We start from the raw sequence: 1,104,266 nt of genomic DNA, 5'->3' as shown, positions 1-1,104,266 counted from the left end.
GGTCATCATTCAAGAAGATTCGCATTGGACGCTAAAAATATGAAGAGAAGTCAAGTCAGATACCTACAAAAGGAAACAGTAAACCTAGCAAAAATATTCTTAACTCACCATGGTTTTTTAATCTTGTAACACAAATGAATTGATCCCCAGGGGTAAAATAGTCTGCAAAAAATAAATAAAAAAAAGTTAGCACCCAAAAGTTAAAGGAATCACAGCAACACACCAAGGGGTCCCATTTCTGCACAAGTCGGGACTTTCAAAATACTTTACCAAAAACCAAACTCTTGCATTGATGACAAACTATAAAACCCCCTTTATCAGGCAGAGAAAGTAAAGCCCCCCAGGCTGTACCAAGTTTAGCAGTTAAGTAATCTTTAGACCACCATTCACACTGGAGGTGTCCCCCCGTCCCCAGCACTTTAGTGCTAAAAATAGTGCCTGAATAATTCCTTATCTGCATGCCTGAGTGCTTTCAAACTGGGGTGCTGCGAGGACATTAAAGTCCTGCAAGCATCTCTGGGGCAGTGTTACCACCACTCTTAAAGCACCCCTGCCCATTGAAATCAATGGGTGGTGCTTTTAATACTTTCAGGATTATTCAGCTCAAAGCAGGGGTTAAAAGTGGTCTGCTAGTGGCCAAGCACCTCAAACTAGCAGCTCTTTACCAGCAATGCAGCTGTGCCGTCAGTGACAGGGCTCTAAGGTAGTGGTCATCAACCCTGTCCTCAGGGCTCACCAACACACCAGGTTTGCAAGATAACTGAAATACATCACAGGTGATATCATTTGCTGCTCAGTGATTGCAATATTCTAGTCTAAATCTCCCAGGTTAATACAGAAAACCTGGCCTGTTAGTGAGCCCTGAGGACAGGGTTGATGACCACTGCTCTAAGGGGAACTGTAGTCTGAGACTAAAGTTCGGCATCTCCTGCAACAACTTTAACCACCCTGTCAATTGCAACATGTGCAGCAATGATTCTTGTCTACATGATTGTAGAAGCGAGACCATGTTGGCCGATGACCCCAAACCTGGAAGAATCCAGGGAGAACATAGTGTGCAGGTGATGAAGCTCACGTCACTGGCATAGAAGTATATTCACACATTTGTTTAAAGTGGTTGTAAACCCTTACAAACCACTTTGACCTACAGGCAAGCCTATGTTAAAGGCTTACCTGTAGGTCCCAGAAATATCTCCTAAACCTATACGGTTTAGGAGACATTTACAAAGACAGGCACTGCTGTCTATGGCACATGTGACGTAGACAGTGGGGTGCAGGCGCACTGAGCATGCCGCTGCTAACAGCAATGCGCCGTTAGTGGCGGCTCCTATTTGCATGTACAACCAAGAACTGGCCCTTGTTTAACAGTGCCTTGCCATGAGAAATTAGGTCCACTGGTAAGAGATATTCATTGTACATTCCATGCCTCCCATGTCAGGTACTATATTGCAGGACATTAATGTGGAGCTAAAGGTAAACCTTAGAGGGATGGATAACAAGCCCTGTTCTCACAACCACAACAATAGTGAGGAAATCCCTGCTAGTCATATGACCATAAGAAAGATTTACTTACTGTTGCAGTGAGCATTCAAAAATATCCCATCCCCTCCCCTTTCAGTAATCACCAGAGGGTGAATCCAAGGCTAGGTTCACACTTAGCATTTTATGAATTCATAAGGCAGTCAATTTCAATGGGCTGCCCTATGTGTACCAAGTAGCTTATGTAGTGAGTATTGAGCATTTTCTGCATAAACCATGCATCTGCTTGGCACATTTGAGATGCCATTAATGTTGCTGCAAGCATGGCAAGTTCTCATTAAACACCTGGGTGTGAATGAACAGACAGCAAGATACTTCAAGATCTGACCCTCACCACACAAATTGCATTTAACTGCATTACTACTTTAATTGTGCTAGTCTTGTGGTTAGTTTTATGGTGGCAATAGGATTTAGGATAAAGACACCCACACTTGCTTTATTTCTGTTATTCCTATTGTGGTGTGCAATGAACTCCAATGGAGATGAATTTGCCACACTAGGGTCAAGAGAAGACAATCACACTAAGGGCTCAAAAGAAAAAGAAAGCCAGTCAAATGTTACAGGAAAGCCTACCTGTAGGTAAAAAAAAAAAATATATATACAAGGGTTGACAAATTTGCTTGGAATCTAGGAGCCAGCTAAAAAAGTTAGGAGCCAGGTCCGTGACGGCGATCTGGACCTGTCCCTGGCCTGACATGGAGACGAGTGAGGGGAAGATAGCCCCCAGCCCCCCACATATGAGATCACCTCTCATTGGACACACCGCTCGAGTGCTAAATGGCCGCTGTGATTGGTCATTTAGCATGATCTGTGATTGGCTGTATCCAAGGGACACGGCCAACACAGAACTTCACCGATGCTCGCCCATGGCGGCGTGCAGAGGGGGAAGTAAACAGGAGGATGTCTAGGGACGCCCTCCCGGGCAATTGGTGTCCGCGCTGTAGGCATCTTTCGTCTATAGCACGGGCACGAAGTGGTTAACAAAAGAATGTGACTATTATTTCCGACATATTCCCACTCATTTACTGCCATTTCCCTGCTAAGGGTTCGATCAGGTCCACCTGAAAAACTGACAGGTGAACCTGATCAGACAGCCCTTGTGAAAGGGGGTCAAGCAGGGAGGATTACAAATAATATTTTTTTCCTTAATTAAAATAATTTTATTTTTTTTAATATATATATATATATATATATATATATATATATATATATATATATATATATATATATATATATATATATATATATATATATATATATATATATATATATATATATATATATATATATATATATATATATATATATATGAGAAGCCATTTACCAGCCACCACACTCACCGTTGGGCAAAAAACAGGCAGGGGAGCTTCACTCCATTAGGAATTAGCATTATTGGAATAGGGTGTAATTTCTACATCCACCACAAGATGGCGCCAGACTACCAAAAGATTTTAGAAGGCCGCAAAGCGGCGGCCTCAATTACTGGCCGGCGCGGCCCGATGGAATTGCGCGGCGGAGTTCGGGGTCCAAATGGAGACAGGATACCCCAGCAGCGTTGCCCCAGTCGCCAGGACACGAAATCTAGGCGCAAATGCGACCGGGGTTTGTCGAGCCCTGAAATATATATATATATATATATATATATATATATATATATATATATAGCGCCACACTATTTGCTACTTAGCATTCTGTGCATACTAGCTCATTATGCCTTTTCCCTTGCAGGTATGAAAAAAAAAAAAAAACATTAGCGCCTTTAATTATACCATATTTTTGCCATTAAATGTGCTTGCAGCCAAAAATGTTTAAAAAAAAAAGCCACAGTTCATTGAGTATAGTATTCATGGAGTGCAGACCCACAAGACAAAGCGCCTCATTTTTAGGCCTGGTTCACACCACAGAATTGCAGTGGTGTGCGCTGTATAAAGTGCAGCCAGGTGTACTTAACCCACCCCCATCCTGTCCAGACCAATTTTCAGCGCAGATGCACTTTGAATGACAACTGCACAGTCACACTGTACCAAAATGAAATTTCACACAAAGAGATTGGTGGCATTTGACAAAAAATATAAAACCTCAGAAAAAAAAAAATTTAAACTGAATTAAAAATTTGCTAAATTTTATAATAAATAATCAAAACAGGTAATTCTCATTGTTGATGAGGCGGCAGTGATGGGCACCAATGGGTGGCACTGACAAGGGGTACAGGTATCAGAAATGAGGCAGAATTGCCCCTTGCAGATAAGCCATTGATAATTTCTCTCCTCACCGTGTCAGCATGAGAGAGAAAAAAAAAAAAAAAAAAAAAAAAAAAAAAAAATTTACCAAGCTTTTGTTCAGATCATGTGATCCGCTGTCATTGGCTGAACACTGATCATGTGGTAAGAGGCTGGGACCTGCCCCTTACTCAAATCTTTGATCACCCAGGTCTGAGTGCACGGACCCTCTGCAGGGGGCATGTGTGTGGGTGATCATACGGCCTCTCAGAAATTCAGGTCAGCGCTGTGGCAGTCGTTCTGCTATAGCTGGTAGCAAGAGGTTAAAGCAGGCCATAGATTATATTCTTTTATCATGGGTGGAAGGAAAAGAAAAATCACTCCATTATCCCATCAATACAGTCAGTGTTCATGAAAAAAAGCCTGCTGAGTTTGCTTCCTCTTTAATGGAGGGAGATTGCTGCGGCATATTTGGCAAGTACAGAAGCAGTGTAATGCTAAAATCTCTTTAGAATGGTAGATATTTTATTAAATTATGTGAGCAGACTGCAGTGCGTTTTAGCCCCGAATCACACAGGAAGGCACATTGTGTGTGATGGAGTACAGCACACCTTGAGACAGCACTGACCAGCTCCCAGGATACTTTTGTACCATGTGATCCAGTGGACACAACTGCATTTGTGGTAGTTACAGTAAAGCAAAAAACTCAGCTTTAGATTGAGCATAGAGTAAAACACCTGTCAAGATTTTATTGCCGTGCCCGTTAAGGAGCCCCGTTTACCATTAAAAGAAAATCCCAAATTTTGGGCTGTCCCCAGAAAGGATAGAGGGGAACCTTTCAATAGGAACATTAGTTCTGGTAACTTGGGGGTCCACAAAAAGGTTCCCTTAATTTGCAGGGATTTCCTCTCACTTAGAGGTTAGCTATGGGACATGGAGTGAAATCTTTGCAATGAGAGATGGTGAAAAAAAATCTGACAGGGGGTTATAGTCCTCTTACTCTATACAAGATGGAAAACTTACCTATAGCCCTACTTCAACATTGATACCTACAGCAGATCACAACAGATGTGCCAACACAGTGCAAGTCGTGTTTATGGATCTTGGGATTCCTATGTGAACCCGAGGCTTAAAGTAGTATTAAACTACTACCACTTGTACCTACAGGCAAGTTTATAAGGCCTTATTACAGGCTTACCTGTAGGTTGTGACTATCTCCTAAACGGCAAGGGCATGCAGCTGACATTGGCACATGCACTCTGAAGGTCTGGCTTCCATTGCCAGAAACAGTGGCTCCCGTGTAAGATAACTCAAGTAGCCAGAGGCTGCAAACCCAACAGACAGACAAGGGGGGAGGGGGTCACCCATCTCAGTGGTGACATCACAGCACTGAAGGGCTTTGTTCTAAGGGCAACTTTCTCCTGTTTCACATTGGCTTGCAGGATTTTCTTTAAAGCACCAGCTTTATAACTGCTTTAAAGGGTAACTCCATTGAGGAAAATAAAAAATAAAGTAATAATTCCCTCTGCTGTACATTGCAAGGATGTCAACAAACTGTTGCAGATTTCTACCTTTTGTTAGGCTGAAGAAATCCCTGTGGCAAAGTGAATCTAGAGGGATTTCATAATCAGCTGCTGCATGTGCAGGTAGGTTACATCCCTCTAGATGCTCCTATTAGAAATCTCACCAAAAGATTTGTTACAGGGAATGCCTGAAATCTGACTTGTCTTAGTGCAGACTTCAGGGGAGGGAGCCAATCACAAGCAGGAAATGTTTCTGGGGGCAGACTGTACAGAACACATCCAGGTTGCCATTTTACATAAGATAAAGCACTGCAGCAGAATGAAAGGGAACGGTCATTTTTAATAAAAGGACGTGACTTGTTTCACAATTGTAAAAGCCAGATTCTCATCACTTGCCATGTTAAAACAGCAAAGAAAAAGCAACAAGCCAAAAAATAGCAATATGGCTACCTGGAAGTATTCTGTACACAGAAAGCCCCCAGAAATTGTATTTCCCGCTTTTGTGGTGTGGCAGATATCCAGGAAAATCAGAGAGCCAAAAGATACCAAGTCAGATTTCAGGTATACCCTGTAACAAGTTATTTTTGGAGAGATACTCCCAATAGGAGCACAACAGGACACAGGCTCAAAAAGCTCTCCTCATTAGAGCCCTGCATGTGCAACAGCTTATTAATGGGAGCGATTTCATAATCGTCAGCTGCTGCACCTGCAGGGCTCTGAGAAAAGCTTTTTGGGTCCTGTTGTGCCCTTATTGGGAGTATCTCTCCAAAAATACCTTGTTACCTGAAATCTGACTTCTCTTCGGCTCACAAATTTTTGCAGAAATCTGCCCCATCAAAAAGGCAGGAAATAAAGTGTCTGGGGAGTTCTGATTACTCTGTACACAACTCTCCAGGTAGCCACATTTCATTTCCATACGACATGTCACAAAAGTAGACTTGCCATTCAGCCAGGAGAAACATGACCTTACATCACGTTGCCTTTTCGCCACTAAAAGGCATGTGCCCGCAGAGGATGCGATGACCGCCGGGCACCATTTCCTGCTTGTGTGATTGGCACCGATTTTCTCAACACTAAAGATACAATTCAGATTTCCAGCATCCCTTGCAACCAAAATGTCATTTTGTGAGATACTCCCAGAGGAATACAATAGGACGATTGGAGCCCTGCAGGTGCAATAGCCAACCGATAATTATGAAACCACTCCCATTAGACTCACTTGCCCACAGATTATTTTTATTTATTTTTTTATGAAGAAAAGCGGCCATGCTTTATTACAGCAACACTTCATATTCCTGATATGTGCCTGTAGTAAGCCAGGTAACCTGTTCTTTGTATTGCTTCCTTAGTAGGAAAGCAGAGGGACTAGCAGATTTCCCACAAAAAACTGACCACACTAGGTGTGGGAGTATAGCATGGTCAAGTTCTAGAGCTAGGCTGGAAACTGCCTACTCTCCAATGATTGGACTGGTCCTGATCCCTGACACCCCTTTCTCCACCCCCATTCACTGAAAAGCTCAGTACACTACTGCTGCTCTTATGCAGCTGAGAACAGAGGGAATGTGAACACTTAAAAAGCAGTGATCCTCAGGACCCACTAACAGGCCAGGTTTTAAGTATTACCTTGGGGAGATGCAGACTAGAATACTGCAATCACTGAGTAGCACATTATATCACCTGTGATGGATTTCAGTTATCTTTCAAACCTGGCCTGTTAGTGGGCCCTGAGGACGGGGTCAATTACAGCAGAAGTACACCCATCCATAAAGACAGTTTCACTTCCGGCACATGTAACACTCCCATTGATTGTGCTCTCAACCAAACCATCCAATTGCTGGTGTTGTAGCTGATCACGTGTGCAGCTTCATGGCAGTTGTAGATTAAAGCGGGAGTTCAGAGGTTTTTTTTGTTTTAAAAAAAGTCAGCTACAAATACTGCAGCTGCTGACTTTTAAAATATGGACACCCGCCCGCGATTTCGGCACCCGAAACAGATCTCTCGATCGGCTCTCGGGTGCTGCCCCCGCCAGCTTTGGTATGGGAATCAGGAAGTGAAGCCTTGAGGCTTCACTTCTCGGTTCCCTACTGCGCATGTCGCGCATTAGGATGGTCCCTGCTGGCTGTGGGATCTGTGTGTTTCCCAGCAGACAGCGGGGCCCCACAGGAAGTGGCGTAAAAAACGGCAGAATCAGCATCTATGCCCAGAAGTGGGTACAAATACAGGTATCTACACCCCCCCCCCTGAAAGGTGCCAATGAGTGGAAGTTCTACTTTAGGGTGGAGCTCCGTTTTAAACAAAGACAAAGATGGCAGCTTCCTTGGCTGAAAATGATGGTGGGTGTTTTACACACACACACACACACACACTATCTGCACACACATTGTTTGCTTTTCATTTCTAATTTTAAACTGAATGGGTTGTTTTACAAGGCGATCGTTTACACTTTAAAGACGCATGTAAACAATCGCATCCGACTGAAGCCATTGTCTCCAACACAAGGCTCAAAACATAGGGTGTGTGATCGGCAGGTATCAAAAACAATCCATAACACCCCAAAAATAATCGCTAAATGCAGTTCATAGCCCTACACGGATCGCAGGAACATTTTAATTTTATTAAATCCAGTTGCAATGTATTTTTTAAAAAGGGGGTGGGGAGCCCCCATGCACTACTTCAGTCCATTCCGCACCAAAAAGCAGACTCCCCCCCCCCCAAAAAATACGCACTGGAAGGCATGGGGGGGGGGGACATAGACCTTAGAAGGCGGTAACATGGGAAGCCCTGGTTGCTATGCTTAGGTTGCTAGGGGCAACCAACAAGCTAAAGACAAAAGCTAGTTTTGAAATCACAGAATATAAAAAAAGAAAAAAAAAAAAGTTTAAGAAAACATGGTTGGGGAAAAAAAACGCTAAAAGTGAATAGACAAAGCGGTGAGGACCGATCGCCATTCATCAGGACAAAGGCCATGATGGAGACCGTGCGGCCTGGGCCCGGAAACCCCGTACACCTCCATTCATAGCCGCCATCTTCAGCACACCGCCGATTAAATGAACTATTATTTAAAAATATAAAATAAATGTTTTTCTTTCGCCACTAAGACTAAGGAGGCGAAGCGATATGAACTAGAAACGGACACGACACCGAGGCGAGAGCTAGTCAGACGCACATTGAACAAAATGGCGGCCTAATATAAAGAGAAAATGGCGGCCGCAGAGGCACGCTATAGCAAGAACACGGCCAAGGGGCCCGCCGTGATAACATCCCCACACCGGAAAAACGAGGGCATGACAAACACACAAGCCCTGGCGACATCGTACACTTACCGGTTTCCGTCTGACGACGTGCGGCCTCAATGCGCAGCTCGGTAGAGATGGAGGAAGGAAAGGCCCGAGCTGATTTGCTGTCCCCACTCACGTGGTATGAGTCTCTGGCGCGAAAGGATGGAAGCGCCCGGCAAGGTGGGATAGAATGCAAACGTCGCTTGCACAGCTTTATATACAAGCCGATGGGATCCGCCCACAGGCTGGGACGTAAAAGGCCGACATTGGTTGAACGCGGATTGTAAAACGAGGCGTGGAGCGCAGAATGGCTGTGATAGGCTGGGAATATTCGCGACGCAGGCTGAAGGGGGGTGGAGTAAAATGGCCGCTGGTTTTGTAGCGATGCAGCGAGAACAATGAACGTGGGAGAATAGGATCCACGCGTGGCTTATCACAGGATATGACACGCTTATCAGTTGCGACGGGGTCTGCCAGCTGAATGGTGCGAAATAATTGGCAGTATTGCGGAGTTGGCCGACATGTTGGCCATACACGAGGGGTTTTGTTGAGCTTTTACCTACATTAGCACGTTAATTACCATGGTTTCACGTGTTTCTGATTGAAGTACACGAATGTTCAAATTTAGAGTGGAAAACCGTAAAACAACGTGCTAACCTGTAATGGTGTGTGTCAGAGGCGGCCTGTGGTGCTTAAAGTCAAAGTGTATATCATCAGTGCGCCATGCAGCATAAACATAACACTCAAATGTTTGATAACACTTTTACAAAGGCCCAACATGTATGCAGAAGGGTGGACTTTAATGCCCCCATGCAGGGCTGTCTTAATGAATGGGCACTGCCCAGGGGCCCATAATAATCTTACATTACTTCATACTTGTCAACTGTCCCGAATTTGCTGGGATAGTCACACTTTTCACAAAGCTTTCCAAGGGATGTCTGTGTCCCTGAACCTGTGTATTGCCCTCCACACCCCACCCCACTCTGTAATGTGCCTTTCTTCCCGCTGTACCATGCCCTCCTGATCCCGGTATCTTGCCCTCCTGATCCCGCTGTACCATGCCCTCCTGATCCCGGTATCTTGCCCTCCTGATCCCGGTATCTTGCCCTCCTGATCCCAGTGTCTTGCCCTCCTGATCCCAGTGTCATGCCCTCCTGATCCCAGTGTCTTGCCGTCCTGATCCCAGTGTCATGCCCTCCTGATCCCAGTATCTTACCCTCCTGATCCCGGTATCTTGCCCTCCTGATCCCAGTGTCATGCCCTCCTGATCCCAGTGTCTTGCCCTCCTGATCTCGGTATCTTGCTCTCCTGATCCCGGTATCTTGCCCTTCTAATCACAGTATCTTACCCTCCTGACCCCACCCCCGTACATTTCCTTTCTCCCTTCCCCCTGTTCCGTGCCCTCCTGATTCCAGTGTCTTGCCTTTCTGATCCCAGTGTCTTGCCCTCCTGATCCCAGTGTCTTGCACTCCTGATCCCAGTATCTTACCCTTCTAATCACAGTATCTTGCCCTCCTGACCCCCCCCCCCCCCCCCCCGTCAGGGGCGGACTGACCATTGGGCCACTCAGGCACTGCCCGAGGGCCCCATGCCACTAGGGGGCCCCATCAGGGTTGCCAGCCTCAGTAAAACTAGGGACAGTATGTAAAAATTTGTGTTTTTTTTTTTACATCTGTCTCTGAAATGTCCCTTACCGACATCCTTTTGGTCTAAAAATCCAGAGATTATAGTTGCCCCACCTCTCCAGTACCTTTTCAGCCAATAGAAACATGTCTGTGTATACTGTGTGTGTGTGTGTTTGTGTATACTGTGTGGCCCCATAATCTCTGATTGCCCGGGGGCCCCATGAGTTGTCAGTCCGCCCCTGCCCCCTGTACATTTCCTTTCTTCCTTCCCCCTGTACCATGCCCTCCTGACCCCAGTGTCTTGCCCTCCTGATTCCAGTATCTTGCCCTCCTGATTCCAGTATCTTGCCCTACTGATTCAAATGTCTTGCCCTCCTGATCCTGGTATCTTGCCCTCCTGATCCCAGTGTCTTGACCTCCTGATCCCAGTGTCCTGCCCTCCTGGTCCCAGTGTCTTGCCCTCTTGATCCCAGTATCTTGCCGTCCTGATCCCAGTGTCCTGCCCTCCTGATTCCACACTCTGTACTTTGCCTTTCTTCCTCCCCCTGTACAGCGCCCTCCTAATCCCAGTGTCTTGCCCTCCTGATTCCAGTGTCTTGCCCTCCTGATCTTAGTATCTTGCCCTCCTGATCCCAGTGTCTTGCCCTCCTGATCTTAGTATCTTGCCCTTCTGATCCCAGTGTCTTGCCCTCCTGATCCCAGTGTCTCGCCCTCCTGATCCCAGTATCTCGCCCTCCTGATCCCAGTATCTCGCCCTCCTGATCCCAGTATCTCGCCCTCCTGATCCCAGTATCTTCCCCTTCTGATCCCAGTGTCTTGCCCTTCTGATCCCAGTATCTTGCCCTCCTCAGTCCAGTATACATAGTTACATAGTTAGTCAGATTGAAAAAAGACACAAGTCCATCCAGTTCAACCAAAAAAAAAAATATATATATATATATAATAAATATCATACCAGCCCATATACCCAATTCTATACCCACAGTTGATCCAGAGGAAGGCAAAAAACCCCAGCAGAGCATGATCCAATTTGCTAAAGCAGGGGAAAAAATTCCTTCCTGATCCCCCGAGAGGCAATTGGATTTTCCCCGGATCAACTTTACCTATAAATTTTAGTACCCAGGTATATTATGTACACTTAGGAAGTAATCCAGGCCTTTCTTAAAGCAATCCACTGAGCTGGCCATAACCACCTCTGCAGGGAGTCTATTCCACATTTTCACAGCTCTTACTGTGAAGAAACCTTTCCGTATTTGGAGATGAAATCTCTTCTCCTCTAGACGTAAAGAGTGCCCCCTTGTCCTCTTTGTTGACTGTAAAGTGAATAACTCAACACCAAGTTCCCTATATGGACCCCTTATATATTTGTACATGTTGACCAAATCCTCCCTTAATCTCCTCTTATCAAGAGTGAATAAATTCAGGTCCTCTAATCTTTCCTCATAGCTAAGTTCCTCCATGCCTCTTATCAGTTTGGTTGCCCTTCTCTGCACTTTCTCCAGTTCCCCGATATCCTTTTTGAGAACTGGTGCCCAAAACTGAACGGCATATATAGGTCTTACTAATGATTTGAACAGGGGAAAAATTATATCTCTCTCTCTGGAGTACACACCTCTCTTAATACAGGAAAGGACTTTGCTCGCTTTGGAAACCGCAGCTTGGCATTGCATGCTATTATTGAGCTTATGATCTACCAAAACCCCCAGATCCTTCTCCACTATGGATTCCCCCAGTTGTACTCCCCCTAGCGTGTATAATGCATGCATATTCTTAGCCCCCAAATGTATAACTTTACATTTCTCAACATTAAACCTCATCTGCCATATAGTCGCCCAATTAGACAGAGCATTGAGGTCGGCTTGTAAATTGGAGACATCCTGCAAGGACATTATTCCACTGCATAGCTTGGTGTCACCTGCAAAGACAGAAATGTTACTTTTGATCCCAGACCCAATATCATTTATAAAGATATTAAAAAGCAAGGGTCCCAGCACTGAACCTTGGGGTACACCACTGATAACCTTAGACCATTCAGAGTAAGAATCATTAACCACTACTCTCTGAATTCTGTCTTTTAGCCAGTTTTCTATCCATTTACAAACTGATATTTCCAAACCTGTAGACTTTACCTTACATATGAGCCGTGTGTGTGGAACTGTATCGAACGCTTTTGCAAAATCCAAATATATCACGTCCACCGCCACCCCTCTGTCCAAGGTTTTACTTACCACCTCATAAAAAGAAATCAGGTTTGTCTGACAACTACTGTCTTTCATGAATCCATGCTGTCTGTTGCTCAAAATATTTTCTTCCTGCAAGAACTCGTCTATGTGGTCTTTTATTAATCCCTCCAGTATCTTCCCAACTATAGAAGTTAAACTAATCTAGGTCTAGGTCTATAATTACTTGGTAAAGACTTTGTTCCCTTTTTAAATATAGGCACCACATTGGCCCTGCGCCAATCCAGTGGTACTATTCCTGTCATTAATGAGTCCCTAAAAATTAGATACAATGGCTTTGAAATTACAGAGCTCAATTCTTTTAGGATCCGTGGGTGAATGCCATCAGGTCCAGGTGCTTTATCCACCTTGTATCTTGTACTTCTGATCCCAGTATCCTGCCCTCCTGATCCTAGTCTCTTGCCCTCCAAATCCCAGTATTTTTCCCTCCTAATTCCCTCCTAATCTCAGTATCTTGCCCTTCTGATTCCAGTATCTTGCCCTCCTGATCCCAGTATCTTGCCCTTCTGAACCCAGTATATTGCCCTCCTGATTCCAGTATCTTGCCCATCTGATTCCAGTATCAAGCCCTTCTGATCCCAGTATCTTGCCCTCCTGACCCCACCCCCTGTACATTTCCTTTCTTCCTTCCCCCTGTACCGTGCTCTCCTGATTCCAGTATCTTGCCCTCCTGATTCCAGTATCTTTCCCTCCTGATACCAGTATCTTGCCCTTCATATTCCAGTATCTTGCCCTTATGATCCCAGTATCTTGCCCTCCTGACCCAAACCCCACTTTACTTTTCCTTTCTTTCTTTCCCCCTGTACCGTGCCCTTCTGATTCCAGTATCTTGCCCTTCAGATCCCAGTATCTTGCCCTCCTGATTCCAGTATCTTGCCCATCTGATTCCAGTATCTTGCCCTTCTGATCCCAGTATCTTGTCCTACTGACCCCACCCCCTCTGTACTTTTCCTTTCTTCCTTCCCCCTGTACTGTGGGCTCCTGATTCCAGTATCTTGCCCTCCTGATTCCAGTATCTTGCCATCCTGATTCCAGTATCCTGCCCTTCTGACCCCAGTATCTTGCCCTCCTGATTTCAATGTCTTGCATTTCTGATCCTGGTATCTTGCCCTCCTTAGCCCAGTGTCTTGCCCTCCTGATCCCAGTGTCTTGCCCTCCTGATTCCACACTCTGTACTCTTGCCCTCCTGATCCCGGTATCTTGCTCTTCTGATCCCAGTTTCTTGCCCTCCTAATCCCAGTATCTTGTCCCCCTCATTCCAGTATCTTGCCCTTCTGATCCCAGTATCCTGCCTTCCTGATCCCAATCTCTTGCCCTCCTATTCCCAGTATCTTTCCCTCCTAATCCCGGTATCTTGCCCTTCTGATTCCAGTATCTTGCACTTTTGACCCCGGTATCTTGCCCATCTGATTCCGGTATCTTGCCCATCTGATTCCAGTATCTTGCCCTTCTGATCCCAGTATCTTGCCCTCCTGACCCCCACTCCCCTGTACATTTCCTTTCTTCCTTCCCCCTGTACCGTGCCCTCCTGATTCCAGTATCTTGCCCTCCTGATTCCAGTATTTTGCCCTCCTGATACCAGTATCTTGCCCTTCTGATTCCAGTATCTTGCCCTTCTGATCCCAGTATCTTGCCCTCCTGACCCCACCCCCGCTTTACTTTTCCTTTCTTCCTGTACCGCGCCCTCCTAATTCCGGTATCTTGCCCTCCTGATTCCAGTATCTTGCCCTTCGGATCCCAGTATCTTGCCCTCCTGATTCCAGTATCTTGCCCTTCTGATCCCAGTATCTTGCCTATCTGATTCCGGTATCTTGCCCATCTTATTCCAGTATCTTGCCCTTCTGATCCCAGTATCTTGCCCTCCTGACCCCCACCCCCACCCTGTACATTTCCTTTCTTCCTTCCCCCTGTACCGTGACCTCCTGTTTCCAGTATCTTGCCCTCCTGATTCCAGTATTTTGCCCTCCTGATACCAGTATCTTGCCCTTCTGATTCCAGTATCTTGCCCTTCTGATCCCTGTATCTTGCCCTCCTGACCCCACCCCCGCTTTACTTTTCCTTTCTTCCTGTACCGCGCCCTCCTGATTCCGGTATCTTGCCCTCCTGATTCCAGTATCTTGCCCTTCGGATCCCAGTATCTTGCCCTCCTGATTCCAGTATCTTGCCCTTCTGACCCCGGTATCTTGCCCATCTGATTCCGGTATCTTTCCCATCTGATTCCAGTATCTTGCCCTTCTGATCCCAGTATCTTGCCCTCCTGACCCCCACCCCCCCCCCCCCCCCGTACATTTCCTTTCTTCCTTCCCCCTGTACCGTGCGCTCCTGATTCCAGTATCTTGCCCTCCTGATTCCAGTATTTTGCCCTCCTGATACCAGTATCTTGCCCTTCTGATTCCAGTATCTTGCCCTTCTGATCCCAGTATCTTGCCCTCCTGACCCCACCCCCACTTTACTTTTCCTTTCTTCCTGTACCGCGCCCTCCTGATTCCGGTATCTTGCCCTCCTGATTCCAGTATCTTGCCCTTCGGATCCCAGTATCTTGCCCTCCTGATTCCAGTATCTTGCCCTCCTGATTCCAGTATCTTACCTATCTGATCCCAGTATCTGCCCCTCTGATCCCCCATATACTCTAGTTGGAGTTCAGGAATGAGCCCTGCTGCAAAGCACTGCATCAAAAATGTAATTACATGCCCCTGTTAAACAGGGGCTGAAAAATTGGGCTGGTGGCATCCCCCAGAACCAAAAATGTTCTTTCAAGCTGTCAGCGGGATCATTGAGGAGGAAGAGGATAGTCAGTCAACATAACAGGACAGTCACTCAGCATCAACATAGGCAGTCTTGAAGGGATGTGACATTTCAAAAAAAATTATTCGGTTACATCAGCTTCAGGTGCTTGGTATACTGTGCAAGCTCTGGCCAGTGATCCATCCTCAAGACCCAGTAAGCCAGAGGATTTTCGGTGGGAAAGGTGTCCAAGTCTGACCTTGCCCCTAGGTATTCCTGCACCATATAAATCAGATGCTTGCGCTGGTTGCTGGAACCGATCATACCTAGGGGCTGGGGACTAAAAAATTATCTGAATACATCGGTCAGACAGCCACCTTCTCCACCGCTCCTTCTGTGACTGACCGAAGCCTCAGCAACACGTTGTCCAGGACCAGGAGTTTGTAACCTCCCAGTCTCTGGGAACGTGTTGCACAGACCTTTCTGCAAGGCCTCTCGGAGATGTCTCATCCTCTGCTCCCTCTGCGATGGCAAGATAAGGTCCAAAACCTTACCCTTGTACCTTGGATCAAGGAGAGTAGCCAGCCAGTAATGGTCCCTCTCCTTGATCCGAAGAATACGAGGATCCTTCCACAGGCTTTGCAGGAACAGGGAGGCCATGCAGCGTAGGTTAGCTGAGGCATTCGGTCCGGAGTCCTCTGGGTCACTAAGGACAACATGATCCACAGCCACCTCCTCCCAGCCACGTACAAGTCCACGGGTTTCTTGGGACTGTAAATCATCCCTAAAAGACTGCTGATGCTGAGTGCCAGGCTTCACCTCCATGCTGACACAATCCTCCTCCTCCTCTTCCTGTGTGATGGGTGGGACAGCAGGAACACTGCCTGGATAAAGGGGGCCTTGAGAGGCAAGGAAGTCCTCCTCTTCCTGCCTCTGTTCTGCCTCAAGTGCCCTGTCCATTATTCCACGCAGTGTATGCTCCAACAGGTGGACAAGAGGTACAGTGTCACTGATGCATGCACTGTCACTGCTCACCATCCTCATGGCCTCAGATGGTGACAGGACAGTGCATGCATCCCTGATCATGCCCCACTGACGTGGTGAAAAAAAAACAAGCTCCCCTGACCCTGTCCTGGTGCCGTAGTCGCACAGGTACTCATTGATGGCCCTCTGCTGCATGTGCAGCCGCTGCAGCATGGCCAACGTTGAGTTCCACCTGGTGGGCATGTCACATATAAGGCGATTCTTGGGCAGGTTCAACTCCTGTTGGAGCACAGCCAGCCGAGCACTGGCATTAAATGATCAGCTGAAATGCACACAGACTTTCCTGGCCTGCCTCAGGACATCCTGTAAGCCCGGCTACCTGCCCAAGAATAGTGATGGACGAACTTCCGACGGGACGTTTTGCGAACGCGAACCGCGTACGCGGCCAAAAGTTTGCGAACCTCAAGGTTCGCAGCGGACCCCATTTACTTTAATGGCAGGCGAACCGTAAAAATCTCCAGGTCATATTTTCAGCCACAAAATACTTACTAGCTGTGCACACATAGTCCCAAAACATGGACACTGATATAACAAAAGTATTCAGTGAATCTTGGATCAACAATGACAAGCATTATTTTTTTTATCTGTGAAATTTTGACAATTCAGGAGCGCATGAAGGCCATGGAGGAGAGGCAAGGTCAGGCCAGGCTATGAAGGGGGTGCAGGAGATGATCAGTGCCACAGTCAGGGCAGAGCAGTCCTGTGCCAGTGTGCCAACCTGTGCTTGAGCCCCTCCCTCTGCCCGGCCCTTACCCCACCTATGCAGGGCTCCACTGCGGTGGTCCGGAGGTGCCAGTCCAGTGCTGATCCTCAGTCATGGTGCTGGCACTGCCTGCTGATTGGCTTCTCCGCTGCTATATCCCTCACTGTCTGAAACCAGCACCGTGATAGAGACTGAGCACTGACACCAGCACAGTGATAGAGAGCACTGATACCAGCACTATGATAGAGAGCATTGACACCAGCACCATGATAGAGAGCACTGACACCAGCACCGTGAGAGCACTGACACCAGCACCTTCATAGAGAGCACTGAGACCACACCAGCACTGAGATAGAGAGCACTGACACCAGCACAGTGATAGAGAGCACTGACACCAGCACCGTGATAGAGAGCACTGACACCAGCACCGAGATAGAGAGCACTGATACCAGCACTATGATAGAGAGCACTGACACCAGCACCATGATAGAGAGCACTGACACCAGCACCGTGAGAGCACTGACACCAGCACCGTCATAGAGAGCACTGAGACCACACCAGCACTGAGATAGAGAGCACTAACACCAGCACCGAGATAGAGAGCACTGACACCAGTACCGAGATAGAGAGCACTGACACTAGCAATGTGAGAGCACTGACACCAGCACCGTGATAGAGAGCACTGAGACCACACCAGCACTGAGATAGAGAGCACTGACACCAGCACCGAGATAGAGAGCACTGACACCACACCAGCACCGAGATAGACAGCACTGACACCAGCACTGATACCAGCAACTCCCTCCGGGACCCAAAAATATGACAACGCTCAACCTCTTCAAACAGGAGTGTACGGGCATATAGTACGATGTGCTTTTTTTGTACAAGGAAGTGAGCCAAAGGTAGAAAAAAGGTCCGTGTGCTGGATTAAATAAATTGTTTATAGAGTTATGCATATACATGGCCTACTGGTCACATGTGTTGAATTCCTCCGAGATCCATGCCTCATTCATTTTTATAAATGTGAGGTAGTCAACACTGTCGTGAGCTAGGCGAGTGAGCTTATCGGTCACGATCCCCCCTGCTGCTCTGAACGTCCTTTCGGACAGGACACTGGACGAGGGGCAAGTCAACAGTTCCATTGCAAATTGGGCAAGCTCTGGCCAGAAGTCAAGCCTGCCCACCCAGTAGTCCAGGGGTTCATCACTTCTCAGAGTGCCCACATTGGCCGTTAAAGAGGAAGTAAACCCTGATGGGTTTACTTCCTCTTTCATTCCCTGCAAAGGCAAAGCATAATGGACTACTATGCATTGCATAGTAGTCCATTATGTGTCACTTACCTGACACAGGAGCCAGCGAAGTCACCGCTGTCCCCTGTAGTCCGGCGCATCCATCTTCTCGGTGGGGTCTCGCAGCTCCGCCGCTGTCATTCGGCGATGCCGCGATGATGTCACCCCTGCACATGCGCACAGGAGCCGACACGTGCGGCATCTCCGTAGTTGAAGATGCCGCGCTCAGTGCGCCTGCACGCCGCTGTCTCATCATCCAGGATAATGTCGTCCTCCTCGTTCTCCTCTCCCCATCCATGCACAACAACAGGGATCCCAGAAAGGTTTAAAGCATGCTCTTCTTGCTCCTCCTCATCCGCCCCAGCACCATCCTCCTCTGACTCCTCTTCAGACTCCTGTTGCTGACTTGTCTCAGATAGAGTAGCCCCCCTGGGAATTCATCCAGCATTGCGACTTCCTCATCTTCCTGCTCCTCCACGGCTTGATCAATGACACGACGCAGTGCATGCTCCATAAAGAAGGCATAAGGTTCGATGTCACTGATGGCGCCATGGCTGCGACTGACCAGTTTGGTGATCTCATCAAATGGCCGCAGAAGTCTGCATGCGTTGCGCATGAGCAGCCACTGGCACGGTGAAAAAAAAACAATCTCCCCAGAACCTGTTCTGCCGCAGAGTTCATACAGGTAGCCGTTAACTGCACGTTTCTGCTGGAGCAGCCTATCAAGCATATAGAAGGTTGAGTTCCATCGCGTCGGGCAATCGCAAATAAGACGTCTGACCGGCAGATTGTGTCGCCGCTGAATGTCAGCAAGGCGAGCCATAGCCGTGTATAGATTATGGGCTTGTATGATATGTACTCTCTTTGAAGAAATTAGTTTGGCTTCTAGGGAGAATATATTCATCCTGTTTTTGATTGATTTTTTAAATTTGGGTTTTATGCATTATGCCTCCATGATGTTTTGTTTTTGTATATTGCTCTAAATATGCTCACTCCGCCGTTACCATAGCAATTATTATGTTCTTATTTGGGCACTAGATCATCTGTATCTATTCCCTCCGTCCTCCGCTATGTATGGAGCCGATTGCATCCGATTACCATGTCACTGTGTTGTGGACTGGCTGACCGGCTATTGGCTCCTGCACCGCTGGACGTGGGAATATAAACCTGCCCCCTTAGTCGTGTAGCCATGCCCTCTGTTGAAGTTGGAAGTGACGAAACGCGTCAGTACCTGGCCTACACTACGTTCCCGGAAGTGACGATTGTGTTCCACAACTAACCAGGTCCAGGAAGTGTTTGACAGTGTCAGCAAGGAGACACATGCTGACGCACTGGACGCTATGAAACGATGACAGAACAGTAATTCTTTTAAAAATGCTGAACTATTTCTTGTTTAATGTACGCAGATTATTATAAGGGGGCTTTTTATCCTGTGTGACTAACGCTTAAAAATAAAACAGAATTACGCTATATGCAACTCTTCTTTGTATTTTATGACATTTATGGAGCACTTTTGACAGCTGGACCCTAGTGGATGATAATGGAGATGTGTTAACCTAGAGAGGGAATACCTCCTTAAAGGCGCTTTTTTCAGCTTTGTCTGGTGAGTTTAACCCCCTAAGGGGATGTGCTACACGTGGTGAAATCCTATGAAAATCTGGTGGGTGGCATATTAGCACCACTTGGAATAAACACCATTATCACCCTGCAATGCTGATTAAACCACTATCATCACCTTTACTGCACATAAAAGAACTTCTATTACTATTATATGGTTCTATTTTGGACTATTTGTCATTTACTTACAGCGCTGTTTTACTATTGAATTTTATAGTAACTGGACTGATTGATTCTTATACTACTTGTTATATAATTTTGTTATTATTTTTAAACGGCTGCTTTCCTGTTGCCCTCTTTGGAGGGGATATGTGTATACAATATATATTTTTGGATTTTTGGTTTGCTGAATCTGGCGCTGAGTGGTGTATTATAGGCCTTTTAAAATACACCCTTGTTTGAGTTTGCTATATAAAACCTGTATAATAATAATAATTTCCGACAATGGATTTTGTTGTCGGAAAATTTGAGATCCAGATCCCATCAAACATTTTCCGTCTGAAAATCTGACCACGTGTACGGGGCATAAGACAATTGTCACTAGAACAAATGTCCCTAGTGGACCTTCTGAGTATTACTTTCAGTTCCAATGTGAATAGTCACCAGAAGACGTACCAACTTAAGACTCTCTAACCCAGCCAAAGTTTGTGTTCCTTTAAAGGTCGCTAGGGGTTCCTTGAGCTGTGGCTGATGAACCACCTATTCGATGATGCTTACAGAGTTCAAGGTTCAACACCACTTGGCAAAGCCAGCTGCATGATAAAAAATATCTTTTTAGCTGTTTTTAACCACTTCCCGGCCGGCCTATAGCAGAATGACTATGACGCCCTGCATGATAACAGCCGCTGCGCCCCTGTGGGGGCATGCATTGTGGCGATCGGTGGTGCGGTGTGTCAGTCTGACACACCGCTACACCGATCTCGGTAAAGAGATGATCATGATGTAAACAGGAAGAGCCGGTGATCGGCTTTTTCTCACTCACGTCTGATAGACGCGAGTAGAGGAGAGCCGATCGTCGGCTCTCCTAACAGGGAGGGTCTGTGCTGATTGTTTATCAGCACAGCCCCCCCTCAGATGCCCACACTAGACCACCAGGGAAGCCGCTAGGACCACCAGAGAAACTCCCAACATGTGGATAGCCAGGTACATCCACCATGGCCATCCACATGTGAAAATCAATGCCCGACATATGCCAATCAGTGCCCACAAATGGGCACTGACTGGCACCTCTATGGCACAAAAAATTTGTGTTGCCCAGCAATGCCACCCATCAGTGTCATCAGTGCCATCTATCAGTGTCCATCAGTGCCGCCTATCAGTGCCCATCAGTGCCCACCTATCAGTGCCCATCCGTGCCACCCATCAGTGCCACCCATAAGTATCCATTAGTGCCACCCATAAGTACCCATCAGTGCCGCCTATGAGTGCCCATCAGTGCCACATATGAGTGTCCATCAGTGCCGCCTATGAGTGCCCATCAGTGACGCATACCAGTGCCGCCTATCAGTGCCACCTCATCGGTGCCCATCAGTGCCGCCTTATCAGTGCAGCCATATCAGTGCCCATCACTGAAGAAAAAAACTTACTTATTTACCAAAAATTTTAACAGAAACAAAGAAAAAAATACCACCAAAAGAAAGCTCTATTTGTGGGAACAAAAAGATAAAAAATGTGTACAGTGTAGCATGACCGTGCAATTGTCATTCAAAGTGCGATAGCGCCGAAAGCTGAAAATTGGCTTGGGCAAGAAGGTGTATAAATGCTTGGTATTGAAGTAGTTAAGGGTGGTAATCTGAGTACCACTTTATGGGGGACAGTCTTCCTGTTGACCACCAATATAAGGAGTAGGGATGAGCCGAACACCCCCGGTTCGGTTCGCACCAGAACTTTCGAACGGACCCCAAATTCGTACGAACGTTAGAACCCCATTGAAGTCTATGGGACTCGAACGTTCGAAATTAAAAGTGCTAATTTTAATGGCTAATATGCAAGATACTGTCCTAAAAAGGGTTTGGGGACCTGGCTCCTGCCCCAGGGGACATGGTTCAATGCAAAAAAAAGTTTTAAAAACGGCCGTTTTGGCGGCTCCCTGATTTTAATGACGATTAAAGTGGAAAAAAAAAAGGGAAATATTCCTTTAAATATGGTGCCTGGGGGGTGTCTGTAGTATGCCTGTGAAGTGCCACGTGTTTCCCGTGTTTAGAACAGTCCCTGCACAAAATGACATTTAACGGAAATAACGTCATTTAAAGCTGCTTGCGGTATTAATGTTATATCTGGTTCCTGCAATATGGTTGAAAATCATTGAGAAAAATGGCATGGGTAGCCCTCCCTGCCCATTACCAGCCCCTTTGGGTCTTGTACGCATATTAAGGGAAACCCTGTACCCATATTAAAAAAAGGAAATGCGTGTGGCCCCCAGGCCCTATATACTCAGAACAGCAGTATACAGGCGGTGCAAACAAGACAGGGACTGTGTAGGTTTGTTGTGTTAAGTTGAATCTGTTTGTAATTTTCAACTGGTACATTTTTAACCACTTGCTTACTGCGCACTTAAACCCCCCTCAGTCCCAGACCAATTTTCAGCTTTCAGCGCTGATGCCCTTTGAATGACAATTGCGCAGGCATACAACACTGTACCCAAATGAAATTTTTATCATTTTTTTCCCACAAATAGAGCTTTCTTTTGGTGGTATTTAATCACAGCTGGGAGTTTTATTTTTTGCTAAGCAAACAAAAAAAGATGCAAAAAAAAATCAAAAAAATCATGTTTAATAGTTTGTTATAAAATTTTGCAAACAGGTCATTTTTCTCCTTCATTGAAGTGCGCTGATGAGGCGGCACTGATAGGCTGCACTGGTGGGCACTGATAGGCTGCACTGGTGGGCACTGATAGGCTGCATTGGTGGGCACTGATAGGCTGCACTGGTGGGCACTGATAGGCACTGATAGGCATAGTTAAGGCGGCACTAATAGGCACAGATAAGGCGGCACCGATGGGCACAGATAAGGCGGCACTGATGGGCAAAGATTGGCACGGATGGGTGGCACAGATGGGTGGCACTAAGGGACACTGATAGGTACCACTGATAGATGGGACTGCTGGGCACTGATAGGTGGCACTGATAGGTGGCTCTCACTAGCTATATAGGTGAGGTGAATATAGCGGTGTATACTGCGGTCAGGGCACGCAGACAACAACCACTACACAACAGCAAGATCGAAAATTGTCCGAAAACGATCGGTGTGTACTGTGTTGAAGGTACACAGAACACCCACTAACTCCTGCAGATGCCTTTATTATAGAACACTAGAGATAAAGGGGTATATACAGATGTATACTGTGCTGTGCTGGAGGCACACACAACTTCCAATAACTCCTGCAGATGGCAAGTGGGCTTAAATAGAGAAGAGCTATGTAGGTGGATACAGCGGTATGTACTGGGTACAGAGCACGCAGACAGCACGCACAAGCTCCTAACACTACTGACTGCAAGCTCTATTATAATAGATCACTAGCTATATAGATGAGGTGAATATAGCGGTGTATACTGCGGTCAGGGCACGAACACAACAACCACTACACAACAGCAAGATCGAAAATCGGCCGAAAATGATTGGTGTGTACTGTGTTGAAGGTACACAAAACACCCACTGCTTCAGACGCCAACACACTACACAAGGCTGCCGCGCTGGCGGCCTTATATAGTGTGGGGCGTGCACTACACAGCCTGAGCTATGATTGGCCACAGGCATCCTGCCTGTGGCCAATCATGGCTCTCCTCGCTGCTGGCGCTGCGATTGGCCAAGCATGCGGGGTCGCAGTGCATGCTTGGCCAATCATAAGCCAGCAATGCACTGCGCCATCGCAGTGCATTGTGGGCCGTGAGCGCCACACGAATTTGCCGCGAACGGACCAAAACGTTCGGACTTCGCCGAACGGGTGAACAGCCGATGTTCTAGTCGAACGTATGTTCGACTCGAACACTAAGCTCATCCCTAATAAGGAGCATTGTTCCTATTGAGCCCTCATGAATTGGTTTACTAAAAGTTCCTTGAGACATGAAAATTATTTTTGGTGTTCCGCTAGGGTTAAAAAGTTGAGAAAGCCTGCTCTAACCATTCAAATGTTACTTATTGGGCGATCTCCGTTCACAGGCGGTTATACTGCTTTCTAGAGACTGCATAGAAAGTACAACCATGATGTGGGAAAGGACCTTCCCTATTTTAGAAGGGGTGTATTTTCTAAACAATTAACCTGTAGGGAGTCATTCATGTTTTAATTAGGATGCATGAAGCAGATGGTCCCGACTGCTGCTTTTTTCTGTGTATTCCATCCTTCCCCCGATGCATATGTAAGTTGCTGTATGATTATCTGGAGTTTCAGGCGATGGGTTGGGATTTTCTTTTTTTTCATTTCATGTAGCCATTGTGAACCTCATCTGAAAATACCAGTTGCTCGGCTGTCAGTTTGAGTCATTGGCTTTATTACTATGAGTCACTGACCTGACTTCACTTCAACTTTTAAATCTGAATGCTTGATCCAGGTCAGTGACCCTGAAGCCAAGTTTTGCATTAGGCTACATTCACACAGGCGACCAACAGTGATCACCGCAGGTAATTGCTGGCTGTGTGCACAGCCGCAAAGCACTACAGCCAACCTATCCTAAGTTGCTAAGACCCAGGCAGCTACTGCTACCTAACATCCTTGATATTCAGGGTCAATAGGTACATTTATGCTAAATGTTGTACATATGTAAAAGTTAGTATATATTCGTACATGTGTACTGTGTTATGTACGGTCCATACTGTCCATACCTTAGACTAGCCATACACCTATAGATTATCTGCAGATTTTCTATGGTCAGATTAAAAAAGTGGAACAGATTCCTCCATCTATGCTGAACTGTGTGGATGGAAGAATCTCCCACTGCCCCAAGCTTCCATATCTTGCTAGTTGGCCCCACTGGCTCTCACAATACCTGAACATTCTGATTGGGTGCAGGCATTGTTTAGGTTGAGAGCCAGCAGGGCTGGCTAGCAAGATACCGAAGCTTGGCACAGTGGGAGATTTCCTCCATGCCCACAGTTTAGCATGGAGAAATCAGATCTGGTGTTCAGATCTGTGAAAAAAAATTACACATTATGGATATGAATGCAGCATTTTACTCCCATGTGCATAAGCCCTATGGCAAACTCAAATGTTCTAAACAGTGGGCCAGTTTACTGTCCTTCAGGCTTTAGGGGGCCAGACTGTGTCCATTGGGAGTAGAAAAGGTCCTGATGTCAATGGGAAAAAAAAGCTTCATCTTTGTTGTCAGTGGAAGAAATTCCGCCCTATTGTTGGTGTCGGTGGCAGGAATAGTGCCCCGTAATCGGTGTCGGAGGCAGGAATAGTGCCCTGTCATCGGTGTCGGAGGCAGGAATAGTGCCCCATCATTGGTGTCAGTGGGAGGAATAGTGCCCCATCATTGGTGTCAGTGGAAGGAATATTGCCTCATTGTTGGTGTCAGTGAAAGGAATTGTGCCCCATCATTGGTGTAATTGGGGCCCCATTGTTGGTGTCATATGGAGAAATTGTGCCCTATTGTTGGGGTCATTGGGAGTAATTGTGTGCATTCACTGGTGTCATTGGGTCCCTTTGTTGGTGTAACTAGGAGAAATTGTGTCACATCGTTGACTTCATTGGGAGGAACTGTAGCCCGGTGTTGGTGTCATTGGGAGAAATTGTGCCTCATTGTTGGTATCACTGTGAGGCATAGTGCTCCATCATTGGTGTCAGTGGGGCAAATTTTGCCCCACTTTTGGTTTCAGTGCATTGTGCCTCAAGGGCCGAATAAAAGCAAGCAAACGGCCCCATTTAGGCCCCCGGGATGCAGTTTGTAGGCCATTGCCCTGAATCATGGGGCAAACTGGTATGCAGGTTTGTGCACACATACTGCTGATTACAACATTCCAGTGATTACTGAAATGGGAGCTTGTGGATTTGGTTTTTATTCAGTGGTGATAGGGAATGTATGATTGTGGGCTAGTTCCCAGAAATATTTCAGAGGTATTGTTGTAGATATAGATTATTGGGAGTTAGATGCAGATATGTTTATTGCACCATGGCCCAGTAGTTTCAAAATGCTTTTGCATCAAGATTTACGTGCCATAAACATTAGATCCAAGGTTAGGTCCATTGTGCATGCGCAGTCCAATCGCCCTCAGAACTGGCAATTACATGTACTGCAGAATCCTATGGAAACAAAGGAGGGGATGCCAACTTAGCACTTTTCTATAAATAGGGCATGGAAAAAGTGGTGAAGGCAGACCCTGCTTGTGCTGCTTGTCTCATGGATTACAACAGCAATCTGGAAAAGTTTTATAAACCCTGATGTAGTGTTCCTCATAACATTGAATGGTTGGTGAGATCTAGGAGCAGTGCAGTAATATGACACAACTGAACACTGTGCAGGATATGACCCAGGTTAAGAATATGTAAGTAGTCTGTAGCCTGTAGAAGATATTGATGGAAATGATTCAGTGTTCTCTGCCAAAGTTATGTAAATAAACTACCGTAAAAACCTAGAAATCTTTTTGTCCTCTTCTTTTTTGGCATGCAGCCTTGGTCACCTCCACTTATGCCGCGTACACAGGACCAGAATTTCGGCCAGCAAAAGACCGATGAGAGCTTTTCATCGGAAAATGCGACCGTGTGTATGCTCCATCGGAATTTAGCTGGCCGAATTCCCGCCAGTAAAAATTTGATAGCATGTTCTCAATTTTTCCCGATGGAAAAACTTTCTATCGGAAATTCCGATCATGTGTATGCAATTCCAACGCCCAAAAACTCACTCATGCTCAGATTCAACTACAAGATGGAAGCAATTGGCTACTAGGTATTGAACTTCCTTTTTCTAGTCTCGGAGTACGTGTTGTACGACACCGTGTTCTTGGCGGTCGGAATTTGGTGTGACCGTGTGTAAGCAAGACAGTTTGAGCGGAATTCCGACAGGAAAACCATCAAAGCTTTTTCCGACGAGAATTCCGATCATGTGTACGCGGCATAAGACTGCTTCCTATCAGAAGTTTCTTGGCTGCTCAACTTTTCATTTTGTTTTAGTACACAAAGTGCTCTTGTTAAATAAATTAAATTTGATCTATTTCTAAAGTCTGTTAGATTGTCCATTTTGCACTATTAGAAATAACCCCAACCACAAAATTTGTATATATTTTACATGATATATCTGCTTATAGTAATATGTTGTTTGTGGACAACTTATGCCCTATGGTCCTGGGGTGTCTATTGTGTTCTTTGTCTCCAGGCATTTTCCATTCAGATGGGTTTCTGTCACCTCTCCACCCTTCTGTTGTATATGCAATGCCTGCACTGTTCACATTGTATTGTTTTAGGCCAGACTGATATATTTGTGTCTTATTCATGCAAGTTTCTCACCTGGCAGTCTGAGTTTGTCAGCTCTTGCATGACTATAAGGCTTTGTTTACACTTCCAGTTGGAGAGGGGGGTGGGGTTTAAAAACACCTATTTGAGTTATGTTTTTATCACCCCCAATTGCAAAAAATAAATAAATAATTGATTTCCTGATCCCTTAAAGCAGATTAAACAGCACATTGCTTGTGCTGCGTAAGCTGCAGCCTCTAAACTGCAAAAATACCTCATTGAACCTGCCACTTCCTGTATGCCCTCTCTGTACTGACCACAATAACTAGGGCTACTTAGCCCTGACCACTGTGGTCAGAGGGCAATCTTCCTTCATGCGCAGCTGTCCCCTCAGCTCTCCTCTCTCCCCCTCACCCCCTCCTTCCTGCCTGTCAGCTAGTGTCTGTGTGTCCCTGCCCCCCGCCGCTTTTATTAAAATTAAACATTTGTAAATGCTCACTGCCAGCCCCTAAATTACTTCCTGGCATAGCACACTGCATTTTTTTTGTAATAAAAACGAGCGTTGTAAATAATGATTTAGCGCAGTCTTCAGTCGGTCACATGACTCTCGACTGGTTTCCAGGGCTACTGCAGGCAGCTGAGCAGCCATGTGATCTCCCTGTCTGACATCAGAGGGAGATCACGGCCCCTCCTGCAGAATCCATCCATCGGAGCTGTACAGCGTCCGCGAATCATGTGACTGGCCTGAAGAAAGCTCTAAATAAGTATTTACAGCGCTCGTTTTTCTAAAAGACTACTGCAGTGGGCTCTGCTCTAATAGAGAGTCTGGCAGTGTTTGTCTTATATGGTTTAACAAACCCTTTAGGTGTCCGTTTAATAAACTGTGATAAGCTGAGATCAGGATGATCTCTGCTTATCTCAGAGCATTGCAGGTTTAATATACTGAGATGAGTGCTGGAGAACTTATTCTTCTCTTCTCATCTCAGTCCACAGAACGGCTGCATTGACTGCAACAGAAACGGCATGTTTAGTAAACAGAGATGCCACTTTATCTCTGTGCTTCTCTTTCAAGTTCTCCTTTCTGGCTTCTCAAGCCCAGAGGTGGAGTTAGCAGGAGATCTCTGCCAGAGAATAGATTCTTCCTTCGTCTGTGGCCAAAAATGAAAGTAAAAACTTTCTTAACTGCAGTGAAAAATACACCAACAGCAGGTTACAAATACATTAACTATACAATTACACACAGAGATATTATATATATATATATATATATATATATATATATATATATACAGATATATATCTGTGTGTGTATATATATTTACATCTGTTGTGTGTGTGTGTGTGTGTGTGCGTATATATATATATATATATATATATATATATATATATATATATATATTAGGGGTGCAACGGATCGTTCCTGGGATCAGAGTCACGGATTGTATCATTTTTCGGATCAGCAAATAATAATTGGCTGAGCATGGCTGGGTATCGCTGAGTATGGCTGGGTATTACCGAGTATGGCTGGGTATTGGCAAGTATTGGCTGGGTATGGCAGGGTATGCCAGAGTATTGGCAGAGTATTGGCAGGGTATGGCAGAGTATTGGCAGGGTATGGCAGAGTATTGGCACGGTATGGCAGAGTATTGGCAGGGTATTGCAGAGTATTGGCAGAGTATGGAGGGATGACTGTGACTGCAATTGTTACAGAGCAGCGCTGTGGGCACTACAGATCCAGCCCACAGCGCTGCTTCTATCCGATCTCTCCCCTCCACTTTACAGAAGGGAGAGAGGAACCAGCGTTTGTTTAGAAGTGATCGCTCCATCATTTGACAGAGCGATCAAATTGTAAATGGATGATGGGTGCACCAAGATAGCTGCCGCTCCGGAGCTAGGCCGAAGCCGCGACCTTTCCTAAGGCCGAGACCGCGGATCGCTGCGTGTGCCTATCCGAACAGGGTGACCCATTCGAATCACGGATCAGTGACAATCTGTTGCACCCCTAATATATATATATATACACTCACACAGATATACACATATATATAGGCATATATATAAAGGCAGTGTTGTGGCTACAGAAGTACAACTGATGCTGTATTTTTGACAGCTGCGCAGATGATGCATCGCTGATAACGCAAGGTGGCTGTAAAATTAAGAGCATCAGATGAGTCCAGTACACACTGCGTTTGCATAAGTGTATATGTTAATACGCCTGTGTGAAAAACGCCATATATACTTTACACACACACATATATTTTATATATATATATATATATATATATATATTGTGGCAGCACGCAGGTAAAATCACCTGGTTGTATCCAGGATGGGAAATATGTGTGTCCTAGATTCAGGCTTTATGCAGACTTTTACAATTAGAGGGGAAGAGTTAATGAGCCCAGCTGTAGTAAGTGGGCTCATTAAGACCTCTACAAAAAACCACAGCATGCATAGGGAGATGCTCCATCCTGGAACCAGTTTTGTGTTGTATAGACTGGGGAGTGTGTCACCTGTACTGTGCGGTGAGTTAACGCCTGTGTGGCAAAACCTTTACAACAAAGGCAGGGACTGGTACAGCACAAGGCTGCACCCAGTTGTTAGACAGGGAGTCTACGTGTGTAGTTAGAGGTCAAGCTGACCAGGATTTATTTTCTTGTTTTATTTTGTTTGGCTGTTATATGTATTACTGCATGTAGCCTAAATAAACTGGATCTTTTGTTTTTTTAACCTACACCGCTGTCTGCTGTGCCTGACTTTGTGTTGTGAACCCATCCAGGGGGTCACACACACCCGCTGCCGAGCTAACCCCTCACAGTTGGTGGAGAATGCGGGCACTTTTTTTTTTGTTAAGGCCAGCATGGAGGAGATACTGAGACAGCTGGCTCTAGCAAATGCAAACCAGCAACAAGCAAATGCAAATCAGCAGCAAACAAATGCAGGTTTACAAAAGAGCCTTGCAGCCCAGCAGCAGATAAATGCAACTTTGCAGCAGAGTTTTGAAAATCAGCAGAAGGCTCACCAGCAGAGTTTGGAAGCTCAGCAACAAGACCAGCAGCGATCTGAAGCCCGCTTCATAGACCTGTTGCAGAAGCAAGAGCAGAATTTTCAACAGAAAATAGAGACATTAATACAGCAACGTCCGCAGACCAATGAAGCAAGTGGTTACAATAATACCGCATCCTTTGGTGTGAGCCGTTTACTGACAAAAATGACTGGAGAGGATGATCCGGAGGTGTTTTTGACCACATTTGAAAGGACTGCTGAAAGGGAAAAGTAGCCTAAGGAGCAATGGGCTGGACTGGTGGCCCCTCTGTTAACTGGGGAATCGCAGAAAGCTTATTATGACCTAGAGCCTGACCAAGCAAAAGACTATGTGGTGCTAAAAGCAGAAATATTGGCACGGCTGGGTGTCACCCTGGCCGTCCGGGCTCAGCGTGTGCATAACTGGACTTTTCAGGTTGGAAAACCTCTCAGGTCTCAAATGTATGATCTCATTCACCTGAGCAGGAAGTGGCTGCAGCCAGAGACTTTGACTGCACCAAACATTGTGGAACGTGTTGTTATGGATCGTTTCCTGAGAGCTCTTCCTACTGCCATCCAAAAATGGGTAAGCCATGGAGACCCAGAAAATGCAGATAAACTTGTGGATCTGGTTGAGAGGTACTTGGCTACAGAGAACCTGACCACATCTTCCAGGGACTCACGGACTTTCCCCCCTAAGACCAGATCATCCCCAGTGGCGGGTAAGATGACTCCAAGGGGTGAGGGTGGAGAGAGTGAGAGGGTGGGAGTTCTACCTAAGGTCTGGCGGGAGCAGCCCAGGAAGCCCATGCTGCAAGAGGCAGCGAAAAAGATTATTTGCTACCGCTGCCGGCAAGAGGGACATATTGCAGCCAATTGCCCAGTTGTGGATGAGCCTATGCAATGTGACTTTATAAGGGAGAGACGTCAGTCGCTGTTTGCGACAGTTGCATGCACTGCCATTCGGGGACCTGAGAGACATTTATGTAAAATGTGTATTAATGGTAGAAATGTTGATGTGTTGCTAGATTCAGGTAGCCTGGTAACATTGATAAAAGCTGAATTAGTTACTACAGAGGTCTCTGGGAAGAACAGGGTGGCTGTTATTTGTGTGCATGGGGACACCCGAGAGTATCCTGTAACTTCAGTGTTTTTTGAGACCCCCAAAGGTAACCTCTCTCATCAGGTGGGGTTAGTGTCTCACTTACCACATGATGCTATTGTGGGAAGGGATTTTCCAAAATTCTGGGAACTCTGGGATTGTCCTGAGCCCCCCACTGGTGCCCCTATAGACCAGGAAGATGACCAGAATTCCTCTGGGGGTGGTGAGGACTCTCCTGAATTTCCCTTGTCGGTATTGGCGGGGGAAACTCGAGAAACTGGGGAGGAGCCAACATCCTCAGATGAAAACATGCTGTCTGTGGAGTTTTCAGATCTTGAGGTTCACAGGGAAAATTTTGCCACAGAACAGTTAAAAGACCCCACCCTAATAAAGGCACGGGAAAATGTGGTGAAAATAGATGGCGAGTTAGTGAACCCAGATAAGACTTGCACTTACCCGTACTTCACTGTGGAAAGGGACCTGCTGTATCGAGTGGCTCAAAGGGCAGAAGAAACCATTGAGCAACTTGTGGTGCCCAAACCTTACAGGAAGTTGGTGTTAGAATTGGCCCATGGGCACATTCTGGGAGGTCATCTGGGGACCGAAAAAACCAGAGAGAGGGTATTGCAGAGATTCTATTGGCCTGGGGTCATGAAGGAAACAGAAAATTATTGTTCCTCCTGCCCTGTGTGTCAGAAGTCGGCACCTATGCCACATTTCCGTAAACCGCTGGTACCTCTTCCTATCATTGAGGTCCCCTTTCAAAGGATCGCAATGGATTTGGTAGGTCCGATAATGAAGTCCGCTAGGGGGCATCAGTACATTTTGGTTATATTGGACTATGCCACCCGATATCCGGAAGCAATTCCTCTTCGAAATACCTCGGCCAAAACCATAGCCAAAGAGCTATCTCTTGTTTTTAGCCGCGTGGGTATTTGTAAGGAACTGCTTACGGACCAAGGTACACCCTTTATGTCCCGGGTTATGAAAGAATTATGCAAGTTGTACAAAGTGACACAATTGCGTACATCTGTGTATCACCCCCAAACAGATGGGTTGGTTGAAAGATTCAACAAAACCCTAAAACAAATGTTAAAGAAGGTGGTGGATAGAGATGGAAAGAATTGGGATTGTCTAATACCCTATCTGATGTTTGCCATTAGGGAGGTACCCCAATCCTCTACGGGTTTCTCACCCTTCGAGTTGCTCTATGGGAGACACCCAAGAGGGCTGCTGGATATCGCCAAGGAAACTTGGGAAAATGAGAGTTCTCCTCACAGGAGTGTGATTGAGCATGTTGCCCTGATGCAAGATAGAATTGCACAGGTAATTCCAATTGTAAAGGAACATTTAACCCAAGCGCAGTTAGCACAGCAGAGAGTGTACAACCGTGGGGCCAAGACACGTACTTTTTCCCCGGGGGATAGGGTCTTGGTGCTAGTCCCTACGGTTGAAAGCAAATTTCTGGCCAAATGGCAAGGTCCATATGAAGTAATTGAAAAAATTTGTGAGGTGAACTACAGGGTTAGACAGCCAGGAAGGCGAAAGCCGGAGCAGATCTATCACGTCAATCTGCTGAAAGCCTGGAGGGATAGGGAATCCCTAGTCGCAGAGACTTTGTCACAAGTACAGCCTGATTGCTTAGTTCCTGAGGTTGGAATAGCAGACACCTTATCGAAAGCCCAACAACAGGAGGTTAAAGAGTTTGTACTTCGTAACAAAGAGATTTTCTCTGAGCTGCCGGGGACAAACATCTGGCGTAGAGCATGACATTATCACCCCGCCAGGAGAAAGGGTAAAACTAAAACCTTATAGAATACCAGAGGCCCGGGGCGTGGCTTAGCGGCGAATGTAGGAAGACGTGCTTACCTTGAGCTCCGCCGGCCATCCGTGATTCCATCCTTCCAGTCTGCCCTGAAACGCCGTTTTCGGGACCCCTACCTCCTGCCACGCTAGGTGAAGCATCCCGGACCACCGCGGTACATCCCGGGACCCTCGCTGAGATGTCCAGACGCCATACCGGAGGGAAGGGGCTGACGGACCCCCCAGGCCAAGATGGCGCCGGTGCGCGGCGCGCAGCCAAAGACCAATACAAGGAAGCAGCACAGAAGCTCCTCTATGGCGGTAAATCATGCAAGGATGCCCTGGCGGGCCAGCCCTCTCCTCAAGCTACCCCTGGAGGCTCTCCTGAGGCGGATGACACAGTTCCCTTGGAGGATGAGGATGGATTGTCTGCAGCATGGCAAACAGTGAGTACACCCAGGGACAGTGTTAGGCCTGAAACACGGACCATCCCCTCCCCAGCGCTGGAAAATGAGCCTACACTAAGGGACATATTCACAGCTGTCACCTCCTGTAATCACTCTATTGCAGCCCTCTCTGAGGACATTAAAGGGGTTAAAGCTGAAATAACATTTGTACGCCATGACATGCAAAAGCTCAGGGAGAGAACAGCTGCATTGGAAGGCAGACTGAGCACAGTAGAGGATGACCTGGCCCCCATGCAAAGGGATCTAAAATATAATTGCCATCTTACTGAACAGCACGCTATGCGACTTGATGAGATGGAAAATCGCATGAGACGCAATAATATTCGCGCTGTGGGGATTCCGGAACGTGTTGAGGGTAAAAACCCGGTAGACTTTATTGAAAATTGGTTGCTTGCCACCTTTGGTAAAGAAGCCTTGTCACCGCTTTTTGCAGTGGAACGTGCCCACCGGGTGCCGTCCCGCCCCCTACCTCCGGGCAATCGTCCCAGGCCCTTCTTGTTTAAACTCCTCAACTATAAAGACAGAGACACCATTCTTTCTAAAGCGCGGGGGTTGTCGGACAAGATGGAGATTGAGAATTCCAGGATTTCACTATTTCCGGATTTTTCAGCAGAGCTCCAGAAAAAGCGTGCAACATTTCTTGAAGTTAAGAGACGCCTTCGGGACCTTAACGTTCAATATGGAATGCTATATCCAGCCAGACTCAGAGTTACGGCACTGGGTTCAACGCACTTTTTTGATCGCCCTGCGGCGGCAGCACAGTGGCTTGACCAGGAGTACAACGCACTCAAAGCCGCCAAACTTCAAAGATCTCCTCCACGCTAACGGCACATTTAAACAGGCTGACTGGACTTCCACTTTTACAAGTCCGGCAGAAGGCTGAGGTTTGTGGTTCCACTGTAACCCTACTAGAACTACAACATGTCTGCATATGTGAAACCCCGCTTGTCATCTGGGAGAGTCCTCTCTGGGTGTTTCCATGGCCTTCCCCCAGCCCCCAAGTTTCGGATGGGGCCTATTATTCTGCTATCTTCCCCATGTGTGAGCCCCATGGGCTTTAATACAGAAGATGCTACGGTTTTTTGCTGTTTAACTGTTTTTCTTTTCTTTTTCTTTTTGATTCATTTTTTCTCTCTCAGGATCACAACGGACAAGGACTATTTTCCGGCCTGTCTGCACCCATCTGGGCGCCTCTTCCTAGCTGCGACAGCTCCTGTCGGACTTTTTTCTCTCCAGTCTTGGGACATCTCAGGTGATGCGACTTCCCAGTCGCTAGTCGCTGATAAATGTGTGTTAATTGCCTTCTTCCCCCCCTGGTGGTTTACGACTGTTATTATGGTTACTCCTACTTGCACTTATGTTTTGTATTTCTGATGGCTAAGATTAGATTTCTTTCTTGGAATGTTAGGGGACTGGGCAGCCCGGTGAAGAGGCTGGCGGTGCTTAGGCACCTTAAAGATATGAAGGCTGACATTGTGTGTCTGCAGGAGACACATTTTGCTCCTGCTGGTACTCCTAGCCTGGGTTCTAGACAGTATATCCACCAATACCATTCCACATACTCTGCCTATGCAAGAGGAGTGAGTATCCTAATTAAACAGCATGCACGTTTCTCCTGCTCCCAACAGGTTATTGATCCGGGGGGGAGGTATATTTTTTTGCTGTGTAAGCTTGCTACTATACAATGCATTATTGCCAATGTTTATATCCCGCCGCCGTATTCGGCAGAGATTCTTAGGCGCCTAGCTGGGTTTATGGCACAGTTCCCTGGCATACCCCTGGTGGCGATGGGTGATTTTAACAACTATGTCAACGGTCTGTGGGATAAGATTCCAACTCCTCCGGTAGTCCCCTCACGCCCTAATGGCGATACTCCTTTTGCAGCTCTGTTAGCTGAACTCGGGCTGGTGGATGTCTGGCGGAAAGCCCACCCCCACTCCCGTTTATATTCCTGTTGCTCTCCAGCGTTTGGGAGCTTGTCCAGAATAGACCTGGGACTGGGAAACTCCGCCCTCCTACCCCTAATTAGAGATTCTGGTTATGGGGTTAGACATATATCCGACCACTCTTCTTTGTGGATTGAGATGTCCCTATCTACTGACCACGCACCTAGGAGTTGGAAGCTTAACCCCTTTTGGCTTGCATTATTCCCGCAGCCTGACCCCATTACAAGTGCTCTTAAACTTTTCCTGCAGGACAACTTAGGCTCGGCCGCTATAGATGTAGTCTGGGATGCAACTAAGGCCTACCTTAGGGGACAATTTATCACTACTATAACTGATATAAAACGGAACACTAAAGCTTGGGAAATGGAGGTCGGTAGAGCACTTAGAGAGTCGGAACAGGCCTATGTTGACAACCCCTCGGAGGACACTAAAAGGGCTTGGTTGGGAGCGCAATCTATGTCTAGACAAGTAACTTTACAACTGGCAGAAAATAAAAGGTTTTTCCTCCAACAAACACACTTTGAGGAGGGGGAATCGACGGGCCATATGCTGGCTCTGCTGGCGAGGGCCCAGGGTTCCGCGCCTATGACTCACTCACTGTGCGATTCGCAGGGAGTGACCCATTCGGACACCCCTGGGATCTTGCGGGTATTTCGATCCTTCTATGCAGACTTGTACTCCTCTAAGGTGCAGCCCGGTGATGGGGAGATTGGGGACTTTTTAAATGGGTGTGATATTCCATGCTTGTCTGCGTCGGACGGAGAGCTGTTGAACGCCCCCTTAACGGAGGAGGAATTGGCTTCTGCGCTGGAACACTCTCATAATAACAAAGCTCCGGGGGCGGATGGTCTCCCATCCGAGGTATACAAGCGTTATGCCGGGGTTCTTTTGCCAACCCTTTTAAAAGTGTTTAACAACGCCTTAGAGACGGGGGTCCTACCTGCCTCTATGAATGAAGCAATCATAATTGTACTTCTGAAACCGGGTAAGGTAGCAACATCACCGGACGCATATAGGCCAATCTCCTTGCTCACGACAGACGTTAAACTATTAGCTCGGGTCTTGGCAACGAGATTATCTCTGGTAATACACAAACTGATCCATAGGGATCAATCAGGATTCATTCCCTCACGTTCCACTGCCCTAAATATTCGCCGTTTATTCTTGAACCTACAGGTTCCTGTGGATAACCCCGGTAATCAGGCCATCCTCTCGCTGGATGCGGCTAAGGCCTTTGATAGTGTTGAGTGGCCTTATCTGTGGAAAGTGATGGAGCGGATGGGGCTGGGCAGCACATTTATTAGCTGGGTCCGACTGTTATATGCCAAGCCCACGGCTAGAATCAGAGCTAATGCGGAGCTCTCCGACCCATTCGTGCTGCACAGAGGCACGAGACAGGGGTGCCCTCTGTCGCCCCTGCTCTTTGCCATGGCGCTTGAACCACTTGCAGCCAGAATGAGATCGGCTCGGGATATTGTGGGTTTCTGCAGGCCCACTGGAATGGATGTGGTATCGCTCTACGCTGATGACACGCTTATATACCTGGGGGACACCCAGGGCTCCCTTACGGCCACCATGAACCTGATCACCCTATTTGGTACATTGTCAGGTTTTAAGATTAACTGGGACAAATCTGTACTGATGCCCTTGTCTCCTCTAACGGTTCCCTTACCCCCTTGTGCAAACATGATCCAGACGGTTACATCCTTTAAGTATCTGGGGGTGCAGATATCCCCCGAGGTGACGGAATATGCCAAACTGAATCTTATGCCATTGTTACTTAAGTTCAGAGATAAATGTAAGATCTGGTGTAAACTACCGTTATCGGTGGTGGGCAGGGTAAACCTCATTAAAATGGTGTGGGCCCCGCAGCTGCTCTATATTTGTCATAACTCCCCGACCTGGATCCCGAAACGTTGGTTCGATAAAATTGACTCTCAGTTTAGGGAATTAATATGGTGTAGAAAGACGGCCAGACTTAGTTTACTTACCTTGCAATATAATAAGGACGAAGGGGGGCTGGCACTTCCACACGCTAGGATGTATTTTTTTGCTTCGCAGCTCCAGCACCTGGGTGGGTGGGGGTTGGATGACCCATTGGACCCGATCCGAAGGATACTGGCTGACACGGTCGCCTCGGACACAGCATTGTCTAGATTGGAGGCAGGTTTCCCTCATATGGACAGGGGTTCCCCGACTGTTATACTGCTGAATACGCTGTGGTCTCATGTTAAAAAACTGCTACGAATACGTGGCTTCCTTGCCCTCACCCCTATTTGGCGGAACGCTAATTATGGTGAACTTTTTAAGCTCAAGGGATTTGGTAACTGGAGTGGGAGTGGTCTTCAGTATCTCTCGCAACTGTATAGTGGACGGGTACTGAAGTCCTTTATGGAAATACAAGCGGAATTTGACATCCCTCGTAGGGATTTCTTTAAATATTTACAGTTACGTCATGCGTTGCAGACACAGGCACGGGGTGTGCAACTCTCCCTAACAGACCATCCTGTGGTGAAGGAGATATTTATGCAGATTGACCGTAAAGGCATGATCTCTAGGGGGTATGCTATGCTTCTTGACGCGGTGCAGGACCCGGCACGTCTTCCATGTCGGCAGAGGTGGGAGGCGGACCTGGGGCCCATGGACGCGGAGACCTGGAACCTCTGCTTGTCCTCCGCTCCGTTGGTGTCGGTATCGGCCTCCCATAGGCTCTCCCACCTATATTTACTACATAGGACCTATAGAACTCCAGTTAAACTGCACAGTTGGGGTGTTAGAGGGTCTCCCCTTTGCCCTAAATGTATGCGGGACCATGGGGATCTTATGCACATGTTCTGGAGGTGCCCGAAACTAAAACGATATTGGGCGGGAATTTTTGACACTATATCCTCAGTGTTCTCTGTTGGTATCCCGCGGTGTCCGTTGGTCTGCCTGCTGGGGGCCCTGGATGAGGAATCATTGACACCCTCGGCCCATACAGCCATTATCAGGTTACTATATGTAGCTAGAAAATTGATAGCGAGACTATGGATGACCCACAGGGTTCCCACCAGGCAGCAATGGATAGAACAGGTGAACCAGATGCTGATCAGAGAAAAGATAACATACCAACACAGAAACGCACCGCACAAATTTAATGCCATGTGGGGGGGGTGGCTTGAGGTCCCGGGACTAGCTCCCCACCAACTTATACAGGACAGACTTTTACAGGGTTAACTGAAGGTCCTAGGACCGGTATATGGAGGTACATAAATGGTCATGTTTCCAGGATGGGTCCAACTCTATGTCTCTCCCTTATCCGGTAATTGTACGGGGGGTAGGGAGACACCAATGGGACTGTGTGCTGGGCTGTGGGCCGTAGTATATATGTAAGGTACCTATGCGGCTGTTTCCTGATGCGGAGTGGTCTATGAGAGAACGATACTTTTGTTTTTACTTTTGGTTCCTTTTTTCTTTTTCTTTACCTCCTTTCTTCTTTATTTCCTTTTTTGTTTTGGTTTTATTGATATTTTCCATGTCTCAATAGTTTTCAAACCGAACCTATTTGTACTTCTATATTCTCTGTATACTTTTGGATGTAAAAACCACTGCTACTGTAAGACTGTACTTTACTCCTATGTTTGGTTTGTACCATAAGTGTTTTACAATAAAAACTTATTTGATTTAAAAAAAAAAAGAATACCAGAGGCCCGACGGGAGGCAATACGTGGGGAGGTTCAAAGGATGCTGGAATTGGGTGTGATAGAGGAGTCCCAGAGTGACTGGTCCAGTCCTATCGTACTAGTGCCCAAACCTGATGGGAGCTGGCGGTTTTGTAACGATTTTCGACAATTAAATAAAGTTACAAAATTTGACACCTACCCCATGCCGCGTATAGATGAGTTGATTGACCGGCTGGGAACAGCCCGATATATGACAACTCTTGATCTCACCAAAGGGTATTGGCAAATTCCCCTGGCCGAGTCGGCCAAGGAGAAAACTGCGTTTGTAACCCCAGATGGGGCATTCCAATATAAGAGAATGCCGTTTGGGTTACAGAATGCACCGGCAACATTCCAGCGGAAAATGGATAAGATTCTGAGGCCCCATCAGAAATATGCTGCAGCTTACCTGGATGATGTGATTATCCATAGCACAGACTGGGTCTCACATTTGCCAAAAGTACAAGCAGTCCTAGACTCTATCCGGGAAGCTGGGTTTACGGCCAATCCAAAGAAGTGTACCATTGGACAGGAGGAGGCCAAATATCTTGGGTACACTATTGGGAGGGGGGTGATAAAACCCCAAGTCAATAAAGTCGAGGCCATACAGAGTTGGCCACGTCCCAACAGCAAGAAACAGGTACGAGCCTTTCTGGGAATCGCTGGCTATTATCGACGATTCATTCCCCATTTTGCTTCTCAGGCTGTGCCCCTCACCAACCTGACGAAAGGGAAAGAGTCGGTCATGGTTAAATGGTCCCCAGAGGCTGAAGAAGCATTTCGGTCCTTAAAAACAGCCTTATGTAGCCAGCCAGTGTTGTACTCACCAGACTTCTCTAAGGACTTTGTGGTACAAACTGATGCATCAGACGTTGGGTTAGGAGCAGTGTTATCCCAGGTCTGGAACGGGGAAGAGCACCCAGTCATTTACCTCAGCAGGAAGTTGAAGTCCCATGAGGTAAATTACTCCACGATTGAGAAGGAATGTTTAGCAGTGAAGTGGGCTCTAGATTCCCTTCGGTACTATCTGCTAGGTAGGCACTTTGACCTGGTGACTGATCACGCTCCTTTAAAGTGGATGGCTCAAAACAAGGAGACCAATAGAAGGGTAAATAGGTGGTTCCTGGCCCTACAGGAATTTAACTTTACAGTTAAGCATCGCCCTGGTGTTAAAATGGGGAATGTGGATGCTTTGTCTCGGATACATGCGTGTCTGGCTGCTTGTGTTACAACCCCAAGGTTGAAACAAGAGGGGGGGGGTATGTGGCAGCACGCAGGTAAAATCACCTGGTTGTATCCAGGATGGGAAATATGTGTGTCCTAGATTCAGGCTTTATGCAGACTTTTACAATTAGAGGGGAAGAGTTAATGAGCCCAGCTGTAGTAAGTGGGCTCATTAAGACCTCTACAAAAAAACACAGCATGCATAGGGAGATGCTCCATCCTGGAACCAGTTTTGTGTTGTATAGACTGGGGAGTGTGTCACCTGTACTGTGCGGTGAGTTAACGCCTGTGTGGCAAAACCTTTACAACAAAGGCAGGGACTGGTACAGCACAAGGCTGCACCCAGTTGTTAGACAGGGAGTCTACGTGTGTAGTTAGAGGTCAAGCTGACCAGGATTTATTTTCTTGTTTTATTTTGTTTGGCTGTTATATGTATTACTGCATGTAGCCTAAATAAACCGGATCTTTTGTTTTTTTAACCTACACCGCTGTCTGCTGTGCCTGACTTTGTGTTGTGAACCCATCCAGGGGGTCACACACACCCGCTGCCGAGCTAACCCCTCACAATATATATATATATATATATATATATATATATATATATTACTATGTATTTATTTATTATTATTTTAATTGTTATTTTAATATTTTTAATGTTATGCTTTTTTAAAATTATTTTGAACTATTTAATATATATATTTATTGTTTTTATATGAATGGTGCATATCTGCATGACAAATAGGGTACTATCATTTCAGAATACACCATTCACATAAATATGCACATATGTTATTTATTAATTAGAATGTTTTACAGTTATGGGGTGTCTGTTTATTGGGTAGGGGGATTATATCTTTATTATTAACTTAATATGTGCAGTGTATGTGGAGTGCTTCGTATTTCACTTTGGGATTCTGATACTGAAATCTCCCGAGCTATCACGAGATTACAGAAACAGAAGCCGTTTAGGATTCTCAAAGCATTTGTAGATCACTTCTATTCACAGAGGGAGAAGTGATCTACATGATATATTAAACTGCCACAAGGGTGAGAACAGATATCTCGGAGAAGAGCTGTGAACTCATGAGATGTGAAATATCACAATTTATTAAACGGACAAAAAGTGGTTGTAAACCCCGCTTTGTGATTTTTACCTAAAGGTAAGATTAGAATAAGTCTTGTTGTTGGTCAGTCGTTTAGTTGTGTCCGACTCTTCGTGACCTCATGGACCATAGCGAACCAGGATTTTCTATCCTCCACTGCCTCCCGGAGCTTGCTTAACTTCATGTTCCTTGTTTCGATGATTCTATCTATCCATCTTGTTTTCTGACATCCTCTTCTCCTTTTTCCTTCCATGTTTCCCAGCATCAGGGTCAGTGGCGTAACTAGAACCTTCAGGGCCCCGATGCAAGAAACCATGAAGGGCCCCCCTGAACCCAAGCCAGGGCCCTTCCCCCTGAGTCCAGCCGTGGAACTCCAGGGCGTGGTCACAGGTATGACCTTTGTGAGCCCTGTAGTTCCACCACTGGCATCAGTAGTTTTTTGTTATTATTTTATTTTTAGGTGCCCCATTGGGGGACTGTCCCTAGGCAGGATGGGGTCCCCGTCCCCAGAAGAGATGAGGTCCTTTTCTCCAGGGCAGATGAAGTTACTGCCCCCAGGTGAGAAGGGGTCCCTGTCCCCAGGGGAGATGGGGGTCCCTGTCCCCACGTGAGAAGGGGCCCCTGTCCCCAGGGGGAGATGGAGGGGGTATGTAATGGTGTGTGGGGGATGGGGTCCTCTCACTCACCATGACCAAGCTGCAGGCCGCGCACTCATCCATGTTGGCCTGGGCTCCATCCAGTGTGCTGGACGGGTGATCAGCATATCTCCCAGAGAGACCTTTCATCATCTGTGTATAACGGGGGAGGAGGGGGGCTGGCAGACAAGCCTGCAGTGTCCTCCAGGGGGCTCTCATAGGGCTACACTGCATCTGGGTGCTTAAAGTTTGTTTACCCGGGAGAAGTATGCAGTGCAGTGTAGACCGGACCCGGGGGGGGCAGGACTCTGGCTGGGGAGAACAGACATCGGACTGACCGGCAATGCATGGAACAGGAGAGGGGTACTCTGAGGAGCCAGCCGAGGACACAGGTCATGCGGGGAATGTACAACTAAAGAGCAGCCAGTGCGATAGTCAAGCATGGAGCTCTGCTAGTCACCCTCCACCCACCCATGTGCATGGTGCACTGGTACCCCTAGCTACCTATGCTGCTGCCGGCCATATGTAGAGGGGGCTGCATGGGCCCCCTGCAGCACAGGGACCAGTTGCGGTCGCGACTGCTGCACCCCCTATAGTTACGCCCCTGATCAGGGTCTTATCCAATGAGTCCTCTTCTTGCTTCAGGATCTGTCCTTCCAGTGAATATTCAGGGTTGATTTCTTTCAGGATCGTCAGGTTTGATATTCTTGGCATCCAAGGGACTTTCAAGAGTCTTCTCCAACACCTTAGTTCAAAAACATAAATTCCTTGGCGTTCAGCCTTCCTTATGGTCTAACTTTCACAGCCATAGGTTACTACTGGGAATAACATAGCTTTGACTATACGGCACTTTGTCGGTAGGGTGATGTCTCTGCTTTTTATATTGTTGTCTAGATTTGCCATTACTCTGCTCCCAAGAAGCAAGTGTCTCTTAATTTAATGGCTACAGTCACCGTCTTCTATCATTAGCGGCGCTCCTGTCAAATTAAAATGAACGGACTAAAAAATATTTTTAAATTATAAAACAACCAAAATAATCGTCCCTTAAAGCGGGAGTCCGCCGTTTTTTTTTTTTAAAGCCAGCAGCTACAAATACTGCAGCTTCTGACTTTTAAAATAATGACACTTACCCGCCCAGCGCTCCCGCGATGTCGCCACCCGAAGCCGATCTCTCGATCGTCTCTTGGGTGCTGCCGCCGCCATCTTGGGTATGGGAATCAGGAAGTGGAGCCTTGCGGCTTCATTTCCCGGTTCCCTACTGCGCATGCACGAGTCGCGCTGCGCAATAAGGATGGTCCCCGCTGTCTCTGGGATCCGTGTGTTTCCCAGAAGGCAGCGGGGGACTTTCGGAAAGGGGCGTAGATTCTGCGGAAAGGGGCGTAGCTTCTGCAGAATCTACGCCGGAAGTGGGTGCAGATACCTGTACTGTACAGGTACCTGCACCCCCCTCCCCCCTGAAAGGTGCCAATTGTGGTGCCGGAGGGGGGGGGGGGGTTCCAATGAGCGGAAGCTCCACTTTAGGGTGGACCTCCGCTTTAATAACGACATCAGATGGTGTTTTTAAGAGAAAAAGGAGAGTCCAGACACAGATGGTGATATCAATAGTTGTCTGTCGAATGTGCACCCTTCCACCAGATTACTCCACCCGTGGGTCACACACCCCCCTGGGGTTCAAACTCACCACAATTCCAGATTAAATGGGCCTTGAGTAATTCCACCAGAGCTCTACTCCTTTATGCCTCCTTCTCATCAGAATCCATAGACAAGTGCAGTCAGATCCAATACATGAGGAAAGAAAAAATATCTCTCCACATAGTCTAGTTCCGCTTTAAAACTTTTTATTGGAATTTGGTAATTAAAAACAACTTGCAAATCCCGTCACACAATACCTCTTCTGCTTTTGCCGGTTATCTCAACTCAGACCTCTGGAATGCAAGGAAGGTGCGTATCACTTCCGATCTTTGCTAGGTCACATGTTGACGCGTTTCGTCATCACAATTTCTTCAAAGAAGGAGTCGTAAAAATCAACGTCATTAAAATAGTTAGGGACTGCATAGAAACCAGCAACTGTTAAGACAATGAACACTTTGTTGAGAAGTATATAATGTACAGTATTGTGAATATAGTGCAGGAGAGTGTGAGGCAGCGCACAGGGGTCTGGGATATGTAATGCACACTGTGTGCTGCAGTCAGTGTTGGGTTTAGGATACATAACACAGGCTGAAGAGGTCCAAAGTGTGTAATGTAATGTGTTCAAGGATCAGGAGTATGTAACATTGAAAGTGCTGTAGTCAGTGCTGGGTTTAGGAGCACATGACACACAGAGGCCACGGTCCAGGAGTACATAATGCAGAATGCAGGGGTCAGGAGGGCATAATGAACAGAATGCAGGGGTCAGGAGGGTGTAATGCACAGAGTGCAGTGGCCAGGAGGTTGTAATGCACAGAATGCAGGGGACAGGAGGATCTAATGCTCATATTACAGGAGTCAGGAGGATCTAATGCTCAGAATGCAGGGGTCAGGAGGTTGTAATGCTCAGAAGACAGGAGTCGGGAGGGTGTAATGTACAGAGTGCAGGGGTCTGGAGTGTGTACTGCATAGAACGCAGGGTCGGGTGTGTGTTTAGCACAGAACACAGAGGTCTGGAGTGTATAATGCACAGAACGCAGGGGTCGGGAGTGTGTAATGCACAGAATGCAGTGGTCAGTAGTGTGTAATGCACAGAATGCAGAGGTCCAGAGTGTGTAAAGCACAGGATGCAGCATTGCACAGAATGCAGGGATCAGGATGGTGTAATGCTCAAAATGCAGGGGTCAGGAGGGTGTAATTCTCAGAATGCAGGGGTCAGGTGGGTGTAATGCACAGAATGCAGGGGTCAGGAGTGCGTAATGCACAGAATGCAGAGGTCAGGAGTGTTTGGAGTCTGCATTTTTTTACTACATAAAAAGTGGAGGGTGTGCTACATAAAGAGTGCAGGGTTTCGGGGTGCTACAGATTGGAAAAGTGTCAACTAGAACTTGTGCTTCAAGTGCTTCGCAAGTCTAGAACTTGTCAGTGAAAATGTGCAGCAAGTTAACAAGACTTACAATTCAACAGGGTCACAAATTTGTGGCAAGTTATTCTTCCTTTCTGGGTAGCTGCAGGGCCATAGATACATTTTATTCCTGGGGTGGGGGTCAGGCTTGGTTACCCAGAGGACACCCATCTCTTTCCCCACAGTTCCCCTCCATTTGGTCTGCCCATGTGACCAGGATGGCCAAGTGGTTAAGGCATGGAACTTAAGATCTGAAAGCTGAATTATTGCATGGGTTTGATCCCCACTCCTGGTTGGGATATAGGACGGCGTAAATGTTTAGAAGTTATGTTAAAACAGACTGTTTATATGACAACATTATCAAAGTGGTTAAAATCATAAATAAATATGGGATTACAAGGTAAACTAGGCAGCAGCATTGGAAGAGGGTGGCAGGGGATGCAGAGGTGAACCCCGGGGGTATGTGTACTTGCACTGTTTTGTAAGCTGGATTTTGGACTGTCAGGAGGCACCAGTGTCCCATCTCCACCTGTGGCAGAGGAATAATCCCACAGAATATTTGCAAAACGACTGAAGCATGGCCCCACAGATTCTGGAAGTGTGGGCCCACAGTATTGTGATCCAGGCCTGAGGTCTGCTAGTAGTACCTAAAAAAGACACTTTGACACTGAGCTGCGGTGTAGTTTACTTGCAGGTTAACTGTGCTTTGCCATTGGCTTTTGTTATGTCTTGCAGTTTTGGTGCGTTTTCTGAAAGTGCACCAAAAGTCCATGCAAGACCTTTAGTGCACTTTCAGAAAACATACCAAATCCACAGGACATAATAAAAATCTATGACTAAGTGCAGCTAACCTGCACCAAAACTGTGGGCACACTGCACTGCATCCACACTACGGCCAAAGCGAAGCAGGGCAGTGTGAAGCCACCCTAAGAACTGTACATTGTTTCTAAGTTTCCTTTGTCCCCCTAACATGCAGTTGGACAGATGTTGCCTGAACAATACCTTCTTGGCTGTGTTCTGTCCTTATGATACAAACACTTCACTGTCACAGTCCACTGGTACTTCACTATCAAAGTGCACTAGTATTTCACTCCTACTATTCACTTGTACCTCACTATCACAATACAATGGTACTTCACTATCACAGTTCACTGGTACTTCACTATCACAATGCAGCGATACTTCACTATCAGTGCACTGGTACCCTGCTATCACAGTGCACCGGTACTTCACTATCACAGTGCACTGGTACCCTGCTATCACAATTATTATTTTTTTTCGACATTCGAATTGCGTATAGAATGAATTCAAATTTGAATAGAAAAGATTTCGAATAAGTCTATTCTTTTATATTCTATTAAAATCTTTTCTATTCAAATTCGAATTCATTCTATACGAAATTCGAATGTCGAAAAAATAATAATTATATTATATATATATATATATATATATATATATATATATATATATAGTTTTTTTTTTGTTTTGTTTTTAGACATTCGAATTTTGTATAGAATGAATTCGAATTTGAATAGAAAAGATTTTAATAGAATATAAAAGAATAGACTAGAAAAACAATAGAAAAGAACAGAATAAAATAAAATATATTCTATTCTATTGTTTTCTAGTCAACTTTCTATGTTATTATAATCTTTTCTATCCAAATTTAAAATTAATTAATTACAATTTTTTAATTCATTCTATTTGAAATTCAAATTTCAGAAGATGGTTGTATATTCTTTCTATTTTATTCGATTAAATTATATATTTTTTTCTAATCTTTTCTATTTGAATTAGAAATTTTGGAAGATGGTTAGTTACTTACTTATATATATCTGTCACATCAACTTCTCATACTTGCAGTGTACCAGTGCAAAAAAACACACACATCTTATTTCATTTATATTTATCACATCAATGAAGTTGTCAGCATGCCTGATTGAAGAAGTCACAGATGTCGATCTTAAGGCAAGTACATATGCTGTATGTCATTGTCCACTTGCCACGTCACCTGCTACAAGTTGTGTATTGTCCACTTGCCACATCAACTGCCACAAGTTGTGTATTGTCCACTTGCCACATCACCTGCCACAAGTTGTGTATTGTCCACTTGCCACATCAACTGCCACAAGTTGTGTATTGTCCACTTGCCACAACACCTCCCACAAGTGCCACGTGATCGGCCATGAGTGCTAAGTGACCGGCCATGAGTGACACTTCTCCGGTCATGAGTGCCACGTGACCTGCCACGGGTGCCACGTGACCTGCCACGGGTGCCACGTTACCGGCCACGGGCGCCATGTTACTGGCCACGGGTGCCACTTGACCTGCCACGGGTGCCACGTGACCTGTCACGGGTGCCACGTGACCTGCCACGTGTGCCACTTGACCGGCCACGGGTGCCACGTGACCTGCCAGGGGTGCCACGGGAACTGCCAGGGGGCCACGTGACTTGTCACGAGTTTCACGTGAACAGCCACGAGTGCCACGTGTACCACGTGACCTGCCACAAGTGCCACATGACCTGCCACATGACCAAGTTGTGGATTGGCCACTTGCCACGTCACCTGCCACAAGTTGGGGTTCCTAGCACCAAGTGACCCATAGATATAGGCAATATGTCAAGTACTTTTCTGCACCAAGTGATCCCGAGATACGTGTCCCCAAATTCGGGTCACAAAATGCACTTTTCTGCAGCAGAGAATGACATTTTGCAACCCGATTTTGGGGCCATATATCTCGGGGTCACTTATAGCACCAAGTGACCCCGAGATACATGGCCCTAAAGTCAGGTCACAAAATATTTTCGAATGCGGTTGAAATAATTTCGAATCATGTTGAAATCATTTTGAATGCGGTTGAAATCATTTCGAATCACGTTGAAATAATTTCGAATGCGGTTGAAATAATTTCGAATCATGTTGAAATCATTTCGAATCCGGTAGAAATATTTTCGAATTTGGTTGAAATATTTTCGAATGTTTTAGAATTCGGTAGAAAACTAAACGAAATCCAAAAACTAATTTAAGGAAGTTAACGAATATAACTAAACGAAATTAATGAATTAACTAATTAAAACGAAACGAAACTAAACAAATGTTTTCCTTTTGCACATGTCTATGCCATATCACATCACAGGCTCTATCTGCTCTATCTTTGAGCAGGTAATGACAAATAGAGTCACAATGTTCCTCATCATGTGATAATATTGTGACCAGGATCCGCCTAGGGGGCACCACTGGTGTTCCTACTCTCTTCTTGCAGCAAGCAATTCAGTCTCAGAATCAGCAGGCAGCCGCCGCTCTGTTCGCACAGTGTCAGAGGCGCAATGGCTGGAGAGGACTGTGTTGATGGGCGCTGGTGAGGCTCCATTTGATGGGCGCTGGTGAGGCTGCATTGATGGGCGCTGGTGAGGCTGCATTTGATGGGCGCTGGTGAGGTTGAATTTGATGGGTGCTGGTGAGGCTGCATTGATGGGTGCTGGTAAGGCTGCATTTGATGGGCGCTGGTGAGGCTACATTGATGGGCGCTGGTGAGGCTGCATTTGGTGGGTGCTAGTGAGGCTGCATTGATGGGTGCTGGTGAGGCTGCATTTGGTGGGCGCTAGTGAGGCCGCATTGATGGGGGCTGGTGAGGCTGCATTTGCTGGGCACTAATGAGGCTGCATTGATGGGTGCTGGTAAGGCTGCATTTGGTGGGTGCTAGTGAGGCTGCATTTGGTGGGCGCTAGTGATGCTGCATTGATTGGTGCTGGTGAGGCTGCATTCGATGGGTGCTGGTGAGGCTGCATTGATGGGCTTTAGTGAGGCTGCATTTGATGGGTGCTTGTGAGGCTGCATTTGATGGGCGCTTCATTAACCACTTGCTTACTGGGCACTTAAACCCCCCTCCTGCCCAGACCAATTTTCAGCTTTCAGCGCTGATGCACTTTGAATGACAATTGCGCGGCCATACAACACCGTACCCAAATGACATTTTTATCATTTTTTTCCCACAAATAGAGCTTTCTTTTGGTGGTATTTAATTACAGCTGGGAGTTTTATTTTTTGCTAAACAAACAAAAAAAGATGCAAAAAAAAAAAAATCATATTTCATAGTTTGTTATAAAATTTTGCAAACAGGTAATTTTTCTCCTTCATTGAAATGTGCTGATGAGGCGGCACTGGTGGACACTGATAGGCTGCACTGGTGGGCACTGATAGACATGGTTAAGGTGGCACCGATAGGCACAGATAAGGCGGTACTGATAGGCACAGATAAGGCAGCACTGATTGGCACAGATAAGGCGGTACTGATGGGCAAAGATGGGCACAGATAAGATGGCACTCTGAACCAGTCAGGACTCTGTTGCTTTACACAATGTCTCAGCCTAAGATTCAGAACATACTTACAGAATGTTGAATACAGTGAAGATGTTGTGTTTATGCATGGGCACTGGTAGATTACACTGATGGGCAAGGATATGTGGCATATGAGGTGCAGCACTGTTGTTGAGGCAGATTGTGGGCACTGATAGGTGGCACTGTGGGCACTGATGGGTGGCACTATGGGCACTGAGGGGTGGTACTGATGGGTGGCACATTTACTATATATATGTTGCACTGGCAGGGGGCAGGTGGGCACTGATGGCTTGGCCGTGATCGGGACTGAAGTCCCTCTCACGGCCGCCGGTGATCAGCTTTTTTTTTTTCTCCTCGCGCTGTCAGCGTGAGGAGGAAAATAGCCGATTACCGGCTCTGTTGTGATCACATGATCAGCTGTCATTGGCTGACAGCTGATCACGTGGTAAGGGGTCAGGATCGACCCCTTGCTTCGATCCGTGATCAGGCGAGTCTCATAGACTCGCTGATCACAGATCGCGCCGTGCGCGCCCCTCGTGCACGGGACGACGTCAATAGACGTGGTCCCGGCAAAGGAGGTCCGCGCTGTAGCCGTCATTCGGCTATAGCGTGGATCCCTAGTGGTTAAAAGGTGGGGTATACATGCGCCTAGGGTGTCAAAAATCCTTGCACCAGCCCTGGCTGCATGGCACTCAATCAAATAACGTAGGCATGCAGTCCTTTCCAGGACCACTTCCACTAGGCGTTGCAATCTGAATCTGGCTGCTGTTGGTTAAAATAAAACTCATATTCAAGTCAGAGCCAAACAGGATGGTCAGTACTGCTCACTTGAAGTGGTTCTAAAGGTTGAAGAGTTTTTACCTCAAAATTTTCTGCATTGAGTTAAAAAAACTTTCCCCTCCCTCCATACTTACCCAAGCCCAATCTTGATCCAGCAATGAGCATGAGAGCACAGATCGCTCTGCTCTCTCCCTCCTTATAGGCTCAGAGACAGCAACAAGAGCCACTGGCTCCTGCTGTCAAAAACAGCCATTGAGGAGAAAGAAGGGGAGTAGGGCCAAGTCACACAGAGTTGGTTTGGAATGAGCCCACACAAGGGCCCCCATAGCAAGCTGTTCATTATGTTGCTATGAAGGCACTTGGGGGGGGGGTTGAGGGGATCGCTGGTGGGGGACTCGAGAAGCTGGACCATCCTCTCATTGATTCATAGAGCTCCTGTCCCTTCTGCTGCCCTGGAGGGGCAGAGCACAGAGCAGTGACCGTCAGTCACCGCTCTTTGCTTAGAAAGAACCCATGAATTGAGCATCAACTACAATCTCTTATATGCTTCCTTTTGGTTTTCTAAATATACAACTGAAAGTAGTGCGAGCAATACTGGAAGAGGCTTGAAGAGGGTGCAGAGCTTAGCAGTGTTGGAGGAAGGTGGCAATGGATGAAGATGTCAGCAGTTAGGAAAGAGGATTGCAGGGGTGAATCTCAAGTGCTGGGAATGTGTACTTGCACTGTTCCAGAAGCTGGATTTTGGACTTTCAGGAGTTATCAGTGCTACCAACATTGCAAGTAGGTAACCAGGATGGCCGAGTGGTTAAGGCGTTGGACTTAAGATCCAATGGATGAATATCCGCGTGGGTTCGATCCCCACTCCTGGTAAGAGCAACATAGCATTTTGACCTAATTGCTGCTGGAGGTTATTGCTCTTTTTATATTATTTCTGCTGGAGGTTATTATTGCTCTTTTTTATATTATTTCTGCTGAAGGTTATTATTGCTCCTTTTAGATTAATTCTTTTGGAGGTAGTGTGGGTTATAATTGCTCCTGGGGAGGGGGTAATTATTGCTGGGGACAATGGGAGTTATTATTTCCAGGGGTTATTATTAGTGGCAAAAGAACAATTGTCCAGATGGCCGTACTCCAAAAGTAAATACTTTTATTAAACAATAGTCCGTACAAAAAGCTAACATGTTTCACACCATTAATATAGGTGCTTAGTTATAGCTACATAACAAACATTCTACAATGATATATATATATATATATATATATATATATATATATATATATATATATATATATATATATATATATATATATATATATATATAGATAGATAGATAGATAGATAGATAGATAGATAGATACACAAAATCCTAATTGTCTTGCAAGTTGACGCTCATAAAATCATGTGAAAGGACGAGTGATAACAGCTGAGACTCTTTGTTTTTCCCCAGGTTGGACAAGAAATCCCAATTGATCTCGTATGAAAATCGTACATAGGCAGCGTCTCATAAATGCAGATTCAAAAGAATTAAAAAAAAAAATCCTAAACAAAATAAAACAAAAAAGTAGGGCATAAAAACAATAATAGACCTATAATAATAGGTAAACCTAATATAGACCAAAATGGGGACAGCACAGACATCCATTAGATCCACATTGAAAATGTGCCCTTGAACTGTAACCAATGGGGGACTGGCTTGTTGCTGACAAAAAGACTGGGAGATAACTTAGCCCCTAAAGTAGGAGCTTTGTGAGATACGGTCATGACACCTTTCACCAGAATTTGCGCATAGACTGAATCATTATCAGGGCAGCCATCAGAAATTTTGGGGCCCCTTACACACATTTAGGCCTGCCCCCCCCCCCCCCCCCGTCTGACCACCAACATTCCATAGGGCCCGCCCACTGGCTGTCCCACCAAATCCGCCCACTGGTCATCCCACCGAGTCCCCATCCATGCCCAGCATCATCCATCCCTCTCCACAATGTATCCCCATCCACGCCCAGCACCATCCATCCATCCCTCTCCACAATGTATGCATTGTGGAGAGGGATGAATTGGGATGCATTGTGGAGAGGGATGTATGGATAAATGGTGCTGGGTGAGGATGAGGATGCATTGTGGAGAGGGATGGATAGATGGATGATGCTGGGCTAGGATGGGGATGCATTGTGGAGAGGGATGGATGGGTGGATGGTGCTGGGCGGGGATGGGGATGCATTGTGGAGAGGGGTGGATGAATGGATGGTGCTGGGTGGGATGCATTGTGGAGAGGGATGGATGGATAGTGCTGGACAAGGATGGGGGTGCATTCTGGAGAGAGAGGGATGATGATCGGTTGGGATGAAGATGATGGAGTTGCATTGTTGAAAATTGATGAGAATGTCTCTGGGTGGGGATGAGAGTTACATAGTGAATAGGGGCTCTCCACCTAGAGCCATTCTCATACATTTTCCACAATGCAACTCCATCATGCCACTGATGCCAGCTTGTCAGGCTTGGCCCTCAGGTGTCCCATCCAAGGAGAAGGATATTAAATAAATTCTAAATATACAGGAGGCATATTGGGCATAGCAGCACACACTAAACTTTTGTGACTTACCCTTCCGGCTGCTCTCTGGTATTTATCTGCATGCACCTGATAGGGTTGGGTGCATGCAGATAGATGCTGACGAGCTGACCACACCCCCTGCCTGTGTCCCAGCCAATCACATTGTAAAGCAACCTAGCAGTGGCCAGCAGGCTCTGCCTCAGCAGGGAAGAAAGAGGAACGAGTGCTGGCCGCGATCACCTGCTGAGGGGGGAGGGAGTCTCGGGCTTCATGTAAAGCTTCTCTCCACTCCTAATGAAATGCGGCTATATAGCAGCTGGGCGCCGTGCAGGCTAGCGGCGGTACAGGTGATTGATTTCTTTCAAATGCTGCTGTATGGGGAGTGGGCCCTGGAAAGCCGGGCCCCTTTGGACACTCGAGCCCCTTACTTGAGTACTGCCTGTACCCCCCTGATGGCGGCCCTGATCATTATACAAAACCGGCAGATTTTTTAAAATAATATTGCGTATTTTGCTGAACTCTGTACTAAAAGGGGTTTTCTGCAATATTCATAGCTCTATATATATAATTGATTTAGGATAACCTCTGTTATCAAAGCGTTGAAACATGGCTAGAGCCCCTCGATTGTACTCTGTCTCCACGCTACAAATGCGTTTCAATCTTAAGAACTGTTCCAATGGAATGCCTTTCAAGGTGTGTTTGGGATGGCTGGAGTCCGCTCTCAAGATCGTGTTTCCAGCAGTTGGTTTCCTAAAAAGGCTAGTCACAATATGCGACTGATCTAAACTATGTGGCATGTTCACCAATGCCAGGAGCCTGGCGGACAAGATGGAAGAACTAGAGATACTGTTGTACTAGGAAGATTTGGATTTTGTGGGAATTTCAGAGACCTGGTTCAACAGCTCTCATGATTAGCTGGCAAACATTCAAAGGTATTCCCTTTATCGCAGGGATAGAGAGGGTAAAAAAGGGGGAGGGGTATGCCTATATATCAAGGATAATGTACAAGTGAATGTGAGAGATTACATCACTAAGGGAGCTAGGGAAGAGGTGGAATCCTTATGGGTAGAGCTCCAAAGGGAAGGGGAAAATAATACTGGGAGTATGCTATAGCCCCCCTAACCTGAGGGAGGAAGGGGAGACAGACCTCCTATCAGAATTTGGATTAGCAGCAAGGATGGCAAGTGTTATCATAATGGGGGATTTTAATTATCCTGACATAGACTGGGCGGAGGGAACCTTGCATTCATCTAAGGCTCGCCAGTGCCTAAATGTCTTACAGGACAATTTTATGGGTCAGATGGTAGACGCACCAACTAGAAATAAAGCGTTACTGGATCTACTGATTACCAACAAATACGGGCAATTTAGGTAACAGCGATCACAGGTCAATTGCCTTCTGTATAAATCACACAAATAGGACACATAAGAGGAATACAAAGACACTGAATTAAAAAAAAAAAAACTTTCCTAAAATACAAACCTTGCTAGAAGGCATAAATTGGGATAAAATCTTAGGAACAAAGAACACGGAGGAGAGATAGGTTTGCTTTAAGAGCATATTAAATAAGGGCATTAGCCAATGCATCCCATTGGGTAATAAATTTAAAAGAGCGAACAAAAGTCCTGGATGGCTTAACTCCAATGTAAAAATGCATATAAAAGCAAAAGAGAAGGCCTTAAAAAAAAAAGGTTGAGGGATCATCATCAGCATTCAGACTTTATAAAGAATGCAACAAGAAATGTAAGGGTGCAATAAGAACGGCTAAGATAGAACATGAAAGACACATAGCGGAGCAGAGTAAAAATAAAACCCAAGAAATTCTTTAAGTATGTAAACATTAAAAAAGGGAGGACAGACAATATTGGCCCAATAAAGAATAAGGAAAGACATCTGGTTACAAAGGATGGGGAGATGGCGAAGGTATTGAATTTATTCTTCTCCTCAGTCTTCACGAGGGAATTGGGGGGCTTCAGTAACCAAAACTGCAGTGTTTATCCTCATTAAACATCACAGGAAGCACCTCTATGGTTAACAGAGGACAGAATTAAAATTAGACTTCAGAAACTTAACATTAATAAATCACCGGGACCAGATGGCTTGCACCCAAGGGTACTTAGGGAACTCAGTCAAGTAATTGCCAGACCATTGTTCCTAATTATTACTGACAGTCAACTGACTGGAATGGTACCAGCTGATTGGAGAACCAATATTTAAAAAAGGGCCCAAAATACATCACTGGGAATTACAGACCAGTTAGCCTAACATCAATAGTATGTAAACTCTTGGAGGGGATGATAAGGGACTATATACAAGATTTTAGTAATGAGAACGGTATCATTAGCAGTAATCAGCATGGATTCATGAAGAATCGTTCTTGCCAAACCAATCTACTAACCTTCAATGAGGCAGTGAGTTGCCAGCTAGATAAAGGAAGGACCGTAGACGTGGTGTATCTGAATTTTGCAAAAGCATTTGACACAGTTCCCCATAAACATTTACTGTACAAAATAAGGTCCATTGGCATGGAGTACTTGGAATGGTCAGGGGCAGGTAGTGGGGTCCCCCAGGGTTCTGTGCTGGGACCAATCCTATTTCATTTGTTCCTAAACGACATGGAAGATGGGGTAAACAGTTCAATCTCTGTATTTGCGGATGATACTAAGCTAAGCAGGGCAATAACTTCTCTGCAGGATGTGGAAACCTTGCAAAAAGATATGAACAAATTAATGGGGTGGGTAACTACATGGCAAATGAGGTTCAATCTAGAAAAATGTAAAATAATGAATTTGGGTGGCAAAAATATGAACGCAATCTATACACGGGGGGGGGGGGGGAACCTCTGGGGGAATCTAGGATAGAAAACAACCTGGGGGTCCTAGAAGATGATAGGCTCAGCAATGGCATGCAATGCCAAGCCACTGCTAACAAAGCAAACAGTAGTGATGGCCGAACGGTTCGCCCGGCGGTCGTTTCGCGGCGAATTTCCGACTTTCGCCGTCCGCGGGTTCGAACGCCTTTTTCCGTCGTTCGCCCCGGCGGACTTACGTGTTTAATGTATACAAGAACTTTAACCTTTCGTGACACGTTTATCATGTGTTACAGGACAACCAATTGAGACATGACAGCTCATGGACACTTGGACATTCCCCCTAACCTATAAATACACCCGATCCGGTGGCCATTTTACATTCTTTCTTCTGTCACTGTAGGGAAAGGATCCTGTGTGGAGTAGGGACAGAGAAAACGCTAGCTATTTGGTACACAAAAGTTCTTTTCAGGACTGGTATAGGTGTTAGGTCAGCAGCCTGAGTTTCTTTTGTCAGTTTAGATAAAGGGACAGAGCGCTGTATGCTGCTATTTTAGGGACAGCTCAGCCAGATTAGTCTTTCTTCATCATCATCATCATCATCATCATTAGCTGTTACTATCAGGTCCACAAAAGAGCTGTTCCAGCTAATCGTTCCAGCCTACTCTTTTTTGCCAATTTGTATAGGGACAGGCAGGAAGCAGTGTGTCAGGCAGTGAGGATAATTTTAAAGACTTGCTGTTACTATTAGTTCCACAAAGGTTCTTTTCAGGACTGGTATCAGTGGTACGGTAATAGGCTTGTACACGTATAATATTCTTTCTTCCAAATATAGAAAGAATATTATACTTGACTGCTGCCCTTCTGCTGCAGTCTGCTAATCATTCACAACTCACTTGTTCCACAAAGCTCTTTATCAGGACTGGTAACTTGGTCTGTCTAGGGTGCTACGGTACATAGGCTTGGGTGCGGTACAGTCTGCTGTTCTGTAAGGACCGCTATCGGTCCACAATACATAGGGTTGCCGTGCACTACTGCTGACCGCTGCCCTATACTGCAGCAGTCCTTCATTGGTATAGGGACTGACGTACAGTCTGCTAATCACTAACACACAACCTGCTTGGTCCACAAAAGTTCTTATAAGGACTGGTAACTTGGTATAGGGTGCTACGGTACATAGGCCTGAGTGCGTTACAGTCTGCTGTTCTGTAAGGACCGCTATCGGTCCACAATACATAGGGTTGCCGTGCACTACTGCTGACCGCTGCCCTATACTGCAGCAGTCCTTCAGCGGTATAGGGACTGACGCACAGTCTGCTAAACACTAACACACAACCTGCTTGGTCCACAAAAGTTTTTATAAGGACTGGTAACTTGGTATAGGGTGCTACGGTACATAGGCCTGAGTGCAGTACAGTCTGCTGTTCTGTAAGGACCGCTATCGGTCCACAATACATAGGGTTGCCGTGCACTACTGCTGACCGCTGCCCTATACTGCAGCAGTCCTTCATTGGTATAGGGACTGACGTACAGTCTGCTAATCACTAACACACAACCTGCTTGGTCCACAAAAGTTCTTATAAGGACTGGTAACTTGGTATAGGGTGCTACGGTACATAGGCCTGAGTGCGTTACAGTCTGCTGTTCTGTAAGGACCGCTATCGGTCCACAATACATAGGGTTGCCGTGCACTACTGCTGACCGCTGCCCTATACTGCAGCAGTCCTTCATTGGTATAGGGACTGACGTACAGTCTGCTAATCACTAACACACAACCTGCTTGTTCCACAAAAGTTCTTATAAGGACTGGTAACTTGGTATAGGGTGCTACGGTACATAGGCCTGAGTGCGTTACAGTCTGCTGTTCTGTAAGGACCGCTATCGGTCCACAATACATAGGGTTGCCGTGCACTACTGCTGACCGCTGCCCTATACTGCAGCAGTCCTTCATTGGTATAGGGACTGACGTACAGTCTGCTAATCACTAACACACAACCTGCTTGGTCCACAAAAGTTCTTATAAGGACTGGTAACTTGGTATAGGGTGCTACGGTACATAGGCCTGAGTGCGTTACAGTCTGCTGTTCTGTAAGGACCGCTATCGGTCCACAATACATAGGGTTGCCGTGCACTACTGCTGACCGCTGCCCTATACTGCAGCAGTCCTTCAGCGGTATAGGGACTGACGCACAGTCTGCTAAACACTAACACACAACCTGCTTGGTCCACAAAAGTTTTTATAAGGACTGGTAACTTGGTATAGGGTGCTACGGTACATAGGCCTGAGTGCGTTACAGTCTGCTGTTCTGTAAGGACCGCTATCGGTCCACAATACATAGGGTTGCCGTGCACTACTGCTGACCGCTGCCCTATACTGCAGCAGTCCTTCATTGGTATAGGGACTGACGTACAGTCTGCTAATCACTAACACACAACCTGCTTGGTCCACAAAAGTTCTTATAAGGACTGGTAACTTGGTATAGGGTGCTACGGTACATAGGCCTGAGTGCGTTACAGTCTGCTGTTCTGTAAGGACCGCTATCGGTCCACAATACATAGGGTTGCCGTGCACTACTGCTGACCGCTGCCCTATACTGCAGCAGTCCTTCAGCGGTATAGGGACTGACGCACAGTCTGCTAAACACTAACACACAACCTGCTTGGTCCACAAAAGTTTTTATAAGGACTGGTAACTTGGTATAGGGTGCTACGGTACATAGGCCTGAGTGCAGTACAGTCTGCTGTTCTGTAAGGACCGCTATCGGTCCACAATACATAGGGTTGCCGTGCACTACTGCTGACCGCTGCCCTATACTGCAGCAGTCCTTCATTGGTATAGGGACTGACGTACAGTCTGCTAATCACTAACACACAACCTGCTTGGTCCACAAAAGTTCTTATAAGGACTGGTAACTTGGTATAGGGTGCTACGGTACATAGGCCTGAGTGCGTTACAGTCTGCTGTTCTGTAAGGACCGCTATCGGTCCACAATACATAGGGTTGCCGTGCACTACTGCTGACCGCTGCCCTATACTGCAGCAGTCCTTCATTGGTATAGGGACTGACGTACAGTCTGCTAATCACTAACACACAACCTGCTTGTTCCACAAAAGTTCTTATAAGGACTGGTAACTTGGTATAGGGTGCTACGGTACATAGGCTTGAGTGCGGTACAGTCTGCTGTTCTGTAAGGACCGCTATCGGTCCACAATAGATAGGGTTGACGTGCACCACTGCTGACCGCTGCCCTATACTGCAGCAGTCCTTCAGCGGTATAGGGACTGACGTACAGTCTGCTAAACACTAATACACAACCTGCTTGGTCCACAAAAGTTCTTATAAGGACTGGTAACTTGGTATAGGGTGCTACGGTACATAGGCTTGAGTGCGGTACAGTCTGCTGTTCTGTAAGGACCGCTATCGGTCCACAATAGATAGGGTTGACGTGCACCACTGCTGACCGCTGCCCTATACTGCAGCAGTCCTTCAGCGGTATAGGGACTGACGCACAGTCTGCTAAACACTAACACACAACCTGCTTGGTCCACAAAAGTTTTTATAAGGACTGGTAACTTGGTATAGGGTGCTACGGTACATAGGCCTGAGTGCGTTACAGTCTGCTGTTCTGTAAGGACCGCTATCGGTCCACAATACATAGGGTTGCCGTGCACTACTGCTGACCGCTGCCCTATACTGCAGCAGTCCTTCATTGGTATAGGGACTGACGTACAGTCTGCTAATCACTAACACACAACCTGCTTGGTCCACAAAAGTTCTTATAAGGACTGGTAACTTGGTATAGGGTGCTACGGTACATAGGCCTGAGTGCGTTACAGTCTGCTGTTCTGTAAGGACCGCTATCGGTCCACAATACATAGGGTTGCCGTGCACTACTGCTGACCGCTGCCCTATACTGCAGCAGTCCTTCAGCGGTATAGGGACTGACGCACAGTCTGCTAAACACTAACACACAACCTGCTTGGTCCACAAAAGTTTTTATAAGGACTGGTAACTTGGTATAGGGTGCTACGGTACATAGGCCTGAGTGCAGTACAGTCTGCTGTTCTGTAAGGACCGCTATCGGTCCACAATACATAGGGTTGCCGTGCACTACTGCTGACCGCTGCCCTATACTGCAGCAGTCCTTCATTGGTATAGGGACTGACGTACAGTCTGCTAATCACTAACACACAACCTGCTTGTTCCACAAAAGTTCTTATAAGGACTGGTAACTTGGTATAGGGTGCTACGGTACATAGGCTTGAGTGCGGTACAGTCTGCTGTTCTGTAAGGACCGCTATCGGTCCACAATAGATAGGGTTGACGTGCACCACTGCTGACCGCTGCCCTATACTGCAGCAGTCCTTCAGCGGTATAGGGACTGACGTACAGTCTGCTAAACACTAATACACAACCTGCTTGGTCCACAAAAGTTCTTATAAGGACTGGTAACTTGGTATAGGGTGCTACGGTACATAGGCTTGAGTGCGGTACAGTCTGCTGTTCTGTAAGGACCGCTATCGGTCCACAATAGATAGGGTTGACGTGCACCACTGCTGACCGCTGCCCTATACTGCAGCAGTCCTTCAGCGGTATAGGGACTGACGTACAGTCTGCTAAACACTAATACACAACCTGCTTGGTCCACAAAAGTTCTTATAAGGACTGGTAACTTGGTATAGGGTGCTACGGTACATAGGCTTGAGTGCGGTACAGTCTGCTGTTCTGTAAGGACCGCTATCGGTCCACAATAGATAGGGTTGACGTGCACCACTGCTGACCGCTGCCCTATACTGCAGCAGTCCTTCAGCGGTATAGGGACTGACGTACAGTCTGCTAAACACTAATACACAACCTGCTTGGTCCACAAAAGTTCTTATAAGGACTGGTAACTTGGTATAGGGTGCTACGGTACATAGGCTTGAGTGCGGTACAGTCTGCTGTTCTGTAAGGACCGCTATCGGTCCACAATAGATAGGGTTGACGTGCACCACTGCTGACCGCTCACCTATACTGCAGCAGTCCTTCAGCGGTATAGGGACTGACGTACAGTCTGCTAATCACTAACACACAACCTGCTTGTTCCACAAAAGTTCTTATAAGGACTGGTAACTTGGTATAGGGTGCTACGGTACATAGGCTTGAGTGCGGTACAGTCTGCTGTTCTGTAAGGACCGCTATCGGTCCACAATAGATAGGGTTGACGTGCACCACTGCTGACCGCTGCCCTATACTGCAGCAGTCCTTCAGCGGTATAGGGACTGACGTACAGTCTGCTAAACACTAATACACAACCTGCTTGGTCCACAAAAGTTCTTATAAGGACTGGTAACTTGGTATAGGGTGCTACGGTACATAGGCTTGAGTGCGGTACAGTCTGCTGTTCTGTAAGGACCGCTATCGGTCCACAATAGATAGGGTTGACGTGCACCACTGCTGACCGCTGCCCTATACTGCAGCAGTCCTTCAGCGGTATAGGGACTGACGTACAGTCTGCTAAACACTAATACACAACCTGCTTGGTCCACAAAAGTTCTTATAAGGACTGGTAACTTGGTATAGGGTGCTACGGTACATAGGCTTGAGTGCGGTACAGTCTGCTGTTCTGTAAGGACCGCTATAGGTCCACAATAGATAGGGTTGACGTGCACCACTGCTGACCGCTCACCTATACTGCAGCAGTCCTTCAGCGGTATAGGGACTAAGAGTTTTGTCACAGGGTCATTTAAAAAATGACATGCAGAGGAAGAGGCAGGCCCTTCCGCAGGGGTGGTAGGGGTAGGGCAGGAGCAACAGGCTTGAGCCAAAGTGGGAAGTTGCAGAAGGTGCGTTCAATTACTTTAAAGGATGCACCAGACTTGGTTGAGTGGCTCGCTCAGCCTTACTCTTCTGCACCCTCCTCATCCTCTCGATCTGCACCCTCTTCTTCACTCTCTGCTATGTGCACCCCCAAAGACACTACCACCAACAACACGACCACCACCACCACCACCACATACCTTCCGCTTGAGTCACTGGAATTATTTTCCGATCCATATCAAGAGGACATTTCTGATGCGCAGCCACTCTTGGTATTGGATCAGGAAGAGGAGGTAGCAACAAGCGCTACTCAGCAGTCTGACGCCAGTACCCAGATCAGCCCAAGGAGGAGGTTGGTCCCCGGTGTTGCTGCCTACTCTACTTATAGCGGTGGGGAAGGTGACGTTGATGATGACGTGTCTAGTGATGTCACGTGGGTGCCCACAAGAGAGGAAGAGGAGGGGAGTTCAGAGGGAGATATGGACCAGCAGATAGGGAGGAGAAGCAGCAATGACTTACATTGCACAGCAGGGACAAAGCAGACTGCAAATGTATCAGGAGCGAGTCATCGACCATGTACGGTCACATCTGGCGCTCCCAGGACACCGGCACATGGCTCCGCAGTGTGGGCTTTTTTTAACGTGTCCGCTGCTGACAATAGCGTTGCCATCTGCAATCTTTGCAGTCAACGCGTTAGTCGCGGTAAGCCCAATACTCACCTAGGGACGACCGCCTTAAGAAGGCACATGAGCAGCCATCACCGAGCCCAGTGGGAGCAACGGAACACACAAAGCCACACTGCAGGCTCTCACCGTCCAGCCTCGTCTTCTACTTCTCCTTCTCCTCTCTCCTCACAATTGTCCTCCACTCCACCTTCCATCACGCCAAGCTCACATTTTTCTGCAAAAAGGCAGGCTTCCGTGGGCCTAATGTTTGAGCGTAAAAAAATGATGACGCCGGATAACCCTCTTGCCCAACGGTTGGCGGCTGGCTTGTCAGAACTCATAGCCCGCCAACTACTGCCATATAAACTGGTGGACTCGGAGGCCTTTCGCAAATTTGTGGCCATTGGAACACCACAATGGAAGGTCCCAGGAAGGAAGTATTTCTCAGAGAAGGGCATCCCAGAGCTATATGGCCATGTTCAGCGGCAAGTGAATGTATCTCTGGCACACAGTGTCGGTGCCAAGATACATCTGACCACAGACACGTGGTCTAGCAAACACGGGCAGGGAAGGTATATCAGTTTTACTGCCCACTGGGTGAACCTTCTGACGGCCGTCAAGCATGTAACCCGTGGCACCCGTGTAGATTTGGTTTTACCGCCACGGATTGCATGCAGGCCTGACTCTTCTTCTCCTCCTCCTACTCCATCCTCCTCCCTCTCCTCCTCAGCTGCCTCCTCCTTTTCCGCTGCTAGCGTCTCTTCCACTGCACCGCCCAAGCTCCCCAGAACCTATTCCACATGCCAGGTGAGACGTTGCCATGCCGTGCTGCGTCTGTTGTGCCTGGAAGCAAAGAGCCACACTGGCCCGGCACTCCTTTCAGCTTTGCGTTCACAGGCAGATGAGTGGCTAACACCGCTCAATTTGACAGTTGGTAAAGTGGTGTGTGACAACGGTGCCAATCTGCTTAGCGCATTGAAACAGGGCAAAATCACGCACGTGCCGTGCATGGCACACGTCTTAAACTTGGTCGTGCAGCGATTCCTTGTCAAATACCCTGGGGTCCAGGACATCTTGCGGCAGGCAAGGAAAATCTCGGCCCATTTCAGAAGATCTTACACGGCCATGGCTCGCCTTGCTGACATTCAGCGGCGACACCATCTGCCGGTCAGACGTCTTATTTGCGATTGCCCGACGCGATGGAACTCAACCTTCTATATGCTTGATAGGCTGCTCCAGCAGAAACGTGCAGTTAACGTCTACCTGTATGAACTCTGCGAAAGAAACGGTTCTGGGGAGCTGGGTTTTTTTTCACCGCGCCAGTGGCTGCTCATGCGCGACACATGCAGACTTCTGCGGCCATTTGAGGAGATCACCAAACTGGTCAGTCGCAGCCATGGCGCCATCAGTGACATGGTACCTTATGCCTTCTTTCTGGAGCGTGCATTGCGTCGTGTCATTGATCAGGCTGTGGAGGAGCAGGAGCGGGAAGATGAGGAAGTCGCAATGCTGGATGAATTCCCAGGGGGGGCTACTCTATCTGAGACAAGTCAACAACAGGAGTCTGATGAGGAGTCAGAGGAGGATGGTGCCGGGGCGGATGAGCAGGAGCAAGAAGAGCATGCTTTAAACCTTTCTGGGATCCCTGTTGTGCGAGGATGGGGAGAGGAGAATGAAGAGGACGACATTATCCTGGATGATGAGCAGGAGCCAGGCCACCACACCGCTTCCACTTTAGTGCAAATGGGGGCCTTCATGCTCCAGTGTTTTAATAGGGACCCCCGTATAAAAAGCATGAGGGTCAAGGACCAGTACTGGGTGGCAACGTACTTAGACCCCCGGTACAAACACAAAATGGCGGAAATGTTACCGCCGTCGCAGAGGGCTGTCAGAATGCAGCACTTCCAGGCCTTGCTTCGAGAAATGCTGCATTCTGCTTTTGCGTGCGCTGGCAGAGGAGCAATTCCCACTCCCAGAGAAGGATTTGCGGGTACCAATCCAACAGCGCCTGCAAGAAGAGGCCGGTTTGAAGATGTGTTGGTGACTTCGGATATGAGGTCATTCTTTCAGCCGACCCATCGACAGGTGTCATCCGGATCCAGCATCAGGGAACGCCTAGACCGTCAGGTGTCCGACTACATTGGGTTAACGGCCGATGTGGACGCTCTGAGGAGTGATGAACCCCTAGACTACTGGGTGGGCAGGCTTGACCTCTGGCCAGAGCTTGCCCAATTTGCAATCGAACTGTTGGCTTGCCCCTCATCCAGTGTCCTGTCCGAAAGGACGTTCAGCGCAGCAGGGGGGATTGTGACCGATAAGCGTACTCGCCTAGCTCACCACAGTGTTAACTACCTCACATTTCTAAAAATGAATGAGGCATGGATCTCGGAGGAATTCAACACATGTGATCAGTAGACCATGTATATGTCTATAAACAATTTTTGGAATCAAGCACACAGACCTTCTTAATTCATTTGGCTCACTTCCCTGACCCAAAAAAGCACACCGTACTATATGCCCCTACCCTCCTCTTTGAAGAGGTTGAGCGGTGTCATATTTCTACTGGGGCTGCTTATTATGAGGGGTTCCCACCATCCCTGTGCTGTGCTGACTTCCTCCTGGGTGTTCTTATTATGAGGGGCTCCCACCATCCCTGTGCTGTGCTGACTTCCTCCTGGGGGTTCTTATTATGAGGGGATCACACCATCCCTGTGCTGTGCTGACTTCCTCCTGGGGCTGCTTACGGTGCTGCTGTCAGCGCTGTATGTCACGGAGCTGCTGTCAGCGCTGTATGTCACGGAGCTGCTGTCAGCGCTGTATGTCACGGAGCTGCTGTCAGCGCTGTATGTCACGGAGCTGCTGTCAGCGCTGTATGTCACGGAGCTGCTGTCAGCGCTGTATGTCACGGAGCTGCTGTCAGCGCTGTATGTCACGGAGCTGCTGTCAGCGCTGTATGTCACGGAGCTGCTGTCAGCGCTGTATGTCACGGAGCTGCTGTCAGCGCTGTATGTCACGGAGCTGCTGTCAGCGCTGTATGTCACGGTGCTGCTGTCAGCGCTGTATGTCACGGAGCTGCTGTCAGCGCTGTATGTCACGGAGCTGCTGTCAGTGCTGTATGTCACGGAGCTGCTGTCAGCGCTGTATGTCACGGAGCTGCTGTCAGCGCTGTATGTCACGGAGCTGCTGTCAGCGCTGTATGTCACGGTGCTGCTGTCAGCGCTGTATGTCACGGAGCTGCTGTCAGCGCTGTATGTCACGGAGCTGCTGTCAGCGCTGTATGTCACGGAGCTGCTGTCAGCGCTGTATGTCACGGAGCTGCTGTCAGCGCTGTATGTCACGGAGCTGCTGTCAGCGCTGTATGTCACGGTGCTGATGTCAGTGCTCTGTATTACGGTGCTGCTGTCAGTGCTCTGTATCTCCTGCACCCTCTTGTTTGCCTACCCTGGTCCCTGACCTTCCCTCTCCTCCATTGCCTTCATTAGCTCCATAGTCCTGAATTGTCAGAACAATTTCCCAAATAAAAAAAAAATGCTTGTAGTTATCGATCCCAAATTCACCTCATACATGTATTATGCTATTGTCCAGGTGGTGGGACTACGTGCTACCCCCTAATAATTACCCCGTGGCCGCAAATTCGACCTAAAGGTTTGCGAAATTCGCCTCCCATTGAAGTCAATGGAGCCCGCGGCGAACGGTCGTTTTCGCGAACGTTTGTGTCCGTTCGCGTTTCGCGTTCGCGAAACGTCCCGTCGGAAGTTCGTCCATCACTAGCAAACAGAATATTGGCATGCATTAAAGAGGGGATCAACTTCAGAGATTATTTTTTTTTTTTTTTTATTATCTTTATTTATTTATTTTTTACACAAAATACAAAAAGAGAGAACACATTTAAAAGAAGAGGAGAATGCATATTTCATGTTTACAAACATATCTTCTTAGTTTATACATACATTTACCCTCTTAACCTTATACTTCTTCTATTTTCTCCCTTGTCCCTTCACCCTCCCCCTCCCACCTATCCTTCCCTGCAGATGTCGCCTGAGGTTCATAATTTAATTATCTTTTACTGACTGGGGTTATGTTTCTTTAGTATTATTGTGTTATTTCCTTAACAAATCTCCAGGATTTTTTAATTTTTTTCCAGGGTTCCCATTTCCCTCCATTGTTCTCTTCTACTGTTGAGTCCTCTCCCCCATCGTTTAGGCGTTCCATATTTTGTATTTTATTTACTCGGAAAATCCAGTCCTGTATTTTAGGGCTTTCCTTTTCTCTCCATTTTTGCGGGATTAAGCTTTTCGCGGTGTCAAGTAAGATGGGGACCAGCGAGAATTTATATTGTTTTATGGGTTCGTCTATTCCATGGAATAAAACTGTCCAGGGGTCCTCTTTAATATCTTTTTTAGTTACCTCTTTTATTATATCAATGATCTTCCTCCAGTATTCTTTAATAATGGGGCAGTCCCACCATATATGACCCATAGTCCCTATTTTTTTACATCCTCGCCAGCAATCCGAGGAATGTCCAGCTCCGAATTTACTCAATTTTTCGGGGGTAATGTACCACCTAGCTAAACATTTATAATTCATCTCTATTATTTTATTCTCAAACACCGTATTGTGAACTAATTTAAATATTTTCTTTCTATTTTGCCTGCTACATTGTGAACCCAAATCATTTTCCCAATTTTTAATGTATGCCGGGTCCTCCAGCTCGTCCCCTTCTGAGAGTATTTTATATATTCGAGCAATATTATTTTTTGACTTTTCTCTCTGACAAAGCCGTTCAATAGGTCTTAGTTCTTCTTCCCCTCGTACTGGTTGAGGGAGCTTTGCAACAAACTGACGCAACTGGAGGAACTGCCATTCATCCACCCTCATCAGTTCCGTGTCCGCCCTCAGTGCTTGAAAAGTGACTAATTGTCCCTTCACCAATATATCTTTTAGTTGTGCATTATTTTTTCTGATCCAGTTACCACCCACTTCCAATTTTCCCGGTAAAAAATAATCATTCTCTTTCAAAAAAATCAGAGGTGAGTTGTATCCCCATTTGTTTTGTGTATGGGTCTGATCCCACATTTTAAGTGCGTATCGTGTTATTTCATGTATATTATGTCCTAATGTCCTGTGTAGTGGAGGATTCCATATTATTCTCCCTAAATGTGCTTGGCAAATTGCCATCTCTAAACTAACCCATCTCTTGTCATTGACCTCTTTCGCCCATTCCACCACCCGTGAAAGTACCACCGCAGTGTGATATTTTTTTAAATCCGGGAGTGCTAACCCACCTTGTTTTTTCCCCCTCCTTAGCACCGCGAAAGCGATTCTTGGCTTTTTATGTTGCCATATATACCTTGAGATTACATTTCTTAATATTTTAAAAAAGGCCGAGGGGAGTGAGATAGGCAACATTTGGAACTTATATATAATCTTCGGAACCAGAATCATTTTTACCACATTTATACGTCCTAACCATGAGAGAGGACTTGTTGAAATTTTCTTTATTTCTCGTTTAATTTCATCTAGTAAAGGAATATAGTTATTCAAGTATATTTTCCTAATCGTATTTGAGAGAGTGACTCCTAAGTATTTAATCTCCTTACGCCAGGGAAAATGGAATTCTGCGCTGAGTTTCTTCTCTTCCATAATACTAATGTTGATGTTTAGAACTTCGGACTTGCCCAAGTTTATCTTCAAATTTGATATTTTGCCATACTTTTCTAGCAACCTCAACAAGTTTGGAATTGTTATCCTAGGGTTGGTAATGAAAAAGAGCACATCGTCCGCATAAGCTGCGAGTTTGTGCTCTTCCTCTCCAACCCTAATCCCTTTTATATCCGGGTTATTTCGTACTGAGGCCAATAGGGGTTCAAGAGACAATGCAAACAAGAGGGGTGATAATGGGCACCCCTGTCTGGTGCCATTTCCCATTTGAAACTGTGCAGATGATTCTCCGTTAACCTTCACCGCAGCTTGCGGGTGGTTATAAAGTACTTTGATCCACTGGATCATCCTTGGGCCCAATCCCATGACTTCTAGCGTTTCTATCATGAGTCCCCAGTCTACCCTGTCAAATGCTTTCTCGGCATCTATTGACAGGAATAGACCGGGGGTCCCATTGTTTTTTAGGGCCTGTAGGAGGAGCAGTGCCCTCACCCCATTATCCCTGCCTTCTCTTTCGGGTATGAACCCTACTTGATCTGGATGTACCAGTTCTATCATTTTTTCCTTTAATCTAGATGCCAGAACTTTAGCATATAACTTTGTATCTGCATTAAGCAAGGCTATCGGCCTATAATTAGAGCAGAGCAGGTGATCCTTACCCTCCTTTGGGATCAACGTAATTGAAGCACGCAGGGCCTCTCTCCCCATTTCATATTTTGTCCCCAAGCCATTCAAGTATTTGCATAGCTTAGGGACTAAGATCTCTTTATATTTTTTAAAATAAATAATCGAGAACCCGTCTGGCCCCGGGCTTTTACCCGGTGCTGTATCTTTTAATGCATTATAGATCTCCTCCTCTGTAATTGGTCTGTCCATATTATGTCTGTCAGTTTCTGTTAAGTGTGGAAGTTTTGCTTTATACAAAAATTCTTTGCTTTTCCCCTTTTCCTCTTTGCCTTGTACCCCTTTCTGGCCTACATTGTACAGGGCTTCATAGTATTGCCTAAAGGCCTCCGCAATTTCCTTAGTTGTATGCACCGTCTTCCCACTTTTATCCTGTATTTTTTCGATGAAATTAATCTCTCTTCTCTTTTTAACCTGTCGAGCCAAATATTTACCTGTTTTGTTTTCTCCTAAGTACCTCTCTCTGGCTCTCCCCTCTAAAACCCTCCTTGCTTCCTGATCATACATATCTTTTAATTCCTCTCGCTTGTTGTTCAATAAATGAAAAAGTTCCTGATGATGCTCCTTTTGTTTTTTTTGTTCCTGTTCCAATCTGTAGACCTCCTTTATTAATTTTTCTCTTTTCTCTAAACTTTCCTTTTTTTTTCTTGTCCCTATGGAGATGAGGATACCCCTAATATATGCTTTGTGTCCCTCCCAGAGGGAGGCCTCCGTTATCTCACCCGTGTCATTCGTCAAGAAATAGAATTCTATTTCTCTACGTATTATTTCTGCGATTTTTTTTGTCCTGTATAAGGTTCTCGTTTAATCGCCAAGTAAATGGGTGTCTATGTATTCCGGGTATCCTCATCTTCATTAGCACTGGGGAGTGGTCCGATAGGGATATAATTCCTATCTCTGTTTCCATCACGGTCTCCAGCAGTCTATGGTCGACCATTATATAATCCAGCCTGGAGTGCGTCCCGTGCACTGGGGAGAAAAAAGTGTAATCTTTTGTTTTTTCATGTTGTATCCTCCAAGCGTCTATTAGTTGATTTTGTCTCAGTTGGAGTTTTAATGCTTTCATATTTTTCCCACTTATCCCCCTTGCACGAGACGTACTATCCAGGGATGGATCCATGCCAAAGTTGAAATCACCCGCCAATATCACGTCTCCTGTTTTAAAATTTGCAAGATTCTTCAAAATTTGTTTCAAAAATCTAGTAGGATTTTCATTTGGACCGTAAACATTGGCCAAGGTAAATATCCTATCCCCGAGTTTACCTTTCAAGAACAAATAACGGCCCTCTGGATCAGTCTGCCTATCTATCAAGGTGAACTTTGTGTGTTTCTCGAACCCGATCGCCACTCCCTTGGCCCTCCTTATTGGGGAGTCTCCATAGAACCATTTCGGGAAGTTGTCAGAGAACAGTTTAACATTTGTATCCTGAGTTAGATGGGTTTCTTGCAGAAACACCACCTCTGCTTTATATTGCTGTAATTCCTGTAGAAGTTTATATCTCTTTGAAGGCGAATTCAGGCCTTTAACATTATATGATACAAATTTCACCTCTGTCATCTGAGACTCCCACAGGAGGTACTTAGTCCCCCCCTTTTAATCCTGTAAATCATTAGAACCCCCTTTTCTTTTTTTTTCCCTTTTTTTTTCCTTTTTCTCTTCCCTCTTCTTCTTCTGCAAGGAATATCTTTTCCCCCTTTTCCCACCAACCCCCCCCCCCCTTCCTTCCCTCCCCCCTCCCTTCCTTCCCTCCCCCCTCCCTCTGGCCCCATTCCGGCCTTTGCTTTGCATCGTGGACCTCTCTCCCTTCTGCAAGCAATATCCATCAGGTTATGGCTCAGGCTACGGCACTCCCCCTCTGTAATCCCTATCCCCTTCGCCTCAATGGGAGAAGGGGAACTCCCTCTACAGAGTAAGAGTGATGGAGCCAGAGCCCCGCCCGGACCCTCCATCACACTATCCCCCCTCCACCCGCTTCCCCCCGACCCCCCCACCCCCCCTTATCAGTGCAATCAAGCCTGCAATAGGTGAAACACTGAACAGAACAGGATAATCAATACAACCAAACTGATTTCAGTGAGCAACACTGAATTTGCCTAACAATGTACCCGTGGCTCCACTGGAAACAGTGAGCCAAAGCTAAATATGGACAGGGGAAAAAAAAAAAAAAAGAGAGAGGAAAAGACAGAAAAAGAGAAAAAAAAAAAAAAAAAAATCTCAAGAGCAATCATATTCTTCCCCCTTCCCCTTCCCCATCACCACTTATTACTATATTTCACGGGGGTCTAAAGGTATCTTGGGGGTTGGAATTCCCACTTGGTTACAGAAGTCCTCCAGTTCATCTAGGAACTTTAATCTAATAGTTCTTCCCTCTTTCTGCACCATAAGGGCTGCCGGAAACCCCCAGCTATATCTTATATTAGCTCGTCTCATTTGTTCCAATAAGGGTTTTAGTCGTCTTCTCCGTGCTAAAGTTCCCGATGAAAGGTCTGAAAAAACCTGTAGCGTTGTCCCTTCAAATTGAACTGGAGGTAGTCCTCTGAGTTTATTCCAAATCTTAGCTTTGTCTTCATAGAGATGGAATTTTATAATCACGTCTCTTGGTACCTCTTCCTTTATTCCTGGGGGTTTCCTCACTCTGTGCACCCGATCTATCTTTAACTCTACCCCTTCTTCTCTTCCCAGAATAGGATTAAATATCTTTCCCATTTTTGTTCCTAAGTCTTCTCCCTGTTGTTCTGGTAACGCTCTGATCCTCAGGTTTTGGCGTCGATTTTGATTCTCCTGTTCCTCCATTTTGTAGAGGGTGTCTCTGTGTGCCACCTGCATTTTTTTTACCTGCGTTTTTAAGTCTAGTATCTCCTGGGCCTGTCTACTTGTTCGTTCTTCGACTTCCTCTACTCTTCCTAACAAATGCCCCATGTCCGTCCTTACTGTTAGAATTTCGGCTTTAATTGTGTTTTCTAATTTCATGAACATTTCCATCATTTCGCTTTTGGTTGGTATTTGAGATATATCCCTCAGCTCTTTTCTTCTGCCCTCCATGTCTGAGTCCCTCTCCTCCCCTGAGGTGTCTCCCCGCGTCTCTTCTAATTTTCCAGTGTCTTTCCTCTTCTCCTTAGCACCCTGTTTTCTTTCTATTCCTGGGCTTTTTTGGCTTGTCTCCTTGAGGTATTTCTGGATCGTGCTGGTATTTAGGCTTTCCCTCGGGGCTTTAGGGTCATTCATTTTTTGATTTCTTCCTTTCATGTTGCCACTCTTTATTTTTCGCTTCCCCAGCTTTCCCCTTAATTTAACTATTTCCAGAGAACAGGGAAGGAAAGCAAAGCCGCAGAGAGCCCTCCTTTCTTAGTGTCCTACCAGGACCATCTATTAATATCTGTAGGGATCCGGGATTAAATTCCCTTCCTCAGAGATGTATGTGTTAGTGTTTTACTGGGAGCTCTGGCCTCAGCCCACCAATCCGCCTGATCCTTACCACTCCGTTTACAGCCCTTTGTACATAATCCTTTACGCTTTACATCGCACTCTGTGGTGGATTGGTATATCTGCTGCGGGTATACTGTTTTAGGGGGAGATCACTTAAGACTTTTATAAGGTGCGGTCCGTCATTATCATTTCAGCATAAATCATAATAAATGCCGACCAGATGTTCACCATACACACCCCCCTTTCTCTCCTTTCAGCACTACCGTCTCGTCTTTCTGGTGGATGTTTTAGTCTGTGATGCATGCGTTTTTAGGCACAGCAAAAAACCTATATTAATTTAGGCTTAATTGATTTTCAGAGCTCAAAAAAAAAAGGATCAACTGCCAGTAGACCAAAGAAAGATATTATGTAGTAAAATAACATTCGTTTTCAGGGCTTTAACATGCCTTTCCACGGAGTGCTTATTTATCAGCTCTTCTTAATCCTTCCATTCAGCAACTGTCATTGAGTTAAAGAGGGGCTCCTTACTGCTTTCAGACACACTCCTTCCACATTATTGAATTCAGGGCCCCAACTCTATATGTATTACACTTAAGTACACATTACACTTTTGTTATACTATCCGTGTATCTCCAGACCCTACAGTCCACACCAATCAGATCAAACAGGAAGGGAAACTTTTAGTCTGACCTGCTCGTAGCTGCTCATTGCTCTTCCCTTCTGATCTTCTTTCTGGGCTCTATGGTCCGTTGGAGAGGTACGACAGCAGAGGGCAACGTGGGGGGGATCCGGGGGGGGGTCCGCGTGCTCCGGCGGGGTCCTCCGTCTGCCGTCAAAGCTGGGCTCCAGATCTCGCTTATGCTATCCAGCAACTTTTCCTCAGCTGTTCCGCGGCTGGGACCGTTCGTGCGGCATGCGGTGGGGAAGGAAGCATGATCGGCGGGGTCAGTGTGACGTCATTACGGAGCGTTACGCTCTCTCACAGCGCTCTGCTCCAGCTGGCTCGGCAGGGCTTCCTCCATCTACTCGTGTGAGTGCCGCCGACTGGCCCCTCCCCTCTCACGTACGCACACGACAGACATCTGTGTGGTGGCTCAGAGATTAAACGATAATTCTCCCGCTCTACAAGACTCTGCTCTGGCCGCACCTAGAGTATGCTGTCCAGTTCTGGGCACCAGTCCTCAGGAAGGATGTACTGGAAATGGAGCGAGTACAAAGAAGGGCAACAAAGCTAACCAAGGGTCTGGAGGATATTAGTTATGAGGAAAGGTTCCGAGCACTGAACTTATTCTCTCTGGAGAAGAGATGCTTGAGAGGGGATATGATTTCAATATACAAATACCGTACTGCTGACCCCACAATAGGGATAATACTTTTTCACAGAAGGGAGTTTAACAAGATTCGTGGCCACTCATTATAATTAGAAGAAAAGAGGTTTAACCCTAAACTACGTAGAGGGTTCTTTACTGTAAGAGTGGCGAGGAGGTGGAATTCCCTTCCACAGGTGGTGGTCTCAGCGGGGAGCATTGATAGTTTCAAGAAACTATTAGATAAGCACCTGAACGACCGCAACATACAGAGATACACAATCTAATACTGTCATATAATCACACACACCGGTTGGAATTGATGGACTTGTGTCTTTTTTCAACCTCACCTACTATGTAACTACCTTATTACCCACACCTTTCAGCCTTACATCCAAAAAGTCTATGGATGTGGAATCCCAATATCCGGTAAATCTTAAATTCAGATGATTGTCGTTCAGATATGGCAGCCAATCTTCTAGACTACTGACCTCCTCTGAGACAACAAATAGTAGGTCATCAATTTAGCGATAATAAAAAAGGGTATCCAAGCTATGGGGACTTTCAGATGCATAAATGCGGTGTCTCTCCCGCCATCCCATATAGAGATTAGCGAACGATGGGGAGAACTTGGCTCCCATAGAGGCACTGCATTTCTGCAAGTTGTACTCTCCGTCAAACATAAAGTAATTATGAGTGTGTAAATACTCTAAACATAACAAAATTAACTTCTGATTTACAAGGAGGTAACCACTATATCTAGCTAAGAAGAAAGATACTGCCTGTAGACCCAAGGAGTGTGGAATCGATGAGTAGAGGCTTGACACATCACAGGTCACCCATCTCAACTGATCATTCCTTTCAAAGTCCTTCAACTTCATAAGTAGCTGTAATTGGTGGTCTACCCACTGGGTTTTTTCATATATATTTTTGGCTGGGAGCTGCATTATTTTAGTGACCTGTATGGCTGCACTCAACTGGTTGGATTGTCGGTACTGGATATACATAAATCCATATGCACAGCCTACGTATTTGATCATCAGTGATTACCATTAGCTGTGATACCGCTGGAGATATATACCTGATGCCATCTCTACCTGTGGAGTGATGCTGCACGGCTGGTCTATTCCTTATATGCTTTTATGACCATTTGATTTTCAGTGGTCCAACCTATTTGGTAAGAGCATTTTTTCTGGTGGAAGGATTTGTCACTTAGATAAGAAGATCGCTTTCATCACGTGGTGGTCTCATCTGGTCTTTCTGCATTACCGATTAACCATTTGATATATGGACTTTATTTTATTTTGCGCTGCACCAATTTATTTTGTATTTTAATATTGAGGTGTTGTGATTTACTCCTTTTGGTGTCCAGCTTGCAATAATCTGTGGATTCTTTTATGTGTGTGTGCTGATTGTTTTTTTTACGCTATATAGATGCAATGTTAATTAGCAGACTCCAAGTCTTCTATAGGTAGACAGCTATACAGGTGAGGCCCTCCAACCGGACACCACTTCTGTACAGGTAGGACCACTGTCTCCTATGGCAACAATCTTGTAGCTGTTACTAACAGTAAAGGTATTCAACTTTCTGTAACACAAACAGTTCTCTTTACCAAAAACTCACTCACTGTGGGTCTTCACTCAACGAGCTCCCAGTGTCTCTCACTAGACTTCAGATCCACTAGCCACTGGATTCCATGAGCTCTTTCACTGTAGCACTCAGTATCTTCCTCATCTTCTTGTTACCACTGCTTCCTGCTCCCTGGATTGGCACTCACAGATACTCCTCAAGCTTCACCCCTGCTGACACGTTAGGTCCCTGGCTTGGCACTCCACAAGCGTGACCTCCGCTGTCCCACTGGGTCTCAGACTTGGCACTTGCTAATGCTTTCTCACTTCTTCACCACCTCCGGTTGGCGAGAAGTCTGCTCTGGTACTGGCCTCAGCTCACTCACTGTGGTCTCGGGTAGCAAGGTGGATGGCTCCTTTGTGGCGACAGCTTCCCCTCTACCCCCGACCATGACTGATTCCCCGGCCAGCAGAACCATTATTTCTGGTTGGATTACAAGCCCGCAGTCCCAACCCTGCACTCACTGTCATCTTTGATATTGATTGGACCCCAGGCAAAACATTTCTTGGCCTCCCCCCATTAAGTTGTGCTCTCCACCTGCTCTGAGACATACAATAAATTACATTTAGGCTCAAAACCAGTGTATCAATCAATACAGTGTATCATTATCGCTCACTGACTGGTTGCTAGAGGTTACAGCACACATTATGGCTCACTGATTAGTTACTAGAGATTACAGCACATGATTTCTGCTTGTTGATTGGTTGCTAGAGATTACTGTGGATATGACCTGAGGGGGCATGATATACATATAAAGTCCACCAGCCGCCACTATTTACATATGAATACCACCACTATTTACATATGAATGCCGGTAATTTACATGTAAACACAGGGTCTGCAGGTTAGTCACTTGTACACAACAATAAGGCAGAACTGGGCAGCATTTGTAGCAGCACTTCACACTGAGACACAGCACAGGACTAAAACCTCAATGGAATTTAAAGGATAGTTGACAAGTATGAGGCAGCTGCTTTGGGCCCCAAAACAATGACAGGGCCCAGGGCAGCTGCCCCTTTTGCCCTGCCTTAAAAACGTCCCTGCCTGCACTACTTCTGCATCAGTTCTCAGATAGCCTAGCAGCCAGATGTCCCTGGGATAGGCCTCAGGTTTCTGGCCTAGCAGCCAGGGGCATTACAATACACATCCACTCAGCCGTCCAGGTGGCACAGAATCCCGATCACCTGACTCCACCCAAATAAATAGGCTCTCCCAGCAGGCTAAGGGACCCAAGAAAATCCCTGCCCATTGGCTGAGAAACCCCATTCATTCCTAATCTGTCCTTGCAATGCCCTTGTCATATCTAATGTCACCAGATACCCGACCATAGTTGAAGTGCAGCAATTCCGGACTTTGGGAGAAATCAATTGACCTCCTATCAATTGGCCAAGGCAACTATTGCTTGGCAAATACATTTAATAGCAACCCTACCTAAACATCAGGGTGCTACACTAGTTTAAGCTTTCCTATGCACATTCAATTTTGATGAACTGAATGGACTTTACCAAATGAAAACCACAATCACTGTTATAAATTCATATATTCAAGAAAAATTTTAATTTTCTCGTCACTATGGTTGACTCCACTAATAATTAGAAAAACTAACACACATTCTTACAATGAAAAATGTAGAAACGCTATTCTACTAGTGTATACTCAGCTTTAGGAAAGCATTATGGAAGGTGAATTATTTTATGTACCAGGAACTTATATGCTTGTCCACAGCAAAAAAAAAAAAAAAAAAAAGTAAAACGTAAAAATGAATTCAATTCAATCTGTCCTGCTTTTACTGCACATTAAGAGATAGTATTACTGGAGGCTATTATTACTGCTGGGGGTTGGTATTGCTACTGGGGGTTGGTATTGCTGTTTGGGGTTATTATTACTGTTGGTGATTGCTATTGCTGTTAGGTTTTTTATGGCTGAGGGTTATTATCGATACTGGTGGGTTTTATTGCTGGGGCAGTGGGGGTTATTATTGCTACTGGGGTTATTAGTGCTAGGGCCAATACGGGTATTATTGCTTAATTGTGTTTCTATTGCTGGGAACAGTGGAGTTATTATTGCTGAGGGTTATTCTTGTGCTGGGTTTAATTTTTGTGTGTAGTTTAGCCATAGCGCCCAGAGTTAAGCTTCAAAAAATATGTCAATGCAAAATAAGCAAAAATTGATTTATACATTCCTGGATTACATGTACATTTCCTCATGTTTTGTCATTTTAAACACACTGGAAGTATAGAAAAATAACTTTGTGCTCCTACCTTTCCTATATTGTGCTCCTACCTTTCTGGATTTCTAAGAATATGGTGTCAGCCCTGCCTACTTCATGTCTAATGGATTACAAAGAACACACCCCTATTCTCATCCCCTCCCCTCCTTATGTTCATAGCACCTCCTAGTGCACAAGCAGAGATTACAGGAAGTTATCAGCTCACAGGATTTCTGTTAAAATCCACTGTTCTGTTTTTTTGTACTTATCAAATGGATATAACCAAATGCTTTCAACTGTATATTCAGCGTACAAGAAGAGGGCACATCAGATAAGTAAACCCTAACAATGAAATTATGCCGATCACACATTGATGAAAATTATGCCCATTCAGCAGGGACCAGATGAATTTAGATCCATGCATGGGTAGGTTGATCTATCAATTGCCTTGTGTACAACCAGACTGTCAGGTTTTTTGTCAACTATCAGTGCTGCCGGCTTTAGCCAGCAACACTGATCACTATATTCTGATGGGGGAAGGCTCCTCGCTGTCAGAATATAATACCACAGCGGGAAGGATTCCCACATCGATCTCAAATTTAGGGATGGGGTATTGGACAATTTTTTTCCCGTCAACACACCGTATAGGCTGCCTTACACTTTAAAGCAGAGAATGCGTTATAGAAAATGACTTTCTAACACTTGCATTATCATTAAAGGCCACAAGATGTCCTCAGACCCCAAACAGAAAACCATGTAAGACCAGTTTGCTTGCTATTCAGCATTCAGCATTTATAAGCAAAGCCCTCTCTAGTATTGCAACAGCCGAGAGTTGTGTAAAGCCGCCTTCGGACTTACAAAGGAACTGCAGTCTGTTCACATAATTTGCAATAAAAACATCTTTGCCATTCTGAAGCTTCCCTCCAACCACTTTGCATATTATTTTAACCCTTTCATGACTAAGCCTATTTTTGACATTTGGTGTTTACAAGTTAAAAGAAAATTACTTAGAACCCCTAAACATTATATATATATTTTTTATCAGAGAATCTAGAGAATAAAATGGTGAATGTTGCAATATTTTATGTCACACGGTGTTTTAAACGCAACCTTTTGGGAAAAAGGACACTTTCATGAATAAAAAAACAAACAAAAAAAAAAAACAGTAAAGTTAGCCCAATTTTTTTGTATAATGTGAAAGATGATGTTACGCTGAGTAAATAGATACCAAACATTTCACCCTTTATAATTGCACGCACTCGTGGAATGACGACAAACTACGGTACCTAAAAATCTCCATAGGCAATGCTTTACATTTTTTTTACAGTTACCAGTTTAGAGTTACAGATGAGGTCTAGTGCTCTCTGACGATCGCGGCGATACCTCACATGTGTGATTTGAACACCGTTTACATATGCGGGAGAGACTTCCGTATGCGTTTTCTTTGCTGCGCGACAGGGGCACTTTGAAAAATGTTTTTTTTTATTATTGTTTAAAAAAAAAAAAAAAAATTTTGATCACTTTTATTGCTGTCACAAGGAATGTAAACATCCCTTGTGACAGTAATAGGTGGTGACAGGTAATCTTTATGGAGGTGAATGTGTTGAAGGCCTTAGCGCTACTATGAATAAATAAAAATAACTAAATATGTGTATATAAGTGTGGGTGTGTTCTTAATCTCCAATCCCTCCTTTGCACTTCAAAGTATTCAAATCGCAGTTTTTGGCGATTCTGAATACTGTATATTTTTTTAAAACCGGCGCCATTGGCAGGTGAGTAAACGGGAAGTGACATCATGACGTCGCTTCCGTGTTTACAATCAGGAGACTAGAATGAAGCCGCTTACGGCTTCATTCGAGTCTGTTCCTAGCCGCCAGAGGCTTCAGATTGTTGATTGGGCCTCCCAGTGGAACGGGAGGCCCGGTAAGAGCAGCAAGAGGCATCGGGAGGGGGGGGCGTATAACAGCCGGTATAACAGCTGAGCGGCTTTTATCGATGGAAAGCCGATCGCCGGCTCTAAAAAATAGTACCGGTATGATGCCTGCAGCTGCGGGCATCATTCCGGTATAACCCCCGAAAGCTGAGTAGGCACATCTGCGTACACTCGGTGGCAAGGGGTTATATATACTGTGATTCTTTACTTGCCAAATATGCTGCAGAAATCTCCCTCCACTGAGTGGAGTCTGGCTGCAACCATTTTATCTGTGGGTGCTGAAGCTGCTGCCTGTTCACTTCCTGGATTTACACAGACACACCTCCAGCTCTGCAGCCCTGCAGCTCTCATTGGCCCTCTTATGACTTATCCCCCCTCCCTTCCTGGCAAACAGGAGAGTGAGCGAGAGTGCTTTGCATGATGTCATAAGCCTAGGCCAGTGACGGCGAACCTTGGCACCCCAGATGTTTTGGAACTACATTTCCCATGATGCTCAACTACACTGCAGAGTGCATGAGCAGCATGGGAAATATAGTTCCAAAACATCTGGGGTGCCAAGGTTCGCCGTCACTGGCCTAAGCTAATAAACCGGACAAGAAACAGGAAGTGGGCTGTATAAGGTATTTACTGGCAGAAAAAACAATGTTTTACTATTCAAAGTTAAAACAACAAGGACACAAGATTTAATAGTTCTGCTTTAAGGATATCATATCCTCCTCTCCTGAGAGAATAAGTTCAATGCCTGTAGTCTTTAACTATAGCTGAGGGTGGCCCTCCATTCTCTTACTTCGCTTTGTTGCCCTTCTCTGGACTCTCTCCATTTCAAGAACATCCTTCTGGGGACTGGTGCCCAGAACTGGACAGCATATTCAAGATGCGGATGGACCAGAGTCTAGTAGAGTGGGAGAATTATCGTTTTATCTCTGGAGTGAATCCCCTTTTTAATGTATGCCAATATGGCATTGCATGCCATTGCTGAGCCTATCATTTACTAGGGCCCCCAGGTCCTTTTCCAGTCCTAGATTCCCCCAGAGGTTCTCCCCTCTAGCCAGTAAGTTGCGTTCATATTTTTGGCACCCAAACCTTACATTTTTCAACATTAAACCTCATTTGCCATGTAGTTGCCCACCCCACTATTTTGTTTAGGTCTTCTTGAAATGTTTCCTCATCCTGCGTAGAAGTTATTGCCCTGCTTAACTTGGTATTGCCCGCAAATACTGAGCTTGAGTTGTTTATCGTATCCTCTAGATCGTTTATGAATAAAGTAAACAGGATTGGTCCCAGAAAAGGACCCTGGGGGACCCCACTTTCCACACCAGACCACTCCGAGTACTTACCATTTATCACCACCCTTTGGACTCACCCCTGTAGCCAGTTTTCAATCCAGGTACCAGGGGCAGCCTGTCCTGTCCCCCTATTCATGCCGTAGCCCCCCCCCCATCAATGAAGTCCAATGTGGGGTGGGTGTTTTTTTTTAAGCACTGTTTAGAGCCAAAGTCTTTAATAGGCTTCAAAAAATTGTAGGCTCGGGGCACAGTAAATGTGGTCACAGCCCATCCAGGTGTGTTAGACTAGCAAATGAATATTCACTATTCTAACACTGGTCCTCCTCCCAGCCAATCAGGAAGGGGGTCTGAAAGTATAGGCGATCCTATTCGACACCTTGAAGAAGGGGACACAGCCGCCATGATGGAGGAAAGGGACACAGAAGCCACTGCCCGATGCTCGCCGCCCACTGCTCGATGCCTGATGTCCAATGCCTGATGCTCACTGCCTGATGTCCGATGCCTAGATGTGGTAAGTGCTGGACCGACTGGCAGACAGGGGGTCACTGCCACTGCCAGGTACTCACCCTAAGGTCCATGCCAACAGACCTCAGTTTTTACAGTAAACACTTGTGGGGAACTGTATCAAATGCCTTTGCAAAATCCAAATACACCACAGCCACAGGCCATCTTCTATCTGGAATAGCCATTCTGAACCAGGGTTCCTCAAAAGGTTGCAAGGGGTTCCTTGAGCTGTGGCTGATTGACCTCCTATCTTAAGGTGTCTGCATAGTTCTGGGGTCAATGCCATTTGGTAGAGCCAGTTGCATGAAGCCAACAATCTTAAAGAGGAAGTAAACCCTGATGGGTTTACTTCCTCTTTTTTTCCCTGCAAAGGTAAAGCATAATGGACTACTATGCATCGCATAGTAGCTCATTATGTGTCACTTACCTGACACAGGAGCCAGCGAAGTCGCCGCTGTCCCCTGTAGTCCGCCGCATCCATGTTGCTTGTGGCGTCTCGCAGCTCCGACGAATCACAGCGGCGCAACCGCGATGACGTCACTCCCGCGCATGCGCACGGGAGTCGCGCCTCGCAGCTCCGCCGCTGTCATACGGCGAAGCCGCGATGACGTCACTCCCGCGCATGCGCACGGGAGTCGTCAAATTTGGCAAATCCATTCTTGGATTTGCCGCATTTAGTGCTCCTGCGCGCCGCTGTCTACGGCGCATGCGCCGTAGACAGCGGTGCCCATTTTCGGGCAAATATCTCCTAAACCATATAGGTTTAGGAGATATTGCTTGGACCTACAGGTAAGCCTTAATCTAGGCTTACCTATAGGTCCAAGTTGTTTGGAAGGGTTTACTTCCTCTTTAAGCCATTCATAGGGATTGTATTTTGACCACCACTGTAAGGGCTGCCTCATTCCACGTGACCACAAATGTAAGGGGCATTTTTTTCCCTGACCACCAATGAATTGGTTTTAGTAAGGGTTCCTCGAGACTAGAAAATTATTTCAAGGGTTCCTCTAGGGTAAAAAGGTTGAGAATGACTGATCTAGATGGCAGCTCACTTCTTCATAGAAGGTTAATAGATTGGTTTAGCAAGAACGATTCTTCATGAATCCATGCTGGTTATACCGTTTTCATTACTAAAATCTTGTATATAGTCCCTTATCATCCCCTATAATAACTTGCAGACTATTGATATTAGGCTAACTGGCCTGTAGTTCCCAGAGATATATATCGGCCATGTATTAGTGCCATGTTGGATTTTCTCCAATCAGCTGGTACCATTTCAGTCAGTAAACTGTCCATAAAAATTAGGAACAATGGTCTGGCTATCACCTGGCTGAGCTTCTTAAGGACCCTCGGGTGTAAGCCATCTGGTTCTGTCTTCTGTTAGCCATCAGGATGCTTCCTGTGACATTTTATAAGAATTAACATTACAGTCTTAGTTACGGTGTCCCCTCCCCCCTTACCTTTTTGAAGACTGAGGGTATATAATCAAAACCTTCCCCTTCTCTCTGTCCTTTGTAGCCAAATTCCCTTCTCCATCCTTTATGGAGTCAATATGTTTGGCCTTGTTTTCTTACAATTAATACACTTAAAGAATTCCTTTTTTTTTTTGTACTCTCCTTCGCTGTGTGCTTTTCATGTTCTATCTTAGCCACCCTGATTGCAAGCTTACATTTCTTATTGCATTCTTTGTAAAGTTGAAATGCTGACAATGACCCCTCAGCCTTGTATTTTTTTAAGGCTTTTTTTTTTGTTTTTATATGCATTTTTACCTTGAAGTTTAGCCACCCAGGAATTTCTTTAAACTTTTTTCCCGTTGGAATGCACTGGCAAATACCTTTATTTAATATGTTTTTAAAGCACTCCCATTTTTCCTCCATGTTCTTTGTTCTTAGGATCTTTTCCCATTTAATGTTATCTAGCAAAAAGCACAGTTTAGGAAAGATGGCTCTTTAGAAATTTAGTGTGAATGTTATCTGCTATATTTTATCTACATTTTCAAACATACAGCAGTGTGCTGCATAGTGCAGGGATAATCAGCAGGGTGCAATAGACATGTTTTGTTTATGCAGAGACTGCTTTCTGATGAATTCCTCACCATATGTTGTAAAGAGAGTTATATGTCAGTATTGTTCAGGATCATGATGCTGCTGTCCATTGAACTGTACTTTCTTTTTATGTATTTTATTTTTATTTATTTTTTTGTGTGTTTTATGTAAAACTTAAAGCGGGGTTCCCGTGACCATTCCATTTTTTTTTTTTTGTCATTCAGACACTTGTACAATCATTAAGTGATACTCACTGTTTCTGTTTTTTAAATAAGTTGCTGTCCATTTTCGTGTTCAATAATTAGTTATAAAAATTGATTCTGACCGTCCCCATCTTGCTTGTGGGCATGTGAAGCTCCCAGCATTCACAGCTGTATCCCACGCATGCTCAGTGTTTACGACGAGGCGGCGGCGTCGAAAGTTCCCACCCATTGTGATGGCAACCAAACCAATACAATTTTGAAATCCCACGAGAACTCGCAGCAGGCCTCCGCAATGACTCCTGGGAACAATGACACAAGCTCCCAGGAGACAGTGCGGCACACAGGAAATAACTTAATAGCTGCAGAATACCCACCTATATCCGAAGTGCACTGATACAGGAAGCAGAAAAGGACATGGCAAAAACACGGGTACAAAAGAAAAAAAAAAATCAGTTTGTAACTGAAAAGCCTATCCCACACCCACCTAACTGTCCCTGAGCCACCCCCATCAAACCATTCTCTGCAGCTATTACCTTTTGTATCACCACCCTCTCCCATTAGAATGTAAGCTCTACAAGCAGGGCCCTCCTGTACCTTTTGTACTGTACTGTAATTGTGTTGTTCCCCCCCCATACATTGTAAAGCGCTGCGTAAACTGTTGGCTCTATATAAATCATGTATTATAATAATAATAATAATAATACATTCCTGGCATGTGATTGAGCAAAAGATGTAAAATAGGGTAGAGCTCCGCTTTATAAACCTCTTAAAAAAATTGATCAGAAAAGATTAGTTAATTTATTCCTTAGCTAGCCCCCTTCCTTCTTCTTCTTCATGTTCCTCAGTTAGCTTTTACCCAGCCTTCATGGTGGACAAGGTGTATAGGATCATTGTCTATTTACAATTTGATATGACCACTGAACATCCATGTATTGCATTTAACAAGTAAAACTATGCTGGATTAAAGCAGAACTAAACCACATACCATAAATGCTATTTTATTCATTTTTAATACTCAAAGCAAACTCACCCGACATCCATGTCTCCATGCTTTATTTTTCTGCAAAATGACTTAAAGAAATTCCTCCCTAGCGTTTCTGCCGTGGCCCTCTTGAGAAAGACCAGACGATACATGAAGCATTTACTTCCTGGAATCTATCTGCCTTTAGCTCAGGTATGCAGGCAGGAGGATGTGTTTAGCTGAGAAAACCCATCCTCCCCTTCTGAAGCCTCCTTGGATGTATGACATCATTTGCCTAGGCCAGAAAACAGAAAGTAACTATGGGAGGTATGTCAATGCATAAAATGGTGCTTAACCACTTGACCACTGGGCACTTAACCTCCCTGGCGGTATCCCCGAGCGTGACTTGGGTTTGGTTTTTTCTTGTATTATCGGAAACCCCGAGTCACGCTCGGGGTAACATTGCAGAGCGGCGAGCGGAGATCTTACCTTCTCCCGGCGCTCCAGCGATGTTCTCCGCTGTCCTCCGTGTCCTCCCCTGTGATCGCTGACGTGATCGCCGGCGAGATCACGGCATCCTGACTTCCTGACTTCCTGGTTCCGTTCTCTGCGAGCAGCAGCGGCGCACGGGAGCGGAACTGGGTGGGAATTTCAAAAAGTGAACACAAACACAAACACATAAATAGAGGTGATACATTGTAATCTGAGAGGATTACACTGTATCATCTCTATCTGACTGATAAACTATACAGTGCCCCTTGCCTCCAATAAAATAAAATGTAACATGGCATCAAAAAAGCGCCACTTCGCTACAAAATCGCCATTGGACCAGCTGAGTGACATCGCTAGCGACACGGAGTTGCTCGCAGAAATTAGCGATAGCGAGTCATGGGGAGATTTGTCGTCTGACACTGACACGGATCTGACAAGTGACAGCGGTGATGATCTTGCACCTGACCTCAGCGATGTGCGCAATTGGTGCCCTATCGACTGCGATACAGACCAGGTAGCGCTGCCAAGATTCCCCTTCACTGGATCACCTGGGATGAAGGTAGATGTCGAACGTGACAATCCTCTGGCATACCTGCAATTATTTCTCAGGATGTAATTGAAAAAATTGTCACATAGACAAACCGCTACCGGGTACAGCAATCCGCTACGCTGCATGCCAGGTTTTCCCGTAACAGAAAGTGGGAACCAGTGACCAAAGAGGACATCTGGCAGTTCCTGGGACTCATTATTCTTCAGGGGGTGGTGGGGAAACCGCTCCAGAAATGGTACTGGACCACCAATAAATTAAGGGCCACTCTGTTTTTTGGCACCGTGATGTCCGAATACCGTTTTTCCCTCATCATGAAATATTTCCATTTCACAAACAATGAGGAGTTTGATGAGGCCACGCATCCTGCACCCAAACTAAAAAAGATCTGGGAGGTATCGCAAATTATTGTGAGCAATTTCCAACGGACCTATGTGCCAGAAAGGGACGTCTGCGTGGATGAAAGCTTGATGGCCTACAAGGGATGCCTGAGCTGGATAGAATTGATTGCGTCCAAAAGAGCGAGATTTGGCATAAAGTCCTACATGCTCTGCGAGTCATCCACCGGGTACATCTGGAATTCGGTAATTTACACCGGTAAAGGCACGAAGTTCAACCCCAGGTACAGCGGCTATGGGATGGCCACATCATCAGTCCTCACACTGCTGGAGCCATTGCAAAACCAGGGATATTGTGCCACCATGGACAACTTCTATACGTCTCCGGAACTTTTTGAGGTTTTGCTAAAAAACAAGACTGATGCGTATGGTACTGTTAGGCCTAATCGACGTGACATGCCATCTCTGTTCTCCAGGAAAAATCTAAAAACCGGAGAAATGGTTCCCTGGCAGAAGGGTAAGATGATGGCAATGCGATGGCGAGACAAGAAGGACGTGTGTCTCATGAGCGCGGTGCACAATACCTCCACTGCCATGGTCCACACCAAACGTGGGAAAGATGTGCTGAAGCTGCAAGTCGTCATAGACTATAATTGCACTATGGGAGGTGTCGACAGAGCCGATCAGGCAGTGACATTTTATCCGGCTATGCGCAAGCAGCAAAAAAAATATTATAAAAAGATTTTCCGGCATCTTCTGGAGCAATGCCTTTGGAATGCATATGTTCTATACAGAGCACAGAGTCGCAAGCCTCTTATTCATGCCGATTTTACCTGGAAGGTGGCTGAGCAGATTTTCATCGAACACCAGACACCATCAGGATCTGCGATCAGAGCTGGACGACGTGCTGTTGACGTTGTCAACCCAGAACGCCTAACAGGTCGTCACTTTGTGGACTATATACCACCAACCGCAAAAAAGGCAGCACCTACCAGAATGTGCGTGGTTTTCTGCTCAAAGAGAGATAGCAGTGGAAAAAAAGTCCGAAAAGAAAGCCGGTTCTATTGTCCGGATTGTGATGTTGGACTGTGTGCTGTACCTTGCTTCAAAATTTATCACACTCGGGATGTTTATTGAATTTTCTTTGTTTGACAAATTTCATTATTTCGCATTACATTATTGAATAAAATTATATTATTTATCAGATTATAATTCATGATTTTGTGTTTCAAACTTTATCACATCTGGGATGTCTACTAGAGCCTTATTTGGTAAGGTTTTAGTAAGTAATTACCAAGAATTGCAGGCCTATGATACATAACACCAAATTTCCATGCAAAAGAATTGTACCGCTTTTGGAATAGAATTCCTCACAGAATCATACCGCCAGGGAGGTTAAAGGGGTTGTAAAGCTTTGTTTTTTATTTTCTAAATAGGTTCCTTTAAGCTAGTGCATTGTTTTTTGTAAATGTTTTTTTCTTTGTCTGAATTTCTCACTTCCTGTTTCTGCTCACTAAACTTCACACCATCATCCAAGCGGTGTTTAGTCAGCAAGAACAGCTTCCTGAACAGCTTACTGAGGAGAAACAGGAAGTGAGAAATTCAGAGAAAAAAAAAAGAAAAAAAAAAAGAACATTTAGAAGGGAAATCGAAGGAAAAGGTAAGTGAACCAACAATGCACTAGCTTAAAGGAACCTATTTAGAAAATAAAAAACGAACCTTTACAACCTTTAAACCCCCTTCCTAACCAGACCAATTTTCAGCTTTCGGTGCTCACACTTTGAATGACAATTACTCAGTCATGCAACACTGTACCCAAATTAAATTTTTGTCCTTTTTTTCACACAAATAGAGCTTTCTTTTGGTGTTATGTAATCACCGCTGGGTTTTTAATTTTTTGCGCTATAAATCAAAAAAGACTGAAAATTCTGTAAAAAAAAAATCTCTTTCTTTTAAAAATTTATTGGCAGAATTATTGGCAGAATATTGCACCATATGGGCAGAGTATTGCAGATTATTGGCACAGAGCAGCGCTGTGGGCACTTCACATTCAGCCCACAGCGCTGCCGCCATCTCTCCCCTTCTCCCCTCTCACTATATCGATTGGTATAGAGAGAAGGGAGGAACCTGCGTCATGACGTGACGCCGGTTTGTTTACAAGTGATCGCACCATCATTTGACAGAGCGATCTCGTGGTAAACGGCTGCTATCAGTGGCCGTTTACCGTGATCCGTGATGTGGATGTTCCCGGGTGCGCACCCCAGGGGGCGCGCGGGAGCATGATTCTGGGAGGACGTCCATGGATGCCCTCCCAGAATAAGTCGGCCGTGCTGTAGCAGTCTTTCGGCTATGGCCCGGTCGGCATGTGTTTAACCAGTTACCGACCGGCGCGCGCTGATGTACGTCGGCAGAATGGCACGGCTGTGCAAATGGGAGTACCTGTACGTCGCTTTGAATTTGCTGCCATGCCATCGCGTGTGCGACTGCCGGGGGGCTCCGTGAGTGGGATTGCGGGTCCCATGGACTCGCTGTCCGCGGGAATACCCGCGATCGTCTCACGGAGAGGAAAAACAGGGAGATGCTAATGTAAACAAGCATCTTCCCGTTCTGCCTAGTGACACGATATGTATTCTTCTACACATTTATGGTAAAATGAATCGCAATGAGCATATATTGATTGGTTTGCGCAAAAGTTATAGCGTCTACAAAATAGGGCATAGTTTTATCGTATTTTTGTTATTTAATTTTTTTTTTTTTACTAGTAATGGCAGCCATCTGCGATTTTTATTGGGAGTGTGACATTATGGTGGACATGTCGGACATTTTTGGGACCATTGGCATTTTTACAGCGATCAGTGCTATAAAAATGCATTGATTACTGTAAAAATGTCACTGGCAGGGAAGGGGTTAACACTAGGGGGCAATCAAGGGGTTAATGTGTTAACTAGAGTGGTTCTAACTTAAGGGGAGGGGGGACTGTGTAGGGGAGATGACAGATTGCTGTTCATACTCTGTATGAACAGACGATCTGTCACTTCTCCCCTCAGAGAACCGGAAACTGTGTGTTTACAATACACACATAGATGCTAGTTCTCCGTGTGCCCCGAGCGATCGCGGGAGCCCGGCGGTGATAGCGACTCGCATCAGCTTCATGGGCGAGCAGGGGACGTGCGCGCCCCCTAGTGGCCACAGGGCAAAGCGACTTTGCATAAGGTCGTTTCACCTAGCCGAGCCATTCTGCTGCAGTACAACTGCGGCGGCTGGTCGGCAAGTGGTTAAAACAGAACGCCATTCATTTTAACAAATCTTCCCGTAAAATTATATGTGCATTTAATGTATGTTAGACATGTTATTTACTTGTAAAAACTTCCCTGCGTAGACATCCAAACCCTCTTGGCCCATGTACACACGGTCGGAGATTTTGCCAACCAAATCCGTCGGATTTTGCCCGTCGGATTTAGTCCAACGGATTGTGTCCGAAACTGTTGCATACACACGGTCGGGCCAAGTTGGCGAAAAATCCGATCTTTCAGAACGTGATGACGTAATTTCGTTACGATGGGACTACATTCAGGCTAGTAGCCAATAGCTTTGATGTAGGAATTTGATCTGAGCATGCGTGGCTCTTGGTCCGATGAAAATGCTCTACACATGATCGGATTAGGTCCGTCCGGCCCAGTTGGTCGGGAAATCTTTCCAACATGTTGGAAATTTGGATCGGACGGAGATTTGGACGGAATCAGTCCGATGCATACCACACACAGTCGGATTATTTGACGACGCAGTCCGATAAGACTCATTCCGACAGATTCTCCGACCGTGTGTACAAGGGCTTGGAGTGATATCGGCAGTCCCAGCAGACTCAGAAATGTTATTAAAGCGTCATTTTATATTTTATGTGTAGATATAGAGGGGTAAGTGGCGCTGCCAAAAACTTAAATGTGTGGTGACCAAAGGTCGGTCATTGCAAAATCCTCATAAATGCTCCATATACACGAACCTACATCTAAATCATTAAGTGCAACAGAGGTGCTAATCAAAGCAGTGAACAGTGCTTGTGTATGCCAGAACTTCAATTATATTCAACAATTAATTAATATAAAAATACATACATAAAAGCAAAAATTATAATAATCCAGCAAGGCAGCAAAAAATTTCAAATGTATATGAGAAATTTATAATGTCCATATGTGACTTTCTAAAGTGACTTGTGCAAATAATGCCCTTATAAGTGACTATCCAAAGTGACTTATGAAGATTTTCAAAGGTGACTTTATGCAGAAAATTGATCACAGCTTCTGTGCAGAGAAGTGAATAACACTCTCAGTTCCACACTCACCAGATAGCAGCACCCCTGCAGGAGTAAATCGCATTTAGACATATCTGAATTTGGTCTCAATGTCTAATGAAAGAGCCTCCTCTGCAACACATTAAATCACAGAATGTCCACATGTGAATGGATGGGAAAGATTGACACTCATAGTGTAAATCTGATAAAAAAAAACAAGTTTTATTATCAATCACAAGTTTAAAATTGGAACTCGGCTAGTGCCAGGGACAGTTACGATGAAAATCCATAGGTCTGGGACAGCGTGCATTCCACAGACCGATTATACTTAAACCAAAAATGACGTGATTGCGTTCCAAGCTCTGACTTACGCTTTTCGTCATCAGACATAATGGTGCCATTTTGGTACACCTCACGTCTACCGAGATGGCACAGCTTCTGATGACGTCTGATGACGAAACGAGTAAGTGAGCATGAGTGTTATTCACTTCTCTGCACAGAAGCTGTGATAAATTTACTGTATAAAGTCACCTTGGAAAATCTGGAAAAGTCAAAAGTCAGGAAATTTTTTGCACAAGTCACTTTGGAAAGTCACATAAGGACATTATATGTGTTTTTCTATGAATTAATCGTTGATTATAATTGAAGTTCTGGTATACACAAGCACTATTCACTTCTTTGATTAGCATCTTTGTCGCACTTAATGATTTATATGTAGGCTGATGTATATGGAGCATTTATGCAGATTTTGCATTGACCGACCTTTGGTCACCACACTTTTGAATTTTTGGCATTTACACATTATATTTTACTTCACCTAGTGGAGTCCCCAGGAAAGGCAGCAGCCATATTTATATATTACCTGCAGAATTAAAGCGGAGGTCCACCCTAAAGTGGACCTTCCGCTCATCGGAACCATCCCCCCCTCCGGCGCCACAATTGGCACCTTTCAGGGGGGAGGGGGTGCAGGTACCTGTACAGTACAGGTATCTGCACCCACTTCTGGGATAGCTCTCTGCAGAAAGGGGCGTAGATTACGCCCCTTTCCGAAAGTCCCCCGCTGCCTGCTGGGAAACACACAGATCCCAGAGGCAGCGGGTCCATCCTTATTGCGCAGCGCGACTCGCGCATGCGCAGTAGGGAACCGGGAAATGAAGCCGAAAGGCTCCACTTCCTGATTCCCATACCCAAGATGGCGGCAGCACCCGAGAGACGATCGAGAGATCGGCTTCGGGTGCCGACATCGCGGGCGCGCTGGACAGGTAAGTGTCACTATTTTAAAAGTCAGCAGCTGCAGTATTTGTAGCTGCTGGCTTTTAAAAAAAAAAAACCGCGGAGTCCCGGCGGACTCCCGCTTTAAATATATTTATTATTTTATATATTATTCTTCCGCTTCCAGCAGCAAACTACAACCCAAAGGACCCTCACCCCGGAGAGGAGTGTTTTTAATTACCGGCTGGCCAGAGCAAGAAGGGTTGTGGAGAATGCCTTTGGCATTATGGCCAGCCGGTTCCGTCTGTTACTGACAGCGATCAACTTAGCAGAGTATAAACTGAACTATGTGATTCTTTGCTGCTGCATTTTGCACAATTTTCTCCACAAACTTTCAGGGAACCAGTACCTGCAACCTATTGGGCCTGAGGCCTGACTAATATTACCAGAACTCACAGGGCTGGATCATGCCTTTCCTGGCTTAGCCCCCCAAATAGCACGTGAGGTGCGTGACCGGTATGTCAGCTATTTTAATGGTAGGGGGGCTATTCCAATGCCAGCTGACCAATAAAAATTTATTTTTCTTGAAATATGTATTGTCTGTTCAAATTTTTAAGTTTGGTTCTTGTTTGCTTTTCACGGTGCTTGTCTCCTACATTCTCCTAATTCAGGGATATGCAATTGGCCAACCTCCAGCTGGTGCAAAACTACAAGTCAATCATGCCTCTGGGTCTCATGCTTGTGGCTGTCAGTCTTGCTATGCTTCATGGGACTTGTAGTTCTGCAACAGCTGGATTTCCACTAATTGCATATTCCTGTCCTAGTGCATTTGTATTGCAAAGTGGTTTTTGCCAATAGTAAATAAGGCCCTTTGTGACAGAAAACACAAAATGACTTCCCAAACTGGTATTGAGTATTGAAAGAAGTAGACACACACAGACACATCTTTTTTTTTGAATTTTTAATAGTGCACATTCCAACCAGTGCCTCTTTTTTTAGATATTTTATTTTTTTTTTTTGAAACATATAAATATATAGATATATCTATATATCTATATATCTATATATATATATATATATATATATATATATATATATATATATATATATATAAAATAAAATTATAAAAAAAAATACATAAAATCAAATTTTTAACTATTTACAGAAAACAAGGGGTAAAGCCAAATTTTGAAGATGCACACCAAAAATTGGTAATGTCAACATGTGCTATGTACCATCATGAGTGATCAATGGACGTGTTTGGTGGGTGCAATCCCTTCCTCTCACATACTAGAATGAGGAAGGGTTTGCAAACACCAAATGCGTACATTGCGATCCTCTGATGGCACATAGCACATGTTGACACACCGTGTGCATCTTCAAAATTTGGCCTCTAAAAACAATGTTATAAAAACATTAAAACATTTTTGGCAAGGAAATGAAGAACATGATCTTTCGTTTTAGGGAAAAGGGGCTTAGATTCTCCCTAAAACATCGATCATGTTCTTCATTTCCTGCCTCATAGTGTCCAGTTGTCTCTGCATTTCATCAATGTTGCCATTCCAGGCCATGATCTGCCCAATCAGCCTCTGGGCACTGTCTGTGGAAAATGGCTCCGCGGCTTGTCCTTCCACAACCAGATCATCACCTAAAAACATGTGTAGATAAAAAATTGGTTAAAATATACAGCCATTAATTGTTTACCTTAAGCTGGGTTGTCAGACACTCACTTTGTGGGGTGCGTATCTCCACCACCTCTTCCTCCTCCACATCTAGCCCTGGGCTGGGCTGATCCAGCTCGGACACTGGGCTGGGCTGCTCCCTCTTGGACACTGGGCTGGGCAGCTCCATCATGGACACGGGGCTTGGGCTAACTGCCCAATCAGGCTGGTGAGGTCGGGGGGTCCTGGGCTGCTCCGCCTCTTGTCTGAGTCTTTGTTCCCCTATGAGAATGAAAAAACAAAAAAAAAAGGTATACTTTTAAGCATAGTGATATTTGAGTTCAGAAATTGGAATCTGAAACATTGGTTTGAAGTGGTGTACAATTATTAGCTGGTTATTACAAGATCCTAGTTTAACCCCCCTGACGGTATTCCCGAGTCTGACTCGGGGTGGATTTTTTATACCAAGAGCGGTATCCCCGAGTCAGACTCGGGACTGCATCGCTGGATCCAGGAGGAGGATTACTTACCTTCTCCCTCGGATCCAGCGTTGTCTCCCCGCTGTACGAGCGAGCCGTGTCTCGCTCGATGTATTACATCGCCGATCTCCGTGCCCTGCGAGCGTTGCGACGCACGGGCACGGAGATCGGCGCCAAATTCAAAAAGTGAAACAAACAGTAAACATACAGTATAATGTAATCTTACAGATTACATTGCTGTATGTAAATATTTCACATCCCCGTTGTCCCTAGTGGTCTGCCCAGTGTCCTGCATGCAGTTTTATATAATAAAAACTGTTCTTTATGCCTGGAAACTGGAGATTGTCCATAGCAACCAAAACTGTCACTGTACATCAAAAATGATTTTAGACCAGCTAGAAAACAGCGATAATAAATTAGAATCACTCGCAGAATTGAGCGATAGCGATTTGTGGGGAGATCCGTCATCAAATACTGAAAAGTAATGACAGTGACAATTCTGCAACTGAGCAAATTTCAGTGTTTTTGATTTGATTACATTATTGAATAATTTTTACTATTGTTTATTATATATATATATATTATTATTTGGTACAATTATTTATAATTATTTATTATATTATAATTTATGATTTAATTTTTCAAACTTTATCATACCCGGGATGTCTGCTAGACTCTGGTTTGGACAGATTTAAGAGAGTTATTCCTAAGAATTGCAGGACTACAATATAAAACGCCAAATTTTCATGCAAAATAATGGTACCGCTTTTAGCACCTAAAATCCGAAATAATCGTACCACCAGGGAGGTTAATACATCATTAAAATGAATTTTTTTTAGTTAGGCTGTGTTCAGACTGCTGCAATGTGCGAACGCTGCAAATCTACTGTGGTTTCACGCATCGCATGCCTCCCGGAGGCAGTTCACACTGCCCTATGTGACCTGCTGGGAGTGTCAGTGTAAAGTTTTATTGACACCTCCAAATTATTTCTCATATCACAGTGCAATCTTTAAACTCGGACAGGAATCGGACCACATGGTGTGAACACCCATGTGATCCGATTCGGCTGTGGACTAAAAAAAGGGGCATGTACAAGTTTGGGCCGGATGCAATGCGAATTCAGCCATACTATATGTATGGCTGAAATCGCATCACACAGAGATCACATGTGATTTGCGGTGCAAATCACATTCGATCTCGTACATTGCAGCAATGTGAACCTTTAACCAAACTGTGATACTTTATATCTTTTGTCCAAGTTTCACAGACGGACACACTCGAATCATCCCCTGGAGTACCTGTGTGTGATTATGTCAAAAAATGTTCTATGATGTCCCAAACTACACTAAATGATTCCCAGTCCAGATGTTGAACCAGCATTTTATCTATCTATCTATCTATCTATCTATCTATCTATCTATCTATCTATCTATCTATCTATCTCATTTTTTTATGGAGACTACATTACACTGAATAAATTTATGAAACTTTATTAAAAATTTATATCCTAAACTGAGTGTGACAATTCAGTTTATCATGAACAATACAAAAAAATTAATAACTAATTAAAATCTAATCCAACACCAGATAAATTTACACCATATACAAATTCATGCTATTTACGTCCACATATACGAACAAGCATATTCGCTCATTACATGAACTATTAACTACACGAACTATCAAATTCGCCAGATTTACATATACTGTATAATACCAATACGAACGATTATTACGTCCGACAGTCACGATAAACGCAGAGTTTACTCACTTTTTTTCAGGGCCTTTTTGATTCGATGGTATTGGTCCGGCTCCCTGGACTTGATGTCGGACCATCGTTTCCGGAGCTGATCCTTGCCTCTTCGTACCCCAAATTTGCTCTGCAAAGTTTCGGCAACTATATCCATGATGCCGTTTTTGCGGATATTGGGTTTGGGATACGGGCCATTTTCCCCATCGTAATCCTCCCTTCAGAGTATATCCACCATCTCCACCATCTCTTCAAAGGCCATGTTTGTGGCCTTATATCTCTTCCTTGCTCCGGTAGCATGGGGTTGAGGGCTTTCCTCCGCGCTGCTCGCTGAAATTCCGTCCGCCATTTTCACCTATCAATCTCCCACAGCGGAACGAGGGTAAAAGGGGCGGGGAAATACGGTCACACGGAACGTCAGGGGCGGGCAACGCAGGCAGAGCTTGAACGCATGCGCTGTATATAAAGCGTTACCACGAGGCCGTACGTTTGTCCGAACGGAAGCAGCGAGTGCTACACGCGACGGTAAGATGCTTATCTTTTTATTTTGTTTTCATTTTAAGCCTGCGTTAGGAATGTATATAGTGAGATTTCACCTTGTTGATGGTTAATTGATTTTTATGTGGGTTGGTGGTTGAGTGGGGTTGGTGTTTTGTGTGGTAGTGTGGGGATGGGGGTGGGTGTATAGGGGGGGGGGGTAGTGTGTGTGTGTGGGTGTGTGTGGGGGGGGGGTGGGGGTGGGTGTATGGGGGGGTAGTGTGTGGGGGTAGTGTGTGTGTGTGTATGGGGGGGTAGTGTGTGTGTGTGGGGGTAGTGTGTGTGTGTATGGGGGTAGTGTGTGTGTGGGGGGGTAGTGTGGGTGTGGGGGGGTAGTGTGTGTGTGTGTGTGGGGGTAGTGTGGGTGTGGGGGGTAGTGTGTGTGTGTGTGTGGGGTAGTGTGTGGGGGTAGTGTGGGTGTGTGGGGGGGTAGTGTGTGTGTGGGGGGGGTAGCGTGTGTGTGTGGGGGGGGGGTAGCGTGTGTGGTAGTGTGTGTGTGGGTGTAGTGTGGGTCTCGCCTAAGGAGGAACCCCTTTAAGGAGGAGGCCTTCCTCTCCACATTTATCGATATAATAGAGTCGCACAGGAGCCTGTGGGATTCCAAACACCCACAATATTCCAGCCATCCTGGCCGGAGGAAGACACTGGAGACAATTTTGACGTTTGTGAAAACCCGACTCCCCCAGGCAGACATTGACTTTGTGAGCTCCAAAATTCAGAACCTGCGTAACGTGTATAGACGGGAGCGCAAAAAGGTCCTAGACTCCCAAACATCAGGAGCAGCAGCAGGTCAGATCTATGTACCTAGGCTGTGGTATTACGACAGGCTGCGTTTTCTGGATGACACGTCAGAAGCCAGGCAGTCACTTTCTACTCTTCCGTCTACCCTTCCCTCCACCCTTCCCTCCATCTCAGGTGAGCCATCCCTGGAAGATCCAGACCCTTCCTTGCTGGACGAAGTTGATGCGCCCAGCTGGAGCCAGGTATATTTTAGTTTCTAAAGTTAGGATTGCTCAAATATTAATGATGTAAAGTTCAATGTTTGAATTGCTTCCAAATCTAGGATTTCATCACAAATTAAATTAGATAGAAGGATACAGTAGTTTCCACAAATGTGGCTCAAATCTTGGTGAACTGATGGAAAAATGATGGTGTCAAAATGATAGCCTTTTGTATTTCAAGACAAATGTATTTGCAAGTGAGAACTGTAAAATTGTTAGTGATTGATGATTTCAAAATATAGACATATTTTATTTATTGATTTCTTTGTTTTTTACACAGGATGAGCTCACCCAGGAGGAGGCCGGGACCAGTGGTATGGAGGAGGAGGCCGGGACCAGCCACACACAGGAGCTAGCTGGGCCCAGCAGGAGTCGGACCGAAAGCCAGGTCCCTCCCCTCCGCCTAGCCAGCAAAAGACCCAGGAGGATGACACGGACAGAGGAGGAGTCATTGGCACTTGTACGCCAAGCCACCCAAGTGCTGAGCAAACCCCCCAATCCTGAGGAGGCCTACGGTACATACTTGGCAAGCAAGTTGCTAGAAATGGAGAAGGCACAGCGCAACTTGTGCGAAGCCATTTTTTTTTATGCGATTCAACGGGGTCTGAAGGGTGAGCTAACACCGACCACCAGACTGAATAACACAGACCCTACTGCTCCTCCTCCTCCTCATCCTCATCCTCCTCCTCCTCCTACCACAAGTCCACCACCAGAGGCACAGCCTCCAGCGAAGCGTGGAGGGAAGGCTAGACGGAAGAGTCAGAAGTGACTGCCTGGCTTCAGTCTGCTCTGACAGAAGACGCAGGCTGTTGTAGTACCACAGTCTGGGGACATAGATCTCATCTGCTGCTGTTCCTGGTCTTTGGGATTCTAGGACCATGTTGTGCTCCCTATTTACATGTTACACAGGTTCTGAATTTTGGTGGCCACTCACTGGGGGACAAAAGGCTTCACAAACGTCAAAATTGTCTCCAGTGTTGCCTCCCTCTTGATTTAGTTTTGTTCTGCCGAAAAATAAATATTTATTATTTCCAAAAATATTGTATGTTTTTTTTTGTTATTTTGGCTTAAAAAAACAGAGTTTATTTGTGAGTAGGCAGCTACATGTCAAAAGACTCTGGGGGTTATTTACAAAACACACGTTCATGTTAATAGAAATATGCTAACTTCAAGTGCAATTTTTAAAGCACTGCAAGTGCACTTGGAAGTGCAGTCGCTGTAAATTTGAGGCTTAACATTTGAAATGAGGGGAAGCTCTGCTGATTTTGAACATTCAATCATGTGTAAGCTAAAATGCTGGTTTGGGTATCTATCTATCTATCTATCTATCTATCTCTACTTACATAGTCCTGCTTGGCCAAAAAAACCGCAAGTCCATCTTGTTTCAAACCCCCCCCCCCCCCCCACAAAAAAAATAAAAATAAATAAATAAATCATTTTTAACTGACAATAGTAGTTCCAAAAATATATAGTAATATATAAATTCTTTAATTTTTATATATATATATATATATATATATATATATATATATATATATATATATATATATATATATATATATATATATATATATATATATATATATATATATATATATATATATATATATATATTTTTTTTTTTTATATATATATATATATATATATTTTTTTTTTTTTTTATATATATATATATTTATTTTATTTTATTTTATTTTTTTTAAAAAATATCTTTATAAAATTGGAATATTAATCATAGGATGAGGATGAATAAAAACATTTGGGATAACTCTGTGTGAATATAAGCAGCAAAGCTACTTCACTTTTCTTGCATTATGAAGAAAAAAAGAACGGGCTATATTAAAAAAACACAAAATTAGCAGCATGACGAATATGCTAGCTTCAATACGAACACTAGTTTTACAAGACTGAGCGCTTCCGCCCTGTAAATCCTTTCTGGGCATGCGTCTAGTGATGGACGAACTTCCGACGGGACGTTTCGCGAACGCGAAATGCGAACGGACCCAAACGTTCGCGAAACCGACCGTTCGCCGCGGGCCCCATTGACTTCAATGGGAGGCGAACTTTGCAAACCTTCATGTCGAATTTGCGGCCACGTGGTAATTATTAGGGGGTAAAACGTAGTCCCACCATCTGGACAATGACATAATACATGTATGAGGTGAATTTGGGATCGATAACTACAAGCATTTTTATTTTATTTGGGAAATTGTTCTAACAATTCAGGACTATGGAGCTAATGAAGGCAATGGAGGAGAGGGAAGGTCAGGGACCAGGGTAGGCAAAGAAGAGGGTGCAGGAGATGATCACCAGCAGCGTGACATACCGGAATGACACATGCACCGTGATAGAGGCATCTGACAGCAGCACCGTAATACAGAGCACTGACAGCAGCACCGTGACATACAGCGCTGACAGCAGCACCGTGACATACAGCGCTGACAGCAGCACCGTGACATACAGCGCTGACAGCAGCACCGTGACATACAGCGCTGACAGCAGCACCGTGACATACAGCGCTGACAGCAGCACCGTGACATACAGCGCTGACAGCAGCACCGTGACATACAGCGCTGACAGCAGCACCGTGACATACAGCGCTGACAGCAGCACCGTGACATACAGCGCTGACAGCAGCACCGTGACATACAGCGCTGACAGCAGCACCGTGACATACAGCGCTGACAGCAGCACCGTGACATACAGCGCTGACAGCAGCACCGTGACATACAGCGCTGACAGCAGCACCGTGACATACAGCGCTGACAGCAGCACCGTGACATACAGCACTGACAGCAGCACCGTAAGCAGCCCCAGGAGGAAGTCAGCACAGCACAGGGATGGTGTGATCCCCTCATAATAAGAACCCCCAGGAGGAAGTCAGCACAGCACAGGGATAGTGTGATCCCTTCATAATAAGAACCCCCAGGAGGAAGTCAGCACAGCACAGGGATATCATAAGCAGCCCCAGTAGAAATATGACACCGCTCAACCTCTTCAAAGAGGAGGGTAGGGGCATATAGTACGGTGTGCTTTTTTGGGTCAAGGAAGTGAGCCAAATGAATTAAGAAGGTCTGTGTGCTTGATTAAAAAAATAGTTTATAGACATATACATGGTCTACTGGTCACATGTGTTGAATTCCTCCGAGATCCATGCCTCATTCATTTTTAGAAATGTGAGGTAGTTAACACTGTGGTGAGCTAGGCGAGTACGCTTATCGGTCACAATCCCCCCTGCTGCGCTGAACGTCCTTTCGGACAGGACACTGGATGAGGGGCAAGCCAACAGTTCGATTGCAAATTGGGCAAGCTCTGGCCAGAGGTCAAGCCTGCCCACCCAGTAGTCTAGGGGTTCATCACTCCTCAGAGCGTCCACATCGGCCGTTAACCCAATGTAGTCGGACACCTGACGGTCTAGGCGTTCCCTGATGCTGGATCCGGATGACACCTGTCGATGGGTCGGCTGAAAGAATGACCTCATATCCGAAGTCACCAACACATCTTCAAACCGGCCTCTTCTTGCAGGCGCTGTTGGATTGGTACCCGCAAATCCTTCTCTGGGAGTGGGAATTGCTCCTCTGCCAGCGCACGCAAAAGCAGAATGCAGCATTTCTCGAAGCAAGGCCTGGAAGTGCTGCATTCTGACAGCCCTCTGCGACGGCGGTAACATTTCCGCCATTTTGTGTTTGTACCGGGGGTCTAAGTACGTTGCCACCCAGTACTGGTCCTTGACCCTCATGCTTTTTATACGGGGGTCCCTATTAAAACACTGGAGCATGAAGGCCCCCATTTGCACTAAAGTGGAAGCGGTGTGGTGGCCTGGCTCCTGCTCATCATCCAGGATAATGTCGTCCTCTTCATTCTCCTCTCCCCATCCTCGCACAACAGGGATCCCAGAAAGGTTTAAAGCATGCTCTTCTTGCTCCTGCTCATCCGCCCCGGCACCATCCTCCTCTGACTCCTCATCAGACTCCTGTTGTTGACTTGTCTCAGATAGAGTAGCCCCCCCTGGGAATTCATCCAGCATTGCGACTTCCTCATCTTCCCGCTCCTGCTCCTCCACAGCCTGATCAATGACACGACGCAATGCACGCTCCAGAAAGAAGGCATAAGGTACCATGTCACTGATGGCGCCATGGCTGCGACTGACCAGTTTGGTGATCTCCTCAAATGGCCGCAGAAGTCTGCATGTGTCGCGCATGAGCAGCCACTGGCGCGGTGAAAAAAAACCCAGCTCCCCAGAACCGTTTCTTTCGCAGAGTTCATACAGGTAGACGTTAACTGCACGTTTCTGCTGGAGCAGCCTATCAAGCATATAGAAGGTTGAGTTCCATCGCGTCGGGCAATCGCAAATAAGACGTCTGACCGGCAGATGGTGTCGCCGCTGAATGTCAGCAAGGCGAGCCATGGCCGTGTAAGATCTTCTGAAATGGGCCGAGATTTTCCTTGCCTGCCGCAAGATGTCCTGGACCCCAGGGTATTTGACAAGGAATCGCTGCACGACCAAGTTTAAGACGTGTGCCATGCACGGCACGTGCGTGATTTTGCCCTGTTTCAATGCGCTAAGCAGATTGGCACCGTTGTCACACACCACTTTACCAACTGTCAAATTGAGCGGTGTTAGCCACTCATCTGCCTGTGAACGCAAAGCTGAAAGGAGTGCCGGGCCAGTGTGGCTCTTTGCTTCCAGGCACAACAGACGCAGCACGGCATGGCAACGTCTCACCTGGCATGTGGAATAGGTTCTGGGGAGCTTGGGCGGTGCAGTGGAAGAGACGCTAGCAGCGGAAAAGGAGGAGGCAGCTGAGGAGGAGAGGGAGGAGGATGGAGTAGGAGGAGGAGAAGAAGAGTCAGGCCTGCATGCAATCCGTGGCGGTAAAACCAAATCTACACGGGTGCCACGGGTTACATGCTTGACGGCCGTCAGAAGGTTCACCCAGTGGGCAGTAAAACTGATATACCTTCCCTGCCCGTGTTTGCTAGACCACGTGTCTGTGGTCAGATGTATCTTGGCACCGACACTGTGTGCCAGAGATACATTCACTTGCCGCTGAACATGGCCATATAGCTCTGGGATGCCCTTCTCTGAGAAATACTTCCTTCCTGGGACCTTCCATTGTGGTGTTCCAATGGCCACAAATTTGCGAAAGGCCTCCGAGTCCACCAGTTTATATGGCAGTAGTTGGCGGGCTATGAGTTCTGACAAGCCAGCCGCCAACCGTTGGGCAAGAGGGTTATCCGGCATCATCATTTTTTTACGCTCAAACATTAGGCCCACGGAAGCCTGCCTTTTTGCAGAAAAATGTGAGCTTGGCGTGATGGAAGGTGGAGTGGAGGACAATTGTGAGGAGAGAGGAGAAGGAGAAGTAGAAGACGAGGCTGGACGGTGAGAGCCTGCAGTGTGGCTTTGTGTGTTCCGTTGCTCCCACTGGGCTCGGTGATGGCTGCTCATGTGCCTTCTTAAGGCGGTCGTCCCTAGGTGAGTATTGGGCTTACCGCGACTAACGCGTTGACTGCAAAGATTGCAGATGGCAACGCTATTGTCAGCAGCGGACACGTTAAAAAAAGCCCACACTGCGGAGCCATGTGCCGGTGTCCTGGGAGCGCCAGATGTGACCGTACATGGTCGATGACTCGCTCCTGATACATTTGCAGTCTGCTTTGTCCCTGCTGTGCAATGTAAGTCATTGCTGCTTCTCCTCCCTATCTGCTGGTCCATATCTCCCTCTGAACTCCCCTCCTCTTCCTCTCTTGTGGGCACCCACGTGACATCACTAGACACGTCATCATCAACGTCACCTTCCCCACCGCTATAAGTAGAGATCTCGGAGTAGGCAGCAACACCGGGGACCAACCTCCTCCTTGGGCTGATCTGGGTACTGGCGTCAGACTGCTGAGTAGCGCTTGTTGCTACCTCCTCTTCCTGATCCAATACCAAGAGTGGCTGCGCATCAGAAATGTCCTCTTGATATGGATCGGAAAATAATTCCAGTGACTCAAGCGGAAGGTATGTGGTGGTGGTGGTGGTGGTCGTGTTGTTGGTGGTAGTGTCTTTGGGGGTGCACATAGCAGAGAGTGAAGAAGAGGGTGCAGATCGAGAGGATGAGGAGGGTGCAGAAGAGTAAGGCTGAGCGAGCCACTCAACCAAGTCTGGTGCATCCTTTAAAGTAATTGAACGCACCTTCTGCAACTTCCCACTTTGGCTCAAGCCTGTTGCTCCTGCCCTACCCCTACCACCCCTGCGGAAGGGCCTGCCTCTTCCTCTGCATGTCATTTTTTAAATGACCCTGTGACAAAACTCTTAGTCCCTATACCGCTGAAGGACTGCTGCAGTATAGGTGAGCGGTCAGCAGTGGTGCACGTCAACCCTATCTATTGTGGACCTATAGCGGTCCTTACAGAACAGCAGACTGTACCGCACTCAAGCCTATGTACCGTAGCACCCTATACCAAGTTACCAGTCCTTATAAGAACTTTTGTGGACCAAGCAGGTTGTGTATTAGTGTTTAGCAGACTGTACGTCAGTCCCTATACCGCTGAAGGACTGCTGCAGTATAGGGCAGCGGTCAGCAGTGGTGCACGTCAACCCTATCTATTGTGGACCGATAGCGGTCCTTACAGAACAGCAGACTGTACCGCACTCAAGCCTATGTACCGTAGCACCCTATACCAAGTTACCAGTCCTTATAAGAACTTTTGTGGACCAAGCAGGTTGTGTATTAGTGTTTAGCAGACTGTACGTCAGTCCCTATACCGCTGAAGGACTGCTGCAGTATAGGGCAGCGGTCAGCAGTGGTGCACGTCAACCCTATCTATTGTGGACCGATAGCGGTCCTTACAGAACAGCAGACTGTACCGCACTCAAGCCTATGTACCGTAGCACCCTATACCAAGTTACCAGTCCTTATAAGAACTTTTGTGGAACAAGCAGGTTGTGTGTTAGTGATTAGCAGACTGTACGTCAGTCCCTATACCGCTGAAGGACTGCTGCAGTATAGGTGAGCGGTCAGCAGTGGTGCACGTCAACCCTATCTATTGTGGACCGATAGCGGTCCTTACAGAACAGCAGACTGTACCGCACTCAAGCCTATGTACCGTAGCACCCTATACCAAGTTACCAGTCCTTATAAGAACTTTTGTGGAACAAGCAGGTTGTGTGTTAGTGATTAGCAGACTGTACGTCAGTCCCTATACCGCTGAAGGACTGCTGCAGTATAGGTGAGCGGTCAGCAGTGGTGCACGTCAACCCTATCTATTGTGGACCGATAGCGGTCCTTACAGAACAGCAGACTGTACCGCACTCAAGCCTATGTACCGTAGCACCCTATACCAAGTTACCAGTCCTTATAAGAACTTTTGTGGACCAAGCAGGTTGTGTATTAGTGTTTAGCAGACTGTACGTCAGTCCCTATACCGCTGAAGGACTGCTGCAGTATAGGGCAGCGGTCAGCAGTGGTGCACGTCAACCCTATCTATTGTGGACCGATAGCGGTCCTTACAGAACAGCAGACTGTACCGCACTCAAGCCTATGTACCGTAGCACCCTATACCAAGTTACCAGTCCTTATAAGAACTTTTGTGGACCAAGCAGGTTGTGTATTAGTGTTTAGCAGACTGTACGTCAGTCCCTATACCGCTGAAGGACTGCTGCAGTATAGGGCAGCGGTCAGCAGTGGTGCACGTCAACCCTATCTATTGTGGACCGATAGCGGTCCTTACAGAACAGCAGACTGTACCGCACTCAAGCCTATGTACCGTAGCACCCTATACCAAGTTACCAGTCCTTATAAGAACTTTTGTGGAACAAGCAGGTTGTGTGTTAGTGATTAGCAGACTGTACGTCAGTCCCTATACCGCTGAAGGACTGCTGCAGTATAGGTGAGCGGTCAGCAGTGGTGCACGTCAACCCTATCTATTGTGGACCGATAGCGGTCCTTACAGAACAGCAGACTGTACCGCACTCAAGCCTATGTACCGTAGCACCCTATACCAAGTTACCAGTCCTTATAAGAACTTTTGTGGACCAAGCAGGTTGTGTATTAGTGTTTAGCAGACTGTACGTCAGTCCCTATACCGCTGAAGGACTGCTGCAGTATAGGGCAGCGGTCAGCAGTGGTGCACGTCAACCCTATCTATTGTGGACCGATAGCGGTCCTTACAGAACAGCAGACTGTACCGCACTCAAGCCTATGTACCGTAGCACCCTATACCAAGTTACCAGTCCTTATAAGAACTTTTGTGGAACAAGCAGGTTGTGTGTTAGTGATTAGCAGACTGTACGTCAGTCCCTATACCGCTGAAGGACTGCTGCAGTATAGGTGAGCGGTCAGCAGTGGTGCACGTCAACCCTATCTATTGTGGACCGATAGCGGTCCTTACAGAACAGCAGACTGTACCGCACTCAAGCCTATGTACCGTAGCACCCTATACCAAGTTACCAGTCCTTATAAGAACTTTTGTGGACCAAGCAGGTTGTGTATTAGTGTTTAGCAGACTGTACGTCAGTCCCTATACCGCTGAAGGACTGCTGCAGTATAGGGCAGCGGTCAGCAGTGGTGCACGTCAACCCTATCTATTGTGGACCGATAGCGGTCCTTACAGAACAGCAGACTGTACCGCACTCAAGCCTATGTACCGTAGCACCCTATACCAAGTTACCAGTCCTTATAAGAACTTTTGTGGACCAAGCAGGTTGTGTATTAGTTTTTAGCAGACTGTACGTCAGTCCCTATACCGCTGAAGGACTGCTGCAGTATAGGTGAGCGGTCAGCAGTGGTGCACGTCAACCCTATCTATTGTGGACCGATAGCGGTCCTTACAGAACAGCAGACTGTACCGCACTCAAGCCTATGTACCGTAGCACCCTATACCAAGTTACCAGTCCTTATAAGAACTTTTGTGGAACAAGCAGGTTGTGTATTAGTGTTTAGCAGACTGTACGTCAGTCCCTATACCGCTGAAGGACTGCTGCAGTATAGGTGAGCGGTCAGCAGTGGTGCACGTCAACCCTATCTATTGTGGACCGATAGCGGTCCTTACAGAACAGCAGACTGTACCGCACTCAAGCCTATGTACCGTAGCACCCTATACCAAGTTACCAGTCCTTATAAGAACTTTTGTGGAACAAGCAGGTTGTGTGTTAGTGATTAGCAGACTGTACGTCAGTCCCTATACCGCTGAAGGACTGCTGCAGTATAGGTGAGCGGTCAGCAGTGGTGCACGTCAACCCTATCTATTGTGGACCGATAGCGGTCCTTACAGAACAGCAGACTGTACCGCACTCAAGCCTATGTACCGTAGCACCCTATACCAAGTTACCAGTCCTTATAAGAACTTTTGTGGAACAAGCAGGTTGTGTATTAGTGTTTAGCAGACTGTACGTCAGTCCCTATACCGCTGAAGGACTGCTGCAGTATAGGTGAGCGGTCAGCAGTGGTGCACGTCAACCCTATCTATTGTGGACCGATAGCGGTCCTTACAGAACAGCAGACTGTACCGCACTCAAGCCTATGTACCGTAGCACCCTATACCAAGTTACCAGTCCTTATAAGAACTTTTGTGGACCAAGCAGGTTGTGTATTAGTTTTTAGCAGACTGTACGTCAGTCCCTATACCGCTGAAGGACTGCTGCAGTATAGGGCAGCGGTCAGCAGTGGTGCACGTCAACCCTATCTATTGTGGACCGATAGCGGTCCTTACAGAACAGCAGACTGTACCGCACTCAAGCCTATGTACCGTAGCACCCTATACCAAGTTACCAGTCCTTATAAGAACTTTTGTGGAACAAGCAGGTTGTGTATTAGTGTTTAGCAGACTGTACGTCAGTCCCTATACCGCTGAAGGACTGCTGCAGTATAGGTGAGCGGTCAGCAGTGGTGCACGTCAACCCTATCTATTGTGGACCGATAGCGGTCCTTACAGAACAGCAGACTGTACCGCACTCAAGCCTATGTACCGTAGCACCCTATACCAAGTTACCAGTCCTTATAAGAACTTTTGTGGACCAAGCAGGTTGTGTATTAGTTTTTAGCAGACTGTACGTCAGTCCCTATACCGCTGAAGGACTGCTGCAGTATAGGTGAGCGGTCAGCAGTGGTGCACGTCAACCCTATCTATTGTGGACCGATAGCGGTCCTTACAGAACAGCAGACTGTACCGCACTCAAGCCTATGTACCGTAGCACCCTATACCAAGTTACCAGTCCTTATAAGAACTTTTGTGGAACAAGCAGGTTGTGTATTAGTGTTTAGCAGACTGTACGTCAGTCCCTATACCGCTGAAGGACTGCTGCAGTATAGGTGAGCGGTCAGCAGTGGTGCACGTCAACCCTATCTATTGTGGACCGATAGCGGTCCTTACAGAACAGCAGACTGTACCGCACTCAAGCCTATGTACCGTAGCACCCTATACCAAGTTACCAGTCCTTATAAGAACTTTTGTGGAACAAGCAGGTTGTGTGTTAGTGATTAGCAGACTGTACGTCAGTCCCTATACCGCTGAAGGACTGCTGCAGTATAGGTGAGCGGTCAGCAGTGGTGCACGTCAACCCTATCTATTGTGGACCGATAGCGGTCCTTACAGAACAGCAGACTGTACCGCACTCAAGCCTATGTACCGTAGCACCCTATACCAAGTTACCAGTCCTTATAAGAACTTTTGTGGAACAAGCAGGTTGTGTATTAGTGTTTAGCAGACTGTACGTCAGTCCCTATACCGCTGAAGGACTGCTGCAGTATAGGTGAGCGGTCAGCAGTGGTGCACGTCAACCCTATCTATTGTGGACCGATAGCGGTCCTTACAGAACAGCAGACTGTACCGCACTCAAGCCTATGTACCGTAGCACCCTATACCAAGTTACCAGTCCTTATAAGAACTTTTGTGGACCAAGCAGGTTGTGTATTAGTTTTTAGCAGACTGTACGTCAGTCCCTATACCGCTGAAGGACTGCTGCAGTATAGGGCAGCGGTCAGCAGTGGTGCACGTCAACCCTATCTATTGTGGACCGATAGCGGTCCTTACAGAACAGCAGACTGTACCGCACTCAAGCCTATGTACCGTAGCACCCTATACCAAGTTACCAGTCCTTATAAGAACTTTTGTGGAACAAGCAGGTTGTGTGTTAGTGATTAGCAGACTGTACGTCAGTCCCTATACCGCTGAAGGACTGCTGCAGTATAGGGCAGCGGTCAGCAGTGGTGCACGTCAACCCTATCTATTGTGGACCGATAGCGGTCCTTACAGAACAGCAGACTGTACCGCACTCAAGCCTATGTACCGTAGCACCCTATACCAAGTTACCAGTCCTTATAAGAACTTTTGTGGAACAAGTGAGTTGTGAATGTTTAGCAGACTGCAGCAGAAGGGCAGCAGTCAAGTATAATATCCTTTCTATATTTGGAAGAAAGAATATTATACATGTACAAGCCTATTACTGTACCACTGATACCAGTCCTGAAAAGAACCTTTGTGGAACTAATAATAACAGCAAGTCTTTAAAATTACCCTCACTGCCTGACAACACTGCTTCCTTCCTGTCCCTATACAAATTGGCAAAAAAAGAGAACGATTAGTGGTTACTGGAACAGCTCTTTTGTGGACCTTGATAGTAACAGCTAATGATGATGATGATGATGATGATGATGAAAGACTAATCTGGCTGTCCCTGTAGCATACACCGTCCTTTCCCTTTCTCTAAACTAACAAAAGACACTCAGGCTGCTGCAAGAATCAGCAGCACAGCAAACCTATCAACACCTAACACCTATACCAGTCCTGAAAAGAACTTTTGTGTACCAAATAGCTAGTGGTTTATCTCTCCCTACTCCACACAGGAACCTGTCCCTATCTTAACAGAAGAAAGAATGTAAAATGGCCACCGGATCGGGTGTATTTATAGGTTAGGGGGAATGTACAAGTGTCCATGTGCTGTCATGTCTCAATTGGCTGTCCTGTATCACATGATAAACGTGTCACCAAAGGTTAAAGTTCTTGTATACATTAAACACGTAAGTCCGCCGCGGCGAACGACGGAAAAAGGCGTTCGAACGTGCGGACCGCGAATGTCGGAAATTCGCCGCGAAACGACCGCCGGGCGAACCGTTCGGCCATCACTACATGCGTCATACTTAGTCCGTCCAACTTGCCTACTCACGAGCGGACTGTCCGCTGAAACCAAAGTTGGACGGACAATATTACGGAAATTCCGAAAGACTTAGTCCGCCAGACTGTCCGCTGAAAAAGTCCGCTGAAGCCCACACACGAGCGGACTGTCCGCTGAAACACGTTTCAGCGGACCAAGTCCGTCAGACAGTCCGCCCGTGTGTACGCGGCCTAAGTTTTACCTGACCATCTTCCTGGTAAGCAGAAAGATCAAACATTTTACTCTCTTCTAACACCTACCTTGTACTACATAAACAACAAAACAACAAGCTCAAAGACTATTCCTTGCGTCTGGATGAAAGTGGAAAATGCTAATTGCCTGGCTCTGCAGGAATGGGGAACCCGGTCATCTACAGCCCCTGCAGGTGTAGTGCTACACAGACATTCCCTGAAAAAAATGGAGGATGCTTTCTGCAAAATAAAAAAAATTGTGGTGCACACCTATTCCTGCCTTCTGCTGCAACTTGTATGCTGCCCTTCACCCAACAGGACATTCCATGTGACATGGGTGGGACAGCTTGCTATGTAGGGGGACTGTACTGCAGAAAGAGGGATATTCCGTGTTATGAGGTCCTAAACAAAACCTGACCTTGAATATGATGTCAGCCTGTTTGAGGAGAGGACAGCTCATCTTCCCTTTGGTTATAACTTCTACAGTAGTTTCACCTGGAACATGTTTCATTCACTTGTCAGCTTATGGGTGCATGACCTGTTTTCCGCTGGTGATGGAAGACTAGTTTCAGTTCGTGCCTCTGAACCCATCTTGTCAGGATGTGGTTTTTCATCTCTGGTACATATTATTCACAGCTAGCAAAGTACCAAGTTAAATATATTTTTCAGATTTCAGCACTGTTACAATTTGAATGACAATTACTCAGTCATGCAACACGGTATCTAAATTTACTTTTTAATTTAGGCTTGTGCAATTCGTTTCGTAACGAATTTGAAATTCGGCTGAATTTTGCATCTTTCGGACATTCGGATGCATCCGAATAAAAAAATAACGAATTACAACTAATACAAACTAATACAAAAGAAATATAACAAATTAATTCTACATGATTCAGTAATTCTTTAATGATCTAATGAAACAAAAGGTCAGCTCAAAGTAAATCTTATAGACCAATCAGCTGATTAATTTTGTGCTGGAGGTTGGATTACTGGCAAAGTGCATTCCTGAGAACTGAGTGAGAAGGGTGTTGTATTGTATTTGAGCCGAAGAGAAGAGATATTGTCATTGTGTGTGTTTAAAGATTCAATAAACAAACGACTTTCCAAACTACGAATCATTATCACGAATGTCTATACATACATAAATATCAAATTTCAACGAATACGAACGAAATAAATCCAATAAATACAGCTGTTTTGTGAAGCCCTATAGAGAATCTTAGTGAACAAAGAGCACCATGAAGGCCAAGGAACACTTCAGACAGGTCAGGGATAAAGTTGTGGAGAAATTTAAAGCAGGGTTAGGTTATAAAAAATATCCCAAGCTTTGAACATCTCTCGGAGCACTGTTCAATCCATAATATGAAAATGGAAAGAGTATGACACAACTGCAAACCTACCAAGACATGGCCGTCCACCTAAACTGGCAGGCCAGGGAAAGAGAGCATTAATCAGAGAAGCAGCCAAGAGGCTCATGGTAACTCTGGAGGAGATAAAGAGATCCACAGCTCAGGTGGGAGAATCTGTCCACAGGACAAATATTAGTTGTGCACTCCATAATTTACGAGAAGCCATGTGGGGGACACAGCAAACATGTGGAAGAAGGTGCTCTGGTCAGATGAGACCAAAATTGAACTTTTTTGGCCTAAAAGCAAAATGCTATGTGTGGCAGAAAACTAACACTGCATATCACCCTGAACACACAATCCCCACTGTGAAACATGGTGGTGGCAGCATCATGTTGTGGGGATGCTTTTCTTCAGCACGGACAGGGAAGCTGGTCAGAGTTAATGGGAAGATGGAAGGAGCCAAATACAGGGCAAAAGACTTGAGATTGGGCTGGAGGTTCACCTTCCAGCAGGACAACAACCCTAAACATAGAGCCAGAGCTACAAAGGAATGGTTTAGATCAAAGCATATGCATGTGTTAGAATGGCGCAGTCAAAGTCCAGACCTAAATCCAATTGAGAATCTGTGGCAAGACTTAAAAATTGCTGTTCACAGATGCTCTCCATCCAATCTGACAGAGCTTGAGATATTTTGCAAAGAATGGGCAAACATTTCACTCTCTAGATGTGCAAAGCTGGTAGAGACATCCCCAAAAAGACTTGCAGCTGTAGTTGCAACGAAAGGAGGTTCTACAAAGTATTGACTATTGAATACAAATCCATGCCACACTCTTTAGATATTTATTTGTAAAAAAAATTGAAAACCATTTATCATTTTCCTTCCACTTCACATTTATGTGCCGCTTTATTTTGGTCTATCACATAAAATCTCAACAAAATAAATTTACATTTTTGGTTGTAGCATGACAAAATGTGGAACATTTCAAGGGGTAGGAATACTTTTTCAAGGCACTGTATATTTTAAAATTGATCAGTCCTGATGTATTGATGACCTATCTTATTTCTTGAGGCTTTAGATGCCAGGACAGTACAAATATCCACCCAAATGACCCCTTTTTGGAAAGTGGGCAATCCAAGGTATTTAGTAAGTGGCATGGAGAGTTTTCAGGGTTTATGGCACAGGATACTTATGTGGAACATATTGCAAGCTGTGGGAGGCAAACTTTGGAGACCCTGCCATGTCTTTTTTTTTTTTTTTTTTTTTTTTTACATTTCATAGGACATGCTAGAATTTGGTTATTTGTGATCCTGTAGCACTGGCGTTGCACTGGTAATGGATGGACACATGATAACGAGCACCTAAGGCAGGTTGGATGCACCCAGAGGTACATGGTAACCATGGGGCATTTATAAAGGGTACACAGTACAATGACATGATCTCTGTAGATTGTATGATTCACACTAGCTGAAAGGATCTCATTATTACCTTTCTGCCTTGTCAATTATTAATGAGGACATGAGACAAGTAACGTCTAGAAATGTAACAGAAATTGAATCCGTCTAAAGTGTACATATCCTTACATCAACCTGATCTCTGGTCACCATTTACAAACAAGCTACAATGACCTAGCTAGGTTCTAGAAATTAATTGTCCAGGTAAATTGCAGAAATACTGTACTGTAGGTGACTTACTGATAGAAGTCCTAGTATGCCTTACCACCTAGATGGTTTAATCAGATGAGACTTGTAGTAATCATCCATTGAGCAACTATTCTGGCCATTCCCTAGGATATTAATAGACAGAACAATGCTTGTATTGGTGGACATTTGGCAGCACAACCTTTAAAATGACTTCATTCAGAAAGGTGCTTTCTGTTGTTGTTGGCCTCCTTTATTGCTGCTGTAATCAGAATTCCCGTTAGAGGATGGCTACATTCATTCTCCATTGTATGTAGGAGCTTGACCTTGCCCCTGAGATGGACTGGCAATCATAGACTATGGTATTAGTAGTATGGCCAAGTGGGGATGACGTCACTCCTACGCATGCATGGGAGTTCAGTCATATTCGACATTGCAATATTCAAATTCATATGAGAGCCATCTTAACTGATGCTACACAAGTCGCTCCGACTTTAGAAAAGGTTCCCACACTACTTTGGTCCAACTTGGGTCCCATTTTAGCCCATGTACAGGCTCCTAAATAGTCGGATCAAGTTGGAAGGAAGTCCAACTTCTATTGCACCGAGCCTCAGCAGTGGATGTATATGGACTATTTGTGGACAATAAGGATGTTCTATAGTTCCACTTTATTGTACGTGTCAGAATTGTCACAGGCATCCCTCTTGCGACTTTTGCAGTCAGAGAAGCTATTTAGAGAAGTTGGGAGAATAATGGAAACATATCAAATATGAGTTTCAGAGGAACCTAAAGCGGCACTCCAGTCATTTTTGTGTTTATTAAAAATCAGGAGCTACAAAAGCTGTAGCAGCTGACTTTTAATAAACAGCCACTCACCTGTCCCAGAATCCACAAGAACCATCCCTTCATTCCTTCTTCTGTCCCCCGCATCTCAACTGTGGGCAGCCGGCTGTAAAAAGTTTGTGGCTTCACAGCTGGGTGCCCACTACGCATTCGTGAGCTGCCCTGCACATTTTGAATAGTCCCGCAGTCTTCTGGGACCTGTGACATGTCCCAGATGACTGCAGGGAGGGAGGGGGAGAGGAGAACTTTCGGTCGAATCACCTCGGCCAGTGGTTCTCAACCTCAACCAGAATCTTCGAATGGACCAAAAATTCATAGGAACTTTAGAACCTTATTAAAGTCTATGGGACGCAAACACTCAAAATCAAAGGTGCTAATTTTAAAGGCTAATATGCAAGTTATGCAACAGACAAGACCAGCAATAAGGTTCACATCTTCAGGTGTATACTGTGCTGGAGGCACACAACACCTACTTTAAATCCTGCAGATGCCTGTATTAGAGAACACCAGCAATAAAGGGTAGATACAGGTGTATACTGTGCTAGAGGCACACAACACCCACTAACTCCTGCAGATGCCTGTATTAGAGAACACCAGCAAAAAAGGGTAGATACAGGTGTATACTGTGCTGGAGGCACACAACACCCACTTTAACTCCTGCAAATGGCTGAGAAAAGAACACTGTCCCTGCCTATCTTACTCTTTCCCTGCACGCCGGAACACACTACACAAGGCCGTCGCACTGGCGGCCTTATATAGTGTGGGGCGTGTACTAAACCCCCTGAGCTATAATTGGCCACAGGCATCCTGCCTGTGGCCAATTATGGCTCTCCTCGCTGCCGGTGCTGTGATTGGTTACAGTGCATGCTTGTCCAATCATGAGCCAGCAATGCACTGCGATGGCGTAATGCATTGTGGGCCGTTCGTACCACACGAATTTGGTGCGAACGGTCCACAAAGTTCTGAATTTGCCGAACAGACGAATGGCCGATGTTCGAGTCGAACATGCGTTCGAGACGAACACCAAGCTCATCCCTAATCCTCAAGTACCCCCAGGGGGCCATATTTTGGGAACTTCCCTTAGATAAAATAACTCTTATCAATACCATGTCATTGATATTGATTTAAAACAGCTGTGCAAAGTAAAGGAAAACCTGAAAACATGGCCCATTGGAGGTACTTGAGGACTGAGGTTGAGAACTGATAGCCTAGAAAAACTGAGCGGAAGTTGGAGTGGGTACCCATGTGTGTAGTGTGAAAACGCAACATAAAAAAAATGCATGTTCACATAATGCTAGTTGTGAACCTAGCCTCAAAAAGGTGCATGAGCTACTTTGCCACGTTTGTCACGCATGGGACAAAAAAATGCACATAAACGCAGTGCGATTTCACATGTGTTCACAAGATGCTAAACGTGAATGCAGTTTAAAAGTGATAGGGTGGCTTTACAGCTCCCGAGATCAAATTTAGTCCCCATTCAACACGCGTTTCCTAAACAAGTGACAAAACTCTTAGGAAATGCGTGCTTATTTTAAAAATGAGTGAAAAACGCGCTGCAACGTGCGCACACACTAACAATGCCATTCATTTCTAATGGCAGTCCAAATGCAATTAGCAGACGCGCGGTTTGTCGTCTGGAAAACGCTCTACAAATGCACCGAAATCCTTGTTGAAAAACACGCAACACTCTGAAAATGTTGGTGGAACTTCTTTGGCACTTTTGTCAAGCACAGGGCAGCCCATTCCAGTAAAAGGGCTTCCCTATGCACGACGTGCGGAAACACGCAAAAAAAATGCAAGTGTGAACATGCGTTCTCGCTATGCGAAGTGTGAATGGGGCCGTATATGAAAGCCGATCACCGGTAAAAAAAAAAAAAAAGAAATACAAAACAGGTTGTGAGGTTGTTTTAACCACTTAAATACCAGGACAGTTGTAAATAGACCTTGGTAGACAAGGGGTTAAGGACGGAATGTTCCTTTAAAATGCACTTAAATCAGACAAAGCATTCATATTTAGAATAAAAACAAAGCAAAAAAAAACCTTATTTCAAACATAATACAAGCCTTTATTTGAAAACGCACTGACTGTAAATTTGGACTCCAGGAGGGATACCCCTTTAATTTCATGTGTTAAGAGAGCTTGCCCCTTTAAGAAAGACCCCACTTTGACTGCATAAAGGTAGCGGATTGCATTCCATAAGGGCAGCACCCACTTACCCCACGCCCCCTTCTTTCGCTATTGGCCTGAAATCTGCAGGGTGTGAGCTCATTATGAAGGATGTGGGCAGGCAGGGCTAGGGCTCTGCAGAAGTAAGTGTGACATCTAGAAATGCTGAGAGTGGTGGAGAGGGGCTGAGGAATTCATCGTCTGTATAGGAGGAGGAGGAGGAGGGGGCTGAGTGCCTGGAGGACAGTGATCTCATATATGGAGAAAAGAAGGGAGGCAACCACAACAACAGCATAGGGACCCTGCATGAGTGCACCAGGATAGCAGCACCACCCGAGCAACAGGAGCAGACACTAAGGGGCCAACCACAGCTGGAACCTCGCCAACCATCATGGAGGATGACACAGAAAAGAGCCCCCCAGATGGAGCATATGGTAAGATGTCTTTGTGATAGTATATACTGGTTGTATAGTATGTATGAGTATGGTCGTACTCCGTCAATCGACGTATTGTATTGTGCAGTCCATTGTGTTGGGACTTTATGCATCTCCTGTTAACCCTGCTTCCCCCTTCCTGTATCTCTTCCCATTACCAGGTGCCTATAACTACCCACAACTCCTGCCGTTAACTCTTCAATCATGGCTGCCTCTACCTATAACTCCCCCCAATAACACAGTAGGGCTTATGTTGGCGGGCGTTGTTTTCCTTCCTTAGGAACGCACGTCAGTAAAATCCCATTGAGCGGTGCACATGGGAGATCAGACCTGTGTTGCGTTTGTTTGGACGCTACACGCTCCTTTGATTTACATTTGAACTGCAGGCAAAGCAAGATGATCGCAGTCCCTTCTTTTCAAACTTTGCATTTGAAGTTCAACCACACGCAATTTGATTTAAAGAGCAAATACAGAATTTCAAAAGAATGTTCGTCATCATGAGTCTAGGGCCAAAACAACGAACTGATTAATCGACAACTAATCGATTATGAAATTAATCGATTACTATTTTCATAATCGATTAATCGGCTACTAACATAATGGCGTTTAAAAAAACAAAACTAAAATTAGCCCTTTATAGTACAAAAAAGAGCAAATAATCACTACTGTAACCATGCTTTTTTCAGCTTCTGCGTATTTGGAATGGGTCAGGGACTTTTTTTAATGCAAAACTGTGCTTTTTTGGTTCACTATACTTCAATGGAGACGCTGCAGAAAAGCATGTAATGGGTTTTTGCAGCAATTTGTGTTTTTTAATCTGCCCAACAACAAATTGGCAAAAAAAAAAATGCAAAAACGCAAATCGCAGCAAAATCACGTGCGCAAAAATTAAAATGCACAGCAAAAACAGATCAAAATCAAACTGCATAGGTGTGTATCAAGCTCTATGCTGGCCATACACGTATCAATTTTCAGATGAGAATATTCATACGAAAAATCTTTGAACATTATCTCGATAGTGATCCCTATCGATACATATAACTCCTCCCTCTATATCAATAATAATGCTTATTGCTTTAGAAGAGCTTTTCATTCATTTCAATGGAGAGGAGCATTTTTTTTTTAACTGCGCTGCCCCAGTGTGAAAGCATTCATTAATTTAATGGAAATAGGTTTTCGTGAGCTTTTCAGGTGCTTTTTTACTATGAAAGCGCCTGAAAAGAGCCTCAGTGTGAAAGGGGTCTAATAGTGATTCCTATCCCTACCTATACCTCCTCCCCTTACCCCAGTAGTGTGTTCTATCAATATAACGCCTCCCCTTACCTCAATAATGATTATTCTCACTACCTATAACTCCTCCCCTCCTCAATAATGGTGTCTACAACTACCTATAACTCCTTCCCTCTCAATAGTGATTACGCTCACTACCTATAACTCCTCCCCTCCTCAATAATGGTGTCTACAACTACCTATAACTCCTTCCCTCTCAATAGTGATTACGCTCACTACCTATAACTCCTCCCCTCCTCAATAATGGTGCCTATCACTACTTATAACTCCTCCCCTCCTCAATAGTGATTACTCTCACTACCTATAACTCCTTCCCTTCCTCAATAATGGTGCCTATCACTACCTATAACTCCTCCCCTCCTCAATAGTGATTACATTCACTACCTATAACTCCTCCCCTCCTTAATAATGGTGCCTATTGCTACCTATAACTCCTCCCCTCCCCAATAATGGTGTCTATCACTACCTATAACTCCTCCCCTCCTCAATAGTGATTACTCTCACTACCTATAACACCTCCCCTCCTCAATAATGGTGCCTATCACTACCTATACCTCTCCTTCTATTAATCTAAAAATTAAGCCTGTCGCTACCTATAACTTGTCCCCAGTCATCATTGGTAGTAATAAATGTCAAGGTGACAGTATTCCGTGGCAGTTATAAAAGCCTGAGCATCAGCAGTAGTATTAAATGCCTAGACGTCAGTGGGAGCAATAAATGCCTGGGCATCAGTGGTAGTAAAAAATGCCCGGTATTTAGTAGCACTCATAGATGCCTGGGAATCAGTGGTAGTACTAAATGCCCAACTATCGGTAGTTAGTGGAGGTAATAAATAGCCTTTTGCCATCAGTCAGTAGGGGTAATAAATTCTCCAGTGTTAGTGGCTAGTGAAAGTAATGAATGTCTCTTCAATCAATTATAGACTGGTACTCCATCACTGGTGTAAGTGGTCAGTGGGAAGAATGGTGCTCCATCATTGGTGTCAGTGGTCAGTGAAAGGAATGGTGCTCTATTATTATCAGGGGTCATAGAGAGGAATGGTGTTCCATTAGTGGTGTTCAGTGGTCAGTGAAAGCAGTGGTGCTTCACAATTGGTATCAGTAGTCAGTGGGAGGAATGGTGTCCCATCATTGGTGTCAGTGGTCAATAAGAGGAATGGTGCTCCATTATTGGTAACAGTGGCCATTGAGAGGAATGGTGCTCCATTATTGGTATGATTGGTTATTGAGAGGAATGGTGCTCCATTATTGGTATCATTGGTTATTGAGAGGAATGGTGCTCCATTATTGGTATCATTGGTTATTGAGAGGAATGGTGCTCCATTAGTGGTGTTCAGTGGTGTTCAGTGGTCAGTGAAAGCAGCGGTGCTCAATCATTGGTGTTCAGTGGTCAGTGAGAAGAATGGTGATCCATCATTGGTATAAATGATCATTGGAAGGAACAGTGCTCTGTTATTTGTATCTGTGGTCAGTGAGAGGGCTGCTGCTCAATCATTTGTACTCAGTGGTCAGCGGGAGGAATGGTGCCCCATCATTTATGCTCTGGCACTGTGGATATAGGATTGGGTATATGGGATTGTATTTTATATAATATTTTATATATATAAATTTTTTTTTATTGTTGAATCAGATGGACTTTTTTCAACCTGACTATGTAACTATATAACTATGTTCAGTGGCACTTACCGCTTTGCAGGCTCTAACTCTGTTTCTTTGCCTTTCACTACCTACAACTCCCAAAGATGCCAATCACTACCCATAGCTCCTAACTGTTCCTTTTTTTAAGGGACTGTCCCTTTTCTGTAACCAAATCCTCATTCTTACTTATTCTTCCTCATCTGCTGTATTGCCATCTATAAAAAATGCATTATTTAAAGTGGATTTAAAAAAAAAAATTAAAAGTCAGTCACTTTTAATATTAGGACCCTTACCTGTCCATGGCGCACCTGATGTCCTCATCCAAAGCCAATCTGTTCCTCGGCTCCCGAGTGCAGGCAACGGCATCTTCGGTAAGGGAATCATGAAATGAAGCCTTGCGCCTTCACAGCCTGGTTCCCTACCGCGCATGTGCGAGTCGCTGTGCGTGATCACACTGGTCCCTGCTGTCTTCTAGGACCTGTGCGTCTCCCAGAAGACAGCGGGGGCGGCAGAGGAGGGGCCAAACATGGTGTAGATCACCGCGGAATCTGCAGCGATCTATGTCTGGAAGTAGGAGCAAATACCTGGATTATACAGGTTTCTGCCCCCCATCGAAAGGTGCCAAATGTGACATCGGATGGGGATCCAAAAAGCGGATTTTTGGGTGGAACTCAGCTTTAATTACTAAAAGTGTTGCACTAAACATTTCATTCCACCTCCAAAATGTTTGCATTTGTTATATTAAAAAGCAGTATAAAAGAACAGATAAGGATGAAAAAAGTGGGTTTAACCACTCATTTTTTGTATGGCTTCATGTACATGGGACGGTTTTACAACCTCTCTTGAACGATTTAACTTGACAGATAGTAACCAACATTTAAAACTTCAGTTTTGCCGCTTTTACATGCCGTGTTTAGCAGTGTTTTGCGTATATATATATATATATATATATATATATATATATATATATATATATATATATATATATATATATATATATATATATATATATATATATATATATATATATATATATATATATATATATATATATTTATATTATTATTATTTTTTTGGAATAGCCAAATATGAAAAAACGGCTGTAAATGAAACGCAGCTAAACGCAAGTTACCATCTTTAGAAGCGCTTGGCGCTTGAAATGCCTGTAAACTCAGCTTCTGAACTCATTTTTTTCCAAAAATGCCTCTAAACTCAATTGCCTAGAAACTACTGTAAACGACCCTGTATACATGGACAGATAAGATAAAATAGAGGAGAGTTCAGGAGCAGTTGAAAAAAACGCCCCAACTGTGTCCATTTACCAGGAGCAGTGTACACAAGGCCTAAAGTATATCTGTCCGCGTCCAGGGCCAATCATCAGCAGATAGTCTCTGCGTGTCTGATTATATAAGAATGGCCTCAAATAGCTACAGGCCCTGTCAGCCTCCCATTGCTTTGAATGGAGTGCCCGCAGCTATTCACTGGGTAATGGCAGTTAGCCCCAGTGTGGATGGGGCCTTGATTATAGGATGATAAGATTGTCAGCAGTTAACAGTCTATTACATGGGAAAAAACATTTCCAGACTGATGTGACAGTTATCTTTACAGATATAACTTTTTTTTTTTGAAACATAGATGACATAAAAAGATTGTGTAGTTAAAATAATTCATCTGATAACTCCTACTATTTCCTGTTATAGATAGTTCTTCCAGAAGAGCGGGAGGCTGTAGTAGGTGCAAAGGGCAGGAGTGGTAGGGGTTATCATTTTGGAAAGGGTTTTCCAACCATCTGATATAGGTTTGATGGTCTAGTGTACACAGACGTTTGGTCAAATAGCATCCATATATACAATAGCTATTCTCCAAAAGATGCTCTATTGGATTGAGATCTGGTGACTGTGGAGGCCATTAGAGTACAGTGATCTTATTGTCATGTTCAAAAAACCCGTGATGAGATGATTTGATGTTTGTGACATGGCGCATTATCCTGTTGGAAGGAGCCATCAGAAGATGGGTACATTGTAGTCATAAAGGGATTGACATGGTCACCAACGATACTCAGGTAGGCCGTGGCGTTTAACCACTTTCAGATCGGACCATTTTGCTGGCTGACTTTTTGCGATTCGGCACTGCGTCGCTTTAACTGACAATTGCGCGGCCATGCGACGTGGCTCCCAAACAAAATTGACGTTCTTTTTTTCCCACAAATAGAGGTTTCTTTTGGTGGTATTTGATCACCTCCGCGGTTTTTATTTTTGTTTTTAAACAAAAATAGAGCTATAATAAATATCCCCCAAAAATATATAAAAAAAACTTTTTTTTCCATCAGTTTAGGCCGATATGTATTCTTCTACATATTTTTGGTAAAAAAAAATCACAATAAGTGATTATTCATTGGTTTACAAAATAGGGGATAGTTTTATGGCATTTTTATTAATATTTTTTTTTTTTTACTAGTAATGTCGGCGATCAGCGATTTTTATTGTGACTACGACATTATGGCGGACACATCGGACATTTTTGACACATTTTTGGGACCATTGTCATTTATATAGCAATCAATTCTATACAAATGCATTGATTTCTGTGTAAATGACACTGGCAGTGAAGGGGTTAACCAGGGGGTGACAGTCTAGGGGTTAAGTGTTCCTAGGGGCGTGTTACTAACTGTGGGGGGCTGGGCTTTGTGTTAGTGAGCACTGACCATGTGATTGGAGCAGAGATCAGCGTCACTTGTTGCTAGGCAGAACGGGGAGATGCTGTTTACAATGGCATCTCCCCGTTTAGCCGTCCCGTGAGACGATCGCGGGTATCCCCGTGGCAATCGAGTCCGTGGGACCCGCAACCGGACTCATGGGGCTCCTGACCGGCACGCGAGCGCGCCTGTGGCGGCGCACATGGGATGGCAGGGCGGCATATAAAAATGGACGTACCTGTACGCCAATATGCCTGCCCGTGCCATTCTGCCGACGTACATCGGCGTGCGCCGGTCAGGAACTGGTTAAACAATGCTCAATTGATAGTAGGGTTGCCACTTCATCCCTTCATAACCCCAAACACATATTAATTACATAGGTTCTGAGGCTGATTAACCACTTGCCGACCGCCGCACGACGATGTACGTCGACAGAATGGCACGGGCAGGCATAAGGGCTTACATGTACGTCCTTGCCTGCCCGCGGGTCGGGGGCCCGATCGGGCCCCCGCCCGGTGCCTGCGGCGGTCGGTATTCGTTCGGGAGCGATCCCGGACGAGGGGACGGCCATTCATTCATGGCCACCCCCTCGCGATCGCTCCCGACGAATGAAAATGTCCGGTGACATCACTTCCTCTCCTGTAATGTAAACACAGGAGAGGAAGTGATGTATTCTCTCCTCCGTGTCGGTATTTTTCGTTCCGGCACCGAGGAGAGAGCATCGGTGAGTTGCACAAGCACTACACTACACAGTAGAACATGCCAGGCACACTCACACCCCCCCTTTACCCCCCGATCACCCCCCAATTACCCCTGCCCCCCCAGTCACAGTGACACCAATTGCTTTTTTTTTTTTTTTTGCATTGGTGTCATTTGTGACTGTAATAACTGTTAGGGCAGTTAGGGTTAGCCCCCTTTAGTTCTAATGTGCCCCCCTAACCCCCCCAATAAAGGTTTAACCCCGTAATCACCCCCCGTCGCCAGTGTCACTAAGGCTGGGTTCACATTGCAGCGGTTTATGAGAACGAATGTGATTCGCACCGCACTGCAGTGCAAATCACATCCGATCTCTGTGCGATTCGAGTTCAGCCATACAGATAGTATGGCTGAATTCGTGTCGCACCCGCCGCACCCGCCGCAAATTCGCACGGGACCCTTTTTTTGGCCCGCAGCAGAATTGGATCGCATGGGTGTTCACACCATGCGATCCGAGTTTGCAGATCGCACTGCGATATGCGAACTGATCTGGGGGTGTCATTAACATTTCACTGACACTCCCAGCAGTTCGCATAGGGCAGTGTGAACTGCCGCCGGGAGGCATGCGATGCGGGAACCCGCCGCGGATTCGTGGCGTTCCCGCATCGCTCCAGTGTGAACCCAGCCTAATAAGCGATCATTTTTCTGATCGCTGTATTAGTGTCACAGGTGACGCTAGTTAGGCAGGTAGGTATTTAGGTTCGCCGCAGCTTTTTATAGCGCCAGGGACCCCCATATACTACCGCATAAAGCCCCCTGATTTCCCCCTAGTTAACCCTTTCACCAGTGATCACCATATAACTGTTACAGGTGACGCTGGTTGGTTAGTTATTTTTTTATAGTTTCAGGGCACCCGCCATTTATTACCTAATAAAGGTTTAACCCCCTGATCACCCGGCGGGTGTCATTTGTGACTGTAATAACTGTTAGGGCAGTTAGGGTTAGCCCCCTTTAGTTCTAAGGTACCCCCTAACCCCCCCAATAAAGGTTTAACCCCGTGATCACCCCCTGTCACCAGTGTCACTAAGGCTGGGTTCACATTGCAGCGGTTTATGAGAACGGATGTGATTCGCACCGCACTGCAGTGCAAATCACATCCGATCTCTGTGCGATTCGAGTTCAGCCATACAGATAGTATGGCTGAATTCGTGTCGCACCCGCCGCACCCGCCGCAAACTCGCACGGGACCCTTTTTTTGGTCCGCAGCAGAATCGGATCGCATGGGTGTTCACACCATGCGATCCGAGTTTGCAGATCGCACTGCGATATGCGAACTGATCTGGGGGTGTCATTAACATTTCACTGACACTCCCAGCAGTTCGCATAGGGCAGTGTGAACTGCCGCCGGGAGGCATGTGATGCGGGAACCCGCCGCGCATTCGTGGCGTTCCCACATCGCTCCAGTGTGAACCCAGCCTAATAAGCGATCGTTTTTCTGATCGCTGTATTAGTGTCACAGGTGACGCTAGTTAGGCAGGTAGGTATTTAGGTTCGCCGCAGCTTTTTATAGCGCCAGGGACCCCCATATACTACCGCATAAAGCCCCCTGATTGCCCCCTAGTTAACCCTTTCACCAGTGATCACCATATAACTGTTACAGGTGACGCTGGTTGGTTAGTTATTTTTTTTATAGTTTCAGGGCACCCGCCATTTATTACCTAGTCTCACTAGTGTACCCCTAAATTTAGGGGTGTCTACTTTCCAAAATGGGGTCATTTGGGGGGGGTTTGTGCCATCTTGGCATTTTATGGCTTTCAAAACTGTAACGCCCTTAGAAATCCTGAAGGCAGTGCTTGGTTTTCGGGGCCCCGTACGCGGCTAGGCTCCCAAAAAGTCCCACATATGTGGTATCCCCATACTCAGGAGAAGCAGCAGAATTTATTTTGGGGTGTCATTTCACATATGCCCATGGCATGCGTGAGCAATATATCATTTAGTGACAACTTTGTGAAAAAAAAAAAAAAAAGTTTGTAATTTTCCCGCAACTTGTGGCAAAATATAAAATATTCCATGGACTCAACATGCCTCTCAGCAAATAGCTTGGGGTGTCTACTTTCTAAAATGGGGTCATTTGTGGGGGTTTTGTACCATCTTGGCATTTTATGGCCTTCAAAACTGTAATAGGTAGTGAGGAGTGAAGTCAAATATTTACGCCCTTAGAAAACCTGAAGGCGGTTCTTGGTTTTCGGGGCCCCGTACGCGGCTAGGCTCCCAAAAAGTCCCACATATGTGGTATCCCCGTACTCAGGAGAAGCAGCAGAATTTATTTTGGGGTGTCATTTCACATATGCCCATAGCATGTGTGAGCAATATATCATTTAGTGACAACTTTGTGAAAAAAAAATAAAAAAAAATTAAAGTTTGTAATTTTCCCGCAACTTGTGGCAAAATATAAAATATTCCATGGACTCAAAATGCCTCTCAGCAAATAGCTTGGGGTGTCTACTTTCTAAAATGGGGTCATTTGTGGGGGTTTTGTGCCATCTTGGCATTTTATGGCCTTCAAAACTGTAATAGGTAGTGAGAAGTGAAATCAAAAATTTACGCCCTTAGAAAGCCTGAAGGCGGTGCTTGGTTTTCGGGGCCCCGTACGCGGCTAGGCTCCCAAAAAGTCCCACATATGTGGTATCCCCGTACTCAGGAGAAGCAGCAGAATTTATTTTGGGGTGTCATTTCACATATGCCCATAGCATGTGTGAGCAATATATCATTTAGTGACAACTTTGTGTAAAAAAAAAAAAAAAAAAAAAAAATTTTTTTTTGTCATTATTCAATCGCTTGAGGCAAAAAAATAAAATATTCAATGGGCTCAACATGCCACTTATCAATTTCCTTAGGGTGTCTACTTTCCAAAATGGGGTCATTTGGGGGGGGTTTTGTACTGCCCTGCCATTTTAGCACCTCAAGAAATGAGATAGGCAGTCGTAAACTAAAAGCTGCGTAAATTCCAGAAAACGTACCTTAGTTTGTAGATGTGACAACTTTTGCGCAAACCAATAAATATACAATTATTGACTTTTTTTTTACCAAAGACATGTGGCTGAATACATTTTGGCCTAAATGTATGACTAAAATTGAGTTTATTGGATTTTTCTAATAACAAAAAGTAGAAAATATCATTTTTTTTCAAAATTTTCGGTCTTTTTACGTTTATATCGCAAAAAATAAAAATTGCAGAGGCAATCAAATACCATCAAAAGAAAGCTCTATTTGTGGGAAGAAAAGGACGCAAATTTTGTTTGGGTACAACATTGCATGACCGCGCAATTACCAGTTAAAGCAGCGCAGTGCCAAATTGTAAAAAGACCTCTGGTCATTTACCAGCAAAATGGTCCGGTCTGAAAGTGGTTAAGGTGGTAATTAAACTCACTTGTTGCCTTATCTGCATTAAATCAGCCTCAGAACCTGTGTAATTAATATGTGTTATGCCCCGTACACACGATACGAAAATCGTACGGAAAATACCGCTTTCGATGCGATCGTACGTTAATCGGATCATTAGTACAGAGCTTTCGAGAGCCGATTCGAACAGTACATCCGATATTATTCTATCGGACGTGCACGGAAATTTTTTTTTCGTAAGATGCTAGATCGTACGATTTTCGTGTAATCAGTACAGCTATCGTTCGAAAATGCAATACAAATGCATTACAACAAATGACATCACGTACGAATTTTTTTTATGTCGTGCGGGAATTTTCGTGACTTTAGTAAACTCATCAGATTCGATCTGAGATTAGCATGCAATAAAAAACAGACGTTCATTCGTCCGATAATCTCATCGTGTGTATGGGGCATAAGGGTTTAAAGGGATGAGGTGGCAACCCTTAGAGCCGGTTCACTCAGGGGCAACTCAGGATCCGACTTCAGGTCGCCCCTAGTTGCCTCAAGTCACGCTACATTTAAAAATCAATGTAAGTGAATGAGAGCCATCTTAATTCACACTACTGAAGTTGCTCCAACTTCAGAAAAGGTTCCTGTACTACTTCTATCCGACTTCTAGGTGACTGGTACCCACTGATTTCAATGGAAGTCGCCTCCAAGTCAGATCTCCATGTATATTGAGGCGACAATGTCACCTCTCACAGAATAATCAGCTCTCGAGAGGCAACTCCACGCCAAATTTTAAATAAAAAAACGGCATGGGTTTCCCCTTCGGGAGCATACCAGCCCTTAGGTCTGGTATGGATTTCAAGGGGAACCCCCCCAACGCCAAAAAAACAGGGTGGGGGTCCCCCCAGGATCCATACCAGACCCTTATCCAAGCATGCAGCCTGGCCAGTCAGGAAAGGGGGTGGGGAACGAGCGAGCACCCTCCTCCTCCTGAATAGTGATGGACGAACTTCCGACGGGACGTTTCGCGAACGCGAAACGCGAACGGACACAAACGTTCGCGAAAACGACCGTTCGCCGCGGGCTCCATTGACTTCAATGGGAGGCGAATTTCGCAAACCTTTAGGTCGAATTTGCGGCCACGGGGTAATTATTAGGGGGTAGCACGTAGTCCCACCACCTGGACAATAGCATAATACATGTATGAGGTGAATTTGGGATCGATAACTACAAGCATTTTTTTTTTATTTGGGAAATTGTTCTGACAATTCAGGACTATGGAGCTAATGAAGGCAATGGAGGAGAGGGAAGGTCAGGGACCAGGGTAGGCAAACAAGAGGGTGCAGGAGATACAGAGCACTGACAGCAGCACCGTAATACAGAGCACTGACATCAGCACCGTGACATACAGCGCTGACAGCAGCTCCGTGACATACAGCGCTGACAGCAGCTCCGTGACATACAGCGCTGACAGCAGCTCCGTGACATACAGCGCTGACAGCAGCTCCGTGACATACAGCGCTGACAGCAGCACCGTGACATACAGCGCTGACAGCAGCTCCGTGACATACAGCGCTGACAGCAGCTCCGTGACATACAGCGCTGACAGCAGCTCCGTGACATACAGCACTGACAGCAGCTCCGTGACATACAGCGCTGACAGCAGCTCCGTGACATACAGCGCTGACAGCAGCACCGTGACATACAGCGCTGACAGCAGCTCCGTGACATACAGCGCTGACAGCAGCTCCGTGACATACAGCGCTGACAGCAGCTCCGTGACATACAGCGCTGACAGCAGCTCCGTGACATACAGCGCTGACAGCAGCTCCGTGACATACAGCGCTGACAGCAGCTCCGTGACATACAGCGCTGACAGCAGCTCCGTGACATACAGCGCTGACAGCAGCTCCGTGACATACAGCGCTGACAGCAGCTCCGTGACATACAGCGCTGACAGCAGCTCCGTGACATACAGCGCTGACAGCAGCACCGTAAGCAGCCCCAGGAGGAAGTCAGCACAGCACAGGGATGGTGTGATCCCCTCATAATAAGAACACCCAGGAGGAAGTCAGCACAGCACAGGGATGGTGGGAACCCCTCATAATAAGCAGCCCCAGTAGAAATATGACACCGCTCAACCTCTTCAAAGAGGAGGGTAGGGGCATATAGTACGGTGTGCTTTTTTGGGTCAGGGAAGTGAGCCAAATGAATTAAGAAGGTCTGTGTGCTTGATTCCAAAAATTGTTTATAGACATATACATGGTCTACTGATCACATGTGTTGAATTCCTCCGAGATCCATGCCTCATTCATTTTTAGAAATGTGAGGTAGTTAACACTGTGGTGAGCTAGGCGAGTACGCTTATCGGTCACAATCCCCCCTGCTGCGCTGAACGTCCTTTCGGACAGGACACTGGATGAGGGGCAAGCCAACAGTTCGATTGCAAATTGGGCAAGCTCTGGCCAGAGGTCAAGCCTGCCCACCCAGTAGTCTAGGGGTTCATCACTCCTCAGAGCGTCCACATCGGCCGTTAACCCAATGTAGTCGGACACCTGACGGTCTAGGCGTTCCCTGATGCTGGATCCGGATGACACCTGTCGATGGGTCGGCTGAAAGAATGACCTCATATCCGAAGTCACCAACACATCTTCAAACCGGCCTCTTCTTGCAGGCGCTGTTGGATTGGTACCCGCAAATCCTTCTCTGGGAGTGGGAATTGCTCCTCTGCCAGCGCACGCAAAAGCAGAATGCAGCATTTCTCGAAGCAAGGCCTGGAAGTGCTGCATTCTGACAGCCCTCTGCGACGGCGGTAACATTTCCGCCATTTTGTGTTTGTACCGGGGGTCTAAGTACGTTGCCACCCAGTACTGGTCCTTGACCCTCATGCTTTTTATACGGGGGTCCCTATTAAAACACTGGAGCATGAAGGCCCCCATTTGCACTAAAGTGGAAGCGGTGTGGTGGCCTGGCTCCTGCTCATCATCCAGGATAATGTCGTCCTCTTCATTCTCCTCTCCCCATCCTCGCACAACAGGGATCCCAGAAAGGTTTAAAGCATGCTCTTCTTGCTCCTGCTCATCCGCCCCGGCACCATCCTCCTCTGACTCCTCATCAGACTCCTGTTGTTGACTTGTCTCAGATAGAGTAGCCCCCCCTGGGAATTCATCCAGCATTGCGACTTCCTCATCTTCCCGCTCCTGCTCCTCCACAGCCTGATCAATGACACGACGCAATGCACGCTCCAGAAAGAAGGCATAAGGTACCATGTCACTGATGGCGCCATGGCTGCGACTGACCAGTTTGGTGATCTCCTCAAATGGCCGCAGAAGTCTGCATGTGTCGCGCATGAGCAGCCACTGGCGCGGTGAAAAAAAACCCAGCTCCCCAGAACCGTTTCTTTCGCAGAGTTCATACAGGTAGACGTTAACTGCACGTTTCTGCTGGAGCAGCCTATCAAGCATATAGAAGGTTGAGTTCCATCGCGTCGGGCAATCGCAAATAAGACGTCTGACCGGCAGATGGTGTCGCCGCTGAATGTCAGCAAGGCGAGCCATGGCCGTGTAAGATCTTCTGAAATGGGCCGAGATTTTCCTTGCCTGCCGCAAGATGTCCTGGACCCCAGGGTATTTGACAAGGAATCGCTGCACGACCAAGTTTAAGACGTGTGCCATGCACGGCACGTGCGTGATTTTGCCCTGTTTCAATGCGCTAAGCAGATTGGCACCGTTGTCACACACCACTTTACCAACTGTCAAATTGAGCGGTGTTAGCCACTCATCTGCCTGTGAACGCAAAGCTGAAAGGAGTGCCGGGCCAGTGTGGCTCTTTGCTTCCAGGCACAACAGACGCAGCACGGCATGGCAACGTCTCACCTGGCATGTGGAATAGGTTCTGGGGAGCTTGGGCGGTGCAGTGGAAGAGACGCTAGCAGCGGAAAAGGAGGAGGCAGCTGAGGAGGAGAGGGAGGAGGATGGAGTAGGAGGAGGAGAAGAAGAGTCAGGCCTGCATGCAATCCGTGGCGGTAAAACCAAATCTACACGGGTGCCACGGGTTACATGCTTGACGGCCGTCAGAAGGTTCACCCAGTGGGCAGTAAAACTGATATACCTTCCCTGCCCGTGTTTGCTAGACCACGTGTCTGTGGTCAGATGTATCTTGGCACCGACACTGTGTGCCAGAGATACATTCACTTGCCGCTGAACATGGCCATATAGCTCTGGGATGCCCTTCTCTGAGAAATACTTCCTTCCTGGGACCTTCCATTGTGGTGTTCCAATGGCCACAAATTTGCGAAAGGCCTCCGAGTCCATCAGTTTATATGGCAGTAGTTGGCGGGCTATGAGTTCTGACAAGCCAGCCGCCAACCGTTGGGCAAGAGGGTTATCCGGCGTCATCATTTTTTTACGCTCAAACATTAGGCCCACGGAAGCCTGCCTTTTTGCAGAAAAATGTGAGCTTGGCGTGATGGAAGGTGGAGTGGAGGACAATTGTGAGGAGAGAGGAGAAGGAGAAGTAGAAGACGAGGCTGGACGGTGAGAGCCTGCAGTGTGGCTTTGTGTGTTCCGTTGCTCCCACTGGGCTCGGTGATGGCTGCTCATGTGCCTTCTTAAGGCGGTCGTCCCTAGGTGAGTATTGGGCTTACCGCGACTAACGCGTTGACTGCAAAGATTGCAGATGGCAACGCTATTGTCAGCAGCGGACACGTTAAAAAAAGCCCACACTGCGGAGCCATGTGCCGGTGTCCTGGGAGCGCCAGATGTGACCGTACATGGTCGATGACTCGCTCCTGATACATTTGCAGTCTGCTTTGTCCCTGCTGTGCAATGTAAGTCATTGCTGCTTCTCCTCCCTATCTGCTGGTCCATATCTCCCTCTGAACTCCCCTCCTCTTCCTCTCTTGTGGGCACCCACGTGACATCACTAGACACGTCATCATCAACGTCACCTTCCCCACCGCTATAAGTAGAGTAGGCAGCAACACCGGGGACCAACCTCCTCCTTGGGCTGATCTGGGTACTGGCGTCAGACTGCTGAGTAGCGCTTGTTGCTACCTCCTCTTCCTGATCCAATACCAAGAGTGGCTGCGCATCAGAAATGTCCTCTTGATATGGATCGGAAAATAATTCCAGTGACTCAAGCGGAAGGTATGTGGTGGTGGTGGTGGTGGTCGTGTTGTTGGTGGTAGTGTCTTTGGGGGTGCACATAGCAGAGAGTGAAGAAGAGGGTGCAGATCGAGAGGATGAGGAGGGTGCAGAAGAGTAAGGCTGAGCGAGCCACTCAACCAAGTCTGGTGCATCCTTTAAAGTAATTGAACGCACCTTCTGCAACTTCCCACTTTGGCTCAAGCCTGTTGCTCCTGCCCTACCCCTACCACCCCTGCGGAAGGGCCTGCCTCTTCCTCTGCATGTCATTTTTTAAATGACCCTGTGACAAAACTCTTAGTCCCTATACCGCTGAAGGACTGCTGCAGTATAGGTGAGCGGTCAGCAGTGGTGCACGTCAACCCTATCTATTGTGGACCGATAGCGGTCCTTACAGAACAGCAGACTGTAACGCACTCAGGCCTATGTACCGTAGCACCCTATACCAAGTTACCAGTCCTTATAAGAACTTTTGTGGAACAAGCAGGTTGTGTGTTAGTGATTAGCAGACTGTACGTCAGTCCCTATACCGCTGAAGGACTGCTGCAGTATAGGTGAGCGGTCAGCAGTGGTGCACGTCAACCCTATCTATTGTGGACCGATAGCGGTCCTTACAGAACAGCAGACTGTACCGCACTCAAGCCTATGTACCGTAGCACCCTATACCAAGTTACCAGTCCTTATAAGAACTTTTGTGGACCAAGCAGGTTGTGTATTAGTGTTTAGCAGACTGTACGTCAGTCCCTATACCGCTGAAGGACTGCTGCAGTATAGGGCAGCGGTCAGCAGTAGTGCACGGCAACCCTATGTATTGTGGACCGATAGCGGTCCTTACAGAACAGCAGACTGTAACGCACTCAGGCCTATGTACCGTAGCACCCTATACCAAGTTACCAGTCCTTATAAGAACTTTTGTGGACCAAGCAGGTTGTGTGTTAGTGATTAGCAGACTGTACGTCAGTCCCTATACCAATGAAGGACTGCTGCAGTATAGGGCAGCGGTCAGCAGTAGTGCACGGCAACCCTATGTATTGTGGACCGATAGCGGTCCTTACAGAACAGCAGACTGTACTGCACTCAGGCCTATGTACCGTAGCACCCTATACCAAGTTACCAGTCCTTATAAGAACTTTTGTGGACCAAGCAGGTTGTGTATTAGTGTTTAGCAGACTGTGCGTCAGTCCCTATACCGCTGAAGGACTGCTGCAGTATAGGGCAGCGGTCAGCAGTAGTGCACGGCAACCCTATGTATTGTGGACCGATAGCAGTCCTTACAGAACAGCAGACTGTACTGCACTCAGGCCTATGTACCGTAGCACCCTATACCAAGTTACCAGTCCTTATAAGAACTTTTGTGGACCAAGCAGGTTGTGTGTTAGTGTTTAGCAGACTGTGCGTCAGTCCCTATACCGCTGAAGGACTGCTGCAGTATAGGGCAGCGGTCAGCAGTAGTGCACGTCAACCCTATGTATTGTGGACCGATAGCGGTCCTTACAGAACAGCAGACTGTAACGCACTCAGGCCTATGTACCGTAGCACCCTATACCAAGTTACCAGTCCTTATAAGAACTTTTGTGGACCAAGCAGGTTGTGTGTTAGTGTTTAGCAGACTGTGCGTCAGTCCCTATACCGCTGAAGGACTGCTGCAGTATAGGGCAGCGGTCAGCAGTAGTGCACGTCAACCCTATGTATTGTGGACCGATAGCGGTCCTTACAGAACAGCAGACTGTAACGCACTCAGGCCTATGTACCGTAGCACCCTATACCAAGTTACCAGTCCTTATAAGAACTTTTGTGGACCAAGCAGGTTGTGTATTAGTGTTTAGCAGACTGTGCGTCAGTCCCTATACCGCTGAAGGACTGCTGCAGTATAGGGCAGCGGTCAGCAGTAGTGCACGGCAACCCTATCTATTGTGGACCGATAGCGGTCCTTACAGAACAGCAGACTGTACCGCACCCAAGCCTATGTACCGTAGCACCCTAGACAGACCAAGTTACCAGTCCTGATAAAGAGCTTTGTGGAACAAGTGAGTTGTGAATGATTAGCAGACTGCAGCAGAAGGGCAGCAGTCAAGTATAATATTCTTTCTATATTTGGAAGAAAGAATATTATACGTGTACAAGCCTATTACCGTACCACTGATACCAGTCCTGAAAAGAACCTTTGTGGAACTAATAGTAACAGCAAGTCTTTAAAATTATCCTCACTGCCTGACACACTGCTTCCTGCCTGTCCCTATACAAATTGGCAAAAAAGAGTAGGCTGGAACGATTAGCTGGAACAGCTCTTTTGTGGACCTGATAGTAACAGCTAATGATGATGATGATGATGATGATGAAGAAAGACTAATCTGGCTGAGCTGTCCCTAAAATAGCAGCATACAGCGCTCTGTCCCTTTATCTAAACTGACAAAAGAAACTCAGGCTGCTGACCTAACACCTATACCAGTCCTGAAAAGAACTTTTGTGTACCAAATAGCTAGCGTTTTCTCTGTCCCTACTCCACACAGGATCCTTTCCCTACAGTGACAGAAGAAAGAATGTAAAATGGCCACCGGATCGGGTGTATTTATAGGTTAGGGGGAATGTCCAAGTGTCCATGAGCTGTCATGTCTCAATTGGTTGTCCTGTAACACATGATAAACGTGTCACGAAAGGTTAAAGTTCTTGTATACATTAAACACGTAAGTCCGCCGGGGCGAACGACGGAAAAAGGCGTTCGAACCCGCGGACGGCGAAAGTCGGAAATTCGCCGCGAAACGACCGCCGGGCGAACCGTTCGGCCATCACTACTCCTGAACCATTGATACAAGACAAGATCACACCTCCCAACATTTTGAGATGGGAATGAGGGACACCTACTAGCAAACGTATGTAGGCATAGGACACGCCCACTGCCACACCCCCTTAAAGGAGAATTAACAAAAAAAAAGTCAATTAAACCCACAATTAACCACTACTATTCCTTTATATTGGCTTTTAAATTTACAAATGCAGCAATTTAGAATTTGGATGAAATGTTTAGTGCTGGGAAACACTTTTTGAAAGATAAAGGTGTCCGTTTATGAAGCAATGATCAGTGGAGATCCAGAGGATCGCCGCTGATCACAGCCCATAAACAGTATATAAACCAGAGATAATCGGGGGAGATGTGTTTGAACTTGTTCTCCCGCCGATTATCTCCGCACATGGAGAATCCTCATAGACTGACACAGTAACGGTCACTTTATGAAGCTGTGATCTCAGCGCTTCACTTGTGATCTGTGTCAGAATTCACACGCCCCGATTCACCAACTCAGAGGTGGAGAACCGGGGTAGTGAAGAGGGAATCTGGGGGGATCTGAGGAGGAAAGAGGAAGATAATTAACTTCCTTATGCTTCGTTCAGACCCCCCAACACTGTAACCATGTCCCCCTGTCATATGTATGTGTATACATATATATACATATATATATATATAATGTGTATATGTATATATATATAATGTGTGTGTATATACATGTATATATAATGTCTGTGTGTGTATACATGTATATATTATGTAGGGGGACGCTTTATTTCACTAACATTAATCACACCGTGTGTCAGTGTATTGAGCTGTGATAATTTATCACTGCTTAATATATTGACATCTCTGTGTATGAGTGAATTTCTAGTACTGTAATCTCGTAAAGTCTCACGAGATTACAGTATTAGGTGCCGTTCTCCAGTGTTAGAAGCGTTTGTAGATCGCTTCACTCCTCCAAGTGTGAAGCGATCTACTCCGCTTCATATAGTGGCACACAGAGGAGAAAGATCTCCTATGTGAATGCCGGAGAATGAAGCAGTGAATAGATTTCACTGCTTCATAAAAGGACACCAAAAAGTGCATTTTATATACAACTATAGAGATCAAACCAAAATAAGGGACTAATGAGGAGGAAAGAAGGACATAGCTCCAAATCAGGGACAGTCCCTCGAAATCAGGGACAGTTAGGAGCTTTGGACAAGATGGAGCCATGCTTTCATGTTGTTTACGTCAAATTTTGACCCTACCATCTGAATGTTGTATCTATAATCGAGACTCATCAGACCAGGCAACATTTTTCCAATCTTCTATTGTCCAATTTTGGTGAGCCTGTGCAAATTGTAGCCTCAGTTTCCTGTTCTTGGCTGACAGGAGTGGCACCCGGTGTGATCTTCTGCTGCTGTAGCCTATCTGCTTCAAGGTTCGATATGCTGCACGTTCAGAGATGGTATTCTGCATACCTTGGTTGTAACGAGTGGTTGAGTTATGGCCCGTACACACGATCTGAAAATCGGACGAAATATACCGCTTTTCGACGCGATCGTACGATAATTGGATCGTTAGTACAGAGCTTTTGAGAGCTGATCAGGACAGTATATCCGATATTATTTGATTGGACAAGCACGAAAATTTTCCTTGTACGATACCAGCTCGTCCAAAAATACAAATACATTACAACAAATTACATCACTTCTGTTTTTTTTATTTTTTTATGTTGTACAAGAATTTTCGTGACTTTAGTAACCTTTTCCATTTCTACTTGTGACTAGTAAGCGAAAAAAGTCAGACGATCTGTCATCCGATTTTCGGATCGTGTGTAAGGGGCATTACTGTTGCCTTTCTGTTATCTCCAACCAATCTGCCCATTCTCCCCTGACATCAACAAGGCATTTTCCTCCGCACAACTGCCACTCACTGGATATTTTCTCTTTTTTGGACCATTCTCTGTAAACCCGAGAGATGGTTGTGCGTGAAAATCCCAGTAGATCAGCAGTTTTTGAAATACTCAAACTAGCCCGTCTGCCACCAACAACCATGCCACGTTCAAAGTTACTTACATCCCCTTTCTCCCCCATTCTGATGCTGAGTTTGGACCTGCATTTGTTTTCTGCCATGTGATTGGCTGATTAGCTATTTGTGTTACCAAGCAATTGAACAGGTGTACCTAATAAAGTGGTAGGTGACTGTATGACCTATTTTGTTTAACCACTTAAGGACCAGGCCTATAGTGATGGACGAACTTCCGACGGGACGTTTCGCGAACGCGAAATGCGAACGGACCCAAACGTTCGCGAAACAGAACGTTCGCCGCGGGCCCCATTGACTTCAATGGGAGGCGAACTTTGCAAACCTTCATGTCGAATTTGCGGCCACGTGGTAATTATTAGGGGGTAAAACGTAGTCCCACCATCTGGACAATGACATAATACATGTATGAGGTGAATTTGGGATCGATAACTACAAGCATTTTTATTTTATTTGGGAAATTGTTCTAACAATTCAGGACTATGGAGCTAATGAAGGCAATGGAGGAGAGGGAAGGTCAGGGACCAGGGTAGGCAAAGAAGAGGGTGCAGGAGATGATCACCAGCAGCGTGACATACCGGAATGACACATGCACCGTGATAGAGGCATCTGACAGCAGCACCGTAATACAGAGCACTGACAGCAGCACCGTGACATACAGCGCTGACAGCAGCACCGTGACATACAGCGCTGACAGCAGCACCGTGACATACAGCGCTGACAGCAGCACCGTGACATACAGCGCTGACAGCAGCACCGTGACATACAGCGCTGACAGCAGCACCGTGACATACAGCGCTGACAGCAGCACCGTGACATACAGCGCTGACAGCAGCACCGTGACATACAGCGCTGACAGCAGCACCGTGACATACAGCGCTGACAGCAGCACCGTGACATACAGCGCTGACAGCAGCACCGTGACATACAGCACTGACAGCAGCACCGTAAGCAGCCCCAGGAGGAAGTCAGCACAGCACAGGGATGGTGTGATCCCCTCATAATAAGAACCCCCAGGAGGAAGTCAGCACAGCACAGGGATAGTGTGATCCCTTCATAATAAGAACCCCCAGGAGGAAGTCAGCACAGCACAGGGATGGTGTGATCCCCTCATAATAAGAACACCCAGGAGGAAGTCAGCACAGCACAGGGATGGTGGGAACCCCTCATAATAAGCAGCCCCAGTAGAAATATGACACCGCTCAACCTCTTCAAAGAGGAGGGTAGGGGCATATAGTACGGTGTGCTTTTTTGGGTCAAGGAAGTGAGCCAAATGAATTAAGAAGGTCTGTGTGCTTGATTAAAAAAATTGTTTATAGACATATACATGGTCTACTGATCACATGTGTTGAATTCCTCCGAGATCCATGCCTCATTCATTTTTAGAAATGTGAGGTAGTTAACACTGTGGTGAGCTAGGCGAGTACGCTTATCGGTCACAATCCCCCCTGCTGCGCTGAACGTCCTTTCGGACAGGACACTGGATGAGGGGCAAGCCAACAGTTCGATTGCAAATTGGGCAAGCTCTGGCCAGAGGTCAAGCCTGCCCACCCAGTAGTCTAGGGGTTCATCACTCCTCAGAGCGTCCACATCGGCCGTTAACCCAATGTAGTCGGACACCTGACGGTCTAGGCGTTCCCTGATGCTGGATCCGGATGACACCTGTCGATGGGTCGGCTGAAAGAATGACCTCATATCCGAAGTCACCAACACATCTTCAAACCGGCCTCTTCTTGCAGGCGCTGTTGGATTGGTACCCGCAAATCCTTCTCTGGGAGTGGGAATTGCTCCTCTGCCAGCGCACGCAAAAGCAGAATGCAGCATTTCTCGAAGCAAGGCCTGGAAGTGCTGCATTCTGACAGCCCTCTGCGACGGCGGTAACATTTCCGCCATTTTGTGTTTGTACCGGGGGTCTAAGTACGTTGCCACCCAGTACTGGTCCTTGACCCTCATGCTTTTTATACGGGGGTCCCTATTAAAACACTGGAGCATGAAGGCCCCCATTTGCACTAAAGTGGAAGCGGTGTGGTGGCCTGGCTCCTGCTCATCATCCAGGATAATGTCGTCCTCTTCATTCTCCTCTCCCCATCCACGCACAACAGGGATCCCAGAAAGGTTTAAAGCATGCTCTTCTTGCTCCTGCTCATCCGCCCCGGCACCATCCTCCTCTGACTCCTCATCAGACTCCTGTTGTTGACTTGTCTCAGATAGAGTAGCCCCCCCTGGGAATTCATCCAGCATTGCGACTTCCTCATCTTCCCGCTCCTGCTCCTCCACAGCCTGATCAATGACACGACGCAATGCACGCTCCAGAAAGAAGGCATAAGGTACCATGTCACTGATGGCGCCATGGCTGCGACTGACCAGTTTGGTGATCTCCTCAAATGGCCGCAGAAGTCTGCATGTGTCGCGCATGAGCAGCCACTGGCGCGGTGAAAAAAAACCCAGCTCCCCAGAACCGTTTCTTTCGCAGAGTTCATACAGGTAGACGTTAACTGCACGTTTCTGCTGGAGCAGCCTATCAAGCATATAGAAGGTTGAGTTCCATCGCGTCGGGCAATCGCAAATAAGACGTCTGACCGGCAGATGGTGTCGCCGCTGAATGTCAGCAAGGCGAGCCATGGCCGTGTAAGATCTTCTGAAATGGGCCGAGATTTTCCTTGCCTGCCGCAAGATGTCCTGGACCCCAGGGTATTTGACAAGGAATCGCTGCACGACCAAGTTTAAGACGTGTGCCATGCACGGCACGTGCGTGATTTTGCCCTGTTTCAATGCGCTAAGCAGATTGGCACCGTTGTCACACACCACTTTACCAACTGTCAAATTGAGCGGTGTTAGCCACTCATCTGCCTGTGAACGCAAAGCTGAAAGGAGTGCCGGGCCAGTGTGGCTCTTTGCTTCCAGGCACAACAGACGCAGCACGGCATGGCAACGTCTCACCTGGCATGTGGAATAGGTTCTGGGGAGCTTGGGCGGTGCAGTGGAAGAGACGCTAGCAGCGGAAAAGGAGGAGGCAGCTGAGGAGGAGAGGGAGGAGGATGGAGTAGGAGGAGGAGAAGAAGAGTCAGGCCTGCATGCAATCCGTGGCGCTAAAACCAAATCTACACGGGTGCCACGGGTTACATGCTTGACGGCCGTCAGAAGGTTCACCCAGTGGGCAGTAAAACTGATATACCTTCCCTGCCCGTGTTTGCTAGACCACGTGTCTGTGGTCAGATGTATCTTGGCACCGACACTGTGTGCCAGAGATACATTCACTTGCCGCTGAACATGGCCATATAGCTCTGGGATGCCCTTCTCTGAGAAATACTTCCTTCCTGGGACCTTCCATTGTGGTGTTCCAATGGCCACAAATTTGCGAAAGGCCTCCGAGTCCACCAGTTTATATGGCAGTAGTTGGCGGGCTATGAGTTCTGACAAGCCAGCCGCCAACCGTTGGGCAAGAGGGTTATCCGGCATCATCATTTTTTTACGCTCAAACATTAGGCCCACGGAAGCCTGCCTTTTTGCAGAAAAATGTGAGCTTGGCGTGATGGAAGGTGGAGTGGAGGACAATTGTGAGGAGAGAGGAGAAGGAGAAGTAGAAGACGAGGCTGGACGGTGAGAGCCTGCAGTGTGGCTTTGTGTGTTCCGTTGCTCCCACTGGGCTCGGTGATGGCTGCTCATGTGCCTTCTTAAGGCGGTCGTCCCTAGGTGAGTATTGGGCTTACCGCGACTAACGCGTTGACTGCAAAGATTGCAGATGGCAACGCTATTGTCAGCAGCGGACACGTTAAAAAAAGCCCACACTGCGGAGCCATGTGCCGGTGTCCTGGGAGCGCCAGATGTGACCGTACATGGTCGATGACTCGCTCCTGATACATTTGCAGTCTGCTTTGTCCCTGCTGTGCAATGTAAGTCATTGCTGCTTCTCCTCCCTATCTGCTGGTCCATATCTCCCTCTGAACTCCCCTCCTCTTCCTCTCTTGTGGGCACCCACGTGACATCACTAGACACGTCATCATCAACGTCACCTTCCCCACCGCTATAAGTAGAGATCTCGGAGTAGGCAGCAACACCGGGGACCAACCTCCTCCTTGGGCTGATCTGGGTACTGGCGTCAGACTGCTGAGTAGCGCTTGTTGCTACCTCCTCTTCCTGATCCAATACCAAGAGTGGCTGCGCATCAGAAATGTCCTCTTGATATGGATCGGAAAATAATTCCAGTGACTCAAGCGGAAGGTATGTGGTGGTGGTGGTGGTGGTCGTGTTGTTGGTGGTAGTGTCTTTGGGGGTGCACATAGCAGAGAGTGAAGAAGAGGGTGCAGATCGAGAGGATGAGGAGGGTGCAGAAGAGTAAGGCTGAGCGAGCCACTCAACCAAGTCTGGTGCATCCTTTAAAGTAATTGAACGCACCTTCTGCAACTTCCCACTTTGGCTCAAGCCTGTTGCTCCTGCCCTACCCCTACCACCCCTGCGGAAGGGCCTGCCTCTTCCTCTGCATGTCATTTTTTAAATGACCCTGTGACAAAACTCTTAGTCCCTATACCGCTGAAGGACTGCTGCAGTATAGGTGAGCGGTCAGCAGTGGTGCACGTCAACCCTATCTATTGTGGACCTATAGCGGTCCTTACAGAACAGCAGACTGTACCGCACTCAAGCCTATGTACCGTAGCACCCTATACCAAGTTACCAGTCCTTATAAGAACTTTTGTGGACCAAGCAGGTTGTGTATTAGTGTTTAGCAGACTGTACGTCAGTCCCTATACCGCTGAAGGACTGCTGCAGTATAGGGCAGCGGTCAGCAGTGGTGCACGTCAACCCTATCTATTGTGGACCGATAGCGGTCCTTACAGAACAGCAGACTGTACCGCACTCAAGCCTATGTACCGTAGCACCCTATACCAAGTTACCAGTCCTTATAAGAACTTTTGTGGACCAAGCAGGTTGTGTATTAGTGTTTAGCAGACTGTACGTCAGTCCCTATACCGCTGAAGGACTGCTGCAGTATAGGTGAGCGGTCAGCAGTGGTGCACGTCAACCCTATCTATTGTGGACCTATAGCGGTCCTTACAGAACAGCAGACTGTACCGCACTCAAGCCTATGTACCGTAGCACCCTATACCAAGTTACCAGTCCTTATAAGAACTTTTGTGGACCAAGCAGGTTGTGTATTAGTGTTTAGCAGACTGTACGTCAGTCCCTATACCGCTGAAGGACTGCTGCAGTATAGGGCAGCGGTCAGCAGTGGTGCACGTCAACCCTATCTATTGTGGACCGATAGCGGTCCTTACAGAACAGCAGACTGTACCGCACTCAAGCCTATGTACCGTAGCACCCTATACCAAGTTACCAGTCCTTATAAGAACTTTTGTGGACCAAGCAGGTTGTGTATTAGTGTTTAGCAGACTGTACGTCAGTCCCTATACCGCTGAAGGACTGCTGCAGTATAGGTGAGCGGTCAGCAGTGGTGCACGTCAACCCTATCTATTGTGGACCTATAGCGGTCCTTACAGAACAGCAGACTGTACCGCACTCAAGCCTATGTACCGTAGCACCCTATACCAAGTTACCAGTCCTTATAAGAACTTTTGTGGACCAAGCAGGTTGTGTATTAGTGTTTAGCAGACTGTACGTCAGTCCCTATACCGCTGAAGGACTGCTGCAGTATAGGGCAGCGGTCAGCAGTGGTGCACGTCAACCCTATCTATTGTGGACCGATAGCGGTCCTTACAGAACAGCAGACTGTACCGCACTCAAGCCTATGTACCGTAGCACCCTATACCAAGTTACCAGTCCTTATAAGAACTTTTGTGGACCAAGCAGGTTGTGTATTAGTGTTTAGCAGACTGTACGTCAGTCCCTATACCGCTGAAGGACTGCTGCAGTATAGGTGAGCGGTCAGCAGTGGTGCACGTCAACCCTATCTATTGTGGACCTATAGCGGTCCTTACAGAACAGCAGACTGTACCGCACTCAAGCCTATGTACCGTAGCACCCTATACCAAGTTACCAGTCCTTATAAGAACTTTTGTGGACCAAGCAGGTTGTGTATTAGTGTTTAGCAGACTGTACGTCAGTCCCTATACCGCTGAAGGACTGCTGCAGTATAGGGCAGCGGTCAGCAGTGGTGCACGTCAACCCTATCTATTGTGGACCGATAGCGGTCCTTACAGAACAGCAGACTGTACCGCACTCAAGCCTATGTACCGTAGCACCCTATACCAAGTTACCAGTCCTTATAAGAACTTTTGTGGACCAAGCAGGTTGTGTATTAGTGTTTAGCAGACTGTACGTCAGTCCCTATACCGCTGAAGGACTGCTGCAGTATAGGGCAGCGGTCAGCAGTGGTGCACGTCAACCCTATCTATTGTGGACCGATAGCGGTCCTTACAGAACAGCAGACTGTACCGCACTCAAGCCTATGTACCGTAGCACCCTATACCAAGTTACCAGTCCTTATAAGAACTTTTGTGGACCAAGCAGGTTGTGTATTAGTGTTTAGCAGACTGTACGTCAGTCCCTATACCGCTGAAGGACTGCTGCAGTATAGGGCAGCGGTCAGCAGTGGTGCACGTCAACCCTATCTATTGTGGACCGATAGCGGTCCTTACAGAACAGCAGACTGTACCGCACTCAAGCCTATGTACCGTAGCACCCTATACCAAGTTACCAGTCCTTATAAGAACTTTTGTGGAACAAGCAGGTTGTGTGTTAGTGATTAGCAGACTGTACGTCAGTCCCTATACCGCTGAAGGACTGCTGCAGTATAGGGCAGCGGTCAGCAGTGGTGCACGTCAACCCTATCTATTGTGGACCGATAGCGGTCCTTACAGAACAGCAGACTGTACCGCACTCAAGCCTATGTACCGTAGCACCCTATACCAAGTTACCAGTCCTTATAAGAACTTTTGTGGAACAAGCAGGTTGTGTGTTAGTGATTAGCAGACTGTACGTCAGTCCCTATACCGCTGAAGGACTGCTGCAGTATAGGTGAGCGGTCAGCAGTGGTGCACGTCAACCCTATCTATTGTGGACCTATAGCGGTCCTTACAGAACAGCAGACTGTACCGCACTCAAGCCTATGTACCGTAGCACCCTATACCAAGTTACCAGTCCTTATAAGAACTTTTGTGGACCAAGCAGGTTGTGTATTAGTGTTTAGCAGACTGTACGTCAGTCCCTATACCGCTGAAGGACTGCTGCAGTATAGGGCAGCGGTCAGCAGTGGTGCACGTCAACCCTATCTATTGTGGACCGATAGCGGTCCTTACAGAACAGCAGACTGTACCGCACTCAAGCCTATGTACCGTAGCACCCTATACCAAGTTACCAGTCCTTATAAGAACTTTTGTGGACCAAGCAGGTTGTGTATTAGTGTTTAGCAGACTGTACGTCAGTCCCTATACCGCTGAAGGACTGCTGCAGTATAGGGCAGCGGTCAGCAGTGGTGCACGTCAACCCTATCTATTGTGGACCGATAGCGGTCCTTACAGAACAGCAGACTGTACCGCACTCAAGCCTATGTACCGTAGCACCCTATACCAAGTTACCAGTCCTTATAAGAACTTTTGTGGACCAAGCAGGTTGTGTATTAGTGTTTAGCAGACTGTACCTCAGTCCCTATACCGCTGAAGGACTGCTGCAGTATAGGGCAGCGGTCAGCAGTGGTGCACGTCAACCCTATCTATTGTGGACCGATAGCGGTCCTTACAGAACAGCAGACTGTACCGCACTCAAGCCTATGTACCGTAGCACCCTATACCAAGTTACCAGTCCTTATAAGAACTTTTGTGGAACAAGCAGGTTGTGTGTTAGTGATTAGCAGACTGTACGTCAGTCCCTATACCGCTGAAGGACTGCTGCAGTATAGGGCAGCGGTCAGCAGTGGTGCACGTCAACCCTATCTATTGTGGACCGATAGCGGTCCTTACAGAACAGCAGACTGTACCGCACTCAAGCCTATGTACCGTAGCACCCTATACCAAGTTACCAGTCCTTATAAGAACTTTTGTGGAACAAGTGAGTTGTGAATGTTTAGCAGACTGCAGCAGAAGGGCAGCAGTCAAGTATAATATCCTTTCTATATTTGGAAGAAAGAATATTATACATGTACAAGCCTATTACTGTACCACTGATACCAGTCCTGAAAAGAACCTTTGTGGAACTAATAATAACAGCAAGTCTTTAAAATTACCCTCACTGCCTGACAACACTGCTTCCTTCCTGTCCCTATACAAATTGGCAAAAAAAGAGAACGATTAGTGGTTACTGGAACAGCTCTTTTGTGGACCTTGATAGTAACAGCTAATGAAGAGGATGATGATGATGATGATGAAAGACTAATCTGGCTGTCCCTGTAGCATACACCGTCCTTTCCCTTTCTCTAAACTAACAAAAGACACTCAGGCTGCTGCAAGAATCAGCAGCACAGCAAACCTATCAACACCTAACACCTATACCAGTCCTGAAAAGAACTTTTGTGTACCAAATAGCTAGTGGTTTATCTCTCCCTACTCCACACAGGAACCTGTCCCTATCGTAACAGAAGAAAGAATGTAAAATGGCCACCGGATCGGGTGTATTTATAGGTTAGGGGGAATGTACAAGTGTCCATGTGCTGTCATGTCTCAATTGGCTGTCCTGTATCACATGATAAACGTGTCACCAAAGGTTAAAGTTCTTGTATACATTAAACACGTAAGTCCGCCGCGGCGAACGACGGAAAAAGGCGTTCGAACGTGCGGACCGCGAATGTCGGAAATTCGCCGCGAAACGACCGCCGGGCGAACCGTTCGGCCATCACTACAGGCCTATTTCTGACACTTGTTGTTTACAAGTTAAAACCACTATTTTTTTTACAAGAAAATTACTTAGAACCCCCAAACATTAAATATATATTTTAAGCAGAGACTCTAGAGAATAAAATGGAGATTATTGCAATACTTTATGTCACACCGTATTTATGCAACGGTCTTACAAACATTATATGCTGCCATAACAACAGTATAGAATATGCGAAAAATTCACATTCTGTGGCCTCATGAGCACATATGCATGAGGTCTAATAGTTTGAGAGGGTGTCAGGTCCTGGGGATTGTCTGCACTTATTCGTTAGCTGCTTTCCATTGCAAGGGCAGTGCATAAATGATTCACGGCTTTTTTTTAGCAATGTCAGCACGTTGTTCTTACAAAACAATATTGTTTTTAACCAGAGTTCATTTAGTTCTCAACATCTTGCTTTAAAAAAATAAAATAAAACATTTTGTGGTGACACCATGAGTTTTGTAATCCAGAATACATTTCGTCATGACACCATTATGTCTAGTAAACCATTTGGCTCTCACACACTCACACCCAGTCTATTTTTAAGTGTAAGGCCTCATGTACACTAGATAACCTAAACAATGCCAGAACTGAGTTAAAAACGCATGTTTTTCCGCGTTTCTATAATATGCTTATGCACATTTTTGAGTGTAAGCACCCCCCCCCCAGCTAATTTTTCACTCCCAAATGGCCACAATACATTGAAAAACACTATTTAACCCATCGGTCTACCTGTCTACCGCAGGCAGATGACAGGTAGACCGCGAACAGGCTCCTGAGCCGCCAAACTCCACCTTTTTAGGTGCCGGTCTTTTTCCACCCCAGCCTCCTCCACATGACACAGCGGAGAGCGGGAGGCAGCACAGCTCAGGACGGAGAGTGGGAGGAGGAGCTGGCCAAATTAATTTTCCACTGGGTGGTCCTAGCAACCAATCACCAGTTTGTATATATGAAAAGTCACTCCGGCAGCTCCCGCCCTCCATTCAGAACTGTTCTGCCTTCCACTCTGTCTCCTGTGCACATGTGCAGGTGGGACACTGCATAGGCTTGTGTGGGGGGTGATGTAGCAGAGGACACTTCTATGGGGGAGGGAGGGGGGGAGGCTGAGGACACTGCTATTAGGAGGGAGAAGGGGGCAAAGGACACGGCTATGGGGGGGATGTCAGAGGATATTGCTATGGGGGGGGGGCAGAGGACTGTGTTATGAGGAGAGGTGGCCGAGTACACTGCTAAGGGGGCAGAGTACACTGCTATGAGGGGAAGGGGGGCAGAGGACACTGCTATGAGGGGAAGGGGGGGCAGAGGACACTGCTATGAGGGGAAGGGGGGCAGAGGTCACTGCTATGAGGGGAAGTGGGGGCAGAGGACACTGCTATGAGGGGAAGGGGGGCAGAGGTCACTGCTATGAGGGGAAGTGGGGGCAGAGGACACTGCTATGGGGGCAGAAGGGGGTCCTGAGGTAACTGCTATGAGGGGAAGGGGGGCAGAGGACACTGCTATGAGGGGAAGGGGGGTAGAGGACACTGCTATGAGGGGAAGGGGAGCAGAGGACACTGCTATGAGGGGAAGGGGGGCAGAGGACACTGCTATGAGGGGAAGTGGGGGCAGAGGACACTGCTATGGGGGCAGAAGGGGGTCCTGAGGTAACTGCTATGAGGGGAAGGGGGGCAGAGGACACAGCTATGAGGGGAAGGGGGGTAGAGGACACTGTTATGAGGGGAAGGGGGGCAGAGGACACTGCTATGAGGGGAAGGGGGGCAGAGGACACTGCTATGGGGACAGAAGGGGGTCCTGAGGTAACTGCTATGGGGGAAAGGTGGGGCAGAGGACACTTCTGTGAGGGGGAGGGAGTAGTGATGTGAAGGGTGGTAGAGGACACTGCTATGAGTGGGGGGGCAGAGGACACTACTGTGGGAGGTGATGATGTGAAGGGGCAGAGGACACTGCTATTGGCAGGGCGGGTGCCTGCATAAGAGTGCTTAGGCAGCCGGCATAAGGGTGCCAGAATAGGGGGAGCAGTAAAATCCTAATCCTTCCCCAGACACTTGCTGGGAATTCAGATTTTTAAAATACCTGTCTTCTGATTATCCCTTTTATTTTCCTCTTGTAGCAGCTGAAAGCCAGCTTCTCCTCCTCTCCCTGCCACCGGCATATAGTTGCTGCAGGAGGAAAATCCAGGGGATTGGTCCCAGTAAATGCCTCCCCTGCTGTCCCTCCTGTCCTTGTTCCTTCTTTTTCTGCTGCCTGAATGCTCATAAACATGCATTTATCAGCGTTTACACAATTTTATGCGCGTTTTTGAGCAATCAGGGTTTTTCTGTCTCCACCGCCACTACTCCTGAAAATGCCTACAGTGTGTGTGGCTAACATATATAGGCTAACATAGCATAACTTAATAATAATAATATTATATAACATAACATAATAGAGCTAGGCTAACATAGAGGAAGAAGGGAATTGAGGGGTAAATTAAAGAAAAAGCTCAAACGTCTTTAGAAGCAGATATTTTCAGCTGAAGTGTGCATGAGTTGTTATGGGTGGGAGGACCCCGCAGCCAATTAGAGCAAGAGTTGGAGGAGTTATGCCCTGACAGCTGGAGGGTGACAACATAAAGAGCGTGGGAATAAGGAAGTAGAGGAGGCAATACCAGACAGGATGTTTCTAAAAGTACAAAGAAAATATATGACTGATTATATTCTATTTAGTTGCTAAAATATTGATACATTTCAGCGTTGTTTGCAAAGCCATGCTGTGCATTACATACCTTAGGTTTATCACTTCAAACACAACTTTTTGTAATTTAAACAATGCTCTTTATTTAAAGAGAATCAGCCACTGTGTGCATTCAGGTAGGTTTTCTTTATTCCTGCACTCCTCTGCATAAACCATAAATCTTTCCTTCACTTCCCCCACCACTCCGTCCAGTGCTGGAAGCCAAAGGAAATACCTTGGGGAGTATATAACAGAAGTTGCTCAATCTGGGCTGTTATGTGGGAGACCATAGTTTTGTATACGCAATGACTCTAGTGACTCATAGGCCAGAACTAAAAAGGAAAAAGATTTGGTGGGGTGCTCATTTTAAATTATTGCAAAATAAGCCAACTGTGTGGCCTGGCAGTGAGGAAATCCGATTGAATTCTGGGGTGGATCACCAGCAGGAGGATGGAGATCCTGATTCCTCTATATAGCTCTTTTTTTATTAACATGAGTTCTTTTTATTGAAAAAAAGTGTGGTACATACAAAAAATAAAGGGTTTCAAAATGGAAATAGGTACATCAGTGCATAGTATTCAAATTAGTATCAGAGTCATGCAACCACCTCCATGGGCCCACCCATCCCTCACCCACACCATCCCGCCAACTCCCGGCATTTCTCCATATACTTAACCAGAGTATAGAACAATACCCATCTGAAATCAGACTATTGAGTGCAGAGTTCTTAAGCCATCTGTCCCAAATCTTCGGATATTTGGAGGGGCATCCCCTATGGGTGTATATAAGTTTCTTGTATGGCAGTACATTATTAATTTCTCCGACCCATTGTGAGACGGTTGGGGGATCAGGTCTCATCCAGACTCTGGAAATAACTTTCCGTGCAGAAAATAGCGTTTCATGTAAGAATATTTTAGTATATTTATTAAGAGTCAGGATCTGGGAAGATTCCCAGAAGACACAGTTTCGGCTATGTGTTATGGGGGAGCCCATCGTGTCATGTAGGAATCTCACCACTTGCGACCAGAACATTTGAATTTTAGGGCATTCCCAGAGGAGATGGAAGAAAGTACCAGGTACTTGTGTACACATACGGCAGGTGCCAGAATAGGTGTGGTTATATTTTGAAATTGTAAGCAGTGTGAGGTATGCTCTATGCGTTATAAAAACTTGGGTCAGTTGGTCAGAGAGTTTGGGCGATGCTAGTTTACAGGTGTCCAATGCATCACTCCATTCATCATCTGTAATAGGCTCCATCTCCCTCTCCCATCTATTCTGTCATGGAAGGAAGCGACAACATAACATAAAACTGTGAGATTCGTTTTTTGGGATCTGGGTTCTTAATCGCTGCCATCAGAGGATTTTGGGCAAGGGATAGATCGTCTAGGGGAAATTGAGCACGATACGCATGACGAAGCTGTATGTATCTATAATATAAGTGATTCGGGAGCCCATACTCAGACTGCAAGTCATGAAAAGATTTTAATTTACCACCAGAGGTTATGTGAGACAAGTAAAAAATGCCCCTGCCGCTCCACAATACACTACCCATGATCCGTCTAAACTCTGGGAGTGTTCCATTACTCCATATGGGGGTATATTCATGCAGGGGTGGCAGGCACAGTCTCGCAGAAGCTATGTTCCATACCTTCCTGTACTGGTATAGAAGTGATGTAGTGGCCGCCCTCCCGCCCTCCCTCTCCGTCCCCCCAACAATCGCCACGATGGGGTCTAACGTTAGTCTAGTCCATGTCGGGCACAGGAAATGTAGAAACCTGTCTTTGTCTGCTTTGTCTATGTGGAAAATTTGCGATAGCTGAGCTGCTAGATAATACAAATTAAAGGCAGGCAGTGCCAGTCCCGCCAGATCAGTGGGTTGTTTACGTTTCTGCCACAGAAGTTTGTGCCTAGCTTTGCCCCATACAAAGGGTTTTAGGAGGGTTTCTATCACCTTAAAGTGTTTGAAGACCAGATAGACAGGAGAGTGCCAGAGCATGCACAAGATTTTCGGAAGAAGGACCATTTTGATCAAGTTTGTGCGACCCATTACCCCCAGTGGGAGACGCGCCCATAGCTGCGTCTTCTGCTTGATCATGTCAATTAAAGGAGTTATGTTAAGTGGGATATAGTCTGACGGGGTTCTAGTCTTCCGGATACCAAGATATTTAATAGTATCTACCCTCTGTAAGGGAAGCAGGGCCCTGTCTCTGGAAGGTGGATAACCACCACATCTGCCTTCATTTTTTTAAGATGTCCGAAGACCGCTGACCTCTTAATGGGATCCCTCATTCCCCTCATATTCCATGTGAGGAATTTCAATGTGGTCATGGGTGTATACCATTTAGTGATGAAGCTCCAGGAGACAGACCAACCCCCCGGGTCAGAGCAGCCGAGACCCCCCCCCAGCCAGAAGGGGGCCCCAACCGCACCACCAGACATATGCCGTACCAAAGAAAACAAGCATGTGCAAAATCAAAGAACTTCTTTAACCCATGAAAACCATGTAGCCCCCCTCCCCGCCCTGCACTGATTCCAACCCGAGTAGTGCATAATAAGGCGGTGGGCGAAACTTCGCTGTGTTATGTGACACTATAGGACTATGCTCACAGATCAAGGTGAGCTTGCTGATTAGTTGTTCCCCTCCGCCGGCAAGGAGGGGTCAAAACTGTATACTCCTGTAGAAAGTAGAAAAAATAGAGTCTTGACACAGACATTGGTATGATTAGTGGCAATGATCAAACACATGACACGTATCCCCGTGTAGGGTATAACATCCTTATCAACGGAGATCTCGGCCAAAGAAGCTGCAAGAGTGCCATCACTGTCCTGGAGGGGAGGAGTTCATGCTGGTGCCGAATACCCCAACACACCTGGGGAACTCAGCCTCCATCATCGCGGGCGGCTATCTGAATCAGTGAGCAATGTTCATATGCAGTCAGATGCCCTGCCTCCGCGTGGTTGATCTCAGGCCATAACAGCAGTGGGCGTAGTTGAAGGAAGCTGTGTATCAATATGGGGCCGCATGGTAAAAGCCGGTGTCTCAATACTTTTGGACCCTGGAGTGATAGATACAATAAGCACTGTTATCATGCATGTTCCAAATCACTCAGTGGGTATAAGGAGATAAGGGTCCCATTCCAGCAATACAGGTGTAATCAGGGATAGCAAGTGGGGAGAAGAGTGCGCATAAAGTAGAGGCAGATACAACTGTACATATATACTGGTCGATGCCTTCCACACGCAGGCGAGCAGGAAACAGCATGGCATACTTTATGTTTTTGATCCGTAGGCGCCTTTTCACTTCCATAAAATTTTTGCGTTTTTTTTATGGATTTCAGAAGAAAAATCAGGGAAGATTGCTACGCTTTTGTTATTAAATGGGATGTTCCCTTTATCCCTGCTAAGGCGGAGGATAGCGTCTCTATCCCTGAAGTTTAGGAATTTTGGCAATAAAGGTGCGGGTGGCGGCTTACCCGACAAGTCTATGTGCGCGTTTCACCACAAACATGGGGGAAAATGAATCCCTTCCGTAAGTGTCCAAGAGAAGCTTTTCCAAAAAAGTCGGGGGGTCTCTGCCCTCCACTCCTTCTGGCAAGCCTATAAAGCGCAGGTTACACCTGCAAATCCTATTCTCAATATCATCCTGTTTCTGTAGGATTTGATTCACTTGGTGCTGCATGGCCTCCGAGGAGATCTGCAGGGGGGGAGGGAGTCCTCTACATTGCCCAGGCGGGTCTCAGCCTCTGTAACCCTCTCTCTTAGTTTCTGAAAATCTTGCCTAACCAGCGATATGTCTACCTTTACCTCTTCAATCCTGGCTGTGAGGTTGGTTTGGCAATTCGTGACAGCTTCTTGACATGCTGTTATAGCATCCAGGAGTCTGGTCGTGTCTGTGTTCCGCGCACTCTCCTCCCCCATCATGGCGACGCCATCTTGGTCTGCTGAGTCTGCTTCATCATGCCAGAAATGGGACAGTCTAGCAGCCGCTGCTGTGTTCCTTTTTGTTGGCGACATGTGCCAAGGGGTAGCACGATCCGCGGAGCAGCCAGAACGGAGGGAAATTGCAGTCTGTGTCTCAGGATATGCGAGCAGGATATTCGGCTGGCGGAGCTCAGCTCACTTGCGTCCTATCTCATGACACTCCAGGCCACGCCCCCCCCCCCTCTATATAGCTCTTTAGTTATCACTAGAGGATCACCAACAGCAGGAATTGGGTCTTGGTTCTCCTACGTCAATCTTTAGTTATCACACTAGAGGGATCACCAAGAGGAGGAAGGAGATCCTGATTGCACTATATAGCTCTTTAGTTATCACTAGAGGATCACATAGTTAGTAAGGTTGAATAAAGACACAACCAGAGAGATCACCAGCAGGAGGATGGAGATCCTGATTCCGCTATATAGCTCTTTAGTTATCACTAGAGGATCACCAACAGCAGGAATTGGGTCTTGGTTCTCCTATGTCAATCTTTAGTTATCACACTAGAGGGATCACCAACAGGAGGAAGGAGATCCTGATTGCACTATATAGATCTCTAGTTATCACTAAAGGATCACCAACAGGAGGATATAGATCTTTACTTATCACTAGAGAAATTATAAGAAGGGTGAAGAAGGTTCTGGTTGCCCACTATAGATCTTTATTTATAATGAGAGGGATCACCAGCAGGAAAAAAGGAGATCTAGATTCCCCTCTATACATCTTTAGTTATAAAGTGAGGGATGAGCAGCAGGAAGAAGATCAAGATTCCCCTTTATAGATATTTAGTTTTCACTAGAGGGAAGACCAGCAGGAGTAAGGTGACCCTCGTTCCCCTATATACAGTAGATCTTTAGTTATCTTTAGTTATCACTAGGTGGATCACAGGCAAAAGGAAGGAGGTCCTGATTCTACTATATAGATATTTAGTTATCACTAGAAGGATCACCAGAGGGAGGAAGGAAATTCTCATTCTCCTATATAGCTCTTTACTTAACATAAAATACCGTCTCCATTTCTGGAGACTCCACTTACAAAGAATCTATTTACATGAGAAAAGTCAAGAGATGGGCAACAAAAATGGTGAAGGTCTGATGGATATAACATAACAGGGGAGACTGCAGGAATTTAAAGCAAAACGTTACCCTAAACGGGAAGTCTTGCTTTATATCCTCATCCCCTGTCTTCTCCCAGTTGCGGCACATTTATTTTTATTTTTTTGGGGAGCGGGTACCTATTTTTGTCATGTACCCACTTCCACTTCCACTGGAATTGCTTTGGCAATTCCAGCGAATGTTCCCCCCACTTTTTGCCCACAACCTTCTCGGACATGTCACAAGTCCCAGGAGGCTGAAGCACCATTTAAATGGATTGGTGGAGTAAACCTGCAAGGAGTCACCATCAGCTTTCCTTAGTATACATGCCAGCGCCGGAGACCCAAAGACCAGTGAAGAACTGGCCCTGGTCAGGACGGCTCTGGATCCCTGGACAGGTAAGAGCCTTTTTATTAAAAGTCAGTAGCTATAGTATTTGTAGCTGCTGCGTTTGAATTTTTATTTATTTTTTCTAACAAACTGAAAAACCTCTTTAAGGCCTCTTTAAGGCCGCCAACATTATGTATGTAGAAATTTTTTATTGGTTTCCGATTTTTGCTGCTGCAGCATCCGCAGCTACTGTACCTGCATCTCTGAACAATGACTGTATCTAAGGCCGTCACTGTTTGGCTGCTAATTCACCACTCAGCTTAGTCAATTTTTTTATTTATTTTTTTGTCAAGACAAGTCAAGTCGATTGGCCACGTGGTCTTTTTCTGCTGTCACTCTTCTATGTTTCTACATCTCACACAGGATTTTCCTTGCTCCCGATAACTGAACAGATCTGCCAGGGAGCAACAGAAAGGTAAGTACAGTATATTCTATTGAGGAAGGCCAATTTATGATTGATCGAGTAGAATAAGAGTAAGGCCTCATGCACACTGCGCGTTAAAATAACGTTCTAAAAATGCCAGTAGCTTTGCAGTGAGTTTTTCAACGTTTTTGCAATGGTGTTTTTAGCATTTTTTCTTCAATGGATTAAAAACGCTGGTGAGCCACGTGTTTGAGCGCTTATCAGTGATTTTTGACAATAGAGCGTTTTTACAGCTGAAAAACTCCTCTCAGAACCCACTATTTATTTTTATTTTTTTACAGTCCCAGCCAAAAACAGTTGATAACAGCCTATGTGTGCATGGACACATAGGATAACATGATGGGGAGTTTATTAACTGTGAAAAAAAAGCCAAAAACAGCAGCTGTAAAAACGTCCAAAAACATCCAGTGTGCACGAGGCCTAAAGGGCAGCAAAAAATATTTTACAAGGAAGTAAAAAAAATAATTTGAGAGGCAGCTAGACAGCACTGGACACCAGCAGGGTTTGAGGAACAATATGCTCATGACTGCATAGTTGTGGGTCACGGTGACCGGTGCTGCGAGTTTAATTTGCTGCTGATTGTTACATTGACCTTAATATAGCTGTGGCTTCTGTATGTTTAAAAAAAAACACCATTCTGTAAAACTCATGTTCTCGACTTCTGCTTGTATGTCTGAAGACGCTCAATTATTCAGGTCGTGGCATAACCATTGCATGCAGATGTTAATTGTTCAAAAACAGGATGAGACACTTGCAAATTGTGGAATTACCCTATTCTAGTTACATACTCTCATCCTTGGTGTCAGAGCACATGTGGTTTGCAAGTAGTGTGAAATTTTGTCAAACTAGAACAGCTATCCCTGCACATGGGGTGGGGGATCTTCACTGCCATCTGTGTTGTACATTTAAAGCAGTTTTAACATCTCTATCCCCACGTTTTTATAATTCACACCTTCTGGCAGGTAAATCCAAAGATTAACAGCTATGAAGCCTCCGTGACACCAGGGATGAGATTATGTAACTAGAACAGGGTCATTTTACAAATTTTACACCTTCCATCCTGTTCTTTGACCATCAACATCTTCACATTCTTTGGTGATTGGATTAAGGTGTTGGTGCTACCTGTGTGGATATAAATGGTGTGGTATCTCTCCAGCATTTATTAGAACTGAAGGAGTGGCTTGGGGAAGCTATGAAATGTCTACCACAAGCACTAACCCAACTGGTACCCCAAGAAGAACTGTTGGGTTCAGGATGATTTGAATCTGGGCTGTTCCCTTTTATGAATGGTTGAGGTTGAAGATGCCTTTAATCAGCCATCAGCAATACATTTCTAATTACGTTGATGGAACATTAAAATAACAATTTCAAATGTGGATATTTTATACAGATACATTGGTCCAGCCTGGACCCACGTAACTGCCTGATGCCCCTGGAAGCTGTAAATCACTGTTGTAGATACTGCTGCTCCAGTGATCTCCACTTACTTCCAGGTTTCTTGCTGAGAGGTTCGCCTGATGCATCAGGAATACAGAAGGTCGGCCACTTGGCATAGGTACCATTTTCTGAATGAATGCAAAGCATTCCCTGATTGGACGAGGTGGAGAGCGTGATGTCACTGTCCAGCCTCTGCACCTTATCCAACCCGAGAACACTTTCCATTCATTCAGGAAATGCAAAGCATTCTCTAAATGACACCTGTGCCGAGTGGTTGACCTCCTGTGTTCACAATACAGGAGAGCAGCTGCACGGCGCGTAACCTGGAAGCTTTCATGGCATCAGCCAGGTATGGTATTTACATAGTTATATTGGTCCAATCTTTTACCTTTTCAGTCCGTCATGTCAGCTATCTGTTGGGGCCTGATTAATCTGTGGTGCGCTTTCTACAATTTACAACACAACAGACCTGATCATTGCTACCATAATCTCCTGTAACACCATTACCTGTGCATGTGAACATTCATGCCTTTACATTATGCTCCCATACAAGGGTGCAGGACCTGCCTGTTAGGAGCTGTGTACAATATGCAAGTTTATACTGTACACTCCCAAGAAACTGATCCGTAATATCACTAGCATGTGACCACTTCCACAAAGACCTGCTTCACTGATAGCACATCCACAATATATCTGATTTCTAGAATTGGGTTTATTTTATGTCGTTTTTTTAATTTACATAGCAATGACAAATTCCACACTGACTTACAAAGCACAAGGACAGTTCACATCAGTTCATTGCCTCCCTATACAGTTTACAGTCTGACATCTCTTCCATAATCATGCACACACACACCAGAATTCATTTGGGTGAAGACAAATGCATTTAGGTTCACTCTTGTGCATCTGCATTTCCATGTGTTTTCCTTTTTTTAAGTATTTTTCAAGCGCCTACATTGAAGTATAGTATGAGAAAACACATGCAAATGTATCAAGAGCATGCAAACTCCATGCACTTAGTGCCTACTCACAAGACATAGTGAGTATGTGTCACAGAATTCAAGGAAGGAAATGTGTGGGGATCGTCACAAAGTAAAGTTTACAAAATTCTAGATCATTCAGATAAATAAAAGTCAGCTAGAAATAACTGACATACAATGTGAGAATGACTATAGGATTTTATATTTTGACTATACTGTATATATGCTATATTATTATATATATTATATAATATACTATATATTTTATATGCCATATTATCTATAGTCAAAATATTTTATATTTTGACTATAAATATGCTTTAAAGGCAGGAAGAGAAGGAATTCCCTAGTCCATTAAAATAAATAAAAAAGTATTTTTATTTACTTTGTTCTTTACCCTTTGCTATAACAATTGGCAGTGTCATCATGGGAGATGATGGTGCTAAACATGATTATAACCCTTAAATATATGAAAGAAAACATATAGGTTCCAGATCACATCACATTGCTAGTTCGGGGGTCTTTTTAGATCACATTGAGACCCCTTTCACACTGAGGCGGCTTTCAGGCGCTTTAGAGCTGGAAATAGCCTCTGCTAAGCGACCAGAAAAACGCCTTCCATTCATTGAAGTGTGACTTTTCACACTGGGGGCGGTGCACTTGTGGGACATTCCGAAAAGTCATGCAAGTACCATCTTTGAGGTGGTTTAGGGGCGCTGTATTTAACTCTCCCAAAACGCCCTGCCCATTGGGTTGAATGGACAGCGCTTCCGAAGGGCCTAAAAAGTGCTTCCGAAGCGCCGCAAAAAACGGGAGTTTTTAACCCCTTTTTTTGGGCTTAAAAGAGTCCCGCTATCGGACAAAAAGCGCAGCTTAAACAGCGCTAATGTGCTGCTAAAACGAGCGGCGCATTACCTGAGGCCCCAGTGTGAAAAGGGTCTTCTATTAGGGCAGTGTCAACCAGAGGAGAAAGAGAGATCTATTCTAATTGGTTGATATGAATTAAAGTCATATAAAAGGCAAGTTTAGAAAAAAAAAATAACAAACCTGTGTGGTTTTGAACAGAGCAGACCTGATCCTTCTCTTCCCTGGTCCCCCGCCAGCACTCCTGGCCCCTCCCTCCTGCAGAGTGCCCCCAGAGCAAGCTTCTCGCTATGGGGACACCCGAACAATCTTGCGTCTGAGCCGCTGCTCTGTATGCCCATTCACACATAGAGCTACGGCTTGGCCTCGGCCCCTCTTCCAGCTCAGTGGCTGTGATTGACTGTCTCAGCCAATGAGTAGGGAGAGTCCCCAGAGAGCTGAGGCACTTGTGCACATTAATGAATTCTGAATTGTGATGGGGCTCAGGCAAGTATTGGCGGGGGGGGGGGGGGGGGGCTGCTGCACACAGTTTTGTTTTTTTTGTAAAAAAATAAATAAATTTGAGCCTTTAGAACCCCTTAAATGCCCTTTGTGGACAGTGGGACGGTGTGTGTGTGCGTGTGTCCGGGGGGGGGGGGGGGGATTGTTTGGGGGCTTTGACTGTAACAACAGGGGCTGTCCACATGCCGTGGCTGAGACATTGTTAACTCAGGATGCAGGGTTGGACAGGCAGTACCGCTTGTCAGACTCGCTCATTCATGCAGTGCATGCGATTGCAGCATGGTAGTGCAGCATTAGGTTAAAGATCCGCAGTATACAAATGGCAACCTATGCCGATGCCTGGGTCCTGGTGGATGTCCAGGGGGGCCAGCAACAACCTTCATGCTCTTATGGGAAGCCAGGAGGATCCCACAATTGGTAAAATCTGTGCAGCTACCTGTCACTTTATAAGGGAGGACGTAGACAGATGATGTTTCAATAGATCCCAACTGTCCCTGATTTGGAGGGACTGTCCCTGATTTGGAGCAATGTCCCTCATTCCTCCTCATTTGTCCCTCATTTTGGTCTGATCTATATAGATGTATAGAAAACGCACTTTTTATCTATCAAAAAGTGTTTCCCAGTACTAAACCTTTTTTCCAAATTCTAAATTGCTGCATTTGTACATTTTAAAAGTCAATATGAAGAAACAGTAGTGGTTAAAAAAAAAAAGCACTTGTGAATTTAATTAACCTTTTTCTTGGGTTTATTCTCCTTTAAGGGGGTGTGGCAGGGGGCATGTCCCATACCTACATATGTTTGCTGGTAGATGTCCCTCATTCCAGTCTCAAAATGTTGGGAGGTATGTGTTTGTTGAAGTCATGCCAGAACAGGCAGTGCAGATGGGGAGATTCTTTGTATCTACTGCAGTGCTTATTAATATCAGTGGAAGCGATGAGGGGGGCAAAGTGAAGCAATGAGGGGGGTGAAGCAAAGAGATGAGGGGGGTGAAGCAATACGATGAGCGAAGTGATGAGGGGGGCGAAGCAATACGATGAGCGAAGTGATGAGGGGGGCGAAGCGATGAGGGGGGCGAAGCGTAGCGATGAGGGGGCGAAGCGAAGCGATGAGGGGGCGAAGCGATACGATGAGCAAAGTGATGAGGGGGGCGAAGAGAAGCAATGAGGGGGCGAAGCAAAGCGATGAAGGGGACGAAGAAAAGCGATGAAGGGGGTGAAGCAATGAGGGGGGCAAAGCGATGAGGGGGACAAAGAAAAGTGATGAGGGGGGCGAAGCGATGAGAGGGCAAAGCGAAGCAATAAGGGTGGGGTGAAGCAAAGCGATGAAGGGGACGAAGAAAAGTGATGAGGGGGGCGAAGCGATGAGGGGATGAAAAAAAGTGATGAGGGGGGCGAAGAGATGAGGGGACAAAGCGGAGCGAAGAGGGGGGCAAAGCGAAGCGATGAGGAGGGGGGCAAAGCGATGAGGGGGGCAAAGTGTTGAGGGGGCGAAGCCATGGGGGGTGAAGCGTTGAGGAGGGCAATGAGGAGGGGCAAAGCGTTGAGGGGGGCAAAGCGAAACGATGAGGGGGGCAAAGTGAAGCAATGAGGGGGTGAAACGATGAGAGGGGCAAAGTGAAGCGATGAGAGGGGTCAAAGCCAGTGTCTAGGCCCCCATTCCGCCTAAATCTTTCTCTGCATTGCACCTTTCAGTGGGTACATTTACTGCTTCCAGAGCTTCTGAGTCTTGGCTTGCAATGCAGTCCAGGCAGTGAAGCAGACACACAGGTATTTTAGTGTATGAAGTCATCTTTGTTATGACACATGCCTGCTAGCCAGGGTGCTCTGCTGCCACACAGTGGACAGTCTGCAGATGACCACTTCTGGTTGCTTCTTGAATAAATAAACAGCATGCTGAGTAAGATTAGATTAGGAGACAGTTTATTGGAATTTCCGTGACATGGCTACAGCCATGTGTTCTCTGTAAATAAGTCCACTCACAGTCACATTCTTTTTTAACATTTCCTGTAGTGCTAAGAATATTATCGGTAGATTGTCACGAGGGCAGAAAATTAAAGAGGAAGTAAACCCGGATGGGTTTTCCTTCCTCTTTTTTCCCCTGCAAAGTAAAAGCATAATGTGCTAGTATACATCACATACCTGCAAACTTACCTGCAAACGAAGCCTGTGATGTCCCCGCTGGTGTCCTCTTAATTCTGGGGTCATGGGAAGCTCTGTTACTGGCTGAAATCACATAAAGCCACACCCATGCATGCGTGTGGGAGCCGCCAGTCACGGCACGAGCCCTCTAGAAACTGCGCGATCGTGCCCTGTCTTCAGTGCGCATGAGCCAATGACGTCGGCGCAAGCGTATATGGTAAATGTCTCCTAAACCGTGCAAGTTTAGGAAATATTTCCAGCGACTACAGGTAAGCCTTTTTATAGCCCTACCTTGTAGGAAAAAGTGGTGTAACAGGGTTTACAAACACTGTAATCGCTTGCCGACCAGCCGCAGTCATTTTACTGCAGCAGGTCGGCACGATCCCACGAACTGTGATAGATATACGTCGGCTCACAGGATTGGGATAGCAGGCACGCGTGCACGTCCGCTGCAGAGCGGGGGGGCGGTGCCCGTGGCCGACGATCACGATGACTGCCGGCCACGAGAGATCGTGACCAGGAGACAGAGAACAGGGACAAGTGTGTGTAAACAAACACTTCCCTGTTCTGTTCTGATAGGAGTGACAGATTGTGTGTTCCTATTAGCTAGGAACCACAATCCGTCACTTCCTCTAGTCAGTCCCCTCCCCCTTCAGTTAGAATCACCTCCCAGGGAACACATTAACCCCTTGATCGCCCCCTAGTGTTAACCCCTTCACTGCCAGTGACATTTATACAGTAATTAGTGCATTTTTATAGCACTGATCGCTGTATAAATGCCAAAGGCCACAAAAATGTGTCAAAAGTGTACAATGTGTTCACCATAATGTGGCAGTCCCGATAAAAATCGCAGATCGCCGCCATTACTAGTAAAAAAAAAAAAAAATAATAAAAATGCCATAAAACTATCCGCTATTTTGTAGACGCGATAACTTTTGCACAAACCAATTAATATACTATTGTGATTTTTTTTTATCAAAAATATGTAGAAGAATACGTATCGGGCAAAACTGAGAAAAAAAATTGGGGCTATTTATTATCGCAAAAAGTACAAAATATTGTGTTTTTTCAAAATTGACGCTCTTTTTTTGTTTGTAGCGCAAATAAAAACCGCAGAGGCGATCAAATACCACCAAAAGAAAGCTCTATTTGTTGGGGAAAAAAAGGATGTCAATTTTGTTTGGGTGCAATGTCGCACAACCACGCATTTGTCAGTTAAAGCGTCACAGTGCCAAATCACAAAAAAATGGCCTGGTCATTCAGCAGCCAAATCTTCCGGGGCTGAAGTGGTTAATAAAAATCCCAAATTTCATGGTTTTCTCTAGAGCAGGAACAATGGGTAAATCTCCTGAAAGGGACACATGTTCTGGTGACAACTGTCTATAAAAGTGGACTTCCTTCCCTTTTTAGAGGATTTCCTCCCAGCTGTTTCTCTGGGACATGAAGCAAATGAGACAAAAGCAAAGCCCTCACTGAACCCGGTAGCTGCAGGCACTGAGGAGTCATTCATCCTCAAAGTTCACAGCAGCAGCAACAAGGTGTAGCTCTTGGAGGGGGGCAGTGTGAGCTAAGAATTGGGGTGGGGGGAGGATGAGAGATCAATTCACTGCTGGAAGGGGGGCTGGAAGAGCTGAGCCACTGCTGGGAGGAGGGATCAGAGTGAGCGTAGTTACCGAGTCACTGCTGGTTGGGGAAGCAGAGTGAGCGTAGTTACAGAGTCACTGCTGGTTGGGGAAACAGAGTGAGCGTAGATACCAAGTCACTGCTGGTTGGGGAAGCAGAGTGAGCATAGTTACCAAGTCACTGCTGGTTGGGGAAGCAGAGTAAGCGTAGTTATCGAGTCACTGCTGGTTGGGGAAGCAGAGTGAGTGTAGTTACCAAGTCACTGCTGGTTGGGGAAGCAGAGTGAGCGTAGTTACCGAGTCACTGTTGGTTGGGGAAGCAGAGTGAGCGTAGTTACAGAGTCACTGCTGGTTGGGGAAACAGAGTGCGCGTAGGTACCAAGTCACTGCTGGTTGGGGAAGCAGAGTGAGCGTAGTTACCAAGTCACTGCTGGTTGGGGAAGCAGAGTGAGCATAGTTACCAAGTCACTGCTGGTTGGGGAAGCAGAGTGAGCGTAGTTACCAAGTCACTGCTGGTTGGGGAAGCAGAGTGAGCGTAGTTACCAAGTCACTGCTGGTTGGGGAAGCAGAGTGAGCGTAGTTACCAAGTCACTGCTGGTTGGGGAAGCAGAGTGAATGTAGTTATCGAGTCACTGCTTGTTAGGGAAGCAGAGTGAGCATAGTTACCAAGTCACTGCTGGTTGGGGAAGCAGAGTGAATATAGTTATCGAGTCACTGCTTGTTAGGGAAGCAGAGTGAGCGTAGTTACCGAGTCACTGCTGGTTGAGGAAGCAGAGTGAGCGTAGTTACCGAGTCACTGCTGGTTGAGGAAGCAGAGTGAGCGTAGTTACCGAGTCACTGCTAGTTGGGGAAGCAGAGTAAGCTTGGTTACTGAGTCACTGCTGATTGAGGAAGCAGAGTGAGCATAGTTACCGAGTCACTGCTGGTTGGGGAAGCAGAGTGAGTGTAGTTACCTAGTCACTGCTGTTTGTGGAAGCAGAGTCAGTGTAGTTATCGAGTCACTGCTTGTTAGGGAAGCAGAGTGATCATAGTTACCGAGTCACTGCTGGTTGGTGAAGCAGAGTGAGCATAGTAACTGCAGGCACTGAGGAGCCATTCCTCCTCAAAGTTCACAGCAGCAGCATCAAGGTGGAGCTCTTGGAGAGGGGAAGTAAGAGCTAGGAAATGGGGTGGGTGGGGCGGGCTGAAACATCAATTCACTTCTGGGAGGGGGGCTGGAGAATCTGAGGCACTGCTGGGAGGAGGGAGCCGAGTGAGCTGAACTGTTAAGCAACTGCTGTTTGAAGAAGCAGCGTGAGCGTAGTTACTGAGTCACTGCTGGTTTGGGGAAGCAGAGCGAGCGTAGTTACCGAGTCACTGCTGGTTTGGGGAAGCAGTGTGGGCGTAGTTACTGAGTCACTGCTGGTTGGGGAAGCAGAGCAAGTTGAGCTGCCAAGTCTGAGCTGGGAGGGTAGAGCAAATTGAGCTGAGCTACTGGAAAGGGGAAGGAAGAAGTGGTGCTCAGAAAACCATTAGAATGACTTTGTTGCTTCTGGTGTGATTATTGAGGATGAATTGCCCCACAGTGCCTGCATCTACAGTGCTCAGTAAGGGCTTGTTTAAAAGCTCATTTACTGCTTATTAAAAATCGGTCCTACTTGAATGTCCATAGCCTGGCCCCAGGTTCTCATTAAGCTGACCTGTTTGTATATGTATTGGCATTGTTGTAGGTAGCCGAGAACCTTTGTTTTTGTATATACACCAGAATGAATCTGTCATACCTTTTAGTATCTCTCTACAGGATTCACTCTTTCCTTGGTGTCTGCACTCACCTACTGGGGGAAGTATATGAATAAGTGCCATGATGGGTCGTAAAACGCGTTCGCTATTTATCCTGTTTTCCCTATTTTTATGAAGTGACTGTACTTGGATTTTAATCGTTTGCCAATAGAGATGCCTTTTTTGATGTGCGGCCATCCAGGAATTATTTTTCTCCTGCTGGGGGAAGTAGGTGAAAGTAAATGAATGTGCTGAGACTGCAAATAGCGATTTTCATCTCCAATCAGAGCTCTGCCAGCAACCAGCTCAATACAATCAGTGAGTTTTCTGGTGCCAGAGCTCTGCTTGACTGAAGGTTGTTGTTTGCATCCTCAGTGCGCCTGGGGGCTGCAGACTGGGGACTGCTTAGAAGAAAAAATAAACATAAAATAGGTAACAAACATATCAGGCATCTCGAAGGACCAGCATTTAAAGTGTTACTAAACCCAGGAGCTTGCATTCACTATATCTGGTCTCTCACAGTACACGGAACATGGAAATGCATTTATTTTTGTAAATATAAACTGCCTTTTCTCATCAGTAGTATATAGCAGTCTTGTGACTTCTATCAGTGTTTGGGTAAAGCTTGTAGGAGGAGTTTTCATTCTCCTCCAACTGTCTTATGAGGTTGCTTGACCCCTGGCCCTCTGTCTGCACAGTGCTGATTGGCCCTGTGCTGATCACATGCACCCTCTTAAAAAACAAAACAAAAAAAACTCTATTAATACACATCAAATTGCGCATGTGTAGAGTGCCCCCAAGGCTCTGTTCTATCAGATGGATTGGGGACAGTGGAAGAAGGGGAGGATCAGAGAAGACAGGATCAAACAGCCTTTTAATGCAATGCGCAGGATTAGCCCCTTAGGTTCCACAGTGCGTATAACAAGCATGCTTTACTGCATATACAGACTGATTTTAGTGTTGTGGGTTTAGTAACACTTTAAGTTGTTGGTCACTTTTATATGCCTTACTACATGACAGATTTATTTTAAGCGTCTTTAATCATCTCTTGGGATATAAAGTGGTATAGGAGTTTGTGGGTGCGTCACCATTCCTGCTTCCCTTCCAGATAAATAACCCTCCTGCAGAGATAGCCTGTCATTGTTCTCAGCACCATGACAGATCTGGGGCATTATGTAGGAAACAGATGTTGAAAGATTACTTTCAGAAATGGAAAGAAAGCCGCTTCCTTTTGCACGTAACTGAATATTTCTACTATTCTGTACCTGTGCCGATTAAATACACACTATCAACAAAGGATGACAAAGACCGTCCAACATATAAAAGCCCAGAGTCTCATTCAGGATAACATTCACTTAACCACATAAACCCCCGGACCATTTGGTTGGCCAAAGACCACAGCACTTTTTGCAATTCTGCACTGCCTCACTTTAACTGACAATTGCGCGGTCGTGCAACGTGACTCCTAAACAAAATTGACGTCCTTTTTTCCCCACAAATAGAGCTTTCTTTTGGTGGTATTTGATCACCTCTACAGTTTTTATTTTTTTGCGCTATAAACAAAAAAAGCTAAAATTTTGAAAAAAAAAAGCAATATTTTTTACTTTTTGCTATAATAAATATACCCCAAAAATATATTTAAAAAAAATGTTTTTCCTTAGTTTAGGCCGATACTTATTCTTCTACATATTTTTTGGTTAAAAAAAGGCAATAAGCGTTTATTGATTGGTTTGCGCAAAAGTTATAGCGTCTACAAAATAGGGCATAGTTTTATGGCATTTTTATTTAAAAAAAAAATTTTTTTACTAGTAATGCTGGCGATCTGTGATTTTTATTGTGTCTGCGACGTTATGGAGGATGTTTTGGGACCATTCACATTTATATAGCGATCAGTGCGATTAAAAATGCACTGATTACTGTGTAAATGTGACTGGCAGTGAAGGGGTTAATCACTAGGGGGTGCCGATTATAAGGAGCTGTTATCAGAGTCAGTGTCATTAGGTAGAAGGGGAAATGCTTGTTTACATCACCATTTCCCCATTCTTCCTCTCTGTGAGACGATCGCTGGTATCCCCACTAGGGGTGTAATGGATCAAATAACTCACGGATCGGATTGTTCATCGGATCAGAGTCACGGATCGGATCATTTTTCGAATCAGTAAATAATAATTTAATTTGCAAAAACCTGTGAAAATTCCACCACCATATAGTCCCCACTGTAATATACATCTCCCCTACTGTAATATCCACGTCATCTCCCCCAATGTAATATTTGCTGAGCATGGCTGGGTATGGCTGGGTATCGCCAAGTATGGCTGGGTATTACCGAGTATTGCAGGGTATGGCTGGGTATTGCAGAGTATTGGCAGGGTATTGCAGAGTATTGACATGGTATAGCAGAGTATTGGCATGGTATAGCAGGGTATTGGCAGGGTATTGGCAGGGTATTGGAAGGGTATTGGCAGAGTATTGGCAGGGTAAGTATAGGCAGGGTATTGCAGAGTATTGGCAGGCTTTTGGCAGAATATGGAGGGGTGGCTGTGACTGCAATTGTCACAGAGCAGCGCTGTGGGCACTACAGATGCAGCCCACAGCGCTCCTGCCATCCGATTTCTCCCCTCCACTGTACAGGTCATTACAGAGAGGGGAGAGTGGAACCAGCGTCTTTGTTTACAGGTGATCGTTCCGTCATTTGACGGAGCGATCACATTGTAAACCCTGACGGGTGCACCAAGATGGCCGTCACTCCGGAACTAGGCCGAAGCCGCAGCCTTTCCTAAGCCCGAGACCGCAGAGCGCTCCGGATCGCGGCGTGTGTGATCCGAGCAGGGTGACCCGTTCGGATCATGGATCAGTGATGATCCGTTGCACCCCTAATCCCCACGGACATCGAGTCCGCGAGACCCATGATCACACTCATGGAGCTCGCGGCAGGGTCGCACACATCGCCAGCAGCGTGCACGCTACCACACGGCAGCAAATTTATAGGGACGTACCTGTACGCCCATTTGCCTGTCCGTGCCATTCTGCCAAAGTAAATGTTTGTGCGGCGGTCGGTAAGCAGTTAAAGCAGTATTAAACCTAAAACCAAAATTAGAATATATTAGGGGTGCACCGAAATAGCTTGGGGTGTACTTTCCAAAATGGGGAAATTTGAGGGGGTTTGTGCCATCTGGGCATTCCATGGCCTCCGAAACTGTGATTGGCAGTAAGGAGTGAAATCAAACATTCACGCCCTTAGAAAGCCTGAAGGCGGTGATTGGGTTTTGGGGTCCTGTATGCGGTTAGACTGCCCAAAAGTCCCACACATGTGGTATCCCCATACTCAGGAGAAGCAGAAGAATGTATTTTGGGGTGTAATTCCACATATAACCATGTCATGTTTGAACAATATATCATTTGGTGATTCCCAAAAACTTGTGGCAAAATATAAAATATTTCATGGACTCAACATGCCTCTCAGAAAATATCTTGAACTGTCTTCTTTCCAAAATGGGGTCATTTCGGGGGGTTTTGTGCTATCTGGACATTTCATGGTCTCCGAAACTGTGATAGGTAGTGAGGAGTAAAATCACCATTTTACGTCCTTAGAAATCCTGAAGGCGGTGATTGGTTTTTGGGGTCCCGTACAAGGCTAGGCTCCCAAAAAGTCTCATACATGTGGTATCCCCATACTCAGGAGAAGAAGCATGATATATAAATGATATATAAACAATATAATTTTTTTATTATTCTTATTTATTTTGCTTTTTTTTATTTTTTCTAAACTGTTCCTTTCATTGTTTTTTTTTAATTTATTTTTTTTATCATTTTTATTGTTATCTCAGGGAATGTAAATATCCCCTATGATAGCAATAGATAGTGACAGGTACTCTTTTTTGGAAAGAAATTCTAATAGACCCTAGATCTTTCCTCTGCCCTCAAAGCATCTGACCACAACAAGATCGGTGTGATAAAATTTCCCAATGGCATTGTTTATATCTGGCAAAACTTAAATCATGAAATGCTCGTAGCTTCCGGTTTCTTAGGCCATAGAGATGATTGGAGCCATTCTGGTCTCTGATCAGCTCTATGGTCAGCTGGCAGAACCATCAGCTGCATTCTTGGGTTCCCTGTTGGGACAGGAGAACCTGAGACAACTGTGGGGGGGGGGCATGCCCTCCCACTCCTAAAGCCACATCCGTATAAACTTGATTGGAGGAGAGAAAGGTTAAAGGGCCACAGGGCCCTAATTTAGACTTTACAGGCAAGATGGGCAATGATATAGTACAAAAATATATTTAACTTCTTGTTAATAAAATATATTTTTGTACTATATCATTGTCCATCTTACCTGTAAAGTCTGAATTAGAGCCCTGTGGCCCTTTACCCTTTCTCTCCTCCAAGCAGAAGGACGGGGTCAAGTATGCCTGACCTTGGCAGGGACCACTACTCAGTTGTCAGAACTGTCTGTCAGGGTGCCGCTGCTGTCTACAGGTTCGTATTCTGAGTCAGAATTGGACAGATGAGTGACTTCCTCTTTACTCTCATCTGTCATGCTCAGAAACGTGTAGGCCTCTTCACTATTGCGACTCACAATAAAAAAGAGCCCCTGACTGTCAGCGACTGCTTCAAACGCTACCAAAAAAACTGTTAGCGTTCGCAGGGATCAGGCCTGACTTAGCGAATGCTGCAGTTATGTGTTTAGTAAGTGACAGTGATCGATTGATACTGGACTGGGTGGGCTGGGCTGGGCTGGATGGAGGGGCTAAACGTAGGTGCTAATAGGTATCTGGGCTGATCCCACTAACGCTGCGTGTTTGGGAACCCTAAACTATTGGGGACGCTAATATAGTTCTGATCAGGTCAAAGATATCGATCCGTTCAGACGCTATACTACTAAGGGAGGTGTATGGTGCGTGCGTGGGTGTTAGCGCTACTGGCACTAATCTGACGCTGCCTGGGGCAACGCAGACCCTGACTGACGCTAAAACCTGACGCCAAACTGATGTCACCCGCCGGGCATTCAGGGGTTAAACCTTTTATTAGGTAATGTACAGCGGGTGCCCTGACCCTATAAAAAAATACTAACCAGTGTCACCCGTGACACTAATACGGTGATCACTGGTGACGGGGTGATCAAGGGGTTAAACCTTTATTTAGGGGGGTCCCTAGGCCAATCAGGTTCCTCCACCACAAACTTGGTCATCCATGTCTTTATGGACCTTGCTTTGTACACTGGTCCAAATCATTTGGTGAAGGGGAGATTTATGGTGTGGGGTTGTTTTTCAGGGGTTGGGCTTGGCCCCTTAGTTCCAGTGAAGGGAACTCTTAAGGCGTCAGCATACCAAGAAATTTTGGACAATTTCATGGTCCCAACTATGTGGGAATAGTTTGGGGATGGCCCCTTCATTTCCAACATGACTGCGTACCAGTGCACAAAGCAAGGTCCATAAAGACATGGATGAGTGATTTTGGGGTGGAGGAACTTGACTGGGCTGCACAGAGTTCTGACCTCAACCCGATAGAACACCCTTGGGATTAATTAGAGCTCAGACTGCGAACCAGGCCTTCTTGTCCACATCAGTGCCTGACCTTACAAATGTGCTTCTGGAAGAATGGTCAAACATTCCCATAGACACACTCTTAAACCTTATGGACAAACTTTCCAGAAGAGTTGAAGCTGTTATAGCTGCAAAGGATGGTCCAACTCAATATTGAACCCTACAGACTAAGACTAGGATGCCACTAAAGTTCATGTGTGTGTAAAGGCAGGCTTCCCAATACTTTGGACAATATAGTGTATAAGACCTCTAAAGACTACATAGAACCACTCTCCTACATTATGGAGAAGAGGAGAGGGGGTTGTTCTGTAATCCAGTCCTAGGGTGACAACACTGCTCTTCATACAGTGAAGTGAGTGTTGTCCCAGGACAAGAATATCAAGCCTTCTGGATGATGCTGACTTGTTTACAACAGCTAGTAGGGGGTAACTTGTTAAGGCGGAGTTCCACCCAAAAGTTTAAGTTCCACTTTAAGCACTCCTCACCCCCTTCTATGCCACATTTGCCATGTCATTTTTTTGGGGGGTACGTAGCTTTGACAGGTACCTGCTCCCATTTCCGCTCGGGCTGCCTAGGTAACTCATGTGAAAGTTCTCCTCTCCCCCTCCCTCCAATCTTCTGAGAAGATTGGCCGGCCATTGAGAAGATGCAGCCTGTCACAGCCGGGTGCCCACACTTGTAATGCCGGCGCCTGGGAGAGGCGAGTGAGAGAACCGAGGGCTCAGACGGCCGCCTCGCTGGATCCTGGGACAGGCGAGTGTCTGGTTATTAAAAGTCAGCAGCTATATTTTTTTGTAGCTGCTGACTTTTAATAAACACAAAAACCACTGGAACTCCGCTTTAAGAAAAGGCTTCACTTCCTGTTTGGGGCCTAAAATTTCTATTCAACAGAAATGAAAACGGCTGTTTACATATTTTTATACTTGGCCACATGTTCACATGCTTGTAATAATCAATGTCACAACTCCGCCTTCTGAAAGCCAGCTGAACTTCGAGTGCCTGCCGAATCATAACTCCTGGTAGAAAGGCAAGTGAAAACCACGTATAAAGTGCACTGACAGGCCTATGCAGTATAAGAAAAAGCGGTTAGATCATGGACCCGGGTACCATCCTCCCAAACCTGGTATATCGGTTTTATACGATCAAAACCTTTGGGGCCCAATACTCTTGTGCGTTATGTCAACGTTATTTTTGCTTCTGACTACGTTTCAGCCATTCCAAGCATTTGGGACAGAGTTTTTAAGTTTTCAGGGCTTGTAGGAGCTTCCCTGAGCTCCCATTGAATTGCCTTACCTAAACCCCCACTAGGCCCTTCCTGCCGTATCGGCAGTTGTTTCTCCAAGTGGAGAATCTAGGAAATACTTCTTTGCCCTCAATCCTTTTATTACTCCTGCCTCTAGTGCTCTTCACTAGGGGTGCAACGGATCAAAAAACTCACGGATCGGATCGTTCCTCGGATCAGAGTCACGGATCGGATCATTTTTCGGATCAGCAAATAATAATTTAATTTGCAAAAACCTGTGAAAATTCCACCACCATATAGTCCCCACTGTAATATCCACAATCTTCCCGACTGTAATATTGGCTGGGTATGGCTGAGTATGGCTGGGTACTGCTGAGTATTGCTGGGTACTGCAGAGTATGGCTGGGTACTGCAGAGTATCGCAGAGTATGGCTGGGTACTGCAGAGTATCGCAGAGTATGGCTGGGTACTGCAGAGTATCGCAGAGTATGGCTGGGTATCACAGAGTATTGGCAGGGTATTGCAGAGTATTGGCAGGCAGGGTATTGCTGAGTATTGGCAGGCAGGGTATCGCAGAGTATTGGCAGGGTATTGCTGAGTATTGCTGAGTATTGGCAGGGTATCGCAGAGTATTGGCAGGGTATCGCAGAGTATTGGCAGGCAGGGTATTGCTGAGTATTGCTAGAGTATTGCAGAGTATTGCTAGAGTATTGCAGAGTATTGGTAGAGTATTGCTAGAGTATTGGCAGGGTATTGCTAGAGTATTGGCAGGGTATTGCAGAGTATTGGCAGGGTATTGCAGAGTATTGGCAGGGTATCGCAGAGTATTGGCAGGGTATCGCAGAGTATTGGCAGGCAGGGTATTGCTGAGTATTGCTAGAGTATTGCAGAGTATTGCTAGAGTATTGCAGAGTATTGGTAGAGTATTGCTAGAGTATTGGCAGGGTATTGCTAGAGTATTGGCAGGGTATTGCAGAGTATTGGCAGGGTATTGCAGAGTATTGGCAGGGTATTGCAGAGTATTGGCAGGGTATCGCAGAGTATTGGCAGGGTATCGCAGAGTATTGGCAGGGTATCGCAGAGTATTGGCAGGGTATCGCAGAGTATTGGCAGGGTATCGCAGAGTATTGGCAGGCAGGGTATTGCAGAGTATTGCTAGAGTATTGCAGAGTATTGCTAGAGTATTGGCAGGGTATTGCAGGGTATGGAGGGATGGCTGCTTCCATCTCTGGATCTCTCCCCTCCACTGTACAGATTAGTACAGAGAGGGGAGATCACAGTGTTAACAGCCTGGGTGTAGAAAGATGGCCGCCGCTTCGGAGCTAGGCCGAAGCTGTGGCCTTTCCTAAGGCCAAGACCGCGGACCGCGGCATGTGCCGATCCGAGCGGGGTGACCCGTTCGGATCACGGATCGGTGACGATCCATTGCACCCCTACTCTTCACGCTCTGTTCTTTAACCCCACCCTACCTTTTTGCACCACACTCACCCCCCCCCCCCCTTTATTTTCTCCACGGTGGGTGCTAACAGTAACTACACAATGGGGTTGATTTACTAAAACTGGTGCACATAGAATCTGGTGCAGCTGTGCACGGTAGCCAATCAGCTTCCAACTTCAGCATGTTCAATTAAAGGGATTGTAAAGTAAATTTTTTTTTTTTTTTTTTAAATAACAAACATGTTATACTTACCTCCACTGTGCAGCTCGTTTTGCACAGAGTGGCCCCGAACCTGCTCTTCTGGGGTCCCTCGGCGGCTGTCTCTGCTTCCCCCCGCAGGTGCTTCTCATGTTCATGCGAGCTCCCTCGCATGGTGAGAAGCATCTGCGGGCGCGCTCCCGTGATACAGCCAGCGGCTATACGGCCCCGCCACCGGTGCTCCGCGTCAGTGGATGTGATCAACAGCAGCGCGAGCCAATGACCGCGCTGCTTTCCATCCATCCACTCCAGCCAATCAGCGGCCAGGCTGAGTGGTGAAGAGGAAGTCGAGGACGAGCGCGGGACTTTCGAGGGGTGAGGTAAGTAAAACGGGAGGACTGGAGGCGCAGGCACTGTGAGATGTTTTTTCACCTTAATGCATAGAATGCATTAAGGTGAAAAAACATTTACCTTTACAACCCCTTTAAGCTTTGGCAATAAAACCTGCAAGCTGATTGGTTTCTATGCAGAGTTGCATCAGATTTTGCACTCTCAAGCATTAGCAAATAACCCCCAATGTCCTTAAAAATTCTATCTTGGAATGTCAAGGGCCTCCACTCTCCTGAAAAGAAATCCAGTTGCCTCTCTGATCTTTGGAGACAACGCCCTCACATCTTGTTTTTACAAGATACTCATTTCAGAGCTGACAACATTCCTAAAGTTTACAATAAATACTTCCCAGTGGCCTACCACAACGTGTCCCCCTCCTCCAAATCAAAAGGGATGAATATTTTTCTTGCCAAAAGCCTCCCCTGGCAATTCATGGATATTTGCACCGAAAGTGAGGGCAGATTTGTTTTCCTTAAGGGCAAGATCCAATCACAGTCCTTTACTAAGGGAAAAATGGTACTGGGGGAGATTTTAATCTTACCATTACCCCCCACTGTAACTCCTCCAACAGGTTCTTCAGCTTCCATCGCTCACGGAACAAACTTAAAGACCTACTTCACTCACACCATTTGGTCAATATCTGGCGACTTCTGCACCCACAGGAAAAGAACTACATCTTTTTTCATCAACACACAATTCCTATTCTAGGATTGACCTTTTCTTTGTCAAACACTCCATCCCATTGGTCTCCAAAGTGGATATCGGCCACATTGCTCTATCTGACCATGAGCCAATCTCTATGGTACTGGCCTTATCGCATCCAACACCTAGATCATCCTGTTGGTGCCTGAATGAGACCCTTTTACAAGACCCCATAATTACAGCCAACATACTTAGGGAACTAAACCTTTACTTCAACACCAACAAGGACTCAGTATCCAATCCTTTTTCCCACTGGGGAGCACACAAGTGACACATTAGGGGACTCCTTATTAAACACAGCTACAAGGTTAAAAAGGAAAGGGAAAAAAAAACTTTACCGGATTTGTTCACTAAGCTGCATGACCTTGATAAACGCCAACCTGATCTCACAATGGAAGCCAAGATAACTCGTATCAGGGAACAGATTAAAGAACATTCCCTATTTCATGCCAAAGACAAACTTGTGAAAGCCCAAAGATAATTTTAGGAGTTTGGGGATAAGTGCGCTGGTCACTTGCCAATGCCATCCGCTTTTATCGAAGCCTGTCATATATTCACACATAACACACATAACACACCATTAATCCTATCTGCCAATGCCAAAAAGGCTTTTGATAGGGTAGACTGGTCCTTTGTATACGAGACTTTACAACACTTTGGCATGCCTGACTCTTTCCTGGTGTGGGTGACAGCCCTCTAGTCGTCTTCCACCGCTACGGTCAGTGTGAATGGGCTACCTTCTAAACCTTTTGCCATTGGCAATGGTACAAGACAGGGATGCCCCTTATGTCCACGCCATCTTGTGTTGTCTTTGGAACCCCTACTACTATATGTCCAAAACAACCAAAACATTAAAGGTCTGGAACCTGGCAAAAACCACCACATAATTTGCAGCATACGCTGACAATTTGCTTTTCTATATATCTGATCCAATTATCTCATTACCCGTTCTATTATCAGAACTCCCATCCCATGGAAACTTATCGAACTTCAAAGTTAACCTGCAAAAATCAGAGGCCCTTAATATCAACCTTACATCACAGGCCCTCATCAATCTCTCAGGTAATTTTACCTTTCAGTGGGCCCCTCAAGCCATTCAATACCTGGGAACTAAAATCCCTTCCAACCCCCAACATATTTTTAAATTAAATTTTCAACCTTTATTATCTACCCTAACATCTGATTTAGAGAAATTTAAACCTTTAGCTATCTCCGGGTTTGGTAGGGGCAATGTCCTTAAAATGGACATCATGCCAAGACTCCTATACCTTCTGCAGGCTTTACCCATCAAAATATCACAAAAGTTTTTTCGAACGATCCAATCTGCCTTCTTGAAATATGTTTGGCAAGGGAAGTCATCTTGTCTACAGAGGACCCTTCTACAGAGATAAGGACAAGGTCTAGGCCTCCCAGATCCTGCCTTATACTGTACTGAGGTACATATGTCTAGAGTGATTGACTGGTGCAGGCACTCTTCCCACAAACTTTGGATCTCCTTAAAACAAGACTTGTTACCATTTCCCTTAGCTGGTATACCCTTGGCAAGCAGCCACCTCCCTCATCTTCATCAATATCAACCGCTAATAGAACCAATGCTATTAGAACTTAAAAGGTACTTTAAGTTAGCAGGCATAACCAGTTTCCCTTCACCAATGTCACCCATTATAGGCCACCCAGACGTTGCCCTGGGCATTGCAGAAAAGGCTCTCTCTCTCAAATTCAAACGGATTTAAGTATTGTCCGAGCATCTACGTTCCTACGCCATTTGGGCTGGGTTCAACTTTCAGATCTTTTTAGCTCCCTCACCAGCTCAGCACTGGGTCTATGGGGACTACTGCTGTTGTCTTACTTTTTATGTTCCCTTCCGAATCCACAGTGCTTTGACAGGCACCTCACTGCATTTGAAGCTCTTTGACTGGGTGAAGGCCCCATTCCTAAATAACTTTCTTCCTCATATCATATCCTACTTGACTTGTTTTCTGAACAAGATCCTTCATATTTATCCAAATGGGAAAAGGACCTGAACAATACATTTACCAGCGATCAAAAGCGATGCATACTTTTCTTTGCTTACAAATCCTCCTTGTGCAGTAAATACCAAGAGACCACATACAAAATTTTGTGGCGATGGTACCGGACTCCCTCTGTCTTAGCATATATATCTTTCTAGAAAACAGCTCCTCTTGTTGGTGATGCGGAAACCAGGTCGGTACAATATTTCATATCTTTTGGGAAATATCCAATCTTTTTGGCAACAAGTCTTATGGATTAAACAATAAAAATAGTGTAGCGCTCAAAGTAGTGAAACAAAGATGTATAGATACCTGGATGACCCAAGGTACATACAATTAGATCACAAATTGTGTAAGTGATGAGAAAATGCTAATAGGAAATTCAAAAAATGAACAAATAAGTGAAATGGATGAATGAATGATAATGAGTCAATCGAAGTTCATAAATAAATGTCATGTGGTAGTCCATCTTAAACAGTCAATGCCATAAACATGGAAAGAGACTCCTGTACTGTTCAAATGAGTGAAACTTGAGGTGCAATGTGATAAGGTTGGCACGCTTAGCAGAAATGGTGGACTCATATACTATACAGCATAAGAGTCAAGCTGGCAGTCGTGAGGAATCTCCTCAGCAAAATCCGACACAGCAAGGCCGATGTTTTGTAGAATAAGCCCCGTCCCATGTTGACAGATAGGTTTCAACTTTAGAGGGAAGGCATTTGCCAATAAATATAGACAGACAATCAGAGGAATCTGGATGGACCTGCACCAAACACCCCTTACAAGGAATTTGCTGCTCCTGTTTCTGCTGTGACCAGTAGTGCCCCAGTAGTGCCCTCGTAGACCCCGCACTTGTGACGAACAGAACATGCCCTGGCATTGGACCGGTTTTCTGACGAGAAATGTACCCCCATCGGATAGTGTCTGCCCCGTACTGCGCAGGCGCATCGCTTGCGCAGTACGGGGAACAAGGAGACGCTGAAAGTTTCCGAAGATGAACGGCGCCTGTGCACTTAATAGTACCTTCTGCCCTGAGGTCAGATTCAAGCTCCACCATGCAAGTGGACATACGGTAGATGATGTAAAACAGCACTTAGTAACCGGGCCCCTCACCATGCTTCGGGCACGGCCTCGCTTCGCTTGCCAAATTTTTATTCTAACTCTATGTCCACTTGGACGGTGGAGCTTAACCACTTCCCGACCGCCGCACGACGATGTACGTCGACAGAATGGCACGGGCAGGCATAAGGGCTTACATGTACGTCCTTGCCTGCCCACTAAGGCTGGGTTCACATTGCAGCGGTTTATGAGAACGAATGTGATTCGCACCGCACTGCAGTGCAAATCACATCCGATCTCTGTGCGATTCGAGTTCAGCCATACAGATAGTATGGCTGAATTCGCGCCGCACCCGCCGCAAATTCGCACGGGACCCTTTTTTTGGCCCGCAGCAGAATCGGATCGCATGGGTGTTCACACCATGCGATCCGAGTTTGCAGATCGCACTGCGATATGCGAACTGATCTGGGGGTGTCATTAACATTTCACTGACACTCCCAGGAGTTCGCATAGGGCAGTGTGAACTGCCGCCGGGAGGCATGCGATGCGGGAACCCGCCGCGGATTCGTGGCGTTCCCGCATCGCTCCAGTGTGAACCCAGCCTAATAAGCGATCGTTTTTCTGATCGCTGTATTAGTGTCACAGGTGACGCTAGTTAGGCAGGTAGGTATTTAGGTTCGCCGCAGCTTTTTATAGCGCCAGGGACCCCCATATACTACCGCATAAAGCCCCCTGATTGCCCCCTAGTTAACCCTTTCACCAGAGATCACCATATAACTGTTACAGGTGACGCTGGTTGGTTAGTTATTTTTTTATAGTTTCAGGGCACCCGCCATTTATTACCTAATAAAGGTTTAACCCCCTGATCACCCGGCGGGTGTCATTTGTGACTGTAATAACTGTTAGGGCAGTTAGGGTTAGCCCCCTTTAGTTCTAAGGTACCCCCCTAACCCCCCCAATAAAGGTTTAACCCCGTGATCACCCCCCGTCGCCAGTGTCACTAAGGCTGGGTTCACATTGCAGCGGTTTATGAGAACGAATGTGATTCGCACCGCACTGCAGTGCAAATCACATCCGATCTCTGTGCGATTCGAGTTCAGCCATACAGATAGTATGGCTGAATTCGTGTCGCACCCGCCGCACCCGCCGCAAACTCGCACGGGACCCTTTTTTTGGTCCGCAGCAGAATCGGATCGCATGGGTGTTCACACCATGCGATCCGAGTTTGCAGATCGCACTGCGATATGCGAACTGATCTGGGGGTGTCATTAACATTTCACTGACACTCCCAGGAGTTCGCATAGGGCAGTGTGAACTGCCGCCGGGAGGCATGCGATGCGGGAACCCGCCGCGGATTCGTGGCGTTCCCGCATCGCTCCAGTGTGAACCCAGCCTAATAAGCGATCGTTTTTCTGATCGCTGTATTAGTGTCACAGGTGACGCTAGTTAGGCAGGTAGGTATTTAGGTTCGCCGCAGCTTTTTATAGCGCCAGGGACCCCCATATACTACCGCATAAAGCCCCCTGATTGCCCCCTAGTTAACCCTTTCACCAGTGATCACCATATAACTGTTACAGGTGACGCTGGTTGGTTAGTTATTTTTTTATAGTTTCAGGGCACCCGCCATTTATTACCTAGTCTCACTAGTGTACCCCTAAATTTAGGGGTGTCTATTTTCCAAAATGGGGTCATTTTGGGGGGTTTGTGCCATCTTGGCATTTTATGGCCTTCAAAACTGTAACGCCCTTAGAAAGCCTGAAGGCGGTGCTTGGTTTTCGGGGCCCCGTACGCGGCTAGGCTCCCAAAAAGTCCCACATATGTGGTATCCCCGTACTCAGGAGAAGCAGCAGAATTTATTTTGGGGTGTCATTTCACATATGCCCATGGCATGCGTGAGCAATATATCATTTAGTGACAACTTTGTGTAAAAAAAATAAAAAAAATTTTTTTTTTGTCATTATTCAATCGCTTGAGGCAAAAAAATAAAATATTCAATGGGCTCAACATGCCACTTATCAATTTCCTTAGGGTGTCTACTTTCCAAAATGGGGTCATTTGGGGGGGTTTTGTACTGCCCTGCCATTTTAGCACCTCAAGAAATGAGATAGGCAGTCGTAAAACTAAAAGCTGCGTAAATTCCAGAAAACGTACCTTAGTTTGTAGATGTGATAACTTTTGCGCAAACCAATAAATATACAATTATTGACTTTTTTTTTACCAAAGACATGTGGCTGAATACATTTTGGCCTAAATGTATGACTAAAATTGAGTTTATTGGATTTTTCTAATAACAAAAAGTAGAAAATATCATTTTTTTCCAAAATTTCGGTCTTTTTACGTTTATATCGCAAAAAATAAAAATCGCAGAGGCAATCAAATACCATCAAAAGAAAGCTCTATTTGTGGGAAGAAAAGGACGCAAATTTTGTTTGGGTACAACATTGCATGACCGCGCAATTACCAGTTAAAGCAGCGCAGTGCCAAATTGTAAAAAGACCTCTGGTCATTGACCAGCAAAATGGTCCGGTCTGAAAGTGGTTAAACCTGGACTCATCTTCGGAGACCTTTTGCGTCTCCTTGTCCTCCGTACTATCCGACGGGGGACAGTATTCGACAAGACACCGGCGTTCTGTCTGTCTTAGGTGCAGGGTCAGGAAAGCGGGGCTGTGTGTGACGCCATGTGGACTGCACATCTAATGTAAGCTGTTACAGCTGCCAAACCTTGCTCTTTGATCAAGCCAGTGATGTATCAAAGAGTGTCCCCCGTCACATAGTGTCTCCCCTGTACTGCGCTTGCACAGTACGGGGGACAAGGAGAAGCTGAACATCTCCGAAGATAAACGGTGCCTGAGCAGTGAGTCCAGGTTCAAGTCCCACCATCCAAGTGGACATAGAGTTAGAATAAAAAATAGCCGAAAGAAGCAAGGCCGTGCCCGAAGTGTGGCGAGCGAAGCGAGTGTGCCCGAAGTGTGGCTTCAACCTGGACTCTGAACAAAGAGCCAGTTTATTGTCCTTTAGAATTTAAGGGGGGGTCGGACTGTGGCCACTTGGAGTAGAAAAGGTCCCGATGTCAGAGGGAAAAAACAATGCTGTTATCTTTGGTGTCGGTGGGAGTAATTGTACCCCATCGTTAGTGGCATTGGGCCATATTGTTGGTGTCATTTGGAGAAATTGTGCCCCATTGTTGGTGTCATTTGGAGAAATTGTGCCCCATTGTTGGTGTAATTGGGAGAAATTGTGCCCCATTGTAGGTGTCATTGGGAGGAATTGGGCCCATTGTTGGTGTCCTTGGGAGAAATTTTTGTCCATTGTTAGTGTCATTGGGAGAAATTGTACCCAATTGTTGGTGTCATTGGGAGGAATTTTGCCCTTTCATTGGTGTTAGTGGGGGGAATTATGCCCCATTTTTGGGTATCGGTGGATAAAAGAGTGCCCAAAGGGCCCAATAAAAGCAGGCAAAGGGCCACATCCACGCCTCCGTTAGTACAGCGATCTCCCCTGCTGAGTTTGGTGTTCTGACAGGAGGACACAACCCCCCTGCCAGAACACTCTGATCCGCGCTCTCTGCCATTGGCTGAGAGCACTGATCAGGAGCCGGTGGTCTGCTGGTTTTGCAGCATGCTCCTCTGACAGAATCAGGCCAAACGGACTGGCTGCCATACACACAGACCAAATTACGTTTTTTATTGAACCAGCCGATGTCGCCCAGCATTCGGCTCGTGTGTACGAGGCTTACCCCTATAACAGGGAAAGTAGAAGGAGTTGGTGTCCAAAGTCGCTCGATAGGTGTATCTCAGAGCTCTCTGTTAGGGTATTGGGTGGTAAACGTCCACTAATACATGAATAATGTCCGTAGATAACTGATTAGGACTAAAAGGCAAAAAAAATTGGGGGTTGAGCCAATCGATAAAGCTGAAAAGAAATATGCGCTAATTTTTGTCTTCTCTGGTGTGATTTACAACCATTTTTTAAAAGAATGGGCTGCCAAATTGCACTGCAGGGGTACACAGGAATCACACATTGGAACGCGTTCCTGTGCAATTCTGGTGTGAACCGGCCCTCAGGCTCTACTACTGCAACCTGAAACTTCTACTGCGACTTTCCCGCGATTAGCTGGTGACTTGAGTACTACTTTAATGCGAATTTGAAACAAGGGAGGGGCTACACCGCAGGGGATGCCTAGGTAATCTTCCTGTAATGTCGAACACCCATGCGGTCTGATTCTGCTGCGGACCAAAAAAAGGGTTGTGTGCGTGTTTGTACTATCTGTATGGCTGAAATCGCACAGAGATCGCATTTGATTTGCACTGCAGTGCGGTGCGAATCACAACCGATCTCGGACATTACACCAGTGTACACCGGCCCTATAGTTGTGCATACACTAGTACGATTTAATTCAAAAAAATTTATTTCAAGAACCTTTGAACGATTTTGTAATCGTTTAATGGGGTCAAATCGACATTTGTTTTTGACTATAGTGACAGAAAATTTGAAGGAGCGGGATGGAGAAATACACAGAAAATGTTTTCATTCAATTTAAATTTTAAATTAAAAATTTAAATTGAATTGAAATTAAAAATAGCGGCGCTTTACCACCGACGCCCACCTGCCCCAGTGTGAAAATGCCCTAAAAGTAAGCAAAATGTTGAAGTACGTTCAAACAGTGGCAGCTGATGTTATATGTTTGTATATTTGCCATGTGCATTGCTTGTCCACCATCCCCCCCGCCCCCCCCCCCCCCCGGTCGGTCGTTTGGTCACCAGCCCCACACCTACCTCATCTATCGGGCAGCGCGGCTTCCCCTGCATCTCCTCCTTGGCATCTTGACGGCTTCCGCCGTGCATCTCCTCCCTTCTCCTCATAGGCGGCCAATAGGATCGCTTCTCCATTCAACCAATTGGGTAATGGGTCTCAGGACCCATTCCATGATTGGCCGGGAGGAGAATCAGGAAGACAATAGGGAATATTCATTGTTGATTTAACCATTTGCCGCCCGCCATATAGCAATATGACGTCGGCAAAGTGGTTGCGATATCCTGACCAGAAGTTATATGACGTCACCAGAATATCAAGCCGCTGCGTGCCCCCGGCACACATCGCAACGATCGTTGTTGCGGTGTGTCAGTGTGACACACCGCTACACCGATCTCAGTAAAGAGCCTGTGACAGAGACTCTTTACCATGTGAGCTGAAAATTGGCCTGGGCAGGAAGGTGCGAAAGTGCCCGGTATTGAAGTGGTTAAAATAGAAAATACTGTATTTGGCCACTAGATGGTGCTAAGTATAACAGCCATCTAGTAGTTAAATACAGTATTTTCCATTCTAAATCAATAAAAAATATTCGCCCAGCACAGAAAATAGTCCAATAGCATTCGTTTTTTTTTTTTGTTTTTTTTTTATGCCCAATTTGCACAGAACAAAATTCACACAAGGCAAACTGCTATGCATGTTGTTTTTTACATAAATACATCCTTTATACACGCCCAAGCTTCTTTCAGACCTTATTGACAATTTAAAATTCAATTTGAGATCTGCGTTCACGAAAATAATAGCTTAGGATGGGCGGACCCTTCAATACAGTCTGTGCGGGATAGTTGGCAGCAGCCGCGTGGTGACAATATATTCCATTGTGACATCAGGCTGTGGGCTGCTGTTGTCAGGATTCGATTTTTTTCCAATAAGTGTTGTGTTATTAATCTGCTGGCCTTTCCTGGCAGTATTATACTCCTCCGCGCTGATTCCTGGAATGTGTACCCAGGCTGAACAGGATTCCAGAGACGCAATGTTTCCTCCACTCTATTCTCGCTCTTTCTTGTTTACTGCATCTGAAATTAGCACTTTCCTAATTACCTATCACCATATCCCTGTTCAGGAGCTTTACCCCTTGTTCACATTATATGCAGCTTTGAAATTGTGCGACTTCATCTAAAATTGCACAACTTCAAAGCTGCATGTCAGTGCGACTTCAGGTGTGACTTTGAAGACATCTGTGCGGCTTAATGCACAAATTGTCTACGCAAGTAATACCAGAAATCGCCAAAAGTAGTGCAGGAACTACTTTTTTCAAATTGTTGCGGCACTCGAAAGACGGTGTCGCACCGATTTGAGCAGTGCGATTGCCAACAATGTGGTGCGATTTGTCATGCGATTTGACCTGTCAAATTGCATGACAAGTTGCTCCAATGTGAACGAGGGCTTATAGCCCGGTGTAGGTTTCATGCCAAACCAATTAGCCAAATTAAAGATGCTGAAAAAAATACACATTTTTAGATGTCTTGGGGCTTTGTTACACATATGGTAACCCTCTGATTTGTGATCCATGGTGGATTGCTTTTTAGAAGGTGTTATGGTGCACCTCAATGCCTGTTTTAATAAAATTCTGCTTCACTGAGCCATGTGTATTGTCCAGTTGTGGCGCAGCCCCAATTGCTCATGTTTGGCAGGCCCATCTTCTGCCTTTGTAGCTTAAGGGGGGAGCGGGCGGTGGTAAAAACATGGCTTAACCATGTGTTTATGCCACTCTAATCCCCCCCAAGCCCCGAACTCTGCTTTTCTTTAATTGAGTTTCAGCAGCAGCCCAAAGTTCAGAGCAGTGAAAGCAGTGGTCTCTCTGCAGCTGTCTGTCATATCCCCTTTAGCCCTGGTTTACATTCATGCTATTTGGAATGCGATTTGACATGTCAAATCTCATGTAAAATTGGCGGCAATTGCCGGCAATGGCAGCGTCCGATTTGGTGCAACCTAGTGGTCTGTGCTGTATCCGTCATTCAGCTACAGTGGTGTGAAAAAGTGTTTGCCCCCTTCCTCATTTCCTGTTCCTTTGCATGTTTGTCACACTTAAGTGTTTCGGAACATCAAACCAATTTAAACAATAGTCAAGGACAACACAAGTAAACACAAAATGCAATTTGTAAATGAAGGTGTTTATTATTAAAGGTGAAAAAAAATCCAAACCATCATGGCCCTGTGTGAAAAAGTGATTGCCCCCTAAACCTAATAACTGGTTGGGCCACCCTTAGCAGCAACAACTGCAACCAAGCATTTGCGATAACGTGCAATGAGGCTTTTACAGCGTCCTGGAGGAATTTTGGCCCACTCATCTTTGCAGAATTGTCCTAATTCAGTTACATTAGAGGGTTTTCGAGCATGAACGGCCTTTTTAAGGTCATACCACAACATCTCAATAGGATTCAGGTCAGGACTTTGGCTAGGCCACTCCAAAGTCTTCATTTTGTTTTTCTTCAGCCATTCGGTGGTGGACTTGCTGGTGTGTTTAGGATCATTGTCCTGCTGCAGAACCCAAGTTCGTTTCAGCTTGAGTACACGAACAGATGGTCGGACATTCTCCTTCAGGATCTCTTGGTAGACAGCAGAATTCATAGTTCCTTTTATCACGGCAAGTCTTCCAGGTCCTGAAGCAGCAAAACAGCCCCAGACCATCACACTACCACCACCATATTTTACTGTTGGTATAATGTTCTTTTTATGAAATGCAGTGTTCCTTCTACGCCAGATATACTTGGACACACACCTTCCAAAGAGTTCCACTTTTGTCTCATCGGTCCACAGAATGTTGTCCCAAAAGTCTTGGGGATCATCAAGATGTGTTGTGGAGAAATTGAGACGAGCTTTGATGTTCTTTTTGCTCAGCAGTGGTTTTCTCCTTGGAACTCTGCCATGCAGGCCATTTTTGCCCAGTCTTTTCCTGATGGTGGAGGCATGAACGCTGACCTTAACTGAGGCAAGTGAGGCCTGCAGTTCCTTGGACGTTGTTGTGGGGTCTTTTGTGACCTCTTGGATGAGTCGTCGCTGCGCTCTTGGGGTAATTCTGGGCGGCCGGCCACTCCTGGGAAGGTTCACCACTGTTCCATGTCTTCGCCATTTGTGGATAATGGCTCTCACTGTGGTTCGCTGGATTCCCAAAGCTTTGGAAATGGCTTTATAACCCTTTCCAGACTGATAGATCTCAATTACTTTCTTTCTCAATTGTTCCTGAATTTCTTTGGGTCTCGGCATGATGTGTAGCTTTTAAGGATCTTCTGGTGGACCTTACTGTGTCAAGCAGCTCCTATTTAAGTGATGCCTTGATTGTGAACAGGTGTGGCAATAATCAGGCCTGGGTGTGGCTAGAGAAATTGAACTCAGGTGTGGACAACCACAGTTATAGTATGTTTTAACAAGGGGGGCAATCACTTTTTCACACAGGGCCATGATGGTTTGGATTTTTTTTCACCTTTAATAATAAACACCTTCATTTAGAGCCCATTCACACAGGGGCAACTCCTGATCCGACTTCAGGTCGCCCCAAGTCGCCCCAAGTCGCCTCAGGTCGGACAACATTTAAAAAGCAATGTAAGTGAATGAGAGCCGTCTTAATGCACACTACTGAAGTCGCTCCGACTTCAGAAAAGGTTCCTGTACTACTTCTATCCGACTTGTAGGCGACCGGTACCCATTGATTTCAATGGAGATCGCCTCCAAGTCGGATCTCCGTCTATACGGAGGCGACTTTGACAGAATTATTAGCTCTGAAGGGGGAACTCCACGGCAAATTTCTGAAAAAAATTTGGCGTGGGTTCCCCCTCCGAGAGCATACCAGGCCCTTAGGTCTGGTATGGATTCCAAGGGGAACCCCCTACGCCGAAAAAACGGCGTGGGGGTCCCCCCCAGATCCACACCAGACCCTTATCCGAGCACGCTACCTGGCCGGCCAGGAAAGGGGGTGGGGACGAGCGGGCGCCCCCCCCCCTCCTCAGCCGTACCAGGCCGCGTGCCCTCAACATGGGGGGGTGCCTTGGGGGAGGGGGGGGCGTGCGGCCCCCCCACCCCAAAGCACCTTGTCCCCATGTCGATGAGGACAAGGGCCTCTTCCCGACAACCCTGGCCGTTGGTTGTCGGGGTCTGCGGGCGGGGGGCTTATCGGAATCCGGGAGCCCCCTTTAATAAGGGGGCCCCCGGATACCGGCTCCCCACCCTATGTGAATGAGTATGGGGTACAATGTACCCCTACCCATTCACCTGTGGAAAAAAAGTACAAAAAAAAACACAACACAGGGAAAAAATATTTTATTGCACAGCTCCGGGGGTCTTCCGTCTTCGGGGGTCTTCTCGCCGGACTCCTCCGCTATCTTCTTGTAGCTCTTTTGCTAGCGGAGGAGTCCGGCTTTCTTCCTCCCCGCCGCCGGCCTCTTCTCCCGACTTCGGGGGTCTTGTCCCCCTCTTCGGTTCTTCTGCCGGGCCACCGCGCCTTCTTATAGCTCTTTTACAGGCGGTGGCCCGATCTTCTGTCGCCGCCGCCGCCTTCCGTTCTTCTTCTTCTTCTTCTTCTTCTTCTTCTCCAGGAGATGTTGACACAACGCTCTCTCCGGCCACAATGCCAGGGACGCGCTCCGCTGCCACTTATATAGGGACAATGGGGCGGTGTCACATGGGTTGATGTCACATGGGTTGGTCACATGGGTTGATGTCACATGGTAAGGGGGCGGGGTCACCATGTGACATCAACCCATGTGACCAACCCATGTGACATCAACCCATGTGACACCGCCCCATTGTCCCTATATAAGTGGCAGCGGAGCGCGTTCCTGGCATTGTGGCCGGAGAGAGCGTCGTGTCAACATCTCCTGGAGAAGAAGAAGAAGAAGAAGAAGAACGGAAGGCGGCGGCGGCGGCGGCGGCGGCGACAGAAGACCGGGCCACCGCCTGTAAAAGAGCTATAAGAAGGCGCGGTGGCCCGGCAGAAGAACCGAAGAGGGGGACAAGACCCCCGAAGTCGGGAGAAGAGGGCGGCGGCGGGGAGGAAGAAAGCCGGACTCCTCCGCTAGCAAAAGAGCTACAAGAAGATAGCGGAGGAGTCCGGCGAGAAGACCCCCGAAGACGGAAGACCCCCGGAGCTGTGCAATAAAATATTTTTTCCCTGTGTTGTGTTTTTTTTTTGTACTATTTTTCCACAGGTGAATGGGTAGGGGTACATTGTACCCCATACTCATTCACATAGGGTGGGGGGCCGGTATCCGGGGGCCCCCTTATTAAAGGGGGCTCCCGGATTCCGATAAGCCCCCCGCCCGCAGACCCCGACAACCAACGGCCAGGGTTGTCGGGAAGAGGCCCTTGTCCTCATCGACATGGGGACAAGGTGCTTTGGGGTGGGGGGGCCGCACGCCCCCCCTCCCCCAAGGCACCCCCCCCATGTTGAGGGCACGCGGCCTGGTACGGCTGAGGAGGGGGGGGGGGCGCCCGCTCGTCCCCACCCCCTTTCCTGGCCGGCCGGGTAGCGTGCTCGGATAAGGGTCTGGTGTGGATCTGGGGGGGACCCCCACGCCGTTTTTTCGGCGTAGGGGGTTCCCCTTGGAATCCATACCAGACCTAAGGGCCTGGTATGCTCTCGGAGGGGGAACCCACGCCAAATTTTTTTCAGAAATTTGCCGTGGAGTTCCCCCTTGAGCTCATTCTCTGCTTGGCCTCGGCAAAAGTCGCCTGGCCTGGGGCGACTTGTAAGTCGTCCCAAGTCGGGCTTGAAGTCATCACAAGTCGTTTTGAAGTCGTCCCAAGTCGCGCTGTGATCTTAACTCAAGTCGTGTCCAAGTTGCCTGACTCAAGTCGCCTACAAGTCGTGTTGCCCCTGTGTGAATGGGCTCTTACAAATTGCATTTTGTGTTTACTTGTGTTGTCCTTGACTATTGTTTAAATTGGTTTGATGTTCCGAAACACTTAAGTGTGACAAACATGCAAAGAAACAGGAAATGAGGAAGGGGGCAAACACTTTTTCACACCACTGTATAATGCGGTCGGTTAAAGGCAAAAAAAAAAAATGTCAGGCGAACCTTAGACCCCTTTCACACTGGAGGCATTTTTCTGGCACTTTAGGGCTAAAAATAGCGCCTGAAAAAAAACTTCAGCTGCAATCCCAGTGAGAAAGCCAGAGTGCTTTCACACCGGAGCGGTGCACTGGCAGGATGGTAAAAAAAAAAAGTCCTGCAAGCCGCATCTTTGCACCGCTCCTAAAGCGCCCCTGGCCATTGAAATCAATGGGCCGAACCGCAACCGCAGCAGCGTTTTGCGGGCGGGTTTAACCCTTTTTCGGCCACTAGAGGGGATTAAAAGTGCCCTGCTAGCGGCCCAAAAGAGATGCAAAAAAAGCGCTAGCGCCCCCGAGCGCTGGCAGTGTGAAAGTGCCCTAAATGCAGCAGTTTTATCGCCCAATGTACTTGAGGCCTAAAGCAGGTGGTGAGTAGGCGACACAAACACCTCCTCACCGCCCGTCTAATGCTGTCTGAAGAGCCATCCAAAAGCGGACCCCTGGATAGAGTGATGAGTGGTTATAAGGCCTGTCAGGTTTGTTTTTTTTGCCATTTGTGTCCCATTTGGGAGATTTCTCTTTACTTCCTGTCCCATAGCCAAAACAGGAAGTGAGAGAAAATCCCTCCAAAGCCAGGGAATCCCAGGTAGTCACCAGAAATAGTGTCCCCATTTCCACTCTATTCCTGTTCTGGTGACAACCCAAATGTTTTTAATTTTGGGCTGTGGCCAGATTTTCTTACACTCTCTTGGTGATATTGGTAAACAGAAGAAATAGAGAGGATGAATCTCCCTAACAGGGACACAGACAGCAGTAATAACCTGACAGGGGCTCTTACCCCTCTCCACTCTGTCCAAAACTGGAGAAAAAAAAAAGTTTTACTTTTAGTTATACTTTTATATGTGCTTAAAAAAGGGCTCCGGCAGTGAAATGGTTAATGCCTGAGCCGGGATTACTATGCAGATCAGGGCAGTGCCCCCTGTCTGTTTCATCTTTTCTTTGTTTTGGTGGAGTTGGTAAGTCAGGAGTTTTCCAGGGACAGGATTGCTGAGTCCCTGGCACTGTCCGTCCACACTGGGCAGCTGCACCCCCCTCTCTCTCCCTCTCTCCATCCTCCTCCATGCTCAGGATCTCCTCCCCCGCCTGTGAACAACCTGACACCAGTTAGACCAGTTTGGGAGAGGAGTCATTGGGTGCCTGGGAGCAGCTGACCTGGGTGGGGGAGAGAGGAGGAGGGGGTGTAATAAGGGAGAGAGGAGTGGGCACTGGGGAGGAGGAGGAGAGACTTTCAGCAGCATGGGGGATCAGGAGAATTACTATGGCAAGCACGGTAAGCCAATGCCTGGGGTCTGCTCCCCTCTATGTGATCACTATGCAGGGTGGGCATAGACTGGGGGGTGTGGGCATGGGATGGATCATAATACTGGTCATGCACACTGCACCGTCTTATGGGGCTCTATAGAAGGCTGCCAGTCCTGGATTGTATGCCTCCTGGGCTCTGGTCATTGCTCTGTGCTCATCACACTCAGAAAATCAGTGTATGCCAAGCTGGGCACTGCCAGAGTCCGAGAGTTGTGTTGTGGTGTGTTTTTATTTTTTATTATTATATATATATATATAATATGTGTATATATTATACACAGGACATGGGGACACAGTATTATCTGCAATCACAGGAACTGCAGTCTGCACTGCGCACATTCCTTGCCTATAAACTCTCAGGGGATCACTGCCCATAGACCGTACCAGGGACTGTTTCTAAATTTAAGGAATCACTACCTATAGACAGTACCAGGGACCTCGTCTTTGGCCTCAGGGGATCACTGCTCATAGACAGTATCAGGGACTGCGTCTATACGCTGAGGGGATCACTGCCCATAGTTAGTACCAGGGACTGCGTCTATATGCTGAGGGGATCACTGCCCCTAGGCAGAATGAGAGACTGTCTATACGCTGAGGGGATCACTGCTCATAGACAGTATCGGGGATTGCATCTATACGCTGAGGGGATCACTGCTCATAGACAGCATCAGGGACTGCGTCTATATGCTGAGGGGATCACTGCTCATAGACCGCATCAGGGACTGCGTCTATACGCTGAGGGGATCACTGCTGATAGAGAGTACCAGGGACTGTGTCTATATGCTGAGGGGATCACTGCTCATAGACAGTATCAGGGATTGCATCTATACGCTGAGGGGATCACTGCTCATAGACAGTATCAGGGACAGCGTCTATACGCTGAGGGGATCACTGCTGATAGAGAGTACCAGGGACTGTGTCTATACGCTGAGGGGATCACTGCTCATAGAGAGTACCAGGGACTGCGTCTATACGCTGAGGGGATCACTGCTCATAGACAGTACCAGGGACTGCGTCTATACGCTGAGGGGATCACTGCCTAAAGTTAGTACCAGGGACTGCGTCTATATGCTGAGGGGATCACTGCACATTGACAGTAAAAGGGACTGTCTATACGCTGAGGGGATCGCTGCTCATAGACAGTACCAGGGACTGCGTCTGTACGCTGAGGGGATCACTGCTCATAGACAGTACCAGGGACTGCGTCTATACGCTGAGGGGATCACTGCTCATAGACAGTACCAGGGACTGCGTCTATACGCTGAGGGGATCACTGCTCATAGACAGTACCAGGGACTGCGTCTATACGCTGAGGGGATCACTGCTCATAGACAGTACCAGGGACTGCGTCTATACGCTGAGGGGATCACTGCTCATAGACAGTACCAGGGACTGCGTCTATACGCTGAGGGGATCACTGCTCATAGACAGTACCAGGGACTGCGTCTATACGCTGAGGGGATCACTGCTCATAGACAGTACCAGGGACTGCGTCTATACGCTGAGGGGATCACTGCTCATAGACAGTACCAGGGACTGCGTCTATACGCTGAGGGGATCACTGCTCATAGACAGTACCAGGGACTGCGTCTATACGCTGAGGGGATCACTGCTCATAGACAGTACCAGGGACTGCGTCTGTACGCTGAGGGGATCACTGCTCATAGACAGTATCAGGGACAGCGTCTATATTAGGACACTTACCTGTCCAGGGAGCCTGCAACATTCTCACCGAAGACGATCTGTCCCTCGGCTCCCGGGTGGAAGTGTCGCCATCTTCAGTAAGGGAACCAGGAAGTTCTCAGCCTGGTTCCTTACTGCGCATGTGCGAGTCGCACTGCATGTCCTGACTGGTCCCTGCTGTCTTCTGGGTCCTGTGTGTCTCTCAGAAGACAGTGAGGGGGTTGGAGGAGGGGCCTGGCATGGAATCTTCAGCAATCTATGGCCGGAAGTGGGAGTAAATACCTGTATTATAGTAGGAAGGAACCAGAAAAGCAGAAGTTCAGTTTTTGGGTAGAACGCCACTTTAAAAATAACGAACATGTTATACTTGCCTCCTCTTCTTCCTTTTTTTTTTTTTTTTGAAGTGTTTTTGCACAGAGCAGCCCAGATCCTCCTCTTCTTGGGTTCCTCTTTTGCTCTCCTGGCCCCTCCCTCCTACAGAGTACCCCTCACACCAAGCAGCTCGCTATGGGGGCACCCCGAGCAAAAGCTCCCTGTGTCCATTCAGACATGGAACTGCGGCCCAGACCTCTTCTTTTTTTTTTTTTTTTTTTCCCCTCAATGGCTGACTGACTTTGACAGCAGCGGGAGCCAATGTCGCCGTGCTGCTGTCTTAGCCAATGAGAAAGGGAGTCCCGAGACACTCCTGCAACATCGCTGAATCTAGATGGACCTCAGGTAAGTATTAGGGGGGCTGCCACACACAGAAGGCTTTTTATTTAAAAAAAAAAAACCTTCTGCCTTTACAATGACTTTCAGCAGGCCATGTGTGGATTGAAGTTCAGCAGGTCGTGGATGAATTTTGATCTATGTATGGGCACAGGGGTTGTACAGAATCTACCGATTGACTTCTGTACAACTGGCCTGTTCGATCAGCACCGCCGGCTATAGCCTGCAATGCTGATTTATGTGTTCTGAACGCTTGAAAGTCTCCACACCATCAGAACACAATAGGGCTGATCGCCCCATCCACCTCAAATGTGCAATTGGGGAAATTCGGTCAGGTGTTTGGTTTGTTTGTTTGTTTTTGTTTTTGTTCAACCCGTTGGGTGAACGAAAAAAGTTTAATGGTTTATGGACTGCTTTAGGCCTATGTCACAATGGCCATCCTGAGGAAACTTGTGTATAACAGGCCTTATTGGCAGTCCTACAATCTGCATATTATCAGAGTAAATAAAAGGTGTTCTATGAGTATAAGATTATCCCACACTTGTCTGTATTGTGTACATTCAGATAACCTCCATCCAGATAATCCGCTAATCTACAATCCATGTGTAAACAGTGATATGATAATCTGTGCCAGGCCTCCTCATCCACTGCTGATATCCTTTCATGTACAATGCAGGACCTGCAAGATCTCATCCGGCGTGTCACAGATTTTCTTAAAGAGGAGCTCCACCCAAAAATGGAACTTGCGCTTTAAGTGCTGGTGACCCCCTCATGTGCCACATTTTGTCATGTCATTTTTTTTTGGGGTGGGGGGGGGAAAGAGCGGGTATCCTGTTTTTAGAGGCATCCAGCTTCCCACTTCCTCCCCTGGCGCTGGACGGAAGTTCTCCTCTTCCCCCCTCCCTCCCTGCAATCTTCTGGGACATGTCACAGGTGCCAGAAGATTGCCCAGCCAATCAAAGCGCGACAGCCAGGCGCCCACAGTTAGAATGTCGGCGCCAGAGAGAAGGAGGAGGAGAGGAGCGGGGCTTCGTTGGCCCGCATCGCTGGACCCTGGGACAGGTGAGTGTCTGATTATTAAAAGTCAGCAGCTACACTTTTCGTAGCTGCTGACTTTTTAACTGGGTGGAACTCTGCCTTAACTGCTTCAGCCCCAGAAGATTTGGCTGCTGAAAGACCAGACCATTTTTTTTGCGATTCGGCACTGCGTCGTTTTAACTGACAAGTGTGCGGTCGTGCAGCGATGCACCCTAACAAAATCATTTTTTCCCCACAAATAGAGCTTTCTTTTGGTGGTATTTGTTAATCTCTGCAGTTTTTTTATTTTGTGCGCTCTAAACAAAAAAAGAGCAACAATTTAGAAAAAAAAAAACACAATACAACAACACAAATATCCCCATTTTTTTTTTTTTTTTTTTTTTTTTTTTAAAGAGAACATTTCTTCTCAGTTTAGACATGATTTACGATATGTATTCTTCTACATATTTTTGGTAATAAAATTTGCAATAAGTGTATATTGATTGGTTTGCACCAATGGCCCTCAAGGTCCACTAACAGGCCAGGTTTGCAAGATAACGGAAATACATCACAGGTGATATCATTTGCTGCTCAGTGATTGCCGTATTCTAGTCTGCATCTCCCCAAGGTAATACATAAAACCTGGCCTGTTAGTGGGCCCTGAGGACAGGGTTGATGACCACTGGTTTGCTCAAAAGTTATAGCGTCTACAAGATAGGGGATAGATAGCGGTGGTCTGATATCGGTTATAAATGCTGATTAAGGTTTTATATATATATATATATTATATTTGTTGTAAAGGAATGCACTGCACACAGCACCTTAGCAGACAGGTAAATTCTATTGAGTGTAGTTTATAATGTATGAATAGATGTGGCCATGAAGGATTCTCTCTGGCCTTCAATGGCGGTGCTCTTCTGCAAAGTAGAATGTAAATGTGGTGTTTACACGTCCATACAGGTGTGTATTTATCTATTCATAGCCCTTTTATAGCAGGCTGGTTGGCCCTGGCTGGTTGCATTGACTCACTCCGGGGAGACATTGTCTCAGCAATTCAGTTTTCTCTTCGGCACCTTTTATTAAAAGGCAACACCAGCCGACCAGCTAAATACAACCCAAACCTGCATGGTGAGTGCTAAGGATGGGCAAACCGAGCATAAGTTCGGGGTGAACTTTGGTTGTTCGGATGTTCTAGCGAACAATATGCCATGTTTGGGGTACATTTTTCCTGTGTTTAGAACAGTACCACAGCAGAATTACTTTTCTAAAGGGGGGAAAAAAAGTAATTTAAAACGGATCGAGGCTGTTATGTATTGTTGGGTCTTAAAAATTATAATGTATATATAATTATTTTTTCTTTTTTTGCAGGGTTCCCCTTAAAATCCATACCAGAACTAAAGGGCCTGGTATGGATTTTGGGGGGGGCCACCACGCAATTTTCTTTTATTTTTTTTTAATTTTTGGTTCGGGGGTTCCCCTTAATATTCATACCAGACCCAAATGGACTGGGGAGGAACCCCATGCCGTTTTTTAGTTATTTATTTATTTTTTCCCAGTGAGTTTTATCTACATTGCCAGGACCCAACAATACATTATACTCGTGATCAGTTTTAGATTACTTTTTTCCTTTAGAAATTTCATTTTGCTGTGACATTGTTCTAAACACGGGAAAAAATGTGCCACTTTACAGGCATACTATAGACAGGCATGATAATTAAAGGAATATTTCATTTTTATTGTTTCACTTTAAGCATTAAAAAAAAAAAAAAAAAAAAAAATCACTGCTCCCGAAAAAACGTCAGTTTTAAAAAAAAAATGTATTTGGATTGATACCCAGGTCCTCAAAAACTTTTTATGACAATAACTTGCATATAAGCCTTTAAAATGAGCACTTTTGATTTTTCATGTTAGTGTCTCATAGACTTTAGCGGTGTTCCGGCGACTTTCGAATTTGCCCCGAACACTGCATATTGTTCGATGTTCGTCTGAACATCCGAACAACCTAAGTTTAGCCCAAACTTATGCTGCTTTTGATTTTTCATGTTCCTGTCCTATAGACTTTAATGGTGTTTGTCCGAATTTTTTGTCTGTTCGCATGTTCTGGTGCGAACCAAACCGGGGGGGTGTTTGGCTCATCCTTAGTGAGTGCCTATTTTGACTGTGTGCGGTGTTTGTATAACGTTAAGGCGAGCCAATAATTTTTCTTTGGACTAGTAATACTCCATAGTGCAGATTTTATCGGACCTGCAGCTTTTGTACAGATGGGTCACATCTTGGTTTTATAATGTATAATGTTTTATAGTGTGATACCATGCTTGGGGTGTTTTTTTTTTTTTTTTTTTTTTTTTAAATAATAAATGGCATACTTGCCTCCACTGTGCAGTTTGTTTTGCACAGAGTGGCTCCGATTCTCCTCTTCTGGGGTCCCTCAGTGGCGCTGGTGGCTCCTTGCCCACGTTGGAGAAGCGATCTCCCTGGTGGACACCCATGCGGGCGCGCTCCTGAGTCCTGCATCGGTGTCCATTCACACAGAATGCAGGACTCTGCCCCAGCGCCGCGTGATTGGATTGGATTGACAGCAGCAGGAGCCAATGGCTGCGCTGCTATCAATCTATCCAATCAGGACACAAGACACCAGCACCACAGAAGGTTTTTCACGTGCGTGCATTCAGGTGCAAAACCACGAGGGTTTACAACCCCTTTAAATCTAGTTTGCCAGGAAGGGGTGGGGGGGGGGGGTCATAAGAGGGCCAATGAGAGCTGCAGAGCTGGAGGTGTGCCTCTGTGTAAATCCAGGAAGTGAACGCAGCAGCTTCAGCTGCCCACAGTTAAGATGGCTGCAGCCAGACTCGGTGGAGGGAGATTTCTGCAGCACATTTGGCAAGTACAGAATCGCAGTATATATATAAAATAATATGCAAAATGGTTGGAGGGAAGCTTCAGAATGGCAGAGATATTTCTTATTACAAATTATGTGAGCAAACTGCTGTTCCTCTTTAATTCAGTGACTGTTATGTACCTTTTATTAGAGACTGAAATGACAAGGATGGCCTCCTTTATCTCCAGCCCAGCTCCCCTTGAAGTGAATGCATGAGCACTCCTGTGTGCAGACACGGGCCCAGTGCTATTTATTTTTTATTTTTTTTCTGTAAGAACTCAGGGGAACACAGTGGCTTCTGGGGATCTGTTTCACTGGGGGGTTTATTGCTCTTGTAGCGCCGGCTCCTGAAGAGCATGTGCTTTGTTTTAAAAATTAATATTCCTAAAACCACAGTTGGGTTTTAGGGCTAATTTTGCCAAATTATGGTTTCAGTACCAGTCTAGCTGGATTGCACTGAGTTCTCCTTGACCGTAGGTGTTGCTGTCACCCTGCCGGCTGCTAGACCTAGTGAGAGGAGGTCTATCCAGTGGTTGTACGAATCCAGTTGTGAAACGGTGATTCTCTGGATTTCTATAGTGAGAGACTTCCTATTTTTTCAGTTCCAAAAGTAGCTGAACTTTCTTCCTAACCCTCTACCCTTCATTAAGAAACTGTGTTATCTTTTAAATAAATATCCCAAAGAGAGGATCCAGTGTCAGTTTCTGCAAATCTTTGGGCCAACTACCCTGGGAACCCCTAGACCAGGGGTAGGGAACCTTTTTGGCTGAGAGAGCCATGAATGCCACATATTTTAAAATTGAATTCCGTGAGAGCCATACAATATGTTTAAAACTAAAAACAAGTAAATGTGTGCATTTTATGTAAGACCAACACTTTTAAAGTACAATAAGTCTCTAAATTAAACAATCAGGTGTTCTTTATTAAGAGCTAAATCGCAGAACAAAGAAATACGGAAAAGTTGCCAAACATGACTTGACCTCTGAATTCTTTTTAATAACGTTGTTATGCTGTTGCAAACCAATGATGAATAAAGTACTTCTTACCATTAATGCGACTTCTGGTGCTGCATGGTTTTGCTGATGGCTTTGTAGTGTGGTTGATACGTGGTGAGGTTAAGCTTCATACAGGTGTTGAGACCACTCACCTAGGCCGCCGCTGGGTGTACCAAGATGGCCACGGTTCCGGAGCTAGGCCAAAGCTGCGGCCTTTCCTATGGCCTAAAACTGCGGATCGGCACACCACCAGATCCGCGGATTGAATTGCGAGAGCCAGATGTAGCCATCAAAAGAGCCACGTCTGGCTCGCAAGCCATAGATTCCCGACCTCCTGCCCTAGACGGAGGCAAGGTCAAGAAGGTAACGGTAAGCCCAACAAAAGCAGCAGCTCCTTCAGCTCAGTGCTACACTACTGATGGGGATCCATTGTTACTGGTGGTTGATCTGTTGTTATGGTGGGGGGAGGTCAGTTGCTGCTGGAAGAGATCTACTGTTGAGGGAGGAGTCTACTGTTGGCTTCTGGGGGATCTATTGTTTCTCCCAGGAGTTTATTGTTGCTTTCTTAAGGGGATCTATTTTACTACTTTATCATTAACACATTTCATACAAATTACTTGGCACGACAAAATAATTCTCAGTACGGGGTCATGGAACCAGGGCATAGTGCTCTGAGGTAGGTAGGGGGCAGAGACCAGGGTTGACTCAAAAAGGGGGAGTACCTGCACCTATTCTCTCAGGGGGAAAAATAAAGCCCTGCACAGGCCTAGCCCTGATTCTAGGAGCAGAGCGGAAAGGCGACCACATCCCGTTGCCCAAGCCAACCAGCTAGCGGGCGTTCCTACTGTGGGATTTGGGTGTAAATGGGAGGCCTGAATGAGTTCCTCCTCCAATGAGAAGTGTTTTCCTTGCTACTAATGACCCAATCAGCTTGCACTGAATATACCGGTGACATTGCCTGCTGTCCATATGTTGTGGGACTGCCAACTGTGAGAGTAATGTGAGGATGGCCCTGAAGTTGTTTGGCTGTCTTCTCCGGGACATCCACCAACTTTTTTGCTACCATTTGTAGAGTAGACTGAACATTAGAAGCCATTGTAGACTGCTCTGTCCCACTCATGTCCTCTAGAGCTGGGGGGATACAAGAACTTTCTGCTATGAGTCAGAAGAGTTCTATTTATTAATAGATATGGCTTTCTTTTAAGGTCAGCTTTGTCCCCCTTTTCTATGACGGCTGGTCAGAGTAGCTGGGTGGGGCGCTGGGGCTCTGGCAAGGAAATGTCAGGAATGCTGTATGGAAAGTGGAGAGCGAGTGACGAATCCGTCAGTTATTGTTCAGTCTGCTGCAGTTGGGTGCCGTCTGTCATTCATTATACTAGACTTTTGCAGACACACATATATTTCAGAGTTGTTATTTTGAGTGGTGTTACCTTCAGCCCCAGTTCACACTGATGTGGTGCGGAATTCGTTCTGTGCAGATTCCGCACCGCATTCAAATCGCACCCCGTTGATGTGAATTGATGCGGGTGTGTGTTCACTTAAAGGCACCCCAAAATCGATTCACAAAACGCAGTGCGATTTGCAGAGTCAGATTACATGAGTGTGAACAAAAAAGTATCCTGCACATTTTTGGTGTGAATTCAGTGCGATTGGAGCCATAAATAATTCCTGTTTAAAATCGCATGTGGTTCCATGCACCACATAGTGTGAACTGGGGCCAAAAGAGGAACTACAGCCATTGTTAGAAAAAAAAAATGTACAAATACGGTAGCTGCTGACTTTTTAACGGACCAGGAGCTCAGTGGTGTCTACACCTGGGCCAGTTCTTCGCCAGACACTTCCTGTCTTTGTCTCCAGTTCTTTGCCAGTCTTGGCTCTCCAGCACCACCATCTTCACTGTGGAAAGTTGGCTGTGACTTCCTGCTGTTTGACAGTCGGTGTCCCGCTGCGCATGTACAAGATGCGCTGTGCTTTCAGACTGGTCCCACTAGGGTTTGGCGGGGGGCACGGATCTTCACCACCTAGACAAGAATTATGTACAGTAAGTAGTTATACACTACAGCGCTATCTCTGTACCAATCCCGTGGTCATAGGATATAATTAAAGCAGACCTGCGTTTTATTTCTACTTTCCATCTATTAAATATTCTGCCCTTGTTGTTTTAACTTTGGGTAGTAAAACCTTCTTTTTTTTTTTTTTTTTATGCTAGTAAATACCTTATACAGCCCACTTCCTGTTTCCTGTCTGGTAAAAAGCCTAGGCTTATGACATCATGAAAAAAATCTCGATCTCTCTCGAAGCATGGCATCTAAGAGACTCTTAGATGTGTATCTTAAGGAACACAACATACAGGGATATGGGAAATAATTCTAGACACTGACACACATGCTCCTACACAGGTTGAACTGGATGGACTATTGTTTTTATTCAACCTTACCTACCTCACAGCGGACGGACTGACAGCTCCTCTCTACACTCCCGCTGGAGATATATACTGTGGACGGATATCCAAACACCGGATGGACCAATCCCGACTATACAGGGCAGCTCGAAGCCGGCTCCCTCTGGACAGATCTCAGGCTGATCTCACTCCCTCTATACGGCCTGCCTTCTTCCCATAACCGATCAGGACCATACATGGCTCCCACTTCACACTTGGACTTCCCATCCACTGCAAACTGTCATCATCCTCCACCACACCCGCTCTTGTTGTTTTTTTTTTTTTTCTAGTTTTTTATCTTTTTAATAAATTGTGCTACACAATGCCTGCTTGGCGCTTTTTTTTCCCCCCTTCCCTCTTGCATTATGGAAGTAGTTACCAGATCCCAGGAAAAAAAATACTGCCAATAATAGTGGGTGGGGTGGGGGCGGTGAGGCACAATGGAACTTTCACTTTTTAAGTTCTGCTTTAAGTAAGGTGTGTATATATCCAATCAATAAAATATCACATAAATGTGGTTTTTATACCTTTTTGAGATTTCATTGAAATAGTTGGCATTCCTGTTGTAAAGTTCCTTGTTCAGGCACTTCCTGTCCCTGTCTCCCAGATGTTCTACAGTCTCACGCTCTTCCAATAAAGACTAAAAATGGATATACTAAAGATGGCCATACATGGATTGAATATCGGCCAGTTCAGCAGTGACCAAATTTCCATCCATGTATGGGCAGGCTGAGTGTACCCAAGTCAATCTCTCGATCAGCTTGGGTACAACCAGCTTGTCCGATGAATCACATGCAACTACTGCTGGTGGCTAGTTGCTAGCAGTAATCATTGTGTTCTGCTGGATAGGAAAACTCCCTGCACTTCCGCGTCTCCACTGGCAGAACACAATAGTGCAGTGGGAGGCATTCCTTAAACGCTGAACGTGTTGATGGGGGGGGGGGGGGGGGGCAAATCGAGTAATTATTTTTTTTTTTCATTCCACCCATGATGAAAGAAAATCAAATCCTCTATGGGTTTCCTTATGTACAGCCAGCTTGTTAGGTTAATATTGATATTCGCCAGCACGCCAAGGATCTTCAATTTCGTCCAAACGATTTTTAACCACTTGCTTACTGGGCACTTAAACCCCCCTCAGTCCCAGACCAATTTTCAGCTTTCAGCGCTGATGCACTTTGAGTGACAATTACGCGGTCATACAACACTGTACCCAAATGAAATTTTTATCATTTTTTTCCCACAAATAGAGCTTTCTTTTGGTGGTATTTAGTTACAGCTCGGAGTTTTATTTTTTGCTAAACAAACAAAAAAAGATGCAAAAAAAAAAAAAAAAATCATGTTTTAATAGTTTGTTATAAAATTTTGCAAACGGGTCATTTTTCTCCTTCATTGAAGTGCGCTGATTAGGCGGCACTGATGGGCTGCATTGGTGGGCACTGATGGGCTGCATTGGTGGGCACTGATGGGCTGCATTGGTGGGCACTGATGGGCTGCATTGGTGGGCACTGATGGGCTGCATTGGTGGGCACTGATGGGCTGCATTGGTGGGCACTGATAGGCATAGTTAAGGCGGCACTAATAGGCACAGATAAGGCGGCACCGATGGGCACAGATAAGGCGGCACTGATGGGCAAAGATGGGCACAGATAAGATGGCACGGATGGGTGGCACGGATAAGTGGCACGGATGGGTGGCACGGATGGGCACTGATAGGTACCACAGATAGATGGGACTGATGGGCACTGATAGGTGGCACTGATAGGTGGCACTGATGGGCGGCACTGCTGGGCACTGATGGGCGGCACTGGGGTGCAGCACCTTTGAGGCAGATTTTGGGTGGCACTGTGGGTGGCACTGTGGGCACTGCTGGGTGGCACTGTGGGCACTATGGGCACTGCTGGGTGGCACTGACAGGGGGGCACTTACTTTATTTCAGGATGGCACTGCGGGTGGCAGGTGGGCACTGGCAGGGGGCAGGTGTCCGCTTAAATTGCTGGCCGTGATCGGGACTGATGTCCCGAACACGGCCGCCGGCGATCGGCTTTTTTTTTTTTCTCCTCGGCTGTCAGCGCGAGGAGGAATACTAGCCGATTACCGGCTCCGTTTTATCACATGATCAGCTGTCATTGGCTGACAGCTGATCACGTGATAAGGGGTCGGGATCGACCCCTTACACGGATCGGTGATCAGGCGAGTCTCACGGACTCGCCGATCACAGAGCGCGCCGCGCGCGCCCCTCAGGGGGCGCGCAGGCCGCTCGTATCCGGGACAACGTCAATAGACGTAGTCCCGGAAATGTGGGTCCGCGCTGTTGCCGTCATTTTGCAATAGCGCGGATCCCAAGTGGTTAATCAAAGAAAGATCACCCAACAAAACAATGTTGTGCAAAGTTTTGGAGTCATGCAGGGCCCCTTCGTCAGGGATGTGATGACATGCCTGACAAAGGGGTCTTGCGTGACTCTGAAACGTTGCAACTTGCACTAAACTATTTTGTGGTGTTATCTCCCTTTTTTTTTGATTAAAAGCCGTTTGGTACGAAATTGAAGATCCTTGGTGTGCTGGCAAATATCTATATTATCGTGCATGTTCCAATATCCAGCTGGACGCTTTGGACGCTACAGCGTCCGTTTCTTTTATAGCTCCTTCCAGGAATGTGTGTGATGGGAATATGGACTGCGTACTAAGCTTGTCAGGTTATTCCCAAACAAACAATCGGTGCCACCAGCTATAGCCAGCAACACTGATCATTATATTCTGACGGTGGGGAGCCTTTCCCCCTCCCGCAGAATACAACAGCACAGTGGGGAGGATTCCCCCCATCCACATCAAATACGTGGATGGGGGAATCTACTCTTATTTACTTTTGAACCCATTGGTTAAATGGGGGAAAAAAAGAAAAGAATCCTGTTTGGTCAGCTTAATACGCATTGCATTAAGGTGCTCCATTGTTGTCACCCGAGAGGAAACGCCCTGAGAAATTCTATTCAGCAAATTCTAGAGTGTATGTAGACCAGAAGGCCGCAGGACATCTGCAGCACTGAGATGCAACAAAAGGATAGGAAAAAATGGTGGCAATAATTATTGCAGAAGAAAGGCTTTTTAAAATGGGGTGGGGGGGGGGGCTTTGCTAGCTTGATCTCCCATATAATGTTATATTCGATATAGAGATTTGTAGATTAGCCTCTAGAAAAAAACAGACCTACAGTTTAAAACCAACCAGGCTCTGTCCTTAAAATGGACGCTGTCAGCGCAGGGTTACATGTAAAGCATGACCTACTTGTAAAGAGGTTTTGGCCCACTTTGTTGAAATGGCAGCCTGTAGAAGTCCGAAAGGCTGGATGATGTGATACTTGTGTATAGGACAGTATGCCCATGGGGCCCGACTTTTACCCCTGGGCTCATGCTTACCTACATGGAAGTAATGCTTGGTGCACCATCCAGCTCTGTCTATTCTCACCTAAACGCCAGAGCCAAACACCCAGTGTGCATGAGGCTTGCCCGACAAGTCGCATTCCATTCACTGCACTAGAACCATTCTAATTGGAGCGTCTCAAGTTGCTCCAACTTAAAAAAAGGCTCCTGCACTACTTGGGGGGCAACTTCGGAGTAGCTTGCATTGACTTCTATTAAAGAAGTCATTTGCAACCTGCACTGTACGTGGCGGCTTCAGAATCAGGCGACTTTGAAGCTGAGACTTCGTAGTCGTCATCAGCCTGCTAAACAAAATGCAAACTGGCTCATGGCTATGTTCTTGTTTTTACCCGTTATGAGACACACCCAAGGTCTTATCTGGTTAAAGCTCATTTAATGCTTATAAATATCTAAAGCCTGGCCACAGCTCTTGAGATACTAGGCGTGTATTGCTTTTTATCGGGTTGACTGGTTCATAGGCTTGAGCTGGTCATACACATATACGGTAGATCATCATCTAACACATTCCTCCATCCATGCTACGTGATGTGGATGGATGGCTGTGGCTATTGTGTTCTGACAGTGCCAGCTGACCTGATACCCAAGCTGGGTATTGGAACTGTTTGGATGCAGGCATTGTTTGCCAACAATTTTTTTTTTTTTTTTTTTTTTTTTTTCTTAAGCTGGGTAAAAAAAAAATAAAAAAAATAAAAAGCGAAGGATGTTGGGTGGGAAGTGGCCAATTGGATTCCCCCAAAAGCAAATTTTGTCAGGTTCATCAGAAAATTGAAGAGTGTATGGTCAGTTTTGCACTGTCAGGAGGAGCATTAAAACCTTGCCATTATGTGATACTGCAAAGCAGGAAGCTGAGCCGTAGTATACAGCCTCCTCCGACGCTGTCATCTTTGAACAGCAAGGAGCAAGAGGCAGCACAACTCAGGGGGGCGGGAGGAGCTGGGCAAATTAACTTTTGTAGTTAACCCGCAGGTGGTTGGTTTCTAGGTCCTAAGCAACCAATCACCAGCTTGTTAATATGAAAAGTCACTTGGCCAGCTCCTGCTCCCACCCCCTGTACAGAACTGTGCTGCCCCTCCGGTCTTGTGTGCACAGGTAGGATGCTATGGAAGGGGAGAAGGGAGGACACTAGTGTGTGTGTGTGTGGGGGGGGGGGGGGGCTTGATGTGAAGGTGGCAGTGGACACTGTTAAAGGCAGGGCCACCCACATAGCAGTGTCCTCTACCACCCATCACATCACCCCCCCCCCCATCCCTGCATTTTGCGCGCAACGCACTCCCGGTCTCTGCATTTTGCACGCAACGCACTCCCGGTCCCGGTTGTAATACTTTTATGTCCTGAGTTTGTGATCTACTTTTAGGGTTAACAATTTATAATTGCCCGCAGTAGATCACAAAGGCAGTGCGTTTTGAACACTGTGCAGGGAACACACATGGAACATGCCTTTCTGGCATCGCATTCTGGTGTGAACTGACCCTAACAACTGGACACTGTGCCCGGTGATCGTTGCCTTCATCAGTGTTGTTCAAGTAGATCTCCATCGCTCCAAGGTTACCTACAGTCCGCTTCCTGAATTAGGAAGTTCCTGCGTTCTCTGAAGACGGAGCAGAGAAGCACATTTTATCATTTTGATGAAGCTCCATAAATAAATTGCGTAGTAAGAAGTCTGTAAGAAATTCTACTGTTTTTGCTTCTACGCCTTCAAATGCATGATTTGATAGTCCTATTTTGGCTCTTGGAGTGGTTATCTATCTGGTGACCTGATGAATCTGAGCCATTACCTTGTCTGGATTAGAGTTCAGGAGAAAGTGCTGTACTAGGTAGAGATTAGGCCGGCTTGTGCGGTTAGGTGTGGCTGGTGCCTGAGAATGTTGATATCGGAGTCCCTGTCTCTTGGGATCTCTCAGCCCTCGACAAACAACCTCATCAGTGAGTCAGACTGTGGTTACAGCGTTATTCATTCAAAAGTAATGTAACTCCCTACATTGGTTAACACGAAGAGCATGGATGATGTATGGACTTGTTCTGTGATATCAGTAGAGCTGCACGATTAATCGTTAAAAAATTGTGATCTCGATTCAACCCCCCTCATGATCTCTATGCAGAATTTCCCCATTTATTCATGTAACAAGTTCTCTGCTCGCTCAGCTATCAAAAGAAAAAAAACTGTCAGCCTGCTAAGTTTATCACCACATTGGAGCTGGTAGATAACTATGGTAGAAACATTGTAACTTTTCCTTCTTAGATCAAAGGAATAAACTTCTGTCTGTAGATGAGGGAAGTTTAACCAATTAAAGACTAAACCTTTTTCTGACACTTGTTTATAAAAGTTAAGAGCTGTATTTTTTTTTTTTTTTTTTTTTTTGTTAGAAAATTACTTGGAACCCCCAAACTAATATATACACACAGTATCTCACAAAAGTGAGTACACCTCTCACATTTTTGTTAATATTTTATTCTGTCTTTTCAAGTGACAACACTGAAGAAATGACACTTTGGTACAATGTAAAGTAGTGAGTGTACAGCTTGTATAACAGTGTAAATTTGCTGTCCCCTCAAAATAACTCAACACACAGCCATTAATGTCTAAACCGCTGGCAACAAAAGCGAGCACACCCCTAAGTGAAAATGCCCAAATTGGGCCCAATTAGCCATTTTCACTCCCTGGTGTTATGTGACTCGTTAGTGTTACAAGGTCTCAGGTTTGTTAAATTTGATGTTATCACTCTCACTCTCTCATACTGGTCACTGGAAGTGCAACATGACACTTCATGGCAAAGAACTCTGAGAATCTGAAAAAAATAATTGTTGCTCTACATAAAGATGGCCTTGGTTAGAAGAAGATTGCCAAGACCCTGAAACTGAGCTGCAGAATGATGGCCAAGACCATACATTGGTTTAACAAGACAGGTTCCGCTCAGAACAGGCCTCGCCATGGTCGACCAAAGAAGTTGAGTGCATCATATTCTCAGCGTCATATTCGGAGGTTGTCTTTGGGAAATAGACATATGAGTGCTGCCAGCATTGCTGTCGAGGTTGAAGGGGTGGAAGGTCAGCCTTTTAGTGCTCATACCATATGCCTGCATCAAATTGGTCTACATGGCTGTCATCCTAGAAGGAAGCCTCTTCTCAAAATGATGAACAAGAAAGCCCACAAACAGTTTGCTGGAGACCAGCAGACTAAGGACATGGATTACTGGAACCATATCCTGTGGTCTAATGAGACCAAGATAAACTTATTTGGTTCATATGGTGTCAAGCGTGTGTGGCGGCAACCAGGTGAGGAGTACAAAGACAAGTGTGTCTTGTCTACAGTCAAGCATGGTGGTGGGAGTGTCATGGTCTGGGGCTGCACGAGTGGGGAGCTACAGTTCATTGAGGGAACCATGAATGCCAACATGTACTGTGACATACTGAAGCGGAGCATGATCCCCTCCCTACGGAGACTGGGCCTCGGGGCAGAATTCCAACATAACCACCCCAAACACATCTCCAAGAGGACCGCTGCCTTGCTAAAGAAGCTGAGGGTAAAGGTGATTGACTGGCCAAGCATATCTTCAGACCTAAATCCTATTGAGCATCTGTGGGGCATCTTCAAATGGAAGGTGGAGGAGCGCAAGGTCTCTTACATCCAACAGCTCCGTGATGGTTGTCATGGAGGAGTGGAAGAGGACTCCTGTTGCGTACCTGGTAGGTGAGCCTGACGTGTAGAGGAAGGTGTCTCGTACAGCTCCGGCTAGTGAGCTACTGATAGTGAGACAGTGAGCCCAGGAGCACAGCAGGGTAAGAGTGCCTATAATCAGTCCAGAAGTCTTGTACCAATGGAAGCCGAAACTCGCAACAGGAAGCCGGACCACAGCAGATAGCAGGCGAGAAGGCAGTTGGCTGGCAGACTTGGTAGCAGATAGGCAGAGGTGCACCACAGGAAGCAGGAACTTCTAGCATGCTGGACCGCCAGGAGCAGGGTCAGACGAGCCAGGTAGACAGCAGACAGGCGGATCAGGCAAGGTGTAGCCAGGTCACAAGCCGGTATTGGCAACAGACGGGCAAATCGGGCAGAACAGCAGGCAAGAGCATAGTCGGGTCACTGGCAGGTTCGCCAACAAGAGCAAGGTAGCGGGAACTGGAGACAGAGGTCAGATTGTGGAAAGCCAGGGATCGGGGCAGGAGTAGTCGGGCGCAAGCCGGATCAGTAACAGAAGTCAAACGCACGGGAAGCAGGATTCAGGTAAACTCTGTAGACCAAGCAACAACCAGTACAACGTTAAAGCTCCATTTTAAATAGGCCGACTGGTGCCCGTTCTGACAACAGGTGTGCGCGCGCGCGCCTGCAGAGACATTTGTGCTTGTTCTGGATTGGCGCACAGGTATGCGCCTGGAGACAGCAGCTGCGCTTCGCAGATGTCTTTCCTGACAACTCCAGTGGCAACCTGTGAAGCTCTGAACTCCATGCCCAAGAGGGTTGCAGTGCTGGAAAATAATGGTGGCCACACAAAATATTGACACTCTGCACCCAATTTGGACATTTTCCACTTAGGGGTGTACTCACTTTTGTTGTCAGTGGTTTAGACATTAATGGCTGTATGTTGAGTTATTTTGAGGGGACAGCAAATTGACACTGTTATACAAGCTGTACACTCACTACTTTACATTGTAGTAAAGTGTCATTTCTTCAGTGTTGTCACATGAAAAGATGGAAGAAAAGATTTACAAAAATGTGAGGGGGGTACTAATTTTTAAATATATATGTGTGTGTGTGTGTGCGCACACACACACACACACACACACACACGTCTGTGCGGTTTTACTTCTTTATTTCTTTTTTGTCTGTGACCCTTTTCCTCTTTTCTGTCCCACTTTGGGTGGAGCTCTTCTTTAGCTAAGTAAATAACTATATAATATGGTCATAATCCCAGCAATGTCTCAGCTTGTCACTGCTCTGTGAATATGCCCCAGGCTCTGAGCGTCATCTATAGTTGCTTGTTCGTTCTCTATAGGAGAGAATACTCTACATGGAAATCTTCAAAGGAAAAGGTTTTTTTTTTTTTTTTTTTTTTTTTTGTTGTGTTTGGTTTTTTTTTTCTTTAGCTTTCCAGAAGTGGACAGCAACTTCCATCTCTGTAATTAGTGTCCATGAACCACAAAGACGCATCTGCTGAGACTTTCACATGTGTCTTTGCCAGCTCGCAATGTTGTCCTCCTAACCGCATCCCGCCTAGCCTATAGCAAAATGACAGCCAGGCAGTGGTTTTTCCGTTCTGATTGGACATCGTATAATTTCTTTCAGAGCGCACAGGGGGTGATCCGACACACCGCATTTCCGATCACGTGAAGAGCCTATGACGTAAGTGCTGCCTTGATGCCTGTCGGTGCCTCATCAGTGCGGCCAATCAGCGCACATCAGTGAAGGAGAAAAATTACTGATTTACAACATTTTTTTTTTATTTTTTTTCCAAACTTTTTTTTTTAATAATGTGATTCAAATTTTGACAGCGCTGAAAATTAGCCTGGGCAGGAAGGGGGGTGAAAGTGCCCAGTAGGCAAGTGGTTAAAGTGGGCAAGGTGGGTTCTCCCCCATTAAGGGTCCATTCACACTTCTGTAACTTTAAAATCGTGCGATTCCCATTGTGACTTTTGATGTGACTTTTGATGTGACTTTGGATGAGGAGAACTTTGTTGCGACTCTGGCTTTGACCAATGTGATTGTATTGCTCTACAAAGTAGCACACGAGTTGCATTTATATCATGCAAGTGTGACTTTTTTTATTTTTTTGGAGGGTTTACATTGAAGTAACATGAAAGTTGGACCAGAGGAGCTACTTTAAAGTTACTGCAACTTTTACGTTGCACAGATATGAACAGTACTCATTGGGAAACCTGGGGTGTGACTTGTAATGCAACTTTGGGTTCCACAGTCGCATGACGAGTTTCACAAGAGTGAATGAGGCCTAACTGGTTATCTAGAGATGCTTTTATTTCCTGACACTGCTGTCCCTATGGGAGATGTCTGGTTGCCACATGGGCATCATATACAGAGTACAGGGCTCAGATGTGCGTTTCATGCATGAATCCTTCAGTATACAGCCCTTCGTTCAGTGCAGCCTAATGTACCTGGTGTGACTGATTTCACGTTCTTGCGTGTGGTTGCTGGTGTGGGAATCGCAGTAATACCCATGATGATCCTCAGTCAAACACGCTACTGTGATCCATTCTTAATTGCACCCCTGCACATCTAAAAATGTAGCATGTTTGCAGGAACTGCAGGGAAATCGTATGGTACAAAAGCACAATGAGATTTTTTTGGATACTGCATTTTTAAAATGCTGCAGAAACCTTTTTCCTGAGTGAAACCAACACAGCAGCCCCTTCGAATGATACGTAAGTGTGGGCCACTAACCCACAATAGTGTGAACAATAGTGTGGACTGGAACTGAGAGGCAGCTTTTTAAAGTGGAACTAAATGCTCTCAATCAACATTAAAGATGTTTAATTGGTGTGCTGCTAGCGTCTATACATAAAATAGAAAGGTATATTACTATTATTATTTTGAGATAGATATAGATGTATATAATTACACATATGTGTTTTTTGTTTTTAATATTTTGTTGAGAGTCTTAAAGCGGAGGTCCACCCTAAAATGGACCTTCCGCTCATCGGATTCCTCCCCCCCTCCGGCGCCACAATTGGCACCTTTCAGGGGGGAGGGGGGTGCAGTTACCTGGATAATCCAGGTAACTGCACCCACTTCCGGGCTAGCTCTCTGCGGAAAGGGGCGTACATTACGCCCCTTTCCGCAAGTGCCCGCCCCCTTCCGCAAGTGCCCCGCTGCCTGCTGGGAAACACACAGATCCCAGAGGCAGCGGGGACCGTCCTCATTGCGCAGCGCGGCTCGCGCATGCGCAGTAGGGAACTGGGAAATGAAGCCGAAAGGCTCCATTTCCTGATTCCCATACCCAAGATGGCGGCGGCAGCACTCGAGTGTCGATCTAGAGATCGGCTTCGGGTGCCGACATCGCGGGCGCGCTGGACAGGTAAGTGTCACTATTTTAAAAGTCAGCAGCTGCAGTATTTGTAGCTGCTGGCTTTAAAAAAAAAAAAACGCGGAGTCCCGGTGGACTCCCGCTTTCAGTTGTCTGGATGTTGTAAATGTGTTTTTTTCTTTACCATACCATCTTCTGTGTGTGTGTGTGTGTGTGTGTGTGTGTGTGTACAGTGAGGGGGAAAAAAGTATGACAAAGTATTGCCTTGTTGGCAATCAGAAGTCCGATGTTTCTTGTAGTTGGCCACTAGGTTTACACAGATCTCGGGAGGGATTTTGTCCCATTCCTCTTAGCAGATCCTCTCCAAGTCATTAAGGTTTTGAGGCTGACATTTGGTAACTTGAACCTTCAGCTCCCTCCACATATTTTGTATGGGATTAAGGTCTGGAGGCTGGTTGGGCCACTCCAGGACCTTTAATGTGCTTCTTCTTGAGACGCCTCTTTTTGTTGTCTTGTTCATGTGTTTTGGGCCATTGTCATTAGGTGACAGGATTGCCTCCTGCAGAACCAGTTCACACCAGACCGCGGTGGGGGGAAAACCCACGTTCTATGCATTTTTCCCGCACCGTACTGCAGTTGTGACCTGCAGCGGGCGTCAATGTTAATCACACCACAAATGCAGGTCACAAATGCAGTGCTTTTGCCTGAACCGGATCGCAGGGTACAGACATACCATTCGACATACCATTCGATTTGGTTACAGTGAGTTTCCAAAAATAGTGCATGCTCTACTTTTTGGCGCAGTGCGACTTGAGACGGTTCAAACTGAAAAATTATGATTTTTACATGTAGGAGAAAAGTGTCAGAATTGGCCTGGTAGGTAAGTGGTTAACAATATAATTAACTTGACAGAAAGGGGTCAGGGACATTTTTAAAGTGGATGTAAACCCCCCCAAAAAATTTTAATTAAGACTGATCTGTTACAGCAGAGGATGTCATTTCATCTGTGCCCAATCTTGCCGCAAAGAGTTATTCCAGCTAGGAGGTGTCTGTTTCTCTCCCCTTGCTGTGAGTGACAGGTGATTTACATATCTCATGTAAGACCCCTTTCACACCAGGGCGTTTTGCAGGCGCTATAGCGTTAGAAATAGCGCCTGCAAAACGCCCTAAAGAAGCTGCACCATTGTGTGTAGTGTGAAAGCCCCGAGGGCTTTCACACTACAGCGGTGCGCTGGCAGGACGTCAGAAAAAAGTCCTGCCAGCAGCTTCTTTGGAGCGGTGAAGGAGCGGTGTGTTTACCGCTCTTCCACCGCTGCTGCCCATTGAAATCAATGGGGCAGCGCTGTAATGCCGCCGGCAAAACGCCACTATTGCGGCGTATTGCCGGCGGTTTTAACCCTTTCGCGGCCACTAGCAGGGGGTAAAAGCGCCCGCTAGCGGCCGAAATGCGACGCAAATCCGGCGGTAAAACGCCGCTAAAAATAGCAGCGTTTTACCGCCGACGCAAGTTGCGGTGTGGTGTGAAAGGGGTCTAAGTGTGAGAGAGGCATTCTGTGAACTTCACACCCCCCCCCCCCCCTTCTCCAGCTCTCCCATGATTGGCTGCTCCACACCTCAGCATGATTGGGCATGCTGAAGTCATGTGCTGAGTTTCCTGGGTTTTGACTGGATGTTAGTGATCATGGAGCATAACCCACAAGAGCAGCAGAAGTTCAAATAAGTTCAGTGTAAGAAATATTGATGCTTGCCCAAGGGGAGTGTAGAGGTGGGCGGGGAGTCTACTGACACCACGACTCCACCCACTAAATCCCTGGACAACAGACCCGCCCACAGAATCCAGAGTATTGTAGGGCTCCAAACAGCTAAAGGAGCTGAGATATTTGACAGGTAAGGATACATGAAAGGGGCATGTATATTGGGTTGCCACCTTTTTATCCCTTTTACACCCGAACAAATATGAATTACACAGGTTCTGAGCCTAATTTAATGCAGATAAGGCAGCAAGGGAGTTGAATTACCACCTTAATCGGCCACAGAACATGTGTAATTAATAAGTGTTCACTTTCAAAGGGATGAGGTGGCAACCCTACATGTCTATCCTTATAGATCAGCACTATGGAAGTCATTTAGAAATGATGAGAGTGGGTTTACATCCATCCACTTTAACACAGGGCAAAAGGGGCAGCTTCCCTAGGACCAGTCATTGTTGTGGGGCCCAAAGAAGCTGCCCCTTGAGCCCTCGCTGCCCGCAAATAGTTGATGAGTGGATTCAGGAGGGCCCAAGAAAATGTTTGCCCAGGGTCCAATCAAAATAACGAAGGCACTGGAAGGGGTGGGGGCCAGGGAAGGCAGAAGCTTAAAATGTAGCTTTTATAATAGGCCGTGTGTGTGTGTGTGTGTGTGTGTGTGTGTGGTTTTTGTTTTTTTGTTGGTTTTTGTTTTTGTTTTATTTATTGATTGATTTATTTTTCCAATTTTGGAAGCTATGCCACTAGCCAGAGGGTATCGTCACACAGTCCAGGACTCCTGAATCTCCCTGTATATTCTCCCAATATTTCTGGGATGGCTGTATTCTTCTCTTCGTGTCACTATGTCTGTGTCCTACACATGTCTCTCCCTCCTTGGTCTCATGCTGTGTTGGATAGAACTCTATCCGGCTGCATTGCTGCCAAACATCTGGGTCCTTCTCCTCCTCCTCCCGCTCTCTCCCTTTTTCGCCCTCTAATTATGGCCAACCGTCTGCAGCACAAAGGAGAAGTGACTTGGCCCGAACACGCAGGCTGCGGATCATACACATAATATAGGCTCATGAACAGGGAATGAAGCTATTATTTTTTCCACCCACAGGCTGTAATTTCATTCCCAAACCGGGCTTCTCTTCACCAAGTGAACTGAAATAGAACGTATTACTTGGCACGGCTGCGCAGATTTGCTGTCCACAACATGTAGAAAGGTGTCCTGGAGCGAGGCGTGTTTATTTTCTGCAGCAAACTATTTAAACGGCTCCCCTTTCCCAAGCCTGACGTTTTTGGAGTAATTACAATCGGGAATCTGGGACGGAAAGGAGCTCATGTGAGCGTGTATGTCCAGCCAAAACCATTTTCCTTTTTAGTTTTGGATGGAGTGGGGAAGGATTAGAACCTCAGCCAGGGTTTTACTGCTATTTGGGGCACCATAAGATTTTTACTCTCTCACTTCATGCAATACAGTAGAGTAAGGCAGGGCTCGACAAAACCCGGGCGCCAGGTCGCATTTGCGACTAGAATTAGCGACCTGGCGCCTGGGGCAGCACAGCTGGGGGTATTCTGTCTCCGTGGACCCCCCCGGCGTGATTTTTTTTTTTAATTCTAACACCCTAGAGAGTAAAATGGTGGTCGTTGCAATACTGTCTGTCACACCATATTTGCACAGCGGACTTACAAGCGCACTTTTTTTGGGGGGAAAAATAATAAATTTAATTAAAAAAAATAAGACAACAGTAAAGTTAGCCCAATTTTTTTTTATATTGTGAAAGATAATGTTACGCCGAGTAAATCGATACCCATCATGCTTCAAAATTGCGCCCGCTCATGGAATGGCGACAAACTTTTACCCTTTAAAATCTCCATAGGCGACGTTTAAAAAATTCTACAGGTTGCACGTTTTGAGTTACAGAGGAGGTCTGGAGCTAGAATTATTGCTCTTACTCTACCGATCGCAGCGATACCTCACATGTGTGGTTTGAACATCGCTTTCATATATGCATTCGCTTCTGCACGCAAGCTTGGCAGGACAGGGCGCATTTAAAAAAAAAAGCTTTTTTTTTTTTTTTCTTATTTTAACTTTTATTTTTTTATTTTTTTCACTGTTCTTTTAAAAAAAAAAAAAAAAGTGTGTCACTTTTATTCCTATTACAAGGAATGTAAAAATCCCTTGTGATAGAAAAAAGCATGACAGGTCCTCTTTTATATATGAGATCTGGGGTCAGAGAGACCTCACATCTCATATTTTACACTAAAATGCAATTAAAAAAAAAATCGTCATTTGAAAAAAATAAAACAAATAAAATGTCCCTCTAAGAGCTATGGGCAATGACTTGGAGACAGGTGGGGGGCTATCTTCCCCTCACTCGTCTCCATGTCAGGCCAGGGACAGGTCCAGATCGCCGTCACGGACCTGGCTCCTAGATTCCAAGCAAATTTGTCAACCCCTGGAGTAAGGGGTATGTAGAATCCTTATCTGGGAAACCATTATCGGCTGGAAGTGAGGGAAAATAGCTCTTAGGGCCAGTTCACATTACAAAAACGCACTCCAGATCCTTTGCATTTCTGCATGCGTGTTTTTGATGCTTTCCTTTGCGTTTTTTTTTTTTATTATTCTTTTTACTATATTAGGGTCCAGTGCATTTTTGATGCATTTTACTGCGTTCCAGTGCAGGAAAAAATGCAGCATGTTCTACTTTTTTTTTCTGGAACTGACTGCACTGGTGTGAACTATGCCATTGGAAACCATATAACCTACTTTTCCATGCGTTATTGATGTAGAACACACTGGACTTTTGTGAACTGGCCCTTTAAAGTAAAACAATAGACAAAACTTCTCCTCACCCCCCCCCCCCTTTTTTTTTTTTTTTGGATAGAAGAGCAAGAGAGGGTTATAACCCCTGCCATATTCCTGTCCCATAGCTAGAGGTGCACCAAAATGGAAGTTTTTGTACCGAAAATGAGTGATGTACTTGGCTGAAAATGAACGTTTTTAAAATATATATTTTTATATAGAATTGTATTGCGGTATATTCAACTTTTTAATATCCTGAATTTAAATGAATATAAATTTATTGTCAGCCATTATTGGTACCTTCTCTCTCTCTCTCTCTCTTTTTATATATATATATATATATATTTATGATTTTGTATTTCAAATTTTATCATACCCGGGATGTCTATTCAACTCTGGTTTGGACGGCTTTAAGTGAATTATTTCTAAGAATTACAGGCCTACAAAATAAAACGCCAAATGGCGATCTGTGATTTTATTTTTTTATTTTTTTGCGGGATTGCGGCAGACAAATCTGACTCTAAGTGACACTTTTTGGTGACCAGTGACACCAATACAGTGATCAGTGCTATAAAAATGCACTAATCACTGTATAAATACACTGGCAGGGAAGGGGTTAAATGTTCCCTAGGGAGGTGCTTTCTTACTGTGGGGAGAGTGGACTGACAGGAGTAGAGATCGCTGTTCCGGATAACTAGGCTCTCTCTCTCTCTCTCTCTCTCTCTCTCTCTCTCTCTCTCTCTCTCTCTCTCTCTCTCTCTCTCTCTCTCTCTCTCTCTCTCGTAGATCTGCAGTCGGCAAAACAGCACCCCCCCGATGAAATGCATTGAAAACACAGAAAGCATTAATAACGTACTCGTGTTATGTTTTTGCGTCGCATGACCTATTGAAAACGAACCATAAGCACAGGAAAATCGCATGCATTTTTTGGCGCCATTATCTGCACCTTTTTTCTCTCATCGGCAAAATACACAACACCATTTTCAGCCAAAGTGTTTTGGCTGTCAAAATTTCAGTGCATCTTTACCCATAGCCAAACGGAGTGAGAGGAAATCCCTGCAAATTAAGAGCATTCTTTGGGGGGGCCCAGGTCATCAGAACTAGTGTCCCCATTCGAGAATGTCTCCTCTATTACTTTTCTGGGGGACAACCTAAAATCTGTGATTTTCTTTTACTTTCAATGATAATGGTAAACAGGACAAATTTGAGAGGGAAAATCTCCTTAAAGTGGTTGTAAACCCTTACAAACCACTTTGACCTACAGGTAAGCCTAGATTAAGGCTTACCTGTAGGTCCAAGAAATATCTCCTAAACCTATATGGTTTAGGAGATATTTGCCCAAGAACAGGCACCGCTGTCTACGGCGCATGCATTCTCAACGACGGAGCTGCCGCGCGTGTCGGCTCCCATGCGCATGCGCGGGAGTGACGTCATCACGGCTTCGCCGAATGACAGCGGCGGAGCTGCGAGACCCCACCAAGAAGATGGATGCGGTGGACTACAGGGGACAGCGGCGACTTCGCTGGCTCCTGTGTCAGGTAAGTGACACATAATGGACTACTATGCAATGCATAGTAGTCCATTATGCTTTGCCTTTGCAGGTAATGAAAGAGGAAGTAAACTCATCAGGGTTTACTTCCTCTTTAAAGCGGTTTTGTACCTAAAATTGCATCTTCTTCAATCAATCAATTTGCCACAAAGAGAGCAAACCATAATCGATCAGTAAAATATAATCCAACATCTTTATTACCTCATTAAAAAAAATTGGAAAAAAAAACAAAGATGACTGCCAACTGTAACTCCTGATTGGTGTAACAGATCAACAGGTTTCGCAACAGTTTCACTTCTTCAGGATCCACATCTTTTTGTTTTTATACAGTATATGCAACCAAACTTCATCTATAGAAATTCTTTGGTTTCAATTTGCATACTCAGGAGATGGGGATGTCACCATCTAGTATCGAAAATAGACCAATTCTGAGCACAAATCGGAGGAACATGAAGTCAGGGGGCTGGATTCCCGCTGTCCACTAATGCTCAAGAAAAATCGGTATATATATATATATATATATATATATATATATATATATATATATATATATATATATGACATACAATAGCATCATCCAGCTATCTAAAGTGTTTGATAAGCCCCGCACAGCCTCAGCACTTAACATTGGGTCCACAGGCACTAATGAAAATCCTTTGAGAGACCTTGCGGACCTAATGGTCAGTGCTAAGGCTGAGTTCAAACGCTTCAGATAGCTGGATCATGCTTTTGTATACCCTATATCAGTGATGGTGACCTTGGCACCCCAGATGTTTTGGAACCACATTTCCCATGATGCTCATGCACTTTCCAAAACATCTGGGGTGCCAAGGTTCGCCATCACTGCCCTATATAATCAGATTTATCTTGGCCATTGGTGGATAGCAGGGATTCATTCCCCCCCCCCCCTCCTGATTTGATATTCCTTGGATTTGGTCCCGCTATTCTTGGATATTAGAGCGTGACCTCACTGTCTGCTGAGTGCATGGATTGAGTCCCCAGAATTTCTATAGATACATTTTGGTTGCCTATATGGTATAAAAGCCATGGATCCTGAAGAAGTGAGATTATCACGAAACGCGTCGCTCTGTTACGCCAATTAAATACAAATGCATATGGCATCTGTCGTTTTTAATGATCTTTGCTGTAGTTTTTAATTGAAATATTGGTGTATGCTCTTTGTGGCATATTGACAGTTCCCATTCTGACCTCCTCTTGCTCTTTGGGAAGAAGTATAGTGTGGTATTTCTAATCCCCCCACCCCCCAAATCTACAAGTTTTTAGAAATTTACTCCCAGAACTGAGTGTCTGTCTGACAAAGTGAGGAAGACCAGTTTTAAAGTGGCATCCCAGTAAAGATGAAGAATTGAGTCTTTTGGCTGCATACTGAAAACACAACTTGCCTTAGCAGTTTCAAAGTAATTAGTGGTGAAAGAAGCTCAGGGGTGGGGTTATGGCGCATCAGGATTCAGGATGCTCTCCCATTGGCCCTGTAAGTTGTTCCTGGATTCTTGCTGCAGTGAATTACAGAATACTCAGACTAAAGTAAACCAAGTGAACTGGCTGACTTTTTTGCAGATTTGCTGGAAAGAAAAAAATAGCTCACATATTGCATTGCATTGCTTGTTATTTGTTAGTTTTACTTTTTATTTATTTATGTATTTTCTATTACAGGTGAACCAAAGAAGTATGACCCGTCTTTCAAAGGCCCAATACAGAACAGGTAATTCAGCAATAGAGAGGTAGCCTCTCAGTAAAATGGATAACTAAATTTTTTGTTGTAACAGTTTATTTTCCTTTGCCATTTGGTGACGCCTCAAAATGTATCTACAGCTAAAAACCTCTTAAAAAAAAAAAAAAAATTAGGAAGGTTAAACGCCCTGTGCAGGGTTCTTTCTCCACCCCTTTCTTCACTTCCTGTCCGTTAAATACCACAGGAAGTAATTTAATTCTCTCTAAAGTGTAGGAAATGAAAAGTGCCCCCCACTGGAATATTTTCCAGTTATTTGTGTTCGATAAATCGATGATTTAAAAAAAAAAAAAAAAAAAAAGTATTTTAATAAAATGCTTTTGGAGTAGAAATCTATTTAACCACTTGCCGACCGCCTAACGCCGATGTACGTCGGCAGAATGGCACGGGCAGGCATAAGCACGTACATGTACGTGATTTGCCTCCCGCGGGTCGGGGGCCCGATCGGGCCCCCGCCCGGTGCCTGCGGCGGTCGGTTTTCGTTCGGGAGCGATCCCGGACGAGGGGACGGCCATTCATTCATGGCCACCCCCTCGCGATCGCTCCCGACGAATAGAAATCCCCGGTGACATCACTTCCTCTCCTGTAATGTAAACACAGGAGAGGAAGTGATGTATTCTCTCCTCCGTGTCGGTATTTTTCGTTCCGACACGGAGGAGAGCGGATCAGTGAGTTGCACCAACACATCCCACACACAGTAGAACATGCCAGGCACACTCACACCCCCCCTTTACCCCCCGATCACCCCCCCAATTACCCCTGCCCCCCAGTCACAGTGACACCAATGTCATTTTTTTTTTTTTTTTTTTTTTTTTTGCATTGGTGTCATTTGTGACTGTAATAACTGTTAGGGCAGTTAGAGTTAGCCCCCTTTAGTTCTAATGTACCCCCCTAACCCCCCCAATAAAGGTTTAACCCCGTGATCACCCCCCGTCGCCAGTGTCACTAAGGCTGGGTTCACATTGCAGCGGTTTATGAGAACGAATGTGATTCGCACCGCACTGCAGTGCAAATCACATCCGATCTCTGTGCGATTCGAGTTCAGCCATTCGCCGCACCCGCCGCACCCGCCACACCCGCCGCACCCGCCGCAAATTCGCACGGGACCCTTTTTTTGGCCCGCAGCAGAATCGGATCGCATGGGTGTTCACACCATGCGATCCGAGTTTGCAGATCGCACTGCGATATGCGAACTGATCTGGGGGTGTCAGTAACATTTCACTGACACTCCCAGCAGTTCGCATAGGGCAGTGTGAACTGCCGCCGGGAGGCATGCGATGCGGGAACCCGCCGCGGATTCGCGGCGTTTCCGCATCGCTCCAGTGTGAACCCAGCCTAATAAGCGATCATTTTTCTGATCGCCGTATTAGTGTCCCAGGTGACGCTAGTTAGGCAGGTAGGTATTTAGGTTCGCCGCAGCTTTTTATAGCGCCAGGGACCCCCATATACTACCGCATAAAGCCCCCTGATTGCCCCCTAGTTAACCCTTTCACCAGTGATCACCATATAACTGTTACAGGTGACGCTGGTTGGTTAGTTATTTTTTTATAGTTTCAGGGCACCCGCCATTTATTACCTAATAAAGGTTTAACCCCCTGATCACCCGGCGGGTGTCATTTGTGACTAATAACTGTTAGGGCAGTTAGGGTTAGCCCCCTTTAGTTCTAAGGTACCCCCCTAACCCCCCCAATAAAGGTTTAACCCCGTGATCACCCCCCGTCGCCAGTGTCACTAAGGCTGGGTTCAGATTGCAGCGGTTTGAGAACGGATGTGATTCGCACTGCAGTGCAAATCACATCCGATCTCTGTGCGATTCGAGTTCAGCCATTCGCCGCACCCGCCACACCCGCCGCACCCGCCGCAAATTCGCACGGGACCCTTTTTTTGGCCCGCAGCAGAATCGGATCGCATGGGTGTTCACACCATGCGATCCGAGTTTGCAGATCGCACTGCGATATGCGAACTGATCTGGGGGTGTCAGTAACATTTCACTGACACTCCCAGCAGTTCGCATAGGGCAGTGTGAACTGCCGCCGGGAGGCATGCGATGCGGGAACCCGCCGCGCATTCGTGGCGTTCCCGCATCGCTCCAGTGTGAACCCAGCCTAATAAGCGATCGTTTTTCTGATCGCTGTATTAGTGTCACAGGTGACGCTAGTTAGGCAAGTAGGTATTTAGGTTCGCCGCAGCTTTTTATAGCGCCAGGGACCCCCATATACTACCGCATAAAGCCCCCTGATTGCCCCCTAGTTAACCCTTTCACCAGTGATCACCATATAACTGTTACAGGTGACGCTGGTTGGTTAGTTATTTTTTTATAGTTTCAGGGCACCCGCCATTTATTACCTAGTCTCACTAGTGTACCCCTAAATTTAGGGGTGTCTACTTTCCAAAATGGGGTCATTTGGGGGGGGTTTGTGCCATCTTGGCATTTTATGGCCTTCAAAACTGTAACGCCCTTAGAAAGCCTGAAGGCGGTGCTTGGTTTTCGGGGCCCCGTACGCGGCTAGGCTCCCAAAAAGTCCCACATATGTGGTATCCCCGTACTCAGGAGAAGCAGCAGAATTTATTTTGGGGTGTCATTTCACATATGCCCATGGCATGCGTGAGCAATATATCATTTAGTGACAACTTTGTGAAAAAAAAAAAAAAAAAAAAAAAAAGTTTGTAATTTTCCCGCAACTTGTGGCAAAATATAAAATATTCCATGGACTCAACATGCCTCTCAGCAAATAGCTTGGGGTGTCTACTTTCTAAAATGGGGTCATTTGTGGGGGTTTTGTGCCATCTTGGCATTTTATGGCCTTCAAAACTGTAATAGGTAGTGAGGAGTGAAGTCAAATATTTACGCCCTTAGAAAGCCTGAAGGCGGTGCTTGGTTTTCGGGGCCCCGTACGCGGCTAGGCTCCCAAAAAGTCCCACATATGTGGTATCCCCGTACTCAGGAGAAGCAGCAGAATTTATTTTGGGGTGTCATTTCACATATGCCCATGGCATGTGTGAGCAATATATCATTTAGTGACAACTTTGTGAAAAAAAAAAAAAAAAAAAAAAAGTTTGTAATTTTCCCGCAACTTGTGGCAAAATATAAAATATTCCATGAACTCAACATGCCTCTCAGCAAATAGCTTGGGGTGTCTACTTTCTAAAATGGGGTCATTTGTGGGGGTTTTGTGCCATCTTGGCATTTTATGGCCTTCAAAACTGTAATAGGTAGTGAGAAGTGAACTCAAAAATTTACGCCCTTAGAAAGCCTGAAGGCGGTGCTTGGTTTTCGGGGCCCCGTACGCGGCTAGGCTCCCAAAAAGTCCCACATATGTGGTATCCCCGTACTCAGGAGAAGCAGCAGAATTTATTTTGGGGTGTCATTTCACATACGCCCATAGCATGTGTGAGCAATATATCATTTAGTGACAACTTTGTGTAAAAAAAAAAAAAAAATTTTTTTTTTGTCATTATTCAATCGCTTGAGGCAAAAAAATAAAATATTCAATGGGCTCAACATGCCTCTTATCAATTTCCTTAGGGGGTCTACTTTCCAAAATGGGGTCATTTGGGGGGGTTTTGTACTGCCCTGCCATTTTAGCACCTCAAGAAATGAGATAGGCAGTCGTAAACTAAAAGCTGCGTAAATTCCAGAAAACGTACCTTAGTTTGTAGATGTGACAACTTTTGCGCAAACCAATAAATATACAATTATTGACTTTTTTTTTACCAAAGACATGTGGCTGAATACATTTTGGCCTAAATGTATGACTAAAATTGAGTTTATTGGATTTTTCTAATAACAAAAAGTAGAAAATATCATTTTTTTTCAAAATTTGCGGTCTTTTTACGTTTATATCGCAAAAAATAAAAATCGCAGAGGCAATCAAATACCATCAAAAGAAAGCTCTATTTGTGGGAAGAAAAGGACGCAAATTTTGTTTGGGTACAACATTGCATGACCGCGCAATTACCAGTTAAAGCAGCGCAGTGCCAAAGTGTAAAAAGACCTCTGGTCATTTACCAGCAAAATGGTCCGGTCTGAAAGTGGTTAAGGTACATTAATAATTGTGTTTATTCAGCATGAAATGGAGCTTAGTTATGTAGCATGTGGATATATATTCTGCAATATTTACATTTTTGGTAAACTCGTTCGATGAATGCAAGCTGAGATAACATCCACTGCATAGATGCATTCACACAAACTACCAGCAAGAATGAGCGCCTGTTAGTGGGCATCCACTCACCTGCTGCCACGTCCCTCACCTTGTCACTGCCACATCACCAGCCGTCCCATTAAAGTAAATAGGACTGTCGGTGAGCCAACAATGGGTCAGAGGAGGAGCCGCTGCGGGACAGATGACAGTTACTCTTTAAAAATTAGGATTTAAATCGACTCGATTTAAAGTGGAAGTCCATGGAAAAACTAAAATCCCTGCATCTGTAGACACCACCGGTCTAACACTAACCTATCTAGCCCTGTAAAAGAGAGAATTGGTATACTTAACTTTTTTGAACCCAATCCGGCCGATCCTCAGCGGCGGAAGTTCTGCAGACAATGGCTGTGAAATGAATGGGGAGTGACGTCACCCATAGACTTACTATGGGGATTCTGTTGTCGGATGTGTCCTCTGCACATGCCTCCACAGCGAAGCTGCGGCTGACAGCTCAGCCTGGGATCGGGTCGGAGCGGCTTCAAAAAAGGCATGTATACTAATTTTTTCTTTGCAGAGATAGAGAGGTTAGTGTTACATCGGTGGTGTCTATAGATGCAGGGACTTTAGTTTTTTCATGGACTTCCACTTTAAATCAAGCCTTTTTACTAGTGATTTAAATTGTGATTTAAATTGACTTGCTTTAAATGGGTTGTAAACCCTTGTGTTTTTTCATCTTAATGCATCCTATGCATTAAGGTGAAAAAACTTCCGTCACTGAGCAGCCCGTCCCCCGTTTTACTCACCTGCACCCATTTGTTCCCCCCGCTGGAGACGCTCAAACCCTCTCTGGCACAGTTTCTCAGCTCTTGATTGGATAGATTCATAGCAGCACAGCAATTGGCTCCCGCTGCTGTCAATCAAATCCAATGACCGGGGGCGTGGCCGAGTCTGTCATTCTGTGTCTATGGACGCAAATGCTCAACTCTGGAGCACACCCACAAGGTAACCCCCAGCGCTTCTCCTAGCGGGTTTACTGATGCGGGGAGGAACACAGAGAGCCATTGGGGGGACCCCAGAAGACGATGACTCTGTGCAAAATGAACTGCACAGTGGAGGTAAGTATGTTTGTTTTAAAAACAAAAAACAAAATGAGGGTTTACAACCCCTTTAACCACTTCAGCCCCAGAAGGATTTACCCCCTTCCTGACGAGGACAACTGCGCGGTCGCACGACGTTGTACCTAAACAACATTTTTTTACTATAATACCTATCCCCAAAAAACAAAACAAATGTATTCATCAGTTTAGGCCAATATGTATACATATTTTTGGTTAAAAAAACGTCACTTTAACTGACAATTGCGCGGTCGTGCAATGTGGCTCCCAAACAAAATTGGCGTCCTTTTTGTTTTTTGTTTTGTTTTTTCCCACAAATAGAGCTTTCTTTTTGGTGTTATTTGATCACCTCTGCAGTTTTTTTTTTTTTGCTATAATAAATATCCCCCCCAAAAAAAAAAAAAAAAAAAAAATATATATATATATATATATATATATATATATATATATATATATATATATATATATATATATATATATATATATATATATATATATATATATATATATATATATATAATTATATAAAAAACTTTTTTTTTCCCTCGATTCAGGCTGATACGCATTCTTCTACATATTTTTAGTAAAAAAAATTGCAATAAGCGTTATAGGGGATAGTTTTATGGCATTTTTATACTTTTTTTTGTTTTTTTGAGCTCCGTGACACTATCGCGGATATCCCCGCAGCGATCGAGTCCACGGGACCCGCGACCACGGTCACTGAGCTTTCGGCAGGCAATTCAAAGTAACGTACGGGTACTTACTTTGCCCAGCCGTGCCATTCTGATGACGTATATCTACAGGAGCCGGTTGGGAAGCGGTTAAATCAAATCCACCCTGCTGGTGACGACTCAGAATTTTGAGTTTTCCCATTACTTTCAACCCTGGTGATGGTGTTCTCCAGTAAGTAATAAGAAAGGACTCAACTGGCCATACATGGCTCAAATTTTGTCAGATGCCTCTGAATCCACAGATATTTGAACCATGGGAGGCTCTGTTGGCACAACCTGGCCTGACAAGTTGATTTTAAAAATTGACTGAGTCAGGTAAAAAATTAGCGGTGAAACAATGACTGCATCCAATCGCATGCAGTCGCTGTTTAGGTACTCGGACAGCTACGGCGGCTTGACTATAATAGCTGGCAGTGGAAACTCCTCCACCCACGCTGTTTGGCATGTATAGGGTGATTGCCCGCAGGCTGAATGAGAGAAAATGTACAGTGTATGGCTAGTTTTAGAGGAGGTCTATGGTCACAACACACTTTCATTTTATACCATCAACACTGTAATAACAATACAAACAAGTTCTATTTGACAGTCCAATAGAAGCATACATCATAAATATCCTCTCATATTGTGAGTTCTGCCTGTCTGCTGGCCGTCTCTTTCCACAGCTTCCTGGATTCCCAGCATGCTTTCCAGCGTCTCCTCAATGTATAAGAAATACATATCCCATGGTACCTTGCCTGCAAGCAGTGATTCATGTACTGACTCCGCCTCCTTAAACTCCTCCTCTCAGCCCCTCTGTAGATCACAAGGCAGGCTCTGTGAAATGTGTGACACAGCAGTGCCTACTCGGTGTGTAGTGACTACATGTCTCAGAATTCAAGGAAGGAAATGTGTGCGGATCTTTACAAAGTTTGGCAACTTCAAGGTCATCTGAGTAGGCTAGAAATAATTGAATAAGATGTGAAATTTAACGACTTTAACCCCTTGTCCATTTAACTGGTCTTTTATGCCCAGAGGTTGGGAAGGTCTGCCTGATCACTGTGACTGGCTGTCAGTGGTCACATGATCATTACTACAGACTGGAACCTGACAGCTCAGTCTCAGTAGTGAGCACACTCCCTGCACAGAAACCTCTACCACTAATGGGTGCATACGTACGCCTTGTGGGTATTTTAAAGCCCACCCTCTTTGTTGCCACATTACTCTCCTGATGATGTCTGCGTGACGAAACCGGTAGGCGTGGCTATAAGGACGTGACCTCTCTAAGAGTACACTGCAGCGGCCGGCGTTGTGGGGATTTTTGCATTATAAACACACCACTGATATGTGAAACATGCGAGTAGTTTTCTTCTTTTAAATAAATATATCTTAAAGACATACTACACTATGGGCTTCCTTCTTTTTCTATGAATTTATATGGATGAAAATTTCACTTGTGAAAAAAACAGATTCCCAGGGGGACGCCAGAGAGCAGCACAGGGGCTTACACTGTGGAGGCGGTTTTGCCCCAGTAGGGGTAAGGATCTGGTGAGCGCACAAGTCACTGTTTGGAAACAAAATATTGTCCGTGAACTGTTTTGCATATCATAAAGTATTTGCTAATGTTTCTACACCCATAAGAAAAGGAACAGGAAGATTTGAACTTTTCTTTCTCATTATTATTCACTTGTTCAACAAAATTATTTTTTTTTCTTTCTGGCTTTTGATATAACCACTGGGTGATCTGATATCGGTTATAAATGCTGATTAAGGTTTTCTATTTTTCCCAAGTGTTCTTCCAGGACAGCCCTTGAGAGATGGAGCTCCTCCCATCGACACAGGAAACACATTGCCACAGTTCAAAAGGCGGTCCCTCAGGTCCCTGCTCAGTCATTTGTGTTTCCTCCGTCGGAGGAACATGTTGCCAGGAACCTGGAGGCCCCTCTCAGGGGCTGCCTGAGAACCTGTTAGCCATAAGGGACCGGGTCCTGTTTTTTGGCTGCAGTATTGGGTCCATACCTTTTTTTTGTGGCTCGGGTACCGTCCAGCTGATTCGGAGCAGACCCGTTACCCTCCTCCTTCCAGTGCCGAGGTGGCCAGGGGCAGAATGGCGCCGGTTTCCCCCAGGAGCGGTGAGTGGAACCTTCCATCTCTGCTCCTTGTTGCGGTGGGGTCGGAGACGCCGAGCGTCACTTCCGGCGGAACCGCGTCATCACTGCGTGCCGAGACTTCTGGTTCCGGGTCTCTAAGGGTACAAGGAGGAGAGGGAGAGCCAGCGCTGTGCCTGTGAAGCCCGACCAGCGTCCAGCTATACCGGATTAGCGGCGGGATCCGGAGCGTCAGAGGGGGACCATGGAGGCTATTCCCCAGGATACTCCGGCGGAGACAGGCACCAGCCAATCCCAGGTAGGCTGCTGGGCATGCTATTACTCTGGTGGAGCGGTGGTGTTTGTAGGCTGGGCCCTGTAGTGCCCCACGGTGGCGGTTTACTCACAGTGAGATTGTTTGTTAGTGGTGATTCTAAGAGGGACATGGTGCTGACGCTAAGAAATCCTTTGTCTTCTTATTTTCAGGCTAAAGAGATACCAAGGGAAGACAAGACAGGCCGCAAAAAGTGCCCTAATTGTGGGAATAGGTTGTCCTCTGGCTCTAACAAAGCCCTATGCAAGCAATGCATTGCAAGCTTGCTTAAATCTGAGGCAGATTCCCCTTTAGCAAAATTTTTGGGCTCCTTTAAAGAGGAAATGGCGTCGACCTTTAAGTCCCTCCGGGAGTTAATCACTGACGTGGGATCAGCTGCAGCTGCCTCCACGAGTAAAACAACTATAATCTCCTCCTCACCATGCCTTACAACACCCAGCTCAGGGGAGCCCCGTATGGTCAGGGAGCCTAGCCCCACGTTGATTAGCCCCGAATCCTCTGACACTGACTCGGGTCAGGAAGAGGATCAAGCAGCATCTAAAGCCTCAAAATATAGATTATCTCTCGAGGAAGTAGATGAGCTAATGGGGGCTATCTATGATACACTGGAAATTGAGGAGGAAGAAACTCAGTTATCCAGACATGATCAAATGTATGAGGCTCTGGGGAGAAAGAAAGCAAGGGTTTTCCCTATACATAAGGTGCTTTCTGACCTTGTCCTTAAGGAGTGGTCTGAACCAGATAAAAAGGTTTTCTTTCCTAAATCCCTTAAGAGAAGGTTCCCTTTTGATGAGAGCCCAGAGGCGGTCTGGAATAAAAATCCTAAACTAGACGCCCCTCTGTCCAAAATCTCAAAGCAGGCTGATCTGGCCTTTGAGGATATGGGTCACCTGAAAGATCCCATGGACAGGAGAACAGACATTGTCTTAAAGAGGGCCTGGGATGCCTCTATGGCAGGCTTAAAACCAGCTCTAGCCACTTCCTGTGTAGCTAGAAACCTGGAGTTCTGGTTATCGCAACTACAAGAACATTTAAAGGCAGGCACTCCTAGGGGGGAGCTTCTGAAATCCTTCCCTATGCTTTTTAAGGCCACCAGTTTCATCTCTGATGCCTCCACGGACTCTGTAAAATTTACGGCTAAGTCTGCAGCACTTTCAGTGGCAGCAAGGAGGTCAGTATGGATGAAAACCTGGGGGGGAGACACGGCGTCTAAAACCCGCCTGTGCAGCGTCCCTTTTACAGGAGACTTAGTCTTCGGGCCTGAATTAGACTCCGCCTTAGAAAGGACGGCGGATAAAAAGAAAACCTTTCCCGCAAAAAAGAAAAATTTTCAAAGAAAATTTTTTCGTCCCTTTAAGGAACCCTCTAAATCGGAGAAGAGTTCAACCCCCAAAAAACATTGGTGGGGACATAAAGGGAAAGGAAAAGGGGGCATACTGTTTAGCCGCCCCAATCAGGATCCCAAACCCCAGTGACGTCAGGGTTCCTGTGGGAGGAAGATTAAGCAAATTTCTTCCACAATGGGAAAAGACAACCTCGAACGAGTTTGTCTTAAATATAATAAAAAGGGGTCATGCGCTGGAATTTCACAGCAACCGTCCTTCCAAGTTTCTGGTGACAAAGCTTCCAAGTCACTCAGAAAAGGCCAGGGCCTTACCTTTACTGATAGGGGAAATGGTGGATCAAGATGTATTGACACGAGTCCGTATTCAGGAACAAGGAGACGGTTTTTACTCGCACATTTTTGTGGTAAGAAAGCCGTCAGGGAGATTCAGACTAATTATGAACCTCCGACCACTGAATCGCTCCATCCGTTACAAGAGATTTCGGATGGAGTCCATTTATTCCATAAAGAATCTCCTGCAGAAAGGGATATTTATGGCACTTCCCTTCGGTCTATCATCCTCCCCAGGAATCTTTACCAAGGTTCTCGGAGAGGCTTTAGTTCCACTGAGGCTTCAATCAGTCTCAATTATCCCCTATCTAGACGATCTGCTCCTAACAGCACACTCGGAGAGTCGTCTTTCTCAGGATCTGGAATTGACTCAACTCAGCCTGAGTCGATTAGGGTGGATTGTCAGTCAGGAGAAATCCAAGACAACCCCAACACAGGAGATCCTGTATCTGGGTTACTGGATCAAGTCTGTAGATCAGAAAATTATACTGCCGGAAGAAAAGATTTTGAATCTGTGGCAGAGAATATCTTTTCTTCAATGCAGCCCCAAATGTACGGTGAGGGAAGTAATGTCGGTCTTAGGTCTTATGACGGCAGCCATTCCAGCCGTACAATGGGCCAGGTTCCACCAAAGAGACCTTCAGGGTTTTCTGTTAGAACAATTAAAAGGCAGAGATCTGGAGGAGGAGGTATCGATCCCCTCAAAGATAAAACGCTCCCTCTGGAGCGTTTTATCTAAACCTAAACAAAGGGGTTCATTGGGTCCTTCCTATCACTTCAACACTAACAACGGATGCGAGCAGTTGGGGCTGGGGAGCCCACCTCGGCTCAAGCTGGGTCCAGGACAAGTGGACCCCGGAGGAGAAATGTTTTTCTTCCAATTGGAAAGAGCTAACAGCAATCCTGAGAGCTGTTCTAGCTTTTCACCCCACAATACAGGGTCACCATCTACAAGTCCGTTCAGACAATACGACGGCTGTAGCATACATAAACAAACAAGGAGGTACCAGAAGTCCTCGTTTGATGTTGGTAGCCAGACGCATTCTCCAGTGGGCAGAAGCCAATCTGGAATCCATTTCTGCAGTTCACCTGAAAGGGGAGCTGAACAACAAGGCGGACTTCTTGAGTCGACAAAAGATTTCGAACCAAGAATGGTCCTTACACCCAGAGGCATTCAATCTCATAACAACTCACTGGGGAGAACCAGAGGTAGACCTTTTTGCGAGCAAAAAGAATGCAAAGGTTCCCAATTTTTTCTCGCTAAACCCAGAAGATCAGCCCCTGGCGGTAGATGCCTTGCAAACTCCATGGACTTTCAGTCTGGCGTATGCATTTCCCCCTCTTCATCTCATTCCGAGGGTCCTAGCAAGATTCCTCAAGGAGAAAACCTGTTTGATTCTAGTAGCACCTTTTTGGCCCAGGAGACCGTGGTTCACAACGTTGCTACAATTGACAGATTGTCCGCCTCTGAGACTTCCCTACAGACAGGACCTCCTGTCACAGGGACCTCTTTACCATCCACAGGTCGCCACACTGAAGCTTTCAGCGTGGTTACTGAAGAGGAAATCTTAAGGAGTAAGGGCCTGTCAGATGAGGTAATTGCGACCTTACTACAGAGTCGCAAACCAGTCACGAGGGCTATTTACAAAAAAGTCTGGAAAAAATTTAATAGCTGGCTGAATAGCCGTGACATAAATACGGCTAATATTCTACAGTTTTTACAGGAAGGTGTAAACAAGGGTTTAACCCTAAGTACTATTAAGGTACAGATAGCTGCCTTAAGTGTGTACTTAGATGAACGCTTACAGGAAAATCCTTTTGTCGCTAGATTCTGTAAGGCAGTCGCTAGACGTAAGCCAGTCAGAATCACCAAAGTCCCATCCTGGGATTTAGCAGTTGTACTAAAAGCTTTCTTGGGGTCACCCTTTGAGCCTATCTCAGAGGCCTCCCTAAGGCTTATTACATTTAAGACCGTTCTCCTGGTGGCAATCACTTCAGCCCGTAGGGTCAGTGAAATCCAAGCCCTTTCCATCAGGGAACCATTCCTACAGATCCTAGAAGACAGAGTCATACTAAAGACAGACCCTGGGTTCTTACCAAAGGTAGCATCTAGCTTCCATAGGTCCCAAGATATTGTCCTCCCTTCATTTTGTCAAAATGCAGCAAATGAGAAAGAGGAACGTTTTCATTTATTGGATGTGAGGAGGTGTATTCTAGAATATCTTAAAATAACAAATCCATTCAGAATCTCAGACTCCCTTTTTGTCCTTTTTTCCGGACAGCGTAGGGGACAGAAAGCTTCAAAAGTAACCATAGCTAGATGGATTAGGCTAGCTATAGCAGAGGGGTATAAGGCCTTGAATAGAGATCCTCCTGAGGGTGTTAAAGCTCACTCCACAAGAGCGTTGTCTGCATCCTGGGCAGAAAGAGCTGGTGCCACCCCGGAGCAGGTATGTAAAGCAGCCACATGGTCAAGCTTTTCCACCTTTACAAGGCATTACCGACTGGACTTAATGTCTAGTCAGGATCAGGCCTTTGGGAGGAAAGTCCTCCAGGCCGTGGTCCCCCCCTAATCTGGTAAGTACTTGGGGATCCTCTCAAGGGCTGTCCTGGAAGAACACTTGGGAAAACTGGAGTTAGTACTTACCGGTAACTCCTTTTCCGGTGGTCTTCCAGGACAGCACGATCCCACCCTTTATTTGATTATAGTGATGTACTAATGTTATTACCTGTTATGGTTTATATGTTTTTCAGTTCCATCCTTCGGTTCTTGGTGAATGACTGACCAGGGACCTGAGGGACCGCCTTTTGAACTGTGGCAATGTGTTTCCTGTGTCGATGGGAGGAGCTCCATCTCTCAAGGGCTGTCCTGGAAGACCACCGGAAAAGGAGTTACCGGTAAGTACTAACTCCAGTTTTTATATATATATATATATATATATATATATATATATATATATATAATTTATAGCAGCACGAAGCCCCTGTAAATGGGCATGGACACTAATAATTTGTTAAACACATCACATAATAGCAACAGTAATCTCATAGCACTAACGAGTAAAGGGTTTTGTGAAGGGAAAAATATATAACTAATTTAAAGGTATAGCGCCAATTCTACCTGATTCTCTTTCCATATTTCCAATAGGCCCCATCCGATTGGGGGGGCTTATTAAGTAGAGGCAGCTCTTACCCTATTATATCATTCTAGTATTACTACTATATTACTCCATAGCGCAATCTCATCTTTTCTTTTACAGAAACCTCTGCCACTAATGGGTGCATACGTACGCCTTGTGGGCATTTTAAATCCCACCCTCTTTGTTGCCATATTACATAGGTGGCTAAAGGTTCATCATACATCAAGCAAAACCTCCAGGGAGGTTCTAATCTCATTTTGGATATTTCACGCGTAATGTTCCCACAGTTATTTTTAACCTGGAGATCCTATTTTCAAAATGGCTGCACAATTGCTGTTCTGCACGAGCCCTTCTGAGAATCCTGTCCATTTTCCAGTACAAGGCTTATCCGTGAATTGCTGAGAATCCCCAGGTGATTGTAATGTACTGCGGTACAGACCGTCCATTAGATGTGGTAGGATGCAATTTATACTCGTAAATAAAAGAGCTGGAAGACTTGTATTGGCAACATAAACTATACAGAGGAAAAAAAAGCCTGTTAGGAAATAATGTCCCTGAGGTTGTTGTTTGTACTTATTCATTCATTCATTCATTCATTCATTCATTCATTCATTCCAGGTACTTGTATAGTGCCATCAATTTATACAGGGCTTTACATATGTGTGTCTCTATCTCTATTATCTCTTATCTCTATCTGTATCCCTATTATCGCTATCTTCCATTCACATCAGTCCCTGCCCTCCAAGGGGCTCACAATCCAAGGTCCCAAATTCAGTCCTACATACAAACAGGGATTTTTTTGCAGGGGGGAACGCCATTCCAGCACTGAAAGTATGTAATGGCAGAGAGTGCTGGAGTATGCTGGATGGTCTATTGTCTATTGTTGACTGCTGGGGGATGTATTGTTGCTGGTGGTTATCTTTTTTTTGTGTGGGGGTCTATTGTTGCTAGGTAAGCCTGTTGCTGGTGGGGGGTCTTATGTTACTGTGGGGGTCAGCTGGGAGGGATCTACTCTTGAGGGAGAGGTCTATTGTTGCTGGCTGCTGGAAGATCTGTTGCTGCTGATAGTCTATTGTTGCTGGTGTGTTATTTCATTGTGGGGGGGTCCATTGGTGCTGGGGTGGAAGTCTGTAGTGTGGGGGATCTATTGTTGCTGGGGTGGGGTCTATTATTGTGTGGGGGTCTTTTATAAAAACCTAGGCTTGAAAATACCGGATTTAGAATGATCTTCAGGCCGGTCATGTGACTAGCGGTCGCTGTACAGCTCAGAAAGGTGGCTACTGCAGGAGAGGCCAGGATCACCCTCTGACGTCAGCCGGGGAAGTCACGTGGCCACTCAACCCCTCCTGCAGTAGCCCTGGAAACCGGCCGGGAGTCATGTGACCGGCCTGAAGATCGTGCTAAATTGTTATCTACAAGCCTCATTATTTTTATTTATTTTTTTCTTTTATAAAAGACTACTACCGTGTGCTATGCCTAACTATGATAGAGGGGCTGGCAGTGACTACAAATAAAATTTTTATTTGTACTTCTAGGGGCAGGGATGGGGGGGGGGGGGTGCGGGGCAGAGACACAGACACAGAGCTGACAGGTAGGGAGGAGGGGATGGAGGGGAGTGCAGAGGAGAGCAGGGCCGCGGATGATGGAGGGACGTATGTTACGTATGCTGACCACGGTGGTCAGGACTCGGCAGCCCTGATTTTCGTGGTCAGCGCAGAGGGGTAGACACAGGAAGTGGTAGGATTAGCCACGTTTTTTACAGTTTAGAGAGGGGCAGATTACAAAGCACAAACACTGTTCTGTTTAATCTGCTTTAAGGGATCAGGATCTTTTTTTCTTCTTCCTTTTTCTTTTTTGTTAACAAAAAAAAGTTAATACTATACATTCAGTTTGAAAAAAAAAAATCAGACTAATTGCATGAACGGGCATTCCCTTCTACCCTTTTTTACATTTTTGAATTTTGATCCTTGAGTCTCGCCACCACTTTTATGTGGCATAGAATGCAGAAAAAAAAAAAAAGTGAGACCACATCACTTAGCAGCATTCCCTGTAGAGGCTGTAGTGTGGAGGGAAATAAAGATGGTTGAAAGTCAGGCGATCTTGTTTTGTATTGATGGACATTTTGTACGTTTTGATGTACAGTCATTTTAGCAATTATATATTTTGTATTGCAGAGGTTGTACGGACATCATATGCTGTATTCTCATCGTACTCGCCATTATTGCCTATGTGGCTGTGGGAATTGTCGGTAAGTATTCTATTCAAGCTTTAATGTGATGTGGTAGGAAATCGTTGTTAGTAGGCAGGATGTGTGATTTGCATCAACTGAGCTGCAAAGTGCAAGTAAAGTGTGTCAGTGATTAACCAACTTTTAATTTAATCATTTATAATACCGACTTTGATTTAATAAGTTCTTCCCTAAACCTTTGTTATGTAAAACAGCTGATGACGTCTGATCACCAGCACAGATCTGAATGTGCCCACGGTCTCCGCTCAAATTCATCCCAAAGGTGTTCCATCGGGTTGAGGTCAGGACTCTGTGAAGGCCAGTGGAGTCCCTCCACCCCAAACTCGCTCAGCCATGTCTTTATGGACCTTGCTTTGTGCACTGGTCCAAATCATTTGGTGGAGGGGGGGGGGGGATTATAGTGTGGGGGGGGGGGGATTTTGGGGAGCTTAGTTCCAGTGAAGAGAATTCATCCTAAGGTGTCGGCAAGACATTTTGGACTCATGCTCCCAGCTTTGTAGGAACAGTTGGGGATGGCTCCTTCCTGTTCCTTTTTTTTTTTTTTTTATTCTTTATTTCTTTGCAAAGATACAAAACGTAAGTTGATAATTACATATACGAAACACTTTGATAGCCACATATTCCATTAAACAACAACAACAATAAGAAAACAACATAATATATTCCTGCCATTTTTACAAACAAAACAATATCAATACGATATCAATACAATATCATCAATTCCCCATAGCATGCCTCTTCCTTCTCCCTTTTTAAGGAAGAAGGGGAAAAAAAAAAGGGGGGGGGAAGGGAAAAGGGAGCAGAGAGAGGATAGGGAAGAGGGAGAGAAAGGGAGGAAACCGAACCCGCCCACCAAAGGGTAAGGTTCACATCACTCAACCAGATAGTCTAATCCTCAGCTTCCTCTCCAATCAACCCCTTCCCCTCCTCTGACTGTAAAAATATTTCCCATGGGGCCCAGACTTGCACTATAGATTCCCTTTCCTCCAGAGGCATAGGGATCAAATTCTCCATGATCCCTATTTTCCTTACTTTGTTTAACCATTGCGAAATTCGCGGTGCCCCTGTTTCCTTCCAGCAAATGGTGATGCAGCTTTTAGCTGCATTCACCAGATGACATAGCATTGAGTTCTTGTATCTCTCTGATGGAATATGTGTACATTGTAATAGAAAAAAGGCCGGGTCTTCCTCAAGATAATATTCAGTAAACAGTTGAGAGATTTTCCGAACCTCTTCCCAAAACTGTCTAATTACTGGGCAATACCAAAAAATATGGGCAATAGTGCCTCTCTCCTTACTGCACCTCCAACATCTATCTGATGACTCTGGAAAGAGAGTATGCATTAGTGATGGAGTATAATACCAACGCATTAATACTTTGTAATTTAATTCCTGTATCTTGACACATCTAGATGATTTAAAAGTCAAATGTATGATTTTCTGATGTTGGGCCGAGGTAAAGGTTTGTCCGAGATCCCTTTCCCATTTATCCAAACTCATTATATCAATATCCTCCATAGGAGAAATTAATAAAGCATATATCTTAGAAATAATATGGGAAAGGGACTCCTTCTCCTCACAATATCCTTCAAACTTAGTAAGTGGCCGATCAAAATTCTCAGTCGATCCCAAAGTATCCAAGAAATGTTTAACCTGTAATGCCTGCCAAAGGGGTAGTTCATATTGTCCTCCTGATTACATTAACATTTCTATTGATGGCCATTTTTTAGACCTCAAGAAATGTGATGCCTGAAAACATCCCTTCTCTCTTAAGTTTCTAAATACTCCTAGTTCAGGCCGAGCAAGAAATGTGGATTCCCAAGAATGGGAGATAAAGGAGATTTTGCTGTTGAGATTCTAGGGATCCGTACGGCTTTAGCTCCCATCTGAAGCGTAGGTCCTATTAAAGGATGGGCTCTTAATATAGGAGGTATGGCCGTGCCACACCACATGGCTCTATCTAAAGGAATGGGGCTTACTTGTTGTTCCATAGCTACCCACCTTTTACTGTCTCTATGACGACACCAGTCCACAATTCTACCAAGCTGAGTAGCCTGGTATTTGTATAAATCCGGTGCTGCAATTCCACCCGCCTCTTTAGGCATTGTTAACAGCTTCCTATTAATCCTAGGACGCTTGCCCATATAAACTTTATAAAAATTGTTCGGATTTTACTAAAAAAGGCAAGTGGAATCCGGATCGGTAATGCCTGGAATAAATAAAGAAACTTAGGGACTATGTTCATTTTCAAGATGTTGCTTCTCCCAAACCAGGAGTGTGAGGATTTGCTCCATTCATTCAACGTTATGCTGATTTCCCTTAATAAAGGTGGGAAGTTCAATGCGTATGCTTCCATCAGGTTAGGTGGAATCTGTATCCCTAAATAGTTCAGCGCTATAGCTGTCCATTTAAACTTGAAATTGTCCTCCAGATTTTTTTGAATGGAACCCTCCAGTGATATCCCCATCGCCTCTGACTTACTATAGCTCCTTCCTGTTCCAACAGGACTCCCCACCAGTGCACAAAGCAAGGTCTATAAAGACATGGGTGAGCGAGTTTGGGGTTAAGGCACTTGACTGACTAACTCGATGGAACACCTTTGGGATGAATTTGAGCACAGACTTCTGGTCCAACATCAGTGCCCGACCTCACAAAGGCGCTCCTGGAAGAATGGTCAAACATTCCCATAGAAACTTGTGGACAGCCTTCACAGAAGAGTTGAAGCTGTTATAGCAGCAAAGGGTGGTCCAACTCAATATTGAAGCCTACATACTGACATACCATTAAAATTCATGCGTGTGTAAAGGCAGGTGTCCCGATACGTTTGGTAATATAGTGTGTGTGTGTGTGTGTGTGTGTGTATATATATAGAAGACCCCCAGCTGTGCACAGTGCTGGATTGATACAGGACTCAGGTAAGTGTTGGAGAAAGGGGGAATACAGCAATTGGCAAAACATTATTTTTTTTTTTCATCAGAAAAGTGGAAATTAACTCCTAGATTTTTAAGTTATATTCCCGGCGCGTGTTGGGAATTTAACTGTCACATTGGTTGTGCTCTCAACCAAACTGTCAAACCATCCAACTGATCACATGTACAGCATATTGGAAGTTGATGATGAAACCGAGCCCAAGATGCCGACGGCTTCCTTGGCTGAAAATGATAGGAGGGTTTACTTCAAAACATTTGTTATGCAGGGAATGCATTAAAGTGGAGTCCCACCCAAAAATGGAACTTCCGCTTTAATTGAAGGTGCCCCCCCAACATGTCACATTTGGCATGTCGTTTCTGGAGGGGGGGGGGGATACCCTCTTTTTAAAGGCATCCAGCTCCCACTTCTTCCCGGGGAGGATCCGCGGAACCGGAAGATAGTTCTCTCTCCCCCTTGCAATCTTCTGGGACACATCACAGGTCTCAGAAGATTGCCCGACCAATCACAGCACGTGGCTTGCACATGCACAGTGCATGCCTGGCTGTGAAGTCACAGCCAGGCCCCCACAGTCAGAATGTCCGCTGAGAGGAGAAGGAGAGGAGCGAGGCTTCGTTCGCCCGCATTGCTGGACCGTGCGACAGTTGTGTCTGATTTATTAAAAGTCAGCATCTACTTTTTTATGGGTGGAATTCTGCTTTTAAGGTACAAATTTTACCGTTTTAGCTTTATACCACTTTAAAGTGGAACCAAACCCTTCTATCCTTTCCAGCCAAGGAAGCTGCCATCTTGGCCTCTGTTTGATCTGCAGTTGCCATGATGCTTCACATGTGATCGGTTATGACACCAACCATTTGATGCTTTGCCAATTCAGTTGAGAGTATAAAATTGGGAAAGTTGCCATTCACAGCATGCCTTTTAAAAGTTGCAATAGCATCGTTACCACCTCATCATTGGAAGCTGCATTAGTTGAACTTTACTTGCAGGATGAACTGATATATTATAACGTGTGTTTGTTTGTAAAAAAAAAATAAAATTTTGCAGTGGGGCTAAAACTAAGTGCAGATGTATGTATAATTAATGATGCAAAATAGGTTTATTTTAATTAAAGGTACTAATAGTTTTAGTTTAGTTTAATATACATTTGATGACCTGAATTTTGCGTTTCCTCAACAACGGTCTGTTTCAACAAGATTTCTAATTTTGCAGCCTGGACATATGGAGACCCGAGGAAGGTTATATACCCCACTGACAGCAAGGGGCAGTTTTGCGGTCAAGTTGGAACCCCTAATGAGTAAGTGGTCAATCCATTACAATCAGCTGGTTAACTAGCGTCCCTTCAAAATTCTGGATCTTTATAGGGAAAATCTAGTGTGTGTGTGCTCTCATTGAGCATATACAGTATTAGAACTTTTACTGCTATACTTGCCATCAGATGGACCCTATTACCAAGTGGAAAAAGCTAAATCAGCAGCCCCCTCTTATAGATAAAAAGGAATATTCTCCTTTTTGGCTGCCTGGAAGAGCTCTGTATGTTGCTGCTATTGTGTACGTCCAGGTGTCCGATAACCTGCCCTGTGCTGTGGTTCCTCCCACCGACCCCCTACTCCTGTGTCCTGTAGGGTCCGCAGGTAAAAGCGCTTCACCCAGCAGGAGACAAACTATCCAACACATGTGGAAGTGTCAGCACGTGGAGCTCTTGGGTCACAAAGAGTTGCCTCTTCAGCTGCCAGGGAGGTAAGTATTGCTGTTCTTTTATGGTGGGCTGATGGTTTCACTATTTCCACCAGCAACAGGGTCCCTTTTTAACACTAATCTATACTGTATTTAAATTACGAGTGGGGACCATATTTGCTGTACAGTGCTACACACTGATTGTGCTTTATTGTTTCTTCCCATAACGTAAGTCATGGGTTGGTACTGAAAAAGATGATAACCATGCATGACCTCTGAGAATATGTCAGTAGTTACAAACAGAACTTCAGCTCCTGGATGCCCCCTCTGCATACAAAATTGGGGCCACCTAGGCTGACACTGTAGACAAGACTGCGTTGTGAAACCTCCTGAGATATGTACGTCACCTTTCCCAGGATGTTTCCTTTTCATTCACAGAAGCTGGGGGAGGGTAGACCTGGGGCAGTGGCGGTGCAGGTCATGGGCTGTGACGGTGGCGTGGCCGGTCACAGCTTGACGTTGGTTCCAGTAGGCAGGTGAGTATCTGGATTGAGGACATTGCTATATTACTGGGGGGGCTGGTACCACACCGCGATTTCTCTTTAAAAATAAATAATGGGTCCCGTTCAAAACATGTTATACAGCACAGTGCTTGTGCTGTGTAATTTGGCCCCCGTCAGAGAGAGAAAGCGACTGGCAGTCACGTGACCTCTGAATGGGGAGAATTAATAAGGTATGAGGATGAATTTTAAAAAACGGCATACAGTATATATACTACAGGTTATACTGGCAGTGGGGCTGGCAGTGCTTGTGTACACTGCCTTAACACAACCCCTTTTGAAGTGGTTGTAAACTCTCCCCCTCAACTTTGCCCCTTGTAGGGATCTCCTTACTTGCTTAGTATTGTTGTAATCCTTTTTGTTCTTTAGAATGACATCACTGAGCATGCCCAGATCTCCCATGATTTACGGCACACTCTGTGTATTTGTCTATCTATTATCAGGACTTCCTACAGCACACCACTGAAATCCCAGGAGACTGCATAATAACTCAGTTTCCTCCTACACCCCCATGTGACCATGTGACATCACATGCAGTGTAAATTAGGGCATGACAGCATTACTGCAGTCTTATCAGCTGAAGTTGATAAGACTGACACAGGCAAACCCTAGATAATCGACACAAGTAAATACTATGAAATAAAACAAGTCAGCTATGAACAGGGAAGCAGGGTTGCCATAGAAACGTTGGATTGAGAAGGAGGCTTGGTTAACAGTACAGGAAGTGCTCAATTTAAGGGCGGAAATACACTCCACTGTGGACTCGAAAAAACAATACTTAAGATGGCGCTGCCTAACCCCTGGAAACAAGTTTTTAAAGTTTCTTTTAAACAGTAAGTAATATGGGATTTGGGCTGGATTATAGTGGCTATAGTCTGATAATGACTTATTATAATGGACTAAATGAAAAGAAGCATCAGAGTGGGAGAGTTTACTTCCTCTTTAAGCCACAAACAAAGTAATTGCCCTTAGCAATGGGAACTCCAAGTAACCAACCTACAAAGCTTTCTATTTAGCACAATAACTTACAGTTTGTAAAATGTCTCATCAAAATATATTTAAAGCCAAGGTGGTTCTCGCGCTCGTCCAACCCACCCCCCACTCCATATTTCCTGGACTTTATGCTTTGATAGGGGTATGGATTTGGGGGGGGACCTCATGCCAATTACATGGGGGGGGGGGGGGGCAGGGGGCCATTTACACTAACAGTTCACTGTGCTGCTCTCCCTGCAGCAGCTGTAAGCCAGTTTCTCCCCCTCTCCTTCTCACCAGATTCAGTTGCTGGAGGGAGACGCAGGCACACAGGGCATCGTTCCTGTATTTAGTCCTTTTGCACCAATCGTCCTCCCTGACCTGCCCACATCATGTAATAAACCCCTGCCCCCCCCCCCCCCGCACCTCTGCCGGATTCCCTCTCCCACCAGGCCCTGCCGGTACACAGTGAGAAGTGTCAGCTGTCAGGGCTGGGAGGGAACATAAGCCAGAATCACTGGAAAAAAATAAACTGTGTGTGTGTGTGTGTGTGTGTGTTTAGTTTGTTTTTTTATTTATTCTTTTATACAATTTAGTCAAGTCCATTTCAAATTTGTAAACAGATCTATTGTTTTATTCCACCTACAGAAAAAAGCCATTCTTGTTTTACTTCAACATCATGAAGTGCGCCAGCCCCCTTGTGCTCCTGGAGTTCCAGTGTCCAACGCCGCAGGTAAGTCACGTGTACGATGTCTGGGTGTGAGGGAAAGCCTGCGGCGTCACGCACGGTTACGGTTAATGTGCTCACATGACTGACTTGGCATGTGGTCTGCTTTTCTGAAGTTTTCCTATATCTATTCAGCTAGAACATAAACATGCTGGTTATATCTGATCGAAACCTGCCTCTTTTCCTGCTTATATAAAAACAAGATACTCCCAAGGGTAGCTGCAGTGAGAGCAAGAAGAGCAGCAAAGCTAAAGCTCTCCATACACTTTTTTTTTTTTTTTTCTTTCAGCCTGCAAGCTGACTTGAGAAATATAAATTTCTCCCTCCACCCTAAACCGTGTGGACTGAGAAATCTCCACTGATGGCTATTGTAAATAGCCATAGTAACTGCATCTGCCTGAATGTCCAAGCACTAACTGTTCAGCTGATACATTTTCCATTTTTATTGGCAAAACTCTGGAGTGGGCTGTGTCAGACTCCTGCAGAGAGACCACTGGTTACTCACAGATCACTCCTCCTCACTGCAGCCTTCTTTTCCTTTTTATACAACCATTGGAAATTATTTTTAATTTCCATGAAAATGAAGACGCTGCAACATGAGCATTTCAGCACTCTCAGTTTAACAATATTTTAGTAGGGGAAGGTTGGCCTTTTAATTTACTGCACCTGCAAAAGTTAAAGCTGGACTTTGGTCCCGTTCATACTAGTGCAATCTGTCGCATGACTTTGGATACATAAAGTTGCATGACAAGTATTGGAACCCACAAAGGGGACAAATGGGGAAAGATGGGACTTTGTGATACCCTCAAAGTGTGAAAAAATAAACAAAATATAAAATCACATATTATCATCATAGCATTAAAAATAACCCCATAGCCCCACTTGTATGACAAGTCGTAGCTTGATTTGCAATGGCACCCATTCTGATCTATGTGGCTTGAAGTCACAGAAACAGTGAAAAGGTTCCTGCACGTCTTTGACTTGAATGCCAGCAAGTGAAAAGTTGCCTCAAAGTTGCACACCAAAATTGCACTGGAATTTGTGTGACTTTGGGAGTTGTACTAATGTAAATTGAGCCTTTTAGGCATAATCATTTTTGCATATTTGCTTTGGTCCAACTTGGATCAATGTAAATATCTCTGTGGGATCCCCATGGAAGCTGGAATCATTGGAATAGGCATCATTAATACACTGGCAGTCAGGTCTTGCTGCTTTCTGAACATGGGAGGTTACTTGTTGGGCATAGACACCATTCAGGGAACACTTTGCATTTTCTCAATGAGTGCAAAGCGATCTCTGATTGGACGAGGTGGAAAAGCAGAATGGTGACATGTCGACACTCCTGGCTCCTCCCCTTCATCGGGTGCCCCCACGGAGACCCCCATTACCCTGGGGGCACTCGTGTAGGTGCACTCACGAGTTTCGCTGCTGCATCAATTGATATAGACAGCAGGACTCGGCCACGGCCAACCACCCGCTGCCACATCACTAGATATTTGAGATATGTATTTTGTTCTGGTACAATAGTCACATGCACATAAAGGCTGCTATTAAAAAAAAAAAAAATGATAATATATATACCGGTGTGTGTATATATAATATATATTATATATATTTTTTTTAAATAGCAACCTTTTATGTGCATGTGACTATTGTACCAGAACAAATCGTTTTGTAAATCGGAAATGCGGCAGAAGATTAAACCAGTTTAAGGGGAAACCATAACTATTTTGTTTTGTGTAAAGAGAAATGTAATATCTATTGCTTGAAGATCTATTATACTTTTAATATTAATCTTATATTGGAGTACTGATTCAGTTTACTACTTGCATGCATTTTCTGGTAGTGCCTATGCTAACCTCCCAAGCATAAAAATAATTAATTTACATCAATTCTCAATAGCCATAAAGAATATAAACCCACTTGGATAGTACAACTTTTCTTAAAGTGGTTGTATACCCACATTTTTAACTTTTACCTACAGGAAAGCCTATAATAAGGCTTACCTGTAGGTAAAAAAAATATCTCCTAAACCGTACAGGTTTATATTCCCCCTCGGTATGCGCCGCTGACTGCAGCGGCGCATGCGCACAAGGGGTTTCTCGCCGTCAAAATCCGGCAGCAGCCGAGCGGCCGGACTGAAATCTCCCGGGAGCATGTCAGCTGCCTCGGCGTGGATCGGGCCAGATGTCGGGCCTCGTTCTAAGGTAAGTATTTCATAATGAGCTAGTATGCGGTGCATACTAGCTCATTATGCCTTTTGCTTTGCAGGTTTAAAAAAAAAAAAAAAAAATGTGCGGGTTTACTACCGCTTTAAGTATCTACAGTCTTGGAAAGAGATGCCTTGGATTAATATATGAAAATAGACCCCAGGTGATTTGGTCATGGAATGTTCATTCCTACTTGACTCCATAAAACGGGAGCAGACATCGGGGATTATATATATATATATATATATATATATATATATATATATATATATATATATATATATATATATATATATATATATATATATATAATGTGTATATATATATATATATGTATGTATGTATATATATATATATGTGTGTGTGTGTGTGTATATATATATATATATATATATATATATATATATATATATATATATATATAATGTATATGTGTGTCCTTTCATGTATTTCATTGGTAGCAATTTGAAATAAATGTCACCACTACTTTCACAAGTTAATATGGTCATTGTGCTGTACATTACCTGACCAGCGCTGTGGGAGGGGCCCAGCAGGCTCCACCCACTAAAGGCTGGCCACAGAAAGCAACAGGAGGGGGACAAGACCAGTCACCCTGCATAGCGAGAGAGAGCAGCAGTGATCGCTCCTGCACAGAGGCAACATTTCACATTGGAATCTTGGACAGATCTGTGAGAAATACTTTACGTGTAAGATTTAAGTAAGAATAGACCTGCATCTTGTAATTTAGAAAATATTTTTTAATCCTGGAGTTTAACTTTAAATTCTGCTCAGTCATCTATACATGTAGGTATATACGGTATGTTGGCCTATACCCTGAATGATTTCATAGCAAATTTACTTGGATTTTGGTTATTTTGACAGATCTGTGTGGAGGAATGTCCGGACCGTTTTCTCACGTACCTCACCGTTGCAACAACCCAGCAAAACTTTGAATACTACAAGAAGTTCTGCAGATATGGCTTCAACAACTTCTCCAAGGTGACTCCATTTATAAAGCTGAAGCCAACGAAAATATAATACACAAATGAAAGTCACTTTTGCCTCATTTCCAGTGAGCAGTTTGGTTCGGTATGCAGCCCATACAACAGGGTCCTGCTTTAGATGTGGGGCCATAGAAAATGGTATGGTACTGTTAGGGTGGAGCTACTGGCATCACACAATACATGATTGGCGGACATAAACATCAAAGGCATTTTTTCTAAACCCCGTATGGCCCCTGGTGGTCTGACTTGCAGTGGAAATGCTCATCTGAATAGACCGGACCATTCTAACACTTCCAAACTGTAACAACCCGAACCGTTCCGCTCAGTGAAAACGAGGCATTTGTAAAAGTGCCCAAACATGACGTGACTTGGTATCCACCTCCTGCAATCTCCTATACAGCAGTCCTACTAGGAGAGGGAGGTGTAGCACTGGGAGCCAATCAGGTGTGCTTCATGAAAATGTACTGAGAGATGACTTGATCAGTCTGCTGCTTTCACAGAAGGCTGGAATGAAGAGAAGACACCACTGCATTCCCCAAGTAGTGTCATCTACCACAGCTATCTGACATTTTCAGGTTTTGTAGCTAGCATGTCCTCTTGCTGGGTGTCTTGGCTTCTCCCACCAGCCACTATATCAATACAGGACAAGCCTATTCTTTTACAGAATGGGTTTGGTTTATTTTTGTGAGACCAGGTCACTTTAAAGCTGAACTGCAATCTAAACAAAAAACCCTTTGCGGTAGGGTCCCCCTTACTGCAAGAGTTCAATGCACGTTTATATCTAGAGGCAGAGAAGCAGGACTCCCTGTTCCAGCATGCTGCAGCACTGTCTTCTTCTCCCTGAAGCTTTGGTCCAATGGAGGTCCCTTGTCATCCTCAAATGCAGGATCAACCCTCTAGTGCAGCGGTCCCCAACCTTTATAACACCAGGTACTGGTTTTGTAGAAGACCATTTTTCCGTGAACTGGCAGCAGGGGGTGTTGGGAAGCTGTGCTTGAGCTGAACCATGTACCACAGTGCCCCTTACTGCTGCTGGCAGTGGACAGCTGTCAAAGCGGTAAAGTGCTCTGGCAGCTCTCCATTCCCATGTAAATTCCTGCTGTGCGGCCCAGTTCCTAACCTGCCATGGATCAGTGCCAGTCCACAGCCCAGGGGATGGGGACCTCTGCTCTATTGTATGTGAAGATGTGTGCAGCTCTGGTTGAAATCAGTGGCGGCCCTAATGCAGCCACCCCCCCCATCTATGTGTCTGGCCCACTAATCTGCATGTGGGGCTTGGATTCTAATGGGGTGTTTTTTTTTTTGTTTGTTTTTTTAAGCACGTGATTAGAGCCAGTGTCTAATAGGTTTCAAAAAAGGGTGGGCTTGGTGCGCAGTGCCCACCCAGTTGTGTGACAATAGTAAATGAATATTTGCTATTGTTGCACTGATTCTTCTCCCGACGAATCAGGAAGCGGGTCCTGAGACCTGTTTTCCAATTGGCAGAAAGGTGAAGAGATCCTATTGGCCTAGGAAAAGGAGGTAGGGGACGAACAGCTGCCATGATGCCAAGGAGGAGATGCAAAGGAAGACCAACCGACCCACCAGCCGCCACTGCTGGGGTTGCTGTGTTCTGGGATTGACTGCACTCATCTGGAGGACGTGGATGGTGTGCAGGGACATGGGGAGTGAGCAGGTGAGCGGGCTGTCATTTGTGATGAGCAAGGTCACTGCACCGGAGTCCCGGGGGGAGAGGAGTAATGGATCGCCCCCCCCCCCCCCATCTCCATACTTGACTGTTCCTGAGATGGGATGGATTGTTTGTAGGAAAGGATGATGTCCTAGTGATGTGATTACAATGCATTGGTCATGGGGATGTGATTCCAATGTATCGGTGATCAGTGTGATGACTTGGATGGACGGCTAGGAGATGTTCCTGATCGGACTGGTCTGCGTGTATTGCGTATCAGCCAGTGGGAGAGCTGTCAGTGATTGATCGGAGATGCTGAGTGACCCAGAGGCATGCTTCCCATTTATCTCCCATCCTGTCCCCTCTCCCAGCCTTCCTTTTAGAGGGAGGGAGGCCCGGCGATCAATAATAGGAAGGTGGCGAGAGCCTTCTAATGAGAATCACTGTCCTTGTGTCCAGTGCAGTGCTGTGGTCCCTCCAATGGCATAGATGCTGTCAAGGGGTCTACCGGACAATAGTGGACTGCAGGAACTGGTCTAAAAATGCAGAGGGGCCTATTGGAACGGAGAATCGGGTAAGTAAAGCTGTCTTTACCAAGTCTCCTATACCTAAATGGGTCATTCACTCTTGCAGTGCGGGCACAGCCCCACTACACGGGAGGACTTGGCTTTCTTGGAGTTCAGCTTTAAGGTGGGTATGGATCTCAGGTCTTTTGAGCTGAGTGTTATATGATTGCGTTTTTTACATTATGTTGCTTTTTGACATGGAACCAAAATAATGCAACACAAGAATAAGGATTATGGAAAATCTTTGCATGTTTAAGTCCTCCTGCTGAGAAAAGTTCATTAGGTGGCCCTAAAAGACATCTGCCCCTGCACTCCCTAACAAAACAAGATTTCCACTTTTCCTGGGCACAGATGCATTGATAAAGCATTATTTTTTCTTTTTATGCAAAATATGGAACACTTTTATATTTTGGAGCATTTTATTTCAATGGTATCACAAGCTAGTGATGAGCAACCCAACGTTTCCTACCAGCAGTCTCTAAAATTTTCAATCTGCTAATCATTCCATACGCCAAGCTTCCTTCACGGTAGTGCGTTGCAACAAGCTGGTTTCACTGGCAGTCATTTTGAATGGAAAGGCATCAATATTCAGCTCATTAATGTGTGCTGCAAGCCGATTCAAAATGAACGGGCTGTATTAACACCGTTCCTCTTTAACAGGCGGTTACAAAATGCAATAAGGAATGTGCATTAATGCAATGCAATAAAATTTTAGTTTTTGTGTAATCAAACAATATATTGTTTGATTACAACACACACGCATATTACAACCCTATCAAACAATAAAACGATCTGTTTCAGCTTTTTCTCCCTGTTGGAAGTTGCTGTGTGTGATTTTTGTGTTGCTGGAAAGGTAATGCATTTCTGTTCTGCATTTGTATGTTTCAGAGCCCAGTGGAGGTGCTGAGAGATAAAGATTGTCCAGCCATGATCACTCCAAGCAAACCATGTGAGTACTGATAACAAGCTTTGGAGGTTGACAACAAATGAACTGAAATCTCAGGCGGAGCTGTCAGCCCTTCTTGTCTATCCTAGGCTGGACTACAGAGCATGACTTATTTTTTTCGCCTCTGCAATATAAGGGAGAGTTGTTCTGTGGTCCAGCAGAAGATAAAACGGACATATCTTACAACATGGGTGCTCAACCTGTGGCCATCCAGCTGTTGAGCAAGTCCCATGGTGCATTGCAAGCCACTAAGCATCCATGTCTTACAACCGCCTGGGATTTCAGTGCACACTGGACTTCTGGCAGATCAATGGGTATCTTTCTTTATGTACAGCATTTTTTAGGAGACAACATGGGGAAATGTACATGTATTGCAGAGACTGCAGCAAAAGAGAAACCTAGAAAGTACAGTAACCTATAGCATGGCAGCCCATTGATCACTTATTTTTAGTACTAAAATAAAATTTAAAAAAGTGCTTATTTGTTTTGTGTGTTTTTATTTTTTTGATAGTGGCTGGGAGGGATAACCCTTAATTCCAATACTGTGCCACTCTCTGGTTTGGAGGTACAGACAACATGTCTCGCATAGCTCCCCCTGGGTGGTGTCATCCTGTGATGGGAAGGACATACTCCATGCCTCATAGCTCCTCCTGCATGATGTCACCCTGTGGTGGGAAGGACATACTGCATGCCACATAGCTTCTCATGGGTGTTGACACCCTGCAATTGGGAGGATGATGCCACGTCGCGTAGCTCCTCCTGGGGGGTGTCACCCTGTGGTGGAAGGCACAGACTCCATGTTGCATAACTCCTCCTGGGTGGTGTCACCCCGTTGTGGGAGGAACAGACTCCATGTCACATAGCTCCTCATGGGTGGTGTCATCCTGTGGTTGGGAGGAAGATACCATGTCACATAGCTTCTCCTGGGTGGTGTCACCCTCTAGTTGGAAGGAGAGACTTCATGTCACTTGGCTTCCTCCTGGTAAGGACACTTTTTTTTTTTTTTTTTTTTTTTTTTATGTTTGAATGTTTTCTAAGAATGAAACTGAAGTTTAAAGTTGATGTAGTATGCACTAATATATATGCATAATGTATTGTGTTTGGTTCCGCAGTCACCAGAAGGTGCTTCCCAGCTATTAATATTAAGAAAGGAGTGGTTACTGTTGGCAATGAAACAACATTTGATGATGGAATAGGCCAAAAACGCAATGTGTCGGACCTGGTGGAAGGAGCCAAGTGAGTACAGAGCCCTAATGGTCTAAACACCCAGGTTCTGTCCTGGCACTCATCTTTTGTCTCCTCACAATGCTTTCTGCGTGTGTAAATCTTTCATAACAAAATGATTCGTCCCCAAGAACACTACAGTTTCTCCTTTTTCTGCTTGCGTATGACTTCTCTATGAATGAGTTATAGGCTCAAAAAAATAGAACATCTCCTGTATTCTTTAACATTTTCAGGGTTAGTGCTACAGATTTATGAATCTTTGTTAGGCTTTGTTCTGCACTGTCGTTGCTCAAAACAAGTTGATTCATGTATGGCAGACCGATGTTAATTATTAGAGCGAAGCAATGCAAGTGACAGATGGTGTAAGTATCGTCAGTACTACGCCTCCGAACATATCTCGGATATTTTTTAGTTTTTTGTTTTTTTTTTGTCAGCCAAACCCAAACAAAAATGGATTTCATTTTAGATTTTTATTGTCTCTCCACCACCAAAAAAAAAAAAAAAATTGTTGGAGTTTGGATTTTAAAAGTATACTGAAGTTTGGTGGCTCTGGACAAGAGAAGTTGGAGCAGACGGGGTGGCACCAAGCATAAAAATTTACAAATTGTGGTAATTTGTTTCCTGATTTTGAGCCCCACTTCTGAACATTGTGGCTAAATTTTGGCACAAGATCTAGGGCTGACGGGAATATTGAGAGGCGTTTGACTCATTATAGTTCAGTAAATGTAAAAATATTTCTCTGTTTATACAGTTTAAAAGTTAGCCGTGAATATAAAGCAGCAGCATGTCTTCAATAATGCATTCTAACATTACTTTATACTAAATATAACTGCATGACAAAATGGACGGAGATTGTATAAAAGGGATTATTATTCATGTGTGTCCTATTTTGATGTTGCAATACAACCCTGATCTTTACCTATATTACATTGTGTGTTCATAATTGATGATCTGTTTTATACAGGAAAGCCAATGTGGTGCTGGAGGCCCGGCAGGTGGCTATGAAGATCTTTGAGGATTACACTGTGTCCTGGTACTGGATAATCATGTAAGAACACTTTTACCTTCTCAGAATATGTAAGTAATTATGGAATAGTACACTTAAATCACGATACAGGCTTATTTATGGACTAGTACAAGTCAATGTCACTGTACTATATGTGCAATATAGCTTGTAACTACTCCTGGATGAAGTGAACTTTTAATCTTCAACATTTAACTTTGGCATTTATCCTACATTTTTATATTGCCCAATATTTGGATATCTATACATAGGAGGATTCAACAAAATCTGCAATGAGACAATATGGGGCTGTTACCGTGCTTTGCGATGCATTAATCGAAAGCAATCATGCAGCAAGAGAAGTCAGAATACCGGATCGGCATACTACTTCTGAGATAGTTACTCCAAGTATGAAAAATGCAAGTAGCATTTTGAAAGGGAGAATTCAGCAATGGCAGCCTACATAATACATACTTCCAGGTTAACTGTAAGGATGAATCGAGCAGATACATAAATGCATAGATATGAAAATCTGTGTTGTGGCATCATTACGTTTTTATATTTTGGTCTAAGTACCTGAATCTCAGCGGTTTGCAACCTCATGTACAACAGGGCTCAAGACAGGGAGAGGGAGAAACCACACAAGAAGCTATTTGGGTTTTCTACAGTGCTCATTTGCTAACAAGTACATACTGACAAAAGGAGACCAGAGAGATAAGCTCATCAGTCTGCTGCTTCTCCTTTCACTGTCCAGTCAGTTTTTCAGGTGCCAGGTCTCTGACTGGCCAACAGGACATAACTCCCTCAAATGCAGATGGGCGTTCATTCCAGTGCTGAAAATATACATTGAGCTGTACATGTGCAGTTCCGTGTACTTTCTAAAGCGGATTGCAAACAGGCAGGTAAGTTTATTGCAGAAAAGACATAGCATGTCTCTTCTGCAATAGAGAGCCTGTATGGCCAGGTTTAGGCCCAGGTACTGCATCCTGGAAGGAGAGAAGTCACATGCTCACCCATACTTAGAAATGCCAAGTATTGCCCAAAGAGGAACAGAGCTGCTAAGGAATGCATGAAGGAGGATGGGAGTGAGTGGAGGTCCTTTTTTTTTTTTTTTTACAAATAACAAATACAAACTGCAAAGGATTCAAAAAGACTCTATGCGCTTTACAAAAGCATAGCAGAAGTTACTTCCTTTCAGACAGAGTTTTTCTCTGATCGACTCTCTATAGGGAGCAGTCTGGAGAAAGAAAGAAAGGGATAGAGAGGGAGAAAAGGAACAGAGAAATAAGGAGAAGGGAAATGGAAACGATGGGGAGAGGGGTGGAGGAGGAGAAATGGAATCGAGAGATAGGAGGGGGTGGCTGTAGGGCAAGACATGAAATAGATAGGGATGAGGAAGAAATAGAGTAGGAAGAATGAAACCAAGTGAAAGGGGAGTAGGGGAGTACAAGAAATGGAATAGGGGGAGAATCAGGAGTGGAGGAGGAGAAATGGAACAAGGTGGGAAGGGAAATCGAAGAGGGGGAAAAGGTGAGGATGGGGGGTGGAGGTGGAGGGATGGAACGGGGTGGGGGTGGAGGTGGAGGGGTGGAAAGATGGGTGGAGGTTAGAAGTGGAAGTGGGAAAGGTTAAGAGTGGAGTGAGAACAAAGAACTCCACCTGCCGGCTGAATATAGGAATACTAAAATTGTAATGTGCAATAGTTACCGGACTACAAAAAGAAAAACATTTCATAATGTGTGTATTTTTTTGCCTTTACCGTATAAATGGATGCCCACAACCACTACACATTTCTTTGTTTCCTCTGCAGAGGTCTTATCATTGCCATGTTGATCAGTTTGATATTTGTGGTCTTGCTGAGGTTTCTGGCTGGGATTATGATATGGGTGATGATTGTCCTAGTGATTGCAGTCATGGGATATGGTGAGTATGCCCCAACCCCCATTTTTTATATTTTTTTTTCCTTTGCTACAGTGCAGTGATGTGCACGTTTTTTCCTTTTTTCATTTATTAATATAGCCTAACTGAGCTCTAAGTTAAAATTGGCTAAATGCACTTCCGAAATACATTTGGCTAAATACATTTGCATCCTGCGACAAATGAAAACAAGTCAGAACGAGGGATGTGTCACCAGCACACCAGTAAACTCAAAAATGGGGTCCAACACTTCATTGAGTGGTCACATCACTGTAAGGCCGGGTTCACACTATAGCGATGCGGGAACGCCGCGAATCCGCGGCGTTTACCCGCATCGCACACCTCCCGCCGGCAGTTCACACTGCCCTATGCGGACGGCTGGGAGTGTCAATGTTATGTTAATGACACCCCCAGATCCGTCGGCATATCGCAGTGCGATCTGCCGACTCGCACAGGAATCGGATCGCATGGTGTGAACCCCCATGCGATCCGATTCTGTTGCGGACCCAAAAAAGGGTCCCGTGCGAGTTTGCTGCGGGAGCGCTGCGAATTCAGCCATACTATCTGTATGGCTGAACTCGCATCGCTACGGAGATCGGATGTGATTTGCTGTGCGAATCACATCCGGATCTCCCCCCGCAGCGGTGTGAACCGGGCCTAAAGGATAGCGAAGTTTTGGAGCCACTAGTACTTCATCAAGCATGTGAATGTCCTGCGTAGCTCCAGAATGTCACTATCTTTTGGGTGGTGTGATTTGATCAAGCTGGAATGTTATGGAGTTTCATGGTGTATTGGTGACACCTCCCTTGTTCTGGTCTCCAGCCACTGCAGCACCCACCTACTATTTCAGACACTTTTAGGAAAGTGTTTGTTGGGAATATTGCTCTGAAACCAATAAAAGTGGCGCACATCATTTCATTCGTTTACATGATAGTGAGGCAGGTTTGAACTTGCCAAAATTTCCTTGGATCGGAGCCCGAGTAGAAAAGTCTCAATGCAATATTCCCAACGCACACGTTCCTGTAAAGATGGCTGTATTTATAAATGGGTGCTGAAGCGACCACCGGCTGGAACCATGTGTAGTCAAAGAAAGTAATGTCGCCAGCATCTCCAAAAATGGGCCCAAAACTTTAATCAGCGATCACATAATTACAGCAGAAAGCTTTCTGCTATAATTATGTGATTGCTGATAAAAGTTTTGGACCTGTTTTTGGAGATCCTGGTGACATTACTTTTTTTGGGTAGAAAAGTCTGTCTCCTGACAGCATATGGCAGACAGACCCTTGCTTTATGTGTAGAACCAGAGGACCAATATGCCCCTTCCTGAGTCAGAGCTAGTGCTCTCCATTCAGTAGGGAGCGTGAGTATGATATTTCTATACCACACTGAAGCACTGTGATGCAAACACTGGCTGTAGAGTTGAATCGGAATCGATTGTGCTGTTGATTCTTTGTGCCCGAGTTGTGTTTTATGCCCTGTAAATATAGTTGAACCAGTTATGGAGAATCTGCAGATTTTTGTCTTTTGCAGGAATATTCCACTGCTACATGGAGTATGCTCGGTTGAAGGATACAGCTGGATCGGATGTGAGCCTAAAGGACATTGGGCTTCAGACTGATTTCCGGGTCTACTTACACCTGAGGCAGACATGGCTGGCATTCAGTGAGTCTGCAGGCTATGTAATGGAAATAAGTGGGAGGTGCTGGATGTTGAAAGGAGCTGGCTGTTTGTGTACAAGCAATAGTAGTGTTTGAAGGGTCTGATGCAGTGTGTGCATCCATAGTACATTGGTGGTAGAATGGGCTGGAATTGCGTGGGTACAGGTTCTGTTGGTGGATGAGGTCCTGGCACTGTATACAGGTATGGTGGAAGTGGGTGGGGCTGGCACTGTGTGGGTACGGGTTAGGCTGGTGCTTGGGGGGGGGGGGGGGGGGAGGGGGCTGGCAGGCACTGTGAGGGTACTGGTTGGGTTTGTGGTAGGAGAACCTGGCACACTGTGTGGGTACTGGTTGGGTTGGTGGTAGGAGGGGCTGGCACTGTGTGGGTACTGGTTAGGCTGGTAAGGGGCTGGCACTGTGTGGGTACTGGTTAGGTTGGTCGTAGGAGGGGCTGGTACTGTGTGGGTAATGGTTGGGGGTAGGGACTGGCACACTGTGTGGGTACTGGTTGAGTTGGTGGTAGGAGAGGCTGGCACACTATGGGTACTGGTTTGGTTGGTGGTAGGAGGGGCTGGCACACTGTGTGTGTGTACTGGCTAGGTTAAGGGGGTGGCACTGTGTGGGTACTGGTTAGGTTGGTGGTAGGAGGGGCTGGCACTGTGCGGGTACTGGTTAGGTTGATGGTGGGGGCTGGCACGGTATTTAGTACAGGCTATGTTAGGAGAGGCTGACACACTGTGGGTACTGGTTAGGTTGGTGGCGGGGGGTTGGCATTGTGTGGGTACTGGTTAGGTTGGCGGAAGGAGGGGCTGTCACTGTGTGGGTACTGTTTAGGTTGGTGAGGGGCAGGCACTGTTTAGTACTGACTGAGTTAATAGGAGGGGCTGACATACTGTGGGTACAGATTATTTTGGTGGTAAGAGGATGGCACTCAAGGGGGGGGGGGGGGGCGAGATGGGTCCCATGTGCACAGAAAATTGTAGCGGTGGCACTATGCAGGTCCATGTAGCTGGTGCTGTTGCTGTGTGTATGTTGGGACATCTCTAATCCTGCACTTATTCTCCTCTTTGTACAGTGATTATTCTATGCATCATGGAGGTGGTTATTATTCTGATCCTCATCTTTCTCAGGAAAAGGATTATGATTGCCATTGCACTCATTAAAGAAGCCAGCAGGTGAGCAGGGTGGTTGTTGTGGCCCATTTTACATGCCTCAGGCCAGGAATGGTGCTTTTCCTGCTCTGTGTGCCAGTGTTGTACATTTAAATGGCTGTAAGAAAACCGGTAGTAATTGTGCTGATGTCCAAAAAATAGCAGCTTTATATCCACTTCTGTGCAATAATAAAGTGACTTCTTGTGCAAAAATAAAGTGACCAAGTGCATCCAAATAAGGTGACTTCTTATGCTCCCCCTCAAGTATGTGCACTCACCAGAAGCTCTCACCCCTGCAGGGGTAAAGGGCGTGTAATCAGATGCTTCACCAATCCAGATGTTCCCAAGAAGCGATGAATTCTCATAATGCGAACCAAAATGTGTATGAACCGGCATCCACATGCAATCAAAAATGGGCATCCATAGCGTAATTCCGATTTTAAAATATGTTTATTAATATATTGGACATAAAAAAAAGGGGACTGTAGTTTAAAAACAGGGCTTAAAAAGCCCTATGCCCCGCCAGCAAGAATGACTAAAAAGTGACGCTTTGAGTTCAATAAACTGTCTTATTCAAAACTGCCCTGAGAAATAACAGTTGGAATTTTAATTTGAAAATGTATATTTAGCTTATTTTTTGGAATTTTGGTAATCCCATACAAGGTAATGCTAGTCTTCTGCACTCATTGCTCCTCCTGTGAAATGTAAACTGGGAAAGTTGCCTATAAATGAGTAGTGGTAATAATAAACTAGACACCAGTTGGCATTAGAAGGTGTGAGTTTGTGTGTGTTATCCAGAAATTGTATCCTGATTCTGCTCCTTCTCTCTCCTTAGGGCGGTCGGTCATGTGATGTGTTCCCTGGTTTTCCCTCTTTTCACCTTCCTGCTGGTGTGTCTCTGTATTGCCTATTGGGCCATCACTGCAGTGTATCCTTCCTCGTCCTCATCCTCATCCCGCACCATCATCACACCCCACTCTTCACCATAACTGGTCACATCCAATGTTGAATATTTCATATGCCAGGAAAGAGATCAGGCTCCACAACCACATCTCTGGAGCTGTCACATTTTTGTGGTGCAAACTGGCCCTAAAAATGCATGCACAATGTTTTCCATGTATTTCAGTGGCTCTAGTTCACACCATGCACTCAGCGGCCTGCTGAGTGGCTGAGCCAGGTGCCGGTCCAGGGTTCTAGATCTTTCCCCAACCTGGACAGGCTCTATGATGCCACCCAACAGAACGAACTCCACTTCTGTGATCCACAGCAGAAGTACAGCCAAAGGGGCTTTGTACTTCTCCTTTAGCACTCAGAATCTGGTGCAGCTATGCATGGTAGCCAATCAGCTTCTTACGTCACCTTGTTCAATTAAGCTTTGACAATAAAGCCTGGAAGCTGATTGGTTTCTATGCAGAGGTGCACCAGATTTTGCACTCTCCAGTTTTAGTAAATCCCTGTAAACCGAAGTGGAGTTGGAATGCCTGCAGAGAAAATGCGATCAGTCATAGAGAGATGGGATTTGATTTACTAAAAACAAGTGCAGTTGTATTTTGCATGTAAATTAGGTAAAGCTTCACTTTGCAAAGAATACCCAATCATGTGCAAGGGAAAAAAAAAACAGCATTTTTGCTTGCATATGACTGGATAATGGAAGTCAGTGGAGCTTCTGCTCATTTACTTAGCCCCCGAAGCAGTCTTCGTCTCCCCCTCCGGCCGCCGACATGTCGTTCCAGAGTTAGTTCCGGGTATCGCAGCTCCGGCGCTGTGATTGGCCGGAGTGGCGATACGTTGTGCATGCGCGCGGGAGACGCTGGTAATGGCACACAGACTGATGCAGCAGCACATAAGTGCCGCTCTAGTGCGCATGTGCCAATGTCATCGGCACATACAGGGGATATCTCCTAAACCGTGTAGATTTAGGAGATTTCCTGGTTAGCTACAGGTAAGCCTTTAATATAGGCTTACCTGTAGCATAAACTTTAAAAATAGGGTTTACAACCACTTTCAGAGTGCGTGAAGACCTCCAAGAGATCATGGAGGATACCTCAACAGCAGTGGGTAAGACTCCCAAGCTAGCTGTCCGCCAGAGACCTGAACCTTCTGCCTTTCAACTAAGATTTTCATATAATTAACATGAGAGGGAAAACAAAAGGTGAGGAGAGAAAAAAAAAAAAGAGGTAGCCCAAACCAGCAAGGAATAGTTGGCTTGATAGTTGTCAGCCATGCCAAAGAGCTCTAGGCGGGACCCTTTTGGTCCTGCAGATCCTGATGAACATAGTTATCAGGTTGAAAAAAAGACGCAAGTCCATCGAGTTCAACCAAAACAAAAAAATACAATCCCATATACGCAATATTTCACCCAGAATTGATCCTGAGGAAGGCTAAACATACTCTAAATTGTTCCAGCAGGGGAAAAAAAATTCCTTCCTGACCCCCCCGAGAGGCAATCGGATGTTCCCTGGATCAACTTTACCTATAAATGTTAGTACCCAGTTATATTATGTACATTTAGGAAACAATCCAGGCCTTTTTTAAAGAAATCTACTGAGCTTGTCAGAACCACCTCTAGAGGGAGTCTATTCCACATTTCCACAGCTTTTACTGTGAAGAAACCTTTCCGTAGTAGCAGTAGAATAGAAAAAGTTTAACCGTGAATACCTTGTGTCACAAACCCTTTCCTCCCTATGGTAGAAAAAAGTTATTAGGCAATCCATCTGTTCAATGTCATTAATTTTAGACAGCCATAGAGAAATGGGAGGAGTGACGAGTTGTTTCCACAAGGCATGGAAGCCCTAGCTGCATTCACCAAATGTACCGTGAGTGAGGATTTTGTATTGTGAAAGCGGTATTCATGGGAAACTCTGCCAAGGGAGGAGCAGTAAAGCACAATCGCCATGCAGCACTAATAAGCAGGAAGCCTGCATATACCAAGTCCCTCCTTCCCCCATCCCTTTTACTTATATAATTACAATCTACACATATAAATAGAGTTCTTGAAACCATAAGAATAATTTCAGTAGGGAAATCGCATTCACATCTGTGGAGAAGGATGTACACGGGCATCTAAAATATGTTTCGTAAATGCTTTCTATGCATTCACGTTATTCCCGCTATTTTTAGCTGCGTTTTACCGGCCGGATTTGCGGCGCATTTTGGCCGCTAGTGGGGCGCTTTTACCCCCCCCCCGCTAGCCCCAGAGAAAGGGTTAAAACCGCCGGCAATACGCCGCAATAGCTGCGTTTTGCCGGCGGTATTACAGCGCTGCCCCATTGATTTCAATGGGGAGCAGCAGTGGAGGAGCGGTAAACACACCGCTCCTTCACCGCTCCAAAGAAGCTGCTGGCAGGACTTTTTTCTGACGTCCTGCCAGCGCACTGCTGTAGTGTGAAAGTCCTCGGGGCTTTCACACTACACATAATGGTGCAGCTTCTTTAGGGCGGATTGCAGGCGCTATTTCTAACACTATAGCGCCTGCAAAACGCCCTGGTGTGAAAGGGGTCTAAAGCAGAAGAGCAGGGCAAAATATTAGACTTTTAAGGTCTTCCAGGATAATCTTGAACATGGTATGAAGGTATGTATAGGCACCTCCTAGGTGCTCACATTGTAATTATATAATGTGTTTTTTATAGTGTGTATTTGTTTTGTTTTTACTAGAAAGTAATAGGCTCACTTTTAAGCTGATGACACCACTTCACATTACACCGTATGGAACTAAATTGTGAATTTTAGCAGAAAAACACAGAACTCAAATTATTTTCATCCTTAACTCGCTCACACAGATTCCTCTCCACATCTAATGAGGCCGTATACAAGATTTTTAATGAAACTCAGTGTGATTATGCCAGCAAAACATGTGACCCAGAGGTAAGTCCATCTCCCAGCAATCCGTAAAAGCCCCTGCCTGCTACTTTACCGGAGAGAGCTGATGCTGGGCAATGCCATCTGAATGACTTTGGCTGGGGATGAGTCCCTAGCAATACTCGTGAGGGAACTTAGCTCCTTCTCTCTGATGGAGCAGTTGGATTGGTGATCGTGGTGACTAGGGATGAGCTCAGGCGTGTTCGCATTGGTCCACGTGCTAAGCCTGCCAGGAAGTCGGTGCAGAGCTGCGCTAATCACAGGCAGTGAGACATTGTCCCCCGATGTGCAGCTGCAGAGATCAGGAAATGTCTCACTGCCTGTGATTAGCGCAGCGCTGCACCGACTTCCTGGCGGGCTCAGCACGTGGACCATGCGAATACGCCTGAGCTCATTCCTAGTGGTGACATTTTAAAATAGACAATTATAAATTGAACATTGATTCCTGCACTTGAACAGTTGCCAGACTGTAAAATATCTTACTAAATTACCATTCGTTGAAAAAAAGAAAAGCTAACCTAATTCTAACAGTACTGATGCAGGGAGATTGGAGGTTAATACAACTAAAGTTGCTTGTAATGCGCAAATATGTCCCCTGATCTTGTGGTCTATGGCTGAACCAAAGAACATCCAAATGCCCGTAGTTCTCCCCAACCATGATCTACCATCCCCTCTGGCCAAACTCTGTGAGGTGGGAAGTCGGCTAGAATGAACACTTCCCAACTGATCGCTGTTGCATTCCATAAGAGGTCAGCGCTAATGATGTCACTAGAAGAGCCACCTCTGCCCTCTAGGTAAGAACATGCACATAGGTTCCTGCAATGCTTATACGGTGCTTGTTTGCCAGAGGTGATCCAGGATCATTAACCACTTCTACATAAGGCACTTTTACCCCCTTCCTGCCCAGGCCAATTTTCAGCTTTCATCGCTGTCGGAATTTGACAATTGCGCGGTCATGCAAAACTAAAAAAATTTTATTTTTTATTTCTATTTTTTTTTTATTTTTTTTTATTTTTTTTTTTTAGACTGATCGAGCTTTCCTTTGGTGGTTTTCAATCACCACTGGGTTTTTATTTTTTGCTAAACAAATGAAAAAAAGAGCAAAGTGCATGAGGAAAGAAATGCAGATAACCGGCAAGTTTGCTTACATTTGATCAGTTGTGATAGGACACAGCTGATCACATGGTAAAGGGCCACTGTGATTGGCCCTTTACCACAATCTGTGATCAGCTGTATCTGAAGGACGCCTTTTCAGGGCATGAAGTGGTTAATCTAAAACCAGACTGGGGGATATTTATCAATTCTATCTCTCAGCAAGGCAAAGCTAAACCATAGCAAAGGGACAGATTTACTTTATTGCCGCATATACACGATCGGTACTTTGGTTGGAAAAAGCTCTGATGGTTTTCCCGATGGGATTTCGCTCAAGCTGTCTTGCATACACACCAAATTCCGACCGCCAAGAACGCGGTGACGTACAACACGTATGACGGGACTAGAAAAGGGAAGTTCAATACCTAGTAGCCAATAGCTTCCGTCTCGTAGTTAAATCTGAACATGCATGAGTTTTTGCACGTTGGAATTACATACACACAAGTAGAGCTGCACAATTAATCGTTAAAAAAAAACACGATCTCGATTCACTCCCCTGACTATCTCTCCCACTGAGAGTAGGCAATTCTTTCATATAAACAAGTGGAGAGATTATCTGCTCACTCAGCTGTCAAAAGAAAGCATCTGAGGCAATCTGCCAAGTTTAGAACTTGAAACATTGTAACTAACATGAATCAAGAACTAGGGAGGGAGAAAGGGATTTTGACGGTGCAGGCGTTAGCTGAATCATAACAGATGTTATTAGACTGATTATAAAATTATATAACAAATATTTATTTGGTTCAGAGTTAAAATTCATTAACAGTTGCATTAATGAAGTGTAAAAACATACGGTGGTCAATACAATATAGTGATTGTTCTCATTAAACACACATTATCTCAACATGTTTCGCAGAGATATTTGCTTCTTCAGGGGATGTGTGGATATTTCAAAAAATCAAAATACAAAATAACATAATGACAGAATATCATCATAAACATGATAAATAGGAATACATGTGCAGACTTGAGAGAGAAGAAAAAAAAAATATATATATATAATATATATTCTGAACCCACCTTCAACCACTATAAAGAGTGAATTTGTCCACCTCAACAAACACCCATAGCCATTTTTGATCGCAGGGGGCAAAAAGACTGGCCAGAAACTGTTAAATGGAAAGAATTAGTATAGTCTTTTGGAAAGCTGGGTAGGTATTAATAAATAAATGAAATAAGAGGTTGCTAAAGTAGGGCAACCCATGGGGGGTAAAAACCCTCCCAAATAAATTAATTAAATGCTTGAAGTACAAAAATACTACTGAATACTTACTTCGATCAAAGAAATTCTTAGGGTATTAATGATCGCTTATATTTTGGAAAAACTCATATACCAAAAAAACACCAACTAGGCGGAGACTGGGAAGAGAAAAAATCAAAGGGAAAACTGAAAAAATTATTTTTAAATAAATAAGTTAAAAGGGGAGAAAAAACACCCTAAATCAAGAGTGTGTAATTAGTTACAATGGAACAAACACTTACTTCTTAGATCATAGAACTTCTTGTGTAAACATATAATCTGGGCAGTCTGCCAAGCTTTCAACCATGTGTAAATGCAGGAAGTTTAACCACTTAAAGTCTAAATCTTTTTCTGACACTTCTTTCTTAAGTTAAAATCAATATTTTTTGCTAGAAAATTACTTGGAACCCCCAAACATATATAATATAATATATTATATTTAATTTTATTATATATAATTTTAGCAGAGACCCTAGGGAATAAAATGACAATTGCTGCAATATTTTATGTCACACTGTGTTTGTGTTTGCCCAGCAGTCTTTCAAATGCAATTGTTTGGGAAAAAAATACACTTCAATAAATAAAAATAAATAAAAAGAAACCGTAAAGTTAGCACAATTTTTATTTTATTTTTTGTTTGTTTTAATGCGAAAGATGATGTTACGCCGCAAAAAAATCGTGATTCTCATTTTAGCCAGAATCGTGCAGCTCTACACACAAGCGGAATTTCCGATAGAAAGTTTTTCCGTCTGAAAAATTAAGAACATGGTCTCAAATTTTTGCTGTTGGGAATTCGACCAGCTAAATTCCGATGGAGCATACACACGGTCACATTTTCCGATGAAAAGCTCTCATCGGTCTTTTGCTGGCCGGAATTCCGATGGCGTGTACGCGGCATAACAGTTCAACTTTATTTGTGCAATAGATGTGGACTTTTATAATGCTTGATAAGGGTTCTTCTGTTTTCTCTTGTATAGAAGCAGGCGTATTGAAAGCCATTGGATTACATTTTAAATGTTGATCCAGTGGATGGGGAAGATCTGATGTCAGTTAAGGTCTGAGCTTCATCTATTTTAGCCAGAAGATTATCTGTCTGGAAGCCTCAGATGGAGATGTGGGAGCAAAATCCTGCTGCTTTGTACTTCCTCTTCCTTTTTTGCTTGGACTTGAGTAATATCCTTTAAGTCATAAAGAATTTCCTTTTAAAAAAAAATCATTATTAAAGTTCTGACATTTGAACCTTTTGCCCTTTTTAAGACAATGACACAAATATGTGGAGCTCTCAGGAAAAAGTGAAGAGATTTATTTACTTTCCAATTATGAAATGGGATCTAAGCCTATAAATCTTTGATAATGAGGGGGTATAACTAACTGCTAATTATCCAGTTTTTGCTTGTGGGTATAATCACTGAAACTAATACTCACCAGGGTGACTTTTAATTGCTGTCCTAAAGTGGATGTAAACCCTCACATACCCAGTGAAGTGAACAGCCTCTGATACACAGGGATGAAACAAAATCTCCCTACATAAGTTTTACATTTGTATCTGCTGTCCTTCACCTTTTATATACTGTTTAGAAAGTGCACTTCCTGTTCCAGCAAGGGGAGGGGAGTCTTGCCATACACTTTGAGACAGCTGATTGGAAGGAAAGAAAAGACACACGCCCCCTCTCCACCTAGGCCGAGACTTGCTGTGATGTGAATTGATCAGCTGCCTGCTAATCTATTTATAGTGCCCGCCCTGACACAAATTTCAGGCTGGTTTTATCACTTGTCAGAAGTTATCAGGCTGGTAACAGAAGAATGGAGCAGGAGAAAGCCACGGGACCTGGATTTTGGAGTGAGAGAAAAGAAAGCGCTACAGATATATGTGCCCAGCTCAAATTTTATGGGGTTTACATACCACTTCCTGACTACCCGCCGTCGTAATACATCGGTACTTTGACGTAGAATACCATTGTTATGGCAGCCTATAGCTGCCATAACCCTGGTATTTTCAAAAAAAAAAAAAAAGGCAGGAGGTCCTCTTTTTATCTTAAACCTCCTGCCTTTTTTTTTTTTTTTTTAGAAAATACCAGGGTTATGGCAGCTAAGGGCTGCCATAACAATGGTATTCTACGTCAAAGTACCGATGTAGTCAGGAAGTGGTATGTAAACCCCATAAAATTTGAGCTGGGCACATATATCTGTAGCGCTTATCTTTAAAGTGGTCACCGCTGCGGAATCGCCACGAGATCACTTTTATCGGCGGCAAGAGAGGTACCCACCCCCCTCCCGCCCCGTTGCGGTCGTCTCCACCGCATACCGGAGCCATCTGCCCAGCAGCCTTAAAGGGGAACTTCTTTTTTTTTATTTTTTTATTTTTTCCATTTAAAGCAGAGGTCCACCCTAAAGTGGACCTTCCGCTCATCGGAACCCTCCCCCCCTCCGGTGCCACAATCGGCACCTTTCAGGGGGGTGCAGTTACCTGGATAATCCAGGTAACTGCACCCACTTCCGGGATAGCTCTCTGCGGAAAGGGGCGTAACTTACGCCCCTTTCTGCAAGTGCCCGTCCCTTCCCGCAAGTGCCCCGCTGCCTGCTGGGAAACGCACAGATCCCAGAGGCAGCGGGGAGCGTCCTTATTGCGCAGCGCGATTCGCGCATGCGCAGTAGGGAACCGGGAAATGAAGCCGAAAGGCTCCATTTCCTGATTCCCATACCCAAGATGGCGGCGGCAGGACCCGACAGACGACCTAGAGATCGGCTTCGGGTGCCGACATCGCGGGCGCGCTGGACAGGTAAGTGTCACTATTTTAAAAGTCAGCAGCTGCAGTATTTGTAGCTGCTGGCTTTTAAAAAAAAAAAAAAAACGCGGAGTCCCGGTGGACTCCCGCTTTAAGTGTAAATGTGAGATCTGAGGTCTTTTTGACCCTCCATCTTACATTAAAGAGGTCCTGTCATGCTTTTTTTCTATTACAAGGGATGTTTACATTCCTTGTAATAGGAATAAAAGTGGTCACTTTTTTTTTTTTTTTAAAGGGACAGTGTAAAAATAAAAAGTAAAATAAGCCACTGCGCAAATACGGTGAGACATAAAGTATTGCAATGACCTCCACTTTATTCTCTAGGGTGTCTGAAAAAATATATATGATGTTTGGGGGTTCTAAGTAATTTTATAGCAAAAAAAAAAAAACATTATTTTAACTTGTAAACAACAAGTTTGAAAACTAGGCCTGGTCCTTTAACCGGTTCCCGACCAGCGCACGCCGATGTACGTCGGCAGAATGGCACGGGCAGGCATATTGGCGTACAGGTACGTCCAATCTTCAATGCCACCCTGCCATCGTGAGCGCACCACCAGCGGCGCGCTCGCGTGCCAGTCGGGCCCCCTGTGAGTCCGGTCGCAGGTCCCGTGGACTCGATCGCCGCGGGCATACCCGCGATCGACTCACGGGGCGGCTGAATGGAGAAATGCCGTTGTAAACAGCATTTCTCCATTCTGCCTAGCAACTAGTGACGCTGATCTCTGCTCCATGTGATTGGAGCAGAGATCAGTGTTCACTAAATGAAAGCCCAACCCCCCACAGTTAGTAACACACCCCTAGGAACACTTAACCCCTACACTGCCACCCACTGGTTAACCCCTTCACTGCCAGTGTCATTTACACAGGAATCACTGCATTTATATAGCAGTGATTGCTGTATAACTGACAATGGTCCCAAAAATGTCCGATGTGTCCGCAATAATGTCGCAGTCACAATAAAAATCGCTGAACGCCACCATTACTAGTAAAAAAAAAAAATAATAATAATAATAAAAAAATATTAATAAAAATGCCATAAAACTATCCCTATTTTGTAAACGCTATAACTTTTGCGCAAACCAATCAATATTTGCTTATTGCGTTTTTTTGTTTTGTTTTTTACCAAAAATATGTAGAAGAATACGTATCGGCCTAAACTGAGGGGAAAAATGTTTTTTTATATATTTTTGGGGGATATTTATTATAACAAAAAGTAAAAAATAATGCGTTTTTTTCAAAATTGTCGCTCTATTTTTGTTTATAGCGCAAAAAATAAAAACCACAGGGGTGATCAAATACCACCAAAATAAACCTCTATTTGTGGGAAAAAAATGTCAATTTTGTTTGGGAGCCACGTCGCACGACCGCGCAATTGTTAGTTAAAGCAATGCAGTGCCGAATCGCATAAAGTGGTCTGGTCTTTGACCAGCAAACTGGTCCGGTCTGTAAGTGGTTAAGCTGGCCTTAGATGGTTGGCATCTCGGCCAGTTCAGCAGGGACTGTCCGTGATTCGATCCATCTATGGGTAGGCTGATTGTACCCAAGTCGATCCATCAATCCACTTGCGTACAACCATCATGTCGGGTTTTCGGCATGCGATTATTGCCGGTGGCTATAGCCACTAGCAATAATCACTGTGTTCTCCCGGCATGGATGGTTCCCCCCTATTCTCCCCTGCTGGGAGAATGCAATACCTCCCCAGGAGGAATTCCCCCATCAACACTGACTGTGTTGATGGGGGAATTGAGCAATTTTCTTAACTGAAATCCATGGTCGCAGGGAAAGAAAATCGCACCATCTATGACCTGCTTAAGTTTGCCTTTACCTGCTAGCACCCTGGACCCTTTCCTTGAACCTGTCGTGGAGGTTGGAAGGGAATGCAATACATTTTTTACACTACTGTGGCACATACTAAATTTTATTTAATTGGAAAATAGGCATTTATTTGCACAGAATTTACAATGGTACTTGTGTATGATGTTGTACAGTTTGGCAAATTTACAAGGCCAATCCGTGTGACTCTGTATATCTCCCACATTCTACCCTTCCTTGCCTATTGACACTCCATTGCCTAATCTTACAAGATGGACAGTGTTCTGGTTGATGGGGATACCTTGCTCTACTCAGTCTTAACTATCTCAAGGTGACGCCTGTGTGCAATATTACAAAATGGTACTGCTTTGAATCCACAGTGGTATTTTGGTGGATGTTTTGCATCAAAAAATGGAACTGATACTATTCTCCTCTTTTTGTTTTTTGTTTTTTCCTAGACCTTCAACACCACCAATGTTACCCGCTTGTGCCCAGATGCTAGATGCCAGTTTGCCTTCTATGGAGGAGAAACCTATTACCACAAGTACCTGATCATTTTCCAGATTTACAATGCCTTTATGTTTCTCTGGTTGGCCAACTTTGTCATCGCTCTGGGTCAAGTGACTCTAGCTGGGGCATTTGCCTCCTACTACTGGGCCTTCAAAAAGCCAGATGACATGCCAGCATTTCCTATTTTCTCTTCTTTGGGCAGAGCACTCAGGTAAGGTGCTTATCATAGAACTGGTAAATTGTATGTTATTATTATACATGATTTATATAGCTCCAACAGTTTACGCAGCACTTTACAATGTACGGGGGAGGGGTTGGGCAACACAATTACAGTACAATACAAAAGCTACAGGAGGGCCTTGCTCATAGAGCTTACATTCTAAAGGGAAGGGGTGGTGGTACAAAAGGTAATGGCTGCAGAGAATGAATATATATCTAGTATATCTAGATATCCCCTTAACAGGGACACAGACAAAAATCAAACTAAATAAATTCTAAATTCCCCACTTTGCCCACAAAAATTGTCTAGAGTTGAGCTTTAATATAAAACTAGATTTTGGTTATTTTTGCTAACTGTACTTTAAAGCAGAACTCAGCGATTTAAAAAAAAAATCACACACACACACACACACAACAGTTATTAGATTTGAGAAATGTCTTACTGTTTTAAGAGAGATTTGTGATTGAATTTTCAGTAAGTCTGCTTTGTGATTCAGAAAAATCATCTTTTCTGGCAGGTAGGGGGTGTTGGAACAGTGATTGCATCATATCCTCTTTTCTCTCTCTAACTGTAATCAGACTACTTTTCCCATGAATCCTTGGGATTGGGGGGAATGTGGGAGGTACACTAGGCTTGTACATGTAAATGTGAAGGGGTCGTGTCAGTCCCCCGGCTGAGCTCAGGAGAGGGATAGCAGCCAGCGGTCTTACCGGATGTCAGCAGGCAATAACAGTTCTTCAGCAAGTTCAGCAGCCTTTTACAAAGGAACTACAGAGCTCAGAAGAACATGTATGGCAAAGTTGGTGAAGATAGATCATCAACAAGGAAATGTAAAAAAATTATTTTGACCGAAGTTCTGCTTTAAATGCTATTTCTTTCAGTCCATTAAGGGATATGGGAGGCCTTTAAATTTTGTGTTATACTGCCACCTACAGGATGATTAGATACTGGCACGCAAGAAAGAAACCCCCCCCCCACACTACAAGCATGTCTCAGTTTTTCCTAGTGTCCTAGGAGAATGGATGGAATTTTCTTCAGCTCTGCTGTGTTGAAGACCATCCTAACTTTAGCACTTTTTTTTATTTTTTTCAAATCAAGACTCTAACGCTGCTGAAGTAATTTTTGTTTTCAACTATCCCACGCAGTTGTGCTCAGCTTGACTTTTGGAGTACCATGTCTAGACCTGGCTGGACTGGATATTGCGGGGATAGCCTGGAAGCAACCTTTGAGAAAGGGGTTATGGTGAGGGAGCTTTTCCAGACTCCATTCTGGTAAAAAGTAGGCTTGAAGACAATTCCAGGTCCAGAGCCTGTTGGTGCAATGGACTTGGTAAGCAGAGTCATTCCTTCACCTAGAGGTGTTCAAATTCACTATTTCAGAGGTATGGGGCACTTACTGTATACCACCTGGCTCAGGCGAAGAGGCTCTATTAACCTGGTAAGACTCATCAAAGGCACTGCCTGTTTGTTCATCATGATCTACTGACTCAAGAGTAATCCCAAGCCCCAAGATCTGCTGGTCACTGGCTGTAAAGACCAGGCTCTAAGGGACAGAGGAATCTCAGAATTTGTGATTTCTACAATGCTAAAAAAGTTTAGGATTTCCCACAAGGGAGAATAATAAGCCTATTTCATTAGGTGGGAGCCTCCAGGTTTTCCACCTTTTTTAAAGTGGAAGTAAACCCATTGATTTAAACAGTTAAAAAAAAGGCATGCCGGGAATGCTAACTGCACATTGGCTGTGCTCTCAGCCAAACTATCAAACCATCCAATGGCTGGTGTCATAACAAATCACATGTGCAGCACCATAGCAGTTGAAGATTAAACAGAGGCAAAGATGGCAGCTTCCTTGGCTGAAAATGACGATAGGGGAGTTTACTTCCACTTTAAGAGTTTCTCCTTATGACAAATCCTCTTCCTATCAGCTAGGTCTGGACACTATCCAGGATCTGATTTCCCACTCTTCCTTCTGTTTTCTGGGCCAGCCTACTCCTTCTCCTTTTTTTTTTGCCTGTGTTCAATTCTCCTGTGGGTGGCAACATAACCCCAAAAAGATAAATGGTTTAACAGGGAGTACACAAATCCTGTTGTAGTTGCTGCATCATATTTGCTTAGTGTTTGGTGGAGTTTTGACTTATACAAGTTTTAAAACAGCGACGTGTCAGAACTTCTATCTAGTAATGCACATATTAAAAGCCATGTTAAATTAAAGCGGGAGTCCGCCGGCACTCCGCGTTTTTTTTTTTTTTTTTTTAAAAGCCAGCAGCTACAAATACTGCAGCTGCTGACTTTTAAAATGGTGACACTTACCTGTCCAGCGCGCCCGCGATGTCGGCACCCGAAGCCGATCTTTCGATCATCTCTCGGGTGCTGCCGCCACCATCTTGGGTATGGGAATCAGGAAGTGGAGCCTTTCGGCTTCATTTCCCGGTTCCCTACTGCGCATGCGCGAGTCGCGCTGCGCAATAAGGATGGACCCGCTGCCTCTGGGATCTGTGTGTTTCCCAGCAGGCAGCGGGGGACTTTCGGAAAGGGGCGTAATCTACGCCCCTTTCCGCAGAGAGCTATCCCGGAAGTAGGTGCAGATACCTGTACTGTACAGGTACCTGCACCCCCCCTCCCCCCTGAAAGGTGCCAATTGTGGCGCCGGAGGCGGGGGGGGGAATCCAATGAGCGGAAGGTCCACTTTAGAGTGGACCTCCGCTTTAAATCAAAAAATGCATAACTACATTATGTGAAAGAACTGTATCCTCTAATACAGGGTCCCATCCATGATCTACCCATCAATCTCAGGCAGCTGATGGGTAGAATGCATCCCCACTGCCTACACGTGCAGAGCTATGCAGGGAAGCAGCTGTAGTAGTGCTGGTTATGGTGAGCTGTTCCCTGTTAGTCTCTACCCCCCCCCCCCCCCCTTCTGTCCATCCCTGGTCCTTGAATTTGACCTTATCTGGAATAGACAGGAGAGGAGGAACCAGCGGGGAACAGCGTGCCACAAGAAGACTGATGCCTGCTTCCTTGCATTGCTCTTGCATATGAAGGAAACTGATGTCGTAATGTGTACTGTGCCCTCCAGACCCCTTGGGGCGCTGCTCTGCTGCCCCCTTTGTATACTGCTTCTCTAAAGTTCGACCAAGAATTGAGTATCTGTGCAGAAGAAAACAAGCACACGTTTCACATTAAATAGGTTAATTTTAACATTGATTTATATTGAATGCCATTTCCTCCCAAGATAAAAAGATTGATAAACCCTGATCTAATCAACGAATCTGTAAAGCATGTGTGAGCCAGAATTTTCTTTTTTTTTTTTTTTCAGCCATCCCACTGGTATTTTTAACTGCTGTTGGCTGTCATTCCTGAAAATGAGTCATGGAAAATAACCATCCTTTTTATAGCTTGGTGCATTGAGCTTATTAATCAATATTTCCAGGGATGTTAAGCAAGTTGAAACACCACCCTGTTTCCCCCCCCCCCCCCCCCCCCCCCCCCATTCGAATGGCTGTCATCACAGGCCCAGGCCGTTTTTATATGCTACTCTGTTTTAGCTTGCCAGTGACTGCACTGTACCTGCAGACGGGTCGAAAACAAGGAAGGCATCTGCTCCACACTGTGGATCAGCTCTGGCGTGTTCGCACAGCCCATGTGCAGAGCCCGCCAGGAAGTCTGCGCTAATCACAGGCAGTGAGACATTGTCTCGATCTCTGCAGCCACGCATCAGGACAATGTCTCACTACCTGTGATTAGCGCAGCACACTGCCGACTTCTTGGCGGGCTCTGCATGTTGGGCTGTGCGAACACGCCGGAGCTCATCCCTACTCCACACATTTCTTTGATTCGGGGTCTTCGTACTAAGAGCCAAATGGGGATTTGTAGCCTTCTCCGCACTGTGGAGACCACAACCTGCTAAAAGTAGACAGACCCTGCAAAGGATTAGTTCAGTCCTAAACATCCCCCCACCATGCCATGTTATTTCAGACAGTCAATTGGAGAAAACAATATACAAGTAGAAGGATCCTGGTGCTTTCCTTATTTATCAGCCCTTTTCTGGAAGTGAACTCTCTGCACCATAACTAACTGTGTAGGGAATGCCTGCTTCTAGCACTTGTGATCTCCATTTTACTATGCGAGTGTAGTGCATTATAAAAAATTATTCAAAAGCTCCTGTCATTGAAGATATTGAATCAGGCAAGTATTAGGAGCACATGCCTTCATGCTCCTTTGTAGTTGCAGTGCATACGGTGCAGTGACTGTAAATAAATGTTTACACTGGTTTGGAGCTCTGGATTTAATGCAGAAGAGACCTGCTTTGTATCCTTTGCATAAAAATTACTTGCCTGCCTGTCTGCCCCTGTACACTAAGCTGCACAAGTGCAGTTCACTGTACAAATTCGGCAATGCCGAATCTGATGGGGCTCCTGCACATGCGTGAGAGTGATGTCCTCTCAGCCTGGCCAATGACAGCAGCCAACGATCGTGACCCGGAAGCTGACTGAAGATGTCAGCGACCGACTGTGAGGGATGGCACATCGCTGGATTCCAGGTGAGTATAGTTCTGCTTTTAAAGTGAAATTAAAACTGTATTGGTGCAAGTGTCCATATAAAGTGCCACATCCAAATTGACTAGAAAAGAGAGTTTCCCTAGGTGGACTTTGAAGGCACTGACTTGTATTATCCAACTTTAGTCAAATCTGCATAGTTTTTATCTAGAGGTGTGCCTTACCTGCATATGCACCTTTTTTTGTAAAGATGAACTAACCCTTTAAAGTGGTTATAAATATAAACCCTTTTTGGTGACTTTTACCTATAGATAAGCCTAGAATAAGGCTTCCCTATTGGTAGTGGAACGATCTCCTAAACGTGCACTGTTTAGGAGATATGCCGTTTCTTCCCCCAGCATGTGCTGTGACTGACGGCTCCTGCGTGCATGCGTGGGAGTGACGTCACATGACTCTGGCAAGCCACAGAGCCGGAATCTGTGACCCCGGAAGGAAGAGGGACATGCATTCTAGCTCATTATGCTTTTCATTTGCAGGCCTTGCGGGGACCAAAAGTGGAAGTAAAATCCATTGGGGTTTACTTCCTCTTTAAGGGGAACTAAACAGTTTTCCCAAAATGGTTACATTCAGACCCCTTTCACACCAGGGACTTTTGCAGTCGCTATAGCGTTAGAAATAGCGCATGCAATCCCCCCTAAAAAAGCTGCACCATTGTTTGTAGTGTGAAAGCCCGAGGGCTTTCACACTACAGCGGTGCGCTGGCAGGACGTCAGGAAAAAGTTCAGCTTCTTTGGAGCGGTGAAGGAGCGGTGTGTTTACCGCTCCTCCACCGCTGCTCCCCATTGAAACCAATGGGGCAGCGCTGTAATACCGCTGGCAAAACGCTGCTATTGCGGTGTATTGACGGCGGTTTTAACCCTTTCTCGGCTGCTAGCGGGGGGGTAAAAGCTCTCTGCTAGCGGCCGAAATGCGCGGCAAATCTGGCGGTAAAACGCCGCTAAAAATAGAGGCGTTTTACTGCTGACGCTATGGGCGGTGTGGTGTGAAAGGGATCTCAAGGCTGTCAAGAATTGCTTGGGTTCTCGGCTGAACTGTCAAGCCATCAAATAGCTGGTGTCATAACTGACCACATGTGTAGCACCATAGCAAGTGCAGATCAAAGAGAAGATAAGATGGCAGCTTCCTTGGCTGTAAAATATTAGGAGGGTTTAGTTCTGCGTGCATAAATCCTTTTAAACATTCATGCGTTTTTTTTGTTTTGTTTTTTTGAATTTGTACAAGTTTGTTTAAAATTTTCCCTTTTACATGAAGCTATAAAAGGTTTTTGGTTTTTCTTCAGGTATCACACTGGATCACTGGCGTTTGGTTCTCTTATATTAGCCATTGTGCAGCTCATCAGGATAATGCTGGAGTATCTTGACCACAAGCTGAAAGGTGAGGCTTCACACGTGAGCTCATGACACAGTGCTCTTCTGATAGGCTTGGCTTTAGCTGCCACTCAGCAGGGAGGGGGAGTGTCAGTTGCTGTAGAGAGTCTGCCACAAGCTGGCAGGCGGGGAGGGGGAGATTGGATGACAGGCATGTAAACTGACCATGGTGTCAGGACTCAGCAGCCATGATAAACCATGCTCTGTTTATAGGGGGGTGGGCAGAACCAAGCAAGATCAGCCAGGTATTTCAGGTGATATAGGGGACCAATTACACAGCACAAGCACTGTTTTGTATAACGTGCTTTAAAGTGGTGGTTGTAAACCCTTACAACATACTTTGACCTACAGGTAAGCCTAGATTAAGGCTTACCTGTAGGTCCAAGAAATATCTCCTAAACCTACACGGTTTAGGAGATATTTGCCCGAAGACAGGCACCGCTGTCTACGGCGCATGTGCCGTAGACAGTGGCGCGCGGGCGCACTGAGCGCGGCATCGTCAACAACAAAGATGCCGCGCGTGTCGGCTCCCGTGCGCATGCGTGGGAGTGACGTCATTGCGGCTTCGCCGAATGACAGCGGCGGAGCTGCGAGACCCCACCGAGAAGATGGAGGCTCTGGACTACAGGGGACAGCGGTGACTTCGCTGGCTCCTGTGTCGGGTAAGTGACACATAATGGACTACTATGCGATGCATAGTAGTCCATTAAGCTTTTCCTTTGCAGGGAATGAAAGAGGAAGTAAACTCACCAGGGTTTACTTCCTCTTTAAAGCAATATATATATAAATATAAAATAATTTTTCTTTTTTAGGCTAACAAACACTTAAAAAAAAAAAAAAAAAGCCTCAGACATAATAGACACTTAATGTTTTCACTTTAAATGATATTTAATCATGCCACGTTTTCTTTTTTTCAGGGGCAGATAATAAGTGTGCTCGTTTCCTCCTGTGTTGCCTGAAGTGCTGTTTCTGGTGTCTGGAGAAGTTCATAAAGTTCCTGAACAGGAATGCCTACATCATGGTGAGGATGAGAAGGGTGTGGGCTTAAAGTGGTTCTAAAAGCTTTTTTTTTTCCTTAATGCATTTCCTGTATTAAGTAAAAAAAAAAAAAACCTTCTGTATCCTACTTCTGTCAGTCAAATTCTGTGACGGGGCGTGCCCACGCTGTGTGTGTCTATGAATGCAGGCAGCACAGTTCAGGATTGAATCAGCATGAGTGCCCCCATAGGAAGCAGCTTTCTGTGGGGGCACTTTCTGAAGAGGTGAAGCCAGGTATGCTGGTGGGGGCCCCAGAAGAGAAGGCTTGGGGCTGCTGTGTGCAAAACTATTGCACAGAGTAGGTAATTTTTTTTTTTTTTTTTTTTTTCCAACATTTTATTTGTAAACCTTTTTAAACTTTTTTTTCTTTTAAACTCACTTTGTGTTGCCACTGCCCTTATGTCATTAGGCAAATGGGGTCCAGACCTCATCTTGGCTCTGTGAAACCAGGAAAACTGTTACTGTCCATTTCCCAGACTGATATAAGACATAGCTACCGCCACTCTATAACTGCAGACCACCTAAAGTAGAAAGTGACACTTGGAAAAATAGAGGTTTCCTTTGTTGACCACCTTCTGAAAATACCAGTCCCCAGGGCTGTCTTTGGCCAAGAAAATTCAGAACCTTTGAATCAACATAACAGCCAAGTGTTCAGCATTGTGAGGGGGGTTCCATTAGCACAGGGTCAGTTGTATACAAAAGCATACCCGATAAAAGAAGAGGGAATACATTTTACTTTTCCAGCAGCCCGTGTCTTAAAACTCCTCCTTTTTACTGCTTCTTGACCATATTGCGCAACACAATCTCCTGCGCTCGGGGCTTAGTCTATGAGTAGGTGGTGTAGCCAACCCTTTGGATAGAGTATAGAATGTCAAAGGTCTTGCTGCCCTCCTCAAAAGGTTATCCTTAGAATTGAAACCTATAGAAAGAAAAGGAGGGCGCACTGACCTTGTGCATTACCAAAGATGACATTTATTTAAAAAATGTAATAACAAGAGTAATACTCACAAACAAACATTATAAAAGGGCTTATCAGCGCTCCAGCATGTGGAACCGTGTCTCTAGACACCTGCAACCTGGACCGGGTGTTGGGGGGGAACCAGATGGCATCGCAAACAGCTTAAGCATTACGAGGGAGGGCCCTCTTCATCAGAGCCACAGCAATAGTAGACTCAACTACTCTACTCCCTAGAATTTCCATGTAGAGGGCTGCGCTGGCTTTAGACTTGGCAAAACACAGTTCACCAACACCAGCGGATGACATGGCTCCCCAAATCGCTGACTGTGGAAACTTCACCTTGTACCTCATGCAACTTGGATTCTGTGCCTCTCCACTCTTCCTTCAGACTCTGGGTCCTTGATTTTCAAATGAAATGCAGCATTTTCTACGGTCCATGATGATTTGGGGAGCCATGTCATCTACTGGTGTTGGTCCATGTGTTTTATCAAGTCCAAAGTCAGCGCAGCCCTCTACTAGGAAATTTTAGAGCACTTCACGCTTCCCTCTGCTAAGCAGCTTTATGGAGATGCTGATTTCATTTTCCAGCAGGACTTGGCACCTGCCATCACTGCCAAAAGTAGCAATACCTGGTTTAATGATCAAGGTAATGTATCACTGTGCTTCATTGGCCAGCAAATTCGCCTGACCTAAACCCCATAGAGAATCTGTGGGGTATTGTCAAGAGGAAGATGATACACCAGACCCAACAATGCAGACAAGCTGAAGGCCACTGTCAAAGCAGCCTGGGCTTCCTTAACACCTTAGCAGTGTCATAGGCTGATTGAATCCATGCCACGCTGAATTGATGCAGTCATTCATGCTATAGGAGCCCTGACCAAGTATTGAGTGCATACTATACTATACATGGACATACTTTTCAGTAAGCCAACATTTCTGTATTAAAAATCCTTTTTATTTTATTGGTCTTATGTAATATTTTAATGTTCTAAGATACTGAATTTGAGGGTTTTACTAACTGTAATGCCGGGTACACACGATCAAACAATCGGGTGGAAAAGTCCGGCAAACTCAAGTCCGCCGGACAATCCCCCCGTGTGTAGCCTCCGGCGGACTTTTTTGACCCGAAAGTACGGCAGACTTAGAAAGTAGTAGTAGCTTTGCACTCCAATCTTCCCGCCGGACTTGCATTTCGGCGGACAATCCGGCCGGGCGTGTGCCAGTCCGCCGTACTTTTGAAATGAACTGACTTTTCCCACCCGGAGAAAAGTCTGCTCATTTTGAGCACGTCTCCAGGTAGGCGGGGCCTGCGAAGGATGCGTCGCTGGCCCCGCCACCTGGTATTGACTTAAAGGGGAACCCCAACGCTGAATAAAATCGGCGTGGGGTCCCCCCCCAGGTGCACATCAGACCCTTGTCTGAACACGCTACCCGGCGAGTGCCCCCCCCCCCTCCTGAGCCGTACCAGGCCGCGTGCCCTCAACATGGGGGGATGGCTTGGGGAAGGGGGGGGGCGCGCGGCCCCCCCACCCCAAAGCACCTTGTCCCCATGTTGATGAGGACAAGGGCCTCTTCCCGACAACCCTGGCCGTTGGTTGTCGGGGTCTGCGAGCGGGGGCTTATCGGAATCCGGGAGCCCCCTTTAACAAGGGGGCCCCCGGATACCGGCCCCCCACCCTATGTGAATGAGTATGGGGTACAATGTACCCCTACCCATTCACCTGTAAAAAAAAAAAAAGTAAAAAAAAAAAACACAACACACAAGGGTTAAAATAGTTTATTGCACAGCTCCGGGGGTCTTCCGTCTTCAGGGGTCTTCTCGCCGGACTCCTCCACTATCTTCTGCTAGCTCTTTTACTAGCGGAGGAGCCTGGCTTTCTTCTTCGCCACCGCCCTCTTCTTCCGACTTCGGGGGTCTTGTCCCCCTCTTCGGTTCTTCTTGCCGGGCCACCGCGCCTTCTTCCAGCTCTTTTACAGGCGGTGGCCCGGTCTTCTGTCGCCGGTGTCACCACCTTCTGTTCTTCTCTTCTGGAGATGTTGCCTCGTCCCATCCTCCGCTCACAATGGCACCGACGCGACGTGCGGCGACTTATATAGGGACATCACCGGATAATGTCCCCACCCATTATGGTGTGACAGTCCCAGAGGATGCTTTGGGATACATTGTACCCCATACTCATTCACATAGGGTGGGGGGCCGGTATCCGGGGGCCCCCGGATTCCAAAAAGCCCCCCGCCCGCAGACCCCGACAACCAACGGCTAGGGTTGTCGGGAAGAGGCCCTTGTCCTCATCAACATGGGGACAAGGTGCTTTGGGTTGGGGGGGCCGCGCACACCCCCCCCTCCCCAAGGCACCCCCCCCATGTTGAGGGCACGTGGCCCCCCCCTTTCCTGGCCGGCCGGGTAGCGTGCTCGGACAAGGGTCTGATGTGGACCTGGGGGGGACTCCCACGACGATTATTTTTATATTTTTTTCGGCGTTGGGGTTCCCCTTTAAATCCATACCAGGTGGCGGGGCCAGCGACGTCTCCTTCGCGGGCCCCGCCTACCTGGAGACGCGCTCAAAATGAGCGGACTTTCCTCCACGTGTGTGGGCGAGTCCGTTCATTTCAAAAGTACGGCGGATAGTCCGGCGGACTTAGTACGCCGTATTAGTCCGCTGAAAAAGTGCCGTGTGTGGGCAAGTAGCCCGTTCGGAAAGTCCGCCAGACTAAGTCCGCCGGATAGTCCGCTACGTGTGTACGTGGCATTAGCCATAATCTTCAAAATAAAAAGAAAGAAATGCTTGAAATGTATACGAGTTTCACTTTTTCAATTGAATTACTGAAATAAATGAACTTTTTGATGATATTGTAATTTTATGAGATGCATCTGTAGTTGCTCGCATGGCTTTGTACATATCTTGACTCCCAGATCAGCTACTCCAAAAGCAAGGGAGACAGCCAAGCAGCTAGTATTTTCAGGAGATCAGTATTGGCAGCCCACCTCTATCTTTCATGACAGGTTTCCTTAATTAAATAGAACAGGTCATGGAGCTCTTGCTTTGTTTTTCCTGAGTCACAGAAGTGTTTAGCCACAACCCTGTGTTTGCCTTTGAGAATTAAATGTCTTACCTCTTATAGATAGCCATATACGGAACCAACTTCTGCACATCTGCCAAAAATGCCTTCTTCCTGCTAATGAGAAACATCATCCGGTAAGTTTGTGGTTTCTTTATTACATATTGAAAATCATCCGTCAGCAAATGATAAAACACAGATATGTTCATTATCCAGATAGCCAGTGCTCGATTGGTTCCTTGTTGAATTTGACCATATAAATAAGACTTGCACTCAAGGCTGACTTCTGTAATATTCTTCTCTGTGGCCTTGTAATGAAAACCTGAGTACAATGAATATGTGTTACCTAGAGCAGCTAATCGGTTACACCTAACAAACTACAAATCTGTTTTCTATAGGAAATGCACCTTTCCCCCTTTCCCTTTTTTCCCCCTTTCCCTTTTTTCCCCTTTCCCCCTTTCCCCTTTCCCTTTTTCCCTCTTTTATTTTATTTTTTTATTTATTTTTTCCCTTTTCATCTCTCTCCTCTCTATATTTGTCCTGCCCTCTCTTTGTAGCACTTATCATTCACTCTCTTTCCAGTGTTGCCGTCCTTGATAAAGTTACAGACTTCCTTCTGTTCCTGGGAAAATTGCTGGTAGTTGGCTGTGTTGGTAAGTAGAATGTGTGATTTTATATTTGAAGTCCAAACCCATTCAGAATTTGTATTGGCTGCTATCTTATATTTCTCAAGCACTCTGAAAGAAATCCTGAATTCCCTTCTGTCATTTTTTCTGTCCTTTCCACAAGGCAATAGAAAAGGTGTCCTATGGAGAAACCATTGGATTCCCATGACAATATGACTTTGTTATGCACAGAGCAATTGGATGTAGCTGAGATTTCAGGTGAGGAGATCTCACCACTGGAGTCTCCAGAAAATATAATGTAGCACCCTCGAGTTTAGGCAGGGGTGCTCCTCACAAATTTACTTGTCAGGAGTAGTTATCCTGGTTGGTTGTTAGAGATCTATTGCTTTCTCCCCAAGTTTGGCCTTGTTGCACATTTCTCTTCTACCACTAGGTGGCCAGGTACTTGGTGGTATTAGATACGAGAAGGGAAACGCAAGGTCAGGTTATGGGTATATGAGGTATTTCAGCCAATGGTAAGGTTGTTTTTTTTTTTTTTTGTTTTGTTTTTTTGATCCCTTGGCCTGCTGGGAGAGCCTATATATTTGGGTGGTCAGGTGATCAGGGTTCTGTGCCACCTGGACAGCTGTCTGGGTGGATGTGTGTCGTGTGCCCCAGGCTGCTAGGCCAGAGATTGGGCCTATCCCAGGGGTGTCTGGCTGCTAGGCTGTCTGAGGGCCTATCCAAAAGCAAGAGAGCAGGGTTGGGATTGCGGCTTGCAGTCCATCCAGAAATGACGGTTCTGCCGGTCAGAGAACCTGTCAGTGGTTGGAGGTAGAAGGGAAGCTGTTGCCACTAAGGGTCCAATCGCCTTGTTACCAGGGACCACAGTGAGTAACTGAAGCAAGTACCGGAACAGCATTCTCACCAACCGGGGATGGTGGAGAATAGGGAAACTTCAGGCAGTGATCAAGTCAGGGACCCAACCAGCAGAGGTGACGCTTGCAGAGCAGCCTTGTGTGTCAAGTCAGGGACCAAGCAGGCCAGTGGAGTGAAGCTTGAGGAGTATCTGGAGTGCCATGCTAGGGACCCAGCAGAGAGGGGTGATGCTTGAGAAAGATACCACTGTGAAAATTGGAGGCGCTTAAGGCATTCACTGGCAGTGAATCATCTAGTCTAGTGAGAAACTGGGAGCTCAGTGTGCTGAAGAACTACAAGGAGAAGTTGTATTGAAGGTGAAAGAACTGTTAAGCTTTGTGTTAGGAACCATAGGAGACAGCATTCCTGCATGTGCAGATGTGGCGTCCCTGTGCGGCTGTCCTCCTCCTATTGAAGTTTTGGAGTCTGGTAATTGAACTTGTAACTACTCAAGGGTGTCCAGGCCCAAACTCTTTCCCCCATAAAATTTGTATGAGAAAAAAAAATCTCTTTTGCATTTAAGAAGTGTCTGGCACCCAATAACTTTATCCATTTGCACTCACTATGCCTCACAACTCACCACATACAGAAGGATGTCAGCTATTTCTGGCCCTGGAGGTTATCATCAGATTGAAGGAGGCCTGGGACCTTGCTACAATAATAATCCAACAAGTGATTGCTAACATGCATGTATTAAGGTGGACTGGCCCTTAAGCCTGGTACACACCAACCCAGCAGGTTGAAGGGAAATAAAACTGACTGCTCTGGTCGGAGCCACTGTACTATCAATCCAATGTTAGTACAGTGATCTCCACTGCAGTTCTATTATGCTCTGACAGGGGGACCGCCCCCCACCGTAACACCCCTGATCAGCTGGTAGTTTACCAGCATGCTCGTCCGGATGCCATACACATGGGCAGAATGGTGGCTGGTTCAATAAAAATCAGCCGTCATTCGGCCCGTGTGTATGGAAGCCGGTCCAACAGAAGCCAGATGTCGCCCGACATTCAGCCCATGTGTACTAGACTTTAGTCTAGATTATAGATTGGATTATAAGGAACACTGCCGGCTGACACGTTTCGAAGGAATAACTTCTTCCACAGAGCCCAGCAGTGATATCTCCTTCAGTTTCTTATATATACACACACATATGAGAGAGTGCACCAATTGGGCACCTTCCGAAGGGGCTCAGGGATCCCTCTGGGGGGTGCCTCATTGGTGCACACTCTCTCATATATGTGTGTATATATAAGAAACTGAAGAAGAAATATCACTGCTGGGCTCTGAGGAAGAAGGTATTCCTTCGAAACGCGTCAGCCGACAGTGGCCCTTATAATCCTCTCCACTACCATCTGTAGTCTGTTGTCGTCAGACCGATGGCCATCATCTGAAGGCTTTTTATATTGCGGTTTTCTTCCACATGTTTGTAAGTAGTTTTTTATTTACTTTTTTAATAAAATGCATTAAAGGATAATGCACAAGGTTGGTGTGCCTACTTTTTTCTATTTCTCCTCCTACTTTTAATCACCTAAGCTGCGTGAACCTGCTTTTGCATTCCAATTAATGTGTATAGGGAACCCTGTTCTAACGAGAACAAAGTTTAGGTGCTACAGGTCCATATTGTTAAGTGTCATTTTTTTAATGCACAGTTTGTAATTCTGAGTACGTGGAGGCGGATGTATTTTCTCATTACATCAGCAGGCTTTGCTTCCTGTTGAATCTCCCTTTTCACCGATAAGGTCTGTTCTATCGAAAAATAATGGAACACCATCAACACAGGCCCTTTATACTAATATATGATTTTACCTTTCGCCGACACATTCATCACAATCGCATGCTTTAAAGGTCCATTAACCTCCATTTTCTGTTCATCTATTCACAAATATTAAAATGATTTTTCTAATTTTTCCTTTCAGGGATCCTTGCCTTCTTTTTCTTCACTCATAGAATCCGGATTGTGCAAGACACGGCTCCTGCTCTTAATTACTACTGGGTGCCTATCTTGGTGAGTGCCGTATGGAATCTAAACTAGTCAACAGAATCTATTTTTGTACTTTAGAGAAAAACGGTAGTTGTGGTTTTAAATAATGGAACACCGCGATCGCTACAAGCAATGCAATGTAATGTAATACAGGGCTTGACAAAAAAAAAAAAAGTTCAGAGCCATTTTTTTTTTTTTAACTAACGTATCTTACAGATTTAACATGTACCCAAAGGTGAACTTCTCTTTTAACCCTTTCGCTGCCAGAGCTGTTTTTGCAGGGGTTTTTTTTTTCATATGTTTAACCACTGTCAGACCGGACCATTTTGCTGGCTTAAGACCAGACCACTTTTTGCAATTCGGCACTGCGTCGCTTTAACTGACAATTGCTGAAAACTATAACATGATAAGGCTTCCCTACCCGTTCTTTCTACCCTTGTTCTACCATCTCCCTGGACCTCTCCCCCCCCCCTTGATGGAGGGGGGGGGGGGGGAGAGAGGGATGGGGTAAGTGGAGGGAAGACAAGTCCCCCCCCCCCTTTTTCTTTTTTTTTTTTCCCCTCCCCTTCGTGTGTTTTGTTTTTACCTTTTTCTTTACTTATCTTTGTATTCTCCTTCTTTACAAAGCCCATAGCTTCCTATGCTTTATGCTTACCTGCATCCGGGCGTACTTATGATAATTGATATGTGATGTTATGTTTGCTTCATTCTGGAAGATTGGATATATTATTTGTTTCTTCTTAAAGTCAGTTTTATGTGATTTGACCGGTTTAGTAACAACCTCAGGGATAACTCTTACTACTATTTTCATACATACATGTTGATAGGAGATTGTCCTCAACCCTGGACACAGTGAGATCCCATTTGGGGTGTCTGGATTGAGGCTAGTCCCTGAGGCCTGATATTTTCTATATCTATTGTTATGTCTTAGTGTTATATTCAATCCTACAATTTGTTGGTTATTGAATGCATCTACTGTGGACTAGAAGGCTACTACATGCAATGTCAGCGCTGTATTTCTCTTTTGCTTTACTTATTTTTGTTTTTTGTTTCCTGTATTACTTCTACCTTCAATAAAAATTATTGAAATATAACTGACAATTGCACGGTCGCGCTACGTGGCTCCCAAACAAAATTGACGTCCTTTTTTTTTTCCCCACAAATAGAGCGTTCTTTTGGTGGTATTTGATCACCCCTGCAGTTTTTATTTTTTGCGCTATAAACAAAAATAGAGTGTCAATTTAGAAAAAAAACGCATCATTTTTTACTTTTTGTTATAATAAATATCCCCCAAAAATATATTTAAAAAAAAAACATTTTTTTCCCTCAGTTTAGGCCGATACATATTCTTCTACATATTTTTGGTAAAAAAAAAGCGATTTATTGATTGGTTTGCGCAAAAGTTTTAGCATTTACAAAATAGGGGATAGTTTTATGGCATTTTTTTTGATTTGATTGATTTTTATTGTGACTGTGACATTGTGGCGGACACATTGGACATTTTTGACACATTTTTGGGACCATTGTCATTTATACAGCAATCAATTCTATACAAATGCATTGATTCCTGTGTAAATGACACTCGCAGTGAAGGGGTTAACCAGGGGGTGGCAGTGTAGGGGTTAAGTGTTCCTAGGGACGTGTTACTAACTGTGGGGGGCTGGGCTTTGTGTTAGTGAACACTGATCTCTGCTCCAATCACATGGAGCAGAGATCAGCGTCACTTGTTGCTAGGCAGCATCTCCCCGTTCAGCTGTACCGTGAGACGATCGCAGGAATCCCCGCGGCGATAGAGTCCGCAGGACCCGCGACCGGACTCACGGGGGTCCTGACCGGCATGCGAGTGCGCCGCCGGCGGCGCGCACGCAATGGCAGGGCGGCATTTAAAAATGGACATACCTGTACGCCAATATGCCTGCCCGTGCCATTCTGCCGACGTACATCGGCGCGCGCCGGTCGGGAACTGGTTAAAAAAATAATTTTAGGCCTGAAGATTACATAAAACCCCCTAACATTTATATCTTTTCTGAAGGCAGGCACCTTGGAGAATAAAATAATGGTAGTTCCGATTTTATTTTTATTTTTTTATGTCGCACGATATTCCTGCATAGATGGTCTAGGAAGCAAAAAAATCAATAAAAAACGCACATTAAAAGTTAATTTTGGGGGCACGAAAATGCAATAAATTACCCAATTTTTTGGTAAAATATAAAAACTGAGGTTGCAACTGGCAATTGCCGCTCAAACAAAGGCCAAGATGACCGCTTCCTTGGCTGTAAAAGGTAGGAGGGGTTATTTCTGCTTTAAGAAGAAAGGCAAGTTCACTTTAGTCCAAGAGTACAGTGCCTTGAAAAAGTATTCACACCCCTTAAGTTTTCCACATTTGGTCATGTTACAAAAATTTTAATGTATTTTATTGGGATTTTATGTGATAGACCAACACAAAGTGGCTCTCAGAAACCATGAAATCAGAGAGAGACAGAAGTACAGTTAAATCACACTTGTTTAATAATAAAAGGAAAAAGAACAAACATAATCAAAACATAGCCAAAGTTCAGTAACCGTAACGTATGGAACAGCAAGCAGGATCTGGAGCCAGAAGGGATGTCAGCAAAGCAAGTCTTGAATGGGATTGCAGGAGATGGTGTCTGTGATGTTGACCAAGGCGAAGGCAGAGAGCCTCTGGACTGGATGGCTTAAGTAGGCAGGACTGGCAAGCAGGTTATCATCAACAGCTGAGTAACTGTGGAGAGATAGGAGTTGGCAATTAGCCGACAGCTGAGAGGCCAGCTCAGAGAAGGAAGGGCTGAGCCCAACCCTGACAGTGGCACATAATTGTGAAGTGGAAGGCAAATAATGATTGGTTTTCATTTTTTTTTTTTTTTACAAATATCTGAAAAGTGTGGCGTGTATTTGTATTTAGCCCCCTTTACTCCGATACAGCTAACTAAAATCTAGTGGAACCAATTGCCTTCAGAAGTCCCCTAATTAGTAAATAGAGTCCACCTGTGTGTAATTTTAATGTTGGTATAAATACAGCTGTTCTGTGAAGCCCACAGAGGTGTGTTAGAGAACCTTAGTGCACAAACAGCAACATCAAGGCCAAGGAACACGCCAGACATGTCAGGGGTAAAGTTGTGAAGAAGTATAATGCAGGTTGTAAAAAAAAAAATATCTCAAGCTTTGAACCTCTCACGGAGCACTGTTCAATCCATCATCCCAAATGGAAAGAGTATGGCACAGCTGCAAACCTACCAAGACATGGCCGTCCACCTAAACTGACAGGCTGGGCAAGGAGAGCATTAATCAGAGACACGGCCAAGAAGCCCATGGTAACTTTGGAGGAGCTGCAGAGATCCACAGCTCAGGGGAGAGAATCTGTCCACAGGATAGCTATAAAGCCTCATACACACAATCAGATTTTCGGACGACCGTTCGTCTGTTCTTTGTTGCATGCTAGTCTCATGTCGAAAGGGAAGAGGTTACTCACCATATGAAAATTCTCATACGACAGAATATAATTTTAGAAGTGACATAATATGTTGAATAGTTTTGTATGTATTCTTTCGTTTCTGAGCATGCGTAGTCTTGCTCTTATGATTTTTTTTCGTACGAAAACCGTACAAATTTAATGAAAATCTGACGTAGAGTTCACATACGACAAAACATTTATAGCCTGTACATCCAGCTTTTATCGGACGAAAAACTGGAATCTGCTGTCGAAAGCACCATACTAACGATCCAAAAATCTGCAGATTGTTCGTCCGACAAAATTTTACTTCCGATTTTTGTATCGCGAGTACGGGCTTTAAGTCGTGCACTCCACAAATCTGGCCTTAATGGAAGGGTGGCAAGAAGAAAGCCATAAGAAGCCCGTTTGCAGTTTTTGAGAAGCCATGTGGGGGACACAGCAAGCATGTAGAAGAAGGTGCTCTGATCAGATGAGACCAAAATTGAACTTTTTGGCCTAAAAGCAAAACACTGTGTGTGGCGAAAAACTGACTGCACATCACCCTGAACACTCCATCCCCACTGTGAAACTTGGTGGCAGCATTATATTGTGGGGATGCTTTTCTTCCACAGGGACAGGGAAGCCGGTCAGAGTTGATGGGAAGATGGATGGAGCCAAATACAGGGCAATCTTAGAAGAAAACCTGTTAAGAGTCTGCAAAAGACCTGAGACTGGGGCAGAGGTTCACCTTCCAGCAGGACAACTAACTAAGCATACAGCCTGAGCTACAATGAAATGGTTTAGATCAAAGCATATTCATATGTTAGAATGGCCCAGTCAAAATCCAGACCTAAATCCAAATGAGAATCTGTGGCAAGACTTGAAAATTGCTGTTTGCAAACGTTCTCCATCCAATCTGACAGAGCTTGAGCTATTTTGCAAAGAAAAATGGGCAAAAATTTCACTCTAGATGTGCAAAGCTGGTAGAGACATCCCCAAAAAAACTTGCAACTGTAATTGCAGAAAAAGATGATTCTACAAAGCTTTGACTCCGGGGGCTGAATACAAATGCACGCCACACTTTTCACATAATTTATTTGTTTCTAAAAAAAAATTGAAAAACATTTATCTTCTTCCTTTCCTTTCGCAATTTTGTGCCACTTTGCGTTTGATCTATAACATAAATTCCAAATAAAATACATTTAAGTTTTTGGTTGCAACATGACAAATTGTGGAAAATTTCAAGGGGTATAAATACTTTTTCAAGGCAGTGTATGTTTTGCACTTTTTTTTAATGCATTTCGGTATGAGTATCTTTTACTGGGAGGGGCAACACTAGAGGCTATTAATTTGTATAGTAGTTCTCAAGGGCAGGCAAGGAACATTCTGCCAGTAGGTGAGATCAGAGTTAGAGGAGGAAAGACTCAAAACTGAGCTACTGTGCCTTTTCTGTCCAGTTATAGGAATGGACAGAGGTTACCAAGCTGTTTTGGTTAACTACAGTAGATCACCAATCGGAATCTGCTGTCCAGTAAGCCTATATACGTTTTAAGAATGATAGGACAGAAATACAAATCCCTTTGCAGGTAAAACCATGAATTGATATCAGTATCAACAATTTAGCAGTTTGTCTGAATTTCACCTTTTGATAGTGGTACATTCATATCATTGAACTGTAATGCTCTGCAAACCTTACCCAAAAATGATAAAGCAGCAAATTTTATACATTTATTTTTATATTGAAAGGTACAGAACAATAGGTAATCAATAGGTAATACCTTGGGTAGAAACTGTAGATAGAAATTATCAATTATTATTAAATGCTTACATGTCGTGTGGCTGGTAATGAGACGTTTTTCTCTCCTTCTACAGACAGTGATTGTTGGCTCTTATCTGATCGCACACGGATTCTTTAGTGTGTATGGCATGTGCGTGGACACGCTGTTCTTGTGTTTCTGTAAGTATTTTGGTCTGTGTGGTTCTCTTCTAAAACATAAGAGGGTTGGATGTGGGAAATGGGGCCCTATAAGCTTGCAGTCTAACACTTTTCTGTCTACCGCTTAATTGGGTTATCTCCATGGACAGCCCTGCCCCAAGTTACTAGACTCCTCCATGTTGCACTTGAAAATGGCCATCTCGACGAGATATTCGAAGTTGGTGTCTGGCTGGCTTCTGTCCTTTTGGTTGTGGGCCCCTTAGCTATTGATAACCTTCAGTCACAGGGGGTGTACAGCACACAAGAGTGGATAAGTGCCTTCTACTGAGTGCGCATCAATGGATGTATGTGCGGTTACCTGTGCAGGACTGTACATACTTGGTCTTAGAAGGTCTTCCACATAGATTTCATTAAGTGCTACATGGAGAGGCATAATTGAAGGAATGGGTTGTCTCGGAGTGGGAGGACTTATCCTGCCCTGTACTAATCATGTTTTCTTTCTTCCATTTTTTTCCACTTCTATCTAATCCCAAACTCCTGCTTGGTATTTTCTACCTCCCCTGCTGTGCCCACACTCCCTTTGACTCTTCCGTCATTGTCCTTCACCCTGCTTGCTGTTCACCATCCTCATTGGTCCACCTTGCCTTTTCCTGCCATGCCCTTTACTTTCCTGGCTTGCCTTCCACCCACCCACCCCCTATAACTGGTCTGCATTGCACTTTGCAACCCTCATATTGCTGGTCTTATTTGACCTTGCCCCACTCTCCTTTACCTTCTTCCTTGCTTTTTTTTTTTTTCTTAATTTCCTGCTTGTCATTACCCTGTCCGCACGGAACATCACTACGCATGGTTCATCACTCCACATCATTCACCACTCCAACATGTCTGCTACCCTTCCCCGTGTCTCTTCTTTTTTTCTCTCTTTCTCTATTTTGCCAATACTTGATGATGGTGCTACACACAACAAGGTGAAGACTTGGAGAGGAACGATGGCTCCCTGGAGCGGCCATACTACATGTCCCCGGAACTCAGCCAAATTCTGCTCAAAAAAGATGCAGAACTGCTAAAACCCAGCGAAAGCCAAAGCTGATGGGTCCGAGGGTGACCAGACTTTCCCTTGAGTGCTGAAAACGACACGGGTTCCAGTAACATCTATATCTTCTTTGACTACTAATCCCTCTGCTGTACCTAGCAGAGAGAGCTGTGTTTTGAGAACAGGGCACTTTGAGATGGCCGCACACCCATCGGTGTGCAACGGACTGTGGCCTTATATATGTCGGAGGTCTTCTGAAACCTCTTGAAATTTAAGGGTTAACCTGTCTACCTTGCTTCATATGCATATAAAACACATTATATATGTATTCTACAGACACCCAGTGCCTTGTTTTAACTCTTGCATGACCTACGTTCCCATTGAACCTAGCGCTCTTTGTATCTCTGTCAAATCCTCTTTTCCTTTTCTTTCTAACCTGATTATGCCATGCTGCTCACTTGTTCCAATTCCCTCCTGCGCAGTGGAAGATCTGGAGCGCAACGACGGCTCGACCGAAAAACCCTTTTTCATGTCTCCCAACCTGCAAAAACTATTGAACAAGAAGAACAAAGGCCAGACTGACAAATGACCTTCAGCGTTCAATGCCTTTTTGTAATGCCCATCTGACAATCCCTGAATTCAAAGCCAGATATGTACTGTACCCTTTAGGCCTCCGTCAAGTTAAATCTGTTTGTTGTCCAGAGTTCAGCAGTTATTTTCCTACTAGGGTTCGGAGAATGAATACTAGAGTTTGATTGGTTAGTTCCTACTGCTTTGGAACAGTTTTGCTGAACATGTGTTTTTATGAGTTGATCACCAAAGATTTGCTTTAAAGGAAACCTATGCTGAGACGGCAATGAAAGCTGTCACTGCAGACCTTTTCTGAAAAAGCTGATTCCCTAGCTGTCTTGCTGAACCAGAGGCTTCAATGCCTGCTCAGTCAGTGACTCGGAACAGGTATGCAGATCAGGATTTCCGATTTCATTTTGACATTCTAACCTGCATGCCTGCCCCAGGTCCGTGACTCTGCTGAACCAGAGATGACCAAGCAACTAGTATTCGTGGCAGGCCATAGATGGTGTGAATTTATTTCCTGCAACCACGGGTTGCAGGAAAGATATTTACACAATTCCCCCATGAACACAGTGCTGACAGGGGAATTTCACCTGTCAAGGCATTGTATTCTCCCAGCAGGAGAAGCCATCCCTGCTGGGAGAAGACAGTGATCATTGCTAGTGGCTATAGCAGCTGCTAGCGATAATTGCAAGTAAAATCTGTCAGGCTGGTGGTAGCCAACTTGATCGATCAATCAACTTGGTAGATTCAGCCTTGCCCATACACGGTTTGAATTTTGTCTGGTTCCTGCTAAACCGGCTGAGATTTAAACAGTCTATGGCCGGCCTTAGCAGGAAGTGGGCAATAGTTGCCCTCGTAGTTTTCCTTGTACAGGTGTCCTTTTAGGGAAAATTCACTGACGTCGCTGATGGTCACTTTAAAGAGTAGCGTAGATAATAAAAGCTGTGTTTTATAGATTGATCCAATCTTAATATGTGTAAGGTGATGACCAGTTTATGCAGAATTGGTGTTTCCAAGCTTGATGCCAAATAATTGTAACCTACTGGTAGAAAAGTAGATGGGGAGTCACACATTAGTGAAGATGTCCCATTGGTTACCTTTTTGATTCCCTCCTCTAGGTGTCAGGCCCATAAGAGCTCTAAACATATAGGTATATGTGAGTCCTGGTTTGCATGTAGCTAGTATAAAGAGCAATCTATCTTTACTTGCCAAAAGATTGGTAATTCTATTCAGCCGGTCTTGTGTATTGCAAAAGTTTGTCTGAGCTTCATTTCTGCGTCTCTTGTGTAAAACCCAAGACTGGCTGAACAAAATTACAAATCCTTAGACAGCTAAAACCATTCATAGAAGTGTAGGGCAGCAGTGTATTTAGCCGTTTGCCTGGCATTCCATTTAGAAGCGCCCTTTTTACTCAAGCCTGGTAGTACCAAACGCAAATCTTAATGAGTGTTGGCTGTAGATTTACACACGCTTTAGCAGGGTTAAAGCAGCATTATCACTCTCTTGTTCAAAGCTCTCCAGATATTACCCGTATTTAGCAGTCTCAGACTGGAAGTAATGGAATCTGTTCTAAAAAAAATTATACAGGTTGCCATGACTGATCCACATTGATAATGCTAGTTGCCTGGCTGTCCCTGGCTTTGATACAGTCACTGAAAAAAGGCTTGCAGCAAAGTGTCGCCTAATCCGCAAACTTGTTGTCAAAGGCTATGTGTACTTCCAACAAAAGTTGCCACTTTTACACAGACCCTAGGGACAAGATGGATGTGTGGCTACAGGAACTCCCTAGTTTGCTTGTAAAGGATCAATACAGTCTAGCCTTTACAGGTGAAGCTTGACAAATGCCTTTGCGTTTAAGAGCGTAAAAGACAATCTTTGACACCTGCAAGGTTGCAGGAGTAAAAAGTTTTGGTTTTCAGTGGGAGTATGTATACAAATTGGTGCCCTAATTAATCAAGCTTAAAGCAGCACTTGGGGTATCTTAAATAGGGTTGCCACCTCATCCCTTTAAACCCAAACGTATATTAATTGCACAAGTTCTGAGGCTAATTTAAAGGGATTGTAAACCCTAATTATTATTATTTATTTTTTTAAATAACAAATATGTCATATTTACCTCCTCCTCTTCTGGGGTCCCTCAGCGGCGCTGATGGCTCCTCCCCGCATCGAGTGTCCGCATTGGAGAAGGCTCTCCTAAGGTGGACACCCATGCGGGCGCGCTCCCGAGTCCTGCATCTGTGTCCATTCACACAGAATGCAGGACTCGGCCCCACGTCATTGGATTTGATTGGCAGCAGCGGGAGCCAATGGCTGCGCTGCTATCAATCTATCCAATCAGGACCCGAGACACCAGCTAGAGATAGTATGCTGATTCCCAGCCAGAGGATGACAGCATTCAGGTAAGTAAAACTGGGAGGCTGCAGCACTACAGAAGGTTTTGCACCTCAAATCATTAAGGTGAAAAACCATGAGGGTTTACAACTCCTTTAATACAGATAAGGCACCAAGTGAGTTTAATTACCACCGTAATCGGCCACAGAACCTGTGTAATTAATATGTGTTCGGTTTTAAAGGGACAAGGTTGCAACGATAATCTTAAAGTGTGCTAAGGCACGCTAAAATGACCTCTCGTGTAATACTCTGTCATTTTACCATGCTTTAGTATTGGATAACACATCGCAGTCTGATAAATTGGGGTCTATATGTGCGTTACTCTTCTGTTACCATGTGTGCCCATTATAGTGGCTATGTTCTATAAAGTTTTATTGTTGAGCTATACCAAATATATGTTGTTTCTGATGTGAGGAGTGTTAGGCCCTATGTCAACAGGTGTTTGTTAATATCTATTGGGTTTTGCAAGTCCATGGGAATTCAAAACTCATCAGAAACACAAGCCCAAAGCTAGTTTACATATGGGAGATTTACTAAAACTGGTGCACACAAAATCTGGAGCAGCTCTGCATAGTAACCAATCAGCTTCTAACTTCAGCTTGTTCAGTTAAACTTTGGCAATTAAACCTAGAAGCTGATTGGTTAATATGTAGAGCTGCACCAGTCATAGTAAATCTCCCCCTCACTCCTAGATGTGTAAACCAACTTGGTCATGTACCTTGTAGAAGTGCTAAACTCTCTTCCCATGATGCAGTGCAATGGCAGTCATCTTTTATACCAACACCCTGGCACTAAAGGCCCCCCCATAGCTTGGCACCAACCAAGCGTTCAAATCAAAGATATATTTATATGCAACTTTAACTGGATTGTCCATTTTAAATGTTCTTGTTTTTTTTATATATATATATATATTAATAATTGCATGAGCAGCGTGTGGTTTTTGTATGTATAAATATGTTACAGTCCGCAAAGTTTACTGATACCAAATGTAATGGCATCTTTACAGTTTGTACAAATTTGCCCTCTAAAATGTATGGTTATATGTTCAAACAATAAAAAGTTTTGTTTTTTTTGTATTGGCTGCTTGTTCTTTGTATAATGTATATGTATTCTGGGCCCAAAGTGTGCCAAGAAAATATGCCCCACACCATTAGACCATCACCACCAGCCTGAACCGTTTAAATCATGGATTCATCCTGCCTTGTATCATGTTGTTTACCCCAGATTCTGACCCTACCATCTGAATGTCGCAGCTGAAATCTAGACTCCTCAGACCATTCAACCTTTTTCCAATCTTCTATTGTCCAATTTTGGTGATTTTAGCCTCCGTTTCCTGTTCTTAGCTGACAGATGTGGCACCCGGTGTGGTCTTCTGCTGCTGTGGCCCATATGCTTCTAGGTTTAATGTGTTGTGCTTTCGGAGATGGTATTCTGCATACCTTGGTGGTAACGAGTGGTTATTTGTGTTACTGTTGCCTTTCCATCATCTCAAACCAGTCTGCCCATTCTCTTCTGACATTAACCAGGCATTTTCGCCCACACAACTGCCACTCATTGGATATTTTCCCAGACCATTCTCTGTAAATCCTAGAGATGGTTGTGTATGAAAATGCCAGTAGATCAGCAGTTTTTGAAACGCTCAGACCAGCCCATCTGGCACCAACAAACATGCCACGTTCAAAGTCCTTTCAATTCCCTTTCTTCCCAATTTTGATGCTCTGAACTTCAGCAAGTCGGTGTCGCCACGTCTACATGCCTAAATGCATTGAGTTACTGCCATGTGATTGGCTGATTAGCAATTTGTGTTGCCAAGCAATTGAACAGATGTACCTAATAGTGGCCAGTGAGTGTATATAGGCTTATTCAAATTTTAGTATGCGTCTCTTTGCTTTTGAAATTAGCACGGTTATGCAGGCTCTCCCTGCATGGCCATGTCATCCGTTCGCAGGGATCTATGAATGGGAAGACTTCAATTACCATCTGCCACTACAGCAGAGGGACTTGCAGCCGGCCGATGACCTCACTGCCCAGTGCTTCCTCCAGCTCATAACAGAAGGTCCACCCCTCTATGTAGACCAGGGGCTGGGAGAAAGCAATGCAAGGGCCTGTGTATTGCACCCATAATGCACAAATTATGGTCGCAATGCTCTACAGGCCTGAAGGCAAAATAATACATGCACATTTTTTATTTTACCATTATTAGTGCATTTATTACATATTTCCAAAAGGTGGCCTATGCCTTTAAGGGTTGTTTAATTTGCAGTTGATATTGATATTGTAGTAATTTGACAGCGCAGTGGGTTGGAGATTATACAGTATGCCAGTAATACTGAGCCTGTGCTGTTTATCTACACTTTCATCACAAACCGCATACTCCACTGTGACATCACAGCTGCCTGTAAACAAGGTTTCCCTGGTTTCTTGTGTAGTTTTGTCATGTGACTGACTACCAGCCAGATGTGACTGTTGGACAGCAATGTCCCCATTGTCCTGCTGGTGACATAACATGGCCTGTACTGGTACAAAGGCTGATAGTGTACTATTTATACACATCCTGTCTGTACAGCGTTCAGTGCCAGCTAAAGTATAACCCACCAAAGAGACCTCCAGCCAAAATATATTTTCTATTTAATGTCCCCATAGACTCTTTTTTTATTTCAGCCAATTCGTGCTGAATCAGCCAAAATTCAAGCACCACCCGGCTTGACAAAAGTTGATTTAGAGCTTATTCACGATACCGGAGACTGGCATTTTTCTGCATCTGATCAGCATCTATCGCCAACCTCGAGGTTGGTTACAGTGCGTACAACGTGGCAAAACTCATGACCTTTCAGTAAAGTAACACCATATGGCATTGGGCCTCCCCCAACTGCTGGCACACAATGGAGGCCAGTCTGCATGCTGAGCAGACAGTTTTACTGTGTGGCAGTTGTGAAAAGGCCTTTATCGACTAGACAATTCTATTCTGAAAAATTGTCAGGTGAACAGTGACTGCATCAGATGTTGCCACTGATCGGGAGTTCCAGCAGCTGCGTCACCTGTTTACTGACCTTTTACACGTGTGTGTGTGTGTGTGTGTGTTGTGTGTGTGTGTGTGTGTGTGTGTGTGTGTGTGTGGTCTAGCAGTGGTGTACCTATGACATATGGAAACCCAGGTTTGATTATTTTTTGAACCCCTCCCAATCCTTCACCAAGGATTTGAAGTAATATTACAGTGAGTGGGAGTGGCTTAAAAGGGCATGATTCATAAAACATGAGCCTACTACCCTATGCACAGCACACACGCCACAGACCCCCCCTCCCCCAAGCCCATATCCTCCACAGTACAGTTATCCCCTAAATCCATTCTCCTAGCCCATTTCCCCCCCCCCCCCCAGTACAGACTGACCCCCTTCCACACAGAACCTGATCACCCCTTTCGCAGTAAAGACCTACCCCCCCCCCCCCCCCCCACACCAGAGCAATACCCCTGGGGACAATTACCCCCTAATATAGACTCCCCTCTCTGGTACAGACTCTTCAGTACATACTGACCCCACATACAGCACACCAGTACAGACACCCCTTTCCCAGTAAAGACCGACATCTTCATAGAGCACACCAGTAGACATCTGACACCCATCCCTGGCACAAATCCCACTGTACAGACAACCCTTTCCAGTACAGACCAACCCCCCCCACAGACATCCGTACACACACACACACACACACACACACACACACACAGGCCCCTAGGTACAAACACCCCATTCCTGTACATACTGACATCCCCCAAAAAGCCCATCAGTACAATGACCACACACACACACACAGACCAGTAAAAGCCCCAACAATATAGACACCCACTCTAAAGTACTGATCGACCCCCACCCGCACCAGTATAGGCCCTTTCGTGCAGTTGCCCCCCTCCCCCCTTCCCCAGTATAGACTGTTCAGGACAGTCACCCCCCCCCCCCCCCCAAAGTACAGACCCCTCTCTCTCTGTTTATTTTTTTTTTTTTTTTTTCTTTGAAAATGTGTTTATAGACCACTGATTAACCACTTCAGCCCCGGAAGGTTTTACCCCCTTCCTGACCATTGCACGTTTTACAATTTGGCACTGCGTGTTTTAACTGGTAATTGCATGGGCATGCAATTCTATACCCAAACAAAATTTGTGTCCTTTTTTTTTTTTTTCCCCACAAATAGTGTTTTTTCGTTTGGTGGTATTTGATCACCTCCTGCGGTTTTTATTTTTTGGAAAAATTTGAAAAAAAAAAGATATTTTCTACTTTTTTGTTATATAAAAAAAAAATACAAACTCCATTTTATTCATAGATTTAGGCCAAAAAGCATTCAGCCACATGTCTCAGGTAAAAAAAAAAAATGAAATAAGCGTATATTTATTGGTTTGCGCAAAACTTATAGAGTCTACAAACCAGGGTACTTTTCTGGAATTTACGCAGCTTTTAGATTGACTCATCTCATTTCTTGAGGTGCTAAAACGGCAGGGCGGTACAACCCCCCCCCAATGACCCCATTTCGGAAAGTAGACACCCCAAGGAAATTTCTGAGCAGCTTGCTGAGCCCATTGAAATGTTTTATTTTTTTGTCATAAGTGATTGAAAAATGACAAAAAAAATTACACAAAGTTATCACTGAAATGATATATTGCTCAAACATGCTATAGGCATATGTGGAATTACACCCCAAAATACATTCTGCTGCTTCTCCTGAGTACGGGGATACCACATGTGTGAGACTTTTTGGGAGCCTAGCCCTCTACAGGACCCCGAAAACCAATCACCGCCTTCAGGCTTTCTAAGAGCATAAAATGGTGATTTCACTTTCTCACTACCTATCAGTTTTGAGGGCCATGAAATGCCCAGATACCACACAACCCCCCGAAATGACCGCAATTTCGAAAGTAGACGCCCCACGAGAGGCATGTCAATGGAATCGTTTTTATTTTGCCACAAGTTTCAGGAAAATTACAATTCTTTTTTTTTTTTTTACAACCCAAAATACATTCTGCTGCTTCTCCTGAAATAGCTGAAACAATGACCTAGCTAGTCGAATGCTAGGGCCACCATATATGCAAAATAAATGGTGACAAGTACTGACAACCAGTCTTATAAGATGACTAGTGTAATAACATTAACATCACACATACATGGACATAAAAGTAAACTTGTAGTAAACTGTTCAGAAACAGGTTTTTGCATTAACGCAATGAATCCAAAATCATGATGACGTTGCCCAAACCTACCACCCAAGGACCGTCAAGGGGACGTGGCTTGGCACACACCCTCAGAGAGACTATACAACCCTGGGCGATAACCAGGGCCTCTACACAACAGGACGTCAACTGAAGAAGAATTGACTACTGCTACCCAGTGGCGAAACGACAATCAACTAGCCCCCAACAATGGGCAGGGCTGATGGAAGTGAGTGCAAGCATGGTTGATATTGGTATGGATGCCAAGATGGCCCAACCTGAAAGCACAAATTAAAGAAATGACAGTCGACCAGACATGAGAACAACAATGCCCCTCTGTGCCTACCTACGAATGAGAACATGAGCAGAAATGTCAAGACCACTGCGCGTAAATGAACCTGACGATGGAACATCCCCCCCCCCCCCCCCCCACCCTCATGTAAGTGGTAAGTGAGCCCGAGTAGCCTGCAGCGCAGAGACAGGTAATAACTGAAAACTCAGGGCTAGTGTACCCACAGACTGTGGTGGGTAGTCGTATAGGTGAATGAACATGCATCATATGACGTATGGTATACAGGTGAGAAGATTGTGGACAACAATCAATTAACAAACTAAACCTCAGCCTGTATGGATCTGTAGACGTGACAGATTCTGATGTGTGAGCCCTAGCTAACTGACCCAGGTACACACATGAACACAGATAGGATGAGACATAACAATCAACGAAGACGAAACAACTACCAGAGTATTCCATAAGTGAACAACTCCAACCCCTCTGAAACTCTGAGGCTGAACACCGAGGTTGAAACACTATGACTGGGCAGAATCGCTATGACAGAAAACGCTATGACCAAAAACGCTATTACCGAAATGTTGAAACTGAATGCTGAGGCAGAAAGGTAATGACAGAAATCCTGGGACGGAAAACACCATGACAGAAAAGCGCCATGACAGAAACTTAAATGCTTAATGCTGATGCAGAAAACGTAGTGACAGAAAACGCAATAACAGCAACACTGAGGCAGAAATGCAATGACAGAAATCCTGGGGCAGAAATGCTATGACAGAAAAGCTGAGACAGCAATGCAATGGCAGAAATCCTGGAGGAGAAACGCTATGATAGAATGCTGAGGCAGAAATGCCATGACAGAAAACCTGGCCAGAATTGTAATAACAGAAACACGCTGATGCTGAACGATGAGACAGGAACGCAATGACAGAAATCCTGGGGCAAAAACGCAACGACAGAAGTGCTAAGACTGAACGCCGAACCAGAATACTGAGACTGAATGCCGAGCCAGAAAATGCTGGGGCAGAAACACTATGACAGAAATGCACACAATGCACACAATGACAGAAATGCTGGGGCAGAGACGCAATGACAGAAAATGCTGGGGCAGAGATGCAATAACAGAAAAGCTGGGGCAGAGACGCAATGACAGAAATGCAGGAGCAGAGACGCAATGACAGAAATGCTGGGACAGAAACGCTAAAGCAGACATGCCGGGGCAGAATGCTATTACAACGCCAAGATCGAAATGCCGTGGTTGAACGCTTATGATGGAAAAATACTGAGGCAGAACGCTTATGGCAGCAATCCTGGGCCAAAAAAACGCTAAAACAAACCCTGGGGCCGATGCTGTGACAGAAATGCTGGGCAGCATGCTGGGGCGGAAAACTGTGACAGAAATGCTGGCGCGGAATACTGTGACAGAAATCCTGGGGCAGAAACGCTATGACAGCAACCCTGGGGCAGAAACGCTATGACAGCAATCCTGAAGCAGAAACACTATGACAACAATCCTGGGGCAGAATGCTATGACAGAAATGCTGGGCAGCACGCTATGACAGAAATTCTGGGTCAGAACGCTATGACAGAAATTCTGCATCAGAACGCTATGACAGAAATGCGTCAGAACGCTATGCCAGGGCAGAACGCTATGACAGACATACCGGGGCAGAAACACTATGACAGACATGCCGGGGCAGAAACGCTATGACAGACATGCTGGACAGAACACTACGACCGAAAAGCTGGACAGAGCGCTATGACCGAAATGCTGGACAGAACACTACGACCGAAAAGCTGGACAGAGCGATATGACCGAAATGCTGGACAGAACGCTAAGACAGAAATGCTGGACAGAACGCTAAGACAGAAATGCTGGACAGAAAGCTAAGACAGAAATGCTGGACAGAACGCTATGACCGAAATGCTGGGCAGAATGCTAAGACAGAAATGCTGGACAGAAACTCTATGACAGAAAATGCTGGACAGAACACTAGGACAGAAAAGCTGGACAGAACGCTATGACAAATGCTGGACAGAACGCTGCAACAGAAAAATGCTGCTATGACAGAAAACGCTGACAAAATGCTGGCTGCGATAAAAACACTGACCAAAGAAAGTAAAACAAGTAAAAGCAGCAAACCTGGCCTCACGTCTGGCCGTTGCCATGGCTGTTGTGGGTGGAAAGATAACCACTGACACTGTTGCAGAGATGCCAGTTTGTGGAGAAGAAAGGAGAGACTGGCGGGAGACTGCTCATCCCCCCATGAGCACCAGAAGAAAACCAACGGCCTGCCCCCCTCGTGAGCCTGAAATACATGAGTAGAGGAGCAGGCGGGCGGCTGATCAACCCCCCCCCCCCCCCCACAAGGCGTGCACGCTGGCCAGGTGGAGCTGGGAAGATTTGTGAGATGGATGGACTGACGGCCCCCCCGCTCCCCCCCCCCGGCATGAGAGCCGGGAAAAGAGGGTGGGCTGCTCGCTGGCCACACACAGCTTTGGGGAAATTTGTGATAGAGGATGGATGGCTGGAGGATGGATGGCCGGACGAACCCCCCGGCATGAGCGCCGGGAAAAGAGGGCGGGCTGTACGCTGGCCCCACGGAGCTGTGGGGAGATTAGTGTGATGGAGGATGGATGGCCGGACGAACGCCTCCCCCCCCCGCTCATGCCGGGAAAAGCGGGCAAGACACCCACTGGCCACACGGAGCTGAGGGGAGACTGTGAAATGGCGGATGGAAGGACGGACGGACGCCCTCCCCCTGGCATGAGCGCCGCGAGAAGCGGGTGGGCTGCACGCTGGCCAGATGTAGCTGATGGGAGAGAGTGAGGAGAAAGATGCAAGGACAGATGCACCCCCGGCTGGCTAAACCCCCCCACCCCACAAGCTTGAGCATGCCGGTAGAACCCAGGGATGACGGGAGATGGGCAAGGAACCGACACCATGCTGCGGCTGACCGCGGCTCAGAAAGGTGGCTGGAAGTGACGACCATCAACCCAAAAATGCCAGCAACACTGGCCCTGACAGAGGAGGAGGATTAAATAGCCTTCTCAGGCTCCTCCCACAAATAGGACTCCGGCCAGCCTTTACACTAATAGGACTTTAACTTTGGTGACATGAGCGGCCTATACTGAATCTAGATTGACGCCTATATTGGGTTAAGATTATCCTGAGATGAGTGTTTTTGTCTTTTGTTTGGTCTTGCAGAGAAAATGTATCCATTTAAAGACCAAGAATTCCTGGGAGAATTCCTTGATAAATATTGTGATATGCGAAATTTATGGGAGGTGAAAAACCCCTTATATCACAATAAAGCATGTAGGAAGGCAATGCTGGAGAAACTGCTTGAATTTGTAAAGACTAGGATCCCCAATGCAGACATCAGGTCTCTGGAATCTAAAATTGGTAGCTTGAGCACCTATAGGAAGGAGTACATGAAGGTCCAGAGGTCCCTGAGGTCAGGAGCTGCAGCAGATAAGGTGTATGTACCGTCTGTGGTACTACAACAGGATGCATTTTTATGATGACCAGATTGAGGCCAGGGAATCGCTTTCAACTCTTCCGGCACCTCTTCCCTCCACACTTCCATCCAGCCTTCCCTCAACCCCAGCTGAGGCTTCCGAGGACCAACCTGGGCCTTCCATCCAGGAAAAGATTGAGGAGCCCAGTTGGAGCCAGGTATAGTATTGGAGAAGAGGTCGGAAGAGCAGGAGAAGAACCCGGACACCGGGAGAAGAGGCCCCCAAAGTCAGAAGAAGACCCCCGGAGCTGTCTAATAAAGGACTTTAAAAACCTGTCTAGTGTGTTTTTTATTGACACTTTTTTCCCTCAGGTGAATTGGTAGGGGTACGATGTACCCATGGGCGTCCGCAGGTAGGGGCAAGGGGGTCAAGTGCCCCCCCCCCCTGGAATCAGGGATCGCATCTTAAATTCAGCACAGTTGCATCGCTATTGGGGTTCAGGCAGCCCGCACCCCGTTGCCACCTGCCAGTGGGGTGACACCATCAAGGTGCTGCCAAGCTCCCCCATCAGTGTAGTGTGAGTTCTTTTGCCTACTCAGTCCAGCAGAGAACTCGGCAGTGCTGTGACAGGAGAAAGGCAAGCTGCGGACTGTCAGAGGTTTCCCCCAGGTGCCCCCACTTTCTCCTGTCAGGGAGAAGAGACGGCAGCTCTCACCAGGTTCCCCGCCCTGCTTCCTGCCCACTTCGTTACTTCCTCATTGGCCATAACTGAGGGCCAATCAAAGGAGACTAGGAGAGGAGAGCATCATGGGACACTTGGTCCCAAAATATTGGTGGCCCCATTTTCCACAGGGAGGAGGCTACATCGATCAAGAGAGAGATTGAGAGACTGCAGCCTGGAAAAAGCTGAGGGAGAGAGCGCTACAGGACAAAGAATGAATGTGCTGGCCAGAAGCCAGAGAGAGCCACGCTGTCCAGCACCACCAGAGAGAGAGCCACACTGACCAGCGCCACCAGGGAGAGCCACGCTGTCCAGCACCACCAGAGAGAGAAACACTGAGCCACTACCAGGGTGCAGACTTGCTACACTACTGACCAGAGTTGGCCTGAGGAACCCAGAGTGAGCGATCGTCCAGCCGGAGGGATCACTACTGTAGTTTCACTGGGTCTGGTAAGAGGGCCTATTGGCCATTATCCATTACTTATCCTAGGGACTGTACTACGTCTGTAGTCTCTGACCATGATAATATGATAATGACATTGTCGAAAAGGTGCAGTGAATGGGTGACCCTAAAATGATGCCCCCCCTGAAAAAAGTTCTGCGGATGCCCATGGATGTACCCCATACTCATCCACATAGGGTGGGGGGCCGGGATCTGGGGGCCCCCTTATTAAAGGGGGCTCCCGGATTCCTATAAGCCCCCCGCCTGCAGACCCTGACAACCAACGGCCAGGGTTGTCGGGAAGAGGCCCTTGTCCTCATCAACATGGGGTCAAGGTGCTTTGGTGTGGGGGGCCACAGGGCGCCCCCCTTCCCCAAAGAACCCACCCCCCATGTTGAGGGCATGCTGCCTGGTACGGTTCAGGAGGGGGGGGGGGGCGCTTGCTCATCCCCACCCCCTTTCCTGACCGGTCAGGCTGCGTGCTCAGATAGGGGCCTTGTATGGATTTTGGGGGGACCCTCACGCCGTTTTTTCGACGTAGGGGTTCCGCTTAAAATCCATACCAGACCTAAGGGCCCGGTTTGTCATGCCGGTTTTTATTATTAGCCCTTCTACACACAGTGGGACATTCCGACAGAAAATCGGACTGTGTTGTCGGATAATCCGACAGTGTGTGGGCTCCATCGGACTGTTTCTGTCGGAATATCCAACGGACAAAGTTTTAGAGCTGGGCTATAAAGCGACAACATGATCATGAACATTTGTAGAGAATTCCAATCAGACAAACTGCCACGCATGCTCAGATCAAATTCCTAGACCAAAGCTATTGGCTACTAGCCTGAACGTAGTCGCGTTGTAATGAACAAACGTCATCACGTTACGTACGATCAGATTTTCCGACAACTTTGTCCGATCGTGTGTATGCAACACAAGTTTCAGACAAAATCCGTCAGACAAAATCTGACGGATTTTGTTGTTGGAATGTCCGACCGTGTGTACAAGGGCTTAGAGAGGTGACTTTTCCAGTAAAGTCGCTTCAATATAGATGGAGATCCGACTTGGAGGCGACTTCCATTGAATTTGCCTAGAAGTCGGATTGAAGTAATACAGGAACCTTATCTGAAATTGGAGCGACTGCAGTAGTGTGCATTAAGACGGATCCATTCACTTACATTGATTTTTTCATGTAGCGCGACTAGGGGCGACTGTGTTGCCCCCGTGAGAATGGACCCTTATTTACAAGGTTTTGTAACACAAACAAAGAAAACTTTTTTTTTTTTCAAAATTTACATTTACATTATATTTTTATTTGTAGCGTAAAAAATAAAAAACAACCCCAGAGGTGATCAAATACCACCAAAAGAAAGCTCTATTTGTGGGGAAAAAATGATAACAATTTTGTTACATTCAATAACCTGTTGCATGACCGCAATTGTCATTCAAAATGCGACAGCGCTGAAAGTTGAACCACTGATTAAAGTTTGAATGAGCCCTAATATTTTATATATTAATATGTTAACATGTTGCAAACTTTTAGACTCCGTGTCATACGGCCAGCACTGTATAGTGAGTGTCATGAATCAGTACATGTGTGTAGTAGGATCCTCACATCACAAAGCCTCCTGATAGACAGGAAAAGCAGAAAAACCAGAACTGTCACCCTGAGCCCCTCCCCTCCCCCTGTCCCTGGGTGTCACAATGCAGGGCAGCTCTCTGTACAGAGGGAAGGGGAGGAGCTCTCCTGGTCTACCTGGCTGTACCTGGCCTGCTGACGTCACACAGGTGCAGGAAGGAGGAAGATCGGAAGAGGAGGAAGAGGAAGATCTCAGCCATACATGATCTGACTGCACAGGATCCCCAACTCATTTCCTACAAGTTACCAGCACCACCTCCAGCAGTAGCCTGCACTGACAGCCCTCCCTGATCACCATGTCTGCCTCTGCTGTGTTTGTCCTGGATCTCAAGGGGAAGGTGAGTGCTGGGGGCTGGGGGGAGGGGCATCCTTCATTGAGACTACCACTCCCATCATCCCCTCCAGGAGCTTGCTGGGAGAGATCACAATGTGCCCCTTGTAGGTAGATGATCACTGTGCAGTAAGTACAGCTGAGTGTGTCTGCTTGTTCTATGTGTGACAGAGGAAGTGTCACAATGTTTAAATGACCGGTGACAGTTTGCTGGTGAAGCCAATTCAATATGTCATTCCCTTCTTTACATGCACTTAGCATTCAAACTGCTAAAACTTTTTTTTTTTTTTTAAAGCAGAACCAATAGAAAGGCAAAACTTTTTCTTTTATTTTGTGTACAAGGGCTCATTCACGTGTGCTTTGTTTTCTGAAGAGTGATCCACATTCAGATCACTCTTCAGAAAGCATTTGTTGGCCGCTCTGCATAACACCAGCTGAACGCCATGCAATAAAATGAATGGGGGGGGGGCAGCCATCTGCAATGTACGTAGTTGTCACATGCTAGTGCGGGATTTAAGGGGTTAAAGTAGGCACCTGTCAAATGCTCTCTGAAGATAAATCTGAATACAGATCGCTCTTCAGAGAGCTTTTGTCAGGTGCTTGCTTTAACCCCTTAAATCCTGCACTAGTGCGCCACAACCTGCGTGCGTTGCAGAGCGGTCCTCATGGGTGGCATTTGGTTGGCACTATGCAAAGGGGTCCCCATGGGTGGCATTTCGGCTGGTGCTATGCAAAGGGGCCCCCATGGGTGGCATTTCAGGTGGTGTTATGCGGAGAGGCCCCCATGGGTAGCATTTGGCTGGCGCTATGCAGAGCGGCCCCCATGGGTAGCATTTGGCTGGTGCTATGCAGAGGGGACCCCAAGGGTGGCATTTGGCTGGTGTTATGCAGAGGGGCCCCCATGGGTGGCATTTTGGCTGGCTCTATGCGGAAAGGCCCCCAAGGGTGGCATTCAGCTGGTGCTATGCAGAGGGGCCCCCAAGAGTGGCATTTGGCTGGTGCTATACAGAGCGGCCCCCCAAGGGTGGCATTTCAGCTGGTGCTATGCGGAAAGGCACCCAAGGTTGGTATTCGGCTGGTGCTATGCAGAGGGGCCCCCATGGGTGGCATTCGGCTGGTGCTATGCAGAGGGGCCCCCATGGGTGGCATTCGGCTGGTGCTATGCAGAGGGGCCCCCATGGGTGGCATTTGGCTGGTGCTATGCAGAGGGGCCCCCATGGGTGGCATTTGGCTGGTGCTATGCATTGCAGCCCCCCTGGGTGGCATTTGGCGGGCGCTATGCAGAGGGACCCCCATGGGTGGCATTTGGCGGGCGCTATGCAGAGGGGCCCCCATGGGTGGCATTTGGCAGGCGCTATGCAGAGGGGCCCCCATGGGTGGCATTTGGCGGGTGCTCTGCAGAAGGGCTCCCATGGGTGGCCGGCTCAGGCTTTCTGTGGCTCGCTGAGAGGCTGAGACAGGTGCCAGTCCGGTCTGGTCCAGAACTCTGTGACGTCAGCCAACCGCAGGCTTCATTATTATAATATATATTATATTGCAACTTACCAATTCTTTCATATGATGGCTGCACTAGTTTTCAGGCTTTCTTTCCTTTATTTTCACTAGGTAATCCAGCCAGATAGTCTGTTGTTTTTCAACAGAACAAGCTCTCCTGCAAATGTATAAGTTAGGAGTGTTGAGACAAACCATTCACCACTGGCAGGGATTCTTTTACAATGATCAGCTCTTATTTATTCATGTAAAACCTTTATCCCAAGAGAAAAAAAATTTTTTACTGTGACTACGTATTTCAAAATCTGCTTGTACGGTAAACACCACCACCCCACTGCCCACCTACCTATAGATAAGCCTATAACCACTTGACCTCTGGTAGGTTTACCCCCCTTCATGACCAGGCCATACCAAAATTGTGATCCATGTATAGACAGTTTTAACAGTGGACAGTGCAGTCCGCAGTCAGTCTGTTAGGTTGGAGGAGGGAGGAGCAGGGGACTGTCATCCTAGGTGTTGGGGCTGTGTGTTTCTATTGATGCTCACAGTGTAAGGAGACGCATCTCTAGTCCCTGCATGAAATTGTGGCTCCATGAAATGCTGCAAGAGAAAGGAGACCCCCTGAAACAGGAAATCTGCAGCAGCGGTCATGGCACCAGTTTAAATGGGAACATAGGCAAGGATTGAAAAATAAGGAAGCTGCGTACTCAGTACCATTGGTTCACCCCTATGTGTTTTTTAGGGCATTTTGCCCTTATAGTCCAAATAACATGCTTAGGTGTACGTAGCCTATTGCATTAGGGTTCCCTCCCAACCGGTGGCCCATGGCGCCCTCTGATGTGGCCCACCCTGTCTTGCTCTGAGATGGCAGGTCTGCAAGCCCAGATCCCAGGTTCCCGACCCGCCATCTCCGAGCATCAGTGCGAACAACGGAACCACCACTAAAGGAAGCAGAGCCGATGCTTCCTGTCACAGGCGGAGTGATGCCAAATGTACTCCACCTGTGACAGGAAGCATGGCCTCTACTCTCTACTGCAGCCGCATGCTTCCTGTGATATCAGACAGCAGCCAGCAGTGCCAGTACCAGTCATCAGCAGCCAGCAGTGCCAGTACAAGTCGCCAGCAGTACCAGTACCCTCCAGCAGTACCAGTACCCTCCAGCAGTACCAGTACCCTCCAGCAGTACCAGTACCCACCAGCAGTATCCGTACCAGCCAGCAGTGCCAGTATCAGTACCCGCCAGCAGTATCAGTACCCGCCAGCAGTATCAGTACCCGCCAGCAGCACCAGTACCCACCAGCACCCGCCAGCAGTACCAGTACCAGCAAGCAGAACTAGTACCCGCCAGCAGTACCAGTACCTGTACCAGTACCCGCCAGCATTACCAGCCAGCCGTTTCTGCCAGCAGTACCAGCCCTGGAGGACAGCCAGCAGCAGCCACCAGTTATAACCATCTGGGGGACAGCAGCAACCAGCTGCAGGAATCCTTAGGCCCCATTCACATGATCGGTCCGATCAGGTCTGCCTGTCTGTTTTTCAGGCAGACCCTCCATTCACCTCTATAGAGCGGCAAAAGTAAACAGATTTGTGTCTGCTTACACCCGCCTACCTGCAATCCGATCTGCTTAAAAAATAGAAGGGGATCTGTCCCCTTCTGTCTGAGCAGATCGGAGGGCCCTTAAGGTAGAGCGGGCTGCATTCGTGTCTGCTCTACATATGCAGAGTGGACACAGACCTGCCATCCATCCGCTATGCTCATTGTGGCCCGCGACTGGTTACCAAGACGCTAAAGTGGCCCTCGCTCCTCAAAAGGTTGGGCACCCATGTCATAAGGTGAGAGTGACTAGTTAGGCCAGAGGTGGTGGGATTGTCACGCTACTGTGGTAAAAAAAATTACTTACGTCAGTGCTACAGTTTGAATTTAAAACTTATTTGTGTGAACTGTGAAGTTAAGTCATGGATTGTGGAAACTAACTAGTGTCGGGTGATAGTGGTAAATGTGGTATACACTATATACAAATGCAGAGTTGCAATCCAAGGAGATCAGCTAAAAGTAGTTGGATCTGTATGTGCGTTATAATTAATTGAAATTAGTCGATTAATCGATTAAAAAAAAAAATTCAAACAGGAAAATTTTAATCAGTAACATCCCTAGTTAAAAGCGTCCGTGTTGTAGCGCTGCCCATTCATTTCAATGGGCAGGACGTTTTGGGAGCGCTGTATACATTGCTCCCAAACCGTCGCAAAGATGCTGCTTGCAGTACTTTTCAGAACGTGACGCGAGTGCACCACTGAAATGAATGGGAGATGTTTTCAGGTGTTATTTAGAGGCTATTTCTAGCGATAAAACGCCTGAAAGCGCCCTCAATGTGAAGCCAGCCTAAGACTAGGGGGTTGGGGTAAGAGAGGGGATGAGAAAATGTAGTCCTTTATAAATCTGGCCCTAAACTCATTTAATACTAAGATTTGCTGAGGACCTGCTACTGGCTGAGCGGAAACATCTACGTTGTGGTGTAAATGGCAGATTGTGTCATCTGTGGTAAAGTCCATTTCCTTGCAAGAATCCACAAAGCTTAAAGTGACAGTAGAAAAATATACCGTAAGTATTCAAAAAAAAAAAGCCCCTTCTATTGCCCTCAGCCTCAATCTCCAGATTCCTTTTTGTTTGCGGCTGTGATTTGAACTCCCGTTAGAGGGTGGCTACATTCATTTTCCATGATCCCACTGTACTGTACTGTATGTAGAAGTGTAGCCACCCTCACTTGCTCACTTCTGAGATGGACTAATTGATGACTATGGGATGTATTGTGTACATAGAGCAGAGAATGTGACTGCAACTAACATGCATTGCTTGTTCCAAACAATAAAAAGAGAGGGGGGAAAGGAGAGGCTCAAGTGCTCTCGGAGGACGATACAAGGAGGCATCAAAATACAGTAAGAAACTATTTCATGAAAGTTGGATTACAGGGATAGATTACAAGTAGTATAAAGTAGGGATCACAGATCACTAGAATCCCTTTAACCATCTTGCTGTCACTGACATATGGCATATGCCAGTAGCAGTGGGCTGTTTTGCACACACTCCCAACTGCTCTGGCATGTGTATAAAGCCAGCCATAGATGGATTGAAATTCAGCTGGTCCAACAGAAATCTGATCCCTTTTATTAGCAGGCTGGTAGAAAAAAAAATAGATAGAATGGTTGTACTGAAGTCAATCAATAGATCGATTTCAGTACAACCATTCTATCTTTTTTTTTTTTTCTTTTGTACAGTCACTGCCAGCGTCTGTAGCCACCAGCAGCGATCATTGTATTCTGATGGCTGGGAAAGCTCTTGCTGTCAAGATACAATAATGCAGCAAGAGGGATTCCCCCATCTGACTGCGTTGATGCGGGAATCAATCGATATTTTTCTTTCCTTCTACCCATGGTTGAAGGAAATAAAATTGCATACCAGTGAGGAGAAAAAAGTATTTGATCTCCTGCTGGTTTTGTACGTTTGCCCACTGACAAATGATCAGTGTATAATTTTAATGGTAGGTTTATTTTAATAGCGAGAGACAAAATAACAACAAAAATATCCAGAAAGATGCATTTCAAAAAAGTTATAAATTGATCTGCATTTTAATGAGTGAAATAAGTAATTGATCGCCTTTTAGGCTGGGTTCACATATGAGCCGCGTGCGGCTCACAGCAGGGGTCCAGTGTGTCCTGCTTCAACGTTCCAGGTCCCATTTGTAGCCCGCATTTTTGGCTGGATTCGGACCTGAAAAGGACCAAAAGATGCACATCATTTTTGTGAAAATCGCACCGGACTCGCTGCAGAGATATGCAAGAGCTGGTAAAAATATCCTGTTATTGTGAATTGGATGCAGGGAACCCAGCCTTATGCCCCGTACACAGGATCCGAATATTGTACGACCGTTTTCGGTTAATAATCGCAAGTAGAAATTGAATAGCTAAATAAAGTCACGAAAATTCTCGTACAATAGAAAAAAAAATATCAAAAGTGATGCCATGTGTTGTAATGTATTTGTATTGTATTTTTGGACGACAATTATACTGACTAAAACGAAAATCTTACGATCTGGAATTGTACAAGGAAAATTTCCGTGCATGTCCGATCGAATAATAACGGATGAACGGTTGTTAACGGCTGTCGAAAGTAGTGTACACACGATCCGAAAATCGTACGATCCTTCCTCGGACGACCGTTTTCGTACGATATTCGGATCGTGTGTACGGGCCATTAATCTGCAAGATTTCTGGTTCCCAGGTGTCTTCAATACAGGTAACGAGCTGAGATTAGGAGCACTCCTTTTAAGAGAGTGCTCCTAATCTCAGCTTGTTACTTGTATAAAAGACACCTTCCACACAAACAATCAATCGGATTCCAATCCCACCATCATGGTCAAGACCAAAGAGCTTTCCAAGGATGTCCTAGACCTACACAAGGCTGGAATGGGCTACAAGACCATCGCCAAGCAGCTTGGTGAGACAGTGACAACAGTTAGTGCGATTATTTGCAAATGGAAGAAACTCAAAATAACTGTCACTCTCCCTCGGTCTGGGGCTCCACGCAAGATCTCACCTCGTGGAGTTTAAATTATCACGAGAATGGTGAAGAATCAGCCCAGAACTATGCAGGAGTATCTTGTCAATGATCTCTCTTGTCAATGATCTCAAGGCAGATGGGACCATAGTCACCAAGAAAACAATTGGTAACACACTCTACACCATGAAGGGATGAAATCCTGCAGCACTGGTAAGGTCCCCCTGCTCAAAAAAGCACATGTACAGGCCCATCTGAAGTATCCTAATGAACATCTGAATGATTCAGAGGAGAACTGGGTGAAAGTGTTGTGGTCGGATAAGACCAAAATCAAGCTCTTTGGCATCAACTACACTTGCTGTGTTTGGAGGAGGGGCAATGCTGCCTATGACCCCAAGAACACCATCCCCACCGTCAAACATGGAGGTGGAATGATTATCCTTTGGGGTGTTTTTCTGCTAAGGGGACAGGTCAACTTCACTGCATCAAAGGGACGATGGACAGAGCCATGCACCCTTAAATGTTGGGTGAGAACCTCCCTCCCTCATCCAGGGCATTGAAAATGGGTCGTGGATAGGTCTTCCAGCATGACAGTAACCCTAAACACATGGCCAAGGCAACAAAGGAGTGGCCTAGCCAGTCTCTAGACCTTAATCCCATAGAAGTGTGGAGGGAGCTGAAGCTTTTGCCGCGTACACACGATCAAACAATCCGGTGGAAAAGTCCAGCAAACTCAAGTCCGCCAAACAATCCCCCCGTGTGTAGCCTCCGGCATACTTTTTTGACCCGAAAATACGGCGGACTTAGAATGCCGTGTTGCACTCCAATCTTCCCGCTGGACTCGCATTTCGGCGGACAATCCGGCCGTGTGTATGCCAGTCCGCCGTACTTTTGAAATGAGCAGACTTTTCCCGCCCGGAGAAAAGTCCGCTCATTTCGAGCGGGTCTCCAGGTAGGCGGGGCCCGCGAGGGAGACGTCGCTGGCTCCGCCGCCTGGTATGAACTTAAAGGGGAACCCCAAGGCCGAAAAAAAATCGGCGTGAGGGTCCCCCCCAAGTCCACAACAGACCCTTGTCCGAGCACGCTACCCGGCCAGGAAAGGGGGGGCGAGCAAGCACCCCCCCCTCCTGAGCCGTACCAGGCCGCGTGCCCTCAACATGGGGGGGTGCCTTGGGGAAGGGGGGGCCACGCGCCCCCCCCCCACCCCAAAGCACCTTGTCCCCATGTTGATGAGGACAAGGGCCTCTTCCCGACAACCCTGGCCGTTGGTTGTCGGGGTCTGCGGGCGGGGGGCTTATCGGAATCCGGGAGCCCCCTTTTAATAAGGGGGCCCCGGATACCGGCCCCCACCCTATGTGAATGAGTATGGGGTACAATGTACCCCTACCCATTCACCTGTAAAATAAAAGTACAAAAAAACGCAACACACGACGGGGGTCTTCTCGCCGGACTCCTCCGCTATCTTCTTGTAGCTCTTTTACTAGCGGAGGAGCCCGGCTTTCTTCCTCACCGCCGGCCTCTTCTTCCGACTTCGGGGGTCTTGTCCCCCTCTTCGGTTCTTCTGCCGGGCCACCGCGCCTTCTTATAGCTCTTTTACAGGCGGTGGCCCGGTCTTCTGTCGCCGCCTTCTGTTCTTCTTCTTCTTCTCCTCCTTCTCCTTCTCCTTCTCCTTCTTCTTCTTCTCCTGGAGATGTTGACTCGACGATCTCTCCGGCCGCAATGCCAGGGACGCGCTGCCACTTATATAGGGACAAGGGGCGGTGTCACATGGGTTGATGTCACATGGCGACAGTCCCAGCATCCTCCGGGACTGTGACATCGTAAGGGGGCGGGGTCACCATGTGACACCAACCCATGTGACATAAACCCATGTGACACTGCCCCTTGTCCCTATATAAGTGGCAGCGCAGCGCGTCCCTGGCATTGCGGCCGGAGAGATCGTCGAGTCAACATCTCCTGGAGAAGAAGAAGAAGAAGAACGGAAGGCGGCGACAGAAGACCGGGCCACCGCCTGTAAAAGAGCTATAAGAAGGCGCGGTGGCCCGGCAGAATAACTGAAGAGGGGGACAAGACCCCCGAAGTCGGAAAAAGAAGAGGCCGGCGGCGAGGAAGAATGCCGGTCTCCTCCGCTAGTAAAAGAGCTACAAGAAGATAGCGGAGGAGTCCGGCGAGAAGACCCCCGAAGACGGAAGACCCCCGGAGCTGTGCAATAAAGTATTTTATCTTGTGTGTTGTGTTTTTTTTGTACTTTTATTTTACAGGTGAATGGGTAGGGGTACATTGTACCCCATACTCATTCACATAGGGTGGGGGGCCGGTATCCGGGGGCCCCCTTATTAAAGGGGGCTCCCGGATTCCGATAAGCCCCCTGCCCGCAGACCCCGACAACCAACGGCCAGGGTTGTCGGGAAGAGGCCCTTGTCCTCATCAACATGGGGACAAGGCGGCCCCCCCTTCCCCAAGGCACCCCCCATGTTGAGGGCACGCGGCCTGGTACGGCTCAGGAGGGGGGGCGCTCGCTCGGACAAGGGTCTGTTGTGGACTTGGGGGGGACCCCCACGCCGATTTTTTTTCGGCGTTGGGGTTCCCCTTTAAGTCCATACCAGGCGGCGGGGCCAGCAACGTCTCCTTCGCGGGCTCCGCCTACCTGGAGACGCGCTCGAAATGAGTGGACTTTCCTCCGCGTGTGTGGGCGAGTCCGTTCATTTCAAAAGTAGGGCAGATAGTACGGCGGACTTAGTACGCCGTATTAGTCCGCTCAAAAAGTGCCATGTATGGGCAAGTAGCCCGTTTGGAAAGTCCGACGGACAGTCTGGCGGGAAGTCCGCCAGACTAAGTACGTCGGACATACCGCTACGTGTGTACTCGGCTTTTGAGTTACCAAACGTCAGCCTCGAAAGGCTTAAAGACTTGGAGAGGATCTGCAAAGAGGAGTGGGACAAAATCCCTCCTGAGATGTGTGCAAACCTGGTGGCCAACTACAAGAAATATCTGACCTCCGAGATTGCCAACAAGGGTTTTGTCACCAAGTACAAGTCATGTTTTGCAAAGGGGTCAAATACTTCTTTCACTCGTTAAAATGCAAATCAATTTATAACTTTTTTTAAATGCATTTTTCTGGATATTTTTGTTGTTCTGTCTCACTGCTAAAATAAATATACCATTTAAAATTATAGACTTATTTCTTTGTAAGTGGGCAAATTTACAAAATCAGCAGGGGAACAGATACCTTTTTTCCCTCGCTGAAAGCTATGAGCAGCCAAAATCTGACAGGCCGGTTATCGCATTCATTTCACTTTCAATACGTTTTTAGGTACAGTACATAGGGTAAGAAAATATTTCCAAATAGCCAAAAGATGTTAGGCAGCAGGAACTTATCTGCCGAGAATGTAAAATCATCCAACAGTATAAATAGCATATTAATAAGCAGAACATAGCTTATAACGGTAGATTAGCTATCAGTGAGCCAAGTAATTTGCGGCAGCCCACAAAACAGAAGCAGATCCGATTATCACATCTATTTCAATGGTCTGCCTTATTTGCAACCATTGCACAAAAAAGTGCAAAATTGCATCACATTACAACACAGAGCAATAAGTTACCACGCATTGTAGTGCGACGTTGCTGATGTGTTTGGGGTGCTGTTAAGAATGAATGGCACCTGCTAGAAAATGGCACATTCTCAGTGCAAAGGGCATGCATGCAATATTGCACACAACTTATTCTGCATTGTGCTCTGATTATTCCTTAGGCCCCTTTCACACGGGACAGATCAGTAATGATCCGCCCCGTGATGATCCGCTCGCTCAGCGGGGATCGCTCCGTTGTCCCCGCTGAGCCGGCGGCGGACAGGGCGGTCTCTGCACACTGTGCAGGGACCGCCCTGTCAGCTCTCCGCTCTCCTCTATGTGGATCGGATGAACACGGACAGACTGTGATAGAAAAATAGGATTTTCCTCCGTCTGCAGAATCAGACAGTAGCGGAGGCGGACAATAGCGGGTGTCTGCGGATGTTCATCCGCAGACACCCGCTATCCCATAGGGATGCATGTATGTCCGTATTTCATCCGCAAACGGATGGATGAAATACGGACATACTGTCCGCATGTGTGAAAGGGGCCTTACTGTTCTGTACTAACCTATTTTACAACAATGCTACTAAAATTTTTCTACTTTTTGTAATCAAAATATCAGGCAGGCATGCTCTTTGAACAATGCCAGTGCAATGCATGATGGGATGTGTAGTCTGAGGATAGCAGGACATATGAAATCACTATCTTTACACTGTTCAGGCCTCATTCTTGGGCCATGGCATTTTAGAGTATTGCATAGCTCCCAACTGTCCCTGATTTTGAGGGACTGTCCCTGATTTGGAGCAATGTCCCTCTTTCCTCCTCATTTGCCCTTCATTTTAATCTGATCTATATATATGTCTATAACCAATATAAAGGAATAGTAGTGGTAAAAAAAAAAAGCACTTGTGTGTTTAACCAATCTTTTACTTTTTGTACAATTCTCCTTTTAAGGGGGTGTGTCCTATGCCTGCATACTTTTGCTGATGGGTGTCCCTCGTTCCCATCTCAAAAAGTTGGGAGGTATGGTGTTGTGGGGGGCAAACCGCAAGAACTGACACATAAAATATACTTTTGGAGGTCTCTTTATGCCTGAATTTCCATGCAGTTAGTATTAACATTATGTTGTATGCTGGCACATGTGCCATAATGCAAGGGTTGAAAACTGGCAAGAAAGTCAGAGGCCTTTGGGGCTCCTTTTACATAACCGATTAGGGCCTTCTATCCAGATTAGCATACTTCTGCAGTGGTGTTTCTGATTAGGAGCCGGCTTTGGTTGGCTGTTCGCTTATAATCACACATAAAGCAATTACCTGCGGTTAGGGACGGATGTGCACCCTGGACCCAACTGTTGGGCCCAGGTGTGCACATTCACAGTAATCACTTTGTGTTTAATTATATGCGAACAGCCATAGCCGTGTCAGCTCATCACTGATTTGTACTGGCTTCCTGTCTGTGGCTGATCAGTAACATCTGGCCATACCAAACTACGTTGATCTAGGTGGTGTATTGCCATAACCAGCCTCGTGCATGATCCCTCATTCTGTTATGGAAGCGTAGACTAGAACTCCATTACGACCTGGGGATGTGTTTGGATAGATACTCTGTATGCCTTTGGTCACACTGACCTGGTCTTGTCTTTTCTGTAGCCCCTCATCTGCCGGAATTATAAAGGCGACCTCGATATGACGGAGATCGATCACTTCATGCCGTTGGTGGTCCAGAGGGAGGAAGAAGGGAACTTGACACCGCTTCTCGTTCACGGCAAAATCCACTTTCTATGGATCAAGCACAGCAACCTTTATTGTATCCTCATGTAAATATAATACCCGGGTTCCCATCATGGTGTCTGTTTAGTCCATATCAGACATGTGCTGCCTTCTCATTCCTACTTTGTGTCCCTCAACTTGTTAAAAGAAGACCTTCAAGGTCCTTCTATTTAGTAGCACCCGCGTCCCTTCAAAAACGCACACATTACCAGTAAAAAATAAAAACGCCTTCCTTACACCCCGGTTTCTACACATTGGATCATCTACTTTTCCAGTATCAAGCTGAGCTACATCACTCTTGCCTATGAAAGGAAACCAGTGGTAAAGAATCTTTTTCACTGGGAATGTAATGCATTTTTTGGGGTAGGGGGTTACTAAATCTGACCTTTCTCCTATTTTTATTAGATTAGAGATTTATGGGTTTGTGCTCACAGATCCATTTGCCCCTACAACGTAATAACCAGAAGTCACAGGTGGTGCGTGCAGCCTGTCAAAGTCAATGAAATCAAAATATGTAGCAACTGTACACCACTGTTAACCAGCTTTAGAAACCTAGAGGTGCTGTTCCAGGCTCCTGCATCCCAATCCGGTGGGTTGTGGGTGCTAGCAGGGGAAAACTCGTCCCGGCTCAGTGCATTCAAGTCCAGCAAAAGAAGTGTCCCAAATGCCGCACACCAACATGCCGCTGTTGGTGTGCAGCATTCAGGACATCTCTTTAACTGTATCGGCTCTATTTTGCAGCATTTTCACCATGTTTTGTAACTCAAATAATTGGGTGCCCTGGGAATGTGAAGCATCTTCTGAAATCTTGTTCTCGGCTACGGTGAGTCTGCCTCTTATCTTATCCAGATTGTGCCGGATTAGTGTGCACTCAGTGGTTAATTGATCAATGCTCACTTAACCAATTTAGGTTAATTTGTATTCTGCTACATATTTTTGGTAAACAAAAATCCCAATAAGCGTATATTGATTTGGTTTGCACAAAAGTTAACAAAATGTCTACAAAATAGGGGATAGATGGCATTTGTATTATTGATTTCTTTTTTATTAGTAATGGTGTCGATCAGTGGTGTTTATTTTTTTTTTTTAGCGGGACTGCGACATTGAGGCGAACAGATCGGACACCTAATGCACATTTCTAACACTTTTTTTGGGGAACCAGTGGCATTACTACTGTAATCGGTGCTAAAAATATGCACTGTTATTGTAGTAATGACACTGGCAGGGTGGGGGTTAACATCAGGGGCGATCAAGGGGTTAACTGTGTTCCCTCGCTGTGTGTTCTAACTGTATGGGGAAGGGCTCACTGGGACAACACGCAGATCTGTCTTCCTGAATAAACAGAAAGACAGGATCTGTGTGATCTCCCCTGTCAGAATGGAGATTTGCCTTGTTTACACAAGTAGATCCCTGTTCTGTCACTGCGGGGGAAAAATTGCGGGTGGCCACAGACATTGAGTACGCTGGACCCGTTGATTGGCTCCCCCGCTGGCCAATGGGAGTGTGCGCGTGTCCACAGATTGCCGTGTACGAGCCCCATGTATACCTACGGCAATGTGTGCAGCCGAGCCAACCTGCTGCAGTATAACTGCGATGGCTAGTCAGCAAGTGTTTAAAGTGCTTGTAAACCTCAGACATGAATATAAACAAAGCATATCCCTCTATATGGTGTACTTGTCTCAATTCAGAGCACTAAGCGTAATTTCTGTCTGCTGCTTCCTTTCTCTGTTATTAGCATGAATCACTTCTAACAAGTTTTCCTGACACCAAGAAAAAATTGTTACATGGGAGGGACTTCCAGCTGATTGCCAGCCTCATCTCTGTTCTTGTGTGCTGTGTGGTGGAGGGTGTGTCCCTTCCCTCCAATCAGCATTCAGAGCTCTCCTCACTGAACTCTGCTAAGTGTAACTTCAGCTCTCCGCCCCCTTCTTTTTAAATGCTCAGACAAATATCACATGTATATCCTTTGTCACAAACTACATCTAGAATTTATCAGTGCTGGGCGTCTTCTATCATCTGGGGACTTTCTTTTTGTAGCTGACTCGGACTGTTATATTAAACATAAATGAAAGAAATTGGATACTTGTATTTGAACCCCATAAAGAAAAGAAGGTTGCTCCTATGTATAATCTTAATGTAACAAAAGAAGCAATAAAAGAATATAACAATGAATATAAAAGACACATTTTTATTGTACAAACAAGTATAAAAGGTGAGTATTAAAAAACTCTGGTTTCTGTACATTCATATGTAATACCCTCACAAATTGGGCATATAAGGCAACAATGTATTGTTAGCAGAATACTGATGAGCTGCAACTTCCAACGCATTTTGATTATTGAAAAATCTTCATCTGGGTTAGTTGTGATGTATAATCTTAATGTAACAGGAATATTTAGAGTGATTCAACATATATTTATTTTTCTCCTTAACGCTTTACTTTCTCAGTGGTTGCTTTAACAAATAAGAACGCAAATGCCTCCCTTGTGTACTCCTTCCTTTATAAAATGGTAGAGGTAAGTTATCTCACTTTATAATAAGGTGGTATATATAAATATGACACTAGTACATTTGAGTGAATTGGCCATAACAAGGTAAAGGGGCTTTCTACATGCGAAACTAAATTTGGAAAGTAGCAACAAAGTGGGAGTAACACCCGATGATGGAGGTGGCCAACTTAGACATCTGAAAATGATCTGTAGAACTTTAGTATGGTGTGATTGTAAAATGTAACCACGCAGTGAGTCCGTCCCCCCCCCCCCCCCTTTCTGTCTAGGAGTGTCATGAATTAGTAAAAATACTTGCCTTATTCCTGGCTTCCAGCAGCCAGTGTTCTCTCTGCTGTCCGACACTCCCAGGATATGGTGGGTCCTACATTGTACCCAAGACAAACTTGCGACCTACAAAGATGGTCTCAGAGAGGCTGGTCTTGCACCTGGGAGGAAGCCTTCATCACCCCCTAGACAAACTAAGCATCTAACTAATGCAGTGTGGGGGCAGGCCCACTGCATGGCTACCTTTTACACCAACTTTTAGTTGGGATCTTATAGGGAACATTTTGAAATGTAAGGAGAACCCCAAAATTGTAAAATATAACAAATGAGACTGTGTCAAGAAAATTAATACCAAATATGTCAGGCTGCAAAACTGCATGCACCTGCAGAAAAACTATGATACCCAAATTTGTACATAATATAATGGAGGAAATTAAAAAGCCTCTCTACTATAAAGAAAAAAATTTAGGCTAGAAGTATACTTTATTGCTAGTTTTTGGACATTTCCTACAGGGGCATGTTATACATATGGACCTCGTTTATTAAAGTATCTAACAATGGAGCGGTCTAGGTTGCCCAGAATGTCTACTGTAGTCTGGTAATTAGAGGAACTGTTTAGTAAGTGCAGCATAGCAGGTTTTTCCTTAAAACAATCCTAATTAGTCTGTGTGTGGGTGCAGGGCCTCTGATAAGGGGGTACCACTGGTCCTCCTATATGGGGTCCAGGCACACAGAGGGGCCCAGGCAGCAGGGGGAATCGGATGTGGGCAGGCAGGAAGATTGGTGTGGGGGGGCAATTACAAGAACAATGCTCTGTGTGAATCTCTGAAGCAGCTGAAAGACAGTTTCTCCACCTCTCCCTCCCCCTGGCTTACAGCTGCTGCAGGGAGAGATGCACAGGGCGTTATTCCTGTAATATAATACAGTTCTTTTTAACTTTTTACATCAGGGGACACAGAGCCATAGTAATAACTATATGAGTTATATCGGACCATCAGGTGCTGGACACTGGCACGCCCCGTAAGGCATGTACTTTCCCCATATAACCCCTCCCTTTGCTGGGAGTCCTCAGTTTTTTTTAGCCAGTGTCTAAGGTGTTGGGCACGAGTAAGGATGTGTTGTACTGAGCTCCATGGGCAGTAATCCTTTGATGAGAGCCAGCCATCCTGACCGGATCCATTCTGATGTCTTTGTAATAGCCTAAATGAATGGTACCCGGGCCTCGTAATCCAAAGAAACAAGGTTTTGCTTGCGAATGCTTCTCTTTGAGAGCTGCGCCCTGGGATCCAGTACTTTTTGGTAGTGAGGCCAATAAGTTTACTGGCAGGGTGCTGTCGTAGGTCCAGGATTGTGGGATAACCTGAGAGTTCCCCGGTTACTGAAGGTTTCCTTTAAGGTCCCGGTGCGATCAGAGTCTATTTAAGGGTGACCGCTCAGGTTCACAAAACAAAGGTTTTGTTTGTACTGCCAGAGGGTCCAAGCTCTGGACAAGCAGCGTCAAGATCCACTATTTTCAAAATGGATTTGTCAATGTGATTATTCAAGCTTCAGCTTAAAGAAGAAAATTCTTCCTTCTCATATTAAGAGCACGTTCATCCAGGGCGATTAGTGCCTCTCGGGTGGTGCATCATCAGATCTCTATGGCTCAGATCTATAAGACTGCGACTTGGTCTTGGGTTCATACGTTTAGCAGATTTTATCAAATCGATATTAAAGGTCATGAGGATATTGCCTTTGGGCACAGCTTATACTGCAGGCTGCAGTATGAGTCCTCTGGCCTCCTGTTTTTTTGTTCTGTCCTCCCCTCCCCCTTCAGTTAGAATTGCTATGGGACATCCCATATAGTTGTTACTATGGCTCTGTGTCCCCTGATGTAAGAAAAGAAAATAGGATTTTTAAAACGGCTTACCTGTAAAATCCTTTTATTTGATGTACATCAGGGGACACAGAGGTCCCTCCCTTCTTCTTATACACTTATATATTTTGGCTACAAAACTGAGGACTCTCAGCAATGAGGGGGTTATATAGGGGAAGTACACGCCTTAAGGGGCGTGCCAGTGTCCAGCGCATGATGGTCCGATATAACCCATATAGTTATTACTATGGCTCTGTGTCCCCTGATGTACATCAAAGATAAGGATTTTACAGGTAAGCTGTTTTAAAAATCCTATTTTTTATCTTTTAAATTTAGCAGGAATTTTGTACGTTATGTTTGTGTCCGCAATAAGGATTTTAGTGTATTTTTAGTGGAAATGTTTTGATATTTTCAGGGAAGGAGGGGCACCTGTCAAGTAGGCGGTATGGGTGACCGGGACAGACCCATTGTCATTCTAAGGAACTAGGGCTTGTATTTTGTGTAACTCTTCTCATGCCTGTGACTTGATGCAACATTTAGGTGTTCACGGAGTACTTCAAGGAGCTGGAAGAGGAGAGTATCCGGGACAACTTTGTCATTGTGTATGAACTGCTAGATGAGATTATGGACTTTGGCTTCCCACAGACCACTGATAGCAAGATTCTGCAGGAGTAAGTTGCATAGCATTACAGTTTTGAGTGGGAACCAAGTGTTCAAAACACCTTCAATACCTGTTAAAAAAAAAAAAAAAACACCTTCAAGTTTATTGTGGCTTCTGGAGACAACAATAGTGAGATTTTTGTACAACTAAGGTGTGACTCTTGTAGCTGAAATTCCCAGAGATTTATTTTATATGCAGGGACCATGCTATAAGCTGGAGTGTCTCTAGCACAAATTTGGTGTTGGACTAAGCTGTAGCCAGCCTAAACTCTGCTTGTTTACATTATCTAAGGTTATAAGGTTTCTCCTAGGCCCAAGGCCATTCCTTCTACCTGACTCTAGGTAGTGTTGCCCAGTAGATAGAGTGAAAAATCATACAATGTTTTGGGTTATAAATATTTTACTTTACTCTGGCCAGTCAATGAAGGGTATATTGGGGAGCCATTCTAGAAGGGTGTGTGTGTGTGTGTGTGGGGGGGGGGGGGTCCCTTGCCTCCCATGGTGCTAGGGGAGGATGTGAGTCCAGAGGCCTTTGCCTCCCAAACTTCCTGCCTGGATAGGATATGGATGCTGAGAGTTCTAGTGTATGCTTCTCTGGCTTGCTGTCTTAAAAAGGGCTGAAGAAGATTTCTGCTTAGTCAATTGCCACTGTCAGCTTAAGGGTACAGAACTACAAATTGCTGGCCTTGCTTTAAAGGTACTACTAGCCTGTGAGAGATGATGAAGATATATAAGTGTAGCTGGCTGCCAGGCCTACCAAATCTGAATCGGCCTGTGGTAGAGAAGAGATTAAAGATACTTCCAGGTACTACTAGGGGAAGGATGTTTTCTTCTGCTATTTTTGGGTATCATATACCCCCACCCTTCTCTCCCATGAATAATTGAGCCAATTTTTTAAAAGAAGACAGGTGGCACTCCGCAGCGGCATGACAGCTGGAGAGGAAGTAAAGTCTGGAGGAGCACAAATACTCTATGACTTCCTGAGTCACTGGGGAACACTCAGCTTGATGCTGCCATCCCATGTGACTCTGGCAAGCCATATTGGGTCAGGCAGAGCCTATTTAAGGCTCTGGCTCCCAGGCTAGGAGAGCTTTCTGCAAGTTTGTAGAGTAGGGATAGGTACCCCACCTGTTAGGGACAGTACTAGCGGTAGGGAAAGGTTCCTGGCAAGAAGGGAAAGGTCACAATTTCTTTGGGCATCTTGCCATTTAGGCACTGGATGGCAAGGCTGTATTCTGTTTTCTTAACAGACGCTGTCTACCTGCCGTCTTTACATCATTGTAATTTCATAAGTGCACCCGTTTGGGCAAGCATCCCTCTGGGTTGTTGTGAACTGTTGTTGCATTATTTCATTACAAGTTCTCTTTTGCACTTGTCTGTGTGACTTACTGCCACTGAACACCTTGCACCCCACCTACAGTATATGTCTGTAACCATCGGTGGCTCAGTGAGTGTGCAGCTATAAAACAAATCACCAGTAGAAAGTCTAGGATGCTGTGTGTGTGTGTGTGTGTGTGTGTGTGTGTGTGTGTATATTATGTGTGTGATGCCATAATTTTTGCTTTTTAATGACTCTGGCCATTAGAACTGAGAATTCTAGTGTAGCATGATCTCTATCTCTACTGGGGTCGCAGAGATCTGTAAAAATCCTATGTGTGTTTCAGATTGCCAGTAGTTCATTATCTCCTTTCTGTCTGTTACAGGTACATCACACAGCAAGGGAACAAGCTGGAGACGGCCAAGTCTCGTGTGCCCACCACTGTCACAAATGCTGTATCTTGGAGATCTGAGGGTCTCAAGTACAAGAAAAATGAGGTCTTCATAGATGTCATAGAGTCTGTTAACTTGCTTGTAAGTGCCTGTGATATAAACGTGCTCTTTTCCACTCCGATTTACTGCATGTCAATGTGAACTGCACTGGAACACATTTCTATTTACAATAACGGTGTAGCGTAGATGACTATTCTGAGGGTGTATTAGACCTGCTTTGGTTTGCATTGTATTTCTTTGCATGCAACAGGTCAGTCTTTAGTCACCTGTTTTGATAACAGGACTCCCCTATTTGAGTTTGCAAATATAGGGGTGGTTTAACAAAACCGGAACGTGAAAAATCTGGTGCAGCTCTGCATAGAAACCATTTCAACTTCCATGTTTTATTGCCGAAGCTTAATTGATCAAGCTGAAGTTAGAAGCTGATTGACTACCATGTGTGGCTGCAGTAGATTCTGAGTTCTTCGGTTTTAGTAAATCTCCCCCATAGTCTAACTCCCTATTATAAAGATGTTTTACAGTATTCTAATGTCTCCTTCATCCTTACCGGTGCTTGTTTTGTTGCTACATAATCCGAGCTGAAATAAAGCTGAGCTAACATTGCTAATGAGTTTTACATTGAATTTACTTTTATGAATGGTAAACACCCCAGAATTAGTTAGTGGTCAGTGGCAGGCAGTAAAGGTAACCCCCCCCCCCCCCCCAATATTGGTGGTCAGTGGCAGGCAGTAATGTTAACCCCTCCCACCACGGGGGAAATGGTAAACCCCCAGCATTGGTGGTCAGTGGGACACAGTGATGTTACACCCCCCCCCCCTCCCAGCATTGTTGGCCATTGGCAGGCTTTAATAACAACCCCCAGAGCTTTGGTGATTAGTCGTTTCATTACTTGAACACATGTTCACGCGCTGTGCTCTTTCTCCCAGTTGGGTGGGAACTATACTTCCTCTGTCATACAGAGATTAGACCACCTGACATTTCAGACTCTCTTTTCAGTACTGGGTGCTGGAACACAAGGAGGGATTCATCACCTGGCACTCTGCTACTTCTCTGCAAGGCCAGAACCCTCTAAGTGGTGGTGGTACATGGTGCAGGGCCCCCCCAACCCCTTCTGACACTCTCTCACCAAAAAGCACCATTGGACATGAACCTCTTCTATGTATATCAAAGTATAGTTACAAAGATATATTGCTTATTTTCTGTGTCCTGTATTATTGTGTATTTCAGGTGAACACTAATGGTAGTGTACTTCTGAGCGAGATTGTGGGCAGTGTTAAGCTGAAAGTCTTCCTCTCTGGAATGCCTGAGTTAAGGCTTGGGCTGAATGATCGGGTCCTATTTGAATTAACAGGACGTAAGTACCAGTTACTGGAGGTGGGAGAGATTTTTTTTTTTTTTAACATATTTCCATCAGTGTGAATAATATAATGCTTGATACTAATTTTGCTCATTAGAGGGGAGGATCAGTAGACCGTTATCCACTTCCGACATAGGTAAGCAAGGTAAACACTTGGACCATCGCTAAGTGGTCTTGCAGCTTCGGGTCCTGAGTTGCAGCCAGGGGCACTGTCTGCATGGAGTGGATATGTGGGTTTCCTTATCATGCTCTTCCCCCCCCCCCCCCTCATAAATCAATGACAATAGTCCTGCCTTGGGTCCATAACATACTAGAGATCCTGTTGCTGGCACCAATATGCCACTGACAGGATTACTAGAGAGGTCAGAGAAATCGCTCAACTCTTTCTATGGTATCACTCAAAGGCATGACAAAGCACAAGTTTGCTTTAACGCGGAACTCAATCTGGAAAAAAATTCCACCAAGGGAATTTCCTTTCACTTAATGTGTCCCTGGGAAAGAAAAGGAGAATCTTTCCAACATCAACATGGATGGAAAAAACAATTGTATTAGTGGAGTGGGTACAGATTAGATTTTCTTTTTAGTTGTTTTTTTATCAATTCTTTATTTATGGAAAAAGCAGAATATAAAAGGCATGCAAGAGAAAAAAAATATCACTCAGAATCTAAGCTATACACCACTGACATGTCAGGATTGGTTATTTGGTGGTCAATAGGTGATCAGTTCCTAAAAATGTTACATACATATCCAATCTGCTGGCCCATCATGGTCTTACAGACTTCAGTAGAGATGTGTCATTTAACATAGGGTAGATTACGTGCAAAGCAGGCACCATTAGAAAGTAAAGCTCCAAGAGAACGAAGAAGAAAAACAAAATGGGGGGGGAAGTGCTAAGCGCAAAAGGGGTATCCTGGGTACAACAGTGGAGAGGAAGGGGAAAAACTGTCCTCCTACCCCAGGTCTCCCATCACCACAATGATGCCAGAATGCACTGCCGAGATCAAGTTGTGTTCAAAAGAGCTTTATAAGCTGTGGAATACACAAAGTCATGCCAATAAAATGATTTCCTAAGGAATGTCTCCCGTGTGCCCTTCTATATCTCAGTTAGGGCCTCCTTTTCATTTATTTGCTCAATTTTCACTAGCCAGACTGTGATTGAAAGAGCTTGGCGTTATTTCCAGAAAATAGGAATACAGCTTCTTGTTGCACTCACTAGGCTTGGGACAATGGAGCATCTATAGGTTTTACTCAGGATCTCCTGATGGTGTTACAGAAATAAGGCATTGTCCCGTGGAATCTCTTGATCTATGAATTTCTATATAATGCGAAAAACTTCTGCCCAGAAAGCTTTGATTTCACTGCATGATTAGAATATGTTTCCCAGCACTTCTCCACACCTCCAGCAAGTCTCTGCACACTGTAGGAACATTTTGTGTATCCTGTTGGGTGTGCAATACCGTCTTGAAGAGTTCAAATCCTAATATTTGGAGCACACTGGTGGTTTTTATAGGTGAAGAAAAGTATTCTCTCAATCTGTTTAGTGGGGAGAGAGAAATGCCCAAGTCCCAGTCCCATTCCCATTTGACAACATATGGCAATTTGAAATCTGCCACAAGAGATTTAGGTGGACTATACATCAGGGATATGGCATGCCAAAGAGGCGTCCAATCATCGCAGAGTTGTTCAAATTGTGTAAGATGAGGAAGATGCTGAGGGAAGGGAGGCTAAGAAATGTCAAAGTTGTAGTATGATTTAAAAAGCGTTTTTAGTTTTTGTTGCTTTTTGTATCCCCGCTGGTGAGATTTTTTAGTAGGACAGGAAGTCAGGGTAAATTCTACCCCCCAATGGTTTTAGTTTTATTTTTTTTTGTTTTTTTCTCTCTCTGAGCCCACAGGGAGGCGGGAAAAAACAAAACTCCAAGGTGAACCAAAAAAATGTGAACACACGCACACAGAAAGTGCACTAGGGTGTGTCTTATGAAGAGGAAGGACGCCCCCCCTAGGTGCAAGACTCCTGACTTGGGCATGGCATACTCAGGTCTCCCTAGCCAAATGGCCCAGTGGATCCAGCTCCTCATGGTCAGCCGAAGCCAACCACCGAGTACTGGGTGGGGGTTCTCCTGAAGAGAGACCCTGCAAGGCAGGGGAGGAAGGAACCTGATGGCCACACATCCTCCCCTAGACTTAAGAGTAGGCCCAAAGACCCACACTCCAATACGTGAGTAAAGATAAATGTCACATATATAAAGTGCAGTGACTGTGAATAAAACAAAATATAAAGAGCCAACGTTCACAATGGCTTGGCATTGTGGCCTGGTAACAATAATTGCCCGTCTCAGCTAAAAGGCATGAGGCAATGTGCAGAAAAAAAAATCAAGAGGTGTTGTTGTAGTCAAGTGTTCGTTTCCACAAACCCATAGTGATACTTGGGGCGCCCTCCCATCCCCCATCCCCGGTGACATAGCCAGCAGCGAAAACCAGACAAGTTTTAACCTTTCTCAGGCATTTTCCATATACTGAGGTGTGATTGTTCTTGTCTTCCCATCATAGGCAATAAGAACAAGACTGTTGAACTAGAAGATGTGAAGTTCCATCAGTGTGTTCGTCTGTCACGCTTTGAGAACGATCGTACAATCTCATTTATTCCACCAGACGGAGACTTTGAGCTGATGTCTTATAGGCTAAACACACAGGTATCTATCTAGTGTAGTATGTAATATCACTATATAAGCTTACAAAATATACCTCTCATCACACACCGGTACTGCATTGATTATTATTTTAGATTTGATGTGTACATTTTGATTGTCTTTGGAAGTAAATTTTCTTTACATGGTGCCAGAATTTTTAATGCTTTTATTTAACCATTATGCTAAAAAAGAATCTGTCTATGACAATTTTTTTTACTTTTGCTAGATGCATTACAACCTAATGGTTATATATAGATAGCCAGGTTAAAAAATGACACAATTCCATCTAGTTCAACCAAAAAAATAAAAATAAAAAAATTATATATATATATATATATATATATATATATATATATATATATATATATATATATATATATATATATAAATTATGTGCATTTAGGAAAGAATCCAGGCCTTTTTTAAAGCAATCTAATGAGCTGGCCAGAACCACTTCTGGAGGGACTCTATTCCACATTTTCACAGCTCTTACTGTGAAGAAACCTTTCCGTATTTGGAGATGAAATCTTTTTTTCCTCTAGATGTAAAGTGTGCGCTCTTGTCCTCTGTGATGACCTTACAGTGAATAACAACACCAAGTTCACTATATGGACCTCTTATGTATTTGTACATGTTGATCATATCCCTCTTAATTTCCTCTTCTCAAGAGAGAATAAATTGAGTTCCTCTAATCTTTCCTCCATGCCTCTTATCAGTTTGGTTGCCCTTCTCTGTGCTTTGTCCTGTTCCCTGATATCCTTTTTGAGAACTGGTGCCCAAAGCTGAACTGTCTATTCCAGATGAGGTCTTACTAATGTAGTTTTCTATCCATTTACAAATTGATCTTTTCAAGCCTGTAGACCGGGGGTCAGCAACCAGTAGATCGCGGACAGGAGACTGGTAGATCAAGGTCTGAGCTTGTTTACCTGCCATTTCAGAACATCAATGTGAAATGCAGAGGAATTGCATGTAAAGTTGGAGCTGTAATAGGGAGCAAGAGCCACATAAGCTTATGTCTCCTCTGTAGTGCTGGCTCCTGTCCCTATGCGGAGCGATACCAACTGCACTCCACCTCTTATCCCGACTAGCGTTCTCCAGAGTGGTGTCAGCAGCAGGAAAGAAGAGATCTTCAGGTCAGTGTGAAGCAATACACTGGGCATAATAGTCAAGGGCTGCTTTCACACTGATATGCCGACTGTTTACCCACAGTACCTGTAGTGTACCTGCAGCTTTCCTGCGGGCTTGCCACTTCTATTATATTCTGTGGGTTTGGCGCACTTTCTGAGTGCAGGAGTTTTAACCCTCCCCAATTTACGTGTGGATGAGCCTTAAGGGTTGCCAAATGCAACTAAGGGCTCATTCACAAGTGCGGCAGACACTGGTGATCCTCTGAGAAGTTACTCCAGTGTGTTTGAAAGGTACTGAGGAGGCGATATGTTTCCTCCTCACCTCCTGATTTAAACCTATGATTGCCATGCAGTGCACATGATTGTGACATGGTAGTACGGCAATTAAACATTTAAATCAGGTGTGAGGAGGCGACACTGTGTCGGTGATTTTTGACTTCTCCCATATTGTTCAGGTAGATCTCCACCTCTTTAACCACTTCAGATCCGCGCTATTGCCAAATGACGGCATTAGCGCGGACCTACATTTCCGGGACTACGTCTATTGACGTAGTCCTGGTTACGAGCGGCCTGCGCGCCCCCTGAGGGGCGCGTGCGGCGCGCTCTGTGATCGGCGAGTCCGTGAGACTCGCCTGATCACCGATCCGTGTAAGGGGTCGATCCCGACCCCTTATCACGTGATCAGCTGTCAGCCAATGACAGCTGATCATGTGATAGAACGGAGCCGGTAATCGGCTATTATTCCTCCTCGCGCTGACAGCGCGAGGAGAGAAAAAAAAAGCCGATCACCGGCGGCCGTGATCGGGACATCAGTCCCGATCACGGCCATCAATAAAAGGGACCACCTGCCACCTGCCTGTGCCCACCTGCCTCCCGCAGTGCCATCCTGAAGTAAAATAAAAGAAAAAGTAAGTGCCCCCCGTCAGTGCCCCCTGTCAGTGCCCATAGTGCCCACAGTGCCACCCACAGTGCCACCCACAGTGCCACCCCACAGTGCCACCCACAGTGCCACCCAATCTGCCTCAAAGGTGCTGCACCCCAGTGCCGCCCATCAGTGCCCAGCAGTGCCGCCCATCAGTGCCCAGCAGTGCCGCCCATCAGTGCCCAGCAGTGCCACCTATCAGAGCCACCTATCAGTGCCACCTATCAGTGCCCATCAGTCCCATCTATCTGTGGTACCTATCAGTGCCCATCCGTGCCACCCATCCGTGCCACCCATCCGTGCCATCTTATCTGTGCCCATCTTTGCCCATCAGTGCCGCCTTATCTGTGCCCATCGGTGCCGCCTTATCTGTGCCTATTAGTGCCGCCTTAACTATGCCTATCAGTGCCCACCAGTGCAGCCTATCAGTGCCCACCAATGCAGCCCATCAGTGCCCACCAATGCAGCCTATCAGTGCCGCCTAATCAGCGCACTTCAATGAAGGAGAAAAATGACCCGTTTGCAAAATTTTATAACAAACTATTAAAACATGATTTTTTTTTTTTTTTGCATCTTTTTTTGTTTGTTTAGCAAAAAATAAAACTCCGAGCTGTAACTAAATACCACCAAAAGAAAGCTCTATTTGTGGGAAAAAAATGATAAAAATTTCATTTGGGTACAGTGTTGTATGACCGCGCAATTGTCATTCAAAGTGCATCAGCGCTGAAAGCTGAAAATTGGTCTGGGACTGAGGGGGGTTTAAGTGCCCAGTAAGCAAGTGGTTAAGGTTGCCTACCCCTGCTGTAGACTTTACCTTACCCATTAGCCATGTGTGGGGAACTGTGTCAAATGCTTTTGCAAAATCCAAGTATACCACGTCTACAGCCACCCCTCTGTCCAAGGTTTTACTTACCTCCTCATAAAAACAAATCAGGTTTGTTTGACAACTTCTGTCTTTCATGACTCCATGCTGTCTGTTGCTTAAAATATTTTTTCCAACAAGAACTCATCTATGTGTTTTTTTTATTAAACTCTGCAGTATCTTCCGGACTCTAGAAGTTAAACTAACAGGTCTATAGTTACTTGGTAAAGACTTTGATGCCTTTTTAAACATGGGCACCACATAAAAAATTTGAAACAATGGCTTTAAATGACAGCGCTAAATTCTTTTAGGATCTGTGGGTGGATGCCATCTGGTCCAGGTGCTTTATCCACCTTTATTCTATCTAAATATTTCTGGACCATATCACTTTTGAGCAATTGTGGATCATCTGGGGCTGTGTCACTAGCATTCCCATTAAGGATATGAGCTCCCCCATGCTCCTTTCTATACACAGGACTAAGAAAGTATTTAATATATTTGCCCTATTTGTCCCCAGTCACCCACTCTAGATTGTTTTGTGAAGAGCCTACATGCTCAGACTTGACCTTTTTACTATTAATATATTTGAAGAATTGTTTGAGGTTTGACCTACTGTTTTTTGCAATCTGCCATTCGTTTTGAATTTTTGCATCCTTGATTTCCTTTTTACATATTCTGTTATATTCTTTGTAGCATTTAAATAATGATATTGTTCCTTAATTTTTATGATTTTTAAAAGTTATTTTCTTATGATTTATAGCCTTTTTAACTTTGGCCGTGAGCCACACAGGTTTTATTTTTAGCCTTTTAAACTTATTGCTCATGGGAATATACTTTTGTAGTGAGTTTGCATACAGTCTTTTTGAAGAATTTGAAGGCTTCAATAAACTGGACCATAAAACTGTCTTGTAATATTTTTATACATTTTTTGCCCTTTAACTGTCCCAGCAATACTCCGGGTAGTTCAAATCCCCCATTTTTATCACTGTCCCAGCCCTTTACATTTGTGTTAGGAGCTGAGTCTCCACCTCCTCATTAACACTGGGAGGTCTATAAAGAACTCCAATGATGATTTTTTTTTTTTTTACGCACAACCATGTACAGTTCCACCCATAATGACACGCTCCATCAACTAGGTCCTCTTTCACGCTCACTTTGAGATCACTTCTCACATAGAGATAGACAACACCACCCCTCTGTTTTACTCTGTCTTTACGAAAGAGAGCATAGCCAGGAATATTAATAGCCCAGTCATGAGAAGAATGAAGCCAAGATTTAGCAATACCAATTGGATCATAGTTCTCCTCGTGCACCAAAGCTTCCAACTCGTCTATTTTTATTGGCAGACTTCTGCCATTGGGGAACGTGCACTTTAATTCGTTGTCACATTTTGCAAACGTATGTTGCATGTTTTTTATTTTAGTACAAATAGCACCATTTCCAATGGTTGTTTGTAACATAGGAACCTTCATATCATCTGCCATAGCCCTCCCCCTATCTTTACTCATTCCACCCAGGGCCACTGATAAGGCCGTACAGCCAGCCTTCCTGTACTGGGCCTAGGCCCCATCAGTTCAGAATGGGGACCTAGCACCCACTGAGCAGGAGGGCTGGCTGTACTGTCTTATTGCAGACACTGATCCTCTTCTGCCTCCTCTGCAGTGCTCCAGCTTCTGTTCCTCTTTCTCTCTCCGGCTGCACTGCAGGGGGATTGGTTCTAGCACATGGGCCACTTGCATCTGCTGTCTGGACCCCATGTGTGCCTCTTTCCCTTGCAGCACTGCTGGCTTCCCTCCTTTCTTCCCCCACCAGCAGCTGCTGCAGGCACACAGATGAATGTTTTTCGGGATGGAGAGCAGGGGAAGGGGCAGGTAAATATGTAGTTTTCTGGCCCCTTTCTTTTACTGAATGAACACAGTGAGTGATCAGTACCAATCACTCCTGGGTCCATTCATCACAGACGCATAGTAAACTGTATTTACTATACTTGAGTTTGTGAATGAGCAAGAAGCCTCAGAGCACTTCAAGTTCATTCAGTTGTGCAGCTGAGGTTGCAGAGAAAGTGACTGATTAATCTATGTTACTTTTGGCTGGGGGGCATTGCCAGGTAGGCTGTATTGGGCCCCGTGATCCGTGATTACTAATAGCAACCCTGATTCCAGAGCTGACCCCTGTTTGACTTATTATTATTATCTAATTCACCCCCCCCCCCCCCCCCCCCACAATCCTAGTTAGTTTAAATACTCCTCCAGCCTTCCCACAGGGTAGTTAGAATATGTTTAGAATTAAGATTAAAGTATAGTTAGAATTTGACCGGAATTCTACTTTAATTTCAAATAGGTAAGGCTGCACTACTATAACAAGAATGGAGATTTAAATTATTGCAAATGCTTATTGGTGACCGGTTCTGCTTAACAGGAAAAAGTATCAATTAAATAGTGACAACTATATATTGTGTCCAACTCAGCCAGTACTATTAGTGTCTGGTTACATATGTCCCATAGAAATCTATAAAATATGTAATGGGGAAGCTTAGCTGACAATTGAAATAAATCTATATTTAAATTTTGTAGGTGAAACCGTTAATATGGATCGAATCAGTGATTGAGAAGTTTACTCACAGTCGATTGGAGATCATGGTTAAGGTAAGGTTATTTTTTTTGTCTGTCTTTTCTACAGCTAGGTGATATTGCTTCCACCACATGGTGCCACAGACAAGAGGAGCTATGTCCATTCTGCCCCTGGCTAAAACATAGGAGGAGCTATGTGACATGGAGTTTGTCCCCCCTCCTACAGCGTGACACAGAAAGAAGAAACTATGGGACACAGAGTCTGCCCCTCCCGCCACAGGGTGACAGGAGAAGCTATGTGACTTGTAGCTGGTCCCTCCTACCCCAGGATGACACTACCCAGGAAGAGCTAAGTGACATGGGGTTTGTCCCTCAGAAAACATAGGAGGAGCTATGTGACATGGAGTTTGTCCCTCCTTCCACAGCGTGACACAGACAAGAGAAGCTATGTGACATGGAGCCTGTCCTTCCCACCACTGGGTGACATTGACAGGAAGAGCTATGTGACATGGAGCCGGTCCCTCCCACCACAGGGTGACACCACCCAGGAGGAGCTACAGTATCTCACAAAAGTGAGTACACCCCTCACATTTTTGTAAATATTTTATTATATCTTTTCATGTGACAACACTGAAGAAATGACACTTTGCTACAATGTAAAGTAGTGAGTGTACAGCTTGTATAACAGTGTAAATTTGCTGTCCCCTCAAAATAACTCAACGCACAGCCATTAATGTCTAAACCACTGGCAACAAAAGTGAGTACACCCCTAAGTGAAAATGTCCAACTTGGGCCCAGTTAGCCATTTTCCCTCCCCTCCCCGGTGTTATGTGACTCATTAGTGTTGTAAGGTCTCAGGCGCAGTACCTGGACAAGGTAATTCGGTGTCCAGGGCGAAGATGAAAAACTGCTACCCACACACCCCACCCCCCACTGTGAAAAGCTACAGCACCTACAAATGATGGGATCTATACTAATGCATCAGTGATAGTGCATTAACCCCCTTCCTGCTGCATATTACCAATATTATTGCTAATTAAGCAAACTCCCCTCAGAGACTGCAGACATGATATAAGACAAGAGATGGTTAGAGACTGAGGACATGATGCAGGCGATGGTCAGAGACTGCAGACATGATACAAGAGATCAATGCAGTCTCACCAGTGCCTATCAAATGCAGCCTACCACTGTGCCCATCAGTGCCTCCTCACTGTGCCCATCAGTGCCTCCTCACTGTGCCCATCAGTGCCTCCTCACTGTGCCCATAATGGCCTCCTCTGGCCTCCTCTCTGTGCCCATAATGGCAGCCTCTCTGTGCCCCTCAATGCTGCCTCTCTGTGCCCATAATGGCAGCCTCTCTGTGCCCATAATGGCAGCCTCTCTGTGCCCATAATGGCAGCCTCTCTGTGCCCATAATGGCAGCCTCTCTGTGCCCATAATGGCAGCCTCTCTGTGCCCATAATGGCAGCCTCTCTGTGCCCATAATGGCAGCCTCTCTGTGCTCATAATGGCAGCCTCTCTGTGACCATAATGGCAGCCTCTCTGTGACCATAATGGCAGCCTCTCTGTGACCATAATGGCAGCCTCTCTGTGACCATAATCGCAGCCTCACTTTGCTTATGAATGCAGACTCACCATAGCCTGCCCAGACTGCCCTGGATCACACAGCGGACATCTCCCGCAGCACTGTGTCACATAGGGTAAAGGTGATGGACTGTCCAAGCATGTCTCCAAACCTAAACCCTATTGAGCATCTGTGGGGCTCTGTGGAGGTCCACCCACCACTGCAAAAATTAAAAGCCAGCAGCTGCTCATACTAATTATTGGGCACTTACCTGTCCTGGAGTCCAGTGATTTTGGCACCGCAGCTGATGTTTCTGTCTGCTGTCGGGTGCTGCCGCCTCCATTGTGAGTAAGGGAACCCGGCAGTGTAGCCTACTACTGCACATGTGCGAAGCTCCGCTCCTCTCTCCTATAGGCCTGGTGGCCGGGAAAGGAGGCGGTAGCCCGAGCAGAGCAAATATTGGCGGCCGAGGCTCCCAGAAGTGGGGACAGGATACCTGTGAAAGACTGGTATCCTCTCCCCCGAAAGGTGCAAAATATGACACCGGAGGGGGGAAGGAGTATAATGAGTGGAAGTTCCACTTTTGCGTATGTTGAGTTATTATGAGCGGACAGCAAATTTACACTGTTATACAAGCTGTACACTCACTACTTTACATTGTAGCAAAGTGTCATTTCTTCAGTGTTGTCACATGAAAAGATATAATAAAATATTTACAAAAATATGAGGGGTGTACTCACTTTTGTGAGATACTGTATGTGACATGGAGTCGGTCCCTCCCACCATAGGGTGACGCTGACTTAGCTTTATTTCTACCTTTTCTGGTCAAAATAACATGACATAACTGACATAATAGAAAAAGAATGGGTGCAATAACTGACATTGTTTAGGAACCAGCCCCTTGGGCTAAAAAAAAAAAACTGTAAGAAATAAAATAAAAAAACCTTTAATGTAAATATTTTTGGGAAGGGGCGCAAGTCTTAAAATCCTAGTGGCAGCCGTAGATATAGAGTGACTCTTTCTAAGCACAGGAATTTGACTTTTATACTGTCCCTTGAAATCTTTTTCTCACTTTCTGGTTTCTCTTACACTAGGCAAAAGGTCAATTTAAGAAACAGTCTGTAGCAAATAATGTGGAGATCTCTGTTCCAGTTCCAAGTGATGCAGATTCTCCAAAATTTAAAACCAGCGTTGGAAGTGCAAAATACGTCCCAGAAAAAAATGTGGTTATCTGGACAATCAAATCCTTTCCAGTGAGTAAATGTCGTGGATTTTTCTGTATATTTAAAGGGAACCTTTCATTTGCTTTGGGAAAACCCAAGCACTGGAGGGCCTTCATTTCACTGTGATTAAATCTCTGACATGACCATCAAATAGAGGGAACCCCTGAGAGATCCACACTGCATTGTGGGAAACAGACTTTGTTTAAAGGCTTAAATCTTGTCTCAGGGAACCCCTACTGATAATTATATGTGCAGATCAGAATACACCAGTATAATGGTCCCTGGGAAAATGGTCCTTACATTTGTGGTCATTGGAAATGATCTCCCCCTTATGCCCCATACACACGATCAGAAAGTCGGATGTGACCTTTTGGTCAGAAATTCCCACGGTGTGTATGCTCCCTCAGACTTTTGCTGGCAGAATTCCAGTCAGCAAAAGATTGAGAGCATGTTCTCTATTTTTCAGTTGGAAAAAGTTTCGATCGGAAATTCCGATTGTCTGTACAAATTCCGACACGCAAAATTCCTACGCATGCTTGGAAACAATTCATCGCATGCTCAGAAGCATTGAACTTAATTTTCTCGGCTTGTCATAGTGTTATACGTTCTTGACGGTCGAAAGCTCAGAGAACTTTTGTGTGACCGTGTGTATGCAAAACAAGCTTGAGTGGAATTCCATCGTAAACACCATCCAAGTTTTTTCCGACTGAAAATCTGCTCGTGTGTACGGGGCATTCCAGATAGTGAAAGCTGGCCATAGAGGAATTTAAATTCAGCCAGCTGAGCAGGGACTGGTCAAATTTCAATCCATCTATTCCCGTTGGAGAGGAGTTGACCTAGTGATCAACTACTCTTGAATGGGACTGTTGTAAAATTTGTGTGCGATCAGTGCATGCAGCCAATTGGCTGCAATGCTGGTCAGTGTATTCTGACAGCAAAGGAGTCCCCTCAGTCGGAATACCTGCCTTTATCCACCTTGAATATGTGAATGGGAAAATTTTGTTTTTTGTCTTTTTGATCAGCTGGCTGGTCATTGGTTTTAGTGGTTTCCTATCTGAGAGGTAGAAATTTTACACTGCTCGAGGAACTCCTAGCAACCTGTTGGAGCGGCCGTTCTCAACCAAGTTTCTATGGAATCCTAAGGCTCCTCCAGAGGTTTCTAGGGGTTCCTTAAAGCAGAACTTCAGTCATTTTTTCATCTTTCCATTTATTAAATCCTCTGCCTTTGTTTTAACTTTGGATAGTAAAACGTTTTTTTTTCTGCTAGTAAATACTTTATACAGCCGACTTCCTGTTTCTTGTCCGGTCATTAGCTCTCTCTCACTCTTGTGAGTTTGCCAGGCAGGGAGGGGAGATGAGTCATAAGAGGGCCAATGAGAGCGGCAGACCTGAAGGTGTGCCTCCTGTGTGTCTGTGTAAATCCATAAAGTGAGCAGGCAGCAGCTTCAACTGCCCACAGTTAAAATGGTTGCAGCCAGACTCAGTGGAGGGAGATTTCTGCAGCATATTTGGCAAGCACAGAATCACAGTATATATAAAATAATATGCAAAGTGGTTGAAGGGACGTTCCAGAATGGCAAAGATGTTTTTATTACAAATTATGTGAGTAGACTGCAGTTCCTCTTTAAGCGGTCACTAGCTGACCTCCCATTTAATGGTGCCTATATAGTTCTGAAGTCAAAGCCACTTGGCAAAGTCATGCCAGAGATAATTTTAGCTGTCTGTAAGGGTGGCATTCAGACCACTACTATAAGTGTGGGGGAGCGGCATTCTTCTAACTGGCCCCGAATGTATGTATTTTTCCTTGAAAATATTTCAAGGGTTCCATGGGGGTAAAAAGATTAAGAAAGTCTGTCCTGGAAGAGGCTGCTAAACAGTGTGTCCTCTTCTGGTACCAGCTATTTGGTCAATATGTAACGTTAATAAATTTGTCATAGCATTAACTTTATTAGTAACAATATATATATGAATTGGTAAAGAAATAAAAGAAAACGTTATGGCCCTTAGCTATCGTATCAAGTCATCGTCACATCCACCACCTCAGTCACAAATTGGACAATAAATCTCAGTAAGGTTTCGTCATACATCTGTTACTAAAATACATTAACTCTATGGTAGTCATTGTTGTTAGGGGTACCTTTTTTGTTAACATTGAAGAACCCATTTTTAAAGTGGAAATTCACTTATTACAAAAATGGGGGAAAAAAATGATTCTAATTTGTACCCTTTTGTGCTGTAGCTTTCTGGCCAAGGCCAGGCCAGGCCCCGCTGCCTCCTGGAATGTCTATGTCACAGCTATCCCAGGAGGCAATATGTTACAATGTGCGCACATGTGCTGCAAGATTCTTTGCATATGCCGACTCCCTGCAACTGTGTGGTGCATCTGCCTATGCAAGGGAATTTTCTGCACATGCGTACAAATGCTGTGGGCCGCTATGGTGCCCATATACCAAAAATCGATGGCATTTGTGCCAATGCACAATAAATCCTTAGCATGTGCTAACCAGTCTATGCCAAGTCCCAAATACCTGGCAGAGACCTGTGGTGCATCCACCCCCATCAAATCATTCTCTTTTGTACCACCACCCCCTCCCTTTAGAATGTAAGCTCTAGGAGCAGGGCTCTCCTGTACCTTTTGGTAAACCGTTGGCGCTATATAAATCGTGTATAATAATAATCTGTGCACATGTTGGATTTTGGAAGGCGGGGGGCGATGCGGTGGTGAAGCTCAGCTTTTTTTTTTTTCCATTCTAAACAAGATTACGATTAAACTCTGTTGTTTTGCATCTGTAGGGTGGAAAAGAGTATTTAATGCGGGCACATTTTGGACTGCCCAGTGTGGAGAGAGAAGAAATGGAAGGAAAACCTCCAATTGGCGTCAAGTTTGAAATTCCCTATTTTACAGTTTCTGGAATTCAGGTATATATATTTATATACTTAAAGGATAAATCAACAAATAAAAATGATTTTATAGCAGTTTACCAGTCTGTAAATGTGGTTGGTTGTTTAATTTTTTTTGGGGTTCAAAACATTTTCAGAAAGTATAGAAAATATCTGTTGATCGGGTATTGTATGTGATTAACCCAGAGCACAAACAATGTTATCTTCCTTCTGTAAACCACAAAGCCTTGTGTAATGGAGATGAACAAAACAGGCGTTTATAGTCCAGCATGGGTGCCAACCATGGCTCCCTCCATACAGTATGGTACAGAGAGTGAGTGTAGCTTCTCAGAGGCAGGAAGTGTTACCAGCTGAATCGCCAGGTGAAAATAAAGGGGGAAAGTCTGTAAGGAAGAAATAATGCCGGCAACATATAAAAGAACTGGTAAGCAGCAATATATTATGTTTTGGGTTTAGGTATGATTTAAAGAGATATAAATCGTTAATAATAATAAAGAGAACTAGTCAGGAATAGGCATTTGTGAGCATCTTACTCTCCACCCTTAAAGAGGAAGTACGGTAAACCTTCCTGCATTCTTTATACCCATAGGTAAGCCTAGACTGAGGCTTATCTATAGGTACTGTAAATAGCTCCTAAACGTGCACCTTTTAGGAGATATTTCCTGTATACTGCACCGATAATGTCATTGGCGCATGCGCTCTGAAGGAACAGCCTGCCCATGTCGTTTCTTCAGAAGCCTGTGCCGTGACCGGCAGCGGGGACAAGGTGGGCTTTGTTTGCAGGTAAGTGTCACATAATGTGCTAGTAAGTGATGCATACTAGCACACTATGCCTTTACTTTGCAGAGAAGAAAAAAAAAAACCCAGTCTGTGTTTACTTTCTCTTTAAACCAGGTAAGAGATGGCTCAAAATTTGAACGGTGTGTGGCCCTGCAAGTAGGCATGACTAGTCAATAAAAAAAAAAGATTATTTGAGCCGGGTGGAAAATTATCGGAAAATTAAGGCCGTGACGTTTTTGACATATTTTTTTGTCTTTTTTTTTTTTTTTTTTTTTTTTTTTTAAGGTTCGGTATATGAAAATTATTGAGAAGAGCGGGTATCAGGCACTTCCATGGGTCAGATATATCACACAAAGTGGAGGTGAGTACTGCGTATTAATGTTAACATGAGCTATATGTAATCATTTAAGTTGAGATATAAGCTGCCTATACTTCCCTGGTTCCCCTTTTTTCCCATCATCAACATGTTGAGGACCCTATTTTAGATCCAGTAATCACTGGGCCTTTGTGCTTCTGTATGCATTGCAGGCAGGTCATGGCAGCTGGGAGGGGCTGGCAGGGTACTGTGTATAGCTTTCTAAAAACATCACAGCACCCTGCCTCAGTACTCCTCTTGATAGTTCTTGGGAGGGTCTGTGGCCTAGGCAAAAATAATGTCATACATCCCAGGAGTTGCCCTCTTGTCTGCATGCCTGAGCTATGGGCAGATGGATTCTAGGGAATAAATGCTGAATCATCGGCACTTGGGGGGTAGGGGATTCAAAGTGATTTCACAACAATATAAAGCATGGAGACATGGATGGGTGAGTTTGCTTTGATTATTAAAAAAACTAATTTTACATAGCATATGCGGCCACTGATGTGAGGAAGGCTCTGTCTTTGTATCCTTTTCGGAAACTGTAAAAGGGAGACCATTATATATTTTACATTAAGATTGGTTTGTAACCAATACCACTCATTACGTTTTAATCCTCCCCCTGATTGGGGCACCACTGGACTTGTGCAGCTGGAGGATTATTAGATTTTTTATTATTACTCCCTCTTTGGAGTCTCCTGTCCCCTACCTGTATGCCTCTCAAGGTTCACACTACCACCCTCATCTTTATATAGACGATCCTCGTTTAGCTATGAGGAATAAAAACTTCATAAGCTCCTGATGAAGCGTTTCATAGAGCGCGTAACATGTAGAGCACCTCTGAGCTGAACCACCTATGATACACGGTTTTTGCAAAGGACTTCTGTGATTCTATTGTATTTTATCCCTATATTATATACTTTAACAAAATGGGAATGTATGGATCAATTGTTTAACTGTGATGTATTAGACAGTGTAATTGTCATGCTCTGAGATATAATAATGGATGTTTTGTTGTTTTTAGAAATAAATATTGTTTGAATATATATATATATATATATATATATATATATATATATATATATATATATATATATATATATATTATTTTTATTTTTTTTTAATTTGTGTCTATGCCTAAAAAGTCCATCAATGTCAACAATAGTTGTTTCTCTCCATAGTAAATTTTATATAGCGTTTTCAGTTTGTAGTGCTGATGCAATTTAGTTCCACTTGAAAAAAGTCACAGTAATTTCTCCTTGTTTCATCTGCCATCAGGAGGAATGAGATTTACACCACTTGTAAGAGAATATATGTCCCTAAAGGCATTGTACCTGCCGTAGTAGTAGGGCTAAAAATGTAGTTGAGTCACCAATCAACTTTATTGTGGGTGAATTGTGTAGAACAGCTAATCTCAACCCGGGTTCCGTTGAATCATAGGGCTCCTCTAGAGAAGGGTTGTCAAACTGTTTCATCGTGGGCCACATCAGCATTATGGTTGCCCTCAAAGGGACCCGTTGTATCTGTAAGATTATATACATTTATCCAGGGTTCTTTTTTCTCAGAGAATAGGCGCAGGAACTCAACCAGGAGCCTTCTTCCTACTGACCATCACACTAATGTACAATGTTTGGCAGGGGTTCCCTGTGACTAGAAAATTATTTCAAGGGTTCCTTTGTATTAAAAAGTTTGAAAAAGGCTGGTGTAGAACTATGTACTGCAGTAATGCCAACTCATTACACCACCAGTGTGATTATGCTGTGGTTTAGAGGAGCCCAGGGTGTATCTTTAATGACGGATGAGCTGCTTGGTAAGGAAGTTCTGGGTCATGCTGGGTGTTGAGCGTTAATTCGTACTTGAACTATGGAAAACTTTGCAGGTACGCAGCAGGAAGGGGATGATAATGGAAGATCTTTGTGATTATGCTACCAGGATGGTTTGCTCTTTGAAGGACCATCTAATTAAGTGAAGTTGGAGATTGGATTATACAGAAGTGTATAATCCACATTAGACTACAGGATCACTGGGGTACTTTTTTCCACTATAAAACTACTTGTGTGGCAGCTGTGGTCAGCTACTTGCAGGAATTCAGGAGGTGAAACAGAAATTTGACTGACCTAGCTAAATTGTGTATAGCACGTCTGAGCAGAGATACTTCCAGATGCATAAAGATAATAATGGGACCTGGTATAGAGCATAATTGCAGTTAATGGCTTGGCACATGTGGCAACTGAATACCATAGTACTCAGCAGCAAGGTAAAGGATCTTGGGGTGGGGTGTTATAAAGGTTGAGGTCTTTTGCACTTTGTCCTCATAAAAGTACAGTCTCACTATTAAAGCAGAACTACAGGTATGAACTTTATTGTATAATTACATTGGTCCAGCTTCGCACAATGTATAGTAATGTATAGTATACACATACACTATATTGTCAAAAGTATTGGTATGCCTGCCTGCACATGGCATTTAATGGCATCCCAGTCTTAGTCCTTAGGGTTCAATATTGAGTTGGACCACCCTTTGCAGCTATAACAGCTTCAACTCTTCTGGGAAGGCTGTCCACAAGGTTTAGGAGTGTGTCTATGGGAATGTTTGACCATTTCACCAGAAGCGCATTTGTGAGGTCAGGCACGGATATTGAACGAGAAGGCCTGGCACGCAGTCTCATTTCAATTCATCCCAAAGGTATTCTATCGGGTTGAGGTCAGGACTCTTTGCAGGCCAGTCAGGTCCCTCCACCCAAAACTTGCTCATCTATGTCTTTATGGACCTTGCTTTGTGTACTGGTGCGCAGTTGTGTTGGCTCAAGAAGGGGCCATCCCCAAACTGTTCCTACAAAGTTGGGAGCATGAAATTCTCCAAAATGTTGGTATGCTGACGCCTTAAGAGTTCCCTTCACTGGAACCAATAGGCTAAGCCCAACCCCTGAAAATCAACCCCACACCGTATTTGTTTGATTTTCTGCTGATTTTTGTCTTCAGATTTACCAAAACCATATAATATGAGGTCAAACCTTAGGAGTTTCAATTTGTATGCAATCAGGCAGGCCCTTGCACTACGTGGTTTTGGTAAATCTGAAGACAAAAATCAGCAGAAAATCTGATAGTGTGTATGGGGCTTAAGACTGGGATACCAATAAAGTTCATGTGGGTGTAAAGGCAGGCATCCCTATACTTTTGGTAATATAGTGTATCTCATATCTAAGGGTTCTCTGTGGAAGCTGGCAATCACTGTAGTGGTTAGTGCTACTACGGTGATGGCCACGATTGCCCAGGTCCTATTCCAAGAGGCTCCCCCTTTGCACATTGACCCCAGGGAATTGCTCACTCGGCACTGCCACCATTTACAGAATGACTTGTATTTTTTCACTTAACATAAGGTGTTCTCTGATTGGATGAAATGGAGATCATGATGTCACCACCCTTCCTCTCTACCTCATCCATACAGTCCAGTCATTGCTGCATAAAAAAGGAGCTGGTATAGAGCTCCTAAACATCACTTTACTTTTGTGATGAATAAAAAAAAAATTAAAAAGAGGGTGATGTGCTGATGATGTGTTACTGACTGCAATTAAATTTTGTGATGAATAAAAAAATGTTAAAAAAAGAGCAATTTAAGAAAAGTTTAGCCTGACAATTAGAGTGCATCAGCCAACACAATTTTTCCCATTCATTTAGATTTAATTTATTTTATTTTTTTCTTCCCCCCCTTACAGATTACCAGCTACGCACAAACTGATGCACTCAAGAATCCTTTTTGAGGAAGAACTCAAAGAGCTGTTAACATCAAATGACATTTCTACTTTAACTAAAAATATATATTTGTGATAAAGAAAAAATGGCAATAATGTTATTCTGCCATTGTTAAGGAAACTACTTTTATAAATATTTTATTTCTACCACTGACTTTTTTGGCTGTACACCTGCAGCTGTACACTTCCTAGCCCTGTTCTATGATGCAGTACTTCTCTGATATTTCACGCGATCTTGCATTTCCTGTGCTATGATGAAATGATTCTTTTACATCTGTCATGTCATTGTACATTAGCAGGTGTCCATCCTCATCCCACCTACCCCTCAGACCGTAGATGACTACTGCCCTCTGCAGGTCATGTCCATGCAGTGCACCCTTTATAACGGGATACCGTCCACTGAAAGAGGAAATTAAACTTTTCTGTAGTTAAACATGAAGATTTTTTTTATTTAATATGACTTTCAGATATACATTTTCACCAATAATCTCCTATGGTTGTCTGTCACTCTTGTTAAATCCCTGGGCCAGTGTTCTTAGTCTTTTTAGCTAAAGCCACAAAAAATACAAGACAAGGGTTCTTTGGCTCCAGCAGATGTATTGAGCCCTCTGCAGCTTTGGCTGCACAGATTTCTGTCATAAGAGAGGCTAGGCGGCTTAATTTAACAAAAGCCTGAATGCAAAGGAATTGTATAAAACTTAGAATAGTTGCTATGTGCTCTCTGTAATATTAGCAGGCCGCAGACTGCTCGTACCTGCACTGTGATTACTAAAGCTGAAATGCAGGGTTTGCGTTTTAGATTCGGGTCCCCTCCCCATGTAAAAAAAATAAAATCTTTGCTTAATAGTACTTGAAAAGTGTATCAGTAAAGACAAAAAGTTAGATTATATATCACTTTACCTCTTGTCTTTGGAGTTCGGCATGGCATCACAACCCTTCCAATGAACATCTTGGGGAATCCCATAACTCCAGTGCAAGAGCATCTATTAGCAAGATTTGGGCTGCTCTGCATTCCCTGAGATCTTGCTGGAAGGAGTGTGAAGTCATCTTTGCCTAGGCATTATGGGTGGAAGACGGAATAAGGTAAGAACGTAATCTAAAGCTGATCATACATGTTTGTTTGTTTTGTATTCAGCCAGTGGGCTGAGTAGGAAAAAAAAATTATGTTTTCTCCACAAAGAGTGAGATGGATGGGGGAATCCCCCTGCCTGGACATTGTATTCTGACAGTGGATAAGCGGCTGCAGCTGATTGGCTGCAGGTGTTTCATCAGATTAGGCAACCCGTCACAATTTGTAACGGAAGTGATGTTCTGCCACTGCCATCTTCCTACACCCCACACACGTCCACAGTAAGCCCTTGTACACACGATCGGAGATTCCGACGGAATGTGTCCGATCGGAGTGTTTTGTTGGAAATATTCCGACTGTGTGTGGTATGCATCGGACTGTTTCCGTCGGAATATCCGTCTGACCAAATTTTCCAACTTGCCGGAAATATTTTCCGACAAAATGCTCCAATCGGACATACTCCAATCATGTGTAGAGAATTCTGATCGGACAAAGTGCCACGCATGCTCAGATCAAATTCCTACATCAAAGCTATTGGCTACTAGCCTGAATGTAGTCCCATCGTAACGAAATAACGTCATCACGTTCTGAATGATCGGATTTTCCAACAACTTCGTCCGACCGTGTGTATACAACAGTTTCGGACAAAATCCGACGGATTTGGTTGTCGGAATCTCCGATCGTTACACCAAACGGAGTCTTGCATTTCACACTTCTTTTTAACAGTAAACTCAGTTTATATAGTGAAATTCAGTATTTTGAAATCGCCCAGACTGTTTTGATGATTTTTCAAAGCAGCGGTGTTCTGTCATATTATAAAAGCTGTGAGATCAGCAGGCTTGCTGCTGTTTTTAAAATTCAACATGTACAGTCAGACGTATTTTTAAATACTGAATTTCACTATATAAGCTCAGTTTACTGTTAAAAATAAGTGAGAAAAACAAGACTCTGGTGGGTGTAACAAGATGTCTGCTTGCTGCCTTCTCACTGTATCCTTACTGTGGGGTGTAGCAAGATGGCGGCGACAGAACGTCGCTTCCGTTACAAATCCTGACCGGGTCACCTAATCTGACGAAACACCGGCTCTGATCAGGGAAAATGTTCAAATATGTCTGTCAAGTGGTAGCCACACACTGATCGAAATGTAGCCAGTCCTTGCTCAACAAGACACATATTTTGTTTTGATCAGTGTATGGCCAGCTATAGTTGAGTGTGTTTGTTTTTTTTTTTTTTTAACTGGTGTTTTTCAAGTACTATTGGGCTGTTATTTTTATGGGGCAAAAATGTAACCTAATAAGGAAACTGTGTATTTGACATAAACTCATGCATCAACTATTCTAAGTTATAAAGGCCACCATACACTGCTCAATCTGTTGTGCAGCCTGTGGGTTAAACAAGAGCAAAGTCAATCAATTCCCACATCCACACTAACAGCATGGGTGGAAGAATGTCCACTGGTGCCAATTCCAATACAATGGCACTGCTGAACATTCACTACATCTGTTAGGATATCTTTTCTGATCGGCTGATAATTTTCTACCTGGCTTAGTCAATTTTCAAATTGACTTTTAAGAGTTGGGTGGTGCTCGCAGAGCTCTCATAGATGGCTCAGATTTTGGCAAGAAATGGCCAAAATTTGTGCCGTCTATAGGGGCCTTAACTATTCTAAGTAAATGTTTGCCCTTTAGTGAAAAGCAATGTGCTTCGGTTATCATATGGATTATAAGGTGTGGTATCATCATCATCCTCATGTGTTTTTTACTTGGCTGTTCCCTTTTTTATAATAAAAAAAAGAAGCATATTTTAAATAAATATTAATTAATCAGTCCCTTTAAAATAATATTCCATATACTTCATGTATTCTTTTTATGACATTTTTGTAGATTATACAATTTACTGATACTTCTACACCTATTTAATCATGTACTGTAGTAATTTTCCAATATCTTGTGAAAGCTGCAATATTGTACTTTTTCTATTTTTTCATGATCCTTTTGGTCTGAGGGGAAATAATGTTTTGGTTTTTAATTTTGCAGTATCTGTGTTCATCTACGAGTGTGTAAGTTGTGTTCTGGGTCTGTCATTTTGTGTTTTCTTATCTATTATTGAATGACTTTGGTGAAGGTCTTGCCATGACTGTTTTATGGTGAGCTTCCGGAATGCAGAGGCTCTGAAAAGACAGATTTTTTTAAAAGGTTACATCTATTTCCTAAGCTGATTTGTTTTTTTTGTTTTTTTTTGTTTTTTTGTTTTAGGCATTCGCTTATATGTACTGATTGCAGGAGACCATTATATCAGGCTTTCACTAATTATCACCCCCTTTGAAATGTACCGCCCTGTCTGTCATGCTGGTCCAATTGGTTCAGTACTTTATGAGCCACTGCCAGATGGAGCGTTCTTGTTGACTTTTCTGACCTGCATGCTTTTTCCAGATTAGTGCATTTGAAAGTATTAAAGCCAGGGACAGTCAGGAAGTCCTCTTTAGAAGAATGTCATGAATTTTATTCTCTATGTATCAGTTCTGGATTTCCTTCAAGCTGAACTCCAGTGAAGGGAAAAGCCACCTTTGCAGTGGGGCTCCCCGTGCATTGCAATGGGTTAAATGCTCATTTAGGTCAAGGGGGCTGCAAAAAGCACTTACCTGATCCTTGTCTCCCACGGGCTCCCTACAGACTGTAAGACTCGTCTCCCCTACACTCCGGCGGTCTCAGGTCATCTAAAGTCCTCAGGACCAATGGAGAGCCCATAGCCTTGGACTGGACATAAGAATGCTGAGGAACAGTTAACTGCCAGGGTAGGGGAGGAGAGGTATCACAGGATTGGGTGCTTTCTGTGGCCCCCAATATCCAAACAATCATATGACCCTTCCAGTACGGGGGGGCAGCCCCACTGCAACTGAACTTCCGCTTTAAGTTCTGGTGACCCCCTGACATGCCACATTTGGCATGTCATTTTTTGGGGGGATGGAGCAGGTACCCTGTTTTTATAGGCACCCAGCTCCGCTTCCTCCCCTAGCACCTCAGCGCCATAAGGAAGATCACCTTTCCCCCCTCCCTCCAATCTTTTGGGGCACGTTACAGGTCCCAGAAGATTGCCTGGCCATTTGCAGCGTGGCTCACACATGCGCAGTGCGTGCCTGGCTGTGAAGCCAGGCGCCCACAGTTAGAATGCTGGCACCGCGGAGAGGAGCAAGGCTTTGTGTGCCCATGGGACAAGTAGGTGTCTGATTATTAAAAGTCAGTAGCTACACTTTTTGTAGCTGCTGACTTTTAAATGGGTTTTAAATGACTTTTTAACCTATAGCTAATACGTCTATTAATGAAAGCATTTAAAGCTTGTCAGATGCATTGCAGATATTGCCAGAAGCTGGTGTTCTTCATACTATTATTCCATGCTAAACTTATTAAAACACGTTGCATTGAATGGAACCCTAGCAAATCTCCACAAACCGAAATTAAAGCATGCACCAGAGGCCAGCTCATATATTTTTGTATTGCCTATGTTGTGGTGAATTGACTCCTCGGTTTACAACCTATAACTGTCAGGATAGAGAAAAATACTAAAATGCTAACAGGATGTTTCCCTGAATTAGAAGTGGCCCTATATACACCCCCCCCCCCCATAGCTTATGTCTCCTAGTTTTTCTCCATTCCTGCGCTGCAGCCTCCATCAGTGTCTTCAGTAGTGTCAAATGCCTTTGTCCCCCGTCTTGCACTGTGGTTCCTTCCTCTGTCACCTACATCATAGCAGAGCACAGCCATGAGGATCGAACCACAGCACACTGCGGGGAACGTGGCATCTGAAATGAATGAATGCCGAAGAGACTGATGTAGGCTGCAGCACTGGAAAAGAGGAAAGATACTTCAGCTGTTGCAGGGCATCTACCTTTTTTTATGATTTGTTAGCCTTTTAAGACATGGCAGCTGCCACCAAAGGTTAAAGTGGAAGACCAGTCAAATACTAACTATACTTAAACACGCTCCCACCCCGATTCTAAGCCTATTCTAACTACCCTGCAGAGGAAAAAATGTCTATACAGTACAGTACCTATTCTGAAGAAACTCCAGTCCAGTCACATAATTGGCTCCTAGCAGTGGCTTCGTTGTAAGGAAGGGACAGCTCACAATGCATGCCCCATAATAAGTCTATGGGTGACGTCACCACCCTCCCAAGCACTGCAGCCCTTACGATCTCCCCTCTTTACTGAAGCTGGCCACTAGGGTGATCGAGTGACCAGACTGGCGCACCCTCAGAATAGGTAAGTGTAGACATTTTCCTCCATGGGGTAGTTAGAATAAGCTTAGAATAGGGGTGGGAGCATGTTTAGGTATAGTTAGTATTTGACTGGAAATTTATTTTAACTACATCTCTAAATGTAAGACAAAGGTGTACCAAAAAATCTGAACTCATAAGTAATAAATTATATTTGTCTTAGCAATGTGTTGAGTTCTTAATCTCCTGTGTTTTTGTATGTGAATACTTCTCATATATTGTAACTTAGCAAGGAAGGTCAGTACATGAGGTGAATGAACATTTTTTTTCTGCTGTCCTAATATTTTTTTAGGTCATCCTTAATTAAGGTCATGCAGAAAGTGAAGTCAGAGTAAAATCTGAACTAGTCACCATTCATTTCTGGGGTTTTTGACACAAATGGTATTAAAGATTCAGCTAGGTAGATATCTTTTGAAAAGTAAGATGCCAGCAATGGAGGCCAACATAGATTCTCAGTACAGGTTCCCTTTAACCTGAGAGTTCAAGTTTCAGTTCCATGTTTGAGCAGGTGAGAAAATACCTGAATACATATCTAGAATGGTGTATAGGGGAATATTGTGTTTTGCCAAAGAGTATTTTTTTTCTACATACACTTTTGGCCAGATTTTTAGTTGCCAATACATGGGTTACTATTGTATGTATAAGCAATAAAAAGGAAGGTGAGACAAGGTTTTCAAAGATAGCATACATGATGCAACCACATATCTATGGATCCCCTTTTTAAAATCATGCCCATGGCGTCCTTTGTTTTGCTGTCAGCTTTAGTTGATACTCCGTCTCTTTGTTTTTTAGAAGTGGTACGTGATCTGATAAAAGTGATTCCCAACCTCAGTACTCAAGTACCCCCACCAGACCATGTTTTGGGAATTTCCCTTCGATAAAATAGCTGTCAAAAAATACCATGCTATTAACTTTGATTTTTAAATCCCCTGTGCAAGGTGGAAATCCTAAAAACATGGCCTGTTGGGTAATTGTAGACAGAGGGTGGGAACCCGTGATCTGATGGGAGCCATTATTATTGGTATCCTACATGGTGGATGAACTATCTCACAAAGTACTGACCTCCTAGGATATTCATGCCCTAGAGTCCTTAGCACAACAGTGGCAGATTTATATGATATTGGGGTGGCCCATGACATTGCCAAGGGTTCGCACAAAATATTCAGTGTATGCCAGGGGTAGGCAAACTTTTGAGAGGTGGAGATTTACCTGAACAACATGAAAGAGATCAAAGATCACTGAAGTCTAGTGCTTTTTTTTTTTTTTTTTTTTCCTCTTCTTCAAAGAAATGAACTAGCAAGGCCTAACTACAGTACATAGTAGGGAAAAATATAATATAGCAAATGTCACTGTAGAAATATAAACCTGGTCTACCCTAAAGGTGGACAGTGTCTGTCAGCAGAGCAGTGTACTTTGTCAGAATGGCAGAAGATGTTGTCAATATTTTTTTTTTTTTTATAGCAGCCCTTTTGGGGGCATTTGGTGAAATATCAGGGGTCTGAACCAAATCCTGATGTCTCACTTTTGAGACAGAGAACTCATCCCTCTATTTTCTTCCTACAGCAGCTGAATGTCAGGAGAGAGAGAGAGAGAGAGAGAGAGAGAGAGAGAGAGAGAGAGAGAGAGAGAGAGAGAGAGAGAGAGGAGAAGCTGACTCTCAGCTGTAGCAGGAGGAAAATAAAAGGGATCAGTTTCAGTAAATGCCACTTACTGTCCGGGTACCGGGGATCATCAAAGAAGGGATGGGATCTACCTATCACCTGTCTGCAATCAAGGGGTTTTTGATTCCAGGTGTATGGAATACTAGTACAGAAGACTGTAACTGGCTGCAGACATATTCCAGGAGGTGGTCAGAGGCTGTTGACAATCTATAGATATGGTTGCTGACAGAAGACATTTTGTAGAAAGCCAGAAAACATGTTATGGCCTCATGCACACTGGGTGTTTTAGCTACATCAGAGGCTCCGATGGTTATCTGTGGCTGGAAGGCACAGGCGCATTATCCAGTCAATGTCGGCAGCATTTTTATTTATTTTATTTTATTTATTACAGGTACTTTTGTAGAGCCGTCAATTTACACAGAGCTTTACATTTAAATATTGTACAATCACATCAGTTCCTGCCCTCAAGAAGCTTACAATTTTAACAGATCACAAAAGCCACACATCATGCCACAATCTAAAAAAAAAATAAAGAAAAGATTAGAAACAAAGTAATGTATATGTATAGATCTAGTAAGGGTTTCAAAGCCTTTTCTAAAGCTTTGGAACTCCAGTGAACCACGGGGAAGAGCTAATATCCATAATTGGAGATAACTTGGAAAAGTGGTGAACCTTCCCAAGAGTGGCTGGCCTACAAAAATTAGTCCAAGAGCATGACGACGACTCATCCAGGAGGTCATAAAAGAACCCAGAACAAAATCGAAAGAACTGCAGGCCTCACTTGCTTCAGGTGGGAATTTTTCTTATGTCCCTTGGATTCTCCAGATTCGGTGATATTGGTAAAAAGACTGGGAAACGTTGAACCTCGATATGGCGGTTTCCTAGACAAGACTGAGGCTCATACAACATAACATTTTCCTATCTGATGGGCCATCGGACATTTATGTAAAGGAATCTTTTATTCCCATCCTTTGTTGAGTTTATTTCAACTCCAGGGTTTTGAATGCGGTGATACTGTAACAGATACTTACCATCCTTACCATCTTCACTTTTTTGGTTCAATCCTCTCTTCTCTTGGCTTGTTTTTCCGTCTTTGGGACAGTCGCCAAAACAAGAGAAAATGCATATTTTGGCATAAAAAATTAGCATACAGTGGCTTCCCTGAAGAAGAAATTATTAATACATATTTTTCGAAACGCGTAGGAAAGAGCTGCCTGTTTTGCTGTATAGAGTCTACGCATGTAGTAATATTCTATGCCATATACATATGTTAGCACAACACTGTCATGTCATGGATTTTTGTGGTATTGTAATGTTGTTTGATAGTTGTAATAAAAATTTATAGATTTTTTCATATACATTTTAGTATAATATATTTTTTTCTATATTGCCTTAAAAATCCCAAATAAATTTGAGGTGTCATTTAATTGTATCACTTGCTTCAGGTGAGATCAGTCTTCATGATTAAAGAACAAGACTGGGTAAAAATGGCATCCATTGGAGAGTTCCAAGGCCAAAGCCACTGCTGACCAAAAAGAACACAAAGGCTCATCTTGCATTTACCAAAAAACATCTTGAGTATCCATAATACTTTCAGGCAAATATTCTGTGGACTGATGAGTAAAAAATTTAACTTTTTGGAAGATGTGCATCCCATTACATCTGGCATAAAAAGAATACAGCATTTCATAACAAGAACATCATACCAACAGCCAGACGTGGTGGTAGCATGATGGTTTGGGGCTGCTTTGCAGCTTCAGGACCTGGACGACTTACCATAATTGATGGGACCATGAATTCTGAGTTCTTCCAGAAAATCCTAAAGGAGAATGTCCAGCCATCAGTTTGTGACCTCAAGCTCAAGTGTACTTGGGTTATGCAGCAGGACAATGATCGGAAACGCAACAGAACGTCCACCTCCAAATGGTTCAAACAAAGTAAAATGTAGGTTTTGGAGTGGCCTAGTCAAAGCCTTAAATCCAATTGAGATGCTGTATCATGAGCTTACACAGGCTGTTCATGCTTGAAAATCCTCCACTGTGGCTGAATTAAAACAATTCTGCAATTTCTCCACAGCAATGTGAAAGGCTCCTTGCCAGTTATCGCAAATGCTTTATTGCAGTTTTTGCCACCAAGGGTGGCACAACCAGTTATAAGGTTTAGGGGGCAATTACTTTTTTACACAAACCCATGCAGGTTTGGACAGCTTTTTTGCCTTAATAAATGAAACCATCATTTAAAAATTGCATTTTGTATTTACTTGGGATACCTTTTGTTTGATGATCTGATTCATTTAAGCGTGACAAATAAATAAAAAATTGGAAAGGGGTCAAATACTTTTTCACACAACTGTACAGTAATTGTTTCAGATTCAGTGTCTGTGTCTGATTGGGTGGGACTTCCCCGTCCCTGTAGCCAAGGCTGAAAGACTTGATTCAACATCTTGGAAGGAAATATAGCCTGATGGACATGGCTACTGAGAAATCTCAGGAGCTTGACAGCTTGAAGCCTACCATTGTAATTAATGCTTTTTTGACTACTTTTACTTGGGTAGTCCAACGCTTGTGGTAGGGGTCAGTTGGTGTCCTTCCTATCTGTGGTGGTTCTTCATTGTGACACCCTTTGTTTGGAATATCATCACTGGGCTCTTAATGAACTTTATGTCTCATGAAATTATGGACTGTATTAATATTTAAATATCCAATTTATTTCACCTTTTACTCACCGGGTGGATTCTGTTTCTACTAGAATAAGCGCTGCATCTTATTGTTATTTATGTTATTGTTTTCCCAGGAAACTGTGCTAGCTGCTTATATAAGCAACTTATTTAATAGTTCTTTTAACAAGAGCAGGTATTTTGTGTTTTTTTTTTCATTGCTATATAAGAGGTGCCGGACAGCGGGCACATCACAACGGAGAAAAACAGCTTCAGGACAATACCGGCTTTTTTTGTTTTTAAGCTGGTAACTGGCAGTGATGAAGAAGACAGCTCCATGAGAGAAGACGGCACCAGAAGACGACGACACTAGGAGATGGTGGCACTGGGAGATGACGGCTTTGGGAGAAGATGACTTATTTAATAAAGGACTTGTCAAAAACTGGCTATTGTATTTTGTTAACATGTCACTGTTTTTTAGGGGTACGAGGTCACATAGGGGGGAGGCCCTTGTTAATGGGGGCTTCCAGATTCTGATAAGCCCCCTGCCTGCAGATCCTGACAACCACCGGCCAGTGTTGTCGGGAAGAGGCCCTTGTCTTTATTAACATGGGGGCAAGGTGCTTTGGGGTGGGGGGGGGGCGCAGAGACCGCTCTACCCAAAAGCACCCACCCCCCTCCCAAATTGAGGGCATGCAGCCTGGTATAGTTCAGGAGGGGGTGGTCACTTGCTGGTCCCCTCCCTTTCCTGACCTACCGGGTGGCATGCTCAGATAAGGGTCTGGTATGGATTTTATGGGGGAACCCCACGCTATTTTTAAAAAATATGTTGGGGTAGGGGGTCCCCTCCAAATCCATACTAGACCTGAAGGACAATTTCTATTTACTTTTTTACATTCAGCTTTTGACTCGTCGGTTGTAAAGGACATGATGGCCTTCTTAGCAACCAGCTATATACAGTGTGTTTTAAAGAGAAAAAAAACGTATAAAAAATGCCAGTTTAAAAACGCACTGCAAAATGTGCCTGAAAATGCATCAAGCGCAGCCGCATAGATATGAACCTAGACTTACAAAGGATGGGAGACGGAACACTTGCTCTACTGGTAACCACGGGGGGCATTGCTTACATACCCGCTGATTGTTAAGGAACCTTAACAATCCGCTATTTACTGGTTAAGGACAACAGCGAGTGTGTTTCTTATCATACATCACAGGACACAGAGCCATAGTAGTTACTATGTAGGTTATAGCCTTCAGGTGATGGCACACCCTAAAACAGGAAGTCCACTCCCTATATAACCCCTCCCACTACATGGAGTACCTCAGTTTTTTTCGCCAGTGTCTAAGGTGTTGGTCACGAGTAAAGATGTGCTGTGCTGAGCTCCACTGGCGTAATCATTGCTGTGGCCAGCTATGCAGCCGGATACATTCAAAGTGTCTTTTCAGGCCGAATTAAATAGTACCCAGGCCTCGTGGCAGAATAAAAAAGGTTTTGTTTTTAACGCTTCTCTTTTTAGAGAGCTGGACTCCAGGATACAGAGATTTGTTTTTTTCAGCCATAAAGAAAATTTCTGCCGGGGTGTTTTACAGGTCCAGGAGTGTTGGTTCCCCGAGGGTCCCCGGTTCCTAAAGGTTTTATAATAGAGCCCACCATGAGAGGTAATGATTGGGTCTGTTGGAAAACCCTGCATGGGAAAGGTAAGTGGGGTTTCTAATGATTTTTTTTAATTTTCTTATGAAATGTCTCCTTTAAAAAAGAAAATGTTGTCGTGCCTAAGAGTCAACACTGGGGTCTGTATAGAGCACGTACCTTGTCATGCTTTCCTCGAACATCACGCTTGTCATAGAAGCAGCAGGCTTCCCTCCGGCGAGCAGCTCAGACCTCCGGTAAGTTTGGGGGGATTTTCTTCCACAAAACACGCCCCACCTGGAAAAAACTCTCCCCTTTTTCCTGCAAGGGGGAAGCCAAAAACAATTGGCGATCCCGCTCTGTTTTTTCACCGCCCCTGCCCGGCGGCTTGTTACAAGTCTCCTCACCATCACCCCACACACACGCTGATCCCCTCGGATCGGAAGCCTGCGCTTGCGTGGGAAAGCCGCGATGTGATGGAAGGGGCAAAGCTTAGCGCAGCATTGGCGTGCTCCAACGTCCAGCGCAAGAGTATGTTTAAAAGCTCAATTTTTTGCTGGCTGCAGATGTCGGAGGGACACGATAGCAAAAAAGGGGCATATAAGAGGTTGGTGACACAGGCATTCCCTGATACATTTACTAAAAGCATCAGGCTGAGCGTTAGTGGCAGTGGCTGGACTATTGCTCAAGCAGTGGATGCAATTTCTTCCGATAGTACCTCTGCTTTTGTGCATTGGGTTAAGGTCAGAAGGGTGGGGTTGAAACACCCCCAAAAAAGGGCTAAAAGGGTTTCCCTCAAGCTCTGGAATGCCTACTCATCTCTACAGTGGCTTCCTCCCCTGAAAGAGAGTGGCTGATCAGAGTGAGCATCAGGGCCATGAAATGTTTGCAACTGCTTTCAACACTGCAGCCCCTGTTTATGTTACTAAAAAGGTATTTTTTCCTCAGCCATGATAGGATTGGAAAAAAAAAAAGGTTAGCGGCTTTAATCGCATCCCAGTGTGGGACAAAAATGCGACAGGTTCTCTTTCATTATCCGTGACACTCAAAATGTAGGAACTGGGGGTGGGAGAAGACTAATTCCCTCAAGACCATGATGAGGCTGATGACTCCTCTTCTGAAGTATCAAATGGGGGGGATCAGCTTTCACAATCTGCAAGATTGATGGTGCAATTTCTTGCTGAATGGTCCGCTCCACATATATGTACCCTTAACTGAGTGTTTGGGTTCGCTAAAGCCTCCTCAGGCTGTGCATGCCTTTTCTGTCCATTCATTGCTGGAAAAGCTTTTTGTATCTGAGTGGTTCACCCAGATAAGCATTTTTTCCCCTCCTAAAATTTTTTTTTACACTTTATCCTATGGAGGAAAAAATTCACTAAAAGTGGGGTATACCAGCAATTAACGCTGCTATATCCTCTGTGAATAAAAGTTTGACTTGTCCGGCAGACAATGTTCAAATGCTTAGGGATCCAATGGATAAAAAGTTGAAATTCCTATAAAAAAAAACAAAAAAAAAACGTTTTTTCTCTGGCAAATTGAGTGTCTCACACTGCACTGAAAGTAATTGGTTAATCGTTGAGAGACCAGTTAAACAGGTGCTCAAGGTTATCCTGTTCAGTAGGCCCAGGATCTCGCAAGCTACTGGCAGCTTTATATTTGCAATAGTTGCTATGAGAGATTCTATCCTTCAGGCCTTGCGCTCTTCACTAAGCGCCATGCAAGAAGCTCCTGCCTAGTCTTCCTTTTTGCAGGGAAACGGCTGTTTGGCGATGATTTGGGTAATACATCCAAAGAAATTCTAGTGGAAAGTACACCTTTGCCATTTAAGAAAAGGAGTAAATGTATTTAATTTTAACAAGCTCCTTCTCCTGTGCTAGGGACATCAGCCTCCAGGCAGTCACGGTGGTCTCTGCCGTCAAGTTCAAAAGGTAATTCTCAGGGTCAACCCCAGGGACAAAAGAGATCTTGGAGGAGGAAACTACTAAAGCCTCCTTATGAGGAGGTGCCCCCACTCGCTCGAGTAGGGGGAATACTTCTGCAATTCTCAAGAATTGTTTTCTCAGATCAAACATTCCTAAGGATCCAGAGAAAAAGAAATCTTTCTTTCAAGCATTGGACCATCTTTTGGAAAAAAGTTATCATGGTGGTCCCCATGTAAGAGCAGGGGTTGGGGTTTGGTTCAAACCTTTCTTCACTGTGCAAAAACCGAATGGACATTCTGGATCTCAAAAATATAATTTGATTCCTGAATATAACCGCTCTTTTTTTTTTTTTTTTTGCATGGAGTCAATCCAATCAGTTGTTTCCATCCTACGAGGAGAACTTCTGGCGTCAATCGACATCAAAGATGCATACCTCCATGTGCCTATTTACTCGCTCACCAGTAATATCTACTTTTAAAGGTAGAAAATCTTCATTTTCAGTGTGTAGCTCTGCTTTTCGGTCTAGCTTCTGCACCTTGAGTGTTTACAAAAGTTCTGGCCCCTCCTCTAGCCAAATTAAGGGCCTAAGGCATAACTATTATAGTTTGCCTAGACAATCTATTCTTGATAGACCAGTCAGTAGCCAGCTTAGACCAAAGTATGGTCACCACATTCAACTACCTGGAATACCTAGGTTGGATTCTCAACCTAGAAGAAATCTTCCTTAAAACCATGAAGAAGGCTAAAATAGTTGGGTCTGATCATAGATACACCCAGAAAAGGGTATTCTTGCCCCAGGCAAAGATCAGCGCCATAAAGGAACTGATTCAGGTGGTCAAAGCAAGATGAATTCTTCTATTTAGCTTTGCGTGAAGTTTTTGCGAAAGATGGTGGCTTCATTCGAGTCCGTTCCTTATGCACAGTTTCATTCGAGAAAAAACACAGTATCAATCGGCTTGGAACAAAGGGATTTAAGCTCTAGATTTGCCTCAGTTTATGGTTAATAACCAAAAATCTGCAAAGGGGAAAACCTTCCTTCAGTTACCTGGGAAGTGGAAAAAACATATGCCAACCTTTTTTGGGTTGGGGCGCAGTCCTGGAAGAGGCAACTGTCCAAGAGATGTGGCCCAGATCAGAAATGGCCTTGTCCATTAACATTCTAGAAATTTGGGCAGAGCACTTGATCCTGAGGGCCTGAATGTTCAGTTTACGTAATTGTACTGCCAGGATTCAATCCAACAATGCCACAGCAATGGCCTAAATCAATCACCAAGGGGGCACAAGAAGTTGTGCGCCCCAGAGAGAGGTGAATCATATCCTATCTTGGGCAGAAAACAATGTGCTTTGCCTATCGTGAGTATTCATTCTAGGAATAGAAAAATTGTGGGCAGACTACTTTAGTCGCCAGCAGTTGTTCCCGGGAGAATAGAGCGAGAATAGAGAGAGAGAGAACAATAAAACAACGATTTATTTCTTTTTTGTTCTTTGTTTTTCTACACTTTTTTTGTAACTGTAATCAGTTCCAGGTTTGGGTCTCTCAAAATGCGATGGCATCTTGGGAGACTGTGAAAGTGTGCCTAGTCTGTGCAATGCTGTACCATACGCTAATACTCAACTAGTGTATGGTAGCGTTCAAAGCATTCACTGATGCAAAGACCAGGATTGTCAAGACAGCGGGGACAATAATAACGGGTGTCACGCCTATATCCACGCTTGCTGCAGACATGACATCTTCTTTGGGGGGTTCGTTGGGTAGGGGTATGCGGGAGGACATAAGGAAAATGCCTCTCATGCAGCCGGCTTACTGCATTTGGTTGGGGAAGGTGAGGTGGAGCACCGTCTGGATACAGAAGGGCTCTGACGATCTCTTCCTGGAATTTAAGGAAGGATCCAGTCCATCCTGAAGCTCTGTATAGCACATGAGCGTTCAGCAAAGCCAATTGAAATAAATAAACACAGACTTTTTTGTACCAGCGCCTGGCCTTACGGGCAACTAGGTACGGCACCAACAACTGGTCGTTGAGGTCCATCCCTCCCATATTAAGGTTATAGTCGTGGATACAGAGGGGTTTCTCCACAACACCAGTCGCTGTAGTAATTTGGACCGTCGGGTCGGCATGAAGGGAGGTAAGAACGAAAACATTCTTATTATCCCTCCACTTCATAGTGAGCAAGTTATTACACTTGAAGCAGGCTCTCTCCCCCAGCTTAAGACGGGAATCTACAAGCCACTGGGGCAAGCCCCGGCGATTAGGTCGCACGGTGCCACATGCTCCAATCTGCTGATAAAAAAAAATTACTAAAGAGTGGCACGCTCATGTAATAAATGTCCGTACAAGTGGTACCCCTTTCTGAATAAGGGTGACACCAAGTCCCACACAATCTTGCCAGCACTTCCTATGTAGCCAGGCAGTTTGTCGGCTCTACGTGACTATCTTTGCCCTCGTAAACCATAAAACTACATGTATAGCCTGTGGCCCTGTCACAGAGCTTATACCTCTTGACCCCGTATCTGGCACGCTTGCTGGGAAGGTACTGTTTTAATGACAAGCGGCCAGAAAACTTAATCAGGAACTCATCAATGGGGAGTAAACAAGTCTGCAAAACGTTGGTTGAAGTGGTTTACGAGGGGCCGAATTTTGTAGAGCCGATCGTATCCAGGGTCTCCACAAGGACGACAGAGTTCATTGTCATTGAAATGCATGCACCGCAAGATCAGCTCGTATCGTGCCCTGGTAATGGAAGCAGAGAACATGTGCATATGGTGAATTGGGTCAGTGGACCAATATGACCGCAACTCGCTCTTTTAGTTATGCCCATTTTGAGGGAAAGGCTCAGAAAGATCTTAAATTTGGAAACCGTAATTGGTTTCCAATCTTTGGGGAGGAATAGTGGCGATGTGTTGACCAGCGTACAAATTGCTTTGGTCCACAATAGATCTATAGAGATCTTTGGTGAAAAACAGCGACTTGAAGCAATACCTATGTATTCTATGGGTCTATGGACGTATGGTCGCATCAAAGTGGGACCAAAGTAGTGCAGGGACTACTCTGAAGTCGATTAGATATGAATGGTACTCATTGGAAATCATGGGGTACGACTTTTCAATGCGACTTTTCAGTCTCAAATTGCATGAAAAGTCGCACTAGTGGAAACCTAGCCTTAATGCTGTAGAAATTTTTCTGTACCCTTCCTCAGAACTGTGCCTCAATACAATCCTGTGTCTGAGGTCTACAGACAATTGGACTTAATAGCTTGGTTTGGGCTCTGACATGCACTGTTAACTGTGAGACCTTATATAGACAGGTGTGTGCCTTTCCAAATCATGTTCAGTCAAATGAATTTGAACCGGAGAAGGCACCCATCCACCTCAGAATTCTCCTTTAGTCTCCTCGCATTGGGCTAGCCAACCCCCCGAGGCGTTAAAGTCGGGTGGATCCACACCCCAGGCCATAGCCTTCCTGGGAGCTGGTCAGGAGGACCAGGACCATGTAATCAGCACATCATACTGGACCAAAACCCCGAACCATGTGACATCCGCATTTTAAATACCCTCTCCCAGAGGGCACAGCGAGAGGGCCACTCCCACTGACCTGGCTTCGAGAGAGAGTAACTTAAGCGCCTGACCAGACCATAGTTCCATGCCTGCCACAAGAGACAGTGCCCCCCTGTGGCAAGGCTGAACATCTCACAGTCCAGTCAGACTGATACAGAAGTCAAATTTAGACAAATAAACCCAAACCAAACTGCAGTTTAGGCAAAGTTTAATTAAAAAAAATGGTGAATCCTGGAAAAGAAAAGAACATATATATACAATATTTTACACCTAACTATTAGAAGGCAGAATTCCACCAATCTCCGTGGATTCCTCTCCTCTAAACTCTAAAATCTCTTAAATCTCTAAAACTGTTTTTTTTTTCTTCTGTAAAACAGTACTAATTGCACCGACTCATGCCACCTAGTGGTATGTGACGCTGAAGTGCAGTCTTTAACCTAAAGCAGTTTAAGTATTTTTGACACGATGGATGTTCCATTCTCTGTTTGACTGGCTCTGACTAACTACCCCAAAGTTCAGTAGCTTCAAGGGAAAATGCAAAGAGATGAAAACCAGGAGAAGCTCTCCTTGCAAATTCAAAGTCTTGACTCAGGAACAGTTCACCAGTAAAAGCGGGGATCAGGCAAAGTTACATTTTTCCCCTGTGCATCCACGGTAGTGATAAAGTACACAGCACTGTCTTTATCCGGTCTGCAGATCACAACTTTGTCCTCATAGATGTGCCAACCATAGCTCCAATGCCGTAGACATCTGACAAACCATTCATAAAGCTCCGGTGAGAAAGCCTTTTTCCGGAGCGGCTTTGGCACTTTTAACCACTTTCAGACCGGACCATTTTGCTGGTAAATGACCAGAGGTCTTTTTACAATTTGGCACTGCGCTGCTTTAACTGGTAATTGCGCGGTCATGCAATGTTGTACCCAAACAAAATTTGCGTCCTTTTCTTCCCACAAATAGAGCTTTCTTTTGATGGTATTTGATTGCCTCTGCGATTTTTATTTTTTGCGATATAAATGGAAAAAGACCGCAAATTTTGAAAAAAAATGATATTTTCTACTTTTTGTTATTAGAAAAATCCAATAAACTCAATTTTAGTCATACATTTAGGCCAAAATGTATTCAGCCACATGTCTTTGGTAAAAAAAAAGTCAATAACTGTATATTTATTGGTTTGCGCAAAAGTTGTCACATCTACAAAATAAGGTACGTTTTCTGGAATTTACGCAGCTTTTAGTTTACGACTGCCTATCTCATTTCTTGAGGTGCTAAAATGGCAGGGCAGTACAAAACCCCCCCAAATGACCCCATTTTGGAAAGTAGACCCCCTAAGGAAATTGATAAGTGGCATGTTGAGCCCATTGAATATTTTATTTTTTTGCCTCAAGCGATTGAATAATGACAAAAAAAAAATTATTATTTTTTTTTTACACAAAGTTGTCACTAAATGATATATTGCTCACACATGCTATGGGCATATGTGAAATGACACCCCAAAATAAATTCTGCTGCTTCTCCTGAGTACGGGGATACCACACGTGTGGGATTTTTTGGGAGCCTAGCCGCGTACGGGGCCCCGAAAGCCAAGAACCGCCTTCAGGTTTTCTAAGGGCGTAAATATTTGACTTCACTCCTCACTACCTATTACAGTTTTGAAGGCCATAAAATGCCAAGATGGCACAAAACCCCCACAAATGACCCCATTTTAGAAAGTAGACACCCCAAGCTATTTGCTGAGAGGCATGTTGAGTCCATGGAATATTTTATATTTTGCCACAAGTTGCGGGAAATTACAAACTTTAATTTTTTTTTATTTTTTTTTCACAAAGTTGTCACTAAATGATATATTGCTCACACATGCCATGGGCATATGTGAAATGACACCCCAAAATAAATACTGCTGCTTCTCCTGAGTACGGGGATACCACATGTGTGGGATTTTTTGGGAGCCTAGCCGCGTACGGGGCCCCGAAAGCCAAGAACCGCCTTCAGGTTTTCTAAGGGCGTAAATATTTGACTTCACTCCTCACTACCTATTACAGTTTTGAAGGCCATAAAATGCCAAGATGGCACAAAACCCCCACAAATGACCCCATTTTAGAAAGTAGACACCCCAAGCTATTTGCTGAGAGGCATGTTGAGTCCATGGAATATTTTATATTTTGCCACAAGTTGCGGGAAAATTACAAACTTTTTTATTTATTTATTTTTTTCACAAAGTTGTCACAAAATGATATATTGTTCACGCATGCCATGGGCATATGTGAAATGACACCCCAAAATAAATTCTGCTGCTTCTCCTGAGTACGGGGATACCACATATGTGGGACTTTTTGGGAGCCTAGCCGCATACGGGGCCCCGAAAACCAAGCACCGCCTTCAGGCTTTCTAAGGGCGTTACAGTTTTGAAGGCCATAAAATGCCAAGATGGCACAAACCCCCCCCCCAAATGACCCCATTTTGGAAAGTAGACACCCCTAAATTTAGGGGTACACTAGTGGGACTAGGTAATAAATGGCGGGTGCCCTGAAACTATAAAAAAATAACTAACCAACCAGCGTCACCTGTAACCGTTATATGGTGATCACTGGTGAAAGGGTTAACTAGGGGGCAATCAGGGGGCTTTATGCGGTAGTATATGGGGGTCCCTGGCGCTATAAAAAGCTGCGGCGAACCTAAATACCTACCTGCCTAACTAGCGTCACCTGTGACACTAATACAGCGATCAGAAAAATGATCGCTTATTAGGCTGGGTTCACACTGGAGCGATGCAGGAACGCCACGAATCCGCGGCGGGTTCCCGCATCGCATGCCTCCCGGCGGCAGTTCACACTGCCCTATGCGAACTGCTGGGAGTGTCAGTGAAATGTTAATGACACCCCCAGATCAGTTCGCATATCGCAGTGCGATCTGCAAACTCGGATCGCATGGTGTGAACACCCATGCGATCCGATTCTGCTGCGGACCAAAAAAAGGGTCCCGTGCGAGTTTGCGGCGGGTGCGGCGGGTGCGACACGAATTCAGCCATACTATCTGTATGGCTGAACTCGAATCGCACAGAGATCGGATGTGATTTGCACTGCAGTGCGGTGCGAATCACATCCGTTCTCAAACCGCTGCAATGTGAACCCAGCCTTAGTGACACTGGCGACGGGGGGTGATCACGGGGTTAAACCTTTATTGGGGGGGTTAGGGGGGTACCTTAGAACTAAAGGGGGCTAACCCTAACTGCCCTAACAGTTATTACAGTCACAAATGACACCCGCCGGGTGATCAAGGGGTTAAACCTTTATTAGGTAATATATGGCGGGTGCCCTGAAACTATAAAAAAATAACTAACCAACCAGCGTCACCTGTAACAGTTATATGGTGATCACTGGTGAAAGGGTTAACTAGGGGGCAATCAGGGGTAGTAGTATATGGGGGTCCCTGGCGCTATAAAAAGTTGCGGCGAACCTAAATACCTACCTGCCTAACTAGCGTCACCTGTGACACTAATACAGCGATCAGAAAAATGACCGCTTATTAGGCTGGGTTCACATTGGAGCGATGCGGGAACGCCACGAATCCGCGGCGGGTTCCCGCATCGCATGCCTCCCGGCGGCAGTTCACACTGCCCTATGCGAACTGCTGGGAGTGTCAGTGAAATGTTAATGACACCCCCAGATCAGTTCGCATATCGCAGTGCAATCTGCAAACTCGGATCGCATGGTGTGAACACCCATGCGATCCGATTCTGCTGCGGACCAAAAAAAGGGTCCCGTGCGAATTTGCGGCGGGTGCGGCGGGTGCGATGCGAATTCAGCCATACTATCTGTATGGCTGAACTCGAATCGCACAGAGATCGGATGTGATTTGCACTGCAGTGCGGTGCGAATCACATCCGTTCTCATAAACCGCTGCAATGTGAACCCAGCCTTAGTGACACTGGCGACGGGGGGTGATCACGGGGTTAAACCTTTATTGGGGGGGTTAGGGGGGCACATTAGAACTAAAGGGGGCTAACCCTAACTGCCCTAACAGTTATTACAGTCACAAATGACACCAATGCAAAAAAAAAAAAAAAATGCAATTGGTGTCACTGTGACTGGGGGGGCAGGGGTAATTGGGGGGGTAATCGGGGGGTAAAGGGGGGGTGTGAGTGTGCCTGGCATGTTCTACTGTATGTGTGGTGTGTTGGTGCAACTCACCGATGCTCTCTCCTCGGTGCCGGAACGAAAAATACCGACACGGAGGAGAGAATACATCACTTCCTCTCCTGTGTTTACATTACAGGAGAGGAAGTGATGTCACGGAGGATTTTCATTCGTTGGGAGCGATCGCGAGGGGGTGGCCATGAATGAATGGCCGTCCCCTCGTCCGGGATCGCTCCCGAACGAATGCCGACCGCCGCAGGCACCGGGGGGGGCCCGATCGGGCCCCCCACCCGCGGGAAGGCAGGGACTTACATATACGCCCTTATGCCTGCCCGTGCCATTCTGCCGACGTATATCGTCGTGCGCCGGTCGGCAAGTGGTTAAATAGCTCCAAACATCGTCCTCATCCAGGCCTCACGGTTCTTTTCAATGACAGTCATAATGTCCCTTGGAACATAGGGGAATTCCAACCCGTGCTCATTAGCTACTCTCTTATGAAGGAGTCGCTGCGACCTTGCAAGTCTCTGTAATACACGGGTACTTCCTTCCCCGGGCGGTATGCAGGAGTTTGGGGACCGTTGTACCAACGTGGCAGAGTCCTTTTTAAGTGTGGGCACACCCCACTTTCTCCAAAGGAGGCATGGTGACTTCAGTAATGGTAGTAAAAGCAGTGTCCATCTGCTCCAAAGTGATTTCCTCAGCAGTCTCAGTGGTGGATGCAGCGGCATCTCCCTCAGGGATGTTGGCAACGACAGGTGTCACCGCTGTGGAAGGCTTTACCAAAGGGGCGAAGATGGCCGACTCCTCGGTTGTCACGCCTGTGGCCCAGTCCATGCGGTAGGCCCTTGGTGATGTGACTGACTGCTCCACTTTAAAAGCGTACTCCCTGCACCTGTTACATGTGGAGAATGGTGAGGGTTGGCGACCAGGCCGTCGCAGTTTCCGCACAGCATACCCAGGCCCTCGGTGTCTCCGGTAGTGTACAGAATGAACCGCCCCTGTGGCAGCAGGCGAATGCCCGTGTCAGTAAGTACAATACCAGGCAACTGTATTTCTGTGGGACTCCTTCCGAGAGGCATCCTGGGTCCTGGCGCAGACTACATACCTGGGGCACGGTACATTTTCCAGAAAAGTTTTCTCCAAACTCCGAGAAAATATCGACTAGTCTTTCCACTTTCCGCAGCACACTCTCACGCGGTGCCTCGTGCTGAAAAGAACAACTCAGACTCCTCCAACTTGGATGCTTGGGTTGCGCAACTTTGCAAGCTTTTCAGCAAGGGCTCCTCCCACGCTTACGCACCTCAGTGCAAGTCCCAGTAAAGATGGCGCAGGTGGCGCAGTTACAAAACACAACCCTCTGTCCTTGCTTTACCACATGCACAGTTCCTTTGCGAGGTAACAGTAAAATCCTGGACTACAAGCTCCCACATGTAGCACTAACCCCCGAAGGAGCTGCTGGTTATTTTTGGGCTTACCATTACCTTCCGCTCTCCTTGTTGCATGTCTAGGGGATGTCCCGTGGTAGATGACCCAGTAACTTGACACTGACAATAGATCCACTTGAATGGATTTTATTTGCAAACTTAAACCATTGAACAGTCTTTTAACTTGGGATCAGAGGGTTGGAAAGGAAGTTCAGGTACTCTCAATGTCAAAGTCCAAAAACGTTAAAGAACTTGCTTACTTTGCATCCAGAGAATAGCCATTCGCAGATGGATGAACACTCAGGTTGGACAGTCCCTCTCTCACAAGGCCTAGCAGCCAATAAGGTGCTTACTCAGGAACAAAGTCTTTGTCACAGATGTTGTTGCAGAACACGTAGGGAAACTAAGCTGTAGAACACTTGTGGGATACCTGGATCTTTCAGCCTGCTTGGCGATATCCTCAAGACCGGATTCTTTCGGTAACTTCAGCCCTTCCAGGCTCTTGTTAAGAAAACCAACCCGTATGTGGTGTTCTTCTAAAGAGTCCTCCCCTGGAATGCTTGAATAACACTGGGTCTCTCCCGAACCGGAGACGGCACCCATCCACCTCAGAATCCTCCTCTAGTTTCTCTGTCTTGGGCTAGCCAGCCCCGAGGCGTTAAAGTCGGGTGGATCCGCACCCCAGGCTATAGCCTTTCTGGGGGCTGGTCAGGAGGACCAGGACCATGTAATCAGCACATCATACTGGACCGGAACCCCGAACCACGTGACGTCCGCATCTTAAATACTCTCTCCCAGAGGGCACAGTGAGAGGGCCACTCCCACTGACCTGGCTCAGAGAGAGAGTAACTTAAGCACCTGACCAGACTATAGTTCCACATCTGCCACAAGAGACAGTGCCCCCCTGTGGCCAGGCTGAACATCTCACAGTCCAGACAGACTGATACAGAAGTCAAATTTAGACAAATAAACCCAAACCAAACTGCAGTTTAGGTCAAGTTTAATTTTGAAAAACACATTGTGTGCTCTTCAGGAGCCTGCCGCTACATTTGTATTACAGAACCTAAAGAAGCGGGATTGGAGACCAACAAAATGTGTTGTGATTGTTCTACTCGCCCCCCCCCCCCCCCCCCCCCAGATTTTACCACACAGTATTGAGCGTTGTAAAAATCAGGGAGTCATGTTACATTGTATAGGATTGGGTGAATAACGATATGCTATGTGAATAGAGCCATGAATGTGTGCATGGGGGGGGGGGGGGGGCGTAAGGGTGTACACCTGCACAGACGCCGAATTGGGATTGGGATCACTGCCTGACATGCATGGGACTGCTTACATGAGGAAGCACAGAACATCTGTACATCCCCTTTGGGTAAATGCAGCCCTCACAAGGGGTACGCACAGTGGTGTAGCGTAGGGGGGAGAGCAGGGGGAAATGTGGACCAGTGGCAGCAGGTGCTAAAAAACAATTGGTGGCAAACAAACATCTCCAGGTCTAAACCCCACAAATGGAGCCCCCCAGCAGTCACAGCTCCCCTGATACTCGGCACCAAGACTTCCACGTTAACCGGGTCTTCTTTTGTCCCGATGGCGAAAAAGTATTCGCTAATATAAGTGGGAGGGTTTGGGGAGCAGTGCTGTTTTTTCCCCCGAGGACAACCTTTTACAAGCCAATTAGAGCCTCGGGCTCTAATTACTTGCTTGTAAAAAAATATGACAGACCTCAAAGAAAGCTATTAGTCAGATGCCCCTGCACTCCTTCTGAACCGACCAAAATTCACATAGTATATTGTCAACTCACGATTCTGCCATCTGTGATTTGTCAGTAGCGACACAATTTCCTGCCTAAACGTCACCCTTAGGGCATAGGACTCACAGATATCGTCCCCTACAGTCTGTTTATACAACTAGAACTCTGGTGTAAAATTTCCAGCGACTACTACTAGTGTTGTGAATACTGTGAGGTAAATGTCTGTGTGTACGGTTTATAGGAACGCTGGGGTGAGATAAATGTCTTGTGTATGATGTACAGGAAAGTTGGGTGAGGTAAATGTCTGTGTGTGCGGTGTATAGGGATGTTGGGGTGAGGTAAATGTCTGTGTGTGCGGTGTATAGGGATGTTGGGGTGAGGTAAATGTCTGTGTGTGCGGTGTATAGGGATGTTGGGGTGAGGTAAATGTCTGTGTGTACGGTGTATAGGAACATTGGGGTGAGGCAAGTATCTGTGTGTGCGCTGTACAGGAACGTTGGGTGAGGTAAATGTCTGTGTGTACAGTGTATAGGAACATTGGGTGAGGTAAATGACTGTATGTATGGTGTATAAGAACGTTGGGTGAGGTAAATGTCTGTATAGGAACGTTGGGTGAAGTAAATGTCTGTGTGTGTGGTGTATAGGAGCGTTGGGAGAGGAAAATGTCTGTGTGTATGATGTATAGGAAAGTTGGGTGAAGTAAATGTCTTTGTGTACGGTGTATAGGAACGTTGGGGCGAGATAAATGTCTTGTGTACAGTGTATAGGAACATTGGGGTGAGGCAAGTATCTGTGTGTACGGTGTATAGGAACGTTGGGTGAAGTAAATGTCTGTGTGTACAGTGTATAGGAACGTTGGCGTGAGGTAAATGTCTGTGTATAAGGTGTATAGGAATGTAGGTGAGGTAAATGTCTGTGTGTACGATGTATAGGAATGTTGGGTGAGGTAAATGTCTGTGTGTATGGTGTATAGGAACGTTGGAGGAGGTTAATGTCTGTGTTTGTATGGTGTATAGGAATGTTGGGTTTAGGTAAATGTCTGTGTGCATGGTGTATAGAAATGTTGAGTGAGGGAAATGTCTGTGTGTACGGTGTGTAGGAACGTTGGGGTGAGGTAAATGTTTGTGTGTACAGTGCATAGTTGGCAACATTGTAAAAAAAAAATGTGGGACACTTTTTTGGTAGTAGGCGGAGTTGTGTTATAATTAGGGGGTGGGGGGCATGTGGTTATAGGTGTGGCATAGGAAAAGGATAAAACGCGGTGCTCGCAGCCAAAATATGGGTGTGGTTTACGTAAAATAGTGGGTGTGGCTTACATGGGGCGTGGCTCAAAGGGGTGTGGTTAGCGTCTGAGATGAAGAGGGATGGAGAGGGAAGGGGGGGTGGAGGGATGGAGGGACAGCAGCCCCCCGATCCTACACCACAATAGCAATGTGTTTTCCAGAGTTTGACAATCAGCAGATAAAGATACTCCAAATACCTGGTGTTAGCGCTTCAATCATCCAGGCGCCATGATTGTTATGGTGTCAGGATGATTGAAGCGCATTATTTCTATTATTACATTGTAATATGAAATTAAATCATTCAACTCACCATAATGCAGAATTAGTGGGAGCCTTGAGCGCGTCACTAGCCACGTTGCCTGCCACCAGATGCCCAGGTGTCCATCAGAGCAGCCTTACTCACATCTGGTGTCCATCAGAGCAGCCTTACTCACATCTGGTGTCCATTAGCGGAGCCCCTCCTAACATCTGGTGCCCCTCTGACATCCAGACTCTGACTGCGCCCCTCTGACATCCACAGACTGGCCCCCTCTGACATCCACAGACTGGCCCCCTCTGACATGACATCCCATCCACAGACTGGCCCCCTCTGACATTACATCCCATCCACAGACTGGCCCCCTCTGACATGACATCCCATCCACAGACTGGCCCCCTCTGACAGGACATCCCATCCACAGACTGGCCCCCTCTGACATCCCATCCACAGACTGGCCCCCTCTGACATGATATCCCATCCACAGACTGCCCCCCCCCCTCTGACATCCCATCCACAGACTGCCCCCCCTCTGACATCCCATCCACAGACTGCCCCCCCCTCTGACATCCCATCCACAGACTGCCCCCCCTCTGACATCCCATCCACAGACTGCCCCACCTCTGACATCCCATCCACAGACTGCCCCCCCTCTATCATCCCATCCACAGACTGCACCCCCTCTGCCATCCCATCCACAGACTGCCCCCCCTCTGATATCCCATCCACAGACTGCCCCCCTCCCTGACATCCCATCCACAGACTGCCCCCCCCCTCTGACATCCCATCCACAGACTGCCCCCCCTATCATCCCATCCACAGACTGCCCCCCCCTGACATCCCATCCACAGACTGCCCCCCCCTGACATCCCATCCACAGACTGCCCCCATCTGACATCCCATCCACAGACTGGCTCCCTCTGACATCCTATCCACAGACTGCCCCCTCTGCCATCCCATCCACAGACTGGCCCTCGACATACCGTTGTTCACGTTGCACGGAGACTAACTTTGAACTGTGGCGCTGCCCACTGCACATTACACACACACACTGGCAGCGTGGGTGGGCGGCGCCACAGGTTCTCTATTGAAGACCAGCTTCTGGTCTTCTTAAAAATGGCGGGGGGCGGAGACATTGGTGAAAAACTGGAAATTTGAATTTCCCGGGACAAACCGAATTTCCCGGGACATTTCCCGGGACAAAATTAATTCGGGACAAATGTCCTAATCCCGGCGTGGCGTGGCGGCTGCCTGCTGATGCTAAGACTTAGTTGCTTGCTGCAAAGAGAAGAGACTAGGAACACCAGTGCGCCCTAGGTGGCTGCCTAGTTTGCCTAGTGGTAGCACTGGCCCTGGGGGTGAGGTAAATGTTTATGTGTACGGTGTTTAGGGACCTTCGGGTGAGGTAAATATCTGTGTGTACGGTGTATAGGAATGTTGGGTGAGGTAAATGTCTGTGTACGGTGTATAGGAACGTTGGGGTGAGGTAAATGTTTGTGTATAGAAACAGTGGTGTAAGGTCAAAAACAAAAGAGAAGACACCTAGAGGAAAAGTGGAAAATGCTGCACACCCCTAAATACAAATTGTACAAAAAAAGAAGAAAGAATTTCCTCGAAGGGGGCTTTTTGGCAGCGGAATAGCAAAGTCAAATACCTTTGTCATGGTTGTATATAAAGAAATTGATTTATTCAAAAGAAATGTCCAATGTCATAGTGTAGTTCAATACAGTGTGTACAGTATATCATCTGGTTCACAGAATACATATTACATATTCCACCATCCAATAAAACAAACATGTATAATTACACATTGTTATAATATTATATAGTAGTTGAGCCCAGACGTGTTTCGACCAGCATATGGTCTCTTCAGGGGGACAGGTGGATCTGGAAGAATTTACATGAATTCAGAGTTAAAAAACATGTCAATGTAGATAATATTGGGTGAGCCAATGATGGTATATTTACCGCTCAAAAGTGTAATGGGTATTCCTATCACCCAAGATTCTAAGAGCCGCTTAGGGAATCCGAGAGGTCTCTGATGTTCGCCCCCGTCCATCCAGGAAGGAAAAAAGCCCAACCCGGAGGGACTTACAAGGAGCCACACTATTCACGCCCCTAGAGGGACGGAGGAACCAGCGCCTGCAACCAATACCCAATAGCAATCATTTAGTAATTATGTATAGTTAGATAAGTAAACTCATAGCAGTTTCACCAGAGTATCATTATATTATAAGTAATTCTAAGTATATATAAGTATATAAATAGAAGGACTGACGATAGAGAAAGGGGTTATTAAGTAATAACTTGGCACGGTATCACATATGTCCCGTAAGCATAGTAATTATATCAATATTAAAAAATAGTGTCCTTAAATGAAAAAAGCATATTGATGTAAAAAAATATTGAGATAATAATCATGACAGTGATGGTGCATGGTGAAGTGTGGGTTGCAACGGTGTATGTGTATGAGTGGATTAGCACAATCAACGAGTGCTATGGATGAAAATAAAACAAAACCAAGAAACTGAAAATGAATGAATAGGTGATAAATACTAGAACACAAGTGTAAGAGTGTGTGTGTGGTGATGTTAGTACCATCATAATAGTAACAAAATTTACCTTGTGCAGTGTAGAAATTCGTATAAGCTTTTAGAGTATTTAGGCTTGTGACAGTTGTTTGTTAGTAGAACCAACCTGCTATTACGCAGGAAGGGTAAGGACTCAAATGCCAAAAAGGGAGTAAGTGCAGTACCATCCCTCCAGACAAACATGTAGTTCTGGATTGCTGAAAGGCGTCCAGTCTTTTATATACATAATTTTTAGCAATTAGGGTAATTCTGCGCAGGCGTCCATCTCTCCTCCTCCCCCCAAGAAATATGGCATGGATAGGCCGCCCGCGTGTGGCTCCCTCGGTGTTCGGGAAGGCTAGAAAGCCCCGACCTCTGTCGTCATCTCCTCTGCAAAATGCGTGACGTCATGGAAAAGCACGCATGCCACACGCGCATGCGTACTTCGCCAGAGACAGTCAGGAGACAAACAAGGGACGCCGCCGGCAAGCATAGGCTCACCCCGGCGGCCGGGTGTAAACCCCAACCGCCGGTTACAGCACAAAAGGGCGGACATGCGGACTAGTCCACAAGCCGCCCCACCTTGCCGGGAAGTCCTGGGGGGGGGTCAGGCCCCACCCCTAGGTATCCGGGGGCGCACCACCAGAAGTCAATCACGACTCATAGCGGCCCCAAACCAGATAGCATAATAACCTAAATCGTAACAATTGGACATTTAAACATTAAATTCGTAAAATCGTAAAATCATAAAATATCCAATAAGGACTATTTATGTTTGACTATTGCACAATAGCTGTCTGCTGCCTTCACCACCCTGGTTGTCTGCACAAAGAATTCCAATTAGAGTTTTTCCACAAATATCGTTTAAGATATTCAGGCATCATACCATGCAGGGGTCCATAGTGGATTCGTCCTGGTACATGGAGAGGGAAAAGATTGGATCTCAATCCGATCCCCCTTTGTAGAAGTTATTGTTGAAAATCAGAAGAAATTGGAAAATGCAGAAGTCGGGTGGTGAGGAAGAAACACATAGCCCTTGTCTTATCTCAAAAGGTGTCATAATGGGGAAGGGGTGTTTAACCACCCAAAATGGAATACCAAAAAAAAGAGAAGACACTTAGAGGAAAAGTGGAAAACGCTGCACACCCCTAAATACAAATTGTACAAAAAAAAGAATTTCCCAGATGGGGCTTTTTGGCAGTGGAATAGCAAAGTCAAATACCTTTGTCATGGTTGTATATAAAGAAATTGATTTATTCAAAAAAAATGTCCAATGTCATAGTGTAGTTCAATACAGTGTGTACAGTATATCATCTGGTTCAGAGAATACATATTACATATTCCACCATCCAATAAAACAAACATGTATAATTACACATTGTTATAATATTATATAGTAGTTGAGCCCAGACACGTTTCGACCAGCATATGGTCTCTTCAGGGGGACAGGTGGATCTGGAAGAATTTACATGAATTCAGAGTTAAAAAACATGTCAATGTAGATAATATTGGGTGAGCCAATGATGGTATATTTACCGCTCAAAAGTGTAATGGATATTCCTATCACCCAAGATTCTAAGAGCCGCTTAGGGAATCCGAGAGGTCTCTGATGTTCGCCCCCGTCCACCCAGGAAGGAAAAAAGCCCAACCCAGAGGGACTTACAAGGAGCCACACTATTCACGCCCCTGGAGGGACGGAGGAACCAGCGCCTGCAACCAATACCCAATAGCAATCATTTAGTAATTATGTAAAGTTAGATAAGTAAACTGATAGCAGTTTCACCAGTGTATCATTATATTATAAGTAATTCTAAGGCCGCGTACACACGGGCGGACTGTTCGCCCAACCTTGTTCGGCAAACAGTTTCATCAAACAGTCCGCTCAAAATTTGCATGAGCGGACTTGCCCACACACGAGCGGACTGTTTGACGAACAAGGTTGGGCAAACAGTTCGCTCAACTTTTGAAATGAACGGACTCGCCCACGTAAGGCGGAGGCAAATCCGCCCATTTCGAGCGCGTGTAAAGGTAGGCGGGGCCCGCGAAGGAGACGTCGCGGGCTCCGCCGCCTGGAATGGGCTTAAAGGGGAACCCCAACGCCGAAAAAAATCGGCGTGGGGGTTCCCCCCAAGTCCACACCAGACCCTTGTCCGAGCACGCTACCCGGCCGGCCAGGAAAGGGGGGCGAGCGAGCGCGCCCCCCCTCCTGAGCCGTACCAGGCCGCGTGCCCTCAACATGGGGGGTGCCTTGGGGAAGGGGGGGCCGCGCGGCCCCCCCACCCCAAAGCACCTTGTCCCCATGTTGATGAGGACAAGGGCCTCTTCCCGACAACCCTGGCCGTTGGTTGTCGGGGTCTGCGGGCGGGGGGCTTATCGGAATCCGGGAGCCCCCTTTAAGAAGGGGGCCCCCGGATACCGGCCCCCCACCCTATGTGAATGAGTATGGGGTACAATGTACCCCTACCCATTCACCTGTGAACTAAAGTACAATAAAAAACACAACACAGAGAAAAAATATTTTATTGCACAGCTCCGGGGGTCTTCGGGGGTCTTCTCGCCGGACTCCTCCGCTATGTGTGTGTAGCTCTTTTGCTAGCGGAGGAGTCCGGCTTTCTTCCTCCCCGCCGCCGGCCTCTTCTCCCGACTTCGGGGGTCTTGTCCCCCTCTTCGGTTCTTCTGCCGGGCCACCGCGCCTGGTCCGGTGGCCCGGTCTTCTGTCGCCGTCTTCCGTTCTTCTGTCGCCGCCTTCCGTTCTTCTGCCGGGCCACCGCGCCTTCTTGTAGCTCTTTTACAGGCGGTGGCCCGGTCTTCTGTCGCCGCTGTCGTCGTCGCCGCCGCCGCCGCCTTCCGTTCTTGTTCTTCTTCTTGTTCTTCTTCTTCTTCTCCTGGAGATGTTGACTCGACGATCTCTCCGGCCGGAATGCCAGGGACACGCTCCGCTGCCACTTATATAGTGACAATGGGGCGGTGTCACATGGTATATGTCACATGGGTTGGTCACATGGGTTGATGTCACATGGGGACTATGACATCGTAAGGGGGCGGGGTCACCATGTGACCAACCCATGTGACATATACCATGTGACACCGCCCCATTGTCACTATATAAGTGACCGCACAGCGCGGCTCTGGCATTCCGGCCGGAGAGATCGTCGAGTCAACATCTCCAGGAGAAGAAGAAGAAGAACAAGAAGAAGAACAAGAACGGAAGGCGGCGGCGGCGGCGACAACGACAGCGGCGACAGAAGACCGGGCCACCGCCTGTAAAAGAGCTACAAGAAGGCGCGGTGGCCCGGCAGAAGAACGGAAGGCGGCGACAGAAGAACGGAAGACGGCGACAGAAGACCGGGCCACCGGACCAGGCGCGGTGGCCCGGCAGAAGAACCGAAGAGGGGGACAAGACCCCCGAAGTCGGGAGAAGAGGCCGGCGGCGGGGAGGAAGAAAGCCGGACTCCTCCGCTAGCAAAAGAGCTACACACACATAGCGGAGGAGTCCGGCGAGAAGACCCCCGAAGACCCCCGGAGCTGTGCAATAAAATATTTTTTCTCTGTGTTGTGTTTTTTATTGTACTTTAGTTCACAGGTGAATGGGTAGGGGTACATTGTACCCCATACTCATTCACATAGGGTGGGGGGCCGGTATCCGGGGGCCCCCTTCTTAAAGGGGGCTCCCGGATTCCGATAAGCCCCCCGCCCGCAGACCCCGACAACCAACGGCCAGGGTTGTCAGGAAGAGGCCCTTGTCCTCATCAACATGGGGACAAGGTGCTTTGGGGTGGGGGGGCCGCACGGCCCCCCCTTCCCCAAGGCACCCCCCATGTTGAGGGCACGCGGCCTGGTACGGCTCAGGAGGGGGGGCGCGCTCGCTCGCCCCCCTTTCCTGGCCGGCCGGGTAGCGTGCTCGGACAAGGGTCTGGTGTGGACTTGGGGGGAACCCCCACGCCGATTTTTTTCGGCGTTGGGGTTCCCCTTTAAGCCCATTCCAGGCGGCGGAGCCCGCGACGTCTCCTTCGCGGGCCCCGCCTACCTGTACACGCGCTCGAAATGGGCGGACTTTCCGAGCGGGAACAGTCCGCTCATTTCGAAAGTACAGCGGACAGGCCCACACACGGGCGGACTGTTCGCTCAAACACAGTTTCAGCGGACAGTTTTTCGGAATTTCCGAAAGACTTTGTCCGTCCAACTGTCCGCTGAAACTGTCCGCTGAAAGCCCACACACGAGCGGACTGTCCGCCCAAACACTGTTCAGCGGACAAGGTTGGGCGAACAGTCCGCCCGTGTGTACGCGGCCTCAGTATATATAAGTATATAAATAGAAGGACTGACGATAGAAAAAGGGTTTTTAAGTAATAACTTGGCACAGTATCGTATATGTCCCGTAAGCATAGTAATTAGATCAATATTAAAAAATAGTGTCCTTAAATGAAAAAAGCATATTGATGTAAAAAAATATTGAGATAATAATCATGACAGTGATGGTGCATGGTGAAGTGTGGGTTGCAACGTTGTATGTGTATGAGTGGATTAGCACAATCAACGAGTGCTATGGATGAAAATAAAACAAAACCAAGAACAAAACTTGCATGCTGTGAATGGAAACTGAAAATGCAGGAAGGGTAGGGACTCAAATGCCATAAAGGGAGTAAGTGCAGTACCGTCCCTCCAGACAGACATGTAGTTCTGGATTGCTGAAAGGCGTCCAGTCTTTTATATACATAATTTTTAGCAATTAGGGTAATTCTGCGCAGGCGCCCTTCTTTCCTCCTCCCCCCAAGAAATATGGCATGAGGGCCGCTGGATAGGCCTTACAGTGGTGTAAGGTAAATGTCTGTGTGTACGGTATATTGGAACATTGAGTGAAGTAAATGTCTGTGTGTACGGTGTATAGGAACATTGGGGTGAGGTAAATGTCTGTGTGTACAGTGTATAGGAATGTTGGGGTGAGGTAAATGTCTGTGTGTATGGTGTATAGGGACCTCTGGCTTGTCTGTGTGTACGGTGTATAGGGATATTGGGGTGAGGTAAATGTCTGTGTGTACGGTGTATAGGAACATTGGGGAGAGGTAAATGGCTGTGTGCACGGTGTATAGGAACATTGTGTTGAGGTAAATGTCTGTGTGTACGATGTATAGGAACATTGGGGTGAGGTAACTGTTTGTGTGTACAGTGTATAGGGACCTTGGGCTTGTCTCTGTGTACGGTGTGTATAGGGATACTGGGGTGAGGTAAATGTCTGTGTGTACGGTGTATAGGAACGTTGGGTGAGGTAAATGTCTCTGTGTGTACAGTGTATAGGAACGTTGGGTGAGGTAAATGTCTCTGTGTACGGTGTATAGGAATGCTGAGAAAGGTAAATGTCTGTGTGTACGGTGTATAGGAATGTTGGAGTGAGGTAAATGTCTGTGTGTGTACGGTATATAGGAACATTGGGTGAGGTAAATGTCTGTGTGTACAGTGTATAGGAACGCTGGGTAAGGTAAGTGTCTCTGTGTACGGGATATAGGAACGTGGGGGTGAGGTAAATATCTGTGTGTACGGTGTAAAGGGAACGTTCGGTGAAGTAAATGTCTGTGTGTACAGTGTATCCCTATATACTGTACACACAGACATTTACTTTGGGGTGAGCAGGGCTGATGGGGGACATTGGGGTGAGCAGGGATGATGCAATTTTGGCACCCTATGCAAAACCTAATTTTGCCGACCCCCCCCAGCTCCATGCCTTTTGCCCTGTCCACGTATACCCCATGTCTGTGTGTACGGTGTATAGGAACGTTGGGGTGAGGTAAATGTCTGTGTGTATGGTGAGAACGTTGTGGCGAGATAATTGTCTGTGTGTATGGTGTATAGAAACGTTGGGGTGAGATAATTGTCTGTGTACGGTGAGAACGTTGTGGCAAGATAATTGTCTGTGTGTACGGTGTATAGAAACGTTGGGGTGAGGTAAATGTCTGTGTGTACGGTGTATAAGAATGTTGGAGTGAGATAATTGTCTGTGTGTACGGTGTATAGGAATGTTGGAGTGAGGTAAATGTCTGTGTGTGTACGGTATATAGGAACATTGGGTGAGGTAAATGTCTGTGTGTACAGTGTATAGGAACGCTGGGTAAGGTAAGTGTCTCTGTGTACGGGGTATAGGAACGTCGGGGTGAGGTAAATGTCTGTGTGTACGGTGTAAAGGGAACGTTTGGTGACGTAAATGTCTGTGTGTACGGTGTATCCCTATATACCGTACACACAGACATTTACTTTGGGGTGAGCAGGGCTGATGGGGGACATTGGGGTGAGCAGGGCTGATGGGGGACATTGGGGTGAGCAGGGCTGATGCAAGGATTTTTGACATCCTAGGCAAAACCTAATTTTGCCCTGTCCATGTATACCCCATGTCTGTGTGTATGGTGTGTATGGTGTATAGGAACGTTGGGGTGAGGTAAATGTCTGTGTACGGTGTATAGGAACGTTGGGGTGAGGTAAATGTTTGTGTGTACGGTGTATAGGAACGTTGGGTGAGGTAATTGTCTGTGTGTACGGTGTATAGGGACATTGGGGCTCAGTATATTGAACACACACATAGTTAGGGCTGAGGTTACACAGAGGTGAGCGGCGACCCGCCAAACTCCCCTGAACTCTTCACCTCAGACACTCTGTCTCTAACGTCAAACCCTCAGCGTTTAAAATACACCACCAGCGCCGCCCACAGCCCACTCTTTCCTGCGATTGGCTTTCGCCAAACCAATAGGCACCAAGCCTTGCCGCCCATAGCTTTGTCCCTAATGCGCGTTGCCTCTTAGCAACGGCGAGCCCCTCTGACTCAGGTCCCCGCCATTGGCCATTACCCCGCAGGTGGGCGGGTCTAACAAAGCGGTGCCTATGGGCGTTCCCTGTAGAACGAGGATACACAGTTGCATTTTTAAAAAAACACACACTCGTACCACGTGGGGGCGTGACGTCAGCGGCTAGCTTAGGAGAACATTGTGTACCCGGTTGGTCGTTGTGAGATATCGGCGGACGTTGGTCGGAGAGCTCGCGGACTGTCAGGAGCTGGTCACTGGGCGGCTGAGGCGATAAAACGAGGAGGTGAGCGGGGAACAGTGAGAGGGAGCTGACAAGGGACTTGTCACCTGTGCCAACAATGGCTGTATGGTGCATACACATAGGAAAGGAGGGGGCCGGTAATGCGCAGCCGTTTCCCGTAGCAACCAATCATATGTCTGTTTTCATTCTCACAGAGGCAGCCGTTGCTCGTGGCAACAAATCGGCGGTCCTGTTTCATCCTCCTTGGCAGTAATGAGGGAAAGCTGTTTGTTTACTTCTGTCAGCAGCTCCTCCTTTCCTGATCTGAGCCCACTGATAGCCGTGTATGGGCCATCGTCATACATTACTCCAGATGACAAGTATGGGTAGCTAAGAGGAGAAAGGAAAAATGAATCAGTCTAATAGAGGGGGATTAGCTGAAAAATGTAGCAGGCGTAGTCTGCCTTTTGGAAACATTGATAAAATTCACCAACCTTTTCAGAGACAAAAATAAGAGACAATTATTATTATTCATTTTTAATTTTTTTTTACATGGTAGTCTGCAGAGCTTCGCAACTGAGATCAGCATGTCAGGGGTGCGGTGTACAGGATCCTGCATTGTTTACATCCCAGCCCTGGGTGTGTCCAGAGGTACAGACCTCCCAATATACGGAGAGCCTGCTCAGACACTAACTGCTATAGGGTGACAACTGCCTCCTAATTGCTGCTCATCTGTGTCACCTTGTAGTTTGTATGGCTGAAATCGCATCGCGTTCACACCAAAATGGTGCAGAACCCCCCTTTTTTTTCTCCACCTGAATCGCATTGTGTGGGTGTTCACTCGTGCAATGTGATTCTGACAATTGCTCTGTGATATCTTTAGGGGTGTTGTTAGGCCCCTTTCACACTGGGGCAGGAGCGACACATCGGCGGTAAAACCACGATATAACAACGTATTCAGCCGCTAGAGGGAGGCTTTTAACCCCCCTGCTAGAGGGCGAGAGAGGGTTAAAACCACCGCAAAGCTTTGCTGGTGGTATAGCGGTGCTGTCCCATTGATTTTAATGGGCAGGAGCGGTGGGTGTATACAACTCTCCAAGGATGCTGCTAACAGGACTTTTTTTTTTTTTTTACCATCCTGCCTGCTCGGAAAGCCCTCAAACTTTCCCACTGGAGTGAATGGAGCGGCTCTTTCAGACGCCATTTTTAGCGCTGTAGAGCCTGCAAAGCGCCCCACAGTGTGAAAGGGGTCTTGGGATAACATTGACACTCGAATGGATGCCGTGCGAGTGCTTAGGGTGCGATGTGGGCAAACGCAGCAAATCTTTTGCGTTTCCCGTATCGCATTTGCGTGAACAAAGACTTATGAGGGATTTCCTGTACCCATTGGCAAGGAGCTGCTAAATTTTGCGTGGTCCAGGTGTACACATCCCAGCTGATTTATCCATCCAGGGCCGTGTCATCTACGGACTTATCACTACTGATTCCATTTATTGTCACTCCAATGTTGTTTATGTGTACTGATTTACTTGTTAATTTACAAGAGAATACATTTTTTTTAAATTTTTGACCATATTTATTTTGTCACTATTGCTAGCGCTGTTCTCACTGGTATAGCAATTTACAAGATTGGTTTGAAAGTTGGGGCCTAAAAAAAAGAAACTAATGCAGCCATCACATCTACGAATTGGTGAGCTGCAATATAATAAAAGTTTGCTTTTGCGTTTTTAATGCCGCTTTGAAGGCCCTGTAATCTATTTTTCATGAAATGCTTTCTTACTGTTGTGGGTAGGGATGCACCGATACCAAGTACTCTTACTCATGGAAATGCTCCTATACCCGAAAGCTATACTTTGCAGTGCTTTTTTTTCTCCCGTATAAAATGAATGGGCTCAAATCGCACTGCAAAGAATTGCTTTGCGATTTGAACAGGAATAAGAAGCAATTCCTGTCAGAATCGCATATCATTTCCTGCAGTGCTTCTGTGGTAATGCAGACTGAAATCACTATGACAAGCCTCGGTTCACACAGGAGCTGTTCGGGAAACCACGTGCGATTTGCAGTGCGATTTAAGCCAATTCATTTTGTATGGGCTCCAATTGCACTGCAAAGTTTCGGTGCTCAGTATCGGGAAGGTTTTTGACCGACTGTATCCGTTCTCGTACTCGCCAATTAAAAAAAAGAGTATTGGTGCAACCCTAATTCCTGGTCCATCGCCACTTGGCAGAATGAGGTGTATGACACCAGTAATCATTTCAGCAGTCTGTAAGGGTGCTATTTTGACCATCGCTGTAAGGGAGCATTCCTCTCATTTGGTCACCAATGTAAGGGGCCATTTTCTCATTGACCCCCAATGTTCTGGTTTTAGCAAGACTTGGAAATTATTTAAAGGGTTCCTCTGATGTCAAAAGCTTGAGAGAGGCTGCTTCGGCTTTTGGGGTTTGCATTTCTATACAAGTCTATAAGAATGCTAAACCCCTTAAAAGCAGGTCAGAAGGAGGTCAACCACAGGTCAAAGGAATGAATAATGAATGATCTCAGAAGCATCTCAAATTGATGCCATAGACTAGTTTTTTTTCAAAAAAGGGTGCCTTCAGGTTTCCTCAGGGGTGCCTTGGTAAAATACCTAAAGTATGCCCAAAAATTATATACAAGCCAGAGGGTGGAAGAAGCCTGACTTTTTTATTATTTTTTTTTAATTTTTTTTATTTTTTTACTCAAAGCCAAAGGTGTCCATTGTGCACCATTACAACCTTCTAGCCACCGGTGTCAAAGGTGTCCATTGTGCACCATTACAACCTTCTAGCCACTGGTGTCCTAACAACCAACAACGTAATTGGTTGATAAGGAGGATATTGGGCTCCTGCACAGCATCCTTGTTTGCCCCTCCCCTGCCCTTCTCCATCAGCACTGAGCGATGGACAAAAACTCAGTGAGGAGAAACTAGTCAGTAGTACCAGAGTGCAAAGGTATTTTTGCTTTGGAAGAATAAATCACCTTGGACGTTTTGTGTCCTATTAAGCTGGAGAATATATATTTACTAAATTTCCATTAATATAGAGTGAATGTATATAAGCCATCATAAAAACAAGACATTATTGTAGTACTAAGAAATTTAAAGATATTTCCCACTAATGTCTTGTAAGTATTATGATTGTGTTGTCAGCTGAAGAAAAAGGGAAATGCTGGTTGTTAAGGTGTCATGGATGAATCATTGGGTTGGGTCATCCGTTAATCCTATTGTATGGGAGGAAGTTGTGGGTGGTGTAGTCCTTTCAATGTCGTCCCTACATCCTTGGTGACCCAGCACAAAAGGTTGGTTGGGTATTCTGTTCTTTTTGTATAACTCGTTGGATGACAGGCTATGGAATGTGTGTTTACCTGTCATGTGTCCATTGGCAATCCACGTGACAGAGTCAATACTCAGGTGCGAAACTGGTAGACAGGGAGCAGAGCATTGTAACTCTTACAGGAAATCTCTAAACATTTATGGTAGTATCAGTAGGATTTTATGAACCAGTGACCGGGTTTTTTAATAAAACATGCTGTGTACACGATCAGACTTTTGGTCAGAAAAAGCGCAGATGGCTTTTCCTACGGGATTTCCCTCAAGCTGTCTTGCCTACACACGGTCACAGCAAATTCCGACTGTCAAGAACGTGGTGACATACACCAAGTATGACGGGACTAGAAAAAGGAAGTTCAATACCCAGTAGCCAAAATTGCTTCCATCTCGTAGTTGAATCTGAGCATGCGTGAGGAATTGCATACACACGATCAGAATTCCAATAGAAAGTTTTTTTGTCGGAAAAATTGAGAACATGCTCTCAAATTTTTGCTGGTGGGAATTCGGCCAGCTAAATTCCGATGGAGCATACACACCGTCGCATTTTCTGATGAAAAGCTCTCATCTGTCTTTTTCTGGCCGGAATTCTGATCGCGTGTACACGGCATTAGATTATTGAAAATGACTTGCAATAGCACATTAAGGCTTTATATGAGGTTTTTGTGCCCGCTGTACCATGTATTTGTATGAGAGAATCTCCTGTTCTTTCTATTCTTTGTATTGCTTCCTTTTTGTGAAATCCCTGGTGTTCCTGCCAGTCACTCTGCTTTCCTATTAAAAACTGACAACACTAGGCATGAGAACATAGCCTGGTCAGTTCTCTAGTTGTGCTGAAAAAGAAATGTGTTCCCCTCCATTAATCAAACCCGTGCTGACCCCCCCCATACAAAAAAAGAGAGAGTGCATGTGCAATATATTCGATCGGTGTCCACTTCATCCAGTTATCACCATCTGTAGTGCGCCACTCGTTTCCCCCAGCCCCTCACCTCAAATGGAGCCCCCCACGGGTCAAGTTGAGCCTTAGTATGGAGTAAAAGCGGGATCCCAGCAATCAATCGACTTCCCGTGATAACCACGACAATATCGGTATTTGGAAGATGGCTTCAGGCTCCTCCAGTAAGGTGGGGGCATATAATAAAAAGGGATGGCTCCATGGTGCAGTATTTCCCCAAAAAATTATTTATAAAAAAAACGCAGTAACTTACAGTTAAAATTTCCTAATTCCGACTACATGCGAGTACTTGCGGTCTCAGCCACGACCGGAAGTGACGACACCTGGCTCCTCCCTGAGGCGTCAGGGAGGAGCCAGGTGTCGTGGTGATCGCTTGAAGTCAGTTGATTGCTGGGATCCTGCTTTTACTGAATACTAAGGCTCGATTTGATGAGTAGGGGTCTCCATTTGAGGTGAGGGGCTGACAGTCGGTGTGTTCATATTTTTTCACTTGATTTTGCTTAGTTAACGGCACATACCTCTTATGTACACTGGTCCCCAAAAAAGTGTCACTTAGTGCTGTAGATTTGTCTGTCGCAGTCCCGCTAAAAATCGATAATTGCCGCCATAAACCTATTCCATAGTTTGTAGACGCAATAACTTTTGCGCAAACCTAGAGCTGCACGATTCCGGCCAAAATGAGAATCTCAATTTTTCTGCTTGGAATAAAGATCACAATTCTCTCAGCGTAACATCTTTCACATTATGCAAAATAATGGACTAACTTTATTTTTTATTAATTCATTAAAGTGTGTTTTTTTTTTTTTCCCCCCCACAAAAATTGCGTTTGAAAGACGACTGCCCGGATATAATGTGACATAAAATATTGCAACACCTGCCATTTTATTCTCTAGGGTCTCTGGTATTAAAAAAATAAATAATAAAAAAATAGATAATGTTTGGGTTTTAAGTAATTTTCTAGCAAAAAAAAACGTGTCAGGAAAAGGTTTAGTATTTAAGTGTTTAAACTGCCCTCATTTACAGACTGAAGTTCATCCATTTTATCTGAAAGGACGAAGTATTACTTAAGTTTCTCCTTATCTCTGTCTAAGCGAGTTGTCATAAACTTGGCACGAGAAGGGGGAAGTATCGTGATCTGATTCTTTAACGATTAATCGTGCAGATATAGCGCAAGCCAAGCAATATATGCTAATTGGTATTTGTTTTTGCTAAAAAAAAAAAAAAATTGATGAAGAAATTAGATATTTTTTTTTCTTACATCTTTTTATTAGTATGTTTTATAGCAGAAAGTAAAAATTGTTTTTTTTTTTTCAAAACTGTTGCTAATTTCTTTGTGGCTATTTTTTTGCACTATAGAGGTGATCAAATACCACCAAAGAAAAAGTCATTTTTTTGGGGGGGGCGGGGGGGGGGGAGGACATCAGTTATGTTTGGGTGCAGCGTTTCACGACTGCGCATTTGTCAAAGTAACGCAGTGCCGTATCGCAAACAATGGCCTGGTCATGAAGGGGGGTAAACCTTCCAGGGCTGAAGTGGTTAAAGGAATTCTATGGAATGCTTCTGGTCTATGACAGCATTGTAATAATACAAACCATAGATATTTTTGACTATCCAATATAAGCTTTACTTGAATAATCTCCTTCATGTTGAGTGCTGCCTGTCTGCTGGCCATCTCTTTCCACAACTTCCTGGATTCCCTGCATGCTTTATAGATTCTCCTCACTTTCTAAGGACTACATATCCCATGGTACCTTGCTGCCTGAAAACAGTGATTCCTGTATTGACCTCCTAAAACTCCTTCTCTCGGCACCTCTGTAATACGGAAGGAAGGCTCTGTGAAATGCGTGACACAGAAGTACCTACTCACAGGGCATAGTGACTACATGTCACAGAATTCAAGGAAGGAAAAGTGTGGGCATCTTCAAAAAGTTAATTTACAAACTTCAAGATTGTTTAGATTAATAGGAGTAGGCTAGAAGTAATTAATAATACATTGTGGAAATGAATATAGGATTTTACATTTATACCATAGCAACACTTTTTGTCACCATTGCAGGGTAAATCATAAGGTGCTGGACACGAGGAAATGATGGGGTATCCCCCCCCCCCCACACACACACTCTGGTCACAAAACCACAACATCTGTTTACTTGAATCAAAGCCTCTTTGCATCTGGTTTTCCGTAAATGTTGCATTAGCTGACTACTCCTGGAACTTGTGCTCTGTAACTGAAAATCTTACCTCAATAGATGTATACTTCCTCCCGGAGAAGAGTCTCGACATCACTGCGGGTTTAACCGCTTGCCAATCGCCTAACTTGAAATGCACGTCATTAAATACTGAGGATATGGTAGCAGCTAGCTGCCATATCCCCAGTATCCTCCTTCCTTTTTTTAGATAAAAGTTAATCCAGTGGCAGATTTGCCACAGGATCACTTTTATAGGCAGCGGGAGAGATGGGACCCCCCTCCCCTCCTGCATGACGAGCCTATTTGTGCCATTGGGAAGCCTGGAACTGATCTGGTGCAGTCGATGGCTAGGCAGGAAACTGAGTGAGAGCAAGATAGGCACCACTCGGCTCTATTCCTTTGGAGGACATACATGAGGTCTGACATCACTTCCTGTTCTCAGGCAGACACAATTTTTATTTCCTTAACAACTTCAGCCCCGGAAGGATTTACCCCCCTAATGACCAGGCCATTTTTTGTGATGTGGCACTGCGTTACTTTACCCAAAAAAATTTGATGTGCTTTTTTTCCCCCCACAAATAGAGCTTTCTTTTGGTGGTATTTGATCACCTTTGCGGTTTTTATTTTTTATTTATTTATTTTTTTGTGCTATAAACAAAAAAAATAAAAAAATACAGCCAATTTTGGAAAAAAAAATGTTTTACTTTCTTTTATAATATATATCCAAAAAAATAAAAATGTATTCCCCAATTTAGGCCAATATGTATTCTTCTACATGTTTTTGGTTAAAAAAAAAATATCCCAATAAGCGTACATTGATTGGTTTGTGCAGAAGTTGGTGTCTACAAAATAGGGGATAGAGTTATGCCATTTTTATTTAATTTAATTTACTAGTAATAGCGGCAATCAGCAACGTATTTATTTTTGTGGATTGGGACATTGCAGCAGACAGATCGGACACCTAACTGACGTTTTTCAGACTTTTTTTTTTTGAACCAATGACCTTATTACCGTGATCAGTGCTAAAAATATGCACTGACATAGTACTAATGACACTGGCAGGGAAGGAGTTAAATGTGTTCCCTGCAGATGTTTTCTAACTGTATAGGGGACTGTGTGACTGGGGAAACGCACAGATTCCTCTTCCTGCTTAGTCACCCCCTGACAGAACGGAGATCTGCCTTGTTTACTGCGGCAGATCCACGTTCTGTCTCTGCGGGGAACAATCGCCGGCGAACATAGTACGCTGGACCCGCTGATTGTCTCCCTCGCGCACCCACGAAAGTTAGTGTACGAATCGCTGATTTGTGCCACCCTTGCCGCAGTACATCTGCAGCAGGTTGTCGGCAAGTGGTTAAAGGCAAAGTGCGTGTGGGTTTTTTATTTTTTTTTGTACATGAGAGATCTGGTCGGGGGGGGGGGGGGGGGGGCTTTTTGACCCCAGATCTCTCAATAAAGAGGACCTGTCATGCTTACTTCTATTACAAGGGATGTTTACATTATAGTTATGTACTTTTCATGTTTCTCATCTGTGTATTTAGATGTAACTAAGTTCAGCTTTAAAGTGGTTGTAAAGTCACATCTATTTTATATACCTTTTTTTTTCTTCTCCATTTTAGGAACATATTGAAGCGGTGTTCCAGTAGTTTTTATGTTTTTATCAAGATTCATCAGCTACAAAAAGTGTAGCTTCTGACATTTAATAAACAGACACTCACCTGTCCCATAGTCCAGCAATGCGGCTGTCCAAAGTCTCGCTCCTTTCCCTCTCCCGTCCCCGGCGCCGGCATTGCAATCTGGCTGTGACAGCTTGCGGCTTCACAGCTCGGTGTGCACTGCACATGCGTGAGTCGCCCTGCGCCTTTCCAGTGGCTGGGAAATCTTCTGGGACTTGTGACATGTCCCAGAAGATTGCAGGGAGGGAGGGGGGGAGGAGGCATCACATAGACGGCGAGAGTGGAAGTGGGAGCTGGGTACCTGTCAAAACTCGCTTGTCCCCACCCCCTTTTCTGACCAGCCAGGCCACGTGCTCGGATAAGGGTCTGATATGGACTTTTGGGGGGGCCCCTACACCTTTTTTCGGCATAGGGCTTCCCCTTTAAGTCCATACCAGGTGTCTGGGCTAGCCACGTGTCAATCTTGGTCATGGAGGCGGCGACATTGCGCTAGTCCTGGCTACCTGGAGCCGCGTTCAAAATGAACAGACTTTTCTCCGTGTGAGCAAGTCCGTTCATTTCAAAAGTCTGGCGGACTCGCACACAGACGGCCGAATTGTCCGTCGGACTGCCGAGTCTTGCGGACAATTTTGAGTCAAAACTTCTTTCTAAGTCCGCCGGACTTTTGAGAAAAAAAAGTCAGCCGGAGCCCACACATGGGCGGATTGCCGCCGGACCAGTCCGCCAGATAGTCCTATCGTGTGTACGCGACATTAGTGTACTACAATAAAGTTTTCGCATCTTTTATATGCGGGTTTCACGATGTTTTGTTGCTTCACCTCTTGCCTTGCATGGTATGTGTAAACTATCTGGAACGCTGGAGCCTGAAGTGTTTTGATCGCTGCTTTTTTCGATCAATGTATGGTGATTGGGGAAGATTGACATCAATTGGAATAGACCACATCCTAGTGATCATCTTTCTGAGAGAAAGTGGAAGTTGTGCTGACAATTTTTTGATGCTCTTCTCTAGTTGTGATCTGGTAAGCAGATTTGATACACATGGGTGTTTTGTGATCTTTCCTGCACTCCTTGGAAAAGGTGGAGGTCTCCTCATTGTTATAAAGCATTCCTCACATTGGTCTCTTCAATGATGGAACTTGTATAAGCGCTGCACTATATATTTTTTAAAGTTTAATAATCAATGAACTGTGCCAGCTGCTAGTGTTTTTCTTTGTGCTACTTTAGCGCTATTACCTCACCTTCTTTTTTTTATCAAAACGGAGCGCAGCATATCAAAGTGGCACTTTATGAAGGGGGAAAAAAAAGGGCAAACTGAAATTTTTATGCAGTAGATAGACATGCTATGCTTTTGCTTTAAAGTTACTTACTGGCCCTCCTGCCCCTGTACAGCCGTGACCAAAAGTTTTGAGAATGACACAAATATTAATTTTACAAAGTCTGCTGCTTCATTGTTTTTAGATCTTTTTGTCAGATGTTACTATGGTATACTGAAGTATAATTATAAGCATTTCATGAGTGTCAGAGGCTTTTATTGACAATTGCATTATGTTTGTAATGTAAAGAGTCAATATTTGCAACCCTTCTTTTTCAAGACCTCTGCAATTCGCCCTGGCATGCTGTCAATCAATTTCTGGGCCACATCCTGACTGATGGCAGCCTATTCCTACATAACCAATGCTTGGAGTTTGTCAGAATTTGTGGTGTTTTTTTTTTTTTTTTGCTCACCACAAGTTTTCAATGGGATTAAGGTCTGGGAAGTTTCCTGGCCATGAACCCAAAATGTCCATGTTTTGTTCCCCAAGCCACTTAGTTATCACTTTTTTTCCTTATGGCAAGGTGTTCCATCATGCTGGAAAAGGCATTGTTCATCACCAAACTGTTCTTGGATGGTTGGGAGAAGTTGCTCTCAGAGGATGGTTTTTGTACCATTCTTTATTAATGGCTGTGTTCTTAGGCAAAATTGTGAGTGAGCTCCCTTGGCTGAGGAGCGACCCCACACATGAATGGTCTCAGGATGCTTTAATGTTGGCATGGCACAGGACTGATGGTAGCGCTCACCTTTTCTTCTCCAGACAAGGTTTTTTTTTCCTGGCTGCCCCAAACAATCGGAAAGGGGATTCATCAGAGAAAAGGACTTTATCCCAGTCCACAGCAGTCCCATCCATGTACCTTTTGTAGATTATCAGTCTGTCCCTGATGGTTTTTCCTGGAGAGAAGTAGCTTCTTTGCTGCCCTTCTTGACACCAGGCCATCCTCCAAAAGTATTCTTTTCACTGCGCATGCAGATGTACTCACGCCTGCCTGCTGCAAGCTCTGCACTGGTGGTGCCCCCATCCCACAGCTGAATCGTCTGTAGGAGACGTCCTGGCGCTTGCTGGACCTTCTTGGGCACCCTGAAGCCTTCTTCACAAATGCATTGAAAATGTTTTTTATGGGATTAAGTTAATTTTCATGGCAAAGGGGGACTTTGCAATTTATTGCAATTCGTCTTATCACTGTTCAAAACATTCTGGAGTATATGCAAATTGCCACCATAAAAAGCTGAGGCAGCAGACTTTGTGAAAATGTAATGTTTGTGTCATTCTCAAAACTTTTGGCCACGGCTGTACAGTGAGCTGCGATCTAAACCTTTAACCACTTGCCGACCGCCTCACGCCGATGTACGTCGGCAGAATGGCACGGGCAGGCATAAGCACGTAAATGTACGTGATTTGCCTCCCGCGGGTCGGGGGCCCGATCGGGCCCCCGCCCGGTGCCTGCGGCGGTCGGTTTTCGTTCGGGAGCGATCCCGGACGAGGGGACGGCCATTCATTCATGGCCACCCCCTCGCGATCGCTCCCGACGAATGGAAATCCCCGGTGACATCACTTCCTCTCCTGTAATGTAAACACAGGAGAGGAAGTGATGTATTCTCTCCTCCGTGTCGGTATTTTTCGTTCCGACACGGAGGAGAGCGGATCAGTGAGTTGCACCAACACATCCCACACACAGTAGAACATGCCAGGCACACTCACACCCCCCCTTTACCCCCCGATCACCCCCCCAATTACCCCTGCCCCCCAGTCACAGTGACACCAATGTCATTTTTTTTTTTTTTTTTTTTGCATTGGTGTCATTTGTGACTGTAATAACTGTTAGGGCAGTTAGGGTTAGCCCCCTTTAGTTCTAATGTACCCCCCTAACCCCCCCAATAAAGGTTTAACCCCGTGATCACCCCCCGTCGCCAGTGTCACTAAGGCTGGGTTCACATTGCAGCGGTTTATGAGAACGAATGTGATTCGCACCGCACTGCAGTGCAAATCACATCCGATCTCTGTGCGATTCGAGTTCAGCCATTCGCCGCACCCGCCGCACCCGCCACACCCGCCGCACCCGCCGCAAATTCGCACGGGACCCTTTTTTTGGCCCGCAGCAGAATCGGATCGCATGGGTGTTCACACCATGCGATCCGAGTTTGCAGATCGCACTGCGATATGCGAACTGATCTGGGGGTGTCAGTAACATTTCACTGACACTCCCAGCAGTTCGCATAGGGCAGTGTGAACTGCCGCCGGGAGGCATGCGATGCGGGAACCCGCCGCGGATTCGCGGCGTTTCCGCATCGCTCCAGTGTGAACCCAGCCTAATAAGCGATCATTTTTCTGATCGCCGTATTAGTGTCACAGGTGACGCTAGTTAGGCAGGTAGGTATTTAGGTTCGCCGCAGCTTTTTATAGCGCTAGGGACCCCCATATACTACCGCATAAAGCCCCCTGATTGCCCCCTAGTTAACCCTTTCACCAGTGATCACCATATAACTGTTACAGGTGACGCTGGTTGGTTAGTTATTTTTTTATAGTTTCAGGGCACCCGCCATTTATTACCTAATAAAGGTTTAACCCCCTGATCACCCGGCAGGTGTCATTTGTGACTAATAACTGTTAGGGCAGTTAGGGTTAGCCCCCTTTAGTTCTAAGGTACCCCCCTAACCCCCCCAATAAAGGTTTAACCCCGTGATCACCCCCCGTCGCCAGTGTCACTAAGGCTGGGTTCACATTGCAGCGGTTTATGAGAACGGATGTGATTCGCACCGCACTGCAGTGCAAATCACATCCGATCTCTGTGCGATTCGAGTTCAGCTATACAGATAGTATGGCTGAATTCGTGTCGCACCCGCCGCACCCGCCGCAAACTCGCACGGGACCCTTTTTTTGGTCCGCAGCAGAATCGGATCGCATGGGTGTTCACACCATGCGATCCAAGTTTGCAGATCGCACTGCGATATGCGAACTGATCTGGGGGTGTCATTAACATTTCACTGACACTCCCAGCAGTTCGCATAGGGCAGTGTGAACTGCCGCCGGGAGGCATGCGATGCGGGAACCCGCCGCGCATTCGTGGCGTTCCCGCATCGCTCCAGTGTGAACCCAGCCTAATAAGCGATCGTTTTTCTGATCGCTGTATTAGTGTCACAGGTGACGCTAGTTAGGCAGGTAGGTATTTAGGTTCGCCGCAGCTTTTTATAGCGCCAGGGACCCCCATATACTACCGCATAAAGCCCCCTGATTGCCCCCTAGTTAACCCTTTCACCAGTGATCACCATATAACTGTTACAGGTGACGCTGGTTGGTTAGTTATTTTTTTATAGTTTCAGGGCACCCGCCATTTATTACCTAGTCTCACTAGTGTACCCCTAAATTTAGGGGTGTCTACTTTCTAAAATGGGGTCATTTGGGGGGGGGGGTTTGTGCCATCTTGGCATTTTATGGCCTTCAAAACTGTAACGCCCTTAGAAAGCCTGAAGGCGGTGCTTGGTTTTTGGGGCCCCGTACGCGGCTAGGCTCCCAAAAAGTCCCACATATGTGGTATCCCCGTACTCAGGAGAAGCAGCAGAATTTATTTTGGGGTGTCATTTCACATATGCCCATGGCATGCGTGAGCAATATATCATTTAGTGACAACTTTGTGAAAAAAAAAAAAAGTTTGTAATTTTCCCGCAACTTGTGGCAAAATATAAAATATTCCATGGACTCAACATGCCTCTCAGCAAATAGCTTGGGGTGTCTACTTTCTAAAATGGGGTCATTTGTGGGGGTTTTGTGCCATCTTGGCATTTTATGGCCTTCAAAACTGTAATAGGTAGTGAGAAGTGAACTCAAAAAATTACGCCCTTAGAAAGCCTGAAGGCGGTGCTTGGTTTTCGGGGCCCCGTACGCGGCTAGGCTCCCAAAAAGTCCCACATATGTGGTATCCCCGTACTCAGGAGAAGCAGCAGAATTTATTTTGGGGTGTCATTTCACATATGCCCATGGCATGCATGAGCAATATATCATTTAGTGACAACTTTGTGAAAAAAAAAAAAAAAAAAAAAAAGTTTGTAATTTTCCCGCAACTTGTGGCAAAATATAAAATATTCCATGGACTCAACATGCCTCTCAGCAAATAGCTTGGGGTGTCTACTTTCTAAAATGGGGTCATTTGTGGGGGTTTTGTGCCATCTTGGCATTTTATGGCCTTCAAAACTGTAATAGGTAGTGAGGCGTGAAATCAAAAATTTACGCCCTTAGAAAGCCTGAAGGCGGTGCTTGGTTTTCGGGGCCCTGTACGCGGCTAGGCTCCCAAAAAGTCCCACATATGTGGTATCCCCGTACTCAGGAGAAGCAGCAGAATTTATTTTGGGGTGTCATTTCACATACGCCCATAGCATGTGTGAGCAATATATCATTTAGTGACAACTTTGTGTAAAAAAAAAAAAAAAAATTTTTTTTTTGTCATTATTCAATCGCTTGAGGCAAAAAAATAAAATATTCAATGGGCTCAACATGCCTCTTATCAATTTCCTTAGGGGGTCTACTTTCCAAAATGGGGTCATTTGGGGGGGTTTTGTACTGCCCTGTCATTTTAGCACCTCAAGAAATGAGATAGGCAGTCGTAAACTAAAAGCTGCGTAAATTCCAGAAAACGTACCTTAGTTTGTAGATGTGACAACTTTTGCGCAAACCAATAAATATACAATTATTGACTTTTTTTTTACCAAAGACATGTGGCTGAATACATTTTGTCCTAAATGTATGACTAAAATTGAGTTTATTGGATTTTTCTAATAACAAAAAGTAGAAAATATCATTTTTTTTCAAAATTTGCGGTCTTTTTACGTTTATATCGCAAAAAATAAAAATCGCAGAGGCAATCAAATACCATCAAAAGAAAGCTCTATTTGTGGGAAGAAAAGGACGCAAATTTTGTTTGGGTACAACATTGCATGACCGCGCAATTACCAGTTAAAGCAGCGCAGTGCCAAAGTGTAAAAAGACCTCTGGTCATTTACCAGCAAAATGGTCCGGTCTGAAAGTGGTTAAGCATGCGTTAAGAGTTTACCATAAGAACACTGCCAGAAATAGGGCTTTGCAGTCATTTTATAAATGATACATTTCTCATTTTCAGGCATTCATTTTTAACAAACCTGTCATACTTGCCTGCTCTCTGTAATGGTTTTGCACAGAGCTGCCCAGATCCTCCTCTTCTTTGATCCCCTGCCAGTGCTTCTGGCTCCTGCTGAGTGTCCTCAGAGCAACCTGCTTGCTCTGGGGGCACTCATGCGTGCTCGCTCCTGAGCCACCACTGTGTGTCTGAGACACACAGAGCGTGGCTTGGACCCCCCCCCCCCGCTCCCTCCTCACTGGACAGTAGCGGGGCCAGTGTCTCGGCCAATGAGGAAGGAGAGCCAGAGGAGCCTCTGCCCTTATGCACATTGCTGGATTAAGATCGGACTTGGGTAAGTATTGGGTTTGGTTGGTGGGGGAGCTGCACACCAAAGTATTTTAACCTTCATATATAGAATGCATGAAGATTAGAAAAACTTTCATCCTTTAGAACCACTTTAAAGTAGTTGTAAACCCTTAGAACCACTTTTTGCTACAGGTAAGCCTATAATTAGGCTTACCTGTAGGTGCCCCAGATATCTCTTAAACCTGCACGGTTTAGGAGATATCCCCTGTATCAGCATGTACCAACGTCATGGGCACATGTGCACTGAAGCAATGGCACGTATGTGCCATTACTTCAGTTAGTGTGCCGCTACCGGTGGCTCCTGTGCGCATGTGTGGGAGTGACATCATCGCAGCTCCGACCAATCACAGCGCTGGAGCCAGCGATACCCAGAAGTAACTCCGGGAACAATGTGGCCAGCTGGAGCGGGGCACGAGGAGCGCTGCAGGGGCTGCGATCTAAGGTAAGTAATCTATAATGAGCTAGTATGCTATGCATGCTAGCTCATTATGCCTTTTTGTCTTGCAGTTATTTTTTATTTTTTTTGTGTGAGTTTACAACCACTTTAAATCAGTTTAAGGGGAACCTTAACTGCCTCCCACCCACCGTATAGACCAGCCTTTTTCAACACTGAGGAACCCTTGATATAACTTTATGGACTCCGGGAACCCCTGATAAAAAATGACTATATCTACAACTCATGATACATAAGTGTGATGATCAGTGGGAAGAATGCTCCTTACACTTGTGGACACCGGCAAGAATTACCCTTTACAGATAGCTAAAAATATCAATGGTGGCAGTGGGAACTTATCTGAGAGACAGAAATTGCTCATTTTTCAAGGAACCCCTAGCAACCACTGGAGGAACCCTAGTTGAGAAACCCTGGTATAGACAAATGACGGAGCAGGGTGGCTCTTGTTCTGGGACACCTTCATATGCACCATCGATCGTGGGTGCGCCATGTCCCCGATCTCAGTAAAGAGCCAATCGCATTAAAACAAGGAGATGCCATTTATGGGCTCTCCTCGCCTCACACTGACAGCACTGAAAGCTGAAAATTGGCCTGAGCAGGAAGGGGGTAAAAGTGGCCAGTATTGAGGTTGTTAATATATAGTCAATTCTTTTGAAATCACTGAATTTTATTTATTTTTTTTTTTTTTGAAGCACTAGCATGATATACATAATTAGATAATTGATGGAATGAAAATTGCCTGGAATTACTTTTTTATTTTTATTGTTTTTACTACGTTGCAAATTTTAAAACGTTTAATCAGGTGATCTGAGTGCATTCATCTGGTATGTGTCTCCCCCACTCCATACAAACAGCATACATTTACATTTACTGTGTGTTTTCCCTAAAGGTGTTCATCTGTAAACCCCCAATGTTGCTCCAAGAGACGAGTGCCGGAGACCTCCTGACAAAGGCGTCAGCTCAGGGGGACATTGAGGAGGTGAAGAGACTGCTGCATCAGGAGAGGATACATCCTGACTGCCTCAACCACTTTGGGAGGACCGCGTTACAGGTGTGCAGGCGATTGTATTTTTTATTTTTATCTATACCCACACAGAATTGGTGTCAAGATTTAAAAAAAAGTTACATTTTCATATAAAAAGAACGCTATAATTGTTTGTGCCAAATGTGTTTGTTTATTTAGGTTTACACATTGTAATTTTAACTACGGTTAACAAAGTACTGTTATCCAAGCTTTAGGCTCGGTTCACACTTGTGCAATGTGTGAACCCCGCAAATCCGCTATGGGTTTCCGCATCACACCTGACTCGCACAGCCTTTCACACTGCCATATGCGAACTGCCGGGAGTGTCAATACATTGTTCATGACACACCCATTTCAGCTCACATATCTCACTGCAGACTGACGGTTCAGACATGAATCTGGTGCAGACCAAAAAAAGTGACCTGTGATTTTGGTCCGAATGCAATGTGATATCAAATCGCATGGCTAAAATCGTATCACACGGACATTGCATGTGATTTGCAGTGCGGTGCGATTTACGTACGATCTCGTAGAGCGCACTGGTGTGAACTGGCACTTAATTGTCATTTTTAACAGTTGAGTTACAGCCAGGGAGGATAGGGGCTCTCTATAGACCAAAGCTTGGAGTAATTTAGGGGAGCCGACAATCGTTGCCTCCAAATCTAAAACAGGGTTCCGATAAGGATAGTAAACCATCAGTGTAGGGCAGTGATGGCGAACCTTGGCACCCCAGATGTTTTGGAACTACATTTCCCATGATACTCATCTACACTGCAGAGTGCATGAGCATCATGGGAAATGTAGTTCCAAAACATCTGGGGTGCCAAGGTTCGCCATCACTGGTGTAGGGTAACTAAAAGGGAGGTCAGGTAGCAGAAATACAAATTGGGCAGAGCCAAACCGGCTGCGTCAGTAGGAAGTTGTAGTGTCGTAAGAGCTATTCCAAAAAGGACTTGGGTTCTAGGAAAACTTTTATATACATATATCTAAAACACCTGTCGCTCTCTGCTGAATTGTGGCAAAAAAGAAAAAAATATCTAATGGCGCTACCATCAATAAGACATATAATTGTCCATTAATGTAGATGACACTCCTTTAGGGTGAAGAACACCATAGCTCCACCAGAACTGACTGTGATGCTGGGGGGAATTGAACGCAAATCTCATTTATGGCCTGATGCACTTTCCAAAGAAATATATTTTGTGCGTCATCATTGGTGATCACTTGCTGGATCTGGGACAAGTGTGTGTGTGTGTGTGTGTGTGTGTGGGGGGGGGGGGGAGACTGGGAGTGGCAGGAGGACTATGATTATAAGTAGCAGTTCTTTTAGGTGATCCTGTGATTTGTCTGTTCTTCATTCATGTCTGGAATACATCTCTTTATATCCATTTGTCTACAGGTGATGATGTTCGGTAGTACGTCCGTAGCATCAGAACTGCTGAAACAAGGAGCCACGGCAAACATTCAAGACTCGCATGGAATAACGCCGGCACACGATGCAGCTCGCACAGGCTTCCTCGACACATTGCAGATCCTGGTTCAGTACGGCGCAGATCTTAACGTGCCTGATGTCTCGGGATCTCTCCCTATCCACCTGGCTCTTCGTGAAGGTCACATTCCTGTCGTTGTCTACCTCGCCTCAAGATCCAACCTGCAGCATCGTGACAGAGAGGGGCGAACGCCTTTACAGCTTGCCTCCATGCTTGATGCCAGCCTTGCAGCTGTTTTGGAGCAGTATACGTAGAAGAAAACATCAAAGAGGCCACATGAACAACAGATGGTGGGATCCATATTGTTAACGCTGTGTGTTTTGATATTGTGCATCTGCCGTATTATTAAGCACAGCTTAAATTCTACAGATAACTCTATTGGACAGGTGTAAAGTGCATCCATCTCCATGCAATGTGAAGAAAGTCATTGTGTGTCCTAACATCCACAGTGGACTCCATTTTGTTTTAGTGAAGCCAATGACACCCCACACAAGTCGGCCATATCATGGATTCCTTGAGACTGGCTGAACCAATGTGGAGTTTTTTTGGCTTCTTTCACAAAATAGCCACCTCTGTTGTCGAGCAACTCATGCACTTTATCTTTCTGATCTGTTCATGTTGAAGTTCATCAATGCACAGAAATATTCAGTAGGATGGTGGAAGGAATGCAGACTGTTTATGGGTTTCAGCAGATATCATTATTGCTCTTTGCACCATCTTATTGGATAAGCAGCATGTTAACGTCCTGTTGTCCAATTTGGACATGCAACAGAGGCTTTCTAGAGACTTCTTTGGTGTATATATTAATATATGTATGTATATAATTTAAGTGTGTGTACTTATGGCCGGTTATGTGCAGTCCTTTTAATTTTTTAATTTTATTTTTATTTTTTTAATACTCAGGTTGTGTTTCATTTTGTTGCATAATAATATTTCGTTATATTTAACTATTAAGTCTTGCTCTATGCAAAAGCATTAAAAGGAAGATGTCATGGGACCTGAAAGTACTATGACACGCAGTAGCCAGGGATTACAAGATTTAACGTCTAACTTTTCTGGGGGAAAAAAAGATAATTTTAAGGCAGGGCAGCAAAAAATTACGGTCTGTAAATTGTATTTCTCAGACTTTTTGTTTTGGTTTTTACAGGCTCCTGAAAGCCTGACTCTGGGTTATTAAAAAAAAATATATAATAACCCTTGCAGTAGGGACATTCCCTCCCCACTTCATTTTATACAAATTTTATTTTCCAAGAGCCCGAATATAATTTTTTTTATTTTTTTACCCTTGCGGTGCCTGGAACCCCCTCCAACTTCAAGGGGGGGGGGGTTAATGTTTAACGCTAGGGGGTAGAAGGGATTATATTACTTAGACAAGCCATAGATTAAACAATTTTCTTTCCTTCCACCATGGGTAGGTTTTAAGGCGACCGCAGGCCAATTAGCAATTTGGCAAGTTTTACACTTTATTACTGCAACCATAGACTTGACAAGCATTTAACTCTTGCAGTGTCCCTGGATTTGGTCTGAAAGTATCTTAAATACTGTGTTCACAGTTTGCGCAGGTCTTGATCAAACTTGGATCACTTTTTTGCTTGAAAAGCGTTAGGAAAGAGTTAATTTATTTTCTTTTTGGGGCTTTTATCCTATCTGATATCAGCATTGCAAGAATGGACTCCTGAGAGATGTCCTATAAATACCTGTTCATTTCTTCTTCTGAGTATGGATGGTGGCGTTTCTATTTTAACCTGTTTCAGCTTGGTTGTTTTCAGATAAGGGCTCAGGCTTCCTACAGCCCTGGTTCTCATAGAAGTTGGAGACACTGTGGCCTTCGGGGGCTTGCATTGGGAGTGTTCAGATTCAGGGCTGTGCATGTGCCATATAAAAAGGCAGCATATGTACGTGTGCATGCAAGGGTAGCTCCAAGGGAGTCTGCAAGGCATTGGAGCCAACCTAAAACGGGGAAAAAAAGGGGGGAGCGGGTTTAGGAAGTAGAATACAGGACAACTTGCAGGCCTGCTAAGTTTAGGGCATGCATTTAACATGGTCAGCAGAACTATGTTTTTTTTTTTTTTTTTTTCTGATGCGGGTTTAATAACAATTGAACATGATTCTTAAGGGAACAAAACCGATAATCTATTCAGCTTTAGAACTTTTCCTTGTCTTGCCTTGCAGTATCAATTTTGCCTGAAAGCAGTTCGTTTTTACATTTCTTTTACAATTCTACATGCAAATAAATGTATATAAAGCAGAGAAAAACAATGCAGCACAGCCTAACAAAGTTCTGTCACCCTCTTCAGAAAATAAATGAAACCCAATTAAATGAATCCCAAAAGTAGTTTTAAAGAAATGTCCCTAGATCACTCATGGGATTAAAATTTGGAGGTAGGCGGATTTGCAGATGAGGAATTTTCCTCCCTATAATACTCCCACCAGTTTGCATTGTAAGCTTTGCTTATTCAGATGAATTTCATAGCTCTCTGTTTCCCAAACAGTAGCGTGGGAGGGCAGTTGTATTCCATGACTGCTAGTGCAGTATTTGGAGGACAATTGTCTGTTGGAGTGATTTTACCAAAGTTCATAGTGCTAACCATGGATGTGCCAGAGGATTGCAGTTCCTTTAAATTATAGAGGTCCATTATACAAGGAAAAAAATAAATTGACTTTAAAAAATAACATTTAAGTTTCCCCTTTTACACTTCAAGAAAAAAGGTAGTCTTAAAGAGGAGCTCCACCCTAGGATAAAAATGTATTGTGTAACATCAGATCTATCATCTGCCTCTTTTTAATTGTATGTATTCCGTTGGACTGTACAGAACTACTTACTGTGCAGATACAATGTGAGCAGAATATAGCTTAAAAAACAAACAAAAAACATCTATTTATTACAAGTTAACGATTGGCTTGTAAAATTCCACAGATTACCAGTAGGTGACCATCTGATGTGAAATCCACTTGGGGCTCATTCACACCATACACGCATGAAAACTGCACAGATTTCACTTGCAGAGACATCAGTTTACCCGTTTTCATGTACGCGGATATCAGTTTTTATGCACAGACGGAGATCATATCCTGTGTCACCAATGTATCATCATTCTGCCCCCCCCTCACCGCGGTCTGCCATTCTGCCCCCCCTCACCGCGGTCTGCCATTCTGCCCCCCCTCACCGCGGTTTGCCATTCTGCCCCCACTCACCGCGGTCTGCCATTCTGCCCCCCCTCACCGCGGTCTGCCATTCTGCCCCCCCTCACCGCGGTCTGCCATTCTGCCCCCCCTCACCGCGGTCTGCCATTCTACCCCCCCCTCTCTCCGCGGTCCGCCATTCTGCCCGCCCCCCCCCCCCGTCATTGTGGTCCGCCATTCTGTTCACCTACGTGAACTTTGCCTTAGTTTTAATATGGCAGGTTCAGTTTGGAAATGTAAAAATGTTGAGCAGAATATTTTGTGTTTACATGTAAAGTATTACTTTTATTTCAGTTTTCCTTCTATAGCTATAGTTCTTTGTGTACTTCCAAAAATCAATTTTTTGTTTAAAAATATGGGCCCTTCACTGCTCTCCACCTCCATTGGTTCTTCCTGTCAGCTTGTCTGTCCTGTAGTGACATGTGAGCCATCAGGAGAATCCACTGCCTGCAATGGTATTTTAAAATTCAGGCTGCTGGAAAGCTAAGTTTTTTTTTTTTTTTTATTTATTATTATTTTTTTTTAAACCCTGTGGGGTCACTTTAAAAAATTACTTCATATGCCGCGTACACACGGGCGGACTGTATGGCGTACTTAGTCCGCCGAAACACATTTCAGCGTACAGTCCGCTCGTGTGTGGGCTTCAGCGGACTTTTTCAGCGGACAGTCTGGCGTACTAAGTATTTCGGATTTTTCGAAATTCTGTCCGTCGTATTTTGGTTTCAGCGGACAATCCGCTCGTCAGTAGGCTAGTTCGACGGACTAAGAATGGCGCATGCCCAGAAAGGATTTACACGGCGGAAGGGTGCTTTGCTGTGTCTTGGACTTCCTATTTCTAGTCCCGTCGTACGTGCTGTACACGTCATCGCGCAAGCTTTCAACGGACTGTTTGTGCATCCGTGTGTGGTCAAGTCCGTTCAGTCGAAAGTATGACGGACTGTCCGTCGGATTGTATGACGGACTAAGTACGCCATACAGTCCGCTCGTGTGTACGCGGCAATAGATTTCAGCAGGCTCATCACAGTTCTGGGCATTTTTCAGGACATTCTACAAAAACACAAGGAAAGACAAGCGTATCGCTCAGTGGAGCCATGGGGTATCAGTTGTGGTGAAAGCCGTGTTCCAGGTGCTCGGGCTGAGGCGTCCTGTCGAGCACCAATAGACAGACTGGTCAAACGAAGGGGACAGCCGGCAACTCCATAAACCCTTTCAATTCTTTATTGTCACATGTCATCTGTGCTGTGATAAAGACTTCTCGCCGGAACACGTTAACCACGGTTTTTACTCACTGAGATGTGACAATAAAGAATTTAAAGGATTTACAGGGTTGCCGGCTGTCCCCTTTCCCTTGACCATTCTACAAAAACACCAAACGCCTGCATGCTGTCATATTTGAATGAATAGCAGCAGACAAGTGATGGTGGCAAGCACTTTTTAAATACTGTGCTTAGAAAGGACAGGTCTCAAAAATGTTATCTTAATTTTTTTTAGTTGTGGATAGAGTGGGTAGGGATTAGAACCCCTTAAGTGTCTAAGTCTGTCCATTTAATTTATGTTGAAAGGCAGCTTCATCTTTCTGACTGCTTGGTTTTTTTTATTTATTTTTTTCCCCTTAGCAAAGTCAATTTGACCAAATAGACCCAGCGCAGCATTTTCTCCGAGTATTTCAGTAATTATTAGTATTCACCCCGGTACAGAACATGAATGTTAAAAAGGGGCAGATTTTCAAGAACTGATAAATGTCTCCCAACCAATGTTTATGGGCTGCTCTAAGCCATTTATTTTTAATGGTTTCCCCAACAGCCCCACCACTACTGATGGCAGAGCTAGCTGGATGTGAGGGTAAAACAACATGAAGGTCAGATGCTTTTCAGCGTCCACTGTCACTGTGAATTTAGCTTAAATTACCATTTGCATCTATATCTGCTTTTGGGCCCTTTCACACTGATGCGTTTTTCTTGCCAGGTAAAAATGTACGAAAACATAAGAAAAAATGTTTCCCTTTTAAAGGATAAGTTCACCTTTCATAACATGTTACATGTCACACTCATATTCGGGGTGTAATAATTTATGAATGCACCAGTCTTCTCACCTCCCCCTTCACCTGCTAGCTATCAAAATGTAAAAAGAAAATGTGACGTGTCACTCATTCATAGCACTCTGTGAATGGAAAACTACAAGGTCCGGCAGCCTTTGTGGCTGTCGACTTGTAGATCATTCATTCATCCTGTCAGCATGTATCGGCTTTCTTGTATGGGGTACGAGCAAGCAGATGCACTGACAGGTCTGCAGGAGACCTGCATGGCACCAGCGATTTTTTTAATTTTTTTTTTTTTTTTTTTAAACCATGTGTTTCCTACTTGAGAGATTTCCCTTCACTTCCCGTCCCATAGCTAAAACAGGAGGTAAAAAGAAATCCCTCCAAAGTGAAGGAATCTTGATTACTCAAAATTTGAGATTTGCTTTCACAGGGGTAACAGTTAATAGAACAAATAGAGGGTAAAAAAAACCCCAAGAGGTGTTATAATTCTCCTCCACTCTATCCAACACTAAAAAAAAAAAAAAAAAAAAAAAAAAAAGTTATGCCTTTTTTATTTATACTGTTTTTTTTTTTGTTATATTGGACATTGTTTTAATTTTTTTTAACCCATTGGTTGTTGACGTTCTTATTAGATATTCTAAACCAATAATCCTTCCATACAATCATTTTATTGCATAGGGTCCACAAGAACTCGAGGGCTAAAGAAACCTTTATCCGTCAGACAGTTCTGTAAATGAATTCCTTATATAATTGAAGGGCTCAGTAACCCGTAAAACAAGCCGATTTTGAGTAAAGCAGCTTTTAATACCATCCAATAAATGCTGTAAAGTTTTAAGAGCTTACCTAAACTAAAATATTGGGGATAATGGTGGCATTGTAATGGAAGAATTCTTTCTTTTTTTTTTTTTCTGATCAGTAACCCACAAGAACATTGCCAAATGCTGATCCAAGCCACCTTTTGCCTAATATGGTAGTTAAAAGAACAATTGACATTCCTGCAAATCCATCTGAAACTTTTTTTTTTTTTTCTTTTCTTTTTGGTACAGAGTAGTTGACTTTTGAAAGCTAATACCTGTTTTTTGCAGGGGCTTCATTATCCCCACTGATCTATTAAAATAACCACAATACCTAAAGGAAAAAAAAAAAAAATATATATATATATATATATAATATATATACACACACACACACACAGGGCTTTTTTTTTTCTCAGAGAATAGGTGTTCCCTTCTTATGAGTCCCCCCTGTCTACATGCCCTACGCTCTTCTGAACATGGCCCCTTGGTTCCACCCCCTGCCCATCTCCCAGTACTGCCCCAAGTAATAACAACTAGAAAAGCAGTAAACTAGATCCCCCCCCAGTACCAATAGAACTCACCCCAGCAACAAGAGTCCCCTAGCAACAATGGACCCGACACACACACACACACACACCGACAAAAGATCCATCCACCTCAGCAACATTAGACATGAAGGAAATATGCTAAAGGAAATCTTAAAACACTTACATGTCCTGAAGAACTTGCTGCTTCAGGCCTTACAGCAGCAAGCCACAGAAGGGAATGCCTATGCACTTGATCATATGATTTCCACTGAAGGTGAGAATCTGCCAATGTGAAATCCGGTTCTCGGCTTCTGCAGAAATCACGTGGTTGGCTGTTGTGGGATCCCAAAATAAGTTTTTACAAGATGTATGTGTTTCTTTATGGACCTTCGTTTTTTTTGTTTTTTTAATATAAACCAAGGTGGGACTGGAAGCATTTTTTTTATTGTTCCACTGTAGCTCTGGGATGTGGTGTTTCCATTTTTTTCCCCCTTTTCAGAGAAATATATATATATATATATATATATATATATATATATATATATATATATATATATATATATATATATATATATATATATATATATATATATATATATATATATATATTATTCAGGACTGGTAATCTGAAACTGTTACATATTCATCAGGAGGGCTTTTTAAATAGTTTGTGAATGAAACAAATCCAATAGATCTTTAGTGGCTTCATAAGGTACTTTGTTCTTCCTGGTGTCATAAGCTGTATTTATATGAACATTTGTTCAGCTTGCAGAATATACACATGTTCTGCAAATGAAATGTGCATGCTTTTTAATTTATTTTATTTCAAATTCCTTTTTATATTCTTTTCTGCCACCACTATAGAAGGTGTACAGATGATCTTTTTAAGCTTATGCTTAATTCATGCGTGTGTCTATGGCAAACTATTTAATGTGTTTTTTTTATATATATTGTTTAACCTTTAAAAAAAATGAATTAATGTGATCTTTCTGTAGAGCCATTTTAAATTTAAAAAAAAATGAATTTTATATTTATTAAACTTGAAGGTTTTGGTAATGTGATTTGCTGTTTTTTAACTATTTAATATTTTGTGGATTTAATTGTTTTTTTTTAGCTGTTTTGGTGTTTTTAACCTAAAAAGTGGTGAATTTAATTTTTTTTTTTTTTTTTTTTTTTTTTTATTCTAAATGTTAATATTGCTAGCTCTGAAAATTAAAATGAATTTAAAAAAGAAAAGACCTCTGAGTAATCAGATGTATTTCATGAAATGTGGGGTGAGTGGCAATGGAAATGTAGACTATTGATTGTTTTTGCTATGGTGTGGGAAGCTTTCAGCCAGTTATTAGCTGGTGATTATAACGCGTTTCTGGGAGTATACAATGCAGCCAGAAATGTTTGTACAGCACAGCTGTGACTATTCAGACTGCACAGCTGTGAAAACTCTGCACTACATGACACTTATACAGAGATGCATCCGAAAAAGTTGCAATGGTTTTTACATGCCCTGATATACAGTACATCAGATTTCCCCCAAAGTTGTGCATGATCTTTTGTTGTACATGTACAAAGCATTGAACAAAAAAGGTGGACATTGTACATTGTGTATATTTATAGTTTCATTACATAATTTTCCAGTAAATGCCAGAAGCTAGAAATGTTCCTAGCAATAAAGGGCCCATTGACTGACTGTATTATAATCCAGCATACTTCAAGAGGATAATCAGTCTAGGAAAGGATAGATCGTACCTCACAATATGCAGTTCATCAAAGTGGCAGATCAAAAGCAATAGTTCCTTATTAACTGCTTCAATATTGGGCACTTTTACCCCACCCCCTTCTTGCCCAGGCCAATTTTCAGCACTGTCACACTTTGACAATTGCGCAGTCATGCAATGCTGTACTCAAATTAAATGTTTAACTTTTTTTCACACACATTGTTTTCTTTTGGTGGTATTTAAAGCGGTTTTGTACAGAAAATTGCAAGTTCATCTTATTCAAATGGCTTTGGAACATAGATGCAGTTATGACCATTGAAATAAAATAATATGCAGTACTTACCTTTTTTTATTTTTAATGTTTATGCCGACTTCCGGGCTCTCCTCCCGTGGGAGTAGGCGTGTTTATCGGCTTCGCAATGATCCCTTGGGAACTTTTTTAGCTATTTCCCAGGAATCCGTGGGGGACACAGTCATGCCGAAATCTCGTGAGATTTCGGAAGGAGGACGCCGGTCACGTGACGAGGGCGTGTCCGAAATTGCCATTTTGCCATTGTAGTGTCACAGTTTGCTGCCTATCACAGGATGGTGCGGAAGTGACGTTGTTGCGTACTGCGCATGCGCGATGCGTTCCAAACGCTCGCGCCGTGCGTTCCAACATAGTTTCGGCAATACAGTTCAGCGAAACCATCACATAATGTTACGGAAGTGATGTTACACACAACACAAACACGGGCCACGTTGTTGCGTACTGCGCATGCGCGATGCGTTCCAAACACTTGCGCCGTGCGTTCCAACATAGTTTCGGCAATACAGTTCAGCGAAACCATCACATAATGTTATGGAAGTGAAGTTACACACAACACAAACACTGGGCCGTTCGTTACAACACTAATACTTCCCTTGTTACCTAGTAGGTTTTGCATTGCTGGGACTTGTAGTGCCTATCCTGAGCTACATGCTTCAATGTTCAGTGTCCTCATCCCTATCCCCATGCTTCAATGTTCAGTGTCCTCATCCCTATCCCCGAGCTTCAATGTTCAGTGTCCTCATCCCTATCCCCGAGCTTCAATGTTCAGTGTCCTCATCCTTATCCCCGAGCTTCAATGTTCAGTGTCCTCATCCCTATCCCCCTGCTTCAATGTTCAGTGTCCTCATCCTTATCCCCGAGCTTCAATGTTCAGTGTCCTCATCCCTATCCCCCTGCTTCAATGTTCAGTGTCCTCATCCTTATCCCCGAGCTTCAATGTTCAGTGTCCTCATCCCTATCCCCCTGCTTCAATGTTCAGTGTCCTCATCCCTATCCCCGAGCTTCAATGTTCAGTGTCCATCCTTATCCCTGTGCTTCAATGTTCAGTGTCCTCATCCCTATCCGCAAGCTTCAATGTTCAGTGTCCTCATCCTTATCCCCATGCTTCGATGTTCAGTGTCCTCATCGAAGCAGGGGGATAAGGATGAGGACACTGAACATTGAAGCTCGCGGATAGGGATGAGGACACTGAACATTGAAGCAGGGGGATAGGGATGAGGACACTGAACATTGAAGCTCGGGGATAAGGATGAGGACCCTGAACATTGAAGCAGGGGGATAAGGATGAGGACACTGAACATTGAAGCTCGCGGATAGGGATGAGGACACTGAACATTGAAGCAGGGGGATAGGGATGAGGACACTGAACATTGAAGCAGGGGGATAGGGATGAGGACACTGAACATTGAAGCACAGGGATAAGGATGAGGACACTGAACATTTAAAGCTTGCGGATAGGGATGAGGACACTGAACATTGAAGCACAGGGATAAGGATGAGGACACTGAACATTGAAGCTTGCGGATAGGGATGAGGACACTGAACATTGAAGCATGGGGATAGGGATGAGGACACTGAACATTGAAGCACAGGGATAAGGATGAGGACACTGAACATTGAAGCTCGCGGATAGGGATGAGGACACTGAACATTGAAGCATGGGGATAGGGATGAGGACACTGAACATTGAAGCACAGGGATAAGGATGAGGACACTGAACATTGAAGCTCGCGGATAGGGATGAGGACACTGAACATTGAAGCACGGGGATAAGGATGGACACTGAACATTGAAGCACGGGGATAAGGATGGACACTGAACATTGAAGCTCGGGGATAAGGATGAGGACACTGAACATTGAAGCACGGGGATAAGTATGGACACTGAACATTGAAGCATGGGGATAGGGATGAGGACACTGAACATTGAAGCATGTAGCTCAGGATAGGCACTACAAGTCCCAGCAATGCAAAACCTACTAGGTAACAAGGGAAGTATTAGTGTTGTAACGAACACTTCCGTAACATTATGTGATGGTTACGCTGAACTGTATTGCCGAAACTATGTTGGAACGCACGGCGCAAGTGTTTGGAACGCATCGCGCATGGGCAGTACGCAACAACGTGGCCCGTGTTTGTGTTGTGTGTAACATCACTTCCGTAACATTATGTGATGGTTTCGCTGAACTGTATTGCCGAAACTATGTTGGAACGCACGGCGCGAGCGTTTGGAACGCATCGCGCATGCGCAGTACGCAACAACGTCACTTCCGCACCATCCTGTGATAGGCAGCAAACTGTGACACTACACCATTACCACGAGGTAAGAGGAAGGAAAACAAAGAGGACACTCAATGAGCATGTGCGAGATGGAGTGGTGGATGCTGGGAGCTCAGCGTCATCGCATCCAGGAAGTAAATGCCTGTGGGCTTCAAACGCCCACAGTGAAAATGGAAACCGCCGGACTGCTTTTTTAAAAGTTTTTCCTTAGCAATGAAATCCTCACGCCGGGGGGTTAAAAAGACACCGATCGTGACTGCAAAGACACCGTAGGAATCGCCCACCAGTGACACAGGTAAAAAAAAAAAAAAAACGGCAGCGGAATCCCGCTTTAATCGCTGCTGGGTTTTTTATTTTTAGCTAAAAAAAAAAAAAAGACAGAAAAAAAAAAAGTCTTTAGTTTATTTTGTAAATCATTTTTATCCTTCACTGTTGAGCTGGCACTGATTAGGCACTAATATTCAGCACTTATGGGTGGCACTGCAAGGCAGCACTGACTGGCATCACTGATGGGTACAGATTGGTATCGCTGGGCACTGACTGGCATCACTGCTGGGCACTATTGGGGCTGCACTGATTATCTGTACAGTCTCCCTTGTGTGGAGATACTGCTGATCTGCTCTCCTCTCCTCACACTCTGTCCATGTGAGGTGAGGAGAGACAATAACCAGCATTTGGACACAGCTGATCACATGGGTAAAGAGCCGTGTCATTGGCTCTATACTGAAATCGGTGTTGCGCTGTGTCCCGGGGAAACGGTGCACCTGTGATGGCTGCGCTGTGAGACTGGGGAGATGTCATATGACATTGTCCCAGAACAAGAGAGCACCCCGTCTGCCGTCATTTGGCTATACGGCAGACAGGAGGTGGTTTAAAGTAAATGTAAACACTCACTTTGTAAAACAACCCAGTTTAAAATAGAAATAAAATGACAAAATCTTTGTGTATACATATATAAAAAATAAATAATTTTTTTTTTCCACTCTAGTGATCACATTCCTAATGGACCGCTTTCATGAGAACACATTGCTGGCTGAGAAAAAAAATACCTGGGTTATGGCTGATAACTTCAGCCATAACCCCGGTAAACCACTTGCAAGCCGCAATGTATATACAGTGCCTTGAAAAAGTATTCATACCCCATGAAATCTTGTCATGTTACCACCAAAAATGTAAATGTATTTTATTGGGATTTTATGTGATGTATCAACACAAAGTGGCACAGAATTGTGAAGTGGAAGGAGAATGATAAATGGTTTTCAAAATGTTTTACAAATATGTGAAAAGTGTGGCGTGCATTTGCATTCAGCCCCCCAACCCCCCCCCCCCCCCCCCCCGAGTCAATACTTTGTAGAACCACCTTTCGCACCAATTACAGCTGCAAGTCTTTTTGAGGATGTCTCTACCAGCTTTGTACATCTAGAGCGTGAAATGTTTGCCCATTCTTCTTTGCAAAATAGCTCAAGCTCAGATTGGATGGAGAGCATCTGTGATCAGCAATTTTCAAGTCTAGCTGCAGATTCTCAATTGGATTTGGGTCTGGACATTGACTGGGACATTCGAACACATGAATATGCTTTTGATCTAAACAAATTCTATTGTAGCCTTGGCTGTATGTTTAGGGTCGTCCTGCTGGAAGGTGAACCCCCGCCTCAGTTTCAGGTAGTTTGCAGACTCTTATGCCGCGTACACACGATCTGACTTTTTGACAGCAAAGGTCAGACGGAATGAATCCGTCGGACAATTCGATTGTGTGTGGGCTCCATCAGACCTTTGCTTGGCAAAAATCCTGCGGACTTTAGAAATAGAACATGTTTTAAATTTTCCTGCCAGACCGAGAAAAACATTTGTGTGTATGCTAATCTGACGGACAAAAACCATTGCTAGGGCAGCTATTGGCTACTGGCTGTGAACTTCCTTATTCTAGACCGGTCATACGTCATCCGGTTCGAATCCGTCAGACTTTGGTGTGATTGTGTGTGTCCAAGTCCGTTCATTCAGAAAGTCCGCCGAAAATGTCCGTCGGGAAGACTGTCGGACCTAGTCCCTTGAAAAGTCCAGTCGTGTGTACACGGCATAACAGATTTTCTTCTAAGATTGCCCTGTATTTGGCTTCATCCATCTTCCTATCAACTCTGACCAGCTTACTTGTCCCTGTTAAAGAAAAGCATCCCCACAACATGATGTTGCCATCACCATGTTTCACAGTGGGGATAGTGTATTCAAAGTGATGTGCAGCGTTAGTTTTCCACCACACATAGTGTTTTGCTTTTAGGCCAAAAAGTTAAAATTTGGTCTCATCTGACCTGCAGCACCAGCACCTTCTTCAACATGTTTGCTGTGTCCCCCACGTGGATTCTCACAATCTGCAAACGGAACTTCTTATGGCTTTCTTTCAATAATGGCTTTCTTCTTGCAACTCTTCCATAAAGGCCAGATTTGTGGAGTGCAAGACTAAGCCCTTGTACACACGGTCGGAGATTCCGACCACAAAATCTGTCAGATTTTTTCCGAAACTGGTGTTGCATACACACTGTCGGACAAAGTTGTTGGAAAATCTGATTGTTCGGAACGTGATGGCGTTCATTCTTTCCGATGGGACTACGTTCAGGCTAGTAGCCAATAGCTTTGGTCTCGTAATTTGATCTGAGCATGCGTAGCACTTTGTCCAATCGGAATTCTCTACAAACGATCGGACAAAGTCCGATCGGATCATGTTGTCGGAAAATTTTATATCCAGCTCTCGAACTTTGTTGGTCGGACATTCCGACGGAAAAAGTCTGATGGAGCCCACACACGGTCGGATTATCCAACAACACAGTCCGATCGGACATTTTCCGACCGCGTGTACAAGGGCTAATAGTTGTCCTGTGGACAGATTCTCCCACCTGAGCTGTGGATCTCCAGAGTTACCGTGAACCACTTGGCATTTTTCTCTGATTAATGGTCTCCTTGCCCAGCCTGTTAGTTTAGGTGGACAAGCCATGTCCAGTTATATCATACTATTTCCATTTTCGGATGATGGATTGAACAGTGCTCCGTGAGATGTTCAAAGCTTGGGATATTTTTTTTATAACCTAACCCTGCTTTAAACTTCTCCACAACCTTGTCCCTAACCTGTCTGGTGTGTTCCTTGGCCTTCATGATGTTTGTTCACTAAGGTGTTCTAACAAACCTCTGAGGGCTTCACAGAACAGTTGTATTTATACTGAGATTAAATTACACACGGGTGGACTTTATTTACTAATTAGGTGACTTCTGAAGGCAATTGGTTCCACTAGATTTTAGTGAGGGGTATCGGAGTATAGGGGGGCTGAATACAAATGCATACCACACTTTTCAGATATTTATTTGTAAAACATTTTGAAAAGCATTAATCATTTTCCTTCCACTTCATATTTATGTGCCACTTTGTGTTGGTCTATTACATAAAATCCCAACAAAATAAATGTACGTTTTTGTTTGTAACAAAAGACAAATGTAGGAAATTTCAAGGGGTGTGAATACTTTTTCAAGGCCGTGTATACGTATTGCAGTCAGCAAGTGGATATTCTAGGTATGCCACTGGCTGGCGATCACACTGAGAATGATGGCACATTATTATTATTATACAGGATTTATATAGAGCCAACAGTTTGTACAGTGCTTTACAACATGAGGGCAGACAGTACAGTTACAATACAATTCAATACAGGAGGAATCAGAGGGTCCTGCTCATTAGAGCTTCCAATCTACGGTAGGAGATTGTCCATGTCATCCTTTACTTCAAGAACTAATGTCTATTATAGGTCACTTACATTTAAATGTATATATTTTGCTAGAATTTTCTGTTTTCATCTGGAGTTTTCCATTTAGCCTGCAGTCGACTTAAAATAAAAGCGGCTTTTTGCGGAGATGGATTTCTAGGATTATCTAGATTTGTGTGGGTGAGAGCAGGATCCTAATAGAGTGTAATCTCAATGAGGAATGTGTGATAGAAACTATAGGGAAGGTTATGTATAAACTGACCATGAGGTTTGCTCAAATGGTTTTCAGGCTAATCTGCTCAAATGGTATATATATATATATATGCTATATATATATATATATACATATATACACACACGCGCATATGCAAATAGCGGACCTCCAGCTGTTGCAAAACTACAAGTCCCACCACGCCTCTGCCTCTGGGTGTCATGCTTGTGGCTGTCAGAGTCTTGCTATGCCTCATGGGACTTGTAGTTCTGCGACAGCTGGAGGGCGGCTAATTGCGTATCCCCACCATATAGTTTAATATTGGGTTGGTCCACCATTTGCAGCTATAACAGCTTCAACTCTTCTGGGCTGTCCACAAGGTTTAGAAATGCGTCTATGGGAATGATTGACCATTCTTCCAGAAGCGCATTTGTGAGGTCAGGCACTGATGTGGACAAGAAGGCCTGGCTCACAGTCTCCACTCCAATTCATCCCGACGGTGTTCTGTTGGGTTGAGGTCAGGACTCTGTGCAGGCCAGTCAAGTGCCTTCACCCCAAACTCGCTCATCCATGTCTTTATGGACCTTGCTTTGTGCACTGGTGTGCAGTCATGTTGGAACAGGAAGGGGCCATCCCCAAATTGTTCCCACAAAGTTGGGAGCATGAAATTGTCCAAAATGTCTTGGTATGCTGACGCCCTTAAGAGTTCCCTTCACTGGAACTAAGGGGCCAAGCCCAACCCCTGAAAAACAACCCCCACAGCATAATCCCCCCTCCACCAAATGATTTGGACAATTGGCTAAGCCACTCCAGGACCTTAATGTGCCTCTTCTTGAGTCATTCCTTTGTTGCCTTGGCTGTGTGTTTTGGGTCATTATCATGCTGGAAGACCCATCCATGACCCATTTTAAATGCCCTGGCTGAGGGAAGGAGGTTCTCACCTAAGATTTGACGGTACATGGCCCCGTTCATCATCCCTTTGATGCAGTAAAGATGTCCTGTCCCCTTAGCAGAAAAACACCCCCAAAGCATAATGTTTCCACCTCCATGTTTGATGGTGTTCTTGGGGTCATAGGCAGCACATTCCTCCTCCTCCAAACATGGCGAGTTGAGTTGATGCCAAAGAGCTCGATTTCGCTCTCCTCTGACCACAACACTTTCACCCAGTTCTCCTCTGAATCATTCTTATGTTCATTAGCAAGCTTTAGACGGGCCTGTACATGTGCTTTCTCGAGCAGGGGGACCTTGCGGGAGCTGCAGGATTTCAGTCCTTTGGGGCGTAGTGTGTTTCCAATTGTTTTCTTGGTGACTATGGACCCAGCTGCCTTGAGATCATTGACAACATTCTCCCGTGTAATTGTAGGCTGATTCCTCACCGTTCTCATGATCATTGAAACTAAATGAGGTCAGATCTTGCATGAAGCCCCAGAGTAACAGTTTCTTCCATTTGCCAATAATCGCACCAACTGTTGTTACCCTCTCACCAAGCTGCTTGGCGATGGTCTTGTAGCCCATTCCAGCCCTTTAAGAGAGTGCTCCTAATCTCAGCTTGTTGCCTGTATAGAAGACACCTGGGAGCCAGAAATCTTGCTGATTGATAGGAGATCAAATACTTATTTCACTCATTAAAATGCAAATTAATTTATAACTTTTTTTTAAATGTGTTTTCTAGACACCTACCATTACACGCTCATTGGTAAAGTCTTGTGTTTTTTTTTTGTTTTTGTTATATAAAAAAAAAATCACAAGCATGTTATACTTACCTGCTCTGTGTAGTGGTTTTGCACAAAGCAGCAGAGATCATCCTCTTCTCAGGTCCTTCTTCGGGTCTCCTGGTCCCTCCCTCCTGCCCAGTGCTTGCTATGGGGGCACCCGAGCTGAGCCACAGCTCCCTGTGTCCTTTCAGACATGGAGGCCCGGTTTGGCCCCACCCCCTCTCTCTCCTGATTGGCTAACTGACTATGATTGACAGCAGTGGGATCCAATGGAGCTGTGTCTCTACCAATGAAGAGGGAGACGGCCGAGGCACTCTTTGACATTGCTGGATAGAGGTTGGGCTCAGATAAGTATTAGGGGGTGCTTGGATGGCTGCTGCTCACAGAATGTTTTTTATCTTAATGCATAAAATGCATTAAAATAAAAAAAAAGTTTTACCTTTACAACCCCTTTAATAGCATCCCAGTCTTAGTCCATAGGGACATGTATGAGCAAGTTTGGGGTGTAAGAACTTGACTGGCCTGCACAGAGTGCTGACCTCAACCTGATAGTACACCTTTTGGATGAATTAGAGTGCAAGCCAGGCCTTCTCGTCCACATCAGTGCCTGACCTCACAAATGCGCTTCTGGAGGAATGGTCAAATATTCCCATAGACACACTCCTAAACCTTGCGGACAGCCTTCCCAGGAGAGTTAAAGCTGTTATAGCTGCAAACGGTGGGACACCTCAATATTGAACCCTATGGACTAAGACTGGGATGCCATTAAAGTTCATGTGTGTGTAAAGGCAGGTGTCCCAATACTTTTGTTAATCTAGTATACATATATACATAATCGCCAACCACTTTATTGGGTACACCTGTTCAATTGCTTTGTAACACAAATTGCTAATCAGTCAATTACATGGCAGCAACTCAATGCATTTAGGCATCTAGACACGATGAAGATGACGACTTGCTGAAGTTTAAATCGAGTTTAAGAATGGGGAAGAAAGGGGATTTAAGTGATTTTGAACATGGCATGGTTGTTGGTGCCAGACGGGCTGGTCTGAGTATTTCAAAAACTGCTGATCTACTGGGATTTTCACACACAACCATGTGTCGGGTTTACAGAGAATGGTTTGAAAATATCCAGTGTGCGGCAGCTGTGTGAACAAAAATACCTTGTTGATGTCAAAGGTCAGAGGAAAATGGGCAGACTGGTTTGAGATGATAGGCAACAGAATGGGACTGTATGATTTTTTATTTCTCTTGGTTGAACTAGATGGACTTGTGTTTTTTTTTCCCAACCTGACTAACTATGCAACAGTAACTCAGATAACTACTCGTTACAACCAAGGTATACAGAATACCAACTCTGTAGGCACAACACATCGATCCTTGAAACAGATGGGCTACAGCAGCAAAAGACCACACTGGGTGCCACTCCTGTTAGCTAAGTACAAGAAACTGAGGCTACAATTTGCACAAGCTCACCAAAATTGGACAATAGAAGACTGGGGAAGGCGTAAAGGCAAACCTCCGCAGATGACCATGCATAAGGAGAATCAAGCGAACTAAAGCTGATAAATCCAAAAAAGGGAGTACCCTTTACCCCTTCCCCATGGGCCACCCCAGATCCCACTTTTGGGAAAACAGCACTACTTCCTGGCCATGTGGATGCTAACGTTTATATTTTTTAGGTAATATTATTTACCTTTCATCATATAGTTGGCTGATCGTTCCTTATATTCCATTGAACCTATATATTTTATTTTTATTGTATGCAACTATGTTTGTTTATGTTACTAATTTGAATATTTTGTTTGTAGTTTTAACGCATTGTACTATATGTAAAACAAAAGAAAGGCAAGAGGTTCTGGAGAAGCGGTATTCCAGGAAAAATGCATAGCTCCCAACGGTCCCTGGTTTCGAGGGACTGTCCCTGCTTTGGAGCAATGTCCCTCTGTCCCTCATTCCTCCTCATTTGTCCCTCATTTTGGTCTGATCTATATAGTTGTATATAAAATGCACATTATATCTTTCAAAAAGTGTTTCCCAGCGCTAAACCTTTCATCTGATTTCTAAATTGCTGCATTTGTAAATTCCAAAAGCCAATATAAAGGAATAGACGTGGTAAAAAAAAAAAGCACTTGTCTGCATACATTTGCTAGTAGGTGTCCCTCATTCCCATCTCAAAATGTCGGGAGGTATGAAAACGTATCAACCCTATTTCTAAACATCTGAGACACCCCTAGCAGGTTGTCCCAGAGAGGTTTTCCAGATACTTATGGCCGAGTATATGCACAAGATTTGTAATGTTTTTTTTTTTATGAGATAGGAGATGATTGACGTGTTTTTATGTCTTTTTCATATACAAATAAAAAAAATTGTTTTTTTTTTTTTTTTATAAAATAAGGTATTATTACATCTGGGGGTATATACAAAGTCCCATCCCAAGAATATTTTGTATTGCACCAATTTTGCTGTGTACTTTAGTTTTTGATTTCAAAATTTCACATGTCATCCCTCCATCACAAATCCAGGCAAACGGTATTTCTAGGAGTAGAAGGCAGAGCCAACTCTGCATCCAGAACTTCTCATTTTGGCACAGATTGAGCCACAGCCTTCAAAAATGCATGCTTCAGTCCAGTGAAGAGGAGCACTATTCTGGCCAAAATGGCAATCACAATTTTTTCTCTTAGAATAAAGATCACAATTCTCACGGCGTAACATCATCTTTCACATTATACAAAAAAAAATTGGGCTAACTTTACTGTTTAGATTTTTTTTTTTATTCATTAAAGTGTATTTTTTGCACAAATACAGTGTGACATAAATTATTGCAGCAACCACCATTTTATTCTCTAGGGTCTCTGCTAAAATATATATACTGTTTGGTGGTTCTAAGTAATTTTTTAGCAAAAAAAAATGATTTTAACTTCTAAGCAACAAGTGCCAAAAAAGATTTAGTCTTTAAGTGGTTAAACTGCCCTCATTTATAGACCTAAGTTCATCCCTTTGATCTAAAAGAACTATATGTTACAATGTTTCTCTTTAGGGGTTTTGTGAGAAACTTGGCAGCACTTTTCCCCCCACAGCTGTTGGCTTCAGCAAAGAACTCTCTGCACAGAATCAAGGAAATGCTTTTTTAAGATGTGGAGGGGGGTAGAATCACGCTCTCGATTCCTTAACGATTAATTATGCAGCTCTAGTCCAGTGGTTCTGGGTGTGCAATTGGCCTCAGGATCCTAAAAGAACAATTTGCACCAAAGTTGTTAATGACCTCCTGACTGCAAAATTAAAAGGCGGCTTCAACAGATTAGAAGCTGTGTCTGGTTTTATTGTTATAGGGGTCTCCATTTTGAAGATGGAAGAAAATATGATGCCAGCACACCTCAATATTTTTGCAATAAAAGCAATTTATTTGGGTGTCAAATAACAATGTACAACATTTAAGCTGAGTTCACACTACTGCAAATTGGATGCAGGTTTCACCGCATTCAATTTGCATGTCAGGAACCTTTGACCATCTCTCTATGGAGCAGACGGCTGCGGAGGGAATTGCACAGGAGTCCTGTGCGTCTTCTGGTTCGTTTTCAGGTCCGAATTCAGCCAAAAACCTGCCAGTGGGTCTCCCCTGTTGACAGCTAAAGTGTTAGGCCTCTTTCACACGGGGCGGATCAGTAATGATCCGCCCCGTGATGATCCACTCGCTCAGCGGGGATCGCTCCGTTGTCCCCGCTGAGCCGGCGGCGGACAGGGCGGTCTCCGCACACTGTGCACAGACCGCCCTGTCAGCTCTCCGCTCTCCTCTATGGGGATCGGATGAGCACGGACCGTCTGTCCGTGTTCATCCGATCCGCTCTGCAGACGGACAGAAAAATAGGATTTTCCTCCGTCTGCAGAATCGGACAATTGCGGAGGCGGACAATAGCGGGTGTCTGCGGATGCTCATGCGCAGACACCCGCTATCCCATAGGGATGAATGTATGCCCGTATTTCATCCGTAAACGGCTGGATGAAATACGGACATACCATCCGCGTGTGTGAAAGGGGCCTTAAAGAAGTCTGGTAATTGGAGCTGTGAAAAAAAAAGAAGCAGATGGCAATGTTTATTAACAACATTGCTCAGTTGCTGAAACACTAAAATAAAAAGAAACATTGTTTCTTTTTGTATCTTTCTGTTTATTCATCTGCAGATCAAAGGGATGAACAAATTAACCCTCAATTTACTTTAATCAGAATTAATTAACTCCCTATTCTCCTCCATTTAATTATTATGTTCCTGCTTTTTTTTTTTTTTAGTTCACATCTATTTTATAAATGATAAACAATTAAAACTTTTTTTTTTTTGTTAGTGAATATTTTTTCACATATATATTAACCTATATTTACACATTTCACATTTAAAAAGCGCAAAATTCAAAATAAAAATCAAATAATTTAATTTGTAAATAACTTTTCAATGCTTTATACCATGGGTCTTCAAACTACGGCCCTCCAGTTGTTTAGGAACTACAATTCCCATCATGCCTGGTCATGTCTGTGAATGTCAGAGTTTTACAATGCCTCATGGGATGTGTAGTTTCACAACAGCTGGAGGGCCGTAGTTTGAGGATCCCTGCTTTATACCATTGCTGACAGCTGAAGTGAAAACAAAACAGTTGCGGTAGGTATCAGTGAGTACTAAAAAAACAAGTATCGGTACTTGCACTCGTTAAAAAAAATTATATTGGTGCATCCCTACCTGAAGCGGAGAACAAGGATGCACTGGACACCTGCTGTGAGCTGCTCCGCACAGGTATGTGAACCCAGCCTGAAGAACCGCCAAAGATCCCTTCATCAGACAAAAATATCACTGCCTAATAAAAGGACCCTTGCTGGTTCCAAAACGCTATGCTTGTTTTTTGATAGCTGAACGTATGCAAGTTTTCACGTCTGGGTAAATTCCAGTCTGGTATGTATTGGAGATATCTTCCTGATCTTTTCGGGAGATATCCCCTCATCACCCATCTTATTGACCACACAGGAAGTGAAGAGATGTCTCCTCTGCAAGGCAGCAATAAAATCTTGACAGAGGTTCTTAAAGTGGTAGTTCTTAAAACTCAATTTGTGAACTTGTACCTAGAGGTAAGCCTTATTATAGGTGAATATCTCCTAGACTTGGGGTGTTTAGAAATATTCACACTGAGCCCTGAAGTTCCGGGAATACCATGCCAGACCTTCAGAGCTGTTTGATCAATATTCCTATGGCACACGTTCCTGGTATATATGGCTCATAAAATGGTGGGTGCTGCAGCGATTACCAGTTGGGTCCTGGAAACATCAAATCAGCGTACATATTCGCCAACATTTTCATCCAAAAAGTTTTAATGAAAAAAGATCACTTCACAATGGAAGGTGCAACGTTTCGGAGCCACGCAGGACACCTTCATCAGGCATGTGTGACGTCTTCACATGCCTGACGAAGGGTCTTGCGCGGCTCCGAAACATTGAACCTTCCTTTGTGATGTGATCTTTTTTCATTAAAACCTTTTGGACAAAAATTGCAGATCCATGTGCTGGCGAATTATGTACACTAGAGCTGTGTGGCGGAACCAAGAGCTCCAACGCTCATGTGCAGTAATTAAAAGAAGAAGGGGTTCCCCTGAGTGGACTTTATAGGCGCCACAAAATTAATTTTTTTTTTTAAATGGAGTGATATCAAAATAGTATAGTAAAACAATTATTTATTGAAAATTACACATAATAAAAAATAATAGAAAGGTAATTACGCTATCATGGGCCCAGAAGGAAGACTGGGGGAAGATGGAAGCCCTGTCAGCAGTGACAGCACAATGGAGGGCTTCGTTCTAAGGTATTTCGTAATGTGCTAGTATGTGATGACTACTAGCAAATTATGCCATTGCTTTGCAGGTTTTTTTTTCTTTAAATGCCGCAGCTTGCTACCACTTTAACTGCAGGCAGTGAAAGGTCTGTTGTGGTAAACAGTGTTAAGCACTGGTCACACCTTGTTAACCGCTCGGGATATAATTTGTCTTTTCCCTGGGATGATAAGTGTTGTTGAGCAGGTCTGACCAGACCCAGTATAGTGTCACTATTAGCCAGGAGGCTAAATAACTTGTTGTTGTTGTATTTTTGATTTGTGATTGTTACCATGGGCGTCCGCAGAACTTTTTCCAAGGGGGGGCATCATTTCAAGGCCACTCATGCTCCGCCCCTTTTCGACAATCCCATGAAAATCTTTCCACTGGTAATACATATGTGTTATATAACAGATAATTCACCTTCACTTTGTATTGGAAGTTACTCTGGCGGCTGTGTTCCATGCCCATATAGCCTAGAGAATGTACATCTTTTTACATTGCAATACATCTGTTGTGGCCATATTTTGATCTCATACTGTCTCTGTATAGCTGTTTTCATCAAGATAAAAATGTGGCAACAACGGACGATTGCAATGTAAAAAGATGTACATTCTCTAGGCTATATGGGCATGGTACGCAGCCACCTGAGTAACCTTGCGGACGCCCATGCTTTCAAAAACCAGCCCTGGAAAAAATGTAATACCAGCCTCACAGCATTATTATACCAGCCCAACAGCATAACGTCATTATTTTCTTGTACATGAAAGGGAAAACCATACATTTTAAGGCACATTTGATGAAGAGAGTATTAGATATAGATATGAAATCACATAGGGCTTTATATATATTTAAATTCCAGTTAATAGTGGTAAGTGATCAATCATCAAGGGGACCCCAGAAACTCAGAACGTGGGGGGGGGGGGACCACCTTCTGCAGAAAGAATACTCTAAGGTAAGGGGGGTGGGTTACTAATATAAGGAGGAAACCCTTTATATCAGTGCCCTTACATTATCATATTCACTCCCCCCTTACATCAGTGACCCCCGACTGGCCTGGTGGTGCTTTCACTGACCTCCTCTCAGGTGCACTGTGCAGGGCTCAGTCAGTCGGCTCCAGCTTGGAGGTTTTATCCTATAGTCTCCTGTCCACAGTCCACACAAGTCTGACTTCTCCCATGACCCCCATCCCGGCGGTGCTCCCACTCTTGATTCCTCTCCAGACTCCCTCAGAGACTGCAGACATGCTACAGGAGATGGACAGAGACTGCAGACTTGATGCAAGAGCTCAATGCAGCCTCACCAGTGCCCATCAAATTCAGCCTCACTGTGCCCACCAATGCAGCCTCACTGTGCCCACCACATTTAGCCTCACTGTGCCCACCAAAATGAAGCCTCACTGTGCCCACCAAAATGCAGCCTCACTGTGCCCACTCACTGTGCCCATCAAATGCAGCCTCACTGTGTCCATCAAATGCAGCTTCAATGTGTCCATCAAATGCAGCTTTACTGTTCCGTGAATGCAGTCTCACTGTGCCCATCATTGCAGCCCCTCCTGTGCCCCATGTCCCAGTCTGCAGTCCCTGTCTGTGGGAAGGTGTGTTGTTGATGCTCGGTACAGTACCTTGCATGCCAGCAGGATATCCATGACGGCCAGCAGCAGGCAGGGTCTGTTCTCGTTTTGGATGGGGACGGTGCTCCTTCCAGAGGATCTGTCTGCTGTGAGATGGAGTGGTCCCTGGCCACCTGCACCTTCAGCCGTCCTCATTTTCCGGCCCCAGTCAGCCTGCCCTCTGGTCCTGGGGAAGTGGAGAGCACTGAGTGGGAGTTGGAGAGAAGGGGGAGCAAAGAGTACTGGCGGGGTTGGAGAACACATGGGTGGGGGCAAAGAGCGAGGGGGAGTGGAGATCACAGGGGTGGGGAGCGGAGAGCGCTGGGGGGGCTAAGAGTGTGGGGTGGTGGAGAGCACGGGGGGGGGCTAAGAGTGTGGGGTGGTGAAGAGCACTGGGGGGGGCAGAAAACAGGGGTGGAGAGCATGGGGGCTGGAGAGTACTGGGGGGTACAAAGAGCAGGGGGAAGTGGAGAGCAATGGGGGGGAGCTTGAGCGCACCAGTGGGGGCCAGAAAGAACAGGGGTGGAAAGCACGGGGGACTGGAGAGCACTATGGGGGGTGGAGAGCACATGGGTGGGGGCAAAATGCAGGGGGAGTGGAGAGTACAGGGGTGGGGAGTGGAGAGTGCTGGGGGGAGCCAAAAAGAACAGGGGTGGAGAGCATGGAGGGTAGAGAGCACTGGGGGGGCTGGAGAGCACCAGGGGGGCAGAAAGAACAGGGGTGGGGAGAATGGGGGGCTGGGGAGCACTGGGGTGGGGGCTGGAGAGTGATGGGGAGAGCTGAAGAGCACTGGGGGGGGAAAGAACAGGGGGGAGAGCACTGGGGGGGTGGAGAGCACTGGGGGGGGGGAAAGAACAGGGGGAGAAAGAACGGGGGGAGAGCACTGGGGGAAGTGAAGGGCACTGGGGGGGGGGGGAGAGCACTGGAGGGAGTGGAGAGCACAGGGGGGGGAAGAACAGGGGGAGAGCACTGGGGTGGAGAACGGGGGGAGAGCACGGAGGGGAGAGGACTGGGGGGAGTGGAGAGCACTGTGGGGGGGGGAGCACTGGGCGGAGTGGAGAGCACTGGGGGAACAGGGGGGGAGAGTACTGTGGGGGGAACAGGGGGGAGAGCACTGGGATGGTGGCTAGAGAAAGATGGGGAGAGCTGGAGAGCAGCAAGAACAGGGGGGGGCAGGAGAGTGTGGTGGTGGAGGAGAGCACTGTGGGGGGGGGGGGCAGGAGAGTGTGGTGGTGGAGGAGAGCACTGGAGGGGGTGGCAGGAGAGTGTGGTGGTGGAGAGCACTGTGGGGGGGGGGGGGGCAGAAGAGTGTGGTGGTGGAGGAGAGCACTGGAGGGGGTGGCAGGAGAGTGTGGGGGTGGAGGAGACCACTGGGGGGGGTAGGAGAGTGTGGCGGTGGAGGAGAGCACTGGGGGGGGGCAGGAGAGTGCAGTGGTGGAGGAGAGCACTGGGGGGCAGGAGAGTGTGGTGGTGGAGGAGAGCACTGTGGGGGGGGGGGGCAGGAGAGTGTGGTGGTGGAGGAGAGCACTGGAGGGGGTGGCAGGAGAGTGTGATGGTGGAGGAGACCACTGGGGGGGGGGCAGGAGAGTGTGGCGGTGGAGGAGAGCACTGGGGGGCAGGAGAGTGCGGTGGTGGAGGAGAGCACTGGGGGGGGGGCAGGAGAGTGTGGTGGTGGTGGAAAGCACTGGAGGGGGCAGGAAAGTGTGGTGGTGGAGGAGAGCACTGGGGAGGCAGGAGAGTGTGGTGGTGAGGAGAGCACTGGGGGGGGGGGCAGGAGAGTGCGGTGGTGGAGGAGAGCCCTAGGGGGGCAGGAGAGTGTGGTGGTGGAGGAGACCACTGGGGGGGCAGGAGAGTGTGGTGGTGGAGGAGAGCACTGGGGGGGAGGCAGGAGAGTGTGGTGGTGGAGGAGAGCACTGAGGGGGGGCAGGAGAGTGCGGTGGTGGAGGAGAGCACTTGGGGGGCAGGAGAGTGCGGTGGTGGAGGAAAGCACGGTGGTGGAGGAGAGCACTGTGGGGGGGGGGCAGGAGAGTGCGGTGGTGGAGGAGAGCACTGTGGGGAGGCATGAGAGTGTGGTGGTGGAGAGCACTGGAGGGGGTGGCAGGAGAGTGTGGTGGAGGAGAGCACTGGAGGGGTGGCAGGAGAGTGTGGTGGTGGAGGAGAGCACTGGGGGAGGCAGGAGAGTGTGGCGGTGGAGGAGACCACTGGGGGGGACAGGAGAGCAGTGGTGGAGGAGAGCACTGGGGGGGGGCAGGAGAGTGCGGTGGTGGAAGAGAGCACTGGCAGGGGCAGGAGAGTGCAGTGGTGGAAGAGAGCACTGGCGGGGGGCAGGAGAGTGCGGTGATGGAAGAGAGCACTGGGGGGGGGGGGGCAGAAGAGTGTGGTGGTGGAGGAGAGCACTGGGGGGGGGGCAGGAGAGTGTGGTGGTGGTGGAAAGCACTGGAGGGGGCAGGAAAGTGTGGTGGTGGAGGAGAGCACTGGGGGGGCAGGAGAGTGTGGTGGTGGAGGAGAGCACTGGGGGGGGCAGGAGAGTACGGTGGTGGAGGAGAGCCCTAGGGGGGCAGGAGAGTGTGGTGGTGGAGGAGACCACTGGGGGGGCAGGAGAGTGTGGTGGTGGAGGAGAGCACTGGGGGGGAGGCAGGAGAGTGTGGTGGTGGAGGAGAGCACTTGGGGGGCAGGAGAGTGCGGTGGTGGAGGAGAGCACGGTGGTGGAGGAGAGCACTGTGGGGGGGTGCAGGAGAGTGCGGTGGTGGAGGAGAGCACTGTGGGGAGGCATGAGAGTGTGGTGGTGGAGAGCACTGGAGGGGGTGGCAGGAGAGTGTGGTGGTGGTGGAGGAGAGCACTGGAGGGGTGGCAGGAGAGTGTGGTGGTGGAGGAGAGCACTGGGGGGAGGCAGGAGAGTGTGGTGGTGGAGGAGAATGCGGTGGTGAAGGAGAGTGTGGTGGTGGAGGAGAGCGGGGGGGGACAGGAGAGCGGTGGTGGAGGAGAGCACTGGGGGGGGCAGGAGAGTGCGGTGGTAGAAGAGAGCACTGGCAGGGGCAGGAGAGTGCAGTGGTGGAAGAGAGCACTGGCGGGGGCAGGAGAGTGCGGTGATGGAAGAGAGCACTGAGGGGGGGGGGCAGAAGAGTGTGGTGGTGGAGGAGAGCACTGGGGGGGGGCAGGAGAGTGCGGTGGTGGAAGAGAGCACTGAGGGGGGCGGGAGAGTGTGGTGGTGGAGGAGAGCACTGGGGGGGCAGGAGAGTGTGGTGGTGGAGGAGAGCACTGGGGGGGCAGGAGAGTGTGGTGGTGGAGGAGAGCACGGGGGGCAGGAGAGTGTGGTGGTGGAGGAGAGCACTGGGGGGGCAGGAGAGTGTGGTGGTGGAGGAGAGCACGGGGGGCAGGAGAGTGTGGTGGTGGAGGAGAGCACTGGGGGGGCAGGAGAGTGTGGTGGTGGAGGAGAGCACGGGGGACAGGAGAGTGCGGTGGTGGAGGAGAGCACTGGGGGGGCAGGAGAGTGTGGTGGTGGAGGAGAGCACTGCAGCCCCCCCTCGATCCTCCTATCCAGGCACTGTGGCACGGATGTGCATCTACTCCTCTGGATCACAGCGCTGGATGGCTGTGTTCGGCGGCCGCTCTGTTAGGCCCCTTTCACACATGCGGATGATATGTCCGTATTTCACCCATCCGTTTGCGGATGAAATACGGGCATACATTCATCCCTATGGGATAGCGGGTGTCTGCGGATGAACATCCGCAGACACCCGATTTCCTCCGCCTCCGCAACAGTCCGATTCTGCAGACGGAGGAAAATCCTATTTTTCTATCCGTCTGCAGAGCGGATCGGATGAACACGGACACACGGTCCGTGCTCATCCGATCCCCATAGAGGAGAGCGGAGAGCTGACAGGGCGGTCCCCGCACAGTGTGCGGAGACCGCCCTGTCCGCAGCCGGCTCAGCGGGGACAACGGAGCGATCCCCGCTGAGCGAGCGGATCATCACGGGGCGGATCATTACTGATCCGCCCCGTGTGAAAGAGGCCTAAGACAGTTCCGCCCCCCCGACCGGCTTGTGTGATAGGCGGAATGTGATTCTCTCTACTATCACACGAGCTGGTCTGGGGGGGGCGGGGCTGTGTTACAGAGCGGCCGCCGAACACAGAGCCAGCCAGCGCTGTGATCCAGAGGAGAGAGCGGAGGATGCAGCCGCCAGCAGACTCAGAAAAAAAATTGCAGCATGGCGGCGGCAACACCTTGGGGATTCCAGGGGGGGGACTTGACCCCCCTTGCCCCCTGCTGCGGACGCCCATGATTGTTACCCCTGCGAAGGGAACCTCCTTGTTTTGGTCCTGTTTTTTGTTTCCTGCATTGCTGATGAATGAAGGTGGGCAGGTAGCCCTTAAACACTTTGACATTTGGATAACCTTGCTGTGAGCTCTTCACTTTAAGCTGAAACACACAACTGGTGCTTGAATGTGGGCAATCGCTGTACCGATCCTCGCTAAAAGGTTTGCATTGCAGGTTACTGTATGTACCCGATGTTAAAGTTGCATTGAGATAAGAAGTGTGAAAAGTTTGTGTCAGCAGTAATTTAAAGGAACGGTGTGATGTTCTGCTGAATCTGTAAAACGGCTGAGGGTATCTGGGGACAATAGTCTCAAGAATGTCTGATCTTGTTGACAGCAGGCTGTGTCTATACAACTTAAAGGCACGGTACACTTCGGTGTACAATTTTGAATATGCATTATAGAGGACTTAAAGCGGTTGTATAGTCATTTTTGGGACTTTTACCTACAGGAAAGCCTATAATAAGGCTTACCTGTAGGTAGAAAAAAAATCTCCTAAACCTATACGATTTAGGAGATATTCCCCTCGCAATGCGCCGCTGACTGCAGTGACCGCGTGAGTGACGATATCGCGGCTCCGGCCACTCACAGCGCCGGAGCCGCGATACCCGGAAGAAACGCAGAGGGAACATGTCAGCTCCCTCGCCGTGGATCGGGCTAGATGTCGGGGCCTCGTTCTAAGGTAAGTATTTCTGCCTTTTCTTGCCTAATTATGCCTTTTCCTTTGCAGGTGGGAAAAAACAAAAAAACACATCAACTGGTTTACAATCGCTTTAATAAAGTATTGCAGTTCAGTAACAGACTCTTAAAACCAGGGGTCAAGTCCTGGGAAAAAAAGTGTGGGAACTCCCACCCAAGATCCATTCCCCCACCAAAAAAAAAAAAAAAGTACGCTCATATGCATATATACTTCACAGAAAATACAGTACAACATGTATTGTAAAGTGCCAGTTTACAAAAACAAAATAACGTGTCAAACAAAACAATCAACACAATGGGTGATGATCTTTCCCTCGCAGGGAATTTCTACCACAAATACACCCTGTTCCAAATTCTGTTACACAGCCCATTAGAAAATATCCCACAAAAGGAATAAGTATTGAAGAGTATTGGCAGGGTATTGCAGAGTATTGATAGGGTATTGCAGAGTATTGGCAGGGTATGTATTGAAGAGTATTGGCAGAGTATTGCAGAGCATCGGCAGGGTATGTATTGGCAGGGTATTGCAGAGTATTGATAGGGTATTGCAGAGTATTGGTAGGGTATGTATTGCAGAGTATTGGCAGGGTATTGCAGAGTATTGATAGGGTATGTATTGTAGAGTATCGATAGGGTATTGCAGAGTATTGGCAGGGTATTGCAGACTATTGGCAGGGTATGTATTGGCAGGGTATTGCAGAGTATTGATAGGGTATTGCAGAGTATTGGCAGGGTATGTATTGTAGAGTATTGGCAGAGTATTGGCAGGGTATGTATTGGCAGGGTATTGCAGAGTATTGATAGGGTATTGCAGAGTATTGGCAGGGTATGTATTGCAGAGTATTGATAGGGTATGTATTGTAGAGTATTGATAGGGTATTGCAGAGTATTGGCAGGGTATTGCAGACTATTGGCAGGGTATTGCAGAGTATTGGCAGGGTATTGAAGAGTATTAATAGGGTATTTATTGCAGAGTATTGGCAGGGTATGTATTGCAGAGTATTGATAGGGTATGTATTGTAGAGTATTGATAGGGTATTGCAGAGTATTGATAGGGTATTGCAGAGTATTGGCACAGGTTGCAGAGTATTGATAGGTTATTGCAGAGTATTGGCAGGTTATTGCAGAGTATTGGCAGGGTATGTATTGTAGAGTATTGGCAGAGTATTGGCAGGGTATGTATTGGCAGGGTATTGCAGAGTATTGATAGGGTATTGCAGAGTATTGGCAGGGTATGTATTGCAGAGTATTGATAGGGTATGTATTGTAGAGTATTGATAGGGTATTGCAGAGTATTGGCAGGGTATTGCAGACTATTGGCAGGGTATTGCAGAGTATTGGCAGGGTATTGAAGAGTATTAATAGGGTATTTATTGCAGAGTATTGGCAGGGTATGTATTGCAGAGTATTGATAGGGTATGTATTGTAGAGTATTTATAGGGTATTGCAGAGTATTGATAGGGTATTGCAGAGTATTGGCAGGGTATTGCAGACTATTGGCAGGGTATTGCAGAGTATTGATAGGGTATTGCAGAGTATTGGCAGGGTATTGCAGAGTATTGATAGGGTATTGCAGAGTATTGATAGGGTATTGCAGAGTATTGGCAGGGTATTGCAGAGTATTGATACTGATAGGGTATTGCAGAGTATTGGCAGGGTATCACAGAGTATTGATAGGGTATCGCAGAGTATTGATAGGGTATTGCAGAGTATTGGCAGGGTATTGCAGAGTATTGATAGGGTATTTCAGAGTATTGATAGGGTATTGCAGAGTATTCGCAGAGTATTGCAGAGTATTGATACTGATAGGGTATTGCAGAGTATTGATGAGTATTGGCAGGGTATTGCATAGTATTGATAGGGTATTGCAGAGTATTGGCAGGGTATTGCAGAGTATTGATAGGGTATTGCAGAGTATTGATAGGGTATCGCAGAGTATTGATAGGGTATCGCAGAGTATTGATAGGGTATTGCAGAGTATTGGCAGGGTATTTATTGGCAGAGTATTGGCAGGGTATTGCAGAGTATTGGCAGAGTATTGCAGAGTATTGATAGGGTATTGCAGAGTATTGGCAGGGTGTTGCAGAGTATTGGCAGGGTATGTATTGCAGAGTATTGGCAGGATATTGAAGAGTATTGGCAGGATATTGAAGAGTATTGGCAGAGTATTGGCAGAGTATTGAAGAGTATTGACAGGGTATTGCAGAGTATTGGCAGGGTATTTATTGGCAGAGTATTGCAGAGTATTGGCACAGTATTGCAGAGTATTGATAGGGTATTGCAGAGTATTGGCAGGGTGTTGCAGAGTATTGGCAGGGTATGTATTGCAGAGTATTGGCAGGATATTGAAGAGTATTGGCAGAGTATTGAAGAGTATTGGCAGGGTATTGCAGAGTATTGGCAGGGTATGTATTGGCAGGGTATTGCAGAGTATTGGCAGGGTATTGCAGAGTATTGCAGAGTATTGATAGGGTACTGCAGAGTATTGGCAGGGTATTGCAGAGTATTGGCGGGGTATTGCAGAGTATTGGCGGGGTATTGCAGAGTATTGGCGGGGTATTGCAGAGTATTGGCAGGGTATGTATTGGCAGGGTATTGCAGAGTATTGGCAGGGTATTGCAGAGTATTGGCGGGGTATTGAAGAGTATTGGCAGGGTATTGCAGAGTATTGGCAGGGTATGTATTGCAGATTATTGGCAGGGTATTGCAGAGTATTGGTGGGGTATTGCAGAGTATTGGCGGGGTAGTGCAGAGTATTGATAGGGTAGTGTAGAGTATTGATAAGGTATTGCAGAGTATTGGCAGGGTATTGCAGATTATTGATACTGATAGGGTATTACAGAGTATTGATAGGGTATTGCAGAGTATTGGCAGGGTATTGCAGAGTATTGATAGGGTATTGCAGAGTATTGGCAGGGTATTGCAGAGTATTGATAGGGTATTGCAGAGTATTGATAGGGTACTGCAGAGTATTGGCAGGGTATGTATTGCAGAGTATTGGCGGGTATTGCAGAGTATTGGCGGGGTATTGCAGAGTATTGATGAGTATTGCCGGGGTATTGCAGAGTATTGGCGGGGTATTGCAGAGTATTGATGAGTATTGGCGGGGTATTGCAGAGTATTGATGAGTATTGGCAGGGTATTGCAGAGTATTGATGAGTATTGGCAGTATGGATGAGTATTGGCAATTTGGCAGGGTATTGCAGAATGCAACTTACTTACACACTACTAGTGACTGACCTCCTGGTATTCTCTTCCCTTCTGTTCTGGGGGGAGAAGAACTAAGTAAACTCAAAGTGCAGCGGCTGTTTCCACAGGAGGCACTGGGTAGAGGGGAGCGGGAGGACAGTCCGGCGCGCGTGTGTCACACTGACGGTCTAGTGCCTGTGCGTGCCCACGCCGAAGTCATGTGACCGGTTGCTAGGCAGGGGCCGCTCCGCATCTAGCAACCGGTCACATGACTTCGGCGTGGGCACGCACAGTCACTCGGCGGCTGAGGAGCGGCGCGGACTACGCGCTGCATAGCCTCAGCCGGCCCGGCTCAGATAGCTAATGGGAACGGCGTTCCCGCTGTGGAAATAGTACGGGAACGCCGTTCCCATGCGTTCCCGCAGCACTCGAGCCCTGCTTAAAACGAGCTCGGCACACCAGCAAAAAAATAATGGACTGTTGGCTGCCCATCAACAAGAAACCAATATACTGTTTGCTGCCCAGCTGGCGAGCACTGAAGCTCAAGTGCCTTCTTGAGCCCAGGCAGCAGAGAGAGATCAACAGGCCTTACCTGAAGTGCTGCAGCAGATGCTAGCCTGAATTTCAAACATTTGTCATGATGAGACCATTTCAGCCACAAAAAAGCCCCCACCTACACAGGATGACGTCACAAAATGTTGTGGAGGTCTTCTTATGTACTTTTGAAGGGATCACAGAAGAGCAGGCATGGTCAAGGAATCCTGGGCAGTAGAGATGTGCAGAATGGAAAAATGTTTCATTTCAGATTCGTTTGTTAAGTTAATAAATTTGTTTTGTCATATTAATTTGTTTCATATATTCGTTGTTTTCTAATTGATTTGAAATTTGAATTTTGGAAGGGGGCTATATTCATTTTATTTTATTCTATTTGAAATTAAAATTTCAGAAGACAGCTATATTCTTTCTATTTTATTCTATTCAAATTTTGAAATTCGAATTTCAAAAGGTGGCTGTATTTTTTCTTTTTTATTTGAATTCTGGAAGATAGCTATAATCTTTCTATTTTATTCTATTTTTATCATTTATTTTCTATTCAATTCTATTTTCTGTTCTATTCTGTTTTATTCTTTTCTATTCTATTCTGTGTTTTTTATTCTAATTTCTATTCTGTTTTATTCTATTATATTCTACTCTATAAAGCAGCCTAATGCCGCGTACGACACGATGGAATTGGTCCGGCAAACAATCCGCCGATGATTTCTAACGTGGTGACGTACAGCACGTACGACGGGACTAGAAAAAGGAAGTTCAATAGCCAGTAGCCAATAGCTTCCTTCTCGTACTTGCTTCAGAGCATAAGTCATTCTTAGTCCGCCGGACTAGCACACTGACGAACGGATTGTCCGCTGAAAGCCAAGTCCGGCGGACAAATTTTGAATCAAAACGACTTTCTAAGTCCGCCAGACTTTACAATGAAAAAGTCCGCTGGAGCCCACATACGATCAAATTGTCCAGCGTACTGTGGTCCGGCAGACTATTCAAACATGTGTACTCGGCATTAGTAGGAATCACCATCTTATTTCACTTTCATATCTTTCTGTATTTATTGCAATATGTTTCCATTTCTAATTGATTTTCGAATTTGATTTAGGATAATTAATTTTGTTATAATAATTTATTTCAGATTCGTTGAAATTTGATACTATTGTGAATCTGAAATTCTATATCTGAATCTCCGAATAACCTAAATTTCATCCGAATTTGGATTCCTTAGGAAACAAATTGCACATGTTTACTGCAGCGCTTGTTGTACCACTGTTCGCGGGAGACTCCCAAAAGGCGTATGTTGGCATGACCTCTGATAATGCTCTAGACCAGGGATACGCAATTAGCGGACCTCCAGCAGTGGCAGAACTACAAGTCCCATGACGCATAGCAAGACTCTGACAGCCACAAGCATGACACCCAGAGGCAGAGGCATGATGGGACTTGTAATTTTGCAACAGCTGGAGGTCCGCTAATGGCATATCCCTGCTCTAGACTATGACAAATTAAAAGTTGAGATCTTGCGGTATCTGCGGGTCACAACCTTAGTGAGTTACTTGGTTATAAGGCAGATGGATCTCCTTGCTCCAAAATGTATGACGTAATCACCTAGTCAAACATTGCTTGCAGCCTGAAGTGCTCCCAGGCCCTCAAATCAAGGAGCGAGTCTTTTATGGATCAATTTCTGAGGACTCCAGACCTATGAAAGTGGGTGAGTCAAGCTGATCCAAAGTCAGCTAGTCAATCTGTTGAGCTTGTGGAATACTATTCTGCCATTAAAGTCCTCTACACAGCTTTGAGATTCCTAACACCCAAAATACCACCCAGTGTAAGAACCAGTTCAAAACTGGTGTCACAGCCAGTAAAACTACACAAGGGAAGCACTGAGAGGATGGCCTGAGTGGTTGGAGGGCCATGTCCTGTAAAGTGGTCCCAGCTGGGAAGTCTCAGGGGAACCCATGGGCATCCCCAATGTTAGCAATGCCATGAGTGGGGTTACATTGCTGTCACATGCCCCCTGACTCCTGAGCCTATGGAGTGTGGTTTAGTCTGATGCATGCGCTTGTGTGCTTTCCCGGGCTTAGACGCAGATCCAGACATGCCAATTTCTGTGGTGAAGGTAAGGGGGAAAAGTGTGCATGCTCTCATAGATTCTGGAAGCCTTATTACCATAGTCCATAATTGTGAATCCGGAACAATTGGCCCAGCACCAGGGAGGTGTGGTGTGCATGCATGGTTACTATAATAAGTACCCCACAGCAATGGTGAACTTTTTCAAACCAGCTGGGAACCTGTTTGCCACAAAGTGGCTTTGTCCCCAATTCTGTTGCATAGTGTAAAATTGGGGAGAGATTTTCCACTGTTTTGGGAACTTTGAAGTGGCATAGAAATAGGCCCTGAGCCTGGAAAGTCTATAGGAACTGCAGAACAGACACCAGACCCCAAGCAGGTGGTAATGATTGTCAAAAGATTGTAACACAGTCATTAACTAAAATAACTGTGTAAGAGGCCTAAAACTGGGTGAGGAACAGCCAAACTCTGCTACTAAGGTAAAGTTGTGGAAGACAGTGTGACAGACATATCACAGGTCATATACCAGGGCAAGACTGAGCAAAGCAAAAAAACATAAGATAGTTATACTGCATCAGCAAGGTCTCTCCCAGGCATAGATTTCAAAGCAGACTGGGGGTTCAAGATGTGCTGTTCCAGCTCTTTTAAAGAAGCAGATGTTGAGGACTGTCAGTCAGGGAAATTTAATGCAGCAGATGAAAGACACATCAAACTGATGCCATTTTGTACCTGACTTTAGTACGTATCTATACCTTGGTAACTTAACCCTGGCTTATTCTATCCAAAATAAATGTTATAAAATGGCACTGTTCTGCTTTAAAGTGGTTGTAAAGGCACAAGTACATTCTATGCATGAAGGTAAAAAAAAACCTTCTTTGTGCAGCAGCCCCCTAAATACCTACCTGAGCCTCCTCTGGATTCAGCTATGTCCACGGGAGCCTTGCCTCTCCGGGGACTCACACTCCTGAGTGCCTCACTGGCCAATGGCTCCTGCCAAAAGCCAATCAGAAGATGGAGGGGGTGGGGCCGTGCCATGGCTCTGTGTGTAAATGGACACACAGAGCTGTTGCTCTGGAGCGCGCCTGTTCAAGTGTCCCCACAGCAAGAGATTTTTCACGGGCAATGGCTGGTGTTGGCGCTTCAATCATCATGGCGCCTCTCTCATGCAGCCCACCGCAGCAGCCACAACCTGCTGGTTAGGCAGGGACTCTGCGGTAAGAGACTCTGGGCTACAGGCCCCAGATTCGGGGCTATAGCCCCAATAGCCACCCCCTAGCAACGCCCCTGAGTGTGACTAAAAAATGGTAATCAATAAACATATACTGCTGAAAGTTCATATATAAAGTTCATATATGAACCACTTGCCGACCTCTGCACACCAATATATGTCAGCACAATGGCAGCGGTGAGCAAATCGGCATACCTGTACATCCCCTTTAAGAGGCGGGGATAGCCCGCGGCACCGGCGGACTTGATGTCCACCGGTCTCCCGGCGATTGTGTCACAGAGCTGCAGAAAGGGGAAGTGCCTACATAAACAAGGAATTTCCCAATTGTTCTGCCTTGTCTCATGACAGAGATCACTGCTCCCTGTCATTGGGAGCAGTGATCGCTGTCATGTGACTGGAAGCCCACCCCCCCACAGTTGCAATCACTCCCTAGGACACACTTAACCCCTTGATCGCCCCCTAGCAGTTAACCCCTTCACTGCCGGTGCCATTCACACAGTAATCAGTGCATTTTTATAGCACTGATTGCTGTATAAATGACAATGGTCCCAAAATAGTGTCAAAAGTGTCCGATGTGTCCGCCATAATGTTGCAGTCCCGATAAAAATCGCAGATCACCGCCATTACTAATAAAAAAAATTATAATAAAAATGCCATAAAACTATCCCCTATTATGTAGATGCTATAACTTTTGCGCAAACCAATCAATATATGCTTATTGCGATTTTTTTAAATTTATTTTTTACCAAAAATATGTAGAATACATATCGGCCTAAACTGAGGGAAAAAAATTTTTTTTATATATTTTTGGGGGATATTTATTATAGCAAAAAGTTAAAAATATTGTGTTTTTTTTCAAAATTGACGCTCTTTTTTTGTTTATAGCGAAAAAAAAAACCGCAGAGGTGATCAAATACCACCAAAAGAAAGCTCTATTTGTGGGGGGAAAAGGGATGTCAATTTTTGTTTGCGAGCCACGTCGCACGACCGCGCAATTGTCAGTTAAAGCGAAGCAGTGCCGAATCGCAAAAAGGGCTCTAGTCAGGAAGGGGGTAAAGTCTTCTGGGGCTGAAGCGGTTAAATCTGTGACTGATTGAAGTGAATTAAAAAAATCAATTTATCAATGGTGCAAAAATCCAAAGTGCTTTGCCTGTCGATATATATTAATTTTTTGACACTTTGACAATTTTTTTTTCACACTTTCAGCAATATATGTTTATTGATTACTGTTTTGTTAGTTACACTTGTACCATTATTAATGGGTTTTGATTTATAGCGCAGTCCTGTTTATTGATTATTTGCACCTTTTACGTAAAGTGAGAACACTTGTTAGAGATAGCAGCTATTATTAATTTTGTATTGTTTACACTACTTTATTTTACAAGATTGTGCAGATTGATATTCACTTTACATGTTACATGAAGATCGATTGCATGTAATTCACATGGATGCGCAATTGCCATTGATTGGCCCTGTACAATCATTTTTTACAATCGACTTGGGTTGAAATTGTCACTATCTGTTGCTCGTCGCCATTTTTGTCCCACGCAATGTCCGATACAATCATTCTGCTGAATCGGACATTGACCTACCGGTTTTGTATAGCTCTTGTGCTACTATGGAAAAATTCAACACATCTAGATAGGTGCTGCACACACCGTATGAGTCAAACAAATCTCAAATTAAACGGGTAAAAAATATTGTATAGTGGTGTTGCGCTCCTAACCTGATGATATCAGTAATTAATGTGCTAAAATAAATTTATAAAATCAAAAGTGGATTTTTCCACTTTTGATTTTATTCATTTATTTTAGCACATTAATTACTGAGATTTACCGGTTTTATCGCCACCGTAAAAATCTTACACCTATGCAATATTGTGCTAGCCAAAAAATAAAAACATAGTACGTGGTCCAGATCTGATCTCAAAGACGATAATGAAATCTCTATATCTCTATATCTATGATATAGATATATATATATATATATATATATATATATATATATATATATATATATATATATATATATATATATATATATTTATATATATATATATTTATATATATATATATATATATATATATATATATATATATATATATATATATATATATATATCATAGATATAGAGATTTCATTATCGTCTTTGAGATCAGATCTGGACCACGTACTATGTTTTTATATAAAGATATAGATATAGAGATATATCTATATATATATAGATACATTTTTTTTTCACGTGCTGCAATTACAATTACAGAATTTAAAGGACTACACGAAAACCACACCTACCTCATCGATGATTGGCTCGGAGCAAGCTGGAACGCATGAGCATGAAGCTGATTTGCGGAAGATCTTTTCCTGGAACGCATGACCTCTGAGGAGGGGGGTGTCATGCATTTTACCGAACTTCCGGTCCCGGAGCAGCATGGCAGAGCTGAAGATTAATCGGCAGTTCGCTGATCGTTATGAGCGGTACCGGGAGAAGGAGGAGCTGCAGAGGCGTGAGTGTCCCCCGCTCCCCGAAGGCTTTCCCGTACCCCACTGGGCATAGGCCACCGCTGTACACCCAGGGTGGGCTCAGGGCCTAGTGTGTGTATATGCAGCATGGCCTGTCTCTGGTGGGCATGCAGGGACTTGTGGTTCCCCCTTTGGGGTCAGCAGAATGTACCCATTGGCCAGACAGTCTGCCTTTGCTTTTTGCAGGAGCCTTAAAGGGGAAGTAAAGGGTCTGCATAGATGACACCTGTATTTATGTGTATATATAGTACATCAGCCTTGTCAAAAATACAGCATTAAAAAACAAATCTATATTATACACACCTTGGCAAAAATACAGCATAAAATCAAATAATGATTGTTATTCTACAGGATTTATATAGCGCCAACAGTTTACATAGTGCTTGACAACATAATGGCAGACAGTACAATATTAATCACTTCAGCCCCGGAAGATTTTACCCCCTTCCTGACCAGAGCACTTTTTGCGATTCGGCACTGCGTCGCTTTAACTGACAATTGCGCGGTCGTGCGACGTGGCTCCCAAACAAAATTTGACGTCCCTTTCCCCCCCACAAATAGAGCTTTCGTTTGGTGGCATTTGGTCACCTCTGCGTTTTTTGTACTATAAACAAAAAAAGAGCGACAAGTTTGAAAAAAAAAAACAATTTTTTTAACTTTTTGCTATAATAAATATCACCCAAAAGTGTGTGTGTATGTATGTATGTATATATATATATATATAAACTTTATTTTTTTTCTCAGTTTAGGCAGATATTCTTCTACATATTTTTGGTTTAAAAAAATGCAATAAGCAAATATTGATTGGTTTTCACAAAAATTATAGCGTCTCCAAAATAGGGGATTTTTTTTATTAGTAATGTTGACGATCTGCAATTTTTATCATGACTGCGACATTATGGTGGACACATCGGACACTTTTGACACTATTTTGGGACCATTGGCATTTATACAGTGATCAGTTCTATAAAAATGCACTGATTACTGTGTAAATGACACTGGCAGTAAAGGGGTTAGGTGTGTTCTAGTGAGTGATTCTAACTGTGGGGGGGATGGGCTTCCACTCACATGACAGCGATCACTTCTCCCGATGACAGGAAGCAGTAGATCTCTGTCTTGTCACAAGGCAGAACGGGGAAAATGCCTTGTTTACATCTCCCCGTTTTGCGGCTCCATGACTGGCGGAACATTGAGTTCGCGATCATGCGGTAGTGCGCAAGCGCTGGCTAGCCCCACCAATTAAAGGGGACATACATGTACGCCCATTTGCCCACCGCTGCCATTGTGTATATGGGCATGCAGCGGTCGAGTGGTTAAAGTGATTGTAAGGGTTCTTTGTTGTTTAAAAAAAAAAAAAAATGTCATACTTGCCTTCACTGTGCAGCTCGTTTTTGCACAGAGTGACCCCCGATTATCGTCTTCTGGGGCCCCCCCGATGCTCTCGTGGTTCCTCCCCACTTCAGATAACCCCCTAGGAGAAGTGCTTCCCTGAGGGAGTTACCTTGCGGGCACTCTCCTGAGTCCAGCATTTGGCGTCCACAGACACCAAATGTATGACTCGGCCCCTGCGCCCACGTCATTGGATTTAATTGACAGCAGTGGGAGCCAATGGCTCCGCTTCTATCAATTTATCCAATCAAGAGCCGAGAACCCCGGGCAGGGAGACACCGCGTCCCCCGCCAGGACAAGTTCCAGGGCTCAGGTAAGTAAAGCTGGGGGTGCACTTTTTTAACCTGTGAATTGTTGTACATACAAAACCAACAATAGTAATCGACTTAGCAACACTGATCTATAACAAAATGTGGGAAAAAGATATGACCTGACACAGCCGCAGCAACAAAACCATTGTATATAAAAGAAAATCAGTGGGACTTTAGATGAGATATGTTGCTGTAAACAAGTGTGTATACATATAATTGAAACTTTTATTTTGCAAAACACAGTTCCGTTGTCTAGAGATGCATGATACAGTTTACAACGTGTGTGTGTATGTATATGTATGTGTGTGTGTATATATATATATATATATATAACACACACACACACACACACACACACACACACACACACACACACACACACGTAGATGTTGAATGAAATGGATTGAAACCAAACAGTTTGGGCAGCCTAAGGGTCAAAACTCTACGCGTTTCGTGGGTTACGTTCACTCATCAGGAAAAGTGAGGTATATAGATAATTGTGAAAATGTATAAATAGTGCCCTTCAAAAAAGGGAAGAAATGATCTGAGATTTGGATTATGTTACTTACAGGTAAGCTCATGTTGCGTTGGCTCCCCTGGGGACCATAGAAAAGGATGGAAGCCCAAACTTCCTTTTCTATCGTCCCCAGGGGAGCCGACGTGAAACATGAGCCTACCTGTAAGTAACATAATCCAGATCTCTGATAATTTCTTCCCTTTTTTGAAGGGCACTATTTATGCATTTTCTCAAGTTATCTATATACACATTTTTCTGTACTTAGAGTGATACGTTTTTGCATCCATACTCCTGATAAGTGAATGTAATTCATGAAACGCGTAGAGTTTTGAACCTTTGGATGGCAAGACAGTTCGGTTTCAATCTATTTCATTCAACATCTACCTATTTGTGTGTCTGTATGACTATTTCATTTTTATTGAATGTTCTTGGGGTATGTTTATTAAGATGTCAGCTAATTATATATATATATATATATATATATATATATATATATATATATATATATATATATATATATATAAAATATAGTCTGTATTTATTGGCGTATAACACTCACTTTTTCATCATGAAAATCGGGTGCAAATAGCGTGTGCGTGTTATACACCAATACAAAAATTTTAGTTTTTTCCTGAAACTTCCCTCTTAAAATGAATGTGCGTGTTATACACCTGTGCGTGTTATATGCCGATAAATACGGTATGTTGTAAACTGTATCATGCATTTCTAGACCATTGTAGGAAAAATAGGGTGGGACTTTGAATGAAGCATAGCTGCAAGGTAGGTATGCAAGGACATATCTGAAATTCATTGGCTAGGTATAGGAAACGATAATAACATAGGTAACAATAATATGAATTGATTATATTTCATATATGTGTATACATAAGTACATATTATAACAAGGTTTACCATGATAATCAACATCACAAAAAATTGCATGATTAAAAAAGACAGAAATAATCTTGAATGGATTGAAGCATGAGACATTATAAATAAAGTCAGGGAAAATTTCAGACACATGCTTGCAAATGGTAGCATAAAAGCGCTATACGCGTTTCGTGGAGTTCATCCACTCATCAGGAGCAGTTCCAAGGTTAAAATTATCTACAAAGAGATAAGTGAATGCATGAAGATCAGACAAAATAAGCACAAAGGGCAAAGGAACAGAGAGAGGGAGGGAGACTCAGCTCCCTCAAACACTCTTACTTACAATAAGATTATTTCTTAGGAAAGAAACTGTTGACAAATGGAGGCGCTGTGAAAAACAAATCTCCACCGGAGCTGAGGCAAAATTCTCAATGACCACAGAGCACCACAGTTGATTGGGAGTGACACATCTAGGGCCCTGTAATCCCAGAATAACCATATATAAAAAGTTTTTCCAAAGAACCTTTGTAAAGGAATAGAATAAGTAAGTGTATAATTATATCTGTACAGGAACAAGTGAAACGAAGTTACAGTGCCAAGAGGTAGTGAAGCCAGTGAGTAAAATCATTAAAATGAAAGGAGGCATATAGCTAAGCCAAGTAGGTTGGATATAATTGGTGTGAATGATGAATAAAAAGATATATAGTGTGAACAGTGAAACGCAAAAGATAATCCAAAAAATCTATAATTACCATAGCTGAGGTGAGTGAGTGTCAAACAGGATACAATAAGATAGTGAGGAACATAGTTCAACCGGCACATGTCAACTAGTGGTACGGTATAGCCACAGAGACCGCCTACGTCACGCTGCGAGATCCAGGGGGTGGCGGTGTCAGCGTCCGAATAGCTGATAGCCCTCGGCAGCCGGCTCCCAAACCACCTCCTAATAAACGCAGATGGACACTCGGCAACCCGCCACATGGCGTCAACAAGTGACGTCATGCGCACGGCGCACGGGGCGTGGCGTCGATGCGATGGAGGACCCGCCCCCGACGCTGCGTCCAAAAGGGCGGAGGGAAGGGGGAGGGCCCCAGAGCGCATCACAGCTCCGGAACTAGAGATGTACATCAGCAGCCAAAACAGAAAAAAGTATATAATGTATACAATAAAAAGCCCAAGATGCTGACCCGATCACAAATGCAGTCAGAAATACTAAAGGTAATAATTGAATGCTACCGCAGTATTATGCTTCCATCCCTAATATCTAGACATAAAGAGGGGGAGAGGGGAAATTGGGACTTTATATGAGGCAAAGAATGTGTAAATTCATCTACCTCCATCCCTAATCAAGTATTGTAGGAAAAATAGGGTGGGACTTTGAATGAAGCATAGCTGCAAGGTAGGTATGCAAGGACATATCTGAAATTCATTGGCTAGGTATAGGAAACGATAATAACATAGGTAACAATAATATGAATTGATTATATTTCATATATGTGTATACATAAGTACATATTATAACAAGGTTTACCATGATAATCAACATCAGAAAAAATTGCATGATTAAAAAAGACAGAAATAATCTTGAATGGATTGAAGCATGAGACATTATAAATAAAGTCAGGGAAAATTTCAGACACATGCTTGCAAATGGTAGCATAAAAGCGCTCTACGCGTTTCGTGGAGTTCATCCACTCATTGGAACTGCTCCTGATGAGTGGATGAACTCCACGAAACGCGTAGAGCGCTTTTATGCTACCATTTGCAAGCATGTGTCTGAAATTTTCCCTGACTTTATTTATAATGTCTCATGCTTCAATCCATTCAAGATTATTTCTGTCTTTTTTAATCATGCAATTTTTTCTGATGTTGATTATCATGGTAAACCTTGTTATAATATGTACTTATGTATACACATATATGAAATATAATCAATTCATATTATTGTTACCTATGTTATTATCGTTTCCTATACCTAGCCAATGAATTTCAGATATGTCCTTGCATACCTACCTTGCAGCTATGCTTCATTCAAAGTCCCACCCTATTTTTCCTACAATACTTGATTAGGGATGGAGGTAGATGAATTTACACATTCTTTGCCTCATATAAAGTCCCAATTTCCCCTCTCCCCCTCTTTATGTCCTCATTTCTAGACCATGGAAATGCGTTTTGGATAAATAAAAGCCTCAATTATATTTATACACATTTCAGATTATTTGTTTACAGCAACATATCTCATATAAAGTCCCGTGACTGATAAACATTGATCCATTAGTCAGAAATGTGTGTGTGTGTGTGTGTGTGTGTATGTGTATGTGTATGTGTATATATATATATATATACATACACACACACTAGACTCTCATCTGCACAGACCTGCTCCAAAAGCAATAATTTATGATTAGTGGTTCAATAGCCACCACCGTCGCGATCACTCCATAGTAATTGTTTAGAGCATAAAAGATAGTTTCATTGCGCAATATCGCTTAAAATAATAAATTGCGTCTTTATTAAAACATATATAAAAATGCCCACTCACACTTCAAACATCCTGTTAGATCACAATGGAAGGTTTTACACTGAGAGCTCGTCACCGCTTCTCCCAGGTATAGGAGACACCGGGAGTGATGTAACCAGCACCGCCTGACGCGTTGCGTCCCTGCCTGATCACGTGACCTCTTCAAGGTAGTGGAACCTATTGACAAGCTTCATGATTTAAGAGCCCTGACTTGTTTACAGGCAGTCATCGTGAAGGTTGAATCATCGGGTCATCTCACCCTTGCATATTACAGCATTACAATGAAGTTAACCACTTGTCGACCAGCCGCCGTCATTATACTGCGGCAAGGTGGCTCAATCCCGCGAATTGCCGTATTTGTACTATGGCTTGGGATCTCGCTTTTTGGCTACCAACGGGGTAGCCAATCAGCGGGTCCGGTGGACTCCATGTCAGCCGGCCACCCGTGATCATTCCCCACAGTGACGGAATGGGGATCTGCCTGTGTAAACAGGGGAGATCACACAGATCATGTCTTTCTGCTATGCAGGATCTGTGTGTTGCCCCAGTCGCACAGTCCCCCATACAGGTAGAAAACACAAACTGGGAACACATTTAACGCCTTGATCGCCCCTGATGTTAACCCCTTCCCTGCCAGTGTCATTAGTACAATATATTATGCATATTTTTAGCACTGATCCACAGTAATAATGTCACTGGTTCCCAAAAAAGTTAAAAAAAAATCAGGTGTCCGATTTGTCTGCCGCAATGTCACAGTCCCACTAAAGATCAATGATCGCCACCATTACTAGTAAAAAAGAAATAAATCCGTTTCTTTGGGTACAGCGTTGCACAACCGCGTGACTGTCAGTTAAATAATTGTCAGTGCTATATCACAAAAAATGGCCTGGTCAGGAAGTGGGTAAATCTTTCTGGGACTGAAGTGGTTAAATACTTATTATTATAAGTATAAGTATATTATTATAATACTTATTTAATTATATTTGACCACTATAATCCCCGTTGTAATGCAGATTACATCAAAATCTCAATGTATTCAAAAACCCCCACAATGCGCTTTACTATAAACGACTGTATCTAGAAAATTGACTAATTGCTACTAGGATAACGGGATACAGTGCCTTAAAAAGTATTCATACCCCTTGAAATTGTCTACATTTTGTCATGTTGCAACCAAAAACATAAATGTATTTTATTGGGATTTTATGTGATAGACCAACACAAAGTGGCACAGAAGTGGAAGGAAAATGATAAATGGTTTTCGTTTATTTTTTTTTTATTTTTTTTTTTACAAATAAATATGTGAAAAGTGTGGCGTGCATTTGTATTCAGCCGCCTGAGTAAATACTTCATAGTACCCCCTTTTGCTGCAATTACAGCTGCAGATCTTTTTGGGGATGTCTCTATCAGCTTTGCACATTTAGAGAGTAACATTGCTGTCCATTCTTCTTTGCAAAATAGCTCAAGCTCTGTCAGATTGCCCTGTCTGTGAACAGCAATTTTAAAATTTTGCCACAGATTCTCAATTGGATTTAGGTCTGGACTTTGACTGGGCCATTCTAACACATGAATATGCTTTGATCTAAACCATTCCATTGTAGCTCTGGCTGTATGTTTAGGGTTGTCATGCTGGAAGGTGAAACTCCACCCCAGTCTCAAGTCTTTTGCAGACTGTAACAGGTTTTCTTCTGAGATTGCCCTGTATTTGGCTCCATCCATCTTCCCATCAACTCTGACCGGCTTCCCTGTCCCTGCTGAAGAAAAGCATACCCACCACATGATGCTGCCACCACCATTTTCACAGTGGGGATGGTGTTCAGGGTGATGTGCAGTGTTAGTTTTCCGCCACACATAGCATTTTGCTTTTAGGCCATAAAGTTAAATTTTGGTCTCATCTGACCAGAGCACCTTCTTCCCCATGTTTGCTGTGTCCCCCACATGGCTTCTCACAAACTGCAACTGAGACTTCTTATGACTTTCTTTCACCAATGTCTTTCTTCTTGCCACTCCTCCATAAAGGCCAGATTTGTGAAGTACACGACTAATAGTTGTCCTGTGGACAGATTATACCACCTGAGCTGTGGATCTCTGCAGCTCCTCCAGAGTTACCATGGGTCTCTTGGCTGCTTCTGATTAATGTTCTCCTTGCCCGGCCTGTCAGTTTAGGTGGACGACCATGTCTTGGTAGGTTTTGGTAGGTTTGCCTTGTGCCATGCTCTTTCGGTTTTCGGATGATGGATTGAACAGTGCTCTGTGAGATGTTCAAAGCTTGGGATTTTTTTTATAACCTAACCCTGCTTTAAACTTCTCCACAACTTTATCCTTGACCTGGTGTGTTCCTTGGCCTTCATCATGCTGTTTGTTCACTAAGGTTCTCTAATAAATATCTGAGGGCTTCACAGAACAGCTGTATTTTACTGAGATTAAATTACACATAGGTGGACTTTATTTACTAGTTAGGTGACCTCTGAAGGCAATTGGTTCCTCTAGATTTTAGTCAGGGGTATCAGAGTAAAGGAGGTTGAATACAAATGCACGCTACACTTTTCAGATATTTATTTGTAAAAAGACAATTTAAAACTATTTATCGTTTTCCTTCCACTTCACAATTATGTGCCGCTTTGTGTTGGTCTATCCGATTTAAATCTCAATAAAATACATTTAAGTTTTTGGTTGTAACATGACAAAATGTGGGTACTTTTTCAATGTTGAGAATAGAAAAATAAGAATATAAATATGGAAAATTCCAGAACCATTAAAAACCTGAAAGTATCTTATTGTATGTAGTTAGACTGACACAATTTACACAAGTTTAACAAACCAACCAATAATTACGAGTAGTGGAAGTTAGAAAAAAAATATAATCTATATATATATATTTTAGTTTTTATGCTGCATCTTTTTTCTTTATGCTGTATTTTTATCGTGTGTGTGTGTGTGTGTATATATATATATATATATATATATATATATATATATATATATATATATATGTGTGTGTATAGTGGGATTTTGCTCTCCTGGCATATAGTGGAGAGATACGATGTTAGGAGGCAGAGTGGTTTTTGTTTTGTTTTGTTTTTTAATACATAAACCTTTGCAAAAATAAACTAATAAAGTATGTATACATTAAAATTTTTATGCTGTATTTTTATTATATATATTTTATTCTTACCAAGGATGTTTGAAATGAAGAAGAGTGTGTGTGTTTGTTTGGGTAGGAGTAGTGCCACTCAAAATTGTTCAAACTGGCAGTGGATGGAGGTGTATGTATACCAGTTTTAGCAGCAATGTACGATGGAGCAAAAATAAAAGGACTTGCAGAGTTCGGCAGGTGATGATGCTTTGCAGCTGGAATGCACTGTAAATGCTATAAGCGTGTCAAAAGTGGTCACGTATGGTGGCCATACACACTTTGATACATTGATTATTCCTATCAGAAGAGATTGATCAGAAAATAAATCTATAGTGTATAAACCATGAAAATGATGAAAAAAGCATTCATAATTTTCCACCCTGGTCATCTTTGAGTGGGTGCGTTCTCCGCACAGACGGCTCTGCCACCCATGGATGCATGTGTGCCGTGCATGGGCATTAAAGCCCACCCTCTTTGCCACTGCACATCTCTATTATGTGGGTGGCAAGAGGTTAAAATTATACACTTTTTGACACTCTTTATATAATGTATGTATGTGTAATATATGAGCTGCACGATTGTGACCAAAATGAGAATCACAATTTTTTTTTTTTTTTTGTTTGCTTAGGATAAAAATATCACGATTTTCGCGACGTAAAATCTTTCACATTATACAAAAAAAATGGGCTAACTTGACTGGTTTGTGGTGTATTTTTTTGTTTTTTTTAAGCAAAACAAAATTGCATTTGAAAGACCGCTGTGAAAATACAGTGTGACATAAAATATTGCAACTACCACCATTTTATTCTCTGGGGTGTCTACTAAAAAAATATATATAATGTTTGGGGGTTCTAAGTCATTTTCTTGCAAAAAAAAAAAATATTTTAACTTGAAACCAACAAATGTCAGAGAAAGGTTTAGGCCTCTTTCACACGGGGCGGATCAGTAAAGATCCGGCCCGTGATGATCCGCTCGCTCAGCGGGGATCACTCCATTGTCCCCACTGAGCCGGCTGCGGACAGGGCGGTCTCCGCACACTGTGCAGGGACCGCCCTGTCAGCTCTCCGCTCTCCTCTATGGGGATCGGATGAGCACGGACCGTGTGTCCGTGTTCATCCGATCCGCTCTGCAGACGGATAGAAAAATAGGATTTTCCTCCGTCTGCAGAATCGGACATTTGCGGAGGCGGACAATAGCGGGTGTCTGCGGATGCTCATCCGCAGACACCCGCTATCCCATAGGGATGAATGTATGGCCCGTATTTCATCCGCAAACGGATGGATGAAATACGGACATATCATCCGCATGTGTGAAAGGGGCCTTAGTGTTTAAATTTTTTTCACTTGCACGCAGTCTATTCCAATGACAAATTGTTACAATGTTTGTTTATACTTGAGTTCAACTGATAAAGAATGTTTTGATTGTTGGTAGGCTGCCCAGTTTTTCTCTTCCATTCTTTTAAAGGGCTGTGGCTTTAGAAGAGCAGAGAGAATTCTTTGCATAGAAAGAATAGAAGTGAAACACTTTAGTCAAGATTGCGATAACGTTTCTTGACGATTAATTGTGTAGCTCTAAAATAGTTATATATATTTATACACTTGTCATGGAGCTGTCATTTAGGCAGATCTTCTATTTTCATGAAAGAATCACTTTAGGGCCGGTTCACACAGCGGGCGATGCGAGGCGACACTACTCGCCTCGCCTCGCTCCCGCAAGTCGCCCCCGTTCTGTACAATGGAACCGTTCTGAGAGGAGCGACTCGAGTCGCTCCGACTCAGAAAAAAGGTTCCTGTACTACTTTCGGGCGACCTCGGGGCGACTTGCATTGACTTCTATACAGAAGTCATTTGCAAGTCGCCGCCGAGGCCGCTGCAGGTCGCGGCGAGGCAAGTCGGAGTCGCCTCGCCTCGCCTGCAGTGTGAACCGGCCCTTAGGGCCCAGGTCCAGAAGTGTTTTCTTTTGCTTTGGATATAGAGTGGAAGGGTTTGATCCTAGGTCAGTTTTTTATTGCTGTGTAAAACAAAAATAACTACGGTAACAAGTTCCAACGCTCCCAGTGACAGTACAAGGATTTAACTGGAGTCCTATTAAAAAAAAAAACAACATAATGTTTTGGAAACGCATAATAAATTTTACCATTAAAAAAAAAAAGCATTCACTGTTAGAAATTTGCTGGTTTTGAGGAAAAATCTCCCTTCTGCTCCTGTGGATTTGACCCCACTAACTGTTAGAAAATCAAACTAACATTTTTTAAAATGGAAAACTTCAAATGAAATTCTACTAGTGTAGGGCCACCAGGAATAAGCGCTGTTTGGATCGCAGTCTGAATCCCCTGAACTTTTTCAGCCATAAAGCTGTCATTGCACACCACCAGTCATAATCAGCTGAGGCATTCCCCCCTCCAGTAAAAACTTACACATGCCCCTTGTATACATATGGCTACAGGGTGAGGAGTGCCTCAGCCGCTTATGGTGGGCAGTGCGCAGTGACCGCTTTTCTGGCTGGGACTAAGATCCAAACACGTCTAAGCTCACGCCTAATGGCCAGCTTAAAGCTGGCCATACACCTATAGATTATCTGCAGATTTTCTATGGTTAGATGGAAAAAGTGGGAGATTCCTCCATCCACACAGTTTAGCGAACATGGAGAAATCTGTTGCACTTTTTCCATCTAACCATAGAAAATCTGCAGATAATCTATAGGTGTATGACCAGTTTTAGACAGATGTTCTGTTTTCAGAGGAAGATCCTGGTAGAAGAGATGAAAAGTATAGAGTTCTATCTCTCTGTAAAGGAGAGCATCCCTGATAATTCTTTGGATGTGCCGGCTTCTAAATTTTCAGTGTTTCGTTCTTCTCTTGTAGTAAAGGATCGATATGGGGACAAAGGTGAAGAGGACAGTGGATCGTCCAGCTCCGGATCTGAAAGTGAGGATGAGCCAGTGAGTATTTAACTAAAACTAAAGACAAAACGTTTTCTTTTTGTTTTGGATGGAGTGGAGAGGGATTAGAACATCTGTCAAGTTTTTATCACTGTCTGTCTCACCTTAAAGTGGAGGGCCACCCTAAAAAAAAATTTTACTTTAACATTCATAAAAAAAAAACCATTTAATTTTACCAGAAACCCCCTGTAGCTATGCAGTCTTCCTAATCTGCCTCTTCCTATTCTGCAGCGCTTCCTCCTCTTCGGCGAGCTGCCCCCTTGTCTTCTGGGACATGTGTGTGTCCCAGAAAACAACGGACCATTTACAAAATGCTGCGTGACTCGCGCATGCGCTGTAGGAAATGGGCAGTGAAGCCGCAAGGTTCCACTGCCCGTTTACCTCCGTTAAGATGGCGGCGCCAGCATCTGATCCGATGAACGGATCGGCCTTAGGCTCCGACATTGCGGGCTCACTGGGCAGGTAAGTCAGCAGCTACAGTGTTTGTAGCTGTTGAGTTTAAAAAAATAAATAGCAGCTGGAACACTGATTTAAGTGAGATTTGCCCTTTCTTCGTCCTGGTGATCATCATCCGAAAATTTTTTGGTTGTCACCAGAAGGGAAATCTTCCATTGAGGACACTAGTTCTGACGACAACCAGAGATTTCCTGCAGTTTAGAGGGATTTCCCCTCACGTTCTGTTGTGGCAATGGAACAGGAAGTGAAGGGAAATCACCCCAATGGGACACAGATAGCAAAAAACAAAGAAACAGGGGTTTCTTGCATAATCCAAAATGGGGAAACAAAGAAGTTTTGTCTCCATGTTAACGTGGAACTGTGAATTTTGGAGCTTCTTTTTATTTGTTTTTAGCCCCAATGTGTTATTTATGTGACATGTTTCCCCCCCTTTATGAAGATGATCTTCTTTCCCATCTCTCTAGACCATTGATCCAGAAGTGGAGAGGGACTTTTATCGTACACTGTCTCTGCTCAAAAAGAAAGATCCAAGGATATACCAAGAGGATGTCACTTTTTACAAAGAAACAGGTATTTTCAAATACACTATAATTCCATTGTGCTCTGTGTTTGCTTTTCTATTGTGTTATAGTCATAATTGTTGCGTAAAAAAACGGAGAAACTTCTAACATATAGAAGGTTAATTCCTTTTGTTTTTAAATCCCATCCGTGAAATATAATGCCAAGAATTATTACACTAAACTGCATGTGATCATTCAGATACAATATTGCTTGAGCTTTCTTTTGAAAATCCATGTTAAAAGCTAGTAGGTTCATGTTAGTAGATAAAGAAAAAACATTTCATTTATTATTATTTTTTTTTTTTTTACACAGTCTGCAAAGTATTGCATTTGTGACCAATAGATTGCCGGTGCATTGCCAGGCTTCTGCACACACTCCCTCCATCTTTGTGCCTGTACTTCCTTATGTACAGTTAGAAAACTGGAGGAAGGTTCAATGGATTACAAGGGTACTGATCAGCGTGCTTGTAGTCCAATAAGCACTACAAGGCATCTGCCACGATGGCATACGTTATGAATCACACTTTGATTTTAAATGTGACAGCAGCAGCTGCTGGGGGGGGGGGGGGGGGATAGTAACCCCTGCCTGCTGTTATGTGGGTGGGGTGCTCAGGGGGTGAGTGTGTTTGGTCCTTAGCAGCATGTTACATCTTAAAATACGGGTTTATCATGTTGCTTATGGTGATCTTCTTCTCTTTAAGGGCAGTTTCACACTGATCTGCTGCAGTTGTAGCCCAGTGTACCCACAGTTTTGTTGTGGGTTACGTGCGCTTTCCTATTGGCCGTTGGGCGTTTTTGGTGTATTTTCTAAAAGCGCACCAAAGATGCAGCATGCAGGACTTTTGCTGCTCTTTCAGAAACTGCACAAAAAAACGACTGGTCTAATAGATGTCTATAGGAAAGCGCAGGTAATCTGCACCAAAACACTGCGCTACATCTGCAAATTATATATATATAATTTTTTTTTTTTTTTTTTTTTAGATGCTTGTGAAGCATTGCATTCATGATCATGGGTGTAATAATAGGCTCCTGCAGACTGTCTGCATAGCTGTCTGCCTGTACCTCCGATGCAGGCAGTTATTTAATGACAGGAGCTCATTGAACTACCTAGAGTGCTCATAAGCGCCCTGTTCATTGAGAACTACAAACTTTCAGCCACAAAGGCTTATGGTAGTTGCAGTTCATTGATTCACAGGGATGATGCGCTTGTGTGGGCGGATCCCCTCATGGTCATGCTCTTTTTGAATAGTGACGGCGGGTGCAAGGAGAAGATCACCGGCCCGCTGTTACAAGGAGGAGGTGGGTCGAGGGGAAAGGGGGTAGATACTGAACGTGTTACATCCTTATTCAGGGTGTAACATGTTCAGAAATGTGAACTTATCCTTTAAACCACAGCTGATCAGTGTAAAACTGCCCTTTAAAGGGGAAGTAAACTGTGATAGTTATCTATCAATTTTTTTTTTCCGTCCCTGCAAAGTAAAGGCATAATGTGCTAGTATGCATCGCATACTAGCACATTATGTGACACTTGCCTGCGTTGTCCCCGCTGGAGGCCGCATCCATCTTTGCCTGCCTTCCTTCCGGGGAACGGACTCTGACTATGTGACTGGCCAGAGCCGTGTGACGTCACCCCTGGGAGCTGACTTCTGAAGAAATGGAACAGGCAGCTGTTCCTGCAGAGCGCATGCGCTGATGACATAATCGGTCCGGTATACAGTAAATATCTCCTAAACGGCTCATGTTTAGGAGATATTTACAATACCTATGGGTAAGCCTTATTCTAGGCTTACCTATAGGGGCAGAGAATACAGGAAGGTTTACAACCTCTTTAACCGCTTCGGCTCTTACACCTGTTTACCCCGTATGGACTAGAGCAATTTTCGAATTTCTGCTGTGAGCCTGTTTATTCAGCGATTCATTTTTTCATTACTTAAAGAGGAAGTAAACTCTGCTGAGTTTACTTCCCCTTTCATTCCCTGCAAAGGTAAAGCATAATGGACTACTATGCATCACATAGTAGTCCATTATGTGTCACTTACCTGACACAGGAGCCAGCGAAGTCACCGCTGTCCCCTGTAGTCCGCCGCATCCATCTTCTCAGTGGGTCTCGCAGCTCCGCCGCTGTCATTCGCGAAGCTGCGATTACGTCACTCCCGCGCATGCGCACGTGACCCGAGACGCGCGGCATCTTCGTTATCAAGGATGCCACGCTCAGTACGCCTGCGCGCCTCTGTGCCCGTCTTCGGGCAAATATCTCCTAAACCGTATAGGTTTGGGAGATATTTCTTGGACCTACAGGTAAGCCTTAATCTAGGCTTACCTGTAGGTCAAAGTGGTTTGTAAGGGTTTACAACCACTTTTAAGATAACAATGTAATACATACATTGTTATCTTTTTTGTTTTTTTTAAGGACAAACAAGTCTTTCTATTTGTGAATATCGTCCTGCAACAACTTTCTTTCTCGCAATCCTTAGACAATGAAACTTAATAAAACTAAACAAAATACTTTTTTTTTTTTTTCTTTTTTTTGAGCAGTGTTAGTTTAAACATAAATAGTGTTACTGCAGAAAAAAAGTTTGCATTTTATTCTGTAATTTGTCCTGTTTTTAAAATAATGATTTTGGTACAAAGCATTGCAAAGTTATTTACAAATGATGTTTTTTTTTTGATACATGTAAAAATAATAATGAACAAGGCAAACAAAAACAGGAAAATTACACGTGAATGGAGAAGAATACGGAGTTAATTAGTGGTGAACAGCACTTTTTTTTTCTTTTGCTTTAACTCTCTTTATCTGCAGATCGAAGTTCATCCCTTTTGATCTGTAGATGAAAAACACAGAAAGTTACAAATGATACTGTATATTGAAACATTATATCAAAAGTGAGTACACCCCTTACATTTTAGTAAATTTTTTATTTTATTTATCTTTTCATGTGACAACACTGAAGAAATTATACTTTGCTACAATGTAAAGTAGTGAGTGTACAGTTTGTATAGCGGTGTAAAATTTCTGTGCCCTCAAAATAACTCAGCGCACAGCCATTAATGTCTAAACCGCTGGCAACAAAAGTGAGTACACCCCTAAGTGAAAATGTCCAAACTGGGCCCAATTAGCCATTTTCCCTCCCCGGTTTCATGTGACTTTTTAGTGTTACAAGGCCTCAGGGTGTGAATGGGAAGCAGGTGTGTTTAAATTTGGTGTTATCGCTCTCACTCTCTCATACTGGTCACTGGAAGTTCAACATGGCACCTCATGGCAAAGAACTCTGAGGATCTGAAAAAAAAGAATTGTTGCTCTACATAAAGATGGCCTAGGCTATAAGAAGATATATCCAGAGATTGTCTTTGGGAAATAGACATTTTACTGCTGCCAGCATTGCTGCAGAGATTGAAGGGGTGGGGGGTCAGCCTGTCAGTGCTTAGACCATACGCTGCATACTGCATCAAATTGGTTTGCATGGCTGATGTCCCAGAAGAAAGCCTCTTCTAAAGATGGTGCACAAGAAAGCCCGCAAACAGTTTGCTGAAGATAAGCAGACTAAGGACTTGGATTACTAGAACCATGTCTTGTGGTCTGATGAGACCTACCGGGGAGCTACAGTTCATTGAGGGAACCATGAATGCCAACATGTACTGTGACATACTGAAGCAGAGCATGACCCCCCTCCCTTCGGAGACTGGGCCGCCGGGCAGTATTCCAACATGATAATCACCCCAAACACACCTCCAAGACCACCACTGCCTTGCTAAAGAAGCTGAGGGTAAAGGTGATGGACTGGCCAAGCATGTCTCCAGACCTAAACCCTATTGAGCATCTGTGGGGCATCCTCAAACAGAAGGTGAAGGAGCGCAAGTTCTCTAACATCCACCAGCTCTGTGATGTCATCATGGAGGAGTGGAAGAGGACTCCAGTGGCAAACTGTGAAGCTCTGGTGAGCGTCATGCCCAAGAGGGTTAAGGCAGCGCTGGAAAATAATGGTGGCCACACAAAATATTGACACTTTGGGCCCAGTTTGGACATTTCACTTAGGGGTGTCCTCACTTTTGTTGCCAGCGGTTTAGAAATTAATGGCTGTGTGTTGAGTTTTGAGGGAACAGCAGATTTACACTGTTATACAAGCTGTACACTTAATACTTTGCATTGTAGCAAAGTGTCATTTCTTCAGTGTTGTCACCTGAAAAGATATAATAAAATATTTACAAAAATGTGAGGGGTGTACTTACTTTTGACGGATGCTGTAACTTTCTGTATTCCTGAGCGATGTTGATAAACATTGGCAGATTGCTTTTTTTTTTTTTTTGACAGCTCCTGCTGCCGACGACCTGTGTTCTCGGCAATGCAGCTGTCATTAATCAGAGCTGAATTGCTGGGTACTGGGACAGGGAAGGATTCCAGCAGTAGTGCAGAAGGCCTGGACATACTAGACATGCCCTGTGTATAATGATGACATGTTTTTGGGTGGGTGTAGAATGCCCAGAGTGCAATTGGTTAAGAGGGACAGAGAAATACAGTGGGGGCAAAAGTATTCTGACCGCCTTAAATTTTTCACTCTTTGTTATATTGCAGCCATTTACTAAAATCATTTAAGTTATTTTTTTCCTCATTAATGTACACACAGCACCCCATATTGACATATTGACAGAAAAACACTGAATTGTTGACATTTTTGCAGATTTATTAAAAAATAAAAATTTAAATATCACATGGTCCTAAGTATTCAGAACCGGTGCTGTGACACTCATATATTTAACTCAGGGGCATTTCTTCTGATCATCCTTGATGTGGCTCTACACCTTCATTTGAGTCCAGCTGTGTTTGATTATACTGATTGGACTTGATTAGGAAAGCCACACTCATGTCTGTATTAGATCTTACAGCTCACAGTGCATGTCAGAGCAGAATCATGGGGCCAAAAGGAACTGCCTGAAGAGCTCAGAGACAGAATTGTGGCAAGGCACAGATCTGGCCAAGATTACAAAAAAAATTCTACTGCACTTAAGGGTTGCTAAGAGCACAGTGGCCTCCTTAAATGGAAGACGTTTGGGATGATGAGAACCCTTCCTAGAGCTGACTGTCCGGACAAACTGAGCTATTGGGGGAGAAGAGCCTTGGTGAGAGAGGTAAAGAAGAACCCAAAGATCACTGTGGCTGAGTTTCAGAGATGCAGTTGGGAGAAAGTTGTAGAAACTCAACCATAACTGCAGCCCTCCACCAGTCGGGGCTTTATGGCAGAGTGGCCCGACGGAAGCCTCTCCTCAGTGCAAGACACACGAAAGCACGCATGGAGTTTGCTGAAAAAAAAACACCTGAAGGACTCAAAGATGGTGAGAAATAAGATTCTTTGGTCTGATGAGACCAAGATAGAACTTTTTGGCCTTAATTTTAGGCAGTATGTGTGGAGAAAACCAGGCACTGCTCATCACCTGTCCAATACAGTCCCAACAGTGAAGCATGGTGGTGGCAGCATCATGCTGTGTGTGTGTGTTTTTCAGCTGCAGGGACAGGAAGGCTGGTTGCAATTGAGGGAAAGATGAATGCGGCCAAGTCCCAGGATATCCTGGGTAAAAACCTTCCCCAGAGTGCTCAGGACTTCAGACTGGGCCGAAGGTTTACCTTCCAACAAGACAATGACACTAAGCACATAGCTAAAATAACGAAGGAGTGGCTTCACCACTCCGTGACTGTTCTTGAATGGCCCAGCCAGAGTCCTGACTTAAACCCAATTGAGCATCTCTGGAGAGACCTAAAAATGGCTGTCTACCAACATTTACCATCCAACCTGACAGAACTGGAGAGGATCTGCAAGGAGGAATGGCAGAGGATCCCCAAATCCAGGTGTGAAAAACTTGGTGCATCTTTCCCAAAAAGACTCATGGCTGTATTAGATCAAAAGGGTGCTTCTACTAAATACTGAGCAAAGGGTCTGAATACTTAGGATCATGTGATATTTCAGTTTTTCTTTAATAAATCTGCAAAAATGTCAACAATTCTGTGTTTTTCTGTCAATATGGGGTGCTGTGTGTACATTAATGAGGAAAAAATTAACTTAAATGATTTTAGCAAATGGCTGTAATATAACAAATAGTGAAAAATTTAAGTGGGTCTGAATACTTTCCGTCCCCACTGTATATATGTTTTTGGACAATTGGCATATTTATGTGGACATCTAGAGAAGGAGTTATACTTCTTCCTATTATTATTTTTATCATTTTTGCTTACAAAAACACTTCTTTGCCTTTTCAGATCAGCCAGCTACCAGTCAGAGCAAATCCACCAAAGAAAAGCCCATGTATCTCAAAGACTATGAGCGGAAAGTGATCCTGGAGAAGGAAGGGTGAGATGGCCGCAAGCCATGACCTTAGTGACTGCCACGATAAAGCTTTGACCTTAACTCTTGATGTTTTGATGATAATACTCATTCTTCTCTGTGCTTGTAGAAAATATGAGGATGAAGAAAGCTCAGATGGAGAAGAAGGCCTATTACAAGATCAGGTATGAACTTGTGTGTTGGTAATTATTTTTTTTTTAGGTATTAGGAATGAGCTTTCTCAGTTGTTAATCTTCTGCAGCTTGTGTAATATTAAGGCCTATTCTTTCAAGGACCTGTTCACACCTGCATATTGTGGGTTCTTAGTAATAGAAAAAGTCCTTCTTTGTGCATCTTTTGTATAGTTTCCAGCAAAGTGATAATGCATATAGAACACACAATGCACATACATCGGAGGTTCAGATTTATGAAATTATATTTACAACAGGTGACAATTCAAATCTTTAGAGGCATGTAGTTCCAGTTCACCTGCTAGTACACTACAAGTCACATGAGGCATTATTTATAATGTTTTACTAAGCTATGCTTGCAAGAGGGGCCAGCCAGCCTGTGATGTTCACACTGGTGCGGCTTTAAAGTGGTTTTCCGTCCAAAAAAAATGAAAAGCCAGCAGCTACACATACTGCAGCTGTTGGCTTTTAACAACAGGACACTTACCTGTCCTTGGATCCAGCAATGTCGACACTGCAGGTGCTGCCACCGCCTTTGCAGGTAAGGGTACCCGGCAGTGTAGCCTTATGGCTTCACGCCGAGAAACCTACTGCGCATGCGCGAGGCCCCGCTCCTATCTCCTACTGGCCCGGCGACAGGGAAAGGAGGAGGGAGCCACGCAGTAATGTCATGGGCCACGGCCGGACTTCCAGAAGTGGGAGTCTCCCCACGAAAGGTGCTAATTGTGGCACCGGAGGGGGAGACAAATGAGTGGAAGTTCCACTTTTGGGTGGAACTCCGCTTTAAAGTCGCATAGCACAGCGCAACCTCATTGCGGCTTGCATTTGACTTCTTTAACAGACGTCAATGCAAGTTGTGCTGTAATTGCCCCAAAGCAGTGCAGGAACCTTTTTCTAAGTTGGAGCGACTTTAAGTTGCACCGATTAGGCTGGTTCCATTCCACTAAGACTGCTTTCACACTGAGATCGCCAGCCAGTAGTGCTAAAGCACCGCTCATTTTAGCGGCGCTTTTGCACCGCTCGTTTTAGCGACACTTTTGCACCGCTTTTCCCCCGGTACTCCAAAAAAGAGGTTAAAATCTCCCGTTTTGCAGCGCTTTGAAATCTCTTTTCAGGCGCTTTGAAAGCACTTCCCATTCATTCCAATGGGCAGGGCATTTTGGGAGCGCTAAATACAGTGCTCCCAACCCGCCCCAAAGTTGCTGCTTGAGGACTTTTCGGAACGATCCGCAAGCGCACCTCTCGAGTGTGAAATGTTACATTGGAATGAATGGGAGGCGGTTTTCAGGTGCTTAGCAGAGGCTATTTCCAGGGCTAAAGCGCCTGAAAACTGCGTGAAAAGGGGTCTTAATGGGGCGTGACTTTGTTGCCTGACAAGTCACGGCAGTATGGACCGACACTAAATGAGAAAAATTCTCAACACTTGCCAGGAATGCAACTGTCACATGTGAAATTCAATTGGTTATAAGGTTAATTCAAGGCCCACTATGATCTTTGGTGATGAGATGTAGAATTTAGGCAGGGGACTTGACACATTAATAAATGTAGCTTTGTCTGTAAGCCAAACCATTTTTTTTTTTATTTTGCAGAGGTCTCGATCCCCAACATACCTAGAGGAACAGAGGCAGCTCAAAGAAAGGTGGGTGACTGCTGACGATTTTTCTGTATTTATCAACTGACTCATTTTATGGCTTTACTTTGTCTTCTGTACTGTTGTGACTATCGGGAAAGAAGTTAGGAATTTGCGAGTTCTAGAGATGGATTTTTGCTGCTAGAAAATCTCCTGAGCAGCTTTTTTATAGTGGGTGTACTTAAGCAACATGAAATCTGCCCCTCCTACCCCAGGGTGACACAGCTAGGGGGAGATATGTGACATGGAATCTGTCCTTCCTACCTCAGGGTGACACAGATAGGGGGAGATATGTGACATGGAATCTGTCCCTCTTACCTCAGGGTGACACAGATAGGGGGAGATATGTGACATGGAATTTCTTTTTCTCATCCCAGAGTGACGCAAACATGGCTCCTAGTCTTTTAATCATTGATGACATTCATAAAATGCTTTAACTTTTTCCAGTTTTCGAACGTTTGTTGAGGACAGTGACAATGAAGAGGATGATGGCACCACAGCTAATCTCTTAACCAAACGAATGAAAACCAAAAAAGAACAGGTGAGCACTAACTCCAGCCTTATATTTTTACATGTTTTTGCTAAATTATGGGAGTTAAAGTTCTGTGCTTTACACATGTTTGATATCGGTGTTTTTGATTGTCCTCCTCTTACTTGGTAAGGTTTTCTTTAAATTGTCCAAGATCCACCCTGAGTGCCTATTATTACAAATACCCAATTTCTTTAGGCAGACAACTGGAAACAGTGCTGACTCAAGGCCATCCTAAAATTCTGAGAGATAAATTTACTAAGACTGTCAGAATCTGAAACATCTGTGCGTGGCAACTGATCGCCTTCTAACATTCATTTTCCAAGCCTAAGGCCCCTTTCACATGGGACGGATCAGTAATTATCCGCCCCGTGATGATCTGCTTGCTCAGCGGGGATCGCTCCATTATCCCCGCCGAGCCAGCTCTCCGTTCCGTTCTCCTCTATGGGGATCGGATGAGCACGGACCGTCTGTCCGTGTTCATCCGATCCGCTCTGCAGACGGATAGAAAAATAGGATTTTCCTCCGTCTGCAGAATCCGACAGTTGTGGAGGCGGACAATAGCGGGTGTCTGCGCATGTTCATCCGCAGACACCCGCTATCCCATAGGGGTGCATGTATGTCCGTATTTCATCTGCAAACGGATGGATGAAATACGGACATACTGTCCGCATGTGTGAAAGGGGCCTTACCTAGCCAAACTAAACACACTGAAACTGGAAGCTGATTGGTTATTATGCACAGCTGCTCCAGATTCGATTCCAGTTCCATTAAATTCCTGCAAGTTCTGGTATAGTGACAATTGGAATCTGCAAGGTTCATTCTTGGTGGCTGTTGGAAAGTAACAATGGTTTTTTTATACTGATGTTTTAGTAGTTATGTGTAATAGGTATGCAAACAAGAGCATTTTTTCCCACAGCAACCAATTCAAATCCTCATTTTATATTCAGCTCCTTACTATAGAAATGATCCTCGGAAGCTCATTGACAACAAGATGTGTGTTTGTTTTTTTTAACCATATTTTTCACACCCAAGCTATATTCATAAATGTTTGGTGGAAAATTAATCAGAATGAAGTGGAACATGATTTCTTTAACCAGTTCAGTACTGGGCACTTTACCCCAAAGTCAAAATGTCGAAATTGTGAAAATTTGTTTCTGTTTTTATAATCTGTCCCATTACCTTCCTGCAGGAGGAGGAGGAAGAGGAATACATTGCATGGCTGAAAGGGCAGAAAGACATAGAAGGGAAAGAAGATCTGAAGGAAATGGTAGGTACAATGGTACACACATAAAGCAGCTGTAAGGTCCTATGGTTGCCATACCACTGATTTAAAAAGCACAGTGAAGTACTGGTATGCCTTAGCAAGTGAAGCGTGATTCATTTTAATAAATGGGATTAAATAAGTGCCTGGAGTAGTTCGCAGTCACAAGACCTCTTAAAATCATGTGACCAAGCTCTTCCAGTATCACAGAGCGCTCTCTGCAGTGTTATTGCCTCTTCACAAATGTTTCCATCCTGCAGTTAAGAGAATCTTTGTTATCTCTACTTCTTTGTGATTAACTGCAGACTGCTGAAATGGGAATTGTGTCTGAATCACCATGGAAACTCTTACCAGGGGATGACTTGCACCTGTTTCCTGAGGAAAATACCCTGCTGTCTGTCAGGCTGGGTTCACACTATCTTCGCATGCGCCTCACAGGGGTCCGATGGTGGGTCCCCGTTCACCATTTTCAGGTCCAATTTCAGAACCAAAAGATGCACAGGGCTCCTGTGCAAATTTGCACCGGAGCTGCAACAGAGATACATGAACCGGCTCTATAGAGAGCCAGTCAAAATCTCCTGCTATTTGCAAATTGGATGCGGGGAACCCTCATCCAATTGGCAATAGTGTGAATCCAGCCTGAGACAGAATCCGTTCCTCAGAGAAGAATGAATGGCACTGCAGCAGTGACCATGTTGTGCTTTGTCCATACAGAGTTATCTGAAGGCATACTGGACTGATCCTTCCCTGGATGAAGGAGAGAAGTTTCTGAGAGATTATATTCTAAACAAAGAGTATGTGGAGTCTGAATCTGATGAAGACGAGGAATGGTGAGATATACAATTTTGCTCTGCTTTCTTTTAGTCGGGGTACTTATTCTAGTGTTAGCAAAGATGGGATCTGCTGTCGTAGCTACAGAACAGGAAGGGAAATCTCTTGCATGACACACAGATGGCAAATAAAAACGTTATATGGATATTAATCATCGCCTACAGTATTCAAGTTGGGGAAAACAACTTTAGATGTACTTAAAGTAATTCTAAATCCTTAAGGTTTTTTACCTTATCACATTCTATGCATTAAGGTAGAAAACCTTCTGTGCTGCAGGATCCCCCCCAGCCCCCCTTCTACTTACCTGATCCCAATGCACAAGAGCAGCAGCTCTTTCTGCTCTCTCCCTCCAGGGCAGACTGATAGCAGCGGGAACCATTGGCTCCCACTCCCGTCCATAAAATCCTGTGGCGGGGCTAAGACACACTGTCTTCGTCTCTAGACATACACAGGGCGGCTTGGGGCGAGACTGCACAAGTGCCCCCATAGAAGGTGGCTTTCTATGGAGACACCCCCCGAAGAGGAGTAGCCAGGAATGACAGTGGGAGACCCTAGAGGAGGAGGATCAGGGCTGCTCTGTGCAAAACCATTGCACAGAGCAGGTAAGTAATAACATATTTATTGTTAAAAAAACAGAAATAAAAACTAAAGCTTTAACGTCACTTAAAAGCATAAGTGTACTTGCAGACAAGTGCACTTATCCTTTTTTGCCCTTTAAGCTGACCTAACCCCCCCACAGATGATTTTTTTTTACAGAGATCTGGTGGCCATAGCCTCCTATGATTATTTACATTCAGAGCTGCAAGTCTCCTTCTACTTGCCACACCTGCATACTGTAGACTACTATGGGGCCACCTTGTGGACAAAAGTTAGACAACGTCCATGTGTGATGCGCTGCGCAGGTGTGACCAGGAGAGGGAGACATGCATTGCTGAATGGAAATGAACAATGGAGGAACTGGCCATCGCATCTTGGTATGTATGCATCTGTTGCGTAGAAGGGTGGGTTCAAAGGGACAAACAGGAAAAGTTCACTTTGTCTAAAAGTGCCCTTTATTTTTAATTGCCTTTCTTTTCCTAGATTTGCACAAATAATCATTTCCTAATAGGTGCCTGGCTGTTACTGCTCGTCCTGTAATTCGGAAAGATTTTTGTCTCTGAGCTCACACACTAAAATGCACCAAGTTTCATATCCCAAGGACAGTACCGTTTTGCATAATTAGCTGTTCTTTTTTTTATAAGAGCACTAATCTATAATATGGACCGAAGACCCCTTCAGCAACATGGAGCTTCTGCTCAGAGCATGGTGGAACCCTTAAATTAGTTGTGTAAGCTTTTTAGCTCTTCTGTTCCCGAAATGAAGCCAGCCAAGCTAGTGTCAGACAGGCAATTAGCATTTTCAGAAGGAGATCAAGCAATGACATTTTTTTTTTTTTTCAGATGTGATTTTAAAAGCACCAACCTGACACTACCCTAAAGCTTCACTGTAAGGGCGCTGATTAAGTCAGCTTGCCAATAGTTCCTATCATTTGCATAATGATGATTTCACTGATTAAATTTGCAGCCTGCACAAAGTGCCATTTACATATTCCTTAAAGTGGAGTTCCAGTCTGTAAAAAAAATTAAAAGTTAAAAGTCATCAGCTACAAGCTACTGTAGCTGTGGGTGCGAACAAGCGGAACTTCTCCTTTTGGGTGGAGCTCCGCTTTAAACTTTATAAAAATCTACTGCGCAACGTTAGGTTCACCTGAACCTCTTTGTAATAAAATTGTCCTTTAGCCCCCCAGCACTGGAGGAAGCACCACATGTCTCTGATTCTGAGGACGAAGGGGAACTTTTCTTGAAGAAACAAGAAGATTTTGAAAGAAAATATAACTTCCGATTTGAAGAGCCAGACTCTGATTTGGTATGTATAGTACTGGTTGTACGAACTTGGGTTGGTTGTGTGCAAAGTGCAGCTTGTGGGCACTGTAATGACTCTGTAAGTTGCTAGATAAAGAATAGGTGTAAGAGTTTGATATATGGGGGGATCTATGCACAAAACCAAAGGGAAAAGAAGGAACGAACAGACAGCTGCCAACATCAGGGTGTTCCCACACCAAATTAAACTGATAATAATAGATTAGACTGTAGCGCTTACCAAACAAATTGAATATATTAAAAGAAAATAATGAGGAATGAACCTTTGGAGGTAACACCAAAAAAGTATATCCAAAGGGGTAATAAGTGTTCAAATATTATTATCTCATGAGCATCCCCTCTCCAAAACAATCATAAAACAAGGAAAAGACAGGGATGGGATAGGGTCCACAGACCAAACATAAGTATCAAATTCATGAAAAAGTGCATATTTCAATCAGATAACCTTCAAACTGTGTTGACATCAATAAGTATCCTTAATAAGGATTGATTTTATTATTAACCACTTCAATACCCGGCCATAGTAAAATGACGTCCTCTAGTTTGTGGGGGATATCTGAATGATGATGCCTATAGCGGATGACGAGCATAGAGATTTCCAGTGACCAGATGGTCACCAGTCATCTCTATGACCATCGGAGTCATAACGTCACGCCCGGGTACCCGGAAGTAAACAAAGCCACGGCTGTCAGCATGGGATTGGTGATTTTTTTTATTTTTTTGCCCCGATCTCATGCTTTCCAGCCTGGAGGAGAGATGTGGGGTCTTACTGACCCCATATCTCACCATAAAGAGGACCTGTCACATAGATTCCTATTACAGGGGATGTTTACATTCCTTGCAATAGGAATAAAAGTGATCAAAAAAACGAACATTTAAAAAAAAAGTGTAAAAAAAAAAAAATTAAAACGCCCCTGTCCCCAGTAGCTCACGCTCAGAAGCGAACGCCCACATATGTAAATGCCGCTCAAACCACACAAGGGAGGTATCACCGTGTGCGTTACAGCGCGTGCAACAATTCTAGCACTAGACCTCCTCTGTAACTCTAAACTGGTAACTTGTAACAAAAATGTTAAAGCGTCGCCTATGGAGATTTTTAAGTACCGAAGTTTGGCACCATTCCATGATTGTGCGCAATTTTAAAGCGTGACATGTTGGGTATCTATTTACTCGGCATAACATTATCTTTCACAATATATAAAAAAAATTGGCTAACTTTACTGTTTTGTAATTTTTTTAATTTATGAAACAGTTGAAGGCTGTTGAAAAATGATTGCGCAAATACCGTGTGAGATAAAACGTTGCAATGACCGCCATTTTATTCCCTAGGGTCTCTGCTAAAAAAAAAATATATATATATATATAATGTTTGGGGGTTCTGAGTAATTTTCTTGCAAAAAAATTATGATTTTTACATGGAGAGAAGTGCCAGAATAGGCCCGGTATTGAAGTGGTTAAGGATACTTATTGATGTCTACACAGTTTGAAGGTTATTTGATTGAAATATGCACTTTTTCATGAATTGGATACTTATGTTTGGCCATTAGGCGGCTCCGTCTGTGGATCCTCTCCCATCCCTGTCTTTTCCTTGTTTTATGATTGTTTTGGAGAGGGGATTCTCATCTATCATTGTAGACAGTGATATTATTAATCAATGTCTTTAGTATTGATGAGATATTAATATGTTAATACTTATTACCCCTTTGGATATACTTTTTTGGTGTTACCTCCAAAGGTTCATTCCTCGTTATTTTCTTTTAATATATTCAATTTGTTTGGTAAGCGCTACATTCTAACCTATTATTATCAGGTGTAACAGTTAGTCCTCTTTTTCTCACCTGGGAGCAAATTCAGCTATTAGAAATGTGTTCTCATTGAATTTAACAACATTTCCCTTTCTTGTCCTTTTTTAGATTCTTTTTATTTTTTTATCACTCACTTTGGTCAATCCCGATTTTCAAATCATTCCCTTTAACTCTTAGATAAAGGTTCTGAAAACTACACTTTTCTAATGACATTCTACAGGAGTAAAGCCAACTTAAAGTGGCTGTATAGTCCTTTTTTTTTTTTTTCTACAACTTTTACCTACAGGTAAGCCTATAATAAGGGGATTCTTGGCTGAAAGTGCGGCAGACACCGGACCCTGCCGGAAAGAAATCTCCTGTGTGTGGAAGTGACGATATCTCGGCTTCAGCCACTCGCAGCGCTGGAGCCGCGATATCCGGAAGACGCGCCGAGGGAACATGTCAGCTCCCTCGGCGTGGATTGGGCGAGATGTCGGGGTCTCGTTCTAATGTAAGTATTTCATAATGAGCTAGTATGCGGTGCATACTAGCTCATTATGCCTTTTCCCTTGCAGGTCAGAAAAAAAATCTCAGTGAGTTTACTACCGCTTTAAGGGTCATGCCATGCCAGTGACCTGTTCCTGGCAATGCCAGCAGCCGGATTGGTAGGAGACCACCTATGTTTTGATTCTTCTTCCTCATTAGCCAGACTAACAAGGAGTACTTCCTTCTCTTCTCTTGCTAGTGATCAAGATTCTGCAGCATTTCAGCCAGTGAGGGAGCAACACCCATTTTGGAAGGGTTTAAGTTGCACCATGGTGATTTTGTCTCTGATGAGGCATCTCTGGTGGCAGATTCACTGGGGTGACATGGCTTTTAAGCAGCAGCCATCGCCAGAAGGAACCCAAGTTTTATCGTTTATAGTGTTGGTCTTCTTTTTTTTTTTATCTTCCCTTTTGAAATGAGAGTCGTTGCAGTAATGAAATGCGAATATTGTGCAAACACATATATTTTGTCTCGTTATACTAGTTTATGCAATCTATAGTATAATTCTGGTTTTTATGTTTGCAGATTAAGACTTTTCCTAGGACAATCGCTCAGTCAGTGAGAAGGAAAGATGATCGGCGAAAGATGAAACGAGAGGAGATAAAGGAGAGGAAAAAAAAGGTGAGGCCAGGAAATTTTTCTGCGGGAGGGGAACAGATGAGTGGGGGGGAGGGGGGGAGCAGCTGGAATAACTTTAGTGACCATTTTGTTCTGTCCTGTCTACAGGATAAAGAGAAGAAGGAGGAAGAGCTGAAGCAGCTGAAGAACCTGAAGAGGAAGGAGCTGCAGGACAAGTTGCATAAGTTGCGAGAGCTGACGGGAGATCAGAATCTTGGAGTTACTGAGGAAGACCTGCTGGAAGATTTTGACCCAGAAAAACATGACCAGATTATGCAGGTAAGTTTTGTTCTTGTGAGAAAGTGTCCCATTAGGAAGGCTGTTTGCTCTTACCTGGAGAAGGAGAATGGATTAATGTTGAGAAATCTGTTGGACGATACCTTCACGTTAAAGAGGAACTGCAGTCTGCTCACATAATTTGTAATAAAAACATCTTTGCCATTCTGAAGCTTCCCTCCAACCACTTTGCATATTGTTTTATATATACCGTGATTCTGTATTTGCCAGATATGCTGCAGAAATCTCCCTCCACTGAGTCTTGCTGCAATTATTTTAACTATGGGCAGCTGAAGCTGCTGCCTGTTCACTTCCTGGATTTACACAAACAGAGGCACACCTGCAGCTCTCATTGGCCCTCTTTTGACTCACCCCCCTCACTTCCTGGCAAACTCTCACATGAGAGAGAGCTGTGCATGATGTCATAAGCCTAGGCTTTTTACCAGGCAAGAAACAGGAAGTGGGCTGTATAAGGTATTGACTGTCAGAAAAAAAATCTCTTACTATCCAAAGTTAAAACAACAAGGGCAGAAGATTTAATAGATGGAAAGTTGAAAAAATTACTACTTTAAAGGTTGTTTTTTTTTTTTCCGGTTTTTTGTTTTTGCAAGCTAATAGCATGTGCTAGTGTGCATCACGTTTTTTATTTAAATTTTTTGCAAGCTAATGTCATGTGCATCGCATTTTTCATTTATTTTGTTGGCCAATTTGTTATTGGGCAGATTAAAAAACGCAAATCGTGGCAAAAATGCACTACGTGATTTTTTTTGCAGCTTCTCCATTGAAGTCTATTGAAAAAAGCAAGAAAAACTCAATTTTGCATTTTTAAAAAAAGGCACTGATCCTTTCCAAAAACCCATCGGCTGAAAAAAAAAGCATAGATATGAACGTGTCTCATAGGAAACCATGTAGTGTAGTACGAGTCTGCAAAAAGCACCAGAAAAGGTGCGAACCAGGCCTTACAGAAGCAGATAACTGTGTGACAATTTTTCAGAATGGATAGTGGACCTGAGAGAATCACTTGAAGAAAATCTCAGTGCCAAGTCCGCCTCTTGCAAAATAACAGGAAAATGAAAGGGGTCGTAAACCCTCGTGGTTTTTTCACCTTAATGCATTCCTATGCATTAAGGTGAAAAGTCACTGGCCCCCTTGCCCTCCCATTTTACTTATCTGAGCCCCTTCATCTCCTTAGCGGGGACGTGCTGGCCCTCTCTCCACAGGGTCCCAGCTCTTGATTGGATAGATTGATGGCAGCGTAAGCCATTGGCTCCCGCTGCTGTCAATCAGAACCAATGACGCTGGGTGCGGGGGCCGAGTCCGGCATGCAGGTCTCGGGACGCAAATTCTGGACTTGGGAGCAAGCCCACAAGGTAACCCCCCTGGGAGAGCGCTTCTCCTAGGGCAGTGATGGCGAACCTTGGCACCCCAGATGTTATGGAACTACATTTTCCATGATGCTAATGCATTCTGCAGTATAGTTGAGCATCATGGGAAATGTAGTTCCAAAACATCTGGAGTGTCAAGGTTCGCCATCACTGTCCTAGTGGGTTATCTGATATTGGGAGGAGCCACGAGAGCCGCCGGGGGACCCCAGAAGAGGATTTTTGGGGCCACTCTGTGCAAAATGAGCTGCAGAGTGGAGGGAAGTATGACATGGTTTTTATTTAAAAAACAATCCTTTACAATCACTTATATCAAATGTATTATTTAAGGAGTCAGTTCCCCTGTTATCACAGCAATGGATAAAAACTCAACACATATGCTTCTTAGGATAGCTGTGCAGAAATACAGTTGGGTCATTTCAACCAATCAGAAGTCATCTCTCTGTTGTAATCAGATCTGTGAATGAATGCACTACACATATCAAGATCATTCATACATTTTATTATATGACCTCCTGTATAACTGTTTTATGTTGTAGAAATGCTTTGGAGATGATTATTATGGAGTAGAGGAGGATCAGAAGCCACAGTTTGATGATGAAGAGGAGTTGGATGGTGAGTCTTATGTTGGTTCCAGTTATTCTTTTACTCTGTTTATTCTGTATATTTCTGGGCTCTGGTTTATGGCTCCTGACTCGTTTACAGGAGAGTGGAACTGGGATAAATGGACTGGAGCAGAAGGCGAGGAGGGGGATGGTGAGGACAAGTGTGATGAGGGAGAAGATGATGCCGAACTTCATTGCGATGATCCAAACTTTGTGGTAATTCTGTGATTGTTACTTCTTGAATTTGGAGGTAATTGTATCACCTGTTGTACCGTTTATTTAATACTCCATTTTGTGGTTTTTTTTTTGAACTGTGCTTTTGTGGCATGGTAGGTATCCTTTTAAGTTTTATCTGTCCTTGCCAGGGCACTTTGCCTTGTAACCACAGCTCAACTTTACCAAACCATATTTTTGGATATGCCCTTATTTACTGTTCACCTTGATGTCTTAAAGCTAAAAAAAACAGGTTAAATGTCTGAATACAAGAGATTACGCCTGCACTGTACAGAACCTTCCTTTAATACAGACTGGACTCATATGCCAAAACTTGTATTGCTGTTCAATGCACTGTAAAACTTTCCCCTGCAGTACAAAGCACAGATCGGGTGGTGCTGTTCAAACAAGCTTATCAAGGCTAGCTGAAACGTATCTGAAGACAGAAGGTGGAAGCGCTGCACATTGGAACTCGGCCACTTCATGGAGAGGTAAAGATATGGCTTCAGCCTGAACTCCTGGCTATGCTTTTCTGACATGTTTTGCCAGGCCTATGGGGGCTTTATCATTGAGATCTCTATGATTTAGCTCTGTAGGTGGGACACAACATGTCAGAGGAGCATAGCCCAGGAGTTCAAGCTGAAGTTGTATCTTTACCTCTCCATATAGGGGTTGGGTTCCGGTGTGGGACTTTTCCACCTTCTGTCTACAGGCTGGTCTTCCTTTTGTAGACTGATGATATATCCTGTGTTATAGACCGGTCACTGCTGCTCTCTTTTTGTGGCAGATCTTGTATCCACCCTCCTTGTAGTTTCTGCATGCAGCCTGTAATAGGATTACCTACTGCAACCAACCTACAGCTCTAAATTCTGCCCAGTCTATGCACAGTCCACTGATAATGTCACTGCTACTTTTAAAAGGCAATATCTTGATTCGTAAAGGCATTTGGGGCTCACAAAATAGATTCCTATCTTTTGCAACTAATGAGGAATATATTTGATCCCCAGCTGATTTTGTAAGTTTGCCCAATTACAAGAAATGAAGGGTCTATACATTTTTATCATAGGTGTATTTTAAATGCTAGAGACAGACTATCAACCAAAAATCCAGGAAAAAACACAATACAAATGTTATAAATTGGGTTGCAGTTCAGTGAGTAAAATAAGTATTTGATCCTCAAGCAAAACATGACTTAGTACTTAGTGGAGAAACCCTTGTTGGCAAGCACAGAGGTAAGACATGGTAGTTTACCAGGTTTGCACACGGCTCAGCAGGGATTTTGGTCCACTCTTAAGGTTTCTTGGCTTTCGCTTGGCAACTCGAAGTTTCGGCTCCCTCCGTAAAGGTTTTATTTTTTTATATAGGATTATGGTAGGGAGACTGACTAGGCTACTCCATTACCTTTTAATGTGCTTCTTCTTGGGCCACTCCTTCATTGCCTTGGCGGTATGTTTTGGGTCATCGTCATGCTGGAAGACCCATCTACGACCCATCTTCAGTGTTCTGGCTGAGGGACATAGGTTCCCATCATACATTTTACAATATCGTCCATTGGCCCCTCAATGCAGCAAAGTCAGCATGTACCTTTAGCAGAGAAACATCCCTAAAGCAGCCCTTATGACCCTTTCACGGTGAGCTGTGATGGTGTGTAGAGAAACGCTAACAATGTGCAGGAGTTACACTGATTTACATTGGCAAGTTATTTCTTTTCTTCTTTAGATGGATGCAGACTTCAATCCTCAGGAAGCTCCTGCCCCATCACGTAAAGAAAGAAAGCTGCTACGGCTCGAAAGAGAGAAGAACGCCAAGAGGAGAAAGAAGTCCGTGTTTGCTGAAGCTGTGAGCAAAGACAAACCTGTATTTAATCCAGGTCAGTCAGACAGGCAAACATGAGTAATCAGTTAATGACTTAGATCCTCTGTATGGGTAAAATTGTGCACAATATAGCTGTAAATCTCCCACATACTGTGGCTAGTCCCAGACTTATCCAGGTATATGAGGAGGACTGACTATTAAGTTAGGAGCCCTGTCATGTTTAAAAAGATATTAGCTAATGGATCAGCTTTACAAATGTTGCCCAGTCTACTGTGACCTAGGCTTATAGATGAAAACAGCCAAGACCTGACCAGGCCACCAACATGGTACAATATCATGGTAAGGGATATCAAGCTTTGGACCGTAGAACTTGTCTATCTTAATTCTACAGTACAGGACACGGGGGGAAATAATTCATAGATTAGGGTGTATTCACAGACCCTAGTTTATGAAAACCTGTCCTGTTTTGTACTCCCAAGATATGGAGTTTACAGGTAAGTAAAAATTCCACTTATGCCATTACCAAGGATGAGTTTACTTTTTAAAGCGGAACTAAAGTGTGTGTGTGTTTATTTTTTAATTTTTTTTTTAATTTTTTTTTTAATTTTTTTTATTTTTTTAAATCCTGAACACATACTCTGACATTACAAGGTACAAATAATGCATGCGTTACTTTAAGTTTGTGTTTATTTTCATATATCATTATCCATCTTGCAGTCTGCTCCATTACCTGTATTCAGCTTTGGTGGGGGGTGAGGAAAGTAGTGCTACTGTCCATTTTCTCACAGAGATTTCTCTCTGGGAACAACTTTAATGTATTACCAGGAATTGGGCTTGTGATCAGCCTGGTTCATACCAAGAATGGGTGTGAATATGCTGATTGGTCACTAGGGTTGACTTGGGAATTGTCACGGGGCTTGCAAAGTAACATGGGAAGGTTTTCACAAAGGTTCTAAAGTCTGTCTGACATTATCTGCATTCTGGCTCCAGGTTAGTGACTGAGAAGCTGGTATTTTTTGGAGGCCCCTGAAGGCAGCCTACAGTACAGGCCTCCTTTATAATGTGTTCCTTCATGCAGACACTTAGACCCCATACACACTATACGATTTTCTACAGATTTTTGTCTTCAGATTTACCAAAACCATGTAGTGCAAGGGCCTGCTTGATTGCATACAAATTGAGACTCTTAAGGTTTGACCTCTTATGTTGTTTTGGAAAATCTCAAGACAAAAATCTGCAGTGTGTATGGAGTCTAATGATGTGTATGGGGTCTAAATCAGATAATGTAAAAATCATATATATATATTTTTTTTTAACACAGATGATAAAACATTCCAGGAATATGTAGAAGAGTATTACAAGCTAGACTATGAGGATATTGTGGATGATCTGCCGTGTCGATTCAAGTATCGGCAGGTGCTTCCTTGTGACTTTGGACTCAGCACTGAGGAGGTAAGAATATGTTGAACTTTAACCGTGCTTGATTAGCCCCTTCGTGCCATCAGTACACATATATGTGATCTCTCCATGGGTGGGCCTTAATGCTGAGTGACTGCATATATGTGGCCCTGTGTAAACAACTTACCGTGCTGCTGAGAGCGCACTCCAGGCCACCTCTCCTGAATGTTTTAACTTGACTGATGGAAATCGACCTTTAAAAACATCAGTTTTGCCATGTTAAAGAGGGATTCCACAAAAAAAAAATATTAAAAGCCAGCAGCTATAAATACTACAGCTGCTGACTTTTAATAAATGGACACTCACTTGTCCCAGGTTCCAGCGATGCCGGCAGCCGAGGCCGATCGATCGCTTGGCTCTCGGCTGCTGCAGTCACCATTCTAGGTGAGGGAATCAGGAAGTGAAGCGAATCGGCTTCACTTCCCGGTTCCCTACTGCGCATGCGCGAGCTGCGCAGCGCAATAGGAAATCTCCGCGCTGTCACTGGGACCCGTGTGTGTCCCAGCAGACAGCGCGGCAGGGCAGGAAATGGCGTAGACTCCCACGAGAGTCTATGCCCGGAAGTGGGTGAAAATACCTGTCTTTGACAGGTATCTCCACCCCCCCTCCCCCCTGAAAGGTGTCAATTGTGACACCAGAGGGGGGGGGAGGAATCCGATCAGCGGAGGTTCCACTTTAGGGTGGAATCCCGCTTTAAGCCGCGTGTAGCCACGTTTGCACTTAGAAGCGTTTTTTCTTTCTTGCAAATAGTCAAAAATGACAACCGCCTGTAAACGAAATGCGGATAAATGCGAGTTACCGTGTTTACAAGCTGTTACAGACATTTGGTGTTTCAAATGCCTCTGAACATCCGTTCTGAACACGTTTTTTTTGCTTTCCAAAAAATGCCTCTGAACTCCACTGCCTAGAAAGGACCCTGTGTACTGATAAGTTAAAGAGGGATTCCACCAAAACAAAAAATATTAAAAGCCAGCAGCTATAAATACTACAGCTGCTGACTTTTAATAAATGGACACTCGCCTGTCCCGGGTTCCAGCGATGCCGAGGCCGATCGATCGCTCGGCTCTCGGCTGCTGTAGTCACCATTCTAGGTGAGGGAATCAGGAAGTGAAGCGAATCGGCTTCACTTCCCGGTTCCCTACTGCGCATGCGCGAGCCGCGCCGCGCAATAGGAAATCTCCCCGCTGTCACTGGGACCCGTGTGTGTCCCAGCAGACAGCGCGGCAGGGCAGGAAATGGCGTAGACTCCCACGGGAGTCTATGCCCGGAAGTGGGTGAAAATACCTGTCTTTGACAGGTATCTCCACCCCCCTCCCCCCTGAAAGGTGTCAATTGTGACACCGGAGGGGGGGAGGGATCCAATCAGCGGAGGTTCCACTTTAGGGTGGAATCCAGCTTTAACATAGAGGAGAGTTCAGGGGCAGCTGAGAAAAATGCCCAACTGCACCTAAACATCCGTTTACCAGCAGCAATGTACATGAAGCCTTCAAAGTAAAAGCAGCACACTTTACACATATTACACATTATTAGGCACACGGTTAACCCTTTGATTGCCCTAGAGTTTAACCTCTTCCCAGCCAAAGTCATTAGTACAGTGATAAGTGTATAGTGTTTTCACTGATCACTGTATTAATGTCAGTGTCGGTCAATTCCACACAGTGTCAGATTGCTTGCCACACTAAAGCCTCGTACGCTCAATCTGACTTTCCGATGGGAAATATTCGATGACAGGCTTTTGCCGGTAAATTCGACAGTATGTGCGCTCCATCGGACAATTGTTGTCGGTACTTTCCACCAACATATGTTGGCTAGCAGGTTTTAAAATTTTCTGCGGACAAATGTGTGTTGGCAGATTTTCAAAGTGTGTGTACAAAAGTCCAAAGTACAAATGTGCATGTTTGGATGCAAGGACAAGCCGGAAGCGGTCAGTCTTGTAAACTAGCGTTCGTAATGGAGAATTAACATTCGTGTCGTGGCAAATTATGAAATCTCAAAATGCAGCACGCATTCTCCTCTTCTTTAATGGGATAATAATTAAATGTATGAGGCTTAAGCGCCATTACAAGTCACTAATCGCTGCCATTAGTAGTATAAAAAATAAAATTACAGTATATATGCCATAGTTAGCAGGCGCTCTAACTTTGACGCAAACCAATTAATATACACTCATTGGGTTTTTGTTTTTTATCAGACTTTTAGCAGAATACACTTTGTCCAAAATGTATGAAGAGAGATTTTTTTTGTTTTTTATTGTATGTTTTAAAGCCGAAAGTAAAAAAAAAAAAAAAAAAAGTAATATAAATGTTTTTATATATATATATCTATCATTTTTTTTTTTTCATTTATATCGCAAAAAAGAAAAAACTCAGTGGTGATTAAATACCACCAAAAGAAAGCTCTATTTGTGTGAAAAAAATTATATAATGTTGTTTGGGTACAGAATGACTGCACAATTACCAGCTACAATAGAGCAGTGGCGAATAGCAAAAAATTGCATGGTCATGAAGGGGGTATAATTTTCCAGACCTCAATAAATATAAGTTATACTGTTATATTTATTTTTCCTTATGGTTATTGTTTTTATTCCTGAAACAAGATCAGAGGTGTCGGATTTATGCATAAACGGTTGACTGAAATCTTACATTTCTGTGGAAACATCTGTCTGAGTTTTCAGTGGTCAGGTCATCCGGCTGTCATCTCATGTTTGTGGCTGTGCTTAGATTGTTGATTATGGACATACGTGTATTTAGAGTGAAATTGGAATTCAGTGATGTGATATTCTCCTACAGATCCTGACGGCAGATGACAAGGAACTGAACAGATGGTGTTCACTAAGGAAGACTTGTATGTACAGGTGAGAACCTGCTTGTGTCCACATGTTGGCAGAACCAGTATATTCATAGGTGAGGGGGTTCAAAAGGAGCCGGAGTTCCTCACTATAGTGAATTGCCCATTTTATTGCTGAACTCCAGGCTAATAAAATAAATACACATTAGAAGAAAAATGTATGGGAATTTTTTTTTTTTTATCTGCCAAAGGATTTGTTTGTGTTACTGTGTTACTAAACCCACAACAGTAAAAATCAGTCTGTATATTCAGTAAAGTATTTTTTTTATTTTTATTTCCAATCATTTTTATTGAGCTTTTTAACAAAGTGTAAGAATTGACAGGTACAATCTGATATTGTTCAGAACTTGCATATCAGGTTACATATATATATATATATATATATATATATATATATATATATATATATATATATATATATATATATATATATATATATATATATATATATATATTTAGAACATGCTAAAACATTATATTTTCCTTTTGAGCAAAATACTTAACATGAGGGATTAATAAACCCAAACTTTAGTCATTGAAGATATACCCTCACCTACCCTATTATGTCCCACCCCTCCATTCAATATCACATGGAGGGGGGAGAAGAACAGGGATGCTACTGAGGTATTGGTGATGTTGCGCAACCCCTCCATTAAAGTTCTAAAAGGTGGGGAGGTAGGGTAAACACCAAATGAGGGAAACCATGTCCATGGTTGTGTTCCACCTGCATTGCAACCTCGGGGTACAGATCGAAGGAGGGCTTTTTAAGTACTTGATAGTACTATGTTAGGCCAGTGGGCCTTAAAAAGAGAGCCGGGGGGGGGGGGGTAAAGTAGAGAGAGAGAGTGTGGATAGGGTACAAAGAAAGACGTGCCCTCTGCCCTGTCGAAAAAAGGGTTTAGTGTAAGCCTCCTATGAGGTATTCAAAAGATATGTAAGCTCCTTGAGGGTAGGGACTGATGTGAATGTACAATGTATATGTAAAGCGCTGCGTAAATTGATGGCGCTATATAAGTAACTGAAATAAATAAATATGTATTCCAGGGGTACCATATTTTATCAAAAAAGAGCAATTTTGTCATTCAGGATCACCGAAAGGCGTTCATTGACCATGATCCAGGATAATTTGGATTTTACCAAACCGAACTGGATCATGGTAGACCTCCATGACCTGGAAATGGCAAATCTAGCTGCCAAAATAATAAATGTTATGAGCCTTTGTGTATGTCCTGAGGTCCCCTTCACTAGATGTCCCAACAGTGCCTGTAATGGTGATTAGGTTTAGGGCTGAAACGATTAATCGATAATAAAAATCGTTATCAACCTCAAATGTGCTTCTGGAAGAATGGTCAAACATTCCCATAGACACACTCCTAATCCTTGTGGACAGCCTTCCAAGAATAGTTGAAGCCGTTATAGCCATAAAAGGGTGGGCCAACTCAATATTGAACCCTACAGACTAAAGCCTCATACACACGATCAGATTGTTGGCAGAGGATTGTCTGTTGTCCTAAAATCTGATCGTTAGTACGCTCCTTCTGACAATTGTTGTCCAACTTTCGGCCAACAAATGTTGGATGGCAGGCTAGTAAATTTTCGCGGGACAATGGTCTGTTGTCCGATTTTCGTATCGTCAGTACACAAGTCTGTCACACAAAAGTAGAAAGTACAAACACGCATGCTCAGAATCAATGCTCACCAAACACAAATTTAGTAGAAGGGGCCCTAAAGGTGTCGCTCAAGAGCTGAAATTCTTCGTTGTACGTCACTATGTTCATGTTTGTTGGCCGATAATTGTGTACTGTTAGTATGCAAGACAAGTTCCTGGCACACGCTCCCTTGGACAAAAATCAGACACTCAGTTGGCCAACAATCGGATCATGTATGCGAGGCTTGAGACTAGGATGCCATTGAAGTTCATGTGTGCGTAAAGGCAGGCGTCCCAATACTTGACAATATAGTGTATCATAAAAATATGGAAACCAACAATTGGATCTGAGCCAGTCACTTTTTTTAAATACAACTAATGACTCTTGTATGCCTAAACCAGTACCAAATCTAGCTACTATGTAATGCAACCCCCCCCCAAAAAATAAAAAAAATGCTTCCTTTACATCCCCTGGCTAAGCCAATCCCCTTTCCTTTGTGTCTTGCAAACTCCTCCCAGACACTACAGCTCACATTGGGAGGGTTTCAGCAAAAGAGGCAAGACTGGAGCACCCTGAACAAGCTGATTGGCTACCATGCACAGCTGCACCAGATTCTATTAGGCTTTGACAATAAGGCCGGGTTCACACTGCTGCGGGGGAGATCCGGATGTGATTCGCACCGCACTGCAGTGCAAATCACATCCGATCTCCGTAGCGATGCAAGTTCAGCCATACAGATAGTATGGCTGAATTCGCATCGCTCCCGCAGCAAACTCGCACGGGACCCTTTTTTTGGTCCGCAACAGAATCGGATCGCATGGGTGTTCACACCATACGATCCGATTCCTGTGCGAGTCTGCAGATCGCACTGCGATATGCGGACGGATCTGGGGGTGTCATTAACATTTCATTGACACTCCCAGCCGTTCGCATAGGGCAGTGTGAACTGCCGGCGGGAGTCATGCGATGCGGGAAAATGCCGCGGATTCGCGGCGTTCCCGCATCGCTGTGGTGTGAACCCAGCCTAAAACCTGGAAACTGATGGGTTTCTATGCAGAGTTGCACCAGATTTTGCTCGCTCCGGCTTTAGTAAATCTCCCTCCATGTTGCCAATCCAGAAAGCAGTGGGCAGGACTAGGTGTTATTGAAATGCTACAGACATATGAATCAGCAGTAACAATGCTATTAGCCACACCTCCTGAAGAATCTTCTCACCCAACTATAGTGCAGCCAGGCACAGCCTTATGGCCCAGTAAACACAATCCGAAAATCATATGAAAAATACTGCTTTCAAATCAATCATACTGTAATCTGATCATTGGTACACAGCTTTCTCTTTCAAAAATTTTTATTATCAGTTTACAGACAGAGTACACAGTACATTGCTGACAGGGTTTGGATATAGCAGAATATATAAAACATTGGAACAAACAACTTGCGACATCATACACAATAATGCGGTTACAAACACGCAAAAGGGTATGCCGCGGTACACAGCTTTCAAGAGCCGATTATGACAATTCATACAATATTATCCAATCGGACAAGCACGAAAATGTTTCTCGTATGATTTTCGTTTAATCGGTACAGTTGTCGTTCGAAAATGCAATACCAATGCACTATAACATATGACATCACTAAGGCCCCTTTCGCACCGAGGCGTTTTTCAGGCGCTACAGCGCTAAAAATAGCGCCTGAAAAAATTTGGCCCCTTTCACTCCAGTGTGAAAGCCAGAGGGCTTTCGCACTGGAGCGGTGCGCTAGCAGGATGGTGAAAAAGTCCTGCTAGTTGCATCTTTGGAGAGGTATATTCACCGCTGCTAAACCGCTCCTACCCATTGAAATCAATGCGGCAGCGCGGCTATAACGTCAGCAAAGCTCTGCTGCATTGGCGCTTTGTTGGGCAGTTTTAACCCTTTCGCCGCATACCGCTGCTAAAACGGTAAAGCGGCGCTATTTTTACCGCCGACGCCGCTCCCGCCCCAGTGTGAAAGGGGCCTTACAAATTTTTATTCTGTCGTGCGAGAATTTTCGTTTTTTGGTAAACTCTTAATTTTCGATATGGGACTAGCAACCAAAAAAAATGGGCAATCTTATTGTATGGTTTTGGGATTGTATGTATGGCCATATATGTTGGACTTTGCAGGGGTCCATGACTAAGCACGGGTACGCTAATTGATTCCTGCAGCACCTGTTTTTTTAATGGGGGGGGGGGGGGCGCATTGTGTTTTTTTTTTTTTTGTTTTTTTTAAATAGAGGGATGCTAAAAGTTGAAAGGTTTCTAAAAACCTATTGGTCGGTATCATTGAGCTAAGCGGTGCTTGCAAGGTAATAAAATGCTCTTCCTGTGGAGGGGTTCGATTGTGCCAGAGACCAAACTTTTAAAGTCTCTGGGAAGTTTTACTCTTTGCCAGGTAAGATAAATTTTGTAATCAGGATTTTGACTTGTGTTACAGATCTGACAAAGACGACCTTTATGATCAAAATACCTTCAGTCAGAAAGCACAGAATCTCTGGAAGAAACAGCAAATCCTGAAGTCCATTATCGAGAGGTAAGATTCCTTGTTCAATAGGTTTACTCAGGGAGTAGCAGCAGCAAATCACATTTTATCTGAGTGTGGGCAGATTGGTGAGGACTCATTCAAATGAGGGGTGGATGTAGAAGAGCATTTTATAAAATAACATAACATTTTGTACGGGATGCTGGAATGGTTGCCAGGTTTTTTTTTTTTTTTGCTCTGTCTCTTCTTTTTTAATAAAACGCACGCCCTTCTATTTCAGGTTCTGGTGTCACTAGGACAGGAAATGAGGGGACATCCCTTCAGAGAGGACACTGACAAAAACTTCTGACGCTCACACTATGACAAACTAAAAAAAAAAAAAAAAACAAGACACATTGTTTTTAGGGTTACCTTAAAGTGTTCTTAAACCCACAACAGTAAAATCAGTCTGTAGATGCAGTAAAGCATGCTTGTTATACTCAATGTGGAACCTAAGGGGTTAATCCTCTGCATTGTGTGAAAAAGGATGTTTGATCCAGTCTTCTGTGATCCTCCCCTTCTACCGCTGTTTACTGATGACAGAATCTATGGAAACAGGCTGCACATGTTCAGTTTGGTGTATATTGCTAGAGAGGGGTTGTGTTTGTTTTTTTTTTTTTTTTTCTCGGGAGGGTGCATGTGATCAGGACAGGGCCAATCAGAACTGTCCAGACAAAGGGTCAGGGGTCTTGCAGTCTCATAGAACAGTCAGAAAACTCCTAAAAGCTTTAACCAGTGCTCGGCTGGACACTGATAGAAGTCAAAACACTGCTATATACTGCTGATGAGAAAGGGTATTTAGCAGTTTATATTTACTAAAATAATTGCATTTCCATGTTCTGTGTACTGTCGGCAACCAGATCTAGTGAATGCAGGGTCCTTGATTTAGTAACACTTTAAAGTGATTTGTAAGGGTTCGTTTTTTTATTTTAAAATAACAAACATATACTTACTTACCTCCACTGTGCAACTCGTTTTGCACAGAGTGGCCGGAACCTGCTCTTACCTTGCGCGTCATTGAATTTGATTGACAGCAGCAGGAGCCAAAGGCTGCGCTGCTGTCAATCTAACCAATCGAGAGCCGAGAACCCCGGGCAGAGAGACAATGCTTCCCCAGCAGGTCAAGTTCCAGGGCTCAGGTAAGTAAAACAGAGGGGAGTGAGGGGGTCACTGCCAGGTGTTTTTTCACCTTAAAGCATAGAATGCATTAAGGTGAAAAAACGCCTTAATGCACCCCCTTTAAGTATTTGGGTCAGGCTACCATTATTGGCCGCCCCCTGCAAATGTTAATTGGCTGTCTGGTTAAGTGCTTGTTCAAAGTCAGTGACTTCAAGTATTTGAAGTCGGTGACTTCGAGTATTTGAAGTCGGTGACTTCGAGTATTTGAAGTCAGTGACTTCAAGTATTTGAAGTCAGTGACTTCAAGTATTTGAAGTCAGTGACTTCAAGTATTTGAAGTCAGTGACTTCAAGTATTGGAAGTCAGTGACTTCAAGTATTGGAAGTCAGTGACTTCAAGTATTGGAAGTCAGTGACTTTAAGTATTGGAAGTCAGTGACTTTAAGTATTGGAAGTCAGTGACTTCAAGTATTGGAAGTCAGTGACTTCAAGTATTGGAAGTCAGTGACTTCAAGTATTGGAAGTCAGTGACTTCAAGTATTGGAAGTCAGTGACTTCAAGTATTGGAAGTCAGTGACTTCAAGTATTGGAAGTCATTGGATGTGCATAAAAGCTAGGTAACTAGCATTTCCATAATGTCAGCAATAGTAGAAGTGTGTTTCTGTGCAATTCCCAGTTTGAAAAAAGGGCCAGGGCCCTAAAAGCGTATGTCTGTGAAAAATCTAAAAATATTCAGTACCTCTTTGCAGTGTTTTTTCTCTTTTAAAAATGCTGCAAATTTATCTCTGATAAAACCCTGCTGCGAGGCTAAAGCCTTCTCATGAAGGAGCACCCCCACTCGTTTGGGTGAGGGTAGAGGTCTTGCGATTCTCAAAGTATGGCAGGAACAATGTCAAGAGCAGAGGGATTTCTGCATTTTTATTTTTCTCTAGATTATGACTAGAGTTCCAAGAGCCCGGATGGCTCAGTCGGCTTTCGATCTGAGGATTCGGGGTTCGGGTCCCTGTTTGGGTGCTGCCTGTGGGGTCCTTGGGCTGCTGATGCAGCAGTCTTTATGCAAGAGTTTCTGTCTCCACAGAGAATGTTCCTAAGCATCCAGAGAAAAAAAAGAATCCTCTTTCTGGCCCCTGGATCAGCTGTTATCCCAGTCGGTGATATCAGAGATTCCCTTAGTGGAACCAGGGGGTTTTGGCTCAAACCTTTTAGGGTTCCAGAGCCAAACAGAAAGGTAAGACCCATTCTAGTTCTTGGAGATCTGAATCGGCACTTAAACATCCGATCCTTTCATAATTCGATCGGCTGTGTCCATCCTGCAAGAATGGGAGTTGCATGTCTCCATGTGCCAAAGTTTCCTGCTTACCAGAAATTTCTGCGGTTTGAAATATAAAATAATTTTTTCAGTTGTAGCCCTGCCATTCGGTTTAGCCACAGCACCACGAGTGTTCTGAAAGATTCTGGCACCTCCTTTAGCCAGGCTAAGGGCTCAAGGCATGGCGGTCCTAGCCTATTAGATCATTCAGTCTCAGGTCTAAGACCAGAGTCTGATCTCAGCCGTAAAGATCTGAAATCTCTAGGTTGGATTCTCAACCTCGGAAGATTCTCCTTAAAACCATCAAGGAGATTACGGTACTTGGGGGCTGGTTATAGATACCATACAGAAGAAGGTATTCTGACCCCAGACGAGAATCAGTTCCATTGTAGGATTAATTCAATTTATCAGAACAAAGGAAAATTCGTTCATTCGGCTGCAGGAGATTTTTAGGGGAAGTGGTGGCCTCCTTCAAGGCCGTCCCTTACGCGCAGTTTTACTCAAGGACTGCTTCAAGACACCATCCTGTCGGTCTGGAATAAAGAAGATTCAGGCCTTGTTTTCAATACTCTTGGCTCCTGACATGGGTCAGAGCCTAAATTGATGGTTGTTATCCAGCAAAAGGGAAAATCTCTATCCTGGAAGGTTTTAACAGAGATGGTCCAGGTTAGAGGACCTTGCCTATCAACTTATTTTGGAAGTTTCAGGCAGTACGTCTGGCTCGAGAATCTTGGCGGTCAGATTACGAGACTGTCCTGTCAGCATTCAGTCTGACAAGGCCACGGCGGTGGCTTACATCGATCACTAGGGGAGGCACGAGAAGTCGTGCAGCCCAAAGAGAGGTGAATAATGTTCTAGCTTTGGCAGAACACAACAGTCCTTGCCTATCGGCAATTTTAATTTTTCAGGCGTACTACTTGAGACGCCAACAATTATTTCTGGGAGAATGATCTCTTCACCCTGACATCTTCCTAGCAATATGTCAGATGAGGTGTTCCGGACATGGACCTATTCACGTCCAGATTCATTAACAAGGTCGACAACTTTATGTCGAACAAGGGGTCCTCTAGCAGGCAGAACAGACGCATTAGTCTTCCCAGGGGATCAGTTTTCACTGATCTACGCATTTCCTCCAGTTCTGCTACTTCCGCGCCTTCTCCGCAGAATTAAGCAGGAACAAAAGGAGGTGATTCTGGTGGCCCCAGCGGGTCCCAGGTTTACTGAGATCATAAAGATGGCAGTAGGAGTCCTTCGGACCCTGCCATTATAGACAGACCTCTTGCACAGGGTCCGGTATTTCAGCCTTACGGACGAAAAATTTAACAGGTCTGACTGTTGAATCCCACTCTATAAAAGATCGTGGGTGATCTACTTTGGTAGTGTCTACTTTGAATAATGCCAGGAAACCGGCTTCCAGAATCACTTACTATAGAGTCTGGAAGACATGTTTCTTGGTGTGGATCCAGGGTTTGGCACCCCAGGAAGTTTGTCATAGGCAGGATTCCTGATGTCCTGCATATGGGATCTGAAATGAAGCTGGCCTTGACTTCTATCAAGAGCCAGATCCCGGCCTTGCCATTGTTTTTCCCTATGGCCTTTTGCTTCCCACTCTTGATGCATAACTTATTCAGGGGATAACACGGTTTATTCCCCCTATCAAGGCACCTCTAAATCCTTGGGATTTTTTTTTTTATAAATTTATTTTTATTAAAGGTTTTCAATACATTAATAACAAACAAACATACCAAACGGTCCCAAAAACCTTCCCAAACCCCCCCCCCCTCACTTCCACCCTCCACCTCCCCCCACCCAACCAACCTCCCGCCTGTGCAAAAATCCTTGGGATTTAAGATTGGTCTTGTTGGCTTTGCTGAATCAGCCGTTTGAACCTTACGAGAAATTTCCTTGATTCTTTGACAAGAAAGATAATCTCTCCTGGTTGCCATTTCTTCTGCTAGAAAAGTATCGGAACTAGCGGCTCTGTCTTGTAAGAGCCATATTTCATCATGGATGAGGTGATTTATGTCCTCATCCTGAATTCTTACCAAAAGTGGTAACAGGTTTTCATTTAAACCAAGATATTCTTCCTTCTTTCTCCCCAGAGCCTTAATCTGGGGAAGAGAAAGCACTACATTCTCTTGATGTAGTAAGAGCGATCAGAGTCTATTTAAAGGTGACCGCTCAGGTTCGCAAAACACAGGTTTGTTTGTACTGCCAGAGGGTCCAAGATGTGGACAGGCAGCGTCAAGATCCACTATTTTCCAACTGGATTTGTCAAGTGATTATTTAAGATTCCGCATTAAAGAGAAAATTCTTCCTTCTCATATTAAGAGCACATTCATCCAGGGCGATTTGTGTCTCTTGGACGGTGCATCATCGGGCCTCCATGGCTCAGATCTTTAAGGCCGCGACTTGGTCTTCGGTTCATACGCTTATTCCGATTTTATCAAAACGGTATTAAAGGTCATGAGATTGCCTTTGGGCACAGCATATACTGCAGGCTGCAGTATGAGTCCTCTGGCCTCCTGTTTTTTGTTCCTTCTCCCTCCCTTCAGTTGGCATTGCTATGGGACATCCCATATAGTTATTACTATGGCTCTGTGTCCCCTGATGTAAGAAAAAAAAATAGGATTTTTAAAACGGCTTACCTGTAAAATCCTTTTCTTTGATGTATATCAGGGGACACAGAGGTCCCTCCCTTCTTCTTATGCACTTATATTGCTTGGCTACAAAACTGAGGACTCCCAGCAATGGGAGGGGTTATATGGGGGAAGTACACGCCTTAAGGGGCATGCCAGTGTCCAGCACCTGATGGTCTCATATAACCCATATAGTTATTACTATGGCTCTGTGTCCCCTGATGTACATCAAAGAAAATGATTTTACAGGTAAGCTGTTTTAAAAATCCTATTTTTTTTGCTAGAAAATTACTCAGAACCCCCAAACATTATATATGTTTTTTAGCAGACACCATAGGATATAAAATGGCAGTCATTGGAACTTTGTATGTCATATTTGAGCAGTAATTTTTTTAACATTTTTATTTGGGAAAAAAACATTTTCATGAATAAAAAAAAACAGTAAAGTTAGCCAATTTTTTGTGTAATATGACAGATGATGTTAAGCCAAGTAAATTGATACCTCACATGTCACACTTTAAAATTGCGCACACTCATGGTATGGCGCCAAACTTCGGTGCTTCAAACTCTCCATGGTTACCTGTTTAGAGTTACAGAGGAGGTCTAGTGCTAGAATTATTGCTCTCGCGCTAACGTTCATGGTGATATCTTACATGTGTGGTTTGGACGTCGTGAACATATGCGGGCATGACTTGCCTAAGCGTTCGCTTCTGTGTGCAGGCAACGGGGGCGCTTTATTTTATTTTTGTTTTTTTACACTTTCTCTTTTAACAACGATCACTTTTATTCCTATTACAAGGAATGTAAATATCCCTTGTAATAGGAATGGTGCGTGACAGGTCCTCTTTATGGAGAGATGTGGAATTTATAAGACCCCACATCTCTCCTCCAGGCTGGAAAGCATCAGATCAATAAAAAAAAAAAATTTGGTGTTGTGCCCGGGCCTCCGAGAGTCATAGAGATTGCCGCTATCATCATTCTTATTGTGCTCAGAATCGTGGGCGCTAAAAAAATCGATATCTGGATGATGCCTGTAGCTGCAGGCATCATTCAGATATCTCCACTGAAATTAAAGTGGTAAAACTGAGTAAGCTGCCTTCCGCCAGGTGGAATGAGTGGAAGGGGTAGTAGACTTCCAAAGCAGCAACATTTCCCTTCTCTGCAGCATCTTTAGAAGTAGAAAACGTGGTGAAATGGCAGCAATACTCTGATTTATTTTATTTTATTTTTTTGCACAGACATACACTTTGTGTACATAGCCTTTTTTCAGTCTATCTTCTGCATTTGCAGCAGTTTTCACTACCTTTTGAAATGTGATCTGCAGTGGATCATTTTTTTAGAGGGCAGTTGACAGGGGGCTGGGAGGTAATATAGCTGGCAGTGAGCACTGACCCATGCACTACCTGACAGTTCTGTGTGCTATATTGCTTGGCTGGGAGGTAATATGTCACCTACTTGCTGACTTTTTTAACCCTTAAAATTCCACAGCAGTATGGCGCAACTACATGCATTACATGCAATTGCGGGGCGGTTGTGGTGTGACCCTGTTCACTTGAATGAGTTGTGTTCGCATTGGTACTGAACACAACATGTATACATTTTGCTGTGGCCTCAGAAAGCAAATGGCAACCACCCCAACCTATAAATAGCATTTATGACAATAAGCACATGGAAGGGCAACACACATCAAAAACAAACAAATTCCCAGCTCACTTACCAGCTAGACTGCAACACAACCAAATTAACCTTGTCTAACAGTTCACATTAAAAACAAGGGGTTTAGTCGCACATGTTTGAAAATAAATGTGTAAGCCGCAGTGGCCACATCAAGGCACCCCAGTGTACTGCGGCCCTAACTCTATCATTTTGATAGTATCTCAAATTGGAGCACATATAGCAATGGTTAAGGGCAGATGTGCTTGGAGGAAGCCCACCCCTCCTTAAAGGTACAGGGACACATGGAACACAAGGCGCAAGGGCACAATGACAGCTGAAGTTATCCAGTGCCAATTCATCAACTGGATACCTTCAGCTGTCATTGTGCCCTTGCTGGGTGTCCTGTGCATCCCTGTGCATGTTTTTAACTTGAACTGTTAGACAGGTTTAATTTTTTATTTTTTGTTGTATACATTCCCTTCTGGCTGCAATGTTATGTTAGGGTTGGGGGACTATAAAACTGTGGCTCAACTGTGGGTATATACAAACAACACATGAGCAGTGCTCTCAACAAAGGAATCTTTTTAATATAAAAAGACAATATAAATAAAGATTCACCTCTCTCCCCTCTGTGTACTAATCTGTACAGTGGAGGGGAGAGATTGGATGGAAGCAGCGCTGTGGGGGTGATCTGTAGTGCCCACAGCGCTGCTCTGTGACAATTGCAGTCACATCCATCCCTCAATGCCCTGCCAATGCCCAGCCATACTCTGCCATACCCAGCCATACTCTGCCATACCCGGCGATACCCAGCCATGCTCAGCCGTACCCAGCCGTACTCGGACAATATTACAGTGGGGGAGATGACGTGTATATTACAGTGGGGGAGATTACAGTGGGGACTATATGGTGGTGGAATTTTCACAGGTTTTTGCAAATTCAATTATTATTTGCTGATCCGAAAAATGATCCAACCCATGACTGATCCGAGGAACAATCCGATCCGTGAGTTTTTTGATCCGTTGCACCCCTAGAATAAAAAGATCACGGTTTTCTCAAGATTGTCGCAACGTATAATCTTTCACATTATGCAAAAAATAAAAAATAAATGGGCTAACTTTACAGGTGTTTTTTTTTTTTTTTTAATTTATTAAAATAATTTTTTCCAAAAAAATTGCATTTGAAAGACCGCTGCTCAAATACAGTGTGACATAACATATTGCAACAACCACCATTTTATTCTCTAGGTTGTCTGCTAAAAAAAAAATATAATAAATTAGTAATTTTGTAGCAAAAAAAATATTTTAACTTGAAACCAACAAATGTCCGAAAAAGGTTTGATGTTTAAGTGGTTAAACTTTTTTCACTTACACACACACACACACACACACACACTACAATGTTTTATACTTAAGTTCAACTGATAAAGAATGTTTGGATTCTTGGCCAGTTTTTCTCCCTTTCTTTTGAAGGCTGTGGTTTCAGAAGAGCAGAGAGAATTCTTTGCATAGAAAGAATTGTGAAACACTTTAGTCAAGATCACGTTAACAATTTTTGACGATTAATTGTGCAGCTCTACTGTTTATTCAGTATTCTATGGGTATAGGATAGTGTATATGAAAGTTTTTCTATTTGTGTGTTTTATGTTGGTTGAACTGGATGGACTAGTGTCGCTTGTTTTTTTTTTTTTTTTTTTTTGCTTTTTTCCCAACCAGATTAACTGTGTAGCTTCCTATTTTTACTGCCTCACAGTCGTTAGTGTAAACAAGCCCTAAAAGATTAGTACTGTGTAACTTTGAGGTGTGCTTACTAAAATGATACATTATAAAGTAGTACCTGGCTCCCCATCATATGGTTTATGGTATAATAATGCAGGGAATGCCACTGCCACCTTAACAATGGGTAATAAATGTGTGTAGAAAGAGGACAGACCAGGGCTCTTAACAAAATGCATAAAGTCAAGGGGTAACCTTGCATTCATTTTTTAGAATGAAAAAAATTTAACTTTTATTTTAAATGCTTTTACAAAGTAATGCTTATTTATTTTATCCTCTGCAAGTGATGAAAACTCAGAATCTACAATGGCCTCCAAGTCAAAAGTAGGAAAGAGACGCAGAGATAAACTAAAGAGCCAATCAGAAGAGAGGACGGTGGCATTCAAATCTTCTGAAACTGAACCAACAATTCAGCTGGACCCGGGTCAGAAAAAATCTACATACATTAAAGGTTCACAGACATCAGAGATGGGAGAGAAACCAGCTTCTGCCAAAACAGAGCTGGAAAAACAATCTTTATCCAAGGGGGGTCATGGTGAAGAAAGGATTAAGGACAAGCTAAATGCCAACAGTATACCTGCAGCAAAGAAAGCCAAGGTTAAAGTACCGAAAGCAGCAGTAAATGAAAGAACAAAGAATAAGTCAAGTCCCAACAGTATGCCAAGAGGGAAGAAAGACTCTGACAAGGATGAACAACTGAAGGCAGCAGCGAATAAAAGCACCAACAGCAAGCCAAGTGTCAACGTTATACCGGCAGAAAAGGAAGACACTGTCAAGGATAAAGTTCCAAAAGCTGCAGGTAATAAAAGCAACAAGAGCAAGCCAAATGCCAATCGTATTCTAGCAGAGAAGAAAGACTCTGCCAAGGCTGAAATGCTGGAGGCAAAAGTGAACGACCTGTGTCTGAAAGAAAAGAAGAAGAAACTAAAACGTAAAGCTGGACATCTTTTAGGTGCCATGGTGCGAATGGGTGGGAGAGACTTTAGTGGGCAGAGACTGCGGGCATATGGCTTGAACCCCAAGAGGTTGCGATATAGGCAGCTGGGCAGAGAAAGGAGGAAGATGAAGGAAAAGCACCAGAAGAAAACCACCAAAGAGGACTAAATACAGAACTTTTAACACCACAAACACAAATTTATCATAGAACCCAATTTATAAAGCGTTATTCCCCCAGATAAATCATAAATAAATCAGTTTTTCATAAGTAACAATTAAAAATGTGTCTTCAGTTTAAAACATTCCTGAAGATATGCATGTATTGTCATTTAAAGGGCTCATGCACACTGCATCTGAAAGAGGCTGCTCCTACAGGCTAAGGTTCTTTCAAGTGTTTACAGGCAGAACGTTAGTTCTGCCCAAATAGTTTTGCAGAATGCAGCGTGAACTGTGGAATCGGATTGCATAAGTGTGCACACCCATGCAATCCAATTCCAGTGCGGACCAAAAAAGAGGGTCCTCTGCATCATTTTGGTGCAAATGCAATTTCAGCCATACAAACTGTCTGAATTCGGATTGCAGAGACATCGCATTTGATGTGCACAGCAATGCGGTGAAAATCACATGAAATGTCTGGCATTGCATGAGTGTTAACCCAGCCTAAAAGCTTGCTTTTTTTTTTTTTTTTGAGCTGCAGTGTGCATAAGCCCAAACTCTCCTTATCAACGATGAGAATACCTATCCACTTTGGTAAGTCCTCCTCCCAGAACAATTTTGTTTGGTTATCTTTAACGTGGTGCGGATACGTTTTTTGTTTGGGAGGATTTTTCCGCTTACTGATAAACTGGGTGATGCTTCAGTTTATTCTGACAGTCTGTTCTGGAGGAGAATTCCAGAAGAATTAAATAGGTTTGAGAATAAAGATAATTTCACACAAGGTCTCTCTGCATCCCCCGTTCCCTCAAAACTAAACTGACTTGGATAGAGGACATCCTAAAGCTGAACTTCAGGTAAATGAAAAAGACACAAATACAGTTGTGCTCATAAGTTTACATACCCTGGCAGAATTTGATTTCTTGGCCATTTTTCATGAATGATAACACAAAAGCATTTTTCACTCATGGTTAGTGTTTAGCTGAAGCCATTTATTATCAATCCACTGTGTTTACTCTCTTTTTTAACTCGTAATCACAACAGAAACTACCCAAATGACTCTGATCAAAAGTTTACATACCCTGGTGATTTTGGCCTTATAATATGCACACAAGTTGACACAAAGGGCAGACCCTTGTATCTTTCATCCAGTGCTGCATTGGTGTTTCTAGATTGAGTCATGGGGAAAGCAGAAGAATTGTCAAAGGATCTGCGGGAAAAGGTAATTGAACTGTATAAAACAAGAAAGGAATATAAAAAGATATCCAAGGAATTGAGAATGCCAATCAACAGTGTTCAAACTCTAATCAAGAAGTGGAAAACGAGGGGTTCTGTTGAAACCAAACCACGGTCAGGTAGACTAACTAGAGTTTTTAAAAGTTGGTGTCTGGCTGAAGCCATTTATTATCAACTGTGTATATTCTTTTTAAATCATCACAACAGAAACTGCCCAGATGACCTGCCCTAGTTCTTAATACCGTGTATTGCCGCTTTTAACATCAAAGACAACTTGAAGTCATTTGTGGATGAGGCTCTTTATCTTCTCAGATGGTAAAGCTGTCCATTCCTCTTGGCAAAAGCCTCCAGTTCCTGTAAATTCTTGAGCTTTCTTGCATGAACTGTACGTTTTGAGATCTCCCCAGAGTGGCTCAATGATATTGAGCTCAGGAGATTGAGATGGCCACTCCAGAACCTTCACTTTATTCTACTATAGCCAATGACAGGTCGACTTGTGTTTTGGATTATTGTCATGTTGGAATGTCCAAGTACGTCCCATGCACAGTTTCCTGGCTAATGAATGCAAATGTTCCTCCAGTATTTTTTGATAACACAGTGCATTTACCTTGGCGTCAATTTTGACCAAATTTCCTGTGCCTTTTGTAGCTCACACATCCTCAAAACATCAGTGATCCACCTCCGTATTTCACAGTAAGAATGGTGTACCTTTCATCATAGACCTTGTTGACTTCTCTCCAAATGTCGTGTTTGTTTGTGGCCAAAAAGCTAAATTTTTGTCTTATCACTTCAAATGACTTTGTGCCAGAAGGTTTGAGGCTTGTCTCTGTGCTGTTTGGTGTATTGTAAGCAGGATATGTTGTAGCATTTGTGTAGTAATGGCTTTCTTCTGGCGACTTGACCATGCAACCCATCTTTCTTCAGGGGCCTCCTTATTGGGCATCTTGAAACAGCCACACCACCATGTTTTCAGAGAGTTGTGTATTTTATCTGAAGTTATTTGTGGGTTTTTCTTTGCAACCCAAACAATTTTCCTGGCAGTTGCGGCTGAAATTATAGTTGGTTTACCTGACCAAGGTTTGGTTGAACAGAACCCCTCATTTTTCACTTCTTGATTAGAGTTTGAAAACTGCTGATTGGCATTCTCAATTCCTTGGATATCTTTTTATATCCCTTTCATGTTTTATACAGTTCAACTACCTTTTCCCACAGACCCTTTCACAATTCTTTTGCTTTCCCCATGACTCAGAATCTAGAAATGTCAATGCAGCACTGGATGAAAGATGCAAGGGTCTGTCAGGAGTTCCGAAACTCATTGGCCTTTTAAACACACACACTAATTACAAGCAAACAGATCACAGGTGGGGATGGTTACCTTTTTTATAGCCATTCAATAATGTGCCAAAATAACCAGGGTCTGCAAACTTTTGATCGGGGTAATTTGGGTAGTTTCTGTTGTGGTTATGATTTAAAAAGAGTAAACACAGTTTATTGATAAATGGCTCCAGCCAAACACTAACCATGAGTGAAAGAAAAGTTTGTGTTCTCATTCATATTCTCTGAAAAATGGCCAAGAAATCATAAATTCTGCCAGGGTATGTAAACTTATGAGCACAACTGTAAATGCAGATTTGTAAGCAATGTTCATGTGCTAACAGGGAACGTGCAGCTAGGAGGAGAGATCAAAGAGATAAACTCATCAGTATACTGTACACCCCTCCCCCAACACACACTTGTATATTGTACAACCCTGCATACACTTGTATACTGTACACCCCCTCCCCCCTAGACACTTGTATACTGTACATCCCCCTCACACTTGTATACTGTACATCCCCCCCCACACACGCACTTGTATACTGTACATCCCCCCACACGCGCACTTGTATACCGTACATCCTCCCCCCACACGCGCACTTGTATACCGTACATCCCCCCCCCCCCCCACACGCGCACTTGTATACCGTACACCCCCCCACACGCGCACTTGTATACCGTACACCCCCCCACACGCGCACTTGTATACCGTACACCCCCCCACACGCGCACTTGTATACCGTACACCCCCCCACACGCGCACTTGTATACCGTACATCCCCCCCACGTGCGCAATTGTATGCCGTACATTCCCCCCACACGCGCACTTGTATACCGTACACCCCACCACACGCGCACTTGTATACCGTACATCCCCCCACACGCGCACTTGTATACCGTACATCCCCACCACACGCGCACTATACCCCTATACTCGGTGGAACGCGCGCACAGAGTGACACTCAGACCCCTTCCGCCAGGGCACCCGCCATGCACCATGATAGCCAGGCTCCTAAACTACAAAGATAAAGAAATAGTGCTACGCCAGACAAGGGAACGACGCAATATCCAATTTGACGGGGCCCGCATTTCATTCTACCCGAACTATTCGACAGAGATACAGAAACGCAGAGCCAGATTCACAGATGTGAAGAAAATACTGCAAAGGCTCAGGGCAACATACACCATGCTATTTCCGGAGAAACTCAGGCTTATGGCAGGGGGTCAAACCCACTTTTTTGAGGCAGCAGCCGAGGCATCCGCTTGGTTGGATGCCAATGAGCATTCCATCAGGCAAGGAGGAGGCGCAGCAGAGGGAGACTGATCCGGCACCCTAAAGATTCAGCAACTATACCAAGAAGAAATTTACAATGTTCAGCTGGGAAGACGCTACCTACTGATGTTCTACAAGCGCTGAGAGCAAGTGTAGCTACATCACAGCAGTTTAGTGACCTTTTACTTTCCATCACCCATAAGTCTGAACCGAGTGGTTCTAGAAGTTACGGGTTGAGTTGATATGGGCAACCCGCAGTTTTTTGTGCACACCTTTACCCAGTGTTTTTCTATTTACCGCAACCTCCCCTGTCATTTTGGTGGCGGGGTAGAGGACCATCTCTCAACGCTTTGGGGGTTTTACCCCCCACGCAACAAAACGGGCAAGGTGACAGCTTTTTTCACAAATTCAAAGCTATTTTTATGTTATGACGTCTTCAGCATGGGCGGGAATCCGGAAACCAAGCAGGAGGGACTATGACAGGTGCGGAAACGTCATCCAGGCCAGCAGAACTCGCCACACATGGGACCTAGGTTCTCAGTTTCACATTTATGCACACCCTAAAGCGCCTAGGGTAAACATGATGTTATATCCTACATTCCCTATGAGTTTGTTCACAAATGTGCACAGTGTCTTGCTTTCATGGAATATTAGGGGAGTTCAGAATCCTTTGAAATGTGTTATGGTTACCACTATCCTTAAGAAATACTCGCCTGCCATATATGCCTTGCAGGAGACCCACTTGGTGCCGGAGACGGTCTCATGTTTGAGAGCGTGAGAGAGAGCGAGTGTGCGCAAGAGGCAGTTGTCCCAATACTTTTGGCAGTATAGTGTATTTCAGGAAGATGATGCAAGATGATGCTAAATCATATACTGCATCTATGACAACTGCATGGCTTTTGTAGTAGATTCCAGGTGTTTAACTGGCCTGCCTGCAGTTCAGACCTTTTAGCAATTGAAAATATTTGGCACATCATGAAATAAAAAGTGTGAGAAAGACACAGGACTGTTGACAAGTTACTATCCTATGTCAGGCAAGAATGGGACAACATTCCTATTACAAAATTGGTCTCGGTTCTCAGACCACACTCAGATGCTACACCCTGGTCAACATGGTCCTTCCCTAACTTTTTTCAAAAAATACGTTGCTGCCTTTTGCTTAGAGGGGGGTCATTTTTTTCAGTTTAAATATTTTTGATATGTTTTCTATTGTGAATAAAATGTGATTTACAAACCATTGCAAGCTAATTTTTTTTTGTAGATTTCACACGGCCTCCCAACTCTTTTGGAGTTGGGGCTGTATTTATTTTATGGAGATAACTTAACAAGACCACATAAAAAAAGGGTAGTATAGTCAATTCAATGACCCCTCACCCCACTCAGGCCTCCCCAACACCTCCTTTCGTTCTGATACAGTCACAGCCCTAAAACATTGCTATTCCCACCATCTATTTCACTTTCCAGCTAATGTGCACCAAGTGGTTTGTTATAGCAACACACCCAAAATGTAGTAAATAAGTTAAAGCGTTTGTTATCCCAACACTTCTAATTCCCAACATCATGTACTTGTAAGAGAAAGTATCCTATTCTCTTTGTACTACTTCCTTTAAGTGAAATCCCTGGTGTCCTTGCTAGTCCCCATGCTTTCCTAGTAAAAGGTGATCACTAAGCAGGAAAGCAAAGCATGGTCAGTTCCCTAGCTAGGAACTCCGTGTACTCTTCTTTTTTTTTTTACCAGACTTGTCCTGACACGCCCCCACTGCACAGCCTTTCGCTAAAAAGCTCAGTGTGCTGTTGCTTCTTCTCCACCCAGCTCTTATGTAACTGACAACAGAGGGAATGTGATCATTTATTAAAAAAAAAAGGGGAAAAAAAATCATTTATAATTTTTTTTATATCTATACAAAAATGTTTGCCTTTCATGTCTTTTTTTTTTTTTTTTAACTGAATGGGTTGTTTTGCAAAGTGATTGGTTACAATCACATAAACACAATTCTAGCAGATGAACGATCATCTATTTTTTTTATTTTTTTTTTGCATGCTAGTCTCGTGTCGAAAACCAACATGTGTACAAGGCATAAGCAAGGACTTGTGCCTTTCCCTCCTGACCAAACACAATTGGGTTGATTTATTGAAACTGGACCGTCCAAAATCTGGAACAGCTGTGCATGAGTGCATGGTACCCAATCAGCTTCAAACTTCAGATTGTTTAATTAAAGTTTGACAAAAAAAAAACTGAAAGCTGATTGGTTTCTATGCAAAGCTGCGCCAGATTTTGCATGCTCCAGTTTTTGTTATCAACCTCAATGGCCTTTCTGGGGAAGGAGAGATCAATCCTCTCCCAGCTCTCTCCTCCCCAGTAGAGATGGCCTTGCGGTTCGCCCAGCGGTCAGTTCGTGGCGAATGTTGCGTGTTTGCGATTCACCAAACCGGCGGACTTTTGGCACTGTTCGCCCGGCGGACATATGCGTTTACATTGTGAAAGAACTTTGACCCATGATGACACATCCGTCATGGGGTACAGGACAGCCAATTGAGACATTTCAGCACATGGACAATTGGACATTCCCCCTACCTTTATAAATAGACCTGATCTGGCGGCCAATTTACATTCTGTCTTATGTCAGTGTAGGGACAGGACGCTGTGTGGAGCAGGGAGAGACTGTAGTGACACAAATCACTAGCTATTAGGTCCACAAAAGTCCTTTTAAGGACTGTTATAGGTGTAGTACAGTATATAGGGTTCGGTGCACTGCTGACTGATTCTGCAGCTGTCTTTTGTTACTGTAGGGACAGGACACTGTGTGGAGCAGGGACAGTCAATTTAATCACTAGCTAGCTAATTATTGGGTTCACAAAGGTCATTTTAAGGACTGGTATAGGTGTACAGTATATAGGGTGCTGGTGCACTGCTGCTGACTGCTGTGCTGGTGATTGCTGACCGATTTTGCAGCTGTCTTTTATCAGTGTAGGAACTGAGGGACAGTCTGCAAATCACTAGCTACAAGGTCCACAAAGGTCCTTTTAAGGCTGCTTTCACACTGCAGCGGGAGCGGCGTCGGCGGTAAAGTGCCGCTATTTTTAGCGGCGCTTTACCGTCGTTTTAGCGGCGGTCTGCGGGCGCTAGCGGGGTGGTTTTAACCCCCGCTAGCGGCCGAAAAAGGGATAAACCCGCCCGCAAAACGCCGCTGCAGCGGCGCTTTGCCGGCGGTATTGCCGCGGTGTCCCATTGATTTCAATGGGTAGGAGCAGTTTAGGAGCGGTGAATACACCGCTCCTTCACCGCTCCAAAGATGCGGCTAGCAGGACTTTTTTCACCGTCCTGCCAGCGCATCGCTCCAGTGTGAAAGCCCTCCGGCTTTCACACTGGAGTGAAAGGGGCCGTTTTTTTTCAGGCGCTACACAGGCGCTATTTTTAGCGCTGTAACGCCTGAATACCGCCCCATTGTGAAAGCAGCCTAAGGACTGGTATAGGTGTACTATTTGTTGTGCAGTATATAAGTGTGTAATACACATATAAAATACTTGCACATATAGAAAGCATAGTATAGTGCATTTCCACTGTGCAGCATTGTGACTGCTGAGTGGTTCTGCAGCGATACTACAAAGAGTGACAAACGCAATCAAAAAAAGTTTTATAACTGGTGTGATAGACCAGTGGTCCCCAAAAATGACAGATTGAAGCGGGGTGTTATATACCTTCTTCCACATACATACTTCACTTCTGTAGAGAGTTTTGTCACAGGGTCATTTAAAAAATGACAGGCAGAGGAAGAGGCAGGCCTTTCCGCAGGGGTGGTAGGGGTAGGGCAGGAGCAACAGGTGCCAAAGTGGCAAATTGCAGAAGGTGCGTGCGATTACATCAAAGGACGCACCAGACTTGGTTGAGTGGCTCACTCAGCCTTACTCTTCTGCACCCTCCTCTTCACTCTCTGCTGTGTGCACCCCCAAAGACACAACCATCAACACCACCACCACCACCATATACCTTCCGCTTGAGTCACAGGAATTATTTGCAGATCCATATCAAGACATTTCCAATGCGCAGGCACTCTTGGCATTGGATCAGGAAGCGGAGGTAGCAACAACCGCCACTCAGCAGTCTGATGACAGTACCCAGATCAGCCCAAGGAGGAGGTTGGTCACCGGTGTTGCTGCCTACTCCGAGATCTCTAATTATAGCATTGGGGAAGGTGACATTGATGATGACGTGTCTAGTGATGCACGTGGGTGCCCACATGAGAGGAAGAGGAGGGGAGTTCAGAGGGTGATATGGACCAGCAGATAGGGAGGAGGAGCAGGCGGAACTTGCATTGCACAGGAGGGACAAAGCAGACTGCTAATGTATCAGGTGCGAGGCATCAACCATGTACGGTCACATCTGGCGCTCCCAGGACGCCAGCACATGGCTCCGCAGTGTGGGCTTTTTTTAACGTGTCCGCTGCTGACAATAGTGTTGCCATCTGCAATCTTTGCAGTCAACACATAAGTCGTGGTAAGCCCAACACTCACCTAGGGACGACCGCCTTAAGAAGGCACATGAGCAGCCATCACAGAGCCCAGTGGGAGCAACGGAACACACAAAGCCACACTCCAGGCTCTCACCGTCCAGCCTCGTCTTCTACTTCTCCTTCTCCTCTATCCTCACAATTGTCCTCCACTCCACCTTCCATCATGCCATCCTCACGTTTTTCTGGAAAAAGGCAGGCTTCCGTGGGCCAAATGTTCAAGCGTAAAAAAATTATGACGCCGGATAACCCTCTGCCATAACTACTGCCATATAACTACGGCCATATAAACTGGTGGACTCGGAGGCCTTTTGAAAATTTGTGGCCATTGGAACACCACAATAGAAGGTCCCAGGAAGGAAGTATTTCTCAGAGAAGGGCATCCCAGAGCTATATGGCCATGTTCAGTGGCAAGTGAATGTATCTCTGGCACACAGTGTCGGTGCCAAGATACATCTGACCACAGACACAGTCTAGCAAACACGGGCAGGGAAGGTATATCACTTTTACTGTCCACTGGGTGAACCTTCTGACGGCCGTCAAGCATGTAACCCGTGGCACCCGTGTAGATTTGGTTTTACCACCACGGATTGCATGCAGGCCTGGCTCTTCTTCTCCTCCTCCATCCTCCTCGACTGACTCCTCCTTTTCCACTGCTAGCGTCTCTTCCGCTGTGCCGCCCAAGCTCCCCAGAACCTATTTGACATGCCAGGTGAGACGTTGCCATGCTGTGCTGCGTCTGTTGTGCCTGGAAGCCAAGAGCCACACTGGCCCTGCACTCCTTTCTGCTTTGCGTTCACAGACAGATCAGTGGCTAACACCGCTCAATTTGACAGTTGGAAAAGTGGTGTGTGACAATGGTGCCAATCTGCTTAGTGCATTGAAACAGGGCAAAATTACGCACGTGCCATACATTGCACACATCTTAAACTTGGTCGTGCAGCGATTCGTTGTCCAATACCCTGGGGTCCAGGACATCTTGCGGCAGGCAAGGAAAATCTCGGCCCATTTCAGAAGATCTTACACTGCCATGGCTCGCCTTGCTGACATTCAGCGGCGACACAATCTGCCGGTCAGACGTCTTATTTGCGATTGCCCAACGCGATGGAACTCAACCTTCTATATGCTTGATAGGCTCCTCCACCAGAAACGTGCAGTTAACGACTACCTGTACGAACTCTGTGGCATAACATGTTCTGGGGAGCTTGGTTTTTTTTCACCGCGCCAGTGGCTGCTCATGCACGAGGCATGCAGACTTCTGCGGCCATTTGATGAGATCAAACTGGTCAGTCGCAGCCATGGCACCATCAGTGACATGGTACCTTATGCCTTCTTTGTGGAGCATGCATTGCGTCGTGTCATTGATCAAGCCGTGGAGGAGCAGGAAGATGAGGAAGTCGCAATGCTCGATGAATTCCCAGGGGGGGCTACTCTATCTGAGACAAGTCAACAACAGGAGTCTGAAGAGGGTGGGGGAGGATGGTGCCGGGGCGGATGAGGAGGAGCAAGAAGAGCATGCTTTAAACCTTTCTGGGATCTCTGTTGTGCGTGGATGGGGAGAGGAGAATGAGGAGGATGACATTATCCTGGATGATAAGCAGGAGCCAGGCCACCACATCGCTTCCAGTTTAGTGCAAATGGGGGGCCTTCATGCTCCAGTGTTTTAACAGGTACAACCTTATAAAAAGCATAAGGGTCAAGGACCAGTACTGGGTGGCAATGTACTTAGACCCCCGGTACACAAAATGGCGGAAATGTTACCACCGTCACAGAGGGCTGTGACAATGGAGCACTTACAGACCTTGCTTTGACAACTGCTGCATTCTGCTTTTGCGTGCACTGGCAGAGGAGGAATTCCCACTCCCAGAGAGAGATGCGGGTACCAATCCAACAGCGCCTGCAAGAAGAGGGCGGTTTGAAGATGTGTTGGTGACTTCTGATATGAGGTCATTCTTTCAGCCGACCCATCGACAGGTGTCCTCTGGATCCAGCATCAGGGAACGCCTAGACCGACAGGTGTCCAACTACATCGGGTTAACGCCCGATGTGGACGCTCTGAGGAGTGATGAACCCCTGGACTACTGGGTGGGCAGGCTTGACCTCTGGCCAGAGCTTGCCCAATTTGCAAGGGAACTGTTGGCTTGCCCCTCCAGGTCCAGTGTCCTGTCCGAAAGGACGTTCAGCGCAGCAGGGGGATCGTGACTGATGAGCGCACTCGCCTAGCTCACGACAGTGTTGACTACCTTCATCCCCCTGCTCAAGCCGCTGCTAAAAGACTGGATGGCTCTCTTTCTCTGTGCTCCCTGCCCATTCCCTTCCTTCCTCCTGTCAGAGGAGAGAGCAGAGCAGAAGAATATCGGAGCGACCTTGTCTGTGTGGAGAGAGAGAAGCTACTGCGGGCTCTTATCCCACCCCCCTCCTCCTCTCATCACTGTACTCATTTTTTCTTCCCCCTCCTTATGGGACAGGGGAAAAAAAACACTAAAATTAAGCATAGTGGAGGATTGTGGGAAATGTAGTCCCAAAGGCTGGATATGCAATACTAAGTGGGTGAACTGCAGCCCCCAGCATGCCCAGCTGAAGAGGAGGGAGAGAGAGCCAGGAGGGAGAATCCCACTGCACTGCACCACCAGAGGGAAAGCCACACAGCCTAGCACCATCCCTTCTGAAGAAAGCCATGAAGTTATTTCCAGAATACAGATCTGGGCACTATCCAGCGGAGTCGTCCCAGGCAACCCAGAATGAGATAATTCCTTATCGGAGGAACCATTGTTGCTGTATCCCGGGTCTGGTAAGAGGGCCAGTCGGCCATTATCTACTGTCAGCCATAGGAACTGCCCACTCTGTTATTTTTGGCCCTAATACTGCCTGCAGGCCCTATTCACAGCTGCAGTTAGAGATTAAGATTTAGGACTCATTATCAAATGAGTGTGAACACCCATGCAATCCGATTCTGGTGCGGACCAAAAAAGGGTCCTGCATGACCTTGGTCCAAATGTGATGCAAATTCAGCCATACTATCTGTATGGCAGAAATCGCATAGCACAGATTTCACATGTGATTTGCACTGCAGCGTGGTGTGAATGTGAGGTTGCACAGCACACTGGTGTGAACCAAGCCTATAGACTACCCTATAACTGTATTGGCCCCAGGGCTATGGCCGGCACTACCATATGGTGGCTTAAGCAGCCACCTCAGGGTGCCAGGATAGGGGGGCAATAAAATCCTAATCCCCAGCCACTTGCTGGGCATTCTAATATTTACAGTGCTGAATGTTTTTCTTTATGTTAAAAACAGCCGGCTGCCCGCTGCCTTTTTTTTTCTTCTTCTGTAGGAAGTTGGGCCGCCGGCCCAGCCGGACGCTGTTTTATTCCATGAGTTTTAGTTCGCGCTCAAGCTCCTGAGCAGGGCAGAGGAAACTACTACTCTGAGCCTGCATTTATGGGCACTGATGAGGCGGCACTGGTGAGGTTGCATTGAAAAACCAGGTGGGCATGGATAATCAGATTCGGTGGTTCAATGGGCCACTTGACTGGACAGGCTACCAGCCTTCCCCTGTATGACGTCACTTCTTGGACCAGGGATAAGTAAATAAAAATCCTTGCTCCGGCCCTGTGCAGTTTGTTGTTGTCATTTTTTTTATCTAGGAAATTGCTATTCCTTTAGACACTTTTAGGTTATAGTTGTGTTGCTAAATATTTTTTACCTATTCTCATATAGATTTTTCTGCTATTGATATAGAGCTGCTTTTATAGATATATTTGTTTACCTTAATTACCTGAGGGCGGTTCTACTCTTCTTTGTGAACTGTACTTTTTGTCATTTATGCACGTTCCTAATTCTAGACACATAGTGTCTACCACTAAGCACGTGTGTAATTGTTTATTGCCTATATCCTACAGTAAGGTGAAAGGTACTATACGCTACGTTTGTAGTGATTCAATCAACCAGGTGTGTCAGAGGGGCTGAGGGTGTTCTTGGAGTTAAGGCTCAGAACAGGGAACCCAAAATTACCAAGCGGCTCCTTCAGGTGTAGTGCGACACACATTACCCTAGTTTTGATTGACAGGGGACCTTAACACTGCTGTGCTCAGAGCCCTGCCTCACTTAAGTGTGCCAAACATCTGATCTGCAGCACTTTACTTTAGAGGTGACAGGAAATCTTAATGCCAGTGTGCAGGCAACGTTAAAAGCCCTGTTACACTCACCTCTCGCGTAACCTAAGACTCCTGCTGTACTGCCTGCCAGCCAATGAGGAGTGATGTTGCGTCCGCGCACATCACTTTTCCCATCCACCACACAAGCACAAAAGAAAATCCCCCTTGAGTGGGACTTTAAGAGACCACCAACACCAAAATACAGCTAAAACATAATTTTATTCATAGTAAACAAAATAATAAAAAGAGACATATGGACATGAAATGTCTCCAGTATAAAAATCAAAAACATTCAAGCACCATGATGGAGCAATGAGTGGTGTGGTATCGCTAGATGCCGTCGTCCTTAGATAAATTCGGAATGTAGGATCCAAATATGCTGTCCACTTTTCCCAAAGGCAGAAGGGGGTAACTTAATAGTAAACACCCCAAATTGACACAATTGTCGACCCCAAATGGGGTTATCTATAATGCCACCACACAAGCATCTCAATCTGGGAAGGCCTGCTGCATAGTTCAAGGGCATCAGTGGGGCCTCATTTCTAAGTTTTGCCTAAGGCTCCTCAAAGCCTAGAGCTGCCTCTGCTCTGACTTTTTGTTATTGTTTCAGCGACCACTTGCTTTGCATTCTTTGGTTCGTAGTTTTTTTCACAGGGTAACGTGGCCTAATTCCCTGGTTTATTCACCCCTGAACCCTTGGGAGTTGAATTCAGTTCTGTCGGCATTACAAAAACAGCCTTTTGAGCCGATACGACATATTCTCTTGGTATTTTTGACAAGGAAACTAGTTTTTCTGGTAACCATATCTTCTGCAAGGGTATCAGAGTCGGCTGCTCTTTCTTGTAAAGAACCATATTATTATTCACAAGGATGAGGTAGTATTGTGTCCTCATCATAACTTTCTACTGAAGGTAGTGTCGTTTTTTTTTTTTTTCTAAACCAGGATATTGTTCTGCCATCATTCTTCAGAACCCTGTTCTATGGAAGAAAAATCACTACATTCTCTTGATATGGTGAGAGCAGTCAAGGTCTACTTAAAGACAACTGCTTAGATTCAAAAAATATATGTTCTGGTTGTGTTGCCTGAAGGTCCTAAAAGAGGACAGGCAGCATTGAAATCTACTATTTCTGAATGGGTTCCACAAATAATCATACATTTACCACATTCTGGTGGATGTAAAAAGACACAGAGGAGGTCCCTCCGCTCTTTCTGGTATACACATGTATTGCTTTGCTACAAAAACTGAGGTATTCCCAGTAGTGGGAGGGGTTATATAGGGAGGCAACTTCCTGTTTAGGGTATGCCAGTGTCCATCACCTGAAGGTGGCCTATAACCCACATAGTAATTACTAAGGCTCTGTGTCCCGTGATGTACTTCAAAGAAAAGTAGGTAAGCTGTTATAAAAATCCTATATTTTGCTCCACTTGATTCTGAAGGATGACCTTCTGAGAAAAATGTAATAATAAAAAATATATAAATTTATAATCAAATTATAATAAAATCAGAATACACAGGAAAAAGGTAGTGGCAGCTGGGTATCTGCCAGTGGGTGCATGGGGGGAGCAGACTGTTTCCAGTAGATGGCAAGGGAGGAGTTTCAGTGTCAGGTGATTGGCAAAACTCTGTTCAGAACCTGCACAAGGTGATGGCTAAAGGATAGCTTTCTTCCCCCACTCCAGCACTCACGAGATGGGTGTAGGTGAGAGCTAAGGTTCTAGCCTTCGAATCTGAGACCTGCTGGCACTACCATCGAAATACCTCAGGGATATAGCTTTGTTTTAGGAAGATTTCTACCTTTTTGTGTATTCAAATTTAGGCCTGTTGGCACTGTCATTAAAATTCCTGATGCCTGTAACTAAGCATCCCCTGTGATCTCACTGAACAATATGGATAAGTACATATTTTGTCAGTGAACTCATCTAGGACACCCCATTTACTGGTTTACATTCAGCTACGGGACCTAGTAGCTGTTTTTTTTTCCTTTTGCAGGGTGACAAGGGTTCACCATGATTGATGGGACTGTGCATCATTTATCAATGTAATTAATGATGGAATTGCGTTTATGTTTTATACCAAAGGACCTGTCAAATTATGTCGGTGTGTTTATATTATGCTATAGATTGCACGAATGAGTAGGGCTATGTATGCTTTATTCACATAGGGAAAGCCAGATACCTGAAGGCCCTTTTTTTTTCCCAAATATTTTTTTATTGGAAGTTTTTTTTAACCATTACAAAATAAATACAAAAAAGCATAGAAAATGTGTAAGCAAGAGGGGTTTCCACTAATTATTAGAAGGCCCCTTATTTTAAAGTGGTTTCCAACTTCTGATAAGCCCTGGCCTGCAGACCCCGAAAACCACCAGGCCAGGGTTGTGGGGAACCATGCCATTGTTATCATCCACAAGGGATCAAGGTGCTTCTCCAGGGGGGGGCAATGTGCAGTTGGGTAAACACCCCATTTAGTTTGGCTAAATGGGGTGGATACCAAAAAAAAAACATTTGGTCAGAAGCATTGATTTTTTTTTAAAGAAATGGGTTTAAAAAGGAAAAAAATATGCTGGCAAATTGATATGGCAGGTCAAGACTTAGAATCTGTGAGGTTGATGTCCTGGAACATTAGGGGTCTGAACTTAGAAGAACCTTTTTATTCCAGTATGTCAAAGCCCATGCTCCACATATTTTCCTGCAAGAAACACATCTAACAGGAAACAGTGTTGTACCTAAACAGGGCCATGGGTTTAAAAAGCATTCCACGCCACTTACTCCTCATTATTGATGAGCCGAACACCCCCCGGTTCGGTTCGCACCATAACCTGTGAACGGACCGAAAATTTGTGCGAATTTTAGAACCCCGTTAAAGTCTATGGGACGCGAACATTCGAAATCAAAAGTGCTAATTTTAAAGGCTAATATGCAAGTTATTGTCCTAAAAGGGGTTTGGGGACCCGGGTCCTGCCGCAGGGGACATGTATCAATGAAAAAAAAGTTAAAAGAACGGATGGTTTTCGGGAGCACTGATTTTAATGATGCTTAAAGTGAAAGAAAAGTGAAATATTCCTTTAAATGTCATACCTGGGGGGGGGGGGGTCTATAGTATGCCTGTAATGTGGTGCATGTTTCCCGTACTTAGTACAGTCCCTGCACAAAATTTAATTTTTAAAGGAACAAAAACTTTAAAAAAATTAAAACTGCTTGCGGATTTAATGTAATGTCTGGTCCCGGCAATATGGATGAACATCGGTGAAACAAATGGCATGGGTACCGCCCCCAGTCCATTACCAGGCCCTTTGGGTCTTGTATGGATATTAAGGGAAACCCCGCACCCAAATAAAAAAATAAATAAAGGCCCCATATACTCTGAACAGCAGTATAGGGGCAGTGCAAACAAGACAGGGACTGAAGGTTTGTTGTTAAGTAGAATCTGTAATTTTGAACTGGTACAAAAAGTGTAGCTCCAGTCAAAAAATCTATTTTTAAGCTTTTTGGAAAACATCGGGAAGGGTTATCAACCCTGTAACATTTTTTTTTGATGTCTGTGCACCTCTTCAGAAGATTTCACCTCTTTCTGTCCCAATGACAAATGTTTTTTGCAAATGTGGGGTTTTTAGTGAAACAAGGATTGGTGATAAAGCATCAGTGGAAAGGAGACACGTTTTTCCCCATATCAGCTCTTACAGGAGAGAATTTCCCTTCCTAGGGGAAGATTTAATCTCACATCCTGTTGTCTCCTTCCGTTTGCAAGTAGCAGACGTTTGTAAGTTGGATGTTTGAAAGTAGGGGCCTGCCCTATATGCTCTGCAGAAATTTGGGCCTAAGGTGTTGGTGTTGCCACAACACTGTAAGCCCTCACAGTTACTCTTGGTGGGCATTGGAACGCCCTGCTGTGAACTATTTTATATCAAGAATTGTAATTGCATGCCATTGTTGAACAGTGGTAGAAAAATTGGGCCTTTGGTGGTGCTGGTGCCACAACATTGTAAGCCCTCAGAGTTACTCTTGGTGGGCGCTGGAATGGGCCCTGCTGTGAAATATTATATCAAGAATTGTAATTGCATGCACCTGTTGAACAGGGGCCGAAAAATTGGGCCTTTGGTGGTGTTGCCACAACACTGTAAGCCCTCACAGTTATTCTTGGTGGGTGCAGGAATAGGCCATGCTGTAAAATATTAGATCAAGAATTGTAATTACATGTCCCTGTTGAACAGGGGTAGAAAAATGGGGCCTTAGGCACTGGTGCCACAACACTGCAACACCTCACAGAAACTCTGGTTGGAGCGCAGGAATGAGGCCTGCTGCAAAGTATTGCATCAAAAATTGTAATGACATGCCCCTGTTGAACAGGGGCTAAAAAATTGGGCCTTAGGCACTGGTGCTGTTCCCACAAAACTGCAACCACTTACAGATATTGTAGTTGAGCACAGCAACAAACCCTCCTGCAAAATATTGCGCCAAAAATTTTAATTACACGCCCCTGTTAAACAGGGGCTGAAAAATTGTGCCTTAGCCACTGGTGGCGGCGCCCAGAACCAAAAATGTTCTTACAAGCTATCAGCATGATCATTGAGGAGGAAAAGGATAGTCAGTCAGCATAACAGGATAGTCAATCAGCATTGGCATAGGCAGTCTTGAAGGGATCTGACATTTCCCCAAAAAATTATTTGGTTACATCAGCATCAGGTGCTTGGTAGCTGGTGATGATCCAAGACTGATTCATTGTTATGAAGGTCAGTCGATCAACCTCGGAGGATAGTGCACCCTGTGAGTCGGAGGACAGTGCACCTTGTGATTGATTACAAAGCCTCCAGCAGCACTGAATGTGCGTTCCGAAAGAACGGGGGATGCAGGACAGGCCAGTAGCTCAATTGCATACTGTGCAAGCTCTGGCCAGTGATCCATCCTCAAGACCCAGTAACCCAGAGGATTTTCGGTGGGAAAGGTGTCCAAGTCTGATCTTGCCCCTAGGTATTCCTGCACCATGTAAATCAGACGCTGGCGATGGTTGCTGGAACCAATCATATCTTGGGGCTGCGGACTAAATTGAATGCATCGGTGAGACGGCCACCTTCTCCACTGCTCCTTCTGTGACTGACCGAAGCCTCAGCAACATGTTGTCCAGGACCAGGAATTTGTAACCTCCCAGTCTCTAGGAACGCATTGCACAGACCTTTCTGCAAGGCCTCCCAAAGATTTTTCATCTTCTGCTCCCTCTGCGACAGCAAGATAAGGTCCACAACCTTACCCTTTTAACGTGGATCAAGGAGGGTTGCCAGTCAGTAATGATCCCTCTCCTTGAGCCATCAAATACGAGGATCCTTCTGCAGGATCAGGGAGGCCATGTAGCGTAGGTTAGCTGAGGCATTCGGTCCGAAGTCCTCTGGGTCACTAAGGACAACATGATCCGCAGCCACCTCCACCCAGCCACGTAGGAGTCAATTGGGTTTCTACGTGGCTGGGACTATAAATGATCCCTAAAAGACTGCTGCTGATGCTGAGTGCCAGGCTCCACCTCCATGCTGACACAATCCTCTTCCTCCTCCTCCTCCTCCTCTTCCTGTGTGATCGGCGGGCCAGTAGGAACATTGGATAAAGGGGGCCTTGAGAGGCAAGGAAGTTCTCCTCTTCCTGCCTCTGTTCTGCCTCAAGTGCCCTGCCCATTATTCCATGCAGCGTGTGCTCCAACAGGTGGACAAGAGGGACAGTGTCACTGATGCATGCACTGTCACTGCTCACCATCCTCGTGGCCTCATCAAATGATGACAGGCCAGTGCATGCATCCCTGATCATGGCCCACTGGCATGGGGGAAAAAAAACCAAGCTCCCCTGACCCTGTCCTGGTGCCATAGTCGCACAGGTACTCATTGATAGCCCTCTGCTGCGTGTGCAGCTGCTGCAGCATGGCCAACGTTGCGTTCCACCTGGTGGGCATGTCACAGATTAGGCAGTTCTTGGGCAGGTTAAATTCCTGTTTGGAGGTCAGCCAATGCACACAGACTTTCCTTGCCTGCCTCAGGGCATCCTGTAAGCCCGGGTACCTGCCCAAGAACCGCTGCACCACCAAGTTAAGGACGCGAGCCAAACAGGGCATATGGGTCAGTTGTCCCTGTTGGAGGGCGGAGAGGAGGTTGGTGCCATTGTTGCAAACCACCATTCCTGGCTTAAGCTGGCATGGCATCTACCACCTCTCAGCCTGCCCCTGCAGAGCTGACAGAATATCTGCCGCTGTGTGGCTCCTGTCCCCCAAGCACACCAGCGCAAGCACCGCATAGCATCTTTTCGCCTGCGTACTCGCGTAGCCCCTTGAACGCCTACGGAGCAGCGCGGGTTCCAAGGACAAAGCACGGGAAGAGGCCATGGAGGAAGAAGAAGAGGAGGGGGTGGAGGAGAGAGGTGTGTCACAATCACCAGTAGTAGCATTTTGGAGAGGTGGTGGCGGAACAACCTCCAACACTACTGTACCTTGTCCTGTATCCTTCCCAGCTGTCAGCGGAGTCACCCAATGCGCCGTGAAAGATAGGTAACGTCCCTGTCCATGCCTGCTGGCCCATGAGTCAGTGGTAATATGCACCTTACCTCTGACCGCCCTGTCCAGTGAGGCCAAGACATTGCCTTCTACATGCCGGCAGAGAGCTGGAATCGCCTTCCGTGTAAAAAAGTGGTGTTTGGGAACCTGCCACTGAGGGACCGCACATTCCACAAACTCATGAAAGGGGGCAGAGTCTACCAACTGAAAAGGCAGCAGTTGAAGTGCTAGCAATTTAGCCAAGCTAGCATTCAACTGCTGGGCATGTAGATGGCTGGGAGTGAACTTCTTTCGACAGCAGCTGGGGCAGGGAAATTTGCCTGGTACAATCAGACGTCGGTGTACCCATAGCAGATTGTCCGCAAGTACTTGGCTGTGACACACCTAATTCTATACCTTCATTCCTCTCAGTGCAGGTTTCAGACAGGACTGAAGGTATAGTGGGTTTGCAGATCCCAGCTGATGAGGAGCAAGGAGAGGTCCGCTTTGTTCTTTGGTGTGGGTCTTTTAGGTATGCTTGCCAAGGAACTGCATGGCAGGTCGACATATGTCTGGTCAAGCATGTGGTGCCCAACCGGCTGATGTTTGGCCACGTGAGATACGCTTGAGACATATGTTGCAAATAGCAATGGTGTGATCTGATGCACTCATCTCAAAAAAGGCCTACACCTAAGAACTTTTGGAATAACGCGCAGAGGCAGCACCCTGCACGTGCGGAGCTCTGCGGTGTGATGCAGTCGGTGTGCTGCCCTTAAGCTGGCCCCTGGAGGGCATCCTGCTTTGTTGGAGATCCCCCTCCTCCTCCTCTATCCTATCAGGTACCCACGGGGAGTCAGTGACCTCATCATCCCCTCCCTCCTTATCACTGGAGCAAACATGGCAGTATGCTGCAGAAGATTCCTACACTTGAAAAAGGAGTGCGCATGTGCCCCATGAACTTTGCACATGCTCTGAAAGGTGTTGTGTTTCGCCTCCATTAGCTGACGTCACATGCTGTCTCCACAAGCCACTCTGCAGTTTTCTATGTGTAAGACCTAGCTGGGCTCCCCCCAGCATCTTGAGGACATTACTACAGGGATTTATGAACTTTTGGACATGCTCATGACAACAGCTTTTCGTTCATGTAAAGCTCCTTGCATTTAACATGTAAGTGATACTATTAAGTTTTATTACTGATTAAAGCACTTTTAACTGAGTGGCGCTCTCCTATTTCCCTTTTTTACTTATGATTATGAGTCAGCTTCACTCTGGAGAAGAGCAGCCCTCCGTAACAGTGCATGCATCTATTATCATCCATCCATCCATCCATCTAGCAAGAACCAGTTATTGGACAATTTTCACATCCCAAATACCCTTAACATTTTTTCTTTTGGACACTGGTCTTATGATTATTTTAAATTCATGTCACTTAGATTTTATTTTTTGTTTACATTTTAATTATTTCATTCACATTGGCTTACTGAGTGCCAGCATCCCTTTGTTGTTTTTATGTATGCTGCAGCTGGGGGAACATGACTGCCAGATTGATGTCCTCCTTGGGCATCCCCTCTCTCTGGGCTCACGTTACTGCCTTTCTCTAGCTGGGTATCATCATCGGAGCCTTCAACATGCTAGGCATCCTCCTGGAGCATGTACCCAACACTTTGGTCAAACAGTTCGGGGGACTCCTCAGGAGGACATGGTTGGGCTAGGGAAGAAGTGACAGGTGCCATTGAGCCGAGGGAAGAGGCTGCATTGGTCGCTGCTTTGCCAAAGTACCCTGAGCCTGGGTGAGAGAGGATGAGGATGGCTTGGTCATCCACTCTACCAAGTCTTCAGCATGTTGTGGCTCAACACGGCCGGCTGCCGAAAAAAAGGACAAGCGTGTCCCATGGCCACGTGCTGATGAGGATGCACCATGTCCACGACCAGCACTGTTGCCTCTAGACACAGAGCCTGCTTGCCCTCTTTTATTGGCTTGTGACTGTCTGCCTCTCCTTCTTGGCCTTCCAGACATACTAATGGCCTGCGGGGAGATGTAGCTGCACAAAGCTGGGACGTATATACTGATTATACTGCAGCTAGCAGAATCAACTGCCTGCCTGTAGTATTATTAGTATGAGAACACCAGCAATTGGGGTCGCTTTATGTGCACACTGTGCAGAGTACACAGTACACCAACTGTAATTACTGCAGCTGCCTGTGGTATAGGATCAGAAGAACACCAGCAATTCAGGTAGCTTTACGTGCACACTGTGCCGAGTACACCAACAGGAATTTCTGCAGCTGCTTGCGGTATAGGATCAGAAGAACACCAGCAATTGGGGTTTGCTTTAGGTGCACACTGTGCAGAGTACACAGTACACCAACAGGAATTTCTGCAGCTGCCTGTGGTATAGGATCAGAAGAACACCAGCAATTGGGGTAGCTTTTAGTGCACACTGTGCAAAGGACACAGTACACAGGAACCAATCTAGCTCAACTGAATACAGTGTGTGTGTGTATGTGTATATATATATATATATATATATATATATATATGCATCCTAGGTGTTGTGTGTATATATAATATATATAAAAAACACCTAGGATGCGCATATATATATATATATATATATATATATATATATATATATATACATATACATATATATACACACAATACACTCACTGCAGCTAATTGACTCACCTCCTGCCTGCTCATCTAATCAAATGAAATGACACTGCCTATCTCTCTCTCTCTCTCTAACAGCATGCCGGAACACACTACACGAGGCCGACTTCCAAGTGGCCTTATATAGTGTGGGGCGTGTACTAAACCCCCTGAGCCATAATTGGCCAAAGCCACCCTGGCCCTTTGTTGACCAGTGCCAGAAGTCTGCCAAGAAAAATAGGTGAGTTGGAAGCTTTGGTGCATGAAGAAAACTGATTTATGTCATGGCGTGGATACATAATTTTTTTTATAGTTCATAAAATACTCAGTCAAGGAAATTCCAGACCAGAGGAGTGTTGCCCCCTCCCCGAGGAAATGTTGATGGAATTATGCTCACAGGTGGGAGTTGGGGGATTAGTATGCAAACTCTCATATACCAAGCAGGAACCTGGACAATGGTGTCTGCTTAACTCAACCACAGCCGCCAATGGTGAATTGATGGTTTGAAGTTTGTATCTCAAAATATTTGATCAAAGAAAGTCCATGTCAAACAAGCCCCGTTGTTTCAAGAGCAAGGTTGCCTCCTCAATAGTGTTGATTTAACTGGCCCCAGAGAATGGCAGAGACGCTCGGTTAATTATCCCTTTCATGATTAAGCCTATTTTTGGCATTTGGTGTTTACAAGTTAAAATCCATATTTTTTGGTAGAAAATTACTTGGAACCCCCAAAAATTATATATATATTTTTAGCAGAGACTCTAGAGAATAAAACGTCGATTGTTGCAATATTTTATGCCACACGGTATTTGTGCAGTGGTGTTTTAAAAACGCAACTTTTTGGGAAAAGGGACACTTTCGTGAATTAAAAAAAAAACGAAACAGTAAAATTAGCCCAATTTTTTTGCATAATGTGAAAGATAACGTTACACCAAATAAATAGATACCAAACATGTCACACTTTATAACTGCACGCACTCGTGGACTGATGACAACGTAGGGTACCTAAAAATCTCAATAGGCGACACTTTAATTTTTTTTTTACGGTTACCAGGTTAGTGTTACAGAGGAGGTCTAGTGCTAGAATTATTGCTCTCGCTCTGACGATCGTGGCAATATCTCACATGTGTGATTTGAACACCGTTTACATATGCGGGCGCGACTTCTGTATGCGTTTTCTTTGCGAGCTCGTGGGGACGGCGAGCGCTTTAAAAAAAAAATTTTAAATTTATTTTAAAATGAATAAATTGTTTTTAAAAAAATAAATAAAAATTGATCACTTTTATTGCTGTCACAAGGCATGTTTACATGGTGGTGACAGGTACTCTTTATGGAGGGATCGGGGGTCTGAAAGACCCCCGATCCCTCCTTTACACTTCAATGTATTCAGATCACTGAAAACAGCGATTCTGAATAGTGTATATATTTTTTTAAAACCGGCGCCATTGGCAGCCGAGTAAACGGGGAAGTGACGTCATGACGTCGCTTCTGTGTTTACTATTAGGAGACTGGAATGAAGTCGCTTAATGCTTTATTCCAGTCCCTGCCCAGCAGCCAGCAGCGGCGGATCATGAATCGGTGCTCCCGATTGAGCGAGAGCACCGGTAACAGCGGCGGGAGGTGGCGGGAGGGGGGGGACGTCCCCTCCCACTTCTCCGGGATAACAACCGAGCGGCTTTTAGCTGCATCGGTTGTTATGGCTGGATAGCCAATCGCCCGCTGTAAAAAAACGGTACTTGGATGATGCCTGCAGGTGTGGGCATCATCCCGGAATAACCCCCGGAAGCCGAGTACGCACATCTGGGTACGCTCGGCAGGAAGGGCCCCAGTTGCAAATTTTAAACAGAACTACAAAATATATGTTAAATATACCATACTGACTACATACAAAAATCAGTATATACCAGAAGTCACCCACATATTGTCAAAGAACTTGGCACCAGTATTATATGCTTGAAAGCTTGTGGTTGTTTTATCCGATGAATACCTGACACTTAAGATAAGTTTAGGTCTAAATTTCTTATAGCCAATAAAGTACACAAGATGGGGACAGCGAATAAAAGGGTCATGAAGGCAAGCAATCACCACATCACAGTAACATGAAACATATTAAAATACATTTCATAATAGTACAAGACACCATTATTCTGATTACACAACTACCATGATCACTAATGGGCGGGTGAAAATTGGACAGGTACCGCCCATATTTGGAACCAACCAATCATGAGATGGTAAACATAAGTGGCAAGGCACCAATTCGACAACTGGACTGCACCCTTTAAAAATAGCAACACATATGAATAAGAGGACGAAGGACCACACACCCACATGCTGATACACACCCTAGACAAATAATGCCCCGAACACATCGAAATTTCGCCCAGCAAAAGACCGATGGGAGTTTTTGGTTGGAAAATGCGATCGTGTGTATGTTCCATCTGACTTTTGCTGCTGGAACTTTGGCTAGTAAAAGATTGAGAGCATGTTCTCAATTTTTCAGTCAGAAAAAGTTCCTATCTGAAAATGCATTCGTGTGTATGCAATTCCAAAGCGCAAAAACTCACGCATGCTCAGATTCAACTACTAGAAGGAAGCAGTTGGTGTGGTAAAACTACCGTTTGTAATGGACATAGCACATTCATCACGCTGAATTTGTTTTAATAGTTTAATGCAGCGCATTCTCTTTTTCTTTACAATGCTAGAACAAAGAAGTTGTTTTGCTGCTCCTATTCACACAGAGTTCTCACAAACTTATTTCTTCATTGTTTCTCCTGATCTCATGAATAATCTTTTTTGTTTTTAAAGCCAGATGTCCATACTAATGTTTGTATTTTTTCAAGTGTTTTTTTTTTTTTTTAAATCAAGAACTCCTTTTTTTGGAATATTTTGAAATTATTTTCTAGTCATCTCCATTTTTTAATTTATTTTTTCATGTGTCAAGTTTACACAACAACATTATTATCTTGTCTTTTTAAAGCTCAAGAAGGTTGGTTGGTGTCCCTTGTTAATTTGACATTGTGAGTAGACAGGTACAGTTCAAAAGACAAACTGTCCTATTTGAAGAAAAACACATACGCAAGTATTTTCCCCTCCAAAAAAACCCTCCATTTATTCTGGCTGATAACATAACAAAGAAGGCAATGCTAGAAAAACTGTTGGAATTTTCAAAGCCTTTCTACCCCAGAGCACACATCAACTATCTCCCAGAGATCATGAGCAGCAGCAGATGACATCTATGTCCCCAGGCTGCGTCTTCTGTCAGACCAGACTGAACCCAGGCCGTTACTTTCTTGTCTTCCCTGCAGCCTTCCCTGCAGCCTTCCTCGGAGGCTGTAGCTCTGGAGATGGAATTGTGGAAGGAGGAGGAAGAGGAGGATGGGCGAGCATACATTAGTGCATGTTATCACTTATTTGGCAATTCAACCCTTCTGAATGGCCTCAAAAACAAATTTCTCACACTTGAGGCATTGGCCCTCCTCCATTTTCTGCAATTTAGCAGCTACATAGCATCCATAGGCATCTTCAGCGTCTGATGGCCTTTTCAGGGCTGCATTAGCATCCTTTATGAGGCCCAGTGCTGCCTCCACATTACTCCCCTTCCTGGCCATTTTTGTTGGAACATGGAGGGGAGGCACCTGGTATTGGGTGAGGCTACAGGGCCCTGCTACCTCCTGTCTGCCACTACCCCCGCCTCCTCCTGTCTGCCACATTCCAGAGCCTCGTCCTGGCTGAGGTCTTCCTGTGTATGAAAAAGGGACATACTTTTAGTTTTTGGTTCAATCACACCCAAATTTCAGCTCTTGACTGTTGCAAATTGAATGTTAATAAATAGAAAAGGCTATCATTCTGACCCCAGCATTTTTCATTCTTGTCACACTCATTTTTGGCCCCTACTGTCAATTGATATGTCAAACACTTTTTGTAAATTATTCATTTGATAGCAAGAATAACATCTAGTTAACAACAATCATTTTCGGACAAGAAATATGGCTCCAGCTGGGCTCCTCAACTTCTTCCAGGATGGAAGGCCCAGCTGGGGATGAGGGAAGGGTGGATGGAAGTGTGGAAAGCGATTCCCTGGCTTCCATCTGGTCTTCCAGAAACTGCATCCTGCTGTAGTACCGCAGACTGGGTACATCCTCTGCTGCAGCTCCTGATCTCATGGAAGCCTGGATCTTATTAAGCTCCTTCTTATATGTGCTTCTCAAGCTACCAATTTTCTTCTCCACAAACTCGATGTCTGCGTTGGGGACCTGCATCTTCACATATTCCAGCAGTTTCTCCAGCGATGCCTTCCTAGCTGGTTTATTTTGATATAAGGGGTTTTTAACCTCCCACAAATTTTTCATATCCCTGTATTTGTCTATGAAGTGGCCCATGAATTCAGGGTCTTTGAATTGTTTCATATTTGCTGCAAGACAAAAACACTAAATATCGGGCTAAACACTCCTAATCTTATCCCAATATAGGCCTCAATCTAGAATCAGTATAGGCCACTGATGTACCAAAGTTAAGATGTTACCTTTGTTAGAACAGTCGTTCTCCTTCCTCAGCACACACAAACATATGTACGACACACGTGTCTTAACTTTATATACACTGCGCGTGCGTGAAACTCCACTCGCGTCGCCCGCCCCTGATGTCCATTCTTTGAGATTCCCCACCCTGTCTCTTTCGTCACAGTGGGAGAGGAACATGGCAGAGACACAGCAGGTGGTCACTACTACTAGTAGTAAGGAGGAGGAAAGCCCGGAGGCCGAAACATCCCAATCCAGGAGGAGGTTTAAGGCCTCCAATACGTCCTTTGTGGAGATGGTCCACATATTGAAGAGTGCCAACTATGATGGAAAGAATGGGCGGTACCCAAACCCCAATCTGCGAAAGGCCAAAATCATCATGATGAAAGTGAAGAGTCTGCAGAAGGATAAAGAAAGTGCTTAAAAAAAGTAAGTACCACATTTATCGGTGTATAACATGCGCAGGCGTATAACGCGCACCCCAAGTTTTTAGGAGGGAATTTTAACGAAAAAAACGTTTAGGAGGGAAGTTTAAGGAAAAAAAACGTACATTTAAATGCCCATCAGTGCAGCCTTATCAGTGTCCATCTGCAGCCTTGCCCATCATTGCAGCCTTGTCAGTGTCCAATTGCAGCCTTGTCAGCGTCATTTGCAGTCTTGTCATTGCAGCCTTGTTAGTGTCATTTGCAGCCTTGTCATTGCCACCTTGTTCAGTGTCATATGCAGACTTTTCATTGCAGCCTTGTTAGTGTCGTTTGCAGAATTGTCAGTGCAGCCTTGCCGTTTAAAAATGGTGCCGCTAAGATAAAGAGCCGGATGTCCTGTGTATCTCGGTAGCTCTCGGCCGTTCTCTGTGGCTTTCAGCTGTTTTTGGCGGCTTTCGGCCATACTCGGCTGCTCTCTGTGGCTTTCGCCAGCTCACGCAGGACTGCGAGAGCGGCCGAAAGCTGCCCAGATTGGCTGAAAAGGTGCAGAGAACGGCCGAGAGGCTCACAATCAGTGGGGGATCGGTGTATAATACGCACCCACGATTTCCCCCTGATTTTAAGGGGAAAAAGGTGCGTGTTACATGCTGATAAATACGGTACTTGTCGTGTGTTCCTATTATGATTATTAACTTGAATGCTGCTCCATGTGCTTTTCTTTACTGTCGTACAGTTTAAAATGGCTACTTTCATGTTCATGGGCACAGTAATCGTTTGTAGGAAACATTGTTTGCCAACTAAATAGGATGTTTTTAGCTGATACAGGGTTAACTACGTTTGGTCATGCTAATTTGTATTTAACCACTTTCAGACCGGACCAATTTGCTGGTCAAAGACCAGACCACTTTTTGCGATTCGGCACTGCGTCGCTTTAACTGACAATTGCGCGGTCGTGCGACGTGGCTCCCAAACAAAATTGACGTCCTTTTTTTCCCACAAATAGAGCTTTCTTTTGGTGGTATTTGATCACCCCTGCGGTTTTTATTTTTTGCGCTATAAACAAAAATAGAGCGACAATTTTGAAAAAAACGCATTATTTTTTACTTTTTGTTATAATAAATATCCCCCAAAAATATATAAAAAAACATTTTTTTCCCTCAATTTAGGCCGATACGTATTCTTCTACATATTTTTGGTAAAAAAAATCGCAATAAGCGATTATTGATTGGTTTGCGCAAAAGTTATAGCGTTTACAAAATAGGGATAGTTTTATAGCATTTTTATTAATAATTTTTTATTATTTTTTTTTTTACTAGTAATGGCGGCGATCTGCGATTTTTTATTGTGACTGCGACATTGTCGGGGACCCATCGGACATTTTTGACACATTTTTGGGACCATTGTCATTTATACAGTAATCACTGCTATATAAATGCAGTGATTCCTGTGTAAATGACACTGGCAGTGAAAGGGTTAACCAGTGGGTGGCAGTGTAGGGGTTAAGTGTTCCTAGGGGTGTGTTACTAACTGTGGGGGGGTTGGGCTTTCATTTAGTGTACACTGATTTCTGCTCCAATCACCTGGAGCAGAGATCAGCGTCACTAGTTGCTAGGCAGAATGGAAAAATGTTGTTTACACAGCATTTCCTCCATTCGGCTGCTCCGTGACTCACGGGGGTCCCGACCAGCGCGGGAGCGCGCCGCCGGCGGCGCGCTCCCGATGGCAGGGCGGCATCGAATATTGGACGTACCTTACGCCAATATGCCTGCCCGTGCCATTCTGTCTACGTACATCGTCGCGCGCTGGTCGGGAAGTGGTTAAAAGAGGTTTAGGACATTGTTGTCTAGATGTCTTTGAAACTAGAATGAATTGCAAACTTGATTCAGTGTAATGTAAGGAGAGGACATTCAGCAGCTGTTTACAAATCTGGACTCAGGAGCACTAGTGTGGGACACCAGAGCACATTTTTAGGGTGACCCACACAGGTGCTCCAGTGGATATTTGGGGTGTCTCCATGTGTTAAACTTGTCCAAAAAAGGTAAGTAATCCAGCTTGGTTTAAAGGGAATTAATAATGTCTTCAACTTGGAACTCTGCCCAAACAGATAGTTGTACACCACTTCCAAGCAATGTTTCACATTTATATTTCTGACCACAAATATCTGTGTGCTAAGTATACCTTTTGTTTCATTCTCATAGGGGAGAAAAGACTTGCTCCATCCAAGGACAACATGAACCTCCTCAAGAAGGGGAGCAGAGTTTTCTGGTACATCAGGATGTGGAGGAAGAAGAGGTTGAAGAAGTGCTGGAATTTGGCACCACAACAGGTCAGTATGCCTGAATATTTTTAATACATGTTGTGTATTTTTATTTTAGATGATTTTCAGGTTGTGGTACTAAAATCCAGTCATTTCACCAGTGACAGTGCACAGCGACTTATCCAGGAAATCATGTCTTGTAGTCGGGATTTGAACCTTATCAAAGAGGAGATTGAACAAAGACTGAAGAACATGATTGATGTACTAGAAAGAATATAAATCCTAAAAAGATTCCTGTTTTTTTTTTTTCTAAAGTGTTATCTAAAGTTTTAATACAGTTTTTAAAAGCCAAATTTGTAAGATTCACACAGTGTGTCAACATGTGCTATCTGCCATCGGGGGATTTCAGTGTACGTGTTTTGTGGGTGCAACCCCTTCCTCCTAACTCTAGTAGGTGAGAGGAAGTGGTTGCACCCCCAAAGCATGTCACTTGATCCACCATGATGGGAGATAGCACATGTTGACATTGGGTATGGGATCAGAAAGGAAATCCCCATTTTGACTCACAATTTGTGTGCATCTTCTAAATTTGGCTTTTACAGGCGTGAATTCACCCCATCTGATGAAGGCAAGATCAATACCTTTTTCACACTATAAAATGTCTGATATTGCCTTCTTTTTTGCAATGTTGAACTTTGTAAGTTCCAGAGTTGTGTATGTTATGTTTGGAAACATGCCTGTTTCTGTATTTTTTTTTTACCGCCAAATGTTTTATAAAACGCACAGATTTTCTACTCAACAATGTGTGGCTTCTTCTTTCAATGCTCAATAACACTTTTTTGTATTAAGTTGGTGTTTACAGTGACAATGGGTGTTATTTAAATAATGTGAATACCACTTGGCATTACAAGTGCACTAGGAGAACCTAGGAGACCGATCAAATAAACACAAACACAAACACAAGCAGTAAATCCAAATAAAGCTTTTATCAGATCCAATTTTTTTTAGTTAAAAATTTTTACAAATTAGCTGGCATAGCAATAGCCCCCCCTACCCGTAAAATATTCCACAGATTTTTGACGCACTTCATGGGCGCTTTGGGGGGGCAAGCCAGGACAGACAGCTTCCAGGGCCGTCGGTGTTGGTTCCTGAAGTCCGGCCTCAGGCCCAACTGAGGCTATATAATTTGGAGCATTTCTTTTTAAAAAGTTGTGCAGGATGCAGCAGCATAAAACAATGTGGTTCAGTTTGTACTCTGCCAGGTTGATTGCCGTTAGAAATAAGCAGAATCGGCTGGCCATTATCCCAAAGGTATTCTCCACGACTCTTCGGGCTCTGGCCAGCCAGTAATTATAAACCCTCTTCTCCAAGGTGAGGGTCCTCTGTGGGAATTGCCTCATCACGTGATTGCCTAGACCAAATGCTTCATCAGAAATAAAAACAAACGGAAGTCCTTTGATGTTCTCTTACCCAGGTGGCAATCCCAAGCCACCGCTCTGGAGGCATCCGTAGAACTCGGTCTGGGCAAAGACTCCACCATCCGACATCCGGCCATTCATCCCTATGTCCACATAGATAAACTCGTATGTCGCCGACACCACCACCATCAACACGAACATGAAACCCCTTATAGTTAAAATAGTATGACCCCGAATTGGGGGTGGGACGATGTGGATGTGCTTCCCATCTATTGCCCCTGCACAGTTGGGAAAGTCCCAATGATGGGCAAAGTGGGATGCCACAGTCTGCCATTCTTGTGGCATTGAAGGAAACTGTGGAGTCAAAACAGAGAAATTTTTTTTTGTAATTTTGCACATAAACATTGCAAGCAGATTAGACACAAACATTCTTGGCCAACATCAGTATAACATTGATTGATGCGTATTTAAAGACAAAAAAAATAAGGTCCACTTATCAGATTCCTCACCTCCTCTGATGGCTCATTGTCCAAATTTTAGGGGGGGGGGTTCTAAATGAATTTGTCAGCCCCTGAGACTCTGCATGAATTTAAGGACAACAATAACACTTGTACACATTATAGGGGGTGTTTAGGGTAAAGCACTACAATGGAGCTGACAAAATACATAGTTAAGTGACTGGGCTAGATGTGTATGGGCCCAGGATAGCATGCTGGGGAGGTTAGTGAAGGCAAATATGCATGTAGGCCAAAAAAGAGCATTAAAAGTTCCAAGAATGCATGAGGAAAAAGAGGACATTAACAGCATATTACAATCAGGGTAATTATGGAATGATGAAATAAATACAAAACATTAGCAAACATTAAATACATAGAATGTGCTGTTAAAGGATAAAACTTACCCTAATATAGTCCTTCTGCAGGATCTGAATAATAGAAGAACAGTTCTCTGGAATAATGATTCCCAGAGCCTGGGGGGAGATGCCTGTAGAGAACTTGAGGTGCTGTAGACTTCTCCCAGTCGCCAAGTACCGCAAGGTGGCGACTAGCCCGTGCTCGGGAGTGATGGCTTGCTGAATGCAGGTGTCCTGCCTGCTAATATAAGTGGTGAACAAAGCCAACAAATTGTGAAAAATGGGGTCCGTTATCCGGAGAAAATTACTGAAATCAGCAGGGTTGTTTTCCTGGATCTCACGCAGCAGAGGCATATGAGAGAATTGGTCATGCTGAAGTAACCAATTCTTGGTTCATGAATTCCTCCTTGCCCTGTTCATGGACTTGACACCAAGCCCCTGTATAGCAACTCTACAACGAATACGTAACAGCAACATGGCTTCAAAATGGTCAGCTGGTCAGAACGAACTAACTGATTGCACTGAAGAACAGCAAGGCCCGTGAAGAATGAGCTGAAAATCAGAAACGAGTTGACAAGAACACACTGAAAAACAGATATGAACTGACTACACGCACTGAAAACCGGATACAAACCCACAAGCACAAACTGAACAGCGGTAAAATGATCGGAAATAAGCACGATTCTGAAAAGCACGAATCGTCTACCAAACTTCAACGAACACAAGATTAGCAGAAGGAGCCCAAAGGGTGGCGCACTGGGTATTGAACTTCCCTTTTCAAGTACATGTTGTATGTCCCTGCGCTCTTGGCAGTCGGAATTTGGTGTGACCATGTGTATGCAAGACAGCTTGATCGAAATCCCATCGGAATTCCATTGGGAGAACCATCAGAGCTTTTTCCGACCGAAATTCTGATCGTGTGTACGTGGCATAAGAAGCCTGCTGGTAATTGACCACTCGCCATCTCGCTGGACTTTGCTTCTGGAACTAATTGAATGTACTTGTAATTAGGGATGAGCCGAACACCCCCCGGTTCGGTTCGCACCAGAACTTTCGAACGGCCCCCAAATTCGTACGAACTTTAGAACCCCATTGAAGTCTATGGGACTCGAACGTTCGAAATTAAAAGTGCTAATTTTAACGGCTAATATGCAAGATGCTGTACTAAAAAGGGTTTGGGGACCTGGCTCCAGCCCCAGGGGACATGGGTTAATGCCTAAAATGTTTTTAAAAATGGCCGTTTTGGCAGGAGCACTGATTTTATTGACGATTAAAGTGAAAAAAAAGTGAAATATTCCTTTAAATATCGTGCGTGGGGGGTGTCTGTAGTATGCCTGTGAAGTGCCACATGTTTCCCGTGTTTAGAACAGTCCCTGCACAAAATGAAATTTAACGGAAATAACATCATTTAAAGCTGCTTGCGGTTTTAATGTTATATCTGGTTCCTGTAATATGGTTGAAAATCATTGAGAAAAATGGCATGGGTAGCCCTCCCTGCCCATTACCAGCCCCTTTGGGTCTTGTACGCATATTGAGCTATCCAGGCTCTGAAAGCTCCTCCTCCATAGTGGTCCAAGCTGCTTAAATCTTGACATCCATGGTGGAAAAAGACCATCGAGCCAAGGGCACTGGGTGCCTGAAAGCGAAGGTATTTGGCTTGCCCAGGCTGGCTAATCATCCTCTTCCGTTTCATTTTCTGGAACAGGTTGACTATAAAAGGGAGAATCTAACCTGCAACCATGCAGATAGGGTCCAGTCCGGTATAGGTGGAGAACGCCTAAAGTTTCTGCCTTAGTTTTACCTACAGGTCAATGCTCTTTCACCGGAAATAAGGGCCTTGTTTCACCTTGCAAAAAGACACCGCCCAACACGCTTCCAGTATTCTTAATCAGTGACTGGGTTACAAATAAAGACAGTTCACCTTTAGCCTCATGTTGCCAGGTCCAGCAGAAGAAACCCAGGCCAAAAAACGAGGTCGAGGCCACTCTTGAATACAGGCAAGTGAAGAACGAGCAGCGCGTGCCAATCCCAGATTGTTCTACCCAGGATGCGTGATGACAGAAAAGCTCTCTATAGTGTCACCAGGCACGTGACACACTTCCTCAACTCTAACGCATCTCAGTCTGCACGTAAGAAGCCGTCACTTATCTACTGTTTAAAACACATTGCTCAGTCTCCTCAGAGACTCTCAAAAATTGCCAGTGCTGACTGTATTTCAAGTCATCATGGCGGGGTATTGGGAAAAGTTTTCAATTAGCAATAATCACGCCTCAGGTGAACCTCATTGGCTATGATACTGCCACTGCGCAAAGCTAACCAAATCGGTGCCTGCCAACATCTGCCCTTCATTGAAGGAGAAATTGACATTGAGGTGAGACACATAAGTGTCATCCAGTGGGCCGCTGAGCATTCTGGGACTTGGCATGCTAATGAGACAGGGATGATGCATAAGTGGGCATTGTTTACCCACTGAATAGTGTTAGCATTTGAAAGAACTAAGGAGAATCTAAAGGGACAGGGCCCCTCGGTTGTCAGATAGGTTTCTCCCACAGCAGCCCTGAAGGGCCACTGGGAGCATATGTGTCTGAACAGCTATGCTGCTGAAAAAAGACCAAGGTGGAAGGATTTGGGCCCTTTGTTGAAAGTTTGCTAGATAACATGCCTGAACTGGAGCCCAGGTAAGCTGCCATAGACAAGGGTATTTGGGAAATATTTGGTCAAGCAATCACCTTCAGCCACCTTTATTTCTGGCAGATTACAGGAGCCTAGAAAGGGGGAAGTTAGGACATTTCATCTATATCTGAGCAATCCTCACAGATGTGCATAAAGACTGCCCTATTGGCAGCTCCAGGGGCTCAAGGGTTGGTGAGAGGCACCGCCCGAACAGGGACTTGAACCCTGGACCCTCAGATTAAAAGTCTGATGCTCTACCGACTGAGCTATCCGGGCTCTGAAAGCTCCTCCTCCATAGTGGCCCAAGCTGCTTAAATCTTGACATCCATGGTGGAAAAAGACCATCGAGCCAAGGGCACCGGGTGCCTGAAAGCGAAAGTATTTGGCTTGCCCAGGCTGGCTAATCATCCTCTTCCGTTTCATTTTCTGGAACAGGTTGACTATAAAAGGGAGAATCTAACCTGCAACCATGCAGATAGGGTCCAGTCCGGTATAGGTGGAGAACGCCTAAAGTTTCTGCCTTAGTTTTACCTACAGGTCAATGCTCTTTCACCGGAAACAAGGGCCTTGTTTCACCTTGCAAAAAGACACCGCCCAACACGCTTCCAGTATTCTTAATCAGTGACTGGGTTACAAATAAAGACAGTTCACCTTTAGCCTCATGTTGCCAGGTCCAGCAGAAGAAACCCAGGCCAAAAAACGAGGTCGAGGCCACTCTTGAATACAGGCAAGTGAAGAACGAGCAGCGCGTGCCAATCCCAGATTGTTCTACCCAGGATGCATGATGACAGAAAAGCTCTCTATAGTGTCACCAGGCACGTGACACACTTCCTCAACTCTAACGCATCTCAGTCTGCACGTAAGAAGCCGTCACTTATCTACTGTTTAAAACACATTGCTCAGTCTCCTCAGAGACTCTCAAAAATTGCCAGTGCTGACTGTATTTCAAGTCATCATGGCGGGGTATTGGGAAAAGTTTTCAATTAGCAATAATCACGCCTCAGGTGAACCTCATTGGTTATGATACTGCCACTGCACAAAGCTAACCAAATCGGTGCCTGCCAACATCTGCCCTTCATTGAAGGAGAAATTGACATTGAGGTGAGACACATAAGTGTCATCCAGTGGGCCGCTGAGCATTCTGGGACTTGGCATGCTAATGAGACAGGGATGATGCATAAGTGGGCATTGTTTACCCACTGAATAGTGTTAGCATTTGAAAGAACTAAGGAGAATCTAAAGGGACAGGGCCCCTCGGTTGTCAGATAGGTTTCTCCCACAGCAGCCCTGAAGGGCCACTGGGAGCATATGTGTCTGAACAGCTATGCTGCTGAAAAAAGACCAAGGTGGAAGGATTTGGGCCCTTTGTTGAAAGTTTGCTAGATAACATGCCTGAACTGGAGCCCAGGTAAGCTGCCATAGACAAGGGTATTTGGGAAATATTTGGTCAAGCAATCACCTTCAGCCACCTTTATTTCTGGCAGATTACAGGAGCCTAGAAAGGGGGAAGTTAGGACATTTCATCTATCTGAGCAATCCTCACAGATGTGCATAAAGACTGCCCTATTGGCAGCTCCAGGGGCTCAAGGGTTGGTGAGAGGCACCGCCCGAACAGGGACTTGAACCCTGGACCCTCAGATTAAAAGTCTGATGCTCTACCGACTGAGCTATCCGGGCTCTGAAAGCTCCTCCTCCATAGTGGTCCAAGCTGCTTAAATCTTGACATCCATGGTGGAAAAAGACCATCGAGCCAAGGGCACCGGGTGCCTGAAAGCGAAAGTATTTGGCTTGCCCAGGCTGGCTAATCATCCTCTTCCGTTTCATTTTCTGGAACAGGTTGACTATAAAAGGGAGAATCTAACCTGCAACCATGCAGATAGGGTCCAGTCCGGTATAGGTGGAGAACGCCTAAAGTTTCTGCCTTAGTTTTACCTACAGGTCAATGCTCTTTCACCGGAAACAAGGGCCTTGTTTCACCTTGCAAAAAGACACCGCCCAACACGCTTCCAGTATTCTTAATCAGTGACTGGGTTACAAATAAAGACAGTTCACCTTTAGCCTCATGTTGCCAGGTCCAGCAGAAGAAACCCAGGCCAAAAAACGAGGTCGAGGCCACTCTTGAATACAGGCAAGTGAAGAACGAGCAGCGCGTGCCAATCCCAGATTGTTCTACCCAGGATGCATGATGACAGAAAAGCTCTCTATAGTGTCACCAGGCACGTGACACACTTCCTCAACTCTAACGCATCTCAGTCTGCACGTAAGAAGCCGTCACTTATCTACTGTTTAAAACACATTGCTCAGTCTCCTCAGAGACTCTCAAAAATTGCCAGTGCTGACTGTATTTCAAGTCATCATGGCGGGGTATTGGGAAAAGTTTTCAATTAGCAATAATCACGCCTCAGGTGAACCTCATTGGCTATGATACTGCCACTGCGCAAAGCTAACCAAATCGGTGCCTGCCAACATCTGCCCTTCATTGAAGGAGAAATTGACATTGAGGTGAGACACATAAGTGTCATCCAGTGGGCCGCTGAGCATTCTGGGACTTGGCATGCTAATGAGACAGGGATGATGCATAAGTGGGCATTGTTTACCCACTGAATAGTGTTAGCATTTGAAAGAACTAAGGAGAATCTAAAGGGACAGGGCCCCTCGGTTGTCAGATAGGTTTCTCCCACAGCAGCCCTGAAGGGCCACTGGGAGCATATGTGTCTGAACAGCTATGCTGCTGAAAAAAGACCAAGGTGGAAGGATTTGGGCCCTTTGTTGAAAGTTTGCTAGATAACATGCCTGAACTGGAGCCCAGGTAAGCTGCCATAGACAAGGGTATTTGGGAAATATTTGGTCAAGCAATCACCTTCAGCCACCTTTATTTCTGGCAGATTACAGGAGCCTAGAAAGGGGGAAGTTAGGACATTTCATCTCTCTGAGCATTCCTCACAGATGTGCATAAAGACTGCCCTATTGGCAGCTCCAGGGGCTCAAGGGTTGGTGAGAGGCACCACCCGAACAGGGACTTGAACCCTGGACCCTCAGATTAAAAGTCTGATGCTCTACCGACTGAGCTATCCGGGCTCTGAAAGCTCCTCCTCCATAGTGGTCCAAGCTGCTTAAATCTTGACATCCATGGTGGAAAAAGACCATCGAGCCAAGGGCACCGGGTGCCTGAAAGCGAAAGTATTTGGCTTGCCCAGGCTGGCTAATCATCCTCTTCCGTTTCATTTTCTGGAACAGGTTGACTATAAAAGGGAGAATCTAACCTGCAACCATGCAGATAGGGTCCAGTCCGGTATAGGTGGAGAATGCCTAAAGTTTCTGCCTTAGTTTTACCTACAGGTCAATGCTCTTTCACCGGAAACAAGGGCCTTGTTTCACCTTGCAAAAAGACACCGCCCAACACGCTTCCAGTATTCTTAATCAGTGACTGGGTTACAAATAAAGACAGTTCACCTTTAGCCTCATGTTGCCAGGTCCAGCAGAAGAAACCCAGGCCAAAAAACGAGGTCAAGGCCACTCTTGAATACAGGCAAGTGAAGAACGAGCAGCGCGTGCCAATCCCAGATTGTTCTACCCAGGCTGCGTGATGACAGAAAAGCTCTCTATAGTGTCACCAGGCACGTGACTCACTTCCTCAACTCTAACTCATCTCAGTCTGCACGTAAGAAGCCGTCACTTATCTACTGTTTAAAACACATTGCTCAGTCTCCTCAGAGACTCTCAAAAATTGCCAGTGCTGACTGTATTTCAAGTCATCATGGCAGGGTATTGGGAAAAGTTTTCAATTAGCAATAATCACGCCTCAGGTGACCCTCATTGGCTATGATACTGCCACTGCGCAAAGCTAACCAAATCGGTGCCTGCCAACATCTGCCCTTCATTGAAGGAGAAATTGACATTGAGGTGAGACACATAAGTGTCATCCAGTGGGCCGCTGAGCATTCTGGGACTTGGCATGCTAATGAGACAGGGATGATGCATAAGTGGGCATTGTTTACCCACTGAATAGTGTTAGCATTTGAAAGAACTAAGGAGAATCTAAAGGGACAGGGCCCCTCGGTTGTCAGATAGGTTTCTCCCACAGCAGCCCTGAAGGGCCACTGGGAGCATATGTGTCTGAACAGCTATGCTGCTGAAAAAAGACCAAGGTGGAAGGATTTGGGCCCTTTGTTGAAAGTTTGCTAGATAACATGCCTGAACTGGAGCCCAGGTAAGCTGCCATAGACAAGGGTATTTGGGAAATATTTGGTCAAGCAATCACCTTCAGCCACCTTTATTTCTGGCAGATTACAGGAGCCTAGAAAGGGGGAAGTTAGGACATTTCATCTCTCTGAGCATTCCTCACAGATGTGCATAAAGACTGCCCTATTGGCAGCTCCAGGGGCTCAAGGGTTGGTGAGAGGCACCGCCCGAACAGGGACTTGAACCCTGGACCCTCAGATTAAAAGTCTGATGCTCTACCGACTGAGCTATCCGGGCTCTGAAAGCTCCTCCTCCATAGTGGTCCAAGCTGCTTAAATCTTGACATCCATGGTGGAAAAAGACCATCGAGCCAAGGGCACCGGGTGCCTGAAAGCGAAAGTATTTGGCTTGCCCAGGCTGGCTAATCATCCTCTTCCGTTTCATTTTCTGGAACAGGTTGACTATAAAAGGGAGAATCTAACCTGCAACCATGCAGATAGGGTCCAGTCCGGTATAGGTGGAGAACGCCTAAAGTTTCTGCCTTAGTTTTACCTACAGGTCAATGCTCTTTCACCGGAAACAAGGGCCTTGTTTCACCTTGCAAAAAGACACCGCCCAACACGCTTCCAGTATTCTTAATCAGTGACTGGGTTACAAATAAAGACAGTTCACCTTTAGCCTCATGTTGCCAGGTCCAGCAGAAGAAACCCAGGCCAAAAAACGAGGTCGAGGCCACTCTTGAATACAGGCAAGTGAAGAACGAGCAGCGCGTGCCAATCCCAGATTGTTCTACCCAGGCTGCGTGATGACAGAAAAGCTCTCTATAGTGTCACCAGGCACGTGACACACTTCCTCAACTCTAACGCATCTCAGTCTGCACGTAAGAAGCCGTCACTTATCTACTGTTTAAAACACATTGCTCAGTCTCCTCAGAGACTCTCAAAAATTGCCAGTGCTGACTGTATTTCAAGTCATCATGGCGGGGTATTGGGAAAAGTTTTCAATTAGCAATAATCACGCCTCAGGTGACCCTCATTGGCTATGATACTGCCACTGCGCAAAGCTAACCAAATCGGTGCCTGCCAACATCTGCCCTTCATTGAAGGAGAAATTGACATTGAGGTGAGACACATAAGTGTCATCCAGTGGGCCGCTGAGCATTCTGGGACTTGGCATGCTAATCAGACAGGGATGATGCATAAGTGGGCATTGTTTACCCACTGAATAGTGTTAGCATTTGAAAGAACTAAGGAGAATCTAAAGGGACAGGGCCCCTCGGTTGTCAGATAGGTTTCTCCCACAGCAGCCCTGAAGGGCCACTGGGAGCATATGTGTCTGAACAGCTATGCTGCTGAAAAAAGACCAAGGTGGAAGGATTTGGGCCCTTTGTTGAAAGTTTGCTAGATAACATGCCTGAACTGGAGCCCAGGTAAGCTGCCATAGACAAGGGTATTTGGGAAATATTTGGTCAAGCAATCACCTTCAGCCACCTTTATTTCTGGCAGATTACAGGAGCCTAGAAAGGGGGAAGTTAGGACATTTCATCTCTCTGAGCATTCCTCACAGATGTGCATAAAGACTGCCCTATTGGCAGCTCCAGGGGCTCAAGGGTTGGTGAGTGGCACCGCCCAAACAGGGACTTGAACCCTGGACCCTCAGATTAAAAGTCTAATGCTCTACCGACTGAGCTATCCGGGCTCTGAAAGCTCCTCCTCCATAGTGGTCCAAGCTGCTTAAATCTTGACATCCATGGTGGAAAAAGACCATCGAGCCAAGGGCACCGGGTGCCTGAAAGCGAAAGTATTTGGCTTGCCCAGGCTGGCTAATCATCCTCTTCCGTTTCATTTTCTGGAACAGGTTGACTATAAAAGGGAGAATCTAACCTGCAACCATGCAGATAGGGTCCAGTCCGGTATAGGTGGAGAACGCCTAAAGTTTCTGCCTTAGTTTTACCTACAGGTCAATGCTCTTTCACCGGAAACAAGGGCCTTGTTTCACCTTGCAAAAAGACACCGCCCAACACGCTTCCAGTATTCTTAATCAGTGACTGGGTTACAAATAAAGACAGTTCACCTTTAGCCTCATGTTGCCAGGTCCAGCAGAAGAAACCCAGGCCAAAAAACGAGGTCGAGGCCACTCTTGAATACAGGCAAGTGAAGAACGAGCAGCGCGTGCCAATCCCAGATTGTTCTACCCAGGCTGCGTGATGACAGAAAAGCTCTCTATAGTGTCACCAGGCACATGACACACTTCCTCAACTCTAACGCATCTCAGTCTGCACGTAAGAAGCCGTCACTTATCTACTGTTTAAAACACATTGCTCAGTCTCCTCAGAGACTCTCAAAAATTGCCAGTGCTGACTGTATTTCAAGTCATCATGGCGGGGTATTGGGAAAAGTTTTCAATTAGCAATAATCACGCCTCAGGTGACCCTCATTGGCTATGATACTGCCACTGCGCAAAGCTAACCAAATCGGTGCCTGCCAACATCTGCCCTTCATTGAAGGAGAAATTGACATTGAGGTGAGACACATAAGTGTCATCCAGTGGGCCGCTGAGCATTCTGGGACTTGGCATGCTAATGAGACAGGGATGATGCATAAGTGGGCATTGTTTACCCACTGAATAGTGTTAGCATTTGAAAGAACTAAGGAGAATCTAAAGGGACAGGGCCCCTCGGTTGTCAGATAGGTTTCTCCCACAGCAGCCCTGAAGGGCCACTGGGAGCATATGTGTCTGAACAGCTATGCTGCTGAAAAAAGACCAAGGTGGAAGGATTTGGGCCCTTTGTTGAAAGTTTGCTAGATAACATGCCTGAACTGGAGCCCAGGTAAGCTGCCATAGACAAGGGTATTTGGGAAATATTTGGTCAAGCAATCACCTTCAGCCACCTTTATTTCTGGCAGATTACAGGAGCCTAGAAAGGGGGAAGTTAGGACATTTCATCTCTCTGAGCATTCCTCACAGATGTGCATAAAGACTGCCCTATTGGCAGCTCCAGGGGCTCAAGGGTTGGTGAGAGGCACCGCCCGAACAGGGACTTGAACCCTGGACCCTCAGATTAAAAGTCTGATGCTCTACCGACTGAGCTATCCGGGCTCTGAAAGCTCCTCCTCCATAGTGGTCCAAGCTGCTTAAATCTTGACATCCATGGTGGAAAAAGACCATCGAGCCAAGGGCACCGGGTGCCTGAAAGCGAAAGTATTTGGCTTGCCCAGGCTGGCTAATCATCCTCTTCCGTTTCATTTTCTGGAACAGGTTGACTATAAAAGGGAGAATCTAACCTGCAACCATGCAGATAGGGTCCAGTCCGGTATAGGTGGAGAACGCCTAAAGTTTCTGCCTTAGTTTTACCTACAGGTCAATGCTCTTTCACCGGAAACAAGGGCCTTGTTTCACCTTGCAAAAAGACACCGCCCAACACGCTTCCAGTATTCTTAATCAGTGACTGGGTTACAAATAAAGACAGTTCACCTTTAGCCTCATGTTGCCAGGTCCAGCAGAAGAAACCCAGGCCAAAAAACGAGGTCGAGGCCACTCTTGAATACAGGCAAGTGAAGAACGAGCAGCGCGTGCCAATCCCAGATTGTTCTACCCAGGCTGCGTGATGACAGAAAAGCTCTCTATAGTGTCACCAGGCACGTGACACACTTCCTCAACTCTAACGCATCTCAGTCTGCACGTAAGAAGCCGTCACTTATCTACTGTTTAAAACACATTGCTCAGTCTCCTCAGAGACTCTCAAAAATTGCCAGTGCTGACTGTATTTCAAGTCATCATGGCGGGGTATTGGGAAAAGTTTTCAATTAGCAATAATCACGCCTCAGGTGACCCTCATTGGCTATGATACTGCCACTGCGCAAAGCTAACCAAATCGGTGCCTGCCAACATCTGCCCTTCATTGAAGGAGAAATTGACATTGAGGTGAGACACATAAGTGTCATCCAGTGGGCCGCTGAGCATTCTGGGACTTGGCATGCTAATCAGACAGGGATGATGCATAAGTGGGCATTGTTTACCCACTGAATAGTGTTAGCATTTGAAAGAACTAAGGAGAATCTAAAGGGACAGGGCCCCTCGGTTGTCAGATAGGTTTCTCCCACAGCAGCCCTGAAGGGCCACTGGGAGCATATGTGTCTGAACAGCTATGCTGCTGAAAAAAGACCAAGGTGGAAGGATTTGGGCCCTTTGTTGAAAGTTTGCTAGATAACATGCCTGAACTGGAGCCCAGGTAAGCTGCCATAGACAAGGGTATTTGGGAAATATTTGGTCAAGCAATCACCTTCAGCCACCTTTATTTCTGGCAGATTACAGGAGCCTAGAAAGGGGGAAGTTAGGACATTTCATCTCTCTGAGCATTCCTCACAGATGTGCATAAAGACTGCCCTATTGGCAGCTCCAGGGGCTCAAGGGTTGGTGAGTGGCACCGCCCAAACAGGGACTTGAACCCTGGACCCTCAGATTAAAAGTCTAATGCTCTACCGACTGAGCTATCCGGGCTCTGAAAGCTCCTCCTCCATAGTGGTCCAAGCTGCTTAAATCTTGACATCCATGGTGGAAAAAGACCATCGAGCCAAGGGCACCGGGTGCCTGAAAGCGAAAGTATTTGGCTTGCCCAGGCTGGCTAATCATCCTCTTCCGTTTCATTTTCTGGAACAGGTTGACTATAAAAGGGAGAATCTAACCTGCAACCATGCAGATAGGGTCCAGTCCGGTATAGGTGGAGAACGCCTAAAGTTTCTGCCTTAGTTTTACCTACAGGTCAATGCTCTTTCACCGGAAACAAGGGCCTTGTTTCACCTTGCAAAAAGACACCGCCCAACACGCTTCCAGTATTCTTAATCAGTGACTGGGTTACAAATAAAGACAGTTCACCTTTAGCCTCATGTTGCCAGGTCCAGCAGAAGAAACCCAGGCCAAAAAACGAGGTCGAGGCCACTCTTGAATACAGGCAAGTGAAGAACGAGCAGCGCGTGCCAATCCCAGATTGTTCTACCCAGGCTGCGTGATGACAGAAAAGCTCTCTATAGTGTCACCAGGCACGTGACACACTTCCTCAACTCTAACGCATCTCAGTCTGCACGTAAGAAGCCGTCACTTATCTACTGTTTAAAACACATTGCTCAGTCTCCTCAGAGACTCTCAAAAATTGCCAGTGCTGACTGTATTTCAAGTCATCATGGCGGGGTATTGGGAAAAGTTTTCAATTAGCAATAATCACGCCTCAGGTGACCCTCATTGGCTATGATACTGCCACTGCGCAAAGCTAACCAAATCGGTGCCTGCCAACATCTGCCCTTCATTGAAGGAGAAATTGACATTGAGGTGAGACACATAAGTGTCATCCAGTGGGCCGCTGAGCATTCTGGGACTTGGCATGCTAATCAGACAGGGATGATGCATAAGTGGGCATTGTTTACCCACTGAATAGTGTTAGCATTTGAAAGAACTAAGGAGAATCTAAAGGGACAGGGCCCCTCGGTTGTCAGATAGGTTTCTCCCACAGCAGCCCTGAAGGGCCACTGGGAGCATATGTGTCTGAACAGCTATGCTGCTGAAAAAAGACCAAGGTGGAAGGATTTGGGCCCTTTGTTGAAAGTTTGCTAGATAACATGCCTGAACTGGAGCCCAGGTAAGCTGCCATAGACAAGGGTATTTGGGAAATATTTGGTCAAGCAATCACCTTCAGCCACCTTTATTTCTGGCAGATTACAGGAGCCTAGAAAGGGGGAAGTTAGGACATTTCATCTCTCTGAGCATTCCTCACAGATGTGCATAAAGACTGCCCTATTGGCAGCTCCAGGGGCTCAAGGGTTGGTGAGTGGCACCGCCCAAACAGGGACTTGAACCCTGGACCCTCAGATTAAAAGTCTAATGCTCTACCGACTGAGCTATCCGGGCTCTGAAAGCTCCTCCTCCATAGTGGTCCAAGCTGCTTAAATCTTGACATCCATGGTGGAAAAAGACCATCGAGCCAAGGGCACCGGGTGCCTGAAAGCGAAAGTATTTGGCTTGCCCAGGCTGGCTAATCATCCTCTTCCGTTTCATTTTCTGGAACAGGTTGACTATAAAAGGGAGAATCTAACCTGCAACCATGCAGATAGGGTCCAGTCCGGTATAGGTGGAGAACGCCTAAAGTTTCTGCCTTAGTTTTACCTACAGGTCAATGCTCTTTCACCGGAAACAAGGGCCTTGTTTCACCTTGCAAAAAGACACCGCCCAACACGCTTCCAGTATTCTTAATCAGTGACTGGGTTACAAATAAAGACAGTTCACCTTTAGCCTCATGTTGCCAGGTCCAGCAGAAGAAACCCAGGCCAAAAAACGAGGTCGAGGCCACTCTTGAATACAGGCAAGTGAAGAACGAGCAGCGCGTGCCAATCCCAGATTGTTCTACCCAGGCTGCGTGATGACAGAAAAGCTCTCTATAGTGTCACCAGGCACGTGACACACTTCCTCAACTCTAACGCATCTCAGTCTGCACGTAAGAAGCCGTCACTTATCTACTGTTTAAAACACATTGCTCAGTCTCCTCAGAGACTCTCAAAAATTGCCAGTGCTGACTGTATTTCAAGTCATCATGGCGGGGTATTGGGAAAAGTTTTCAATTAGCAATAATCACGCCTCAGGTGACCCTCATTGGCTATGATACTGCCACTGCGCAAAGCTAACCAAATCGGTGCCTGCCAACATCTGCCCTTCATTGAAGGAGAAATTGACATTGAGGTGAGACACATAAGTGTCATCCAGTGGGCCGCTGAGCATTCTGGGACTTGGCATGCTAATGAGACAGGGATGATGCATAAGTGGGCATTGTTTACCCACTGAATAGTGTTAGCATTTGAAAGAACTAAGGAGAATCTAAAGGGACAGGGCCCCTCGGTTGTCAGATAGGTTTCTCCCACAGCAGCCCTGAAGGGCCACTGGGAGCATATGTGTCAGAACAGCTATGCTGCTGAAAAAAGACCAAGGTGGAAGGATTTGGGCCCTTTGTTGAAAGTTTGCTAGATAACATGCCTGAACTGGAGCCCAGGTAAGCTGCCATAGACAAGGGTATTTGGGAAATATTTGGTCAAGCAATCACCTTCAGCCACCTTTATTTCTGGCAGATTACAGGAGCCTAGAAAGGGGGAAGTTAGGACATTTCATCTCTCTGAGCATTCCTCACAGATGTGCATAAAGACTGCCCTATTGGCAGCTCCAGGGGCTCAAGGGTTGGTGAGAGGCACCGCCCGAACAGGGACTTGAACCCTGGACCCTCAGATTAAAAGTCTGATGCTCTACCGACTGAGCTATCCGGGCTCTGAAAGCTCCTCCTCCATAGTGGTCCAAGCTGCTTAAATCTTGACATCCATGGTGGAAAAAGACCATCGAGCCAAGGGCACCGGGTGCCTGAAAGCGAAAGTATTTGGCTTGCCCAGGCTGGCTAATCATCCTCTTCCGTTTCATTTTCTGGAACAGGTTGACTATAAAAGGGAGAATCTAACCTGCAACCATGCAGATAGGGTCCAGTCCGGTATAGGTGGAGAACGCCTAAAGTTTCTGCCTTAGTTTTACCTACAGGTCAATGCTCTTTCACCGGAAACAAGGGCCTTGTTTCACCTTGCAAAAAGACACCGCCCAACACGCTTCCAGTATTCTTAATCAGTGACTGGGTTACAAATAAAGACAGTTCACCTTTAGCCTCATGTTGCCAGGTCCAGCAGAAGAAACCCAGGCCAAAAAACGAGGTCGAGGCCACTCTTGAATACAGGCAAGTGAAGAACGAGCAGCGCGTGCCAATCCCAGATTGTTCTACCCAGGCTGCGTGATGACAGAAAAGCTCTCTATAGTGTCACCAGGCACGTGACACACTTCCTCAACTCTAACGCATCTCAGTCTGCACGTAAGAAGCCGTCACTTATCTACTGTTTAAAACACATTGCTCAGTCTCCTCAGAGACTCTCAAAAATTGCCAGTGCTGACTGTATTTCAAGTCATCATGGCGGGGTATTGGGAAAAGTTTTCAATTAGCAATAATCACGCCTCAGGTGAACCTCATTGGCTATGATACTGCCACTGCGCAAAGCTAACCAAATCGGTGCCTGCCAACATCTGCCCTTCATTGAAGGAGAAATTGACATTGAGGTGAGACACATAAGTGTCATCCAGTGGGCCGCTGAGCATTCTGGGACTTGGCATGCTAATGAGACAGGGATGATGCATAAGTGGGCATTGTTTACCCACTGAATAGTGTTAGCATTTGAAAGAACTAAGGAGAATCTAAAGGGACAGGGCCCCTCGGTTGTCAGATAGGTTTCTCCCACAGCAGCCCTGAAGGGCCACTGGGAGCATATGTGTCTGAACAGCTATGCTGCTGAAAAAAGACCAAGGTGGAAGGATTTGGGCCCTTTGTTGAAAGTTTGCTAGATAACATGCCTGAACTGGAGCCCAGGTAAGCTGCCATAGACAAGGGTATTTGGGAAATATTTGGTCAAGCAATCACCTTCAGCCACCTTTATTTCTGGCAGATTACAGGAGCCTAGAAAGGGGGAAGTTAGGACATTTCATCTCTCTGAGCATTCCGCACAGATGTGCATAAAGACTGCCCTATTGGCAGCTCCAGGGGCTCAAGGGTTGGTGAGAGGCACCGCCCGAACAGGGACTTGAACCCTGGACCCTCAGATTAAAAGTCTGATGCTCTACCGACTGAGCTATCCGGGCTCTGAAAGCTCCTCCTCCATAGTGGTCCAAGCTGCTTAAATCTTGACATCCATGGTGGAAAAAGACCATCGAGCCAAGGGCACCGGGTGCCTGAAAGCGAAAGTATTTGGCTTGCCCAGGCTGGCTAATCATCCTCTTCCGTTTCATTTTCTGGAACAGGTTGACTATAAAAGGGAGAATCTAACCTGCAACCATGCAGATAGGGTCCAGTCCGGTATAGGTGGAGAACGCCTAAAGTTTCTGCCTTAGTTTTACCTACAGGTCAATGCTCTTTCACCGGAAACAAGGGCCTTGTTTCACCTTGCAAAAAGACACCGCCCAACACGCTTCCAGTATTCTTAATCAGTGACTGGGTTACAAATAAAGACAGTTCACCTTTAGCCTCATGTTGCCAGGTCCAGCAGAAGAAACCCAGGCCAAAAAACGAGGTCAAGGCCACTCTTGAATACAGGCAAGTGAAGAACGAGCAGCGCGTGCCAATCCCAGATTGTTCTACCCAGGCTGCGTGATGACAGAAAAGCTCTCTATAGTGTCACCAGGCACGTGACACACTTCCTCAACTCTAACGCATCTCAGTCTGCACGTAAGAAGCCGTCACTTATCTACTGTTTAAAACACATTGCTCAGTCTCCTCAGAGACTCTCAAAAATTGCCAGTGCTGACTGTATTTCAAGTCATCATGGCGGGGTATTGGGAAAAGTTTTCAATTAGCAATAATCACGCCTCAGGTGAACCTCATTGGCTATGATACTGCCACTGCGCAAAGCTAACCAAATCGGTGCCTGCCAACATCTGCCCTTCATTGAAGGAGAAAATGACATTGAGGTGAGACACATAAGTGTCATCCAGTGGGCCGCTGAGCATTCTGGGACTTGGCATGCTAATGAGACAGGGATGATGCATAAGTGGGCATTGTTTACCCACTGAATAGTGTTAGCATTTGAAAGAACTAAGGAGAATCTAAAGGGACAGGGCCCCTCGGTTGTCAGATAGGTTTCTCCCACAGCAGCCCTGAAGGGCCACTGGGAGCATATGTGTCTGAACAGCTATGCTGCTGAAAAAAGACCAAGGTGGAAGGATTTGGGCCCTTTGTTGAAAGTTTGCTAGATAACATGCCTGAACTGGAGCCCAGGTAAGCTGCCATAGACAAGGGTATTTGGGAAATATTTGGTCAAGCAATCACCTTCAGCCACCTTTATTTCTGGCAGATTACAGGAGCCTAGAAAGGGGGAAGTTAGGACATTTCATCTCTCTGAGCATTCCTCACAGATGTGCATAAAGACTGCCCTATTGGCAGCTCCAGGGGCTCAAGGGTTGGTGAGAGGCACCGCCCGAATAGGGACTTGAACCCTGGACCCTCAGATTAAAAGTCTGATGCTCTACCGACTGAGCTATCCGGGCTCTGAAAGCTCCTCCTCCATAGTGGTCCAAGCTGCTTAAATCTTGACATCCATGGTGGAAAAAGACCATCGAGCCAAGGGCACCGGGTGCCTGAAAGCGAAAGTATTTGGCTTGCCCAGGCTGGCTAATCATCCTCTTCCGTTTCATTTTCTGGAACAGGTTGACTATAAAAGGGAGAATCTAACCTGCAACCATGCAGATAGGGTCCAGTCCGGTATAGGTGGAGAACGCCTAAAGTTTCTGCCTTAGTTTTACCTACAGGTCAATGCTCTTTCACCGGAAACAAGGGCCTTGTTTCACCTTGCAAAAAGACACCGCCCAACACGCTTCCAGTATTCTTAATCAGTGACTGGGTTACAAATAAAGACAGTTCACCTTTAGCCTCATGTTGCCAGGTCCAGCAGAAGAAACCCAGGCCAAAAAACGAGGTCGAGGCCACTCTTGAATACAGGCAAGTGAAGAACGAGCAGCGCGTGCCAATCCCAGATTGTTCTACCCAGGCTGCGTGATGACAGAAAAGCTCTCTATAGTGTCACCAGGCACATGACACACTTCCTCAACTCTAACGCATCTCAGTCTGCACGTAAGAAGCCGTCACTTATCTACTGTTTAAAACACATTGCTCAGTCTCCTCAGAGACTCTCAAAAATTGCCAGTGCTGACTGTATTTCAAGTCATCATGGCGGGGTATTGGGAAAAGTTTTCAATTAGCAATAATCACGCCTCAGGTGACCCTCATTGGCTATGATACTGCCACTGCGCAAAGCTAACCAAATCGGTGCCTGCCAACATCTGCCCTTCATTGAAGGAGAAATTGACATTGAGGTGAGACACATAAGTGTCATCCAGTGGGCCGCTGAGCATTCTGGGACTTGGCATGCTAATGAGACAGGGATGATGCATAAGTGGGCATTGTTTACCCACTGAATAGTGTTAGCATTTGAAAGAACTAAGGAGAATCTAAAGGGACAGGGCCCCTCGGTTGTCAGATAGGTTTCTCCCACAGCAGCCCTGAAGGGCCACTGGGAGCATATGTGTCAGAACAGCTATGCTGCTGAAAAAAGACCAAGGTGGAAGGATTTGGGCCCTTTGTTGAAAGTTTGCTAGATAACATGCCTGAACTGGAGCCCAGGTAAGCTGCCATAGACAAGGGTATTTGGGAAATATTTGGTCAAGCAATCACCTTCAGCCACCTTTATTTCTGGCAGATTACAGGAGCCTAGAAAGGGGGAAGTTAGGACATTTCATCTCTCTGAGCATTCCTCACAGATGTGCATAAAGACTGCCCTATTGGCAGCTCCAGGGGCTCAAGGGTTGGTGAGAGGCACCGCCCGAACAGGGACTTGAACCCTGGACCCTCAGATTAAAAGTCTGATGCTCTACCGACTGAGCTATCCGGGCTCTGAAAGCTCCTCCTCCATAGTGGTCCAAGCTGCTTAAATCTTGACATCCATGGTGGAAAAAGACCATCGAGCCAAGGGCACCGGGTGCCTGAAAGCGAAAGTATTTGGCTTGCCCAGGCTGGCTAATCATCCTCTTCCGTTTCATTTTCTGGAACAGGTTGACTATAAAAGGGAGAATCTAACCTGCAACCATGCAGATAGGGTCCAGTCCGGTATAGGTGGAGAACGCCTAAAGTTTCTGCCTTAGTTTTACCTACAGGTCAATGCTCTTTCACCGGAAACAAGGGCCTTGTTTCACCTTGCAAAAAGACACCGCCCAACACGCTTCCAGTATTCTTAATCAGTGACTGGGTTACAAATAAAGACAGTTCACCTTTAGCCTCATGTTGCCAGGTCCAGCAGAAGAAACCCAGGCCAAAAAACGAGGTCAAGGCCACTCTTGAATACAGGCAAGTGAAGAACGAGCAGCGCGTGCCAATCCCAGATTGTTCTACCCAGGCTGCGTGATGACAGAAAAGCTCTCTATAGTGTCACCAGGCACGTGACACACTTCCTCAACTCTAACGCATCTCAGTCTGCACGTAAGAAGCCGTCACTTATCTACTGTTTAAAACACATTGCTCAGTCTCCTCAGAGACTCTCAAAAATTGCCAGTGCTGACTGTATTTCAAGTCATCATGGCGGGGTATTGGGAAAAGTTTTCAATTAGCAATAATCACGCCTCAGGTGAACCTCATTGGCTATGATACTGCCACTGCGCAAAGCTAACCAAATCGGTGCCTGCCAACATCTGCCCTTCATTGAAGGAGAAATTGACATTGAGGTGAGACACATAAGTGTCATCCAGTGGGCCGCTGAGCATTCTGGGACTTGGCATGCTAATGAGACAGGGATGATGCATAAGTGGGCATTGTTTACCCACTGAATAGTGTTAGCATTTGAAAGAACTAAGGAGAATCTAAAGGGACAGGGCCCCTCGGTTGTCAGATAGGTTTCTCCCACAGCAGCCCTGAAGGGCCACTGGGAGCATATGTGTCTGAACAGCTATGCTGCTGAAAAAAGACCAAGGTGGAAGGATTTGGGCCCTTTGTTGAAAGTTTGCTAGATAACATGCCTGAACTGGAGCCCAGGTAAGCTGCCATAGACAAGGGTATTTGGGAAATATTTGGTCAAGCAATCACCTTCAGCCACCTTTATTTCTGGCAGATTACAGGAGCCTAGAAAGGGGGAAGTTAGGACATTTCATCTCTCTGAGCATTCCTCACAGATGTGCATAAAGACTGCCCTATTGGCAGCTCCAGGGGCTCAAGGGTTGGTGAGAGGCACCGCCCGAATAGGGACTTGAACCCTGGACCCTCAGATTAAAAGTCTGATGCTCTACCGACTGAGCTATCCGGGCTCTGAAAGCTCCTCCTCCATAGTGGTCCAAGCTGCTTAAATCTTGACATCCATGGTGGAAAAAGACCATCGAGCCAAGGGCACCGGGTGCCTGAAAGCGAAAGTATTTGGCTTGCCCAGGCTGGCTAATCATCCTCTTCCGTTTCATTTTCTGGAACAGGTTGACTATAAAAGGGAGAATCTAACCTGCAACCATGCAGATAGGGTCCAGTCCGGTATAGGTGGAGAACGCCTAAAGTTTCTGCCTTAGTTTTACCTACAGGTCAATGCTCTTTCACCGGAAACAAGGGCCTTGTTTCACCTTGCAAAAAGACACCGCCCAACACGCTTCCAGTATTCTTAATCAGTGACTGGGTTACAAATAAAGACAGTTCACCTTTAGCCTCATGTTGCCAGGTCCAGCAGAAGAAACCCAGGCCAAAAAACGAGGTCGAGGCCACTCTTGAATACAGGCAAGTGAAGAACGAGCAGCGCGTGCCAATCCCAGATTGTTCTACCCAGGCTGCGTGATGACAGAAAAGCTCTCTATAGTGTCACCAGGCACGTGACACACTTCCTCAACTCTAACACATCTCAGTCTGCACGTAAGAAGCCGTCACTTATCTACTGTTTAAAACACATTGCTCAGTCTCCTCAGAGACTCTCAAAAATTGCCAGTGCTGACTGTATTTCAAGTCATCATGGCGGGGTATTGGGAAAAGTTTTCAATTAGCAATAATCACGCCTCAGGTGACCCTCATTGGCTATGATACTGCCACTGCGCAAAGCTAACCAAATCGGTGCCTGCCAACATCTGCCCTTCATTGAAGGAGAAATTGACATTGAGGTGAGACACATAAGTGTCATCCAGTGGGCCGCTGAGCATTCTGGGACTTGGCATGCTAATGAGACAGGGATGATGCATAAGTGGGCATTGTTTACCCACTGAATAGTGTTAGCATTTGAAAGAACTAAGGAGAATCTAAAGGGACAGGGCCCCTCGGTTGTCAGATAGGTTTCTCCCACAGCAGCCCTGAAGGGCCACTGGGAGCATATGTGTCTGAACAGCTATGCTGCTGAAAAAAGACCAAGGTGGAAGGATTTGGGCCCTTTGTTGAAAGTTTGCTAGATAACATGCCTGAACTGGAGCCCAGGTAAGCTGCCATAGACAAGGGTATTTGGGAAATATTTGGTCAAGCAATCACCTTCAGCCACCTTTATTTCTGGCAGATTACAGGAGCCTAGAAAGGGGGAAGTTAGGACATTTCATCTCTCTGAGCATTCCTCACAGATGTGCATAAAGACTGCCCTATTGGCAGCTCCAGGGGCTCAAGGGTTGGTGAGAGGCACCGCCCGAACAGGGACTTGAACCCTGGACCCTCAGATTAAAAGTCTGATGCTCTACCGACTGAGCTATCCGGGCTCTGAAAGCTCCTCCTCCATAGTGGTCCAAGCTGCTTAAATCTTGACATCCATGGTGGAAAAAGACCATCGAGCCAAGGGCACCGGGTGCCTGAAAGCGAAAGTATTTGGCTTGCCCAGGCTGGCTAATCATCCTCTTCCGTTTCATTTTCTGGAACAGGTTGACTATAAAAGGGAGAATCTAACCTGCAACCATGCAGATAGGGTCCAGTCCGGTATAGGTGGAGAACGCCTAAAGTTTCTGCCTTAGTTTTACCTACAGGTCAATGCTCTTTCACCGGAAACAAGGGCCTTGTTTCACCTTGCAAAAAGACACCGCCCAACATGCTTCCAGTATTCTTAATCAGTGACTGGGTTACAAATAAAGACAGTTCACCTTTAGCCTCATGTTGCCAGGTCCAGCAGAAGAAACCCAGGCCAAAAAACGAGGTCGAGGCCACTCTTGAATACAGGCAAGTGAAGAACGAGCAGCGCATGCCAATCCCAGATTGTTCTACCCAGGCTGCGTGATGACAGAAAAGCTCTCTATAGTGTCACCAGGCACGTGACACACTTCCTCAACTCTAACGCATCTCAGTCTGCACGTAAGAAGCCGTCACTTATCTACTGTTTAAAACACATTGCTCAGTCTCCTCAGAGACTCTCAAAAATTGCCAGTGCTGACTGTATTTCAAGTCATCATGGCGGGGTATTGGGAAAAGTTTTCAATTAGCAATAATCACGCCTCAGGTGAACCTCATTGGCTATGATACTGCCACTGCGCAAAGCTAACCAAATCGGTGCCTGCCAACATCTGCCCTTCATTGAAGGAGAAATTGACATTGAGGTGAGACACATAAGTGTCATCCAGTGGGCTGCTGAGCATTCTGGGACTTGGCATGCTAATGAGACAGGGATGATGCATAAGTGGGCATTGTTTACCCACTGAATAGTGTTAGCATTTGAAAGAACTAAGGAGAATCTAAAGGGACAGGGCCCCTCGGTTGTCAGATAGGTTTCTCCCACAGCAGCCCTGAAGGGCCACTGGGAGCATATGTGTCTGAACAGCTATGCTGCTGAAAAAAGACCAAGGTGGAAGGATTTGGGCCCTTTGTTGAAAGTTTGCTAGATAACATGCCTGAACTGGAGCCCAGGTAAGCTGCCATAGACAAGGGTATTTGGGAAATATTTGGTCAAGCAATCACCTTCAGCCACCTTTATTTCTGGCAGATTACAGGAGCCTAGAAAGGGGGAAGTTAGGACATTTCATCTCTCTGAGCATTCCTCACAGATGTGCATAAAGACTGCCCTATTGGCAGCTCCAGGGGCTCAAGGGTTGGTGAGAGGCACCGCCCGAATAGGGACTTGAACCCTGGACCCTCAGATTAAAAGTCTGATGCTCTACCGACTGAGCTATCCGGGCTCTGAAAGCTCCTCCTCCATAGTGGTCCAAGCTGCTTAAATCTTGACATCCATGGTGGAAAAAGACCATCGAGCCAAGGGCACCGGGTGCCTGAAAGCGAAAGTATTTGGCTTGCCCAGGCTGGCTAATCATCCTCTTCCGTTTCATTTTCTGGAACAGGTTGACTATAAAAGGGAGAATCTAACCTGCAACCATGCAGATAGGGTCCAGTCCGGTATAGGTGGAGAACGCCTAAAGTTTCTGCCTTAGTTTTACCTACAGGTCAATGCTCTTTCACCGGAAACAAGGGCCTTGTTTCACCTTGCAAAAAGACACCGCCCAACACGCTTCCAGTATTCTTAATCAGTGACTGGGTTACAAATAAAGACAGTTCACCTTTAGCCTCATGTTGCCAGGTCCAGCAGAAGAAACCCAGGCCAAAAAACGAGGTCGAGGCCACTCTTGAATACAGGCAAGTGAAGAACGAGCAGCGCGTGCCAATCCCAGATTGTTCTACCCAGGCTGCGTGATGACAGAAAAGCTCTCTATAGTGTCACCAGGCACGTGACACACTTCCTCAACTCTAACACATCTCAGTCTGCACGTAAGAAGCCGTCACTTATCTACTGTTTAAAACACATTGCTCAGTCTCCTCAGAGACTCTCAAAAATTGCCAGTGCTGACTGTATTTCAAGTCATCATGGCGGGGTATTGGGAAAAGTTTTCAATTAGCAATAATCACGCCTCAGGTGACCCTCATTGGCTATGATACTGCCACTGCGCAAAGCTAACCAAATCGGTGCCTGCCAACATCTGCCCTTCATTGAAGGAGAAATTGACATTGAGGTGAGACACATAAGTGTCATCCAGTGGGCCGCTGAGCATTCTGGGACTTGGCATGCTAATGAGACAGGGATGATGCATAAGTGGGCATTGTTTACCCACTGAATAGTGTTAGCATTTGAAAGAACTAAGGAGAATCTAAAGGGACAGGGCCCCTCGGTTGTCAGATAGGTTTCTCCCACAGCAGCCCTGAAGGGCCACTGGGAGCATATGTGTCTGAACAGCTATGCTGCTGAAAAAAGACCAAGGTGGAAGGATTTGGGCCCTTTGTTGAAAGTTTGCTAGATAACATGCCTGAACTGGAGCCCAGGTAAGCTGCCATAGACAAGGGTATTTGGGAAATATTTGGTCAAGCAATCACCTTCAGCCACCTTTATTTCTGGCAGATTACAGGAGCCTAGAAAGGGGGAAGTTAGGACATTTCATCTCTCTGAGCATTCCTCACAGATGTGCATAAAGACTGCCCTATTGGCAGCTCCAGGGGCTCAAGGGTTGGTGAGAGGCACCGCCCGAACAGGGACTTGAACCCTGGACCCTCAGATTAAAAGTCTGATGCTCTACCGACTGAGCTATCCGGGCTCTGAAAGCTCCTCCTCCATAGTGGTCCAAGCTGCTTAAATCTTGACATCCATGGTGGAAAAAGACCATCGAGCCAAGGGCACCGGGTGCCTGAAAGCGAAAGTATTTGGCTTGCCCAGGCTGGCTAATCATCCTCTTCCGTTTCATTTTCTGGAACAGGTTGACTATAAAAGGGAGAATCTAACCTGCAACCATGCAGATAGGGTCCAGTCCGGTATAGGTGGAGAACGCCTAAAGTTTCTGCCTTAGTTTTACCTACAGGTCAATGCTCTTTCACCGGAAACAAGGGCCTTGTTTCACCTTGCAAAAAGACACCGCCCAACATGCTTCCAGTATTCTTAATCAGTGACTGGGTTACAAATAAAGACAGTTCACCTTTAGCCTCATGTTGCCAGGTCCAGCAGAAGAAACCCAGGCCAAAAAACGAGGTCGAGGCCACTCTTGAATACAGGCAAGTGAAGAACGAGCAGCGCATGCCAATCCCAGATTGTTCTACCCAGGCTGCGTGATGACAGAAAAGCTCTCTATAGTGTCACCAGGCACGTGACACACTTCCTCAACTCTAACGCATCTCAGTCTGCACGTAAGAAGCCGTCACTTATCTACTGTTTAAAACACATTGCTCAGTCTCCTCAGAGACTCTCAAAAATTGCCAGTGCTGACTGTATTTCAAGTCATCATGGCGGGGTATTGGGAAAAGTTTTCAATTAGCAATAATCACGCCTCAGGTGAACCTCATTGGCTATGATACTGCCACTGCGCAAAGCTAACCAAATCGGTGCCTGCCAACATCTGCCCTTCATTGAAGGAGAAATTGACATTGAGGTGAGACACATAAGTGTCATCCAGTGGGCTGCTGAGCATTCTGGGACTTGGCATGCTAATGAGACAGGGATGATGCATAAGTGGGCATTGTTTACCCACTGAATAGTGTTAGCATTTGAAAGAACTAAGGAGAATCTAAAGGGACAGGGCCCCTCGGTTGTCAGATAGGTTTCTCCCACAGCAGCCCTGAAGGGCCACTGGGAGCATATGTGTCTGAACAGCTATGCTGCTGAAAAAAGACCAAGGTGGAAGGATTTGGGCCCTTTGTTGAAAGTTTGCTAGATAACATGCCTGAACTGGAGCCCAGGTAAGCTGCCATAGACAAGGGTATTTGGGAAATATTTGGTCAAGCAATCACCTTCAGCCACCTTTATTTCTGGCAGATTACAGGAGCCTAGAAAGGGGGAAGTTAGGACATTTCATCTCTCTGAGCATTCCTCACAGATGTGCATAAAGACTGCCCTATTGGCAGCTCCAGGGGCTCAAGGGTTGGTGAGAGGCACCGCCCGAATAGGGACTTGAACCCTGGACCCTCAGATTAAAAGTCTGATGCTCTACCGACTGAGCTATCCGGGCTCTGAAAGCTCCTCCTCCATAGTGGTCCAAGCTGCTTAAATCTTGACATCCATGGTGGAAAAAGACCATCGAGCCAAGGGCACCGGGTGCCTGAAAGCGAAAGTATTTGGCTTGCCCAGGCTGGCTAATCATCCTCTTCCGTTTCATTTTCTGGAACAGGTTGACTATAAAAGGGAGAATCTAACCTGCAACCATGCAGATAGGGTCCAGTCCGGTATAGGTGGAGAACGCCTAAAGTTTCTGCCTTAGTTTTACCTACAGGTCAATGCTCTTTCACCGGAAACAAGGGCCTTGTTTCACCTTGCAAAAAGACACCGCCCAACACGCTTCCAGTATTCTTAATCAGTGACTGGGTTACAAATAAAGACAGTTCACCTTTAGCCTCATGTTGCCAGGTCCAGCAGAAGAAACCCAGGCCAAAAAACGAGGTCGAGGCCACTCTTGAATACAGGCAAGTGAAGAACGAGCAGCGCGTGCCAATCCCAGATTGTTCTACCCAGGCTGCGTGATGACAGAAAAGCTCTCTATAGTGTCACCAGGCACATGACACACTTCCTCAACTCTAACGCATCTCAGTCTGCACGTAAGAAGCCGTCACTTATCTACTGTTTAAAACACATTGCTCAGTCTCCTCAGAGACTCTCAAAAATTGCCAGTGCTGACTGTATTTCAAGTCATCATGGCGGGGTATTGGGAAAAGTTTTCAATTAGCAATAATCACGCCTCAGGTGACCCTCATTGGCTATGATACTGCCACTGCGCAAAGCTAACCAAATCGGTGCCTGCCAACATCTGCCCTTCATTGAAGGAGAAATTGACATTGAGGTGAGACACATAAGTGTCATCCAGTGGGCCGCTGAGCATTCTGGGACTTGGCATGCTAATGAGACAGGGATGATGCATAAGTGGGCATTGTTTACCCACTGAATAGTGTTAGCATTTGAAAGAACTAAGGAGAATCTAAAGGGACAGGGCCCCTCGGTTGTCAGATAGGTTTCTCCCACAGCAGCCCTGAAGGGCCACTGGGAGCATATGTGTCTGAACAGCTATGCTGCTGAAAAAAGACCAAGGTGGAAGGATTTGGGTCATTTGTTGAAAGTTTGCTAGATAACATGCCTGAACTGGAGCCCAGGTAAGCTGCCATAGACAAGGGTATTTGGGAAATATTTGGTCAAGCAATCACCTTCAGCCACCTTTATTTCTGGCAGATTACAGGAGCCTAGAAAGGGGGAAGTTAGGACATTTCATCTCTCTGAGCATTCCTCACAGATGTGCATAAAGACTGCCCTATTGGCAGCTCCAGGGGCTCTAGGGTTGGTGAGAGGCACCGCCCGAACAGGGACTTGAACCCTGGACCCTCAGATTAAAAGTCTGATGCTCTACCGACTGAGCTATCCGGGCTCTGAAAGCTCCTCCTCCATAGTGGTCCAAGCTGCTTAAATCTTGACATCCATGGTGGAAAAAGACCATCGAGCCAAGGGCACCGGGTGCCTGAAAGCGAAAGTATTTGGCTTGCCCAGGCTGGCTAATCATCCTCTTCCGTTTCATTTTCTGGAATAGGTTGACTATAAAAGGGAGAATCTAACCTGCAACCATGCAGATAGGGTCCAGTCCGGTATAGGTGGAGAACGCCTAAAGTTTCTGCCTTAGTTTTACCTACAGGTCAATGCTCTTTCACCGGAAACAAGGGCCTTGTTTCACCTTGCAAAAAGACACCGCCCAACACGCTTCCAGTATTCTTAATCAGTGACTGGGTTACAAATAAAGACAGTTCACCTTTAGCCTCATGTTGCCAGGTCCAGCAGAAGAAACCCAGGCCAAAAAACGAGGTCGAGACCACTCTTGAATACAGGCAAGTGAAGAACGAGCAGCGCGTGCCAATCCCAGATTGTTCTACCCAGGCTGCGTGATGACAGAAAAGCTCTCTATAGTGTCACCAGGCACGTGACACACTTCCTCAACTCTAACGCATCTCAGTCTGCACGTAAGAAGCCGTCACTTATCTACTGTTTAAAACACATTGCTCAGTCTCCTCAGAGACTCTCAAAAATTGCCAGTGCTGACTGTATTTCAAGTCATCATGGCGGGGTATTGGGAAAAGTTTTCAATTAGCAATAATCACGCCTCAGGTGAACCTCATTGGCTATGATACTGCCACTGCGCAAAGCTAACCAAATCGGTGCCTGCCAACATCTGCCCTTCATTGAAGGAGAAATTGACATTGAGGTGAGACACATAAGTGTCATCCAGTGGGCCGCTGAGCATTCTGGGACTTGGCATGCTAATGAGACAGGGATGATGCATAAGTGGGCATTGTTTACCCACTGAATAGTGTTAGCATTTGAAAGAACTAAGGAGAATCTAAAGGGACAGGGCCCCTCGGTTGTCAGATAGGTTTCTCCCACAGCAGCCCTGAAGGGCCACTGGGAGCATATGTGTCTGAACAGCTATGCTGCTGAAAAAAGACCAAGGTGGAAGGATTTGGGCCCTTTGTTGAAAGTTTGCTAGATAACATGCCTGAACTGGAGCCCAGGTAAGCTGCCATAGACAAGGGTATTTGGGAAATATTTGGTCAAGCAATCACCTTCAGCCACCTTTATTTCTGGCAGATTACAGGAGCCTAGAAAGGGGGAAGTTAGGACATTTCATCTCTCTGAGCATTCCGCACAGATGTGCATAAAGACTGCCCTATTGGCAGCTCCAGGGGCTCTAGGGTTGGTGAGAGGCACCGCCCGAACAGGGACTTGAACCCTGGACCCTCAGATTAAAAGTCTGATGCTCTACCGACTGAGCTATCCGGGCTCTGAAAGCTCCTCCTCCATAGTGGTCCAAGCTGCTTAAATCTTGACATCCATGGTGGAAAAAGACCATCGAGCCAAGGGCACCGGGTGCCTGAAAGCGAAAGTATTTGGCTTGCCCAGGCTGGCTAATCATCCTCTTCCGTTTCATTTTCTGGAACAGGTTGACTATAAAAGGGAGAATCTAACCTGCAACCATGCAGATAGGGTCCAGTCCGGTATAGGTGGAGAACGCCTAAAGTTTCTGCCTTAGTTTTACCTACAGGTCAATGCTCTTTCACCGGAAACAAGGGCCTTGTTTCACCTTGCAAAAAGACACCGCCCAACACGCTTCCAGTATTCTTAATCAGTGACTGGGTTACAAATAAAGACAGTTCACCTTTAGCCTCATGTTGCCAGGTCCAGCAGAAGAAACCCAGGCCAAAAAACGAGGTCGAGGCCACTCTTGAATACAGGCAAGTGAAGAACGAGCAGCGCGTGCCAATCCCAGATTGTTCTACCCAGGCTGCGTGATGACAGAAAAGCTCTCTATAGTGTCACCAGGCACGTGACACACTTCCTCAACTCTAACGCATCTCAGTCTGCACGTAAGAAGCCGTCACTTATCTACTGTTTAAAACACATTGCTCAGTCTCCTCAGAGACTCTCAAAAATTGCCAGTGCTGACTGTATTTCAAGTCATCATGGCGGGGTATTGGGAAAAGTTTTCAATTAGCAATAATCACGCCTCAGGTGACCCTCATTGGCTATGATACTGCCACTGCGCAAAGCTAACCAAATCGGTGCCTGCCAACATCTGCCCTTCATTGAAGGAGAAATTGACATTGAGGTGAGACACATAAGTGTCATCCAGTGGGCCGCTGAGCATTCTGGGACTTGGCATGCTAATGAGACAGGGATGATGCATAAGTGGGCATTGTTTACCCACTGAATAGTGTTAGCATTTGAAAGAACTAAGGAGAATCTAAAGGGACAGGGCCCCTCGGTTGTCAGATAGGTTTCTCCCACAGCAGCCCTGAAGGGCCACTGGGAGCATATGTGTCTGAACAGCTATGCTGCTGAAAAAAGACCAAGGTGGAAGGATTTGGGTCCTTTGTTGAAAGTTTGCTAGATAACATGCCTGAACTGGAGCCCAGGTAAGCTGCCATAGACAAGGGTATTTGGGAAATATTTGGTCAAGCAATCACCTTCAGCCACCTTTATTTCTGGCAGATTACAGGAGCCTAGAAAGGGGGAAGTTAGGACATTTCATCTCTCTGAGCACTCCTCACAGATGTGCATAAAGACTGCCCTATTGGCAGCTCCAGGGGCTCTAGGGTTGGTGAGAGGCACCGCCCGAACAGGGACTTGAACCCTGGACCCTCAGATTAAAAGTCTGATGCTCTACCGACTGAGCTATCCGGGCTCTGAAAGCTCCTCCTCCATAGTGGTCCAAGCTGCTTAAATCTTGACATCCATGGTGGAAAAAGACCATCGAGCCAAGGGCACCGGGTGCCTGAAAGCGAAAGTATTTGGCTTGCCCAGGCTGGCTAATCATCCTCTTCCGTTTCATTTTCTGGAACAGGTTGACTATAAAAGGGAGAATCTAACCTGCAACCATGCAGATAGGGTCCAGTCCGGTATAGGTGGAGAACGCCTAAAGTTTCTGCCTTAGTTTTACCTACAGGTCAATGCTCTTTCACCGGAAACAAGGGCCTTGTTTCACCTTGCAAAAAGACACCGCCCAACACGCTTCCAGTATTCTTAATCAGTGACTGGGTTACAAATAAAGACAGTTCACCTTTAGCCTCATGTTGCCAGGTCCAGCAGAAGAAACCCAGGCCAAAAAACGAGGTCGAGACCACTCTTGAATACAGGCAAGTGAAGAACGAGCAGCGCGTGCCAATCCCAGATTGTTCTACCCAGGCTGCGTGATGACAGAAAAGCTCTCTATAGTGTCACCAGGCACGTGACACACTTCCTCAACTCTAACGCATCTCAGTCTGCACGTAAGAAGCCGTCACTTATCTACTGTTTAAAACACATTGCTCAGTCTCCTGAGAGACTCTCAAAAATTGCCAGTGCTGACTGTATTTCAAGTCATCATGGCGGAGTATTGGGAAAAGTTTTCAATTAGCAATAATCACGCCTCAGGTGAACCTCATTGGCTATGATACTGCCACTGCGCAAAGCTAACCAAATCGGTGCCTGCCAACATCTGCCCTTCATTGAAGGAGAAATTGACATTGAGGTGAGACACATAAGTGTCATCCAGTGGGCCGCTGAGCATTCTGGGACTTGGCATGCTAATGAGACAGGGATGATGCATAAGTGGGCATTGTTTACCCACTGAATAGTGTTAGCATTTGAAAGAACTAAGGAGAATCGAAAGGGACAGGGCCCCTCGGTTGTCTGATAGGTTTCTCCCACAGCAGCCCTGAAGGGCCACTGGGAGCATATGTGTCTGAACAGCTATGCTGCTGAAAAAAGACCAAGGTGGAAGGATTTGGGCCCTTTGTTGAAAGTTTGCTAGATAACATGCCTGAACTGGAGCCCAGGTAAGCTGCCATAGACAAGGGTATTTGGGAAATATTTGGTCAAGCAATCACCTTCAGCCACCTTTATTTCTGGCAGATTACAGGAGCCTAGAAAGGGAGAAGTTAGGACATTTCATCTCTCTGAGCATTCCGCACAGATGTGCATAAAGACTGCCCTATTGGCAGCTCCAGGGGCTCAAGGGTTGGTGAGAGGCACCGCCCGAACAGGGACTTGAACCCTGGACCCTCAGATTAAAAGTCTGATGCTCTACCGACTGAGCTATCCGGGCTCTGAAAGCTCCCCCTCCATAGTGGTCCAAGCTGCTTAAATCTTGACATCCATGGTGGAAAAAGACCATCGAGCCAAGGGCACCGGGTGCCTGAAAGCGAAAGTATTTGGCTTGCCCAGGCTGGCTAATCATCCTCTTCCGTTTCATTTTCTGGAACAGGTTGACTATAAAAGGGAGAATCTAACCTGCAACCATGCAGATAGGGTCCAGTCCGGTATAGGTGGAGAACGCCTAAAGTTTCTGCCTTAGTTTTACCTACAGGTCAATGCTCTTTCACCGGAAACAAGGGCCTTGTTTCACCTTGCAAAAAGACACCGCCCAACACGCTTCCAGTATTCTTAATCAGTGACTGGGTTACAAATAAAGACAGTTCACCTTTAGCCTCATGTTGCCAGGTCCAGCAGAAGAAACCCAGGCCAAAAAACGAGGTCAAGGCCACTCTTGAATACAGGCAAGTGAAGAACGAGCAGCGCGTGCCAATCCCAGATTGTTCTACCCAGGCTGCGTGATGACAGAAAAGCTCTCTATAGTGTCACCAGGCACGTGACACACTTCCTCAACTCTAACGCATCTCAGTCTGCACGTAAGAAGCCGTCACTTATCTACTGTTTAAAACACATTGCTCAGTCTCCTCAGAGACTCTCAAAAATTGCCAGTGCTGACTGTATTTCAAGTCATCATGGCAGGGTATTGGGAAAAGTTTTCAATTAGCAATAATCACGCCTCAGGTGACCCTCATTGGCTATGATACTGCCACTGCGCAAAGCTAACCAAATCGGTGCCTGCCAACATCTGCCCTTCATTGAAGGAGAAATTGACATTGAGGTGAGACACATAAGTGTCATCCAGTGGGCCGCTGAGCATTCTGGGACTTGGCATGCTAATGAGACAGGGATGATGCATAAGTGGGCATTGTTTTCCCACTGAATAGTGTTAGCATTTGAAAGAACTAAGGAGAATCTAAAGGGACAGGGCCCCTCGGTTGTCAGATAGGTTTCTCCCACAGCAGCCCTGAAGGGCCACTGGGAGCATATGTGTCTGAACAGCTATGCTGCTGAAAAAAGACCAAGGTGGAAGGATTTGGGCCCTTTGTTGAAAGTTTGCTAGATAACATGCCTGAACTGGAGCCCGGGTAAGCTGCCATAGACAAGGGTATTTGGGAAATATTTGGTCAAGCAATCACCTTCAGCCACCTTTATTTCTGGCAGATTACAGGAGCCTAGAAAGGGGGAAGTTAGGACATTTCATCTCTCTGAGCATTCCTCACAGATGTGCATAAAGACTGCCCTATTGGCAGCTCCAGGGGCTCATGGGCTGGTGAGAGGCACCGCCCGAACAGGGACTTGAACCCTGGACCCTCAGATTAAAAGTCTGATGCTCTACCGACTGAGCTATCCGGGCTCTGAAAGCTCCTCCTCCATAGTGGTCCAAGCTGCTTAAATCTTGACATCCATGGTGGAAAAAGACCATCGAGCCAAGGGCACCGGGTGCCTGAAAGCGAAAGTATTTGGCTTGCCCAGGCTGGCTAATCATCCTCTTCCGTTTCATTTTCTGGAACAGGTTGACTATAAAAGGGAGAATCTAACCTGCAACCATGCAGATAGGGTCCAGTCCGGTATAGGTGGAGAACGCCTAAAGTTTCTGCCTTAGTTTTACCTACAGGTCAATGCTCTTTCACCGGAAACAAGGGCCTTGTTTCACCTTGCAAAAAGACACCGCCCAACACGCTTCCAGTATTCTTAATCAGTGACTGGGTTACAAATAAAGACAGTTCACCTTTAGCCTCATGTTGCCAGGTCCAGCAGAAGAAACCCAGGCCAAAAAACGAGGTCGAGACCACTCTTGAATACAGGCAAGTGAAGAACGAGCAGCGCGTGCCAATCCCAGATTGTTCTACCCAGGCTGCGTGATGACAGAAAAGCTCTCTATAGTGTCACCAGGCACGTGACACACTTCCTCAACTCTAACGCATCTCAGTCTGCACGTAAGAAGCCGTCACTTATCTACTGTTTAAAACACATTGCTCAGTCTCCTCAGAGACTCTCAAAAATTGCCAGTGCTGACTGTATTTCAAGTCATCATGGCGGGGTATTGGGAAAAGTTTTCAATTAGCAATAATCACGCCTCAGGTGAACCTCATTGGCTATGATACTGCCACTGCGCAAAGCTAACCAAATCGGTGCCTGCCAACATCTGCCCTTCATTGAAGGAGAAATTGACATTGAGGTGAGACACATAAGTGTCATCCAGTGGGCCGCTGAGCATTCTGGGACTTGGCATGCTAATGAGACAGGGATGATGCATAAGTGGGCATTGTTTACCCACTGAATAGTGTTAGCATTTGAAAGAACTAAGGAGAATCTAAAGGGACAGGGCCCCTCGGTTGTCAGATAGGTTTCTCCCACAGCAGCCCTGAAGGGCCACTGGGAGCATATGTGTCTGAACAGCTATGCTGCTGAAAAAAGACCAAGGTGGAAGGATTTGGGCCCTTTGTTGAAAGTTTGCTAGATAACATGCCTGAACTGGAGCCCAGGTAAGCTGCCATAGACAAGGGTATTTGGGAAATATTTGGTCAAGCAATCACCTTCAGCCACCTTTATTTCTGGCAGATTACAGGAGCCTAGAAAGGGGGAAGTTAGGACATTTCATCTCTCTGAGCATTCCGCACAGATGTGCATAAAGACTGCCCTATTGGCAGCTCCAGGGGCTCTAGGGTTGGTGAGAGGCACCGCCCGAACAGGGACTTGAACCCTGGACCCTCAGATTAAAAGTCTGATGCTCTACCGACTGAGCTATCCGGGCTCTGAAAGCTCCTCCTCCATAGTGGTCCAAGCTGCTTAAATCTTGACATCCATGGTGGAAAAAGACCATCGAGCCAAGGGCACCGGGTGCCTGAAAGCGAAAGTATTTGGCTTGCCCAGGCTGGCTAATCATCCTCTTCCGTTTCATTTTCTGGAACAGGTTGACTATAAAAGGGAGAATCTAACCTGCAACCATGCAGATAGGGTCCAGTCCGGTATAGGTGGAGAACGCCTAAAGTTTCTGCCTTAGTTTTACCTACAGGTCAATGCTCTTTCACCGGAAACAAGGGCCTTGTTTCACCTTGCAAAAAGACACCGCCCAACACGCTTCCAGTATTCTTAATCAGTGACTGGGTTACAAATAAAGACAGTTCACCTTTAGCCTCATGTTGCCAGGTCCAGCAGAAGAAACCCAGGCCAAAAAACGAGGTCGAGGCCACTCTTGAATACAGGCAAGTGAAGAACGAGCAGCGCGTGCCAATCCCAGATTGTTCTACCCAGGCTGCGTGATGACAGAAAAGCTCTCTATAGTGTCACCAGGCACGTGACACACTTCCTCAACTCTAACGCATCTCAGTCTGCACGTAAGAAGCCGTCACTTATCTACTGTTTAAAACACATTGCTCAGTCTCCTCAGAGACTCTCAAAAATTGCCAGTGCTGACTGTATTTCAAGTCATCATGGCGGGGTATTGGGAAAAGTTTTCAATTAGCAATAATCACGCCTCAGGTGACCCTCATTGGCTATGATACTGCCACTGCGCAAAGCTAACCAAATCGGTGCCTGCCAACATCTGCCCTTCATTGAAGGAGAAATTGACATTGAGGTGAGACACATAAGTGTCATCCAGTGGGCCGCTGAGCATTCTGGGACTTGGCATGCTAATGAGACAGGGATGATGCATAAGTGGGCATTGTTTACCCACTGAATAGTGTTAGCATTTGAAAGAACTAAGGAGAATCTAAAGGGACAGGGCCCCTCGGTTGTCAGATAGGTTTCTCCCACAGCAGCCCTGAAGGGCCACTGGGAGCATATGTGTCTGAACAGCTATGCTGCTGAAAAAAGACCAAGGTGGAAGGATTTGGGCCCTTTGTTGAAAGTTTGCTAGATAACATGCCTGAACTGGAGCCCAGGTAAGCTGCCATAGACAAGGGTATTTGGGAAATATTTGGTCAAGCAATCACCTTCAGCCACCTTTATTTCTGGCAGATTACAGGAGCCTAGAAAGGGGGAAGTTAGGACATTTCATCTCTCTGAGCATTCCGCACAGATGTGCATAAAGACTGCCCTATTGGCAGCTCCAGGGGCTCAGGGGTTGGTGAGAGGCACCGCCCGAACAGGGACTTGAACCCTGGACCCTCAGATTAAAAGTCTGATGCTCTACCGACTGAGCTATCCGGGCTCTGAAAGCTCCTCCTCCATAGTGGTCCAAGCTGCTTAAATCTTGACATCCATGGTGGAAAAAGACCATCGAGCCAAGGGCACCGGGTGCCTGAAAGCGAAAGTATTTGGCTTGCCCAGGCTGGCTAATCATCCTCTTCCGTTTCATTTTCTGGAACAGGTTGACTATAAAAGGGAGAATCTAACCTGCAACCATGCAGATAGGGTCCAGTCCGGTATAGGTGGAGAACGCCTAAAGTTTCTGCCTTAGTTTTACCTACAGGTCAATGCTCTTTCACCGGAAACAAGGGCCTTGTTTCACCTTGCAAAAAGACACCGCCCAACACGCTTCCAGTATTCTTAATCAGTGACTGGGTTACAAATAAAGACAGTTCACCTTTAGCCTCATGTTGCCAGGTCCAGCAGAAGAAACCCAGGCCAAAAAACGAGGTCAAGGCCACTCTTGAATACAGGCAAGTGAAGAACGAGCAGCGCGTGCCAATCCCAGATTGTTCTACCCAGGCTGCGTGATGACAGAAAAGCTCTCTATAGTGTCACCAGGCACGTGACACACTTCCTCAACTCTAACGCATCTCAGTCTGCACGTAAGAAGCCGTCACTTATCTACTGTTTAAAACACATTGCTCAGTCTCCTCAGAGACTCTCAAAAATTGCCAGTGCTGACTGTATTTCAAGTCATCATGGCGGGGTATTGGGAAAAGTTTTCAATTAGCAATAATCACGCCTCAGGTGAACCTCATTGGCTATGATACTGCCACTGCGCAAAGCTAACCAAATCGGTGCCTGCCAACATCTGCCCTTCATTGAAGGAGAAATTGACATTGAGGTGAGACACATAAGTGTCATCCAGTGGGCCGCTGAGCATTCTGGGACTTGGCATGCTAATGAGACAGGGATGATGCATAAGTGGGCATTGTTTACCCACTGAATAGTGTTAGCATTTGAAAGAACTAAGGAGAATCTAAAGGGACAGGGCCCCTCGGTTGTCAGATAGGTTTCTCCCACAGCAGCCCTGAAGGGCCACTGGGAGCATATGTGTCTGAACAGCTATGCTGCTGAAAAAAGACCAAGGTGGAAGGATTTGGGGCCTTTGTTGAAAGTTTGCTAGATAACATGCCTGAACTGGAGCCCGGGTAAGCTGCCATAGACAAGGGTATTTGGGAAATATTTGGTCAAGCAATCACCTTCAGCCACCTTTATTTCTGGCAGATTACAGGAGCCTAGAAAGGGGGAAGTTAGGACATTTCATCTCTCTGAGCATTCCTCACAGATGTGCATAAAGACTGCCCTATTGGCAGCTCCAGGGGCTCAGGGGTTGGTGAGAGGCACCGCCCGAACAGGGACTTGAACCCTGGACCCTCAGATTAAAAGTCTGATGCTCTACCGACTGAGCTATCCGGGCTCTGAAAGCTCCTCCTCCATAGTGGTCCAAGCTGCTTAAATCTTGACATCCATGGTGGAAAAAGACCATCGAGCCAAGGGCACCGGGTGCCTGAAAGCGAAAGTATTTGGCTTGCCCAGGCTGGCTAATCATCCTCTTCCGTTTCATTTTCTGGAACAGGTTGACTATAAAAGGGAGAATCTAACCTGCAACCATGCAGATAGGGTCCAGTCCGGTATAGGTGGAGAACGCCTAAAGTTTCTGCCTTAGTTTTACCTACAGGTCAATGCTCTTTCACCGGAAACAAGGGCCTTGTTTCACCTTGCAAAAAGACACCGCCCAACACGCTTCCAGTATTCTTAATCAGTGACTGGGTTACAAATAAAGACAGTTCACCTTTAGCCTCATGTTGCCAGGTCCAGCAGAAGAAACCCAGGCCAAAAAACGAGGTCAAGGCCACTCTTGAATACAGGCAAGTGAAGAACGAGCAGCGCGTGCCAATCCCAGATTGTTCTACCCAGGCTGCGTGATGACAGAAAAGCTCTCTATAGTGTCACCAGGCACGTGACACACTTCCTCAACTCTAACGCATCTCAGTCTGCACGTAAGAAGCCGTCACTTATCTACTGTTTAAAACACATTGCTCAGTCTCCTCAGAGACTCTCAAAAATTGCCAGTGCTGACTGTATTTCAAGTCATCATGGCGGGGTATTGGGAAAAGTTTTCAATTAGCAATAATCACGCCTCAGGTGAACCTCATTGGCTATGATACTGCCACTGCGCAAAGCTAACCAAATCGGTGCCTGCCAACATCTGCCCTTCATTGAAGGAGAAATTGACATTGAGGTGAGACACATAAGTGTCATCCAGTGGGCCGCTGAGCATTCTGGGACTTGGCATGCTAATGAGACAGGGATGATGCATAAGTGGGCATTGTTTACCCACTGAATAGTGTTAGCATTTGAAAGAACTAAGGAGAATCTAAAGGGACAGGGCCCCTCGGTTGTCAGATAGGTTTCTCCCACAGCAGCCCTGAAGGGCCACTGGGAGCATATGTGTCTGAACAGCTATGCTGCTGAAAAAAGACCAAGGTGGAAGGATTTGGGTCCTTTGTTGAAAGTTTGCTAGATAACATGCCTGAACTGGAGCCCAGGTAAGCTGCCATAGACAAGGGTATTTGGGAAATATTTGGTCAAGCAATCACCTTCAGCCACCTTTATTTCTGGCAGATTACAGGAGCCTAGAAAGGGGGAAGTTAGGACATTTCATCTCTCTGAGCATTCCTCACAGATGTGCATAAAGACTGCCCTATTGGCAGCTCCAGGGGCTCAACGGTTGGTGAGAGGCACCGCCCGAACAGGGACTTGAACCCTGGACCCTCAGATTAAAAGTCTGATGCTCTACCGACTGAGCTATCCGGGCTCTGAAAGCTCCTCCTCCATAGTGGTCCAAGCTGCTTAAATCTTGACATCCATGGTGGAAAAAGACCATCGAGCCAAGGGCACCGGGTGCCTGAAAGCGAAAGTATTTGGCTTGCCCAGGCTGGCTAATCATCCTCTTCCGTTTCATTTTCTGGAACAGGTTGACTATAAAAGGGAGAATCTAACCTGCAACCATGCAGATAGGGTCCAGTCCGGTATAGGTGGAGAACGCCTAAAGTTTCTGCCTTAGTTTTACCTACAGGTCAATGCTCTTTCACCGGAAACAAGGGCCTTGTTTCACCTTGCAAAAAGACACCGCCCAACACGCTTCCAGTATTCTTAATCAGTGACTGGGTTACAAATAAAGACAGTTCACCTTTAGCCTCATGTTGCCAGGTCCAGCAGAAGAAACCCAGGCCAAAAAACGAGGTCGAGACCACTCTTGAATACAGGCAAGTGAAGAACGAGCAGCGCGTGCCAATCCCAGATTGTTCTACCCAGGCTGCGTGATGACAGAAAAGCTCTCTATAGTGTCACCAGGCACGTGACACACTTCCTCAACTCTAACGCATCTCAGTCTGCACGTAAGAAGCCGTCACTTATCTACTGTTTAAAACACATTGCTCAGTCTCCTCAGAGACTCTCAAAAATTGCCAGTGCTGACTGTATTTCAAGTCATCATGGCGGGGTATTGGGAAAAGTTTTCAATTAGCAATAATCACGCCTCAGGTGAACCTCATTGGCTATGATACTGCCACTGCGCAAAGCTAACCAAATCGGTGCCTGCCAACATCTGCCCTTCATTGAAGGAGAAATTGACATTGAGGTGAGACACATAAGTGTCATCCAGTGGGCCGCTGAGCATTCTGGGACTTGGCATGCTAATGAGACAGGGATGATGCATAAGTGGGCATTGTTTACCCACTGAATAGTGTTAGCATTTGAAAGAACTAAGGAGAATCTAAAGGGACAGGGCCCCTCGGTTGTCAGATAGGTTTCTCCCACAGCAGCCCTGAAGGGCCACTGGGAGCATATGTGTCTGAACAGCTATGCTGCTGAAAAAAGACCAAGGTGGAAGGATTTGGGCCCTTTGTTGAAAGTTTGCTAGATAACATGCCTGAACTGGAGCCCAGGTAAGCTGCCATAGACAAGGGTATTTGGGAAATATTTGGTCAAGCAATCACCTTCAGCCACCTTTATTTCTGGCAGATTACAGGAGCCTAGAAAGGGGGAAGTTAGGACATTTCATCTCTCTGAGCACTCCTCACAGATGTGCATAAAGACTGCCCTATTGGCAGCTCCAGGGGCTCAAGGGTTGGTGAGAGGCACCGCCCGAACAGGGACTTGAACCCTGGACCCTCAGATTAAAAGTCTGATGCTCTACCGACTGAGCTATCCGGGCTCTGAAAGCTCCCCCTCCATAGTGGTCCAAGCTGCTTAAATCTTGACATCCATGGTGGAAAAAGACCATCGAGCCAAGGGCACCGGGTGCCTGAAAGCGAAAGTATTTGGCTTGCCCAGGCTGGCTAATCATCCTCTTCCGTTTCATTTTCTGGAACAGGTTGACTATAAAAGGGAGAATCTAACCTGCAACCATGCAGATAGGGTCCAGTCCGGTATAGGTGGAGAACGCCTAAAGTTTCTGCCTTAGTTTTACCTACAGGTCAATGCTCTTTCACCGGAAACAAGGGCCTTGTTTCACCTTGCAAAAAGACACCGCCCAACACGCTTCCAGTATTCTTAATCAGTGACTGGGTTACAAATAAAGACAGTTCACCTTTAGCCTCATGTTGCCAGGTCCAGCAGAAGAAGCCCAGGCCAAAAAACGAGGTCAAGGCCACTCTTGAATACAGGCAAGTGAAGAACGAGCAGCGCGTGCCAATCCCAGATTGTTCTACCCAGGCTGCGTGATGACAGAAAAGCTCTCTATAGTGTCACCAGGCACGTGACACACTTCCTCAACTCTAACGCATCTCAGTCTGCACGTAAGAAGCCGTCACTTATCTACTGTTTAAAACACATTGCTCAGTCTCCTCAGAGACTCTCAAAAATTGCCAGTGCTGACTGTATTTCAAGTCATCATGGCAGGGTATTGGGAAAAGTTTTCAATTAGCAATAATCACGCCTCAGGTGACCCTCATTGGCTATGATACTGCCACTGCGCAAAGCTAACCAAATCAGTGCCTGCCAACATCTGCCCTTCATTGAAGGAGAAATTGACATTGAGGTGAGACACATAAGTGTCATCCAGTGGGCCGCTGAGCATTCTGGGACTTGGCATGCTAATGAGACAGGGATGATGCATAAGTGGGCATTGTTTTCCCACTGAATAGTGTTAGCATTTGAAAGAACTAAGGAGAATCTAAAGGGACAGGGCCCCTCGGTTGTCAGATAGGTTTCTCCCACAGCAGCCCTGAAGGGCCACTGGGAGCATATGTGTCTGAACAGCTATGCTGCTGAAAAAAGACCAAGGTGGAAGGATTTGGGCCCTTTGTTGAAAGTTTGCTAGATAACATGCCTGAACTGGAGCCCGGGTAAGCTGCCATAGACAAGGGTATTTGGGAAATATTTGGTCAAGCAATCACCTTCAGCCACCTTTATTTCTGGCAGATTACAGGAGCCTAGAAAGGGGGAAGTTAGGACATTTCATCTCTCTGAGCATTCCTCACAGATGTGCATAAAGACTGCCCTATTGGCAGCTCCAGGGGCTCATGGGCTGGTGAGAGGCACCGCCCGAACAGGGACTTGAACCCTGGACCCTCAGATTAAAAGTCTGATGCTCTACCGACTGAGCTATCCGGGCTCTGAAAGCTCCTCCTCCATAGTGGTCCAAGCTGCTTAAATCTTGACATCCATGGTGGAAAAAGACCATCGAGCCAAGGGCACCGGGTGCCTGAAAGCGAAAGTATTTGGCTTGCCCAGGCTGGCTAATCATCCTCTTCCGTTTCATTTTCTGGAACAGGTTGACTATAAAAGGGAGAATCTAACCTGCAACCATGCAGATAGGGTCCAGTCCGGTATAGGTGGAGAACGCCTAAAGTTTCTGCCTTAGTTTTACCTACAGGTCAATGCTCTTTCACCGGAAACAAGGGCCTTGTTTCACCTTGCAAAAAGACACCGCCCAACACGCTTCCAGTATTCTTAATCAGTGACTGGGTTACAAATAAAGACAGTTCACCTTTAGCCTCATGTTGCCAGGTCCAGCAGAAGAAACCCAGGCCAAAAAACGAGGTCAAGGCCACTCTTGAATACAGGCAAGTGAAGAACGAGCAGCGCGTGCCAATCCCAGATTGTTCTACCCAGGCTGCGTGATGACAGAAAAGCTCTCTATAGTGTCACCAGGCACGTGACACACTTCCTCAACTCTAACGCATCTCAGTCTGCACGTAAGAAGCCGTCACTTATCTACTGTTTAAAACACATTGCTCAGTCTCCTCAGAGACTCTCAAAAATTGCCAGTGCTGACTGTATTTCAAGTCATCATGGCAGGGTATTGGGAAAAGTTTTCAATTAGCAATAATCACGCCTCAGGTGACCCTCATTGGCTATGATACTGCCACTGCGCAAAGCTAACCAAATCGGTGCCTGCCAACATCTGCCCTTCATTGAAGGAGAAATTGACATTGAGGTGAGACACATAAGTGTCATCCAGTGGGCCGCTGAGCATTCTGGGACTTGGCATGCTAATGAGACAGGGATGATGCATAAGTGGGCATTGTTTTCCCACTGAATAGTGTTAGCATTTGAAAGAACTAAGGAGAATCTAAAGGGACAGGGCCCCTCGGTTGTCAGATAGGTTTCTCCCACAGCAGCCCTGAAGGGCCACTGGGAGCATATGTGTCTGAACAGCTATGCTGCTGAAAAAAGACCAAGGTGGAAGGATTTGGGCCCTTTGTTGAAAGTTTGCTAGATAACATGCCTGAACTGGAGCCCGGGTAAGCTGCCATAGACAAGGGTATTTGGGAAATATTTGGTCAAGCAATCACCTTCAGCCACCTTTATTTCTGGCAGATTACAGGAGCCTAGAAAGGGGGAAGTTAGGACATTTCATCTCTCTGAGCATTCCTCACAGATGTGCATAAAGACTGCCCTATTGGCAGCTCCAGGGGCTCATGGGCTGGTGAGAGGCACCGCCCGAACAGGGACTTGAACCCTGGACCCTCAGATTAAAAGTCTGATGCTCTACCGACTGAGCTATCCGGGCTCTGAAAGCTCCTCCTCCATAGTGGTCCAAGCTGCTTAAATCTTGACATCCATGGTGGAAAAAGACCATCGAGCCAAGGGCACCGGGTGCCTGAAAGCGAAAGTATTTGGCTTGCCCAGGCTGGCTAATCATCCTCTTCCGTTTCATTTTCTGGAACAGGTTGACTATAAAAGGGAGAATCTAACCTGCAACCATGCAGATAGGGTCCAGTCCGGTATAGGTGGAGAACGCCTAAAGTTTCTGCCTTAGTTTTACCTACAGGTCAATGCTCTTTCACCGGAAACAAGGGCCTTGTTTCACCTTGCAAAAAGACACCGCCCAACACGCTTCCAGTATTCTTAATCAGTGACTGGGTTACAAATAAAGACAGTTCACCTTTAGCCTCATGTTGCCAGGTCCAGCAGAAGAAACCCAGGCCAAAAAACGAGGTCGAGACCACTCTTGAATACAGGCAAGTGAAGAACGAGCAGCGCGTGCCAATCCCAGATTGTTCTACCCAGGCTGCGTGATGACAGAAAAGCTCTCTATAGTGTCACCAGGCACGTGACACACTTCCTCAACTCTAACGCATCTCAGTCTGCACGTAAGAAGCCGTCACTTATCTACTGTTTAAAACACATTGCTCAGTCTCCTCAGAGACTCTCAAAAATTGCCAGTGCTGACTGTATTTCAAGTCATCATGGCGGGGTATTGGGAAAAGTTTTCAATTAGCAATAATCACGCCTCAGGTGAACCTCATTGGCTATGATACTGCCACTGCGCAAAGCTAACCAAATCGGTGCCTGCCAACATCTGCCCTTCATTGAAGGAGAAATTGACATTGAGGTGAGACACATAAGTGTCATCCAGTGGGCCGCTGAGCATTCTGGGACTTGGCATGCTAATGAGACAGGGATGATGCATAAGTGGGCATTGTTTACCCACTGAATAGTGTTAGCATTTGAAAGAACTAAGGAGAATCTAAAGGGACAGGGCCCCTCGGTTGTCAGATAGGTTTCTCCCACAGCAGCCCTGAAGGGCCACTGGGAGCATATGTGTCTGAACAGCTATGCTGCTGAAAAAAGACCAAGGTGGAAGGATTTGGGCCCTTTGTTGAAAGTTTGCTAGATAACATGCCTGAACTGGAGCCCAGGTAAGCTGCCATAGACAAGGGTATTTGGGAAATATTTGGTCAAGCAATCACCTTCAGCCACCTTTATTTCTGGCAGATTACAGGAGCCTAGAAAGGGGGAAGTTAGGACATTTCATCTCTCTGAGCATTCCGCACAGATGTGCATAAAGACTGCCCTATTGGCAGCTCCAGGGGCTCTAGGGTTGGTGAGAGGCACCGCCCGAACAGGGACTTGAACCCTGGACCCTCAGATTAAAAGTCTGATGCTCTACCGACTGAGCTATCCGGGCTCTGAAAGCTCCTCCTCCATAGTGGTCCAAGCTGCTTAAATCTTGACATCCATGGTGGAAAAAGACCATCGAGCCAAGGGCACCGGGTGCCTGAAAGCGAAAGTATTTGGCTTGCCCAGGCTGGCTAATCATCCTCTTCCGTTTCATTTTCTGGAACAGGTTGACTATAAAAGGGAGAATCTAACCTGCAACCATGCAGATAGGGTCCAGTCCGGTATAGGTGGAGAACGCCTAAAGTTTCTGCCTTAGTTTTACCTACAGGTCAATGCTCTTTCACCGGAAACAAGGGCCTTGTTTCACCTTGCAAAAAGACACCGCCCAACACGCTTCCAGTATTCTTAATCAGTGACTGGGTTACAAATAAAGACAGTTCACCTTTAGCCTCATGTTGCCAGGTCCAGCAGAAGAAACCCAGGCCAAAAAACGAGGTCGAGGCCACTCTTGAATACAGGCAAGTGAAGAACGAGCAGCGCGTGCCAATCCCAGATTGTTCTACCCAGGCTGCGTGATGACAGAAAAGCTCTCTATAGTGTCACCAGGCACGTGACACACTTCCTCAACTCTAACGCATCTCAGTCTGCACGTAAGAAGCCGTCACTTATCTACTGTTTAAAACACATTGCTCAGTCTCCTCAGAGACTCTCAAAAATTGCCAGTGCTGACTGTATTTCAAGTCATCATGGCGGGGTATTGGGAAAAGTTTTCAATTAGCAATAATCACGCCTCAGGTGACCCTCATTGGCTATGATACTGCCACTGCGCAAAGCTAACCAAATCGGTGCCTGCCAACATCTGCCCTTCATTGAAGGAGAAATTGACATTGAGGTGAGACACATAAGTGTCATCCAGTGGGCCGCTGAGCATTCTGGGACTTGGCATGCTAATGAGACAGGGATGATGCATAAGTGGGCATTGTTTACCCACTGAATAGTGTTAGCATTTGAAAGAACTAAGGAGAATCTAAAGGGACAGGGCCCCTCGGTTGTCAGATAGGTTTCTCCCACAGCAGCCCTGAAGGGCCACTGGGAGCATATGTGTCTGAACAGCTATGCTGCTGAAAAAAGACCAAGGTGGAAGGATTTGGGCCCTTTGTTGAAAGTTTGCTAGATAACATGCCTGAACTGGAGCCCAGGTAAGCTGCCATAGACAAGGGTATTTGGGAAATATTTGGTCAAGCAATCACCTTCAGCCACCTTTATTTCTGGCAGATTACAGGAGCCTAGAAAGGGGGAAGTTAGGACATTTCATCTCTCTGAGCATTCCGCACAGATGTGCATAAAGACTGCCCTATTGGCAGCTCCAGGGGCTCAGGGGTTGGTGAGAGGCACCGCCCGAACAGGGACTTGAACCCTGGACCCTCAGATTAAAAGTCTGATGCTCTACCGACTGAGCTATCCGGGCTCTGAAAGCTCCTCCTCCATAGTGGTCCAAGCTGCTTAAATCTTGACATCCATGGTGGAAAAAGACCATCGAGCCAAGGGCACCGGGTGCCTGAAAGCGAAAGTATTTGGCTTGCCCAGGCTGGCTAATCATCCTCTTCCGTTTCATTTTCTGGAACAGGTTGACTATAAAAGGGAGAATCTAACCTGCAACCATGCAGATAGGGTCCAGTCCGGTATAGGTGGAGAACGCCTAAAGTTTCTGCCTTAGTTTTACCTACAGGTCAATGCTCTTTCACCGGAAACAAGGGCCTTGTTTCACCTTGCAAAAAGACACCGCCCAACACGCTTCCAGTATTCTTAATCAGCGACTGGGTTACAAATAAAGACAGTTCACCTTTAGCCTCATGTTGCCAGGTCCAGCAGAAGAAACCCAGGCCAAAAAACGAGGTCAAGGCCACTCTTGAATACAGGCAAGTGAAGAACGAGCAGCGCGTGCCAATCCCAGATTGTTCTACCCAGGCTGCGTGATGACAGAAAAGCTCTCTATAGTGTCACCAGGCACGTGACACACTTCCTCAACTCTAACGCATCTCAGTCTGCACGTAAGAAGCCGTCACTTATCTACTGTTTAAAACACATTGCTCAGTCTCCTCAGAGACTCTCAAAAATTGCCAGTGCTGACTGTATTTCAAGTCATCATGGCGGGGTATTGGGAAAAGTTTTCAATTAGCAATAATCACGCCTCAGGTGAACCTCATTGGCTATGATACTGCCACTGCGCAAAGCTAACCAAATCGGTGCCTGCCAACATCTGCCCTTCATTGAAGGAGAAATTGACATTGAGGTGAGACACATAAGTGTCATCCAGTGGGCCGCTGAGCATTCTGGGACTTGGCATGCTAATGAGACAGGGATGATGCATAAGTGGGCATTGTTTACCCACTGAATAGTGTTAGCATTTGAAAGAACTAAGGAGAATCTAAAGGGACAGGGCCCCTCGGTTGTCAGATAGGTTTCTCCCACAGCAGCCCTGAAGGGCCACTGGGAGCATATGTGTCTGAACAGCTATGCTGCTGAAAAAAGACCAAGGTGGAAGGATTTGGGGCCTTTGTTGAAAGTTTGCTAGATAACATGCCTGAACTGGAGCCCGGGTAAGCTGCCATAGACAAGGGTATTTGGGAAATATTTGGTCAAGCAATCACCTTCAGCCACCTTTATTTCTGGCAGATTACAGGAGCCTAGAAAGGGGGAAGTTAGGACATTTCATCTCTCTGAGCATTCCTCACAGATGTGCATAAAGACTGCCCTATTGGCAGCTCCAGGGGCTCAGGGGTTGGTGAGAGGCACCGCCCGAACAGGGACTTGAACCCTGGACCCTCAGATTAAAAGTCTGATGCTCTACCGACTGAGCTATCCGGGCTCTGAAAGCTCCTCCTCCATAGTGGTCCAAGCTGCTTAAATCTTGACATCCATGGTGGAAAAAGACCATCGAGCCAAGGGCACCGGGTGCCTGAAAGCGAAAGTATTTGGCTTGCCCAGGCTGGCTAATCATCCTCTTCCGTTTCATTTTCTGGAACAGGTTGACTATAAAAGGGAGAATCTAACCTGCAACCATGCAGATAGGGTCCAGTCCGGTATAGGTGGAGAACGCCTAAAGTTTCTGCCTTAGTTTTACCTACAGGTCAATGCTCTTTCACCGGAAACAAGGGCCTTGTTTCACCTTGCAAAAAGACACCGCCCAACACGCTTCCAGTATTCTTAATCAGTGACTGGGTTACAAATAAAGACAGTTCACCTTTAGCCTCATGTTGCCAGGTCCAGCAGAAGAAACCCAGGCCAAAAAACGAGGTCAAGGCCACTCTTGAATACAGGCAAGTGAAGAACGAGCAGCGCGTGCCAATCCCAGATTGTTCTACCCAGGCTGCGTGATGACAGAAAAGCTCTCTATAGTGTCACCAGGCACGTGACACACTTCCTCAACTCTAACGCATCTCAGTCTGCACGTAAGAAGCCGTCACTTATCTACTGTTTAAAACACATTGCTCAGTCTCCTCAGAGACTCTCAAAAATTGCCAGTGCTGACTGTATTTCAAGTCATCATGGCGGGGTATTGGGAAAAGTTTTCAATTAGCAATAATCACGCCTCAGGTGAACCTCATTGGCTATGATACTGCCACTGCGCAAAGCTAACCAAATCGGTGCCTGCCAACATCTGCCCTTCATTGAAGGAGAAATTGACATTGAGGTGAGACACATAAGTGTCATCCAGTGGGCCGCTGAGCATTCTGGGACTTGGCATGCTAATGAGACAGGGATGATGCATAAGTGGGCATTGTTTACCCACTGAATAGTGTTAGCATTTGAAAGAACTAAGGAGAATCTAAAGGGACAGGGCCCCTCGGTTGTCAGATAGGTTTCTCCCACAGCAGCCCTGAAGGGCCACTGGGAGCATATGTGTCTGAACAGCTATGCTGCTGAAAAAAGACCAAGGTGGAAGGATTTGGGTCCTTTGTTGAAAGTTTGCTAGATAACATGCCTGAACTGGAGCCCAGGTAAGCTGCCATAGACAAGGGTATTTGGGAAATATTTGGTCAAGCAATCACCTTCAGCCACCTTTATTTCTGGCAGATTACAGGAGCCTAGAAAGGGGGAAGTTAGGACATTTCATCTCTCTGAGCATTCCTCACAGATGTGCATAAAGACTGCCCTATTGGCAGCTCCAGGGGCTCAACGGTTGGTGAGAGGCACCGCCCGAACAGGGACTTGAACCCTGGACCCTCAGATTAAAAGTCTGATGCTCTACCGACTGAGCTATCCGGGCTCTGAAAGCTCCTCCTCCATAGTGGTCCAAGCTGCTTAAATCTTGACATCCATGGTGGAAAAAGACCATCGAGCCAAGGGCACCGGGTGCCTGAAAGCGAAAGTATTTGGCTTGCCCAGGCTGGCTAATCATCCTCTTCCGTTTCATTTTCTGGAACAGGTTGACTATAAAAGGGAGAATCTAACCTGCAACCATGCAGATAGGGTCCAGTCCGGTATAGGTGGAGAACGCCTAAAGTTTCTGCCTTAGTTTTACCTACAGGTCAATGCTCTTTCACCGGAAACAAGGGCCTTGTTTCACCTTGCAAAAAGACACCGCCCAACACGCTTCCAGTATTCTTAATCAGTGACTGGGTTACAAATAAAGACAGTTCACCTTTAGCCTCATGTTGCCAGGTCCAGCAGAAGAAACCCAGGCCAAAAAACGAGGTCGAGACCACTCTTGAATACAGGCAAGTGAAGAACGAGCAGCGCGTGCCAATCCCAGATTGTTCTACCCAGGCTGCGTGATGACAGAAAAGCTCTCTATAGTGTCACCAGGCACGTGACACACTTCCTCAACTCTAACGCATCTCAGTCTGCACGTAAGAAGCCGTCACTTATCTACTGTTTAAAACACATTGCTCAGTCTCCTCAGAGACTCTCAAAAATTGCCAGTGCTGACTGTATTTCAAGTCATCATGGCGGGGTATTGGGAAAAGTTTTCAATTAGCAATAATCACGCCTCAGGTGAACCTCATTGGCTATGATACTGCCACTGCGCAAAGCTAACCAAATCGGTGCCTGCCAACATCTGCCCTTCATTGAAGGAGAAATTGACATTGAGGTGAGACACATAAGTGTCATCCAGTGGGCCGCTGAGCATTCTGGGACTTGGCATGCTAATGAGACAGGGATGATGCATAAGTGGGCATTGTTTACCCACTGAATAGTGTTAGCATTTGAAAGAACTAAGGAGAATCTAAAGGGACAGGGCCCCTCGGTTGTCAGATAGGTTTCTCCCACAGCAGCCCTGAAGGGCCACTGGGAGCATATGTGTCTGAACAGCTATGCTGCTGAAAAAAGACCAAGGTGGAAGGATTTGGGCCCTTTGTTGAAAGTTTGCTAGATAACATGCCTGAACTGGAGCCCAGGTAAGCTGCCATAGACAAGGGTATTTGGGAAATATTTGGTCAAGCAATCACCTTCAGCCACCTTTATTTCTGGCAGATTACAGGAGCCTAGAAAGGGGGAAGTTAGGACATTTCATCTCTCTGAGCACTCCTCACAGATGTGCATAAAGACTGCCCTATTGGCAGCTCCAGGGGCTCAAGGGTTGGTGAGAGGCACCGCCCGAACAGGGACTTGAACCCTGGACCCTCAGATTAAAAGTCTGATGCTCTACCGACTGAGCTATCCGGGCTCTGAAAGCTCCCCCTCCATAGTGGTCCAAGCTGCTTAAATCTTGACATCCATGGTGGAAAAAGACCATCGAGCCAAGGGCACCGGGTGCCTGAAAGCGAAAGTATTTGGCTTGCCCAGGCTGGCTAATCATCCTCTTCCGTTTCATTTTCTGGAACAGGTTGACTATAAAAGGGAGAATCTAACCTGCAACCATGCAGATAGGGTCCAGTCCGGTATAGGTGGAGAACGCCTAAAGTTTCTGCCTTAGTTTTACCTACAGGTCAATGCTCTTTCACCGGAAACAAGGGCCTTGTTTCACCTTGCAAAAAGACACCGCCCAACACGCTTCCAGTATTCTTAATCAGTGACTGGGTTACAAATAAAGACAGTTCACCTTTAGCCTCATGTTGCCAGGTCCAGCAGAAGAAGCCCAGGCCAAAAAACGAGGTCAAGGCCACTCTTGAATACAGGCAAGTGAAGAACGAGCAGCGCGTGCCAATCCCAGATTGTTCTACCCAGGCTGCGTGATGACAGAAAAGCTCTCTATAGTGTCACCAGGCACGTGACACACTTCCTCAACTCTAACGCATCTCAGTCTGCACGTAAGAAGCCGTCACTTATCTACTGTTTAAAACACATTGCTCAGTCTCCTCAGAGACTCTCAAAAATTGCCAGTGCTGACTGTATTTCAAGTCATCATGGCAGGGTATTGGGAAAAGTTTTCAATTAGCAATAATCACGCCTCAGGTGACCCTCATTGGCTATGATACTGCCACTGCGCAAAGCTAACCAAATCAGTGCCTGCCAACATCTGCCCTTCATTGAAGGAGAAATTGACATTGAGGTGAGACACATAAGTGTCATCCAGTGGGCCGCTGAGCATTCTGGGACTTGGCATGCTAATGAGACAGGGATGATGCATAAGTGGGCATTGTTTTCCCACTGAATAGTGTTAGCATTTGAAAGAACTAAGGAGAATCTAAAGGGACAGGGCCCCTCGGTTGTCAGATAGGTTTCTCCCACAGCAGCCCTGAAGGGCCACTGGGAGCATATGTGTCTGAACAGCTATGCTGCTGAAAAAAGACCAAGGTGGAAGGATTTGGGCCCTTTGTTGAAAGTTTGCTAGATAACATGCCTGAACTGGAGCCCGGGTAAGCTGCCATAGACAAGGGTATTTGGGAAATATTTGGTCAAGCAATCACCTTCAGCCACCTTTATTTCTGGCAGATTACAGGAGCCTAGAAAGGGGGAAGTTAGGACATTTCATCTCTCTGAGCATTCCTCACAGATGTGCATAAAGACTGCCCTATTGGCAGCTCCAGGGGCTCATGGGCTGGTGAGAGGCACCGCCCGAACAGGGACTTGAACCCTGGACCCTCAGATTAAAAGTCTGATGCTCTACCGACTGAGCTATCCGGGCTCTGAAAGCTCCTCCTCCATAGTGGTCCAAGCTGCTTAAATCTTGACATCCATGGTGGAAAAAGACCATCGAGCCAAGGGCACCGGGTGCCTGAAAGCGAAAGTATTTGGCTTGCCCAGGCTGGCTAATCATCCTCTTCCGTTTCATTTTCTGGAACAGGTTGACTATAAAAGGGAGAATCTAACCTGCAACCATGCAGATAGGGTCCAGTCCGGTATAGGTGGAGAACGCCTAAAGTTTCTGCCTTAGTTTTACCTACAGGTCAATGCTCTTTCACCGGAAACAAGGGCCTTGTTTCACCTTGCAAAAAGACACCGCCCAACACGCTTCCAGTATTCTTAATCAGTGACTGGGTTACAAATAAAGACAGTTCACCTTTAGCCTCATGTTGCCAGGTCCAGCAGAAGAAACCCAGGCCAAAAAACGAGGTCGAGACCACTCTTGAATACAGGCAAGTGAAGAACGAGCAGCACGTGCCAATCCCAGATTGTTCTACCCAGGCTGCGTGATGACAGAAAAGCTCTCTATAGTGTCACCAGGCACGTGACACACTTCCTCAACTCTAACGCATCTCAGTCTGCACGTAAGAAGCCGTCACTTATCTACTGTTTAAAACACATTGCTCAGTCTCCTCAGAGACTCTCAAAAATTGCCAGTGCTGACTGTATTTCAAGTCATCATGGCGGGGTATTGGGAAAAGTTTTCAATTAGCAATAATCACGCCTCAGGTGAACCTCATTGGCTATGATACTGCCACTGCGCAAAGCTAACCAAATCGGTGCCTGCCAACATCTGCCCTTCATTGAAGGAGAAATTGACATTGAGGTGAGACACATAAGTGTCATCCAGTGGGCCGCTGAGCATTCTGGGACTTGGCATGCTAATGAGACAGGGATGATGCATAAGTGGGCATTGTTTACCCACTGAATAGTGTTAGCATTTGAAAGAACTAAGGAGAATCTAAAGGGACAGGGCCCCTCGGTTGTCAGATAGGTTTCTCCCACAGCAGCCCTGAAGGGCCACTGGGAGCATATGTGTCTGAACAGCTATGCTGCTGAAAAAAGACCAAGGTGGAAGGATTTGGGCCCTTTGTTGAAAGTTTGCTAGATAACATGCCTGAACTGGAGCCCAGGTAAGCTGCCATAGACAAGGGTATTTGGGAAATATTTGGTCAAGCAATCACCTTCAGCCACCTTTATTTCTGGCAGATTACAGGAGCCTAGAAAGGGGGAAGTTAGGACATTTCATCTCTCTGAGCATTCCGCACAGATGTGCATAAAGACTGCCCTATTGGCAGCTCCAGGGGCTCTAGGGTTGGTGAGAGGCACCGCCCGAACAGGGACTTGAACCCTGGACCCTCAGATTAAAAGTCTGATGCTCTACCGACTGAGCTATCCGGGCTCTGAAAGCTCCTCCTCCATAGTGGTCCAAGCTGCTTAAATCTTGACATCCATGGTGGAAAAAGACCATCGAGCCAAGGGCACCGGGTGCCTGAAAGCGAAAGTATTTGGCTTGCCCAGGCTGGCTAATCATCCTCTTCCGTTTCATTTTCTGGAACAGGTTGACTATAAAAGGGAGAATCTAACCTGCAACCATGCAGATAGGGTCCAGTCCGGTATAGGTGGAGAACGCCTAAAGTTTCTGCCTTAGTTTTACCTACAGGTCAATGCTCTTTCACCGGAAACAAGGGCCTTGTTTCACCTTGCAAAAAGACACCGCCCAACACGCTTCCAGTATTCTTAATCAGTGACTGGGTTACAAATAAAGACAGTTCACCTTTAGCCTCATGTTGCCAGGTCCAGCAGAAGAAACCCAGGCCAAAAAACGAGGTCGAGGCCACTCTTGAATACAGGCAAGTAAAGAACGAGCAGCGCGTGCCAATCCCAGATTGTTCTACCCAGGCTGCGTGATGACAGAAAAGCTCTCTATAGTGTCACCAGGCACGTGACACACTTCCTCAACTCTAACGCATCTCAGTCTGCACGTAAGAAGCCGTCACTTATCTACTGTTTAAAACACATTGCTCAGTCTCCTCAGAGACTCTCAAAAATTGCCAGTGCTGACTGTATTTCAAGTCATCATGGCGGGGTATTGGGAAAAGTTTTCAATTAGCAATAATCACGCCTCAGGTGACCCTCATTGGCTATGATACTGCCACTGCGCAAAGCTAACCAAATCGGTGCCTGCCAACATCTGCCCTTCATTGAAGGAGAAATTGACATTGAGGTGAGACACATAAGTGTCATCCAGTGGGCCGCTGAGCATTCTGGGACTTGGCATGCTAATGAGACAGGGATGATGCATAAGTGGGCATTGTTTACCCACTGAATAGTGTTAGCATTTGAAAGAACTAAGGAGAATCTAAAGGGACAGGGCCCCTCGGTTGTCAGATAGGTTTCTCCCACAGCAGCCCTGAAGGGCCACTGGGAGCATATGTGTCTGAACAGCTATGCTGCTGAAAAAAGACCAAGGTGGAAGGATTTGGGTCATTTGTTGAAAGTTTGCTAGATAACATGCCTGAACTGGAGCCCAGGTAAGCTGCCATAGACAAGGGTATTTGGGAAATATTTGGTCAAGCAATCACCTTCAGCCACCTTTATTTCTGGCAGATTACAGGAGCCTAGAAAGGGGGAAGTTAGGACATTTCATCTCTCTGAGCACTCCTCACAGATGTGCATAAAGACTGCCCTATTGGCAGCTCCAGGGGCTCAAGGGTTGGTGAGAGGCACCGCCCGAACAGGGACTTGAACCCTGGACCCTCAGATTAAAAGTCTGATGCTCTACCGACTGAGCTATCCGGGCTCTGAAAGCTCCTCCTCCATAGTGGTCCAAGCTGCTTAAATCTTGACATCCATGGTGGAAAAAGACCATCGAGCCAAGGGCACCGGGTGCCTGAAAGCGAAAGTATTTGGCTTGCCCAGGCTGGCTAATCATCCTCTTCCGTTTCATTTTCTGGAACAGGTTGACTATAAAAGGGAGAATCTAACCTGCAACCATGCAGATAGGGTCCAGTCCGGTATAGGTGGAGAACGCCTAAAGTTTCTGCCTTAGTTTTACCTACAGGTCAATGCTCTTTCACCGGAAACAAGGGCCTTGTTTCACCTTGCAAAAAGACACCGCCCAACACGCTTCCAGTATTCTTAATCAGTGACTGGGTTACAAATAAAGACAGTTCACCTTTAGCCTCATGTTGCCAGGTCCAGCAGAAGAAACCCAGGCCAAAAAACGAGGTCGAGACCACTCTTGAATACAGGCAAGTGAAGAACGAGCAGCGCGTGCCAATCCCAGATTGTTCTACCCAGGCTGCGTGATGACAGAAAAGCTCTCTATAGTGTCACCAGGCACGTGACACACTTCCTCAACTCTAACGCATCTCAGTCTGCACGTAAGAAGCCGTCACTTATCTACTGTTTAAAACACATTGCTCAGTCTCCTAAGAGACTCTCAAAAATTGCCAGTGCTGACTGTATTTCAAGTCATCATGGCGGGGTATTGGGAAAAGTTTTCAATTAGCAATAATCACGCCTCAGGTGAACCTCATTGGCTATGATACTGCCACTGCGCAAAGCTAACCAAATCGGTGCCTGCCAACATCTGCCCTTCATTGAAGGAGAAATTGACATTGAGGTGAGACACATAAGTGTCATCCAGTGGGCCGCTGAGCATTCTGGGACTTGGCATGCTAATGAGACAGGGATGATGCATAAGTGGGCATTGTTTACCCACTGAATAGTGTTAGCATTTGAAAGAACTAAGGAGAATCTAAAGGGACAGGGCCCCTCGGTTGTCTGATAGGTTTCTCCCACAGCAGCCCTGAAGGGCCACTGGGAGCATATGTGTCTGAACAGCTATGCTGCTGAAAAAAGACCAAGGTGGAAGGATTTGGGCCCTTTGTTGAAAGTTTGCTAGATAACATGCCTGAACTGGAGCCCAGGTAAGCTGCCATAGACAAGGGTATTTGGGAAATATTTGGTCAAGCAATCACCTTCAGCCACCTTTATTTCTGGCAGATTACAGGAGCCTAGAAAGGGAGAAGTTAGGACATTTCATCTCTCTGAGCATTCCGCACAGATGTGCATAAAGACTGCCCTATTGGCAGCTCCAGGGGCTCAAGGGTTGGTGAGAGGCACCGCCCGAACAGGGACTTGAACCCTGGACCCTCAGATTAAAAGTCTGATGCTCTACCGACTGAGCTATCCGGGCTCTGAAAGCTCCCCCTCCATAGTGGTCCAAGCTGCTTAAATCTTGACATCCATGGTGGAAAAAGACCATCGAGCCAAGGGCACCGGGTGCCTGAAAGCGAAAGTATTTGGCTTGCCCAGGCTGGCTAATCATCCTCTTCCGTTTCATTTTCTGGAACAGGTTGACTATAAAAGGGAGAATCTAACCTGCAACCATGCAGATAGGGTCCAGTCCGGTATAGGTGGAGAACGCCTAAAGTTTCTGCCTTAGTTTTACCTACAGGTCAATGCTCTTTCACCGGAAACAAGGGCCTTGTTTCACCTTGCAAAAAGACACCGCCCAACACGCTTCCAGTATTCTTAATCAGTGACTGGGTTACAAATAAAGACAGTTCACCTTTAGCCTCATGTTGCCAGGTCCAGCAGAAGAAGCCCAGGCCAAAAAACGAGGTCAAGGCCACTCTTGAATACAGGCAAGTGAAGAACGAGCAGCGCGTGCCAATCCCAGATTGTTCTACCCAGGCTGCGTGATGACAGAAAAGCTCTCTATAGTGTCACCAGGCACGTGACACACTTCCTCAACTCTAACGCATCTCAGTCTGCACGTAAGAAGCCGTCACTTATCTACTGTTTAAAACACATTGCTCAGTCTCCTCAGAGACTCTCAAAAATTGCCAGTGCTGACTGTATTTCAAGTCATCATGGCAGGGTATTGGGAAAAGTTTTCAATTAGCAATAATCACGCCTCAGGTGACCCTCATTGGCTATGATACTGCCACTGCGCAAAGCTAACCAAATCAGTGCCTGCCAACATCTGCCCTTCATTGAAGGAGAAATTGACATTGAGGTGAGACACATAAGTGTCATCCAGTGGGCCGCTGAGCATTCTGGGACTTGGCATGCTAATGAGACAGGGATGATGCATAAGTGGGCATTGTTTTCCCACTGAATAGTGTTAGCATTTGAAAGAACTAAGGAGAATCTAAAGGGACAGGGCCCCTCGGTTGTCAGATAGGTTTCTCCCACAGCAGCCCTGAAGGGCCACTGGGAGCATATGTGTCTGAACAGCTATGCTGCTGAAAAAAGACCAAGGTGGAAGGATTTGGGCCCTTTGTTGAAAGTTTGCTAGATAACATGCCTGAACTGGAGCCCGGGTAAGCTGCCATAGACAAGGGTATTTGGGAAATATTTGGTCAAGCAATCACCTTCAGCCACCTTTATTTCTGGCAGATTACAGGAGCCTAGAAAGGGGGAAGTTAGGACATTTCATCTCTCTGAGCATTCCTCACAGATGTGCATAAAGACTGCCCTATTGGCAGCTCCAGGGGCTCATGGGCTGGTGAGAGGCACCGCCCGAACAGGGACTTGAACCCTGGACCCTCAGATTAAAAGTCTGATGCTCTACCGACTGAGCTATCCGGGCTCTGAAAGCTCCTCCTCCATAGTGGTCCAAGCTGCTTAAATCTTGACATCCATGGTGGAAAAAGACCATCGAGCCAAGGGCACCGGGTGCCTGAAAGCGAAAGTATTTGGCTTGCCCAGGCTGGCTAATCATCCTCTTCCGTTTCATTTTCTGGAACAGGTTGACTATAAAAGGGAGAATCTAACCTGCAACCATGCAGATAGGGTCCAGTCCGGTATAGGTGGAGAACGCCTAAAGTTTCTGCCTTAGTTTTACCTACAGGTCAATGCTCTTTCACCGGAAACAAGGGCCTTGTTTCACCTTGCAAAAAGACACCGCCCAACACGCTTCCAGTATTCTTAATCAGTGACTGGGTTACAAATAAAGACAGTTCACCTTTAGCCTCATGTTGCCAGGTCCAGCAGAAGAAACCCAGGCCAAAAAACGAGGTCGAGACCACTCTTGAATACAGGCAAGTGAAGAACGAGCAGCGCGTGCCAATCCCAGATTGTTCTACCCAGGCTGCGTGATGACAGAAAAGCTCTCTATAGTGTCACCAGGCACGTGACACACTTCCTCAACTCTAACGCATCTCAGTCTGCACGTAAGAAGCCGTCACTTATCTACTGTTTAAAACACATTGCTCAGTCTCCTCAGAGACTCTCAAAAATTGCCAGTGCTGACTGTATTTCAAGTCATCATGGCGGGGTATTGGGAAAAGTTTTCAATTAGCAATAATCACGCCTCAGGTGAACCTCATTGGCTATGATACTGCCACTGCGCAAAGCTAACCAAATCGGTGCCTGCCAACATCTGCCCTTCATTGAAGGAGAAATTGACATTGAGGTGAGACACATAAGTGTCATCCAGTGGGCCGCTGAGCATTCTGGGACTTGGCATGCTAATGAGACAGGGATGATGCATAAGTGGGCATTGTTTACCCACTGAATAGTGTTAGCATTTGAAAGAACTAAGGAGAATCTAAAGGGACAGGGCCCCTCGGTTGTCAGATAGGTTTCTCCCACAGCAGCCCTGAAGGGCCACTGGGAGCATATGTGTCTGAACAGCTATGCTGCTGAAAAAAGACCAAGGTGGAAGGATTTGGGCCCTTTGTTGAAAGTTTGCTAGATAACATGCCTGAACTGGAGCCCAGGTAAGCTGCCATAGACAAGGGTATTTGGGAAATATTTGGTCAAGCAATCACCTTCAGCCACCTTTATTTCTGGCAGATTACAGGAGCCTAGAAAGGGGGAAGTTAGGACATTTCATCTCTCTGAGCATTCCGCACAGATGTGCATAAAGACTGCCCTATTGGCAGCTCCAGGGGCTCTAGGGTTGGTGAGAGGCACCGCCCGAACAGGGACTTGAACCCTGGACCCTCAGATTAAAAGTCTGATGCTCTACCGACTGAGCTATCCGGGCTCTGAAAGCTCCTCCTCCATAGTGGTCCAAGCTGCTTAAATCTTGACATCCATGGTGGAAAAAGACCATCGAGCCAAGGGCACCGGGTGCCTGAAAGCGAAAGTATTTGGCTTGCCCAGGCTGGCTAATCATCCTCTTCCGTTTCATTTTCTGGAACAGGTTGACTATAAAAGGGAGAATCTAACCTGCAACCATGCAGATAGGGTCCAGTCCGGTATAGGTGGAGAACGCCTAAAGTTTCTGCCTTAGTTTTACCTACAGGTCAATGCTCTTTCACCGGAAACAAGGGCCTTGTTTCACCTTGCAAAAAGACACCGCCCAACACGCTTCCAGTATTCTTAATCAGTGACTGGGTTACAAATAAAGACAGTTCACCTTTAGCCTCATGTTGCCAGGTCCAGCAGAAGAAACCCAGGCCAAAAAACGAGGTCGAGGCCACTCTTGAATACAGGCAAGTAAAGAACGAGCAGCGCGTGCCAATCCCAGATTGTTCTACCCAGGCTGCGTGATGACAGAAAAGCTCTCTATAGTGTCACCAGGCACGTGACACACTTCCTCAACTCTAACGCATCTCAGTCTGCACGTAAGAAGCCGTCACTTATCTACTGTTTAAAACACATTGCTCAGTCTCCTCAGAGACTCTCAAAAATTGCCAGTGCTGACTGTATTTCAAGTCATCATGGCGGGGTATTGGGAAAAGTTTTCAATTAGCAATAATCACGCCTCAGGTGACCCTCATTGGCTATGATACTGCCACTGCGCAAAGCTAACCAAATCGGTGCCTGCCAACATCTGCCCTTCATTGAAGGAGAAATTGACATTGAGGTGAGACACATAAGTGTCATCCAGTGGGCCGCTGAGCATTCTGGGACTTGGCATGCTAATGAGACAGGGATGATGCATAAGTGGGCATTGTTTACCCACTGAATAGTGTTAGCATTTGAAAGAACTAAGGAGAATCTAAAGGGACAGGGCCCCTCGGTTGTCAGATAGGTTTCTCCCACAGCAGCCCTGAAGGGCCACTGGGAGCATATGTGTCTGAACAGCTATGCTGCTGAAAAAAGACCAAGGTGGAAGGATTTGGGTCATTTGTTGAAAGTTTGCTAGATAACATGCCTGAACTGGAGCCCAGGTAAGCTGCCATAGACAAGGGTATTTGGGAAATATTTGGTCAAGCAATCACCTTCAGCCACCTTTATTTCTGGCAGATTACAGGAGCCTAGAAAGGGGGAAGTTAGGACATTTCATCTCTCTGAGCATTCCTCACAGATGTGCATAAAGAATGCCCTATTGGCAGCTCCAGGGGCTCAAGGGTTGGTGAGAGGCACCGCCCGAACAGGGACTTGAACCCTGGACCCTCAGATTAAAAGTCTGATGCTCTACCGACTGAGCTATCCGGGCTCTGAAAGCTCCTCCTCCATAGTGGTCCAAGCTGCTTAAATCTTGACATCCATGGTGGAAAAAGACCATCAAGCCAAGGGCACCGGGTGCCTGAAAGCGAAAGTATTTGGCTTGCCCAGGCTGGCTAATCATCCTCTTCCGTTTCATTTTCTGGAACAGGTTGACTATAAAAGGGAGAATCTAACCTGCAACCATGCAGATAGGGTCCAGTCCGGTATAGGTGGAGAACGCCTAAAGTTTCTGCCTTAGTTTTACCTACAGGTCAATGCTCTTTCACCGGAAACAAGGGCCTTGTTTCACCTTGCAAAAAGACACCGCCCAACACGCTTCCAGTATTCTTAATCAGTGACTGGGTTACAAATAAAGACAGTTCACCTTTAGCCTCATGTTGCCAGGTCCAGCAGAAGAAACCCAGGCCAAAAAACGAGGTCGAGACCACTCTTGAATACAGGCAAGTGAAGAACGAGCAGCGCGTGCCAATCCCAGATTGTTCTACCCAGGCTGCGTGATGACAGAAAAGCTCTCTATAGTGTCACCAGGCACGTGACACACTTCCTCAACTCTAACGCATCTCAGTCTGCACGTAAGAAGCCGTCACTTATCTACTGTTTAAAACACATTGCTCAGTCTCCTCAGAGACTCTCAAAAATTGCCAGTGCTGACTGTATTTCAAGTCATCATGGCGGGGTATTGGGAAAAGTTTTCAATTAGCAATAATCACGCCTCAGGTGAACCTCATTGGCTATGATACTGCCACTGCGCAAAGCTAACCAAATCGGTGCCTGCCAACATCTGCCCTTCATTGAAGGAGAAATTGACATTGAGGTGAGACACATAAGTGTCATCCAGTGGGCCGCTGAGCATTCTGGGACTTGGCATGCTAATGAGACAGGGATGATGCATAAGTGGGCATTGTTTACCCACTGAATAGTGTTAGCATTTGAAAGAACTAAGGAGAATCTAAAGGGACAGGGCCCCTCGGTTGTCAGATAGGTTTCTCCCACAGCAGCCCTGAAGGGCCACTGGGAGCATATGTGTCTGAACAGCTATGCTGCTGAAAAAAGACCAAGGTGGAAGGATTTGGGCCCTTTGTTGAAAGTTTGCTAGATAACATGCCTGAACTGGAGCCCAGGTAAGCTGCCATAGACAAGGGTATTTGGGAAATATTTGGTCAAGCAATCACCTTCAGCCACCTTTATTTCTGGCAGATTACAGGAGCCTAGAAAGGGGGAAGTTAGGACATTTCATCTCTCTGAGCATTCCGCACAGATGTGCATAAAGACTGCCCTATTGGCAGCTCCAGGGGCTCTAGGGTTGGTGAGAGGCACCGCCCGAACAGGGACTTGAACCCTGGACCCTCAGATTAAAAGTCTGATGCTCTACCGACTGAGCTATCCGGGCTCTGAAAGCTCCTCCTCCATAGTGGTCCAAGCTGCTTAAATCTTGACATCCATGGTGGAAAAAGACCATCGAGCCAAGGGCACCGGGTGCCTGAAAGCGAAAGTATTTGGCTTGCCCAGGCTGGCTAATCATCCTCTTCCGTTTCATTTTCTGGAACAGGTTGACTATAAAAGGGAGAATCTAACCTGCAACCATGCAGATAGGGTCCAGTCCGGTATAGGTGGAGAACGCCTAAAGTTTCTGCCTTAGTTTTACCTACAGGTCAATGCTCTTTCACCGGAAACAAGGGCCTTGTTTCACCTTGCAAAAAGACACCGCCCAACACGCTTCCAGTATTCTTAATCAGTGACTGGGTTACAAATAAAGACAGTTCACCTTTAGCCTCATGTTGCCAGGTCCAGCAGAAGAAACCCAGGCCAAAAAACGAGGTCGAGGCCACTCTTGAATACAGGCAAGTGAAGAACGAGCAGCGCGTGCCAATCCCAGATTGTTCTACCCAGGCTGCGTGATGACAGAAAAGCTCTCTATAGTGTCACCAGGCACGTGACACACTTCCTCAACTCTAACGCATCTCAGTCTGCACATAAGAAGCCGTCACTTATCTACTGTTTAAAACACATTGCTCAGTCTCCTCAGAGACTCTCAAAAATTGCCAGTGCTGACTGTATTTCAAGTCATCATGGCGGGGTATTGGGAAAAGTTTTCAATTAGCAATAATCACGCCTCAGGTGACCCTCATTGGCTATGATACTGCCACTGCGCAAAGCTAACCAAATCGGTGCCTGCCAACATCTGCCCTTCATTGAAGGAGAAATTGACATTGAGGTGAGACACATAAGTGTCATCCAGTGGGCCGCTGAGCATTCTGGGACTTGGCATGCTAATGAGACAGGGATGATGCATAAGTGGGCATTGTTTACCCACTGAATAGTGTTAGCATTTGAAAGAACTAAGGAGAATCTAAAGGGACAGGGCCCCTCGGTTGTCAGATAGGTTTCTCCCACAGCAGCCCTGAAGGGCCACTGGGAGCATATGTGTCTGAACAGCTATGCTGCTGAAAAAAGACCAAGGTGGAAGGATTTGGGTCCTTTGTTGAAAGTTTGCTAGATAACATGCCTGAACTGGAGCCCAGGTAAGCTGCCATAGACAAGGGTATTTGGGAAATATTTGGTCAAGCAATCACCTTCAGCCACCTTTATTTCTGGCAGATTACAGGAGCCTAGAAAGGGGGAAGTTAGGACATTTCATCTCTCTGAGCATTCCTCACAGATGTGCATAAAGACTGCCCTATTGGCAGCTCCAGGGGCTCAGGGGTTGGTGAGAGGCACCGCCCGAACAGGGACTTGAACCCTGGACCCTCAGATTAAAAGTCTGATGCTCTACCGACTGAGCTATCCGGGCTCTGAAAGCTCCTCCTCCATAGTGGTCCAAGCTGCTTAAATCTTGACATCCATGGTGGAAAAAGACCATCGAGCCAAGGGCACCGGGTGCCTGAAAGCGAAAGTATTTGGCTTGCCCAGGCTGGCTAATCATCCTCTTCCGTTTCATTTTCTGGAACAGGTTGACTATAAAAGGGAGAATCTAACCTGCAACCATGCAGATAGGGTCCAGTCCGGTATAGGTGGAGAACGCCTAAAGTTTCTGCCTTAGTTTTACCTACAGGTCAATGCTCTTTCACCGGAAACAAGGGCCTTGTTTCACCTTGCAAAAAGACACCGCCCAACACGCTTCCAGTATTCTTAATCAGTGACTGGGTTACAAATAAAGACAGTTCACCTTTAGCCTCATGTTGCCAGGTCCAGCAGAAGAAACCCAGGCCAAAAAACGAGGTCGAGGCCACTCTTGAATACAGGCAAGTAAAGAACGAGCAGCGCGTGCCAATCCCAGATTGTTCTACCCAGGCTGCGTGATGACAGAAAAGCTCTCTATAGTGTCACCAGGCACGTGACACACTTCCTCAACTCTAACGCATCTCAGTCTGCACGTAAGAAGCCGTCACTTATCTACTGTTTAAAACACATTGCTCAGTCTCCTCAGAGACTCTCAAAAATTGCCAGTGCTGACTGTATTTCAAGTCATCATGGCGGGGTATTGGGAAAAGTTTTCAATTAGCAATAATCACGCCTCAGGTGACCCTCATTGGCTATGATACTGCCACTGCGCAAAGCTAACCAAATCGGTGCCTGCCAACATCTGCCCTTCATTGAAGGAGAAATTGACATTGAGGTGAGACACATAAGTGTCATCCAGTGGGCCGCTGAGCATTCTGGGACTTGGCATGCTAATGAGACAGGGATGATGCATAAGTGGGCATTGTTTACCCACTGAATAGTGTTAGCATTTGAAAGAACTAAGGAGAATCTAAAGGGACAGGGCCCCTCGGTTGTCAGATAGGTTTCTCCCACAGCAGCCCTGAAGGGCCACTGGGAGCATATGTGTCTGAACAGCTATGCTGCTGAAAAAAGACCAAGGTGGAAGGATTTGGGTCATTTGTTGAAAGTTTGCTAGATAACATGCCTGAACTGGAGCCCAGGTAAGCTGCCATAGACAAGGGTATTTGGGAAATATTTGGTCAAGCAATCACCTTCAGCCACCTTTATTTCTGGCAGATTACAGGAGCCTAGAAAGGGGGAAGTTAGGACATTTCATCTCTCTGAGCATTCCTCACAGATGTGCATAAAGAATGCCCTATTGGCAGCTCCAGGGGCTCAAGGGTTGGTGAGAGGCACCGCCCGAACAGGGACTTGAACCCTGGACCCTCAGATTAAAAGTCTGATGCTCTACCGACTGAGCTATCCGGGCTCTGAAAGCTCCTCCTCCATAGTGGTCCAAGCTGCTTAAATCTTGACATCCATGGTGGAAAAAGACCATCGAGCCAAGGGCACCGGGTGCCTGAAAGCGAAAGTATTTGGCTTGCCCAGGCTGGCTAATCATCCTCTTCCGTTTCATTTTCTGGAACAGGTTGACTATAAAAGGGAGAATCTAACCTGCAACCATGCAGATAGGGTCCAGTCCGGTATAGGTGGAGAACGCCTAAAGTTTCTGCCTTAGTTTTACCTACAGGTCAATGCTCTTTCACCGGAAACAAGGGCCTTGTTTCACCTTGCAAAAAGACACCGCCCAACACGCTTCCAGTATTCTTAATCAGTGACTGGGTTACAAATAAAGACAGTTCACCTTTAGCCTCATGTTGCCAGGTCCAGCAGAAGAAACCCAGGCCAAAAAACGAGGTCGAGACCACTCTTGAATACAGGCAAGTGAAGAACGAGCAGCGCGTGCCAATCCCAGATTGTTCTACCCAGGCTGCGTGATGACAGAAAAGCTCTCTATAGTGTCACCAGGCACGTGACACACTTCCTCAACTCTAACGCATCTCAGTCTGCACGTAAGAAGCCGTCACTTATCTACTGTTTAAAACACATTGCTCAGTCTCCTCAGAGACTCTCAAAAATTGCCAGTGCTGACTGTATTTCAAGTCATCATGGCGGGGTATTGGGAAAAGTTTTCAATTAGCAATAATCACGCCTCAGGTGAACCTCATTGGCTATGATACTGCCACTGCGCAAAGCTAACCAAATCGGTGCCTGCCAACATCTGCCCTTCATTGAAGGAGAAATTGACATTGAGGTGAGACACATAAGTGTCATCCAGTGGGCCGCTGAGCATTCTGGGACTTGGCATGCTAATGAGACAGGGATGATGCATAAGTGGGCATTGTTTACCCACTGAATAGTGTTAGCATTTGAAAGAACTAAGGAGAATCTAAAGGGACAGGGCCCCTCGGTTGTCAGATAGGTTTCTCCCACAGCAGCCCTGAAGGGCCACTGGGAGCATATGTGTCTGAACAGCTATGCTGCTGAAAAAAGACCAAGGTGGAAGGATTTGGGCCCTTTGTTGAAAGTTTGCTAGATAACATGCCTGAACTGGAGCCCAGGTAAGCTGCCATAGACAAGGGTATTTGGGAAATATTTGGTCAAGCAATCACCTTCAGCCACCTTTATTTCTGGCAGATTACAGGAGCCTAGAAAGGGGGAAGTTAGGACATTTCATCTCTCTGAGCATTCCGCACAGATGTGCATAAAGACTGCCCTATTGGCAGCTCCAGGGGCTCTAGGGTTGGTGAGAGGCACCGCCCAAACAGGGACTTGAACCCTGGACCCTCAGATTAAAAGTCTGATGCTCTACCGACTGAGCTATCCGGGCTCTGAAAGCTCCTCCTCCATAGTGGTCCAAGCTGCTTAAATCTTGACATCCATGGTGGAAAAAGACCATCGAGCCAAGGGCACCGGGTGCCTGAAAGCGAAAGTATTTGGCTTGCCCAGGCTGGCTAATCATCCTCTTCCGTTTCATTTTCTGGAACAGGTTGACTATAAAAGGGAGAATCTAACCTGCAACCATGCAGATAGGGTCCAGTCCGGTATAGGTGGAGAACGCCTAAAGTTTCTGCCTTAGTTTTACCTACAGGTCAATGCTCTTTCACCGGAAACAAGGGCCTTGTTTCACCTTGCAAAAAGACACCGCCCAACACGCTTCCAGTATTCTTAATCAGTGACTGGGTTACAAATAAAGACAGTTCACCTTTAGCCTCATGTTGCCAGGTCCAGCAGAAGAAACCCAGGCCAAAAAACGAGGTCGAGGCCACTCTTGAATACAGGCAAGTGAAGAACGAGCAGCGCGTGCCAATCCCAGATTGTTCTACCCAGGCTGCGTGATGACAGAAAAGCTCTCTATAGTGTCACCAGGCACGTGACACACTTCCTCAACTCTAACGCATCTCAGTCTGCACGTAAGAAGCCGTCACTTATCTACTGTTTAAAACACATTGCTCAGTCTCCTCAGAGACTCTCAAAAATTGCCAGTGCTGACTGTATTTCAAGTCATCATGGCGGGGTATTGGGAAAAGTTTTCAATTAGCAATAATCACGCCTCAGGTGACCCTCATTGGCTATGATACTGCCACTGCGCAAAGCTAACCAAATCGGTGCCTGCCAACATCTGCCCTTCATTGAAGGAGAAATTGACATTGAGGTGAGACACATAAGTGTCATCCAGTGGGCCGCTGAGCATTCTGGGACTTGGCATGCTAATGAGACAGGGATGATGCATAAGTGGGCATTGTTTACCCACTGAATAGTGTTAGCATTTGAAAGAACTAAGGAGAATCTAAAGGGACAGGGCCCCTCGGTTGTCAGATAGGTTTCTCCCACAGCAGCCCTGAAGGGCCACTGGGAGCATATGTGTCTGAACAGCTATGCTGCTGAAAAAAGACCAAGGTGGAAGGATTTGGGTCCTTTGTTGAAAGTTTGCTAGATAACATGCCTGAACTGGAGCCCAGGTAAGCTGCCATAGACAAGGGTATTTGGGAAATATTTGGTCAAGCAATCACCTTCAGCCACCTTTATTTCTGGCAGATTACAGGAGCCTAGAAAGGGGGAAGTTAGGACATTTCATCTCTCTGAGCATTCCTCACAGATGTGCATAAAGACTGCCCTATTGGCAGCTCCAGGGGCTCAAGGGTTGGTGAGAGGCACCGCCCGAACAGGGACTTGAACCCTGGACCCTCAGATTAAAAGTCTGATGCTCTACCGACTGAGCTATCCGGGCTCTGAAAGCTCCTCCTCCATAGTGGTCCAAGCTGCTTAAATCTTGACATCCATGGTGGAAAAAGACCATCGAGCCAAGGGCACCGGGTGCCTGAAAGCGAAAGTATTTGGCTTGCCCAGGCTGGCTAATCATCCTCTTCCGTTTCATTTTCTGGAACAGGTTGACTATAAAAGGGAGAATCTAACCTGCAACCATGCAGATAGGGTCCAGTCCGGTATAGGTGGAGAACGCCTAAAGTTTCTGCCTTAGTTTTACCTACAGGTCAATGCTCTTTCACCGGAAACAAGGGCCTTGTTTCACCTTGCAAAAAGACACCGCCCAACACGCTTCCAGTATTCTTAATCAGTGACTGGGTTACAAATAAAGACAGTTCACCTTTAGCCTCATGTTGCCAGGTCCAGCAGAAGAAACCCAGGCCAAAAAACGAGGTCGAGACCACTCTTGAATACAGGCAAGTGAAGAACGAGCAGCGCGTGCCAATCCCAGATTGCTCTACTCAGGCTGCGTGATGACAGAAAAGCTCTCTATAGTGTCACCAGGCACGTGACACACTTCCTCAACTCTAACGCATCTCAGTCTGCACGTAAGAAGCCGTCACTTATCTACTGTTTAAAACACATTGCTCAGTCTCCTCAGAGACTCTCAAAAATTGCCAGTGCTGACTGTATTTCAAGTCATCATGGCGGGGTATTGGGAAAAGTTTTCAATTAGCAATAATCACGCCTCAGGTGAACCTCATTGGCTATGATACTGCCACTGCGCAAAGCTAACCAAATCGGTGCCTGCCAACATCTGCCCTTCATTGAAGGAGAAATTGACATTGAGGTGAGACACATAAGTGTCATCCAGTGGGCCGCTGAGCATTCTGGGACTTGGCATGCTAATGAGACAGGGATGATGCATAAGTGGGCATTGTTTACCCACTGAATAGTGTTAGCATTTGAAAGAACTAAGGAGAATCGAAAGGGACAGGGCCCCTCGGTTGTCAGATAGGTTTCTCCCACAGCAGCCCTGAAGGGCCACTGGGAGCATATGTGTCTGAACAGCTATGCTGCTGAAAAAAGACCAAGGTGGAAGGATTTGGGCCCTTTGTTGAAAGTTTGCTAGATAACATGCCTGAACTGGAGCCCAGGTAAGCTGCCATAGACAAGGGTATTTGGGAAATATTTGGTCAAGCAATCACCTTCAGCCACCTTTATTTCTGGCAGATTACAGGAGCCTAGAAAGGGGGAAGTTAGGACATTTCATCTCTCTGAGCATTCCTCACAGATGTGCATAAAGACTGCCCTATTGGCAGCTCCAGGGGCTCTAGGGTTGGTGAGAGGCACCGCCCGAACAGGGACTTGAACCCTGGACCCTCAGATTAAAAGTCTGATGCTCTACCGACTGAGCTATCCGGGCTCTGAAAGCTCCTCCTCCATAGTGGTCCAAGCTGCTTAAATCTTGACATCCATGGTGGAAAAAGACCATCGAGCCAAGGGCACCGGGTGCCTGAAAGCGAAAGTATTTGGCTTGCCCAGGCTGGCTAATCATCCTCTTCCGTTTCATTTTCTGGAACAGGTTGACTATAAAAGGGAGAATCTAACCTGCAACCATGCAGATAGGGTCCAGTCCGGTATAGGTGGAGAACGCCTAAAGTTTCTGCCTTAGTTTTACCTACAGGTCAATGCTCTTTCACCGGAAACAAGGGCCTTGTTTCACCTTGCAAAAAGACACCGCCCAACACGCTTCCAGTATTCTTAATCAGTGACTGGGTTACAAATAAAGACAGTTCACCTTTAGCCTCATGTTGCCAGGTCCAGCAGAAGAAACCCAGGCCAAAAAACGAGGTCGAGACCACTCTTGAATGCAGGCAAGTGAAGAACGAGCAGCGCGTGCCAATCCCAGATTGTTCTACCCAGGCTGCGTGATGACAGAAAAGCTCTCTATAGTGTCACCAGGCACGTGACACACTTCCTCAACTCTAACGCATCTCAGTCTGCACGTAAGAAGCCGTCACTTATCTACTGTTTAAAACACATTGCTCAGTCTCCTGAGAGACTCTCAAAAATTGCCAGTGCTGACTGTATTTCAAGTCATCATGGCGGAGTATTGGGAAAAGTTTTCAATTAGCAATAATCACGCCTCAGGTGAACCTCATTGGCTATGATACTGCCACTGCGCAAAGCTAACCAAATCGGTGCCTGCCAACATCTGCCCTTCATTGAAGGAGAAATTGACATTGAGGTGAGACACATAAGTGTCATCCAGTGGGCCGCTGAGCATTCTGGGACTTGGCATGCTAATGAGACAGGGATGATGCATAAGTGGGCATTGTTTACCCACTGAATAGTGTTAGCATTTGAAAGAACTAAGGAGAATCTAAAGGGACAGGGCCCCTCGGTTGTCTGATAGGTTTCTCCCACAGCAGCCCTGAAGGGCCACTGGGAGCATATGTGTCTGAACAGCTATGCTGCTGAAAAAAGACCAAGGTGGAAGGATTTGGGCCCTTTGTTGAAAGTTTGCTAGATAACATGCCTGAACTGGAGCCCAGGTAAGCTGCCATAGACAAGGGTATTTGGGAAATATTTGGTCAAGCAATCACCTTCAGCCACCTTTATTTCTGGCAGATTACAGGAGCCTAGAAAGGGAGAAGTTAGGACATTTCATCTCTCTGAGCATTCCGCACAGATGTGCATAAAGACTGCCCTATTGGCAGCTCCAGGGGCTCAAGGGTTGGTGAGAGGCACCGCCCGAACAGGGACTTGAACCCTGGACCCTCAGATTAAAAGTCTGATGCTCTACCGACTGAGCTATCCGGGCTCTGAAAGCTCCCCCTCCATAGTGGTCCAAGCTGCTTAAATCTTGACATCCATGGTGGAAAAAGACCATCGAGCCAAGGGCACCGGGTGCCTGAAAGCGAAAGTATTTGGCTTGCCCAGGCTGGCTAATCATCCTCTTCCGTTTCATTTTCTGGAACAGGTTGACTATAAAAGGGAGAATCTAACCTGCAACCATGCAGATAGGGTCCAGTCCGGTATAGGTGGAGAACGCCTAAAGTTTCTGCCTTAGTTTTACCTACAGGTCAATGCTCTTTCACCGGAAACAAGGGCCTTGTTTCACCTTGCAAAAAGACACCGCCCAACACGCTTCCAGTATTCTTAATCAGTGACTGGGTTACAAATAAAGACAGTTCACCTTTAGCCTCATGTTGCCAGGTCCAGCAGAAGAAACCCAGGCCAAAAAACGAGGTCAAGGCCACTCTTGAATACAGGCAAGTGAAGAACGAGCAGCGCGTGCCAATCCCAGATTGTTCTACCCAGGCTGCGTGATGACAGAAAAGCTCTCTATAGTGTCACCAGGCACGTGACACACTTCCTCAACTCTAACGCATCTCAGTCTGCACGTAAGAAGCCGTCACTTATCTACTGTTTAAAACACATTGCTCAGTCTCCTCAGAGACTCTCAAAAATTGCCAGTGCTGACTGTATTTCAAGTCATCATGGCAGGGTATTGGGAAAAGTTTTCAATTAGCAATAATCACGCCTCAGGTGACCCTCATTGGCTATGATACTGCCACTGCGCAAAGCTAACCAAATCGGTGCCTGCCAACATCTGCCCTTCATTGAAGGAGAAATTGACATTGAGGTGAGACACATAAGTGTCATCCAGTGGGCCGCTGAGCATTCTGGGACTTGGCATGCTAATGAGACAGGGATGATGCATAAGTGGGCATTGTTTTCCCACTGAATAGTGTTAGCATTTGAAAGAACTAAGGAGAATCTAAAGGGACAGGGCCCCTCGGTTGTCAGATAGGTTTCTCCCACAGCAGCCCTGAAGGGCCACTGGGAGCATATGTGTCTGAACAGCTATGCTGCTGAAAAAAGACCAAGGTGGAAGGATTTGGGCCCTTTGTTGAAAGTTTGCTAGATAACATGCCTGAACTGGAGCCCGGGTAAGCTGCCATAGACAAGGGTATTTGGGAAATATTTGGTCAAGCAATCACCTTCAGCCACCTTTATTTCTGGCAGATTACAGGAGCCTAGAAAGGGGGAAGTTAGGACATTTCATCTCTCTGAGCATTCCTCACAGATGTGCATAAAGACTGCCCTATTGGCAGCTCCAGGGGCTCATGGGCTGGTGAGAGGCACCGCCCGAACAGGGACTTGAACCCTGGACCCTCAGATTAAAAGTCTGATGCTCTACCGACTGAGCTATCCGGGCTCTGAAAGCTCCTCCTCCATAGTGGTCCAAGCTGCTTAAATCTTGACATCCATGGTGGAAAAAGACCATCGAGCCAAGGGCACCGGGTGCCTGAAAGCGAAAGTATTTGGCTTGCCCAGGCTGGCTAATCATCCTCTTCCGTTTCATTTTCTGGAACAGGTTGACTATAAAAGGGAGAATCTAACCTGCAACCATGCAGATAGGGTCCAGTCCGGTATAGGTGGAGAACGCCTAAAGTTTCTGCCTTAGTTTTACCTACAGGTCAATGCTCTTTCACCGGAAACAAGGGCCTTGTTTCACCTTGCAAAAAGACACCGCCCAACACGCTTCCAGTATTCTTAATCAGTGACTGGGTTACAAATAAAGACAGTTCACCTTTAGCCTCATGTTGCCAGGTCCAGCAGAAGAAACCCAGGCCAAAAAACGAGGTCGAGACCACTCTTGAATACAGGCAAGTGAAGAACGAGCAGCGCGTGCCAATCCCAGATTGTTCTACCCAGGCTGCGTGATGACAGAAAAGCTCTCTATAGTGTCACCAGGCACGTGACACACTTCCTCAACTCTAACGCATCTCAGTCTGCACGTAAGAAGCCGTCACTTATCTACTGTTTAAAACACATTGCTCAGTCTCCTCAGAGACTCTCAAAAATTGCCAGTGCTGACTGTATTTCAAGTCATCATGGCGGGGTATTGGGAAAAGTTTTCAATTAGCAATAATCACGCCTCAGGTGAACCTCATTGGCTATGATACTGCCACTGCGCAAAGCTAACCAAATCGGTGCCTGCCAACATCTGCCCTTCATTGAAGGAGAAATTGACATTGAGGTGAGACACATAAGTGTCATCCAGTGGGCCGCTGAGCATTCTGGGACTTGGCATGCTAATGAGACAGGGATGATGCATAAGTGGGCATTGTTTACCCACTGAATAGTGTTAGCATTTGAAAGAACTAAGGAGAATCTAAAGGGACAGGGCCCCTCGGTTGTCAGATAGGTTTCTCCCACAGCAGCCCTGAAGGGCCACTGGGAGCATATGTGTCTGAACAGCTATGCTGCTGAAAAAAGACCAAGGTGGAAGGATTTGGGCCCTTTGTTGAAAGTTTGCTAGATAACATGCCTGAACTGGAGCCCAGGTAAGCTGCCATAGACAAGGGTATTTGGGAAATATTTGGTCAAGCAATCACCTTCAGCCACCTTTATTTCTGGCAGATTACAGGAGCCTAGAAAGGGGGAAGTTAGGACATTTCATCTCTCTGAGCATTCCGCACAGATGTGCATAAAGACTGCCCTATTGGCAGCTCCAGGGGCTCTAGGGTTGGTGAGAGGCACCGCCCGAACAGGGACTTGAACCCTGGACCCTCAGATTAAAAGTCTGATGCTCTACCGACTGAGCTATCCGGGCTCTGAAAGCTCCTCCTCCATAGTGGTCCAAGCTGCTTAAATCTTGACATCCATGGTGGAAAAAGACCATCGAGCCAAGGGCACCGGGTGCCTGAAAGCGAAAGTATTTGGCTTGCCCAGGCTGGCTAATCATCCTCTTCCGTTTCATTTTCTGGAACAGGTTGACTATAAAAGGGAGAATCTAACCTGCAACCATGCAGATAGGGTCCAGTCCGGTATAGGTGGAGAACGCCTAAAGTTTCTGCCTTAGTTTTACCTACAGGTCAATGCTCTTTCACCGGAAACAAGGGCCTTGTTTCACCTTGCAAAAAGACACCGCCCAACACGCTTCCAGTATTCTTAATCAGTGACTGGGTTACAAATAAAGACAGTTCACCTTTAGCCTCATGTTGCCAGGTCCAGCAGAAGAAACCCAGGCCAAAAAACGAGGTCGAGGCCACTCTTGAATACAGGCAAGTGAAGAACGAGCAGCGCGTGCCAATCCCAGATTGTTCTACCCAGGCTGCGTGATGACAGAAAAGCTCTCTATAGTGTCACCAGGCACGTGACACACTTCCTCAACTCTAACGCATCTCAGTCTGCACGTAAGAAGCCGTCACTTATCTACTGTTTAAAACACATTGCTCAGTCTCCTCAGAGACTCTCAAAAATTGCCAGTGCTGACTGTATTTCAAGTCATCATGGCGGGGTATTGGGAAAAGTTTTCAATTAGCAATAATCACGCCTCAGGTGACCCTCATTGGCTATGATACTGCCACTGCGCAAAGCTAACCAAATCGGTGCCTGCCAACATCTGCCCTTCATTGAAGGAGAAATTGACATTGAGGTGAGACACATAAGTGTCATCCAGTGGGCCGCTGAGCATTCTGGGACTTGGCATGCTAATGAGACAGGGCTGATGCATAAGTGGGCATTGTTTACCCACTGAATAGTGTTAGCATTTGAAAGAACTAAGGAGAATCTAAAGGGACAGGGCCCCTCGGTTGTCAGATAGGTTTCTCCCACAGCAGCCCTGAAGGGCCACTGGGAGCATATGTGTCTGAACAGCTATGCTGCTGAAAAAAGACCAAGGTGGAAGGATTTGGGTCCTTTGTTGAAAGTTTGCTAGATAACATGCCTGAACTGGAGCCCAGGTAAGCTGCCATAGACAAGGGTATTTGGGAAATATTTGGTCAAGCAATCACCTTCAGCCACCTTTATTTCTGGCAGATTACAGGAGCCTAGAAAGGGGGAAGTTAGGACATTTCATCTCTCTGAGCATTCCTCACAGATGTGCATAAAGACTGCCCTATTGGCAGCTCCAGGGGCTCTAGGGTTGGTGAGAGGCACCGCCCGAACAGGGACTTGAACCCTGGACCCTCAGATTAAAAGTCTGATGCTCTACCGACTGAGCTATCCGGGCTCTGAAAGCTCCTCCTCCATAGTGGTCCAAGCTGCTTAAATCTTGACATCCATGGTGGAAAAAGACCATCGAGCCAAGGGCACCGGGTGCCTGAAAGCGAAAGTATTTGGCTTGCCCAGGCTGGCTAATCATCCTCTTCCGTTTCATTTTCTGGAACAGGTTGACTATAAAAGGGAGAATCTAACCTGCAACCATGCAGATAGGGTCCAGTCCGGTATAGGTGGAGAACGCCTAAAGTTTCTGCCTTAGTTTTACCTACAGGTCAATGCTCTTTCACCGGAAACAAGGGCCTTGTTTCACCTTGCAAAAAGACACCGCCCAACACGCTTCCAGTATTCTTAATCAGTGACTGGGTTACAAATAAAGACAGTTCACCTTTAGCCTCATGTTGCCAGGTCCAGCAGAAGAAACCCAGGCCAAAAAACGAGGTCAAGGCCACTCTTGAATACAGGCAAGTGAAGAACGAGCAGCGCGTGCCAATCCCAGATTGTTCTACCCAGGCTGCGTGATGACAGAAAAGCTCTCTATAGTGTCACCAGGCACGTGACACACTTCCTCAACTCTAACGCATCTCAGTCTGCACGTAAGAAGCCGTCACTTATCTACTGTTTAAAACACATTGCTCAGTCTCCTCAGAGACTCTCAAAAATTGCCAGTGCTGACTGTATTTCAAGTCATCATGGCAGGGTATTGGGAAAAGTTTTCAATTAGCAATAATCACGCCTCAGGTGACCCTCATTGGCTATGATACTGCCACTGCGCAAAGCTAACCAAATCGGTGCCTGCCAACATCTGCCCTTCATTGAAGGAGAAATTGACATTGAGGTGAGACACATAAGTGTCATCCAGTGGGCCGCTGAGCATTCTGGGACTTGGCATGCTAATGAGACAGGGCTGATGCATAAGTGGGCATTGTTTACCCACTGAATAGTGTTAGCATTTGAAAGAACTAAGGAGAATCTAAAGGGACAGGGCCCCTCGGTTGTCAGATAGGTTTCTCCCACAGCAGCCCTGAAGGGCCACTGGGAGCATATGTGTCTGAACAGCTATGCTGCTGAAAAAAGACCAAGGTGGAAGGATTTGGGTCCTTTGTTGAAAGTTTGCTAGATAACATGCCTGAACTGGAGCCCAGGTAAGCTGCCATAGACAAGGGTATTTGGGAAATATTTGGTCAAGCAATCACCTTCAGCCACCTTTATTTCTGGCAGATTACAGGAGCCTAGAAAGGGGGAAGTTAGGACATTTCATCTCTCTGAGCATTCCTCACAGATGTGCATAAAGACTGCCCTATTGGCAGCTCCAGGGGCTCAAGGGTTGGTGAGAGGCACCGCCCGAACAGGGACTTGAACCCTGGACCCTCAGATTAAAAGTCTGATGCTCTACCGACTGAGCTATCCGGGCTCTGAAAGCTCCTCCTCCATAGTGGTCCAAGCTGCTTAAATCTTGACATCCATGGTGGAAAAAGACCATCGAGCCAAGGGCACCGGGTGCCTGAAAGCGAAAGTATTTGGCTTGCCCAGGCTGGCTAATCATCCTCTTCCGTTTCATTTTCTGGAACAGGTTGACTATAAAAGGGAGAATCTAACCTGCAACCATGCAGATAGGGTCCAGTCCGGTATAGGTGGAGAACGCCTAAAGTTTCTGCCTTAGTTTTACCTACAGGTCAATGCTCTTTCACCGGAAACAAGGGCCTTGTTTCACCTTGCAAAAAGACACCGCCCAACACGCTTCCAGTATTCTTAATCAGTGACTGGGTTACAAATAAAGACAGTTCACCTTTAGCCTCATGTTGCCAGGTCCAGCAGAAGAAACCCAGGCCAAAAAACGAGGTCGAGACCACTCTTGAATACAGGCAAGTGAAGAACGAGCAGCGCGTGCCAATCCCAGATTGTTCTACCCAGGCTGCGTGATGACAGAAAAGCTCTCTATAGTGTCACCAGGCACGTGACACACTTCCTCAACTCTAACGCATCTCAGTCTGCACGTAAGAAGCCGTCATTTATCTACTGTTTAAAACACATTGCTCAGTCTCCTGAGAGACTCTCAAAAATTGCCAGTGCTGACTGTATTTCAAGTCATCATGGCGGAGTATTGGGAAAAGTTTTCAATTAGCAATAATCACGCCTCAGGTGAACCTCATTGGCTATGATACTGCCACTGCGCAAAGCTAACCAAATCGGTGCCTGCCAACATCTGCCCTTCATTGAAGGAGAAATTGACATTGAGGTGAGACACATAAGTGTCATCCAGTGGGCCGCTGAGCATTCTGGGACTTGGCATGCTAATGAGACAGGGATGATGCATAAGTGGGCATTGTTTACCCACTGAATAGTGTTAGCATTTGAAAGAATTAAGGAGAATCTAAAGGGACAGGGCCCCTCGGTTGTCTGATAGGTTTCTCCCACAGCAGCCCTGAAGGGCCACTGGGAGCATATGTGTCTGAACAGCTATGCTGCTGAAAAAAGACCAAGGTGGAAGGATTTGGGCCCTTTGTTGAAAGTTTGCTAGATAACATGCCTGAACTGGAGCCCAGGTAAGCTGCCATAGACAAGGGTATTTGGGAAATATTTGGTCAAGCAATCACCTTCAGCCACCTTTATTTCTGGCAGATTACAGGAGCCTAGAAAGGGAGAAGTTAGGACATTTCATCTCTCTGAGCATTCCGCACAGATGTGCATAAAGACTGCCCTATTGGCAGCTCCAGGGGCTCAAGGGTTGGTGAGAGGCACCGCCCGAACAGGGACTTGAACCCTGGACCCTCAGATTAAAAGTCTGATGCTCTACCAACTGAGCTATCCGGGCTCTGAAAGCTCCCCCTCCATAGTGGTCCAAGCTGCTTAAATCTTGACATCCATGGTGGAAAAAGACCATCGAGCCAAGGGCACCGGGTGCCTGAAAGCGAAAGTATTTGGCTTGCCCAGGCTGGCTAATCATCCTCTTCCGTTTCATTTTCTGGAACAGGTTGACTATAAAAGGGAGAATCTAACCTGCAACCATGCAGATAGGGTCCAGTCCGGTATAGGTGGAGAACGCCTAAAGTTTCTGCCTTAGTTTTACCTACAGGTCAATGCTCTTTCACCGGAAACAAGGGCCTTGTTTCACCTTGCAAAAAGACACCGCCCAACACGCTTCCAGTATTCTTAATCAGTGACTGGGTTACAAATAAAGACAGTTCACCTTTAGCCTCATGTTGCCAGGTCCAGCAGAAGAAACCCAGGCCAAAAAACGAGGTCAAGGCCACTCTTGAATACAGGCAAGTGAAGAACGAGCAGCGCGTGCCAATCCCAGATTGTTCTACCCAGGCTGCGTGATGACAGAAAAGCTCTCTATAGTGTCACCAGGCACGTGACACACTTCCTCAACTCTAACGCATCTCAGTCTGCACGTAAGAAGCCGTCACTTATCTACTGTTTAAAACACATTGCTCAGTCTCCTCAGAGACTCTCAAAAATTGCCAGTGCTGACTGTATTTCAAGTCATCATGGCAGGGTATTGGGAAAAGTTTTCAATTAGCAATAATCACGCCTCAGGTGACCCTCATTGGCTATGATACTGCCACTGCGCAAAGCTAACCAAATCGGTGCCTGCCAACATCTGCCCTTCATTGAAGGAGAAATTGACATTGAGGTGAGACACATAAGTGTCATCCAGTGGGCCGCTGAGCATTCTGGGACTTGGCATGCTAATGAGACAGGGATGATGCATAAGTGGGCATTGTTTACCCACTGAATAGTGTTAGCATTTGAAAGAACTAAGGAGAATCTAAAGGGACAGGGCCCCTCGGTTGTCAGATAGGTTTCTCCCACAGCAGCCCTGAAGGGCCACTGGGAGCATATGTGTCTGAACAGCTATGCTGCTGAAAAAAGACCAAGGTGGAAGGATTTGGGCCCTTTGTTGAAAGTTTGCTAGATAACATGCCTGAACTGGAGCCCGGGTAAGCTGCCATAGACAAGGGTATTTGGGAAATATTTGGTCAAGCAATCACCTTCAGCCACCTTTATTTCTGGCAGATTACAGGAGCCTAGAAAGGGGGAAGTTAGGACATTTCATCTCTCTGAGCATTCCTCACAGATGTGCATGAAGACTGCCCTATTGGCAGCTCCAGGGGCTCATGGGCTGGTGAGAGGCACCGCCCGAACAGGGACTTGAACCCTGGACCCTCAGATTAAAAGTCTGATGCTCTACCGACTGAGCTATCCGGGCTCTGAAAGCTCCTCCTCCATAGTGGTCCAAGCTGCTTAAATCTTGACATCCATGGTGGAAAAAGACCATCGAGCCAAGGGCACCGGGTGCCTGAAAGCGAAAGTATTTGGCTTGCCCAGGCTGGCTAATCATCCTCTTCCGTTTCATTTTCTGGAACAGGTTGACTATAAAAGGGAGAATCTAACCTGCAACCATGCAGATAGGGTCCAGTCCGGTATAGGTGGAGAACGCCTAAAGTTTCTGCCTTAGTTTTACCTACAGGTCAATGCTCTTTCACCGGAAACAAGGGCCTTGTTTCACCTTGCAAAAAGACACCGCCCAACACGCTTCCAGTATTCTTAATCAGTGACTGGGTTACAAATAAAGACAGTTCACCTTTAGCCTCATGTTGCCAGGTCCAGCAGAAGAAACCCAGGCCAAAAAACGAGGTCGAGGCCACTCTTGAATACAGGCAAGTGAAGAACGAGCAGCGCGTGCCAATCCCAGATTGTTCTACCCAGGCTGCGTGATGACAGAAAAGCTCTCTATAGTGTCACCAGGCACGTGACACACTTCCTCAACTCTAACGCACCTCAGTCTGCACGTAAGAAGCCGTCACTTATCTACTGTTTAAAACACATTGCTCAGTCTCCTCAGAGACTCTCAAAAATTGCCAGTGCTGACTGTATTTCAAGTCATCATGGCGGGGTATTGGGAAAAGTTTTCAATTAGCAATAATCACGCCTCAGGTGACCCTCATTGGCTATGATACTGCCACTGCGCAAAGCTAACCAAATCGGTGCCTGCCAACATCTGCCCTTCATTGAAGGAGAAATTGACATTGAGGTGAGACACATAAGTGTCATCCAGTGGGCCGCTGAGCATTCTGGGACTTGGCATGCTAATGAGACAGGGATGATGCATAAGTGGGCATTGTTTACCCACTGAATAGTGTTAGCATTTGAAAGAACTAAGGAGAATCTAAAGGGACAGGGCCCCTCGGTTGTCAGATAGGTTTCTCCCACAGCAGCCCTGAAGGGCCACTGGGAGCATATGTGTCTGAACAGCTATGCTGCTGAAAAAAGACCAAGGTGGAAGGATTTGGGCCCTTTGTTGAAAGTTTGCTAGATAACATGCCTGAACTGGAGCCCAGGTAAGCTGCCATAGACAAGGGTATTTGGGAAATATTTGGTCAAGCAATCACCTTCAGCCACCTTTATTTCTGGCAGATTACAGGAGCCTAGAAAGGGGGAAGTTAGGACATTTCATCTCTCTGAGCATTCCTCACAGATGTGCATAAAGACTGCCCTATTGGCAGCTCCAGGGGCTCAAGGGTTGGTGAGAGGCACCGCCCGAACAGGGACTTGAACCCTGGACCCTCAGATTAAAAGTCTGATGCTCTACCGACTGAGCTATCCGGGCTCTGAAAGCTCCTCCTCCATAGTGGTCCAAGCTGCTTAAATCTTGACATCCATGGTGGAAAAAGACCATCGAGCCAAGGGCACCGGGTGCCTGAAAGCGAAAGTATTTGGCTTGCCCAGGCTGGCTAATCATCCTCTTCCGTTTCATTTTCTGGAACAGGTTGACTATAAAAGGGAGAATCTAACCTGCAACCATGCAGATAGGGTCCAGTCCGGTATAGGTGGAGAACGCCTAAAGTTTCTGCCTTAGTTTTACCTACAGGTCAATGCTCTTTCACCGGAAACAAGGGCCTTGTTTCACCTTGCAAAAAGACACCGCCCAACACGCTTCCAGTATTCTTAATCAGTGACTGGGTTACAAATAAAGACAGTTCACCTTTAGCCTCATGTTGCCAGGTCCAGCAGAAGAAACCCAGGCCAAAAAACGAGGTCGAGACCACTCTTGAATACAGGCAAGTGAAGAACGAGCAGCGCGTGCCAATCCCAGATTGTTCTACCCAGGCTGCGTGATGACAGAAAAGCTCTCTATAGTGTCACCAGGCACGTGACACACTTCCTCAACTCTAACGCATCTCAGTCTGCACGTAAGAAGCCGTCACTTATCTACTGTTTAAAACACATTGCTCAGTCTCCTCAGAGACTCTCAAAAATTGCCAGTGCTGACTGTATTTCAAGTCATCATGGCGGGGTATTGGGAAAAGTTTTCAATTAGCAATAATCACGCCTCAGGTGAACCTCATTGGCTATGATACTGCCACTGCGCAAAGCTAACCAAATCGGTGCCTGCCAACATCTGCCCTTCATTGAAGGAGAAATTGACATTGAGGTGAGACACATAAGTGTCATCCAGTGGGCCGCTGAGCATTCTGGGACTTGGCATGCTAATGAGACAGGGATGATGCATAAGTGGGCATTGTTTACCCACTGAATAGTGTTAGCATTTGAAAGAACTAAGGAGAATCTAAAGGGACAGGGCCCCTCGGTTGTCAGATAGGTTTCTCCCACAGCAGCCCTGAAGGGCCACTGGGAGCATATGTGTCTGAACAGCTATGCTGCTGAAAAAAGACCAAGGTGGAAGGATTTGGGCCCTTTGTTGAAAGTTTGCTAGATAACATGCCTGAACTGGAGCCCAGGTAAGCTGCCATAGACAAGGGTATTTGGGAAATATTTGGTCAAGCAATCACCTTCAGCCACCTTTATTTCTGGCAGATTACAGGAGCCTAGAAAGGGGGAAGTTAGGACATTTCATCTCTCTGAGCATTCCGCACAGATGTGCATAAAGACTGCCTTATTGGCAGCTCCAGGGGCTCTAGGGTTGGTGAGAGGCACCGCCCGAACAGGGACTTGAACCCTGGACCCTCAGATTAAAAGTCTGATGCTCTACCGACTGAGCTATCCAGGCTCTGAAAGCTCCTCCTCCATAGTGGTCCAAGCTGCTTAAATCTTGACATCCATGGTGGAAAAAGACCATCGAGCCAAGGGCACCGGGTGCCTGAAAGCGAAAGTATTTGGCTTGCCCAGGCTGGCTAATCATCCTCTTCCGTTTCATTTTCTGGAACAGGTTGACTATAAAAGGGAGAATCTAACCTGCAACCATGCAGATAGGGTCCAGTCCGGTATAGGTGGAGAACGCCTAAAGTTTCTGCCTTAGTTTTACCTACAGGTCAATGCTCTTTCACCGGAAACAAGGGCCTTGTTTCACCTTGCAAAAAGACACCGCCCAACACGCTTCCAGTATTCTTAATCAGTGACTGGGTTACAAATAAAGACAGTTCACCTTTAGCCTCATGTTGCCAGGTCCAGCAGAAGAAACCCAGGCCAAAAAACGAGGTCGAGACCACTCTTGAATACAGGCAAGTGAAGAACGAGCAGCGCGTGCCAATCCCAGATTGTTCTACCCAGGCTGCGTGATGACAGAAAAGCTCTCTATAGTGTCACCAGGCACGTGACACACTTCCTCAACTCTAACGCATCTCAGTCTGCACGTAAGAAGCCGTCACTTATCTACTGTTTAAAACACATTGCTCAGTCTCCTCAGAGACTCTCAAAAATTGCCAGTGCTGACTGTATTTCAAGTCATCATGGCGGGGTATTGGGAAAAGTTTTCAATTAGCAATAATCACGCCTCAGGTGAACCTCATTGGCTATGATACTGCCACTGCGCAAAGCTAACCAAATCGGTGCCTGCCAACATCTGCCCTTCATTGAAGGAGAAATTGACATTGAGGTGAGACACATAAGTGTCATCCAGTGGGCCGCTGAGCATTCTGGGACTTGGCATGCTAATGAGACAGGGATGATGCATAAGTGGGCATTGTTTACCCACTGAATAGTGTTAGCATTTGAAAGAACTAAGGAGAATCGAAAGGGACAGGGCCCCTCGGTTGTCAGATAGGTTTCTCCCACAGCAGCCCTGAAGGGCCACTGGGAGCATATGTGTCTGAACAGCTATGCTGCTGAAAAAAGACCAAGGTGGAAGGATTTGGGCCCTTTGTTGAAAGTTTGCTAGATAACATGCCTGAACTGGAGCCCAGGTAAGCTGCCATAGACAAGGGTATTTGGGAAATATTTGGTCAAGCAATCACCTTCAGCCACCTTTATTTCTGGCAGATTACAGGAGCCTAGAAAGGGGGAAGTTAGGACATTTCATCTCTCTGAGCATTCCTCACAGATGTGCATAAAGACTGCCCTATTGGCAGCTCCAGGGGCTCAAGGGTTGGTGAGAGGCACCGCCCGAACAGGGACTTGAACCCTGGACCCTCAGATTAAAAGTCTGATGCTCTACCGACTGAGCTATCCGGGCTCTGAAAGCTCCTCCTCCATAGTGGTCCAAGCTGCTTAAATCTTGACATCCATGGTGGAAAAAGACCATCGAGCCAAGGGCACCGGGTGCCTGAAAGCGAAAGTATTTGGCTTGCCCAGGCTGGCTAATCATCCTCTTCCGTTTCATTTTCTGGAACAGGTTGACTATAAAAGGGAGAATCTAACCTGCAACCATGCAGATAGGGTCCAGTCCGGTATAGGTGGAGAACGCCTAAAGTTTCTGCCTTAGTTTTACCTACAGGTCAATGCTCTTTCACCGGAAACAAGGGCCTTGTTTCACCTTGCAAAAAGACACCGCCCAACACGCTTCCAGTATTCTTAATCAGTGACTGGGTTACAAATAAAGACAGTTCACCTTTAGCCTCATGTTGCCAGGTCCAGCAGAAGAAACCCAGGCCAAAAAACGAGGTCGAGGCCACTCTTGAATACAGGCAAGTGAAGAACGAGCAGCGCGTGCCAATCCCAGATTGTTCTACCCAGGCTGCGTGATGACAGAAAAGCTCTCTATAGTGTCACCAGGCACGTGACACACTTCCTCAACTCTAACGCATCTCAGTCTGCACGTAAGAAGCCGTCACTTATCTACTGTTTAAAACACATTGCTCAGTCTCCTCAGAGACTCTCAAAAATTGCCAGTGCTGACTGTATTTCAAGTCATCATGGCGGGGTATTGGGAAAAGTTTTCAATTAGCAATAATCACGCCTCAGGTGACCCTCATTGGCTATGATACTGCCACTGCGCAAAGCTAACCAAATCGGTGCCTGCCAACATCTGCCCTTCATTGAAGGAGAAATTGACATTGAGGTGAGACACATAAGTGTCATCCAGTGGGCCGCTGAGCATTCTGGGACTTGGCATGCTAATCAGACAGGGATGATGCATAAGTGGGCATTGTTTACCCACTGAATAGTGTTAGCATTTGAAAGAACTAAGGAGAATCTAAAGGGACAGGGCCCCTCGGTTGTCAGATAGGTTTCTCCCACAGCAGCCCTGAAGGGCCACTGGGAGCATATGTGTCTGAACAGCTATGCTGCTGAAAAAAGACCAAGGTGGAAGGATTTGGGCCCTTTGTTGAAAGTTTGCTAGATAACATGCCTGAACTGGAGCCCAGGTAAGCTGCCATAGACAAGGGTATTTGGGAAATATTTGGTCAAGCAATCACCTTCAGCCACCTTTATTTCTGGCAGATTACAGGAGCCTAGAAAGGGGGAAGTTAGGACATTTCATCTCTCTGAGCATTCCTCACAGATGTGCATAAAGACTGCCCTATTGGCAGCTCCAGGGGCTCAAGGGTTGGTGAGTGGCACCGCCCAAACAGGGACTTGAACCCTGGACCCTCAGATTAAAAGTCTAATGCTCTACCGACTGAGCTATCCGGGCTCTGAAAGCTCCTCCTCCATAGTGGTCCAAGCTGCTTAAATCTTGACATCCATGGTGGAAAAAGACCATCGAGCCAAGGGCACCGGGTGCCTGAAAGCGAAAGTATTTGGCTTGCCCAGGCTGGCTAATCATCCTCTTCCGTTTCATTTTCTGGAACAGGTTGACTATAAAAGGGAGAATCTAACCTGCAACCATGCAGATAGGGTCCAGTCCGGTATAGGTGGAGAACGCCTAAAGTTTCTGCCTTAGTTTTACCTACAGGTCAATGCTCTTTCACCGGAAACAAGGGCCTTGTTTCACCTTGCAAAAAGACACCGCCCAACACGCTTCCAGTATTCTTAATCAGTGACTGGGTTACAAATAAAGACAGTTCACCTTTAGCCTCATGTTGCCAGGTCCAGCAGAAGAAACCCAGGCCAAAAAACGAGGTCGAGGCCACTCTTGAATACAGGCAAGTGAAGAACGAGCAGCGCGTGCCAATCCCAGATTGTTCTACCCAGGCTGCGTGATGACAGAAAAGCTCTCTATAGTGTCACCAGGCACATGACACACTTCCTCAACTCTAACGCATCTCAGTCTGCACGTAAGAAGCCGTCACTTATCTACTGTTTAAAACACATTGCTCAGTCTCCTCAGAGACTCTCAAAAATTGCCAGTGCTGACTGTATTTCAAGTCATCATGGCGGGGTATTGGGAAAAGTTTTCAATTAGCAATAATCACGCCTCAGGTGACCCTCATTGGCTATGATACTGCCACTGCGCAAAGCTAACCAAATCGGTGCCTGCCAACATCTGCCCTTCATTGAAGGAGAAATTGACATTGAGGTGAGACACATAAGTGTCATCCAGTGGGCCGCTGAGCATTCTGGGACTTGGCATGCTAATGAGACAGGGATGATGCATAAGTGGGCATTGTTTACCCACTGAATAGTGTTAGCATTTGAAAGAACTAAGGAGAATCTAAAGGGACAGGGCCCCTCGGTTGTCAGATAGGTTTCTCCCACAGCAGCCCTGAAGGGCCACTGGGAGCATATGTGTCTGAACAGCTATGCTGCTGAAAAAAGACCAAGGTGGAAGGATTTGGGCCCTTTGTTGAAAGTTTGCTAGATAACATGCCTGAACTGGAGCCCAGGTAAGCTGCCATAGACAAGGGTATTTGGGAAATATTTGGTCAAGCAATCACCTTCAGCCACCTTTATTTCTGGCAGATTACAGGAGCCTAGAAAGGGGGAAGTTAGGACATTTCATCTCTCTGAGCATTCCTCACAGATGTGCATAAAGACTGCCCTATTGGCAGCTCCAGGGGCTCAAGGGTTGGTGAGAGGCACCGCCCGAACAGGGACTTGAACCCTGGACCCTCAGATTAAAAGTCTGATGCTCTACCGACTGAGCTATCCGGGCTCTGAAAGCTCCTCCTCCATAGTGGTCCAAGCTGCTTAAATCTTGACATCCATGGTGGAAAAAGACCATCGAGCCAAGGGCACCGGGTGCCTGAAAGCGAAAGTATTTGGCTTGCCCAGGCTGGCTAATCATCCTCTTCCGTTTCATTTTCTGGAACAGGTTGACTATAAAAGGGAGAATCTAACCTGCAACCATGCAGATAGGGTCCAGTCCGGTATAGGTGGAGAACGCCTAAAGTTTCTGCCTTAGTTTTACCTACAGGTCAATGCTCTTTCACCGGAAACAAGGGCCTTGTTTCACCTTGCAAAAAGACACCGCCCAACACGCTTCCAGTATTCTTAATCAGTGACTGGGTTACAAATAAAGACAGTTCACCTTTAGCCTCATGTTGCCAGGTCCAGCAGAAGAAACCCAGGCCAAAAAACGAGGTCGAGGCCACTCTTGAATACAGGCAAGTGAAGAACGAGCAGCGCGTGCCAATCCCAGATTGTTCTACCCAGGCTGCGTGATGACAGAAAAGCTCTCTATAGTGTCACCAGGCACGTGACACACTTCCTCAACTCTAACGCATCTCAGTCTGCACGTAAGAAGCCGTCACTTATCTACTGTTTAAAACACATTGCTCAGTCTCCTCAGAGACTCTCAAAAATTGCCAGTGCTGACTGTATTTCAAGTCATCATGGCGGGGTATTGGGAAAAGTTTTCAATTAGCAATAATCACGCCTCAGGTGACCCTCATTGGCTATGATACTGCCACTGCGCAAAGCTAACCAAATCGGTGCCTGCCAACATCTGCCCTTCATTGAAGGAGAAATTGACATTGAGGTGAGACACATAAGTGTCATCCAGTGGGCCGCTGAGCATTCTGGGACTTGGCATGCTAATCAGACAGGGATGATGCATAAGTGGGCATTGTTTACCCACTGAATAGTGTTAGCATTTGAAAGAACTAAGGAGAATCTAAAGGGACAGGGCCCCTCGGTTGTCAGATAGGTTTCTCCCACAGCAGCCCTGAAGGGCCACTGGGAGCATATGTGTCTGAACAGCTATGCTGCTGAAAAAAGACCAAGGTGGAAGGATTTGGGCCCTTTGTTGAAAGTTTGCTAGATAACATGCCTGAACTGGAGCCCAGGTAAGCTGCCATAGACAAGGGTATTTGGGAAATATTTGGTCAAGCAATCACCTTCAGCCACCTTTATTTCTGGCAGATTACAGGAGCCTAGAAAGGGGGAAGTTAGGACATTTCATCTCTCTGAGCATTCCTCACAGATGTGCATAAAGACTGCCCTATTGGCAGCTCCAGGGGCTCAAGGGTTGGTGAGTGGCACCGCCCAAACAGGGACTTGAACCCTGGACCCTCAGATTAAAAGTCTAATGCTCTACCGACTGAGCTATCCGGGCTCTGAAAGCTCCTCCTCCATAGTGGTCCAAGCTGCTTAAATCTTGACATCCATGGTGGAAAAAGACCATCGAGCCAAGGGCACCGGGTGCCTGAAAGCGAAAGTATTTGGCTTGCCCAGGCTGGCTAATCATCCTCTTCCGTTTCATTTTCTGGAACAGGTTGACTATAAAAGGGAGAATCTAACCTGCAACCATGCAGATAGGGTCCAGTCCGGTATAGGTGGAGAACGCCTAAAGTTTCTGCCTTAGTTTTACCTACAGGTCAATGCTCTTTCACCGGAAACAAGGGCCTTGTTTCACCTTGCAAAAAGACACCGCCCAACACGCTTCCAGTATTCTTAATCAGTGACTGGGTTACAAATAAAGACAGTTCACCTTTAGCCTCATGTTGCCAGGTCCAGCAGAAGAAACCCAGGCCAAAAAACGAGGTCGAGGCCACTCTTGAATACAGGCAAGTGAAGAACGAGCAGCGCGTGCCAATCCCAGATTGTTCTACCCAGGCTGCGTGATGACAGAAAAGCTCTCTATAGTGTCACCAGGCACGTGACACACTTCCTCAACTCTAACGCATCTCAGTCTGCACGTAAGAAGCCGTCACTTATCTACTGTTTAAAACACATTGCTCAGTCTCCTCAGAGACTCTCAAAAATTGCCAGTGCTGACTGTATTTCAAGTCATCATGGCGGGGTATTGGGAAAAGTTTTCAATTAGCAATAATCACGCCTCAGGTGACCCTCATTGGCTATGATACTGCCACTGCGCAAAGCTAACCAAATCGGTGCCTGCCAACATCTGCCCTTCATTGAAGGAGAAATTGACATTGAGGTGAGACACATAAGTGTCATCCAGTGGGCCGCTGAGCATTCTGGGACTTGGCATGCTAATCAGACAGGGATGATGCATAAGTGGGCATTGTTTACCCACTGAATAGTGTTAGCATTTGAAAGAACTAAGGAGAATCTAAAGGGACAGGGCCCCTCGGTTGTCAGATAGGTTTCTCCCACAGCAGCCCTGAAGGGCCACTGGGAGCATATGTGTCTGAACAGCTATGCTGCTGAAAAAAGACCAAGGTGGAAGGATTTGGGCCCTTTGTTGAAAGTTTGCTAGATAACATGCCTGAACTGGAGCCCAGGTAAGCTGCCATAGACAAGGGTATTTGGGAAATATTTGGTCAAGCAATCACCTTCAGCCACCTTTATTTCTGGCAGATTACAGGAGCCTAGAAAGGGGGAAGTTAGGACATTTCATCTCTCTGAGCATTCCTCACAGATGTGCATAAAGACTGCCCTATTGGCAGCTCCAGGGGCTCAAGGGTTGGTGAGTGGCACCGCCCAAACAGGGACTTGAACCCTGGACCCTCAGATTAAAAGTCTAATGCTCTACCGACTGAGCTATCCGGGCTCTGAAAGCTCCTCCTCCATAGTGGTCCAAGCTGCTTAAATCTTGACATCCATGGTGGAAAAAGACCATCGAGCCAAGGGCACCGGGTGCCTGAAAGCGAAAGTATTTGGCTTGCCCAGGCTGGCTAATCATCCTCTTCCGTTTCATTTTCTGGAACAGGTTGACTATAAAAGGGAGAATCTAACCTGCAACCATGCAGATAGGGTCCAGTCCGGTATAGGTGGAGAACGCCTAAAGTTTCTGCCTTAGTTTTACCTACAGGTCAATGCTCTTTCACCGGAAACAAGGGCCTTGTTTCACCTTGCAAAAAGACACCGCCCAACACGCTTCCAGTATTCTTAATCAGTGACTGGGTTACAAATAAAGACAGTTCACCTTTAGCCTCATGTTGCCAGGTCCAGCAGAAGAAACCCAGGCCAAAAAACGAGGTCGAGGCCACTCTTGAATACAGGCAAGTGAAGAACGAGCAGCGCGTGCCAATCCCAGATTGTTCTACCCAGGCTGCGTGATGACAGAAAAGCTCTCTATAGTGTCACCAGGCACGTGACACACTTCCTCAACTCTAACGCATCTCAGTCTGCACGTAAGAAGCCGTCACTTATCTACTGTTTAAAACACATTGCTCAGTCTCCTCAGAGACTCTCAAAAATTGCCAGTGCTGACTGTATTTCAAGTCATCATGGCGGGGTATTGGGAAAAGTTTTCAATTAGCAATAATCACGCCTCAGGTGACCCTCATTGGCTATGATACTGCCACTGCGCAAAGCTAACCAAATCGGTGCCTGCCAACATCTGCCCTTCATTGAAGGAGAAATTGACATTGAGGTGAGACACATAAGTGTCATCCAGTGGGCCGCTGAGCATTCTGGGACTTGGCATGCTAATGAGACAGGGATGATGCATAAGTGGGCATTGTTTACCCACTGAATAGTGTTAGCATTTGAAAGAACTAAGGAGAATCTAAAGGGACAGGGCCCCTCGGTTGTCAGATAGGTTTCTCCCACAGCAGCCCTGAAGGGCCACTGGGAGCATATGTGTCAGAACAGCTATGCTGCTGAAAAAAGACCAAGGTGGAAGGATTTGGGCCCTTTGTTGAAAGTTTGCTAGATAACATGCCTGAACTGGAGCCCAGGTAAGCTGCCATAGACAAGGGTATTTGGGAAATATTTGGTCAAGCAATCACCTTCAGCCACCTTTATTTCTGGCAGATTACAGGAGCCTAGAAAGGGGGAAGTTAGGACATTTCATCTCTCTGAGCATTCCTCACAGATGTGCATAAAGACTGCCCTATTGGCAGCTCCAGGGGCTCAAGGGTTGGTGAGAGGCACCGCCCGAACAGGGACTTGAACCCTGGACCCTCAGATTAAAAGTCTGATGCTCTACCGACTGAGCTATCCGGGCTCTGAAAGCTCCTCCTCCATAGTGGTCCAAGCTGCTTAAATCTTGACATCCATGGTGGAAAAAGACCATCGAGCCAAGGGCACCGGGTGCCTGAAAGCGAAAGTATTTGGCTTGCCCAGGCTGGCTAATCATCCTCTTCCGTTTCATTTTCTGGAACAGGTTGACTATAAAAGGGAGAATCTAACCTGCAACCATGCAGATAGGGTCCAGTCCGGTATAGGTGGAGAACGCCTAAAGTTTCTGCCTTAGTTTTACCTACAGGTCAATGCTCTTTCACCGGAAACAAGGGCCTTGTTTCACCTTGCAAAAAGACACCGCCCAACACGCTTCCAGTATTCTTAATCAGTGACTGGGTTACAAATAAAGACAGTTCACCTTTAGCCTCATGTTGCCAGGTCCAGCAGAAGAAACCCAGGCCAAAAAACGAGGTCGAGGCCACTCTTGAATACAGGCAAGTGAAGAACGAGCAGCGCGTGCCAATCCCAGATTGTTCTACCCAGGCTGCGTGATGACAGAAAAGCTCTCTATAGTGTCACCAGGCACGTGACACACTTCCTCAACTCTAACGCATCTCAGTCTGCACGTAAGAAGCCGTCACTTATCTACTGTTTAAAACACATTGCTCAGTCTCCTCAGAGACTCTCAAAAATTGCCAGTGCTGACTGTATTTCAAGTCATCATGGCGGGGTATTGGGAAAAGTTTTCAATTAGCAATAATCACGCCTCAGGTGAACCTCATTGGCTATGATACTGCCACTGCGCAAAGCTAACCAAATCGGTGCCTGCCAACATCTGCCCTTCATTGAAGGAGAAATTGACATTGAGGTGAGACACATAAGTGTCATCCAGTGGGCCGCTGAGCATTCTGGGACTTGGCATGCTAATGAGACAGGGATGATGCATAAGTGGGCATTGTTTACCCACTGAATAGTGTTAGCATTTGAAAGAACTAAGGAGAATCTAAAGGGACAGGGCCCCTCGGTTGTCAGATAGGTTTCTCCCACAGCAGCCCTGAAGGGCCACTGGGAGCATATGTGTCTGAACAGCTATGCTGCTGAAAAAAGACCAAGGTGGAAGGATTTGGGCCCTTTGTTGAAAGTTTGCTAGATAACATGCCTGAACTGGAGCCCAGGTAAGCTGCCATAGACAAGGGTATTTGGGAAATATTTGGTCAAGCAATCACCTTCAGCCACCTTTATTTCTGGCAGATTACAGGAGCCTAGAAAGGGGGAAGTTAGGACATTTCATCTCTCTGAGCATTCCTCACAGATGTGCATAAAGACTGCCCTATTGGCAGCTCCAGGGGCTCAAGGGTTGGTGAGAGGCACCGCCCGAACAGGGACTTGAACCCTGGACCCTCAGATTAAAAGTCTGATGCTCTACCGACTGAGCTATCCGGGCTCTGAAAGCTCCTCCTCCATAGTGGTCCAAGCTGCTTAAATCTTGACATCCATGGTGGAAAAAGACCATCGAGCCAAGGGCACCGGGTGCCTGAAAGCGAAAGTATTTGGCTTGCCCAGGCTGGCTAATCATCCTCTTCCGTTTCATTTTCTGGAACAGGTTGACTATAAAAGGGAGAATCTAACCTGCAACCATGCAGATAGGGTCCAGTCCGGTATAGGTGGAGAACGCCTAAAGTTTCTGCCTTAGTTTTACCTACAGGTCAATGCTCTTTCACCGGAAACAAGGGCCTTGTTTCACCTTGCAAAAAGACACCGCCCAACACGCTTCCAGTATTCTTAATCAGTGACTGGGTTACAAATAAAGACAGTTCACCTTTAGCCTCATGTTGCCAGGTCCAGCAGAAGAAACCCAGGCCAAAAAACGAGGTCAAGGCCACTCTTGAATACAGGCAAGTGAAGAACGAGCAGCGCGTGCCAATCCCAGATTGTTCTACCCAGGCTGCGTGATGACAGAAAAGCTCTCTATAGTGTCACCAGGCACGTGACACACTTCCTCAACTCTAACGCATCTCAGTCTGCACGTAAGAAGCCGTCACTTATCTACTGTTTAAAACACATTGCTCAGTCTCCTCAGAGACTCTCAAAAATTGCCAGTGCTGACTGTATTTCAAGTCATCATGGCGGGGTATTGGGAAAAGTTTTCAATTAGCAATAATCACGCCTCAGGTGAACCTCATTGGCTATGATACTGCCACTGCGCAAAGCTAACCAAATCGGTGCCTGCCAACATCTGCCCTTCATTGAAGGAGAAAATGACATTGAGGTGAGACACATAAGTGTCATCCAGTGGGCCGCTGAGCATTCTGGGACTTGGCATGCTAATGAGACAGGGATGATGCATAAGTGGGCATTGTTTACCCACTGAATAGTGTTAGCATTTGAAAGAACTAAGGAGAATCTAAAGGGACAGGGCCCCTCGGTTGTCAGATAGGTTTCTCCCACAGCAGCCCTGAAGGGCCACTGGGAGCATATGTGTCTGAACAGCTATGCTGCTGAAAAAAGACCAAGGTGGAAGGATTTGGGCCCTTTGTTGAAAGTTTGCTAGATAACATGCCTGAACTGGAGCCCAGGTAAGCTGCCATAGACAAGGGTATTTGGGAAATATTTGGTCAAGCAATCACCTTCAGCCACCTTTATTTCTGGCAGATTACAGGAGCCTAGAAAGGGGGAAGTTAGGACATTTCATCTCTCTGAGCATTCCTCACAGATGTGCATAAAGACTGCCCTATTGGCAGCTCCAGGGGCTCAAGGGTTGGTGAGAGGCACCGCCCGAATAGGGACTTGAACCCTGGACCCTCAGATTAAAAGTCTGATGCTCTACCGACTGAGCTATCCGGGCTCTGAAAGCTCCTCCTCCATAGTGGTCCAAGCTGCTTAAATCTTGACATCCATGGTGGAAAAAGACCATCGAGCCAAGGGCACCGGGTGCCTGAAAGCGAAAGTATTTGGCTTGCCCAGGCTGGCTAATCATCCTCTTCCGTTTCATTTTCTGGAACAGGTTGACTATAAAAGGGAGAATCTAACCTGCAACCATGCAGATAGGGTCCAGTCCGGTATAGGTGGAGAACGCCTAAAGTTTCTGCCTTAGTTTTACCTACAGGTCAATGCTCTTTCACCGGAAACAAGGGCCTTGTTTCACCTTGCAAAAAGACACCGCCCAACACGCTTCCAGTATTCTTAATCAGTGACTGGGTTACAAATAAAGACAGTTCACCTTTAGCCTCATGTTGCCAGGTCCAGCAGAAGAAACCCAGGCCAAAAAACGAGGTCGAGGCCACTCTTGAATACAGGCAAGTGAAGAACGAGCAGCGCGTGCCAATCCCAGATTGTTCTACCCAGGCTGCGTGATGACAGAAAAGCTCTCTATAGTGTCACCAGGCACATGACACACTTCCTCAACTCTAACGCATCTCAGTCTGCACGTAAGAAGCCGTCACTTATCTACTGTTTAAAACACATTGCTCAGTCTCCTCAGAGACTCTCAAAAATTGCCAGTGCTGACTGTATTTCAAGTCATCATGGCGGGGTATTGGGAAAAGTTTTCAATTAGCAATAATCACGCCTCAGGTGACCCTCATTGGCTATGATACTGCCACTGCGCAAAGCTAACCAAATCGGTGCCTGCCAACATCTGCCCTTCATTGAAGGAGAAATTGACATTGAGGTGAGACACATAAGTGTCATCCAGTGGGCCGCTGAGCATTCTGGGACTTGGCATGCTAATGAGACAGGGATGATGCATAAGTGGGCATTGTTTACCCACTGAATAGTGTTAGCATTTGAAAGAACTAAGGAGAATCTAAAGGGACAGGGCCCCTCGGTTGTCAGATAGGTTTCTCCCACAGCAGCCCTGAAGGGCCACTGGGAGCATATGTGTCAGAACAGCTATGCTGCTGAAAAAAGACCAAGGTGGAAGGATTTGGGCCCTTTGTTGAAAGTTTGCTAGATAACATGCCTGAACTGGAGCCCAGGTAAGCTGCCATAGACAAGGGTATTTGGGAAATATTTGGTCAAGCAATCACCTTCAGCCACCTTTATTTCTGGCAGATTACAGGAGCCTAGAAAGGGGGAAGTTAGGACATTTCATCTCTCTGAGCATTCCTCACAGATGTGCATAAAGACTGCCCTATTGGCAGCTCCAGGGGCTCAAGGGTTGGTGAGAGGCACCGCCCGAACAGGGACTTGAACCCTGGACCCTCAGATTAAAAGTCTGATGCTCTACCGACTGAGCTATCCGGGCTCTGAAAGCTCCTCCTCCATAGTGGTCCAAGCTGCTTAAATCTTGACATCCATGGTGGAAAAAGACCATCGAGCCAAGGGCACCGGGTGCCTGAAAGCGAAAGTATTTGGCTTGCCCAGGCTGGCTAATCATCCTCTTCCGTTTCATTTTCTGGAACAGGTTGACTATAAAAGGGAGAATCTAACCTGCAACCATGCAGATAGGGTCCAGTCCGGTATAGGTGGAGAACGCCTAAAGTTTCTGCCTTAGTTTTACCTACAGGTCAATGCTCTTTCACCGGAAACAAGGGCCTTGTTTCACCTTGCAAAAAGACACCGCCCAACACGCTTCCAGTATTCTTAATCAGTGACTGGGTTACAAATAAAGACAGTTCACCTTTAGCCTCATGTTGCCAGGTCCAGCAGAAGAAACCCAGGCCAAAAAACGAGGTCAAGGCCACTCTTGAATACAGGCAAGTGAAGAACGAGCAGCGCGTGCCAATCCCAGATTGTTCTACCCAGGCTGCGTGATGACAGAAAAGCTCTCTATAGTGTCACCAGGCACGTGACACACTTCCTCAACTCTAACGCATCTCAGTCTGCACGTAAGAAGCCGTCACTTATCTACTGTTTAAAACACATTGCTCAGTCTCCTCAGAGACTCTCAAAAATTGCCAGTGCTGACTGTATTTCAAGTCATCATGGCGGGGTATTGGGAAAAGTTTTCAATTAGCAATAATCACGCCTCAGGTGAACCTCATTGGCTATGATACTGCCACTGCGCAAAGCTAACCAAATCGGTGCCTGCCAACATCTGCCCTTCATTGAAGGAGAAATTGACATTGAGGTGAGACACATAAGTGTCATCCAGTGGGCCGCTGAGCATTCTGGGACTTGGCATGCTAATGAGACAGGGATGATGCATAAGTGGGCATTGTTTACCCACTGAATAGTGTTAGCATTTGAAAGAACTAAGGAGAATCTAAAGGGACAGGGCCCCTCGGTTGTCAGATAGGTTTCTCCCACAGCAGCCCTGAAGGGCCACTGGGAGCATATGTGTCTGAACAGCTATGCTGCTGAAAAAAGACCAAGGTGGAAGGATTTGGGCCCTTTGTTGAAAGTTTGCTAGATAACATGCCTGAACTGGAGCCCAGGTAAGCTGCCATAGACAAGGGTATTTGGGAAATATTTGGTCAAGCAATCACCTTCAGCCACCTTTATTTCTGGCAGATTACAGGAGCCTAGAAAGGGGGAAGTTAGGACATTTCATCTCTCTGAGCATTCCTCACAGATGTGCATAAAGACTGCCCTATTGGCAGCTCCAGGGGCTCAAGGGTTGGTGAGAGGCACCGCCCGAATAGGGACTTGAACCCTGGACCCTCAGATTAAAAGTCTGATGCTCTACCGACTGAGCTATCCGGGCTCTGAAAGCTCCTCCTCCATAGTGGTCCAAGCTGCTTAAATCTTGACATCCATGGTGGAAAAAGACCATCGAGCCAAGGGCACCGGGTGCCTGAAAGCGAAAGTATTTGGCTTGCCCAGGCTGGCTAATCATCCTCTTCCGTTTCATTTTCTGGAACAGGTTGACTATAAAAGGGAGAATCTAACCTGCAACCATGCAGATAGGGTCCAGTCCGGTATAGGTGGAGAACGCCTAAAGTTTCTGCCTTAGTTTTACCTACAGGTCAATGCTCTTTCACCGGAAACAAGGGCCTTGTTTCACCTTGCAAAAAGACACCGCCCAACACGCTTCCAGTATTCTTAATCAGTGACTGGGTTACAAATAAAGACAGTTCACCTTTAGCCTCATGTTGCCAGGTCCAGCAGAAGAAACCCAGGCCAAAAAACGAGGTCGAGGCCACTCTTGAATACAGGCAAGTGAAGAACGAGCAGCGCGTGCCAATCCCAGATTGTTCTACCCAGGCTGCGTGATGACAGAAAAGCTCTCTATAGTGTCACCAGGCACGTGACACACTTCCTCAACTCTAACACATCTCAGTCTGCACGTAAGAAGCCGTCACTTATCTACTGTTTAAAACACATTGCTCAGTCTCCTCAGAGACTCTCAAAAATTGCCAGTGCTGACTGTATTTCAAGTCATCATGGCGGGGTATTGGGAAAAGTTTTCAATTAGCAATAATCACGCCTCAGGTGACCCTCATTGGCTATGATACTGCCACTGCGCAAAGCTAACCAAATCGGTGCCTGCCAACATCTGCCCTTCATTGAAGGAGAAATTGACATTGAGGTGAGACACATAAGTGTCATCCAGTGGGCCGCTGAGCATTCTGGGACTTGGCATGCTAATGAGACAGGGATGATGCATAAGTGGGCATTGTTTACCCACTGAATAGTGTTAGCATTTGAAAGAACTAAGGAGAATCTAAAGGGACAGGGCCCCTCGGTTGTCAGATAGGTTTCTCCCACAGCAGCCCTGAAGGGCCACTGGGAGCATATGTGTCTGAACAGCTATGCTGCTGAAAAAAGACCAAGGTGGAAGGATTTGGGCCCTTTGTTGAAAGTTTGCTAGATAACATGCCTGAACTGGAGCCCAGGTAAGCTGCCATAGACAAGGGTATTTGGGAAATATTTGGTCAAGCAATCACCTTCAGCCACCTTTATTTCTGGCAGATTACAGGAGCCTAGAAAGGGGGAAGTTAGGACATTTCATCTCTCTGAGCATTCCTCACAGATGTGCATAAAGACTGCCCTATTGGCAGCTCCAGGGGCTCAAGGGTTGGTGAGAGGCACCGCCCGAACAGGGACTTGAACCCTGGACCCTCAGATTAAAAGTCTGATGCTCTACCGACTGAGCTATCCGGGCTCTGAAAGCTCCTCCTCCATAGTGGTCCAAGCTGCTTAAATCTTGACATCCATGGTGGAAAAAGACCATCGAGCCAAGGGCACCGGGTGCCTGAAAGCGAAAGTATTTGGCTTGCCCAGGCTGGCTAATCATCCTCTTCCGTTTCATTTTCTGGAACAGGTTGACTATAAAAGGGAGAATCTAACCTGCAACCATGCAGATAGGGTCCAGTCCGGTATAGGTGGAGAACGCCTAAAGTTTCTGCCTTAGTTTTACCTACAGGTCAATGCTCTTTCACCGGAAACAAGGGCCTTGTTTCACCTTGCAAAAAGACACCGCCCAACATGCTTCCAGTATTCTTAATCAGTGACTGGGTTACAAATAAAGACAGTTCACCTTTAGCCTCATGTTGCCAGGTCCAGCAGAAGAAACCCAGGCCAAAAAACGAGGTCGAGGCCACTCTTGAATACAGGCAAGTGAAGAACGAGCAGCGCATGCCAATCCCAGATTGTTCTACCCAGGCTGCGTGATGACAGAAAAGCTCTCTATAGTGTCACCAGGCACGTGACACACTTCCTCAACTCTAACGCATCTCAGTCTGCACGTAAGAAGCCGTCACTTATCTACTGTTTAAAACACATTGCTCAGTCTCCTCAGAGACTCTCAAAAATTGCCAGTGCTGACTGTATTTCAAGTCATCATGGCGGGGTATTGGGAAAAGTTTTCAATTAGCAATAATCACGCCTCAGGTGAACCTCATTGGCTATGATACTGCCACTGCGCAAAGCTAACCAAATCGGTGCCTGCCAACATCTGCCCTTCATTGAAGGAGAAATTGACATTGAGGTGAGACACATAAGTGTCATCCAGTGGGCTGCTGAGCATTCTGGGACTTGGCATGCTAATGAGACAGGGATGATGCATAAGTGGGCATTGTTTACCCACTGAATAGTGTTAGCATTTGAAAGAACTAAGGAGAATCTAAAGGGACAGGGCCCCTCGGTTGTCAGATAGGTTTCTCCCACAGCAGCCCTGAAGGGCCACTGGGAGCATATGTGTCTGAACAGCTATGCTGCTGAAAAAAGACCAAGGTGGAAGGATTTGGGCCCTTTGTTGAAAGTTTGCTAGATAACATGCCTGAACTGGAGCCCAGGTAAGCTGCCATAGACAAGGGTATTTGGGAAATATTTGGTCAAGCAATCACCTTCAGCCACCTTTATTTCTGGCAGATTACAGGAGCCTAGAAAGGGGGAAGTTAGGACATTTCATCTCTCTGAGCATTCCTCACAGATGTGCATAAAGACTGCCCTATTGGCAGCTCCAGGGGCTCAAGGGTTGGTGAGAGGCACCGCCCGAATAGGGACTTGAACCCTGGACCCTCAGATTAAAAGTCTGATGCTCTACCGACTGAGCTATCCGGGCTCTGAAAGCTCCTCCTCCATAGTGGTCCAAGCTGCTTAAATCTTGACATCCATGGTGGAAAAAGACCATCGAGCCAAGGGCACCGGGTGCCTGAAAGCGAAAGTATTTGGCTTGCCCAGGCTGGCTAATCATCCTCTTCCGTTTCATTTTCTGGAACAGGTTGACTATAAAAGGGAGAATCTAACCTGCAACCATGCAGATAGGGTCCAGTCCGGTATAGGTGGAGAACGCCTAAAGTTTCTGCCTTAGTTTTACCTACAGGTCAATGCTCTTTCACCGGAAACAAGGGCCTTGTTTCACCTTGCAAAAAGACACCGCCCAACACGCTTCCAGTATTCTTAATCAGTGACTGGGTTACAAATAAAGACAGTTCACCTTTAGCCTCATGTTGCCAGGTCCAGCAGAAGAAACCCAGGCCAAAAAACGAGGTCGAGGCCACTCTTGAATACAGGCAAGTGAAGAACGAGCAGCGCGTGCCAATCCCAGATTGTTCTACCCAGGCTGCGTGATGACAGAAAAGCTCTCTATAGTGTCACCAGGCACGTGACACACTTCCTCAACTCTAACGCATCTCAGTCTGCACGTAAGAAGCCGTCACTTATCTACTGTTTAAAACACATTGCTCAGTCTCCTCAGAGACTCTCAAAAATTGCCAGTGCTGACTGTATTTCAAGTCATCATGGCGGGGTATTGGGAAAAGTTTTCAATTAGCAATAATCACGCCTCAGGTGACCCTCATTGGCTATGATACTGCCACTGCGCAAAGCTAACCAAATCGGTGCCTGCCAACATCTGCCCTTCATTGAAGGAGAAATTGACATTGAGGTGAGACACATAAGTGTCATCCAGTGGGCCGCTGAGCATTCTGGGACTTGGCATGCTAATGAGACAGGGATGATGCATAAGTGGGCATTGTTTACCCACTGAATAGTGTTAGCATTTGAAAGAACTAAGGAGAATCTAAAGGGACAGGGCCCCTCGGTTGTCAGATAGGTTTCTCCCACAGCAGCCCTGAAGGGCCACTGGGAGCATATGTGTCTGAACAGCTATGCTGCTGAAAAAAGACCAAGGTGGAAGGATTTGGGTCATTTGTTGAAAGTTTGCTAGATAACATGCCTGAACTGGAGCCCAGGTAAGCTGCCATAGACAAGGGTATTTGGGAAATATTTGGTCAAGCAATCACCTTCAGCCACCTTTATTTCTGGCAGATTACAGGAGCCTAGAAAGGGGGAAGTTAGGACATTTCATCTCTCTGAGCATTCCTCACAGATGTGCATAAAGACTGCCCTATTGGCAGCTCCAGGGGCTCAAGGGTTGGTGAGAGGCACCGCCCGAACAGGGACTTGAACCCTGGACCCTCAGATTAAAAGTCTGATGCTCTACCGACTGAGCTATCCGGGCTCTGAAAGCTCCTCCTCCATAGTGGTCCAAGCTGCTTAAATCTTGACATCCATGGTGGAAAAAGACCATCGAGCCAAGGGCACCGGGTGCCTGAAAGCGAAAGTATTTGGCTTGCCCAGGCTGGCTAATCATCCTCTTCCGTTTCATTTTCTGGAACAGGTTGACTATAAAAGGGAGAATCTAACCTGCAACCATGCAGATAGGGTCCAGTCCGGTATAGGTGGAGAACGCCTAAAGTTTCTGCCTTAGTTTTACCTACAGGTCAATGCTCTTTCACCGGAAACAAGGGCCTTGTTTCACCTTGCAAAAAGACACCGCCCAACACGCTTCCAGTATTCTTAATCAGTGACTGGGTTACAAATAAAGACAGTTCACCTTTAGCCTCATGTTGCCAGGTCCAGCAGAAGAAACCCAGGCCAAAAAACGAGGTCGAGACCACTCTTGAATACAGGCAAGTGAAGAACGAGCAGCGCGTGCCAATCCCAGATTGTTCTACCCAGGCTGCGTGATGACAGAAAAGCTCTCTATAGTGTCACCAGGCACGTGACACACTTCCTCAACTCTAACGCATCTCAGTCTGCACGTAAGAAGCCGTCACTTATCTACTGTTTAAAACACATTGCTCAGTCTCCTCAGAGACTCTCAAAAATTGCCAGTGCTGACTGTATTTCAAGTCATCATGGCGGGGTATTGGGAAAAGTTTTCAATTAGCAATAATCACGCCTCAGGTGAACCTCATTGGCTATGATACTGCCACTGCGCAAAGCTAACCAAATCGGTGCCTGCCAACATCTGCCCTTCATTGAAGGAGAAATTGACATTGAGGTGAGACACATAAGTGTCATCCAGTGGGCCGCTGAGCATTCTGGGACTTGGCATGCTAATGAGACAGGGATGATGCATAAGTGGGCATTGTTTACCCACTGAATAGTGTTAGCATTTGAAAGAACTAAGGAGAATCTAAAGGGACAGGGCCCCTCGGTTGTCAGATAGGTTTCTCCCACAGCAGCCCTGAAGGGCCACTGGGAGCATATGTGTCTGAACAGCTATGCTGCTGAAAAAAGACCAAGGTGGAAGGATTTGGGCCCTTTGTTGAAAGTTTGCTAGATAACATGCCTGAACTGGAGCCCAGGTAAGCTGCCATAGACAAGGGTATTTGGGAAATATTTGGTCAAGCAATCACCTTCAGCCACCTTTATTTCTGGCAGATTACAGGAGCCTAGAAAGGGGGAAGTTAGGACATTTCATCTCTCTGAGCATTCCGCACAGATGTGCATAAAGACTGCCCTATTGGCAGCTCCAGGGGCTCTAGGGTTGGTGAGAGGCACCGCCCGAACAGGGACTTGAACCCTGGACCCTCAGATTAAAAGTCTGATGCTCTACCGACTGAGCTATCCGGGCTCTGAAAGCTCCTCCTCCATAGTGGTCCAAGCTGCTTAAATCTTGACATCCATGGTGGAAAAAGACCATCGAGCCAAGGGCACCGGGTGCCTGAAAGCGAAAGTATTTGGCTTGCCCAGGCTGGCTAATCATCCTCTTCCGTTTCATTTTCTGGAACAGGTTGACTATAAAAGGGAGAATCTAACCTGCAACCATGCAGATAGGGTCCAGTCCGGTATAGGTGGAGAACGCCTAAAGTTTCTGCCTTAGTTTTACCTACAGGTCAATGCTCTTTCACCGGAAACAAGGGCCTTGTTTCACCTTGCAAAAAGACACCGCCCAACACGCTTCCAGTATTCTTAATCAGTGACTGGGTTACAAATAAAGACAGTTCACCTTTAGCCTCATGTTGCCAGGTCCAGCAGAAGAAACCCAGGCCAAAAAACGAGGTCGAGGCCACTCTTGAATACAGGCAAGTGAAGAACGAGCAGCGCGTGCCAATCCCAGATTGTTCTACCCAGGCTGCGTGATGACAGAAAAGCTCTCTATAGTGTCACCAGGCACGTGACACACTTCCTCAACTCTAACGCATCTCAGTCTGCACGTAAGAAGCCGTCACTTATCTACTGTTTAAAACACATTGCTCAGTCTCCTCAGAGACTCTCAAAAATTGCCAGTGCTGACTGTATTTCAAGTCATCATGGCGGGGTATTGGGAAAAGTTTTCAATTAGCAATAATCACGCCTCAGGTGACCCTCATTGGCTATGATACTGCCACTGCGCAAAGCTAACCAAATCGGTGCCTGCCAACATCTGCCCTTCATTGAAGGAGAAATTGACATTGAGGTGAGACACATAAGTGTCATCCAGTGGGCCGCTGAGCATTCTGGGACTTGGCATGCTAATGAGACAGGGATGATGCATAAGTGGGCATTGTTTACCCACTGAATAGTGTTAGCATTTGAAAGAACTAAGGAGAATCTAAAGGGACAGGGCCCCTCGGTTGTCAGATAGGTTTCTCCCACAGCAGCCCTGAAGGGCCACTGGGAGCATATGTGTCTGAACAGCTATGCTGCTGAAAAAAGACCAAGGTGGAAGGATTTGGGTCCTTTGTTGAAAGTTTGCTAGATAACATGCCTGAACTGGAGCCCAGGTAAGCTGCCATAGACAAGGGTATTTGGGAAATATTTGGTCAAGCAATCACCTTCAGCCACCTTTATTTCTGGCAGATTACAGGAGCCTAGAAAGGGGGAAGTTAGGACATTTCATCTCTCTGAGCACTCCTCACAGATGTGCATAAAGACTGCCCTATTGGCAGCTCCAGGGGCTCTAGGGTTGGTGAGAGGCACCGCCCGAACAGGGACTTGAACCCTGGACCCTCAGATTAAAAGTCTGATGCTCTACCGACTGAGCTATCCGGGCTCTGAAAGCTCCTCCTCCATAGTGGTCCAAGCTGCTTAAATCTTGACATCCATGGTGGAAAAAGACCATCGAGCCAAGGGCACCGGGTGCCTGAAAGCGAAAGTATTTGGCTTGCCCAGGCTGGCTAATCATCCTCTTCCGTTTCATTTTCTGGAACAGGTTGACTATAAAAGGGAGAATCTAACCTGCAACCATGCAGATAGGGTCCAGTCCGGTATAGGTGGAGAACGCCTAAAGTTTCTGCCTTAGTTTTACCTACAGGTCAATGCTCTTTCACCGGAAACAAGGGCCTTGTTTCACCTTGCAAAAAGACACCGCCCAACACGCTTCCAGTATTCTTAATCAGTGACTGGGTTACAAATAAAGACAGTTCACCTTTAGCCTCATGTTGCCAGGTCCAGCAGAAGAAACCCAGGCCAAAAAACGAGGTCGAGACCACTCTTGAATACAGGCAAGTGAAGAACGAGCAGCGCGTGCCAATCCCAGATTGTTCTACCCAGGCTGCGTGATGACAGAAAAGCTCTCTATAGTGTCACCAGGCACGTGACACACTTCCTCAACTCTAACGCATCTCAGTCTGCACGTAAGAAGCCGTCACTTATCTACTGTTTAAAACACATTGCTCAGTCTCCTGAGAGACTCTCAAAAATTGCCAGTGCTGACTGTATTTCAAGTCATCATGGCGGAGTATTGGGAAAAGTTTTCAATTAGCAATAATCACGCCTCAGGTGAACCTCATTGGCTATGATACTGCCACTGCGCAAAGCTAACCAAATCGGTGCCTGCCAACATCTGCCCTTCATTGAAGGAGAAATTGACATTGAGGTGAGACACATAAGTGTCATCCAGTGGGCCGCTGAGCATTCTGGGACTTGGCATGCTAATGAGACAGGGATGATGCATAAGTGGGCATTGTTTACCCACTGAATAGTGTTAGCATTTGAAAGAACTAAGGAGAATCGAAAGGGACAGGGCCCCTCGGTTGTCTGATAGGTTTCTCCCACAGCAGCCCTGAAGGGCCACTGGGAGCATATGTGTCTGAACAGCTATGCTGCTGAAAAAAGACCAAGGTGGAAGGATTTGGGCCCTTTGTTGAAAGTTTGCTAGATAACATGCCTGAACTGGAGCCCAGGTAAGCTGCCATAGACAAGGGTATTTGGGAAATATTTGGTCAAGCAATCACCTTCAGCCACCTTTATTTCTGGCAGATTACAGGAGCCTAGAAAGGGAGAAGTTAGGACATTTCATCTCTCTGAGCATTCCGCACAGATGTGCATAAAGACTGCCCTATTGGCAGCTCCAGGGGCTCAAGGGTTGGTGAGAGGCACCGCCCGAACAGGGACTTGAACCCTGGACCCTCAGATTAAAAGTCTGATGCTCTACCGACTGAGCTATCCGGGCTCTGAAAGCTCCCCCTCCATAGTGGTCCAAGCTGCTTAAATCTTGACATCCATGGTGGAAAAAGACCATCGAGCCAAGGGCACCGGGTGCCTGAAAGCGAAAGTATTTGGCTTGCCCAGGCTGGCTAATCATCCTCTTCCGTTTCATTTTCTGGAACAGGTTGACTATAAAAGGGAGAATCTAACCTGCAACCATGCAGATAGGGTCCAGTCCGGTATAGGTGGAGAACGCCTAAAGTTTCTGCCTTAGTTTTACCTACAGGTCAATGCTCTTTCACCGGAAACAAGGGCCTTGTTTCACCTTGCAAAAAGACACCGCCCAACACGCTTCCAGTATTCTTAATCAGTGACTGGGTTACAAATAAAGACAGTTCACCTTTAGCCTCATGTTGCCAGGTCCAGCAGAAGAAACCCAGGCCAAAAAACGAGGTCAAGGCCACTCTTGAATACAGGCAAGTGAAGAACGAGCAGCGCGTGCCAATCCCAGATTGTTCTACCCAGGCTGCGTGATGACAGAAAAGCTCTCTATAGTGTCACCAGGCACGTGACACACTTCCTCAACTCTAACGCATCTCAGTCTGCACGTAAGAAGCCGTCACTTATCTACTGTTTAAAACACATTGCTCAGTCTCCTCAGAGACTCTCAAAAATTGCCAGTGCTGACTGTATTTCAAGTCATCATGGCAGGGTATTGGGAAAAGTTTTCAATTAGCAATAATCACGCCTCAGGTGACCCTCATTGGCTATGATACTGCCACTGCGCAAAGCTAACCAAATCGGTGCCTGCCAACATCTGCCCTTCATTGAAGGAGAAATTGACATTGAGGTGAGACACATAAGTGTCATCCAGTGGGCCGCTGAGCATTCTGGGACTTGGCATGCTAATGAGACAGGGATGATGCATAAGTGGGCATTGTTTTCCCACTGAATAGTGTTAGCATTTGAAAGAACTAAGGAGAATCTAAAGGGACAGGGCCCCTCGGTTGTCAGATAGGTTTCTCCCACAGCAGCCCTGAAGGGCCACTGGGAGCATATGTGTCTGAACAGCTATGCTGCTGAAAAAAGACCAAGGTGGAAGGATTTGGGCCCTTTGTTGAAAGTTTGCTAGATAACATGCCTGAACTGGAGCCCGGGTAAGCTGCCATAGACAAGGGTATTTGGGAAATATTTGGTCAAGCAATCACCTTCAGCCACCTTTATTTCTGGCAGATTACAGGAGCCTAGAAAGGGGGAAGTTAGGACATTTCATCTCTCTGAGCATTCCTCACAGATGTGCATAAAGACTGCCCTATTGGCAGCTCCAGGGGCTCATGGGCTGGTGAGAGGCACCGCCCGAACAGGGACTTGAACCCTGGACCCTCAGATTAAAAGTCTGATGCTCTACCGACTGAGCTATCCGGGCTCTGAAAGCTCCTCCTCCATAGTGGTCCAAGCTGCTTAAATCTTGACATCCATGGTGGAAAAAGACCATCGAGCCAAGGGCACCGGGTGCCTGAAAGCGAAAGTATTTGGCTTGCCCAGGCTGGCTAATCATCCTCTTCCGTTTCATTTTCTGGAACAGGTTGACTATAAAAGGGAGAATCTAACCTGCAACCATGCAGATAGGGTCCAGTCCGGTATAGGTGGAGAACGCCTAAAGTTTCTGCCTTAGTTTTACCTACAGGTCAATGCTCTTTCACCGGAAACAAGGGCCTTGTTTCACCTTGCAAAAAGACACCGCCCAACACGCTTCCAGTATTCTTAATCAGTGACTGGGTTACAAATAAAGACAGTTCACCTTTAGCCTCATGTTGCCAGGTCCAGCAGAAGAAACCCAGGCCAAAAAACGAGGTCGAGACCACTCTTGAATACAGGCAAGTGAAGAACGAGCAGCGCGTGCCAATCCCAGATTGTTCTACCCAGGCTGCGTGATGACAGAAAAGCTCTCTATAGTGTCACCAGGCACGTGACACACTTCCTCAACTCTAACGCATCTCAGTCTGCACGTAAGAAGCCGTCACTTATCTACTGTTTAAAACACATTGCTCAGTCTCCTCAGAGACTCTCAAAAATTGCCAGTGCTGACTGTATTTCAAGTCATCATGGCGGGGTATTGGGAAAAGTTTTCAATTAGCAATAATCACGCCTCAGGTGAACCTCATTGGCTATGATACTGCCACTGCGCAAAGCTAACCAAATCGGTGCCTGCCAACATCTGCCCTTCATTGAAGGAGAAATTGACATTGAGGTGAGACACATAAGTGTCATCCAGTGGGCCGCTGAGCATTCTGGGACTTGGCATGCTAATGAGACAGGGATGATGCATAAGTGGGCATTGTTTACCCACTGAATAGTGTTAGCATTTGAAAGAACTAAGGAGAATCTAAAGGGACAGGGCCCCTCGGTTGTCAGATAGGTTTCTCCCACAGCAGCCCTGAAGGGCCACTGGGAGCATATGTGTCTGAACAGCTATGCTGCTGAAAAAAGACCAAGGTGGAAGGATTTGGGCCCTTTGTTGAAAGTTTGCTAGATAACATGCCTGAACTGGAGCCCAGGTAAGCTGCCATAGACAAGGGTATTTGGGAAATATTTGGTCAAGCAATCACCTTCAGCCACCTTTATTTCTGGCAGATTACAGGAGCCTAGAAAGGGGGAAGTTAGGACATTTCATCTCTCTGAGCATTCCGCACAGATGTGCATAAAGACTGCCCTATTGGCAGCTCCAGGGGCTCTAGGGTTGGTGAGAGGCACCGCCCGAACAGGGACTTGAACCCTGGACCCTCAGATTAAAAGTCTGATGCTCTACCGACTGAGCTATCCGGGCTCTGAAAGCTCCTCCTCCATAGTGGTCCAAGCTGCTTAAATCTTGACATCCATGGTGGAAAAAGACCATCGAGCCAAGGGCACCGGGTGCCTGAAAGCGAAAGTATTTGGCTTGCCCAGGCTGGCTAATCATCCTCTTCCGTTTCATTTTCTGGAACAGGTTGACTATAAAAGGGAGAATCTAACCTGCAACCATGCAGATAGGGTCCAGTCCGGTATAGGTGGAGAACGCCTAAAGTTTCTGCCTTAGTTTTACCTACAGGTCAATGCTCTTTCACCGGAAACAAGGGCCTTGTTTCACCTTGCAAAAAGACACCGCCCAACACGCTTCCAGTATTCTTAATCAGTGACTGGGTTACAAATAAAGACAGTTCACCTTTAGCCTCATGTTGCCAGGTCCAGCAGAAGAAACCCAGGCCAAAAAACGAGGTCGAGGCCACTCTTGAATACAGGCAAGTGAAGAACGAGCAGCGCGTGCCAATCCCAGATTGTTCTACCCAGGCTGCGTGATGACAGAAAAGCTCTCTATAGTGTCACCAGGCACGTGACACACTTCCTCAACTCTAACGCATCTCAGTCTGCACGTAAGAAGCCGTCACTTATCTACTGTTTAAAACACATTGCTCAGTCTCCTCAGAGACTCTCAAAAATTGCCAGTGCTGACTGTATTTCAAGTCATCATGGCGGGGTATTGGGAAAAGTTTTCAATTAGCAATAATCACGCCTCAGGTGACCCTCATTGGCTATGATACTGCCACTGCGCAAAGCTAACCAAATCGGTGCCTGCCAACATCTGCCCTTCATTGAAGGAGAAATTGACATTGAGGTGAGACACATAAGTGTCATCCAGTGGGCCGCTGAGCATTCTGGGACTTGGCATGCTAATGAGACAGGGATGATGCATAAGTGGGCATTGTTTACCCACTGAATAGTGTTAGCATTTGAAAGAACTAAGGAGAATCTAAAGGGACAGGGCCCCTCGGTTGTCAGATAGGTTTCTCCCACAGCAGCCCTGAAGGGCCACTGGGAGCATATGTGTCTGAACAGCTATGCTGCTGAAAAAAGACCAAGGTGGAAGGATTTGGGCCCTTTGTTGAAAGTTTGCTAGATAACATGCCTGAACTGGAGCCCAGGTAAGCTGCCATAGACAAGGGTATTTGGGAAATATTTGGTCAAGCAATCACCTTCAGCCACCTTTATTTCTGGCAGATTACAGGAGCCTAGAAAGGGGGAAGTTAGGACATTTCATCTCTCTGAGCATTCCGCACAGATGTGCATAAAGACTGCCCTATTGGCAGCTCCAGGGGCTCAGGGGTTGGTGAGAGGCACCGCCCGAACAGGGACTTGAACCCTGGACCCTCAGATTAAAAGTCTGATGCTCTACCGACTGAGCTATCCGGGCTCTGAAAGCTCCTCCTCCATAGTGGTCCAAGCTGCTTAAATCTTGACATCCATGGTGGAAAAAGACCATCGAGCCAAGGGCACCGGGTGCCTGAAAGCGAAAGTATTTGGCTTGCCCAGGCTGGCTAATCATCCTCTTCCGTTTCATTTTCTGGAACAGGTTGACTATAAAAGGGAGAATCTAACCTGCAACCATGCAGATAGGGTCCAGTCCGGTATAGGTGGAGAACGCCTAAAGTTTCTGCCTTAGTTTTACCTACAGGTCAATGCTCTTTCACCGGAAACAAGGGCCTTGTTTCACCTTGCAAAAAGACACCGCCCAACACGCTTCCAGTATTCTTAATCAGTGACTGGGTTACAAATAAAGACAGTTCACCTTTAGCCTCATGTTGCCAGGTCCAGCAGAAGAAACCCAGGCCAAAAAACGAGGTCAAGGCCACTCTTGAATACAGGCAAGTGAAGAACGAGCAGCGCGTGCCAATCCCAGATTGTTCTACCCAGGCTGCGTGATGACAGAAAAGCTCTCTATAGTGTCACCAGGCACGTGACACACTTCCTCAACTCTAACGCATCTCAGTCTGCACGTAAGAAGCCGTCACTTATCTACTGTTTAAAACACATTGCTCAGTCTCCTCAGAGACTCTCAAAAATTGCCAGTGCTGACTGTATTTCAAGTCATCATGGCGGGGTATTGGGAAAAGTTTTCAATTAGCAATAATCACGCCTCAGGTGAACCTCATTGGCTATGATACTGCCACTGCGCAAAGCTAACCAAATCGGTGCCTGCCAACATCTGCCCTTCATTGAAGGAGAAATTGACATTGAGGTGAGACACATAAGTGTCATCCAGTGGGCCGCTGAGCATTCTGGGACTTGGCATGCTAATGAGACAGGGATGATGCATAAGTGGGCATTGTTTACCCACTGAATAGTGTTAGCATTTGAAAGAACTAAGGAGAATCTAAAGGGACAGGGCCCCTCGGTTGTCAGATAGGTTTCTCCCACAGCAGCCCTGAAGGGCCACTGGGAGCATATGTGTCTGAACAGCTATGCTGCTGAAAAAAGACCAAGGTGGAAGGATTTGGGGCCTTTGTTGAAAGTTTGCTAGATAACATGCCTGAACTGGAGCCCGGGTAAGCTGCCATAGACAAGGGTATTTGGGAAATATTTGGTCAAGCAATCACCTTCAGCCACCTTTATTTCTGGCAGATTACAGGAGCCTAGAAAGGGGGAAGTTAGGACATTTCATCTCTCTGAGCATTCCTCACAGATGTGCATAAAGACTGCCCTATTGGCAGCTCCAGGGGCTCAGGGGTTGGTGAGAGGCACCGCCCGAACAGGGACTTGAACCCTGGACCCTCAGATTAAAAGTCTGATGCTCTACCGACTGAGCTATCCGGGCTCTGAAAGCTCCTCCTCCATAGTGGTCCAAGCTGCTTAAATCTTGACATCCATGGTGGAAAAAGACCATCGAGCCAAGGGCACCGGGTGCCTGAAAGCGAAAGTATTTGGCTTGCCCAGGCTGGCTAATCATCCTCTTCCGTTTCATTTTCTGGAACAGGTTGACTATAAAAGGGAGAATCTAACCTGCAACCATGCAGATAGGGTCCAGTCCGGTATAGGTGGAGAACGCCTAAAGTTTCTGCCTTAGTTTTACCTACAGGTCAATGCTCTTTCACCGGAAACAAGGGCCTTGTTTCACCTTGCAAAAAGACACCGCCCAACACGCTTCCAGTATTCTTAATCAGTGACTGGGTTACAAATAAAGACAGTTCACCTTTAGCCTCATGTTGCCAGGTCCAGCAGAAGAAACCCAGGCCAAAAAACGAGGTCAAGGCCACTCTTGAATACAGGCAAGTGAAGAACGAGCAGCGCGTGCCAATCCCAGATTGTTCTACCCAGGCTGCGTGATGACAGAAAAGCTCTCTATAGTGTCACCAGGCACGTGACACACTTCCTCAACTCTAACGCATCTCAGTCTGCACGTAAGAAGCCGTCACTTATCTACTGTTTAAAACACATTGCTCAGTCTCCTCAGAGACTCTCAAAAATTGCCAGTGCTGACTGTATTTCAAGTCATCATGGCGGGGTATTGGGAAAAGTTTTCAATTAGCAATAATCACGCCTCAGGTGAACCTCATTGGCTATGATACTGCCACTGCGCAAAGCTAACCAAATCGGTGCCTGCCAACATCTGCCCTTCATTGAAGGAGAAATTGACATTGAGGTGAGACACATAAGTGTCATCCAGTGGGCCGCTGAGCATTCTGGGACTTGGCATGCTAATGAGACAGGGATGATGCATAAGTGGGCATTGTTTACCCACTGAATAGTGTTAGCATTTGAAAGAACTAAGGAGAATCTAAAGGGACAGGGCCCCTCGGTTGTCAGATAGGTTTCTCCCACAGCAGCCCTGAAGGGCCACTGGGAGCATATGTGTCTGAACAGCTATGCTGCTGAAAAAAGACCAAGGTGGAAGGATTTGGGCCCTTTGTTGAAAGTTTGCTAGATAACATGCCTGAACTGGAGCCCAGGTAAGCTGCCATAGACAAGGGTATTTGGGAAATATTTGGTCAAGCAATCACCTTCAGCCACCTTTATTTCTGGCAGATTACAGGAGCCTAGAAAGGGGGAAGTTAGGACATTTCATCTCTCTGAGCACTCCTCACAGATGTGCATAAAGACTGCCCTATTGGCAGCTCCAGGGGCTCAAGGGTTGGTGAGAGGCACCGCCCGAACAGGGACTTGAACCCTGGACCCTCAGATTAAAAGTCTGATGCTCTACCGACTGAGCTATCCGGGCTCTGAAAGCTCCTCCTCCATAGTGGTCCAAGCTGCTTAAATCTTGACATCCATGGTGGAAAAAGACCATCGAGCCAAGGGCACCGGGTGCCTGAAAGCGAAAGTATTTGGCTTGCCCAGGCTGGCTAATCATCCTCTTCCGTTTCATTTTCTGGAACAGGTTGACTATAAAAGGGAGAATCTAACCTGCAACCATGCAGATAGGGTCCAGTCCGGTATAGGTGGAGAACGCCTAAAGTTTCTGCCTTAGTTTTACCTACAGGTCAATGCTCTTTCACCGGAAACAAGGGCCTTGTTTCACCTTGCAAAAAGACACCGCCCAACACGCTTCCAGTATTCTTAATCAGTGACTGGGTTACAAATAAAGACAGTTCACCTTTAGCCTCATGTTGCCAGGTCCAGCAGAAGAAACCCAGGCCAAAAAACGAGGTCGAGACCACTCTTGAATACAGGCAAGTGAAGAACGAGCAGCGCGTGCCAATCCCAGATTGTTCTACCCAGGCTGCGTGATGACAGAAAAGCTCTCTATAGTGTCACCAGGCACGTGACACACTTCCCCAACTCTAACGCATCTCAGTCTGCACGTAAGAAGCCGTCACTTATCTACTGTTTAAAACACATTGCTCAGTCTCCTGAGAGACTCTCAAAAATTGCCAGTGCTGACTGTATTTCAAGTCATCATGGCGGGGTATTGGGAAAAGTTTTCAATTAGCAATAATCACGCCTCAGGTGAACCTCATTGGCTATGATACTGCCACTGCGCAAAGCTAACCAAATCGGTGCCTGCCAACATCTGCCCTTCATTGAAGGAGAAATTGACATTGAGGTGAGACACATAAGTGTCATCCAGTGGGCCGCTGAGCATTCTGGGACTTGGCATGCTAATGAGACAGGGATGATGCATAAGTGGGCATTGTTTACCCACTGAATAGTGTTAGCATTTGAAAGAACTAAGGAGAATCTAAAGGGACAGGGCCCCTCGGTTGTCTGATAGGTTTCTCCCACAGCAGCCCTGAAGGGCCACTGGGAGCATATGTGTCTGAACAGCTATGCTGCTGAAAAAAGACCAAGGTGGAAGGATTTGGGCCCTTTGTTGAAAGTTTGCTAGATAACATGCCTGAACTGGAGCCCGGGTAAGCTGCCATAGACAAGGGTATTTGGGAAATATTTGGTCAAGCAATCACCTTCAGCCACCTTTATTTCTGGCAGATTACAGGAGCCTAGAAAGGGGGAAGTTAGGACATTTCATCTCTCTGAGCATTCCTCACAGATGTGCATAAAGACTGCCCTATTGGCAGCTCCAGGGGCTCATGGGTTGGTGAGAGGCACCGCCCGAACAGGGACTTGAACCCTGGACCCTCAGATTAAAAGTCTGATGCTCTACCGACTGAGCTATCCGGGCTCCGAAAGCTCCTCCTCCATAGTGGTCCAAGCTGCTTAAATCTTGACATCCATGGTGGAAAAAGACCATCGAGCCAAGGGCACCGGGTGCCTGAAAGCGAAAGTATTTGGCTTGCCCAGGCTGGCTAATCATCCTCTTCCGTTTCATTTTCTGGAACAGGTTGACTATAAAAGGGAGAATCTAACCTGCAACCATGCAGATAGGGTCCAGTCCGGTATAGGTGGAGAACGCCTAAAGTTTCTGCCTTAGTTTTACCTACAGGTCAATGCTCTTTCACCGGAAACAAGGGCCTTGTTTCACCTTGCAAAAAGACACCGCCCAACACGCTTCCAGTATTCTTAATCAGTGACTGGGTTACAAATAAAGACAGTTCACCTTTAGCCTCATGTTGCCAGGTCCAGCAGAAGAAACCCAGGCCAAAAAACGAGGTCAAGGCCAATCTTGAATACAGGCAAGTGAAGAACGAGCAGCGCGTGCCAATCCCAGATTGTTCTACCCAGGCTGCGTGATGACAGAAAAGCTCTCTATAGTGTCACCAGGCACGTGACACACTTCCTCAACTCTAACGCATCTCAGTCTGCACGTAAGAAGCCGTCACTTATCTACTGTTTAAAACACATTGCTCAGTCTCCTCAGAGACTCTCAAAAATTGCCAGTGCTGACTGTATTTCAAGTCATCATGGCAGGGTATTGGGAAAAGTTTTCAATTAGCAATAATCACGCCTCAGGTGACCCTCATTGGCTATGATACTGCCACTGCGCAAAGCTAACCAAATCGGTGCCTGCCAACATCTGCCCTTCATTGAAGGAGAAATTGACATTGAGGTGAGACACATAAGTGTCATCCAGTGGGCCGCTGAGCATTCTGGGACTTGGCATGCTAATGAGACAGGGATGATGCATAAGTGGGCATTGTTTTCCCACTGAATAGTGTTAGCATTTGAAAGAACTAAGGAGAATCTAAAGGGACAGGGCCCCTCGGTTGTCAGATAGGTTTCTCCCACAGCAGCCCTGAAGGGCCACTGGGAGCATATGTGTCTGAACAGCTATGCTGCTGAAAAAAGACCAAGGTGGAAGGATTTGGGCCCTTTGTTGAAAGTTTGCTAGATAACATGCCTGAACTGGAGCCCGGGTAAGCTGCCATAGACAAGGGTATTTGGGAAATATTTGGTCAAGCAATCACCTTCAGCCACCTTTATTTCTGGCAGATTACAGGAGCCTAGAAAGGGGGAAGTTAGGACATTTCATCTCTCTGAGCATTCCTCACAGATGTGCATAAAGACTGCCCTATTGGCAGCTCCAGGGGCTCATGGGTTGGTGAGAGGCACCGCCCGAACAGGGACTTGAACCCTGGACCCTCAGATTAAAAGTCTGATGCTCTACCGACTGAGCTATCCGGGCTCTGAAAGCTCCTCCTCCATAGTGGTCCAAGCTGCTTAAATCTTGACATCCATGGTGGAAAAAGACCATCGAGCCAAGGGCACCGGGTGCCTGAAAGCGAAAGTATTTGGCTTGCCCAGGCTGGCTAATCATCCTCTTCCGTTTCATTTTCTGGAACAGGTTGACTATAAAAGGGAGAATCTAACCTGCAACCATGCAGATAGGGTCCAGTCCGGTATAGGTGGAGAACGCCTAAAGTTTCTGCCTTAGTTTTACCTACAGGTCAATGCTCTTTCACCGGAAACAAGGGCCTTGTTTCACCTTGCAAAAAGACACCGCCCAACACGCTTCCAGTATTCTTAATCAGTGACTGGGTTACAAATAAAGACAGTTCACCTTTAGCCTCATGTTGCCAGGTCCAGCAGAAGAAACCCAGGCCAAAAAACGAGGTCGAGGCCACTCTTGAATACAGGCAAGTGAAGAACGAGCAGCGCGTGCCAATCCCAGATTGTTCTACCCAGGCTGCGTGATGACAGAAAAGCTCTCTATAGTGTCACCAGGCACGTGACACACTTCCTCAACTCTAACGCATCTCAGTCTGCACGTAAGAAGCCGTCACTTATCTACTGTTTAAAACACATTGCTCAGTCTCCTCAGAGACTCTCAAAAATTGCCAGTGCTGACTGTATTTCAAGTCATCATGGCGGGGTATTGGGAAAAGTTTTCAATTAGCAATAATCACGCCTCAGGTGAACCTCATTGGCTATGATACTGCCACTGCGCAAAGCTAACCAAATTGGTGCCTGCCAACATCTGCCCTTCATTGAAGGAGAAATTGACATTGAGGTGAGACACATAAGTGTCATCCAGTGGGCCGCTGAGCATTCTGGGACTTGGCATGCTAATGAGACAGGGATGATGCATAAGTGGGCATTGTTTACCCACTGAATAGTGTTAGCATTTGAAAGAACTAAGGAGAATCTAAAGGGACAGGGCCCCTCGGTTGTCAGATAGGTTTCTTCCACAGCAGCCCTGAAGGGCCACTGGGAGCATATGTGTCTGAACAGCTATGCTGCTGAAAAAAGACCAAGGTGGAAGGATTTGGGCCCTTTGTTGAAAGTTTGCTAGATAACATGCCTGAACTGGAGCCCAGGTAAGCTGCCATAGACAAGGGTATTTGGGAAATATTTGGTCAAGCAATCACCTTCAGCCACCTTTATTTCTGGCAGATTACAGGAGCCTAGAAAGGGGGAAGTTAGGACATTTCATCTCTCTGAGCATTCCGCACAGATGTGCATAAAGACTGCCCTATTGGCAGCTCCAGGGGCTCAAGGGTTGGTGAGAGGCACCGCCCGAACAGGGACTTGAACCCTGGACCCTCAGATTAAAAGTCTGATGCTCTACCGACTGAGCTATCCGGGCTCTGAAAGCTCCCCCTCCATAGTGGTCCAAGCTGCTTAAATCTTGACATCCATGGTGGAAAAAGACCATCGAGCCAAGGGCACCGGGTGCCTGAAAGCGAAAGTATTTGGCTTGCCCAGGCTGGATAATCATCCTCTTCCGTTTCATTTTCTGGAACAGGTTGACTATAAAAGGGAGAATCTAACCTGCAACCATGCAGATAGGGTCCAGTCCGGTATAGGTGGAGAACGCCTAAAGTTTCTGCCTTAGTTTTACCTACAGGTCAATGCTCTTTCACCGGAAACAAGGGCCTTGTTTCACCTTGCAAAAAGACACCGCCCAACACGCTTCCAGTATTCTTAATCAGTGACTGGGTTACAAATAAAGACAGTTCACCTTTAGCCTCATGTTGCCAGGTCCAGCAGAAGAAACCCAGGCCAAAAAACGAGGTCGAGGCCACTCTTGAATACAGGCAAGTGAAGAACGAGCAGCGCGTGCCAATCCCAGATTGTTCTACCCAGGCTGCGTGATGACAGAAAAGCTCTCTATAGTGTCACCAGGCACGTGACACACTTCCTCAACTCTAACGCATCTCAGTCTGCACGTAAGAAGCCGTCACTTATCTACTGTTTAAAACACATTGCTCAGTCTCCTGAGAGACTCTCAAAAATTGCCAGTGCTGACTGTATTTCAAGTCATCATGGCGGGGTATTGGGAAAAGTTTTCAATTAGCAATAATCACGCCTCAGGTGACCCTCATTGGCTATGATACTGCCACTGCGCAAAGCTAACCAAATCGGTGCCTGCCAACATCTGCCCTTCATTGAAGGAGAAATTGACATTGAGGTGAGACACATAAGTGTCATCCAGTGGGCCGCTGAGCATTCTGGGACTTGGCATGCTAATGAGACAGGGATGATGCATAAGTGGGCATTGTTTACCCACTGAATAGTGTTAGCATTTGAAAGAACTAAGGAGAATCTAAAGGGACAGGGCCCCTCGGTTGTCAGATAGGTTTCTCCCACAGCAGCCCTGAAGGGCCACTGGGAGCATATGTGTCTGAACAGCTATGCTGCTGAAAAAAGACCAAGGTGGAAGGATTTGGGCCCTTTGTTGAAAGTTTGCTAGATAACATGCCTGAACTGGAGCCCGGGTAAGCTGCCATAGACAAGGGTATTTGGGAAATATTTGGTCAAGCAATCACCTTCAGCCACCTTTATTTCTGGCAGATTACAGGAGCCTAGAAAGGGGGAAGTTAGGACATTTCATCTCTCTGAGCATTCCTCACAGATGTGCATAAAGACTGCCCTATTGGCAGCTCCAGGGGCTCATGGGTTGGTGAGAGGCACCGCCCGAACAGGGACTTGAACCCTGGACCCTCAGATTAAAAGTCTGATGCTCTACCGACTGAGCTATCCGGGCTCTGAAAGCTCCTCCTCCATAGTGGTCCAAGCTGCTTAAATCTTGACATCCATGGTGGAAAAAGACCATCGAGCCAAGGGCACCGGGTGCCTGAAAGCGAAAGTATTTGGCTTGCCCAGGCTGGCTAATCATCCTCTTCCGTTTCATTTTCTGGAACAGGTTGACTATAAAAGGGAGAATCTAACCTGCAACCATGCAGATAGGGTCCAGTCCGGTATAGGTGGAGAACGCCTAAAGTTTCTGCCTTAGTTTTACCTACAGGTCAATGCTCTTTCACCGGAAACAAGGGCCTTGTTTCACCTTGCAAAAAGACACCGCCCAACACGCTTCCAGTATTCTTAATCAGTGACTGGGTTACAAATAAAGACAGTTCACCTTTAGCCTCATGTTGCCAGGTCCAGCAGAAGAAACCCAGGCCAAAAAACGAGGTCGAGGCCACTCTTGAATACAGGCAAGTGAAGAACGAGCAGCGCGTGCCAATCCCAGATTGTTCTACCCAGGCTGCGTGATGACAGAAAAGCTCTCTATAGTGTCACCAGGCACGTGACACACTTCCTCAACTCTAACGCATCTCAGTCTGCACGTAAGAAGCCGTCACTTATCTACTGTTTAAAACACATTGCTCAGTCTCCTCAGAGACTCTCAAAAATTGCCAGTGCTGACTGTATTTCAAGTCATCATGGCGGGGTATTGGGAAAAGTTTTCAATTAGCAATAATCACGCCTCAGGTGACCCTCATTGGCTATGATACTGCCACTGCGCAAAGCTAACCAAATCGGTGCCTGCCAACATCTGCCCTTCATTGAAGGAGAAATTGACATTGAGGTGAGACACATAAGTGTCATCCAGTGGGCCGCTGAGCATTCTGGGACTTGGCATGCTAATGAGACAGGGATGATGCATAAGTGGGCATTGTTTACCCACTGAATAGTGTTAGCATTTGAAAGAACTAAGGAGAATCTAAAGGGACAGGGCCCCTCGGTTGTCAGATAGGTTTCTCCCACAGCAGCCCTGAAGGGCCACTGGGAGCATATGTGTCTGAACAGCTATGCTGCTGAAAAAAGACCAAGGTGGAAGGATTTGGGCCCTTTGTTGAAAGTTTGCTAGATAACATGCCTGAACTGGAGCCCAGGTAAGCTGCCATAGACAAGGGTATTTGGGAAATATTTGGTCAAGCAATCACCTTCAGCCACCTTTATTTCTGGCAGATTACAGGAGCCTAGAAAGGGGGAAGTTAGGACATTTCATCTCTCTGAGCATTCCTCACAGATGTGCATAAAGACTGCCCTATTGGCAGCTCCAGGGGCTCAAGGGTTGGTGAGAGGCACCGCCCGAACAGGGACTTGAACCCTGGACCCTCAGATTAAAAGTCTGATGCTCTACCGACTGAGCTATCCGGGCTCTGAAAGCTCCTCCTCCATAGTGGTCCAAGCTGCTTAAATCTTGACATCCATGGTGGAAAAAGACCATCGAGCCAAGGGCACCGGGTGCCTGAAAGCGAAAGTATTTGGCTTGCCCAGGCTGGCTAATCATCCTCTTCCGTTTCATTTTCTGGAACAGGTTGACTATAAAAGGGAGAATCTAACCTGCAACCATGCAGATAGGGTCCAGTCCGGTATAGGTGGAGAACGCCTAAAGTTTCTGCCTTAGTTTTACCTACAGGTCAATGCTCTTTCACCGGAAACAAGGGCCTTGTTTCACCTTGCAAAAAGACACCGCCCAACACGCTTCCAGTATTCTTAATCAGTGACTGGGTTACAAATAAAGACAGTTCACCTTTAGCCTCATGTTGCCAGGTCCAGCAGAAGAAACCCAGGCCAAAAAACGAGGTCGAGACCACTCTTGAATACAGGCAAGTGAAGAACGAGCAGCGCGTGCCAATCCCAGATTGTTCTACCCAGGCTGCGTGATGACAGAAAAGCTCTCTATAGTGTCACCAGGCACGTGACACACTTCCTCAACTCTAACGCATCTCAGTCTGCACGTAAGAAGCCGTCACTTATCTACTGTTTAAAACACATTGCTCAGTCTCCTCAGAGACTCTCAAAAATTGCCAGTGCTGACTGTATTTCAAGTCATCATGGCGGGGTATTGGGAAAAGTTTTCAATTAGCAATAATCACGCCTCAGGTGACCCTCATTGGCTATGATACTGCCACTGCGCAAAGCTAACCAAATCGGTGCCTGCCAACATCTGCCCTTCATTGAAGGAGAAATTGACATTGAGGTGAGACACATAAGTGTCATCCAGTGGGCCGCTGAGCATTCTGGGACTTGGCATGCTAATGAGACAGGGATGATGCATAAGTGGGCATTGTTTACCCACTGAATAGTGTTAGCATTTGAAAGAACTAAGGAGAATCTAAAGGGACAGGGCCCCTCGGTTGTCAGATAGGTTTCTCCCACAGCAGCCCTGAAGGGCCACTGGGAGCATATGTGTCTGAACAGCTATGCTGCTGAAAAAAGACCAAGGTGGAAGGATTTGGGCCCTTTGTTGAAAGTTTGCTAGATAACATGCCTGAACTGGAGCCCAGGTAAGCTGCCATAGACAAGGGTATTTGGGAAATATTTGGTCAAGCAATCACCTTCAGCCACCTTTATTTCTGGCAGATTACAGGAGCCTAGAAAGGGGGAAGTTAGGACATTTCATCTCTCTGAGCACTCCTCACAGATGTGCATAAAGACTGCCCTATTGGCAGCTCCAGGGGCTCAAGGGTTGGTGAGAGGCACCGCCCGAACAGGGACTTGAACCCTGGACCCTCAGATTAAAAGTCTGATGCTCTACCGACTGAGCTATCCGGGCTCTGAAAGCTCCTCCTCCATAGTGGTCCAAGCTGCTTAAATCTTGACATCCATGGTGGAAAAAGACCATCGAGCCAAGGGCACCGGGTGCCTGAAAGCGAAAGTATTTGGCTTGCCCAGGCTGGCTAATCATCCTCTTCCGTTTCATTTTCTGGAACAGGTTGACTATAAAAGGGAGAATCTAACCTGCAACCATGCAGATAGGGTCCAGTCCGGTATAGGTGGAGAACGCCTAAAGTTTCTGCCTTAGTTTTACCTACAGGTCAATGCTCTTTCACCGGAAACAAGGGCCTTGTTTCACCTTGCAAAAAGACACCGCCCAACACGCTTCCAGTATTCTTAATCAGTGACTGGGTTACAAATAAAGACAGTTCACCTTTAGCCTCATGTTGCCAGGTCCAGCAGAAGAAACCCAGGCCAAAAAACGAGGTCGAGACCACTCTTGAATACAGGCAAGTGAAGAACGAGCAGCGCGTGCCAATCCCAGATTGTTCTACCCAGGCTGCGTGATGACAGAAAAGCTCTCTATAGTGTCACCAGGCACGTGACACACTTCCTCAACTCTAACGCATCTCAGTCTGCACGTAAGAAGCCGTCACTTATCTACTGTTTAAAACACATTGCTCAGTCTCCTGAGAGACTCTCAATAATTGCCAGTGCTGACTGTATTTCAAGTCATCATGGCGGGGTATTGGGAAAAGTTTTCAATTAGCAATAATCACGCCTCAGGTGACCCTCATTGGCTATGATACTGCCACTGCGCAAAGCTAACCAAATCGGTGCCTGCCAACATCTGCCCTTCATTGAAGGAGAAATTGACATTGAGGTGAGACACATAAGTGTCATCCAGTGGGCCGCTGAGCATTCTGGGACTTGGCATGCTAATGAGACAGGGATGATGCATAAGTGGGCATTGTTTACCCACTGAATAGTGTTAGCATTTGAAAGAACTAAGGAGAATCTAAAGGGACAGGGCCCCTCGGTTGTCTGATAGGTTTCTCCCACAGCAGCCCTGAAGGGCCACTGGGAGCATATGTGTCTGAACAGCTATGCTGCTGAAAAAAGACCAAGGTGGAAGGATTTGGGCCCTTTGTTGAAAGTTTGCTAGATAACATGCCTGAACTGGAGCCCAGGTAAGCTGCCATAGACAAGGGTATTTGGGAAATATTTGGTCAAGCAATCACCTTCAGCCACCTTTATTTCTGGCAGATTACAGGAGCCTAGAAAGGGGGAAGTTAGGACATTTCATCTCTCTAAACATTCCTCACAGATGTGCATAAAGACAGCCCTATTGGCAGCTCCAGGGGTTCAAGGGTTGGTGAGAGGCACCGCCCGAACAGGGACTTGAACCCTGGACCCTCAGATTAAAAGTCTGATGCTCTACCGACTGAGCTATCCAGGCTCTGAAAGCTCCTCCTCCATAGTGGTCCAAGCTGCTTAAATCTTGACATCCATGGTGGAAAAAGACCATCGAGCCAAGGGCACCGGGTGCCTGAAAGCGAAAGTATTTGGCTTGCCCAGGCTGGCTAATCATCCTCTTCCGTTTCATTTTCTGGAACAGGTTGACTATAAAAGGGAGAATCTAACCTGCAACCATGCAGATAGGGTCCAGTCCGGTATAGGTGGAGAACGCCTAAAGTTTCTGCCTTAGTTTTACCTACAGGTCAATGCTCTTTCACCGGAAACAAGGGCCTTGTTTCACCTTGCAAAAAGACACCGCCCAACACGCTTCCAGTATTCTTAATCAGTGACTGGGTTACAAATAAAGACAGTTCACCTTTAGCCTCATGTTGCCAGGTCCAGCAGAAGAAACCCAGGCCAAAAAACGAGGTCGAGGCCACTCTTGAATACAGGCAAGTGAAGAACGAGCAGCGCGTGCCAATCCCAGATTGTTCTACCCAGGCTGCGTGATGACAGAAAAGCTCTCTATAGTGTCACCAGGCACGTGACACACTTCCTCAACTCTAACGCATCTCAGTCTGCACGGAAGAAGCCGTCACTTATCTACTGTTTAAAGCACATTGCTCAGTCTCCTCAGAGACTCTCAAAAATTGCCAGTGCTGACTGTATTTCAAGTCATCATGGCGGGGTATTGGGAAAAGTTTTCAATTAGCAATAATCACGCCTCAGGTGAACCTCATTGGCTATGATACTGCCACTGCGCAAAGCTAACCAAATCGGTGCCTGCCAACATCTGCCCTTCATTGAAGGAGAAATTGACATTGAGGTGAGACACATAAGTGTCATCCAGTGGGCCGCTGAGCATTCTGGGACTTGGCATGCTAATGAGACAGGGATGATGCATAAGTGGGCATTGTTTACCCACTGAATAGTGTTAGCATTTGAAAGAACTAAGGAGAATCTAAAGGGACAGGGCCCCTCGGTTGTCAGATAGGTTTCTCCCACAGCAGCCCTGAAGGGCCACTGGGAGCATATGTGTCTGAACAGCTATGCTGCTGAAAAAAGACCAAGGTGGAAGGATTTGGGCCCTTTGTTGAAAGTTTGCTAGATAACATGCCTGAACTGGAGCCCAGGTAAGCTGCCATAGACAAGGGTATTTGGGAAATATTTGGTCAAGCAATCACCTTCAGCCACCTTTATTTCTGGCAGATTACAGGAGCCTAGAAAGGGGGAAGTTAGGACATTTCATCTCTCTGAGCATTCCTCACAGATGTGCATAAAGACTGCCCTATTGGCAGCTCCAGGGGCTCAAGGGTTGGTGAGAGGCACCGCCCGAACAGGGACTTGAACCCTGGACCCTCAGATTAAAAGTCTGATGCTCTACCGACTGAGCTATCCGGGCTCTGAAAGCTCCCCCTCCATAGTGGTCCAAGCTGCTTAAATCTTGACATCCATGGTGGAAAAAGACCATCGAGCCAAGGGCACCGGGTGCCTGAAAGCGAAAGTATTTGGCTTGCCCAGGCTGGCTAATCATCCTCTTCCGTTTCATTTTCTGGAACAGGTTGACTATAAAAGGGAGAATCTAACCTGCAACCATGCAGATAGGGTCCAGTCCGGTATAGGTGGAGAACGCCTAAAGTTTCTGCCTTAGTTTTACCTACAGGTCAATGCTCTTTCACCGGAAACAAGGGCCTTGTTTCACCTTGCAAAAAGACACCGCCCAACACGCTTCCAGTATTCTTAATCAGTGACTGGGTTACAAATAAAGACAGTTCACCTTTAGCCTCATGTTGCCAGGTCCAGCAGAAGAAACCCAGGCCAAAAAACGAGGTCGAGACCACTCTTGAATACAGGCAAGTGAAGAACGAGCAGCGCGTGCCAATCCCAGATTGTTCTACCCAGGCTGCGTGATGACAGAAAAGCTCTCTATAGTGTCACCAGGCACGTGACACACTTCCTCAACTCTAACGCATCTCAGTCTGCACGTAAGAAGCCGTCACTTATCTACTGTTTAAAACACATTGCTCAGTCTCCTCAGAGACTCTCAATAATTGCCAGTGCTGACTGTATTTCAAGTCATCATGGCGGGGTATTGGGAAAAGTTTTCAATTAGCAATAATCACGCCTCAGGTGACCCTCATTGGCTATGATACTGCCACTGCGCAAAGCTAACCAAATCGGTGCCTGCCAACATCTGCCCTTCATTGAAGGAGAAATTGACATTGAGGTGAGACACATAAGTGTCATCCAGTGGGCCGCTGAGCATTCTGGGACTTGGCATGCTAATGAGACAGGGATGATGCATAAGTGGGCATTGTTTACCCACTGAATAGTGTTAGCATTTGAAAGAACTAAGGAGAATCTAAAGGGACAGGGCCCCTCGGTTGTCTGATAGGTTTCTCCCACAGCAGCCCTGAAGGGCCACTGGGAGCATATGTGTCTGAACAGCTATGCTGCTGAAAAAAGACCAAGGTGGAAGGATTTGGGCCCTTTGTTGAAAGTTTGCTAGATAACATGCCTGAACTGGAGCCCAGGTAAGCTGCCATAGACAAGGGTATTTGGGAAATATTTGGTCAAGCAATCACCTTCAGCCACCTTTATTTCTGGCAGATTACAGGAGCCTAGAAAGGGGGAAGTTAGGACATTTCATCTCTCTGAGCATTCCTCACAGATGTGCATAAAGACTGCCCTATTGGCAGCTCCAGGGGCTCAAGGGTTGGTGAGAGGCACCGCCCGAACAGGGACTTGAACCCTGGACCCTCAGATTAAAAGTCTGATGCTCTACCGACTGAGCTATCCAGGCTCTGAAAGCTCCTCCTCCATAGTGGTCCAAGCTGCTTAAATCTTGACATCCATGGTGGAAAAAGACCATCGAGCCAAGGGCACCGGGTGCCTGAAAGCGAAAGTATTTGGCTTGCCCAGGCTGGCTAATCATCCTCTTCCGTTTCATTTTCTGGAACAGGTTGACTATAAAAGGGAGAATCTAACCTGCAACCATGCAGATAGGGTCCAGTCCGGTATAGGTGGAGAACGCCTAAAGTTTCTGCCTTAGTTTTACCTACAGGTCAATGCTCTTTCACCGGAAACAAGGGCCTTGTTTCACCTTGCAAAAAGACACCGCCCAACACGCTTCCAGTATTCTTAATCAGTGACTGGGTTACAAATAAAGACAGTTCACCTTTAGCCTCATGTTGCCAGGTCCAGCAGAAGAAACCCAGGCCAAAAAACGAGGTCGAGGCCACTCTTGAATACAGGCAAGTGAAGAACGAGCAGCGCGTGCCAATCCCAGATTGTTCTACCCAGGCTGCGTGATGACAGAAAAGCTCTCTATAGTGTCACCAGGCACGTGACACACTTCCTCAACTCTAACGCATCTCAGTCTGCACGGAAGAAGCCGTCACTTATCTACTGTTTAAAGCACATTGCTCAGTCTCCTCAGAGACTCTCAAAAATTGCCAGTGCTGACTGTATTTCAAGTCATCATGGCGGGGTATTGGGAAAAGTTTTCAATTAGCAATAATCACGCCTCAGGTGAACCTCATTGGCTATGATACTGCCACTGCGCAAAGCTAACCAAATCGGTGCCTGCCAACATCTGCCCTTCATTGAAGGAGAAATTGACATTGAGGTGAGACACATAAGTGTCATCCAGTGGGCCGCTGAGCATTCTGGGACTTGGCATGCTAATGAGACAGGGATGATGCATAAGTGGGCATTGTTTACCCACTGAATAGTGTTAGCATTTGAAAGAACTAAGGAGAATCTAAAGGGACAGGGCCCCTCGGTTGTCTGATAGGTTTCTCCCACAGCAGCCCTGAAGGGCCACTGGGAGCATATGTGTCTGAACAGCTATGCTGCTGAAAAAAGACCAAGGTGGAAGGATTTGGGCCCTTTGTTGAAAGTTTGCTAGATAACATGCCTGAACTGGAGCCCAGGTAAGCTGCCATAGACAAGGGTATTTGGGAAATATTTGGTCAAGCAATCACCTTCAGCCACCTTTATTTCTGGCAGATTACAGGAGCCTAGAAAGGGGGAAGTTAGGACATTTCATCTCTCTGAGCATTCCTCACAGATGTGCATAAAGACTGCCCTATTGGCAGCTCCAGGGGCTCAAGGGTTGGTGAGAGGCACCGCCCGAACAGGGACTTGAACCCTGGACCCTCAGATTAAAAGTCTGATGCTCTACCGACTGAGCTATCCGGGCTCTGAAAGCTCCCCCTCCATAGTGGTCCAAGCTGCTTAAATCTTGACATCCATGGTGGAAAAAGACCATCGAGCCAAGGGCACCGGGTGCCTGAAAGCGAAAGTATTTGGCTTGCCCAGGCTGGCTAATCATCCTCTTCCGTTTCATTTTCTGGAACAGGTTGACTATAAAAGGGAGAATCTAACCTGCAACCATGCAGATAGGGTCCAGTCCGGTATAGGTGGAGAACGCCTAAAGTTTCTGCCTTAGTTTTACCTACAGGTCAATGCTCTTTCACCGGAAACAAGGGCCTTGTTTCACCTTGCAAAAAGACACCGCCCAACACGCTTCCAGTATTCTTAATCAGTGACTGGGTTACAAATAAAGACAGTTCACCTTTAGCCTCATGTTGCCAGGTCCAGCAGAAGAAACCCAGGCCAAAAAACGAGGTCGAGACCACTCTTGAATACAGGCAAGTGAAGAACGAGCAGCGCGTGCCAATCCCAGATTGTTCTACCCAGGCTGCGTGATGACAGAAAAGCTCTCTATAGTGTCACCAGGCACGTGACACACTTCCTCAACTCTAACGCATCTCAGTCTGCACGTAAGAAGCCGTCACTTATCTACTGTTTAAAACACATTGCTCAGTCTCCTCAGAGACTCTCAAAAATTGCCAGTGCTGACTGTATTTCAAGTCATCATGGCGGGGTATTGGGAAAAGTTTTCAATTAGCAATAATCACGCCTCAGGTGAACCTCATTGGCTATGATACTGCCACTGCGCAAAGCTAACCAAATCGGTGCCTGCCAACATCTGCCCTTCATTGAAGGAGAAATTGACATTGAGGTGAGACACATAAGTGTCATCCAGTGGGCCGCTGAGCATTCTGGGACTTGGCATGCTAATGAGACAGGGATGATGCATAAGTGGGCATTGTTTACCCACTGAATAGTGTTAGCATTTGAAAGAACTAAGGAGAATCTAAAGGGACAGGGCCCCTCGGTTGTCAGATAGGTTTCTCCCACAGCAGCCCTGAAGGGCCACTGGGAGCATATGTGTCTGAACAGCTATGCTGCTGAAAAAAGACCAAGGTGGAAGGATTTGGGCCCTTTGTTGAAAGTTTGCTAGATAACATGCCTGAACTGGAGCCCAGGTAAGCTGCCATAGACAAGGGTATTTGGGAAATATTTGGTCAAGCAATCACCTTCAGCCACCTTTATTTCTGGCAGATTACAGGAGCCTAGAAAGGGGGAAGTTAGGACATTTCATCTCTCTGAGCACTCCTCACAGATGTGCATAAAGACTGCCCTATTGGCAGCTCCAGGGGCTCAAGGGTTGGTGAGAGGCACCGCCCGAACAGGGACTTGAACCCTGGACCCTCAGATTAAAAGTCTGATGCTCTACCGACTGAGCTATCCGGGCTCTGAAAGCTCCTCCTCCATAGTGGTCCAAGCTGCTTAAATCTTGACATCCATGGTGGAAAAAGACCATCGAGCCAAGGGCACCGGGTGCCTGAAAGCGAAAGTACTTGGCTTGCCCAGGCTGGCTAATCATCCTCTTCCGTTTCATTTTCTGGAACAGGTTGACTATAAAAGGGAGAATCTAACCTGCAACCATGCAGATAGGGTCCAGTCCGGTATAGGTGGAGAACGCCTAAAGTTTCTGCCTTAGTTTTACCTACAGGTCAATGCTCTTTCACCGGAAACAAGGGCCTTGTTTCACCTTGCAAAAAGACACCGCCCAACACGCTTCCAGTATTCTTAATCAGTGACTGGGTTACAAATAAAGACAGTTCACCTTTAGCCTCATGTTGCCAGGTCCAGCAGAAGAAACCCAGGCCAAAAAACGAGGTCGAGACCACTCTTGAATACAGGCAAGTGAAGAACGAGCAGCGCGTGCCAATCCCAGATTGTTCTACCCAGGCTGCGTGATGACAGAAAAGCTCTCTATAGTGTCACCAGGCACGTGACACACTTCCCCAACTCTAACGCATCTCAGTCTGCACGTAAGAAGCCGTCACTTATCTACTGTTTAAAACACATTGCTCAGTCTCCTCAGAGACTCTCAAAAATTGCCAGTGCTGACTGTATTTCAAGTCATCATGGCGGGGTATTGGGAAAAGTTTTCAATTAGCAATAATCACGCCTCAGGTGAACCTCATTGGCTATGATACTGCCACTGCGCAAAGCTAACCAAATCGGTGCCTGCCAACATCTGCCCTTCATTGAAGGAGAAATTGACATTGAGGTGAGACACATAAGTGTCATCCAGTGGGCCGCTGAGCATTCTGGGACTTGGCATGCTAATGAGACAGGGATGATGCATAAGTGGGCATTGTTTACCCACTGAATAGTGTTAGCATTTGAAAGAACTAAGGAGAATCTAAAGGGACAGGGCCCCTCGGTTGTCTGATAGGTTTCTCCCACAGCAGCCCTGAAGGGCCACTGGGAGCATATGTGTCTGAACAGCTATGCTGCTGAAAAAAGACCAAGGTGGAAGGATTTGGGCCCTTTGTTGAAAGTTTGCTAGATAACATGCCTGAACTGGAGCCCAGGTAAGCTGCCATAGACAAGGGTATTTGGGAAATATTTGGTCAAGCAATCACCTTCAGCCACCTTTATTTCTGGCAGATTACAGGAGCCTAGAAAGGGGGAAGTTAGGACATTTCATCTCTCTGAGCATTCCTCACAGATGTGCATAAAGACTGCCCTATTGGCAGCTCCAGGGGCTCAAGGGTTGGTGAGAGGCACCGCCCGAACAGGGACTTGAACCCTGGACCCTCAGATTAAAAGTCTGATGCTCTACCGACTGAGCTATCCAGGCTCTGAAAGCTCCTCCTCCATAGTGGTCCAAGCTGCTTAAATCTTGACATCCATGGTGGAAAAAGACCATCGAGCCAAGGGCACCGGGTGCCTGAAAGCGAAAGTATTTGGCTTGCCCAGGCTGGCTAATCATCCTCTTCCGTTTCATTTTCTGGAACAGGTTGACTATAAAAGGGAGAATCTAACCTGCAACCATGCAGATAGGGTCCAGTCCGGTATAGGTGGAGAACGCCTAAAGTTTCTGCCTTAGTTTTACCTACAGGTCAATGCTCTTTCACCGGAAACAAGGGCCTTGTTTCACCTTGCAAAAAGACACCGCCCAACACGCTTCCAGTATTCTTAATCAGTGACTGGGTTACAAATAAAGACAGTTCACCTTTAGCCTCATGTTGCCAGGTCCAGCAGAAGAAACCCAGGCCAAAAAACGAGGTCGAGGCCACTCTTGAATACAGGCAAGTGAAGAACGAGCAGCGCGTGCCAATCCCAGATTGTTCTACCCAGGCTGCGTGATGACAGAAAAGCTCTCTATAGTGTCACCAGGCACGTGACACACTTCCTCAACTCTAACGCATCTCAGTCTGCACGTAAGAAGCCGTCACTTATCTACTGTTTAAAACACATTGCTCAGTCTCCTCAGAGACTCTCAAAAATTGCCAGTGCTGACTGTATTTCAAGTCATCATGGCGGGGTATTGGGAAAAGTTTTCAATTAGCAATAATCACGCCTCAGGTGAACCTCATTGGCTATGATACTGCCACTGCGCAAAGCTAACCAAATCGGTGCCTGCCAACATCTGCCCTTCATTGAAGGAGAAATTGACATTGAGGTGAGACACATAAGTGTCATCCAGTGGGCCGCTGAGCATTCTGGGACTTGGCATGCTAATGAGACAGGGATGATGCATAAGTGGGCATTGTTTACCCACTGAATAGTGTTAGCATTTGAAAGAACTAAGGAGAATCTAAAGGGACAGGGCCCCTCGGTTGTCAGATAGGTTTCTCCCACAGCAGCCCTGAAGGGCCACTGGGAGCATATGTGTCTGAACAGCTATGCTGCTGAAAAAAGACCAAGGTGGAAGGATTTGGGCCCTTTGTTGAAAGTTTGCTAGATAACATGCCTGAACTGGAGCCCAGGTAAGCTGCCATAGACAAGGGTATTTGGGAAATATTTGGTCAAGCAATCACCTTCAGCCACCTTTATTTCTGGCAGATTACAGGAGCCTAGAAAGGGGGAAGTTAGGACATTTAATCTCTCTGAGCATTCCTCACAGATGTGCATAAAGACTGCCCTATTGGCAGCTCCAGGGGCTCAAGGGTTGGTGAGAGGCACCGCCCGAACAGGGACTTGAACCCTGGACCCTCAGATTAAAAGTCTGATGCTCTACCGACTGAGCTATCCGGGCTCTGAAAGCTCCTCCTCCATAGTGGTCCAAGCTGCTTAAATCTTGACATCCATGGTGGAAAAAGACCATCGAGCCAAGGGCACCGGGTGCCTGAAAGCGAAAGTATTTGGCTTGCCCAGGCTGGCTAATCATCCTCTTCCGTTTCATTTTCTGGAACAGGTTGACTATAAAAGGGAGAATCTAACCTGCAACCATGCAGATAGGGTCCAGTCCGGTATAGGTGGAGAACGCCTAAAGTTTCTGCCTTAGTTTTACCTACAGGTCAATGCTCTTTCACCGGAAACAAGGGCCTTGTTTCACCTTGCAAAAAGACACCGCCCAACACGCTTCCAGTATTCTTAATCAGTGACTGGGTTACAAATAAAGACAGTTCACCTTTAGCCTCATGTTGCCAGGTCCAGCAGAAGAAACCCAGGCCAAAAAACGAGGTCGAGGCCACTCTTGAATACAGGCAAGTGAAGAACGAGCAGCGCGTGCCAATCCCAGATTGTTCTACCCAGGCTGCGTGATGACAGAAAAGCTCTCTATAGTGTCACCAGGCACGTGACACACTTCCTCAACTCTAACGCATCTCAGTCTGCACGTAAGAAGCCGTCACTTATCTACTGTTTAAAACACATTGCTCAGTCTCCTCAGAGACTCTCAAAAATTGCCAGTGCTGACTGTATTTCAAGTCATCATGGCAGGGTATTGGGAAAAGTTTTCAATTAGCAATAATCACGCCTCAGGTGAACCTCATTGGCTATGATACTGCCACTGCGCAAAGCTAACCAAATCGGTGCCTGCCAACATCTGCCCTTCATTGAAGGAGAAATTGACATTGAGGTGAGACACATAAGTGTCATCCAGTGGGCCGCTGAGCATTCTGGGACTTGGCATGCTAATGAGACAGGGATGATGCATAAGTGGGCATTGTTTACCCACTGAATAGTGTTAGCATTTGAAAGAACTAAGGAGAATCTAAAGGGACAGGGCCCCTCGGTTGTCAGATAGGTTTCTTCCACAGCAGCCCTGAAGGGCCACTGGGAGCATATGTGTCTGAACAGCTATGCTGCTGAAAAAAGACCAAGGTGGAAGGATTTGGGCCCTTTGTTGAAAGTTTGCTAGATAACATGCCTGAACTGGAGCCCAGGTAAGCTGCCATAGACAAGGGTATTTGGGAAATATTTGGTCAAGCAATCACCTTCAGCCACCTTTATTTCTGGCAGATTACAGGAGCCTAGAAAGGGGGAAGTTAGGACATTTCATCTCTCTGAGCATTCCTCACAGATGTGCATAAAGACTGCCCTATTGGCAGCTCCAGGGGCTCAAGGGTTGGTGAGAGGCACCGCCCGAACAGGGACTTGAACCCTGGACCCTCAGATTAAAAGTCTGATGCTCTACCGACTGAGCTATCCAGGCTCTGAAAGCTCCTCCTCCATAGTGGTCCAAGCTGCTTAAATCTTGACATCCATGGTGGAAAAAGACCATCGAGCCAAGGGCACCGGGTGCCTGAAAGCGAAAGTATTTGGCTTGCCCAGGCTGGCTAATCATCCTCTTCCGTTTCATTTTCTGGAACAGGTTGACTATAAAAGGGAGAATCTAACCTGCAACCATGCAGATAGGGTCCAGTCCGGTATAGGTGGAGAACGCCTAAAGTTTCTGCCTTAGTTTTACCTACAGGTCAATGCTCTTTCACCGGAAACAAGGGCCTTGTTTCACCTTGCAAAAAGACACCGCCCAACACGCTTCCAGTATTCTTAATCAGTGACTGGGTTACAAATAAAGACAGTTCACCTTTAGCCTCATGTTGCCAGGTCCAGCAGAAGAAACCCAGGCCAAAAAACGAGGTCGAGGCCACTCTTGAATACAGGCAAGTGAAGAACGAGCAGCGCGTGCCAATCCCAGATTGTTCTACCCAGGCTGCGTGATGACAGAAAAGCTCTCTATAGTGTCACCAGGCACGTGACACACTTCCTCAACTCTAACGCATCTCAGTCTGCACGTAAGAAGCCGTCACTTATCTACTGTTTAAAGCACATTGCTCAGTCTCCTCAGAGACTCTCAAAAATTGCCAGTGCTGACTGTATTTCAAGTCATCATGGCGGGGTATTGGGAAAAGTTTTCAATTAGCAATAATCACGCCTCAGGTGAACCTCATTGGCTATGATACTGCCACTGCGCAAAGCTAACCAAATCGGTGCCTGCCAACATCTGCCCTTCATTGAAGGAGAAATTGACATTGAGGTGAGACACATAAGTGTCATCCAGTGGGCCGCTGAGCATTCTGGGACTTGGCATGCTAATGAGACAGGGATGATGCATAAGTGGGCATTGTTTACCCACTGAATAGTGTTAGCATTTGAAAGAACTAAGGAGAATCTAAAGGGACAGGGCCCCTCGGTTGTCAGATAGGTTTCTCCCACAGCAGCCCTGAAGGGCCACTGGGAGCATATGTGTCTGAACAGCTATGCTGCTGAAAAAAGACCAAGGTGGAAGGATTTGGGCCCTTTGTTGAAAGTTTGCTAGATAACATGCCTGAACTGGAGCCCAGGTAAGCTGCCATAGACAAGGGTATTTGGGAAATATTTGGTCAAGCAATCACCTTCAGCCACCTTTATTTCTGGCAGATTACAGGAGCCTAGAAAGGGGGAAGTTAGGACATTTAATCTCTCTGAGCATTCCTCACAGATGTGCATAAAGACTGCCCTATTGGCAGCTCCAGGGGCTCAAGGGTTGGTGAGAGGCACCGCCCGAACAGGGACTTGAACCCTGGACCCTCAGATTAAAAGTCTGATGCTCTACCGACTGAGCTATCCGGGCTCTGAAAGCTCCTCCTCCATAGTGGTCCAAGCTGCTTAAATCTTGACATCCATGGTGGAAAAAGACCATCGAGCCAAGGGCACCGGGTGCCTGAAAGCGAAAGTATTTGGCTTGCCCAGGCTGGCTAATCATCCTCTTCCGTTTCATTTTCTGGAACAGGTTGACTATAAAAGGGAGAATCTAACCTGCAACCATGCAGATAGGGTCCAGTCCGGTATAGGTGGAGAACGCCTAAAGTTTCTGCCTTAGTTTTACCTACAGGTCAATGCTCTTTCACCGGAAACAAGGGCCTTGTTTCACCTTGCAAAAAGACACCGCCCAACACGCTTCCAGTATTCTTAATCAGTGACTGGGTTACAAATAAAGACAGTTCACCTTTAGCCTCATGTTGCCAGGTCCAGCAGAAGAAACCCAGGCCAAAAAACGAGGTCGAGGCCACTCTTGAATACAGGCAAGTGAAGAACGAGCAGCGCGTGCCAATCCCAGATTGTTCTACCCAGGCTGCGTGATGACAGAAAAGCTCTCTATAGTGTCACCAGGCACGTGACACACTTCCTCAACTCTAACGCATCTCAGTCTGCACGGAAGAAGCCGTCACTTATCTACTGTTTAAAACACATTGCTCAGTCTCCTCAGAGACTCTCAAAAATTGCCAGTGCTGACTGTATTTCAAGTCATCATGGCGGGGTATTGGGAAAAGTTTTCAATTAGCAATAATCACGCCTCAGGTGAACCTCATTGGCTATGATACTGCCACTGCGCAAAGCTAACCAAATCAGTGCCTGCCAACATCTGCCCTTCATTGAAGGAGAAATTGACATTGAGGTGAGACACATAAGTGTCATCCAGTGGGCCGCTGAGCATTCTGGGACTTGGCATGCTAATGAGACAGGGATGATGCATAAGTGGGCATTGTTTACCCACTGAATAGTGTTAGCATTTGAAAGAACTAAGGAGAATCTAAAGGGACAGGGCCCCTCGGTTGTCAGATAGGTTTCTCCCACAGCAGCCCTGAAGGGCCACTGGGAGCATATGTGTCTGAACAGCTATGCTGCTGAAAAAAGACCAAGGTGGAAAGATTTGGGCCCTTTGTTGAAAGTTTGCTAGATAACATGCCTGAACTGGAGCCCAGGTAAGCTGCCATAGACAAGGGTATTTGGGAAATATTTGGTCAAGCAATCACCTTCAGCCACCTTTATTTCTGGCAGATTACAGGAGCCTAGAAAGGGGGAAGTTAGGACATTTCATCTCTCTGAGCATTCCTCACAGATGTGCATAAAGACTGCCCTATTGGCAGCTCCAGGGGCTCAAGGGTTGGTGAGAGGCACCGCCCGAACAGGGACTTGAACCCTGGACCCTCAGATTAAAAGTCTGATGCTCTACCGACTGAGCTATCCGGGCTCTGAAAGCTCCTCCTCCATAGTGGTCCAAGCTGCTTAAATCTTGACATCCATGGTGGAAAAAGACCATCGAGCCAAGGGCACCGGGTGCCTGAAAGCGAAAGTATTTGGCTTGCCCAGGCTGGCTAATCATCCTCTTCCGTTTCATTTTCTGGAACAGGTTGACTATAAAAGGGAGAATCTAACCTGCAACCATGCAGATAGGGTCCAGTCCGGTATAGGTGGAGAACGCCTAAAGTTTCTGCCTTAGTTTTACCTACAGGTCAATGCTCTTTCACCGGAAACAAGGGCCTTGTTTCACCTTGCAAAAAGACACCGCCCAACACGCTTCCAGTATTCTTAATCAGTGACTGGGTTACAAATAAAGACAGTTCACCTTTAGCCTCATGTTGCCAGGTCCAGCAGAAGAAACCCAGGCCAAAAAACGAGGTCGAGACCACTCTTGAATACAGGCAAGTGAAGAACGAGCAGCGCGTGCCAATCCCAGATTGTTCTACCCAGGCTGCGTGATGACAGAAAAGCTCTCTATAGTGTCACCAGGCACGTGACACACTTCCTCAACTCTAACGCATCTCAGTCTGCACGTAAGAAGCCGTCACTTATCTACTGTTTAAAACACATTGCTCAGTCTCCTCAGAGACTCTCAAAAATTGCCAGTGCTGACTGTATTTCAAGTCATCATGGCGGGGTATTGGGAAAAGTTTTCAATTAGCAATAATCACGCCTCAGGTGAACCTCATTGGCTATGATACTGCCACTGCGCAAAGCTAACCAAATCGGTGCCTGCCAACATCTGCCCTTCATTGAAGGAGAAATTGACATTGAGGTGAGACACATAAGTGTCATCCAGTGGGCCGCTGAGCATTCTGGGACTTGGCATGCTAATGAGACAGGGATGATGCATAAGTGGGCATTGTTTACCCACTGAATAGTGTTAGCATTTGAAAGAACTAAGGAGAATCTAAAGGGACAGGGCCCCTCGGTTGTCAGATAGGTTTCTCCCACAGCAGCCCTGAAGGGCCACTGGGAGCATATGTGTCTGAACAGCTATGCTGCTGAAAAAAGACCAAGGTGGAAGGATTTGGGTCCTTTGTTGAAAGTTTGCTAGATAACATGCCTGAACTGGAGCCCAGGTAAGCTGCCATAGACAAGGGTATTTGGGAAATATTTGGTCAAGCAATCACCTTCAGCCACCTTTATTTCTGGCAGATTACAGGAGCCTAGAAAGGGGGAAGTTAGGACATTTCATCTCTCTGAGCATTCCTCACAGATGTGCATAAAGACTGCCCTATTGGCAGCTCCAGGGGCTCAAGGGTTGGTGAGAGGCACCGCCCGAACAGGGACTTGAACCCTGGACCCTCAGATTAAAAGTCTGATGCTCTACCGACTGAGCTATCCGGGCTCTGAAAGCTCCTCCTCCATAGTGGTCCAAGCTGCTTAAATCTTGACATCCATGGTGGAAAAAGACCATCGAGCCAAGGGCACCGGGTGCCTGAAAGCGAAAGTATTTGGCTTGCCCAGGCTGGCTAATCATCCTCTTCCGTTTCATTTTCTGGAACAGGTTGACTATAAAAGGGAGAATCTAACCTGCAACCATGCAGATAGGGTCCAGTCCGGTATAGGTGGATAACGCCTAAAGTTTCTGCCTTAGTTTTACCTACAGGTCAATGCTCTTTCACCGGAAACAAGGGCCTTGTTTCACCTTGCAAAAAGACACCGCCCAACACGCTTCCAGTATTCTTAATCAGTGACTGGGTTACAAATAAAGACAGTTCACCTTTAGCCTCATGTTGCCAGGTCCAGCAGAAGAAACCCAGGCCAAAAAACGAGGTCGAGGCCACTCTTGAATACAGGCAAGTGAAGAACGAGCAGCGCGTGCCAATCCCAGATTGTTCTACCCAGGCTGCGTGATGACAGAAAAGCTCTCTATAGTGTCACCAGGCACGTGACACACTTCCTCAACTCTAACGCATCTCAGTCTGCACGTAAGAAGCCGTCACTTATCTACTGTTTAAAACACATTGCTCAGTCTCCTCAGAGACTCTCAAAAATTGCCAGTGCTGACTGTATTTCAAGTCATCATGGCGGGGTATTGGGAAAAGTTTTCAATTAGCAATAATCACGCCTCAGGTGAACCTCATTGGCTATGATACTGCCACTGCGCAAAGCTAACCAAATCGGTGCCTGCCAACATCTGCCCTTCATTGAAGGAGAAATTGACATTGAGGTGAGACACATAAGTGTCATCCAGTGGGCCGCTGAGCATTCTGGGACTTGGCATGCTAATGAGACAGGGATGATGCATAAGTGGGCATTGTTTACCCACTGAATAGTGTTAGCATTTGAAAGAACTAAGGAGAATCTAAAGGGACAGGGCCCCTCGGTTGTCAGATAGGTTTCTCCCACAGCAGCCCTGAAGGGCCACTGGGAGCATATGTGTCTGAACAGCTATGCTGCTGAAAAAAGACCAAGGTGGAAGGATTTGGGCCCTTTGTTGAAAGTTTGCTAGATAACATGCCTGAACTGGAGCCCAGGTAAGCTGTCATAGACAAGGGTATTTGGGAAATATTTGGTCAAGCAATCACCTTCAGCCACCTTTATTTCTGGCAGATTACAGGAGCCTAGAAAGGGGGAAGTTAGGACATTTCATCTCTCTGAGCATTCCTCACAGATGTGCATAAAGACTGCCCTATTGGCAGCTCCAGGGGCTCAGGGGTTGGTGAGAGGCACCGCCCGAACAGGGACTTGAACCCTGGACCCTCAGATTAAAAGTCTGATGCTCTACCGACTGAGCTATCCGGGCTCTGAAAGCTCCTCCTCCATAGTGGTCCAAGCTGCTTAAATCTTGACATCCATGGTGGAAAAAGACCATCGAGCCAAGGGCACCGGGTGCCTGAAAGCGAAAGTATTTGGCTTGCCCAGGCTGGCTAATCATCCTCTTCCGTTTCATTTTCTGGAACAGGTTGACTATAAAAGGGAGAATCTAACCTGCAACCATGCAGATAGGGTCCAGTCCGGTATAGGTGGAGAACGCCTAAAGTTTCTGCCTTAGTTTTACCTACAGGTCAATGCTCTTTCACCGGAAACAAGGGCCTTGTTTCACCTTGCAAAAAGACACCGCCCAACACGCTTCCAGTATTCTTAATCAGTGACTGGGTTACAAATAAAGACAGTTCACCTTTAGCCTCATGTTGCCAGGTTCAGCAGAAGAAACCCAGGCCAAAAAACGAGGTCGAGGCCACTCTTGAATACAGGCAAGTGAAGAACGAGCAGCGCGTGCCAATCCCAGATTGTTCTACCCAGGCTGCGTGATGACAGAAAAGCTCTCTATAGTGTCACCAGGCACGTGACACACTTCCTCAACTCTAACGCATCTCAGTCTGCACGTAAGAAGCCGTCACTTATCTACTGTTTAAAACACATTGCTCAGTCTCCTCAGAGACTCTCAAAAATTGCCAGTGCTGACTGTATTTCAAGTCATCATGGCGGGGTATTGGGAAAAGTTTTCAATTAGCAATAATCACGCCTCAGGTGACCCTCATTGGCTATGATACTGCCACTGCGCAAAGCTAACCAAATCGGTGCCTGCCAACATCTGCCCTTCATTGAAGGAGAAATTGACATTGAGGTGAGACACATAAGTGTCATCCAGTGGGCCGCTGAGCATTCTGGGACTTGGCATGCTAATGAGACAGGGATGATGCATAAGTGGGCATTGTTTACCCACTGAATAGTGTTAGCATTTGAAAGAACTAAGGAGAATCTAAAGGGACAGGGCCCCTCGGTTGTCAGATAGGTTTCTCCCACAGCAGCCCTGAAGGGCCACTGGGAGCATATGTGTCTGAACAGCTATGCTGCTGAAAAAAGACCAAGGTGGAAGGATTTGGGTCCTTTGTTGAAAGTTTGCTAGATAACATGCCTGAACTGGAGCCCAGGTAAGCTGCCATAGACAAGGGTATTTGGGAAATATTTGGTCAAGCAATCACCTTCAGCCACCTTTATTTCTGGCAGATTACAGGAGCCTAGAAAGGGGGAAGTTAGGACATTTCATCTCTCTGAGCATTCCTCACAGATGTGCATAAAGACTGCCCTATTGGCAGCTCCAGGGGCTCAAGGGTTGGTGAGAGGCACCGCCCGAACAGGGACTTGAACCCTGGACCCTCAGATTAAAAGTCTGATGCTCTACCGACTGAGCTATCCGGGCTCTGAAAGCTCCTCCTCCATAGTGGTCCAAGCTGCTTAAATCTTGACATCCATGGTGGAAAAAGACCATCGAGCCAAGGGCACCGGGTGCCTGAAAGCGAAAGTATTTGGCTTGCCCAGGCTGGCTAATCATCCTCTTCCGTTTCATTTTCTGGAACAGGTTGACTATAAAAGGGAGAATCTAACCTGCAACCATGCAGATAGGGTCCAGTCCGGTATAGGTGGAGAACGCCTAAAGTTTCTGCCTTCGTTTTACCTACAGGTCAATGCTCTTTCACCGGAAACAAGGGCCTTGTTTCACCTTGCAAAAAGACACCGCCCAACACGCTTCCAGTATTCTTAATCAGTGACTGGGTTACAAATAAAGACAGTTCACCTTTAGCCTCATGTTGCCAGGTCCAGCAGAAGAAACCCAGGCCAAAAAACGAGGTCGAGACCACTCTTGAATACAGGCAAGTGAAGAACGAGCAGCGCGTGCCAATCCCAGATTGTTCTACCCAGGCTGCGTGATGACAGAAAAGCTCTCTATAGTGTCACCAGGCACGTGACACACTTCCTCAACTCTAACGCATCTCAGTCTGCACGTAAGAAGCCGTCACTTATCTACTGTTTAAAACACATTGCTCAGTCTCCTCAGAGACTCTCAAAAATTGCCAGTGCTGACTGTATTTCAAGTCATCATGGCGGGGTATTGGGAAAAGTTTTCAATTAGCAATAATCACACCTCAGGTGAACCTCATTGGCTATGATACTGCCACTGCGCAAAGCTAACCAAATCGGTGCCTGCCAACATCTGCCCTTCATTGAAGGAGAAATTGACATTGAGGTGAGACACATAAGTGTCATCCAGTGGGCCGCTGAGCATTCTGGGACTTGGCATGCTAATGAGACAGGGATGATGCATAAGTGGGCATTGTTTACCCACTGAATAGTGTTAGCATTTGAAAGAACTAAGGAGAATCTAAAGGGACAGGGCCCCTCGGTTGTCAGATAGGTTTCTCCCACAGCAGCCCTGAAGGGCCACTGGGAGCATATGTGTCTGAACAGCTATGCTGCTGAAAAAAGACCAAGGTGGAAGGATTTGGGCCCTTTGTTGAAAGTTTGCTAGATAACATGCCTGAACTGGAGCCCAGGTAAGCTGCCATAGACAAGGGTATTTGGGAAATATTTGGTCAAGCAATCACCTTCAGCCACCTTTATTTCTGGCAGATTACAGGAGCCTAGAAAGGGGGAAGTTAGGACATTTCATCTCTCTGAGCATTCCTCACAGATGTGCATAAAGACTGCCCTATTGGCAGCTCCAGGGGCTCAAGGGTTGGTGAGAGGCACCGCCCGAACAGGGACTTGAACCCTGGACCCTCAGATTAAAAGTCTGATGCTCTACCGACTGAGCTATCCGGGCTCTGAAAGCTCCTCCTCCATAGTGGTCCAAACTGCTTAAATCTTGACATCCATGGTGGAAAAAGACCATCGAGCCAAGGGCACCGGGTGCCTGAAAGCGAAAGTATTTGGCTTGCCCAGGCTGGCTAATCATCCTCTTCCGTTTCATTTTCTGGAACAGGTTGACTATAAAAGGGAGAATCTAACCTGCAACCATGCAGATAGGGTCCAGTCCGGTATAGGTGGAGAACGCCTAAAGTTTCTGCCTTAGTTTTACCTACAGGTCAATGCTCTTTCACCGGAAACAAGGGCCTTGTTTCACCTTGCAAAAAGACACCGCCCAACACGCTTCCAGTATTCTTAATCAGTGACTGGGTTACAAATAAAGACAGTTCACCTTTAGCCTCATGTTGCCAGGTCCAGCAGAAGAAACCCAGGCCAAAAAACGAGGTCGAGGCCACTCTTGAATACAGGCAAGTGAAGAACGAGCAGCGCGTGCCAATCCCAGATTGTTCTACCCAGGCTGCGTGATGACAGAAAAGCTCTCTATAGTGTCACCAGGCACGTGACACACTTCCTCAACTCTAACGCATCTCAGTCTGCACGTAAGAAGCCGTCACTTATCTACTGTTTAAAACACATTGCTCAGTCTCCTCAGAGACTCTCAAAAATTGCCAGTGCTGACTGTATTTCAAGTCATCATGGCGGGGTATTGGGAAAAGTTTTCAATTAGCAATAATCACGCCTCAGGTGAACCTCATTGGCTATGATACTGCCACTGCGCAAAGCTAACCAAATCGGTGCCTGCCAACATCTGCCCTTCATTGAAGGAGAAATTGACATTGAGGTGAGACACATAAGTGTCATCCAGTGGGCCGCTGAGCATTCTGGGACTTGGCATGCTAATGAGACAGGGATGATGCATAAGTGGGCATTGTTTACCCACTGAATAGTGTTAGCATTTGAAAGAACTAAGGAGAATCTAAAGGGACAGGGCCCCTCGGTTGTCAGATAGGTTTCTCCCACAGCAGCCCTGAAGGGCCACTGGGAGCATATGTGTCTGAACAGCTATGCTGCTGAAAAAAGACCAAGGTGGAAGGATTTGGGCCCTTTGTTGAAAGTTTGCTAGATAACATGCCTGAACTGGAGCCCAGGTAAGCTGCCATGGACAAGGGTATTTGGGAAATATTTGGTCAAGCAATCACCTTCAGCCACCTTTATTTCTGGCAGATTACAGGAGCCTAGAAAGGGGGAAGTTAGGACATTTCATCTCTCTGAGCATTCCTCACAGATGTGCATAAAGACTGCCCTATTGGCAGCTCCAGGGGCTCAAGGGTTGGTGAGAGGCACCGCCCGAACAGGGACTTGAACCCTGGACCCTCAGATTAAAAGTCTGATGCTCTACCGACTGAGCTATCCGGGCTCTGAAAGCTCCTCCTCCATAGTGGTCCAAACTGCTTAAATCTTGACATCCATGGTGGAAAAAGACCATCGAGCCAAGGGCACCGGGTGCCTGAAAGCGAAAGTATTTGGCTTGCCCAGGCTGGCTAATCATCCTCTTCCGTTTCATTTTCTGGAACATGTTGACTATAAAAGGGAGAATCTAACCTGCAACCATGCAGATAGGGTCCAGTCCGGTATAGGTGGAGAACGCCTAAAGTTTCTGCCTTAGTTTTACCTACAGGTCAATGCTCTTTCACCGGAAACAAGGGCCTTGTTTCACCTTGCAAAAAGACACCGCCCAACACGCTTCCAGTATTCTTAATCAGTGACTGGGTTACAAATAAAGACAGTTCACCTTTAGCCTCATGTTGCCAGGTCCAGCAGAAGAAACCCAGGCCAAAAAACGAGGTCGAGGCCACTCTTGAATACAGGCAAGTGAAGAACGAGCAGCGCGTGCCAATCCCAGATTGTTCTACCCAGGCTGCGTGATGACAGAAAAGCTCTCTATAGTGTCAACAGGCACGTGACACACTTCCTCAACTCTAACGCATCTCAGTCTGCACGTAAGAAGCCGTCACTTATCTACTGTTTAAAACACATTGCTCAGTCTCCTCAGAGACTCTCAAAAATTGCCAGTGCTGACTGTATTTCAAGTCATCATGGTGGGGTATTGGGAAAAGTTTTCAATTAGCAATAATCACGCCTCAGGTGAACCTCATTGGCTATGATACTGCCACTGCGCAAAGCTAACCAAATCGGTGCCTGCCAACATCTGCCCTTCATTGAAGGAGAAATTGACATTGAGGTGAGACACATAAGTGTCATCCAGTGGGCCGCTGAGCATTCTGGGACTTGGCATGCTAATGAGACAGGGATGATGCATAAGTGGGCATTGTTTACCCACTGAATAGTGTTAGCATTTGAAAGAACTAAGGAGAATCTAAAGGGACAGGGCCCCTCGGTTGTCAGATAGGTTTCTCCCACAGCAGCCCTGAAGGGCCACTGGGAGCATATGTGTCTGAACAGCTATGCTGCTGAAAAAAGACCAAGGTGGAAGGATTTGGGCCCTTTGTTGAAAGTTTGCTAGATAACATGCCTGACCTGGAGCCCAGGTAAGCTGCCATAGACAAGGGTATTTGGGAAATATTTGGTCAAGCAATCACCTTCAGCCACCTTTATTTCTGGCAGATTACAGGAGCCTAGAAAGGGGGAAGTTAGGACATTTCATCTCTCTGAGGATTCCTCACAGATGTGCATAAAGACTGCCCTATTGGCAGCTCCAGGGGCTCAAGGGTTGGTGAGAGGCACCGCCCGAACAGGGACTTGAACCCTGGACCCTCAGATTAAAAGTCTGATGCTCTACCGACTGAGCTATCCGGGCTCTGAAAGCTCCTCCTCCATAGTGGTCCAAGCTGCTTAAATCTTGACATCCATGGTGGAAAAAGACCATCGAGCCAAGGGCACCGGGTGCCTGAAAGCGAAAGTATTTGGCTTGCCCAGGCTGGCTAATCATCCTCTTCCGTTTCATTTTCTGGAACAGGTTGACTATAAAAGGGAGAATCTAACCTGCAACCATGCAGATAGGGTCCAGTCCGGTATAGGTGGAGAACGCCTAAAGTTTCTGCCTTAGTTTTACCTACAGGTCAATGCTCTTTCACCGGAAACAAGGGCCTTGTTTCACCTTGCAAAAAGACACCGCCCAACACGCTTCCAGTATTCTTAATCAGTGACTGGGTTACAAATAAAGACAGTTCACCTTTAGCCTCATGTTGCCAGGTCCAGCAGAAGAAACCCAGGCCAAAAAACGAGGTCGAGGCCACTCTTGAATACAGGCAAGTGAAGAACGAGCAGCGCGTGCCAATCCCAGATTGTTCTACCCAGGCTGCGTGATGACAGAAAAGCTCTCTATAGTGTCACCAGGCACGTGACACACTTCCTCAACTCTAACGCATCTCAGTCTGCACGTAAGAAGCCGTCACTTATCTACTGTTTAAAACACATTGCTCAGTCTCCTCAGAGACTCTCAAAAATTGCCAGTGCTGACTGTATTTCAAGTCATCATGGCGGGGTATTGGGAAAAGTTTTCAATTAGCAATAATCACGCCTCAGGTGACCCTCATTGGCTATGATACTGCCACTGCGCAAAGCTAACCAAATCGGTGCCTGCCAACATCTGCCCTTCATTGAAGGAGAAATTGACATTGAGGTGAGACACATAAGTGTCATCCAGTGGGCCGCTGAGCATTCTGGGACTTGGCATGCTAATGAGACAGGGATGATGCATAAGTGGGCATTGTTTACCCACTGAATAGTGTTAGCATTTGAAAGAACTAAGGAGAATCTAAAGGGACAGGGCCCCTCGGTTGTCAGATAGGTTTCTCCCACAGCAGCCCTGAAGGGCCACTGGGAGCATATGTGTCTGAACAGCTATGCTGCTGAAAAAAGACCAAGGTGGAAGGATTTGGGCCCTTTGTTGAAAGTTTGCTAGATAACATGCCTGAACTGGAGCCCAGGTAAGCTGCCATAGACAAGGGTATTTGGGAAATATTTGGTCAAGCAATCACCTTCAGCCACCTTTATTTCTGGCAGATTACAGGAGCCTAGAAAGGGGGAAGTTAGGACATTTCATCTCTCTGAGCATTCCTCACAGATGTGCATAAAGACTGCCCTATTGGCAGCTCCAGGGGCTCAAGGGTTGGTGAGAGGCACCGCCCGAACAGGGACTTGAACCCTGGACCCTCAGATTAAAAGTCTGATGCTCTACCGACTGAGCTATCCGGGCTCTGAAAGCTCCTCCTCCATAGTGGTCCAAGCTGCTTAAATCTTGACATCCATGGTGGAAAAAGACCATCGAGCCAAGGGCACCGGGTGCCTGAAAGCGAAAGTATTTGGCTTGCCCAGGCTGGCTAATCATCCTCTTCCGTTTCATTTTCTGGAACAGGTTGACTATAAAAGGGAGAATCTAACCTGCAACCATGCAGATAGGGTCCAGTCCGGTATAGGTGGAGAACGCCTAAAGTTTCTGCCTTAGTTTTACCTACAGGTCAATGCTCTTTCACCGGAAACAAGGGCCTTGTTTCACCTTGCAAAAAGACACCGCCCAACACGCTTCCAGTATTCTTAATCAGTGACTGGGTTACAAATAAAGACAGTTCACCTTTAGCCTCATGTTGCCAGGTCCAGCAGAAGAAACCCAGGCCAAAAAACGAGGTCGAGGCCACTCTTGAATACAGGCAAGTGAAGAACGAGCAGCCCGTGCCAATCCCAGATTGTTCTACCCAGGCTGCGTGATGACAGAAAAGCTCTCTATAGTGTCACCAGGCACGTGACACACTTCCTCAACTCTAACGCATCTCAGTCTGCACGTAAGAAGCCGTCACTTATCTACTGTTTAAAACACATTGCTCAGTCTCCTCAGAGACTCTCAAAAATTGCCAGTGCTGACTGTATTTCAAGTCATCATGGCGGGGTATTGGGAAAAGTTTTCAATTAGCAATAATCACGCCTCAGGTGAACCTCATTGGCTATGATACTGCCACTGCGCAAAGCTAACCAAATCGGTGCCTGCCAACATCTGCCCTTCATTGAAGGAGAAATTGACATTGAGGTGAGACACATAAGTGTCATCCAGTGGGCCGCTGAGCATTCTGGGACTTGGCATGCTAATGAGACAGGGATGATGCATAAGTGGGCATTGTTTACCCACTGAATAGTGTTAGCATTTGAAAGAACTAAGGAGAATCTAAAGGGACAGGGCCCCTCGGTTGTCAGATAGGTTTCTCCCACAGCAGCCCTGAAGGGCCACTGGGAGCATATGTGTCTGAACAGCTATGCTGCTGAAAAAAGACCAAGGTGGAAGGATTTGGGCCCTTTGTTGAAAGTTTGCTAGATAACATGCCTGAACTGGAGCCCAGGTAAGCTGCCATAGACAAGGGTATTTGGGAAATATTTGGTCAAGCAATCACCTTCAGCCACCTTTATTTCTGGCAGATTACAGGAGCCTAGAAAGGGGGAAGTTAGGACATTTCATCTCTCTGAGCATTCCTCACAGATGTGCATAAAGACTGCCCTATTGGCAGCTCCAGGGGCTCAGGGGTTGGTGAGAGGCACCGCCCAAACAGGGACTTGAACCCTGGACCCTCAGATTAAAAGTCTGATGCTCTACCGACTGAGCTATCCGGGCTCTGAAAGCTCCTCCTCCATAGTGGTCCAAGCTGCTTAAATCTTGACATCCATGGTGGAAAAAGACCATCGAGCCAAGGGCACCGGGTGCCTGAAAGCGAAAGTATTTGGCTTGCCCAGGCTGGCTAATCATCCTCTTCCGTTTCATTTTCTGGAACAGGTTGACTATAAAAGGGAGAATCTAACCTGCAACCATGCAGATAGGGTCCAGTCCGGTATAGGTGGAGAACGTCTAAAGTTTCTGCCTTAGTTTTACCTACAGGTCAATGCTCTTTCACCGGAAACAAGGGCCTTGTTTCACCTTGCAAAAAGACACCGCCCAACACGCTTCCAGTATTCTTAATCAGTGACTGGGTTACAAATAAAGACAGTTCACCTTTAGCCTCATGTTGCCAGGTCCAGCAGAAGAAACCCAGGCCAAAAAACGAGGTCGAGGCCACTCTTGAATACAGGCAAGTGAAGAACGAGCAGCGCGTGCCAATCCCAGATTGTTCTACCCAGGCTGCGTGATGACAGAAAAGCTCTCTATAGTGTCACCAGGCACGTGACACACTTCCTCAACTCTAACGCATCTCAGTCTGCACGTAAGAAGCCGTCACTTATCTACTGTTTAAAACACATTGCTCAGTCTCCTCAGAGACTCTCAAAAATTGCCAGTGCTGACTGTATTTCAAGTCATCATGGCGGGGTATTGGGAAAAGTTTTCAATTAGCAATAATCACGCCTCAGGTGACCCTCATTGGCTATGATACTGCCACTGCGCAAAGCTAACCAAATCGGTGCCTGCCAACATCTGCCCTTCATTGAAGGAGAAATTGACATTGAGGTGAGACACATAAGTGTCATCCAGTGGGCCGCTGAGCATTCTGGGACTTGGCATGCTAATGAGACAGGGATGATGCATAAGTGGGCATTGTTTACCCACTGAATAGTGTTAGCATTTGAAAGAACTAAGGAGAATCTAAAGGGACAGGGCCCCTCGGTTGTCAGATAGGTTTCTCCCACAGCAGCCCTGAAGGGCCACTGGGAGCATATGTGTCTGAACAGCTATGCTGCTGAAAAAAGACCAAGGTGGAAGGATTTGGGCCCTTTGTTGAAAGTTTGCTAGATAACATGCCTGAACTGGAGCCCAGGTAAGCTGCCATAGACAAGGGTATTTGGGAAATATTTGGTCAAGCAATCACCTTCAGCCACCTTTATTTCTGGCAGATTACAGGAGCCTAGAAAGGGGGAAGTTAGGACATTTCATCTCTCTGAGCATTCCTCACAGATGTGCATAAAGACTGCCCTATTGGCAGCTCCAGGGGCTCAAGGGTTGGTGAGAGGCACCGCCCGAACAGGGACTTGAACCCTGGACCCTCAGATTAAAAGTCTGATGCTCTACCGACTGAGCTATCCGGGCTCTGAAAGCTCCTCCTCCATAGTGGTCCAAGCTGCTTAAATCTTGACATCCATGGTGGAAAAAGACCATCGAGCCAAGGGCACCGGGTGCCTGAAAGCGAAAGTATTTGGCTTGCCCAGGCTGGCTAATCATCCTCTTCCGTTTCATTTTCTGGAACAGGTTGACTATAAAAGGGAGAATCTAACCTGCAACCATGCAGATAGGGTCCAGTCCGGTATAGGTGGAGAACGCCTAAAGTTTCTGCCTTAGTTTTACCTACAGGTCAATGCTCTTTCACCGGAAACAAGGGCCTTGTTTCACCTTGCAAAAAGACACCGCCCAACACGCTTCCAGTATTCTTAATCAGTGACTGGGTTACAAATAAAGACAGTTCACCTTTAGCCTCATGTTGCCAGGTCCAGCAGAAGAAACCCAGGCCAAAAAACGAGGTCGAGGCCACTCTTGAATACAGGCAAGTGAAGAACGAGCAGCGCGTGCCAATCCCAGATTGTTCTACCCAGGCTGCGTGATGACAGAAAAGCTCTCTATAGTGTCACCAGGCACGTGACACACTTCCTCAACTCTAACGCATCTCAGTCTGCACGTAAGAAGCCGTCACTTATCTACTGTTTAAAACACATTGCTCAGTCTCCTCAGAGACTCTCAAAAATTGCCAGTGCTGACTGTATTTCAAGTCATCATGGCGGGGTATTGGGAAAAGTTTTCAATTAGCAATAATCACGCCTCAGGTGAACCTCATTGGCTATGATACTGCCACTGCGCAAAGCTAACCAAATCGGTGCCTGCCAACATCTGCCCTTCATTGAAGGAGAAATTGACATTGAGGTGAGACACATAAGTGTCATCCAGTGGGCCGCTGAGCATTCTGGGACTTGGCATGCTAATGAGACAGGGATGATGCATAAGTTGGCATTGTTTACCCACTGAATAGTGTTAGCATTTGAAAGAACTAAGGAGAATCTAAAGGGACAGGGCCCCTCGGTTGTCAGATAGGTTTCTCCCACAGCAGCCCTGAAGGGCCACTGGGAGCATATGTGTCTGAACAGCTATGCTGCTGAAAAAAGACCAAGGTGGAAGGATTTGGGCCCTTTGTTGAAAGTTTGCTAGATAACATGCCTGAACTGGAGCCCAGGTAAGCTGCCATAGACAAGGGTATTTGGGAAATATTTGTTCAAGCAATCACCTTCAGCCACCTTTATTTCTGGCAGATTACAGGAGCCTAGAAAGGGGGAAGTTAGGACATTTCATCTCTCTGATCATTCCTCACAGATGTGCATAAAGACTGCCCTATTGGCAGCTCCAGGGGCTCAAGGGTTGGTGAGAGGCACCGCCCGAACAGGGACTTGAACCCTGGACACTCAAATTAAAAGTCTGATGCTCTACCGACTGAGCTATCCGGGCTCTGAAAGCTCCTCCTCCATAGTGGTCCAAGCTGCTTAAATCTTGACATCCATGGTGGAAAAAGACCATCGAGCCAAGGGCACCGGGTGCCTGAAAGCGAAAGTATTTGGCTTGCCCAGGCTGGCTAATCATCCTCTTCCGTTTCATTTTCTGGAACAGGTTGACTATAAAAGGGAGAATCTAACCTGCAACCATGCAGATAGGGTCCAGTCCGGTATAGGTGGAGAACGCCTAAAGTTTCTGCCTTAGTTTTACCTACAGGTCAATGCTCTTTCACCGGAAACAAGGGCCTTGTTTCACCTTGCAAAAAGACACCGCCCAACACGCTTCCAGTATTCTTAATCAGTGACTGGGTTACAAATAAAGACAGTTCACCTTTAGCCTCATGTTGCCAGGTCCAGCAGAAGAAACCCAGGCCAAAAAACGAGGTCAAGGCCACTCTTGAATACAGGCAAGTGAAGAACGAGCAGCGCGTGCCAATCCCAGATTGTTCTACCCAGGCTGCGTGATGACAGAAAAGCTCTCTATAGTGTCACCAGGCACGTGACACACTTCCTCAACTCTAACGCATCTCAGTCTGCACGTAAGAAGCCGTCACTTATCTACTGTTTAAAACACATTGCTCAGTCTCCTCAGAGACTCTCAAAAATTGCCAGTGCTGACTGTATTTCAAGTCATCATGGCGGGGTATTGGGAAAAGTTTTCAATTAGCAATAATCACGCCTCAGGTGAACCTCATTGGCTATGATACTGCCACTGCGCAAAGCTAACCAAATCGGTGCCTGCCAACATCTGCCCTTCATTGAAGGAGAAATTGACATTGAGGTGAGACACATAAGTGTGATCCAGTGGGCCGCTGAGCATTCTGGGACTTGGCATGCTAATGAGACAGGGATGATGCATAAGTTGGCATTGTTTACCCACTGAATAGTGTTAGCATTTGAAAGAACTAAGGAGAATCTAAAGGGACAGGGCCCCTCGGTTGTCAGATAGGTTTCTCCCACAGCAGCCCTGAAGGGCCACTGGGAGCATATGTGTCTGAACAGCTATGCTGCTGAAAAAAGACCAAGGTGGAAGGATTTGGGCCCTTTGTTGAAAGTTTGCTAGATAACATGCCTGAACTGGAGCCCAGGTAAGCTGCCATAGACAAGGGTATTTGGGAAATATTTGGTCAAGCAATCACCTTCAGCCACCTTTATTTCTGGCAGATTACAGGAGCCTAGAAAGGGGGAAGTTAGGACATTTCATCTCTCTGAGCATTCCTCACAGATGTGCATAAAGACTGCCCTATTGGCAGCTCCAGGGGCTCAAGGGTTGGTGAGAGGCACCGCCCGAACAGGGACTTGAACCCTGGACCCTCAGATTAAAAGTCTGATGCTCTACCGACTGAGCTATCCGGGCTCTGAAAGCTCCTCCTCCATAGTGGTCCAAGCTGCTTAAATCTTGACATCCATGGTGGAAAAAGACCATCGAGCCAAGGGCACCGGGTGCCTGAAAGCGAAAGTATTTGGCTTGCCCAGGCTGGCTAATCATCCTCTTCCGTTTCATTTTCTGGAACAGGTTGACTATAAAAGGGAGAATCTAACCTGCAACCATGCAGATAGGGTCCAGTCCGGTATAGGTGGATAACGCCTAAAGTTTCTGCCTTAGTTTTACCTACAGGTCAATGCTCTTTCACCGGAAACAAGGGCCTTGTTTCACCTTGCAAAAAGACACCGCCCAACACGCTTCCAGTATTCTTAATCAGTGACTGGGTTACAAATAAAGACAGTTCACCTTTAGCCTCATGTTGCCAGGTCCAGCAGAAGAAACCCAGGCCAAAAAACGAGGTCGAGGCCACTCTTGAATACAGGCAAGTGAAGAACGAGCAGCGCGTGCCAATCCCAGATTGTTCTACCCAGGCTGCGTGATGACAGAAAAGCTCTCTATAGTGTCACCAGGCACGTGACACACTTCCTCAACTCTAACGCATCTCAGTCTGCACGTAAGAAGCCGTCACTTATCTACTGTTTAAAACACATTGCTCAGTCTCCTCAGAGACTCTCAAAAATTGCCAGTGCTGACTGTATTTCAAGTCATCATGGCGGGGTATTGGGAAAAGTTTTCAATTAGCAATAATCACGCCTCAGGTGACCCTCATTGGCTATGATACTGCCACTGCGCAAAGCTAACCAAATCGGTGCCTGCCAACATCTGCCCTTCATTGAAGGAGAAATTGACATTGAGGTGAGACACATAAGTGTCATCCAGTGGGCCGCTGAGCATTCTGGGACTTGGCATGCTAATGAGACAGGGATGATGCATAAGTGGGCATTGTTTACCCACTGAATAGTGTTAGCATTTGAAAGAACTAAGGAGAATCTAAAGGGACAGGGCCCCTCGGTTGTCAGATAGGTTTCTCCCACAGCAGCCCTGAAGGGCCACTGGGAGCATATGTGTCTGAACAGCTATGCTGCTGAAAAAAGACCAAGGTGGAAGGATTTGGGCCCTTTGTTGAAAGTTTGCTAGATAACATGCCTGAACTGGAGCCCAGGTAAGCTGCCATAGACAAGGGTATTTGGGAAATATTTGGTCAAGCAATCACCTTCAGCCACCTTTATTTCTGGCAGATTACAGGAGCCTAGAAAGGGGGAAGTTAGGACATTTCATCTCTCTGAGCATTCCTCACAGATGTGCATAAAGACTGCCCTATTGGCAGCTCCAGGGGCTCAAGGGTTGGTGAGAGGCACCGCCCGAACAGGGACTTGAACCCTGGACCCTCAGATTAAAAGTCTGATGCTCTACCGACTGAGCTATCCGGGCTCTGAAAGCTCCTCCTCCATAGTGGTCCAAGCTGCTTAAATCTTGACATCCATGGTGGAAAAAGACCATCGAGCCAAGGGCACCGGGTGCCTGAAAGCGAAAGTATTTGGCTTGCCCAGGCTGGCTAATCATCCTCTTCCGTTTCATTTTCTGGAACAGGTTGACTATAAAAGGGAGAATCTAACCTGCAACCATGCAGATAGGGTCCAGTCCGGTATAGGTGGAGAACGCCTAAAGTTTCTGCCTTAGTTTTACCTACAGGTCAATGCTCTTTCACCGGAAACAAGGGCCTTGTTTCACCTTGCAAAAAGACACCGCCCAACACGCTTCCAGTATTCTTAATCAGTGACTGGGTTACAAATAAAGACAGTTCACCTTTAGCCTCATGTTGCCAGGTCCAGCAGAAGAAACCCAGGCCAAAAAACGAGGTCGAGGCCACTCTTGAATACAGGCAAGTGAAGAACGAGCAGCGCGTGCCAATCCCAGATTGTTCTACCCAGGCTGCGTGATGACAGAAAAGCTCTCTATAGTGTCACCAGGCACGTGACACACTTCCTCAACTCTAACGCATCTCAGTCTGCACGTAAGAAGCCGTCACTTATCTACTGTTTAAAACACATTGCTCAGTCTCCTCAGAGACTCTCAAAAATTGCCAGTGCTGACTGTATTTCAAGTCATCATGGCGGGGTATTGGGAAAAGTTTTCAATTAGCAATAATCACGCCTCAGGTGACCCTCATTGGCTATGATACTACCACTGCGCAAAGCTAACCAAATCGGTGCCTGCCAACATCTGCCCTTCATTGAAGGAGAAATTGACATTGAGGTGAGACACATAAGTGTCATCCAGTGGGCCGCTGAGCATTCTGGGACTTGGCATGCTAATGAGACAGGGATGATGCATAAGTGGGCATTGTTTACCCACTGAATAGTGTTAGCATTTGAAAGAACTAAGGAGAATCTAAAGGGACAGGGCCCCTCGGTTGTCAGATAGGTTTCTCCCACAGCAGCCCTGAAGGGCCACTGGGAGCATATGTGTCTGAACAGCTATGCTGCTGAAAAAAGACCAAGGTGGAAGGATTTGGGTCCTTTGTTGAAAGTTTGCTAGATAACATGCCTGAACTGGAGCCCAGGTAAGCTGCCATAGACAAGGGTATTTGGGAAATATTTGGTCAAGCAATCACCTTCAGCCACCTTTATTTCTGGCAGATTACAGGAGCCTAGAAAGGGGGAAGTTAGGACATTTCATCTCTCTGAGCATTCCTCACAGATGTGCATAAAGACTGCCCTATTGGCAGCTCCAGGGGCTCAAGGGTTGGTGAGAGGCACCGCCCGAACAGGGACTTGAACCCTGGACCCTCAGATTAAAAGTCTGATGCTCTACCGACTGAGCTATCCGGGCTCTGAAAGCTCCTCCTCCATAGTGGTCCAAGCTGCTTAAATCTTGACATCCATGGTGGAAAAAGACCATCGAGCCAAGGGCACCGGGTGCCTGAAAGCGAAAGTATTTGGCTTGCCCAGGCTGGCTAATCATCCTCTTCCGTTTCATTTTCTGGAACAGGTTGACTATAAAAGGGAGAATCTAACCTGCAACCATGCAGATAGGGTCCAGTCCGGTATAGGTGGAGAACGCCTAAAGTTTCTGCCTTAGTTTTACCTACAGGTCAATGCTCTTTCACCGGAAACAAGGGCCTTGTTTCACCTTGCAAAAAGACACCGCCCAACACGCTTCCAGTATTCTTAATCAGTGACTGGGTTACAAATAAAGACAGTTCACCTTTAGCCTCATGTTGCCAGGTCCAGCAGAAGAAACCCAGGCCAAAAAACGAGGTCGAGACCACTCTTGAATACAGGCAAGTGAAGAACGAGCAGCGCGTGCCAATCCCAGATTGTTCTACCCAGGCTGCGTGATGACAGAAAAGCTCTCTATAGTGTCACCAGGCACGTGACACACTTCCTCAACTCTAACGCATCTCAGTCTGCACGTAAGAAGCCGTCACTTATCTACTGTTTAAAACACATTGCTCAGTCTCCTCAGAGACTCTCAAAAATTGCCAGTGCTGACTGTATTTCAAGTCATCATGGCGGGGTATTGGGAAAAGTTTTCAATTAGCAATAATCACACCTCAGGTGAACCTCATTGGCTATGATACTGCCACTGCGCAAAGCTAACCAAATCGGTGCCTGCCAACATCTGCCCTTCATTGAAGGAGAAATTGACATTGAGGTGAGACACATAAGTGTCATCCAGTGGGCCGCTGAGCATTCTGGGACTTGGCATGCTAATGAGACAGGGATGATGCATAAGTGGGCATTGTTTACCCACTGAATAGTGTTAGCATTTGAAAGAACTAAGGAGAATCTAAAGGGACAGGGCCCCTCGGTTGTCAGATAGGTTTCTCCCACAGCAGCCCTGAAGGGCCACTGGGAGCATATGTGTCTGAACAGCTATGCTGCTGAAAAAAGACCAAGGTGGAAGGATTTGGGCCCTTTGTTGAAAGTTTGCTAGATAACATGCCTGAACTGGAGCCCAGGTAAGCTGCCATAGACAAGGGTATTTGGGAAATATTTGGTCAAGCAATCACCTTCAGCCACCTTTATTTCTGGCAGATTACAGGAGCCTAGAAAGGGGGAAGTTAGGACATTTCATCTCTCTGAGCATTCCTCACAGATGTGCATAAAGACTGCCCTATTGGCAGCTCCAGGGGCTCAAGGGTTGGTGAGAGGCACCGCCCGAACAGGGACTTGAACCCTGGACCCTCAGATTAAAAGTCTGATGCTCTACCAACTGAGCTATCCGGGTTCTGAAAGCTCCTCCTCCATAGTGGTCCAAACTGCTTAAATCTTGACATCCATGGTGGAAAAAGACCATCGAGCCAAGGGCACCGGGTGCCTGAAAGCGAAAGTATTTGGCTTGCCCAGGCTGGCTAATCATCCTCTTCCGTTTCATTTTCTGGAACAGGTTGACTATAAAAGGGAGAATCTAACCTGCAACCATGCAGATAGGGTCCAGTCCGGTATAGGTGGAGAACGCCTAAAGTTTCTGCCTTAGTTTTACCTACAGGTCAATGCTCTTTCACCGGAAACAAGGGCCTTGTTTCACCTTGCAAAAAGACACCGCCCAACACGCTTCCAGTATTCTTAATCAGTGACTGGGTTACAAATAAAGACAGTTCACCTTTAGCCTCATGTTGCCAGGTCCAGCAGAAGAAACCCAGGCCAAAAAACGAGGTCGAGGCCACTCTTGAATACAGGCAAGTGAAGAACGAGCAGCGCGTGCCAATCCCAGATTGTTCTACCCAGGCTGCGTGATGACAGAAAAGCTCTCTATAGTGTCAACAGGCACGTGACACACTTCCTCAACTCTAACGCATCTCAGTCTGCACGTAAGAAGCCGTCACTTATCTACTGTTTAAAACACATTGCTCAGTCTCCTCAGAGACTCTCAAAAATTGCCAGTGCTGACTGTATTTCAAGTCATCATGGCGGGGTATTGGGAAAAGTTTTCAATTAGCAATAATCACGCCTCAGGTGAACCTCATTGGCTATGATACTGCCACTGCGCAAAGCTAACCAAATCGGTGCCTGCCAACATCTGCCCTTCATTGAAGGAGAAATTGACATTGAGGTGAGACACATAAGTGTCATCCAGTGGGCCGCTGAGCATTCTGGGACTTGGCATGCTAATGAGACAGGGATGATGCATAAGTTGGCATTGTTTACCCACTGAATAGTGTTAGCATTTGAAAGAACTAAGGAGAATCTAAAGGGACAGGGCCCCTCGGTTGTCAGATAGGTTTCTCCCACAGCAGCCCTGAAGGGCCACTGGGAGCATATGTGTCTGAACAGCTATGCTGCTGAAAAAAGACCAAGGTGGAAGGATTTGGGCCCTTTGTTGAAAGTTTGCTAGATAACATGCCTGAACTGGAGCCCAGGTAAGCTGCCATAGACAAGGGTATTTGGGAAATATTTGGTCAAGCAATCACCTTCAGCCACCTTTATTTCTGGCAGATTACAGGAGCCTAGAAAGGGGGAAGTTAGGACATTTCATCTCTCTGAGCATTCCTCACAGATGTGCATAAAGACTGCCCTATTGGCAGCTCCAGGGGCTCAAGGGTTGGTGAGAGGCACCGCCCGAACAGGGACTTGAACCCTGGACCCTCAGATTAAAAGTCTGATGCTCTACCGACTGAGCTATCCGGGCTCTGAAAGCTCCTCCTCCATAGTGGTCCAAACTGCTTAAATCTTGACATCCATGGTGGAAAAAGACCATCGAGCCAAGGGCACCGGGTGCCTGAAAGCGAAAGTATTTGGCTTGCCCAGGCTGGCTAATCATCCTCTTCCGTTTCATTTTCTGGAACAGGTTGACTATAAAAGGGAGAATCTAACCTGCAACCATGCAGATAGGGTCCAGTCCGGTATAGGTGGAGAACGCCTAAAGTTTCTGCCTTAGTTTTACCTACAGGTCAATGCTCTTTCACCGGAAACAAGGGCCTTGTTTCACCTTGCAAAAAGACACCGCCCAACACGCTTCCAGTATTCTTAATCAGTGACTGGGTTACAAATAAAGACAGTTCACCTTTAGCCTCATGTTGCCAGGTCCAGCAGAAGAAACCCAGGCCAAAAAACGAGGTCGAGGCCACTCTTGAATACAGGCAAGTGAAGAACGAGCAGCGCGTGCCAATCCCAGATTGTTCTACCCAGGCTGCGTGATGACAGAAAAGCTCTCTATAGTGTCACCAGGCACGTGACACACTTCCTCAACTCTAACGCATCTCAGTCTGCACGTAAGAAGCCGTCACTTATCTACTGTTTAAAACACATTGCTCAGTCTCCTCAGAGACTCTCAAAAATTGCCAGTGCTGACTGTATTTCAAGTCATCATGGCGGGGTATTGGGAAAAGTTTTCAATTAGCAATAATCACGCCTCAGGTGAACCTCATTGGCTATGATACTGCCACTGCGCAAAGCTAACCAAATCGGTGCCTGCCAACATCTGCCCTTCATTGAAGGAGAAATTGACATTGAGGTGAGACACATAAGTGTCATCCAGTGGGCCGCTGAGCATTCTGGGACTTGGCATGCTAATGAGACAGGGATGATGCATAAGTGGGCATTGTTTACCCACTGAATAGTGTTAGCATTTGAAAGAACTAAGGAGAATCTAAAGGGACAGGGCCCCTCGGTTGTCAGATAGGTTTCTCCCACAGCAGCCCTGAAGGGCCACTGGGAGCATATGTGTCTGAACAGCTATGCTGCTGAAAAAAGACCAAGGTGGAAGGATTTGGGCCCTTTGTTGAAAGTTTGCTAGATAACATGCCTGAACTGGAGCCCAGGTAAGCTGCCATAGACAAGGGTATTTGGGAAATATTTGGTCAAGCAATCACCTTCAGCCACCTTTATTTCTGGCAGATTACAGGAGCCTAGAAAGGGGGAAGTTAGGACATTTCATCTCTCTGAGCATTCCTCACAGATGTGCATAAAGACTGCCCTATTGGCAGCTCCAGGGGCTCAAGGGTTGGTGAGAGGCACCGCCCGAACAGGGACTTGAACCCTGGACCCTCAGATTAAAAGTCTGATGCTCTACCGACTGAGCTATCCGGGCTCTGAAAGCTCCTCCTCCATAGTGGTCCAAACTGCTTAAATCTTGACATCCATGGTGGAAAAAGACCATCGAGCCAAGGGCACCGGGTGCCTGAAAGCGAAAGTATTTGGCTTGCCCAGGCTGGCTAATCATCCTCTTCCGTTTCATTTTCTGGAACAGGTTGACTATAAAAGGGAGAATCTAACCTGCAACCATGCAGATAGGGTCCAGTCCGGTATAGGTGGAGAACGCCTAAAGTTTCTGCCTTAGTTTTACCTACAGGTCAATGCTCTTTCACCGGAAACAAGGGCCTTGTTTCACCTTGCAAAAAGACACCGCCCAACACGCTTCCAGTATTCTTAATCAGTGACTGGGTTACAAATAAAGACAGTTCACCTTTAGCCTCATGTTGCCAGGTCCAGCAGAAGAAACCCAGGCCAAAAAACGAGGTCGAGGCCACTCTTGAATACAGGCAAGTGAAGAACGAGCAGCGCGTGCCAATCCCAGATTGTTCTACCCAGGCTGCGTGATGACAGAAAAGCTCTCTATAGTGTCAACAGGCACGTGACACACTTCCTCAACTCTAACGCATCTCAGTCTGCACGTAAAAAGGCCTTCACTTATCTACTGTTTAAAACACATTGCTCAGTCTCCTCAGAGACTCTCAAAAATTGCCAGTGCTGACTGTATTTCAAGTCATCATGGCGGGGTATTGGGAAAAGTTTTCAATTAGCAATAATCACGCCTCAGGTGAACCTCATTGGCTATGATACTGCCACTGCGCAAAGCTAACCAAATCGGTGCCTGCCAACATCTGCCCTTCATTGAAGGAGAAATTGACATTGAGGTGAGACACATAAGTGTCATCCAGTGGGCCGCTGAGCATTCTGGGACTTGGCATGCTAATGAGACAGGGATGATGCATAAGTGGGCATTGTTTACCCACTGAATAGTGTTAGCATTTGAAAGAACTAAGGAGAATCTAAAGGGACAGGGCCCCTCGGTTGTCAGATAGGTTTCTCCCACAGCAGCCCTGAAGGGCCACTGGGAGCATATGTGTCTGAACAGCTATGCTGCTGAAAAAAGACCAAGGTGGAAGGATTTGGGCCCTTTGTTGAAAGTTTGCTAGATAACATGCCTGAACTGGAGCCCAGGTAAGCTGCCATAGACAAGGGTATTTGGGAAATATTTGGTCAAGCAATCACCTTCAGCCACCTTTATTTCTGGCAGATTACAGGAGCCTAGAAAGGGGGAAGTTAGGACATTTCATCTCTCTGAGCATTCCTCACAGATGTGCATAAAGACTGCCCTATTGGCAGCTCCAGGGGCTCAAGGGTTGGTGAGAGGCACCGCCCGAACAGGGACTTGAACCCTGGACCCTCAGATTAAAAGTCTGATGCTCTACCGACTGAGCTATCCGGGCTCTGAAAGCTCCTCCTCCATAGTGGTCCAAACTGCTTAAATCTTGACATCCATGGTGGAAAAAGACCATCGAGCCAAGGGCACCGGGTGCCTGAAAGCGAAAGTATTTGGCTTGCCCAGGCTGGCTAATCATCCTCTTCCGTTTCATTTTCTGGAACAGGTTGACTATAAAAGGGAGAATCTAACCTGCAACCATGCAGATAGGGTCCAGTCCGGTATAGGTGGAGAACGCCTAAAGTTTCTGCCTTAGTTTTACCTACAGGTCAATGCTCTTTCACCGGAAACAAGGGCCTTGTTTCACCTTGCAAAAAGACACCGCCCAACACGCTTCCAGTATTCTTAATCAGTGACTGGGTTACAAATAAAGACAGTTCACCTTTAGCCTCATGTTGCCAGGTCCAGCAGAAGAAACCCAGGCCAAAAAACGAGGTCGAGGCCACTCTTGAATACAGGCAAGTGAAGAACGAGCAGCGCGTGCCAATCCCAGATTGTTCTACCCAGGCTGCGTGATGACAGAAAAGCTCTCTATAGTGTCACCAGGCACGTGACACACTTCCTCAACTCTAACGCATCTCAGTCTGCACGTAAGAAGCCGTCACTTATCTACTGTTTAAAACACATTGCTCAGTCTCCTCAGAGACTCTCAAAAATTGCCAGTGCTGACTGTATTTCAAGTCATCATGGCGGGGTATTGGGAAAAGTTTTCAATTAGCAATAATCACGCCTCAGGTGAACCTCATTGGCTATGATACTGCCACTGCGCAAAGCTAACCAAATCGGTGCCTGCCAACATCTGCCCTTCATTGAAGGAGAAATTGACATTGAGGTGAGACACATAAGTGTCATCCAGTGGGCCGCTGAGCATTCTGGGACTTGGCATGCTAATGAGACAGGGATGATGCATAAGTGGGCATTGTTTACCCACTGAATAGTGTTAGCATTTGAAAGAACTAAGGAGAATCTAAAGGGACAGGGCCCCTCGGTTGTCAGATAGGTTTCTCCCACAGCAGCCCTGAAGGGCCACTGGGAGCATATGTGTCTGAACAGCTATGCTGCTGAAAAAAGACCAAGGTGGAAGGATTTGGGTCCTTTGTTGAAAGTTTGCTAGATAACATGCCTGAACTGGAGCCCAGGTAAGCTGCCATAGACAAGGGTATTTGGGAAATATTTGGTCAAGCAATCACCTTCAGCCACCTTTATTTCTGGCAGATTACAGGAGCCTAGAAAGGGGGAAGTTAGGACATTTCATCTCTCTGAGCATTCCTCACAGATGTGCATAAAGACTGCCCTATTGGCAGCTCCAGGGGCTCAAGGGTTGGTGAGAGGCACCGCCCGAACAGGGACTTGAACCCTGGACCCTCAGATTAAAAGTCTGATGCTCTACCGACTGAGCTATCCGGGCTCTGAAAGCTCCTCCTCCATAGTGGTCCAAACTGCTTAAATCTTGACATCCATGGTGGAAAAAGACCATCGAGCCAAGGGCACCGGGTGCCTGAAAGCGAAAGTATTTGGCTTGCCCAGGCTGGCTAATCATCCTCTTCCGTTTCATTTTCTGGAACAGGTTGACTATAAAAGGGAGAATCTAACCTGCAACCATGCAGATAGGGTCCAGTCCGGTATAGGTGGAGAACGCCTAAAGTTTCTGCCTTAGTTTTACCTACAGGTCAATGCTCTTTCACCGGAAACAAGGGCCTTGTTTCACCTTGCAAAAAGACACCGCCCAACACGCTTCCAGTATTCTTAATCAGTGACTGGGTTACAAATAAAGACAGTTCACCTTTAGCCTCATGTTGCCAGGTCCAGCAGAAGAAACCCAGGCCAAAAAACGAGGTCGAGGCCACTCTTGAATACAGGCAAGTGAAGAACGAGCAGCGCGTGCCAATCCCAGATTGTTCTACCCAGGCTGCGTGATGACAGAAAAGCTCTCTATAGTGTCAACAGGCACGTGACACACTTCCTCAACTCTAACGCATCTCAGTCTGCACGTAAGAAGCCGTCACTTATCTACTGTTTAAAACACATTGCTCAGTCTCCTCAGAGACTCTCAAAAATTGCCAGTGCTGACTGTATTTCAAGTCATCATGGCGGGGTATTGGGAAAAGTTTTCAATTAGCAATAATCACGCCTCAGGTGAACCTCATTGGCTATGATACTGCCACTGCGCAAAGCTAACCAAATCGGTGCCTGCCAACATCTGCCCTTCATTGAAGGAGAAATTGACATTGAGGTGAGACACATAAGTGTCATCCAGTGGGCCGCTGAGCATTCTGGGACTTGGCATGCTAATGAGACAGGGATGATGCATAAGTGGGCATTGTTTACCCACTGAATAGTGTTAGCATTTGAAAGAACTAAGGAGAATCTAAAGGGACAGGGCCCCTCGGTTGTCAGATAGGTTTCTCCCACAGCAGCCCTGAAGGGCCACTGGGAGCATATGTGTCTGAACAGCTATGCTGCTGAAAAAAGACCAAGGTGGAAGGATTTGGGCCCTTTGTTGAAAGTTTGCTAGATAACATGCCTGAACTGGAGCCCAGGTAAGCTGCCATAGACAAGGGTATTTGGGAAATATTTGGTCAAGCAATCACCTTCAGCCACCTTTATTTCTGGCAGATTACAGGAGCCTAGAAAGGGGGAAGTTAGGACATTTCATCTCTCTGAGCATTCCTCACAGATGTGCATAAAGACTGCCCTATTGGCAGCTCCAGGGGCTCAAGGGTTGGTGAGAGGCACCGCCCGAACAGGGACTTGAACCCTGGACCCTCAGATTAAAAGTCTGATGCTCTACCGACTGAGCTATCCGGGCTCTGAAAGCTCCTCCTCCATAGTGGTCCAAACTGCTTAAATCTTGACATCCATGGTGGAAAAAGACCATCGAGCCAAGGGCACCGGGTGCCTGAAAGCGAAAGTATTTGGCTTGCCCAGGCTGGCTAATCATCCTCTTCCGTTTCATTTTCTGGAACAGGTTGACTATAAAAGGGAGAATCTAACCTGCAACCATGCAGATAGGGTCCAGTCCGGTATAGGTGGAGAACGCCTAAAGTTTCTGCCTTAGTTTTACCTACAGGTCAATGCTCTTTCACCGGAAACAAGGGCCTTGTTTCACCTTGCAAAAAGACACCGCCCAACACGCTTCCAGTATTCTTAATCAGTGACTGGGTTACAAATAAAGACAGTTCACCTTTAGCCTCATGTTGCCAGGTCCAGCAGAAGAAACCCAGGCCAAAAAACGAGGTCGAGGCCACTCTTGAATACAGGCAAGTGAAGAACGAGCAGCGCGTGCCAATCCCAGATTGTTCTACCCAGGCTGCGTGATGACAGAAAAGCTCTCTATAGTGTCACCAGGCACGTGACACACTTCCTCAACTCTAACGCATCTCAGTCTGCACGTAAGAAGCCGTCACTTATCTACTGTTTAAAACACATTGCTCAGTCTCCTCAGAGACTCTCAAAAATTGCCAGTGCTGACTGTATTTCAAGTCATCATGGCGGGGTATTGGGAAAAGTTTTCAATTAGCAATAATCACGCCTCAGGTGAACCTCATTGGCTATGATACTGCCACTGCGCAAAGCTAACCAAATCGGTGCCTGCCAACATCTGCCCTTCATTGAAGGAGAAATTGACATTGAGGTGAGACACATAAGTGTCATCCAGTGGGCCGCTGAGCATTCTGGGACTTGGCATGCTAATGAGACAGGGATGATGCATAAGTGGGCATTGTTTACCCACTGAATAGTGTTAGCATTTGAAAGAACTAAGGAGAATCTAAAGGGACAGGGCCCCTCGGTTGTCAGATAGGTTTCTCCCACAGCAGCCCTGAAGGGCCACTGGGAGCATATGTGTCTGAACAGCTATGCTGCTGAAAAAAGACCAAGGTGGAAGGATTTGGGCCCTTTGTTGAAAGTTTGCTAGATAACATGCCTGAACTGGAGCCCAGGTAAGCTGCCATAGACAAGGGTATTTGGGAAATATTTGGTCAAGCAATCACCTTCAGCCACCTTTATTTCTGGCAGATTACAGGAGCCTAGAAAGGGGGAAGTTAGGACATTTCATCTCTCTGAGCATTCCTCACAGATGTGCATAAAGACTGCCCTATTGGCAGCTCCAGGGGCTCAAGGGTTGGTGAGAGGCACCGCCCGAACAGGGACTTGAACCCTGGACCCTCAGATTAAAAGTCTGATGCTCTACCGACTGAGCTATCCGGGCTCTGAAAGCTCCTCCTCCATAGTGGTCCAAACTGCTTAAATCTTGACATTAATGGTGGAAAAAGACCATCGAGCCAAGGGCACCGGGTGCCTGAAAGCGAAAGTATTTGGCTTGCCCAGGCTGGCTAATCATCCTCTTCCGTTTCATTTTCTGGAACAGGTTGACTATAAAAGGGAGAATCTAACCTGCAACCATGCAGATAGGGTCCAGTCCGGTATAGGTGGAGAACGCCTAAAGTTTCTGCCTTAGTTTTACCTACAGGTCAATGCTCTTTCACCGGAAACAAGGGCCTTGTTTCACCTTGCAAAAAGACACCGCCCAACACGCTTCCAGTATTCTTAATCAGTGACTGGGTTACAAATAAAGACAGTTCACCTTTAGCCTCATGTTGCCAGGTCCAGCAGAAGAAACCCAGGCCAAAAAACGAGGTCGAGGCCACTCTTGAATACAGGCAAGTGAAGAACGAGCAGCGCGTGCCAATCCCAGATTGTTCTACCCAGGCTGCGTGATGACAGAAAAGCTCTCTATAGTGTCAACAGGCACGTGACACACTTCCTCAACTCTAACGCATCTCAGTCTGCACGTAAGAAGCCATCACTTATCTACTGTTTAAAACACATTGCTCAGTCTCCTCAGAGACTCTCAAAAATTGCCAGTGCTGACTGTATTTCAAGTCATCATGGCGGGGTATTGGGAAAAGTTTTCAATTAGCAATAATCACGCCTCAGGTGACCCTCATTGGCTATGATACTGCCACTGCGCAAAGCTAACCAAATCGGTGCCTGCCAACATCTGCCCTTCATTGAAGGAGAAATTGACATTGAGGTGAGACACATAAGTGTCATCCAGTGGGCCGCTGAGCATTCTGGGACTTGGCATGCTAATGAGACAGGGATGATGCATAAGTGGGCATTGTTTACCCACTGAATAGTGTTAGCATTTGAAAGAACTAAGGAGAATCTAAAGGGACAGGGCCCCTCGGTTGTCAGATAGGTTTCTCCCACAGCAGCCCTGAAGGGCCACTGGGAGCATATGTGTCTGAACAGCTATGCTGCTGAAAAAAGACCAAGGTGGAAGGATTTGGGCCCTTTGTTGAAAGTTTGCTAGATAACATGCCTGAACTGGAGCCCAGGTAAGCTGCCATAGACAAGGGTATTTGGGAAATATTTGGTCAAGCAATCACCTTCAGCCACCTTTATTTCTGGCAGATTACAGGAGCCTAGAAAGGGGGAAGTTAGGACATTTCATCTCTCTGAGCATTCCTCACAGATGTGCATAAAGACTGCCCTATTGGCAGCTCCAGGGGCTCAAGGGTTGGTGAGAGGCACCGCCCAAACAGGGACTTGAACCCTGGACCCTCAGATTAAAAGTCTGATGCTCTACCGACTGAGCTATCCGGGCTCTGAAAGCTCCTCCTCCATAGTGGTCCAAGCTGCTTAAATCTTGACATCCATGGTGGAAAAAGACCATCGAGCCAAGGGCACCGGGTGCCTGAAAGCGAAAGTATTTGGCTTGCCCAGGCTGGCTAATCATCCTCTTCCGTTTCATTTTCTGGAACAGGTTGACTATAAAAGGGAGAATCTAACCTGCAACCATGCAGATAGGGTCCAGTCCGGTATAGGTGGAGAACGCCTAAAGTTTCTGCCTTAGTTTTACCTACAGGTCAATGCTCTTTCACCGGAAACAAGGGCCTTGTTTCACCTTGCAAAAAGACACCGCCCAACACGCTTCCAGTATTCTTAATCAGTGACTGGGTTACAAATAAAGACAGTTCACCTTTAGCCTCATGTTGCCAGGTCCAGCAGAAGAAACCCAGGCCAAAAAACGAGGTCGAGGCCACTCTTGAATACAGGCAAGTGAAGAACGAGCAGCCCGTGCCAATCCCAGATTGTTCTACCCAGGCTGCGTGATGACAGAAAAGCTCTCTATAGTGTCACCAGGCACGTGACACACTTCCTCAACTCTAACGCATCTCAGTCTGCACGTAAGAAGCCGTCACTTATCTACTGTTTAAAACACATTGCTCAGTCTCCTCAGAGACTCTCAAAAATTGCCAGTGCTGACTGTATTTCAAGTCATCATGGCGGGGTATTGGGAAAAGTTTTCAATTAGCAATAATCACGCCTCAGGTGAACCTCATTGGCTATGATACTGCCACTGCGCAAAGCTAACCAAATCGGTGCCTGCCAACATCTGCCCTTCATTGAAGGAGAAATTGACATTGAGGTGAGACACATAAGTGTCATCCAGTGGGCCGCTGAGCATTCTGGGACTTGGCATGCTAATGAGACAGGGATGATGCATAAGTGGGCATTGTTTACCCACTGAATAGTGTTAGCATTTGAAAGAACTAAGGAGAATCTAAAGGGACAGGGCCCCTCGGTTGTCAGATAGGTTTCTCCCACAGCAGCCCTGAAGGGCCACTGGGAGCATATGTGTCTGAACAGCTATGCTGCTGAAAAAAGACCAAGGTGGAAGGATTTGGGCCCTTTGTTGAAAGTTTGCTAGATAACATGCCTGAACTGGAGCCCAGGTAAGCTGCCATAGACAAGGGTATTTGGGAAATATTTGGTCAAGCAATCACCTTCAGCCACCTTTATTTCTGGCAGATTACAGGAGCCTAGAAAGGGGGAAGTTAGGACATTTCATCTCTCTGAGCATTCCTCACAGATGTGCATAAAGACTGCCCTATTGGCAGCTCCAGGGGCTCAAGGGTTGGTGAGAGGCACCGCCCAAACAGGGACTTGAACCCTGGACCCTCAGATTAAAAGTCTGATGCTCTACCGACTGAGCTATCCGGGCTCTGAAAGCTCCTCCTCCATAGTGGTCCAAACTGCTTAAATCTTGACATCCATGGTGGAAAAAGACCATCGAGCCAAGGGCACCGGGTGCCTGAAAGCGAAAGTATTTGGCTTGCCCAGGCTGGCTAATCATCCTCTTCCGTTTCATTTTCTGGAACAGGTTGACTATAAAAGGGAGAATCTAACCTGCAACCATGCAGATAGGGTCCAGTCCGGTATAGGTGGAGAACGCCTAAAGTTTCTGCCTTAGTTTTACCTACAGGTCAATGCTCTTTCACCGGAAACAAGGGCCTTGTTTCACCTTGCAAAAAGACACCGCCCAACACGCTTCCAGTATTCTTAATCAGTGACTGGGTTACAAATAAAGACAGTTCACCTTTAGCCTCATGTTGCCAGGTCCAGCAGAAGAAACCCAGGCCAAAAAACGAGGTCGAGGCCACTCTTGAATACAGGCAAGTGAAGAACGAGCAGCGCGTGCCAATCCCAGATTGTTCTACCCAGGCTGCGTGATGACAGAAAAGCTCTCTATAGTGTCACCAGGCACGTGACACACTTCCTCAACTCTAACGCATCTCAGTCTGCACGTAAGAAGCCATCACTTATCTACTGTTTAAAACACATTGCTCAGTCTCCTCAGAGACTCTCAAAAATTGCCAGTGCTGACTGTATTTCAAGTCATCATGGCGGGGTATTGGGAAAAGTTTTCAATTAGCAATAATCACGCCTCAGGTGACCCTCATTGGCTATGATACTGCCACTGCGCAAAGCTAACCAAATCGGTGCCTGCCAACATCTGCCCTTCATTGAAGGAGAAATTGACATTGAGGTGAGACACATAAGTGTCATCCAGTGGGCCGCTGAGCATTCTGGGACTTGGCATGCTAATGAGACAGGGATGATGCATAAGTGGGCATTGTTTACCCACTGAATAGTGTTAGCATTTGAAAGAACTAAGGAGAATCTAAAGGGACAGGGCCCCTCGGTTGTCAGATAGGTTTCTCCCACAGCAGCCCTGAAGGGCCACTGGGAGCATATGTGTCTGAACAGCTATGCTGCTGAAAAAAGACCAAGGTGGAAGGATTTGGGCCCTTTGTTGAAAGTTTGCTAGATAACATGCCTGAACTGGAGCCCAGGTAAGCTGCCATAGACAAGGGTATTTGGGAAATATTTGGTCAAGCAATCACCTTCAGCCACCTTTATTTCTGGCAGATTACAGGAGCCTAGAAAGGGGGAAGTTAGGACATTTCATCTCTCTGAGCATTCCTCACAGATGTGCATAAAGACTGCCCTATTGGCAGCTCCAGGGGCTCAAGGGTTGGTGAGAGGCACCGCCCAAACAGGGACTTGAACCCTGGACCCTCAGATTAAAAGTCTGATGCTCTACCGACTGAGCTATCCGGGCTCTGAAAGCTCCTCCTCCATAGTGGTCCAAGCTGCTTAAATCTTGACATCCATGGTGGAAAAAGACCATCGAGCCAAGGGCACCGGGTGCCTGAAAGCGAAAGTATTTGGCTTGCCCAGGCTGGCTAATCATCCTCTTCCGTTTCATTTTCTGGAACAGGTTGACTATAAAAGGGAGAATCTAACCTGCAACCATGCAGATAGGGTCCAGTCCGGTATAGGTGGAGAACGCCTAAAGTTTCTGCCTTAGTTTTACCTACAGGTCAATGCTCTTTCACCGGAAACAAGGGCCTTGTTTCACCTTGCAAAAAGACACCGCCCAACACGCTTCCAGTATTCTTAATCAGTGACTGGGTTACAAATAAAGACAGTTCACCTTTAGCCTCATGTTGCCAGGTCCAGCAGAAGAAACCCAGGCCAAAAAACGAGGTCGAGGCCACTCTTGAATACAGGCAAGTGAAGAACGAGCAGCTCGTGCCAATCCCAGATTGTTCTACCCAGGCTGCGTGATGACAGAAAAGCTCTCTATAGTGTCACCAGGCACGTGACACACTTCCTCAACTCTAACGCATCTCAGTCTGCACGTAAGAAGCCGTCACTTATCTACTGTTTAAAACACATTGCTCAGTCTCCTCAGAGACTCTCAAAAATTGCCAGTGCTGACTGTATTTCAAGTCATCATGGCGGGGTATTGGGAAAAGTTTTCAATTAGCAATAATCACGCCTCAGGTGAACCTCATTGGCTATGATACTGCCACTGCGCAAAGCTAACCAAATCGGTGCCTGCCAACATCTGCCCTTCATTGAAGGAGAAATTGACATTGAGGTGAGACACATAAGTGTCATCCAGTGGGCCGCTGAGCATTCTGGGACTTGGCATGCTAATGAGACAGGGATGATGCATAAGTGGGCATTGTTTACCCACTGAATAGTGTTAGCATTTGAAAGAACTAAGGAGAATCTAAAGGGACAGGGCCCCTCGGTTGTCAGATAGGTTTCTCCCACAGCAGCCCTGAAGGGCCACTGGGAGCATATGTGTCTGAACAGCTATGCTGCTGAAAAAAGACCAAGGTGGAAGGATTTGGGCCCTTTGTTGAAAGTTTGCTAGATAACATGCCTGAACTGGAGCCCAGGTAAGCTGCCATAGACAAGGGTATTTGGGAAATATTTGGTCAAGCAATCACCTTCAGCCACCTTTATTTCTGGCAGATTACAGGAGCCTAGAAAGGGGGAAGTTAGGACATTTCATCTCTCTGAGCATTCCTCACAGATGTGCATAAAGACTGCCCTATTGGCAGCTCCAGGGGCTCAAGGGTTGGTGAGAGGCACCGCCCAAACAGGGACTTGAACCCTGGACCCTCAGATTAAAAGTCTGATGCTCTACCGACTGAGCTATCCGGGCTCTGAAAGCTCCTCCTCCATAGTGGTCCAAGCTGCTTAAATCTTGACATCCATGGTGGAAAAAGACCATCGAGCCAAGGGCACCGGGTGCCTGAAAGCGAAAGTATTTGGCTTGCCCAGGCTGGCTAATCATCCTCTTCCGTTTCATTTTCTGGAACAGGTTGACTATAAAAGGGAGAATCTAACCTGCAACCATGCAGATAGGGTCCAGTCCGGTATAGGTGGAGAACGCCTAAAGTTTCTGCCTTAGTTTTACCTACAGGTCAATGCTCTTTCACCGGAAACAAGGGCCTTGTTTCACCTTGCAAAAAGACACCGCCCAACACGCTTCCAGTATTCTTAATCAGTGACTGGGTTACAAATAAAGACAGTTCACCTTTAGCCTCATGTTGCCAGGTCCAGCAGAAGAAACCCAGGCCAAAAAACGAGGTCGAGGCCACTCTTGAATACAGGCAAGTGAAGAACGAGCAGCCCGTGCCAATCCCAGATTGTTCTACCCAGGCTGCGTGATGACAGAAAAGCTCTCTATAGTGTCACCAGGCACGTGACACACTTCCTCAACTCTAACGCATCTCAGTCTGCACGTAAGAAGCCGTCACTTATCTACTGTTTAAAACACATTGCTCAGTCTCCTCAGAGACTCTCAAAAATTGCCAGTGCTGACTGTATTTCAAGTCATCATGGCGGGGTATTGGGAAAAGTTTTCAATTAGCAATAATCACGCCTCAGGTGAACCTCATTGGCTATGATACTGCCACTGCGCAAAGCTAACCAAATCGGTGCCTGCCAACATCTGCCCTTCATTGAAGGAGAAATTGACATTGAGGTGAGACACATAAGTGTCATCCAGTGGGCCGCTGAGCATTCTGGGACTTGGCATGCTAATGAGACAGGGATGATGCATAAGTTGGCATTGTTTACCCACTGAATAGTGTTAGCATTTGAAAGAACTAAGGAGAATCTAAAGGGACAGGGCCCCTCGGTTGTCAGATAGGTTTCTCCCACAGCAGCCCTGAAGGGCCACTGGGAGCATATGTGTCTGAACAGCTATGCTGCTGAAAAAAGACCAAGGTGGAAGGATTTGGGCCCTTTGTTGAAAGTTTGCTAGATAACATGCCTGAACTGGAGCCCAGGTAAGCTGCCATAGACAAGGGTATTTGGGAAATATTTGGTCAAGCAATCACCTTCAGCCACCTTTATTTCTGGCAGATTACAGGAGCCTAGAAAGGGGGAAGTTAGGACATTTCATCTCTCTGAGCATTCCTCACAGATGTGCATAAAGACTGCCCTATTGGCAGCTCCAGGGGCTCAAGGGTTGGTGAGAGGCACCGCCCAAACAGGGACTTGAACCCTGGACCCTCAGATTAAAAGTCTGATGCTCTACCGACTGAGCTATCCGGGCTCTGAAAGCTCCTCCTCCATAGTGGTCCAAGCTGCTTAAATCTTGACATCCATGGTGGAAAAAGACCATCGAGCTAAGGGCACCGGGTGCCTGAAAGCGAAAGTATTTGGCTTGCCCAGGCTGGCTAATCATCCTCTTCCGTTTCATTTTCTGGAACAGGTTGACTATAAAAGGGAGAATCTAACCTGCAACCATGCAGATAGGGTCCAGTCCGGTATAGGTGGAGAACGCCTAAAGTTTCTGCCTTAGTTTTACCTACAGGTCAATGCTCTTTCACCGGAAACAAGGGCCTTGTTTCACCTTGCAAAAAGACACCGCCCAACACGCTTCCAGTATTCTTAATCAGTGACTGGGTTACAAATAAAGACAGTTCACCTTTAGCCTCATGTTGCCAGGTCCAGCAGAAGAAACCCAGGCCAAAAAACGAGGTCAAGGCCACTCTTGAATACAGGCAAGTGAAGAACGAGCAGCGCGTGCCAATCCCAGATTGTTCTACCCAGGCTGCGTGATGACAGAAAAGCTCTCTATAGTGTCACCAGGCACGTGACACACTTCCTCAACTCTAACGCATCTCAGTCTGCACGTAAGAAGCCGTCACTTATCTACTGTTTAAAACACATTGCTCAGTCTCCTCAGAGACTCTCAAAAATTGCCAGTGCTGACTGTATTTCAAGTCATCATGGCGGGGTATTGGGAAAAGTTTTCAATTAGCAATAATCACGCCTCAGGTGAACCTCATTGGCTATGATACTGCCACTGCGCAAAGCTAACCAAATCGGTGCCTGCCAACATCTGCCCTTCATTGAAGGAGAAATTGACATTGAGGTGAGACACATAAGTGTCATCCAGTGGGCCGCTGAGCATTCTGGGACTTGGCATGCTAATGAGACAGGGATGATGCATAAGTTGGCATTGTTTACCCACTGAATAGTGTTAGCATTTGAAAGAACTAAGGAGAATCTAAAGGGACAGGGCCCCTCGGTTGTCAGATAGGTTTCTCCCACAGCAGCCCTGAAGGGCCACTGGGAGCATATGTGTCTGAACAGCTATGCTGCTGAAAAAAGACCAAGGTGGAAGGATTTGGGCCCTTTGTTGAAAGTTTGCTAGATAACATGCCTGAACTGGAGCCCAGGTAAGCTGCCATAGACAAGGGTATTTGGGAAATATTTGGTCAAGCAATCACCTTCAGCCACCTTTATTTCTGGCAGATTACAGGAGCCTAGAAAGGGGGAAGTTAGGACATTTCATCTCTCTGAGCATTCCTCACAGATGTGCATAAAGACTGCCCTATTGGCAGCTCCAGGGGCTCAAGGGTTGGTGAGAGGCACCGCCCGAACAGGGACTTGAACCCTGGACCCTCAGATTAAAAGTCTGATGCTCTACCGACTGAGCTATCCGGGCTCTGAAAGCTCCTCCTCCATAGTGGTCCAAGCTGCTTAAATCTTGACATCCATGGTGGAAAAAGACCATCGAGCCAAGGGCACCGGGTGCCTGAAAGCGAAAGTATTTGGCTTGCCCAGGCTGGCTAATCATCCTCTTCCGTTTCATTTTCTGGAACAGGTTGACTATAAAAGGGAGAATCTAACCTGCAACCATGCAGATAGGGTCCAGTCCGGTATAGGTGGAGAACGCCTAAAGTTTCTGCCTTAGTTTTACCTACAGGTCAATGCTCTTTCACCGGAAACAAGGGCCTTGTTTCACCTTGCAAAAAGACACCGCCCAACACGCTTCCAGTATTCTTAATCAGTGACTGGGTTACAAATAAAGACAGTTCACCTTTAGCCTCATGTTGCCAGGTCCAGCAGAAGAAACCCAGGCCAAAAAACGAGGTCGAGGCCACTCTTGAATACAGGCAAGTGAAGAACGAGCAGCGCGTGCCAATCCCAGATTGTTCTACCCAGGCTGCGTGATGACAGAAAAGCTCTCTATAGTGTCACCAGGCACGTGACACACTTCCTCAACTCTAACGCATCTCAGTCTGCACGTAAGAAGCCGTCACTTATCTACTGTTTAAAACACATTGCTCAGTCTCCTCAGAGACTCTCAAAAATTGCCAGTGCTGACTGTATTTCAAGTCATCATGGCGGGGTATTGGGAAAAGTTTTCAATTAGCAATAATCACGCCTCAGGTGACCCTCATTGGCTATGATACTGCCACTGCGCAAAGCTAACCAAATCGGTGCCTGCCAACATCTGCCCTTCATTGAAGGAGAAATTGACATTGAGGTGAGACACATAAGTGTCATCCAGTGGGCCGCTGAGCATTCTGGGACTTGGCATGCTAATGAGACAGGGATGATGCATAAGTGGGCATTGTTTACCCACTGAATAGTGTTAGCATTTGAAAGAACTAAGGAGAATCTAAAGGGACAGGGCCCCTCGGTTGTCAGATAGGTTTCTCCCACAGCAGCCCTGAAGGGCCACTGGGAGCATATGTGTCTGAACAGCTATGCTGCTGAAAAAAGACCAAGGTGGAAGGATTTGGGCCCTTTGTTGAAAGTTTGCTAGATAACATGCCTGAACTGGAGCCCAGGTAAGCTGCCATAGACAAGGGTATTTGGGAAATATTTGGTCAAGCAATCACCTTCAGTCACCTTTATTTCTGGCAGATTACAGGAGCCTAGAAAGGGGGAAGTTAGGACATTTCATCTCTCTGAGCATTCCTCACAGATGTGCATAAAGACTGCCCTATTGGCAGCTCCAGGGGCTCAAGGGTTGGTGAGAGGCACCGCCCAAACAGGGACTTGAACCCTGGACCCTCAGATTAAAAGTCTGATGCTCTACCGACTGAGCTATCCGGGCTCTGAAAGCTCCTCCTCCATAGTGGTCCAAGCTGCTTAAATCTTGACATCCATGGTGGAAAAAGACCATCGAGCCAAGGGCACCGGGTGCCTGAAAGCGAAAGTATTTGGCTTGCCCAGGCTGGCTAATCATCCTCTTCCGTTTCATTTTCTGGAACAGGTTGACTATAAAAGGGAGAATCTAACCTGCAACCATGCAGATAGGGTCCAGTCCGGTATAGGTGGAGAACGCCTAAAGTTTCTGCCTTAGTTTTACCTACAGGTCAATGCTCTTTCACCGGAAACAAGGGCCTTGTTTCACCTTGCAAAAAGACACCGCCCAACACGCTTCCAGTATTCTTAATCAGTGACTGGGTTACAAATAAAGACAGTTCACCTTTAGCCTCATGTTGCCAGGTCCAGCAGAAGAAACCCAGGCCAAAAAACGAGGTCGAGGCCACTCTTGAATACAGGCAAGTGAAGAACGAGCAGCGCGTGCCAATCCCAGATTGTTCTACCCAGGCTGCGTGATGACAGAAAAGCTCTCTATAGTGTCACCAGGCACGTGACACACTTCCTCAACTCTAACGCATCTCAGTCTGCACGTAAGAAGCCATCACTTATCTACTGTTTAAAACACATTGCTCAGTCTCCTCAGAGACTCTCAAAAATTGCCAGTGCTGACTGTATTTCAAGTCATCATGGCGGGGTATTGGGAAAAGTTTTCAATTAGCAATAATCACGCCTCAGGTGAACCTCATTGGCTATGATACTGCCACTGCGCAAAGCTAACCAAATCGGTGCCTGCCAACATCTGCCCTTCATTGAAGGAGAAATTGACATTGAGGTGAGACACATAAGTGTCATCCAGTGGGCCGCTGAGCATTCTGGGACTTGGCATGCTAATGAGACAGGGATGATGCATAAGTTGGCATTGTTTACCCACTGAATAGTGTTAGCATTTGAAAGAACTAAGGAGAATCTAAAGGGACAGGGCCCCTCGGTTGTCAGATAGGTTTCTCCCACAGCAGCCCTGAAGGGCCACTGGGAGCATATGTGTCTGAACAGCTATGCTGCTGAAAAAAGACCAAGGTGGAAGGATTTGGGCCCTTTGTTGAAAGTTTGCTAGATAACATGCCTGAACTGGAGCCCAGGTAAGCTGCCATAGACAAGGGTATTTGGGAAATATTTGTTCAAGCAATCACCTTCAGCCACCTTTATTTCTGGCAGATTACAGGAGCCTAGAAAGGGGGAAGTTAGGACATTTCATCTCTCTGATCATTCCTCACAGATGTGCATAAAGACTGCCCTATTGGCAGCTCCAGGGGCTCAAGGGTTGGTGAGAGGCACCGCCCGAACAGGGACTTGAACCCTGGACACTCAAATTAAAAGTCTGATGCTCTACCGACTGAGCTATCTGGGCTCTGAAAGCTCCTCCTCCATAGTGGTCCAAGCTGCTTAAATCTTGACATCCATGGTGGAAAAAGACCATCGAGCCAAGGGCACCGGGTGCCTGAAAGCGAAAGTATTTGGCTTGCCCAGGCTGGCTAATCATCCTCTTCCGTTTCATTTTCTGGAACAGGTTGACTATAAAAGGGAGAATCTAACCTGCAACCATGCAGATAGGGTCCAGTCCGGTATAGGTGGAGAACGCCTAAAGTTTCTGCCTTAGTTTTACCTACAGGTCAATGCTCTTTCACCGGAAACAAGGGCCTTGTTTCACCTTGCAAAAAGACACCGCCCAACACGCTTCCAGTATTCTTAATCAGTGACTGGGTTACAAATAAAGACAGTTCACCTTTAGCCTCATGTTGCCAGGTCCAGCAGAAGAAACCCAGGCCAAAAAACGAGGTCGAGGCCACTCTTGAATACAGGCAAGTGAAGAACGAGCAGCGCGTGCCAATCCCAGATTGTTCTACCCAGGCTGCGTGATGACAGAAAAGCTCTCTATAGTGTCACCAGGCACGTGACACACTTCCTCAACTCTAACGCATCTCAGTCTGCACGTAAGAAGCCGTCACTTATCTACTGTTTAAAACACATTGCTCAGTCTCCTCAGAGACTCTCAAAAATTGCCAGTGCTGACTGTATTTCAAGTCATCATGGCGGGGTATTGGGAAAAGTTTTCAATTAGCAATAATCACGCCTCAGGTGAACCTCATTGGCTATGATACTGCCACTGCGCAAAGCTAACCAAATCGGTGCCTGCCAACATCTGCCCTTCATTGAAGGAGAAATTGACATTGAGGTGAGACACATAAGTGTCATCCAGTGGGCCGCTGAGCATTCTGGGACTTGGCATGCTAATGAGACAGGGATGATGCATAAGTGGGCATTGTTTACCCACTGAATAGTGTTAGCATTTGAAAGAACTAAGGAGAATCTAAAGGGACAGGGCCCCTCGGTTGTCAGATAGGTTTCTCCCACAGCAGCCCTGAAGGGCCACTGGGAGCATATGTGTCTGAACAGCTATGCTGCTGAAAAAAGACCAAGGTGGAAGGATTTGGGCCCTTTGTTGAAAGTTTGCTAGATAACATGCCTGAACTGGAGCCCAGGTAAGCTGCCATAGACAAGGGTATTTGGGAAATATTTGGTCAAGCAATCACCTTCAGCCACCTTTATTTCTGGCAGATTACAGGAGCCTAGAAAGGGGGAAGTTAGGACATTTCATCTCTCTGAGCATTCCTCACAGATGTGCATAAAGACTGCCCTATTGGCAGCTCCAGGGGCTCAAGGGTTGGTGAGAGGCACCGCCCGAACAGGGACTTGAACCCTGGACCCTCAGATTAAAAGTCTGATGCTCTACCGACTGAGCTATCGGGGCTCTGAAAGCTCCTCCTCCATAGTGGTCCAAGCTGCTTAAATCTTGACATCCATGGTGGAAAAAGACCATCGAGCCAAGGGCACCGGGTGCCTGAAAGCGAAAGTATTTGGCTTGCCCAGGCTGGCTAATCATCCTCTTCCGTTTCATTTTCTGGAACAGGTTGACTATAAAAGGGAGAATCTAACCTGCAACCATGCAGATAGGGTCCAGTCCGGTATAGGTGGAGAACGCCTAAAGTTTCTGCCTTAGTTTTACCTACAGGTCAATGCTCTTTCACCGGAAACAAGGGCCTTGTTTCACCTTGCAAAAAGACACCGCCCAACACGCTTCCAGTATTCTTAATCAGTGACTGGGTTACAAATAAAGACAGTTCACCTTTAGCCTCATGTTGCCAGGTCCAGCAGAAGAAACCCAGGCCAAAAAACGAGGTCGAGGCCACTCTTGAATACAGGCAAGTGAAGAACGAGCAGCGCGTGCCAATCCCAGATTGTTCTACCCAGGCTGCGTGATGACAGAAAAGCTCTCTATAGTGTCACCAGGCACGTGACACACTTCCTCAACTCTAACGCATCTCAGTCTGCACGTAAGAAGCTGTCACTTATCTACTGTTCAAAACACATTGCTCAGTCTCCTCAGAGACTCTCAAAAATTGCCAGTGCTGACTGTATTTCAAGTCATCATGGCGGGGTATTGGGAAAAGTTTTCAATTAGCAATAATCACGCCTCAGGTGAACCTCATTGGCTATGATACTGCCACTGCGCAAAGCTAACCAAATCGGTGCCTGCCAACATCTGCCCTTCATTGAAGGAGAAATTGACATTGAGGTGAGACACATAAGTGTCATCCAGTGGGCCGCTGAGCATTCTGGGACTTGGCATGCTAATGAGACAGGGATGATGCATAAGTGGGCATTGTTTACCCACTGAATAGTGTTAGCATTTGAAAGAACTAAGGAGAATCTAAAGGGACAGGGCCCCTCGGTTGTCAGATAGGTTTCTCCCACAGCAGCCCTGAAGGGCCACTGGGAGCATATGTGTCTGAACAGCTATGCTGCTGAAAAAAGACCAAGGTGGAAGGATTTGGGCCCTTTGTTGAAAGTTTGCTAGATAACATGCCTGAACTGGAGCCCAGGTAAGCTGCCATAGACAAGGGTATTTGGGAAATATTTGGTCAAGCAATCACCTTCAGCCACCTTTATTTCTGGCAGATTACAGGAGCCTAGAAAGGGGGAAGTTAGGACATTTCATCTCTCTGAGCATTCCTCACAGATGTGCATAAAGACTGCCCTATTGGCAGCTCCAGGGGCTCAAGGGTTGGTGAGAGGCACCGCCCGAACAGGGACTTGAACCCTGGACCCTCAGATTAAAAGTCTGATGCTCTACCGACTGAGCTATCCGGGCTCTGAAAGCTCCTCCTCCATAGTGGTCCAAGCTGCTTAAATCTTGACATCCATGGTGGAAAAAGACCATCGAGCCAAGGGCACCGGGTGCCTGAAAGCGAAAGTATTTGGCTTGCCCAGGCTGGCTAATCATCCTCTTCCGTTTCATTTTCTGGAACAGGTTGACTATAAAAGGGAGAATCTAACCTGCAACCATGCAGATAGGGTCCAGTCCGGTATAGGTGGAGAACGCCTAAAGTTTCTGCCTTAGTTTTACCTACAGGTCAATGCTCTTTCACCGGAAACAAGGGCCTTGTTTCACCTTGCAAAAAGACACCGCCCAACACGCTTCCAGTATTCTTAATCAGTGACTGGGTTACAAATAAAGACAGTTCACCTTTAGCCTCATGTTGCCAGGTCCAGCAGAAGAAACCCAGGCCAAAAAACGAGGTCGAGGCCACTCTTGAATACAGGCAAGTGAAGAACGAGCAGCCCGTGCCAATCCCAGATTGTTCTACCCAGGCTGCGTGATGACAGAAAAGCTCTCTATAGTGTCACCAGGCACGTGACACACTTCCTCAACTCTAACGCATCTCAGTCTGCACGTAAGAAGCCGTCACTTATCTACTGTTTAAAACACATTGCTCAGTCTCCTCAGAGACTCTCAAAAATTGCCAGTGCTGACTGTATTTCAAGTCATCATGGCGGGGTATTGGGAAAAGTTTTCAATTAGCAATAATCACGCCTCAGGTGAACCTCATTGGCTATGATACTGCCACTGCGCAAAGCTAACCAAATCGGTGCCTGCCAACATCTGCCCTTCATTGAAGGAGAAATTGACATTGAGGTGAGACACATAAGTGTCATCCAGTGGGCCGCTGAGCATTCTGGGACTTGGCATGCTAATGAGACAGGGATGATGCATAAGTGGGCATTGTTTACCCACTGAATAGTGTTAGCATTTGAAAGAACTAAGGAGAATCTAAAGGGACAGGGCCCCTCGGTTGTCAGATAGGTTTCTCCCACAGCAGCCCTGAAGGGCCACTGGGAGCATATGTGTCTGAACAGCTATGCTGCTGAAAAAAGACCAAGGTGGAAGGATTTGGGCCCTTTGTTGAAAGTTTGCTAGATAACATGCCTGAACTGGAGCCCAGGTAAGCTGCCATAGACAAGGGTATTTGGGAAATATTTGGTCAAGCAATCACCTTCAGCCACCTTTATTTCTGGCAGATTACAGGAGCCTAGAAAGGGGGAAGTTAGGACATTTCATCTCTCTGAGCATTCCTCACAGATGTGCATAAAGACTGCCCTATTGGCAGCTCCAGGGGCTCAAGGGTTGGTGAGAGGCACCGCCCAAACAGGGACTTGAACCCTGGACCCTCAGATTAAAAGTCTGATGCTCTACCGACTGAGCTATCCGGGCTCTGAAAGCTCCTCCTCCATAGTGGTCCAAGCTGCTTAAATCTTGACATCCATGGTGGAAAAAGACCATCGAGCCAAGGGCACCGGGTGCCTGAAAGCGAAAGTATTTGGCTTGCCCAGGCTGGCTAATCATCCTCTTCCGTTTCATTTTCTGGAACAGGTTGACTATAAAAGGGAGAATCTAACCTGCAACCATGCAGATAGGGTCCAGTCCGGTATAGGTGGAGAACGCCTAAAGTTTCTGCCTTAGTTTTACCTACAGGTCAATGCTCTTTCACCGGAAACAAGGGCCTTGTTTCACCTTGCAAAAAGACACCGCCCAACACGCTTCCAGTATTCTTAATCAGTGACTGGGTTACAAATAAAGACAGTTCACCTTTAGCCTCATGTTGCCAGGTCCAGCAGAAGAAACCCAGGCCAAAAAACGAGGTCGAGGCCACTCTTGAATACAGGCAAGTGAAGAACGAGCAGCCCGTGCCAATCCCAGATTGTTCTACCCAGGCTGCGTGATGACAGAAAAGCTCTCTATAGTGTCACCAGGCACGTGACACACTTCCTCAACTCTAACGCATCTCAGTCTGCACGTAAGAAGCCGTCACTTATCTACTGTTTAAAACACATTGCTCAGTCTCCTCAGAGACTCTCAAAAATTGCCAGTGCTGACTGTATTTCAAGTCATCATGGCGGGGTATTGGGAAAAGTTTTCAATTAGCAATAATCACGCCTCAGGTGAACCTCATTGGCTATGATACTGCCACTGCGCAAAGCTAACCAAATCGGTGCCTGCCAACATCTGCCCTTCATTGAAGGAGAAATTGACATTGAGGTGAGACACATAAGTGTCATCCAGTGGGCCGCTGAGCATTCTGGGACTTGGCATGCTAATGAGACAGGGATGATGCATAAGTTGGCATTGTTTACCCACTGAATAGTGTTAGCATTTGAAAGAACTAAGGAGAATCTAAAGGGACAGGGCCCCTCGGTTGTCAGATAGGTTTCTCCCACAGCAGCCCTGAAGGGCCACTGGGAGCATATGTGTCTGAACAGCTATGCTGCTGAAAAAAGACCAAGGTGGAAGGATTTGGGCCCTTTGTTGAAAGTTTGCTAGATAACATGCCTGAACTGGAGCCCAGGTAAGCTGCCATAGACAAGGGTATTTGGGAAATATTTGGTCAAGCAATCACCTTCAGCCACCTTTATTTCTGGCAGATTACAGGAGCCTAGAAAGGGGGAAGTTAGGACATTTCATCTCTCTGAGCATTCCTCACAGATGTGCATAAAGACTGCCCTATTGGCAGCTCCAGGGGCTCAAGGGTTGGTGAGAGGCACCGCCCAAACAGGGACTTGAACCCTGGACCCTCAGATTAAAAGTCTGATGCTCTACCGACTGAGCTATCCGGGCTCTGAAAGCTCCTCCTCCATAGTGGTCCAAGCTGCTTAAATCTTGACATCCATGGTGGAAAAAGACCATCGAGCTAAGGGCACCGGGTGCCTGAAAGCGAAAGTATTTGGCTTGCCCAGGCTGGCTAATCATCCTCTTCCGTTTCATTTTCTGGAACAGGTTGACTATAAAAGGGAGAATCTAACCTGCAACCATGCAGATAGGGTCCAGTCCGGTATAGGTGGAGAACGCCTAAAGTTTCTGCCTTAGTTTTACCTACAGGTCAATGCTCTTTCACCGGAAACAAGGGCCTTGTTTCACCTTGCAAAAAGACACCGCCCAACACGCTTCCAGTATTCTTAATCAGTGACTGGGTTACAAATAAAGACAGTTCACCTTTAGCCTCATGTTGCCAGGTCCAGCAGAAGAAACCCAGGCCAAAAAACGAGGTCGAGGCCACTCTTGAATACAGGCAAGTGAAGAACGAGCAGCGCGTGCCAATCCCAGATTGTTCTACCCAGGCTGCGTGATGACAGAAAAGCTCTCTATAGTGTCACCAGGCACGTGACACACTTCCTCAACTCTAACGCATCTCAGTCTGCACGTAAGAAGCCGTCACTTATCTACTGTTTAAAACACATTGCTCAGTCTCCTCAGAGACTCTCAAAAATTGCCAGTGCTGACTGTATTTCAAGTCATCATGGCGGGGTATTGGGAAAAGTTTTCAATTAGCAATAATCACGCCTCAGGTGACCCTCATTGGCTATGATACTGCCACTGCGCAAAGCTAACCAAATCGGTGCCTGCCAACATCTGCCCTTCATTGAAGGAGAAATTGACATTGAGGTGAGACACATAAGTGTCATCCAGTGGGCCGCTGAGCATTCTGGGACTTGGCATGCTAATGAGACAGGGATGATGCATAAGTGGGCATTGTTTACCCACTGAATAGTGTTAGCATTTGAAAGAACTAAGGAGAATCTAAAGGGACAGGGCCCCTCGGTTGTCAGATAGGTTTCTCCCACAGCAGCCCTGAAGGGCCACTGGGAGCATATGTGTCTGAACAGCTATGCTGCTGAAAAAAGACCAAGGTGGAAGGATTTGGGCCCTTTGTTGAAAGTTTGCTAGATAACATGCCTGAACTGGAGCCCAGGTAAGCTGCCATAGACAAGGGTATTTGGGAAATATTTGGTCAAGCAATCACCTTCAGCCACCTTTATTTCTGGCAGATTACAGGAGCCTAGAAAGGGGGAAGTTAGGACATTTCATCTCTCTGAGCATTCCTCACAGATGTGCATAAAGACTGCCCTATTGGCAGCTCCAGGGGCTCAAGGGTTGGTGAGAGGCACCGCCCAAACAGGGACTTGAACCCTGGACCCTCAGATTAAAAGTCTGATGCTCTACCGACTGAGCTATCCGGGCTCTGAAAGCTCCTCCTCCATAGTGGTCCAAGCTGCTTAAATCTTGACATCCATGGTGGAAAAAGACCATCGAGCCAAGGGCACCGGGTGCCTGAAAGCGAAAGTATTTGGCTTGCCCAGGCTGGCTAATCATCCTCTTCCGTTTCATTTTCTGGAACAGGTTGACTATAAAAGGGAGAATCTAACCTGCAACCATGCAGATAGGGTCCAGTCCGGTATAGGTGGAGAACGCCTAAAGTTTCTGCCTTAGTTTTACCTACAGGTCAATGCTCTTTCACCGGAAACAAGGGCCTTGTTTCACCTTGCAAAAAGACACCGCCCAACACGCTTCCAGTATTCTTAATCAGTGACTGGGTTACAAATAAAGACAGTTCACCTTTAGCCTCATGTTGCCAGGTCCAGCAGAAGAAACCCAGGCCAAAAAACGAGGTCGAGGCCACTCTTGAATACAGGCAAGTGAAGAACGAGCAGCGCGTGCCAATCCCAGATTGTTCTACCCAGGCTGCGTGATGACAGAAAAGCTCTCTATAGTGTCACCAGGCACGTGACACACTTCCTCAACTCTAACGCATCTCAGTCTGCACGTAAGAAGCCATCACTTATCTACTGTTTAAAACACATTGCTCAGTCTCCTCAGAGACTCTCAAAAATTGCCAGTGCTGACTGTATTTCAAGTCATCATGGCGGGGTATTGGGAAAAGTTTTCAATTAGCAATAATCACGCCTCAGGTGAACCTCATTGGCTATGATACTGCCACTGCGCAAAGCTAACCAAATCGGTGCCTGCCAACATCTGCCCTTCATTGAAGGAGAAATTGACATTGAGGTGAGACACATAAGTGTCATCCAGTGGGCCGCTGAGCATTCTGGGACTTGGCATGCTAATGAGACAGGGATGATGCATAAGTTGGCATTGTTTACCCACTGAATAGTGTTAGCATTTGAAAGAACTAAGGAGAATCTAAAGGGACAGGGCCCCTCGGTTGTCAGATAGGTTTCTCCCACAGCAGCCCTGAAGGGCCACTGGGAGCATATGTGTCTGAACAGCTATGCTGCTGAAAAAAGACCAAGGTGGAAGGATTTGGGCCCTTTGTTGAAAGTTTGCTAGATAACATGCCTGAACTGGAGCCCAGGTAAGCTGCCATAGACAAGGGTATTTGGGAAATATTTGTTCAAGCAATCACCTTCAGCCACCTTTATTTCTGGCAGATTACAGGAGCCTAGAAAGGGGGAAGTTAGGACATTTCATCTCTCTGATCATTCCTCACAGATGTGCATAAAGACTGCCCTATTGGCAGCTCCAGGGGCTCAAGGGTTGGTGAGAGGCACCGCCCGAACAGGGACTTGAACCCTGGACACTCAAATTAAAAGTCTGATGCTCTACCGACTGAGCTATCTGGGCTCTGAAAGCTCCTCCTCCATAGTGGTCCAAGCTGCTTAAATCTTGACATCCATGGTGGAAAAAGACCATCGAGCCAAGGGCACCGGGTGCCTGAAAGCGAAAGTATTTGGCTTGCCCAGGCTGGCTAATCATCCTCTTCCGTTTCATTTTCTGGAACAGGTTGACTATAAAAGGGAGAATCTAACCTGCAACCATGCAGATAGGGTCCAGTCCGGTATAGGTGGAGAACGCCTAAAGTTTCTGCCTTAGTTTTACCTACAGGTCAATGCTCTTTCACCGGAAACAAGGGCCTTGTTTCACCTTGCAAAAAGACACCGCCCAACACGCTTCCAGTATTCTTAATCAGTGACTGGGTTACAAATAAAGACAGTTCACCTTTAGCCTCATGTTGCCAGGTCCAGCAGAAGAAACCCAGGCCAAAAAACGAGGTCGAGGCCACTCTTGAATACAGGCAAGTGAAGAACGAGCAGCGCGTGCCAATCCCAGATTGTTCTACCCAGGCTGCGTGATGACAGAAAAGCTCTCTATAGTGTCACCAGGCACGTGACACACTTCCTCAACTCTAACGCATCTCAGTCTGCACGTAAGAAGCCGTCACTTATCTACTGTTTAAAACACATTGCTCAGTCTCCTCAGAGACTCTCAAAAATTGCCAGTGCTGACTGTATTTCAAGTCATCATGGCGGGGTATTGGGAAAAGTTTTCAATTAGCAATAATCACGCCTCAGGTGAACCTCATTGGCTATGATACTGCCACTGCGCAAAGCTAACCAAATCGGTGCCTGCCAACATCTGCCCTTCATTGAAGGAGAAATTGACATTGAGGTGAGACACATAAGTGTCATCCAGTGGGCCGCTGAGCATTCTGGGACTTGGCATGCTAATGAGACAGGGATGATGCATAAGTGGGCATTGTTTACCCACTGAATAGTGTTAGCATTTGAAAGAACTAAGGAGAATCTAAAGGGACAGGGCCCCTCGGTTGTCAGATAGGTTTCTCCCACAGCAGCCCTGAAGGGCCACTGGGAGCATATGTGTCTGAACAGCTATGCTGCTGAAAAAAGACCAAGGTGGAAGGATTTGGGCCCTTTGTTGAAAGTTTGCTAGATAACATGCCTGAACTGGAGCCCAGGTAAGCTGCCATAGACAAGGGTATTTGGGAAATATTTGGTCAAGCAATCACCTTCAGCCACCTTTATTTCTGGCAGATTACAGGAGCCTAGAAAGGGGGAAGTTAGGACATTTCATCTCTCTGAGCATTCCTCACAGATGTGCATAAAGACTGCCCTATTGGCAGCTCCAGGGGCTCAAGGGTTGGTGAGAGGCACCGCCCGAACAGGGACTTGAACCCTGGACCCTCAGATTAAAAGTCTGATGCTCTACCGACTGAGCTATCGGGGCTCTGAAAGCTCCTCCTCCATAGTGGTCCAAGCTGCTTAAATCTTGACATCCATGGTGGAAAAAGACCATCGAGCCAAGGGCACCGGGTGCCTGAAAGCGAAAGTATTTGGCTTGCCCAGGCTGGCTAATCATCCTCTTCCGTTTCATTTTCTGGAACAGGTTGACTATAAAAGGGAGAATCTAACCTGCAACCATGCAGATAGGGTCCAGTCCGGTATAGGTGGAGAACGCCTAAAGTTTCTGCCTTAGTTTTACCTACAGGTCAATGCTCTTTCACCGGAAACAAGGGCCTTGTTTCACCTTGCAAAAAGACACCGCCCAACACGCTTCCAGTATTCTTAATCAGTGACTGGGTTACAAATAAAGACAGTTCACCTTTAGCCTCATGTTGCCAGGTCCAGCAGAAGAAACCCAGGCCAAAAAACGAGGTCGAGGCCACTCTTGAATACAGGCAAGTGAAGAACGAGCAGCGCGTGCCAATCCCAGATTGTTCTACCCAGGCTGCGTGATGACAGAAAAGCTCTCTATAGTGTCACCAGGCACGTGACACACTTCCTCAACTCTAACGCATCTCAGTCTGCACGTAAGAAGCTGTCACTTATCTACTGTTCAAAACACATTGCTCAGTCTCCTCAGAGACTCTCAAAAATTGCCAGTGCTGACTGTATTTCAAGTCATCATGGCGGGGTATTGGGAAAAGTTTTCAATTAGCAATAATCACGCCTCAGGTGAACCTCATTGGCTATGATACTGCCACTGCGCAAAGCTAACCAAATCGGTGCCTGCCAACATCTGCCCTTCATTGAAGGAGAAATTGACATTGAGGTGAGACACATAAGTGTCATCCAGTGGGCCGCTGAGCATTCTGGGACTTGGCATGCTAATGAGACAGGGATGATGCATAAGTGGGCATTGTTTACCCACTGAATAGTGTTAGCATTTGAAAGAACTAAGGAGAATCTAAAGGGACAGGGCCCCTCGGTTGTCAGATAGGTTTCTCCCACAGCAGCCCTGAAGGGCCACTGGGAGCATATGTGTCTGAACAGCTATGCTGCTGAAAAAAGACCAAGGTGGAAGGATTTGGGCCCTTTGTTGAAAGTTTGCTAGATAACATGCCTGAACTGGAGCCCAGGTAAGCTGCCATAGACAAGGGTATTTGGGAAATATTTGGTCAAGCAATCACCTTCAGCCACCTTTATTTCTGGCAGATTACAGGAGCCTAGAAAGGGGGAAGTTAGGACATTTCATCTCTCTGAGCATTCCTCACAGATGTGCATAAAGACTGCCCTATTGGCAGCTCCAGGGGCTCAAGGGTTGGTGAGAGGCACCGCCCGAACAGGGACTTGAACCCTGGACCCTCAGATTAAAAGTCTGATGCTCTACCGACTGAGCTATCCGGGCTCTGAAAGCTCCTCCTCCATAGTGGTCCAAGCTGCTTAAATCTTGACATCCATGGTGGAAAAAGACCATCGAGCCAAGGGCACCGGGTGCCTGAAAGCGAAAGTATTTGGCTTGCCCAGGCTGGCTAATCATCCTCTTCCGTTTCATTTTCTGGAACAGGTTGACTATAAAAGGGAGAATCTAACCTGCAACCATGCAGATAGGGTCCAGTCCGGTATAGGTGGAGAACGCCTAAAGTTTCTGCCTTAGTTTTACCTACAGGTCAATGCTCTTTCACCGGAAACAAGGGCCTTGTTTCACCTTGCAAAAAGACACCGCCCAACACGCTTCCAGTATTCTTAATCAGTGACTGGGTTACAAATAAAGACAGTTCACCTTTAGCCTCATGTTGCCAGGTCCAGCAGAAGAAACCCAGGCCAAAAAACGAGGTCGAGGCCACTCTTGAATACAGGCAAGTGAAGAACGAGCAGCCCGTGCCAATCCCAGATTGTTCTACCCAGGCTGCGTGATGACAGAAAAGCTCTCTATAGTGTCACCAGGCACGTGACACACTTCCTCAACTCTAACGCATCTCAGTCTGCACGTAAGAAGCCGTCACTTATCTACTGTTTAAAACACATTGCTCAGTCTCCTCAGAGACTCTCAAAAATTGCCAGTGCTGACTGTATTTCAAGTCATCATGGCGGGGTATTGGGAAAAGTTTTCAATTAGCAATAATCACGCCTCAGGTGAACCTCATTGGCTATGATACTGCCACTGCGCAAAGCTAACCAAATCGGTGCCTGCCAACATCTGCCCTTCATTGAAGGAGAAATTGACATTGAGGTGAGACACATAAGTGTCATCCAGTGGGCCGCTGAGCATTCTGGGACTTGGCATGCTAATGAGACAGGGATGATGCATAAGTTGGCATTGTTTACCCACTGAATAGTGTTAGCATTTGAAAGAACTAAGGAGAATCTAAAGGGACAGGGCCCCTCGGTTGTCAGATAGGTTTCTCCCACAGCAGCCCTGAAGGGCCACTGGGAGCATATGTGTCTGAACAGCTATGCTGCTGAAAAAAGACCAAGGTGGAAGGATTTGGGCCCTTTGTTGAAAGTTTGCTAGATAACATGCCTGAACTGGAGCCCAGGTAAGCTGCCATAGACAAGGGTATTTGGGAAATATTTGGTCAAGCAATCACCTTCAGCCACCTTTATTTCTGGCAGATTACAGGAGCCTAGAAAGGGGGAAGTTAGGACATTTCATCTCTCTGAGCATTCCTCACAGATGTGCATAAAGACTGCCCTATTGGCAGCTCCAGGGGCTCAAGGGTTGGTGAGAGGCACCGCCCGAACAGGGACTTGAACCCTGGACCCTCAGATTAAAAGTCTGATGCTCTACCGACTGAGCTATCCGGGCTCTGAAAGCTCCTCCTCCATAGTGGTCCAAGCTGCTTAAATCTTGACATCCATGGTGGAAAAAGACCATCGAGCCAAGGGCACCGGGTGCCTGAAAGCGAAAGTATTTGGCTTGCCCAGGCTGGCTAATCATCCTCTTCCGTTTCATTTTCTGGAACAGGTTGACTATAAAAGGGAGAATCTAACCTGCAACCATGCAGATAGGGTCCAGTCCGGTATAGGTGGAGAACGCCTAAAGTTTCTGCCTTAGTTTTACCTACAGGTCAATGCTCTTTCACCGGAAACAAGGGCCTTGTTTCACCTTGCAAAAAGACACCGCCCAACACGCTTCCAGTATTCTTAATCAGTGACTGGGTTACAAATAAAGACAGTTCACCTTTAGCCTCATGTTGCCAGGTCCAGCAGAAGAAACCCAGGCCAAAAAACGAGGTCGAGGCCACTCTTGAATACAGGCAAGTGAAGAACGAGCAGCGCGTGCCAATCCCAGATTGTTCTACCCAGGCTGCGTGATGACAGAAAAGCTCTCTATAGTGTCACCAGGCACGTGACACACTTCCTCAACTCTAACGCATCTCAGTCTGCACGTAAGAAGCCGTCACTTATCTACTGTTTAAAACACATTGCTCAGTCTCCTCAGAGACTCTCAAAAATTGCCAGTGCTGACTGTATTTCAAGTCATCATGGCAGGGTATTGGGAAAAGTTTTCAATTAGCAATAATCACGCCTCAGGTGACCCTCATTGGCTATGATACTGCCACTGCGCAAAGCTAACCAAATCGGTGCCTGCCAACATCTGCCCTTCATTGAAGGAGAAATTGACATTGAGGTGAGACACATAAGTGTCATCCAGTGGGCCGCTGAGCATTCTGGGACTTGGCATGCTAATGAGACAGGGATGATGCATAAGTTGGCATTGTTTACCCACTGAATAGTGTTAGCATTTGAAAGAACTAAGGAGAATCTAAAGGGACAGGGCCCCTCGGTTGTCAGATAGGTTTCTCCCACAGCAGCCCTGAAGGGCCACTGGGAGCATATGTGTCTGAACAGCTATGCTGCTGAAAAAAGACCAAGGTGGAAGGATTTGGGCCCTTTGTTGAAAGTTTGCTAGATAACATGCCTGAACTGGAGCCCAGGTAAGCTGCCATAGACAAGGGTATTTGGGAAATATTTGGTCAAGCAATCACCTTCAGCCACCTTTATTTCTGGCAGATTACAGGAGCCTAGAAAGGGGGAAGTTAGGACATTTCATCTCTCTGAGCATTCCTCACAGATGTGCATAAAGACTGCCCTATTGGCAGCTCCAGGGGCTCAAGGGTTGGTGAGAGGCACCGCCCGAACAGGGACTTGAACCCTGGACCCTCAGATTAAAAGTCTGATGCTCTACCGACTGAGCTATCCGGGCTCTGAAAGCTCCTCCTCCATAGTGGTCCAAGCTGCTTAAATCTTGACATCCATGGTGGAAAAAGACCATCGAGCCAAGGGCACCGGGTGCCTGAAAGCGAAAGTATTTGGCTTGCCCAGGCTGGCTAATCATCCTCTTCCGTTTCATTTTCTGGAACAGGTTGACTATAAAAGGGAGAATCTAACCTGCAACCATGCAGATAGGGTCCAGTCCGGTATAGGTGGAGAACGCCTAAAGTTTCTGCCTTAGTTTTACCTACAGGTCAATGCTCTTTCACCGGAAACAAGGGCCTTGTTTCACCTTGCAAAAAGACACCGCCCAACACGCTTCCAGTATTCTTAATCAGTGACTGGGTTACAAATAAAGACAGTTCACCTTTAGCCTCATGTTGCCAGGTCCAGCAGAAGAAACCCAGGCCAAAAAACGAGGTCGAGGCCACTCTTGAATACAGGCAAGTGAAGAACGAGCAGCGCGTGCCAATCCCAGATTGTTCTACCCAGGCTGCGTGATGACAGAAAAGCTCTCTATAGTGTCACCAGGCACGTGACACACTTCCTCAACTCTAACGCATCTCAGTCTGCACAGAAGAAGCCGTCACTTATCTACTGTTTAAAACACATTGCTCAGTCTCCTCAGAGACTCTCAAAAATTGCCAGTGCTGACTGTATTTCAAGTCATCATGGCGGGGTATTGGGAAAAGTTTTCAATTAGCAATAATCACGCCTCAGGTGACCCTCATTGGCTATGATACTGCCACTGCGCAAAGCTAACCAAATCGGTGCCTGCCAACATCTGCCCTTCATTGAAGGAGAAATTGACATTGAGGTGAGACACATAAGTGTCATCCAGTGGGCCGCTGAGCATTCTGGGACTTGGCATGCTAATGAGACAGGGATGATGCATAAGTGGGCATTGTTTACCCACTGAATAGTGTTAGCATTTGAAAGAACTAAGGAGAATCTAAAGGGACAGGGCCCCTCGGTTGTCAGATAGGTTTCTCCCACAGCAGCCCTGAAGGGCCACTGGGAGCATATGTGTCTGAACAGCTATGCTGCTGAAAAAAGACCAAGGTGGAAGGATTTGGGCCCTTTGTTGAAAGTTTGCTAGATAACATGCCTGAACTGGAGCCCAGGTAAGCTGCCATAGACAAGGGTATTTGGGAAATATTTGGTCAAGCAATCACCTTCAGCCACCTTTATTTCTGGCAGATTACAGGAGCCTAGAAAGGGGGAAGTTAGGACATTTCATCTCTCTGAGCATTCCTCACAGATGTGCATAAAGACTGCCCTATTGGCAGCTCCAGGGGCTCAAGGGTTGGTGAGAGGCACCGCCCAAACAGGGACTTGAACCCTGGACCCTCAGATTAAAAGTCTGATGCTCTACCGACTGAGCTATCCGGGCTCTGAAAGCTCCTCCTCCATAGTGGTCCAAGCTGCTTAAATCTTGACATCCATGGTGGAAAAAGACCATCGAGCCAAGGGCACCGGGTGCCTGAAAGCGAAAGTATTTGGCTTGCCCAGGCTGGCTAATCATCCTCTTCCGTTTCATTTTCTGGAACAGGTTGACTATAAAAGGGAGAATCTAACCTGCAACCATGCAGATAGGGTCCAGTCCGGTATAGGTGGAGAACGCCTAAAGTTTCTGCCTTAGTTTTACCTACAGGTCAATGCTCTTTCACCGGAAACAAGGGCCTTGTTTCACCTTGCAAAAAGACACCGCCCAACACGCTTCCAGTATTCTTAATCAGTGACTGGGTTACAAATAAAGACAGTTCACCTTTAGCCTCATGTTGCCAGGTCCAGCAGAAGAAACCCAGGCCAAAAAACGAGGTCGAGGCCACTCTTGAATACAGGCAAGTGAAGAACGAGCAGCGCGTGCCAATCCCAGATTGTTCTACCCAGGCTGCGTGATGACAGAAAAGCTCTCTATAGTGTCACCAGGCACGTGACACACTTCCTCAACTCTAACGCATCTCAGTCTGCACGTAAGAAGCCGTCACTTATCTACTGTTTAAAACACATTGCTCAGTCTCCTCAGAGACTCTCAAAAATTGCCAGTGCTGACTGTATTTCAAGTCATCATGGCGGGGTATTGGGAAAAGTTTTCAATTAGCAATAATCACGCCTCAGGTGAACCTCATTGGCTATGATACTGCCACTGCGCAAAGCTAACCAAATCGGTGCCTGCCAACATCTGCCCTTCATTGAAGGAGAAATTGACATTGAGGTGAGACACATAAGTGTCATCCAGTGGGCCGCTGAGCATTCTGGGACTTGGCATGCTAATGAGACAGGGATGATGCATAAGTTGGCATTGTTTACCCACTGAATAGTGTTAGCATTTGAAAGAACTAAGGAGAATCTAAAGGGACAGGGCCCCTCGGTTGTCAGATAGGTTTCTCCCACAGCAGCCCTGAAGGGCCACTGGGAGCATATGTGTCTGAACAGCTATGCTGCTGAAAAAAGACCAAGGTGGAAGGATTTGGGCCCTTTGTTGAAAGTTTGCTAGATAACATGCCTGAACTGGAGCCCAGGTAAGCTGCCATAGACAAGGGTATTTGGGAAATATTTGTTCAAGCAATCACCTTCAGCCACCTTTATTTCTGGCAGATTACAGGAGCCTAGAAAGGGGGAAGTTAGGACATTTCATCTCTCTGATCATTCCTCACAGATGTGCATAAAGACTGCCCTATTGGCAGCTCCAGGGGCTCAAGGGTTGGTGAGAGGCACCGCCCGAACAGGGACTTGAACCCTGGACACTCAAATTAAAAGTCTGATGCTCTACCGACTGAGCTATCCGGGCTCTGAAAGCTCCTCCTCCATAGTGGTCCAAGCTGCTTAAATCTTGACATCCATGGTGGAAAAAGACCATCGAGCCAAGGGCACCGGGTGCCTGAAAGCGAAAGTATTTGGCTTGCCCAGGCTGGCTAATCATCCTCTTCCGTTTCATTTTCTGGAACAGGTTGACTATAAAAGGGAGAATCTAACCTGCAACCATGCAGATAGGGTCCAGTCCGGTATAGGTGGAGAACGCCTAAAGTTTCTGCCTTAGTTTTACCTACAGGTCAATGCTCTTTCACCGGAAACAAGGGCCTTGTTTCACCTTGCAAAAAGACACCGCCCAACACGCTTCCAGTATTCTTAATCAGTGACTGGGTTACAAATAAAGACAGTTCACCTTTAGCCTCATGTTGCCAGGTCCAGCAGAAGAAACCCAGGCCAAAAAACGAGGTCAAGGCCACTCTTGAATACAGGCAAGTGAAGAACGAGCAGCGCGTGCCAATCCCAGATTGTTCTACCCAGGCTGCGTGATGACAGAAAAGCTCTCTATAGTGTCACCAGGCACGTGACACACTTCCTCAACTCTAACGCATCTCAGTCTGCACGTAAGAAGCCGTCACTTATCTACTGTTTAAAACACATTGCTCAGTCTCCTCAGAGACTCTCAAAAATTGCCAGTGCTGACTGTATTTCAAGTCATCATGGCGGGGTATTGGGAAAAGTTTTCAATTAGCAATAATCACGCCTCAGGTGACCCTCATTGGCTATGATACTGCCACTGCGCAAAGCTAACCAAATCGCTGCCTGCCAACATCTGCCCTTCATTGAAGGAGAAATTGACATTGAGGTGAGACACATAAGTGTCATCCAGTGGGCCGCTGAGCATTCTGGGACTTGGCATGCTAATGAGACAGGGATGATGCATAAGTGGGCATTGTTTACCCACTGAATAGTGTTAGCATTTGAAAGAACTAAGGAGAATCTAAAGGGACAGGGCCCCTCGGTTGTCAGATAGGTTTCTCCCACAGCAGCCCTGAAGGGCCACTGGGAGCATATGTGTCTGAACAGCTATGCTGCTGAAAAAAGACCAAGGTGGAAGGATTTGGGCCCTTTGTTGAAAGTTTGCTAGATAACATGCCTGAACTGGAGCCCAGGTAAGCTGCCATAGACAAGGGTATTTGGGAAATATTTGGTCAAGCAATCACCTTCAGCCACCTTTATTTCTGGCAGATTACAGGAGCCTAGAAAGGGGGAAGTTAGGACATTTCATCTCTCTGAGCATTCCTCACAGATGTGCATAAAGACTGCCCTATTGGCAGCTCCAGGGGCTCAAGGGTTGGTGAGAGGCACCGCCCGAACAGGGACTTGAACCCTGGACCCTCAGATTAAAAGTCTGATGCTCTACCGACTGAGCTATCGGGGCTCTGAAAGCTCCTCCTCCATAGTGGTCCAAGCTGCTTAAATCTTGACATCCATGGTGGAAAAAGACCATCGAGCCAAGGGCACCGGGTGCCTGAAAGCGAAAGTATTTGGCTTGCCCAGGCTGGCTAATCATCCTCTTCCGTTTCATTTTCTGGAACAGGTTGACTATAAAAGGGAGAATCAAACCTGCAACCATGCAGATAGGGTCCAGTCCGGTATAGGTGGAGAACGCCTAAAGTTTCTGCCTTAGTTTTACCTACAGGTCAATGCTCTTTCACCGGAAACAAGGGCCTTGTTTCACCTTGCAAAAAGACACCGCCCAACACGCTTCCAGTATTCTTAATCAGTGACTGGGTTACAAATAAAGACAGTTCACCTTTAGCCTCATGTTGCCAGGTCCAGCAGAAGAAACCCAGGCCAAAAATTGAGGTCAAGGCCACTCTTGAATACAGGCAAGTGAAGAACGAGCAGCGCGTGCCAATCCCAGATTGTTCTACCCAGGCTGCGTGATGACAGAAAAGCTCTCTATAGTGTCACCAGGCACGTGACACACTTCCTCAACTCTAACGCATCTCAGTCTGCACGTAAGAAGCCGTCACTTATCTACTGTTTAAAACACATTGCTCAGTCTCCTCAGAGACTCTCAAAAATTGCCAGTGCTGACTGTATTTCAAGTCATCATGGCGGGGTATTGGGAAAAGTTTTCAATTAGCAATAATCACGCCTCAGGTGAACCTCATTGGCTATGATACTGCCACTGCGCAAAGCTAACCAAATCGGTGCCTGCCAACATCTGCCCTTCATTGAAGGAGAAATTGACATTGAGGTGAGACACATAAGTGTCATCCAGTGGGCCTCTGAGCATTCTGGGACTTGGCATGCTAATGAGACAGGGATGATGCATAAGTGGGCATTGTTTACCCACTGAATAGTGTTAGCATTTGAAAGAACTAAGGAGAATCTAAAGGGACAGGGCCCCTCGGTTGTCAGATAGGTTTCTCCCACAGCAGCCCTGAAGGGCCACTGGGAGCATATGTGTCTGAACAGCTATGCTGCTGAAAAAAGACCAAGGTGGAAGGATTTGGGCCCTTTGTTGAAAGTTTGCTAGATAACATGCCTGAACTGGAGCCCAGGTAAGCTGCCATAGACAAGGGTATTTGGGAAATACTTGGTCAAGCAATCACCTTCAGCCACCTTTATTTCTGGCAGATTACAGGAGCCTAGAAAGGGGGAAGTTAGGACATTTCATCTCTCTGAGCATTCCTCACAGATGTGCATAAAGACTGCCCTATTGGCAGCTCCAGGGGCTCAAGGGTTGGTGAGAGGCACCGCCTGAGCAGGGACTTGAACCCTGGACCCTCAGATTAAAAGTCTGATGCTCTACCGACTGAGCTATCCGGGCTCTGAAAGCTCCTCCTCCATAGTGGTCCAAGCTGCTTAAATCTTGACATCCATGGTGGAAAAAGACCATCGAGCCAAGGGCACCGGGTGCCTGAAAGCGAAAGTATTTGGCTTGCCCAGGCTGGCTAATCATCCTCTTCCGTTTCATTTTCTGGAACAGGTTGACTATAAAAGGGAGAATCTAACCTGCAACCATGCAGATAGGGTCCAGTCCGGTATAGGTGGAGAACGCCTAAAGTTTCTGCCTTAGTTTTACCTACAGGTCAATGCTCTTTCACCGGAAACAAGGGCCTTGTTTCACCTTGCAAAAAGACACCGCCCAACACGCTTCCAGTATTCTTAATCAGTGACTGGGTTACAAATAAAGACAGTTCACCTTTAGCCTCATGTTGCCAGGTCCAGCAGAAGAAACCCAGACCAAAAAACGAGGTCGAGGCCACTCTTGAATACAGGCAAGTGAAGAACGAGCAGCGCGTGCCAATCCCAGATTGTTCTACCCAGGCTGCGTGATGACAGAAAAGCTCTCTATAGTGTCACCAGGCACGTGACACACTTCCTCAACTCTAACGCATCTCAGTCTGCACGTAAGAAGCCGTCACTTATCTACTGTTTAAAACACATTGCTCAGTCTCCTCAGAGACTCTTAAAAATTGCCAGTGCTGACTGTATTTCAAGTCATCATGGCGGGGTATTGGGAAAAGTTTTCAATTAGCAATAATCACGCCTCAGGTGAACCTCATTGGCTATGATACTGCCACTGCGCAAAGCTAACCAAATCGGTGCCTGCCAACATCTGCCCTTCATTGAAGGAGAAATTGACATTGAGGTGAGACACATAAGTGTCATCCAGTGGGCCGCTGAGCATTCTGGGACTTGGCATGCTAATGAGACAGGGATGATGCATAAGTTGGCATTGTTTACCCACTGAATAGTGTTAGCATTTGAAAGAACTAAGGAGAATCTAAAGGGACAGGGCCCCTCGGTTGTCAGATAGGTTTCTCCCACAGCAGCCCTGAAGGGCCACTGGGAGCATATGTGTCTGAACAGCTATGCTGCTGAAAAAAGACCAAGGTGGAAGGATTTGGGCCCTTTGTTGAAAGTTTGCTAGATAACATGCCTGAACTGGAGCCCAGGTAAGCTGCCATAGACAAGGGTATTTGGGAAATATTTGTTCAAGCAATCACCTTCAGCCACCTTTATTTCTGGCAGATTACAGGAGCCTAGAAAGGGGGAAGTTAGGACATTTCATCTCTCTGATCATTCCTCACAGATGTGCATAAAGACTGCCCTATTGGCAGCTCCAGGGGCTCAAGGGTTGGTGAGAGGCACCGCCCGAACAGGGACTTGAACCCTGGACACTCAAATTAAAAGTCTGATGCTCTACCGACTGAGCTATCCGGGCTCTGAAAGCTCCTCCTCCATAGTGGTCCAAGCTGCTTAAATCTTGACATCCATGGTGGAAAAAGACCATCGAGCCAAGGGCACCGGGTGCCTGAAAGCGAAAGTATTTGGCTTGCCCAGGCTGGCTAATCATCCTCTTCCGTTTCATTTTCTGGAACAGGTTGACTATAAAAGGGAGAATCTAACCTGCAACCATGCAGATAGGGTCCAGTCCGGTATAGGTGGAGAACGCCTAAAGTTTCTGCCTTAGTTTTACCTACAGGTCAATGCTCTTTCACCGGAAACAAGGGCCTTGTTTCACCTTGCAAAAAGACACCGCCCAACACGCTTCCAGTATTCTTAATCAGTGACTGGGTTACAAATAAAGACAGTTCACCTTTAGCCTCATGTTGCCAGGTCCAGCAGAAGAAACCCAGGCCAAAAAACGAGGTCAAGGCCACTCTTGAATACAGGCAAGTGAAGAACGAGCAGCGCGTGCCAATCCCAGATTGTTCTACCCAGGCTGCGTGATGACAGAAAAGCTCTCTATAGTGTCACCAGGCACGTGACACACTTCCTCAACTCTAACGCATCTCAGTCTGCACGTAAGAAGCCGTCACTTATCTACTGTTTAAAACACATTGCTCAGTCTCCTCAGAGACTCTCAAAAATTGCCAGTGCTGACTGTATTTCAAGTCATCATGGCGGGGTATTGGGAAAAGTTTTCAATTAGCAATAATCACGCCTCAGGTGACCCTCATTGGCTATGATACTGCCACTGCGCAAAGCTAACCAAATCGCTGCCTGCCAACATCTGCCCTTCATTGAAGGAGAAATTGACATTGAGGTGAGACACATAAGTGTCATCCAGTGGGCCGCTGAGCATTCTGGGACTTGGCATGCTAATGAGACAGGGATGATGCATAAGTGGGCATTGTTTACCCACTGAATAGTGTTAGCATTTGAAAGAACTAAGGAGAATCTAAAGGGACAGGGCCCCTCGGTTGTCAGATAGGTTTCTCCCACAGCAGCCCTGAAGGGCCACTGGGAGCATATGTGTCTGAACAGCTATGCTGCTGAAAAAAGACCAAGGTGGAAGGATTTGGGCCCTTTGTTGAAAGTTTGCTAGATAACATGCCTGAACTGGAGCCCAGGTAAGCTGCCATAGACAAGGGTATTTGGGAAATATTTGGTCAAGCAATCACCTTCAGCCACCTTTATTTCTGGCAGATTACAGGAGCCTAGAAAGGGGGAAGTTAGGACATTTCATCTCTCTGAGCATTCCTCACAGATGTGCATAAAGACTGCCCTATTGGCAGCTCCAGGGGCTCAAGGGTTGGTGAGAGGCACCGCCCGAACAGGGACTTGAACCCTGGACCCTCAGATTAAAAGTCTGATGCTCTACCGACTGAGCTATCCGGGCTCTGAAAGCTCCTCCTCCATAGTGGTCCAAGCTGCTTAAATCTTGACATCCATGGTGGAAAAAGACCATCGAGCCAAGGGCACCGGGTGCCTGAAAGCGAAAGTATTTGGCTTGCCCAGGCTGGCTAATCATCCTCTTCCGTTTCATTTTCTGGAACAGGTTGACTATAAAAGGGAGAATCTAACCTGCAACCATGCAGATAGGGTCCAGTCCGGTATAGGTGGAGAACGCCTAAAGTTTCTGCCTTAGTTTTACCTACAGGTCAATGCTCTTTCACCGGAAACAAGGGCCTTGTTTCACCTTGCAAAAAGACACCGCCCAACACGCTTCCAGTATTCTTAATCAGTGACTGGGTTACAAATAAAGACAGTTCACCTTTAGCCTCATGTTGCCAGGTCCAGCAGAAGAAACCCAGACCAAAAAACGAGGTCGAGGCCACTCTTGAATACAGGCAAGTGAAGAACGAGCAGCGCGTGCCAATCCCAGATTGTTCTACCCAGGCTGCGTGATGACAGAAAAGCTCTCTATAGTGTCACCAGGCACGTGACACACTTCCTCAACTCTAACGCATCTCAGTCTGCACGTAAGAAGCCGTCACTTATCTACTGTTTAAAACACATTGCTCAGTCTCCTCAGAGACTCTTAAAAATTGCCAGTGCTGACTGTATTTCAAGTCATCATGGCGGGGTATTGGGAAAAGTTTTCAATTAGCAATAATCACGCCTCAGGTGAACCTCATTGGCTATGATACTGCCACTGCGCAAAGCTAACCAAATCGGTGCCTGCCAACATCTGCCCTTCATTGAAGGAGAAATTGACATTGAGGTGAGACACATAAGTGTCATCCAGTGGGCCGCTGAGCATTCTGGGACTTGGCATGCTAATGAGACAGGGATGATGCATAAGTTGGCATTGTTTACCCACTGAATAGTGTTAGCATTTGAAAGAACTAAGGAGAATCTAAAGGGACAGGGCCCCTCGGTTGTCAGATAGGTTTCTCCCACAGCAGCCCTGAAGGGCCACTGGGAGCATATGTGTCTGAACAGCTATGCTGCTGAAAAAAGACCAAGGTGGAAGGATTTGGGCCCTTTGTTGAAAGTTTGCTAGATAACATGCCTGAACTGGAGCCCAGGTAAGCTGCCATAGACAAGGGTATTTGGGAAATATTTGGTCAAGCAATCACCTTCAGCCACCTTTATTTCTGGCAGATTACAGGAGCCTAGAAAGGGGGAAGTTAGGACATTTCATCTCTCTGAGCATTCCTCACAGATGTGCATAAAGACTGCCCTATTGGCAGCTCCAGGGGCTCAGGGGTTGGTGAGAGGCACCGCCCGAACAGGGACTTGAACCCTGGACACTCAAATTAAAAGTCTGATGCTCTACCGACTGAGCTATCCGGGCTCTGAAAGCTCCTCCTCCATAGTGGTCCAAGCTGCTTAAATCTTGACATCCATGGTGGAAAAAGACCATCGAGCCAAGGGCACCGGGTGCCTGAAAGCGAAAGTATTTGGCTTGCCCAGGCTGGCTAATCATCCTCTTCCGTTTCATTTTCTGGAACAGGTTGACTATAAAAGGGAGAATCTAACCTGCAACCATGCAGATAGGGTCCAGTCCGGTATAGGTGGAGAACGCCTAAAGTTTCTGCCTTAGTTTTACCTACAGGTCAATGCTCTTTCACCGGAAACAAGGGCCTTGTTTCACCTTGCAAAAAGACACCGCCCAACACGCTTCCAGTATTCTTAATCAGTGACTGGGTTACAAATAAAGACAGTTCACCTTTAGCCTCATGTTGCCAGGTCCAGCAGAAGAAACCCAGGCCAAAAAACGAGGTCGAGGCCACTCTTGAATACAGGCAAGTGAAGAACGAGCAGCGCGTGCCAATCCCAGATTGTTCTACCCAGGCTGCGTGATGACAGAAAAGCTCTCTATAGTGTCACCAGGCACGTGACACACTTCCTCAACTCTAACGCATCTCAGTCTGCACGTAAGAAGCCGTCACTTATCTACTGTTTAAAACACATTGTTCAGTCTCGTCAGAGACTCTCAAAAATTGCCAGTGCTGACTGTATTTCAAGTCATCATGGCGGGGTATTGGGAAAAGTTTTCAATTAGCAATAATCACGCCTCAGGTGAACCTCATTGGCTATGATACTGCCACTGCGCAAAGCTAACCAAATCGGTGCCTGCCAACATCTGCCCTTCATTGAAGGAGAAATTGACATTGAGGTGAGACACATAAGTGTCATCCAGTGGGCCGCTGAGCATTCTGGGACTTGGCATGCTAATGAGACAGGGATGATGCATAAGTGGGCATTGTTTACCCACTGAATAGTGTTAGCATTTGAAAGAACTAAGGAGAATCTAAAGGGACAGGGCCCCTCGGTTGTCAGATAGGTTTCTCCCACAGCAGCCCTGAAGGGCCACTGGGAGCATATGTGTCTGAACAGCTATGCTGCTGAAAAAAGACCAAGGTGGAAGGATTTGGGCCCTTTGTTGAAAGTTTGCTAGATAACATGCCTGAACTGGAGCCCAGGTAAGCTGCCATAGACAAGGGTATTTGGGAAATATTTGGTCAAGCAATCACCTTCAGCCACCTTTATTTCTGGCAGATTACAGGAGCCTAGAAAGGGGGAAGTTAGGACATTTCATCTCTCTGAGCATTCCTCACAGATGTGCATAAAGACTGCCCTATTGGCAGCTCCAGGGGCTCAAGGGTTGGTGAGAGGCACCGCCCGAACAGGGACTTGAACCCTGGACCCTCAGATTAAAAGTCTGATGCTCTACCGACTGAGCTATCGGGGCTCTGAAAGCTCCTCCTCCATAGTGGTCCAAGCTGCTTAAATCTTGACATCCATGGTGGAAAAAGACCATCGAGCCAAGGGCACCGGGTGCCTGAAAGCGAAAGTATTTGGCTTGCCCAGGCTGGCTAATCATCCTCTTCCGTTTCATTTTCTGGAACAGGTTGACTATAAAAGGGAGAATCTAACCTGCAACCATGCAGATAGGGTCCAGTCCGGTATAGGTGGAGAACGCCTAAAGTTTCTGCCTTAGTTTTACCTACAGGTCAATGCTCTTTCACCGGAAACAAGGGCCTTGTTTCACCTTGCAAAAAGACACCGCCCAACACGCTTCCAGCATTCTTAATCAGTGACTGGGTTACAAATAAAGACAGTTCACCTTTAGCCTCATGTTGCCAGGTCCAGCAGAAGAAACCCAGGCCAAAAAACGAGGTCGAGGCCACTCTTGAATACAGGCAAGTGAAGAACGAGCAGCGCGTGCCAATCCCAGATTGTTCTACCCAGGCTGCGTGATGACAGAAAAGCTCTCTATAGTGTCACCAGGCACGTGACACACTTCCTCAACTCTAACGCATCTCAGTCTGCACGGAAGAAGCCGTCACTTATCTACTGTTTAAAACACATTGCTCAGTCTCCTCAGAGACTCTCAAAAATTGCCAGTGCTGACTGTATTTCAAGTCATCATGGCGGGGTATTGGGAAAAGTTTTCAATTAGCAATAATCACGCCTCAGGTGAACCTCATTGGCTATGATACTGCCACTGCGCAAAGCTAACCAAATCGGTGCCTGCCAACATCTGCCCTTCATTGAAGGAGAAATTGACATTGAGGTGAGACACATAAGTGTCATCCAGTGGGCCTCTGAGCATTCTGGGACTTGGCATGCTAATGAGACAGGGATGATGCATAAGTGGGCATTGTTTACCCACTGAATAGTGTTAGCATTTGAAAGAACTAAGGAGAATCTAAAGGGACAGGGCCCCTCGGTTGTCAGATAGGTTTCTCCCACAGCAGCCCTGAAGGGCCACTGGGAGCATATGTGTCTGAACAGCTATGCTGCTGAAAAAAGACCAAGGTGGAAGGATTTGGGCCCTTTGTTGAAAGTTTGCTAGATAACATGCCTGAACTGGAGCCCAGGTAAGCTGCCATAGACAAGGGTATTTGGGAAATATTTGGTCAAGCAATCACCTTCAGCCACCTTTATTTCTGGCAGATTACAGGAGCCTAGAAAGGGGGAAGTTAGGACATTTCATCTCTCTGAGCATTCCTCACAGATGTGCATAAAGACTGCCCTATTGGCAGCTCCAGGGGCTCAAGGGTTGGTGAGAGGCACCGCCCGAACAGGGACTTGAACCCTGGACACTCAAATTAAAAGTCTGATGCTCTACCGACTGAGCTATCCGGGCTCTGAAAGCTCCTCCTCCATAGTGGTCCAAGCTGCTTAAATCTTGACATCCATGGTGGAAAAAGACCATCGAGCCAAGGGCACCGGGTGCCTGAAAGCGAAAGTATTTGGCTTGCCCAGGCTGGCTAATCATCCTCTTCCGTTTCATTTTCTGGAACAGGTTGACTATAAAAGGGAGAATCTAACCTGCAACCATGCAGATAGGGTCCAGTCCGGTATAGGTGGAGAACGCCTAAAGTTTCTGCCTTAGTTTTACCTACAGGTCAATGCTCTTTCACCGGAAACAAGGGCCTTGTTTCACCTTGCAAAAAGACACCGCCCAACACGCTTCCAGTATTCTTAATCAGTGACTGGGTTACAAATAAAGACAGTTCACCTTTAGCCTCATGTTGCCAGGTCCAGCAGAAGAAACCCAGGCCAAAAAACGAGGTCGAGGCCACTCTTGAATACAGGCAAGTGAAGAACGAGCAGCGCGTGCCAATCCCAGATTGTTCTACCCAGGCTGCGTGATGACAGAAAAGCTCTCTATAGTGTCACCAGGCACGTGACACACTTCCTCAACTCTAACGCATCTCAGTCTGCACGTAAGAAGCCGTCACTTATCTACTGTTTAAAACACATTGCTCAGTCTCCTCAGAGACTCTCAAAAATTGCCAGTGCTGACTGTATTTCAAGTCATCATGGCGGGGTATTGGGAAAAGTTTTCAATTAGCAATAATCACGCCTCAGGTGAACCTCATTGGCTATGATACTGCCACTGCGCAAAGCTAACCAAATCGGTGCCTGCCAACATCTGCCCTTCATTGAAGGAGAAATTGACATTGAGGTGAGACACATAAGTGTCATCCAGTGGGCCGCTGAGCATTCTGGGACTTGGCATGCTAATGAGACAGGGATGATGCATAAGTGGGCATTGTTTACCCACTGAATAGTGTTAGCATTTGAAAGAACTAAGGAGAATCTAAAGGGACAGGGCCCCTCGGTTGTCAGATAGGTTTCTCCCACAGCAGCCCTGAAGGGCCACTGGGAGCATATGTGTCTGAACAGCTATGCTGCTGAAAAAAGACCAAGGTGGAAGGATTTGGGCCCTTTGTTGAAAGTTTGCTAGATAACATGCCTGAACTGGAGCCCAGGTAAGCTGCCATAGACAAGGGTATTTGGGAAATATTTGGTCAAGCAATCACCTTCAGCCACCTTTATTTCTGGCAGATTACAGGAGCCTAGAAAGGGGGAAGTTAGGACATTTCATCTCTCTGAGCATTCCTCACAGATGTGCATAAAGACTGCCCTATTGGCAGCTCCAGGGGCTCAAGGGTTGGTGAGAGGCACCGCCCGAACAGGGACTTGAACCCTGGACCCTCAGATTAAAAGTCTGATGCTCTACCGACTGAGCTATCGGGGCTCTGAAAGCTCCTCCTCCATAGTGGTCCAAGCTGCTTAAATCTTGACATCCATGGTGGAAAAAGACCATCGAGCCAAGGGCACCGGGTGCCTGAAAGCGAAAGTATTTGGCTTGCCCAGGCTGGCTAATCATCCTCTTCCGTTTCATTTTCTGGAACAGGTTGACTATAAAAGGGAGAATCTAACCTGCAACCATGCAGATAGGGTCCAGTCCGGTATAGGTGGAGAACGCCTAAAGTTTCTGCCTTAGTTTTACCTACAGGTCAATGCTCTTTCACCGGAAACAAGGGCCTTGTTTCACCTTGCAAAAAGACACCGCCCAACACGCTTCCAGTATTCTTAATCAGTGACTGGGTTACAAATAAAGACAGTTCACCTTTAGCCTCATGTTGCCAGGTCCAGCAGAAGAAACCCAGGCCAAAAAACGAGGTCGAGGCCACTCTTGAATACAGGCAAGTGAAGAACGAGCAGCGCGTGCCAATCCCAGATTGTTCTACCCAGGCTGCGTGATGACAGAAAAGCTCTCTATAGTGTCACCAGGCACGTGACACACTTCCTCAACTCTAACGCATCTCAGTCTGCACGGAAGAAGCCGTCACTTATCTACTGTTTAAAACACATTGCTCAGTCTCCTCAGAGACTCTCAAAAATTGCCAGTGCTGACTGTATTTCAAGTCATCATGGCGGGGTATTGGGAAAAGTTTTCAATTAGCAATAATCACGCCTCAGGTGAACCTCATTGGCTATGATACTGCCACTGCGCAAAGCTAACCAAATCGGTGCCTGCCAACATCTGCCCTTCATTGAAGGAGAAATTGACATTGAGGTGAGACACATAAGTGTCATCCAGTGGGCCTCTGAGCATTCTGGGACTTGGCATGCTAATGAGACAGGGATGATGCATAAGTGGGCATTGTTTACCCACTGAATAGTGTTAGCATTTGAAAGAACTAAGGAGAATCTAAAGGGACAGGGCCCCTCGGTTGTCAGATAGGTTTCTCCCACAGCAGCCCTGAAGGGCCACTGGGAGCATATGTGTCTGAACAGCTATGCTGCTGAAAAAAGACCAAGGTGGAAGGATTTGGGCCCTTTGTTGAAAGTTTGCTAGATAACATGCCTGAACTGGAGCCCAGGTAAGCTGCCATAGACAAGGGTATTTGGGAAATATTTGGTCAAGCAATCACCTTCAGCCACCTTTATTTCTGGCAGATTACAGGAGCCTAGAAAGGGGGAAGTTAGGACATTTCATCTCTCTGAGCATTCCGCACAGATGTGCATAAAGACTGCCCTATTGGCAGCTCCAGGGGCTCTAGGGTTGGTGAGAGGCACCGCCCGAACAGGGACTTGAACCCTGGACCCTCAGATTAAAAGTCTGATGCTCTACCGACTGAGCTATCCGGGCTCTGAAAGCTCCTCCTCCATAGTGGTCCAAGCTGCTTAAATCTTGACATCCATGGTGGAAAAAGACCATCGAGCCAAGGGCACCGGGTGCCTGAAAGCGAAAGTATTTGGCTTGCCCAGGCTGGCTAATCATCCTCTTCCGTTTCATTTTCTGGAACAGGTTGACTATAAAAGGGAGAATCTAACCTGCAACCATGCAGATAGGGTCCAGTCCGGTATAGGTGGAGAACGCCTAAAGTTTCTGCCTTAGTTTTACCTACAGGTCAATGCTCTTTCACCGGAAACAAGGGCCTTGTTTCACCTTGCAAAAAGACACCGCCCAACACGCTTCCAGTATTCTTAATCAGTGACTGGGTTACAAATAAAGACAGTTCACCTTTAGCCTCATGTTGCCAGGTCCAGCAGAAGAAACCCAGGCCAAAAAACGAGGTCGAGGCCACTCTTGAATACAGGCAAGTGAAGAACGAGCAGCGCGTGCCAATCCCAGATTGTTCTACCCAGGCTGCGTGATGACAGAAAAGCTCTCTATAGTGTCACCAGGCACGTGACACACTTCCTCAACTCTAACGCATCTCAGTCTGCACGTAAGAAGCCGTCACTTATCTACTGTTTAAAACACATTGCTCAGTCTCCTCAGAGACTCTCAAAAATTGCCAGTGCTGACTGTATTTCAAGTCATCATGGCGGGGTATTGGGAAAAGTTTTCAATTAGCAATAATCACGCCTCAGGTGAACGTCATTGGCTATGATACTGCCACTGCGCAAAGCTAACCAAATCGGTGCCTGCCAACATCTGCCCTTCATTGAAGGAGAAATTGACATTGAGGTGAGACACATAAGTGTCATCCAGTGGGCCGCTGAGCATTCTGGGACTTGGCATGCTAATGAGACAGGGATGATGCATAAGTGGGCATTGTTTACCCACTGAATAGTGTTAGCATTTGAAAGAACTAAGGAGAATCTAAAGGGACAGGGCCCCTCGGTTGTCAGATAGGTTTCTCCCACAGCAGCCCTGAAGGGCCACTGGGAGCATATGTGTCTGAACAGCTATGCTGCTGAAAAAAGACCAAGGTGGAAGGATTTGGGCCCTTTGTTGAAAGTTTGCTAGATAACATGCCTGAACTGGAGCCCAGGTAAGCTGCCATAGACAAGGGTATTTGGGAAATATTTGGTCAAGCAATCACCTTCAGCCACCTTTATTTCTGGCAGATTACAGGAGCCTAGAAAGGGGGAAGTTAGGACATTTCATCTCTCTGAGCATTCCTCACAGATGTGCATAAAGACTGCCCTATTGGCAGCTCCAGGGGCTCAAGGGTTGGTGAGAGGCACCGCCCGAACAGGGACTTGAACCCTGGACCCTCAGATTAAAAGTCTGATGCTCTACCGACTGAGCTATCCGGGCTCTGAAAGCTCCTCCTCCATAGTGGTCCAAGCTGCTTAAATCTTGACATCCATGGTGGAAAAAGACCATCGAGCCAAGGGCACCGGGTGCCTGAAAGCGAAAGTATTTGGCTTGCCCAGGCTGGCTAATCATCCTCTTCCGTTTCATTTTCTGGAACAGGTTGACTATAAAAGGGAGAATCTAACCTGCAACCATGCAGATAGGGTCCAGTCCGGTATAGGTGGAGAACGCCTAAAGTTTCTGCCTTAGTTTTACCTACAGGGCAATGCTCTTTCACCGGAAACAAGGGCCTTGTTTCACCTTGCAAAAAGACACCGCCCAACACGCTTCCAGTATTCTTAATCAGTGACTGGGTTACAAATAAAGACAGTTCACCTTTAGCCTCATGTTGCCAGGTCCAGCAGAAGAAACCCAGGCCAAAAAACGAGGTCGAGACCACTCTTGAATACAGGCAAGTGAAGAACGAGCAGCGCGTGCCAATCCCAGATTGTTCTACCCAGGCTGCGTGATGACAGAAAAGCTCTCTATAGTGTCACCAGGCACGTGACACACTTCCTCAACTCTAACGCATCTCAGTCTGCACGTAAGAAGCCGTCACTTATCTACTGTTTAAAACACATTGCTCAGTCTCCTCAGAGACTCTCAAAAATTGCCAGTGCTGACTGTATTTCAAGTCATCATGGCGGGGTATTGGGAAAAGTTTTCAATTAGCAATAATCACGCCTCAGGTGAACCTCATTGGCTATGATACTGCCACTGCGCAAAGCTAACCAAATCGGTGCCTGCCAACATCTGCCCTTCATTGAAGGAGAAATTGACATTGAGGTGAGACACATAAGTGTCATCCAGTGGGCCGCTGAGCATTCTGGGACTTGGCATGCTAATGAGACAGGGATGATGCATAAGTGGGCATTGTTTACCCACTGAATAGTGTTAGCATTTGAAAGAACTAAGGAGAATCTAAAGGGACAGGGCCCCTCGGTTGTCAGATAGGTTTCTCCCACAGCAGCCCTGAAGGGCCACTGGGAGCATATGTGTCTGAACAGCTATGCTGCTGAAAAAAGACCAAGGTGGAAGGATTTGGGCCCTTTGTTGAAAGTTTGCTAGATAACATGCCTGAACTGGAGCCCAGGTAAGCTGCCATAGACAAGGGTATTTGGGAAATATTTGGTCAAGCAATCACCTTCAGCCACCTTTATTTCTGGCAGATTACAGGAGCCTAGAAAGGGGGAAGTTAGGACATTTCATCTCTCTGAGCATTCCTCACAGATGTGCATAAAGACTGCCCTATTGGCAGCTCCAGGGGCTCAAGGGTTGGTGAGAGGCACCGCCCGAACAGGGACTTGAACCCTGGACCCTCAGATTAAAAGTCTGATGCTCTACCGACTGAGCTATCCGGGCTCTGAAAGCTCCTCCTCCATAGTGGTCCAAGCTGCTTAAATCTTGACATCCATGGTGGAAAAAGACCATCGAGCCAAGGGCACCGGGTGCCTGAAAGCGAAAGTATTTGGCTTGCCCAGGCTGGCTAATCATCCTCTTCCGTTTCATTTTCTGGAACAGGTTGACTATAAAAGGGAGAATCTAACCTGCAACCATGCAGATAGGGTCCAGTCCGGTATAGGTGGAGAACGCCTAAAGTTTCTGCCTTAGTTTTACCTACAGGTCAATGCTCTTTCACCGGAAACAAGGGCCTTGTTTCACCTTGCAAAAAGACACCGCCCAACACGCTTCCAGTATTCTTAATCAGTGACTGGGTTACAAATAAAGACAGTTCACCTTTAGCCTCATGTTGCCAGGTCCAGCAGAAGAAACCCAGGCCAAAAAACGAGGTCGAGACCACTCTTGAATACAGGCAAGTGAAGAACGAGCAGCGCGTGCCAATCCCAGATTGTTCTACCCAGGCTGCGTGATGACAGAAAAGCTCTCTATAGTGTCACCAGGCACGTGACACACTTCCTCAACTCTAACGCATCTCAGTCTGCACGTAAGAAGCCGTCACTTATCTACTGTTTAAAACACATTGCTCAGTCTCCTCAGAGACTCTCAAAAATTGCCAGTGCTGACTGTATTTCAAGTCATCATGGCGGGGTATTGGGAAAAGTTTTCAATTAGCAATAATCACGCCTCAGGTGAACCTCATTGGCTATGATACTGCCACTGCGCAAAGCTAACCAAATCGGTGCCTGCCAACATCTGCCCTTCATTGAAGGAGAAATTGACATTGAGGTGAGACACATAAGTGTCATCCAGTGGGCCGCTGAGCATTCTGGGACTTGGCATGCTAATGAGACAGGGATGATGCATAAGTGGGCATTGTTTACCCACTGAATAGTGTTAGCATTTGAAAGAACTAAGGAGAATCTAAAGGGACAGGGCCCCTCGGTTGTCAGATAGGTTTCTCCCACAGCAGCCCTGAAGGGCCACTGGGAGCATATGTGTCTGAACAGCTATGCTGCTGAAAAAAGACCAAGGTGGAAGGATTTGGGCCCTTTGTTGAAAGTTTGCTAGATAACATGCCTGAACTGGAGCCCAGGTAAGCTGCCATAGACAAGGGTATTTGGGAAATATTTGGTCAAGCAATCACCTTCAGCCACCTTTATTTCTGGCAGATTACAGGAGCCTAGAAAGGGGGAAGTTAGGACATTTCATCTCTCTGAGCATTCCTCACAGATGTGCATAAAGACTGCCCTATTGGCAGCTCCAGGGGCTCAAGGGTTGGTGAGAGGCACCGCCCGAACAGGGACTTGAACCCTGGACCCTCAGATTAAAAGTCTGATGCTCTACCGACTGAGCTATCGGGGCTCTGAAAGCTCCTCCTCCATAGTGGTCCAAGCTGCTTAAATCTTGACATCCATGGTGGAAAAAGACCATCGAGCCAAGGGCACCGGGTGCCTGAAAGCGAAAGTATTTGGCTTGCCCAGGCTGGCTAATCATCCTCTTCCGTTTCATTTTCTGGAACAGGTTGACTATAAAAGGGAGAATCTAACCTGCAACCATGCAGATAGGGTCCAGTCCGGTATAGGTGGAGAACGCCTAAAGTTTCTGCCTTAGTTTTACCTACAGGTCAATGCTCTTTCACCGGAAACAAGGGCCTTGTTTCACCTTGCAAAAAGACACCGCCCAACACGCTTCCAGTATTCTTAATCAGTGACTGGGTTACAAATAAAGACAGTTCACCTTTAGCCTCATGTTGCCAGGTCCAGCAGAAGAAACCCAGGCCAAAAAACGAGGTCGAGGCCACTCTTGAATACAGGCAAGTGAAGAACGAGCAGCGCGTGCCAATCCCAGATTGTTCTACCCAGGCTGCGTGATGACAGAAAAGCTCTCTATAGTGTCACCAGGCACGTGACACACTTCCTCAACTCTAACGCATCTCAGTCTGCACGGAAGAAGCCGTCACTTATCTACTGTTTAAAACACATTGCTCAGTCTCCTCAGAGACTCTCAAAAATTGCCAGTGCTGACTGTATTTCAAGTCATCATGGCGGGGTATTGGGAAAAGTTTTCAATTAGCAATAATCACGCCTCAGGTGAACCTCATTGGCTATGATACTGCCACTGCGCAAAGCTAACCAAATCGGTGCCTGCCAACATCTGCCCTTCATTGAAGGAGAAATTGACATTGAGGTGAGACACATAAGTGTCATCCAGTGGGCCTCTGAGCATTCTGGGACTTGGCATGCTAATGAGACAGGGATGATGCATAAGTGGGCATTGTTTACCCACTGAATAGTGTTAGCATTTGAAAGAACTAAGGAGAATCTAAAGGGACAGGGCCCCTCGGTTGTCAGATAGGTTTCTCCCACAGCAGCCCTGAAGGGCCACTGGGAGCATATGTGTCTGAACAGCTATGCTGCTGAAAAAAGACCAAGGTGGAAGGATTTGGGCCCTTTGTTGAAAGTTTGCTAGATAACATGCCTGAACTGGAGCCCAGGTAAGCTGCCATAGACAAGGGTATTTGGGAAATATTTGGTCAAGCAATCACCTTCAGCCACCTTTATTTCTGGCAGATTACAGGAGCCTAGAAAGGGGGAAGTTAGGACATTTCATCTCTCTGAGCATTCCGCACAGATGTGCATAAAGACTGCCCTATTGGCAGCTCCAGGGGCTCTAGGGTTGGTGAGAGGCACCGCCCGAACAGGGACTTGAACCCTGGACCCTCAGATTAAAAGTCTGATGCTCTACCGACTGAGCTATCCGGGCTCTGAAAGCTCCTCCTCCATAGTGGTCCAAGCTGCTTAAATCTTGACATCCATGGTGGAAAAAGACCATCGAGCCAAGGGCACCGGGTGCCTGAAAGCGAAAGTATTTGGCTTGCCCAGGCTGGCTAATCATCCTCTTCCGTTTCATTTTCTGGAACAGGTTGACTATAAAAGGGAGAATCTAACCTGCAACCATGCAGATAGGGTCCAGTCCGGTATAGGTGGATAACGCCTAAAGTTTCTGCCTTAGTTTTACCTACAGGTCAATGCTCTTTCACCGGAAACAAGGGCCTTGTTTCACCTTGCAAAAAGACACCGCCCAACACGCTTCCAGTATTCTTAATCAGTGACTGGGTTACAAATAAAGACAGTTCACCTTTAGCCTCATGTTGCCAGGTCCAGCAGAAGAAACCCAGGCCAAAAAACGAGGTCGAGGCCACTCTTGAATACAGGCAAGTGAAGAACGAGCAGCGCGTGCCAATCCCAGATTGTTCTACCCAGGCTGCGTGATGACAGAAAAGCTCTCTATAGTGTCACCAGGCACGTGACACACTTCCTCAACTCTAACGCATCTCAGTCTGCACGTAAGAAGCCGTCACTTATCTACTGTTTAAAACACATTGCTCAGTCTCCTCAGAGACTCTCAAAAATTGCCAGTGCTGACTGTATTTCAAGTCATCATGGCGGGGTATTGGGAAAAGTTTTCAATTAGCAATAATCACGCCTCAGGTGAACGTCATTGGCTATGATACTGCCACTGCGCAAAGCTAACCAAATCGGTGCCTGCCAACATCTGCCCTTCATTGAAGGAGAAATTGACATTGAGGTGAGACACATAAGTGTCATCCAGTGGGCCGCTGAGCATTCTGGGACTTGGCATGCTAATGAGACAGGGATGATGCATAAGTGGGCATTGTTTACCCACTGAATAGTGTTAGCATTTGAAAGAACTAAGGAGAATCTAAAGGGACAGGGCCCCTCGGTTGTCAGATAGGTTTCTCCCACAGCAGCCCTGAAGGGCCACTGGGAGCATATGTGTCTGAACAGCTATGCTGCTGAAAAAAGACCAAGGTGGAAGGATTTGGGCCCTTTGTTGAAAGTTTGCTAGATAACATGCCTGAACTGGAGCCCAGGTAAGCTGCCATAGACAAGGGTATTTGGGAAATATTTGGTCAAGCAATCACCTTCAGCCACCTTTATTTCTGGCAGATTACAGGAGCCTAGAAAGGGGGAAGTTAGGACATTTCATCTCTCTGAGCATTCCTCACAGATGTGCATAAAGACTGCCCTATTGGCAGCTCCAGGGGCTCAAGGGTTGGTGAGAGGCACCGCCCGAACAGGGACTTGAACCCTGGACCCTCAGATTAAAAGTCTGATGCTCTACCGACTGAGCTATCCGGGCTCTGAAAGCTCCTCCTCCATAGTGGTCCAAGCTGCTTAAATCTTGACATCCATGGTGGAAAAAGACCATCGAGCCAAGGGCACCGGGTGCCTGAAAGCGAAAGTATTTGGCTTGCCCAGGCTGGCTAATCATCCTCTTCCGTTTCATTTTCTGGAACAGGTTGACTATAAAAGGGAGAATCTAACCTGCAACCATGCAGATAGGGTCCAGTCCGGTATAGGTGGAGAACGCCTAAAGTTTCTGCCTTAGTTTTACCTACAGGGCAATGCTCTTTCACCGGAAACAAGGGCCTTGTTTCACCTTGCAAAAAGACACCGCCCAACACGCTTCCAGTATTCTTAATCAGTGACTGGGTTACAAATAAAGACAGTTCACCTTCAGCCTCATGTTGCCAGGTCCAGCAGAAGAAACCCAGGCCAAAAAACGAGGTCGAGACCACTCTTGAATACAGGCAAGTGAAGAACGAGCAGCGCGTGCCAATCCCAGATTGTTCTACCCAGGCTGCGTGATGACAGAAAAGCTCTCTATAGTGTCACCAGGCACGTGACACACTTCCTCAACTCTAACGCATCTCAGTCTGCACGTAAGAAGCCGTCACTTATCTACTGTTTAAAACACATTGCTCAGTCTCCTCAGAGACTCTCAAAAATTGCCAGTGCTGACTGTATTTCAAGTCATCATGGCGGGGTATTGGGAAAAGTTTTCAATTAGCAATAATCACGCCTCAGGTGAACCTCATTGGCTATGATACTGCCACTGCGCAAAGCTAACCAAATCGGTGCCTGCCAACATCTGCCCTTCATTGAAGGAGAAATTGACATTGAGGTGAGACACATAAGTGTCATCCAGTGGGCCGCTGAGCATTCTGGGACTTGGCATGCTAATGAGACAGGGATGATGCATAAGTGGGCATTGTTTACCCACTGAATAGTGTTAGCATTTGAAAGAACTAAGGAGAATCTAAAGGGACAGGGCCCCTCGGTTGTCAGATAGGTTTCTCCCACAGCAGCCCTGAAGGGCCACTGGGAGCATATGTGTCTGAACAGCTATGCTGCTGAAAAAAGACCAAGGTGGAAGGATTTGGGCCCTTTGTTGAAAGTTTGCTAGATAACATGCCTGAACTGGAGCCCAGGTAAGCTGCCATAGACAAGGGTATTTGGGAAATATTTGGTCAAGCAATCACCTTCAGCCACCTTTATTTCTGGCAGATTACAGGAGCCTAGAAAGGGGGAAGTTAGGACATTTCATCTCTCTGAGCATTCCTCACAGATGTGCATAAAGACTGCCCTATTGGCAGCTCCAGGGGCTCAAGGGTTGGTGAGAGGCACCGCCCGAACAGGGACTTGAACCCTGGACCCTCAGATTAAAAGTCTGATGCTCTACCGACTGAGCTATCCGAGCTCTGAAAGCTCCTCCTCCATAGTGGTCCAAGCTGCTTAAATCTTGACATCCATGGTGGAAAAAGACCATCGAGCCAAGGGCACCGGGTGCCTGAAAGCGAAAGTATTTGGCTTGCCCAGGCTGGCTAATCATCCTCTTCCGTTTCATTTTCTGGAACAGGTTGACTATAAAAGGGAGAATCTAACCTGCAACCATGCAGATAGGGTCCAGTCCGGTATAGGTGGAGAACGCCTAAAGTTTCTGCCTTAGTTTTACCTACAGGTCAATGCTCTTTCACCGGAAACAAGGGCCTTGTTTCACCTTGCAAAAAGACACCGCCCAACACGCTTCCAGTATTCTTAATCAGTGACTGGGTTACAAATAAAGACAGTTCACCTTTAGCCTCATGTTGCCAGGTCCAGCAGAAGAAACCCAGGCCAAAAAACGAGGTCGAGACCACTCTTGAATACAGGCAAGTGAAGAACGAGCAGCGCGTGCCAATCCCAGATTGTTCTACCCAGGCTGCGTGATGACAGAAAAGCTCTCTATAGTGTCACCAGGCACGTGACACACTTCCTCAACTCTAACGCATCTCAGTCTGCACGTAAGAAGCCGTCACTTATCTACTGTTTAAAACACATTGCTCAGTCTCCTCAGAGACTCTCAAAAATTGCCAGTGCTGACTGTATTTCAAGTCATCATGGCGGGGTATTGGGAAAAGTTTTCAATTAGCAATAATCACGCCTCAGGTGAACCTCATTGGCTATGATACTGCCACTGCGCAAAGCTAACCAAATCGGTGCCTGCCAACATCTGCCCTTCATTGAAGGAGAAATTGACATTGAGGTGAGACACATAAGTGTCATCCAGTGGGCCGCTGAGCATTCTGGGACTTGGCATGCTAATGAGACAGGGATGATGCATAAGTGGGCATTGTTTACCCACTGAATAGTGTTAGCATTTGAAAGAACTAAGGAGAATCTAAAGGGACAGGGCCCCTCGGTTGTCAGATAGGTTTCTCCCACAGCAGCCCTGAAGGGCCACTGGGAGCATATGTGTCTGAACAGCTATGCTGCTGAAAAAAGACCAAGGTGGAAGGATTTGGGCCCTTTGTTGAAAGTTTGCTAGATAACATGCCTGAACTGGAGCCCAGGTAAGCTGCCATAGACAAGGGTATTTGGGAAATATTTGGTCAAGCAATCACCTTCAGCCACCTTTATTTCTGGCAGATTACAGGAGCCTAGAAAGGGGGAAGTTAGGACATTTCATCTCTCTGAGCATTCCTCACAGATGTGCATAAAGACTGCCCTATTGGCAGCTCCAGGGGCTCAAGGGTTGGTGAGAGGCACCGCCCGAACAGGGACTTGAACCCTGGACCCTCAGATTAAAAGTCTGATGCTCTACCGACTGAGCTATCCGGGTTCTGAAAGCTCCTCCTCCATAGTGGTCCAAGCTGCTTAAATCTTGACATCCATGGTGGAAAAAGACCATCGAGCCAAGGGCACTGGGTGCCTGAAAGCGAAAGTATTTGGCTTGCCCAGGCTGGCTAATCATCCTCTTCCGTTTCATTTTCTGGAACAGGTTGACTATAAAAGGGAGAATCTAACCTGCAACCATGCAGATAGGGTCCAGTCCGGTATAGGTGGAGAACGCCTAAAGTTTCTGCCTTAGTTTTACCTACAGGTCAATGCTCTTTCACCGGAAACAAGGGCCTTGTTTCACCTTGCAAAAAGACACCGCCCAACACGCTTCCAGTATTCTTAATCAGTGACTGGGTTACAAATAAAGACAGTTCACCTTTAGCCTCATGTTGCCAGGTCCAGCAGAAGAAACCCAGGCCAAAAAACGAGGTCGAGGCCACTCTTGAATACAGGCAAGTGAAGAACGAGCAGCGCGTGCCAATCCCAGATTGTTCTACCCAGGCTGCGTGATGACAGAAAAGCTCTCTATAGTGTCACCAGGCACGTGACACACTTCCTCAACTCTAACGCATCTCAGTCTGCACGTAAGAAGCCGTCACTTATCTACTGTTTAAAACACATTGCTCAGTCTCCTCAGAGACTCTCAAAAATTGCCAGTGCTGACTGTATTTCAAGTCATCATGGCGGGGTATTGGGAAAAGTTTTCAATTAGCAATAATCACGCCTCAGGTGAACCTCATTGGCTATGATACTGCCACTGCGCAAAGCTAACCAAATCGGTGCCTGCCAACATCTACCCTTCATTGAAGGAGAAATTGACATTGAGGTGAGACACATAAGTGTCATCCAGTGGGCCGCTGAGCATTCTGGGACTTGGCATGCTAATGAGACAGGGATGATGCATAAGTGGGCATTGTTTACCCACTGAATAGTGTTAGCATTTGAAAGAACTAAGGAGAATCTAAAGGGACAGGGCCCCTCGGTTGTCAGATAGGTTTCTCCCACAGCAGCCCTGAAGGGCCACTGGGAGCATATGTGTCTGAACAGCTATGCTGCTGAAAAAAGACCAAGGTGGAAGGATTTGGGCCCTTTGTTGAAAGTTTGCTAGATAACATGCCTGAACTGGAGCCCAGGTAAGCTGCCATAGACAAGGGTATTTGGGAAATATTTGGTCAAGCAATCACCTTCAGCCACCTTTATTTCTGGCAGATTACAGGAGCCTAGAAAGGGGGAAGTTAGGACATTTCATCTCTCTGAGCATTCCTCACAGATGTGCATAAAGACTGCCCTATTGGCAGCTCCAGGGGCTCATGGGTTGGTGAGAGGCACCGCCCGAACAGGGACTTGAACCCTGGACCCTCAGATTAAAAGTCTGATGCTCTACCGACTGAGCTATCCGGGCTCTGAAAGCTCCTCCTCCATAGTGGTCCAAACTGCTTAAATCTTGACATCCATGGTGGAAAAAGACCATCGAGCCAAGGGCACCGGGTGCCTGAAAGCGAAAGTATTTGGCTTGCCCAGGCTGGCTAATCATCCTCTTCCGTTTCATTTTCTGGAACAGGTTGACTATAAAAGGGAGAATCTAACCTGCAACCATGCAGATAGGGTCCAGTCCGGTATAGGTGGAGAACGCCTAAAGTTTCTGCCTTAGTTTTACCTACAGGTCAATGCTCTTTCACCGGAAACAAGGGCCTTGTTTCACCTTGCAAAAAGACACCGCCCAACACGCTTCCAGTATTCTTAATCAGTGACTGGGTTACAAATAAAGACAGTTCACCTTTAGCCTCATGTTGCCAGGTCCAGCAGAAGAAACCCAGGCCAAAAAACGAGGTCGAGACCACTCTTGAATACAGGCAAGTGAAGAACGAGCAGCGCGTGCCAATCCCAGATTGTTCTACCCAGGCTGCGTGATGACAGAAAAGCTCTCTATAGTGTCACCAGGCACGTGACACACTTCCTCAACTCTAACGCATCTCAGTCTGCACGTAAGAAGCCGTCACTTATCTACTGTTTAAAACACATTGCTCAGTCTCCTCAGAGACTCTCAAAAATTGCCAGTGCTGACTGTATTTCAAGTCATCATGGTGGGGTATTGGGAAAAGTTTTCAATTAGCAATAATCACGCCTCAGGTGAACCTCATTGGCTATGATACTGCCACTGCGCAAAGCTAACCAAATCGGTGCCTGCCAACATCTGCCCTTCATTGAAGGAGAAATTGACATTGAGGTGAGACACATAAGTGTCATCCAGTGGGCCGCTGAGCATTCTGGGACTTGGCATGCTAATGAGACAGGGATGATGCATAAGTGGGCATTGTTTACCCACTGAATAGTGTTAGCATTTGAAAGAACTAAGGAGAATCTAAAGGGACAGGGCCCCTCGGTTGTCAGATAGGTTTCTCCCACAGCAGCCCTGAAGGGCCACTGGGAGCATATGTGTCTGAACAGCTATGCTGCTGAAAAAAGACCAAGGTGGAAGGATTTGGGCCCTTTGTTGAAAGTTTGCTAGATAACATGCCTGAACTGGAGCCCAGGTAAGCTGCCATAGACAAGGGTATTTGGGAAATATTTGGTCAAGCAATCACCTTCAGCCACCTTTATTTCTGGCAGATTACAGGAGCCTAGAAAGGGGGAAGTTAGGACATTTCATCTCTCTGAGCATTCCTCACAGATGTGCATAAAGACTGCCCTATTGGCAGCTCCAGGGGCTCAAGGGTTGGTGAGAGGCACCGCCCGAACAGGGACTTGAACCCTGGACCCTCAGATTAAAAGTCTGATGCTCTACCGACTGAGCTATCCGGGTTCTGAAAGCTCCTCCTCCATAGTGGTCCAAGCTGCTTAAATCTTGACATCCATGGTGGAAAAAGACCATCGAGCCAAGGGCACTGGGTGCCTGAAAGCGAAAGTATTTGGCTTGCCCAGGCTGGCTAATCATCCTCTTCCGTTTCATTTTCTGGAACAGGTTGACTATAAAAGGGAGAATCTAACCTGCAACCATGCAGATAGGGTCCAGTCCGGTATAGGTGGAGAACGCCTAAAGTTTCTGCCTTAGTTTTACCTACAGGTCAATGCTCTTTCACCGGAAACAAGGGCCTTGTTTCACCTTGCAAAAAGACACCGCCCAACACGCTTCCAGTATTCTTAATCAGTGACTGGGTTACAAATAAAGACAGTTCACCTTTAGCCTCATGTTGCCAGGTCCAGCAGAAGAAACCCAGGCCAAAAAACGAGGTCGAGGCCACTCTTGAATACAGGCAAGTGAAGAACGAGCAGCGCGTGCCAATCCCAGATTGTTCTACCCAGGCTGCGTGATGACAGAAAAGCTCTCTATAGTGTCACCAGGCACGTGACACACTTCCTCAACTCTAACGCATCTCAGTCTGCACGTAAGAAGCCGTCACTTATCTACTGTTTAAAACACATTGCTCAGTCTCCTCAGAGACTCTCAAAAATTGCCAGTGCTGACTGTATTTCAAGTCATCATGGCGGGGTATTGGGAAAAGTTTTCAATTAGCAATAATCACGCCTCAGGTGAACCTCATTGGCTATGATACTGCCACTGCGCAAAGCTAACCAAATCGGTGCCTGCCAACATCTACCCTTCATTGAAGGAGAAATTGACATTGAGGTGAGACACATAAGTGTCATCCAGTGGGCCGCTGAGCATTCTGGGACTTGGCATGCTAATGAGACAGGGATGATGCATAAGTGGGCATTGTTTACCCACTGAATAGTGTTAGCATTTGAAAGAACTAAGGAGAATCTAAAGGGACAGGGCCCCTCGGTTGTCAGATAGGTTTCTCCCACAGCAGCCCTGAAGGGCCACTGGGAGCATATGTGTCTGAACAGCTATGCTGCTGAAAAAAGACCAAGGTGGAAGGATTTGGGCCCTTTGTTGAAAGTTTGCTAGATAACATGCCTGAACTGGAGCCCAGGTAAGCTGCCATAGACAAGGGTATTTGGGAAATATTTGGTCAAGCAATCACCTTCAGCCACCTTTATTTCTGGCAGATTACAGGAGCCTAGAAAGGGGGAAGTTAGGACATTTCATCTCTCTGAGCATTCCTCACAGATGTGCATAAAGACTGCCCTATTGGCAGCTCCAGGGGCTCATGGGTTGGTGAGAGGCACCGCCCGAACAGGGACTTGAACCCTGGACCCTCAGATTAAAAGTCTGATGCTCTACCGACTGAGCTATCCGGGCTCTGAAAGCTCCTCCTCCATAGTGGTCCAAACTGCTTAAATCTTGACATCCATGGTGGAAAAAGACCATCGAGCCAAGGGCACCGGGTGCCTGAAAGCGAAAGTATTTGGCTTGCCCAGGCTGGCTAATCATCCTCTTCCGTTTCATTTTCTGGAACAGGTTGACTATAAAAGGGAGAATCTAACCTGCAACCATGCAGATAGGGTCCAGTCCGGTATAGGTGGAGAACGCCTAAAGTTTCTGCCTTAGTTTTACCTACAGGTTAATGCTCTTTCACCGGAAACAAGGGCCTTGTTTCACCTTGCAAAAAGACACCGCCCAACACGCTTCCAGTATTCTTAATCAGTGACTGGGTTACAAATAAAGACAGTTCACCTTTAGCCTCATGTTGCCAGGTCCAGCAGAAGAAACCCAGGCCAAAAAACGAGGTCGAGGCCACTCTTGAATACAGGCAAGTGAAGAACGAGCAGCGCGTGCCAATCCCAGATTGTTCTACCCAGGCTGCGTGATGACAGAAAAGCTCTCTATAGTGTCAACAGGCACGTGACACACTTCCTCAACTCTAACGCATCTCAGTCTGCACGTAAGAAGCCGTCACTTATCTACTGTTTAAAACACATTGCTCAGTCTCCTCAGAGACTCTCAAAAATTGCCAGTGCTGACTGTATTTCAAGTCATCATGGCGGGGTATTGGGAAAAGTTTTCAATTAGCAATAATCACGCCTCAGGTGAACCTCATTGGCTATGATACTGCCACTGCGCAAAGCTAACCAAATCGGTGCCTGCCAACATCTGCCCTTCATTGAAGGAGAAATTGACATTGAGGTGAGACACATAAGTGTCATCCAGTGGGCCGCTGAGCATTCTGGGACTTGGCATGCTAATGAGACAGGGATGATGCATAAGTGGGCATTGTTTACCCACTGAATAGTGTTAGCATTTGAAAGAACTAAGGAGAATCTAAAGGGACAGGGCCCCTCGGTTGTCAGATAGGTTTCTCCCACAGCAGCCCTGAAGGGCCACTGGGAGCATATGTGTCTGAACAGCTATGCTGCTGAAAAAAGACCAAGGTGGAAGGATTTGGGCCCTTTGTTGAAAGTTTGCTAGATAACATGCCTGAACTGGAGCCCAGGTAAGCTGCCATAGACAAGGGTATTTGGGAAATATTTGGTCAAGCAATCACCTTCAGCCACCTTTATTTCTGGCAGATTACAGGAGCCTAGAAGGGGGGAAGTTAGGACATTTCATCTCTCTGAGCATTCCTCACAGATGTGCATAAAGACTGCCCTATTGGCAGCTCCAGGGGCTCAAGGGTTGGTGAGAGGCACCGCCCGAACAGGGACTTGAACCCTGGACCCTCAGATTAAAAGTCTGATGCTCTACCGACTGAGCTATCCAGGCTCTGAAAGCTCCTCCTCCATAGTGGTCCAAGCTGCTTAAATCTTGACATCCATGGTGGAAAAAGACCATCGAGCCAAGGGCACCGGGTGCCTGAAAGCGAAAGTATTTGGCTTGCCCAGGCTGGCTAATCATCCTCTTCCGTTTCATTTTCTGGAACAGGTTGACTATAAAAGGGAGAATCTAACCTGCAACCATGCAGATAGGGTCCAGTCCGGTATAGGTGGAGAACGCCTAAAGTTTCTGCCTTAGTTTTACCTACAGGTCAATGCTCTTTCACCGGAAACAAGGGCCTTGTTTCACCTTGCAAAAAGACACCGCCCAACACGCTTCCAGTATTCTTAATCAGTGACTGGGTTACAAATAAAGACAGTTCACCTTTAGCCTCATGTTGCCAGGTCCAGCAGAAGAAACCCAGGCCAAAAAACGAGGTCGAGGCCACTCTTGAATACAGGCAAGTGAAGAACGAGCAGCGCGTGCCAATCCCAGATTGTTCTACCCAGGCTGCGTGATGACAGAAAAGCTCTCTATAGTGTCACCAGGCACGTGACACACTTCCTCAACTCTAACGCATCTCAGTCTGCACGCAAGAAGCCGTCACTTATCTACTGTTTAAAGCACATTGCTCAGTCTCCTCAGAGACTCTCAAAAATTGCCAGTGCTGACTGTATTTCAAGTCATCATGGCGGGGTATTGGGAAAAGTTTTCAATTAGCAATAATCACGCCTCAGGTGAACCTCATTGGCTATGATGCTGCCACTGCGCAAAGCTAACCAAATCGGTGCCTGCCAACATCTGCCCTTCATTGAAGGAGAAATTGACATTGAGGTGAGACACATAAGTGTCATCCAGTGGGCCGCTGAGCATTCTGGGACTTGGCATGCTAATGAGACAGGGATGATGCATAAGTGGGCATTGTTTACCCACTGAATAGTGTTAGCATTTGAAAGAACTAAGGAGAATCTAAAGGGACAGGGCCCCTCGGTTGTCAGATAGGTTTCTCCCACAGCAGCCCTGAAGGGCCACTGGGAGCATATGTGTCTGAACAGCTATGCTGCTGAAAAAAGACCAAGGTGGAAGGATTTGGGCCCTTTGTTGAAAGTTTGCTAGATAACATGCCTGAACTGGAGCCCAGGTAAGCTGCCATAGACAAGGGTATTTGGGAAATATTTGGTCAAGCAATCACCTTCAGCCACCTTTATTTCTGGCAGATTACAGGAGCCTAGAAAGGGGGAAGTTAGGACATTTCATCTCTCTGAGCATTCCTCACAGATGTGCATAAAGACTGCCCTATTGGCAGCTCCAGGGGCTCAAGGGTTGGTGAGAGGCACCGCCCGAACAGGGACTTGAACCCTGGACCCTCAGATTAAAAGTCTGATGCTCTACCGACTGAGCTATCCGGGCTCTGAAAGCTCCTCCTCCATAGTGGTCCAAGCTGCTTAAATCTTGACATCCATGGTGGAAAAAGACCATCGAGCCAAGGGCACCGGGTGCCTGAAAGCGAAAGTATTTGGCTTGCCCAGGCTGGCTAATCATCCTCTTCCGTTTCATTTTCTGGAACAGGTTGACTATAAAAGGGAGAATCTAACCTGCAACCATGCAGATAGGGTCCAGTCCGGTATAGGTGGAGAACGCCTAAAGTTTCTGCCTTAGTTTTACCTACAGGTCAATGCTCTTTCACCGGAAACAAGGGCCTTGTTTCACCTTGCAAAAAGACACCGCCCAACACGCTTCCAGTATTCTTAATCAGTGACTGGGTTACAAATAAAGACAGTTCACCTTTAGCCTCATGTTGCCAGGTCCAACAGAAGAAACCCAGGCCAAAAAACGAGGTCGAGGCCACTCTTGAATACAGGCAAGTGAAGAACGAGCAGCGCGTGCCAATCCCAGATTGTTCTACCCAGGCTGCGTGATGACAGAAAAGCTCTCTATAGTGTCACCAGGCACGTGACACACTTCCTCAACTCTAACGCATCTCAGTCTGCACGTAAGAAGCCGTCACTTATCTACTGTTTAAAACACATTGCTCAGTCTCCTCAGAGACTCTCAAAAATTGCCAGTGCTGACTGTATTTCAAGTCATCATGGCGGGGTATTGGGAAAAGTTTTCAATTAGCAATAATCACGCCTCAGGTGAACCTCATTGGCTATGATACTGCCACTGCGCAAAGCTAACCAAATCGGTGCCTGCCAACATCTGCCCTTCATTGAAGGAGAAATTGACATTGAGGTGAGACACATAAGTGTCATCCAGTGGGCCGCTGAGCATTCTGGGACTTGGCATGCTAATGAGACAGGGATGATGCATAAGTGGGCATTGTTTACCCACTGAATAGTGTTAGCATTTGAAAGAACTAAGGAGAATCTAAAGGGACAGGGCCCCTCGGTTGTCAGATAGGTTTCTCCCACAGCAGCCCTGAAGGGCCACTGGGAGCATATGTGTCTGAACAGCTATGCTGCTGAAAAAAGACCAAGGTGGAAGGATTTGGGCCCTTTGTTGAAAGTTTGCTAGATAACATGCCTGAACTGGAGCCCAGGTAAGCTGCCATAGACAAGGGTATTTGGGAAATATTTGGTCAAGCAATCACCTTCAGCCACCTTTATTTCTGGCAGATTACAGGAGCCTAGAAAGGGGGAAGTTAGGACATTTCATCTCTCTGAGCATTCCTCACAGATGTGCATAAAGACTGCCCTATTGGCAGCTCCAGGGGCTCAGGGGTTGGTGAGAGGCACCGCCCGAACAGGGACTTGAACCCTGGACCCTCAGATTAAAAGTCTGATGCTCTACCGACTGAGCTATCCGGGTTCTGAAAGCTCCTCCTCCATAGTGGTCCAAGCTGCTTAAATCTTGACATCCATGGTGGAAAAAGACCATCGAGCCAAGGGCACTGGGTGTCTGAAAGCGAAAGTATTTGGCTTGCCCAGGCTGGCTAATCATCCTCTTCCGTTTCATTTTCTGGAACAGGTTGACTATAAAAGGGAGAATCTAACCTGCAACCATGCAGATAGGGTCCAGTCCGGTATAGGTGGAGAACGCCTAAAGTTTCTGCCTTAGTTTTACCTACAGGTCAATGCTCTTTCACCGGAAACAAGGGCCTTGTTTCACCTTGCAAAAAGACACCGCCCAACACGCTTCCAGTATTCTTAATCAGTGACTGGGTTACAAATAAAGACAGTTCACCTTTAGCCTCATGTTGCCAGGTCCAGCAGAAGAAACCCAGGCCAAAAAACGAGGTCGAGACCACTCTTGAATACAGGCAAGTGAAGAACGAGCAGCGCGTGCCAATCCCAGATTGTTCTACCCAGGCTGCGTGATGACAGAAAAGCTCTCTATAGTGTCACCAGGCACGTGACACACTTCCTCAACTCTAACGCATCTCAGTCTGCACGTAAGAAGCCGTCACTTATCTACTGTTTAAAACACATTGCTCAGTCTCCTCAGAGACTCTCAAAAATTGCCAGTGCTGACTGTATTTCAAGTCATCATGGCGGGGTATTGGGAAAAGTTTTCAATTAGCAATAATCACGCCTCAGGTGAACCTCATTGGCTATGATACTGCCACTGCGCAAAGCTAACCAAATCGGTGCCTGCCAACATCTGCCCTTCATTGAAGGAGAAATTGACATTGAGGTGAGACACATAAGTGTCATCCAGTGGGCCGCTGAGCATTCTGGGACTTGGCATGCTAATGAGACAGGGATGATGCATAAGTGGGCATTGTTTACCCACTGAATAGTGTTAGCATTTGAAAGAACTAAGGAGAATCTAAAGGGACAGGGCCCCTCGGTTGTCAGATAGGTTTCTCCCACAGCAGCCCTGAAGGGCCACTGGGAGCATATGTGTCTGAACAGCTATGCTGCTGAAAAAAGACCAAGGTGGAAGGATTTGGGCCCTTTGTTGAAAGTTTGCTAGATAACATGCCTGAACTGGAGCCCAGGTAAGCTGCCATAGACAAGGGTATTTGGGAAATATTTGGTCAAGCAATCACCTTCAGCCACCTTTATTTCTGGCAGATTACAGGAGCCTAGAAAGGGGGAAGTTAGGACATTTCATCTCTCTGAGCATTCCTCACAGATGTGCATAAAGACTGCCCTATTGGCAGCTCCAGGGGCTCAAGGGTTGGTGAGAGGCACCGCCCGAACAGGGACTTGAACCCTGGACCCTCAGAATAAAAGTCTGATGCTCTACCGACTGAGCTATCCGGGCTCTGAAAGCTCCTCCTCCATAGTGGTCCAAGCTGCTTAAATCTTGACATCCATGGTGGAAAAAGACCATCGAGCCAAGGGCACCAGGTGCCTGAAAGCGAAAGTATTTGGCTTGCCCAGGCTGGCTAATCATCCTCTTCCGTTTCATTTTCTGGAACAGGTTGACTATAAAAGGGAGAATCTAACCTGCAACCATGCAGATAGGGTCCAGTCCGGTATAGGTGGAGAACGCCTAAAGTTTCTGCCTTAGTTTTACCTACAGGTCAATGCTCTTTCACCGGAAACAAGGGCCTTGTTTCACCTTGCAAAAAGACACCGCCCAACACGCTTCCAGTATTCTTAATCAGTGACTGGGTTACAAATAAAGACAGTTCACCTTTAGCCTCATGTTGCCAGGTCCAGCAGAAGAAACCCAGGCCAAAAAACGAGGTCGAGGCCACTCTTGAATACAGGCAAGTGAAGAACGAGCAGCGCGTGCCAATCCCAGATTGTTCTACCCAGGCTGCGTGATGACAGAAAAGCTCTCTATAGTGTCAACAGGCACGTGACACACTTCCTCAACTCTAACGCATCTCAGTCTGCACGTAAGAAGCCGTCACTTATCTACTGTTTAAAACACATTGCTCAGTCTCCTCAGAGACTCTCAAAAATTGCCAGTGCTGACTGTATTTCAAGTCATCATGGCGGGGTATTGGGAAAAGTTTTCAATTAGCAATAATCACGCCTCAGGTGACCCTCATTGGCTATGATACTGCCATTGCGCAAAGCTAACCAAATCGGTGCCTGCCAACATCTGCCCTTCATTGAAGGAGAAATTGACATTGAGGTGAGACACATAAGTGTCATCCAGTGGGCTGCTGAGCATTCTGGGACTTGGCATGCTAATGAGACAGGGATGATGCATAAGTGGGCATTGTTTACCCACTGAATAGTGTTAGCATTTGAAAGAACTAAGGAGAATCTAAAGGGACAGGGCCCCTCGGTTGTCAGATAGGTTTCTCCCACAGCAGCCCTGAAGGGCCACTGGGAGCATATGTGTCTGAACAGCTATGCTGCTGAAAAAAGACCAAGGTGGAAGGATTTGGGCCCTTTGTTGAAAGTTTGCTAGATAACATGCCTGAACTGGAGCCCAGGTAAGCTGCCATAGACAAGGGTATTTGGGAAATATTTGGTCAAGCAATCACCTTCAGCCACCTTTATTTCTGGCAGATTACAGGAGCCTAGAAAGGGGGAAGTTAGGACATTTCATCTCTCTGAGCATTCCTCACAGATGTGCATAAAGACTGCCCTATTGGCAGCTCCAGGGGCTCAAGGGTTGGTGAGAGGCACCGCCCGAACAGGGACTTGAACCCTGGACCCTCAGATTAAAAGTCTGATGCTCTACCGACTGAGCTATCCGGGCTCTGAAAGCTCCTCCTCCATAGTGGTCCAAGCTGCTTAAATCTTGACATCCATGGTGGAAAAAGACCATCGAGCCAAGGGCACCGGGTGCCTGAAAGCGAAAGTATTTGGCTTGCCCAGGCTGGCTAATCATCCTCTTCCGTTTCATTTTCTGGAACAGGTTGACTATAAAAGGGAGAATCTAACCTGCAACCATGCAGATAGGGTCCAGTCCGGTATAGGTGGAGAACGCCTAAAGTTTCTGCCTTAGTTTTACCTACAGGTCAATGCTCTTTCACCGGAAACAAGGGCCTTGTTTCACCTTGCAAAAAGACACCGCCCAACACGCTTCCAGTATTCTTAATCAGTGACTGGGTTACAAATAAAGACAGTTCACCTTTAGCCTCATGTTGCCAGGTCCAGCAGAAGAAACCCAGGCCAAAAAACGAGGTCGAGGCCACTCTTGAATACAGGCAAGTGAAGAACGAGCAGCGCGTGCCAATCCCAGATTGTTCTACCCAGGCTGCGTGATGACAGAAAAGCTCTCTATAGTGTCACCAGGCACGTGACACACTTCCTCAACTCTAACGCATCTCAGTCTGCACGTAAGAAGCCGTCACTTATCTACTGTTTAAAACACATTGCTCAGTCTCCTCAGAGACTCTCAAAAATTGCCAGTGCTGACTGTATTTCAAGTCATCATGGCGGGGTATTGGGAAAAGTTTTCAATTAGCAATAATCACGCCTCAGGTGACCCTCATTGGCTATGATACTGCCACTGCGCAAAGCTAACCAAATCGGTGCCTGCCAACATCTGCCCTTCATTGAAGGAGAAATTGACATTGAGGTGAGACACATAAGTGTCATCCAGTGGGCCGCTGAGCATTCTGGGACTTGGCATGCTAATGAGACAGGGATGATGCATAAGTGGGCATTGTTTACCCACTGAATAGTGTTAGCATTTGAAAGAACTAAGGAGAATCTAAAGGGACAGGGCCCCTCGGTTGTCAGATAGGTTTCTCCCACAGCAGCCCTGAAGGGCCACTGGGAGCATATGTGTCTGAACAGCTATGCTGCTGAAAAAAGACCAAGGTGGAAGGATTTGGGCCCTTTGTTGAAAGTTTGCTAGATAACATGCCTGAACTGGAGCCCAGGTAAGCTGCCATAGACAAGGGTATTTGGGAAATATTTGGTCAAGCAATCACCTTCAGCCACCTTTATTTCTGGCAGATTACAGGAGCCTAGAAAGGGGGAAGTTAGGACATTTCATCTCTCTGAGCATTCATCACAGATGTGCATAAAGACTGCCCTATTGGCAGCTCCAGGGGCTCAAGGGTTGGTGAGAGGCACCGCCCGAACAGGGACTTGAACCCTGGACCCTCAGATTAAAAGTCTGATGCTCTACCGACTGAGCTATCCGGGCTCTGAAAGCTCCTCCTCTATAGTGGTCCAAGCTGCTTAAATCTTGACATCCATGGTGGAAAAAGACCATCGAGCCAAGGGCACCGGGTGCCTGAAAGCGAAAGTATTTGGCTTGCCCAGGCTGGCTAATCATCCTCTTCCGTTTCATTTTCTGGAACAGGTTGACTATAAAAGGGAGAATCTAACCTGCAACCATGCAGATAGGGTCCAGTCCGGTATAGGTGGAGAACGCCTAAAGTTTCTGCCTTAGTTTTACCTACAGGTCAATGCTCTTTCACCGGAAACAAGGGCCTTGTTTCACCTTGCCAAAAAACCCCCACCCAACACGCTTCCAGTATTCTTAATCAGTGACTGGGTTACAAATAAAGACAGTTCACCTTTAGCCTCATGTTGCCAGGTCCAGCAGAAGAAACCCAGGCCAAAAAACGAGGTCGAGGCCACTCTTGAATACAGGCAAGTGAAGAACGAGCAGCGCGTGCCAATCCCAGATTGTTCTACCCAGGCTGCGTGATGACAGAAAAGCTCTCTATAGTGTCACCAGGCACGTGACACACTTCCTCAACTCTAACGCATCTCAGTCTGCACGTAAGAAGCCGTCACTTATCTACTGTTTAAAACACATTGCTCAGTCTCCTCAGAGACTCTCAAAAATTGCCAGTGCTGACTGTATTTCAAGTCATCATGGCGGGGTATTGGGAAAAGTTTTCAATTAGCAATAATCACGCCTCAGGTGAACCTCATTGGCTATGATACTGCCACTGCGCAAAGCTAACCAAATCGGTGCCTGCCAACATCTGCCCTTCATTGAAGGAGAAATTGACATTGAGGTGAGACACATAAGTGTCATCCAGTGGGCCGCTGAGCATTCTGGGACTTGGCATGCTAATGAGACAGGGATGATGCATAAGTGGGCATTGTTTACCCACTGAATAGTGTTAGCATTTGAAAGAACTAAGGAGAATCTAAAGGGACAGGGCCCCTCGGTTGTCAGATAGGTTTCTCCCACAGCAGCCCTGAAGGGCCACTGGGAGCATATGTGTCTGAACAGCTATGCTGCTGAAAAAAGACCAAGGTGGAAGGATTTGGGCCCTTTGTTGAAAGTTTGCTAGATAACATGCCTGAACTGGAGCCCGGGTAAGCTGCCATAGACAAGGGTATTTGGGAAATATTTGGTCAAGCAATCACCTTCAGCCACCTTTATTTCTGGCAGATTACAGGAGCCTAGAAAGGGGGAAGTTAGGACATTTCATCTCTCTGAGCATTCCTCACAGATGTGCATAAAGACTGCCCTATTGGCAGCTCCAGGGGCTCAAGGGTTGGTGAGAGGCACCGCCCAAACAGGGACTTGAACCCTGGACCCTCAGATTAAAAGTCTGATGCTCTACCGACTGAGCTATCCGGGCTCTGAAAGCTCCTCCTCCATAGTGGTCCAAGCTGCTTAAATCTTGACATCCATGGTGGAAAAAGACCATCGAGCCAAGGGCACCGGGTGCCTGAAAGCGAAAGTATTTGGCTTGCCCAGGCTGGCTAATCATCCTCTTCCGTTTCATTTTCTGGAACAGGTTGACTATAAAAGGGAGAATCTAACCTGCAACCATGCAGATAGAGTCCAGTCCGGTATAGGTGGAGAACGCCTAAAGTTTCTGCCTTAGTTTTACCTACAGGTCAATGCTCTATCACCGGAAACAAGGGCCTTGTTTCACCTTGCAAAAAGACACCGCCCAACACGCTTCCAGTATTCTTAATCAGTGACTGGGTTACAAATAAAGACAGTTCACCTTTAGCCTCATGTTGCCAGGTCCAGCAGAAGAAACCCAGGCCAAAAAACGAAGTCGAGGCCACTCTTGAATACAGGCAAGTGAAGAACGAGCAGCGCGTGCCAATCCCAGATTGTTCTACCCAAGCTGCGTGATGACAGAAAAGCTCTCTATAGTGTCACCAGGCACGTGACACACTTCCTCAACTCTAACGCATCTCAGTCTGCACGTAAGAAGCCGTCACTTATCTACTGTTTAAAACACATTGCTCAGTCTCCTCAGAGACTCTCAAAAATTGCCAGTGCTGACTGTATTTCAAGTCATCCTGGCGGGGTATTGGGAAAAGTTTTCAATTAGCAATAATCACGCCTCAGGTGAACCTCATTGGCTATGATACTGCCACTGCGCAAAGCTAACCAAATCGGTGCCTGCCAACATCTGCCCTTCATTGAAGGAGAAATTGACATTGAGGTGAGACACATAAGTGTCATCCAGTGGGCCGCTGAGCATTCTGGGACTTGGCATGCTAATGAGACAGGGATGATGCATAAGTGGGCATTGTTTACCCACTGAATAGTGTTAGCATTTGAAAGAACTAAGGAGAATCTAAAGGGACAGGGCCCCTCGGTTGTCAGATAGGTTTCTCCCACAGCAGCCCTGAAGGGCCACTGGGAGCATATGTGTCTGAACAGCTATGCTGCTGAAAAAAGACCAAGGTGGAAGGATTTGGGCCCTTTGTTGAAAGTTTGCTAGATAACATGCCTGAACTGGAGCCCAGGTAAGCTGCCATAGACAAGGGTATTTGGGAAATATTTGGTCAAGCAATCACCTTCAGCCACCTTTATTTCTGGCAGATTACAGGAGCCTAGAAAGGGGGAAGTTAGGACATTTCATCTCTCTGAGCATTCCTCACAGATGTGCATAAAGACTGCCCTATTGGCAGCTCCAGGGGCTCAAGGGTTGGTGAGAGGCACCGCCCGAACAGGGACTTGAACCCTGGACCCTCAGATTAAAAGTCTGATGCTCTACCGACTGAGCTATCCGGGCTCTGAAAGCTCCTCCTCCATAGTGGTCCAAGCTGCTTAAATCTTGACATCCATGGTGGAAAAAGACCATCGAGCCAAGGGCACCGGGTGCCTGAAAGCGAAAGTATTTGGCTTGCCCAGGCTGGCTAATCATCCTCTTCCGTTTCATTTTCTGGAACAGGTTGACTATAAAAGGGAGAATCTAACCTGCAACCATGCAGATAGGGTCCAGTCCGGTATAGGTGGAGAACGCCTAAAGTTTCTGCCTTAGTTTTACCTACAGGTCAATGCTCTTTCACCGGAAACAAGGGCCTTGTTTCACCTTGCAAAAAGACACCGCCCAACACGCTTCCAGTATTCTTAATCAGTGACTGGGTTACAAATAAAGACAGTTCACCTTTAGCCTCATGTTGCCAGGTCCAGCAGAAGAAACCCAGGCCAAAAAACGAGGTCGAGGCCACTCTTGAATACAGGCAAGTGAAGAACGAGCAGCGCGTGCCAATCCCAGATTGTTCTACCCAGGCTGCGTGATGACAGAAAAGCTCTCTATAGTGTCACCAGGCACGTGACACACTTCCTCAACTCTAACGCATCTCAGTCTGCACGTAAGAAGCCGTCACTTATCTACTGTTTAAAACACATTGCTCAGTCTCCTCAGAGACTCTCAAAAATTGCCAGTGCTGACTGTATTTCAAGTCATCATGGCGGGGTATTGGGAAAAGTTTTCAATTAGCAATAATCACGCCTCAGGTGAACCTCATTGGCTATGATACTGCCACTGCGCAAAGCTAACCAAATCGGTGCCTGCCAACATCTGCCCTTCATTGAAGGAGAAATTGACATTGAGGTGAGACACATAAGTGTCATCCAGTGGGCCGCTGAGCATTCTGGGACTTGGCATGCTAATGAGACAGGGATGATGCATAAGTGGGCATTGTTTACCCACTGAATAGTGTTAGCATTTGAAAGAACTAAGGAGAATCTAAAGGGACAGGGCCCCTCGGTTGTCAGATAGGTTTCTCCCACAGCAGCCCTGAAGGGCCACTGGGAGCATATGTGTCTGAACAGCTATGCTGCTGAAAAAAGACCAAGGTGGAAGGATTTGGGCCCTTTGTTGAAAGTTTGCTAGATAACATGCCTGAACTGGAGCCCAGGTAAGCTGCCATAGACAAGGGTATTTGGGAAATATTTGGTCAAGCAATCACCTTCAGCCACCTTTATTTCTGGCAGATTACAGGAGCCTAGAAAGGGGGAAGTTAGGACATTTCATCTCTCTGAGCATTCCTCACAGATGTGCATAAAGACTGCCCTATTGGCAGCTCCAGGGGCTCAAGGGTTGGTGAGAGGCACCGCACAGAACAGGGACTTGAACCCTGTACCCTCAGATTAAAAGTCTGATGCTCTACCGACTGAGCTATCCGGGCTCTGAAAGCTCCTCCTCCATAGTGGTCCAAGCTGCTTAAATCTTGACATCCATGGTGGAAAAAGACCATCGAGCCAAGGGCACCGGGTGCCTGAAAGCGAAAGTATTTGGCTTGCCCAGGCTGGCTAATCATCCTCTTCCGTTTCATTTTCTGCAACAGGTTGACTATAAAAGGGAGAATCTAACCTGCAACCATGCAGATAGGGTCCAGTCCGGTATAGGTGGAGAACGCCTAAAGTTTCTGCCTTAGTTTTACCTACAGGTCAATGCTCTTTCACCGGAAACAAGGGCCTTGTTTCACCTTGCCAAAAAACCCCCGCCCAACACGCTTCCAGTATTCTTAATCAGTGACTGGGTTACAAATAAAGACAGTTCACCTTTAGCCTCATGTTGCCAGGTCCAGCAGAAGAAACCCAGGCCAAAAAACGAGGTCGAGGCCACTCTTGAATACAGGCAAGTGAAGAACGAGCAGCGCGTGCCAATCCCAGATTGTTCTACCCAGGCTGCGTGATGACAGAAAAGCTCTCTATAGTGTCACCAGGCACGTGACACACTTCCTCAACTCTAACGCATCTCAGTCTGCACGTAAGAAGCCGTCACTTATCTACTGTTTAAAACACATTGCTCAGTCTCCTCAGAGACTCTCAAAAATTGCCAGTGCTGACTGTATTTCAAGTCATCATGGCGGGGTATTGGGAAAAGTTTTCAATTAGCAATAATCACGCCTCAGGTGAACCTCATTGGCTATGATACTGCCACTGCGCAAAGCTAACCAAATCGGTGCCTGCCAACATCTGCCCTTCATTGAAGGAGAAATTGACATTGAGGTGAGACACATAAGTGTCATCCAGTGGGCCGCTGAGCATTCTGGGACTTGGCATGCTAATGAGACAGGGATGATGCATAAGTGGGCATTGTTTACCCACTGAATAGTGTTAGCATTTGAAAGAACTAAGGAGAATCTAAAGGGACAGGGCCCCTCGGTTGTCAGATAGGTTTCTCCCACAGCAGCCCTGAAGGGCCACTGGGAGCATATGTGTCTGAACAGCTATGCTGCTGAAAAAAGACCAAGGTGGAAGGATTTGGGCCCTTTGTTGAAAGTTTGCTAGATAACATGCCTGAACTGGAGCCCGGGTAAGCTGCCATAGACAAGGGTATTTGGGAAATATTTGGTCAAGCAATCACCTTCAGCCACCTTTATTTCTGGCAGATTACAGGAGCCTAGAAAGGGGGAAGTTAGGACATTTCATCTCTCTGAGCATTCCTCACAGATGTGCATAAAGACTGCCCTATTGGCAGCTCCAGGGGCTCAAGGGTTGGTGAGAGGCACCGCCCAAACAGGGACTTGAACCCTGGACCCTCAGATTAAAAGTCTGATGCTCTACCGACTGAGCTATCCGGGCTCTGAAAGCTCCTCCTCCATAGTGGTCCAAGCTGCTTAAATCTTGACATCCATGGTGGAAAAAGACCATCGAGCCAAGGGCACCGGGTGCCTGAAAGCGAAAGTATTTGGCTTGCCCAGGCTGGCTAATCATCCTCTTCCGTTTCATTTTCTGGAACAGGTTGACTATAAAAGGGAGAATCTAACCTGCAACCATGCAGATAGAGTCCAGTCCGGTATAGGTGGAGAACGCCTAAAGTTTCTGCCTTAGTTTTACCTACAGGTCAATGCTCTATCACCGGAAACAAGGGCCTTGTTTCACCTTGCAAAAAGACACCGCCCAACACGCTTCCAGTATTCTTAATCAGTGACTGGGTTACAAATAAAGACAGTTCACCTTTAGCCTCATGTTGCCAGGTCCAGCAGAAGAAACCCAGGCCAAAAAACGAAGTCGAGGCCACTCTTGAATACAGGCAAGTGAAGAACGAGCAGCGCGTGCCAATCCCAGATTGTTCTACCCAAGCTGCGTGATGACAGAAAAGCTCTCTATAGTGTCACCAGGCACGTGACACACTTCCTCAACTCTAACGCATCTCAGTCTGCACGTAAGAAGCCGTCACTTATCTACTGTTTAAAACACATTGCTCAGTCTCCTCAGAGACTCTCAAAAATTGCCAGTGCTGACTGTATTTCAAGTCATCATGGCGGGGTATTGGGAAAAGTTTTCAATTAGCAATAATCACGCCTCAGGTGAACCTCATTGGCTATGATACTGCCACTGCGCAAAGCTAACCAAATCGGTGCCTGCCAACATCTGCCCTTCATTGAAGGAGAAATTGACATTGAGGTGAGACACATAAGTGTCATCCAGTGGGCCGCTGAGCATTCTGGGACTTGGCATGCTAATGAGACAGGGATGATGCATAAGTGGGCATTGTTTACCCACTGAATAGTGTTAGCATTTGAAAGAACTAAGGAGAATCTAAAGGGACAGGGCCCCTCGGTTGTCAGATAGGTTTCTCCCACAGCAGCCCTGAAGGGCCACTGGGAGCATATGTGTCTGAACAGCTATGCTGCTGAAAAAAGACCAAGGTGGAAGGATTTGGGCCCTTTGTTGAAAGTTTGCTAGATAACATGCCTGAACTGGAGCCCAGGTAAGCTGCCATAGACAAGGGTATTTGGGAAATATTTGGTCAAGCAATCACCTTCAGCCACCTTTATTTCTGGCAGATTACAGGAGCCTAGAAAGGGGGAAGTTAGGACATTTCATCTCTCTGAGCATTCCTCACAGATGTGCATAAAGACTGCCCTATTGGCAGCTCCAGGGGCTCAAGGGTTGGTGAGAGGCACCGCCCGAACAGGGACTTGAACCCTGGACCCTCAGATTAAAAGTCTGATGCTCTACCGACTGAGCTATCCGGGCTCTGAAAGCTCCTCCTCCATAGTGGTCCAAGCTGCTTAAATCTTGACATCCATGGTGGAAAAAGACCATCGAGCCAAGGGCACCGGGTGCCTGAAAGCGAAAGTATTTGGCTTGCCCAGGCTGGCTAATCATCCTCTTCCGTTTCATTTTCTGGAACAGGTTGACTATAAAAGGGAGAATCTAACCTGCAACCATGCAGATAGGGTCCAGTCCGGTATAGGTGGAGAACGCCTAAAGTTTCTGCCTTAGTTTTACCTACAGGTCAATGCTCTTTCACCGGAAACAAGGGCCTTGTTTCACCTTGCAAAAAGACACCGCCCAACACGCTTCCAGTATTCTTAATCAGTGACTGGGTTACAAATAAAGACAGTTCACCTTTAGCCTCATGTTGCCAGGTCCAGCAGAAGAAACCCAGGCCAAAAAACGAGGTCGAGGCCACTCTTGAATACAGGCAAGTGAAGAACGAGCAGCGCGTGCCAATCCCAGATTGTTCTACCCAGGCTGCGTGATGACAGAAAAGCTCTCTATAGTGTCACCAGGCACGTGACACACTTCCTCAACTCTAACGCATCTCAGTCTGCACGTAAGAAGCCGTCACTTATCTACTGTTTAAAACACATTGCTCAGTCTCCTCAGAGACTCTCAAAAATTGCCAGTGCTGACTGTATTTCAAGTCATCATGGCGGGGTATTGGGAAAAGTTTTCAATTAGCAATAATCACGCCTCAGGTGAACCTCATTGGCTATGATACTGCCACTGCGCAAAGCTAACCAAATCGGTGCCTGCCAACATCTGCCCTTCATTGAAGGAGAAATTGACATTGAGGTGAGACACATAAGTGTCATCCAGTGGGCCGCTGAGCATTCTGGGACTTGGCATGCTAATGAGACAGGGATGATGCATAAGTGGGCATTGTTTACCCACTGAATAGTGTTAGCATTTGAAAGAACTAAGGAGAATCTAAAGGGACAGGGCCCCTCGGTTGTCAGATAGGTTTCTCCCACAGCAGCCCTGAAGGGCCACTGGGAGCATATGTGTCTGAACAGCTATGCTGCTGAAAAAAGACCAAGGTGGAAGGATTTGGGCCCTTTGTTGAAAGTTTGCTAGATAACATGCCTGAACTGGAGCCCAGGTAAGCTGCCATAGACAAGGGTATTTGGGAAATATTTGGTCAAGCAATCACCTTCAGCCACCTTTATTTCTGGCAGATTACAGGAGCCTAGAAAGGGGGAAGTTAGGACATTTCATCTCTCTGAGCATTCCTCACAGATGTGCATAAAGACTGCCCTATTGGCAGCTCCAGGGGCTCAAGGGTTGGTGAGAGGCACCGCACAGAACAGGGACTTGAACCCTGTACCCTCAGATTAAAAGTCTGATGCTCTACCGACTGAGCTATCCGGGCTCTGAAAGCTCCTCCTCCATAGTGGTCCAAGCTGCTTAAATCTTGACATCCATGGTGGAAAAAGACCATCGAGCCAAGGGCACCGGGTGCCTGAAAGCGAAAGTATTTGGCTTGCCCAGGCTGGCTAATCATCCTCTTCCGTTTCATTTTCTGCAACAGGTTGACTATAAAAGGGAGAATCTAACCTGCAACCATGCAGATAGGGTCCAGTCCGGTATAGGTGGAGAACGCCTAAAGTTTCTGCCTTAGTTTTACCTACAGGTCAATGCTCTTTCACCGGAAACAAGGGCCTTGTTTCACCTTGCCAAAAAACCCCCGCCCAACACGCTTCCAGTATTCTTAATCAGTGACTGGGTTACAAATAAAGACAGTTCACCTTTAGCCTCATGTTGCCAGGTCCAGCAGAAGAAACCCAGGCCAAAAAACGAGGTCGAGGCCACTCTTGAATACAGGCAAGTGAAGAACGAGCAGCGCGTGCCAATCCCAGATTGTTCTACCCAGGCTGCGTGATGACAGAAAAGCTCTCTATAGTGTCACCAGGCACGTGACACACTTCCTCAACTCTAACGCATCTCAGTCTGCACGTAAGAAGCCGTCACTTATCTACTGTTTAAAACACATTGCTCAGTCTCCTCAGAGACTCTCAAAAATTGCCAGTGCTGACTGTATTTCAAGTCATCATGGCGGGGTATTGGGAAAAGTTTTCAATTAGCAATAATCACGCCTCAGGTGAACCTCATTGGCTATGATACTGCCACTGCGCAAAGCTAACCAAATCGGTGCCTGCCAACATCTGCCCTTCATTGAAGGAGAAATTGACATTGAGGTGAGACACATAAGTGTCATCCAGTGGGCCGCTGAGCATTCTGGGACTTGGCATGCTAATGAGACAGGGATGATGCATAAGTGGGCATTGTTTACCCACTGAATAGTGTTAGCATTTGAAAGAACTAAGGAGAATCTAAAGGGACAGGGCCCCTCGGTTGTCAGATAGGTTTCTCCCACAGCAGCCCTGAAGGGCCACTGGGAGCATATGTGTCTGAACAGCTATGCTGCTGAAAAAAGACCAAGGTGGAAGGATTTGGGCCCTTTGTTGAAAGTTTGCTAGATAACATGCCTGAACTGGAGCCCAGGTAAGCTGCCATAGACAAGGGTATTTGGGAAATATTTGGTCAAGCAATCACCTTCAGCCACCTTTATTTCTGGCAGATTACAGGAGCCTAGAAAGGGGGAAGTTAGGACATTTCATCTCTCTGAGCATTCCTCACAGATGTGCATAAAGACTGCCCTATTGGCAGCTCCAGGGGCTCAAGGGTTGGTGAGAGGCACCGCCCAAACAGGGACTTGAACCCTGGACCCTCAGATTAAAAGTCTGATGCTCTACCGACTGAGCTATCCGGGCTCTGAAAGCTCCTCCTCCATAGTGGTCCAAGCTGCTTAAATCTTGACATCCATGGTGGAAAAAGACCATCGAGCCAAGGGCACCGGGTGCCTGAAAGCGAAAGTATTTGGCTTGCCCAGGCTGGCTAATCATCCTCTTCCGTTTCATTTTCTGGAACAGGTTGACTATAAAAGGGAGAATCTAACCTGCAACCATGCAGATAGAGTCCAGTCCGGTATAGGTGGAGAACGCCTAAAGTTTCTGCCTTAGTTTTACCTACAGGTCAATGCTCTATCACCGGAAACAAGGGCCTTGTTTCACCTTGCAAAAAGACACCGCCCAACACGCTTCCAGTATTCTTAATCAGTGACTGGGTTACAAATAAAGACAGTTCACCTTTAGCCTCATGTTGCCAGGTCCAGCAGAAGAAACCCAGGCCAAAAAACGAAGTCGAGGCCACTCTTGAATACAGGCAAGTGAAGAACGAGCAGCGCGTGCCAATCCCAGATTGTTCTACCCAAGCTGCGTGATGACAGAAAAGCTCTCTATAGTGTCACCAGGCACGTGACACACTTCCTCAACTCTAACGCATCTCAGTCTGCACGTAAGAAGCCGTCACTTATCTACTGTTTAAAACACATTGCTCAGTCTCCTCAGAGACTCTCAAAAATTGCCAGTGCTGACTGTATTTCAAGTCATCATGGCGGGGTATTGGGAAAAGTTTTCAATTAGCAATAATCACGCCTCAGGTGAACCTCATTGGCTATGATACTGCCACTGCGCAAAGCTAACCAAATCGGTGCCTGCCAACATCTGCCCTTCATTGAAGGAGAAATTGACATTGAGGTGAGACACATAAGTGTCATCCAGTGGGCCGCTGAGCATTCTGGGACTTGGCATGCTAATGAGACAGGGATGATGCATAAGTGGGCATTGTTTACCCACTGAATAGTGTTAGCATTTGAAAGAACTAAGGAGAATCTAAAGGGACAGGGCCCCTCGGTTGTCAGATAGGTTTCTCCCACAGCAGCCCTGAAGGGCCACTGGGAGCATATGTGTCTGAACAGCTATGCTGCTGAAAAAAGACCAAGGTGGAAGGATTTGGGCCCTTTGTTGAAAGTTTGCTAGATAACATGCCTGAACTGGAGCCCAGGTAAGCTGCCATAGACAAGGGTATTTGGGAAATATTTGGTCAAGCAATCACCTTCAGCCACCTTTATTTCTGGCAGATTACAGGAGCCTAGAAAGGGGGAAGTTAGGACATTTCATCTCTCTGAGCATTCCTCACAGATGTGCATAAAGACTGCCCTATTGGCAGCTCCAGGGGCTCAAGGGTTGGTGAGAGGCACCGCCCGAACAGGGACTTGAACCCTGGACCCTCAGATTAAAAGTCTGATGCTCTACCGACTGAGCTATCCGGGCTCTGAAAGCTCCTCCTCCATAGTGGTCCAAGCTGCTTAAATCTTGACATCCATGGTGGAAAAAGACCATCGAGCCAAGGGCACCGGGTGCCTGAAAGCGAAAGTATTTGGCTTGCCCAGGCTGGCTAATCATCCTCTTCCGTTTCATTTTCTGGAACAGGTTGACTATAAAAGGGAGAATCTAACCTGCAACCATGCAGATAGGGTCCAGTCCGGTATAGGTGGAGAACGCCTAAAGTTTCTGCCTTAGTTTTACCTACAGGTCAATGCTCTTTCACCGGAAACAAGGGCCTTGTTTCACCTTGCAAAAAGACACCGCCCAACACGCTTCCAGTATTCTTAATCAGTGACTGGGTTACAAATAAAGACAGTTCACCTTTAGCCTCATGTTGCCAGGTCCAGCAGAAGAAACCCAGGCCAAAAAACGAGGTCGAGGCCACTCTTGAATACAGGCAAGTGAAGAACGAGCAGCGCGTGCCAATCCCAGATTGTTCTACCCAGGCTGCGTGATGACAGAAAAGCTCTCTATAGTGTCACCAGGCACGTGACACACTTCCTCAACTCTAACGCATCTCAGTCTGCACGTAAGAAGCCGTCACTTATCTACTGTTTAAAACACATTGCTCAGTCTCCTCAGAGACTCTCAAAAATTGCCAGTGCTGACTGTATTTCAAGTCATCATGGCGGGGTATTGGGAAAAGTTTTCAATTAGCAATAATCACGCCTCAGGTGAACCTCATTGGCTATGATACTGCCACTGCGCAAAGCTAACCAAATCGGTGCCTGCCAACATCTGCCCTTCATTGAAGGAGAAATTGACATTGAGGTGAGACACATAAGTGTCATCCAGTGGGCCGCTGAGCATTCTGGGACTTGGCATGCTAATGAGACAGGGATGATGCATAAGTGGGCATTGTTTACCCACTGAATAGTGTTAGCATTTGAAAGAACTAAGGAGAATCTAAAGGGACAGGGCCCCTCGGTTGTCAGATAGGTTTCTCCCACAGCAGCCCTGAAGGGCCACTGGGAGCATATGTGTCTGAACAGCTATGCTGCTGAAAAAAGACCAAGGTGGAAGGATTTGGGCCCTTTGTTGAAAGTTTGCTAGATAACATGCCTGAACTGGAGCCCAGGTAAGCTGCCATAGACAAGGGTATTTGGGAAATATTTGGTCAAGCAATCACCTTCAGCCACCTTTATTTCTGGCAGATTACAGGAGCCTAGAAAGGGGGAAGTTAGGACATTTCATCTCTCTGAGCATTCCTCACAGATGTGCATAAAGACTGCCCTATTGGCAGCTCCAGGGGCTCAAGGGTTGGTGAGAGGCACCGCCCGAACAGGGACTTGAACCCTGGACCCTCAGATTAAAAGTCTGATGCTCTACCGACTGAGCTATCCGGGCTCTGAAAGCTCCTCCTCCATAGTGGTCCAAGCTGCTTAAATCTTGACATCCATGGTGGAAAAAGACCATCGAGCCAAGGGCACCGGGTGCCTGAAAGCGAAAGTATTTGGCTTGCCCAGGCTGGCTAATCATCCTCTTCCGTTTCATTTTCTGGAACAGGTTGACTATAAAAGGGAGAATCTAACCTGCAACCATGCAGATAGGGTCCAGTCCGGTATAGGTGGAGAACGCCTAAAGTTTCTGCCTTAGTTTTACCTACAGGTCAATGCTCTTTCACCGGAAACAAGGGCCTTGTTTCACCTTGCAAAAAGACACCGCCCAACACGCTTCCAGTATTCTTAATCAGTGACTGGGTTACAAATAAAGACAGTTCACCTTTAGCCTCATGTTGCCAGGTCCAGCAGAAGAAACCCAGGCCAAAAAACGAGGTCAAGGCCACTCTTGAATACAGGCAAGTGAAGAACGAGCAGCGCGTGCCAATCCCAGATTGTTCTACCCAGGCTGGGTGATGACAGAAAAGCTCTCTATAGTGGCACCAGGCACGTGACACACTTCCTCAACTCTAACGCATCTCAGTCTGCACGTAAGAAGCCGTCACTTATCTACTGTTTAAAACACATTGCTCAGTCTCCTCAGAGACTCTCAAAAATTGCCAGTGCTGACTGTATTTCAAGTCATCATGGCGGGGTATTGGGAAAAGTTTTCAATTAGCAATAATCACGCCTCAGGTGAACCTCATTGGCTATGATACTGCCACTGCGCAAAGCTAACCAAATCGGTGCCTGCCAACATCTGCCCTTCATTGAAGGAGAAATTGACATCGAATTGAGACACATAAGTGTCATCCAGTGGGCCGCTGAGCATTCTGGGACTTGGCATGCTAATGAGACAGGGATGATGCATAAGTGGGCATTGTTTACCCACTGAATAGTGTTAGCATTTGAAAGAACTAAGGAGAATCTAAAGGGAAAGGGCCCCTCGGTTGTCAGATAGGTTTCTCCCACAGCAGCCCTGAAGGGCCACTGGGAGCATATGTGTCTGAACAGCTATGCTGCTGAAAAAAGACCAAGGTGGAAGGATTTGGGCCCTTTGTTGAAAGTTTGCTAGATAACATGCCTGAACTGGAGCCCAGGTAAGCTGCCATAGACAAGGGTATTTGGGAAATATTTGGTCAAGCAATCACCTTCAGCCACCTTTATTTCTGGCAGATTACAGGAGCCTAGAAAGGGGGAAGTTAGGACATTTCATCTCTCTGAGCATTCCTCACAGATGTGCATAAAGACTGCCCTATTGGCAGCTCCAGGGGCTCAAGGGTTGGTGAGAGGCACCGCCCGAACAGGGACTTGAACCCTGGACCCTCAGATTAAAAGTCTGATGCTCTACCGACTGAGCTATCCGGGCTCTGAAAGCTCCTCCTCCATAGTGGTCCAAGCTGCTTAAATCTTGACATCCATGGTGGAAAAAGACCATCGAGTCAAGGGCACCGGGTGCCTGAAAGCGAAAGTATTTGGCTTGCCCAGGCTGGCTAATCATCCTCTTACGTTTCATTTTCTGGAACAGGTTGACTATAAAAGGGAGAATCTAACCTGCAACCATGCAGATAGGGTCCAGTCCGGTATAGGTGGAGAACGCCTAAAGTTTCTGCCTTAGTTTTACCTACAGGTCAATGCTCTTTCACCGGAAACAAGGGCCTTGTTTCACCTTGCAAAAAGACACCGCCCAACACGCTTCCAGTATTCTTAATCAGTGACTGGGTTACAAATAAAGACAGTTCACCTTTAGCCTCATGTTGCCAGGTCCAGCAGAAGAAACCCAGGCCAAAAAACGAGGTCAAGGCCACTCTTGAATACAGGCAAGTGAAGAACGAGCAGCGCGTGCCAATCCCAGATTGTTCTACCCAGGCTGGGTGATGACAGAAAAGCTCTCTATAGTGGCACCAGGCACGTGACACACTTCCTCAACTCTAACGCATCTCAGTCTGCACGTAAGAAGCCGTCACTTATCTACTGTTTAAAACACATTGCTCAGTCTCCTCAGAGACTCTCAAAAATTGCCAGTGCTGACTGTATTTCAAGTCATCATGGCGGGGTATTGGGAAAAGTTTTCAATTAGCAATAATCACGCCTCAGGTGAACCTCATTGGCTATGATACTGCCACTGCGCAAAGCTAACCAAATCGGTGCCTGCCAACATCTGCCCTTCATTGAAGGAGAAATTGACATTGAGGTGAGACACATAAGTGTCATCCAGTGGGCCGCTGAGCATTCTGGGACTTGGCATGCTAATGAGACAGGGATGATGCATAAGTGGGCATTGTTTACCCACTGAATAGTGTTAGCATTTGAAAGAACTAAGGAGAATCTAAAGGGACAGGGCCCCTCGGTTGTCAGATAGGTTTCTCCCACAGCAGCCCTGAAGGGCCACTGGGAGCATATGTGTCTGAACAGCTATGCTGCTGAAAAAAGACCAAGGTGGAAGGATTTGGGCCCTTTGTTGAAAGTTTGCTAGATAACATGCCTGAACTGGAGCCCAGGTAAGCTGCCATAGACAAGGGTATTTGGGAAATATTTGGTCAAGCAATCACCTTCAGCCACCTTTATTTCTGGCAGATTACAGGAGCCTAGAAAGGGGGAAGTTAGGACATTTCATCTCTCTGAGCATTCCTCACAGATGTGCATAAAGACTGCCCTATTGGCAGCTCCAGGGGCTCAAGGGTTGGTGAGAGGCACTGCCCGAACAGGGACTTGAACCCTGGACCCTCAGATTAAAAGTCTGATGCTCTACCGACTGAGCTATCCGGGCTCTGAAAGCTCCTCCTCCATAGTGGTCCAAGCTGCTTAAATCTTGACATCCATGGTGGAAAAAGACCATCGAGTCAAGGGCACCGGGTGCCTGAAAGCGAAAGTATTTGGCTTGCCCAGGCTGGCTAATCATCCTCTTACGTTTCATTTTCTGGAACAGGTTGACTATAAAAGGGAGAATCTAACCTGCAACCATGCAGATAGGGTCCAGTCCGGTATAGGTGGAGAACGCCTAAAGTTTCTGCCTTAGTTTTACCTACAGGTCAATGCTCTTTCACCGGAAACAAGGGCCTTGTTTCACCTTGCAAAAAGACACCGCCCAACACGCTTCCAGTATTCTTAATCAGTGACTGGGTTACAAATAAAGACAGTTCACCTTTAGCCTCATGTTGCCAGGTCCAGCAGAAGAAACCCAGGCCAAAAAACGAGGTCAAGGCCACTCTTGAATACAGGCAAGTGAAGAACGAGCAGCGCGTGCCAATCCCAGATTGTTCTACCCAGGCTGGGTGATGACAGAAAAGCTCTCTATAGTGGCACCAGGCACGTGACACACTTCCTCAACTCTAACGCATCTCAGTCTGCACGTAAGAAGCCGTCACTTATCTACTGTTTAAAACACATTGCTCAGTCTCCTCAGAGACTCTCAAAAATTGCCAGTGCTGACTGTATTTCAAGTCAGAATGGCGGGGTATTGAGAAAAGTTTTCAATTAGCAATAATCACACCTCAGGTGAACCTCATTGGCTATGATACTGCCACTGCGCAAAGCTAACCAAATCGGTGCCTGCCAACATCTGCCCTTCATTGAAGGAGAAATTGACATTGAGGTGAGACACATAAGTGTCATCCAGTGGGCCGCTGAGCATTCTGGGACTTGGCATGCTAATGAGACAGGGATGATGCATAAGTGGGCATTGTTTACCCACTGAATAGTGTTAGCATTTGAAAGAACTAAGGAGAATCTAAAGGGACAGGGCCCCTCGGTTGTCAGATAGGTTTCTCCCACAGCAGCCCTGAAGGGCCACTGGGAGCATATGTGTCTGAACAGCTATGCTGCTGAAAAAAGACCAAGGTGGAAGGATTTGGGCCCTTTGTTGAAAGTTTGCTAGATAACATGCCTGAACTGGAGCCCAGGTAAGCTGCCATAGACAAGGGTATTTGGGAAATATTTGGTCAAGCAATCACCTTCAGCCACCTTTATTTCTGGCAGATTACAGGAGCCTAGAAAGGGGGAAGTTAGGACATTTCATCTCTCTGAGCATTCCTCACAGATGTGCATAAAGACTGCCCTATTGGCAGCTCCAGGGGCTCAAGGGTTGGTGAGAGGCACCGCCCGAACAGGGACTTGAACCCTGGACCCTCAGATTAAAAGTCTGATGCTCTACCGACTGAGCTATCCAGGCTCTGAAAGCTCCTCCTCCATAGTGGTCCAAGCTGCTTAAATCTTGACATCCATGGTGGAAAAAGACCATCGAGCCAAGGGCACCGGGTGCCTGAAAGCGAAAGTATTTGGCTTGCCCAGGCTGGCTAATCATCCTCTTCCGTTTCATTTTCTGGAACAGGTTGACTATAAAAGGGAGAATCTAACCTGCAACCATGCAGATAGGGTCCAGTCCGGTATAGGTGGAGAACGCCTAAAGTTTCTGCCTTAGTTTTACCTACAGGTCAATGCTCTTTCACCGGAAACAAGGGCCTTGTTTCACCTTGCAAAAAGACACCGCCCAACACGCTTCCAGTATTCTTAATCAGTGACTGGGTTACAAATAAAGACAGTTCACCTTTAGCCTCATGTTGCCAGGTCCAGCAGAAGAAACCCAGGCCAAAAAACGAGGTCGAGGCCACTCTTGAATACAGGCAAGTGAAGAACGAGCAGCGCGTGCCAATCCCAGATTGTTCTACCCAGGCTGCGTGATGACAGAAAAGCTCTCTATAGTGTCACCAGGCACGTGACACACTTCCTCAACTCTAACGCATCTCAGTCTGCACGCAAGAAGCCGTCACTTATCTACTGTTTAAAGCACATTGCTCAGTCTCCTCAGAGACTCTCAAAAATTGCCAGTGCTGACTGTATTTCAAGTCATCATGGCGGGGTATTGGGAAAAGTTTTCAATTAGCAATAATCACGCCTCAGGTGAACCTCATTGGCTATGATACTGCCACTGCGCAAAGCTAACCAAATCGGTGCCTGCCAACATCTGCCCTTCATTGAAGGAGAAATTGACATTGAGGTGAGACACATACGTGTCATCCAGTGGGCCGCTGAGCATTCTGGGACTTGGCATGCTAATGAGACAGGGATGATGCATAAGTGGGCATTGTTTACCCACTGAATAGTGTTAGCATTTGAAAGAACTAAGGAGAATCTAAAGGGACAGGGCCCCTCGCCCTCGGTTGTCAGATAGGTTTCTCCCACAGCAGCCCTGAAGGGCCACTGGGAGCATATGTGTCTGAACAGCTATGCTGCTGAAAAAAGACCAAGGTGGAAGGATTTGGGCCCTTTGTTGAAAGTTTGCTAGATAACATGCCTGAACTGGAGCCCAGGTAAGCTGCCATAGACAAGGGTATTTGGGAAATATTTGGTCAAGCAATCACCTTCAGCCACCTTTATTTCTGGCAGATTACAGGAGCCTAGAAAGGGGGAAGTTAGGACATTTCATCTCTCTGAGCATTCCTCACAGATGTGCATAAAGACTGCCCTATTGGCAGCTCCAGGGGCTCAAGGGTTGGTGAGAGGCACCGCCCGAACAGGGACTTGAACCCTGGACCCTCAGATTAAAAGTCTGATGCTCTACCGACTGAGCTATCCGGGCTCTGAAAGCTCCTCCTCCATAGTGGTCCAAGCTGCTTAAATCTTGACATCCATGGTGGAAAAAGACCATCGAGCCAAGGGCACCGGGTGCCTGAAAGCGAAAGTATTTGGCTTGCCCAGGCTGGCTAATCATCCTCTTCCGTTTCATTTTCTGGAACAGGTTGACTATAAAAGGGAGAATCTAACCTGCAACCATGCAGATAGGGTCCAGTCCGGTATAGGTGGAGAACGCCTAAAGTTTCTGCCTTAGTTTTACCTACAGGTCAATGCTCTTTCACCGGAAACAAGGGCCTTGTTTCACCTTGCAAAAAGACACCGCCCAACACGCTTCCAGTATTCTTAATCAGTGACTGGGTTACAAATAAAGACAGTTCACCTTTAGCCTCATGTTGCCAGGTCCAGCAGAAGAAACCCAGGCCAAAAAACGAGGTCAAGGCCACTCTTGAATACAGGCAAGTGAAGAACGAGCAGCGCGTGCCAATCCCAGATTGTTCTACCCAGGCTGGGTGATGACAGAAAAGCTCTCTATAGTGGCACCAGGCACGTGACACACTTCCTCAACTCTAACGCATCTCAGTCTGCACGTAAGAAGCCGTCACTTATCTACTGTTTAAAACACATTGCTCAGTCTCCTCAGAGACTCTCAAAAATTGCCAGTGCTGACTGTATTTCAAGTCATCATGGCGGGGTATTGGGAAAAGTTTTCAATTAGCAATAATCACGCCTCAGGTGAACCTCATTGGCTATGATACTGCCACTGCGCAAAGCTAACCAAATTGGTGCCTGCCAACATCTGCCCTTCATTGAAGGAGAAATTGACATTGAGGTGAGACACATAAGTGTCATCCAGTGGGCCGCTGAGCATTCTGGGACTTGGCATGCTAATGAGACAGGGATGATGCATAAGTGGGCATTGTTTACCCACTGAATAGTGTTAGCATTTGAAAGAACTAAGGAGAATCTAAAGGGACAGGGCCCCTCGGTTGTCAGATAGGTTTCTCCCACAGCAGCCCTGAAGGGCCACTGGGAGCATATGTGTCTGAACAGCTATGCTGCTGAAAAAAGACCAAGGTGGAAGGATTTGGGTCCTTTGTTGAAAGTTTGCTAGATAACATGCCTGAACTGGAGCCCAGGTAAGCTGCCATAGACAAGGGTATTTGGGAAATATTTGGTCAAGCAATCACCTTCAGCCACCATTATTTCTGTCAGATTACAGGAGCCTAGAAGGGGGGAAGTTAGGACATTTCATCTCTCTGAGGATTCCTCACAGATGTGCATAAAGACTGCCCTATTGGCAGCTCCAGGGGCTCATGGGTTGGTGAGAGGCACCGCCCGAACAGGGACTTGAACCCTGGACCCTCAGATTAAAGGACAGCACAGTGGTGTAGTGGTTAGCACTCTCACCTAGCAGTAAAAAGGGTCACTGGTTCAAATCCCAACCATGACACTTCCTGCTTGGAGTTTGCATGTTCTCCCTGTGCCTACGTGGGTTTCCTCCGGGTACTCCGGTTTCCTCCCACAATCCAAAGACATGCAGGTAGGTTAATTGGCTTCTGTCTAAAATTGTCCCTAGTATATGAATGGGGACTTTGGATTGTGGGCTCCTTGAGGGTAGGGACCGATGTGAGTGTGCAATGTACAGGGATAGGGGCAATTGCAGACACTCAGGTTGAACTGGATGGACTGGTGTCTTTATTCAACCTAACAAACTATGAAACTATGAAACTATGAAAGGTCTGATGCTCTACCGACTGAGCTATCCGGGCTCTGAAAGCTCCTCCTCCATAGTGGTCCAAGCTGCTTAAATCTTGACATCCATGGTGGAAAAAGACCATCGAGCCAAGGGCACCGGGTGCCTGAAAGCGAAAGTATTTGGCTTGCCCAGGCTGGCTAATCATCCTCTTCCGTTTCATTTTCTGGAACAGGTTGACTATAAAAGGGAGAATCTAACCTGCAACCATGCAGATAGGGTCCAGTCCGATATAGGTGGAGAACGCCTAAAGTTTCTGCCTTAGTTTTACCTACAGGTCAATGCTCTTTCACCGGAAACAAGGGCCTTGTTTCACCTTGCAAAAAGACACCGCCCAACACGCTTCCAGTATTCTTAATCAGTGACTGGGTTACAAATAAAGACAGTTCACCTTTAGCCTCATGTTGCCAGGTCCAGCAGAAGAAACCCAGGCCAAAAAACGAGGTCGAGGCCACTCTTGAATACAGGCAAGTGAAGAACGAGCAGCGCGTGCCAATCCCAGATTGTTCTACCCAGGCTGCGTGATGACAGAAAAGCTCTCTATAGTGTCACCAGGCACGTGACACACTTCCTCAACTCTAACGCATCTCAGTCTGCACGCAAGAAGCCGTCACTTATCTACTGTTTAAAACACATTGCTCAGTCTCCTCAGAGACTCTCAAAAATTGCCAGTGCTGACTGTATTTCAAGTCATCATGGCGGGGTATTGGGAAAAGTTTTCAATTAGCAATAATCACGCCTCAGGTGAACCTCATTGGCTATGATACTGCCACTGCGCAAAGCTAACCAAATCGGTGCCTGCCAACATCTGCCCTTCATTGAAGGAGAAATTGACATTGAGGTGAGACACATAAGTGTCATCCAGTGGGCCGCTGAGCATTCTGGGACTTGGCATGCTAATGAGACAGGGATGATGCATAAGTGGGCATTGTTTACCCACTGAATAGTGTTAGCATTTGAAAGAACTAAGGAGAATCTAAAGGGACAGGGCCCCTCGGTTGTCAGATAGGTTTCTCCCACAGCAGCCCTGAAGGGCCACTGGGAGCATATGTGTCTGAACAGCTATGCTGCTGAAAAAAGACCAAGGTGGAAGGATTTGGGCCCTTTGTTGAAAGTTTGCTAGATAACATGCCTGAACTGGAGCCCAGGTAAGCTGCCATAGACAAGGGTATTTGGGAAATATTTGGTCAAGCAATCACCTTCAGCCACCTTTATTTCTGGCAGATTACAGGAGCCTAGAAAGGGGGAAGTTAGGACATTTCATCTCTCTGAGGATTCCTCACAGATGTGCATAAAGACTGCCCTATTGGCAGCTCCAGGGGCTCAAGGGTTGGTGAGAGGCACCGCCCGAACAGGGACTTGAACCCTGGACCCTCAGATTAAAAGTCTGATGCTCTACCGACTGAGCTATCCGGGCTCTGAAAGCTCCTCCTCCATAGTGGTCCAAGCTGCTTAAATCTTGACATCCATGGTGGAAAAAAACCATCGAGCCAAGGGCACCGGGTGCCTGAAAGCGAAAGTATTTGGCTTGCCCAGGCTGGCTAATCATCCTCTTCCGTTTCATTTTCTGGAACAGGTTGACTATAAAAGGGAGAATCTAACCTGCAACCATGCAGATAGGGTCCAATCCGGTATAGGTGGAGAACGCCTAAAGTTTCTGCCTTAGTTTTACCTACAGGTCAATGCTCTTTCACCGGAAACAAGGGCCTTGTTTCACCTTGCAAAAAGACACCGCCCAACACGCTTCCAGTATTCTTAATCAGTGACTGGGTTACAAATAAAGACAGTTCACCTTTAGCCTCATGTTGCCAGGTCCAGCAGAAGAAACCCAGGCCAAAAAACGAGGTCGAGGCCACTCTTGAATACAGGCAAGTGAAGAACGAGCAGCGCGTGCCAATCCCAGATTGTTCTACCCAGGCTGCGTGATGACAGAAAAGCTCTCTATAGTGTCACCAGGCACGTGACACACTTCCTCAACTCTAACGCATCTCAGTCTGCACGTAAGAAGCCGTCACTTATCTACTGTTTAAAACACATTGCTCAGTCTCCTCAGAGACTCTCAAAAATTGCCAGTGCTGACTGTATTTCAAGTCATCATGGCGGGGTATTGGGAAAAGTTTTCAATTAGCAATAATCACGCCTCAGGTGAACCTCATTGGCTATGATACTGCCACTGCGCAAAGCTAACCAAATCGGTGCCTGCCAACATCTGCCCTTCATTGAAGGAGAGATTGACATTGAGGTGAGACACATAAGTGTCATCCAGTGGGCCGCTGAGCATTCTGGGACTTGGCATGCTAATGAGACAGGGATGATGCATAAGTGGGCATTGTTTACCCACTGAATAGTGTTAGCATTTGAAAGAACTAAGGAGAATCTAAAGGGACAGGGCCCCTCGGTTGTCAGATAGGTTTCTCCCACAGCAGCCCTGAAGGGCCACTGGGAGCATATGTGTCTGAACAGCTATGCTGCTGAAAAAAGACCAAGGTGGAAGGATTTGGGCCCTTTGTTGAAAGTTTGCTAGATAACATGCCTGAACTGGAGCCCAGGTAAGCTGCCATAGACAAGGGTATTTGGGAAATATTTGGTCAAGCAATCACCTTCAGCCACCTTTATTTCTGGCAGATTACAGGAGCCTAGAAAGGGGGAAGTTAGGACATTTCATCTCTCTGAGCATTCCTCACAGATGTGCATAAAGACTGCCCTATTGGCAGCTCCAGGGGCTCAAGGGTTGGTGAGAGGCACCGCCCGAACAGGGACTTGAACCCTGGACCCTCAGATTAAAAGTCTGATGCTCTACCGACTGAGCTATCCGGGTTCTGAAAGCTCCTCCTCCATAGTGGTCCAAGCTGCTTAAATCTTGACATCCATGGTGGAAAAAGACCATCGAGCCAAGGGCACTGGGTGCCTGAAAGCGAAAGTATTTGGCTTGCCCAGGCTGGCTAATCATCCTCTTCCGTTTCATTTTCTGGAACAGGTTGACTATAAAAGGGAGAATCTAACCTGCAACCATGCAGATAGGGTCCAGTCCGGTATAGGTGGAGAACGCCTAAAGTTTCTGCCTTAGTTTTACCTACAGGTCAATGCTCTTTCACCGGAAACAAGGGCCTTGTTTCACCTTGCAAAAAGACACCGCCCAACACGCTTCCAGTATTCTTAATCAGTGACTGGGTTACAAATAAAGACAGTTCACCTTTAGCCTCATGTTGCCAGGTCCAGCAGAAGAAACCCAGGCCAAAAAACGAGGTCGAGACCACTCTTGAATACAGGCAAGTGAAGAACGAGCAGCGCGTGCCAATCCCAGATTGTTCTACCCAGGCTGCGTGATGACAGAAAAGCTCTCTATAGTGTCACCAGGCACGTGACACACTTCCTCAACTCTAACGCATCTCAGTCTGCACGTAAGAAGCCGTCACTTATCTACTGTTTAAAACACATTGCTCAGTCTCCTCAGAGACTCTCAAAAATTGCCAGTGCTGACTGTATTTCAAGTCATCATGGCGGGGTATTGGGAAAAGTTTTCAATTAGCAATAATCACGCCTCAGGTGAACCTCATTGGCTATGATACTGCCACTGCGCAAAGCTAACCAAATCGGTGCCTGCCAACATCTGCCCTTCATTGAAGGAGAAATTGACATTGAGGTGAGACACATAAGTGTCATCCAGTGGGCCGCTGAGCATTCTGGGACTTGGCATGCTAATGAGACAGGGATGATGCATAAGTGGGCATTGTTTACCCACTGAATAGTGTTAGCATTTGAAAGAACTAAGGAGAATCTAAAGGGACAGGGCCCCTCGGTTGTCAGATAGGTTTCTCCCACAGCAGCCCTGAAGGGCCACTGGGAGCATATGTGTCTGAACAGCTATGCTGCTGAAAAAAGACCAAGGTGGAAGGATTTGGGCCCTTTGTTGAAAGTTTGCTAGATAACATGCCTGAACTGGAGCCCAGGTAAGCTGCCATAGACAAGGGTATTTGGGAAATATTTGGTCAAGCAATCACCTTCAGCCACCTTTATTTCTGGCAGATTACAGGAGCCTAGAAAGGGGGAAGTTAGGACATTTCATCTCTCTGAGCATTCCTCACAGATGTGCATAAAGACTGCCCTATTGGCAGCTCCAGGGGCTCAAGGGTTGGTGAGAGGCACCGCCCAAACAGGGACTTGAACCCTGGACCCTCAGATTAAAAGTCTGATGCTCTACCGACTGAGCTATCCGGGCTCTGAAAGCTCCTCCTCCATAGTGGTCCAAGCTGCTTAAATCTTGACATCCATGGTGGAAAAAAACCATCGAGCTAAGGGCACCGGGTGCCTGAAAGCGAAAGTATTTGGCTTGCCCAGGCTGGCTAATCATCCTCTTCCGTTTCATTTTCTGGAACAGGTTGACTATAAAAGGGAGAATCTAACCTGCAACCATGCAGATAGGGTCCAATCCGGTATAGGTGGAGAACGCCTAAAGTTTCTGCCTTAGTTTTACCTACAGGTCAATGCTCTTTCACCGGAAACAAGGGCCTTGTTTCACCTTGCAAAAAGACACCGCCCAACACGCTTCCAGTATTCTTAATCAGTGACTGGGTTACAAATAAAGACAGTTCACCTTTAGCCTCATGTTGCCAGGTCCAGCAGAAGAAACCCAGGCCAAAAAACGAGGTCGAGGCCACTCTTGAATACAGGCAAGTGAAGAACGAGCAGCGCGTGCCAATCCCAGATTGTTCTACCCAGGCTGCGTGATGACAGAAAAGCTCTCTATAGTGTCACCAGGCACGTGACACACTTCCTCAACTCTAACGCATCTCAGTCTGCACGTAAGAAGCCGTCACTTATCTACTGTTTAAAACACATTGCTCAGTCTCCTCAGAGACTCAAAAATTGCCAGTGCTGACTGTATTTCAAGTCATCATGGCGGGGTATTGGGAAAAGTTTTCAATTAGCAATAATCACGCCTCAGGTGAACCTCATTGGCTATGATACTGCCACTGCGCAAAGCTAACCAAATCGGTGCCTGCCAACATCTGCCCTTCATTGAAGGAGAAATTGACATTGAGGTGAGACACATAAGTGTCATCCAGTGGGCCGCTGAGCATTCTGGGACTTGGCATGCTAATGAGACAGGGATGATGCATAAGTGGGCATTGTTTACCCACTGAATAGTGTTAGCATTTGAAAGAACTAAGGAGAATCTAAAGGGACAGGGCCCCTCGGTTGTCAGATAGGTTTCTCCCACAGCAGCCCTGAAGGGCCACTGGGAGCATATGTGTCTGAACAGCTATGCTGCTGAAAAAAGACCAAGGTGGAAGGATTTGGGCCCTTTGTTGAAAGTTTGCTAGATAACATGCCTGAACTGGGGCCCAGGTATGCTGCCATAGACAAGGGTATTTGGGAAATATTTGGTCAAGCAATCACCTTCAGCCACAGGAGCCTAGAAAGGGGGAAGTTAGGACATTTCATCTCTCTGAGCATTCCTCACAGATGTGCATAAAGACTGCCCTATTGGCAGCTCCAGGGGCTCAAAGGTTGGTGAGAGGCACCGCCCGAACAGGGACTTGAACCCTGGACCCTCAGATTAAAAGTCTGATGCTCTACCGACTGAGCTATCCGGGCTCTGAAAGCTCCTCCTCCATAGTGGTCCAAGCTGCTTAAATCTTGACATCCATGGTGGAAAAAGACCATCGAGCCAAGGGCACCGGGTGCCTGAAAGCGAAAGTATTTGGCTTGCCCAGGCTGGCTAATCATCCTCTTCCGTTTCATTTTCTGGAACAGGTTGACTATAAAAGGGAGAATCTAACCTGCAACCATGCAGATAGGGTCCAGTCCGGTATAGGTGGAGAACGCCTAAAGTTTCTGCCTTAGTTTTACCTACAGGTCAATGCTCTTTCACCGGAAACAAGGGCCTTGTTTCACCTTGCAAAAAGACACCGCCCAACACGCTTCCAGTATTCTTAATCAGTGACTGGGTTACAAATAAAGACAGTTCACCTTTAGCCTCATGTTGCCAGGTCCAGCAGAAGAAACCCAGGCCAAAAAACGAGGTCGAGGCTACTCTTGAATACAGGCAAGTGAAGAACGAGCAGCGCGTGCCAATCCCAGATTGTTCTACCCAGGCTGCGTGATGACAGAAAAGCTCTCTATAGTGTCACCAGGCACGTGACACACTTCCTCAACTCTAACGCATCTCAGTCTGCACGTAAGAAGCCGTCACTTATCTACTGTTTAAAACACATTGCTCAGTCTCCTCAGAGACTCTCAAAAATTGCCAGTGCTGACTGTATTTCAAGTCATCATGGCGGGGTATTGGGAAAAGTTTTCAATTAGCAATAATCACGCCTCAGGTGAACCTCATTGGCTATGATACTGCCACTGCGCAAAGCTAACCAAATCGGTGCCTGCCAACATCTGCCCTTCATTGAAGGAGAAATTGACATTGAGGTGAGACACATAAGTGTCATCCAGTGGGCCGCTGAGCATTCTGGGACTTGGCATGCTAATGAGACAGGGATGATGCATAAGTGGGCATTGTTTACCCACTGAATAGTGTTAGCATTTGAAAGAACTAAGGAGAATCTAAAGGGACAGGGCCCCTCGGTTGTCAGATAGGTTTCTCCCACAGCAGCCCTGAAGGGCCACTGGGAGCATATGTGTCTGAACAGCTATGCTGCTGAAAAAAGACCAAGGTGGAAGGATTTGGGCCCTTTGTTGAAAGTTTGCTAGATAACATGCCTGAACTGGAGCCCAGGTAAGCTGCCATAGACAAGGGTATTTGGGAAATATTTGGTCAAGCAATCACCTTCAGCCACCTTTATTTCTGGCAGATTACAGGAGCCTAGAAAGGGGGAAGTTAGGACATTTCATCTCTCTGAGCATTCCTCACAGATGTGCATAAAGACTGCCCTATTGGCAGCTCCAGGGGCTCAATGGTTGGTGAGAGGCACCGCCCAAACAGGGACTTGAACCCTGGACCCTCAGATTAAAAGTCTGATGCTCTACCGACTGAGCTATCCGGGCTCTGAAAGCTCCTCCTCCATAGTGGTCCAAGCTGCTTAAATCTTGACATCCATGGTGGAAAAAGACCATCGAGCCAAGGGCACCGGGTGCCTGAAAGCGAAAGTATTTGGCTTGCCCAGGCTGGCTAATCATCCTCTTCCGTTTCATTTTCTGGAACAGGTTGACTATAAAAGGGAGAATCTAACCTGCAACCATGCAGATAGAGTCCAGTCCGGTATAGGTGGAGAACGCCTAAAGTTTCTGCCTTAGTTTTACCTACAGGTCAATGCTCTTTCACCGGAAACAAGGGCCTTGTTTCACCTTGCAAAAAGACACCGCCCAACACGCTTCCAGTATTCTTAATCAGTGACTGGGTTACAAATAAAGACAGTTCACCTTTAGCCTCATGTTGCCAGGTCCAGCAGAAGAAACCCACGCCAAAAAACGAAGTCGAGGCCACTCTTGAATACAGGCAAGTGAAGAACGAGCAGCGCGTGCCAATCCCAGATTGTTCTACCCAGGCTGCGTGATGACAGAAAAGCTCTCTATAGTGTCACCAGGCACGTGACACACTTCCTCAACTCTAACGCATCTCAGTCTGCACGTAAGAAGCCGTCACTTATCTACTGTTTAAAACACATTGCTCAGTCTCCTCAGAGACTCTCAAAAATTGCCAGTGCTGACTGTATTTCAAGTCATCATGGCGGGGTATTGGGAAAAGTTTTCAATTAGCAATAATCACGCCTCAGGTGAACCTCATTGGCTATGATACTGCCACTGCGCAAAGCTAACCAAATCGGTGCCTGCCAACATCTGCCCTTCATTGAAGGAGAGATTGACATTGAGGTGAGACACATAAGTGTCATCCAGTGGGCCGCTGAGCATTCTGGGACTTGGCATGCTAATGAGACAGGGATGATGCATAAGTGGGCATTGTTTACCCACTGAATAGTGTTAGCATTTGAAAGAACTAAGGAGAATCTAAAGGGACAGGGCCCCTCGGTTGTCAGATAGGTTTCTCCCACAGCAGCCCTGAAGGGCCACTGGGAGCATATGTGTCTGAACAGCTATGCTGCTGAAAAAAGACCAAGGTGGAAGGATTTGGGCCCTTTGTTGAAAGTTTGCTAGATAACATGCCTGAACTGGAGCCCAGGTAAGCTGCCATAGACAAGGGTATTTGGGAAATATTTGGTCAAGCAATCACCTTCAGCCACCTTTATTTCTGGCAGATTACAGGAGCCTAGAAAGGGGGAAGTTAGGACATTTCATCTCTCTGAGCATTCCTCACAGATGTGCATAAAGACTGCCCTATTGGCAGCTCCAGGGGCTCAAGGGTTGGTGAGAGGCACCGCCCGAACAGGGACTTGAACCCTGGACCCTCAGATTAAAAGTCTGATGCTCTACCGACTGAGCTATCCGGGTTCTGAAAGCTCCTCCTCCATAGTGGTCCAAGCTGCTTAAATCTTGACATCCATGGTGGAAAAAGACCATCGAGCCAAGGGCACTGGGTGCCTGAAAGCGAAAGTATTTGGCTTGCCCAGGCTGGCTAATCATCCTCTTCCGTTTCATTTTCTGGAACAGGTTGACTATAAAAGGGAGAATCTAACCTGCAACCATGCAGATAGGGTCCAGTCCGGTATAGGTGGAGAACGCCTAAAGTTTCTGCCTTAGTTTTACCTACAGGTCAATGCTCTTTCACCGGAAACAAGGGCCTTGTTTCACCTTGCAAAAAGACACCGCCCAACACGCTTCCAGTATTCTTAATCAGTGACTGGGTTACAAATAAAGACAGTTCACCTTTAGCCTCATGTTGCCAGGTCCAGCAGAAGAAACCCAGGCCAAAAAACGAGGTCGAGACCACTCTTGAATACAGGCAAGTGAAGAACGAGCAGCGCGTGCCAATCCCAGATTGTTCTACCCAGGCTGCGTGATGACAGAAAAGCTCTCTATAGTGTCACCAGGCACGTGACACACTTCCTCAACTCTAACGCATCTCAGTCTGCACGTAAGAAGCCGTCACTTATCTACTGTTTAAAACACATTGCTCAGTCTCCTCAGAGACTCTCAAAAATTGCCAGTGCTGACTGTATTTCAAGTCATCATGGCGGGGTATTGGGAAAAGTTTTCAATTAGCAATAATCACGCCTCAGGTGAACCTCATTGGCTATGATACTGCCACTGCGCAAAGCTAACCAAATCGGTGCCTGCCAACATCTGCCCTTCATTGAAGGAGAAATTGACATTGAGGTGAGACACATAAGTGTCATCCAGTGGGCCGCTGAGCATTCTGGGACTTGGCATGCTAATGAGACAGGGATGATGCATAAGTGGGCATTGTTTACCCACTGAATAGTGTTAGCATTTGAAAGAACTAAGGAGAATCTAAAGGGACAGGGCCCCTCGGTTGTCAGATAGGTTTCTCCCACAGCAGCCCTGAAGGGCCACTGGGAGCATATGTGTCTGAACAGCTATGCTGCTGAAAAAAGACCAAGGTGGAAGGATTTGGGCCCTTTGTTGAAAGTTTGCTAGATAACATGCCTGAACTGGAGCCCAGGTAAGCTGCCATAGACAAGGGTATTTGGGAAATATTTGGTCAAGCAATCACCTTCAGCCACCTTTATTTCTGGCAGATTACAGGAGCCTAGAAAGGGGGAAGTTAGGACATTTCATCTCTCTGAGCATTCCTCACAGATGTGCATAAAGACTGCCCTATTGGCAGCTCCAGGGGCTCAAGGGTTGGTGAGAGGCACCGCCCAAACAGGGACTTGAACCCTGGACCCTCAGATTAAAAGTCTGATGCTCTACCGACTGAGCTATCCGGGCTCTGAAAGCTCCTCCTCCATAGTGGTCCAAGCTGCTTAAATCTTGACATCCATGGTGGAAAAAAACCATCGAGCTAAGGGCACCGGGTGCCTGAAAGCGAAAGTATTTGGCTTGCCCAGGCTGGCTAATCATCCTCTTCCGTTTCATTTTCTGGAACAGGTTGACTATAAAAGGGAGAATCTAACCTGCAACCATGCAGATAGGGTCCAATCCGGTATAGGTGGAGAACGCCTAAAGTTTCTGCCTTAGTTTTACCTACAGGTCAATGCTCTTTCACCGGAAACAAGGGCCTTGTTTCACCTTGCAAAAAGACACCGCCCAACACGCTTCCAGTATTCTTAATCAGTGACTGGGTTACAAATAAAGACAGTTCACCTTTAGCCTCATGTTGCCAGGTCCAGCAGAAGAAACCCAGGCCAAAAAACGAGGTCGAGGCCACTCTTGAATACAGGCAAGTGAAGAACGAGCAGCGCGTGCCAATCCCAGATTGTTCTACCCAGGCTGCGTGATGACAGAAAAGCTCTCTATAGTGTCACCAGGCACGTGACACACTTCCTCAACTCTAACGCATCTCAGTCTGCACGTAAGAAGCCGTCACTTATCTACTGTTTAAAACACATTGCTCAGTCTCCTCAGAGACTCTCAAAAATTGCCAGTGCTGACTGTATTTCAAGTCATCATGGCGGGGTATTGGGAAAAGTTTTCAATTAGCAATAATCACGCCTCAGGTGAACCTCATTGGCTATGATACTGCCACTGCGCAAAGCTAACCAAATCGGTGCCTGCCAACATCTGCCCTTCATTGAAGGAGAAATTGACATTGAGGTGAGACACATAAGTGTCATCCAGTGGGCCGCTGAGCATTCTGGGACTTGGCATGCTAATGAGACAGGGATGATGCATAAGTGGGCATTGTTTACCCACTGAATAGTGTTAGCATTTGAAAGAACTAAGGAGAATCTAAAGGGACAGGGCCCCTCGGTTGTCAGATAGGTTTCTCCCACAGCAGCCCTGAAGGGCCACTGGGAGCATATGTGTCTGAACAGCTATGCTGCTGAAAAAAGACCAAGGTGGAAGGATTTGGGCCCTTTGTTGAAAGTTTGCTAGATAACATGCCTGAACTGGAGCCCAGGTAAGCTGCCATAGACAAGGGTATTTGGGAAATATTTGGTCAAGCAATCACCTTCAGCCACCTTTATTTCTGGCAGATTACAGGAGCCTAGAAAGGGGGAAGTTAGGACATTTCATCTCTCTGAGCATTCCTCACAGATGTGCATAAAGACTGCCCTATTGGCAGCTCCAGGGGCTCAAGGGTTGGTGAGAGGCACCGCCCAAACAGGGACTTGAACCCTGGACCCTCAGATTAAAAGTCTGATGCTCTACCGACTGAGCTATCCGGGCTCTGAAAGCTCCTCCTCCATAGTGGTCCAAGCTGCTTAAATCTTGACATCCATGGTGGAAAAAAACCATCGAGCTAAGGGCACCGGGTGCCTGAAAGCGAAAGTATTTGGCTTGCCCAGGCTGGCTAATCATCCTCTTCCGTTTCATTTTCTGGAACAGGTTGACTATAAAAGGGAGAATCTAACCTGCAACCATGCAGATAGGGTCCAATCCGGTATAGGTGGAGAACGCCTAAAGTTTCTGCCTTAGTTTTACCTACAGGTCAATGCTCTTTCACCGGAAACAAGGGCCTTGTTTCACCTTGCAAAAAGACACCGCCCAACACGCTTCCAGTATTCTTAATCAGTGACTGGGTTACAAATAAAGACAGTTCACCTTTAGCCTCATGTTGCCAGGTCCAGCAGAAGAAACCCACGCCAAAAAACGAAGTCGAGGCCACTCTTGAATACAGGCAAGTGAAGAACGAGCAGCGCGTGCCAATCCCAGATTGTTCTACCCAGGCTGCGTGATGACAGAAAAGCTCTCTATAGTGTCACCAGGCACGTGACACACTTCCTCAACTCTAACGCATCTCAGTCTGCACGTAAGAAGCCGTCACTTATCTACTGTTTAAAACACATTGCTCAGTCTCCTCAGAGACTCTCAAAAATTGCCAGTGCTGACTGTATTTCAAGTCATCATGGCGGGGTATTGGGAAAAGTTTTCAATTAGCAATAATCACGCCTCAGGTGAACCTCATTGGCTATGATACTGCCACTGCGCAAAGCTAACCAAATCGGTGCCTGCCAACATCTGCCCTTCATTGAAGGAGAAATTGACATTGAGGTGAGACACATAAGTGTCATCCAGTGGGCCGCTGAGCATTCTGGGACTTGGCATGCTAATGAGACAGGGATGATGCATAAGTGGGCATTGTTTACCCACTGAATAGTGTTAGCATTTGAAAGAACTAAGGAGAATCTAAAGGGACAGGGCCCCTCGGTTGTCAGATAGGTTTCTCCCACAGCAGCCCTGAAGGGCCACTGGGAGCATATGTGTCTGAACAGCTATGCTGCTGAAAAAAGACCAAGGTGGAAGGATTTGGGCCCTTTGTTGAAAGTTTGCTAGATAACATGCCTGAACTGGAGCCCAGGTAAGCTGCCATAGACAAGGGTATTTGGGAAATATTTGGTCAAGCAATCACCTTCAGCCACCTTTATTTCTGGCAGATTACAGGAGCCTAGAAAGGGGGAAGTTAGGACATTTCATCTCTCTGAGCATTCCTCACAGATGTGCATAAAGACTGCCCTATTGGCAGCTCCAGGGGCTCAAGGGTTGGTGAGAGGCACCGCCCGAACAGGGACTTGAACCCTGGACCCTCAGATTAAAAGTCTGATGCTCTACCGACTGAGCTATCCGGGTTCTGAAAGCTCCTCCTCCATAGTGGTCCAAGCTGCTTAAATCTTGACATCCATGGTGGAAAAAGACCATCGAGCCAAGGGCACTGGGTGCCTGAAAGCGAAAGTATTTGGCTTGCCCAGGCTGGCTAATCATCCTCTTCCGTTTCATTTTCTGGAACAGGTTGACTATAAAAGGGAGAATCTAACCTGCAACCATGCAGATAGGGTCCAGTCCGGTATAGGTGGAGAACGCCTAAAGTTTCTGCCTTAGTTTTACCTACAGGTCAATGCTCTTTCACCGGAAACAAGGGCCTTGTTTCACCTTGCAAAAAGACACCGCCCAACACGCTTCCAGTATTCTTAATCAGTGACTGGGTTACAAATAAAGACAGTTCACCTTTAGCCTCATGTTGCCAGGTCCAGCAGAAGAAACCCAGGCCAAAAAACGAGGTCGAGACCACTCTTGAATACAGGCAAGTGAAGAACGAGCAGCGCGTGCCAATCCCAGATTGTTCTACCCAGGCTGCGTGATGACAGAAAAGCTCTCTATAGTGTCACCAGGCACGTGACACACTTCCTCAACTCTAACGCATCTCAGTCTGCACGTAAGAAGCCGTCACTTATCTACTGTTTAAAACACATTGCTCAGTCTCCTCAGAGACTCTCAAAAATTGCCAGTGCTGACTGTATTTCAAGTCATCATGGCGGGGTATTGGGAAAAGTTTTCAATTAGCAATAATCACGCCTCAGGTGAACCTCATTGGCTATGATACTGCCACTGCGCAAAGCTAACCAAATCGGTGCCTGCCAACATCTGCCCTTCATTGAAGGAGAAATTGACATTGAGGTGAGACACATAAGTGTCATCCAGTGGGCCGCTGAGCATTCTGGGACTTGGCATGCTAATGAGACAGGGATGATGCATAAGTGGGCATTGTTTACCCACTGAATAGTGTTAGCATTTGAAAGAACTAAGGAGAATCTAAAGGGACAGGGCCCCTCGGTTGTCAGATAGGTTTCTCCCACAGCAGCCCTGAAGGGCCACTGGGAGCATATGTGTCTGAACAGCTATGCTGCTGAAAAAAGACCAAGGTGGAAGGATTTGGGCCCTTTGTTGAAAGTTTGCTAGATAACATGCCTGAACTGGAGCCCAGGTAAGCTGCCATAGACAAGGGTATTTGGGAAATATTTGGTCAAGCAATCACCTTCAGCCACCTTTATTTCTGGCAGATTACAGGAGCCTAGAAAGGGGGAAGTTAGGACATTTCATCTCTCTGAGCATTCCTCACAGATGTGCATAAAGACTGCCCTATTGGCAGCTCCAGGGGCTCAAGGGTTGGTGAGAGGCACCGCCCAAACAGGGACTTGAACCCTGGACCCTCAGATTAAAAGTCTGATGCTCTACCGACTGAGCTATCCGGGCTCTGAAAGCTCCTCCTCCATAGTGGTCCAAGCTGCTTAAATCTTGACATCCATGGTGGAAAAAAACCATCGAGCTAAGGGCACCGGGTGCCTGAAAGCGAAAGTATTTGGCTTGCCCAGGCTGGCTAATCATCCTCTTCCGTTTCATTTTCTGGAACAGGTTGACTATAAAAGGGAGAATCTAACCTGCAACCATGCAGATAGGGTCCAATCCGGTATAGGTGGAGAACGCCTAAAGTTTCTGCCTTAGTTTTACCTACAGGTCAATGCTCTTTCACCGGAAACAAGGGCCTTGTTTCACCTTGCAAAAAGACACCGCCCAACACGCTTCCAGTATTCTTAATCAGTGACTGGGTTACAAATAAAGACAGTTCACCTTTAGCCTCATGTTGCCAGGTCCAGCAGAAGAAACCCAGGCCAAAAAACGAGGTCGAGGCCACTCTTGAATACAGGCAAGTGAAGAACGAGCAGCGCGTGCCAATCCCAGATTGTTCTACCCAGGCTGCGTGATGACAGAAAAGCTCTCTATAGTGTCACCAGGCACGTGACACACTTCCTCAACTCTAACGCATCTCAGTCTGCACGTAAGAAGCCGTCACTTATCTACTGTTTAAAACACATTGCTCAGTCTCCTCAGAGACTCAAAAATTGCCAGTGCTGACTGTATTTCAAGTCATCATGGCGGGGTATTGGGAAAAGTTTTCAATTAGCAATAATCACGCCTCAGGTGAACCTCATTGGCTATGATACTGCCACTGCGCAAAGCTAACCAAATCGGTGCCTGCCAACATCTGCCCTTCATTGAAGGAGAAATTGACATTGAGGTGAGACACATAAGTGTCATCCAGTGGGCCGCTGAGCATTCTGGGACTTGGCATGCTAATGAGACAGGGATGATGCATAAGTGGGCATTGTTTACCCACTGAATAGTGTTAGCATTTGAAAGAACTAAGGAGAATCTAAAGGGACAGGGCCCCTCGGTTGTCAGATAGGTTTCTCCCACAGCAGCCCTGAAGGGCCACTGGGAGCATATGTGTCTGAACAGCTATGCTGCTGAAAAAAGACCAAGGTGGAAGGATTTGGGCCCTTTGTTGAAAGTTTGCTAGATAACATGCCTGAACTGGGGCCCAGGTATGCTGCCATAGACAAGGGTATTTGGGAAATATTTGGTCAAGCAATCACCTTCAGCCACAGGAGCCTAGAAAGGGGGAAGTTAGGACATTTCATCTCTCTGAGCATTCCTCACAGATGTGCATAAAGACTGCCCTATTGGCAGCTCCAGGGGCTCAAAGGTTGGTGAGAGGCACCGCCCGAACAGGGACTTGAACCCTGGACCCTCAGATTAAAAGTCTGATGCTCTACCGACTGAGCTATCCGGGCTCTGAAAGCTCCTCCTCCATAGTGGTCCAAGCTGCTTAAATCTTGACATCCATGGTGGAAAAAGACCATCGAGCCAAGGGCACCGGGTGCCTGAAAGCGAAAGTATTTGGCTTGCCCAGGCTGGCTAATCATCCTCTTCCGTTTCATTTTCTGGAACAGGTTGACTATAAAAGGGAGAATCTAACCTGCAACCATGCAGATAGGGTCCAGTCCGGTATAGGTGGAGAACGCCTAAAGTTTCTGCCTTAGTTTTACCTACAGGTCAATGCTCTTTCACCGGAAACAAGGGCCTTGTTTCACCTTGCAAAAAGACACCGCCCAACACGCTTCCAGTATTCTTAATCAGTGACTGGGTTACAAATAAAGACAGTTCACCTTTAGCCTCATGTTGCCAGGTCCAGCAGAAGAAACCCAGGCCAAAAAACGAGGTCGAGGCTACTCTTGAATACAGGCAAGTGAAGAACGAGCAGCGCGTGCCAATCCCAGATTGTTCTACCCAGGCTGCGTGATGACAGAAAAGCTCTCTATAGTGTCACCAGGCACGTGACACACTTCCTCAACTCTAACGCATCTCAGTCTGCACGTAAGAAGCCGTCACTTATCTACTGTTTAAAACACATTGCTCAGTCTCCTCAGAGACTCTCAAAAATTGCCAGTGCTGACTGTATTTCAAGTCATCATGGCGGGGTATTGGGAAAAGTTTTCAATTAGCAATAATCACGCCTCAGGTGAACCTCATTGGCTATGATACTGCCACTGCGCAAAGCTAACCAAATCGGTGCCTGCCAACATCTGCCCTTCATTGAAGGAGAAATTGACATTGAGGTGAGACACATAAGTGTCATCCAGTGGGCCGCTGAGCATTCTGGGACTTGGCATGCTAATGAGACAGGGATGATGCATAAGTGGGCATTGTTTACCCACTGAATAGTGTTAGCATTTGAAAGAACTAAGGAGAATCTAAAGGGACAGGGCCCCTCGGTTGTCAGATAGGTTTCTCCCACAGCAGCCCTGAAGGGCCACTGGGAGCATATGTGTCTGAACAGCTATGCTGCTGAAAAAAGACCAAGGTGGAAGGATTTGGGCCCTTTGTTGAAAGTTTGCTAGATAACATGCCTGAACTGGAGCCCAGGTAAGCTGCCATAGACAAGGGTATTTGGGAAATATTTGGTCAAGCAATCACCTTCAGCCACCTTTATTTCTGGCAGATTACAGGAGCCTAGAAAGGGGGAAGTTAGGACATTTCATCTCTCTGAGCATTCCTCACAGATGTGCATAAAGACTGCCCTATTGGCAGCTCCAGGGGCTCAATGGTTGGTGAGAGGCACCGCCCAAACAGGGACTTGAACCCTGGACCCTCAGATTAAAAGTCTGATGCTCTACCGACTGAGCTATCCGGGCTCTGAAAGCTCCTCCTCCATAGTGGTCCAAGCTGCTTAAATCTTGACATCCATGGTGGAAAAAGACCATCGAGCCAAGGGCACCGGGTGCCTGAAAGCGAAAGTATTTGGCTTGCCCAGGCTGGCTAATCATCCTCTTCCGTTTCATTTTCTGGAACAGGTTGACTATAAAAGGGAGAATCTAACCTGCAACCATGCAGATAGAGTCCAGTCCGGTATAGGTGGAGAACGCCTAAAGTTTCTGCCTTAGTTTTACCTACAGGTCAATGCTCTTTCACCGGAAACAAGGGCCTTGTTTCACCTTGCAAAAAGACACCGCCCAACACGCTTCCAGTATTCTTAATCAGTGACTGGGTTACAAATAAAGACAGTTCACCTTTAGCCTCATGTTGCCAGGTCCAGCAGAAGAAACCCACGCCAAAAAACGAAGTCGAGGCCACTCTTGAATACAGGCAAGTGAAGAACGAGCAGCGCGTGCCAATCCCAGATTGTTCTACCCAGGCTGCGTGATGACAGAAAAGCTCTCTATAGTGTCACCAGGCACGTGACACACTTCCTCAACTCTAACGCATCTCAGTCTGCACGTAAGAAGCCGTCACTTATCTACTGTTTAAAACACATTGCTCAGTCTCCTCAGAGACTCTCAAAAATTGCCAGTGCTGACTGTAGTTCAAGTCATCATGGCGGGGTATTGGGAAAAGTTTTCAATTAGCAATAATCACGCCTCAGGTGAACCTCATTGGCTATGATACTGCCACTGCGCAAAGCTAACCAAATCGGTGCCTGCCAACATCTGCCCTTCATTGAAGGAGAAATTGACATTGAGGTGAGACACATAAGTGTCATCCAGTGGGCCGCTGAGCATTCTGGGACTTGGCATGCTAATGAGACAGGGATGATGCATAAGTGGGCATTGTTTACCCACTGAATAGTGTTAGCATTTGAAAGAACTAAGGAGAATCTAAAGGGACAGGGCCCCTCGGTTGTCAGATAGGTTTCTCCCACAGCAGCCCTGAAGGGCCACTGGGAGCATATGTGTCTGAACAGCTATGCTGCTGAAAAAAGACCAAGGTGGAAGGATTTGGGCCCTTTGTTGAAAGTTTGCTAGATAACATGCCTGAACTGGAGCCCAGGTAAGCTGCCATAGACAAGGGTATTTGGGAAATATTTGGTCAAGCAATCACCTTCAGCCACCTTTATTTCTGGCAGATTACAGGAGCCTAGAAAGGAGGAAGTTAGGACATTTCATCTCTCTGAGCATTCCTCACAGATGTGCATAAAGACTGCCCTATTGGCAGCTCCAGGGGCTCATGGGTTGGTGAGAGGCACCGCCCAGAACAGGGACTTGAACCCTGGACCCTCAGATTAAAAGTCTGATGCTCTACCGACTGAGCTATCCGGGCTCTGAAAGCTCCTCCTCCATAGTGGTCCAAGCTGCTTAAATCTTGACATCCATGGTGGAAAAAGACCATCGAGCCAAGGGCACCGGGTGCCTGAAAGCGAAAGTATTTGGCTTGCCCAGGCTGGCTAATCATCCTCTTCCGTTTCATTTTCTGGAACAGGTTGACTATAAAAGGGAGAATCTAACCTGCAACCATGCAGATAGGGTCCAGTCCGGTATAGGTGGAGAACGCCTAAAGTTTCTGCCTTAGTTTTACCTACAGGTCAATGCTCTTTTACCGGAAACAAGGGCCTTGTTTCACCTTGCAAAAAGACACCGCCCAACACGCTTCCAGTATTCTTAATCAGTGACTGGGTTACAAATAAAGACAGTTCACCTTTAGCCTCATGTTGCCAGGTCCAGCAGAAGAAACCCAGGCCAAAAAACGAGGTCGAGGCCACTCTTGAATACAGGCAAGTGAAGAACGAGCAGCGCGTGCCAATCCCAGATTGTTCTACCCAGGCTGCGTGATGACAGAAAAGCTCTCTATAGTGTCACCAGGCACGTGACACACTTCCTCAACTCTAACGCATCTCAGTCTGCACGGAAGAAGCCGTCACTTATCTACTGTTTAAAACACATTGCTCAGTCTCCTCAGAGACTCTCAAAAATTGCCAGTGCTGACTGTATTTCAAGTCATCATGGCGGGGTATTGGGAAAAGTTTTCAATTAGCAATAATCACGCCTCAGGTGAACCTCATTGGCTATGATACTGCCACTGCGCAAAGCTAACCAAATCGGTGCCTGCCAACATCTGCCCTTCATTGAAGGAGAAATTGACATTGAGGTGAGACACATAAGTGTCATCCAGTGGGCCGCTGAGCATTCTGGGACTTGGCATGCTAATGAGACAGGGATGATGCATAAGTGGGCATTGTTTACCCACTGAATAGTGTTAGCATTTGAAAGAACTAAGGAGAATCTAAAGGGACAGGGCCCCTCGGTTGTCAGATAGGTTTCTCCCACAGCAGCCCTGAAGGGCCACTGGGAGCATATGTGTCTGAACAGCTATGCTGCTGAAAAAAGACCAAGGTGGAAGGATTTGGGCCCTTTGTTGAAAGTTTGCTAGATAACATGCCTGAACTGGAGCCCAGGTAAGCTGCCATAGACAAGGGTATTTGGGAAATATTTGGTCAAGCAATCACCTTCAGCCACCTTTATTTCTGGCAGATTACAGGAGCCTAGAAAGGGGGAAGTTAGGACATTTCATCTCTCTGAGCATTCCTCACAGATGTGCATAAAGACTGCCCTATTGGCAGCTCCAGGGGCTCAAGGGTTGGTGAGAGGCACCGCCCAAACAGGGACTTGAACCCTGGACCCTCAGATTAAAAGTCTGATGCTCTACCGACTGAGCTATCCGGGCTCTGAAAGCTCCTCCTCCATAGTGGTCCAAGCTGCTTAAATCTTGACATCCATGGTGGAAAAAGACCATCGAGCCAAGGGCACCGGGTGCCTGAAAGCGAAAGTATTTGGCTTGCCCAGGCTGGCTAATCATCCTCTTCCGTTTCATTTTCTGGAACAGGTTGACTATAAAAGGGAGAATCTAACCTGCAACCATGCAGATAGAGTCCAGTCCGGTATAGGTGGAGAACGCCTAAAGTTTCTGCCTTAGTTTTACCTACAGGTCAATGCTCTTTCACCGGAAACAAGGGCCTTGTTTCACCTTGCAAAAAGACACCGCCCAACACGCTTCCAGTATTCTTAATCAGTGACTGGGTTACAAATAAAGACAGTTCACCTTTAGCCTCATGTTGCCAGGTCCAGCAGAAGAAACCCACGCCAAAAAACGAAGTCGAGGCCACTCTTGAATACAGGCAAGTGAAGAACGAGCAGCGCGTGCCAATCCCAGATTGTTCTACCCAGGCTGCGTGATGACAGAAAAGCTCTCTATAGTGTCACCAGGCACGTGACACACTTCCTCAACTCTAACGCATCTCAGTCTGCACGTAAGAAGCCGTCACTTATCTACTGTTTAAAACACATTGCTCAGTCTCCTCAGAGACTCTCAAAAATTGCCAGTGCTGACTGTAGTTCAAGTCATCATGGCGGGGTATTGGGAAAAGTTTTCAATTAGCAATAATCACGCCTCAGGTGAACCTCATTGGCTATGATACTGCCACTGCGCAAAGCTAACCAAATCGGTGCCTGCCAACATCTGCCCTTCATTGAAGGAGAAATTGACATTGAGGTGAGACACATAAGTGTCATCCAGTGGGCCGCTGAGCATTCTGGGACTTGGCATGCTAATGAGACAGGGATGATGCATAAGTGGGCATTGTTTACCCACTGAATAGTGTTAGCATTTGAAAGAACTAAGGAGAATCTAAAGGGACAGGGCCCCTCGGTTGTCAGATAGGTTTCTCCCACAGCAGCCCTGAAGGGCCACTGGGAGCATATGTGTCTGAACAGCTATGCTGCTGAAAAAAGACCAAGGTGGAAGGATTTGGGCCCTTTGTTGAAAGTTTGCTAGATAACATGCCTGAACTGGAGCCCAGGTAAGCTGCCATAGACAAGGGTATTTGGGAAATATTTGGTCAAGCAATCACCTTCAGCCACCTTTATTTCTGGCAGATTACAGGAGCCTAGAAAGGGGGAAGTTAGGACATTTCATCTCTCTGAGCATTACCTCACAGATGTGCATAAAGACTGCCCTATTGGCAGCTCCAGGGTTGGTGAGAGGCACTGCCCGAACAGGGACTTGAACCCTGGACCCTCAGATTAAAAGTCTGATGCTCTACCGACTGAGCTATCCGGGCTCTGAAAGCTCCTCCTCCATAGTGGTCCAAGCTGCTTAAATCTTGACATCCATGGTGGAAAAAGACCATCGAGCCAAGGGCACCGGGTGCCTGAAAGCGAAAGTATTTGGCTTGCCCAGGCTGGCTAATCATCCTCTTCCGTTTCATTTTCTGGAACAGGTTGACTATAAAAGGGAGAATCTAACCTGCAACCATGCAGATAGGGTCCAGTCCGGTATAGGTGGAGAACGCCTAAAGTTTCTGCCTTAGTTTTACCTACAGGTCAATGCTCTTTTACCGGAAACAAGGGCCTTGTTTCACCTTGCAAAAAGACACCGCCCAACACGCTTCCAGTATTCTTAATCAGTGACTGGGTTACAAATAAAGACAGTTCACCTTTAGCCTCATGTTGCCAGGTCCAGCAGAAGAAACCCAGGCCAAAAAACGAGGTCGAGGCCACTCTTGAATACAGGCAAGTGAAGAACGAGCAGCGCGTGCCAATCCCAGATTGTTCTACCCAGGCTGCGTGATGACAGAAAAGCTCTCTATAGTGTCACCAGGCACGTGACACACTTCCTCAACTCTAACGCATCTCAGTCTGCACGGAAGAAGCCGTCACTTATCTACTGTTTAAAACACATTGCTCAGTCTCCTCAGAGACTCTCAAAAATTGCCAGTGCTGACTGTATTTCAAGTCATCATGGCGGGGTATTGGGAAAAGTTTTCAATTAGCAATAATCACGCCTCAGGTGAACCTCATTGGCTATGATACTGCCACTGCGCAAAGCTAACCAAATCGGTGCCTGCCAACATCTGCCCTTCATTGAAGGAGAAATTGACATTGAGGTGAGACACATAAGTGTCATCCAGTGGGCCGCTGAGCATTCTGGGACTTGGCATGCTAATGAGACAGGGATGATGCATAAGTGGGCATTGTTTACCCACTGAATAGTGTTAGCATTTGAAAGAACTAAGGAGAATCTAAAGGGACAGGGCCCCTCGGTTGTCAGATAGGTTTCTCCCACAGCAGCCCTGAAGGGCCACTGGGAGCATATGTGTCTGAACAGCTATGCTGCTGAAAAAAGACCAAGGTGGAAGGATTTGGGCCCTTTGTTGAAAGTTTGCTAGATAACATGCCTGAACTGGAGCCCAGGTAAGCTGCCATAGACAAGGGTATTTGGGAAATATTTGGTCAAGCAATCACCTTCAGCCACCTTTATTTCTGGCAGATTACAGGAGCCTAGAAAGGGGGAAGTTAGGACATTTCATCTCTCTGAGCATTCCTCACAGATGTGCATAAAGACTGCCCTATTGGCAGCTCCAGGGGCTCAAGGGTTGGTGAGAGGCACCGCCCAAACAGGGACTTGAACCCTGGACCCTCAGATTAAAAGTCTGATGCTCTACCGACTGAGCTATCCGGGCTCTGAAAGCTCCTCCTCCATAGTGGTCCAAGCTGCTTAAATCTTGACATCCATGGTGGAAAAAGACCATCGAGCCAAGGGCACCGGGTGCCTGAAAGCGAAAGTATTTGGCTTGCCCAGGCTGGCTAATCATCCTCTTCCGTTTCATTTTCTGGAACAGGTTGACTATAAAAGGGAGAATCTAACCTGCAACCATGCAGATAGAGTCCAGTCCGGTATAGGTGGAGAACGCCTAAAGTTTCTGCCTTAGTTTTACCTACAGGTCAATGCTCTTTCACCGGAAACAAGGGCCTTGTTTCACCTTGCAAAAAGACACCGCCCAACACGCTTCCAGTATTCTTAATCAGTGACTGGGTTACAAATAAAGACAGTTCACCTTTAGCCTCATGTTGCCAGGTCCAGCAGAAGAAACCCACGCCAAAAAACGAAGTCGAGGCCACTCTTGAATACAGGCAAGTGAAGAACGAGCAGCGCGTGCCAATCCCAGATTGTTCTACCCAGGCTGCGTGATGACAGAAAAGCTCTCTATAGTGTCACCAGGCACGTGACACACTTCCTCAACTCTAACGCATCTCAGTCTGCACGTAAGAAGCCGTCACTTATCTACTGTTTAAAACACATTGCTCAGTCTCCTCAGAGACTCTCAAAAATTGCCAGTGCTGACTGTAGTTCAAGTCATCATGGCGGGGTATTGGGAAAAGTTTTCAATTAGCAATAATCACGCCTCAGGTGAACCTCATTGGCTATGATACTGCCACTGCGCAAAGCTAACCAAATCGGTGCCTGCCAACATCTGCCCTTCATTGAAGGAGAAATTGACATTGAGGTGAGACACATAAGTGTCATCCAGTGGGCCGCTGAGCATTCTGGGACTTGGCATGCTAATGAGACAGGGATGATGCATAAGTGGGCATTGTTTACCCACTGAATAGTGTTAGCATTTGAAAGAACTAAGGAGAATCTAAAGGGACAGGGCCCCTCGGTTGTCAGATAGGTTTCTCCCACAGCAGCCCTGAAGGGCCACTGGGAGCATATGTGTCTGAACAGCTATGCTGCTGAAAAAAGACCAAGGTGGAAGGATTTGGGCCCTTTGTTGAAAGTTTGCTAGATAACATGCCTGAACTGGAGCCCAGGTAAGCTGCCATAGACAAGGGTATTTGGGAAATATTTGGTCAAGCAATCACCTTCAGCCACCTTTATTTCTGGCAGATTACAGGAGCCTAGAAAGGGGGAAGTTAGGACATTTCATCTCTCTGAGCATTACCTCACAGATGTGCATAAAGACTGCCCTATTGGCAGCTCCAGGGTTGGTGAGAGGCACTGCCCGAACAGGGACTTGAACCCTGGACCCTCAGATTAAAAGTCTGATGCTCTACCGACTGAGCTATCCGGGCTCTGAAAGCTCCTCCTCCATAGTGGTCCAAGCTGCTTAAATCTTGACATCCATGGTGGAAAAAGACCATCGAGCCAAGGGCACCGGGTGCCTGAAAGCGAAAGTATTTGGCTTGCCCAGGCTGGCTAATCATCCTCTTCCGTTTCATTTTCTGGAACAGGTTGACTATAAAAGGGAGAATCTAACCTGCAACCATGCAGATAGGGTCCAGTCCGGTATAGGTGGAGAACGCCTAAAGTTTCTGCCTTAGTTTTACCTACAGGTCAATGCTCTTTTACCGGAAACAAGGGCTTTGTTTCACCTTGCAAAAAGACACCGCCCAACACGCTTCCAGTATTCTTAATCAGTGACTGGGTTACAAATAAAGACAGTTCACCTTTAGCCTCATGTTGCCAGGTCCAGCAGAAGAAACCCAGGCCAAAAAACGAGGTCGAGGCCACTCTTGAATACAGGCAAGTGAAGAACGAGCAGCGCGTGCCAATCCCAGATTGTTCTACCCAGGCTGCGTGATGACAGAAAAGCTCTCTATAGTGTCACCAGGCACGTGACACACTTCCTCAACTCTAACGCATCTCAGTCTGCACGGAAGAAGCCGTCACTTATCTACTGTTTAAAACACATTGCTCAGTCTCCTCAGAGACTCTCAAAAATTGCCAGTGCTGACTGTATTTCAAGTCATCATGGCGGGGTATTGGGAAAAGTTTTCAATTAGCAATAATCACGCCTCAGGTGAACCTCATTGGCTATGATACTGCCACTGCGCAAAGCTAACCAAATCGGTGCCTGCCAACATCTGCCCTTCATTGAAGGAGAAATTGACATTGAGGTGAGACACATAAGTGTCATCCAGTGGGCCGCTGAGCATTCTGGGACTTGGCATGCTAATGAGACAGGGATGATGCATAAGTGGGCATTGTTTACCCACTGAATAGTGTTAGCATTTGAAAGAACTAAGGAGAATCTAAAGGGACAGGGCCCCTCGGTTGTCAGATAGGTTTCTCCCACAGCAGCCCTGAAGGGCCACTGGGAGCATATGTGTCTGAACAGCTATGCTGCTGAAAAAAGACCAAGGTGGAAGGATTTGGGCCCTTTGTTGAAAGTTTGCTAGATAACATGCCTGAACTGGAGCCCAGGTAAGCTGCCATAGACAAGGGTATTTGGGAAATATTTGGTCAAGCAATCACCTTCAGCCACCTTTATTTCTGGCAGATTACAGGAGCCTAGAAAGGGGGAAGTTAGGACATTTCATCTCTCTGAGCATTCCTCACAGATGTGCATAAAGACTGCCCTATTGGCAGCTCCAGGGGCTCAAGGGTTGGTGAGAGGCACCGCCCGAACAGGGACTTGAACCCTGGACCCTCAGATTAAAAGTCTGATGCTCTACCGACTGAGCTATCCGGGCTCTGAAAGCTCCTCCTCCATAGTGGTCCAAGCTGCTTAAATCTTGACATCCATGGTGGAAAAAGACCATCGAGCCAAGGGCACCGGGTGCCTGAAAGCGAAAGTATTTGGCTTGCCCAGGCTGGCTAATCATCCTCTTCCGTTTCATTTTCTGGAACAGGTTGACTATAAAAGGGAGAATCTAACCTGCAACCATGCAGATAGAGTCCAGTCCGGTATAGGTGGAGAACGCCTAAAGTTTCTGCCTTAGTTTTACCTACAGGTCAATGCTCTTTCACCGGAAACAAGGGCCTTGTTTCACCTTGCAAAAAGACACCGCCCAACACGCTTCCAGTATTCTTAATCAGTGACTGGGTTACAAATAAAGACAGTTCACCTTTAGCCTCATGTTGCCAGGTCCAGCAGAAGAAACCCAGGCCAAAAAACGAGGTCGAGGCCACTCTTGAATACAGACAAGTGAAGAACAAGCAGCGCGTGCCAATCCCAGATTGTTCTACCAAGGCTGCGTGATGACACAAAAGCTCTCTATAGTGTCACCAGGCACGTGACACACTTCCTCAACTCTAACGCATCTCAGTCTGCACGTAAGAAGCCGTCACTTATCTACTGTTTAAAACACATTGCTCAGTCTCCTCAGAGACTCTCAAAAATTGCCAGTGCTGACTGTAGTTCAAGTCATCATGGCGGGGTTTTGGGAAAAGTTTTCAATTAGCAATAATCACGCCTCAGGTGAACCTCATTGGCTATGATACTGCCACTGCGCAAAGCTAACCAAATCAGTGCCTGCCAACATCTGCCCTTCATTGAAGGAGAAATTGACATTGAGGTGAGACACATAAGTGTCATCCAGTGGGCCGCTGAGCATTCTGGGACTTGGCATGCTAATGAGACAGGGATGATGCATAAGTGGGCATTGTTTACCCACTGAATAGTGTTAGCATTTGAAAGAACTAAGGAGAATCTAAAGGGACAGGGCCCCTCGGTTGTCAGATAGGTTTCTCCCACAGCAGCCCTGAAGGGCCACTGGGAGCATATGTGTCTGAACAGCTATGCTGCTGAAAAAAGACCAAGGTGGAAGGATTTGGGCCCTTTGTTGAAAGTTTGCTAGATAACATGCCTGAACTGGAGCCCAGGTAAGCTGCCATAGACAAGGGTATTTGGGAAATATTTGGTCAAGCAATCACCTTCAGCCACCTTTATTTCTGGCAGATTACAGGAGCCTAGAAAGGGGGAAGTTAGGACATTTCATCTCTCTGAGCATTCCTCACAGATGTGCATAAAGACTGCCCTATTGGCAGCTCCAGGGTTGGTGAGAGGCACTGCCCGAACAGGGACTTGAACCCTGGACCCTCAGATTAAAAGTCTGATGCTCTACCGACTGAGCTATCCGGGCTCTGAAAGCTCCTCCTCCATAGTGGTCCAAGCTGCTTAAATCTTGACATCCATGGTGGAAAAAGACCATCGAGCCAAGGGCACCGGGTGCCTGAAAGCGAAAGTATTTGGCTTGCCCAGGCTGGCTAATCATCCTCTTCCGTTTCATTTTCTGGAACAGGTTGACTATAAAAGGGAGAATCTAACCTGCAACCATGCAGATAGAGTCCAGTCCGGTATAGGTGGAGAACGCCTAAAGTTTCTGCCTTAGTTTTACCTACAGGTCAATGCTCTTTCACCGGAAACAAGGGCCTTGTTTCACCTTGCAAAAAGACACCGCCCAACACGCTTCCAGTATTCTTAATCAGTGACTGGGTTACAAATAAAGACAGTTCACCTTTAGCCTCATGTTGCCAGGTCCAGCAGAGAAAACCCACGCCAAAAAACGAAGTCGAGGCCACTCTTGAATACAGGCAAGTGAAGAACGAGCAGCGCGTGCCAATCCCAGATTGTTCTACCCAGGCTGCGTGATGACAGAAAAGCTCTCTATAGTGTCACCAGGCACGTGACACACTTCCTCAACTCTAACGCATCTCAGTCTGCACGTAAGAAGCCGTCACTTATCTACTGTTTAAAACACATTGCTCAGTCTCCTCAGAGACTCTCAAAAATTGCCAGTGCTGACTGTAGTTCAAGTCATCATGGCGGGGTATTGGGAAAAGTTTTCAATTAGCAATAATCACGCCTCAGGTGAACCTCATTGGCTATGATACTGCCACTGCGCAAAGCTAACCAAATCGGTGCCTGCCAACATCTGCCCTTCATTGAAGGAGAAATTGACATTGAGGTGAGACACATAAGTGTCATCCAGTGGGCCGCTGAGCATTCTGGGACTTGGCATGCTAATGAGACAGGGATGATGCATAAGTGGGCATTGTTTACCCACTGAATAGTGTTAGCATTTGAAAGAACTAAGGAGAATCTAAAGGGACAGGGCCCCTCGGTTGTCAGATAGGTTTCTCCCACAGCAGCCCTGAAGGGCCACTGGGAGCATATGTGTCTGAACAGCTATGCTGCTGAAAAAAGACCAAGGTGGAAGGATTTGGGCCCTTTGTTGAAAGTTTGCTAGATAACATGCCTGAACTGGAGCCCAGGTAAGCTGCCATAGACAAGGGTATTTGGGAAATATTTGGTCAAGCAATCACCTTCAGCCACCTTTATTTCTGGCAGATTACAGGAGCCTAGAAAGGGGGAAGTTAGGACATTTCATCTCTCTGAGCATTCCTCACAGATGTGCATAAAGACTGCCCTATTGACAGCTCCAGGGGCTCAAGGGTTGGTGAGAGGCACCGCCCGAACAGGGACTTGAACCCTGGACCCTCAGATTAAAAGTCTGATGCTCTACCGACTGAGCTATCCGGGCTCTGAAAGCTCCTCCTCTATAGTGGTCCAAGCTGCTTAAATCTTGACATCCATGGTGGAAAAAAGACCATCGAGCCAAGGGCACCGGGTGCCTGAAAGCGAAAGTATTTGGCTTGCCCAGGCTGGCTAATCATCCTCTTCCGTTTCATTTTCTGGAACAGGTTGACTATAAAAGGGAGAATCTAACCTGCAACCATGCAGATAGGGTCCAGTCCGGTATAGGTGGAGAACGCCTAAAGTTTCTGCCTTAGTTTTACCTACAGGTCAATGCTCTTTCACCGGAAACAAGGGCCTTGTTTCACCTTGCAAAAAGACACCGCCCAACACGCTTCCAGTATTCTTAATCAGTGACTGGGTTACAAATAAAGACAGTTCACCTTTAGCCTCATGTTGCCAGGTCCAGCAGAAGAAACCCAGGCCAAAAAACGAGGTCGAGGCCACTCTTGAATACAGGCAAGTGAAGAACGAGCAGCGCGTGCCAATCCCAGATTGTTCTACCCAGGCTGCGTGATGACAGAAAAGCTCTCTATAGTGTCACCAGGCACGTGACACACTTCCTCAACTCTAACGCATCTCAGTCTGCACGGAAGAAGCCGTCACTTATCTACTGTTTAAAACACATTGCTCAGTCTCCTCAGAGACTCTCAAAAATTGCCAGTGCTGACTGTATTTCAAGTCATCATGGCGGGGTATTGGGAAAAGTTTTCAATTAGCAATAATCACGCCTCAGGTGAACCTCATTGGCTATGATACTGCCACTGCGCAAAGCTAACCAAATTGGTGCCTGCCAACATCTGCCCTTCATTGAAGGAGAAATTGACATTGAGGTGAGACACATAAGTGTCATCCAGTGGGCCGCTGAGCATTCTGGGACTTGGCATGCTAATGAGACAGGGATGATGCATAAGTGGGCATTGTTTACCCACTGAATAGTGTTAGCATTTGAAAGAACTAAGGAGAATCTAAAGGGACAGGGCCCCTCGGTTGTCAGATAGGTTTCTCCCACAACAGCCCTGAAGGGCCACTGGGAGCATATGTGTCTGAACAGCTATGCTGCTGAAAAAAGACCAAGGTGGAAGGATTTGGGCCCTTTGTTGAAAGTTTGCTAGATAACATGCCTGAACTGGAGCCCAGGTAAGCTGCCATAGACAAGGGTATTTGGGAAATATTTGGTCAAGCAATCACCTTCAGCCACCTTTATTTCTGGCAGATTACAGGAGCCTAGAAAGGGGGAAGTTAGGACATTTCATCTCTCTGAGCATTCCTCACAGATGTGCATAAAGACTGCCCTATTGGCAGCTCCAGGGGCTCAAGGGTTGGTGAGAGGCACCGCCCGAACAGGGACTTGAACCCTGGACCCTCAGATTAAAAGTCTGATGCTCTACCGACTGAGCTATCCGGGCTCTGAAAGCTCCTCCTCCATAGTGGTCCAAGCTGCTTAAATCTTGACATCCATGGTGGAAAAAGACCATCGAGCCAAGGGCACCGGGTGCCTGAAAGCGAAAGTATTTGGCTTGCCCAGGCTGGCTAATCATCCTCTTCCGTTTCATTTTCTGGAACAGGTTGACTATAAAAGGGAGAATCTAACCTGCAACCATGCAGATAGGGTCCAGTCCGGTATAGGTGGAGAACGCCTAAAGTTTCTGCCTTAGTTTTACCTACAGGTCAATGCTCTTTCACCGGAAACAAGGGCCTTGTTTCACCTTGCAAAAAGACACCGCCCAACACGCTTCCAGTATTCTTAATCAGTGACTGGGTTACAAATAAAGACAGTTCACCTTTAGCCTCATGTTGCCAGGTCCAGCAGAAGAAACCCAGGCCAAAAAACGAGGTCGAGGCCACTCTTGAATACAGGCAAGTGAAGAACGAGCAGCGCGTGCCAATCCCAGATTGTTCTACCCAGGCTGCGTGATGACAGAAAAGCTCTCTATAGTGTCACCAGGCACGTGACGCACTTCCTCAACTCTAACGCATCTCAGTCTGCACGTAAGAAGCCGTCACTTATCTACTGTTTAAAACACATTGCTCAGTCTCCTCAGAGACTCTCAAAAATTGCCAGTGCTGACTGTATTTCAAGTCATCATGGCGGGGTATTGGGAAAAGTTTTCAATTAGCAATAATCACGCCTCAGGTGAACCTCATTGGCTATGATACTGCCACTGCGCAAAGCTAACCAAATCGGTGCCTGCCAACATCTGCCCTTCATTGAAGGAGAAATTGACATTGAGGTGAGACACATAAGTGTCATCCAGTGGGCCGCTGAGCATTCTGGGACTTGGCATGCTAATGAGACAGGGATGATGCATAAGTGGGCATTGTTTACCCACTGAATAGTGTTAGCATTTGAAAGAACTAAGGAGAATCTAAAGGGACAGGGCCCCTCGGTTGTCAGATAGGTTTATCCCACAGCAGCCCTGAAGGGCCACTGGAAGCATATGTGTCTGAACAGCTATGCTGCTGAAAAAAGACCAAGGTGGAAGGATTTGGGCCCTTTGTTGAAAGTTTGCTAGATAACATGCCTGAACTGGAGCCCAGGTAAGCTGCCATAGACAAGGGTATTTGGGAAATATTTGGTCAAGCAATCACCTTCAGCCACCTTTATTTCTGGCAGATTACAGGAGCCTAGAAAGGGGGAAGTTAGGACATTTCATCTCTCTGAGCATTCCTCACAGATGTGCATAAAGACTGCCCTATTGGCAGCTCCAGGGGCTCAAGGGTTGGTGAGAGGCACCGCCCGAACAGGGACTTGAACCCTGGACCCTCAGATTAAAAGTCTGATGCTCTACCGACTGAGCTATCCGGGCTCTGAAAGCTCCTCCTCCATAGTGGTCCAAGCTGCTTAAATCTTGACATCCATGGTGGAAAAAGACCATCGAGCCAAGGGCACCGGGTGCCTGAAAGCGAAAGTATTTGGCTTGCCCAGGCTGGCTAATCATCCTCTTCCGTTTCATTTTCTGCAACAGGTTGACTATAAAAGGGAGAATCTAACCTGCAACCATGCAGATAGGGTCCAGTCCGGTATAGGTGGAGAACGCCTAAAGTTTCTGCCTTAGTTTTACCTACAGGTCAATGCTCTTTCACCGGAAACAAGGGCCTTGTTTCACCTTGCAAAAAGACACCGCCCAACACGCTTCCAGTATTCTTAATCAGTGACTGGGTTACAAATAAAGACAGTTCACCTTTAGCCTCATGTTGCCAGGTCCAGCAGAAGAAACCCAGGCCAAAAAACGAGGTCGAGGCCACTCTTGAATACAGGCAAGTGAAGAACGAGCAGCGCGTGCCAATCCCAGATTGTTCTACCCAGGCTGCGTGATGACAGAAAAGCTCTCTATAGTGTCACCAGGCACGTGACACACTTCCTCAACTCTAACGCATCTCAGTCTGCACGGAAGAAGCCGTCACTTATCTACTGTTTAAAACACAATGCTCAGTCTCCTCAGAGACTCTCAAAAATTGCCAGTGCTGACTGTATTTCAAGTCATCATGGCGGGGTATTGGGAAAAGTTTTCAATTAGCAATAATCACGCCTCAGGTGAACCTCATTGGCTATGATACTGCCACTGCGCAAAGCTAACCAAATCGGTGCCTGCCAACATCTGCCCTTCATTGAAGGAGAAATTGACATTGAGGTGAGACACATAAGTGTCATCCAGTGGGCCGCTGAGCATTCTGGGACTTGGCATGCTAATGAGACAGGGATGATGCATAAGTGGGCATTGTTTACCCACTGAATAGTGTTAGCATTTGAAAGAACTAAGGAGAATCTAAAGGGACAGGGCCCCTCGGTTGTCAGATAGGTTTCTCCCACAGCAGCCCTGAAGGGCCACTGGGAGCATATGTGTCTGAACAGCTATGCTGCTGAAAAAAGACCAAGGTGGAAGGATTTGGGCCCTTTGTTGAAAGTTTGCTAGATAACATGCCTGAACTGGAGCCCAGGTAAGCTGCCATAGACAAGGGTATTTGGGAAATATTTGGTCAAGCAATCACCTTCAGCCACCTTTATTTCTGGCAGATTACAGGAGCCTAGAAAGGGGGAAGTTAGGACATTTCATCTCTCTGAGCATTCCTCACAGATGTGCATAAAGACTGCCCTATTGGCAGCTCCAGGGTTGGTGAGAGGCACTGCCCGAACAGGGACTTGAACCCTGGACCCTCAGATTAAAAGTCTGATGCTCTACCGACTGAGCTATCCGGGCTCTGAAAGCTCCTCCTCCATAGTGGTCCAAGCTGCTTAAATCTTGACATCCATGGTGGAAAAAGACCATCGAGCCAAGGGCACCGGGTGCCTGAAAGCGAAAGTATTTGGCTTGCCCAGGCTGGCTAATCATCCTCTTCCGTTTCATTTTCTGGAACAGGTTGACTATAAAAGGGAGAATCTAACCTGCAACCATGCAGATAGGGTCCAGTCCGGTATAGGTGGAGAACGCCTAAAGTTTCTGCCTTAGTTTTACCTACAGGTCAATGCTCTTTCACCGGAAACAAGGGCCTTGTTTTACCTTGCAAAAAGACACCGCCCAACACGCTTCCAGTATTCTTAATCAGTGACTGGGTTACAAATAAAGACAGTTCACCTTTAGCCTCATGTTGCCAGGTCCAGCAGAAGAAACCCAGGCCAAAAAACGAGGTCGAGGCCACTCTTGAATACAGGCAAGTGAAGAACGAGCAGCGCGTGCCAATCCCAGATTGTTCTACCCAGGCTGCGTGATGACAGAAAAGCTCTCTATAGTGTCACCAGGCACGTGACACACTTCCTCAACTCTAACGCATCTCAGTCTGCACGCAAGAAGCCGTCACTTATCTACTGTTTAAAAACACATTGCTCAGTCTCCTCAGAGACTCTCAAAAATTGCCAGTGCTGACTGTATTTCAAGTCATCATGGCGGGGTATTGGGAAAAGTTTTCAATTAGCAATAATCACGCCTCAGGTGAACCTCATTGGCTATGATACTGCCACTGCGCAAAGCTAACCAAATCGGTGCCTGCCAACATCTGCCTTTCATTGAAGGAGAAATTGACATTGAGGTGAGACACATAAGTGTCATCCAGTGGGCCGCTGAGCATTCTGGGACTTGGCATGCTAATGAGACAGGGATGATGCATAAGTGGGCATTGTTTACCCACTGAATAGTGTTAGCATTTGAAAGAACTAAGGAGAATCTAAAGGGACAGGGCCCCTCGGTTGTCAGATAGGTTTCTCCCACAGCAGCCCTGAAGGGCCACTGGGAGCATATGTGTCTGAACAGCTATGCTGCTGAAAAAAGACCAAGGTGGAAGGATTTGGGCCCTTTGTTGAAAGTTTGCTAGATAACATGCCTGAACTGGAGCCCAGGTAAGCTGCCATAGACAAGGGTATTTGGGAAATATTTGGTCAAGCAATCACCTTCAGCCACCTTTATTTCTGGCAGATTACAGGAGCCTAGAAAGGGGGAAGTTAGGACATTTCATCTCTCTGAGGATTCCTCACAGATGTGCATAAAGACTGCCCTATTGGCAGCTCCAGGGGCTCAAGGGTTGGTGAGAGGCACCACCCGAACAGGGACTTGAACCCTGGACCCTCAGATTAAAAGTCTGATGCTCTACCGACTGAGCTATCCGGGCTCTGAAAGCTCCTCCTCCATAGTGGTCCAAGCTGCTTAAATCTTGACATCCATGGTGGAAAAAGACCATCGAGCCAAGGGCACCGGGTGCCTGAAAGCGAAAGTATTTGGCTTGCCCAGGCTGGCTAATCATCCTCTTCCGTTTCATTTTCTGGAACAGGTTGACTATAAAAGGGAGAATCTAACCTGCAACCATGCAAATAGGGTCCAGTCCGGTATAGGTGGAGAACGCCTAAAGTTTCTGCCTTAGTTTTACCTACAGGTCAATGCTCTTTCACCGGAAACAAGGGCCTTGTTTCACCTTGCAAAAAGACACCGCCCAACACGCTTCCAGTATTCTTAATCAGTGACTGGGTTACAAATAAAGACAGTTCACCTTTAGCCTCATGTTGCCAGGTCCAGCAGAAGAAACCCAGGCCAAAAAACGAGGTCGAGGCCACTCTTGAATACAGGCAAGTGAAGAACGAGCAGCGCGTGCCAATCCCAGATTGTTCTACCCAGGCTGCGTGATGACAGAAAAGCTCTCTATAGTGTCACCAGGCACGTGACACACTTCCTCAACTTTAACGCATCTCAGTCTGCACGCAAGAAGCCGTCACTTATCTACTGTTTAAAACACATTGCTCAGTCTCCTCAGAGACTCTCAAAAATTGCCAGTGCTGACTGTATTTCAAGTCATCATGGCGGGGTATTGGGAAAAGTTTTCAATTAGCAATAATCACGCCTCAGGTGAACCTCATTGGCTATGATACTGCCACTGCGCAAAGCTAACCAAATCGGTGCCTGCCAACATCTGCCCTTCATTGAAGGAGAAATTGACATTGAGGTGAGACACATAAGTGTCATCCAGTGGGCCGCTGAGCATTCTGGGACTTGGCATGCTAATGAGACAGGGATGATGCATAAGTGGGCATTGTTTACCCACTGAATAGTGTTAGCATTTGAAAGAACTAAGGAGAATCTAAAGGGACAGGGCCCCTCGGTTGTCAGATAGGTTTCTCCCACAGCAGCCCTGAAGGGCCACTGGGAGCATATGTGTCTGAACAGCTATGCTGCTGAAAAAAGACCAAGGTGGAAGGATTTGGGCCCTTTGTTGAAAGTTTGCTAGATAACATGCCTGAACTGGGGCCCAGGTATGCTGCCATAGACAAGGGTATTTGGGAAATATTTGGTCAAGCAATCACCTTCAGCCACAGGAGCCTAGAAAGGGGGAAGTTAGGACATTTCATCTCTCTGAGCATTCCTCACAGATGTGCATAAAGACTGCCCTATTAGCAGCTCCAGGGGCTCAAAGGTTGGTGAGAGGCACCGCCCGAACAGGGACTTGAACCCTGGACCCTCAGATTAAAAGTCTGATGCTCTACCGACTGAGCTATCCGGGCTCTGAAAGCTCCTCCTCCATAGTGGTCCAAGCTGCTTAAATCTTGACATCCATGGTGGAAAAAGACCATCGAGCCAAGGGCACCGGGTGCCTGAAAGCGAAAGTATTTGGCTTGCCCAGGCTGGCTAATCATCCTCTTCCGTTTCATTTTCTGGAACAGGTTGACTATAAAAGGGAGAATCTAACCTGCAACCATGCAGATAGGGTCCAGTCCGGTATAGGTGGAGAACGCCTAAAGTTTCTGCCTTAGTTTTACCTACAGGTCAATGCTCTTTCACCGGAAACAAGGGCCTTGTTTCACCTTGCAAAAAGACACCGCCCAACACGCTTCCAGTATTCTTAATCAGTGACTGGGTTACAAATAAAGACAGTTCACCTTTAGCCTCATGTTGCCAGGTCCAGCAGAAGAAACCCAGGCCAAAAAACGAGGTCGAGGCCACTCTTGAATACAGGCAAGTGAAGAACGAGCAGCGCGTGCCAATCCCAGATTGTTCTACCCAGGCTGCGTGATGACAGAAAAGCTCTCTATAGTGTCACCAGGCACGTGACACACTTCCTCAACTCTAACGCATCTCAGTCTGCACGTAAGAAGCCGTCACTTATCTACTGTTTAAAAACACATTGCTCAGTCTCCTCAGAGACTCTCAAAAATTGCCAGTGCTGACTGTATTTCAAGTCATCATGGCGGGGTATTGGGAAAAGTTTTCAATTAGCAATAATCACGCCTCAGGTGAACCTCATTGGCTATGATACTGCCACTGCGCAAAGCTAACCAAATCGGTGCCTGCCAACATCTGCCCTTCATTGAAGGAGAAATTGACATTGAGGTGAGACACATAAGTGTCATCCAGTGGGCCGCTGAGCATTCTGGGACTTGGCATGCTAATGAGACAGGGATGATGCATAAGTGGGCATTGTTTACCCACTGAATAGTGTTAGCATTTGAAAGAACTAAGGAGAATCTAAAGGGACAGGGCCCCTCGGTTGTCAGATAGGTTTCTCCCACAGCAGCCCTGAAGGGCCACTGGGAGCATATGTGTCTGAACAGCTATGCTGCTGAAAAAAGACCAAGGTGGAAGGATTTGGGCCCTTTGTTGAAAGTTTGCTAGATAACATGCCTGAACTGGAGCCCAGGTAAGCTGCCATAGACAAGGGTATTTGGGAAATATTTGGTCAAGCAATCACCTTCAGCCACCTTTATTTCTGGCAGATTACAGGAGCCTAGAAAGGGGGAAGTTAGGACATTTCATCTCTCTGAGCATTCCTCACAGATGTGCATAAAGACTGCCCTATTGGCAGCTCCAGGGTTGGTGAGAGGCACTGCCCGAACAGGGACTTGAACCCTGGACCCTCAGATTAAAAGTCTGATGCTCTACCGACTGAGCTATCCGGGCTCTGAAAGCTCCTCCTCCATAGTGGTCCAAGCTGCTTAAATCTTGACATCCATGGTGGAAAAAGACCATCGAGCCAAGGGCACCGGGTGCCTGAAAGCGAAAGTATTTGGCTTGCCCAGGCTGGCTAATCATCCTCTTCCGTTTCATTTTCTGGAACAGGTTGACTATAAAAGGGAGAATCTAACCTGCAACCATGCAGATAGGGTCCAGTCCGGTATAGGTGGAGAACGCCTAAAGTTTCTGCCTTAGTTTTACCTACAGGTCAATGCTCTTTCACCGGAAACAAGGGCCTTGTTTTACCTTGCAAAAAGACACCGCCCAACACGCTTCCAGTATTCTTAATCAGTGACTGGGTTACAAATAAAGACAGTTCACCTTTAGCCTCATGTTGCCAGGTCCAGCAGAAGAAACCCAGGCCAAAAAACGAGGTCGAGGCCACTCTTGAATACAGGCAAGTGAAGAACGAGCAGCGCGTGCCAATCCCAGATTGTTCTACCCAGGCTGCGTGATGACAGAAAAGCTCTCTATAGTGTCACCAGGCACGTGACACACTTCCTCAACTCTAACGCATCTCAGTCTGCACGCAAGAAGCCGTCACTTATCTACTGTTTAAAAACACATTGCTCAGTCTCCTCAGAGACTCTCAAAAATTGCCAGTGCTGACTGTATTTCAAGTCATCATGGCGGGGTATTGGGAAAAGTTTTCAATTAGCAATAATCACGCCTCAGGTGAACCTCATTGGCTATGATACTGCCACTGCGCAAAGCTAACCAAATCGGTGCCTGCCAACATCTGCCTTTCATTGAAGGAGAAATTGACATTGAGGTGAGACACATAAGTGTCATCCAGTGGGCCGCTGAGCATTCTGGGACTTGGCATGCTAATGAGACAGGGATGATGCATAAGTGGGCATTGTTTACCCACTGAATAGTGTTAGCATTTGAAAGAACTAAGGAGAATCTAAAGGGACAGGGCCCCTCGGTTGTCAGATAGGTTTCTCCCACAGCAGCCCTGAAGGGCCACTGGGAGCATATGTGTCTGAACAGCTATGCTGCTGAAAAAAGACCAAGGTGGAAGGATTTGGGCCCTTTGTTGAAAGTTTGCTAGATAACATGCCTGAACTGGAGCCCAGGTAAGCTGCCATAGACAAGGGTATTTGGGAAATATTTGGTCAAGCAATCACCTTCAGCCACCTTTATTTCTGGCAGATTACAGGAGCCTAGAAAGGGGGAAGTTAGGACATTTCATCTCTCTGAGGATTCCTCACAGATGTGCATAAAGACTGCCCTATTGGCAGCTCCAGGGGCTCAAGGGTTGGTGAGAGGCACCACCCGAACAGGGACTTGAACCCTGGACCCTCAGATTAAAAGTCTGATGCTCTACCGACTGAGCTATCCGGGCTCTGAAAGCTCCTCCTCCATAGTGGTCCAAGCTGCTTAAATCTTGACATCCATGGTGGAAAAAGACCATCGAGCCAAGGGCACCGGGTGCCTGAAAGCGAAAGTATTTGGCTTGCCCAGGCTGGCTAATCATCCTCTTCCGTTTCATTTTCTGGAACAGGTTGACTATAAAAGGGAGAATCTAACCTGCAACCATGCAAATAGGGTCCAGTCCGGTATAGGTGGAGAACGCCTAAAGTTTCTGCCTTAGTTTTACCTACAGGTCAATGCTCTTTCACCGGAAACAAGGGCCTTGTTTCACCTTGCAAAAAGACACCGCCCAACACGCTTCCAGTATTCTTAATCAGTGACTGGGTTACAAATAAAGACAGTTCACCTTTAGCCTCATGTTGCCAGGTCCAGCAGAAGAAACCCAGGCCAAAAAACGAGGTCGAGGCCACTCTTGAATACAGGCAAGTGAAGAACGAGCAGCGCGTGCCAATCCCAGATTGTTCTACCCAGGCTGCGTGATGACAGAAAAGCTCTCTATAGTGTCACCAGGCACGTGACACACTTCCTCAACTTTAACGCATCTCAGTCTGCACGCAAGAAGCCGTCACTTATCTACTGTTTAAAACACATTGCTCAGTCTCCTCAGAGACTCTCAAAAATTGCCAGTGCTGACTGTATTTCAAGTCATCATGGCGGGGTATTGGGAAAAGTTTTCAATTAGCAATAATCACGCCTCAGGTGAACCTCATTGGCTATGATACTGCCACTGCGCAAAGCTAACCAAATCGGTGCCTGCCAACATCTGCCCTTCATTGAAGGAGAAATTGACATTGAGGTGAGACACATAAGTGTCATCCAGTGGGCCGCTGAGCATTCTGGGACTTGGCATGCTAATGAGACAGGGATGATGCATAAGTGGGCATTGTTTACCCACTGAATAGTGTTAGCATTTGAAAGAACTAAGGAGAATCTAAAGGGACAGGGCCCCTCGGTTGTCAGATAGGTTTCTCCCACAGCAGCCCTGAAGGGCCACTGGGAGCATATGTGTCTGAACAGCTATGCTGCTGAAAAAAGACCAAGGTGGAAGGATTTGGGCCCTTTGTTGAAAGTTTGCTAGATAACATGCCTGAACTGGGGCCCAGGTATGCTGCCATAGACAAGGGTATTTGGGAAATATTTGGTCAAGCAATCACCTTCAGCCACAGGAGCCTAGAAAGGGGGAAGTTAGGACATTTCATCTCTCTGAGCATTCCTCACAGATGTGCATAAAGACTGCCCTATTAGCAGCTCCAGGGGCTCAAAGGTTGGTGAGAGGCACCGCCCGAACAGGGACTTGAACCCTGGACCCTCAGATTAAAAGTCTGATGCTCTACCGACTGAGCTATCCGGGCTCTGAAAGCTCCTCCTCCATAGTGGTCCAAGCTGCTTAAATCTTGACATCCATGGTGGAAAAAGACCATCGAGCCAAGGGCACCGGGTGCCTGAAAGCGAAAGTATTTGGCTTGCCCAGGCTGGCTAATCATCCTCTTCCGTTTCATTTTCTGGAACAGGTTGACTATAAAAGGGAGAATCTAACCTGCAACCATGCAGATAGGGTCCAGTCCGGTATAGGTGGAGAACGCCTAAAGTTTCTGCCTTAGTTTTACCTACAGGTCAATGCTCTTTCACCGGAAACAAGGGCCTTGTTTCACCTTGCAAAAAGACACCGCCCAACACGCTTCCAGTATTCTTAATCAGTGACTGGGTTACAAATAAAGACAGTTCACCTTTAGCCTCATGTTGCCAGGTCCAGCAGAAGAAACCCAGGCCAAAAAACGAGGTCGAGGCCACTCTTGAATACAGGCAAGTGAAGAACGAGCAGCGCGTGCCAATCCCAGATTGTTCTACCCAGGCTGCGTGATGACAGAAAAGCTCTCTATAGTGTCACCAGGCACGTGACACACTTCCTCAACTCTAACGCATCTCAGTCTGCACGTAAGAAGCCGTCACTTATCTACTGTTTAAAAACACATTGCTCAGTCTCCTCAGAGACTCTCAAAAATTGCCAGTGCTGACTGTATTTCAAGTCATCATGGCGGGGTATTGGGAAAAGTTTTCAATTAGCAATAATCACGCCTCAGGTGAACCTCATTGGCTATGATACTGCCACTGCGCAAAGCTAACCAAATCGGTGCCTGCCAACATCTGCCCTTCATTGAAGGAGAAATTGACATTGAGGTGAGACACATAAGTGTCATCCAGTGGGCCGCTGAGCATTCTGGGACTTGGCATGCTAATGAGACAGGGATGATGCATAAGTGGGCATTGTTTACCCACTGAATAGTGTTAGCATTTGAAAGAACTAAGGAGAATCTAAAGGGACAGGGCCCCTCGGTTGTCAGATAGGTTTCTCCCACAGCAGCCCTGAAGGGCCACTGGGAGCATATGTGTCTGAACAGCTATGCTGCTGAAAAAAGACCAAGGTGGAAGGATTTGGGCCCTTTGTTGAAAGTTTGCTAGATAACATGCCTGAACTGGAGCCCAGGTAAGCTGCCATAGACAAGGGTATTTGGGAAATATTTGGTCAAGCAATCACCTTCAGCCACCTTTATTTCTGGCAGATTACAGGAGCCTAGAAAGGGGGAAGTTAGGACATTTCATCTCTCTGAGCATTCCTCACAGATGTGCATAAAGACTGCCCTATTGGCAGCTCCAGGGTTGGTGAGAGGCACTGCCCGAACAGGGACTTGAACCCTGGACCCTCAGATTAAAAGTCTGATGCTCTACCGACTGAGCTATCCGGGCTCTGAAAGCTCCTCCTCCATAGTGGTCCAAGCTGCTTAAATCTTGACATCCATGGTGGAAAAAGACCATCGAGCCAAGGGCACCGGGTGCCTGAAAGCGAAAGTATTTGGCTTGCCCAGGCTGGCTAATCATCCTCTTCCGTTTCATTTTCTGGAACAGGTTGACTATAAAAGGGAGAATCTAACCTGCAACCATGCAGATAGGGTCCAGTCCGGTATAGGTGGAGAACGCCTAAAGTTTCTGCCTTAGTTTTACCTACAGGTCAATGCTCTTTCACCGGAAACAAGGGCCTTGTTTCACCTTGCAAAAAGACACCGCCCAACACGCTTCCAGTATTCTTAATCAGTGACTGGGTTACAAATAAAGACAGTTCACCTTTAGCCTCATGTTGCCAGGTCCAGCAGAAGAAACCCAGGCCAAAAAACGAGGTCGAGGCCACTCTTGAATACAGGCAAGTGAAGAACGAGCAGCGCGTGCCAATCCCAGATTGTTCTACCCAGGCTGCGTGATGACAGAAAAGCTCTCTATAGTGTCACCAGGCACGTGACACACTTCCTCAACTCTAACGCATCTCAGTCTGCACGCAAGAAGCCGTCACTTATCTACTGTTTAAAACACATTGCTCAGTCTCCTCAGAGACTCTCAAAAATTGCCAGTGCTGACTGTATTTCAAATCATCATGGCGGGGTATTGGGAAAAGTTTTCAATTAGCAATAATCACGCCTCAGGTGAACCTCATTGGCTATGATACTGCCACTGCGCAAAGCTAACCAAATCGGTGCCTGCCAACATCTGCCTTTCATTGAAGGAGAAATTGACATTGAGGTGAGACACATAAGTGTCATCCAGTGGGCCGCTGAGCATTCTGGGACTTGGCATGCTAATGAGACAGGGATGATGCATAAGTGGGCATTGTTTACCCACTGAATAGTGTTAGCATTTGAAAGAACTAAGGAGAATCTAAAGGGACAGGGCCCCTCGGTTGTCAGATAGGTTTCTCCCACAGCAGCCCTGAAGGGCCACTGGGAGCATATGTGTCTGAACAGCTATGCTGCTGAAAAAAGACCAAGGTGGAAGGATTTGGGCCCTTTGTTGAAAGTTTGCTAGATAACATGCCTGAACTGGGGCCCAGGTATGCTGCCATAGACAAGGGTATTTGGGAAATATTTGGTCAAGGAATCACCTTCAGCCACAGGAGCCTAGAAAGGGGGAAGTTAGGACATTTCATCTCTCTGAGCATTCCTCACAGATGTGCATAAAGACTGCCCTATTGGCAGCTCCAGGGGCTCAAGGGTTGGTGAGAGGCACCGCCCGAACAGGGACTTGAACCCTGGACCCTCAGATTAAAAGTCTGATGCTCTACCGACTGAGCTATCCGGGCTCTGAAAGCTCCTCCTCCATAGTGGTCCAAGCTGCTTAAATCTTGACATCCATGGTGGAAAAAGACCATCGAGCCAAGGGCACCGGGTGCCTGAAAGCGAAAGTATTTGGCTTGCCCAGGCTGGCTAATCATCCTCTTCCGTTTCATTTTCTGGAACAGGTTGACTATAAAAGGGAGAATCTAACCTGCAACCATGCAGATAGGGTCCAGTCCGGTATAGGTGGAGAACGCCTAAAGTTTCTGCCTTAGTTTTACCTACAGGTCAATGCTCTTTCACCGGAAACAAGGGCCTTGTTTCACCTTGCAAAAAGACACCGCCCAACACGCTTCCAGTATTCTTAATCAGTGACTGGGTTACAAATAAAGACAGTTCACCTTTAGCCTCATGTTGCCAGGTCCAGCAGAAGAAACCCAGGCCAAAAAACGAGGTCGAGGCCACTCTTGAATACAGGCAAGTGAAGAACGAGCAGCGCGTGCCAATCCCAGATTGTTCTACCCAGGCTGCGTGATGACAGAAAAGCTCTCTATAGTGTCACCAGGCACGTGACACACTTCCTCAACTCTAACGCATCTCAGTCTGCACATAAGAAGCCGTCACTTCTCTACTGTTTAAAACACATTGCTCAGTCTCCTCAGAGACTCTCAAAAATTGCCAGTGCTGACTGTATTTCAAGTCATCATGGCGGGGTATTGGGAAAAGTTTTCAATTAGCAATAATCACGCCTCAGGTGAACCTCATTGGCTATGATACTGCCACTGCGCAAAGCTAACCAAATCGGTGCCTGCCAACATCAGCCCTTCATTGAAGGAGAAATTGACATTGAGGTGAGACACATAAGTGTCATCCAGTGGGCCGCTGAGCATTCTGGGACTTGGCATGCTAATGAGACAGGGATGATGCATAAGTGGGCATTGTTTACCCACTGAATAGTGTTAGCATTTGAAAGAACTAAGGAGAATCTAAAGGGACAGGGCCCCTCGGTTGTCAGATAGGTTTCTCCCACAGCAGCCCTGAAGGGCCACTGGGAGCATATGTGTCTGAACAGCTATGCTGCTGAAAAAAGACCAAGGTGGAAGGATTTGGGCCCTTTGTTGAAAGTTTGCTAGATAACATGCCTGAACTGGAGCCCAGGTAAGCTGCCATAGACAAGGGTATTTGGGAAATATTTGGTCAAGCAATCACCTTCAGCCACCTTTATTTCTGGCAGATTACAGGAGCCTAGAAAGGGGGAAGTTAGGACATTTCATCTCTCTGAGCATTCCTCACAGATGTGCATAAAGACTGCCCTATTGGCAGCTCCAGGGGCTCAAGGGTTGGTGAGAGGCACTGCCCGAACAGGGACTTGAACCCTGGACCCTCAGATTAAAAGTCTGATGCTCTACCGACTGAGCTATCCGGGCTCTGAAAGCTCCTCCTCCATAGTGGTCCAAGCTGCTTAAATCTTGACATCCATGGTGGAAAAAGACCATCGAGCCAAGGGCACCGGGTGCCTGAAAGCGAAAGTATTTGGCTTGCCCAGGCTGGCTAATCATCCTCTTCCGTTTCATTTTCTGGAACAGGTTGACTATAAAAGGGAGAATCTAACCTGCAACCATGCAGATAGGGTCCAGTCCGGTATAGGTGGAGAACGCCTAAAGTTTCTGCCTTAGTTTTACCTACAGGTCAATGCTCTTTCACCGGAAACAAGGGCCTTGTTTCACCTTGCAAAAAGACACCGCCCAACACGCTTCCAGTATTCTTAATCAGTGACTGGGTTACAAATAAAGACAGTTCACCTTTAGCCTCATGTTGCCAGGTCCAGCAGAAGAAACCCAGGCCAAAAAACGAGGTCGAGGCCACTCTTGAATACAGGCAAGTGAAGAACGAGCAGCGCGTGCCAATCCCAGATTGTTCTACCCAGGCTGCGTGATGACAGAAAAGCTCTCTATAGTGTCACCAGGCACGTGACACACTTCCTCAACTCTAACGCATCTCAGTCTGCACGTAAGAAGCCGTCACTTATCTACTGTTTAAAAACACATTGCTCAGTCTCCTCAGAGACTCTCAAAAATTGCCAGTGCTGACTGTATTTCAAGTCATCATGGCAGGGTATTGGGAAAAGTTTTCAATTAGCAATAATCACGCCTCAGGTGAACCTCATTGGCTATGATACTGCCACTGCGCAAAGCTAACCAAATCGGTGCCTGCCAACATCTGCCCTTCATTGAAGGAGAAATTGACATTGAGGTGAGACACATAAGTGTCATCCAGTGGGCCGCTGAGCATTCTGGGACTTGGCATGCTAATGAGACAGGGATGATGCATAAGTGGGCATTGTTTACCCACTGAATAGTGTTAGCATTTGAAAGAACTAAGGAGAATCTAAAGGGACAGGGCCCCTCGGTTGTCAGATAGGTTTCTCCCACAGCAGCCCTGAAGGGCCACTGGGAGCATATGTGTCTGAACAGCTATGCTGCTGAAAAAAGACCAAGGTGGAAGGATTTGGGCCCTTTGTTGAAAGTTTGCTAGATAACATGCCTGAACTGGAGCCCAGGTAAGCTGCCATAGACAAGGGTATTTGGGAAATATTTGGTCAAGCAATCACCTTCAGCCACCTTTATTTCTGGCAGATTACAGGAGCCTAGAAAGGGGGAAGTTAGGACATTTCATCTCTCTGAGCATTCCTCACAGATGTGCATAAAGACTGCCCTATTGGCAGCTCCAGGGGCTCAAAGGTTGGTGAGAGGCACCGCCCGAACAGGGACTTGAACCCTGGACCCTCAGATTAAAAGTCTGATGCTCTACCGACTGAGCTATCCGGGCTCTGAAAGCTCCTCCTCCATAGTGGTCCAAGCTGCTTAAATCTTGACATCCATGGTGGAAAAAGACCATCGAGCCAAGGGCACCGGGTGCCTGAAAGCGAAAGTATTTGGCTTGCCCAGGCTGGCTAATCATCCTCTTCCGTTTCATTTTCTGGAACAGGTTGACTATAAAAGGGAGAATCTAACCTGCAACCATGCAGATAGGGTCCAGTCCGGTATAGGTGGAGAACGCCTAAAGTTTCTGCCTTAGTTTTACCTACAGGTCAATGCTCTTTCACCGGAAACAAGGGCCTTGTTTCACCTTGCAAAAAGACACCGCCCAACACGCTTCCAGTATTCTTAATCAGTGACTGGGTTACAAATAAAGACAGTTCACCTTTAGCCTCATGTTGCCAGGTCCAGCAGAAGAAACCCAGGCCAAAAAACGAGGTCAAGACCACTCTTGAATACAGGCAAGTGAAGAACGAGCAGCGCGTGCCAATCCCAGATTGTTCTACCCAGGCTGGGTGATGACAGAAAAGCTCTCTATAGTGGCACCAGGCACGTGACACACTTCCTCAACTCTAACGCATCTCAGTCTGCACGTAAGAAGCCGTCACTTATCTACTGTTTAAAACACATTGCTCAGTCTCCTCAGAGACTCTCAAAAATTGCCAGTGCTGACTGTATTTCAAGTCATCATGGCGGGGTATTGGGAAAAGTTTTCAATTAGCAATAATCACGCCTCAGGTGAACCGCATTGGCTAGGATACTGCCACTGCGCAAAGCTAACCAAATCGGTGCCTGCCAACATCTGCCCTTCATTGAAGGAGAAATTGACATTGAGGTGAGACACATAAGTGTCATCCAGTGGGCCGCTGAGCATTCTGGGACTTGGCATGCTAATGAGACAGGGATGATGCATAAGTGGGCATTGTTTACCCACTGAATAGTGTTAGCATTTGAAAGAACTAAGGAGAATCTAAAGGGACAGGGCCCCTCGGTTGTCAGATAGGTTTCTCCCACAGCAGCCCTGAAGGGCCACTGGGAGCATATGTGTCTGAACAGCTATGCTGCTGAAAAAAGACCAAGGTGGAAGGATTTGGGCCCTTTGTTGAAAGTTTGCTAGATAACATGCCTGAACTGGAGCCCAGGTAAGCTGCCATAGACAAGGATATTTGGTCAAGCAATCACCTTCAGCCACCTTTATTTCTGGCAGATTACAGGAGCCTAGAAGGGGGGAAGTTAGGACATTTCCTCTCTCTGAGCATTCCTCACAGATGTGCATAAAGACTGCCCTATTGGCAGCTCCAGGGGCTCAAGGGTTGGTGAGAGGCACCGCCCGAACAGGGACTTGAACCCTGGACCCTCAGATTAAAAGTCTGATGCTCTACCGACTGAGCTATCCAGTCTCTGAAAGCTCCTCCTCCATAGTGGTCCAAGCTGCTTAAATCTTGACATCCATGGTGGAAAAAGACCATCGAGCCAAGGGCACCGGGTGCCTGAAAGCGAAAGTATTTGGCTTGCCCAGGCTGGCTAATCATCCTCTTCCGTTTCATTTTCTGGAACAGGTTGACTATAAAAGGGAGAATCTAACCTGCAACCATGCAGATAGGGTCCAGTCCGGTATAGGTGGAGAACGCCTAAAGTTTCTGCCTTAGTTTTACCTACAGGTCAATGCTCTTTCACCAGAAACAAGGGCCTTGTTTCACCTTGCAAAAAGACACCGCCCAACACGCTTCCAGTATTCTTAATCAGTGACTGGGTTACAAATAAAGACAGTTCACCTTTAGCCTCATGTTGCCAGGTCCAGCAGAAGAAACCCAGGCCAAAAAACGAGGTCGAGGCCACTCTTGAATACAGGCAAGTGAAGAACGAGCAGCGCGTGCCAATCCCAGATTGTTCTACCCAGGCTGCGTGATGACAGAAAAGCTCTCTATAGTGTCACCAGGCACGTGACACACTTCCTCAACTCTAACGCATCTCAGTCTGCACGTAAGAAGCCGTCACTTATCTACTGTTTAAAACACATTGCTCAGTCTCCTCAGAGACTCTCAAAAATTGCCAGTGCTGACTGTATTTCAAGTCATCATGGCGGGGTATTGGGAAAAGTTTTCAATTAGCAATAATCACGCCTCAGGTGAACCTCATTGGCTATGATACTGCCACTGCGCAAAGCTAACCAAATCGGTGCCTGCCAACATCTGCCCTTCATTGAAGGAGAAATTGACATTGAGGTGAGACACATAAGTGTCATCCAGTGGGCCGCTGAGCATTCTGGGACTTGGCATGCTAATGAGACAGGGATGATGCATAAGTGGGCATTGTTTACCCACTGAATAGTGTTAGCATTTGAAAGAACTAAGGAGAATCTAAAGGGACAGGGCCCCTCGGTTGTCAGATAGGTTTCTCCCACAGCAGCCCTGAAGGGCCACTGGGAGCATATGTGTCTGAACAGCTATGCTGCTGAAAAAAGACCAAGGTGGAAGGATTTGGGCCCTTTGTTGAAAGTTTGCTAGATAACATGCCTGAACTGGAGCCCAGGTAAGCTGCCATAGACAAGGGTATTTGGGAAATATTTGGTCAAGCAATCACCTTCAGCCACCTTTATTTCTGGCAGATTACAGGAGCCTAGAAAGGGGGAAGTTAGGACATTTCATCTCTCTGAGCATTCCTCACAGATGTGCATAAAGACTGCCCTATTGACAGCTCCAGGGGCTCAAGGGTTGGTGAGAGGCACCGCCCGAACAGGGACTTGAACCCTGGACCCTCAGATTAAAAGTCTGATGCTCTACCGACTGAGCTATCCGGGCTCTGAAAGCTCCTCCTCTATAGTGGTCCAAGCTGCTTAAATCTTGACATCCATGGTGGAAAAAGACCATCGAGCCAAGGGCACCGGGTGCCTGAAAGCGAAAGTATTTGGCTTGCCCAGGCTGGCTAATCATCCTCTTCCGTTTCATTTTCTGGAACAGGTTGACTATAAAAGGGAGAATCTAACCTGCAACCATGCAGATAGGGTCCAGTCCGGTATAGGTGGAGAACGCCTAAAGTTTCTGCCTTAGTTTTACCTACAGGTCAATGCTCTTTCACCGGAAACAAGGGCCTTGTTTCACCTTGCAAAAAGACACCGCCCAACACGCTTCCAGTATTCTTAATCAGTGACGGGGTTACAAATAAAGACAGTTCACCTTTAGCCTCATGTTGCCAGGTCCAGCAGAAGAAACCCAGGCCAAAAAACGAGGTCGAGGCCACTCTTGAATACAGGCAAGTGAAGAACGAGCAGCGCGTGCCAATCCCAGATTGTTCTACCCAGGCTGCGTGATGACAGAAAAGCTCTCTATAGTGTCACCAGGCACGTGACACACTTCCTCAACTCTAACGCATCTCAGTCTGCACGGAAGAAGCCGTCACTTATCTACTGTTTAAAACACATTGCTCAGTCTCCTCAGAGACTCTCAAAAATTGCCAGTGCTGACTGTATTTCAAGTCATCATGGCGGGGTATTGGGAAAAGTTTTCAATTAGCAATAATCACGCCTCAGGTGAACCTCATTGGCTATGATACTGCCACTGCGCAAAGCTAACCAAATCGGTGCCTGCCAACATCTGCCCTTCATTGAAGGAGAAATTGACATTGAGGTGAGACACATAAGTGTCATCCAGTGGGCCGCTGAGCATTCTGGGACTTGGCATGCTAATGAGACAGGGATGATGCATAAGTGGGCATTGTTTACCCACTGAATAGTGTTAGCATTTGAAAGAACTAAGGAGAATCTAAAGGGACAGGGCCCCTCGGTTGTCAGATAGGTTTCTCCCACAGCAGCCCTGAAGGGCCACTGGGAGCATATGTGTCTGAACAGCTATGCTGCTGAAAAAAGACCAAGGTGGAAGGATTTGGGCCCTTTGTTGAAAGTTTGCTAGATAACATGCCTGAACTGGAGCCCAGGTAAGCTGCCATAGACAAGGGTATTTGGGAAATATTTGGTCAAGCAATCACCTTCAGCCACCTTTATTTCTGGCAGATTACAGGAGCCTAGAAAGGGGGAAGTTAGGACATTTCATCTCTCTGAGCATTCCTCACAGATGTGCATAAAGACTGCCCTATTGGCAGCTCCAGGGGCTCAAGGGTTGGTGAGAGGCACCGCCCGAACAGGGACTTGAACCCTGGACCCTCAGATTAAAAGTCTGATGCTCTACCGACTGAGCTATCCGGGCTCTGAAAGCTCCTCCTCCATAGTGGTCCAAGCTGCTTAAATCTTGACATCCATGGTGGAAAAAGACCATCGAGCCAAGGGCACCGGGTGCCTGAAAGCGAAAGTATTTGGCTTGCCCAGGCTGGCTAATCATCCTCTTCCGTTTCATTTTCTGCAACAGGTTGACTATAAAAGGGAGAATCTAACCTGCAACCATGCAGATAGGGTCCAGTCCGGTATAGGTGGAGAACGCCTAAAGTTTCTGCCTTAGTTTTACCTACAGGTCAATGCTCTTTCACCGGAAACAAGGGCCTTGTTTCACCTTGCAAAAAGACACCGCCCAACACGCTTCCAGTATTCTTAATCAGTGACTGGGTTACAAATAAAGACAGTTCACCTTTAGCCTCATGTTGCCAGGTCCAGCAGAAGAAACCCAGGCCAAAAAACGAGGTCGAGGCCACTCTTGAATACAGGCAAGTGAAGAACGAGCAGCGCGTGCCAATCCCAGATTGTTCTACCCAGGCTGCGTGATGACAGAAAAGCTCTCTATAGTGTTACCAGGCACGTGACACACTTCCTCAACTCTAACGCATCTCAGTCTGCACGTAAGAAGCCGTCACTTCTCTACTGTTTAAAACACATTGCTCAGTCTCCTCAGAGACTCTCAAAAATTGCCAGTGCTGACTGTATTTCAAGTCATCATGGCGGGGTATTGGGAAAAGTTTTCAATTAGCAATAATCACGCCTCAGGTGAACATCATTGGCTATGATACTGCCACTGCGCAAAGCTAACCAAATCGGTGCCTGCCAACATCAGCCCTTCATTGAAGGAGAAATTGACATTGAGGTGAGACACATAAGTGTCATCCAGTGGGCCGCTGAGCATTCTGGGACTTGGCATGCTAATGAGACAGGGATGATGCATAAGTGGGCATTGTTTACCCACTGAATAGTGTTAGCATTTGAAAGAACTAAGGAGAATCTAAAGGGACAGGGCCCCTCGGTTGTCAGATAGGTTTCTCCCACAGCAGCCCTGAAGGGCCACTGGGAGCATATGTGTCTGAACAGCTATGCTGCTGAAAAAAGACCAAGGTGGAAGGATTTGGGCCCTTTGTTGAAAGTTTGCTAGATAACATGCCTGAACTGGAGCCCAGGTAAGCTGCCATAGACAAGGGTATTTGGGAAATATTTGGTCAAGCAATCACCTTCAGCCACCTTTATTTCTGGCAGATTACAGGAGCCTAGAAAGGGGGAAGTTAGGACATTTCATCTCTCTGAGCATTCCTCACAGATGTGCATAAAGACTGCCCTATTGGCAGCTCCAGGGGCTCAAGGGTTGGTGAGAGGCACCGCCCGAACAGGGACTTGAACCCTGGACCCTCAGATTAAAAGTCTGATGCTCTACCGACTGAGCTATCCGGGCTCTGAAAGCTCCTCCTCCATAGTGGTCCAAGCTGCTTAAATCTTGACATCCATGGTGGAAAAAGACCATCGAGCCAAGGGCACCGGGTGCCTGAAAGCGAAAGTATTTGGCTTGCCCAGGCTGGCTAATCATCCTCTTCCGTTTCATTTTCTGGAACAGGTTGACTATAAAAGGGAGAATCTAACCTGCAACCATGCAGATAGGGTCCAGTCCGGTATAGGTGGAGAACGCCTAAAGTTTCTGCCTTAGTTTTACCTACAGGTCAATGCTCTTTCACCGGAAACAAGGGCCTTGTTTCACCTTGCAAAAAGACACCGCCCAACACGCTTCCAGTATTCTTAATCAGTGACTGGGTTACAAATAAAGACAGTTCACCTTTAGCCTCATGTTGCCAGGTCCAGCAGAAGAAACCCAGGCCAAAAAACGAGGTCGAGGCCACTCTTGAATACAGGCAAGTGAAGAACGAGCAGCGCGTGCCAATCCCAGATTGTTCTACCCAGGCTGCGTGATGACAGAAAAGCTCTCTATAGTGTCACCAGGCACGTGACACACTTCCTCAACTCTAACGCATCTCAGTCTGCACGGAAGAAGCCGTCACTTATCTACTGTTTAAAACACATTGCTCAGTCTCCTCAGAGACTCTCAAAAATTGCCAGTGCTGACTGTATTTCAAGTCATCATGGCGGGGTATTGGGAAAAGTTTTCAATTAGCAATAATCACGCCTCAGGTGAACCTCATTGGCTATGATACTGCCACTGCGCAAAGCTAACCAAATCGGTGCCTGCCAACATCTGCCCTTCATTGAAGGAGAAATTGACATTGAGGTGAGACACATAAGTGTCATCCAGTGGGCCGCTGAGCATTCTGGGACTTGGCATGCTAATGAGACAGGGATGATGCATAAGTGGGCATTGTTTACCCACTGAATAGTGTTAGCATTTGAAAGAACTAAGGAGAATCTAAAGGGACAGGGCCCCTCGGTTGTCAGATAGGTTTCTCCCACAGCAGCCCTGAAGGGCCACTGGGAGCATATGTGTCTGAACAGCTATGCTGCTGAAAAAAGACCAAGGTGGAAGGATTTGGGCCCTTTGTTGAAAGTTTGCTAGATAACATGCCTGAACTGGAGCCCAGGTAAGCTGCCATAGACAAGGGTATTTGGGAAATATTTGGTCAAGCAATCACCTTCAGCCACCTTTATTTCTGGCAGATTACAGGAGCCTAGAAAGGGGGAAGTTAGGTCATTTCATCTCTCTGAGCATTCCTCACAGATGTGCATAAAGACTGCCCTATTGGCAGCTCCAGGGGCTCAAGGGTTGGTGAGAGGCACCGCCCGAACAGGGACTTGAACCCTGGACCCTCAGATTAAAAGTCTGATGCTCTACCGACTGAGCTATCCGGGCTCTGAAAGCTCCTCCTCCATAGTGGTCCAAGCTGCTTAAATCTTGACATCCATGGTGGAAAAAGACCATCGAGCCAAGGGCACCGGGTGCCTGAAAGCGAAAGTATTTGGCTTGCCCAGGCTGGCTAATCATCCTCTTCCGTTTCATTTTCTGGAACAGGTTGACTATAAAAGGGAGAATCTAACCTGCAACCATGCAGATAGGGTCCAGTCCGGTATAGGTGGAGAACGCCTAAAGTTTCTGCCTTAGTTTTACCTACAGGTCAATGCTCTTTCACCGGAAACAAGGGCCTTGTTTCACCTTGCAAAAAGACACCGCCCAACACGCTTCCAGTATTCTTAATCAGTGACTGGGTTACAAATAAAGACAGTTCACCTTTAGCCTCATGTTGCCAGGTCCAGCAGAAGAAACCCAGGCCAAAAAACGAGGTCGAGGCCACTCTTGAATACAGGCAAGTGAAGAACGAGCAGCGCGTGCCAATCCCAGATTGTTCTACCCAGGCTGCGTGATGACAGAAAAGCTCTCTATAGTGTCACCAGGCACGTGACACACTTCCTCAACTCTAACGCATCTCAGTCTGCACGTAAGAAGCCGTCACTTATCTACTGTTTAAAACACATTGCTCAGTCTCCTCAGAGACTCTCAAAAATTGCCAGTGCTGACTGTATTTCAAGTCATCATGGCGGGGTATTGGGAAAAGTTTTCAATTAGCAATAATCACGCCTCAGGTGAACCTCATTGGCTATGATACTGCCACTGCGCAAAGCTAACCAAATCGGTGCCTGCCAACATCTGCCCTTCATTGAAGGAGAAATTGACATTGAGGTGAGACACATAAGTGTCATCCAGTGGGCCGCTGAGCATTCTGGGACTTGGCATGCTAATGAGACAGGGATGATGCATAAGTGGGCATTGTTTACCCACTGAATAGTGTTAGCATTTGAAAGAACTAAGGAGAATCTAAAGGGACAGGGCCCCTCGGTTGTCAGATAGGTTTCTCCCACAGCAGCCCTGAAGGGCCACTGGGAGCATATGTGTCTGAACAGCTATGCTGCTGAAAAAAGACCAAGGTGGAAGGATTTGGGCCCTTTGTTGAAAGTTTGCTAGATAACATGCCTGAACTGGAGCCCAGGTAAGCTGCCATAGACAAGGGTATTTGGGAAATATTTGGTCAAGCAATCACCTTCAGCCACCTTTATTTCTGGCAGATTACAGGAGCCTAGAAAGGGGGAAGTTAGGACATTTCATCTCTCTGAGCATTCCTCACAGATGTGCATAAAGACTGCCCTATTGGCAGCTCCAGGGGCTCAAGGGTTGGTGAGAGGCACTGCCCGACCAGGGACTTGAACCCTGGACCCTCAGATTAAAAGTCTGATACTCTACCGACTGAGCTATCCGGGCTCTGAAAGCTCCTCCTCCATAGTGGTCCAAGCTGCTTAAATCTTGACATCCATGGTGGAAAAAGACCATCGAGCCAAGGGCACCGGGTGCCTGAAAGCGAAAGTATTTGGCTTGCCCAGGCTGGCTAATCATCCTCTTCCGTTTCATTTTCTGGAACAGGTTGACTATAAAAGGGAGAATCTAACCTGTAACCATGCAGATAGGGTCCAGTCCGGTATAGGTGGAGAACGCCTAAAGTTTCTGCTTTAGTTTTACCTACAGGTCAATGCTCTTTCACCGGAAACAAGGGCCTTGTTTCACCTTGCAAAAAGACACCGCCCAACACGCTTCCAGTATTCTTAATCAGTGACTGGGTTACAAATAAAGACAGTTCACCTTTAGCCTCATGTTGCCAGGTCCAGCAGAAGAAACCCAGGCCAAAAAACGAGGTCGAGGCCACTCTTGAATACAGGCAAGTGAAGAACGAGCAGCGCGTGCCAATCCCAGATTGTTCTACCCAGGCTGCGTGATGACAGAAAAGCTCTCTATAGTGTCACCAGGCACGTGACACACTTCCTCAACTCTAACGCATCTCAGTCTGCACGTAAGAAGCCGTCACTTATCTACTGTTTAAAACACATTGCTCAGTCTCCTCAGAGACTCTCAAAAATTGCCAGTGCTGACTGTATTTCAAGTCATCATGGCGGGGTATTGGGAAAAGTTTTCAATTAGCAATAATCACGCCTCAGGTGAACCTCATTGGCTATGATACTGCCACTGCGCAAAGCTAACCAAATCGGTGCCTGCCAACATCTGCCCTTCATTGAAGGAGAAATTGACATTGAGGTGAGACACATAAGTGTCATCCAGTGGGCCGCTGAGCATTCTGGGACTTGGCATGCTAATGAGACAGGGATGATGCATAAGTGGGCATTGTTTACCCACTGAATAGTGTTAGCATTTGAAAGAACTAAGGAGAATCTAAAGGGACAGGGCCCCTCGGTTGTCAGATAGGTTTCTCCCACAGCAGCCCTGAAGGGCCACTGGAAGCATATGTGTCTGAACAGCTATGCTGCTGAAAAAAGACCAAGGTGGAAGGATTTGGGCCCTTTGTTGAAAGTTTGCTAGATAACATGCCTGAACTGGAGCCCAGGTAAGCTGCCATAGACAAGGGTATTTGGGAAATATTTGGTCAAGCAATCACCTTCAGCCACCTTTATTTCTGGCAGATTACAGGAGCCTAGAAAGGGGGAAGTTAGGACATTTCATCTCTCTGAGCATTCCTCACAGATGTGCATAAAGACTGCCCTATTGGCAGCTCCAGGGGCTCAAGGGTTGGTGAGAGGCACCGCCCGAACAGGGACTTGAACCCTGGACCCTCAGATTAAAAGTCTGATGCTCTACCGACTGAGCTATCCGGGCTCTGAAAGCTCCTCCTCCATAGTGGTCCAAGCTGCTTAAATCTTGACATCCATGGTGGAAAAAGACCATCGAGCCAAGGGCACCGGGTGCCTGAAAGCGAAAGTATTTGGCTTGCCCAGGCTGGCTAATCATCCTCTTCCGTTTCATTTTCTGCAACAGGTTGACTATAAAAGGGAGAATCTAACCTGCAACCATGCAGATAGGGTCCAGTCCGGTATAGGTGGAGAACGCCTAAAGTTTCTGCCTTAGTTTTACCTACAGGTCAATGCTCTTTCACCGGAAACAAGGGCCTTGTTTCACCTTGCAAAAAGACACCGCCCAACACGCTTCCAGTATTCTTAATCAGTGACTGGGTTACAAATAAAGACAGTTCACCTTTAGCCTCATGTTGCCAGGTCCAGCAGAAGAAACCCAGGCCAAAAAACGAGGTCGAGGCCACTCTTGAATACAGGCAAGTGAAGAACGAGCAGCGCGTGCCAATCCCAGATTGTTCTACCCAGGCTGCGTGATGACAGAAAAGCTCTCTATAGTGTCACCAGGCACGTGACACACTTCCTCAACTCTAACGCATCTCAGTCTGCACGTAAGAAGCCGTCACTTATCTACTGTTTAAAACACATTGCTCAGTCTCCTCAGAGACTCTCAAAAATTGCCAGTGCTGACTGTATTTCAAGTCATCATGGCAGGGTATTGGGAAAAGTTTTCAATTAGCAATAATCACGCCTCAGGTGAACCTCATTGGCTACGATACTGCCACTGCGCAAAGCTAACCAAATCGGTGCCTGCCAACATCTGCCTTTCATTGAAGGAGAAATTGACATTGAGGTGAGACACATAAGTGTCATCCAGTGGGCCGCTGAGCATTCTGGGACTTGGCATGCTAATGAGACAGGGATGATGCATAAGTGGGCATTGTTTACCCACTGAATAGTGTTAGCATTTGAAAGAACTAAGGAGAATCTAAAGGGACAGGGCCCCTCGGTTGTCAGATAGGTTTCTCCCACAGCAGCCCTGAAGGGCCACTGGGAGCTTATGTGTCTGAACAGCTATGCTGCTGAAAAAAGACCAAGGTGGAAGGATTTGGGCCCTTTGTTGAAAGTTTGCTAGATAACATGCCTGAACTGGAGCCCAGGTAAGCTGCCATAGACAAGGGTATTTGGGAAATATTTGGTCAAGCAATCACCTTCAGCCACCTTTATTTCTGGCAGATTACAGGAGCCTAGAAAGGGGGAAGTTAGGACATTTCATCTCTCTGAGGATTCCTCACAGATGTGCATAAAGACTGCCCTATTGGCAGCTCCAGGGGCTCAAGGGTTGGTGAGAGGCACCGCCCGAACAGGGACTTGAACCCTGGACCCTCAGATTAAAAGTCTGATGCTCTACCGACTGAGCTATCCGGGCTCTGAAAGCTCCTCCTCCATAGTGGTCCAAGCTGCTTAAATCTTGACATCCATGGTGGAAAAAGACCATCGAGCCAAGGGCACCGGGTGCCTGAAAGCGAAAGTATTTGGCTTGCCCAGGCTGGCTAATCATCCTCTTCCGTTTCATTTTCTGGAACAGGTTGACTATAAAAGGGAGAATCTAACCTGCAACCATGCAGATAGGGTCCAGTCCGGTATAGGTGGAGAACGCCTAAAGTTTCTGCCTTAGTTTTACCTACAGGTCAATGCTCTTTCACCGGAAACAAGGGCCTTGTTTCACCTTGCAAAAAGACACCGCCCAACACGCTTCCAGTATTCTTAATCAGTGACTGGGTTACAAATAAAGACAGTTCACCTTTAGCCTCATGTTGCCAGGTCCAGCAGAAGAAACCCAGGCCAAAAAACGAGGTCGAGGCCACTCTTGAATACAGGCAAGTGAAGAACGAGCAGCGCGTGCCAATCCCAGATTGTTCTACCCAGGCTGCGTGATGACAGAAAAGCTCTCTATAGTGTCACCAGGCACGTGACACACTTCCTCAACTCTAACGCATCTCAGTCTGCACGTAAGAAGCCGTCACTTATCTACTGTTTAAAACACATTGCTCAGTCTCCTCAGAGACTCTCAAAAATTGCCAGTGCTGACTGTATTTCAAGTCATCATGGCGGGGTATTGGGAAAAGTTTTCAATTAGCAATAATCACGCCTCAGGTGACCCTCATTGGCTATGATACTGCCACTGCGCAAAGCTAACCAAATCGGTGCCTGCCAACATCTGCCCTTCATTGAAGGAGAAATTGACATTGAGGTGAGACACATAAGTGTCATCCAGTGGGCCGCTGAGCATTCTGGGACTTGGCATGCTAATGAGACAGGGATGATGCATAAGTGGGCATTGTTTACCCACTGAATAGTGTTAGCATTTGAAAGAACTAAGGAGAATCTAAAGGGACAGGGCCCCTCGGTTGTCAGATAGGTTTCTCCCACAGCAGCCCTGAAGGGCCACTGGGAGCATATGTGTCTGAACAGCTATGCTGCTGAAAAAAGACCAAGGTGGAAGGATTTGGGCCCTTTGTTGAAAGTTTGCTAGATAACATGCCTGAACTGGAGCCCAGGTAAGCTGCCATAGACAAGGGTATTTGGGAAATATTTGGTCAAGCAATCACCTTCAGCCACCTTTATTTCTGGCAGATTACAGGAGCCTAGAAAGGGGGAAGTTAGGACATTTCATCTCTCTGAGCATTCCTCACAGATGTGCATAAAGACTGCCCTATTGGCAGCTCCAGGGGCTCAAGGGTTGGTGAGAGGCACCGCCCGAACAGGGACTTGAACCCTGGACCCTCAGATTAAAAGTCTGATGCTCTACCGACTGAGCTATCCGGGCTCTGAAAGCTCCTCCTCCATAGTGGTCCAAGCTGCTTAAATCTTGACATCCATGGTGGAAAAAGACCATCGAGCCAAGGGCACCGGGTGCCTGAAAGCGAAAGTATTTGGCTTGCCCAGGCTGGCTAATCATCCTCTTCCGTTTCATTTTCTGGAACAGGTTGACTATAAAAGGGAGAATCTAACCTGCAACCATGCAGATAGGGTCCAGTCCGGTATAGGTGGAGAACGCCTAAAGTTTCTGCCTTAGTTTTACCTACAGGTCAATGCTCTTTCACCGGAAACAAGGGCCTTGTTTCACCTTGCAAAAAGACACCGCCCAACACGCTTCCAGTATTCTTAATCAGTGACTGGGTTACAAATAAAGACAGTTCACCTTTAGCCTCATGTTGCCAGGTCCAGCAGAAGAAACCCAGGCCAAAAAACGAGGTCGAGGCCACTCTTGAATACAGGCAAGTGAAGAACGAGCAGCGCGTGCCAATCCCAGATTGTTCTACCCAGGCTGCGTGATGACAGAAAAGCTCTCTATAGTGTCACCAGGCACGTGACACACTTCCTCAACTCTAACGCATCTCAGTCTGCACGTAAGAAGCCGTCACTTATCTACTGTTTAAAACACATTGCTCAGTCTCCTCAGAGACTTTCAAAAATTGCCAGTGCTGACTGTATTTCAAGTCATCATGGCGGGGTATTGGGAAAAGTTTTCAATTAGCAATAATCACGCCTCAGGTGAACCTCATTGGCTATGATACTGCCACTGCGCAAAGCTAACCAAACCGGTGCCTGCCAACATCAGCCCTTCATTGAAGGAGAAATTGACATTGAGGTGAGACACATAAGTGTCATCCAGTGGGCCGCTGAGCATTCTGGGACTTGGCATGCTAATGAGACAGGGATGATGCATAAGTGGGCATTGTTTACCCACTGAATAGTGTTAGCATTTGAAAGAACTAAGGAGAATCTAAAGGGACAGGGCCCCTCGGTTGTCAGATAGGTTTCTCCCACAGCAGCCCTGAAGGGCCACTGGGAGCATATGTGTCTAAACAGCTATGCTGCTGAAAAAAGACCAAGGTGGAAGGATTTGGGCCCTTTGTTGAAAGTTTGCTAGATAACATGCCTGAACTGGGGCCCAGGTATGCTGCCATAGACAAGGGTATTTGGGAAATATTTGGTCAAGCAATCACCTTCAGCCACCTTTATTTCTGGCAGATTACAGGAGCCTAGAAAGGGGGAAGTTAGGACATTTCATCTCTCTGAGCATTCCTCACAGATGTGCATAAAGACTGCCCTATTGGCAGCTCCAGGGGCTCAAAGGTTGGTGAGAGGCACCGCCCGAACAGGGACTTGAACCCTGGACCCTCAGATTAAAAGTCTGATGCTCTACCGACTGAGCTATCCGGGCTCTGAAAGCTCCTCCTCCATAGTGGTCCAAGCTGCTTAAATCTTGACATCCATGGTGGAAAAAGACCATCGAGCCAAGGGCACCGGGTGCCTGAAAGCGAAAGTATTTGGCTTGCCCAGGCTGGCTAATCATCCTCTTCCGTTTCATTTTCTGGAACAGGTTGACTATAAAAGGGAGAATCTAACCTGCAACCATGCAGATAGGGTCCAGTCCGGTATAGGTGGAGAACGCCTAAAGTTTCTGCCTTAGTTTTACCTACAGGTCAATGCTCTTTCACCGGAAACAAGGGCCTTGTTTCACCTTGCAAAAAGACACCGCCCAACACGCTTCCAGTATTCTTAATCAGTGACTGGGTTACAAATAAAGACAGTTCACCTTTAGCCTCATGTTGCCAGGTCCAGCAGAAGAAACCCAGGCCAAAAAACGAGGTCGAGGCCACTCTTGAATACAGGCAAGTGAAGAACGAGCAGCGCGTGCCAATCCCAGATTGTTCTACCCAGGCTGCGTGATGACAGAAAAGCTCTCTATAGTGTCACCAGGCACGTGACACACTTCCTCAACTCTAACGCATCTCAGTCTGCACGTAAGAAGCCGTCACTTATCTACTGTTTAAAACACATTGCTCAGTCTCCTCAGAGACTTTCAAAAATTGCCAGTGCTGACTGTATTTCAAGTCATCATGGCGGGGTATTGGGAAAAGTTTTCAATTAGCAATAATCACGCCTCAGGTGAACCTCATTGGCTATGATACTGCCACTGCGCAAAGCTAACCAAACCGGTGCCTGCCAACATCAGCCCTTCATTGAAGGAGAAATTGACATTGAGGTGAGACACATAAGTGTCATCCAGTGGGCCGCTGAGCATTCTGGGACTTGGCATGCTAATGAGACAGGGATGATGCATAAGTGGGCATTGTTTACCCACTGAATAGTGTTAGCATTTGAAAGAACTAAGGAGAATCTAAAGGGACAGGGCCCCTCGGTTGTCAGATAGGTTTCTCCCACAGCAGCCCTGAAGGGCCACTGGGAGCATATGTGTCTAAACAGCTATGCTGCTGAAAAAAGACCAAGGTGGAAGGATTTGGGCCCTTTGTTGAAAGTTTGCTAGATAACATGCCTGAACTGGGGCCCAGGTATGCTGCCATAGACAAGGGTATTTGGGAAATATTTGGTCAAGCAATCACCTTCAGCCACCTTTATTTCTGGCAGATTACAGGAGCCTAGAAAGGGGGAAGTTAGGACATTTCATCTCTCTGAGCATTCCTCACAGATGTGCATAAAGACTGCCCTATTGGCAGCTCCAGGGGCTCAAAGGTTGGTGAGAGGCACCGCCCGAACAGGGACTTGAACCCTGGACCCTCAGATTAAAAGTCTGATGCTCTACCGACTGAGCTATCCGGGCTCTGAAAGCTCCTCCTCCATAGTGGTCCAAGCTGCTTAAATCTTGACATCCATGGTGGAAAAAGACCATCGAGCCAAGGGCACCGGGTGCCTGAAAGCGAAAGTATTTGGCTTGCCCAGGCTGGCTAATCATCCTCTTCCGTTTCATTTTCTGGAACAGGTTGACTATAAAAGGGAGAATCTAACCTGCAACCATGCAGATAGGGTCCAGTCCGGTATAGGTGGAGAACGCCTAAAGTTTCTGCCTTAGTTTTACCTACAGGTCAATGCTCTTTCACCGGAAACAAGGGCCTTGTTTCACCTTGCAAAAAGACACCGCCCAACACGCTTCCAGTATTCTTAATCAGTGACTGGGTTACAAATAAAGACAGTTCACCTTTAGCCTCATGTTGCCAGGTCCAGCAGAAGAAACCCAGGCCAAAAAACGAGGTCGAGGCCACTCTTGAATACAGGCAAGTGAAGAACGAGCAGCGCGTGCCAATCCCAGATTGTTCTACCCAGGCTGCGTGATGACAGAAAAGCTCTCTATAGTGTCACCAGGCACGTGACACACTTCCTCAACTCTAACGCATCTCAGTCTGCACGTAAGAAGCCGTCACTTATCTACTGTTTAAAACACATTGCTCAGTCTCCTCAGAGACTCTCAAAAATTGCCAGTGCTGACTGTATTTCAAGTCATCATGGCGGGGTATTGGGAAAAGTTTTCAATTAGCAATAATCACGCCTCAGGTGACCCTCATTGGCTATGATACTGCCACTGCGCAAAGCTAACCAAATCGGTGCCTGCCAACATCTGCCCTTCATTGAAGGAGAAATTGACATTGAGGTGAGACACATAAGTGTCATCCAGTGGGCCGCTGAGCATTCTGGGACTTGGCATGCTAATGAGACAGGGATGATGCATAAGTGGGCATTGTTTACCCACTGAATAGTGTTAGCATTTGAAAGAACTAAGGAGAATCTAAAGGGACAGGGCCCCTCGGTTGTCAGATAGGTTTCTCCCACAGCAGCCCTGAAGGGCCACTGGGAGCATATGTGTCTAAACAGCTATGCTGCTGAAAAAAGACCAAGGTGGAAGGATTTGGGCCCTTTGTTGAAAGTTTGCTAGATAACATGCCTGAACTGGGGCCCAGGTATGCTGCCATAGACAAGGGTATTTGGGAAATATTTGGTCAAGCAATCACCTTCAGCCACCTTTATTTCTGGCAGATTACAGGAGCCTAGAAAGGGGGAAGTTAGGACATTTCATCTCTCTGAGCATTCCTCACAGATGTGCATAAAGACTGCCCTATTGGCAGCTCCAGGGGCTCAAAGGTTGGTGAGAGGCACCGCCCGAACAGGGACTTGAACCCTGGACCCTCAGATTAAAAGTCTGATGCTCTACCGACTGAGCTATCCGGGCTCTGAAAGCTCCTCCTCCATAGTGGTCCAAGCTGCTTAAATCTTGACATCCATGGTGGAAAAAGACCATCGAGCCAAGGGCACCGGGTGCCTGAAAGCGAAAGTATTTGGCTTGCCCAGGCTGGCTAATCATCCTCTTCCGTTTCATTTTCTGGAACAGGTTGACTATAAAAGGGAGAATCTAACCTGCAACCATGCAGATAGGGTCCAGTCCGGTATAGGTGGAGAACGCCTAAAGTTTCTGCCTTAGTTTTACCTACAGGTCAATGCTCTTTCACCGGAAACAAGGGCCTTGTTTCACCTTGCAAAAAGACACCGCCCAACACGCTTCCAGTATTCTTAATCAGTGACTGGGTTACAAATAAAGACAGTTCACCTTTAGCCTCATGTTGCCAGGTCCAGCAGAAGAAGCCCAGGCCAAAAAACGAGGTCGAGGCCACTCTTGAATACAGGCAAGTGAAGAACGAGCAGCGCGTGCCAATCCCAGATTGTTCTACCCAGGCTGCGTGATGACAGAAAAGCTCTCTATAGTGTCACCAGGCACGTGACACACTTCCTCAACTCTAACGCATCTCAGTCTGCACGTAAGAAGCCGTCACTTATCTACTGTTTAAAACACATTGCTCAGTCTCCTCAGAGACTCTCAAAAATTGCCAGTGCTGACTGTATTTCAAGTCATCATGGCGGGGTATTGGGAAAAGTTTTCAATTAGCAATAATCACGCCTCAGGTGACCCTCATTGGCTATGATACTGCCACTGCGCAAAGCTAACCAAATCGGTGCCTGCCAACATCTGCCCTTCATTGAAGGAGAAATTGACATTGAGGTGAGACACATAAGTGTCATCCAGTGGGCCGCTGAGCATTCTGGGACTTGGCATGCTAATGAGACAGGGATGATGCATAAGTGGGCATTGTTTACCCACTGAATAGTGTTAGCATTTGAAAGAACTAAGGAGAATCTAAAGGGACAGGGCCCCTCGGTTGTCAGATAGGTTTCTCCCACAGCAGCCCTGAAGGGCCACTGGGAGCATATGTGTCTAAACAGCTATGCTGCTGAAAAAAGACCAAGGTGGAAGGATTTGGGCCCTTTGTTGAAAGTTTGCTAGATAACATGCCTGAACTGGGGCCCAGGTATGCTGCCATAGACAAGGGTATTTGGGAAATATTTGGTCAAGCAATCACCTTCAGCCACCTTTATTTCTGGCAGATTACAGGAGCCTAGAAAGGGGGAAGTTAGGACATTTCATCTCTCTGAGCATTCCTCACAGATGTGCATAAAGACTGCCCTATTGGCAGCTCCAGGGGCTCAAAGGTTGGTGAGAGGCACCGCCCGAACAGGGACTTGAACCCTGGACCCTCAGATTAAAAGTCTGATGCTCTACCGACTGAGCTATCCGGGCTCTGAAAGCTCCTCCTCCATAGTGGTCCAAGCTGCTTAAATCTTGACATCCATGGTGGAAAAAGACCATCGAGCCAAGGGCACCGGGTGCCTGAAAGCGAAAGTATTTGGCTTGCCCAGGCTGGCTAATCATCCTCTTCCGTTTCATTTTCTGGAACAGGTTGACTATAAAAGGGAGAATCTAACCTGCAACCATGCAGATAGGGTCCAGTCCGGTATAGGTGGAGAACGCCTAAAGTTTCTGCCTTAGTTTTACCTACAGGTCAATGCTCTTTCACCGGAAACAAGGGCCTTGTTTCACCTTGCAAAAAGACACCGCCCAACACGCTTCCAGTATTCTTAATCAGTGACTGGGTTACAAATAAAGACAGTTCACCTTTAGCCTCATGTTGCCAGGTCCAGCAGAAGAAACCCAGGCCAAAAAACGAGGTCGAGGCCACTCTTGAATACAGGCAAGTGAAGAACGAGCAGCGCGTGCCAATCCCAGATTGTTCTACCCAGGCTGCGTGATGACAGAAAAGCTCTCTATAGTGTCACCAGGCACGTGACACACTTCCTCAACTCTAACGCATCTCAGTCTGCACGTAAGAAGCCGTCACTTATCTACTGTTTAAAACACATTGCTCAGTCTCCTCAGAGACTCTCAAAAATTGCCAGTGCTGACTGTATTTCAAGTCATCATGGCGGGGTATTGGGAAAAGTTTTCAATTAGCAATAATCACGCCTCAGGTGACCCTCATTGGCTATGATACTGCCACTGCGCAAAGCTAACCAAATCGGTGCCTGCCAACATCTGCCCTTCATTGAAGGAGAAATTGACATTGAGGTGAGACACATAAGTGTCATCCAGTGGGCCGCTGAGCATTCTGGGACTTGGCATGCTAATGAGACAGGGATGATGCATAAGTGGGCATTGTTTACCCACTGAATAGTGTTAGCATTTGAAAGAACTAAGGAGAATCTAAAGGGACAGGGCCCCTCGGTTGTCAGATAGGTTTCTCCCACAGCAGCCCTGAAGGGCCACTGGGAGCATATGTGTCTGAACAGCTATGCTGCTGAAAAAAGACCAAGGTGGAAGGATTTGGGCCCTTTGTTGAAAGTTTGCTAGATAACATGCCTGAACTGGAGCCCAGGTAAGCTGCCATAGACAAGGGTATTTGGGAAATATTTGGTCAAGCAATCACCTTCAGCCACCTTTATTTCTGGCAGATTACAGGAGCCTAGAAAGGGGGAAGTTAGGACATTTCATCTCTCTGAGCATTCCTCACAGATGTGCATAAAGACTGCCCTATTGGCAGCTCCAGGGGCTCAAGGGTTGGTGAGAGGCACCGCCCGAACAGGGACTTGAACCCTGGACCCTCAGATTAAAAGTCTGATGCTCTACCGACTGAGCTATCCGGGCTCTGAAAGCTCCTCCTCCATAGTGGTCCAAGCTGCTTAAATCTTGACATCCATGGTGGAAAAAGACCATCGAGCCAAGGGCACCGGGTGCCTGAAAGCGAAAGTATTTGGCTTGCCCAGGCTGGCTAATCATCCTCTTCCGTTTCATTTTCTGGAACAGGTTGACTATAAAAGGGAGAATCTAACCTGCAACCATGCAGATAGGGTCCAGTCCGGTATAGGTGGAGAACGCCTAAAGTTTCTGCCTTAGTTTTACCTACAGGTCAATGCTCTTTCACCGGAAACAAGGGCCTTGTTTCACCTTGCAAAAAGACACCGCCCAACACGCTTCCAGTATTCTTAATCAGTGACTGGGTTACAAATAAAGACAGTTCACCTTTAGCCTCATGTTGCCAGGTCCAGCAGAAGAAACCCAGGCCAAAAAACGAGGTCGAGGCCACTCTTGAATACAGGCAAGTGAAGAACGAGCAGCGCGTGCCAATCCCAGATTGTTCTACCCAGGCTGCGTGATGACAGAAAAGCTCTCTATAGTGTCACCAGGCACGTGACACACTTCCTCAACTCTAACGCATCTCAGTCTGCACGTAAGAAGCCGTCACTTATCTACTGTTTAAAACACATTGCTCAGTCTCCTCAGAGACTTTCAAAAATTGCCAGTGCTGACTGTATTTCAAGTCATCATGGCGGGGTATTGGGAAAAGTTTTCAATTAGCAATAATCACGCCTCAGGTGAACCTCATTGGCTATGATACTGCCACTGCGCAAAGCTAACCAAACCGGTGCCTGCCAACATCAGCCCTTCATTGAAGGAGAAATTGACATTGAGGTGAGACACATAAGTGTCATCCAGTGGGCCGCTGAGCATTCTGGGACTTGGCATGCTAATGAGACAGGGATGATGCATAAGTGGGCATTGTTTACCCACTGAATAGTGTTAGCATTTGAAAGAACTAAGGAGAATCTAAAGGGACAGGGCCCCTCGGTTGTCAGATAGGTTTCTCCCACAGCAGCCCTGAAGGGCCACTGGGAGCATATGTGTCTAAACAGCTATGCTGCTGAAAAAAGACCAAGGTGGAAGGATTTGGGCCCTTTGTTGAAAGTTTGCTAGATAACATGCCTGAACTGGGGCCCAGGTATGCTGCCATAGACAAGGGTATTTGGGAAATATTTGGTCAAGCAATCACCTTCAGCCACCTTTATTTCTGGCAGATTACAGGAGCCTAGAAAGGGGGAAGTTAGGACATTTCATCTCTCTGAGCATTCCTCACAGATGTGCATAAAGACTGCCCTATTGGCAGCTCCAGGGGCTCAAAGGTTGGTGAGAGGCACCGCCCGAACAGGGACTTGAACCCTGGACCCTCAGATTAAAAGTCTGATGCTCTACCGACTGAGCTATCCGGGCTCTGAAAGCTCCTCCTCCATAGTGGTCCAAGCTGCTTAAATCTTGACATCCATGGTGGAAAAAGACCATCGAGCCAAGGGCACCGGGTGCCTGAAAGCGAAAGTATTTGGCTTGCCCAGGCTGGCTAATCATCCTCTTCCGTTTCATTTTCTGGAACAGGTTGACTATAAAAGGGAGAATCTAACCTGCAACCATGCAGATAGGGTCCAGTCCGGTATAGGTGGAGAACGCCTAAAGTTTCTGCCTTAGTTTTACCTACAGGTCAATGCTCTTTCACCGGAAACAAGGGCCTTGTTTCACCTTGCAAAAAGACACCGCCCAACACGCTTCCAGTATTCTTAATCAGTGACTGGGTTACAAATAAAGACAGTTCACCTTTAGCCTCATGTTGCCAGGTCCAGCAGAAGAAACCCAGGCCAAAAAACGAGGTCGAGGCCACTCTTGAATACAGGCAAGTGAAGAACGAGCAGCGCGTGCCAATCCCAGATTGTTCTACCCAGGCTGCGTGATGACAGAAAAGCTCTCTATAGTGTCACCAGGCACGTGACACACTTCCTCAACTCTAACGCATCTCAGTCTGCACGTAAGAAGCCGTCACTTATCTACTGTTTAAAACACATTGCTCAGTCTCCTCAGAGACTTTCAAAAATTGCCAGTGCTGACTGTATTTCAAGTCATCATGGCGGGGTATTGGGAAAAGTTTTCAATTAGCAATAATCACGCCTCAGGTGAACCTCATTGGCTATGATACTGCCACTGCGCAAAGCTAACCAAACCGGTGCCTGCCAACATCAGCCCTTCATTGAAGGAGAAATTGACATTGAGGTGAGACACATAAGTGTCATCCAGTGGGCCGCTGAGCATTCTGGGACTTGGCATGCTAATGAGACAGGGATGATGCATAAGTGGGCATTGTTTACCCACTGAATAGTGTTAGCATTTGAAAGAACTAAGGAGAATCTAAAGGGACAGGGCCCCTCGGTTGTCAGATAGGTTTCTCCCACAGCAGCCCTGAAGGGCCACTGGGAGCATATGTGTCTAAACAGCTATGCTGCTGAAAAAAGACCAAGGTGGAAGGATTTGGGCCCTTTGTTGAAAGTTTGCTAGATAACATGCCTGAACTGGGGCCCAGGTATGCTGCCATAGACAAGGGTATTTGGGAAATATTTGGTCAAGCAATCACCTTCAGCCACCTTTATTTCTGGCAGATTACAGGAGCCTAGAAAGGGGGAAGTTAGGACATTTCATCTCTCTGAGCATTCCTCACAGATGTGCATAAAGACTGCCCTATTGGCAGCTCCAGGGGCTCAAAGGTTGGTGAGAGGCACCGCCCGAACAGGGACTTGAACCCTGGACCCTCAGATTAAAAGTCTGATGCTCTACCGACTGAGCTATCCGGGCTCTGAAAGCTCCTCCTCCATAGTGGTCCAAGCTGCTTAAATCTTGACATCCATGGTGGAAAAAGACCATCGAGCCAAGGGCACCGGGTGCCTGAAAGCGAAAGTATTTGGCTTGCCCAGGCTGGCTAATCATCCTCTTCCGTTTCATTTTCTGGAACAGGTTGACTATAAAAGGGAGAATCTAACCTGCAACCATGCAGATAGGGTCCAGTCCGGTATAGGTGGAGAACGCCTAAAGTTTCTGCCTTAGTTTTACCTACAGGTCAATGCTCTTTCACCGGAAACAAGGGCCTTGTTTCACCTTGCAAAAAGACACCGCCCAACACGCTTCCAGTATTCTTAATCAGTGACTGGGTTACAAATAAAGACAGTTCACCTTTAGCCTCATGTTGCCAGGTCCAGCAGAAGAAACCCAGGCCAAAAAACGAGGTCGAGGCCACTCTTGAATACAGGCAAGTGAAGAACGAGCAGCGCGTGCCAATCCCAGATTGTTCTACCCAGGCTGGGTGATGACAGAAAAGCTCTCTATAGTGTCACCAGGCACGTGACACACTTCCTCAACTCTAACGCATCTCAGTCTGCACGTAAGAAGCCGTCACTTATCTACTGTTTAAAAACACATTGCTCAGTCTCCTCAGAGACTTTCAAAAATTGCCAGTGCTGACTGTATTTCAAGTCATCATGGCGGGGTATTGGGAAAAGTTTTCAATTAGCAATAATCACGCCTCAGGTGAACCTCATTGGCTATGATACTGCCACTGCGCAAAGCTAACCAAACCGGTGCCTGCCAACATCAGCCCTTCATTGAAGGAGAAATTGACATTGAGGTGAGACACATAAGTGTCATCCAGTGGGCCGCTGAGCATTCTGGGACTTGGCATGCTAATGAGACAGGGATGATGCATAAGTGGGCATTGTTTACCCACTGAATAGTGTTAGCATTTGAAAGAACTAAGGAGAATCTAAAGGGACAGGGCCCCTCGGTTGTCAGATAGGTTTCTCCCACAGCAGCCCTGAAGGGCCACTGGGAGCATATGTGTCTAAACAGCTATGCTGCTGAAAAAAGACCAAGGTGGAAGGATTTGGGCCCTTTGTTGAAAGTTTGCTAGATAACATGCCTGAACTGGGGCCCAGGTATGCTGCCATAGACAAGGGTATTTGGGAAATATTTGGTCAAGCAATCACCTTCAGCCACCTTTATTTCTGGCAGATTACAGGAGCCTAGAAAGGGGGAAGTTAGGACATTTCATCTCTCTGAGCATTCCTCACAGATGTGCATAAAGACTGCCCTATTGGCAGCTCCAGGGGCTCAAAGGTTGGTGAGAGGCACCGCCCGAACAGGGACTTGAACCCTGGACCCTCAGATTAAAAGTCTGATGCTCTACCGACTGAGCTATCCGGGCTCTGAAAGCTCCTCCTCCATAGTGGTCCAAGCTGCTTAAATCTTGACATCCATGGTGGAAAAAGACCATCGAGCCAAGGGCACCGGGTGCCTGAAAGCGAAAGTATTTGGCTTGCCCAGGCTGGCTAATCATCCTCTTCCGTTTCATTTTCTGGAACAGGTTGACTATAAAAGGGAGAATCTAACCTGCAACCATGCAGATAGGGTCCAGTCCGGTATAGGTGGAGAACGCCTAAAGTTTCTGCCTTAGTTTTACCTACAGGTCAATGCTCTTTCACCGGAAACAAGGGCCTTGTTTCACCTTGCAAAAAGACACCGCCCAACACGCTTCCAGTATTCTTAATCAGTGACTGGGTTACAAATAAAGACAGTTCACCTTTAGCCTCATGTTGCCAGGTCCAGCAGAAGAAACCCAGGCCAAAAAACGAGGTCGAGGCCACTCTTGAATACAGGCAAGTGAAGAACGAGCAGCGCGTGCCAATCCCAGATTGTTCTACCCAGGCTGGGTGATGACAGAAAAGCTCTCTATAGTGTCACCAGGCACGTGACACACTTCCTCAACTCTAACGCATCTCAGTCTGCACGTAAGAAGCCGTCACTTATCTACTGTTTAAAAACACATTGCTCAGTCTCCTCAGAGACTCTCAAAAATTGCCAGTGCTGACTGTATTTCAAGTCATCATGGCGGGGTATTGGGAAAAGTTTTCAATTAGCAATAATCACACCTCAGGTGAACCTCATTGGCTATGATACTGCCACTGCGCAAAGCTAACCAAATCGGTGCCTGCCAACATCTGCCCTTCATTGAAGGAGAAATTGACATTGAGGTGAGACACATAAGTGTCATCCAGTGGGCCGCTGAGCATTCTGGGACTTGGCATGCTAATGAGACAGGGATGATGCATAAGTGGGCATTGTTTACCCACTGAATAGTGTTAGCATTTGAAAGAACTAAGGAGAATCTAAAGGGACAGGGCCCCTCGGTTGTCAGATAGGTTTCTCCCACAGCAGCCCTGAAGGGCCACTGGGAGCATATGTGTCTGAACAGCTATGCTGCTGAAAAAAGACCAAGGTGGAAGGATTTGGGCCCTTTGTTGAAAGTTTGCTAGATAACATGCCTGAACTGGAGCCCAGGTAAGCTGCCATAGACAAGGGTATTTGGGAAATATTTGGTCAAGCAATCACCTTCAGCCACCTTTATTTCTGGCAGATTACAGGAGCCTAGAAAGGGGGAAGTTAGGACATTTCATCTCTCTGAGCATTCCTCACAGATGTGCATAAAGACTGCCCTATTGGCAGCTCCAGGGGCTCAAGGGTTGGTGAGAGGCACCGCCCAGAACAGGGACTTGAACCCTGGACCCTCAGATTAAAAGTCTGATGCTCTACCGACTGAGCTATCCGGGCTCTGAAAGCTCCTCCTCCATAGTGGTCCAAGCTGCTTAAATCTTGACATCCATGGTGGAAAAAGACCATCGAGCCAAGGGCACCGGGTGCCTGAAAGCGAAAGTATTTGGCTTGCCCAGGCTGGCTAATCATCCTCTTCCGTTTCATTTTCTGCAACAGGTTGACTATAAAAGGGAAAATCTAACCTGCAACCATGCAGATAGGGTCCAGTCCGGTATAGGTGGAGAACGCCTAAAGTTTCTGCCTTAGTTTTACCTACAGGTCAATGCTCTTTCACCGGAAACAAGGGCCTTGTTTCACCTTGCCAAAAAACCCCCGCCCAACACGCTTCCAGTATTCTTAATCAGTGACTGGGTTACAAATAAAGACAGTTCACCTTTAGCCTCATGTTGCCAGGTCCAGCAGAAGAAACCCAGGCCAAAAAACGAGGTCGAGGCCACTCTTGAATACAGGCAAGTGAAGAACGAGCAGCGCGTGCCAATCCCAGATTGTTCTACCCAGGCTGCGTGATGACAGAAAAGCTCTCTATAGTGTCACCAGGCACGTGACACACTTCCTCAACTCTAACGCATCTCAGTCTGCACGTAAGAAGCCGTCACTTATCTACTGTTTAAAACACATTGCTCAGTCTCCTCAGAGACTCTCAAAAATTGCCAGTGCTGACTGTATTTCAAGTCATCATGGCGGGGTATTGGGAAAAGTTTTCAATTAGCAATAATCACGCCTCAGGTGAACCTCATTGGCTATGATACTGCCACTGCGCAAAGCTAACCAAATCGGTGCCTGCCAACATCTGCCCTTCATTGAAGGAGAAATTGACATTGAGGTGAGACACATAAGTGTCATCCAGTGGGCCGCTGAGCATTCTGGGACTTGGCATGCTAATGAGACAGGGATGATGCATAAGTGGGCATTGTTTACCCACTGAATAGTGTTAGCATTTGAAAGAACTAAGGAGAATCTAAAGGGACAGGGCCCCTCGGTTGTCAGATAGGTTTCTCCCACAGCAGCCCTGAAGGGCCACTGGGAGCATATGTGTCTGAACAGCTATGCTGCTGAAAAAAGACCAAGGTGGAAGGATTTGGGCCCTTTGTTGAAAGTTTGCTAGATAACATGCCTGAACTGGAGCCCAGGTAAGCTGCCATAGACAAGGGTATTTGGGAAATATTTGGTCAAGCAATCACCTTCAGCCACCTTTATTTCTGGCAGATTACAGGAGCCTAGAAAGGGGGAAGTTAGGACATTTCATCTCTCTGAGGATTCCTCACAGATGTGCATAAAGACTGCCCTATTGGCAGCTCCAGGGGCTCAAGGGTTGGTGAGAGGCACCGCCCAAACAGGGACTTGAACCCTGGACCCTCAGATTAAAAGTCTGATGCTCTACCGACTGAGCTATCCGGGCTCTGAAAGCTCCTCCTCCATAGTGGTCCAAGCTGCTTAAATCTTGACATCCATGGTGGAAAAAGACCATCGAGCCAAGGGCACCGGGTGCCTGAAAGCGAAAGTATTTGGCTTGCCCAGGCTGGCTAATCATCCTCTTCCGTTTCATTTTCTGGAACAGGTTGACTATAAAAGGGAGAATCTAACCTGCAACCATGCAGATAGAGTCCAGTCCGGTATAGGTGGAGAACGCCTAAAGTTTCTGCCTTAGTTTTACCTACAGGTCAATGCTCTATCACCGGAAACAAGGGCCTTGTTTCACCTTGCAAAAAGACACCGCCCAACACGCTTCCAGTATTCTTAATCAGTGACTGGGTTACAAATAAAGACAGTTCACCTTTAGCCTCATGTTGCCAGGTCCAGCAGAAGAAACCCACGCCAAAAAACGAAGTCGAGGCCACTCTTGAATACAGGCAAGTGAAGAACGAGCAGCGCGTGCCAATCCCAGATTGTTCTACCCAGGCTGCGTGATGACAGAAAAGCTCTCTATAGTGTCACCAGGCACGTGACACACTTCCTCAACTCTAACGCATCTCAGTCTGCACGTAAGAAGCCGTCACTTATCTACTGTTTAAAACACATTGCTCAGTCTCCTCAGAGACTCTCAAAAATTGCCAGTGCTGACTGTATTTCAAGTCATCATGGCGGGGTATTGGGAAAAGTTTTCAATTAGCAATAATCACGCCTCAGGTGAACCTCATTGGCTATGATACTGCCACTGCGCAAAGCTAACCAAATCGGTGCCTGCCAACATCTGCCCTTCATTGAAGGAGAAATTGACATTGAGGTGAGACACATAAGTGTCATCCAGTGGGCCGCTGAGCATTCTGGGACTTGGCATGCTAATGAGACAGGGATGATGCATAAGTGGGCATTGTTTACCCACTGAATAGTGTTAGCATTTGAAAGAACTAAGGAGAATCTAAAGGGACAGGGCCCCTCGGTTGTCAGATAGGTTTCTCCCACAGCAGCCCTGAAGGGCCACTGGGAGCATATGTGTCTGAACAGCTATGCTGCTGAAAAAAGACCAAGGTGGAAGGATTTGGGCCCTTTGTTGAAAGTTTGCTAGATAACATGCCTGAACTGGAGCCCAGGTAAGCTGCCATAGACAAGGGTATTTGGGAAATATTTGGTCAAGCAATCACCTTCAGCCACCTTTATTTCTGGCAGATTACAGGAGCCTAGAAAGGGGGAAGTTAGGACATTTCATCTCTCTGAGGATTCCTCACAGATGTGCAGAAAGACTGCCCTATTGGCAGCTCCAGGGGCTCAAGGGTTGGTGAGAGGCACCGCCCGAACAGGGACTTGAACCCTGGACCCTCAGATTAAAAGTCTGATGCTCTACCGACTGAGCTATCCAGGCTCTGAAAGCTCCTCCTCCATAGTGGTCCAAGCTGCTTAAATCTTGACATCCATGGTGGAAAAAGACCATCGAGCCAAGGGCACCGGGTGCCTGAAAGCGAAAGTATTTGGCTTGCCCAGGCTGGCTAATCATCCTCTTCCGTTTCATTTTCTGGAACAGGTTGACTATAAAAGGGAGAATCTAACCTGCAACCATGCAGATAGAGTCCAGTCCGGTATAGGTGGAGAACGCCTAAAGTTTCTGCCTTAGTTTTACCTACAGGTCAATGCTCTTTCACTGGAAACAAGGGCCTTGTTTCACCTTGCAAAAAGACACCGCCCAACACGCTTCCAGTATTCTTAATCAGTGACTGGGTTACAAAAAAAGACAGTTCACCTTTAGCCTCATGTTGCCAGGTCCAGCAGAAGAAACCCAGGCCAAAAAACGAAGTTGAGGCCACTCTTGAATACAGGCAAGTGAAGAACGAGCAGCGCGTGCCAATCCCAGATTGTTCTACCCAGGCTGCGTGATGACAGAAAAGCTCTCTATAGTGTCACCAGGCACGTGACACACTTCCTCAACTCTAACGCATCTCAGTCTGCACGTAAGAAGCCGTCACTTATCTACTGTTTAAAACACATTGCTCAGTCTCCTCAGAGACTCTCAAAAATTGCCAGTGCTGACTGTATTTCAAGTCATCATGGCGGGGTATTGGGAAAAGTTTTCAATTAGCAATAATCACGCCTCAGGTGAACCTCATTGGCTATGATACTGCCACTGCGCAAAGCTAACCAAATCGGTGCCTGCCAACATCTGCCCTTCATTGAAGGAGAAATTGACATTGAGGTGAGACACATAAGTGTCATCCAGTGGGCCGCTGAGCATTCTGGGACTTGGCATGCTAATGAGACAGGGATGATGCATAAGTGGGCATTGTTTACCCACTGAATAGTGTTAGCATTTGAAAGAACTAAGGAGAATCTAAAGGGACAGGGCCCCTCGGTTGTCAGATAGGTTTCTCCCACAGCAGCCCTGAAGGGCCACTGGGAGCATATGTGTCTGAACAGCTATGCTGCTGAAAAAAGACCAAGGTGGAAGGATTTGGGCCCTTTGTTGAAAGTTTGCTAGATAACATGCCTGAACTGGAGCCCAGGTAAGCTGCCATAGACAAGGGTATTTGGGAAATATTTGGTCAAGCAATCACCTTCAGCCACCTTTATTTCTGGCAGATTACAGGAGCCTAGAAAGGGGGAAGTTAGGACATTTCATCTCTCTGAGCATTCCTCACAGATGTGCATAAAGACTGCCCTATTGGCAGCTCCAGGGGCTCAAGGGTTGGTGAGAGGCACCGCCCGAACAGGGACTTGAACCCTGGACCCTCAGATTAAAAGTCTGATGCTCTACCGACTGAGCTATCCGGGCTCTGAAAGCTCCTCCTCCATAGTGGTCCAAGCTGCTTAAATCTTGACATCCATGGTGGAAAAAGACCATCGAGCCAAGGGCACCGGGTGCCTGAAAGCGAAAGTATTTGGCTTGCCCAGGCTGGCTAATCATCCTCTTCCGTTTCATTTTCTGGAACAGGTTGACTATAAAAGGGAGAATCTAACCTGCAACCATGCAGATAGGGTCCAGTCCGGTATAGGTGGAGAACGCCTAAAGTTTCTGCCTTAGTTTTACCTACAGGTCAATGCTCTTTCACCGGAAACAAGGGCCTTGTTTCACCTTGCAAAAAGACACCGCCCAACACGCTTCCAGTATTCTTAATCAGTGACTGGGTTACAAATAAAGACAGTTCACCTTTAGCCTCATGTTGCCAGGTCCAGCAGAAGAAACCCAGGCCAAAAAACGAGGTCGAGGCCACTCTTGAATACAGGCAAGTGAAGAACGAGCAGCGCGTGCCAATCCCAGATTGTTCTACCCAGGCTGCGTGATGACAGAAAAGCTCTCTATAGTGTCACCAGGCACGTGACACACTTCCTCAACTCTAACGCATCTCAGTCTGCACGTAAGAAGCCGTCACTTATCTACTGTTTAAAACACATTGCTCAGTCTCCTCAGAGACTCTCAAAAATTGCCAGTGCTGACTGTATTTCAAGTCATCATGGCGGGGTATTGGGAAAAGTTTTCAATTAGCAATAATCACGCCTCAGGTGAACCTCATTGGCTATGATACTGCCACTGCGCAAAGCTAACCAAATCGGTGCCTGCCAACATCAGCCCTTCATTGAAGGAGAAATTGACATTGAGGTGAGACACATAAGTGTCATCCAGTGGGCCGCTGAGCATTCTGGGACTTGGCATGCTAATGAGACAGGGATGATGCATAAGTGGGCATTGTTTACCCACTGAATAGTGTTAGCATTTGAAAGAACTAAGGAGAATCTAAAGGGACAGGGCCCCTCGGTTGTCAGATAGGTTTCTCCCACAGCAGCCCTGAAGGGCCACTGGGAGCATATGTGTCTGAACAGCTATGCTGCTGAAAAAAGACCAAGGTGGAAGGATTTGGGCCCTTTGTTGAAAGTTTGCTAGATAACATGCCTGAACTGGAGCCCAGGTAAGCTGCCATAGACAAGGGTATTTGGGAAATGTTTGGTCAAGCAATCACCTTCAGCCACCTTTATTTCTGGCAGATTACAGGAGCCTAGAAAGGGGGAAGTTAGGACATTTCATCTCTCTGAGCATTCCTCACAGATGTGCATAAAGACTGCCCTATTGGCAGCTCCAGGGGCTCAAGGGTTGGTGAGAGGCACCGCCCGAACAGGGACTTGAACCCTGGACCCTCAGATTAAAAGTCTGATGCTCTACCGACTGAGCTATCCGGGCTCTGAAAGCTCCTCCTCCATAGTGGTCCAAGCTGCTTAAATCTTGACATCCATGGTGGAAAAAGACCATCGAGCCAATGGCACCGGGTGCCTGAAAGCGAAAGTATTTGGCTTGCCCAGGCTGGCTAATCATCCTCTTCCGTTTCATTTTCTGGAACAGGTTGACTATAAAAGGGAGAATCTAACCTGCAACCATGCAGATAGGGTCCAGTCCGGTATAGGTGGAGAACGCCTAAAGTTTCTGCCTTAGTTTTACCTACAGGTCAATGCTCTTTCACCGGAAACAAGGGCCTTGTTTCACCTTGCAAAAAGACACCGCCCAACACGCTTCCAGTATTCTTAATCAGTGACTGGGTTACAAATAAAGACAGTTCACCTTTAGCCTCATGTTGCCAGGTCCAGCAGAAGAAACCCAGGCCAAAAAACGAGGTCGAGGCCACTCTTGAATACAGGCAAGTGAAGAACGAGCAGCGCGTGCCAATCCCAGATTGTTCTACCCAGGCTGCGTGATGACAGAAAAGCTCTCTATAGTGTCACCAGGCACGTGACACACTTCCTCAACTCTAACGCATCTCAGTCTGCACGTAAGAAGCCGTCACTTATCTACTGTTTAAAACACATTGCTCAGTCTCCTCAGAGACTCTCAAAAATTGCCAGTGCTGACTGTATTTCAAGTCATCATGGCGGGGTATTGGGAAAAGTTTTCAATTAGCAATAATCACGCCTCAGGTGACCCTCATTGGCTATGATACTGCCACTGCGCAAAGCTAACCAAATCGGTGCCTGCCAACATCTGCCCTTCATTGAAGGAGAAATTGACATTGAGGTGAGACACATAAGTGTCATCCAGTGGGCCGCTGAGCATTCTGGGACTTGGCATGCTAATGAGACAGGGATGATGCATAAGTGGGCATTGTTTACCCACTGAATAGTGTTAGCATTTGAAAGAACTAAGGAGAATCTAAAGGGACAGGGCCCCTCGGTTGTCAGATAGGTTTCTCCCACAGCAGCCCTGAAGGGCCACTGGGAGCATATGTGTCTGAACAGCTATGCTGCTGAAAAAAGACCAAGGTGGAAGGATTTGGGCCCTTTGTTGAAAGTTTGCTAGATAACATGCCTGAACTGGGGCCCAGGTATGCTGCCATAGACAAGGGTATTTGGGAAATATTTGGTCAAGCAATCACCTTCAGCCACCTTTATTTCTGGCAGATTACAGGAGCCTAGAAAGGGGGAAGTTAGGACATTTCATCTCTCTGAGCATTCCTCACAGATGTGCATAAAGACTGCCCTATTGGCAGCTCCAGGGGCTCAAGGGTTGGTGAGAGGCACCGCCCGAACAGGGACTTGAACCCTGGACCCTCAGATTAAAAGTCTGATGCTCTACCGACTGAGCTATCCGGGCTCTGAAAGCTCCTCCTCCATAGTGGTCCAAGCTGCTTAAATCTTGACATCCATGGTGGAAAAAGACCATCGAGCCAAGGGCACCGGGTGCCTGAAAGCGAAAGTATTTGGCTTGCCCAGGCTGGCTAATCATCCTCTTCCGTTTCATTTTCTGGAACAGGTTGACTATAAAAGGGAGAATCTAACCTGCAACCATGCAGATAGGGTCCAGTCCGGTATAGGTGGAGAACGCCTAAAGTTTCTGCCTTAGTTTTACCTACAGGTCAATGCTCTTTCACCGGAAACAAGGGCCTTGTTTCACCTTGCAAAAAGACACCACCCAACACGCTTCCAGTATTCTTAATCAGTGACTGGGTTACAAATAAAGACAGTTCACCTTTAGCCTCATGTTGCCAGGTCCAGCAGAAGAAACCCAGGCCAAAAAACGAGGTCGAGGCCACTCTTGAATACAGGCAAGTGAAGAACGAGCAGCGCGTGCCAATCCCAGATTGTTCTACCCAGGCTGCGTGATGACAGAAAAGCTCTCTATAGTGTCACCAGGCACGTGACACACTTCCTCAACTCTAACGCATCTCAGTCTGCACGTAAGAAGCCGTCACTTATCTACTGTTTAAAACACATTGCTCAGTCTCCTCAGAGACTCTCAAAAATTGCCAGTGCTGACTGTATTTCAAGTCATCATGGCGGGGTATTGGGAAAAGTTTTCAATTAGCAATAATCACGCCTCAGGTGAACCTCATTGGCTATGATACTGCCACTGCGCAAAGCTAACCAAATCGGTGCCTGCCAACATCAGCCCTTCATTGAAGGAGAAATTGACATTGAGGTGAGACACATAAGTGTCATCCAGTGGGCCGCTGAGCATTCTGGGACTTGGCATGCTAATGAGACAGGGATGATGCATAAGTGGGCATTGTTTACCCACTGAATAGTGTTAGCATTTGAAAGAACTAAGGAGAATCTAAAGGGACAGGGCCCCTCGGTTGTCAGATAGGTTTCTCCCACAGCAGCCCTGAAGGGCCACTGGGAGCATATGTGTCTGAACAGCTATGCTGCTGAAAAAAGACCAAGGTGGAAGGATTTAGGCCCTTTGTTGAAAGTTTGCTAGATAACATGCCTGAACTGGAGCCCAGGTAAGCTGCCATAGACAAGGGTATTTGGGAAATATTTGGTCAAGCAATCACCTTCAGCCACCTTTATTTCTGGCAGATTACAGGAGCCTAGAAAGGGGGAAGTTAGGACATTTCATCTCTCTGAGCATTCCTCACAGATGTGCATAAAGACTGCCCTATTGGCAGCTCCAGGGGCTCAAAGGTTGGTGAGAGGCACCGCCCGAACAGGGACTTGAACCCTGGACCCTCAGATTAAAAGTCTGATGCTCTACCGACTGAGCTATCCGGGCTCTGAAAGCTCCTCCTCCATAGTGGTCCAAGCTGCTTAAATCTTGACATCCATGGTGGAAAAAGACCATCGAGCCAAGGGCACCGGGTGCCTGAAAGCGAAAGTATTTGGCTTGCCCAGGCTGGCTAATCATCCTCTTCCGTTTCATTTTCTGCAACAGGTTGACTATAAAAGGGAGAATCTAACCTGCAACCATGCAGATAGGGTCCAGTCCGGTATAGGTGGAGAACGCCTAAAGTTTCTGCCTTAGTTTTACCTACAGGTCAATGCTCTTTCACCGGAAACAAGGGCCTTGTTTCACCTTGCAAAAAGACACCGCCCAACACGCTTCCAGTATTCTTAATCAGTGACTGGGTTACAAATAAAGACAGTTCACCTTTAGCCTCATGTTGCCAGGTCCAGCAGAAGAAACCCAGGCCAAAAAACGAGGTCGAGGCCACTCTTGAATACAGGCAAGTGAAGAACGAGCAGCGCGTGCCAATCCCAGATTGTTCTACCCAGGCTGCGTGATGACAGAAAAGCTCTCTATAGTGTCACCAGGCACGTGACACACTTCCTCAACTCTAACGCATCTCAGTCTGCACGTAAGAAGCCGTCACTTATCTACTGTTTAAAACACATTGCTCAGTCTCCTCAGAGACTCTCAAAAATTGCCAGTGCTGACTGTATTTCAAGTCATCATGGCGGGGTATTGGGAAAAGTTTTCAATTAGCAATAATCACGCCTCAGGTGAACCTCATTGGCTATGATACTGCCACTGCGCAAAGCTAACCAAATCGGTGCCTGCCAACATCTGCCCTTCATTGAAGGAGAAATTGACATTGAGGTGAGACACATAAGTGTCATCCAGTGGGCCGCTGAGCATTCTGGGACTTGGCATGCTAATGAGACAGGGATGATGCATAAGTGGGCATTGTTTACCCACTGAATAGTGTTAGCATTTGAAAGAACTAAGGAGAATCTAAAGGGACAGGGCCCCTCGGTTGTCAGATAGGTTTCTCCCACAGCAGCCCTGAAGGGCCACTGGGAGCATATGTGTCTGAACAGCTATGCTGCTGAAAAAAGACCAAGGTGGAAGGATTTGGGCCCTTTGTTGAAAGTTTGCTAGATAACATGCCTGAACTGGAGCCCAGGTAAGCTGCCATAGACAAGGGTATTTGGGAAATATTTGGTCAAGCAATCACCTTCAGCCACCTTTATTTCTGGCAGATTACAGGAGCCTAGAAAGGGGGAAGTTAGGACATTTCATCTCTCTGAGCATTCCTCACAGATGTGCATAAAGACTGCCCTATTGGCAGCTCCAGGGGCTCAAAGGTTGGTGAGAGGCACCGCCCGAACAGGGACTTGAACCCTGGACCCTCAGATTAAAAGTCTGATGCTCTACCGACTGAGCTATCCGGGCTCTGAAAGCTCCTCCTCCATAGTGGTCCAAGCTGCTTAAATCTTGACATCCATGGTGGAAAAAGACCATCGAGCCAAGGGCACCGGGTGCCTGAAAGCGAAAGTATTTGGCTTGCCCAGGCTGGCTAATCATCCTCTTCCGTTTCATTTTCTGCAACAGGTTGACTATAAAAGGGAGAATCTAACCTGCAACCATGCAGATAGGGTCCAGTCCGGTATAGGTGGAGAACGCCTAAAGTTTCTGCCTTAGTTTTATCTACAGGTCAATGCTCTTTCACCGGAAACAAGGGCCTTGTTTCACCTTGCAAAAAGACACCGCCCAACACGCTTCCAGTATTCTTAATCAGTGACTGGGTTACAAATAAAGACAGTTCACCTTTAGCCTCATGTTGCCAGGTCCAGCAGAAGAAACCCAGGCCAAAAAACGAGGTCGAGGCCACTCTTGAATACAGGCAAGTGAAGAACGAGCAGCGCGTGCCAATCCCAGATTGTTCTACCCAGGCTGCGTGATGACAGAAAAGCTCTCTATAGTGTCACCAGGCACGTGACACACTTCCTCAACTCTAACGCATCTCAGTCTGCACGTAAGAAGCCGTCACTTATCTACTGTTTAAAGCACATTGCTCAGTCTCCTCAGAGACTCTCAAAAATTGCCAGTGCTGACTGTATTTCAAGTCATCATGGCGGGGTATTGGGAAAAGTTTTCAATTAGCAATAATCACGCCTCAGGTGAATCTCATTGGCTATGATACTGCCACTGCGCAAAGCTAACCAAATCGGTGCCTGCCAACATCTGCCCTTCATTGAAGGAGAAATTGACATTGAGGTGAGACACATAAGTGTCATCCAGTGGGCCGCTGAGCATTCTGGGACTTGGCATGCTAATGAGACAGGGATGATGCATAAGTGGGCATTGTTTACCCACTGAATAGTGTTAGCATTTGAAAGAACTAAGGAGAATCTAAAGGGACAGGGCCCCTCGGTTGTCAGATAGGTTTCTCCCACAGCAGCCCTGAAGGGCCACTGGGAGCATATGTGTCTGAACAGCTATGCTGCTGAAAAAAGACCAAGGTGGAAGGATTTGGGCCCTTTGTTGAAAGTTTGCTAGATAACATGCCTGAACTGGAGCCCAGGTAAGCTGCCATAGACAAGGGTATTTGGGAAATATTTGGTCAAGCAATCACCTTCAGCCACCTTTATTTCTGGCAGATTACAGGAGCCTAGAAAGGGGGAAGTTAGGACATTTCATCTCTCTGAGGATTCCTCACAGATGTGCATAAAGACTGCCCTATTGGCAGCTCCAGGGGCTCAAGGGTTGGTGAGAGGCACCGCCCGAACAGGGACTTGAACCCTGGACCCTCAGATTAAAAGTCTGATGCTCTACCGACTGAGCTATCCGGGCTCTGAAAGCTCCTCCTCCATAGTGGTCCAAGCTGCTTAAATCTTGACATCCATGGTGGAAAAAGACCATCGAGCCAAGGGCACCGGGTGCCTGAAAGCGAAAGTATTTGGCTTGCCCAGGCTGGCTAATCATCCTCTTCCGTTTCATTTTCTGGAACAGGTTGACTATAAAAGGGAGAATCTAACCTGCAACCATGCAGATAGGGTCCAGTCCGGTATAGGTGGAGAACGCCTAAAGTTTCTGCCTTAGTTTTACCTACAGGTCAATGCTCTTTCACCGGAAACAAGGGCCTTGTTTCACCTTGCAAAAAGACACCGCCCAACACGCTTCCAGTATTCTTAATCAGTGACTGGGTTACAAATAAAGACAGTTCACCTTTAGCCTCATGTTGCCAGGTCCAGCAGAAGAAACCCAGGCCAAAAAACGAGGTCGAGGCCACTCTTGAATACAGGCAAGTGAAGAACGAGCAGCGCGTGCCAATCCCAGATTGTTCTACCCAGGCTGCGTGATGACAGAAAAGCTCTCTATAGTGTCACCAGGCACGTGACACACTTCCTCAACTCTAACACATCTCGGTCTGCACGTAAGAAGCCGTCACTTATCTACTGTTTAAAACACATTGCTCAGTCTCCTCAGAGACTTTCAAAAATTGCCAGTGCTGACTGTATTTCAAGTCATCATGGCGGGGTATTGGGAAAAGTTTTCAATTAGCAATAATCACGCCTCAGGTGAACCTCATTGGCTATGATACTGCCACTGCGCAAAGCTAACCAAATCGGTGCCTGCCAACATCTGCCCTTCATTGAAGGAGAAATTGACATTGAGGTGAGACACATAAGTGTCATCCAGTGGGCCGCTGAGCATTCTGGGACTTGGCATGCTAATGAGACAGGGATGATGCATAAGTGGGCATTGTTTACCCACTGAATAGTGTTAGCATTTGAAAGAACTAAGGAGAATCTAAAGGGACAGGGCCCCTCGGTTGTCAGATAGGTTTCTCCCACAGCAGCCCTGAAGGGCCACTGGGAGCATATGTGTCTGAACAGCTATGCTGCTGAAAAAAGACCAAGGTGGAAGGATTTGGGCCCTTTGTTGAAAGTTTGCTAGATAACATGCCTGAACTGGAGCCCAGGTAAGCTGCCATAGACAAGGGTATTTGGGAAATATTTGGTCAAGCAATCACCTTCAGCCACCTTTATTTCTGGCAGATTACAGGAGCCTAGAAAGGGGGAAGTTAGGACATTTCATCTCTCTGAGCATTCCTCACAGATGTGCATAAAGACTGCCCTATTGGCAGCTCCAGGGGCTCAAAGGTTGGTGAGAGGCACCGCCCGAACAGGGACTTGAACCCTGGACCCTCAGATTAAAAGTCTGATGCTCTACCGACTGAGCTATCCGGGCTCTGAAAGCTCCTCCTCCATAGTGGTCCAAGCTGCTTAAATCTTGACATCCATGGTGGAAAAAGACCATCGAGCCAAGGGCACCGGGTGCCTGAAAGCGAAAGTATTTGGCTTGCCCAGGCTGGCTAATCATCCTCTTCCGTTTCATTTTCTGGAACAGGTTGACTATAAAAGGGAGAATCTAACCTGCAACCATGCAGATAGGGTCCAGTCCGGTATAGGTGGAGAACGCCTAAAGTTTCTGCCTTAGTTTTACCTACAGGTCAATGCTCTTTCACCGGAAACAAGGGCCTTGTTTCACCTTGCAAAAAGACACCGCCCAACACGCTTCTAGTATTCTTAATCAGTGACTGGGTTACAAATAAAGACAGTTCACCTTTAGCCTCATGTTGCCAGGTCCAGCAGAAGAAACCCAGGCCAAAAAAACGAGGTCGAGGCCACTCTTGAATACAGGCAAGTGAAGAACGAGCAGCGCGTGCCAATCCCAGATTGTTCTACCCAGGCTGCGTGATGACAGAAAAGCTCTCTATAGTGTCACCAGGCACGTGACACACTTCCTCAACTCTAACGCATCTCAGTCTGCACGTAAGAAGCCGTCACTTATCTACTGTTTAAAACACATTGCTCAGTCTCCTCAGAGACTCTCAAAAATTGCCAGTGCTGACTGTATTTCAAGTCATCATGGCGGGGTATTGGGAAAAGTTTTCAATTAGCAATAATCACGCCTCAGGTGAACCTCATTGGCTATGATACTGCCACTGCGCAAAGCTAACCAAATCGGTGCCTGCCAACATCTGCCCTTCATTGAAGGAGAAATTGACATTGAGGTGAGACACATAAGTGTCATCCAGTGGGCCGCTGAGCATTCTGGGACTTGGCATGCTAATGAGACAGGGATGATGCATAAGTGGGCATTGTTTACCCACTGAATAGTGTTAGCATTTGAAAGAACTAAGGAGAATCTAAAGGGACAGGGCCCCTCGGTTGTCAGATAGGTTTCTCCCACAGCAGCCCTGAAGGGCCACTGGGAGCATATGTGTCTGAACAGCTATGCTGCTGAAAAAAGACCAAGGTGGAAGGATTTGGGCCCTTTGTTGAAAGTTTGCTAGATAACATGCCTGAACTGGAGCCCAGGTAAGCTGCCATAGACAAGGGTATTTGGGAAATATTTGGTCAAGCAATCACCTTCAGCCACCTTTATTTCTGGCAGATTACAGGAGCCTAGAAAGGGGGAAGTTAGGACATTTCATCTCTCTGAGGATTCCTCACAGATGTGCAGAAAGACTGCCCTATTGGCAGCTCCAGGGGCTCAAGGGTTGGTGAGAGGCACCGCCCGAACAGGGACTTGAACCCTGGACCCTCAGATTAAAAGTCTGATGCTCTACCGACTGAGCTATCCAGGCTCTGAAAGCTCCTCCTCCATAGTGGTCCAAGCTGCTTAAATCTTGACATCCATGGTGGAAAAAGACCATCGAGCCAAGGGCACCGGGTGCCTGAAAGCGAAAGTATTTGGCTTGCCCAGGCTGGCTAATCATCCTCTTCCGTTTCATTTTCTGGAACAGGTTGACTATAAAAGGGAGAATCTAACCTGCAACCATGCAGATAGAGTCCAGTCCGGTATAGGTGGAGAACGCCTAAAGTTTCTGCCTTAGTTTTACCTACAGGTCAATGCTCTTTCACTGGAAACAAGGGCCTTGTTTCACCTTGCAAAAAGACACCGCCCAACACGCTTCCAGTATTCTTAATCAGTGACTGGGTTACAAAAAAAGACAGTTCACCTTTAGCCTCATGTTGCCAGGTCCAGCAGAAGAAACCCAGGCCAAAAAACGAAGTTGAGGCCACTCTTGAATACAGGCAAGTGAAGAACGAGCAGCGCGTGCCAATCCCAGATTGTTCTACCCAGGCTGCGTGATGACAGAAAAGCTCTCTATAGTGTCACCAGGCACGTGACACACTTCCTCAACTCTAACGCATCTCAGTCTGCACGTAAGAAGCCGTCACTTATCTACTGTTTAAAACACATTGCTCAGTCTCCTCAGAGACTCTCAAAAATTGCCAGTGCTGACTGTATTTCAAGTCATCATGGCGGGGTATTGGGAAAAGTTTTCAATTAGCAATAATCACGCCTCAGGTGAACCTCATTGGCTATGATACTGCCACTGCGCAAAGCTAACCAAATCGGTGCCTGCCAACATCTGCCCTTCATTGAAGGAGAAATTGACATTGAGGTGAGACACATAAGTGTCATCCAGTGGGCCGCTGAGCATTCTGGGACTTGGCATGCTAATGAGACAGGGATGATGCATAAGTGGGCATTGTTTACCCACTGAATAGTGTTAGCATTTGAAAGAACTAAGGAGAATCTAAAGGGACAGGGCCCCTCGGTTGTCAGATAGGTTTCTCCCACAGCAGCCCTGAAGGGCCACTGGGAGCATATGTGTCTGAACAGCTATGCTGCTGAAAAAAGACCAAGGTGGAAGGATTTGGGCCCTTTGTTGAAAGTTTGCTAGATAACATGCCTGAACTGGAGCCCAGGTAAGCTGCCATAGACAAGGGTATTTGGGAAATATTTGGTCAAGCAATCACCTTCAGCCACCTTTATTTCTGGCAGATTACAGGAGCCTAGAAAGGGGGAAGTTAGGACATTTCATCTCTCTGAGCATTCCTCACAGATGTGCATAAAGACTGCCCTATTGGCAGCTATAGGGGCAAAAGGGTTGGTGAGAGGCACCGCCGGAACAGGGACTTGAACCCTGGACCCTCAGATTAAAAGTCTGATGCTCTACCGACTGAGCTATCCGGGCTCTGAAAGCTCTTCCTCCATAGTGGTCCAAGCTGCTTAAATCTTGACATCCATGGTGGAAAAAGACCATCGAGCCAAGGGCACCGGGTGCCTGAAAGCGAAAGTATTTGGCTTGCCCAGGCTGGCTAATCATCCTCTTCCGTTTCATTTTCTGGAACAGGTTGACTATAAAAGGGAGAATCTAACCTGCAACCATGCAGATAGGGTCCAGTCCGGTATAGGTGGAGAACGCCTAAAGTTTCTGCCTTAGTTTTACCTACAGGTCAATGCTCTTTCACCGGAAACAAGGGCCTTGTTTCACCTTGCAAAAAGACACCGCCCAACACGCTTCCAGTATTCTTAATCAGTGACTGGGTTACAAATAAAGACAGTTCACCTTTAGCCTCATGTTGCCAGGTCCAGCAGAAGAAACCCAGGCCAAAAAACGAGGTCGAGGCCACTCTTGAATACAGGCAAGTGAAGAACGAGCAGCGCGTGCCAATCCCAGATTGTTCTACCCAGGCTGCGTGATGACAGAAAAGCTCTCTATAGTGTCACCAGGCACGTGACACACTTCCTCAACTCTAACGCATCTCAGTCTGCACGTAAGAAGCCGTCACTTATCTACTGTTTAAAACACATTGCTCAGTCTCCTCAGAGACTCTCAAAAATTGCCAGTGCTGACTGTATTTCAAGTCATCATGGCGGGGTATTGGGAAAAGTTTTCAATTAGCAATAATCACGCCTCAGGTGAACCTCATTGGCTATGATACTGCCACTGCGCAAAGCTAACCAAATCGGTGCCTGCCAACATCTGCCCTTCATTGAAGGAGAAATTGACATTGAGGTGAGACACATAAGTGTCATCCAGTGGGCCGCTGAGCATTCTGGGACTTGACATGCTAATGAGACAGGGATGATGCATAAGTGGGCATTGTTTACCCACTGAATAGTGTTAGCATTTGAAAGAACTAAGGAGAATCTAAAGGGACAGGGCCCCTCGGTTGTCAGATAGGTTTCTCCCACAGCAGCCCTGAAGGGCCACTGGGAGCATATGTGTCTGAACAGCTATGCTGCTGAAAAAAGACCAAGGTGGAAGGATTTGGGCCCTTTGTTGAAAGTTTGCTAGATAACATGCCTGAACTGGAGCCCAGGTAAGCTGCCATAGACAGGGGTATTTGGGAAATATTTGGTCAAGCAATCACCTTCAGCCACCTTTATTTCTGGCAGATTACAGGAGCCTAGAAAGGGGGAAGTTAGGACATTTCATCTCTCTGAGCATTCCTCACAGATGTGCATGAAGACTGCCCTATTGGCAGCTCCAGGGGCTCAAAGGTTGGTGAGAGGCACCGCCCGAACAGGGACTTGAACCCTGGACCCTCAGATTAAAAGTCTGATGCTCTACCGACTGAGCTATCCGGGCTCTGAAAGCTCCTCCTCCATAGTGGTCCAAGCTGCTTAAATCTTGACATCCATGGTGGAAAAAGACCATCGAGCCAAGGGCACCGGGTGCCTGAAAGCGAAAGTATTTGGCTTGCCCAGGCTGGCTAATCATCCTCTTCCGTTTCATTTTCTGGAACAGGTTGACTATAAAAGGGAGAATCTAACCTGCAACCATGCAGATAGGGTCCAGTCCGGTATAGGTGGAGAACGCCTAAAGTTTCTGCCTTAGTTTTACCTACAGGTCAATGCTCTTTCACCGGAAACAAGGGCCTTGTTTCACCTTGCAAAAAGACACCGCCCAACACGCTTCCAGTATTCTTAATCAGTGACTGGGTTACAAATAAAGACAGTTCACCTTTAGCCTCATGTTGCCAGGTCCAGCAGAAGAAACCCAGGCCAAAAAACGAGGTCGAGGCCACTCTTGAATACAGGCAAGTGAAGAACGAGCAGCGCGTGCCAATCCCAGATTGTTCTACCCAGGCTGCGTGATGACAGAAAAGCTCTCTATAGTGTCACCAGGCACGTGACACACTTCCTCAACTCTAACGCATCTCAGTCTGCACGTAAGAAGCCGTCACTTATCTACTGTTTAAAACACATTGCTCAGTCTCCTCAGAGACTCTCAAAAATTGCCAGTGCTGACTGTATTTCAAGTCATCATGGCGGGGTATTGGGAAAAGTTTTCAATTAGCAATAATCACGCCTCAGGTGAACCTCATTGGCTATGATACTGCCACTGCGCAAAGCTAACCAAATCGGTGCCTGCCAACATCTGCCCTTCATTGAAGGAGAAATTGACATTGAGGTGAGACACATAAGTGTCATCCAGTGGGCCGCTGAGCATTCTGGGACTTGGCATGCTAATGAGACAGGGATGATGCATAAGTGGGCATTGTTTACCCACTGAATAGTGTTAGCATTTGAAAGAACTAAGGAGAATCTAAAGGGACAGGGCCCCTCGGTTGTCAGATAGGTTTCTCCCACAGCAGCCCTGAAGGGCCACTGGGAGCATATGTGTCTGAACAGCTATGCTGCTGAAAAAAGACCAAGGTGGAAGGATTTGGGCCCTTTGTTGAAAGTTTGCTAGATAACATGCCTGAACTGGAGCCCAGGTAAGCTGCCATAGACAAGGGTATTTGGGAAATATTTGGTCAAGCAATCACCTTCAGCCACCTTTATTTCTGGCAGATTACAGGAGCCTAGAAAGGGGGAAGTTAGGACATTTCATCTCTCTGAGCATTCCTCACAGATGTGCATAAAGACTGCCCTATTGGCAGCTCCAGGGGCTCAAGGGTTGGTGAGAGGCACCGCCCGAACAGGGACTTGAACCCTGGACCCTCAGATTAAAAGTCTGATGCTCTACCGACTGAGCTATCCAGGCTCTGAAAGCTCCTCCTCCATAGTGGTCCAAGCTGCTTAAATCTTGACATCCATGGTGGAAAAAGACCATCGAGCCAAGGGCACCGGGTGCCTGAAAGCGAAAGTATTTGGCTTGCCCAGGCTGGCTAATCATCCTCTTCCGTTTCATTTTCTGGAACAGGTTGACTATAAAAGGGAGAATCTAACCTGCAACCATGCAGATAGGGTCCAGTCCGGTATAGGTGGAGAACGCCTAAAGTTTCTGCCTTAGTTTTACCTACAGGTCAATGCTCTTTCACCGGAAACAAGGGCCTTGTTTCACCTTGCAAAAAGACACCGCCCAACACGCTTCCAGTATTCTTAATCAGTGACTGGGTTACAAATAAAGACAGTTCACCTTTAGCCTCATGTTGCCAGGTCCAGCAGAAGAAACCCAGGCCAAAAAACGAGGTCGAGGCCACTCTTGAATACAGGCAAATGAAGAACGAGCAGCGCGTGCCAATCCCAGATTGTTCTACCCAGGCTGCGTGATGACAGAAAAGCTCTCTATAGTGTCACCAGGCACGTGACACACTTCCTCAACTCTAACGCATCTCAGTCTGCACGTAAGAAGCCGTCACTTATCTACTGTTTAAAACACATTGCTCAGTCTCCTCAGAGACTCTCAAAAATTGCCAGTGCTGACTGTATTTCAAGTCATCATGGCGGGGTATTGGGAAAAGTTTTCAATTAGCAATAATCACGCCTCAGGTGAACCTCATTGGCTATGATACTGCCACTGCGCAAAGCTAACCAAATCGGTGCCTGCCAACATCTGCCCTTCATTGAAGGAGAAATTGACATTGAGGTGAGACACATAAGTGTCATCCAGTGGGCCGCTGAGCATTCTGGGACTTGGCATGCTAATGAGACAGGGATGATGCATAAGTGGGCATTGTTTACCCACTGAATAGTGTTAGCATTTGAAAGAACTAAGGAGAATCTAAAGGGACAGGGCCCCTCGGTTGTCAGATAGGTTTCTCCCACAGCAGCCCTGAAGGGCCACTGGGAGCATATGTGTCTGAACAGCTATGCTGCTGAAAAAAGACCAAGGTGGAAGGATTTGGGCCCTTTGTTGAAAGTTTGCTAGATAACATGCCTGAACTGGAGCCCAGGTAAGCTGCCATAGACAAGGGTATTTGGGAAATATTTGGTCAAGCAATCACCTTCAGCCACCTTTATTTCTGGCAGATTACAGGAGCCTAGAAAGGGGGAAGTTAGGACATTTCATCTCTCTGAGCATTCCTCACAGATGTGCATAAAGACTGCCCTATTGGCAGCTCCAGGGGCTCATGGGTTGGTGAGAGGCACCGCCCGAACAGGGACTTGAACCCTGGACCCTCAGATTAAAAGTCTGATGCTCTACCGACTGAGCTATCCGGGCTCTGAAAGCTCCTCCTCCATAGTGGTCCAAGCTGCTTAAATCTTGACATCCATGGTGGAAAAAGACCATCGAGCCAAGGGCACCGGGTGCCTGAAAGTGAAAGTATTTGGCTTGCCCAGGCTGGCTAATCATCCTCTTCCGTTTCATTTTCTGGAACAGGTTGACTATAAAAGGGAGAATCTAACCTGCAACCATGCAGATAGGGTCCAGTCCGGTATAGGTGGAGAACGCCTAAAGTTTCTGCCTTAATTTTACCTACAGGTCAATGCTCTTTCACCGGAAACAAGGGCCTTGTTTCACCTTGCAAAAAGACACCGCCCAACACGCTTCCAGTATTCTTAATCAGTGACTGGGTTACAAATAAAGACAGTTCACCTTTAGCCTCATGTTGCCAGGTCCAGCAGAAGAAACCCAGGCCAAAAAACGAGGTCGAGGCCACTCTTGAATACAGGAAAGTGAAGAACGAGCAGCGCGTGCCAATCCCAGATTGTTCTACCCAGGCTGCGTGATGACAGAAAAGCTCTCTATAGTGTCACCAGGCACGTGACACACTTCCTCAACTCTAACGCATCTCAGTCTGCACGTAAGAAGCCGTCACTTATCTACTGTTTAAAACACATTGCTCAGTCTCCTCAGAGACTCTCAAAAATTGCCAGTGCTGACTGTATTTCAAGTCATCATGGCGGGGTATTGGGAAAAGTTTTCAATTAGCAATAATCACGCCTCAGGTGAACCTCATTGGCTATGATACTGCCACTGCGCAAAGCTAACCAAATCGGTGCCTGCCAACATCTGCCCTTCATTGAAGGAGAAATTGACATTGAGGTGAGACACATAAGTGTCATCCAGTGGGCCGCTGAGCATTCTGGGACTTGGCATGCTAATGAGACAGGGATGATGCATAAGTGGGCATTGTTTACCCACTGAATAGTGTTAGCATTTGAAAGAACTAAGGAGAATCTAAAGGGACAGGGCCCCTCGGTTGTCAGATAGGTTTCTCCCACAGCAGCCCTGAAGGGCCACTGGGAGCATATGTGTCTGAACAGCTATGCTGCTGAAAAAAGACCAAGGTGGAAGGATTTGGGCCCTTTGTTGAAAGTTTGCTAGATAACATGCCTGAACTGGAGCCCAGGTAAGCTGCCATAGACAAGGGTATTTGGGAAATATTTGGTCAAGCAATCACCTTCAGCCACCTTTATTTTTGGCAGATTACAGGAGCCTAGAAAGGGGGAAGTTAGGACATTTCATCTCTCTGAGCATTCCTCACAGATGTGCATAAAGACTGCCCTATTGGCAGCTCAAGGGTTGGTGAGAGGCACCGCCCGAACAGGGACTTGAACCCTGGACCCTCAGATTAAAAGTCTGATGCTCTACCGACTGAGCTATCCGGGCTCTGAAAGCTCCTCCTCCATAGTGGTCCAAGCTGCTTAAATCTTGACATCCATGGTGGAAAAAGACCATCGAGCCAAGGGCACCGGGTGCCTGAAAGCGAAAGTATTTGGCTTGCCCAGGCTGGCTAATCATCCTCTTCCGTTTCATTTTCTGGAACAGGTTGACTATAAAAGGGAGAATCTAACCTGCAACCATGCAGATAGGGTCCAGTCCGGTATAGGTGGAGAACGCCTAAAGTTTCTGCCTTAGTTTTACCTACAGGTCAATGCTCTTTCCCCGGAAACAAGGGCCTTGTTTCACCTTGCAAATAGACACCGCCCAACACGCTTCCAGTATTCTTAATCAGTGACTGGGTTACAAATAAAGACAGTTCACCTTTAGCCTCATGTTGCCAGGTCCAGCAGAAGAAACCCAGGCCAAAAAACGAGGTCGAGGCCACTCTTGAATACAGGCAAGTGAAGAACGAGCAGCGCGTGCCAATCCCAGATTGTTCTACCCAGGCTGCGTGATGACAGAAAAGCTCTCTATAGTGTCACCAGGCACGTGACACACTTCCTCAACTCTAACGCATCTCAGTCTGCACGTAAGAAGCCGTCACTTATCTACTGTTTAACCACTTAACAACCGCCCATTGCCGATTAACGGCATCAGGGCGGTTGTTTAACTCTAAGAGGCCGTTAATTAACGGCCTCCCAGAATTCTGCTCTCGCGCGCCCCCTGGGGCGCGCACACGAGAGCATCCGTGACCGCTGGGTCCTGTGGACCCGGCGCATCACGAATCACGGTAAACGGCCGCTCATCGCGGCCGTTTACCACGTGATCGCTCCGTCAAATGACGGAGTGATCACTTGTAAACAAGCCGGCGTCATGTTATGACGCCGGTTCCTCCCTCCCCCTCTCTGTACCGATCGGTACAGCGGAGGGGGAAGAGATCGGTGTCAGCAGCGATGTGGGCTGCATCTGCAGTGCCCACATCGCTGCTCACCGAAAATTAACCCCTCAAATCCCTGCAAATACTGTGCATTACTCTGCAATTCCCTGCAAATACTCTGCATTACTCTGCAATTCCCTGCAAATACTCTGCATTACTCTGCAATTCCCTGCAAATACTCTGCATTACTCTGCAATTCCCTGCAAATACTCTGCAATTCCCTGCAAATACTCTGCAATTCCCTGCAAATACTCTGCAATTCCCTGCAAATACTCTGCAATGCCCTGCAAATACTCCGCAATGCCCTGCAACACTCCGCAATGCCCTGCAACACTCCGCAATGCCCTGCAACACTCCGCAATGCCCTGCAACACTCCGCAACGCTCTGCAATACCCTGCAACACTCTGCAACACCCGCCAATACCCTGCAACACTCTGCAATGCTCTGCAACCCCCGCCGATACCCTGCAACACTCTGCAATGCTCTGCAACCCCCGCCGATACCCTGCAACACTCTGCAATGCTCTGCAACCCCCGCCGATACCCTGCAACACTCTGCAATGCTCTGCAACACCCGCCAATACCCTGCAACACTCTGCAATGCTCTGCAACACCCGCCAATACCCTGCAATGCTCTGCAACGCAGTACTCTGCAACACCATGCTCTGAGATACCCAGCCATAGTCGGTGATACCCTGCAATACCCAGCCATAGACATCTCCCGCCGCCCTCCGCCCTCCGGTGCTTCTACCGAATCGCTAATACGATCAAAGCCAGAATCTTTTTTTTTTTCAGGCTTCCCAGCTTAGAGGTGAGATGCGGGGTCTTATTGACCCCACATCTCACTGTAAAGAGGACCTGTCATGCCATATTCCTATTACAAGGGATGTTTACATTCCTTGTAATAGGAATAAAAGTGATCAAAAAAATTATTTTTGGGGAAAAAAATGTCAAACTAAAATAAATAAAGTAAAATGAACAATAAAAAAAAATGTTTTTTTTAAAGCGCCCCTGTCCCCATGTGCTCGCATGCAGAAGCGAACGCATGCGTAAGTCCCGCCCACATATGAAAACGGTGTTCAAACCACACATGTGAGGTATCGCTGCGAACGTTAGAGCGAGAGAAATAATTCTAGCCCTAGACCTCCTCTGTAACTCAAAACATATAACCAGTAAAAAAAATGTAAATCGTCGCCTATGGGGATTTTTAAGTAGCGACGTTTGCCGCCATTCCACGAGCGTGTGCAATTTTGAAGAGTGACATATTAGGTATCTATTTACTCAGCGTAACTTCATCTTTCACATTATGCAAAAATTGGGCTAACTTTACTGTGTTTTTTTTTTTTTTAAGCACAAAACAGTTTTTTTTCCAAAAAAAAGCATTCGAAAAATTACTGCGCAAATACCGTGCGAGATAAAAAGTTGCAAAGACCACCATTGTATTCTCCAGGGTGTTTGCTAAAAAAACATATATAATGTTTTGGAGTTCTATGTAATTTTCTAGCAAATAAATTATGATTTTTACATGTAGGAGAGAAATGTCAGAATTGTCCTGGGTGCTCCAGAACACCTGATGGCGCTCCATGCATGTTGGGCCTCTGTATGTGGCCACGCTGTGTAAAAGTCTCACACATGTGGTATCACCATACTCGGGAGTAATAGCAGAATGTGTTTTGGGGTGTAATTTGTGGTATGCATATGCTGTGTGTGAGAAATAAACTGATAATATGACAATTTTGTGAAAAAAAAAAAAAAGTAAAAAGAATCTTGATTTTGCAAAGAATTGTGGGAAAAAATGACAACTTCAAAAAACTCATCATGCCTCTTACTAAATACCTTGGAATGTCTTCTTTCCAAAAAGGGGTCATTTGGGGGGTATTTGTACTTTTCTGGCATGTTAGGGTCTCAAGAATTGAAATAGGCCGTCAGTCCTTCAGGTGTGATCAATTTTCAGATATTGGCACCATAGCTTGTGGACTCTATAACTTTCACAAAGACCAAATAATATCCACCAATTTGTACTTATTTTTACCAAAGATATGTAGTAGTATAAATTTTGGCCAAAATTTATGAAGAAAAAATTACTAATCTGCTAAATTTTCTAACAGAAACAAAGAAAAATTCGTTTTTTTACAGAATTTTCGGTATTTTTTCTTTTATAGCACAAAAAAAAAAAAACCCAGCGGTGATTAAATACCACCAAAAGAAAGCTCTATTTGTGTGAAAAAAAGGACAAAAATTTCATATAGGTCCAGTGTTGCATGACTGAGTAATTGTCATTCAAAATGCGAGAGCACCGAAAGCTGAAAATTGGTCTGGTTATTAAGGGTGTTTAAGTGCCCAGTGGTCAAGTGGTTAAAACACATTGCTCAGTCTCCTCAGAGACCTCTCAAAAATTGCCAGTGCTGACTGTATTTCAAGTCATCATGGCGGGGTATTGGGAAAAGTTTTCAATTAGCAATAATCACGCCTCAGGTGAACCTCATTGGCTATGATACTGCCACTGCGCAAAGCTAACCAAATCGGTGCCTGCCAACATCTGCCCTTCATTGAAGGAGAAATTGACATTGAGGTGAGACACATAAGTGTCATCCAGTGGGCCGCTGAGCATTCTGGGACTTGGCATGCTAATGAGACAGGGATGATGCATAAGTGGGCATTGTTTACCCACTGAATAGTGTTAGCATTTGAAAGAACTAAGGAGAATCTAAAGGGACAGGGCCCCTCGGTTGTCAGATAGGTTTCTCCCACAGCAGCCCTGAAGGGCCACTGGGAGCATATGTGTCTGAACAGCTATGCTGCTGAAAAAAAGACCAAGGTGGAAGGATTTGGGCCCTTTGTTGAAAGTTTGCTAGATAACATGCCTGAACTGGAGCCCAGGTAAGCTGCCATAGACAAGGGTATTTGGGAAATATTTGGACCCGGCGCATCACGAATCACGGTAAACGGCCGCTCATCGCGGCCGTTTACCACGTGATCGCTCCGTCAAATGACGGAGCGATCACTTGTAAACAAGCCGGCGTCATGTTATGACGCCGGTTCCTCCCTCCCCCTCTCTGTACCGATCGGTACAGCGGAGGGGGAAGAGATCGGTGTCAGCAGCGATGTGGGCTGCATCTGCAGTGCCCACATCGCTGCTCACCGAAAATTAACCCCTCAAATCCCTGCAAATACTGTGCATTACTCTGCAATTCCCTGCAAATACTCTGCATTACTCTGCAATTCCCTGCAAATACTCTGCATTACTCTGCAATTCCCTGCAAATACTCTGCATTACTCTGCAATTCCCTGCAAATACTCTGCAATTCCCTGCAAATACTCTGCAATTCCCTGCAAATACTCTGCAATGCCCTGCAAATACTCCGCAATGCCCTGCAACACTCCGCAATGCCCTGCAACACTCCGCAATGCCCTGCAACACTCCGCAATGCCCTGCAACACTCCGCAACGCTCTGCAATACCCTGCAACACTCTGCAACACCCGCCAATACCCTGCAACACTCTGCAATGCTCTGCAACCCCCGCCGATACCCTGCAACACTCTGCAATGCTCTGCAACCCCCGCCGATACCCTGCAACACTCTGCAATGCTCTGCAACCCCCGCCGATACCCTGCAACACTCTGCAATGCTCTGCAACACCCGCCAATACCCTGCAACACTCTGCAATGCTCTGCAACACCCGCCAATACCCTGCAATGCTCTGCAACGCAGTACTCTGCAACACCATGCTCTGAGATACCCAGCCATAGTCGGTGATACCCTGCAATACCCAGCCATAGACATCTCCCGCCGCCCTCCGCCCTCCGGTGCTTCTACCGAATCGCTAATACGATCAAAGCCAGAATCTTTTTTTTTTTCAGGCTTCCCAGCTTAGAGGTGAGATGCGGGGTCTTATTGACCCCACATCTCACTGTAAAGAGGACCTGTCATGCCATATTCCTATTACAAGGGATGTTTACATTCCTTGTAATAGGAATAAAAGTGATCAAAAAAATTATTTTTGGGGAAAAAAATGTCAAACTAAAATAAATAAAGTAAAATGAACAATAAAAAAAAATGTTTTTTTTAAAGCGCCCCTGTCCCCATGTGCTCGCATGCAGAAGCGAACGCATGCGTAAGTCCCGCCCACATATGAAAACGGTGTTCAAACCACACATGTGAGGTATCGCTGCGAACGTTAGAGCGAGAGAAATAATTCTAGCCCTAGACCTCCTCTGTAACTCAAAACATATAACCAGTAAAAAAAATGTAAATCGTCGCCTATGGGGATTTTTAAGTAGCGACGTTTGCCGCCATTCCACGAGCGTGTGCAATTTTGAAGAGTGACATATTAGGTATCTATTTACTCAGCGTAACTTCATCTTTCACATTATGCAAAAATTGGGCTAACTTTACTGTGTTTTTTTTTTTTTTAAGCACAAAACAGTTTTTTTTCCAAAAAAAAGCATTCGAAAAATTACTGCGCAAATACCGTGCGAGATAAAAAGTTGCAAAGACCACCATTGTATTCTCCAGGGTGTTTGCTAAAAAAACATATATAATGTTTTGGAGTTCTATGTAATTTTCTAGCAAATAAATTATGATTTTTACATGTAGGAGAGAAATGTCAGAATTGTCCTGGGTGCTCCAGAACACCTGATGGCGCTCCATGCATGTTGGGCCTCTGTATGTGGCCACGCTGTGTAAAAGTCTCACACATGTGGTATCACCATACTCGGGAGTAATAGCAGAATGTGTTTTGGGGTGTAATTTGTGGTATGCATATGCTGTGTGTGAGAAATAAACTGATAATATGACAATTTTGTGAAAAAAAAAAAAAAAGTAAAAAGAATCTTGATTTTGCAAAGAATTGTGGGAAAAAATGACAACTTCAAAAAACTCATCATGCCTCTTACTAAATACCTTGGAATGTCTTCTTTCCAAAAAGGGGTCATTTGGGGGGTATTTGTACTTTTCTGGCATGTTAGGGTCTCAAGAATTGAAATAGGCCGTCAGTCCTTCAGGTGTGATCAATTTTCAGATATTGGCACCATAGCTTGTGGACTCTATAACTTTCACAAAGACCAAATAATATCCACCAATTTGTACTTATTTTTACCAAAGATATGTAGTAGTATAAATTTTGGCCAAAATTTATGAAGAAAAAATTACTAATCTGCTAAATTTTCTAACAGAAACAAAGAAAAATTCGTTTTTTTACAGAATTTTCGGTATTTTTTCTTTTATAGCACAAAAAAAAAAAAACCCAGCGGTGATTAAATACCACCAAAAGAAAGCTCTATTTGTGTGAAAAAAAGGACAAAAATTTCATATAGGTCCAGTGTTGCATGACTGAGTAATTGTCATTCAAAATGCGAGAGCACCGAAAGCTGAAAATTGGTCTGGTTATTAAGGGTGTTTAAGTGCCCAGTGGTCAAGTGGTTAAAACACATTGCTCAGTCTCCTCAGAGACTCTCAAAAATTGCCAGTGCTGACTGTATTTCAAGTCATCATGGCGGGGTATTGGGAAAAGTTTTCAATTAGCAATAATCACGCCTCAGGTGAACCTCATTGGCTATGATACTGCCACTGCGCAAAGCTAACCAAATCGGTGCCTGCCAACATCTGCCCTTCATTGAAGGAGAAATTGACATTGAGGTGAGACACATAAGTGTCATCCAGTGGGCCGCTGAGCATTCTGGGACTTGGCATGCTAATGAGACAGGGATGATGCATAAGTGGGCATTGTTTACCCACTGAATAGTGTTAGCATTTGAAAGAACTAAGGAGAATCTAAAGGGACAGGGCCCCTCGGTTGTCAGATAGGTTTCTCCCACAGCAGCCCTGAAGGGCCACTGGGAGCATATGTGTCTGAACAGCTATGCTGCTGAAAAAAGACCAAGGTGGAAGGATTTGGGCCCTTTGTTGAAAGTTTGCTAGATAACATGCCTGAACTGGAGCCCAGGTAAGCTGCCATAGACAAGGGTATTTGGGAAATATTTGGACCCGGCGCATCACGAATCACGGTAAACGGCCGCTCATCGCGGCCGTTTACCACGTGATCGCTCCGTCAAATGACGGAGTGATCACTTGTAAACAAGCCGGCGTCATGTTATGACGCCGGTTCCTCCCTCCCCCTCTCTGTACCGATCGGTACAGCGGAGGGGGAAGAGATCGGTGTCAGCAGCGATGTGGGCTGCATCTGCAGTGCCCACATCGCTGCTCACCGAAAATTAACCCCTCAAATCCCTGCAAATACTGTGCATTACTCTGCAATTCCCTGCAAATACTCTGCATTACTCTGCAATTCCCTGCAAATACTCTGCATTACTCTGCAATTCCCTGCAAATACTCTGCATTACTCTGCAATTCCCTGCAAATACTCTGCAATTCCCTGCAAATACTCTGCAATTCCCTGCAAATACTCTGCAATGCCCTGCAAATACTCCGCAATGCCCTGCAACACTCCGCAATGCCCTGCAACACTCCGCAATGCCCTGCAACACTCCGCAATGCCCTGCAACACTCCGCAACGCTCTGCAATACCCTGCAACACTCTGCAACACCCGCCAATACCCTGCAACACTCTGCAATGCTCTGCAACCCCCGCCGATACCCTGCAACACTCTGCAATGCTCTGCAACCCCCGCCGATACCCTGCAACACTCTGCAATGCTCTGCAACCCCCGCCGATACCCTGCAACACTCTGCAATGCTCTGCAACACCCGCCAATACCCTGCAACACTCTGCAATGCTCTGCAACACCCGCCAATACCCTGCAATGCTCTGCAACGCAGTACTCTGCAACACCATGCTCTGAGATACCCAGCCATAGTCGGTGATACCCTGCAATACCCAGCCATAGACATCTCCCGCCGCCCTCCGCCCTCCGGTGCTTCTACCGAATCGCTAATACGATCAAAGCCAGAATCTTTTTTTTTTTCAGGCTTCCCAGCTTAGAGGTGAGATGCGGGGTCTTATTGACCCCACATCTCACTGTAAAGAGGACCTGTCATGCCATATTCCTATTACAAGGGATGTTTACATTCCTTGTAATAGGAATAAAAGTGATCAAAAAAATTATTTTTGGGGAAAAAAATGTCAAACTAAAATAAATAAAGTAAAATGAACAATAAAAAAAAATGTTTTTTTTAAAGCGCCCCTGTCCCCATGTGCTCGCATGCAGAAGCGAACGCATGCGTAAGTCCCGCCCACATATGAAAACGGTGTTCAAACCACACATGTGAGGTATCGCTGCGAACGTTAGAGCGAGAGAAATAATTCTAGCCCTAGACCTCCTCTGTAACTCAAAACATATAACCAGTAAAAAAAATGTAAATCGTCGCCTATGGGGATTTTTAAGTAGCGACGTTTGCCGCCATTCCACGAGCGTGTGCAATTTTGAAGAGTGACATATTAGGTATCTATTTACTCAGCGTAACTTCATCTTTCACATTATGCAAAAATTGGGCTAACTTTACTGTGTTTTTTTTTTTTTTAAGCACAAAACAGTTTTTTTTCCAAAAAAAAGCATTCGAAAAATTACTGCGCAAATACCGTGCGAGATAAAAAGTTGCAAAGACCACCATTGTATTCTCCAGGGTGTTTGCTAAAAAAACATATATAATGTTTTGGAGTTCTATGTAATTTTCTAGCAAATAAATTATGATTTTTACATGTAGGAGAGAAATGTCAGAATTGTCCTGGGTGCTCCAGAACACCTGATGGCGCTCCATGCATGTTGGGCCTCTGTATGTGGCCACGCTGTGTAAAAGTCTCACACATGTGGTATCACCATACTCGGGAGTAATAGCAGAATGTGTTTTGGGGTGTAATTTGTGGTATGCATATGCTGTGTGTGAGAAATAAACTGATAATATGACAATTTTGTGAAAAAAAAAAAAAAAGTAAAAAGAATCTTGATTTTGCAAAGAATTGTGGGAAAAAATGACAACTTCAAAAAACTCATCATGCCTCTTACTAAATACCTTGGAATGTCTTCTTTCCAAAAAGGGGTCATTTGGGGGGTATTTGTACTTTTCTGGCATGTTAGGGTCTCAAGAATTGAAATAGGCCGTCAGTCCTTCAGGTGTGATCAATTTTCAGATATTGGCACCATAGCTTGTGGACTCTATAACTTTCACAAAGACCAAATAATATCCACCAATTTGTACTTATTTTTACCAAAGATATGTAGTAGTATAAATTTTGGCCAAAATTTATGAAGAAAAAATTACTAATCTGCTAAATTTTCTAACAGAAACAAAGAAAAATTCGTTTTTTTACAGAATTTTCGGTATTTTTTCTTTTATAGCACAAAAAAAAAAAAACCCAGCGGTGATTAAATACCACCAAAAGAAAGCTCTATTTGTGTGAAAAAAAGGACAAAAATTTCATATAGGTCCAGTGTTGCATGACTGAGTAATTGTCATTCAAAATGCGAGAGCACCGAAAGCTGAAAATTGGTCTGGTTATTAAGGGTGTTTAAGTGCCCAGTGGTCAAGTGGTTAAAACACATTGCTCAGTCTCCTCAGAGACTCTCAAAAATTGCCAGTGCTGACTGTATTTCAAGTCATCATGGCGGGGTATTGGGAAAAGTTTTCAATTAGCAATAATCACGCCTCAGGTGAACCTCATTGGCTATGATACTGCCACTGCGCAAAGCTAACCAAATCGGTGCCTGCCAACATCTGCCCTTCATTGAAGGAGAAATTGACATTGAGGTGAGACACATAAGTGTCATCCAGTGGGCCGCTGAGCATTCTGGGACTTGGCATGCTAATGAGACAGGGATGATGCATAAGTGGGCATTGTTTACCCACTGAATAGTGTTAGCATTTGAAAGAACTAAGGAGAATCTAAAGGGACAGGGCCCCTCGGTTGTCAGATAGGTTTCTCCCACAGCAGCCCTGAAGGGCCACTGGGAGCATATGTGTCTGAACAGCTATGCTGCTGAAAAAAGACCAAGGTGGAAGGATTTGGGCCCTTTGTTGAAAGTTTGCTAGATAACATGCCTGAACTGGAGCCCAGGTAAGCTGCCATAGACAAGGGTATTTGGGAAATATTTGGTCAAGCAATCACCTTCAGCCACCTTTATTTCTGGCAGATTACAGGAGCCTAGAAAGGGGGAAGTTAGGACATTTCATCTCTCTGAGCATTCCTCACAGATGTGCATAAAGACTGCCCTATTGGCAGCTCCAGGGGCTGGTGAGAGGCACCGCCCGAACAGGGACTTGAACCCTGGACCCTCAGATTAAAAGTCTGATGCTCTACCGACTGAGCTATCCGGGCTCTGAAAGCTCCTCCTCCATAGTGGTCCAAGCTGCTTAAATCTTGACATCCATGGTGGAAAAAGACCATCGAGCCAAGGGCACCGGGTGCCTGAAAGCGAAAGTATTTGGCTTGCCCAGGCTGGCTAATCATCCTCTTCCGTTTCATTTTCTGGAACAGGTTGACTATAAAAGGGAGAATCTAACCTGCAACCATGCAGATAGGGTCCAGTCCGGTATAGGTGGAGAACGCCTAAAGTTTCTGCCTTAGTTTTACCTACAGGTCAATGCTCTTTCACCGGAAACAAGGGCCTTGTTTCACCTTGCAAAAAGACACCGCCCAACACGCTTCCAGTATTCTTAATCAGTGACTGGGTTACAAATAAAGACAGTTCACCTTTAGCCTCATGTTGCCAGGTCCAGCAGAAGAAACCCAGGCCAAAAAACGAGGTCGAGGCCACTCTTGAATACAGGCAAGTGAAGAACGAGCAGCGCGTGCCAATCCCAGATTGTTCTACCCAGGCTGCGTGATGACAGAAAAGCTCTCTATAGTGTCACCAGGCACGTGACACACTTCCTCAACTCTAACGCATCTCAGTCTGCACGTAAGAAGCCGTCACTTATCTACTGTTTAAAACACATTGCTCAGTCTCCTCAGAGACTCTCAAAAATTGCCAGTGCTGACTGTATTTCAAGTCATCATGGCGGGGTATCGGGAAAAGTTTTCAATTAGCAATAATCACGCCTCAGGTGAACCTCATTGGCTATGATACTGCCACTGCGCAAAGCTCACCAAATCGGTGCCTGCCAACATCTGCCCTTCATTGAAGGAGAAATTGACATTGAGGTGAGACACATAAGTGTCATCCAGTGGGCCGCTGAGCATTCTGGGACTTGGCATGCTAATGAGACAGGGATGATGCATAAGTGGGCATTGTTTACCCACTGAATAGTGTTAGCATTTGAAAGAACTAAGGAGAATCTAAAGGGACAGGGCCCCTCGGTTGTCAGATAGGTTTCTCCCACAGCAGCCCTGAAGGGCCACTGGGAGCATATGTGTCTGAACAGCTATGCTGCTGAAAAAAGACCAAGGTGGAAGGATTTGGGCCCTTTGTTGAAAGTTTGCTAGATAAAATGCCTGAACTGGAGCCCAGGTAAGCTGCCATAGACAAGGGTATTTGGGAAATATTTGGTCAAGCAATCACCTTCAGCCACCTTTATTTCTGGCAGATTACAGGAGCCTAGAAAGGGGGAAGTTAGGACATTTCATCTCTCTGAGCATTCCTCACAGATGTGCATAAAGTCTGCCCTATTGGCAGCTCAAGGGTTGGTGAGAGGCACCGCCCGAACAGGGACTTGAACCCTGGACCCTCAGATTAAAAGTCTGATGCTCTACCGACTGAGCTATCCGGGCTCTGAAAGCTCCTCCTCCATAGTGGTCCAAGCTGCTTAAATCTTGACATCCATGGTGGAAAAAGACCATCGAGCCAAGGGCACCGGGTGCCTGAAAGCGAAAGTATTTGGCTTGCCCAGGCTGGCTAATCATCCTCTTCCGTTTCATTTTCTGGAACAGGTTGACTATAAAAGGGAGAATCTAACCTGCAACCATGCAGATAGGGTCCAGTCCGGTATAGGTGGAGAACGCCTAAAGTTTCTGCCTTAGTTTTACCTACAGGTCAATGCTCTTTCACCGGAAACAAGGGCCTTGTTTCACCTTGCAAAAAGACACCGCCCAACACGCTTCCAGTATTCTTAATCAGTGACTGGGTTACAAATAAAGACAGTTCACCTTTAGCCTCATGTTGCCAGGTCCAGCAGAAGAAACCCAGGCCAAAAAACGAGGTCGAGGCCACTCTTGAATACAGGCAAGTGAAGAACGAGCAGCGCGTGCCAATCCCAGATTGTTCTACCCAGGCTGCGTGATGACAGAAAAGCTCTCTATAGTGTCACCAGGCACGTGACACACTTCCTCAACTCTAACGCATCTCAGTCTGCACGTAAGAAGCCGTCACTTATCTACTGTTTAAAGCACATTGCTCAGTCTCCTCAGAGACTCTCAAAAATTGCCAGTGCTGACTGTATTTCAAGTCATCATGGCGGGGTATTGGGAAAAGTTTTCAATTAGCAATAATCACGCCTCAGGTGAACCTCATTGGCTATGATACTGCCACTGCGCAAAGCTAACCAAATCGGTGCCTGCCAACATCTGCCCTTCATTGAAGGAGAAATTGACATTGAGGTGAGACACATAAGTGTCATCCAGTGGGCCGCTGAGCATTCTGGGACTTGGCATGCTAATGAGACAGGGATGATGCATAAGTGGGCATTGTTTACCCACTGAATAGTGTTAGCATTTGAAAGAACTAAGGAGAATCTAAAGGGACAGGGCCCCTCGGTTGTCAGATAGGTTTCTCCCACAGCAGCCCTGAAGGGCCACTGGGAGCATATGTGTCTGAACAGCTATGCTGCTGAAAAAAGACCAAGGTGGAAGGATTTGGGCCCTTTGTTGAAAGTTTGCTAGATAACATGCCTGAACTGGAGCCCAGGTAAGCTGCCATAGACAAGGGTATTTGGGAAATATTTGGGAAATATTTGGTCAAGCAATCACCTTCAGCCACCTTTATTTTTGGCAGATTACAGGAGCCTAGAAAGGGGGAAGTTAGGACATTTCATCTCTCTGAGCATTCCTCACAGATGTGCATAAAGACTGCCCTATTGGCAGCTCCAGGGGCTCAAGGGTTGGTGAGAGGCACCGCCCGAACAGGGACTTGAACCCTGGACCCTCAGATTAAAAGTCTGATGCTCTACCGACTGAGCTATTCGGGCTCTGAAAGCTCCTCCTCCATAGTGGTCCAAGCTGCTTAAATCTTGACATCCATGGTGGAAAAAGACCATCGAGCCTAGGGCACCGGGTGCCTGAAAGCGAAAGTATTTGGCTTGCCCAGGCTGGCTAATCATCCTCTTCCGTTTCATTTTCTGGAACAGGTTGACTATAAAAGGGAGAATCTAACCTGCAACCATGCAGATAGGATCCAGTCCGGTATAGGTGGAGAACGCCTAAAGTTTCTGCCTTAGTTTTACCTACAGGTCAATGCTCTTTCCCCGGAAACAAGGGCCTTGTTTCACCTTGCAAAAAGACACCGCCCAACACGCTTCCAGTATTCTTAATCAGTGACTGGGTTACAAATAAAGACAGTTCACCTTTAGCCTCATGTTGCCAGGTCCAGCAGAAGAAACCCAGGCCAAAAAACGAGGTCGAGGCCACTCTTGAATACAGGCAAGTGAAGAACGAGCAGCGCGTGCCAATCCCAGATTGTTCTACCCAGGCTGCGTGATGACAGAAAAGCTCTCTATAGTGTCACCAGGCACGTGACACACTTCCTCAACTCTAACGCATCTCAGTCTGCACGTAAGAAGCCGTCACTTATCTACTGTTTAAAACACATTGCTCAGTCTCCTCAGAGACTCTCAAAAATTGCCAGTGCTGACTGTATTTCAAGTCATCATGGCGGGGCATTGGGAAAAGTTTTCAATTAGCAATAATCACGCCTCAGGTGAACCTCATTGGCTATGATACTGCCACTGCGCAAAGCTAACCAAATCGGTGCCTGCCAACATCTGCCCTTCATTGAAGGAGAAATTGACATTGAGGTGAGACACATAAGTGTCATCCAGTGGGCCGCTGAGCATTCTGGGACTTGGCATGCTAATGAGACAGGGATGATGCATAAGTGGGCATTGTTTACCCACTGAATAGTGTTAGCATTTGAAAGAACTAAGGAGAATCTAAAGGGACAGGGCCCCTCGGTTGTCAGATAGGTTTCTCCCACAGCAGCCCTGAAGGGCCACTGGGAGCATATGTGTCTGAACAGCTATGCTGCTGAAAAAAGACCAAGGTGGAAGGATTTGGGCCCTTTGTTGAAAGTTTGCTAGATAACATGCCTGAACTGGAGCCCAGGTAAGCTGCCATAGACAAGGGTATTTGGGAAATATTTGGTCAAGCAATCACCTTCAGCCACCTTTATTTCTGGCAGATTACAGGAGCCTAGAAAGGGGGAAGTTAGGACATTTCATCTCTCTGAGCATTCCTCACAGATGTGCATAAAGACTGCCCTATTGGCAGCTCCAGGGGCTCAAGGGTTGGTGAGAGGCACCGCCCGAACAGGGACTTGAACCCTGGACCCTCAGATTAAAAGTCTGATGCTCTACCGACTGAGCTATCCGGGCTCTGAAAGCTCCTCCTCCATAGTGGTCCAAGCTGCTTAAATCTTGACATCCATGGTGGAAAAAGACCATCGAGCCAAGGGCACCGGGTGCCTGAAAGCGAAAGTATTTGGCTTGCCCGGGCTGGCTAATCATCCTCTTCCGTTTCATTTTCTGGAACAGGTTGACTATAAAAGGGAGAATCTAACCTTCAACCATGCAGATAGGGTCCAGTCCGGTATAGGTGGAGAACGCCTAAAGTTTCTGCCTTAGTTTTACTTACAGGTCAATGCTCTTTCACCGGAAACAAGGGCCTTGTTTCACCTTGCAAAAAGACACCGCCCAACACGCTTCCAGTATTCTTAATCAGTGACTGGGTTACAAATAAAGACAGTTCACCTTTAGCCTCATGTTGCCAGGTCCAGCAGAAGAAACCCAGGCCAAAAAACGAGGTCGAGGCCACTCTTGAATACAGGTAAGTGAAGAACGAGCAGCGCGTGCCAATCCCAGATTGTTCTACCCAGGCTGCGTGATGACAGAAAAGCTCTCTATAGTGTCACCAGGCACGTGACACACTTCCTCAACTCTAACGCATCTCAGTCTGCACGTAAGAAGCCGTCACTTATCTACTGTTTAAAACACATTGCTCAGTCTCCTCAGAGACTCTCAAAAATTGCCAGTGCTGACTGTATTTCAAGTCATCATGGCGGGGTATTGGGAAAAGTTTTCAATTAGCAATAATCACGCCTCAGGTGAACCTCATTGGCTATGATACTGCCACTGCGCAAAGCTAACCAAATCGGTGCCTGCCAACATCTGCCCTTCATTGAAGGAGAAATTGACATTGAGGTGAGACACATAAGTGTCATCCAGTGGGCCGCTGAGCATTCTGGGACTTTGCATGCTAATGAGACAGGGATGATGCATAAGTGGGCATTGTTTACCCACTGAATAGTGTTAGCATTTGAAAGAACTAAGGAGAATCTAAAGGGACAGGGCCCCTCGGTTGTCAGATAGGTTTCTCCCACAGCAGCCCTGAAGGGCCACTGGGAGCATATGTGTCTGAACAGCTATGCTGCTGAAAAAAGACCAAAGTGGAAGGATTTGGGCCCTTTGTTGAAAGTTTGCTAGATAACATGCCTGAACTGGAGCCCAGGTAAGCTGCCATAGACAAGGGTATTTGGGAAATATTTGGTCAAGCAATCACCTTCAGCCACCTTTATTTCTGGCAGATTACAGGAGCCTAGAAAGGGGGAAGTTAGGACATTTCATCTCTCTGAGCATTCCTCACAGATGTGCATAAAGACTGCCCTATTGGCAGCTCCAGGGGCTCAAGGGTTGGTGAGAGGCACCGCCCGAACAGGGACTTGAACCCTGGACCCTCAGATTAAAAGTCTGATGCTCTACCGACTGAGCTATCCAGGCTCTTAAAGCTCCTCCTCCATAGTGGTCCAAGCTGCTTAAATCTTGACATCCATGGTGGAAAAAGACCATCGAGCCAAGGGCACCGGGTGCCTGAAAGCGAAAGTATTTGGCTTGCCCAGGCTGGCTAATCATCCTCTTCCGTTTCATTTTCTGGAACAGGTTGACTATAAAAGGGAGAATCTAACCTGCAACCATGCAGATAGGGTCCAGTCCGGTATAGGTGGAGAACGCCTAAAGTTTCTGCCTTAGTTTTACCTACAGGTCAATGCTCTTTCACCGGAAACAAGGGCCTTGTTTCACCTTGCAAAAAGACACCGCCCAAGACGCTTCCAGTATTCTTAATCAGTGACTGCGTTACAAATAAAGACAGTTCACCTTTAGCCTCATGTTGCCAGGTCCAGCAGAAGAAACCCAGGCCAAAAAACGAGGTCGAGGCCACTCTTAAATACAGGCAAGTGAAGAACGAGCAGCGCGTGCCAATCCCAGATTGTTCTACCCAGGCTGCGTGATGACAGAAAAGCTCTCTATAGTGTCACCAGGCACGTGACACACTTCCTCAACTCTAACGCATCTCAGTCTGCACGTAAGAAGCCGTCACTTATCTACTGTTTAAAACACATTGCTCAGTCTCCTCAGAGACTCTCAAAAATTGCCAGTGCTGACTGTATTTCAAGTCATCATGGCGGGGTATTGGGAAAAGTTATCAATTAGCAATAATCACGCCTCAGGTGAACCTCATTGGCTATGATACTGCCACTGCGCAAAGCTAACCAAATCGGTGCCTGCCAACATCTGCCCTTCATTGAAGGAGAAATTGACATTGAGGTGAGACACATAAGTGTCATCCAGTGGGCCGCTGAGCATTCTGGGACTTGGCATGCTAATGAGACAGGGATGATGCATAAGTGGGCATTGTTTACCCACTGAATAGTGTTAGCATTTGAAAGAACTAAGGAGAATCTAAAGGGACAGGGCCCCTCGGTTGTCAGATAGGTTTCTCCCACAGCAGCCCTGAAGGGCCACTGGGAGCATATGTGTCTGAACAGCTATGCTGCTGAAAAAAGACCAAGGTGGAAGGATTTGGGCCCTTTGTTGAAAGTTTGCTAGATAACATGCCTGAACTGGAGCCCAGGTAAGCTGCCATAGACAAGGGTATTTGGGAAATATTTGGTCAAGCAATCACCTTCAGCCACCTTTATTTCTGGCAGATTACAGGAGCCTAGAAAGGGGGAAGTTAGGACATTTCATCTCTCTGAGCATTCCTCACAGATGTGCATAAAGACTGCCCTATTGGCAGCTCCAGGGGCTCAGGGGTTGGTGAGAGGCACCGCCCGAACTGGGACTTGAACCCTGGACCCTCAGATTAAAAGTCTGATGCTCTACCGACTGAGCTATCTGGGCTCTGAAAGCTCCTCCTCCATAGTGGTCCAAGCTGCTTAAATCTTGACATCCATGGTGGAAAAAGACCATCGAGCCAAGGGCACCGGGTGCCTGAAAGCGAAAGTATTTGGCTTGCCCAGGCTGGCTAATCATCCTCTTCCGTTTCATTTTCTGGAACAGGTTGACTATAAAAGGGAGAATCTAACCTGCAACCATGCAGATAGGGTCCAGTCCGGTATAGGTGGAGAACGCCTAAAGTTTCTGCCTTAGTTTTACCTACAGGTCAATGCTCTTTCACCGGAAACAAGGGCCTTGTTTCACCTTGCAAAAATACACCGCCCAACACGCTTCCAGTATTCTTAATCAGTGACTGGGTTACAAATAAAGACAGTTCACCTTTAGCCTCATGTTGCCAGGTCCAGCAGAAGAAACCCAGGCCAAAAAACGAGGTCGAGGCCACTCTTGAATACAGGCAAGTGAAGAACGAGCAGCGCGTGCCAATCCCAGATTGTTCTACCCAGGCTGCGTGATGACAGAAAAGCTCTCTATAGTGTCACCAGGCACGTGACACACTTCCTCAACTCTAACGCATCTCAGTCTGCACGTAAGAAGCCGTCACTTATCTACTGTTTAAAACACATTGCTCAGTCTCCTCGGAGACTCTCAAAAATTGCCAGTGCTGACTGTATTTCAAGTCATCATGGCGGGGTATTGGGAAAAGTTTTCAATTAGCAATAATCACGCCTCAGGTGAACCTCATTGGCTATAATACTGCCACTGCGCAAAGCTAACCAAATCGGTGCCTGCCAACATCTGCCCTTCATTGAAGGAGAAATTGACATTGAGGTGAGACACATAAGTGTCATCCAGTGGGCCGCTGAGCATTCTGGGACTTGGCATGCTAATGAGACAGGGATGATGCATAAGTGGGCATTGTTTACCCACTGAATAGTGTTAGCATTTGAAAGAACTAAGGAGAATCTAAAGGGACAGGGCCCCTCGGTTGTCAGATAGGTTTCTCCCACAGCAGCCCTGAAGGGCCACTGGGAGCATATGTGTCTGAACAGCTATGCTGCTGAAAAAAGACCAAGGTGGAAGGATTTGGGCCCTTTGTTGAAAGTTTGCTAGATAACATGCCTGAACTGGAGCCCAGGTAAGCTGCCATAGACAAGGGTATTTGGGAAATATTTGGTCAAGCAATCACCTTCAGCCACCTTTATTTCTGGCAGATTACAGGAGCCTAGAAAGGGGGAAGTTAGGACATTTCATCTCTCTGAGCATTCCTCACAGATGTGCATAAAGACTGCCCTATTGGCAGCTCCAGGGGCTCAGGGGTTGGTGAGAGGCACCGCCCGAACTGGGACTTGAACCCTGGACCCTCAGATTAAAAGTCTGATGCTCTACCGACTGAGCTATCTGGGCTCTGAAAGCTCCTCCTCCATAGTGGTCCAAGCTGCTTAAATCTTGACATCCATGGTGGAAAAAGACCATCGAGCCAAGGGCACCGGGTGCCTGAAAGCGAAAGTATTTGGCTTGCCCAGGCTGGCTAATCATCCTCTTCCGTTTCATTTTCTGGAACAGGTTGACTATAAAAGGGAGAATCTAACCTGCAACCATGCAGATAGGGTCCAGTCCGGTATAGGTGGAGAACGCCTAAAGTTTCTGCCTTAGTTTTACCTACAGGTCAATGCTCTTTCACCGGAAACAAGGGCCTTGTTTCACCTTGCAAAAATACACCGCCCAACACGCTTCCAGTATTCTTAATCAGTGACTGGGTTACAAATAAAGACAGTTCACCTTTAGCCTCATGTTGCCAGGTCCAGCAGAAGAAACCCAGGCCAAAAAACGAGGTCGAGGCCACTCTTGAATACAGGCAAGTGAAGAACGAGCAGCGCGTGCCAATCCCAGATTGTTCTACCCAGGCTGCGTGATGACAGAAAAGCTCTCTATAGTGTCACCAGGCACGTGACACACTTCCTCAACTCTAACGCATCTCAGTCTGCACGTAAGAAGCCGTCACTTATCTACTGTTTAAAACACATTGCTCAGTCTCCTCGGAGACTCTCAAAAATTGCCAGTGCTGACTGTATTTCAAGTCATCATGGCGGGGTATTGGGAAAAGTTTTCAATTAGCAATAATCACGCCTCAGGTGAACCTCATTGGCTATAATACTGCCACTGCGCAAAGCTAACCAAATCGGTGCCTGCCAACATCTGCCCTTCATTGAAGGAGAAATTGACATTGAGGTGAGACACATAAGTGTCATCCAGTGGGCCGCTGAGCATTCTGGGACTTGGCATGCTAATGAGACAGGGATGATGCATAAGTGGGCATTGTTTACCCACTGAATAGTGTTAGCATTTGAAAGAACTAAGGAGAATCTAAAGGGACAGGGCCCCTCGGTTGTCAGATAGGTTTCTCCCACAGCAGCCCTGAAGGGCCACTGGGAGCATATGTGTCTGAACAGCTATGCTGCTGAAAAAAGACCAAGGTGGAAGGATTTGGGCCCTTTGTTGAAAGTTTGCTAGATAACATGCCTGAACTGGAGCCCAGGTAAGCTGCCATAGACAAGGGTATTTGGGAAATATTTGGTCAAGCAATCACCTTCAGCCACCTTTATTTCTGGCAGATTACAGGAGCCTAGAAAGGGGGAAGTTAGGACATTTCATCTCTCTGAGCAATCCTCACAGATGTGCATAAAGACTGCCCTATTGGCAGCTCCAGGGGCTCAGGGGTTGGTGAGAGGCACCGCCCGAACAGGGACTTGAACCCTGGACCCTCAGATTAAAAGTCTGATGCTCTACCGACTGAGCTATCCAGGCTCTGAAAGCTCCTCCTCCATAGTGGTCCAAGCTGCTTAAATCTTGACATCCATGGTGGAAAAAGACCATCGAGCCAAGGGCACCGGGTGCCTGAAAGCGAAAGTATTTGGCTTGCCCAGGCTGGCTAATCATCCTCTTCCGTTTCATTTTCTGCAACAGGTTGACTATAAAAGGGAGAATCTAACCTGCAACCATGCAGATAGGGTCCAGTCCGGTATAGGTGGAGAACGCCTAAAGTTTCTGCCTTAGTTTTACCTACAGGTCAATGCTCTTTCACCGGAAACAAGGGCCTTGTTTCACCTTGCAAAAAGACACCGCCCAACACGCTTCCAGTATTCTTAATCAGTGACTGCGTTACAAATAAAGACAGTTCACCTTTAGCCTCATGTTGCCAGGTCCAGCAGAAGAAACCCAGGCCAAAAAACGAGGTCGAGGCCACTCTTGAATACAGGCAAGTGAAGAACGAGCAGCGCGTGCCAATCCCAGATTGTTCTACCCAGGCTGCGTGATGACAGAAAAGCTCTCTATAGTGTCACCAGGCACGTGACACACTTCCTCAACTCTAACGCATCTCAGTCTGCACGTAAGAAGCCGTCACTTATCTACTGTTTAAAACACATTGCTCAGTCTCCTCAGAGACTCTCAAAAATTGCCAGTGCTGACTGTATTTCAAGTCATCATGGCGGGGTATTGGGAAAAGTTTTCAATTAGCAATAATCACGCCTCAGGTGAACCTCATTGGCTATGATACTGCCACTGCGCAAAGCTAACCAAATCGGTGCCTGCCAACATCTGCCCTTCATTGAAGGAGAAATTGACATTGAGGTGAGACACATAAGTGTCATCCAGTGGGCCGCTGAGCATTCTGGGACTTGGCATGCTAATGAGACAGGGATGATGCATAAGTGGGCATTGTTTACCCACTGAATAGTGTTAGCATTTGAAAGAACTAAGGAGAATCTAAAGGGACAGGGCCCCTCGGTTGTCAGATAGGTTTCTCCCACAGCAGCCCTGAAGGGCCACTGGGAGCATATGTGTCTGAACAGCTATGCTGCTGAAAAAAGACCAAGGTGGAAGGATTTGGGCCCTTTGTTGAAAGTTTGCTAGATAACATGCCTGAACTGGAGCCCAGGTAAGCTGCCATAGACAAGGGTATTTGGGAAATATTTGGTCAAGCAATCACCTTCAGCCACCTTTATTTCTGGCAGATTACAGGAGCCTAGAAAGGGGGAAGTTAGGACATTTCATCTCTCTGAGCATTCCTCACAGATGTGCATAAAGACTGCCCTATTGGCAGCTCCAGGGGCTCAAGGGTTGGTGAGAGGCACCGCCCGAACAGGGACTTGAACCCTGGACCCTCAGATTAAAAGTCTGATGCTCTACCGACTGAGCTATCCGGGCTCTGAAAGCTCCTCCTCCATAGTGGTCCAAGCTGCTTAAATCTTGACATCCATGGTGGAAAAAGACCATCGAGCCAAGGGCACCGGGTGCCTGAAAGCGAAAGTATTTGGCTTGCCCAGGCTGGCTAATCATCCTCTTCCGTTTCATTTTCTGGAACAGGTTGACTATAAAAGGGAGAATCTAACCTGCAACCATGCAGATAGGGTCCAGTCCGGTATAGGTGGAGAACGCCTAAAGTTTCTGCCTTAGTTTTACCTACAGGTCAATGCTCTTTCACCGGAAACAAGGGCCTTGTTTCACCTTGCAAAAAGACACCGCCCAACACGCTTCCAGTATTCTTAATCAGTGACTGCGTTACAAATAAAGACAGTTCACCTTTAGCCTCATGTTGCCAGGTCCAGCAGAAGAAACCCAGGCCAAAAAACGAGGTCGAGGCCACTCTTGAATACAGGAAAGTGAAGAACGAGCAGCGCGTGCCAATCCCAGATTGTTCTACCCAGGCTGCGTGATGACAGAAAAGCTCTCTATAGTGTCACCAGGCACGTGACACACTTCCTCAACTCTAACGCATCTCAGTCTGCACGTAAGAAGCCGTCACTTATCTACTGTTTAAAACACATTGCTCAGTCTCCTCAGAGACTCTCAAAAATTGCCAGTGCTGACTGTATTTCAAGTCATCATGGCGGGGTATTGGGAAAAGTTTTCAATTAGCAATAATCACGCCTCAGGTGAACCTCATTGGCTATGATACTGCCACTGCGCAAAGCTAACCAAATCGGTGCCTGCCAACATCTGCCCTTCATTGAAGGATAAATTGACATTGAGGTGAGACACATAAGTGTCATCCAGTGGGCCGCTGAGCATTCTGGGACTTGGCATGCTAATGAGACAGGGATGATGCATAAGTGGGCATTGTTTACCCACTGAATAGTGTTAGCATTTGAAAGAACTAAGGAGAATCTAAAGGGACAGGGCCCCTCGGTTGTCAGATAGGTTTCTCCCACAGCAGCCCTGAAGGGCCACTGGGAGCATATGTGTCTGAACAGCTATGCTGCTGAAAAAAGACCAAAGTGGAAGGATTTGGGCCCTTTGTTGAAAGTTTGCTAGATAACATGCCTGAACTGGAGCCCAGGTAAGCTGCCATAGACAAGGGTATTTGGGAAATATTTGGTCAAGCAATCACCTTCAGCCACCTTTATTTCTGGCAGATTACAGGAGCCTAGAAAGGGGGAAGTTAGGACATTTCATCTCTCTGAGCATTCCTCACAGATGTGCATAAAGACTGCCCTATTGGCAGCTCCAGGGGCTCAAGGGTTGGTGAGAGGCACCGCCCGAACAGGGACTTGAACCCTGGACCCTCAGATTAAAAGTCTGATGCTCTACCGACTGAGCTATCCAGGCTCTTAAAGCTCCTCCTCCATAGTGGTCCAAGCTGCTTAAATCTTGACATCCATGGTGGAAAAAGACCATCGAGCCAAGGGCACCGGGTGCCTGAAAGCGAAAGTATTTGGCTTGCCCAGGCTGGCTAATCATCCTCTTCCGTTTCATTTTCTGGAACAGGTTGACTATAAAAGGGAGAATCTAACCTGCAACCATGCAGATAGGGTCCAGTCCGGTATAGGTGGAGAACGCCTAAAGTTTCTGCCTTAGTTTTACCTACAGGTCAATGCTCTTTCACCGGAAACAAGGGCCTTGTTTCACCTTGCAAAAAGACACCGCCCAAGACGCTTCCAGTATTCTTAATCAGTGACTGCGTTACAAATAAAGACAGTTCACCTTTAGCCTCATGTTGCCAGGTCCAGCAGAAGAAACCCAGGCCAAAAAACGAGGTCGAGGCCACTCTTAAATACAGGCAAGTGAAGAACGAGCAGCGCGTGCCAATCCCAGATTGTTCTACCCAGGCTGTGTGATGACAGAAAAGCTCTCTATAGTGTCACCAGGCACGTGACACACTTCCTCAACTCTAACGCATCTCAGTCTGCACGTAAGAAGCCGTCACTTATCTACTGTTTAAAACACATTGCTCAGTCTCCTCAGAGACTCTCAAAAATTGCCAGTGCTGACTGTATTTCAAGTCATCATGGCGGGGTATTGGGAAAAGTTTTCAATTAGCAATAATCACGCCTCAGGTGAACCACATTGGCTATGATACTGCCACTGCGCAAAGCTAACCAAATCGGTGCCTGCCAACATCTGCCCTTCATTGAAGGAGAAATTGACATTGAGGTGAGACACATAAGTGTCATCCAGTGGGCCGCTGAGCATTCTGGGACTTGGCATGCTAATGAGACAGGGATGATGCATAAGTGGGCATTGTTTACCCACTGAATAGTGTTAGCATTTGAAAGAACTAAGGAGAATCTAAAGGGACAGGGCCCCTCGGTTGTCAGATAGGTTTCTCCCACAGCAGCCCTGAAGGGCCACTGGGAGCATATGTGTCTGAACAGCTATGCTGCTGAAAAAAGACCAAGGTGGAAGGATTTGGGCCCTTTGTTGAAAGTTTGCTAGATAACATGCCTGAACTGGAGCCGAGGTAAGCTGCCATAGACAAGGGTATTTGGGAAATATTTGGTCAAGCAATCACCTTCAGCCACCTTTATTTCTGGCAGATTACAGGAGCCTAGAAAGGGGGAAGTTAGGACATTTCATCTCTCTGAGCATTCCTCACAGATGTGCATAAAGACTGCCCTATTGGCAGCTCCAGGGGCTCAGGGGTTGGTGAGAGGCACCGCCCGAACTGGGACTTGAACCCTGGACCCTCAGATTAAAAGTCTGATGCTCTACCGACTGAGCTATCTGGGCTCTGAAAGCTCCTCCTCCATAGTGGTCCAAGCTGCTTAAATCTTGACATCCATGGTGGAAAAAGACCATCGAGCCAAGGGCACCGGGTGCCTGAAAGCGAAAGTATTTGGCTTGCCCAGGCTGGCTAATCATCCTCTTCCGTTTCATTTTCTGGAACAGGTTGACTATAAAAGGGAGAATCTAACCTGCAACCATGCAGATAGGGTCCAGTCCGGTATAGGTGGAGAACGCCTAAAGTTTCTGCCTTAGTTTTACCTACAGGTCAATGCTCTTTCACCGGAAACAAGGGCCTTGTTTCACCTTGCAAAAATACACCGCCCAACACGCTTCCAGTATTCTTAATCAGTGACTGGGTTACAAATAAAGACAGTTCACCTTTAGCCTCATGTTGCCAGGTCCAGCAGAAGAAACCCAGGCCAAAAAACGAGGTCGAGGCCACTCTTGAATACAGGCAAGTGAAGAACGAGCAGCGCGTGCCAATCCCAGATTGTTCTACCCAGGCTGCGTGATGACAGAAAAGCTCTCTATAGTGTCACCAGGCACGTGACACACTTCCTCAACTCTAACGCATCTCAGTCTGCACGTAAGAAGCCGTCACTTATCTACTGTTTAAAACACATTGCTCAGTCTCCTCGGAGACTCTCAAAAATTGCCAGTGCTGACTGTATTTCAAGTCATCATGGCGGGGTATTGGGAAAAGTTTTCAATTAGCAATAATCACGCCTCAGGTGAACCTCATTGGCTATAATACTGCCACTGCGCAAAGCTAACCAAATCGGTGCCTGCCAACATCTGCCCTTCATTGAAGGAGAAATTGACATTGAGGTGAGACACATAAGTGTCATCCAGTGGGCCGCTGAGCATTCTGGGACTTGGCATGCTAATGAGACAGGGATGATGCATAAGTGGGCATTGTTTACCCACTGAATAGTGTTAGCATTTGAAAGAACTAAGGAGAATCTAAAGGGACAGGGCCCCTCGGTTGTCAGATAGGTTTCTCCCACAGCAGCCCTGAAGGGCCACTGGGAGCATATGTGTCTGAACAGCTATGCTGCTGAAAAAAGACCAAGGTGGAAGGATTTGGGCCCTTTGTTGAAAGTTTGCTAGATAACATGCCTGAACTGGAGCCCAGGTAAGCTGCCATAGACAAGGGTATTTGGGAAATATTTGGTCAAGCAATCACCTTCAGCCACCTTTATTTCTGGCAGATTACAGGAGCCTAGAAAGGGGGAAGTTAGGACATTTCATCTCTCTGAGCATTCCTCACAGATGTGCATAAAGACTGCCCTATTGGCAGCTCCAGGGGCTCAGGGGTTGGTGAGAGGCACCGCCCGAACTGGGACTTGAACCCTGGACCCTCAGATTAAAAGTCTGATGCTCTACCGACTGAGCTATCTGGGCTCTGAAAGCTCCTCCTCCATAGTGGTCCAAGCTGCTTAAATCTTGACATCCATGGTGGAAAAAGACCATCGAGCCAAGGGCACCGGGTGCCTGAAAGCGAAAGTATTTGGCTTGCCCAGGCTGGCTAATCATCCTCTTCCGTTTCATTTTCTGGAACAGGTTGACTATAAAAGGGAGAATCTAACCTGCAACCATGCAGATAGGGTCCAGTCCGGTATAGGTGGAGAACGCCTAAAGTTTCTGCCTTAGTTTTACCTACAGGTCAATGCTCTTTCACCGGAAACAAGGGCCTTGTTTCACCTTGCAAAAATACACCGCCCAACACGCTTCCAGTATTCTTAATCAGTGACTGGGTTACAAATAAAGACAGTTCACCTTTAGCCTCATGTTGCCAGGTCCAGCAGAAGAAACCCAGGCCAAAAAACGAGGTCGAGGCCACTCTTGAATACAGGCAAGTGAAGAACGAGCAGCGCGTGCCAATCCCAGATTGTTCTACCCAGGCTGCGTGATGACAGAAAAGCTCTCTATAGTGTCACCAGGCACGTGACACACTTCCTCAACTCTAACGCATCTCAGTCTGCACGTAAGAAGCCGTCACTTATCTACTGTTTAAAACACATTGCTCAGTCTCCTCGGAGACTCTCAAAAATTGCCAGTGCTGACTGTATTTCAAGTCATCATGGCGGGGTATTGGGAAAAGTTTTCAATTAGCAATAATCACGCCTCAGGTGAACCTCATTGGCTATAATACTGCCACTGCGCAAAGCTAACCAAATCGGTGCCTGCCAACATCTGCCCTTCATTGAAGGAGAAATTGACATTGAGGTGAGACACATAAGTGTCATCCAGTGGGCCGCTGAGCATTCTGGGACTTGGCATGCTAATGAGACAGGGATGATGCATAAGTGGGCATTGTTTACCCACTGAATAGTGTTAGCATTTGAAAGAACTAAGGAGAATCTAAAGGGACAGGGCCCCTCGGTTGTCAGATAGGTTTCTCCCACAGCAGCCCTGAAGGGCCACTGGGAGCATATGTGTCTGAACAGCTATGCTGCTGAAAAAAGACCAAGGTGGAAGGATTTGGGCCCTTTGTTGAAAGTTTGCTAGATAACATGCCTGAACTGGAGCCCAGGTAAGCTGCCATAGACAAGGGTATTTGGGAAATATTTGGTCAAGCAATCACCTTCAGCCACCTTTATTTCTGGCAGATTACAGGAGCCTAGAAAGGGGGAAGTTAGGACATTTCATCTCTCTGAGCAATCCTCACAGATGTGCATAAAGACTGCCCTATTGGCAGCTCCAGGGGCTCAGGGGTTGGTGAGAGGCACCGCCCGAACAGGGACTTGAACCCTGGACCCTCAGATTAAAAGTCTGATGCTCTACCGACTGAGCTATCCAGGCTCTGAAAGCTCCTCCTCCATAGTGGTCCAAGCTGCTTAAATCTTGACATCCATGGTGGAAAAAGACCATCGAGCCAAGGGCACCGGGTGCCTGAAAGCGAAAGTATTTGGCTTGCCCAGGCTGGCTAATCATCCTCTTCCGTTTCATTTTCTGCAACAGGTTGACTATAAAAGGGAGAATCTAACCTGCAACCATGCAGATAGGGTCCAGTCCGGTATAGGTGGAGAACGCCTAAAGTTTCTGCCTTAGTTTTACCTACAGGTCAATGCTCTTTCACCGGAAACAAGGGCCTTGTTTCACCTTGCAAAAAGACACCGCCCAACACGCTTCCAGTATTCTTAATCAGTGACTGCGTTACAAATAAAGACAGTTCACCTTTAGCCTCATGTTGCCAGGTCCAGCAGAAGAAACCCAGGCCAAAAAACGAGGTCGAGGCCACTCTTGAATACAGGCAAGTGAAGAACGAGCAGCGCGTGCCAATCCCAGATTGTTCTACCCAGGCTGCGTGATGACAGAAAAGCTCTCTATAGTGTCACCAGGCACGTGACACACTTCCTCAACTCTAACGCATCTCAGTCTGCACGTAAGAAGCCGTCACTTATCTACTGTTTAAAACACATTGCTCAGTCTCCTCAGAGACTCTCAAAAATTGCCAGTGCTGACTGTATTTCAAGTCATCATGGCGGGGTATTGGGAAAAGTTTTCAATTAGCAATAATCACGCCTCAGGTGAACCTCATTGGCTATGATACTGCCACTGCGCAAAGCTAACCAAATCGGTGCCTGCCAACATCTGCCCTTCATTGAAGGAGAAATTGACATTGAGGTGAGACACATAAGTGTCATCCAGTGGGCCGCTGAGCATTCTGGGACTTGGCATGCTAATGAGACAGGGATGATGCATAAGTGGGCATTGTTTACCCACTGAATAGTGTTAGCATTTGAAAGAACTAAGGAGAATCTAAAGGGACAGGGCCCCTCGGTTGTCAGATAGGTTTCTCCCACAGCAGCCCTGAAGGGCCACTGGGAGCATATGTGTCTGAACAGCTATGCTGCTGAAAAAAGACCAAGGTGGAAGGATTTGGGCCCTTTGTTGAAAGTTTGCTAGATAACATGCCTGAACTGGAGCCCAGGTAAGCTGCCATAGACAAGGGTATTTGGGAAATATTTGGTCAAGCAATCACCTTCAGCCACCTTTATTTCTGGCAGATTACAGGAGCCTAGAAAGGGGGAAGTTAGGACATTTCATCTCTCTGAGCATTCCTCACAGATGTGCATAAAGACTGCCCTATTGGCAGCTCCAGGGGCTCAAGGGTTGGTGAGAGGCACCGCCCGAACAGGGACTTGAACCCTGGACCCTCAGATTAAAAGTCTGATGCTCTACCGACTGAGCTATCCGGGCTCTGAAAGCTCCTCCTCCATAGTGGTCCAAGCTGCTTAAATCTTGACATCCATGGTGGAAAAAGACCATCGAGCCAAGGGCACCGGGTGCCTGAAAGCGAAAGTATTTGGCTTGCCCAGGCTGGCTAATCATCCTCTTCCGTTTCATTTTCTGGAACAGGTTGACTATAAAAGGGAGAATCTAACCTGCAACCATGCAGATAGGGTCCAGTCCGGTATAGGTGGAGAACGCCTAAAGTTTCTGCCTTAGTTTTACCTACAGGTCAATGCTCTTTCACCGGAAACAAGGGCCTTGTTTCACCTTGCAAAAAGACACCGCCCAACACGCTTCCAGTATTCTTAATCAGTGACTGGGTTACAAATAAAGACAGTTCACCTTTAGCCTCATGTTGCCAGGTCCAGCAGAAGAAACCCAGGCCAAAAAACGAGGTCGAGGCCACTCTTGAATACAGGCAAGTGAAGAACGAGCAGCGCGTGCCAATCCCAGATTGTTCTACCCAGGCTGCGTGATGACAGAAAAGCTCTCTATAGTGTCACCAGGCACGTGACACACTTCCTCAACTCTAACGCATCTCAGTCTGCACGTAAGAAGCCGTCACTTATCTACTGTTTAAAACACATTGCTCAGTCTCCTCAGAGACTCTCAAAAATTGCCAGTGCTGACTGTATTTCAAGTCATCATGGTGGGGTATTGGGAAAAGTTTTCAATTAGCAATAATCACGCCTCAGGTGAACCTCATTGGCTATGATACTGCCACTGCGCAAAGCTAACCAAATCGGTGCCTGCCAACATCTGCCCTTCATTGAAGGATAAATTGACATTGAGGTGAGACACATAAGTGTCATCCAGTGGGCCGCTGAGCATTCTGGGACTTGGCATGCTAATGAGACAGGGATGATGCATAAGTGGGCATTGTTTACCCACTGAATAGTGTTAGCATTTGAAAGAACTAAGGAGAATCTAAAGGGACAGGGCCCCTCGGTTGTCAGATAGGTTTCTCCCACAGCAGCCCTGAAGGGCCACTGGGAGCATATGTGTCTGAACAGCTATGCTGCTGAAAAAAGACCAAGGTGGAAGGATTTGGGCCCTTTGTTGAAAGTTTGCTAGATAACATGCCTGAACTGGAGCCCAGGTAAGCTGCCATAGACAAGGGTATTTGGGAAATATTTGGTCAAGCAATCACCTTCAGCCACCTTTATTTCTGGCAGATTACAGGAGCCTAGAAAGGGGGAAGTTAGGACATTTCATCTCTCTGAGCAATCCTCACAGATGTGCATAAAGACTGCCCTATTGGCAGCTCCAGGGGCTCAGGGGTTGGTGAGAGGCACCGCCCGAACAGGGACTTGAACCCTGGACCCTCAGATTAAAAGTCTGATGCTCTACCGACTGAGCTATCCAGGCTCTGAAAGCTCCTCCTCCATAGTGGTCCAAGCTGCTTAAATCTTGACATCCATGGTGGAAAAAGACCATCGAGCCAAGGGCACCGGGTGCCTGAAAGCGAAAGTATTTGGCTTGCCCAGGCTGGCTAATCATCCTCTTCCGTTTCATTTTCTGCAACAGGTTGACTATAAAAGGGAGAATCGAACCTGCAACCATGCAGATAGGGTCCAGTCCGGTATAGGTGGAGAACGCCTAAAGTTTCTGCCTTAGTTTTACCTACAGGTCAATGCTCTTTCACCGGAAACAAGGGCCTTGTTTCACCTTGCAAAAAGACACCGCCCAACACGCTTCCAGTATTCTTAATCAGTGACTGGGTTACAAATAAAGACAGTTCACCTTTAGCCTCATGTTGCCAGGTCCAGCAGAAGAAACCCAGGCCAAAAAACGAGGTCGAGGCCACTCTTGAATACAGGCAAGTGAAGAACGAGCAGCGCGTGCCAATCCCAGATTGTTCTACCCAGGCTGCGTGATGACAGAAAAGCTCTCTATAGTGTCACCAGGCACGTGACACACTTCCTCAACTCTAACGCATCTCAGTCTGCACGTAAGAAGCCGTCACTTATCTACTGTTTAAAACACATTGCTCAGTCTCCTCAGAGACTCTCAAAAATTGCCAGTGCTGACTGTATTTCAAGTCATCATGGCGGGGTATTGGGAAAAGTTTTCAATTAGCAATAATCACGCCTCAGGTGAACCTCATTGGCTATGATACTGCCACTGCGCAAAGCTAACCAAATCGGTGCCTGCCAACATCTGCCCTTCATTGAAGGAGAAATTGACATTGAGGTGAGACACATAAGTGTCATCCAGTGGGCCGCTGAGCATTCTGGGACTTGGCATGCTAATGAGACAGGGATGATGCATAAGTGGGCATTGTTTATCCACTGAATAGTGTTAGCATTTGAAAGAACTAAGGAGAATCTAAAGGGACAGGGCCCCTCGGTTGTCAGATAGGTTTCTCCCACAGCAGCCCTGAAGGGCCACTGGGAGCATATGTGTCTGAACAGCTATGCTGCTGAAAAAAGACCAAGGTGGAAGGATTTGGGCCCTTTGTTGAAAGTTTGCTAGATAACATGCCTGAACTGGAGCCCAGGTAAGCTGCCATAGACAAGGGTATTTGGGAAATATTTGGTCAAGCAATCACCTTCAGCCACCTTTATTTCTGGCAGATTACAGGAGCCTAGAAAGGGGGAAGTTAGGACATTTCATCTCTCTGAGCATTCCTCACAGATGTGCATAAAGACTGCCCTATTGGCAGCTCCAGGGGCTCAGGGGTTGGTGAGAGGCACTGCCCGAACTGGGACTTGAACCCTGGACCCTCAGATTAAAAGTCTGATGCTCTACCGACTGAGCTATCTGGGCTCTGAAAGCTCCTCCTCCATAGTGGTCCAAGCTGCTTAAATCTTGACATCCATGGTGGAAAAAGACCATCGAGCCAAGGGCACCGGGTGCCTGAAAGCGAAAGTATTTGGCTTGCCCAGGCTGGCTAATCATCCTCTTCCGTTTCATTTTCTGCAACAGGTTGACTATAAAAGGGAGAATCTAACCTGCAACCATGCAGATAGGGTCCAGTCCGGTATAGGTGGAGAACGCCTAAAGTTTCTGCCTTAGTTTTACCTACAGGTCAATGCTCTTTCACCGGAAACAAGGGCCTTGTTTCACCTTGCAAAAATACACCGCCCAACACGCTTCCAGTATTCTTAATCAGTGACTGGGTTACAAATAAAGACAGTTCACCTTTAGCCTCATGTTGCCAGGTCCAGCAGAAGAAACCCAGGCCAAAAAACGAGGTCGAGGCCACTCTTGAATACAGGCAAGTGAAGAACGAGCAGCGCGTGCCAATCCCAGATTGTTCTACCCAGGCTGCGTGATGACAGAAAAGCTCTCTATAGTGTCACCAGGCACGTGACACACTTCCTCAACTCTAACGCATCTCAGTCTGCACGTAAGAAGCCGTCACTTATCTACTGTTTAAAACACATTGCTCAGTCTCCTCAGAGACTCTCAAAAATTGCCAGTGCTGACTGTATTTCAAGTCATCATGGCGGGGCATTGGGAAAAGTTTTCAATTAGCAATAATCACGCCTCAGGTGAACCTCATTGGCTATGATACTGCCACTGCGCAAAGCTAACCAAATCGGTGCCTGCCAACATCTGCCCTTCATTGAAGGAGAAATTGACATTGAGGTGAGACACATAAGTGTCATCCAGTGGGCCGCTGAGCATTCTGGGACTTGGCATGCTAATGAGACAGGGATGATGCATAAGTGGGCATTGTTTACCCACTGAATAGTGTTAGCATTTGAAAGAACTAAGGAGAATCTAAAGGGACAGGGCCCCTCGGTTGTCAGATAGGTTTCTCCCACAGCAGCCCTGAAGGGCCACTGGGAGCATATGTGTCTGAACAGCTATGCTGCTGAAAAAAGACCAAGGTGGAAGGATTTGGGCCCTTTGTTGAAAGTTTGCTAGATAACATGCCTGAACTGGAGCCCAGGTAAGCTGCCATAGACAAGGGTATTTGGGAAATATTTGGTCAAGCAATCACCTTCAGCCACCTTTATTTCTGGCAGATTACAGGAGCCTAGAAAGGGGGAAGTTAGGACATTTCATCTCTCTGAGCATTCCTCACAGATGTGCATAAAGACTGCCCTATTGGCAGCTCCAGGGGCTCAAGGGTTGGTGAGAGGCACTGCCCGAACAGGGACTTGAACCCTGGACCCTCAGATTAAAAGTCTGATGCTCTACCGACTGAGCTATCCGGGCTCTGAAAGCTCCTCCTCCATAGTGGTCCAAGCTGCTTAAATCTTGACATCCATGGTGGAAAAAGACCATCGAGCCAAGGGCACCGGGTGCCTGAAAGCGAAAGTATTTGGCTTGCCCAGGCTGGCTAATCATCCTCTTCCGTTTCATTTTCTGCAACAGGTTGACTATAAAAGGGAGAATCTAACCTGCAACCATGCAGATAGGGTCCAGTCCGGTATAGGTGGAGAACGCCTAAAGTTTCTGCCTTAGTTTTACCTACAGGTCAATGCTCTTTCACCGGAAACAAGGGCCTTGTTTCACCTTGCAAAAAGACACCGCCCAACACGCTTCCAGTATTCTTAATCAGTGACTGGGTTACAAATAAAGACAGTTCACCTTTAGCCTCATGTTGCCAGGTCCAGCAGAAGAAACCCAGGCCAAAAAACGAGGTCGAGGCCACTCTTGAATACAGGAAAGTGAAGAACGAGCAGCGCGTGCCAATCCCAGATTGTTTTACCCAGGCTGCGTGATGACAGAAAAGCTCTCTATAGTGTCACCAGGCACGTGACACACTTCCTCAACTCTAACGCATCTCAGTCTGCACGTAAGAAGCCGTCACTTATCTACTGTTTAAAACACATTGCTCAGTCTCCTCAGAGACTCTCAAAAATTGCCAGTGCTGACTGTATTTCAAGTCATCATGGCGGGGTATTGGGAAAAGTTTTCAATTAGCAATAATCACGCCTCAGGTGAACCTCATTGGCTATGATACTGCCACTGCGCAAAGCTAACCAAATCGGTGCCTGCCAACATCTGCCCTTCATTGAAGGAGAAATTGACATTGAGGTGAGACACATAAGTGTCATCCAGTGGGCCGCTGAGCATTCTGGGACTTGGCATGCTAATGAGACAGGGATGATGCATAAGTGGGCATTGTTTACCCACTGAATAGTGTTAGCATTTGAAAGAACTAAGGAGAATCTAAAGGGACAGGGCCCCTCGGTTGTCAGATAGGTTTCTCCCACAGCAGCCCTGAAGGGCCACTGGGAGCATATGTGTCTGAACAGCTATGCTGCTGAAAAAAGACCAAGGTGGAAGGATTTGGGCCCTTTGTTGAAAGTTTGCTAGATAACATGCCTGAACTGGAGCCCAGGTAAGCTGCCATAGACAAGGGTATTTGGGAAATATTTGGTCAAGCAATCACCTTCAGCCACCTTTATTTCTGGCAGATTACAGGAGCCTAGAAAGGGGGAAGTTAGGACATTTCATCTCTCTGAGCATTCCTCACAGATGTGCATAAAGACTGCCCTATTGGCAGCTCCAGGGGCTCAGGGGTTGGTGAGAGGCACCGCCCGAATGGGGACTTGAACCCTGGACCCTCAGATTAAAAGTCTGATGCTCTACCGACTGAGCTATCCGGGCTCTGAAAGCTCCTCCTCCATAGTGGTCCAAGCTGCTTAAATCTTGACATCCATGGTGGAAAAAGACCATCGAGCCAAGGGCACCGGGTGCCTGAAAGCGAAAGTATTTGGCTTGCCCAGGCTGGCTAATCATCCTCTTCCGTTTCATTTTCTGGAACAGGTTGACTATAAAAGGGAGAATCTAACCTGCAACCATGCAGATAGGGTCCAGTCCGGTATAGGTGGAGAACGCCTAAAGTTTCTGCCTTAGTTTTACCTACAGGTCAATGCTCTTTCACCGGAAACAAGGGCCTTGTTTCACCTTGCAAAAAGACACCGCCCAACACGCTTCCAGTATTCTTAATCAGTGACTGGGTTACAAATAAAGACAGTTCACCTTTAGCCTCATGTTGCCAGGTCCAGCAGAAGAAACCCAGGCCAAAAAACGAGGTCGAGGCCACTCTTGAATACAGGCAAGTGAAGAACGAGCAGCGCGTGCCAATCCCAGATTGTTCTACCCAGGCTGCGTGATGACAGAAAAGCTCTCTATAGTGTCACCAGGCACGTGACACACTTCCTCAACTCTAACGCATCTCAGTCTGCACGTAAGAAGCCGTCACTTATCTACTGTTTAAAACACATTGCTCAGTCTCCTCAGAGACTCTCAAAAATTGCCAGTGCTGACTGTATTTCAAGTCATCATGGCGGGGTATTGGGAAAAGTTTTCAATTAGCAATAATCACGCCTCAGGTGAACCTCATTGGCTATGATACTGCCACTGCGCAAAGCTAACCAAATCGGTGCCTGCCAACATCTGCCCTTCATTGAAGGAGAAATTGACATTGAGGTGAGACACATAAGTGTCATCCAGTGGGCCGCTGAGCATTCTGGGACTTGGCATGCTAATGAGACAGGGATGATGCATAAGTGGGCATTGTTTACCCACTGAATAGTGTTAGCATTTGAAAGAACTAAGGAGAATCTAAAGGGACAGGGCCCCTCGGTTGTCAGATAGGTTTCTCCCACAGCAGCCCTGAAGGGCCACTGGGAGCATATGTGTCTGAACAGCTATGCTGCTGAAAAAAGACCAAGGTGGAAGGATTTGGGCCCTTTGTTGAAAGTTTGCTAGATAACATGCCTGAACTGGAGCCCAGGTAAGCTGCCATAGACAAGGGTATTTGGGAAATATTTGGTCAAGCAATCACCTTCAGCCACCTTTATTTCTGGCAGATTACAGGAGCCTAGAAAGGGGGAAGTTAGGACATTTCATCTCTCTGAGCATTCCTCACAGATGTGCATAAAGACTGCCCTATTGGCAGCTCCAGGGGCTCAAAGGTTGGTGAGAGGCACCGCCCGAACAGGGACTTGAACCCTGGACCCTCAGATTAAAAGTCTGATGCTCTACCGACTGAGCTATCCGGGCTCTGAAAGCTCCTCCTCCATAGTGGTCCAAGCTGCTTAAATCTTGACATCCATGGTGGAAAAAGACCATCGAGCCAAGGGCACCGGGTGCCTGAAAGCGAAAGTATTTGGCTTGCCCAGGCTGGCTAATCATCCTCTTCCGTTTCATTTTCTGCAACAGGTTGACTATAAAAGGGAGAATCTAACCTGCAACCATGCAGATAGGGTCCAGTCCGGTATAGGTGGAGAACGCCTAAAGTTTCTGCCTTAGTTTTACCTACAGGTCAATGCTCTTTCACCGGAAACAAGGGCCTTGTTTCACCTTGCAAAAATACACCGCCCAACACGCTTCCAGTATTCTTAATCAGTGACTGGGTTACAAATAAAGACAGTTCACCTTTAGCCTCATGTTGCCAGGTCCAGCAGAAGAAACCCAGGCCAAAAAACGAGGTCGAGGCCACTCTTGAATACAGGCAAGTGAAGAACGAGCAGCGCGTGCCAATCCCAGATTGTTCTACCCAGGCTGCGTGATGACAGAAAAGCTCTCTATAGTGTCACCAGGCACGTGACACACTTCCTCAACTCTAACGCATCTCAGTCTGCACGTAAGAAGCCGTCACTTATCTACTGTTTAAAACACATTGCTCAGTCTCCTCAGAGACTCTCAAAAATTGCCAGTGCTGACTGTATTTCAAGTCATCATGGCGGGGCATTGGGAAAAGTTTTCAATTAGCAATAATCACGCCTCAGGTGAACCTCATTGGCTATGATACTGCCACTGCGCAAAGCTAACCAAATCGGTGCCTGCCAACATCTGCCCTTCATTGAAGGAGAAATTGACATTGAGGTGAGACACATAAGTGTCATCCAGTGGGCCGCTGAGCATTCTGGGACTTGGCATGCTAATGAGACAGGGATGATGCATAAGTGGGCATTGTTTACCCACTGAATAGTGTTAGCATTTGAAAGAACTAAGGAGAATCTAAAGGGACAGGGCCCCTCGGTTGTCAGATAGGTTTCTCCCACAGCAGCCCTGAAGGGCCACTGGGAGCATATGTGTCTGAACAGCTATGCTGCTGAAAAAAGACCAAGGTGGAAGGATTTGGGCCCTTTGTTGAAAGTTTGCTAGATAACATGCCTGAACTGGAGCCCAGGTAAGCTGCCATAGACAAGGGTATTTGGGAAATATTTGGTCAAGCAATCACCTTCAGCCACCTTTATTTCTGGCAGATTACAGGAGCCTAGAAAGGGGGAAGTTAGGACATTTCATCTCTCTGAGCATTCCTCACAGATGTGCATAAAGACTGCCCTATTGGCAGCTCCAGGGGCTCAAGGGTTGGTGAGAGGCACTGCCCGAACAGGGACTTGAACCCTGGACCCTCAGATTAAAAGTCTGATGCTCTACCGACTGAGCTATCCGGGCTCTGAAAGCTCCTCCTCCATAGTGGTCCAAGCTGCTTAAATCTTGACATCCATGGTGGAAAAAGACCATCGAGCCAAGGGCACCGGGTGCCTGAAAGCGAAAGTATTTGGCTTGCCCAGGCTGGCTAATCATCCTCTTCCGTTTCATTTTCTGCAACAGGTTGACTATAAAAGGGAGAATCTAACCTGCAACCATGCAGATAGGGTCCAGTCCGGTATAGGTGGAGAACGCCTAAAGTTTCTGCCTTAGTTTTACCTACAGGTCAATGCTCTTTCACCGGAAACAAGGGCCTTGTTTCACCTTGCAAAAAGACACCGCCCAACACGCTTCCAGTATTCTTAATCAGTGACTGGGTTACAAATAAAGACAGTTCACCTTTAGCCTCATGTTGCCAGGTCCAGCAGAAGAAACCCAGGCCAAAAAACGAGGTCGAGGCCACTCTTGAATACAGGAAAGTGAAGAACGAGCAGCGCGTGCCAATCCCAGATTGTTTTACCCAGGCTGCGTGATGACAGAAAAGCTCTCTATAGTGTCACCAGGCACGTGACACACTTCCTCAACTCTAACGCATCTCAGTCTGCACGTAAGAAGCCGTCACTTATCTACTGTTTAAAACACATTGCTCAGTCTCCTCAGAGACTCTCAAAAATTGCCAGTGCTGACTGTATTTCAAGTCATCATGGCGGGGTATTGGGAAAAGTTTTCAATTAGCAATAATCACGCCTCAGGTGAACCTCATTGGCTATGATACTGCCACTGCGCAAAGCTAACCAAATCGGTGCCTGCCAACATCTGCCCTTCATTGAAGGAGAAATTGACATTGAGGTGAGACACATAAGTGTCATCCAGTGGGCCGCTGAGCATTCTGGGACTTGGCATGCTAATGAGACAGGGATGATGCATAAGTGGGCATTGTTTACCCACTGAATAGTGTTAGCATTTGAAAGAACTAAGGAGAATCTAAAGGGACAGGGCCCCTCGGTTGTCAGATAGGTTTCTCCCACAGCAGCCCTGAAGGGCCACTGGGAGCATATGTGTCTGAACAGCTATGCTGCTGAAAAAAGACCAAGGTGGAAGGATTTGGGCCCTTTGTTGAAAGTTTGCTAGATAACATGCCTGAACTGGAGCCCAGGTAAGCTGCCATAGACAAGGGTATTTGGGAAATATTTGGTCAAGCAATCACCTTCAGCCACCTTTATTTCTGGCAGATTACAGGAGCCTAGAAAGGGGGAAGTTAGGACATTTCATCTCTCTGAGCATTCCTCACAGATGTGCATAAAGACTGCCCTATTGGCAGCTCCAGGGGCTCAGGGGTTGGTGAGAGGCACCGCCCGAATGGGGACTTGAACCCTGGACCCTCAGATTAAAAGTCTGATGCTCTACCGACTGAGCTATCCGGGCTCTGAAAGCTCCTCCTCCATAGTGGTCCAAGCTGCTTAAATCTTGACATCCATGGTGGAAAAAGACCATCGAGCCAAGGGCACCGGGTGCCTGAAAGCGAAAGTATTTGGCTTGCCCAGGCTGGCTAATCATCCTCTTCCGTTTCATTTTCTGGAACAGGTTGACTATAAAAGGGAGAATCTAACCTGCAACCATGCAGATAGGGTCCAGTCCGGTATAGGTGGAGAACGCCTAAAGTTTCTGCCTTAGTTTTACCTACAGGTCAATGCTCTTTCACCGGAAACAAGGGCCTTGTTTCACCTTGCAAAAAGACACCGCCCAACACGCTTCCAGTATTCTTAATCAGTGACTGGGTTACAAATAAAGACAGTTCACCTTTAGCCTCATGTTGCCAGGTCCAGCAGAAGAAACCCAGGCCAAAAAACGAGGTCGAGGCCACTCTTGAATACAGGCAAGTGAAGAACGAGCAGCGCGTGCCAATCCCAGATTGTTCTACCCAGGCTGCGTGATGACAGAAAAGCTCTCTATAGTGTCACCAGGCACGTGACACACTTCCTCAACTCTAACGCATCTCAGTCTGCACGTAAGAAGCCGTCACTTATCTACTGTTTAAAACACATTGCTCAGTCTCCTCAGAGACTCTCAAAAATTGCCAGTGCTGACTGTATTTCAAGTCATCATGGCGGGGTATTGGGAAAAGTTTTCAATTAGCAATAATCACGCCTCAGGTGAACCTCATTGGCTATGATACTGCCACTGTGCAAAGCTAACCAAATCGGTGCCTGCCAACATCTGCCCTTCATTGAAGGAGAAATTGACATTGAGGTGAGACACATAAGTGTCATCCAGTGGGCCGCTGAGCATTCTGGGACTTGGCATGCTAATGAGACAGGGATGATGCATAAGTGGGCATTGTTTACCCACTGAATAGTGTTAGCATTTGAAAGAACTAAGGAGAATCTAAAGGGACAGGGCCCCTCGGTTGTCAGATAGGTTTCTCCCACAGCAGCCCTGAAGGGCCACTGGGAGCATATGTGTCTGAACAGCTATGCTGCTGAAAAAAGACCAAGGTGGAAGGATTTGGGCCCTTTGTTGAAAGTTTGCTAGATAACATGCCTGAACTGGAGCCCAGGTAAGCTGCCATAGACAAGGGTATTTGGGAAATATTTGGTCAAGCAATCACCTTCAGCCACCTTTATTTCTGGCAGATTACAGGAGCCTAGAAAGGGGGAAGTTAGGACATTTCATCTCTCTGAGCATTCCTCACAGATGTGCATAAAGACTGCCCTATTGGCAGCTCCAGGGGCTCAAAGGTTGGTGAGAGGCACCGCCCGAACAGGGACTTGAACCCTGGACCCTCAGATTAAAAGTCTGATGCTCTACCGACTGAGCTATCCGGGCTCTGAAAGCTCCTCCTCCATAGTGGTCCAAGCTGCTTAAATCTTGACATCCATGGTGGAAAAAGACCATCGAGCCAAGGGCACCGGGTGCCTGAAAGCGAAAGTATTTGGCTTGCCCAGGCTGGCTAATCATCCTCTTCCGTTTCATTTTCTGCAACAGGTTGACTATAAAAGGGAGAATCTAACCTGCAACCATGCAGATAGGGTCCAGTCCGGTATAGGTGGAGAACGCCTAAAGTTTCTGCCTTAGTTTTACCTACAGGTCAATGCTCTTTCACCGGAAACAAGGGCCTTGTTTCACCTTGCAAAAAGACACCGCCCAACACGCTTCCAGTATTCTTAATCAGTGACTGGGTTACAAATAAAGACAGTTCACCTTTAGCCTCATGTTGCCAGGTCCAGCAGAAGAAACCCAGGCCAAAAAACGAGGTCGAGGCCACTCTTGAATACAGGAAAGTGAAGAACGAGCAGCGCGTGCCAATCCCAGATTGTTTTACCCAGGCTGCGTGATGACAGAAAAGCTCTCTATAGTGTCACCAGGCACGTGACACACTTCCTCAACTCTAACGCATCTCAGTCTGCACGTAAGAAGCCGTCACTTATCTACTGTTTAAAACACATTGCTCAGTCTCCTCAGAGACTCTCAAAAATTGCCAGTGCTGACTGTATTTCAAGTCATCATGGCGGGGTATTGGGAAAAGTTTTCAATTAGCAATAATCACGCCTCAGGTGAACCTCATTGGCTATGATACTGCCACTGCGCAAAGCTAACCAAATCGGTGCCTGCCAACATCTGCCCTTCATTGAAGGAGAAATTGACATTGAGGTGAGACACATAAGTGTCATCCAGTGGGCCGCTGAGCATTCTGGGACTTGGCATGCTAATGAGACAGGGATGATGCATAAGTGGGCATTGTTTACCCACTGAATAGTGTTAGCATTTGAAAGAACTAAGGAGAATCTAAAGGGACAGGGCCCCTCGGTTGTCAGATAGGTTTCTCCCACAGCAGCCCTGAAGGGCCACTGGGAGCATATGTGTCTGAACAGCTATGCTGCTGAAAAAAGACCAAGGTGGAAGGATTTGGGCCCTTTGTTGAAAGTTTGCTAGATAACATGCCTGAACTGGAGCCCAGGTAAGCTGCCATAGACAAGGGTATTTGGGAAATATTTGGTCAAGCAATCACCTTCAGCCACCTTTATTTCTGGCAGATTACAGGAGCCTAGAAAGGGGGAAGTTAGGACATTTCATCTCTCTGAGCATTCCTCACAGATGTGCATAAAGACTGCCCTATTGGCAGCTCCAGGGGCTCAAAGGTTGGTGAGAGGCACCGCCCGAACAGGGACTTGAACCCTGGACCCTCAGATTAAAAGTCTGATGCTCTACCGACTGAGCTATCCGGGCTCTGAAAGCTCCTCCTCCATAGTGGTCCAAGCTGCTTAAATCTTGACATCCATGGTGGAAAAAGACCATCGAGCCAAGGGCACCGGGTGCCTGAAAGCGAAAGTATTTGGCTTGCCCAGGCTGGCTAATCATCCTCTTCCGTTTCATTTTCTGGAACAGGTTGACTATAAAAGGGAGAATCTAACCTGCAACCATGCAGATAGGGTCCAGTCCGGTATAGGTGGAGAACGCCTAAAGTTTCTGCCTTAGTTTTACCTACAGGTCAATGCTCTTTCACCGGAAACAAGGGCCTTGTTTCACCTTGCAAAAAGACACCGCCCAACACGCTTCCAGTATTCTTAATCAGTGACTGGGTTACAAATAAAGACAGTTCACCTTTAGCCTCATGTTGCCAGGTCCAGCAGAAGAAACCCAGGCCAAAAAACGAGGTCGAGGCCACTCTTGAATACAGGCAAGTGAAGAACGAGCAGCGCGTGCCAATCCCAGATTGTTCTACCCAGGCTGCGTGATGACAGAAAAGCTCTCTATAGTGTCACCAGGCACGTGACACACTTCCTCAACTCTAACGCATCTCAGTCTGCACGTAAGAAGCCGTCACTTATCTACTGTTTAAAACACATTGCTCAGTCTCCTCAGAGACTCTCAAAAATTGCCAGTGCTGACTGTATTTCAAGTCATCATGGCGGGGTATTTGGAAAAGTTTTCAATTAGCAATAATCACGCCTCAGGTGAACCTCATTGGCTATGATACTGCCACTGCGCAAAGCTAACCAAATCGGTGCCTGCCAACATCTGCCCTTCATTGAAGGAGAAATTGACATTGAGGTGAGACACATAAGTGTCATCCAGTGGGCCGCTGAGCATTCTGGGACTTGGCATGCTAATGAGACAGGGATGATGCATAAGTGGGCATTGTTTACCCACTGAATAGTGTTAGCATTTGAAAGAACTAAGGAGAATCTAAAGGGACAGGGCCCCTCGGTTGTCAGATAGGTTTCTCCCACAGCAGCCCTGAAGGGCCACTGGGAGCATATGTGTCTGAACAGCTATGCTGCTGAAAAAAGACCAAGGTGGAAGGATTTGGGCCCTTTGTTGAAAGTTTGCTAGATAACATGCCTGAACTGGAGCCCAGGTAAGCTGCCATAGACAAGGGTATTTGGGAAATATTTGGTCAAGCAATCACCTTCAGCCACCTTTATTTCTGGCAGATTACAGGAGCCTAGAAAGGGGGAAGTTAGGACATTTCATCTCTCTGAGCATTCCTCACAGATGTGCATAAAGACTGCCCTATTGGCAGCTCCAGGGGCTCAAAGGTTGGTGAGAGGCACCGCCCGAACAGGGACTTGAACCCTGGACCCTCAGATTAAAAGTCTGATGCTCTACCGACTGAGCTATCCGGGCTCTGAAAGCTCCTCCTCCATAGTGGTCCAAGCTGCTTAAATCTTGACATCCATGGTGGAAAAAGACCATCGAGCCAAGGGCACCGGGTGCCTGAAAGCGAAAGTATTTGGCTTGCCCAGGCTGGCTAATCATCCTCTTCCGTTTCATTTTCTGCAACAGGTTGACTATAAAAGGGAGAATCTAACCTGCAACCATGCAGATAGGGTCCAGTCCGGTATAGGTGGAGAACGCCTAAAGTTTCTGCCTTAGTTTTACCTACAGGTCAATGCTCTTTCACCGGAAACAAGGGCCTTGTTTCACCTTGCAAAAAGACACCGCCCAACACGCTTCCAGTATTCTTAATCAGTGACTGGGTTACAAATAAAGACAGTTCACCTTTAGCCTCATGTTGCCAGGTCCAGCAGAAGAAACCCAGGCCAAAAAACGAGGTCGAGGCCACTCTTGAATACAGGCAAGTGAAGAACGAGCAGCGCGTGCCAATCCCAGATTGTTCTACCCAGGCTGCGTGATGACAGAAAAGCTCTCTATAGTGTCACCAGGCACGTGACACACTTCCTCAACTCTAACGCATCTCAGTCTGCACGTAAGAAGCCGTCACTTATCTACTGTTTAAAACACATTGCTCAGTCTCCTCAGAGACTCTCAAAAATTGCCAGTGCTGACTGTATTTCAAGTCATCATGGCGGGGTATTGGGAAAAGTTTTCAATTAGCAATAATCACGCCTCAGGTGAACCTCATTGGCTATGATACTGCCACTGCGCAAAGCTAACCAAATCGGTGCCTGCCAACATCTGCCCTTCATTGAAGGAGAAATTGACATTGAGGTGAGACACATAAGTGTCATCCAGTGGGCCGCTGAGCATTCTGGGACTTGGCATGCTAATGAGACAGGGATGATGCATAAGTGGGCATTGTTTACCCACTGAATAGTGTTAGCATTTGAAAGAACTAAGGAGAATCTAAAGGGACAGGGCCCCTCGGTTGTCAGATAGGTTTCTCCCACAGCAGCCCTGAAGGGCCACTGGGAGCATATGTGTCTGAACAGCTATGCTGCTGAAAAAAGACCAAGGTGGAAGGATTTGGGCCCTTTGTTGAAAGTTTGCTAGATAACATGCCTGAACTGGAGCCCAGGTAAGCTGCCATAGACAAGGGTATTTGGGAAATATTTGGTCAAGCAATCACCTTCAGCCACCTTTATTTCTGGCAGATTACAGGAGCCTAGAAAGGGGGAAGTTAGGACATTTCATCTCTCTGAGCATTCCTCACAGATGTGCATAAAGACTGCCCTATTGGCAGCTCCAGGGGCTCAAAGGTTGGTGAGAGGCACCGCCCGAACAGGGACTTGAACCCTGGACCCTCAGATTAAAAGTCTGATGCTCTACCGACTGAGCTATCCGGGCTCTGAAAGCTCCTCCTCCATAGTGGTCCAAGCTGCTTAAATCTTGACATCCATGGTGGAAAAAGACCATCGAGCCAAGGGCACCGGGTGCCTGAAAGCGAAAGTATTTGGCTTGCCCAGGCTGGCTAATCATCCTCTTCCGTTTCATTTTCTGCAACAGGTTGACTATAAAAGGGAGAATCTAACCTGCAACCATGCAGATAGGGTCCAGTCCGGTATAGGTGGAGAACGCCTAAAGTTTCTGCCTTAGTTTTACCTACAGGTCAATGCTCTTTCACCGGAAACAAGGGCCTTGTTTCACCTTGCAAAAAGACACCGCCCAACACGCTTCCAGTATTCTTAATCAGTGACTGGGTTACAAATAAAGACAGTTCACCTTTAGCCTCATGTTGCCAGGTCCAGCAGAAGAAACCCAGGCCAAAAAACGAGGTCGAGGCCACTCTTGAATACAGGAAAGTGAAGAACGAGCAGCGCGTGCCAATCCCAGATTGTTTTACCCAGGCTGCGTGATGACAGAAAAGCTCTCTATAGTGTCACCAGGCACGTGACACACTTCCTCAACTCTAACGCATCTCAGTCTGCACGTAAGAAGCCGTCACTTATCTACTGTTTAAAACACATTGCTCAGTCTCCTCAGAGACTCTCAAAAATTGCCAGTGCTGACTGTATTTCAAGTCATCATGGCGGGGTATTGGGAAAAGTTTTCAATTAGCAATAATCACGCCTCAGGTGAACCTCATTGGCTATGATACTGCCACTGCGCAAAGCTAACCAAATCGGTGCCTGCCAACATCTGCCCTTCATTGAAGGAGAAATTGACATTGAGGTGAGACACATAAGTGTCATCCAGTGGGCCGCTGAGCATTCTGGGACTTGGCATGCTAATGAGACAGGGATGATGCATAAGTGGGCATTGTTTACCCACTGAATAGTGTTAGCATTTGAAAGAACTAAGGAGAATCTAAAGGGACAGGGCCCCTCGGTTGTCAGATAGGTTTCTCCCACAGCAGCCCTGAAGGGCCACTGGGAGCATATGTGTCTGAACAGCTATGCTGCTGAAAAAAGACCAAGGTGGAAGGATTTGGGCCCTTTGTTGAAAGTTTGCTAGATAACATGCCTGAACTGGAGCCCAGGTAAGCTGCCATAGACAAGGGTATTTGGGAAATATTTGGTCAAGCAATCACCTTCAGCCACCTTTATTTCTGGCAGATTACAGGAGCCTAGAAAGGGGGAAGTTAGGACATTTCATCTCTCTGAGCATTCCTCACAGATGTGCATAAAGACTGCCCTATTGGCAGCTCCAGGGGCTCAGGGGTTGGTGAGAGGCACCGCCCGAATAGGGACTTGAACCCTGGACCCTCAGATTAAAAGTCTGATGCTCTACCGACTGAGCTATCCGGGCTCTGAAAGCTCCTCCTCCATAGTGGTCCAAGCTGCTTAAATCTTGACATCCATGGTGGAAAAAGACCATCGAGCCAAGGGCACCGGGTGCCTGAAAGCGAAAGTATTTGGCTTGCCCAGGCTGGCTAATCATCCTCTTCCGTTTCATTTTCTGGAACAGGTTGACTATAAAAGGGAGAATCTAACCTGCAACCATGCAGATAGGGTCCAGTCCGGTATAGGTGGAGAACGCCTAAAGTTTCTGCCTTAGTTTTACCTACAGGTCAATGCTCTTTCACCGGAAACAAGGGCCTTGTTTCACCTTGCAAAAAGACACCGCCCAACACGCTTCCAGTATTCTTAATCAGTGACTGGGTTACAAATAAAGACAGTTCACCTTTAGCCTCATGTTGCCAGGTCCAGCAGAAGAAACCCAGGCCAAAAAACGAGGTCGAGGCCACTCTTGAATACAGGCAAGTGAAGAACGAGCAGCGCGTGCCAATCCCAGATTGTTCTACCCAGGCTGCGTGATGACAGAAAAGCTCTCTATAGTGTCACCAGGCACGTGACACACTTCCTCAACTCTAACGCATCTCAGTCTGCACGTAAGAAGCCATCACTTATCTACTGTTTAAAACATATTGCTCAGTCTCCTCAGAGACTCTCAAAAATTGCCAGTGCTGACTGTATTTCAAGTCATCATGGCAGGGTATTGGGAAAAGTTTTCAATTAGCAATAATCACGCCTCAGGTGAACCTCATTGGCTATGATACTGCCACTGCGCAAAGCTAACCAAATCGGTGCCTGCCAACATCTGCCCTTCATTGAAGGAGAAATTGACATTGAGGTGAGACACATAAGTGTCATCCAGTGGGCCGCTGAGCATTCTGGGACTTGGCATGCTAATGAGACAGGGATGATGCATAAGTGGGCATTGTTTACCCACTGAATAGTGTTAGCATTTGAAAGAACTAAGGAGAATCTAAAGGGACAGGGCCCCTCGGTTGTCAGATAGGTTTCTCCCACAGCAGCCCTGAAGGGCCACTGGGAGCATATGTGTCTGAACAGCTATGCTGCTGAAAAAAGACCAAGGTGGAAGGATTTGGGCCCTTTGTTGAAAGTTTGCTAGATAACATGCCTGAACTGGAGCCCAGGTAAGCTGCCATAGACAGGGGTATTTGGGAAATATTTGGTCAAGCAATCACCTTCAGCCACCTTTATTTCTGGCAGATTACAGGAGCCTAGAAAGGGGGAAGTTAGGACATTTCATCTCTCTGAGCATTCCTCACAGATGTGCATAAAGACTGCCCTATTGGCAGCTCCAGGGGCTCAAAGGTTGGTGAGAGGCACCGCCCGAACAGGGACTTGAACCCTGGACCCTCAGATTAAAAGTCTGATGCTCTACCGACTGAGCTATCCGGGCTCTGAAAGCTCCTCCTCCATAGTGGTCCAAGCTGCTTAAATCTTGACATCCATGGTGGAAAAAGACCATCGAGCCAAGGGCACCGGGTGCCTGAAAGCGAAAGTATTTGGCTTGCCCAGGCTGGCTAATCATCCTCTTCCGTTTCATTTTCTGGAACAGGTTGACTATAAAAGGGAGAATCTAACCTGCAACCATGCAGATAGGGTCCAGTCCGGTATAGGTGGAGAACGCCTAAAGTTTCTGCCTTAGTTTTACCTACAGGTCAATGCTCTTTCACCGGAAACAAGGGCCTTGTTTCACCTTGCAAAAAGACACCGCCCAACACGCTTCCAGTATTCTTAATCAGTGACTGGGTTACAAATAAAGACAGTTCACCTTTAGCCTCATGTTGCCAGGTCCAGCAGAAGAAACCCAGGCCAAAAAACGAGGTCGAGGCCACTCTTGAATACAGGCAAGTGAAGAACGAGCAGCGCGTGCCAATCCCAGATTGTTCTACCCAGGCTGCGTGATGACAGAAAAGCTCTCTATAGTGTCACCAGGCACGTGACACACTTCCTCAACTCTAACGCATCTCAGTCTGCACGTAAGAAGCCGTCACTTATCTACTGTTTAAAACACATTGCTCAGTCTCCTCAGAGACTCTCAAAAATTGCCAGTGCTGACTGTATTTCAAGTCATCATGGCGGGGTATTGGGAAAAGTTTTCAATTAGCAATAATCACGCCTCAGGTGAACCTCATTGGCTATGATACTGCCACTGCGCAAAGCTAACCAAATCGGTGCCTGCCAACATCTGCCCTTCATTGAAGGAGAAATTGACATTGAGGTGAGACACATAAGTGTCATCCAGTGGGCCGCTGAGCATTCTGGGACTTGGCATGCTAATGAGACAGGGATGATGCATAAGTGGGCATTGTTTACCCACTGAATAGTGTTAGCATTTGAAAGAACTAAGGAGAATCTAAAGGGACAGGGCCCCTCGGTTGTCAGATAGGTTTCTCCCACAGCAGCCCTGAAGGGCCACTGGGAGCATATGTGTCTGAACAGCTATGCTGCTGAAAAAAGACCAAGGTGGAAGGATTTGGGCCCTTTGTTGAAAGTTTGCTAGATAACATGCCTGAACTGGAGCCCAGGTAAGCTGCCATAGACAAGGGTATTTGGGAAATATTTGGTCAAGCAATCACCTTCAGCCACCTTTATTTCTGGCAGATTACAGGAGCCTAGAAAGGGGGAAGTTAGGACATTTCATCTCTCTGAGCATTCCTCACAGATGTGCATAAAGACTGCCCTATTGGCAGCTCCAGGGGCTCAAGGGTTGGTGAGAGGCACTGCCCGAACAGGGACTTGAACCCTGGACCCTCAGATTAAAAGTCTGATGCTCTACCGACTGAGCTATCCGGGCTCTGAAAGCTCCTCCTCCATAGTGGTCCAAGCTGCTTAAATCTTGACATCCATGGTGGAAAAAGACCATCGAGCCAAGGGCACCGGGTGCCTGAAAGCGAAAGTATTTGGCTTGCCCAGGCTGGCTAATCATCCTCTTCCGTTTCATTTTCTGGAACAGGTTGACTATAAAAGGGAGAATCTAACCTGCAACCATGCAGATAGGGTCCAGTCCGGTATAGGTGGAGAACGCCTAAAGTTTCTGCCTTAGTTTTACCTACAGGTCAATGCTCTTTCACCGGAAACAAGGGCCTTGTTTCACCTTGCAAAAAGACACCGCCCAACACGCTTCCAGTATTCTTAATCAGTGACTGGGTTACAAATAAAGACAGTTCACCTTTAGCCTCATGTTGCCAGGTCCAGCAGAAGAAACCCAGGCCAAAAAACGAGGTCGAGGCCACTCTTGAATACAGGAAAGTGAAGAACGAGCAGCGCGTGCCAATCCCAGATTGTTTTACCCAGGCTGCGTGATGACAGAAAAGCTCTCTATAGTGTCACCAGGCACGTGACACACTTCCTTAACTCTAACGCATCTCAGTCTGCACATAAAAAGCCGTCACTTATCTACTGTTTAAAACACATTGCTCAGTCTCCTCAGAGACTCTCAAAAATTGCCAGTGCTGACTGTATTTCAAGTCATCATGGCGGGGAATTGGGAAAAGTTTTCAATTAGCAATAATCACGCCTCAGGTGAACCTCATTGGCTATGATACTGCCACTGCGCAAAGCTAACCAAATCGGTGCCTGCCAACATCTGCCCTTCATTGAAGGATAAATTGACATTGAGGTGAGACACATAAGTGTCATCCAGTGGGCCGCTGAGCATTCTGGGACTTGGCATGCTAATGAGACAGGGATGATGCATAAGTGGGCATTGTTTACCCACTGAATAGTGTTAGCATTTGAAAGAACTAAGGAGAATCTAAAGGGACAGGGCCCCTCGGTTGTCAGATAGGTTTCTCCCACAGCAGCCCTGAAGGGCCACTGGGAGCATATGTGTCTGAACAGCTATGCTGCTGAAAAAAGACCAAGGTGGAAGGATTTGGGCCCTTTGTTGAAAGTTTGCTAGATAACATGCCTGAACTGGAGCCCAGGTAAGCTGCCATAGACAAGGGTATTTGGGAAATATTTGGTCAAGCAATCACCTTCAGCCACCTTTATTTCTGGCAGATTACAGGAGCCTAGAAAGGGGGAAGTTAGGACATTTCATCTCTCTGAGCATTCCTCACAGATGTGCATAAAGACTGCCCTATTGGCAGCTATAGGGGCAAAGGGGTTGGTGAGAGGCACCGCCGGACCAGGGACTTGAACCCTGGACCCTCAGATTAAAAGTCTGATGCTCTACCGACTGAGCTATCCGGGCTCTGAAAGCTCCTCCTCCATAGTGGTCCAAGCTGCTTAAATCTTGACATCCATGGTGGAAAAAGACCATCGAGCCAAGGGCACCGGGTGCCTGAAAGCGAAAGTATTTGGCTTGCCCAGGCTGGCTAATCATCCTCTTCCGTTTCATTTTCTGGAACAGGTTGACTATAAAAGGGAGAATCTAACCTGCAACCATGCAGATAGGGTCCAGTCCGGTATCGGTGGAGAACGCCTAAAGTTTCTGCCTTAGTTTTACCTACAGGTCAATGCTCTTTCACCGGAAACAAGGGCCTTGTTTCACCTTGCAAAAAGACACCGCCCAACACGCTTCCAGTATTCTTAATCAGTGACTGGGTTACAAATAAAGACAGTTCACCTTTAGCCTCATGTTGCCAGGTCCAGCAGAAGAAACCCAGGCCAAAAAACGAGGTCGAGGCCACTCTTGAATACAGGCAAGTGAAGAACGAGCAGCGCGTGCCAATCCCAGATTGTTCTACCCAGGCTGCGTGACGACAGAAAAGCTCTCTATAGTGTCACCAGGCACGTGACACACTTCCTCAACTCTAACGCATCTCAGTCTGCACGTAAGAAGCCGTCACTTATCTACTGTTTAAAACACATTGCTCAGTCTCCTCAGAGACTCTCAAAAATTGCCAGTGCTGACTGTATTTCAAGTCATCATGGCGGGGTATTGGGAAAAGTTTTCAATTAGCAATAATCACACCTCAGGTGAACCTCATTGGCTATGATACTGCCACTGCGCAAAGCTAACCAAATCGGTGCCTGCCAACATCTGCCCTTCATTGAAGGAGAAATTGACATTGAGGTGAGACACATAAGTGTCATCCAGTGGGCCGCTGAGCATTCTGGGACTTGGCATGCTAATGAGACAGGGATGATGCATAAGTGGGCATTGTTTACCCACTGAATAGTGTTAGCATTTGAAAGAACTAAGGAGAATCTAAAGGGACAGGGCCCCTCGGTTGTCAGATAGGTTTCTCCCACAGCAGCCCTGAAGGGCCACTGGGAGCATATGTGTCTGAACAGCTATGCTGCTGAAAAAAGACCAAGGTGGAAGGATTTGGGCCCTTTGTTGAAAGTTTGCTAGATAACATGCCTGAACTGGAGCCCAGGTAAGCTGCCATAGACAAGGGTATTTGGGAAATATTTGGTCAAGCAATCACCTTCAGCCACCTTTATTTCTGGCAGATTACAGGAGCCTAGAAAGGGGGAAGTTAGGACATTTCATCTCTCTGAGCATTCCTCACAGATGTGCATAAAGACTGCCCTATTGGCAGCTCCAGGGGCTCAAAGGTTGGTGAGAGGCACCGCCCGAACAGGGACTTGAACCCTGGACCCTCAGATTAAAAGTCTGATGCTCTACCGACTGAGCTATCCGGGCTCTGAAAGCTCCTCCTCCATAGTGGTCCAAGCTGCTTAAATCTTGACATCCATGGTGGAAAAAGACCATCGAGCCAAGGGCACCGGGTGCCTGAAAGCGAAAGTATTTGGCTTGCCCAGGCTGGCTAATCATCCTCTTCCGTTTCATTTTCTGGAACAGGTTGACTATAAAAGGGAGAATCTAACCTGCAACCATGCAGATAGGGTCCAGTCCGGTATAGGTGGAGAACGCCTAAAGTTTCTGCCTTAGTTTTACCTACAGGTCAATGCTCTTTCACCGGAAACAAGGGCCTTGTTTCACCTTGCAAAAAGACACCGCCCAACACGCTTCCAGTATTCTTAATCAGTGACTGGGTTACAAATAAAGACAGTTCACCTTTAGCCTCATGTTGCCAGGTCCAGCAGAAGAAACCCAGGCCAAAAAACGAGGTCGAGGCCACTCTTGAATACAGGCAAGTGAAGAACGAGCAGCGCGTGCCAATCCCAGATTGTTCTACCCAGGCTGCGTGATGACAGAAAAGCTCTCTATAGTGTCACCAGGCACGTGACACACTTCCTTAACTCTAACGCATCTCAGTCTGCACATAAAAAGCCGTCACTTATCTACTGTTTAAAACACATTGCTCAGTCTCCTCAGAGACTCTCAAAAATTGCCAGTGCTGACTGTATTTCAAGTCATCATGGCGGGGAATTGGGAAAAGTTTTCAATTAGCAATAATCACGCCTCAGGTGAACCTCATTGGCTATGATACTGCCACTGCGCAAAGCTAACCAAATCGGTGCCTGCCAACATCTGCCCTTCATTGAAGGAGAAATTGACATTGAGGTGAGACACATAAGTGTCATCCAGTGGGCCGCTGAGCATTCTGGGACTTGGCATGCTAATGAGACAGGGATGATGCATAAGTGGGCATTGTTTACCCACTGAATAGTGTTAGCATTTGAAAGAACTAAGGAGAATCTAAAGGGACAGGGCCCCTCGGTTGTCAGATAGGTTTCTCCCACAGCAGCCCTGAAGGGCCACTGGGAGCATATGTGTCTGAACAGCTATGCTGCTGAAAAAAGACCAAGGTGGAAGGATTTGGGCCCTTTGTTGAAAGTTTGCTAGATAACATGCCTGAACTGGAGCCCAGGTAAGCTGCCATAGACAAGGGTATTTGGGAAATATTTGGTCAAGCAATCACCTTCAGCCACCTTTATTTCTGGCAGATTACAGGAGCCTAGAAAGGGGGAAGTTAGGACATTTCATCTCTCTGAGCATTCCTCACAGATGTGCATAAAGACTGCCCTATTGGCAGCTATAGGGGCAAAGGTGTTGGTGAGAGGCACCGCCCGAACAGGGACTTGAACCCTGGACCCTCAGATTAAAAGTCTGATGCTCTACCGACTGAGCTATCCGGGCTCTGAAAGCTCCTCCTCCATAGTGGTCCAAGCTGCTTAAATCTTGACATCCATGGTGGAAAAAGACCATCGAGCCAAGGGCACCGGGTGCCTGAAAGCGAAAGTATTTGGCTTGCCCAGGCTGGCTAATCATCCTCTTCCGTTTCATTTTCTGGAACAGGTTGACTATAAAAGGGAGAATCTAACCTGCAACCATGCAGATAGGGTCCAGTCCGGTATCGGTGGAGAACGCCTAAAGTTTCTGGCTTAGTTTTACCTACAGGTCAATGCTCTTTCACCGGAAACAAGGGCCTTGTTTCACCTTGCAAAAAGACACCGCCCAACACGCTTCCAGTATTCTTAATCAGTGACTGGGTTACAAATAAAGACAGTTCACCTTTAGCCTCATGTTGCCAGGTCCAGCAGAAGAAACCCAGGCCAAAAAACGAGGTCGAGGCCACTCTTGAATACAGGCAAGTGAATAACGAGCAGCGCGTGCCAATCCCAGATTGTTCTACCCAGGCTGCGTGACGACAGAAAAGCTCTCTATAGTGTCACCAGGCACGTGACACACTTCCTCAACTCTAACGCATCTCAGTCTGCACGTAAGAAGCCGTCACTTATCTACTGTTTAAAACACATTGCTCAGTCTCCTCAGAGACTCTCAAAAATTGCCAGTGCTGACTGTATTTCAAGTCATCATGGCGGGGTATTGGGAAAAGTTTTCAATTAGCAATAATCACGCCTCAGGTGAACCTCATTGGCTATGATACTGCCACTGCGCAAAGCTAACCAAATCGGTGCCTGCCAACATCTGCCCTTCATTGAAGGAGAAATTGACATTGAGGTGAGACACATAAGTGTCATCCAGTGGGCCGCTGAGCATTCTGGGACTTGGCATGCTAATGAGACAGGGATGATGCATAAGTGGGCATTGTTTACCCACTGAATAGTGTTAGCATTTGAAAGAACTAAGGAGAATCTAAAGGGACAGGGCCCCTCGGTTGTCAGATAGGTTTCTCCCACAGCAGCCCTGAAGGGCCACTGGGAGCATATGTGTCTGAACAGCTATGCTGCTGAAAAAAGACCAAGGTGGAAGGATTTGGGCCCTTTGTTGAAAGTTTGCTAGATAACATGCCTGAACTGGAGCCCAGGTAAGCTGCCATAGACAAGGGTATTTGGGAAATATTTGGTCAAGCAATCACCTTCAGCCACCTTTATTTCTGGCAGATTACAGGAGCCTAGAAAGGGGGAAGTTAGGACATTTCATCTCTCTGAGCATTCCTCACAGATGTGCATAAAGACTGCCCTATTGGCAGCTCCAGGGGCTCAAAGGTTGGTGAGAGGCACCGCCCGAACAGGGACTTGAACCCTGGACCCTCAGATTAAAAGTCTGATGCTCTACCGACTGAGCTATCCGGGCTCTGAAAGCTCCTCCTCCATAGTGGTCCAAGCTGCTTAAATCTTGACATCCATGGTGGAAAAAGACCATCGAGCCAAGGGCACCGGGTGCCTGAAAGCGAAAGTATTTGGCTTGCCCAGGCTGGCTAATCATCCTCTTCCGTTTCATTTTCTGGAACAGGTTGACTATAAAAGGGAGAATCTAACCTGCAACCATGCAGATAGGGTCCAGTCCGGTATAGGTGGAGAACGCCTAAAGTTTCTGCCTTAGTTTTACCTACAGGTCAATGCTCTTTCACCGGAAACAAGGGCCTTGTTTCACCTTGCAAAAAGACACCGCCCAACACGCTTCCAGTATTCTTAATCAGTGACTGGGTTACAAATAAAGACAGTTCACCTTTAGCCTCATGTTGCCAGGTCCAGCAGAAGAAACCCAGGCCAAAAAACGAGGTCGAGGCCACTCTTGAATACAGGCAAGTGAAGAACGAGCAGCGCGTGCCAATCCCAGATTGTTCTACCCAGGCTGCGTGATGACAGAAAAGCTCTCTATAGTGTCACCAGGCACGTGACACACTTCCTTAACTCTAACGCATCTCAGTCTGCACATAAAAAGCTGTCACTTATCTACTGTTTAAAACACATTGCTCAGTCTCCTCAGAGACTCTCAAAAATTGCCAGTGCTGACTGTATTTCAAGTCATCATGGCGGGGTATTGGGAAAAGTTTTCAATTAGCAATAATCACGCCTCAGGTGAACCTCATTGGCTATGATACTGCCACTGCGCAAAGCTACCCAAATCGGTGCCTGCCAACATCTGCCCTTCATTGAAGGATAAATTGACATTGAGGTGAGACACATAAGTGTCATCCAGTGGGCCGCTGAGCATTCTGGGACTTGGCATGCTAATGAGACAGGGATGATGCATAAGTGGGCATTGTTTACCCACTGAATAGTGTTAGCATTTGAAAGAACTAAGGAGAATCTAAAGGGACAGGGCCCCTCGGTTGTCAGATAGGTTTCTCCCACAGCAGCCCTGAAGGGCCACTGGGAGCATATGTGTCTGAACAGCTATGCTGCTGAAAAAAGACCAAGGTGGAAGGATTTGGGCCCTTTGTTGAAAGTTTGCTAGATAACATGCCTGAACTGGAGCCCAGGTAAGCTGCCATAGACAAGGGTATTTGGGAAATATTTGGTCAAGCAATCACCTTCAGCCACCTTTATTTCTGGCAGATTACAGGAGCCTAGAAAGGGGGAAGTTAGGACATTTCATCTCTCTGAGCATTCCTCACAGATGTGCATAAAGACTGCCCTATTGGCAGCTCCAGGGGCTCAAGGGTTGGTGAGAGGCACCGCCCGAACAGGGACTTGAACCCTGGACCCCCAGATTAAAAGTCTGATGCTCTACCGACTGAGCTATCCGGGCTCTGAAAGCTCCTCCTCCATAGTGGTCCAAGCTGCTTAAATCTTGACATCCATGGTGGAAAAAGACCATCGAGCCAAGGGCACCGGGTGCCTGAAAGCGAAAGTATTTGGCTTGCCCAGGCTGGCTAATCATCCTCTTCCGTTTCATTTTCTGGAACAGGTTGACTATAAAAGGGAGAATCTAACCTGCAACCATGCAGATAGGGTCCAGTCCGGTATAGGTGGAGAACGCCTAAAGTTTTTGCCTTAGTTTTACCTACAGGTCAATGCTCTTTCACCGGAAACAAGGGCCTTGTTTCACCTTGCAAAAAGACACCGCCCAACACGCTTCCAGTATTCTTAATCAGTGACTGGGTTACAAATAAAGACAGTTCACCTTTAGCCTCATGTTGCCAGGTCCAGCAGAAGAAACCCAGGCCAAAAAACGAGGTCGAGGCCACTCTTGAATACAGGCAAGTGAAGAACGAGCAGCGCGTGCCAATCCCAGATTGTTCTACCCAGGCTGCGTGATGACAGAAAAGCTCTCTATAGTGTCACCAGGCACGTGACACACTTCCTTAACTCTAACGCATCTCAGTCTGCACGTAAGAAGCCGTCACTTATCTACTGTTTAAAACACATTGCTCAGTCTCCTCAGAGACTCTCAAAAATTGCCAGTGCTGACTGTATTTCAAGTCATCATGGCGGGGTATTGGGAAAAGTTTTCAATTAGCAATAATCACGCCTCAGGTGAACCTCATTGGCTATGATACTGCCACTGCGCAAAGCTGACCAAATCGGTGCCTGCCAACATCTGCCCTTCATTGAAGGAGAAATTGACATTGAGGTGAGACACATAAGTGTCATCCAGTGGGCCGCTGAGCATTCTGGGACTTGGCATGCTAATGAGACAGGGATGATGCATAAGTGGGCATTGTTTACCCACTGAATAGTATTAGCATTTGAAAGAACTAAGGAGAATCTAAAGGGACAGGGCCCCTCGGTTGTCAGATAGGTTTCTCCCACAGCAGCCCTGAAGGGCCACTGGGAGCATATGTGTCTGAACAGCTATGCTGCTGAAAAAAGACCAAGGTGGAAGGATTTGGGCCCTTTGTTGAAAGTTTGCTAGATAACATGCCTGAACTGGAGCCCAGGTAAGCTGCCATAGACAAGGGTATTTGGGAAATATTTGGTCAAGCAATCACCTTCAGCCACCTTTATTTCTGGCAGATTACAGGAGCCTAGAAAGGGGGAAGTTAGGACATTTCATCTCTCTGAGCATTCCTCACAGATGTGCATAAAGACTGCCCTATTGGCAGCTCCAGGGGCTCAGGGGTTGGTGAGAGGCACCGCCCAAACAGGGACTTGAACCCTGGACCCTCAGATTAAAAGTCTGATGCTCTACCTACTGAGCTATCCGGGCTCTGAAAGCTCCTCCTCCATAGTGGTCCAAGCTGCTTAAATCTTGACATCCATGGTGGAAAAAGACCATCGAGCCAAGGGCACCGGGTGCCTGAAAGCGAAAGTATTTGGCTTGCCCAGGCTGGCTAATCATCCTCTTCCGTTTCATTTTCTGGAACAGGTTGACTATAAAAGGGAGAATCTAACCTGCAACCATGCAGATAGGGTCCAGTCCGGTATAGGTGGAGAACGCCTAAAGTTTCTGCCTTAGTTTTACCTACAGGTCAATGCTCTTTCACTGGAAACAAGGGCCTTGTTTCACCTTGCAAAAAGACACCGCCCAACACGCTTCCAGTATTTTTAATCAGTGACTGGGTTACAAATAAAGACAGTTCACCTTTAGCCTCATGTTGCCAGGTCCAGCAGAAGAAACCCAGGCCAAAAAATGAGGTCGAGGCCACTCTTGAATACAGGCAAGTGAAGAACGAGCAGCGCGTGCCAATCCCAGATTGTTCTACCCAGGCTGCGTGATGACAGAAAAGCTCTCTATAGTGTCACCAGGCACGTGACACACTTCCTCAACTCTAACGCATCTCAGTCTGCACGTAAGAAGCCGTCACTTAGCTACTGTTTAAAACACATTGCTCAGTCTCCTTTAGAGACTCTCACAAATTGCCAGTGCTGACTGTATTTCAAGTCATCATGGCGGGGTATTGGGAAAAGTTTTCAATTAGCAATAATCACGCCTCAGGTGAACCTCATTAGCTATGATACTGCCACTGCGCAAAGCTAACCAAATCGGTGCCTGCCAACATCTGCCCTTCATTGAAGGAGAAATTAACATTGAGGTGAGACACATAAGTGTCATCCAGTGGGCCGCTGAGCATTCTGGGACTTGGCATGCTAATGAGACAGGGATGATGCATAAGTGGGCATTGTTTACCCACTGAATAGTGTTAGCATTTGAAAGAACTAAGGAGAATCTAAAGGGACAGGGCCCCTCGGTTGTCAGATAGGTTTCTCCCACAGCAGCCCTGAAGGGCCACTGGGAGCATATGTGTCTGAACAGCTATGCTGCTGAAAAAAGACCAAGGTGGAAGGATTTGGGCCCTTTGTTGAAAGTTTGCTAGATAACATGCCTGAACTGGAGCCCAGGTAAGCTGCCATAGACAAGGGTATTTGGGAAATATTTGGTCAAGCAATCACCTTCAGCCACCTTTATTTCTGGCAGATTACAGGAGCCTAGAAAGGGGGAAGTTAGGACATTTCATCTCTCTGAGCATTCCTCACAGATGTGCATAAAGACTGCCCTATTGGCAGCTCCAGGGGCTCAAGGGTTGGTGAGAGGCACCGCCCGAACAGGGACTTGAACCCTGGACCCCCAGATTAAAAGTCTGATGCTCTACCGACTGAGCTATCCGGGCTCTGAAAGCTCCTCCTCCATAGTGGTCCAAGCTGCTTAAATCTTGACATCCATGGTGGAAAAAGACCATCGAGCCAAGGGCACCGGGTGCCTGAAAGCGAAAGTATTTGGCTTGCCCAGGCTGGCTAATCATCCTCTTCCGTTTCATTTTCTGGAACAGGTTGACTATAAAAGGGAGAATCTAACCTGCAACCATGCAGATAGGGTCCAGTCCGGTATAGGTGGAGAACGCCTAAAGTTTTTGCCTTAGTTTTACCTACAGGTCAATGCTCTTTCACCGGAAACAAGGGCCTTGTTTCACCTTGCAAAAAGACACCGCCCAACACGCTTCCAGTATTCTTAATCAGTGACTGGGTTACAAATAAAGACAGTTCACCTTTAGCCTCATGTTGCCAGGTCCAGCAGAAGAAACCCAGGCCAAAAAACGAGGTCGAGGCCACTCTTGAATACAGGCAAGTGAAGAACGAGCAGCGCGTGCCAATCCCAGATTGTTCTACCCAGGCTGCGTGATGACAGAAAAGCTCTCTATAGTGTCACCAGGCACGTGACACACTTCCTTAACTCTAACGCATCTCAGTCTGCACGTAAGAAGCCGTCACTTATCTACTGTTTAAAACACATTGCTCAGTCTCCTCAGAGACTCTCAAAAATTGCCAGTGCTGACTGTATTTCAAGTCATCATGGCGGGGTATTGGGAAAAGTTTTCAATTAGCAATAATCACGCCTCAGGTGAACCTCATTGGCTATGATACTGCCACTGCGCAAAGCTAACCAAATCGGTGCCTGCCAACATCTGCCCTTCATTGAAGGAGAAATTGACATTGAGGTGAGACACATAAGTGTCATCCAGTGGGCCGCTGAGCATTCTGGGACTTGGCATGCTAATGAGACAGGGATGATGCATAAGTGGGCATTGTTTACCCACTGAATAGTATTAGCATTTGAAAGAACTAAGGAGAATCTAAAGGGACAGGGCCCCTCGGTTGTCAGATAGGTTTCTCCCACAGCAGCCCTGAAGGGCCACTGGGAGCATATGTGTCTGAACAGCTATGCTGCTGAAAAAAGACCAAGGTGGAAGGATTTGGGCCCTTTGTTGAAAGTTTGCTAGATAACATGCCTGAACTGGAGCCCAGGTAAGCTGCCATAGACAAGGGTATTTGGGAAATATTTGGTCAAGCAATCACCTTCAGCCACCTTTATTTCTGGCAGATTACAGGAGCCTAGAAAGGGGGAAGTTAGGACATTTCATCTCTCTGAGCATTCCTCACAGATGTGCATAAAGACTGCCCTATTGGCAGCTCCAGGGGCTCAGGGGTTGGTGAGAGGCACCGCCCAAACAGGGACTTGAACCCTGGACCCTCAGATTAAAAGTCTGATGCTCTACCTACTGAGCTATCCGGGCTCTGAAAGCTCCTCCTCCATAGTGGTCCAAGCTGCTTAAATCTTGACATCCATGGTGGAAAAAGACCATCGAGCCAAGGGCACCGGGTGCCTGAAAGCGAAAGTATTTGGCTTGCCCAGGCTGGCTAATCATCCTCTTCCGTTTCATTTTCTGGAACAGGTTGACTATAAAAGGGAGAATCTAACCTGCAACCATGCAGATAGGGTCCAGTCCGGTATAGGTGGAGAACGCCTAAAGTTTCTGCCTTAGTTTTACCTACAGGTCAATGCTCTTTCACTGGAAACAAGGGCCTTGTTTCACCTTGCAAAAAGACACCGCCCAACACGCTTCCAGTATTTTTAATCAGTGACTGGGTTACAAATAAAGACAGTTCACCTTTAGCCTCATGTTGCCAGGTCCAGCAGAAGAAACCCAGGCCAAAAAACGAGGTCGAGGCCACTCTTGAATACAGGCAAGTGAAGAACGAGCAGCGCGTGCCAATCCCAGATTGTTCTACCCAGGCTGCGTGATGACAGAAAAGCTCTCTATAGTGTCACCAGGCACGTGACACACTTCCTCAACTCTAACGCATCTCAGTCTGCACGTAAGAAGCCGTCACTTATCTACTGTTTAAAACACATTGCTCAGTCTCCTTTAGAGACTCTCACAAATTGCCAGTGCTGACTGTATTTCAAGTCATCATGGCGGGGTATTGGGAAAAGTTTTCAATTAGCAATAATCACGCCTCAGGTGAACCTCATTAGCTATGATACTGCCACTGCGCAAAGCTAACCAAATCGGTGCCTGCCAACATCTGCCCTTCATTGAAGGAGAAATTGACATTGAGGTGAGACACATAAGTGTCATCCAGTGGGCCGCTGAGCATTCTGGGACTTGGCATGCTAATGAGACAGGGATGATGCATAAGTGGGCATTGTTTACCCACTGAATAGTGTTAGCATTTGAAAGAACTAAGGAGAATCCAAAGGGACAGGGCCCCTCGGTTGTCAGATAGGTTTCTCCCACAGCAGCCCCGAAGGGCCACTGGGAGCATATGTGTCTGAACAGCTATGCTGCTGAAAAAAGACCAAGGTGGAAGGATTTGGGCCCTTTGTTGAAAGTTTGCTAGATAACATGCCTGAACTGGAGCCCAGGTAAGCTGCCATAGACAAGGGTATTTGGGAAATATTTGGTCAAGCAATCACCTTCAGCCACCTTTATTTCAGGCAGATTACAGGAGCCTAGAAAGGGGGAAGTTAGGACATTTCATCTCTCTGAGCATTCCTCACAGATGTGCATAAAGACTGCCCTATTGGCAGCTCCAGGGGCTCAAGGGTTGGTGAGAGGCACCGCCCGAACAGGGACTTGAACCCTGGACCCTCAGATTAAAAGTCTGATGCTCTACCGACTGAGCTATCCAGGCTCTGAAAGCTCCTCCTCCATAGTGGTCCAAGCTGCTTAAATCTTGACATCCATGGTGGAAAAAGACCATCGAGCCAAGGGCACCGGGTGCCTGAAAGCGAAAGTATTTGGCTTGCCCAGGCTGGCTAATCATCCTCTTCCGTTTCATTTTCTGCAACAGGTTGACTATAAAAGGGAGAATCTAACCTGCAACCATGCAGATAGGGTCCAGTCCGGTATAGGTGGAGAACGCCTAAAGTTTCTGCCTTAGTTTTACCTACAGGTCAATGCTCTTTCACCGGAAACAAGGGCCTTGTTTCACCTTGCAAAAAGACACCGCCCAACACGCTTCCAGTATTCTTAATCAGTGACTGGGTTACAAATAAAGACAGTTCACCTTTAGCCTCATGTTGCCAGGTCCAGCAGAAGAAACCCAGGCCAAAAAACGAGGTCGAGGCCACTCTTGAATACAGGCAAGTGAAGAACGAGCAGCGCGTGCCAATCCCAGATTGTTCTACCCAGGCTGCGTGATGACAGAAAAGCTCTCTATAGTGTCACCAGGCACGTGACACACTTCCTCAACTCTAACGCATCTCAGTCTGCACGTAAGAAGCCGTCACTTATCTACTGTTTAAAGCACATTGCTCAGTCTCCTCGGAGACTCTCAAAAATTGCCAGTGCTGACTGTATTTCAAGTCATCATGGCGGGGTATTGGGAAAAGTTTTCAATTAGCAATAATCACGCCTCAGGTGAACCTCATTGGCTATGATACTGCCACTGCGCAAAGCTAACCAAATCGGTGCCTGCCAACATCTGCCCTTCATTGAAGGAGAAATTGACATTGAGGTGAGACACATAAGTGTCATCCAGTGGGCCGCTGAGCATTCTGGGACTTGGCATGCTAATGAGACAGGGATGATGCATAAGTGGGCATTGTTTACCCACTGAATAGTGTTAGCATTTGAAAGAACTAAGGAGAATCTAAAGGGACAGGGCCCCTCGGTTGTCAGATAGGTTTCTCCCACAGCAGCCCTGAAGGGCCACTGGGAGCATATGTGTCTGAACAGCTATGCTGCTGAAAAAAGACCAAGGTGGAAGGATTTGGGCCCTTTGTTGAAAGTTTGCTAGATAACATGCCTGAACTGGAGCCCAGGTAAGCTGCCATAGACAAGGGTATTTGGGAAATATTTGGTCAAGCAATCACCTTCAGCCACCTTTATTTCTGGCAGATTACAGGAGCCTAGAAAGGGGGAAGTTAGGACATTTCATCTCTCTGAGCATTCCTCACAGATGTGCATAAAGACTGCCCTATTGGCAGCTCCAGGGGCTCATGGGTTGGTGAGAGGCACCGCCCGAACAGGGACTTGAACCCTGGACCCTCAGATTAAAAGTCTGATGCTCTACCGACTGAGCTATCCAGGCTCTGAAAGCTCCTCCTCCATAGTGGTCCAAGCTGCTTAAATCTTGACATCCATGGTGGAAAAAGACCATCGAGCCAAGGGCACCGGGTGCCTGAAAGCGAAAGTATTTGGCTTGCCCAGGCTGGCTAATCATCCTCTTCCGTTTCATTTTCTGCAACAGGTTGACTATAAAAGGGAGAATCTAACCTGCAACCATGCAGATAGGGTCCAGTCCGGTATAGGTGGAGAACGCCTAAAGTTTCTGCCTTAGTTTTACCTACAGGTCAATGCTCTTTCACCGGAAACAAGGGCCTTGTTTCACCTTGCAAAAAGACACCGCCCAACACGCTTCCAGTATTCTTAATCAGTGACTGCGTTACAAATAAAGACAGTTCACCTTTAGCCTCATGTTGCCAGGTCCAGCAGAAGAAACCCAGGCCAAAAAACGAGGTCGAGGCCACTCTTGAATACAGGAAAGTGAAGAACGAGCAGCGCGTGCCAATCCCAGATTGTTCTACCCAGGCTGCGTGATGACAGAAAAGCTCTCTATAGTGTCACCAGGCACGTGACACACTTCCTCAACTCTAACGCATCTCAGTCTGCACGTAAGAAGCCGTCACTTATCTACTGTTTAAAACACATTGCTCAGTCTCCTCAGAGACTCTCAAAAATTGCCAGTGCTGACTGTATTTCAAGTCATCATGGCGGGGTATTGGGAAAAGTTTTCAATTAGCAATAATCACGCCTCAGGTGAACCTCATTGGCTATGATACTGCCACTGCGCAAAGCTAACCAAATCGGTGCCTGCCAACATCTGCCCTTCATTGAAGGAGAAATTGACATTGAGGTGAGACACATAAGTGTCATCCAGTGGGCCGCTGAGCATTCTGGGACTTGGCATGCTAATGAGACAGGGATGATGCATAAGTGGGCATTGTTTACCCACTGAATAGTGTTAGCATTTGAAAGAACTAAGGAGAATCTAAAGGGACAGGGCCCCTCGGTTGTCAGATAGGTTTCTCCCACAGCAGCCCTGAAGGGCCACTGGGAGCATATGTGTCTGAACAGCTATGCTGCTGAAAAAAGACCAAGGTGGAAGGATTTGGGCCCTTTGTTGAAAGTTTGCTAGATAACATGCCTGAACTGGAGCCCAGGTAAGCTGCCATAGACAAGGGTATTTGGGAAATATTTGGTCAAGCAATCACCTTCAGCCACCTTTATTTCTGGCAGATTACAGGAGCCTAGAAAGGGGGAAGTTAGGACATTTCATCTCTCTGAGCATTCCTCACAGATGTGCATAAAGACTGCCCTATTGGCAGCTCCAGGGGCTCAAGGGTTGGTGAGAGGCACCGCCCGAACAGGGACTTGAACCCTGGACCCTCAGATTAAAAGTCTGATGCTCTACCGACTGAGCTATCCGGGCTCTGAAAGCTCCTCCTCCATAGTGGTCCAAGCTGCTTAAATCTTTACATCCATGGTGGAAAAAGACCATCGAGCCAAGGGCACCGGGTGCCTGAAAGCGAAAGTATTTGGCTTGCCCAGGCTGGCTAATCATCCTCTTCCGTTTCATTTTCTGGAACAGGTTGACTATAAAAGGGAGAATCTAACCTGCAACCATGCAGATAGGGTCCAGTCCGGTATAGGTGGAGAACGCCTAAAGTTTCTGCCTTAGTTTTACCTACAGGTCAATGCTCTTTCACCGGAAACAAGGGCCTTGTTTCACCTTGCAAAAAGACACCGCCCAACACGCTTCCAGTATTCTTAATCAGTGACTGCGTTACAAATAAAGACAGTTCACCTTTAGCCTCATGTTGCCAGGTCCAGCAGAAGAAACCCAGGCCAAAAAACGAGGTCGAGGCCACTCTTGAATACAGGAAAGTGAAGAACGAGCAGCGCGTGCCAATCCCAGATTGTTCTACCCAGGCTGCGTGATGACAGAAAAGCTCTCTATAGTGTCACCAGGCACGTGACACACTTCCTCAACTCTAACGCATCTCAGTCTGCACGTAAGAAGCCGTCACTTATCTACTGTTTAAAACACATTGCTCAGTCTCCTCAGAGACTCTCAAAAATTGCCAGTGCTGACTGTATTTCAAGTCATCATGGCGGGGTATTGGGAAAAGTTTTCAATTAGCAATAATCACGCCTCAGGTGAACCTCATTGGCTATGATACTGCCACTGCGCAAAGCTAACCAAATCGGTGCCTGCCAACATCTGCCCTTCATTGAAGGAGAAATTGACATTGAGGTGAGACACATAAGTGTCATCCAGTGGGCCGCTGAGCATTCTGGGACTTGGCATGCTAATGAGACAGGGATGATGCATAAGTGGGCATTGTTTACCCACTGAATAGTGTTAGCATTTGAAAGAACTAAGGAGAATCTAAAGGGACAGGGCCCCTCGGTTGTCAGATAGGTTTCTCCCACAGCAGCCCTGAAGGGCCACTGGGAGCATATGTGTCTGAACAGCTATGCTGCTGAAAAAAGACCAAGGTGGAAGGATTTGGGCCCTTTGTTGAAAGTTTGCTAGATAACATGCCTGAACTGGAGCCCAGGTAAGCTGCCATAGACAAGGGTATTTGGGAAATATTTGGTCAAGCAATCACCTTCAGCCACCTTTATTTCTGGCAGATTACAGGAGCCTAGAAAGGGGGAAGTTAGGACATTTCATCTCTCTGAGCATTCCTCACAGATGTGCATAAAGACTGCCCTATTGGCAGCTCCAGGGGCTCAGGGGTTGGTGAGAGGCACCGCCCGAACTGGGACTTGAACCCTGGACCCTCAGATTAAAAGTCTGATGCTCTACCGACTGAGCTATCCAGGCTCTGAAAGCTCCTCCTCCATAGTGGTCCAAGCTGCTTAAATCTTGACATCCATGGTGGAAAAAGACCATCGAGCCAAGGGCACCGGGTGCCTGAAAGCGAAAGTATTTGGCTTGCCCAGGCTGGCTAATCATCCTCTTCCGTTTCATTTTCTGGAACAGGTTGACTATAAAAGGGAGAATCTAACCTGCAACCATGCAGATAGGGTCCAGTCCGGTATAGGTGGAGAACGCCTAAAGTTTCTGCCTTAGTTTTACCTACAGGTCAATGCTCTTTCACCGGAAACAAGGGCCTTGTTTCACCTTGCAAAAATACACCGTCCAACACGCTTCCAGTATTCTTAATCAGTGACTGGGTTACAAATAAAGACAGTTCACCTTTAGCCTCATGTTGCCAGGTCCAGCAGAAGAAACCCAGGCCAAAAAACGAGGTCGAGGCCACTCTTGAATACAGGCAAGTGAAGAACGAGCAGCGCGTGCCAATCCCAGATTGTTCTACCCAGGCTGCGTGATGACAGAAAAGCTCTCTATAGTGTCACCAGGCACGTGACACACTTCCTCAACTCTAACGCATCTCAGTCTGCACGTAAGAAGCCGCCACTTATCTACTGTTTAAAACACATTGCTCAGTCTCCTCGGAGACTCTCAAAAATTGCCAGTGCTGACTGTATTTCAAGTCATCATGGCGGGGTATTGGGAAAAGTTTTCAATTAGCAATAATCACGCCTCAGGTGAACCTCATTGGCTATGATACTGCCACTGCGCAAAGCTAACCAAATCGGTGCCTGCCAACATCTGCCCTTCATTGAAGGAGAAATTGACATTGAGGTGAGACACATAAGTGTCATCCAGTGGGCCGCTGAGCATTCTGGGACTTGGCATGCTAATGAGACAGGGATGATGCATAAGTGGGCATTGTTTACCCACTGAATAGTGTTAGCATTTGAAAGAACTAAGGAGAATCTAAAGGGACAGGGCCCCTCGGTTGTCAGATAGGTTTCTCCCACAGCAGCCCTGAAGGGCCACTGGGAGCATATGTGTCTGAACAGCTATGCTGCTGAAAAAAGACCAAGGTGGAAGGATTTGGGCCCTTTGTTGAAAGTTTGCTAGATAACATGCCTGAACTGGAGCCCAGGTAAGCTGCCATAGACAAGGGTATTTGGGAAATATTTGGTCAAGCAATCACCTTCAGCCACCTTTATTTCTGTCAGATTACAGGAGCCTAGAAAGGGGGAAGTTAGGACATTTCATCTCTCTGAGCAATCCTCACAGATGTGCATAAATACTGCCCTATTGGCAGCTCCAGGGGCTCAGGGGTTGGTGAGAGGCACCGCCCGAACAGGGACTTGAACCCTGGACCCTCAGATTAAAAGTCTGATGCTCTACCGACTGAGCTATCCAGGCTCTGAAAGCTCCTCCTCCATAGTGGTCCAAGCTGCTTAAATCTTGACATCCATGGTGGAAAAAGACCATCGAGCCAAGGGCACCGGGTGCCTGAAAGCGAAAGTATTTGGCTTGCCCAGGCTGGCTAATCATCCTCTTCCGTTTCATTTTCTGCAACAGGTTGACTATAAAAGGGAGAATCTAACCTGCAACCATGCAGATAGGGTCCAGTCCGGTATAGGTGGAGAACGCCTAAAGTTTCTGCCTTAGTTTTACCTACAGGTCAATGCTCTTTCACCGGAAACAAGGGCCTTGTTTCACCTTGCAAAAAGACACCGCCCAACACGCTTCCAGTATTCTTAATCAGTGACTGGGTTACAAATAAAGACAGTTCACCTTTAGCCTCATGTTGCCAGGTCCAGCAGAAGAAACCCAGGCCAAAAAACGAGGTCGAGGCCACTCTTGAATACAGGCAAGTGAAGAACGAGCAGCGCGTGCCAATCCCAGATTGTTCTACCCAGGCTGCGTGATGACAGAAAAGCTCTCTATAGTGTCACCAGGCACGTGACACACTTCCTCAACTCTAACGCATCTCAGTCTGCACATAAGAAGCCGTCACTTATCTACTGTTTAAAGCACATTGCTCAGTCTCCTCAGAGACTCTCAAAAATTGCCAGTGCTGACTGTATTTCAAGTCATCATGGCGGGGTATTGGGAAAAGTTTTCAATTAGCAATAATCACGCCTCAGGTGAACCTCATTGGCTATGATACTGCCACTGCGCAAAGCTAACCAAATCGGTGCCTGCCAACATCTGCCCTTCATTGAAGGAGAAATTGACATTGAGGTGAGACACATAAGTGTCATCCAGTGGGCCGCTGAGCATTCTGGGACTTGGCATGCTAATGAGACAGGGATGATGCATAAGTGGGCATTGTTTACCCACTGAATAGTATTAGCATTTGAAAGAACTAAGGAGAATCTAAAGGGACAGGGCCCCTCGGTTGTCAGATAGGTTTCTCCCACAGCAGCCCTGAAGGGCCACTGGGAGCATATGTGTCTGAACAGCTATGCTGCTGAAAAAAGACCAAGGTGGAAGGATTTGGGCCCTTTGTTGAAAGTTTGCTAGATAACATGCCTGAACTGGAGCCCAGGTAAGCTGCCATAGACAAGGGTATTTGGGAAATATTTGGTCAAGCAATCACCTTCAGCCACCTTTATTTCTGGCAGATTACAGGAGCCTAGAAAGGGGGAAGTTAGGACATTTCATCTCTCTGAGCATTCCTCACAGATGTGCATAAAGACTGCCCTATTGGCAGCTCCAGGGGTTGGTGAGAGGCACCGCCCAAACAGGGACTTGAACCCTGGACCCTCAGATTAAAAGTCTGATGCTCTACCTACTGAGCTATACGGGCTCTGAAAGCTCCTCCTCCATAGTGGTCCAAGCTGCTTAAATCTTGACATCCATGGTGGAAAAAGACCATCGAGCCAAGGGCACCGGGTGCCTGAAAGCGAAAGTATTTGGCTTGCCCAGGCTGGCTAATCATCCTCTTCCGTTTCATTTTCTGGAACAGGTTGACTATAAAAGGGAGAATCTAACCTGCAACCATGCAGATAGGGTCCAGTCCGGTATAGGTGGAGAACGCCTAAAGTTTCTGCCTTAGTTTTACCTACAGGTCAATGCTCTTTCACTGGAAACAAGGGCCTTGTTTCACCTTGCAAAAAGACACCGCCCAAGACGCTTCCAGTATTTTTAATCAGTGACTGGGTTACAAATAAAGACAGTTCACCTTTAGCCTCATGTTGCCAGGTCCAGCAGAAGAAACCCAGGCCAAAAAACGAGGTCGAGGCCACTCTTGAATACAGGCAAGTGAAGAACGAGCAGCGCGTGCCAATCCCAGATTGTTCTACCCAGGCTGCGTGATGACAGAAAAGCTCTCTATAGTGTCACCAGGCACGTGACACACTTCCTCAACTCTAACGCATCTCAGTCTGCACGTAAGAAGCCGTCACTTATCTACTGTTTAAAACACATTGCTCAGTCTCCTCAGAGACTCTCACAAATTGCCAGTGCTGACTGTATTTCAAGTCATCATGGCGGGGTATTGGGAAAAGTTTTCAATTAGCAATAATCACGCCTCAGGTGAACCTCATTAGCTATGATACTGCCACTGCGCAAAGCTAACCAAATCGGTGCCTGCCAACATCTGCCCTTCATTGAAGGAGAAATTGACATTGAGGTGAGACACATAAGTGTCATCCAGTGGGCCGCTGAGCATTCTGGGACTTGGCATGCTAATGAGACAGGGATGATGCATAAGTGGGCATTGTTTACCCACTGAATAGTGTTAGCATTTGAAAGAACTAAGGAGAATCCAAAGGGACAGGGCCCCTCGGTTGTCAGATAGGTTTCTCCCACAGCAGCCCCGAAGGGCCACTGGGAGCATATGTGTCTGAACAGCTATGCTGCTGAAAAAAGACCAAGGTGGAAGGATTTGGGCCCTTTGTTGAAAGTTTGCTAGATAACATGCCTGAACTGGAGCCCAGGTAAGCTGCCATAGACAAGGGTATTTGGGAAATATTTGGTCAAGCAATCACCTTCAGCCACCTTTATTTCTGGCAGATTACAGGAGCCTAGAAAGGGGGAAGTTAGGACATTTCATCTCTCTGAGCATTCCTCACAGATGTGCATAAAGACTGCCCTATTGGCAGCTTCAGGGGCTCAAAGGTTGGTGAGAGGCACCGCCCAAACAGGGACTTGAACCCTGGACCCTCAGATTAAAAGTCTGATGCTCTACCGACTGAGCTATCCGGGCTCTGAAAGCTCCTCCTCCATAGTGGTCCAAGCTGCTTAAATCTTGACATCCATGGTGGAAAAAGACCATCAAGCCAAGGGCACCGGGTGCCTGAAAGCGAAAGTATTTGGCTTGCCCAGGCTGGCTAATCATCCTCTTCCGTTTCATTTTCTGGAACAGGTTGACTATAAAAGGGAGAATCTAACCTGCAACCATGCAGATAGGGTCCAGTCCGGTATAGGTGGAGAACGCCTAAAGTTTCTGCCTTAGTTTTACCTACAGGTCAATGCTCTTTCACCGGAAACAAGGGCCTTGTTTCACCTTGCAAAAAGACACCGCCCAACACGCTTCCAGTATTCTTAATCAGTGACTGGGTTACAAATAAAGACAGTTCACCTTTAGCCTCATGTTGCCAGGTCCAGCAGAAGAAACCCAGGCCAAAAAACGAGGTCAAGGCCACTCTTGAATACAGGAAAGTGAAGAACGAGCAGCGCGTGCCAATCCCAGATTGTTCTACCCAGGCTGCGTGATGACAGAAAAGCTCTCTATAGTGTCACCAGGCACGTGACACACTTCTTCAACTCTAACGCATCTCAGTCTGCACGTAAGAAGCCGTCACTTATCTACTGTTTAAAACACATTGCTCAGTCTCCTCAGAGACTCTCAAAAATTGCCAGTGCTGACTGTATTTCAAGTCATCATGGCGGGGTATTGGGAAAAGTTTTCAATTAGCAATAATCACGCCTCAGGTGAACCTCATTGGCTATGATACTGCCACTGCGCAAAGCTAACCAAATCGGTGCCTGCCAACATCTGCCCTTCATTGAAGGAGAAATTGACATTGAGGTGAGACACATAAGTGTCATCCAGTGGGCCGCTGAGCATTCTGGGACTTGGCATGCTAATGAGACAGGGATGATGCATAAGTGGGCATTGTTTACCCACTGAATAGTGTTAGCATTTGAAAGAACTAAGGAGAATCTAAAGGGACAGGGCCCCTCGGTTGTCAGATAGGTTTCTCCCACAGCAGCCCTGAAGGGCCACTGGGAGCATATGTGTCTGAACAGCTATGCTGCTGAAAAAAGACCAAGGTGGAAGGATTTGGGCCCTTTGTTGAAAGTTTGCTAGATAACATGCCTGAACTGGAGCCCAGGTAAGCTGCCATAGACAAGGGTATTTGGGAAATATTTGGTCAAGCAATCACCTTCAGCCACCTTTATTTCTGGCAGATTACAGGAGCCTAGAAAGGGGGAAGTTAGGACATTTCATCTCTCTGAGCATTCCTCACAGATGTGCATAAAGACTGCCCTATTGGCAGCTCCAGGGGCTCAAGGGTTGGTGAGAGGCACTGCCCGAACAGGGACTTAAACCCTGGACCCTCAGATTAAAAGTCTGATGCTCTACCGACTGAGCTATCCGGGCTCTGAAAGCTCCTCCTCCATAGTGGTCCAAGCTGCTTAAATCTTGACATCCATGGTGGAAAAAGACCATCGAGCCAAGGGCACCGGGTGCCTGAAAGCGAAAGTATTTGGCTTGCCCAGGCTGGCTAATCATCCTCTTCTGTTTCATTTTCTGGAACAGGTTGACTATAAAAGGGAGAATCTAACCTGCAACCATGCAGATAGGGTCCAGTCCGGTATAGGTGGAGAACGCCTAAAGTTTCTGCCTTAGTTTTACCTACAGGTCAATGCTCTTTCACCGGAAACAAGGGCCTTGTTTCACCTTGCAAAAAGACACCGCCCAACACGCTTCCAGTATTCTTAATCAGTGACTGGGTTACAAATAAAGACAGTTCACCTTTAGCCTCATGTTGCCAGGTCCAGCAGAAGAAACCCAGGCCAAAAAACGAGGTCGAGGCCACTCTTGAATACAGGAAAGTGAAGAACGAGCAGCGCGTGCCAATCCCAGATTGTTCTACCCAGGCTGCGTGATGACAGAAAAGCTCTCTATAGTGTCACCAGGCACGTGACACACTTCTTCAACTCTAACGCATCTCAGTCGGCACGTAAGAAGCCGTCACTTATCTACTGTTTAAAACACATTGCTCAGTCTCCTCAGAGACTCTCAAAAATTGCCAGTGCTGACTGTATTTCAAGTCATCATGGTGGGGTATTGGGAAAAGTTTTCAATTAGCAATAATCACGCCTCAGGTGACCCTCATTGGCTATGATACTGCCACTGCGCAAAGCTAACCAAATCGGTGCCTGCCAACATCTGCCCTTCATTGAAGGAGAAATTGACATTGAGGTGAGACACATAAGTGTCATCCAGTGGGCCGCTGAGCATTCTGGGACTTGGCATGCTAATGAGACAGGGATGATGCATAAGTGGGCATTGTTTACCCACTGAATAGTGTTAGCATTTGAAAGAACTAAGGAGAATCTAAAGGGACAGGGCCCCTCGGTTGTCAGATAGGTTTCTCCCACAGCAGCCCTGAAGGGCCACTGGGAGCATATGTGTCTGAACAGCTATGCTGCTGAAAAAAGACCAAGGTGGAAGGATTTGGGCCCTTTGTTGAAAGTTTGCTAGATAACATGCCTGAACTGGAGCGCAGGTAAGCTGCCATAGACAAGGGTATTTGGGAAATATTTGGTCAAGCAATCACCTTCAGCCACCTTTATTTCTGGCAGATTACAGGAGCCTAGAAAGGGGGAAGTTAGGACATTTCATCTCTCTGAGCATTCCTCACAGATGTGCATAAAGACTGCCCTATTGGCAGCTCCAGGGGCTCAAAGGTTGGTGAGAGGCACCGCCCGAACAGGGACTTGAACCCTGGACCCTCAGATTAAAAGTCTGATGCTCTATCGACTGAGCTATCCGGGCTCTGAAAGCTCCTCCTCCATAGTGGTCCAAGCTGCTTAAATCTTGACATCCATGGTGGAAAAATACCATCGAGCCAAGGGCACCGGGTGCCTGAAAGCGAAAGTATTTGGCTTGCCCAGGCTGGCTAATTATCCTCTTCCGTTTCATTTTCTGCAACAGGTTGACTATAAAAGGGAGAATCTAACCTGCAACCATGCAGATAGGGTCCAGTCCGGTATAGGTGGAGAACGCCTAAAGTTTCTGCCTTAGTTTTACCTACAGGTCAATGCTCTTTCACCGGAAACAAGGGCCTTGTTTCACCTTGCAAAAAGACACCGCCCAACACGCTTCCAGTATTCTTAATCAGTGACTGGGTTACAAATAAAGACAGTTCACCTTTAGCCTCATGTTGCCAGGTCCAGCAGAAGAAACCCAGGCCAAAAAACGAGGTCGAGGCCACTCTTGAATACAGGCAAGTGAAGAACGAGCAGCGCGTGCCAATCCCAGATTGTTCTACCCAGGCTGCGTGATGACAGAAAAGCTCTCTATAGTGTCACCAGGCACGTGACACACTTCCTCAACTCTAACGCATCTCAGTCTGCACGTAAGAAGCCGTCACTTATCTACTGTTTAAAACACATTGCTCAGTCTCCTCAGAGACTCTCAAAAATTGCCAGTGCTGACTGTATTTCAAGTCATCATGGCGGGGTATTGGGAAAAGTTTTCAATTAGCAATAATCACGCCTCAGGTGAACCTCATTGGCTATGATACTGCCACTGCGCAAAGCTAACCAAATCGGTGCCTGCCAACATCTGCCCTTCATTGAAGGAGAAATTGACATTGAGGTGAGACACATAAGTGTCATCCAGTGGGCCGCTGAGCATTCTGGGACTTGGCATGCTAATGAGACAGGGATGATGCATAAGTGGGCATTGTTTACCCACTGAATAGTGTTAGCATTTGAAAGAACTAAGGAGAATCTAAAGGGACAGGGCCCCTCGGTTGTCAGATAGGTTTCTCCCACAGCAGCCCTGAAGGGCCACTGGGAGCATATGTGTCTGAACAGCTATGCTGCTGAAAAAAGACCAAGGTGGAAGGATTTGGGCCCTTTGTTGAAAGTTTGCTAGATAACATGCCTGAACTGGAGCCCAGGTAAGCTGCCATAGACAAGGGTATTTGGGAAATATTTGGTCAAGCAATCACCTTCAGCCACCTTTATTTCTGGCAGATTACAGGAGCCTAGAAAGGGGGAAGTTAGGACATTTCATCTCTCTGAGCATTCCTCACAGATGTGCATAAAGACTGCCCTATTGGCAGCTCCAGGGGCTCAAGGGTTGGTGAGAGGCACTGCCCGAACAGGGACTTAAACCCTGGACCCTCAGATTAAAAGTCTGATGCTCTACCGACTGAGCTATCCGGGCTCTGAAAGCTCCTCCTCCATAGTGGTCCAAGCTGCTTAAATCTTGACATCCATGGTGGAAAAAGACCATCGAGCCAAGGGCACCGGGTGCCTGAAAGCGAAAGTATTTGGCTTGCCCAGGCTGGCTAATCATCCTCTTCTGTTTCATTTTCTGGAACAGGTTGACTATAAAAGGGAGAATCTAACCTGCAACCATGCAGATAGGGTCCAGTCCGGTATAGGTGGAGAACGCCTAAAGTTTCTGCCTTAGTTTTACCTACAGGTCAATGCTCTTTCACCGGAAACAAGGGCCTTGTTTCACCTTGCAAAAAGACACCGCCCAACACGCTTCCAGTATTCTTAATCAGTGACTGGGTTACAAATAAAGACAGTTCACCTTTAGCCTCATGTTGCCAGGTCCAGCAGAAGAAACCCAGGCCAAAAAACGAGGTCGAGGCCACTCTTGAATACAGGAAAGTGAAGAACGAGCAGCGCGTGCCAATCCCAGATTGTTCTACCCAGGCTGCGTGATGACAGAAAAGCTCTCTATAGTGTCACCAGGCACGTGACACACTTCTTCAACTCTAACGCATCTCAGTCTGCACGTAAGAAGCCGTCACTTATCTACTGTTTAAAACACATTGCTCAGTCTCCTCAGAGACTCTCAAAAATTGCCAGTGCTGACTGTATTTCAAGTCATCATGGTGGGGTATTGGGAAAAGTTTTCAATTAGCAATAATCACGCCTCAGGTGAACCTCATTGGCTATGATACTGCCACTGCGCAAAGCTAACCAAATCGGTGCCTGCCAACATCTGCCCTTCATTGAAGGAGAAATTGACATTGAGGTGAGACACATAAGTGTCATCCAGTGGGCCGCTGAGCATTCTGGGACTTGGCATGCTAATGAGACAGGGATGATGCATAAGTGGGCATTGTTTACCCACTGAATAGTGTTAGCATTTGAAAGAACTAAGGAGAATCTAAAGGGACAGGGCCCCTCGGTTGTCAGATAGGTTTCTCCCACAGCAGCCCTGAAGGGCCACTGGGAGCATATGTGTCTGAACAGCTATGCTGCTGAAAAAAGACCAAGGTGGAAGGATTTGGGCCCTTTGTTGAAAGTTTGCTAGATAACATGCCTGAACTGGAGCGCAGGTAAGCTGCCATAGACAAGGGTATTTGGGAAATATTTGGTCAAGCAATCACCTTCAGCCACCTTTATTTCTGGCAGATTACAGGAGCCTAGAAAGGGGGAAGTTAGGACATTTCATCTCTCTGAGCATTCCTCACAGATGTGCATAAAGACTGCCCTATTGGCAGCTCCAGGGGCTCAAAGGTTGGTGAGAGGCACCGCCCGAACAGGGACTTGAACCCTGGACCCTCAGATTAAAAGTCTGATGCTCTATCGACTGAGCTATCCGGGCTCTGAAAGCTCCTCCTCCATAGTGGTCCAAGCTGCTTAAATCTTGACATCCATGGTGGAAAAATACCATCGAGCCAAGGGCACCGGGTGCCTGAAAGCGAAAGTATTTGGCTTGCCCAGGCTGGCTAATTATCCTCTTCCGTTTCATTTTCTGCAACAGGTTGACTATAAAAGGGAGAATCTAACCTGCAACCATGCAGATAGGGTCCAGTCCGGTATAGGTGGAGAACGCCTAAAGTTTCTGCCTTAGTTTTACCTACAGGTCAATGCTCTTTCACCGGAAACAAGGGCCTTGTTTCACCTTGCAAAAAGACACCGCCCAACACGCTTCCAGTATTCTTAATCAGTGACTGGGTTACAAATAAAGACAGTTCACCTTTAGCCTCATGTTGCCAGGTCCAGCAGAAGAAACCCAGGCCAAAAAACGAGGTCGAGGCCACTCTTGAATACAGGCAAGTGAAGAACGAGCAGCGCGTGCCAATCCCAGATTGTTCTACCCAGGCTGCGTGATGACAGAAAAGCTCTCTATAGTGTCACCAGGCACGTGACACACTTCCTCAACTCTAACGCATCTCAGTCTGCACGTAAGAAGCCGTCACTTATCTACTGTTTAAAACACATTGCTCAGTCTCCTCAGAGACTCTCAAAAATTGCCAGTGCTGACTGTATTTCAAGTCATCATGGCGGGGTATTGGGAAAAGTTTTCAATTAGCAATAATCACGCCTCAGGTGAACCTCATTGGCTATGATACTGCCACTGCGCAAAGCTAACCAAATCGGTGCCTGCCAACATCTGCCCTTCATTGAAGGAGAAATTGACATTGAGGTGAGACACATAAGTGTCATCCAGTGGGCCGCTGAGCATTCTGGGACTTGGCATGCTAATGAGACAGGGATGATGCATAAGTGGGCATTGTTTACCCACTGAATAGTGTTAGCATTTGAAAGAACTAAGGAGAATCTAAAGGGACAGGGCCCCTCGGTTGTCAGATAGGTTTCTCCCACAGCAGCCCTGAAGGGCCACTGGGAGCATATGTGTCTGAACAGCTATGCTGCTGAAAAAAGACCAAGGTGGAAGGATTTGGGCCCTTTGTTGAAAGTTTGCTAGATAACATGCCTGAACTGGAGCCCAGGTAAGCTGCCATAGACAAGGGTATTTGGGAAATATTTGGTCAAGCAATCACCTTCAGCCACCTTTATTTCTGGCAGATTACAGGAGCCTAGAAAGGGGGAAGTTAGGACATTTCATCTCTCTGAGCATTCCTCACAGATGTGCATAAAGACTGCCCTATTGGCAGCTCCAGGGGCTCAAGGGTTGGTGAGAGGCACCGCCCGAACAGGGACTTGAACCCTGGACCCTCAGATTAAAAGTCTGATGCTCTACCGACTGAGCTATCCGGGCTCTGAAAGCTCCTCCTCCATAGTGGTCCAAGCTGCTTAAATCTTGACATCCATGGTGGAAAAAGACCATCGAGCCAAGGGCACCGGGTGCCTGAAAGCGAAAGTATTTGGCTTGCCCAGGCTGGCTAATCATCCTCTTCCGTTTCATTTTCTGGAACAGGTTGACTATAAAAGGGAGAATCTAACCTGCAACCACGCAGATAGGGTCCAGTCCGGTATAGGTGGAGAACGCCTAAAGTTTCTGCCTTAGTTTTACCTACAGGTCAATGCTCTTTCACCGGAAACAAGGGCCTTGTTTCACCTTGCAAAAAGACACCGCCCAACACGCTTCCAGTATTCTTAATCAGTGACTGGGTTACAAATAAAGACAGTTCACCTTTAGCCTCATGTTGCCAGGTCCAGCAGAAGAAACCCAGGCCAAAAAACGAGGTCGAGGCCACTCTTGAATACAGGCAAGTGAAGAACGAGCAGCGCGTGCCAATCCCAGATTGTTCTACCCAGGCTGCGTGATGACAGAAAAGCTCTCTATAGTGTCACCAGGCACGTGACACACTTCCTCAACTCTAACGCATCTCAGTCTGCACGTAAGAAGCCGTCACTTATCTACTGTTTAAAACACATTGCTCAGTCTCCTCAGAGACTCTCAAAAATTGCCAGTGCTGACTGTATTTCAAGTCATCATGGCGGGGTATTGGGAAAAGTTTTCAATTAGCAATAATCACGCCTCAGGTGAACCTCATTGGCTATGATACTGCCACTGCGCAAAGCTAACCAAATCGGTGCCTGCCAACATCTGCCCTTCATTGAAGGAGAAATTGACATTGAGGTGAGACACATAAGTGTCATCCAGTGGGCCGCTGAGCATTCTGGGACTTGGCATGCTAATGAGACAGGGATGATGCATAAGTGGGCATTGTTTACCCACTGAATAGTGTTAGCATTTGAAAGAACTAAGGAGAATCTAAAGGGACAGGGCCCCTCGGTTGTCAGATAGGTTTCTCCCACAGCAGCCCTGAAGGGCCACTGGGAGCATATGTGTCTGAACAGCTATGCTGCTGAAAAAAGACCAAGGTGGAAGGATTTGGGCCCTTTGTTGAAAGTTTGCTAGATAACATGCCTGAACTGGAGCCCAGGTAAGCTGCCATAGACAGGGGTATTTGGGAAATATTTGGTCAAGCAATCACCTTCAGCCACCTTTATTTCTGGCAGATTACAGGAGCCTAGAAAGGGGGAAGTTAGGACATTTCATCTCTCTGAGCATTCCTCACAGATGTGCATAAAGACTGCCCTATTGGCAGCTCCAGGGGCTCAAAGGTTGGTGAGAGGCACCGCCCGAACAGGGACTTGAACCCTGGACCCTCAGATTAAAAGTCTGATGCTCTACCGACTGAGCTATCCGGGCTCTGAAAGCTCCTCCTCCATAGTGGTCCAAGCTGCTTAAATCTTGACATCCATGGTGGAAAAAGACCATCGAGCCAAGGGCACCGGGTGCCTGAAAGCGAAAGTATTTGGCTTGCCCAGGCTGGCTAATCATCCTCTTCCGTTTCATTTTCTGGAACAGGTTGACTATAAAAGGGAGAATCTAACCTGCAACCATGCAGATAGGGTCCAGTCCGGTATAGGTGGAGAACGCCTAAAGTTTCTGCCTTAGTTTTACCTACAGGTCAATGCTCTTTCACCGGAAACAAGGGCCTTGTTTCACCTTGCAAAAAGACACCGCCCAACACGCTTCCAGTATTCTTAATCAGTGACTGGGTTACAAATAAAGACAGTTCACCTTTAGCCTCATGTTGCCAGGTCCAGCAGAAGAAACCCAGGCCAAAAAACGAGGTCGAGGCCACTCTTGAATACAGGCAAGTGAAGAACGAGCAGCGCGTGCCAATCCCAGATTGTTCTACCCAGGCTGCGTGATGACAGAAAAGGTCTCTATAGTGTCACCAGGCACGTGACACACTTCCTCAACTCTAACGCATCTCAGTCTGCACGTAAGAAGCCGTCACTTATCTACTGTTTAAAACACATTGCTCAGTCTCCTCAGAGACTCTCAAAAATTGCCAGTGCTGACTGTATTTCAAGTCATCATGGCGGGGTATTGGGAAAAGTTTTCAATTAGCAATAATCACGCCTCAGGTGAACCTCATTGGCTATGATACTGCCACTGCGCAAAGCTAACCAAATCGGTGCCTGCCAACATCTGCCCTTCATTGAAGGAGAAATTGACATTGAGGTGAGACACATAAGTGTCATCCAGTGGGCCGCTGAGCATTCTGGGACTTGGCATGCTAATGAGACAGGGATGATGCATAAGTGGGCATTGTTTACCCACTGAATAGTGTTAGCATTTGAAAGAACTAAGGAGAATCTAAAGGGACAGGGCCCCTCGGTTGTCAGATAGGTTTCTCCCACAGCAGCCCTGAAGGGCCACTGGGAGCATATGTGTCTGAACAGCTATGCTGCTGAAAAAAGACCAAGGTGGAAGGATTTGGGCCCTTTGTTGAAAGTTTGCTAGATAACATGCCTGAACTGGAGCCCAGGTAAGCTGCCATAGACAAGGGTATTTGGGAAATATTTGGTCAAGCAATCACCTTCAGCCACCTTTATTTCTGGCAGATTACAGGAGCCTAGAAAGGGGGAAGTTAGGACATTTCATCTCTCTGAGCATTCCTCACAGATGTGCATAAAGACTGCCCTATTGGCAGCTCCAGGGGCTCATGGGTTGGTGAGAGGCACCGCCCGAACAGGGACTTGAACCCTGGACCCTCAGATTAAAAGTCTGATGCTCTACCGACTGAGCTATCCGGGCTCCGAAAGCTCCTCCTCCATAGTGGTCCAAGCTGCTTAAATCTTGACATCCATGGGGGAAAAAGACCATCGAGCCAAGGGCACCGGGTGCCTGAAAGCGAAAGTATTTGGCTTGCCCAGGCTGGCTAATCATCCTCTTCCGTTTCATTTTCTGCAACAGGTTGACTATAAAAGGGAGAATCTAACCTGCAACCATGCAGATAGGGTCCAGTCCGGTATAGGTGGAGAACGCCTAAAGTTTCTGCCTTAGTTTTACCTACAGGTCAATGCTCTTTCACCGGAAACAAGGGCCTTGTTTCACCTTGCAAAAAGACACCGCCCAACACGCTTCCAGTATTCTTAATCAGTGACTGGGTTACAAATAAAGACAGTTCACCTTTAGCCTCATGTTGCCAGGTCCAGCAGAAGAAACCCAGGCCAAAAAACGAGGTCGAGGCCACTCTTGAATACAGGCAAGTGAAGAACGAGCAGCGCGTGCCAATCCCAGATTGTTCTACCCAGGCTGCGTGATGACAGAAAAGCTCTCTATAGTGTCACCAGGCACGTGACACACTTCCTCAACTCTAACGCATCTCAGTCTGCACGTAAGAAGCCGTCACTTATCTACTGTTTAAAACACATTGCTCAGTCTCCTCAGAGACTCTCAAAAATTGCCAGTGCTGACTGTATTTCAAGTCATCATGGCGGGGTATTGGGAAAAGTTTTCAATTAGCAATAATCACGCCTCAGGTGAACCTCATTGGCTATGATACTGCCACTGCGCAAAGCTAACCAAATCGGTGCCTGCCAACATCTGCCCTTCATTGAAGGAGAAATTGACATTGAGGTGAGACACATAAGTGTCATCCAGTGGGCCGCTGAGCATTCTGGGACTTGGCATGCTAATGAGACAGGGATGATGCATAAGTGGGCATTGTTTACCCACTGAATAGTGTTAGCATTTGAAAGAACTAAGGAGAATCTAAAGGGACAGGGCCCCTCGGTTGTCAGATAGGTTTCTCCCACAGCAGCCCTGAAGGGCCACTGGGAGCATATGTGTCTGAACAGCTATGCTGCTGAAAAAAGACCAAGGTGGAAGGATTTGGGCCCTTTGTTGAAAGTTTGCTAGATAACATGCCTGAACTGGAGCCCAGGTAAGCTGCCATAGACAAGGGTATTTGGGAAATATTTGGTCAAGCAATCACCTTCAGCCACCTTTATTTCTGGCAGATTACAGGAGCCTAGAAAGGGGGAAGTTAGGACATTTCATCTCTCTGAGCATTCCTCACAGATGTGCATAAAGACTGCCCTATTGGCAGCTCCAGGGGCTCAAAGGTTGGTGAGAGGCACCGCCCAAACAGGGACTTGAACCCTGGACCCTCTGATTAAAAGTCTGATGCTCTACCGACTGAGCTATCCGGGCTCTGAAATCTCCTCCTCCATAGTGGTCCAAGCAGCTTAAATCTTGACATCCATGATGGAAAAAGACCATCGAGCCAAGGGCACCGGGTGCCTGAAAGCGAAAGTATTTGGCTTGCCCAGGCTGGCTAATCATCCTCTTCCGTTTCATTTTCTGCAACAGGTTGACTATAAAAGGGAGAATCTAACCTGCAACCATGCAGATAGGGTCCAGTCCGGTATAGGTGGAGAACGCCTAAAGTTTCTGCCTTAGTTTTACCTACAGGTCAATGCTCTTTCACCGGAAACAAGGGCCTTGTTTCACCTTGCAAAAAGACACCGCCCAACACGCTTCCAGTATTCTTAATCAGTGACTGGGTTACAAATAAAGACAGTTCACCTTTAGCCTCATGTTGCCAGGTCCAGCAGAAGAAACCCAGGCCAAAAAACGAGGTCGAGGCCACTCTTGAATACAGGCAAGTGAAGAACGAGCAGCGCGTGCCAATCCCAGATTGTTCTACCCAGGCTGCGTGATGACAGAAAAGCTCTCTATAGTGTCACCAGGCACGTGACACACTTCCTCAACTCTAACGCATCTCAGTCTGCACGTAAGAAGCCGTCACTTATCTACTGTTTAAAACACATTGCTCAGTCTCCTCAGAGACTCTCAAAAATTGCCAGTGCTGACTGTATTTCAAGTCATCATGGCGGGGTATTGGGAAAAGTTTTCAATTAGCAATAATCACGCCTCAGGTGAACCTCATTGGCTATGATACTGCCACTGCGCAAAGCTAACCAAATCGGTGCCTGCCAACATCTGCCCTTCATTGAAGGAGAAATTGACATTGAGGTGAGACACATAAGTGTCATCCAGTGGGCCGCTGAGCATTCTGGGACTTGGCATGCTAATGAGACAGGGATGATGCATAAGTGGGCATTGTTTACCCACTGAATAGTGTTAGCATTTGAAAGAACTAAGGAGAATCTAAAGGGACAGGGCCCCTCGGTTGTCAGATAGGTTTCTCCCACAGCAGCCCTGAAGGGCCACTGGGAGCATATGTGTCTGAACAGCTATGCTGCTGAAAAAAGACCAAGGTGGAAGGATTTGGGCCCTTTGTTGAAAGTTTGCTAGATAACATGCCTGAACTGGAGCCCAGGTAAGCTGCCATAGACAAGGGTATTTGGGAAATATTTGGTCAAGCAATCACCTTCAGCCACCTTTATTTCTGGCAGATTACAGGAGCCTAGAAAGGGGGAAGTTAGGACATTTCATCTCTCTGAGCATTCCTCACAGATGTGCATAAAGACTGCCCTATGGTCAGCTCCAGGGGCTCATGGGTTGGTGAGAGGCACCGCCCGAACAGGGACTTGAACCCTGGACCCTCAGATTAAAAGTCTGATGCTCTACCGACTGAGCTATCCGGGCTCTGAAAGCTCCTCCTCCATAGTGGTCCAAGCTGCTTAAATCTTGACATCCATGGTGGAAAAAGACCATCGAGCCAAGGGCACCGGGTGCCTGAAAGCGAAAGTATTTGGCTTGCCCAGGCTGGCTAATCATCCTCTTCCGTTTCATTTTCTGCAACAGGTTGACTATAAAAGGGAGAATCTAACCTGCAACCATGCAGATAGGGTCCAGTCCGGTATAGGTGGAGAACGCCTAAAGTTTCTGCCTTAGTTTTACCTACAGGTCAATGCTCTTTCACCGGAAACAAGGGCCTTGTTTCACCTTGCAAAAAGACACCGCCCAACACGCTTCCAGTATTCTTAATCAGTGACTGGGTTACAAATAAAGACAGTTCACCTTTAGCCTCATGTTGCCAGGTCCAGCAGAAGAAACCCAGGCCAAAAAACGAAGTTGAGGCCACTCTTGAATACAGGCAAGTGAAGAACGAGCAGCGCGTGCCAATCCCAGATTGTTCTACCCAGGCTGCGTGATGACAGAAAAGCTCTCTATAGTGTCACCAGGCACGTGACACACTTCCTCAACTCTAACGCATCTCAGTCTGCACGTAAGAAGCCGTCACTTATCTACTGTTTAAAACACATTGCTCAGTCTCCTCAGAGACTCTCAAAAATTGCCAGTGCTGACTGTATTTCAAGTCATCATGGCAGGGTATTGGGAAAAGTTTTCAATTAGCAATAATCACGCCTCAGGTGACCCTCATTGGCTATGATACTGCCACTGCGCAAAGCTAACCAAATCGGTGCCTGCCAACATCTGCCCTTCATTGAAGGAGAAATTGACATTGAGGTGAGACACATAAGTGTCATCCAGTGGGCCGCTGAGCATTCTGGGACTTGGCATGCTAATGAGACAGGGATGATGCATAAGTGGGCATTGTTTACCCACTGAATAGTGTTAGCATTTGAAAGAACTAAGGAGAATCTAAAGGGACAGGGCCCCTCGGTTGTCAGATAGGTTTCTCCCACAGCAGCCCTGAAGGGCCACTGGGAGCATATGTGTCTGAACAGCTATGCTGCTGAAAAAAGACCAAGGTGGAAGGATAAATCTTGACATCCATGGTGGAAAAAGACCATCGAGCCAAGGGCACCGGGTGCCTGAAAGCGAAAGTATTTGGCTTGCCCAGGCTGGCTAATCATCCTCTTCCGTTTCATTTTCTGCAACAGGTTGACTATAAAAGGGAGAATCTAACCTGCAACCATGCAGATAGGGTCCAGTCCGGTATAGGTGGAGAACGCCTAAAGTTTCTGCCTTAGTTTTACCTACAGGTCAATGCTCTTTCACCGGAAACAAGGGCCTTGTTTCACCTTGCAAAAAGACACCGCCCAACACGCTTCCAGTATTCTTAATCAGTGACTGGATTACAAATAAAGACAGTTCACCTTTAGCCTCATGTTGCCAGGTCCAGCAGAAGAAACCCAGGCCAAAAAACGAGGTCGAGGCCACTCTTGAATACAGGCAAGTGAAGAACGAGCAGCGCGTGCCAATCCCAGATTGTTCTACCCAGGCTGCGTGATGACAGAAAAGCTCTCTATAGTGTCACCAGGCACGTGACACACTTCCTCAACTCTAACGCATCTCAGTCTGCACGTAAGAAGCCGTCACTTATCTACTGTTTAAAACACATTGCTCAGTCTCCTCAGAGACTCTCAAAAATTGCCAGTGCTGACTGTATTTCAAGTCATCATGGCGGGGTATTGGGAAAAGTTTTCAATTAGCAATAATCACGCCTCAGGTGAACCTCATTGGCTATGATACTGCCACTGCGCAAAGCTAACCAAATCGGTGCCTGCCAACATCTGCCCTTCATTGAAGGAGAAATTGACATTGAGGTGAGACACATAAGTGTCATCCAGTGGGCCGCTGAGCATTCTGGGACTTGGCATGCTAATGAGACAGGGATGATGCATAAGTGGGCATTGTTTACCCACTGAATAGTGTTAGCATTTGAAAGAACTAAGGAGAATCTAAAGGGACAGGGCCCCTCGGTTGTCAGATAGGTTTCTCCCACAGCAGCCCTGAAGGGCCACTGGGAGCATATGTGTCTGAACAGCTATGCTGCTGAAAAAAGACCAAGGTGGAAGGATTTGGGCCCTTTGTTGAAAGTTTGCTAGATAACATGCCTGAACTGGAGCCCAGGTAAGCTGCCATAGACAAGGGTATTTGGGAAATATTTGGTCAAGCAATCACCTTCAGCCACCTTTATTTCTGGCAGATTACAGGAGCCTAGAAAGGGGGAAGTTAGGACATTTCATCTCTCTGAGCATTCCTCACAGATGTGCATAAAGACTGCCCTATTGGCAGCTCCAGGGGCTCAAGGGTTGGTGAGAGGCACCGCCCGAACAGGGACTTGAACCCTGGACCCTCAGATTAAAAGTCTGATGCTCTACCAACTGAGCTATCCGGGCTCTGAAAGCTCCTCCTCCATAGTGGTCCAAGCTGCACAAATCTTGACATCCATGGTGGAAAAAGACCATCGAGCCAAGGGCACCGGGTGCCTGAAAGCGAAAGTATTTGGCTTGCCCAGGCTGGCTAATCATCCTCTTCCGTTTCATTTTCTGGAACAGGTTGACTATAAAAGGGAGAATCTAACCTGCAACCATGCAGATAGGGTCCAGTCCGGTATAGGTGGAGAACGCCTAAAGTTTCTGCCTTAGTTTTACCTACAGGTCAATGCTCTTTCACCGGAAACAAGGGCCTTGTTTCACCTTGCAAAAAGACACCGCCCAACACGCTTCCAGTATTCTTAATCAGTGACTGGGTTACAAATAAAGACAGTTCACCTTTAGCCTCATGTTGCCAGGTCCAGCAGAAGAAACCCAGGCCAAAAAACGAGGTCGAGGCCACTCTTGAATACAGGCAAGTGAAGAACGAGCAGCGCGTGCCAATCCCAGATTGTTCTACCCAGGCTGCGTGATGACAGAAAAGCTCTCTATAGTGTCACCAGGCACGTGACACACTTCCTCAACTCTAACGCATCTCAGTCTGCACGTAAGAAGCCGTCACTTATCTACTGTTTAAAACACATTGCTCAGTCTCCTCAGAGACTCTCAAAAATTGCCAGTGCTGACTGTATTTCAAGTCATCATGGCGGGGTATTGGGAAAAGTTTTCAATTAGCAATAATCACGCCTCAGGTGAACCTCATTGGCTATGATACTGCCACTGCGCAAAGCTAACCAAATCGGTGCCTGCCAACATCTGCCCTTCATTGAAGGAGAAATTGACATTGAGGTGAGACACATAAGTGTCATCCAGTGGGCCGCTGAGCATTCTGGGACTTGGCATGCTAATGAGACAGGGATGATGCATAAGTGGGCATTGTTTACCCACTGAATAGTGTTAGCATTTGAAAGAACTAAGGAGAATCTAAAGGGACAGGGCCCCTCGGTTGTCAGATAGGTTTCTCCCACAGCAGCCCTGAAGGGCCACTGGGAGCATATGTGTCTGAACAGCTATGCTGCTGAAAAAAGACCAAGGTGGAAGGATTTGGGCCCTTTGTTGAAAGTTTGCTAGATAACATGCCTGAACTGGAGCCCAGGTAAGCTGCCATAGACAAGGGTATTTGGGAAATATTTGGTCAAGCAATCACCTTCAGCCACCTTTATTTCTGGCAGATTACAGGAGCCTAGAAAGGGGGAAGTTAGGACATTTCATCTCTCTGAGCATTCCTCACAGATGTGCATAAAGACTGCCCTATTGGCAGCTCCTGGGTTGGTGAGAGGCACCGCCCGAACAGGGACTTGAACCCTGGACCCTCAGATTAAAAGTCTGATGCTCTACCGACTGAGCTATCCAGGCTCTGAAAGCTCCTCCTCCATAGTGGTCCAAGCTGCTTAAATCTTGACATCCATGGTGGAAAAAGACCATCGAGCCAAGGGCACCGGGTGCCTGAAAGCGAAAGTATTTGGCTTGCCCAGGCTGGCTAATCATCCTCTTCCGTTTCATTTTCTGGAACAGGTTGACTATAAAAGGGAGAATCTAACCTGCAACCATGCAGATAGGGTCCAGTCCGGTATAGGTGGAGAACGCCTAAAGTTTCTGCCTTAGTTTTACCTACAGGTCAATGCTCTTTCACCGGAAACAAGGGCCTTGTTTCACCTTGCAAAAAGACACCGCCCAACACGCTTCCAGTATTCTTAATCAGTGACTGGGTTACAAATAAAGACAGTTCACCTTTAGCCTCATGTTGCCAGGTCCAGCAGAAGAAACCCAGGCCAAAAAACGAGGTCGAGGCCACTCTTGAATACAGGTAAGTGAAGAACGAGCAGCGCGTGCCAATCCCAGATTGTTCTACCCAGGCTGCGTGATGACAGAAAAGCTCTCTATAGTGTCACCAGGCACGTGACACACTTCCTCAACTCTAACGCATCTCAGTCTGCACGTAAGAAGCCGTCACTTATCTACTGTTTAAAGCACATTGCTCAGTCTCCTCAGAGACTCTCAAAAATTGCCAGTGCTGATTGTATTTCAAGTCATCATGGCGGGGTATTGGGAAAAGTTTTCAATTAGCAATAATCACACCTCAGGTGAACCTCATTGGCTATGATACTGCCACTGCGCAAAGCTAACCAAATCGGTGCCTGCCAACATCTGCCCTTCTTTGAAGGAGAAATTGACATTGAGGTGAGACACATAAGTGTCATCCAGTGGGCCGCTGAGCATTCTGGGACTTGGCATGCTAATGAGACAGGGATGATGCATAAGTGGGCATTGTTTACCCACTGAATAGTGTTAGCATTTGAAAGAACTAAGGAGAATCTAAAGGGACAGGGCCCCTCGGTTGTCAGATAGGTTTCTCCCACAGCAGCCCTGAAGGGCCACTGGGAGCATATGTGTCTGAACAGCTATGCTGCTGAAAAAAGACCAAGGTGGAAGGATTTGGGCCCTTTGTTGAAAGTTTGCTAGATAACATGCCTGAACTGGAGCCCAGGTAAGCTGCCATAGACAAGGGTATTTGGGAAATATTTGGTCAAGCAATCACCTTCAGCCACCTTTATTTCTGGCAGATTACAGGAGCCTAGAAAGGGGGAAGTTAGGACATTTCATCTCTCTGAGCATTCCTCACAGATGTGCATAAAGACTGCCCTATTGGCAGCTCCAGGGGCTCAAGGGTTGGTGAGAGGCACCGCCCAAACAGGGACTTGAACCCTGGACCCTCAGATTAAAAGTCTGATGCTCTACCGACTGAGCTATCCGGGCTCTGAAAGCTCCTCCTCCATAGTGGTCCAAGCTGCTTAAATCTTGACATCCATGGTGGAAAAAGACCATCGAGCCAAGGGCACCGGGTGCCTGAAAGCGAAAGTATTTGGCTTGCCCAGGCTGGCTAATCATCCTCTTCCGTTTCATTTTCTGGAACAGGTTGACTATAAAAGGGAGAATCTAACCTGCAACCATGCAGATAGGGTCCAGTCCGGTATAGGTGGAGAACGCCTAAAGTTTCTGCCTTAGTTTTACCTACAGGTCAATGCTCTTTCACCGGAAACAAGGGCCTTGTTTCACCTTGCAAAAAGACACCGCCCAAGACGCTTCCAGTATTCTTAATCAGTGACTGCGTTACAAATAAAGACAGTTCACCTTTAGCCTCATGTTGCCAGGTCCAGCAGAAGAAACCCAGGCCAAAAAACGAGGTCGAGGCCACTCTTAAATACAGGCAAGTGAAGAACGAGCAGCGCGTGCCAATCCCAGATTGTTCTACCCAGGCTGCGTGATGACAGAAAAGCTCTCTATAGTGTCACCAGGCACGTGACACACTTCCTCAACTCTAACGCATCTCAGTCTGCACGTAAGAAGCCGTCACTTATCTACTGTTTAAAACACATTGCTCAGTCTCCTCAGAGACTCTCAAAAATTGCCAGTGCTGACTGTATTTCAAGTCATCATGGCGGGGTATTGGGAAAAGTTTTCAATTAGCAATAATCACGCCTCAGGTGAACCTCATTGGCTATGATACTGCCACTGCGCAAAGCTAACCAAATCGGTGCCTGCCAACATCTGCCCTTCATTGAAGGAGAAATTGACATTGAGGTGAGACACATAAGTGTCATCCAGTGGGCCGCTGAGCATTCTGGGACTTGGCATGCTAATGAGACAGGGATGATGCATAAGTGGGCATTGTTTACCCACTGAATAGTGTTAGCATTTGAAAGAACTAAGGAGAATCTAAAGGGACAGGGCCCCTCGGTTGTCAGATAGGTTTCTCCCACAGCAGCCCTGAAGGGCCACTGGGAGCATATGTGTCTGAACAGCTATGCTGCTGAAAAAAGACCAAGGTGGAAGGATTTGGGCCCTTTGTTGAAAGTTTGCTAGATAACATGCCTGAACTGGAGCCCAGGTAAGCTGCCATAGACAAGGGTATTTGGGAAATATTTGGTCAAGCAATCACCTTCAGCCACCTTTATTTCTGGCAGATTACAGGAGCCTAGAAAGGGGGAAGTTAGGACATTTCATCTCTCTGAGCATTCCTCACAGATGTGCATAAAGACTGCCCTATTGGCAGCTCCAGGGTTGGTGAGAGGCACCGCCCGAACAGGGACTTGAACCCTGGACCCTCAGATTAAAAGTCTGATGCTCTACCGACTGAGCTATCCGGGCTCTGAAAGCTCCTCCTCCATAGTGGTCCAAGCTGCACAAATCTTGACATCCATGGTGGAAAAAGACCATCGAGCCAAGGGCACCGGGTGCCTGAAAGCGAAAGTATTTGGCTTGCCCAGGCTGGCTAATCATCCTCTTCCGTTTCATTTTCTGGAACAGGTTGACTATAAAAGGGAGAATCTAACCTGCAACCATGCAGATAGGGTCCAGTCCGGTATAGGTGGAGAACGCCTAAAGTTTCTGCCTTAGTTTTACCTACAGGTCAATGCTCTTTCACCGGAAACAAGGGCCTTGTTTCACCTTGCAAAAAGACACCGCCCAACACGCTTCCAGTATTCTTAATCAGTGACTGGGTTACAAATAAAGACAGTTCACCTTTAGCCTCATGTTGCCAGGTCCAGCAGAAGAAACCCAGGCCAAAAAACGAGGTCGAGGCCACTCTTGAATACAGGCAAGTGAAGAACGAGCAGCGCGTGCCAATCCCAGATTGTTCTACCCAGGCTGCGTGATGACAGAAAAGCTCTCTATAGTGTCACCAGGCACGTGACACACTTCCTCAACTCTAACGCATCTCAGTCTGCACGTAAGAAGCCGTCACTTATCTACTGTTTAAAACACATTGCTCAGTCTCCTCAGAGACTCTCAAAAATTGCCAGTGCTGACTGTATTTCAAGTCATCATGGCGGGGTATTGGGAAAAGTTTTCAATTAGCAATAATCACGCCTCAGGTGAACCTCATTGGCTATGATACTGCCACTGCGCAAAGCTAACCAAATCGGTGCCTGCCAACATCTGCCCTTCATTGAAGGAGAAATTGACATTGAGGTGAGACACATAAGTGTCATCCAGTGGGCCGCTGAGCATTCTGGGACTTGGCATGCTAATGAGACAGGGATGATGCATAAGTGGGCATTGTTTACCCACTGAATAGTGTTAGCATTTGAAAGAACTAAGGAGAATCTAAAGGGACAGGGCCCCTCGGTTGTCAGATAGGTTTCTCCCACAGCAGCCCTGAAGGGCCACTGGGAGCATATGTGTCTGAACAGCTATGCTGCTGAAAAAAGACCAAGGTGGAAGGATTTGGGCCCTTTGTTGAAAGTTTGCTAGATAACATGCCTGAACTGGAGCCCAGGTAAGCTGCCATAGACAAGGGTATTTGGGAAATATTTGGTCAAGCAATCACCTTCAGCCACCTTTATTTCTGGCAGATTACCGGAGCCTAGAAAGGGGGAAGTTAGGACATTTCATCTCTCTGAGCATTCCTCACAGATGTGCATAAAGACTGCCCTATTGGCAGCTCCAGGGGCTCAGGGGTTGGTGAGAGGCACCACGCGAACAGGGACTTGAACCCTGGACCCTCAGATTAAAAGTCTGATGCTCTACCGACTGAGCTATGCGGGCTCTGAAAGCTGCTCCTCCATAGTGGTCCAAGCTGCTTAAATCTTGACATCCATGGTGGAAAAAGACCATCGAGCCAAGGGCACCGGGTGCCTGAAAGCGAAAGTATTTGGCTTGCCCAGGCTGGCTAATCATCCTCTTCCGTTTCATTTTCTGGAACAGGTTGACTATAAAAGGGAGAATCTAACCTGCAACCATGCAGATAGGGTCCAGTCCGGTATAGGTGGAGAACGCCTAAAGTTTCTGCCTTAGTTTTACCTACAGGTCAATGCTCTTTCACCGGAAACAAGGGCCTTGTTTCACCTTGCAAAAAGACACCGCCCAACACGCTTCCAGTATTCTTAATCAGTGACTGGGTTACAAATAAAGACAGTTCACCTTTAGCCTCATGTTGCCAGGTCCAGCAGAAGAAACCCAGGCCAAAAAACGAGGTCGAGGCCACTCTTGAATACAGGTAAGTGAAGAACGAGCAGCGCATGCCAATCCCAGATTGTTCTACCCAGGCTGCGTGATGACAGAAAAGCTCTCTATAGTGTCACCAGGCACGTGACACACTTCCTCAACTCTAACGCATCTCAGTCTGCACGTAAGAAGCCGTCACTTATCTACTGTTTAAAGCACATTGCTCAGTCTCCTCAGAGAATCTCAAAAATTGCCAGTGCTGACTGTATTTCAAGTCATCATGGCAGGGTATTGGGAAAAGTTTTCAATTAGCAATAATCACACCTCAGGTGAACCTCATTGGCTATGATACTGCCACTGCGCAAAGCTAACCAAATCGGTGCCTGCCAACATCTGCCCTTCATTGAAGGAGAAATTGACATTGAGGTGAGACACATAAGTGTCATCCAGTGGGCCGCTGAGCATTCTGGGACTTGGCATGCTAATGAGACAGGGATGATGCATAAGTGGGCATTGTTTACCCACTGAATAGTGTTAGCATTTGAAAGAACTAAGGAGAATCTAAAGGGACAGGGCCCCTCGGTTGTCAGATAGGTTTCTCCCACAGCAGCCCTGAAGGGCCACTGGGAGCATATGTGTCTGAACAGCTATGCTGCTGAAAAAAGACCAAGGTGGAAGGATTTGGGCCCTTTGTTGAAAGTTTGCTAGATAACATGCCTGAACTGGAGCCCAGGTAAGCTGCCATAGACAAGGGTATTTGGGAAATATTTGGTCAAGCAATCACCTTCAGCCACCTTTATTTCTGGCAGATTACCGGAGCCTAGAAAGGGGGAAGTTAGGACATTTCATCTCTCTGAGCATTCCTCACAGATGTGCATAAAGACTGCCCTATTGGCAGCTCCAGGGGCTCAAGGGTTGGTGAGAGGCACCACCCGAACAGGGACTTGAACCCTGGACCCTCAGATTAAAAGTCTGATGCTCTACCGACTGAGCTATCCGGGCTCTGAAAGCTGCTCCTCCATAGTGGTCCAAGCTGCTTAAATCTTGACATCCATGGTGGAAAAAGACCATCGAGCCAAGGGCACCGGGTGCCTGAAAGCGAAAGTATTTGGCTTGCCCAGGCTGGCTAATCATCCTCTTCCGTTTCATTTTCTGGAACAGGTTGACTATAAAAGGGAGAATCTAACCTGCAACCATGCAGATAGGGTCCAGTCCGGTATAGGTGGAGAACGCCTAAAGTTTCTGCCTTAGTTTTACCTACAGGTCAATGCTCTTTCACCGGAAACAAGGGCCTTGTTTCACCTTGCAAAAAGACACCGCCCAACACGCTTCCAGTATTCTTAATCAGTGACTGGGTTACAAATAAAGACAGTTCACCTTTAGCCTCATGTTGCCAGGTCCAGCAGAAGAAACCCAGGCCAAAAAACGAGGTCGAGGCCACTCTTGAATACAAGTAAGTGAAGAACGAGCAGCGCATGCCAATCCCAGATTGTTCTACCCAGGCTGCGTGATGACAGAAAAGCTCTCTATAGTGTCACCAGGCACGTGACACACTTCCTCAACTCTAACGCATCTCAGTCTGCACGTAAGAAGCCGTCACTTATCTACTGTTTAAAGCACATTGCTCAGTCTCCTCAGAGAATCTCAAAAATTGCCAGTGCTGACTGTATTTCAAGTCATCATGGCAGGGTATTGGGAAAAGTTTTCAATTAGCAATAATCACACCTCAGGTGAACCTCATTGGCTATGATACTGCCACTGCGCAAAGCTAACCAAATCGGTGCCTGCCAACATCTGCCCTTCATTGAAGGAGAAATTGACATTGAGGTGAGACACATAAGTGTCATCCAGTGGGCCGCTGAGCATTCTGGGACTTGGCATGCTAATGAGACAGGGATGATGCATAAGTGGGCATTGTTTACCCACTGAATAGTGTTAGCATTTGAAAGAACTAAGGAGAATCTAAAGGGACAGGGCCCCTCGGTTGTCAGATAGGTTTCTCCCACAGCAGCCCTGAAGGGCCACTGGGAGCATATGTGTCTGAACAGCTATGCTGCTGAAAAAAGACCAAGGTGGAAGGATTTGGGCCCTTTGTTGAAAGTTTGCTAGATAACATGCCTGAACTGGAGCCCAGGTAAGCTGCCATAGACAAGGGTATTTGGGAAATATTTGGTCAAGCAATCACCTTCAGCCACCTTTATTTCTGGCAGATTACCGGAGCCTAGAAAGGGGGAAGTTAGGACATTTCATCTCTCTGAGCATTCCTCACAGATGTGCATAAAGACTGCCCTATTGGCAGCTCCTGGGTTGGTGAGAGGCACCGCCCGAACAGGGACTTGAACCCTGGACCCTCAGATTAAAAGTCTGATGCTCTACCGACTGAGCTATCCAGGCTCTGAAAGCTCCTCCTCCATAGTGGTCCAAGCTGCTTAAATCTTGACATCCATGGTGGAAAAAGACCATCGAGCCAAGGGCACCGGGTGCCTGAAAGCGAAAGTATTTGGCTTGCCCAGGCTGGCTAATCATCCTCTTCCGTTTCATTTTCTGGAACAGGTTGACTATAAAAGGGAGAATCTAACCTGCAACCATGCAGATAGGGTCCAGTCCGGTATAGGTGGAGAACGCCTAAAGTTTCTGCCTTAGTTTTACCTACAGGTCAATGCTCTTTCACCGGAAACAAGGGCCTTGTTTCACCTTGCAAAAAGACACCGCCCAACACGCTTCCAGTATTCTTAATCAGTGACTGGGTTACAAATAAAGACAGTTCACCTTTAGCCTCATGTTGCCAGGTCCAGCAGAAGAAACCCAGGCCAAAAAACGAGGTCGAGGCCACTCTTGAATACAGGTAAGTGAAGAACGAGCAGCGCGTGCCAATCCCAGATTGTTCTACCCAGGCTGCGTGATGACAGAAAAGCTCTCTATAGTGTCACCAGGCACGTGACACACTTCCTCAACTCTAACGCATCTCAGTCTGCACGTAAGAAGCCGTCACTTATCTACTGTTTAAAGCACATTGCTCAGTCTCCTCAGAGACTCTCAAAAATTGCCAGTGCTGATTGTATTTCAAGTCATCATGGCGGGGTATTGGGAAAAGTTTTCAATTAGCAATAATCACACCTCAGGTGAACCTCATTGGCTATGATACTGCCACTGCGCAAAGCTAACCAAATCGGTGCCTGCCAACATCTGCCCTTCATTGAAGGAGAAATTGACATTGAGGTGAGACACATAAGTGTCATCCAGTGGGCCGCTGAGCATTCTGGGACTTGGCATGCTAATGAGACAGGGATGATGCATAAGTGGGCATTGTTTACCCACTGAATAGTGTTAGCATTTGAAAGAACTAAGGAGAATCTAAAGGGACAGGGCCCCTCGGTTGTCAGATAGGTTTCTCCCACAGCAGCCCTGAAGGGCCACTGGGAGCATATGTGTCTGAACAGCTATGCTGCTGAAAAAAGACCAAGGTGGAAGGATTTGGGCCCTTTGTTGAAAGTTTGCTAGATAACATGCCTGAACTGGAGCCCAGGTAAGCTGCCATAGACAAGGGTATTTGGGAAATATTTGGTCAAGCAATCACCTTCAGCCACCTTTATTTCTGGCAGATTACCGGAGCCTAGAAAGGGGGAAGTTAGGACATTTCATCTCTCTGAGCATTCCTCACAGATGTGCATAAAGACTGCCCTATTGGCAGCTCCTGGGTTGGTGAGAGGCACCGCCCGAACAGGGACTTGAACCCTGGACCCTCAGATTAAAAGTCTGATGCTCTACCGACTGAGCTATCCAGGCTCTGAAAGCTCCTCCTCCATAGTGGTCCAAGCTGCTTAAATCTTGACATCCATGGTGGAAAAAGACCATCGAGCCAAGGGCACCGGGTGCCTGAAAGCGAAAGTATTTGGCTTGCCCAGGCTGGCTAATCATCCTCTTCCGTTTCATTTTCTGGAACAGGTTGACTATAAAAGGGAGAATCTAACCTGCAACCATGCAGATAGGGTCCAGTCCGGTATAGGTGGAGAACGCCTAAAGTTTCTGCCTTAGTTTTACCTACAGGTCAATGCTCTTTCACCGGAAACAAGGGCCTTGTTTCACCTTGCAAAAAGACACCGCCCAACACGCTTCCAGTATTCTTAATCAGTGACTGGGTTACAAATAAAGACAGTTCACCTTTAGCCTCATGTTGCCAGGTCCAGCAGAAGAAACCCAGGCCAAAAAACGAGGTCGAGGCCACTCTTGAATACAGGTAAGTGAAGAACGAGCAGCGCGTGCCAATCCCAGATTGTTCTACCCAGGCTGCGTGATGACAGAAAAGCTCTCTATAGTGTCACCAGGCACGTGACACACTTCCTCAACTCTAACGCATCTCAGTCTGCACGTAAGAAGCCGTCACTTATCTACTGTTTAAAACACATTGCTCAGTCTCCTCAGAGACTCTCAAAAATTGCCAGTGCTGACTGTATTTCAAGTCATCATGGCGGGGTATTGGGAAAAGTTTTCAATTAGCAATAATCACGCCTCAGGTGAACCTCATTGGCTATGATACTGCCACTGCGCAAAGCTAACCAAATCGGTGCCTGCCAACATCTGCCCTTCATTGAAGGAGAAATTGACATTGAGGTGAGACACATAAGTGTCATCCAGTGGGCCGCTGAGCATTCTGGGACTTGGCATGCTAATGAGACAGGGATGATGCATAAGTGGGCATTGTTTACCCACTGAATAGTGTTAGCATTTGAAAGAACTAAGGAGAATCTAAAGGGACAGGGCCCCTCGGTTGTCAGATAGGTTTCTCCCACAGCAGCCCTGAAGGGCCACTGGGAGCATATGTGTCTGAACAGCTATGCTGCTGAAAAAAGACCAAGGTGGAAGGATTTGGGCCCTTTGTTGAAAGTTTGCTAGATAACATGCCTGAACTGGAGCCCAGGTAAGCTACCATAGACAAGGGTATTTGGGAAATATTTGGTCAAGCAATCACCTTCAGCCACCTTTATTTCTGGCAGATTACAGGAGCCTAGAAAGGGGGAAGTTAGGACATTTCATCTCTCTGAGCATTCCTCACAGATGTGCATAAAGACTGCCCTATTGGCAGCTCCAGGGTTGGTGAGAGGCACCGCCCGAACAGGGACTTGAACCCTGGACCCTCAGATTAAAAGTCTGATGCTCTACCGACTGAGCTATCCGGGCTCTGAAAGCTCCTCCTCCATAGTGGTCCAAGCTGCACAAATCTTGACATCCATGGTGGAAAAAGACCATCGAGCCAAGGGCACCGGGTGCCTGAAAGCGAAAGTATTTGGCTTGCCCAGGCTGGCTAATCATCCTCTTCCGTTTCATTTTCTGGAACAGGTTGACTATAAAAGGGAGAATCTAACCTGCAACCATGCAGATAGGGTCCAGTCCGGTATAGGTGGAGAACGCCTAAAGTTTCTGCCTTAGTTTTACCTACAGGTCAATGCTCTTTCACCGGAAACAAGGGCCTTGTTTCACCTTGCAAAAAGACACCGCCCAACACGCTTCCAGTATTCTTAATCAGTGACTGGGTTACAAATAAAGACAGTTCACCTTTAGCCTCATGTTGCCAGGTCCAGCAGAAGAAACCCAGGCCAAAAAACGAGGTCGAGGCCACTCTTAAATACAGGCAAGTGAAGAACGAGCAGCGCGTGCCAATCCCAGATTGTTCTACCCAGGCTGCGTGATGACAGAAAAGCTCTCTATAGTGTCACCAGGCACGTGACACACTTCCTCAACTCTAACGCATCTCAGTCTGCACATAAGAAGCCGTCACTTATCTACTGTTTAAAACACATTGCTCAGTCTCCTCAGAGACTCTCAAAAATCGCCAGTGCTGACTGTATTTCAAGTCATCATGGCGGGGTATTGGGAAAAGTTTTCAATTAGCAATAATCACGCCTCAGGTGAACCTCATTGGCTATGATACTGCCACTGCGCAAAGCTAACCAAATCGGTGCCTGCCAACATCTGCCCTTCATTGAAGGAGAAATTGACATTGAGGTGAGACACATAAGTGTCATCCAGTGGGCCGCTGAGCATTCTGGGACTTGGCATGCTAATGAGACAGGGATGATGCATAAGTGGGCATTGTTTACCCACTGAATAGTGTTAGCATTTGAAAGAACTAAGGAGAATCTAAAGGGACAGGGCCCCTCGGTTGTCAGATAGGTTTCTCCCACAGCAGCCCTGAAGGGCCACTGGGAGCATATGTGTCTGAACAGCTATGCTGCTGAAAAAAGACCAAGGTGGAAGGATTTGGGCCCTTTGTTGAAAGTTTGCTAGATAACATGCCTGAACTGGAGCCCAGGTAAGCTGCCATAGACAAGGGTATTTGGGAAATATTTGGTCAAGCAATCACCTTCAGCCACCTTTATTTCTGGCAGATTACCGGAGCCTAGAAAGGGGGAAGTTAGGACATTTCATCTCTCTGAGCATTCCTCACAGATGTGCATAAAGACTGCCCTATTGGCAGCTCCAGGGGCTCAAGGGTTGGTGAGAGGCACCACCCGAACAGGGACTTGAACCCTGGACCCTCAGATTAAAAGTCTGATGCTCTACCGACTGAGCTATCCGGGCTCTGAAAGCTGCTCCTCCATAGTGGTCCAAGCTGCTTAAATCTTGACATCCATGGTGGAAAAAGACCATCGAGCCAAGGGCACCGGGTGCCTGAAAGCGAAAGTATTTGGCTTGCCCAGGCTGGCTAATCATCCTCTTCCGTTTCATTTTCTGGAACAGGTTGACTATAAAAGGGAGAATCTAACCTGCAACCATGCAGATAGGGTCCAGTCCGGTATAGGTGGAGAACGCCTAAAGTTTCTGCCTTAGTTTTACCTACAGGTCAATGCTCTTTCACCGGAAACAAGGGCCTTGTTTCACCTTGCAAAAAGACACCGCCCAACACGCTTCCAGTATTCTTAATCAGTGACTGGGTTACAAATAAAGACAGTTCACCTTTAGCCTCATGTTGCCAGGTCCAGCAGAAGAAACCCAGGCCAAAAAACGAGGTCGAGGCCACTCTTGAATACAGGTAAGTGAAGAACGAGCAGCGCATGCCAATCCCAGATTGTTCTACCCAGGCTGCGTGATGACAGAAAAGCTCTCTATAGTGTCACCAGGCACGTGACACACTTCCTCAACTCTAACGCATCTCAGTCTGCACGTAAGAAGCCGTCACTTATCTACTGTTTAAAGCACATTGCTCAGTCTCCTCAGAGAATCTCAAAAATTGCCAGTGCTGACTGTATTTCAAGTCATCATGGCAGGGTATTGGGAAAAGTTTTCAATTAGCAATAATCACACCTCAGGTGAACCTCATTGGCTATGATACTGCCACTGCGCAAAGCTAACCAAATCGGTGCCTGCCAACATCTGCCCTTCATTGAAGGAGAAATTGACATTGAGGTGAGACACATAAGTGTCATCCAGTGGGCCGCTGAGCATTCTGGGACTTGGCATGCTAATGAGACAGGGATGATGCATAAGTGGGCATTGTTTACCCACTGAATAGTGTTAGCATTTGAAAGAACTAAGGAGAATCTAAAGGGACAGGGCCCCTCGGTTGTCAGATAGGTTTCTCCCACAGCAGCCCTGAAGGGCCACTGGGAGCATATGTGTCTGAACAGCTATGCTGCTGAAAAAAGACCAAGGTGGAAGGATTTGGGCCCTTTGTTGAAAGTTTGCTAGATAACATGCCTGAACTGGAGCCCAGGTAAGCTGCCATAGACAAGGGTATTTGGGAAATATTTGGTCAAGCAATCACCTTCAGCCACCTTTATTTCTGGCAGATTACAGGAGCCTAGAAAGGGGGAAGTTAGGACATTTCATCTCTCTGAGCATTCCTCACAGATGTGCATAAAGACTGCCCTATTGGCAGCTCCTGGGTTGGTGAGAGGCACCGCCCGAACAGGGACTTGAACCCTGGACCCTCAGATTAAAAGTCTGATGCTCTACCGACTGAGCTATCCGGGCTCTGAAAGCTCCTCCTCCATAGTGGTCCAAGCTGCTTAAATCTTGACATCCATGGTGGAAAAAGACCATCGAGCCAAGGGCACCGGGTGCCTGAAAGCGAAAGTATTTGGCTTGCCCAGGCTGGCTAATCATCCTCTTCCGTTTCATTTTCTGGAACAGGTTGACTATAAAAGGGAGAATCTAACCTGCAACCATGCAGATAGGGTCCAGTCCGGTATAGGTGGAGAACGCCTAAAGTTTCTGCCTTAGTTTTACCTACAGGTCAATGCTCTTTCACCGGAAACAAGGGCCTTGTTTCACCTTGCAAAAAGACACCGCCCAACACGCTTCCAGTATTCTTAATCAGTGACTGGGTTACAAATAAAGACAGTTCACCTTTAGCCTCATGTTGCCAGGTCCAGCAGAAGAAACCCAGGCCAAAAAACGAGGTCGAGGCCACTCTTGAATACAGGTAAGTGAAGAACGAGCAGCGCGTGCCAATCCCAGATTGTTCTACCCAGGCTGCGTGATGACAGAAAAGCTCTCTATAGTGTCACCAGGCACGTGACACACTTCCTCAACTCTAAAGCATCTCAGTCTGCACGTAAGAAGCCGTCACTTATCTACTGTTTAAAGCACATTGCTCAGTCTCCTCAGAGACTCTTAAAAATTGCCAGTGCTGACTGTATTTCAAGTCATCATGGCGGGGTATTGGGAAAAGTTTTCAATTAGCAATAATCACACCTCAGGTGAACCTCATTGGCTATGATACTGCCACTGCGCAAAGCTAACCAAATCGGTGCCTGCCAACATCTGCCCTTCATTGAAGGAGAAATTGACATTGAGGTGAGACACATAAGTGTCATCCAGTGGGCCGCTGAGCATTCTGGGACTTGGCATGCTAATGAGACAGGGATGATGCATAAGTGGGCATTGTTTACCCACTGAATAGTGTTAGCATTTGAAAGAACTAAGGAGAATCTAAAGGGACAGGGCCCCTCGGTTGTCAGATAGGTTTCTCCCACAGCAGCCCTGAAGGGCCACTGGGAGCATATGTGTCTGAACAGCTATGCTGCTGAAAAAAGACCAAGGTGGAAGGATTTGGGCCCTTTGTTGAAAGTTTGCTAGATAACATGCCTGAACTGGAGCCCAGGTAAGCTGCCATAGACAAGGGTATTTGGGAAATATTTGGTCAAGCAATCACCTTCAGCCACCTTTATTTCTGGCAGATTACAGGAGCCTAGAAAGGGGGAAGTTAGGACATTTCATCTCTCTGAGCATTCCTCACAGATGTGCATAAAGACTGCCCTATTGGCAGCTCCAGGGGCTCCAGGGTTGGTGAGAGGCACCGCCCAAACAGGGACTTGAACCCTGGACCCTCAGATTAAAAGTCTGATGCTCTACCGACTGAGCTATCCAGGCTCTGAAAGTTCCTCCTCCATAGTGGTCCAAGCTGCACAAATCTTGACATCCATGGTGGAAAAAGACCATCGAGCCAAGGGCACCGGGTGCCTGAAAGCGAAAGTATTTGGCTTGCCCAGGCTGGCTAATCATCCTCTTCCGTTTCATTTTCTGGAACAGGTTGACTATAAAAGGGAGAATCTAACCTGCAACCATGCAGATAGGGTCCAGTCCGGTATAGGTGGAGAACGCCTAAAGTTTCTGCCTTAGTTTTACCTACAGGTCAATGCTCTTTCACCGGAAACAAGGGCCTTGTTTCACCTTGCAAAAAGACACCGCCCAACACGCTTCCAGTATTCTTAATCAGTGACTGGGTTACAAATAAAGACAGTTCACCTTTAGCCTCATGTTGCCAGGTCCAGCAGAAGAAACCCAGGCCAAAAAACGAGGTCGAGGCCACTCTTAAATACAGGCAAGTGAAGAACGAGCAGCGCGTGCCAATCCCAGATTGTTCTACCCAGGCTGCGTGATGACAGAAAAGCTCTCTATAGTGTCACCAGGCACGTGACACACTTCCTCAACTCTAACGCATCTCAGTCTGCACGTAAGAAGCCGTCACTTATCTACTGTTTAAAACACATTGCTCAGTCTCCTCAGAGACTCTCAAAAATTGCCAGTGCTGACTGTATTTCAAGTCATCATGGCGGGGTATTGGGAAAAGTTTTCAATTAGCAATAATCACGCCTCAGGTGAACCTCATTGGCTATGATACTGCCACTGCGCAAAGCTAACCAAATCGGTGCCTGCCAACATCTGCCCTTCATTGAAGGAGAAATTGACATTGAGGTGAGACACATAAGTGTCATCCAATGGGCCGCTGAGCATTCTGGGACTTGGCATGCTAATGAGACAGGGATGATGCATAAGTGGGCATTGTTTACCCACTGAATAGTGTTAGCATTTGAAAGAACTAAGGAGAATCTAAAGGGACAGGGCCCCTCGGTTGTCAGATAGGTTTCTCCCACAGCAGCCCTGAAGGGCCACTGGGAGCATATGTGTCTGAACAGCTATGCTGCTGAAAAAAGACCAAGGTGGAAGGATTTGGGCCCTTTGTTGAAAGTTTGCTAGATAACATGCCTGAACTGGAGCCCAGGTAAGCTGCCATAGACAAGGGTATTTGGGAAATATTTGGTCAAGCAATCACCTTCAGCCACCTTTATTTCTGGCAGATTACAGGAGCCTAGAAAGGGGGAAGTTAGGACATTTCATCTCTCTGAGCATTCCTCACAGATGTGCATAAAGACTGCCCTATTGGCAGCTCCAGGGGCTCAAGGGTTGGTGAGAGGCACCGCCCGAACAGGGACTTGAACCCTGGACCCTCAGATTAAAAGTCTGATGCTCTACCGACTGAGCTATCCGGGCTCTGAAAGCTCCTCCTCCATAGTGGTCCAAGCTGCACAAATCTTGACATCCATGGTGGAAAAAGACCATCGAGCCAAGGGCACCGGGTGCCTGAAAGCGAAAGTATTTGGCTTGCCCAGGCTGGCTAATCATCCTCTTCCGTTTCATTTTCTGGAACAGGTTGACTATAAAAGGGAGAATCTAACCTGCAACCATGCAGATAGGGTCCAGTCCGGTATAGGTGGAGAACGCCTAAAGTTTCTGCCTTAGTTTTACCTACAGGTCAATGCTCTTTCACCGGAAACAAGGGCCTTGTTTCACCTTGCAAAAAGACACCGCCCAACACGCTTCCAGTATTCTTAATCAGTGACTGGGTTACAAATAAAGACAGTTCACCTTTAGCCTCATGTTGCCAGGTCCAGCAGAAGAAACCCAGGCCAAAAAACGAGGTCGAGGCCACTCTTAAATACAGGCAAGTGAAGAACGAGCAGCGCGTGCCAATCCCAGATTGTTCTACCCAGGCTGCATGATGACAGAAAAGCTCTCTATAGTGTCACCAGGCACGTGACACACTTCCTCAACTCTAACGCATCTCAGTCTGCACGTAAGAAGCCGTCACTTATCTACTGTTTAAAACACATTGCTCAGTCTCCTCAGAGACTCTCAAAAATTGCCAGTGCTGACTGTATTTCAAGTCATCATGGCAGGGTATTGGGAAAAGTTTTCAATTAGCAATAATCACGCCTCAGGTGACCCTCATTGGCTATGATACTGCCACTGCGCAAAGCTAACCAAATCGGTGCCTGCCAACATCTGCCCTTCATTGAAGGAGAAATTGACATTGAGGTGAGACACATAAGTGTCATCCAGTGGGCCGCTGAGCATTCTGGGACTTGGCATGCTAATGAGACAGGGATGATGCATAAGTGGGCATTGTTTACCCACTGAATAGTGTTAGCATTTGAAAGAACTAAGGAGAATCTAAAGGGACAGGGCCCCTCGGTTGTCAGATAGGTTTCTCCCACAGCAGCCCTGAAGGGCCACTGGGAGCATATGTGTCTGAACAGCTATGCTGCTGAAAAAAGACCAAGGTGGAAGGATTTGGGCCCTTTGTTGAAAGTTTGCTAGATAACATGCCTGAACTGGAGCCCAGGTAAGCTGCCATAGACAAGGGTATTTGGGAAATATTTGGTCAAGCAATCACCTTCAGCCACCTTTATTTCTGGCAGATTACAGGAGCCTAGAAAGGGGGAAGTTAGGACATTTCATCTCTCTGAGCACTCCTCACAGATGTGCATAAAGACTGCCCTATTGGCAGCTCCAGGGGATCAAGGGTTGGTGAGAGGCACCGCCCGAACAGGGACTTGAACTCTGGACCCTCAGATTAAAAGTCTGATGCTCTACCGACTGAGCTATCCGGGCTCTGAAAGCTCCTCCTCCATAGTGGTCCAAGCTGCTTAAATCTTGACATCCATGGTGGAAAAAGACCATCGAGCCAAGGGCACCGGGTGCCTGAAAGCGAAAGTATTTGGCTTGCCCAGGCTGGCTAATCATCCTCTTCCGTTTCATTTTCTGGAACAGGTTGACTATAAAAGGGAGAATCTAACCTGCAACCATGCAGATAGGGTCCAGTCCGGTATAGGTGGAGAACGCCTAAAGTTTCTGCCTTAGTTTTACCTACAGGTCAATGCTCTTTCATCGGAAACAAGGGCCTTGTTTCACCTTGCAAAAAGACACCGCCCAACACGCTTCCAGTATTCTTAATCAGTGACTGGGTTACAAATAAAGACAGTTCACCTTTAGCCTCATGTTGCCAGGTCCAGCAGAAGAAACCCAGGCCAAAAAACGAGGTCGAGGCCACTCTTGAATACAGGCAAGTGAAGAACGAGCAGCGCGTGCCAATCCCAGATTGTTCTACCCAGGCTGCGTGATGACAGAAAAGCTCTCTATAGTGTCACCAGGCACGTGACACACTTCCTCAACTCTAACGCATCTCAGTCTGCACGTAAGAAGCCGTCACTTATCTACTGTTTAAAACACATTGCTCAGTCTCCTCAGAGACTCTCAAAAATCGCCAGTGCTGACTGTATTTCAAGTCATCATGGCGGGGTATTGGGAAAAGTTTTCAATTAGCAATAATCACGCCTCAGGTGAACCTCATTGGCTATGATACTGCCACTGCGCAAAGCTAACCAAATCGGTGCCTGCCAACATCTGCCCTTCATTGAAGGAGAAATTGACATTGAGGTGAGACACATAAGTGTCATCCAGTGGGCCGCTGAGCATTCTGGGACTTGGCATGCTAATGAGACAGGGATGATGCATAAGTGGGCATTGTTTACCCACTGAATAGTGTTAGCATTTGAAAGAACTAAGGAGAATCTAAAGGGACAGGGCCCCTCGGTTGTCAGATAGGTTTCTCCCACAGCAGCCCTGAAGGGCCACTGGGAGCATATGTGTCTGAACAGCTATGCTGCTGAAAAAAGACCAAGGTGGAAGGATTTGGGCCCTTTGTTGAAAGTTTGCTAGATAACATGCCTGAACTGGAGCCCAGGTAAGCTGCCATAGACAAGGGTATTTGGGAAATATTTGGTCAAGCAATCACCTTCAGCCACCTTTATTTCTGGCAGATTACAGGAGCTTAGAAAGGGGGAAGTTAGGACATTTCATCTCTCTGAGCATTCCTCACAGATGTGCATAAAGACTGCCCTATTGGCAGCTCCAAGGGCTCATGGGTTGGTGAGAGGCACTGCCCGAACAGGGACTTGAACCCTGGACCCTCAGATTAAAAGTCTGATGCTCTACCGACTGAGCTATCCGGGCTCTGAAAGCTCCTCCTCCATAGTGGTCCAAGCTGCTTAAATCTTGACATCCATGGTGGAAAAAGACCATCGAGCCAAGGGCACCGGGTGCCTGAAAGCGAAAGTATTTGGCTTGTCCAGGCTGGCTAATCATCCTCTTCCGTTTCATTTTCTGGAACAGGTTGACTATAAAAGGGAGAATCTAACCTGCAACCATGCAGATAGGGTCCAGTCCGGTATAGGTGGAGAACGCCTAAAGTTTCTGCCTTAGTTTTACCTACAGGTCAATGCTCTTTCACCGGAAACAAGGGCCTTGTTTCACCTTGCAAAAAGACACCGCCCAACACGCTTCCAGTATTCTTAATCAGTGACTGGGTTACAAATAAAGACAGTTCACCTTTAGCCTCATGTTGCCAGGTCCAGCAGAAGAAACCCAGGCCAAAAAACGAGGTCGAGGCCACTCTTGAATACAGGCAAGTGAAGAACGAGCAGCGCGTGCCAATCCCAGATTGTTCTACCCAGGCTGCGTGATGACAGAAAAGCTCTCTATAGTGTCACCAGGCACGTGACACACTTCCTCAACTCTAACGCATCTCAGTCTGCACGTAAGAAGCCGTCACTTATCTACTGTTTAAAACACATTGCTCAGTCTCCTCAGAGACTCTCAAAAATTGCCAGTGCTGACTGTATTTCAAGTCATCATGGCGGGGTATTGGGAAAAGTTTTCAATTAGCAATAATCACGCCTCAGGTGAACCTCATTGGCTATGATACTGCCACTGCGCAAAGCTAACCAAATCGGTGCCTGCCAACATCTGCCCTTCATTGAAGGAGAAATTGACATTGAGGTGAGACACATAAGTGTCATCCAGTGGGCCGCTGAGCATTCTGGGACTTGGCATGCTAATGAGACAGGGATGATGCATAAGTGGGCATTGTTTACCCACTGAATAGTGTTAGCATTTGAAAGAACTAAGGAGAATCTAAAGGGACAGGGCCCCTCGGTTGTCAGATAGGTTTCTCCCACAGCAGCCCTGAAGGGCCACTGGGAGCATATGTGTCTGAACAGCTATGCTGCTGAAAAAAGACCAAGGTGGAAGGATTTGGGCCCTTTGTTGAAAGTTTGCTAGATAACATGCCTGAACTGGAGCCCAGGTAAGCTGCCATAGACAAGGGTATTTGGGAAATATTTGGTCAAGCAATCACCTTCAGCCACCTTTATTTCTGGCAGATTACAGGAGCCTAGAAAGGGGGAAGTTAGGACATTTCATCTCTCTGAGCATTCCTCACAGATGTGCATAAAGACTGCCCTATTGGCAGCTCCAGGGGCTCAAGGGTTGGTGAGAGGCACCGCCCGAACAGGGACTTGAACCCTGGACCCTCAGATTAAAAGTCTGATGCTCTACCGACTGAGCTATCCGGGCTCTGAAAGCTCCTCCTCCATAGTGGTCCAAGCTGCAAAAATCTTGACATCCATGGTGGAAAAAGACCATCGAGCCAAGGGCACCGGGTGCCTAAAAGCGAAAGTATTTGGCTTGCCCAGGCTGGCTAATCATCCTCTTCCGTTTCATTTTCTGGAACAGGTTGACTATAAAAGGGAGAATCTAACCTGCAACCATGCAGATAGGGTCCAGTCCGGTATAGGTGGAGAACGCCTAAAGTTTCTGCCTTAGTTTTACCTACAGGTCAATGCTCTTTCACCGGAAACAAGGGCCTTGTTTCACCTTGCAAAAAGACACCGCCCAACACGCTTCCAGTATTCTTAATCAGTGACTGGGTTACAAATAAAGACAGTTCACCTTTAGCCTCATGTTGCCAGGTCCAGCAGAAGAAACCCAGGCCAAAAAACGAGGTCGAGGCCACTCTTAAATACAGGCAAGTGAAGAACGAGCAGCGCGTGCCAATCCCAGATTGTTCTACCCAGGCTGCATGATGACAGAAAAGCTCTCTATAGTGTCACCAGGCACGTGACACACTTCCTCAACTCTAACGCATCTCAGTCTGCACGTAAGAAGCCGTCACTTATCTACTGTTTAAAACACATTGCTCAGTCTCCTCAGAGACTCTCAAAAATTGCCAGTGCTGACTGTATTTCAAGTCATCATGGCAGGGTATTGGGAAAAGTTTTCAATTAGCAATAATCACGCCTCAGGTGACCCTCATTGGCTATGATACTGCCACTGCGCAAAGCTAACCAAATCGGTGCCTGCCAACATCTGCCCTTCATTGAAGGAGAAATTGACATTGAGGTGAGACACATAAGTGTCATCCAGTGGGCCGCTGAGCATTCTGGGACTTGGCATGCTAATGAGACAGGGATGATGCATAAGTGGGCATTGTTTACCCACTGAATAGTGTTAGCATTTGAAAGAACTAAGGAGAATCTAAAGGGACAGGGCCCCTCGGTTGTCAGATAGGTTTCTCCCACAGCAGCCCTGAAGGGCCACTGGGAGCATATGTGTCTGAACAGCTATGCTGCTGAAAAAAGACCAAGGTGGAAGGATTTGGGCCCTTTGTTGAAAGTTTGCTAGATAACATGCCTGAACTGGAGCCCAGGTAAGCTGCCATAGACAAGGGTATTTGGGAAATATTTGGTCAAGCAATCACCTTCAGCCACCTTTATTTCTGGCAGATTACAGGAGCTTAGAAAGGGGGAAGTTAGGACATTTCATCTCTCTGAGCATTCCTCACAGATGTGCATAAAGACTGCCCTATTGGCAGCTCCAAGGGCTCATGGGTTGGTGAGAGGCACTGCCCGAACAGGGACTTGAACCCTGGACCCTCAGATTAAAAGTCTGATGCTCTACCGACTGAGCTATCCGGGCTCTGAAAGCTCCTCCTCCATAGTGGTCCAAGCTGCTTAAATCTTGACATCCATGGTGGAAAAAGACCATCGAGCCAAGGGCACCGGGTGCCTGAAAGCGAAAGTATTTGGCTTGTCCAGGCTGGCTAATCATCCTCTTCCGTTTCATTTTCTGGAACAGGTTGACTATAAAAGGGAGAATCTAACCTGCAACCATGCAGATAGGGTCCAGTCCGGTATAGGTGGAGAACGCCTAAAGTTTCTGCCTTAGTTTTACCTACAGGTCAATGCTCTTTCACCGGAAACAAGGGCCTTGTTTCACCTTGCAAAAAGACACCGCCCAACACGCTTCCAGTATTCTTAATCAGTGACTGGGTTACAAATAAAGACAGTTCACCTTTAGCCTCATGTTGCCAGGTCCAGCAGAAGAAACCCAGGCCAAAAAACGAGGTCGAGGCCACTCTTGAATACAGGCAAGTGAAGAACGAGCAGCGCGTGCCAATCCCAGATTGTTCTACCCAGGCTGCGTGATGACAGAAAAGCTCTCTATAGTGTCACCAGGCACGTGACACACTTCCTCAACTCTAACGCATCTCAGTCTGCACGTAAGAAGCCGTCACTTATCTACTGTTTAAAACACATTGCTCAGTCTCCTCAGAGACTCTCAAAAATTGCCAGTGCTGACTGTATTTCAAGTCATCATGGCGGGGTATTGGGAAAAGTTTTCAATTAGCAATAATCACGCCTCAGGTGAACCTCATTGGCTATGATACTGCCACTGCGCAAAGCTAACCAAATCGGTGCCTGCCAACATCTGCCCTTCATTGAAGGAGAAATTGACATTGAGGTGAGACACATAAGTGTCATCCAGTGGGCCGCTGAGCATTCTGGGACTTGGCATGCTAATGAGACAGGGATGATGCATAAGTGGGCATTGTTTACCCACTGAATAGTGTTAGCATTTGAAAGAACTAAGGAGAATCTAAAGGGACAGGGCCCCTCGGTTGTCAGATAGGTTTCTCCCACAGCAGCCCTGAAGGGCCACTGGGAGCATATGTGTCTGAACAGCTATGCTGCTGAAAAAAGACCAAGGTGGAAGGATTTGGGCCCTTTGTTGAAAGTTTGCTAGATAACATGCCTGAACTGGAGCCCAGGTAAGCTGCCATAGACAAGGGTATTTGGGAAATATTTGGTCAAGCAATCACCTTCAGCCACCTTTATTTCTGGCAGATTACAGGAGCCTAGAAAGGGGGAAGTTAGGACATTTCATCTCTCTGAGCATTCCTCACAGATGTGCATAAAGACTGCCCTATTGGCAGCTCCAGGGGCTCAAGGGTTGGTGAGAGGCACCGCCCGAACAGGGACTTGAACCCTGGACCCTCAGATTAAAAGTCTGATGCTCTACCGACTGAGCTATCCGGGCTCTGAAAGCTCCTCCTCCATAGTGGTCCAAGCTGCACAAATCTTGACATCCATGGTGGAAAAAGACCATCGAGCCAAGGGCACCGGGTGCCTAAAAGCGAAAGTATTTGGCTTGCCCAGGCTGGCTAATCATCCTCTTCCGTTTCATTTTCTGGAACAGGTTGACTATAAAAGGGAGAATCTAACCTGCAACCATGCAGATAGGGTCCAGTCCGGTATAGGTGGAGAACGCCTAAAGTTTCTGCCTTAGTTTTACCTACAGGTCAATGCTCTTTCACCGGAAACAAGGGCCTTGTTTCACCTTGCAAAAAGACACCGCCCAACACGCTTCCAGTATTCTTAATCAGTGACTGGGTTACAAATAAAGACAGTTCACCTTTAGCCTCATGTTGCCAGGTCCAGCAGAAGAAACCCAGGCCAAAAAACGAGGTCGAGGCCACTCTTAAATACAGGCAAGTGAAGAACGAGCAGCGCGTGCCAATCCCAGATTGTTCTACCCAGGCTGCATGATGACAGAAAAGCTCTCTATAGTGTCACCAGGCACGTGACACACTTCCTCAACTCTAACGCATCTCAGTCTGCACGTAAGAAGCCGTCACTTATCTACTGTTTAAAACACATTGCTCAGTCTCCTCAGAGACTCTCAAAAATTGCCAGTGCTGACTGTATTTCAAGTCATCATGGCAGGGTATTGGGAAAAGTTTTCAATTAGCAATAATCACGCCTCAGGTGACCCTCATTGGCTATGATACTGCCACTGCGCAAAGCTAACCAAATCGGTGCCTGCCAACATCTGCCCTTCATTGAAGGAGAAATTGACATTGAGGTGAGACACATAAGTGTCATCCAGTGGGCCGCTGAGCATTCTGGGACTTGGCATGCTAATGAGACAGGGATGATGCATAAGTGGGCATTGTTTACCCACTGAATAGTGTTAGCATTTGAAAGAACTAAGGAGAATCTAAAGGGACAGGGCCCCTCGGTTGTCAGATAGGTTTCTCCCACAGCAGCCCTGAAGGGCCACTGGGAGCATATGTGTCTGAACAGCTATGCTGCTGAAAAAAGACCAAGGTGGAAGGATTTGGGCCCTTTGTTGAAAGTTTGCTAGATAACATGCCTGAACTGGAGCCCAGGTAAGCTGCCATAGACAAGGGTATTTGGGAAATATTTGGTCAAGCAATCACCTTCAGCCACCTTTATTTCTGGCAGATTACAGGAGCCTAGAAAGGGGGAAGTTAGGACATTTCATCTCTCTGAGCACTCCTCACAGATGTGCATAAAGACTGCCCTATTGGCAGCTCCAGGGGATCAAGGGTTGGTGAGAGGCACCGCCCGAACAGGGACTTGAACTCTGGACCCTCAGATTAAAAGTCTGATGCTCTACCGACTGAGCTATCCGGGCTCTGAAAGCTCCTCCTCCATAGTGGTCCAAGCTGCTTAAATCTTGACATCCATGGTGGAAAAAGACCATCGAGCCAAGGGCACCGGGTGCCTGAAAGCGAAAGTATTTGGCTTGCCCAGGCTGGCTAATCATCCTCTTCCGTTTCATTTTCTGGAACAGGTTGACTATAAAAGGGAGAATCTAACCTGCAACCATGCAGATAGGGTCCAGTCCGGTATAGGTGGAGAACGCCTAAAGTTTCTGCCTTAGTTTTACCTACAGGTCAATGCTCTTTCATCGGAAACAAGGGCCTTGTTTCACCTTGCAAAAAGACACCGCCCAACACGCTTCCAGTATTCTTAATCAGTGACTGGGTTACAAATAAAGACAGTTCACCTTTAGCCTCATGTTGCCAGGTCCAGCAGAAGAAACCCAGGCCAAAAAACGAGGTCGAGGCCACTCTTGAATACAGGCAAGTGAAGAACGAGCAGCGCGTGCCAATCCCAGATTGTTCTACCCAGGCTGCGTGATGACAGAAAAGCTCTCTATAGTGTCACCAGGCACGTGACACACTTCCTCAACTCTAACGCATCTCAGTCTGCACGTAAGAAGCCGTCACTTATCTACTGTTTAAAACACATTGCTCAGTCTCCTCAGAGACTCTCAAAAATCGCCAGTGCTGACTGTATTTCAAGTCATCATGGCGGGGTATTGGGAAAAGTTTTCAATTAGCAATAATCACGCCTCAGGTGAACCTCATTGGCTATGATACTGCCACTGCGCAAAGCTAACCAAATCGGTGCCTGCCAACATCTGCCCTTCATTGAAGGAGAAATTGACATTGAGGTGAGACACATAAGTGTCATCCAGTGGGCCGCTGAGCATTCTGGGACTTGGCATGCTAATGAGACAGGGATGATGCATAAGTGGGCATTGTTTACCCACTGAATAGTGTTAGCATTTGAAAGAACTAAGGAGAATCTAAAGGGACAGGGCCCCTCGGTTGTCAGATAGGTTTCTCCCACAGCAGCCCTGAAGGGCCACTGGGAGCATATGTGTCTGAACAGCTATGCTGCTGAAAAAAGACCAAGGTGGAAGGATTTGGGCCCTTTGTTGAAAGTTTGCTAGATAACATGCCTGAACTGGAGCCCAGGTAAGCTGCCATAGACAAGGGTATTTGGGAAATATTTGGTCAAGCAATCACCTTCAGCCACCTTTATTTCTGGCAGATTACAGGAGCTTAGAAAGGGGGAAGTTAGGACATTTCATCTCTCTGAGCATTCCTCACAGATGTGCATAAAGACTGCCCTATTGGCAGCTCCAAGGGCTCATGGGTTGGTGAGAGGCACTGCCCGAACAGGGACTTGAACCCTGGACCCTCAGATTAAAAGTCTGATGCTCTACCGACTGAGCTATCCGGGCTCTGAAAGCTCCTCCTCCATAGTGGTCCAAGCTGCTTAAATCTTGACATCCATGGTGGAAAAAGACCATCGAGCCAAGGGCACCGGGTGCCTGAAAGCGAAAGTATTTGGCTTGTCCAGGCTGGCTAATCATCCTCTTCCGTTTCATTTTCTGGAACAGGTTGACTATAAAAGGGAGAATCTAACCTGCAACCATGCAGATAGGGTCCAGTCCGGTATAGGTGGAGAACGCCTAAAGTTTCTGCCTTAGTTTTACCTACAGGTCAATGCTCTTTCACCGGAAACAAGGGCCTTGTTTCACCTTGCAAAAAGACACCGCCCAACACGCTTCCAGTATTCTTAATCAGTGACTGGGTTACAAATAAAGACAGTTCACCTTTAGCCTCATGTTGCCAGGTCCAGCAGAAGAAACCCAGGCCAAAAAACGAGGTCGAGGCCACTCTTGAATACAGGCAAGTGAAGAACGAGCAGCGCGTGCCAATCCCAGATTGTTCTACCCAGGCTGCGTGATGACAGAAAAGCTCTCTATAGTGTCACCAGGCACGTGACACACTTCCTCAACTCTAACGCATCTCAGTCTGCACGTAAGAAGCCGTCACTTATCTACTGTTTAAAACACATTGCTCAGTCTCCTCAGAGACTCTCAAAAATTGCCAGTGCTGACTGTATTTCAAGTCATCATGGCGGGGTATTGGGAAAAGTTTTCAATTAGCAATAATCACGCCTCAGGTGAACCTCATTGGCTATGATACTGCCACTGCGCAAAGCTAACCAAATCGGTGCCTGCCAACATCTGCCCTTCATTGAAGGAGAAATTGACATTGAGGTGAGACACATAAGTGTCATCCAGTGGGCCGCTGAGCATTCTGGGACTTGGCATGCTAATGAGACAGGGATGATGCATAAGTGGGCATTGTTTACCCACTGAATAGTGTTAGCATTTGAAAGAACTAAGGAGAATCTAAAGGGACAGGGCCCCTCGGTTGTCAGATAGGTTTCTCCCACAGCAGCCCTGAAGGGCCACTGGGAGCATATGTGTCTGAACAGCTATGCTGCTGAAAAAAGACCAAGGTGGAAGGATTTGGGCCCTTTGTTGAAAGTTTGCTAGATAACATGCCTGAACTGGAGCCCAGGTAAGCTGCCATAGACAAGGGTATTTGGGAAATATTTGGTCAAGCAATCACCTTCAGCCACCTTTATTTCTGGCAGATTACAGGAGCCTAGAAAGGGGGAAGTTAGGACATTTCATCTCTCTGAGCATTCCTCACAGATGTGCATAAAGACTGCCCTATTGGCAGCTCCAGGGGCTCAAGGGTTGGTGAGAGGCACCACCCGAACATGGACTTGAACCCTGGACCCTCAGATTAAAAGTCTGATGCTCTACCGACTGAGCTATCCGGGCTCTGAAAGCTCCTCCTCCATAGTGGTCCAAGCTGCACAAATCTTGACATCCATGGTGGAAAAAGACCATCGAGCCAAGGGCACCGGGTGCCTGAAAGCGAAAGTATTTGGCTTGCCCAGGCTGGCTAATCATCCTCTTCCGTTTCATTTTCTGGAACAGGTTGACTATAAAAGGGAGAATCTAACCTGCAACCATGCAGATAGGGTCCAGTCCGGTATAGGTGGAGAACGCCTAAAGTTTCTGCCTTAGTTTTACCTACAGGTCAATGCTCTTTCACCGGAAACAAGGGCCTTGTTTCACCTTGCAAAAAGACACCGCCCAACACGCTTCCAGTATTCTTAATCAGTGACTGGGTTACAAATAAAGACAGTTCACCTTTAGCCTCATGTTGCCAGGTCCAGCAGAAGAAACCCAGGCCAAAAAACAAGGTCGAGGCCACTCTTGAATACAGGTAAGTGAAGAACGAGCAGCGCGTGCCAATCCCAGATTGTTCTACCCAGGCTGCGTGATGACAGAAAAGCTCTCTATAGTGTCACCAGGCACGTGACACACTTCCTCAACTCTAACGCATCTCAGTCTGCACGTAAGAAGCCATCACTTATCTACTGTTTAAAACACAATGTTCAGTCTCCTTAGAGACTCTCAAAAATTGCCAGTGCTGACTGTATTTCAAGTCATCATGGCGGGGTATTGGGAAAAGTTTTCAATTAGCAATAATCACGCCTTAGGTGACCCTCATTGGCTATGATACTGCCACTGCGCAAAGCTAACCAAATCGGTGCCTGTCAACATCTGAGCTTCATTGAAGGAGAAATTGACATTGAGGTGAGACACATAAGTGTCATCCAGTGGGCCGCTGAGCATTCTGGGACTTGGCATGCTAATGAGACAGGGATGATGCATAAGTGGGCATTGTTTACCCACTGAATAGTGTTAGCATTTGAAAGAACTAAGGAGAATCTAAAGGGACAGGGCCCCTCGGTTGTCAGATAGGTTTCTCCCACAGCAGCCCTGAAGGGCCACTGGGAGCATATGTGTCTGAGCAGCTATGCTGCTGAAAAAAGACCAAGGTGGAAGGATTTGGGCCCTTTGTTGAAAGTTTGCTAGATAACATGCCTGAACTGGAGCCCAGGTAAGCTGCCATAGACAAGGGTATTTGGGAATTATTTGGTCAAGCAATCACCTTCAGCCACCTTTATTTCTGGCAGATTACAGGAGCCTAGAAAGGGGGAAGTTAGGACATTTCATCTCTCTGAGCATTCCTCACAGATGTGCATAAAGACTGCCCTATTGGCAGCTCCAGGGGCTCCATGGTTGGTGAGAGGCACCGCCCCAACAGGGACTTGAACCCTGGACCCTCAGATTAAAAGTCTGATGCTCTACCGACTGAGCTATCCGGGCTCTGAAAGCTCCTCCTCCATAGTGGTCCAAGCTGCTTAAATCTTGACATCCATGGTGGAAAAAGACCATCGAGCCAAGGGCACCGGGTGCCTGAAAGCGAAAGTATTTGGCTTGCCCAGGCTGGCTAATCATCCTCTTCCGTTTCATTTTCTGGAACAGGTTGACTATAAAAGGGAGAATCTAACCTGCAACCATGCAGATAGGGTCCAGTCCGGTATAGGTGGAGAACGCCTAAAGTTTCTGCCTTAGTTTTACCTACAGGTCAATGCTCTTTCACCGGAAACAAGGGCCTTGTTTCACCTTGCAAAAAGACACCGCCCAACACGCTTCCAGTATTCTTAATCAGTGACTGGGTTACAAATAAAGACAGTTCACCTTTAGCCTCATGTTGCCAGGTCCAGCAGAAGAAACCCAGGCCAAAAAACGAGGTCGAGGCCACTCTTGAATACAGGTAAGTGAAGAACGAGCAGCGCGTGCCAATCCCAGATTGTTCTACCCAGGCTGCGTGATGACAGAAAAGCTCTCTATAGTGTCACCAGGCACGTGACACACTTCCTCAACTCTAACGCATCTCAGTCTGCACGTAAGAAGCCGTCACTTATCTACTGTTTAAAGCACATTGCTCAGTCTCCTCAGAGACTCTTAAAAATTGCCAGTGCTGACTGTATTTCAAGTCATCATGGCGGGGTATTGGGAAAAGTTTTCAATTAGCAATAATCACACCTCAGGTGAACCTCATTGGCTATGATACTGCCACTGCGCAAAGCTAACCAAATCGGTGCCTGCCAACATCTGCCCTTCATTGAAGGAGAAATTGACATTGAGGTGAGACACATAAGTGTCATCCAGTGGGCCGCTGAGCATTCTGGGACTTGGCATGCTAATGAGACAGGGATGATGCATAAGTGGGCATTGTTTACCCACTGAATAGTGTTAGCATTTGAAAGAACTAAGGAGAATCTAAAGGGACAGGGCCCCTCGGTTGTCAGATAGGTTTCTCCCACAGCAGCCCTGAAGGGCCACTGGGAGCATATGTGTCTGAACAGCTATGCTGCTGAAAAAAGACCAAGGTGGAAGGATTTGGGCCCTTTGTTGAAAGTTTGCTAGATAACATGCCTGAACTGGAGCCCAGGTAAGCTGCCATAGACAAGGGTATTTGGGAAATATTTGGTCAAGCAATCACCTTCAGCCACCTTTATTTCTGGCAGATTACAGGAGCCTAGAAAGGGGGAAGTTAGGACATTTCATCTCTCTGAGCATTCCTCACAGATGTGCATAAAGACTGCCCTATTGGCAGCTCCAGGGGCTCCATGGTTGGTGAGAGGCACCGCCCAAACAGGGACTTGAACCCTGGACCCTCAGATTAAAAGTCTGATGCTCTACCGACTGAGCTATCCAGGCTCTGAAAGTTCCTCCTCCATAGTGGTCCAAGCTGCACAAATCTTGACATCCATGGTGGAAAAAGACCATCGAGCCAAGGGCACCGGGTGCCTGAAAGCGAAAGTATTTGGCTTGCCCAGGCTGGCTAATCATCCTCTTCCGTTTCATTTTCTGGAACAGGTTGACTATAAAAGGGAGAATCTAACCTGCAACCATGCAGATAGGGTCCAGTCCGGTATAGGTGGAGAACGCCTAAAGTTTCTGCCTTAGTTTTACCTACAGGTCAATGCTCTTTCACCGGAAACAAGGGCCTTGTTTCACCTTGCAAAAAGACACCGCCCAACACGCTTCCAGTATTCTTAATCAGTGACTGGGTTACAAATAAAGACAGTTCACCTTTAGCCTCATGTTGCCAGGTCCAGCAGAAGAAACCCAGGCCAAAAAACGAGGTCGAGGCCACTCTTAAATACAGGCAAGTGAAGAACGAGCAGCGCGTGCCAATCCCAGATTGTTCTACCCAGGCTGCGTGATGACAGAAAAGCTCTCTATAGTGTCACCAGGCACGTGACACACTTCCTCAACTCTAACGCATCTCAGTCTGCACGTAAGAAGCCGTCACTTATCTACTGTTTAAAACACATTGCTCAGTCTCCTCAGAGACTCTCAAAAATTGCCAGTGCTGACTGTATTTCAAGTCATCATGGCGGGGTATTGGGAAAAGTTTTCAATTAGCAATAATCACGCCTCAGGTGAACCTCATTGGCTATGATACTGCCACTGCGCAAAGCTAACCAAATCGGTGCCTGCCAACATCTGCCCTTCATTGAAGGAGAAATTGACATTGAGGTGAGACACATAAGTGTCATCCAGTGGGCCGCTGAGCATTCTGGGACTTGGCATGCTAATGAGACAGGGATGATGCATAAGTGGGCATTGTTTACCCACTGAATAGTGTTAGCATTTGAAAGAACTAAGGAGAATCTAAAGGGACAGGGCCCCTCGGTTGTCAGATAGGTTTCTCCCACAGCAGCCCTGAAGGGCCACTGGGAGCATATGTGTCTGAACAGCTATGCTGCTGAAAAAAGACCAAGGTGGAAGGATTTGGGCCCTTTGTTGAAAGTTTGCTAGATAACATGCCTGAACTGGAGCCCAGGTAAGCTGCCATAGACAAGGGTATTTGGGAAATATTTGGTCAAGCAATCACCTTCAGCCACCTTTATTTCTGGCAGATTACAGGAGCCTAGAAAGGGGGAAGTTAGGACATTTCATCTCTCTGAGCATTCCTCACAGATGTGCATAAAGACTGCCCTATTGGCAGCTCCAGGGGCTCAAGGGTTGGTGAGAGGCACCACCCGAACAGGGACTTGAACCCTGGACCCTCAGATTAAAAGTCTGATGCTCTACCGACTGAGCTATCCGGGCTCTGAAAGCTGCTCCTCCATAGTGGTCCAAGCTGCTTAAATCTTGACATCCATGGTGGAAAAAGACCATCGAGCCAAGGGCACCGGGTGCCTGAAAGCGAAAGTATTTGGCTTGCCCAGGCTGGCTAATCATCCTCTTCCGTTTCATTTTCTGGAACAGGTTGACTATAAAAGGGAGAATCTAACCTGCAACCATGCAGATAGGGTCCAGTCCGGTATAGGTGGAGAACGCCTAAAGTTTCTGCCTTAGTTTTACCTACAGGTCAATGCTCTTTCACCGGAAACAAGGGCCTTGTTTCACCTTGCAAAAAGACACCGCCCAACACGCTTCCAGTATTCTTAATCAGTGACTGGGTTACAAATAAAGACAGTTCACCTTTAGCCTCATGTTGCCAGGTCCAGCAGAAGAAACCCAGGCCAAAAAACGAGGTCGAGGCCACTCTTGAATACAGGTAAGTGAAGAACGAGCAGCGCGTGCCAATCCCAGATTGTTCTACCCAGGCTGCGTGATGACAGAAAAGCTCTCTATAGTGTCACCAGGCACGTGACACACTTCCTCAACTCTAACGCATCTCAGTCTGCACGTAAGAAGCCGTCACTTATCTACTATTTAAAGCACATTGCTCAGTCTCCTCAGAGACTCTCAAAAATTGCCAGTGCTGACTGTATTTCAAGTCATCATGGCAGGGTATTGGGAAAAGTTTTCAATTAGCAATAATCACACCTCAGGTGAACCTCATTGGCTATGATACTGCCACTGCGCAAAGCTAACCAAATCGGTGCCTGCCAACATCTGCCCTTCATTGAAGGAGAAATTGACATTGAGGTGAGACACATAAGTGTCATCCAGTGGGCCGCTGAGCATTCTGGGACTTGGCATGCTAATGAGACAGGGATGATGCATAAGTGGGCATTGTTTACCCACTGAATAGTGTTAGCATTTGAAAGAACTAAGGAGAATCTAAAGGGACAGGGCCCCTCGGTTGTCAGATAGGTTTCTCCCACAGCAGCCCTGAAGGGCCACTGGGAGCATATGTGTCTGAACAGCTATGCTGCTGAAAAAAGACCAAGGTGGAAGGATTTGGGCCCTTTGTTGAAAGTTTGCTAGATAACATGCCTGAACTGGAGCCCAGGTAAGCTGCCATAGACAAGGGTATTTGGGAAATATTTGGTCAAGCAATCACCTTCAGCCACCATTTCTTCTGGCAGATTACAGGAGCCTAGAAAGGGGGAAGTTAGGACATTTCATCTCTCTGAGCATTCCTCACAGATGTGCATAAAGACTGCCCTATTGGCAGCTCCAGGGGCTCTAGGGTTGGTGAGAGGCACCGCCCGAACAGGGACTTGAACCCTGGACCCTCAGATTAAAAGTCTGATGCTCTACCGACTGAGCTATCCGGGCTCTGAAAGCTCCTCCTCCATAGTGGTCCAAGCTGCACAAATCTTGACATCCATGGTGGAAAAAGACCATCGAGCCAAGGGCACCGGGTGCCTGAAAGCGAAAGTATTTGGCTTGCCCAGGCTGGCTAATCATCCTCTTCCGTTTCATTTTCTGGAACAGGTTGACTATAAAAGGGAGAATCTAACCTGCAACCATGCAGATAGGGTCCAGTCCGGTATAGGTGGAGAACGCCTAAAGTTTCTGCCTTAGTTTTACCTACAGGTCAATGCTCTTTCACCGGAAACAAGGGCCTTGTTTCACCTTGCAAAAAGACACCGCCCAACACGCTTCCAGTATTCTTAATCAGTGACTGGGTTACAAATAAAGACAGTTCACCTTTAGCCTCATGTTGCCAGGTCCAGCAGAAGAAACCCAGGCCAAAAAACAAGGTCGAGGCCACTCTTGAATACAGGTAAGTGAAGAACGAGCAGCGCGTGCCAATCCCAGATTGTTCTACCCAGGCTGCGTGATGACAGAAAAGCTCTCTATAGTGTCACCAGGCACGTGACACACTTCCTCAACTCTAACGCATCTCAGTCTGCACGTAAGAAGCCATCACTTATCTACTGTTTAAAACACAATGTTCAGTCTCCTTAGAGACTCTCAAAAATTGCCAGTGCTGACTGTATTTCAAGTCATCATGGCGGGGTATTGGGAAAAGTTTTCAATTAGCAATAATCACGCCTTAGGTGACCCTCATTGGCTATGATACTGCCACTGCGCAAAGCTAACCAAATCGGTGCCTGCCAACATCTGCCCTTCATTGAAGGAGAAATTGACATTGAGGTGAGACACATAAGTGTCATCCAGTGGGCCGCTGAGCATTCTGGGACTTGGCATGCTAATGAGACAGGGATGATGCATAAGTGGGCATTGTTTACCCACTGAATAGTGTTAGCATTTGAAAGAACTAAGGAGAATCTAAAGGGACAGGGCCCCTCGGTTGTCAGATAGGTTTCTCCCACAGCAGCCCTGAAGGGCCACTGGGAGCATATGTGTCTGAGCAGCTATGCTGCTGAAAAAAGACCAAGGTGGAAGGATTTGGGCCCTTTGTTGAAAGTTTGCTAGATAACATGCCTGAACTGGAGCCCAGGTAAGCTGCCATAGACAAGGGTATTTGGGAAATATTTGGTCAAGCAATCACCTTCAGCCACCTTTATTTCTGGCAGATTACAGGAGCCTAGAAAGGGGGAAGTTAGGACATTTCATCTCTCTGAGCATTCCTCACAGATGTGCATAAAGACTGCCCTATTGGCAGCTCCAGGGGCTCAAGGGTTGGTGAGAGGCACCGCCCGAACAGGGACTTGAACCCTGGACCCTCAGATTAAAAGTCTGATGCTCTACCCACTGAGCTATCCGGGCTCTGAAAGCTCCTCCTCCATAGTGGTCCGAGCTGCTTAAATCTTGACATCCATGGTGGAAAAAGACCATCAAGCCAAGGGCACCGGGTGCCTGAAAGCGAAAGTATTTGGCTTGCCCAGGCTGGCTAATCATCCTCTTCCGTTTCATTTTCTGGAACAGGTTGACTATAAAAGGGAGAATCTAACCTGCAACCATGCAGATAGGGTCCAGTCCGGTATAGGTGGAGAACGCCTAAAGTTTCTGCCTTAGTTTTACCTACAGGTCAATGCTCTTTCACCGGAAACAAGGGCCTTGTTTCACCTTGCAAAAAGACACCGCCCAACACGCTTCCAGTATTCTTAATCAGTGACTGGGTTACAAATAAAGACAGTTCACCTTTAGCCTCATGTTGCCAGGGCCAGCAGAAGAAACCCAGGCCAAAAAACGAGGTCGAGGCCACTCTTGAATACAGGCAAGTGAAGAACGAGCAGCGCGTGCCAATCCCAGATTGTTCTACCCAGGCTGCGTGATGACAGAAAAGCTCTCTATAGTGTCACCAGGCACGTGACACACTTCCTCAACTCTAACGCATCTCAGTCTGCACGTAAGAAGCCGTCACTTATCTACTGTTTAAAACACATTGCTCAGTCTCCTCAGAGACTCTCAAAAATTGCCAGTGCTGACTGTATTTCAAGTCATCATGGCGGGGTATTGGGAAAAGTTTTCAATTAGCAATAATCACGCCTCAGGTGAACCTCATTGGCTATGATACTGCCACTGCGCAAAGCTAACCAAATCGGTGCCTGCCAACATCTGCCCTTCATTGAAGGAGAAATTGACATTGAGGTGAGACACATAAGTGTCATCCAGTGGGCCGCTGAGCATTCTGGGACTTGGCATGCTAATGAGACAGGGATGATGCATAAGTGGGCATTGTTTACCCACTGAATAGTGTTAGCATTTGAAAGAACTAAGGAGAATCTAAAGGGACAGGGCCCCTCGGTTGTCAGATAGGTTTCTCCCACAGCAGCCCTGAAGGGCCACTGGGAGCATATGTGTCTGAACAGCTATGCTGCTGAAAAAAGACCAAGGTGGAAGGATTTGGGCCCTTTGTTGAAAGTTTGCTAGATAACATGCCTGAACTGGAGCCCAGGTAAGCTGCCATAGACAAGGGTATTTGGGAAATATTTGGTCAAGCAATCACCTTCAGCCACCTTTATTTCTGGCAGATTACAGGAGCCTAGAAAGGGGGAAGTTAGGACATTTCATCTCTCTGAGCACTCCTCACAGATGTGCATAAAGACTGCCCTATTGGCAGCTCCAGGGGATCAAGGGTTGGTGAGAGGCACCGCCCGAACAGGGACTTGAACTCTGGACCCTCAGATGAAAAGTCTGATGCTCTACCGACTGAGCTATCCGGGCTCTGAAAGCTCCTCCTCCATAGTGGTCCAAGCTGCTTAAATCTTGACATCCATGGTGGAAAAAGACCATCGAGCCAAGGGCACCGGGTGCCTGAAAGCGAAAGTATTTGGCTTGCCCAGGCTGGCTAATCATCCTCTTCCGTTTCATTTTCTGGAACAGGTTGACTATAAAAGGGAGAATCTAACCTGCAACCATGCAGATAGGGTCCAGTCCGGTATAGGTGGAGAACGCCTAAAGTTTCTGCCTTAGTTTTACCTACAGGTCAATGCTCTTTCACCGGAAACAAGGGCCTTGTTTCACCTTGCAAAAAGACACCGCCCAACACGCTTCCAGTATTCTTAATCAGTGACTGGGTTACAAATAAAGACAGTTCACCTTTAGCCTCATGTTGCCAGGTCCAGCAGAAGAAACCCAGGCCAAAAAACGAGGTCGAGGCCACTCTTGAATACAGGCAAGTGAAGAACGAGCAGCGCGTGCCAATCCCAGATTGTTCTACCCAGGCTGCGTGATGACAGAAAAGCTCTCTATAGTGTCACCAGGCACGTGACACACTTCCTCAACTCTAACGCATCTCAGTCTGCACGTAAGAAGCCGTCACTTATCTACTGTTTAAAACACATTGCTCAGTCTCCTCAGAGACTCTCAAAAATCGCCAGTGCTGACTGTATTTCAAGTCATCATGGCGGGGTATTGGGAAAAGTTTTCAATTAGCAATAATCACGCCTCAGGTGAACCTCATTGGCTATGATACTGCCACTGCGCAAAGCTAACCAAATCGGTGCCTGCCAACATCTGCCCTTCATTGAAGGAGAAATTGACATTGAGGTGAGACACATAAGTGTCATCCAGTGGGCCGCTGAGCATTCTGGGACTTGGCATGCTAATGAGACAGGGATGATGCATAAGTGGGCATTGTTTACCCACTGAATAGTGTTAGCATTTGAAAGAACTAAGGAGAATCTAAAGGGACAGGGCCCCTCGGTTGTCAGATAGGTTTCTCCCACAGCAGCCCTGAAGGGCCACTGGGAGCATATGTGTCTGAACAGCTATGCTGCTGAAAAAAGACCAAGGTGGAAGGATTTGGGCCCTTTGTTGAAAGTTTGCTAGATAACATGCCTGAACTGGAGCCCAGGTAAGCTGCCATAGACAAGGGTATTTGGGAAATATTTGGTCAAGCAATCACCTTCAGCCACCTTTATTTCTGGCAGATTACAGGAGCCTAGAAAGGGGGAAGTTAGGACATTTCATCTCTCTGAGCATTCCTCACAGATGTGCATAAAGACTGCCCTATTGGCAGCTCCAGGGGCTCAAGGGTTGGTGAGAGGCACCACCCGAACAGGGACTTGAACCCTGGACCCTCAGATTAAAAGTCTGATGCTCTACCGACTGAGCTATCCGGGCTCTGAAAGCTGCTCCTCCATAGTGGTCCAAGCTGCTTAAATCTTGACATCCATGGTGGAAAAAGACCATCGAGCCAAGGGCACCGGGTGCCTGAAAGCGAAAGTATTTGGCTTGCCCAGGCTGGCTAATCATCCTCTTCCGTTTCATTTTCTGGAACAGGTTGACTATAAAAGGGAGAATCTAACCTGCAACCATGCAGATAGGGTCCAGTCCGGTATAGGTGGAGAACGCCTAAAGTTTCTGCCTTAGTTTTACCTACAGGTCAATGCTCTTTCACCGGAAACAAGGGCCTTGTTTCACCTTGCAAAAAGACACCGCCCAACACGCTTCCAGTATTCTTAATCAGTGACTGGGTTACAAATAAAGACAGTTCACCTTTAGCCTCATGTTGCCAGGTCCAGCAGAAGAAACCCAGGCCAAAAAACGAGGTCGAGGCCACTCTTGAATACAGGTAAGTGAAGAACGAGCAGCGCGTGCCAATCCCAGATTGTTCTACCCAGGCTGCGTGATGACAGAAAAGCTCTCTATAGTGTCACCAGGCACGTGACACACTTCCTCAACTCTAACGCATCTCAGTCTGCACGTAAGAAGCTGTCACTTATCTACTGTTTAAAACACATTGCTCAGTCTCCTCAGAGACTCTCAAAAATTGCCAGTGCTGACTGTATTTCAAGTCATCATGGCGGGGTATTGGGAAAAGTTTTCAATTAGCAATAATCACGCCTCAGGTGAACCTCATTGGCTATGATACTGCCACTGCGCAAAGCTAACCAAATCGGTGCCTGCCAACATCTGCCCTTCATTGAAGGAGAAATTGACATTGAGGTGAGACACATAAGTGTCATCCAGTGGGCCGCTGAGCATTCTGGGACTTGGCATGCTAATGAGACAGGGATGATGCATAAGTGGGCATTGTTTACCCACTGAATAGTGTTAGCATTTGAAAGAACTAAGGAGAATCTAAAGGGACAGGGCCCCTCGGTTGTCAGATAGGTTTCTCCCACAGCAGCCCTGAAGGGCCACTGGGAGCATATGTGTCTGAACAGCTATGCTGCTGAAAAAAGACCAAGGTGGAAGGATTTGGGCCCTTTGTTGAAAGTTTGCTAGATAACATGCCTGAACTGGAGCCCAGGTAAGCTGCCATAGACAAGGGTATTTGGGAAATATTTGGTCAAGCAATCACCTTCAGCCACCTTTATTTCTGGCAGATTACAGGAGCCTAGAAAGGGGGAAGTTAGGACATTTCATCTCTCTGAGCACTCCTCACAGATGTGCATAAAGACTGCCCTATTGGCAGCTCCAGGGGATCAAGGGTTGGTGAGAGGCACCGCCCGAACAGGGACTTGAACTCTGGACCCTCAGATGAAAAGTCTGATGCTCTACCGACTGAGCTATCCGGGCTCTGAAAGCTCCTCCTCCATAGTGGTCCAAGCTGCTTAAATCTTGACATCCATGGTGGAAAAAGACCATCGAGCCAAGGGCACCGGGTGCCTGAAAGCGAAAGTATTTGGCTTGCCCAGGCTGGCTAATCATCCTCTTCCGTTTCATTTTCTGGAACAGGTTGACTATAAAAGGGAGAATCTAACCTGCAACCATGCAGATAGGGTCCAGTCCGGTATAGGTGGAGAACGCCTAAAGTTTCTGCCTTAGTTTTACCTACAGGTCAATGCTCTTTCACCGGAAACAAGGGCCTTGTTTCACCTTGCAAAAAGACACCGCCCAACACGCTTCCAGTATTCTTAATCAGTGACTGGGTTACAAATAAAGACAGTTCACCTTTAGCCTCATGTTGCCAGGTCCAGCAGAAGAAACCCAGGCCAAAAAACGAGGTCGAGGCCACTCTTGAATACAGGCAAGTGAAGAACGAGCAGCGCGTGCCAATCCCAGATTGTTCTACCCAGGCTGCGTGATGACAGAAAAGCTCTCTATAGTGTCACCAGGCACGTGACACACTTCCTCAACTCTAACGCATCTCAGTCTGCACGTAAGAAGCCGTCACTTATCTACTGTTTAAAACACATTGCTCAGTCTCCTCAGAGACTCTCAAAAATCGCCAGTGCTGACTGTATTTCAAGTCATCATGGCGGGGTATTGGGAAAAGTTTTCAATTAGCAATAATCACGCCTCAGGTGAACCTCATTGGCTATGATACTGCCACTGCGCAAAGCTAACCAAATCGGTGCCTGCCAACATCTGCCCTTCATTGAAGGAGAAATTGACATTGAGGTGAGACACATAAGTGTCATCCAGTGGGCCGCTGAGCATTCTGGGACTTGGCATGCTAATGAGACAGGGATGATGCATAAGTGGGCATTGTTTACCCACTGAATAGTGTTAGCATTTGAAAGAACTAAGGAGAATCTAAAGGGACAGGGCCCCTCGGTTGTCAGATAGGTTTCTCCCACAGCAGCCCTGAAGGGCCACTGGGAGCATATGTGTCTGAACAGCTATGCTGCTGAAAAAAGACCAAGGTGGAAGGATTTGGGCCCTTTGTTGAAAGTTTGCTAGATAACATGCCTGAACTGGAGCCCAGGTAAGCTGCCATAGACAAGGGTATTTGGGAAATATTTGGTCAAGCAATCACCTTCAGCCACCTTTATTTCTGGCAGATTACAGGAGCTTAGAAAGGGGGAAGTTAGGACATTTCATCTCTCTGAGCATTCCTCACAGATGTGCATAAAGACTGCCCTATTGGCAGCTCCAAGGGCTCATGGGTTGGTGAGAGGCACTGCCCGAACAGGGACTTGAACCCTGGACCCTCAGATTAAAAGTCTGATGCTCTACCGACTGAGCTATCCAGGCTCTGAAAGCTCCTCCTCCATAGTGGTCCAAGCTGCTTAAATCTTGACATCCATGGTGGAAAAAGACCATCGAGCCAAGGGCACCGGGTGCCTGAAAGCGAAAGTATTTGGCTTGTCCAGGCTGGCTAATCATCCTCTTCCGTTTCATTTTCTGGAACAGGTTGACTATAAAAGGGAGAATCTAACCTGCAACCATGCAGATAGGGTCCAGTCCGGTATAGGTGGAGAACGCCTAAAGTTTCTGCCTTAGTTTTACCTACAGGTCAATGCTCTTTCACCGGAAACAAGGGCCTTGTTTCACCTTGCAAAAAGACACCGCCCAACACGCTTCCAGTATTCTTAATCAGTGACTGGGTTACAAATAAAGACAGTTCACCTTTAGCCTCATGTTGCCAGGTCCAGCAGAAGAAACCCAGGCCAAAAAACGAGGTCGAGGCCACTCTTGAATACAGGCAAGTGAAGAACGAGCAGCGCGTGCCAATCCCAGATTGTTCTACCCAGGCTGCGTGATGACAGAAAAGCTCTCTATAGTGTCACCAGGCACGTGACACACTTCCTCAACTCTAACGCATCTCAGTCTGCACGTAAGAAGCCGTCACTTATCTACTGTTTAAAACACATTGCTCAGTCTCCTCAGAGACTCTCAAAAATTGCCAGTGCTGACTGTATTTCAAGTCATCATGGCGGGGTATTGGGAAAAGTTTTCAATTAGCAATAATCACGCCTCAGGTGAACCTCATTGGCTATGATACTGCCACTGCGCAAAGCTAACCAAATCGGTGCCTGCCAACATCTGCCCTTCATTGAAGGAGAAATTGACATTGAGGTGAGACACATAAGTGTCATCCAGTGGGCCGCTGAGCATTCTGGGACTTGGCATGCTAATGAGACAGGGATGATGCATAAGTGGGCATTGTTTACCCACTGAATAGTGTTAGCATTTGAAAGAACTAAGGAGAATCTAAAGGGACAGGGCCCCTCGGTTGTCAGATAGGTTTCTCCCACAGCAGCCCTGAAGGGCCACTGGGAGCATATGTGTCTGAACAGCTATGCTGCTGAAAAAAGACCAAGGTGGAAGGATTTGGGCCCTTTGTTGAAAGTTTGCTAGATAACATGCCTGAACTGGAGCCCAGGTAAGCTGCCATAGACAAGGGTATTTGGGAAATATTTGGTCAAGCAATCACCTTCAGCCACCTTTATTTCTGGCAGATTACAGGAGCCTAGAAAGGGGGAAGTTAGGACATTTCATCTCTCTGAGCATTCCTCACAGATGTGCATAAAGACTGCCCTATTGGCAGCTCCAGGGGCTCAAGGGTTGGTGAGAGGCACCACCCGAACAGGGACTTGAACCCTGGACCCTCAGATTAAAAGTCTGATGCTCTACCGACTGAGCTATCCGGGCTCTGAAAGCTGCTCCTCCATAGTGGTCCAAGCTGCTTAAATCTTGACATCCATGGTGGAAAAAGACCATCGAGCCAAGGGCACCGGGTGCCTGAAAGCGAAAGTATTTGGCTTGCCCAGGCTGGCTAATCATCCTCTTCCGTTTCATTTTCTGGAACAGGTTGACTATAAAAGGGAGAATCTAACCTGCAACCATGCAGATAGGGTCCAGTCCGGTATAGGTGGAGAACGCCTAAAGTTTCTGCCTTAGTTTTACCTACAGGTCAATGCTCTTTCACCGGAAACAAGGGCCTTGTTTCACCTTGCAAAAAGACACCGCCCAACACGCTTCCAGTATTCTTAATCAGTGACTGGGTTACAAATAAAGACAGTTCACCTTTAGCCTCATGTTGCCAGGTCCAGCAGAAGAAACCCAGGCCAAAAAACGAGGTCAAGGCCACTCTTGAATACAGGCAAGTGAAGAACGAGCAGCGCGTGCCAATCCCAGATTGTTCTACCCAGGCTGCGTGATGACAGAAAAGCTCTCTATAGTGTCACCAGGCACGTGACACACTTCCTCAACTCTAACGCATCTCAGTCTGCACGTAAGAAGCCGTCACTTATCTACTGTTTAAAACACATTGCTCAGTCTCCTCAGAGACTCTCAAAAATTGCCAGTGCTGACTGTATTTCAAGTCATCATGGCGGGGTATTGGGAAAAGTTTTCAATTAGCAATAATCACGCCTCAGGTGACCCTCATTGGCTATGATACTGCCACTGCGCAAAGCTAACCAAATCGGTGCCTGCCAACATCTGCCCTTCATTGAAGGAGAAATTGACATTGAGGTGAGACACATAAGTGTCATCCAGTGGGCCGCTGAGCATTCTGGGACTTGGCATGCTAATGAGACAGGGATGATGCATAAGTGGGCATTGTTTACCCACTGAATAGTGTTAGCATTTGAAAGAACTAAGGAGAATCTAAAGGGACAGGGCCCCTCGGTTGTCAGATAGGTTTCTCCCACAGCAGCCCTGAAGGGCCACTGGGAGCATATGTGTCTGAACAGCTATGCTGCTGAAAAAAGACCAAGGTGGAAGGATTTGGGCCCTTTGTTGAAAGTTTGCTAGATAACATGCCTGAACTGGAGCCCAGGTAAGCTGCCATAGACAAGGGTATTTGGGAAATATTTGGTCAAGCAATCACCTTCAGCCACCTTTATTTCTGGCAGATTACAGGAGCCTAGAAAGGGGGAAGTTAGGACATTTCATCTCTCTGAGCATTCCTCACAGATGTGCATAAAGACTGCCCTATTGGCAGCTCCAGGGGCTCAAGGGTTGGTGAGAGGCACCACCCGAACAGGGACTTGAACCCTGGACCCTCAGATTAAAAGTCTGATGCTCTACCGACTGAGCTATCCGGGCTCTGAAAGCTGCTCCTCCATAGTGGTCCAAGCTGCTTAAATCTTGACATCCATGGTGGAAAAAGACCATCGAGCCAAGGGCACCGGGTGCCTGAAAGCGAAAGTATTTGGCTTGCCCAGGCTGGCTAATCATCCTCTTCCGTTTCATTTTCTGGAACAGGTTGACTATAAAAGGGAGAATCTAACCTGCAACCATGCAGATAGGGTCCAGTCCGGTATAGGTGGAGAACGCCTAAAGTTTCTGCCTTAGTTTTACCTACAGGTCAATGCTCTTTCACCGGAAACAAGGGCCTTGTTTCACCTTGCAAAAAGACACCGCCCAACACGCTTCCAGTATTCTTAATCAGTGACTGGGTTACAAATAAAGACAGTTCACCTTTAGCCTCATGTTGCCAGGTCCAGCAGAAGAAACCCAGGCCAAAAAACGAGGTCGAGGCCACTCTTGAATACAGGTAAGTGAAGAACGAGCAGCGCGTGCCAATCCCAGATTGTTCTACCCAGGCTGCGTGATGACAGAAAAGCTCTCTATAGTGTCACCAGGCACGTGACACACTTCCTCAACTCTAACGCATCTCAGTCTGCACGTAAGAAGCCGTCACTTATCTACTGTTTAAAGCACATTGCTCAGTCTCCTCAGAGACTCTCAAAAATTGCCAGTGCTGACTGTATTTCAAGTCATCATGGCAGGGTATTGGGAAAAGTTTTCAATTAGCAATAATCACACCTCAGGTGAACCTCATTGGCTATGATACTGCCACTGCGCAAAGCTAACCAAATCGGTGCCTGCCAACATCTGCCCTTCATTGAAGGAGAAATTGACATTGAGGTGAGACACATAAGTGTCATCCAGTGGGCCGCTGAGCATTCTGGGACTTGGCATGCTAATGAGACAGGGATGATGCATAAGTGGGCATTGTTTACCCACTGAATAGTGTTAGCATTTGAAAGAACTAAGGAGAATCTAAAGGGACAGGGCCCCTCGGTTGTCAGATAGGTTTCTCCCACAGCAGCCCTGAAGGGCCACTGGGAGCATATGTGTCTGAACAGCTATGCTGCTGAAAAAAGACCAAGGTGGAAGGATTTGGGCCCTTTGTTGAAAGTTTGCTAGATAACATGCCTGAACTGGAGCCCAGGTAAGCTGCCATAGACAAGGGTATTTGGGAAATATTTGGTCAAGCAATCACCTTCAGCCACCTTTATTTCTGGCAGATTACAGGAGCCTAGAAAGGGGGAAGTTAGGACATTTCATCTCTCTGAGCATTCCTCACAGATGTGCATAAAGACTGCCCTATTGGCAGCTCCAGGGGCTCAAGGGTTGGTGAGAGGCACCGCCCGAACAGGGACTTGAACCCTGGACCCTCAGATTAAAAGTCTGATGCTCTACCGACTGAGCTATCCGGGCTCTGAAAGCTCCTCCTCCATAGTGGTCCAAGCTGCTTAAATCTTGACATCCATGGTGGAAAAAGACCATCGAGCCAAGGGCACCGGGTGCCTGAAAGCGAAAGTATTTGGCTTGCCCAGGCTGGCTAATCATCCTCTTCCGTTTCATTTTCTGGAACAGGTTGACTATAAAAGGGAGAATCTAACCTGCAACCATGCAGATAGGGTCCAGTCCGGTATAGGTGGAGAACGCCTAAAGTTTCTGCCTTAGTTTTACCTACAGGTCAATGCTCTTTCACCGGAAACAAGGGCCTTGTTTCACCTTGCAAAAAGACACCGCCCAACACGCTTCCAGTATTCTTAATCAGTGACTGGGTTACAAATAAAGACAGTTCACCTTTAGCCTCATGTTGCCAGGTCCAGCAGAAGAAACCCAGGCCAAAAAACGAGGTCGAGGCCACTCTTAAATACAGGCAAGTGAAGAACGAGCAGCGCGTGCCAATCCCAGATTGTTCTACCCAGGCTGCGTGATGACAGAAAAGCTCTCTATAGTGTCACCAGGCACGTGACACACTTCCTCAACTCTAACGCATCTCAGTCTGCACGTAAGAAGCCGTCACTTATCTACTGTTTAAAACACATTGCTCAGTCTCCTCAGAGACTCTCAAAAATTGCCAGTGCTGACTGTATTTCAAGTCATCATGGCGGGGTATTGGGAAAAGTTTTCAATTAGCAATAATCACGCCTCAGGTGAACCTCATTGGCTATGATACTGCCACTGCGCAAAGCTAACCAAATCGGTGCCTGCCAACATCTGCCCTTCATTGAAGGAGAAATTGACATTGAGGTGAGACACATAAGTGTCATCCAGTGGGCCGCTGAGCATTCTGGGACTTGGCATGCTAATGAGACAGGGATGATGCATAAGTGGGCATTGTTTACCCACTGAATAGTGTTAGCATTTGAAAGAACTAAGGAGAATCTAAAGGGACAGGGCCCCTCGGTTGTCAGATAGGTTTCTCCCACAGCAGCCCTGAAGGGCCACTGGGAGCATATGTGTCTGAACAGCTATGCTGCTGAAAAAAGACCAAGGTGGAAGGATTTGGGCCCTTTGTTGAAAGTTTGCTAGATAACATGCCTGAACTGGAGCCCAGGTAAGCTGCCATAGACAAGGGTATTTGGGAAATATTTGGTCAAGCAATCACCTTCAGCCACCATTATTTCTGGCAGATTACAGGAGCCTAGAAAGGGGGAAGTTAGGACATTTCATCTCTCTGAGCATTCCTCACAGATGTGCATAAAGACTGCCCTATTGGCAGCTCCAGGGGCTCTAGGGTTGGTGAGAGGCACCGCCCGAACAGGGACTTGAACCCTGGACCCTCAGATTAAAAGTCTGATGCTCTACCGACTGAGCTATCCGGGCTCTGAAAGCTCCTCCTCCATAGTGGTCCAAGCTGCACAAATCTTGACATCCATGGTGGAAAAAGACCATCGAGCCAAGGGCACCGGGTGCCTGAAAGCGAAAGTATTTGGCTTGCCCAGGCTGGCTAATCATCCTCTTCCGTTTCATTTTCTGGAACAGGTTGACTATAAAAGGGAGAATCTAACCTGCAACCATGCAGATAGGGTCCAGTCCGGTATAGGTGGAGAACGCCTAAAGTTTCTGCCTTAGTTTTACCTACAGGTCAATGCTCTTTCACCGGAAACAAGGGCCTTGTTTCACCTTGCAAAAAGACACCGCCCAACACGCTTCCAGTATTCTTAATCAGTGACTGGGTTACAAATAAAGACAGTTCACCTTTAGCCTCATGTTGCCAGGTCCAGCAGAAGAAACCCAGGCCAAAAAACAAGGTCGAGGCCACTCTTGAATACAGGTAAGTGAAGAACGAGCAGCGCGTGCCAATCCCAGATTGTTCTACCCAGGCTGCGTGATGACAGAAAAGCTCTCTATAGTGTCACCAGGCACGTGACACACTTCCTCAACTCTAACGCATCTCAGTCTGCACGTAAGAAGCCATCACTTATCTACTGTTTAAAACACAATGTTCAGTCTCCTTAGAGACTCTCAAAAATTGCCAGTGCTGACTGTATTTCAAGTCATCATGGCGGGGTATTGGGAAAAGTTTTCAATTAGCAATAATCACGCCTTAGGTGACCCTCATTGGCTATGATACTGCCACTGCGCAAAGCTAACCAAATCGGTGCCTGCCAACATCTGCCCTTCATTGAAGGAGAAATTGACATTGAGGTGAGACACATAAGTGTCATCCAGTGGGCCGCTGAGCATTCTGGGACTTGGCATGCTAATGAGACAGGGATGATGCATAAGTGGGCATTGTTTACCCACTGAATAGTGTTAGCATTTGAAAGAACTAAGGAGAATCTAAAGGGACAGGGCCCCTCGGTTGTCAGATAGGTTTCTCCCACAGCAGCCCTGAAGGGCCACTGGGAGCATATGTGTCTGAACAGCTATGCTGCTGAAAAAAGACCAAGGTGGAAGGATTTGGGCCCTTTGTTGAAAGTTTGCTAGATAACATGCCTGAACTGGAGCCCAGGTAAGCTGCCATAGACAAGGGTATTTGGGAAATATTTGGTCAAGCAATCACCTTCAGCCACCTTTATTTCTGGCAGATTACAGGAGCCTAGAAAGGGGGAAGTTAGGACATTTCATCTCTCTGAGCATTCCTCACAGATGTGCATAAAGACTGCCCTATTGGCAGCTCCAGGGGCTCCAGGGTTGGTGAGAGGCACCGCCCAAACAGGGACTTGAACCCTGGACCCTCAGATTAAAAGTCTGATGCTCTACCGACTGAGCTATCCAGGCTCTGAAAGTTCCTCCTCCATAGTGGTCCAAGCTGCACAAATCTTGACATCCATGGTGGAAAAAGACCATCGAGCCAAGGGCACCGGGTGCCTGAAAGCGAAAGTATTTGGCTTGCCCAGGCTGGCTAATCATCCTCTTCCGTTTCATTTTCTGGAACAGGTTGACTATAAAAGGGAGAATCTAACCTGCAACCATGCAGATAGGGTCCAGTCCGGTATAGGTGGAGAACGCCTAAAGTTTCTGCCTTAGTTTTACCTACAGGTCAATGCTCTTTCACCGGAAACAAGGGCCTTGTTTCACCTTGCAAAAAGACACCGCCCAACACGCTTCCAGTATTCTTAATCAGTGACTGGGTTACAAATAAAGACAGTTCACCTTTAGCCTCATGTTGCCAGGTCCAGCAGAAGAAACCCAGGCCAAAAAACGAGGTCGAGGCCACTCTTAAATACAGGCAAGTGAAGAACGAGCAGCGCGTGCCAATCCCAGATTGTTCTACCCAGGCTGCGTGATGACAGAAAAGCTCTCTATAGTGTCACCAGGCACGTGACACACTTCCTCAACTCTAACGCATCTCAGTCTGCACGTAAGAAGCCGTCACTTATCTACTGTTTAAAACACATTGCTCAGTCTCCTCAGAGACTCTCAAAAATTGCCAGTGCTGACTGTATTTCAAGTCATCATGGCGGGGTATTGGGAAAAGTTTTCAATTAGCAATAATCACGCCTCAGGTGAACCTCATTGGCTATGATACTGCCACTGCGCAAAGCTAACCAAATCGGTGCCTGCCAACATCTGCCCTTCATTGAAGGAGAAATTGACATTGAGGTGAGACACATAAGTGTCATCCAGTGGGCCGCTGAGCATTCTGGGACTTGGCATGCTAATGAGACAGGGATGATGCATAAGTGGGCATTGTTTACCCACTGAATAGTGTTAGCATTTGAAAGAACTAAGGAGAATCTAAAGGGACAGGGCCCCTCGGTTGTCAGATAGGTTTCTCCCACAGCAGCCCTGAAGGGCCACTGGGAGCATATGTGTCTGAACAGCTATGCTGCTGAAAAAAGACCAAGGTGGAAGGATTTGGGCCCTTTGTTGAAAGTTTGCTAGATAACATGCCTGAACTGGAGCCCAGGTAAGCTGCCATAGACAAGGGTATTTGGGAAATATTTGGTCAAGCAATCACCTTCAGCCACCTTTATTTCTGGCAGATTACAGGAGCCTAGAAAGGGGGAAGTTAGGACATTTCATCTCTCTGAGCATTCCTCACAGATGTGCATAAAGACTGCCCTATTGGCAGCTCCAGGGGCTCAAGGGTTGGTGAGAGGCAAAGCCCGAACAGGGACTTGAACCCTGGACCCTCAGATTAAAAGTCTGATGCTCTACCGACTGAGCTATCCGGGCTCTGAAAGCTCCTCCTCCATAGTGGTCCAAGCTGCTTAAATCTTGACATCCATGGTGGAAAAAGACCATCGAGCCAAGGGCACCGGGTGCCTGAAAGTGAAAGTATTTGGCTTGCCCAGGCTGGCTAATCATCCTCTTCCGTTTCATTTTCTGGAACAGGTTGACTATAAAAGGGAGAATCTAACCTGCAACCATGCAGATAGGGTCCAGTCCGGTATAGGTGGAGAACGCCTAAAGTTTCTGCCTTAGTTTTACCTACAGGTCAATGCTCTTTCACCGGAAACAAGGGCCTTGTTTCACCTTGCAAAAAGACACCGCCCAACACGCTTCCAGTATTCTTAATCAGTGACTGGGTTACAAATAAAGACAGTTCACCTTTAGCCTCATGTTGCCAGGTCCAGCAGAAGAAACCCAGGCCAAAAAACGAGGTCGAGGCCACTCTTGAATACAGGCAAGTGAAGAACGAGCAGCGCGTGCCAATCCCAGATTGTTCTACCCAGGCTGCGTGATGACAGAAAAGCTCTCTATAGTGTCACCAGGCACGTGACACACTTCCTCAACTCTAACGCATCTCAGTCTGCACGTAAGAAGCCGTCACTTATCTACTGTTTAAAACACATTGCTCAGTCTCCTCAGAGACTCTCAAAAATTGCCAGTGCTGACTGTATTTCAAGTCATCATGGCGGGGTATTGGGAAAAGTTTTCAATTAGCAATAATCACGCCTCAGGTGAACCTCATTGGCTATGATACTGCCACTGCGCAAAGCTAACCAAATCGGTGCCTGCCAACATCTGCCCTTCATTGAAGGAGAAATTGACATTGAGGTGAGACACATAAGTGTCATCCAGTGGGCCGCTGAGCATTCTGGGACTTGGCATGCTAATGAGACAGGGATGATGCATAAGTGGGCATTGTTTACCCACTGAATAGTGTTAGCATTTGAAAGAACTAAGGAGAATCTAAAGGGACAGGGCCCCTCGGTTGTCAGATAGGTTTCTCCCACAGCAGCCCTGAAGGGCCACTGGGAGCATATGTGTCTGAACAGCTATGCTGCTGAAAAAAGACCAAGGTGGAAGGATTTGGGCCCTTTGTTGAAAGTTTGCTAGATAACATGCCTGAACTGGAGCCCAGGTAAGCTGCCATAGACAAGGGTATTTGGGAAATATTTGGTCAAGCAATCACCTTCAGCCACCTTTATTTCTGGCAGATTACAGGAGCCTAGAAAGGGGGAAGTTAGGACATTTCATCTCTCTGAGCACTCCTCACAGATGTGCATAAAGACTGCCCTATTGGCAGCTCCAGGGGCTCAAGGGTTGGTGAGAGGCACCGCCCGAACAGGGACTTGAACCCTGGACCCTCAGATTAAAAGTCTGATGCTCTACCGACTGAGCTATCCGGGCTCTGAAAGCTCCTCCTCCATAGTGGTCCAAGCTGCTTAAATCTTGACATCCATGGTGGAAAAAGACCATCGAGCCAAGGGCACCGGGTGCCTGAAAGCGAAAGTATTTGGCTTGCCCAGGCTGGCTAATCATCCTCTTCCGTTTCATTTTCTGGAACAGGTTGACTATAAAAGGGAGAATCTAACCTGCAACCATGCAGATAGGGTCCAGTCCGGTATAGGTGGAGAACGCCTAAAGTTTCTGCCTTAGTTTTACCTACAGGTCAATGCTCTTTCACCGGAAACAAGGGCCTTGTTTCACCTTGCAAAAAGACACCGCCCAACACGCTTCCAGTATTCTTAATCAGTGACTGGGTTACAAATAAAGACAGTTCACCTTTAGCCTCATGTTGCCAGGTCCAGCAGAAGAAACCCAGGCCAAAAAACGAGGTCGAGACCACTCTTGAATACAGGCAAGTGAAGAACGAGCAGCGCATGCCAATCCCAGATTGTTCTACCCAGGCTGCGTGATGACAGAAAAGCTCTCTATAGTGTCACCAGGCACGTGACACACTTCCTCAACTCTAACGCATCTCAGTCTGCACGTAAGAAGCCGTCACTTATCTACTGTTTAAAACACATTGCTCAGTCTCCTCAGAGACTCTCAAAAATTGCCAGTGCTGACTGTATTTCAAGTCATCATGGCGGGGTATTGGGAAAAGTTTTCAATTAGCAATAATCACGCCTCAGGTGAACCTCATTGGCTATGATACTGCCACTGCGCAAAGCTAACCAAATCGGTGCCTGCCAACATCTGCCCTTCATTGAAGGAGAAATTGACATTGAGGTGAGACACATAAGTGTCATGCAGTGGGCCGCTGAGCATTCTGGGACTTGGCATGCTAATGAGACAGGGATGATGCATAAGTGGGCATTGTTTACCCACTGAATAGTGTTAGCATTTGAAAGAACTAAGGAGAATCTAAAGGGACAGGGCCCCTCGGTTGTCAGATAGGTTTCTCCCACAGCAGCCCTGAAGGGCCACTGGGAGCATATGTGTCTGAACAGCTATGCTGCTGAAAAAAGACCAAGGTGGAAGGATTTGGGCCCTTTGTTGAAAGTTTGCTAGATAACATGCCTGAACTGGAGCCCAGGTAAGCTGCCATAGACAAGGGTATTTGGGAAATATTTGGTCAAGCAATCACCTTCAGCCACCTTTATTTCTGGCAGATTACAGGAGCCTAGAAAGGGGGAAGTTAGGACATTTCATCTCTCTGAGCATTCCTCACAGATGTGCATAAAGACTGCCCTATTGGCAGCTCCAGGGGCGGTGAGAGGCACCGCCCGAACAGGGACTTGAACCCTGGACCCTCAGATTAAAAGTCTGATGCTCTACCGACTGAGCTATCCGGGCTCTGAAAGCTCCCCCTCCATAGTGGTCCAAGCTGCTTAAATCTTGACATCCATGGTGGAAAAAGACCATCGAGCCAAGGGCACTGGGTGCCTGAAAGCGAAAGTATTTGGCTTGCCCAGGCTGGCTAATCATCCTCTTCCGTTTCATTTTCTGGAACAGGTTGACTATAAAAGGGAGAATCTAACCTGCAACCATGCAGATAGGGTCCAGTCCGGTATAGGTGGAGAACGCCTAAAGTTTCTGCCTTAGTTTTACCTACAGGTCAATGCTCTTTCACCGGAAACAAGGGCCTTGTTTCACCTTGCAAAAAGACACCGCCCAACACGCTTCCAGTATTCTTAATCAGTGACTGGGTTACAAATAAAGACAGTTCACCTTTAGCCTCATGTTGCCAGGTCCAGCAGAAGAAACCCAGGCCAAAAAACGAGGTCGAGACCACTCTTGAATACAGGCAAGTGAAGAACGAGCAGCGCGTGCCAATCCCAGATTGTTCTACCCAGGCTGCGTGATGACAGAAAAGCTCTCTATAGTGTCACCAGGCACGCGACACACTTCCTCAACTCTAACGCATCTCAGTCTGCACGTAAGAAGCCGTCACTTATCTACTGTTTAAAACACATTGCTCAGTCTCCTCAGAGACTCTCAAAAATTGCCAGTGCTGACTGTATTTCAAGTCATCATGGCGAGGTATTGGGAAAAGTTTTCAATTAGCAATAATCACGCCTCAGGTGAACCTCATTGGCTATGATACTGCCACTGCGCAAAGCTAACCAAATCGGTGCCTGCCAACATCTGCCCTTCATTGAAGGAGAAATTGACATTGAGGTGAGACACATAAGTGTCATCCAGTGGGCCGCTGAGCATTCTGGGACTTGGCATGCTAATGAGACAGGGATGATGCATAAGTGGGCATTGTTTACCCACTGAATAGTGTTAGCATTTGAAAGAACTAAGGAGAATCTAAAGGGACAGGGCCCCTCGGTTGTCAGATAGGTTTCTCCCACAGCAGCCCTGAAGGGCCACTGGGAGCATATGTGTCTGAACAGCTATGCTGCTGAAAAAAGACCAAGGTGGAAGGATTTGGGCCCTTTGTTGAAAGTTTGCTAGATAACATGCCTGAACTGGAGCCCAGGTAAGCTGCCATAGACAAGGGTATTTGGGAAATATTTGGTCAAGCAATCACCTTCAGCCACCTTTATTTCTGGCAGATTACAGGAGCCTAGAAAGGGGGAAGTTAGGACATTTCATCTCTCTGAGCATTCCTCACAGATGTGCATAAAGACTGCCCTATTGGCAGCTCCAGGGGCTCAAGGGTTGGTGAGAGGCACCGCCCGAACAGGGACTTGAACCCTGGACCCTCAGATTAAAAGTCTGATGCTCTACCGACTGAGCTATCCGGGCTCTGAAAGCTCCTCCTCCATAGTGATCCAAGCTGCTTAAATCTTGACATCCATGGTGGAAAAAGACCATCGAGCCAAGGGCACCAGGTGCCTGAAAGCGAAAGTATTTGGCTTGCCCAGGCTGGCTAATCATCCTCTTCCGTTTCATTTTCTGGAACAGGTTGACTATAAAAGGGAGAATCTAACCTGCAACCATGCAGATAGGGTCCAGTCCGGTATAGGTGGAGAACGCCTAAAGTTTCTGCCTTAGTTTTACCTACAGGTCAATGCTCTTTCACCGGAAACAAGGGCCTTGTTTCACCTTGCAAAAAGACACCGCCCAACACGCTTCCAGTATTCTTAATCAGTGACTGGGTTACAAATAAAGACAGTTCACCTTTAGCCTCATGTTGCCAGGTCCAGCAGAAGAAACCCAGGCCAAAAAACGAGGTCGAGGCCACTCTTGAATACAGGCAAGTGAAGAACGAGCAGCGCGTGCCAATCCCAGATTGTTCTACCCAGGCTGCGTGATGACAGAAAAGCTCTCTATAGTGTCACCAGGCACGTGACACACTTCCTCAACTCTAACGCATCTCAGTCTGCACGTAAGAAGCCGTCACTTATCTACTGTTTAAAACACATTGCTCAGTCTCCTCAGAGACTCTCAAAAATTGCCAGTGCTGACTGTATTTCAAGTCATCATGGCGGGGTATTGGGAAAAGTTTTCAATTAGCAATAATCACGCCTCAGGTGAACCTCATTGGCTATGATACTGCCACTGCGCAAAGCTAACCAAATCGGTGCCTGCCAACATCTGCCCTTCATTGAAGGAGAAATTGACATTGAGGTGAGACACATAAGTGTCATCCAGTGGGCCGCTGAGCATTCTGGGACTTGGCATGCTAATGAGACAGGGATGATGCATAAGTGGGCATTGTTTACCCACTGAATAGTGTTAGCATTTGAAAGAACTAAGGAGAATCTAAAGGGACAGGGCCCCTCGGTTGTCAGATAGGTTTCTCCCACAGCAGCCCTGAAGGGCCACTGGGAGCATATGTGTCTGAACAGCTATGCTGCTGAAAAAAGACCAAGGTGGAAGGATTTGGGCCCTTTGTTGAAAGTTTGCTAGATAACATGCCTGAACTGGAGCCCAGGTAAGCTGCCATAGACAAGGGTATTTGGGAAATATTTGGTCAAGCAATCACCTTCAGCCACCTTTATTTCTGGCAGATTACAGGAGCCTAGAAAGGGGGAAGTTAGGACATTTCATCTCTCTGAGCATTCCTCACAGATGTGCATAAAGACTGCCCTATTGGCAGCTCCAGGGGCTCAAGGGTTGGTGAGAGGCACCGCCCGAACAGGGACTTGAACCCTGGACCCTCAGATTAAAAGTCTGATGCTCTACCGACTGAGCTATCCGGGCTCTGAAAGCTCCTCCTCCATAGTGGTCCAAGCTGCTTAAATCTTGACATCCATGGTGGAAAAAGACCATCGAGCCAAGGGCACCGGGTGCCTGAAAGCGAAAGTATTTGGCTTGCCCAGGCTGGCTAATCATCCTCTTCCGTTTCATTTTCTGGAACAGGTTGACTATAAAAGGGAGAATCTAACCTGCAACCATGCAGATAGGGTCCAGTCCGGTATAGGTGGAGAACGCCTAAAGTTTCTGCCTTAGTTTTACCTACAGGTCAATGCTCTTTCACCGGAAACAAGGGCCTTGTTTCACCTTGCAAAAAGACACCGCCCAACACGCTTCCAGTATTCTTAATCAGTGACTGGGTTACAAATAAAGACAGTTCACCTTTAGCCTCATGTTGCCAGGTCCAGCAGAAGAAACCCAGGCCAAAAAACGAGGTCAAGGCCACTCTTGAATACAGGCAAGTGAGGAACGAGCAGCGCGTGCCAATCCCAGATTGTTCTACCCAGGCTGGGTGATGACAGAAAAGCTCTCTATAGTGGCACCAGGCACGTGACACACTTCCTCAACTCTAACGCATCTCAGTCTGCACGTAAGAAGCCGTCACTTATCTACTGTTTAAAACACATTGCTCAGTCTCCTCAGAGACTCTCAAAAATTGCCAGTGCTGACTGTATTTCAAGTCATCATGGCGGGGTATTGGGAAAAGTTTTCAATTAGCAATAATCACGCCTCAGGTGAACCTCATTGGCTATGATACTGCCACTGCGCAAAGCTAACCAAATCGGTGCCTGCCAACATCTGCCCTTCATTGAAGGAGAAATTGACATTGAGGTGAGACACATAAGTGTCATCCAGTGGGCCGCTGAGCATTCTGGGACTTGGCATGCTAATGAGACAGGGATGATGCATAAGTGGGCATTGTTTACCCACTGAATAGTGTTAGCATTTGAAAGAACTAAGGAGAATCTAAAGGGACAGGGCCCCTCGGTTGTCAGATAGGTTTCTCCCACAGCAGCCCTGAAGGGCCACTGGGAGCATATGTGTCTGAACAGCTATGCTGCTGAAAAAAGACCAAGGTGGAAGGATTTGGGCCCTTTGTTGAAAGTTTGCTAGATAACATGCCTGAACTGGAGCCCAGGTAAGCTGCCATAGACAAGGGTATTTGGGAAATATTTGGTCAAGCAATCACCTTCAGCCACCTTTATTTCTGGCAGATTACAGGAGCCTAGAAAGGGGGAAGTTAGGACATTTCATCTCTCTGAGCATTCCTCACAGATGTGCATAAAGACTGCCCTATTGGCAGCTCCAGGGGCTCAAGGGTTGGTGAGAGGCACCGCCCGAACAGGGACTTGAACCCTGGACCCTCAGATTAAAAGTCTGATGCTCTACCGACTGAGCTATCCGGGCTCGGAAAGCTCTTCCTCCATAGTGGTCCAAGCTGCTTAAATCTTGACATCCATGGTGGAAAAAGACCATCGAGCCAAGGGCACCGGGTGCCTGAAAGCGAAAGTATTTGGCTTGCCCAGGCTGGCTAATCATCCTCTTCCGTTTCATTTTCTGGAACAGGTTGACTATAAAAGGGAGAATCTAACCTGCAACCATGCAGATAGGGTCCAGTCCGGTATAGGTGGAGAACGCCTAAAGTTTCTGCCTTAGTTTTACCTACAGGTCAATGCTCTTTCACCGGAAACAAGGGCCTTGTTTCACCTTGCAAAAAGACACCGCCCAACACGCTTCCAGTATTCTTAATCAGTGACTGGGTTACAAATAAAGACAGTTCACCTTTAGCCTCATGTTGCCAGGTCCAGCAGAAGAAACCCAGGCCAAAAAACGAGGTCAAGGCCACTCTTGAATACAGGCAAGTGAAGAACGAGCAGCGCGTGCCAATCCCAGATTGTTCTACCCAGGCTGGGTGATGACAGAAAAGCTCTCTATAGTGGCACCAGGCACGTGACACACTTCCTCAACTCTAACGCATCTCAGTCTGCACGTATGAAGCCGTCACTTATCTACTGTTTAAAACACATTGCTCAGTCTCCTCAGAGACTCTCAAAAATTGCCAGTGCTGACTGTATTTCAAATCATCATGGCGGGGTATTGGGAAAAGTTTTCAATTAGCAATAATCACGCCTCAGGTGAACCTCATTGGCTATGATACTGCCACTGCGCAAAGCTAACCAAATCGGTGCCTGCCAACATCTGCCCTTCATTGAAGGAGAAATTGACATTGAGGTGAGACACATAAGTGTCATCCAGTGGGCCGCTGAGCATTCTGGGACTTGGCATGCTAATGAGACAGGGATGATGCATAAGTGGGCATTGTTTACCCACTGAATAGTGTTAGCATTTGAAAGAACTAAGGAGAATCTAAAGGGACAGGGCCCCTCGGTTGTCAGATAGGTTTCTCCCACAGCAGCCCTGAAGGGCCACTGGGAGCATATGTGTCTGAACAGCTATGCTGCTGAAAAAAGACCAAGGTGGAAGGATTTGGGCCCTTTGTTGAAAGTTTGCTAGATAACATGCCTGAACTGGAGCCCAGGTAAGCTGCCATAGACAAGGGTATTTGGGAAATATTTGGTCAAGCAATCACCTTCAGCCACCTTTATTTCTGGCAGATTACAGGAGCCTAGAAAGGGGGAAGTTAGGACATTTCATCTCTCTGAGCATTCCTCACAGATGTGCATAAAGACTGCCCTATTGGCAGCTCCAGGGGCTCAAGGGTTGGTGAGAGGCACCGCCCGAACAGGGACTTGAACCCTGGACCCTCAGATTAAAAGTCTGATGCTCTACCGACTGAGCTATCCGGGCTCTGAAAGCTCCTCCTCCATAGTGGTCCAAGCTGCTTAAATCTTGACATCCATGGTGGAAAAAGACCATCGAGCCAAGGGCACCGGGTGCCTGAAAGCGAAAGTATTTGGCTTGCCCAGGCTGGCTAATCATCCTCTTCCGTTTCATTTTCTGGAACAGGTTGACTATAAAAGGGAGAATCTAACCTGCAACCATGCAGATAGGGTCCAGTCCGGTATAGGTGGAGAACGCCTAAAGTTTCTGCCTTAGTTTTACCTACAGGTCAATGCTCTTTCACCGGAAACAAGGGCCTTGTTTCACCTTGCAAAAAGACACCGCCCAACACGCTTCCAGTATTCTTAATCAGTGACTGGGTTACAAATAAAGACAGTTCACCTTTAGCCTCATGTTGCCAGGTCCAGCAGAAGAAACCCAGGCCAAAAAACGAGGTCAAGGCCACTCTTGAATACAGGCAAGTGAGGAACGAGCAGCGCGTGCCAATCCCAGATTGTTCTACCCAGGCTGGGTGATGACAGAAAAGCTCTCTATAGTGGCACCAGGCACGTGACACACTTCCTCAACTCTAACGCATCTCAGTCTGCACGTAAGAAGCCGTCACTTATCTACTGTTTAAAACACATTGCTCAGTCTCCTCAGAGACTCTCAAAAATTGCCAGTGCTGACTGTATTTCAAATCATCATGGCGGGGTATTGGGAAAAGTTTTCAATTAGCAATAATCACGCCTCAGGTGACCCTCATTGGCTATGATACTGCCACTGCGCAAAGCTAACCAAATCGGTGCCTGCCAACATCTGCCCTTCATTGAAGGAGAAATTGACATTGAGGTGAGACACATAAGTGTCATCCAGTGGGCCGCTGAGCATTCTGGGACTTGGCATGCTAATGAGACAGGGATGATGCATAAGTGGGCATTGTTTACCCACTGAATAGTGTTAGCATTTGAAAGAACTAAGGAGAATCTAAAGGGACAGGGCCCCTCGGTTGTCAGATAGGTTTCTCCCACAGCAGCCCTGAAGGGCCACTGGGAGCATATGTGTCTGAACAGCTATGCTGCTGAAAAAAGACCAAGGTGGAAGGATTTGGGCCCTTTGTTGAAAGTTTGCTAGATAACATGCCTGAACTGGAGCCCAGGTAAGCTGCCATAGACAAGGGTATTTGGGAAATATTTGGTCAAGCAATCACCTTCAGCCACCTTTATTTCTGGCAGATTACAGGAGCCTAGAAAGGGGGAAGTTAGGACATTTCATCTCTCTGAGCATTCCTCACAGATGTGCATAAAGACTGCCCTATTGGCAGCTCCAGGGGCTCAAGGGTTGGTGAGAGGCACCGCCCGAACAGGGACTTGAACCCTGGACCCTCAGATTAAAAGTCTGATGCTCTACCGACTGAGCTATCCGGGCTCTGAAAGCTCCTCCTCCATAGTGGTCCAAGCTGCTTAAATCTTGACATCCATGGTGGAAAAAGACCATCGAGCCAAGGGCACCGGGTGCCTGAAAGCGAAAGTATTTGGCTTGCCCAGGCTGGCTAATCATCCTCTTCCGTTTCATTTTCTGGAACAGGTTGACTATAAAAGGGAGAATCTAACCTGCAACCATGCAGATAGGGTCCAGTCCGGTATAGGTGGAGAACGCCTAAAGTTTCTGCCTTAGTTTTACCTACAGGTCAATGCTCTTTCACCGGAAACAAGGGCCTTGTTTCACCTTGCAAAAAGACACCGCCCAACACGCTTCCAGTATTCTTAATCAGTGACTGGGTTACAAATAAAGACAGTTCACCTTTAGCCTCATGTTGCCAGGTCCAGCAGAAGAAACCCAGGCCAAAAAACGAGGTCAAGGCCACTCTTGAATACAGGCAAGTGAAGAACGAGCAGCGCGTGCCAATCCCAGATTGTTCTACCCAGGCTGGGTGATGACAGAAAAGCTCTCTATAGTGGCACCAGGCACGTGACACACTTCCTCAACTCTAACGCATCTCAGTCTGCACGTAAGAAGCCGTCACTTATCTACTGTTTAAAACACATTGCTCAGTCTCCTCAGAGACTCTCAAAAATTGCCAGTGCTGACTGTATTTCAAGTCATCATGGCGGGGTATTGGGAAAAGTTTTCAATTAGCAATAATCACGCCTCAGGTGAACCTCATTGGCTATGATACTGCCACTGCGCAAAGCTAACCAAATCGGTGCCTGCCAACATCTGCCCTTCATTGAAGGAGAAATTGACATTGAGGTGAGACACATAAGTGTCATCCAGTGGGCCGCTGAGCATTCTGGGACTTGGCATGCTAATGAGACAGGGATGATGCATAAGTGGGCATTGTTTACCCACTGAATAGTGTTAGCATTTGAAAGAACTAAGGAGAATCTAAAGGGACAGGGCCCCTCGGTTGTCAGATAGGTTTCTCCCACAGCAGCCCTGAAGGGCCACTGGGAGCATATGTGTCTGAACAGCTATGCTGCTGAAAAAAGACCAAGGTGGAAGGATTTGGGCCCTTTGTTGAAAGTTTGCTAGATAACATGCCTGAACTGGAGCCCAGGTAAGCTGCCATAGACAAGGGTATTTGGGAAATATTTGGTCAAGCAATCACCTTCAGCCACCTTTATTTCTGGCAGATTACAGGAGCCTAGAAGGGGGGAAGATAGGACATTTCATCTCTCTGAGCATTCCTCACAGATGTGCATAAAGACTGCCCTATTGGCAGCTCCAGGGGCTCAAGGGTTGGTGAGAGGCACCGCCCGAACAGGGACTTGAACCCTGGACCCTCAGATTAAAAGTCTGATGCTCTACCGACTGAGCTATCCGGGCTCTGAAAGCTCCTCCTCCATAGTGGTCCAAGCTGCTTAACCACTTGCCGACCGCCGCACGACGATATACGTCGGCAGAATGGCACGGGCAGGCATATGGGCGTATATATAAGTCCCTGCCTGCCCGCGGGTGGGGGGCCCGATCGGGCCCCCCCCCAGTGCCTGCGGCGGTCGGCATTCCGTCGAGAGCGATCCGGGATGAGGGGGCGGCCATTCATTCATGGCCACCCCCTCGCGATCGCTCTCGACGAATGGAAATCCCCGGTGACATCACTTCCTCTCCTGTAATGTAAACACAGGAGAGGAAGTGATGTATTCTCTCCTCCGTGTCGGTATTTTTCGTTCCGACACGGAGGAGAGCGGATCGGTGAGTTGCACCAACACTCTACACACACAGTAGAACATGCCAGGCACACTCACACCCCCCCTTTACCCCCCGATCACCCCCCCAATTACCCCTGCCCCCCAGTCACAGTGACACCAATGTCATTTTTTTTTTTTTTTTTTGCATTGGTGTCATTTGTGACTGTAATAACTGTTAGGGCAGTTAGAGTTAGCCCCCTTTAGTTCTAATGTGCCCCCCTAACCCCCCCCAATAAAGGTTTAACCCCGTGATCACCCCCCGTCGCCAGTGTCACTAAGGCTGGGTTCACATTGCAGCGGTTTATGAGAACGAATGTGATTCGCACCGCACTGCAGTGCAAATCACATCCGATCTCTGTGCGATTCGAGTTCAGCCATTCGCCGCACCCGCCGCACCCGCCACACCCGCCGCACCCGCCGCAAATTCGCACGGGACCCTTTTTTTGGCCCGCAGCAGAATCGGATCGCATGGGTGTTCACACCATGCGATCCGAGTTTGCAGATCGCACTGCGATATGCGAACTGATCTGGGGGTGTCAGTAACATTTCACTGACACTCCCAGCAGTTCGCATAGGGCAGTGTGAACTGCCGCCGGGAGGCATGCGATGCGGGAACCCGCCGCGGATTCGCGGCGTTTCCGCATCGCTCCAGTGTGAACCCAGCCTAATAAGCGATCATTTTTCTGATCGCCGTATTAGTGTCACAGGTGACGCTAGTTAGGCAGGTAGGTATTTAGGTTCGCCGCAGCTTTTTATAGCGCCAGGGACCCCCATATACTACCGCATAAAGCCCCCTGATTGCCCCCTAGTTAACCCTTTCACCTGTGATCACCATATAACTGTTACAGGTGACGCTGGTTGGTTAGTTATTTTTTTATAGTTTCAGGGCACCCGCCATTTATTACCTAATAAAGGTTTAACCCCCTGATCACCCGGCGGGTGTCATTTGTGACTAATAACTGTTAGGGCAGTTAGGGTTAGCCCCCTTTAGTTCTAAGGTACCCCCCTAACCCCCCCAATAAAGGTTTAACCCCGTGATCACCCCCCGTCGCCAGTGTCACTAAGGCTGGGTTCACATTGCAGCGGTTTGAGAACGGATGTGATTCGCACCGCACTGCAGTGCAAATCACATCCGATCTCTGTGCGATTCGAGTTCAGCCATTCGCCGCACCCGCCGCACCCGCCGCACCCGCCGCACCCGCCGCAAATTCGCACGGGACCCTTTTTTTGGCCCGCAGCAGAATCGGATCGCATGGGTGTTCACACCATGCGATCCGAGTTTGCAGATCGCACTGCGATATGCGAACTGATCTGGGGGTGTCAGTAACATTTCACTGACACTCCCAGCAGTTCGCATAGGGCAGTGTGAACTGCCGCCGGGAGGCATGCGATGCGGGAACCCGCCGCGCATTCGTGGCGTTCCCGCATCGCTCCAGTGTGAACCCAGCCTAATAAGCGATCGTTTTTCTGATCGCTGTATTAGTGTCACAGGTGACGCTAGTTAGGCAGGTAGGTATTTAGGTTCGCCGCAGCTTTTTATAGCGCCAGGGACCCCCATATACTACCGCATAAAGCCCCCTGATTGCCCCCTAGTTAACCCTTTCACCAGTGATCACCATATAACTGTTACAGGTGACGCTGGTTGGTTAGTTATTTTTTTATAGTTTCAGGGCACCCGCCATTTATTACCTAGTCTCACTAGTGTACCCCTAAATTTAGGGGTGTCTACTTTCCAAAATGGGGTCATTTGGGGGGGGTTTGTGCCATCTTGGCATTTTATGGCCTTCAAAACTGTAACGCCCTTAGAAAGCCTGAAGGCGGTGCTTGGTTTTCGGGGCCCCGTACGCGGCTAGGCTCCCAAAAAGTCCCACATATGTGGTATCCCCGTACTCAGGAGAAGCAGCAGAATTTATTTTGGGGTGTCATTTCACATATGCCCATGGCATGCGTGAGCAATATATCATTTAGTGACAACTTTGTGAAAAAAAAAAAAAAAAGTTTGTAATTTTCCCGCAACTTGTGGCAAAATATAAAATATTCCATGGACTCAACATGCCTCTCAGCAAATAGCTTGGGGTGTCTACTTTCTAAAATGGGGTCATTTGTGGGGGTTTTGTGCCATCTTGGCATTTTATGGCCTTCAAAACTGTAATAGGTAGTGAGAAGTGAACTCAAAAATTTACGCCCTTAGAAAGCCTGAAGGCGGTGCTTGGTTTTCGGGGCCCCGTACGCGGCTAGGCTCCCAAAAAGTCCCACATATGTGGTATCCCCGTACTCAGGAGAAGCAGCAGAATTTATTTTGGGGTGTCATTTCACATATGCCCATGGCATGTGTGAGCAATATATCATCTAGTGACAACTTTGTGAAAAAAAAAAAAAAAAAAAAAAAGTTTGTAATTTTCCCGCAACTTGTGGCAAAATATAAAATATTCCATGAACTCAACATGCCTCTCAGCAAATAGCTTGGGGTGTCTACTTTCTAAAATGGGGTCATTTGTGGGGGTTTTGTGCCATCTTGGCATTTTATGGCCTTCAAAACTGTGATAGGTAGTGAGAAGTGAACTCAAAAATTTACGCCCTTAGAAAGCCTGAAGGCGGTGCTTGGTTTTCGGGGCCCCGTACGCGGCTAGGCTCCCAAAAAGTCCCACATATGTGGTATCCCCGTACTCAGGAGAAGCAGCAGAATTTATTTTGGGGTGTCATTTCACATACGCCCATAGCATGTGTGAGCAATATATCATTTAGTGACAACTTTGTGTAAAAAAAAAAAAAAAAATTTTTTTTTGTCATTATTCAATCGCTTGAGGCAAAAAAATAAAATATTCAATGGGCTCAACATGCCTCTTATCAATTTCCTTAGGGGGTCTACTTTCCAAAATGGGGTCATTTGGGGGGGTTTTGTACTGCCCTGCCATTTTAGCACCTCAAGAAATGAGATAGGCAGTCGTAAACTAAAAGCTGCGTAAATTCCAGAAAACGTACCTTAGTTTGTAGATGTGACAACTTTTGCGCAAACCAATAAATATACAATTATTGACTTTTTTTTACCAAAGACATGTGGCTGAATACATTTTGGCCTAAATGTATGACTAAAATTGAGTTTATTGGATTTTTCTAATAACAAAAAGTAGAAAATATCATTTTTTTTCAAAATTTGCGGTCTTTTTTACGTTTATATCGCAAAAAATAAAAATCGCAGAGGCAATCAAATACCATCAAAAGAAAGCTCTATTTGTGGGAAGAAAAGGACGCAAATTTTGTTTGGGTACAACATTGCATGACCGCGCAATTACCAGTTAAAGCAGCGCAGTGCCAAAGTGTAAAAAGACCTCTGGTCATTTACCAGCAAAATGGTCCGGTCTGAAAGTGGTTAAATCTTGACATCCATGGTGGAAAAAGACCATCGAGCCAAGGGCACCGGGTGCCTGAAAGCGAAAGTATTTGGCTTGCCCAGGCTGGCTAATCATCCTCTTCCGTTTCATTTTCTGGAACAGGTTGACTATAAAAGGGAGAATCTAACCTGCAACCATGCAGATAGGGTCCAGTCCGGTATAGGTGGAGAACGCCTAAAGTTTCTGCCTTAGTTTTACCTACAGGTCAATGCTCTTTCACCGGAAACAAGGGCCTTGTTTCACCTTGCAAAAAGACACCGCCCAACACGCTTCCAGTATTCTTAATCAGTGACTGGGTTACAAATAAAGACAGTTCACCTTTAGCCTCATGTTGCCAGGTCCAGCAGAAGAAACCCAGGCCAAAAAACGAGGTCGAGGCCACTCTTGAATACAGGCAAGTGAAGAACGAGCAGCGCGTGCCAATCCCAGATTGTTCTACCCAGGCTGCGTGATGACAGAAAAGCTCTCTATAGTGTCACCAGGCACGTGACACACTTCCTCAACTCTAACGCATCTCAGTCTGCACGCAAGAAGCCGTCACTTATCTACTGTTTAAAACACATTGCTCAGTCTCCTCAGAGACTCTCAAAAATTGCCAGTGCTGACTGTATTTCAAGTCATCATGGCGGGGTATTGGGAAAAGTTTTCAATTAGCAATAATCACGCCTCAGGTGAACCTCATTGGCTATGATACTGCCACTGCGCAAAGCTAACCAAATCGGTGCCTGCCAACATCTGCCCTTCATTGAAGGAGAAATTGACATTGAGGTGAGACACATAAGTGTCATCCAGTGGGCCGCTGAGCATTCTGGGACTTGGCATGCTAATGAGACAGGGATGATGCATAAGTGGGCATTGTTTACCCACTGAATAGTGTTAGCATTTGAAAGAACTAAGGAGAATCTAAAGGGACGGGGCCCCTCGGTTGTCAGATAGGTTTCTCCCACAGCAGCCCTGAAGGGCCACTGGGAGCATATGTGTCTGAACAGCTATGCTGCTGAAAAAAGACCAAGGTGGAAGGATTTGGGCCCTTTGTTGAAAGTTTGCTAGATAACATGCCTGAACTGGAGCCCAGGTAAGCTGCCATAGACAAGGGTATTTGGGAAATATTTGGTCAAGCAATCACCTTCAGCCACCTTTATTTCTGGCAGATTACAGGAGCCTAGAAAGGGGGAAGTTAGGACATTTCATCTCTCTGAGCATTCCTCACAGATGTGCATAAAGACTGCCCTATTGGCAGCTCCAGGGGCTCAAGGGTTGGTGAGAGGCACCGCCCGAACAGGGACTTGAACCCTGGACCCTCAGATTAAAAGTCTGATGCTCTACCGACTGAGCTATCCGGGCTCTGAAAGCTCCTCCTCCATAGTGGTCCAAGCTGCTTAAATCTTGACATCCATGGTGGAAAAAGACCATCGAGCCAAGGGCACCGGGTGCCTGAAAGCGAAAGTATTTGGCTTGCCCAGGCTGGCTAATCATCCTCTTCCGTTTCATTTTCTGGAACAGGTTGACTATAAAAGGGAGAATCTAACCTGCAACCATGCAGATAGAGTCCAGTCCGGTATAGGTGGAGAACGCCTAAAGTTTCTGCCTTAGTTTTACCTACAGGTCAATGCTCTTTCACCGGAAACAAGGGCCTTGTTTCACCTTGCAAAAAGACACCGCCCAACACGCTTCCAGTATTCTTAATCAGTGACTGGGTTACAAATAAAGACAGTTCACCTTTAGCCTCATGTTGCCAGGTCCAGCAGAAGAAACCCAGGCCAAAAAACGAAGTTGAGGCCACTCTTGAATACAGGCAAGTGAAGAACGAGCAGCGCGTGCCAATCCCAGATTGTTCTACCCAGGCTGCGTGATGACAGAAAAGCTCTCTATAGTGTCACCAGGCACGTGACACACTTCCTCAACTCTAACGCATCTCAGTCTGCACGTAAGAAGCCGTCACTTATCTACTGTTTAAAACACATTGCTCAGTCTCCTCAGAGACTCTCAAAAATTGCCAGTGCTGACTGTATTTCAAGTCATCATGGCGGGGTATTGGGAAAAGTTTTCAATTAGCAATAATCACGCCTCAGGTGAACCTCATTGGCTATGATACTGCCACTGCGCAAAGCTAACCAAATCGGTGCCTGCCAACATCTGCCCTTCATTGAAGGAGAAATTGACATTGAGGTGAGACACATAAGTGTCATCCAGTGGGCCGCTGAGCATTCTGGGACTTGGCATGCTAATGAGACAGGGATGATGCATAAGTGGGCATTGTTTACCCACTGAATAGTGTTAGCATTTGAAAGAACTAAGGAGAATCTAAAGGGACAGGGCCCCTCGGTTGTCAGATAGGTTTCTCCCACAGCAGCCCTGAAGGGCCACTGGGAGCATATGTGTCTGAACAGCTATGCTGCTGAAAAAAGACCAAGGTGGAAGGATTTGGGCCCTTTGTTGAAAGTTTGCTAGATAACATGCCTGAACTGGAGCCCAGGTAAGCTGCCATAGACAAGGGTATTTGGGAAATATTTGGTCAAGCAATCACCTTCAGCCACCTTTATTTCTGGCAGATTACAGGAGCCTAGAAAGGGGGAAGTTAGGACATTTCATCTCTCTGAGCATTCCTCACAGATGTGCATAAAGACTGCCCTATTGGCAGCTCCAGGGGCTCAAGGGTTGGTGAGAGGCACCGCCCGAACAGGGACTTGAACCCTGGACCCTCAGATTAAAAGTCTGATGCTCTACCGACTGAGCTATCCGGGCTCTGAAAGCTCCTCCTCCATAGTGGTCCAAGCTGCTTAAATCTTGACATCCATGGTGGAAAAAGACCATCGAGCCAAGGGCACCGGGTGCCTGAAAGCGAAAGTATTTGGCTTGCCCAGGCTGGCTAATCATCCTCTTCCGTTTCATTTTCTGGAACAGGTTGACTATAAAAGGGAGAATCTAACCTGCAACCATGCAGATAGGGTCCAGTCCGGTATAGGTGGAGAACGCCTAAAGTTTCTGCCTTAGTTTTACCTACAGGTCAATGCTCTTTCACCGGAAACAAGGGCCTTGTTTCACCTTGCAAAAAGACACCGCCCAACACGCTTCCAGTATTCTTAATCAGTGACTGGGTTACAAATAAAGACAGTTCACCTTTAGCCTCATGTTGCCAGGTCCAGCAGAAGAAACCCAGGCCAAAAAACGAGGTCGAGGCCACTCTTGAATACAGGCAAGTGAAGAACGAGCAGCGCGTGCCAATCCCAGATTGTTCTACCCAGGCTGCGTGATGACAGAAAAGCTCTCTATAGTGTCACCAGGCACGTGACACACTTCCTCAACTCTAACGCATCTCAGTCTGCACGTAAGAAGCCGTCACTTATCTACTGTTTAAAACACATTGCTCAGTCTCCTCAGAGACTCTCAAAAATTGCCAGTGCTGACTGTATTTCAAGTCATCATGGTGGGGTATTGGGAAAAGTTTTCAATTAGCAATAATCACGCCTCAGGTGAACCTCATTGGCTATGATACTGCCACTGCGCAAAGCTAACCAAATCGGTGCCTGCCAACATCTGCCCTTCATTGAAGGAGAAATTGACATTGAGGTGAGACACATAAGTGTCATCCAGTGGGCCGCTGAGCATTCTGGGACTTGGCATGCTAATGAGACAGGGATGATGCATAAGTGGGCATTGTTTACCCACTGAATAGTGTTAGCATTTGAAAGAACTAAGGAGAATCTAAAGGGACAGGGCCCCTCGGTTGTCAGATAGGTTTCTCCCACAGCAGCCCTGAAGGGCCACTGGGAGCATATGTGTCTGAACAGCTATGCTGCTGAAAAAAGACCAAGGTGGAAGGATTTGGGCCCTTTGTTGAAAGTTTGCTTGATAACATGCCTGAACTGGAGCCCAGGTAAGCTGCCATAGACAAGGGTATTTGGGAAATATTTGGTCAAGCAATCACCTTCAGCCACCTTTATTTCTGGCAGATTACAGGAGCCTAGAAAGGGGGAAGTTAGGACATTTCATCTCTCTGAGCATTCCTCACAGATGTGCATAAAGACTGCCCTATTGGCAGCTCCAGGGGCTCAAAGGTTGGTGAGAGGCACCGCCCGAACAGGGACTTGAACCCTGGACCCTCAGATTAAAAGTCTGATGCTCTACCGACTGAGCTATCCGGGCTCTGAAAGCTCCTCCTCCATAGTGGTCCAAGCTGCTTAAATCTTGACATCCATGGTGGAAAAAGACCATCGAGCCAAGGGCACCGGGTGCCTGAAAGCGAAAGTATTTGGCTTGCCCAGGCTGGCTAATCATCCTCTTCCGTTTCATTTTCTGGAACAGGTTGACTATAAAAGGGAGAATCTAACCTGCAACCATGCAGATAGGGTCCAGTCCGGTATAGGTGGAGAACGCCTAAAGTTTCTGCCTTAGTTTTACCTACAGGTCAATGCTCTTTCACCGGAAACAAGGGCCTTGTTTCACCTTGCCAAAAAACCCCCGCCCAACACGCTTCCAGTATTCTTAATCAGTGACTGGGTTACAAATAAAGACAGTTCACCTTTAGCCTCATGTTGCCAGGTCCAGCAGAAGAAACCCAGGCCAAAAAACGAGGTCGAGGCCACTCTTGAATACAGGCAAGTGAAGAACGAGCAGCGCGTGCCAATCCCAGATTGTTCTACCCAGGCTGTGTGATGACAGAAAAGCTCTCTATAGTGTCACCAGGCACGTGACACACTTCCTCAACTCTAACGCATCTCAGTCTGCACGTAAGAAGCCGTCACTTATCTACTGTTTAAAACACATTGCTCAGTCTCCTCAGAGACTCTCAAAAATTGCCAGTGCTGACTGTATTTCAAGTCATCATGGCGGGGTATTGGGAAAAGTTTTCAATTAGCAATAATCACGCCTCAGGTGAACCTCATTGGCTATGATACTGCCATTGCGCAAAGCTAACCAAATCGGTGCCTGCCAACATCTGCCCTTCATTGAAGGAGAAATTGACATTGAGGTGAGACACATAAGTGTCATCCAGTGGGCCGCTGAGCATTCTGGGACTTGGCATGCTAATGAGACAGGGATGATGCATAAGTGGGCATTGTTTACCCACTGAATAGTGTTAGCATTTGAAAGAACTAAGGAGAATCTAAAGGGACAGGGCCCCTCGGTTGTCAGATAGGTTTCTCCCACAGCAGCCCTGAAGGGCCACTGGGAGCATATGTGTCTGAACAGCTATGCTGCTGAAAAAAGACCAAGGTGGAAGGATTTGGGCCCTTTGTTGAAAGTTTGCTAGATAACATGCCTGAACTGGGGCCCAGGTATGCTGCCATAGACAAGGGTATTTGGGAAATATTTGGTCAAGCAATCACCTTCAGCCACCTTTATTTCTGGCAGATTACAGGAGCCTAGAAAGGGGTAAGTTAGGACATTTCATCTCTCTGAGCATTCCTCACAGATGTGCATAAAGACTGCCCTATTGGCAGCTCCAGGGGCTCAAGGGTTGGTGAGAGGCACCGCCCGAACAGGGACTTGAACCCTGGACCCTCAGATTAAAAGTCTGATGCTCTACCGACTGAGCTATCCGGGCTCTGAAAGCTCCTCCTCCATAGTGGTCCAAGCTGCTTAAATCTTGACATCCATGGTGGAAAAAGACCATCGAGCCAAGGGCACCGGGTGCCTGAAAGCGAAAGTATTTGGCTTGCCCAGGCTGGCTAATCATCCTCTTCCGTTTCATTTTCTGGAACAGGTTGACTATAAAAGGGAGAATCTAACCTGCAACCATGCAGATAGGGTCCAGTCCGGTATAGGTGGAGAACGCCTAAAGTTTCTGCCTTAGTTTTACCTACAGGTCAATGCTCTTTCACCGGAAACAAGGGCCTTGTTTCACCTTGCAAAAAGACACCGCCCAACACGCTTCCAGTATTCTTAATCAGTGACTGGGTTACAAATAAAGACAGTTCACCTTTAGCCTCATGTTGCCAGGTCCAGCAGAAGAAACCCAGGCCAAAAAACGAGGTCGAGGCCACTCTTGAATACAGGCAAGTGAAGAACGAGCAGCGCGTGCCAATCCCAGATTGTTCTACTCAGGCTGCGTGATGACAGAAAAGCTCTCTATAGTGTCACCAGGCACGTGACACACTTCCTCAACTCTAACGCATCTCAGTCTGCACGTAAGAAGCCGTCACTTATCTACTGTTTAAAACACATTGCTCAGTCTCCTCAGAGACTCTCAAAAATTGCCAGTGCTGACTGTATTTCAAGTCATCATGGCGGGGTATTGGGAAAAGTTTTCAATTAGCAATAATCACGCCTCAGGTGACCCTCATTGGCTATGATACTGCCACTGCGCAAAGCTAACCAAATCGGTGCCTGCCAACATCTGCCCTTCATTGAAGGAGAAATTGACATTGAGGTGAGACACATAAGTGTCATCCAGTGGGCCGCTGAGCATTCTGGGACTTGGCATGCTAATGAGACAGGGATGATGCATAAGTGGGCATTGTTTACCCACTGAATAGTGTTAGCATTTGAAAGAACTAAGGAGAATCTAAAGGGACAGGGCCCCTCGGTTGTCAGATAGGTTTCTCCCACAGCAGCCCTGAAGGGCCACTGGGAGCATATGTGTCTGAACAGCTATGCTGCTGAAAAAAGACCAAGGTGGAAGGATTTGGGCCCTTTGTTGAAAGTTTGCTAGATAACATGCCTGAACTGGAGCCCAGGTAAGCTGCCATAGACAAGGGTATTTGGGAAATATTTGGTCAAGCAATCACCTTCAGCCACCTTTATTTCTGGCAGATTACAGGAGCCTAGAAAGGGGGAAGTTAGGACATTTCATCTCTCTGAGGATTCCTCACAGATGTGCATAAAGACTGCCCTATTGGCAGCTCCAGGGGCTCAGGGGTTGGTGAGAGGCACCGCCCGAACAGGGACTTGAACCCTGGACCCTCAGATTAAAAGTCTGATGCTCTACCGACTGAGCTATCCGGGCTCTGAAAGCCCCTCCTCCATAGTGGTCCAAGCTGCTTAAATCTTGACATCCATGGTGGAAAAAGACCATCGAGCCAAGGGCACCGGGTGCCTGAAACCGAAAGTATTTGGCTTGCCCAGGCTGGCTAATCATCCTCTTCCGTTTCATTTTCTGGAACAGGTTGACTATAAAAGGGAGAATCTAACCTGCAACCATGCAGATAGGGTCCAGTCCGGTATAGGTGGAGAACGCCTAAAGTTTCTGCCTTAGTTTTACCTACAGGTCAATGCTCTTTCACCGGAAACAAGGGCCTTGTTTCACCTTGCCAAAAAACCCCCGCCCAACACGCTTCCAGTATTCTTAATCAGTGACTGGGTTACAAATAAAGACAGTTCACCTTTAGCCTCATGTTGCCAGGTCCAGCAGAAGAAACCCAGGCCAAAAAACGAGGTCGAGGCCACTCTTGAATACAGGCAAGTGAAGAACGAGCAGCGCGTGCCAATCCCAGATTGTTCTACCCAGGCTGCGTGATGACAGAAAAGCTCTCTATAGTGTCACCAGGCACGTGACACACTTCCTCAACTCTAACGCATCTCAGTCTGCACGTAAGAAGCCGTCACTTATCTACTGTTTAAAACACATTGCTCAGTCTCCTCAGAGACTCTCAAAAATTGCCAGTGCTGACTGTATTTCAAGTCATCATGGCGGGGTATTGGGAAAAGTTTTCAATTAGCAATAATCACGCCTCAGGTGAACCTCATTGGCTATGATACTGCCACTGCGCAAAGCTAACCAAATCGGTGCCTGCCAACATCTGCCCTTCATTGAAGGAGAAATTGACATTGAGGTGAGACACATAAGTGTCATCCAGTGGGCCGCTGAGTATTCTGGGACTTGGCATGCTAATGAGACAGGGATGATGCATAAGTGGGCATTGTTTACCCACTGAATAGTGTTAGCATTTGAAAGAACTAAGGAGAATCTAAAGGGACAGGGCCCCTCGGTTGTCAGATAGGTTTCTCCCACAGCAGCCCTGAAGGGCCACTGGGAGCATATGTGTCTGAACAGCTATGCTGCTGAAAAAAGACCAAGGTGGAAGGATTTGGGCCCTTTGTTGAAAGTTTGCTAGATAACATGCCTGAACTGGGGCCCAGGTATGCTGCCATAGACAAGGGTATTTGGGAAATATTTGGTCAAGCAATCACCTTCAGCCACCTTTATTTCTGGCAGATTACAGGAGCCTAGAAAGGGGGAAGTTAGGACATTTCATCTCTCTGAGCATTCCTCACAGATGTGCATAAAGACTGCCCTATTGGCAGCTCCAGGGGCTCATGGGTTGGTGAGAGGCACCGCCCGAACAGGGACTTGAACCCTGGACCCTCAGATTAAAAGTCTGATGCTCTACCGACTGAGCTATCCGGGCTCTGAAAGCTCCTCCTCCATAGTGGTCCAAGCTGCTTAAATCTTTACATCCATGGTGGAAAAAGACCATCGAGCCAAGGGCACCGGGTGCCTGAAAGCGAAAGTATTTGGCTTGCCCAGGCTGGCTAATCATCCTCTTCCGTTTCATTTTCTGGAACAGGTTGACTATAAAAGGGAGAATCTAACCTGCAACCATGCAGATAGGGTCCAGTCCGGTATAGGTGGAGAACGCCTAAAGTTTCTGCCTTAGTTTTACCTACAGGTCAATGCTCTTTCACCGGAAACAAGGGCCTTGTTTCACCTTGCAAAAAGACACCGCCCAACACGCTTCCAGTATTCTTAATCAGTGACTGGGTTACAAATAAAGACAGTTCACCTTTAGCCTCATGTTGCCAGGTCCAGCAGAAGAAACCCAGGCCAAAAAACGAGGTCGAGGCCACTCTTGAATACAGGCAAGTGAAGAACGAGCAGCGCGTGCCAATCCCAGATTGTTCTACCCAGGCTGCGTGATGACAGAAAAGCTCTCTATAGTGTCACCAGGCACGTGACACACTTCCTCAACTCTAACGCATCTCAGTCTGCACGTAAGAAGCCGTCACTTATCTACTGTTTAAAACACATTGCTCAGTCTCCTCAGAGACTCTCAAAAATTGCCAGTGCTGACTGTATTTCAAGTCATCATGGCGGGGTATTGGGAAAAGTTTTCAATTAGCAATAATCACGCCTCAGGTGACCCTCATTGGCTATGATACTGCCACTGCGCAAAGCTAACCAAATCGGTGCCTGCCAACATCTGCCCTTCATTGAAGGAGAAATTGACATTGAGGTGAGACACATAAGTGTCATCCAGTGGGCCGCTGAGCATTCTGGGACTTGGCATGCTAATGAGACAGGGATGATGCATAAGTGGGCATTGTTTACCCACTGAATAGTGTTAGCATTTGAAAGAACTAAGGAGAATCTAAAGGGACAGGGCCCCTCGGTTGTCAGATAGGTTTCTCCCACAGCAGCCCTGAAGGGCCACTGGGAGCATATGTGTCTGAACAGCTATGCTGCTGAAAAAAGACCAAGGTGGAAGGATTTGGGCCCTTTGTTGAAAGTTTGCTAGATAACATGCCTGAACTGGAGCCCAGGTAAGCTGCCATAGACAAGGGTATTTGGGAAATATTTGGTCAAGCAATCACCTTCAGCCACCTTTATTTCTGGCAGATTACAGGAGCCTAGAAAGGGGGAAGTTAGGACATTTCATCTCTCTGAGCATTCCTCACAGATGTGCATAAAGACTGCCCTATTGGCAGCTCCAGGGGCTCAAGGGTTGGTGAGAGGCACCGCCCGAACAGGGACTTGAACCCTGGACCCTCAGATTAAAAGTCTGATGCTCTACCGACTGAGCTATCCGGGCTCTGAAAGCTCCTCCTCCATAGTGGTCCAAGCTGCTTAAATCTTGACATCCATGGTGGAAAAAGACCATCGAGCCAAGGGCACCGGGTGCCTGAAAGCGAAAGTATTTGGCTTGCCCAGGCTGGCTAATCATCCTCTTCCGTTTCATTTTCTGGAACAGGTTGACTATAAAAGGGAGAATCTAACCTGCAACCATGCAGATAGAGTCCAGTCCGGTATAGGTGGAGAACGCCTAAAGTTTCTGCCTTAGTTTTACCTACAGGTCAATGCTCTTTCACCGGAAACAAGGGCCTTGTTTCACCTTGCAAAAAGACACCGCCCAACACGCTTCCAGTATTCTTAATCAGTGACTGGGTTACAAATAAAGACAGTTCACCTTTAGCCTCATGTTGCCAGGTCCAGCAGAAGAAACCCAGGCCAAAAAACGAAGTTGAGGCCACTCTTGAATACAGGCAAGTGAAGAACGAGCAGCGCGTGCCAATCCCAGATTGTTCTACCCAGGCTGCGTGATGACAGAAAAGCTCTCTATAGTGTCACCAGGCACGTGACACACTTCCTCAACTCTAACGCATCTCAGTCTGCACGTAAGAAGCCGTCACTTATCTACTGTTTAAAACACATTGCTCAGTCTCCTCAGAGACTCTCAAAAATTGCCAGTGCTGACTGTATTTCAAGTCATCATGGCGGGGTATTGGGAAAAGTTTTCAATTAGCAATAATCACGCCTCAGGTGAACCTCATTGGCTATGATACTGCCACTGCGCAAAGCTAACCAAATCGGTGCCTGCCAACATCTGCCCTTCATTGAAGGAGAAATTGACATTGAGGTGAGACACATAAGTGTCATCCAGTGGGCCGCTGAGCATTCTGGGACTTGGCATGCTAATGAGACAGGGATGATGCATAAGTGGGCATTGTTTACCCACTGAATAGTGTTAGCATTTGAAAGAACTAAGGAGAATCTAAAGGGACAGGGCCCCTCGGTTGTCAGATAGGTTTCTCCCACAGCAGCCCTGAAGGGCCACTGGGAGCATATGTGTCTGAACAGCTATGCTGCTGAAAAAAGACCAAGGTGGAAGGATTTGGGCCCTTTGTTGAAAGTTTGCTAGATAACATGCCTGAACTGGAGCCCAGGTAAGCTGCCATAGACAAGGGTATTTGGGAAATATTTGGTCAAGCAATCACCTTCAGCCACCTTTATTTCTGGCAGATTACAGGAGCCTAGAAAGGGGGAAGTTAGGACATTTCATCTCTCTGAGGATTCCTCACAGATGTGCATAAAGACTGCCCTATTGGCAGCTCCAGGGGCTCAAGGGTTGGTGAGAGGCACCGCCCGAACAGGGACTTGAACCCTGGACCCTCAGATTAAAAGTCTGATGCTCTACCGACTGAGCTATCCGGGCTCTGAAAGCCCCTCCTCCATAGTGGTCCAAGCTGCTTAAATCTTGACATCCATGGTGGAAAAAGACCATCGAGCCAAGGGCACCGGGTGCCTGAAAGCGAAAGTATTTGGCTTGCCCAGGCTGGCTAATCATCCTCTTCCGTTTCATTTTCTGGAACAGGTTGACTATAAAAGGGAGAATCTAACCTGCAACCATGCAGATAGGGTCCAGTCCGGTATAGGTGGAGAACGCCTAAAGTTTCTGCCTTAGTTTTACCTACAGGTCAATGCTCTTTCACCGGAAACAAGGGCCTTGTTTCACCTTGCCAAAAAACCCCCGCCCAACACGCTTCCAGTATTCTTAATCAGTGACTGGGTTACAAATAAAGACAGTTCACCTTTAGCCTCATGTTGCCAGGTCCAGCAGAAGAAACCCAGGCCAAAAAACGAAGTTGAGGCCACTCTTGAATACAGGCAAGTGAAGAACGAGCAGTGCGTGCCAATCCCAGATTGTTCTACCCAGGCTGCGTGATGACAGAAAAGCTCTCTATAGTATCACCAGGCACGTGACACACTTCCTCAACTCTAACGCATCTCAGTCTGCACGTAAGAAGCCGTCACTTATCTACTGTTTAAAACACATTGCGCAGTCTCCTCAGAGACTCTCAAAAATTGCCAGTGCTGACTGTATTTCAAGTCATCATGGCGGGGTATTGGGAAAAGTTTTCAATTAGCAATAATCACGCCTCAGGTGAACCTCATTGGCTATGATACTGCCACTGCGCAAAGCTAACCAAATCGGTGCCTGCCAACATCTGCCCTTCATTGAAGGAGAAATTGACATTGAGGTGAGACACATAAGTGTCATCCAGTGGGCCGCTGAGCATTCTGGGACTTGGCATGCTAATGAGACAGGGATGATGCATAAGTGGGCATTGTTTACCCACTGAATAGTGTTAGCATTTGAAAGAACTAAGGAGAATCTAAAGGGACAGGGCCCCTCGGTTGTCAGATAGGTTTCTCCCACAGCAGCCCTGAAGGGCCACTGGGAGCATATGTGTCTGAACAGCTATGCTGCTGAAAAAAGACCAAGGTGGAAGGATTTGGGCCCTTTGTTGAAAGTTTGCTAGATAACATGCCTGAACTGGAGCCCAGGTAAGCTGCCATAGACAAGGGTATTTGGGAAATATTTGGTCAAGCAATCACCTTCAGCCACCTTTATTTCTGGCAGATTACAGGAGCCTAGAAAGGGGGAAGTTAGGACATTTCATCTCTCTGAGGATTCCTCACAGATGTGCATAAAGACTGCCCTATTGGCAGCTCCAGGGGCTCAAGGGTTGGTGAGAGGCACCGCCCGAACAGGGACTTGAACCCTGGACCCTCAGATTAAAAGTCTGATGCTCTACCGACTGAGCTATCCGGGCTCTGAAAGCCCCTCCTCCATAGTGGTCCAAGCTGCTTAAATCTTGACATCCATGGTGGAAAAAGACCATCGAGCCAAGGGCACCGGGTGCCTGAAAGCGAAAGTATTTGGCTTGCCCAGGCTGGCTAATCATCCTCTTCCGTTTCATTTTCTGGAACAGGTTGACTATAAAAGGGAGAATCTAACCTGCAACCATGCAGATAGGGTCCAGTCCGGTATAGGTGGAGAACGCCTAAAGTTTCTGCCTTAGTTTTACCTACAGGTCAATGCTCTTTCACCGGAAACAAGGGCCTTGTTTCACCTTGCAAAAAGACACCGCCCAACACGCTTCCAGTATTCTTAATCAGTGACTGGGTTACAAATAAAGACAGTTCACCTTTAGCCTCATGTTGCCAGGTCCAGCAGAAGAAACCCAGGCCAAAAAATGAGGTCGAGGCCACTCTTGAATACAGGCAAGTGAAGAACGAGCAGCGCGTGCCAATCCCAGATTGTTCTACCCAGGCTGCGTGATGACAGAAAAGCTCTCTATAGTGTCACCAGGCACGTGACACACTTCCTCAACTCTAACGCATCTCAGTCTGCACGTAAGAAGCCGTCACTTATCTACTGTTTAAAACACATTGCTCAGTCTCCTCAGAGACTCTCAAAAATTGGCAGTGCTGACTGTATTTCAAGTCATCATGGCGGGGTATTGGGAAAAGTTTTCAATTAGCAATAATCACGCCTCAGGTGCACCTCATTGGCTATGATACTGCCACTGCGCAAAGCTAACCAAATCGGTGCCTGCCAACATCTGCCCTTCATTGAAGGAGAAATTGACATTGAGGTGAGACACATAAGTGTCATCCAGTGGGCCGCTGAGCATTCTGGGACTTGGCATGCTAATGAGACAGGGATGATGCATAAGTGGGCATTGTTTACCCACTGAATAGTGTTAGCATTTGAAAGAACTAAGGAGAATCTAAAGGGACAGGGCCCCTCGGTTGTCAGATAGGTTTCTCCCACATCAGCCCTGAAGGGCCACTGGGAGCATATGTGTCTGAACAGCTATGCTGCTGAAAAAAGACCAAGGTGGAAGGATTTGGGCCCTTTGTTGAAAGTTTGCTAGATAACATGCCTGAACTGGAGCCCAGGTAAGCTGCCATAGACAAGGGTATTTGGGAAATATTTGGTCAAGCAATCACCTTCAGCCACCTTTATTTCTGGCAGATTACAGGAGCCTAGAAAGGGGGAAGGTTAGGACATTTCATCTCTCTGAGCATTCCTCACAGATGTGCATAAAGACTGCCCTATTGGCAGCTCCAGGGGCTCATGGGTTGGTGAGAGGCACCGCCCGAACAGGGACTTGAACCCTGGACCCTCAGATTAAAAGTCTGATGCTCTACCGACTGAGCTATCCGGGCTCTGAAAGCTCCTCCTCCATAGTGGCCCAAGCTGCTTAAATCTTGACATCCATGGTGGAAAAAGACCATCGAGCCAAGGGCACCGGGTGCCTGAAAGCGAAAGTATTTGGCTTGCCCAGGCTGGCTAATCATCCTCTTCCGTTTCATTTTCTGCAACAGGTTGACTATAAAAGGGAGAATCTAACCTGCAACCATGCAGATAGGGTCCAGTCCGGTATAGGTGGAGAACGCCTAAAGTTTCTGCCTTAGTTTTACCTACAGGTCAATGCTCTTTCACCGGAAACAAGGGCCTTGTTTCACCTTGCAAAAAGACACCGCCCAACACGCTTCCAGTATTCTTAATCAGTGACTGGGTTACAAATAAAGACAGTTCACCTTTAGCCTCATGTTGCCAGGTCCAGCAGAAGAAACCCAGGCCAAAAAACGAGGTCGAGGCCACTCTTGAATACAGGCAAGTGAAGAACGAGCAGCGCGTGCCAATCCCAGATTGTTCTACCCAGGCTGCGTGATGACAGAAAAGCTCTCTATAGTGTCACCAGGCACGTGACACACTTCCTCAACTCTAACGCATCTCAGTCTGCACGTAAGAAGCCGTCACTTATCTACTGTTTAAAACACATTGCTCAGTCTCCTCAGAGACTCTCAAAAATTGCCAGTGCTGACTGTATTTCAAGTCATCATGGCGGGGTATTGGGAAAAGTTTTCAATTAGCAATAATCACGCCTCAGGTGAACCTCATTGGCTATGATACTGCCACTGCGCAAAGCTAACCAAATCGGTGCCTGCCAACATCTGCCCTTCATTGAAGGAGAAATCGACATTGAGGTGAGACACATAAGTGTCATCCAGTGGGCCGCTGAGCATTCTGGGACTTGGCATGCTAATGAGACAGGGATGATGCATAAGTGGGCATTGTTTACCCACTGAATAGTGTTAGCATTTGAAAGAACTAAGGAGAATCTAAAGGGACAGGGCCCCTCGGTTGTCAGATAGGTTTCTCCCACAGCAGCCCTGAAGGGCCACTGGGAGCATATGTGTCTGAACAGCTATGCTGCTGAAAAAAGACCAAGGTGGAAGGATTTGGGCCCTTTGTTGAAAGTTTGCTAGATAACATGCCTGAACTGGAGCCCAGGTAAGCTGCCATAGACAAGGGTATTTGGGAAATATTTGGTCAAGCAATCACCTTCAGCCACCTTTATTTCTGGCAGATTACAGGAGCCTAGAAAGGGGGAAGTTAGGACATTTCATCTCTCTGAGGATTCCTCACAGATGTGCATAAAGACTGCCCTATTGGCAGCTCCAGGGGCTCAAGGGTTGGTGAGAGGCACCGCCCGAACAGGGACTTGAACCCTGGACCCTCAGATTAAAAGTCTGATGCTCTACCGACTGAGCTATCCGGGCTCTGAAAGCCCCTCCTCCATAGTGGTCCAAGCTGCTTAAATCTTGACATCCATGGTGGAAAAAGACCATCGAGCCAAGGGCACCGGGTGCCTGAAAGCGAAAGTATTTGGCTTGCCCAGGCTGGCTAATCATCCTCTTCCGTTTCATTTTCTGGAACAGGTTGACTATAAAAGGGAGAATCTAACCTGCAACCATGCAGATAGGGTCCAGTCCGGTATAGGTGGAGAACGCCTAAAGTTTCTGCCTTAGTTTTACCTACAGGTCAATGCTCTTTCACCGGAAACAAGGGCCTTGTTTCACCTTGCCAAAAAACCCCCGCCCAACACGCTTCCAGTATTCTTAATCAGTGACTGGGTTACAAATAAAGACAGTTCACCTTTAGCCTCATGTTGCCAGGTCCAGCAGAAGAAACCCAGGCCAAAAAACGAAGTTGAGGCCACTCTTGAATACAGGCAAGTGAAGAACGAGCAGTGCGTGCCAATCCCAGATTGTTCTACCCAGGCTGCGTGATGACAGAAAAGCTCTCTATAGTATCACCAGGCACGTGACACACTTCCTCAACTCTAACGCATCTCAGTCTGCACGTAAGAAGCCGTCACTTATCTACTGTTTAAAACACATTGCGCAGTCTCCTCAGAGACTCTCAAAAATTGCCAGTGCTGACTGTATTTCAAGTCATCATGGCGGGGTATTGGGAAAAGTTTTCAATTAGCAATAATCACGCCTCAGGTGAACCTCATTGGCTATGATACTGCCACTGCGCAAAGCTAACCAAATCGGTGCCTGCCAACATCTGCCCTTCATTGAAGGAGAAATTGACATTGAGGTGAGACACATAAGTGTCATCCAGTGGGCCGCTGAGCATTCTGGGACTTGGCATGCTAATGAGACAGGGATGATGCATAAGTGGGCATTGTTTACCCACTGAATAGTGTTAGCATTTGAAAGAACTAAGGAGAATCTAAAGGGACAGGGCCCCTCGGTTGTCAGATAGGTTTCTCCCACAGCAGCCCTGAAGGGCCACTGGGAGCATATGTGTCTGAACAGCTATGCTGCTGAAAAAAGACCAAGGTGGAAGGATTTGGGCCCTTTGTTGAAAGTTTGCTAGATAACATGCCTGAACTGGAGCCCAGGTAAGCTGCCATAGACAAGGGTATTTGGGAAATATTTGGTCAAGCAATCACCTTCAGCCACCTTTATTTCTGGCAGATTACAGGAGCCTAGAAAGGGGGAAGTTAGGACATTTCATCTCTCTGAGGATTCCTCACAGATGTGCATAAAGACTGCCCTATTGGCAGCTCCAGGGGCTCAAGGGTTGGTGAGAGGCACCGCCCGAACAGGGACTTGAACCCTGGACCCTCAGATTAAAAGTCTGATGCTCTACCGACTGAGCTATCCGGGCTCTGAAAGCCCCTCCTCCATAGTGGTCCAAGCTGCTTAAATCTTGACATCCATGGTGGAAAAAGACCATCGAGCCAAGGGCACCGGGTGCCTGAAAGCGAAAGTATTTGGCTTGCCCAGGCTGGCTAATCATCCTCTTCCGTTTCATTTTCTGGAACAGGTTGACTATAAAAGGGAGAATCTAACCTGCAACCATGCAGATAGGGTCCAGTCCGGTATAGGTGGAGAACGCCTAAAGTTTCTGCCTTAGTTTTACCTACAGGTCAATGCTCTTTCACCGGAAACAAGGGCCTTGTTTCACCTTGCAAAAAGACACCGCCCAACACGCTTCCAGTATTCTTAATCAGTGACTGGGTTACAAATAAAGACAGTTCACCTTTAGCCTCATGTTGCCAGGTCCAGCAGAAGAAACCCAGGCCAAAAAATGAGGTCGAGGCCACTCTTGAATACAGGCAAGTGAAGAACGAGCAGCGCGTGCCAATCCCAGATTGTTCTACCCAGGCTGCGTGATGACAGAAAAGCTCTCTATAGTGTCACCAGGCACGTGACACACTTCCTCAACTCTAACGCATCTCAGTCTGCACGTAAGAAGCCGTCACTTATCTACTGTTTAAAACACATTGCTCAGTCTCCTCAGAGACTCTCAAAAATTGGCAGTGCTGACTGTATTTCAAGTCATCATGGCGGGGTATTGGGAAAAGTTTTCAATTAGCAATAATCACGCCTCAGGTGCACCTCATTGGCTATGATACTGCCACTGCGCAAAGCTAACCAAATCGGTGCCTGCCAACATCTGCCCTTCATTGAAGGAGAAATTGACATTGAGGTGAGACACATAAGTGTCATCCAGTGGGCCGCTGAGCATTCTGGGACTTGGCATGCTAATGAGACAGGGATGATGCATAAGTGGGCATTGTTTACCCACTGAATAGTGTTAGCATTTGAAAGAACTAAGGAGAATCTAAAGGGACAGGGCCCCTCGGTTGTCAGATAGGTTTCTCCCACATCAGCCCTGAAGGGCCACTGGGAGCATATGTGTCTGAACAGCTATGCTGCTGAAAAAAGACCAAGGTGGAAGGATTTGGGCCCTTTGTTGAAAGTTTGCTAGATAACATGCCTGAACTGGAGCCCAGGTAAGCTGCCATAGACAAGGGTATTTGGGAAATATTTGGTCAAGCAATCACCTTCAGCCACCTTTATTTCTGGCAGATTACAGGAGCCTAGAAAGGGGGAAGGTTAGGACATTTCATCTCTCTGAGCATTCCTCACAGATGTGCATAAAGACTGCCCTATTGGCAGCTCCAGGGGCTCATGGGTTGGTGAGAGGCACCGCCCGAACAGGGACTTGAACCCTGGACCCTCAGATTAAAAGTCTGATGCTCTACCGACTGAGCTATCCGGGCTCTGAAAGCTCCTCCTCCATAGTGGCCCAAGCTGCTTAAATCTTGACATCCATGGTGGAAAAAGACCATCGAGCCAAGGGCACCGGGTGCCTGAAAGCGAAAGTATTTGGCTTGCCCAGGCTGGCTAATCATCCTCTTCCGTTTCATTTTCTGCAACAGGTTGACTATAAAAGGGAGAATCTAACCTGCAACCATGCAGATAGGGTCCAGTCCGGTATAGGTGGAGAACGCCTAAAGTTTCTGCCTTAGTTTTACCTACAGGTCAATGCTCTTTCACCGGAAACAAGGGCCTTGTTTCACCTTGCAAAAAGACACCGCCCAACACGCTTCCAGTATTCTTAATCAGTGACTGGGTTACAAATAAAGACAGTTCACCTTTAGCCTCATGTTGCCAGGTCCAGCAGAAGAAACCCAGGCCAAAAAACGAGGTCGAGGCCACTCTTGAATACAGGCAAGTGAAGAACGAGCAGCGCGTGCCAATCCCAGATTGTTCTACCCAGGCTGCGTGATGACAGAAAAGCTCTCTATAGTGTCACCAGGCACGTGACACACTTCCTCAACTCTAACGCATCTCAGTCTGCACGTAAGAAGCCGTCACTTATCTACTGTTTAAAACACATTGCTCAGTCTCCTCAGAGACTCTCAAAAATTGCCAGTGCTGACTGTATTTCAAGTCATCATGGCGGGGTATTGGGAAAAGTTTTCAATTAGCAATAATCACGCCTCAGGTGAACCTCATTGGCTATGATACTGCCACTGCGCAAAGCTAACCAAATCGGTGCCTGCCAACATCTGCCCTTCATTGAAGGAGAAATCGACATTGAGGTGAGACACATAAGTGTCATCCAGTGGGCCGCTGAGCATTCTGGGACTTGGCATGCTAATGAGACAGGGATGATGCATAAGTGGGCATTGTTTACCCACTGAATAGTGTTAGCATTTGAAAGATCTAAGGAGAATCTACCCCCTCATCCCTCCCCCTCCCCTTCCCCGTTACTGGCCTATCGGAGGAGAATCAGAGGAATCCCCGAAGCAAGGCTCAGAGGGATAAGGTGCAGGTGCAGTGGTTGGGAATAGAGGCCATGTGTTGGAGGTAAGAAGAAGTCTGTGCCTATAAAGGGCCAGGAGACTTTACAGCATGGATAAAGCCACCATAGAGGAGCAGAAGTACAAGGTAATATATAAGAACTTTATAATAAGCAAATGTTGAATCTGAACAGAATATATTTGGTAAATTGATAATAGACTGTCTGCCTCTCTATTGATACCTGGCATATTTAAAGTCTTAGCTTAAATACACTGCAATCCTTAGATCCCTGACAAAACCTGCTGCAAACGTCATACAAGGTAAAAAGTATGATAACTGACCTGGCCTGGGACTGAAAAGCTTTAAAATCAATGTTTAGAGGGTCAGTTAATAGCTGAATACTGAAAAAAAGCATACATATAATATCTACTGGTGTATTTTTTTATTTTTCCTTGCGATAAAAAAAAAAAAAACATCTGCTGCATTGAAGTAAATAGCAAAAATGAAAAGTTGCCTACTATATAGGCTAAGGGACAAATATTAAGTACTGTGCGGGTATATGAGGCGGTGAAACCCAACCCTATGTGGATCGCAACAGTGGAATAAATACGTGGGATAACTTATACTTTTGAAATCAGAACCTAGGTAGAGAGCGACCACAGTAGTCCTGGGGAGAATTTTTTGAACCAGTAAATGTCCCAACGGTGGATGGGGGAATAATCTGTCTCGGTGGAACTGGTAAAATGAATCCCTCAGTGGACTGTGACAACACACTAAGGGGATAAAGACACCCGGTAACGATAAAATAGAAGCCCAGTGGCTGATTTATGAAATGACCAGTATTATTGCTGGAATGTAGGACAACAGCTGAGTATAAGAGATTGAAAGAGTTTATTTATATACCCGCCAGCTTAGGACATTAATACAAATTTACTTCCATAATAAATAGCAATACGTTGGTACAATTACCCGGACACGGAAGTCTCAGGGTGATTTTTTGGTATTGCTTAGAGATTTGTAATCACATCCCCATATAGAAGGAAACGATATACCTAAGAGATAACGGCTCCTCGGAAATATCCGAAGGACCCATTGTAAAACGCAAGCGGGATATAGCTAATATAAGGGAAATATAATACATAGGTTAAAATCCTTTTGGAGGAGCGAAGGTGTGAGATGGCCAAGGAAAGAAAAAAGAAAAGACAAAAGAGGAGCCCGTAAAACCCTGAAAAGGAAAATCCAGTATAATTAAAAAGTACATGAAGCAGGGAATAAGCCCTCAAACCTCAGAGGTGAACCAACAACAAGAAATTATGGAAAATAAGAGGGGAAAGGACAAGAAAATAGGAGCGACGCCAGATCAATCAAGAGAAGATATAACAACGGAGAGTGAACTAGAAACAAGCAAAGTTGAAGAACAAAGGGCAGGTGCCCTTATACTAACTAAAGGAGAAATGGCGGAGATGCTTCTGAAATTGGAAAATGCAATCAAAGCAGATATAAATACGCTAAGAGTAGACTTGGGGCGTCTGCTGATAAGATTGGAAGAGAAAACAGAGAAGCAGACCCAAGAATTATACAAAGTAAAAGAACAGATAAAAACAACTCAGTTAACCCAGAGGGAAATCATATCTAAAATCAAAGACCAGGAAAACAGGAACCGGAGACAGAATGTGAGGATTCATTCTGTGCCTGAGCAAAGAGGGGAAGACTTGAGGAAAATTCTAAGAACAATATTCGGCCCCCTTTTAAGTAAAGAAAAAGAACAGTTTCCCAAGATATTGAGAGTGCAATGAATTGGGAAAGTAAATTACTCGGGAGCAGAACGGCCACGAGATATAATAGTGAGATTTCGATTTTACGAGGACAAAGCAGAAATATCGTCTAAGCTGCGAGGTACAACCCCACTGCAATATGAAAGAATTGAAATACAAATTTTTACAGATTTGGTATCACAAACACTAGCAAGAAGAAGGCTGTTGAAACCACTGGTGGAGCAGATGCGGAAATCAAATATTAAATATAATTGGGGATTCCCAGCATATTTAATTGGCATGAAGGATGGTCGGTCAGCAAGAATAAGATTCCCAGAGGAACTGAGAGAATTTTGTGATAAACTAGATCTACAAATGCCAGAGTTACCAGGATGGACAGAAGAGGATTGGGAATGATATTGAGTAGAAGATGACATACAAATGCAGCAAGCAGGAATGGACTGGGTCGGGAAAATTAAAGTTTCGGGGAGGACTGGGGAGGTTGGGGAGAAATGGGGAGGGGAGATAGAAGAAGAAGAAGAAGAAGGAGGTGTGTCGGAACATCAAGGGTGCCTATACAGGACCGGTCCACTCTACCTGAACCCCCAAATTTAACATGGGGGGGGAGACGGCAGGACCAGAGCCTCCCCTCACCTTGGATACAAGGGAATCGGAGAGGGCTACAGCTCTTGTGGCCATCAACGATTCAGAGGCCTGATGGGGGCCACCGAGAGGGAGGAGGAAGGGGAGAGAAGGGTGGTTGAGGAGGGGGGGAGGAAGGGAGGAGGGATTCCTCCCAACCTTGGGAAATGAATATGAAGGAAAAGTAAATCCCAATGTAAATAGAAGAAAGATGCTCCACAAAGAGGAAAAAAAAATGATGACTCAAGTAAACTTTATGACATATAATGTAAAGGGATTCAATCCACCATCCAAAAGACATAAGATTTTAAAAGAGCTCAAACAATATAGGGCGGATGTTGCAAGAGACCCATATATCACACGAATTTAAAGTGAAACTCCATTCAAACAGCTTTCCAACATGGTACTTTGGGGACACCATAACAAAGAGAGCCCAAGGCGTAGCAATAGGTTTTGCGAAAGGCATACGCTTTGAATTGGAGGAGAGAATGGTGGACCCGGGAGGTAAGGTTTATCTTCCTGAAAGGAAACCTGTTTGGAATGGAATGCAAGCTTGCAAATGTATATGGCCCCAATATGAAATAGGTTCAAGGAAAAAAAAGAGAGATCAGGGAAAATTAAGAATTTAATAGAAGATGTATATGGAACGGAACAAGAATGTAAAAAACAACCGGGTCAACACTCAGAATTATACCAAAAAATGGTAATAAAAAGAGATGAACTAAAGGATTTGTTAGAACAAGTAACTAAAAAAACATTTAATAGAATAGCCAGGGAAAGATATCAATGGGGGAATAAAGCGAGTAAACACCTAGCTGGAATATTACAGAAGAAGAAATCCAGAAATTATATAGATAAAATACAAAATAAGGAAGGAGTAATGGAGCATAATACAAAAGGAATAGCGGAAATATTCAAAAATTATTATAAGGGGTTGTATTCAGTGGAACAGAAAAGAGGCCAGTTAGAGGAGAAAAAGGGAAAAATAAAAGAATAAAAAAAAAATGCAAAATTGCCAAGGATCTCAGAAGAAGAAAGTGGGATATTAGAAACACCTATAACTAGAGTTGAGCAGACACCTGGATGTTCGGGTTCGACGGGTTCGGCCGAACTTCGGAAAAAAGTTCGGATTCGGGACCGAACTTGACCCCAAACCCGAACCCCATTGAAGTCAATGGGGACCCGAACTTTTGAGGACTAAAATGGCTCTAAAAAAGTAATGGAAAGGGCTAGAGGGCTGCAAATGGCAACAAAATGTTGTTAAGAGCATGGCAAGTGCTCTGCAAACAAATGTGGCGCTGCACGGTGAGTCCAGGTTCAAGCCACACCATCCGAGGTTCAAGCCGAGTGAAGCGAGGCCGTGCCCGAAGCATGGCGAGCGAAGTGTGGCGAGCGAAGCGAGCCTGTGAGAGGCCCTGTTACTATGTGCTACCGTATGTCCACTTGGATGGTGGGGCTTGAACCTGCACTCATGGGGCAGGCGCCATTCATCTTCCGAGATTTTCGGAATCTCCTTGTTCTCGGTCTGGACACTATCCGATGGCCAGACAGGCACGCGACGTGCAGCGGAGAAGACCCCCGAAGACGGAAGAAGACCCCCGAATCTGTGCAATAAACTATTTTAACCCTTGTGTGTTGTGGTTTTTTTTTTCACCCCATACTCATTCACATAGGGTGGGGGGCCAGTATCCGGGGGCTCCCTTATTAAAGGGGGCTCCCGGATTCCGATAAGCCCCCGCCCGCAGACCCCGACAACCAATGGCCAGGGTTGTCGGGAAGAGGCCCTTGTCCTCATCAACATGGGGACAAGGTGCTTTGTGGTGGGGGGGCTCTCCCTCCCCAAAGCACCCCCCCATGTTGAGGGCACGCGGCCTGGTACGGCTCGGGGGGGGGGGGCGCTTGCTCGTCCCCACCCCCTTTCCTGAGCGGCCGGGTAGCACGCTCGGATAAGAGTCTGGCCAGGCCAAGCTTGAGGCTCACTGCCACCAACCACTCATCAGTCTGTTGTTCCATGTCCCTCCACAACTCCTGCGCGGTGTGTGGTTTTTTCCCCCAAACAGGAAAGTTTTATAACTGCCTGCTGCCATTTACCCCTGGCTGTGCTGAAGTTGGTGTTGAAGGTGTTACGCTGACTGGATGAGGAGGCGGAGTAGGAGGAGTTAGCAACAGGAGGCAAACTGAAGCGCCCTGCAATCCTCGGTGGTGGAAGGACATGTGCCAAACTGCTACCCGCCTCAGGCGCAGCCTCCACTGCATTTACCCAGTGTGCTGTTAGGGAGATATAACGTCCCTGACCATGCTTACTGGTCCACGCATCCGTAGTTAGGTGGACCTTGCCACAGATGGCGTTGCACAGTGCACACCTGATTTTGTCCCCCACTTGGTTGTGCAGGAAAGGGATGGCGCGCCTGGAAAAGTAGTGGCGGCTGGGCACGACATACTGTGGGACAGCCAATGCCTTCAGGCTTTTAAAACTCTGCGTCTCCACCAGACGGGAGGACAGCATTTCAACGGCAAGGAATTTTGAAATGCTGGCATTAAGGGCCAGGGATCGCGGGTGGCTAGGGGGGTACTTCCTCTTCCGCTCCAGTGTTTGGGAGATAGAGCGCTGAACGCTTCCATGGGACATTGTGGAGATGGTTGGTGACCCAGGTGGTAGTGTTGCTGGCAGATCCTCTGTTTGCGGGGTTGGCAGGTGCCACTGTCACTACAGAGGTGGATGAAGAGGCTGCGACTGCAGCAGAAGAGGAAGCAGGAGGAGCCAGAGACCTTTCTTGATTTTTGAGGTGTCTACTACACTGCAGCTCGTGCTTTGCACTTAGATGCCTGGTCATGCAGGTTGTGCTCAGGTTGAGAACATTTATGCCTCACTTCAGGCTCTGATTGCACAGCATGCAAACCACTTGTGTCTTGTCATCAGCACATTGTCTGAAGAACTGCCACGCTGGGGAACTCCTTGGACCTGCCTTTGGTGTGCTCGGTCCCTTGCTGTGTTGGGCAGTAGCAGGCGTACTGTCTAGGGGATGGACGCTCCGCTTTTGCACCCTGCTCCCTCTTCTGCTGTGCTGGTGGCTCTGTGCGACCAGCGCCTCTTCCTCCGAACTACACTGGTCAGCTGCATAACATTGATTCCATGTGGGGTCCAGGACCTCATCATCCTCCACATCATCTTCACCCCTGCCCTCCTTGTCTGTCTGCACAATTTCAAAAGCAGCAGCAGTTGGCACCTGTGTTTCATCATCATCCAAGACGTGCTGCGATGGTCCTCCCATGTACTCATCTTCAAACATAAGTGGTTGGGCATCGGTGCACTCAATCTCTTCCAATTCTGGGGCAGAGCTATGTAGATGGCCCTGGGGAAACCCTGCTAACAGAGTCATCAAAAAGCAGAAGAGACTGCTTGGCTGATTTGCAAGGGGGTGATGTGAAAGACTGATGGACATCGGCTGCAGGTGCAAACTCTGATCTTTCATCAGGAGACTGGGTGGGAGACAATGTCAAGGAACCGGAGACACTGTCAGCAACCCAATCTACTATTGCCTGTACTTGTCCTGGCCTCAACATTCGTACAGCCGCATTAGGCCCGACCAAACACCGCTGCAGGCTCTGTCGTCTACTCGCACCTGAGGAAGGTGTTTCACTTGTGCGTGTAGCTGGCACAGATCGACCACGTCCTCTCCCTGCAACAGGAGCTTCACCAGCAGCACCATGACTGCAGCCACGTCCCTTCTTTGACGTTCTCCTCATATTTTCCAAATTTAGGATCTTGCCCTAAATGGGTGTTTTTGCAATAGCAGAATACACCCAGAGTATGTAAATGCGTATCATTGAGCTGCAGAAATGGCGAAAATGCTATTCAAAAAAATGTTTTTGCCCTAAAAATTTTTTTTAGAATAGCACAATAGAAGAAAAATATATAAATGGTGTAACACACACCTCCACATATGCAGAAAATACTGCAAATTTAGTTTTTTTTTGCACTAAATGGGTGTTTTTACAATAGCAGAATACACCCAGAGTATGTAAACGTGTATCTTAGAGCTGCAGAAATATGGAAAATGCTATTAAAAAAAAATGTTTTTGCCCTAAAAAAAATTTTTGGAATAGCACAATAGAAGAAAAATATATAAATTGTGTAACGCACACCTCCACATATGCAGAAAACACTGCAAAGTTCGTTTTTTTTTGCACTAAATGGGTGTTTTTGCAATAGCAGAATACACCCAGAGTATGTAAACGTGTATCTTAGAGCTGCAGAAATGGCGAAAATGCTATTCCAAAAAATATTTTTTGCCCTAAAATTTTTTTGTAGAATAGCACAATAGAAGAAAAATATATAAATTGTGTAACACACACCTCCACATATGCAGAAAACACTGCAAAGTTTTTTTGCACTAAATGGGTGTTTTTGGAAGACCAGAATACACCCACAGTATGTACAGGGTGTATGTCACAGTAACATATGCAGTGCTGGTGCAGATAAAAGTTAGATTTTCTCTGGCACTGGGCTCATGGCAGTGTAAAGAGACTGTGCACTGCAACCCAACCAGGGAAATCTGTGTAGATCGCTGAGTTATTAGAATAGATTTCTGAATCTGGACTCCTACATAATTCTCTCTCCCTCATAGCACCAACAGGAACCTAGGGAGTAATGATCTGCCCCTAAGGGGAGGGGTAATGGAGGGGTGGGCATGATCTGGTGCCAGGAACCTGGAATACTGAAGGGGGAGTGTTAAGTGAGGCAGGACAAGGAAGGGGAGGAGTGGTATAAAAAGGGGGGCGGAGCTAGAGCGGGCGCCAGTGCACGTGAGGAATCTCATCGGAGGAGGCAGCTTTCTGCAGTGTCCACATCGCTGCTCACCGAAATTTAACCCCTCAATTCCCTGCCAATACACAGCAATACTCTGCAATGCCAGCTAATACTCTGCAATACCCACCAATACTCTGCAATACCCACCAATACTCTGCAATACCAACTAATACTCTGCAATACCAACTAATACTCTGCAATACCAGCCAATACTCTGCAATACCAACTAATACTCTGCAATACCAACTAATACTCTGCAATACCAACTAATACTCTGCAATGCAATACCAACTAATACTCTGCAATACTAGCCAATACTCTGCAATACCAACTAATACTCTGCAATACCCACCAATACTCTGCAATACCCACCAATACTCTGCAATACCAGCCAATACTCTGCAATACCAGCCAATACTCTGCAATACCCACCAATACTCTGCAATACCAGCCAATACTCTGCAATACCCGCCAATACTCTGCAATACCAGCCAATACTCTGCAATACCAGCCAATACTCTGCAATACCAGCGAATACTCTGCAATACCCGCCAATACTCTGCAATACCCGCCAATACTCTGCAATACCAGCCAATACTCTGCAATACCAGCCAATACTCTGTAGTACCCGCCAATGTTCTGCAATACCAGCTAATACTCTGCAATACCTGACAAACCTCTGCAATACCAGCTAATACTCTGCAATACCCGCCAATACTCTGCAATACCTGCCAATACTCTGCAATACCCGCTAATACTCTGCAGTACCCGCCAATACTCTGCAGTAAAATTCCAGCCAATACTCTGCAATACCAGCTAATACTCTGCAATACCCGCTAATACTCTGCAGTACCCGCCAATACTCTGCAGTACCCGCCAATACTCTGCAGTACCCGCCAATACTCTGCAGTACAATTCCAGCCAATACTCTGCAATACCCTGCCAATACTCTGCAATATCCTGACATAAATTGCCATACCCAGAGATACCCAGACATACTCAGAGATACCCAGCATTATTCGGTGATACCCTGCAATACCCAGCCATAGACACCCCCCCCCCCCCGCCGCCCTCCGGTGCTTCTACCGACTCGCCAATACGATCAAAGCCAGAATCGTATTTTTTTTTATTTTATTTCAGGCTTCCCAGCTTAGAGGTGAGATGTGGGGTCTTATTGACCCCATATCTCACTGTAAAGAGGACCTGTCATGCCATATTCCTATTACAAGGGATGTTTACATTCCTTGTAATAGGAATAAAAGTGATCAAAAAATGTATTTTTGGGGAAAAAAATGTCAAACTAAAATAAATAAAGTAAAATGAACAATAAGAATTTTTTTTTTTAAAGTGCCCCTGTCCCCATGTGCTCACATGCAGAAGCGAACGCAAACCTAAGTCCCGCCCACATATGAAAACGGTGTTCAAACCACACATGTGAGGTATCGCTGCGAACGTTACAGCGAGAGCAATAATTCTAGCCCTAGACCTCCTCTGTAACTCAAAACATGTAACCAGTAAAAAAAAATGGAAGCGTCGCCTATGGGAATTTTTAAGTAGCGACGTTTGGCGCCATTCTACGAGCGTGTGCAATTTTGAAGTGACATGTTAGGTATCTATTTACTCGGCGTAACTTCATCTTTCATATTATGCAAAAATTGGGCTAACTTTACTGTGTTTTTTTTTTAAGCACAAAATAGTTTTTTTTTCCAAAAAAAAGCATTCGAAAAATTGCTGCGCAAATACCGTGCAAGATAAAAAGTTGCAACGACCACCATTGTATTCTCCAGGGTGTTTGCTAAAAAACATATATAATGTTTTGGGATTCTATGTAATTTTCCAGCAAATAAATGATGATTTTTACATGTAGGAGAGAAATGTCAGAATTGGCCTGTATGCTCCAGAACGCCTGATGGCGCTCCCTGCATGTTGGGCCTCTGTATGTGGCCACACTGTGTAAAAGTCTCACACATGTATCGCCGTACTCGGGAGTAATAGCAGAATGTGCTTTGGGGTGTAATTTGTGGCATGCATATGCTGTGTGTGAGAAATAAACTGATAATATAACAATTTTGTGAAAAAAAAAAGTAAAAAAAATCTTGATTTTGCAAAGAATTGTGGGAAAAAATGATAACTTCAAAAAACTCATCATGCCTCTTACTAAATACCTTGGAATGTCATCTTTCCAAAAAGGGGTCATTTGGGCGGTATTTGTACTTTTCTGGCATGTTAGGGTCTCAAGAATTGAAATAGGCCGTCAGTACTTCAGGTGTGATACATTTTCAGATATTGGCACCATAGCTTGTGGACTCTATAACTTTCACAAAGACCAAATAATATCCACCAATTTGTACTTATTGTTTACCAAAGATATGTAGTAGTAGTATAAATTTTGGCCAAAATTTATGAAGAAAAATTACTAATCTGCTAAATTTTATAACAAAAACTAAGAAAAATTCATTTTTTTTTACAGAATTTTCGGTCTTTTTTCTTTTATAGCACAAAAAAAAAAAAACGAGCAGTGATTAAATACCACCAAAAGAAAGCTCTATTTGTGTGAAAAAAGGACAAAAATTTCATATATGTCCAGTGTTGCATGACTGAGTAATTGTCATTCAAAATGTAAGAGCACCGAAAGCTGAAAATAGGTCTGGTTATTAAGGGTGTTTAAGTGTCCAGTGGTCAAGTGGTTAAGTGAGGCAGGACAAGGAAGGGGAGGAGTGGTATAAAAGGGGGGCGGAGCTAGAGCGGGCGCCAGTGCAGGTGAGAAATCTCATCGGAGGAGGCAGCTTTCATCACTGCTCCTCCAACCAAGATGGCAGCGGTCGAGGCAGCGTTTGCGAAGCTGCGGGAAGAGGCAGCGGTACGGGGAATGGCGTGGCTGACTAGGCAAGTGCGGGACTTAATAGGCGACGGAGCGGATGCGGGGGGCAGCAGGGAGCCTGTACAATGGGCCGGCGGTCCCGGCCACCGGCGCGCTTTTCGCCGGGCCCCGCCCCTCAGCCATCTCATGAGCAACGGAGCCCGGGGGGGACAGGTCGGTCCCCCCGGCTAAGCGGAGGCAGCAGGAGTGTCGGGGCACGGGGCGGTCGGCACGCCATGGGCAGCATTGGCGCCGGTTCCCCATCTTCCAGCCCGGCAACCAGTCTCGTGGGGGAGCCCAGGGAGGGCCCCAGCACGAGTGGGGTTCGGATGGATGACGTTCGGATGGCAGAGGGCGGCCCGAGGATGGTCGCAAGGAAGCTGCAGCTGGGGGGGAAGGGACGCAGACCAGCAGATGGCCGGGCGGGGCTCAGCAGTGGACACAAGGAGGCGAGGGGCGGTGCGGGGGGCGCCCCAGGTCTGGTACTCACCGCCGCTTGGGGGCGGGCCCCCTGTGGAGAAACAACTTTCCTGCCGCCAGAGTGATGCGGCCTCTTGGGGGGGTCGCCCAGGGGGCTCCCTTCACAGGCGGAGACGGCCGTGGCAGAGCGGTCAGAAGGGAAGCTGTCCACGGAGGACAAGGTGACAGATCCAGTGGTGGAGAGTGGCAGTGCGGCTGTGGGGCATGTTATTGGTCGGCCCAGTAAGTCTATGCCTACTGTATTTACTGATGCTTTGCAGGGGTTGCTGGGGGTGGTTCAGGGTGTGCCAGCAGGGTCTACAGCACCGGCGGTGCCGGCGAGGGGGGAACAGCAGGTGGCGGGGCCTGGCTCGGCTTTGCTGGGGCCCGCACCACCGATGCAGGGTTTCTGGAGGGTCTACGGGCATTGGTGGAGAGGTTTGGGGGAGGTCAGGGCACACCAGCTCTGGCGGCGCCGTGGGGGATGGGTGCGGTCCCTGGGGCAGCCGTGGCAGTGCCAGCTGCGGTGGTGGAGCCCGCAGCACCCGGGCTGGAAGGGCCGGTGGGGAATGGGGGGTCCAGTGGCGACAAGGTCGCGGAGGTGGTGACCGGCTGCTCGGACGTGGTGAGGATTGGGGACGCAGCAAAGTGTGAGGTGTACGTTTGCTTCGAGGGCACTCTGGGAGCACACCTGAAGCCGGAGGTCCGGGAGAAGATAACAAAAGGTGAGTATGTGGAGATATTCTCACTACTCCCGTTAGAGAAATTCAACTTGGATCGGGTCAAGCCCAATGACATCAAGAAAGATGACGAGGAAAACAGGCGTTACAGGCTGATACCGCAGACCTTTGCAAATTGGTTGCAGGTGTTTGCGATCTTGGCAAGCGTCATTGGCGAAAAGAACCCCGAGCACTGCTCGGCATTGTTTTGCTATATGGACGCCATCAAGGAGGCCCATAGGGTATACAGGGGTGTCACGTGGCTTCGGTACGATGAACAGTTTCGGCAGCTGAAGGCGGTACATCAGAAATTGCGGTGGGATCACAAGGACATCAGCCTCTGGATGCGGCTGATGTCCTCGGCCCGGTGCCCCGCCTCAGTTTTTTCAGGGGGAGCGGGGGTACACCCTCCTCAGGACTGTCGGCCGGAAAGAAGTGGGGAGTGTGCTGGCAGTTCAACGAGGGTGCCTGCAAGTTCGGGGGTGCGTGCAGATTCAAGCACGAATGTTCGGGTTGCGGCAGGGCCCGCACGTTGTCTCTGTGCTTTAAGAGGGGAAAGCGTGCCGGTGACGCTTCTAACAAGAGGGAGGACGCCGGTGAGGGTGGAAAGGATGCTTCCTTTCCTAAGTAAGTATCCGGACGGGGGGCTGCGCGGCTGTTGGCCGAAGGGTTCCGGGTGGGTTTCCGGATACCTTGTGAACTGACGGTGGTGCCACCATTAGCGAGGAACCTCAGGTCGGCCCTGCAGCATCCCATGGTGGTGGATGACAAGTTGGGCAGGGAGGTTGCACTAGGACGCATGGGGGATCCGTTTAGGGAAAAGCCTTGAGGGAATCTTGTGATGTCTCCATTGGGGGTTGTCCCCAAGAAGGAGCCAAACAAATTTCGGCTCATCCACCACTTGTCTTTTCCCAAGGGGGGTTCGGTCAATGACTTCATTGATCCGGAGGTATGAGCGGTGTCATATACGTCCTTTGACGCGGCTGTCCAGTGGGTACGGCGGTACGGCTTATGGCAAAGGCGGACATCGAGTCGGCGTTCAGGTTGCTACCGGTGCACCCGGACAGTTTTCCGCTGTTGGGTTGTCATTGGCGGGAGCAGTTTTACATGGACAAGTGTTTGCCCATGGGCTGCTCCATTTCATGTTCCGTGTTCGAGCAGTTTAGCTCGTTCTTGAAATGGTGGTGAGGGATGTCTCTGGCCTTGAAACGATCATTCACTATTTGGATGATTTTCTCTGCATTGGCCCCCAGGCTTCCGCTGTGTGTGCGATTCTCCTTTCCACATTGCAGCACATCACGAGCATTTTCGGGGTGCCATTGGCGGCAGAAAAAACAGAGGGCCCGGTGCAGGTGCTGAGTTTTCTGAGCATAGTGATCGATTCAGAGGCCATGGAATGCAGGTTGCCGTTGGACAAGCTGGAGGACCTGCAGAAAGAGATTCGAGGGATTCAGGGCCGCCGGATAGTGCAGTTGAAAAGCTTGCAGTCCTTGCTTGGTAAACTGAACTTTGCATGCTGTATTATACCCATGGGGCAGGTGTTTTGCCGACGGTTGTCGGCGGCGACGGCTGGGGTGAAGTCACCGACGCACTTCATTCGCTTGACAAAGGAACACATGTACGATTTAGGCGTGTGGCATGACTTTCTGTCCTCGTACAATGGCCGAGTGGTCTGGATGACCGGGCCGGTGAGCAATTTCGACGTGGAGTTGGTCACCGACGCGGCCGGGTCAACGAGTTATGGCACGTTCTTTCAGGGCAAGTGGAGTGCGGCGCCATGGCCGAAGTCATGGAAGGAGGCGGGTTTCCTGGGCAATTTGGTGTTGCTGGAACTCTTCCTGATAGTGCTTGCTTTGGAGCTGTGGGGGGAGAGTTGCGGGAACTTGAAATTGCGTATTAATTGCGATAACATGGGGGTGGTGCAGGTGGTTAATTGCATGTCGGCATCCTCCCCCCCGGTTATTAGAGTTTTACGTCAGTTAGTCCTTCGGTGCCTGCGTTTAAACGTGTTCCTATATGCCGTTCACATCCCGGGGTGGATAATTCCTTGGCTGACTCGCTGTCTCGTATTCAGTGGGACAAGTTCAGGGAACTGGCACCTGGCGCGGCTGTGGACGGACTCCCTTGCCCGGAGAGGATGTGGGGGCTGCCCTTGGAGTTGCAGTGGGATGGATACGTCGGTCCATAAGTGGGTCTACCTGGTCAGTGTATGAAAAGGTATGGTGGGAATGGCAGGGGTTAGTGGAAGAGGTGTCCTCGGATGGGGAGGCCAGCGACTGGCGTTTACTGGTGCTGTATTTTGTGGTCCGGAATATGGAGGGCGGGCGCTCAGCGGCCACGATTGACAAGAAAATGGCAGGCTTGTCTTTTCTTTTTAAATTACTGGGTTCGGAGGATTGGACGGAAGAATTTTGGGTACGGCAGATGCTGCGGGGTTTTTGGAAACAGATGAAACGGGGGGACGTCCGGTGACTTTCGAAATTTTGGTGGCCATATGCGTGGAATTGGGATCAGTTTGCACGTCCCCGTTTGAGGTGCTATTGTTTATAGCGGCTTTTTCGTTAGCGTTTTACGGGGCGTTTCAGGTGGGGGAGTTGGTCAGCCCGTCCGAGAAAGTACTGGGGGGGGGGCTGTTGGATCGGGACGTACAGGTAGAGGCTACTAAGGTTTGTTTGCTTCTCCGGCGATCAAAAACCAACCAGCGGGGTCGGGGAGTGGAGGTTTGCTTGTTTCAGTTGCCTGGGTCCCTGGTTTGCCCGGTGGCCGTGGCTCAGGGGTATCGTGGGGTGAGGCTGGGAAAGGAGGGTCCGTTCCTTATACACGAGGAGGGGTCTTTCCTGTCGAGGTTTCAGTTTGTGTCGGTGTTTTGGTGGTGTTTGAGGAATAACGGTTTAGTGGGGTCGGAGTATGCTTCACACTCCTTCCGCATAGGGGCGGCCACGGAAGCGACCCGGTGTGGGTTGGATGAAGCATCGGTGCGCAAGATAGGTCGGTGGGAGTCACGTAGGTTCAGGTCCTACGTTAGGCTGCAGCTGGCGGTCGTGCAATCTCAGTGAGGTGTGGGTCTGGAGTGTTGTTACTAATAAAAAAATAAAAAATAAAAAAAGACACAGAGTGTGGCTCGCGGGGGTTTGTGTGAATGGGGGGCTGCAATGTTGTTTTGGCTTACTTTGGTTTCCTTGTCAGTGGTGTTATGGTTTCTCGTTTCAGATGGAGGTGCAGTACGCCTCGTTTGGATCGTGGGCCACTCTTATTTTTGTTGGGGGGCCAGGAGAGGAGACATGAGGCCGGATGGGAGGCAGCTGGGGATTTCCAGGAGAGAAGCGGAGTTACATTGGTTGGGAATCCCACGCATGCAGTGGGACGGGGTGATGGGTGTGGTGGACAGGTACGTGCATTTAGACAGGCCCCTGGATGTGTTGGTTCTCCATGCTGGGGGGAATGACCTGGGGGTCCGGAAGGTTCGGGACCTGCTCTGGGATGTAAAGGCAGATTTTCTGTGGCTCCGAGCGAGGTTCCCGAATACAATTCTGTTATGGCCGGACATCCTGGTCCGGACAAAGTGGAGGTGGGCCAGATCAGTGGCGAGTATCCAGAAGACGAGGATCCGGGTGAATAAGGTGGTGGGGAGGTTTGTGGTCAAGAATGGGGTGTTGGTGATTAGACATAGGGAACTGGAGTCTAATGTGGGCTTGTACCTGAGGAGGGATGGTGTACATCTCACGGATGTCGGCATTGATTTATGGTCCCTGGGTTTCAAGAAGGCATTCAAAAGGCATTGAGGGTGTGGGGTTGCCCTCAAGGGTAAGGTGGTCACCCTTTCAGGCTGTGGCGTTATCTTTCTGGTGGTCTTTGACGGTGGCGGTAAACGGAGGTGATCTAAAAGGGGTGGGGGGCTCATCGGTAATATGGGCCCCTCTGGTGTATTCCTGAACGGTGGACGGAATACTGGGATGTTTTCACTGCAGGAATTGGTTGTCTCTGAGCGGTCACAGCTGGAGGCCTGGTATGTTAAAGGTACTGCAGTGAGGTTGGTATTTTTTGGTTTTAAAGTAGGTTACCGTCAGAGATCACCAGACTGGATTTTGGTATAAAATGTTGTTTATGGTTGTATATACATATTTATATATTTATATACATATCTTTGGAGTGAGTAAAATTTTGGTTGTGTTAATAAAGGCTGCTGTGGCCAGTTTACTCCAAAGAGAAGGTGTGGTCTCATTATTATTAAGGTTGATAAGAGGGCTTGAGGTGGTATTGGGTCGAGAACAAAAGGGGACATTTGGGCTACGCAGGTCATGCCTTACACTGTCTTTTTCTCTCAGTGCAGTGTAAAATCGCTGACTAATTAGAATACATTTCAGAATCAGGACTCCTATGTTATTCTCTCCCTAACGTCAGACAGGAACCTTTCCCTACACTGTCTAAAGCAGAGTGACATGCTGTGCTGTGTGCCTCTAGCTTAAATAGAGGCTGGGTCACATGCTGCACTGGCCAATCACAACCATGCCATTAGTAGGCATGGCTGTGATGGCTTCTAAGGGCACACCAGTTAAATGAATGTTAATTGGTTGCCTTGTAGCTGTTAAAAAAGCGCCATTACATTACCGAACATAAAGTCAATTGTTTGGGTTCGGGACCAAAAAACCCAAAACTTTACAGTTCGGGTTTGCTCAACACTACCTATAACTGTAGAAGAAATAACTAAAGCCTTGAAAGAAACACCCTCAGGAAAGTGTCCTGGCCCAAATGGCTTTACAGCATATTATTATAAAGTTTAAAGAAATTTTAATCCGAAAGCTATGCCGATATATGAATGGTTTGGGGACAGACTATGAAATGAGTATATAAATCTTAACTGCGACGATTACAGTAATCCCGAAGGAGGGAAAGGACGTTTAATTGTGCTCTAGCTATAGGCCAATATCACTGTTAAATGCGGACATGAAATTATATGCAAAAGTATTGGCAGGACGGTTGAAAGGTCTGATGAATACCCTGGTACACCCCGACCAGGTGAGTTTTGTCCCGGGAAGGGAGGGGAGGGACAATGGGATGAGAACATTGCTCCTTATCCAGAAAATCAAAGAAAGTAGGTCCACAGGTCTATTCCTGTTGATAGATGCAGAGAAAGCCTTCGACAGGGTAGACTGGGGACTTATGATGCAGACTTTGGAAACCATGGGAATAGGGCCAAGGATGCTTCAGTGGATTAAAACATTGTATAAATGTCCATCAGCAGTAATAAAAATAAATGGAACGTCCTCTCTCCCCTTCGAGATGAAGAACAGGATGTGGCAGGGCTGTTCCTTGTCCCCGTTACTGTTTCTATTATCTCTGGAGCCTCTACTGGCCACAATTCGTAACAACCCTGACATAAGGGGAATTAAGGTGGGAGAGGATGAACATAAAGTATCAGCATTTGCTGACGATTTATTGTTTTATATAGGAAACCCATGGACTACAATGCCGAACCTAATAAGGATCTTAAAACAATACAGAGAATTATCCAACTTTAAAATAAACCTGGTAAAATCTGAGATTTTAAATATAAATCTAAGCAGGCGAGATGAACGAATATTACAAAGTGAATTTAAATTTCCCTGGCAGAAAGAACTTAATTATCTGGGAATAAAACTAGCAAACTCGATGAAGAAAATCTATAAAGTAAATTATATACCCCTATTAGGTGAAATTAAAATAGAATGCAGAAATCTAGTACACAGACCACTATCATGGATAGGGCGCATTAATACTTTAAAAATTACCCTCCTCCCCAAGATTACATATAAGTTTCAAATGATACCGATAGCCATACCCCAATCTTATCTCAGAAAACTGAAATGAATAGTGATGAACTTTGTCTGGAAAAATAAGAAATCCAGAGTCTCCTTTCAAATATTAAAACAGGAGGAAAAAAAAAAAAAGGAGGTGGATTGGCAATCCCAGATATTCAAAAATATTACGAAGCAGGGGTACTCTCAAGAGTAGCTGAATGGGTCAGGGATAAAAGTGTAAAAAGGTGGGTGAAATTAGAAAACACAATTAGCAAAGTAAGATTGGGGAATATAATTTGGAACCCCCCACATTATAGAGCACTAGATATAAACACACAAGAACTGACACGGAACACATTAAAATTATGGGATAAAATATATAAAAAATGAAAAGGAGATTATAACTCACCGTTAATAGCACTAAAAGATAACAATTATTTTGTACCAGGGAAAATAAAAGTAGGGGGGAACTGGATAAAGGCATATAGGGCACAATTAAGACAGGTAATAGAGAATGGAAATATAGCGACATTTCAAGATTTACAAGGAAATAGGGAATTATTGGTGATAGAAGAATAGCGTTACCTCCAGTTGAGCCACTTTGTCAAAAATTTACCACAAAAAATAAGATCAAGCGAAGATTTGACCGAGCTGGGACAATTGTTGATAGCCGAAAACAAAAAAGGTACTATATCAAAGCTCTATAAACTAGTAATGAAAGCAGAACTGGGGATCCTGCCATACATTAAGAAGTGGGAAGGGGAATTGGGGTCACAGGGAGATAAAATTTTTATTGTAAAAATAATCAAACTCACTCATAATTCAGCAGTAGACGCTATGACCGCGGAAATGAATTACAAATGTTTAAAGAGGAAATAAGCTCTCCCGCTCTGATGCTTCTTTTCATTTAGTCCATTATAATAAGTAATTATCAGACTATAGCCACTGTAATCCAGCCCAAATCGCATATTACTTACTGTTTAAAGAAACTTTAAAAAACTTGTTTCCAGGGGTTAGGCAGCACCATCTTAAGTATTGCTTTCTGAGTCCACAGTGGAGTGTATTTCCACCCTTACATTGAGCACTTCCTGTACTGTTAACCAAGCCTCCTTCTCAATCCAACATTTCTATGGCAACCCTGCTTCCCTGTTCATAGCTGACTTGTTTTATTTCATTGTATTTACTTGTGCCAATGTCTAATGTTTCACTTTAGCCAAAGAGTAGTGAAGTATGGCCTCGAAATAAAAAATAACTATTCATATAAAATGTACCATCATCCAGTAATAATTCAAGAAAAGAGGAAGGTTAATTGGAAATTGTGAAGGGGGGGGGGGGAGGAGCTGTGTGATACGGAACTCCCTATACCAATTCACAAACCAATCATACCGAAAACATGTTGGACTATACCGGTACTCGATTTAATACATAAAAATCAGAAAATATATAGTAGAATCATAAACATTTTAATACAAAAAGAAAAAAATTTTTTTACACACAGACAGAGAAAAATATATTAATACATAGAAACATATCCTATTTAAAAAGCTAGTACATCCCAGGTTCTTATGTACAGTTACTCATGGTGGAGTTCCGTTCTAGGAGTACATATTGGGGATTCCTCGACTAGTTTCGCGGAATTTATCCGCTTCATCTGGAGGGAGTCTAAAAGTTAAATATACATTAGAAAATTCATACCTATTAATACAATTATACAATCATATAGATATATACCACAGAATAAACAAAAATCAGCAAAAGTATACCTGGGAACCTGGGATGTACTAGCTTTTTAAATAGGATATGTTTCTATGTATTAATATATTTTTCTCTGTCTGTGTGTAAAAAATTTTTTTTTCTTTTTGTATTAAAATTTGTATGATTCTACTATATATTTTCTGATTTTTATGTATTAAATCGAGTGACTTCATTCTAAAGAACAAAAAGGATTACAACAATACAACAATACTAATCAAGTAAGGAGATATATACAAGCAGTGTTCATTAGGGTTTTTTATGCTGATTTACATGGGACAAAGTTGTGGGAGATGAATTTACAACCACTTTAAGTAGATAGTAGATAAACGTGCCTAAATATTAAAAAAGGGATAGTAATGATATAGTCGGTATCCTCATCCTCATAAATTTTATACATAAAGCAAATATAGGAAAAGGGCCTATGCATGGAACACTCCAACCATGGACTAGCCAACCATCCCCCAGTGGAGTAAAGGACTATCTTGATACCCAGAAAAATATAACAGATACAATTAAAATAGTTTTTATTTGAAAAAAGGAAAAATATAAATTTAAAAACAATTGTTGACAGACAACATAATTACAACACACAGTAATGTATTTAGATGGTACCCACCCTTCTCCTATAGAGAGGTTCAGGGCAAAATAACTGATGTCCAAGTTTCGCAACTTAATGCCGCTTCTTCAGGAAAATCTTGGTACCAATCTACAATTAAATATATAACGTCAACATTGTTGGTATAGTATACAAAACACATCTCAAAATCTCATCGTACAGAGTATTTTTACAACCATAAACACCTTTGGTACTACAGAGCAGATGGCTCACCACCGTAAGGAACCAAGATACGGACCAAAAGTGGAACACGGGTGGCTCCCATCATCTGGGCTTAACCACCTTCGGGGTGGACACGGGAGGTTTGAATGAACAGAGTCGGCTGGAAGGAGAAAATAGTAATATCAGTGTCATTAATCTCAGTATATTGTGTTGCCATTACTCAGTTAATATGTGGTCAGGGGTAATCTCAATGGGCACTTAACATACCAATATACTCATCAACAAGTTTCAGGTTGGAATCCACATCCAAGATGACTGCATTGATCACAGACAATTTTTATGGAGGCGGCTTGGTATGGAAATGATATAAAACAGGTCCCCTGTCAGTAGTCCCCAATAGCAGAAACAAGTGGAGCCTCAGATTAATCTGGCTTAAGATAGTGATCCTAGTAGAACAAATATATAACATATTAGTCTAGTGGGAATGTTTGTTACCCCAGGGTAAAAAGGTAACTAAGAGCCAGATATGAATAGGGGCTAAATCTGTAATGTGTAGCTACCTAGTAGTTAGTTAGGATCTGTACCACCGTCTGCTGCGTCATCAGTCCGGGTGGAGAGAGCCGCTCTGACAGGGAGCCATATGGCTCCCCTTTTAACTTCCAACCCGGTGACATCAACAAGCGGCGTCAGGCGCCGAGCGATGACGTCGCCGGATCAGCCACTCCAAGTGCGCATGCGTCACTGCGTGACAGCGCGCACTAGCTTCCGGTCACCATGGGAACTTCCATGTGATCGGAAGCAACAGACGGGCCCTCTTCCATACGGGGGAGGAGTCCGAGTCTGCTGGAGAGGCGCATGCCCGCCCCTAGGAGCTTCCTCCTAATGTCCATAGTCCACACAAGGGAATCCCCAGCCGCTCGCCACAGAGCTCTATAATACATATAAACAGAGGTAAAAAAAGGAACAAAACCTAGTCAGAAACTGCGTATTTAGAATATCTATATCGTATCTCACCAAACTTCTAAATAAAATCTAGAAAAAGATAATTTATAAGTAGTAGTAAAAGAATATTCATACAAAATATGAAGAAACAAAAGGGAAACATACTATAACAGTACTCAAAAGAATAAGCACTGTTAAGGAATCTAATGTACATAATGATAATCAGAAAATGTCTATTCGCTTATGTGTATACATGTTCCCACTCTCCTTACTTATTATGTAATATACAGATTGACTTTCTGTTCGGAGCCAAGATGGCGTCTATACCCTACATCCCCCGCGTTAGAAGAATGCATTTGAGATAAGAAAACCAGCTTCAACCAAACTTTAAGCATCAAGTTTCTTCATTTCTCTTGTATTGTAACCAATGAGATGTACCTATTAGACTGACATAGTAATGACGTATATTTCTGTGTAAAATATTAACACCGCCCATGAATAAATCTGAATTTAGAAGTAGCCGAGCTGAACGTATCTCAGAGAGTGTTTACTTCTAATGTGCATGCACATTTATACTTTTTAATTAGAAATAGCAGCAGATAACCAAGAACTAATTTGTAGTTCTTATCCATTACAACTGGCGCCCGTGTGTGGGGCTTCAGGCCACAATCGAAAGGAGACCGCATTCCAGGACTGAACGGCTGGCCAGATCAGAGAAGGGGGTTAAGCGCGCAGCCCTAACAGTACGGTAAGCATATTTATCCTTACCATTTGTACGACTTCTCTGGTTGGGCCGGTTGATTTTGTCTTGTTGGCTCCTTTCGATTGTTCAAAGAGGCAGGTAACTTATTTCTCGCCTGGAGCTGTTTTAACGAACCTGCTAATGGTTTTCTGCTGACTATTATCTGTTCAGTGTCTGTCATTCTGAAGGACTGCAAATTTAGCAGACTGAAAGTGCAGCTGCAGGCGTGTGTCCATCCTCACCCCTAGATTCTACCTCTAGTGGTGGGGTGGAATTCTGCAGACATTTATAGACGGGGTTACTCGAGGTTGGCTGTGTAGGACCTCTGAGGGTTAATCTCAAGCTGTGAATTAGGGCAGTTTGAAAGAAGGCTTGCGGAAGTGGCAGTCTTGCAAACGTCTATAAATGTTCTGCTCGGGTAAGTTTTCCTTGAGGGTTAATCTCAGCTGCGGATTGGGCAGACTGAACGAAGGCTAGCTGGAATTTGGCAGTCTTATGACTCAGGTGAGCTTTTCCCGAGAGCTATCTTTGCAGTTCAAAGAGTGTCAGGTGTCATGTCCTGTACTGAGTGTATTTGTCGATTACTGTTTGCCATACACGAAGAGGGTAACGGTGAGAGAAGGTGGCTACCTGAAGATTCAGTTGGGCCATAAGCCACTGCTCCACACCACCTCTGACGTGCTAGTTTTGACCCTCGAAGAGAACAGTCAGGAGTGTGCGAGGAGACAGATCTCTCGCAGGGATGCGAGCCCCCACCCTAGGAATTCTTTGATAAGACAGCAGTCAGAGGAGTATTAACCAATTTGTTGCCTGTATTCTCCTCTTAAGCCGTCCGCTGAAAGAAAGAGAGAGAGAGAGAGAGAGAGAGAGAGAGAGAGAAGGGAATGCTAGCATGTGATTTTGTGAAGAGGAGAGAAAATATTGCAAGAAGAGGAATGGTGTGTGCTGATAAGAGAACAAAGAGGCGCTCTGAGTGATAACGGCTTATTGGATGTGGCAGAAGCATGGTTCAGGACGGCAAGGGCATTGCAAAGAGGGTTGGATAGAAGAGGAAATCAAGAAACATGCAAATTGTACTATGTATGTGTATCACAGAGTTGATAATGTGGCTGTACCGCCCCATATACAAAAAACTGGAACGAAGGAGGAGAGGGACAACCCTGCTATCCGCCTAACGCCCACTCCCTTCTCACCACCCCAACCCGAGCACAACCCACTGTGACCACTCCCAGTGGTGGCCATCTTGGTACACCCAATAGGCCCAGCCATGGCCTATACCCAGTTCTTCCCGTTTTAAACCAGGATGGTTCCTACCACACACCTGTCTTCCCTAGTATGGAAGCACTACCTTCACAGGCCAGATATGTTAATGATGAAGAAGCATCCGAGTGGGAAGACCAACAACAGGCAGCAAGGCCACCTGCTGATTTAACCCCCAATCTGGCTCCGGACTCACAGTTCCGAGAGGATCTCAAACATATGCTGACAACCATAAGAAACAGTGCCCATTCTCAGCCCCTGCCCCAACACCAGTCTCGGTTACCAGAAGGGGCACCGGTGATGTATGTCGCTTTTACCCCATCACAAGCAGCAACCTTAGTGACAAGTCTGCCTGACCCAGAGAAACAGCCAATGCTCTTCTACCGCAGGATAGTGCAGATACAAGAAACTTACTAAGCTGCCTGGAGAGACTTGATCAGCCTATGCCAAATTAAAGCAGGACATGTCTTTTGGCCGGTTATGCAGGCGGCCCTACTAGGATGTCTGCCTGACAAGTGCCACTTCCTACACCTCAGGCGTGGAGTTCTGTGCACAACTCCGCGACTGGGCAAAGGAGAAATTGGCAGATCAGATCACCACAATCCAAGATATTGCCCAAGATAAAGGGGAGTCTGTGGAGAAGTATCATGCTAGACTCATACAGGCCTTTGATGATCTGGGCTTCTCCCTCTATGAAAAGCCACACACACACATGTTATTTGCTTTTGTCTCAGGACTCAGAGAGGATATCAGAAAAAGCTTGATGGTGGCCCGCCCTGAATATCACTCAATAAAAATGTCCAATTTACTGTTGTTGGCCAGAGGGATAGAAAACCAAAAAAAAAAAAAAAAAAAAAACAACGCCCCTCATGGTAACACAAGACGAAGATCCTGCCTACACTCGTCCCCCACCACTGCCCAATACCAGGGAAAAGATCATCTGTTACAACTGTGGAAAGCGGGGTCACATCAGAAGACTATGCAGAACCCCAAGACATCCGAGACAAGACAGGGATCCCCGTGAAGGGCAACATGGACATGAACCTCTACTACCACGCCCCAACTCATGCTAGGAAATGAGAAAACCCATGTCACCCCTTATGACAGTGTCCTCAAATGAGACTGGGGGACCCCTAGCAAAGGTCACGTTACCTATACAAGGAAAACCTACCACTTTTCTCATTGACATGAGTGCAGCCAGGAGTGTGTTGAGGGCTGATAATTCTTTCCTTTCCACTATTGATGTTTCCTGCATGGGAGTGGATGGGGTGCCCCGCTCCAGTCCACTCACTGAGCCTCTCCAAGTGGGGACATTTCCTGATTTGCTTACCAGATTTGTGGTGTCCTCTACATGTCCCTTGAATCTACAAGGAGCTGATGTGCTGTCCAGACTACAGGCGTCAATCATCTTCACACCTGAAGGGGGGGTGAAGTTACATACTCCCCTATCCTTGTAAGACTCATCTGCCTTGTGTTCTCTGCCTCTTATGATGACACTTCATGGAGCAATAACTCCAAGTTCAATACCACAGGAAGTACTTGACAGAATCCCTGCGTGCCTATGATCCACAGGACCGGAAGACAACTGTCACTTAATGGTGCCACCAGTTTCAGTCAAGCTCAAAGAGGGTGCATCATTGCCCCGGAAACCACAATACCCACTTAAGTTGGCTCAATCAGAAGCTATCTCGAAACATATAGCTGCCTTGGTCCAGAATGGGGCCTTGATCCCCTGTACCTCACCATGTAATACACCTCTTTTTTCCTGTCAAGAAGAAAACACCTAAGGGAGAACCTGACAGATACAGGATGGTGTAGGATCTGCGAGCAATTAACGAAGTCACAGTTGTGGACACCCCAATTGTGCCAAATCCACCTACCTTATTATCAGCTGTACCTCCAATGGCTGAGTACTTCACTGTGGTGGACCTGGCAAATGCATTCTACAGTTTCCCCCTGCATCCTTCCTGCAGGTACCTCTTTGCCTTCTCCCACGAAAAGAAACAGTATACCTGGGCAGTTATGCCAAAAAGGGGCACAGAACTCTCCAAGCTAGTTTGCAAATGCTACGGCTATCATCCTTGACACATAACAAGAGGATCACCTGGAAGTGATTCTCCTCCAATGTGTTGATGACCTTCTCCACTGTGCAGCTGACTTACCCACTGTTGAAGTCACCTCAGAAAGCCAGTTGTGCTATCTTTCCAGACAGGGCTGCAAAGCCTCAAAGCCCAAATTGCAGTGGTGCTCAACATGTGTAATTGTTCTTGGACACTGTCTTGTCCCATGGGACAAGACACCTCACTGAAGACAGGGTGAAAGCAATCTCTGACATCCCACTGCCACAAGGCCAGAAGCCCCTTCATTCCTTCCTTGGACTAATTTCCTATTGCAGAGCATGGATTCCAGAAGGCTCCCTACTGATGCAAGCTTTGTATGATACCCTGAAAGCAGACCCCTTCCAGATGTCTCCTGAAGCAATATCCAACTTTGAGGCCTTCAAGCACACCATCTCTGGCACTAGGGCTCCCAGACTACGACAAAACGTTCAAGCCCTTTGTATCCGAACATCTGGGACATGCTACAGGTGTACTCGCCCAATCACACGGCATCTGCCTACGCCCTATAGGATATTATTCCTGTCGGCTGGATGCGATAGCAAGAGGAGGCCCATCATGTCTGTGAGCTGTCTTTGCTGCACAAGCCTTGTTTGACAAAACTTCGGGTTGGTCTTCGGACTCTGCCTCGTTCTGCTTGCTCCCATGACATTGCTCCAATACTCCACCAAGATCCAGCTGAAACATCTGTCCATTGCCAGACACTTGAGACTCCTGTGTTCCTACCTTCTAGACAGCATTACTCTATTACGTTGTCAAACACTGAAACCTACCACCCTTCTTTCACTTCTCGAGGGGGGAAAGGAGGAGTCGAGTCTTGACTTATCACTCCATGACTGCATCGAACTAATGCGGCTGGAAACCACGCATCTCCCCACCGTGAGTGAAATACCCCTGCAGGATCCAGGTCACCACTGAAAACTCGGTTCTCCAAACTGAAACCTTACCATCGGTGATGTCTGCACAGGTGGAAGAGCTGCAAGCACTTACTACAGCATGTAAATTGGCAGAGGGAAAAAGAGCCAACATTCATACGGACTCAAGATATGCTTTCAGCGTTGCCCATGATTTTGGTGTTATTTGGAAGGACAGAGGGTTCCTGACGGCTGCAGGAACACCTGTGAAACATAGCTCAGCCATCAAGGACTTGATGAACGCCCTGCTTCTCCCGACCCAAGTGACTAGTCTAAAAGTAAAGCACACGACAAACAACTCGAAGGAAGCTTGAGGCAATCTAGCCGATTCAGCTGCCAAACAGACAGCCAGTGGTCCACGGGACGTGGACAGTAGGGTGGTAGAAGAAGACCACTCCGTGCTTACCCTACAGACTCTCCCAGTGGACAGAGTTTATCTGAAAGAATTACAGGAAGCAGCAAGTCTGGATGAGAAGGAAAGCTGGAAACGGAGAGGAGCAACTCTCAGAGATGGACTATTCGAGTGCAACAAGAAGTCTTGTCTACCCAGGAGTATGTACCCAGCCATGGTGCAATGGGCAAATGGAGCTGCCCACTTGACAAAGACTCCTATGAACTTATAAGTTACTCCATTGACCAACAACTTCTGCAGATCATGCACTATCTGCAACAAATGTAACCCAGAATGTACAGAAAAGGCACAGAAGAAGCACCTGGCAAAAGCTCTATACCCCTTCCAGAGGATACAAATTGATCACTCCCAAATGCCAAAGGAGTGACAGATTCGAATACGCCTTAGTGGAGGTGGACATGACTGCCAGGACCACAGCTAAGGAACTACTGAGTGAGATAGTATGTAGATTTGAGGTCCCAGAGGTGATAGAGAGCGATCAGGCCCAGCCTTCACAGCAACCCTTGCAAAAGATTAGGGCAGCACTGGGGGTTCAGTTGGCTCTACACACTCCTTACCACCCTCAAAGTAGCGGGAAGGTAGAAAGGATAAAAGGGCCACTAGAAAAACAGGATGTTAAAGATGGCCCAAAAGACTAACATGAGTCGGCCAGACAGTTTGCCCACTGCCCTGTTCAGTGTCAGACACACACCCCGGGGGAAATATGCCCTATCCCCTTATGAAATTTAGTTTGGTTCAGCCCCAGACTTGGCTGTTACTTTCCACAACAGTTACAGTTGCAATCTGATGTGTTGACTAATTATGTAACCGCATTATCACGAGAATTAACCCAAATGCATGTCCAGGTGTTTTCTTCCATTCCAGATCCTGAATTAGATACAGGAACACACCAACTACTGCCTGGAGATTGGGGGCTGGTAAAGAAATTTGTGAGAAAACATTCTCTTGAACCCAGATATAATGGTCCATTCCAAGTTTTGCTGACCACAGCCACATCAGTCGAACTGGCCGGGAAGAATACCTGAATACACATGCAAGAAAGCTCCACCCCCAAGGACAAGATCCCGCCCACTTCATGACGACCATGCTGCATATCCTTTTTCTGTTTGGTCTAGGGGGGAGGCCCAGGAGGTGGTCATCACAAAAAAAAATGATAACATAATTACATTTTGGTATAACTCTTCAGGTACACATGTGACCACCTTTACCTTTGATTACTGTGACATAGTACCTTGTCCGTTTGACTCTTTCATGGCAATGCCATTAGTACAGTGACATCCCTGATGGTAAGGATATATATATGTGTGTTTTACAGACAGTTACTGGGGACAGAATTGTGGTTCCTGGGAGGGACAGTGGGTTGGAACACAGGACCAGATTAGAGGGTATCTGGACCGGTGAATGTGCCCTTGAAAAGGTCATTATGCCCCTCCATATCCTAGCAGAAGATACTCCTGATACATACACTGACCCAGCACACAGTCAAAGGAGGAAGCGAGCAGCTCTCTCCGGAAGCTTTGACCCTCATGTATACATAGATGTTATAGGAGTTCCAAGGGGGGTCCCTGATGAATTCAAATCCAGGGATCAGGTAAAAGTTGGTTTTGAGTCTTTGATCCCCATAATAACTGTGAACAAGAATGTAGATTGGATCAATTACATAAACTATAACCAACAAAGATTCGTGAATTACACTAAAGATGCCCTCTAGGGAATTGCTGACCAGTTACCCCCCACTTCCTACATGACATTCCAGAACCGGATGGCCTTAGACATGGTGTTAGCTGAGAAAGGAGGTGTCTGTAAAATCATCGAAAAAAACGGGAATCTGTTGCACCTACATTCCTGATAATACCGGCCCAAATGGTAAAGTAACTTTAGCTATAAAGAAATTAGAAGATTTGACATTGGAGTTGAAGAAGAACTCAATAATATAATAAATATTTTAGCTGGATGAGTGGGTGGCAGAAGGTGCTCGTCCAGATAGGGGTAACGGTACTAATAATCCTGGTTCTTTTAGCCCCGATTGTATGCTGTATTCTACCTTTCGTAAAGAAGTTAATGAGCAAGGCTGTAGACAACAGCCCACCTACATTTCTCCACCAAGAAGACGACCCTCTTATGATGGAGGATGACAAACCCTTCCCTCCTCTACAGTCAATCCCTGTCCATAATCTCACAATCCTATAGGGTTATAGGGATAGATAGCACCTGATTGACCGTCTCCAGGTGTATCGAGGGGGATAGTGAACTAGTTGCTGCCTAACTCTATATACAGCTTAAAAAGAGTTGCTGAGGAGAATGGGCCAGGTGAGTAGGACCTTTAGATGAGGGACAGAAGAAAATAGCCATTTTAGGGGGGACTGTTAAGGAATCTAATGTACATAATGATAATCAGAAAATGTCTATTCGCTTATGTGTATACATGTTCCAACTCTCCTTACTTATTATGTAATATACAGATTGACTTTCTGTTCGGAGCCAAGATGGCGTCTATACCCTACATCCCCCGCGTTAGAAGAATGCATTTGAGATAAGATAACCAGCTTCAACCAAACTTCAAGCATCAAGTTTCTTCATTTCTCTTGTATTATAACCAATGAGATGTACCTATTAGACTGACATAGTAATGACGTATATTTCTGTATAAAATATTAACACCGCCCACGAATAAATCAGAATTTAGAAGTAGCCGAGCTGAACATATCTCAGAGAGTGTTTACTTCTAATGTGCATGCACATTTATACTTTTTAATTAGAAATAGCAGCAGATAACCAAGAACTAATTTGTAGTTCTTATCCATTACAGCACAATAGCCTATTTCTGCAGATGGAGGGAGGAAATGGCTCAAATAGGGAACAATGGGATCATAGGGGCCCAAGAGAAGAAAAAGAAAAAGGGAAAGAAAGGGAAAAGAAAACAAAAGAGGGAAGGAAAAGGATAAAGACAGGGGAAGAAGAGATATAGTGAAAGTTGCCATCATTTAAGAAAATATTTGTAAGTCTTAGTTTCATTCAACCCGGGGGTATTAGGGCATCTAAACGCTCTATCCAGTATGTTTCACGTCTTAGGATTTCCCTATCCCAGTCGCCTCCACGTTTATCTTCACTAACTACTTCTAAAACAAAAAACGTAACCACCTCAGGTTGGTAGCGGTGGTGGATGCCAATATTGCGACCCACCGCAGTTAGTTTACCACCGGAGGAATAGTAGAGGTGGTCCCCCATCCTCTGACGTAGTTCCCTGATGGTCTTGCCCACATAAAAGGCCTTGCAGGCACTGACCATCAGGTAAACTACGCCTTTGGTGCTGCAGTTGGCATGAAAGGGTGGGGTAAAGCATTCTCCATTCGGGAGGTTAAAAGTCATTCCCTCCAGAATCCAAGGACATCGGGGGCAATTTCCACATTGGTAGGTGCCACGAGGGCCCTGCCATACTCGTGTGGTTGCTCTGTAATGACTTTTAGTCAATTCATCCCCTAAGGATGTAGCCCTTCTAAACACGAATTCCGGGGTCGGTTTTATATATTTTCCCAAAGTGTGGTGGTCCGTCAGAAGGTGCCAGTGGTCTGACAATATCTTCCTGAGTATATTGTGATGCATGGAGTATTTAGTGATGATTTTGACTGTGGGAGGATGATCAGGTCGGGAAGGTCAATCTTTGGTGATGAATCCCTACAACTCTATTTAGATTGTATACTCTGTTGGTACAGATTTATAGACGATCTTTTCATTATCTGGACCGGTACCACTCCGGACCTTGAGGACTTCGTGAAAATCCTCAATAGAAACACATTTAATTTAACCTTTACATATACTTACCATCCACAAAATATTGCCTTCTTGGACCTTAATATTATCAAAGATGACTCCGGCGGATTGATTACCAATCTGTACCGGAAATCAACGGCTGGCAATACATTATTGCATGCCACAAGTTCACATCCCCGCCCCTTAGTGCGTAGTATACCCTACGCTCAATACCTAAGTTTTTTGTTTTAGAAGTGGTTAGTGAAGATAAACGTGGAGGCAACTGGGATAGGGAAATCCTAAGATGTTAAACATACTGGATAGAGCGTTTAGACGCCCTAATACCCCCCGGGTTGAATGAAACTAAGACTTACAAATATCTTCTTAAAAAATGGCAACTTTCACTATATCTCTTCTTCCCCTGTCTTTACCCTTTTCCTTCCCTCTTTTGTTTTCTTTTCCCTTTCTTTCCCTTTTTCTTTTCCTTTTTCTTCTCTTGGGCCCCTATGATCCCATTGTTCCCTATTTGAGCCATTTCCTCCCTCCATCTGCAGAAATAGGCTATTGTGCTTATTCTTTTGAGTACTGTTATATTATGTTTCCCTTTTGTTTCTTCATATTTTGTATGAATATTCTTTTACTAGTACTTATAAATTATCTTTTTCTAGATTTTATTTAGAAGTTTGGTGAGATGAGATATAGATATTCTAAATACGCAGTTTCTGACTAGGTTTTGTTCCTTTTTTTACCTCTGTTTATATGTACTATAGAGCTCTGTGGCGAGCGGCTGGGGATTCCCTTGTGCCGACTATGGACATTAGGAGGAAGCTCCTAGGGGCGGGCATGCGCCTCTCCAGCAGACTCGGACCCCTCCCCCGTATGGGAGAGGGCCCGTCTGTTGCTTCCGATCACATGGAAGTTCCCATGGTGACCGGAAGCTAGTGCGTGCTGTCACGCAGTGACGCATGCGCACTTGGAGCGGCGGACCCGGCGCGTGACGCCGCTTGTTGATGTTGCCGGGTTGGAGGTTAAAAGGGGAGCCATATGGCTCCCTGTCAGAGCGGCTCTCTCTACCCGGACTGACGGCGCAGCAGACGGCGGTACAGATCCTAACTAACTACTAGGTATTTGTTCTACTAGGATCACTATCTTAAGCCAGATTAATCTGAGGCTCCTCTTGTTTCTGCTATTGGGGACTACTGACAGGAGACCTGTTTTATATCATTGCCATACCAAGCCGCCTCCATAAAAACTGTCTGTGATCAATGCAGTCATCTTGGATGTGGATTCCAACCTGATACTTGTTGATGAGTATATTGGTATGTTAAGTGCCCATTGAGATTACCCCTGACCACATATTAACTGATTAATGGCAACACAATATACTGAGATTAATGACACTGGTATTACTATTTTCTCCTTCCAGTCGGCTCTGTTCATTCAAACCTCCCGTGTCCGCCCCGAGGGTGGTTAAGCCCAGATGATGGGAGCCACCCGTGTTCCACTTTTAGTCCATATCTTGGTTCCTCACGGTGGTGAGCCATCTGCTCTGTAGTACCAAAGGTGTTTATGGTTATATATCTAAATACATTACTGTGTGTTGTAATTATGTAGTCTGTCAAAAATTGTTTTTAAATTTATATTTTTCCTTTTTTCAAATAAAAACTATTTTAATTGTATCTGTTATATTTTTCTGGGTATCAATATAGTCCTTTACTCCGCTGGGGGATGGTTGGCTAGTCCGTGGTTGGAGTGTTCCATGCATAGGCCCTTTCCCTATATTTGCTTTCTGTATAACACTTTAAGTAGATGGTACGCAACTCCAGATAAAGTAAGTAGAATTCAACCTGGGATAACGGCAGAGTGTTGGCGGGGATGTAAGGAGTTAGGGACAGCGGCCCATATATGGTGGAATTGCCCTAAAATTAAAAAATATTGGCGAGAGATTTTAAATAAAATAAGAGAGATCACTAGGGAAGAAATAAAAGAAAACCCGTGGGTGGTCTTGTTCCATGGAACCGAAAGGGGAGAGTTGAACAATATGTGAAGTCCTTGACAACGCACCTATTAAATACAGCATACCCAAAAAGTGTTGAGAAATAGAAAGCCCATCAATATGGGAGTGGATAGACGAAGTCTAAGAAACATATATGATGGAATATCTGAGAAATGAAATGGAGGAAAATAGCGTGGGTCTTAAAGAAAAATGGGAGTCTTGGAGAGAATTTAAAAAAACTTGGAGCTATGTGGAAGGATTGAGGAGATAGATTTACATCAGGGTAAAGGGGGAAATGAGGAGGGATAATTTTCACAGAGGTTGGGAGGGAGGAGGGAAGGGGGGAGGTAGGGTGAAGAAAAGACATGGGTATAACCGAGAGGTAGTACCAGTACTTAGGTTTAATATAAGAACCTGGTAGATTATGATGTATTAGAAATGTAAAGAGACTGGTTAACTAAATCATTCATTTTGAGAAAGAAAAGAAAAAGCAAAGATAAATGCCACGGTGATGTAAATAAGATAAGGGGCCCAAATATACGGATAAACTAATCCAAGTCTCTCGGGTTAAAGTTCGCTGATGTGGCAAAAAAAAAGAAAAAAGAATATGGATAGGTAATTGCCGCTCAATCTATAATGTCTACAGTGCACTAAAGTGATAACAAATATAAAGTGATCAGTGCAACTATGATGGGCTAAATTTAAAATAGGTGAGTGAATGCCACTAAAATAGACTACAGCGTGAAAAGGGGAGTATATGTATAAGTTCCTCTATGAACTGTGATGGTGTCACAATGACTTGTGCAATGAGTAAAATGGAGCTACTTAAGTTTAAATATTTAACCACTTCAATACCTGGCCATAGTCATATGATGGCCACAGATGGGATCTCTCATCCTGGGTGGACGTCATTTGATGTCCTCGGTATTTCGCCGCTTCTGCGGTGGCCCGCAGCACAGCGATCATGGATGAGCTGTGTCTCTCGGGCACAGCCCATCCCCGATCTGTGGGATTTTCCTCCCCATCGACCCCCCCGATACATGTGACCGGCCGTGTCCAATCACAGCCGGTCACATGTACTGTGCCGTTATAGGGCTCGTGCACGTGCCTAGAGCGTGTGCAGAGCGAAGATCGGGGATGCGGCTTGTCACCCTGACACAGCTCAACCCCCGATCACAGTAAAGAGCCAATGACATTGGCTCTTTACCACGTGGCCGGCTGTGTCCAATCACAGCCGGTCACAGAATGTAAACAAACCGCGGTAACGAGATGTTACCGGGTTCTCCACCTCACACACTGATCATGTGTGAGGAGGAGATTGCAGTAACATCTCGTTACCACTCAGTGTACACACCAACCCCACTGATTAACCCCCCTAATAAAGAGGACCTGTCACCACCCATCAAAGTACCTGTCATCACCCATCACAGCCCATCTGAGTACCTGAGTACCTGTCAGCCCATCTGAGTACCTGAGTACCTGTCCCAGCCCATCTGTGTACCCGAGTACCTGTCCCAGCCCATCTGAGTACCTGAGTACCTGACCCAGCCCATCTGAGTACCTGAGTACCTGTCCCAGCCCATCTGAGTACCCGAGTACCTATCTTAGCCCATCTAAATACCCGAGTACCTGTCCCAGCCCATCTGAGTACCCGAGTACCTGAGTACCTGTCAGCCCATCTCAGTACCCGAGTACCTGTCAGCCCATCTGAGTACCCTAGTACCTGTCAGCCCATCTGAGTACCCGAGTACCTATCTTAGCCCATCTAAATACCCGAGTACCTGTCAGCCCATCTGAGTACCCGAGTACCTGAGTACCTGTCAGCCCATCTCAGTACCCGAGTACCTGTCAGCCCATCTGAGTACCCTAGTACCTGTCAGCCCATCTGAGTACCCAAGTACCTGTCAGCCCATCTCAGTACCCGAGTACCTGTCAGCCCATCTCAGTACCCGAGTACCTGTCAGCCCATCTGAGTACCCTAGTACCTGTCAGCCCATCTGAGTACCCTAGTATCTGTCAGCCCATCTGAGTACCCAAGTACCTGTCAGCCCATCTGAGTACCCGAGTACCTGTCCCAGCCCATCTGAGTACCCGAGTACCTGTCCCAGCCCATCTGAGTACCCGAGTACCTGAGTACCTGTCAGCCCATCTGAGTACCTGAGTACCTGAGTACCTGTCAGCCCATCTCAGTACCCGAGTACCTGTCAGCCCATCTGAGTACCCTAGTACCTGTCAGCCCATCTGAGTACCCAAGTACCTGTCAGCCCATCTGAGTACCCGAGTACCTGTCACAGCCCATCTGAGTACCCAAGTACCTGAGTACCTATCCCAGCCCATCTGAGTACCTGTCCCAGCCCATCTGAGTACCTAAGTACCTGTCCCAGCCCATCTGAGTACCAGAGTACCTGTCCCAGCCCATCTGAGTACCCGAGTACCTGAGTACCTGTCACATCCCATCTGAATACCCGAGTACCTGAGTACCTGTCACATCCCATCTGAGTACCTGAGTACCTGAGTACCTGTCACAGCCCATCTGAGTACCTCAGTACCTGTCACAGTTCATCTGAGTACCCGAGTACCTGTCACAGTTCATCTGAGTACCCGAATGCCTGTCACCAGCCCGTCGGAGTACCCAAGTACCTGTCACCAGCCCGTCGGAGTACCCGAGTATCTGTCACTAGCCCGTCGGAGTACCCGAGTTACGAGTACCTGTCACCATCCCGTCAGAGTACCCGAGTACCTATTTGCAGCCCATGCCTCATAGAATACACATTGGGGTGTTTGCTTTCCAAAATGGGGTCATTTTGTGGGTAATTCTATTGTCCTGGTGCTCCAGGACCTTCAAAAATGTGATAGGTAGGAACGAAATGAGATGTGTAATTTATGCTCCTAGAACACCTGAAGGTACCACTTCCATGTTGGACCTCTGTATATGGCCAGGCTGTGTAAAATTCTCACACATGTAGTATCACAATACTCAGGAGGAGTAGCCGAATGTATTTTGGGGTTTAATTTTTGCTATATACATGCTATGTGTTAGAAATATCTTATAAATGGACAACTTTGTGTAAAAAAAAAAAAAAGATTTTAATTTTCTTTCCACGATTTCTGAAGACTTGTGTAAAAAAATGAACTGTTCAAAAGACTCATTATGCCTCATAGAATATACGTTGGGGTGTTTGCTTTCCAAAATGGGGTCATTTTGTGGGTAATTCTACTGTCCTGGTGCTCCAGGGCCTTCACAATTGTAATAGGTCGTTAGGAAATTAGAGGCGTCATTTATTCTCCTAGAACCCCTGACGATGCTCCCTGCATTTTGGACTTCTCTGTGTGGCCAGCCTGTGTAAAAGTCCCACACATGTGGTATCGCCATACTCGGGAAGAGTTGCAGAATGTATTTTGGGGTGTAATTGGAAGTATGCATATGCTGTGTATGAGAAATAACTTGTTATTATGACAATTTTGTAAAAAAAAACAAAAGAAAACAAACACTTTTCCCAAGAATTGTGGGAAAAAAATTACAACTTCAAAAAACTCACCATGCCTCTTACTAAATACCTTGGACTGTCTACTTTTCAAAAAGGGGTAATTTGGGGGGTATTTGTACTTTCCTGACATTTCAGAGACTCAAGAAATGAGATAGGCCGTCAGTGCATCAGGTGTGATCAGATGTGATCAATTTTCAATGATTTGCACCATTAGACTCTATAACTTTCAAAGAGACTAAATAATATCCACTAATTTGGTTTATTTTTACCAAAGAGATGTAGCCGTATAAATTTTGGCCCAAATTTATGAACAAAAATTACTTATTTGCAAATTTTATCATAGAATCTTAAAAAAAAAGTGTTGTTTTTTCAAAATTTTTGCTCTTTTTTCACTTATGCCGCAAAAAATAAAAAACTCAGTGGTGATTAAATACCACCAAAAGAAAGCTCTATTTGTATGAAAAAAATGATAAAAATTTTGTTTGGGTACAGTGTTGCATGACTGAGTAACTGGCATTCAAAGTGTAAGAGCGCTGAAAGCTAAAAATTGGTCTAGTAAGGAAGCGGTATAAATGCCCTGTATTGAAGTGGTTAAAAAAAAAAAAAAATCACATATACATACAATAAAGATACTCAAGAAACAAAAATAAAAATAAATCCTGTGCAAAAAGAAAATGCGTGCAAAAATACTATTTCGTAAATCAATCCTGTGCAAAAAGCAATAATGTGCAAAATAGCAGTTCTGTGCTGGATTCTATAATCCACTGAAAAAACAGATTGCAATAGTCCTGTGCAAAAAAGCAATGCTGAAATCCTGTGCTAGAGAGCACTACTGTGCAAAATGTCTATAGTCCTGTGCAAAAAGCAAATGGTATTCCATATAACAATATAAATATATATGTCACTTGATGGCCAATATAATTGGCTAAATAAATTCTAATCACGTGCTATTCACGCCAAACAATAATGGTGAATGGGATAAAAAATGCAGCTGTGCTTCACTCAGAGTCTTCAATAATGTGATCCAGTGTGAAATCTTCGTGTGTGTCACTCAATGCTCTCTATGCTCTTACCTCTATTCAGATGATAACCGGCTTAACCTCCCTGTCGGTATGATCATTTCAGATTTTAGGTGCTGAAAGTGGTACAATTATTTTGCATGGAAATTTTGCGTTTTATATTATAGGCCTGTAATTCTTAGAAATAATTCACTTAAATCTGTCCAAACCAGAGTCTAATAGACATCCCCGGGTATGATAAAATTTGAAATATGAAATCATAAATTATAATATAATATATATGTGGAGACTGAGTAAATTTGTATTTAGGTTTTTATTTTTTCACAGCAACCTGCTCATTGCACTTGCACCACCACATGAGGTGTGAGGCAGCGTCACTTTGTGTATTACGTGGTGACGCTGTGGCGCATATGTGATTGCAGTTGGCGCCCAAGTGACATGCTGTGACGTATACACGGCGCACAAGGATGCACACACTCACAGCCATTTAAGCCCAGGCATTATATGTGGTGGTGTGACTGCACTCTCTTTGAAATCTGAAGCAGCCGGCAGAGACTGGCGAAACCGGTCAGGTTATGCCAATGCCCACCTCTTCATTATGACCTGGAATTCATTACTAAAGAACCCATGATACAGTAGACCCTGCAAGGGATGGCTCTTTCACCCTAAGGATATCGATGTACAGGACCTGATAAGTATAATCATTCCTCTCTGAATGTGGGACTTTTCCATTTCTATGGGCACAACTACTTTGGGTTACAATTAGTCCATCCAGGACTGGAACTGGTAGCTCGGGTTTATTACGTAACTGTGTCATACTAAACAACCTTACAGTGTGAGGGAGGGAATCTGGGGTTTGGAGTTTTCTGCCCAAATGGTGGCCTTTACATATCATCTCATACCCAGAACCAGGGCCGTCTTTAAGGCAGGGCAAAAGGGGCAGCTGCCCTGGGCCCTGTCATTGTTGTGGGGCCCAAAGCAGCTGCCTCATACTTGCCGACTATCCCAGTTTAAATTCCCTTGTCCCTTGAAGTTTTAGTCCTGTGATGTGTCCCGATATCTCAGTGTGAAGTGCTGGTACTAATGCTGCCCAGCTCTGCCTTATTGTTGTGTACAGGTGACTCACCTGCAGACCCCGTGTTTACATGTAAATAACAGGCATTCATATGTAAATAGCGGCAGCATTCATAAGTAAGTAGCTGTGGCCAGCGGCATTGATATGTAAATAAAGTAAGTAAAGTAAATTCATATGTAGATCATGCCCCCCTGCAGTGAGGAGATGATGTGCTGTAACCTCTAGCAACCAATCAGTGAGCAGTAATACTGTACTGTAATCTCTAGCAGCCAATTAACAAGCAGAAATCATTTGCTGTAACCTCTAGCAACTAATCAGTGAGCTGAAATGTGTGCTGTAACCTCTAGCAACCAGTCAGTAAGCAGTAATGATATGCTGTAACCGCTGGCAACCAGTCACAATTGCTGCCTGATTTGATATAGTAAACTAATTTTAAGTCTAGCTGTTATTTCTTTTATGTCTCAGAGCAGGGGGAGAGTGAAATTGAATGGGGGGGGGGGGATTTTTGGCCAGGGTCTAATCAATATTAACCACCTCAATACAGTGCACTTACACCCCCTTCCTGACCAGACCAATTTTCAGCTTTCAGCACTCTCACAGTTTGAATGACAATTACTCAGTCATGCAACACTGTACCCATATGAAACTTGCATCCTTTTTTCCCACACAAATAGAGCTTTCTTTTAGTATTTAATCACTAGTGGGTTTTTTATTTTTTGTGCTATAAATAAAATAAAACGTAAATTTTGTGAAAAAAATGCCTTTTTCTTAGTTTCTGTCATAAATTTTTGCTAATTAGTAATTTTTCTTCATACATTTTGGCCAAAATTTATACTGCTACATATCTTTGGTAAAAAATAACCCACATTAGTATATATTATTTGGTCTTTGTGAAAGTTATAGAGTCTACAAACTATGGTGCCAATCGCTGAAAATTGATCACATCTGATCAGGCCTTCAGTACATCAGGTGTATCTCATTTCTTGAGACACTAACAAGTCAGGAAAGTACAAATACCCCCCAAATGACCCCTTTTTACAAAGTAGATATTCCAAGGTATTAAGTAAGTAGCATGGTGAGTTTTTTTAAGTTGTAATTTTTTCCCACAATTCTTTGCAAAATGAAGATTTTTTTTTTTATTATAATTTTTTTTTACAAAATTGTCATATTATCAGATTATTTCTCACACACAGCATATGCATACAACAAATTACACCCCAAAATACATTCTGCTACTCTTCCCGAGTATGGCAATACTACATGTGTGAGACTTTTACACAGCCTGGCCACATACAGAGGACCAACATTGATGTAGTACCTTCAGATGTTCTACGAGCAAAAATGACGCATCTCATTTCTCAACCATCTATTACACTTTTGAAGGCCCTGGAGTACCCGGACAATGGAATTTCCCATAAAATGACCCCATTTTGGAAAGCAAACACCCCAACGTATAATCTGTGAGGCATAATGAGTCTTTTGAACGGTTCCTTTTTTTCCAGAAGTTTTTGGAATATGTGGAAAAAATGAAAACGCATTTTTTTTTTTACACAAAGTTGTCAATTTATAAGATATTTCTAACACATAGCATGTATATAGCAAAAATTACACCCCAAAACACATTCTGCTACTCCTCCCGAGTATGGCGATACCACATGTGTAGGACTTTTACACAGCCTGGCCACATAGAGAGGCCGAACATTGAAGTAGTACGTTCAGGCGTTCTAGGAGCATAAATTACACATCTCATTTCATTCCTACCCATTACACTTTTGAAGGTCCTGGAGCACCAGGACAGTGAAATTACCCACAAAATGACCCAATTTTGGAAAGCAAACACCCCAACATATATTCTATGAGACATGGGCTGCAAATAGGTACTCGGGTACTCTGATGGGCTGGAGATAGGTACTCTGGTACTCTGATGGCCTGGTGACAGGTACTCGGGTACTCTGATGGCCTGGTGACAGGTACTCGGGTACTCTGATGGCTTGGTGACTGGTATTTGGGTACTCTGAAGGGCGGTGACAGGTACTCAGGTACTCATATGGACTATGACAGGTACTCGGGTACTAAGATGAACTGTGACAGGTACTCAGGTACTCAGATGAACTGTGACGGGTACTCAGGTACTCAGATGAACTGTGACAGGTACTCAGGTACTCAGATGAACTGTGACGGGTACTCAGATGGGCTGGGACAGGTATTTGGGTACTCTGATGGGCTGTGACAGGTACCCGGGTACTCTGATGAACCGTGACAGGTACTCGGGTACTTTTATGGGCTGTGACAGCTACTCGGGTACTCGGATGAACCGTGACAGGTACTCGGGTACCATGATAGACCGTGACAGGTACTCGGGTACCCTGATGGACCGTGACAGGTACTCGGGTACCCTGATGGACCGTGACAGGTACTCAGGTACTCTGATGGACTGTGACAGGTACACGAGTACTCTGATGGATTGTGACAGGTACTCGGGTACTCAGATGGGCTGTGACAGGTACTCGGGTACTCTGATGGACCATGACAGGTACTCGGGTACTCTGATAGGCCATGACAGGTACTCGGGTACTCTGATGTGCCGTGATAGGTACTCGGGTACTCTGATGGGCTGTGACAGATACTCGGGTACTCTGATGGACTGTGACAGGTACTCGGGTCTTTTGATGGACTGTGACAGGTACTCGGGTACTTTGATGGGCTGTGACAGATACTCGGGTACTCTGATGGACTGTGACAGGTACTCGGGTCTTCTGATGGACTGTGACAGGTACTCGGGTACTCTGATGGACCGTGACAGGTACTCGGGTACTCTGATAGGCAGTGACAGGTACTCGGGTACTCTGATGTGCCGTGACAGGTACTCGGGTACTCTGATGGACTGTGACAGGTACTCGGGTCTTCTGATGGACTGTGACAGGTACTCGGGTACTCTGATGGACTGTGACAGGTACTCGGGTCTTCTGATGGACTGTGACAGGTACTCGGGTACTCTGATGGGCTGTGACATGTACTCTGGTGCTCTGAAGGACTGTGACAGGTACTCAAATACTCTGATGGACTGTGACAGGTACTCTGATGGACTGTGATTGACAGGTACTATGAGGGGTGGTGACACGTCCACTTTATTGGGGGGGGCAATCAGTGTGACTGGTGTACACTGTAGGTGGTAACGAGATGTTACCGCAATCTCCTCCTCACACACGATTGGTAACATCTCGTTACCGCGGTTTGTTTACATTTTAGTGAACGGCTGTGAAAGGATCACAGCCGATCCCGTGGGTAAACAGCCGGCCAATGGCTGTTTACCATCGTCGGTGATGAGCAGTGTTCCCGAGGAACACGCCGCCACCGGCGTGCATGCGCAGCGCTCTTGCGATCGCGTGCATGCGCCGTGCACAGTGGGGGTGTGACCATCTGTGATCAGCCGTGACTTCATCACGGCCAATCACGTGATAAACAGCCATAACCAATGGCTGTTCACCCCCTTCGGTGACGAGGGGTGTCTCCGTGACACGCCGCCACCGAAGAGACAGGGATCACGATTGCGCGCATTCCCTGTTTAAACGGGATGCCGGCCACAATAGGTGCGCCGCCTGGCCGTCATTTGACTGCCGGCGGTCAGAAAGTGGTTAAAGACGGCCCTGGACTCATGCAAGACAAAACCAGAGAAATTCCCAGTTCAACTCACCAACCAGTCTGCTTACCAACCAAATTAACCGGTCTAACAGTATGTGCTTAAAACAGGGGTTTCGTTGGCACTAAGGATGAGCTCAGGCGTGTTCGCAACTCCAAGTGCCCGCGCCCGCCAGGAGGATGTCACTCCGCAGTGCTAATCACAGGCAGTGAGACATTTCCCAATCCGCGGCTGCAGATTCCGAAATGTCTCACTGTCTGTGATTAGCACTGCAAAGTGTCAGCTTCCCGGCGGGCGCAGGCACGTGGAGTTGCAAGCACGCCTGAGCTCATCCTTAGTTAGTACACATTTGCAAACGCATGCGTAAGCTGCAAGACCTCTTCAAGGAATCCTGTATTACTTGCAGTCCTAAGCCTGGGTTCCCATTGCTGTAGGTTAGAAATTGTGTTAGTTCAGCTGAACTCGCATGATTTCACCCCGGCAATGCTGTCCTACTGCGGGGGGGTGATTTGACAGACATCTATGCGGGTTCCTGCACAGATGTCTATACAAATCGCTCCCCAAAGTCACCAAAAGTAGTACAGAAACTACTTTTGGGAATCGGTGCAGCAGCCCAAAGTCTGTGCTGCACCGATTCGGACTGTGCCATTGCTGGAAATTACATGTCAAATTGCATGCCAAATCGTACCAATGTGAACCTAGGCTAACTCCTGTAAATCTATGAGAGTGTCCACAGTGGAAGCACATGCATTCTAATTGATGGATAGGGAGCAGGTGGGCCTGGAGGGAGCCCAATCCTCCTTAAGCACTTAAGCCCGGGAAGATTTACCCCCTTCATGACCAGGCCATTTTATGCGATACGGCACTGCATTACTTTAACTGACAATTTTGCAGTTGTGCCGCGCTGTACCCAAATACAATTTATTTCCTTTTTTTCCCCCACAAATAGAGCTTTCTTTTGGTGGTATTTGATCACCTCTGTGGTTTCTATTTTTTGCTCTATAAACAAAAAAAGACCAAACAATTTTGAAAAAAAAAAATATATATATATTTTTTAATTTCTGCTATAAACCATACCCAATAAAAAAATCTAATTTATTCATCAATTTAGGCCAATATGTATTTTGGTACATATTTTTGGTTAAAAAATCCCAATAAGTATATATTGATTGATTTGTGCAAAAGTATCTACAAACTATAGGCTATTTTTATGGAATTTTCATTCATTTATTTATTTATCTTTTACTAGTAACTAGTGGCGATCAGTGATTTTTAGGGGGACTGCGACATTGCAACAGACAAGTTGGAAATCTAACTGATGTTTTTTTGGGGACCAGTGACTAGTACAGTGATCAGTGTTAAAGAAAATTGCACTCTCACTGTACTAATGACACTGGTAGGGAAGGACAGAACGGCGTTCTGCCTTGTTTACATAAGCAGACCCCCGTTCTGCCTCTCCTGTGAACGATCGTGTCCGCCGGACCCGCTGATTGGCTCCTGCTGTGTCCAATCACAGCAGAAACAGGTCGCTGGAAACATCCCAGACCCTGTGCACAAAATCACCTACAGGTACGTGATTTTGCACAGTAGAGACGCCCTGCCACAGAATATCTGCGCGAGGCGGTCCTTAAGGCTGCTTTCACACTGGGGCGGTATTCAGGCGTTACAGCGCTAAAAATAGCGCCTGTGTAGCTCCTGAAAAAAACCGGCCCCTTTCACTCCAGTGTGAAAGCCGGAGGGCTTTCACACTGGAGCGATGCGCTGGCAGGACGGTGAAAAAAGTCCTGCTAGCCGCATCTTTGGAGCGGTGAAGGAGCGGTGTATTCACCGCTCCTAAACTGCTCCTACCCATTGAAATCAATGGGACACCGCGGCAATGCCGCCGGCAAAGCGCCGCTGCAGCGGCGCTTTGCGGGCGGGTTTAACCCTTTTTCGGCCGCTAGCGGGGGTTAAAACCACCCCGCTAGCGCCCGCAGACCGCCGCTAAAACGACGGTAAAGCGCCGCTAAAAATAGCGCCACTTTACCGCCGACGCCGCTCCCGCCCCAGTGTGAAAGCAGCCTAAGGGGCTAAAGGCACAGTGGCACACTGAACACCCAGCATATAGGACAATGGTAGGAAAGATGTCCCCTCATCAATATTCCCCCCATTAGTAACAAACAAAATGTCCCCTGCCACCACCTATAACTGGCCTTCACAGCAAGGAGCACATGGAAGGGCAACGCATGCAAAACACAACCAGAGAAATTCCCAGCTCAATTAACCAACCAGTCAGCTTACCAACCAAATTAACCTAACAGTATGCGTTAAAAACAGGGGCACATATTTGCAAACGCATTTGACCGCATGCTCTTTAGTACAAAGATAAGAAGCCTGACTATAGCATGCACTGACTTTTTTTTTTTTAACCACTTTCAGAGACCGGACCATTTTGCTGGCTTAAGACCAGACCACTTTTTGCGATTCGGCACTGTGTCGCTTTAACAGACAATTGCGCGGTCGTGCGACGTGGCTCCCAAACAAAATTGATGTCCTTTTTTTCCCACAAATAGAGCTTTTTTTTGGCAGTATTTGATCACCCCTGCGTTTTTTTTTGTGCTATAAGCAAAAATAGAAAGACAATTTAAAAAAAAAAACACATTATTTTTTACTTTTTGTTATAATGAATATCCCCCAAAAATTTCTAAAAAAATGTTTTTTTCCCTCAGTTTAGGCCGATGCGTATTCTTCTACATATTTTTGGTAAAAAAAAAATCACAATAAGCGATTATTGATTGGTTTGCGCAAAATTTATAGCATTTACAAATTAGGGGATAGTTTTATGGCATTTTTATTAATAATTTTTTTTTTACTAGTAATGGCAGCGATCAGCAATTTTTATTGTGATTGAGACATTATGACGGACACATCGGACATTTTTCACACATTTTTGGGACCATTGTGATTTATACAGCAATCAGTGCTATACAAATGCACTGATTCCTGTGTAAATGACACTGGCAGTGAAAGGGTTAACCAAGGGGTGGCAGTTTTTGGGTTAAGTGTTCCTAGGGGCGTGTTACTAACTGTGGGGGGCTGGGCTTTGTGTTAGTGAACACTGATCTCTGCTCCAATCACAGGGAGCAGAGATCAGTGCCACTTGTTGCTAGGCAGAACGGGGAGATGCTGTATACAATGGCATCTCCCTGTGAGATGATCGCGGATATCCCCGCGGCGATCGAGTCCGCGGGACCCGCAACCGGACTCATGGGGGTCCCGACCGGCACGCGAGCGCAACCGCCGGCAGCGTGCACGCGATGGCAGGGCGACAAAAAGAAATGGACGTACCTGCATGGGCAGGCATATTGGTGTACCATTCTGCCGACGTACATCGGTGTGCACCAGTCGGGACATGGTTAAGGAAAGGCTTGTAAAAACTCCTCCAGAGGAGGAAGAGGAAGCGGAAGATGGTCCTGAATCCTGGTAGGAACTGTTGGACTCTGTGAAGGAGAACATGGAACAAAATGGAGGTATTCGCCCTCTGCTACTTTAAAGTTGTTGTTCACCTTTGAAATAATAAATGTATTTGGAACATAAATACACCACAGCTACATTTTTAACCCACGGACTGCCGCACACTGATATATGTCCTAACTTTGAAGGGGGATTTTGTTGTTATGGCAGCAGCTAGCTGCCATAACCCCGGTATCCTCTTGTTGGGCCAGTTGTCCGCTTTCAGATAAAAGTTGTCTCTGCGGCGTATTTATCGCAACATCCCTTTTATCGGCGGCGATGGGAGAGGGGGCCCTCCCGCCACGCTCCGGTGCCCACTGCCACTTTCCGGAGCGGCGGGGGCAATTGGATTTTCACCCTTGCTGGGCATTGAGACAAGTGAGGGGAAGATGGCCACCATCCATCTCCATAACAAAGCAGGGCGGAAGCGACGTCAAAAAAGTCACTTCCGCCCATAGTGCTTAAAGGGGCGTTTAAAAAAAAAATAAAAATTTAAATTACATTTTTTTTTTGTTTTTATTGCATTTTAGTGTAAATATGAGATATGAGGTATTTTTGTCCCCAGATCTCATATTTAAGAAGTCCTGTCATGCTTTTTTTCTATTACAAGGGGTGTTTACATTCCTTGTACTAGGAATAAAAGTGACACCATTTAAAAAAAAAAAAAAACACTGTGTAAAAATAAAAGGTAAAATAAATAAGAAAAATAAATACTTTTTTTTAAACACGCCCCGTCACCCCGAATTCGCGTGCAGAAGCGAATGCATACATGAGTAGCGCCGCTTATGAAAAGAGCAATAATACTAGCCCTAGAGCACCTCTGTAATTTTAAACATCCAACCTGTAGAATTTTTTAAACGTCGCCTATGGAAATATTTTAGGGTAAAAGTTTGTCGCCATTCCACAAGCGGGCGCAATTTTGAAGTGTGACATGTTGGGTATCAATTTAACATTATTTTTCACAATATAAAAAAAAATCGGGCTAACTTTACTGTTGTCTTATTTTTTAATTAAAAAAAGTAGTATTTTTTCCAAAAAAAGTGTGTTTGTAAGACCGCTGCGCAAATACGGTGTGACAGAAAGTATTGCAACGACCACCATTTTATTCTCTAGGGTTTTCAAAAAAAAATGTATAATGTTTGGGGTTTCTAAGTAATTTTCTAGTAAAAAAAATAAATAAACTTAATTTGTAAACAACAAATCTCAAATAGAGGCTCGGCCCTTAAGTGGTTAATTGTATTGCACCTAGTCCAAATTCTGGCTGTTTATTGCACAGCTCCGGGGGTCTTCTGGCAAAACCATGATGTCACTTAGCCCCCCCCCCCTCATAGGCAATAATAATCCTGTGATTAAACATCAGTGTGCATAGAAAGTACGGATGTGGATGGTGGATGTGTATGTCTGTTTGTAGTAGTACCCTATTTCCCCCAAAAATAAGACCCAGCGTGATTGTCAGTGATGGCTGCAATATAAGCCCTACCCCCCAAATAAGTCCTAGTTAAAGTCCTTGTAGGTCTTATTTTCAGGGTAGGTCTTATTTTCGGGGGAAACAGGGTAGATGTTCTTTACATAGAGTTCCTTTGGTGTCAGGTCCCCACACGCTGCTTCTCAAAAGAAGTTTGTTGACTGAAATTCCAAATGCTGACAAACCAATATATGTAAAAAATGATCTGCAATAATTATGTAGGGTCGTTACATCAATGAGAATAACTTGACTTGATTTTTTTTTTTTTATTAAAGTATTCTATTTCCATCTCAACTTCGGACAGTTATGGCTTTTCTGCACTACAAATTATACTGTCACAATAAAGTTATCATGGTGGCAAAATACATAAGCAGAGGTTATGTTCAGTAAAAATAGCATCACAACAATCAGTAGGTTATGCAAATCTCAACTATTCTTTTTAGCCTTTCTCTCTTTTGTCTTCTAAACTTCCCTATTGGTCATATATTGTGATGGGTGTGGCTTCACTGTGACAATTATGGAGGCTTTGGAAGAAGGAGTGGAGAGTGCCAAGCTTAACTTGTAAAGGACAATGTGAGATTTGTACATAACTTATGTTGTAAGGATTTACTGAGAAATTTGACATGCAGTCTTTACCAGGGATGGATCCAGAGCCTAGTCTCGGGAGGGGCGCTGCCAGAAAATATGTTTTTTTGGGGTAAATTTATCAGGAAAATGGCTGGTATTGGCGCTTCAATCATCACGGCACTATGGTTATTATGGTGTCAGGATGATTGAAGCCCATTACTATTATTACATTGTTATAAAAAATAAAATGGTTTAACTCACCATAATACAGAATCAGTGGGACCCCTGAGCGTGTCACCTGTCACTGTCACCTGCCACTGTCACCTGCCACATGTTGCGGATTGTCATTTGCCACGTCGCCTGTCACCAGATGCAGATTGTCACTTGTCACGTCACCAGATTCAGATTGTCATTTGTCACGTCCCATGCCACATGTTGCAGATTGTCACTTGCCACGTCACCTGTCACCAGATGCAGATTGTCACTGGCCACGTCCCATGCCACATGATGCAGATTGGCACTTTGCCTTGTCCCATGCCACATGATGCCGATTGTCACTTGCCACATCCCATGCCACATGATGCAGATTTTCTCTTGCCACATCCCATGCCACATGATACAGACTGTCTCTTGCCACATCCCATGCCACATGATGCAGATTGTCTCTTGCCACATCCCATGCCACATGATGCAGATTGTCTCTTGCCACATCCCATGCCACATGATGCAGATTGTCTCTTGCCACATCCCATGCCACATGATGCAGATTGTCTCTTGCCACATCCCATGCCACACGATGCAGATTGTCTCTTGCTCTGTCCCAGGCAGCAGATTACCAGTCAAGCAGCAGAGAGATGAAGTAATCTCTCTGCTGCCGCGGCTGTCTGCACACTGCACAGTGAGGGCGGTACTGCAGGGATGCAGGGCGGGCGCCAGGAGGTGAGAGATGATGTCTTCTCTCTGCTTGCCTGCCCATCGGCTCCCTGATTGGCCAGCAGCCGCTCACACACTGTCAGTGAGCCGAGCCACCCGCTGTCTCTCAACGGAGCCACCCGTGCTCTCAGCCGTGGAGCCGCCCGCCGGCTCTCTCACCCACGGCGACACCTGCCCGCCCACTCATTCGCATTCTCGGAGGGGGCAATTGTCCCGTTGCCCCCCCTCCTGGATCCGCCCCTGGTCGTTACTAAACCAACATCCTCTGCCAAGAGATGAGCTACAGGAAGCCTACAGACAATAATGGTGAATAATCTTTGGCCTGCTGACAGCCTTTTTTTTTTTGGGGCAAATCACCCCAATGGGGTACCGATGACAGAAAATAAACAAACACGGGTTATAACCCTCCCTTGCTCTATCCAAAAAGTTTTGTCTATAGCTCTACTTTAAAGGACTGGATTGGTAACCAATTTCAACCAGCATTTGATAGCAAAAACAACCCAACAAAATAAAGCAACCTACTGACAGTTTTATAGAAATGATGGAACTGGTCTCTGGTCATAGTTTGCTTTGTTTGGTATTTTTTGCAGTGGACGGTAGTTGAAAGTGGTTGACTCGTCCTGAAAATGGTCAAGTGTGTGGCCAAAATAAGTACTGTCTCTGATGTCTTATGAGGGATGTTTTTCTTTTTTTTTTCCCACAAACAGTCAAATTGACTTGATAAATGAGTCTTCCTGATCTACAATATTCAGAGCCAAGTCTGGGTCATTCTGGTGTAAAAAAAAATCTGTGACCAGTTGCAGGAAATCAGAGGGAGCTCTTCATCTTCTTCACACCTATAAATTACTTTTCTAACTTTGCTAAATGTTATTTACACCAAAAGCCAAATACCTGAATTGGAATCGGCAGAAATGCAGGTGGACTTGTTAGAGTACAATGCAAAAAGCTGTGGCTTGCGGTCACCCATAGCAACCAATCCAGATCCAGCTTAGAATGGGTAGATTTATTTTAGTGATTCTAATTGTGATTTGATAGTATTACAGTACTCACAGAGGAGTTCATCCAAATAACAGATCTGATACAGTAAATGGCTAAAAGTTTGGACACCTGACTATCATTTCCACCATATGGCCAAGGTTTGTGAGTTTAGGTGTTTCCAGTCAGGAGTTCTGGTAACGCTGAAGCAGGTGAAGCAATTTTAGACCATTTTGCACTTCCAACATTTTGGCAATAGTTTGAAGAAGGCCCTTTTCTGTATCACAATAACTGTGCCTTTATGTACAAATCCAGCTCCACAAAGAAATGATGTGACCAGTATGGTGTGGAGGAACTCAAGTGGTCTGCACACATCATCTTTAAGAATGGACGAGGACATTAATTATGAACCAGATCTTCTCATCCAACATCAGTACCTAACCTCACAAATGGCACAGATGCCTGTAGACACACTCCAGACTCTCTGGGAAGGCCTTCATAGAAGATTAGACGCCTCCATAGTTCAAAATGAGGGGAGAAAAGGAAGGGCAACTCCACATTAATGGCCATTGTTTTGGAATGGGATATCCAGCAAACTCATAAACTCATAAGCAAACTGAAAATGATCCCCCCCCCTTTAACCACTTAAGCCCCGGACCAATTTGCAGCCAAAGGACCAGGCCCCTTTTTGCGATTCGGCACTGCGTCGCTTTAACTGACAATTGCGCAGTTGAGTGACGTGGCTCTCAAACAAAATTGGCGTCCTTTTTTTCCCACAAATAGAGCTTTCTTTTGGTGGTATTTGATCACCCCTGCGTTTTTTATTTTTTGCGCTATAAACAAAAATAGAGCGACAATTTTGGAAAAAAAATGCAATTTTTTTACTTTTTGCTATAATAAATATCCCCAAAAAATTTATAAAAAAACATTTTTTTTCCTCAGTTTAGGCCAATACCTAGTCTTCTACATATTTTTAGTAAAAAAAATCGCAATTAGCGATTATTGATTGGTTTGCGCAAAAGTAGCGTTTACAAAATAGGGGATAGTTTTATAGCATTTTTATTAATCATTTTTTTTTACTAGTAATGGCGGCGATCAGCGATTTTTATTGTGACTGCGATATTATGGCAGACACATCGGACATTTTTGACACATTTGTGGGACCATTGTCATTTATACAGCAATCAGTGCTATTTTAATGCACTGACTCCTGTGTAAATGACACTGGCAGTGAAGGAGTTAACCACTAGGGGGCGGGGAGGGATTAAGTGTGTGTGTTCTTTTTAACTGTAGGGGGTGTGGTTTTGCGTCTGACATCACTGATCGTCTTTCCCTATAACAGGGAACAGATGATCAGTGACAGGCTCAGTAGGAAGCACGGGGAGAGGTTTGTTTACACAGACCTCTCCTCGTTCTTCAGCTCTGTGACCCGATCACAGGACACCAGCGGCGATCGGGTCCGCTGGTCCCACGTCCACGGTCATGGAGCTCAGGACCGGGCCGGGAGCGCGCCGGCGGTGGCACGCTCCCGACCCACAGCTGGGCACTTAAAAAGCCACGTACAGGTACATGCTTGTGCCCAGCCGTGCCATTCTGCTGACGTATATGTGCAGGAGGTGGTCCTTAAGTGGTTAAAAGAATCACATTTTGCTTTGCAGCCTGAAATGAAGACAGACATAGTTTTGTTTTATCCAGCTGTATTTACTAGTGCAGCTTATAACATCCAAGTGAAAGATATAACACCAACATGTCTTTGCTTTAATTACAGCCTTTAGTCTGTTGGAATATGTCTCTACTAATTTTGCACATCTAGACTTTTGCAATATTTGCCCGCTCTTCTTAGCAGAACTGCTCAAGTTCAGTTAAATTTGATGGTGACCATTTGTTGACTGCAGTCTTCAAGTCATTTCACAGATTTTCAATGGGGTTTAAGTCTGGGCTCTGACTAGGCCATGCGAAAACATTCACCTTTTTCTCTGCTTTGGGTTATTGTCATGTTGGAAGATAAACCTTCTTCCCATTGACAACTTACTGGCAATGAGCAGCAGATTTTCCTCAAGAATTTAACCACCTCAATACCGGGCACTTTCACCCCTTTCCTGCCCAAACCATTTTTCAGCTTTCAGCACTGTCACACGTTGAATGACAATTGTGCGGTCATGCAACACTGTACCCAGATGAAATTGTTATAATTTTTTCCCCACAAGCTTTCTTTTGGTGGCATTCGATCTCCTCTGCCGTTTTAATTTTTTTGCGCTATAAACAAAAGAAGAGCGACAAATTTGGAAAAAACACAATATTTTTTACTTTTTGCTATAAAAAATATCCCCAATTTTTTTTTTTTAAACAAATGTTTTCCTCAGTTTAGGCCGATACATATTCTTCTACATATTTCTGGTAAAGAAAATCACAATAAGCATATATTGATTGGTTTGCACAAAAGTTATAGCGTCTACAAAATAGGGGATAGATTTATAGCGTTTTTATTATTATTATTATTTTTTTTTAACTAGTAATGGCGGCGATCTTCGATTTTTATTATGACTGCAATATTGCGGCGGACATATCGGACACTTTTGACACATTTTTGCGACCATTCACATTTATAAAGCGATCCATGCTATAAAAATGCATTGATTACTGTATAAATGTGACTGTCAGGGAAGGGGTTAACACTTGGATCTTATACGTCGCACTAGTAAATACTGCTGGATAAAACAAAAACTGTGTCTGTCTTCCTTTCAAATGTGATTATTTTAAAGATGGGGGGGGGGGGGGGTGATTCTTTTCTATATCCACTGTAGGTGTCCACAAACGTTTGGCCATATATTGTATATATTTGTCTCATGAAATTTCTGAATGCAGGGCGTCTGGACGACAGCTACGTCATCAGTAGGGATGAGCCGAACACCCCCCGGTTCGGTTCGCACCAGAACTTTCGAACGGACCCCGCGTTCGTAACGAACGTTAGAACCCCATTGAAGTCTATGGGACTCGAACGTTCGAAATGGAAAGTGCTAATTTTAACGGCTGATATGCAAGATACTGTCCTAAAAAGGGTTTGGGGACCTGGCTCCTGCCCCAGGGGACATGGGTCAATGCAATAAAAAGTTTTAAAAGCGGCCGTTTTGGCGGGAACACTGATTTTAATGACGATTAAAGTGAAAAAAAAAATGAAATATTCCTTTAAATATGGTGCCTGGGGGGTGTCTGTAGTATGCCTGTGAAGTGCCACGTGTTTCCCGTGTTTAGAACAGTCCCTGCACAAAATGACATTAAACGGAAATAACACCATTTAAAACTGTTGCGGTTTTAATGTTATATCTGGTTCCTGCAATATGGTTGAAAATCATTCAGAAAAATGGCATGGGTAGCCCTCCCTGCCCATTACCAGCCTATTTGGGTCTTGTACGCATATTAAGGGGAACCCCGTACCCATATTAAAAAAAGGAAATGTGTGTGGCCCCCAGGCCCTATATACTCAGAACAGCAGTATACAGGTGGTGCAAACAAGACAGGGACTGTGTAGGTTTGTTGTGTTAAGTTGAATCTGTTTGTAATTTTCAACTGGTACATTTTTAAAGTGTAGCTCCAGTCAAAAAAACTATTTTTAAGCTTTTTGGAAAACATAGGGAAGGGTTATCACCCCTGTATAATTTGTTTTGTCGTCCATCTTTTTTCATCTCACTTGCTGTTGTCTCCTTCCGTTTGCAAGTAGGAGATGTTTGTAAATTGGATGTTTGAAAGTAGGGGCCTGCCCTATATGCTCTGCAGAAATGGCGGAACAAGGTGTTGGTTTTGCCACAACATTGCAAGCCCTCAAAGTGACTCTTGGTGGGCGCTGGAGCGCCCTGCTGTCAACGATTATATCAAGAATTGTAATTACATGCCATTGTTGAACAGTGGTAGAAAAATTGACCTTTGGTGGTTGTGGTGCTGGTGCCACAACACTATAAGTCCTCACCGTTACTCTGGGTGGGCACAGGAAGGGGCCCTCCTGTGAAATATTATATCAAGAATTGTAATTACATGTCCCTGTTAAACAGGGGCAGAAAAATTGGGCCTTAGGCACTGGTGCCATCACACTGCAACCTCTGCCATATACTCTAGTTTTATTGCAGGAATTAGCCCTGCTGCAAAGCATTGCATCAAAAATTGTACTTAAACGCCCCTGTTAAACAGGGGCAGAAAAATTGGGCCTTAGGCACTGGTGCCATCACACTGCAACCTCTGCCATATACTCTAGTTTTATTGCAGGAATTAGCCCTGCTGCAAAGCATTGCATCAAAAATTGTACTTAAACGCCCCTGTTAAACAGGGGCAGAAAAATTGGGCCTTAGGCACTGGTGCCATCACACTGCAACCTCTGCCATATACTCTAGTTTTATTGCAGGAATTAGCCCTGCTGCAAAGCATTGCATCAAAAATTGTACTTAAACGCCCCTGTTAAACAGGGGCAGAAAAATTGGGCCTTAGGCACTGGTGCCATCACACTGCAACCTCTGCCATATACTCTAGTTTTATTGCAGGAATTAGCCCTGCTGCAAAGCATTGCATCAAAAATTGTACTTAAACGCCCCTGTTAAACAGGGGCAGAAAAATTGGGCCTTAGGCACTGGTGCCATCACACTGCAACCTCTGCCATATACTCTAGTTTTATTGCAGGAATTAGCCCTGCTGCAAAGCATTGCATCAAAAATTGTACTTAAACGCCCCTGTTAAACAGGGGCAGAAAAATTGGGCCTTAGGCACTGGTGCCATCACACTGCAACCTCTGCCATATACTCTAGTTTTATTGCAGGAATTAGCCCTGCTGCAAAGCATTGCATCAAAAATTCTACTTAAACGCCCCTGTTAAACAGGGGCAGAAAAATTGGGCTGCTGGCATCACCCAGAACCAAAAATGTTCTTCCAACATATCAGCGGAGGAGGAAGAGGATAGACAATCAACACAACAGGACAGTCACTCAGCATCAGCATAGGCAGTCTTGAAGGGATGTGGTATTTCAAAAAAAATTATTCGGTTACATCAGCTTCAGGTGCTTGGTAGCTGTGGGTGATCCAAGACTGATTCATCTTGATGAAGGTCAGTCGATCAACTGATTCGGTGGACAGGCGCACCCTGTGATCGGTAACGAAGCCACCAGCAGCACTGAAGGTGCGTTCCGAAAGAACGCTGGATGCAGGACAGGCCAGTAGCTCAATTGCATACTGTGCAAGCTCTGGCCAGTGATCCATCCTCAAGACCCAGTAAGCCAGAGGATTTTCAGTGGGAAAGGTGTCCAAGTCTGACCTTGCCCCTAGGTATTCCTGCACCATGTAAATTAGACGCTGGCGATGGGTGCTGGAACCAATCATACCTTGGGGCTGCGGACTAAAAAATTGTCTGAAAGCATCAGTCAGACGGCCACCTTCTCCACCGCTCCTTCTGACTGATGCCTCAGCAACACGTTGTCCAGGACCAGGAGTTTGTGACCTTCCAGTCTCTGGGAACGCGTTGCACAGAGCTTTCTGCAAGGCCTCCCGGAGATGTCTCATCCTCTGCTCCCTCTGCGATGGCAAGATAAGGTCGGCAACCTTACCCTTGTACCGTGGATCAAGGAGAGTGGCCAGCCAGTAATGGTCCCTCTCCTTGATCCGAAGAATACAAGGATCCTTCCGCAGGCTTTGCAGGATCAGGGAGGCCATGCAGCGTAGGTTAGCTGAGGCATTCGGTCCGGAGTCCTCTGGGTCACTAAGGACAACATGATCCGCAGCTACCTCCTCCCAGCCACGTACAAGTCCACGTGTTTCTTGGGACTGTAAATCATCCCTATAAGACTGCTGCTGCTGCTGATGCTGAGTGCCAGCCTCCACCTCCATGCTGACACAATCATCCTCCTCCTCCTCTTCCTCCTCCTCACCCTCTTCCTGTGTGATGGGTGGCACAGCAGGAACACTGTCTGGATAAAGGGGGCCTTGAGAGGCAAGGAAGTCCTCCTCTTCCTGCCTCTGTTCTGCCTCAAGTGCCCTGTCCATTATTCCACGCAGCGTATGCTCCAAGAGGTGGACAAGAGGTACAGTGTCACTGATGCATGCACTGTCACTGCTCACCATCCTTGTGGCCTCCTCAAACGGTGACAGGACAGTGCATGCATCCCTGATCATGCCCCACTGGCGTGGTGAGAAAAAACCAAGCTCCCCTGACCCTGTCCTGGTGCCGTAGTCGCACAGGTACTCATTGATGGCCCTCTGCTGCGTGTGCAGCCGCTGCAGCATGGCCAATGTTGAGTTCCATCTGGTGGGCATGTCACATATAAGGCGGTTCTTGGGCAGGTTCAACTCCTTTTGGAGCTCAGCCAGCCGACCACAGGCATTAAATGATCGGCGGAAATGCACACAGACTCTCCTGGCCTGTTTCAGGACATCCTGTAAGCCGGGGTACCTGCCCAAGAACCGCTGCACCACCAGGTTAAGGACGTGAGCTACACAGGGCACATGGGTCAGTTGTCCCTGTCGGAGGGCGGAGAGGAGGTTGGTGCCATTGTCGCAAACCACCATTCCTGGCTTAAGCTGGCGTGGCGTCAACCACCTCTCGGCCTGCCCCTGCAGAGCTGACAAAACATCCGCCCCAGTGTGGCTCCTGTCCCCCAAACAAACCAGCGCAAGCACGGCATGGCATAGTTTTGCCTGCGTACTTGCGTAGCCCCTGCAACGCCTACGGAGCACCGCTGGTTCTGAGGACAGAGCACTGGAAGAGGCCATGGAGGAAGAAGAAGAGGAGGGGGTGGAGGAGAGAGGTGTGTCACAACCTCCAACACTACTGCACCTTGTCCTGCATCCTTCCCAGCAGCCAGAAGAGTGACCCAATGGGCCGTGAAAGACAGGTAACGTCCCTGTCCATGCCTGCTGGACCATGAGTCAGCGGTAATATGCACCTTACCGCTGACCGCCCTGTCCAGCGAGGCAAGGACATTGCCTTCCACATGCCGGTAGAGAGCCGGAATCGCCTTCCGTGAGAAAAAGTGGCGTTTGGGGACCTACCACTAAGGAACCGCACATTGTACAAACTCACGGAAGGGGGCCGAGTCTACCAACTGAAAAGGCAGCAGTTGAAGTGCTAGCAATTTAGCCAAGCTAGCATTCAACCGCTGGGCATGTGGATGGCTGGGAGTAAATTTCTTCCGCCGGTCCAGCAGCTGGGGCAGGGACATTTGCCTGCTATAATCGGACGTGGATGTACCACTAGCAGAGTTCCCGGAAGCACTTGGCTGTGACACACCTAATTCTACACCTTCATTCCTCTCAGAGCAGGTTTCAGAGAGGACTGAAGGTCTAGTGGGGTTGGAGATGCCAGCTGATGAGGAGCAAGGAGAGGTCCGCTTTGTTCTTTGGTGTGGGTCTTTGAGGTATGCTTGCCAACGAGCTGCATGGCAGGTCAACATATGTCTGGTCAAGCATGTGGTGCCCAAGCGGCTGATGTTTTGGCCACGTGAGATACGCTTGAGACATATGTTGCAAATAGCAGCGGTGCGATCTGATGCACTCGTCTCAAAAAAGGCCCACACCAAAGAACTTTTAGAATAACGCGCAGAGGAAGCGCTCTGCGCAGGCGGAGCTCTGCGGTGTGATTCAGTCGGTGTGCTGCCCCTAAGCTGGCCCCCGGAGGGCATCCTGCCTCGTTGGACATGTGCCTCCTCCTCCTCCTCCTCCTCCTCCCTCCTTCCAGGCACCCACGTGGAGTCAGTGCCCTCATCATCCCCTCCCTCTTCATCGCTGTAGCAAACCTGGCAGTATGCTGCAGCTTGTGGAACATGACTGCCAGATTGCTGTGCTTCTTGAGCATCCTCTCTCTCTGCGCTCACGCTACTGCCTTCCTCTAGCTGAGTGTCATCATCAGAGCCCACCAAACACTGGGCATCCTCCTGGAGCATGTACCCAACACTGTGCTCAAAGAGTTCAGGAGACTCCTCAGGAGGACGTGGTGGGTCTAGGGAAGGAGTCACTGATGATGACATTGAGAGGAGGGACGACGATGTGTTGGCAGCTGCTTTTCTACTACCCTGAGACTGGGTGAGAGAGGATGAGGAGGATGAAGAGGGCTTGGTCATCCACTCTACCAAGTCGTTGGCATGTTGCGGTTCAACATGTCCAGCTGCAGAAAAGAAGGACAAGCATGTCCCATGGCCACGTGCTGATGACAATGCACCGCGTCCACGACCAGCACTGTTGTCTCTAGACACAGAGCCTGCTTGCCCTCTTTTATCGGCTCGCGCCTGTCTGCCTCTCCTTGCTGGCCTTCCAGACATGGTAATGGCCTGAAGGGAGTTGGGTAAAACAGTAGTTGGGTAGTTTATATTGTGCTGGAGGCACACAACACCCACTAACTCCTGCAGATGCCTTTTTTATAGAACAGCAGAGTTAAAGGGGTATATACAGATGTATACTGTGCTGTGCTGGAAGCACACACAACTTCCAATAACTCCTGCAGATGACAATCGGGCCCAAATAGAGAACAGCTATGTAGGTGGATTATAGCGGTATGTACTGGGTACAGAGCACGCACACAGCACGCACTATCTCCTGAGTGACACTACTGACTGCAAGCTCTATTGTTAAAGATGGACCACTAGCTATATAGGTGAGGTGAATATCACGGTGTATACTGCGGTCAGGGCACGCAGACAATAACCAGAAAACAGCAGAGTTAAAGGGGTATATACAGATGTATACTGTGCTGTGCTGGAAGCACACACAACTTCCAATAACTCCTGCAGATGACAATCGGGCTCAAATAGAGAACAGCTATGTAGGTGTATATAGTGGTATGTACTGGGTACAGAGCACGCAGACAGCACGCACTAACACTACTGACTGCAAGCTCTATTATTAAAGCTAGATCACTAGCTATATAGGTGAGGTGAATATAGTGGTGTATACTGCGGTCAGGGCACAGACAGTAACCACTACACAAGAGCAAGATAGTAAATCAGCCAAAAACGATTGGTGTGTAACTGTGTTGAAGGTACACAGAACACCCACTGCTTCAGACGCCAACACACTGCACGAGGCCGCCTTAATGGCGGCCTTATATAGTGTGGGGCGTGCACTACACAGCCTGAGCTATGATTGGCCACAGGCAGGATGCCTGTGGCCAACCATGGCTCTCCTCGCTGCTGGCGCTGCGATTGGCCAAGCATGCGGGGTCACAGTGCATGCTTGGCCAATCGTGAGACAGCAATGCATTGCGCCATCGCAGTGCATTGTGGGCCACACGAATTTTGCCGCGAACGGCCCAAACGTTCGGAATTCGGCGAACGCACGAACGACCGATGTTCGAGTCGAACATGCGTTCGACTCGAACACGAAGCTCATCCCTAGTCATCAGGTTCATGACAGAGAAACTAAAGTCTATGCCTTGTCAGAACCAGGGCTATGTCCAAGATGGATATCCCAAGACCTACGAACAAGCAAAGGAGCTTTTCAACTGTACGTAACATTGACTCCCTTGTGTCAAACATTCTTGTAAGTGCTTTTTCTACATGTTCAAGATGAGATTTAGAATCTGTTTTTGTTTCTGGGTTTGTAGCGGAAGAAGGAGAAGAAGAGGAAGAGAGTTGGAGTAAAGCTCCACGTTTTGATAAAACCATCACTCCAGGCAGAGCCGTCTTTAATATTGATTGTACCCTGGGCAAAACATTTCTTGGGCCCCCCCTCATACAATTTCTCTCTCCACCTGCTCTGAGACATACAATAAATAGCAGATAGACTTAAAAATCAGTTTACTGTATCAGATCAGGCAGACATTGCGATTGGTTACCAGTGGTTACAGCATATCATTACTGCTTACTGACGGGTTGCTAGAGGTTACAGCACACATTATGGCTCACTGATTAGTTGCTAGAGGTTGCAGCAAATGATTTCTGCTTGTAGCAGCACTTCACACTAAGATATCAGGACACAGCACAGGACTAAAACTTCAAAGGACAAGGGAATTTAAACTGGGTTAGTTGGCAAGTATGAGGCAGCTGCTTTGGGCCCCACAACAATGACAGGGCCCAGGGCAGAAGCCCCTTTTGCCACGTAAGGACCGAGACTCTTTTTGAGATTTGTTGTTTACAAGTTAAAAACATTTTTTTTTTGCTAGAAAATAGCTTAGAACCCCATTATATATAACATTATAATTTTTTTTCGAACACCCTAGAGAATAAAATGGCGGTCATTGCAATGCTTTCTGTCACACCGTATTTGCACAGCGGTCTTACAAGCGCACTTTTTTTTTGGAAAAAATTCACTTTTTTTTAATTAAAAAATAAGACAACAGTAAAATTAGCCCAATTTTTTTTTTATTGTGAAAGATAATGTTATGTCAAGTGAATTGATACTCAACATGTCATGCTTCAAAATTGCGTCCGGTCTTGGAATGGCGACAAACTTTATCCTTAAAAATCTCATAGGCGACGTTTAAAAAATTCTACAGGTTGCAAGTTTTGAGTTACAGAGGGGATCTAGAATGATTGCTCTCGCTCTACTGATCGTGGCGATACCTCACATGTGTGGTTTGAACTCCGTTTTCATATGCGGGCGCTACTCACGTATGCGTTCGCTTCTGCATGCAAGCAGGTCGGGATGGGGCGCATTTAAAAAAAAAAAAATTTTTCCCTTTGAGAGCTATGGGCGGAAGTGACGTTTTTAAGTCTCTTCTGCCCTGCAATGTTATTTCAGAGGGGTGGGGGCCATCTTCCCCGCACTCGTCTCCATACTTAGCATGGGGCAACATCCGATCGCCTCCGCCGCTGCCGACGGCTCCGGTAAGCAGCGGAGGGCACTGGAGCGTGGCGGGAGGGGGGCCCCTCTCCCACCACCGATAAAAGTAATCTTGTGGCGAATCCGCCGTAGAGACCACTCTTATCGGAAACCGGACCGCCCGCTGTAGAAGAGGATACCGGGGTTATGGCAGCTAGCTGCTTCCATAACAACGATATTCCTCTTCAAAGTTAGGACGCATATGGGCAGGCGGCGGTCTGGAAGGGGTTAAAAGGGACAGGACTGTGCGGTGCTGGTCGTGGTTTTGCGTACCTGAAAACATGCCGCGTGGGGGGAGATTAAGAGGTGATGGCACCCCCTGTGCATCTTCTAAAGGGCAGCGCATATTTCCTGCGGGTTGGGGAACGTGTGCGATTAGCGTGTGTTTCCCATCCCACATATGTGTGATTATAGTCTTAGTAGTTCATTTTTTCTTTTTTTGTTGTAAAGTCAGCTTCTTCGCTGGTCTTCTGGTCTCCAGCGCCGCCATCTTGACTGTGGGAAGCCGGCTGTGACTTCCTGCTGTTCCACAGCTGGCACCCCAATGCTCATGTGCGAGATGTACTGCACTTTCCCACTGGTCCCGCATCTCCTAGGGCAGGGATATGCAATTAGCGGACCTCCAGCTGTTGCAGAACTACAAGTCCCATGAGGCATAGCAAGGCTTTGACAGCCACAAGCATGAGACCCAGAGGCAGAGGCATGATGGTGCTTTGGCAGTCTGATTGGCACCAGTTTGGTTCCCTATTCTGTCAGTAATTCCTCTGATAAATATCACTCACAGGCACTTCACTAGAGCTGATCATCAGCATCAACCTTCTGCTTTACACATTCAGGATGGCAAACTGCAGGCTCAGAGCTCTGAGCAGAGCGACCTTGTGTGGTGAATATGCAGCATCACATGTGAGCTGAAGATGCTTTATCTATCTTTCACCAGCAGGGGGCACTCACGTTTCAAAAAATAAAAATAAATAAAGGTGTCTAAAAAAAAAGAAAAAGGATTAAATCTAAAAAAAAAAAAATAAGTGTGTGTAAATAAAACAATTTGTCACATATAAAAACAAATATAAATAAGAGTGCATAAATATAATAATTAGTAAATATAGAAATAAAAATGTAAATAAAGGGGTATAAAATAATAAATAAAAACATTAAATATAGTTTTATTTATTTATTTTATATTATATATATTATATTTATGTTTTTTTATTGCCAATGATAACATTGGTAATAAAATAATAAAAACCTTAAATATAATTTTTTTATTTTCAATTTATTAATTTATTTTTTTTGAAACAGGAATATATATAAAGGAGGTAAATAAAAATATTTATATATATATATATATATATATATATATATATATATATATATATATATATATATATATATATATATATATATATATATATATATATATATATATATATATACAGAGAGAGAGAGATAGATATAAATATATATATAAAATAATATAGATTTTTTAAGATGGGGGGGGGGGGAGACTGTGCATCACCGTATTATCTCAATGTTCAACGTCGGCTATTCACTACTTTTTTGCTAGCACACACACTACTAGTCAGCCCGATTGGCATCATCACTGATCAGCAGTAGGACTAGTGCTAATGCTGAATTTAGCACTAGCAACGGACACCCTAATGGACTTGGCACTGGGTGGACGAGAACTCATGGACATAAGCAATCCAACAGTTTATCTAGAGCAGGCATGTCCAAAGTCCGGCCCGCGGACCAATCGCGGTCCGGTTTTGAACGGCCCGCCTGGTAATCTAAACATATATATCTTTTGTGGCCCCCGACGATCTCCCAGCACCGGGGCCACAAAAGATATATAGTCTGGCTGCATTGGAGATAGGAGGCTGTACGAGCGCTGTGCACACAGGAGTATTTCCTGTTTACACTGCAGCCTCTGTAATAGGAAGTCCCATCTCCGCCATTGGACGACTGTTCTGTCCATCAAAGGAGGCGGGACTTTCTCTTAAAGAGGCCGCTGTGAAAACAGGAGATTCTCCTGTTCTTTGGCGCTCGTCCAGCCCCCTCCATGTCCCCTCCAAGGCTGCTCTGATGGCAATGGTAAGTACATTCCTGGCTAATAGTGAGTGAAATCCTGGCAATGGTGGCTGCATTCCTGGCAATAGTAAGTGAAATCCTGGCTAATGGTGGCTGCATTCCTGGCAATAGTGAGTGAAATCCTGGCAATGGTGGCTGCATTCCTGGCAATAGTATGTGAAATCCTGGCAATGGTGGCTGCATTTCTGGCAATAGTATGTGAAATCCTGGCAATGGTGGCTGCATTTCTGGCAATAGTAAGTGAAATCCTGGCTAATGGTGGCTGCATTCCTGGCAATAGTGAGTGAAATCCTGGCAATGGTGGCTGCATTTCTGGCAATAGTAAGTGAAATCCTGGCAATGGTGGCTGCATTCCTGGCAATAGTAAGTGAAATCCTGGCTAATGGTGGCTGCATTCCTGGCAATAGTATGTGAAATCCTGGCAATGGTGGCTGCATTCCTGGCAATAGTGAGTGAAATCCTGGCAATGGTGGCTGCATTCCTGGCAATAGTATGTGAAATCCTGGCAATGGTGGCTGCATTTCTGGCAATAGTATGTGAAATCCTGGCTAATGGTGGCTGCATTCCTGGCAATAGTGAGTGAAATCCTGGCAATGGTGGCTGCATTCCTGGCAATAGTGAGTGAAATCCTGGCAATGGTGGCTGCATTTCTGGCAATAGTATGTGAAATCCTGGCTATGGTGGCTGCATTCCTGGCAATAGTGAGTGAAATCCTGGCAATGGTGAGTGCATTCCTGGCAATAGTAAGTGAAATCCTGGCTATGGTGGCTGCATTCCTGGCAATAGTGAGTGAAATCCTGGCAATGGTGGCTGCATTCCTGGCAATAGTGAGTGAAATCCTGGCAATAGTGGCTGCATTCCTGGCAATAGTGAGTGAAATCCTGGCAATGGTGGCTGCATTCCTGGCAATAGTATGTGAAATCCTGGAAATGGTGGCTGCATTCCTGGCTAATAGTGAGTGAAATCCTGGCAATGGTGGCTGCATTCCTGGCAATAGTGAGTGAAATCCTGGCTAATGGTGGCTGCATTCCTGGCAATAGTATGTGAAATCCTGGCAATGGTGGCTGCATTCCTGGCAATAGTGAGTGAAATCCTGGCTAATGGTGGCTGCATTCCTGGCTAATGGTGGCTGCATTCCTGGCTAATGGTGGCTGCATTCCTGGCTAATAGTGAGTGAAATCCTGGCAATGGTGGCTGCATTCCTGGCTAATGGTGGCTGAAATCCTGGCTAATGGTGGCTGCATTCCTGGCTAATGGTGGCTGAAATCCTGGCTAATGGTGGCTGAAATCCTGGCTATGGTGGGTGCATTCCTGGCAATGGTGGGTGCATTCCTGGCAATGGTGGGAGCGCAGATGGGCACTGACCCTTATTTTGCTTCAGAGTTTTTTATTTAAAATTGTAAGTTTTTTTTTCCTGAAACTTCCCTCTTATTCGCCAATAAATACGGTATATCCAAATAACACGCCCGAGCTCATCTCTTCAACACACACAGCCACAAAGGCAAGAGAATTCTTGTTGGGCCGTGTATTAGTGTTCGAACGAACACACTTAGACCGATTTTTAATGGTTCAAAGAATGTCAGGCAAAATGGTCGGCCCTCGTGCATGTTCACTTCATCAAATCTGGCCCTCTTTGAAAAAAGTTTGGACACCCCTGATCTAGAGGCTGAATTCTCAGTGACGTCATCAGCACAGCACTGCCATCTACAGGCATTACTGAGAATTACACCTCTACTACTCCTACGCACAAGCTGTAGCTGGCTCTGCCGATTCACAGGCGGCCGTATGTGACTGTGTAGGAGAAGAGTGTACCTGGGAGTATGTCCAGGAGAAGAGTGCAGAGCTTGAAAGGAGTTCAGAGGGCGGCAGTTTAACAGTAAAATGACAAATGCGGGTGTATACATCAGAAAGACAGTTATGAGAAAAAAACAATGACAAAGCAGAGCAGCTCCCATACAATACATAGGAATAGTGTATTTGTAGTGTTGCCATTACTGACCAGCAGTGCCGGGACAAGGTCATCCAGACCCCCGGGGCGAACATGCCAAACTGCGCCCCCCGCCCCCAATGTATATGAGCATTATGTGCCATCAACCCCCCCCCCCCCCACAAAAAACAAAAAACTGAGCACTAATTCCACTCCTCCCAGTGCAAATCTGTTCCCCTGCTGAAATCCCTCTCCCTGCACAAATCTTACTCCCCCATATCCCCCCAATTCAAGTGCCCCCCCAAAAAAATCACTCCTCCTAGCACATATCTACCCCTAAAATTGCCCCTCCCAATAACTCCACTGCAAATCCCTCCTTCCAGCACAAAGCGCCCCAATCATCCCTCCTAGCACAAATATTCCTTCTCCCCTTAAATTTTAGCATACCCCCAAATTTCCCCTCCTAGAACAATACTTACTCCCTGCTGCCCCCCAAATCCTCCTTTCCAACATAAATCCCCCCCCAATTTCCTTGTGTTGCCCCCCCACCTCACATGAAACCACAGTGCCCAGGGCAGCTGCCCATCCTGCGCACCCCTTGTCCCAGCCCTGATGACCAGATCCCATTTGTAGTAGTTGCCATGTAAACAGCGACTTCTCTCCTCTAAATGCATTTCCTAAACTTTGTATCTCTTCTGGTTTATTGTATTTTGTAATGATTTCTAATGGTGTTCCAATTGATTCTTCACTTAGGTGAATGTTCCTGTTACCACTCCTTTAATTCCAGGAATCATGGAAAATAAGCTTTTATTCCTAGTTCAGATTTACACACTTATTTGATGATTGGGTAACGGAATAGTTATACACGGCTCCTAATTCTGAGGATGTTAGAACAGTGTATGTTTTACTTACACAACAGGTTGCTGTTTTTTTTTTTAATTAAATGGAGTCTTACTATTCAGTCAGTTTGAATACAGCGATTGTTCAGCAGAGTTTGCCTTTCATAATGCAACTTGTCTTTTTTTTTCTATTTAGCCCATCCGTATCGGTATCCTTGGCCCTCCCGCTGTAGGGAAAACGACAGTGTCACAACTGCTATGCAAACACTACAAGCTGCACCATTTCATTTTAGTTCATATAAAATATGTCATCACAGAGGCCATTGCAAATCTGGTATGTAAAACAATGCTGCAACAATAAAGGTTTTTTTTTTCCTCCATTATTGTTGTTTTCTTTGTTTTACAGGATTGCTTTCTATAAGTATATATCACCAAGAAATAAACAGCATATGATCTGTGTATCTATCTATTGTCATAACATCTTCTGTTCGAGCTGTGCTAAAGAACACTAACCATCCATTTAACCCTAAGCCCTTGTACACACGGTCGGACATTCCGATGGACAATGTCCGATAGGACCGTGTTTTCGGATAGTCTGACAGTGTGTGGGCTCCATCGGACTGTTTCCGTTGGAGTATCCGACGGACCAAGTTTTGCAGCTGGGCTATAAAATTTTCCGACAACATGATCCGATCGGACTTTGTCCGATCATGTGTAGAGAATTCCGATCAGACAAAGTGCCACGCATGCTCAGATCAAATTACGAGACCAAAGCTATTGGCTACTAGCCTGAACGTAGTCCCGTCGTAACGAAATAACGTCATCACGTTAAGTACGATCGGATTTTCTGACGACTTTGTCCGACTGTGTGTATGCAACAGTTTCGGACAAAATCGGATGGATTTGGTTGTCGGAATGTCCGACCGTGTGTACAAGGGCTTACACCAACCACCCAGTAACCCGAACACTAATCTTCTTTTCAGGGACCGGGGGGGGGGGGGGTCGTTAGACATTCGCTGGGGTGGCTGGTGTCGGTCCTCCACACTGTAATGTGCAGGGACACTGTGATATAAAGGGAACTGCACTATAAAGGGGCACTGCAATGACTACAGTGCAGTCCCCTTTATATTACAGTGTCCAAGTCCTATTGTGGCCATATACGTCTGTCTCCTATTGTGCCCACACGGCCCGGTGACACTGACCTGCTCTCTTTCTGATGGTGCAGGTATAGCGTGGCTCTCTCTCTGGTGGTGCAGGTATAGTGTGGCTCTCTGTCTGGTGGTGCGGGTATAGCGTGGCTCTCTCTCTGGTGGTGTGGGCACAGCGTGGCTCTCTCTGGTGGTGCGGGTACAGCGTGGCTCTCTCTCTTGTGGTGCGGGTACAGCATGGCTCTCTCTCTTGTGGTGCGGGTACAGCATGGCTCTCTCTCTTGTGGTGTGTGTACAGCATGGCTCTCTCTCTTGTGGTACGGGTACAGTGTGGCTCTTCCTCTCTTATGGTGCGGGTACAGTGTGGCTCTCTCTCTTGTGGTGCGGGTACAGTGTGGCTCTATCAGTGGTGGTGCGGGCACAGCGTGGCTCTCTTTCTTGTGGTGCGGGTACAGCGTGGCTCTCTCGCTTGTGGTGTGGGTACAGCGTGGCTCTCTCTCTTGTGGTGAGGGTACAGCATGGCTCTCTCTCTTGTGGTGTGGGTACAGAGTGGCTATCTCTCTGGTGGTACGGTACAGTGTGACTCTCTGGTGGTGCGGGTACGGCGTGGCTCTCTCTCTGGTGGTACGGTACAGTGTGACTCTCTGGTGATGCAGGTACGGCGTGGCTCTCTCTCTGGTGGTGTGGTACAGTGTGACTCTCTGGTGGTGCGGTACAGTGTGATTCTCTCTGGTGGTGCTGGGGCTATTAGTTCCCCAGCACAGTCCTCTCTTTCGTTTTCCATGTCTCCTTTAGAAGCTGCTACAAGCACTCCTCAGCTGGTTTCCTGGTTTTCTCTTTCCCCCCAGCAGAGTGCTTGCTGGGGACTGTAGTCTGCTCCCTGCTGATAACAATTGGGCCACCTATCTCTGGGACTACATTTCCCATGATGCCCCTTTAGTTGTTTCTGATTGGCCCTCTGTTGTGGCCAATGGGGAGAGAAAAACGAACAGCCAGGAAAGCCTTCTCTTCCCCTGGTGCCGACATGAGAAGGGGAGGGAAGGCAAGGGGGTAATATCCTGGCAACAGCCTGCAGCTCTCCCCACCGTGTGGACGCCCACGGCTGGAGGAGGAGAGTGGAACTGTCAGCGCGGCTCTGAGGCTGAGCTGTCTGTGAGAGAGACACACAGCTCAGCCCATGCAGCCGCCAGAGATGACACAGTCACGGCTGTTTAGCGGCAGGTGAGCGGCGGCCGCGGCCTGTGATGCCCATGTTCAGGCCGCGGTCACCGCTTACCTCCTGCTGTGCGGCCTGATCAACAGGCCACAGGCGGCCCCAGCCCACTGGTCTGGCCCTAACACTTGACTCATGCAGGGCCGTCTTTAAAGCAGGGCCGTCTTTAAAGCAGGGAAAAAGGGGCTTCTGCTCTGGGCCCTGTCATTGTTGTGGGGCCCAAAGCAGCTGCCTCATACTTGCCAACTAACCCAGTTTAAATTCCCTTGTCCTTTGAAGTTTTAGTCCTGTGCTGTGTCCTGATATCTCAGTGTGAAGTGCTGCTACTAATGCTGCCCAGCTCTGCCCTATTGTTGTGTACAGATGGCTCACCTACAGACCCTGTGTTTACATGTAAATACTGGCATCCATATGTAAATAGCGGCAGCATTCATAAGTAAGTAGCTGCGGCCAGCGGCATTGATATGTAAATAAAGGCGGAATTCATATGTATATCATGCCCCCCTGCAGTGAGGAGATGATGTGCTGTAACCTCTAGCAACCAATCAATGAGCAGTAATACTGTACTGTAATCTCTAGCAACCAGTTAACAAGCAGAAATCATTTGCTGCAACCTCTAGCAACTAATCAGTGAGCCGTAATGTGTTCTGTAACCTCTAGCAACCAGTCAGTAAGCAGTAATGATATGCTGTAACAGCTGGTAACCAATCCTAATTGCTGCCTGATCTGATATAGTAAACTGATTTTAAGTCTAGCTGCTATTTCTTTTATGTCTTGGAGCAGGGGGAGAGTGAAATTGAATGGAGGGGGGCCCCAAGAAAATTTTTGCCCATAATCCACTCAATATTAAAGAGGGCCTGCCCAGAACACTGAATGTTGAACCTCCTCTGGACCACTGTGGCAATCTCTACTATATTCAGTTACTTGACCATTATCTTTCCGTGTTTCTTTCAACATGAGTTATGTGAATCTCCTTCAGGCCAGCTTCACACTGAGCCATGACCACATTAGCGCTAAAGTGCCACTCATTTTAGTGGCGCTTTTCGGCCACTAGCAGGGAGCTTTTAACCCCCGCTAATGGCCAAAGAGGGGGTTAAACACGCCTGTGTTGTGGCATTTCCAAATCGCTGGCCTTTCTTTTTAATGGGCAAGGTGTTTTGTGAGCACTGTGAACAGTGCTCCCAAACCACCCCAAAGATGCTGCTTGCAGGGCTTTTCCTAATGCCCCGCAAGCGCATCGCCCCAGTGTGAAAAGTCATACTGAAATGAATAGGGAGGTGGAAAACAACCTCAGTGTGAAGCTGGCCTTAAGCACATCCAGAGAGTACAGGAGCTAATCAGTGATAATGGACTATATGGGAACATCCCTTTGCGGGAATACTAGTCTAATGCTAGTCTAATGCATTGTACCCTATATACGTACCTTATAGTGGCAATATGAGCCAGGGGGCGGGGCCAACTTATTCACTTTACACGCATTGTCATAACTAATTGTGTGTGTATATATCTATCTATCTATCTTTATATATATATATATATATATATATATATATATATATATATATATATATATATATATATATATATTATATATATATATGAGGTAGACATGGCTTTTTATTTGTGTGAACATCATTGTATAAACGGTACCGATTTTTAGTTTTTCTTCTACGTTTTGATACTAACAAACATTTTTCTAGCGGATACAGTGAGTTGTTTTTAGAATATTTTTTCTATGTGATGGATGAGCAAAATCTGTTTTTTTTAATTTAGAGTGTCTAATATGTACAGTAGTAGGTAATCATTTACTCTACTGAACTAAAGCCCCGTACACACGAGAGGACTTATGTCCGACAGACTTCCGAAGGAGTTCCGTCGGAGTTCTGCTGGAATTCCGACGGAGTTCTGACAGACTTTTCGGCCGAGCGGACTTGGCCACACACGATCACACTAAACTCCGACGGATTCGAACGTGATGACGTACGACCCGACTCGAATAAGGAAGTTCATAGCCAGTAGCCAATAGCTGCCCTAGCGTCGGTTTTAGTCCGTCGGAGTAGCATACACACGAGCAGAGTTTTCGAAGGGGACCGGGTCCGGCGGAGTTCCTTCGGGAAAATTTGAAGCATGTTCCATATTCTAAAGTCCGTCAGACTTTGGTGAATCAAAAGTCCGTTGCAGCCCACACACGATCGGATAGTCTGACGGACTCGGTCCTTCGGACTTTGGATGTTGAAAAGTCCGCTCGTGTGTACGCGGCATAAGAGAATGATTAACGATTAGTTTGTTTAAAAACAAATAGGCAGAACTAAACTGTGGTATGCTATACTTTGTGGTACGCACGTAATTGTACTATGTTTGTTTGTATAAACATTTTCAAAATAAAATAAAATATAGAATTAAAAAAATAAAATAAAATAGGCTTTAGTACTGCTTTTAGGGTTTGCATTTAGCTATGTTAACTACTCTACTTTAACTATACTGAACTGCCGGTATTTTAATTTCTCTACTCCATCTTTATTATTACCAACCATGCAAACACAATCGATGACAAAGCAGGTAAACACAGAATGTGGACATGTCATCATGTTTGCCTAGACGACACTAAACCCCAATACTGCCTTGGCAAATGTCACATTTTCTTTCTTCAAGGCATGGTGAGGGTCATAGTACCATGGCGGCTAGTGGGGCTGCTAAATGTCTTGTTCACATTGTGGTATCATAGATTTTGACTGCTATATGTTTGGATTGGTACATCCAATCCTCTAAAAAGCAGAAATCAAGCACACTGCAATGCTGAACAGAACTGGGAACTAGTCCTATAGAAACCGATAGATCTTCCACTGTCCGTATATTTGCAAAACACTGTAAAAGACACCACAATGTTCCCAGCGTAAGCACACCCTTACCAGAATTTGCCTAGTACAACTGATACCAGAAGGGTTAAGCTTTGCTTACATGTTCATTGAAGCATCTTATCCACTGGGCAGGTTTCAACTGAAGCTGTGTCAGCACTTTTCAATGGAAAGAAATACCCTCAAAACGAAACATTTGTACGAGGCTGAGGTCATGTTTTAAATTATGGGGTACTCAGCCCAGAAATTCTTCCCTTTAGCCACGGCACTGACTTAAATATAGGCTTCACTTGTCCTGGACCTTGAAAGACATTGTTGAGCATCACTCAAGATGAAAAAATATGCAGAGGAGTATAATAATTATTATTGTAATAATATTGTAATTATCATCATTTATTGAAATCTGACTTGTTAATTACAAACAACGCAAAAATGGCAGAGTTATCACATTGTAATTTATACATTGTTAAAGCGTATTTTGACTTTTGCAGTCAAATTTGGGAAAACCCCACTATATGTTTGATATATGTTCCCATATCCACACAGCATTTCTAAGAAATGTTTTTAATATTCCTTACCTTCTAGATGTTCATTAGTAGGTGGTGCCATGGCTAACTGTAAAAAATGTTTGAACAATGTTACATTACTCCCCATCCATATATTTGAGGTGGGTGGGAAAATCCTCCCTGCTGTGTCATTGTATTGTGACAGACAGACTTCCCCACCGTCAGAATACACTGATCAGCACTTTAGCCCATTGGCTGCATGCGCTGATCCAGCAGAAATTTTCCAACAATTCCATTCATGAAAAGTCAATTGATAGATTGACTTCTCATGAAATGGAATGGCCATACAGGGATCGAAATTCATCTGGTTCAGCAGGGACCGTCGCGGACACTGAGAAAGCCATGTGACGTTGGCGCAACATGTAAGGTGGCAGAGCCAGTGACATCAGCACGTTTCAAATCGAAAGTAAGATGTGTTTGTTTAGAGCACAGCCACACAGTTGCATGTCTTAAGGTGACAATGTATATGTGTATACCTGTAGTGCACCAGTAGTAGTGCACATTAAATTGTTAGTGGTATTTAACCTTTTTAAAAAGAAGCTGCCTATTTTACAATAAAGCACTATGATGGTTTTATTATTTTTATCTTGAGCACCTATGAGGATTAAAAGGCTGTTTTATTTATAAAGAAGAAAGTATATATGTGCATATGAAGAGGAGAATAATAAAGTACTGGGAATAAAGCAAAGAGGCATGGAATCCAGCTTAGGCTTGTGCAATTCGTTTCATAACAAATCGAAATTCGGCCAAATTTTACATCTTTCGGGCATTCGGATGCATCCGAATGTCCGAATAAAAAAATAACGAATTACAACGAATACGAAAGAAATATAACGAATGAATTCGAATGAATTCGACATAATTCGGTAATTCTTTAAAGATCTAATGAAACAAAAGGTCAGCTCAAAGTAAATATTATAGTCCAATCAGCTAATTAATTTTGTGCCGGAGGATGGATTACTGGCAAAGTGCATTCCTGAGAACTGAGTTAAAGAGTGTTGTATTGTATTTGAGCCGAGGAGAAGAGACGTTGTCATTGTGTGTGTTAAAAGATTCAATAAACAAACGACTTTCCAAACTACGATCATTATCACGAATGTCTATACATACATAAATAGCGAATTTCAACGAATACAAACGAATGAATTTGACACTCTACGAATAATAACGAATTATCCAAAAACGTATTAACGTAACATAACGAATATAACAGAACGAAATTATGTATTTTACGAATGACAACGAACCGAAACTAAATGAAATTTTCCGTTGTGCACAAGTCTAATCCAGCTTGGACATCTTGGACGAGAAAGTTGAGAGTGGAATATACCCCTTATAGGGAAAGGCGCATTTTGGACCTATTATATCTGTAGGTCAAAAACATACTGTAAGGTGAGCACTTGGTGTGCAAGATGGCAGGATACACGGGAGAACACAACTTTAGGGTGTAGAGCACAAGGCACTAATATACAAGCGGACTGTTATGTGAGTTTGGACTTTTCTGACACTATACATGTAGTGAGAGAATTTATTTAGACACATGTTGATATTTAATGGTGATACATATACTTTTTTTTAACTATTGTACACATTAATGCCGTGTACACACGATTGGAATTTCGGGCAGCAAAAGACCGATGAGAGCATTTCATCGGAAAATGCAACCGTGTGTATGCTTCATCGAAATTTAGCTGGCCGAAGCAAAAATGTGAGAGCATGTTCTCAATTTTTTAGATGGAAAAACTTTCTATTGGAAATTCCGATCGTGTGTATGCAATTCCGACTCGCAAAAACTCACGCATGCTCAGATTCAACTACGAGATGGAAGCTATTGGCTACTGGGTATTGAACTTCCTTTTTCTAGTCCCGTGGTACGTGATGTACGTCAACGCATTCTTGACGGTCGGAATTTGGTGTGACCGTGTGTATGCAAGACAGCTTGAGCGAAATCCCATCGGAATTCCGTCTGCAAAACCATCAGAGCCTTTTCCGACCAAAATTCCGATCGTGTGTACGCGGCATAAGAGAAAATTTACAGCAGACAAAAAATGTTTTCTTGTTTATTTGAGTGAGATTCACCACAGGGTGGTTTAATTAGTGGAAATTATTGTGCATACTAGTATGTTTCAGCAGTGCTACACTGTATAATTCTTTATTTTTTAGCAAGGAAGGCGTGTGCATAATTTGTTACTGTCAGCAGCAGCAATAAGATAAGCACGGAAGGAATAGTATATATATATTGTTGATTTCCTTTATTGTGCATGAGTTTTTTTTTTTTTTTCATTTAAATATCCAGAAACATGTTTGTCAACTTAGTTCTGTGCCATCTGGTGTACCTACCTTGGTTGTTGGATCATTGGTGCTGCAAAGCAAGACTGAGCTGATTGCAGTGGCGGCTGGTGGGAGTTTTTTCTGGGAGGGATGCGGCAAACAACCACCCCCATCCGCTGTCTGCCGGTCAGTCTGGCACTTACCCCATCTAGCACGGCAGACTCAATCTAGGTGGCGGTCAGTGGGCAGAGACTCTGGTGTCCTCATCTCCAACACGGCGGCTTTCGCCATGCGTCTCCTCTCTCCTCCTCCTAGGTGCTAGGCATCCAATAGGATCGCCTAACGTTTTGGCCAATTGGGAAACGGGTCTCACGACTTACTTCCTGATTGGCGGGGAGAAGATTTAGTCTGAAAATAGCAAATATTCATTCGCTATTGTCACACAACTGGGTGGCATTGGGGCGCAGTGCTCTGCGCCTCAAGCCTACCCTTTTTTGAAGCCTATTAGAGCATCCTTTAACACTCATAGCTAACAAAACAGTTTCTGGCATGATATTCACTTTAATTAAATCATCTGAGTTTTGCATACCTGCTTTAGAAATTCTCATTCAGAAGAGAGATAAACAGAGCTTCAAGGCAGAAGATAATACCTAAAAAGTGGTTCCAAGTGTGTAATCCATCTTACACCTCTAAAAAAAAAATAGTGCTTAAATCACATTTCGTTTTCCACTTATAGAAGATTTTAATTTAATGTACACACTATCTATCAAGACTATTTTTACTACACAACAACGCAGAAAAACTTCACATCTGAAAATGACATTTACCTTCTCAGTTACCAAGGCTGAGTGCTTTTCCGTATAAGCTGTAATGACATGGAAACCAGGGCGGTCCAAAACCCACAAGACAAAAAAAACCACATTTACATCACAAAGTTTGGGCAGTGTCCATCTCTGTGGATTAGATTCTTGGAAGTATTTGAGCTTTATTATTTTTTTAAAATCACAATAAACCCTTTCGTTCTCACTCATATCACTGCAAGAAGATTTTTTTAAATGGATACACTAATACGTACATAATTTTTTAGCTGTTTGCTCTGTCTATTATAGCCCAACTTCAGCATTTTTTTTCTTTTATCACCATTTTATTGCTTCCTTTTTGTCACTGCTCAATCTGTCCTAAATTATTGGTACCAGCAAAGCCACTCCCAAGTGCTCTTGAAAGATGCCCAACATCAGCCATCCACTTCCAAGTGGCATTGATGTCCAACGTCAGTTAACCAATTCCAAGTTGCATTAATGGCCAACATGAGCCAGTCCCTTCCAAGTGGCATTGATGCTCCATGTCAGCCAATCACTTCCAAGTGGCATTGATACCCAATTTCAGCAAAACCCTTCCAAGTAGTGATAATGCCAACCACTTCCAAGTGACATTGATGCCCAACATCAACCAACCCTTTCCAAGTGGTATTGATGTCCAATGTCAACCAACCACTTCCAAGTGGTATTGATGCCCAATGTCAACCAGCCACTTCCAAGTGGCATTGATGCTCATTGTCATCCAACCACTTCTTGTGAGCCCAGGCTGTCAATGACATACCCCCAGGACTCAGCATCATCATGCGGCCTGCAGCTCTGAAAACCACCCATTGCCCGATTGCTGGGGATGAAGAAGAGGACAACGCTGATCATGTGACCTCTGTAATTAAGGAGTGTATGCTTTACATTTTAATCAAGTTAAGGTTGATGAGGAGGTGAGCTGGTCTTTAAAGTTAAACTTCAGATATAAAAAAAAGGGGGAATTTTTTTAAGTGCTCTCATTCCCGCACTAAAACACATTTGTCCTGGTTTCCTACAATATAGTGTGTGTTCCCTTCTCAGGGCATTTTTAAAAATAAAACACATCCAATTTTTTTTTCTGCATTTTAGTGCATTGAGAGCCCCAGAGAAATTAATGGCAATGCATAAGAATGTATATAATATGCATTTTGCTATGTTGGCAAAATGTTGACCAGCCTTGTTCTAAAATCAAAAACACATTGTAAACATGTCAAAAAGCATGTCAACATGTATGACAATGTACCTGCATAATGCTACAAATCCAAACCTATATGCACGTGCATAGATATAAATGGTATCTTAATCAATAAATGCATTTCACTTGCAACTGGAATCTGATAATTATTTTTATTATGTGTCCTGCATTCACTGACTAGGAACATGCTGACAGGAGAAGAGCAGAGAGATGACCTCATTAGTCTGCTGCTATTCTTTCTCTATTCAGTTACAGGCTGAGGGTTGGGAGTTGGCCAGGTTGAACTGGTATGACTCAGGTCACCAGAATGGCTGTCCTCTTTTACAGGGCTGTGCAAACCTCAGGGATTAATTGACAGAAATACAAATTCTTTGATAGGTAAAACAGTTTCCATCTATATATCAATGGTGTGTTTAGCTGCTTGCCTGGAGTTCACCCTTAAAGCTTTAAGATGGTCAAAGGCGGGATAATGTTTAGCCCAATCCAATGAAGATTCTGCAAACTGGGACAGAAAAAAAAATATGATCATATATTTCTCCTAGAAACATGCATAAGCTTTAAAATTTGTAATTCTTCATGTTTTTAATTTACATTACAATATAATATCAAAGGCTTAACTTGAATTCATTTTTTGCCTGTTTAACCACATTCCTTCTGGGCACTTTTACCCCCTTCATGCACAGGTAAATTTTGCAAACAGGTAATTGTTCTCCTTTACTAATGTGTGCTGATGAGGCTGCACTGATGGGTACTGATGAGGCAGTACTGATTCTCACTGGTAAGCTGCACTGATAGGCTTCACTGATAGGCACTGATGAGGCAGTACTGATTCTCACTGGTAAGCTGCACTGATAGACTCCACTGATGAACACTAATGAGGCGGCACTGGTGGGCACTGTTGAGGAGGCACTGATGAGGCTACACTGATATGTGGCACTGGTGGCCACTGATAGGTGGCACTAATGAGCACTGATAGGCAGCAGTGAAGGGCACAGATAGGTGGCACTGATAGGCAGCACTAATGGGTACTGATAGGCGGCACTGATAGGTGGCACTAATGGGCACTAATAGGTGACACTGATTGGCAGCACTGATGAAATATGATTGGCAGCACTGATGAAAACTGTTTAGCAGCACAAATGGGTACTGATTGGCACTGATTTGCAGCATTGATTAGTATCACTGATGACCACTGATTGGCACTGATAGACAACACTGATGTTCACTGCTGAGACAATCATCAGGACCCCAGTGATCAGTGTAGATGTCCCCTTTCCCACTTGCTAGTTTTCATCTATCTCCTCTCCTCATGCTGCGGAAGCTTGAGGAAAGTGTTTACATCATGATCAACTGTGATTGGATACAGCTGATAATATGATAAAGAGCAGCTGATTGGCTCTGTACCCCAATCTTATTTGGTGACCTTTGCAAGCGCCATGGGGTATCCTAAAGCCCTGCCACTTTTGCAGGACAGCTTGGTCTGTAAAATTAAGCTGAAACATAATGAATGGATCAGCAGGTAAAAAAAATAAAAAAATAAAAAATAAACCCTAATAAAGGAAAATGAATGTTGTCACCACAGCTAAGAATATTCTAAAATATTATTACTATTTTTTTTTTGTAACAACGCTTTAAAAAAGCACATTTGGCCTAGTTGATAGGTGGGTCTTGAATAAGATCTGTTTTGGCCTGAAGCCATTGAGGGCTAATACTATCTAATAAGAATGTGCAGAGAGAGCGGGTATCATCTTAGGTTCATGTAATTGTATCAGCTGAATAGTTTGTATTATAAGGATAATTATTAGTCCCAAGCCAGCCCATCCCTGTACATATAGTGTATGTCCCATACATTGAATTCCTATCCGGAACACAGGCTCTTCTGTCATGATTCATCTCGTGCCAGCTTCTTAAAACCATTTCTTTCTCCTGAAAGGGAAGCCACGTCCAGCTGCTGTTATAATAGGGATTCAGTGGCTTGACTAGACCCGATTATAACTGTTCAGAGACTCGAAGAATGAGAGGTGCACAGCTGATGGACACAGCTGGGAATTCAACTGGAAAGCCTGGAGAATTCTGGGAGTATCTCCCTCAAACATCATAGACTTGATTTAGGGTAAAATACTACACATGAGCTTCAGAACACTGTGGCCTCTCCCTAAGGACTGGAGATGTCATTATGTTCAACATTATGTAATGTCATGTATATTAAAATTGGGTTTAGTACCTATATTAAAGCCTAACTTCAGGTTTCATTTCATTTTAATTAGTTGGTAAAAATGAACAATTTTCCATTACATAATACATATGCCCACTTTTAGCGCTTTCACTTGTTATACAATTCACTACATTGTTGATGCTAGCTGCTGATAGTTTATCAGCACAGCCCCCCCCTCGGATCCCGCCCAGGACCACCATCATGCCCCCTAGGACCCCCAGGATGCCCATCCACACTGGACCACCAGGTATGCCCCCTAGGCCCCCAGGGAGATGCCAATCAATGCCCAGGCAGCTGCCAATCAGTGCCCACTCACAATGCCTACCATTGCCAGTGCCACCAGGGATGCCTCATATCAGTGCCATGTATCAGTGCCCATCAGTGCCACGTATCAATGTCCATCAGTGCCCAGCAGTGCCACCTATCAGTACCACCCTGAGTACCCATCTTTGCAGCCTTTCAGTGCCCATTAGTGCCCACCAGTGCACCCATGAGTGCCCATCAGTGTCATCTATCAATGCCCATCAGTGCTGCATATCAGTGTCACCCATCAGTGCTGCCTACCAGTGCCCATCAGTGCTGCATATCAGTACTCATCGTCGGTCCTCGCCAGTGCCCGTTCATTGGTGCCACCTCATCGGTGCCGCCTTATCAGTGTCCATCAGTAAAAGAGAAGGCGTACTTTTTTACAAAATTTTATAACAGAAACTAAAGCAAAACTTTTATTTTTTTCTAAAATTCCGGCCTTTTTTGATTTGTTTAGCAAAAAATAAAAACGTAGAGGTCATCAAATGCTACTAAAAGAAAGCTCTATTTGTGGGAACAAAATTATAAAATTTAGTTTGGGTACAGCATAGCATGACTGTGCAATTGTTATTCAAAGTGCCACTAGGGGGCCCCATCAAGGTTGCCAGCCTCAGTAAAACCAGGCATTAGTATGTAAAAATCTGTGTTTCTTGATCATACATCACGGGACACAGGAGCTTCATTACATAGTGGGTTATATAGGCACCTCTGGTGATTGGACACTGGTTAACCCCCAATTAAGGAGAATTCCTTCCCTATATAACCCCTCCCATATGGGAGGCACCTCAGTTTTTTTCGCCAGTGTCTAAGGTGGTTGGTCACGTAAAACATGTGCTAGGAAGAAAGCTCTGTGCAGGTCCCTGTGGGGGTCTAAGGGCTCTGATAACCGGATCCATATCTCGGGCTGATATTTGACTCCCAAAATGATATGGTACCCGGGCCTCGTCATCCGAAGAAACTAGGTTTTGCCTGTAAGTCCTCTCCTGTTGGAAGACTGGGCTCTGGGAAAACCAGACTTGGTGTACTATTTACATAGTGGCACGAACATTTCTGGCAGAGTCTTTTACAAGGTCCAGGTAAGAGGTTCCTCTGAGAAGGAACCCAAAAAATCCTGAAGGTTGGCACAACTCTGCCCAACGTGATGGGTGAATGCTGAAATCTGTCTGTTTTCAGCAATTCCTGCGGCGGGGACAGGTAAGAGAAGTTAATCCTATATAAATCATATATTATGGATTTCTTCATGAGAGTAGTTGTATGTCTTACCTGGTTTCCACCACTAGAGGGAGTAAGAGCAGCCTGATGCATACTTACATGCCTTTCAGATACACACGCTCAGTGAAGCCTGTTTTTTTCAGATGGCTCACGTCTCCGCTGCAGACTCTGCCAAAATAGAGGTAAGAGCGGGGTCCCACGTAGTCTAGGGGTCCCGCGCGGCTCCGTAGGTAATCCTCTCCCCCCTTGGACGACCGGTAGTCCTCGTGCATGCGCGCTGAGCGCGCTCCCATACTAATGGAAGGAGGGGGGGTGTGGTTGCCGACGTGCACAGCTTTTTAAAATTGCGCCAAAGCAGCAATTTTAAAAAGCCCAGAGCGCTAGGGGGCTGTAAGTGGAAGACACAGGAGCTGTGGGCAGTAAGCATCCTAAGGGATTGGATCCAGGCAAACCTAAGACACCTACTCAGCATCAGGTTGTTATATATATTTATTGTGAGACTTGGAGCACAACAGTGATTGCACTTTTGTACTAGTACTTCTGCTTTGTAGCTTAGGACTATGTCTCCTCGTAAGAGGGTCTCAGGGGGAGGTAACAAGGGCACTGGTAAATCACCGCCTAGGTCTAGGGGTCCTAAAAATACCTGTAGTTTACCACCCCCCCCCCCTGCAAGACTGGAGCCAGCCTCACAGGATGAGTCAGTGCCCCTGTCAGGTTTTGCAGCCTCTCCTAATGTTTCAGCCCCAGTGTATGTCACTGAAGACTCCCTTAAGGCTACATTGGAGGGTTGTGAAGGGAGAATCATGAATTTTATTTCAGCTTCCCTAAAATATAGCAAAAAAAAGGGTAGATCCCCTCCCTCTGCTGAGATTCCTCTTTCAGATTACACCTCTGACAATGAGGAGAGATCCCTATCATGGGATAGGGATCAAGAGCAGTCAGATGAGTCAGAGGAAGAGGAGAGAGTCCCCTCCTCCCAGGCACTCAGAAAACAGGTTCAATATTATACTGAGTTGGTGCATACCACTTTCAGAATGCCCGCTGCTGAGGCTGCTACATCCTCTGTTTCTTCCCTGGGGGTCAGGAAAATCCCACAGACTGCCTTTTCCTTTCCAATTCCTCCCTTAATGTATAAATTGTTGTATGAGGATTGGGGACATCCCGATAAACTGTTTGCTCCTCCTAAAAGCTTTTCTATGCTTTATCCTCTGGAGAAAAGTTTCACCAAGAAATGGGGGGTCCCATCTGTCGATGCGGCTGTTTCTTGTGTGAATAGAAACCTGACCTGTCCTTTGGATAATGCTCAGGTATTTAAGGATCCAACTGATAAGAAGCTGGAAACTTTATTGAAAGCCTCCTTTTCCATGGCTGGCGCTGTAGTGCAGCCTACAGTCGCAACTGTGGGGTTGTGTCAGTTCCTCAAGGAACAGGTTAAGCAGATGCTTGGCCTTCTTCCCAGTGAGGAAGTAGAGAATTATGCAGAAATTCCTCAAATTCTGTGTTTTATGATTGATGCGATTTTGGATTCGGTCCAACAAGCATCTCGTTTGTCTCTCCTGTTGGTACACATGCGAAGGGCCCTATGGCTAAAAAATTGGGCAGCTGAGCTATCATGTAAGAAGTATTTGATTGGGTTCCCGTTTAAAGCGGTAGTAAACCCGCTATTTTTTTTTTTTTTATCACCTGCAAAGCAAAAGGCATAATGAGCTAGTATGCACCGCATACTAGCTCATTATGAAATACTTACCTTAGAACGAGGCCCCGACATCTGGCACGATCCACGCCAAGGGAGCTGACATGCTCCCTCGGCGTTTCTTCCGGGTATCGTGGCTCCGGCGCTGTGAGTGGCCGGAGCCGCGATATCGTCACTCCCGCGCATGCGCGCAGGAGATTTCATTCCGGCCGGCCGGACACTGCCGGATTTTCAGGCCGAGAATCCCCTCGTGCGCATGCGCCGCTGCAGTCAGCGGCGCATACCGAGGGGAATATCTCCTAAACCGTAAAGGTTTAGGAGATATTTTTTTTACCTACAGGTAAGCCTTATTATAGGCTTTCCTGTAGGTAAAAGTAAAAAAAAAGAGTATACAACCACTTTAAGAGGGAACGCTTATTTGGGGAGGAATTAGATAAATTCGTCCAAAAGATTACAGGGAGTAAATCTACTCTCCTTCCAATCAAAAAGAGCAAACGTCCATCATTTAGGCGTTCTCTTTCACCCGGAGCATCAAGCTCTAAGCAGTGGCGATGGCCTTCCCAACCTCACTCTACAGGAAAGGGCTGAGGCCACGCCCAGGGGCAGAAAAAGACTTGGGGGGCACCTGCCAAGCAGAGCCCAAAAGCTTCCTTGTGAAGGGGCGCCCCCACTCGGCCGAGTGGGGGGAAGGCTCCTGCAGTTTGCAGAAGCCTGGCGGAAAGAGATCCGGGACAAGTGGGTAATCTCCTCGGTATCTCTGGGCTACAAGCTAGAGTTTCAGGAGATTCCACCTTCTCGCTTCCTAAGGTCAAGGATCCCCAAGGATCCAGTAAAGCAAAAACCGCTACTTCTGGCTTTAGATCACTTACTATCCCAGGGGGTGATAGTGGAGGTGAACCCTAAAGAACAGGGTTCAGGCTTTTACTCAAATCTCTTCACCGTTCCAAAGCCAAATGGAAGTGTTAGACCTATCCTGGATCTGAAGGATCTGAACCAGTTTTTGCGCATTCCGGTCTTTCCGAATGCAGTCAATACGCTCTGTGGTCTCCTCCCTGCAAGGGGGAGAGTTTTTGGCATCGATAGATATCAAGGATGCATATCTTCATGTGGCAATTTTTTCCACACACCAAAAGTATCTAAGGTTCGCGGTAGATCAGTGCCATTTTCAATTTGTGGCCTTGCCGTTCGGTCTCGCTACGGCTCCTGGAGTCTTCACAAAGATTCTAGACCCTCTCTTGGCAAACCTAAGAGCTCAGGATATAACCGTGATGGCTTATCTAGACAATTTACGTGTTACCAGAATATTAGAACACGTGGAACGCCTAGGTTGGATTATAAACCTAGAAAAGTCGTCCCTACAGCCTGCTACCAGGTTGGAGTATCTGGGCATGGTCATCGATACCACTCAGGGTGGGGTGTTTCTACCAAGGCCAAAGGCCATGGCTATAGGGGATCCTAATTCTGGGCAGAAGATCTTTCCCCATTCGGTTGTGTATGAGACTGTAAAGCCGCGTACACACGGGCGGACTGCCTGGCCAACTAAGTCCGTCAGACAATCCGACGGACAGTCCGTCCTACTTTCGAATGAACGGACTTGACCACACACGATGAACAAACAGTCCGTTGAAAGCTTGCGCGATGACGTGTACAGCACGTACGACGGGACTAGAAATAGGACCTCCAATACACAGCAATGCAACCTTCCGCCGTGTAAATCCTTTCTGAGCATGCGCCATACTTAGTCCGTCCAACTAGCCTACTCACGAGCGGACTGTCCGCTGAAACCAAAGTTGGACGGACAATATTACGAAATACTTAGTCCGCCAGACTGCACGCTGAAAAAGTCCGCTGAAGCCCACACACGAGCGGACTGTCCGCTGAAATGTGTTTCGGCAGACTAAGTTGGACAGACAGTCCGCCCGTGTGTACGCGGCTTTAGGGAAAATGGTCGCCTCCTTCGAGGCCGTTCCGTTCGCCCAGTTTCACTCAAGGCCTTTGCAAAGATGCCTCCTTGCGGCTTGGAACAGGAAGCCCCAGTCCTTGGACCTTCCTATGTGTCTATCTCCAGGGATACGCAAGAGTCTCGTTTGGTGGTTACAGACCAAGAATCTGCTGAAAGGCAAAACTTTTCTTCCTCTTCCATGGAAGATTATAACTACAGATGCCAGCCTGACAGGCTGGGGAGCAGTGTTGGGGGAGTCGTGCTTGCAGGGGAAATGGTCTGCGATTGAGAAGCTATTGCCCATAAATGTTTTGGAGATCCGGGCAGTTTATATGGCTCTCATAAACTGGTCTTACAGACTACGGAGTCTCCCTATTCGAGTTCAGTCCGACAATGCCACAGCTGTGGCCTATATCAAACACCAGGGTGGCACCAGGAGTCTGGTTGCACAAAGAGAGGTGAATCGCATACTTGCTTGGGCAGAAAAGCATGTCCCATGCCTTTCTGCAGTCTCCATTCCAGGAGTGGAAAATTGGCAAGCGGACTTTCTAAGCCGCCAACAGTTATGCCCAGGAGAACACCCTGATGTATTTCGGAACATATGTCACAAGTGGGGCACTCCGGACGTAGATCTGTTTGCGTTCAGATTCAACAGAAAACTGGACAAATTTGTGTCAAGGACAAGAGATGTACTTGCTCAGGGGTCAGATGCTCTGACAGTTCCCTGGGATCAGTACAATCTAATTTATGCCTTCCCACCATTCCCGCTTCTATCACGATTCCTGAGAAGAGTCAAGAGGGAAACAAAGTCGGTTCTTTTGGTAGCCCCAGCTTGGCCCAGGCGACCTTGGTATGCAGAGATCTTGAAGTTGGCAGTAGGCAGGCTGTGGATCCTCCCTCTCCGGCCAGATCTGCTCTTGCAGGGTCCAATTTACCATCCTGCTTTACACAGTCTAAGTTTAATGGTTTGGCTGCTGAGACCCACATTCTGAGAGATCGTGGCCTTTTGGAGCCAGTCCTTTCTACTCTGGTCAATGCCAGAAAGCCGACCTCCAGGCTTATTTACTACAAGATCTGGAAGGCATATGTTTCCTGGTGTTAACCCGGGGATGGAATCCTAGAAAGTATGTCATTAGCAGGATCTTGGCTTTCCTCCAGTCAGGCCTAGAAATGAATTTGGCCGTAAGCACTATCAAGGTGCAGATTTTGGCCTCGTCAGTGTTTTTCCAGAAGCCACTTGCATCACATTCCCTTGTGCGGGCTTTCATCCAGGGGGCTATGCGGTTAAGGCCGCCAGTCAAACCTCCAGTATGCCCATGGGATCTGAATTTGGTTCTCTTGGCATTGCAGGGGCAACCATTTGAACCTTTGCATCAGGCTTCATTAGTTCTGTTGACTAAAAAGTTGGTTTTCTTGATAGCCATATCCTCGGCTAGAAGAGTGTCAGAACTAGCAGCTCTCTCCAGCAAGGAACCTTATCTAATTATTCATAAGGACCGGGTAGTAATGCGTCCTAATAGGTCCTTTCTGCCTAAGGTGGTTTCAGGATTCCATTTGAATCAAGATGTAATCCTACCATCCTTTTTTCCGGATCCACAGTCCGCAGAAGAGTCTTTGCACACTTTAGATGTGGTAAGGCAATCAGTATCTATCTTCAAGCAACTGCTCAGATAAGGAAAACTGATTGCTTATTTATTTTGCCGGAAGGCCCTAGGAAGGGCAGGGCGGCATCAAAATCCACTCTCCCAAGGTGGATTAGACAGGTTATTTTTCAGGCCTATAGTGTAAAGGGGAAGAGTCCTCCTTTTCAAGTGAAAGCACACTCAACGAGGGCAGTAAGTGCTTCTTGGGCAGTGCATCACCAGGCCTCCCTGGCTCAGATCTGTAAGGCTGCAACTTGATCATCAGTCCACACATTCACCAGATTTTATCAGGTGGATGTCAGAGGGCAAGAGGATATCGCCTTTGGGCGCAGTGTACTGCAGGCTGCAGTTTAGATCCTCTGGTCCATGGCGGTCTATGATTCTGATCTGTGTCTCCCTTCAACTGAGCATTGCTTTGGGACATCCCACTATGTAATGAAGCTCCTGTGTCCCGTGATGTATGATCAAGAAAATAGGATTTTTATTTACAGCTTACCTGTAAAATCCTTTTCTTGAGAGTACATCACGGGACACAAGGCTCCCGCTCTTGGTTTTTACGTGGTTTCTTATTGCTTTGCTACAAAACTGAGGTGCCTCCCATATGGGAGGGGTTATATAGGGGAGGAATTCTCCTTAATTGGGGGTTAACCAGTGTCCAATCACCAGAGGTGCCTATATAACCCACTATGTAATGAAGCTCCTGTGTCCCGTGATGTACTCTCAAGAAAAGGATTTTATAGGTAAGCTGTATATAAAAATCCTATTTTTTTTTACATCTGTCTTTGAAATGTCCCTTGCTGACATCCTTTTGGTCTAAAAATCCCGAGATTATAGCTGTCCCACCTCTCCAGTACCTTCTTGGTTCCAATTGAAACATGTCTGTGATATGGATTTTAAAGGGAACCCCCCTACACCGAAAAAACAGCGTGGGGGTCCCCCCAAAATCCATACCAGACCCTTATCCGAGCACGCAGCCCGGCCGGTCAGGAATGGGGGTGGGGACCAGTGAGCGCCCCCCCTGCTGAACCATACCAGGTCGCATGCCCTCTACATGGGGGGTGAGTGCTTTGGGGCAGGGGGTGCTCTGTGGCCACCCTCCCCAAAGTACCTTGTCCCCATGTTGATGAGGACAAGGGCCTCTTCCCAACAACCCTGACCGCTGGTTGTCAGGGTCTGCAGACAGGTGGCTTATCGGAATCCGGGAGCCCACTTTAATAAGGGGGCCCCCAGATCCCGGCCCCCCACTCTATGTGAATGAGTACAGGGTACATCGTACCCCTACCCATTCACCTGGAAGAAAAAGTGTCAATAAAAAAAAACACACTAGATCGGTTTTTAAAGTAATTTATTAGGCAGCTCCGGGGTCTCTTCCTACTTGGGGGGTCTCTTCCGACTTCTCCGCTCTCCGGCCTCCGGTTCTTCTCCCGCTCTCCAGTGTCTTCTGCCAGGCTCTTCCACTATCTGCTCTTTTTCACGCTCTTTTGCTAGTGTTGGACCAGTCATCTCCATCGTCTTCTTCCCTTCGGTCTTCTACCGATATTGACACAAAGCTCTCTCCCACTGCAATGCAGTGTGCGCAGTGTGCAACGACTTATATAGGCATGGGGCGTGGTCACTGGGTGATGTCATCTGATGACTCCACCCCTTATGATGTCCCCGCCTCATCATGCCCGGGTGGTGACGTTATCGGGGGTGGGGTCACCGGATGACCGGGAGAAGAGGCTGGAGAACGCCCCACTGTCCCCCCCATGTTGAGGGCATGCAGCCTGGTACGGTTCAGGAGGGGGGGCGCTCGATCATCCCCACCCCCTTTCCTGACCAGCCGGGCTGCATGCTCGGATAAGGGTCTGGTATTGGTTTTGGGGGGACCCCCACGCCCTTTTTTCGGTGTAGGGGGTTCCTCTTAAAATCCATATCAGACCGAAGGGCCTGATATACTCTTGGAGAGGGAACCCATGAAGATTTTTTATTTAAAATCTGGCGTGGAGTCCTCCCTCAAGATCATCAGAGCACAAGTCGCATGCCAAAGTCGGATCAGGCAAGATGGCGATCCAACTTTGATCTGACTTCAATGATAATCAATGGGCTGAAGTAGGATCAAAGTCGGACCAAAGTAGTACAGGGAGCATTTTCAAAGTCGGACTGACTTGTGTCGGACCTTTTAAGACGGCTCCCATAGGGAAACATTGATTTTCACACGTCATGCTCCCAATGTCGGAGCATTTGTCGCACCAGTGTAAACCCGGCCTAAACCTGGATTTAGGATTTAATCAGTTGCCCTTTGGAGCAATTTTTCATTTTCTGGTGAGAAAATTACTTAAACCCACTATAACACTATAGATTTTCTGAAAACAGAGTAGAATATAAATACAGTAGAATATAAATACAGCAGTTACAATTTTTGCAGGATATTTGAACAACTGTTTATCAAATCTAAAATTTCAGAAATAAACACACTTAAATTAATTTTAGTGCACACAAACACTATTTAATTCCCTTTTTTTTTTGTACAAAATAAAACATGAAATTGTGTCGAATAACTAGACACCATACACGTCCAGTTAAAAAGCTGCACATACACTATACAATCTTATAGTGAAATCCTATTGGATGTGTTAAGACACAATTTAATGCAGCACTGTAATCATTAATATGTCATTAAAGGGTTGTTTTTTTATGCAAGTGAATTTGACCTGGTGTAATCCTCTTGCGCTCATCACTGTGTTGCCTCTCTGTTCACTATCCATTAATAGTCTGGCGTGGTTTCAGGACAACCTGGGATCAGATGAAGTGTGTTGAAGGATGCTGGCCATCAGACTTAGGACATCTAGCAGCAGAAAAAATGACTGTGGGGGAAACATCTGCATGTAAGATAAACATTGTAGCAAAAACTGGTTAATTATTTTATCCTTCAATGGGTGATTCGTTTTTACCTTGTTATTTTTTGTTCTGCTTTAAAAAGTACACATTGCAGGCACCTACCTAATTTAATACAAATTGAATTGATTGTTTTGATAGGATAGTATAAGGTTTAGTTACATTTTAAAAAACATCCTTAGCAATAAATATTTGATAGGAGTTCTCTAGAAAAGATAAATGCTTTTAGGCCCCTTTCACACTGGGGCGGTTTTCAGGCGTTACAGCGCTAAAAATAGCGCCTGTGTAGCGCCTGAAAAAAACGGCCCCTTTCACTCCAGTGTGAAAGCCGGAGGGCTTTCACACTGGAGCGGTGCGCTAGCAGGACGGTGAAAAAAAGTCCTGCTAGCTGCATCTTTGGAGCGGTGAAAACACCGCTCCTACCCATTTAAATCAATGGGACAGCGCGGCTATACCGCCGGCAAAGCGCCGCTGCAGCGGCGCTTTGCGGACGGTTTTAACCCATTTTTGGCCGCTAGCGGGGGTTAAAACCACCCCGCTAGTGCCCGCAGACCGCCGCTAAAACGACGGTAAAGCGCTTTACCGCCCCAGTGTGAAAAGGGGCCTTATTGTTCTCTGTGTCCCCAATAAAGATGCATTGGGGTTAGTTTACTAAAACTGGAGTGGAGAGTGCAAAATCTGGTGCAGCTCTGCATAGAAACCAATCAGTTTTTTGGTCAAAGCTCAATTGAACAAGCTGAGGTTAGAAGCTGATTGGCTAACCTACACAGCTGCACCAGATTTTGCATTCCCCAGTTTTACTAAATCAACCCATTGCCTAATTTTCTGTCCCATTGACCACACAGGAAATAAAAAGAAATGTCCACATAAGGCATATAGATAGAAGTAAAAGCCTAACAGGTTTCCAATCCTGAAGGAGGAACAAGTGACCTCTAATGCCACGTATACACGATTGGAATTTTGGTGGGAAAAAGCTCTGATGATTCCAATTTCGCTCAAGCTGTCTTGCATACACACGGTCACACCAAATTCCGACTGTCGAGAACGCGGTGACGTACAACACATAAAACGGGACTAGGAAAAGGAAGTTCAATAGCCAGTAGCCAATAGCTTCCTTCTCGTAGTTGATGCGTGAGTAGCATCTCGTAGCATGCGTGAGTTTTTGCACGTCGGAATTGCATACACATGATTGGAATTTCCGACGGAAAAATTGAGGACCTGCTCTCAATCTATTGCTGGCGGAAATTCGGCCAGCAAAATTCCGATGGAGCATACAGACGGTCTCATCAGTCTTTTGCTGGGCAAAATTCCGACCGTGTGTACGCACCATTATGCCCTGTACACACGGTCGGACATTCCGAAGACAACATTTTGGCCCAGACTTGTCTTTCATACACACGGTCGCACAGAGTTGTCGGAAAATCCGATCGTTCAGAACGAGGCGACGTACAACACATACGACGGGACCATAAAGAGGCAAGTAGCCAATATCTTTCGTCTCGTAATTTATTCTGAGCATGCATGGCACTTTGTGCGTCTGAATTGTCTACACACGATTGGAATTTAAACGATCGGATTTTGTTGTTGGAAAATTTTAGATCCAGATCTCAAACTTTGTGTGTCGGAAATTCCGATGGAAAAAGTCAGATGGAGCCCCCACACGATCGGAATTTCCGACAACACAATCCGATCGCACATTTTCTGTCGGAATGTCCGATCGTGTGTACAGGGAATAAGTGTTACTGAACTGCAGAAGATAAAAGTCAAATCTCATGTCCTTTCAGATGGCATTCAGCTGTTTTGCTTGGAATTCAGCTTTAATTTTTTTATAAATCAACTCAATAAAATCTGCCTTGAAGTAGCAACTCTAAAAGAAAGCCTGACATATGGACTTGTATGAAAAGGCAGTACAAATAATCATGTGCTGTAACCCATAACTAATCAGACGTGACCTTTCTTCAGTTAGGACAATGACAAATGATCTCTGATTGGTTGATAGATGTTACTGTACATGCCTACTCGCAACTCTGTCTTATTATCCAAGCCTGATAATGAATGGAACAGTTGTGTGCAATAATAAGTATAGAGACCAAGTAACGCCATATGTGGTCCCCCCTCCCGGAGGAAGAAAATCTGCTGTTTTCTTGCGGAGTAGCCCCATCTTTCAACAGTCACACTTGACCACAGCGGAGGATGGAACAGACAAAGCATGTGGCTTCCTTTTCACCACAGCTCTCCATGCTGGCCTTGTTGTGGATCTCTGTAATGGGGTGTGACGGTTAGGAAAATAACCATTTGTGCCGGATCACAAGCTCCGCAGCTGCTGTAGAATGTTATTTCACCTTTCCTTATTTATTTATACAGCATGCCCTCCAGAACTAGAATGAAAACTTGCCCTTACAATAGAAATTCCTATAAGCAAAGCCTAGATTTGAAGACTTTGTAAAAGGATCTTTTCTTTAAGCCCTACTCTTTCCCCCACTTCAACCCATCCCCTTCTCATGCATTCACAAGGTTTTTCTTTAAAAAATGCTTTTGACTTGAATCCACCATAACATGTGTGAATGCCAGGGCTGGACTGGCCTACCGGGATAACGGGAAATTTCCAGGTAGGCCACCTGCCCTAGGGCAGATTTGAGGGGGCGACTGCTGCACTCTCCTCCCTCTGTCCATCAGAGCTTGTATGTCACAGAGCTGGCTCTGTGTGTGCAAAGTCCCCCCCCCCCCCCCAGACCGGCTTGTGTGATAGTCTTCTGGAAGGAACACTGATTGAATCAGTGTTCTGCCTATCACACGAGCTAGTCTAGCTAGACCTTGCACACAGACCCAGCTCCGTGACATATGAGTGCCAGAGGACAGAGGGAGGGGAGCGCTGTGTGTTATCCAGAAAATAGTAAGGATGACATTAGTGGGCACAGAAGCTGCAATTGTTGGGCACACAGAGGTTGCAATTCATAGGCACAGAGAGACTGCAATTGGTGGGCGAAGAGGCTGCAATTGGCCACAGTGAAGTTGCATTCATGGGCACAGAGAAGCTGCATTTGTGGGCACAGTAAAGCTGCATTGGTGGGTACAGCGAGGCTTCATTGGTGGACACAGAGAAGCTTAATTGGTGGGTACAGTGAGGCTACATTGATGGGCACAGTGAGGCTGCAATGAAGTGAAGCTGAATTGGTAGGTACAGCAAAGCTGCATTGGTGGGCACAGCGAGGCTGCATTGATGGGCACAATGATGCTGCAATGATGGACACCATGAAGCTACAATGATGGACACAGTGAGGCTGCAATGATGGGCACAGTGAGGCTGAGTTGATGGGCACAGGGAGGCTGCATTGGTGGGCACAGGGAGGCTGTATTGGTGGGTACTGTGAGACTGTGTTCATGGGCACGTAAAGCTGCATTTGATGGGCACAGTGAGGCTGCAATGATAGGCACAGTGAGGCTGAAATGATGGGCACAGTGAGGCTGCATTGATGGGCAATAGTGAGGCTGCGTTGATGGGCACTGAGAGGCTGCATTGATAGGCACGGCAAGGCTGCATTGATGGGCACAGTGAGAGTTCATGGATGGGCACAGTGAGGCTGCAATGATGGGTACCATGAAGCTGCATTTTATGGGCACAGTGAGGCTGCAATTATGAGCACAGTGAGGCTGCATTGATGGGCACAGTGAGGCTGCATTTGATGGGCACTGATGAGGCTGCATTGATCTCTTATATCATGTCTACAGTCTCTGACCATCTTTAGTATGATGTCCTCAGTCTCTAACCATCTCCTGTACCATGCCCACAGCCTCTGACACCTCCTGTATCATGTTGGCTGCCTCTGACTTCTACTGTATCATGCCTGCAGCCTCTGACCATCTCCTGTACCATGCCCACAGCCTCTGACACCTCCTGTATCATGTTTGCACCTCTGACGTCTACTGTTTCATTCCTGCAGCCTCTAACCATTTCTTATATCATGTCAGCAGCCTCTGACCATCTCTTGTATAATGTTCTCAGTCTCTACGCATCTCTTGTATCCTGTCCTCAGTTTCTAGCCATCTCTTGTATCATGTCCTCAGTCTCTAGCCATCTCTTGTATTCTGACCTCAGTCTCTAAACATCACTTGTATCATGTCCTCAGTCTCTAACCATCTCTTGTACCATGTCCACAACCTCTGACCATCTCTTGTTTTATATCATGTCTGCAGTCTCTGTGGGGGAGTCTGGAGAGGAGTTAAGAGTGGGAGTGCCGCCAGGATGGTGGTCATGGGAGAAGTCAGATGTGTGTGGACTGTAGAGAGGAGACTATGGGATAAAACCAGAACCACCAACCTGGAGCCATCTAACTGAGTCCTGCACAGTGCACCCGAGAGGAGGCCAGTGACAGTGCCGCCAGGCAAGTCTGAGTGGGGTCACTGATGTAAGAGGGGAGTGAATACAATAATATAAGGGGACACTGATAAAGGTTTCCCCCTTATATCAGTAACCCCCCACTTTTACCAGAATCCCTCCCACCCACATTCCTGGGGTGCCCCTTGATGATGGACCAATTATATATATATATATATATATATATATATATATATATATATATATATATATATATATATTGTGACAGAGCGAGGCTCTGTCCCTGTGAAATTGGAGGAAAGAGGGATCTCCAACCCTGTGTCCAGGTCTTGGTGATAACGAGCAGGGTGTGTGCCCAGCTGCACACAGGCCATAAAACAAAGGGGCTGTTGGGAGTAGATTGTGAGGGATGGTGGAGTGGAGGGCTTGAAGCTGTGTGCGTCCAAGGAGCCTAAGACTGTGTGCGTCCAAGCAGTTTGGTGGACGGAGCAAGTACCTATAGCAGCACTACTGCTGAAGAGTAGCCAGGTGGGCTAGCATTTTCATTTGGATTTTTTGTGTATTTAATGTAAGCTTGGACCCCTGCGTGGGATTTCTGGATGGACTAATATTTTGTTTTCTTATAATAAACGTGGGCTACCAGGCCCTTAACCATAAACGCCTGCCTGATGTGAACTAAAAATTGCATCTACCAATTGAGCTAAACAGCCCAATGTTACAAGTGGTGTTCGAATGCGGGCATTAGACGGTGGAATCCGGGTCCTTGCCCTACAGTAAGTTCAAGTCAGGAACTATTGGCTGTGTGTGGGATTGCAGCCAGGCAAAAGGCATTGCGTGTTGCAGGTGGTGTACCTGTGAATGAAAAGTCAAATTTTTTATTTATTTTTTTGCTATGAAATGTGTTTGTGTGCATGAGACAGCACAATCAGTGTGTGCAATGTGCAGGTGAGGAAAGCTTGCATGAAGAGAAAAGCAACTTGCTTTAAAAGAGACACTTTCATTTTCCTGGACTGTTTAAAGTTGTTCTGGAGTCTCTAAGTATGGGGCGGTCAAAGCTCCTAAAAGAGGCCAGGTTTGCTGAAATGAGAGACAGAGCTCTGTGGTTGGAGGGGTTGTTACCGCCCGAACGAGCCCCATACATACCTGATCAGAGTTTATCAAGGAGAAAAAGGGCTGGGGTTGTCCCTAGCAACACTGGTGCAATGAGTGCACAGGTGACTGCTGTTATGGAGAGTCCACCAGCATTTGAATCTGCAGTGGATTGGTGCAAGCGGCATTTAGCAGCACTGAACCAAGCTACAGAGGAAAGGAAGCCAACCCTCAGTGCAAGGGGAAAGCCGCTGGTTGTCCATAACTGGAAGAGGGCTGTTGTTGCCCCTGGCAAAGCTGCTGCAGTTAAAACAACAGCTATTGTGAAAGATGTGAATGTGTCACAGCATGAGATGGGATCCAGCAGAGAGAAGCCCATGCTATATGCAAGGAGAGAGGCTGATCAAAGGCTGAGGATGAGAGTGGTTGCCCATAGCAACGCAGAGGAAGCCAGTCGGGCTGTCTCTGTACCATGGGCTATGTCTAATAAAGATCGTGGAAAGCAGCTTAAGGAGGAGCCAATTTTTCATGTTGGAGAGAGCCAGCAAAGTTCTGCTGGGAGAGTGCGGTCTCCCATGGCAACCGGAGTGAAATTTATGCCTGAAAGGAGCTGCAGTAGAGGTTTGGTTCAGCGTCCCCACAAAGAGGCCTGTGCATTCCGGCCAGCTGGGAATCACCAGGAGAGAATCGCTTTGAAAAAAAATCGTCCAGTACCATGCCTGGAATGTGGCCAGCTGGGGCATGGCATGTTTTCTTGCCCTAGGTTGTGGAATACGGCTGGAGATAATGTTGCTGAGAAAGTTTTGTCTGTAGGCCCAGATTCCGGTGAAAATATGTTTGCAGTCACCCCTAGCAACAAGAAGTTTCCTGTTGTGCCTGCAGGGGGTGCTAAACGGTGGGAGATGCCTGCTGTAGTTTCATCCCATGGCCACCAGGAGGAGTTGGTCAGTAAAAGTGCAGCAGAGGACTGGTGCATAAGACGACGTACTCAAATGAAGATGGTGACACCAACCACTGCGGTGGGTAAGACTGTCTTTAATGAAATGATGGCTGGAACTGCTGATTTCATGTATAAAAGGACTGGTTACGAGACTGTCCATGATGATGTGAGAGTGACCCCAGTTAGTGGGGCCACTGAATGTGCACTTGAGAATGACTTTTCCCTATATAGTGGGAATGCAAGGGTTAAAATCCAAATGGAACCTGTGTTGGTGACTAAAAGTGTTGTGTCTAATGACTATCAGGCTCAAGTTGACCATGGGCTAGGACAGCCTACAAATGCGAAAAATGCTATAAGTGTTAATGAAAAGTTTAATGCTGTTGGGAAAACTTTTGCTCTAAAAGAACCTGGGGTTAGCAAAAATGGGCCATTGCCTATAGCAACTGGTGGTAAGACAGCACAGTTGTCCACAGGAATCTCCAGGGAACTTCATGTGTTGGAGTCAGAGGTTGCCCTGGACAACTGCGATGTCACTCTGGTGGGACAGAATGGAACTGTACTGTGTAATGGTAATGTGTTAGTGCAAGCTGCTAGTACTAAAAATGTGCAGGTAAATGGTGTATTAACACAACCTGTGAAAAATGCAAAAGTGTGTGAGGCTTATGAAATGCAAGTAGAGAAAGGTGGTGAATATGGTGTATTGCAACCTGTGCTACCACAGTCTGACATGATTTACAATGACTGGTGTAATGAGTCTGCAACTAAGCCAGTCTGTTCTTATGTGTCTCCTTGGGCAGAAGGATCGGTGCTGAGGAGTACCGCAGAAGGGAGCTCACATACAATAGATTGGAATAGTTGGGGTGAAAATCTTATCTCCCTGATAGATAAGGCTTTTATGCACAAAAATAAGGTGGACACAGTTTCTGCTGGGCTAGCAGGAGGGGCTGCAGAACAGCCTGTACCTGAGGGCGCGGTGGCTGCTGCAGGGGTTAACCCTGGTGAGCAGGATGAACCAAATAAGGGCACAGCAGAGACATTGTCTGTGACCCACAAAACTGAGGTTGGCATGGAGTGTCAACGTGACGTCACTGGTAATGTTCTGGAGCAGTTCACTGATGCTGAGCCTGAGAAGTTGGGTATGAGTCCAGCACCTGGCAGCGCTCTGGTGGAGCACCAGGCCGTGTTTACCTCCAGCTGCGAGAAGGTTCCGTTAACCGTCGCAACTTTTCAAGTCTCAGCAAGTGAGTCTCTCTGCATCCCCAGTGTCATGAAAATCCCCAGGAAGGACTTAGGTCTGGAGTCAAGGACCTGGTTTATAACCGAAGCATTAAAAGAGATGCTTGAACTTTGGGATGTACAGCCAATCTATACTAGTGTGTCTCCTCCACAGTCTGATGGTCTGGTATTGCGGAGTACCACTAGGTGGAGCACTGTATGGCAGGCTGTACAGAGCAAAGCAAAACAAGACAGGAATGGTTTATTCCTAAATTTGCTACTTTTGTTAAAAGTTGCCGCTACGTATGCTGCTAGATTAGATCCAGAAAAAGAAGATTTGAGACAGATGTTGGAGAAGTTGAAAATAAGCCTAA

The 1,104,266-nt window shown here is 46.4% G+C and overlaps 5 protein-coding genes and 469 non-coding genes across 480 annotated transcripts in view; 5 read left to right on the top strand and 469 right to left on the bottom strand.

The window, feature by feature from the left end:
* Positions 1-8,771, bottom strand: part of ILF3 (interleukin enhancer binding factor 3) — a 26,215-nt gene extending 17,444 nt beyond the window's left edge. For 3 of the 5 annotated variants that reach the window (XM_077470240.1, XM_077470241.1, XM_077470242.1), the window contains exons 1-3: positions 8,605-8,771; positions 109-162; positions 1-31 (exon numbers count right to left, since the gene is read on the bottom strand). The exon at positions 1-31 is cut by the window's left edge and continues 202 nt beyond it. In XM_077470240.1, coding sequence (XP_077326366.1) covers positions 1-31; positions 109-111 — 34 coding nt within the window. In that variant the 5' untranslated portion in view covers positions 112-162; positions 8,605-8,771. The remainder of the gene's footprint in view (positions 32-108; positions 163-8,604) is intronic. The other 2 variants (XM_077470243.1, XM_077470244.1) reach the window with 1 other exon arrangement.
* A 42,360-nt stretch (positions 8,772-51,131) lies between these two features.
* On the top strand, positions 51,132-51,214 carry TRNAL-UAA (transfer RNA leucine (anticodon UAA)). Its single transcript has one exon. It is a non-coding gene; the product is annotated as a tRNA-Leu (tRNA).
* A 63,571-nt stretch (positions 51,215-114,785) lies between these two features.
* SLC44A2 (solute carrier family 44 member 2 (CTL2 blood group)) lies at positions 114,786-286,339 on the top strand. Of its 3 annotated transcripts, none has more exons than XM_077470237.1 (22): positions 114,786-115,081; positions 214,084-214,132; positions 229,534-229,607; positions 233,745-233,829; positions 236,390-236,474; positions 239,561-239,677; positions 242,806-242,866; positions 243,976-244,099; positions 245,052-245,135; positions 246,901-247,013; positions 248,538-248,669; positions 249,741-249,840; positions 250,652-250,744; positions 253,596-253,680; positions 261,123-261,385; positions 267,229-267,323; positions 268,234-268,337; positions 272,436-272,509; positions 272,955-273,025; positions 275,812-275,900; positions 281,200-281,284; positions 282,232-286,339. In XM_077470237.1, exons 1-22 carry the CDS (start codon positions 115,039-115,041, stop codon positions 282,351-282,353), a joined length of 2,148 nt encoding a protein of 715 aa, XP_077326363.1. In that variant the 5' UTR covers positions 114,786-115,038; the 3' UTR covers positions 282,354-286,339. The 3 variants fall into 3 exon arrangements, with proteins under 3 accessions (XP_077326363.1, XP_077326364.1, XP_077326365.1); XM_077470238.1 differs by having other exon boundaries at positions 114,788-115,081; positions 282,779-286,339; XM_077470239.1 differs by lacking the exon at positions 114,786-115,081 and adding an exon at positions 186,111-186,165.
* A 10,786-nt stretch (positions 286,340-297,125) lies between these two features.
* On the top strand, positions 297,126-341,386 carry AP1M2 (adaptor related protein complex 1 subunit mu 2). Its single transcript, XM_077470235.1, has 12 exons — positions 297,126-297,345; positions 308,603-308,759; positions 311,171-311,238; positions 313,892-314,022; positions 315,715-315,862; positions 317,009-317,135; positions 319,688-319,830; positions 325,312-325,383; positions 327,967-328,125; positions 330,889-331,014; positions 332,062-332,137; positions 335,848-341,386. The coding sequence occupies exons 1-12, from the start codon at positions 297,304-297,306 to the stop codon at positions 335,868-335,870; spliced, it is 1,272 nt and encodes a 423-aa protein (XP_077326361.1). The 5' UTR covers positions 297,126-297,303; the 3' UTR covers positions 335,871-341,386.
* Positions 341,387-370,977: 29,591 nt separating this feature from the next.
* CDKN2D (cyclin dependent kinase inhibitor 2D) lies at positions 370,978-396,584 on the top strand. The gene is made up of 3 exons (XM_077470234.1): positions 370,978-371,139; positions 387,351-387,512; positions 388,885-396,584. Exons 2-3 carry the CDS (start codon positions 387,372-387,374, stop codon positions 389,227-389,229), a joined length of 486 nt encoding a protein of 161 aa, XP_077326360.1. The 5' UTR covers positions 370,978-371,139; positions 387,351-387,371; the 3' UTR covers positions 389,230-396,584.
* A 30,779-nt stretch (positions 396,585-427,363) lies between these two features.
* On the top strand, positions 427,364-478,354 carry KRI1 (KRI1 homolog). Its single transcript, XM_077470233.1, has 19 exons — positions 427,364-427,515; positions 439,139-439,215; positions 440,136-440,241; positions 446,479-446,569; positions 446,673-446,727; positions 448,323-448,372; positions 448,811-448,904; positions 450,085-450,162; positions 450,871-450,986; positions 452,766-452,892; positions 455,762-455,857; positions 455,963-456,133; positions 458,052-458,127; positions 458,218-458,333; positions 460,050-460,200; positions 461,467-461,597; positions 464,393-464,457; positions 468,556-468,651; positions 477,421-478,354. The coding sequence occupies exons 1-19, from the start codon at positions 427,440-427,442 to the stop codon at positions 478,238-478,240; spliced, it is 2,592 nt and encodes an 863-aa protein (XP_077326359.1). The 5' UTR covers positions 427,364-427,439; the 3' UTR covers positions 478,241-478,354.
* A 33,161-nt stretch (positions 478,355-511,515) lies between these two features.
* Positions 511,516-511,656, bottom strand: LOC143965030 (U4 spliceosomal RNA). The gene has a single exon (XR_013271452.1). It is a non-coding gene; the product is annotated as a U4 spliceosomal RNA (small nuclear RNA).
* A 562-nt stretch (positions 511,657-512,218) lies between these two features.
* TRNAK-UUU (transfer RNA lysine (anticodon UUU)) lies at positions 512,219-512,291 on the bottom strand. The gene has a single exon. It is a non-coding gene; the product is annotated as a tRNA-Lys (tRNA).
* A 627-nt stretch (positions 512,292-512,918) lies between these two features.
* On the bottom strand, positions 512,919-513,059 carry LOC143965104 (U4 spliceosomal RNA). The gene has a single exon (XR_013271514.1). It is a non-coding gene; the product is annotated as a U4 spliceosomal RNA (small nuclear RNA).
* Positions 513,060-513,619: 560 nt separating this feature from the next.
* On the bottom strand, positions 513,620-513,692 carry TRNAK-UUU (transfer RNA lysine (anticodon UUU)). Its single transcript has one exon. It is a non-coding gene; the product is annotated as a tRNA-Lys (tRNA).
* A 627-nt stretch (positions 513,693-514,319) lies between these two features.
* On the bottom strand, positions 514,320-514,460 carry LOC143965029 (U4 spliceosomal RNA). The gene has a single exon (XR_013271451.1). It is a non-coding gene; the product is annotated as a U4 spliceosomal RNA (small nuclear RNA).
* Positions 514,461-515,720: 1,260 nt separating this feature from the next.
* On the bottom strand, positions 515,721-515,861 carry LOC143964797 (U4 spliceosomal RNA). The gene has a single exon (XR_013271259.1). It is a non-coding gene; the product is annotated as a U4 spliceosomal RNA (small nuclear RNA).
* A 560-nt stretch (positions 515,862-516,421) lies between these two features.
* TRNAK-UUU (transfer RNA lysine (anticodon UUU)) lies at positions 516,422-516,494 on the bottom strand. The gene has a single exon. It is a non-coding gene; the product is annotated as a tRNA-Lys (tRNA).
* A 627-nt stretch (positions 516,495-517,121) lies between these two features.
* Positions 517,122-517,262, bottom strand: LOC143964766 (U4 spliceosomal RNA). The gene has a single exon (XR_013271232.1). It is a non-coding gene; the product is annotated as a U4 spliceosomal RNA (small nuclear RNA).
* A 1,260-nt stretch (positions 517,263-518,522) lies between these two features.
* Positions 518,523-518,663, bottom strand: LOC143964763 (U4 spliceosomal RNA). The gene has a single exon (XR_013271231.1). It is a non-coding gene; the product is annotated as a U4 spliceosomal RNA (small nuclear RNA).
* Positions 518,664-519,223: 560 nt separating this feature from the next.
* Positions 519,224-519,296, bottom strand: TRNAK-UUU (transfer RNA lysine (anticodon UUU)). The gene has a single exon. It is a non-coding gene; the product is annotated as a tRNA-Lys (tRNA).
* Positions 519,297-519,923: 627 nt separating this feature from the next.
* LOC143964762 (U4 spliceosomal RNA) lies at positions 519,924-520,064 on the bottom strand. Its single transcript, XR_013271230.1, has one exon. It is a non-coding gene; the product is annotated as a U4 spliceosomal RNA (small nuclear RNA).
* A 1,260-nt stretch (positions 520,065-521,324) lies between these two features.
* On the bottom strand, positions 521,325-521,465 carry LOC143964761 (U4 spliceosomal RNA). The gene has a single exon (XR_013271229.1). It is a non-coding gene; the product is annotated as a U4 spliceosomal RNA (small nuclear RNA).
* Positions 521,466-522,725: 1,260 nt separating this feature from the next.
* On the bottom strand, positions 522,726-522,866 carry LOC143964760 (U4 spliceosomal RNA). The gene has a single exon (XR_013271228.1). It is a non-coding gene; the product is annotated as a U4 spliceosomal RNA (small nuclear RNA).
* Positions 522,867-523,426: 560 nt separating this feature from the next.
* Positions 523,427-523,499, bottom strand: TRNAK-UUU (transfer RNA lysine (anticodon UUU)). The gene has a single exon. It is a non-coding gene; the product is annotated as a tRNA-Lys (tRNA).
* Positions 523,500-524,126: 627 nt separating this feature from the next.
* Positions 524,127-524,267, bottom strand: LOC143965028 (U4 spliceosomal RNA). The gene has a single exon (XR_013271450.1). It is a non-coding gene; the product is annotated as a U4 spliceosomal RNA (small nuclear RNA).
* Positions 524,268-524,827: 560 nt separating this feature from the next.
* On the bottom strand, positions 524,828-524,900 carry TRNAK-UUU (transfer RNA lysine (anticodon UUU)). Its single transcript has one exon. It is a non-coding gene; the product is annotated as a tRNA-Lys (tRNA).
* A 627-nt stretch (positions 524,901-525,527) lies between these two features.
* On the bottom strand, positions 525,528-525,668 carry LOC143965027 (U4 spliceosomal RNA). The gene has a single exon (XR_013271449.1). It is a non-coding gene; the product is annotated as a U4 spliceosomal RNA (small nuclear RNA).
* A 1,260-nt stretch (positions 525,669-526,928) lies between these two features.
* LOC143964759 (U4 spliceosomal RNA) lies at positions 526,929-527,069 on the bottom strand. Its single transcript, XR_013271227.1, has one exon. It is a non-coding gene; the product is annotated as a U4 spliceosomal RNA (small nuclear RNA).
* A 560-nt stretch (positions 527,070-527,629) lies between these two features.
* On the bottom strand, positions 527,630-527,702 carry TRNAK-UUU (transfer RNA lysine (anticodon UUU)). Its single transcript has one exon. It is a non-coding gene; the product is annotated as a tRNA-Lys (tRNA).
* A 627-nt stretch (positions 527,703-528,329) lies between these two features.
* On the bottom strand, positions 528,330-528,470 carry LOC143965026 (U4 spliceosomal RNA). Its single transcript, XR_013271448.1, has one exon. It is a non-coding gene; the product is annotated as a U4 spliceosomal RNA (small nuclear RNA).
* Positions 528,471-529,730: 1,260 nt separating this feature from the next.
* LOC143964758 (U4 spliceosomal RNA) lies at positions 529,731-529,871 on the bottom strand. The gene has a single exon (XR_013271226.1). It is a non-coding gene; the product is annotated as a U4 spliceosomal RNA (small nuclear RNA).
* Positions 529,872-530,431: 560 nt separating this feature from the next.
* Positions 530,432-530,504, bottom strand: TRNAK-UUU (transfer RNA lysine (anticodon UUU)). Its single transcript has one exon. It is a non-coding gene; the product is annotated as a tRNA-Lys (tRNA).
* A 627-nt stretch (positions 530,505-531,131) lies between these two features.
* LOC143965025 (U4 spliceosomal RNA) lies at positions 531,132-531,272 on the bottom strand. The gene has a single exon (XR_013271447.1). It is a non-coding gene; the product is annotated as a U4 spliceosomal RNA (small nuclear RNA).
* A 1,260-nt stretch (positions 531,273-532,532) lies between these two features.
* On the bottom strand, positions 532,533-532,673 carry LOC143964757 (U4 spliceosomal RNA). The gene has a single exon (XR_013271225.1). It is a non-coding gene; the product is annotated as a U4 spliceosomal RNA (small nuclear RNA).
* A 560-nt stretch (positions 532,674-533,233) lies between these two features.
* TRNAK-UUU (transfer RNA lysine (anticodon UUU)) lies at positions 533,234-533,306 on the bottom strand. The gene has a single exon. It is a non-coding gene; the product is annotated as a tRNA-Lys (tRNA).
* Positions 533,307-533,933: 627 nt separating this feature from the next.
* On the bottom strand, positions 533,934-534,074 carry LOC143965024 (U4 spliceosomal RNA). The gene has a single exon (XR_013271446.1). It is a non-coding gene; the product is annotated as a U4 spliceosomal RNA (small nuclear RNA).
* A 1,260-nt stretch (positions 534,075-535,334) lies between these two features.
* Positions 535,335-535,475, bottom strand: LOC143964756 (U4 spliceosomal RNA). Its single transcript, XR_013271224.1, has one exon. It is a non-coding gene; the product is annotated as a U4 spliceosomal RNA (small nuclear RNA).
* A 560-nt stretch (positions 535,476-536,035) lies between these two features.
* On the bottom strand, positions 536,036-536,108 carry TRNAK-UUU (transfer RNA lysine (anticodon UUU)). Its single transcript has one exon. It is a non-coding gene; the product is annotated as a tRNA-Lys (tRNA).
* Positions 536,109-536,735: 627 nt separating this feature from the next.
* Positions 536,736-536,876, bottom strand: LOC143965022 (U4 spliceosomal RNA). Its single transcript, XR_013271445.1, has one exon. It is a non-coding gene; the product is annotated as a U4 spliceosomal RNA (small nuclear RNA).
* A 560-nt stretch (positions 536,877-537,436) lies between these two features.
* TRNAK-UUU (transfer RNA lysine (anticodon UUU)) lies at positions 537,437-537,509 on the bottom strand. Its single transcript has one exon. It is a non-coding gene; the product is annotated as a tRNA-Lys (tRNA).
* A 627-nt stretch (positions 537,510-538,136) lies between these two features.
* Positions 538,137-538,277, bottom strand: LOC143964755 (U4 spliceosomal RNA). Its single transcript, XR_013271223.1, has one exon. It is a non-coding gene; the product is annotated as a U4 spliceosomal RNA (small nuclear RNA).
* A 560-nt stretch (positions 538,278-538,837) lies between these two features.
* Positions 538,838-538,910, bottom strand: TRNAK-UUU (transfer RNA lysine (anticodon UUU)). The gene has a single exon. It is a non-coding gene; the product is annotated as a tRNA-Lys (tRNA).
* A 627-nt stretch (positions 538,911-539,537) lies between these two features.
* LOC143965055 (U4 spliceosomal RNA) lies at positions 539,538-539,678 on the bottom strand. Its single transcript, XR_013271473.1, has one exon. It is a non-coding gene; the product is annotated as a U4 spliceosomal RNA (small nuclear RNA).
* Positions 539,679-540,238: 560 nt separating this feature from the next.
* Positions 540,239-540,311, bottom strand: TRNAK-UUU (transfer RNA lysine (anticodon UUU)). The gene has a single exon. It is a non-coding gene; the product is annotated as a tRNA-Lys (tRNA).
* A 627-nt stretch (positions 540,312-540,938) lies between these two features.
* On the bottom strand, positions 540,939-541,079 carry LOC143964796 (U4 spliceosomal RNA). The gene has a single exon (XR_013271258.1). It is a non-coding gene; the product is annotated as a U4 spliceosomal RNA (small nuclear RNA).
* Positions 541,080-541,639: 560 nt separating this feature from the next.
* Positions 541,640-541,712, bottom strand: TRNAK-UUU (transfer RNA lysine (anticodon UUU)). The gene has a single exon. It is a non-coding gene; the product is annotated as a tRNA-Lys (tRNA).
* Positions 541,713-542,339: 627 nt separating this feature from the next.
* On the bottom strand, positions 542,340-542,480 carry LOC143965021 (U4 spliceosomal RNA). Its single transcript, XR_013271444.1, has one exon. It is a non-coding gene; the product is annotated as a U4 spliceosomal RNA (small nuclear RNA).
* Positions 542,481-543,040: 560 nt separating this feature from the next.
* On the bottom strand, positions 543,041-543,113 carry TRNAK-UUU (transfer RNA lysine (anticodon UUU)). Its single transcript has one exon. It is a non-coding gene; the product is annotated as a tRNA-Lys (tRNA).
* A 627-nt stretch (positions 543,114-543,740) lies between these two features.
* LOC143964753 (U4 spliceosomal RNA) lies at positions 543,741-543,881 on the bottom strand. Its single transcript, XR_013271222.1, has one exon. It is a non-coding gene; the product is annotated as a U4 spliceosomal RNA (small nuclear RNA).
* A 560-nt stretch (positions 543,882-544,441) lies between these two features.
* TRNAK-UUU (transfer RNA lysine (anticodon UUU)) lies at positions 544,442-544,514 on the bottom strand. Its single transcript has one exon. It is a non-coding gene; the product is annotated as a tRNA-Lys (tRNA).
* Positions 544,515-545,141: 627 nt separating this feature from the next.
* LOC143965019 (U4 spliceosomal RNA) lies at positions 545,142-545,282 on the bottom strand. Its single transcript, XR_013271443.1, has one exon. It is a non-coding gene; the product is annotated as a U4 spliceosomal RNA (small nuclear RNA).
* Positions 545,283-545,842: 560 nt separating this feature from the next.
* TRNAK-UUU (transfer RNA lysine (anticodon UUU)) lies at positions 545,843-545,915 on the bottom strand. The gene has a single exon. It is a non-coding gene; the product is annotated as a tRNA-Lys (tRNA).
* Positions 545,916-546,542: 627 nt separating this feature from the next.
* LOC143965018 (U4 spliceosomal RNA) lies at positions 546,543-546,683 on the bottom strand. Its single transcript, XR_013271442.1, has one exon. It is a non-coding gene; the product is annotated as a U4 spliceosomal RNA (small nuclear RNA).
* A 560-nt stretch (positions 546,684-547,243) lies between these two features.
* TRNAK-UUU (transfer RNA lysine (anticodon UUU)) lies at positions 547,244-547,316 on the bottom strand. The gene has a single exon. It is a non-coding gene; the product is annotated as a tRNA-Lys (tRNA).
* Positions 547,317-547,943: 627 nt separating this feature from the next.
* Positions 547,944-548,084, bottom strand: LOC143965017 (U4 spliceosomal RNA). Its single transcript, XR_013271441.1, has one exon. It is a non-coding gene; the product is annotated as a U4 spliceosomal RNA (small nuclear RNA).
* A 560-nt stretch (positions 548,085-548,644) lies between these two features.
* TRNAK-UUU (transfer RNA lysine (anticodon UUU)) lies at positions 548,645-548,717 on the bottom strand. The gene has a single exon. It is a non-coding gene; the product is annotated as a tRNA-Lys (tRNA).
* Positions 548,718-549,344: 627 nt separating this feature from the next.
* Positions 549,345-549,485, bottom strand: LOC143964795 (U4 spliceosomal RNA). The gene has a single exon (XR_013271257.1). It is a non-coding gene; the product is annotated as a U4 spliceosomal RNA (small nuclear RNA).
* Positions 549,486-550,045: 560 nt separating this feature from the next.
* Positions 550,046-550,118, bottom strand: TRNAK-UUU (transfer RNA lysine (anticodon UUU)). The gene has a single exon. It is a non-coding gene; the product is annotated as a tRNA-Lys (tRNA).
* Positions 550,119-550,745: 627 nt separating this feature from the next.
* LOC143964794 (U4 spliceosomal RNA) lies at positions 550,746-550,886 on the bottom strand. Its single transcript, XR_013271256.1, has one exon. It is a non-coding gene; the product is annotated as a U4 spliceosomal RNA (small nuclear RNA).
* A 560-nt stretch (positions 550,887-551,446) lies between these two features.
* TRNAK-UUU (transfer RNA lysine (anticodon UUU)) lies at positions 551,447-551,519 on the bottom strand. The gene has a single exon. It is a non-coding gene; the product is annotated as a tRNA-Lys (tRNA).
* Positions 551,520-552,146: 627 nt separating this feature from the next.
* LOC143965016 (U4 spliceosomal RNA) lies at positions 552,147-552,287 on the bottom strand. The gene has a single exon (XR_013271440.1). It is a non-coding gene; the product is annotated as a U4 spliceosomal RNA (small nuclear RNA).
* Positions 552,288-552,847: 560 nt separating this feature from the next.
* Positions 552,848-552,920, bottom strand: TRNAK-UUU (transfer RNA lysine (anticodon UUU)). The gene has a single exon. It is a non-coding gene; the product is annotated as a tRNA-Lys (tRNA).
* A 627-nt stretch (positions 552,921-553,547) lies between these two features.
* Positions 553,548-553,688, bottom strand: LOC143964751 (U4 spliceosomal RNA). The gene has a single exon (XR_013271221.1). It is a non-coding gene; the product is annotated as a U4 spliceosomal RNA (small nuclear RNA).
* Positions 553,689-554,248: 560 nt separating this feature from the next.
* Positions 554,249-554,321, bottom strand: TRNAK-UUU (transfer RNA lysine (anticodon UUU)). Its single transcript has one exon. It is a non-coding gene; the product is annotated as a tRNA-Lys (tRNA).
* Positions 554,322-554,948: 627 nt separating this feature from the next.
* Positions 554,949-555,089, bottom strand: LOC143965015 (U4 spliceosomal RNA). Its single transcript, XR_013271439.1, has one exon. It is a non-coding gene; the product is annotated as a U4 spliceosomal RNA (small nuclear RNA).
* Positions 555,090-555,649: 560 nt separating this feature from the next.
* On the bottom strand, positions 555,650-555,722 carry TRNAK-UUU (transfer RNA lysine (anticodon UUU)). Its single transcript has one exon. It is a non-coding gene; the product is annotated as a tRNA-Lys (tRNA).
* Positions 555,723-556,349: 627 nt separating this feature from the next.
* On the bottom strand, positions 556,350-556,490 carry LOC143965014 (U4 spliceosomal RNA). The gene has a single exon (XR_013271438.1). It is a non-coding gene; the product is annotated as a U4 spliceosomal RNA (small nuclear RNA).
* Positions 556,491-557,050: 560 nt separating this feature from the next.
* On the bottom strand, positions 557,051-557,123 carry TRNAK-UUU (transfer RNA lysine (anticodon UUU)). Its single transcript has one exon. It is a non-coding gene; the product is annotated as a tRNA-Lys (tRNA).
* A 627-nt stretch (positions 557,124-557,750) lies between these two features.
* LOC143965013 (U4 spliceosomal RNA) lies at positions 557,751-557,891 on the bottom strand. The gene has a single exon (XR_013271437.1). It is a non-coding gene; the product is annotated as a U4 spliceosomal RNA (small nuclear RNA).
* A 560-nt stretch (positions 557,892-558,451) lies between these two features.
* TRNAK-UUU (transfer RNA lysine (anticodon UUU)) lies at positions 558,452-558,524 on the bottom strand. The gene has a single exon. It is a non-coding gene; the product is annotated as a tRNA-Lys (tRNA).
* Positions 558,525-559,151: 627 nt separating this feature from the next.
* Positions 559,152-559,292, bottom strand: LOC143964793 (U4 spliceosomal RNA). The gene has a single exon (XR_013271255.1). It is a non-coding gene; the product is annotated as a U4 spliceosomal RNA (small nuclear RNA).
* A 560-nt stretch (positions 559,293-559,852) lies between these two features.
* On the bottom strand, positions 559,853-559,925 carry TRNAK-UUU (transfer RNA lysine (anticodon UUU)). Its single transcript has one exon. It is a non-coding gene; the product is annotated as a tRNA-Lys (tRNA).
* A 627-nt stretch (positions 559,926-560,552) lies between these two features.
* LOC143965012 (U4 spliceosomal RNA) lies at positions 560,553-560,693 on the bottom strand. Its single transcript, XR_013271436.1, has one exon. It is a non-coding gene; the product is annotated as a U4 spliceosomal RNA (small nuclear RNA).
* A 560-nt stretch (positions 560,694-561,253) lies between these two features.
* On the bottom strand, positions 561,254-561,326 carry TRNAK-UUU (transfer RNA lysine (anticodon UUU)). The gene has a single exon. It is a non-coding gene; the product is annotated as a tRNA-Lys (tRNA).
* Positions 561,327-561,953: 627 nt separating this feature from the next.
* On the bottom strand, positions 561,954-562,094 carry LOC143964750 (U4 spliceosomal RNA). The gene has a single exon (XR_013271220.1). It is a non-coding gene; the product is annotated as a U4 spliceosomal RNA (small nuclear RNA).
* Positions 562,095-562,654: 560 nt separating this feature from the next.
* On the bottom strand, positions 562,655-562,727 carry TRNAK-UUU (transfer RNA lysine (anticodon UUU)). Its single transcript has one exon. It is a non-coding gene; the product is annotated as a tRNA-Lys (tRNA).
* A 627-nt stretch (positions 562,728-563,354) lies between these two features.
* Positions 563,355-563,495, bottom strand: LOC143964775 (U4 spliceosomal RNA). The gene has a single exon (XR_013271241.1). It is a non-coding gene; the product is annotated as a U4 spliceosomal RNA (small nuclear RNA).
* Positions 563,496-564,055: 560 nt separating this feature from the next.
* TRNAK-UUU (transfer RNA lysine (anticodon UUU)) lies at positions 564,056-564,128 on the bottom strand. The gene has a single exon. It is a non-coding gene; the product is annotated as a tRNA-Lys (tRNA).
* Positions 564,129-564,755: 627 nt separating this feature from the next.
* On the bottom strand, positions 564,756-564,896 carry LOC143964792 (U4 spliceosomal RNA). The gene has a single exon (XR_013271254.1). It is a non-coding gene; the product is annotated as a U4 spliceosomal RNA (small nuclear RNA).
* Positions 564,897-565,456: 560 nt separating this feature from the next.
* TRNAK-UUU (transfer RNA lysine (anticodon UUU)) lies at positions 565,457-565,529 on the bottom strand. Its single transcript has one exon. It is a non-coding gene; the product is annotated as a tRNA-Lys (tRNA).
* A 627-nt stretch (positions 565,530-566,156) lies between these two features.
* LOC143965010 (U4 spliceosomal RNA) lies at positions 566,157-566,297 on the bottom strand. Its single transcript, XR_013271435.1, has one exon. It is a non-coding gene; the product is annotated as a U4 spliceosomal RNA (small nuclear RNA).
* Positions 566,298-566,857: 560 nt separating this feature from the next.
* On the bottom strand, positions 566,858-566,930 carry TRNAK-UUU (transfer RNA lysine (anticodon UUU)). The gene has a single exon. It is a non-coding gene; the product is annotated as a tRNA-Lys (tRNA).
* Positions 566,931-567,557: 627 nt separating this feature from the next.
* Positions 567,558-567,698, bottom strand: LOC143964749 (U4 spliceosomal RNA). Its single transcript, XR_013271219.1, has one exon. It is a non-coding gene; the product is annotated as a U4 spliceosomal RNA (small nuclear RNA).
* A 560-nt stretch (positions 567,699-568,258) lies between these two features.
* TRNAK-UUU (transfer RNA lysine (anticodon UUU)) lies at positions 568,259-568,331 on the bottom strand. The gene has a single exon. It is a non-coding gene; the product is annotated as a tRNA-Lys (tRNA).
* Positions 568,332-568,958: 627 nt separating this feature from the next.
* LOC143965008 (U4 spliceosomal RNA) lies at positions 568,959-569,099 on the bottom strand. Its single transcript, XR_013271434.1, has one exon. It is a non-coding gene; the product is annotated as a U4 spliceosomal RNA (small nuclear RNA).
* A 560-nt stretch (positions 569,100-569,659) lies between these two features.
* TRNAK-UUU (transfer RNA lysine (anticodon UUU)) lies at positions 569,660-569,732 on the bottom strand. The gene has a single exon. It is a non-coding gene; the product is annotated as a tRNA-Lys (tRNA).
* Positions 569,733-570,359: 627 nt separating this feature from the next.
* Positions 570,360-570,500, bottom strand: LOC143964748 (U4 spliceosomal RNA). The gene has a single exon (XR_013271218.1). It is a non-coding gene; the product is annotated as a U4 spliceosomal RNA (small nuclear RNA).
* Positions 570,501-571,060: 560 nt separating this feature from the next.
* On the bottom strand, positions 571,061-571,133 carry TRNAK-UUU (transfer RNA lysine (anticodon UUU)). The gene has a single exon. It is a non-coding gene; the product is annotated as a tRNA-Lys (tRNA).
* A 627-nt stretch (positions 571,134-571,760) lies between these two features.
* On the bottom strand, positions 571,761-571,901 carry LOC143964747 (U4 spliceosomal RNA). The gene has a single exon (XR_013271217.1). It is a non-coding gene; the product is annotated as a U4 spliceosomal RNA (small nuclear RNA).
* Positions 571,902-572,461: 560 nt separating this feature from the next.
* On the bottom strand, positions 572,462-572,534 carry TRNAK-UUU (transfer RNA lysine (anticodon UUU)). The gene has a single exon. It is a non-coding gene; the product is annotated as a tRNA-Lys (tRNA).
* Positions 572,535-573,161: 627 nt separating this feature from the next.
* Positions 573,162-573,302, bottom strand: LOC143965007 (U4 spliceosomal RNA). Its single transcript, XR_013271433.1, has one exon. It is a non-coding gene; the product is annotated as a U4 spliceosomal RNA (small nuclear RNA).
* Positions 573,303-574,562: 1,260 nt separating this feature from the next.
* Positions 574,563-574,703, bottom strand: LOC143964746 (U4 spliceosomal RNA). The gene has a single exon (XR_013271216.1). It is a non-coding gene; the product is annotated as a U4 spliceosomal RNA (small nuclear RNA).
* A 560-nt stretch (positions 574,704-575,263) lies between these two features.
* TRNAK-UUU (transfer RNA lysine (anticodon UUU)) lies at positions 575,264-575,336 on the bottom strand. The gene has a single exon. It is a non-coding gene; the product is annotated as a tRNA-Lys (tRNA).
* Positions 575,337-575,963: 627 nt separating this feature from the next.
* LOC143965006 (U4 spliceosomal RNA) lies at positions 575,964-576,104 on the bottom strand. Its single transcript, XR_013271432.1, has one exon. It is a non-coding gene; the product is annotated as a U4 spliceosomal RNA (small nuclear RNA).
* Positions 576,105-576,664: 560 nt separating this feature from the next.
* On the bottom strand, positions 576,665-576,737 carry TRNAK-UUU (transfer RNA lysine (anticodon UUU)). Its single transcript has one exon. It is a non-coding gene; the product is annotated as a tRNA-Lys (tRNA).
* Positions 576,738-577,364: 627 nt separating this feature from the next.
* On the bottom strand, positions 577,365-577,505 carry LOC143965054 (U4 spliceosomal RNA). Its single transcript, XR_013271472.1, has one exon. It is a non-coding gene; the product is annotated as a U4 spliceosomal RNA (small nuclear RNA).
* A 560-nt stretch (positions 577,506-578,065) lies between these two features.
* Positions 578,066-578,138, bottom strand: TRNAK-UUU (transfer RNA lysine (anticodon UUU)). The gene has a single exon. It is a non-coding gene; the product is annotated as a tRNA-Lys (tRNA).
* Positions 578,139-578,765: 627 nt separating this feature from the next.
* On the bottom strand, positions 578,766-578,906 carry LOC143964791 (U4 spliceosomal RNA). The gene has a single exon (XR_013271253.1). It is a non-coding gene; the product is annotated as a U4 spliceosomal RNA (small nuclear RNA).
* Positions 578,907-579,466: 560 nt separating this feature from the next.
* On the bottom strand, positions 579,467-579,539 carry TRNAK-UUU (transfer RNA lysine (anticodon UUU)). Its single transcript has one exon. It is a non-coding gene; the product is annotated as a tRNA-Lys (tRNA).
* Positions 579,540-580,166: 627 nt separating this feature from the next.
* On the bottom strand, positions 580,167-580,307 carry LOC143965005 (U4 spliceosomal RNA). The gene has a single exon (XR_013271431.1). It is a non-coding gene; the product is annotated as a U4 spliceosomal RNA (small nuclear RNA).
* Positions 580,308-580,867: 560 nt separating this feature from the next.
* TRNAK-UUU (transfer RNA lysine (anticodon UUU)) lies at positions 580,868-580,940 on the bottom strand. Its single transcript has one exon. It is a non-coding gene; the product is annotated as a tRNA-Lys (tRNA).
* Positions 580,941-581,567: 627 nt separating this feature from the next.
* LOC143964745 (U4 spliceosomal RNA) lies at positions 581,568-581,708 on the bottom strand. Its single transcript, XR_013271215.1, has one exon. It is a non-coding gene; the product is annotated as a U4 spliceosomal RNA (small nuclear RNA).
* Positions 581,709-582,268: 560 nt separating this feature from the next.
* Positions 582,269-582,341, bottom strand: TRNAK-UUU (transfer RNA lysine (anticodon UUU)). The gene has a single exon. It is a non-coding gene; the product is annotated as a tRNA-Lys (tRNA).
* A 627-nt stretch (positions 582,342-582,968) lies between these two features.
* LOC143964790 (U4 spliceosomal RNA) lies at positions 582,969-583,109 on the bottom strand. Its single transcript, XR_013271252.1, has one exon. It is a non-coding gene; the product is annotated as a U4 spliceosomal RNA (small nuclear RNA).
* Positions 583,110-583,669: 560 nt separating this feature from the next.
* TRNAK-UUU (transfer RNA lysine (anticodon UUU)) lies at positions 583,670-583,742 on the bottom strand. Its single transcript has one exon. It is a non-coding gene; the product is annotated as a tRNA-Lys (tRNA).
* A 627-nt stretch (positions 583,743-584,369) lies between these two features.
* Positions 584,370-584,510, bottom strand: LOC143965052 (U4 spliceosomal RNA). The gene has a single exon (XR_013271471.1). It is a non-coding gene; the product is annotated as a U4 spliceosomal RNA (small nuclear RNA).
* Positions 584,511-585,070: 560 nt separating this feature from the next.
* TRNAK-UUU (transfer RNA lysine (anticodon UUU)) lies at positions 585,071-585,143 on the bottom strand. The gene has a single exon. It is a non-coding gene; the product is annotated as a tRNA-Lys (tRNA).
* Positions 585,144-585,770: 627 nt separating this feature from the next.
* On the bottom strand, positions 585,771-585,911 carry LOC143964788 (U4 spliceosomal RNA). Its single transcript, XR_013271251.1, has one exon. It is a non-coding gene; the product is annotated as a U4 spliceosomal RNA (small nuclear RNA).
* A 560-nt stretch (positions 585,912-586,471) lies between these two features.
* TRNAK-UUU (transfer RNA lysine (anticodon UUU)) lies at positions 586,472-586,544 on the bottom strand. The gene has a single exon. It is a non-coding gene; the product is annotated as a tRNA-Lys (tRNA).
* Positions 586,545-587,171: 627 nt separating this feature from the next.
* LOC143964744 (U4 spliceosomal RNA) lies at positions 587,172-587,312 on the bottom strand. The gene has a single exon (XR_013271214.1). It is a non-coding gene; the product is annotated as a U4 spliceosomal RNA (small nuclear RNA).
* A 560-nt stretch (positions 587,313-587,872) lies between these two features.
* Positions 587,873-587,945, bottom strand: TRNAK-UUU (transfer RNA lysine (anticodon UUU)). Its single transcript has one exon. It is a non-coding gene; the product is annotated as a tRNA-Lys (tRNA).
* A 627-nt stretch (positions 587,946-588,572) lies between these two features.
* LOC143965004 (U4 spliceosomal RNA) lies at positions 588,573-588,713 on the bottom strand. Its single transcript, XR_013271430.1, has one exon. It is a non-coding gene; the product is annotated as a U4 spliceosomal RNA (small nuclear RNA).
* Positions 588,714-589,973: 1,260 nt separating this feature from the next.
* Positions 589,974-590,114, bottom strand: LOC143965003 (U4 spliceosomal RNA). The gene has a single exon (XR_013271429.1). It is a non-coding gene; the product is annotated as a U4 spliceosomal RNA (small nuclear RNA).
* A 560-nt stretch (positions 590,115-590,674) lies between these two features.
* Positions 590,675-590,747, bottom strand: TRNAK-UUU (transfer RNA lysine (anticodon UUU)). The gene has a single exon. It is a non-coding gene; the product is annotated as a tRNA-Lys (tRNA).
* A 627-nt stretch (positions 590,748-591,374) lies between these two features.
* On the bottom strand, positions 591,375-591,515 carry LOC143964742 (U4 spliceosomal RNA). The gene has a single exon (XR_013271213.1). It is a non-coding gene; the product is annotated as a U4 spliceosomal RNA (small nuclear RNA).
* A 1,260-nt stretch (positions 591,516-592,775) lies between these two features.
* On the bottom strand, positions 592,776-592,916 carry LOC143964741 (U4 spliceosomal RNA). Its single transcript, XR_013271212.1, has one exon. It is a non-coding gene; the product is annotated as a U4 spliceosomal RNA (small nuclear RNA).
* Positions 592,917-593,476: 560 nt separating this feature from the next.
* TRNAK-UUU (transfer RNA lysine (anticodon UUU)) lies at positions 593,477-593,549 on the bottom strand. The gene has a single exon. It is a non-coding gene; the product is annotated as a tRNA-Lys (tRNA).
* Positions 593,550-594,176: 627 nt separating this feature from the next.
* LOC143964739 (U4 spliceosomal RNA) lies at positions 594,177-594,317 on the bottom strand. The gene has a single exon (XR_013271211.1). It is a non-coding gene; the product is annotated as a U4 spliceosomal RNA (small nuclear RNA).
* Positions 594,318-595,577: 1,260 nt separating this feature from the next.
* Positions 595,578-595,718, bottom strand: LOC143964738 (U4 spliceosomal RNA). The gene has a single exon (XR_013271210.1). It is a non-coding gene; the product is annotated as a U4 spliceosomal RNA (small nuclear RNA).
* Positions 595,719-596,978: 1,260 nt separating this feature from the next.
* Positions 596,979-597,119, bottom strand: LOC143964737 (U4 spliceosomal RNA). The gene has a single exon (XR_013271209.1). It is a non-coding gene; the product is annotated as a U4 spliceosomal RNA (small nuclear RNA).
* Positions 597,120-597,679: 560 nt separating this feature from the next.
* On the bottom strand, positions 597,680-597,752 carry TRNAK-UUU (transfer RNA lysine (anticodon UUU)). Its single transcript has one exon. It is a non-coding gene; the product is annotated as a tRNA-Lys (tRNA).
* Positions 597,753-598,379: 627 nt separating this feature from the next.
* Positions 598,380-598,520, bottom strand: LOC143965002 (U4 spliceosomal RNA). Its single transcript, XR_013271428.1, has one exon. It is a non-coding gene; the product is annotated as a U4 spliceosomal RNA (small nuclear RNA).
* A 560-nt stretch (positions 598,521-599,080) lies between these two features.
* TRNAK-UUU (transfer RNA lysine (anticodon UUU)) lies at positions 599,081-599,153 on the bottom strand. Its single transcript has one exon. It is a non-coding gene; the product is annotated as a tRNA-Lys (tRNA).
* A 627-nt stretch (positions 599,154-599,780) lies between these two features.
* LOC143965001 (U4 spliceosomal RNA) lies at positions 599,781-599,921 on the bottom strand. Its single transcript, XR_013271427.1, has one exon. It is a non-coding gene; the product is annotated as a U4 spliceosomal RNA (small nuclear RNA).
* A 1,260-nt stretch (positions 599,922-601,181) lies between these two features.
* On the bottom strand, positions 601,182-601,322 carry LOC143964736 (U4 spliceosomal RNA). Its single transcript, XR_013271208.1, has one exon. It is a non-coding gene; the product is annotated as a U4 spliceosomal RNA (small nuclear RNA).
* Positions 601,323-601,882: 560 nt separating this feature from the next.
* On the bottom strand, positions 601,883-601,955 carry TRNAK-UUU (transfer RNA lysine (anticodon UUU)). The gene has a single exon. It is a non-coding gene; the product is annotated as a tRNA-Lys (tRNA).
* A 627-nt stretch (positions 601,956-602,582) lies between these two features.
* On the bottom strand, positions 602,583-602,723 carry LOC143965000 (U4 spliceosomal RNA). The gene has a single exon (XR_013271426.1). It is a non-coding gene; the product is annotated as a U4 spliceosomal RNA (small nuclear RNA).
* Positions 602,724-603,983: 1,260 nt separating this feature from the next.
* Positions 603,984-604,124, bottom strand: LOC143964735 (U4 spliceosomal RNA). The gene has a single exon (XR_013271207.1). It is a non-coding gene; the product is annotated as a U4 spliceosomal RNA (small nuclear RNA).
* A 560-nt stretch (positions 604,125-604,684) lies between these two features.
* On the bottom strand, positions 604,685-604,757 carry TRNAK-UUU (transfer RNA lysine (anticodon UUU)). The gene has a single exon. It is a non-coding gene; the product is annotated as a tRNA-Lys (tRNA).
* Positions 604,758-605,384: 627 nt separating this feature from the next.
* LOC143964996 (U4 spliceosomal RNA) lies at positions 605,385-605,525 on the bottom strand. Its single transcript, XR_013271425.1, has one exon. It is a non-coding gene; the product is annotated as a U4 spliceosomal RNA (small nuclear RNA).
* A 1,260-nt stretch (positions 605,526-606,785) lies between these two features.
* LOC143964733 (U4 spliceosomal RNA) lies at positions 606,786-606,926 on the bottom strand. Its single transcript, XR_013271205.1, has one exon. It is a non-coding gene; the product is annotated as a U4 spliceosomal RNA (small nuclear RNA).
* Positions 606,927-607,486: 560 nt separating this feature from the next.
* TRNAK-UUU (transfer RNA lysine (anticodon UUU)) lies at positions 607,487-607,559 on the bottom strand. Its single transcript has one exon. It is a non-coding gene; the product is annotated as a tRNA-Lys (tRNA).
* A 627-nt stretch (positions 607,560-608,186) lies between these two features.
* Positions 608,187-608,327, bottom strand: LOC143964995 (U4 spliceosomal RNA). Its single transcript, XR_013271424.1, has one exon. It is a non-coding gene; the product is annotated as a U4 spliceosomal RNA (small nuclear RNA).
* A 560-nt stretch (positions 608,328-608,887) lies between these two features.
* TRNAK-UUU (transfer RNA lysine (anticodon UUU)) lies at positions 608,888-608,960 on the bottom strand. Its single transcript has one exon. It is a non-coding gene; the product is annotated as a tRNA-Lys (tRNA).
* A 627-nt stretch (positions 608,961-609,587) lies between these two features.
* Positions 609,588-609,728, bottom strand: LOC143964731 (U4 spliceosomal RNA). The gene has a single exon (XR_013271204.1). It is a non-coding gene; the product is annotated as a U4 spliceosomal RNA (small nuclear RNA).
* Positions 609,729-610,288: 560 nt separating this feature from the next.
* Positions 610,289-610,361, bottom strand: TRNAK-UUU (transfer RNA lysine (anticodon UUU)). The gene has a single exon. It is a non-coding gene; the product is annotated as a tRNA-Lys (tRNA).
* Positions 610,362-610,988: 627 nt separating this feature from the next.
* On the bottom strand, positions 610,989-611,129 carry LOC143965051 (U4 spliceosomal RNA). Its single transcript, XR_013271470.1, has one exon. It is a non-coding gene; the product is annotated as a U4 spliceosomal RNA (small nuclear RNA).
* A 560-nt stretch (positions 611,130-611,689) lies between these two features.
* TRNAK-UUU (transfer RNA lysine (anticodon UUU)) lies at positions 611,690-611,762 on the bottom strand. The gene has a single exon. It is a non-coding gene; the product is annotated as a tRNA-Lys (tRNA).
* A 627-nt stretch (positions 611,763-612,389) lies between these two features.
* LOC143964786 (U4 spliceosomal RNA) lies at positions 612,390-612,530 on the bottom strand. Its single transcript, XR_013271250.1, has one exon. It is a non-coding gene; the product is annotated as a U4 spliceosomal RNA (small nuclear RNA).
* A 560-nt stretch (positions 612,531-613,090) lies between these two features.
* On the bottom strand, positions 613,091-613,163 carry TRNAK-UUU (transfer RNA lysine (anticodon UUU)). Its single transcript has one exon. It is a non-coding gene; the product is annotated as a tRNA-Lys (tRNA).
* A 627-nt stretch (positions 613,164-613,790) lies between these two features.
* Positions 613,791-613,931, bottom strand: LOC143964994 (U4 spliceosomal RNA). The gene has a single exon (XR_013271423.1). It is a non-coding gene; the product is annotated as a U4 spliceosomal RNA (small nuclear RNA).
* A 560-nt stretch (positions 613,932-614,491) lies between these two features.
* On the bottom strand, positions 614,492-614,564 carry TRNAK-UUU (transfer RNA lysine (anticodon UUU)). The gene has a single exon. It is a non-coding gene; the product is annotated as a tRNA-Lys (tRNA).
* A 627-nt stretch (positions 614,565-615,191) lies between these two features.
* LOC143964730 (U4 spliceosomal RNA) lies at positions 615,192-615,332 on the bottom strand. Its single transcript, XR_013271203.1, has one exon. It is a non-coding gene; the product is annotated as a U4 spliceosomal RNA (small nuclear RNA).
* Positions 615,333-615,892: 560 nt separating this feature from the next.
* Positions 615,893-615,965, bottom strand: TRNAK-UUU (transfer RNA lysine (anticodon UUU)). The gene has a single exon. It is a non-coding gene; the product is annotated as a tRNA-Lys (tRNA).
* Positions 615,966-616,592: 627 nt separating this feature from the next.
* On the bottom strand, positions 616,593-616,733 carry LOC143964993 (U4 spliceosomal RNA). Its single transcript, XR_013271422.1, has one exon. It is a non-coding gene; the product is annotated as a U4 spliceosomal RNA (small nuclear RNA).
* Positions 616,734-617,293: 560 nt separating this feature from the next.
* TRNAK-UUU (transfer RNA lysine (anticodon UUU)) lies at positions 617,294-617,366 on the bottom strand. The gene has a single exon. It is a non-coding gene; the product is annotated as a tRNA-Lys (tRNA).
* A 627-nt stretch (positions 617,367-617,993) lies between these two features.
* Positions 617,994-618,134, bottom strand: LOC143964992 (U4 spliceosomal RNA). Its single transcript, XR_013271421.1, has one exon. It is a non-coding gene; the product is annotated as a U4 spliceosomal RNA (small nuclear RNA).
* Positions 618,135-618,694: 560 nt separating this feature from the next.
* On the bottom strand, positions 618,695-618,767 carry TRNAK-UUU (transfer RNA lysine (anticodon UUU)). Its single transcript has one exon. It is a non-coding gene; the product is annotated as a tRNA-Lys (tRNA).
* A 627-nt stretch (positions 618,768-619,394) lies between these two features.
* Positions 619,395-619,535, bottom strand: LOC143964778 (U4 spliceosomal RNA). Its single transcript, XR_013271242.1, has one exon. It is a non-coding gene; the product is annotated as a U4 spliceosomal RNA (small nuclear RNA).
* Positions 619,536-620,095: 560 nt separating this feature from the next.
* Positions 620,096-620,168, bottom strand: TRNAK-UUU (transfer RNA lysine (anticodon UUU)). The gene has a single exon. It is a non-coding gene; the product is annotated as a tRNA-Lys (tRNA).
* A 627-nt stretch (positions 620,169-620,795) lies between these two features.
* On the bottom strand, positions 620,796-620,936 carry LOC143964785 (U4 spliceosomal RNA). Its single transcript, XR_013271249.1, has one exon. It is a non-coding gene; the product is annotated as a U4 spliceosomal RNA (small nuclear RNA).
* Positions 620,937-621,496: 560 nt separating this feature from the next.
* On the bottom strand, positions 621,497-621,569 carry TRNAK-UUU (transfer RNA lysine (anticodon UUU)). The gene has a single exon. It is a non-coding gene; the product is annotated as a tRNA-Lys (tRNA).
* Positions 621,570-622,196: 627 nt separating this feature from the next.
* On the bottom strand, positions 622,197-622,337 carry LOC143964991 (U4 spliceosomal RNA). Its single transcript, XR_013271420.1, has one exon. It is a non-coding gene; the product is annotated as a U4 spliceosomal RNA (small nuclear RNA).
* Positions 622,338-622,897: 560 nt separating this feature from the next.
* Positions 622,898-622,970, bottom strand: TRNAK-UUU (transfer RNA lysine (anticodon UUU)). Its single transcript has one exon. It is a non-coding gene; the product is annotated as a tRNA-Lys (tRNA).
* A 627-nt stretch (positions 622,971-623,597) lies between these two features.
* Positions 623,598-623,738, bottom strand: LOC143964702 (U4 spliceosomal RNA). Its single transcript, XR_013271180.1, has one exon. It is a non-coding gene; the product is annotated as a U4 spliceosomal RNA (small nuclear RNA).
* A 560-nt stretch (positions 623,739-624,298) lies between these two features.
* Positions 624,299-624,371, bottom strand: TRNAK-UUU (transfer RNA lysine (anticodon UUU)). Its single transcript has one exon. It is a non-coding gene; the product is annotated as a tRNA-Lys (tRNA).
* A 627-nt stretch (positions 624,372-624,998) lies between these two features.
* On the bottom strand, positions 624,999-625,139 carry LOC143964729 (U4 spliceosomal RNA). Its single transcript, XR_013271202.1, has one exon. It is a non-coding gene; the product is annotated as a U4 spliceosomal RNA (small nuclear RNA).
* Positions 625,140-625,699: 560 nt separating this feature from the next.
* Positions 625,700-625,772, bottom strand: TRNAK-UUU (transfer RNA lysine (anticodon UUU)). The gene has a single exon. It is a non-coding gene; the product is annotated as a tRNA-Lys (tRNA).
* A 627-nt stretch (positions 625,773-626,399) lies between these two features.
* Positions 626,400-626,540, bottom strand: LOC143964728 (U4 spliceosomal RNA). The gene has a single exon (XR_013271201.1). It is a non-coding gene; the product is annotated as a U4 spliceosomal RNA (small nuclear RNA).
* Positions 626,541-627,100: 560 nt separating this feature from the next.
* Positions 627,101-627,173, bottom strand: TRNAK-UUU (transfer RNA lysine (anticodon UUU)). The gene has a single exon. It is a non-coding gene; the product is annotated as a tRNA-Lys (tRNA).
* Positions 627,174-627,800: 627 nt separating this feature from the next.
* On the bottom strand, positions 627,801-627,941 carry LOC143965032 (U4 spliceosomal RNA). Its single transcript, XR_013271453.1, has one exon. It is a non-coding gene; the product is annotated as a U4 spliceosomal RNA (small nuclear RNA).
* A 1,260-nt stretch (positions 627,942-629,201) lies between these two features.
* LOC143964990 (U4 spliceosomal RNA) lies at positions 629,202-629,342 on the bottom strand. The gene has a single exon (XR_013271419.1). It is a non-coding gene; the product is annotated as a U4 spliceosomal RNA (small nuclear RNA).
* Positions 629,343-629,902: 560 nt separating this feature from the next.
* Positions 629,903-629,975, bottom strand: TRNAK-UUU (transfer RNA lysine (anticodon UUU)). The gene has a single exon. It is a non-coding gene; the product is annotated as a tRNA-Lys (tRNA).
* Positions 629,976-630,602: 627 nt separating this feature from the next.
* LOC143965039 (U4 spliceosomal RNA) lies at positions 630,603-630,743 on the bottom strand. The gene has a single exon (XR_013271459.1). It is a non-coding gene; the product is annotated as a U4 spliceosomal RNA (small nuclear RNA).
* A 1,260-nt stretch (positions 630,744-632,003) lies between these two features.
* LOC143964989 (U4 spliceosomal RNA) lies at positions 632,004-632,144 on the bottom strand. Its single transcript, XR_013271418.1, has one exon. It is a non-coding gene; the product is annotated as a U4 spliceosomal RNA (small nuclear RNA).
* A 560-nt stretch (positions 632,145-632,704) lies between these two features.
* TRNAK-UUU (transfer RNA lysine (anticodon UUU)) lies at positions 632,705-632,777 on the bottom strand. The gene has a single exon. It is a non-coding gene; the product is annotated as a tRNA-Lys (tRNA).
* Positions 632,778-633,404: 627 nt separating this feature from the next.
* Positions 633,405-633,545, bottom strand: LOC143964988 (U4 spliceosomal RNA). Its single transcript, XR_013271417.1, has one exon. It is a non-coding gene; the product is annotated as a U4 spliceosomal RNA (small nuclear RNA).
* Positions 633,546-634,105: 560 nt separating this feature from the next.
* Positions 634,106-634,178, bottom strand: TRNAK-UUU (transfer RNA lysine (anticodon UUU)). The gene has a single exon. It is a non-coding gene; the product is annotated as a tRNA-Lys (tRNA).
* Positions 634,179-634,805: 627 nt separating this feature from the next.
* On the bottom strand, positions 634,806-634,946 carry LOC143964987 (U4 spliceosomal RNA). The gene has a single exon (XR_013271416.1). It is a non-coding gene; the product is annotated as a U4 spliceosomal RNA (small nuclear RNA).
* Positions 634,947-636,206: 1,260 nt separating this feature from the next.
* LOC143964984 (U4 spliceosomal RNA) lies at positions 636,207-636,347 on the bottom strand. The gene has a single exon (XR_013271415.1). It is a non-coding gene; the product is annotated as a U4 spliceosomal RNA (small nuclear RNA).
* A 560-nt stretch (positions 636,348-636,907) lies between these two features.
* TRNAK-UUU (transfer RNA lysine (anticodon UUU)) lies at positions 636,908-636,980 on the bottom strand. The gene has a single exon. It is a non-coding gene; the product is annotated as a tRNA-Lys (tRNA).
* Positions 636,981-637,607: 627 nt separating this feature from the next.
* Positions 637,608-637,748, bottom strand: LOC143965078 (U4 spliceosomal RNA). The gene has a single exon (XR_013271492.1). It is a non-coding gene; the product is annotated as a U4 spliceosomal RNA (small nuclear RNA).
* Positions 637,749-639,008: 1,260 nt separating this feature from the next.
* LOC143964983 (U4 spliceosomal RNA) lies at positions 639,009-639,149 on the bottom strand. Its single transcript, XR_013271414.1, has one exon. It is a non-coding gene; the product is annotated as a U4 spliceosomal RNA (small nuclear RNA).
* A 560-nt stretch (positions 639,150-639,709) lies between these two features.
* On the bottom strand, positions 639,710-639,782 carry TRNAK-UUU (transfer RNA lysine (anticodon UUU)). The gene has a single exon. It is a non-coding gene; the product is annotated as a tRNA-Lys (tRNA).
* Positions 639,783-640,409: 627 nt separating this feature from the next.
* LOC143964982 (U4 spliceosomal RNA) lies at positions 640,410-640,550 on the bottom strand. The gene has a single exon (XR_013271413.1). It is a non-coding gene; the product is annotated as a U4 spliceosomal RNA (small nuclear RNA).
* A 560-nt stretch (positions 640,551-641,110) lies between these two features.
* TRNAK-UUU (transfer RNA lysine (anticodon UUU)) lies at positions 641,111-641,183 on the bottom strand. Its single transcript has one exon. It is a non-coding gene; the product is annotated as a tRNA-Lys (tRNA).
* Positions 641,184-641,810: 627 nt separating this feature from the next.
* LOC143964981 (U4 spliceosomal RNA) lies at positions 641,811-641,951 on the bottom strand. Its single transcript, XR_013271412.1, has one exon. It is a non-coding gene; the product is annotated as a U4 spliceosomal RNA (small nuclear RNA).
* A 560-nt stretch (positions 641,952-642,511) lies between these two features.
* On the bottom strand, positions 642,512-642,584 carry TRNAK-UUU (transfer RNA lysine (anticodon UUU)). The gene has a single exon. It is a non-coding gene; the product is annotated as a tRNA-Lys (tRNA).
* A 627-nt stretch (positions 642,585-643,211) lies between these two features.
* On the bottom strand, positions 643,212-643,352 carry LOC143964980 (U4 spliceosomal RNA). Its single transcript, XR_013271411.1, has one exon. It is a non-coding gene; the product is annotated as a U4 spliceosomal RNA (small nuclear RNA).
* Positions 643,353-643,912: 560 nt separating this feature from the next.
* TRNAK-UUU (transfer RNA lysine (anticodon UUU)) lies at positions 643,913-643,985 on the bottom strand. The gene has a single exon. It is a non-coding gene; the product is annotated as a tRNA-Lys (tRNA).
* A 627-nt stretch (positions 643,986-644,612) lies between these two features.
* On the bottom strand, positions 644,613-644,753 carry LOC143964726 (U4 spliceosomal RNA). The gene has a single exon (XR_013271200.1). It is a non-coding gene; the product is annotated as a U4 spliceosomal RNA (small nuclear RNA).
* Positions 644,754-645,313: 560 nt separating this feature from the next.
* Positions 645,314-645,386, bottom strand: TRNAK-UUU (transfer RNA lysine (anticodon UUU)). Its single transcript has one exon. It is a non-coding gene; the product is annotated as a tRNA-Lys (tRNA).
* Positions 645,387-646,013: 627 nt separating this feature from the next.
* On the bottom strand, positions 646,014-646,154 carry LOC143965074 (U4 spliceosomal RNA). The gene has a single exon (XR_013271489.1). It is a non-coding gene; the product is annotated as a U4 spliceosomal RNA (small nuclear RNA).
* A 560-nt stretch (positions 646,155-646,714) lies between these two features.
* On the bottom strand, positions 646,715-646,787 carry TRNAK-UUU (transfer RNA lysine (anticodon UUU)). The gene has a single exon. It is a non-coding gene; the product is annotated as a tRNA-Lys (tRNA).
* A 627-nt stretch (positions 646,788-647,414) lies between these two features.
* LOC143964978 (U4 spliceosomal RNA) lies at positions 647,415-647,555 on the bottom strand. The gene has a single exon (XR_013271409.1). It is a non-coding gene; the product is annotated as a U4 spliceosomal RNA (small nuclear RNA).
* A 560-nt stretch (positions 647,556-648,115) lies between these two features.
* On the bottom strand, positions 648,116-648,188 carry TRNAK-UUU (transfer RNA lysine (anticodon UUU)). Its single transcript has one exon. It is a non-coding gene; the product is annotated as a tRNA-Lys (tRNA).
* Positions 648,189-648,815: 627 nt separating this feature from the next.
* Positions 648,816-648,956, bottom strand: LOC143965103 (U4 spliceosomal RNA). Its single transcript, XR_013271513.1, has one exon. It is a non-coding gene; the product is annotated as a U4 spliceosomal RNA (small nuclear RNA).
* A 560-nt stretch (positions 648,957-649,516) lies between these two features.
* Positions 649,517-649,589, bottom strand: TRNAK-UUU (transfer RNA lysine (anticodon UUU)). Its single transcript has one exon. It is a non-coding gene; the product is annotated as a tRNA-Lys (tRNA).
* A 627-nt stretch (positions 649,590-650,216) lies between these two features.
* LOC143964725 (U4 spliceosomal RNA) lies at positions 650,217-650,357 on the bottom strand. Its single transcript, XR_013271199.1, has one exon. It is a non-coding gene; the product is annotated as a U4 spliceosomal RNA (small nuclear RNA).
* Positions 650,358-650,917: 560 nt separating this feature from the next.
* TRNAK-UUU (transfer RNA lysine (anticodon UUU)) lies at positions 650,918-650,990 on the bottom strand. The gene has a single exon. It is a non-coding gene; the product is annotated as a tRNA-Lys (tRNA).
* A 627-nt stretch (positions 650,991-651,617) lies between these two features.
* Positions 651,618-651,758, bottom strand: LOC143964977 (U4 spliceosomal RNA). Its single transcript, XR_013271408.1, has one exon. It is a non-coding gene; the product is annotated as a U4 spliceosomal RNA (small nuclear RNA).
* A 1,260-nt stretch (positions 651,759-653,018) lies between these two features.
* LOC143964724 (U4 spliceosomal RNA) lies at positions 653,019-653,159 on the bottom strand. The gene has a single exon (XR_013271198.1). It is a non-coding gene; the product is annotated as a U4 spliceosomal RNA (small nuclear RNA).
* A 560-nt stretch (positions 653,160-653,719) lies between these two features.
* TRNAK-UUU (transfer RNA lysine (anticodon UUU)) lies at positions 653,720-653,792 on the bottom strand. Its single transcript has one exon. It is a non-coding gene; the product is annotated as a tRNA-Lys (tRNA).
* A 627-nt stretch (positions 653,793-654,419) lies between these two features.
* On the bottom strand, positions 654,420-654,560 carry LOC143964976 (U4 spliceosomal RNA). The gene has a single exon (XR_013271407.1). It is a non-coding gene; the product is annotated as a U4 spliceosomal RNA (small nuclear RNA).
* Positions 654,561-655,820: 1,260 nt separating this feature from the next.
* LOC143964974 (U4 spliceosomal RNA) lies at positions 655,821-655,961 on the bottom strand. Its single transcript, XR_013271406.1, has one exon. It is a non-coding gene; the product is annotated as a U4 spliceosomal RNA (small nuclear RNA).
* A 560-nt stretch (positions 655,962-656,521) lies between these two features.
* Positions 656,522-656,594, bottom strand: TRNAK-UUU (transfer RNA lysine (anticodon UUU)). The gene has a single exon. It is a non-coding gene; the product is annotated as a tRNA-Lys (tRNA).
* Positions 656,595-657,221: 627 nt separating this feature from the next.
* On the bottom strand, positions 657,222-657,362 carry LOC143964723 (U4 spliceosomal RNA). Its single transcript, XR_013271197.1, has one exon. It is a non-coding gene; the product is annotated as a U4 spliceosomal RNA (small nuclear RNA).
* A 560-nt stretch (positions 657,363-657,922) lies between these two features.
* Positions 657,923-657,995, bottom strand: TRNAK-UUU (transfer RNA lysine (anticodon UUU)). The gene has a single exon. It is a non-coding gene; the product is annotated as a tRNA-Lys (tRNA).
* Positions 657,996-658,622: 627 nt separating this feature from the next.
* LOC143964773 (U4 spliceosomal RNA) lies at positions 658,623-658,763 on the bottom strand. The gene has a single exon (XR_013271239.1). It is a non-coding gene; the product is annotated as a U4 spliceosomal RNA (small nuclear RNA).
* Positions 658,764-659,323: 560 nt separating this feature from the next.
* Positions 659,324-659,396, bottom strand: TRNAK-UUU (transfer RNA lysine (anticodon UUU)). Its single transcript has one exon. It is a non-coding gene; the product is annotated as a tRNA-Lys (tRNA).
* Positions 659,397-660,023: 627 nt separating this feature from the next.
* LOC143965073 (U4 spliceosomal RNA) lies at positions 660,024-660,164 on the bottom strand. The gene has a single exon (XR_013271488.1). It is a non-coding gene; the product is annotated as a U4 spliceosomal RNA (small nuclear RNA).
* A 1,260-nt stretch (positions 660,165-661,424) lies between these two features.
* Positions 661,425-661,565, bottom strand: LOC143964973 (U4 spliceosomal RNA). Its single transcript, XR_013271405.1, has one exon. It is a non-coding gene; the product is annotated as a U4 spliceosomal RNA (small nuclear RNA).
* A 560-nt stretch (positions 661,566-662,125) lies between these two features.
* On the bottom strand, positions 662,126-662,198 carry TRNAK-UUU (transfer RNA lysine (anticodon UUU)). The gene has a single exon. It is a non-coding gene; the product is annotated as a tRNA-Lys (tRNA).
* A 627-nt stretch (positions 662,199-662,825) lies between these two features.
* Positions 662,826-662,966, bottom strand: LOC143964971 (U4 spliceosomal RNA). Its single transcript, XR_013271404.1, has one exon. It is a non-coding gene; the product is annotated as a U4 spliceosomal RNA (small nuclear RNA).
* A 560-nt stretch (positions 662,967-663,526) lies between these two features.
* On the bottom strand, positions 663,527-663,599 carry TRNAK-UUU (transfer RNA lysine (anticodon UUU)). The gene has a single exon. It is a non-coding gene; the product is annotated as a tRNA-Lys (tRNA).
* A 628-nt stretch (positions 663,600-664,227) lies between these two features.
* LOC143964970 (U4 spliceosomal RNA) lies at positions 664,228-664,368 on the bottom strand. The gene has a single exon (XR_013271403.1). It is a non-coding gene; the product is annotated as a U4 spliceosomal RNA (small nuclear RNA).
* Positions 664,369-664,928: 560 nt separating this feature from the next.
* TRNAK-UUU (transfer RNA lysine (anticodon UUU)) lies at positions 664,929-665,001 on the bottom strand. Its single transcript has one exon. It is a non-coding gene; the product is annotated as a tRNA-Lys (tRNA).
* A 627-nt stretch (positions 665,002-665,628) lies between these two features.
* Positions 665,629-665,769, bottom strand: LOC143964969 (U4 spliceosomal RNA). The gene has a single exon (XR_013271402.1). It is a non-coding gene; the product is annotated as a U4 spliceosomal RNA (small nuclear RNA).
* Positions 665,770-666,329: 560 nt separating this feature from the next.
* Positions 666,330-666,402, bottom strand: TRNAK-UUU (transfer RNA lysine (anticodon UUU)). The gene has a single exon. It is a non-coding gene; the product is annotated as a tRNA-Lys (tRNA).
* A 627-nt stretch (positions 666,403-667,029) lies between these two features.
* On the bottom strand, positions 667,030-667,170 carry LOC143964968 (U4 spliceosomal RNA). Its single transcript, XR_013271401.1, has one exon. It is a non-coding gene; the product is annotated as a U4 spliceosomal RNA (small nuclear RNA).
* Positions 667,171-667,730: 560 nt separating this feature from the next.
* TRNAK-UUU (transfer RNA lysine (anticodon UUU)) lies at positions 667,731-667,803 on the bottom strand. Its single transcript has one exon. It is a non-coding gene; the product is annotated as a tRNA-Lys (tRNA).
* A 627-nt stretch (positions 667,804-668,430) lies between these two features.
* On the bottom strand, positions 668,431-668,571 carry LOC143964967 (U4 spliceosomal RNA). The gene has a single exon (XR_013271400.1). It is a non-coding gene; the product is annotated as a U4 spliceosomal RNA (small nuclear RNA).
* Positions 668,572-669,131: 560 nt separating this feature from the next.
* On the bottom strand, positions 669,132-669,204 carry TRNAK-UUU (transfer RNA lysine (anticodon UUU)). The gene has a single exon. It is a non-coding gene; the product is annotated as a tRNA-Lys (tRNA).
* Positions 669,205-669,831: 627 nt separating this feature from the next.
* LOC143964722 (U4 spliceosomal RNA) lies at positions 669,832-669,972 on the bottom strand. Its single transcript, XR_013271196.1, has one exon. It is a non-coding gene; the product is annotated as a U4 spliceosomal RNA (small nuclear RNA).
* Positions 669,973-671,232: 1,260 nt separating this feature from the next.
* LOC143964966 (U4 spliceosomal RNA) lies at positions 671,233-671,373 on the bottom strand. The gene has a single exon (XR_013271399.1). It is a non-coding gene; the product is annotated as a U4 spliceosomal RNA (small nuclear RNA).
* A 1,260-nt stretch (positions 671,374-672,633) lies between these two features.
* On the bottom strand, positions 672,634-672,774 carry LOC143964720 (U4 spliceosomal RNA). Its single transcript, XR_013271195.1, has one exon. It is a non-coding gene; the product is annotated as a U4 spliceosomal RNA (small nuclear RNA).
* Positions 672,775-674,034: 1,260 nt separating this feature from the next.
* Positions 674,035-674,175, bottom strand: LOC143964965 (U4 spliceosomal RNA). The gene has a single exon (XR_013271398.1). It is a non-coding gene; the product is annotated as a U4 spliceosomal RNA (small nuclear RNA).
* A 1,260-nt stretch (positions 674,176-675,435) lies between these two features.
* LOC143964963 (U4 spliceosomal RNA) lies at positions 675,436-675,576 on the bottom strand. Its single transcript, XR_013271397.1, has one exon. It is a non-coding gene; the product is annotated as a U4 spliceosomal RNA (small nuclear RNA).
* Positions 675,577-676,836: 1,260 nt separating this feature from the next.
* LOC143964962 (U4 spliceosomal RNA) lies at positions 676,837-676,977 on the bottom strand. Its single transcript, XR_013271396.1, has one exon. It is a non-coding gene; the product is annotated as a U4 spliceosomal RNA (small nuclear RNA).
* Positions 676,978-677,537: 560 nt separating this feature from the next.
* TRNAK-UUU (transfer RNA lysine (anticodon UUU)) lies at positions 677,538-677,610 on the bottom strand. Its single transcript has one exon. It is a non-coding gene; the product is annotated as a tRNA-Lys (tRNA).
* Positions 677,611-678,237: 627 nt separating this feature from the next.
* On the bottom strand, positions 678,238-678,378 carry LOC143964719 (U4 spliceosomal RNA). Its single transcript, XR_013271194.1, has one exon. It is a non-coding gene; the product is annotated as a U4 spliceosomal RNA (small nuclear RNA).
* Positions 678,379-679,638: 1,260 nt separating this feature from the next.
* On the bottom strand, positions 679,639-679,779 carry LOC143964961 (U4 spliceosomal RNA). The gene has a single exon (XR_013271395.1). It is a non-coding gene; the product is annotated as a U4 spliceosomal RNA (small nuclear RNA).
* Positions 679,780-681,039: 1,260 nt separating this feature from the next.
* On the bottom strand, positions 681,040-681,180 carry LOC143964959 (U4 spliceosomal RNA). Its single transcript, XR_013271394.1, has one exon. It is a non-coding gene; the product is annotated as a U4 spliceosomal RNA (small nuclear RNA).
* A 1,260-nt stretch (positions 681,181-682,440) lies between these two features.
* LOC143964958 (U4 spliceosomal RNA) lies at positions 682,441-682,581 on the bottom strand. Its single transcript, XR_013271393.1, has one exon. It is a non-coding gene; the product is annotated as a U4 spliceosomal RNA (small nuclear RNA).
* A 560-nt stretch (positions 682,582-683,141) lies between these two features.
* On the bottom strand, positions 683,142-683,214 carry TRNAK-UUU (transfer RNA lysine (anticodon UUU)). The gene has a single exon. It is a non-coding gene; the product is annotated as a tRNA-Lys (tRNA).
* A 627-nt stretch (positions 683,215-683,841) lies between these two features.
* LOC143964957 (U4 spliceosomal RNA) lies at positions 683,842-683,982 on the bottom strand. The gene has a single exon (XR_013271392.1). It is a non-coding gene; the product is annotated as a U4 spliceosomal RNA (small nuclear RNA).
* A 1,260-nt stretch (positions 683,983-685,242) lies between these two features.
* On the bottom strand, positions 685,243-685,383 carry LOC143964956 (U4 spliceosomal RNA). The gene has a single exon (XR_013271391.1). It is a non-coding gene; the product is annotated as a U4 spliceosomal RNA (small nuclear RNA).
* A 1,260-nt stretch (positions 685,384-686,643) lies between these two features.
* On the bottom strand, positions 686,644-686,784 carry LOC143964718 (U4 spliceosomal RNA). Its single transcript, XR_013271193.1, has one exon. It is a non-coding gene; the product is annotated as a U4 spliceosomal RNA (small nuclear RNA).
* A 1,260-nt stretch (positions 686,785-688,044) lies between these two features.
* LOC143964955 (U4 spliceosomal RNA) lies at positions 688,045-688,185 on the bottom strand. The gene has a single exon (XR_013271390.1). It is a non-coding gene; the product is annotated as a U4 spliceosomal RNA (small nuclear RNA).
* Positions 688,186-689,445: 1,260 nt separating this feature from the next.
* On the bottom strand, positions 689,446-689,586 carry LOC143964954 (U4 spliceosomal RNA). The gene has a single exon (XR_013271389.1). It is a non-coding gene; the product is annotated as a U4 spliceosomal RNA (small nuclear RNA).
* Positions 689,587-690,846: 1,260 nt separating this feature from the next.
* On the bottom strand, positions 690,847-690,987 carry LOC143964952 (U4 spliceosomal RNA). Its single transcript, XR_013271388.1, has one exon. It is a non-coding gene; the product is annotated as a U4 spliceosomal RNA (small nuclear RNA).
* Positions 690,988-691,547: 560 nt separating this feature from the next.
* TRNAK-UUU (transfer RNA lysine (anticodon UUU)) lies at positions 691,548-691,620 on the bottom strand. The gene has a single exon. It is a non-coding gene; the product is annotated as a tRNA-Lys (tRNA).
* A 627-nt stretch (positions 691,621-692,247) lies between these two features.
* Positions 692,248-692,388, bottom strand: LOC143964951 (U4 spliceosomal RNA). Its single transcript, XR_013271387.1, has one exon. It is a non-coding gene; the product is annotated as a U4 spliceosomal RNA (small nuclear RNA).
* Positions 692,389-692,948: 560 nt separating this feature from the next.
* TRNAK-UUU (transfer RNA lysine (anticodon UUU)) lies at positions 692,949-693,021 on the bottom strand. The gene has a single exon. It is a non-coding gene; the product is annotated as a tRNA-Lys (tRNA).
* A 627-nt stretch (positions 693,022-693,648) lies between these two features.
* Positions 693,649-693,789, bottom strand: LOC143964784 (U4 spliceosomal RNA). The gene has a single exon (XR_013271248.1). It is a non-coding gene; the product is annotated as a U4 spliceosomal RNA (small nuclear RNA).
* Positions 693,790-694,349: 560 nt separating this feature from the next.
* On the bottom strand, positions 694,350-694,422 carry TRNAK-UUU (transfer RNA lysine (anticodon UUU)). Its single transcript has one exon. It is a non-coding gene; the product is annotated as a tRNA-Lys (tRNA).
* A 627-nt stretch (positions 694,423-695,049) lies between these two features.
* LOC143964717 (U4 spliceosomal RNA) lies at positions 695,050-695,190 on the bottom strand. Its single transcript, XR_013271192.1, has one exon. It is a non-coding gene; the product is annotated as a U4 spliceosomal RNA (small nuclear RNA).
* Positions 695,191-696,450: 1,260 nt separating this feature from the next.
* Positions 696,451-696,591, bottom strand: LOC143964950 (U4 spliceosomal RNA). The gene has a single exon (XR_013271386.1). It is a non-coding gene; the product is annotated as a U4 spliceosomal RNA (small nuclear RNA).
* A 1,260-nt stretch (positions 696,592-697,851) lies between these two features.
* On the bottom strand, positions 697,852-697,992 carry LOC143964716 (U4 spliceosomal RNA). Its single transcript, XR_013271191.1, has one exon. It is a non-coding gene; the product is annotated as a U4 spliceosomal RNA (small nuclear RNA).
* Positions 697,993-699,252: 1,260 nt separating this feature from the next.
* On the bottom strand, positions 699,253-699,393 carry LOC143964949 (U4 spliceosomal RNA). The gene has a single exon (XR_013271385.1). It is a non-coding gene; the product is annotated as a U4 spliceosomal RNA (small nuclear RNA).
* Positions 699,394-700,653: 1,260 nt separating this feature from the next.
* On the bottom strand, positions 700,654-700,794 carry LOC143965081 (U4 spliceosomal RNA). Its single transcript, XR_013271495.1, has one exon. It is a non-coding gene; the product is annotated as a U4 spliceosomal RNA (small nuclear RNA).
* Positions 700,795-702,054: 1,260 nt separating this feature from the next.
* LOC143964714 (U4 spliceosomal RNA) lies at positions 702,055-702,195 on the bottom strand. Its single transcript, XR_013271190.1, has one exon. It is a non-coding gene; the product is annotated as a U4 spliceosomal RNA (small nuclear RNA).
* A 560-nt stretch (positions 702,196-702,755) lies between these two features.
* TRNAK-UUU (transfer RNA lysine (anticodon UUU)) lies at positions 702,756-702,828 on the bottom strand. Its single transcript has one exon. It is a non-coding gene; the product is annotated as a tRNA-Lys (tRNA).
* Positions 702,829-703,455: 627 nt separating this feature from the next.
* Positions 703,456-703,596, bottom strand: LOC143965080 (U4 spliceosomal RNA). Its single transcript, XR_013271494.1, has one exon. It is a non-coding gene; the product is annotated as a U4 spliceosomal RNA (small nuclear RNA).
* Positions 703,597-704,856: 1,260 nt separating this feature from the next.
* LOC143965044 (U4 spliceosomal RNA) lies at positions 704,857-704,997 on the bottom strand. Its single transcript, XR_013271463.1, has one exon. It is a non-coding gene; the product is annotated as a U4 spliceosomal RNA (small nuclear RNA).
* Positions 704,998-706,257: 1,260 nt separating this feature from the next.
* LOC143964947 (U4 spliceosomal RNA) lies at positions 706,258-706,398 on the bottom strand. The gene has a single exon (XR_013271384.1). It is a non-coding gene; the product is annotated as a U4 spliceosomal RNA (small nuclear RNA).
* A 1,260-nt stretch (positions 706,399-707,658) lies between these two features.
* On the bottom strand, positions 707,659-707,799 carry LOC143964946 (U4 spliceosomal RNA). Its single transcript, XR_013271383.1, has one exon. It is a non-coding gene; the product is annotated as a U4 spliceosomal RNA (small nuclear RNA).
* A 1,260-nt stretch (positions 707,800-709,059) lies between these two features.
* On the bottom strand, positions 709,060-709,200 carry LOC143964945 (U4 spliceosomal RNA). The gene has a single exon (XR_013271382.1). It is a non-coding gene; the product is annotated as a U4 spliceosomal RNA (small nuclear RNA).
* A 560-nt stretch (positions 709,201-709,760) lies between these two features.
* On the bottom strand, positions 709,761-709,833 carry TRNAK-UUU (transfer RNA lysine (anticodon UUU)). The gene has a single exon. It is a non-coding gene; the product is annotated as a tRNA-Lys (tRNA).
* A 627-nt stretch (positions 709,834-710,460) lies between these two features.
* LOC143965067 (U4 spliceosomal RNA) lies at positions 710,461-710,601 on the bottom strand. Its single transcript, XR_013271483.1, has one exon. It is a non-coding gene; the product is annotated as a U4 spliceosomal RNA (small nuclear RNA).
* A 560-nt stretch (positions 710,602-711,161) lies between these two features.
* On the bottom strand, positions 711,162-711,234 carry TRNAK-UUU (transfer RNA lysine (anticodon UUU)). The gene has a single exon. It is a non-coding gene; the product is annotated as a tRNA-Lys (tRNA).
* A 627-nt stretch (positions 711,235-711,861) lies between these two features.
* LOC143964944 (U4 spliceosomal RNA) lies at positions 711,862-712,002 on the bottom strand. The gene has a single exon (XR_013271381.1). It is a non-coding gene; the product is annotated as a U4 spliceosomal RNA (small nuclear RNA).
* Positions 712,003-712,562: 560 nt separating this feature from the next.
* Positions 712,563-712,635, bottom strand: TRNAK-UUU (transfer RNA lysine (anticodon UUU)). The gene has a single exon. It is a non-coding gene; the product is annotated as a tRNA-Lys (tRNA).
* A 627-nt stretch (positions 712,636-713,262) lies between these two features.
* On the bottom strand, positions 713,263-713,403 carry LOC143964943 (U4 spliceosomal RNA). The gene has a single exon (XR_013271380.1). It is a non-coding gene; the product is annotated as a U4 spliceosomal RNA (small nuclear RNA).
* A 1,260-nt stretch (positions 713,404-714,663) lies between these two features.
* Positions 714,664-714,804, bottom strand: LOC143964941 (U4 spliceosomal RNA). Its single transcript, XR_013271379.1, has one exon. It is a non-coding gene; the product is annotated as a U4 spliceosomal RNA (small nuclear RNA).
* Positions 714,805-715,364: 560 nt separating this feature from the next.
* On the bottom strand, positions 715,365-715,437 carry TRNAK-UUU (transfer RNA lysine (anticodon UUU)). Its single transcript has one exon. It is a non-coding gene; the product is annotated as a tRNA-Lys (tRNA).
* Positions 715,438-716,064: 627 nt separating this feature from the next.
* On the bottom strand, positions 716,065-716,205 carry LOC143965066 (U4 spliceosomal RNA). Its single transcript, XR_013271482.1, has one exon. It is a non-coding gene; the product is annotated as a U4 spliceosomal RNA (small nuclear RNA).
* Positions 716,206-716,765: 560 nt separating this feature from the next.
* TRNAK-UUU (transfer RNA lysine (anticodon UUU)) lies at positions 716,766-716,838 on the bottom strand. Its single transcript has one exon. It is a non-coding gene; the product is annotated as a tRNA-Lys (tRNA).
* Positions 716,839-717,465: 627 nt separating this feature from the next.
* On the bottom strand, positions 717,466-717,606 carry LOC143964940 (U4 spliceosomal RNA). The gene has a single exon (XR_013271378.1). It is a non-coding gene; the product is annotated as a U4 spliceosomal RNA (small nuclear RNA).
* Positions 717,607-718,866: 1,260 nt separating this feature from the next.
* Positions 718,867-719,007, bottom strand: LOC143964939 (U4 spliceosomal RNA). Its single transcript, XR_013271377.1, has one exon. It is a non-coding gene; the product is annotated as a U4 spliceosomal RNA (small nuclear RNA).
* A 1,260-nt stretch (positions 719,008-720,267) lies between these two features.
* LOC143964938 (U4 spliceosomal RNA) lies at positions 720,268-720,408 on the bottom strand. Its single transcript, XR_013271376.1, has one exon. It is a non-coding gene; the product is annotated as a U4 spliceosomal RNA (small nuclear RNA).
* Positions 720,409-720,968: 560 nt separating this feature from the next.
* TRNAK-UUU (transfer RNA lysine (anticodon UUU)) lies at positions 720,969-721,041 on the bottom strand. The gene has a single exon. It is a non-coding gene; the product is annotated as a tRNA-Lys (tRNA).
* Positions 721,042-721,668: 627 nt separating this feature from the next.
* LOC143965101 (U4 spliceosomal RNA) lies at positions 721,669-721,809 on the bottom strand. Its single transcript, XR_013271511.1, has one exon. It is a non-coding gene; the product is annotated as a U4 spliceosomal RNA (small nuclear RNA).
* A 1,260-nt stretch (positions 721,810-723,069) lies between these two features.
* LOC143964937 (U4 spliceosomal RNA) lies at positions 723,070-723,210 on the bottom strand. Its single transcript, XR_013271375.1, has one exon. It is a non-coding gene; the product is annotated as a U4 spliceosomal RNA (small nuclear RNA).
* Positions 723,211-723,770: 560 nt separating this feature from the next.
* On the bottom strand, positions 723,771-723,843 carry TRNAK-UUU (transfer RNA lysine (anticodon UUU)). The gene has a single exon. It is a non-coding gene; the product is annotated as a tRNA-Lys (tRNA).
* Positions 723,844-724,470: 627 nt separating this feature from the next.
* Positions 724,471-724,611, bottom strand: LOC143964935 (U4 spliceosomal RNA). Its single transcript, XR_013271374.1, has one exon. It is a non-coding gene; the product is annotated as a U4 spliceosomal RNA (small nuclear RNA).
* A 1,260-nt stretch (positions 724,612-725,871) lies between these two features.
* Positions 725,872-726,012, bottom strand: LOC143965079 (U4 spliceosomal RNA). Its single transcript, XR_013271493.1, has one exon. It is a non-coding gene; the product is annotated as a U4 spliceosomal RNA (small nuclear RNA).
* Positions 726,013-727,272: 1,260 nt separating this feature from the next.
* LOC143964934 (U4 spliceosomal RNA) lies at positions 727,273-727,413 on the bottom strand. Its single transcript, XR_013271373.1, has one exon. It is a non-coding gene; the product is annotated as a U4 spliceosomal RNA (small nuclear RNA).
* Positions 727,414-728,673: 1,260 nt separating this feature from the next.
* LOC143964933 (U4 spliceosomal RNA) lies at positions 728,674-728,814 on the bottom strand. Its single transcript, XR_013271372.1, has one exon. It is a non-coding gene; the product is annotated as a U4 spliceosomal RNA (small nuclear RNA).
* Positions 728,815-730,074: 1,260 nt separating this feature from the next.
* Positions 730,075-730,215, bottom strand: LOC143964774 (U4 spliceosomal RNA). The gene has a single exon (XR_013271240.1). It is a non-coding gene; the product is annotated as a U4 spliceosomal RNA (small nuclear RNA).
* A 1,260-nt stretch (positions 730,216-731,475) lies between these two features.
* LOC143964713 (U4 spliceosomal RNA) lies at positions 731,476-731,616 on the bottom strand. Its single transcript, XR_013271189.1, has one exon. It is a non-coding gene; the product is annotated as a U4 spliceosomal RNA (small nuclear RNA).
* Positions 731,617-732,877: 1,261 nt separating this feature from the next.
* LOC143964932 (U4 spliceosomal RNA) lies at positions 732,878-733,018 on the bottom strand. The gene has a single exon (XR_013271371.1). It is a non-coding gene; the product is annotated as a U4 spliceosomal RNA (small nuclear RNA).
* A 1,260-nt stretch (positions 733,019-734,278) lies between these two features.
* LOC143965089 (U4 spliceosomal RNA) lies at positions 734,279-734,419 on the bottom strand. The gene has a single exon (XR_013271501.1). It is a non-coding gene; the product is annotated as a U4 spliceosomal RNA (small nuclear RNA).
* A 1,260-nt stretch (positions 734,420-735,679) lies between these two features.
* LOC143964930 (U4 spliceosomal RNA) lies at positions 735,680-735,820 on the bottom strand. Its single transcript, XR_013271370.1, has one exon. It is a non-coding gene; the product is annotated as a U4 spliceosomal RNA (small nuclear RNA).
* Positions 735,821-737,082: 1,262 nt separating this feature from the next.
* On the bottom strand, positions 737,083-737,223 carry LOC143964929 (U4 spliceosomal RNA). The gene has a single exon (XR_013271369.1). It is a non-coding gene; the product is annotated as a U4 spliceosomal RNA (small nuclear RNA).
* A 1,260-nt stretch (positions 737,224-738,483) lies between these two features.
* On the bottom strand, positions 738,484-738,624 carry LOC143964928 (U4 spliceosomal RNA). The gene has a single exon (XR_013271368.1). It is a non-coding gene; the product is annotated as a U4 spliceosomal RNA (small nuclear RNA).
* A 1,260-nt stretch (positions 738,625-739,884) lies between these two features.
* On the bottom strand, positions 739,885-740,025 carry LOC143964927 (U4 spliceosomal RNA). Its single transcript, XR_013271367.1, has one exon. It is a non-coding gene; the product is annotated as a U4 spliceosomal RNA (small nuclear RNA).
* Positions 740,026-741,287: 1,262 nt separating this feature from the next.
* LOC143964926 (U4 spliceosomal RNA) lies at positions 741,288-741,428 on the bottom strand. Its single transcript, XR_013271366.1, has one exon. It is a non-coding gene; the product is annotated as a U4 spliceosomal RNA (small nuclear RNA).
* A 1,260-nt stretch (positions 741,429-742,688) lies between these two features.
* LOC143964925 (U4 spliceosomal RNA) lies at positions 742,689-742,829 on the bottom strand. The gene has a single exon (XR_013271364.1). It is a non-coding gene; the product is annotated as a U4 spliceosomal RNA (small nuclear RNA).
* Positions 742,830-744,089: 1,260 nt separating this feature from the next.
* Positions 744,090-744,230, bottom strand: LOC143964923 (U4 spliceosomal RNA). The gene has a single exon (XR_013271363.1). It is a non-coding gene; the product is annotated as a U4 spliceosomal RNA (small nuclear RNA).
* Positions 744,231-745,490: 1,260 nt separating this feature from the next.
* LOC143964922 (U4 spliceosomal RNA) lies at positions 745,491-745,631 on the bottom strand. Its single transcript, XR_013271362.1, has one exon. It is a non-coding gene; the product is annotated as a U4 spliceosomal RNA (small nuclear RNA).
* A 1,260-nt stretch (positions 745,632-746,891) lies between these two features.
* On the bottom strand, positions 746,892-747,032 carry LOC143964921 (U4 spliceosomal RNA). The gene has a single exon (XR_013271361.1). It is a non-coding gene; the product is annotated as a U4 spliceosomal RNA (small nuclear RNA).
* Positions 747,033-747,592: 560 nt separating this feature from the next.
* On the bottom strand, positions 747,593-747,665 carry TRNAK-UUU (transfer RNA lysine (anticodon UUU)). Its single transcript has one exon. It is a non-coding gene; the product is annotated as a tRNA-Lys (tRNA).
* A 627-nt stretch (positions 747,666-748,292) lies between these two features.
* LOC143965116 (U4 spliceosomal RNA) lies at positions 748,293-748,433 on the bottom strand. The gene has a single exon (XR_013271524.1). It is a non-coding gene; the product is annotated as a U4 spliceosomal RNA (small nuclear RNA).
* Positions 748,434-749,693: 1,260 nt separating this feature from the next.
* LOC143964919 (U4 spliceosomal RNA) lies at positions 749,694-749,834 on the bottom strand. The gene has a single exon (XR_013271360.1). It is a non-coding gene; the product is annotated as a U4 spliceosomal RNA (small nuclear RNA).
* A 1,266-nt stretch (positions 749,835-751,100) lies between these two features.
* On the bottom strand, positions 751,101-751,241 carry LOC143964918 (U4 spliceosomal RNA). Its single transcript, XR_013271359.1, has one exon. It is a non-coding gene; the product is annotated as a U4 spliceosomal RNA (small nuclear RNA).
* Positions 751,242-752,865: 1,624 nt separating this feature from the next.
* Positions 752,866-753,006, bottom strand: LOC143964917 (U4 spliceosomal RNA). Its single transcript, XR_013271358.1, has one exon. It is a non-coding gene; the product is annotated as a U4 spliceosomal RNA (small nuclear RNA).
* A 1,260-nt stretch (positions 753,007-754,266) lies between these two features.
* On the bottom strand, positions 754,267-754,407 carry LOC143964916 (U4 spliceosomal RNA). Its single transcript, XR_013271357.1, has one exon. It is a non-coding gene; the product is annotated as a U4 spliceosomal RNA (small nuclear RNA).
* A 1,260-nt stretch (positions 754,408-755,667) lies between these two features.
* LOC143964915 (U4 spliceosomal RNA) lies at positions 755,668-755,808 on the bottom strand. Its single transcript, XR_013271356.1, has one exon. It is a non-coding gene; the product is annotated as a U4 spliceosomal RNA (small nuclear RNA).
* Positions 755,809-757,068: 1,260 nt separating this feature from the next.
* LOC143965106 (U4 spliceosomal RNA) lies at positions 757,069-757,207 on the bottom strand. Its single transcript, XR_013271516.1, has one exon. It is a non-coding gene; the product is annotated as a U4 spliceosomal RNA (small nuclear RNA).
* Positions 757,208-758,447: 1,240 nt separating this feature from the next.
* On the bottom strand, positions 758,448-758,588 carry LOC143964914 (U4 spliceosomal RNA). Its single transcript, XR_013271355.1, has one exon. It is a non-coding gene; the product is annotated as a U4 spliceosomal RNA (small nuclear RNA).
* A 1,260-nt stretch (positions 758,589-759,848) lies between these two features.
* LOC143964913 (U4 spliceosomal RNA) lies at positions 759,849-759,989 on the bottom strand. The gene has a single exon (XR_013271354.1). It is a non-coding gene; the product is annotated as a U4 spliceosomal RNA (small nuclear RNA).
* Positions 759,990-761,249: 1,260 nt separating this feature from the next.
* On the bottom strand, positions 761,250-761,390 carry LOC143964911 (U4 spliceosomal RNA). Its single transcript, XR_013271353.1, has one exon. It is a non-coding gene; the product is annotated as a U4 spliceosomal RNA (small nuclear RNA).
* Positions 761,391-762,650: 1,260 nt separating this feature from the next.
* LOC143964910 (U4 spliceosomal RNA) lies at positions 762,651-762,791 on the bottom strand. The gene has a single exon (XR_013271352.1). It is a non-coding gene; the product is annotated as a U4 spliceosomal RNA (small nuclear RNA).
* Positions 762,792-764,051: 1,260 nt separating this feature from the next.
* LOC143964908 (U4 spliceosomal RNA) lies at positions 764,052-764,192 on the bottom strand. Its single transcript, XR_013271351.1, has one exon. It is a non-coding gene; the product is annotated as a U4 spliceosomal RNA (small nuclear RNA).
* A 1,260-nt stretch (positions 764,193-765,452) lies between these two features.
* Positions 765,453-765,593, bottom strand: LOC143964907 (U4 spliceosomal RNA). Its single transcript, XR_013271350.1, has one exon. It is a non-coding gene; the product is annotated as a U4 spliceosomal RNA (small nuclear RNA).
* Positions 765,594-766,853: 1,260 nt separating this feature from the next.
* Positions 766,854-766,992, bottom strand: LOC143965105 (U4 spliceosomal RNA). Its single transcript, XR_013271515.1, has one exon. It is a non-coding gene; the product is annotated as a U4 spliceosomal RNA (small nuclear RNA).
* Positions 766,993-768,232: 1,240 nt separating this feature from the next.
* Positions 768,233-768,373, bottom strand: LOC143964906 (U4 spliceosomal RNA). Its single transcript, XR_013271349.1, has one exon. It is a non-coding gene; the product is annotated as a U4 spliceosomal RNA (small nuclear RNA).
* A 1,260-nt stretch (positions 768,374-769,633) lies between these two features.
* Positions 769,634-769,774, bottom strand: LOC143965049 (U4 spliceosomal RNA). The gene has a single exon (XR_013271468.1). It is a non-coding gene; the product is annotated as a U4 spliceosomal RNA (small nuclear RNA).
* Positions 769,775-771,035: 1,261 nt separating this feature from the next.
* Positions 771,036-771,176, bottom strand: LOC143964905 (U4 spliceosomal RNA). Its single transcript, XR_013271348.1, has one exon. It is a non-coding gene; the product is annotated as a U4 spliceosomal RNA (small nuclear RNA).
* A 1,260-nt stretch (positions 771,177-772,436) lies between these two features.
* On the bottom strand, positions 772,437-772,577 carry LOC143965048 (U4 spliceosomal RNA). Its single transcript, XR_013271467.1, has one exon. It is a non-coding gene; the product is annotated as a U4 spliceosomal RNA (small nuclear RNA).
* Positions 772,578-773,129: 552 nt separating this feature from the next.
* Positions 773,130-773,202, bottom strand: TRNAK-UUU (transfer RNA lysine (anticodon UUU)). The gene has a single exon. It is a non-coding gene; the product is annotated as a tRNA-Lys (tRNA).
* A 627-nt stretch (positions 773,203-773,829) lies between these two features.
* Positions 773,830-773,970, bottom strand: LOC143964904 (U4 spliceosomal RNA). The gene has a single exon (XR_013271347.1). It is a non-coding gene; the product is annotated as a U4 spliceosomal RNA (small nuclear RNA).
* Positions 773,971-775,230: 1,260 nt separating this feature from the next.
* On the bottom strand, positions 775,231-775,371 carry LOC143965046 (U4 spliceosomal RNA). The gene has a single exon (XR_013271465.1). It is a non-coding gene; the product is annotated as a U4 spliceosomal RNA (small nuclear RNA).
* A 552-nt stretch (positions 775,372-775,923) lies between these two features.
* TRNAK-UUU (transfer RNA lysine (anticodon UUU)) lies at positions 775,924-775,996 on the bottom strand. Its single transcript has one exon. It is a non-coding gene; the product is annotated as a tRNA-Lys (tRNA).
* A 627-nt stretch (positions 775,997-776,623) lies between these two features.
* On the bottom strand, positions 776,624-776,764 carry LOC143964903 (U4 spliceosomal RNA). The gene has a single exon (XR_013271346.1). It is a non-coding gene; the product is annotated as a U4 spliceosomal RNA (small nuclear RNA).
* A 1,260-nt stretch (positions 776,765-778,024) lies between these two features.
* LOC143965063 (U4 spliceosomal RNA) lies at positions 778,025-778,165 on the bottom strand. Its single transcript, XR_013271480.1, has one exon. It is a non-coding gene; the product is annotated as a U4 spliceosomal RNA (small nuclear RNA).
* Positions 778,166-778,716: 551 nt separating this feature from the next.
* TRNAK-UUU (transfer RNA lysine (anticodon UUU)) lies at positions 778,717-778,789 on the bottom strand. Its single transcript has one exon. It is a non-coding gene; the product is annotated as a tRNA-Lys (tRNA).
* A 627-nt stretch (positions 778,790-779,416) lies between these two features.
* LOC143965045 (U4 spliceosomal RNA) lies at positions 779,417-779,557 on the bottom strand. The gene has a single exon (XR_013271464.1). It is a non-coding gene; the product is annotated as a U4 spliceosomal RNA (small nuclear RNA).
* Positions 779,558-780,818: 1,261 nt separating this feature from the next.
* Positions 780,819-780,959, bottom strand: LOC143964902 (U4 spliceosomal RNA). Its single transcript, XR_013271345.1, has one exon. It is a non-coding gene; the product is annotated as a U4 spliceosomal RNA (small nuclear RNA).
* Positions 780,960-782,219: 1,260 nt separating this feature from the next.
* Positions 782,220-782,360, bottom strand: LOC143964901 (U4 spliceosomal RNA). The gene has a single exon (XR_013271344.1). It is a non-coding gene; the product is annotated as a U4 spliceosomal RNA (small nuclear RNA).
* A 1,260-nt stretch (positions 782,361-783,620) lies between these two features.
* On the bottom strand, positions 783,621-783,761 carry LOC143964899 (U4 spliceosomal RNA). Its single transcript, XR_013271343.1, has one exon. It is a non-coding gene; the product is annotated as a U4 spliceosomal RNA (small nuclear RNA).
* A 551-nt stretch (positions 783,762-784,312) lies between these two features.
* On the bottom strand, positions 784,313-784,385 carry TRNAK-UUU (transfer RNA lysine (anticodon UUU)). The gene has a single exon. It is a non-coding gene; the product is annotated as a tRNA-Lys (tRNA).
* A 628-nt stretch (positions 784,386-785,013) lies between these two features.
* On the bottom strand, positions 785,014-785,154 carry LOC143964897 (U4 spliceosomal RNA). Its single transcript, XR_013271342.1, has one exon. It is a non-coding gene; the product is annotated as a U4 spliceosomal RNA (small nuclear RNA).
* Positions 785,155-786,414: 1,260 nt separating this feature from the next.
* LOC143964896 (U4 spliceosomal RNA) lies at positions 786,415-786,555 on the bottom strand. Its single transcript, XR_013271341.1, has one exon. It is a non-coding gene; the product is annotated as a U4 spliceosomal RNA (small nuclear RNA).
* Positions 786,556-787,796: 1,241 nt separating this feature from the next.
* LOC143964895 (U4 spliceosomal RNA) lies at positions 787,797-787,937 on the bottom strand. Its single transcript, XR_013271340.1, has one exon. It is a non-coding gene; the product is annotated as a U4 spliceosomal RNA (small nuclear RNA).
* Positions 787,938-788,488: 551 nt separating this feature from the next.
* On the bottom strand, positions 788,489-788,561 carry TRNAK-UUU (transfer RNA lysine (anticodon UUU)). Its single transcript has one exon. It is a non-coding gene; the product is annotated as a tRNA-Lys (tRNA).
* A 628-nt stretch (positions 788,562-789,189) lies between these two features.
* On the bottom strand, positions 789,190-789,330 carry LOC143964894 (U4 spliceosomal RNA). Its single transcript, XR_013271339.1, has one exon. It is a non-coding gene; the product is annotated as a U4 spliceosomal RNA (small nuclear RNA).
* Positions 789,331-790,590: 1,260 nt separating this feature from the next.
* Positions 790,591-790,731, bottom strand: LOC143964893 (U4 spliceosomal RNA). Its single transcript, XR_013271338.1, has one exon. It is a non-coding gene; the product is annotated as a U4 spliceosomal RNA (small nuclear RNA).
* Positions 790,732-791,972: 1,241 nt separating this feature from the next.
* Positions 791,973-792,113, bottom strand: LOC143964892 (U4 spliceosomal RNA). Its single transcript, XR_013271337.1, has one exon. It is a non-coding gene; the product is annotated as a U4 spliceosomal RNA (small nuclear RNA).
* A 551-nt stretch (positions 792,114-792,664) lies between these two features.
* On the bottom strand, positions 792,665-792,737 carry TRNAK-UUU (transfer RNA lysine (anticodon UUU)). Its single transcript has one exon. It is a non-coding gene; the product is annotated as a tRNA-Lys (tRNA).
* Positions 792,738-793,364: 627 nt separating this feature from the next.
* LOC143965069 (U4 spliceosomal RNA) lies at positions 793,365-793,505 on the bottom strand. Its single transcript, XR_013271485.1, has one exon. It is a non-coding gene; the product is annotated as a U4 spliceosomal RNA (small nuclear RNA).
* A 1,240-nt stretch (positions 793,506-794,745) lies between these two features.
* On the bottom strand, positions 794,746-794,886 carry LOC143964891 (U4 spliceosomal RNA). The gene has a single exon (XR_013271336.1). It is a non-coding gene; the product is annotated as a U4 spliceosomal RNA (small nuclear RNA).
* Positions 794,887-795,446: 560 nt separating this feature from the next.
* On the bottom strand, positions 795,447-795,519 carry TRNAK-UUU (transfer RNA lysine (anticodon UUU)). Its single transcript has one exon. It is a non-coding gene; the product is annotated as a tRNA-Lys (tRNA).
* Positions 795,520-796,147: 628 nt separating this feature from the next.
* LOC143965077 (U4 spliceosomal RNA) lies at positions 796,148-796,288 on the bottom strand. Its single transcript, XR_013271491.1, has one exon. It is a non-coding gene; the product is annotated as a U4 spliceosomal RNA (small nuclear RNA).
* A 1,260-nt stretch (positions 796,289-797,548) lies between these two features.
* Positions 797,549-797,689, bottom strand: LOC143965131 (U4 spliceosomal RNA). The gene has a single exon (XR_013271536.1). It is a non-coding gene; the product is annotated as a U4 spliceosomal RNA (small nuclear RNA).
* A 1,249-nt stretch (positions 797,690-798,938) lies between these two features.
* On the bottom strand, positions 798,939-799,079 carry LOC143964890 (U4 spliceosomal RNA). The gene has a single exon (XR_013271335.1). It is a non-coding gene; the product is annotated as a U4 spliceosomal RNA (small nuclear RNA).
* Positions 799,080-800,339: 1,260 nt separating this feature from the next.
* On the bottom strand, positions 800,340-800,480 carry LOC143964889 (U4 spliceosomal RNA). Its single transcript, XR_013271334.1, has one exon. It is a non-coding gene; the product is annotated as a U4 spliceosomal RNA (small nuclear RNA).
* A 1,260-nt stretch (positions 800,481-801,740) lies between these two features.
* LOC143965065 (U4 spliceosomal RNA) lies at positions 801,741-801,881 on the bottom strand. Its single transcript, XR_013271481.1, has one exon. It is a non-coding gene; the product is annotated as a U4 spliceosomal RNA (small nuclear RNA).
* Positions 801,882-803,141: 1,260 nt separating this feature from the next.
* On the bottom strand, positions 803,142-803,282 carry LOC143964886 (U4 spliceosomal RNA). Its single transcript, XR_013271333.1, has one exon. It is a non-coding gene; the product is annotated as a U4 spliceosomal RNA (small nuclear RNA).
* A 1,260-nt stretch (positions 803,283-804,542) lies between these two features.
* LOC143964885 (U4 spliceosomal RNA) lies at positions 804,543-804,683 on the bottom strand. Its single transcript, XR_013271332.1, has one exon. It is a non-coding gene; the product is annotated as a U4 spliceosomal RNA (small nuclear RNA).
* A 1,260-nt stretch (positions 804,684-805,943) lies between these two features.
* On the bottom strand, positions 805,944-806,084 carry LOC143964884 (U4 spliceosomal RNA). Its single transcript, XR_013271331.1, has one exon. It is a non-coding gene; the product is annotated as a U4 spliceosomal RNA (small nuclear RNA).
* Positions 806,085-807,344: 1,260 nt separating this feature from the next.
* LOC143965096 (U4 spliceosomal RNA) lies at positions 807,345-807,485 on the bottom strand. Its single transcript, XR_013271507.1, has one exon. It is a non-coding gene; the product is annotated as a U4 spliceosomal RNA (small nuclear RNA).
* A 1,260-nt stretch (positions 807,486-808,745) lies between these two features.
* On the bottom strand, positions 808,746-808,886 carry LOC143964712 (U4 spliceosomal RNA). The gene has a single exon (XR_013271188.1). It is a non-coding gene; the product is annotated as a U4 spliceosomal RNA (small nuclear RNA).
* Positions 808,887-810,146: 1,260 nt separating this feature from the next.
* On the bottom strand, positions 810,147-810,287 carry LOC143964772 (U4 spliceosomal RNA). The gene has a single exon (XR_013271238.1). It is a non-coding gene; the product is annotated as a U4 spliceosomal RNA (small nuclear RNA).
* Positions 810,288-811,547: 1,260 nt separating this feature from the next.
* Positions 811,548-811,688, bottom strand: LOC143964771 (U4 spliceosomal RNA). Its single transcript, XR_013271237.1, has one exon. It is a non-coding gene; the product is annotated as a U4 spliceosomal RNA (small nuclear RNA).
* Positions 811,689-812,948: 1,260 nt separating this feature from the next.
* On the bottom strand, positions 812,949-813,089 carry LOC143964711 (U4 spliceosomal RNA). Its single transcript, XR_013271187.1, has one exon. It is a non-coding gene; the product is annotated as a U4 spliceosomal RNA (small nuclear RNA).
* Positions 813,090-814,349: 1,260 nt separating this feature from the next.
* On the bottom strand, positions 814,350-814,490 carry LOC143964709 (U4 spliceosomal RNA). Its single transcript, XR_013271186.1, has one exon. It is a non-coding gene; the product is annotated as a U4 spliceosomal RNA (small nuclear RNA).
* Positions 814,491-815,750: 1,260 nt separating this feature from the next.
* Positions 815,751-815,891, bottom strand: LOC143964708 (U4 spliceosomal RNA). The gene has a single exon (XR_013271185.1). It is a non-coding gene; the product is annotated as a U4 spliceosomal RNA (small nuclear RNA).
* A 1,260-nt stretch (positions 815,892-817,151) lies between these two features.
* LOC143964770 (U4 spliceosomal RNA) lies at positions 817,152-817,292 on the bottom strand. Its single transcript, XR_013271236.1, has one exon. It is a non-coding gene; the product is annotated as a U4 spliceosomal RNA (small nuclear RNA).
* Positions 817,293-818,552: 1,260 nt separating this feature from the next.
* LOC143964769 (U4 spliceosomal RNA) lies at positions 818,553-818,693 on the bottom strand. The gene has a single exon (XR_013271235.1). It is a non-coding gene; the product is annotated as a U4 spliceosomal RNA (small nuclear RNA).
* A 1,261-nt stretch (positions 818,694-819,954) lies between these two features.
* Positions 819,955-820,095, bottom strand: LOC143964768 (U4 spliceosomal RNA). Its single transcript, XR_013271234.1, has one exon. It is a non-coding gene; the product is annotated as a U4 spliceosomal RNA (small nuclear RNA).
* Positions 820,096-821,356: 1,261 nt separating this feature from the next.
* LOC143965072 (U4 spliceosomal RNA) lies at positions 821,357-821,497 on the bottom strand. The gene has a single exon (XR_013271487.1). It is a non-coding gene; the product is annotated as a U4 spliceosomal RNA (small nuclear RNA).
* A 1,262-nt stretch (positions 821,498-822,759) lies between these two features.
* On the bottom strand, positions 822,760-822,900 carry LOC143964883 (U4 spliceosomal RNA). Its single transcript, XR_013271330.1, has one exon. It is a non-coding gene; the product is annotated as a U4 spliceosomal RNA (small nuclear RNA).
* Positions 822,901-824,160: 1,260 nt separating this feature from the next.
* LOC143964882 (U4 spliceosomal RNA) lies at positions 824,161-824,301 on the bottom strand. The gene has a single exon (XR_013271329.1). It is a non-coding gene; the product is annotated as a U4 spliceosomal RNA (small nuclear RNA).
* Positions 824,302-825,561: 1,260 nt separating this feature from the next.
* Positions 825,562-825,702, bottom strand: LOC143964881 (U4 spliceosomal RNA). The gene has a single exon (XR_013271328.1). It is a non-coding gene; the product is annotated as a U4 spliceosomal RNA (small nuclear RNA).
* A 1,260-nt stretch (positions 825,703-826,962) lies between these two features.
* Positions 826,963-827,103, bottom strand: LOC143964880 (U4 spliceosomal RNA). The gene has a single exon (XR_013271327.1). It is a non-coding gene; the product is annotated as a U4 spliceosomal RNA (small nuclear RNA).
* Positions 827,104-828,363: 1,260 nt separating this feature from the next.
* On the bottom strand, positions 828,364-828,504 carry LOC143964707 (U4 spliceosomal RNA). Its single transcript, XR_013271184.1, has one exon. It is a non-coding gene; the product is annotated as a U4 spliceosomal RNA (small nuclear RNA).
* A 1,260-nt stretch (positions 828,505-829,764) lies between these two features.
* Positions 829,765-829,905, bottom strand: LOC143964879 (U4 spliceosomal RNA). The gene has a single exon (XR_013271326.1). It is a non-coding gene; the product is annotated as a U4 spliceosomal RNA (small nuclear RNA).
* A 1,260-nt stretch (positions 829,906-831,165) lies between these two features.
* Positions 831,166-831,306, bottom strand: LOC143964878 (U4 spliceosomal RNA). The gene has a single exon (XR_013271325.1). It is a non-coding gene; the product is annotated as a U4 spliceosomal RNA (small nuclear RNA).
* A 1,260-nt stretch (positions 831,307-832,566) lies between these two features.
* LOC143965117 (U4 spliceosomal RNA) lies at positions 832,567-832,707 on the bottom strand. Its single transcript, XR_013271525.1, has one exon. It is a non-coding gene; the product is annotated as a U4 spliceosomal RNA (small nuclear RNA).
* Positions 832,708-833,967: 1,260 nt separating this feature from the next.
* LOC143964767 (U4 spliceosomal RNA) lies at positions 833,968-834,108 on the bottom strand. Its single transcript, XR_013271233.1, has one exon. It is a non-coding gene; the product is annotated as a U4 spliceosomal RNA (small nuclear RNA).
* Positions 834,109-835,369: 1,261 nt separating this feature from the next.
* Positions 835,370-835,510, bottom strand: LOC143964877 (U4 spliceosomal RNA). Its single transcript, XR_013271324.1, has one exon. It is a non-coding gene; the product is annotated as a U4 spliceosomal RNA (small nuclear RNA).
* A 1,260-nt stretch (positions 835,511-836,770) lies between these two features.
* LOC143964874 (U4 spliceosomal RNA) lies at positions 836,771-836,911 on the bottom strand. Its single transcript, XR_013271323.1, has one exon. It is a non-coding gene; the product is annotated as a U4 spliceosomal RNA (small nuclear RNA).
* A 1,260-nt stretch (positions 836,912-838,171) lies between these two features.
* On the bottom strand, positions 838,172-838,312 carry LOC143964873 (U4 spliceosomal RNA). Its single transcript, XR_013271322.1, has one exon. It is a non-coding gene; the product is annotated as a U4 spliceosomal RNA (small nuclear RNA).
* Positions 838,313-839,572: 1,260 nt separating this feature from the next.
* On the bottom strand, positions 839,573-839,713 carry LOC143964872 (U4 spliceosomal RNA). Its single transcript, XR_013271321.1, has one exon. It is a non-coding gene; the product is annotated as a U4 spliceosomal RNA (small nuclear RNA).
* Positions 839,714-840,973: 1,260 nt separating this feature from the next.
* On the bottom strand, positions 840,974-841,114 carry LOC143964871 (U4 spliceosomal RNA). The gene has a single exon (XR_013271320.1). It is a non-coding gene; the product is annotated as a U4 spliceosomal RNA (small nuclear RNA).
* Positions 841,115-842,374: 1,260 nt separating this feature from the next.
* On the bottom strand, positions 842,375-842,515 carry LOC143964870 (U4 spliceosomal RNA). Its single transcript, XR_013271319.1, has one exon. It is a non-coding gene; the product is annotated as a U4 spliceosomal RNA (small nuclear RNA).
* Positions 842,516-846,443: 3,928 nt separating this feature from the next.
* Positions 846,444-846,585, bottom strand: LOC143965122 (U4 spliceosomal RNA). Its single transcript, XR_013271528.1, has one exon. It is a non-coding gene; the product is annotated as a U4 spliceosomal RNA (small nuclear RNA).
* A 2,926-nt stretch (positions 846,586-849,511) lies between these two features.
* LOC143964869 (U4 spliceosomal RNA) lies at positions 849,512-849,652 on the bottom strand. The gene has a single exon (XR_013271318.1). It is a non-coding gene; the product is annotated as a U4 spliceosomal RNA (small nuclear RNA).
* Positions 849,653-852,577: 2,925 nt separating this feature from the next.
* On the bottom strand, positions 852,578-852,718 carry LOC143964868 (U4 spliceosomal RNA). The gene has a single exon (XR_013271317.1). It is a non-coding gene; the product is annotated as a U4 spliceosomal RNA (small nuclear RNA).
* A 1,252-nt stretch (positions 852,719-853,970) lies between these two features.
* Positions 853,971-854,111, bottom strand: LOC143965050 (U4 spliceosomal RNA). The gene has a single exon (XR_013271469.1). It is a non-coding gene; the product is annotated as a U4 spliceosomal RNA (small nuclear RNA).
* Positions 854,112-855,362: 1,251 nt separating this feature from the next.
* Positions 855,363-855,503, bottom strand: LOC143964867 (U4 spliceosomal RNA). Its single transcript, XR_013271316.1, has one exon. It is a non-coding gene; the product is annotated as a U4 spliceosomal RNA (small nuclear RNA).
* Positions 855,504-856,774: 1,271 nt separating this feature from the next.
* LOC143965060 (U4 spliceosomal RNA) lies at positions 856,775-856,915 on the bottom strand. The gene has a single exon (XR_013271477.1). It is a non-coding gene; the product is annotated as a U4 spliceosomal RNA (small nuclear RNA).
* Positions 856,916-858,175: 1,260 nt separating this feature from the next.
* On the bottom strand, positions 858,176-858,316 carry LOC143964866 (U4 spliceosomal RNA). The gene has a single exon (XR_013271315.1). It is a non-coding gene; the product is annotated as a U4 spliceosomal RNA (small nuclear RNA).
* A 1,260-nt stretch (positions 858,317-859,576) lies between these two features.
* LOC143965110 (U4 spliceosomal RNA) lies at positions 859,577-859,717 on the bottom strand. The gene has a single exon (XR_013271518.1). It is a non-coding gene; the product is annotated as a U4 spliceosomal RNA (small nuclear RNA).
* A 1,260-nt stretch (positions 859,718-860,977) lies between these two features.
* Positions 860,978-861,118, bottom strand: LOC143965087 (U4 spliceosomal RNA). Its single transcript, XR_013271499.1, has one exon. It is a non-coding gene; the product is annotated as a U4 spliceosomal RNA (small nuclear RNA).
* Positions 861,119-862,378: 1,260 nt separating this feature from the next.
* On the bottom strand, positions 862,379-862,519 carry LOC143965085 (U4 spliceosomal RNA). Its single transcript, XR_013271498.1, has one exon. It is a non-coding gene; the product is annotated as a U4 spliceosomal RNA (small nuclear RNA).
* A 1,260-nt stretch (positions 862,520-863,779) lies between these two features.
* On the bottom strand, positions 863,780-863,920 carry LOC143964864 (U4 spliceosomal RNA). The gene has a single exon (XR_013271314.1). It is a non-coding gene; the product is annotated as a U4 spliceosomal RNA (small nuclear RNA).
* A 1,260-nt stretch (positions 863,921-865,180) lies between these two features.
* On the bottom strand, positions 865,181-865,321 carry LOC143964862 (U4 spliceosomal RNA). Its single transcript, XR_013271313.1, has one exon. It is a non-coding gene; the product is annotated as a U4 spliceosomal RNA (small nuclear RNA).
* A 1,260-nt stretch (positions 865,322-866,581) lies between these two features.
* Positions 866,582-866,722, bottom strand: LOC143965107 (U4 spliceosomal RNA). Its single transcript, XR_013271517.1, has one exon. It is a non-coding gene; the product is annotated as a U4 spliceosomal RNA (small nuclear RNA).
* Positions 866,723-867,982: 1,260 nt separating this feature from the next.
* On the bottom strand, positions 867,983-868,123 carry LOC143965084 (U4 spliceosomal RNA). The gene has a single exon (XR_013271497.1). It is a non-coding gene; the product is annotated as a U4 spliceosomal RNA (small nuclear RNA).
* Positions 868,124-869,383: 1,260 nt separating this feature from the next.
* Positions 869,384-869,524, bottom strand: LOC143965082 (U4 spliceosomal RNA). The gene has a single exon (XR_013271496.1). It is a non-coding gene; the product is annotated as a U4 spliceosomal RNA (small nuclear RNA).
* Positions 869,525-870,784: 1,260 nt separating this feature from the next.
* LOC143964861 (U4 spliceosomal RNA) lies at positions 870,785-870,925 on the bottom strand. The gene has a single exon (XR_013271312.1). It is a non-coding gene; the product is annotated as a U4 spliceosomal RNA (small nuclear RNA).
* A 1,260-nt stretch (positions 870,926-872,185) lies between these two features.
* LOC143965100 (U4 spliceosomal RNA) lies at positions 872,186-872,326 on the bottom strand. Its single transcript, XR_013271510.1, has one exon. It is a non-coding gene; the product is annotated as a U4 spliceosomal RNA (small nuclear RNA).
* Positions 872,327-873,586: 1,260 nt separating this feature from the next.
* LOC143964860 (U4 spliceosomal RNA) lies at positions 873,587-873,727 on the bottom strand. Its single transcript, XR_013271311.1, has one exon. It is a non-coding gene; the product is annotated as a U4 spliceosomal RNA (small nuclear RNA).
* Positions 873,728-874,987: 1,260 nt separating this feature from the next.
* LOC143965058 (U4 spliceosomal RNA) lies at positions 874,988-875,128 on the bottom strand. The gene has a single exon (XR_013271476.1). It is a non-coding gene; the product is annotated as a U4 spliceosomal RNA (small nuclear RNA).
* A 560-nt stretch (positions 875,129-875,688) lies between these two features.
* Positions 875,689-875,761, bottom strand: TRNAK-UUU (transfer RNA lysine (anticodon UUU)). Its single transcript has one exon. It is a non-coding gene; the product is annotated as a tRNA-Lys (tRNA).
* Positions 875,762-876,388: 627 nt separating this feature from the next.
* On the bottom strand, positions 876,389-876,529 carry LOC143964859 (U4 spliceosomal RNA). The gene has a single exon (XR_013271310.1). It is a non-coding gene; the product is annotated as a U4 spliceosomal RNA (small nuclear RNA).
* Positions 876,530-877,789: 1,260 nt separating this feature from the next.
* On the bottom strand, positions 877,790-877,930 carry LOC143964858 (U4 spliceosomal RNA). Its single transcript, XR_013271309.1, has one exon. It is a non-coding gene; the product is annotated as a U4 spliceosomal RNA (small nuclear RNA).
* Positions 877,931-879,190: 1,260 nt separating this feature from the next.
* LOC143965057 (U4 spliceosomal RNA) lies at positions 879,191-879,331 on the bottom strand. Its single transcript, XR_013271475.1, has one exon. It is a non-coding gene; the product is annotated as a U4 spliceosomal RNA (small nuclear RNA).
* A 560-nt stretch (positions 879,332-879,891) lies between these two features.
* TRNAK-UUU (transfer RNA lysine (anticodon UUU)) lies at positions 879,892-879,964 on the bottom strand. Its single transcript has one exon. It is a non-coding gene; the product is annotated as a tRNA-Lys (tRNA).
* A 627-nt stretch (positions 879,965-880,591) lies between these two features.
* Positions 880,592-880,732, bottom strand: LOC143964856 (U4 spliceosomal RNA). Its single transcript, XR_013271307.1, has one exon. It is a non-coding gene; the product is annotated as a U4 spliceosomal RNA (small nuclear RNA).
* Positions 880,733-881,992: 1,260 nt separating this feature from the next.
* LOC143965088 (U4 spliceosomal RNA) lies at positions 881,993-882,133 on the bottom strand. The gene has a single exon (XR_013271500.1). It is a non-coding gene; the product is annotated as a U4 spliceosomal RNA (small nuclear RNA).
* A 1,260-nt stretch (positions 882,134-883,393) lies between these two features.
* Positions 883,394-883,534, bottom strand: LOC143964855 (U4 spliceosomal RNA). Its single transcript, XR_013271306.1, has one exon. It is a non-coding gene; the product is annotated as a U4 spliceosomal RNA (small nuclear RNA).
* A 1,260-nt stretch (positions 883,535-884,794) lies between these two features.
* On the bottom strand, positions 884,795-884,935 carry LOC143965056 (U4 spliceosomal RNA). The gene has a single exon (XR_013271474.1). It is a non-coding gene; the product is annotated as a U4 spliceosomal RNA (small nuclear RNA).
* A 1,260-nt stretch (positions 884,936-886,195) lies between these two features.
* On the bottom strand, positions 886,196-886,336 carry LOC143964853 (U4 spliceosomal RNA). Its single transcript, XR_013271305.1, has one exon. It is a non-coding gene; the product is annotated as a U4 spliceosomal RNA (small nuclear RNA).
* A 1,260-nt stretch (positions 886,337-887,596) lies between these two features.
* On the bottom strand, positions 887,597-887,737 carry LOC143964852 (U4 spliceosomal RNA). The gene has a single exon (XR_013271304.1). It is a non-coding gene; the product is annotated as a U4 spliceosomal RNA (small nuclear RNA).
* Positions 887,738-888,997: 1,260 nt separating this feature from the next.
* Positions 888,998-889,138, bottom strand: LOC143965076 (U4 spliceosomal RNA). The gene has a single exon (XR_013271490.1). It is a non-coding gene; the product is annotated as a U4 spliceosomal RNA (small nuclear RNA).
* A 1,260-nt stretch (positions 889,139-890,398) lies between these two features.
* On the bottom strand, positions 890,399-890,539 carry LOC143964851 (U4 spliceosomal RNA). The gene has a single exon (XR_013271303.1). It is a non-coding gene; the product is annotated as a U4 spliceosomal RNA (small nuclear RNA).
* A 560-nt stretch (positions 890,540-891,099) lies between these two features.
* Positions 891,100-891,172, bottom strand: TRNAK-UUU (transfer RNA lysine (anticodon UUU)). The gene has a single exon. It is a non-coding gene; the product is annotated as a tRNA-Lys (tRNA).
* A 627-nt stretch (positions 891,173-891,799) lies between these two features.
* Positions 891,800-891,940, bottom strand: LOC143965038 (U4 spliceosomal RNA). Its single transcript, XR_013271458.1, has one exon. It is a non-coding gene; the product is annotated as a U4 spliceosomal RNA (small nuclear RNA).
* Positions 891,941-893,200: 1,260 nt separating this feature from the next.
* On the bottom strand, positions 893,201-893,341 carry LOC143965070 (U4 spliceosomal RNA). Its single transcript, XR_013271486.1, has one exon. It is a non-coding gene; the product is annotated as a U4 spliceosomal RNA (small nuclear RNA).
* Positions 893,342-894,601: 1,260 nt separating this feature from the next.
* LOC143965037 (U4 spliceosomal RNA) lies at positions 894,602-894,742 on the bottom strand. Its single transcript, XR_013271457.1, has one exon. It is a non-coding gene; the product is annotated as a U4 spliceosomal RNA (small nuclear RNA).
* Positions 894,743-896,002: 1,260 nt separating this feature from the next.
* On the bottom strand, positions 896,003-896,143 carry LOC143964849 (U4 spliceosomal RNA). The gene has a single exon (XR_013271302.1). It is a non-coding gene; the product is annotated as a U4 spliceosomal RNA (small nuclear RNA).
* Positions 896,144-897,403: 1,260 nt separating this feature from the next.
* Positions 897,404-897,544, bottom strand: LOC143964848 (U4 spliceosomal RNA). The gene has a single exon (XR_013271301.1). It is a non-coding gene; the product is annotated as a U4 spliceosomal RNA (small nuclear RNA).
* Positions 897,545-898,804: 1,260 nt separating this feature from the next.
* LOC143964847 (U4 spliceosomal RNA) lies at positions 898,805-898,945 on the bottom strand. The gene has a single exon (XR_013271300.1). It is a non-coding gene; the product is annotated as a U4 spliceosomal RNA (small nuclear RNA).
* A 1,260-nt stretch (positions 898,946-900,205) lies between these two features.
* On the bottom strand, positions 900,206-900,347 carry LOC143965129 (U4 spliceosomal RNA). The gene has a single exon (XR_013271535.1). It is a non-coding gene; the product is annotated as a U4 spliceosomal RNA (small nuclear RNA).
* A 1,260-nt stretch (positions 900,348-901,607) lies between these two features.
* On the bottom strand, positions 901,608-901,748 carry LOC143964846 (U4 spliceosomal RNA). Its single transcript, XR_013271299.1, has one exon. It is a non-coding gene; the product is annotated as a U4 spliceosomal RNA (small nuclear RNA).
* Positions 901,749-903,008: 1,260 nt separating this feature from the next.
* On the bottom strand, positions 903,009-903,150 carry LOC143965128 (U4 spliceosomal RNA). The gene has a single exon (XR_013271534.1). It is a non-coding gene; the product is annotated as a U4 spliceosomal RNA (small nuclear RNA).
* A 1,260-nt stretch (positions 903,151-904,410) lies between these two features.
* Positions 904,411-904,551, bottom strand: LOC143965041 (U4 spliceosomal RNA). The gene has a single exon (XR_013271461.1). It is a non-coding gene; the product is annotated as a U4 spliceosomal RNA (small nuclear RNA).
* Positions 904,552-905,811: 1,260 nt separating this feature from the next.
* LOC143964845 (U4 spliceosomal RNA) lies at positions 905,812-905,952 on the bottom strand. Its single transcript, XR_013271298.1, has one exon. It is a non-coding gene; the product is annotated as a U4 spliceosomal RNA (small nuclear RNA).
* Positions 905,953-907,212: 1,260 nt separating this feature from the next.
* Positions 907,213-907,353, bottom strand: LOC143964844 (U4 spliceosomal RNA). The gene has a single exon (XR_013271297.1). It is a non-coding gene; the product is annotated as a U4 spliceosomal RNA (small nuclear RNA).
* Positions 907,354-908,613: 1,260 nt separating this feature from the next.
* LOC143965040 (U4 spliceosomal RNA) lies at positions 908,614-908,754 on the bottom strand. Its single transcript, XR_013271460.1, has one exon. It is a non-coding gene; the product is annotated as a U4 spliceosomal RNA (small nuclear RNA).
* Positions 908,755-910,014: 1,260 nt separating this feature from the next.
* On the bottom strand, positions 910,015-910,155 carry LOC143964842 (U4 spliceosomal RNA). The gene has a single exon (XR_013271296.1). It is a non-coding gene; the product is annotated as a U4 spliceosomal RNA (small nuclear RNA).
* Positions 910,156-911,407: 1,252 nt separating this feature from the next.
* Positions 911,408-911,548, bottom strand: LOC143965123 (U4 spliceosomal RNA). The gene has a single exon (XR_013271529.1). It is a non-coding gene; the product is annotated as a U4 spliceosomal RNA (small nuclear RNA).
* A 1,260-nt stretch (positions 911,549-912,808) lies between these two features.
* On the bottom strand, positions 912,809-912,949 carry LOC143964841 (U4 spliceosomal RNA). Its single transcript, XR_013271295.1, has one exon. It is a non-coding gene; the product is annotated as a U4 spliceosomal RNA (small nuclear RNA).
* Positions 912,950-914,209: 1,260 nt separating this feature from the next.
* On the bottom strand, positions 914,210-914,350 carry LOC143965061 (U4 spliceosomal RNA). The gene has a single exon (XR_013271478.1). It is a non-coding gene; the product is annotated as a U4 spliceosomal RNA (small nuclear RNA).
* A 1,260-nt stretch (positions 914,351-915,610) lies between these two features.
* On the bottom strand, positions 915,611-915,751 carry LOC143964840 (U4 spliceosomal RNA). The gene has a single exon (XR_013271294.1). It is a non-coding gene; the product is annotated as a U4 spliceosomal RNA (small nuclear RNA).
* Positions 915,752-917,011: 1,260 nt separating this feature from the next.
* LOC143965099 (U4 spliceosomal RNA) lies at positions 917,012-917,152 on the bottom strand. Its single transcript, XR_013271509.1, has one exon. It is a non-coding gene; the product is annotated as a U4 spliceosomal RNA (small nuclear RNA).
* A 1,260-nt stretch (positions 917,153-918,412) lies between these two features.
* LOC143964839 (U4 spliceosomal RNA) lies at positions 918,413-918,553 on the bottom strand. The gene has a single exon (XR_013271293.1). It is a non-coding gene; the product is annotated as a U4 spliceosomal RNA (small nuclear RNA).
* A 1,260-nt stretch (positions 918,554-919,813) lies between these two features.
* On the bottom strand, positions 919,814-919,954 carry LOC143964837 (U4 spliceosomal RNA). Its single transcript, XR_013271292.1, has one exon. It is a non-coding gene; the product is annotated as a U4 spliceosomal RNA (small nuclear RNA).
* A 1,260-nt stretch (positions 919,955-921,214) lies between these two features.
* Positions 921,215-921,355, bottom strand: LOC143964836 (U4 spliceosomal RNA). The gene has a single exon (XR_013271291.1). It is a non-coding gene; the product is annotated as a U4 spliceosomal RNA (small nuclear RNA).
* Positions 921,356-922,615: 1,260 nt separating this feature from the next.
* Positions 922,616-922,756, bottom strand: LOC143964835 (U4 spliceosomal RNA). The gene has a single exon (XR_013271290.1). It is a non-coding gene; the product is annotated as a U4 spliceosomal RNA (small nuclear RNA).
* Positions 922,757-924,016: 1,260 nt separating this feature from the next.
* On the bottom strand, positions 924,017-924,157 carry LOC143964834 (U4 spliceosomal RNA). The gene has a single exon (XR_013271289.1). It is a non-coding gene; the product is annotated as a U4 spliceosomal RNA (small nuclear RNA).
* A 1,260-nt stretch (positions 924,158-925,417) lies between these two features.
* On the bottom strand, positions 925,418-925,558 carry LOC143964783 (U4 spliceosomal RNA). Its single transcript, XR_013271247.1, has one exon. It is a non-coding gene; the product is annotated as a U4 spliceosomal RNA (small nuclear RNA).
* A 902-nt stretch (positions 925,559-926,460) lies between these two features.
* Positions 926,461-926,601, bottom strand: LOC143964833 (U4 spliceosomal RNA). The gene has a single exon (XR_013271288.1). It is a non-coding gene; the product is annotated as a U4 spliceosomal RNA (small nuclear RNA).
* A 560-nt stretch (positions 926,602-927,161) lies between these two features.
* On the bottom strand, positions 927,162-927,234 carry TRNAK-UUU (transfer RNA lysine (anticodon UUU)). Its single transcript has one exon. It is a non-coding gene; the product is annotated as a tRNA-Lys (tRNA).
* A 627-nt stretch (positions 927,235-927,861) lies between these two features.
* On the bottom strand, positions 927,862-928,002 carry LOC143964830 (U4 spliceosomal RNA). Its single transcript, XR_013271287.1, has one exon. It is a non-coding gene; the product is annotated as a U4 spliceosomal RNA (small nuclear RNA).
* Positions 928,003-929,253: 1,251 nt separating this feature from the next.
* Positions 929,254-929,394, bottom strand: LOC143965125 (U4 spliceosomal RNA). Its single transcript, XR_013271531.1, has one exon. It is a non-coding gene; the product is annotated as a U4 spliceosomal RNA (small nuclear RNA).
* A 1,260-nt stretch (positions 929,395-930,654) lies between these two features.
* LOC143964829 (U4 spliceosomal RNA) lies at positions 930,655-930,795 on the bottom strand. Its single transcript, XR_013271286.1, has one exon. It is a non-coding gene; the product is annotated as a U4 spliceosomal RNA (small nuclear RNA).
* A 1,251-nt stretch (positions 930,796-932,046) lies between these two features.
* LOC143964828 (U4 spliceosomal RNA) lies at positions 932,047-932,187 on the bottom strand. The gene has a single exon (XR_013271285.1). It is a non-coding gene; the product is annotated as a U4 spliceosomal RNA (small nuclear RNA).
* A 1,260-nt stretch (positions 932,188-933,447) lies between these two features.
* On the bottom strand, positions 933,448-933,588 carry LOC143965115 (U4 spliceosomal RNA). The gene has a single exon (XR_013271523.1). It is a non-coding gene; the product is annotated as a U4 spliceosomal RNA (small nuclear RNA).
* A 1,260-nt stretch (positions 933,589-934,848) lies between these two features.
* On the bottom strand, positions 934,849-934,989 carry LOC143965114 (U4 spliceosomal RNA). Its single transcript, XR_013271522.1, has one exon. It is a non-coding gene; the product is annotated as a U4 spliceosomal RNA (small nuclear RNA).
* A 1,251-nt stretch (positions 934,990-936,240) lies between these two features.
* Positions 936,241-936,381, bottom strand: LOC143965124 (U4 spliceosomal RNA). Its single transcript, XR_013271530.1, has one exon. It is a non-coding gene; the product is annotated as a U4 spliceosomal RNA (small nuclear RNA).
* A 1,251-nt stretch (positions 936,382-937,632) lies between these two features.
* Positions 937,633-937,773, bottom strand: LOC143964827 (U4 spliceosomal RNA). The gene has a single exon (XR_013271284.1). It is a non-coding gene; the product is annotated as a U4 spliceosomal RNA (small nuclear RNA).
* Positions 937,774-939,024: 1,251 nt separating this feature from the next.
* Positions 939,025-939,165, bottom strand: LOC143965094 (U4 spliceosomal RNA). The gene has a single exon (XR_013271506.1). It is a non-coding gene; the product is annotated as a U4 spliceosomal RNA (small nuclear RNA).
* Positions 939,166-940,425: 1,260 nt separating this feature from the next.
* LOC143965113 (U4 spliceosomal RNA) lies at positions 940,426-940,566 on the bottom strand. Its single transcript, XR_013271521.1, has one exon. It is a non-coding gene; the product is annotated as a U4 spliceosomal RNA (small nuclear RNA).
* A 1,251-nt stretch (positions 940,567-941,817) lies between these two features.
* LOC143965120 (U4 spliceosomal RNA) lies at positions 941,818-941,958 on the bottom strand. The gene has a single exon (XR_013271527.1). It is a non-coding gene; the product is annotated as a U4 spliceosomal RNA (small nuclear RNA).
* A 1,260-nt stretch (positions 941,959-943,218) lies between these two features.
* LOC143964826 (U4 spliceosomal RNA) lies at positions 943,219-943,359 on the bottom strand. Its single transcript, XR_013271283.1, has one exon. It is a non-coding gene; the product is annotated as a U4 spliceosomal RNA (small nuclear RNA).
* Positions 943,360-944,619: 1,260 nt separating this feature from the next.
* LOC143964782 (U4 spliceosomal RNA) lies at positions 944,620-944,760 on the bottom strand. Its single transcript, XR_013271246.1, has one exon. It is a non-coding gene; the product is annotated as a U4 spliceosomal RNA (small nuclear RNA).
* A 1,260-nt stretch (positions 944,761-946,020) lies between these two features.
* On the bottom strand, positions 946,021-946,161 carry LOC143965093 (U4 spliceosomal RNA). The gene has a single exon (XR_013271505.1). It is a non-coding gene; the product is annotated as a U4 spliceosomal RNA (small nuclear RNA).
* Positions 946,162-946,721: 560 nt separating this feature from the next.
* On the bottom strand, positions 946,722-946,794 carry TRNAK-UUU (transfer RNA lysine (anticodon UUU)). Its single transcript has one exon. It is a non-coding gene; the product is annotated as a tRNA-Lys (tRNA).
* Positions 946,795-947,421: 627 nt separating this feature from the next.
* LOC143964824 (U4 spliceosomal RNA) lies at positions 947,422-947,562 on the bottom strand. Its single transcript, XR_013271282.1, has one exon. It is a non-coding gene; the product is annotated as a U4 spliceosomal RNA (small nuclear RNA).
* A 1,260-nt stretch (positions 947,563-948,822) lies between these two features.
* LOC143964781 (U4 spliceosomal RNA) lies at positions 948,823-948,963 on the bottom strand. The gene has a single exon (XR_013271245.1). It is a non-coding gene; the product is annotated as a U4 spliceosomal RNA (small nuclear RNA).
* A 560-nt stretch (positions 948,964-949,523) lies between these two features.
* On the bottom strand, positions 949,524-949,596 carry TRNAK-UUU (transfer RNA lysine (anticodon UUU)). Its single transcript has one exon. It is a non-coding gene; the product is annotated as a tRNA-Lys (tRNA).
* A 627-nt stretch (positions 949,597-950,223) lies between these two features.
* LOC143964823 (U4 spliceosomal RNA) lies at positions 950,224-950,364 on the bottom strand. Its single transcript, XR_013271281.1, has one exon. It is a non-coding gene; the product is annotated as a U4 spliceosomal RNA (small nuclear RNA).
* A 1,260-nt stretch (positions 950,365-951,624) lies between these two features.
* On the bottom strand, positions 951,625-951,765 carry LOC143964780 (U4 spliceosomal RNA). Its single transcript, XR_013271244.1, has one exon. It is a non-coding gene; the product is annotated as a U4 spliceosomal RNA (small nuclear RNA).
* Positions 951,766-953,025: 1,260 nt separating this feature from the next.
* Positions 953,026-953,166, bottom strand: LOC143965092 (U4 spliceosomal RNA). The gene has a single exon (XR_013271504.1). It is a non-coding gene; the product is annotated as a U4 spliceosomal RNA (small nuclear RNA).
* A 560-nt stretch (positions 953,167-953,726) lies between these two features.
* Positions 953,727-953,799, bottom strand: TRNAK-UUU (transfer RNA lysine (anticodon UUU)). The gene has a single exon. It is a non-coding gene; the product is annotated as a tRNA-Lys (tRNA).
* A 627-nt stretch (positions 953,800-954,426) lies between these two features.
* Positions 954,427-954,567, bottom strand: LOC143964822 (U4 spliceosomal RNA). Its single transcript, XR_013271280.1, has one exon. It is a non-coding gene; the product is annotated as a U4 spliceosomal RNA (small nuclear RNA).
* A 1,260-nt stretch (positions 954,568-955,827) lies between these two features.
* LOC143965036 (U4 spliceosomal RNA) lies at positions 955,828-955,968 on the bottom strand. The gene has a single exon (XR_013271456.1). It is a non-coding gene; the product is annotated as a U4 spliceosomal RNA (small nuclear RNA).
* Positions 955,969-957,228: 1,260 nt separating this feature from the next.
* LOC143965118 (U4 spliceosomal RNA) lies at positions 957,229-957,369 on the bottom strand. The gene has a single exon (XR_013271526.1). It is a non-coding gene; the product is annotated as a U4 spliceosomal RNA (small nuclear RNA).
* Positions 957,370-958,629: 1,260 nt separating this feature from the next.
* LOC143964821 (U4 spliceosomal RNA) lies at positions 958,630-958,770 on the bottom strand. Its single transcript, XR_013271279.1, has one exon. It is a non-coding gene; the product is annotated as a U4 spliceosomal RNA (small nuclear RNA).
* A 1,260-nt stretch (positions 958,771-960,030) lies between these two features.
* Positions 960,031-960,171, bottom strand: LOC143965112 (U4 spliceosomal RNA). The gene has a single exon (XR_013271520.1). It is a non-coding gene; the product is annotated as a U4 spliceosomal RNA (small nuclear RNA).
* Positions 960,172-961,431: 1,260 nt separating this feature from the next.
* On the bottom strand, positions 961,432-961,572 carry LOC143965034 (U4 spliceosomal RNA). The gene has a single exon (XR_013271455.1). It is a non-coding gene; the product is annotated as a U4 spliceosomal RNA (small nuclear RNA).
* Positions 961,573-962,832: 1,260 nt separating this feature from the next.
* On the bottom strand, positions 962,833-962,973 carry LOC143964819 (U4 spliceosomal RNA). Its single transcript, XR_013271278.1, has one exon. It is a non-coding gene; the product is annotated as a U4 spliceosomal RNA (small nuclear RNA).
* Positions 962,974-964,233: 1,260 nt separating this feature from the next.
* Positions 964,234-964,374, bottom strand: LOC143965091 (U4 spliceosomal RNA). Its single transcript, XR_013271503.1, has one exon. It is a non-coding gene; the product is annotated as a U4 spliceosomal RNA (small nuclear RNA).
* Positions 964,375-965,634: 1,260 nt separating this feature from the next.
* Positions 965,635-965,775, bottom strand: LOC143964818 (U4 spliceosomal RNA). The gene has a single exon (XR_013271277.1). It is a non-coding gene; the product is annotated as a U4 spliceosomal RNA (small nuclear RNA).
* Positions 965,776-967,035: 1,260 nt separating this feature from the next.
* On the bottom strand, positions 967,036-967,176 carry LOC143965090 (U4 spliceosomal RNA). The gene has a single exon (XR_013271502.1). It is a non-coding gene; the product is annotated as a U4 spliceosomal RNA (small nuclear RNA).
* Positions 967,177-968,436: 1,260 nt separating this feature from the next.
* On the bottom strand, positions 968,437-968,577 carry LOC143964817 (U4 spliceosomal RNA). The gene has a single exon (XR_013271276.1). It is a non-coding gene; the product is annotated as a U4 spliceosomal RNA (small nuclear RNA).
* A 1,260-nt stretch (positions 968,578-969,837) lies between these two features.
* Positions 969,838-969,978, bottom strand: LOC143964706 (U4 spliceosomal RNA). Its single transcript, XR_013271183.1, has one exon. It is a non-coding gene; the product is annotated as a U4 spliceosomal RNA (small nuclear RNA).
* A 1,260-nt stretch (positions 969,979-971,238) lies between these two features.
* LOC143965111 (U4 spliceosomal RNA) lies at positions 971,239-971,379 on the bottom strand. The gene has a single exon (XR_013271519.1). It is a non-coding gene; the product is annotated as a U4 spliceosomal RNA (small nuclear RNA).
* A 1,260-nt stretch (positions 971,380-972,639) lies between these two features.
* Positions 972,640-972,780, bottom strand: LOC143964816 (U4 spliceosomal RNA). The gene has a single exon (XR_013271275.1). It is a non-coding gene; the product is annotated as a U4 spliceosomal RNA (small nuclear RNA).
* Positions 972,781-974,040: 1,260 nt separating this feature from the next.
* On the bottom strand, positions 974,041-974,181 carry LOC143965033 (U4 spliceosomal RNA). Its single transcript, XR_013271454.1, has one exon. It is a non-coding gene; the product is annotated as a U4 spliceosomal RNA (small nuclear RNA).
* Positions 974,182-975,441: 1,260 nt separating this feature from the next.
* LOC143964815 (U4 spliceosomal RNA) lies at positions 975,442-975,582 on the bottom strand. Its single transcript, XR_013271274.1, has one exon. It is a non-coding gene; the product is annotated as a U4 spliceosomal RNA (small nuclear RNA).
* A 1,260-nt stretch (positions 975,583-976,842) lies between these two features.
* LOC143964814 (U4 spliceosomal RNA) lies at positions 976,843-976,983 on the bottom strand. Its single transcript, XR_013271273.1, has one exon. It is a non-coding gene; the product is annotated as a U4 spliceosomal RNA (small nuclear RNA).
* A 1,260-nt stretch (positions 976,984-978,243) lies between these two features.
* Positions 978,244-978,384, bottom strand: LOC143964812 (U4 spliceosomal RNA). Its single transcript, XR_013271272.1, has one exon. It is a non-coding gene; the product is annotated as a U4 spliceosomal RNA (small nuclear RNA).
* Positions 978,385-979,635: 1,251 nt separating this feature from the next.
* LOC143965043 (U4 spliceosomal RNA) lies at positions 979,636-979,776 on the bottom strand. The gene has a single exon (XR_013271462.1). It is a non-coding gene; the product is annotated as a U4 spliceosomal RNA (small nuclear RNA).
* Positions 979,777-981,036: 1,260 nt separating this feature from the next.
* LOC143964811 (U4 spliceosomal RNA) lies at positions 981,037-981,177 on the bottom strand. The gene has a single exon (XR_013271271.1). It is a non-coding gene; the product is annotated as a U4 spliceosomal RNA (small nuclear RNA).
* Positions 981,178-982,437: 1,260 nt separating this feature from the next.
* Positions 982,438-982,578, bottom strand: LOC143964810 (U4 spliceosomal RNA). The gene has a single exon (XR_013271270.1). It is a non-coding gene; the product is annotated as a U4 spliceosomal RNA (small nuclear RNA).
* Positions 982,579-983,838: 1,260 nt separating this feature from the next.
* Positions 983,839-983,979, bottom strand: LOC143965068 (U4 spliceosomal RNA). Its single transcript, XR_013271484.1, has one exon. It is a non-coding gene; the product is annotated as a U4 spliceosomal RNA (small nuclear RNA).
* Positions 983,980-985,239: 1,260 nt separating this feature from the next.
* On the bottom strand, positions 985,240-985,380 carry LOC143964779 (U4 spliceosomal RNA). The gene has a single exon (XR_013271243.1). It is a non-coding gene; the product is annotated as a U4 spliceosomal RNA (small nuclear RNA).
* Positions 985,381-986,640: 1,260 nt separating this feature from the next.
* On the bottom strand, positions 986,641-986,781 carry LOC143964808 (U4 spliceosomal RNA). The gene has a single exon (XR_013271269.1). It is a non-coding gene; the product is annotated as a U4 spliceosomal RNA (small nuclear RNA).
* Positions 986,782-991,738: 4,957 nt separating this feature from the next.
* On the bottom strand, positions 991,739-991,879 carry LOC143964807 (U4 spliceosomal RNA). The gene has a single exon (XR_013271268.1). It is a non-coding gene; the product is annotated as a U4 spliceosomal RNA (small nuclear RNA).
* A 1,260-nt stretch (positions 991,880-993,139) lies between these two features.
* On the bottom strand, positions 993,140-993,280 carry LOC143964806 (U4 spliceosomal RNA). Its single transcript, XR_013271267.1, has one exon. It is a non-coding gene; the product is annotated as a U4 spliceosomal RNA (small nuclear RNA).
* A 1,260-nt stretch (positions 993,281-994,540) lies between these two features.
* Positions 994,541-994,681, bottom strand: LOC143965098 (U4 spliceosomal RNA). The gene has a single exon (XR_013271508.1). It is a non-coding gene; the product is annotated as a U4 spliceosomal RNA (small nuclear RNA).
* Positions 994,682-995,942: 1,261 nt separating this feature from the next.
* Positions 995,943-996,083, bottom strand: LOC143965062 (U4 spliceosomal RNA). The gene has a single exon (XR_013271479.1). It is a non-coding gene; the product is annotated as a U4 spliceosomal RNA (small nuclear RNA).
* Positions 996,084-997,343: 1,260 nt separating this feature from the next.
* On the bottom strand, positions 997,344-997,484 carry LOC143964705 (U4 spliceosomal RNA). Its single transcript, XR_013271182.1, has one exon. It is a non-coding gene; the product is annotated as a U4 spliceosomal RNA (small nuclear RNA).
* Positions 997,485-998,745: 1,261 nt separating this feature from the next.
* On the bottom strand, positions 998,746-998,886 carry LOC143964805 (U4 spliceosomal RNA). Its single transcript, XR_013271266.1, has one exon. It is a non-coding gene; the product is annotated as a U4 spliceosomal RNA (small nuclear RNA).
* A 1,260-nt stretch (positions 998,887-1,000,146) lies between these two features.
* LOC143964704 (U4 spliceosomal RNA) lies at positions 1,000,147-1,000,287 on the bottom strand. Its single transcript, XR_013271181.1, has one exon. It is a non-coding gene; the product is annotated as a U4 spliceosomal RNA (small nuclear RNA).
* A 1,260-nt stretch (positions 1,000,288-1,001,547) lies between these two features.
* On the bottom strand, positions 1,001,548-1,001,688 carry LOC143964804 (U4 spliceosomal RNA). The gene has a single exon (XR_013271265.1). It is a non-coding gene; the product is annotated as a U4 spliceosomal RNA (small nuclear RNA).
* Positions 1,001,689-1,002,949: 1,261 nt separating this feature from the next.
* Positions 1,002,950-1,003,090, bottom strand: LOC143964803 (U4 spliceosomal RNA). The gene has a single exon (XR_013271263.1). It is a non-coding gene; the product is annotated as a U4 spliceosomal RNA (small nuclear RNA).
* A 1,260-nt stretch (positions 1,003,091-1,004,350) lies between these two features.
* LOC143965127 (U4 spliceosomal RNA) lies at positions 1,004,351-1,004,491 on the bottom strand. Its single transcript, XR_013271533.1, has one exon. It is a non-coding gene; the product is annotated as a U4 spliceosomal RNA (small nuclear RNA).
* Positions 1,004,492-1,005,752: 1,261 nt separating this feature from the next.
* On the bottom strand, positions 1,005,753-1,005,893 carry LOC143964802 (U4 spliceosomal RNA). The gene has a single exon (XR_013271262.1). It is a non-coding gene; the product is annotated as a U4 spliceosomal RNA (small nuclear RNA).
* A 1,261-nt stretch (positions 1,005,894-1,007,154) lies between these two features.
* On the bottom strand, positions 1,007,155-1,007,295 carry LOC143964800 (U4 spliceosomal RNA). Its single transcript, XR_013271261.1, has one exon. It is a non-coding gene; the product is annotated as a U4 spliceosomal RNA (small nuclear RNA).
* A 1,260-nt stretch (positions 1,007,296-1,008,555) lies between these two features.
* Positions 1,008,556-1,008,696, bottom strand: LOC143965126 (U4 spliceosomal RNA). The gene has a single exon (XR_013271532.1). It is a non-coding gene; the product is annotated as a U4 spliceosomal RNA (small nuclear RNA).
* Positions 1,008,697-1,009,957: 1,261 nt separating this feature from the next.
* Positions 1,009,958-1,010,098, bottom strand: LOC143964799 (U4 spliceosomal RNA). The gene has a single exon (XR_013271260.1). It is a non-coding gene; the product is annotated as a U4 spliceosomal RNA (small nuclear RNA).
* Between the last annotated feature and the right edge of the window lie 94,168 nt (positions 1,010,099-1,104,266).

The sequence above is a fragment of the Lithobates pipiens genome, unplaced genomic scaffold (assembly GCF_037356315.1).
Source record: "Lithobates pipiens isolate NorthernLeopardFrog02 unplaced genomic scaffold, aLitPip1_a1.2 Scaffold_8, whole genome shotgun sequence".
NCBI lineage: Eukaryota > Metazoa > Chordata > Amphibia > Anura > Ranidae > Lithobates > Lithobates pipiens.
Note: the sequence above shows the minus strand (reverse complement) of the source record. Positions and strands in the feature narration are given on the sequence as shown.

Bases quoted from the DNA above. Each gene is read 5' to 3' on its own strand.
- SLC44A2 (XM_077470237.1), top strand. From the start codon at position 115,039: ATGGAGGATGACACAGAAAAGAGCCCCCCAGATGGAGCATATG. The intron at 229,608-233,744 runs GTAAGTATTCTA...CTAATTTTGCAG, and splicing joins TGTGGCTGTGGGAATTGTCG to CCTGGACATATGGAGACCCG. The intron at 245,136-246,900 runs GTAAGAACACTT...TTTCCTCTGCAG, and splicing joins TCCTGGTACTGGATAATCAT to AGGTCTTATCATTGCCATGT.
- AP1M2 (XM_077470235.1), top strand. From the start codon at position 297,304: ATGTCTGCCTCTGCTGTGTTTGTCCTGGATCTCAAGGGGAAG. The intron at 308,760-311,170 runs GTATCCTCATGT...TTACTTTCTCAG, and splicing joins CAAGCACAGCAACCTTTATT to TGGTTGCTTTAACAAATAAG. The intron at 314,023-315,714 runs GTAAGTTGCATA...TGTCTGTTACAG, and splicing joins GATAGCAAGATTCTGCAGGA to GTACATCACACAGCAAGGGA.
- CDKN2D (XM_077470234.1), top strand. From the start codon at position 387,372: ATGTTGCTCCAAGAGACGAGTGCCGGAGACCTCCTGACAAAGGCGTCA. The intron at 387,513-388,884 runs GTGTGCAGGCGA...ATTTGTCTACAG, and splicing joins TTGGGAGGACCGCGTTACAG to GTGATGATGTTCGGTAGTAC.
- KRI1 (XM_077470233.1), top strand. From the start codon at position 427,440: ATGGCAGAGCTGAAGATTAATCGGCAGTTCGCTGATCGTTATGAGCGG. The intron at 455,858-455,962 runs GTGAGGCCAGGA...TCCTGTCTACAG, and splicing joins TAAAGGAGAGGAAAAAAAAG to GATAAAGAGAAGAAGGAGGA. The intron at 458,334-460,049 runs GTAATTCTGTGA...TTTCTTCTTTAG, and splicing joins GCGATGATCCAAACTTTGTG to ATGGATGCAGACTTCAATCC.